This window comes from Anomaloglossus baeobatrachus, chromosome 2 (assembly GCF_048569485.1).
Source record: "Anomaloglossus baeobatrachus isolate aAnoBae1 chromosome 2, aAnoBae1.hap1, whole genome shotgun sequence".
In the NCBI taxonomy this organism is placed as follows: Eukaryota; Metazoa; Chordata; class Amphibia; order Anura; family Aromobatidae; genus Anomaloglossus; species Anomaloglossus baeobatrachus.
This window is the reverse complement of record NC_134354.1, coordinates 327928860-329082292: the sequence shown is the minus strand read 5'-3', so window position 1 is coordinate 329082292 and position 1153433 is coordinate 327928860. Positions and strand designations below refer to the sequence as shown.

Below are 1153433 nucleotides of genomic sequence, written 5' to 3'. Positions count from 1 at the left end.
TAGTCCCAATGACCCAGAACAAGCTTCAGGCGGCCTGGGAGGGTCCATACCTGGTGCATCAGCGCCTCAATGACGTAAACTATGTGGTCACCATCGACCATGCCAGGAAGAGGCAAAAGGTCTTCCATGTCAACATGATGAAAGCTCATCATGACAGGGAAGCCTTTGCTCTTCCTGTGTGTAGTCTTCCCGAGGAAGGCGAAAGTGAAGTCTTGGTGGACTTGCTCGCCTCAGCCCGGGATGGAGGGTCTATCGAGGAGGCGGCATTCAACCCACAGCTATCCTTGGACCAAAAGTCCCAGCTGCGGGAGGTATTCCGGCCCTACCTGATGACCTTCACGAATGTCCCAGGGAAGACATCCCTAGCCACCCACCAGGTGGACACAGGGAGTCATTCCCCAGTTCGTCAACCCCCATACCGTGTCTCCCTAGAGGTACAAAAGGACATAAAAAGGGAGATCGATGAAATGCTAGTCCTGGGAGTGATCCAGAGGTCCAAAAGTGCATGGGCCTCGCCTGTAGTCTTGGTTCCAAAAAAGGACCGGACAACCCGGTTTTGTGTGGACTACAGGAGGCTAAATGCAATCACAGCACCCGATGCGTACCCAATGCCACGCATCGACGAGTTACTGGATTGCTTAGCCGGGGCCCAGTACCTGACCATCATGGACCTGAGTCGAGGGTACTGGCAGATTCCTATGTCCAAGGAAGCACAGGAAAGGTCCGCCTTCATCACCCCATTCGGGCTGTATGAATCCCTCGTCATGCCCTTTGGCATGAGAAATGCTCCTGCCACTTTCCAGCGATTGGTCGACCAGCTGCTCGAGGGACTAGGAGGGTTTGCAGTAGCTTACCTGGATGACATTGCCATCTTTAGTCCCACTTGGGAGGAACACCTGGGGCACCTGGAGCAGGTGCTCAGGCGGATCCAAAGCGCTGGTCTGACTATAAAGCCAGGGAAGTGTCAGATCGGCATGACGGAGGTACAGTACCTTGGACACAGAGTGGGTGGCGGGACCCTGAAACCAGAGCCAGGGAAGGTTGATGCCATCACCTCCTGGCCTACCCCCAAGTCAAAGAAGCAGGTGATGTCCTTCTTGGGTACGGCAGGATACTATAGGAAGTTCGTTCCTAACTATAGTGCTCTTGCTAAGCCGTTGACGGACCTCACCAAAAAGAAGCTACCGCAAGTAGTCACCTGGACAGATGACTGTGAACGGTCCTTCAGGGCACTAAAAGCTGCCCTCGCCAGTTCCCCAATCCTACAAGCTCCGGACTTCACCCGACGGTTCATAGTTCAGACAGATGCCAGTGCGTTTGGCCTTGGTGCAGTACTCAGCCAGGTAAATGGGAAGGGAGAAGAGCATCCGGTGATGTTTCTCAGCCGCAAGCTCTTATCCCGGGAAGTGGCCTACGCCACTGTGGAGAAGGAGTGCCTCTCTATAGTGTGGGCCCTGCGGAAACTGCAGCCCTACCTATATGGACGCAACTTCACCATAGTGACAGACCACAACCCTCTCAGCTGGCTACATCGGGTGGCCGGCGACAATGGTAAGCTACTGCGGTGGAGCTTGGCACTACAGCAGTATGACTTTACCATTCAACACAGGAAGGGTGTTGAGCATGGCAACGCTGATGGGCTGTCCCGGCAGGGGGATGCCAGCGAGGTAGGCTTAGGAGACGATTGGCAAATCAATCTCCCATGCTACCTCAAAAAGGGGGAGGTGTCATGTAGAGCTGTTGAAGGGACTTCATCCCCCTCTTCTTCACCAGCCACAGGTCGTCATGGCGATTATCTGATTGGCCTGGAAGCTTAAGGTATTTATGACTTTGGGTGATGGTAGAACTAAAGCCAAAAGCTGCAGAGAAAGACAATTCTTTGTAATATTGGCGGGAAAACTCCCAAAGCAGGTTTTGAAGTGCGACTTTAATGCTAGAAAGATGAAAAACACATTGCCAGAATCCCTGCGTCGTGCGGAACCCAGCGCACCGTCTCACCTGACGAGGAGATCGACGGAATCACGACAAATTAGTATTGGCCAGTAAAATTGTGCTAGAGGCGTTGTGTTTGGTATCAATGTAACTGTAAAATCGAGATATTAAATATGACGCTAATATCTTTCACCTGTGTGACCCAGGGGCAAAGATATGAAAAACCCTAGAATTATGGAACTTTGTGACCATCTCAAGCCCAGCCCACAAGTGACTGTAAAATGATGTCACAGGCAAGGGGGGCTAGCAAGAGCATAAGAGACAGTTCCTGTCTTGGGGGCTCAGTCAGCACGAGGAGGGCATCATGAAGGGTGATGCTGGCCGATTCTAACATCTCTTGGAGTTCCCTCCTACTCCCTAAGCAGACGTCACTTCTATGGCAGAAGCTTAGTAAGTTTCACGTTTATACCTTTTATTTTATGTAACTGTTATGCCGTAATGTGTATTGTTCCCTTTTGTAAATTCCTGTATATTCTTTAAACACTGCCTATTTTCGGATTAAATATATAAAAATTTAAGAGTTTCTTTCCTTATGCTTTATATACGAATCCAAAACCCCGAAGGGCCTTATGCTATCTGAAACGGGTTCCCAGCTACCTGTAGAAAGTCTGGGTGGTGGCAGCGTAATTGTTATTGCATAGAATTATTGGAGTGCTATCATTAAGGGTACCGAGGTATATAAATATTCCATTAGCAGGAATCAGAGATATACATTTACCCTTGCTGTGAGACCTCCAATATTTGGCATTATCAGCTCAGCAGCCTCATCTTATGCATTGTCCTGCAGTACCAAAATTGGCCTGCAGACAAGGGGGGCGCTAGAGAGTAGTCGTGTGTAACAAATCAGTGAACAGCTGCGGATTTCTGAGGGACTTCCCCGGCTGTTCGTGACACATAGTAAGTGCGTATAGAGTGACTGTAGGGTCAGATACAGAAACATGATGAGTGCGTATATTGTGATTATCTGTAGGGTCAGATACAGGGGGCATGGTGAGTGCATATGGAGTGACTGCAGGGCCAGATACAGGGACATGGTGAGTGCGTACAGAGTGACTGTAGGGTCAGATACAGGGACATGGTGAGTGTGTAGAGTGACTGTAGGGTCAGATTCAGGGACATGGTGAGTGTGTAGAGTGACTGTAGGGTCAGATACAGGAACATGGTGAGTACGTATAGTGACTGTAGGGTCAGATACAGGGGCATGGTGAGTGCGTACAGAGTGACTGTAGAGTTAGATACAGAGACATGGTAAGTGGGTACCGAGTGACTGTAGGGTCAGATACAGGGAAATGGTGAGTGCGTATAGAGTGACTGCAGGGTCAGATACAGGGACATGGTGAGTGCGCACAGAGTGATTATCTGTAGGGTCTGATACATGGACATGGTGAGTGTGTAGTGACTGTAGGGTCAGATACAGGGGCATGGTGAGTGCGTACGGAGTGACTGCAGGGCCAGATACAGTGACAAGGTGAGTGCGTACGGAGTGACTGTAGGGTCAGATACAGGGACATGGTGAGTGTGTAGAGTGACTGTAGGGTCAGATACAGGAACATGGTGAATACGTATAGTGACTGTAGGGTCAGATACAGGGGCATGGTGAGTGCGTACAGAGTGACTGTAGGGTTAGATACAGGGACATGGTAAGTGGGTACGGAGTAACTGTAGGGTCAGATACAGGGACATGCTGAGTGCGTATAGAGTGACTGTTGGGTCTGATACAGGGACATGATGAGTGAGTATGGAGTGACAGTATGGAGTGACGGCAGGTTCAGAAACAGGGACATGGTGAGTGCGTATAGAGTGACTGTAGGGTCAGATACAGGGACATGGTGAGTGAGTACAGAGTGACTGCAGGTTCAGATACAGGGACATGGTGAGTGAGTACGGATTGACTGCAGGTTCAGATACAGGGACATGGTGAGTGCGTATAGAGTGACTGTAGGGTCAGATACAGGGACATTGTGAGTGCATATGGAGTGACTGCAGGGCCAGATACAGGGACATGGTGAGTGCGTATAAAATAACTGTAGGGTCAGATACAGGGACATGGTGAGTGCGTATAGAGTGACTGCAGGATCAGATATAGGGTCATGGTGAGTTTGTATAGAATGACTGTAGGGTCAGATAGAGGGACATGGTGAGTGAGTACGGAGTGACTGCAGGGTAAGATACAGGGACATGGTGAGTGAGAACGGAAGCGACTGCAAGGTCAGACACAGGAACACGGTGAGTGCATACGGAGTGACTGCAGGGCCAGATACAGGGACATGGTGAGTGTGTATAGAGTGACTGTAAGGTCAGATACAGGGGCATGGTGAGTGCGTATAGAGTGACTGTAGAGTCAGATACAGGGACATGGTGAGTACGGAGTGACTGCAGGATCTGATACAGGAACATGGTGAGTGCGTATATTGTGATTATCTGTAGGGTCAGATACAGGGGGCATGGTGAGTGCATATGGAGTGACTGCAGGGCCAGATACAGGGACATGGTGAGTGCGTACGGAGTGACTGTAGGGTCAGATACAGGGACATGGTGAGTGTGTAGAGTGACTGTAGGGTCAGATACAGGGACATGGTGAGTGTGTAGAGTGACTGTAGGGTCAGATACAGGAACATGGTGAGTACGTATAGTGACTGTAGGGTCAGATACAGGGGCATGGTGAGTGCGTACAGAGTGACTGTAGGGTTAGATACAGAGACATGGTAAGTGGGTACCGAGTGACTGTAGGGTCAGATACAGGGAAATGGTGAGTGCGTATAGAGTGACTGCAGGGTCAGATACAGGGACATGGTGAGTGCGTGTGAAGCCCCACAGGTGTTGTGTCGGTGCATTACCTTCAGGGACTCCACGTAGCTGGATCTGTCTGGTCACAGGTAGGAAACCTTCTTTGTAGTTTGTCGTGACGCCACTCTCAGTATTGCGGTCAGTGGGGACCGCCACTGCAGGTTGAGGGACGCCTGGGGCTGATGGTGAGTGCAGTTAGTTGGAATAGCCTCCTGAGAGTGAGGCAAGCCCCAGGGCCCTGTGTAGGTGCGTAGTACCACAAGGCGCAGAATAACTCCACACAGGCAGAATGTCTTTCAGGGTTTTTACTCACTTCAGGTGGCAGGGTGAGTAACCCGGGCGTAGCTGGGATGAACCAGGCGGGAACCAGGTGTCCTTCAGGCTGACTTGTGAGGGTGACTACTAACTCGCCTTCCTTAGCCCTTGGTGGTTTGGGGTGACCCCGACTTTGAGTCCCTATGGGGGTCACCCAGGGAAGTTGCTGAAGCCTCACTCCCCTTCGTTTGCCGTGTGCTTGTTGCCTGGGCCAGATCACTCCAGCTTCTTGCCTCCTGTGAGCTATGGGCCCTAACTGTGGCTACGTGGCTGCGGCTTTTGTGGTGTTGTGGCGTGGGCTTTGAGAGCCCCACACCGGCAGGTTTAGCAAAAGAAAGCTGGATCTATCTCCGCTTCGGGATCTGCCGCCCGTTTGGGCCTGGTTCTCTCTAGCAGTCTCCTTACTTCCCACTCCGTGCTCTTCTTTAGCTGGAGATGGGTTTCGGGTAGCACTCCTAGGTGACCGTTCTCCCCCGTCAGTAGCCACTGCGCGGGCGCTGTCAGACTGCACAGCCCCAGGGATCTGCTCCTCACTCGAGCTCCCTGGACTCTACACTGAACTGGCTCACTGCCCCTCCTCTCCTGTTCTTGCCTACGCCACCTAGCAACCAGATTCTCTTACCACACCCCTTGAGAGGAGATGGAGGCTTTTGGCCCCCTCCACTATTCCAGTGAAGGTGAAGGCTTTTCCCCCTCCTGGGATCCCCAGGGGTCCTCTCATGGGTACATGTGTGAGACCTGATCACTATGCGCCTGTGTACCACACCCCGGTCAGCCTTCTGGATTACCTGTATTGTACTGTCCCCAGCATGGGTGCAGTACTCAGTGGTGCCTGACCAGGTCAGGGGCGCCACATTCCCCCTTAGTTATCACCAGCACGTCCTCGGGCTGCAAGACAACATTTTAAAATGCATAAAACATTAAAACATGGTAAAACATTTTAAAAGCACCAGGTACCATACATCACCACCCTCCACCCACAAGTCCGTTAACCCACCCAAAACCCTCTCACGTTGGCCGCGCCTTCAGCCACTTCTGGCAGGATGCAGAGGCGGCTTTCATGGTCTAGTGGTCTTCAGGGTATACCTGGCCTGGTGGATCCGCGCCTTCAGCCTCTTCTGGCAGGATGTAGAGGCGGCCTCCACAGTTGGTGCTGACCAGGTACCCTCTTTGTGGTGGAGAGCCAGGCCCCATAAACAGGCATGCTCTCTGGTTGCAGGTAAGCCAAGGCCCTATATACGGACGTGCCCCCTGGTTGCAGACGAGCCAAGCCCCTAAACAGGCTGACTCTGGTGGTGGTGGTGCCCTCTGGTGTAACTATTTACACTGCGAGAGTTTGTGGCTATAGCCAGTTCATAGCCTTAAGGTTTATTTTCTCACAATAGTTTTTGTGGGCACATTCTTGAACTTTAAAACGTTGCAAAACAAACTTTCCAAACTGGTAACTTGCTTTACTTTACATGAACTTTATGCAGACTCCTCCTCACCAGGGCTTGGGCCTGTAGGGCTGCGGCACCTGTTGGTTTCTTGACCTTTTTCCTCATCTGTAGTGGTCTCATCATTAGGTCTTTGGTCTTTTCTTTCTTTATTACTGTCTTTCCTTTCTTCTTTGGGACATGGTACTACATCTAGCGCATACCACCCTCTTTCTCCTTGGTGCATGGTGAACTGTACGGAGTCTCCCATCTTTAAGTTTCTGCCAGGGTGTCCTCTGGGCAGATTAGCTCTGACGTCTCTCCTATTGACAAAAATGCCTTCTTTGATACCAGGTGCTACGATGAACCCGTATCCTGACTTGAGGCTGAAGTCCTCCACTACTCCTCTGCAAAGGGGTCCTCGGACCTGTGCTTTGGCTCTTCTCAGGAACCTTTTTTCTTGTAGGTCTCTGGCCGTGATGTCATCTCTCTGCTCTGGGGATGGCGGTGCAGGGGAAAACTGAGTTCTGCTGCGGCGCTGTGTCTTGCAGGCTAGATTCTGCGAAGTACAGCTTACAAGCTCCCAGGTGAGGCTTTTGGGCAGATCTTCTTCAGCAGGAGGTGTCAGGTCTTCCTTGTCCCAGCGGGAATATGGCAGCATCTCCGGCTCTGGGACTAGCACTGCTGCGGGCTCCTGAGTCAGCTCCTCAGTTTCCTGGCCTCCTCTCCCCCTTAGTTCTTCGCTGCACTCTGGTCGTGGCAGCACTGGGGATGAGTGTTCCTCAGCTGGCCCAGTCGGTGGGCTCTTCAGCGTGGTTGCTGCAGGGGTGGCCTTAGGGGTGTTCGGAGGGAGCATGTATCGGTCCACCATCTCCTGTGGGAACTTGGCCTCCAGGTCAGCCTTCAGCTGCCAGTATGCGGAGTCTTCACCTATCAGGGATTTCCTAGTAGGGACTTCCTTAGGCTGGGGAGCGGTGTCTGCTCTGGCCTTGCAGGCCGGGGTAAATGGTGATGCAATCTCTTGGCGGGCCGCGCCCTGTATGGCAGCGGCCTGGTCTTGGCGGGCCGCGCCCTGTATGGCGGCGGCCTGGTCTTGGCGGGCCGGACTGGGCGTTGCTGCAGGGACCGGGTCTTGGTGGGCCGAGCAGGGCATCGCTGCGGCGGCCGGGGCTTGGCGGGCCGAGCAGGGCATCGCTGCGGCGGCCGGGGCTTGGCGGGCCGCACCTGGCATGGCTGCGGCCTGGCTCAGCGTCGCCGCGCCGGGCGCCTCTTCTGGGACCGCGGTCGTAGCAGCAGGGGTCGGAGCACTTGCGCTGGCCGGGGCAACTCTGGACTCACCCATCGGTGGCACCATCGGGATCTGAGTCGTCGCCGCTCGATCTGGCAGGCGTCGCGCGGCTCCCTCCTCGTAGGTCCGAACCGCCGCAGCCATCTCCAGAAGCTCCGTGCGTCCCTCACTGAGCTGTCGCATGATCCTGGCCTCCAGCTGATCGCAGAAGATAGCAAGCTCCCGGCACCACCAGGCAGCAGAGCCTGGTTCTGGGTATCCACGTCCGGACTCCATCTCTTTTCTCTGCAGCAGCAGGCTTGTGGCTCCCTTTCCTTCCCGCCGTCTCTGGACGCTTCCGCTTTCTTCACAAGCGAGGTCAGAACTCTGCAGGGGATCTCTGGGTAGCCACACCTCTTCGTGGGCGGTAACTTCTTCCAGCGCGGGCTGCTGTTGTTTTTCAGCGCGCTTTTCATGGTGGCAATATGGCGGCGCTTCCAATTTTTCAAGCGGACCGCCCAGGCACATGGTCACCTGTCTGAACAGGTCTAGTCCTTATCCTGTTCGTGACGCCAGATGTGAAGCCCCACAGGTGCTGTGTCGGTGCATTACCTTCAGGGACTCCACTCGGCTGGATCTTGTCACAGGTAGGAGATCTTCTTCTTGATTGTCGTGACGCCACTCTCAGTATTGCGGTCAGTGGGGACCGCCACTGCAGGTTGAGGGACGCCTGGGGCTGATGGTGAGTGCAGTTAGTTGGAATAGCCCCCTGAGAGTGAGGCAAGCCCCAGGGCCCTGTGTAGATGTGTAGAACTACAAGGCGCAGAATGACTCAACACAGGCAGGATGTCTTTCAGGGTTTTTACTCACAGTTGATGGCAGGGTGAGTGACCCGGGAGTAGCTGGGATGAACCAAGTGGGAACCAGGTGTCCTTCAGGCTGACTTGTGAGGGTGACTACTAACTCGCCTTCCTTAGCCCTTGGTGGTTTGGGGTGACCCCGACTTTGAGTCCCTATGGGGGTCACCCAGGGAAGTTGCTGAAGCCTCACTCCCCTTCGTTTGCCGTGTGCTTGTTGCCTGGGCCAGATCACTCCAGCTTCTTGCCTCCTGTGAGCTATGGGCCCTAACTGTGGCTACGTGGCTGCGGCTTTTGTGGTGTTGTGGCGTGGGCTTTGAGAGCCCCACACCGGCAGGTTTAGCAAAAGAAAGCTGGATCTATCTCCGCTTCGGGATCTGCCGCCCGTTTGGGCCTGGTTCTCTCTAGCAGTCTCCTTACTTCCCACTCCGTGCTCTTCTTTAGCTGGAGATGGGTTTCGGGTAGCACTCCTAGGTGACCGTTCTCCCCCGTCAGTAGCCACTGCGCGGGCGCTGTCAGACTGCACAGCCCCAGGGATCTGCTCCTCACTCGAGCTCCCTGGACTCTACACTGAACTGGCTCACTGCCCCTCCTCTCCTGTTCTTGCCTACGCCACCTAGCAACCAGATTCTCTTACCACACCCCTTGAGAGGAGATGGAGGCTTTTGGCCCCCTCCACTATTCCAGTGAAGGTGAAGGCTTTTCCCCCTCCTGGGATCCCCAGGGGTCCTCTCATGGGTACATGTGTGAGACCTGATCACTATGCGCCTGTGTACCACACCCCGGTCAGCCTTCTGGATTACCTGTATTGTACTGTCCCCAGCATGGGTGCAGTACTCAGTGGTGCCTGACCAGGTCAGGGGCGCCACATGCGCACAGAGTGATTATCTGTAGGGTCTGATACATGGACATGGTGAGTGTGTAGTGACTGTAGGGTCAGATACAGGGGCATGGTGAGTGCGTACGGAGTGACGGCAGGGCCAGATACAGTGACAAGGTGAGTGCGTACGGAGTGACTGTAGGGTCAGATACAGGGACATGGTGAGTGTGTAGAGTGACTGTAGGGTCAGATACAGGAACATGGTGAATACGTATAGTGACTGTAGGGTCAGATACAGGGGCATGGTGAGTGCGTACAGAGTGACTGTAGGGTTAGATACAGGGACATGGTAAGTGGGTACGGAGTAACTGTAGGGTCAGATACAGGGACATGCTGAGTGCGTATAGAGTGACTGTTGGGTCTGATACAGGGACATGATGAGTGAGTATGGAGTGACAGTATGGAGTGACGGCAGGTTCAGAAACAGGGACATGGTGAGTGCGTATAGAGTGACTGTAGGGTCAGATACAGGGACATGGTGCGTGAGTACAGAGTGACTGCAGGTTCAGATACAGGGACATGGTGAGTGAGTACGGATTGACTGCAGGTTCAGATACAGGGACATGGTGAGTGCGTATAGAGTGACGGTAGGGTCAGATACAGGGACATTGTGAGTGCATATGGAGTGACTGCAGGGCCAGATACAGGGACATGGTGAGTGCGTATAAAATAACTGTAGGGTCAGATACAGGGACATGGTGAGTGCGTATAGAGTGACTGCAGGATCAGATATAGGGTCATGGTGAGTTTGTATAGAATGACTGTAGGGTCAGATAGAGGGACATGGTGAGTGAGTACGGAGTGACTGCAGGGTAAGATACAGGGACATGGTGAGTGAGAACGGAAGCGACTGCAAGGTCAGACACAGGAACACGGTGAGTGCATACGGAGTGACTGCAGGGCCAGATACAGGGACATGGTGAGTGTGTATAGAGTGACTGTAAGGTCAGATACAGGGGCATGGTGAGTGCGTATAGAGTGACTGTAGAGTCAGATACAGGGACATGGTGAGTACGGAGTGACTGCAGGATCTGATACAGGAACATGGTGAGTGCGTACGGAGTGACTGCAGGGTCAGATACAGTGACATGGTAAGTGCGTATAGAGTGACTGTAGGGTCAGATACAGAAACATGATAAGTGCGTATATTGTGATTATCTGTAGGGTCAGATACAGGGGGCATGGTGAGTGCGTACTGAGTGACTGAAGGGTCAGATACAGGGACATGGTGAGTGAGTACGAAGTGACTGCAGGGTGAGATACAGGAACACGATGAGTGCATATAGAGTGACTGTAAGGTCAGATACAGGGACATGGTGAGTACGGAGTGACTGTAGGGTCAGATACAGGCACATGGTGAGTACGGAGTGACTGTAAAGTCAGATATAGGGACATGGTGAGTACGGAGTGACTGCAGGGACAGATACAGGGACATGGTGAGTGCGTACAGAGTGACTGTAGGGTCAGATACAGGGACATGGTGAGTACGGAGTGACTGTAGGGTCAGATACAGGGACGTGGTGAGTGTGTAGAGTGACAGCAGGGTCAGATACAGGGACATGGTGAGTGCGCACAGAGTGATTATCTGTAGGATCAGATACAGGGACATGGTGAGTGTGTAGTGACTGTAGGGTCAGATAGAGGGACATGGTGAGTGTGTACAGAGTGACTGTAGGGTCAGATACAGGGACATGGTGAGGACTGAGTGACTGTAGGGTCAGATACAGGGGCATGGTGAGTACGTTTAGTGACTATAGGGTCAGATTCAGGGACATGGTGAGTGCGTATAGAGTGACTGTAGGGTCAGATACAGGGACATGGTGAGTGAGTACAGAGTGACTGCAGGGTCAGATAGAGGGACATGGTCAGTGCGCACAGAGTGATTATCTGTAGGGTCTGATACAGGGACATGGTGAGTGCGTACGGAGTGACTGCAGGTTCAGATACAGGGACATGGTGAGTGCGTATAGAGTGACTGTAGGGTCAGATACAGGGACATGGTGAGTGCATATAGAGTGACTGCAGGACCAGATACAGGGACATGGTGAGTGCGTATAAAATAACTGTAGGGTCAGATACAGGGACATGGTGAGTGCGTATAGAATGACTGTAGGGTCAGATAGAGGGACATGGTGAGTGAGTACGGAGTGACTGCAGGGTAAGATACAGGGACATGGTGAGTGAGAACGGAAGTGACTGCAAGGTCAGACACAGGAACACGGTGAGTGCATACGGAGTGACTGCAGGGCCAGATACAGGGACATGGTGAGTGCGTATAGAGTGACTGTAGAGTCAGATACAGGGACATGGTGAGTGCGTACGGAGTGACTGCAGGGCCAGATACAGTGACATGGTAAGTGCGTATAGAGTGACTGTAGGGTCAGATACAGGGACATGGTGAGTACGGAGTGACTGTAGGGTCAGATACAGGGACATGGTGAGTACGGAGTGACTGTAGGGTCAGATACAGGGACATGGTGAGTACGGAGTGACTGCAGGGACAGATACAGGGACATGGTGAGGACGGAATGACTGCAGGGTCAGATACAGGGACATGGTGAGTGCTAATAGAGTGACTGTAGGGTCAGATACAGGGGCATGGTGAGTGCGTACAGAGTGACTGTAGGGTTAGATACAGGGACATGGTAAGTGGGTACGGAGTGACTGTAGGGTCAGATACAGGGAAAGGTGAGTACGTATAGTGACTGTGGGGTCAGATACAGGGACATGGTGAGTACGAAGTGACTGAAGGGTCAGATACAGGGGCATGGTGAGTGTGTAGAGTGACTGTAGGGTCAGATACAGGGACATGGTGAGGACGGAGTGACTGTAAAGTCAGATACAGGGACGTGGTGAATACGGAGTGACTGTAGGGTCAGATACAGGGGCATGGTGAGTACGTATAGTGACTGTAGGGTCAGATACAGGGGCATGGTGAGTACGGAGTGACTGAAGGGTCAGATACAGGGACATGGTGAGTACGGAGTGACTGAAGGGTCAGATACAGGGACATGGTGAGTACAGAGTGACTGAAGGGTCAGATACAGGGACATGGTGAGTACGGAGTGACTGTAGGGTCAGATATAGGGACGTGGTGAGTGTGTAGAGTGACAGCAGGGTCAGATACAGGGACATGGTGAGTGCGCACAGAGTGATTATCTGTAGGATCAGATACAGGGACATGGTGAGTGTGTAGTGACTGTAGGGTCCGATAGAGGGACATGGTGAGTGTGTACAGAGTGACTGTAGGGTCAGATACAGGGACATGGTGAGGACTGAGTGACTGTAGGGTCAGATACAGGGACGTGGCGAGTACGGAGTGACTGTAGGGTCAGATACAGGGGCATGGTGAGTACGTTTAGTGACTATAGGGTCAGATTCAGGGACATGGTGAGTGCGTATAGAGTGACTGTAGGGTCAGACACAGGGACATGGTGAGTGAGTACAGAGTGACTGTAGGGTCAGATACAGGGACATGGTGAGTGCGCACAGAGTGATTATCTGTAGGGTCTGATACAGGGACATGGTGAGTGTGTAGTGACTGTAGGATCAGATACAGGGGCATGGTGAGTGCGTACGGAGTGACTGCAGGGCCAGATACAGGGGCATGGTGAGTGAGTACAGAGTGACTGCAGGGTCAGATAGAGGGACATGGTCAGTGCGCACAGAGTGATTATCTGTAGGGTCTGATACAGGGACATGGTGAGTGCGTACGGAGTGACTGCAGGGCCAGATACAGGGACATGGCGAGTGCGTATGGAGTGACTGTAGGGTTAGATACAGAGACATGATGAGTGCGTATATTGTGATTATCTGTAGGGTCAGATACAGGGACATGGTGAATGAATACGAAGTGACTGTAGAGTCAGTTACAGGAACATGGTGAGTACGTATAGTGACTGTAGGGTCAGATACAGGGACATGGTGAGTGTGTAGAGTGACTGTAGGGTCAGATACAGGGGCATGGTGAGTGTGTATAGAGTGACTGTAGGGTCAGATACAGGAACAAGGTGAGTACGTATAGTGACTATAGGGTCAGATACAGGGGCATGGTGAGTACGGAGTGACTGCAGGGACATGGTGAGTGCGTACAGAGTGACTGTAGGGTCAGATACAGGGACATGGTGAGTACGGAGTGACTGCAGGGACATGGTGAGTGCGTACAGAGTGACTGTAGGGTCAGATACAGGGACATGGTGAGGACGGAGTGACTGTAAAGTCAGATACAGGGACGTGGTGAATACGGAGTGACTGTAGGGTCAGATACAGGGGCATGGTGAGTATGTTTAGTGACTATAGGGTCAGATACAGGGACATGATGAGTGCGTATAGAGTGACTGTAGGGTCAGATACAGGGACATGGTGAGTGTGTAGAGTGACTGCAGGGTCAGATACAGGGACATGGTGAGTACGGAGTGACTGCAGGGACAGTTACAGGGACATGGTGAGTGCGTACAGAGTGATTATCTGTAGGGTCTGATACAGGGACATGGTGAGTGTGTAATGACTGTAAGGTCAGATACAGGGACATGGTGAGTGCGTATGGAGTGACTGTAGGGTCAGATACAGAGACATGATGAGTGCGTATATTGTGATTATCTGTAGGTTCAGATACAGGGACATGGTGAATGAATACGAAGTGACTGTAGAGTCAGTTACAGGAACATGGTGAGTACGTATAGTGACTGTAGGGTCAGATACAGGGACATGGTGAGTGTGTAGAGTGACTGTAGGGTCAGATACAGGGGCATGGTGAGTACGGAGTGACTGTAGGGTCAGATACAGGGACATGGTGAGTACGGAGTGACTGTAGGGTCAGATACAGGGACATGGTGAGTACGGAGTGACTGCAGGGACAGATACAGGGACATGGTGAGGACGGAGTGACTGCAGGGTCAGATACAGGGACATGGTGAGTGCTAATAGAGTGACTGTAGGGTCAGATACAGGGGCATGGTGAGTGCGTACAGAGTGACTGTAGGGTTAGATACAGGGACATGGTAAGTGGGTACGGAGTGACTGTGGGGTCAGATACAGGGACATGGTGAGTACGAAGTGACTGAAGGGTCAGATACAGGGGCATGGTGAGTGTGTAGAGTGACTGTAGGGTCAGATACAGGGACATGGTGAGGACGGAGTGACTGTAAAGTCAGATACAGGGACGTGGTGAATACGGAGTGACTGTAGGGTCAGATACAGGGGCATGGTGAGTACGTATAGTGACTGTAGGGTCAGATACAGGGGCATGGTGAGTACGGAGTGACTGAAGGGTCAGATACAGGGACATGGTGAGTACGGAGTGACTGAAGGGTCAGATACAGGGACATGGTGAGTACGGAGTGACTGAAGGGTCAGATACAGGGACATGGTGAGTACGGAGTGACTGTAGGGTCAGATACAGGGACGTGGTGAGTGTGTAGAGTGACAGCAGGGTCAGATACAGGGACATGGTGAGTGCGCACAGAGTGATTATCTGTAGGATCAGATACAGGGACATGGTGAGTGTGTAGTGACTGTAGGGTCCGATAGAGGGACATGGTGAGTGTGTACAGAGTGACTGTAGGGTCAGATACAGGGACATGGTGAGGACTGAGTGACTGTAGGGTCAGATACAGGGACGTGGCGAGTACGGAGTGACTGTAGGGTCAGATACAGGGGCATGGTGAGTACGTTTAGTGACTATAGGGTCAGATTCAGGGACATGGTGAGTGCGTATAGAGTGACTGTAGGGTCAGACACAGGGACATGGTGAGTGAGTACAGAGTGACTGTAGGGTCAGATACAGGGACATGGTGAGTGCGCACAGAGTGATTATCTGTAGGGTCTGATACAGGGACATGGTGAGTGTGTAGTGACTGTAGGATCAGATACAGGGGCATGGTGAGTGCGTACGGAGTGACTGCAGGGCCAGATACAGGGGCATGGTGAGTGAGTACAGAGTGACTGCAGGGTCAGATAGAGGGACATGGTCAGTGCGCACAGAGTGATTATCTGTAGGGTCTGATACAGGGACATGGTGAGTGCGTACGGAGTGACTGCAGGGCCAGATACAGGGACATGGCGAGTGCGTATGGAGTGACTGTAGGGTTAGATACAGAGACATGATGAGTGCGTATATTGTGATTATCTGTAGGGTCAGATACAGGGACATGGTGAATGAATACGAAGTGACTGTAGAGTCAGTTACAGGAACATGGTGAGTACGTATAGTGACTGTAGGGTCAGATACAGGGACATGGTGAGTGTGTAGAGTGACTGTAGGGTCAGATACAGGGGCATGGTGAGTGTGTATAGAGTGACTGTAGGGTCAGATACAGGAACAAGGTGAGTACGTATAGTGACTATAGGGTCAGATACAGGGGCATGGTGAGTACGGAGTGACTGTAGGGTCAGATACAGGGACATGGTGAGTACGGAGTGACTGCAGGGACATGGTGAGTGCGTACAGAGTGACTGTAGGGTCAGATACAGGGACATGGTGAGGACGGAGTGACTGTAAAGTCAGATACAGGGACGTGGTGAATACGGAGTGACTGTAGGGTCAGATACAGGGGCATGGTGAGTATGTTTAGTGACTATAGGGTCAGATACAGGGACATGATGAGTGCGTATAGAGTAACTGTAGGGTCAGATACAGGGACATGGTGAGTGTGTAGAGTGACTGCAGGGTCAGATACAGGGACATGGTGAGTACGGAGTGACTGCAGGGACAGTTACAGGGACATGGTGAGTGCGTACAGAGTGATTATCTGTAGGGTCTGATACAGGGACATGGTGAGTGTGTAATGACTGTAGGGTCAGATACAGGGACATGGTGAGTGCGTATGGAGTGACTGTAGGGTCAGATACAGAGACATGATGAGTGCGTATATTGTGATTATCTGTAGGTTCAGATACAGGGACATGGTGAATGAATACGAAGTGACTGTAGAGTCAGTTACAGGAACATGGTGAGTACGTATAGTGACTGTAGGGTCAGATACAGGGACATGGTGAGTGTGTAGAGTGACTGTAGGGTCAGATACAGGGGCATGGTGAGTGCTTACGGAGTGACTGCAGGGCCAGATACAGGGACATGGTGAGTGCGTATAGAGTGACTGTAGGGTCAGATACAGGGGCATGGTGAGTGCGTATAGAGTGACTGAAGAGTCAGATACAGGGACATGGTGAGTACGGAGTGACTGCAGGATCTGATACAGGAACATAGAGAGTGCGTACGGAGCGACTGCAGGGCCAGATACAGCAACATGGTGAGTGCGTATAGAGTGACTGTAGGGTCAGATACAGAAACATGATGAGTGCGTATATTGTGATTATCTGTAGGGTCAGATACAGGGACATGGTGAGTGACTACGGAGTCACTGAAGGGTCAGATACAGGGACATGGTGAGGACGGAGTGACTACAGGGACAGATACAGGGACATGATGAGTGCGTACAGAGTGACTGTAGGGTCAGATACAGGGACATGGTGAGGACGGAGTGACTGTAGGGTCAGATACAGGGACGTGGTGAGTACGGAGTGACTGTAGGGTCAGATACAGGGACGTGGTGAGTACGGAGTGACTGTAGGGTCAGATACAGGAACATGGTGAGTGTGTATAGAGTGACTGCAGGGCCAGATACAGGAACATGGTGAGTACGGAGTGCCTGTAGGGACAGATACAGGAACATGGTGAGTGTGTAGAGTGACTGTATGGTCAGATACAGGGACATGGTGAGTGACTGCAGGGTGAGATACAGGAACACGATGAGTGCATATAGAGTGACTGTAGGGTCAGATACAGGGACATGGTGAGTACGGAGTGACTGTAGGGTCACATACAGGGATATGGTGAGTACGGAGTGACTGCAGGGACATGATGAGTGCGTACAGAGTGACTGTAGTGTCAGATACAGGGACATGGTGAGGACGGAGTGACTGTAGGGTCAGATACAGGGACGTGGTGAGTACGGAGTGACTGTAGGGTCAGATACAGGGGCATGATGAGTACGGATAGTGATAGGGTCAGATACAGGGACACTGTGAGTGCGTATAGAGTGACTGTAGGGTCAGATACAGGGTTATGGTGAGTGTGTAGAGTGACTGCAGGGTCAGATACAGGGACATAGTGAGTGCGTATAGAATGACTGTAGGGTCAGATACAAGGACATGGTGAGTGTGTAGAGTGACTGCAGGGTCAGATACAGGGACATGGTGAGTGCGTATAGTGACTGTAGGGTCAGATACAGGAACATGGTGAGTACGTATAGTGACTGTAGGGTCAGATACAGAGGCATGGTGAGTGCGTATAGTGACCGTAGGGTCAGATACAGGGGCATGGTGAGTGCGTATAGTGACTGTAGGGTCAGATACAGGGGCATGGTGAGTGCGTATAGTGACTGTAGGGTCAGATACAGGGGCATGGTGAGTGCGTATAGTGACTGTAGGGTCAGATACAGGGGCATGGTGACTGCGTATAGTGACTGTAGGGTCAGATACAGGGGCATGGTGAGTGCGTATAGTGACTGTAGGGTCAGATAAAGGGACATGGTGAGTGCGTATAGTGACTGTAGGGTCAGATACAGGGGCATGGTGAGTGCGTATAGTGACTGTAGGGTCAGATACAGAAACATGGTGAGTGCGTATAGTGACTGTAGGGTCAGATACAGGGGCATGGTGAGTGCGTATAGTGACTGTAGGGTCAGATACAGGGGCATGGTGAGTGCGTATAGTGACTGTAGGGTCAGATACAGGGGCATGGTGAGTGCGTATAGTGACTGTAGGGTCAGATACAGGGGCATGGTGAGTGCGTATAGTAACTGTAGGGTCAGATACAGGGGCATGGTGAGTGCGTATAGTGACTGTAGGGTCAGATACAGGGGCATGGTGAGTGCGTATAGTGACTGTAGGGTCAGATAAAGGGACATGGTGAGTGCGTATAGTGACTGTAGGGTCAGATACAGGGGCATGGTGAGTGCGTATAGTGACTGTAGGGTCAGATACAGGAACATGGTGAGTGCGTATAGTGACTGTAGGGTCAGATACAGGGGCATGGTGAGTACGTACAGAGTGACTGTAGGGTCAGATACAGGGACATGGTGAGTGCGCATAGTGACTGTAGGGTCAGATACAGGGGCATGGTGAGTGCGTATAGTGACTGTAGGGTCAGATACAGAGACATGGTGAGTGCGTATAGTGACTGTAGGGTCAGATACAGGGGCATGGTGAGTGCGTATAGTGACTGTAGGGTCAGATACAGGGGCATGGTGAGTGCGTATAGTGACTGTAGGGTCAGATAAAGGGACATGGTGAGTGCGTATAGTGACTGTAGGGTCAGATACAGGGGCATGGTGAGTGCGTATAGTGACTGTAGGGTCAGATACAGGAACATGGTGAGTGCGTATAGTGACTGTAGGGTCAGATACAGGGGCATGGTGAGTACGTACAGAGTGACTGTAGGGTCAGATACAGGGACATGGTGAGTGCGCATAGTGACTGTAGGGTCAGATACAGGGGCATGGTGAGTGCGTATAGTGACTGTAGGGTCAGATACAGGGACATGGTGAGTGCGTATAGTGACTGTAGGGTCAGATACAGGGACACTATGAGTGCGTATAGAGTGACTGTAGGGTCAGATACAGGGGCATGGTGAGTGCGTATAGTGACTGTAGGGTCAGATACAGGGGCATGGTGAGTGCGTATAGTGACTGTAGGGTCAGATACAGGGACATGGTGAGTGCGTATAGTGACTGTAGGGTCAGATACAGGGGCATGGTGAGTGCGTATAGTGACTGTAGGGTCAGATACAGGGGCATGGTGAGTGCGTATAGTGACTGTAGGGTCAGATACAGGGACATGGTGAGTGCGTATAGTGACTGCAGGGCCAGATACAGGAACTTGGTGAGTGCATATAGAATGACAGTAGGGTCAGATAAAGGGACATGGTGAGTGCGTATAGAGAGACTGTAGGGTCAGATACAGGGGCATGGTGAGTGCGTATAGTGACTGTAGGGTCAGATACAGGGACATGGTGAGTGCGTATAGTGACTGTAGGGTCAGATACAGGGACACTGTGAGCGCGTATAGAGTGACTGTAGGGTCAGATACAGGGGCATGGTGAGTGCGTATAGTGACTGTAGGGTCAGATACAGGGGCATGGTGAGTGCGTATAGTGACTGTAGGGTCAGATACAGGGACATGGTGAGTGCGTATAGTGACTGTAGGGTCAGATACAGGGGCATGGGGAGTGCGTATAGTGACTGTAGGGTCAGATACAGGGGCATGGTGAGTGCGTATAGTGACTGTAGGGTCAGATACAGGGGCATGGTGAGTGCGTATAGTGACTGTAGGGTCAGATACAGGGACATGGTGAGTGCGTATAGAGACTGTAGGGTCAGATACAGGGGCATGGTGAGTGCGTATAGTGACTGTAGGGTCAGATAAAGGGACATGGTGAGTGCGTATAGAGTGACTGTAGGGTTAGATACAGGGACATGGTAAGTGGGTACGGAGTAACTGTAGGGTCAGATACAGGGACATGGTGAGTGCGTATAGAATGACTGTAGGGTCAGATACAAGGACATGGTGAGTGCGTATAGTGACTGTAGGGTCAGATACAGGGACACTGTGAGCGCGTATAGAGTGACTGTAGGGTCAGATACAGGGGCATGGTGAGTGCGTATAGTGACCGTAGGGTCAGATACAGGGGCATGGTGAGTGCGTATAGTGACTGTAGGGTCAGATACAGGGGCATGGTGAGTGCGTATAGTGACTGTAGGGTCAGATACAGGGGCATGGTGAGTGCGTATAGTGACTGTAGGGTCAGATACAGGGGCATGGTGACTGCGTATAGTGACTGTAGGGTCAGATACAGGGGCATGGTGAGTGCGTATAGTGACTGTAGGGTCAGATAAAGGGACATGGTGAGTGCGTATAGTGACTGTAGGGTCAGATACAGGGGCATGGTGAGTGCGTATAGTGACTGTAGGGTCAGATACAGAAACATGGTGAGTGCGTATAGTGACTGTAGGGTCAGATACAGGGGCATGGTGAGTGCGTATAGTGACTGTAGGGTCAGATACAGGGGCATGGTGAGTGCGTATAGTGACTGTAGGGTCAGATACATGGGCATGGTGAGTGCGTATAGTGACTGTAGGGTCAGATACAGAGACATGGTGAGTGCGTATAGTGACTGTAGGGTCAGATACAGGGGCATGGTGAGTGCGTATAGTGACTGTAGGGTCAGATACAGGGGCATGGTGAGTGCGTATAGTGACTGTAGGGTCAGATAAAGGGACATGGTGAGTGCGTATAGTGACTGTAGGGTCAGATACAGGGGCATGGTGAGTGCGTATAGTGACTGTAGGGTCAGATACAGGAACATGGTGAGTGCGTATAGTGACTGTAGGGTCAGATACAGGGGCATGGTGAGTACGTACAGAGTGACTGTAGGGTCAGATACAGGGACATGGTGAGTGCGCATAGTGACTGTAGGGTCAGATACAGGGGCATGGTGAGTGCGTATAGTGACTGTAGGGTCAGATACAGGGACATGGTGAGTGCGTATAGTGACTGTAGGGTCAGATACAGGGGCATGGTGAGTACGTACAGAGTGACTGTAGGGTCAGATACAGGGACATGGTGAGTGCGCATAGTGACTGTAGGGTCAGATACAGGGGCATGGTGAGTGCGTATAGTGACTGTAGGGTCAGATACAGAGACATGGTGAGTGCGTATAGTGACTGTAGGGTCAGATACAGGGGCATGGTGAGTGCGTATAGTGACTGTAGGGTCAGATACAGGGGCATGGTGAGTGCGTATAGTGACTGTAGGGTCAGATAAAGGGACATGGTGAGTGCGTATAGTGACTGTAGGGTCAGATACAGGGGCATGGTGAGTGCGTATAGTGACTGTAGGGTCAGATACAGGAACATGGTGAGTGCGTATAGTGACTGTAGGGTCAGATACAGGGGCATGGTGAGTACGTACAGAGTGACTGTAGGGTCAGATACAGGGACATGGTGAGTGCGCATAGTGACTGTAGGGTCAGATACAGGGGCATGGTGAGTGCGTATAGTGACTGTAGGGTCAGATACAGGGACATGGTGAGTGCGTATAGTGACTGTAGGGTCAGATACAGGGACACTATGAGTGCGTATAGAGTGACTGTAGGGTCAGATACAGGGGCATGGTGAGTGCGTATAGTGACTGTAGGGTCAGATACAGGGACATGGTGAGTGCGTATAGTGACTGTAGGGTCAGATACAGGGGCATGGTGAGTGCGTATAGTGACTGTAGGGTCAGATACAGGGGCATGGTGAGTGCGTATAGTGACTGTAGGGTCAGATACAGGGACATGGTGAGTGCGTATAGTGACTGCAGGGCCAGATACAGGGACTTGGTGAGTGCATATAGAATGACAGTAGGGTCAGATAAAGGGACATGGTGAGTGCGTATAGAGAGACTGTAGGGTCAGATACAGGGGCATGGTGAGTGCGTATAGTGACTGTAGGGTCAGATACAGGGACATGGTGAGTGCGTATAGTGACTGTAGGGTCAGATACAGGGACACTGTGAGCGCGTATAGAGTGACTGTAGGGTCAGATACAGGGGCATGGTGAGTGCGTATAGTGACTGTAGGGTCAGATACAGGGGCATGGTGAGTGCGTATAGTGACTGTAGGGTCAGATACAGGGACATGGTGAGTGCGTATAGTGACTGTAGGGTCAGATACAGGGGCATGGGGAGTGCGTATAGTGACTGTAGGGTCAGATACAGGGGCATGGTGAGTGCGTATAGTGACTGTAGGGTCAGATACAGGGGCATGGTGAGTGCGTATAGTGACTGTAGGGTCAGATACAGGGACATGGTGAGTGCGTATAGTGACTGTAGGGTCAGATACAGGGGCATGGTGAGTGCGTATAGTGACTGTAGGGTCAGATAAAGGGACATGGTGAGTGCGTATAGAGTGACTGTAGGGTTAGATACAGGGACATGGTAAGTGGGTACGGAGTAACTGTAGGGTCAGATACAGGGACATGGTGAGTGCGTATAGAATGACTGTAGGGTCAGATACAAGGACATGGTGAGTGTGTAGAGTGACTGCAGGGTCAGATACAGGGACATGGTGAGTGCGTATAGTGACTGTAGGGTCAGATACAGGAACATGGTGAGTACGTATAGTGACTGTAGGGTCAGATACAGGGGCATGGTGAGTGCGTATAGTGACCGTAGGGTCAGATACAGGGGCATGGTGAGTGCGTATAGTGACTGTAGGGTCAGATACAGGGGCATGGTGAGTGCGTATAGTGACTGTAGGGTCAGATACAGGGGCATGGTGAGTGCGTATAGTGACTGTAGGGTCAGATACAGGGGCATGGTGACTGCGTATAGTGACTGTAGGGTCAGATACAGGGGCATGGTGAGTGCGTATAGTGACTGTAGGGTCAGATAAAGGGACATGGTGAGTGCGTATAGTGACTGTAGGGTCAGATACAGGGGCATGGTGAGTGCGTATAGTGACTGTAGGGTCAGATACAGAAACATGGTGAGTGCGTATAGTGACTGTAGGGTCAGATACAGGGGCATGGTGAGTGCGTATAGTGACTGTAGGGTCAGATACAGGGGCATGGTGAGTGCGTATAGTGACTGTAGGGTCAGATACAGGGGCATGGTGAGTGCGTATAGTGACTGTAGGGTCAGATACAGGGGCATGGTGAGTGCGTATAGTAACTGTAGGGTCAGATACAGGGGCATGGTGAGTGCGTATAGTGACTGTAGGGTCAGATACAGGGGCATGGTGAGTGCGTATAGTGACTGTAGGGTCAGATACAGGGACATGGTGAGTGCGTATAGTGACTGCAGGGCCAGATACAGGGACTTGGTGAGTGCATATAGAATGACAGTAGGGTCAGATAAAGGGACATGGTGAGTGCGTATAGAGAGACTGTAAGGTCAGATACAGGGGCATGGTGAGTGCGTATAGTGACTGTAGGGTCAGATACAGGGACATGGTGAGTGCGTATAGTGACTGTAGGGTCAGATACAGGGACACTGTGAGCGCGTATAGAGTGACTGTAGGGTCAGATACAGGGACATGGTGAGTGCGTATAGTGACTGTAGGGTCAGATACAGGGGCATGGTGAGTGCGTATAGTGACTGTAGGGTCAGATACAGGAACATGGTGAGTGCGTATAGTGACTGTAGGGTCAGATACAGGGGCATGGTGAGTACGTACAGAGTGACTGTAGGGTCAGATACAGGGACATGGTGAGTGCGCATAGTGACTGTAGGGTCAGATACAGGGGCATGGTGAGTGCGTATAGTGACTGTAGGGTCAGATACAGAGACATGGTGAGTGCGTATAGTGACTGTAGGGTCAGATACAGGGGCATGGTGAGTGCGTATAGTGACTGTAGGGTCAGATACAGGGGCATGGTGAGTGCGTATAGTGACTGTAGGGTCAGATAAAGGGACATGGTGAGTGCGTATAGTGACTGTAGGGTCAGATACAGGGGCATGGTGAGTGCGTATAGTGACTGTAGGGTCAGATACAGGAACATGGTGAGTGCATATAGTGACTGTAGGGTCAGATACAGGGGCATGGTGAGTACGTACAGAGTGACTGTAGGGTCAAATACAGGGACATGGTGAGTGCGCATAGTGACTGTAGGGTCAGATACAGGGGCATGGTGAGTGCGTATAGTGACTGTAGGGTCAGATACAGGGACATGGTGAGTGCGTATAGTGACTGTAGGGTCAGATACAGGGACACTATGAGTGCGTATAGAGTGACTGTAGGGTCAGATACAGGGGCATGGTGAGTGCGTATAGTGACTGTAGGGTCAGATACAGGGACATGGTGAGTGCGTATAGTGACTGTAGGGTCAGATACAGGGGCATGGTGAGTGCGTATAGTGACTGTAGGGTCAGATACAGGGGCATGGTGAGTGCGTATAGTGACTGTAGGGTCAGATACAGGGACATGGTGAGTGCGTATAGTGACTGCAGGGCCAGATACAGGGACTTGGTGAGTGCATATAGAATGACAGTAGGGTCAGATAAAGGGACATGGTGAGTGCGTATAGAGAGACTGTAGGGTCAGATACAGGGGCATGGTGAGTGCGTATAGTGACTGTAGGGTCAGATACAGGGACATGGTGAGTGCGTATAGTGACTGTAGGGTCAGATACAGGGACACTGTGAGCGCGTATAGAGTGACTGTAGGGTCAGATACAGGGGCATGGTGAGTGCGTATAGTGACTGTAGGGTCAGATACAGGGGCATGGTGAGTGCGTATAGTGACTGTAGGGTCAGATACAGGGACATGGTGAGTGCGTATAGTGACTGTAGGGTCAGATACAGGGGCATGGGGAGTGCGTATAGTGACTGTAGGGTCAGATACAGGGGCATGGTGAGTGCGTATAGTGACTGTAGGGTCAGATACAGGGGCATGGTGAGTGCGTATAGTGACTGTAGGGTCAGATACAGGGACATGGTGAGTGCGTATAGTGACTGTAGGGTCAGATACAGGGGCATGGTGAGTGCGTATAGTGACTGTAGGGTCAGATAAAGGGACATGGTGAGTGCGTATAGAGTGATTGTAGGGTTAGATACAGGGACATGGTAAGTGGGTACGGAGTAACTGTAGGGTCAGATACAGGGACATGGTGAGTGCGTATAGTGACTGTAGGGTCAGATACAGGGACATGGTGAGTGCGTATAGTGACTGTAGGGTCAGATACAGGGACATGGTGAGTGCGTATAGTGACTGTAGGGTCAGATACAGGGGCATGGTGAGTACGTATAGTGACTGTAGGGTCAGATACAGGGGCATGGTGAGTGTGTAGTGACTGTAGGGTCAGATACAGGGGCATGGTGAGTGTGTAGTGACTGTAGGGTCAGATACAGGGACATGGTGAGTGCGTATAGTGACTGTAGGGTCAGATACAGGGGCATGGTGAGTGCGTATAGTGACTGTAGGGTCAGATACAGGGACATGGTGAGTGCGTATAGTGACTGTAGGGTCAGATACAGGGGCATGGTGAGTGCGTATAGTGACTGTAGGGTCAGATACAGGGACATGGTGAGTGCGTATAGTGACTGTAGGGTCAGATACAGGGACATGGTGAGTGCGTATAGTGACTGTAGGGTCAGATACAGGGGCATGGTGAGTGCGTATAGTGACTGTAGGGTCAGATACAGGGGCATGGTGAGTGCGTATAGTGACTGTAGGGTCAGATACAGGGGCATGGTGAGTGCGTATAGTGACTGTAGGGTCAGATAAAGGGACAAGGTGAGTGCGTACGGAGTGACTGTAGGGTCAGATACAGGGGCATGGTGAGTGCGTATAGTGACTGTAGGGTCAGATACAGGGACATGGTGAGTGCGTATAGTGACTGTAGGGTCAGATACAGGGGCATGGTGAGTGCGTATAGTGACTGTAGGGTCAGATAAAGGGACATGGTGAGTGCGTATAGTGACTGTAGGGTCAGATACAGGGGCATGGTGAGTGCGTATAGTGACTGTAGGGTCAGATAAAGGGACATGGTGAGTGCATATAGTGACTGTAGGGTCAGATACAGGGACATGGTGAGTGCGTATAGTGACTGTAGGGTCAGATACAGGGGCATGGTGAGTGCGTATAGTGACTGTAGGGTCAGATACAGGGACATGGTGAGTGCGTATAGTGACTGTAGGGTCAGATAAAGGGACATGGTGAGTGCGTATAGTGACTGTAGGGTCAGATACAGGGGCATGGTGAGTGCGTATAGTGACTGTAGGGTCAGATACAGGGACATGGTGAGTGCGTATAGTGACTGTAGGGTCAGATACAGGGACATGGTGAGTGCGTATAGTGACTGTAGGGTCAGATACAGGGACATGGTGAGTGCGTATAGTGACTGTAGGGTCAGATACAGGGGCATGGTGAGTGCGTATAGTGACTGTAGGGTCAGATACAGGGACATGGTGAGTGCGTATAGTGACTGTAGGGTCAGATACAGGGACATGGTGAGTGCGTATAGTGACTGTAGGGTCAGATAAAGGGACATGGTGAGTGCGTATAGTGACTGTAGGGTCAGATACAGGGGCATGGTGAGTGCGTATAGTGACTGTAGGGTCAGATACAGGGACATGGTGAGTGCGTATAGTGACTGTAGGGTCAGATACAGGGACATGGTGAGTGCGTATAGTGACTGTAGGGTCAGATACAGGGACATGGTGAGTGCGTATAGTGACTGTAGGGTCAGATACAGGGACATGGTGAGTGCGTATAGTGACTGTAGGGTCAGATACAGGGACATGGTGAGTGCGTATAGTGACTGTAGGGTCAGATACAGGGGCATGGTGAGTGCGTATAGTGACTGTAGGGTCAGATACAGGGACATGGTGAGTGCGTATAGTGACTGTAGGGTCAGATACAGGGGCATGGTGAGTGCGTATAGTGACTGTAGGGTCAGATACAGGGACATGGTGAGTGCGTATAGTGACTGTAGGGTCAGATACAGGGGCATGGTGAGTGCGTATAGTGACTGTAGGGTCAGATACAGGGGCATGGTGAGTGCGTATAGTGACTGTAGGGTCAGATACAGGGGCATGGTGAGTGCGTATAGTGACTGTAGGGTCAGATACAGGGGCATGGTGAGTGCGTATAGAGTGACTGTAGGGTCAGATACAGGGGCATGGTGAGTGCGTATAGTGACTGTAGGGTCAGATAAAGGGACAAGGTGAGTGCGTACGGAGTGACTGTAGGGTCAGATACAGGGGCATGGTGAGTGCGTATAGTGACTGTAGGGTCAGATACAGGGACATGGTGAGTGCGTATAGTGACTGTAGGGTCAGATACAGGGGCATGGTGAGTGCGTATAGTGACTGTAGGGTCAGATACAGGGGCATGGTGAGTGCGTATAGTGACTGTAGGGTCAGATAAAGGGACATGGTGAGTGCGTATAGTGACTGTAGGGTCAGATACAGGGGCATGGTGAGTGCGTATAGTGACTGTAGGGTCAGATAAAGGGACATGGTGAGTGCATATAGTGACTGTAGGGTCAGATACAGGGACATGGTGAGTGCGTATAGTGACTGTAGGGTCAGATACAGGGGCATGGTGAGTGCGTATAGTGACTGTAGGGTCAGATACAGGGACATGGTGAGTACGTATAGTGACTGTAGGGTCAGATACAGGGACATGGTGAGTGCGTATAGTGACTGTAGGGTCAGATACAGGGGCATGGTGAGTGCGTATAGTGACTGTAGGGTCAGATACAGGGCATGGTGAGTGCGTATAGTGACTGTAGGGTCAGATACAGGGGCATGGTGAGTGCGTATAGTGACTGTAGGGTGAGATAAAGGGACAAGGTGAGTGCGTACGGAGTGACTGTAGGGTCAGATACAGGGGCATGGTGAGTGCGTATAGTGACTGTAGGGTCAGATACAGGGACATGGTGAGTGCGTATAGTGACTGTAGGGTCAGATACAGGGGCATGGTGAGTGCGTATAGTGACTGTAGGGTCAGATACAGGGGCATGGTGAGTGCGTATAGTGACTGTAGGGTCAGATAAAGGGACATGGTGAGTGCGTATAGTGACTGTAGGGTCAGATACAGGGGCATGGTGAGTGCGTATAGTGACTGTAGGGTCAGATAAAGGGACATGGTGAGTGCATATAGTGACTGTAGGGTCAGATACAGGGACATGGTGAGTGCGTATAGTGACTGTAGGGTCAGATACAGGGGCATGGTGAGTGCGTATAGTGACTGTAGGGTCAGATACAGGGACATGGTGAGTGCGTATAGTGACTGTAGGGTCAGATAAAGGGACATGGTGAGTGCGTATAGTGACTGTAGGGTCAGATACAGGGGCATGGTGAGTGCGTATAGTGACTGTAGGGTCAGATACAGGGACATGGTGAGTGCGTATAGTGACTGTAGGGTCAGATACAGGGGCATGGTGAGTGCGTATAGTGACTGTAGGGTCAGATACAGGGACATGGTGAGTGCGTATAGTGACTGTAGGGTCAGATACAGGGGCATGGTGAGTGCGTATAGTGACTGTAGGGTCAGATACAGGGACATGGTGAGTGCGTATAGTGACTGTAGGGTCAGATACAGGGACATGGTGAGTGCGTATAGTGACTGTAGGGTCAGATAAAGGGACATGGTGAGTGCGTATAGTGACTGTAGGGTCAGATACAGGGGCATGGTGAGTGCGTATAGTGACTGTAGGGTCAGATACAGGGACATGGTGAGTGCGTATAGTGACTGTAGGGTCAGATACAGGGACATGGTGAGTGCGTATAGTGACTGTAGGGTCAGATACAGGGACATGGTGAGTGCGTATAGTGACTGTAGGGTCAGATACAGGGACATGGTGAGTGCGTATAGTGACTGTAGGGTCAGATACAGGGGCATGGTGAGTGCGTATAGTGACTGTAGGGTCAGATACAGGGACATGGTGAGTGCGTATAGTGACTGTAGGGTCAGATACAGGAACATGGTGAGTGCGTATAGTGACTGTAGGGTCAGATACAGGGGCATGGTGAGTGCGTATAGTGACTGTAGGTCAGATACAGGGACATGGTGAGTGCGCATAGTGACTGTAGGGTCAGATACAGGGACATGGTGAGTGCGCATAGTGACTGTAGGGTCAGATACAGGGGCATGGTGAGTGCGTATAGTGACTGTAGGGTCAGATACAGGGACATGGTGAGTGCGTATAGTGACTGTAGGGTCAGATACAGGGGCATGGTGAGTGCGTATAGTGACTGTAGGGTCAGATAAAGGGACATGGTGAGTGCGTATAGTGACTGTAGGGTCAGATACAGGGGCATGGTGAGTGCGTATAGTGACTGTAGGGTCAGATAAAGGGACATGGTGAGTGCATATAGTGACTGTAGGGTCAGATACAGGGACATGGTGAGTGCGTATAGTGACTGTAGGGTCAGATACAGGGGCATGGTGAGTGCGTATAGTGACTGTAGGGTCAGATACAGGGACATGGTGAGTGCGTATAGTGACTGTAGGGTCAGATAAAGGGACATGGTGAGTGCGTATAGTGACTGTAGGGTCAGATACAGGGGCATGGTGAGTGCGTATAGTGACTGTAGGGTCAGATACAGGGACATGGTGAGTGCGTATAGTGACTGTAGGGTCAGATACAGGGACATGGTGAGTGCGTATAGTGACTGTAGGGTCAGATACAGGGACATGGTGAGTGCGTATAGTGACTGTAGGGTCAGATACAAGGGCATGGTGAGTGCGTATAGTGACTGTAGGGTCAGATACAGGGACATGGTGAGTGCGTATAGTGACTGTAGGGTCAGATACAGGGACATGGTGAGTGCGTATAGTGACTGTAGGGTCAGATAAAGGGACATGGTGAGTGCGTATAGTGACTGTAGGGTCAGATACAGGGGCATGGTGAGTGCGTATAGTGACTGTAGGGTCAGATACAGGGACATGGTGAGTGCGTATAGTGACTGTAGGGTCAGATACAGGGACATGGTGAGTGCGTATAGTGACTGTAGGGTCAGATACAGGGACATGGTGAGTGCGTATAGTGACTGTAGGGTCAGATACAGGGACATGGTGAGTGCGTATAGTGACTGTAGGGTCAGATACAGGGACATGGTGAGTGCGTATAGTGACTGTAGGGTCAGATACAGGGGCATGGTGAGTGCGTATAGTGACTGTAGGGTCAGATACAGGGACATGGTGAGTGCGTATAGTGACTGTAGGGTCAGATACAGGGGCATGGTGAGTGCGTATAGTGACTGTAGGGTCAGATACAGGGACATGGTGAGTGCGTATAGTGACTGTAGGGTCAGATACAGGGGCATGGTGAGTGCGTATAGTGACTGTAGGGTCAGATACAGGGGCATGGTGAGTGCGTATAGTGACTGTAGGGTCAGATACAGGGGCATGGTGAGTGCGTATAGTGACTGTAGGGTCAGATACAGGGGCATGGTGAGTGCGTATAGAGTGACTGTAGGGTCAGATACAGGGGCATGGTGAGTGCGTATAGTGACTGTAGGGTCAGATACAGGGGCATGGTGAGTGCGTATAGTGACTGTAGGGTCAGATACAGGGGCATGGTGAGTGCGTATAGTGACTGTAGGGTCAGATAAAGGGACATGGTGAGTGCGTATAGTGACTGTAGGGTCAGATACAGGGGCATGGTGAGTGCGTATAGTGACTGTAGGGTCAGATACAGGAACATGGTGAGTGCGTATAGTGACTGTAGGGTCAGATACAGGACATGGTGAGTGCGTATAGTGACTGTAGGGTCAGATACAGGGGCATGGTGAGTGCGTATAGTGACTGTAGGGTCAGATACAGGGACATGGTGAGTACGTATAGTGACTGTAGGGTCAGATACAGGGACATGGTGAGTGCGTATAGTGACTGTAGGGTCAGATACAGGGGCATGGTGAGTGCGTATAGTGACTGTAGGGTCAGATACAGGGGCATGGTGAGTGCGTATAGTGACTGTAGGGTCAGATACAGGGCATGGTGAGTGCGTATAGTGACTGTAGGGTCAGATACAGGGACATGGTGAGTGCGTATAGTGACTGTAGGGTCAGATACAGGGGCATGGTGAGTGCGTATAGTGACTGTAGGGTCAGATACAGGGACATGGTGAGTGCGTATAGTGACTGTAGGGTCAGATACAGGGACATGGTGAGTGCGTATAGTGACTGTAGGGTCAGATAAAGGGACATGGTGAGTGCGTATAGTGACTGTAGGGTCAGATACAGGGGCATGGTGAGTGCGTATAGTGACTGTAGGGTCAGATACAGGGACATGGTGAGTGCGTATAGTGACTGTAGGGTCAGATACAGGGACATGGTGAGTGCGTATAGTGACTGTAGGGTCAGATACAGGGACATGGTGAGTGCGTATAGTGACTGTAGGGTCAGATACAGGGACATGGTGAGTGCGTATAGTGACTGTAGGGTCAGATACAGGGGCATGGTGAGTGCGTATAGTGACTGTAGGGTCAGATACAGAGACATGGTGAGTGCGTATAGTGACTGTAGGGTCAGATACAGTGACATGGTGAGTGCGTATAGTGACTGTAGGGTCAGATACAGGGGCATGGTGAGTGCGTATAGTGACTGTAGGGTCAGATACAGGAACATGGTGAGTGCGTATAGTGACTGTAGGGTCAGATACAGGGACATGGTGAGTGCGTATAGTGACTGTAGGGTCAGATACAGGGGCATGGTGAGTGCGTATAGTGACTGTAGGGTCAGATACAGGGACATGGTGAGTGCGTATAGTGACTGTAGGGTCAGATAAAGGGACAAGGTGAGTGCGTACGGAGTGACTGTAGGGTCAGATACAGGGGCATGGTGAGTGCGTATAGTGACTGTAGGGTTAGATACAGGGACATGGTGAGTGCGTATAGTGACTGTAGGGTCAGATACAGGGGCATGGTGAGTGCGTATAGTGACTGTAGGGTCAGATACAGGGGCATGGTGAGTGCGTATAGTGACTGTAGGGTCAGATAAAGGGACATGGTGAGTGCGTATAGTGACTGTAGGGTCAGATACAGGGGCATGGTGAGTGCGTATAGTGACTGTAGGGTCAGATAAAGGGACATGGTGAGTGCATATAGTGACTGTAGGGTCAGATACAGGGACATGGTGAGTGCGTATAGTGACTTTAGGGTCAGATACAGGGGCATGGTGAGTGCGTATAGTGACTGTAGGGTCAGATACAGGGACATGGTGAGTGCGTATAGTGACTGTAGGGTCAGATAAAGGGACATGGTGAGTGCGTATAGTGACTGTAGGGTCAGATACAGGGGCATGGTGAGTGCGTATAGTGACTGTAGGGTCAGATACAGGGACATGGTGAGTGCGTATAGTGACTGTAGGGTCAGATACAGGGGCATGGTGAGTGCGTATAGTGACTGTAGGGTCAGATACAGGGACATGGTGAGTGCGTATAGTGACTGTAGGGTCAGATACAGGGGCATGGTGAGTGCGTATAGTGACTGTAGGGTCAGATACAGGGACATGGTGAGTGCGTATAGTGACTGTAGGGTCAGATACAGGGACATGGTGAGTGCGTATAGTGACTGTAGGGTCAGATAAAGGGACATGGTGAGTGCGTATAGTGACTGTAGGGTCAGATACAGGGCATGGTGAGTGCGTATAGTGACTGTAGGGTCAGATACAGGGACATGGTGAGTGCGTATAGTGACTGTAGGGTCAGATACAGGGACATGGTGAGTGCGTATAGTGACTGTAGGGTCAGATACAGGGACATGGTGAGTGCGTATAGTGACTGTAGGGTCAGATACAGGGACATGGTGAGTGCGTATAGTGACTGTAGGGTCAGATACAGGGGCATGGTGAGTGCGTATAGTGAAAGTAGGGTCAGATACAGAGACATGGTGAGTGCGTATAGTGACTGTAGGGTCAGATACAGTGACATGGTGAGTGCGTATAGTGACTGTAGGGTCAGATACAGGGGCATGGTGAGTGCGTATAGTGACTGTAGGGTCAGATACAGGGACATGGTGAGTGCGTATAGTGACTGTAGGGTCAGATACAGGGACATGGTGAGTGCGTATAGTGACTGTAGGGTCAGATACAGGGACATGGTGAGTGCGTATAGTGACTGTAGGGTCAGATACAGGGACATGGTGAGTGCGTATAGTGACTGTAGGGTCAGATACAGGGACATGGTGAGTGCGTATAGTGACTGTAGGGTCAGATACAGGGGCATGGTGAGTGCGTATAGTGACTGTAGGGTCAGATACAGGGACATGGTGAGTGCGTATAGTGACTGTAGGGTCAGATACAGGGGCATGGTGAGTGCGTATAGTGACTGTAGGGTCAGATACAGGGACATGGTGAGTGCGTATAGTGACTGTAGGGTCAGATACAGGGGCATGGTGAGTGCGTATAGTGACTGTAGGGTCAGATACAGGGGCATGGTGAGTGCGTATAGTGACTGTAGGGTCAGATACAGGGGCATGGTGAGTGCGTATAGTGACTGTAGGGTCAGATACAGGGGCATGGTGAGTGCGTATAGAGTGACTGTAGGGTCAGATACAGGGGCATGGTGAGTGCGTATAGTGACTGTAGGGTCAGATACAGGGGCATGGTGAGTGCGTATAGTGACTGTAGGGTCAGATAAAGGGACAAGGTGAGTGCGTACGGAGTGACTGTAGGGTCAGATACAGGGGCATGGTGAGTGCGTATAGTGACTGTAGGGTCAGATACAGGGACATGGTGAGTGCGTATAGTGACTGTAGGGTCAGATACAGGGGCATGGTGAGTGCGTATAGTGACTGTAGGGTCAGATACAGGGGCATGGTGAGTGCGTATAGTGACTGTAGGGTCAGATAAAGGGACATGGTGAGTGCGTATAGTGACTGTAGGGTCAGATACAGGGGCATGGTGAGTGCGTATAGTGACTGTAGGGTCAGATAAAGGGACATGGTGAGTGCATATAGTGACTGTAGGGTCAGATACAGGGACATGGTGAGTGCGTATAGTGACTGTAGGGTCAGATACAGGGGCATGGTGAGTGCGTATAGTGACTGTAGGGTCAGATACAGGGACATGGTGAGTACGTATAGTGACTGTAGGGTCAGATACAGGGACATGGTGAGTGCGTATAGTGACTGTAGGGTCAGATACAGGGGCATGGTGAGTGCGTATAGTGACTGTAGGGTCAGATACAGGGGCATGGTGAGTGCGTATAGTGACTGTAGGGTCAGATACAGGGGCATGGTGAGTGCGTATAGTGACTGTAGGGTCAGATAAAGGGACAAGGTGAGTGCGTACGGAGTGACTGTAGGGTCAGATACAGGGGCATGGTGAGTGCGTATAGTGACTGTAGGGTTAGATACAGGGACATGGTGAGTGCGTATAGTGACTGTAGGGTCAGATACAGGGGCATGGTGAGTGCGTATAGTGACTGTAGGGTCAGATACAGGGCATGGTGAGTGCGTATAGTGACTGTAGGGTCAGATAAAGGGACATGGTGAGTGCGTATAGTGACTGTAGGGTCAGATACAGGGGCATGGTGAGTGCGTATAGTGACTGTAGGGTCAGATAAAGGGACATGGTGAGTGCATATAGTGACTGTAGGGTCAGATACAGGGACATGGTGAGTGCGTATAGTGACTTTAGGGTCAGATACAGGGGCATGGTGAGTGCGTATAGTGACTGTAGGGTCAGATACAGGGACATGGTGAGTGCGTATAGTGACTGTAGGGTCAGATAAAGGGACATGGTGAGTGCGTATAGTGACTGTAGGGTCAGATACAGGGCATGGTGAGTGCGTATAGTGACTGTAGGGTCAGATACAGGGACATGGTGAGTGCGTATAGTGACTGTAGGGTCAGATACAGGGGCATGGTGAGTGCGTATAGTGACTGTAGGGTCAGATACAGGGACATGGTGAGTGCGTATAGTGACTGTAGGGTCAGATACAGGGGCATGGTGAGTGCGTATAGTGACTGTAGGGGTCAGATACAGGGACATGGTGAGTGCGTATAGTGACTGTAGGGTCAGATACAGGGACATGGTGAGTGCGTATAGTGACTGTAGGGTCAGATAAAGGGACATGGTGAGTGCGTATAGTGACTGTAGGGTCAGATACAGGGGCATGGTGAGTGCGTATAGTGACTGTAGGGTCAGATACAGGGACATGGTGAGTGCGTATAGTGACTGTAGGGTCAGATACAGGGGACATGGTGAGTGCGTATAGTGACTGTAGGGTCAGATACAGGGACATGGTGAGTGCGTATAGTGACTGTAGGGTCAGATACAGGGACATGGTGAGTGCGTATAGTGACTGTAGGGTCAGATACAGGGGCATGGTGAGTGCGTATAGTGACTGTAGGGTCAGATACAGAGACATGGTGAGTGCGTATAGTGACTGTAGGGTCAGATACAGTGACATGGTGAGTGCGTATAGTGACTGTAGGGTCAGATACAGGGCATGGTGAGTGCGTATAGTGACTGTAGGGTCAGATACAGGAACATGGTGAGTGCGTATAGTGACTGTAGGGTCAGATACAGGGGCATGGTGAGTACGTACAGAGTGACTGTAGGGTCAGATACAGGGACATGGTGAGTGCGTATAGTGACTGTAGGGTCAGATACAGGGACATGGTGAGTGCGTATAGTGACTGTAGGGTCAGATACAGGGGCATGGTGAGTGCGTATAGTGACTGTAGGGTCAGATACAGGGACATGGTGAGTGCGCATAGTGACTGTAGGGTCAGATACAGGGACATGGTGAGTGCGCATAGTGACTGTAGGGTCAGATACAGGGGCATGGTGAGTGCGTATAGTGACTGTAGGGTCAGATACAGGGACATGGTGAGTGCGTATAGTGACTGTAGGGTCAGATACAGGGGCATGGTGAGTGCGTATAGTGACTGTAGGGTCAGATACAGGGACATGGTGAGTGCGCATAGTGACTGTAGGGTCGGGTCAGATACAGGGCATGGTGAGTGCGTATAGTGACTGTAGGGTCAGATACAGGGACATGGTGAGTGCGTATAGTGACTGTAGGGTCAGATACAGGGACATGGTGAGTGCGCATAGTGACTGTAGGGTCAGATACAGGAACATGGTGAGTGCGTATAGTGACTGTAGGGTCAGATACAGGGGCATGGTGAGTGCGTATAGTGACTGTAGGGTCAGATACAGGGACATGGTGAGTGCGCATAGTGACTGTAGGGTCAGATACAGGGACATGGTGAGTGCGCATAGTGACTGTAGGGTCAGATACAGGGGCATGGTGAGTGCGTATAGTGACTGTAGGGTCAGATACAGGGACATGGTGAGTGCGTATAGTGACTGTAGGGTCAGATACAGGGGCATGGTGAGTGCGTATAGTGACTGTAGGGTCAGATACAGAGACATGGTGAGTGCGTATAGTGACTGTAGGGTCAGATACAGGGACATGGTGAGTGCGTATAGTGACTGTAGGGTTCAGATACAGGGGCATGGTGAGTGCGTATAGTGACTGTAGGGTCAGATACAGGGACATGGTGAGTGCGTATAGTGACTGTAGGGTCAGATACAGGGACATGGTGAGTGCGTATAGTGACTGTAGGGTCAGATACAGGGGCATGGTGAGTGCGTATAGTGACTGTAGGGTCAGATACAGGGGCATGGTGAGTGCGTATAGTGACTGTAGGGTCAGATACAGGGGCATGGTGAGTGCGTATAGTGACTGTAGGGGTCAGATACAGGGACATGGTGAGTGCGCATAGTGACTGTAGGGTCAGATACAGGGACATGGTGAGTGCGCATAGTGACTGTAGGGTCAGATACAGGGGCATGGTGAGTGCGTATAGTGACTGTAGGGTCAGATACAGGGACATGGTGAGTGCGTATAGTGACTGTAGGGTCAGATACAGGGGCATGGTGAGTGCGTATAGTGACTGTAGGGTCAGATACAGGGACATGGTGAGTGCGCATAGTGACTGTAGGGTCAGATACAGGGGCATGGTGAGTGCGTATAGTGACTGTAGGGGTCAGATACAGGGACATGGTGAGTGCGCATAGTGACTGTAGGGTCAGATACAGGGACATGGTGAGTGCGTATAGTGACTGTAGGGTCAGATACAGGGGCATGGTGAGTGCGTATAGTGACTGTAGGGTCAGATACAGGGACATGGTGAGTGCGCATAGTGACTGTAGGGTCAGATACAGGGGCATGGTGAGTGCGTATAGTGACTGTAGGGTCAGATACAGGGACATGGTGAGTGCGTATAGTGACTGTAGGGTCAGATACAGGGGCATGGTGAGTGCGTATAGTGACTGTAGGGTCAGATACAGGGACATGGTGAGTGCGTATAGTGACTGTAGGGTCAGATACAGGGGCATGGTGAGTGCGTATAGTGACTGTAGGGTCAGATACAGGGACATGGTGAGTGCGCATAGTGACTGTAGGGTCAGATACAGGGACATGGTGAGTGCGCATAGTGACTGTAGGGTCAGATACAGGGCATGGTGAGTGCGTATAGTGACTGTAGGGTCAGATACAGGGACATGGTGAGTGCGTATAGTGACTGTAGGGTCAGATACAGGGGCATGGTGAGTGCGTATAGTGACTGTAGGGTCAGATACAGAGACATGGTGAGTGCGTATAGTGACTGTAGGGTCAGATACAGGGGCATGGTGAGTGCGTATAGTGACTGTAGGGTCAGATACAGGGGCATGGTGAGTGCGTATAGTGACTGTAGGGTCAGATACAGGGACATGGTGAGTGCGTATAGTGACTGTAGGGTCAGATACAGGGGCATGGTGAGTGCGTATAGTGACTGTAGGGTCAGATACAGGGGCATGGTGAGTGCGTATAGTGACTGTAGGGTCAGATACAGGGGCATGGTGAGTGCGTATAGTGACTGTAGGGTCAGATACAGGGGCATGGTGAGTGCGTATAGAGTGACTGTAGGGTCAGATACAGGGGCATGGTGAGTGCGTATAGTGACTGTAGGGTCAGATACAGGGGCATGGTGAGTGCGTATAGTGACTGTAGGGTCAGATACAGGGGCATGGTGAGTGCGTATAGTGACTGTAGGGTCAGATACAGGGACATGGTGAGTGCGTATAGTGACTGTAGGGTCAGATACAGGGGCATGGTGAGTGCGTATAGTGACTGTAGGGGTCAGATACAGGGGCATGGTGAGTGCGTATAGTGACTGTAGGGTCAGATACAGGGACATGGTGAGTGCGTATAGTGACTGTAGGGTCAGATACAGGGGCATGGTGAGTGCGTATAGTGACTGTAGGGTCAGATACAGGGGCATGGTGAGTGCGTATAGTGACTGTAGGGTCAGATACAGGGACATGGTGAGTGCGTATAGTGACTGTAGGGTCAGATACAGGGGCATGGTGAGTGCGTATAGTGACTGTAGGGTCAGATACAGGGGCATGGTGAGTGCGTATAGTGACTGTAGGGTCAGATACAGGGGCATGGTGAGTGCGTATAGTGACTGTAGGGTCAGATACAGGGGCATGGTGAGTGCGTATAGTGACTGTAGGGTCAGATACAGGGGCATGGTGAGGGGCGTATAGTGACTGTAGGGTCAGATACAGGGGCATGGTGAGTGCGTATAGTGACTGTAGGGTCAGATACAGGGGCATGGTGAGTGCGTATAGTAACTGTAGGGTCAGATACAGGGGCATGGTGAGTGCGTATAGTGACTGTAGGGTCAGATACAGGGGCATGGTGAGTGCGTATAGTGACTGTAGGGTCAGATACAGGGGCATGGTGAGTGCGTATAGTAACTGTAGGGTCAGATACAGGGGCATGGTGAGTGCGTATAGTGACTGTAGGGTCAGATACAGGGGCATGGTGAGTGCGTATAGTGACTGTAGGGTCAGATACAGGGGCATGGTGAGTGCGTATAGTGACTGTAGGGTCAGATACAGGGACATGGTGAGTGCGTATAGTGACTGTAGGGTCAGATACAGGGACATGGTGAGTGCGTATAGTGACTGTAGGGTCAGATACAGGGGCATGGTGAGTGCGTATAGTGACTGTAGGGGTCAGATACAGGGACATGGTGAGTGCGCATAGTGACTGTAGGGTCAGATACAGGAACATGGTGAGTGCGTATAGTGACTGTAGGGTCAGATACAGGGGCATGGTGAGTGCGTATAGTGACTGTAGGGTCAGATACAGGGACATGGTGAGTGCGCATAGTGACTGTAGGGTCAGATACAGGGGCATGGTGAGTGCGTATAGTGACTGTAGGGTCAGATACAGGGACATGGTGAGTGCGTATAGTGACTGTAGGGTCAGATACAGGGGCATGGTGAGTGCGTATAGTGACTGTAGGGTCAGATACAGGGGCATGGTGAGTGCGTATAGTGACTGTAGGGTCAGATACAGGGGCATGGTGAGTGCGTATAGTGACTGTAGGGTCAGATACAGGGACATGGTGAGTGCGTATAGAGTGACTGTAGGGTCAGATACAGGGGCATGGTGAGTGCGTATAGTGACTGTAGGGTCAGATACAGGGGCATGGTGAGTGCGTATAGTGACTGTAGGGTCAGATACAGGGGCATGGTGAGTGCGTATAGTAACTGTAGGGTCAGATACAGGGACATGGTGAGTGCGCATAGTGACTGTAGGGTCAGATACAGGGGCATGGTGAGTGCGTATAGTGACTGTAGGGTCAGATACAGGGACATGGTGAGTGCGTATAGTGACTGTAGGGTCAGATACAGGGGCATGGTGAGTGCGTATAGTGACTGTAGGGTCAGATACAGAGACATGGTGAGTGCGTATAGTGACTGTAGGGTCAGATACAGGGGCATGGTGAGTGCGTATAGTGACTGTAGGGTCAGATACAGGGGCATGGTGAGTGCGTATAGTGACTGTAGGGTCAGATACAGGGACATGGTGAGTGCGTATAGTGACTGTAGGGTCAGATACAGGGGCATGGTGAGTGCGTATAGTGACTGTAGGGTCAGATACAGGGGCATGGTGAGTGCGTATAGTGACTGTAGGGTCAGATACAGGGGCATGGTGAGTGCGTATAGTGACTGTAGGGTCAGATACAGGGGCATGGTGAGTGCGTATAGAGTGACTGTAGGGTCAGATACAGGGGCATGGTGAGTGCGTATAGTGACTGTAGGGTCAGATACAGGGGCATGGTGAGTGCGTATAGTGACTGTAGGGTCAGATACAGGGGCATGGTGAGTGCGTATAGTGACTGTAGGGTCAGATACAGGGACATGGTGAGTGCGTATAGTGACTGTAGGGTCAGATACAGGGGCATGGTGAGTGCGTATAGTGACTGTAGGGTCAGATACAGGGGCATGGTGAGTGCGTATAGTGACTGTAGGGTCAGATACAGGGACATGGTGAGTGCGTATAGTGACTGTAGGGTCAGATACAGGGGCATGGTGAGTGCGTATAGTGACTGTAGGGTCAGATACAGGGGCATGGTGAGTGCGTATAGTGACTGTAGGGTCAGATACAGGGACATGGTGAGTGCGTATAGTGACTGTAGGGTCAGATACAGGGGCATGGTGAGTGCGTATAGTGACTGTAGGGTCAGATACAGGGGCATGGTGAGTGCGTATAGTGACTGTAGGGTCAGATACAGGGGCATGGTGAGTGCGTATAGTGACTGTAGGGTCAGATACAGGGGCATGGTGAGTGCGTATAGTGACTGTAGGGTCAGATACAGGGGCATGGTGAGGGCGTATAGTGACTGTAGGGTCAGATACAGGGGCATGGTGAGTGCGTATAGTGACTGTAGGGTCAGATACAGGGACATGGTGAGTGCGTATAGTGACTGTAGGGTCAGATACAGGGGCATGGTGAGTGCGTATAGTGACTGTAGGGTCAGATACAGGGGCATGGTGAGTGCGTATAGTGACTGTAGGGTCAGATACAGGGGCATGGTGAGTGCGTATAGTGACTGTAGGGTCAGATACAGGGGCATGGTGAGTGCGTATAGTAACTGTAGGGTCAGATACAGGGGCATGGTGAGTGCGTATAGTGACTGTAGGGTCAGATACAGGGGCATGGTGAGTGCGTATAGTGACTGTAGGGTCAGATACAGGGGCATGGTGAGTGCGTATAGTGACTGTAGGGTCAGATACAGGGACATGGTGAGTGCGTATAGTGACTGTAGGGTCAGATACAGGGGCATGGTGAGGGCGTATAGTGACTGTAGGGTCAGATACAGGGGCATGGTGAGTGCGTATAGAGTGACTGTAGGGTCAGATACAGGGGCATGGTGAGTGCGTATAGTGACTGTAGGGTCAGATACAGGGGCATGGTGAGTGCGTATAGTGACTGTAGGGTCAGATACAGGGGCATGGTGAGTGCGTATAGTGACTGTAGGGTCAGATACAGGGGCATGGTGAGGGCGTATAGTGACTGTAGGGTCAGATACAGGGGCATGGTGAGTGCGTATAGAGTGACTGTAGGGTCAGATACAGGGGCATGGTGAGTGCGTATAGTGACTGTAGGGTCAGATACAGGGGCATGGTGAGGGCGTATAGTGACTGTAGGGTCAGATACAGGGGCATGGTGAGTGCGTATAGAGTGACTGTAGGGTCAGATACAGGGGCATGGTGAGTGCGTATAGTGACTGTAGGGTCAGATACAGGGGCATGGTGAGTGCGTATAGTGACTGTAGGGTCAGATACAGGGGCATGGTGAGTGCGTATAGTGACTGTAGGGTCAGATACAGGGACATGGTGAGTGCGTATAGAGTGACTGTAGGGTCAGATACAGGGGCATGGTGAGTGCGTATAGTGACTGTAGGGTCAGATACAGGGGCATGGTGAGTGCGTATAGAGTGACTGTAGGGTCAGATACAGGGGCATGGTGAGTGCGTATAGTGACTGTAGGGTCAGATACAGGGGCATGGTGAGTGCGTATAGAGTGACTGTAGGGTCAGATACAGGGGCATGGTGAGTGCGTATAGTGACTGTAGGGTCAGATACAGGGGCATGGTGAGTGCGTATAGTGACTGTAGGGTCAGATACAGGGGCATGGTGAGTGCGTATAGTGACTGTAGGGTCAGATACAGGGGCATGGTGAGGGCGTATAGTGACTGTAGGGTCAGATACAGGGGCATGGTGAGTGCGTATAGTGACTGTAGGGTCAGATACAGGGGCATGGTGAGTGCGTATAGTGACTGTAGGGTCAGATACAGGGGCATGGTGAGTGCGTATAGTGACTGTAGGGTCAGATACAGGGGCATGGTGAGTGCGTATAGTGACTGTAGGGTCAGATACAGGGGCATGGTGAGGGCGTATAGTGACTGTAGGGTCAGATACAGGGACATGGTGAGGGCGTATAGTGACTGTAGGGTCAGATACAGGGCATGGTGAGTGCGTATAGAGTGACTGTAGGGTCAGATACAGGGGCATGGTGAGTGCGTATAGTGACTGTAGGGTCAGATACAGGGGCATGGTGAGTGCGTATAGTGACTGTAGGGTCAGATACAGGGGCATGGTGAGTGCGTATAGTGACTGTAGGGTCAGATACAGGGGCATGGTGAGGGCGTATAGTGACTGTAGGGTCAGATACAGGGGCATGGTGAGTGCGTATAGAGTGACTGTAGGGTCAGATACAGGGGCATGGTGAGTGCGTATAGTGACTGTAGGGTCAGATACAGGGGCATGGTGAGTGCGTATAGTGACTGTAGGGTCAGATACAGGGCATGGTGAGTGCGTATAGTGACTGTAGGGTCAGATACAGGGGCATGGTGAGGGCGTATAGTGACTGTAGGGTCAGATACAGGGGCATGGTGAGTGCGTATAGAGTGACTGTAGGGTCAGATACAGGGGCATGGTGAGTATACGCACTTCTATTACAACACCAGCTAGGTGTAATTGAAGGCCGTATGCCTATGTGGCCGCACAGCTCTCGGGCCGCCCATGTCTCCAAGTCATCCGCGTTCCATCGCTGCGCATGGAAAGGTCATTCGATTTTGAATGTAAACTACAACTTCCATGACGCTTTGTGCGAGGTGTAACTGCGCAAGTTCTGATTTTTCAAGCCAACCTAACCTACCAGCTGGTCCGCTCCACCTCGCCTATTGGTTCGTAGAGCTGTCAGTCTTACAGCTAAGCCTGTTACTGGTTTACATGGCCTTTCCTTTTCCTCCTCACGTTGCCAGGGAGCCGTAGTATTAAGTTAGTAAGCTGAGGCGTATTCCTGAACATCCATTTGCGCAGTTTACGTGGCGTAGTCCTTGGACTTGATGATTCTAGTACGGTGATTACGTAGTTGGAGGGTGCTTGCTCTGAGAGACACCCGGAGAGGTAAACACGGGTAACTGGGTTGTCAGCGGCCTGCTGGCTGGTGTATGTGTGTACATGGCTGGTGGACTATGCGTACAGTTTGAATGCAGCAGCCATTGCGGCAGAGTGTAGTGCACAGGCTGGGCTTTGTAAGTGAGCTATGCATGTACTGTAAATGCGCTGCAGAAACTTCTGGATGTGGCTCTATCATAGGGTAGCTGCAGCTCCATGTTTCCATGTGCATTCACTAATGGGGAGGCTATTTGCCAAACTTGCGTGCTGGCCCCATGATAGGCCGGAGCGGTGCTCTGCATACCTCTGCACTCTGTGGAGTGCCATTTTACAGCAGCTCTGACGGTATCGCCTGATTAGCAGTGAGTGTCCTCATACACTTCCATAAGGTGTCCATCCTCTGCTAGCTGCAGACAGTAGCCTGGACTCTGCCATACCAGTAGCCTGGACTCTGCCATACCAGTAGCCTGGACTCTGCCATACCAGTAGCCTGGACTCTGCCATACCAGTAGCCTGGACTCTGCCATACCAGTAGCCTGGACTCTGCCATACCAGTAGCCTGGACTCTGCCATACCCAGCCGGCTCTCATTGGCAGACTAATCTCTTTCAGAAATTGATAGTAAGCAGTTCTGAAAGGGTATAGGGGTCTCACCCAGAGCCCTGAAGGGGGTCTACAGAGCGGAAGCTGTCAACTTTACTTCCCATCCTGTATAGTTGTTTAATATCCTATTAAAGACAACTTTTCACTGGATTTTTTTTCATTAAAGGGAACCTGTCACATGAAAATACGCTATTAACCTGTACATATGGGGTTAATAGCGTTAGGAACCTGCTTTGCGCTGCACTTAGAGCCCCACTGCCAGCAGGAAATGGACTTTAATCCTCCCGGCAGCGTTCCGCTGTCAGTCATCAGTACGGCACGTGTTCAGTCACAGATCTTTGTATGGAGAGCGGCGGTTGTAGCCAAGTCCCCCCTTACTGACTGACAACTTCCTCTAAGGCAGAGTTGCTTTCAGTCAGTAAAGGGGGGGCTCGGCTACAGTCGCCGCTCTCCATACACAGATCTGTGACTGAACGCGTGCCATGCTGATGACTGAGAGCGGAACGCTGCCGGGAGGATTAAAGTCCATTTCCTGCTGGCAGCGGGGCTCTAATGCAGTGCCAAGCATGTTCCAAAACCTGCAGAATAACCCCATATCTGCAGGTTAATAGCGGTTTTTCATGTGACAGTCCTTTTAAAGGGAACCTATATCCTCCAATTGGTGCTGTTCCACTGATTCTAGAACTTTATTTTTTCTTCTGTGTCCCGTTATTTTCCCGTCAGCCAACTGGGTTCAAGTCCCACTAAAGACAACATCCAAAAGGAGTGTGTATGTTCTCCCCATGTTTCTGTGGGTTTCCTCCAGGTTTTTCGATTTCCTCTCACATTCCAAAGACATACTGAATTTAGAGTGTGAGCCCCAATGGGGACAGTGATGATAATGTCTGTAGAGTGCTGTAGAATTAACGTGTGCGCACGTAGCGTTCTGTCCCTGCAGAAATTTCTGCAGCGATTTGAACAGCACACGTGCGCTTCAAATCGCTGCAGAAAGAGTCTGTAATGAAAACAAAAAGCAGATTTCATGCGCTCTGAGTGCAGCCCCTCCCATAGACAGAGCGGGGGATGCATGCAGAGCGCACGGAATAAGTGACATGTCACTTCTTAGAACGCGCGCTTCGGGCAGCAGCCGAAGCGCAGCGCTCTAATACGCCACGTGCGCACATCTCCTGCATAATCTTCATAGATTATGCAGGGGACGCATGACGCATGCAGTTACGCTGCGGTGCAGATCGCAGCGTAACTGCATGCAAATACGCAACGTGCGCACATAGCCTTAATGGTGCTATATAAGTATGTATAATAAATATTGATGAGGAGACCCCCTTTAAATGGACTCTGTCACCAGTTTTTTTCCACCTAAGGCTACTTTCACACTTGCGTTAGTCGCAATCCGCTGCGCAATCCGCTGCTTTGGAAAACAGCGCAATACGTTAACGGCTTGCGCTGTTTCCCATAGACTTGTATGGACGACGGATTGCGACTATTGTGTCGAGTCGTTATTTTGACTGAGCGCAGGCCGGATAGAACGCCGCATGTAACTTTTTTCTTAGTGACGAATTGCATTGTTTCACACTGAGCATGCTCAGTGCTTGTGTGAAATCCATGTTCGGGGAATCTCATTCCAGCGGCGGCCAATCAGCTGATCGCTCACAAAAGTCAGCCGCTGGGCGATCAGCTGATTGCTCACGAAAGCCGGCCGGCTTTTGTGAGGAATGAGCTGATCGCCCGGCTGCCGGCTTTTGTGAACGATCAGCTGATCGGCCGGCTTTTGTGAGCAATCAACTGATCGCCCAGCCAAACAGTAAAAAAACCCCCAATAAAAAACATCCTTTTTTAGCAGCATCAGTCACATCAGTTGTGCCACTATCTGCAACGCATCCGTTGCATCAGTTACACAACTGATTGTGACGAATGCCGCACAACACAAGTGTGAAAGTAGCCTTATCTAAGAGCAGCATAATGTATAGAAAGAGAGCTTGATTTCTGTGATGTGTCACTTGCTGGGCTGTTTAGTGTAGCTTTTATAAAATCACTGATTAATTAGCAGGAGATTATCATGAGAGGACTACTTTGCCTGCTGCCAGGTAGTCCAGCAGCTGGATGAGCTCATCATATCCCTGCTCTACATTCAAATAACTGCTAGATCTGCAGCAGAGAAAACAGAGATATCATCAAAATGACAGCAAACAGCTCAGTAAGTGACACATCACTGGAATCAGGGTCTCTGTCTCTACATTATACTGCTCTCAGATGCTATACATGTTATATTTTGTAAGCATTATGACTGAACCACACTTGGATGTCAAGTTTATGGAATCCTTTTCTAGCATATATATTTTTTTTATTTTGCAGGAAAGTGTATTGATAATGGCAGTGGTAGTGATACAATTTCAGTCTTTGGAGTCGTGAGCTCTGTATCTGAACTTCAAGATGGATAGAACCAACATTGTCCAGGATCTCATCGTCCGGCAGATTGGGGTATGTGGTGTATTGTTCAAAATTTTAAATTCCATTAATTTTATTTTAACGGGCTATCCTTGAATTGAGGTATGTTCCACACTGATTTTTTTAAGTGGATTCTGATGCATGTCTGCAAACATATGAGGCTGTGCAAATGTCCGATTTGTTTCCTTGGACAAATCAGAAGAGACTAATCTGATTTTGATCCAAGTGTCAGATCAAAATCAGAATTGCAAGTTTATGGATCCGTGAAAAAAATCTTACCGCAGTCATATGACATCTGAGTGCGGTTCAGTTTTCATGGACTTACAGAAAGGAGAAGGTGGAGAGTCGTTTCTTTTTCTTTTCTCTCCACAGCTGAGAAAAACTGATGCCACTGTAATCAAACTCTGATTAACGTCTGATCAGAATAATCTTATAGTTTTTCTTGAAAAAACAGTAGTTTGAAACTACACCTAAGGGTGCCTTCACACTTTAGCGATGCAGCAGCGATCCAACCAGCGATCTGACCTGGTCGCTGGTGAGCTGTCAAACAGGCAGATCTCACCAGCGACCAGTGACCAGCCAGCAGCGACGTGCAAGCGACGCTGCGCTTGCACGGAGCCGGCGTCTGGAAGCTGAGGACACTGGTAACTAAGGTAAACATCGGGTATGGTTACCCGATGTTTACATTAGTTACCAGCGCACACCGCTGTGCAGGGAGCAGGAGCCGGGACTGGCAGCGTGAGAGCTGCGGAGCCTGGTAACGAAGGTAAGTATCGGGTAACCACCTTGGTTACCCGATGTTTACCTTGGTTACAGCTTACCGCAGGCTGTCAGATGCCGGCTCCTGCTCCCTGCACATTCAGGATTGTTGCTCTCTCGCTGTCACACACAGCGATGTGTGCTTATCAGCGGGAGAGCAACAATAAAAAAACGAACCAGGGCTGTGTGTAACGAGCAGCGATCTCACAGCAGGGGCCAGATCGCTGCTCAGTGTCACACACAGCGAGATCGCTAATGAGGTCACAAAAACCGTGACTCAGCAGCGATCTCAGTAGCGATCTCGCTGTGTGTGAAGCACCCCTAAAGGGAATCTGTTAACGGGATTACACCCTGTAAATTATTCATATGTGCATTTAGCTCTTTTAGGCCGGGGTCACATTAGCGTATGCATGCGATGTGAAAGCATTGGATGCGATATGTTAATGATCCTCGGCTGCTGCGAATGTGAGCCAACTGTCATTCAACTGTGATCCGATCCTGCTATCGGATCACAGCTGCAGAGGAGAGGGAGGGATTAATCTCTCCATCCTCTTCATTGCCTGTCTGTGCATATATTGGACTGCAGTCAGATGTTACCTGAGTGCAGTCTGATGTTTCACACACCCATAGACTTGTATGGGTGTGTGTGAAGCAAGACTCGCAGACAATTGTAGCATGGTGCCATTTTTTTTCTCAGTCTGATTAGTGCTGTAGAAAACATCGTAGATCTGAGCTGCCTCATTACATAACATTGTGCCGAATGCAATGTGTTATTTGTTTCCTCACTGGACTCGTGTGAGTCATACACCAGTGTGACTCGAGCCTTAAAGACAAGTCCAGTAATAGCTTTACATGGCCACGGTTTGCTCTCTGTTCATGAGAAATGCTTTCAAATGGATATGCAAATGAGGTTGAATTGCTGTCAGAGCATGGATACTCTTCCAGAGCCCCTGTCACTCCAGTTCTTTTCTTTGCCCAGTGCCACCTCTTTCTGCCTGACTGACAGCCTCTATACTTTGTGATTTCAAGCAACGGAACTGTCAGTCAAGCAGCAGAGGGAGGCGGTGCTGGGTGGGGAAAAGAGTTGAAGTGACAGAGGCTTGGGAAGCATTTCAGCTTTTTCATATCCATTCATACAGTGATTTCTTGCTGTAGCAATGAAGAAATAGACTGTGTAGGTAAAGGTATTACTAAACTTGTCTTTAAAAAAGCTACTTATGCATAAAAAAAAGTTTAGTTACTCTTTCAAGGGAACCTTTAACCTGCAAAGACATTATTTACCTGCAGATCTGTATGTGCAGGTAAAAAGCTTTTAAAGGGACTCTGTCAGCACAAAATGCCTGTTCAAACCAAGTACATCATGGCGAGGCCAAACATTTAAGTGCACTTTCTCACTTGCTTGTTTTCCATCCACAGTATATCCACCCTTCTCTGTTTCTTTGAAGTCAGGGCTGTCAATCGAAGAAGAAGGGAGTATGGAGATAGAGAGGAAGGTGTACTTAAATGTTTGGCCATGCACTGAGCACTTGTACATGGTTTGAACAGTCATCCTTTGCTGACAAAGTCAGTTTAACCCCTTCACGACCTTGGACTGATATATCCGTCATGGAGCGTGTGAGGTTAAGCCCCGCCCCCTGCCGCCGGCAGGTTACGGCTATCGGCGCACATATCAGCTGTTTTTAACAGCTGACATGTGTGCCTGCATGTTCCGAGTGGAATCGCATTCCACCCGGAACATTTAACCCCTTACATCTCACTGCCAAAGTCTGGCAGTGAGATATATATGCGCGCGGCCATGATTTTTACTTACCGCCGCCCCCACCGGAAGTCACGTGCGCGATCACGTGACTTTCGGTGGTTGTCATGGTAGCACAGGGTCATGTGATGACGCCTGTAGCTATCATGACTCACTTCCTCTCAATGCCGGAATACAGCCGGCATTGAAAGTAAAGCACCGTATCTGCAGTTCTCAGCTGTGTAGCTGAGATCTGCAGATAGATCAGAGCGATCGGATTGCTGATCGCTATAGCCCCCTAGGGGGACTAGTAAAATAAAAAAAAAAAAAGTTTAAAAAAATAAAAAAAAATAAAACCTAAAAGTTGAAATCACCCCCCTTTCGCCCCATTGAAAATTAAAGGGTTAAAAAAATAAAAAATATACACATATTTGGTATCGCCGCATTCAGAAATGCCTGATCTATCAAAATATAAAATCAATTAATCTGATCAGTAAACGGCGTAGCGGCAAAAAATTCCAAATGCCAAAATTACGTTTTTTGGTCGCCGCAAGTTTTGCGCAAAATTCAATAACAAGCGATCAAAACGTAGCATCTGCGCAAAAATTGTACCATTAGAAACATCACCTCAAGACGCAAAAAATAAGCCGTCACTGAGCCATAGATCCCAAAAAATGAGAACGTTACGGGTTTTGGAAAATGGCGCAAAACGTGCGCCACTTTTTTTGGACAGGCTTGTGAATTTTGTTTTAACCCCTTAAATACAAGTAAACCTATACATGTTTGGTGTCTAAAAAGTCGCACTGACCTGAGGCATCCCACTGACACATCAGTTTTACCATATAGTGAACACGGTGAATAAAATATCCCAAAAACTATTGTACGATCACACTTGTTTTGCAATTTTTCCGCACTTGGAATTTTGTTGCCGTTTTCCAGTACACTATATGGTAAAACTTATGGGTTCATGTAAAAGTACAACTCGTCCCGCAAAAAACAAGCCCTCATTTGGCAAGATTGACAGAAAAATAAAAAAGTTACGGCTCTCGGAAGAAGGGGCGCAAAAAACAAAAACGCAAAAACGGAAAGTGCCTGGGGGCTGAAGGGGTTAAATCCTGTTAGGTTTTTTGCTCGAGCAGCGGTTGCAGCAAGAAAACTAAGCTATGTGATTCCTGTAGCTACTTGCTTCCATTTATCAGCAGTCCAGAGAGCCGTTCTAGTCCCCACTCACTATGCTATGCACACATACGCTGCACACATCCATTGCAGAGCAGACTGTAAGTCAAGGTGAAGGGGAGTGTGTACAGTGCAATCACTGACCCATATACCCTCAATGACTGGAAGCGAGCGGCTGCAGGGAGAATATAAACACATTTTCTGCCTTTCAGTAGGCCAGTTTAAAATGTTGTTTAGCTGCAGATTACCCCTTTGTCTGCAGGTAAATAGCATACATTTTAGCTGACAGTTTTTGAATTGAATCATTTAAATCTGAAAAATTTACAAATAGAGCAAAAAATTGGAAGTGGGAAAAAAAATGTCACTGCACTGTTAGAAGAAAAATAGCTAGAAAAAATATAAATATATTTTTTAACAACAATGTTAATAATAAACCCTGGAAAACCCTGAATTTCATCCTGTCATTTTTGAAAAATTAGTCCTGTAAAAATCCCCATAAATCCTAATGGGGTGGGAAACCCTGTATATTAATGGAGGGCTAACTAAAAATTCCATCCAATATGAATCTTTACTTATAATGCAAACCATAAAAGCCTAGACAAAGCAAATCTAAACATTTAAATATACGCACATTTTGTTAGAACTTACGATAATTCCTAGGACAAAATCTGGCACTGGGATACAACCAATCTGATCGGTATGAAGGGAGAAGCTCTGCTACAACCATGTAATACGTCGGTGCTCAGAAAAAATGTATAACATACCGTATTTTTCGCTTTATAAGACGCACCCGATTATAAGACGCACCCCCAAATTTGGTGAAGGAATAGAGAATTTTTTAATAAATGGGGTCCGTTTTTATAATGCCAGTGTCCGTCTAACAAATCATATAGGGTATATGTCCCTCATAGCCCCCCATCCTAAAATTAGCCCCCTTAATCTGGATATGGCCACCTTATATTGAATATAGCCCCCTTGTGCTGGCACACGTCCCCCAGTGATGCCACATGTTCCCTATGGCTGGCACACGGCCCCCTGTGGCTGGTACACGGCCCACTGTGGCTGGCACACGGCCCACTATTGCTGCACACGGCCCCCTGTGGCTTGCACACATCACCCTGTGTTAGATATCGCCCCCATGCTGCTGCTTTTAGTAAAATAAAACACTCTTTTCTTACCTTCTCAGCGCTGTCCCTTCTCGTGTCTCCCTCCGTGCTTGTGAGCTCCGGCTTCATCCACTTCCTGGTTTTCGGTGCCGGTCATGTGATCGGCACAGCAGAGTGATATCATCTCTGCGTGCCTGATCACAGACAGCAGCAGAGACATCGGGAGATCAGCGCTGGAGGAGGTGAGTAAAGAGTGTTTTATTTTATTATGTGCAGCAGCATGGGGGCCATATCTAACACAGGGGGGATGTGTCATCAAAGGAGGGCGCAGGCAGATATAATATGCGCCCCTGCCCCAGCCCATCGCCGCGGTGCGGTTTCAGCACCACGGTGATAGACAGCGGCAGTGCATATTATATGAGCGGGAGCAGGAGATCAAAGGCTCCTTCCCGCAGCTTCACCAGCCCCCAGAACCGCTCCAGAGTGGACCCTGCAGTGCGTGTATACATATATATATATATATATATATATACACCCCCCTCCCCGTATATTCAGATTATAAGACGCACCCCCTACTTTCCCCCAAAATTTGGGGGAACAAAAGTGAGTCTTATAAAGCGGAAAATACGGTAATACTGATATTTCTGGCACGCATAGAAAAAAATATTTCAATATGATATTGAAGAATATTTTATTTTCATATTCTGCAAAAGGAGTCAACCAAAATGCCAACGTTTCGACTCACATTAGAGCCTTTTTCAAGGCATATATATCAAGAGGCAGAGAAGCACAAAAATAGGTGCTTGGCAGAATATGGGCTTAGGATAGCTGGCTGTCTGGTAGCAAGGTGACCTTGCTTCCAGACAGCCAGCTCACTGGACACGGTTCGATTTGCACCCAGCCTGCTGTCGTTCCAGGCACTATCACCCATTCACCCTGGTCTCCTATGACTTACCCCTGCCTCATCCCATCCTCTGGTATTTGCTATCCTAAGCCCATATTCTGCCAAGCACTTATTTTTGCGCTTATCTGCTTTTTGATATATATGCCTTGAAAAATGCTCAAATGCGAGCCGAAACGTTGGCATTTTGGTTGACTACTTTTGCAGAATATGAAAATAAAATATTCTTCAATATCATATTGAAATATTTTTTCCTATGCGTGCCAGAAATATCAGTATTATGTTATACAACCAATCTGATCGACATGATCATCAATAAAGCTATATAAAGTCATGGGCGAAAGAGTTGCACCCTTTAAAATTGTTCCAGGAAATGAAGTATTTCTCCCAGGAAATTATTGTAATTACACGTTAGGTCATACACATGTTTTTTTTCTTTTGTGTGTATTGGAACATCACAAAACAACGGAGAAAAAAGGCAAATTGGACATAATTTCACACACGACCCCCAAAATGGCCGGACAAAATTGTTGACACTCTCAACTTAATATTTGGTTGCACACCCTTTGGAATAAATAACTGCAATCAGTCGCTTCCTATAACCATCAAAAAGCTTCTCAACTGGAATTTTGGACCACTCTTCTTTTGCACACTTGGTCTCTCATATTTGAAGGTGCCTTCTCCTAATAGCAATTTTAAGATCTCTCCACAGGTGTTCAAAGGGATTTAGATCCAGACTCTTTGCTGCCACTTCAGAACTCTCCAGTGATTTGTTTCCAGCTATTTCTGGGGGCTCCTTGAATTATGTTTAGGGTCATTGTCCTGCTGGAAGACTTATGATCAGAGTTGATCGAATGCGCCAAAATCAGGGACCAGCGGATCGCTGTCGGATTGAAAAAAAAAATCCGGATCCGCTCCAGATTCCAGTGCCCATATAAAGGTACCGTCACACTAAGCAACTTACCAGCGATCCCAACAACGATAGGGATCGCTGGTAAGTTGCTAGGAGGTTGGTGGTGAGATGTCACACTGCGACGCTCCAGCGATCCCACCAGCAACCTGACCTGGCAGGGATCGCTGGAGTGTGGCTACACGAGTTGCTGGTGAGCTCACCAGCAACCAGTGACCAGCCCCCAGCGCCGCGTGGAAGATGCTGCGCTTGGTAACTAAGGTAAATATCGGGTAACCAACCCGATATTTACCTTGGTTACCACCACACGGAGCTACACATGCAGAGAGCAGGGAGCAGCGCACACTGAGCGCTGGCTCCTTGCTCTCCTAGTTACAGCACACATCGGGTTAATTAACCCGATGTGTGCTGCAGCTAAATGTGCAGGGAGCAGCGCACAATGCTTAGCGCTGGCTCCTTGCTCTCCTAGTTACAGCACACATCGAGTTAATTAACCCGATGTGTCCTGCAGCTACATGTGCACAGAGCAGGGAGCAGCGCACAATGCTTAGCGCTGGCTCCTTGCTCTCCTAGTTACAGCACACATCGGGTTAATTAACCAGATGTGTGCTGCAGCTAAATGTGCACAGAGCAGGGAGCAGCGCACAATGCTTAGCGCTGGCTCCTTGCTCTCCTAGTTACAGCACACATCGGGTTAATTAACCCGATGTGTGCTGCAGCTACATGTGCACAGAGCAGGAGCCGGCACTGACAGTGAGAGCGGCGGAGGCTGGTAACAAAGGTAAATATCGGGTAACCAAGGACAGGGCTTCTTGGTTACCCGATGTTTACATTGGTTACCAGCCTCTGCAGAAGCCGGCTCCTGCTGCCTGCACATTTAGTTGTTGCTGTCTCGCTGTCACACACAGCAATCTGTGCTTCACAGCAGGACAGCAACAACTAAAAAATGGCCCAGGACATTCAGCAACAACCAACGACCTCACAGCAGGGGCCAGGTTGTTGCTGGATGTTACACACAGCAACATCGCTAGCAACGTCACAAAAGTTGTTCGTTAGCAGCGATGTTGCTAGCGATGTTGCTTAGTGTGACGGGGCCTTAAGTCTATGGGGACCAGAATCTGGAGATTAAAAACGTTTGTGGAGGGGATAGGGGGGTAGGAGCGCGCTGTGTACTCACCCGAGTCTATGTCATGGCAGCAAACTCCGTCCGGGTCACGCGTTTCCCTTACGGAGCTGACAATTTAATATTCATTGTTTTGCCCGCCCACCGGCATGTGTAATTAGTTGCAGCGAGATGCACCCCCACTCTGAGTGTCAGCGTGTCAGCTGACTGCAACCAATCACAGGCGGCAGGACGGCCAGTGGGCGGGAAAAGCAGTGCAAGTGTCTGCGGGTCAGTATGGTGAATGTGCATGTCTTTCAGATACACATGCACGCTCCTGTCAGAAGTGTGTGCAGCTGTGGCGGTGATGTGCTGTCAGACTCGTACAAGTCTGACATGACATCAGCTCTCTGAACATGAGCATGCATGTACCTAGAAACACATGCACGCTCCTGTCAGAAGTGTGAGCATCTGTGGCGGTGATGTGGCTTTTTTTTTTTTAATTATTTAAATAATTAAAAAAAAACAGAAAAAAACGTGCGGTCCCCCCTAACTTTCATCCCCAGCCATGATAATACCGGCTGGGGGCTGATAGTCTCAGCCCGCAGCCGCCCGGTATTGCCGCTTCTATTAGATGTGGTGACAATCCCGGGGCAATGCCAGCTCTTCCCGTTGCCCTGGAGCGGTGCCAGTCGGGGTAATGAGGAGTTAATAACAGCGCACAGCTGCTACTAAACCCTAGGTTAGTCATGGCACAGGCGTCTATGAGATACTTGCATCACACTAACCTGTAAATGAAAGTAAATAAACACAAATACAGAGAAAAATTCTTTATTTGGAAAAAAAAAGTACGAAAAACACACCCTCCTTCACCTCTGTATTAACCCCCAACACCCTGCAGGTCCGACGTAATCTACACAAGGTCCCACGCCTCTTCAGCTCTGCTACATAACACAGCCAGCGGCCATAGAGCACGACCGCTGGCTCTGGAGACAATGACTGAGCCGCGATGACTGCACGGCAGGCTAATACTGTCACAGGCTGGGGGCACGTGTGCCTGCAACCAATCACAGACGAGAGGCGGCCGGTGGGTGGGGAGAACACAGAAAGCTGTGTGTATATGATGCACAGTACAGGAAGTGAATGCGCAACCCGGAAGCAGTGTGCCACCATGACACCAAGTTTCGGTAAGAATGAAACACTGTTTTATTTCTGTTTTTCTTTATTTTCCAATTATTTTCCCAAGTGCCGGATCGTGCACCCGGAATACTTGATCCGGGTCCGGCACCTGGAAAGCTTTGAAACCGCGCGGATCAGGATTTTTCAGTTCGGATTCGCTCAGCCCTACTCATGACCCATGACGCAAACCCAACTTTCTGACACTGGGCACTACATTGTGACCCAAAATCCTTTAGTAATCTTCAGATTTCATGATGCCTTGCACACAGTCAAAGCACCCAATGCCAGAGGCAGCCAAACAACCCCAAAACATCCTTGAGCCTCCATCATATTTGACTGTAGGTACTGTGTTGTTTTCTTTGTAGGCCTCATTGCATTTTCAGTAAACAGTAGAATGATGTTCTTTACCAAAAAGCTCTATCTTGATTCCATCTGTCCACAAGACGATTTCCCAGAAGGATTTTGGTTTACTCCCATACATTTTGGCAAGCTGCAATCTTGCTTTTTTATGTCTCTGTGTCAGTGGTGGGGTATGCCTGGGTCTCCTGCCATGGTGTTTCATTTCATTCAAATGTCAACAGACACTTCTTGAACTGATGAACCCTGAGCCTGCAGGACAGCTTGAATTTCTTTGAAACTTGATTGGGGCTGCTTATCCACCATCTGGACTACCCTGTGTTGCAACCTTTCAATCAATGTTTTGGAGATTAAATGCCTTTTGATCATTGTGACCATTTTGTTGATTCTATATTAAGGCTCATCATTCTTTCTCCCTATTGCATATACTTTTTATAACCATAAATATTCATTTATATACTAGGGCATGAGTGGCTAACTAGAGTTCAGTGGACCCCAGAGCAAAATTTGGACCTGGGTTCACCCACCCCCCTCGCATATTGGTCAGATGTATGTGCCCTTGTAGCATTCTAAATCCTATCAAGACATATGAGTTGCCCTCCACCCCCAGTATATAGGGATATACCTCATCCTGGGCTCCTTCCTAGTAAATATACCCTCCATTATGGTAAATGTCCCCCATCCTGGGTCCATCCTGATATATATGCCCCCCATCCAGGTATATATGTCCCCATACTGGGCCCCTCCTGGTATTTGTCCCCTTCGTCGTATATATGCAGGATTGGACTAGGGTGTCTAGGGCCCACAGGGAGAATTGACTCTGAGGGCCCACTCTGCAACTATAGCCAAATAACTGTTAGCTGCTATCCCATTATAGTGGACTATCGACTGTAAAATACAGGTGTCTCCTGCACATCTACTGTGCGCACACCATAACTGCGATGTATAATTACGGTAGTTTGCATTAAAAGGGTTCTTTGGTAAAAACACGTTCTCACCAAGCCACAGGTTAGGTAAGTGATAACTTATTGATTGGTGCGATTTCTACTAGTGGGATTCCACCAATCGGAAGAATGAGGCACTTTTATCTTTGAGAGGGCACTTTTATCCCCATTATAAAATGCAGCAGCAGGTCAGATTTGTGACCGTGGCTCCTTTCACCATTTTTGGGGCTTTCAGAAATAGACAAGTGCAGCACTCACAGCCACTGAGTATATAAATGGATCAGTGGTTGAGTTGTACATGAGCTCTAATCTAATGGGGATGAAAGTTGGACATTTTACCAATCGGTGCGGGTCCCAGAAATCTCCCACTAATCAATAACGTTTCCTTAGGCCACGTGTACACGTTGAGTATTTGGTCAGTTTTTTACATCAGTATTTGAAAGCTAAAATCAATCTGACCCTATACAGTAATTATGTCCCCCATCTTGGTCCTTTTCAGAATAATGACACTGACACTTGGGGTACAAGATAGTGGCGTTGACACTCAGGTGACAGGATAATGACACTGACGCTTGGGGTACATGATAATTATGCTGACACTTGACTCTTTCCCTCAGCACCCAGCATTTCTATGTTCTGATATCCATCTTGTCCTCAGCACCGGGGTTTCCCATGCTCTGCTATACATCTTTCCCTCAGCACTCAGCTCTTCTATGCTCTTCTGTACATATTTCCCTTAGCTTCAGTTTTCCTATGGTATCAGAGCAAGGGAAAGCTGTGTGCTGAGGGAAAGATATATAGCAGAGCATGGGAAAGCTAGGTACTGAGAAAGATGTATAGCAGAGCATGGGAAAGCTGGGTGCTGAGAGAAGATGTATAGCAGAGCATGGGAAAGCTGGGCGCTGAGGGAAAGAGCCTCTTTCCCTCAGCTCTGAGCTTTCCCATTCCATGCTTTAATCTTTGTTCCCCATCCTGGTATATGGCCCCATCCTGGTATATGGTTCCATCCTGGTATTATATGGCCCTATCCTGGTACATATAATCCCCATCATGCCGCACACATTAAAAAAATTAACAATTTTACTTACCTTCACTCTGCTCCCCCAGTGCGTGTTGTCCTCTTCTGATACCAGCAATTGACTTCAGCTTGTAAGTGGCACAGCGTATCATGTCACTGCCATGTGTGCCCACATACACCCACATCAGCTGCAAGCATATTTGCTACTCCTCATGCCTGACATTAATCGTTCTTTAATAGCAGCATACGTGATCGCCCAGCAGCTGCAGGAAGCTGGCAGCTGGGTGATCACGTGTGCTGCTATTAAAGAGAATTAATATTCACTGCTCCCCACTCCCATAATCCCACTCACCTCTCAGCACTGGCTTCAGTGCATAGAGGTGTGCAGAATTATGGGCTTGGAGAGCAGTGAATATGCATGTTCTTAAGCAGCGGGCATATGTGTTAGCACCAGCGCAGGCTGCTGCCTCCTGTTATTTCAATTAACACTCTAAAATACATACAAAAAACACATTTTATAGAGAATAAAGATAGTGTTTAATACTAAAAAACAATAAGAAATTAAAATTAAATATAAAATGAATATAAAATACTAATGTAAAGATTAAATACATTACATACATTTTGAAACTGGTGAGCAGGGTGACACTCAGGGGTGGGATTCAGCCGGTTCTGTCCAGTTCGGGAGAACCGGTTGTTAAAATAGCAGTCGGTTCCCCGAACTGGCAAGAAACAGCTCCGGCGTTCCCTGTGTTCATTTGTGTTAGTGTCTCTTTAAGACTCTTAACACAAATGAATCCCCGTACCTCTGCACCGCACTTCCGGGTTTAGTGGAGCCTGTCTGCTCCCTGACCCGGCGTGCAGCGATGCGCTGACACTGCAGAGAGGTCACGGCAGTGTGAGGAGGTAGCTCCTCCTCCTGCCGTCTGTCAACTTCAGTGTGCAGAGTGCCGTGGAGGACGAAAGACAGAGGAGAGGCCGCCGGTGCTTGGAGCAGGTAAGCGCTCATAAAGCCGAAGATGCAGGGAGGTGGGAAGCATAAGATGGCAGCTATATGGGGAAAGGAGACCAAATAAGATGGGAGCTATATGGGGAGAGGGGCCACATAAGATTGGAGCTATATGGGGAGAGGGGAAGCAGAAGATGGGAGCTATATGGGGAGAGCAGGCCACATAAGATGGGAGCTATATGGGGAGAGCAGGCCACATAAGATGGGAGCTATATGGGGAGAGCAGGCCACATAAGATGGGAGCTATATGGGAAAAGGAGCCATGTGGGACAGGATCTGCAGGGGAAAAGGAGCATATGGGATGAGATCTGCTGGGGAAAGAGGCCATAATGGGATGGGATCTGCAGAGGGAAAAAGGTCATAATGAGATGGGATCTTCAGGGGAAAGAGGTCATAATCGGATGGGATCTGCAGGGGGAAAAAGGTCATAATGAGATGGGATCTGCAGGGGAAACAGGCCATAATGGGATGGGATCTGCAGGGGAAAGAGGCCATAATGGGATGGGATCTGCAGGGGGAAAAAGGTCATAATGGGATGGGATCTGCAGGGGGAAAGAGGCCATAATGGGATGGGATCTGTAGGGGGGAAAAAGGCCATAATGGGATGGGATCTGCAACTGGAAAGAGGCCGTAATGGGATGGGATCTGCAGGGGAAAGAGGCCATAATGGGATGGGATCTGCAACTGGAAAGAGGCCGTAATGGGATGGGATCTGCAGGGGAAAGAGGCCATAATGGGATGGGATCTGCAGGGGGGAGAGACCACATGGGATGGGATCTGTAGGGGAAAGCAGCCACATGGGATGGGATCTGTATGGGGAAGGTCGTCCATTCCAATTTTAGCAGGGCTCCTTTAGTAATAATTTTTAAAAATTGTAGAAAAAACGTTTAATACAATATCACTGACAGTGACTGGAACAACTGGTGCTGGACAGGAGAGTGAAGGTAGTGGAGGGTAAGAAGGGGAAAGAGATTATACTTTAAATTACTTGGATTTTTTGGTTGAGGAAAGTGCATGAAAAGGGGTGTGGCTAGCGGAATGGGTGTGGTTACAGAATGGGTGTGGTTTACAGAATGGGTGGGGTTTTCAAATGGGCTTGGTTTACAGAGAACCTGTTGTTAAAAATTTGAATCCCACCCCTGGTGACACTCACACAATGCCACACTGAGCAGGAGAATGCATGGATCATCCTTTGTTGTCTCACAATTAGCAGCATAGTCACGTGGGCATGCAGACAAAAACAGACGAAAACCGAAGCAAAATTTTAGTGCATAAAATCAACGAAAACCGAAACCAACAATAACCGATGTCAACGAAAACCGAGGTATCACTGTATATGTGTGTGTGTGTGTGTGTGTGTGTGTGTGTGTGTGTGCATTATTAGGCCCTGTGCGCACTTGCCGGTTTTTCCAGCGGATTTCCTGTGGTTTTACTGCATGTTTCGCTGCAGAAAATGTTCATAACATCTCTGCAGTGAATCACCAGCAAAACCTATGGGAAAAAAAAATGCTGTGTGCACTATGCGGAATTTGACAGCTGCATGTTTTGCTGCGGGATTCCCGCAGCAAAAACAATTGCATGTCACTTCTCCTGAGAACGGGAACGCTGGTAACGAAGGTAAATATCGGGTAACCAAGGACAGGGCTTCTTGGTTACCCGATATTTACATTGGTTACCAGCGTCCGCAGAAGCCGGCTCCTGCTGCCTGCACATTTAGTTGTTGCTCTGTCGCTGTCACACACAGCGATCTGTGCTTCACAGCAGGAGAGCAACAACTAAAAAATGGCCCAGGACATTCAGCAACAACCAACGACCTCACAGCAGGGGCCAGGTTGTTGCTGGATATCACACACAGCAACATCGCTGTTACGTCACAAAAGTTGTTCGTTAGCAGCGATGTTGCTAGCGATGTTGCTTAGTGTGACGTGGCCTATAGAGTGACTGCAGACTTGTATCCCAAGGTCAGAAAACCCACTTGAGATAAATGTTTTGTTTGCAATCTCATCATGTTAATATGCGTCAGAAGAAGTTATGACAACCTGAAAAGTTTCATTTTCTTTAGGAACGACAAGCTAGAAGCTTTCGGAGACATCATCATGTAACTGATTCACTAATCGGTCGCTTGGGACTAGAAACAGAGCTTCAGGTATATGCAGAAGAATTATGCGCTTGGTTTGGGATCCTCTCCAAAACAATGAATTTGGGAATAGTTTCAAGTAGATTCATTTTAACACCTGTCTTTTTTTAATAGGGGCACACTGGTTGTGTAAATTGTCTTGAATGGAACGAAAAGGGAGAGTAAGTATGATTTTCATGCTTGTATGTTTTCTATGTACTGTAGTTAATATCCATTTACTGGAATACTTTTTCATTCTTTGTTAATATGCTTAGTGGGCTCCATCTCTTTTGGAGGCTGCAGATAGAAACCCTTATTTTAATCAGGAATGGGGACTCAGACATGGTCTAAATTCCATCCTAGACGACCATATTTCTATGTTCCTTGGGTGAACAAAATGGTAACTGTAATTTTATAAAACCTCTACTGTAGCAATGTTGGAGAAGTTTGATTATTAGGGGTTGAAGACTTCAAGCAGTTTGGAGAGCACTGTATCCCGCTCTCCTTGGCTATGTATAGATTGCATATATCTAGATGCTTTGTACAAAACAGATACGGCTCTCCAGGCAAAAGTTTTATAAAATAACAGTGCCTCTGTAAAAATGGGTTTTGCAATCTTGGACATCTTTGGATAGTACATACCTTTGGGGCCCACTCCCTGTGAGATAGCTTCTTTATCCAGGCAAAGCTTGACTTGAGATGGCTGTACATACTCTTCATGTGCTTGGCCCACTACATACGTCTATAGAGCATTACTGTTTCTGCCATTTCCATGGCTAAGGCTGCTTTCACACATCAGTTTTTTGCAATCAGGCACAATCCGGTTTGTGCCTGATGCAACGGATCTGTCTCCGATTGTGTAAAAACTGATGCGACGGATCGTTTTTCTTTTTTTTGCTGAGAGAGAAAGACCCGATCATCACTGCACAAACGCCGGCACTATCGCCCCCATCATGACCGTACACCCCGGCACTCCCACACGCATCATCACCGCACACCCCTGCACTACCGCACGCATCATCACCGCACACACCTGCACTCTCACACGCATCATCACCGCACACACCTGCACTCTCACACGCATCATCACCGCACACACCTGCACTCTCACACGCATCATCATCGCACACACCTACACTCTCACACGCATCATCACCGCACACCCCTGCACTCCCGCACGCATCATCACCGCACACACCTGCACTCCCACACGCATCATCACCGCACACGCAGGCACTCCCGCACGCATCATCACCGCACACGCAGGCACTTCCGCACGCACCATCACCGCACATGCAGGCACTCCCGCACGCATCATCACCGCACACCCCTGCACTCCCGCACGCATCATCACCGCACACCACTGTTCTCCCGCACGCATCATCACTGCACACGCAGGCACTCCCGCACGCATCATCACCGCACACGCAGGCACTCCCGCACACCCCGGCACTCCCGCACGCATCATCACTGCACACCTCACCACTGCCGCACGCATCATCACCGCACACCCTGTCACTCCCGCACGCATCATCACTGCACACCTCAGCACTGCCGCACGCATCATCACCGCACACACCTGCACTCCCGCACGCATCATCACCGCACACACCTGCACTCCCGCACGCATCATCACCGCACACCCCGGCACTCCCGCACTCCTCATCACCGTACACACACCACAGCACTACCTCAGTGACGTCACCGCTGACAGCGCGACTCCCTTCAGTTGCTGCGTGGAGCTCCGAGGAGCTGCGGTGTTCTACTGCCGCTCCTGTCAGCTTCATGTAGCAGAGCTGAAAGCATCGTGGGACCTCTGTGGATTACGTCGGACCTGGAGGGGTATTTAGGGATTTTAATAAAGTGGTGAAAGAGGGTGGGGTTTTTTTGTCTTTTATTCCAAATAAAGTATTTTTTTGGATGTATGTGTTTATTTACTTTCACTTACAGGTTAATCATTGGGGTGTCTCTCAGACGCCTGCCATGATTAACCCCTTATTACCCCGATTTCCACCGCACCAGGGCAGTTCGGAATGAGCCGGGTAGAGTCCCGGGACTGTCGCATCTAATGGATGCGGCAATTCCGGGCGGCTGCTGGCTAATATTTTTAGGGTGGTGGGCTCCCGATAACGTGGGGCTCCCCATCCTGAGAATACCAGCCTTCAGCCGTGTGGCTTTAACTTGGCTGGTATCAAAATTGGGGGGGACCGCACGCCATTTTTTTAATTATTTATTTATTTTTTTACTGCAAGAAATAGACTCGCCCACCGGCGGCTGTGATTGGTTGCAGTGAGACAGCTGTCACTCATCGTGGGGGCGTGTCTGCCTGCAACCAATCATAGGTGCCGGTGGGCGGGGAAAGCAGTGAATACAAGATTGAATAATGGGCGGCCGGCATTTTCAAATGAGGAGAAGCCGCCAGCAGTGTGACAGCCGTGCAGCGCCGCGCCGGTGATCGGTGAGTGGGTGAGAGTGAGTGAATGAGTCAGTGAGTGTGAGAGAGAGAGGCTGGGGCCACACGGGGCACTACTGCGATGCTCGCATGACACTCGGCTCGCGCTGGCAGCACAGCAGGAGCCGAGTGTCATGCTAGTATCCCTGCGACTGCGGTCCGACTGTGTGAGCAGACCTCAGCTGTGGGGGGCAGGCCGGCTCTCAGGAGGGGCGGGCTGGCACGGAAGAGGGGAAGGAGGGATTTATCTCCCTCGAATTCCACTCGCATCGATTTTCTTAGGCCAGAGAGAGAGAGATTTTCTGACAAGCAATGAATTTATCTCACTTCTGGGCATGCTCAGAAGTAAAAACCGAATCCAGTACATGCTTCCGGTGTTTGATGCATGCCACCGGATTCGGCATGCATAGACGTTTATTATGCACCATGCCGCACGGCGCCGTATATTTTTACTGCTGGCAAAAATCGTTCCTCTCTGCGTCCTGTGCGGCCGCCAGAGTGATGATTTTTGCCGCAACCGGAAAAACCGGATCAAACGCGAGTATATGCGGCACAATCCGGCGCTAATAAAAGTCTATGAGGAAAAGCCGCACCCGGCGGCAAAAAAAAAACGCATGCGTTTTTTCTGTAAAGCGCCGAATTGTGCCGCACAGCAAAAACCTGATGTGTGAAAGCAGCCTAAGGATGCCTCAGTTTGATACATGTATGCAAATGATTGCTTTTACGTGGTGCGAGTTCCATGATAACGTAATACAGGTGCCATGAGAATGCTGGATCTTTTTGAATGCTTGCAGCATGTTGGCAACTGTGTTTGCGTGGGTTTCCTTCCTTCCACACTCCGAAGACATACTGATAGGGAATTTTGATTGTGAGCCCTAATGGGGATGATCACATCTGTAAATTGTTATAAAATTAATAGTGCGATATAAATGAGTAAAATAAATACATAAGGCTATGTTCACACATCAGTTTTTTGGCATCAGGTACGATCCGGCGAAAAAACAGATGCGACGGATCCGTTGAAAAAACGGATCAGTTGCATCAGTTTTTTTCCATCAGTTCCTTCAGTTTTTTGACAGATCCGGTGTGATATTGAGCATGCTCAGTTCAAAAAAATGGATTCGGCGGCCGCATCCATTTTTTTGCCGGATCCGGCGTCCATAGGCTTCTATTATAAAACACACAATACAGCGCGATCCGTTTTTTTTTGCCGGACACAAAAACGTTCACTTCAACGTTTCATCCGGTCGCCGGACAAGTACATTTTGCCGGATCCGGCAAAAAACGGATGAAACGCAAGGCCATCTGGCACAATCCGGCGCTAATGAAAGTCTATGGGGGAAAAAACGGATCCGGCGGCAACAGACGCCGGATCTGTTTTTTCATGTTTTTGCCGGCTTGTGCCTGATGGAAAAAAACTGATGTGTGAATGTAGCCTAAATAAACCATTCCCTGCTTTTCAGTTCGGCTAGGTTCACATTTCCGTCAATTTGTATCAGTCACAATCCGCGGCTCTGGAAAACAACGGAATAAGTCCCCATAGACTTGTATGAGCGGCGGATTGTGAGTGAAGATACTGCGTTGCATCCTCCGCCCGACTGATCAGTCGTGGAACGACTGACCGCCGGGCAGCAGGAACGCAGCTTGTAACGTTTTTTGAGCAGCGCAATCCGTAGGATTTCGCTGCCCCTGCTCTCTCTGGCTCCCTGCACACGCAACCAGGGTACACATCGGGTTACTAAGCAATGCGCTTTGCTTAGTTACCCGATATTTATCCTGGTTACGTGTGCAAGGAGTCAGCGCTAAGCGGCGTACGCTGGTAACCAAGGTAAATATCGGACATTCAGTGAAACAGCACTACTGATTATTATGGCAGCCAGCTATGTGCATGGACTACATCTGTGTATGTTAGCGTGCATTTATGGGAGAAAGATGGTAGTACTAAGTGATTTTCTTGTTGCCTGTTTACTTACACTTTACACTAGTGTAGAAACAAATGGTCCCGTTCTCATCTAGAAAAGTGGGTCGATATTTTTTTTTTTTTGTCATCATTTGTGTGTTGTCCGTATGCAATACGTTTTTTTTTTTTTTTCTCAGCAGCTGATATTCATGAGGAAACAATCTCAGCATGCTGCGAGTGGATGAGTATACCGGACGAGACTCACCTATTCAAGGCTATGGGTGCAAGAAAGAAAATCACATGCCTCATGAACCATCCTAGTGACAGCCATTTTTTATGGTTAAAGTACCATTCTGTAGCACAGGACAATGGTCCAATAGATTAATAATGGCTGCTGAGAAAAAAACGGAATGCATACAGACAGCGCACGGATGACAAGTGGGGGAAAAAAAAATCATCATAGTTTTCTGGATGAGAATGGGACTGCTGTTATACAGTCATATGAAAAAGTTTGGGCACCTCTATTAATGTTAACCTTTTTTCTTTATAACAATTTGGGATTTTGCAACAGCTATTTTAGTTTCATATATCTAATAACTGATGGACTGAGTAATATTTCTGGATTGAAATGAGGTTTATTGTACTAACAGAAAATGTGCAATCCGCATTTAAACAAAATTTGACCGGTGCAAAAGTATGGGCACCCTTATCAATTTCTTGATTTGAACACTCCTAACTACTTTTTACTGACTTACTAAAGTGGTTTTGTAACCTCATTGAGCTTTCAACTTCATAGGCAGGTGTATCCAATCATGAGAAAAGGTATTTAAGGTGGCCACTTGCAAGTTGTTTTCCTATTTGAATCTCCTATGAAGAGTGGCATCATGGGCTAACCAAAACAACTCTCAAATGATCTGAAAACAAAGATTATTCAACATAGTTGTTCAGGGGAAGGATACAAAAAATTGTCTGAGATATAAACTGTCAGTTTCCACTGTGAGGAACATAGTAAGGAAATGGAAGAACACAGGTACAGTTCTTGTTAAGCCCAGAAGTGGCAGGCCAAAAAAAATATCAGAAAAGCAGAGAAGAAGAATGGTGAGAACAGTCAAGGACAATCCACAGACCACCTCCAAAGACCTGCAGCATCATCTTGCTGCAGATGGTGTCAATGTGCATCGGTCAACAATACAGCTCACGTTGCACAAGGAGAAGCTGTATGGGAGAGTGATGCGAAAGGAGCCGTTTCTGCAAGCACGCCACAAACAGTCGCCTGAGGTATGCAAAAGCACATTTGGACAAGCCAGCTACATTTTGGAAGAAGGTCCTGTGAACTGATGAAACAAAGATTGAGTTGTTTGGTCATGCAAAAAGGCGTTCTGCATGGAGGCAAAAAAACACGGCATTCCAAGAAAAGCACTTGCTACCCACAGTAAAATTTGGTGGAGGTTCCATCATGCTTTGGGGCTGTGTGGCCAATGCCGGCATCGGGAATCTTGTTAAAGTTGAGGGTCGCATGGATTCAACTCAGTATCAGCAGATTCTTGACAAAAATGTGCAAGAATCAATGACGAAGGTGAAGTTACGCAGGGGATGGATATTTCAGCAAGACAATGATCCAAAACACCGCTCCAAATCTACTCAGGCATTCATGCGGAACAATTACTACGTGAAATGGCCATCCCAGTCCCCAGACCTGAATATCATTGAAAATCTGTGGGATGATTTGAAGCGGGCTGTCCATGCTCGGCGACCATCAAACTTAACTGAACTGGAATTGTTTTGTAAACAGGAATGGTCAAATATACCTTCATCCAGGATCCAGGAACTCATTAAAAGCTACAAGGAAGCAACTAGAGGCTGTTATTTTTGCAAAAGGAGGATCTACAAAATATTAATGTCATTTTTATGTTGAGGTGCCCATACTTTTGCACCGGTCAAATTTTGTTCTGTTAGTACAATAAACCTCATTTCAATCCAGAAATATTACTCAGTCCATCAGTTATTAGATATATGAAACTGAATAGCTGTTGCAAAAACCCAAATTGTTATAAAGAAAAAAGGTTAACATTAATAGGGGTGCCCAAACTTTTTCATATGACTGTGTGTATATATATATATATATATATATATATATATATATATATATATATATATATATATATATATGTATACACACACTCAGCTGTTATGAACTGGTAACCGTGGACGATCACAAAAAATCCCATTAATCAGGAAAAAACAAAAACCACAAGTGTAGTTGGAAACTAAGCTGACCTCAATCCCCTATCTATCGGACACCACTAGAAGTAGCGGTGGGATGTTCCTAACACACTTAGACACCTCGTCACTGCCGGAGAAACTTGCTACACCTCAAAGATAGAAATGAGGAATCCTAACTTGCCTCGGAGCAGTCTCCAAAGGAATAGCAAGTCCCCAACATGTAACGACGGTAATGTAAGAAAACAAAATACACAGAAAATATAGATTAGCAAAGGTGAGGCCCGACTTACTAGATACAACAGGACAGGAAAGATAACTGATTGCGGCCAGCAAAAAACCCTGCAACAAATACCAAACTCCTGATAGAAAAGAAGCCCTAAGACCACACGGTCTTTCACCCACTATATCAGGTACTCTTGTGCCAGACACTTTAAACAGAACTGCAGATATAATAAAAAGGAACAAAATCACAGAACAAATAATATTCAAAGGTGCAAATAATCAAAATCATAACAGGGAGAAACTTCCTTTCTTGCAGAAGGAATTGCCCTCTCAAAAATAGCCGAGAGCCATATCCTCACATGCAAGAAAACAAACACAGAACAAAATGGAAAAAAAACACAAACACCCGTATGTGCGAAACCAGCAATTAAGCAGAGAAAACCTGCAGCCTTATCTGGAGTGAATTCTGGTGCAGGATTAATAGAGGAAACTGAAGGACAAACTCCAAGTCTTCTTCAGAGGCAGAAGCAAACATTTATCACCGGTAGCAGCCAAGCAGAAACTGCTCACCTATAGAAACCAGACTGGTCTGCAATTGGACTTCCTGGATTCCTAATTATTTACAACACCTGTTTGAGTCACAGATTCAGACTCAGCTTCAATACCATTCCTAGCCACCAGAGGGAGCTCCACACCAGCACCCACTTGGATGACATTCACAACACACAGATTGGCAAAAATTAAGAGACCACTGCAAAATTGACAGTTTTTCTCTTTATAGGTATATTTTTGAGTAAAATGTAAATTATTTTATTCTATAAACTACTGACAACATGTCTCCGAATTTCCAAGCAATACATTTTGTATTTATTTTTTGAAAATGAGAAATGCTCAAAATAACAAAAAAATGCATTGCTTTCAGACCTCAAATAATGCAAAGAAAACAAGTCCATAATCATTTAGAAGCAACAATACTAAGGCTATGTGCACACGTTGCGTTTTTTTCAGCGCGGAAAAAAACGCACCCTCTGGCAGAGGGGAGAATTCTAAACAATGCGTTTTGGAAAAAACGCATCAAAAACGCATGCGTTTTTCATGCGTTTTCTTCAGGTGCATTTTTGACCACATGATCCAGTGACAGTGCCACAGTACATCCAGTACACAGTGCCAGCATTCCTGTAGAGATGTGAGTGTTGTCCACGGGAGAACACAGCTGCCCATGCCCACGATTTGGGTTCAGGCTGCTGTGGAGCTCTATGCTACCTGCAGAGAACACTCTTGTCTCCGCACCATAAATTGACATGCTGAGGCTCAGGAAGCTGCACCACAGGTCAGTTTATGCTGCGGAGAAGAGAAACACAGGATTTCTAAAATTCCTTCCACTGTGCTTCTACTGCACAACGCAGGGTGGATAAAGCAAAATAAGAGGCTAAAATTTAACTTTTAATTCTAAAATATTAAAAGCCCAAGGGGATACATGTAACCATGAAACTCAAGTGCTCTAGAATGTAAAATGATAACTTATCAAAGCACAAGAGTCAATGATGTATAACAAACATAACAAAAAAACACAATATACATAAATCATATATTGAGTAGATTATATCCACCCGTGGGACAGTGGTCCATGTGATAGGGAAGAAAAAATAATCAAAAAAACTCAATATACCTAAATTAAGAGCTAGATATCGGTCCTCAATGGAAAAGACCAATACAAATATTATTGCTCAGTATACATATAAATGAGAACAATCTCACCCATGTTCGGTGGTCTAGGGCAAAACAGGATCTCCTCCGTGTTGGTCCTCTTTGTGTCGTCAGGTTGTCACTGACCCTACATGAACTCAGGAGATAAATCAAAACCTGTTGCCCAAACTTCCGTCCTAACAAGGACAGACCACAGCTGGCCCTCTCTATATACCCCTACACTGATCCTATCCACGTCCCGACGCGTTTCGTCGTACAAGACTCATCAGGGGACTCCAGTGTATAGATAGAGGCCAGAGGTCCTAAGCCCTCGCTCCCAGAATAACATGAGGGAACCAGAGCCACAGTGACAAAGGGTATATAAATGATAATGGTCCAATCAATGTTGTGGATCAATTAGGAGACTCACCAGTGGTGATTCAGATAAGCAGGTGGTGCATATTGATGTCCCATGATAACACCACCTCCTGTGTCAACCTCGTGTGCAAGTGGAACGCAAACAGCGTCCACGTAAGGATCCCAGCAACGCACTTCCGGTCTCGCGACGATAAACCGGAAGTACGTCAAAATAGGGGCGGGATCGTTGTTACACACTAATGTGCCCGCTCCAAGCCAAAGATACAGGGCGGCATTCAAACCGCCCACCGGAAGTGAGGTAACGCGATCACAAGGCAATGGGAATGGCTAATGAAACATGTCCACGTAAAGCTCCCCACCGCCCATTCCATGAGATCATGAGTCATGATGGCACGCCCTACACTCCCAGCGCTCAGGATGCATGTAGGGAGACAAGTCCCCAGCCGATACACATACCGTGCACCGGATCGGTTACCAGCATCATACTCAGAGCAAAAAAAGAGGAACAAAACACACCATCCACAAGATGGGGGCATGATGTAAATCGCAGTGCTCTTGTCCCAATAGATAACGCAAAACCCAATATATGGAGGGGGTACATTTACACATGAAAAGGGACACATTATCATGTGCACCTATCAAGGAATAACCACACATCCCAGCATGAGTCATCCAAATGAGCATTATTAAGTGTAATCAGTTTTCGTCACACATTAAGGTGATAGTCATGTTACCCAGATATTACAAGTGTGCACATATCCAAGATTTCACATAAGTGGAGGGATTATTCACTATGTTTACTGTCCCTCCAGGACTATACAGGTCACATATACTTCAAAGATAAATCAAGGTTATCATTGGCTAATACTTCTCCTACTAGATAAAGCTGGCAAATTGAAGCTGTTCATTAAGGCCCTCCGGGGCCGAGGTGCCTAGTCTAAAAATCCATTTTGTTTCCTTTTGGAGAACACACCTATCCCAGTCACCACCCCGTTTCGGTCTGGGGACGACATCAATACCCACAAAACGGATGGCAGAAGGGTTGCCACCATGTTTAGCCCAGATGTGTCTGGCTAGGGGCTTGTCCCTCTTGTGTTCGATGTCACCAAGGTGGTCTCCAATTCTTCGCCTGAATTCTCGGATCGTTTTCCCCACATATTCCAAGCCACAATTGCAGGTAGCTTTGTAAATCACTCCTTGAGTGCGACAATTTATGAAATGGCGTATTTCAAAGTTTCTGTCCAGCACCATACTCCTAAACGTTTTCCCAACTTCCAGGTAGGGGCATGCTATGCATTTAGAGCATCTAAAGCAGCCCTTCACCTCCCTGGACAGCCAATTGGTTTCCTGGTGTCGTTCGAAGTGGCTGTGCACCAGCCTATCACCAAGAGATCTCCCTTTTTTGTAGGTGATCAGAGGTCGTTTAGGCAAGGAGGAACCCACATCTCTATCCATTAAAAGAATAGGCCAGTGATTCTCCAGTATTTTACGAATTTCAGTGGCTCCATTATTGAAAGTTGTGATGAAGCGAGAGAAAACATTCTGCTCCAATGGTCTCTCCCGGTCCATCAACAATTCCATTCTAGGGGTATTTTTCGCTTCATTATAAGCTCTTTTCAGTATCTCCCCAGGGTAGCCCCTCTCTTTAAAGCGGTCACGGAGCTCCCTTGATTGGCTCTCAAAGACCCTTTTATCTGAACAGTTCCTCCGTAAACGGAGGAACTGTCCCTTGGGGATCCCTCTCCTCATGTGGAAGGGATGACTGCTCTCCCACATGAGGAGAGAGTTGGTGGCAGTGGGCTTACGGTAAGTAGAGGTGGAAATCTCGCCACTCCCACTTTTTTGGATGAGAATGTCCAGGAAGGGGAGGTTGTCTTCCCCAATGACATGTGTAAAGGTCAGCCCCACATCGTTTTGATTAAGGCCCGCTACATAGTTAGACAGTTCCATCCTCGACCCTGTCCATACAATCAGTATGTCATCTATGTAGCGGGCCCATATCTCAAATTTGGACGTAGAGTCTTCCATTTCTTCCACAAAAATCCGCGTCTCCTCCCACCAACCCAGGAGCAAATTGGCATAAGAGGGAGCACATGGGCTCCCCATAGCCGTGCCCCTGAGTTGGTGGTAGATCCGCCCATCGAAGGTTAAGATATTTCTCGTCAAGCAAAACTCCAAGAGCCTCAGGACGAATCTGTTATGCTCCCTGAACTGACAGCCCCGCGTATTCAGAAAGTACTCCACCGCCTCAAGTCCCTTGGCATGGGGAATAGAGGAGTAGAGGGCCTCAACGTCCACACTTCCAAGAAGGGTGCCCTCACTAACTGATATACCATCTAGTTTCCTCAGTAAGTCTGGTGTATCTTTCACAAATGAGGGTAGGGCTGCAACAAATGGTTTGAGAATTTTATCCAAGTATATACCACAATTTTGGGTCAGATTGTTAATCCCAGAAACTATTGGCCTACCCTTCAAAGGGCAAAGGCCCTTATGAACCTTTGGTAGGCAATAGAAGGTCGCCATTGTTGGTTCTTTTGGGAGAAGAAAGTCATACTCAGTTTTACTGATTACTTCAGACAAAAGGCCATCATCCAGGATACCTTTAAGTTCGCTCAGATACCGACCTGTCGGATTGGCAGGAAGTCTCTCGTAACCAGTCCTGTCATTCAGGATCTTGGTACACATATCAGCATACTGGTCAGCATCCATGACAACCACATTGCCCCCTTTATCCGAGGGTTTGATGACAATGTGGTTGTCATGTTCCAATTCTCTCAAAACCCCCATCTCTTCCTTCGTGAGATTATAAGGTGTATAGAGAGTGGATTGAGAGATAGATCTAATTTCACGAGTGACAAGTTCCTCAAAAACATCAATTGCCGATTGATCCCCAGAGGGGGGAGGAAATTTCGTGCTCTTGTTTTTTAGATCGGTAAAAGGTCCCCTACCCTGGAGACTGGGGTCGATGGTACCGATACTTTCCAGTAGGCGTATATCTGGTAAAAGGTCAGGTGGAATATCAAGATCCTGACAAAGTCTGGTATCCTGACGTAAAAAATGTTTCCTCCACCTGACCTTTCGTAGAAAAAGATTCAGATCTTTAATGGCTTCGAAGGTGTCGAAATTAGAGGTGGGGACAAAGGATAACCCCCTCTTGAGGAGATTAACCTCCATGCTGCCCAGAGTTTTTTTGGACAGGTTAATAACCTGTACACTGGAGATTAACTCCTGGGCTGCTGGAGCCGGTTCCTGAGGGGATAGGGTTCTAAAAAAGGACTCAGTGATGGAATACCTCCCCTATCACCGGATCTAGAGCCTCTTCTTCCCCTCCCTCTCCCCCTTCCTCTATTCCTGTTACCCCTCTGTCTCCTATAGTTATCACTATCCGAAAAGTCAGTATCTGTGGAGGATGGCTCACATTCAGTCAGCTGGCCAGGCAACTGGTTAGTAACTACCTGGTACGCCCGATTGTCTTTAAAATCGGAGTAATCCCTCATATACTGCTTATGCTTCCTCTCTTTTAATCTGTATTGGAAACGTTCCAATTCGTCCTTCAGTTTATTCTCTTTGGTGGTAAAATCAGATTCACCTGAGAACTTTTTGGTTATGTCAATGCTTTCCTTCAATCTGTCATCCAGCTGGGAGAGATTAGCTCGTTCCTCCTCCAACATCAATTGCATCAACCGTATTGAGCTATTGGTTGCTTCTCTCTCCCAGTTGGTGACAAAATCTGGATTTCTGTACCTAGAACCCGCCGTAAGGTGAATACGGAGGCCACGTGGAACTATGCCTGCTTTAATGTAGCTCTCCAAACTCTTCACCTCCCACCAAGACACCACCTGGTCCTTGTACACCTGTGTAAGTTCCTTGAATGCCACTCCATAGGAGGGAGTATATCTCTTTTGTACAAATCCTTGATCAGAAAATATTTGTTGTGCTTCAGCCAACCAATCCTCAGTATTCAATCCAGTAGTCAAAAAACCAGCCATACCTCGTTTCGTTGTTATTAATAGTACTGCACAACGCAGCATTATGGACACAGGGAAAACACTCTGCGCCCATAACGCTGCAAACCCTGATTGTGGGCACACAGCCTAAAATGTGTTAATGGATGTCAAACATATATATAACGTCCCACCCCCCTGCATATTCTAAGCTGGCGCCCTTTAGTGCCTTTAATGTGGCACTAAAGGGTGCCTAGCCTTGTATTTAGCCAAAAAAAATAATAATTAAAATAAATGACGTGGGGTCCCCCCTATTTTTGATAGCCAGTCAGGGTAAAGCAGACAGCTGTAGCCTGCAAACCACAGCTGACAGCTTCATCTTGTCTGGTGATCAATTTGGAGGGCTCCCCAAGCTGTTTTGTTTTTTTTATTTATAAATAATTAAAAAAAAAACGTGGGGTCCCCCCCAAATTAGATCACCAGCCAAGGTGAAGCTGACAGCTGGGGTCTGGTATTCTCAGGATGGGAAGAGCCATGGTTATTAGACTCTTCCCAGCCTAAAAATAGCAGGCCACAGCCGCCCCAGAAGTGGCGCATCCATTAGATGCGCCAATCCTGGCGCTTCGCCCCAACTCATCCCGTGCCCTGGTGCGGTGGCAAACGGGGTAATATATGGGGTTGATACCAGATATGTAATGTCACCTGGCATCAAGCCCAGCAATTAGTGATGTCACGGCGTCTATTTGATACCAGACATAACTAATTGACAGTAATAGCAAAAAAAATTGACAACCAAAAAAAAATTTATTTGAAAAAACACTCCCCAAAAAATATCCTCTTTAACCAAATTATTGAAAAGAAAAAAAATTGGGTCCGCAGTATCCATTTTAGACGTCCCACGTCGCCTCTGGACCTTCTAGAATATGGGGGGCATGCTCAGGGAACGTGTCCCCCATTTTCTAGTAGTGCAGACCCTCCATTTGAGGAGAGTGGGTGCAAAGAATCTGCACCCACTCTCCCCGGGTCATAGCTGCACAGTGCCGAGCAGCAGCAGCCAGCGCAGCTCACACTGAACACAGGAAGCTGTCAGCTGCTCGGCACATGTGACCGGCGCGCACTGTGAAGGAGGGGGCCGCGGGGGATCAGCGCTGTGACAGGTACGGGGGTTACCGGGGGACACCGGAGGACACCGGGGGGAATAGGGGGTGACCTGACAGGTCCTGGGGAGCAGTTTTCTGTCGCATGTGTTATGGCACATGCGACAGAAACAGAGGAGCAGGGCGGCCGGTGCGCTGCTGTGCGCGCCGCCATGTTGGATTTTCGGGAGGGGGGTCGGGGGTCGGGGCGGGCACTTTGGCGACACCGGGGGCTTTCCTGAACTTTGCCAGGAAGTGAGGTGAACAGGAAACCTCTTGACCTTACTTCCAGGTAAATGCCTGCGTTCTGTATGCCGACAAAGCCCGCGGACCGCAACAAAAAAGCAGCTCACTGCGTTGTAGCTGCGGTCTGACCCGCATCATTGATTTCAATAGGGGGAGAACGCAGCTACACCGCACAAAAGAAGTGACATGCTGCTTTTCTTTCCGCACCGATTTTTGGCATCCAAAACGCTGCGTTTAGAAACGCAGCGTGTGCACTGATTTTTAGGCTTTCTCATACACTTTGCTGGGAAAGCTGAACGCATGCAATTTGCCACTGAAACGCTGCGGTTCTAAACGCAGCGTTTCCGCGGTAAAAAACGCAACGTGTGCACACAGCCTAATAATGTTTTAAGTCAGGATGAGTTCAGAAATCAATATTTTGTGGAATACCCATGAGTCTTAATCACAGCTTTCATGCGTCTTGGCATGCTTTCCACCAGTCTTTCACACTGCTTTGGGTGACCATATGCCACTCCTAGTGCAAAATTTTAAGCCGTTCTTCGTTGTTTGATGGCTTGTGACTATCTTCCTCTTGATTACATTTCAGAGGTTTTCAATGGAGTTCAGGTCTGTAGATTGGGCTGGCCATGACAGGGTTTTGATGTGTTGGTCCTTCATCCACACATTGATTGACCTAGCTGTGTGGCATTGCACATTGTTTTGCTGGAAAAAACAGTCTTCAGAGTTGGGGAAGCAGAAGGAAGCAACTGTTTTTCCAGGTTAACTTTGTATGTAGCTTGAGTCAAACGTCCTTCGCAAAGTTTAATCTGCCCAATTCCAGCCTTGCTGAAGCATCTCCAGATCATCACCGATCCGCCACCAAATTTCACAGTGGGTGTAAGACACTGTGGCTTGTACGCCTCTCCAGGTCTCCGTCTAACCATTAGACGATCATGTGTTGGGCAAGACTGAAAATTAGTCTCATCAGAGATTACCTTACTCCAGTTCTCTATGGTCCAATGCTTATGGTCTTTGGCAAACTTCAGCCTGGCTCTCCTTTGCTTCTCATTGATGAAAGGCTTTTTTCTAGCTTTACATGACTTGAGCCCTGCCACTAGGAGCCTGTTACAAACTCAGCGACAAAATAGAAGTGGTCCCGCACCACCGCGTATCACTCTGCGATAACGCACGTGCGCTCGTGGAGGGCTGTAAATTACCGTGTCCTGAGTAGGGGTGCTCGTTTAAAGAAAAAGTCCAAGTACAGATGAACTGGGGAGAATGAAGGACCGCACTCCGTCCACTGTGCAGGAAAACGATTTATTTAGTGGTGCAGGGTAAAAAGCCGGAGACGCACTGTGAGCTGGCTCCCAGGTAAAGGACGACGGCCGTGGAAGCCTGATTAGGCGAAACAGCCGTCGTCCTTTACCTGGGAGCCAGCTCACAGTGCGTCTCCGGCTTTTTACCTTGCACCGCTAAATAAATCGTTTTCCTGCACAGTGGACGGAGTGCGGTCCTTCATTCTTCTCCCCAGTTCACCTGTTACAAACTGTTGTTGCCGTGCACTGCACCGCAGCTGCCATTTGCCATTCCTTTTGTAGGTTACTGTCATGGCCAGCCCAATCTCCAGACCTGAACACCATTGAAAACCTCTGGAATGTAATCAAGAGGAAGATGGATAGTCACAAGCCATCAAACAAAGAACTGCTTAAATTTTTGCACCAGGAGTGGCATAAGGTCACCCAAAAGCAGTGTGAAAGACTGGTGGAAAGCATGCCAAGACGCATGAAAGCTGGAATTAAAAATCATAGTTATTCCACAAAATATTGATTTCTGAACTCTTCCTGAGTTAAAACATTATTAGTATTGTTGTTTCTAAATGATTATGAACTTGTTTTCTTTGCATTATTTGAGGTTTGAAATTAATGCATTGTTTTGTTATTTTGACAATTTCTCATTTTCAGAAATTCAAATTTATTGCTTGGAAATTTGGAGACATGTCGGCAGTAGTTAATACTGTAGAATAAAATAATAATTTACATTTTATTCAAAAATATACCTATAAAGAGAAAAATGAGAAAAACTGAAAATTTTTGGTCTCTTAATTTTTGCCAAGCTGTATATATAATATATTATACCGTGTGTGTGTGTGTGTGTGTGTATATGTGTGTATGTATATGTGTGTATATATATATATATATATATATATATAATGGAAAAGAGAATGAAGCCCTGGTTTCATTCTTTTGTCCTTATGTTTAATGTGGAGTGATGATTGGCTCTGCACTCCAACCCCCGCCATGCTTATTAGCCTCTTGTGGTCACCTGCTGATCTTGTGTAGGTTTTTCAGAGGCCCAAAAAGATGCAGTGTAGAGTAGGACCCAGCAAAGGAGAGTGCCGTGAAGTGTGTGTGTGTGTGTGTGTATATATGTGTATATATATATATATATGTATATATATAATATATATATACAGTCATATGAAAAAGTTTGGGCACCCCTATTAATGTTAACCTTTTTTCTTTATAACAATTTGGGTTTTTGCAACAGCTATTTCAGTTTCAGATATCTAATAACTGATGGACTGAGTAATATTTCTGGATTGAAATGAGGTTTATTGTACTAACAGAAAATGTGCAATCCGCATTTAAACAAAATTTGACCAGTGCAAAAGTATGGGCACCTCAACATAAAAGTGACATTAATATTTTGTAGATCCTTCGTTTGCAAAAATCACAGCCTCTAGTCACTTCCTGTAGCTTTTAATGAGTTCCTGGATCCTGGATAAAGGTATATTTGACCATTCCTGTTTACAAAACAATTCCAGTTCAGTTAAGTTTGATGGTCGCCGAGCATGGACAGCACGCTTCAAATCATCCCACATATGTTCAATGATATTCAGGTCTGGGGACTGGAATGGCCATTCCAGAACATTGTAATTGTCCTTCTGCATGAATGCCTGAGTAGATTTGGAGTGGTGTTTTGGATCATTGTCTTGCTGAAATATCCATCCCCTGCGTAACTTCAATTTCGTCACTGATTCTTGCACATTGTCAAGAATCTACTGATACTGAGTTGAATCCATGCGACCCTCAACTTTAACAAATTCCCGGTGCCGGCATTGGCCACACAGCCCCAAAGCATGATGGAACCTCCACCAAATTTTACTGTGGGTAGCAAGTGCTTTTCTTGGATTGCGGTGTTTTTTTTCCTCCATGCATAACGCCTTTTTGTATGACCAAACAACTCAATCTTTGTTTCATCAGTCCACAGGACCTTCTTCCAAAATGTAACTGGCTTGTCCAAATGTGCTTTTGCATACCTCAGGCGACTCTGTTAGTGGCATGCTTGCAGAAACGGCTTCTTTCGCATCACTCTCCCATACAGCTTCTCCTTGTGCAATGTACGCTGTATTGTTGACCGATACACAATGACACCATCTGCAGCAAGATGAAGCTGCAGGTCTTTGGAGGTGGTCTCTGGATTGTCCTTGACTGTTGTCACCATTCTTCGTCTCTGCCTTTCTGATATTTTTCTTGGCCTGCCACTTCTGAGCTTAACAAGAACTGTACCTGTGTTCTTCCATTTCCTTACTATGTTCCTCACAGTGGAAACTGACAGTTTAAATCTCTGAGACAACTTTTTATATCCTTCCCCTGAACAACTATGTTGAATAATCTTTGTTTTCAGATCACTTGAGAGTTGTTTTGAGGAGCCCATGATGGCACTCTTCATAGGAGATTCAAATAGGAAAACAACTTGCAAGTGGCCACCTTAAATACCTTTTCTCATGATTGGATACACCTGCCTATGAAGTTCAAAGCTCAATGAGGTTACAAAACCAATTTAGTGCTTTAGTAAGTCAGTAAAAAGTAGTTAGGAGTGTTCAAATCAAGAAATTGATAAGGGTGCCCATACTTTTGCACCTGTCAAATTTTGTTTAAATGTGGATTGCACATTTTCTGTTAGTACAATAAACCTAATTTCAATCCAGAAATATTACTCAGTCCATTAGTTATGAGATATATGAAACTGAAATAGCTGTTGCAAAAACCTAAATTGTTATAAAGAAAAAAGGTTAACATTAATAGGGGTGCCCAAACTTTTTCATATGACTGCATATATATATATATATATATATATATATATATATATAATATTATAGTGACAAGGCGACCGATTATATTGTGAATGACAGGTATGTACTGTGCCTTGCGAAAGTATTCGCCCCCCCTTGAATTTTTCAACCTTTTCCCACATTTCAGGCTTCAAACATAAAGATAAAAATATCAATGTTATGGTGAAGAACCAACAATAAGTGGGACACAATTGTGAAGTTTAATGAAATGTATTGCTTATTTTAAACTTTTGTAAAAAAAGAATAAACTGAAAATTTGAGTGTGCAATATTATTCAGCCCCTTTACTTTCAGTGCAGCAAACTCCTTTCAGACGTTCATTGAGGATCTCTGAATGATCCAATGTTCTCTTAAATGACTGATGATGATAAATATAAGCCTGTGTGTAATCAAGTCTCCGTATAAATGCACCTGCTCTGTGATAGTCTCAGTGTTCTGTTTAAAGCACAGAGAGCATCATGGAGACCAAGGAACACAACAGGCAGGTCCATGATACTGTTGTGAAGAAGTTTAAAGCCAGCTTTGGTTACAAAAAGATTTCCACAACTTTAAACATTCCAAGCAGCACTGTGCAAGCGATTATATTGAAATGGAAGGAGTATCATACCACTGCAAATCTACCAAGACCCGGCCGTCCCTCAAAAATTTCATCTCAAACAAGGAGAAGACTGATCAGAGATGCAGCCAAGAGACCCAAGATCACTCTGGATGAACTACAGAGATCTACAGCTGAGGTGGGAGAGTCTATCCATAGGACAACAATCAATCGCACACTGCACAAATCTGGCCTTTATAGAAGAGTGGCAAGAAGAAAGCCATTTTTCAAAGATATCCATAAAAAGTGTAGTTTAAAGTTTGCCACAAGCCACCTGTGAGACACACCAAACATGTGGAAGAAGGTGCTCTGGTCAGATGAAACCAAAATCGAACTTTTTGAACACAATGCCAAACGATGTGTTTGGGGTAAAAGCAACACAGCATCACCCTGAACACAACATCCCCACTGTCAAACATGGTGGTGGTAGCATCATGGTTTGGGGCTGCTTTTCTTCAGCAGGGACCGGGAAGATGGTTAAAATTGATGGGAAGATGAATGGAGCCAAATACAGGACCATTCTTGAAAAAAACCTGTTGGAGTCTGCAAAAGACCTGAGACTGGGACGGTGATTTGTCTTTCAACAAGACAATGATCCAAAACATAAAGCAAAATCTACAATGGAATGGTTCACAAATAAATGTATCCAGCTGTTAGAATGGCCAAGTCAAAGTCCAGACCTGAATCCAATCGAGAATCTGTGGAAAGAGCTGAAAACTGCTGTTCACAAACGTTCTCCATCCACTCTCACTGAGCTCCAGTTGTTTGCAAAGCAAGAATGGGCAAGAATTTCAGTCTCTTGATGTGCAAAACTGATAGGGACTTACCCCAAGAGACTTGCAGCTGTAATCGCAGCAAAAGGTGGCGCTACAAAGTATTAACTTACAGGGGACGAATAAATTGCACACCCCAATTTTCAGTTATTTATTTTTTATAAAAGTTTAAAATAAGCAATAAATTTTGCTCAACTTCACAATTGTGTCCCATTTGCTGTTGATTCTTCACCATAACATTAAAATTTTTATCTTTATGTTTGAAGCCTGAAATATGGGAAAAGGTTGAAAAATTCAAAGGGGCCGAATACTTTCACAAGGCACTGTACCACGGAAGTGGTGTGATCCTGGGAATTGTTTCTGGTACATGTAGTACCACATCTTCCTATAGTATTGAATGGGCCAGGATTACGGATGGCTAAGAGATGGGTGGGACTGGCCATCCACATACCCCTGCCTATGGGCGTGTCTGACACTGGTCTTAATTAGCTTGTTTGGCACATGGAGTCAGTGAGTGTATGGAGCAGTGTATGAGAAGCACTGCATGAGGAGCAGTCTCTGAGGGAAAAGAGGCTGTTTATCTCAGAGAGTTCTGAAACCTCTGGAAGGAACCCACCAGAAGGAGCAGAGGGTTGGCTTCACATGTGAGTGAGTGAAGGCTGAGGGAGCTACCCTCAAGATACTGGGAAGTATCTAAATCTGAGCAGGTGGACTGCAACAAAGATGGACCAGAAATCTGTGTTCCTGGGGAACCGGCCAGCAATAGGTAACAGGTCTGTTGGACTCTGTGAAAGAGGCACAGAAACCTCTATGGTGTTAAGGGACTGTAAGGGACTGAGTGGAGGCTGAGAGAACTCCATTCATATAAAGTGTATCTGAACTTTGCGGGTCTACCGTGACTATAATGGACCTGAAATATTTATGTTATGTTTTGAGGAGCGGTTTATGGTGTTTTTTTTAATAAACAGCTGGATTTTTAAAGGGATTTGTGCTCCTGTGCTACCTCTGAGACGCAGCCAACAGCGTGACCCCACATCACGTGATCAGGCAAACGCTTACAATATTAATAACACAGAATTTAGGGATGTCAGATGGGCCCCCCAAAGAAGCAACGCAGCGAAACGCGTTGGGGCTTCCTTCCCCTGTGACTCCCTTTGCATTTGTTAGGGAGCATTGCTATATCCCCCTGTGTTTTTGTAATTAATATGGCAGAGACCCTTGGTCTGGGAACCAGTCTCTGGGATCTTATCTCCTGCACTTTATGACCTTTTATAATGTTCACCCTATGCATTGTCTCCTTGTGTAAGTTTAACTATTTAATAAATATAACTATATTTTGCTACTCACAAGGTACTTTGTCTTTTGTTTACATCATGATTGGCCCTTTAACCCCTTTAGGACGAAGCCAGTTTTGTACTTAATGACCAGGCCATTTTTTGCAATTCTGACCAGTGTCACTTTATGAGGTCATAACTCTGGAACGCTTCAACGGATCCCGGTGATTCTGACATTGTTTTTTCGTGACATATTGTACTTCATGATAGTTATAAATTTAGAACGATATTTTTTGCTTTTATTTGTGAAAAAATCGGAAATTTGATGAAAATTTTGAAAATTTTGCAATTTTCAAACTTTTAATTTTTATGCCCTTAACCCAGAGAGTTATGTCACACAAAACAGTTAATAAATAACATTTCCCACATGTCTACTTTACATTAGCGCAATTTCTGAAACAAAATGTTTTGGGGTTAGGAAGTTAGAAGGGGTCAAAGTTCATCAGCAATTTCCCATTTTTTCAACAAAATTCACAAAACCATTTTTTTAGGGACCACATCACATTTGAAGTGACTTTGAGAGGCCTAAGTGACAGAAAATACCTAAAAGTGACACCATTCTCAAAACAGCACGCCTCAAAGTACTCAAAACCACATCCAAGAAGTTTATTAACCCTTCAGGTGCTTCACAGGAACTAAAGCAAAGTGGAATGAAAAAAAGCAAAAAATAAAATTTTACCTAAAATGTTGCTCTACCCCAAATTTATTCACTTTTAGAAGAAATAACACAACAAAATGAACCCCAAAACTTGTTACCCACTTTCTTATGAACGCGCCAATACCCCACATGTGGTCAGAAACCTTTGTTTGGACAAATGGGAGGGCTTGGAACAGAAGGAGCAATATTTGAATTTTGGAAAGCAAATTTGGCTGAAATAGATTGCGGGCACCATGTTGCATTTACATGTCCGCCAAGGTACCTAAACAGCAGAAACCCCTTACAAGTGACACCATTTTGGAAACTAGACCCCTTAAGGCTTCTATCTAGGGGTATAGTGAGCATTTTGGATACACAGGTACTTCACAGATTTTGATAACGTTACGTTGTCACATTGAAAATTTTCATTTTTTTCTCAAAAATGTTGCTTTAGCATCAATTTTTTCACTTTTTCAAGAGGTAATTCCAAAAATGTGACCCCAATGTTTGTTACCCACTTTTTTATGAGCGCGGTGATACCTCACTTGTGGTCTGAAACCTTTGTTTGGAGAAATGGGAGGGCTTGGAACGGAAGGAGCAATATTTGAATTTTGGAAAGGAAATTTGGCTGAAAAAGATTGCGGGCACCATGTCGCATTTGGAGGACCCCTAAGGTACGTAAACAGCAAAAAAACACCACAAGTGACCCCATATTGGAAACTAGGCCCCTCAAGGAATTTATCTTGATGTTTGGTGAGTACCCTGAACCCCCAGGTGCTTTACAGAAGTTTATAACGTTGAGCCATGAAAATAAAAAAATAAAATTTTACCACAAAATTGTTACTTCAACCAGGTAGCTTTTTTTTTCACAAGGGTAACAGGAAAAAAATCACCATGAAATTTATTGCGCAATTTCTCCTGAGTTTGTTGATATCTTGTATGTGGTGGAAATCAACTGTTTGGGCACACTAACAGGGCTCAGAAGAGAAGGAGTGCAATTTGACTGCAAAATTGGCTGGAATCAATAGCGGACGCCATGTTGCATTAGGAGAACCCCTGAGGTGCCTAAGCAGTGGAGGTCCCCCACAAGTGACCCCATTCTGGAAATAAGACCCCTCAAGGCTTTAATCTAGGTGTATATTGAGCATTTTGAATACACGAATACTTCACAGAATTTGATAAGCTTAGGTTGCCATATTGAAATTTTCATTTTTTTCACAAAAATGTTGATTTAGCGACACATTTTTCACTTTTTCAAGAGGCAACAACAAAACGTGTACCCCACAGGTTGTTATCTAATTTCTTGTGAGCGCAGGGATACCACACATGTGGCCAAAAACCTTTGTTTGGATAAATGGGAGGGCTTGGAATGGAAGGAGCACCATTTGAATTTTGGAAAAGTTGAAGTAAATTGCGCGCACCATGTCACATTAGCAGGGCCCCTTGGGCACCTATACATCAGAAACCCCCCACAAGTGACCTCATTTTGGAAACTGGACCCCTCAAGGATTTTATTCAGGAGTATAGTAAACATTTTGAATCCACAGGTACTTCACAAAACTGTTGCTGTAGCAAAAAATTTCTCACTGTTAAGGGGGCTTTACACGCTGCGACATCGCTAATGCGGAGTCGTTAGGGTCACGGAATTGGTGACGCACATCCGGCCGCATTAGCGATGTTGCTGCGTGTGACACCGATGAGCGATTTTGCATCGTTGCAAAAACGTGCAAAATCGCTCATCGGTGACATGGGGGTCCATTCTCGATTATCGTTACTGCAGCAGTAACGATGTAGTTCGTCGCTCCTGCGGCAGCACACATCGCTATGTGTGACGCCGCAGGAACGAGGAAGCTCCCCTTACCTGCCTCCCGGCCGCTATGAGGAAGGAAGGAGGTGGGCGGGATGTTCCGGCCACTCATCTCCGCCCCTCCGCTTCTATTGGGCGGCCGCTCAGTGACGTCACTGTGACGCCACACGGACCGCCCCCTTAGAAAGGAGGCGGTTTGCCGGTCACAGCGACGTCGCCGGGCAGGTAAGTATGTGTGACGCATGTGCGCGATGTTGTGCGGCATGGGCAGCGATTGCCCGTGTCGCACAACAGATGGGGGCGGGTACCCACGCTAGCGATATCGGGACCGATATCGCAGCGTGTAAAGTAGCCTTTAGGCTATGTGGCCATGATCCAGCGACACGGCGTCTAGTACCCAGTGTCAGCCTCCTGCAGAAATGTGAGTGTTGTCCACGGGAGAACGCAGCTGCCCATGCCCACGATTTGGGTTCAGGCTGCTGTGGACTTTAGTTCTATTCTACCTGCAAAGAACACTCATCTCCGCAGCATAAATTGACATCCTGAGGCTCGGGAAGCTGCGCCACAGGTCGATTTATGCTGCGGAGAAAAGAAACACAGTGGGCACGGGATTTCTAAAAATCCTGCCACTGTGCTTCTACTGCACAACGCAGCGTTATGGACGCAGGGAAAACACTCTGCGCCCAAAATGTTGCAAACCCTGATTGTGGGCACACAGCGTAAAATGCTACAATGGATGAATGGATAGATGTCAAACATATATAACGTCCCACCCCCCTGCATATTCTAAGCTGGCGCCCTTTAGTGCCTTTCATGTGACACTAAAGGATGCCTAGCCTTGTATTTAGCCCAAAAAAAAAAAAAATAATTAAAATAAATGACGTGGGGTCCCCCCTATTTTTGATAGCCAGCTAGGGTAAAGCAGACAGCTGTAGCCTGCAAACCACAGCTGACAGCTTCACCTTGTCTGGTGATCAATTTGGAGGGCTCCCCAAGCTGTTTTTTTTTTTTAATTATTTATAAATAAATAATTAAAAAAAAAAAACAAACGTGGGGTCCCCCCAAATTAGATCACCAGCCAAGGTGAAGCTGACAGCTGGGGTCTGGTATTCTCAGGATGGGAAGAGCCACGGTTATTGGACTCTTCCCAGCCTAAAAATAGCAGGCCGCAGCCGCCCCAGAAGTGGCGCATCCATTAGATGCGCCAATTCTGGCGCTTCGCCCCAGCTCATCCCGCGCCCTGGTGCGTTGGCTAACGGGGTAATGAATGGGGTTGATACCAGGTGTGTAATGTCACCTGGCATCAAGCCCAGCAATTAGTTATGTCACGGCGTCTATCAGATACCCGACATAACTAATTGACAGTAATAAAAAAAAAATTGACAACAAAAAAAAATTTATTTGAAAAAACACTCCCCAAAACATTCCCTGATTGACCAATTTATTGAAAAGAAAAAAAAAAAATCCACAATAATCCATTTGGATGTCCCACGTCGCCTCTGGACCTTCTAGAATATGGGGGACACGTTCAGGGAACGTATCCCCCATTTTCTAGGAGGGCAGACCCTCCATTTGAGGAGAGTGGGTGCAAAGAATCTGCACCCACTCTCCCCGGGTCACAGCTGCAGACTCTGTGCAGCAGCAGCCAGCGTCCTGAACACAGGAAGCTGTCATCTGCTCGGCACATGTGACCGGCGTCTGCAGAGAAGGAGCCGGAGGAGGGGGCCGCGGGGGATCAGCACTCCGGTATGTATGACACCGGGGGACACCGGGGGACACCAGGGGGAGGGTAGGGGGGGACCCGGCAGGGCCTAGGGAGCAGGTTTCTGTCGCATGTGTGATGGCACATGCGACAGAAACCATAGGAACAGTGGAAATGCGGCCGGCGCGCTGCTGTGATCGCCGGTGCGCGCGGCCATCTTGGATTTTCGGGAGGGGGTTGGGGGTCGGGGGGGCACTTTGGGGACACCGGGGGACCGGAGGGAACCGGGAAAAAGATTTATCTCCCATCTGGCATGTTTGAACATGCCAGATGGGAGATAAATCATTTTTTACCGGCGCGGTCATTTACTATAACTTGATGATCGGTATACGGTGTATACCGGTCATCAGGTGAGCGGGGACCGGAAAAACCGGCCCGAATCATGATCTCCAGGGTCTCAGCTACCCCCGGCAGCTGAGACCCCGGAAATTTTCTGACTCTGGGGGGCGCTAGACCCTTTTTTCCGACCGCCGTTAAAAAGCGGCGGATCGGAAAAAGTACCCTTATTTACCGCCGTTAAAAGGCGTATCGGCGGTCGTAAAGGGGTTAAGACTCCTCTCCCTCCTTCTTGAATAAACGCTTACAATATATATGTATGCATGTGTATGTGTATGTATGTATATATATATATATATATATATATATATGTATATGTATGTATGTGAGTGTACCCTTATAATCATTTAGATGACTATTTACCGTGTCCTGTGGTACAGAATAGTAATGTATCCATTAACAATACACTTTTCTCTGACTCCTCATTGGGGGACACAGGACCATGGGTGTTATGTTGCCTATCCATAGGAGGACACTAAGTAGATGCAAAAGCATAGCTCCTCCTCTGCAGTATACACCCCCTGGCCGGGCCAGGCAACCCCAGTTTTAGCTTAGTGTCTATAGGTGGCACATCTCTGCAGACTACTGCAGCAAGAATTTTTTGGTTTTAGAGGGTGACGGTTCCTTCGGGGACCGATTTCCCAAAACCATCAACAGGCGGGAACGCAGAGTGTTGCCTCCCCGTACCACCTCCTGCGACGCTGGATCCTGGGCTCTTACTCACTGGACGACAGGTCTCATGGCACTGATTTTCCAGAGCCCAGAGCAGATGAAAACTTCCTCAGCCCCTCTTGCAGGCTCTGAGTTGATATTCGCTCCGCACCAGCGTGACCAGACTGCCATCTCCACAGGAGCTGAGGTGAAATCATTCCGATTTTTCCAGAGCCCAGAGCAGATGAAAACTTCCTCAGCCCCTCTTGCAGGCTCTGAGTTGATATTCGCTCCGCACCAGCGTGACCAGACTGCCATCTCCACAGGAGCTGAGGTGAGAATTCCGATTTTTCAGAGCCCCAGAGCATTCCTCAGTCCCTCTGGCAGGCTCTGAGTTGATACACGTTCTATGACCGGGCACAGCAGGCGTCAGAATCTGCACACTGGCTCCCTGACAGGAAACTGGAGCAAAGGTCACACTGACTGGATGCACATGGGCTGTGATTTGGCTCCCTGACAGGAAATTGTAGCAAAGGTCACACTGACTGGATGCACATGGGCTGTGATTGCAGACACCTGCATAGCATTCCACCTGTGGCGGGGGGAGGGGACAACTCCCTGGACTAAGTGCACCCGCAGCTGCGGTACACTTATAGAGGTTTTTCTGTCCACCATTGTTGTACAGGGCTGGAGGGGGGAAGGGGAGTCCCTTCCCACCATTTTTTTGTTTATTATATTTTCTCATGCCTTCTTGTCGGAGCTAAGCCCTGCCCCCTACAACACTCGATAAGCCACGCTCCCTCACGAAAGCACGCGTAACCCTCCTCACACAGGATCTGCAGAGCATTGCTGCAGAGCATTGCTCCCTCTTGTTGTGATCAGAGCCTGTGGGCGTCTCTCAGAGCTGGCTTCCTCCGTCCCACAGGAACTGTGACGCAGGAGGGGGAAGGGGTCATTAGGGTTCTGGATGAGTTATAGCCTCACTTGCATATTAACTCTGCAGAGCATTGCTCCCTCATTACAATCAGAGTTTGTGGCTCATCAGCCAGGGGCTGCAGTCACATGTTTTATGCCCTGCACAACTACAGCAACAACTATAAGACTATTAATGTATCTTGCCATGCTGAGCTACTAGGGGATGATAGCACCTCTTCCTTCTGTGAGTCCGGTGCCTTTGTAGCTCTCCCCCCCCCCCCCGCCACCACCGCAGCAACCGCTGCCAGCCCAGAGCCTACGGCTCTCAGTCCCCCAGAATGGGCACAGTTCCCAGAACCTGGTGCTGGCTATGCAACATCGTCCTACACCCCTCGGGGCCCCTGTACAGAACGCAGCCTGATGACACCTCTATATAAGAATCAGCCCTCTGCTTCACCGGTTGCAGATCAGAGAAAGGGCATGACCCCCATGGGTCTCCCTCTGGGGTACACAGATGGGGTTCTCCCACATGTTCCGTGGTCTTTGAGGAGTCGGAGGAAGGGGAATGATGTTTGTACCTGGATGATTGGTTTCAACCTCCTTGAGCGATCAAGCTGCGATGGACTCCCTTATTGCAGCAATCCACCAAAACTCTGCATGTGGAAGATCTCCCATCCACTACTACTGACCCTGCGGTCTCCTTTAAAAGGGTGAAGAAACCTCAAAAAAAAAAAGAGCTTTTTGATGCCGCTTCGGTATCCGTAAACTCATGGAGTCCCGGTACTCCTTTGGCTTAGCTGTCTCTAAGGACTGGGCCGATCCGGCCTCGGTGGACCCTCACCCGGCTTCCGCCTGCCTGAAAGACCCTCCTGTCTTTTACTTGATGGATCCTCCTTCAAGGACCCGACAGACAGATAAGTGGAGCAGCTCGATCACTCTGCCTCAAGGCCGCGGGTCCCTCTCCCCTTCCGTGTGGGTCGCACAGGCACCAGGACTACCAGTTTCCCTCAGACCCTCACAGATGTAACTGTTCACATTGCTGCGGCGGCAGAGTACCTCATGCAGGCCTCCCTCGGCGCTGTTACCTGCGTAGTTATTGCCGCCTCAAATACCATAGCCATCCGTAAGGCCCTCTGGTTCCGATAATGGAGAGTGGACTCGGTCTCTAAGAAGCCTCTCACAGTACTCTTTTTCAGACCGATGGTTTGCCGATCGTCTGGACAGGCTCTTTTTTTTGTCTGACGCCACGGGAGGAAAAGAGTACCTCCCTCCCCCAACTCTAGCCCAGGATGTTGTTGTTTTTTTTTTTTTTGTTTTTTTTTACTAGACACGCAGGGCCCGACCTTCTCAGCCCTCCCCGAGTCCACCTCGTCCTGGCAGTCTAGACAAAGACCGAGAAGTCTCGTCCCTCTACATCTGGGCCGCCGCCTCAGACCACAAATGGGTGTGATACCTTGTGTCTTCCGGTTACCACATTGAATTCTGGACCCGATCCCCTGGTCAGTCTTTTCTCTCAAGCCCCCCCAAATGCTCCAGAACACCACAAGGCCTTCTCCTCAGCAATCCACTCCCTCCAATCGGCGGGGGTGTTGGTACCTGTTCCGGACGGCGAGAGGTTCAAGGCTATTCCAACCTATCGTGGTCGCCAAAAAAAAAAAAAAGATGGGTCAGTTCGTCCCATCCTGGACCTCTAACACCTGAGGAAACATGTGCACGTAAGGAGATTCAGAATGGACTTCCTAGGGTCCATTATTACCTTTATGGTCGAAGGAGAATTCCTTGCCTCCCTAGCTTCAGGGACGCGTACCTGCACATACCCATCGCTCCAGCTCACCAAAGGTCCTCCGCTTCGCGGTTCAGGACTTCTTTTTTTCATTTATGGCCCTACCCTCGGCTCTGCCACAGCACCAAGGGTCTTAACTAAGGTCATGGCGACCACCATGAGTGCCCTTCACGCCAGGAGAGTGGCTGTTCTGCCTTGCTTGGATGACCTCCTCATCAAGGGCTCAACTAGCGTGCAGATCTCTGTGGGCACCCTATCCCGCTTAGGGCGGCTTCTGACTCCAGTCCAATCATCCCCGGTCGCGTCAAAATCCGTTACCTCCCTGGGCATGTCCCTGGACACTCTTCGGGGCTTGATATTTCTCCCTCAAGTCAAGGCGACCGCTCTACAACAAGCGGTACACTGCCCTCTACATACTCCTGTCACTTCATACGATTCAGTATGAGAGTGCTAGGTAGGATAGCGGCGGCTATAGAGGCAATGCTGCTCGCTTAGCCACACCACCGCCCACTGCAGCTTGCGCTTCTAGCTGCCTGGCACCAGAGCCCCTTTTCCTTGGACGAACTTTTCACCTGACACCTTCAGTCAGGTATGCGCTTTACTGGTGGCTTCAGTCCTCTTCCATATCGAGAAGGAGTTTTGCTCCCCCAAGTGGACTGGCTACTCCTGACCACGGACGCCAGCCTCTTAGTCTGGGGAGCAGCGTACTGGCTCCACACTGCTTCGGGACGTTGGACACCCCAGGAGTCTTCCCTTCCCAGAAATCATCCTGAAAATCAGCGCGATCTTCTCGCGCTCAGGTCATCCCCCCCCTTCTGCTAGCAGGTCGTTTGATTCGGGTCCAATTGGACCATGCAACAGCTGTGGCCTATGTCAATCAGCAGGGAGGTACCAGCAGCAAGACAGCTTATCTCGAGGTCCTCAGGATCCTCACCTGGACCGAATCGACGGGGGTCTGTGTTTTCAGCGTTACACATACCGGGAGTAGAGAACTGGATGGCGGACCTTCTAAGTCGCCAAGGCCTGGCCGCCGGAGAGTGGTTTCTCCACCCAGAAGTGTTCCCACACATCTGCACTCACTGGAGTACACCAGACGTGGAATTAATGGTGCTCTACAAATAAATAATAATAAATAATAATCTAATGGCCTCAAGGTTGAACGCAAAGGTACCCGCGTTCTTAGCCAGGTCACATGACCCACAGTCCATTGGCGCGGATGCTCTAGTCTCCTGAAGTCGTTTCCGTCCAACTTACATGTTTTTCGCCTCTGCCCCTGCTGCCGCGAGTAATCAGGAAGATCAAGGCAGAAGGAGTCCCGGTGATACTAATAGCACCGGACTAGCCCAGGTGCGCCTGGTATGCTGAATTAGTACAATTGCTCATGGCACCTCATAAGCATCCCAGACTTGCTGACCCAAGGGCCCATTTCCCATCAGAACTTCAGAGCCCTGAAGCTGACGGCCTGGCCATTGAGACCTGGACTTTAAAAAGAGGGAGATTCTCTCCTGCGGTCATCTCCACCATGTACAGTGCCCGAAAGGCGGCCTTCATCCCATATTTACCACCGTACGTGGAAAACTTTCCTTTCCCAGTGCAGGGAATCTAATGTCCAACCTATACCTCTGGTGATCCCCAGAATTCTTGATTTTTTTTTTGATTTTTTTTTTGCAGTCAGGTTGCAAAAGGGGTTGGCCCTCAGCTCCCTTAAGGGGCAGGTTTCTTCTCTCTCAATATTCTATCAATACCGCCTAGCTTGCAATCCGCAAGTCAAGACTTTCCTCAAGGGTGTTTCCCATCTAGTTTCCCTGTATAAACGGTCGCTGGACCCATGGGACCTCAATCTCGTTTTGGACGGTATCCAGAGGTCCCCTTTTGAACCTCTTAAGGAATCTTCTCTTGCTCTTCTCTCCTGGAAGGTAACATTCTTAGTGGCGATTACGTCCATCAGACAAGTTTCGGAACTGGCATCACTCTTGCCGCGAACCCTTTCTGATCTTTCATCAGGACAAGGTGGTTCTACGCCCCCTTCCGGATTTTCTTCCGATGGTTATTTCCCCGTTTCATATGATCGAGGACATTGTTCTGACTTCCTTTTTGTCCGCACCCAGTCCATAGGGTGGAAAGGTTTCATCTTGTGAGGGCTCTCCGATATTACGTACCCAGGACAGCCCCTTTAGGAACATAGACTCCTTGTTCGTCATTCCTGAAAGGCCTAAGAAAGGACAGGCAGCTTCATAGGCAACGCTGGCTCGCTGGATTCGCTCTACGATCCAGGAAGTCTACTGCATTCCTAGTGGGCTGCGGACTCATTCCACGCGAGCAGTTGGCGCCTCTTGGGCCATTAGGCATCAGCCTTCAGTGGAACAGAGGTGTAAGGCTGCGACCTGGTCTTGCCTACATACTGTTTCAAAGCATTACTGAATCCATACCCAGGCTTCGGCTGAGGCGAACCTAGGTAGGAAAATTCTGCAAACGATATTGGAGTATCTATCTCAGTAGGCGCTCCTGGCTATCTGGGACTGGTTCCTAGTCCTTGGGTTGCGTTGTTTATTGTTTACCCACCCATGGACTGCTTTCGGACGTCCCATGGTCCTGTGTGCCCCAATGAGGCGTCAGAGAAAAATGGATTTTTGTGTACTCACTGTAAAATCGTTTTCTCTTAGCCATCATTGGGGGACACAGCACCCACCCTGTTGGGCCTTGGTTCTCTCAGTACCTTATTTGGTTATGACTCTTTTTTTTTTCTCATGTTCCTCTGTTGAGAAGTTTTTACTGTTTTTTTTCTGCTACTGCTTGTGTACTAAAACTGAGGTTGCCTGGCCCGGCCAGGGGGTGTATACTGCAGAGGAGGAGCTATGCTTTTGCATCTACTTAGTGTCCTCCTATGGATAGGCAGCATAACACCCATGGTCCTGTGCCCACCAATGATGACTAAGAGAAAACGATTTTACGGTGAGTACACAAAAATCCGTTTTTTTTTTTACAGGTGAGTCTCGTCTAATTTACGCACATGCATTTTCAGCATGCTACAATATATACTTAGGCGGAATAAAGCTTAAAGCTGAAATAAAAACCTGCAAGTCTGCACAGCCTCATTGATTGCACTCATCAGAGTTGTATGCTAGTGTGAGCGAACGTTTACTGCCATACCTTACTACTTTTTACTTGAATATTTGTATTTACATATTACTTTTTATTAATAACTAGCTGTAGTACCCAGGCGTTGCCCTGGATAGTAACTATCTCTCTGTCTCTCTCCCAGTCTCTTGTCTGTGTGTCGTTGTCTGTCTGTCTCTCTGTCTGTCTGTCTGTCTCTTTCCTTGTCTGTCTGTGTCTATGTCTCTGTCTATCTGTTTCTATCTCTCTATCTATATTTGTATCAGTCTATGTGTCTCCATCTCTGTGTCTGTATGTCGCTCTCTATCTCTGTATCTGTCTTGGTGTGTGTCTGTCTGTCTCTCTCTATGTCTGTGTCTGTCTCTTTTCCAGGGCTGTCTCTTTTCCAGGGCTGTCTCTTTTCCAGGGCTGTCTCTGTCTGTGTCTCTGTCTCTTTATGTCTCTCTCTGTCTCCCCACCGACATCATATTAGCTCACACATAAGCTTCTTATACTAACAGTTTATTTTGTTCCTATAGCAACCACTGACAGTTGCTATTAATAGCCTTTAGCTCTTACCTCCATTAAATTTAATGTAGGCAGGATTTTGGAGAGTAACTGTAAAGCACAGGGTTAAATTTTCCCGTCAAAACATAGTCTGTGACGTTCCCTGAGTCACATGAGGCGTCTGTGCAAAATTTCATGATTGTAAATGCGGCGGTGCGGATTCCTTTAGCATACATACATACATACATACATACATACATACATACATACATACATACATACATACATACACTGAGCTTTATATATTAGATTGATTAATATAGGTAGCATTAACAAAAGCTCTTATGCCGGCGTCACACGCTACGATATATCGGGCGATATGTCGTCGGGGTCACGTCGTTACTGACACACATCCGGCATCGTTTGACAGATCGTAGCGTGTGACAGCTACGAGCGACTGTTAACGAGCAAAAATACGTCGCTCATTTTCATAAAATCGTTCCTCCTTTTGCGTGCCGGTTGTTCATCGTTCCTGAGGCAGCACACGTCGCTCCGTGTAACACCCCGGGAACGACAAACACAGCTTACCTGCGTCCCGCCTGCAATGCGGAAGGAAGTAGGTGGGCGGGATGTTACGTCCCACTCATCTCCGCCCCTCCGCTTCTATTGGCCGGCCGCTGTGTGACGTCGCTGTGACGCTGAACGTCCCTCCCCCTTCAGGAAGTGGATGTTCGCCGCCCACAGCGACGTCGTCTGGCAGGTAAGTACGTGTGACGGGGGGTTAACGACTTTGTGCACCACGGGCAACTAATTGCCCGTGACGCACAAACGACGGGGGAGGGTACGATCGCACGATAGATCGTACCGTGTGACGCCGGCTTTAGAGTTGTAAATGTTGTTGTACTTTTGTGTATTTACTTACCGAGAACAGGTTTCTTTTTATTTGCTGTTCATTGCCAGTGGACCGTATTTTCTCATGTACAGAAGTATTTGACTATTTTTCACTACCCTTTGAAACAAAGCTGCTATACCCTTTGCGTGTTGTGTTTATATAGATTCACACCTTATACTGAAGCAGTCACTATAAGGTACAGCTGTGTATCTCTCAGACTTTGTATACAGCACTTCCTTTAGTAATCTCTGGTTAGGGAACCATTCTAGTGTATCATATGCTTTATTATCCTTTCTGCATATGTGGTCGTCTATGTAATAAATTGTGATCTAGTTTTCTTCTTACCTGTATTCCTGTCCAGCTTGCTGGCCTCTGGCTCAGATGATCAGCATATGATGTTGTGGGATCCTTTTCGACACAAGAAACTGTTGTCCATGCACACAGGTCACACTGCCAACATCTTTTCTGTTAAGGTAAGCAACTATCAAAGAATTCTTAGTGTCAAGTGTCTGCGTCTATGTATATATTGAAGTAGTTGTTATGGTCGCTTCGCACATATTATTGTAGTGTGTTAGCAGTAGTTCTACAAAGGACTGCAGGAAGGTATTCCTTCCTAAGGTCTGATAATCCAGCACAAAACCTTTTGTAATTTGGAATTTCACAAGCAGTACAATGAATGTAGAAATTTTGCTGATGAATAAAAAACCTACTTTTCTATGGCCACCTAATAACTAGGATTAAAGCAATATAATATAATTATTCTATATTTTCTATTTCTCCTTTGTCAGTTCCTTCCACACACTGGAGATCGTATCTTGATTACTGGAGCAGCTGATGCCAAGGTTCTTGTCCATGATGTTAACTCCAAGGAAACACTCCATGTTTTTGCTCAACATACTAACCGAGTGAAACGAGTTGCCACTGCCCCAATGTGGCCAAACACTTTCTGGAGTGCAGCAGAGGATGGCTTGATCCGGTGAGAAAATTCTGACGTTTGTAGATTTTCTTTTCATTGAGTATAGCCATCTTTAAAGAAGTTGTCCGACATAGACTCCAATATTTTTTTTAAGCTAATCTGTGCTGTATTGTCATATAAAACGCCCCTACATTTTTTTTTGTTTCTGACTTTTTCTCTTCTTGCATTATCACTTTATTCTCTGCAGCCCCTTTATTTACCTGCAGCTCAAGCAAACTTGACTTTTTCCTTTCCTTGGTTGCCAAACCTCAGTCAGAGCTGGCACCGCCCGACCTCACTGTCCAGCCCCGCCCTCTGCACACTCATTGGCTGTCAGTAGCCTGCCTAGCACTGACCTCTAGCAGAGGACAATATGGGCACATATAATGTAGTAATGTGTTCATCCTATAGTAATGCCCCAATCCTGTAATGATGTGCCCCATCCTTGTGCCCATCTTGTAGTAATGTGCCCCATCCTGTAGTATTGTGCCCATCCTGCAGTAATGTCCCCTTTCCTGGTCCTCTTCTTGTAGCAATATTCCATCCTGTAGTAGTGTCCCATATTGTGCCATTCTTCACACACAAAAAAAACAAACACAAATCCTTCTCACCTCCCTCGGTGTTCTGCTTCTTGCGACTGCATCCCCCTTAATGATTGCTGCCAGTGCAGGAGCTGGTGCTGACAGACGCGATCCGCCCGAAGTCCCCTTGTTGAACGCTGCCGGTGCAGAGGCCACTGCTGGCAGCGCATTATATCAGATGACAGATTCCCGGGCGCTACGCATGGACGAGCTCTCTATACAGCTTCTCCAGTGATCAGCTTCTGGTCTCTGATTGGGCGGCGGCTGATCATTGTGTAGCGCCCCTGACTGCGTCAGGGTGCTACAGGGAACTGCATCCTGTACTCCAGGGTGCAGGGCCTACCCTCCCATGGTTCCAGGTTCCCATCAACAGTGTCACTGACATCCGCGCTACAAATCCCAACCACACCTCACACCAGGGCTAGACAGACACACCAGTGAGTTGGTCAAGTTGGAGCATGGCCGCCCACCTAGAGGTCAGGCAGACTGGTGGGAGGGGAGAGACAAGAAGAACAGAGTTAGCCCTCAGGGAGTGAGGAGCGGAGGAGTTGGAGCTCCCAGGGAGTGCAACAGGTTGGGTCGCAAGCGGTAGTCCGGGACCATAGGAGTCGGGGACCAGTATTAGGAACACTGGACATGAGTGTAACAGACGCAGTCTAGGAGGACTGTTGGCACCAGAAAGCCCAGCCACCTTACCGGTACCGAGCACAGCGGGGTACAGGACCCTAGATCGGGGAGTAGCTTCAAGCAACCTGATAATTAACCTGTGGAGGATAGTCTCTTTATGAACTTTCCCCAAGAGCTCAGAGATTGGAGGCATCAGCACAACGCGGGGGATAGGGTTCTCCAAAACACACAACCCACTGAAATCCCAAGTGCCAGCCACCAAGAGCACAGCTGCCATACACACGGGTAGCAGGGCCCTGAAAGTTTCAAGCCAAGGGGTCACAACTGTAAACTTACCAAATGACACTGTTGGGAGTTGGACCTGGACGGGCTCCCCCGTAGAGACTGCGGTGCCTAGAGAATTTGGTTTACCATCTGTGTGAGTGTCTGCTTAATCCACCTGATCCAACACCACGACTACCGCATTGAGTAATCTAACCCCTGCACCCTGCTTCCCAAGGCCAAGCAAGCTACCCGTTCACCAAATCCCCACTATCCTTTAACCCCTTTACCGCAACCCGCAGGTTGAACATTCATCCCCTGTAAATATCCCCTTGCATTTGAAGTGGCCGCAAGCCCCCGGGTCCGGAAACCCTCGAGTCACAGCAATCCCGGATCTGAGCAGTTCGACTGCTGCTGGGGCGGCACAATTGCAGTAGCCGTACACAGAGCTGGCATCTGCGCAGCGCCTGGAAATCAGTCATCTGATATAACGTTCTGACTGCACAGGCCCCCAGCACAGGCAGCAATCATCAAGGGGATTGCGGGCCGCAAGAAGCATCAGGGGCTGCCTGTGGCCTACGGGCAGCATCCTTGAGACCGCTGCACTACGGAATGTGTGAGAGGGTGCAAGGGAAGGGGGGCGGGGACTCTGACGCACTGTACCCACCCAGCAGTGTGGCAACATGTTGTCAGCTATGATGCCAGTCAACAAGATCCTGCCCCTCTCGAAGTGAAATAACAGAAAGCAGCAAAATCAAGGCAGGAGCGGTCAGATGACCACTCTGTGCTGGGGGAGAGGGGCTGACAGCAGCGCAGGTAGGTAGTCACTATCTACTTACCTACCCCTATGTAGCCCAATAGTGAAATGACAAAAAAAGGCAAAATAAGCCGGATAACTTCTTTAATGTAACCAAATGAACATATTTATGTTGTTGTTTTCTTCAGGCAGTATGACTTAAGAGAGAGCAGCACCCACTCTGATGTTTTGGTAGATTTAACAGAATACTGTGGCCAATTGGTGGAGGCAAAATGTGTAAGCATCAGCCCCCAGGACAACAACTGCTTGGCGGTAGGAGCCAGTGGACCTTTTGTGAGACTGTATGATATCCGCATGATCCACAGTCATCGGTGAGTGATTGTTAGGAATGGTAGTTTATGGAGTATTGTTCATAGCAGGGATAGGTAGATTACATTTAATATGTTCCTAAATACAGAAAGAATCTCCAGCAAACCCAATCTGGGCTCCACACCTTTTGCTCAAGACAGAGACCAATCCCAGAAGGAGCTGTACAGTATTATGTGGCAGGTGAGATACTATTTCTTTGTTCTGTAAAGGTGCTGAAACAGTCACTTATTGAAGTAAAGAAGCTTCCATCAGTTTCTGACAATTTAACAGGAGAGTGACTAAAGACTAGACTGTATTGGCCTAAACACACCCCTACTGACCTAATCTTAGTTTACACATGATTGTCTACTGTGCCATGTATCTAATCCTATCATGTGTGATACAGTTCACTGAGCCATGTATCTAAAGGCCCCTTTACACACTGCAACATCGCTAACGACATCGCTGTAACGTCACTGGTTTTGTGACGCAATAGCGACCTCCCCAGCGACATTGCAGTGTTTGAAACGCATCAGCGACCTGGCCCCCCGCTGTGAGGTTGCTGATCGCTACAAATCTTTCAGGACCATTTTTTGGTCTTTTGTTTCCTGCTGAGTAGCATGCATCGGTGTGTTTGACACCGTTACAATGACTTCGTTAGCGACTTCCCTTTCAAATAGCTGCTTTAACACGTCCCCAATGACCAGCTAGGTCGTTCTGCAGATCCGCATCGCTGCTGCGTCGTTGGCCAGGTCTGCCTGTTTGACAGCTCACTAGCGACTCAAAAGAGACTTTGTAGCGATCCCGGCCAGGTTGCGATCGCTGGTGGGATCGCTAGAAAGTCTCAGTGTGTAAAGGGGCCTTAAAGGTACCGTCACATATAACGAGATCGCTAGCGAGATCGCTGCTGAGTCACAGTTTCTGTGACGCAGTAGCGATCCCGTTAGCGATCTCGCTATGTGTGACATCTACCAGCGATCAGGCCCCTGCTGTGAGATCGCTAGTCGTTGCAGAATGGTCCAGGCCATTTTCTTCAAAGGCGATGTCCTGCTGGGCAGGACACATCGCTGTGTTTGACACCGTGTGACAGGGTCACAGTGACTGCTGAGATCGTTATACAGGTCGCTACTGCGACCTGTATCGTTCCTGCATCGTTGGTAAGGTCTTACTGTGTGACATCTCACCAGCGACCTCCCAGCGACTTACCAGCGATCCCTATCAGGTCGCATCGTTTTCGGGATCGCTGGTAAGTCGTTGTGTGTGACTGGGCGTTAATCCTATCATATAAGGAAAAAGATCGGCACTCACAAATAAAGCTTCTTTTATCTATACATAAAATCCCACAACCAACAATTAACCCTTCATATTGCTAGAAGTGACTCAACCTAAATATATATACAATAAGTTTCCTAATGGAAAAACCCTCTTATTTCTAAAAAAAAAAAAAAAAAAAACAAAAAAAAAACTTTTGTAAAAAATAAATCTACAGCAAAAATATATTAACAATAACAAACAAACCTATATAGTCAACCAGTAAAAAAATTAAAATATATAATATATATTTGAGTTGCCTGAAACAAGAACATCTCATAACAAAATTTGTGCATATCTTTATGTGAAGAGAAAAAATAAATCAATTCTTTATATCTAAAAAAACAACTTTTTTTAAAAAAATGTTTTTGCACACTGTGTGGAGTGCCCGTGGACATCTCATTCTCGAGTTATGAATTGACCATATCTCCAAAGATTCCACATGAAATCAATTGAAATATATCAATGCTGTACTGATTTTACAATTACCGTATTTACGATTGCCACTCCGGCTTATAATAGACTAGCTGTAGTACCCGGGCGTTACCCAGGATAGTAACTGTCCCTCTGTCTCTCTCCCAGTCTCTGTCTCTCTCCCAGTCTCTGTCTATTTGTCTCTGTCTGTCTCTGTGTGTCTGTCTCTCTGTCTGCCTCTTTCCCTGTCTGTCTCTGTCTGTGTGTCTGTCGCTATCCATGTCTGTCTGTCTGTGTCTATATCTGTCTGTCTCTGTATCAGTCTCTCTGTCTCTCTCTATCTTTGTCTCTCTCAATCTCTGTCTGTCTCTTTCCCCCTCTGTCTCCTTTCCCTCTCTGTCTTTTACCCCCCCCTCTGTCTCTTCCCCCCCCCTCTGTCTCTTTCCCCCCCCTCTGTCTCGTTCACCCCCCGTCTGTCTCGTTCACCCCCCATCTGTCTCGTTCACCCCCCGTCTGTCTCGTTCACCCCCCGTCTGTCTCGTTCACCCCCCGTCTGTCTCGTTCACCCCCCGTCTGTCTCGTTCACCCCCCGTCTGTCTCGTTCACCCCCCGTCTGTCTCGTTCAACCCCCGTCTGTCTCGTTCAACCCCCGTCTGTCTCGTTCAACCCCCGTCTGTCTCGTTCCCCCCCCCCCGTCTGTCTCGTTCACCCCCCGCCTGTCTCGTTCACCCCCCGTCTGTCTCGTTCACCCCCCCGTCTGTCTCGTTCACCCCCCGTTTGTCTCGTTCACCCCCCGTCTGTCTCGTTCACCCCCCGTCTGTCTCGTTCACCCCCCGTCTGTCTCGTTCACCCCCCGTCTGTCTCGTTCACCCCCCGTCTGTCTCGTTCACCCCCCCGTCTGTCTCGTTCACCCGCCCCGTCTGTCTCGTTCACCCCCCCGTCTGTCTCGTTCACCCCCCCGTCTGTCTCGTTCACCCCCTCGTCTGTCTCGTTCACCCCCCCGTCTGTCTCGTTCACCCCCCCCGTCTGTCTCGTTCCCCGTTTTTGTCTTTTTCTGTCTCTCTCTTTCCTGGTCTCTGTCTCTTTCCCTGTCTGTCCATCTCTCTCTCTCTCTCTCTCTCTCTCTTGCGCCGGTCTGTCTGTGTCTGGCTGCCTCTGTCTGTCTGTTTGACTGTCTGTCTCTCTCTCGCTGTCTGTGTCTGTCTGTCTCTTTCTATCTCTCTATCCATCTCCTCACTGACATCGTATTACCTCACACATAAGCTTCTTATACTAACAATTTCTTTTGTATAGCAAACACTCACAGCTGCTGTTATTAACCTATAGCTCGCAGCTCCATTGACTTTAATGGAGGCATGGTTTTTGGAAAGTAACTGAAGAGCGGGGTTAAATTTTCCCTTCAAAACATAGTCTATGACGTTCCCTTAGGGGTACTTTGCATGTTGCGACATCGCTACTGCGATATCGTCGGGGTCAAATCGAAAGTGACGCACATCTGGCGCCGGTAACGACATCGCAACGTGAAAAGCCTAGATGCGCCGATAAATGATCGCAAAAGCGTCGTAAATCGGTGATCTGTGTAGCGTCGGATATTTGCATAATGTCGCACCAATAGGAGATACAATGTTGTTCCTCGTTCCTGCGGCAGCACATATCGCTGTGTGTGAAGCTGCAGGAGCGAGGAACGTCTCCTTACCTGCCTCCACCGCCAATGCGGAAGGAAGGAGGTGGGCAGGATGTTTACGTCCGGCTCTTCTCCGCCCCTCCGCTTCTATTGGCCGCCTGCCGTGTGATGTCGCATGATCTGCCCCCTTAGGAAGGAGGCGGGTCGCCGGCCAGAGCGACGTCGCAGGGCGGGTAAGTGCATGTGAAGCTGCCGTAGCGATAATGTTCGCTACGGCAGCTATCACAAGATATCGCATGTGCGACGGGGGCGGGTACTATCGCGCTCAGCATCACTATCATCGGCTAGCGATGTCGCAGCGTGCAAAGTACCCCTTAGTCACATGGCGTGTCTGTGCAAAAATTTCGTGATTGTAAATGTGACAGTGCGGATTCCTTTAACGGACATACATACAGTGCCTTGCGAAAGTATTCGGCCCCCTTGATATTTTTCAACCTTTTCCCACATTTCAGACTTCAAACATAAACATAAAAATTTAAATTTTATTGTGAAGAATCAACAACAAGTGGGACACAATTGTGAAGTTGAACGAAATTTATTGCTTATTTTAAACTTTGTTAAAAAATTAAAAACTGAAAATTGGGGCGATATTATTCGGCCCCTTTACTTTCAGTGCAGCAAACTCACTCCAGATGATCATTGAGGATCTCTGAATGATCCAATGTTGTCCTAAATGACTGATGATAAATATAATCCACCTGTGTGTAATTAAGTCTCTGTATAAATGCAACAGCTCTGTGATAGTCTCAGTGTTCTGTTTAAAGCACAGAGAGCATCATGGAGACCAAGGAACACAACAGGCAGGTCCGTGATACTGTTGTGGAAAAGTTTAAAACTAGATTTGGTTACAAAAAAATTTCCAAAACTTTAAACATCCCAAGAAGCATTGTGCAAGCGATCATATTGAAATGGAAGGAGTATCATACCACTGCAAATCTACCAAGACCCAGCCGTCCCTCAAAACATTTATCTCAAACAAGGAGAAGACTGATCAGAGATGCAGCCAAGAGGCCCATGATCACTCTGGATGAACTACAGAGATCTACAACTGAGGTGGGAGAGTCTGTTCATAGGACAACAATCAGTCGTACACTGCACAAATCTGGCCGTTATGGAAGAGTGGCAAGAAGAAAGCCATTTCTCAAAGATATCCATAAAAAGTGTTGTTTAAAGTTTGCCAGAAGCCACCTGGGAGACACCCCAAACATGTGGAAGAAGGTGCTTTGGTCAGATGAAACCAAAAATCAAACTTTTTTGGCACAATGCCAAAAGAAAACCTGTTTGAGTCTGCAAAAGACCTGAGACTGGGATGGAGATTTGTCTTCCAACAAGACAATGATCCAAAACATAAAGCAAAATCTACAATGGAATGGTTCACAAATAAATGTATCCAGGTGTTAGAATAGCTAAGTCAAGTCCAGACCTGAATACAATCGAGAATCTGTGGAAAGAGCTGAAAACTGCTGTTCACAAACGCTCTCCATCCAACCTCACTCAGCTCGAGCTGTTTATAAAGGAAGAATGGGCAAGAATTTCAGTCTCTTGATGTGCAAAACTAATAGAGACATACCCCAGCTGTAATTGCAGCAAAAGGTGCCGCTACAAAGTATTAACTTACAGGGTCCGAATAATATTGCATGTCACACTTTTCAGTTATTTATTTTTTTAAAAAGTTTAAAATAAGCAATAAATATCGTTCAACTTCACAATTGTGTCCCACTTGTTGATTCTTCACCATAAAATTTAAATTTTTATCTTTATGTTTGAAGCATGAAATGTGGGAAAAGGTTGAAAAATTCAAGGGGGCCAAATACTTTTGCAAGGCACTGTACATCCATATACACACATACATACACTCAGCTTTATATATTAGATAAATAACAGCATCGTATCCAACGTACAAGGAAGAATCAAGTCCATTCAATTTCAATCTCTGCTCTGGTTGAAATGCGACAATATTTTTCAATGCCGCAACATTAGTCTTCGCTACAGTTTTTTTTTATATCAATGAATAACATTATGTTCAAAGAATGGAAACAATAGGTCCACTTGATTTCAGCCCATCTTCTGTAAAGTTGCTTCCATGGGGCTCCTTTAATTTATTTCACCGATCATAAATAGTATAAAATGAGAACTTTAACACATCGGAAGTCCTCTTTGTTACGCCACCATTTTAGAATTATGAAATTGAAACATCTTGGAATCCGCAACTATGAAAATACCACTAACTAGAAAAATTACAAAACGCTATAAAATACAGTACAGACCAAAAGTTGGGACACACCTTCTCATTCAAAGAGTTTTCTTTATTTTCATGACTATGAAAAATGTAGATTCACATTGAAGGCATCAAAACTATGAATTAACACATGTGGAATTAAATTCTTAACAAAAAAGTGTGAAACAACTGAAAATATGTTTTATATTCTAGGTTCTTCAAAGTAGCCACCTTTTACCTTGATTTTACTGCTTTGCACACTCATGGCATTCTCTTGATGAACTTCAAGAGGTAGTCACCGGAAATGGCCTTCTAACAGTCTTGAAGGAGTTCCCAGAGATGCTTAGCACTTGTTGGCCCTTTTGCCTTCACTGTGTGGTCCAGCTCACCCCAAACCATCTCGATTGGGTTCCGGTCTGGTGACTGTGGAGGCCAGGTCATCTGGCGTAGCATCCCATCACTCTCCTTCTTAGTCAAATAGCCCTTACACAGCCTAGAGGTGTGTTTGGGGTCATTGTCCTGTTGAAAAATAAATGATAGTCCAAGTAAACGCAAACCAGATGGAATAGCATGCCGCTGCAAGATGCTGTGGTAACCCTGCTGGTTTAGTATGCCTTCAATTTTGAATAAATCCTCAACAGTGTCACCAGCAAAGCACCCCCACACCATCACACCTCCTCCTCCATGCTTCATGGTGGGAACCAGGCATGTATAGTCCGTTCACCTTTTCTGCGTCGCACAAAGACACGGTGGTTGGATCCAAAGATCTCAAATTTGGACTCATCAGATTAAAGCACAGATTTCCACTGGTCTAATGTCTATTCCTTGTGTTCTTTAGCCCAAACAAGTCTCTTCTGCTTGTTGCCTGTCTTTAGCAGTGGTTTCCTAGCAGCTATTTTACCATGAAGGCCTGCTGCACAAAGTCTCCTTTTAACAGTTGTTCTAGAGATGTGTCTGCTGGTAGAACCCTGTGTGGCATTGACCATGTCTCTAATCTGAGCTGCTGTTAACCTGCGATTTCTGAGGCTGGTGACTCGGATAAACTTATCCTCCACAGCAGAGGTGACTCTTCGTCTCCCTTTTCTGGGACGGTCCTCATGTGAGCCAGTTTCTTTGTAGCGTTTGATTGTTTTTACCACTTCACTTGGGGACACTTTCAAAGTTTTCCCAATTTTTCGGACTGACTGACCTTGTATTCTTAAAGTAATGATGGCCACTCGTTTTTCTTTACTTAGCTGCTTTCTTCTTGCCATAATACAAATTCTAAGTCTACTCAGTAGGACTATCAGCTGTGTATCCACCAGACGTCTGCACAACACAACTGATGATCCCAACCCCATTTATAAGGCAAGGAATCCCACTTATTAAACCTGCCAGGGCACACCTGTGAAGTGAAAAACATTTCCGGTGACCACCTCTTGAAGCTCATCAAGAGAATGCCAAGAGTGTGCAAAGCAGTAATCAAAGCAAAAGGTGGCTACTTTGAAAAATCTAGAATATAAGACATATTTTCAGTTGTTTCACACTTTTTTGTTAAGTATTTCATTCAACGTGTTAATTCACAGTTTTGATGCCTTCAATGTGAATCTACAATTTTCAGAGTCATGAAAATAAATGAATGAGAAGGTGTGTCCAAACTTTTGGTCTGTACTGTAGATGTTTAGAAGCAGTAAGAATGTGAGTCATAAAAGGTAACAGTTTCGATGATAAAATATGATTGTAGACTGCAAACAAACATTACATGACAATACCATGTACTATTTCATATCGTGTGTACATCAAAAATCTGATTATTTTTAAGTTTCAGTTCTAAGACTATTGTCACATATTAAAAAAGACATGTATTAAAATATGTATTAATAATACAATCAATTTTAAAGGAAACCTGATTTGTCAAAATCACAGTTTATCCCATTGGTTCTAATATCTGTAAATGATCAATCCAAAACGCCTCGCAGCACTTCAGAATTGCAATGCGGTTACCCCCTCTGCGAGGTTGTTTAACTTGCTCAAGAATTTGGAAACGCAATTGTGATGTATTATGTTTACATTTCTCAAATTGTGCAGGTAAAGAGAGTAAAAGATTTTTTTTGCCGGATCGTATACTTGTTTAGATAGTCTTTCCTTCATTTTTAAGATGGTTTTAGTATATATACCACAAATTTGCTATCACGTTAAATATTCTCTGATCTTAAATGCTTCACCCGTACGGGGATGATGGAAATACTCACCTGGGATGACACCTGAACAGTGTACACAGTTATGGCATGGATATCTATCTGATTTTGGAGGAAACAAAAAGCTTTATTTTTTTTAATCCCTAGATCTGCATGTACAATTTTATCCCTAATATTCTTAGGGTGTTGATAACAGGCTATCGGATAAAGCTGAAACTCTTGGATAGTGGAATATGGTAATTTGATAAAACTGCAATGCTTCTTTATGATTTTATGAACGAGTTGAGACCACAGATGAAATTTGTTAACAAAAGTCATCCGTTGATAATCTTTTTTTGTTTTGATTTATAGGGTATTGTTTAATGTGTTCCCTTCACAGGAATTTCAACGGATAACCTCGATGTTCAAATTTGGCTACCACATCATCCAAATTATTTTCTACTGTTTCCTGTTTGGTCACAATCCGGATCACTCTGAAATTGAGAAAATGGAAGTGCTTTTTTAAAAAAAGGGTGATTGCTAGAAAAATTATTGTTTCTATCTGTGATCTTCATGAGCAAATCAGTTACCAAATTATTAGTTGGACCCTTTTCTACCATCGTGTCCAAAACACTAATTTTTTCAGTACTAATATTCAATGTGAATGACAACTTTATCCAAACAGAATTAATATACAGTGGGTACGGAATGTATTCAGACCCCTTTATTTTTTTCCACTCTTTGTTTCATTGCAGCCATTTGGTAAATTCAAAACAATTCATTTTTTTCTCTTTAATGTACACTCTGCACCCTATCTTGTCAGAAAAAAACAGAAATGTAGAAATTTTGCAAATGTATTAAACAAGAAAAATTGAAATATCACATAAGTATTTAGACCCATTGCTCACTATTGAGTAGAAGCACTCTCCTTTTGAGCTAGTACAGCTATGAATCTTCTTGGGAACAATTCAACAAGTTTTTCACTTGGAGTCTGAATACTTTCCATACCCACTGTAAGGCCCTGTGCGCAATGGAAAACGGAATTTTCTTAAGAAAATTCCGCAGGGTCTGAAAGATTACCGCACCCGCGGTAAAAAAACGCGGCAAACCGCACCCGAACACCGCATACGGTTTGCTGCGGTTTTACCACAGTATTGTTCGCAGTTTTGCCGCATGCGGGTTGGTACATGTGCTTTAATGCATTCAATGCAATAAAGCACATTGAAAAAAAAAGATTTCCTTCTGAGATAGATAGTAGACCGATAAATAGACAGAAGAATAGAAGATAGATGGAGGGATAGATAGAGTCCCTGTGAGCACACGCTGCATTTCTCCCGAGCGGTAATGTGAGTTCACATTACCGGCCGTGGGAAATGACCGGTAATTACCTCTGCTTTCTCGCTGCGAGGCTGCATTCAGCAGTGTGTCAGTCGCGTCTGGCCTTATCCACAAATAATTGTATGGTTTGAATGTCACACCTCCAAACGCAAAAAAAACATCGTTAATAAACCTACGGAAAAAAATACAATTCTCCTGAAAATACAATTGCTATAAATTAAATATTTTTTCAAAAAAAGACATATTTGTATTTGCGTAAGGAGGTGAAACATTCGGACCCATCGTGGTCCTGCACCGCTGCCTGTAAATGTATCCTCAAATAGAAAATAGTTTTCTTCCAAAATAAATGCTAAAAGTTTGAGAAAAATTCTTTGTAATCTATCATGAGTACTGCTATCCAGCAATCATTTAGTTGCCGATACACCCTTTGAGTGCTGTATAGATGCATATAAACTGGAAACGTCAAGAGTGACCAGTAAAGTGTTTCGTCTACTACTACATGTTTGATTTCTCTCAAAAAATGGTTTGTATGTAATAGAAATAATGGAGCTGTTTTTGTCAGAGGTGTAATAATTTTTCAAGAAAAATTACTGGAGCTGAAAGGATTGACTCTCTTGCTGCCACTATTGGTCTTCCAAGTGGATGGATTAATGACTCGTGAACCTACGGTAGAATATAGAACACGGGGGTAATAGGATGTTTATTTATCAAGAACTCTTGCGTTTTAACTCCCCGTGTTCTCTATCCATTAACCAGTTCATACAACCTCCGTTGTATGGAAAATTGAGGATCACAATGTAAGACTTCATAGGTATCTCTTGCTGACAATAAACGATAAACTTCTCTTAAATAATCCCCCCTATCCATAATTACCAGACCTCTCCCCTTGTCCACAAGCTTGCATACAATTTTTTTATCCTGCATAATTGCATCAAGGGCTTTTTTTCTTTGGCTGTAATATTATGGTGAATATGATATTTACCTTGTTTCTGAGACATTAAAATTGCATCTGTCTTCTGAACTTGTTATTCAAATGTCTCCACAGGATGGTATATTTGTGGTGTGGAAAATTTACTTTTATTTTTTAAGCCAACCTGTGATATACTGATGCACTGTGTGTCTATCTGATTTACCTCAACATCTGATTTATTCATATAGTGTATCTTTAGTCTAATTTTTCGAAAGTTTTTCCAAATCAATCTTGAGTTGAAAAGTATCACATTTTGTGGTGGGACAAAATGACAAACCTTTAGATAAAACACTCACCTGATCGTTAGTAAATGCCTTTGATGACAGATTTAACACTAGCGATTCGTGATTGTGTGAGACCGGGTTTGCATAGGAGCTTCAATGTCGCTGATAATGACGTACTGCTCGTCTTCTTTTCTTCTTCTTTAAAATTTCTGTTTTCTGCCTGAAAAAAAAAGGTTAGTAGATGTATTTGACTCATTTCCTGAAGATGAAAATGAGCCTGTTCTCCTGAAATCACGGAATGTGAAGGGTTTAGCTATGCCAGAGGGATCCTGTCAACGATAGACCCTTTTAGAGAAATAGACTTCTGAATCACGGGATAAACTTTTCTCGTTTCTTCTGCTCATATTCCTCCATAATTCCTTTTCTGTTTATCGATTTTTATCTTTAAGATTTTTAAAGTCTTCCGCTTTGAGTCCATCCTGAAGTTGTTTCTCAATAGCAGTAATCCGTTCTTACATCTTCTTTATGGCAATTTGTAGATGCTAAATCGTCAGAACCATCAGATCCATTGAGTGCTTATTCAAAATTTTTGCAAATTGTGTGTAATATTCCACCTCATTGCAAAAGAATGTAGGTCGTATATTACCCCTCAAACCATGGGGTATTCATTCCATCTTGTGGTATTCTGCCAGCATATGGTTGCGTGGAGTTCAAAGGAGGTTAGTTTGCTGATATCCCATTCTAAAGGGTACTTTACACGCTGCGATATCGGTACCGATATCGCTAGCGAGCGTTCCCGCCCCCGTCGGTTGTGCGTCACGGGCAAATCGCTGTCCGTGACACACAACATCGCTAACACCCATCACACGGACTTACCTTACCTGCGACGGCCCTGTTGCCGGTGAACCGTCTCCTTTCTAAGGGGGGCGGTTTGTGCGGCGTCAAAGCGACGTCACACGGCAGCCGTCCAATAGCAGAAAAGTGGTGGAGATAAGCGGCTGAAACATGCCTCCCACCTTCTTCCTTCCTCATTGACGGAGGTAAGGAGATGTTCGTCGCTCCTGCGGCATCACACATAGCGATGTGTGATGCCGCAGGAACGAGGAACAACATCGCTACTGACCAGACAACGATTTTTCATAAATAATCGACCTCTCACAGACAAACGATTTTTGCCTCTTTTGCGATTGTTTAAGGTCGCTCCAGCCTGCCACACTCTGCGATGTCGCTAATTACGCCGGATGTGCGTCATAAACACCGTGACCCTGACGATATATCGTTAGCGATGTCGCAGCGTGTTAATGGCCCTTAAGTCCCGTCCTTTCCATTCCGTATTAGGAACTTTCAAAAAATCAGTGGAAGTAGTGATGGTACAAATGATGTCATGCACTTGTGCATCAATAAACGATAACCTCTTGTAATAAAACATAATACATCACAATTGTGTTTCCAAATTCTTGAGAAAGTTAAACAACCTCGCAGAGGGGGTGACCGCATTGCAATTCTGAAGTGCTGCGAGGTGTTGTGGATTGAACGTTTACAGACATTAGAACCAATGAGATTAAACTGTGATTTTGACATATCAGGTTTCCTGTAAAATTGATTGTGTTATTAATACATATGTTAATACATGTCTTTTTTAATGTGTGACAATAGTCTTAGAACTGATACTTTCATAAAATACCTATTGAGATTTTTGATGTACACATGCTATGAAATTGTACATGGTATTGTCATGTAATGTTTGTTTGCAGCCTACAATCATATTTTATCATTGAAACTGTTACCTTTTATGACTTGCATTCTTACTACTTCTAAACATCTATTTTATAGCATTTTGTAATTTTTCTAGTTAGTGGAATTTTCATAGTTGCGGATTCCAAGATGTTTCAATTTCATAAATCTAAAATGGTGGCGTAACAAAGAGGACTTCCAATTTGTTACATTTCTAATTTTTTACTATTTATGATCGGTGAAATAAATTACAGGAGCCCAATGGAAGCAAGTTTACAGAAGATGGGCTGAAATCAAGTGGACCTATTGTTTCCATTCTTTGGACATCATATTCATTGATATAAAAAAAACTGTAGCGAAGACTAGTGTTGCGACATTGAAAAATATTGCCGCATTTCATCCAGAGATTGAAATTGAATGGACTTGTTTTTTCCTTAAACATTGGATAATATGCTGTTATTTATCTACTAGAAGGTGGCCCGATTCTAACGTATCGGGTAGTCTAGAATGTGTATGTAGGTTAGCAGATTGAATAATAAGGTAATGAATAGACTGGATGGGTTAGGTTTAATTTAATATTCTTATAATTGTTTATTGGTTTTAAAATGACAAACAACAGAACAGTTTTAATAGATGAGTCTAATGTTTAATGATGCCCATGGCTTGTAATGAAAGAAGGCCATGAACAATGTAAAGTTAAGTAAAAATATGCTGATGCACTGCGCTATTCTCCATAGACTTGTATTGACGACGCACTGTAACGCAAGTGTCTGCGTTGCATCTGCTGGACGACGCTGCGTCGTTAATTGGACACAGCATCGGGCGGCGGGAACGCTGCATGTAGCGTTTTTTTTGGTCGTTAAAATATCGCACCTTGACGGATTCCGTTAGAATCCGCCAAGGTGTCTATTGATTGTCTATGGGGGCGGATTCCGTCGCAATGCACTAAGCGGCGGAATCCACTGACGGATCCCGTCACGTTCTACTACGCATGCCCAGCATGTCCAGCAGAACGATCTAAATCGTTTAAATCACTCTTCCCCCCCCCCCTCCCACTCTCTTTACCCCCCTCCCTCCCCCTCTCTCCCTCCCCCCTCCCCCCACTTCTCTTCCCTCCCTCTCTTTCCTACCCTTCATCCCTCCCCCCCTCTCTCCCCCACTCATACTCACCGATCACCGGCGCGGCGCTGCACAGCTGTCACACTGCTCTGGCGGCTCCTCCTGCTTTTGAAAATGCCGGCCGCTCATTATTCAATCTCGTGTTCCCTGCTTCACTCACCCACCGGCGCCTATGATTGGTTGCAGTCAGACACGCCCCCACGCTGAGTGACAGCTGTCTCACTGCAACCAATCACAGCCGCCGGTAGGCGGGTCTATATCGTGCGGTACAATAATTTAAATAAATAATAATAAGAAAAAAAAAAAAAACTGCGGTCCCCCCAATTTTGATACCAGCCACGATTAAGCCACACGGCTGAAGGCTGGTATTGTCAGGATGGGGACCGCCACGTTATGGGGAGCCCACCACCCTAACAATATCAGCCAGCAGCCGCCCGGAATTGCCGCATCCATTAGATGCGACAGTCCCGGGACTCTACCTGGCTCATCCCGAATTGCCCTGGTGCGGTGGCAATCGGGGTAATAAGGAGTTAAATGGCAGCTTATAGCTGACACTAAGTCCTAGGTTAATCATGGCAGGCGTCTCCCCAAGATACCTTCCATGATTAACTTGTAAGTGAAAGTAAATAAACACACACAACGAAAAATCCTCTATTTGGAATAAAAGACAAAAAAAAACCCTCATTTACCACTTTATTAATCCCCAAACACCCATCCAGGTTTGACGTAATCCACACGACTCTTTCAGCTCTGCTACATGAAGCTGACAGGGAGCGCCGTAGAACACGACCGCTCTGTGTCAGCTCCACGTAGCAACTGAAGTGAGCCACGCTGTCACCGGAGACTTCACTCAGGTAGTGCTTGCGTGTGTGCGGGGATGATGATGAGTAAGGTAGTGCTTGTGTTCGCGGTGATGATGATGAGTGCGGTAGTGCCGGGGTCTGTGCGGGGATGATGATGGGTGCGGTAGTGTCGAGGTGTGTGCGGGGATGATGATGGGTGCGGTAGTGCCTGTGTGTGTGCGGGGATGCTGATGGGAGCGGTAGTGCCTGCGTGTGTGCGGGGATGATAGGTGTAGTAGTGCCGGGGTGTGTGCAGTGATGATGATGGGAGCGGTAGTGCCTGCGTGTGTGCGGGGATGATAGGAGCGGTAGTGCCTACGTGTGTGCGGGGATGGTGGGTGCAGTAGTGCCGGGGTATGTGCAGGGATGATGATGGGAGCGGTAGTGCCTGCGTGTGTGCGGGGATGATGGGTGCAGTAGTGCCGGGATGTGTGCAGGGATGATAATGGGAGCGGTAGTGCCTGCGTGTGTGCGGGGATGAGGGGAGCGGTAGTGCCTGCGCGTGTGCGGGGATAATGGGAGCAGTAGTGCCTGCGTGTGTGTGGGCATGATGGGTGCAGTAGTGCCGGAGTGTGTGTTCAGTGTATACATGCGGAGTGGGGGGGGGGGTGGAGCCGAGCGGGGCCATGGCGCTGGGGATGTCAGTGCCGGGGACTGCATGGCTGGGGACAGGTGACTATTCGTGTGTGTGTGTGTTCAGTGTATACATGCTGAGGACAGGGGGGGGGGAGCCGAGTTGCGCTGGTAACCATGGTACACAATCGGGTAACTATGCAAGGCGCTTTGCTTAGTTACCCGATGTGTACCATGGTTACCAGCGTACGCCGGCTCCCGGCACTATCCCAGAAAACGCAAGGGTATGTCTCGGCTGGATTCCCGGTGTGTGCTCCCGGGGGTGCAGCAGTCACCTGGGAGTCGGGGTTCCGTGTGGGTGCGGGGAAAGGTGTCGGGCATCGTCTTGTCGCGCCGCAGTTTGTGCTGTTCACTTAGCTGAGCCGTTGGTCGCAGGCTCTTTAGCGCACGCACTGTGGCGACGGTTGTCACTGTAATGACGTCATTTTGGAGCAAGACAGACAGAATAAGGTAAATTATATATATAGATTATAAGCCGCAGTGGCAATTGTAAAATCAGTACGGCATTGATATATTTCAGTTGATTTCATGTGGAATCTTTTGAGTTTTGGTCATAGCTCGAAAATGACATGTCCATGGGCACTCCACACAGTATGTAAAACATGTTAAAAAAAGTTGTTTGCTTATATACACCATGTTCCAAATTATTATGCAAATTAAATTTTTCTCTGATTTTCCTAAATGTTTGGTGCAAATTACAGCCTAATAAAAGTCATCATCCATTATAGTATACATCAAATTTTATTGAAGAAACCTCTCAATGATAACAGTATAATATTCAAAATGAAAAAAACCCTCACTCTACTGTTCCAAATTATTAGGTACAGTAGAGTTTCTAAACATTTTATATGTTTTAAAAAACAGAAAATGCTCATTTGTGGAATTTGCAGCATTAGGAGGTCACATTCACTGAAATAAAAAGCTATTTCAATCCAAAACATCCTAAAAGGCCAAGTTACATGTTAACATAGGAACCTTTCTTTGATATCACCTTCACAGTTCTAGCATCCATTGAACTTGAAATGAGTTGTTGGAGAGTTTCTGCTTGAATTTCTTTGTAAGATGTCAGTCTAGCCTCCCAGAGCTGCTGTTTTGATGTGAACTGCCTCCCACCCTCATAGATCTTTTGCTTGATACTCCAAAGGTTATCTATAGGGTTGAGGTCAGGGGAAGATGGTGGCTACACCATGAGTTTATCTCCTTTTATGCCCATAGCAGCCAATGACACAGAAGTATTCTTTGCAGCATGAGATGGTACATTGTCATGCATGAAGATGATTTTGCTCCTGAAGGCACGTTTCTGCTTTTTGTACCATGGAAGAAAGTTGTCAGTCAGAAACTCTATATACTTTGCAGAGGTCATTTTCACACCTTCAGGAACCCTAAAGGGGCCTACCAGATCTCTCCCCATGATTCCGGCCCAAAACATGACTCCTCCACCTTCTTGCTGACCATCCTGGGTTGCTTGACACTCATCAGTAAACAGGACTGTTTGAAAATTAATCTTCATGTATGTCTGGGCCCACTGCAACCGTTTCTGCTTGTGAGCACTAGTTAGGGATGGCCAAATAATAGGTTTATGCACCACAGCAAGCCTTTGAAGGATCCTACACCTTGAGGTTTGAGGGACTCCAGAGGCACCAGCAGTTTCAAATATCTGTTTGCTGGTTTGTAATGGCTTTTTAGCAGCTGCTCTCTTAATCCGATGGACTTGCCTGGCAGAAACCTTCCTCATTCTGCCTTTATCAGCACGAACATGTATGTGCTCAGAATCAGCCACAAATCTCTTTACAGTACGATGATCTTGCTTAAGTTTTCGTGAAATATCTAATGTTTTCGTCCCTTGTCCAAGGCATTGCACTAGAGATCCTTTTTCTTTCCAATTTACTTGAAAACTGTGGCCTGCTTAATCTTGTGGAACTTCCAGTTTTCCTTTTATTGGGGTCTCCTGGCAAAGTAATTATCACAGGTATCTGAGATTGATTTCAGTGATCCAAAGAACCCTGAGACACAATACCATCAATGAGTTTCATTGAAAAAAAATAATAATCGCTATGGCACTTAAATCCAATTTGCATAATAATTTGGAACATGGTATATAAAGAATTTTTCACACACACATATATATATATATATATATATATATATATATATATATATATATATATATATATATATATATATATATATATTATAAATTTAAAGTTTTTTTTGTTGAATATATATAAGTCTGTTTGTTATTATTAATATATTTTGTACATTTATTTTTTAAATAAGAGGGTTTTCCATTAGGAAACTTGTTGAATGTATATTTGGATTGAGTAACTTCTAACAATATGAAGAGATTATTGTTGTTAGATTTCATGTATACCATTTAAGGGTATGTGCGCATGCTGCGTTCTGTCAAGTGGAGAAAAAAATGCACCCTGTGGCAGACTGGATAACTGTGTTTGACAAAAACAATGCATCCAAAACGCATGCATTTTGGATGCATTTTGAATGCATTTTGAATTCATTTTTGACAGTGCGGTCCCACTCGGCTCTGCTACATCCCCATAGAGCATGGCTGGCTGCGAGACAGAGCCACGCGATCAGAATGAACTCTGATGAACTTCACCCGACTTCATTGTCATTGCGTGGCTCTGTCTGTGTGCCGCTGCCTGATTTGCGGTCATCGGTGAAGGACTCACCGGTGACCACATATTCCCTGAGTGACTGAAGTGAGCCACGCGATCAGCGGTGCCGTCACTCAGGTTACCCGCGGCCAGCTGGAGTCCTCCACCCGAGACAGCAAATCACCTGAGTGAGGGTACCCCTGATCACTTCAGTCACTCGTGCGACTTGCTGTCACAGTTGGAGGATCCAGCGGTGGCCACTGGCCACCGGTAACCTGAGTGACATCATCGCTGGTAGCGCGACTCACTTCAGTTGCTGCGTGGAGCTGACAGAGAGTGGTCGTGGTCTGGGGTCGCTCACTGTCCGCTTCCGATGTAGCAGAGTTGAAAGCGTAGTGGGACCTTGTGTGGATTACGTCGGACCTGGAGGGCTGTTTGGGGATTAATAAAGTGGAGAAAGAGGGTGTTTGTTTTTTTTTTTTTTTCTTCAAAAAAACGGGCTTCTCAGTTTTATGCTTTGTGTGGAAGGAGGCACACATCCACTCATGAATTCTCAGACTTTTTATGTCGGTTGGAAGAAAAGAGGACCCCCACGGGGTCCCCGGCATGTTCCCTTCTCACCCCACTATGTCGGCGGTGTTGTTAAGGTTGAGGTACCCATTGCGGGTACAGAGGCTGGAGCCACATGCCGTCTCCTTCACCATCCCTTAGCGGCTCTGGGAGAAGTGGGATCCTGAGCGGTCTTCCATTTACTGGGACCGTGCTCCATCCGCAGCCCCTGAGGGAACCTGCCGGACCGGAGCCTCTTCAACCCCAGGGACCGGGCCCTGCAACTTAAAGGTACTCTGTATCCCTGTCGGGGATCGTACAGAGAGCGCACCTTCTTCCCGGGAGCCGCGGTACTTTTAGAACTGAGAAGGCCGGTGGACTTCCGCGCCGACCGTGCCTGCTTGTCGGCCGCGGCCTCAAATTTAGTCCCCGGCTTCACCCGGGGCCTAGTCACAAAAATCCCGCCCCCGGGCCTGGCTGTCAGGGGTAAGGGCGGGTTCTCCGGCATGACGTCGGAGGTGAGGGCTGGAGCATCCTGCATGTCTTCCTCCCCCCTCACTGACCACTGTGGGGACCCCAGATTCCCGCTCTTGGCTGGCGCCGCCCTCGGCTCCACTCCTCCCCTGAGAGCTCCGGCGGCCATTTTCTGGCATTCTGCCGGTGGATGCTTCTCAGTGAACAGCTCAGCAGCTCCGGGGAATCCAAGGCAGGGAATGTGGAGGACACACTCCGCTCGTTAGCGGTCGGTAAGCCACACCGATCACCCGGTGCTGGCCCCCCTGGGGTGCCGGTGTAGATACATATATATATGTTTATTCAATAGATATATATATATCTGTTCGGTCAGTCCGTATACCTTGGTCCCTATATACCCTCAGTTGGTCACTCTCCTAGGAGACAACAGCATGTCGTCCACAAGGAGCAAAGCTACTAAGGCACAGGTTTTTTTCGCGGCCTGTACCTCTTGTGGGGCTATGTTGCCTGCGGGATCCACGTACCCTCACTGTGAGCAGTGTTCAACTCCTGCCACGCTTGCTCAGCCGGAGCCTCGGGCACTGGTGGGCCCCTCGGCTCAGGTAGACCCCCCTGCTCCCCGTGAACATGCAGGGACAGAGTCACAGGGGTTGGCCTCTTTTGCTGAGAAACTCTCTGTCTCTTTCTCAATCCATGGCACAGTCTTTGGACAAATGGTCTTCTAGGCTCCTGGAGGCATTGCAATCCAGACCGGTCCCTTCACAGGCCCCGGTTCCTGTTAGCTTGTCTCCTCCAGGCCCCTCTCGGTCCGCGCTGCAGCGCGCTCCCAGGTTGGCCCCTAGGTCTCAGGCAGAGGACTCCTGCCCGGACCGCAGTCCCAGACCGGCAAAGCGGTCCCGCTGGGACTCTTCCCCGTCTTCCTCACGCTGCTCGGAGGACTCTCAGGAAGACGAGGCGGATGTGGGAGCTCAGGGCTCTAACCCTGACTTCGCCCTTAACCTTGATACACCTGAGGGGGATGCCTTAGTAAATGATCTTATCTCATCCATCAACCAGGTGTTGGATCTCTCTCCCCCGCCTCCTCCTGTGGAGGAGTCGGCTTCGCAGCAGGAGAAACACCAGTTTCGTTTCGGTTCCCCAAACGTACGCGAAATACGTTTTTTGATCACTCTAACTTCAGGGATGCTGTCCAGAAGCCCAGGGCGGTCCCGGACAAGCGCTTTGCCTAAAGGCATACTGACACGCGTTATCCCTTTCCATCTGAAGTTGTTAAGGGCTGGTCTCACTCTCCCAAGGTGGATCCGCCAGTCTCCAAATTGGCTGCTAGATCCGTTGTGTCTGTTGCAGATGGCTCATCCCTGAAGGATGCCACTGACAGACAGATAGAGCTCTTGGTGAAGTCCATCTATGAGGCCACGGGCGCGTCTTTCGCCCCGGCCTTTGCCGCTGTGTGGGCTCTCCAAGCGATCTCTGCTTGTCTGGCTGAGATTAATGTTGTCACACGGAATTCTGCTCCGCATGTTTCGTCTTTGACTTCCCAGGCGTCTGCCTTTTCGTCCTACGCCATGAACGCCGTCCTGGACTCCGCTAGCCGAACGGCTGTAGCATCCGCTAACTCCGTGGCAGTCCGCAGGGCCATGTGGCTGCGCGAATGGAAAGCAGACTCGGCTTCCAAAAGGTTCTTAACTGGTCTGCCTTTTTCTGGCGACCGTTTATTTGGCGAACGTTTGGATGAGATTATTAAGAAATCCAAGGGAAAGGAATCCTCCTTACCCCAGTCCAGACCTAAGAAGCCTCCGCAACGAAAAATACAATCAAGGTTTCGGTCCTTTCGTCCCTCCGCCAAGCCACAATCCTCCTCGTCCAACAGGCCGGAGAAAGGCCAGAGGAACTCCTATGCGTGGCGGTGCAAGTCACGCCCCCAAAAGGCCGCAGGAGGCACTGCCTCCAAGACGGCCTCCTCATGACTCTCAGCCTCCCCTAGCCGCATCCTCGGTCGATGGCAGGCTCTCCCGCTTTGGAGACGCCTGGTGGCCACATGTTCAAGACCGATGGGTGAGAGACATTCTGTCTCAGGGTTACAGGATAGAGTTCAGCTCACGTCCTGCGGCTCGTTTCTTCAGAACCTCCCCACCCCCCGCTCAGGCCGATGCACTTTTTCAGGCAGTGGACGCTCTGAAGTCAGAAGGTGTTGTGATCCCCGTTCCCCCTCAGGAACGTGGTCGCGGTTTTAACTCCAACTTGTTCGTGGTGCCCAAAAAGGACGGGTCATTCCGTCCCGTTCTGGACCTCAAGCTACTCAACAGACATGTGAGAACCAGACGGTTTCGGATGGAATCTCTCCGCTCAGTCATCGCCTCGTTGTCACAAGGAGACTTCCTGGCATCGATCGACATCAAGGATGCTTATCTCCATGTGCCGATCGCACCCGAACATCAACGTTTCCTGTGTTTCGCCATCGGGGACGAACACCTCCAGTTCGTCGCATTGCCCTTCGGCCTGGCGACAGCCCCACGGGTTTTCACCAAAGTCATGGCATCCGTCGTGGCGGTCCTACACTCTCAGGGCCACTCGGTGATCCCCTACTTGGACGATCTCCTAGTCAGGGCCCCTTCTCGGGTGGCGTGTCAACAAAGCCTTACCGTCGCTCTGGCGACTCTCCAGCAGTTCGGGTGGATCATCAACTTCCCGAAATCCAAGTTGACACCAACCCAATCACTGACTTACCTTGGGATGGAGTTTCACACACAGCCAGCGTTAGTCAAGCTACCGCGGGACAAACAGCTTTCTCTGCAGGCAGGGGTGCAATCACTTCTTCGGAGTCAATCACACCCCTTAAGGCGCCTCATGCACTTCCTGGGGAAGATGGTGGCAGCTATGGAGGCAGTGCCGTTTGCACAATTTCATCTACGGCCACTCCAATGGGATATTCTCCGCAAATGGGACAAGAGTGCGGCTTCCCTCGACAAGAACGTCTCTCTTTCCCTCGCGACCAAAACATCACTTCAGTGGTGGCTCCTACCCACATCTCTGTCGGGAGGAAGATCATTCCTACCCCCAACCTGGGCTGTGGTCACCACAGACGCGAGCCTGTCAGGTTGGGGAGCGGTTTTTCTCCACCACAGGGCTCAAGGAACCTGGACTCTGATAGAATCGTCTCTTCAGATCAATATTCTGGAGATAAGGGCAGTATATCTAGCCCTATTGGCTTTCCATCGGTGGCTGGAGGGCAGGCAGATCCGAATCCAGTCGGACAACGCCACTGCCATCGCCTACATCAATCACCAAGGCGGCACTCGCAGTCGTCTGGCCTTCCAGGAAATCCGGCGGATTCTGCAGTGGGTGGAAGACACAGGCTTCACCATCTCCGCAGTTCACATCCCGGGCGTAGAAAACTGGGAAGCAGATTTTCTCAGTCGTCAGGGCATGGACGCGGGGGAATGGTCTCTTCACCCAGACGTGTTTCGGGAGATCTGTCGCCGCTGGGGAACGCCGGACGTCGATCTCATGGCGTCACGGCACAACAACAAGGTCCCGGCCTTCATGGCACGGTCTCAGGATCACAGAGCTCTGGCGGCGGACGCGTTAGTGCAGGATTGGTCGCAGTTCCGACTGCCGTATGTGTTTCCCCCTCTGGCAATGCTGCCCAGAGTACTACGCAAGATCAGGTCCGACTGCCGTCGCGCCATTCTCGTCGCTCCAGACTGGCCGAGGCGGTCGTGGTATCCGGATCTGTGGCTTCTCACGGTGGGTCAACCGTGGGCACTTCCAGACCGCCCAGACTTGCTGTCACAAGGTCCGTTTTTCCATCTGAATTCTGTGGCCCTCAACCTGACTGTGTGGCCATTGAGTCCTGGCTCCTAGCATCTTCAGGGTTATCTCAGGAGGTCATTGCCACCATGAGACAGGCCAGGAAGCCAACGTCCGCCAAGATCTATTATAGGTCTTGGCAAATCTTCCTGTCCTGGTGCACTGCTAACGGTTTTTCTCCATGGCCGTTTGCCTTACCCACATTCCTTTCGTTCCTTCAATCTGGAGTGGACAAGGGTTTGTCCCTCGGCTCTATCAAGGGCCAAGTGTCAGCGCTCTCCGTGTTTTTTCAAAAGCGTCTAGCCAGGCTTCCGCAGGTCCGCACGTTCCTGCAGGGGGTCTGCCACATAGTTCCACCTTACAAACGTCCGTTGGAACCTTGGGACCTTAACAGGGTCCTGACGGCTCTTCAAAAGCCGCATTTTGAGCCACTGCGGGATGTCTCTCTCTCCCGTCTTTCGCAGAAGGTGGCCTTCCTAGTGGCAGTCACGTCTCTTCGGAGAGTGTTTGAGCTTGCAGCGCTGTCATGCAAAGCTCCCTTCCTGGTTTTTCACCAGGATAAGGTGGTTTTCCGTCCGGTCCCGGAATTTCTCCCTAAGGTGGTATCCCCTTTTCATCTAAATCAGGATATCTCCTTGCCTTCCTTTTGCCCTAATCCAATTCACCAGTGTGAAAAGGATTTGCACTCTTTGGATCTAGTGAGAGCACTCCGGTTCTACGTGTCTCGCACGGCGCCCCTGCGCCGTTTAGATGCGCTCTTTGTCCTTGTCGCTGGCCAGCGTAAGGGCTCTCAGGCCTCCAAGTCAACCTTGGCTCGGTGGATCAAGGAACCGATTCTCGAGGCCTACCGTTCTTCTGGGCTTCCACTTCCTTCAGGGTTGAAAGCCCATTCTACCAGAGCTGTAGGTGCGTCCTGGGCTTTGCGGCACCGGGCGACGGCTCAGCAGGTGTGTCAGGCAGCTACGTGGTCTAGTCTGCACACTTTCTCGAAGCACTATCAAGTGCATACCTATGCGTCGGCTGACGCCAGTCTAGGTAGGCGAGTCCTTCAGGCGGCGGTTGCCCACCTGTATAGAGGGGGACGTTTTTCGGCTCTTTCGATTGAGGTATTCTTTTACCCACCCAGGGACTGCTCTTGGACGTCCCAATTGTCTGGGTCTCCCAATGGAGCGACAAAGAAAAAGGGAATTTTGTTTACTTACCGTAAATTCCTTTTCTTCTAGCTCCTATTGGGAGACCCAGCACCCGCCCCTGTGCCCTTTGGGCTAGTTGTTCTTTTGTGTACACATGTTGTTCATGTTGAATTGTTCTTATGGTTCATGGTCTTCAGTTCTCCGAACATCCTTCAGATTGAATTTACCCTAGACCAATTTATAAGTTTTCTCCTTCCTGCTTTTGCACCAAAACTGAGGAGCCCGTGGTCCACGGGAGGGTGTATAGGCAGAGGGGAGGGGTTACACTTTTTAAAGTGTAATACTTTGTGTGGCTTCCAGAGGCAGAAGCTATACACCCAATTGTCTGGGTCTCCCAATAGGAGCTAGAAGAAAAGGAATTTACGGTAAGTAAACAAAATTCCCTTTTTTTTAAACGCATCGATTTTGTCAAATATTTGGCATCCAAAACGCTGCGTTTAAAAAAGCAACGTACGCATGGTATTTGCTGACTTCTCATAGACTTTGCTGGGGAAGCAGAAAGCATGCATTTTGACAATGACACGCTGCAGTTTTCAACGCGGCCAAAACGCAGGAAAAAACGCAACCTGCGCACAGCCTAATTTAGTTGGTGTTGCACTTGTGCCACTCTTTAAGGATGGTGTTAATAAATATATTTTGTACATGGTTTGAAAAAGGTCTGCATCTTCTGACAGAAACGCTTCATCTTGTACATACAGTGGAACCTTGGTTAACGAGAACAATCCGTTCTGGTACTGTGCTTGTTAACCAAGTTACTCGTTCAGCAAAGCAAGATTTCCCATAGAAAATCATTGCAATGCAAACAATTCGTTCCACAACTTGTTAAATCTCCCATCCTGGTCCCCTATTGTGCCATTCCACACACGTTCAAACACGCATAAACACGCACAAACACGCACGCACACACATATTCACACACTCACCTTACCTTCCGTTCCATCGACGGCCTGCTGGATCTTGTAGTTCGCCGGTACGGGCTGTCTATCGGGTAACCACGGCGACCGATGCGGGAACTTCAGCTCCCAGCGCGCTGACGTCAAAGGCCGGAGCCGCTTGCCTCTGATTGGCCAGCGCGCTGCCTTTGACTAGCGCCTAACAGGAGAAGTTCCTCCCTCGTCGCCGATGGGTACCGGATACACCTCCTGGAGCGGCGAACTACAAGATCCCGCAGGCCGGCGATGGAACAGAAGGTAAGGTGAGCATAATGTGTACCTTCCGTTCCATCGCCGTTCTCCTGGGTCTTGTAGTCCACAGGTACAGCATGTGTATTGGCAAGCCTCGCGACGAGGGAGGACCTTCCCCTGTTAGCCGCTACTCAAAGGCAGTGCGCTGGCCAATCAGAGGTAACAGCTCCTGCCTTTGACGTCAGCGCGCTGGGAGCTGAAGGTCCCACATCGGTCGCCTTGGTTACCCGATACATGCAAGTTCCAGGAGGCCGGCGAGGGAAAGGGAAGGTAACGTGAGCAGAATATATGTATGTGTGTGTGCGTGCGTGCTTGTGTGTGTTTGTGTGGACTGCAAGAGCGGGTTAGAGCGCGGTGGATGTACGGAACCGGAAGTGTGTGCGGTGAGTATTTTGCTCGTACAGCAAAGCTTGCTCGTAAACCGAGTTAGAAATTTACAGAAAGCTTTGCTCGTTAGGCGAAATACTCGCTAACTGGGTTACTCGTTAAGCGAGGTTCCACTGTATTTTGAAGAAAATACTATAAATAAGAGAAAAGAAGCTTTGTTTGTGAGTGCCGATCTTTTTTGTTATATTGGCTTTGGAGTCGATCCTGGGATCCGTGCACCACAGTTTTGGAGTGTCCACCTGGCTTTGTGACTTGCATATTTGATACAGTTCTCTAAGCCCCATGTATCTAATACTATCGTGTGACGAAGTCTGTAAGTCTAATGCTGTCATGTGTGACGCAGTCTGCTACGCCATGTATCTAATCCTATCGTGTGACACAGTCTCTGTCTAATTCTATTAGTTTGTGCATCTAATCCTATCATTTGTAAAAAAGAGTTTGTATCTAATCCTATCATGTGTGATACAGTCTGCTGAGCCATGTATCTAAATCTACCGTTTGTAATAAAGTCCATACAGCCATGTGTCTAAACCTGTCGTGTGATAGTGTGCAGTCATTGGTGACTCTGTCCACATCTCAGTATCACTTTGCAGTCAGCAATAAAATGGCTCTGCACTGTTATCCTAAACTTCATTTTCCCATATCCTTTTACAAATCCCCAGGAGAGGCGTGACATCGCACACATGCGGGCAGATCCCGCCCACTTTTACTTCAGACTTAAGGCGATCTAGCACTACACTAGGTTTTCATGTCAAGTTCAGCAGCTGGTCACTCTAGTTTTTAAAAAATGTTAAAGTTTAAATATTTTACAATTATTTTTCAGATTTAATACCATAAAAAGAATTTTTATATATATATATGTGTATATGTGTGTGTGTAAAAAAACTTGTCAATTGTTTTTGTTTTTTTTTTTAAAATCGGGATGACACATTCCCTCTTAACCCCTTCACGACCTATCACATACTGGTACGTCACAGGTCGTGTCCATGCCTTTGATGCGGGCTCGCACCCCGAACCCACATCTTTCCCTGCATATGTCGGCTGACCTGATTAGCCAATATGTGCCTCCAACAGCCTGCAGCTGTTAAGCAGTTACATCCCACTGTCAATCTCTGAGAGTGGGATTTAACACGCAGTGGCGGGGAGCGTGTCATTCCTCGCTCCCATCTGCAGCCTTGTGCAGCTGATGACACTTCTGTCTGTAATGAGAAACTTCCTATGAATAACAGCTGCGAGCTGGTGTTCATAGGAAGTCAGTATTTCTGCTGTACAGAGCGGTGCTGATGCACTGCTCTGTACTGCACAAACGATTGGAAGATTGCAGCTTCAAGTATCCTAAGGGGACTAGTAAATACAATAAAAAGTGAGAAACGTTTTTACATTATGAATAAGTAAAATCACCCCCTTTTTGCCCCATTGAAAATAAACCAATAAGAAAAAACACATTTGGTATCGCTGCATTCAGAAATGTCGGATCAGTCAAAATATAAAATAAATTAATTTGATATTAGTAAACCGTGTAACAAAAAAATAAATAAATTAAAAACACCACAATTACGCTTTTTTTTGGCCTCCGCAACATTAAAATACAATGCACTAAGGCTGAGTTCACATATCTGCAATCATTTGTTAGAACGGATCCTGCAGAGATCTGCTAACAAAATGATGTGTGTCGGATCAGTTTTTTAACAATGGGAGTCTATGGAAAACGGCTTTGTTAGTCGATTGCAATTTATCTTCCACTTGAAGAAGATCCTATAAGAAAAAACCCCAGATCCTTTACAAGTGCAAGAAAAATTGATGGATAAATAGCAAATCAGCTAACGGAATCATTCTGCATAGATGCATATGTAAAAAAACGGATAGAGCAGACATCAGTTGTTTAACAGACAAAAAAGTTGTGTTTGCAGAAACTGTTTTACCAATAGATCTCTGCAGGATCTGTTCTAACAGATGATTATTTGGTGGAATATACAAGTCGTAATAATTTGTAGCTATTAACAGCTCCATGCTCACAGAAACAGTTGGCACAGGCAAAACCTTTTGACCTTGGCTGTCTAACCACTTTAGCTATACACGTTAGTCAAATAGTGGGCTAATCCACTAATTTCGGCTGGAGTGTCCTAATTTTTCCCTGATAGCACGTTGCTAAAGGGAAAGAAGGATTGGATCTTGGATTTCGTCATGCTGGATCCTTTTTTTCTCAGTGAGACTAGCCCCTGCCAGACTCTCTCCCCATTGAGACCTCATACTTCTAATGTGTATGGGGCAGGGGTGAGCAGTAATAGTACAGTCATGCTCCTTTTTAAATCCTTATGGTGATTGTTATTACCAGGGTGCACCTTATTATACAGGCTGTCATACATCTCAAATAATTCCTGCTTGAACATACTGTAGGTGAATCCACTATTTTTAAGTTTGAGGTCTTTTTAAGACATGATTAGTATTTTCTGTTGTTTTTTGCTTTCTCTGCTATATCATCACTGATTAGGTAACTACTTATTTTCTGCAGGCCACCTTCCAGTCAAACTGCCTGATTACAATAACCGATTACGTGTTTTGGTGGCAACATATGTAACTTTCAGTCCTGATGGCACTGAGCTGCTTGTCAACATGGGAGGAGAGCAGGTAAGTTTGGTCATGTTTGGACATTTTTCTTGAATGTGCACATAGTGGCTATGCACATAGGCCGGCATTGCGTTCCCACACATGCGCACTAAAATACTTTGATCTGCCCTGCTCAGGGCAGATCAAAGTTCGCCTGCGCAGGACCTCAATGACGGCTTGTGTGCATGACGTAGGACGCGTCATGCACCCAGGCTTCAGAAGAAGGAAGACAAAGATGGTCGAAAGAGGAGGCACCGGACCCGGAGAACGGAGACACCCATCCAACCTGTCTGCACCACACTGACTGTTTAGGTGAGCATTATAAAGTGATTTTTATGTTCTACACTGTGGCCTGGGCTCTTATATACAGCATGTTAGAATGTTGTATATAAAAGCCCACTGGTGGTGGCTGCAGCTTATAGTTACCAAATCTGGTGACAGGTTCCCTTTTAAAGGGTTGTCCAGACGTGGAATAAAAGTCTCTAGTCACTTTATGTGAGTACAGACTGCCAAATCATGACAGCATGCAATATGCATACTCTCACGATTCCACTTTATTCACAGTTTGGGTGGGTAGTCTTGTGACTGCATGCATGTGATTTGCATAGTTGCGATCAATTCAACATAGCTTGACTCAAAAATAAGCAATTCGCATACGTGTGATCGCATGTTAGCGAACCATAATTATTATTATTTATTATTATAGCACCATTTATTCCATGGAGCTTTACAAGTGAAAATGGTATACATAAAAAACAAGTACAACAATCATGAATATTTCAAAAACAGACTGGTACAGGAGGAGAGAGCCCTGCCCGCGAGGGCTCACAGTCTACAGGGGATGGGCGATGGTCCAGTAGGTGAGGACAGACCTGGTTGCGCAGTGGTGTACTGGTCTAAGGGTTATTGTAGGTTGTAGGCTTGTCAGAAGAGGTGGGGTCTTCAGATTTCTTTTGAAGGTTTCCACAGTAGGTGAGAGTCTGATATTCTGGGGTAGAGTGTTCCAGAGTATGGGGTAGGCGCGGGAGAAATCTTGTATGTGATTGTGGGAAGAGGAGATAAGAGGGGAGTAGAGAAGGAGATCTTGTGAGGTTGCTTTCAGTTAGGTGCCGGGAGACTTGGTCACATGTGTTTAGAGAAGACAGGTTGTGGATGGCTTTGTATGTCAAGGTTGGTGTTTTAAACTAGAGTCTTTGGGCTATAGGTGAATGGTTTGGCAGAGAGGAGATGCTGGGGAAGAGTCAGGGGAGAGGTGGATTAATCGGGCTGCAGAGTTTAGGATAGATTGGAGGGGTGCAAGAGTGTTGGAAGGGAGGCCACAGAGCAGGAGGTTGCATTAGTCGAGGCGGGAGATGATGAGGGCATGCACTAGTATTTTTACTGATTCTTGGTTAAGGAAGAAAAAAGATTTGGTACCATGTTTGCCAGTTGAAAAATGATTGATTGCTCTCAGTGAGTGAAACAAAATTATAATTTTGTAGTTGTGATACCTTTTAATGGCTAACTAAAATTAAAGTAAGATAGGTTGTTACAAAGCAAGCTTTCGAGACATCTCAGGTCCCTTCATCAGGCATGGTATGACAAAATGTCTGAAGAAACACAACTATATACACAAACAGAGCAGAGGCATGGTATCATAAAAGGACACTTAAATAAACAGTAAGTTTAGAGAGGGAATCCTTAATTAGCTTTGATTAGTGGTATGAAAGTTTTATTGTCCCAATATTCATGTAGGATCAGAGGTCTGGTGCCCTCAGTCTCTGGAGCAGACCTCTCAGATTTTGTAATGGGTCATAAATCCTCCTGACAGGTTGAGTCCTGTGTGGACAGAGTCAAACATTGTAATGAATTTGTATTCCTATACCCTTCGATGGCTCTGAGATCTGAAGTTGCCTTTTAATACGACAACTTTCATATGGTTTATGTTGTGTCCTGAAGCACAGAAATGTTTGGCCACAGGTAAATGTTTTGGGTTTTTTTTGTCTGTAATTGTGTGGCGGTGAGATCTCATTCTTGCTCTCAGTTTCTCCAACATAGAGACACCCAATAGGACATATAGTGCACAGGATTAAATACACCACATTGGAGGAGGAACAAGTGAATGTCCCAGAAATCTTATAGTCCTTCTGTGTGTTAGAGACCAAAGACCGAATACAGATGCCTAACACACAGAAGGACTACACTACGTGCAGAATTATTAGGCAAATGAGTATTTTGATCACATGATACTTTTTATACATGTTGTCCTACTCCAAGCTATATAGGCTTGAGAGCCAACCACCAATTAAGTAAATCAGATGATGTGCATCTCTGTAATGAGGAGGGGTGTGGTGTAATGACATCAACACCCTATATAAGGTGTGCTTAATTATTAGGCAACTTCCTTTCCTTTGGCAAAATGGGTCAGAAGAGATATTTGACGGGCTCTGAAAAGTCCAAAATTGTGAGATGTCTTGCAGAGGGATGCAGCAGTCTTGAAATTGTCACCGAACAATCAAGTGTTTTATGGTAAATAGCCAACAGGGTCGCAAGAAGCGTGTTGGCAAAAAAGGCGCAAAATAACTGCCCATGAATTGAGGAAAATCAAGCGTGAAGCTGTCAAGATGCCATTTGTCACCAGTTTGGCCATATTTCAGAGCTGCAATGTTACTGGAGTATCAAAAAGCACAAGGTGTGCCATACTCTGGGACATGGCCAAGGTAAGGAAGGCTGAAAAACCACCACCTTTGAACAAGAAACATAAGATAAAACGTCAAGACTGGACCAAGAAATATCTTAAGACTGATTTATCAAAGATTTTATGGACTGATGAAATGAGAGTGACTCTTGATGGGCCAGAGGCTGGATCAGTAAAGGGCAGAGAGCTCCACTCTGACTCAACATCAGCAAGATGGAGGTGGGGTACTGGTGGGGTACTGGTATGGGCTGGTATCATCAAAAATGAACTTGTGGGACCTTTTCGAGTTGAGGATGGAGTGAAGCTCAACTCCCAGACCTACTGACAGTTTCTTCAGCGCTCTATTGGGAGACCCAGACGATTGGGGTATAGCTACTGCCCTCTGGAGGCCACACAAAGCACTACATTAAAAGTGCAAGGCCCCTCCCCCTCTGGCTATACCCCCCCGTGGTATCACGGGTTCTCCAGTTTTAGCTTTGTGTGCGAAGGAGGTCAGACATTCCATGCATAGCTCCACAGATTTTAGTCAGCAGTAGCTGCTGACTGTTTCGGATGGAAGAAAAGAGGACACATATAGTGTCCCCAGCATGCTCCCTTCTCACCCCTGGATGGTGTTGTAAGGTTGAGGTACCTATTGCTGGTACAGGGCTGGAGCCTGACATGCTGTTTTCCTTCCACATCCCCTGGTAGGGCTCTGTGGAAGTGGGATCCTGCCGGCCTCTCAGCTCTGATGCCGGGCTCCATCCACAGACCCATTAGAACCTGATGGATTCGGAGCAGGAGTACGATCAGGGACAGGCCCTGCATCATACAGGTACTCTGTGTCCCCGGCAGGCACAGACACACTCCGGGCTGGCTGGGTGTTGTAGTGCGCCGGGGACCGCAATGTTGGAGTTAGTGTCCCTACAGATTACTGGGGGATGTTTTGTGTATGGGAACGCAGCGCCGACCCCCTCTGGACCGGGCGGCGCTGCTGTGACTTGTGGTGCGCCGGGGATCCGCCGTCCGCGCTTTTACGGCGGCGGCGGTTATAACTTTAGTCCCCGGCTTTTTGGGCCTAGGACGCCGGCAGCTCCGTTTCGTTCCCGCCCCCACCCTGTCATTCAGGGTAGGGGAGAGACGCTGTTCGCAAGCAGCGACGAGGGCTGGAGCCTGATTTACATGCTCCAGCCCTCACACTATGCACAGAGGGAAGCAGGCTTCCCGCTCTTGGCCAGGAACGCCCAGGGCCCGCCCCCCTTCCTCTCTAGAGACGCCGGCAGCCATTACATGCATGCCTGGCTGGAGGAAGGACGCAAGGCTCTGGGAGACCTGGACTAGGGGCTATCTGGCGACCACACACCCGCTTTTTAAGCGGGCGGTAAGCGATTTTTCTGTGCTGGTCCCTCTAGTGCCTCACTGTGTGTCAGTGTACTGGGTACATATATATAGATATTGTATTTCTTGCACTGTGAGGTGCGCTTCTGGCTGCATATCCCAGATCGCTCTGTGGAAGCAGCAACATGTCATCCTCAAAACGCAAGGCGGCCAAGGCAAAAAGGGCTGTGTATACTGCGTGTGCTGCATGTGGGGCTAATCTACCAGCAGGCTCTGATGACCCCCATTGTGTGCAATGCTCCGACCCGGTGCTGCTTCGCCAGCCGGAGTCAGGAGAGGTAGCGACCCAGGCTGAGACGCTTGTAAGTTCTGCCCCGGTGACAGGGACGGACTTTGCAGTTTTTGCAGATAATATGTCTGTATCTATGGCAAAAATCCTTGAGACCTTGCAATCTATGCATGGGGCTCAGTCTCTGGGCACGGCGAGGCCTCTGTCCTCAGGTCCCCCTTACTTGGAATGTATCCAGCCCACAGGGGGGTCCCCGGCTTCACAGGCCGAGGATTATGACTCAGATGATGGCCCCAGCCACCCTAAGCGAGCTCGCTGGGAAAGACCCTCGACGTCTTCACACTGCTCAGGGTCTCAGCGCAATCAGTCTCCCTGTGATGTGTCTGATGAGAGTGATCAGGAATCCACTCCTGGAACCCCTCTCAACCTGGATACCCCGGATGGGGATGCCATGGTAGACGACCTTATCTCAGCCATCAATAGGCTGTTGGATATTTCTCCCCCAGCCCCTTCAGCAGAAGAGGCGGCTGCGGAGCAGGAAAAGTTTCGTTTCCTTTATCCCAAGCGTAAATTGAGTGCTTTGTTAGATCACTCTGACTTCAGAGAATCAATTCAGAAGCACGACGCTCACCCGGAAAGGCGTTTCTCTAAACGATCTAAAGATACGCGTTTCCCTTTCCCCCCTGAGGTGGTCAAGCGCTGGACACAGTGTCCAAAGGTGGACCCCCCGATTTCCAAACTTGCAGCTAGATCCATAGTTGCAGTGGAGGATGGCGCTTCACTTAAAGATGCCAATGACAGACAGATGGACCTTTGGTTAAAATCTGTCTATGAAGCTATAGGCGCGTCATTTGCTCCGGCATTCGCAGCCGTCTGGGCACTCCAGGCTATTTCAGCTGGCTTAGCAAAGGTGGATGCTATCATGCATCCAGCAGTGCCGCAAGTGGCGCACCTTACCACGCAGATGTCGGCGTTTGCGTCTTACGCTATCAATGCGGTCCTAGAATCTACCAGTCGCACCTCAATGGCGTCCGCCAATTCGGTAGTTTTGCGCAGAGCCTTGTGGTTAAAGGACTGGAAAGCGGATGCTGGTTCCAAAAAATGTTTAACCAGTTTGCCTTTGTCTAGAGAGAGACTGTTTGGCGAGCCATTGGCTGACATCATTAAGCAGTCCAAGGGTAAAGACTCCTCTTTACCACAACCCAGAACACCCAAACCTCAGCAGAAAAAGTGGCAGCAGAGGTTTCAGTCCTTTCGAGGTTCGGGCAAGACACCATTTACCTCGTCCAAAGGGACTCAGAGGACGCAAAGAAACTCAGATTCGTGGCGGACTCACACACGCCCCAAGAAAGCAAATGGAGGTACCGCTTCCAAAGCGGCTACCTCATGACTTCCAGCCCCCCCCCTCCGCATCGCCGGTCGGGGGCAGGCTCTCCCGCTTTTCCGGCATTTGGATGTCACAGGTCAAAGACCGGTGGGTGACGGACATTTTGTCTCGCGGGTACAGAATCGAGTTCAATTCTCGTCCTCCAGCTCGGTTCTTCAGAACCTCCCCACGGCCAGACCGAGCAGATGCTCTGCTGCAGGCGGTGGATTCCCTAAAAGCGGAAGGAGTGGTTATCCCAGTCCCTCCTCAGGAACAAGGGCAAGGGTTTTACTCCAATCTCTTTGTGGTTCCAAAAAAGGACGGCTCGTTCCGTCCTGTTCTGGACCTAAAACGGCTCAACAAGCATGTGCACGCCAGGAGGTTCCGGATGGAAACCCTCCGCTCTGTCATTGCCTCAATGTCCAGAGGAGACTTCCTTGCCTCAATAGACATCAGAGATGCTTATCTCCACGTGCCAATTGCTACAGAACATCAACGTTTTCTACGTTTTGTGATAGGAGACGACCATTTTCAGTTCGTAGCTCTTCCATTTGGTCTGGCGACAGCCCCACGGGTCTTCACCAAGGTCATGGCGGCGGTGGTAGCAGTCTTGCACTCTCAGGGACACTCGGTGATCCCTTACCTAGACGATTTATTGGTCAAAGCTCCCTCTCAGGAGGCATGCCAACTCAGCCTGAATGCTACGCTGGAGACTCTACAGTCTTTCGGATGGATCATCAACTTTCCAAAGTCGATCCTATCACCGACTCAGTCACTAACGTATCTTGGCATGGAGTTTCATACTCTAGCAGCGATAGTGAAGCTTCCGCTGGACAAGCAGCGGTCACTACAGACAGGGGTGCAATCTCTCCTGCAGGGCCAGTTGCATCCCTTGCGGCGCCTCATGCATTTCCTAGGGAAGATGGTGGCAGCCATGGAAGCAGTTCCCTTTGCGCAGTTTCATCTGCGCCCACTTCAATGGGACATTCTCCGCCAATGGGATGGGAAGTCAACGTCCCTGGACAGGAAAGTCTCGCTTTCCCAGACGGCCAAGGACTCTCTACAATGGTGGCTCCTTCCCACATCATTGTCTCAGGGAAGATCCTTCCTGCCCCCATCCTGGGCAGTAGTCACGACAGATGCGAGTCTGTCAGGGTGGGGAGCAGTATTTCTCCACCACAGGGCTCAGGGGACGTGGACTCCGCAGGAGTCCACCCTTCAGATCAATGTTCTGGAGATCAGAGCAGTGTATCTTGCTCTACTGGCCTTCCAACAGTGGCTGGAAGGAAAGCAGATCCGAATCCAATCGGACAACTCCACAGCGGTGGCATACATCAACCACCAAGGAGGGACGCGCAGTCGGCAAGCCTTCCAAGAAGTCCGGCGCATTCTAATGTGGGTGGAGGACAGAGCATCCACCATATCCGCGGTTCACATCCCAGGCGTAGAAAACTGGGAAGCAGACTTCCTCAGTCGCCAGGGCATGGACGCAGGGGAAGGGTCCCTTCACCCGGACGTGTTTCAGGAAATCTGTCGCCGCTGGGGAGTGCCGGACGTCGACCTAATGGCGTCCCGGCACAACAACAAGGTCCCGGCATTCATGGCGAGGTCGCGCGATCAAAGAGCTCTGGCGGCAGACGCCTTGGTTCAAGATTGGTCGCAGTTTCAGCTCCCATACGTGTTTCCACCTCTGGCGCTCTTGCCCAGAGTGCTACGCAAGATCAGATCCGAGTGCAGCCGCGTCATACTCGTCGCTCCAGACTGGCCGAGGAGGTCGTGGTATCCGGATCTGTGGCATCTCACGATCGGTCGACCGTGGTCACTGCCAGACCGACCAGACTTACTGTCCCAAGGGCCGTTTTTCCATCAGAATTCTGCGGCCCTGAACCTGACTGTGTGGCCATTGAGTCCTGGATCCTAGCGTCTGCTGGATTATCTCAGGGAGTCATTGCCACAATGAGACAAGCTAGAAAGTCGAATTCGGCTAAGATCTACCACAGAACGTGGAAGATTTTCTTGTCCTGGTGCTCTGCTCAGGGAGTGTCTCCCTGGCCATTTGCATTGCCCAAGTTTCTTTCCTTCCTGCAATCGGGGTTAGAAAAGGGCTTGTCGCTCAGCTCCCTTAAAGGGCAAGTTTCGGCACTATCCGTGTTTTTTCAGAAGCGTCTAGCACGTCTTCCTAAGGTGCGCACGTTCCTGCAGGGGGTCTGTCATATTGTGCCCCCGTACAAGCGACCGTTAGATCCATGGGATCTGAACAGGGTACTAGTTGCTCTCCAGAAGCCGCCCTTCGAGCCTCTGAAGGAAGTTTCCTTTTCTCGGCTGTCGCAGAAAGTGGCGTTTCTTGTTGCAATCACATCGCTTCGGCGAGTGTCTGAGCTGGCAGCTCTGTCATCCAAGGCTCCCTTCCTGGTGTTCCACCAGGACAAGGTTGTGCTGCGCCCCATTCCGGAGTTTCTCCCTAAGGTCGTATCCTCTTTTCATCTTAATCAGGATATTTCCTTGCCTTCTTTTTGCCCTCATCCGGTTCACCGGTATGAAAAGGCCTTACGTTTGCTAGATCTGGTGAGAGCACTCAGAATCTACATTTCCCGCACGGCGCCCATACGCCGTGCCGATGCACTTTTCGTCCTTGTCGCTGGTCCGCGCAAGGGGTTGCAGGCTTCTAAAGCCACCCTGGCTCGATGGATCAAAGAACCAATTCTGAAGCCTACCGTTCTGCGGGGCTTCCGGTTCCTTCAGGGCTAAAAGCCCACTCAACCAGAGCCGTGGGTGCGTCCTGGGCATTACGTCACCAGGCTTCGGCTCAACAGGTGTGCCAGGCAGCTACCTGGTCCAGTCTGCACACTTTCACCAAGCATTATCAGGTGCATACCTATGCTTCGGCGGATGCCAGCTTAGGTAGAAGAGTCCTGCAGGCGGCAGTGACACCCCCGTAGGGGAGGGCTGTTTTGCAGCTCTAACATGAGGTATTTATTTACCCACCCAGGGACAGCTTTTGGACGTCCCAATCGTCTGGGTCTCCCAATAGAGCGCTGAAGAAGAAGGGAATTTTGTTACTTACCGTAAATTCCTTTTCTTCTAGCTCTTATTGGGAGACCCAGCACCCGCCCTGTTGTCCTTCGGGATTTCTTGGTTGTTTGCGGGTACACATGTTGTTCATGTTGAACGGTTTTTCAGTTCTCCGACGTTATTCGGAGTTAATTTGTTTAAACCAGTTATTGGCTTCCTCCTTCTTGCTTTGGCACTAAAACTGGAGAACCCGTGATACCACGGGGGGGTATAGCCAGAGGGGGAGGGGCCTTGCACTTTTAATGTAGTGCTTTGTGTGGCCTCCAGAGGGCAGTAGCTATACCCCAATCGTCTGGGTCTCCCAATAAGAGCTAGAAGAAAAGGAATTTACGGTAAGTAACAAAATTCCCTTCTTCTGGAAGACAACTTCTTCAAGCAGTGCTACAGTAAGAAGTCGGTATCGTTCAAGAAAAACATGATTTTCATGCATGACAATGCTCCATCACATGCATGCAACTACTCCACAGCGTGGCTGGCCAGTAAAGGTCTAAAAGATGAAAAAATTAATGACATGGTCCTCTTGTTCTCCTGATCTGAACCCCATAGAGAACCTGTGGTCCCTCATAAAATGTGAGATCTACAGGGAGGGAAAACAGTACACCTCTCGGAACAGTGTCTGGGTGGCTGTGGTGGCTGCTGCACGCAATGTTGATCGTATGCAGATCAAGCAACTGATAGAATCTGTGGATGGTAGGCTGTTGAGTGTCATCATAAAGAAAGGTGGCTATATTGGTCACTTATTCTTTTGGGTTTTGTTTTTGCATGTCAGAAATGTTTATTTCTAAATTGTGTGCAGTTATATTGGTTTACCTGGTGAAAATAAACAAGTGAGATGGGAATATATTTGGTTTTTATTAAGTTGCCTAATAATTCTGCTCAGTAATAGTTACCTGCACAGATATCCACCTAAGATAGCCAAATCTAAAAAAAAAAACCCACTCCAACTTCCAAAAATATTAAGCTTTGATATTTGAGTCTTTTGGGTTGATTGAGAACATAGTTGTTGATCAATAATAAAAAAAAATACTCTAAAATACACCTTGCCTAATAATTCTGCACATGGTGTTTACGATTCCTGGGACATTCACTTGTTCCTCCTCCAATGTGGTGTACTTAATCCTGTGCACTATATGTCCTATTGGGGGTCTCTATGTTGGAGAAACAGGACAGAGACTGAGAGCAAGAATGAGATCTCACCACTACACAATTACAGACAAAAAAACCCTCCATTTACCTGTGGGCAAACATTTCTGTGCTTCAGGACACAACATAAACCAAATGAAAGTTGTCATATTAAAAGGCAACTTCAGATCTCAGAGCCACTGAAGGGTCTGGGAATACAAATTTATTAAAATGTTTGACTCTGTCCACACAGGACTCAACCTGCCAGGAGGATTTATGACCAACTACAAAATCTGAGAGGTCTGCTCCAGAAACTGAGGGCACCAGACCTCTGATCCTACATGAATATTGGGACAATAAAACTTTCACACCACTAATCAAAGCTAATTAAGGATTTCTACGCTCAGTGTTTGTTTATTTAAATGCCCTTTTATTATACCATGCCTCTGCTCTGTTTGTGTATATATTTGTGTTTCTTCAGAAATTTTGTCATACCATGCCTGATGAAGGGACCTGAGATGTCTCGAAAGCTTGCTTTGTAACAGCCTATTTTATTTTAGTTAGCCATTAAAAGGTATCACAACTACAAAATTATAATTTTGTTTCTCTCACTGAGAACAATCAATCATTGGTTAAGAAATGCACGAATCCATGAGATGTATTTGAATTGTAGTCATCAGGAGGTGAAGAGGGCTTGGATGGGTGGCTTGAAGGATAGAGCAGATTTGAGGATTACGGCCGCGTCACACGGGATGATCTATCGGGCGATCGAATAAGCGGTCATACCCGCTCCCGTCGTTTGTGCGTCACGGGCAATTAGTTGCCCGTGGCGCACAAAGTCGTTCACCCCCTGTCACACGCACTTTCCTCCCGGACGACGTCACTGTGAACGGCGAACATCCTCTTCCTGAAGGGGGAGGGACGTTCGGCGTCACAGCGACGTCACACAGCGGGCGGCCAATAGAAGAGGAGGGGCGGAGATGAGCGTGACGTAACATCCCGCCCACCTCCTTCCTTCCTCATTGCCAGCGGGATGCAGGTAAGCTGTGGTCGTCGTTCCCGGGGTGTCACACGGAGCGATGTGTGCTGCCTCGAGAACGATGAACAACCGGAGCACAGAAGGAGGAACGACATTAAGAAAATGAACAACGAGCAACGATAAGGTGAGTATTTTTGCTCGTTCACAGTCGTTCGTAGCTGTCACACGCTACGATATGTCAAATGATGCCAGATGTGCGTCAGTAACGACGTGACCCCGACGACATATCACCCAGCACCCCTTGAGGAAGTCACGAAACACGTGTTAGGGTTGGCAGCGGACGCACCGATCACTTGGACTGTACAGGCCTTCACATTAAAGTATATCTATGCAGCGCTTTTTCTGCTTCCCTCAGCAGACATCCCCCCCCTGGTGCTCATAAGTTATTTCTCTTGTTCTCCACATACAATTTCCTTGTGGAAGGGATTTTTCATAAATACACAGCATACAGTTAGGTCCAGAAATATTTGGACAGTGACACAATTTTCGCGAGTTGGGCTCTGCATGCCACCACATTGGATTTGAAATGAAACCTCTACAACAGAATTCAAGTGCAGATTGTAACGTTTAATTTGAAGGTTTGAACAAAAATATCTGATAGAAATTGTAGGAATTGTACACATTTCTTTACAAACACTCCACATTTTAGGAGGTCAAAAGTAATTGGACAAATAAACCAAACCCAAACAAAATATTTTTATTTTCAATATTTTGTTGCGAATCCTTTGGAGGCAATCACTGCCTTAAGTCTGGAACCCATGGACATCACCAAACGCTGGGTTTCCTCCTTCTTAATGCTTTGCCAGGCCTTTACAGCCGCAGCCTTCAGGTCTTGCTTGTTTGTGGGTCTTTCCGTCTTAAGTCTGGATTTGAGCAAGTGAAATGCATGCTCAATTGGGTTAAGATCTGGTGATTGACTTGGCCATTGCAGAATGTTCCACTTTTTTGCACTCATGAACTCCTGGGTAGCTTTGGCTGTATGCTTGGGGTCATTGTCCATCTGTACTATGAAGCGCCGTCCGATCAACTTTGCGGCATTTGGCTGAATCTGGGCTGAAAGTATATCCCGGTACACTTCAGAATTCATCCGGCTACTCTTGTCTGCTGTTATGTCATCAATAAACACAAGTGACCCAGTGCCATTGAAAGCCATGCATGCCCATGCCATCACGTTGCCTCCACCATGTTTTACAGAGGATGTGGTGTGCCTTGGATCATGTGCCGTTCCCTTTCTTCTCCAAACTTTTTTCTTCCCATAATTCTGGTACAGGTTGATCTTTGTCTCATCTGCCCATTGAATACTTTTCCAGAACTGAGCTGGCTTCATGAGGTGTTTTTTAGCAAATTTAACTCTGGCCTGTCTATTTTTGGAATTGATGAATGGTTTGCATCTAGATGTGAACCCTTTGTATTTACTTTCATGGAGTCTTCTCTTTACTGTTGACTTAGAGACAGATACACCTACTTCACTGAGAGTGTTCTGGACTTCAGTTGATGTTGTGAACGGGTTCTTCTTCACCAAAGAAAGTATGCGGCGATCATCCACCACTGTTGTCATCCGTGGACGCCCAGGCCTTTTTGAGTTCCCAAGCTCACCAGTCAATTCCTTTTTTCTCAGAATGTACCCGCCTGTTGATTTTGCTACTCCAAGCATGTCTGCTATCTCTCTGATGGATTTTTTCTTTTTTTCAGCCTCAGGATGTTCTGCTTCACCTCAATTGAGAGTTCCTTAGACCACATGTTGTCTGGTCACAGCAACAGCTTCCAAATGCAAAACCACACACCTGTAATCAACCCCATACCTTTTAACTACTTCATTGATTACAGGTTAACGAGGGAGACGCCTTCAGAGTTAATTGCAGCCCTTAGAGTCCCTTGTCCAATTACTTTTGGTCCCTTGAAAAAGAGGAGGCTATGCATTACAGAGCTATGATTCCTAAACCCTTTCTCCGATTTGGATGTGAAAACTCTCATATTGCAGCTGGGAGTGTGCACTTTCAGCCCATATTATATATATATAATTGTATTTCTGAACATGTTTTTGTAAACAGCTAAAATAACAAAACTTGTGTCACTGTCCAAATATTTCTGGACCTAACTGTACCTCTTTCTATTGCCTTTACCAGCAACATACATTTCTAATATATTCATAATACATAATCGCACATTATTATTTGCACTTGCTTATTAATGTACTAGAAGGTGGCCCGATTCTACGCATCGGGTATTCTAGAATTTACGTATTGTGTAGTTCATGTATGATTTTTGTTATATATATATATATATATATCTATATATATATAATTGCCTTATTCTGTCTGTCTGTCTGTCTGTCTTCCTCCAAAATTGTGTCCTTACGGTGACACGAAGCTGATTGGCCGCTGGGCTCGCCATGGCCCCGCCCCCCCGCACAGATTGGCCGCTCGCCCAGGCTGCGCCCCCCCACGGATTGGCCGGCCGCTCGCCCAGGCTCCGCCCCCCCCCACACAGATTGGCCTCTCGCCCCGGCACCCTGCAGGCATTGGCAACTCGGCCACGCCCCGCCCCCCTCACGCAATGAACGCTAGCTCTGGCCCCGCCTCCCCCCGCATTCCCCGAACCGACACGGTCACGGAGCCACGACTACCAGGTGAGTACTGTACCCCTGGGAGCCCACATCAGCATACGCCGCCAAACCAGCCGACACATACCCTCGCATTGCTGGGGCTGGCCGGCGTATGCTGGTGTGGGCTCCCGTGCGAGCGGGGGACAAGATGCGCTGGCAACCATGGTAGCATAGTTACCAGCGCATCAAGGTCCTGCAGCGGCGGAAAATACACACACGCACACACATAACAGCACACACACACACACATCAGATCACACTCACTCTCACACACACATCACATCGCATCCACATACTCACAACATCCTGGGATATCGCTTGCTTCTCGGCGGCGATATTGTGCTGTGAGCTTCCAGGACCTGCCGGAGGATCACATGGCCAGAAGCATGTGGTATCTCCGGATGTTGTGAGTATGAGCGCGTATGTGCAATATCGTCAATGTGTGTGTGTGTGAGTGTATGCGATCGGGTGTGTGTGAGTGTATGCGATCGGGTGTGTGTGAGTGTATGCGATCGGGGGTGTGTGAGTGTATGCGATCGGGGGTGTGTGAGTGTATGCGATCGGATCTGTGAGTGTCGGCAGAGGAGCACGGCGTGCTGGAGGAGGCTGGGAGGAGAGAGGCTGATCCTGGGGAAGGCTGGGATGGGGAGGCTGAGAGAAGAGAGGCTGATGCTGGGGGAGGCTGAGGCTGGGGTAGGCTGGGAGGAGAGAGGCTGATGCTGGGGACCGAAAAGGCATCAGCTGGGGACAGAAAAGGCTGATGCTGGGAGGAGAGAGGCTGATGCTGGGGACAGAGAGGCTGACGCTGGGAGGAGAGAGGCTGATGCTGGGGACAGAGAGGCTGATGCTGGGAGGAGAGAGGCTGATGCTGAGAGGCTGATGCTGGGAGGAGAGAGGCTGATGCTGGGGACAGAGAGGCTGATGCTGGGATTAGAGAGGCTGATGCTGGGAGGAGAGAGGCTGATGCTGGGGACAGAGAGGCTGATGCTGGGAGGAGAGAGGCTGATGCTGGGATGAGAGAGGCTGATGCTGGGATGAGAGAGGCTGATGCTGGGGACAGAGAGGCTGATGCTGGGGACAGAGAGGCTGATGCTGGGATGAGAGAGGCTGATGCTGCGGGTAGAGAGGCTGATGCTGGGAGGAGAGAGGCTGATGCTGCGGGCAGAGAGGCTGATGCTGCGGGCAGAGAGGCTGATGCTGGTGCAGCATGGGGGATGGAGTACATTTGGGATTGCGCAGCATGGCGCATGGAGCACGTTTGGGAGTGCGCAGCATGGCGGATGGACCACGTTTGGGAGTGCGCAGCATGGCGGATGGAGCACGTTTGGGAGTGCGCAGCATGGCGGATGGAGCACGTTTGGGAGTGCGCAGCATGGCGGATGGAGCACGTTTGGGAGTGCGCAGCATGGCGGATGGAGCACGTTTGGGAGTGCGCAGCATGGCGGATGGAGCACGTTTGGGAGTGCGCAGCATGGCGGATGGAGCACGTTTGGGAGTACGCAGCATGGGGGATGCAGCACGATGGGGAGTGCGGAGTATGGCGGATGGAGCACGTTTGGGAGTGCGCAGCATGGCGGATGGACCACGTTTGGGAGTGCGCAGTATGGCGGATGGAGCACGTTTGGGAGTGCGCAGCATGGGAGATGGAGCACGATAGGGGGTGCGCAGCATAGGGGATGGAGCACGATGGGGAGTGCGCTGCGTGGGGGATGGAGCACGATGGGGAGTGCGGAGTATGGCGGATGGAGCACGTTTGGGAGTGCGCAGCATGGCGGATGGAGCACGTTTGGGAGTGCGCAGCATAGGAGATGGAGCACAATGGGGGGTGCGCAGCATAGGGGATGGAGCATGATGGGGAGTGCGCTGCATGGGGGATGGAGCACGATGGGGAGTGCGCTGCATGGGGGATGGAGCACGATGGGAAGTGCACACCTCCCCCCAACACACACACACACGCGCGCGCACTGCACAACACACCACACACACACACTGGGAACCACAAACAACTGCCCTACACAGACACCCACACACACAGACAACGCTGCACACACAAATATACGCACATATCGCACAACACACACATTGCACAAAACATACCTCCCCCCAAAACACACCACACACACACAAACCGCGCAACACACACACAACGCTACAGACACACAGCGCTCCACAAACAACGCAACACACATACAACACCGCTCTCACCCCCCGTCACACCCAGACAACACCCAGAACATGTACAGCGCCCTACACAAACACTTGGTAACTACACACAACAACATCTATATATATATATATATATATATATAACAAAAATCATACATGAACTACACAATACGTAAATTCTAGAATACCCGATGCGTAGAATCGGGCCACCTTCTAGTATATATATATATATATATATATATATATATAGATGTTGTTGTGTGTAGTTACCAAGTGTTTGTGTAGGGCGCTGTACATGTTCTGGGTGTTGTCTGGGTGTGACGGGGGGTGAGAGCGGTGTTGTATGTGTGTTGCATTGTTTGTGGAGCGCTGTGTGTCTGTAGCGTGTGTGTGTGTGTGTGTTGCGCGGTTTGTGTGTGTGTGGTGTGTTTTGGGGGGAGGTATGTTTTGTGCAATGTGTGTGTTGTGCGGTATGTGGGTATATTTGTGTGTGCCGCGGTGTTTGTGTGTTGGGTGTTGTGTGTGTGTGCAGCGTTGTCTGTGTGGGTGTCTGTGTAGGGCAGTTGTTTGTGGTTCCCAGTGTGTGTGTGTGGTGTGTTGTGCAGTGCGCACGCGTGTGTGTGTGTTGGGGGGAGGTGTGTACTTCCCATCGTGCTCCATCCCCCATGCAGCGCACCCCCCATCGTGCTCCATCTCCCATGCTGCGCACTCCCAAACGTGCTCCATCCGCCATGCTGCGCACTCCCAAACGTGCTCCATCCACCATGCTGCGCACTCCCAAACGTGCTCCATCTGCCATGCTGCGCACTCCCAAACATGCTCCATCCGCCATACTCCGCACTCCCCATCGTGCTCCATCCCCCATGCAGCGCACTCCCCATCGTGCTCCATCCCCTATGCTGCGCACCCCCATCGTGCTCCATCTCCCATGCTGCGCACTCCCAAACGTGCTCCATCCGCCATGCTGCGCACTCCCAAATGTGCTCCATCAGCTATGCTGCGCACTCCCAAACGTGGTCCATCCGCCATGCTGCGCACTCCCAAACGTGCTCCATCCGCCATACTCCGCACTCCCCATCGTGCTGCATCCCCCATGCTGCGCACTCCCAAACGTGCTCCATCCGCCATGCTGCGCACTCCCAAACGTGCTCCATCCGCCATGCTGCGCACTCCCAAACGTGCTCCATCCGCCATGCTGCGCACTCCCAAACGTGCTCCATCCGCCATGCTGCGCACTCCCAAACGTGCTCCATCCGCCATGCTGCGCACTCCCAAACGTGCTCCATCCGCCATGCTGCGCACTCCCAAACGTGCTCCATCCGCCATGCTGCGCACTCCCAAACGTGCTCCATCCGCCATGCTGCGCACTCCCAAACGTGGTCCATCCGCCATGCTGCGCACTCCCAAACGTGGTCCATCCGCCATGCTGCGCACTCCCAAACGTGCTCCATCCGCCATGCTGCGCACTCCCAAACGTGCTCCATCCGCCATGCTGCGCACTCCCAAACGTGCTCCATCCGCCATGCTGCGCACTCCCAAACGTGCTCCATCCGCCATGCTGCGCACCCCCCATCGTGCTCCATCCCCCATGCTGCACCAGCATCAGCCTCTCTACCCGCAGCATCAGCCTCTCTGCCCGCAGCATCAGCCTCTCTCCTCCCAGCATCAGCCTCTCTACCCGCAGCATCAGCCTCTCTCCTCCCAGCATCAGCCTCTGTCCCCAGCATCAGCCTCTCTCATCCCAGCATCAGCCTCTCTCCTCCCAGCATCAGCCTTTTCTGTCCCCAGCATCAGCCTCTCTCCTCCCAGCATCAGCCTTTTCTGTCCCTAGCATCAGCCTCTCTCCTCCCAGCATCAGCCTCTCTCTTCCCAGCATCAGCCTCTCTCCTCCCAGCCTACCCCAGCCTCAGCCTCCCCCAGCATCAGCCTCTCTCCTCCCAGCATCAGCCTCTCTCCTCCCAGCATCAGCCTCTCTCCTCCCAGCATCAGCCTCTCTCCTCCCAGCATCAGCCTCTCTCCTCCCAGCATCAGCCTCTCTCCTCCCAGCATCAGCCTCTCTCCTCCCAGCATCAGCCTCTCTCGTCCCAGCATCAGCCTTTTCTGTCCCCAGCATCAGCCTCTCTCCTCCCAGCCTACCCCAGCCTCAGCCTCCCCCAGCATCAGCCTCCCCCAGCATCAGCCTCTCTCCTCCCAGCATCAGCCTCTCTCTTCCCAGCATCAGCCTCTCTCCTCCCAGCCTATCCCAGCCTCAGCCTCCCCCAGCATCAGCCTCTCTCCTCCCAGCATCAGCCTCTCTCCTCCCAGCATCAGCCTCTCTCCCCCAGCCTACCCCAGCCTCAGCCTCCCCCAGCATCAGCCTCTCTCCTCCCAGCATCAGCCTTTTCGGTCCCCAGCATCAGCCTCTCTCCTCCCAGCCTACCCCAGCCTCAGCCTCCCCCAGCCTCAGCCTCTCTTCTCTCAGCCTCCCCATCCCAGCCTTCCCCAGGATCAGCCTCTCTCCTCCCAGCCTCCTCCAGCACGCCGTGCTCCTCTGCCGACACTCACAGATCCGATCGCATACACTCACACACACACACACACACACCCGATCGCATACACTCACACACACCCGATCGCATACACTCACACACACCCGATCACATACACTCACACACACACACCCGATCGCATACACTCACACACACACGATCGCATACACTCATGCACACACACATTGACGATATTGCACATACGCGCTCACACTCACAACATCCGGAGATACCACATGCTTCTGGCCATGTGATCCTCCGGCAGGTCCTGGAAGCTCACAGCACAGTATCGCCGCCGAGAAGCAAGCGATATCCCAGGATGTTGTGAGTGTGTGGATGCGATGTGATGTGTGTGTGAGGTGTGTGTGAGAGTGAGTGTGATCTGATGTGTGCGTGTGTATGTGTGTGTGTGTGTGTGTGTGCTGTTATGTGTGTGCGTTTTTGTATGTTCCGCCGCTGCAGGATCTTGATGCGCTGGTAACTATGCTACCATGGTTACCAGCGTATCTCGTCCCCCGCTCGCACGGGAGCCCACACCAGCATACACCGGCCAGCCCCAGCAATGCGAGGGTATGAGTCGGCTGGTTTGGCGGCGTACGCTGATGTGGGCTCCCGGGCGTACAGTACTCACCTGGGAGTCGTGGCTCCGTGTCGGTCGGTTCGGGGAATGCGTGGGGGGGCGGGGCCAGAGCTAGCGTGCATTGCGTGAGGGTGGCGGGGTGCGGCCGAGTTGCCAATGCCTGCAGGGTGCCGGGGCGAGAGGCCAATCTGTGGGGGGGGGCGGAGCCTGGGCGAGCGGCCGGCCGGCCAATCCGTGTGGGGACGCAGCCTGGGCGAGCGGCCAATCCGTGCGGGGGGGCGGGGCCATGGCGAGCCCAGCGGCCAATCAGCTTTGTGTCACCGTAAGGACACAATTTTGGAGCAAGACAGACAGACAGACAGACAGACAGAATAAGGCAATTATATATATAGATGTTGTTTGCTATCATGTAAAAGGTCCTGTATATGCACTGTCACTTTTGGATTTTTGTGTTCCGTTGCCATAATCTGGGATTGTCCCTGTCTCCTATCTTTCCTATACTGTTGTTACATGATTTTAATTTTTGATTTAATAAAATATCTTTTATATATTCTATTTACTTTGGTCACGTTTTTTTTCCACAGGTTATGTGCCTACATTCGGTGGAGGGATTATTGGATTTTGCACGCTACGATATGTCTAACAATGCCGGATGTGCGTCACGGAATCCGTGACCCCGACGACATATCGCCCGATATATCGTAGCGCGTGATGCCGCCCTTACTCCGAGGCAACAAGCTTGTGAGACTGGGGAGAGTGAGCAGCCATCAACCTTGATGGATAGGCTTGTTGGAGAGGTTGAGTGAGGAGGAGGAAGGATAATGAATTCTGTTTTGTCCATGTTAAGCTTTAGGAATCACGCAGCGAATGTCCGCAGACATTTCTGCTGAGACCAGACAGTCTATTTAAAAATCATTTCACCTGACGAGCGAGTGTTTGCTTCTTTATTGTGCATGGGCAGCCTGGTTAGGCTGTCTGATGGTTGGGAAGCAGGCATGCCTACAAATACTTGTTCTTCATTCTCAGCTAGTGTTAATGTGCCTCAAGTGATATTATTTTCTGATTTGTATTATTTTAGCAACTTCTGTCCAATGTACTTGTCATTATATGATTTGTCTGTTATGTGAATATTGTGTGTGCTACATGTATTTGCATTTGTATGATATGTAAGCGGTGTGTGTGTGGGTTCTACAAGTCCCATATGAGTGGTGTGTGCTGTATGTGTCTGATATGTGGTGAGCAGCAATATGCTGCATTTGTCTAGTATGTGAGCGGTGTGTGCTATTTGTGTCTGATATGTGAGCAGTGTGTATGCTACATCTGTCTAATATGTGAGTGGTGTATGCTACATATATTGTGTTTTGATATGTGAGCAGTTTGTGTGCTTCATATGCCTGATATGTGAACTGTGTGTGTGTGTGTGTGTGTGTGTGTGCGTGTGTGTGTGTGCATGTGTGCTATGAGCAGTGTGTGTCTGATATGTGAGTGGTATATATGCTATTTGTGTCTGATGTGTGAGTGTTGTGGATGATACATGTCTCTAATATAATATGAGCACTGTGTAAGTGTGCTACGTTTGTCTGATATGTGAGCGGTGTTTGTGCTACATGTGTCTGATATGTCAACGGTGTATGTGCTATGTGTGTCTGATATCTGAGCGGTGTTTACTCTACATGTGTCTGATTTGTGAGTGGTGTTTGTGATACACGTGTCTGATGTTAGCGGTGTGTGTGCTGCATGTGTCTGATATGTGAGCGGTGTATGTGCTATGTTTGTCTGACGTGTTAGCAGTATTTGTGCTACATATGTCTAATATGTGAGTGGTGTTTGTGCTACATGTGTCTAATGTGAGTGGTATATGTGCTACGTGTGTCTGATATGTGAGCGGTGTTTGTTCTACGTGTGTTTGATATGTGAGCAGTGCATGCGCTACATGTGTCTGATATCTGAGTGGTGTATGTGCTACGTGTGTCTGATATGTGAGTGGTGTTTGTGCTACGTGTGTTTGATATGTGAGCTGTGTGTGTGCTATATGTGTCTGATATGTGAGCTCTGTGTATGCTACATGTGTCTGATATGTGAGTGTATATATGCTATTTGTGTCTGTGTGAGTGGTGTGGATAATACATGTGTCTAATATAATATGAGCACTATGTATGTGTGCTACGTGTGTCTGATATGTGAGCGGTGTTTGTGATACACGTGTCTGATGTGTTAGCATTGTTTGTTCTACATGTGTCTAATATGTGAGCGGTGTGTGTGCTACATGTGTCTGATATCTGAGTGGTGTATGTGCTATGTGTATCTGATATGTGAGCGGTGTGTGTGCTACATTTGTCTAACATGTGAGTGCTTGTGTGTCTTTTATGTGAGCAGTAAATGGCGGTGTGTGACCAATGTGCCACCACTGTGGCCAATGATTGGCTGCAGTGGCCTGTGCAGTGAAAAGTGTTTGTAAGGAGACCTGAAGAATACCTGGGCAGTACTGACGGAGGAGAGTGGCTGTATGTACAATATTTAAAAAAAAAAATATTCAGGGGGACAACGCCTCTATTGTGAAATAGTGATGTGACTTGCTGTGTAGTAAGGTAGCAATTTACCAGCATCTTTTTGTGTAGTACATACAGCTCTCCTATGGGAAAGTAACCACAATACACTGAAGCCAAAGTGCTGAAATACTGTCACTGTGCCGTGAAATGAGCGGATGCTATCCAATAACCCTCTGCTATGAAAATTACTAATAATAAGACTTATTCTAACAAGGCAATTAGTAGGAGTGGAGAAAATTGCCTGATTTCCTTTTTTCAAGAGTTTGAAGTGATTTGGTTCTCGTTTGTTTGTAGGTATACCTTTTTGATTTAACTTTTAAGCAAAAACCTTGTACAGTTCTTCTACCAAAATCTCATCATACACCTGGAGGTAAGTAAACCCAAAGTTCCTTGTGAGATATACTTACATTTTATTATCAGTATTTTAACCATAGATTCAATTACATAAGTATGGTCTTTTCTACTCTTGTACATTAAATTATACTTACAATTTGTCTTATTGCTTGCTTCTCCAGAAGTCCAGAATCTCAAGACCTCACCGAATAGACTTCATCTCTACAGTAATGGTATTCGTGTGAATGATGCAAAGAATATGGTGGGGTAAGAAAAGCTAGATCTAACGTTTTATAAGTGCATTTACTTCTAACATCTAGATTACCCATGTAAAAAAGTAATTACCCTCCTTAAAGGGGTACTCCCATCTCAAAGATCCTATCCTAATATGTAGTAGATGTAATAATAGCAAATTAGCAATTACCTTCAATTAGAAATGTAGTATAGTTCTCCTGATATAGCCATATCCTTTAGTTCATGTTCAGGGCATTGCAGCTAAGGTATCCATGGTTACGTCTACTCATATAGTGAGTTAGCTAGTTGCTCGTGGATACCTAAGCTGCAATGCCCTGCACATGAGGTTATTGACATGGCTATATCAGGAGAACTAGTGAATAATATTATTATTGTTATCATTATTATTATTCCTACTACGTATTGGGATAGGATCTTGGAGATGGGAATTCCCCTTTTAGACACAAACTACATGTAAACACCTCCTGCAATTTCCCATCACTGTCGTGAAAGTTTAGTGCACTCTTATTTGTAGACATTGTGAACTCTGCTCTAGATCACACCAATCAGGGCTACTGAACAATACGTTTTGAATATCAAACACAGATTCACTGGACAAATAATCCTATTTATAGTTAAATATATACACCTATAGTAAATATTCAATAACTTTCTGCCACTTCATTGCAATAAGGTTCAAAAACAAAAGAAAACTGAGTTTTATGGAAAAACTATTTCCTTATTTTATTTATGACAATATATTCATTAAAAACATTCAGGAAAAAGTAACAGATTTTTTTTCATATATAACATTAAATGGGGTGAAAATACAAGAGTGAAGCACCTAGTTTCACAGGAGACTTGTTGCTTAGTGCTGGGCAGTTATTTCAATGGCAGTTAGTCAGGGCAGGAGGCAGGTAAACTACTCCTTGACACCCTCTGTTGCAATTCTGAACTTTATCTCCATTTCCATCATCCTTTGTGGTTTTACTGTCCACTTTCACTGCCCTATCCCCCCTCCATCCCCACTCATCTATGTACAGCTCCCACGCTCTTTTCACCTACCTTAATAACGTCACTCCTTCATGCTCCAGGGTCTTGCAGAAAAAACCATGCCGCAACTCTAAAAACTATCTGCTCTGTCTCCTTTTACTGCTACTTCTTTCAGGCGATATCTCTCCTAATCCCGGTCCACCCCATGCCAAAGTTACCCCCTCCCCCACCTCTCATAGAAACCCTGCTAACCTCATTAAAATTAGTTATACACCCTCACCTCCCTCTTTTTGTGCTCTCTGGAATCCACGATCTGTATGGAACAAGCTTCCTTACATCCACAACTACTTTCTCCATAGCTCTCTGAATCTGCTGGCCCTCACTGAGACCTGGATTCAGGATTCGGACACTGCTTTCCCTGCTGCTATTTGTCATGGTGGCTTACACTTTTCCCATTCATCAACACCTGAAAATAGACGTGGTGGAGTGGGATTACTCCTGTCCCCACAGTGCACCTTCCAGGTCATCCCCCCAGCTCCATCACTCTCATTTCCCTCTTTCGAGGTCCACACTATCAGACTCTTCTATCCCCTTCCCCTCAGAGTAGCTATCATATACCGTTCCCCAGGCTCACCCACCCAGTTCCTTGACCACTTTTCAGCCTGGCTGCCACACTTCATGTCCTCAGAACTACCAACCCTTATCCTAGGAGACTTTAACATCCCCTTGAACAGCCCAACCTCCCCATCTGCATCCCAGCTTCTATCTCTCACCACTTACTTTGGCCTCTCACAGCTCTTATCCTCTGAAACACATGAAGATGGTAACACCCTTGACCTGGTCTTTGTCCGCCTCTGCTCAATTTCTCACTTTGATAACTCACCTCTTCCCCTCTCTGACCACAACATCCTCTCCTTCAAGCTCACAAACCCTTGCCCACCCCAGCACACTCCCACCTATCACACATTCAGAAACCTACAGGCCATCGATTCTCAGACACTTTCAGACTCTCTACACTCTTCACTGTCCCCTATCTCCTCACTTTCCTGTCCTGATCTGGCTGTAAGGCACTACAATCACGCACTCAGAAGTACCCTAGACCAAGTAGCACCCCTCTTCTTCAGAAAGACCAAACACAGGTTAAAACAGCCCTGGTTCACAACGCAAACTCGATTTCTCCAGTGATGCTGTAGGAGTGCCGAACGCCGATGGAGGAAAACCCGCACACCAGAAAACTTCACCACTACAAGTTCATGTTAAGAACCTACAACTCTGCCCTTCACCTCGCCAAACAGACCTACTTCACCACCCTGATCTCCTCACTCCCCAACAATCCAAAAAAGCTCATTGACACCTTTCATTCCCCCCTCAGTCCCAAAGTCCAGACCCCTATCACAGACCTTTTATGCTGATGATCTGGCCTCGTATTTCACAGAGAAAATAGAAAACATCCGCCAAGAGATCAGCTCCCAGCCACCAAGCGTTGTGAATCCCATCCCTCCCCACTTCCCATCCAGCTCACTCTCCACATTTGACCCAGTCACAGAGGAAGAAGTATCCAGGCTTCTCTCTTCTTCTCGTGCTACCACTTGCCCTACTGATCCCTTCCCCTCACACCTACTCCAGTCCCCCTCTCCTGTTGTCACTACTCACCTAACTAAAATCTTCAATCTCTCTCTCTCTCCTCTGGCATCTTCCATTCCTCCCTTAAACACTCTATCATTACTCCATTATTAAAAAACCTTCTCTTGATCCGTCCTGCACAAGCAACTACAGATCAGCCTCCAATCTCTCCTTCATTTCCAAACTCTTGGAGCGCCTGGTCTACTCTCGCCTCACCCGCTACCTCTCCTCTCACTCTCTTCTAGATCCTTTACAATCTGGCTTCCGCCCTTTACACTCAACAGAAACTGCCTTTGTTAAAGTGACCAATGACCTACTGACAGTAAAACGTAATGGTGACTACTCTCTGCTTATTCTTCTTGACTTCTCTGCAGCCTTCGACACTGTTGACCACCATCTCCTTCTCTCTATGCTCCATTCTATAATATTCTATATTCCATTCCATTCTAAAGGACAGCGCTCTCTCCTGGTTTTCTTCCTATCTTTCTGGCCGCTCATTCAGCGTATCATTTGCTGGCTCCACATCTGCTCCTCTTCCACTCACTGTTGGGGTCCCTCAAGGTTCAGTCCTTGGCCCTCTTCTTTTCTCCCTCTACACTGCCCCAATTGGACAGACCATCAGTAGATTTGGCTTCCAGTACCATCTTTATGCTGATGACACAACTATACACCTCATCCCGTGACCTTACCCCCACTGTACCACAGAACACCAGTGACTGTTTGACTACAGTTTGCAGCATCATGTCTGCTCTCTATCTGAAACTTAACCTTTCCAAAACGGATCTTCTTCTATTCCCTCCGTCTTCTAACCTCCCTAAGCCCAACATCTCCCTCTCTGTGTGCGGCACCACAATAACTCCTAGGCAGCAGGCTCGCTGTCTGAGTGTTATATTTGACACCGATCTCTCCTTCACTTCCTATATACAATCTCTTGCCCGCTCCTGTCGCTTGCACCTCAAGAACATCTCTAGAATCCGCCCCTTTCTCACAACGGAAACGACAAAAACCCTCACTGTGGCCCTGATCCACTCCCGCCTCGACTACTGTAACTCTCTATTAATCGGTCTCCCCCTAACTAGACTCTCTCCTCTACAGTCCATCCTCAATGCAGCAGCCAGAGTCACCTACCTGGCTAACCGCTACTCGGATGCCTCCTCTCTGTGCCAGTCATTGCACTGGCTGCCTATATATCACAGGATCCAATTCAAATTGCTTGTTCTTACCCACAAAGCTCTCCACAGTGCGGCTCTCCCCTACATCTCCACCCTCCTCTCTGTCTATCATCCTACCCGTTCTCTATGCTCTGCAAATGACTTTCGACTAACATCCACACTAATCCAAACCTCCCACTCCCAGGCTCAAGACTTTTTCCGAGCTGCACCAATCCTCTGGAACGCTCTACCCCAAGAAGCTAGGATGAATCACAACTTAGCTTCAGACGCTCCCTAAAAATGCATCTTTTTAGGGTGGCCTATCACACTTCCTAGCCGAATTGAATTTGCATAACTCCACATCAAACTCCACTGCACCCAAATGCATCTCAAGGTTCTGGCCAACTGATTAAGGCATCCCTTATCTATCCCCCATTTCGGGATTGTCATTGTAAATAAGCACTTGCACCTTGATTCCACCCCCCACCTCATTGTAGATTGTAAGCTCTCACGAGCAGGGTTGTCTCTTTTTTTTTTTCCTTACTCTAATCATTGTATTTGCTATAACTGTCATTTGTTTGTATAAGACCTCCTGAATTGTAAAGCGCTGCGGAATATGTTGGCGCTATAGAAATAAAGATTTATTATTATTATTAGGTGAGCTAGGATGGGGCCCAAAGGTATTAATTGCTCAGAAATCAAAACAGCAAGTAAAATCAGATTGAGTGCATGTCAAATATAGAAAAAAAGAAGAAAATGCCTTTAAAAAGGGTTGCCTATGCAAATTCACATGTATGAGAAATATTAATGCTGACAAATTTGAAGCTAGCATAAAGACAAAATAAAAACCATTAATTTCCTTATCCCTTAAAGGTTTACCCATTGGAAGAGTAACCCCGACAATTCCCTGCACAGTGGGACCACTCCGATGCATGTTTCGCCTGTATGCCACTTGCTTTTTCAGGGAGAAGTATGCCACTGAAGAAGCAAGTGGCATACACGCGAAAGGTGTTTCAGAGTGGTCCCACTGTGCATGGAATTGTCGGGGTTACTTTTCCAATGGGTAAGCCTTTATGGGGTAGGGAATTGAATGGTTGGTTGTTTCTTTTTTTTGTTTTTTTTGTTTCTTTTTTTTGCCTTTATGCTAGCTTGAAATTTGCATCAGTATTCCTCATACATGTAAATTTGCGCAGCCAACACTTTTTTAAAGGCATCCAACTGTTATATATGCAAAAAAAAATTTGTATCTCTGTGAATTTTTTCATGAAGGAGCAATAAATTACAAGAAATTTGTAAGATTCATTGTATAGTGGCTACATCTCAGGACTGAGCAGTCGGAATATTTTTTTTTACTTATTTGGGTGTCAGGTAGGTGGAAAGTTCCCTCCATGCTGTCATGGTCAACATTAACCCCATCGCGACACTGCCAAGATTCCTTTTTGTGCTTTTCGGGGGTTTTTTCTCCCCTTCCCAAAGTGATTACTTTTTTTTTAATTTATTTTTCTGTTCACATAGACACATTTTGCGGGACAATATATACTTTTGAATGACACCCTTCATTTTATCACATAGCGTACTGTAAAATGGGGAAGAAATTCCAAAGGAATTCTAAAAAAACCCTTCAGAATTCTGATATGGTTTTCTGAGAATTATATTTATGGTGTACAATTTGTGGTAAAAGTGACCTCGCAATATAATTCTCCTTATCAGTACGATTACGGTGATACTAAACATGTCCAGTTTTTTTTTATTTTTTTAGTGGTGGATAAAAAAATCAGAAGATTGCCCTCCCCCCCATTTTGGGGGTTATGTCTCCATTTTTCACACGTCATAACGTTTTCATTTTTCAGGGGATAGAGCTTACGAGGAGAGACACCGTTTTTATTGATATCATTTGGTAATAAATAAGACATCTTGATTGCGTGTTGCTGCATTTTTTTTATGGTTTTGCAGCAATCTGAAAAAAACGTAATTTTGGCATTCTTGTTTGTTTTTTTTTTTCTGTTTACAGTGTTTACCGATTGTGGTAATTATTTTTATATTTTGATCGATCGGACTTTTCTGAATGCATCAATACCATTATATGTGTATTTTTTCACATTTTTTATTATTTTTATTTTAAAGAGGGGTGATTTGAACTTTTATGCTTTTTTCCATATTTTTTCAAACATTTTTTCCACTTTTCATTGTTTTTAATAGTCCCTCAGGGGACTATAACCTGTGATTATCTGCCAAAGCATTGCTGTACTGTTGTTGTTTTTTTTTTTAAGCTTGGCCACAGGCAGGGTTTCAAAAGGAGCGCTCCCATGACAAACACGGAGTTGTTCAGCAGACCCCTGCTGTCATAACAACTCATCGGCAACCCACAATCACGTCATAGGTTCACCAGTGGGCGCTTTAAATGACAGGCCTACATGCCAGCACGTGTTTAATCCCGCTGTCAGTTGGACAGCAGAATTTAACAGGTTAACAATCGCAGGCGGAGCAATGCTTTGCCCACGATTGTTAGATGCATGTTCTGCCTGTTACACACAGTTATGTATGGGGTGAGCTTACCCCGTGAGCCTGCTTCATACATCTGCTTCTGACATGCACTGTACATGCACCTCAATAATTATTTTTTGTGTATGTATTTTAAAATTAATTCTTTTGAGGTACATATACAGTCATATGAAAAAGTTTGGGCACCCCTATTAATGTTAACCTTTTTTCTTTATAACAAATTGGGTTTTTGCAACAGCTTTTTCAGTTTCATATATCTAATAACTGATGGACTGAGTAAAATTTCTGGATTAAAATGAGGTTTATTGTACTAACAGAAAATGTGCAATCCGCATTTAAACAAGATTTGACTGGTGCAAAAGTATGGGCACCTCAACATAAAAGTGACATTAATATTTTGTAGATCCTCCTTTTGCAAAAATATCAGCCTCTAGTCGCATCCTGTAGCTTTTAACGAGTTCCTGGATCCTGGATGAAGGTATATTTGACCATTCCTGTTTACAAAACAATTCCTGTTCAGTTAAGTTTGATGGTCGCCGAGCATGGACAAGCACGCTTCAAATCATCCCACAGATCTTCAATGATATTCAGGTCTGGGGACTGGGATGGCCATTCTAGAACATTGTAATTGTTCCTCTGCATGAATGTCTGAGTAGATTTGTAGCGGTGTTTTGGAACATTGTCTTGCTGAAATATCCATCCCCTGCGTAACTTCAACTTCGTCACTGATTCTTGCACATTATTGTCAAGAATCTGCTGATACTGAGTTGAATCCATGCGACCCTCAAGTTTAACAAGATTCCCGGTGCCGGCATTGACCACACAGCCCCAAAGCATGATTTTACCAAATTTTACTGTGGGTAGCAAGTGCTTTTCTTGGAATGCCGTCTTTTTTTGCCTCCATGCATAACGTCTTTTTGTATGACCAAACAACTCAATCTTTGTTTCATCAGTCCACAGGACCTTCTTCCAAAATGTAACTGGCTTGTCCAAATGTGCTTTTGCATACCTCATCAGGCGACTCTGTTTATGGCGTGCTTGCAGAAACGGCTTCTTCCTCATCACTCTCCCATACAGCTTCTCCTTGTGCAACGTGCGCTGTATTATTGACCGATGCACATTGACACCATCTGTAGCAAGATGATGCTGCAGGTCTTTGGAGGTGGTCTGTGGATTGTCCTTGACTGTTGTCACCATTCTTCGTCTCTGCCTTTCTGATATTTTTCTTGGCCTGCTACTTTTGGGCTTAACAAAAACTGTACCTGTGTTCTTCCATTTCCTTACTATGTTCCTCACAGTTGAAACTGACAGTTTAAATCTCTGAGACAACTTTTTGTATCCTTCCCCTAAACAACTATGTTGAATATTCTTTGTTTTCAGATCATTTGAGAGTTGTTTTGAAGAGCCCATGATGCCACTCTTCTTCATAGGAGATTCAAATAGGAGAACAACTTGCAAGTGGCCACCTTAAATACCTTTTCTCATAATTGGATACACCTGCCTATGAAGTTCAAAGCTCAATGAGGTTACAAAACCAATTTAGTGCTTTAGTAAGTCAGCAAAAAGTAGTTAGGAGTGTTCAAATCAAGAAATTGATAAGGGTGGCCATACTTTTGCAACGGTCAAATTTTGTTTAAATGCGGATTGCGCATTTTCTGTTAGTACAATAAACTTCATTTCAATCCAGAAATATTACTTAGTCCATCAGTTATTAGATATATGAAACTGAAACAGCTGTTGCAAAAACCCAATTTGTTATAAAGAAAAAAGGTTAACATTAATAGGGGTGCCCAAACTTTTTCATATGACTGTAAGCGATTATTGAACTATTATATAGATATTTTTTGGGGGAATAGGACAACCCCTTCTCAATCCCTTTGTTTGCCTCATGGTAAAATAGTAGCACTTTTGTACTCCCCTCCGGTGCCTGCGCCTTTCCAGCGGTGTCTGCACTTCCTGCACTGGGGATGGCGTTAGTTATGTCACACGTTCCTTCCGGCCCCTCAGCGTACACCCAGGAGAAGCGAGAGCTACTACTCTCTCATCATAGTTGACAAACATTTTGCCTGAATGAGTAACTAATTGAGCCTTTTTCAACAGCACTTTGTTTTCTTCAAATATGTTTCTGTTTGTATATTTTATCCTTGTAACTTAACTTTCCTTTCTATAAGTTCACAATTGTTTTATGGACTTTTCCCTAGATCAACTAATGAGCTTCCACCGCATCTGGAAAAGGTAAAACAGAAAGCTAATGATGCTTTTGCTCAGCAGCAATGGAGCCAGGCTATTGAACTTTATAGCCAGGCGATGCAGAGGGCACCTCACAGTGCCATGTTGTTCGGAAATCGTGCTGCAGCATACATGAAGCGGAAATGGTGAGAAAAATAGATTCTGGCATTGCGTTGTTACATTGGCGCAGAATTTTAGCTCATTCTTTGCTTTTTATTGTAATGCTAGGGATGGAGATCACTATGATGCATTGAGAGACTGCGTGCAAGCACTGGAACTAAACCCAGCCCATTTAAAAGCACACTTTCGTCTGGCACGCTGCCTGTTTGAGTTACGATATGTTTCTGAAGCTCTAGATTGTTTGGAGGACTTTAAGACAAAGTTTCCAGAACAAGCCCAAAGCAGTGCATGTGATGCCCTGGACAGGGACATAAGGGTTGCCTTATTCTCCAAGAATGAAAACCGTAAGTCTAAACTAGTAAAACTTAATTTTTATAAAGGTTTTGGCATTGTGCTTATCCAATTAAGAATCATATGACCAGTTTCATAGTAGCTACAAATCCATCAAGTTGTACCTCTTCATAACAGGACAGTTAAAGGGAAGGTGTCGCGTTTTTTTATTTTTGTATTAAAAATAATAATTTTAATAATCAAGTATTTTTAATACAAAATTAAAATCACTCCTTATTTAGTTTTTATTTAATTCTAATTTTACTGGAGGCACTGGGGGCTGCCATGCTGGGTTTGCTGTGTGTGTAACCACAGTTACTCACTCCTTTATGGCAGCCCCTGTGCATAGAGAACAGTGGTCGGGATCCGACGCCATTCAGTAGCGTTAGAGTGGGCGTCTGCTGTGACCTGGACGCGCCCCCTGGGCTGTCCAGATCACAGCAGAGGGAGGAGATTGGCGCCATCATTGTGGAGCTCACAGCGTATGCTGTTTGCTCCACTTTACCCCTGTCACCCGCCGGAATGTGTGATTATGGGCCATCTACCCTCCCCTCTCCCCGCTGTTACCGTCTCCAATGACACCCCCTCCCTCCGGTCTCCCTAGCCCCCGCTCTGCCCCCGCTACTGCTAACGCCGCCGCCCCCCCCCCCCCCGCCGTTACCGTCTCCAATGACACCCCCTCCCTCCGCTCTACCCAGCCCCCGCTCTGCCCCCGCTGCCGCTGGTGTGTGTGTGTGTCACTGCATGTGAGTACCACCGCTACTACCGTCTCCAAAAACACCCCCGCTCAACCCCCCTTCCCATCTTCCACCTGCCACCTGTCGGCCTGTGTGTGTACCAGTGATACTGTCTGCAGGGCTGTGTATCTAATCCTCTCCTGTGATACTGTCTGCTTAGCTGTGTATTTAATCCTATCCTGTGATACTGTCTGCTGAGCCGTGTATCTAATCCTCTCCTGTGATACTGTCTGCTTAGCTGTGTATTTAATCCTATCCTGTGATACTGTCTGCTGAGCCGTGTATCTAATCCTCTCCTGTGATACTGTCTGCTTAGCTGTGTATTTAATCCTATCCTGTGATACTGTCTGCTGAGCTGTGTATCTAATCCTCCTGTGTGATACTCCTGCTGTCCTTGGTGACACTTTAGACATTTCTGGTCACCAACAAAATGGCTCTGCACTGTGTGCCTACATGTCATTCTCTCTCATCTCTTGTAAACACCAAGATTGGGAGGGTGAGGTGACATCACACACAGGAGAGCAGATTCTGTCCACTTTACTGCAGCTGTAATCCAGGCTTTTTCTACAGTGGGATTTCTGTAGGATTTCAGAAGCTGCTCCCCCTAGTGTTTAACAGGGGAAAATATCAAACTTTTTATTTTTTTTTTATATTTTTTCTCAATTAAAAACAAATAATAATAATTAAACAAAACATTAATACTTTACATTTTTTCAGTTATTGATTTATTTTTTTTTTACGACATCTGCCCTTTAACTGCAAAACACTCTTGTGGTATATTTCCATAGTCCCCTCACAAGCAATGATTAAAACATTTCTGTAAATGTTCACAAACCTTTTTTTTAATAGAAAAAGAAAAATTTTATTCTAGAATAATGTGGTAAGAAGACAGAGGAGGGGGATGAAGGTGCAGACTCAGTCTCTGTGTTTGTGATACTTCAGTACAGTACCGTTCCAACAAAGGCCGCTTTTTAAATATGCTTGAGAAGGGAGACTTAAACACACAGGTTAAAGGCATTTGGTTTTATATTTAAAATAAAACCACAGTTTTCTGACTACAAAATAAATAAATAAATTTGACTTCCACAATGACTTGTTTCAAGCCATTATTGGCTGTTCTATTTTCCCCATAAATAAATAAATATAAATAGCGCCTACTATATAGTAATGGGTATGAAAACCAGGTTAGAGATAAAGGCAGAAGCCGAGTCCAGTTCACCAACCAACCGTTAACAAACCATTCAGAAAACATCTGTCTAAATCTCTTGTGTGGTCATCTTCAGTGTCAGATATCCATCACGTTAAGCCAGGAATGCTTTATTTTGTGTGTTTCTTCCTGACAGAAGATGATAAAAAGGGAGCATCGGTACGCCTACGATCTGGGGGCAGGAAGGATTCTCTTTCAGAAGATGAGCTGCTGCTTAGAGAAAAAAGCTTGGATTATAAACATAGATATTGTGGTCATTGTAACACCACAACAGATATAAAGGAAGCCAGTTTCATGGGAAGGTAATATTTTTTTTTTTGCTTTTTCACCTTTGCATGAAGCAATAGTATTAATTGCAAATTTCTACATACGGTATATGTTTATTTGTCGAGTGTATTTTTATGAAAAAAATCTATATTTTTCCCTTTTTGATTCTCCTAGTAATGCACAGTACATAGTAAGCGGCTCAGATGATGGCTCATTCTTTATCTGGGATAAGGAAACTCGTGCTCTTATCCGGGTCCTGCAAGGAGATGAGTCCATTGTTAACTGTGTACAACCACATCCAAGCTACTGCTTCTTGGCCACAAGTGGCATAGACCCTGTTGTGAGACTATGGAGCCCACGACCTGAGGTTTGGAAAGAATTCATTACATATGAGTGACTGTACTTTTAAATGTGCTGTAAGGTTTTCTGCTGTAATGGAGCAACTGTAGAGTTCAGACGATTTTTAAAAAAAGCATTGTTTTTTTCTACATACACAATATTGAATGGGATCCATTGGGATCAATAATTGCCTCTATTATAGTAGTAATATAATTTTCTCTAGTCTCCCTACACGAGAGCATCTCAGGAGTTAACTCCAAGCCCTAATAGGGACCGGAAACACAAAGAGGTTAAATAACCCCTTCCAACCTCCCATCTCCAGTGTGGTTTCCTGTCCCTACAGGGGCACGAAGAGGTCCTGTGATGCTCTGTGTTCGGTGACTGGAGTACTACGGGGAAAAAAGAAGACCGATCCTTACAACTGAGCAGCTGAGATTGGAGCATGCCGTTTCCCTCCTCCATTGCTGCTCTTGTCTCCCCAGTATTCGGGACCTACCTGCTCTCCCTACACCTCACCTGAGGTAAAGTGGAGCATGGCTGACATGCCGCTACCCGGCACCTACTCCTTGCTGGCATGCAGGAAATGACGTCACCGGCGTGCGCCGCTATGACGCTCTGCTCTCCCTTTTTTTCGGGGAGACAAGAATCCTGTCCCCAAAAAGAAGAAAACTTGAGATGCAAATGTATCATGTGCGCCAAGAAGCTCCTGTCCTCCTATAATAAAAAACTGTGTCAACCATGCACTGATCAGGTGGTTAGGGAAAAACAACCTTCCCTTATCAGCGAGATTAAAAATCTAGTACGTCAAGAGGTGCAGTCTTCTATGGCTTTCTTCTCCCAAACCCTACCCTCAGCGGGCCCGTACCCGAAAAAAAAGGGAGCCGAACCCTGTTGACGTATCGGACTTTGACTCGAAAGAGGACCCTTACTCATCTCCCAGACGCTTATGTGAGGATGACGATTTTGCGTCAGTCAGAAGGAGGGTCTGAAAGTAAAAGATACTTCTTATTAGAAGACATGGAGAAGCTGTTGGGAGTGGTACAAAGCACCATGGGGGTTGAGGTGGAGAAAACTACCAAATCAGTGCAGGACGAGATGTTTGGCGATCTGAAAAGCCTAAAGAGAGCTGGATTCCCCGTCCATAAAAATATCCAGGACTTAAGCCTTCAAGAATGGGACGCTCAGGAGAGACGCCTAGGACTCCCCTCGGAGCTTAAGCACCGATTCCCACTTGATGACGATACAGCCAGAACTTGGAAAATTCCTAAAGTTGATGACCAGGTGGCTAGAGTTGCCAAGAAAACAGTGTTCCTATTTGAAGACTCCTCACAGCTCAAGGTTCCAATCGATAGGAAGATGGAAAGACTGCTGAGGAAATCTTGGGAGACGTCATCAGTCCTAAGGAACACTAACATGGCTTTCACGTGCATGCCAAGATCCTTATAAAGATGGCTGGGACAAATTGAAGAATACTTCTTTTGGGGCACTCTCAAAGAAGACCTGTTAACTTCCCTTCCACTGCTAAAGAAAGCCACAGGGTTCCAAGCGGATGCCTCGGCTGAGTCAGTCGCGTAGCTGCTAAAGTGGCTGTACTATCTATCTCCGCAAGAAGAGCCCTATGGCTCAAACTCTGGAGTGGTGATGCGACTTCGAAAATTAAACTTTGTTCCATCCCCTTCCAGGGAGAGTACGTTTTGGGACCGGCTCTAGACGACTTGCTGTAAAAGGCTATCAATAAGAAAAAAATCTCTCCCGGAACAAAAGCCTAAGAAGAAATGTTTTTGTCCCCATCAGGGCCAACCCTCTCAGTACAAAGGAAAAGGGAAGTCAGGGCGGTGGAGCTATGCCAAAAGAGGGAAAGGCAGGAATATCTTTACCTTTCAGAAGACGGAAGATGGTACCCAGTGCCAGGACAAGCAATACCGCCAACACGGTAGGAGGACGCCTATCAAGATTCTTTCCCCAATGGTCAACTGTCTCATCAAATCAATGGGTCCTGAACACCATCAAGGACAGATTGAAGATAGAGTTCACCTCCTCTCCTCCACACTGCTTGCATATCACCCACCCTTCCGCTCAAAGCTGGCAGAACCCACTCATGTCAGGCCTTCAAGAACTACAAAATTCTGGGGTAACATCACCAGTCCCAAAGGCAGAAGTCGGACGGGGGCATTACGCTCTGCTGTTCCTAGTAAAGAAACCCAACTGCTCTCACAGGATCATCATAAACCTGAAACTCTTGAACAAGTTTGTAACTTACAAGCAATTCAAAATGCAGACGATCAGGTCCATAATTCCTCTTATCGGACCAGTATTCATAATGGCAATAGTTGACCTAGGGGAAGCATACTACCACATCCCAATCCACCAATCCTACAGGAAGTTCCTACAGTTTGCGGTATTCCACGAGCATCACATACTGCATTACCAATGCAATACACTTACATTCGGCATATCTTCAGCGCCTCGCGTTTTTACCAAGCTGATGGCAGAAGTGGTTGTGATGCTCAGGCAACAAAATATCTGCATAGTGTCCTACCTTGTTGACTTCCTGATAGGTGCTCCCTCAGACCCAGCACTCCAGCAGCATGTACAAATAACCCTCGAGTTCCTGGAGAGATTGAGATAGATGGTAAACCAACAAAAGTCCGATCTCGGACCATCTATAAGGAAGCTTTTCCTCGGCATTTTACTGGATTCAAACAGGCAGACATCCTTTCTGCCCGAGAACAGACAGACCGAGATCAAATCCATGGTTTCAGCTTTCCACAGCCAAAGATTGATAATCTTGAGGTCAGCCATATCGATCCTAGGATCTATGACATCTTGCATTCAAGCGGTTGCTTGGGCCCAATTCCAAACAAGGACCCTCAAGCACCCATCTTAGCATCTTGGGATGAATCACCCAGATCTCTAAACAGGAAGATCCTCCTATCCGAACCAGTAAGATCATTTCTCTCATGGTGGATGTCCCTAAAAAACCTCCAAAAAGGGGTCTGTTAGAATCAGAACCCCCTGGTGACATTAAAAACAGACACCAGCCAGCGGGGTTGGGGGGCCATGGCCGCTCAAATATCCTTTCAGGGACTCTGGACAGGAGAGATCAGTCAAAGATCCTCAAATTTCAGAGTGCTAGAAGCGGTAGACAAAGTGCAGCAGATAAACTGGTCCAGGGACATCGTGCAAATGATGCTCAGACAACATGACGACAGTGGCTCACCTTCGTCACCAAGGAAGCACTCGACATACAAGCCTAAAGATGGTGTCCACAAAAATACTAGCCTGGGCAGAAAAACACCATCTATCGCTCTCTGCATTCTATCTAAAGGGCTCTGCGAACATCCAAGTGGACTTCCTCATTCAAAGAGATGTTCACCTAGGCGAGTGGGCACTAAATTCAGAAGGGTTCCAGAGTTTAGTGAAGCGATAAGGCGATCCGGAAGTAGACCTCTTTGCAAGCCAGCAAAACGCGAAGACAAACCACTTCTTTCTTCTAAACCCAAAACATTGGTGCCTTGCTGTGGATTCCCTCTCCCACCTGTGGAACTTCAAGCTAGCCTATGCCTTCCCACCAATCACAATGTTGGCCTAGACATGGCTAAAAATTTGGATGGACAGGGTCACCACAATGTGGCCGAGAAGGAGCTGGTTCGGGACCATCACCAGCCTAGCCTACGAAGGGCCTATATTGCTACCCCAGATATACCAACTTTTTAACCAAGGTCCACTATTCCATCAAGATCTTCACAAGCTCAACCAAACAGACTGGCTCCTGAAACCAAGATCCTAAGAGCCAGAGGCTGGTCTGATAAAGTAATCGAGACTCTACAAAAAAGGCGGAAACTGGTACCTAATGCCATATATGGGAAAATCTGGAAGACCTTCTCTGCCTTGTGTAGAACCGACCTACCAGATCCATTCCATCCTAATGTGGCACAGATCTTGGACTTTCTTCAAAATGGACTAGACAAAGGCTTAAGACCTGGAACACTTAAAGTTCAGATCTTGGCCCTAAGCTCATACTTCGATCAAGGTCTAGCAAGTCATCGAAGAGTCAGGAGGTTTATGACGTCAGCGGTGAGCTTGCAACCCAGACAAATTTAATCTGGTCCCCCCTTGGGACTTGAATATAGTCCTTAATGGCCTAATGTGACCATCCTTTGAGCCTATCGCCTCATCAAATCTGAGAACCCTATCTTGGAAAACTGTGTTTCTGGTAGCAATTACATCAGCCAGACAAGTAGGCGAACTACTGTCCCTATCTACAAAAAAGCCATACTTAAGAATCCTGGACGACAGAATTATCTTCCGTCAAGACCAGTCCTTTGTTCCAAAGGTAGTTTCTAAATTCCACAGATCCGAAGACACCATACTACCTTCCTTCTGTCAGAATCCATCCAACGTTAAAGAAGGGGAATTCCATTCTTTGGACGTTCACAGAGCGGTTGTAACCTGGCTCCAAAGAACCGAACCCGTACGAAGATCATGAGGCGAAACAAGAAGACTGTCAATAACCAAATCGCCAGCTGGATTAAAACAGCAATCAAGGAAGCTTACAAGATCCAAGGCCTACATCTTCCGTAAAACTTGACAGCTTATTCCACCATATCAGTGTCCGTCTCTTGGGCCGAGAAGGCAGATGCCTCTGTCGAGCAGATCTGCAGAGCCGCCACCTGGTCCTCAGTCCATACCTTTTTAAAATACTATAGACTGAACTTACTGTACAATAAGGACCTAGCCTTCCACCAAAAGATCCTTCGGGCTGTTGTCCCCACCTAGATATGGTTGTTGGTACTCCTCCTGTAGTAGTGTCCTGGAGGGTGACTAGAGAAAACAGAATTAGTTCTTACTGGTAATTCGGTTTCTAGGAACCCTCCACAACAACACAGATATATTCCCTCCATGCCTGTTACGCAATTAATGGTTTATTACTAAGATAAAAGGTTTAGACCATTCATGCTGGTGGAGTTACTTGAAAAAAACACTGGAGATGGGAGGTGGGGATGGGTTATTTAACCTCTTTGTGTTTCTTGTCCCTGTTAGAGCGCAGAGCTAATTCCTGTGGTGCTGTCATGGAGGGTTTCTAGAAACCTAATTACTGGTCAGAACTAATTCTATTTTTTTTTCCTCCAAAACATGTATGAAATCCCACAATTGCAACTACAATTTTTATTAAGTAGAAATAGGTAGGGAAAGGGTAATTTCAATACCGCGCCAACGACCGCTCATGAAGATGATGAAATTAATGTTACTTTATTTCATGCTCAGGTCTGGTCTACGCGTTTCAGGAGGCTCTGCTCCTTTCCTCAGGACAATACAGGCACAAGAAACATCAAAATCTACAGACAAAGAAACAGACTGGACACATATACCCTTGGGTGTGGCGTCATCGGACCGCCCACTTTACAGAAAAAAATCGGCGGGAATTCTATACATTCAATGCATGACGTAGTAACATGATTTAGGTGCAAATCAGAACAACCTTCAATGAGGATATACCCATGGAAACCAAGATCAAAGATCTAGCCAAATAAAAAGAAAAAATGAGTGCCGTGTATTTATTGCTGGTGATGAAATATATATAAAAAGAACACCCAAGTAGATCAGAATCAAGATGTGAAAGGTGAATTAAGTCAGAATCAAACCCACAAGGAACATAGAATTAGTATAGAAAGTATATCTTTTAAGGGTTAAAACCCTTGAGCCATCAGTGCGGGCAGGAGTGAACACGGGAAAGAATATATTTTATTTCATCAGATGAACCCAATCATGTGAATAAAAAACAAACTGTGTGTGGGAAAGAATAGTGAAATAAGACAGAAAAGGTAATGCATGTATTAAAGTAGCAAAGAGCGCTGGGGTCAAACAGTTCAAGACCGTGGGAAAAAAAACTATTGCGCATGCGGTAATGAAAAGACAAGAAGCTGAAGTGCTGTGTGAGGCTAAACGAGTTCAGAAGCGTGGGAAAAACTCTTACTGCGCATGCAGTGGGAAAAAAGATATTGAGCGTGAGCTCCATAGAGGATGCCATCATGTCTATAAACGGGAATCTAATTATATGCAAGGGGCTGTATATGTGAAGCAAAAAAACTATGAGTATTTAAAAAGAGGGTTCAAAGAGAATCAAACCAAGGGAATTATAATGAACAAAAATGTGCATAGTCCTGAACGTATCTATATGGCGTGTATCTTGTCGCCTCACGCTATCAGTAGGTCTAGCCCACACAATGTAAAAAAACATCGCCTAGATACCTATGCGACGAGAAAAAATAGTATTATAATTATACAGAAGGATGACTACATGTGTCCGTCTCTAGAACTTACAGGGGAAGTATTTACAAAAAACACTATACTATTGAAAAAGGATTAATACTGAATCTTCCATAGAAACATTAGCCCAAAAGTAAACACCAATGGGATTAAAAAACTATTAATTACAAAGTGTGATAGCGGAATTACAATCAGTGATCCCACGGGTCAAGTGAGTACAAAGGCAAGAAAAAAGACCTATTGCACCTACCCTGGGAAAAAAAAGAAAACGAGAAGAAAAAGAAAAAAAACTAAAAAACTTCATGTAAAACCCAGCTACACAAGGAAGAACATACATGTACATATATATATATATATATATATATATATACATACATATATATATTATATTATATTATAATATATATATATATATATATATATATATATATATATATATATATATATATATATATATATATAAAAAAAACCTAGGTGAGAAAAATATGCATAAAACAAACCCAGACACAGATTTAAACCACATAAGTAAAAAGTACGAATAAATATATAAATCGGTAGGTAATATAAGACCTGGCAATAAAACAAATTTTTATCGCCTAAAAAAGGGGGCGATAAAAGCAAAGCAAACTCCAAATATATATAAAAAAATATATATACATATAAATATAAAGATGAAAAAAAAAATATATATATATATATATATATATATGTGTGTATATAAGAAAAATATTATAATATAAATACACAGACATAAGAACTCTCAATATATAAAAACAATTTTTTCTTTAAAAAATGAACCTCTAATGAAATAAATCAGTCACCTCATTAAGCCCCAACGGTTTAAGTGTATTAAGTTTGTAAATCCAATAGGTTTCTTTCTTATTCAATAATTCATTACGATTAGGGGTATGAGGGGGTATCTGTTCAATAGGCGTCACTCTTAGGCTGGATTTTTTGTCATGGACCATGGTTGTGTGCCTAGATAGGCCATGAAGCATAAATCCTATTTTTATGTTGTGCCTATGTGAGTTAATTCTGTTATGGAGTGCTTGTGTGGTCCTGCCAACATAACGCATGTTGCAGTCACACTCAATGAGATAAACAACGATCTCGGATTAACAGGTCAAATGACCCTTTATAGTGAACTCATTACCCCCTGGAGTTGAACCAAAAGAAAACCTTTTGTGTTGTATTGATTTACAGCATAGACAGTTTTTTGTACCACATTTGAATACTCCCATGGGTTTGTAAATAGTAGGTCCTGGGGATATGTTCCTTAGCCTACTAGGGGCTAAGTGATTTTTCAGGCTCGATGCCCTCCTATAAGTAATACCTGGTTTTGATGGGAGCACATCCTTCAGAAAAGGATCATTTAGAAGAATGTTCCAGTGTTTTTGAATAATATTTTTTATTCTCACACCCTCCCTACTATAAGTGGTCAAGAAATTTAAAGAAAACCTAGGATCATTTTCTGTATCTGAGTGTTTATTGTTCCCTTTGATTAGATCGATTTGTTTGGAATCTAAATTTTCCTTAGTTGCTCTTTTAATCACTGAGTGGGGGTATTTTTTGTCAGGGAATCTATCTTTAAGGACCCCAGCCTGTTCAATAAAATCTTTATTTAAAGTACAATTTCTGCGTATCCTCTGATATTGGTTTCTAGGCACATTCAATAACCATTTATCGTAGTGATCACTAGTGAAATCAATATATCCGTTACTGTCTACCTTTTTGAAAAAAGTTTTGGTCAAAATGACCCCCTCCTCGTGCATGATGGTTAGATCCAAAAAATCTATAGCTTTTTCTTTCACTGTGGGGGAAAAAATAAGACCCCAATTATTGTTCTCTATGTGTTTGAGAAAAAAAGGTAAGTTAATTTCTGAATCATCCCAGATCAAGAACAAATCATCGATGTATCTTTTATAAATAATTACATGTTTAAAAAAAATGGATGAGTAAATATATTGTAGCTCAAACAAACCCATAAATAGATTGACGAAGGTTGGTGCCACTTTAGAGCCCATCGCCACGCCACACCGTTGGCGATACAGTGTGTCCTGGAAGGTAAAAAAATTATTTGATAATATAAAATTCATACTCTCCAAAATGAAGTTTTTCTGCACCTCTGGTAACCGGTCATCGACCGCCAAGAATTGCTGGAAGCACTCAAGACCCAGAACATGTGATATATTTGTATATAACGAGGCAATGTCCAGTGTGACAAAGCGGAAAGTGTCCTTCCATTCAATATCCTTGATAATATTTATAAGGTGGGTGGAATCGCGCAAGTAGTTCCTAAGGTTTACCACATGTATTCTCATTATCTGATCAATATAAGCTGCCAGATTTTCCGTTAGGGACCCGATACCTGAAGTAATCGGCCTCCCAGGGGGATTGTGGAGGCATTTGTGAATCTTGGGTAAATGGTAGTAAAATGCTAACTTGGGACTTTTAACTTCAAGGAATTTTATTTCATCTTTATTTAATATCCCTGTCCGTGTAGCATCCTTTATCAATGTATAGTAATTTTCAACTGATTGATTATACTGAGCAATCTCCACCACTTCATAATGTACCGGATTAGAGAGATTTCTCATGGCCTCAAGTATATAGGTCTTTTTGTCTTGTATGACTATACCCCCCCCTTGTCTGCACTTCTGATGACAAGTAGTGGGTTATTTTTCAACTCTAGGAGAGTCGTCCTCTCCCCCTTATTCAGGTTAGACTTAAACGGCGCCCTGTTCAGCGTGAGTTTTTTAAGATCCTCCAGGATTAAATCATTATACGTTTTTAAATGATGTCCCTTACTTTGGAGGGGATACAAATTTGATTTGACCTTAAACTTAGTATGATGAAAAACATCCAAAGGTGAGTTATTCACACGATGGTTCTGTTTGTGGATCTGAAAATGGCGGGTGAGTGTCAATTTTCTGACAAATCTTTGCAAGTCAAGATAAACCTCAAAGTCATTTGAATTTTTCGCGGGACAAAACAAAAGACCTTTACTGAGTACATCTAGCTCTCCTTTAGACAGTGTGTGGCTAGATAAATTGAAAATACCCATTTTTTCAGGATTTAGCGTGGACCCCTTCTTTCTTTTTTGCTGGACCCTAAGTCCAGCCCTGGTTCCTCTGTACTGTTTTTTCTTTTTTCCACTCTGGGTGTTAAAAAATTGGTGATCTGGGACTGTGTGTTCCTGGCCCCAGGTAAAAAAAGGAACACATTTGTCCCCCCTTAGGGAATTGTCGATAGTAATAATGCCCTCTAAAGAGTCATTATTTATAGTGGCTGTGGGAAGCCCTGTGATAGGAATCTCTGAGAAAACCTGTTCCAGTGGTAGTGGGATGTATTCATCATGTACAGACATATCAAGTAGGTCCATTACATCTCTATCAATAGTATCATCCTCAGTGACTACTAGTTTGGCCTTTTCCTGTTCAAGTTCTAAATCTCTATTTTTACAGATTCTTTCTATTTGTACCCTAAGAGCTTCCAATTGATTTTTGGTCTCATTAAAATCTCTAGGGGCAGTGTTGGAATATAGCGGGGATTCAATATCTACAGGAGCTGGAAAGGCCTGATTTGAAATGGCAATGATCGTGGGATCCCCACTATGTGCTGTAATAAAAACCTCATCCGAAGTGGTAACCGAGGGGGATTCTATGTTAGGGGTCCCAACATAGGAGGAGGAGAGAGGAGGAGGAGGAGGAGAGTAAGGAGGGAGGAGGAGGAGGAGAGTAAGGAGGAGGAGGAGAGTAAGGAGGGTAGCGGCACTTTCTTATGCCCATCGTCAGTCAGAGTAGTGCTATCTTTTTTCTAGTGGATGGGTTAGAATTTTTTCTATGAAATTTACTATTGAAAAAATTCCTATGTTGACTATTAGATCTGAATCTATGATTAGAAGGTACCCTTTGCTTTCCCTTATGAATTGGGTCTAGGGTTTTATCAGTGATCATATCCTCTCTATCACACTGAAGTTTTTTGGATTTACGAAATATAGTATCTTGTTCTAATTGGGTTAGCTTGGTATTAATATCTGAATTGTGAATTTTATATTGAGGGTGTAGATCATATTTATTCAGTTCTTTATATAGTTCATTAATATTAGTAGTTGCTTCATTGGCAATGTTGTTGCTTTTCTTATACAGGCATTGCAGCATGTTCTGCATGCAGTTGGAAAGAATGCCATCCCATTCTGCGGTAAAAATCGGATCAGATGGGAAGGGAGAGTCATGTTTAATTTTCAGTCCCCTGGGACAAAGTTTTTCCTCCATGTAAATCATAAGTAACCTGGCATCAAGCCCAAACCTGAGTTCCTCTTTTAGCAAGTCCTCCAAACGAAGAAAAAGTTTTTTCATACATGTAGTGTTTTCCTCAGAGTACGTTAGGTAAAGTCATAACTACTGTAAGGGCCGATTTTTTTCTGTAAAGTGGGCGGTCCGATGACGTCACACCAAGGGTATATGTGTCCAGTCTGTAGATTTTGATGTTTCTTGTGCCTGTATTGTCCTGAGGAAGGGAGCAGAGCCTCCTGAAACGCGTAGACCAGACCTGAGCATGAAATAAAGTAACATTAATTTCATCATCTTCATGAGTGGTCGTTGGCGCGGTATTGAAATTACCTTTTCCCTACCTATTTCTACTACCATTGAGGGGTGACTGCTGCCGCTGACCGATTATCTATGCCCTTACAGTAGTTGTGACTTTCACAACTCCACTTGGTGAGTAAACCACGTGCATTTCACCCTATATGTTTTTGGGGTAAGACCCTATTGCGCACTCTCTCCACAGTTTTATTTTCCGTGGCTATTTCTGGACCTGGCGTGACCAGTTCTTCTTGTCTGTGGAACCAGCGGCAGAGGGTCGTGTTTATCAAAGATGGAATATTTCAGCAATCGACTCTCCTCAAGATAAAAATTAATTCTACAAACAGTAGGTGCACCCGAGGTTCATAGAACCGACTGGGATCTTGATTTACCTGACATGTACTCTGAGGAAGGCACTACATGTATGAAAAAACTTTTTCTTCGTTTGGAGGACTTGCTAAAAGAGGAACTCAGGTTTGGGCTTGATGCCAGGTTCCTTATGATTTACATGGAGGAAAAACTTTGTCCCAGGGGACTGAGAATTAAACATGACTCTCCCTTCCCATCTGATCCGATTTTTACCGCAGAATGGGATGGCATTCTTTCCAACTGCATGCAGAACATGCTGCAATGCCTGTATAAGAAAACTAACAACATTGCCAATGAAGCAACTACTAATATTAATGAACTATATAAAGAACTGAATAAATATGATCTACACCCTCAATATAAAATTCACAATTCATATATTAATACTAAGCTAACCCAATTAGAACAAGATACTATATTTCGTAAATCCAAACAACTTCAGTGTGATAGACAGGATATGATCACTGATAAAACCCTAGACCCAATTCATAAGGGAAAGCAAAGGGTACCTTCTAATCATAGATTCAGATCTAATAGTCAACATAGGATTTTTTTCAATAGTAAATTTCATAGAAAACATTCTAACCCATCCACTAGAAAAGATAGCACTACTCTGACTGACGATGGGCATAAGAAAGTGCCGCTACCCTCCTTACACATTGGGACCCCTAACATAGAATCCCCCTCGGTTACCACTTCGGATGAGGTTTTTATTACAGCACATAGTGGGGATCCCACGATCATTGCCATTTCAAATCAGGCCTTTCCAGCTCCTGTAGATATTGAATCCCCGCTATATTCCAACACTGCCCCTAGAGATTTTAATGAGACCAAAAAGCAATTGGAAGCTCTTAGGGTACAAATAGAAAGAATCCGTAAAAATAGAGATTTAGAACTTGAACAGGAAAAGGCCAAACTAGTAGTCACTGAGGATGATACTATTTATAGAGATGTACTGGACCTACTTGATATGTCTGTACATGATGAATACATCCCACTACCACTGGAACAGGTTTCCTCAGAGATGCCTATCACGGCTTCCCACAGCCACTATAAATAATGACTCTTTAGAGGGCATCATTACTATCGACAATTACCTAAGGGGGGACAAATGTGTTCCTTTTTAACCCGGGGCCAGGAACACACAGTCCCAGATCACCCATTTTTTAACACCCAGAGTGGGAAAAAGAAAAAACAGTACAGAGGAACCAGGGCTGGACTTAGGGTCCAGCAAAAAAGAAAGAAGGGGTCCACGCTAAATCCTAAAAAAATGGGTATTTTCAATTTATCTAGCCACACACTGTCTAAAGGAGAGCTAGATGTACTCAGTAAAGGTCTTTCGTTTTGTCCCGCGAAAAATTCAAATGACTTTGAGGTTTATCTTGACCTGCAAAGATTTGTCAGAAAATTGACACTCACCCGCCATTTTCAGATCCACATACAGAACCATCGTGTGAATAACTCACCTTTGGATGTTTTTCATCATACTAAGTTTAAGGTCAAATCAAATTTTTATCCCCTCCAAAGTAAGGGACATCATTTAAAAACGTATAATGATTTAATCCTGGAGGATCTTAAAAAACTCACGCTGAACAGGGCGCCGTTTAAGTCTAACCTGAATAAGGGGGAGAGGACGGCTCTCCTAGAGTTGAAAAATAACCCACTACTTGTCATCAGAAGTGCAGACAAGGGGGGGTATAGTCATACAAGACAAAAAGACCTATATACTTGAGGCCATGAGAAATCTCTCTAATCCGGTACATTATGAAGTGGTGGAGATTGATTATACTGAGCAATCAGTTGAAAATTACTATACATTGATAAAGGATGCTACACGGACAGGGATATTAAATAAAGATGAAATAAAATTCCTTGAAGTTAAAAGTCCCAAGTTAGCATTTTACTACCATTTACCCAAGATTCACAAATGCCTCCACAATCCCCCTGGGAGGCCGATTATTTCAGGTATCGGGTCCCTAACGGAAAATCTGGCAGCTTATATTGATCAGATAATGAGAATACATGTGGTAAACCTTAGGAACTACTTGCGCGATTCCACCCACCTTATAAATATTATCAAGGATATTGAATGGAAGGACACTTTCCGCTTTGTCACACTGGACATTACCTCGTTATATACAAATATATCACATGTTCTGGGTCTTGAGTGCTTCCAGCAATTCTTGGCGGTCGATGACCGGTTACCAGAGGTGCAGAAAAACTTCATTTTGGAGAGTATGAATTTTATATTATCAAATAATTTTTTTACCTTCCAGGACACACTGTATCGCCAACGGTGTGGCGTGGCGATGGGCTCTAAAGTGGCACCCACCTTCGCCAATCTATTTATGGGTTTGTTTGAGCTACAATATATTTACTCATCCATTTTTTTTAAACATGTAATTATTTATAAAAGATACATCGATGATTTGTTCTTGATCTGGGATGATTCAGAAATTAACTTACCTTTTTTTCTCAAACACATAGAGAACAATAATTGGGGTCTTATTTTTTCCCCCACAGTGAAAGAAAAAGCTATAGATTTTTTGGATCTAACCATCATGCACGAGGAGGGGGTCATTTTGACCAAAACTTTTTTCAAAAAGGTAGACCGTAACGGATATATTGATTTCACTAGTGATCACTACGATAAATGGTTATTGAATGTGCCTAGAAACCAATATCAGAGGATACGCAGAAATTGTACTTTAAATAAAGATTTTATTGAACAGGCTGGGGTCCTTAAAGATAGATTCCCTGACAAAAAATACCCCCACTCAGTGATTAAAAGAGCATATAAGGAAAATTTAGATTCCAAACAAATCAATCTAATCAAAGGGAACAATAAACAGATACAGAAAAATGATCCTAGGTTTTCTTTAAATTTCTTGACCACTTATAGTAGGGAGGGTGTGAGATTAAAAAATATTATTCAAAAACACTGGAACATTCTTCTAAATGATCCTTTTCTGAAGGATGTGCTCCCATCAAAACCAGGTATTACTTATAGGAGGGCATCGAGCCTGAAAAATCACTTAGCCCCTAGTAGACTAAGGAACATATCCCCAGGACCTACTATTTACAAACCCATGGGAGTATTCAAATATGGTACAAAAAACTGTCTATGCTGTAAATCAATACAACACAAAAGGTTTTCTTTTGGTTCCACTCCAGGGGGTAATGAGTTCACTATAAAGGGTCATTTGACCTGTTAATCCGAGTTCGTTGTTTATCTCATTGAGTGTGACTGCAACATGCGTTATGTTGGCAGGACCACACAAGCACTCCATAACAGAATTAACTCACATAGGCACAACATAAAAATAGGATTTATGCTTCATGGCCTATCTAGGCACATAACCATGGTCCATGACAAAAAATCCAGCCTAAGAGTGACGCCTATTGAACAGATACCCCCTCATACCCCTAATCGTAATGAATTATTGAATAAGAAAGAAACCTATTGGATTTACAAACTTAATACACTTAAACCGTTGGGGCTTAATGAGGTGACTGATTTATTTCATTAGAGGTTCATTTTTTAAAGAAAAAATTGTTTTTATATATTGAGAGTTCTTATGTCTGTGTATTTATATTATAATATTTTTCTTATATATATATACAGTCAGGGCCAGAAATATTTGGACAGTGACACAAGTTTTGTTATTTTAGCTGTTTACAAAAACATGTTCAGAAATACAATTATATATATAATATGGGCTGAAAGTGCACACTCAAAGCTGCAATATGAGAGTTTTCACATCCAAATCGGAGAAAGGGTTTAGGAATCATAGCTCTGTAATGCATAGCCTCCTCTTTCTTCAGCGCTCTATTGGGAGACCCAGACGATTGGGGTATAGCTACTGCCCTCCGGAGGCCACACAAAGCACTACACTAAAAAGTGCAAGGCCCCTCCCCTTCTGGCTATACCCCCCCGTGGTATCACGGGTACTCCAGTTTTCAAGCTTTGTGCGAAGGAGGTCAGACATTCCATGCATAGCTCCACAGATTTTAGTCAGCAGTAGCTGCTGACTATTTCGGATGGAAGAAAAGAGGGCCCATATAGGGTTCCCAGCATGCTCCCTTCTCACCCGTAGATGGTGTTGTAAGGTTGAGGTACCTATTGCTGGTACAGGGGCTGGAGCCCCACATGCTGTTTTCCTTCCACATCCCCTTGTAGGGCTCTGTGGAAGTGGGATCCTGCCGGCCTCAAAGCTCTGACGCCGGGCTCCATCCACAGACCCATAGCACCTGGTGGATGCCGAGCAGGAGTACCATCAGGGACAAGGCCCTGCATCATACAGGTACTCTGTGTCCCCGGCAGGCACAGACACACTCCGGGCTGGCTGGGTGTTGTAGTGCGCCGGGGACCGTAACGCTAGAGCTAGTGTTCCTACAGTTTAACTGGGGGACTTTTTTCTGTGTTGTGGGAACGCAGCGCCGACCCCCGCTGGACCGGCGGCTCTGCTGTGACTTTTAGTTCGCCGGGGACACGCCGACCGCGCTTTTACGGCGGTGGCGTTTATAAATCTAGTCCCCGGCTTTTGCGGCCTAGGACGCCGGCAGCTCCGATTCGTTCCCGCCCCCACCCTGTCAATCAGGGTAGGGGAGAGACGCTGTTTCACGGCAGCGACGAGGGCTGGAGCCTGATTTACATGCTCCAGCCCTCTCACTAGGCACAGAGGGAAGCAGGCTTCCCGCTCTTAGTCAGGAACGCCCAGGGCCCGCCCCCCCTCCTCTCTCAGGACGCCGGCAGCCATTACATGCATGTCTGGCTGGAGGAAGGACGCAAGGCTCTGGGAGACCTGGACTAGGGGGCTTTGGAGATCACACACCCGCTCTTAAGCGGGCGGTAAGCGGCTTTTCAGCTGGCCCCTCTAGTGCCTCAGTGTGTATTAGTGTACTGTGTCACTGGACATATATATATTTCCTTATTGCTTGCACTGTGAGGTCGCTTCCTGGCTGTATACCCAGATCGCTCTGAGGAGGCAGCAACATGTCATCCACAAAACGCAAGGCTGCCAAGGCTAGGGCTGTGTACACTGCGTGTGCTGCATGTGGGGCTGCTCTACCAGCAGGCTCCAAGGACCCCCATTGTGTGCAATGCTCAGATCCGGTGCTGCTTCGCCAGCCGGAGTCAGGAGAGATAGTGACCCAGGCTGAGACGCCTGTAAGTCCTGCCCCGGTGTCAGGGACAGACTTTGCAGTTTTTGCTGATAATATGTCTGTGACTATGGCAAAAATCCTTGAAACTTTGCAATCCATGCCTGGGGCTCAGTCTATGGACACAGCGAGGTCTCTGTCCTCTAATCCCCCTCAGTTGGATTTAATCCAGACTGCAAGGGGGTCCCCGGCTTCACAGGCTGAGTATTATGACTCAGATGATAGCCCCAGCCACCCTAAGCGGGCTCGCTGGGAAAGACCCTCAACGTCATCACACTGCTCAGGGTCTCAGCGCAATCAGTCGCTCTGTGATGCGTCTGATGAGAGTGATCAGGAGTCTTATCCTGGAACCCCTCTCAATCTGGATACCCCGGATGGGGACGCCATGGTAAACGAGCTTATCTCAGCCATCAATAGACTGTTGGATATTTCTCCCCCAGCCCCTTCTGCAGAGGACCCTGATGTGGTCAAGCGCTGGACCCAGTGCCCAAAAGTTGACCCCCCGATTTCCAAACTTGCAGCTAGATCCATAGTTGCAGTGGAGGATGGCGCTTCACTTAAGGATGCCAATGACAGACAGATGGACCTCTGGTTAAAATCTGTCTATGAAGCTATCGGCGCGTCGTTTGCTCCAGCATTCGCAGCCGTATGGGCACTCCAAGCTATTTCAGCAGGGTTAGCAAAAGTGGATGCTATCTTACATCCAGCGGTGCCGCAAGTGGCGTCCCTTACCTCGCAGATGTCCGCGTTTGCGTCTTACGCTATCAATGCGGTCCTAGAATCTACCAGCCGCACCTCAATGGCGTCCGCCAATTCGGTAGTTTTGCGCAGAGCCTTGTGGTTAAAGGACTGGAAAGCAGATGCTGGTTCCAAAAAATGTTTAACCAGCCTGCCTTTATCTAGAGATAGACTGTTTGGCGAGCCATTGGCTGACATCATTAAACAGTCCAAGGGTAAAGACTCTTCTTTGCCCCAGCCCAGATCAAGCAAACCTCAGCAGAAAAAATGGCAGCAGAGGTTTCAGTCCTTTCGAGGTTCGGGCAAGACACAATTCTCCTCGTCCAAAGGGACTCAGAGGACGCAAAGAAGCTCAGATTCCTGGCGGGCTCACGCGCGCCCCAAGAAAGCAAATGGAGGAACCGCTTCCAAAGCGGCTACCTCATGACTTCCAGCTCCCCCCCTCCGCATCTCCGGTCGGGGGCAGGCTCTCCCGCTTTTCCGACATTTGGATGTCACAGGTCAAAGACCGGTGGGTGACAGACATTTTGTCTCGCGGGTACAGAATCGAGTTCAGTTCTCGTCCTCCAGCTCGGTTCTTCAGAACCTCCCCACATCCAGACCGAGCAGATGCCCTGCTGCAGGCGGTGGACTCCCTAAGAGCGGAAGGAGTAGTGGTTCCTGTACCGCCTCAGGAACAAGGGAGAGGGTTTTACTCCAATCTCTTTGTGGTTCCAAAAAAGGACGGCTCGTTCCGTCCTGTTCTGGATCTAAAGCTGCTCAACAAACATGTGCACGCCAGGCGGTTCCGGATGGAAACCCTCCGCTCTGTCGTGGCCTCAATGTCTCAAGGAGACTTCCTTGCCTCAATAGACATCAAAGATGCTTATCTCCACGTGCCAATTGCTACAGAACATCAACGTTTTCTACGTTTTGTGATAGGAAACGAACATCTTCAGTTCGTAGCTCTGCCATTCGGTCTGGCGACAGCCCCACGGGTTTTCACCAAGGTCATGGCGGCAGTGGTAGCGGTCTTGCACTCTCAGGGACACTCGGTGATCCCTTACCTAGACGATCTACTTGTCAAGGCACCCTCTCAAGAGGCATGCCAACTCAGTCTACATGCTACACTGGAGACTCTACAGACGTTCGGATGGATCATCAACTTTCCAAAGTCGAATCTGTCTCCGACACAATCACTAACGTATCTTGGCATGGAGTTCCATACTCGAGCAGCGAGAGTGAAGCTTCCGCTGAACAAGCAGCGGTCACTACAGACAGGGGTGCAATCCCTCCTTCAGGGCCAGTCGCACCCCTTACGGCGCCTCATGCACTTCCTCGGGAAGATGGTGGCAGCCATGGAAGCAGTTCCCTTTGCGCAGTTTCATCTGCGTCCACTTCAATGGGACATTCTCCGCCAATGGGACGGGAAGTCAACGTCCCTGGACAGGAAAGTCTCTCTTTCCCAGACGGCCAAGGACTCTCTACAATGGTGGCTCCTTCCCACCTCATTGTCTCAGGGAAGATCCTTCCTGCCCCCATCCTGGGCAGTGGTCACGACAGATGCGAGTCTGTCAGGGTGGGGAGCAGTGTTTCTCCACCACAGGGCTCAGGGGACGTGGACTCCGCAGGAGTCCACCCTTCAGATCAATGTTCTGGAAATCAGAGCAGTGTATCTTGCCCTACTAGCCTTCCAGCAGTGGCTGGAAGGAAGGCAGATCCGAATTCAGTCGGACAACTCCACAGCGGTGGCATACATCAACCACCAAGGGGGGACACGCAGTCGGCAAGCCTTCCAGGAAGTCCGGCGGATTCTGATGTGGGTGGAAGCCACGGCCTCCACCATATCCGCAGTTCACATCCCCGGCGTAGAAAACTGGGAAGCAGACTTCCTCAGTCGCCAGGGCATGGACGCAGGGGAATGGTCCCTTCACCCGGACGTGTTTCAGGAAATCTGTCGCCGATGGGGAGTGCCGGACGTCGACCTAATGGCGTCCCGGCACAACAACAAGGTCCCGGCATTCATGGCGAGGTCGCGCGATCAAAGAGCTCTGGCGGCAGACGCATTGGTTCAAGATTGGTCGCAGTTCCGGCTCCCATACGTCTTTCCACCTCTGGCACTCTTGCCCAGAGTGTTACGCAAGATCAGATCCGATTGCAGCCGCGTCATACTCGTCGCCCCAGACTGGCCGAGGAGATCGTGGTATCCGGATCTGTGGCATCTCACGGTCGGTCGACCGTGGTCACTGCCAGACCGACCAGACTTACTGTCCCAAGGGCCGTTTTTCCATCAGAATTCTGCGGCCCTGAACCTGACTGTGTGGCCATTGAGTCCTGGATCCTAGCGTCTGCAGGATTATCTCAAGGAGTCGTAGCCACAATGAGACAAGCTAGGAAGTCGACGTCTGCTAAGATCTACCACAGAACGTGGAAGATTTTCTTATCTTGGTGCTCTGCACAGAGAGTATCCCCTTGGCCATTTGCATTGCCCACCTTTCTTTCCTTCCTGCAATCGGGGTTGGAAAAGGGCTTGTCGCTCAGCTCCCTTAAAGGGCAAGTCTCGGCACTGTCGGTGTTTTTTCAGAAGCGTCTAGCACGTCTTCCTAAGGTGCGCACGTTCCTACAGGGGGTCTGTCATATTGTGCCCCCGTACAAGCGGCCGTTAGATCCATGGGATCTGAACAGAGTACTTGTTGCTCTGCAAAAGCCGCCCTTCGAGCCTCTAAAGGACGTTTCCTTTTCTCGCCTGTCACAGAAAGTGGCGTTTCTTGTCGCGATCACATCGCTTCGGCGAGTGTCTGAGCTGGCAGCTTTGTCATCCAAGGCTCCTTTCCTGGTGTTCCACCAGGACAAGGTAGTGCTGCGCCCCATTCCGGAGTTTCTCCCTAAGGTCGTATCCTCGTTTCATCTTAATCAGGATATATCCTTGCCTTCCTTTTACCCTCATCCGGTTCACCGGTATGAAAAGGACTTACGTTTGCTAGATCTGGTGAGAGCACTCAGAATCTACATTTCCCGAACGGCGCCCATGCGCCGTTCCGATGCTCTTTTTGTCCTTGTCGCTGGTCCGCGCAAGGGATTGCAGGCTTCTAAAGCCACCCTGGCTCGATGGATCAAAGAACCAATTCTAGAGGCCTACCGCTCTGCGGGGCTTCCGGTTCCTTCAGGGCTAAAAGCCCACTCAACCAGAGCCGTGGGTGCGTCCTGGGCATTACGACACCAGGCTTCGGCTCAACAGGTGTGCCAGGCAGCAACCTGGTCCAGTCTGCACACTTTCACCAAGCATTATCAGGTGCATACCTATGCTTCGGCGGATGCCAGCTTAGGTAGAAGAGTCCTGCAGGCGGCAGTGACATCCCCGTAGGGGAGGGCTGTTTTTTTGCAGCTCTAACATGAGGTATTTCTTTACCCACCCAGGGACAGCTTTTGGACGTCCCAATCGTCTGGGTCTCCCAATAGAGCGCTGAAGAAGAAGGGAATTTTGTTACTTACCGTAAATTCCTTTTCTTCTAGCTCTTATTGGGAGACCCAGCACCCGCCCTGTTGTCCTTCGGGATTTTTTTGTGGTTTGCGGGTACACATGTTGTTCATGTTGAACGTTTTTTTCGGTTCTCCGATGTTTCTCGGAGTTAATTTGTTTAAACCAGTTATTGGCTTCCTCCTTCTTGCTTTGGCACTAAAACTGGAGTACCCGTGATACCACGGGGGGGTATAGCCAGAAGGGGAGGGGCCTTGCACTTTTTAGTGTAGTGCTTTGTGTGGCCTCCGGAGGGCAGTAGCTATACCCCAATCGTCTGGGTCTCCCAATAAGAGCTAGAAGAAAAGGAATTTACGGTAAGTAACAAAATTCCCTTCTTTTCAAGGGACCAAAAGTAATTGGACAAGGGACTCTAAGGGCTGCAATTAACTCTGAAGGCGTCTCCCTCGTTAACCTGTAATCAATGAAGTAGTTAAAAGGTATGGGGTTGATTACAGGTGTGTGGTTTTGCATTTGGAAGCTGTTGCTGTGACCAGACAACATGCGGTCTAAGGAAGTCTCAATTGAGGTGAAGCAGAACATCCTGAGGCTGAAAAAAAAGAAAAAATCCATCAGAGAGATAGCAGACATGCTTGGAGTAGCAAAATTAACAGTTGGGTACATTCTGAGAAAAAAGGAATTGACTGGTGAGCTTGGGAACTCAAAAAGGCCTGGGCGTCCACGGATGACAACAGTGGTGGATGATCGCCGCATACTTTCTTTGGTGAAGAAGAACCCGTTCACAACATCAACTGAAGTCCAGAACACTCTCAGTGAAGTAGGTGTATCTGTCTCTAAGTCAACAGTAAAGAGAAGACTCCATGAAAGTAAATACAAAGGGTTCACATCTAGATGCAAACCATTCATCAATTCCAAAAATAGACAGGCCAGAGTTAAATTTGCTAAAAAACACCTCATGAAGCCAGCTCAGTTCTGGAAAAGTATTCAATGGACAGATGAGACAAAGATCAACCTGTACCAGAATTATGGGAAGAAAAAAGTTTGGAGAAGAAAGGGAGCGGCACATGATCCAAGGCACACCACATCCTCTGTAAAACATGGTGGAGGCAACGTGATGGCATGGGCATGCATGGCTTTCAATGGCACTGGGTCACTTGTGTTTATTGATGACATAACAGCAGACAAGAGTAGCCAGATGAATTCTGAAGTGTACCGGGATATACTTTCAGCCCAGATTCAGCCAAATGCCGCAAAGTTGATCGGACGGCGCTTCATAGTACAGATGGACAATGACCCCAAGCATACAGCCAAAGCTACCCAGGAGTTCATGAGTGCAAAAAAGTGGAACATTCTGCAATGGCCAAGTCAATCACCAGATCTTAACCCAATTGAGCATGCATTTCACTTGCTCAAATCCAGACTTAAGACGGAAAGACCCACAAACAAGCAAGACCTGAAGGCTGCGGCTGTAAAGGCCTGGAAAAGCATTAAGAAGGAGGAAACCCAGCGTTTGGTGATGTCCATGGGTTCCAGACTTAAGGCAGTGATTGCCTCCAAAGGATTCGCAACAAAATATTGAAAATAAAAATATTTTGTTTGGGTTTGGTTTATTTGTCCAATTACTTTTGACCTCCTAAAATGTGGAGTGTTTGTAAAGAAATGTGTACAATTCCTACAATTTCTATCAGATATTTTTGTGCAAACCTTCAAATTAAATGTTACAATCTGCACTTGAATTCTGTTGTAGAGGTTTCATTTCAAATCCAATGTGGTGGCATGCAGAGCCCAACTCACGAAAATTGTGTCACTGTCCAAATATTTCTGGACCTAACTGTATATATATATTTTTCATCTTTATATTTATATGTATATATATTTTTTTATATATATTTGGACTTTGCCTTGCTTTTATCGCCACCTTTTTTAGGCATAGTCATTTTAATTTGTTTTATTGCCAGGTCTTATATTACCTACCGATTTATATATTTATTCGTACTTTTTACTTATGTGGTTTAAATCTGTGTCTGGGTTTGTTTTATGCATATTTTTCTCACCTAGGGTTTTTTTTATATATATGTATGTATATATATGTACATGTATGTTCTTCCTTGTGTAGCTGGGTTTTACATGAAGTTTTTTAGTTTTTTTCTTTTTCTTCTCGTTTTCTTTTTTTTCCCCAGGGTAGGTGCAATAGGTCTTTTTTCTTGCCTTTGAACTCACTTGACCCGTGGGATCACTGATTGTAATTCCGCTATCACACTTTGTAATTAATAGTTTTTTAATCCCATCGGTGTTTACTTTTGGGCTAATGTTTCTATGGAAGATTCAGTATTAATCCTTTTTCAATAGTATAGTGTTTTATGTAAATACTTCCCCTGTAAGTTCTAGAGACGGACACATGTAGTCATCCTTCTGTATAATTATAATACTATTTTTTCTCGTCACATAGGTATCTAGGCGATTGTTTTTTACATTGTGTGGGCTAGACCTACTGATAGCGTGAGGCGACAAGATACACGCCATATAGATACGTTCAGGACTATGCACATTTTTGTTCATTATAATTCCCTTGGTTTGATTCTCTTTGAACCATCTTTTTAAATACTCATAGTTTTTTTGCTTCACATATACAGCCCCTTGCATATAATTAGATTCCCGTTTATAGACATGATGGCATCCTCTATGGAGCTCACGCTCAATATCTTTTTTTCCCACTGCATGCGCAGTAAGAGTTTTTCCCACGCTTCTGAACTCGTTTAGCCTCACACAGCACTTCAGCTTCTTGTCTTTTCATTACCGCATGCGCAATAGCTTTTTTTCCCACGGTCTTGAACTGTTTGACCCCAGCGCTCTTTGCTACTTTAATACATGCATTACCTTTTCTGTCTTATTTCACTATTCTTTCCCACACACAGTTTGTTTTTTATTCACATGATTGGGTTCATCTGATGAAATAAAATATATTCTTTCCCGTGTTCACTCCTGCCCGCACTGATGGCTCAAGGGTTTTAACCCTTAAAAGATATACTTTCTATACTAATTCTATGTTCCTTGTGGGTTTGATTCTGACTTAATTCACCTTTCACATCTTGATTCTGATCTACTTGGGTGTTCTTTTTATATATATTTCATCACCAGCAATAAATACACGGCACTCATTTTTTCTTTTTTTCTTTTTATTTGGCTAGATCTTTGATCTTGGTTTCCATGGGTATATCCTCATTGAAGGTTGTTCTGATTTGCACCTAAATTATGTTACTACATCATGCATTGAATGTATAGAATTCCCGCCGATTTTTTTCTGTAAAGTGGGCGGTCCGATGACGTCACACCCAAGGGTATATGTGTCCAGTCTGTTTCTTTGTCTGTAGATTTTGATGTTTCTTGTGCCTGTATTGTCCTGAGGAAGGGAGCAGAGCCTCCTAAAACGCGTAGACCAGACCTGAGCATGAAATAAAGTAACATTAATTTCATCATCTTCATGAGTGGTCGTTGGCGCGGTATTGAAATTACCCTTTCCCTACCTATTTCTACTACCATTGAGGGGTGACTGCTGCCGCTGACCGATTATCTATGCCCTTACAGTAGTTGTGACTTTCACAACTCCACTTGGTGAGTAACCCACGTGCATTTCACCCAATATGTTTTTGGGGTAAGACCCTATTGCGCTCTCTCTCCACAGTTTTATTTTCCGTGACAATTTTTATTAAAGCAGAGCATTCTAAAAAAAAAAAAAAAAGAAAAAGCAAAAAATGTTGTGCTAAGAAAAAAATGCAAGAGGAGTGCTTCCTAAAATGTTGAAATAACAGACTTGTTATATCTAGTCTCCACCTGCAAATTTGTTAAAATATACACGCTCAAACTCAAATTACAGTCTATAAAAATATGCTCCCCTTTATGTGTAACTGGTTGGAAACGATGATTCATGCCTGTAATCACTGGATGGAAATCTATTTCCCAATGAATTCCAGTTATCTTTGTTTTTGTTTTGTGTTGTTTTTGTTTTTGTCTTTAAAGAATACTACTACTAATAATTTGTATTGTGTTGTCATATCCATCATATGACTCTGACTCCCAGGTTATAATTCGACTGTATTGTGGTGTGACAAATGTTCATCTCTGAGAGACATTAAAGGGGTTTTCACACAAGCAAAGTACATTTTAACCCCTTAACGACCCATGACGTACTGGGTACGTCATGGTGACATGGTGCTAAACGACCCATGACGTACCCAGTACGTCATGGCGAAATCGCCATCCCGGAGCCCCGGTGAGTGTGATCGGTTCACACAAACCTTAGAATCGGGGAGGAGGGGACCTCTGCCTGACCTCAGGAGGGGTGGTGCCTCCTTCCCGGACCTACGGAGGCTGTGTTTGGCTGAGCGGCGTTCGTCAGCCAATCACAGCCACTGTAATGTTTTAGCCATTGAAAATGGCTGAAACATTGAAATCCAGCCCTGATCAGAGCAGCTGTAGCCCTGATCATTGGCTGGAGCTGGGTGATCGGTGCTTCATCCGCCCCCAGCTCTGATTGGAGAGATCGGCCTTGTGACCGATCTCTCCAATCACCGTGGATCTGGGGCCGGTGACCACTCCCCTCAGCTTTACTCCGTCCGTGGAAGCCGAGGGGAGCGATCCCTGCAAGTGCCCTGGTAAGGCCCTGCCCCCCCAATCAGCCGCCCCTGCCCCCGATCCCCCGATCTGCTGCCACCGCCGCCAATCCACCCCCGATCTCCTCTATCTGCTGCAGCCACCTCCATCTGCCACCACTCTCCCCCATCAGCTGCTGCCCCCCTCCGTGAGCTGCTGCCCGCTCTCTCCCATCCACATCTGCTGACCCCTCCACCATCTCCCACCCTCCCCGATCTGCTGCCTGCTCTCCACCATCTCACCCCCCCGATCTGCTGCCCGCTCTCGCCCATCCTCATCTGCTGCCCCCTCCCCATCTCACCCTCCCCGATCTGCTGCCCGCCCTCTCCCATCTCACCCTCCTTGATCTGCTGCCTGCTCTCGCCCATCCTCATCTGCTGTGCTGCCCCCTCCCCCATCTCACCCTCCCCGATCTGCTGCCCGCTCTCTCCCATCTCACCCTCCTTGATCTGCTGCCTGCTCTCCACCATCTCACCCTCCCTGATCTGCTGCCCGCTCTCTCCCATCTGTCACCCTCCCCGATCTGCTGCCCGCTCTCCCTCATCAACTGCTGCCCCCCTCCCTGATCTGCTGCCCCCTCTCTCACCCTCCCCCACCTCTCACTCTCCCCGATCGGCTGCCCACTCCACCACCTCTCATCCTGATCTGCTGCCTGCCCTCTCCCATCCTCCACCGCTCCTCCGCGCCCTCTCCCATCCTCCACCGCGCCCTCTCCCATCCTCCGCAGCGCCCTGTCCCATCCTCCATCCATCTTTTTTTCCCATCCACCTAGTCCCCACCCCCCTTTTTTGCAGCACATCCGTGCGTGTGTCCTGATTTTTTTTTTCTGTAAACTAAGAAAGAAATACAAATAAACTTAGTTTAGGGCCAGTAAAATTATACTGTGGTAATCGGCAACTACAGTATTTTTTACTGAATATTGTAAGGGTCAGCCCAGTGCCACACATGAGAGCGATGCATGAGTCTCACATTGCATCATCCGGCACGGTCGCTCTCTTCCAGACAGGAATGTACGACTATGTCAGATGATGCGATGCGAGACTCGTGCATCGCTCTCACGTGTGGCACTTGCTTTAGTGTCAGTTGCAGGCGCTCATTATTTCTTTTTTTTTTTTTACTGACGTCTGTATTTTTTATTTTGCCAAACTAATTTTTTTGTATGGGGGGGGATTCTAGTTTCCAAAATGGGTCACACGTGGGGAAGCTCCATTGTTTAGGCACCTTAGGGGGTCTCTAAACGCAACATGGCGTCTGCTAATAATTCCAACCAATTTTGCTGTGAAATGGCGCTCCTTCTCTTCTGAGCCCCACCGTGAGCCAAAACAATTGATTTCCACCACATATGAGGTATCTGTGTACTCAGGAGAAATTGTACAATATATTTTATAAATCTATTTCCCAATGAATTCCAGTTATCTTTGTTTTTGTTTTGTGTTGTTTTTGTTTTTGTCTTTAAAGAATACTACTACTAATAATTTGTATTGTGTTGTCATATCCATCATATGACTCTGACTCCCAGGTTATAATTCGACTCTATTGTGGTGTGACAAATGTTCATCTCTGAGAGACATTAAAGGGGTTTTCACACAAGCAAAGTACATTTTAACCCCTTAACGACCCATGATGTACTGGGTACGTCATGGTGACATGGTGCTAAACGACCCATTACGTACCCAGTACGTCATGGCGAAATCGCCATCCCGGAGCCCCGGTGATCGGTTCACACAAACCTTAGAATCGGGGAGGAGGGGACCTCTGCCTGACCTCAGGAGGGGTGGTGCCTCCTCCCCGGACCTATGGAGGCTGTGTTTGGCTGAGCGGCATTCGTCAGCCAATCATAGCCACTGTAATGTTTTAGCCATTGAAAATGGTTGAAACATTGAAATCCAGCCCTGATCAGAGCAGCTGTAGCCCTGATCATTGGCTGGAGCTGGGTGATCGGTGCTTCACCCGCCCCCAGCTCTGATTGGAGAGATCGGCCTTGTGACCGATCTCTCCAATCACCGTGGATCTGGGGCCGGCGACCACTCCCCTCAGCTTTACTGCGTCCGTGGAAGCCGAGGGGAGCAATCCCTGCAAGTGCCCTGGTAAGGCCCTGCCCCCCCAATCAGCCGCCCCTGCCCCCGATCCCCCGATCTGCTGCCGCCGCCGCCAATCCACCCCCGATCTCCTCTATCTGCTGCAGCCACCTCCATCTGCCACCGCTCTCCCCCATCAGCTGCTGCCCCCTCCGTGAGTTGCTGCCCGCTCTCTCCCATCCTCATCTGCTGACCCCTCCACCATCTCCCACCCTCCCCGATCTGCTGCCTGCTCTCCACCATCTCACCTCCCCGATCTGCTGCCCGCTTTCGCCCATCCTCATCTGCTGCCCCCTCCCCATCTCACCCTCCCCGATCTGCTGCCCGCCCTCTCCCATCTCACCTTCCCCGATCTGCTGCCTGCTCTCGCCTATCCTCATCTGCTTTGCTGCCACCTCCCCCATCTCGCTCTCCCCAATCTGCTGCCCGCTCTCTCCCATCTCACCCTCCTTGATCTGCTGCCCGCTTTCTCCCATCTCACCCTCCCCGATCTGCTGCCCCCTCCCCCATCTCACCTTCCCCGCGATCTGCTGCCCGCTCTCCACCATCTCACCCTCCCTGATCTGCTGCCCGCTCTCTCCCATCTGTCACCCTCCCCGATCTGCTGCCCACTCTCCCTCATCAACTGCTGTCCCCCTCCCTGATCTGCTGCCCCCTCTCTCACCCTCCCTGATCTGCTGCCCCCTCCCCCACCTCTCACTCTCCCCTATCGGCTGCCCCCTCCACCACCTCTCATCCTGATCTGCTGCCTGCCCTCTCCCATCCTCCACCGCTCCTCCGCGCCCTCTCCCATCCTCCACCGCGCCCTCTCCCATCCTCCGCAGCGCCCTGTCCCATCCTCCCATCCATCTTTTTTTCCATCCACCTAGTCCCCACCCCCCCTTTTTTGCAGCACATCCGTGCATGTGTCCTGATTTTTTTTTCTGTAAACTAAGAAAGAAATACAAATAAACTTAATTTAGGGCCAGTAAAATTATACTGTGGTAATCGGCAACTACAGTATTTTTTACTGAATATTGTAAGGGTCAGCCCAGTGCCACACATGAGAGAGATGCATGAGTCTCACATCGCATCATCCGGCACGGTCGCTCTCTTCCAGACAGGAGTGTACGACTGTGTCGGATGATGCGATGCGAGACACGTGCATCGCTCTCACGTGTGGCACTTGCTTTAGTGTCAGTTGCAGGCGCTCATTATTTTTTTTTATTTATTTTTTTTACTGACGTCCGTATTTTTTATGTTGCCAAACTAATTTTTTTGTATGGGGGGGATTCTAGTTTACAAAATGGGTCACACGTGGGGGAGCTCCATTGTTTAGGCATCTTAGGGGGGTCTCTAAACGCAACATGGCGTCTGCTAATAATTCCAACCAATTTTGCTGTGAAATGGCGCTCCTTCTCTTCTGAGCCTCACCGTGCGCCCAAACAATTGATTTCCACCACATATGCGGTATCTGTGTACTCAGGAGAAATTGAACAATATATTTTATGGTGCATTTTTTATTGATAGCCTTGTGAAAAAAAAGCTACCTGGTTGAAATAATTCCGTGGTAAAAAAAAATAAAATATTTTCACGGCTGAACATTATAAACTTTTGCGAAGCCTCCAGGGGTTCAAAGTGCTCACTAAACAACTAGATAAATTCCATGAGGGGTCTAGTTTCCAAAATGGGGTCACTTGTGGGGGAGATCCATCGTTTAGGCACCTCAGGGGGTCTCCAAACGCAACATCGCATCCGCTAATGATTACAGACAATTTTGCTTTCAAAAAATCAAATGATGCTCCTTCCCTTCCGAGCCTTGCTGTGCGCCCAAACAATTGATTTCCACCACATATGAAATATCTGTGTATTCAGGAGAAATTGCACAATTAATTTCATGGTGCATTTTTTCCTGATACCCTTGTGAAAATGCTAAATTTTATGGCTAAAGTAACATTTTTGTGTAAAAAAAGTAAAATTTTCATTTTTTCCTTCTACATTGCTTTGGTTGCTGTGAAGCTCCTAAAGGGTTAATAAACTTTGTGGATGTGGTTTTGAGCAGAGTGAGGGGTGCAGATTTTAGAATGGGGTCACTTTTGGGTATTTTCTGTTGCTTAGGTTACTCAAATCACTCCAACTGTGATGTGGTACCTAAAAAAAATTTTTCTGTAAATTTTGTTGGAAAAATGAAAAATTGTTGATGAACTTTGAACCCTTCTAACTTCCTAACGAAAAAAAAAAATTGTTTAAAAAATTGCGCTGGTGTAAAGCAGACATGTGGGAAATTTTATTTAGTAACTATTTTGTGTGACATATCTCTCAGATTTCTAGGCATAAAATTTCAAATTTTGAAAATTGTGAAATTTTCGCCAAATTTCCAAAATTTTCACAAATAAACGCAAAACATAACGGCCTAAATTTACCACTGACATGAAGTACAATATGCCACGAAAAAACAATATTAGAATCGCCAGGATCCGTTGAAGCGTTCCAGAGTTATAACCTATCAAAGTGACACTGGTAAAAATTGCAAAAAATGCCCGGGTCTTTAAGGTGAAAACAGGCTGAGGGCTGAAGGGGTTAAAGGGCACCAAGCAGCAGGATTTTCATATATAGAGTAAAGCCAGTGCTATACTGGCACTAGGATGGTGAATATAAGCATGCCTTTTGTTCTGAGATTGGATGCAGACAGACATGGGCGGGAATACATAGCAGGACCCAATCCATATATTTCCACCCCTGATGTACCTGTCAATCAAATAACAGTCCATCGATGGAACTTTACTTGCACATATTTATGAAATATGGGTAACTGTCTCTCCCCTCCCCTGTGTGCTTTCTCTTCCCATGCACTGTCTCTCTGCACTAGGGGATTAGTGCAGTGTCCTGAGCTTATGGCTTTTGAATACTGCCGGGAGCAGAGACCAGAGACATCACCTGACACCAGCAGTCAGCACTGATCTCATGCATCGCTCGGACGCTGCGCTTATCACAGAGTCAAGAATGAGACACTGGTGAGAGAGCGGGACAAGAGACAGCACGGGGTGAGAGACTGCAGGGGGAGAAGAGACAGCACAGGGTGAGAGACCGCAGGGGGGAAAGAGACCGCAGGGGGGACAAGGGAGGACAAGAGACAGCATGGGTTAAGAGACAGCATGGGAGAGAAGAGACAGCACAGTGTGAGAGACCGCAGGGGGGAGAAGAGAGCCCACAGGAGGGAAAAAGAGTGCATGAGGGGGGATTGTATTATATAACATAACTCCAGGTGTGTGATATATAATAAGTTATATATATACTGTGTATATGTGTGTGTATATATAATATATCTATCTACCTATATATATATATATATATATATATATATATATATATATATATATATAAATATATTTATATATATATATATATATATATATAATATTTGTGTGTGTGTATATTTACAGCTCTGGCAAAAATTAAGAGACCAGTTTTTCTGATTTTTCTCTTTATAGGTATATTTTTGAGTAAAATGTAAAATGTTCTTTTATTCTATAAACTACTGACAACATGTCTCCGAATTTCCAAGCAATACATTTTGTATTTATTTTCTGAAAATGAGAAATGGTCAAAATAATAAAAAAAAATGCATTGCATTCAGACCTCAAATAATGCAAAAAAACAAGTTCATAATCATTTAGAAGCAACAATACTAATGTTTTAACTGAGGAAGAGTTCAGAAATCAATATTTTGTGGAATAACCAGGATTCTTAATCCCAGCTTTCATGCGTCTTGGCATGCTTTCCACCAGTCTTTCACACTGCTTTTGGGTGACCTTATGCCACTCCTGGTGCAAAAATGTAAGCAGTTCTTTGTTTGATGGCTTGTGACTATCCATCTTCCTCTTGATTACATTACAGAGGTTTTCAATGGGGTTCAGGTCTTTAGATTGGGCTGGCCATGACAAGGTTTTGATCTGGTGGTCCTTCATCCACACATTGATTGACCTAGCTGTGTGGCATGGTTTATTGTCCTGCTGGAAAAAACAGTCCTCAGAGTTGGGGAACATTGCCTGAGCAGAAGGAAGCAACTGTTTTTCCAGGATAACCTTGTATGCGGCTTGATTCAAACATCTTTTGCGAAGTTTAATCTGCCCAATTTCTAGTCTAAGGTAATTTTCTCTGATAAGTTTAATTTTCAGCTTGCCCAACACCTGGTCGTCTAATGGTTAGAGAGACCTGGAGAGGCGTACAAGCCTCAGTGTCTTGCACCCACTGTGAAATTTGGTGGAGGATCGGTGATAATCTGCGGATGCTTCAGTAAGGCTGGAATTGGGCAGATTAAGCTTCTGCTTCCAGGTCCAATCATTAACTTCCGGGGGTAGTGTGAATGCCGTGCAGCGCTGCGCCGGGGAACGGGGATTGGTAAGCATATGGGTGGGCTGCTCAATTCAGTTACTCAGGAGTTTAGCGGTCACCGGTGATTCCTTCACTGGTGACCGCTAATCAGGACGCGGCACAGACAGAGCCGCAGCATGACAATGAAGTCGGGTGAAGTTAACCCGAGTTCATTCTGATCGTGCGGCTCTTTCTGTGTCTGCTGTCATCTGCCATTCAACTCTGCTACATGGCTGTCTGTGTCTGCTGTTAGCGGCTATGTAGTAGAGCTGAATGGCAGATGACATAGTAAAAACGCATCCCTACACATTACACACACTTGGCAAGTCAATAAAAAAAAAAAAAGGGTGCCCAATGCATACGTCACAGAACACATGATCTAAAGGATCGCACACAAAATTGATCAATTTAACATAGACTACTAACGCACGTGTGACAGCAAATGAATGACCTACATGCGATCTCATTAAATCGCATATGCGACCTGGGCGTGTCACATCGCATACGAGATCGCACACCTAATTGTAAGGTGTAAAGCTGGCTTAACTCCCCAATCACCAGATCAGATTTAATAAAGTTATGTCAAGCCTTTCAGGACAATATTGATAAACATCTCAAAAACAGGAGTGATATAATTAAACGTACCATCAGCCCAGACAAAGACTCCATTACGGATGACTCTAAAATACTAGATTGTGATGATGCCTACAGCCCAGATACCCATATTTCTGGATTCTCTGGTAAGGATTTTAATTCCCCTTCATGCAATAGTACAAAAGACTGTAAAATACACAGACACACATGTTTTAGAACTGTCTGCTGAAAATCCTAATTACCCCTCAAGAATTCTACAGAAGACAATGTCAACTCTCCGGACACTTATATATTAGGATTGTCTGCTGAGGATGGTAATTACCTCCAAACGAATGTACTGTGGATTCAATAATACTGGACTGTGATGATACCGACTGCTCAGACACCCACATCAGAGAATTATCTGCTAAGAAAATATTCAATGAAATGCTGGCCTCTATCAAACAAATATTTGCCCCACAGATTACAGATTTATCTACAGAAATTAATAATATCCAAAAGAAAACTGAAAATATGGATAATACAATTCTGGTTATACAACAAGAAAAAGAAGATTTAAATAATTCCATCAATTTAATACGTAAAGACATTTCAACTTTAAAAAGGCAAATTCTGAGGATTATGCTAGAAGAAAAAATCTGAAGATAAGAGGCGTTCCAGAATCGGTAATCCCAACTGACTTAAAATATTACCTTAAGACAATGACAAACACACTGATATCACATCTTTCAAATAACGAACTTGTGTCTGATGCCTATAGAATTCCAAAACCTTCGTACCTCCCCAAGGAGACCCCAAGGGATATTATCGTCACCTTCTCCTCTCTCTACGTAAGGAATAAATTGCTGTCACTAAAGGCCCCGTCACACTAAGCAACATCGCTAGCAACATCGCTGCTAACGAACAACTTTTGTGACGTTGCTAGCGATGTTGCTGTGTGTGACATCCAGCAACAACCTGGCCCCTGCTGTGAGGTCGCTGGTTGTTGCTGAATGTCCTGGGCCATTTTTTAGTTGTTGCTCTCCCGCTGTGAAGCACAGATCGCTGTGTGTGACAGCGAGACAGCAACAACTAAATGTGCAGGCAGCAGGAGCCGGCTTCTGCGGAGGCTGGTAACCAATGTAAACATCGGGTAACCAAGAAGCCCTGTCCTTGGTTACCCGATATTTACCTTTGATACCAGCCTCCTCCGCTCTTACTGTCAGTGCCGGCTCCTGCTCTGTGCACATGTAGCTGCAGGACACATCGGGTTAATTAACCCGATGTGTGCTGTAGCTAGGAGAGAAGGGAGCCAGCGCTAAGCAGTGTGCGCTGGCTCCCTGCTCTGTGCACATTTAGCTGCAGCACACATCGGGTAATTAACCCCATGTGTGCTGTACTAGGAGAGCAGGGAGCCAGCGCTAAGCATTGTGCGCTGCTCCCTGCTCTGTGCACATTTAGCTGCAGCACACATCGGGTAATTAACCTGATGTGTGCTGTAACTAGGAGAGCAGGGAGCCAGCGCTCAGTGTGCGCTGCTCCCTGCTCTCTGCACGTGTAGCTGCGTGAGCTGGTAACCAAGGTAAATATCGGGTTGGTTTCCCGATATTTACCTTAGTTACCAAGCGCAGCATCTTCCACGCGGCGCTGGGGGCTTGTCACTGGTTGCTGGTGAGCTCACCAGCAACTTGTGTAGCCACGCTCCAGCGATCCCTGCCAGGTCAGGTTGCTGGTGGGATCGCTGGAGCGTTGCAGTGTGACATCTCACCAGCAACCTCCTAGCAACTTACCAGCGATCCCTATCGTTGTTGGGATCGCTGGTAAGTTGCTTAGTGTGACTGGACCTTAACGAGAAACTCAGTGAAACTCCCTAGACCTTTCGACTCTATCTCATTATTCAAAGACCTTTGTAAGTCAACTTTACAAGCTAGGAAACCTTTTAAGGACTTCACAAAAGAACTTATCAACAGTGGAATAAAATATAAATGGTCACAGTCCGCAACCATCAAGCTATGTTTAAACAACAAGTCCTTTTTTGTTTCATCACCAGAGGAAGGATTTCAGTTACTTCAACGCTTTAACATAAACATTAATCAGAATGGCCATCATATCTACTCCACTTGATTAAGAATTCTTTTTACATGGTCTCTGATCAGTTGTAGTCTGAAAATATGGATCTTGATCTTAGGAGTTTTTAACTGAAAAGAATACTAAATCTTTCAGCCCTACTGGATCTACCATTTATAAGGCTACTGTAGGATTACAATGGATACTCCACCACTAACTTTATATTTTGGAACTATTACTCTTTTCTTGGAACATCCGTTAGTACTTCTTCATTTCATGGTGGACTAAGGACCTTTATTCAAGAACTGTTCGTTTCACCTAAAGGCCGAACTTTTTTCCCCCAGAGTTGAGGTTTAATCTCGACCTGGGCAAGCATAGTAAACATCGTGAGCTAAACATTGCTTGATATGTATTATTAACCTGACTTTTTATCCCTTTCTAGCTGTTGACCTTACTCCAAGGAATATATTATACCGTACTCTATCTTTTAGCAAGTTATATTCAAGACTTTACATAATCCTCCGCTACTAAATCTACGCATTAATATTTAGCACGACTTGTAATCGAAGATGTTTAGATGCTTGTCATCTGTCCCTTTTTAAGGGATTTCCCTCTCCTTCCTGCTCTTTACCTCTTCCCCAATAAATATTTCCTTCCCTACCTTTCTCTTTCCCTTCCTCTTCTCCCTTATGTTTCAGCTTCTTATGTGTTAAATGTTTATGTACAATATGAGTAAGTAACTAGGTTATGGCAAGCTTTTAATTGTTATTTATGGTAATGTACTGTATTGTATTGTATATACCCAAATTAGCCTATAAAAATACTTTAAAACAAAAGTCATACGCAAGGGAATCATGCCCTCACTGTCAGCCTGCTTCTCATTCTGTATAGACGCTTGTCTGTACAGAGCAATAAAGCAGAGCTGACATGACTCTCCCTGTGGACTACGTCGGACCAAGGATTTTTTTTATAATAAAGATGGACTCTCTAAATTTTTTTTGTTTTATTTCTAATAAAAAAATTTTTTCTATGTGTTGTGTTATTTTTTTTTTTACTGCTTACTAGAAATTCATGGTGGCCGTGTCTAATTTGGCGTGAAACCATGAATTTCGGGCTTAGTATAAAGCTGGTATTAAGCCCTTTATTACCAAGCGTGCCACCGCCATCAAGGTCGCTGGATGAGCTGGGTAAAGCGCCTGGAAATGGTGCTAAGAATCAATGCCCCATTTTCAGGGACGGTTTTTAGCATTGGGGGGCCAGAACGCTTGGGCCTTACCACGCTGAAAATCCCAGCCCCTAACTGCCTGGTTTTACCTGACTAGCGAACAAAATACGGCGGGAGCCCACACTTTTTTTTATATTTTTTTAAATAATTAAAAAAAAAAATTAATGTGATTCATGTATTTTGATTGCCAGCCAAGGTAAAGCAAAATTATAGAAAAAACTCCTAAAAATAAAATTTTTATTTATATTCAGTATTAAAAGGGAAGATTCCCAACATTTATATCAATATTAAAAATAGAAACCAGATATCCAAGGGTACAAGGGAGGGGCCTGGCCCTTATAGCGCCCTAAGCTCGCCCCTTCCTTACCGCGGAGGTTGGCACCCTATAACCTTCGCACTTGGCGCCCCTGCTCAACGAAGACTGTCCCTATAGGCCCTAACCAGACCTTATCAGATATAAGGTGACAGTTTAACAAGGACAATTACAGTTTATTATCCAAGGAGTCCTGTGAGGATCGTCTCTATCGTATGCTTATTGAGGCCTGAGATAAGTGGCTAATTATGTGTACCCTAATGAGTGGGTGCTTTTCATCTCTTTGGATCTATTTCCATCATTATATGCATAAATAACCTGGCTAATCCCTGTTACCCAGATGGGTGACAGAGATCTGGGACTGTTTTTTAGGCCCTTTAGCTATTGGATTTAGTTTAGAGATATTGGGATTATACAGATTCAGGGACTACTGGCTTCTTAGTTTTGCATGGGACTACCAGCATTTACTATTGCATATCTGTTGTCTTTTTGAACTAACTTTCATTCCACTCCTGAAGAACCTCAGATAGATGAGGGGAAACGCGTCGGGTGGTTTCTGATAGGAGCCGCTTTTTCCAACTGGGCAGATTGTATCCTATTGTACTAGGATAAAGGTTGTCATATTTATACATAATTTCTTCTCTCTATAGTGTACTTCCCGCACACCAACAATTCTATTACAAGCTAACGTGTAGATTGATTTGTTTTATATGCTTTTTACTGTCCTGTACAGTATTTTGCATTAGTACATTTTGTTACTGTAATAAGTTTGTATATAAATACAGTAAATATTTTTGGGTTGTGGAGCGAATTGTCTGCGTTTCAGTTATTTCCAATGGGAAAATTTGCTTTGATATAAGAGTAACTTGGTTTAAGAGCACACTCCCGGAACTAATTATGCTCATAATCCAAGATTCCACTGTATTCCTATAGCAGTAATGCAATACTAGAGTTCTCTTATACATTGTTGGCTATTTAGTGTGCAGCTGTATGCATCTTGCTTTTAAAAATGCTGAATTTTCCCAGATTATTTGCCGATGCATATAAAAGCACTCTTGATTTTTTTTCCTTTTATGTTAAAGGGATGGTCCAAAGTCCACAGTAATTTTCCTCCTAAATCCCTACCAGTGTAGGTTCATAATCCAAACTTTTTTATAATGTACTTGAATTAAAAGTTCTCATCTGTGCCCCAACTACACTATCTAACTGCTTTTTTAATATTTTTTTTCACTTCCTCTTTGATGCTTTGTTTGAAAATCCCAGTGCATGCTGGGATACTCAATTGAAGTGTCATGAGGATGCATAGGCTATGCTCACTGCCACAGCCTCTGCCCCCTCCCTGAAACAAAGCGTCATCAGTGATGCTTGATTCATGTCCTGTGCACAATGACAGCGGGCTCTCTCTTTTGATGGCCCAGATCAGCAGTAACATGTCGGCAGGAGAGCGCACGGTCAGAATTCCCGGCATGCAGAGACCAGTAACGTTACTTGCAGAGGAGACTCTGGTCTCCATACATCAAGTATTCTGAGCACATGAATACCTGATGTGTGTAGACCAGAGCCTCCTCTGCACGCAACATTACTGGTCTTTTCATGATGGGCATTCTGTTGCCAGCTTAATATTGCTCATCTGAGCCGGCAGCAGAGAGCGCCCTTTGATTGTGCACTTGACACCGTGACAGAGCAGGGACTACCCCAGCCCCTGAAACGAACATCATTGATGACACTTCATTTTAGGGAGAAGGCAGAGGCTGCTGCACTGACCGCACCCTCTGTCCCTGATGACGCTTTGCTTAGGTATCCCAGCATGCACCAGGATTCTCAAACAAAGCATTTTCAAAAAGGAAGTAAAAGATTAGAAAAGAAGTTAGATAGTGTAGATAGGGAACGGCAGGGAACTTTTAATTTAAGTATAGGAGGAAAATTACTTTGGACTTCAGACCTCCCCTTTGTGTAGTTTTTTTTTTGTTATGTAAGTATATGTTATTTATACTGTAAAAGTAACATTTTCTTTATTTGCAGGGTGTCGGTCTAGACAAACGAGTGATAGAAGACATGGACAGTGCTTGTCAAGCTAACCAAAGAAGAATGAATGCTGACCCACTTGAAGTAATGCTTCTGAACATGGGTTACAGAATTACAGGACTTAGCGGAGGAGGTGCAGCATCAGGCAGTGGAGGTTCAGATGATGAAGATTCTACAGAGGGACAAGTACAGTGCCGGACCAGCTAACCATAACAGGAGGGATGTGTGTGGGATTTTGGTTGTACACACCGTTATATACCATTATAAAGACAAGCTTGACCATATTTTAATGGCCACTCATCTTGCTTTGAAAAATTTCTGTACAGACCAATACCTCATAATGACAATGGTAGGAAAGGTGGAGTCCTTCCACATCAACACAAACACTGTATATAACCTCCTGATTAACAATCGTGCCACCCCTAAGCTCCTAAAAATTGGATGCTGATCTCTGCCTAAACCATACTCTTATTTTTACAAGGTTTGTCATAATTGTTTTGACACTAAAAAGAGGCAATAGTGCCCATGTGTGCTATTTTTCTGCATACCCAGCATTTTGTTTGACGTTTTCCAAGTTGGCCTGAATCTACATAATTTGAAGAGTTACTATGAATGCTTGAGGCAGCTAACAGAACTGCAGAGATCACTTTGAATAAGATTATCGAGTGGTGCCTAGAATATTTCACCTTTTGAGCTTGGCTCTCAAAATGGTTAAGGTTACACGCAGTGGTGTGGTAGGCTATGTTGACTTTGTTTTAAGACTATGTTTCTAGATTTTACGATCTAGCAGCATAGTTCCTATATTATACCTAGTTTTGACTAATGTGAAGACCTCTGTTGATGGTCTAGAATGTTGTCTAGACCAAGCTAGTTGGTTTATTACTATAGGTTCATAATAAGGCTGTTCTAAATTTGCAATCTCACAACCTGTGGAAGAGTTTTCTGATTTAAGTACCATCTCTTCCTGATCTTTGACTTTTCTAATAGGAAAAGCTGTCTTTGACTTGTCAGTGACTTTGCTCAATTTGTATTTGATGTACATCTACAAATAAAAAAGTTCTTTATTTCTGAGCAGAGGTGATTGGTTTCTAGATCATTTTTCCAACTGTATCCTTCAAACTAAATTTGTGAAGTTATACATTTACCACTTTTAAGACTGAAAACTACTAGATAAAAAGTAGCATATCATGAAAAATCGAATAAATGAGTAATTGCCTAATTAAACTAGCTTACACTTTGATATAATTTCCATTGTAAAGGCCCTATAAATGTATTTGTGTGTACTGTAAGTGGAGACTTTAAAGGGAAGGTGTCGTCAAAAAAAAAATGTTTTCAATAACTGAAAAAATATAAAGTATTAATGTTTTAATGTTTTGTTTAAATAATATTATTTGTTTTTAATTGAGAAAAATATAAAATAAAATGATATTTTCCACTCTAAAACACTAGGGGGAGCAGCTGCTGAAATCCTACTGTAGAGCTACTGTAGAACTAGCTCACATTTTAACTGCAGTAAAAGTGGGTGGAATCGCCTCTCTTGTGTGTGATGTCACCTCCCCCTCCCAACCTGGGGGTTTCCAAAAGGATAAGAGACAATGAAGTTTAGGATCACAATGTGGAGCCATTTTGTTGGTGGCCGCAAAGTGATCCTAATATGTTTAAAGTGTCACTAAGGCCAGCTGCATAGTGCTCCACTGTATCCCGCACCACACTGTATCCCAATGCCCTGCTGACTGTTTCCCTATGCCGCGCTGACTGTATCCCCATGCCCCGCTGACTGTATCCCCATGCCCCACTGACTATTCCAATGCCCTTCTGACTGTATCCCAATGCCCCGCTGACTGTATCCCCATGCCCCGCTGACTTTCTCTATGCCCCGATGACTGTTTCCCAATGTCTCACTGTATCCCGTGCCCCCATATACTGTTTTGCCGGACGGGATTGGTGGTCCGAGGTGACATGCCGCAAGGAGGGGTGATCTGTAGTGCAGTGCCGCTCTGGCTGCAGATCACCGCTTCCAGCCGCATGCACTCACCTCAGACCTGCGCCCCTGGCAGCCTGTCCTGTCAGCGATCACAGTACATAGCAGCGAGCAGAGGTGGCCCAAGGTGAGCACATGCGGGGGAGAGGGAGCGAGCGGAGTGGGGGTGAGCGGCATAGTGGGGTAGGGAGTGACCGGCAGAGTGGGGTGGGGGTGAGCGGCAGAGTGGGGAGCAGCACGCCAGGATCAGTTAAAGTGTCATCACCGCTGCTGGACACCGGTACTCACCCCATCCATCCTGGCGGGTGACAGGGAAAAAGTGGAGCACACATCATACACTGTGAGCTCCAGAAAGATGGCGCTGATCTCCTCCCTCTGCTGTGATCTGGACAGCCCAGGGGGCTTGTCCAGATAACAGCAGGGAGCTCTCCTGTATTACCGTAAGTATAGGGGTCGGAGTCCGACTATCAGAGTCAATGCACAGAGGGCTGCCATAAAGGAGGTGAGTAACAGTAGTTACAGCAAATCGAAGATGGCAGCCCCCAGTGCTTCTGTAAAACTAGAATTAAATAAAAACTAAATAAACAGTGAGTTTAATTTTGTATTAAAAATACTTGATTTCATAATCCCTATTATTAATACAAAAATGAAAAAACGCGACACCTTCCCTTTAAGGGAACTTTTCACCCAATTCATACTGCTTTAACCACAGGCATCATGCTGTAGCATTTCAGAGAAAACATACTTTGAAAATAAGCCCAGGAACACTGTGTTTTGGATGACTAGTCCAATGCAGGTCTCTGGCATTTTCCCTTCACCATGCTTCCCATGACTGATAAGTCTCTCCATATGTGCAGTGCCAGATGTCCACATAACATGGCTGGCGATCGCATTAAAATAACCGAACTGGCCCTCGGCTCTCCTGACCGAGTGTGCACTGGATTGCGACCCTCGTCCGAGTTAAACAGCTGTCTGATGCCTGCCTATGTACACGTATAGTGAAATTCCTGTTAGTTATGGAGAGTGGCAGAAGGGAAGCTGCCGTGAACCTGACTTGGACTAGCCATCCAAAACACATAGACCCCAATTCATCAAAGCTTTTACGCCAAAAAAGTGGCATTAATGCTTGGAAAAGTTGTAAAATTTTGACGCAGTTGAGCAAAAAGTTACAACTTTTAGGGTTTTTTATTCATGCTAGTTTCTTTTAGCTCTGTCGAAATGTGCTGAGCTGTGGTGAAGCGTGGCATGACTGCTCATCTAATTCATGAGAAGCTGTGGCGTTCCATACGCCTAGAAATGTTACTCCAATCCCTGGAGTGTGCACACTACTTGTCAGACGCCCAGATTATTGGAGAGGCATGCACCTTCATGAATCAGGAGCATCTGACTCTAGCACATCTCCTCAAGACTTCTTGACTTCAAATTTTGATGAATGAGAACTCCCCTTCCTAGCCCATTTTAAAAATGTTTTCTCTGAAACGCAGTAGCATTTCAAAGTAGCATATACAAGGCTGCTATAACACAGCCAACATCTAATTCATGCTGCCCGTGGTTCAGGCAGTATATATCAGGTAAAATGTTCCCCTAATGCTATGTTCCTACAACAAGCTTTTGATGAGTTTTTGATGTTGCAGATATTCTGCAACATTTCTGCACCTATTATGTAAATTAAGCTACTTGCATTTTTTTTATTGTTTTTTTAGTACATTTTTTACATGTGTTTATATTGCATTTTTTACTGCGTTTTTCTCTGACTCCTCATTGGGGGACACAGGACCATGGGTGTTATGCTGCCTATCCATAGGAGGACACTAAGTAGATGCAAAAGCATAGCTCCTCCTCTGCAGTATACACCCCCTGGCCAGGCCAGGCAGCCTCAGTTTTAGCTTAGTGTCTATAGGAGGCACATCTCTGCAGACTACTGCAGCAAGAATGTTTTGTTTTTAGAGGGCGACGGTTCCTTCGGGGACCGATTTCCCAAAATCATCAACAGGCGGGAACGCGGAGTGTTGCCTCCCCGTACCACCTCCTGCGATGCTGGATCCTGGGCTGTTACTCACTGGACGACAGATCTCATGGCACTGATTTTCCAGAGCCCAGAGCAGATGAAAACTTCCTCAGCCCCTCTTGCAGGCTCTGAGTTGATATTCGCTCTGCACCAGCGTGACCAGCCTGCCATCTCCACAGGAGTTGAGGTGAAATCATTCCGATTTTTCCAGAGCAGATGAAAAACTTCCTCAGTTCCTCTTGCAGGCTCTGAGTTGATATTCGCTCCGCACCAGCGTGACCAGACTGCCATCTCCACAGGAGCTGAGGTCAGATAATTCCGATTTTTCCAGAGCCCCAGAGCATTCCTCAGTCCCTCTGGCAGGTTCCGAGTTGATACACGTTCTATGACCGGGCACAGCAGGCGTCAGAATCTGCACACTGGTCCCTGATAGGAAACTGGAGCAAAGGTCACACTGACTGGATGCACATGGGCTGTGATTGCAGACACCTGCATAGCATTTCACCTGTGGCGGGGGGAGGGGACAACTCCCTGGACTAAGTGCACCCGCAGCTGCGGTACACTTATAGAGGTTTTTCTGTCCACCATTGTTGTACAGGGCTGGAGGGGGGAAGGGGAGTCCCTTCCCACCATTTTTTTGTTTATTATATTTTCTCATGCCGCCTTGTCAGAGCTAAGCCCTGCCCCCTACGACACTCGATAAGCCACGCTCCCTCATGAAAGCGCGCGTAACCCTCCTGACACAGGATCTGCAGAGCATTGCTCCCTCTTGTTGTGATCAGAGCCTGTGGGTGTCTCTCAGAGCTGGCTTCCTCCTTCCCACAGGAACTGTGACGCAGGAGGGGGAAGGGGTCATCAGGGTTCTGGATGAGTTATAGCCTTACTTGCATATTAACTCTGCAGAGCATTGCTCCCTCATTACAATCAGAGTTTGTGGCTCATCAGCCAGGGGCTGCAGTCACATGTTTTATGCCCTGCACAACGACAGCAACAACTATAAGACTATTAATGTATCCTGCCACGCTGAGCTACTAGGGGATGATAGCACCTCTTCCTTCTGTGAGTCCGGTGCCTTTATAGCTCCTCCCCGCCACCACCGCAGCAACCGCTGCCAGCCCAGAGTCTACGGCTCCCATTCCCCCAGAATGGGCACAGTTCCCAGAACCTGGTGCTGGCTATGCAACATCGTCCTACACCCCTCGGGGCCCCTGGACAGAACACAGCCTGATGACACCTCTATAGAGGGTCCTTGTGATAAGAATCAGCCCTCTGCTTCACCGGTTGCAGATCAGAAAAAGGGCATGACCCCCATGGGTCTCCCTCTGGGGTACACAGATGGGGTTCTCCCACATGTTCCGCGGTCTCTGAGGAGCCGGAGGAAGGGGAATGATGTTTGTACCGGGATGATTCCTTGGTTTCAACCTCCCCGAGCGATCAAGCTGCGATGGACTCCCTTATTGCAGCAATCAACCAAACTCTGCATGTGGAAGATCTCCCATCCACTACTACTGACCCTGCGGTCTCCTTTAAAAGGGTGAAGAAACCTCAAAAAAAAAAAAGAGCTTTTTGATGCCGCTTCGGTATCCGTAAACTCATGGAGTCCCGGTACCCCTTTGGCTTAGCTGTCTCTAAGGGCTGGGCTGATCCGGCCTCGGTGGACCCTCACCCAGCTTCTGCCTGCCTGAAGGACCACTCCTGTCTTTTACTTGATGGATCCTCCTTCAAGGACCCGACAGACAGACAAGTGGAGCAGCTCGATCACTCTGCCTCGAGGCCGCGGGTCCCTCTCCCCTTCCGTGTGGGTCGCACAGGCACCAGGACTACCAGTTTCCCTCAGACCCTCACAGATGTAACTGTTCACATTGCTGCGGCGGCAGAGTACCTCATGCAGGCCTCCCTCGGCGCTGCTACCTGCTCAGTTATTGCCGCCTCAAATACCATAGCCATCCATAAGGCCCTCTGGTTCCGATAATGGAGAGTGCACTCGGTCTCTAAGAAGCCTCTCACAGTACTTCTTTCCAGACCGATGGTTTGCCGATCGTCTGGACAGGCTCTTTTTTTTTTTTTTTTTTGTCTGACGCCACGGGAGGAAAAGTGTACCTCCCTCAACTCTAGCGAAGGGTGTTTTTTACTAGACACGCAGGGCCCGACCTTCTCAGCCCTCCCCGAGTCTAGCTCGTCCTAGCAGTCTAGACAAAGACCGAGAAGTCTCGTCCCTCTCCATCTGGGCCGCCTCCTCAGACCACAAATGGGTGTGATACCTTGTGTCTTCCGGTTACCACATTGAATTCTGGACCCGATCCCCTGGTCAGTCTTTTCTCTCAAACCCCCCCAAATGCTCCAAAACACCACGAGGCCTTCTCCTCAGCAATCCACTCCCTCCAAACGGCGGGGGTGATGGTACCTGTTCCGGACGGCGAGAGGTTCAAGGCTATTCCAACCTATCGTGGTCGCCAAAAAAAAAAATGGGTCAGTTCGTCCCATCCTGGACCTCTAACACCTGAGCAAACATGTGCACGTAAGGAGATTCAGAATGGACTTCCTAGGGTCCATTATTACCTTTATGGTGGAAGGAGAATTCCTTGCCTCCCTAGCTTCAGGGACGCGTACCTGCACATACCCATCGCTCCAGCTCACCAAAGTTCCTCCGCTTCGCGGTTCAGGACTTCTTTTTTTCATTTGTGGCCCTACCCTCGGCTCTGCCACAGCACCAAGGGTCTTAACTAAGGTCATGGCGGCCGCCATGAGTGCCCTTCACGCCAGGAGAGTGGCTGTTCTGCCTTGCTTGGATGACCTCCTCATCAAGGGCTCAACCAGCGTGCAGATCTTTGTGGGCACCCTATCCCGCTTAGGGCGGCTTCTGACTCCAGTCAAATCATCCCCGGTCGCGTCAAAATCTGTCACCTCCCTGGGCATGTCCCTGGACACTCTTCGGGGCTTGATATTTCTCCCTCAAGTCAAGGCGACCGCTCTACAACAAGCGGTACACTGCCCTCTACATACTGCTGTCACTTCATACGATTCAGTATGAGAGTGCTAGGTAGGATAACGGCGGCTATAGAGGCAATGCTGCTCGCTTAGCCACACCACCGCCCACTGCAGCTTGCGCTTCTAGCTGCCTGGGACAAGAGCCCCTTTTCCTTGGACGAACTTTTCACCTGACACCTTCAGTCAGGTATGCGCTTTACTGGTGGCTTCAGTCCTCTTCCATATCGAGAAGGAGTTTTGCTCCCCCAAGTGGACTCGCTACTCCTGACCACGGACGCCAGCCTCTTAGTCTGGGGAGCAGCGTACTGGCTCCACACTGCTTCGGGACGTTGGACACCCCAGGAGTCTTCCCTTCCCGGAAATCATCCTGAAAATCAGCGCGATCTTCTCGCGCTTAGGTCATCCCCCCCTTTCTGCTATCAGGTCGTTTGATTCGGGTCCAATTGGACAATGCAACAGCTGTGGCCTATGTCAATCAGCTGGGAGGTACCAGCAGCAAGACAGCTTATCTCGAGGTCCTCAGGATCCTCACCTGGACCGAATTGACGGGGGTCTGTGTTTTCAGCGTTACACATACCGGGAGTAGAGAACTGGATGGCGGACCTTCTAAGTCGCCAAGGCCTGGCCGCCGGAGAGTGGTTTCTCCACCCAGAAGTGTTCCCACACATCTGCACTCACTGGAGTACACCAGACGTGGAATTAATGGTGCTCTATAAATAATAATAAATAATAATAATCTAATGGCCTCAAGGTTGAACGCAAAGGTACCCGCGTTCTTAGCCAGGTCACGTGACCCACAGTCCATTGGCGCGGATGCTCTAGTCTCCTGAAGTAGTTTCCGTCCAACTTACATGTTTTTCGCCTCTGCTGCCGTGAGTAACCAGGAAGATCAAGGCAGAAGGCGTCCCGGTGATACTAATAGCACCGGACTAGCCCAGGTGCGCCTGGTATGCTGAATTAGTACAATTGCTCATGGCGCCTCGTAAGCATCCCAGACTTGCTGACCCAAGGGCCCATTTCCCATCAGAATCCAGAGCCCTGAAGCTGACGGCCTGGCCATTGAGACCTGGACTTTAAAAAGAGGGAGATTCTCTCCTGCGGTCATCTCCACCATGTACAGTGCCCGAAAGCCGGCCTTCATCCCATATTTACCACCGTACGTGGAAAACTTTCTTTTCCCAGTGCAGGGAATCTAATGTCCAACCTATGCCTCTGACCAACCAGGGAGAAAAAAAAAAAAAAAAAAAAAAAGCTCATGCATAGGAGACGCGCAGACCCAAAAATAAATATATATATATATATACATATATATATCACAGGGATCCTCAAAATGGTAAAGATTGATATAGAATTTTATTGAAACAATCAAGGTGACACATAAGACATACAATTAAAATCACTTAAAATACATATAAATAGAGAACCCCCACATCTCCAAGATGTAAATTATGGGGTACCGCCCTGTGTACATATGCAACAATGTATAAATCTGATCCCTAGAAAAACATATACTGGATCAATCCATAAATGTAATAACTCTTAACCATTAAGTCTATAACATAGGGACCACACCTGTGAGCTATACTGGTAGTGAGTCCAATGGGATAGCAGCTATCAATATATGACAGAACAAGAGCATGCAAATCATACAGTAATTACAATAACCAGGCATGAATCATGCAAAAAAGAAAGGAAAATCATAAAAACCCTTGTCCAGAGATCCCAAAGATGGCTCACAATCAGGTGCCCAAGTGAAAAGCTACATCAAGCTCCCAACCAGTGAAGGGCGCTACAGAAACAAGGAGGTACCCACAATAGGGAGGGATGTGGGGGACCCCACGCGTATCGCTGTGAACAGCTTCGTCAGGGGAGAGTGTATCCCTGATTGCAATTAGAACGGGTATTTATAGAGGATCACAGTCTTAATTAATTGTAAAGTAACAACTTAATTACATACCATGAGTGGTGTGCGTATTTGAGCGTGGCAGCCGGCTGTAAACATGGAAACCGGAAGTGGGAGAGGGGGTGGTTTTAAGACCCGGACCCAGCGTTATAGCTAGAAATATGTACCATGTATCTAGCCATATAATCATATAGTCATATAGTCATCCATGCTATATATCATATGTATAGAAAGCCGGTTTTCGCAGGAGAAAATAACAGATAAATAAATACTTAAGGATCCCATGTCGGCTCCGCTGTGACCGGAAATGATGTTCCTCCTTTAGGTTACCATGGATGCAGAGAATGCTAAGGTCACCACGCATGTCAGAGCACCCGGCGCTCCAGCAAAGCTGGATGTCAGATGTTAAAGTGAAAACACCGGTCAGAGGAGAGATCTCCCATTAGTATCTGGTTACAAACAGCATCCAGGGAGGATGTGTCATACAGAAATCTGAAGACATGTAAAGTAGCAGATAAAATCCGCAGGATATATAAATAGGTCAACAAGAACTATATTATAAGATAGATAAAACGGCGATAAGGAGGCATAGCTAAATGCTACACATATGCATGTACACATTTATGTTGAATGCCAGATTACAAAGAGAATATTTTTAACCCAATAGGGGTAAAGCACAGATGTACATAATATGCCCACCAAAAGGTGGCGAATCCCCATAAGATGGCCGCTATAGGTTAATTCCTGCTCAAAACATGTGTCACAAATATGAAAGTTCGAATCCCTCTTAAACCATCAAAACAGTTAGTACCACCCAGGTGGATTTATCCTGTATCAAAGTGCCCAAAGATTATTAGTCACAAATACATGCATGTAGAGCAAAAGAACACCCGCTGAGCTGAAAATAACTACTAGTACCACCAAAAGCGGATGTATCATGTACAATATCTGTACACCCAAGGTTGGGAAAAAAAAAAAAAAAAACACAGGCATTATAAAAATATGGCTGTTGTGCACACCACTGAAAATTCGGCGGATTAACTATAAATTGGGGCGACTCAGTGGGTGCAATCATAAGTAGGAATTGGGGGTATGATGTTATATGACCACAAAGAGAAAGAAGAAATGAACCCATGAGAGGAACATAATCTGTACACAAAATGCAAACAAGATGCAAACAAAATGCTATCCGATTGGGAGCATGGAGAGATTTAGAGTAAATATTGAGTAGCACAAGAGGGCAACCAGATTGATGAGCCATCCTGGTATGGGATGAAACATATGTATACACACAATTATGTACAATTGGCCTCAAAAAAGTGACAGGCTATCCATATTGCTCCAAAATGGTGTATGTGGCACAAGGTCTCATTTGACCTAGCAAAAGCAAGAAATGAGTTTTAGGTTCCGGCCAAAGTGTTCCAAGACCCATATAGATTGTAACCCCACGGGACCAGCAGGGACATCTTCATCCAATAGTGTCCATGTAGGTACACAAGTAATTGGGCAGGATGTAGGTGCCGTCCGTATATCGTTTCCTTCAAGGTAGAGAGAATCATGCAGTGGTATAACCCCTCTCAGGTAAGATGACTTGGATGAGGTTCCAATGCTTTAAAGCCACAGATGAACGCCAAGGTTACCAACCACTTGTCTCTGTTTGTATCCGCCGATATAGCCAGAAAACCAAAGTGCAGGACACACACTCAATCCAGTCCAAAGGAAACAAGAGGGAGAGAACCATTCCTAGCGTTGTAACTGCGGATATAACCAAAAAAGAGATGGAGGAGAGGGTAAGAATCAAATACGAGACTACGTATTAGCCAAGAAAACCGGTATACAGTAGCTCTTCATTGAGCCCCGATGGTGTGAGAGATTTCAGGTTAAAAATCCATCTTGCCTCAATTTGTAATAAAGGTTTCAGGAGAGACCCACCTCTTCCATTCGTAGTTATCCTCTGGAGACCTACAAAACGTAGCCCACGACAAGAACCCTGATGGTATTGAAGGAAGTGCGCAGCTACCGAAGTGAGTGTTCGTCCCTTTTTCTGATCAGACCTGGCCAAGTTGATGGTCGACATGTGTTTCTGTGCCCTTTTCCGCAGTTCTTGGGATGTTTGTCCCACATAGACCTTCTGACAAGGGCAGATAATCGCATAAATTACATTAGAGGTCTTACAATTAACATATCCATTTAGTCTGTGTGGGACAGCGTCAAGGGGATTCTGAAAAACATCTCTGACGGGTTGCATAAAGGGACACACATTACACTCACCGCATGGGTAAGATCCCCGTAGTGTAATGCCTCTGTTCAATTTGGTCGTCGGTCTCCTAAAATGGCTCCTCGTCAATAGGTCTCTGAGTCTGGGCGCTCTCCTGGCTGTGACAAAGGGCACATCACTCACAAAGGATGCGGTCTGGCAGTCAGATCTAATGATCTTCCAATGTTCCCGCAGGATCCCTCTTACCTGTTGCCAGTGGCTGTTGTAGTCAGTTATCAATCGTAACGGTTGGTCCGCCACTGGTCCTTTTCGGATGAGCAGATCTTGTTGAGACTCATGCTTGGCCCTTTGAAAGGCTGAGGAGATAACTCCCCTGGGGTAACCCCTGTGTTTCAGCCGCTTAGTCAGATCGCAGGCCTGGCTCTGAAAATCTTCATCCGTGGAGCAGTTGCGGCGTACCCGTAAAAATTGTCCCACTGGTACTCCCCTTCTTGTGTGAAAAGGGTGGAAACTGTCATAGCGCAAGAGTCCGTTTGTGGCTGTCGGCTTGCGATATAAATTCGTGATGATGTGTCCATCTTCCAATCTAATGGTCAAATCCAAAAAGGATGCTGTGGAGGATGATAAATTAGAGGTCAAAAGGATGTTATGATTATTGATGTTAAGATCATTGAGGAAGTCGTGGCAACTTTCCTCTGTACCCGTCCACAAAAAGAATACATCATCGATGTACCTCCGCCAATGCAAAACATGCTCCCTGTAGTGGTGGGAAGGATACACGTAGGTATCCTCCCACCACCCCAAGAACAAGTTTGCATAAGCCGGCGCGCATCGCGCCCCCATCGCGACTCCTGCGACCTGTTTGAAAAAGACATTGTCGAATAGAAAATAGTTGTGTTCTAACACAAATTTACAAAGGTCAAGCAAAAAGGAGTCGTGCATCCTGTCTGAATTCGACTGTTTCCCCACAAAATATGTCAAGGCCCCAATGCCATCCTCATGTTTAATGTTTGAATACAGTGATTCAACATCGCACGTAACTATTAAAGTCTGAGGGGGTATCGTGACACTGAGACAAAAACGGATAAAGTCAGAGGAATCCTGTATATAGGATGGTAGCTGTAATACTAGGGGCTGAAGAAAAAAGTCAATGTATGTGCCCGCCCTCTCACACAGACTTCCAACGCTTGACACAATGGGGCGGCCAGGTGGTTTAGAGGCATGCTTGTGCACCTTAGGAAGCATATAAAATGTGGGTATAACAGGATGCTCCACCCACATATATTTGCGCTCCTGGTTATTGATAATGCCAAGGCCACAAGCACCATCAAGCAGGGTTTTTAATTTTTTATGGAACACCATGGTGGGATCAGATGGCATCCTGGTATAACACTTAGCGTTGTTCAGTTGTCTAAGGGCCTCCTCTAGATATAATGAGGTAGGCCACAGAACAATGTTGCCACCCTTGTCCGCCTCCTTGATGATGAAGGAGTTGTTCTCCTTTAACTGGTGCAAGGCTGTTTTTTCGGCAGGACTTAGGTTATTCTCCGTAATGACCCTGGTAGGTAATCTCATGATATCAGTCCTGACGAGGTCGAAAAAGGTTTTAACCGCAGGTACTAGGGAGAGTGGCGGTGTGACCAGAGACTTACATCTGTGTGGAAAGGTCCTCCGACCTGTAGTACCCTCATTTTCTTGGAGCAGATCAAGAAGGTCCTGGAAAACCTGTCTGTCCGTGTCCTGCAGATGATCCAGCATATCTGGTTTCTTGTGGATCACTCTGAGAACCAGATGTCTGCAAAACAGATATAAGTCTTTAATCAACGTGAATTTGTCCAACCTGTGCGTGGGTACAAATGTGAGCCCTTTTTGAAGTACAGAAACCTCCCCTGGTGTCAAAACATGATCAGAGAGGTTAATAATCTGCAATTGATCACCCTTGTCAGGCTCACCTGTATCTGATGGTTCTTGTTGATTGGTTCGTACCCGATCCAGTGTGTCCGCCACATCCATTAATTGCGTTTGTGTCGTTTGTAATGCTGGTAATTCACGCGGGTTTTTGGCCTGGTGACCCGCTTGGTTGGATCTCCTGCCCCTCCTGCCTCGTCTAGTCCTATGTCTGGCTCGCTGCTGGCTGAGGATAAAAAATCTTCACTCGTGTTGATATTATTCGCCATATTACCGGGCCGGGTTCTGCCATGGGTACCCTGAGTAAAAGATTTCCATCTGGAGTTGCCCCCATGTTTCCACTTATAAGCCTTATTAGCCTCGAAATCTGCCCTGTCTCTAGCCAGCTTGCTGCGCTTCCGTGCGATCAAATCCGACTCATATTTGTCTAGGGTATCTTTCATGGAGACTCGAAATGATTGTATCTGTTGTATAGTATCAAACTTATTTAATTTGTCCTCCATTTCCTTTATCTCTCTCTTGACGTTGGAAAATAGTTCCCTGTCATGCTCCAACAACATGTTAATGATTACATGGGAGCACCTCAATAGGCCCTGTTCCCATGTTTTTTGAAAATCACTACTGGGCTCCCATGCTGGGAATATTTGTACCCGTAACCCTCTAGGACAAATATTTGCCCCTAAGTATTCTTCCAGGCTTCGAATGTTCCAGTGTAATCGGATGCCTTTCTTGTGCAAAGCCAATAAATCATTGGAACATTTAGAAAAATCTGAATCAAAAGCTATCTCAGAATTCACAAGGAGGGGATTGTTGTTAAGCTGGGAGCGCCAACTCGCCTCCCGTGCCTCCCAGTCCATGATACACAACCTTCTGCCACAAGGTATTTATATATACAATATATGAAGTAACCAATAATTAATTATATTTGCGTGCTACCCAAAAGACAAGAACCCTGTAACAGGGACAAGTAATTTGAAATTGGAAAAACCTCGGGTGCACAGCCTATGGATCAATTAATGGGATGCTGCGTCCTGCATGAAAAAGCGAAGACCAACCAGGGAGAAAAAAAAAAAAAAAAAAGCTCATGCATAGGAGACGCGCAGACCCAAAAATAAATATATATATATATATATATATATATATATATATCACAGGGATCCTCAAAATGGTAAAGATTGATATAGAATTTTATTGAAACAATCAAGGTGACACATAAGACATACAATTAAAATCACTTAAAATACATATAAATAGAGAACCCCCACATCTCCAAGATGTAAATTATGGGGTACCGCCCTGTGTACATATGCAACAATGTATAAATCTGATCCCTAGAAAAACATATACTGGATCAATCCATAAATGTAATAACTCTTAACCATTAAGTCTATAACATAGGGACCACACCTGTGAGCTATACTGGTAGTGAGTCCAATGGGATAGCAGCTATCAATATATGACAGAACAAGAGCATGCAAATCATACAGTAATTACAATAACCAGGCATGAATCATGCAAAAAAGAAAGGAAAATCATAAAAACCCTTGTCCAGAGATCCCAAAGATGGCTCACAATCAGGTGCCCAAGTGAAAAGCTACATCAAGCTCCCAACCAGTGAAGGGCGCTACAGAAACAAGGAGGTACCCACAACAGGGAGGGATGTGGGGGACCCCACGCGTATCGCTGTGAACAGCTTCGTCAGGGGAGAGTGTATCCCTGATTGCAATTAGATCGGGTATTTATAGAGGATCACAGTCTTAATTAATTGTAAAGTAACAACTTAATTACATACCATGAGTGGTGTGCGTATTTGAGCGTGGCAGCCGGCTGTAAACATGGAAACCGGAAGTGGGAGAGGGGGTGGTTTTAAGACCCGGACCCAGCGTTATAGCTAGAAATATGTACCATGTATCTAGCCATATAATCATATAGTCATATAGTCATCCATGCTATATATCATATGTATAGAAAGCCGGTTTTCGCAGGAGAAAATAACAGATAAATAAATACTTAAGGATCCCATGTCGGCTCCGCTGTGACCGGAAATGATGTTCCTCCTTTAGGTTACCATGGATGCAGAGAATGCTAAGGTCACCACGCATGTCAGAGCACCCGGCGCTCCAGCAAAGCTGGATGTCAGATGTTAAAGTGAAAACACCGGTCAGAGGAGAGATCTCCCATTAGTATCTGGTTACAAACAGCATCCAGGGAGGATGTGTCATACAGAAATCTGAAGACATGTAAAGTAGCAGATAAAATCCGCAGGATATATAAATAGGTCAACAAGAACTATATTATAAGATAGATAAAACGGCGATAAGGAGGCATAGCTAAATGCTACACATATGCATGTACACATTTATGTTGAATGCCAGATTACAAAGAGAATATTTTTAACCCAATAGGGGTAAAGCACAGATGTACATAATATGCCCACCAAAAGGTGGCGAATCCCCATAAGATGGCCGCTATAGGTTAATTCCTGCTCAAAACATGTGTCACAAATATGAAAGTTCGAATCCCTCTTAAACCATCAAAACAGTTAGTACCACCCAGGTGGATTTATCCTGTATCAAAGTGCCCAAAGATTATTAGTCACAAATACATGCATGTAGAGCAAAAGAACACCCGCTGAGCTGAAAATAACTACTAGTACCACCAAAAGCGGATGTATCATGTACAATATCTGTACACCCAGAATTCTTGATTTTTATTTTTTTTTTTTGCAGTCAGGTTGCAAAAGGGGTTGGCCCTCAGCTCCCTTAAGGGGCAGGTTTCATCTCTCTCAATATTCTATCAATACCGCCTAGCTTGCAATCCGCAAGTCAAGACTTTCCTCAAGGGTGTTTCCCATCTAGTTTCCCTGTATAAACGGTCGCTGGACCCATGGGACCTCAATCTCATTTTGAACGGTATCCAGAGGTCCCCTTTTGAACCTCTTAAGGAATCTTCTCTTGCTCTTCTCACCTGGAAGGTAACATTCTTAGTGGCGATTACGTCCATCAGACAAGTTTCGGAACTGGCATCACTCTTGCCGCGAACCCTTTCTGATCTTTCACCAGGACAAGGTGGTTCTACGCCCCCTTCCGGATTGTCTTCCGATGGTTATTTCCCCGTTTCATAGGAACGAGGACATTGTTCTGACTTCCCTTTTGTCCACACCCAGTCCATAGGGTGGAAAGGTTTCATCTTTTGAGGGCTCTCAGATATTACGTACCCAGGACAGCCCCTTTAGGAACATAGACTCCTTGTTCGTCATTCCTGAAAGGCCTAAGAAAGGACAGACAGCTTCATAGGCAACGCTGGCTCGCTGGATTCGGTCTGCGATCCAGGAAGTCTACCACTTGCAACTTAAGCCCATTCCTAGTGAGCTGCGGACTCATTCCACGCGAGCAGTTGGCGCCTCTTGGGCCATTAGGCATCAGCCTTCAGTGGAACAGAGGTGTAAGGCTGCGACCTGGTCTTGCCTACATACTGTTTCAAAGCATTACTGAATCCATACCCAGGCTTCGGCTGAGGCAAACCTAGGTAGGAAAATTCTGCAAACGATAGCCAGGAGCACCTACTGAGATAGGTACTCCACTATCTGGGACTGGTTCCTAGTCCTTGGGTTGCGTTGTTTGTTTACCCACCCATGGACTGCTTTCGAACGTCCCATGGTCCTGTGTCCCCCAATGAGGCGTCAGAGAAAAACGGATTTTTGTGTACTCACCGTAAAATCGTTTTCTCTTTGCCATCATTGGGGGACACAGCACCCACCCTGTTGCCCTGTTGGGCCTTGGTTCTCTCAGTACCTTATTTGGTTATGACTTTTTTTTTTTTTTTTTTTCTCATGTTCCTCTGTTGAGAAGTTTTTACTGGTTTTTTCTCCTACTGCTTGTGTACTAAAACTGAGGCTGCCTGGCCTGGCCAGGGGGTGTATACTGCAGAGGAGGAGCTATGCTTTTGCATCTACTTAGTGTCCTCCTATGGATAGGCAGCATAACACCCATGGTCCTGTGTCCCCCAATGATGGCTAAGAGAAAATGATTTTACGGTGAGTACACAAAAATCCGTTTTTTGTCATTTTTTGGTATGGCATTCTGTGACTGGGTATGCGACAGAGCATTAAGGGACGCTAGGGCGAGGAACAATCCAAATTTATTGTGGTTTATTGGAACCACAAAGATAAAGCACCAAACATGAATATAAATACTTAAAGTCTGCAAGGAGTCCACAACAAAACAACAGATCCGGGGGCGCCTCCCGGTATTCCGACGCCAGGGAAAATATGGCAATGGTCCTTATATGAGTTCCTTGAGCAACAAAACACAATCCCTCGTGGCCACTGATCTCTAATCTGTAACAGTCCATACACAGGCACTATTCAAAAAGTAATGGAAAGCAGGTTGATATACCACGCCAAACCACAGGAGTCAAAATGTTATTAGTAAATCCCTTTTTCTTTATTTTCACAGGTCTACGCGTTTCAGGGACATATCCGTCCCCTTCCTCAGGACAATGTTCATAGAATACATAGATAGTATTCTCTGTACATTGTCCTGAGGAAGGGGACGGATATGTCCCTGAAACGCGTAGACCTGTGAAAATAAAGAAAAAGGATTTACTAATAACATTTTGACTCCTGTGGTTTGGCGCGGTATATCAACCTGCTTTCCATTACTTTTTGAATTGTCTCCTCACCGCGGGACCGCTGCCTCCCACACTAGTTTCTCGTAATTTCCATGCTCATAAAGGGGTTGTGTCTGGCACAACCGCACTAGGTGAGTGTACCTGCCAGTTTTCACTCCCACGTGTTTTACCGGGTAAGACCCTATTTGCGCCTTATCTTTCCACAACTATCTCATACACAGGCACTAGGATCCAGCCTCAGCTATAGATCCTAGTACGTCTCCACTCGAGATCCAACTAACTGACTAACACGAGTCTCATTGTTCTCCTCTCCTGGGATCAGCACCTTAGGTGGGCAGAAGGGCCCACCTCCCCCTGGACATTTGATACAGGAAAGGATTCTAGTTGTCCTGGCTCTGTTCTGTTTACCAAGTTGTGGATTGGAGGAGTACTATGCTGAGAAGAACAAACAATCTCCCATCAGAAGTAGTACATACAAGACAGTCAAGGAGGGACAAACAATTACACCATGAGTACAGGGAAGAGAGGGACACACTGTTACACATGCTTTAAATAAAGCTGCTTTGTTTTTGATACTTTCTGTTGTTTGCATATGACAAAACTTTATAGCGCGTGCAGATTGCATGTGTTCTAGATGTTTTTCCTCCACAGCAACGCACTAAAAACACGTGCCTTTCTGCATCTAATGCAATTCTCTGTGAAAATTCTGCACGTAAAACTAAGTGTACGCGCATGAAAAATTGACATGTTGCAGATTTAAAACATGCACTGCAGGTCAGTTTACGCTGAATAAATAAAGCAGCATGATGGGAGATTTCTTTAAATCCCATTCACTTTGCATTATTATTATTATTATTATTATTATTATTGCGCCATTTATTCCATGATGCATTACAAGTGAAAAGGGTATACATAAAACCAAGTACAACAACCATGCACATTACAAAAAACAGACTGGTACAGGAGGAGAGAGGACCCTGCCCGCGAGGGCTCACAATCTACAGGGGATGCGTGAGGGTCCAGTAGGTGAGAACAGAGCTGGTTGCCCAGTGGTGTACTGGTCTGAGGGGTATTGCAGGTTGTAGGCTTGTTGGAAGAGGTGGGTCTTCAGGTTCCTTTTGAAGGTTTCCACGGTAGGTGAGAGGCTGATATGCTGATATGCTGGGGTAGAGCATTCCACAGTATGGGGGAGGTGCAGCAGAAATCTTGTATGCGATTGTGGGAAGAGGAGATAAGAGGGGAGTAGAGAAGGAGATCTTGTGAGGATCTGAGGTTGCTTGCAGGTAGGTACCGGGAGACTAAGGCGGGCTTTGCACGCTGCGACATCGGTAACAATGTGTTACCGACGCTGCAGTGATGGTCCTTGCCCCCGTCGCAGGTGTGATATCTTGTGATAGCTGCCGTAGCGAACATTATCGCTACGGCAGCTTCACATGCACTCACCTGCCCTGCGACGTCGCTCTGGCCGGCGATCCGCCTCCTTATTAAAGGGGCGGGTCGTGCGGCGTCATAGCGACGTCACACGGCAGGCGGCCAATAGAAGCGGAGAGGCGGAGATGAGCGGGACGTAAACATCCCGCCAGCCTCCGTCCTTCCGGATAGCCGGCCGGGACGCAGGTAGGAAATGTTCATCGCTCCAGCGGCTTCACACACAGCGATGTGTGCTGCCGCAGGAACGAGGAACAACATCGTACCCGTCGCTGCACCGGCATTATGGAAATGTCGGACACTACACCAATCATACGATAACGACGCTTTTGCGCTCGTTAATCGTATGTAAAAGGCTTTACACACTACGATGTCGAGAGCGACACTGGATGTGCATCATTTTCGATTTGACCCCACCGACATCGCACCTGCGATATCGTAGTGTGCAAAGCCCGCCTAAGTAACAGATGTATGGAGGAGACAGGTTGTGGTGGGCTTTGTATGTCAAGGTTGATGTTTTCAACTGGAGTCTTTGGGCAGTAGGACGCCAGTGAAGGGATTGGCAGAGAGGAGAGGCTGGGGAATAGCGAGGGGAGAGGTGGATTAATCGGGCCGCAGAGTTTAAGATAGATTGGAGTGGTGCAAGAGTGTTGAAAGAGAGGCCACAGAGCAGGAGGCTGCAGTAGTCGAGGCAGGAGATGATGAGGGAGTGCCCTAGTGTTTTTGCTGATTCTTGGTTAAGAAATGCACGAATCTGTGAGATGTTTGAGTTGTAATCGACAGGAGGTGAAGAGGGCTTTGATATGTGGCTTGAAGGATAGAGCAGAGTCGAGGCAACAAGCTTGCGAGACTGGGGAGAGTGAGTAGCCATCCACTTGGATGGATAGGCTTGTTGGAGGGCTTGAAAGAGGAGGAGGAGGAAAGATAATGAATTCAGTGTTGTTCATGTTAAGCTTTAGAAATCGCGCAAAGAAGGATGAAATACCAGACAGACATTGTGGGATTTTGGTTAGTAGGGAGGAGATGTCGGGTCCAGAGAGGTAGATCTGCGTATCATCAGCGTGGATCAGAGGGGATACTGAAAGCCGGACTCTATGAGATGTCCCAGGCCAAAGTTGTAAATGGAAAAGAGGAGGGCTCCAAGAACAGAGAAAAGAATTGATCCAACTCTGCTGTGGCAGGGTCTAGCATGCACGGATAGACACTCTGAAGGTGCAGAAGTACAAGTGAAGAAAGAAATCCAGCTTCCAGAATATAATAAAAATCTTTTCCGAACTTTATTTTGAAAAAATGTGAAATATTCAATACGTACAGTATGGATAGGGTTAGGGAGCCCAGGTACGGCAACGCGTTTTGAACGCTACCTGCGTTCTTTGTCATGCCAAAATGAGTAAGCTTTTAAACTCACTCCCACCTATGGGAGGAGTGAGTTTAATTAGAGAAACAAGTGCAGTCACAGGGTAGATAATATACAAGGGGGAAACACAAGGAAAAATTTACAAAATATACAATTACAAAAAATATATACAAAAATACGTGTGAGGACCTGATGCTGGATATCACCACCACGAGGAGAGACTTTAACAGTTATGTTGTGAAACAAAATCTTTGGATGCAGCTGAAAGATGTCTGGTTGTAATGACAGTACCTCGTGAATTATAAATATCTCTAATGTGTTCATTAATTCACACTTTGAGTTTTCTGAAACCTATATAAAGTAAATTGCTACTAATAAATTTAATACAATAGACTACATTGGTAATGTCGCAATTAATATATCTGCAAATGAGATATGTAATAGTTTTGCTGGCATCAGAAAAGGAACCGCATGGCAAATTCACATGTGCGGCAACGGGAGGTTCCGCACTTAAAAAAATCCCTTGTGTTCAAGCCAAGCCTGGATTGGCTTGTTTTTGACAAAAAAAAAACTCTGAGAGGATATTGCCTAAAGAAGGTGCCTTTTTGGTACAGCCTGATTGTAATAAAGATGCAAGAAAGGGATCCTCATTTAGGACAGGTAAGTAGCGTTTAATAATTTACTTAATATGATTAAACTGTGTACTATATTGCAAAGATACTATTAATTTATTTTGTAAATCAATAATATTTTTCCGTTTTGATGAATTTTCTGAGAAATCAATTAATTGATCACGTTTTTTTGCGTGCTCCCTGAAGTGTCCAAAGCGGGTAACCCCTTGTATGTAATCTGGTTTCAGTTGATGTTAGTTCATCATTCTAAGTAGAAGTCTTACTACAATTACGGAGAACCCTAGTAAATTCACCCACCGGTACGGCTTTAATTGTGTCATTTGGATGGCTGCTTTCAGCATGTAAGATAGTATTGCCAGCTAGGTGTTTGTGGTAAATGGATGTAGAAATAATTTTATTCGAGATACTGGTAACTGATTGACCAGACAAAACCAGAGTTGACCAAGATGCAAGAAAGTCAACAAAATGAGAACTTTAATACTGTGTAAAACACCATAAAGTGTGTGATATATAAACACACTACACAAATTACACAAACATATATATCATAAAGGATCAGTAAATAGGATGGGTATAGGGAAAAACATAGGCCGAATCCCACAGAGCATGTTTGAATGGCAGGACCCCATAATGCGCGTAGGGAAAGCTTTGTCTATTGTGAAGTGGGACTACCTCTGCGGTCTACCCTACAGGTAGGGACAGATAGCTAGGATAGAACATAATTAATCAAAAAAGGGGAATTGTTAGAGAAGCCATTTTGTCTCCACTAGTTTGTTAGCTCTCACATGGCAGTATATAATATCATTATGTTATATTGAAGTTTTTAACAATACCTTCTTTGGTATGTTCTCCTTCTTTAACTAACATCTCCTTCTTTGAATATGTAGTCTTACAAATATCTATTCATATCCATTTTTAAATTGTCTCCATTCCCAGGGAGTGTCTTATTGTTAAATGATCTGGCATTAACACCATACTTCAATAACCTTTTTTGGGTCTTGTTCTTTGGCCCAATGCTTCTTCCTTGACAAAATAGGATATATTTCCTGGGAACAGGACTTGGCAGAATATTTATTTCCCAGAAGTGATAACAAAGATTAACCTTGACATATGCTATATGGAAAACACCTAAAATTTATGGCTTGTATAATTATATCGCAGATTATGTAATCAGTTTAAAGGGTATAAAAACCCTCCTGTTTCATATAATAAACAGTGTGCATATGCGTTGGCAAGTTATAGACTGGTCTGTCTTGATTTGTTAAAGCGTCTCCACTCAGAATCGGCCGATCCATTGCAAGCTACCTGAGAGGAACAGAGTCCGGCTCTAACAATGTCAAATCCAAAAAAATAATTGTATTGCTGTCATTGTGAATTTTAAGTTAAATTGGTTGTTGTTTTGATAATGAATAAATTCAGAAATTAGTGAAATAAGACCGGTCCATAGGAATAATTAATCATCGATAAATCTACCGTACCAATGGATGAATTTACAAAAGGGATTTTCAGTGCAGTGCAAAAACTTCTCCCAATAAGCCATAACTAAATAACACAGTAACACAGATTCTTTATGTGTTTTTGGGTTTGAAAAGGTTAAAGTCTCTCCTCTTGGTGGTGATATCCAGCAATCAGGTCCTCACACGTGAGACTTTTTGGATGTTTCACTTAGGAACAAGAATACCTAATGGTCTTAATCTGAGACAAGATGTCATGTTCCATTATTGATTTTTGGTAGATGATTGCATGGATAACCCGTCAAAACAAGTTTTAATTTTACATGAGTTTTATATTGTAATTTTTGTATACCATTTTTGTAATTTGTATATTTTGTAAATTTTTTCTTGTGTTTCCCTTGTGTAGTATATACCCTGTGACAGCACATGTGTTTCTCTAATTAAACTCTCTCCTCCCATAGGTGGGATTGAGTTTAAAAGCTTATGGGTAACATTTACTCATTTAGGCTTGACAAAGAGCGCAGGTAGAGTTCGAACCGCGTTGCCGTACCTGGGCTCCATAACCCTATCCATATGTATTGAATATTTCACATGTTTTCAAAATAAAGTTCGGAAAAGATTTTTACTATATTCCGGAAGCTGGATTTCTTTCTTTACTTGTCCAAGAACAGAACCTTGGGGAACAAAAAATAGATAGGGGGCGAGATGAGGAAGTGGTGTGGGAGTGGGAGATGCTGAATGTCCGGTCTGTTAGGTATGAAGAGATCCAAGATAGGGCCAAGTCTGTGATGCCCAGAGATGAGAAAATCTGTAATAGGAGGGAATGGCCCACTGTGTCGAAGGCAGAGGACTGGTCCAGGAGGAGGAGTACAGAGTAGTGTTGCTTGGCTTTGGCGGTTAGTAGGTTATTGGTGACTTTAGTTAGTGGTCGGCAGCCAGATTGTATCCGATCAAAGAGGGAGGAGAGGTGGGAGGACAGTTCAAGATGGAAACGCTGTTCAAGTAGTTTGGAGGCAAATGGGCGAAGTGATATGGGACGATAGCCAGAAACAGAGGATGGGTCAAGCGAATTTTTTTTAGGATGGGTGTGATGGAGGCATATTTAAGGCATGAAGGGAATACACCAGTTGTTAGTGATAGGTTGAAGAGATGGCTAAAGCGGGCTTTACACGCTACGATATATCTAACGAGATGTCGGCGGGGTCACGTCGTAAGTGACGCACATCCGGCATCGTTAGTGATATCGTAGCGTGTGACCGCTATGATCGAGCAGAAATACTCACCTTCTCGTTCATCGTTGACACGTCGCTCATTTCTAAAAATCGAACGTCCAGTTGATCAATGTTCCCGAGGCAGCACACATCGCTCCGTGTGACACCCCGGGAACAATGAACTGCAGCTTACCTGCGGCCGCTGCCAATGCGGAAGGAAGGAGGTGGGCGGGATGTTTATGTCCCGCTCATCTCCGCCCCTCCGCTTCTATTAGGCGGCCGCTGTGTGACGTCGCTGTGACGCCGAACCTACCTTCCCCTTCAGGAAGTGGATGTTCGCTGCCCACAGCGAGGTCGTGCGGGAGGTAAGTACGTGTGACGGGGGGTTACAGCATTGTGTGACACGGGCAAGAAATTTCCCGTGCTGCACAAATGATGGGGGCGGGTGCAATCGCAAATGCGAATCCACGAGAAATCGACACATATAAAGCAGCCTTTAGGGTCGGGATGAGGACTGCGGTGAGGTTGGGGATGAGGTGGGACAGGAGTGGGTCAAGTGCACAGGTGGTGAGATGTGATCGTGAGAGTAAAGTGGAAAGATGATCTTCTGTCATAGTGGAGAAGCTGGATTTGGAGGAAGAGGGCTCAGTAGTTGTGAGGAGGGGCTGTGGGGATTGTGGGCCAAAGCTTGCTCTGATGTTCTCAATCTTCTGTTTCAAGAAAGAGGCAAAGTCTTCAGCTAAGATGAGAGGAGAGGGAGTGTTGAATAGGTGCTTAGGGTTGTGAGACAGGGAGGATATGAGAGATGAGAAGTAAATATGCTTTGCAGCAGTGAGTGTGGTGTTGAAATTGGTGAGGGACTGTTTATATGCAATGAAGTGCTTGGTGGAATGAGACCTCTTCCATCTCCGCTCAGCAATTCTGGAAGCCCGTCTCAGTTCTTTAGTTTGGCTCGTATGCCAAGGTTGCCTGTTGATGGTGCGAGTTTTGGTATGCGTGCAATTCGAGAGCTGCAGAATTTGCAGTGTTATATAAAGTGGCAGCAGCATCTTCATCGTGTAAGGAAGCAATGTCAGCGAGAGGAAGAAGGAACTGGAAAAGTGAGTGTAAGTCAAGGTGTTTGAGATTTCTGCGAGGGTGTGAAAGTTTGTGGAGTGGGCGTTGTGTCTTTGCAGCAGAGAGGGAAGAGAATGTGAGTAGGCTGTGGTCAGACAGGGGGAGAGGTGTGTTAGAGAGGCTAGATAGGGAACAGAGGCGAGTGAAGATGAGGCCCAGTGTGTGGCCATCTTTGTGAGTAGCTGCAGAGGACCATTGGGTCAGGCCGAAGGAGGAAGTGAGTGTTAAAAGTTTAGAGACAGATTAGTGGGAGGTGTCAATGCAGATGTGGAAATCGCCCATCATGATAGTGTGGATGTCAGTGGAAAGGAAATGTAGTAGCCAGGTGGTGAAATGGTCAAAAAAGGTGGTGGTCGGCCCTGAGGAGCGGTAAATGAAAGCCAGTTGGAGGGGGAGTAGATGTGGATGGAGTGCACCTCAAAAGAGGGGAGAGTAATTGATGGTGGCAGTGGAATTGAGCTGAAGGAGTATTTGTCGGACAGTATCTGTAAGATGGTCCATTTTTAACGTAGTAAAAACAAGCCACGCCAAAAACACTTTGTGGGCAAGCAGCCTAAAGAAACTGTTTGATTAACTGTAACCCTTAAAGGGAACCATTCGGGTCCCCTAGGCATATTTCTCCATTATGATTTAAAGCCAAAATGTATTAATACGATATTGATGTACCATCTTGTTGTTCCTATCTCCGCAAAAATAGCTTATTGCCCTAACTCACATATGCAAATTTTCTTGCATAAATCCAGTCAGTTGTTCCTTTTCTGGAACAGTCCAGCTTTACAGTCACTAATTTCATACAATTGCTATATTCCAGATCACTCTGAAAATCAAAGTATCACATTTGAAGCAAAGGCAGATCCACATTACCGTGTAGTTGCCCTCATGTGCTTGTACACACTACTAACAATGTGTTCCAGTAAGAAAGTGAATGTTGCCTTGGGGTCATAGTGTTAATCCCTGTCTGCTGCTGCAAGCAGCCTGCGGCGATCAGCGCACATGTCAGCTGATTTATATAGCTGACGTGTGCTTAACAGGCATGAGTAGAATCGCGTTCAGCCCGTGCATTTTAACCCCTTAAATGACGCTGGAAAAATGTGCCTGCGCCATTATAATCGCAGTCGCGCTAAAACTTACAGGCCTCCACTAGAAGTCACGTGACACAATCACATGGATCCAATGATTGTCATGGTAGCACAGGGTCATGTGATGACTCTTGTAGCTCACATGACTCAGGTCCTGTAACCAGTAGCCGAGTACAGCCTGTTACAAGAGATGAGCTTTTCTCCCAATCTGAGCAGTGCTGGTCTGAGTGGGAGAAAAGAATGAGCGATCAGACAGCCCATCCTTATAGCCCCTTAGGGGGACTATTAACCCCTTCCCGACCCTTGACGCACCATATGTGTCATGAAAGTTTTTGCCTTCCCGACCTTTGACGCACTGTATGCGTCATGGCGGGTTTCCGTTTCTGCAGCGCTGGTGACCGGGTTTACTGAAATGTCACCAGCGCTGCAGGTACATAAGGACTTGTAGTTGAGCCCAGGGGGGGTGGCTTTGCCCCCCCGTGGCTAAGATCGCTCTGAATGGCTGTTGAAAGTGTCACTTTCACTTTCACATTCAATCAGAACGATTGTAATATTTCACCAATAAAACTTGGTGAAATACTACAATCCAGCCATGGCTGATGATGCAATATCATCTGCCATTGGCTGGAGCAGGGAGAGCTCCGTGTAATGCCCCCCCCATCTGATTGGAGCTAGCGTCCATGTGACGCTATCCCTCCAATCAGATGTGGAGGAGCGATGTGACCGGTGGGTGCCCTCCCCCTTCAGCTTCATCCTGACCTCGGTGAAGACGGAGGTCCCCTGCTGCCGTCGCCATCGCGATCAACGAGCTGCCAGGATCTGCCGCCACCGATCACTGCGCTGCCAGGTAAGATATGCTCCCTTCTGCTGTCCTCCGCTCCCCCTGCCATCCAATTCCACCTCCCCCCACTCCCACCCCGATCTTTGATCCCCCCCATCGTCCGATTCCACCCTCCCGACCTTAGCCCCCCCCATCGTCCGATTCCACCCCCCACCCCGTCCTCTGCTCCCCCCTGCCCTGTGATCCCTCACAGCTCTGCTTCTGACATCCTGCTGCCAGCGTGCTGATTACTGTGATGACCCCTGCTGCTGCTGCCGCCAGTAATTAGCTCCTCCCGCCCCAGCTCTGTGATTGCCCCCCTGCTCCAGCTCTGTGATCGCCCCCCTGCCCCAGCTCTGTGATCGCCCCCCTGCTCCAGCTCTGTGATCGCCCCCCTGCCCCAGCTCTGTGATCGCCCCCCTGCTCCAGCTCTGTGATCGCCCCCCTGCCCCAGCTCTGTGATCGCCCCCCTGCTCCAGCTCTGTGATCGCCCCCCTGCTCCAGCTCTGTGATCGCCCCCCTGCCCCAGCTCTGTGATCGCCCCCCTGCTCCAGCTCTGTGATCGCCCCCCTGCCCCAGCTCTGTGATCGCCCCAGGGATCTCACCCCCCTGCCCCAGGGATCTCACCCCCCTGCCCCAGGGATCTCGCCCCCCTGCCCCAGGGATCTCGCCCCCCTGCCCCAGGGATCTCACCCCCCTGCCCCAGGGATCGAACCCCCTTGCCCCAGGGATCGAACCCCCTTGCCCCAGGGATCGAACCCCCTTGCCCCAGGGATCGAACCCCCCCTGCTGCTACTGGCTCCTGCCTCTCAGCCCCGCGCCTGACAGCTCCCCGCGCCTGACAGCTCCCCACATCTGACAGCCCCCTCCTGCAGTAGAAAGTTTTGCCAAACAGTCGCACATACACACACGCACACTATAATAAAGTTTAGGGGATTTTTTACACATGCACACAGCACACAAAATGTCCCGCTCATCCCAGTTACAAATGGTGTACTCAGCTGAGGAGGCACATGCCTCCCAAGCTGATATTGAGGGAGAGGACCCCCCTTTTCTCTATTTCTCACACTCTTCCTCCTCCAGTGACACAGACTCGACGTCGCAGGACAAGAAATCGTCCGGAGGCCGGGAGGAGAAGAGTCGGAGGCCGAGAGGAGAAGAGTCGGAGGCCATGGAGGAAAACATACAGTAAAGTGTGAGTAACCCCCAACCTAGTGCTAGTGCACTAAACCACACACACACCAAACTGACGTACATTACACCAAACTAACCTGAAATACACTACGTCAGGTTTGTGTGTGTATTATAGTGTACATCAGGTAGTGTGTGTGTGTGCGTGTGTGTGTGTGGTGTATACAACACCACACATATCAACCTGACACACACAAACCAGACGTACACTACCCTATACCACACTGCACACCAACCTGACATACACTGCACACCAATCTGACTTGGTGTATGGTAGGTTGGTGTGGGTTGTATGTCAGAATGGTGTGTGGTGTATACACCACACATACCAACCTGATGTACACTACACCACACACACATCAACCTGACCTACACTACACCACATACCAACCTGACATACACTATGTCAGGTTGGTATGTGGTGTAGTGTAGGTCAGGTTGATATATGTGTGTGGTGTGTAGTGTACGTCAGGTTGGTATGTGTGGTGTAGTATACACCACACACCATTCTGACATACACCACACACCAACCTAAAATACACTATGTCAGGTTGGTGTGTGTGATGTAGTGTATGTTAGTTTGGTGTGGGGTGTAGTGTACGTCAGGTTGATGTGTGTGTGGTAAACGCCACACACACCAACCTGACGTATACTACATTACACACACACACCAACCTGACGTATACTACACACACACACACACACACTCACCAACCTGGCATACACTACATACTCTCCATACGCCACATGATGTCCGTAAATATTTGTAGCTAATTTTCCATTCAAATTGTTAGCAGGACACCATGTCGCGTATGGAAAGCCCCTGTGTGCCTAAACATTGCTGCTCCCCCACAAGTAACCCCATTTCGGAAACTAGACCTCCAAAGGAACTTATCTAGATGCATAGTGAGTACTTGGAACCTCCAGGTGCTTCATAAATTGATCCGTAAAAATGAAAAAGTACTTTTTTTTCACAAATTTTCTTTTAGCCTTATTTTTTTTCATTTTCACATGGGCAACAGGATAAAATGGATCCTAAAATTTGTTGGGCAATTTCTCCTGAGTACACAGATACCTCATATGTGGTCATAAACCCCTGTTTGGGTGCACATCAGGGCTCTGAAGGGAAGGAGCGCCATTTGACTTTTTGAATGGAAAATTAGCTCCAAAAGTCAAATGGCGCTCTTTGCCTTCCGAGCTCTGCTGTGCACCCAAACACTTGATTTCCACCACATATGAGATATCTGTGTAGTCGGGAGAAATTGCATAATAAATTTTATGGTGTAATTTTTCCTGATACTCTTGTGAAAAAAAAGCTACCTGGTTGAAGTAATAATTTTGTGTAAAAAAAAAAAAAATATATATATTTTCACGGCTCAAAGTTATAAACTCCTGTGAAGCCCCCAGGAGTTCAAAGGGCTCACTAAGCATCTAAAAAAAATTCCATGAGGGGTCTAGTTTCCAAAATGGGGTCACATGTGGGGGAGCTCCATTGTTTAGGCACCTCAGGGGGTCTCCAAACGCAACATGGCATCCGCTAACTATTCCAGACAATTTTGCGTTTGAAAAGTCAAATGGCGCTCCTTGCCTTCCAAGCCCTGCCGTGCATCCAAACAAGTGATTTCCACCACATATGAGGTATCTGTGTACTCAGGAGAAATTGCACAATAAATTTTATGGTGTAATTTTTCCTGATGCCCTTGTGAAAATGCTAAATTTTATGGCTAAAGTAACATTTTGTGTAAAAAAGTAAATTTTCATTTTTTCCTTCCACATTGCTTTGATTCTTGTGAAGCATCTAAAGGGGTAATAAACTTCCTGGATATGGTTTTGAGTAGCCTGAGGGGTGCAGTTTTTAGAATGGGGTCACTTTTGGGTATTTTCTGTCACCTAGGCCTCTCAAAGTCACTTCAAATGTGATGTGGTCCCTAAAAAAAAGTTTTTTGTTAACTTTGTTGGAAAAATGAGAAATTGCTGATGAACTTTGAGCCCTTCTAACTTACTAACAAAAAAAAAAAATTGTTTTGAAAATTGCGCTAGTGTAAAGTAGACATGTGGGAAATGTTATTTAGTAACTATTTTGTGTGACATATATCTCAGATTTATGGGCATAAAATTTGAAATTTTGAAAATTGCGCAATTTTCAACATTTTCGCCAAATTTCCGAAATTTTCAAAAATGAACACAAAAAAATTGGCCTAAATTTACCACTTTCATGAAGTACAATATGTCACAAAAAAACAACGTTAGAATCGCTAGGATCCGTTGAAGCGTTCCAGAGTTATAACCTCATAAAGGGACAGTGGTCAGAATTGCGCAAAATGTTGAGGTCAGTAAGGTCAAAATAGGCTGGGAGCTAAAGGGGTTAAAATGTAAAAAAAAAAGTTTCGCCTCATTGAAAATTAAAGGGTTCAAAAAATAAAAAATATACACTTATTTGATATTGCCGCGTTCCGAAATGCCCAATCTATCAAAATATTAAATCAATTAATCTGATCAATAAATGGCGTAGCGGCAAAAAAAATTCCAAACTCCAAAATTACGTATTTTGGTCACCAAAAATTTTGCGCAAAATGCAATAACAGGCGGTCAAAACATAGCATCTGCACAAAAATCATACCATTAAAAACATCAGCTCAAGACGCAAAAAATAAGCCATCACTGAAGCCCAGATCTCAAAAAATGAGAACACTACGGGTTGCAGAATATGGCGCAAAACGTACACCAATTTTTTGACCAAACGTCTGATTTTTTTTTTTTAACCCCTTAGATAAAAGTAAACTTTTACATATTTTTTGTCTACCAACTCGCACTGACCTGAGGCATCACACCAACACATTAGTTTACCATATAGTGAACACAGGGAATATAATATCTTAAATATCTTAAATATCTTAAAAACAATCGTGCAATCACACTTTTTTTTGCAATTTTTCCGCATTTGTAAATTTTTTTGCCGTTTTCCAGTACACTATATGGCTATATGGTAAAACTAATGCTTTCATTCAAAAGTACAACTCATTCCGCAAAAAACAAGCCCTCACATGACCATAAAGCCGAGTTCACACGTTGCATAAATTCTGTGTTTTTTGTTTCTGCCGCTTTCTGCACCAACTACACAATAATTCAGAAGAGAAAATTTTTAGATAAGTATACAGAGCTCAGTGTTGTGACAGAATATACCTATTACTGTTGATAAAATTAAATTTTTATTAGTATACATTAAAAAAAAAATGTAGGACTTCCGGCTCCTGCGCTGATCATGTAGGACACAGGACGCCTGAGCTCTGTCATTCCCTGCAGCTCTGACATATATACCGGACAACCCACCAGCCTCTCCCGCTCCATACCACCGGTGAGTGAAGTTGCTGCATGCAGGGGCGGTGAACTTCGCTCTCCCCCTCCCTCTCAAGATCTGGCAGCGTGATAAAGATGGCGCCGGAGCCTGCCCTGCACTAAAATCAGATCTGTACACAGAGAGCAGGACGCAGCTGACGGCTTACCTTGCACTCACTCCCCCAGCACTAAACAGTTAACCGGCAGCAGAATAATAAATCTCCTGGAGTCCTGATAAGATATCAGCAGCAAACAGCTACTGACAAGTTCTGCAAAGAGCAGAGTTAAAAAGCAGGGAATCCCTGGGCCCTTCCCCCATCCTGTCCAGACCTGTGCATAAGCAGGTGCTGAATCTCTAGGCATACAGAATCAGTGCAAAGCTCTGGAGAAAGTGAAAGAAGCTGAAGGAGGGAAGTTTAAACATACATCCCTGCAAAGTTACAGGACAGTGAGAATTCATATAACTCTGGCAGGGGGGAGAAAGGGGTGGAAGTGAGAATAAACAAAAGGGGGAGCAGAATCAAGATTTGTCTGACAACCCACACTAAATCAGTGTCAAAACTTACGTCCCTTCATTCACTATTTGATGGAAAGATACCTGCTGCGCAGCAGCTCCAAAACACAAAATCCTAATACATCCAGCGTACAGTGTGAAAAAAAGATTGTGACTGCCCATACAGAATTAAGTGTCCCTCGGTCACCTGAAAATACTCATCAGATGGAGATGGAGGATTCCCCGGGGACCCCTGATGTATTCAAAACAATGGAGGGTATGGATTATAAGCGTCTGGCTGATGAAGTCGCCAATCGTTTGCTACCTGACATCTCCGCTACAATTAAAGCATCAATAGCAACAGCTCTCAGTGCCATACAGAACCAACTTGATGAGACGGAACAGGTTGCGGCTATGGAAACCAGAATGTTGACGTTAGAGGAGGACTTGGGCTCTGACCACACTACAGTCATGCGTCTGGCCAGGGAGAATCTGATCCTGAGGGACCGTCTGGACGATCTGGAGAACCGCTCCAGAAGAAGCAATTTGCGCATTGTCGGCCTGCCTGAAACATACCCGGTTGGTGAGCTACGTACATTGTGTGAATCCACTATTCCTACAACCCTGGGAGTAGCAGGAAGGAGAAAAGTGGAAAGGGTGCACCGCATTGGTCCGCCAAGGAGAGGTGATGAGAGTGAAAATAACAGACGCCCAAGACAAGTCATAATGAAATACTTGGACTTCTCCGATAAACAGGAAATATTACAGGCATACAAGAAATTGAAACATCCCTTGGAGGTGAAAGGCTCGCGCATCTTGCTCTTCGAGGATTTTTCTGCGGAGGTCACACGGCAGCGGAGGGCATTCTCATACATATGCTCTGCCTTATTTAAGAGAAATATACGCTTCCAGTTAAAGTACCCGGCAACGTTGATTATCAGACATCAGGATGGATCCTACAATTCTTTCTCAAGTCCAAAGGAGGCAGAGGCCTTTATGGAGCGGATCAGCAGTCCTCGTGACCTCAGGAATTCTCCAGGACAAGGGCGCAACGACTCACCGCGAACCAGAGAGTGACCAAAGGGAGCTCTGTGAAGCTCGCTACAGCTTCCCCGAAGGATCGGAGACAACAAAACAAGGAACTTAAGGGAACCTGAGACAAATAGACAAATGTCGGATGTGTAAAGTTCAAGGTGGGACACCTGTTTTTGATTTAGGCTGGAGAAGCCGCAGTGGAAAAAGTTCAAGAAATCTAAGGCGGAGGAAAGGAAAGAGAACCTTTTTTTTTTTTTTTTTTTATTTTCCTTCTCTCTTTCTTTGTAGGTGGGACACTCCTTTATATTGGTTAAATGCTATATAAGTATAAGGTTGACTGAGCTTGGAAAGTGATCAGAAAAAAGTGAAGTCTGAGTATTATGGTATAGTTGGGGGGGGGGGAGGGGAGGGGAGGGAGATGTTTGAAATGTTTGGGGATTTTGGATTCAAGTGAAGTAGCAAAGATTTTACACAGAGTTATTATTATTACTACTACTCTCATTATTGCAAGTGAGCACTATGTTCAATTGTCTAATTGGTTGAATCTTTTTTGGCAAGGGAGGGCAGCAAAAACATGGTAAACGAAAGGCAGGATTTCCATTTATTACATGTGCTTTATGAGAATAGTCACCTGGAATGTTAAGGGGTTACGTTCCCCCCAAAAAAGAATTAAGATATTACGCCACCTTAATCGCCTCAAACCGGACATTGCGCTCCTTCAGGAAACTCATCTGGAAGATTCAGACATGCAGAGGATGGGGAAATTGTGGGTTGGAGGAGTCTATGGGTCATCTTCAGTTAAAAGGAAAGCAGGGGTTATTACATTAGTCAGTAGGAGATTACAACATCAAGTCCTGGAAACATATGTGGACACGGAAGGTAGGGTTCAGATGGTCTCAGTGGAGATACCTGGAGGAATTTATAAAATCTTTAATATTTATGCCCCGAACGAAAACAACAAATCATTCTTTCAACGACTTGAGGCCAAAATTTTAGAACATGCCCATTTTAATCTAATAATTGGGGGGGATTTCAACTCGGTGGTATCTGTGCTAGAGGACAGGAAAAATGCTAAAGGCCCGCCAAATGTCCCGCGCGGCCATGATAAAGTTATGCGTCCTCTGTTAAATGCCACGGCCTTATGGGATGCGTGGAGACTATTGCACCCTCAGGATAGGGAATTTACGCACTATTCACATGCTAATAGCTCCTGGTCTCGCATTGACTACCTCCTTATTTCAGGGAACCTGGTACGTGCGCTCCACTCAGCTACTATCCAGGATTTGGTGATTTCTGACCATGCCCCGGTGGTGCTAGACCTAGCAAACATTTATCCCAGAGGAACGGACTATCTGTGGAGATATCCTTCCTTCCTTAAAGATAACGAAGATTTTTCCTTGAAATTAAAGGAATGGTGGACGGAATATATGGTACATAATGATCAACATAAAGACACACCTATGTTATTATGGGACACGGCGAAGGCAGTATTACGGGGCAGAACGATAGTACATGTTTCCTATTTGAAGAAAAAGGCTCATCTTAAATTTACTGAAACCTCCCATAAATTGAGGGAAGCATATACTTCTTTTCAAAAGCATCCTGATAGGGACCATAGAGATAGATGGGTAATAGCCCAAAGAGCTTTTAATGGGTGGGCGGAAAAACGGGAACAAATGGCTAGGTCAATGCAAGAAGCTACATTACATCGCTTTGGAAATAAAGCAGGGAAAATACTGGCCAACTTAGCGAAAAATAGGATTATAACTCAGGGACCCATGCAAATAAAAAATCAAAAGGGGGAGATACACAAAAACCCTAAGACAATAATTGAGACTTTAGGCACGTATTATAGAAACCTTTATTCGTCGGAAAAGCGAGACAAATTTCCCGATAATAATCTTTTATCTAAAGTGACACTACCTCGACTCACAGAAGAGCATCGCACTTTTCTGAATGCCAAAATTACGGGGGAAGAAGTATTGGGGACAATCAACTCCATGCATAATTATAAAGCCCCTGGCCCTGACGGATTTACGGGAGAATTCTATAAAACAGTAAAGGAAGAGATCTTACCTACATTACTAGAGCTGTATAATAGCATACTAGACGGTAATGCATCTTTCCAAAATAATAACCGGGCATATATAAAATTGATCCCTAAACAGGGGAAGGACCCGAAGGATCCGGGTTCGTATAGGCCCATATCACTTATCAACCTAGATATGAAGATAATGTCAAAGATTATGGCAAATCGTCTAGCTATAATTCTTCCCCAACTGATTTCCCCAGCACAGGCCGGTTTCATTCAGAAAAGATCAGGGACACTAAATATTAGAAAAGTTCTTCTTGTCCTGGATAGGGTTAACCTTCGGCCTCTGAAAGGAGAATCTCCCGCTTTGCTTACAATAGATGCCGAGAAAGCCTTTGACAATATTGAGTGGTCATGGCTTTATAGAGTTCTAGATGAAATGCGTTTTTCGGGGTCATTTTATACGTACATTAGAGAAATTTACACAAATCCGAAGGCTCAAGTTTACATTCCAGGATATCTGTCAGCCCCTTTTCCGTTACTGAAAGGAACCAGACAGGGTTGCCCCCTTTCCCCATTACTTTTTAATCTGGCTCTGGAACCATTGGTACGATTGTTATCTACACATAGCACCTTCCAGGCTATTTCTGTAAATAATAGACAAATTCAGTCAGCTTTTTTTGCGGATGACATTTTGCTTTTCCTTTCGAATCCAGCTCAGCAGGTCCCCGAGATTTTACAAATTTTGCGAGAGTTTGGAGCGTACTCAGGCTTCAAGATTAATGCGTCAAAGTGCGAGCTCCTATACCTGGGAGGGACAAATGTTCAAACACGGGAGCAGAACCCTTTTGAAGGAATTACAGTGGCTAAGTCATATATCACATACTTGGGAGTTAAAATAGGTAAGGTTCCGGCAACCCTTTATAGTCTAAACTATCCACCCCTTCTGAGCCAAATAGAGCAAGATCTTAAAAGATGGCACGACCTTCCATTGAACCTAATTGGTAGAGTCCACCTAATTAAGATGATGTCGATATCAAAATTAATGTATCATCTTCAAACACTTCCCCTGCTTCTCAAGCATAAAGATATTGTCCAACTAAATAGAGCTTTTTCACACTTCATTTGGAGGGGGAAACGCCCTCGTATAGGGCTTAAGAAGTTGATGGCATCTAAGGTTCATGGAGGTCTGAGTTTGCCGAACATTCGGGGTTACAATATAGCCTGTTTGACTAGATATATATTGGATTGGATTAAAGGCTCTAGGCATTATTCAGCGTTGGAGCTTGAGAGAGACTATGCACAACCTTGGGATCTGGTGGCATTGCTTCATACTAGGCAGGCTAATCTCCCAGTGAAAATCAAGCACTCTTCCTTATTTAAAGACACGATTGCAGCGTGGAAGGCGTTGAGGAAAAACTACAAACTTCCCCATAAAATATCCAAATACTTGCCTATATGGGGGAATCCAGAGTTTGTGCAGGGGACAAGCAATAAGCTGTTTGAAGAGTGGAAGGTGAGGGGTATAAGGACTGTTGCTCATCTCTTGCACACCTCAGAGCCTAGATGGTTGAGTAGAGACGAAATTATAGCGCAGTATGGCCTGGGACCTAACCAAGTAATCCAATATGACCAAGTGAGATATAGTATTATGACTCAGTTGCATGATGTGACCCAGGAGGTAGTATTTAACTCTTTTGATTGTCTGGTAAAGAACTCAATAACTTCATCATCTATCTCTTTTCTTTATGGAGCCATGCGTGATCTATTAATAGGACAGCACCCGGAAGGTTTATTTAAATCTTGGGAAAAACAATTTGAGGACCCGTCTATGGGGGTAAAAATTAGGGGAGGGTGGAATGCTCTTCGTAAATCAATTTTAAATGAGAATTGGCGAGAAACCCAATTTAGAATTATGCACAAGGCAATTTATGGTTTTAATCTCCCTCCATCAGCAACAAAGCCAGACAGGCTTACGTATTGCCCTAAGTGTAAGAGTAGTGGAACTGATCTCCTTCACGGGTTGTGGTCCTGCCCCCATTTGAGTCCATTATGGTCACAGATCAAAAGTTGTATACAAAAGGTGTGGGGTCTTGAAGTTCGGCTCTCACCTGGGTTCGCTATTTTTCACCATTGGGAGGAGGGGAACGATACCAAAGGGAAGATGACTAACCCACCCAGACTTATACATGTGATACTTCTGGCAGCCAAGAGAGCGATACTAAAAAATTGGTTGGAGTCTAGGGTCCCCGCGATTGAAGAGATCTTGGGTCAGCTCATGCATCTTCTTGAAATAGAAGGATTGGATGCAGAAAGGAGGGCGGATAGAATACGACAGCACTTTAACAAATGGAAGAAATTCATACTGGCCTATAGTACTCGGGAGGAGATAGTCAGGATTATGTCACCTTTCAAAGACACAGTCTGGTATCATACTGAAAAATTGAAGGATACATTGGATGGCTTGGAGGTGGGGGAGGAAAGGCTGAAAGCTGACTAAAAGGAGAGGGGGAAATAACCGATTTGAGTGGGACTTCTTTATTGTATGTCATTACCATGTTCACAAGGGTTCAATGGGGGGAATGATAAGAATGATGGGTTAAGGGGTCGCTGCTTTCCTTTGCTTTATCTTGCCATGTTACGGTTATTGATTTTAAAAATTGGTATGGAATTTGGGATGATCAAACATGACAATGTAATGTTGAATTTACAATGCTGAATTCGCTTATGCCAGTGTTATGTTATTGGAAAATTTGAATAAAAATGTAGTTAAATAAAAAAAAAAAATTTAAACTCAAACAAAAAACAAACATTATAACAATATTTCACAGAGTGAAAAGTTACTGGAGTATCTGTTTTTTTTAATCAAATTGGTTGAGGCATTTAAGAGATAAGGAGTGTACGACCTTTTTTGTCAAATGTCTCGAGCCGTCAATACGGAAAAAGGCACACAAGGGGAGGAGTTGGTTAACCTTTCCTTATTCTTACCCTGATACTATGTTGATGCACTGGTCCTGAAGAAGAGATATATCCTCGAAACGCGTAGACCGATGGAATAAAAGAATACGTTTATAACATCAACGTGCTACATCTTCATTTTGGCTGATGCGCGGCATTAACCCCCTCTTCACTCTGATTTGTATGCACATCCACGTGGGGCTGCAGCAGACGCCATTATCCTATGCTCTATCAGTGGTTGTGACTATCACAACCTTTTCAGGTGAGTGTATTTTTCCTGATCTACCTCACTGATCTGTTGGTATTACACTATCAGCGCTCCTTATTTTTCAGCTTATTCTTACCCTATCAGGGTGTATTCCTGCCTACCAATGGAGCACATCCTTACTTAATCGATTCCCCCATTCCTCGGCGGCTCTCCCTTTTCCTTTTCCTAACTCTCCCTCTTCAATTATATTTAAAAGGCCTCTCAAAATAACCTTTACAGTGGCAACCAGAATCACCTAATGTCCCCAGGCACCCAAAATTAAATGTACATATGAGGAAAAACAAGAATGTACAGCACAAAACAGGAGTGTTTAGATCTCCAAAATGTAATAACAATTTGTGAAAAATTCCACTAAATTGTCCCTCAATCCTCTTTCTCCTGCCTAGCAATGGAGTACATCCTTATTTTTTCGATGCCCCCATTCCTCGGCGTCTTCCCCTAATATGCCCTAAATTCCCTACTCAGTCACAGGGCATCAGTCACAAGGACCTTTTAATAAATGAGAGCAATAGAGTTTAGCAATAGATTAACACTTATCTGTCATTTCTTGTGGTGGGGTGCCTAGATACATCCAATAATTCAAATCAATAAATCAATGGTTCTCAGGATCTCGACGCGTTTCACTCCATCTTAATGGTGGACGGAGTTCATCAGGAGATTTTTTTTCTTTTTTCATAATGGCAAAATAGCCTTCTATAAGGAGTTATTTGTCAAAGTCAAAAAATCCTCAAAATAAATATTCCATCAATAAATAATTTAGTTTAAGAATTCATCAAAAGAGCGGTCAAGAGTTAACCCCCCCAAAACAGCTCAGTATATCAATTTGTATAGCAGCATCCCATTAGTATAACAAGTCAGCAGTTCAATTTCCCATATATAGGATAATCCTTTTACCTTAGGTGTTGTAGCCTCCAGGGATCAGAGTGGTATGATACACCAGGGTTCAGACACGGAGGTTTAAATAGTATTGACTCCTCTCCTTAGACACATGTGACCTTTTTCAGTTTATTCATTGGTGGATCGATCGTTTTAATCAATACCTTATTTATCATATTTGGGAGTCATTACAGATATCCATTATATTACCATTAGCATAATCGCTACTTGCATAAGGGCAAAAAGTATTCAGTTAATGAAAAAAGCTTCATATAGTTGTTACCACTACCCAGAAGTAAAGTGGATTGCACTATGCGTTCCACGCATGCGCATTCGATTTTACTCAAACAGGACATATATCAGTTTCACCTACTGCGCACGTGTCTAAGCCCATTCAGCTTAGAATATGGAAGCCTCATAGCGTTATCGATCCCGCGCCGCATGCACACTGCCATCAATATTGCCCTTAAGTATGCTGACGGGCGGCATGTATTCTACAAATGCTCATCCAGTCTTAATAGATCTGGAAGAAACATAATAAAGTGCATCCTGCATTTCATTTCTTGCGCACGAGTCTTAGATTAATATATGATTACTTGTAATATATGTACTTTATATCTCTGTGCCCACCAATAAACACCACTAGATGTCACTGGTGTCACGCAGGCGCAGTAGAATTAACCTAAGGACACAAAGTACACACTATCTTCTTCACAAAGAATGGGACCATTAAAATGAATAAAGTCTATTTAATTCATTCACATTTAGGTAGCTATAATACAAATAGGGATATTTAATAGTATCATGAAGCCAACTGCACCTCTTGGACCTAAAACATGAAAACATAGGTTTATGCTGTTTATCAGTCTTATATATATCTCTCAGATGCATTATTGTTGTATAGCATAACTCATAATATTAGGGAGATTTTTTCATAAATTAATCATTATTTTACCCGAAGATCTTTTTCAGGGATTTTAAAGATGGTTTCCCAACGGGAGTCTGAACCATAGTCGGGCGACAACTTCCAACCTTCAATAAGTCAAATTAGACAACTGGGGTAATCAAATTCTGATCTATACAACCCAAACAGGAAAACTTAAGGCCTTCCTCAACCAATGTACGAGAAGCAAAAAGCATCGTCTACAAACACCACTAAAGTCATAAAAAACAGTTGAACGTCAGCTGTTCGTTTAAGCCTTTTTCCTTTTTCCGTATTGACAGCTCGAGACATTTGCCAAAAAAGGTCGTACATTCCCGATCTCTTAAATGCCTCAACCAATTTGATAAAAAAAACTATACTCCAGTAACTTTTCACTCTGTGAAATATTTTTTGTTTGAGTTTAAAAAATTTTACTGTATCCAGCTGCACAATAACAGTCTTCTCTGGTTATTCCATTTTTGCCGCATTTTTTAATCCTTCTCTTCATTATTTAATGCGTTTTTGGTTCAGATGTGAATCTGCGCTTTTATAGTACTGAAAAGTTTTTCCCTGCATTTTTTTTAAGCTCCACATAGAAACCTCTAGAGAAAAAAAAACATCAAAACCACAGAGTTCAGTGGGGTCTTTTCATGGAATCACATCCACTTTGGACAACTAAACACAGCAGTATTTATGTACAAAACAGCAGCAGAAAAAAAATGCAGCATTTACGCTAGATGTGAACATGGACTAAATGTCCAAGCAAAATGGATGTAACATCATGAAATTTCCGCTCCTGGTGTGTCTAAAGACGCTGCTGAACTGTGCGGTTTTGGTGGGGTTTTTTTCTTTATAAGCTTCACGATTCACATCTGCAACAAACGTATCAAATAAGGGGAACAATGCATAAAAAATACCGCAAACACGCAATAATCAGAAAGGAATGTTATTGCATTGTGTGGTGTGGATGCCTGCAGAAAAAAACGCAGCATTTACGCTACATGTGAACACTGCCTCAGCGATACATTTTTTATGGGCTTTAATAAAGAAAAATAATAAATTGTGCCATTTTCTTTACGCAATTTACCGATCCCCATAAATAATCTGATTGCTGTGTTGTTCAGGTCATTACGATTACAGGGACACCAAATATGTTTTTGCTGTTTTGTGATGTTTATTTTATAAAAAAAAAAAAAAGCGCAATCAAAATTACATTATTCTAATTTTTTTATTATGTTTAGTAATTTTATTAGAAGAAAAAAATCTTTTCCTCTCCCTCTAAAACACAGGAGATAGAGATGCTGCTCTGTACAATGGAGCTCTATGTCCTGTGTAATCTGCTGTGTAAGAGGCTGCATTGTAGGTTCATCTATATAAAATCCTCCTTCTGACATAATCATTCTTTGTGGCTCAACAGCTAATGGCTGCTGGACACATGTTTGATAGTTGCTGGTTTGAATCCAAGGAGGTGAAAATAAAGAAATTTTTTTTATGCGATGAAACTCTGCCCACAACCCAGTCACTGAGACTGGGTCTCGCCTTGGTGATGTCGGGTCAACTTCCAATTCCGGAATTTGACGTGACATCACTGGACATCAAAGGTAATTGCAGCCCGGGTCACGTGATGGGGATGAGCGGACAGCGCCGCTCACAGGCATAGTGGACAACAGAAGGTATTTAGAAAAAGAGTTCTGTCTCAGCTTTACACCAATATGGCCACTATACTTTTGTAGTGGACCACCTTTTTAACGCACACCATCAGGGAGTGTAACATTTGCTCCCATCATTGGCCCTGTGATGTGATTGTGGGGCATCGATGGGTTGTCATGTGACAGCCGTGGGTCAGCTGATGACCCCTGTTTCTATCATGAAGTAATTCCTTTGAATGCCGGTTTAGTGCTGCCATTCACAGATCAGCATTTGTGCTGTACAGCGTGGTGCTGACTCAACGCTCTGAATAGCAGAAGCAATTGGAGTATGGCAGTTTCAAGTCCTCTAAGGCTAGGGCCCCACTTTGCGTTCTCCTACTTGCAGTTCAGAACGCACGTTTTGGGCTTAACCCTCTCACGACCGGCCGATTTTTCGCTTTCCGTTTTTTTTTTTTCGCCATTCTTTTTCTGAGAGACGTAACTTTTTTTAGTTTTTAGTCAATATGGTCATATGAGGGCTCATTTTTTGCAGAACGAGCTGTACTTTTAAATGAAACCATCGATTTTACCATATAGTGTACTGGAAAACGGTAACAAATTCCAAATGCAGAAAAATTGCAAAAAAAAGTGTGATAGCACTATGGTTTTTGAGATATTTTAATCACTGTGTTCACTATATGGTAAAACTGATGTGTGGGTGTGATGCCTCAGGTCACTGCGAGTTCGTAGACACCAAACATGTATAGGTTTACTTTTATATAAGGGGTTAAAAAAAAATCGGAAGTTTGTCCGAAAAAAGTGGCGCACGTTTTACGCCATATTCCGTGACCCGTAGCGTTCTCATTTTTCGGGATCTATGGGTTAGTGACGGCTTATTTTTTGCGTCTCGAGCTGACGTTTTTAACGGTACCATTTTTGCGCAGATGCTACGTTTTGATCGCCTCTTATTGCATTTTGCGCAAAAGTTGTGGCGACAAAAAAACGTCATTTTGGCGTTTGGAATTTTTTTGCCGCTACACCGTATACTGATCAGATTAATTGATTTTATATTTTGATAGATCGGGCGTTTCTGAACGCGGCGATACCAAATGTGTGTATATTTTTTATTTTTTTAACCCTTTAATTTTCAATGGGGCGAATGGGGGGTGATTTGAACTTTTAGGTTTTTTTTTTTAATTTTTTAAAACTTTTTTTTTTAACTTTTTTTTTCTATTTTACTATTTTACTAGTCCCCCTAGGGGGCTATTGCGATCAGCAATCCAATCGCTCTGCAGTATCTGCTGATCACAGCTACAAGGCTGTAAACAGCACATACGCTCTCTTTCTCTTTTGCTGTGCCGCTGGCACAGCGAAAGTGAAAGCAAGTCAGGTGTAGTACAGGAGTCATCACATGACCCTGTGCTACCATGACAACTATCGGAAGTCACGTGATCGTGTCACGTGACTTCCGGTATCGGGCGGTAAGTAAAACTTTACCGCGATCGCGCTTATAATGGCGCTGTCACATATTGACAGCGCCATATAAGGGGTTAAACGGCACGAGCAGATAACGATTCTGCTCGTGCCTAGCAGGCACACATCTCAGCTGTGAAAATCAGCTGAGATGTGTGCCGATCGCAGCATGATGCTGCCGGCAGACCGCGGGCAGTAACGTTATGACCGCAAGGACGTAATTTTACGGCCCACGGTCGTTAAGGGGTTAATTGATTTGACCAAAGTTGCCTTTTTCAGAAATTTAGTGCTGAAAATGCATGCGTATTTACCTCGTTTTTGATGCGTTTTCAGCGCTTTTTGCATGCTTTTCCACCTGCGTTTTGATAGATGCGTTTTGAACATCATAACGCTGCTAAATAAAGTTTAAATAGTCAAACTCAATAAAAAAATTTGAAAAAAAGAAATAATCCTATATTTTTGAATAAAATGATGAAAATAGATTAATATAATGAAATTATAGCGGTAATATGATATTTAATGGAAAAATTGCAATAATTTATTAAAATTCTTGTTTTTAATTGTCGGACTATGTGTGTGTGTGTAAAGATACATATGAAATCATTACTTTGATGTCCAAAAAGCATGCGTTTTTGAAGTCCAAAACGCATGTTTTCTGCACTGGAAAAGCAGGTAAAACGCAGGAATTTGAAGGAATCTTGGTTTTTGCCAATTCTCATACACTTCAATGTTAGCAAAACGCACCCAAAATGGCAAAAACAATTGACATGTTCCTTCTTTGAACGCATGGTTTTTGCCACAAAATATGCAAATTAAACGCAGCGTTTTAAAACGCAAAGTGGGGTCTAGACATTTTCCATAGACTTTGCTGGTAAAATCTAAATGCATGCCTTTTGGCATGAAAAAGGTGCTTCTCAAAACGGACCTAAAAAGCACCAAAAAAGCAGGTGGAAACGCAAAGTGGGGCCCTAGCCTAAGGAGACTAGTAAAAAGAAAAGTACGTTTTTTTAAAAAAGTTTTAAATAATAAGAAAACAAACACAAGTTCAAATCCCCCCCTTTTGCCCCAATGAAAATAAAACAATTTAAAAAAAAACACATATTCGGTATCCGTTCAGAAATTCCTGATCTATCAAAATATAAAATAAATGAATCTTATCAGTAAAGGGCATAACAAGAGAAAAAAAATCAAAATGCCAGAATTATGTTATTTTTTGTCGCCGCAACACTGCAATAAAATGCAGTAAGAGGCGATCAACAGATCACATTTACGCAAAAATGGCATAATTTAAAATGTCAGCAAAAAATAAGCCCTCACTTAGCCCCAAATCTCGAAAAATAAGAATGCTACGGGTCTCGGAAAATGCTGCCTTAAGAGCATTTCTTTCTTTTGACAAATTTCTGATTTTTTTTTCACCACATAAATAAGATGTATACATGTTTGCTATCTATGAACTCATACCTACCTGAGGAATAATAGTGCCAGGACAGGTTTACAATATAGTGAACATGGCAAATAATAAAAAAAAACACCCTGGAATTGCATTTTTGTTTCAATTTTACCACACATTGAGTTATTTTTTGTTTTCCAGTAGAATAGGGACAGAATGAATGGTGTCATTCAAAAGTACAGACATTGAAGCCAGGCATTGTCCTGCACCAGGGCCCACTGCACCACCTTAGCTTCTGACATCGGCTCCTAACATTTCATGTCAGTAAATATATAAGTATAACTCTGCACACTCCCTATTTAGCAAAAAGTTGCAAGAGACAGTATTTTTTCATGCAAGATTAACAAATAGTTTATTTACAGCAGCGATAACTGAGATTCTTTTTTGACGTTTCGGTCCTCCTGGACCTTGGTCACAATTAATCGCTAATTTCCATGTTATTATTCATAACAGGATCATGTGCACACAGCCACAAATCTGGAGGACTGGCAGACATAAGCAGGACCGCAACCTGGCTTGCTACGGAGGAGGTGTGACTACATCCCACATATCTGATACCTTTGAATCACTTCCAGTGCTTTCCTGCAGTCAAATCTTAACTGGCTATTTTTCAAACAGTCAAGTGAACACACTAAAGAGACTTAACAGATCTCCACATGATCCTGTTATGAATAATAACATGCAAATTAGCGATTAATTGTGGCCAAGGTCCAGGAGGACCGAAACGTCAAAAAAGAATCTCAGTTATCGCTGCTGTAAATAAACTATTTGTTAATCTTGCATGAAAAAATACTGTCTCTTGCAACTTTTTGCTAAATAGGGAGTGTGCAGTGTTATACTTATATATTTATATTCCAGGGATTCTCATGTCCCTACACTAGCACCTCTCAAAAAAACGTACAAAATTAGAGTGAGTGCTCAACTATACAGTTAGGTCCAGAAATATTTGGACAGTGACACAAGTTTTGTTATTTTAGCTGTTTACAAAAACATGTTCAGAAATACAATTATATATATAATATGGGCTGAAAGTGCACACTCCCAGCTGCAATATGAGAGTTTTCACATGCAAATCGGAGAAAGGGTTTAGGAATCATAGCTCTGTAATGCATAGCCTCCTCTTTTTCAAGGGACCAAAAGTAATTGGACAAGGGACTCTAAGGGCTGCAATTAACTCTGAAGGCGTCTCCCTCGTTAACCTGTAATCAATGAAGTAGTTAAAAGGTCTGGGGTTGATTACAGGTGTGTGGTTTTGCATTTGGAAGCTGTTGCTGTGACCAGACAACATGTGGTCTAAGGAACTCTCAATTGAGGTGAAGCAGAACATCCTGAGGCTGAAAAAAAGAAAAAATCCATCAGAGAGATAGCAGACATGCTTGGAGTAGCAAAATCAACAGGCGGGTACATTCTGAGAAAAAAGGAATTGACTGGTGAGCTTGGGAACTCAAAAAGGCCTGGGCGTCCACGGATGACAACAGTGGTGGATGATCGCCGCATACTTTCTTTGGTGATGAAGAACCTGTTCACAACATCAACTGAAGTCCGGAACACTCTCAGTGAAGTAGGTGTATCTGTCTCTAAGTCAACAGTAAAGAGAAGACTCCATGAAAGTAAATACAAAGGGTTCACATCTAGATGCAAACCATTAATCAATTCCAAAAATAGACAGGCCAGAGTTAAATTTGCTGAAAAACACCTCATGAAGCCAGCTCAGTTCTGGAAAAATATTCTATGGACAGATGAGATAAAGATCAACCTGTACCAGAATGATGGGAAGAAAAAAGTTTGGAGAAGAAAGGGAACGGCACATGATCCAAGGCACACCACATCCTCTGTAAAACATGGTGGAGGCAACGTGATGGCATGGGCATGCATGGCTTTCAATGGCACTGGGTCACTTGTGTTTATTGATGACATAACAGCAGACAAGAGTAGCCGGATGAATTCTGAAGTGTACCGGGATATACTTTCAGCCCAGATTCAGCCAAATGCCGCAAAGTTGATCGGACGGCGCTTCATAGTACAGATGGACAATGACCCCAAGCATACAGCCAAAGCTACCCAGGAGTTCATGAGTGCAAAAAAGTGGAACATTCTGCAATGGCCAAGTCAATCACCAGATCTTAACCCAATTGAGCATGCATTTCACTTGCTCAAATCCAGACTTAAGACGGAAAGACCCACAAACAAGCAAGACCTGAAGGCTGCGGCTGTAAAGGCCTGGCAAAGCATTAAGAAGGAGGAAACCCAGCGTTTGGTGATGTCCATGGGTTCCAGACTTAAGGCAGTGATTGCCTCCAAAGGATTCGCAACAAAATATTGAAAATAAAAATATTTTGTTTGGGTTTGGTTTATTTGTCCAATTACTTTTGACCTCCTAAAATGTGGAGTGTTTGTAAAGAAATGTGTACAATTCCTACAATTTCTATCAGATATTTTTGTTCAAACCTTCAAATTAAACGTTACAATCTGCACTTGAATTCTGTTGTAGAGGTTTCATTTCAAATCCAATGTGGTGGCATGCAGAGCCCAACTCGCGAAAATTGTGTCACTGTCCAAATATTTCTGGACCTAACTGTATGTACGTATATTCATTTCATGTCAGTAACGGTCATTTCAAAGATTTCATATGAAAAGAGGATTATGACACTAACCATCATATTCAATCAACAGTAAAATAAGATGTAAACTAAGGCTCACCCAGATGGGCGATTTAATGTAGTCTGGGACTTGTTAACGCATATGTGTGTCTTTCCCATTAGCCTTATTACTGTATGGTGCCTGCTCTAAATGCCATGTTTTATTTCTTAGATATTCACACATAATCTATTTGGATAACTCAGTGTGCCTTTGTATAATATTTGGGGCACACTGAGGTCCACAATGGGCACCATATGCAGAATGCAGGTGGTGTGGATACTGAAAATGATTACATGCATAAGCCCATACTTTTGGGAAAAAAATTACCATTCAGCACCCATGGGGCACATTTTCTTATTTTGCTATTGATCCTCTTTTGGTGACGTACATTATTATTTGAAAAATGTATTGTCCTTGCTCCTCTCACCAGGTTTAATTACATGGTTACATAGTTACTTAGGTTGAAAAAAGACCTAGGTCCATCTAGTTCAACCTTCCTCCACCAGTTCTACATTTGGTCACTAAGTCATTTATAACCAACAATGTTTTGTGTACTGAGGAAATCATCCAGCCCTTTTTTCAAAGTTGTTATAGTATCTGCCATTACTACCTCTTGTGGTAGGGCATTCCACAGTCTGACTGCTCTAACTGTAAACCCTTTCCTATTTAGCTGTCTGAATCGCTTTTCTTCCACTCGCAGTGAGTGACCCCTGGTCCTTAAGGCCGCTTTACACGCTACGACATCGCTAAAGCGATCTCGTTGGGGTCACGGATTTTGTGACGCACCTCCAGCCGCTTTAGCGATGTCGTTATGTGTGACACCTATTAGCGATTTTGAATAGTTGCAAAAACGTTCAAAATCGCTAATCGTTTACATGCCCCCCTAATCTCAATTATTGTTTCTGCTGCAGGTACGATGTAGTTCGTAGTTCCTGCGGCAGCACACATCGCTACGTGTGACACCGCAGGAACGAGGAACCTCACCTTACCTGCGTCCCACCAGCAATGAGTAAGGAAGGAGGTGGGCGAGATGTTCGTCCCGCTCATCTCCGCCCCTCCGCTTTGATTGGGCGGCCGCTCAGTGACGTCACTGTGACACCGAACGAACCGCCCCCTTAGAAAGGAGGCGGTTTGCCGGTCACAGTGAGGTTGCTAGGCAGGTAAGTAGTGTGACGGGTCCAGGCGATGTTGTGCGCCACGGGCAGCGATTTGCCCGTGTCGCACAACCGATGGGGGCAGATACGCACGCTAGTGATATCCGTAACGATATCGCAGCGTATAAAGCGGCCTTATGTATTGTCTTTGGAAGAAATAAGTCATGTGCCAGTCCTTTATATTGACCATACATGTATTTATACATGTAAATGAGATCTCCTCTGAGACGTCTTTTTTCTAAGCTAAATATATCTAACTTTTTCAACCTGTCATCATATGGGAGGCCTTCCATTCCTTGTAGTAGTCTAGTTGCCCACCTTTGAACTGACTCTAACTTCTGAATGTCCTTTTTAAAATGTGGAGCCCAAAACTGGATCCCATATTCCAGATGTGGCCTTACAAGTGATTTATAGAGGGGTAACAATACGTTGGGTTCATGGGATCTAATCTCTTTTTTATACACCCTAAAATCTTGTTTGCTTTTGCAGCTGCTGCCTGACATTGAGTGCTGCTGCTCAGCTTATTTGTAATGAGAATACCCAAGTCCTTCTCCTGTTCTGTAGTCCCGAGTTTACTTCCATTTAATGTAAACGCAGTTATAGGATTTCTCCGTCCTAGGTGCATTACTTTACATTTATCAACATTAAATCTCATTTGCCAAGTATCTGCCCATTCTGACATCTTATCCAGATCTTTTTGTAATATTGTACTATCAAGGTCAGTTTTTAATATCCTACATAGTTTGGTGTCATCAGCAAAGACTGACACTTTACTATCAATCCCATCCACAAGGTCATTAATAAAGAGATTAAAAAGAATCGGTCCTAACACAGATCCCTGTGGCACCCCAATGCTGACTATAGCCCATTTAGAGAATGTACCATTTATGACTACTCTTTGTTTCCTATCTTTTAGCCAATTCCTTACCCAGTTACATATAGTTTCCCCTAGTCCTTGCGTCTGGAGCTTTGGAATAAGGCTATTATGTGGTACAGTATCAAATGCCTTTGCAAAGTCCCAATAAATCACATCTGCTGCATTACTAATATCCAGGTTTGCACTTACCCCCTCATAGAACACCAACAGGTTGGTTAGACACGACTTATCTTTCATGAATCCATGCTGTCTGTCAGTTATTATATTATTTTCTGCATTTTTTGTCATCCCTTAAAATGCACTAAAAAACTTTGCATACTACTGATGTCAGGCTTACTGGAAGTTAATTGCCTGGATCTACCCTCTTACCTTTCTTATATATCGGTACCACATCAGCAATCCTCCAATCCTGAGGCACCAACCCTGTTACAAGCGAGTCTAAAAAGATGATATACAGCGGTCTGTTGATTACGGAGCTCAATTCCCTCAATATTCGTGGATGAATGCCATCTGGCCCTGGGGATTTGTCAATGTTTAATTTACTCAGACGTAGCCGTACTTCTTCTTGTGTTTAATTATATCGGGTGGTGAACTTTGATTTTTTTACTTGTTGAATGATCCCTGGTACAGTCTGTTCCTTGGTGAACACAGATGAGAAATGCCTATTTAATATCTCAGTCTTTTGTTTGTCCTCTATAACTAACTTGTTATTATATTTTAAGGGGCCAATACTATACTTTTTTTTCCTTTTGGCATTAATGTATTTATAAAAGATTTTGAGATTTATTTTAATGTCATTGGCGATTTTTGTTTCAGTAGCTAGTTTTGCTTGCTTGATTTCTTTTTTGCATTTCCTATTGATATCTTTATACTTCTGAAATGCTATTTCTGTATTCTCAGCCTTTAAGATTTTAAACGCCCTTTTGTTTTATTATACTTTGTACAGTCTTATTTATGAATAGTGGTTTCTTTTTATTCCTGGACATTTTATTACCAGAGGGTATAAGTTTTTTACAGGGCTCTAGCATTATATCCTTAAACTTTCCCCATTTATGTTCAGTGTCCCCAGTTACCATGACTTTGTCCCAATCTACCCATTTAAGCTCTTCCCTTAATTTGTTTAAATCAGTTTTCCTAAAAATCCAGGTTTTAGCATTTCCCCTTTGAAATGGTCTATTGAATATTACTTTGAAGCTTACCATATTATGATCGCTGGTGCCCAAGTGCTCCCCGACCTGTAGATCTAAAATTGTATCCAGTTTATTTGACAGGACCAGATCTAGCAAATTATCCCCTCGTCGGTTCATCTACCATCTGAGAGAGGAAATTGTCTTGAATAGTAGATAAGAATTTACAGCTTTTAGCACAACCAGAAGATTCTATGTCCCACTGTATGTCTGGATAGTTGAAATCCCCCATAATAAGAACCCGATTATTATTATTAGCTGCCTTTTCAATTTGTTCCAGCATTTCACTCTCTATTTGTTCAGGTATGTTAGGAGGCTTATAGCAAACTCCAATTAGCATTTTTCCATTATTCCCCTCCCCATATACATTTACCCATACTGACTCTACATTGTTGCTGTTCCCACCAATGTCATCATTCAACACAGGTTTTAGGTTAGATTTGAAAAATATACACACCCCACCACCTTTTTTGTCTTTCCTGCCCCTCCTAAATGTAGTATAACCCTGTATGTTTGTCACCCAGTCATGGCTTTCATCCAGCCAGGTTTCCGTAATGCCCACCACATCATAATCCATGGTTGACATAAGAGTCTCCAATTCATTCATTTTGTTTGCAAGACTTCTTGCATTTGCCAGTAGACATTTAATACTATTAACCCCTTTATTACTCCTAGCCTCCCTACGTTCCTTGCATGTCCCATCCCCCCTAATCCTTCATTGACCCTCATACATATGGCCATACAAGATAGATCATAATATGAACATGGGAATGAACATGGAATACATGTAGATAATAGGGAAATGTACCCTAATCCCATATAATCCCATGTAATCCCATATAAATAGATGTATATTTTATTCCCTGAGCTTCTCAGGTGGGGAATGAACATGGAATATACAGTCATGGCCAAACGTTTTGAGAATGCTACAAATATTAATTTTTACAAAGTCTACTGCTTAAGTTTTTCTAATGGCAATTTGCATATACTCCAGAATGTCATAAAGAGTGATCAGCTTAACAGCAATTACTTGCAAAGTCAATATTGGCTAAGAAAATGAACTTTAACCCCTAAAACACATTTCAACAGCATTGCATTCCTGCCTTAAAAGGAGCAGCTAACATTGTTTTAGTGATTGTTCCATTAACACAGGTGTGGGTGTTGATGAGGACAGGGCTGCCGATCAATCAATCAGTCATGATTAAGTAAGAATGACACCACTGGACACTTTAAAAGGAGGCTGGTGCTTGGTATCATTGTTTCTCTTCAGTTAACCATGGTTATCTCTAAAGAAACACGTGCAGCCATCATTGCTCTGCACAAAAATGGCCTAACAGGGAAGAGTATCGCAGCTACAAAGATTGCACCTCAGTCAACAATCTATCGCATCATCAAGAACTTCAAGGAGAGAGCTTCCATTGTTGCCAAAAAGGCTCCAGGGCGCCCAAGAAGGACCAGCAAACACCAAGACCGTATCTTAAAACTGTTTCAGCTGCGGGATCGGACTACCAGCAGTGCCGAGCTAGCTCAGCAATTGCAGCAGGCTGGTGTGAGTGCTTCTGCACGCACTGTGAGGTGGAGACTCTATGAGCAAGGCCTGGTTTCAAGGAGGGCAGCAAAGAAGCCACTTCTCTCCAGAAAAAACATCAGGGACCGATTGATATTCTGCAAAAGGTACAGGGAGTGGACTGCTGAAGACTGGGGTACAGTTATTTTCTCAGATGAATCCCCTTTTCGATTGTTTGGGACATCTGGAAAACAGCTTATTAGGAGAAGAAGAGGTGAGCGCTACCACCAGTCTTGTCTCATGCCAACTGTTAAGCATCCTGAAACGATTCATGTGTGGAGTTGCTTCTCAGCCAAGGGAATCGGCTTACTCACAGTCTTGCCTAAAAACACAGCCATGAATAAAGAATGGTACCAGAATGTCCAAGAGCAACTTCTCCCAACTGTCCAAGAGCAGTTTGGCACCCAACAATGCCTTTTCCAGCATGATAGAGCACCTTACCATAAAGCAAAGGTGATCACTAAATGGATCATGGAACAAAACATAGAGATCTTGGGTCCATGGCCTGGAAACTCCCCAGATCTTAATCCCATTGAGAACTTGTGGGCAATCATCAAGAGACGGGTGGACAAATAAAAACCAACAAATTCTGGCAAAATGCAAGCATTGCTTATGCAAGAATAGACAGCTATCAGTCAGGATTTGGTCCAGAAGTTGATTGAGAGCATGCCAGGGAGAATTGCAGAGGTCCTGTAGAAGAAGGGTCAATACTGCAAATATTGACTTGCTGCATTAAATCATTCTGTCAATATAACCTTTTGGTACTCATAATATGATTGCCATTATATTTCTGTATGTGATGTAAACATCAGACAAACACAATTAAAAACCAGAGGGCAATTGATCATGTGAAAAAATAGTTTTGGTGTAATTCACAATACTTTTGGCCATGACTGTACAGTATGTACTGTAGATAATAGGGAAATGTCCACAAATCCCATATAAACAGCTGTATATTTTATTCTCTGAGCTTCTTAGGTGGGGAATGAATATGGATATAATAGGGAAATGTACAAATATACCACACAAACAAGTGTATATTGTATTCCCTGTGTTAGATAGGTGGGGAATGAACATGAAATACGGTATATGTAGATAATAGGGAAATGTACACATATACCAAACAAACGTATAGGGGAATAAACATGGAATATATGTAGATAATAGGGAAATGTACACAAATCCCATATAAACAGGTGTATATTTTATTCCCTGAGCTTCTTAGCTGGGGAATGAACTTGGAATATATGTAGATAATAGGGAAATGTACAAATATCCCATATAAACAGGTGTATATTTTATTCCCTCAGCTTCTTAGGTGGGGAATGGACTTGGAATATATGTAGATACTAGAGACATGTACATATGTTCCATATAAATTGATGTATATTTTATTCCCTGTGTTAGATAGGTGGGGAATGAACATGGAATATATGTAGATAATAGGGAAATGTACACATACAGTACAGTTCAAATGTTTGGGGTCACCCAGACAATTTTGTCTTTTCCATGAAAAATCAAACTTTTATTTATCAAATGAGTTGTATAATGAATAGAAAATATACTCCAGACATTGACTAGGTTAGAAATAATGATTTTTACTTGAAATAATAATTTTCTCCTTCAAACTTTGCTTTCGTCAAAGAATGCTCCCTTTGCAGCAATTACAGCTTTGCAGATCTTTGGCATTATAGCTGTTAATTTGATGAGGTAATCTGGAGAAAAGACACACCCGCGCCGGGGCCGTGTGGTGACTTGTCTCCGGGACGCGGTTCTGCCTCTGGGACATTGCGGCGGCAGGGCCCGGTTCCGTAACCATGACGGTGTCGTTTAAGAAATAGGAAGGGGATGATTACAGTTTATTCGTGACGCCACCTGTAGTAAGCGGCAAGTTAGGTGCTGCCGCTGCGGGATGGGGACCTCTGGGGCAGATGGTGACGCAGCTGAGATGGTAATGCTCTCCACAGGTAGAGCTGGGCCCCAGGGCGGCTGAGGGTGGTAGTAGTAGTCTATGATGACTGGGGTTGCAGGGCCGGAGGCGCAGGTGAATAATGGAGCGACACAAGGATGCAGTCTCAAGGTTTTTACTCACTGTAGCAGGTTCCAGGGTTACAGGACTAGCCAGTGAGCGCCTTTGGAGTGTTGGGGTTTTTCTGTGATGGGCTCCAGCCGACCCCAGGTAGTTCGGAGGTCGAGTCTGGTGCACCTTTCTTAAGTGAACCCTTCACTGGCCGTCTTCCTGTTCTTGCTTCTCCCTCCTGCTTTGCGCCCTCGCTCACTGAACCCTGTGCCAGTGCCCGTGGACCCTGTTGGGTGGCGTGAAGCTCTCTCCCTTGGTCCTTTACGGTCACCTTCCAGCGAATTCGTGTTGGGATGTGGCTTTGGCGCTTGCAGTCACCTCAGCTGCTGGTTTTACTAGCGGAGTACGTAGGTTCTTCTCCTCTAGCCTAGGGACCAGTCCCCGTGTTGCGGCCAAGTCCTTCCACCCATAGATTATATGTGGAACAAGGCCATGGGAGGATGCTGCACCTCCCGTGGTCTCTAGGACCCCTTCTGCTTGCGCCTTGGTCGAGCGGCGCCGGCTCCAGACCACAGGTCTTTCCTCCTCCACTTCTCCTTCCAACTCCTCCACTGACTCTCCACACGTCACACTGTGTTCCCACTTGTACTACTGTGTTCCCACTCCTAACACTCCACCTCCCCAGCCTGGCTTCGAGTATAATCACGCCCTTACCATGTCTGATGAGGTGTTTCTGAGCCTGGGTGTTGTGCTTTTGTGTGAACCGGTGTTGACCTTCTCCATACTCAGGATGGAATACCACACCTCCCACAAGTTGGATTGGCTTGATGGGCACTTTTTGCATACCATTCAATCAAGCTGCTCCCACAACAGCTCAATAGGGTTGATATCTAGTGAATGTCCTGGCCACTCCATTACAGATAGAATACCAGTTGCCTGCTTCTTCCCTAAATAGTTCATTGAAATTTGGAGGTGTGCTTTGGGTCATTGTCCTGTTGTAGGATGAAATTGGCTCCAATCAAGCGCTGTCCACAAGGTATGGCATGGCGTTGCAAAATGGAGTGATAGCCTTCCTTATTCAAAATCCCATTTACCTTGTACAAATCTCCCACTTTACCAGCACCAAAGCAACCATAGACCATCACATTACCTCCACCATGCTTGACAGATGGCATCAGGCACTCTACCAGCATCTTTTCAGTTCTTCTGTGTGATCCAAACACCTCAAACTTCGATTCGTCTGTCCATAACACTTTTTTCCAGTCTTCCTCTGTCCAATGTCTGTGTTCTTTTGCCCATATTAATCTTTTCCTTTTATTAGCCAGTCTCAGATATGGCTTCTTCTTTGCCACTCTGCCTTGAAGGCCAGCATCCCAGAGTCACCTCTTCACTGTAAATGTTGACACTGGCGTTTTGCGGATACTGTTTAATGAAGCTGCCAGTTGAGGACCTGTGAGGCATCGATTTCTCAAATTAGAGACTCTAATGTACTTGTCTTGTTGCTCAGTTGTGCAGCGGGGCCTCCAATTCTCTTTCTACTCTTGTTAGAGCCTGTGTATGCTCTCCTCTGAAGGGAGTATACACACCTTTTGTAGGAAATCTTCAGTTTCTTAGCAATTTCTCGCATGGAATATCCTTCATTTCTAAGAATAAGAATAGACTGTCGAGTTTCACATGAAAGTTATTTTTTTCTGACCATTTTTGAGAGTTTAATGGAACCAACAAATGTAAGGCTCCAGATTCTCAACTAGCTTAAAGGATGGTCAGTTTTATAGCTTCTCTAATCAGCAAAACTGTTTTCAGCTGTGCTAACATACTTGCACAAGGGTTTTCAAGGCATTTCTAAACATCCATTAGCCTTCTAACAGTTAGCAAACACAATGTACCATTACAACACTGGAGTGGTGGTTGTTGGAAATGGGCCTCTATACAGTACACCTATGTAGATATTGCTTTAAAAAACAGATGTTTGCAGCTAGATTAATCATTTACCACACTAACAATGTATAGAGTGTGTTTCTGTTTAATTTAATGTTAGCTTCCTTGAAAAAAAATGTGCTTTTCATTAAAAAATAAGGAAATATCTAAGTGATCCTAAACTTTTGAACAGTAGTTTATATGTCAATATTTCTCTATTATCTACATTCATATTTCATATTCATTCTCCACCTAAGATGCTTAGGGAATAAAATATACACTTCTTTGTGTGTTATTTATCAACATGTCCCTAAATATACAACTGTTTTTATGGGATTTGTGGACATTTCCCTATTATCTATATATATTTCTTGTTCATTCCTCAATTATCTAACACAGGGAATAAAATATACATGTGTTTATATAAAAAATGTGTACATTTCTCTATTATCTACCTGTATTCCATGTTCATTCCCCACCTATCTAACGCAGGAAATAAAATATACACCTGTTTTTTTGGGATTTGTGGACATTTCCCTATTATCTACATATATTCCATGTTCATTCCCCACCTAAGAAGCTCAGGGAATAAAATATACACTTGTTTGTGTGGTATATGTCAATATTTCTCTATTATCTACATATATTCCATGTTCATTCCCCACCTATCTAAAGGGGGCTTTACATGCAACGACATCGCTAACGAGATGACGTTGGGGTCACGGAATTCGTGACTCACATCTGGCATCGTTAGCGACGTAGTTGCATGTGAAACGCAAAAACGACCGTTAACGATCAAAATTACTCACCTAATCTTTCATCGTTGACACGTCGTTCTAGTCCCAAATGTTGTTGCTGTTGCAGGACGCAGGTTGTTCGTCGTTCCTGCGACAGCACACATCGCTATGTGTGACACCGCAAGAATGAGGAACATCACTGTACCTGCGGCCGCCCGCAATGACGAAGGAAGGAGGTGGGCGGGATGTTCGGCCCGCTCATCTCTGCCCCTCCGCTTCTATTGGGCGGCCGCTTAGTGACACCGCTGTGACGCCGAACGAATCGCCCCTTTAGAAAGGAGACGGTTCGCCGGCCACAGCGACATCGCTAGGCAGGTAAGTATGTGTGATGGGTCCTAGCGATGTTGTGCGCCACGGACAGCGATTTGCCCGTGACGCACAACCAACAGGGGCGGGTGCTTTCACCAGCGCCATCGCTAGCGATGTCGTTGTGTGTAAAGTGGCCTTAACACAGGGAATAAAATATACACCTGTTTTTATGTGATTTGTGGACATTTCCCTATTATCTACATATATTCCATGTTCATTCCCCACCTAAGAAGCTCAGGGAATAAAATATACACTTGTTTGTGTGGTATATGTCAACATTTCCCTATTATCTACGTACAGTATATTCCATGTTCATTCCCCAAATAAAAATCAGATTGATCTCACCCGATTCTTCTCCCCAAGTATATCACACACTACCGGATACACTGGCGAAAGAGAGCCGACATAAACTAGGGGATACCATGTCAGTACAAACTAACCCCTGTCATGCCCATGCATTAGCTTCCGCCCTTACAAGGGCAGCACCCAAATCAAGCAGGCTACCCCAGTGAAAATTAACCCCTCCCAACCCGTTTCCATCTCCAAATAATCAGAGAGTTCATCAGGGGAGAACTGGGACGTACAACCTACAATGGCAGGTATATACAAACACACAGCACATTTTTTCCATATGTGTTCATAAACAGCTAAATTTCAGCATGTGTGCTAATGGCCAGTGGGACGCTGTATACTGTTGGACGCCGGACTTAAATACCTTTCAAAAATTCCGCGATGTCAGTAATTGGTGTCACATGTTCCAGCAGCCCCCATAATCGAAAACCGCATATCCATCATACTGCGCATGCCCAGGCCAGCGTTCACTAATGCACAACACTGAGATCGGTCGCACATATCTACTACGCACGCGCGAGCAGTGATCCAATACTTGTTGTACTTCTGCTTTCCACTGTGGAACGCATTTAATCACAAATCAGATCACATTTTAAAGTAATATGCTCAATGGGGGATTATGATGTAGTTTATTTCAAACACATCTAACATGTATTAAAGACTGACAGAATTATAGCAAGGAATCCAAGGTATAAATGAGACAAATACCTATAATGAACAGTCGTGCCTAATTAAAGAACGTCCAAAGAATACTATACAGTAACAAATTAAATACTACTGCGAATATAGGGGAATTATGAAAATAGTTCATATGATCAAAATATCCACTGATCATTTAATTAACATCAAATGGGGGGTACTCATAACTAGGCTCAAAATATATAAGACCCCTCCCTTTTTTAAAATTTATTATTTGATGTATTCCCCCCGCCTACCAGTAAAGTACCCAAACAATATGGTGTAGGCTCATTCCTAACCAAACAGGGCTAGGAAATGAAAAACCTGGTCAAATGGCAAAATTGAATGGACACCTGAAGCAAACAGATACCCCCGACCCTCCCCAGCTAGGGAAATTGATATGAAACAACCAACATTTATCTGGTCATTTAGGCCTTCCGGGTGACATGTCCGTAATTTAAAAATCATCCTCACCTCCTTCTGGAGGAGTAATCGATCCAAATTGCCCCCTCTTGGGGATGATTTTACCTTAAGTATCCCTGTAGCAGGGAAGTTAATTGTGCTGGATGGGGGAGGGTAACACACACAGAAGATCATGTCTTTTACTCTCAGCCAGGTTGGGAGGCGTTCTCCAACACCTGGCTATACACACACCCCCATGACATCACAGGTTACAGCCAATCATAGGGCTAAATGAATGTTGGTCATAAGCCCTATATTAAGCTGACCTCTCTCTCTTCTTCTCTCTTGCTTCCTGGATGGTCACACAAAAGGATGGCTGAGTACTCCTCATCTAGGGATAGATGGTATCATATTGTTGGGTGGGCTGTAACTGTGTGAGTGCCATAGTGGGTGGTATGTAACTGTGGGTTTTATAGTAAAGTATTTACTGGTGTTTTATTGTATTGTATGTGTATACATTAGTATATGCTTTTCATAGTGATTACATGTGCTTGAATTATATAGTGTATTCTTGTAGTCTTGTTAGTTAATAATAAACGTGTTATATTTTATTATTACAACAAAGTGACTCTGAGTATATGCTTGATTGAGATGCACCAGGTATTAAGGGCAAAGCAGAATAAGGCAATAGGAACAGAGAAATTATTACCCTTGGGAATATATACAGTATATTTGTGATATTGTGAATAGATCCTTTGTGATAGTAAAGAGACGAAGGTCTTTTACACCTTCTGCACACCAATAGTTGGGGTGTTGGTGCTTTTATTCCCCTTTTAACATTGTTCCCTTTTACAATGGCGAGCTCAGGCCCAGACTGTTTTTAATTTTCTTTTCTGTGTTTAAGTGATTGTCAACTAAGATAGGGAGAGAGGATTGCAGATAGATAACATTGAATACGGTGAAGTGTTGTGCTATTCTGTGCACCTAGGCCTTGAAGTTCAGGCAATTATACTTAACATAGAATTAAATTAAAATCAGAGAACTTAAGAATCAGTGCGTTTTGTGCCCTGAGGGTATCAATATTTTTTCTGTTTAATTTGCGTACGGTGTTTGGGTAGATCTCTACACAGGCAGTTAAGGCCCCGTCACACTAAGCAACATTGCTAGCAACATCGCTGCTAACGAACAACTTTTGTGACGTTGCTAGCGATGTTGCTGTGTGTGACATCCAGCAACAACCTGGCCCCTGCTGTGAGGTCGTTGGTTGTTGCTGAATGTCCTGGGCCATTTTTTAGTTGTTGCTGTCCCGCTGTGAAGCGCAGATCGCTGTGTGTGACAGCGAGACAGCAACAACTAAATGTGCAGGCAGCAGGAGCCGGTTTCTGCGGAGGCTGGTAACCACAGTAAACATCGGGTAACCAAGAAGCCCTGTCCTTGGTTACCCGATATTTACCTTCGTTACTAGCCTCCTCCGCTCTCACTGTCTGTGCCGGCTCCTGCTCTGTGCACATGTAGCTGCAGGACACATCGGGTTAATTAACCCGATGTGTGCTGTAGCTAGGAGAGCAAGGAGCCAGCGCTAAGCATTGTGCGCTGCTCCCTGCTCTGTGCACATTTAGCTGCAGCACACATCGGGTAATTAACCCGATGTGTGCTGTAACTAGGAGAGCAGGGAGCCAGCGCTCAGTGTGCGCTGCTCCCTGCTCTCTGCACGTATAGCTCCGTGCGCTGGTAACCAAGGTAAATATCGGGTTGGTTACCCGATATTTACCTTAGTTACCAAGCGCAGCATCTTCCACATGGTGCTGGGGGCTGGTCACTGGTTGCTGGTGAGCTCACCAGCAACTTGTGTAGCGACGCTCCAGCGATCCCTGCCAGGTCAGGTTGCTGGTGGGATCGCTGGAGCGTCGCAGTGTGACATCTCACCAGCAACCTCCTAGCAACTTACCAGCAATCCCTATCGTTGTTGGGATCGCTGGTAAGTTGCTTAGTGTGACTGGACCTTTACTGTTCTCCAGGAACAAAGAGGACAAATCCAAGATTCATTGTTGATTTTTTTTTTTTCGTGTTTTGCTCTGTTGAAATCGAGGGGTCACCCTCTGTGTAGTGACCAGGATGGAGGAACGTGAGACAGATAATATAGACGTGGTGTAGCTTTATATTGATCTGCGCGTTCGGTGCGCTGGTAGCCCAGATAGGTGACGAAGATATTCAGCCTGAGCTATACACGAAAGAAAATTCAAGAGACAACTTAATCTTTTGGTTTTGTCTGATTTTTAATGTTTTTCTGATTCCTTTGCACGCTCTTTGCCACATACGGTCTACGGTGAAGAAGATTATCACGTCACGTCGTTGGCAGACCATCGAGGTTCCGGTCATCGAAGGAGTCCAGCTGGTCGGAAAACAAGGCGATCCGGTGTTGGACCTGTTTTCAAGCAGCGGAAAAGGGACTAAGGAAGCGACGACACCGAACAAGATGGCCGAACGAGTGAGTATGAATTTCACCACACTTAAACACATAAGTGAAAACAGCACATTTATCCCTGTAATTCCCAACACATACAAGTCCACGGAGATGCTCTGGTCCGCTTTGCTGGACCAGACATATGCTTATGATAAATCATGCATAAGTAGATGTGTTTTCAAAAAAACAAAAAACGCTTAGTCATGCTAGCAAAATTAGTGTCCACATTTGAGGAGAGCATTTCTAAGTCAGAGCACTTGGAAACACTTGCTAGCACAAGGAAAGCAGAGGAAGTTACCTTCCATTGCCAGTGTTGTGTGGAAAACATGAAACAAATCCACACACTGGAAACAGAATTACGAGATAGGGTTGAGTGCTCAGCTGAGAGGGGCAAGCAGATCTGTATGTTGGAATCTAGGATCTCGGAGAAGGAGACCTATTATTCCAATATGGACAAAAAGCTCCTCCAACTGTACACGGAGATCAATCAATTTAAGAATAGAGTCGCATCCACAGATGCGTTGGTATCAACACTTAGAGAAGATCTGGCTGCAAAAACGCAAATCATTGCGGATTTGCAACAGGTTATCTCTAATCTGTCACGGCCTGATATGAATAGCATGTCAACCATCCCCACGAAACAGGTTTGTGTTTCGGGAACGACACAGGAGGAGACGGCGGCAACAGTGTCCACGCCTCCTAGGGATCATAGATCCGGAGACTCAGAGACCAGGGGACAGGTGGAACGGTCGCTACAGTTTACTCCAATACCAGTGGAGGTCAGATGTAGCAGCCGATTCCGGGGTGAGGACTACAGTTGGAGATGTGAAAGTAGGTGGGATGCAAATCCCACCACTTCCAATCTACCAAATTGTTCAGAAAGACAGGAGGAATTTTATCCGAACCATAAAAGTATGGAAAGGATAAATTTCCTGTTACGGATTTGCAAGGAGATCCCAAAATATGATCCCAATGTTGATCCGTTTACCTCATGCGATATCTTTGAGGGTCATTGCAATAAATATTCGGTGGCCCCTGAATATAGCATGGAATTGTTCAAATTGTGGTTGCCTACACATCTCAATCAGAGGTATGAGGCAACGTGGAAAGCACATCCCAGAAATGGTCAGTACCATAGTGAGGAAGAGCGCCTTTCTTTACTTATGACACTGACTACGGGACACCAGGACGTTACTCCGGATATCCTGACAAAGTTCAAGCCAACAATAAACGATGAGCCTTTGTCTCTGTGTAGTCGGTTTGAAGCTATGTACAGGAAGATAGATCAAGGAATCGGGATTCCACAAGGCATGATCCGCATGTTTGTGGAGAAATTCCCATACCTTGATACCGCAATTCGGCTGAGTGCAGCGAGGGAACCGTCGCTCACTGATGCAGCCATGATTATTGAGCAGTGTAGACAAGATCTATTGCACAATAAAAAGTCCATCAATATTAGGCAGCATGTGCCCGTATATGTTAAATCGCAAGATGAACGTGCGCACCATGCTAAAAGTTCCAGAGTTTTGCCCTATATCGGGCAAATAGGGGGGATACATGGTCCTATTAACGTATGTAAAAGTAAAGTAGTAAAAAGTACATCACTACTAATGAAAGAATTTAAAACTTCTAAAGAAAACAAACCAGGCCCAAAATATAACATGGCATGTGTAAGATGTTATGCTTGTAATGGATTAGGTCACATAGCCAGGTTTTGTAAATGGTCAGGGACCAAACTAGAGAAGAAACATGGTTCTGTTCAGTGTTTTAAATGTCATCTTTTTGGACATACTGCGAGGAACTGTAAGTCCAGCAATATCGTCAGGGGGAGTAGACATGTGAAGCATCAGAATAGGCAGAAAGATATGTTTTTCTCATGTGTGGTCCCACATGTGCAACAAGATGGCTGTGTGACAAACAGGGACGCTATATTGAGTACAACTGAACACCCTGTCGCACACACAGATCTGCCAAGGATTTGTCTGTGTGTGTGACAGGGCCTTAAGGCCTTGGTTTGAGATAACAGGCCCATAGTTATTATTGTGGGCTATACAATATACAGATGTTTCCTTTAATAGTTTATAGGTTTGAATATATTAAGTTGTCTTGTATTTAGGTATTTTATTTTTGCTTGGTCATTATCATTAGCTTTTGATAACAAATAATGGTTAGATTTGTGAGGTATAGACAAGCTGGAAGAATGTTGTAATCTTAGTTCTTATGTGAGAGTAATTTAAATGTAAACCCAGCCTAGGCTGTTGCTTTGTTTTCTGTATTTTTTTTCTCAGACCTCTTTTGTCAAGTATATGAAATTGTACTTTTGTTTTAAGCTACAGTCTTCTATAGTTTTACAGTCTTTTACAGCATCCCTGAGATGAGATAACTGAGCAACAGTGCAGGGAATGTAAATTTTCTTTGTCTCTAAAGCTGGGTTTACACACTGCAACATCTCAAACGACATCGCTGTAACGTCACCGGTTTTGTGACGCAATAGCGATGTTGTTTGCGATGTTGCAGTGTGTGAAACCTATCAGCGACCCGGCCCCTGCTGTGAAGTTGTAATCGTTACAAATCGTTCAGGACCATTCCTAGGTCCTTTGTTTCCCGCTGTGCAGCATGAAGTTTCAGTGTGTGAAGACTTTGCAGCGACTTTGTTAGCAACTTCCCTTTCAAAAGGCTGCTTATCAACGTCCCCAACAACCAGCTAGATCGCTCTGCAGGTCCGGATCGCTGTTGCGTTGTTGGCCAGGTTTGCCTGTTTGAACGCTCACCAGAGACTTAACAGAGACTTAGGGAGGTCGCTATTGCGTCACAAAACCGGTGACGTTACAGCGATGTCCTTTGCGATGTTGCAGTGTGTAAACCCAGCTTAAGTTAAGTAGATGCAAGAGTTGACTGTAAGCTCTTTTGTTAAGTTACTGGTTTTTCATGTTTTCCTGTACATTCAGGTTGAATAGAGTATGTTTATTGACATGAGCTAAGACAGACAGGAGGTATGTATGGATAACGAGCGTACACGCTGAAGTGACGTATTATCCATTACGCTTAAGTTGGCTTTACACACTGCAACATCGCAAACGACATCGCTGTAACGTCACCGGTTTTGTGACGTAATAGCGACCTCCCCAGCGACATTGCAGTGTGTGAAACACATCAGCGACCTGGCCCCTGCTGTGAAGTTGCTGATCGCTACAAATCGTTCAGGACCATTCTTTGGTCCTTTGTTTCCCGCTGTGCAGCATGATCGCTAGAAAGTCTCAGTGTGTAAAGGGGACTTTACAGCGACTTCGTTAGCGACTTCCCTTTCAAAAAGCTGCTTTACAACGTCCCCAATGACTAGCTAGGTCATTCTGCAGGTCCGGATCACTGTTGCGTCGTTGGCCAGGTCTGCCTGTTTGACAGCTCACCAGCGACTCACCAGAGACTTTGTAGCGATCCCGGCCAGGTTGGGATCGCTGGTGGGATCGCTAGAAAGTCTCAGTGTGTAAAGGGGCCTTTAGATCTTGAAGTTCGGATGGATGGCATATCGATTATTCAAATCTTGATGTAGGAAACAGATAAAACAGTATATCTAAGTTTGTTTTTGTTGATAGAGAATGCAGTAACAATAGAAATGGGATATATTTTATTGGGCGGCTTTCCAAAGGTTAACAGGGGGAGGTGGACCTGAAATAACAGCTACACTCACACTGTATAACGTGGAAGGAGTGAGTTTAGTGCAGTCGCTGAGCATAAAATAAATCATTGTATATTATGTTCTAACTGCACCTGACAATCCAGGAGCGTATATTCCTTTCTCGTTTTAGGTCAAACAGATTCGGCTGTGATGTTCCAGAAAATCCTTTGTGGGTTTGACAAAGAATGGAAGACCTCTCCTGACAGATTTCAGCCATGAGCAGACTGGGATATAAAGATTCCAGTGTCATGGCGGGAGGGTGGGATTGGTTGTTAATTTACATTCACAAAGTTACATCACTCTTCTAATATTGCCTCCTTGTCGTGGTCATTATCATTAATACTGGACTCCATCATTATATACTGGACTGTCTAAAATTTCAGGAGTACCAAAAGAGGGACTACTCAACAGCACAGAGATAAGGCTGAGCACTATAACGCAGCCAGAAACGGGGTCTTAAGGACAAAAGATGAATCCAGTCCTTTACCCTGGATCCAATATATATATTTATATATATGAACATTTTATGTATAAATATATGGTAATGTTGTGTTTGTTGTCTATGTCTGGGTATTGCACCCCTACTAAATTCATAAGCATGCATTTATCACTGGGAGATAATCCATATATACATGGGTCAATAATCTCTATGGATGTGCTTTATGGATCAGGAGATATTTGCTATTTTTACCTTAAGTCTATATATGCATTCGTAGCAAAGGTATATATTTTGCGTAATAAAGTTTTTTTATGTGTCGTGTGGTGTGAATGGGGAAATTAGAATAAGGTTCTTTAGGGACAGCTCCCCTCATTTCATAGTTATGTTCCACTTCAACCCTAGCATTTGGTAATGTTCATAAGGGATGGATTGAAAGTCGGTTAGTTAAGACGGTGTTTAAATCCCGCAGTCAGCTTAGGTATCGCTGACATCACGCCCCACCCTAAATATTCCGACCTGCTATACATAAACCTATGTATCTATTCATGGATGAACCTCATCAATGGTAAGATGGCAGGGTAAGGGGTGTGTACATAGGATAGTTACGTGGGCGACCTATGGTCAATGTGGTTGGAGCCCTTCTAGAGTCTGACTAGCAATAACAGACTTTGGGTAGGCGGATACTATAAGATCGGCAATGATGTTGTCCGTTCCCCATCACGCCAGGATGGAAAGAGTGGCTGGGTGAGGGAGTGTAGACAGGCCATGATTATTGGTACCCCTAAATGAGGGAGGGGCTCCACGTGGCCAGGCCCAACTACTGGTTGTGACACTTGGCAGTCCCATCACGCCAGGACACCAGGATGAAGACTGTATATTCTGTGGATGGACACGGTTACAGTACAGCAGGGAGGAGTTACCAGAATGGGTGATGTTTAGATACCTAAGTTTAATACTTCATTCCATCCTGAACTATTATCAGTTATAGGATTGAGCAGACACATAGACACAGCACTAAACTTCCCGCATCATAATTGTCGTGTTCTCGACAACAGGGGGAATGTAGCAGGGAAGTTAATTGTGCTGGATGGGGGAGGGTAACACACACAGAAGATCATGTCTTTTACTCTCAGCCAGGTTGGGAGGCGTTCTCCAACACCTGGCTATACACACACCCCCATGACATCACAGGTTACAGCCAATCATAGGGCTAAATGAATGTTGGTCATAAGCCCTATATTAAGCTGACCTCTCTCTCTTCTTCTCTCTTGCTTCCTGGATGAAATGTAGAAATGTGGCACTCCTTCTATAGTCGCTGGTGCTTGGATAGGGTCCCACCCCAGATCAAAAAATTGAAAAAAATCCAGCACTCAAAGCATTCAACTGAAATTGTTTTATATTTTATTCATTGATCTGTGTAACTATTAAAGACGTTTCGGTCATCCGACCTTCATCAGTTTAACTACAATAAAAAGATACATAAAAGATTTTTAAGTATACAGAAATAATGGCATTATACAATCATGGTAACAAAAAAGGGCAGAAATATTCACCACATTATAATGCATGAATCATGAACTATGATATACAAAAAATGTCAACAAAAAAACAAAAATGAAGAATCTGTCAGTTGAGCCGCTTCACTAGCAGATATAATGTCCACCTGAAGATATAATTGAAATACAGATAATATGTAGCATAATAGAACCATTATACAACAAAAGGGGAACCAAACAGGAAACCCAAAAATGTATCCAAAAAAAGTGTATCTTGCTAATATAGAAGGACAAAGAGCCTAAGCACCAGCACTAAGACACTATTCTGATCTAATAAAACAGACAATACACAGAAATACCATGCAATGAACACTCACCAGAAAGGGCTCTGTAGAAATATATGAAAAAACTGGACCAGAGGAAAAAGCTGCCCGCCCGGGTCTGCAGTCAATGTAATCTGACAGTCCAATGTCCAGATTTAAATAGACCGCTCAATTAGCTCATTAACAAGTTACAGAGCGTCACTTCCGGTCCGAAGACCGGAAGTGACGTCACGGAGCGTCACTTCCGGTCCGAAAACCGGAAGTGACGTCACCGGCTGGCAATGTGTAAATCCTGATGGTTGGCGACTGTAGACATACACAGACAGCCACTCCTCACCGCGGAACGTCACTTCCGGTCCGCAAACCGGAAGTGACGATCCTGGTTGGCAACACGTAAACCAGATGGTTGGCAAGCGCTAAAATAGCGCTGACTGGCAATGTCCCCTTATGCAATAACCATGAAATAAGGGTAATTAAGCCCAAACTAGTGTAATGAATAAGAGACTCTATGGGTAACATTATTTAAAGACAAATTACCTAAAAGGTCAAATAAAAGAAAAAATAGAAGAAATAAAATAAGAGGACTAAGGGAATGGTGTATTTATTCGGAATCAATTTAATAATTTTTTAATTTTTTATCAACTATAATCAACCCCAGTAAAAAAAAAAAAAAACCAGGAAAAAAGAAAAAAAGAAAAGAAAAAAGCTAAGAGGGATATACATAAGAAAATGGAGAGGGGGGGAAGGGAAAGGGGGTGGGGATTGGAAGGGGAAGGGGAAGGAGGGGGGGGGAAAGGGGGAGGGAAGGGGAAAGGGGAAGGAGAGACTATGAAAGAAAGGGATCAAGGGAAAATTAGTAATGTGTAGAGAAAACTAAAACTAGGGAAAAAGCAGGAAAAAGGATTATGTTAAGAAAGAAACAGAAAGAAGGTTTATAAGAAAATACCTAAAAGGACCGGCCATCATCAAATCAGTGATCAACTCCTCTGAAAAAGATAATAATAAGTAGGCATAAATGAATGTAAAGCTATAAGAAACTAGAAGTATCGAAATCACGATTAAGGCCTTTGGGCTCCAAAGTCTGAAGAGTAAAAATCCAATACGCCTCCCTTTGTTTCAATTTTTTAACCCTATCGCCTCCTCTTCTATTTGGCAAGACCTGCTCCAACACCTGGAACCGTAATTGACTAACACTATGTCCCTGTTTATGAAAATGAGATGGAAGAGGTAAAGTCAATCTCTCACACCTAATGGTGGATTTATGTTGTGATATACGTTCCTTAACAGTCTGGGTGGTTTCGCCTACATAGAGTAGGCCACAAGGACACTTCACTACATATACAACATAAGATGTCTCACAGGTGAAAAAACCTCTAATTGGATAACCCCGACCACTGTAGGGATGCAAAACTCTATCACCTTTCAACACATTACTACATTGGGCACAATTTAAACATGGGAAAGTACCACGTCTCTGGGTATAAAGATGAGTTTGAACGGGTCCAGTCACACCGGCGCCCACATCAGCTCTCACCAATTTATTACTGAGATTAGACGGTCGTCTAAAACAAGGAAGAAAAGGTGATTTAAATTCTTCCACCTCCGGGTACCTTTTACGCAAGATGTTCCAATGACTTCTGATGAATTTATGAATTTTGTAAGAAAAAGGATGGTAAGTATGAACGAAAGCCAAACGTTTATCTCTACTCTTACCAATAGAAGATTCGGTATTTACACTAGCACTATTCAAAACCTCCTGTGGATAACCCCTCACCAGAAACTTAGTCCTCATCTCCTGTAATCTGGTGTCTTTAATTTCTTGTTGGTTAACAATCCTATGTACCCTAAGAAACTGGGACTTAGGTATAGAATTCTTCATGGCTTTGGGATGACAACTATCATATGCAAGTAAGTTATTCCTGTCCGTCGACTTTATGTACAAATCAGTTTGTAAATGTCCATTCTCTAATTTCGTAACAGTGACATCTAAAAAATTGATATGATGTAAATCATATTGTATAACAAATTGAAGTTCAGACCAAATGCTGTTAATGTAATTATGGAACTCCATGATGGAATCCAACGGGCCAACCCATATGCAAAAAACGTCGTCAATAAATCGCTTCCAACACTTGCAGTGCTCTTGGAATCCCTTATGTGGATATATGAATGTATCTTCAAAGTAAGACATGTACGTATTTGCATACGGGGGCGCTACGTTGGACCCCATCGCGGTCCCCTGTTTTTGAATATAATAGATGTCCTGAAACAAAAAGAAATTTTCAGTTAACACTATTTGTAATAAGTCCAGACAGAAATCACTTGTATCACTCGAGAAGTTATGTTGTAACAATAACTCACGAACTGCTGACATGCCCTTCTGATGTACAATAGACGTATATAAACTTGTCACATCCCAAGTCACGAGAAAAGCATCAAATGGAATGATATCAAGCCCACGAATCACCTCTAGGAAGTGACCAGTATCCAACAGGAAAGAAGGAATGTTTTTAGTCAAAGGAGTAATAATCTTCTCAAGTAAAATAGCTAAAGGGGAAAGGATAGAATCTGTGCCCGCCACTATAGGTCTACCAGGAGGGTTCACCAAGGTCTTATGAATTTTGGGGAGTACATAGAAAACAGGAATGATTGGATTCTGCTTTTGTAAGAAATAAAATGTCTTCTGATCTATTACTCCCTTTTGTAGATAGTGGCCGGTCACAGATCTAATCCTATCTCGAATCCTATTCGTCGGGTTACTGGCCAATATTCCATAAACATTACTGTCCCCCAATTGTCTCAGTATTTCCTGTAAATACATGGATTTGTCCATAACTACCAAAGCTCCGCCTTTATCGGCTTGTTTGATAATTATGTCTTTATCCTGCATAAGAGATGCCAACGCATTTTTATCCTTATCTGAAAAATTGGAAGGACAGTGTAACGATTTATTAGACACATCTTTGAAAAATGACGTAATGTCATGTTCCAATAAGCCTATGAACGTTTCCACTGGAGGGTTATTTTTGGGAGGCATGAAAGTGCTCTTAGTTTTGAGTCCCAATCCTTGGATATTGATAGGAGCAATAGAAGTAGATTGTGTCGATGGTCTCAGACCTATATCAGATAATGATGAAAAATGGGCCTTAATACGTAAATTTCGATAAAATCTTAGTAAGTCCATTTGTAACTGGAATGTATTAAATTTGTAGGAAGGACAAAAAGATAAACCCTTCTGAAGAAGACTAATTTGATCCGGTAACAAATTCTTAGAAGAAATGTTAACTACAATGGTATCCGGCGTACCTGGGATCTGGTGACCATCGTTGTTCTTGCAGGTTCGGTGGCGTTGTCCCCCCCGCCTAGGTTTCCTCTTTGACCTCTGCGGCTTCTTTGACCTAAAAAATGTGGTTTTGGTCGTCTGGTAAAGGAAAATTCCGAATCCGAAGCCGAATTATCACTAGAGGAATATTGGAAACGTCTTGGAAACACTCTGGAGGATGTATCCCGCCACCGATAAACTCGATTATTTTTATAGTCCTCAGTATCCCGTAAGAATTTTTCTCTTTTAATTTTTTGACTTTCAATTTTATGGATTTGTAAATCTCTTGTGACTTGATCTTTGATTTTCGCCAGATCTTCAGCCGAGGAGGTGGAATTTAATTGTTGCTCAATCACGACAATCTCTTCACGTTTAGTAATGATCGCTTGGTTTAAATAATCCAAAGTCAAGGTCATTAAATCAAAAGAGCATTTGTTAAGAATCTGTTCAAAACGATTACAAAAATCAGGGTTGTCACTGAAGATGGTCGGTCTTACACCAACCCGTAGTCCTCTTGGAATTCTTTGAACACGTACGTATTCTGCAATAGTGGCACAGTGCAATTCCAAATTTTGTAATTTTCTAGATTCCTTCTGAAAATCACGGGTTCGAAGCTCAGAAGTAGGAATATGCAAAAAATCACTCTGCACTGTGGTACGGCTCATAATATCTGCCATTTCATCCGCAGTATAAGAAAACGCCACATTGGCCATATTATAAGAAAAAATGAGGGTGCACACACTAAAGGATATACTATATAAATTATAGAAATGTGGCACTCCTTCTATAGTCGCTGGTGCTTGGATAGGGTCCCACCCCAGATCAAAAAATTGAAAAAAATCCAGCACTCAAAGCATTCAACTGAAATTGTTTTATATTTTATTCATTGATCTGTGTAACTATTAAAGACGTTTCGGTCATCCGACCTTCATCAGTTTACACTACAATAAAAAGATACATAAAAGATTTTTAAGTATACAGAAATAATGGCATTATACAATCATGGTAACAAAAAAGGGCAGAAATATTCACCACATTATAATGCATGAATCATGAACTATGATATACAAAAAATGTCAACAAAAAAACAAAAATGAAGAATCTGTCAGTTGAGCCGCTTCACTAGCAGATATAATGTCCACCTGAAGATATAATTGAAATACAGATAATATGTAGCATAATAGAACCATTATACAACAAAAGGGGAACCAAACAGGAAACCCAAAAATTTATCCAAAAAAAGTGTATCTTGCTAATATAGAAGGACAAAGAGCCTAAGCACCAGCACTAAGACACTATTCTGATCTAATAAAACAGACAATACACAGAAATACCATGCAATGAACACTCACCAGAAAGGGCTCTGTAGAAATATATGAAAAAACTGGACCAGAGGAAAAAGCTGCCCGTCCGGGTCTGCAGTCAATGTAATCTGACAGTCCAATCTGGACATTGGACTGTCAGATTACATTGACTGCAGACCCGGACGGGCAGCTTTTTCCTCTGGTCCAGTTTTTTCATATATTTCTACAGAGCCCTTTCTGGTGAGTGTTCATCGCATTGTTACCATGATTGTATAATGCCATTATTTCTGTATACTTAAAAATCTTTTATGTATCTTTTTATTGTAGTGTAAACTGATGAAGGTCGGATGACCGAAACGTCTTTAATAGTTACACAGATCAATGAATAAAATATAAAACAATTTCAGTTGAATGCTTTGAGTGCTGGATTTTTTTCAATTTTTTGATCTGGGGTGGGACCCTATCCAAGCACCAGCGACTATAGAAGGAGTGCCACATTTCTATATTTTATATAGTATATCCTTTAGTGTGTGCACCCTCATTTTTTCTTATAATATGGCCAATGTGGCGTTTTCTTATACTGCGGATGAAATGGCAGATATTATGAGCCGTACCACAGTGCAGAGTGATTTTTTGCATATTTCTACTTCTGAGCTTCGAACCCGTGATTTTCAGAAGGAATCTAGAAAATTACAAAATTTGGAATTGCACTGTGCCACTATTGCAGAATACGTACGTGTTCAAAGAATTCCAAGAGGACTACGGGTTGGTGTAAGACTGACCATCTTCAGTGACAACCCTGATTTTTGTAATCGTTTTGAACAGATTCTTAACAAATGCTCTTTTGATTTAATGACCTTGACTTTGGATTATTTAAACCAAGCGATCATTACTAAACGTGAAGAGATTGTCGTGATTGAGCAACAATTAAATTCCACCTCCTCGGCTGAAGATCTGGCGAAAATCAAAGATCAAGTCACAAGAGATTTACAAATCCATAAAATTGAAAGTCAAAAAATTAAAAGAGAAAAATTCTTACGGGATACTGAGGACTATAAAAATAATCGAGTTTATCGGTGGCGGGATACATCCTCCAGAGTGTTTCCAAGACGTTTCCAATATTCCTCTAGTGATAATTCGGCTTCGGATTCGTAATTTTCCTTTACCAGACGACCAAAACCACATTTTTTAGGTCAAAGAAGCCGCAGAGGTCAAAGAGGAAACCTAGGCGGGGGGGACAACGCCACCGAACCTGCAAGAACAACGATGGTCACCAGATCCCAGGTACGCCGGATACCATTGTAGTTAACATTTCTTCTAAGAATTTGTTACCGGATCAAATTAGTCTTCTTCAGAAGGGTTTATCTTTTTGTCTTTCCTACAAATTTAATACATTCCAGTTACAAATGGACTTACTAAGATTTTATCGAAATTTACGTATTAAGGCCCATTTTTCATCATTATCTGATATAGGTCTGAGACCATCGACACAATCTACTTCTATTGCTCCTATCAATATCCAAGGATTGGGACTCAAAACTAAGAGCACTTTCATGCCTCCCAAAAATAACCCTCCAGTGGAAACGTTCATAGGCTTATTGGAACATGACATTACGTCATTTTTCAAAGATGTGTCTAATAAATCGTTACACTGTCCTTCCAATTTTTCAGATAAGGATAAAAATGCGTTGGCATCTCTTATGCAGGATAAAGACATAATTATCAAACAAGCCGATAAAGGCGGAGCTTTGGTAGTTATGGACAAATCCATGTATTTACAGGAAATACTGAGACAATTGGGGGACAGTAATGTTTATGGAATATTGGCCAGTAACCCGACGAATAGGATTCGAGATAGGATTAGATCTGTGACCGGCCACTATCTACAAAAGGGAGTAATAGATCAGAAGACATTTGATTTCTTACAAAAGCAGAATCCAATCATTCCTGTTTTCTATGTACTCCCCAAAATTCATAAGACCTTGGTGAACCCTCCTGGTAGACCTATAGTGGCGGGCACAGATTCTATCCTTTCCCCTTTAGCTATTTTACTTGAGAAGATTATTACTCCTTTGACTAAAAACATTCCTTCTTTCCTGTTGGATACTGGTCACTTCCTAGAGGTGATTCGTGGGCTTGATATCATTCCATTTGATGCTTTTCTCGTGACTTGGGATGTGACAAGTTTATATACGTCTATTGTACATCAGAAGGGCATGTCAGCAGTTCGTGAGTTATTGTTACAACATAACTTCTCGAGTGATACAAGTGATTTCTGTCTGGACTTATTACAAATAGTGTTAACTGAAAAATTCTTTTTGTTTCAGGACATCTATTATATTCAAAAACAGGGGACCGCGATGGGGTCCAACGTAGCGCCCCCGTATGCAAATACGTACATGTCTTACTTTGAAGATACATTCATATATCCACATAAGGGATTCCAAGAGCACTGCAAGTGTTGGAAGCGATTTATTGACGACGTTTTTTGCATATGGGTTGGCCCGTTGGATTCCATCATGGAGTTCCATAATTACATTAACAGCATTTGGTCTGAACTTCAATTTGTTATACAATATGATTTACATCATATCAATTTTTTAGATGTCACTGTTACGAAATTAGAGAATGGACATTTACAAACTGATTTGTACATAAAGTCGACGGACAGGAATAACTTACTTGCATATGATAGTTGTCATCCCAAAGCCATGAAGAATTCTATACCTAAGTCCCAGTTTCTTAGGGTACATAGGATTGTTAACCAACAAGAAATTAAAGACACCAGATTACAGGAGATGAGGACTAAGTTTCTGGTGAGGGGTTATCCACAGGAGGTTTTGAATAGTGCTAGTGTAAATACCGAATCTTCTATTGGTAAGACTAGAGATAAACGTTTGGCTTTCGTTCATACTTACCATCCTTTTTCTTACAAAATTCATAAATTCATCAGAAGTCATTGGAACATCTTGCGTAAAGGGTACCCGGAGGTGGAAGAATTTAAATCACCTTTTCTTCCTTGTTTTAGACGACCGTCTAATCTCAGTAATAAATTGGTGAGAGCTGATGTGGGCGCCGGTGTGACTGGACCCGTTCAAACTCATCTTTATACCCAGAGACGTGGTACTTTCCCATGTTTAAATTGTGCCCAATGTAGTAATGTGTTGAAAGGTGATAGAGTTTTGCATCCCTACAGTGGTCGGGGTTATCCAATTAGAGGTTTTTTCACCTGTGAGACATCTTATGTTGTATATGTAGTGAAGTGTCCTTGTGGCCTACTCTATGTAGGCGAAACCACCCAGACTGTTAAGGAACGTATATCACAACATAAATCCACCATTAGGTGTGAGAGATTGACTTTACCTCTTCCATCTCATTTTCATAAACAGGGACATAGTGTTAGTCAATTACGGTTCCAGGTGTTGGAGCAGGTCTTGCCAAATAGAAGAGGAGGCGATAGGGTTAAAAAATTGAAACAAAGGGAGGCGTATTGGATTTTTACTCTTCAGACTTTGGAGCCCAAAGGCCTTAATCGTGATTTCGATACTTCTAGTTTCTTATAGCTTTACATTCATTTATGCCTACTTATTATTATCTTTTTCAGAGGAGTTGATCACTGATTTGATGATGGCCGGTCCTTTTAGGTATTTTCTTATAAACCTTCTTTCTGTTTCTTTCTTAACATAATCCTTTTTCCTGCTTTTTCCCTAGTTTTAGTTTTCTCTACACATTACTAATTTTCCCTTGATCCCTTTCTTTCATAGTCTCTCCTTCCCCTTTCCCCTTCCCTCCCCCTTTCCCCCCCCTCCTTCCCCTTCCCCTTCCAATCCCCACCCCCTTTCCCTTCCCCCCCCCTCTCCATTTTCTTATGTATATCCCTCTTAGCTTTTTTCTTTTCTTTTTTTCTTTTTTCCTGTTTTTTTTTTTTTTTTTTTTACTGGGGTTGATTATAGTTGATAAAAAATTAAAAAATTATTAAATTGATTCCGAATAAATACACCATTCCCTTAGTCCTCTTATTTTATTTCTTCTATTTTTTCTTTTATTTGACCTTTTAGGTAATTTGTCTTTAAATAATGTTACCCATAGAGTCTCTTATTCATTACACTAGTTTGGGCTTAATTACCCTTATTTCATGGTTATTGCATAAGGGGACATTGCCAGTCAGCGCTATTTTAGCGCTTGCCAACCATCTGGTTTACGTGTTGCCAACCAGGATCGTCACTTCCGGTTTGCGGACCGGAAGTGACGTTCCGCGGTGAGGAGTGGCTGTCTGTGTATGTCTACAGTCGCCAACCATCAGGATTTACACATTGCCAGCCGGTGACGTCACTTCCGGTTTTCGGACCGGAAGTGACGCTCCGTGACGTCACTTCCGGTCTTCGGACCGGAAGTGACGCTCTGTAACTTGTTAATGAGCTAATTGAGCGGTCTATTTAAATCTGGACATTGGACTGTCAGATTACATTGACTGCAGACCCGGACGGGCAGCTTTTTCCTCTGGTCCAGTTTTTTCATATATTTCTACAGAGCCCTTTCTGGTGAGTGTTCATTGCATGGTATTTCTGTGTATTGTCTGTTTTATTAGATCAGAATAGTGTCTTAGTGCTGGTGCTTAGGCTCTTTGTCCTTCTATATTAGCAAGATACACTTTTTTGGATACATTTTTGGGTTTCCTGTTTGGTTCCCCTTTTGTTGTATAATGGTTCTATTATGCTACATATTATCTGTATTTCAATTATATCTTCAGGTGGACATTATATCTGCTAGTGAAGCGGCTCAACTGACAGATTCTTCATTTTTGTTTTTTTGTTGACATTTTTTGTATATCATAGTTCATGATTCATGCATTATAATGTGGTGAATATTTCTGCCCTTTTTTGTTACCATGATTGTATAATGCCATTATTTCTGTATACTTAAAAATCTTTTATGTATCTTTTTATTGTAGTGTAAACTGATGAAGGTCGGATGACCGAAACGTCTTTAATAGTTACACAGATCAATGAATAAAATATAAAACAATTTCAGTTGAATGCTTTGAGTGCTGGATTTTTTTCAATTTTTTGCTTCCTGGATGGTCACACAAAAGGATGGCTGAGTACTCCTCATCTAGGGATAGATAGTATCATATTGTTGGGTGGGCTGTAACTGTGTGAGTGCCATAGTGGGTGGTATGTAACTGTGGGTTTTATAGTAAAGTATTTACTGGTGTTTTATTGTATTGTATGTGTATACATTAGTATATGCTTTTCATAGTGATTACATGTGCTTGAATTATATAGTGTATTCTTGTAGTCTTGTTAGGTAATAATAAACGTGTTATATTTTATTATTACAACAAAGTGACTCTGAGTATATGCTTGATTGGGATGCACCAGGTATTAAGGGCAAAGCAGAATAAGGCAATAGGAACAGAGAAATTATTACCCTTGGGAATATATACAGTATATTTGTGATATTGTGAATAGATCCTTTGTGATAGTAAAGAGACGAAGGTCTTTTACACCTTCTGCACAACAATAGTTGGGGTGTTGGTGCTTTTATTCCCCTTTTAACATTGTTCCCTTGTACAATCCCCATAAAGGAGATCGCTTCTTTGTTGGTATTATGCTGTACATTCATGTGCCTGGAAATAGGTGTATCACGCTTGTTCCTAATGTCCCACATATGTTCGCCTACTCGTTGGCAAAATCCCTCACGGTCTTTCCTATGTATTGTTTACCGTAATGGCAGGTAGCCAAATATACAATTCCTTTAGTTCTGCAATTTATGAAATCTCTGATGTTAAAGCATTCTCCAGTGACAGTACCTGTATATGTTTTGCCTGTCTGAATGTACCCACAGGCAACACATGAGCCACACTTAAAGCACCTCATTGGTTTATTTGGGAGCCAGGTTACTGATTTTTCTTGAGCCACAAAGTGGCTATGTGTAAGACGATCACATGAAGAACGGTTTCTCCGAAAAGTCACAGACGGTTGTCCACCAATCACATCCGCGATAACATTATCCATTTTTGGGATCCCCCAGTGCTGTTCAAGTATCTGTCTTATTTGATTAGCCCCCTCTGTAAAGGTAGTGGTAAACCTTATTTTCTCACTACTCTCCTCACTTCTTTGTTTGGGAATGAGAAGTTGATTTCGGTCTTGTGTGAGGCCTCATTCACACGTCCGTGAAAAACCACACACGTTTTTCATGGACGTGTCAAAGGTGCGTTTTGCCCTCCGTGAGCCGTGTTGATGGCACACGTGTGTTCTCCGTGTGTTATCCGTGATAACACATGGAGAACGGGAACTTTCTACTCACCTGTCCCTGGCTTCACTGTCCGTAGTGCTGATCTTCGGTCTCCAGTCCTGCCGACTCCCCACTGCTGCTGCTTCCGGCTGCAGTGAAGTGAATATGCAATGAGCATAATGAGCGGCGGTCGGAAGCAAGTGACAGCAGCGGCAGAGACAGCAGGGCTGGAGAAGGTGAGTAAAGTTTTTTTATTATCTTCTCAGACACGTGTGTTTTCTCCGGCGTGTGTCACACGGAACACCTCCGTGTGGTCTGTTTGCGTTCCGTGTGAAACCTGTGATGCTGGAGAAAAACGGACATGTCTACGTGTGGAGCACACGGGCACATGTATGCTCCACACGTACACATGGTCCATGGCAGAATACGCATGTGAGCGCAGACCCATTGATTTCAATGGGTCTACGTGTGCCCGTGTCTCTGGTACGTGAGCAAACGGACCAAACATGTGTCGGAGACACGGACGTGTGAAAGAGGCCTGAGAGAGTAATGATAGGCATCCCTCAGAATGTAGTTCGGATAGCCTTTCTCACGAAAATGTTCCCTCAGATCTTTCACTTTTTCAACTAACTCATCACGACTGAAACAGTTCCGTCTCAGGCATACTGTAGGTATTGACCCTTAAGGATCCCACGCCGGAGAGGAATGGAACGGATGATGACTGTTCCAGTTCAGGAGCGAGTTCGTTGCAGTGGGCTTCCTGAAAATAGTCGTCTGAACTCCACCCTGGAGGTCTACTGAAACCAAAAGGTCTAAAAAAGATAATTCTTTTGGATGGATGACATAAGTAATAGGGATGATCGAATACCCTAATATTCGCTTCGCCGAATATCCAGCAAATACCTTGCCGATATTCGACTATTCGCGAATATTTGACCCCCCCAATGTAAGTCTATGGGAAACCCAGAATAATTTTACGTTGGACCCAATGGTGACCTGGGGTGACTGAGGAAAAGGCTGAAATCGATGGTAAAAGGCTGAAACAGTATGGGTACAGCCTGTAGAAGGTGCCTGACTGCATTTCTGTTGTCTTTGAATAACGTGCTCAGAGCAGCACGCATTTACGTAGTCGCCAGAACAGCTCTCAAACCAAAGTAAAAGAGGGGAAATTGCTAAGAAACAGTTTCCAGTGCCTAATCACAGTAATAAAACGTCAAATCAAGCCCCGACCTCCAAAAAAACCCACTTTGGCATATGTTCACACTTTTCGTTTTTTACATTTTTCCTTCTGAAAGGGCTTTAACTTATACATTATATTGGTGTCTGTCTCACACCTCCTTTTTTGGGACATATTTGACAGCACTTTAAAAGGTCAGCTACAATGTTCCTGTTGGGATGTTGACTTTGCCCTCCTCCTCCTCCTCCACCAGCACCACCGGCTCCAGTGGCCATCTACTCAAATGTAGGAAGGGCCATTGGCTGTCCTCAAATATCAGAATTCTTAGGGCTCTCAGGTGAGCCCTGTAACATACATTGGGGAGGGATGGCAGTTATTTGTAGTTTTCTGCGTCCCCTATATGATTAGTGTGAAAGTTGGAATACGTACTACATAACACTTTACAGTTCTATTGCCAATGTGGCCATTTGGGTGTTGGCCTTGCCCTCCTCCTGCACCAACACCAAAGACTAAAGTGGCCCTCTATTCAAATTCTATTCAAATGATTCAGTAATGTATGTTTTATGGACAAATGAACGCCACGCTAAGACATCGAAGCTGATGTCGTTGATGATGATTGCAGCTGACCAAAAGCAGATTGGGAGCAGGAAGCATCATCGGCCACTTCCTAGACTGCAGTTTGTGAAGCATATCAAGAAGAAGAGAACAGGAGTTTTTTTAGTGCAAAAGAATACAAATTTTATTCATAAATCAAGACATAGAGGTGAACATCCAAGTGTCATAAAAACATGTTAAAAGGGTAAAGGACGGACAACTCCCCATGAGGTCAAAAGAGATGCATATTGGGACATGTTGCAACAAAAACTTATTTGTATGCTGATAGAGTCCATGAATTCATACAGACTCCAAGTGCAAGGTTAGGTATCTGTATGATAACATGAAATTCAATGTGGAGGGTAGAGATACAATAAACCAAAGCTAAAATGCATATATGGTTGTATAATTACCAGCAGTCCCAGGAAAATCTATGTAAAGGAAGGGTACAAGAGTGGAGGAGCCTGAATAGGGCTTCTCAGCCAGTACAAACAGATGTAATGAGAGGGGCCCCGTCCGAGGAGGGCCTCAGAAGAGCCTACGTACGTTTCAATATCTTTAAAATCTTCGTCAGGGAAGAGGCACCGTGGAAGTGGCAGTTGTTTCACTCTGGAACTCAGGCTTTTTTCCACTAGCTAACACCGAGGATTTAAAAAAAAAAAAAAAATCAGTTTCCCCAGTGGGGAATGGTTCAAACACCATGTAGCACAGCATCAGAAGGTACTCACAATAGCTCTCAACAGCTTTTTTTAAAAAAATTGGTAGGATTTGCAACAGAGCATAACATGCCAAGGAGTTTAATACATTCAGTTCCCCTAGGGTGTGATGGTTCAGACACCATGTAGCAAACCATCACAAGGTACTCCCAACAACTTTTTTGTTAAAATTGGTAGGAGAAACTCTGGAGCAATCCATCTATGGTTTATTTTGATCATCGTCAAACTGTCTGCACTTTCCGTGGATAGTCGTGTGTGAGAATCTGTTATTATTGACCCCGCTGAGCTGAAAACACGCTCAGACAACACACTCGCAGCAGGGCAAGCTAGCACTTCCACAGCGTATAAGGCGAGGTCTGGCCAAGTGTTGAGCTTGGAAACCCAATAGTTAAAGGAACAGCAGACTCTGAAAGCACGCTGATACGGTCACCTATATAGTCCCTCACCATCTTACTTAAGTGTTTCCTCCTTGTCATAGTTCCCCCAACCGGTATCTGGTTCTGGGTTGACGGTTTGTGGAAAATGGACCGGTTTTGGCGCATTAGTCCCCCGCCTGTGTTGCTCCTACTATGCGTAGCCCTCTCTTGTAATCCTGTTGCGTGAGATGACACGCTACCTCTCACATCAGCATGATCTGAGGATAGTCGTTTCATCAACTGCTCCACTACAGCCCTCTTAATTGTTTCCGTAGTACAATCCTTATTTGCCTCGACAAGTAGCAAAGCGAATTTGTCTTTGTAGCGTGGGTCAAGGAAGGTATATAACCAGTATTTGTTGTCTGCCAAAATGTGGACTAGCCGACAGTCAAGAGAAAAAGGCAGTGTGACATGAACTGTGCCATGTGTCCCAGACTCCGAACTGGAAACCTTTGTGTGTCACTGCTAAGAATACATTCTGTCTCCCTAAACCTCCTCTCCTCCTCAGTCTCTCTCTCCTCCTGCTCTTCAGGCCATCCATGCTGGACAGCCCTGAAGCTTGGATTGTCAATCCCTTGGTTACCAACTTCAAAGCATTCCTGTTCTTTATCATTCTCCTCATCCTCATGATGCTGACCAAAAGTGGCCTGAGCCTGTTGGCCGAATTTGTGCGGATTACTAGCAACAATTGTGAAGTCTGGATCCACAGACACCTTGGGTGCATTAACACTTTGGTCAGTCAGACCATCCAGAGAGTGTTTCAATAAACAAATCAGTGGAATGGTAATGCTGATAAGAGCATCATCACTGCTCACAATGTTGGTACAGTAATCAAAATTCTCCAAGACCTGACAAATGTCTGCAATCCACACCCACTCTGCAGTACTTATGTCTGGCAGCTGCGTCTGACGGGCATGTTCCAGCTGGAAATGGGATCCTGCCCTCTGCTGCTCATGGATCCTGACCAGCATATGATAGGTTGAATTCCATCCCGTAGGGAGGTCACATATTAGTCTGTGACGAGGCAAGTGTAAGCGCTGATGCAACACTGCCAGGCCAGCAAAAGAGGGAGGTGACTTGAGGAAATGGGCGCTAATACATTGTACCTTGGTAAATAGGTCTGGTATCCCAGGGTATTTTTTGAGAAAGTGCTGAACTACTAAATTTACAACGTGGGCCATACAAGGAACGTGTACAAGCTTCCAAGCTTTAAATCCACCACCGGATTACGACCATTATCTCACACTACCATCCCTGGACGGAGGTCCAATGGTGCAAGCTACTCATCTGTCTGCTCAGTTATTGCTTTCAAAAGCTCAGGTGCCGTGTGCGATTTGTCACTGATACAGATGAGCTTCAGTAGAGCGTGTTGACGCTTAGCCGAGGCAGTGCTGCAGAGATCCCAGCTGGGGAATGATGTCGAGGGTTGGACACCGGTGGATGTTGGGAAGGATCCATTGGAGCCAGATGAAGAGTAGGAGGAGGAGGGAGTTGTTGCTGTGTAGGAAGCTACTGAAACTGTGATTGAAGTGGGGCCCGCTATTCTGGGTGTGGGAATTATATGGGATGTTGCCAACTCAGACTCTGTACCAGCCGCCACCAGGTTCATCCAGTGTGCCGCCAGTGAGATGTAGCGTCCCTGTCCACTTCCGCTTGTCCACGTGTCTGTGGTTAAGTGGACCTTCCCTGTTATAGCGTTGGTGAGAGCCCGTTTGATGTTTACGGACACGTGTTTGTGAAGCGCGGGGACTGCACAACGTGAAAAATAGTGGCGGCTAGGCACAGAGTACCGATGTTCTAACACCGCCAAATGGTCGCGGAAAGCCTCTGTTCCCACAAGCCGATATGGCAACATCTCAAGGGCTATCAATTGGGCAATGTGTGCAGTTATGGTTTCTGCCCTTGGGTGCGTTGCGGAGTATTTTCGCTTCCTTTCGAAGGTCTATGTTATGGACAACTGAACGGAACGCTGGGACACCGAAGCGGATGTGGGCATTGATGATTGCGTTTGGCCAACATCAGGTTGGGAGAAGGAGGCCTCAGCGCCATTTTCTTGCACACCAGTTTGGGAAGCAGGCAGCCCAGGGGAAGTGGCAGAGTTTTGAGTCTGGAAATCGTGTTTTTCACCTAGAGCTTTCAACCACCTAGTGGTGTACTTGGCTAACATATGGTTTCTCATGGTGGAGATGCCCAAGCTGGAAATATTTCTGCTAAGCTTGGTCTGACAGATTTGACAAATGGTAACTGTTTGGTCCGAAGGACTCAAGGAAAAAACTCCCACACAATCGCAGCATTGACCCTTGGACTCTGAGATGGCACAGGTGGTGCACAAACCCTTGGACTCTGAGATGCCACAGGTGGTGGTGTCATGTGCACAGTCGATTGACCTCTGGCAGTGGTCAAAACCCTATCTCTTACAGCTTTTTTGCGAACTATGGGCACATGCTCCTCTGCACTGCTGCTCTCGCAATCCATGCCACCCGTCCATGTTGGATCAGTCACCTCATCATCAAACAGGTCGTCTTCAAATTCCTGAAGGTCAACATCTTCGGTAATGGAGGTTTCAGGCTGACCTGAGGGCAATTGTGTCTCATCATTCTCCAACACTTCCACCTGATTGCCCAGCATGTCACGGCCAACAACATGTCTTTCTTCTGGCCTTGGGTGCTCAAAGATCTGTGCATCACTGCACACCACGGCCTCACCTGCGTTGGTGGTGTTGCGTGGTGAGAGGCAAGAAAGGTCAAAGGGTCCTGTAAACAGTTCCTCACAGTAACCTGCTTTGGGGTCATATGTTTCCTTAGAATACTGATGTTGTGAGGAAGGAGGACCAGGCTGAGGATTCGATTGGCCAGCCTCTGGGCTACTCAAGTCTGTCTGTGTGGACTCTTGGGATTTGCTACTCGACAAGTGACTGGAGGTATTTTCTGCTAGCCAACTCGTTACCTGTTCGCACTGTTCAAGGTGCAAGAGTGGTTTCTCACATGGACAAGAAAATTGGGATAGGAAGGCAGAGGTAGATAAAGCAGGAACCTTTTTCTTTGCCTCAGTCAAACTGCTTGGGCGACCACCACTGTCACTACCACCTCGTCCACGGCCCTTACCGCCTCTTTTTCCCATTTTTTTGGTTTGATTATTTGAAGGTGAATACTGTAACGTGACCTTTTGTACAGGCAGTGGAACGAAACTGATGCCGGGTTGTTAAACTTGTGCTAATAGTTTCCCACGATAGCTGTTTCTGTAAGTCTAAAAACCGCAAGGTACCTTTATTGGACAAAGTACCACTTGGAGGAGTTGACAAAGATGTTGTGAATGTCTTTCAGCTCTAAAAGAAAACAGGGTTTGACACCACTTTTATTTTAGTATTGGTTTTTGGCACTCAAACTGTGTTTTAGTAAGAGCAGGGCACTATGTAGGTTCTGTAAGATCTGAAGCCGCCACCAGTATGCTTGGTTGCTGCTAGTAAGGTATTGGCCTTCAGGCAGAAGTAGAGCCACTGACACCGAGTATTAATTAAAATTTGGTAACACTGACACTGTATTTTAGTAAGAGCAGCACACTATTGAAAGGATAGTCCTGGGAGTGGACTCACTGGACAATGCACCAAACTCCCCTGCGAAGCCGCCTCGAGCGAACCCCTATATAGAGGGCCTAGATGCATGGAAGCCGGGATCAGCAGGAGTCACTGGATGCAGGATCCAATCAGGACCAGGTACAGGTCAACGGGATCATGCAGAAGTCCAGAACTGAGACTGGTGCAGGTCACAGGGATTAGGCTGAAGTCCAGGAGCAAAGACTGGTGCAGGTTAACGGGATCAGGCTGAGGTCCGGAGGCGGAGGCTGGTGCAGGTTAGCGGGATCAGGCTGAAGTCCAGAACCGGAGACTGGAACAGGTTACTGGGATCAGGCTGGAGTGTGTGCTCAGAACGGTACTCAGGATCTGCAAGCAGAGACAGAGTTACACTAAGCACAGGCATAGAGGGTCCTGAACAACTAGTGCAAGAGACAAGCTACAGGGACACGTTGAACAAGCACTGGCCATGGGGAGTAGCAAGTTTTAAATACTCAAGGTTAATTATTGGTGATATTCTGGACAGCTGTGCTGGCCTTTTAAGTCCAGGTGAGTGCACGTGCGCGCCCTCTACTGTGCAAGTGTGAGGGCCGCAACCCGGAAGTCAGAGCCGAGACTACAGGAGGAGAGGCAGGACGCTGGAGCGCAGGTGGCTGTAGTAAATGAGCGGCCCGGAGCCGACGGGGAAAAGGTCTGGACTGGGTAGCAGGAGAGCGGGCTTGGCGGGGAGCAGGGACCCGTTGTATCGAGGTCCCAACTTATAGGACGGTATCTTCAACCGGACATACTTCGAGGAAAGCCACACCATTTCACCAGCCTGAAACGGAGGAAAATCGAGACTTTCTTGTCCGCATGTCGTTTCATTCGACTGGCAGCACGGGACAGGGAATCCTTGACGTCACTCCAGATCTTGCCCAAGTCTCTAGATAGATTGTCCGCTGCAGGAACACCAGAGGTAGCACGTATCGGCAAGGGAACACAGAAGGTTGTCGACCATATACTATGTGAAACGGAGAACTGGCAGAAGACTCACTAATGTGATGTTTATATGAAAATTCAGCCCATGGAAGCAGGTTGGTCCAGTCGCTATGATGGGCGTTGATGAAGTGTTTAAGGAACGAGGTTGGGATTTGGTTCACTCGTTCGACTTGTCCATTTGATTGAGGGTGGTAGGCTGATGAAAAGTCCAAGGCCATCCCAAGCATCTTAAATAGAGCTCTCCAAAACTGTGATGTAAACTGAGCCCCCCTGTCGGATACTATGTGTGACGGAAAGCCATGGAGCCAGATGATGTGTTGAATGAAGGCGTCCGCAAGTTCTGGAGCCGAGGGAAGACAGGACATCGGAACAAAGTGAGCCATCTTGGAAAAGCGATCAACGACAACCCAGATGATGGAACAACCAGCGGACAAGGGTAGATCTGTGATAAAGTCCATGGCAATGTGTTGCCAAGGAACAGAAGGAATAGGCAAGGGTAGCAGGCGACCAGAGGGTAGCTGTTTAGGCGTCTTGTTGCGGTGAAAGGACCCACTCCTGTATCGTCAATGATTGGGGTTTCAAGATCCGCCAAAAGTCTTACATCCCCGAACATGTCACAAGTAGTGTTGAGCGGACCCGGACTGTAAACGTCCGGATCCACGCGGTTTCAGCGCTATCCCCGGGCCGGCCCCGGGCGCAGGATTCCGGCTGCATGATCCGGAATCGGCAATTAATATAAATGAAAAAAAAACAATAAATAAATGAGCGTTTCATACTTACCGAGACTCTGTCATAGTGGCACACTGCTTCCGGCTCGCGCTTTCACTTCCTGTACTGTGTGCACGCAATCACACAGCTTTCCGTGTTTTCCCCGCCCACCGGCTGTCCTCTCAGCTGTGATTGGTTCCTGGCTGCCGCGCCCCCCAGCCTGTGTCAGTCTCTGCCGTGCAGTCATCGCTTATCTCGGTCAGTACTACGCTGCATTCAGAGCGGGCAGCCGTGCTCTATGGCTGCTCACTCTGACATGTAGCAGAGCTGGATGTGTCTCCGCTGGATCTCGTGTGGATTGCGCTGGAGCTGGAGGGCTGTGGTGGGGTAATAAAGTGGTGAAGGAGGAGGCTGTGTTTGTAATTTATTCCAAATAAAGGATTTCTCTGTGTCTTGTTTATTTACTGTAATTTACAGGTTTGTGATGCGGGTATCTCACAGACGCCCGTGCGATCACAAACCTAGCGTTTAGTAGCAGCCGTGCGCTGTTATTAACCCCTGCTATTACCTTGATTGCCACCACCACCACCACAATTCATCACATAATCTATTGTCCTTTAGCTTAAAATACTTCTTCCACCGAAACTTTCTTACAAATAAATTCAGATCCACAATGAAGTCAAATACAGACATGTCACTTGTTGGAACAAAAGAGAGTCCCTTGCTTAATACCACCATTTCACAACTGCTGAGAGACCGTTTAGATAAAGTAATAATTTGGGAATTTACTCCTTGCCTTTTGTTTTGTGGCTCCTGAGAAAGTGTTGCCAATCTAAAAAAGACCCGTTATTAGGCACAGAAGGATAATATCGATCACCTCAAGAATTCGCTTTATAGAATCTCTTACCCCTCTGTTGATTACGTGTATTAGGATATTTTCCTTCAGAGTCAGAAACCTCTGTCTCAGTAGATGAGAGGTCTGACTCACGCTCCCTAGGTGTCGTCCTTTCAGCTGAAGTAAATTGTTAGATTTTATTATCCTTAAGGTCTTGCAGATCCCGTATAAATTGTTTGTTTCCTCTCTTTGATATGATACTGATATTTTTCCACTGTATTCTGCATAAGATTCTCTTTTGCTACAAAATCCATCTCTCCTTGAAAGGTTTTAATATGCTCTATTTGGTCTTTCAATTTTAGTATTTAGAGCTTCAAGGCAGAGTTTTTCTTCTGTTAGAAGTAACTTCATAAACCTAAGGGAGCCAGCAGTAGCTTTCTTTTCCTAAGCACTAATCAGCTGAGGAGTACGACACCTAGGTGCGGGTAACAGAGAAATACGCGGATATCTCAGCCATTGATGTAATTTTGAATTTGGTAACCCAAGATGTCTGTTCGTCCTTTAAAGCCTTACCTGATCAGTCTGGATTCTCACGGGAATCTGATGTTCATAACCTCATTACACAGAGCAATAATCTCACTAAATCTGAGATGAAAGCTCTTTGTACTTTGGAAAAGGACACCACAATTATTATAAAGCCCTCCGATAAGGGGAGCAATATGGTTGTGATGGATTCTCATGAATACCGTAAAATTTGTTTGGAAATTCTAAGGGATAATGCCACATACAAAAAGATTTTTGGTAATCCATTGGAATCTTCTAGGAATTTTTTGAAGAATTTGTTGAGTAAGGCAAAGGTTTATGGATTGGTTAGTAATGAGGAATTTTCCTTCTTGGTCCCTGATTTCCCGGTCATGTCCACATTCTACATCTTACCCAAGGTTCACAAGGGGGTTTCACCCCTGAGAGGTAGGCCTATTGTATTGGGTGTTGGTAGTATTGGACAGAATGTTGGTATATATTTAGATGAAATCCTTAATCCGTTTGTAACATCATTATCTTCTTACATCCGAGATAGTATGGATTTCATCAAGAGGATCAAGGGGGTCACAGTAGACTCAGGAACATTTCTGGCCAGTATTGATGTGGAAACATTATATTCTTCAATACCTCATGACCAGGGAATGAGGGCCATCGAGTATTTTTTATCAACAAGAGGCCAGCAGTTTGAAACCCACAAACAACTAATTCTCTCCTTGCTACACTTTGTTTTGCACAACAATTTTCTGATGTTTGACGGTTCTGTGTTATGATCCGGAACCATGGAAGATCACAATAGATCATTCGCAAAAAGGTGACAAGAGCATTGGCAACTAATCTGGCCGCCATCCCCTTACTAACCATCAACACTAGAAGTAGCTGAGGGGTGAACTAACATCCTATGCACCGCGAACCCAGCTGGAGAACTAGCTATCCTAAAGGAAGGAAGGATGAATAACTCTCTGCCTCAGAAATAAACCGCAAAGGTATAGCAAGCCCCCCACATTCAAAGACTATGGTAATATAGGAGAATACAATGCACAGATGGATGATAGGATTAGCAAAGGTGAGGCCCCTTTGACTAAATAGGAAAGGATAGGAAAGGATAGGAAAGGGGCTGATGGTGGCCAGAGAAAAACCCTACAAAAACCCAAATACCTGATAGTACAAAAAGGTCCTCAGATCGCACAATCTGCACTCTGTACTATATCAGGCGCTCTTGTCAAACCAATGAACAGGAAACGGGAACAATTACAAATTCAAGAAGCAACAAACACATAGACTTATAGGAGCAAAACTCCAAACATAGCTGCAGGGAGCTTCCCAGCAAAGCAACAGAGAGGGAAGATTCCTACATGCAAATAAACTGAAAACAACCACAATATTTGACAACCCAGATAAGAACAAAAGAACAAAAACAACATAAGAAAGAACCAAGCACTTATCTGGGGTAGATGTGGTCAGAAGCAAGATGAAAAGGCAGGTGAGCCACAGGACAATGATAGCCGGCTCAGACTGCCAGGAGGCCAAGGTTTAAATAGGCAGAGAGTTAGCAATGGAAATGCCCATTGCTCCAGCACACCTGGTCTCTGTCCAAACCATTCCTGGCCACAAGAGGAAGCCTCACAGCAGCAAAAGCATAACTGACATTCCCAACAGTTCTGTATACCACCAGCTCAGGGGCACAGCTATGGGAGCCCATGTGCTCCCTGTTATGCTAATTTGTTCCTGGGCTGGTGGGAGGACACCTGTGTGTTCTCCGAAACGATGTCCAACTACACCTGTATGATTGAAATATGGACACGTTTTATAGACAATGTCTTTCTGCTGTGGAAGGGCCTCCAGGATGAATTTTCAAACTTTGTTCAGGATCTAAATTGTAATTCCATAGGTTTAAGGTTTACTTATGTCATCTATCCAAAAGAATTATCTTTTTTAGACCTTTTGGTTTCAGTAGACCCCCAAGGTTGACTTCAGACGACTATTTTCAGGAAGGCCACTGCAACGAACGCTCTCCTGAACTGGAACAGTCACCATCCTTTTCCTCTCAGGCGTGGGATACACAAGGGTCAATACCTACGCCATAGATGGAACTGTTCCAGTCGTGATGAGTTTGTTGAAAAAGCGAAAGATCTGAGGGAACATTTTCATGAGAAAGGCTATTTGAACTTCATTCTGAGGGATGCCTATCACTACTCTCTCAAACAGGACCGAAATCAACTTCTCATTCCCAAACAAAGAAGTGAGGAGAGTTGTGAGAGAATAAGGTTTATCACTACCTTTACAAAGGGGGCTAATCAAATAAGATGGATACTTGAACATCACTGGGGGATCCTAAACATGAATAATGATATCGCGGATGTGATTAGTGGACAACTGTCTGTGACTTTTCGGAGAAACCGTTCTTTACGTGACCGTCTTACACATAGCCACTTTGTGGCTCCAGAAAAATCAATAACCTGGCTCCCAAATAAACCAATGAGGTGCTTTAAGTGTGGCTCATGTGTTGCCTGTGGGTACATTCAGACAGGCAAAACATATACAGGTACTGTCACTGGAGAATGCTTTAACATCAGAGATTTCATAAATTGCAGAACTAAAGGAATTGTATATTTGACTACCTGCCATTGCGGTAAACAATACATAGGAAAGACCATGAGGGATTTCGCTGACAAGTAGGCGAACATATGTGGGACATTATGAACGAGCGTGATACCCCTATTTCCAGGCACATGAATATACAGCATAATACCAACAAAGAAGCGATCTCCTCTATGGGGATACTTAAGGTAAAATCATCCCGGAGAGGGGGCAATTTGGATTGATTGCTCCTCCAGAAGGAGGCGAGGATGATTTTTAAATTACGGACATGTCGCCCGGAAGGCCTAAATGACCAGATAAATTTTAGTTGTTTCATATAAAATTCCCTAGCTGGGGAGGGTCGGGGGGGTATCTGTTCACTTCAGGTGTCCATTCAATTTTGCCATTAGACCAAGTTTTTCATTTCCTAGCCCTGTTTGTTTATGAATGAGCCAACTCCATATTGTTTGGGTACTTTACTGGTAGGCGGGGGGAATACATCAAATATTAAATTAAAACAAAGGGGGGTCTTATATATTTTGAGCGTGGTTATGAGTACCCCCCATTTGACGTTAATTAAATGATCATTGGATATTTTGATCATATGATCTAACTATTTTCATAATTCCCCTATATATGCAGTAGTATTTAATTTGTTACTGTATAGTGTTCTTTGGATGTTCTTTAATTAGGCATGACTGTTCATTATAGGTATATGTCTCATTTATACCTTGAATTCCTTGCTATAATTTTGTCAGTCTTTAATATATGTTAGATGTGTTTGAAATAAACTACATCATAATCCCCCACTGAGCATATTACTTTAAAATGTGATCTGATGTGTGATATTATTAATATCATAAGCCCTGTACTAAGTATGCTCATGTTTTGAACATTATAAAGTGATTTGTGCTGTGAATAAATACATAATGTTGTGCAGGCATAACTAGCCTATCGCGGGCGGCGCATGTGCACTGGATGTGTTCCACGGTGGAACGCGGAAGTACAATGGTGCTGGTCAGACCAGATGATTGGATTGCAGCTTGCGCGTGCACAGTAGATATGTGCGACCGCTCTCAGTGTTCTGTATTAGTGAACGCTGGCCTGCGCATGCGCAGTACGATGGATATGCGGTTTTCGATTACGGGGGCTGCTGGAACATGTGGCACCGATTACCAACAGCGCGGGATTTTCGAGAGGTATTGAAGTCCTGCGTCCAACAGTATACAGCGTCCCACTGGCCATTAGCACACATGCTGAAATTTTGCTGTTTGTGAGCACATATGCCAAAAGCGTGCTGTGTGTTTGTAAATACCTGCCATTGCAGGTTGTACGTCCCAGTTCTCCCCTGATGAACTCTCTGATTATTTGGAGAGGGAAACGCGTTGGGAGGGGTTAATTTTCACTGGGGTAGCCTGCTTGATTTGGGTGCTGCCCTTGTAAAGGCGGAAGTTAATGTATGGGCACGACAGGGGTTACTTTGTACTGATGTGGTATCTCCTTGTTTATGTCGGCTCTCTTTCGCCAGTGTATCCGGTGGTGTGTGATCTACTCAGGGAGAAGAATCGGGTGAGATCAATCTGCACTGCACTTTATATTATGTATCGTCTGATTTTAGACAGTATTAAAAGTTAGTTATAAAGCAAGGATTAAAATATAACAATTTCTATCAGGATTTGGGCTTCATATCATGCATGCTTAGCAGGAATTGCTTTCTTGCATGTTCATTCCCCACCTAAGAAGCTCATGGAATAAAATATACACCTTTTTTTTGGGGATTTGTGGACATTTCCCTTTTATCTACATATATTCCATGTTCATTTTCCACTTATCTAACACAGGGAATAAAATATACACCTGTTTATCAGGGATTTGTGGACATTTCCCTATTATCTACATACAGTATATTCCATGTTCAATCCCCACCCAAGAAGCTCAGGGAATAAAATATACACCTGTTTTTATGGGATTTGTGGACATTTCTCTATTATCTACATATATTCCATGTTCATTCCCCACCTAAGAAGCTCAGGGAATAAAACATACACTTGTTTGTGTGGTATATGTCAACATTTCCCTATTATCTTCATATATTCCATATTCATTCCCCACCTAAGAATCTCAGGGAATAAAATATACACCTGTTTTTATGGGATTTGTGGACATTTCCCTATTATGTGTCCACCGCCGTTAACTTGAGAACGGCGGCAGCTATAGGCATAGAATTGGTGTCTAGTTATAGTAAAGTAGCCATGCGCTACGCAATGAAACCACCTATAGCGCCACCTGGTGGAAAACAACGGAGTTAGCATTTTTATCTCGAAAATGGAACGAGATAGAGAAAAAAAGTGAATTAAAAAATTGTAGGGCATCATCAATTCAATACGAATCGACACCTTGCATACAGAAATGCTATGATATGAAACCCAAACCCCCCCAAAACATTGAATGCTGGTCACGCATATGGCGCTCATTTAACTTTGATGTTCAAAGTGGCCGCCGTCAGCTGCAATACACATCTGGACTCTGGACAGCATACTGTATCTTGCTGCACATTGTGCAATATGGTAGGTGACACATTTACACAAGCATCTGTGATACGTCGACGTAGGTCCTGCAATGTTGGTGGAGGGGGTCGCATACACCTACTGTTTGATGTGACCTCACAGAAAGAAGTCCAATGGGGTCAGGTCAGGTGAGCGTGGAGGCCACTCCACACAGCCACCATACACAATGACTTGTAGGAAGGTCTCCATGAGGTATCACTTCATGTCCGCAGCCTTGTGAGTTTTACACGTTCTTATCATAGCATTTCTGTATGCAAGGTGTCGATTCATTTTGAATTGATGATGCCCTACAACTTTGTAATTCACTTTTTTTCTCTATCTCGTTCTGTTTTCGAGATAAAAATGCTAACTCTGTTGTTTTCCACCAGGTGGCGCTATAGGTGGTTTCATTGCGTAGCGCATGGCTACTTTACTATACCTAGACACCACTTCTATGCCCATAGCTGCTGCCATTCTCAAGTTAATGGCAGTGGACAGGATATGGGTGGACACACTATATTCCATGTTCATTCCCCACCTAAGTGTATCAGTGGTGTGTGATCTACTTCGGGAGAAGAATCGGGTGCAATCAATCTGCACTGCGCTTTATATTATGCATCGTCTGATTTTAGACAGTATTAAAAGTTAGTTATAAAGCAAGGATTAAAATATAACGATTTCTATCAGGATTTGGGCTTCATATCATGCATGCTTAGCAGGAATTGCTTTCTTGCATGTTCATTCCCCACCTAAGAAGCTCAGGGAATAAAATATACACCTGTTTATATGGAATATGTGTGCATTTCCCTATTATCTACATATATCCCATATTCATTCCCCACCTAAGAAGCTCAGGAAATAAAACATACACTTGTTTGTGTGGTATATGTCAACATTTCCCTATTATCTTCATATATTCCATATTCATTCCCCACCTAAGAATCTCAGGGAATAAAATATACACCTGTTTTTATGGGATTTGTGGACATTTCCCTATTATGTGTCCACCGCCATTAACTTGAGAACGGCGGCAGCTAAAGGCATAGAATTGGTGTCTAGTTATAGTAAAGTAGCCATGCGCTACGCAATGAAACCACCTATAGCGCCACCTGGTGGAAAACAACGGAGTTAGCATTTTTATCTCGAAAATGGAACGAGATAGAGAAAAAAAGTGAATTAAAAAATTGTAGGGCATCATCAATTCAATACGAATTGACACCTTGCATACAGAAATGCTATGATATGAAACCCAAACCCCCCCAAAACATTGAATGCTGGTCACGCATATGGCGCTCATTTAACTTTGATGTTCAAAGTGGCCGCCGTCAGCTGCAATACACATCTGGACTCTGGACAGCATACTGTATCTTGCTGCACATTGTGCAATATGGTAGGTGACACATTTACACAAGCATCTGTGATTCGTCGACGTAGGTCCTGCAATGTTGGTGGAGGGGGTCGCATACACCTACTGTTTGATGTGACCTCACAGAAAGAAGTCCAATGGGGTCAGGTCAGGTGAGCGTGGAGGCCACTCCACACAGCCACCATACACAATGACTTGTAGGAAGGTCTCCATGAGGTATCACTTCATGTCCGCAGCCTTGTGAGTTTTACACGTTCTTATCATAGCATTTCTGTATGCAAGGTGTCGATTCATTTTGAATTGATGATGCCCTACAACTTTGTAATTCACTTTTTTTCTCTATCTCGTTCTGTTTTCGAGATAAAAATGCTAACTCTGTTGTTTTCCACCAGGTGGCGCTATAGGTGGTTTCATTGCGTAGCGCATGGCTACTTTACTATACCTAGACACCACTTCTATGCCCATAGCTGCTGCCATTCTCAAGTTAATGGCAGTGGACAGGATATGGGTGGACACACTATATTCCATGTTCATTCCCCACCTAAGTGTATCAGTGGTGTGTGATCTACTTCGGGAGAAGAATCGGGTGCAATCAATCTGCACTGCGCTTTATATTATGCATCGTCTGATTTTAGACAGTATTAAAAGTTAGTTATAAAGCAAGGATTAAAATATAACGATTTCTATCAGGATTTGGGCTTCATATCATGCATGCTTAGCAGGAATTGCTTTCTTGCATGTTCATTCCCCACCTAAGAAGCTCAGGGAATAAAATATACACCTGTTTATATGGAATATGTGTGCATTTCCCTATTATCTACATATATCCCATATTCATTCCCCACCTAAGAAGCTCAGGAAATAAAACATACACTTGTTTGTGTGGTATATGTCAACATTTCCCTATTATGTACATATATTCTATGTTCCTTCTCCACCTAACGTAGGGAATAAAATATACATGTTTTTATGGGATTTGTGGATATTTCCTTATTATCTACATATATTTAATGTTCATTCCCCACCTAAGAAGCTCATTGAATAAAATATACACTTGTTTATATGGGATATCTGTACATTTCCTTATTATCCACATATATTCTATGTTCATTCCGTCTAAGAAACCTATTATTCATCTATAATTTGGAACAAAGACGTTATTATGTTCATTCTTTTTGTTCATTCTTTTTAGTATGTCCCAACTGGGCCTAAACAACTGGAACAATTTTCGGCCATGAATCACATGTAAATCCCTATGGATCACTATGATCTCCATGTGGCTGGGACACTGTAGTGATGTAGCCACGTAATCTTGTGCGGAGCCTTAGTACTATGATCATATAGAATTTTTGGTATATGTATTGTGGAACAGATTCCCATTCAAAATGCAGATAATAAATCTTCTTAGTGATTTTTTTTCTCTAAACACAAAAATTGCAGCAGCACACAGCATTTCCACTGGAGCCATACATAGGTTTCTTCTGTCAGATTTACTACAAGAATTAGATCCCGTTCCGTCTGATGTTACATGCTTGTATATGCCCCAATTACTGGAAACAGTACGAAGACCAGGACATTTTATATTCATCATGACATCTTTGGAACAGAAAAGTAAACAAGCATCAGTCCGGAAGTGTCCGCAACTCGCCTGGAAATCCCAGAACTGTCCACCAGTGGGCGCTCTGCCCTCATGAAATAACCAAGTACGTGCTGTAAGATACGAGGGCATGGCGATGTGGCTATAGGAAAGGGATATGGAGAGAATGTCGTGAAGAAGCACCAGCACTGACTAAAGAGAGTCAAACAAAACACCTCTATAATGTGGCTAGCGATTGGAACATGGAGCAGGGCGGATGTGACGTCACGCCCGGTACATGAGGCCGAGGTAGAAGACTGGCACTGATGGCGGAAGTGGAGGTGTTGCTGCCCGTGATGGCGGAAGTGGCAGAGGAGAAAATGAAGCCAGATCCCGAGAGAAGTCGTTTTCCTCATTGTGTTGTATGGACCCCAATTCCAGTGCTGACGTAAGGAAGCGGCAGGGTTATGGTGTATAACATGGCTGGTGACTCCTAAGCCGCACATATATGTAGATGTGTATTACACCATGAGTGCATTATATTATTACTAGCTGTTGAATCCTTTCAACACCCGAGTGTTGATGATTTAGCATTGGGGTGGGACTTTTAGGTGCGATCTTCTTTATTAGCCCCCTGGCTGCTTTCCTCCCCTATCTTTACATTTTGCGCTGTGGCTGCCGCTATCCCTATGGTCGCCACCTGAACAGTGCTATATTCACATTATAGGTGAATTCTTCACTAAAATGGGGCCAGAGTCAGCATGAGCGCATACCGCCATCTCTGGCACCATTTTATTGTCTGTGAATACCATCTGAAACAAACTGGTTATTTACGGTATAAGGATGCGCTGACTCAGACGCCATATATATAAGGCAGATAACAGAGCATGTGGTGTTTGGTGCAGGAGGTGACGCCGCTGAATTGGCCGCGTGTGTATGTGTGTGTATTAGCAGAAAGCAGCAGCATGTGGTGGTCGGTGCAGGTGACGCCAGTGAAGTGAGTGTGTATTAGCAGAGAGCAGCAGCATGTGGTGGTCGGTGCAGGTGACGCCAGTGAAGTAAGTGTGTGTATTAGCAGAGAGCAGCAGCATGTGGTGGTCGGTGCAGGTGACGCCAGTGAAGTGACTGTGTGTATTAGCAGAAAGCAGCAGCATGTGGTGGTCGGTGCAGGTGACGCCAGTGAAGTGAGTGTGTGTATTAGCAGAGAGCAGCAGCATGTGGTGGTCGGTGCAGGTGACGCCAGTGAAGTGACTGTGTGTATTAGCAGAGAGCAGCAGCATGTGGTGGTCGGTGCAGGTGACGCCAGTGAAGTGAGTGTGTGTATTAGCAGAAAGCAGCAGCATGTGGTGGTCGGTGCAGGTGACGCCAGTGAAGTGAGTGTGTATTAGCAGAAAGCAGCAGCATGTGGTGGTCGGTGCAGGTGACGCCAGTGAAGTGACTGTGTGTATTAGCAGAGAGCAGCAGCATGTGGTGGTCGGTGCAGGTGACGCCAGTGAAGTGAGTGTGTATTAGCAGAGAGCAGCAGCATGTGGTGGTCGGTGCAGGTGACGCCAGTGAAGTGACTGTGTGTATTAGCAGAGAGCAGCAGCATGTGGTGGTCGGTGCAGGTGACGCCAGTGAAGTGAGTGTGTGTATTAGCAGAAAGCAGCAGCATGTGGTGGTCGGTGCAGGTGACGCCAGTGAAGTGACTGTGTGTATTAGCAGAAAGCAGCAGCATGTGGTGGTCGGTGCAGGTGACGCCAGTGAAGTGAGTGTGTGTATTAGCAGAAAGCAGCAGCATGTGGTGGTCGGTGCAGGTGATGCCAGTGAAGTGAGTGTGTGTATTAGCAGAAAGCAGCAGCATGTGGTGGTCGGTGCAGGTGACGCCAGTGAAGTGACTGTGTGCATTAGCAGAGAGCAGCAGCATGTGGTGGTCGGTGCAGGTGACGCCAGTGAAGTGAGTGTGTGTATTAGCAGAGAGCAGCAGCATGTGGTGGTCGGTGCAGGTGACGCCAGTGAAGTGACTGTGTGTATTAGCAGAGAGCAGCAGCATGTGGTGGTCGGTGCAGGTGACGCCAGTGAAGTGACTGTGTGTATTAGCAGAAAGCAGCAGCATGTGGTGGTCGGTGCAGGTGACGCCAGTGAAGTGACTGTGTGTATTAGCAGAGAGCAGCAGCATGTGGTGGTCGGTGCAGGTGACGCCAGTGAAGTGACTGTGTGTATTAGCAGAGAGCAGCAGCATGTGGTGGTCGGTGCAGGTGACGCCAGTGAAGTGAGTGTGTATTAGCAGAAAGCAGCAGCATGTGGTGGTCGGTGCAGGTGACGCCAGTGAAGTGAGTGTGTGTATTAGCAGAGAGCAGCAGCATGTGGTGGTCGGTGCAGGTGACGCCAGTGAAGTGACTGTGTGCATTAGCAGAGAGCAGCAGCATGTGGTGGTCGGTGCAGGTGACGCCAGTGAAGTGAGTGTGTGTATTAGCAGAGAGCAGCAGCATGTGGTGGTCGGTGCAGGTGACGCCAGTGAAGTGACTGTGTGTATTAGCAGAAAGCAGCAGCATGTGGTGGTCGGTGCAGGTGACGCCAGTGAAGTGACTGTGTGTATTAGCAGAAAGCAGCAGCATGTGGTGGTCGGTGCAGGTGACGCCAGTGAAGTGACTGTGTGTATTAGCAGAAAGCAGCAGCATGTGGTGGTCGGTGCAGGTGACGCCAGTGAAGTGACTGTGTGTATTAGCAGAGAGCAGCAGCATGTGGTGGTCGGTGCAGGTGACGCCAGTGAAGTGACTGTGTGTATTAGCAGAGAGCAGCAGCATGTGGTGGTCGGTGCAGGTGACGCCAGTGAAGTGACTGTGTGTATTAGCAGAGAGCAGCAGCATGTGGTGGTCGGTGCAGGTGACGCCAGTGAAGTGAGTGTGTATTAGCAGAAAGCAGCAGCATGTGGTGGTCGGTGCAGGTGACGCCAGTGAAGTGAGTGTGTATTAGCAGAAAGCAGCAGCATGTGGTGGTCGGTGCAGGTGACGCCAGTGAAGTGACTGTGTGTATTAGCAGAGAGCAGCAGCATGTGGTGGTCGGTGCAGGTGACGCCAGTGAAGTGAGTGTGTATTAGCAGAGAGCAGCAGCATGTGGTGGTCGGTGCAGGTGACGCCAGTGAAGTGAGTGTGTGTATTAGCAGAGAGCAGCAGCATGTGGTGGTCGGTGCAGGTGACGCCAGTGAAGTGAGTGTGTGTATTAGCAGAGAGCAGCAGCATGTGGTGGTCGGTGCAGGTGACGCCAGTGAAGTGAGTGTGTGTATTAGCAGAGAGCAGCAGCATGTGGTGGTCGGTGCAGGTGACGCCAGTGAAGTGAGTGTGTGTATTAGCAGAAAGCAGCAGCATGTGGTGGTCGGTGCAGGTGACGCCAGTGAAGTGACTGTGTGCATTAGCAGAGAGCAGCAGCATGTGGTGGTCGGTGCAGGTGACGCCAGTGAAGTGACTGTGTGCATTAGCAGAGAGCAGCAGCATGTGGTGGTCGGTGCAGGTGACGCCAGTGAAGTGACTGTGTGCATTAGCAGAGAGCAGCAGCATGTGGTGGTCGGTGCAGGTGACGCCAGTGAAGTGACTGTGTGTATTAGCAGAGAGCAGCAGCATGTGGTGGTCGGTGCAGGTGACGCCAGTGAAGTGACTGTGTGTATTAGCAGAGAGCAGCAGCATGTGGTGGTCGGTGCAGGTGACGCCAGTGAAGTGAGTGTGTGTATTAGCAGAGAGCAGCAGCATGTGGTGGTCGGTGCAGGTGACGCTAGTGAAGTGAGTGTGTGTATTAGCAGAGAGCAGCAGCATGTGGTGGTCGGTGCAGGTGACGCCAGTGAAGTGAGTGTGTGTATTAGCAGAGAGCAGCAGCATGTGGTGGTCGGTGCAGGTGACGCCAGTGAAGTGAGTGTGTGTATTAGCAGAGAGCAGCAATGTGCGGTGGTCGGTGCAGGTGACGGCAGTGAATTGGCTGTGTGTGTGTATTAGTAGATAACAAAGAGCAGCAGTGCACACACTTGTGGTCTGTGCAGTGACGTCAGTGACCTTGACCAGCTGTACCTGCTTCAACAGATTCTTCACCTCCTGCTGCACAGTCGTCCTGCTCTGAGACACCACTGCTGGCCTCTTTCAACACACAGCACCGTGCTACCTCAATGGAGATCCCGCACACCCTGGTGCAGAATCCAAACCCCTGCAGCCCTGGCCCGCACAGCCCGTGCTCCGCACCACAACACGCCAGTCAACAGCCTGCATACAGTCGCAGCCATCTTTAGGTCTGCATGTGTGATGTGATGTCTGCACGCTGCTGACCTCCCTCACCATGACGAGTGTGGCGTGGGTGGGCCGGCGGGTCGTCATCTTTCCCCTTCCTCACCATGACGCTAGTGTGGGCGGGTGGAGGGGACGGCTGACGCGTGTGCAGTGCTATGTTGGCGTCAGCATAGCACTGTGCACTTGCTGTTTCGGCTTTGGACAGAAGGACGCATTCAGCATTATATTATTATAGATTATTGGTTACGCTTGATAAGGGTCTAGTTGTCCATAGCAACCAATCAGAGCTCAGCTTTCACTTTTTCACTTTACCTCAGCAAGCTGCAATGCTGAAGGCCGCACTCTGGAGATATATATATATTATATATATATTATATACACTTACATTTATATACACACACATTATATACATTAGTCCACGCAGTATACTGAGGGGAATGATGTACATAATGTGTTGTATACTGAGGAGATATATATGTCTGCTGTATACTGAGGGGACCGATATATTATATTTAATAAGTGTTTATAACATACCGTATAGACAATCTTTCATTCTATAATTAATACACCCGTTGAGGATCTCCCTCTTGATATCTCAAATTCATAGAGGTCTGCATATACCTAACATTAATACCTGAGGCACTATCATGTATTTTTTCATTTGTTCCCCAGTTATTTGTGGCTGATGAGACAGATACAATATCATCCAGGCTGGACAAGGCTCCTATAATCTCTTTATACCATTGTTAGGAGTGCATATGACTGTGAGCCCTTGTAATGTCTCTGCCCCCAGTTGTATACCTATCTATGCAGCATAAAGGGGTGCAAACACCATGTTTCTGTCTTTGGGTCACTTTTTATTTTTGCTTTCAGGCTTTGACTCCCCAACAGTGGAACAAGTGACTCTCCCGATAGCCCTTATGCAGACGGGCTAATATTTGATTATTTCCGGACCCGGGCAGCATCTCATCATTGTGCGCTAAACAAACTACCCAGTAAATTATTATGTAAACAGTACATTTGCATACTAATGTTGGGTTATTTTCGCATATAGCTAAACAGTGGACCCCCAGAATTAATGTTACTGATGAAGCCTTGACGCCCCAGTCTAAAACTGCTTGCTGTGCTTATTCTAAAAGCCCTGGTCTTATATTGCAGCACAGGAGTCTTCCCTGAGATTACAGCGAGCTGTGGGTTGCCACCTACCCACTCATCCACGGCTGCATATAAACAGTGGTTTTATGAAAAGTACTGTAAGAAAAAGTGAGTTCACCAGCAGTGGAATTGGGGCTTCTGCCACATCTTTATGCTCTGCCTCCCTCATTCAACCCTTATGGGTAACACCTTGTTTACACTTCAACAGGTGTTCCTGTCTCCAAGATACTATCTTAATATGTATAAGGTGTAATATATTCACAAATACCTCCAAGTTAGAAATGTATTGTTAGGCTATGTGCGCACTAGAAAAGTGATTTTTCTCAAGAAAATTTCTTTAGAAACTTCTGGGAGTTGAAGATTACCGCACCTACGGTAAAAAGCCGCACCAAATCCGCGGGAAAAACGCATGCGTTTTTCCCGCGGTTTTGCCGCAGGTTGGTCCCTGCGGTTTTTTTATGCTGAACAGAAATAAATAACATAGATAATAGATAATCGATAGACAGATAATGGATATAGGGAAAGATGGATAGATGAATAGATAGATAGATAAATGAGAAAGACCTATATAATGTCCCACCCCCCTGCATATTCTAAGCTGGCACCCTTTAGTGACTTTCATGTGGCACTAAAGGGTGCCTAGCCTTGTATTTTGCCAAAAAATAAGTAATTAAAAAAAAATGACGTGTGGTTCCCCCTATTTTTGTAGCCAGCTAGGGTAAAGCAGATGGCTGAAGCCTGCAAACCACAGCTGGAAGCTTCACCTTGGCTGGTAATCCAAAACAGAGGGCACCCCACGCTGTTATTTTACATTAAATAAATAATTTAAAACAAAAAATGTGGGGTCCCCCCCAAATTGGATCACCAGCCAAGGTAAAGCGCACAGCTGGGGTCTGATATTCTCAGACTAGGGAGGTCCACTCTTATTGGACACTCCCCAGCCTAAATATAGCAGGCTGCAGCCGCCCCAGAAGTGGCGCATCCATTAGATGCGCCAATCCTGGCGCTTCACCCCAACTCATCCCGTTGCCCTGGTGCAGTGGCAAACGGGGTAATATATGGGGTTGATGCCAGATGTGTAATGTCACCTGGCATCAAGCCCTGGGGTTCGTGATGTCAGGCGTCTATCAGACACCCGACATCACCAACCCAGTCAGTAAGAAATAAAAAATAGACAACAAAAAAGTTTTATTTAAAAAAAACACTCCCCACATTCCCTCTTTCACCAATTTTTTTGACAAGAACATTCAAATCCTGGTCCAGCGTAATCCAATAAGTGGGGGTCCAACGGCGATCCATACCATAGTCCCTGTCCCAGTCCATAAAGAACAGAATGTTCCCCATTGGCTGGGAGAGCAATGCAGTGACCTGAGCTAACATCAATGGGTCAGCCCAGGTCACTGCAGGGCGTGACAAGTGCTGCTGTCAGGAGGATAGATGAGATCATTACCTGCTGTGATGATCTCCTGCAGTCCTGCCATCAGCGCTGTCACTGTCTTCTATGCCCGCCGCGTTGTCAGCAGTATCGCGAGAGCCCGTGACGTTACCGCTAGTGACAGTCTCGGGCCGCTCGCGAGACGGGCATAGACAGCAGTGACCGCGGTGACGTCAGGAGGCAGGAGATCATCACAGCGGGTAATGATCTCATCTCACCTCCTGACAGCAGCGCTCGGCATCCCCGCCGCTGCACGCACTGCTGTGTGCAGTGTCTGCCTGCACTGCAGCGTGACAAGCAGCTGACACTGCGGGCAGACACTGACACACTGCCGGGCAGGCAGCGGCGGGGCCGGAGCGGGACACAGACTCATGGGCATCCGCCGGACGTCACACGGAAGCGCTTCTGTGCGGTGTCCAGGGAGTGTGATGTGTGTGTTTACTCTGCTCCGCTTCCTCTTCTGTCATGACGACATCCCTCCCTGCAAAACCGCAGGCAGCGATGAGCATTACTGCAGGTAAATCGCGGCTATACCGGGGGTATACCGCACATCATTTGCTACCTGCGGTATACCCCCGGAATTTCGCGATTACATTACAGTGAATGGAGTGAAATACCGGGGGTATACCGTACCTGTGGAAAAGAAGTGACATGCACATTTTCTCGAGAAATTTTCTCAAGAAAATCTTCACAAAGAATTTTCTTGAGAAAAAAACGCAGCGTGCGCACAGCTATTTTCTCTAGTCCCTTCCACGACAGCATAGGAGGTTGTCTCTCCACGCCCTAATTGGGACAGGAAGTTCAAGAGGTTTAAAAGGACCCTCCCACCTCCCACAGCCAGTGTCTTTCCTGTCCCCATGGGGCATGGAGAGGTTTTTATTTTTCTCCTATGCTGTGGTGGCCGGCGAACTACAGTATAATTTTTTTTTTTTTTCTTCCCCTGTTACCTTAAGCCGGACAGCATCGGTCGGGCCTTCACCGCTCCTCCCTTGCTGTTCCCTCACGCTGTGGGGGACCGCTGCTCCAGCCTTCCGGAGCCTCCTTAGGGGTGATGCAGGCTGTTGAGCTCCCCGGCCGGCGTCCTCCCTGAGCCGCCGGCCGCTTCCTGCATGCACGCTGCCGGAGCGATCCAGAAGTGCTCCCGGGGGCGGGACTTCCGGTCTTGCGGACTTCCGGTCGAGCGCTTCCGGTTTGCGGAGGCAGCGTGGAGGACACGCCGACGGTGACTCGGCCTGTCCAGGACCGGATGCGGGAGGCGGGGAACAATTACAGTCACTGGGAGGGGCAGGCCCTTTTGCATAAGGGCTGCCACGAAGACGTCAGATCATGGTAAGCAACCGTGCTCCCTGTCATGTCTTCCGCTGCAGCTGCCTCTGCAGAACCCAGTGTGCCCCCTGCTACTGTAAGTATGGAGGGGGATGGTCCCTCAGACATAGGTCTCAGTCAGATGATTTATGGCTCTCTGGTCTGTGTTTCTAGGAGGACAAGGCCACCAAGAAAACTGACAGAAATGAAAAATCAGAGAAGCCTGAGAAGTCAGAAAAGGCTGACAAGTCCGATAAGCCTGATAGACCTGACAGAATGGAAAAAATTAAAAAATGTCCTATCTGTATAAAAAAGCTCCCTGCAGTATGGGATAAAAAGCTTTGCCAGCAATGTACGGACCAGATTATTAGGGCCGAACAACCGTCCCTAATAGACGAGTTGCGGTCCATGATGAAACAGGAGATTAGGGCCTCACTGGCCTCCCTTCCTGCTCCTGGCTCTGCTCCTGGCTCTGCTCCTGGCTCTGCTCCTGGCCCTGCTCCTGGCCCTGCTCCTGAACCCTCTCCTCCAAAAAAGAGGAGACTCCAGTCGACCCCGTCTGATCAGGAGGACGCTGATTCCACCTCTGAGGGTCCTGATGAAGGATTTCCCTCTGGGGGGTCTGACCAGTCCTTTCTGTTTCCCTCTGAAGATTTGGGGGATCTTATTGGGGCAGTTCAGAGCACTATGGGATTAGAGGAAGTGCAGTTGCTTCCCTCAATCCAGGACGAAATGTTTGCTGGCCTGAAGTCAGTCAAACAGTTAGGATTCCCAGTTCATACCAATATTTTGGATATTGTCTCTCAAGAATGGGAATTTCCTGAGAGACGGGTACGGAGTGACCCTAGACGCCGGTTTCCTCTGGAACCTTCTGGATTACATTGGGAGGTCCCAAGAGTAGACGTTCAGGTGGCTAGGGTAGCTAAGCAAACGGCTCTTCCCTTTGAAGATACTTCCCAACTGAAGGATCAGATGGATAGGAAGGTAGAAGGCCTGATGAAGCGGTCCTGGCTGACCACAGATGCCAGCCTACGAGGATGGGGGGCAATGGTGGCAAACTCCCCATTTCAAGGGGTCTGGAGTCCTTACGTCAGCTCCCAATCGTCCAACTACCGGGAGCTCAGGGCAGTCAGGGAAGCCCTCCTTGCGGCTCAGGACCTCGTCCGGGACTCTCACGTCCTGGTGTATTCAGACAATATCACAACAGTGGCACATCTCCGCCATCAGGGCAGTACACGCTCAGGCGCCCTGAAGTCAGCGTCCTCCCGAATCTTTCAATGGGCGGAACAATCTCTGCTCTCCCTCTCTGCGGTCCATCTGAAGGGCTCCCTAAATCTTCAGGCGGATTTCCTGAGTCGTCTGGATGTTCATCCGGGGGAATGGGGTCTGGATCAGGCGGTGTTCTGCTCTCTGGTGGCAAGGTGGGGTGCTCCAGAGGTGGACCTCTTTGCTTCGGCGGGGAATCGCAAGGTCGCAACATATTTCTCCCTGAACCCACGGGACGAGGCGTTAGGGGTAGACGCTTTCTGCCACAAGTGGTCCTTTCGCCTCGCTTACGCGTTCCCCCCTCTTCCTCTTCTCGCAAGGGCCCTGAGGAAGATCAGAGACGAGGGGGTCCCAACTATACTGGTAGCCCCGCTGTGGCCCCGGAGGAGTTGGTACAGCCTGGTCTTGACGCTAGAAATCGACGGCCCAGTCCTCTTAGGTTCGGACCCCAGCTTACTGTCACAAGGTCCGATTTTCCATCCGGCTCCCCAGAAACTCAACTTGGCTGCCTGGCTTCTGAGGCCCGGGCACTGAAGGCCCAAGGGCTTTCTGACAAAGTTGTGGCTACCCTACAGAAGAACCGTAAACCTGTGACTAATAGTATTTACAACAAAATCTGGAAGAGATTTTCCTCCTGGTGTGGTTCTCGGCCTCCTGACCCACTTCGGCCTAATATTGCGCAGATTCTGGACTTCCTCCAGAGTGGATTGGACTTAGGCCTTCGGCCTAGCACCCTGAAGGTTCAGGTGTCCGCCCTCAGTGCTGTCTTTGACACGGCTCTGACAGATCATCGTTGGATCCGTCGGTTCTTTGTGTCAGCTAGTAGACTCTGTCCACGTCAGAGGGTCCTGACGCCTCGCTGGGATCTCAATGTGGTCCTTACCGGACTATCTCAGTCACCGTTTGAACCTCTGTGCTCTTGTAACATTCGTTCTCTTTCTCACAAAACTGCCTTTCTTGTGGCTATTACGTCTGCTCGCAGAGTCGGTGAACTTCAGGCTTTGTCTATTAGGGAACCTTACCTGACCATCAGATGACAGCATTGTGTTTCAGCTGGACCCTTCCTTCCTTCCCAAGGTGGTTTCGGATTTTCACCGTTCTCAGTCCATCGTCCTGCCTTCCTTCTGTCAGAATCCTCGGACTCCGGGTGAGGAAGTGTTTCATTCTTTGGATGTCCGTCGGATAGTGTTGCACTACCTGGAGGTTACTGCTTCTTGGCGCCTTGATTCTAACCTGTTCATCCAGCCCTTTGGCCGCAATAAGGGCAAGAAGGTGGCTAAGAGTACCGTCGCCAACTGGATTGTACGGGCAATTAGAGATGCCTACCTCGCTCAGCATCTCTCTCCACCTACTGGATTCACGGCGCACTCCACCAGGGCTACCTCTGTCTCCTGGGCTGAACGGGCAGGGGCCTCCCCTGAGCAGATCTGCAAGGCGGCTACGTGGTCTTCGCTCCATACTTTCACGAAGCATTATCGGTTGGATCTGGATTCCAACAGGGATTTGGCCTTTGGCAGGAGGGTCCTGCAGGCTGTGGTCCCCCCCTAGGTATCAATTCTTTGGTATTCCTCCTATGCTGTCGTGGAAGGGACTAGAGAAATAAGAATTATTCTTACCGATAATTCGGTTTCTAGGACCTTCCACGACAGCAGGTAATTCCCTCCCCTTGTATTCATATATTCCTGAATGTGTGGTACTTCTCATATGCTATGGATTCTTTGTAAGACACTGGCTGTGGGAGGTGGGAGGGTCCTTTTAAACCTCTTGAACTTCCTGTCCCAATTAGGGCGTGGAGAGACAACCTCCTATGCTGTCGTGGAAGGTCCTAGAAACCGAATTATCGGTAAGAATAATTCTTATTTTTCCCCGTAGGTTTTGCTGGGAAATGTCTGCAGAAAGATTTCAAAGATTTCTCAAGAAATTTCCGCAGCAAAACCGCGGGTAAATCCGCGGGTAAAACGGCCTAGTGCGCACATAGCCTTATCCAGATTAGCTATGTCACTTACCTCATGTGCAGGACATTGCAGTACCATAGGTTTCCATGGTTATGACCACAACCAACTACCTGTCACTATATGGCTATGTGCGCACGTTGCGTATTTGCATGCAGTTACGCTGCGATCTGCACCGCAGCGTAACTGCATGCGTCCTGCGTCCCCAGCATAATCTATGAAGATTATGCAGGAGACGTGCGCATGTGGCGTATTAGGCTATGTGCGCACGTTGCGCAAATACATGCAGTTACGCTGCGCTTTGTAGCGCAGCGTAACTGCATGCGTCCTGCGTCCCCTGCACAGTCTATGGAGATTGTGCAGGGGCCGTGCGCACGTGGCGCTTTAGAGCGCAGCGCTTCAGCTACTGCCGAAGCGCTGCGTAAAAAGAAGTGACATGTCACTTCTTTCCTGCGCTTTGCCGGCAGCTCCTGCTCTGTCTATGGCAGGAGCTGCAGGCAGAGCGCATGGAATCGGCTTCACTACGGACATTTTCTGCAGCGATTAGAAGCGCACATGTGCTCTTCAGATCGCTGCAGAAATTTCTGCAGTGAACTGTACGCAACGTGTGCACATAGCCTTAGAGCGCAGTGCTTCGGCTGCTGCCCGAAGCGTGCGTTCTAAGAAGTGACATGTCACTTATTCCGTGCGCTCTGTATGCATCCCCAGTTCTGTCTATGGGAGGGGCTGCAGTCAGAGCGCATGAAATCGGCTTTTTTTTTTTTATTATGGACTCTTTTTGCAGCGATTTGAAGCGCACGTGTGCTGTTCAAATCGCTGCAGAAATTTCTGCAGGGACAGAACTCTACGTGTGCACATAGCCTATGAGTGATCGTAACCATGGATACCTAGGGCTGCAATGCCCTGAACATGAGGTAAAAGTCCTAGCTAATCAAGAGAACTATACTGTATTTCCAATTGGAGGTATTTGCTCATATTATTATATCTACAGCATATTGGGATAGGCTCTTGGCATTGGGAATACTTTCAGTTTGTCTCTTTTCACATTAGTACGTCATGCAGTAATATTTTATTGAATAATAATGGCAAAACTCTTCACAGGTCTTTAACAGACAATGCAACTGGATCTTGGCAGTGGTTCTTCCTGAAAAGTTACAATCCCCCAATTTGCCCTTTCACTCATTGCTGAAACGTCTTTCTGTAGCAGTGATATTTTCAGAAACCCTTTCCTAGGTAATGGAGAAAAGGCATCTACTAGGTGGCTCCTGCCATATATACACGAGTTCATACGGCCATATTTCACGGTGCTTACATTAATCGCGGTGCCCAGTCCAGTTGCGAATCTCCTGACTCAAATGTATAGTTTTATAGACCTATATGTGGTGTACATTGTGGAAAACTGTTTCTGGTCCTGGGGTTACAGTCTCAGTATGGATATTTGGATTCAGTCACATTACAAATGACATCAGATTATATTAACCCCTTCACCCCCGGCCACTAAAACACCCTAATGACCGGGCCATTTTTTGCAATTCTGACCAGTGTCACTTTGACAGGTTATAACTCTGGAACGCTTCAACGGATCCTGGCGATTCTGAGATTGTTTTTTCGTGACATATTGTACTTGATGATAGTGGTAAATTTAGGCCGATAATTTTTGCGTTTATTTGTGGAAATTTTGCGAAAATTTTGAAAATTTTGCAATTTTCAAACTTTGAAAATTTATGCCCATAAATCTGAGAGATATGTCACACAAAATAGGTACTAAATAAACATTCCCACTTGGCTACTTTACATCAGCGCAATTTTCGAAACAATTTTTTTTTTCGTTAGGAAGTTAGAAGGGGTCAAAGGTCATCAGAAATTTCTCATTTTTCCAACAAAATTTACAAAATAATTTTTTTTAGGGACCACATCACATTTGAAGTGACTTTGAGAGACCTAGGTGACAGAAAATACCCAAAAGTGACCCCATTCTAAAAACTGCACCCCTCACACTGCTCAAAACCACATCCAAGAAGTTAACCCTTTAGGTGCTTCACAGGAACCAAAGCAATGTGGAAGGGAAAAAATGAAAATTTTACTTTTTAACACAAAAATGTTACTTTAGCCATAATTTTTCATTTTCTCAAGGGAGAAAAGAGAAAGTGCACCCTACAATTTATTGTGCATTTTCTCCTGAGTACGCTGATACCACATATGTGGTAAAAATCAATTGTTTGGGCGCACGGCAGAGCTCGGAAGGGAAGGAGCGCCATTTGAATTTTTGAACGCAAAATTAGCTGCACTCATTAGCGGACGCCATGTCGGGTTTGAAGACCCCCTGAGGTGCCTAAACAATGGAGCTACCCCACAAGTGACCCCATTTTGGAAACTAGAGCCCTCAAATAATTTTTCTAGATGTTTGGTGAGCACTTTGAACACCTGGGGGCTTCACAGAAGTTTATAACGTTGAGCTGTGAAAAGAAAAAAATTGTTTTTTACCACAAAACTGTTGCTTCAACTAGGAAAACAAAAAGCCAGCACTAAATGTGCACTTCAGCACTAAACATTCCAAACTGTACTTATTATAAAAATTTTGAGATTTTTGGCAAAAAATTGCAATTTCTTGAGCTGCCTCGCCACATCACGGCAAATCTCATTTGAGGCAGTCCTACACTAAAATATTTTTATAAAATGTGCCATACGGCCTCACATATGAATAGTAGAACTGCTCTTAGCAGCACTCACCTGGTCTATTTCAATCCCGTACCCATGACTGAGTCATGGCTGTGGGCGGGACAGGTCCAAGCAAATGCTGCATGAAGTAAATAGCCTGTGGACAAGGCCTGATGACAATGTGAACAGTCACCAACCGCAAAAATCTAGACAGATGGAATACATCCCAAATTGGGGTGCATAGCAAAGTGGGGGTCAGCCACCGACCAATTCAATGAAGAAAAACAAAAAGCCAGCACTAAATGTGCACTTCAGCACTAAACATTCCAAACTGTACTTATTATAAAAATTTTGAGATTTTTGGCAAAAAATTGCAATTTCTTGAGCTGCCTCGCCACATCACGGCAAATCTCATTTGAGGCAGTCCTACACTAAAATATTTTTATAAAATGTGCCATACGGCCTCACATATGAATAGTAGAACTGCTCTTAGCAGCACTCACCTGGTCTATTTCAATCCCGTACCCATGACTGAGTCATGGCTGTGGGCGGGACAGGTCCAAGCAAATGCTGCATGAAGTAAATAGCCTGTGGACAAGGCCTGATGACAATGTGAACAGTCACCAACCGCAAAAATCTAGACAGATGGAATACATCCCAAATTGGGGTGCATAGCAAAGTGGGGGTCAGCCACCGACCAATTCAATGAAGAAAAACAAAAAGCCAGCACTAAATGTGCACTTCAGCACTAAACATTCCAAACTGTACTTATTATAAAAATTTTGAGATTTTTGGCAAAAAATTGCAATTTCTTGAGCTGCCTCGCCACATCACGGCAAATCTCATTTGAGGCAGTCCTACACTAAAATATTTTTATAAAATGTGCCATACGGCCTCACATATGAATAGTAGAACTGCTCTTAGCAGCACTCACCTGGTCTATTTCAATCCCGTACCCATGACTGAGTCATGGCTGTGGGCGGGACAGGTCCAAGCAAATGCTGCATGAAGTAAATAGCCTGTGGACAAGGCCTGATGACAATGTGAACAGTCACCAACCGCAAAAATCTAGACAGATGGAATACATCCCAAATTGGGGTGCATAGCAAAGTGGGGGTCAGCCACCGACCAATTCAATGAAGAAAAACAAAAAGCCAGCACTAAATGTGCACTTCAGCACTAAACATTCCAAACTGTACTTATTATAAAAATTTTGAGATTTTTGGCAAAAAATTGCAATTTCTTGAGCTGCCTCGCCACATCACGGCAAATCTCATTTGGGATGTATTCCATCTGTATAGATTTTGGCGTTTGGTGACTGTTCACATTGGGTCATCAGGCTTTGTCCACAGGCTATATATATACTTCATGCAGCATTTGCTTGGACCTGTCCCGCCCACAACCGTGACTCAGTCATGGGTACGGGACTGCAATAGACCAGGTGAGTGCTGCTGAGAGCAGTTCTGTTATTCATGTGTGAGGCCGCATGGCACATTTTATAAAAATATTTTAGTGTAGGACTGCTTCAAATGAGATTTGCCGTGACGTGGCGAAGCAGCTCAAGAAATTGCAATTTTTTGCCAAAAATCTCAAAAAAAATTTTTTATAATGCAGTTTGGAATATTTGATGCCTTAGTGCACATTGGTGCTGGCTCTTTGTTGTTTCTTTGCTTCAACTAGGTAGCTTTTTTTTCACAAGGGTATCGGGAAAAAATTCACCATAACATTTATAGTGCATTTTTTTCCTGAGTACGACGATACCTCATATGTGGTGGAAAGTAATTGTTTGGGCGCATGGCGGGGCTCAGAAGAGAAGGAACGCCATTTGACAGCAAAATTGGTTGGAATCATTAGCGGACGCCATGTCACATTTGGAGACCCCCTATGGTGCCTAAACAGTGGAGCTCCCCCAGAAATTACCCCATGTTTGAACTAGACCCCTCAAGGAATTTATCTAGATATTTTGTGAGCCCCTTTTACCCCCAGGGGCTCCACAGAAGTTGATAACGTTGAACCGTGAAAATTATTATTTTCTTCGGCGCTCCATTGGGAGACCCAGACGATTGGGTGTATAGCACTGCCTCCGGAGGCCACACAAAGCAATTACACTAAAAAGTGTAAGGCCCCTCCCCTTCTGGCTATACACCCCCAGTGGGATCACTGGCTCACCAGTTTTCTGCTTTGTGCGAAGGAGGTCAGACATCCACGCATAGCTCCACTGTTTTGTCAGCAGTAGCTGCTGACTATATCGGATGGAAGAAAAGAGGGCCCATACTAGGGCCCCCAGCATGCTCCCTTCTCACCCCACTTGTGGTTTGTAAGGTTGAGGTACCCATTGCGAGTACAGAGGCTGGAGCCCACATGCTGCTTTCCTTCCCCATCCCCCTGAGGGGCTCTGAGGAAGTGGGATCTTACCGGCCTCCAAGCCCTGAGGCCGGGCTCCGTCCACAGACCCATTGAACCTGCTGGATAAGGAGCCGGGGTACCGTTCAGGGACAAGGCCCTGCAACTTTCAGGTACTCTGTGTCCCCGTACAGACAGGCACGCACACGCCAGACTTGCTGGGTGTGTTAGTGCGCCGGGGACAGTAGCGCTCCACGCTGGGCTTGGATCACAGCAGCTTAGCTGTGTGGATTCATGTGCTGGGAACTACCGCGCCGGCCACTCTCGGAGCGGCGGCGCGGCTGGGACTTGTAGTGCGCCGGGGACTTAGCGCCGACCGCGCTTTTACGGAGGCGGCGCTTATAAATTTAGTCCCCGGCTTTTGCGGCCTAGCTCCGCTTCGTTCCCGCCCCCTCCCTGTCAATCAGGGAATGGGACAGACGCTGTGCAATCGTCAGCGCCGAGGGCTGGAGCCTTATTTACATGCTCCAGCCCTCTCACTAGGCACAGTGGGACGCAGGTTTCCCGCTTTTGGTCTGAGCACGCCCAGGGCCCTCCCCCCCCCTCCACAGGACGCCGGCAGCCATTCCTGCATGCAGTCTGGCTGGAGGACGGACACAGGCTCTGGGAGACCCAGACTAGGGATTTCTGGCGACCACACACCCGCGTTTAGCGGGCGGTAAGCAGAACATTAGTGCTGGCCCCACTAGTGCCACAGTGTGTATTGGTGTACTTTTTCCTGTACCAGATATATATATATATATATATATACTGCACTGTACGGTCGCTTCTTGGCTGTATACCCCTATATTGCTCTGAGGAGACAGCAACATGTCATCCACAAAACGCAAGGGTGCCAAGGCACGGGCTGTATACTCTGCTTGTACAGCATGTGGGGCTAATCTACCAGCAGGCTCCAACGACCCTCATTGTGTGCAATGTTCAGTCCCAGTGGCACTTCGTCAGCCAGAGCATATGGTGGTGGTAGCCCAGGCAGAGGCGCCTGTGAACCCTGCCCCGGTGACGGGGACAGAATTTGCAGTCTTTGCTGATAAAATGTCTGTGACTATGACAAAAATCCTGGAGACCTTGCAGTCCAGGCCAGTGGCTCAGACCATGGACTCTGCTGTGGCTATGTTCCCAGGTCCCCCTCAGTTGGAACTAATCCGTACTTCGAGGGGGTCCCAGGCATCACAGGCTGAGGGCTCTGATTCTGATGACAGTCCCAGGCCGCCTAAGAGAGCTCGCTGGGAGAGACCCTCCACGTCGTCACGCGGGTCAGGGTCTCAGCGAGAAGGGTCTCTATATGATGAGACAGAGGTGGGTGATCAGGAGTCTGGTCCTGACACCGCACTCAATTTGGATACGCCAGATGGTGACGCCATGGTAAACGACCTTATAGCGGCCATCAATAGGCTGTTGGATATTTCTCCACCAGCCCCTTCAGCTGAGGAGGCAGCTGCCCAGCAGGAGAAATTCCATTTCCTGTATCCCAAGCGTAAATTGAGTACTTTTCTGGACCACTCTGACTTCAGAGAATCAATCCAGAAACACCACGCTTATCCGGACAAGCGTTTTTCCAAACGTCTTAAGGATACACGTTATCCCTTTCCCCCTGACGTGGTCAAGCGCTGGACCCAGTGTCCAAAAGTGGACCCTCCAATATCCAGGCTTGCAGCTAGATCCATAGTTGCAGTGGAGGATGGGGCTTCACTTAAAGATGCCAATGACAGACAGATGGACCTTTGGTTGAAATCTGTCTATGAAGCTATTGGCGCGTCGTTTGCCCCAGCATTCGCGGCCGTGTGGGCGCTCCAAGCTATTTCAGCTGGTCTGGCACAGGTGGACTCTTTCTTAAGTCCAGCAGTGCCGCAAGTGGCGTCCTTAACTACGCAAATGACTGCGTTTGCGACCTACGCTATCAATGCGGTACTAGAATCTACGAGCCGTACCTCAATGGCATCCGCCAACTCTGTAGTTTTGCGCAGAGCCTTGTGGTTAAAAGAATGGAAAGCAGATTCTGCTTCTAAAAAATGTTTAACCAGCTTGCCACTATCTGGAGACAGACTGTTTGGTGAGAAATTGGCGGAAATCATTAAACAGTCCAAAGGTAAGGACTCTTCCTTACCCCAGCCCAGATCAACCAAACCTCAACAGAGGAAGTGGCAGTCAAAGTTTCGGTCCTTTCGAGGCTCGGGCAAGTCCCAATTCTCCTCGTCCAAAGGGACTCAGAAAGAGCAAAGGAGCTCTGATTCCTGGCGGTCTCACTCACGCCCCAAGAAAGCAGCCGGAGGTACTGCTTCCAAGGCGGCTGCCTCATGACTTTCGGCCGCCTCCCTCCGCATCCTCGGTCGGTGGCAGGCTCTCCCGCTTTTGCGACATTTGGCTGCCACAGGTCAAAGACCAGTGGGTAACAGACATTTTGTCTCACGGGTACAGGATAGAGTTCAGTTCTCGTCCTCCGCCTCGGTTCTTCAGAACTTCCCCACATCCCGACCGAGCAGATGCCCTTCTGCAGGCGGTGCATTCTCTAAGAGCAGAAGGAGTGGTGGTCCCTGTTCCTCTTCGGGAACAAGGACAAGGTTTTTACTCCAATCTCTTTGTGGTGCCAAAAAAGGACGGCTCATTCCGTCCTGTTCTGGACCTAAAACTGCTCAACAAGCATGTGAACGCCAGGCGGTTCCGGATGGAATCCCTCCGCTCAGTCATTGCCTCAATGTCTCAAGGAGATTTCCTAGCATCAATAGACATCAAAGATGCTTATCTCCACGTGCCGATTGCTACAGAGCACCAACGCTTTCTACGCTTCGTGATTGGAGACGACCATCTTCAGTTCGTAGCTCTGCCATTTGGTCTGGCGACAGCCCCACGGGTGTTCACCAAGGTCATGGCGGCAGTGGTAGCAGTCTTGCACTCTCAGGGACATTCTGTGATCCCTTACTTGGACGATCTACTTGTCAAGGCACCCTCTCAGGAGGCATGCCAACTCAGCCTGAACGTTGCACTGGAGACTCTCCAGACGTTCGGGTGGATCATCAACTTCTCAAAGTCAAATCTGTTACCGACCCAATCACTGACGTATCTTGGCATGGAGTTTCATACTCTCTCAGCGATAGTGAAGCTTCCGCTGGACAAGCAGCGGTCACTACAGACGGGGGTGCAGGCTCTCTTTCAAAGTCAGTCGCACTCCTTAAGACGCCTCATGCACTTCCTCGGGAAGATGGTGGCGGCAATGGAGGCGGTTCCGTTTGCGCAGTTTCATCTGCGCCCACTTCAATGGGACATTCTCCGCCAATGGGACGGGAAGTCAACATCCCTGGACAGGAAAGTCTCCCTTTCCCAGACGGCCAAGGACTCTCTGCAGTGGTGGCTTCTTCCCACCTCATTATCACAGGGAAGATCCTTCCTACCACCGTCCTGGGCGGTGGTCACGACAGACGCGAGTCTGTCAGGGTGGGGAGCAGTTTTTCTCCATCACAGGGCTCAGGGTACGTGGACCCAGCAGGAGTCCACCCTTCAGATCAATGTTCTGGAAATCAGAGCAGTGTATCTTGCCCTACTAGCCTTCCAGCAGTGGCTGGAAGGAAGGCAGATCCGAATTCAGTCGGACAACTCCACAGCGGTGGCATACATCAACCACCAAGGGGGGACACGCAGTCGGCAAGCCTTCCAGGAAGTCCGGCGGATTCTGATGTGGGTGGAAGCCACGGCCTCCACCATATCCGCAGTTCACATCCCCGGCGTAGAAAACTGGGAAGCAGACTTCCTCAGTCGCCAGGGCATGGACGCAGGGGAATGGTCCCTTCACCCGGACGTGTTTCAGGAAATCTGTCGCCGCTGGGGAAGGCCGGACGTCGACTTAATGGCGTCCCGGCACAACAACAAGGTCCCAACCTTCATGGCACGGTCTCGCGATCACAGAGCTCTGGCGGCAGACGCCTTAGTGCAAGATTGGTCGCAGTTCCGGCTCCCTTATGTGTTTCCACCTCTGGCACTCTTGCCCAGGGTGCTACGCAAGATCAGATCCGACTGCAGCCGCGTCATACTCGTCGCCCCAGACTGGCCACGGAGGGCGTGGTATCCGGATCTGTGGCATCTCACGGTCGGCCAACCGTGGGCACTACCAGACCGACCAGACTTGCTGTCCCAAGGGCCGTTTTTCCATCGGAATTCTGCGGCCCTGAACCTGACTGTGTGGCCATTGAGTCCTGGATCCTAGCGTCTTCAGGATTATCCCAAGGGGTCGTTGCCACCATGAGACAGGCTAGGAAGCCCACGTCCGCTAAGATCTACCACAGAACGTGGAGGATATTCTTATCCTGGTGCTCTGCTCAGGGAGTGTCTCCCTGGCCATTTGCATTGCCTACTTTTCTTTCTTTCCTGCAATCTGGGTTAGAAAAAGGTTTGTCGCTCGGCTCCCTTAAAGGGCAAGTCTCGGCGCTATCCGTCTTTTTTCAGAAGCGTCTAGCACGACTTTCTAAGGTACACACGTTCCTGCAGGGGGTTTGTCATATCGTACCCCCGTACAAGCGGCCGTTAGATCCATGGGATCTGAACAGGGTACTGGTTGCCCTCCAGAAGCCGCCCTTCGAGCCTCTGAGGGAGGTTTCACTTTCTAGACTATCACAGAAAGTGGCTTTTTTGGTAGCGATCACATCTCTTCGGAGAGTGTCTGAGCTAGCAGCGCTGTCATCCAAGGCTCCCTTCCTGGTCTTCCACCAGGACAAGGTAGTGCTGCGACCCATTCAGGAGTTTCTCCCGAAGGTGGTATCCTCGTTTCATCTTAATCAGGATATCTCTTTGCCTTCTTTTTGTCCTCATGCAGTTCATCGCTATGAGAAGGATTTACATTTGTTAGATCTGGTGAGAGCACTCAGAATCTACATTTCCCGCACGGCGCCCCTGCGCCGTTCGGATGCAGTCTTTGTCCTTGTCGCTGGTAAGCGCAAAGGGTCGCAGGCTTCCAAGGCCACCCTGGCTCGATGGATCAAAGAACCAATTCTTGAAGCCTACCGTTCTGCTGGGCTTCCGGTTCCATCAGGGCTGAAGGCCCATTCTACCAGAGCCGTGGGTGCGTCCTGGGCACTACGACACCAGGCTACGGCTCAACAGGTGTGCCAGGCAGCTACCTGGTCGAGTCTGCACACTTTCACCAAACATTATCAGGTGCATACCTATGCTTCGGCGGACGCCAGCCTAGGTAGAAGAGTCCTGCAGGCGGCAGTTGCCTCCCCGTAGGGGAGGGCTGTCTTGCAACTCTAACATGAGGTATTTCTTTACCCACCCAGGGAGAGCTTTTGGACGTCCCAATCGTCTGGGTCTCCCAATGGAGCGCCGAAGAAGAAGGGAATTTTGTTACTTACCGTAAATTCCTTTTCTTCTAGCTCCTATTGGGAGACCCAGCACCCGCCCTGTTGTCCTTCGGGATTTTTGGTTGTTTTTCGGGTACACATGTTGTTCATGTTGAATGGTTTTCAGTTCTCCGACGTTACGTCGGAGTGAATTTGTTTAAACCAGTTATTGGCTTTCCTCCTTCTTGCTTTTGCACTAAAACTGGTGAGCCAGTGATCCCACTGGGGGTGTATAGCCAGAAGGGGAGGGGCCTTACACTTTTTAGTGTAATTGCTTTGTGTGGCCTCCGGAGGCAGTGCTATACACCCAATCGTCTGGGTCTCCCAATAGGAGCTAGAAGAAAAGGAATTTACGGTAAGTAACAAAATTCCCTTCTTTTTTTTTTTAACCACAACATTTTTGCATCAACCAGGTAGCTTTTTTTTTTTTTTTTTTTTTTTTTTTTTTACAACAGTATCAGGAAAAACTGCGCCATAAAACGTATTGTGCAATTTTTACTGAGTACAAAGATGCCTCATATGTGGTGGAAAGTAATTGTTGGGCGCATGGCGGGGCTCAGAAGAGAAGGAACGCCATTTGACTTTTCAAACGCACAGACGCGGTGCACTGATCGGCCGCTGCAGGACGCACGTTCGGATGAGATACAAAAAGCGGGGAAACGGAAAAAAGTCACGCCAAAAATTGAGCAGGGATGCAGATCAGTTATGTGCATCCCTGATCAGCGCTCAGCGGGACGCATGGGCGGATGCGATACAAAAAGCGTCGCGAATACGGAAAAAAGTCACGCCAAAAATTGAGCAGGGATGCAGATACGTTATGTGCATCCCTGATCAGCGCTCGGCGGGATGCACGGACAGATGAGATACAAAAAGCGTCGGGGATACGGAAAAAAAAAAGTCCAGCTGAAAACTGACCACGGATGCAGATGCGTTATCTGCATCCCTGATCAGCGCTCGGCGGGACGCACGGACGGATGAGGTGTAAAAATGGATAGGGGATACAGGAAAAAAAAAAAAATAGTTATACTCACAGTACCAAGAGGATTAGCAGGAGGATCACTGACCAGAGGAACTGCAGAGAGAGGAACAATAAGGCAGTGAGATGGACGGCTTTACATGAGCAGAAGGCAGGACGTTGGACAGATCAGCAGAAGACCCAGGAACAGGAAGGACCCAGGAACAGGAAGGACCCAGCGATGGAGGCAGATGTGATCGGGCCAGTGAAGACCTCGGACGACCTGATGAAGGCAGGTAAGAGGACGACATCGAGGGGGGAGGGGGGGGAAGAGGGAGAGCAGAGGGGGCGGAGAAGCAAAGGCAGAAGGAAGCAACTTAGGAAGCAGAATAGAGATGACAGAGGAGGCAGGCAGATCGCCTGGGGGGCAGATCGGGGCGTGGGGGGGCAGATCGGGGGGCCTTCGCGGGAGCGCGCAGGGGCCTTCGCGGGAGCGCGCAGGGGGCGGAATACTTACCATTGGAGCAGGAGCGGTGACATCAGAGGCGGCGGCAGCAGCAGCGGTGGCGTGGTACCAAAAGTACCAGCCAGTGCACGCTGCAGACATGCTGGGGGACGGTCCCCAGACCAGCACAGGCCTGGGGAGGGCGGCCACCTGCAGATCACACCGCCCCACTGCACACTGATTGGAGCGACTGCGCGTCATAGCACGATCGCTCCAATCAGTGCTGCAGGGGCTGGGGGCGACATGTTTGAGATCCATCTATGATCTGCTGTAGCTGCTACAATAGATCATAGCAGGATCTCACAGTATCGCACTATTTCTGGCATTATTTTTGCCGAAATTAGTGCGAACGATGTGGTTGGCGGTTCAGATTTGAACAGCCAATCACATTGATCGTGGATGGGGGGTGGCGATGCCACCCCCCTGGGGTCAAGCAAAGGTCCCCTGCTGTAAGAAACAACAGGGGACATCATTTGAAAGCCATTGCTATGGCCACGGCAATCAAATGAACTTTAGGCAGTAAAGTTACGTCCCTGGTCGTTAAGTCACGTTAAAATAGGAGGTAACTTTACTGCCTGCGGTCGTGAAGGGGTTAATGGTCATTAATGTGATCCTTCCTTCCAGTCATGGCTAAGTGTGGATGAGTAAACAAGGGCTGATCAACTTCTTATATTGTCAGTGCCATTTGCAGGCAAATTATCAGCCTGTTTAAAAGGACCATTACTCTGTCATTTGGAAAAAACACTACTGTATTAATCACATTTTCTTTATGTACGTTTTATGTAAAGTGAATATTAATATAATTTTGTTACTTTTTCAGGTGGCTTTTTCCATTCATTGGTCATATGGGAATCTGCACGTCATCTGGTGTCATTCGAGACTTTGCTGGCCCCTATTATGTCTCTGTAAGTAAAAATCTATTTTGAGCAAGTGCCAACAGATTCTGTTGTATTATCATTAATCAAGAAATTCTAAAATAAAATCCATAATGTTAGTAATGGGTTGTCTGAGAAGTTGACAACCCATTTATAATTTCCTCTCAGCTTCTAGAGAGCCATAAGACCATTCTCTAATCTATTGAGGAATCCTGCTTCTGGAGTAAAAGCGTAGTCTTTGTTATGTACATTTCCATTAGGTCCGATGTTTGTGATACATACTTAAAATTTGTCTGGCAAACAGATTTAGTTACATAGGTAGAATAAAAAAGACCACGGTCCATCTAGTTCCACCTTCCTCCACCAATTTCTATATTTTGTCACTAAATCATTTATAACCAACAATGTTGTTTGCACTGAGGAAATGATCCAGCCCTTTATTTAAAAGCTGTTATAGTATCTGCCATTACTTTGCACTGCAGAGTCTGACTACTCTAACTGTAAAGAACCCTTTCCTATTTAGCTGCCGGAATCGCCTTTCTTCTACTTGCAGTGAGTGCCCCCTTGATCCTTAGAATTGTCTTTGGAAGGAATAAGGCGGGCTTTGCACACTACGACATCGCAGGTGTGATGTCGGTGGGGTCAAATCGAAAGTGACGCACATCCGGCGTTGCAGTCGATATCGTAGTGTGTAAATCCTTTTTGATACGATTAACGAGCGCAAAAGCGTCGTTATCGTATCATCGGTGTAGGGTCCGACATTTCCATAATTTGGCAGCAGTGACTGGTACGATGTTGTTCCTCGTTCCTGCGGCAGCACACATCGCTGTGTGAGAAGCCGCAGGAGTGAGGAACATCTTCTACCTGCATCACCGCGTCTAACGCCGGCTCTGCGGAAGGAAGGAGGGGGTCGGGATGTTTACGTCTCGCTCATATCCGCCCCTCCGCTTCTATTGGCCACCTGCCGTGTGACGTCGCTATGACGCCCCACGACCCGCCCCCTTAATAAGGAGGCGGGTCGCCGGTCAGAGCGATGTCGCAGGGCAGGTAACTGCATGTGAAGCTGCCGTAGCGATAATGTTCGCTACGGCAGCAATCACAAGATATCGCTGCTGCGACGGGGGCGGGGACTATCGCGCTCAACATCTCAGCATCGGCTTGCGATGTTGCAGCGTGCAAAGTACCCCTAAGTCTTGTATATTTACATTTGTAAAATCTTTTTAGGCCGTGTTCACACGTTGAGTATTTTCTGAGGTTTTTACCTCAGTATTTGTAGCCAAAACCTGCAGTTGGTAAATAATAGAGAAGTGGTGCCCGTGTTTCTATTACTCTTTTTATTTGATTGTTCCACTCCCGGTTTTGTTTTACAAATACTGAGGTACAAAACTTTCCAAATACTCATAGTATGCACATGGTCTTAAAGGGAATGTGTCAGGTCTGAATTCCCCAGAAAAGTAATGGCAGAGCAGGCTAGGAGTTATAATTACCTTCCAGATCATGTTCATGTCATAGGCATCAGTCTGACATAGTAATTGCACTGCTCTCCGCTTCCCTCTAGTCACTGGGTGTAGCACTGAGGACTCACGGCTGTACTCCAATCATGCCCCCTGTTCAGGTGATTCACGTCTCATTCAGCAAATTCCTAGGTTGAGCAGATCGCGGCTCAGTGCCATTCTAATGTTGTTTTCTTCATCGTTCCTTATGGGAGACCCAAACCACGGGGGTGTATAGCTTCTGCCTCCGGAGGACACACAAAGTACTACACTCAAATGTGTAGCTCCTCCCTCCGGGCTATATACACCCCCTGGATGACAATCTAACCAGTTCAACGCTTTGTGTTCAGGAGGTCACACACACACATGCATTCTCTGATTTTTTTTCATTTTTATTTTGATTTTAAAGATATGGAAGAAAAGCGGGTCCAGTCTGGACTCCCGGCATGTCCCTTCTCACCCCACTGTGTCGGCGGTGCTGTTAAGGTTGACTTTATAAGGCTGGAGCCTTCACATGCCGCGCTCCTTCAACATCCTCTGAGAGGCTCTGGTTTGAAGTGGGAGCCTTCACGGTCCTCTCTGCTTGCAGAAGACCGGTCTCCATCCGCAGCCTTGTCTGGTTCCTGCTGGAAGGAGCGTTTAACCCCCCCTCAGGGACTGGCCCTGCGTCTCAAAAGCTAAGTATTGAGACGTTTTTCAGGGGTCCCGGGTACTTGTATTAGGGGGAAAGTATGTCTTTTGTCTTTACTGTAAATTCCGGCCGGTTCTGGGGGTTTTCCCTGAGAACCGCGCCGAGGGTGCCTGCTCGTCGGCCGCATATTAAAATCTAGGCCCCGGCTTCTGTTTGGGCCTAGTTTCGTTTTCATCTTCCCCTGCATGTCATTCATGCAGGGGAATAGAGTGGCGCCGCCCACCGGCCATCCAGCAGAGGGGAGGACACTCCTCTCTGAGGAGATGTTTCCCTCCCCTGCATCTCTCCCTAGCCCTCCGGTTTCCCGCTCTTGGGCTAATCTCCGCCCCCCCTCCTCCTCCCAGCGCCATTTTCTCAGCGTTTATCACACTGATCGGCGCTGGCTGTGAACTTGCTGCTTTCTAGGAAGGCTGACGCTTTACTGGGGGTCCGAGCTGTGGAATCCGGAGGGCACACAGAGAGCGGTCTGGTAAGCCACAACCTCTGGTTGTGGGCTTTATTATACACTCTCAGGACTTTCTACAGGAGTGTATTCTTACTGCAGAGCTTCCACCCCAGCAGCATGTCTGTCACTAGGAGCAAGGCTGCAAAGCTGTACGCTATATGCACTGCATGTAAGCTCATTCTGCCAGAGCCAAGCACATACCCACATTGTGATGCCTGTGCTAACATGGTTGTGTCTCAGCCTGGAGCCTCCTCAGGGGTTCCTCCGGCTGCTCCAGCCCCAGTGGCTGATCCCCCGGCTTGGGTAGCATCTTTTTCCAAAGCCATTTCCCAGTCTTTTGCCGACTCCATGGGACAGCTGTCCCGGACTCTGCTGACCATGCATCAGCCCTCTTCTCAGGGCGCCTCTGCTGCTCCGAGCTCTGCAGAGCTCTCAGAGCATGTCCTAGGACCCCGTCCCCCTAAACGGAGACGCAGGGACCCTTCTCCTTCCTCGTCCCACGGCTCTGATTCACGAGCCGAGGTGCAGGGCGAGGAGGATTCTTTTACTGTGGGCTCAGACGCTACCTCTATGTACCCCATTGACTTGTCTGAGGGTGATGCGGATGTTAGTGACTTGATTGCGTCCATTAACTCCGTACTGAACCTCAACCCACCAGAGTCAGAGGAACAAGCCTCTCTGGTAGAGATACACCAGTTTGCCTCATCTAAGAAAGCTAGGAGTACGTTTTTTAACCACTCCGCTTTTCAGGCCACTGTCTCCAAGCCCAGGGCCTGTCCTGACAAACGTTTTCCGAAGCGTAGTTCTGATGACCGTTTTCCTTTTCCACCAGAGGTGGTTAGGGAATGGGCCCAGTCTCCAAAGGTAGACCCTCCGGTGTCCAGAATCTCAGCCCGCACAGTCGTAGCTGTGGCTGATGGCACTTCTCTTAAGGATCCCACTGACCGCCAGGTTGACCTTCTGGCCAAGTCTGCATATGAGGCGGCAGGAGCCTCGTTCTCCCCGTCTTTTGCGGCAGTGTGGGCTCTTAAGGCAGTCTCTGCCTCTCTGGCGGAGATACATTCCTCACCAGGGACTCTATACCTGAGATGGATGCCTTAACTTCTCAAGCTTCGGCTTTTTCATCCTACGCCATGTCTGCCATTCTGGAGGCTTCTCACCGCACGGCGGTGGCCTCCGCTAACTCCCTCGCGATCCGCAGGATCTTGTGGCTTCGAGAGTGGAAAGCAGACGCTTCCTCTAAGAAGTACCTTGCGAGTCTCCCTTTTGCTGGGTCCCGGCTGTTTGGTGAACAACTGGATGAAATAATTAAGGAAGCTACTGGCGGGAAGAGTACTTCCTTGCCACAAACTAAAACCAGGAAACCTGTCCAGGGCAGGAACCAATCGAGGTTTCGTTCCTTTCGTTCCTCTAACTGGTCATCCTCTAAGCCCTCAACCTCGTCCACTACCGCAGCCAAGGATCGTAAACCCAACTGGCGTGCGAAGCCGCGTCCTCAAAAGACCGGAGGAGCCGCTGCCACTAAGGCAGCCCCCTCTTGACTATCTGTCTGCGCCAGCAACGTCCTTGGTCGGTGGCAGGCTCTCCCACTTTGGCGACGTGTGGTTTCAACACGTCTCCGATCAGTGGGTGCGGGATATAATCTCCCACGGCTACAGGATAGAATTTTCTTCCAGCCCGCCAAACAGATTTTTTCTGTCCACCCCCCCCCCTGCTCCAAAGCCGCCGCCTTCTCTCAGGCCGTGGCATCCCTGCAGGCCAACGGTGTAATTGTTCCTGTTCCCGCCCGGGAACGGTTCAGCGGTTTCTACTCAAACCTCTTTCTAGTCCCCAAGAAGGACGGTTCCTTCCGGCCCATCCTGGATCTCAAGCTTCTCAACAAGCATGTTCAGGTGCGGCGCTTTCGCATGGAATCTCTGAGATCGGTCATTGCCTCAATGACCCAAGGAGATTTTCTGGCATCCATCGACATCAGAGATGCCTATCTGCATGTGCCTATTGCGGTTTCACACCAGCGTTGGCTACGCTTTGCAATCGGAGAGGAACATTTCCAATTCGTGGCTCTCCCCTTCGGGTTAGCCACGGCCCCTCGAGTATTCACCAAGGTCATGGCAGCAGTGGTTGCGGTTCTGCACCTCCAGGGGTTGGCAGTGATTCCTTACCTGGACGACCTTCTAGTCAAGGCCTCATCCAGTGCAGACTGCCAGCGGAGTGTCTCGCTCACTCTCGCCACGCTCGTTCAGTTCGGGTGGCTTGTCAACCTGCCCAAGTCCACTCTGACTCCGACCCAGGTACTTATGTACCTAGGGATGCAATTCGAGACTCTGCCGGCACTTGTCAAGTTGCCCTTAGTCAAACAGCAGTCCCTTCGTCTGGCGGTGCACTCTCTGCTGAGGCACCGCCGTCATTCCATCAGGCACCTCATGCAGATGCTGGGTCAGATGGTGGCGTCAATGGAAGCGGTTCCCTTTGCCCAGTTCAATCTGCGTCCCCTGCAGCTGGACATTCTCCGCTGTTGGGACAAGCGGATCTCTTCCTTGCACAGGCTGGTGGCTCTGTCGCCACAGACCAGGAGCTCCCTTCAGTGGTGGCTTCGGCCCCTCTCTCTGTCACAGGGACGCTCCTTCCTGACTCCGTCCTGGGTGATCCTCACCACGGATGCCAGCCTCTCCGGTTGGGGAGCAGTATTTCTCCATCACCGAGCACAGGGCACTTGGACTCCGTCCGAATCAGCCCTCTCGATCAATGTGCTGGAGATCAGAGCTGTGTTTCTAGCTCTCCTAGCCTTTCGCCACCTGTTGGCGGGCAGGCACATTCGAGTTCAGTCGGACAACGCGACAGCGGTTGCCTACATCAATCACCAGGGCGGGACTCGCAGCAGTCTGGCGATGTTGGAGGTTCAACGAATCCTCCAGTGGACGGAGGACTCCAAGTCCACCATATCTGCAGTCCACATCCCAGGCGTAGAAAACTGGGAGGCCGATTATCTCAGCCGTCAAACCGTGGACAGCGGCGAGTGGGCCCTGCATCCGGCAGTGTTCAGATCAATCTGCCGCAAGTGGGGCACTCCGGAAGTGGATCTAATGGCATCCCGGCACAACAACAAGGTTCCGGTTTACGTGGCTCGCTCCCACGATCCTCAAGCCTTCGCAGCGGACGCGCTGGTTCAGAATTGGTCCCAGTTCCGTCTGGCCTATGTGTTTCCCCCTCTAGCTCTCTTGCCCAGGGTTCTGCGCAAGATCAGAATGGAGGGCCGTCGGGTCATAATCATTGCTCCGGACTGGCCCAGGCGAGCTTGGTACCCAGACCTGCTCCGTCTGTCCGTAGGGGTGCCGTGGCATCTCCCGGACCGCCCAGACCTTCTCTCTCAAGGTCCGTTTTTCCGCCAGAATTCTGCGGCTCTCAGATTGACGGCGTGGCTCTTGAGTCCTGGATCCTGACGGCTTCAGGCATTCCCTCTGAGGTCATCTCCACTATGACTCAGGCTCGGACGTCTTCTTCGGCCAAGATTTACCACAGGACTTGGAGGATTTTCCTGTCCTGGTGTCGCTCTTCCGACCATGCTCCTTGGCCGTTCTCCTTGCCGACCATCCTGTCTTTTCTACAGTCCGGTCTACAGCTAGGACTGTCCCTCAATTCCCTCAAGGGACAGGTGTCGGCTCTGTCGGTATTGTTCCAGCGGCGTATCGCCCGACTGGCTCAGGTGCGCACCTTCATGCAGGGCGCATCTCGCATCATTCCTCCTTACCGGCGGCCCTTGGATCCCTGGGACCTTAATCTGGTCCTCACGGCCTTACAGAAACCCCCCTTTGAGCCTCTCAGGGAGGTTCCTTTGTTTAGACTTTCACAGAAAGTTGTTTTTCTAGTAGCCATAACTTCTCTCAGGAGAGTTTCTGATTTGGCTGCGCTCTCTTCGGAATCCCCCTTTTTGGTGTTTCACCAAGACAAGGTGGTTCTTCGTCCGACTCCGGACTTTCTCCCTAAGGTGGTGTCTTCTTTCCACCTTAACCAGGACATTTCATTGCCTTCTCTTTGTCCGGCCCCTGTGCATCGCTTTGAGAAGGCGTTGCATTCCTTAGATTTGGTGCGGGCGCTCCGAATCTATGTGTCACGCACCGCCGTTTTCTCTAGTCCCTTCCACGACAGCATAGGAGGTTGTCTCTCCACGCCCTAATTGGGACAGGAAGTTCAAGAGGTTTAAAAGGACCCTCCCACCTCCCACAGCCAGTGTTTTTCCTGTCCCCATGGGGCATGGAGAGGTTTTTATTTTCTCCTATGCTGTGGTGGCCGGCGAACTACAGTATAATATTTTTATTTTTTTTTCCTTCCCCTGTTACCTTAAGCCGGACAGCATCGGTCGGGCCTTCACCGCTCCTCCCTTGCTGTTCCCTCACGCTGTGGGGGACCGCTGCTCCAGCCTTCCGGAACCTCCTCTGGGGTGATGCAGGCTGTTGAGCTCCCCGGCCGGCGTCCTCCCTGAGCCGCCGGCTGCTTCCTGCATGCACGCTGCCGGAGCGATCCGGAAGTGCTCCCGGGGGCGGGACTTCCGGTCTTGCGAACTTCCGGTTGAGCGCTTCCGGTTTGCGGAGGCAGCGTGGAGGACACGCCGACGCTGACACGGCCTGTCGGGGACCTGCTGCAGGAGGCGGGGAACATCACCAGTCGCTGGGGGGGGCAGGCCTTTCCACGGGAAGGCTGCCCGGAAGGCATCAGAACCACGGTAAGGATTCTTCTGTGTGCTCTGTCAGGTCTTCCTCTGCTTCTGCAGAGCCCAGCGTTTCCCCCTGCTTCAGTAAGAGGCTGAGGGACGGTCCCTTATGCCTGGTATCAGGCTGACATGGTGAGTGGTTTCCAGGAGGATGTGCCTGCTGGTATTTGTGTCAAGTCTGACCAGTGTGCAAGGCTACGGAAACTTTGCCAGCAGTGTACGTCTGTCCCTTCCATGGGCTACGGGTGGCTGATGGCCTTGGGTGTGTGAGCTTGGGAGTTGAATCCCAGTGGACACTCCTGTATATTGCTGTATCAGGACATGGGCTGGCTGCCTGGTCTGATGACGCCTCTCTGTTCCGTTGAGTGGAGAGGGCAGGTCGTGTGTATAGCTGCTTAGGGCTGCACATCGTCCCTTGGGCCAAGCTGAGGTCCATGTTGATACAGGAGCGTCAGGCCTCGCTAGCCTCCCTCCCTGCTGCTGACCCTTCTGCCACAACACAGTTACCTCCAGTCGTCTGATCCTGAGGCTGATTCCGCCTCGGTGGGTCCCGATAAAGGTTTTCCTCCGGGGGGCCTGACCGGTCTTTTCTTTTTCCCTGAGATGATTGGGGGATCTTAATGGAGCAGTTGGGTGCACTATGGGGTTGGAGGATGAGTAGGTCCTCCCCTCCGTTCAGGGCGAAATGTTCGCGGACCTGAAAACCACTGGGCAAGGGGGTTTCTTGTCCATGCTACTGTCCTGGATCTTCTCTCTAGATGAAGTCCTGGGAGGCTTCGTCGTCTCCCATCGGGCCCGTACTGCCTCCTCTTAGGTCCCCCTGTCCCTCCTTCAGAGGCTCGACCAGTGGAGGCTCAATTCCTGGGGTGCTCCTAGGGATGAGTACTGGAATCCCTTCCCTTACTTAGGAAGGCAACTAGTTTGACAGGTACCTCTGTGTAGTCGGTCCGCCTGGCTGCCAGGACCTCAGTCTTGTCTAACTCGGACAGACGAGCTCTAGGCTAGGGCTTGGAGTAGGGACTCTACTTCCACACTGCGGCTTGCTCCCGTCTGTTTAAGGGTTGGGCCTGCCCTGGATGATATTCTGGACAGGGCGACTGATCGTCAGGCCTACCGGATACACCCTCCAGGCAACGGTCCTTTCGTCCCTCGATACCTCGGGCCTCCCAGCCCAAGGGGAGAGGTGAGTCTGGCCGTGGGAACTACCCTTAGGGTGAGGGGAGTACTTTTCTCATCCCTTCCCATCCACAAAGTCCTCAGCATGACGAACAGTGTGTCGGCTCGGGTGGGGGGACGGCTCTCTGCCTTTCTTTCCCAGTGGCGGGCCTTCTCCACCTGGCCAGGGGTCCTACAAGCTCATCTCAGAGGGTCTATTGGTAGACCCTCCCCCCCCCCCCCCCCCCCCGGCCTCCGCGTCACGGCCCTGTCGTCACAGGGTTCTCAGGATCCCCTGTGCTCGATGATTCGGGAGTTAATCCTTTCAGGGGTCGTTTCTCTGTCCCGAGTCGGGAAGTAGGGGTAGGTCGCTTCTCCGTCTCTCCTTGTCAACACACCATCTGGAGACGTCCGGGTTTTCTTCTATCTGAGGCGTCTCAATCCAGCGGATCAGCTACCGACGTTTCATGGATGGAGTCTGGGAACTCTGTTGTTCCCCTGCTCGGTCTCCGCCACCTGTTGGCCTCGATTGCCCTGAGGGACGCCTAGTTCCATGTGCCCTTCCATCCTTGTCTCCGGTAGTTCCTCAATATTGCGGTTCTGCACAGAGGGACCATGCTTCATTTCCACTTACGGATCCTTCCCTTCAGGTTCTTCTCGGCTCCAAGGCTCTTTTCAAAGATCAGGGTTGAGGTGGTCACCTTCCTCCGTTGCAGAGTTGGCCTCAACCTGACAGGCATCCTTCCCCCAGTGGATCACAGATTGACGCTGCTGGCCTAACTCTCGATGTTCATAGACAAGCGCGCCCGACCCTTCGAGGCGCTATATCGGCCCAGGGTTTTATGACGTCCTGCATTCCCTCAGTCTTGTGGGCTCCGGCCCACTCTCGTGGTCTATGGGATCATATCCTGGTTCATTGGGTCGGACTCCCTTCCTCCCTGAACACCGGTTTCGCCTGTCGGCACCCGTCTTCTCGTCCCTTCTCTGGTGTGTCCCTACTACCTGATGGTTGGGGTTGCCTGGACCCGGTCACCCCTGGTTACACTGGCAGCCGATGCCAGCCGGAGGGGCTGGGGGGCTATGGTGGAAAACTCTCAGTTCAGGGGGGCTGGAGCCCTTAGGTCGGCACCCAGTCCTCCAACTACCGGGAACTCGGGGTGGTCGGAGAAGCCCTCCTCGCTGCCCAGGATCCCATCCGGGTCACTCACGTCCAGGTCTACTGGGACAATGGCTCCACAGTGGCACATCTCCGCCATCAGGGCAGTACTAGGTCGGCGCCCTGAAGTCTGTGTCCTCCCGGATCTTCCACTGGGCAGGACAGTCCCTGCTGTCCCTTTCTGCAGTCCATCTACAAGGATCCCTACACCTTCAAGCAGACTTCCTGAGTAGTCAGGATGTTCACCCAGGGGAGTGGAGTCTGGCCCAAGCGGTGTTCTGCTCTCTGGTGGCAAGGTGGGGTGCTCCAGTGGTGGACCTCTTTGCCTCAGCAGGAAATTGCCAGGTCGCTACATTTGTCTCCCTGAACACTCAGGGCAACGCGTTGGGGGTGAACGCCTTCTGCCACAATTGGTCCTTTTTGCCTCGATACGCCTTCCCGCCTACTCCTCGCGCGAAGCCTGGGGACGATCAGGGACGACGGAGCCACGACCATCCTGGTAGCTCCTCTGTGGCCGCGGCGGAGTTGGTACTGCCTTACCCTGACTCTCGGACTCGACGGACCGGTCCTCCTGGGTTCAGACCCCAGTTTCCTGTCTCAGGATCCGATATTCCATTTGGTCCCCCAGGAGCTCCAGTTGGCTGCCTGGCTTCTGAGGCCCGAGCACTGAAGGCCCAAGGACTTTCTGACTAGGTCGTGCCTGCTCTACAAAAGGACCGTACACCAGTGGCTAATAGTATTTCCACTGAACTCTGGATGAGATTTCCTCCTGGTGTGGTTCTCGGCCTCCTGACCCGCTCCGGCCTACCATTGCGCAGATTCTCGAGGTCATCCAGAGTGGATTGGACTTAGGCCTTCAGCCCAGCACCCTGAAGGTGCAGATCTCGGCGCTTCGTACAGTGTTGTCCCGGCTCTAGCAGATCGTTGCTGGATCCGCCGTTTCAGGGTGTCCGCTAGTAGGCTCTGTCCGCGGCGGAGGATCCTGACACCTTGCTGAGATCTCCATGTGGTCCTTACCGGATTTTCTCAGTCACCCTTTGGGCCACTGTCCTCTTGTACCGTTCGTTCTCTTTCTCACAAGACTGCCTTTCTTGTGGCTATTACGTCTGCTCGTAGAGTCGGGGAACTTCAGGCTTTGTCTATTCGGGAGCCTTCCTGACCGTCAGAGATGACAGCATTGTTTTCAGCTGGACCCTTCCTTCCTTCCCAAGGTGGTTTCGGATTTTCACCGTTCTCAGTCCATCATCCTGCCTTCCTTCTGTCAGAATCCTCCGGGTGAGGAAGGGTTTCATTCTTTGGTTGTTCGTCGGACAGTGTTGCACTACCTGGAGGTTACTGCTTCTTGGCGCCTTGATTATATCCTGTTCATCCAGCCCTTTGGCCGACATAAGGGCAGGAAGGTGGCTAAGAGTGCCGTCGCCAACTGGATTGTGCGGGCAATTTGAGACGCCTACCTCGCTCAGCATCTCTCTCCACCTACCGGATTCTCGGCGCACTCCACCGGGGCTACCTCTGTCTCCTGGGCTGCACGGGCAGGGGCTTCTCCTGAGCAGATCTGCAAGGCGGCTACGTGGTCTTCCCTCCATACTTTCACGAAGCATTATTGTCTGGATCCGGATTCCAGCAGGGATTGGCTTTTGGCAGGAAGGTCCTGCAGGCTGTGGTCCCCCCCTAGGTATCAATTCTTTGGTATTCCTCCTATGCTGTCGTGGAAGGGACTAGAGAAATAAGAATTATTCTTACCGTTAATTCGATTTCTAGGACCTTCCACGACAGCAGGTAATTCCCTCCCCTTTTGTATTCATATATTCCTGAATATGTGGTACTTCTCATATGCTATGGGTTCTTTGTAAGACACTGGCTGTGGGAGGTGGGAGGGTCCTTTTAAACCTCTTGAACTTCCTGTCCCAATTAGGGCGTGGAGAGACAACCTCCCTATGCTGTCGTGGAAGGTCCTAGAAATCGAATTAACGGTAAGAATAATTCTTATTTTAGGCGGTGCACCTCACTTTTTGTGCTAACCACTGGTCAGCGCAAGGGTCTAGCTGCTTCTAAACCGACCCTAGCTCGTTGGATTAGGTCGGCTATTACCGATGCCTACCAGTGTTCTCAGGTGCCCCCTCCGCCAGGGATTAAGGCGCACTCGACCAGAGCTGTCGGTGCCTCCTGGGCTTTCAGGCACCAGGCTATGGCTCAGCAGGTTTGTCAGGCTGCCACTTGGTCCAGTCTGCACACTTTTTCGAAGCACTACCAAGTGCATGCTCATGCTTCGGCAGATGCGAGCTTGGGCAGACGCATTCTTCAGGCGGCTGTCGCCCATTCGTGAAGTTAGGTTTTGCCTACTTCTCAGTTTGGTTTATTTCCCACCCATGGACTGCTTTGGAACGTCCCATGGTTTGGGTCTCCCATAAGGAACGATGAAGAAAAAGAGAATTTTGTTTACTTACCGTAAATTCTTTTTCTTATAGTTCCGACATGGGAGACCCAGCACCCTCCCTGTTGCCTGTTGGCAGTTTTTTGGTCCGTGTGTTTTCACCGGCTGTTGTTAGTAGACAGAGTTCTGGTTTTTTCAAGTTTTACTCTATCTCTACTTATGGGTGGATGTCCTCCTTCAGCTTTTGCACTGAACTGGTTAGATTGTCATCCAGGGGGTGTATATAGCCCGGAGGGAGGAGCTACACGTTTGAGTGTAGTACTTTGTGTGTCCTCCGGAGGCAGAAGCTATACACCCCCGTGGTTTGGGTCTCCCATGTCGGAACTATAAGAAAAAGAATTTACGGTAAGTAAACAAAATTCTCTTTTTTTGGTTTAATCACTAACTGATACCTGTGACACAGACACGATCATGAAGATAATTATAATCTCCAGAGTAGGCAGTCTTATATGGGAATCCTGACTGGTCAGGTTCCCTTTAACCCATTAACGACCGCGGGCAGTAAAATTACGTCCTAGCGGTCATAACGTTACTGCCCGCGGTCTCCTGGCCGCAGCATGCTGCGATCGGCGCACATCTCAGCTGATTTTCACAGCTGAGATGTGTGCCTGCTAGGCACGAGCAGAATCGTTATCTGCTCGTGCCGTTTAACCCCTGTAATGGCGCTATGTATGTGATATGTATGTATGTAATATGTGACAGCGCCATTATAAACTCGATCGCGGTAAAGTTTTACTTACCGCCCGATACCGGAAGTCACGTGACATGATCACGTGACTTCCGATGGTTGTCATGGTAACACAGGGTCATGTGATGACTCCTGTGCTAGACATGAACTACTTTCACTTTCGCTTTCCACGGAGGCCAGGGAAGCAGAAAGTGCACGTATCTGCTGTTTACAGCTGTGTAGCTGTGATCAGCAGATAGTGCAGAGCGATCGGATTGCTGATCGCAATAGCCCCCTAGGGGGACTAGTAAAATAAAAAAAAAAGTTTTAAAATTTTTTTTAAAAAAAACAAAAAAACAGTTCAAATCACCCCCCTTTCGCCCCATTGAAAATTAAAGGGGTAAAAAAATAAAAAATATACACACATTTGGTATCGTCGCGTTCAGAAACGCCCGATCTATCAAAATACAAAATCAATTAATCTGATCAGTAAACGGCGTAGCGGCAAAAAATTCCAAATGCCAAAATGACGTTTTTTTTGTCGCCACAACTTTTGCGCAAAATGCAATAACAGGCGATCAAAACGTAGCATCTGTGCAAAAATGGTACCGTTAAAAACGTCAGCTAGAGTCGCAAAAAATAAGCCGTCACTGAGCCATAGATCCCGAAAAATGAGAACACTACGGGTCACAGAATATGGCGTAAAACGTGCACCACTTCTTTCAGACAAACTTCCGAATTTTTTTAACCCCTTATATAAAAGTAAACCTATATATGTTTGGTGTCTACGAACTCGCACTGACCTGAGGCATCACACCCACACATCAGTTTTACCATACAGTGAACACAGTGAATAAAATATCTCAAAAACAATAGTGCTATCGCACTTTTTTTGCAATTTTTCTGCATTTGGATTTTTTTTGCCATTTTCCAGTACACTATATGGTAAAACATATGATTTCATTGAAAAGTACATCTCGTTCCTCAAAAAATGAGCCCTCACATGACCATATTGACTGAAAATTAAAAAAGTTACGTCTCTTAGAAAAAGAATGGCGAAAAAAAAAACGGAAAGCGAAAAATCGGCCGGTTGTGAAGGGGTTATCCTTACCTTAGTCCATCAGCACAGTCTATTCTGAGGTTATTTGCACTACTCGGTTGAGTAGAATGTAGTAAAATCTCTGGGTCCTGAACAGGGAAGCAAGCGATCTGTTCTATGAAAGTCTACATGCTGACCCCACTGCCTGTGACACACAGTAATCTGCATTGGCCTCTGTATTTATCACATGCATTTTTGCTCTTAGTGTTCTGTACGTATATACTGAAAGTGATTTATCCCAATCTATAACTCTCTTGTCTGCAGGAGGATTGCATGGCTTTTGGGAGGCCTGTAAAGTGAGTACCATTCTTACAATCTGGCATCCAAAGCAAGTGATATACTAGCAATTCTCACATCTCCTGAATCCCTTCTCTTTAGATATTGGCAGCTAGACCCTAATCTTGTATATGCTAGTGGGCCTAATCCATGGGATACAGCCGTTCATGAAGCATCAGAAGAATACAAGCATCGTATGGTGAGTCATGTGTTCACTTTTCTTCCCTATAGCATTCAGAATACTTTTAATGTATTGCTGCTGGCAGAATTCTGCAGTAAGCACTATGTATCCTATATTGTCTTATTCTTTATCACAATCTGTTCTTATGTCTATTTCTGCATTTTTTTTTTAGCACAACTTGTGCTGTGATAACTGTCATTCCCATGTGGCCATGGCAATGAACCTGATGAAATACAATAACACATCTTGGAATATGGTGAAACTCTGTATTCACAGCCTGCTGCACGGCAGATACGTTAGGTAGGAGTGCACATTTGCTTTTTTTGCTTATTTTGTACCATATATACATATATTAATCATGTTATCCAATGTGTATGTGCTTATAGTGTTGGAGGCTTCCTGAAGACTTGGGTGCCATTCCTCTTACTAGTAGGGGCAATTCTCACAGTAATTCTTACCTTACACCTGCGGTGAACTTTTCAATGAGGACTCCCAAATCGTTGTCTACTATCCAGATCCTGTGTCCTGCCTGGAATAAAGTGTTGTAAGATGCAACAGAAGACTGTCTTCCCTTTATGGAGTTTCTCTGCCTACGCTCACTTTCCTTGAGGCATGCATGACTCATTTTGTTTCCTTGATCCAACTGGAAAATAACAGGAAAGTTTGTCTTAACCTTTTTCAGTATCATCCTTACAGGCAGGTGCTCTTACTAATTTTCACATTGGGCATGGACTCTCATTTAAACTAGCCAAAAAGTAGTGTCCAGCTCACCCATAAGCACAGTGCTATGTATACAGTACAATTGTAAATAAAATATGGAATATAATTCCATGACACTTTTTATTTGCAGACGCGTGGTTTTCTTGTTTTTGTGTGTATTTCCATATGTGAATAAAATGAATGTTTGATTTGTCCAGTCTGCTCTATTAACATTAATAATAATATATTGTGCACTATATTAGAATTCCATGAGCTGAGTTTCATTTAAGTGATGACATTTTTTTTATTTAAGCAGCTCATAGACAATAGTCATTCACGATTCAATCATTCGTGGTCCAAGCACAGACTCTTTTTGAGAATTACTTTCTGTAATTCTGCAAGATGAAAATGTCTTTAAATTACCTTGCTTTTCTCGTCTAATGATCATATATAGAAATGTGTGTGCTTCTCACAAGACATAAGCAATACATTATATTTCCCTGGTTTAAACAGTCCTGCTCATCATTATTGGCACTCATGAAGTTTAAAGGGAACCTGTTAGGTCCAATATGCACCCAGACCCACGAGCAGTTCTGGGTGCATATTGCTAATCCATGAATATGCAGCGTCACAGGATGATCTCACTCACCTCTCCGCTGCCATCGCGTCCAAAGGGGGATTTCGACTCGGTGTCATTGACCCCAGAGTCATGCGCACTATGAAACCGGGTGTATGCGTCCTGGCTTCAAACTGAAGTAGTGCGCATGACCCAAACTCTGAGGTCATGCGCACTGAGCCGAAATCCAAGTTGGGCAGCGATGGTGGTGGAGAGGTGAGTGAGATCATCCTGTGACAAATTCATTAGCATGTTAGCACACCCACAGGGACATATTAACATGCTAATGAGGGGCGACTTGCAAGGAAACTAACGCCCAGGGGGCTAGTGCCCTCGCTCATTAGCATATGGTTAAAGATCTTTAGAAATACTTTTTCTAAAGATCTCTTTATCTATGCTAGTGTATACAGGGACAGTTAGGCAGGGATTAGCAATATGAACCCAGAACTGGTTGTGGTTCTGCGTGCATATTAGACCTGACAGGTTCCATTTTTAAGTTCATAATGTGGAATATCTCATGAAAAAAATGAATCAAGTGAAACAGCTTTTTTGTATAAAGCGATCATGTTAAACACAAAAGAGCAAATGATAAACAACAACTTAAAAAATAAAAACACAATGGGAGGCAAAATTGAAAAACATAAAGCTTGCTGTGACACTGGTGTTGGCACCATTTACAGTAAATTAGTATGGAAACATTTTGATTCGCTTGTGGTATATCACAAATGAGAATCACCTATGATAAATTGTTGGTGCCCATGTGACATGAATTAGCCAATGAATGATAAATTCAGTGTGTTAAAAAGCCACATGGTAGACTCTGTTTCTTTGACACAATGGTGAAGAGAAAAAAGCTGTCTGAGGACATCAAAACTGATATTACTAGCAAACACCAGGACTTCCAATGAGTATTCCAGGTTCAACAGTGCGCAGTGTTATTAAGAAGTTTGCCAAGCATGGAACCATCAAGAACCTCCCTGGGCATGGGGGGGAAAGAATAAAATTGATGAGAGTTGTATTCGAAAGTTGGTGCGAATAGTGGAAGAAACACCACCTCAAACATTCAAAGACCTGAAGGCCAACCTGGAAAAGTCTGGGGTCATGGTTTTAACATGTACCATGTGCTTACACAGTAAACCAAGCTGAGATTTATGGGCGAAGGCCAAGGAAGAAACCATTGCGGAAGAAAAGACCTAAAAAGGAATCTTTCTCAAAAAATACCTTGAGAAACCACAATCCTCCTGGGAAAATGTTTTGTGAACAGATGAAACAAAAATAGACATTTTTGGCAATGCAAAGCAACAGTTTCTTTACAGTTTGTATTATTAACCTCATAAGGAAAAGAACACAATACCAACAGTTAAGCATAGTGGGGCATCAATAAAGCTTTGGGGTTGCTTTGCTGCATCTGGTACTGGAGGCCTTGACCGTACTACAGGAATCATGAAATCAGACAATTATCAAGAGATTTAAGAGTGAAACGTCTTACCCAGTGTAAGAAAACTTTGTTTGATTCGAATTGGTTTGATTGTCCTCCAAAAAGACAATGACCCAAAGCACACTTTTAAAAGTACACAGGAATGGTTGATCAATAAACAAATGAACTGTTTTAAAATGGCAGCAATGAGTCCTGATCTCAATCCCATTGAAAATTTTTGGGGTGAGCTGAAATCTGCCATTGGGGAAAAAAACCCTGCAAACATTCAGGAGCCTGAGAGAACTACAAAGGAAGAGTGAGAGAAAATACCAGCTGAGAAGTGCAAGAGGCTTGGCTACAAGAAACTAGAATTGCAACATGTAACTTGATAATGTTTTATTGTTGTATTAATTTGGACCACTAATTCAAAAATCATGAAGATTTAACTTTGTACAATATCTTCATAAATAAATGGAAATCTAGCAGTCTATGAAAAAAATTAGGGGTTCCAATAAGGGTGAGTAGTGCAGTATGTCGTTTGCTTCCGTTCCAACAGCTTCATTATTCACAACAAATTCAACAAAACGTGCAACTGAATGCTATGAACTGAGTATCCAGAACTAGTATTAATATGGCCGATACAATGATAGTATCACTCATATTGTGTGGAATATCGCTGATATATAAAATATCAAAAACGTAGGAATTTTCGAACTTTGAATTTTCATGCCTTAACCCCTTAACGACCGCCGATACGCCTTTTAACGGCGATACAAATTAGGGTACTTCTTCCGATCCGCCGCTTTTTAACGGCGGTCGGAAAAAAGGGTCTAGCGCCCCCCAGAGTCAGAAAATTTCCGGGGTCTCAGCTGCCGGGGGTAGCAGAGACCCTGGAGATCATGATTCTGGCCGGTTTTTCCGGTCCCCGCTCACCTGATGATCGGTATACACCGTATACCGATGATCAGGTTACAGTAAATGACCGTGCCGGTAAAAAATATTTTATCTCCCATCTGGCATAAACAAACATGTCAGATGGGAGATAAATCTCATCCCCCGGTCCTCTCCGGTGTTTCCAAAGTGTCCCCGCACCCCCCCCCTCCTCCCGAAAATCTAACATAGCGCTGCACATACCGGCGCACACAGCAGCGCGCCGGCCGCATTTCCCCCTTTCCTATGGTTTCTGTCGCATGTGCTATGACACATACGACAGAAACCTGCTCCCCAGGCCCTGCCAGGTCACCCCCTATTCCTACCCCGGTGTTCCCCGGTGTCCCCCGTACCTGTCAGCTCTGATCCCTCGCGGCCCCCTCCTCCTTCACAGTGCACGCCGGTCACACTGCAGAGCGCGGCTGTCAGCTTCCTGCTTTGCCTTCTGAGACGCTGGCTGCTGCTGCTCGCACTCTGCAGCTGTGACCCGGGGAGGGTGGGTGCAAATTCTTTGCACCCACTCTCCTCACATGGAGGGTCTTCACTCCTAGAAAATGGGGGGATACGTTCCCTGAACGTGCCCCCCATATTCTAGAAGGTCCAGAATCGGGACTTTCACAATGGATTACAGCAGGGACCTGATTTCTTTTTCTTTTCAATAAATTGGCCAAAGAGGGAATGTTTTTGGGGAGTGTTTTTTCAAATACATTTTTTTTTTGTCAATTTTTTTTTATTACTGTCAATTAGTTATGTCTGGTATCAAATAGACGCCGTGACATAACTAATTGCTGGGCTTGATGCCAGGTGACATTACACATCTGGTATCAACCCCATATATTACCCCGTTTGCCACCGCACCAGGGCGCGGGATGAGCTTGGGCGAAGCGCCAGGATTGGCGCATCTAATGGATGCGCCACTTCTGGGGCGGTTGCGGCCTGCTATTTTTAGGCTGGGAAGAGTCCAATAACCATTGTTCTTCCCACCCTGAGAATACCAGACCCCAGCTGTCAGCTTCACCTTGGCTGGTGATCTAATTTGGGGGGACCCTACATTTTTTTTTTTAACCCCTTCAGCCCCAAGCCTATTTTGACCCTAAAGACCAGGCCATTTTTTGCAATTTTGACCAGTGTCACTTTATGAGGTTATAACTCTGGAACGCTTCAATGGATCCTGGTGATTCTGAGATTGTTTTCTCGTGACATATTGGGCTTCATGTTAGTGGTAAATTTAGGCCGTTATTTTTTTCGTTTCTTTGTGAAAAAAACGGAAATTTCGCGAAAATTTTGAAAATTTTGTAATTTTCAAACTTTTAATTTTTATGCTCTGAAACCAACGAGACATATGACACAAAATAATTAATAAATAACATTTCCCACATGTCTACTTTACATCAGAACAATTTTGGGAAAAAAAAAAAATTTCATAAGGAAGTTATGGGGTTAAGGGGTTCAAAGTTTGAGAAATTTCTCATTTTTACAACAAAATTTACAAAGCCACTTTTTTTAGGGACCACATCACATTTGATTTGATTTTGAGGGGCCTACATGAAAGAAAACACCCAAAAGTGACACCATTCCAAAAATGGCACCCCTCAGGCTACTCAAAACCACATTCCATAAGGTCATTAACCCTTCAGGTGCTTCACAGGAACTAAAGCAATGTGAAAGGAAAAAATGAACATTTTAGTTTTTGCTACAAAAATGCAAATTTAGACTCAAATATTGCATTTTCCCAATGGGAGGAGGATGAAATGGACCCTGACATTTGTTGTGCAATTTCTTCCGAGCACACAGATACCTCATATGTGGCAGAAAACCACTCTTTGGGCGCATGGCAGGGCTCCGAAGGGAAGGTGCGTCATATGACTTTTTGAACGGAAAATTAGATGAAATTGTTAGACGCACCATGTTGTGTTTGGAGAGCCCCTGATGTGCCAAAACAGTGGACAATCCCCACATGTGACCCCATTTTGGAAACTAGACTCCCCAAGGCATAAATATAGATGGGTAGTGAGCACTTATAACCCTTATGTGCTTCATACATTGAGCCGAAAAAACAAAAAAGTACTTTTTTTTGCACAAAAATGTTATTTTGGGCTCAATTTTTTAATTTTTACAGGGGAAACAGGACAAAATTCCCAACAAATTTTGGGGTCCATTTTATCCTGAGTAAGCCGATACTTCACATATGGTGAAAAGCCACTGTATAGGCTCACAGCAGGGCTCCAAAGGGAATGAGCGATGTATTCTCAGGGACATGGTATGTCATTTTTATATTTGTGTTGTGTAGGGTTTGTCAAGTCACTGTCGTGTAGTGTGCGTCACGTCACCGTCTTTGTCGTGTAGTGCGTCAGGTCACAGTCTTTGTCGTGTAGTGCGTCTGGTCACCGTCTTTGTCGTGTAGTGTGCGTCACGTCCCCGTCTTTGTCGTGTAGTGCGTCAGGTCACCGTCTTTGTCGTGTAGTGCGTCAGGTCACAGTCTTTGTCGTGTAGTGCGTCTGGTCACCGTCTTTGTCGTGTAGTGTGCGTCACGTCCCCGTCTTTGTCGTGTAGTGCGTCAGGTCACCGTCTTTGTCGTGTAGTGCGTCAGGTCACAGTCTTTGTCGTGTAGTGCGTCTGGTCACCGTCTTTGTCGTGTAGTGTGCGTCACGTCACCGTCTTTGTCGTGTAGTGCGTCAGGTCACCGTCTTTGTCGTGTAGTGTGTCTGGTCATTGTCTTTGTCGTGTAGTGTGCGTCACGTCACCGTCTTTGTCGTGTAGTGCGTCAGGTCAGTCTTTGTCGTGTAGTGTGTCTGGTCACCGTCTTTGTCGTGTAGTGCGTCAGGTCACCGTCTTTGTCGTGTAGTGTGTCTGGTCATTGTCTTTGTCGTGTAGTGCGTCAGGTCAGTCTTTGTCGTGTAGTGCGTCTGGTCATTGTCTTTGTCGTGTAGTGTGTCTGGTCATTGTCTTTGTCGTGTAGTGCGTCAGGTCACAGTCTTTGTCTTGTAGTGCGCGTCACGTCACCGTCTTTGTCGTGTGCCTCAGGAATTTTAGGTGGGCTATATTAATTTAGTACCCGGACGAATGATAGACTTTGAAGCAGTCACTCATACAAAGTCCGGGTTTATCGGGACAGGTATCACATTGATACTTCGTTTCCCGCCTCAGCCCTTTTTTATAGCACACCCGGCACCTCTTCTGCGCTCTTCCTCTTGCGGTGGTTTGTGGTACCTCACCAGGAAAATGTTGCCCTGGTACCACACGGGAACCTTCAGTTCTAGAGGTAGTAGGAACTGCTGCTGCTTCTTCTTCTCCTCTTCCAAAAATCATGGTCTTGATTACTACCTCCTGGAACTGAAGGAAGGTGTTGGTCTGGCCTGCACATCGTGAGAGCACGAAAGCATTGTATAGTGCCATCTGCACGATGTGCACAGCCAGTTTTTTATACCACACCTTAACCTTCCGCATGGCATTATAGGGCTGGAGGACTTGATCAGAAAGATCAACTCCTCCCATATGTTTGTTGTACGCCAAGCCACAGTCCGGTTTGCGAACCTGTGCTGACGTACCTCGAACATTGGTTGCAGTGGGGCCGGGACCATGAATTGTGGTCAAGAAAAGGACATCCCTTTTGTCCTTGAACTTAACTACAACCATGTTGTCGCTACATTGGGCTCTGCTCTCACCTTTTTGGAGCAGCTGCCCAATTAGCGTCACAGGAAGACCCTTCTGGTTCTTCCGGATCGTACCGCAAGCTGCGGTACCTCTGGAAGAGAGGGATTGGAAAAGTGGGATGCTTGAATAAAAGTTATCAACGTACAGATGATAACCTTTATCAAGCAGTGGGTGGATCAAACTCCACACAATTTTCCCACTCACCCCCAGAGTAGGTGGGCATTCTGGGGGTTGGATCTGCATGTCCTTCCCTTCGTAAACACTAAAGCTGTGAGTGTACCCTGAGGTACTCTCGCACAGCTTGTAGAGTTTAATGCCATACCTTGCCCTTTTACTGGGCAAGTACTGGCGGAACTTCAGTCTCCCCTTGAAGTGGATGAGGGACTCATCCACACAAATTTCCCTCCGGGGAACGTACACTTCAGCAAACTTTTTGCTAAAGTGTTCGATGACCGGACGAATTTTGAACAGTCTGTCAAAATTCGGGTCATCTTGGGGAAGACACTCCAAATTGTCCTTAAAATGCAAAAATCTGTGGATTGCCTCAAACCATCTGCGGGGCATAATCATACCAAATACTGGAGTGTTGTATAAAACATCAACACTCCAATATTGGCGAAGTTCTGGCTTCTTCACTAACCCCATGTGAAGAGTCAGACCCCAGTACTTCATCATTTCTACTGAATCCGTTGGGGTCCAGCTAGAATATGATGAGCGAGGGTTTTTGGCCAAAAATTGTTGGGCATAAAGATTTGTTTGCACCACCATGAGGCTAACTAACTCTTCAGAGAAATAGACTTTGAAAAATTCTATTTCTCTAAGGTTGTTAGTATCAAACTGGATTCCTGATTGGGGAGTAAAATCAGGAATCCGTGGTGCAAAATTTTCAGGGGCTGGGGTCCACTCCCGGTCACTAGTGCTAGGTTGGGGGTCACTAGCACTAGTGCTGGGCTGGGCATCACTCACGCTCGGCGCCGGGTCTTCTCCACTGGGCGCCGGGTCTTCTCCACTGGGCGCCGGACGAATCAGTCTACGACGTCTTCTGGGTGGTTCCTCGGCACTGGAGGAGGAAGAGGACTGGGAGGAGCAAAGGAATGTGGGGTCATCTCCTTCGCTATCAGTCTCGGAGGCAACAATGGCATATGCCTCCTCGGCTGAATACATCCTCTGAGATTGGGAAGACCGGGACATCGTATGTGGAGTGTGTGTGTAGGTGTGCAAAGAAAAACTTTATTCAAATGTTTGGGTATGTGTGTGTTTGAACAGGAAAAACCTAAAAAAAAAAAAAAAAAACACAAAAAAGGAGAATATCAGAATTTTGCAAAAAAAAAAAAAAAAATATATACACACGCACCTGCAACTGACACCAAGCCCAGAGTCACACGTGTGAGTTTCGCATCGCATCACCTTGCAAAGCCGCCCGCTCCTTGGTAAGAAGCGTGCAGCAGCATGTATTTGTACATGGCTGCACGCTTCTGCCCGGGAAGCGGGCGGCCATGACAAGTTATGTGATGCGAGACTGCCATGTTGGCACTGGGCTGACCATTACAATAATAAAAAAACAAAAAAACATTTATGTATGTCACATTCGATGGGGGCGAAGGAGGAAAGGGGGGTGAAGGAGGAAAGGGGGGTGAAGGAGGAAAGGGGGGTGAAGGAGGAAGCTAGGATCAATACTCACTCAGCAGCAGGAGAGATTGGAGCACATTGTCCAAGCAGCTGATGGTGAGTCAGGACATGGGGTCAGCGGTGGATTTGGGGGGGTGGAGGGAGCATGGGGGGCAGCGGTGGATTGGGGGGGTGGAGGAAGCAAGGGGGACAGCGGTGGATTTGGGGGGGGTGGGGGTGGAGGGAGCAAGGGGGGCAGCGGTGGATCGGCAGCAGAGATGGCTGGGGGAGGGGAAGCAAACACTGGCCTGCGATTACAGGCAGCGATGGTACGGTGGGGCGTGCGGGGAAGCGACGGTGCGGTGGCAGCAGCGATGGGGCGTGGGGAGCGGAGGCAGCGGCGGAGCAGCGATCGTGCGGCGGGGCGGCGTGTGGCAGCAGTGGGCCGGAGCAGCGGCGATGGTGCGGAGGCAGTGGCGGGGCGGCGATGGGTCAGCGGCAGAGCGGCGATGGTGCGGAGGCAGCGGTGGGGCGGCGATCGGGCAGTGCGGGGGTAGCGGTGAAGCAGTGCGGGGGTGGCGGAGGCAGCGATCGGGCAGTGCGGGGGTAGCGGAGGCAGCGGTGGGGCGGCGATCGGGCAGTGCGGGGGTAGCGGTGAAGCGGTGCGGGGGTGGCGGAGGCAGCGGTGGGGTGGCGGAGGCAGCGGTGGGGCGGCGATCGGGCAGTGCGGGGGTAGCGGTGAAGCGGTGCGGGGGTGGCGGAGGCAGCGATCGGGCAGTGCGGGGGTGGCGGAGGCAGCGGTGGGGCAGCGATCGGGCAGTGCGGGGGTAGCGGTGAAGCGGTGTGGGGGTGGCGGAGGCAGCGATCGGGCAGTGCGGGGGTGGCGGAGGCAGCGGTGGGGCGGCGATCGGGCAGTGCGGGGGTGGCGGTGAAGCGGTGCGGGGGTGGCGGAGGCAGCGATCGGGCAGTGCGGGGGTGGCGGAGGCAGCGGTGGGGCGGCGATCGGGCAGTGCGGGGGTGGCGGTGAAGCGGTGCGGGGGTGGCGGAGGCAGCGATCGGGCAGTGCGGGGGTGGCGGAGGCAGCGGTGGGGCGGCGATCGGGCAGTGCGGGGGTGGCGGTGAAGCGGAGCGGCGATGGGCAGAGCGGCGATGGGCAGAGCGGCGATGGGGAGGGGAACAGCAGTGGATGGGTTGGGGGCAATACTCACCGAGGATCACGGCAGCAGGATCGCTCTCAGCAGCTTCAATCCAAGGATGAAGTGAACCGGAGGTGAGCGGTCACGGCCAGTTCACCAGTACCCCGATTCACAGTGATTGGAGGGTTCGATCACGAGGACGATCCCTCCAATCAGAGCTGGGGGGGTTGAACTAAAGGTCAGCCAATGATCAGTGTTATAGAAACACCGATCAGGGCTGAATTGCAATGTTTCAGCTATTTTTATTAGCTGAGACATTACAACGCCTGTGATTGGCTCATTGTCACAAATCAGCCAATCACAGGCACCGTAGGTCCGGGGTGGAGAAATCACTCCTCGGGAGGTCAAGCAGAGGTCCCCTCCTTCTAGAAAACGGTGGAAAATTCCACCGATTGCTATTACCGGGACCACAGTGCCCGCGATTACGTCATGACGGAAAGATCCGTCCTTGGTCGTTAAGGCACAGGGCACAAGGACGGATCTTTCCGTCCATGGTCGTGAAGGGGTTAATTATTTATTTATAAATAATTAAAAAAACAAACAAACAGCTTGGGGAGCCCTCCAAATTGATCACCAGCCAAGGTGAAGCTGTCAGCTGTGGTTTGCAGGCTACAGCTGTCTGCTTTACCCTAGCTGGCTATCAAAACTAGGGGGACCCCACGTCATTTATTTTAATTGTTTTTTTTTCTTTTTGGGCTAAATACAAGGCTAGGCACCCTTTAGTGCCACATGAAAGGCACGAAAGGGCACCAGCTTAGAATATGCAGGGGGTGGGACGTTATATATGTTTGACATCTATCCATTCATCCACTGTAGCATTTTAGGCTATGTGCCCACAATCAGGGTTTGCAGTGTTTTGGGCGCAGAGTGTTTTCCCTGCATCCATAACGGTGCGTTGTGCAGTAGAAGCACAGTTGAAGGATTTTTAGAAATCCCATGCCCACTGTGCTTCTTTTCTCCGCAGCATAAAACGACCTGTGGTGCAGCTTCCCAAGCCTCAGCATGTCAATTTATGCTGCGGAGATGAGTGTTCTCTGCAGGTAGAATAGAGCTAAAGTCCACAGCAGCCTGAACCCAAACGTCGCCATGGGCAGCTGAGTTCTCCCGTGGACCACACTCACATCATTGCAGGAAGGCTGACACTGTATACTAGACGCCGTGTCGCTGGATCATGGCCACATAGCCTAACAGTGAGAGATTTGTTGCTACACCAACATTTTTGTGAAGTACCTGTGGATTCAAAATGCTTACTATACTCCTGAATAAAATCCTTGAGGGGTCCAGTTTCCAAAATGGAGTCACTTGTGGGGGGTTTCTAATGTATAGGTACCCAAGAGGCCCTGCTAATGTGACATGGTGCGCACAATTTATTTCAACTTTTCCAAAATTCAAATGGTGCTCCTTCCATTCCAAGCCCTCCCATTTATCCAAACAGAGGTTTTTGGCCACATATGGGGTATCCCTGCGCTCACAAGAAATTGGATAACAACCTGTGGGGTCCACGTTTTGTTGCCTCTTGAAACAGTGAGAAATGTGATGCTAAAGAAACATTTTTGTGAAAAAAATGAAAATTTTCAATATGGCAACCTAAGCTTATCAAATTCTGTGAAGTATTTGTGGATTCAAAATGCTCAATATACACCTAGATAAAAGCCTTGAGGTGTCTTGTTTCCAGAATGGGGTCACTTGCGGGGGACCTCCACTGTTTAGGCACCTTAGGGGCTTTCCAAATGTGACATAGCGTCCACTAATTATTCCAGCCAAATGTTCAGTCAAATGGCACTTTTTCCCTTCCGAGCCCTGCTGTGCACCCAAACAGTTGATTTCCACCACACATAAGGTATCTGCATACTCGAGAGAAATTGCACAATAAATTTTATGCTGCTTTTTTTCCTTTTACTCTTGTTAAAAAAAAAAAAAAAAGCTATGTGGTTGAAGTAACAATTTTGTGGTAAAAATGTATTTTTTTTATTTTCACAGCTCAACATTATAAACTTCTGTGAAGCACCTGGGGGTTCAGGGTACTCACCAAACATCTAGATAAATTCCTTGAGGGGTCTATTTTCCAGAATGGGGTCACTTGTGGGGGACCTCCACTGCTTAGGCACCTCAGGGGCTCTCCTAATGCAACATAGCGTCCGCTATTGATTCCAGCCAATTTTGCAGTCAAATTGCACTCCTTCCCTTCCAAGACCTGCCGTGTGCCCAAACAGTTGTTTTCCACCACATATAAGATATCACCAAACTCAGGAGAAATTGCACAATAAATTTCATGGTGATTTTTTTCCTGTTACCCTTGTGAAAAAAAAGCTACCTGGTTGAAGTAACAATTTTGTGGTAAAATTTTATTTTTTTTATTTTCATTGCTCAACGTTATAAACTTCTGTGAAGCACCTTGGGGGTTCAGGGTACCCACCAAACATCTAGGTAAATTCCTTAAGGGGTCTAGTTTCCAAAATGGGGTCACTTGAGGGGGGTTCCTGCTGTTTAGGTACCTTAGGGGATCTGTAAATGCAACATGGTGCCCGCAATCTGTTTCAGCCAACTTTGCTTTCCAAAATTCAAATATTGCTCCTTTCGTTCCGAGCCCTCCCATTTACTCAAACAAAGGTTTCTGACCACATGTGGGGTATCGGCGCGCTCATAAGAAAGTGGGTAACAAAGTGTGAGGTCCAATTTTTGGTGTTACCTCTTGAAAAAGTAAGAAAATTAGTGCTAAAGTAACATTTTTAGATAAAATGTTAATTTTTATTTTTTTTCATTCCACATTACTTTAGTTCCTGTGAAGCACTTGAAGGGTTAATAAACATCTTGAATGTGGTTTTGAGTACCTTGAGGGGTGCAGGTTTTAGAATGGTGTCACTTTTGGGTATTTTCTGTCACCCAGGCCTCTCAAAGTCACTTCAAATGTGATGTGATCCTTAAAAAAATGGTGTTGTAAATTTTGTTGAAAAAATGGGAAATTGCTGATGAACTTTGAACCCTTCTAACTTCCTAACCCCAAAAAATTTTGTTTCAAAAATTGCGCTGATGTAAAGTAGACAAGTGAGAAATGTTATTTATTAACTATTTTGTGTGACATAACTCTCTGGTTTATGGGCAGAAAAATTAAAAGTTTGGAAATTGCAAAATTTTAAATTTTTTTTGTCAAATTTCAGATTTTTTTCACAAATAAAATAAAAAAATATCATCGTAAATTTACCTCTAACATGAAGCCCAATATGTCACGAAAAAAACAATCTCAGAATCACCGGGATCCATTGAAGCGTTCCAGAGTTATAACCTTATAAAGTGACACTGGTCAAAATTGCAAAAAATGGCCTGGGCATTAAGTACAAAACTGGCTTCGTCCTTAAGGGGTTAAACAAAATAGTTCATAACTGACCACATGTCCACTTTACCTCAGCATATTTTGCATTTTTTTCCTATTTTTATTTATTTTATTCAATTAAATATGTCAAACCTATATTTTTAGGGATGTCACTTTTGATGTAACCTTGAGGGGCTGTTATGTCAGAAAACACACAAAAAGAGCCCATTTTATAATCTCTTTAAAAGGATGAATGACATTGGTGCTAAAGCGTGGTAAAGGATCTGCTGGTAGTCAGATGGTTCTGTGTGTAAACCAGCTAGGGAAAGAGAATAAGTTTCCAAATTTTCCAACTTATAAGACGACTTTTTAGCCCCTGAAAAACTTCTCAAAAGTTGGGGGTCGTCTTATACGCTGGGTTTCATCTTATAGGGCATATAATTAGGTAATTTATAAGCCCTCCCTGTCTCCAAGACTGCATCTCAGATCTTGCTCCTGAAGACTGCAGTGAAGTGGTGCATGTGTGAGATCTAAGAGGCAGAGTATTATATATCCTCGAGTATAAGCCGAGATTTTCAGCCCATTTTGTTTATGCTGAAAAGGCCCCCCCTCCCCTCGGCTTATACTTGGCTGAAGTTACCACAAAAAAATATTCTCACCTGTCCTCCGTTCCTGCTGTGTCCTTAGCTGCTTCTTGCAGACCGCAGGCACTTAAACCTCTCGGTCATCTCATCACGGAGCTGCCGCTGACGGCTGCCATCATGGCTTTACTGCAGTTGAATGCTTTACGACAACGGCGCAAAGCATTCAACTGCAGTAAAGTGCTGACAGCAGCAGCGGCCCTGTGCATTGGATGCAATCATGGAGGGGTCAATGTGCTTGCGAGGGCCCAAGGAAGGGGCACAAGGATTGGCACATTACATTTTATTGGGATCTATTTTTATTTTTGAAATTTTCCAGTAGCTGCTGAATTTCCAACCCTAGGCTTATATTCGAATACCGAATGATCAGGCAGTGATTTGACTGTATTCCTGAACGAACGATCCTACTTTCTTAATACCTCCTTGGAAACGACCGTATTTTTTGGATTATAAGACGCACTTTCCCACCCAAAAATGAGGGAGGAGCGTGAGGGGGTGCGTCTTATAATCTGAATATAGCTTACCAGAATGGTGGAGAGGGGTTGCAAGAGGCCGGGTAAATGCTGCGGTGGCTGTGCGGGGGTCTGCATGGGTTGTGTGGGGGTCTCCGGCGGCTGGCGCAAGTGGCGGGAGGTGAGGACTTCAAATAATGGTGCGTGCGCAGATGGAGCTCTCAGTTTAAGTTCTCATCTCCGCACGATCTCCCAGCAGCGGACTTCAGGAAAATGGCGCTTGTGCAGATGAGATCTCTGCTTGCCATTAAACTGAAAGCCAATCTTTGCTGACTCCGGGCGCCATTTCTTTGAAGCCCTCATGCCCGCAGCAGCATCCTGAGCTCCAGCACGGCTGCCCCAGCAACAGCACGGTGCCAGAGCTCCAGCCTCTGCCACAGTTCCAGCACATCCTACAATTTCTGGAACACTCACTGTCCCTGCCTCCTGTGACTTCGCTCCACCACTGCAGCGGCCCCCTCCTGTAAGACACCACCAGATTATAAAACAGACCCCATTTGTTTTTTTCCACCTTTTTTTGCCTTTTTTATTTGGGGTGTGTCTTATAAACCGAAAAAATGCAGTATTTTAGTTCATATCTACTTAAGACTTTACCTCTTGGAATTGCAAAACTCCTTATTCATTTTACATCTAACACTGGGGGACTTGTTCACCTGTAGTGCTAGGTGACTGTGATTCCATCCGGATCACATGGTTTATTATCCATTTCTGTTTGTTTTTGTCTGTTATTTAGGAAGCGCGGTAGCCTGTTAATATTAACCCATTTTAAAATCTGCACCCCTCAATGTCTTCAAAACTGCATTCAAAAAGTGTAAGGATGTGCATGCATGGCTGTTTGGTTTTATTTTTTGTTCCAGATCTGGTGCAATTTATTGTGCAGTTTGTTGCCCAAATCTGCATGTCTATCCTTACACCAGCAAGGTCAATGAAAATTCAGAAGTGCTGTGTGCACGTTGATTTGTTTTTCCTTTCCAGTTTTTGGTGCAGAAAAAATGTGCAACATGTCAATGGTTGCTGCATTTTTTAGCCCTTCTAAGCATTGATTTAACAAAAAACGCACCAAAATCTCTTGCTTTTTTTTTTTTTTTTTTTGGTGCTTTTTTCTGCCACAAGGTACGTTTTTTGATACAGAAAATTTATATACCTACTCTGCAGCGTGCACATACCCTAACTCTTTAGGTTCTTTACAGGAATTAATGGAAGAAAGGAATTAAATAAAAAAGTCACTTTAATCCAATATTTCATTTTCACAAATGTAAATAGAGAAATTGGACCCCACAATTTGTAGTACAGCGACAACCAATTTGTAATTAGAGGCTCCTGTTTTTGGAGTGTAAATATGGATGGAATAGATAAGGGCACCATGTCGCATTTGGAGAGCCCCTGAGCTGCCAAAACAGCAGAAACTCCCCACAAGTGACTCCAATTTAGAAACTAGACCCCCCCCCCTATATGAATTTATAAATGGGTGTGATGTCCATGTTGAACTCATAAGTGCTTCAGAAAATTTTATAATATTGTCGTGAAAATTAAATATTACTTTTTCTTCTCCACAAAGGTTGCTTAAAATTTCTAATTTTCACCAGGGGTAACAGGAGAACCTGAACCAGACAATTTTGGCATGCAATTTCTCCTGAGTACGCTGATACCCTATATGTGTTTGACGTGTACTGTCGGAGGGACAGGAGCACTACTTGTTCTTTGGAGGGCAATTTTTGCTGCAAAAGATTGCGAACATTAGGCCACATTTGAAATTTACCAGATATGCCAAGACAACAGAAATCCCCATGCAAGCATGTATTTAGGTGTGTGGGAATTATTTTAGTTTCAATAGGTTTTTATTGATAAAATGTTTAGCAGAGTCTACAAGGGAATGAAGAATAGAAACAGGGACATTTTCCACATTTTGTCCTCATGCAGGAGGCTCTAATTCTACAAGCAAGTAAATAACATTCCCTGCACTTAAATAGATGTAAGGGGAGCAGAAAATTAAGGGAGTGGTGGAAAAGGAGAGCATACATCGAAAGGTGTACAACATGTAGGAACAGTGACAACACATTTGACAACCGAGTAGGCATGGCAACAGTCTGTCAACTCAATTCATAGCAACAGTAATAATTAACAATTTGACACATGTATCCGCTCACTCGCACATATCGTAGCAGTTTCATACAGAAAGAGCAACCATATTTTATTAAACCCTCAGAATTATGGAACTGTAACCATGGTTCCCAGACAACACAAAATCACTCCAGCTCACCATGCCTCAATGCCTCAATTTTCTCATAAAGCATGATGAGATTGAGCTGATTTTCAACATCCCTTACTGACAGGGTTGACATGTTCCACCTGCTAGCTAGCATAGAGGAGCGGACTCGCAGATAACCGGGACCTGCGGGTCCCTGTTAACTTTTTGTTTTATAAATCTAGTTGCGGTCCAAAACTCGGTTCCTATATAAATCTATGGGGACCAGATTCCGGCAATTACAAATGGTGGTGGAAGGGATGGGGGGATAGGAACACGCGTGGTGTACTAACCGAGGCTCTATGCCATGGCGGCAAGAAAAAAAGAATAATAAAGGAAATAATAAAGTGAGCGCTCCGTCATGGTAGCAAGCTGTTTCCAAGTCGCCGGAGCCGATAATTAAATATGCCCTGTTTTCCTCACCCACCGGCAACTGTTGCAGACAGACGCGCCCCCAGCCTGTGTAACAGCGTATCTGACGCTTCCACTCACAGGTGCTGTCTGTGTGTCTATAGTGTACTGTAAAAATAAATGAAAACAATTTGCATAGGGTCCGCCCTTATCATGATACCCAGCACAGATAAAGCCAATAGCTACAGGCTGCAGCCCCAGCCCTGCGCCTAACTTGGCTGAGTATCAAAATAAGAGGAACTGCATGCAGCTTTTTTTGTTAACTATTTAAATTTAAAAAACAACGTGCGGTCCCCCCAATTTTGATACCCAGCCATAATAAAGCCCAACAGCTGGGCTGGTATTCTCAGATTGGGTAAGCCGCCCCCAGCCTAAAAATAGCAACCTGTAGCTGCCCGAGATTATTGCATCTATTAAATGCTACAAGCTCGGAGCTTTTCAAATGTGAGAAAATATACATCTATTTCCTCAAAAAGGAGGACTCTTGTCCATGGTAAAATTTAATTTTTATTGAATAAACAAAAACAATCAAGATCAAATGCACCACACAATAAAATGGAGATATGCACAGAAAATTATCAATACAAAGGGCAAGCAGCATAATTCATATTGCACGTAATACTGTCCATAAATGAACATATAAAGTGACTGGTGCTAGACCTCACCTGAAGCTACGGACACAGGAGGCAAAAAACAGTAGCCATACTATGTATACAAGGTGTCTTAGTGCCTATACATTGCACATATCTCTTGCGTGAAAAGGCTATTGCCATATGTGACCGCAATTTCAAAATGAAACTGTGAGCCCGTCACTACTAATACCATATAAATGGCACATATTAACACCCAGCACGTAAGGAATCCATGCCGACGGCATAAACAACAGCTAATCCAAGAAGCTATCACAGCTCCACTGTATGTGCCGTCAGAATCGACCCCTCCTAGTTAAACACAGTATATCAACAATATTAGCAAAGTTGCGATAATGACTATGAAATACGAATTACCTGGGTGGAAAGGTGTACTCGTGCTGCCGTTCTATTCCCCGACGTACGTTTCGCTAACCCGGCGTCTACAGGGGGCGTGCCGGGCTAGAGGAAACGCTAAGATTAAATGCACACGCAGAGCCAATCGGGGGAGATGTTAGCGCTTACGTCGGCAATTCCTCCTCCCTCATTAAATCCGACTTCCTGCAGGGCGACTCTGGAATACAACCTGCGTGTCACACACAGGAACTGTGCAGCGACGCAAGTGGGACCCAAAATATGCGCCCTGCATTTGGTTCCGGGAGAGTTTTTGACCGCACAAGCGCATAGCCCGAATGGCAAATCGTTGCGAGGCATGTTAGAATAAATAATAACAGTCGGTATTAGACATAAATCATGTCATTTCCAAGTATAATTACCGTTCATATATACCCATATCAATAACACCCAGTGTCAAAAAACACAATACAAAATCTTCCCTCACTTATATTTGATCAAAGATGATTGACTCTTAAGGAGGACAATTTATTACTTATACTTAAAAAAACAACCTTATACCGCCTAACACTAATAGAAATATTATATAAACCTATATATACATATATATATTTATATATATGCACATGTTTTTCATAACAAAGAACACGCAATATATGTGTCGGTCCAAAAGTGGTAACTTGCTAGTAGGTCTTAAAAATACGAATGTCGCATAGCAAGAAGTTCATACTCAAGCAGTAATAGGAAAGGATGTTATCTTCAATAAAGAAAAATAAATTATTAAAAACGACTTAAAAACAGTATCTTAGATTTCCCCACACCCTAAACACAAACTTAAAAACATGATTAAAAACAGTTTAAAATAAGGATATGGTGAATCAACACAAGAAATGCCTCACAAAAAGGCCCCAAATATCAGGGTCTCATTGAGGCCCTGTGGACTAAGGGTACCCAATCGGAAAATCCAACGGCTTTCAACTCTAGCCAATATTTTGCCCAGATCCCCTCCCCTGATGCCAAGCACCACCTGATCGATGGCCCTGACCTTCAGGGAATGAGGATTGCAATTGTGGAACTCCTTGAAGTGTCGTGGTATTGTCTTAAGTTGGGTAGTGTCCTCCACCGTTCTAGCCTTAATTATGTCCCTACAATGTTCTCGCACTCTTATTTTAAGCTCCCGAGTTGTTAGACCTACGTACAGTTTCTTACATGGACAAATGCCTAAATAAATCACCCCCTTTGAGGAGCACGTAAGTCGTTTCCTTATTGTAAATTTCCGGGACCCATCAAAATTTTCAAAGCTTTTGGATTTGACCAAATTAGCGCAGGCCTTGCACAGGCCGCACGGGAAAAAACCCTGATCAGATAACGGAACCATCCTTTTATTTCCCGACTGGGGGTCAAAATGGCTATATACCAATGTGTCCTTCAAATTCCTTGACCTCCTTGCCGTAGTCAGTGGTTTTGGGGGCAATACCCTTTTCAAAATTGGATCGGAACACAAAATTCCCCAATATTTGGATATGATATCTCTCATCTCACCCCATCGATTGTGATATGTGGCTATAAACCGCACCTGTTCAACTTGTTCCTTCCTATTGTCAGTGTGATCCACAGCTTCATGATCATTAGGGAACAGTAACATACTCCTAGGGGCCTGCTGGGCTCGATGATATCCTTTTCTAATAACCTTCTTGCTATATCCCCTTTCCAGAAAACGTTGTGCCAATTGGCCTGATTGTTGTTCAAAAGTTTCCAACTCAGAGCAAATTCTCCTAGTGCGTAAAAATTGTCCCATCGGTATTCCCGAAATTACTGATTTGGGATGCGAGGAGGATGCATGAAGAAGGCTATTTGTGGCAGTGCTCTTCCTAAAAATGGAAGTAGATAAAAAGCCATTATCTTGTGTCTTAATCAGAATATCCAAAAAATCTAATTCTCTGCCCTGCTTGAATGTGAGCCTTATATTCTGATCATTGTTATTCAGACAATGCATCACCTCATTAAGATCATTCGGGGGACCATCCCAGATGAACAGAATGTCATCAATGTAGCGCATCCAATTATGGATGCCACTACAACCTGGGATGGTCTCCCCCATAAAGATGTCCCGCTCCCAAGCCCCCCAAAACAAGTTGGCATAAGAGGGGGCGCATGCCGCCGCCATTGCTGTACCTTGTACTTGCAGGAAAATTTTCTGATCAAAGGTGAACACATTGTGTGTCAACACAAATTCAAGGAGCAATAACAACAGCTCCACCATGTCCCGATCAACAGTACTATTCTGAAGAAAAAATGGCACGTGTTAACACCCAGCACGTAAGGAATCCATGCCGACGGCATAAACAACAGCTAATCCAAGAAGCTATCACAGCTCCACTGTATGTGCCGTCAGAATCGACCCCTCCTAGTTAAACACAGTATATCAACAATATTAGCAAAGTTGCGATAATGACTATGAAATACGAATTACCTGGGTGGAAAGGTGTACTCGCGCTGCCGTCCTATTCCCCGACGTACGTTTCGCTAACCCGGCTTCTACAGGGGGCGTGCCGGGCTAGAGGAAACGCTAAGATTAAATGCACACGCAGAGCCAATCAGGGGAGATGTTAGCGCTTACGTCGGCAATTCCTCCTCCCTCATTAAATCCGACTTCCTGCAGGGCGACTCTGGAATACAACCTGCGTGTCACACACAGGAACTGTGCAGCGACGCAAGTGGGACCCAAAATATGCGCCCTGCATTTGGTTCCGGGAGAGGTTTTGACCGCACAAGCGCATAGCCCGAATGGCAAATCGTTGCGAGGCATGTTAGAATAAATAATAACAGTCGGTATTAGACATAAATCATGTCATTTCCAAGTATAATTACCGTTCATATATACCCATATCAATAACACCCAGTGTCAAAAAACACAATACAAAATCTTCCCTCACTTATATTTGATCAAAGACGATTGACTCTTAAGGAGGACAATTTATTACTTATACTTAAAAAAACAACCTTATACCGTCTAACACTAATAGAAATATTATATAAACCTATATATACATATATATATGCTCATGTTTTTCATAACAAAGAACACGCAATATATGTGTCGGTCCAAAAGTGGTAACTTGCTAGTAGGTCTTAAAAATGCGAATGTCGCATAGCAAGAAGTTCATACTCAAGCAGTAATAGGAAAGGATGTTATCTACAATAAAGAAAAATAAATGATTAAAAACGACTTAAAAACAGTAGCCGATAATTAAATATGCCCTGTTTTCCTCACCCACCGGCAACTGTTGCAGACAGACGCGCCCCCCAGCCTGTGTGACAGCGTATCTGACGCTTCCACTCACAGGTGCTGTCTGTGTGTCTATAGTGTACTGTAAAAATAAATGTAAACAATTTGCATAGGGTCCGCCCTTATCATGATACCAGCACAGATAAATCCAATAGCTACAGGCTGCAGCCCCAGCCCTGCGCCTATCTTGGCTGAGTATCAAAATAAGAGGAACCGCATGCAGCTTTTTTTGTTAACTATTTAAATTTAAAAAACGTGCGGTCCCCCCAATTTTGATACCCAGCCATAGTAAAGCCCAACAGCTGGGCTGGTATTCTCAGATTGGGTAAGCCGCCCCCAGCCTAAAAATAGCAACCTGTAGCTGCCCGAGATTATCGCATCTATTAAATGCTACAAGCTCGGAGCTTTACCCGGATCTTCCCGATTGCCCTAATGCAGTGGCAATTGGGTAATGAGGGCTTAATAACAGCCCACAGCTGCTACTAAGCCCTAGATTAGTAATGGCAGCATCTGTGATACACCCCCCATCACTAATCCGTAAGTGAAAATAAACACAAACACCGAAAAAATCCTTTATTTGGAATAAAATACAAAAATACACACTGTTTCACTACTTTATTAACGTGAAAACACTCCTTCAGGTCTGACGTAATCCACACGAGGTACTACGAGGATCCTGGCTCTGCTACATCTGAGTCACAACGAGTGTCATAGAGGATGACTGCCCGATGTGACTGCAGACAGACTGAGCCGCGCAATCAGTGGTGACGTCACTCGGGATTTGGGTCACAGCTAGAAGTTCCCAGGTTCTCCACCGGTGACAGTGGGTAACCTGACCTCAGGTGACCTCATTAAAGTCAGTGAACTCACTTGCATCTCCTGGCAGATAACCGTGTTTTTTTTTGTCAAGAGATGCAGATTTAGTGCTGACATTTTCACACTATAATCATGCACCCAATTTACACCTCCTGGCAGAAAACTGCATCAATACACATTTTTTGCCAGGAGGTGTACATTGGGTGCAGGAATATGGTGTAAAAATGCCATCACCGAAGTTGCATCTCTTGGCCCAAAAATGCAAAAAAATGTTGTTTTTTCTGCCAGGAAGTGCAAATTTGGTGCTGAAATCTGGTGGAGGCAATTTCAGCACCAAATGTGCACCTCCTGGCAAATCACCTGAATGACATCACAGTCACAGCATGCAGTCATGCTCAATGGCCACTCACTGTGACTTGGATGTAGGAAAGCAGAATCATCATGGGACCTTGTGTGGATTAAGTCAGACCTGCAGGGGTGTTTTGGAGGTTTAGAAAGTGGGGAAAGAAGGTGTTTTTTGTATTTTATTCCAAATAAAGAATTTTTTTGGTGTTTGTGTTTATTTACTTTCCCTTACAGATTACTGAGGGGACTGTCTCATAGACGCTGCCATTACTAATCTAAGGCTTAGTAGCAGCTGTGGGCTGTTATTAACCCCTCATCACCTCGATTGCCACCGCATCAGGGCAATCGGGAAGAGCCGGGTAAAGCGCCGAGCTTGTCAGATCTAATGGATGTGCCAATCTTAGGGGGCTGCAGGTAGATATTTTTAGGCTTGGGCGGTCCAATAAGCATGGACCTCCCCAGCCTGAGAATACCAGCCCCAGCTGTCGGGCTTTGTCATGGCTGGGTATCAAAATTGATATTTAAATAATAAAAAAAAAGCTGCATGCGGTTCCTCTTATTTTAATACACAGCCAAGATAACCTCAGGGCTGGGGCTGCCGCCTGTAGCCATGGGCTTTATCTGTGTATCATAATATTAGGAGCCCTACGCCAATTGTTTTATTTATTTTTATACAGTGAAACTGACCTGCAGACAGGGTCTGTGAGTGGTTGCAGTCAGACGCTGTCACACAGGCTGGGGGCACTTCAGTTTGCAACCAATCACAGACACCAGGACAGCTGGTGGGCGGGGAAAGCAGTGCATTTGCAATGAGATAATGTGCAGAATCAGAAGTGAATGCGCGACTTGGAAGCAGTTTGCCACCATGACGGATTCTTGGTACTTTTGAAGCGCTCACTTCATTCTTATTTTCTTTATTATTCCTTTATTTTATTTTATTTTGCCGGATCCGGAGCAAACAGCCGGAATCCCGGGCCCAACACCCGAGTACCTTTGAAACCGCTTGGATCTGGACTTTTACAGTCTGGGTCCACCCATCCCTACCAATTAGATATATATTTGAGGCTAATGTGATAAACTGTAATATCTGTGCATCTTGTTAAGCATGCCATTCGGTTTGATCCCAAAAACTAACAATTCTGGTGAGGGTGATAGGATTTGGCACATCATTATATTGATCAGGGAGGTAACCTCCAGAAAGCTTGAGCGACCAGGCATAACCACCATATATGTGCTATGCCTCCTGGGTTATCACAGCCCCTAAAGCTTTGATTTGGGAAGACAGCATGCAACATTGTTGGGACATAGTAAGCCCGATGAAGGAGTTTATGTGATGTCTCTGAAAGTGTTACCTAGTTACTTCCTTTTATAATAGTGCAATAACCTTGGAACCACCTCTCCACAGAAATGGAGATCCCCAAATCTGCCTCCCATTGATCCATTACTTTAAGTGCTATAACTGTTTGAGGTTACGACAATAGCAAGTATAGCAATGAAATTATTCCTTTACTGTAAGGATCAAATAGACATACCCTCTCAAACACAGTCGGGTGTAATTGCCTCTGGGATTTTAAGTGAGAGTATAAAAAATGATAGATTTCCTCCAACTTAAAGTGGTCTGATGCTGGTGGTTTATAGTGATCCAGAAACTTCGGCTTGGAATAGATGCAAAATAAAGAAGCAAAGTGCTCTAACCTCAATATACCTCAATATACCCTTAAGTGGCCACCATGAATGCTGTCGGGGGCATACCCCTAGTGGGAACATAGGATTATTTAAAATGTCAAGCAGGGGCGACGGGTGCGACTGAAGCCCACACTGGAATCTATTTGCTCTGCAGATCATGAGAGTTCTAAGAAAACAGAACGAGAGCTTGTAATTTGGATGGTAGTATGCCCATGGACCACATTAGGCCCTTAAGGGTGTAAGGTGCCAACAGGGAATTTTCTATTTTGACCCATGTCAGGAAGTTGTTTGGGCCACTTGAGATCGATAGCTGGGCTATTTGCGCCGCCTTGTGGTAGCCTGAAAATCGGGAAGCGAGATTACCCCCATCCTCCAGTGTCTAAATAACGTTTGTTGGAATATTCTCGGCTTTTTGTCATTCCATATGAAATTGGTTATTTTTGATTGGTTGTTTTTAAATACACACTTCGGGATGGCTACAGGCAAGGAACGAAAAAGGTACAGAAATTGAGGGAGGGTGATCATTTTAACTGCATGTACTCTGCCTAGAACCGACAATGATGTGAAGTCCTGTTCCAGCTCTCCCAGCAGCAGAGCGTAGTTCAATTTAAAAAAAATGGAGATATTAGCATAAGATTAACTCCCAAGTAGGTTATATATTGAGTCTTTTTTTGAAATTTAAAGTTAAATAATATAAGATCTTGGCTTTTAGCAGGGGTGTTACTAAACAGCGTCTCTGACTTATCTACATTTACTACTAAGCCTAAAATACAGAATGTCCAAACTGGTTAAGGATTTTAAGGAGATTTGGGAGAGAGACATGGGGGTTTGTAACAGTCAGCAAAATGTTGTCTGCGAACAGACCATTTATGGGTGCTAGACCCTATGTTTGGTCACTAATGTCTGGATGTTGTCGAATTGCCTGGGCTAGAGGCTCCATTGCATTAGCAAAGAGGGTTGGAGACAGTGGGCATCCCTGTCTGGTTTCTCTTGCTAGACAGATGGGCTTAGGCGCAGTTGTGGGAAGTGTCTTGTGTATAGCAGCTTAATAGCCAATAAATTGGGGTGAAAATCCCATTCTGTAGAGAATCTTAAGTGAATTAAGGCCAGAGCACTGTATATAATGTCTTTTCTATGTCTAAGGCAAGGACCATCAAAGTGAATATATTCTTATTGACATATTGATTTATATTGAGATTTTTCCAAATATTGTTCAGGGCCTGCCTGGACGGGATGAAGCCAACCTGATACAGATTAATTAATGTGGGAAGACACTTATTTATTCTGTATGCTAATATAAACATAAAGATTTTAAAATCTAAATTTAGTAGGGAGATGTGCCTGTAATTTTTTGTCTGTAACGGGTCTCGTTTTGGCTTTGGTATCACAGTCACATGTGTCAGATGGAATTCCTGCGGCATTCCCTGGCCTGACAGCATTGCGTTACAAGATTTAAGTATATGTGGTTGTAAGATGGGGAGGAACATCTTGTAGTAGAGTGCTGCCCGGCCATCTGACCCAGGGGCTTTTTGTTGCTTTAGATGTTTAACACTAGAACTACTGAGGTAGTCATTTTGACTACTTTGCACTATGTATTTCTATATAGGTGTCACGAGTCCAGAAGTTCTAGTGTTAATAGTGGAATCTACATCATCCGCCGTTATAGGAGAATGGAGTTTGGTTGCAAAGTGTTTGGTGAGGGAGGGTATTTGGAGAGGCTCAAGAAAACTATCCACATCCTTTGAAGAGATTAGTTAAAGCATCTTTATATAAATTTTGGTAAAACTTGTGGAAGGTCTTATAAACTTTATCTGGATGTGAGGTTGTTACCCCTCGGTCACCTTTTATAGAAAAGACCAAATTAAGACGCTCTCTATCTTTGTTTCCTAGCTAGCATTTTATCCATTTTATTTGAGTAGCGGTAGAAAGACATCTGCACCCATCTAAGAGCTCTCGCCGTGCGTGAAGTAAGCAGCGTTTTGAGTTGCAATTCGGTATGAAGTTTACGTTTGGCAAGATGGAGAGTATTTATTCCTCTTTTTGTTGCTATTTTATATTTAGTGTAGGGACCTACAAGCATGAGTTTCCTGTGACGAGGGTTGTAGACTTCTGTATTTTGGCCATAATACCAACTAAAACTTCATTTTTTTTTTTTTATACAGGATACAGCCATGCCCCTTTCTGTTAGGCCTTGCATATTAGAGTTCCTGTCCCAGTATGGTGCACAGATGGCAGCCCGCCTGATCTAATAGTATGGGCGTCACCACTAGGCTGCGGGCTTGTGACTGTGCATCTGCATGTGTGAACAGCACTCTATGCAAGCCATCAGTGTGCAGTTTTATCATCCAGCAATCGCCCCCTCCATTTTTTGGAAGTGTGTGTGATTTGCTCCTCCTGCACCTGTGATGCCTCCACTTAGCTGTATCCTGCTAGATTACTAGTTTTTGACCCAGGCGATGTACAACTGCAGCACTATCTTTGCTGTTAGTAATGCAAGATGGAGAGTAGGAAAGGTTTGATTAGCTATTTCAAGGTCAAGTAATTGCTGTTCTATAGTGGTTTGCACCGCCAGTCTATTTTTTTTGAGGGTGGCTATCTTAATAAAAAAACCTGTAATAAATTTTTATGGGCTAATCATAAATTTCCTGTGGATACTTCGGGTGACTGGTTGATTGAAAAATACATTTCTAAATCCATTTCTATTTGGGATCTGATTTCTGGGCTCATGAGTAGGGATTAATTTAGTCTCCAACTGTATAGTGCAGTTGTGTGCAGTTATAGTTTAAAGACTGAAAGAACACTGTCGTGGTTTGACCACGCCGATGGTATGTGTCAGGAGTATAGCAATGAAGGCAAATTGCCAGTATTAGTTAAGATGAGATTAATTCGTGAATACGAGTGATGAGCTTGTGAATAATAGGAGTAGCCTCTAGAAAATACGTGCGATTTTCCTTTCTCCACATATCCATTACCCCATGTAGCTTGACAGCATCCTTTTGTCTGCCTTTGAAATATCTGAACAGTTGACAGAAGAGCTATCTAATGTTGGGTCTATAGTAAGGTTGAAATCTCCCCCCCACATAAGTATATCATAAGTTATAGTGTGTATTAATGAAAAAATAGCCTTGAGGTATAGGTACAGTTGTGCTCAAAAGTTTCAATATGAATGGACCACGGGGGAACACTATTCTCCTTAAGGAGACTTTGCAAGCCAGTCTGCCACTTGTGACTTTTAGGATCGCTACTTCCAATAGGTGGCGCTGTGCTAGAGTTTGTCTCCTTTACTGGAGAGACAATTTCAATATGAATGATAACATGAAAACTTTTTTTCCACTCATGGTTAGTGGTTGGGTGAAGCCATTTATTGTCAATCTACAGTACTGTATTTTCTCTTTTAAAATCATAATGACAACTTAAAATATCCAAATGACCCTGATCAAAAGTTCACAAACCCCAGTTCTTAATACTGTGTATTGCCCCTCTAACATCAATGACAGCTTGAAGTCTTTTGTGGTAGTTCTTTATTTTCTCAGTAAACTGCCCATTCTTCTTGGTAAAAAGACTCCAGTTCCTGTAAATTTCAAAGTTTTCTTGTGTCGAATTGTGCGCTTGAGTTCTCCCCAGAGTAGCTCAGTGACATTGAGGTCAGCAGACTGGGATGGCAACTCCAGAACCTTCATTTTGTTCTGCTGTAGCCAATGACAGGTCGACTTGGCCTTGTGTTTTTGATCGTTGTCATGTTGGAATGTCCAAGTACGCCCTATGTGCTGCTTCCAGGCTGAAGAGTGCAAATTTGCCTCCAGTATTTGCTGATAACGTGCTGCATTCATCTTTCCTTCAACTTTGACCAAGTTTCCTGTGCCTTTGTAGCTCACACATCTCCATATCATCAGCGATCCACCTCCGTGCTTTACAGTGAGAATGGTTTTCCTTTCATCATAGGCCTTGTTGACACCTCTCCAAATGTACCATTTAGGCTATGTGCGCACGTTGCGTACAGTTCACTGCAGAAATTTCTGCAGCGATCTGAAGAGCACATGTGCGCTTTAAATCGCTGCAGAAATGTCCGTAGTGAAGCCGATTCCATGCGCTCTGCCTGCAGCTCCTGCCATAGACAGAGCAGGAGCTGCCGGCAAAGCGCACGGAAGAAGTGACATGTCACTTCTTAGAACGCAGCGCTTCGGCAGCAGCCGAAGCGCTGCGCTCTAAAACGCCACGTGCGCACGGCCCCTGCACAATCTCCATAGACTGTGCAGGGGAGGCAGGACACATGCACTGGATGTATTTACGCAACGTGCGCACATAGCCTTATGGTTGTGGCCAAAAAGTTCGATTTTGGTCTCATCATTCCAAATTACATTGTTCCAGAAGTTTGGAGGCTTGACTCTGTGCTGTTTGGGTTATTATAGGCGAGATATGTTGTGGCATTTGCACAGTAATAGCTTTCTCCTGGCGACTTGACCATGCAGCCCATTTTTCTTCAAGGGTCTCCTTATTGTGCATCTTGAAACAGCCACACAGCTAGTTTTCAGTGAGTCCTGTATGTCAGCTGATTTGTGTTTTTTTTTCTTTGTATCCCGAACAATTTTCCTGGCAGTTGTGGCCGAAATGTTTGTTGGTCTACCTGATCGTGGTTTGGAGAAATTGCTTAACAAATTAAGTAAGTGGTCTGTTTTCTCTTGAGTACACCAATATCCCATATGTGGTCAGAAACTCTTTTTCAGACTCAGTGACATTTTGGAGTGTAGTTTTTGTTATAATGCTTTGCAGATGCCATGTCACATTGATAGAGCCTCTGGCTTGCCACATCACCAGAACCCTTCCATAAGAGACCCCACTTTACAAATTATACTCCTCAATGAATTCATCTATGGGTGCAGTGAATCTATTGACACTACAGATAAGTATGCAACTTCTCCTTAACTCGGGGGCGGATTTAGAGTAGCCAGGATCCCAGGCAGTTTAGAAGGTGTGGGCCTCCCCCAGCCCCCAAAGTATAATTTGACATGTTACATGATCCCCTTGATAGATCATGTTATAGGTCACGTGATTAACACATGGGTGCTCCAGTGCTTTAATACATAATAGAATAATAGAGCAGGGACTGGAAATTAATTTTCCCGCAGGGCCAAATGAGGGACCTTGACTGTTGTTGAGGGTCGAACAAATGGGCTGGAGTCTGCTCAATATTAACATTAACATATTAGTTATATTTATTTTATACTAGCTGTAGTACCCGGGCATTGCCCGGGATAGTAACTGTCTCTTTGTCTCTCTAACAGTCTGTCTGTCTATGTCTATCTGTCTGTCTATCTCTTTCTGTCTGCGTGTCTGTCTCTGTCTGTGTGGCTCTGTCTGTGTGTAAGGCTCTTTCCCTGTCTGTGTGTCAGTCTCTTTCCCTGTCTGTCTGTGTGTCAGGCTCTTTCCCTGTCTGTCTGTGTGTCAGGCTCTTTCCCTGTCTGTCTGTGTGTCAGTCTCTATCCATGTCTGTCTGTCTTTCAGTCTCTATCCATGTCTGTCTGTCTGTGTATATCTCTCTGTCTGTCTCTGTATCAGTCTCTCTGTCTATCTCTATATCTCTGTGTCTGTCTGTCTCCTTCCCTCTCTCTCTCTTTTCCCCCTCTGTCTCTTTCCCCTGTCGGTCTCTTTTCCCCCTCTGTCTCTTTCACCTGTCTGTCTCCTTCCACCTCTGTCTCTTTTCCCCCTCCGTCTACCTCTTTCCCTGTCTGCCTCTGTCTGTTTCTATGTCTGTCTGTCTCTTTCTGTCTCTCTCTATCCGTCTCCCCACCGACATCTTATTACCTCACACATAAGCTTCTTATACTAACATTTTATTTTGTTCATATAGCAACCACTCAGAGCTGCTATTAATAAGCTGTAGCTCCTATCTCCATTGAATTTAATGAAGACAGGATTTTTGGAGTGTAACTGTAAAGTGCAGGGTTACATTTTCCTGTCAGTACATAGTCTATGACGTTCCCTGAGTCACATGGGGTGTCTGTGCAAAATTTTGTGATTGTAAATGCGACGGTGCGGATTCCTTTAGCAGACATACACACACATACATACATACATACACTCAGCTTTATATATTAGATTAGTATTAATTGTATCACTTGATATTGAGCAGAATTAAATATGCTTACATCCCCCTATTTACTGTGTGTGTCTACACACAGCCACTCCTATATACTGTGTGTGTCTAGACACAGGCACTCCTATATACTGTGTGTGTCTACACACAACCACTCCTATATACTGTATGAGTCCACACACAACCACTCCTATATACTGTGTGAGTCCACACACAGCCACTCCTATATACTGTATGAGTCCACACACAACCACTCCTATATACTGTGTGAGTCCACACACAGCCACTCCTATATATTGTGTGAGTCCACACAGCCACTCCTATATACTGTATGAGTCCACACAGAACCACTCCTATATACTGTATGAGTCCACACACAGCCACTCATATACAGTATACTGTATGAGTCCACACACAGCCACTCCTATATACTGTGTGAATCCACACACAGCCACTTCTATATACTGTGCGAGTCCACACACAGCCACTCCTATATACTGTATGAAGAAAAAACAAAAAGCCAGCACTAAATGTGCACTTCAGCACTAAACATTCCAAACTGTATTTATTATAAACATTTTTTGAGATTTTTGGCAAAAAATTGCAATTTCTTGAGCTGCCTCGCCACGTCACGGCAAATCTCATTTGAGGCAGTCCTACACTAAAATATTTTTATAAAATGTGCCATACGGCCTCACATATGAATAGTAGAACTGCTCTTAGCAGCACTCACCTGGTCTATTTCAATCCCATACCCATGACTGAGTCATGGCTGTGGGCGGGACAGGTCCAAGTAAATGCTGCATGAAGTAAATAGCCTGTGGACAAAGCCTGATGACTTAATGTGAACAGTCACCAACCGCCAAAATCTAGACAGATGGAATACATCCCAAATTGGGGTGCATAGCAAGCTGGAGGTCAACCACCGACCAATTCAATGAAGAAAAAACAAAAAGCCAGCACTAAATGTGCACTTCAGCACTAAACATAGACAGAGCAGGAGCTGCCGGCAAAGCGCACGGAAGAAGTGACATGTCACTTCTTAGAACGCAGCGCTTCGGCAGCAGCCGAAGCGCTGCGCTCTAAAACGCCACGTGCGCACGGCCCCTGCACAATCTCCATAGACTGTGCAGGGGAGGCAGGACGCATGCAGTTACGCTGCGCTACAAAGCGCAGCGTAACTGGATGTATTTACGCAACGTGCGCACATAGCCTTATGGTTGTGGCCAAAAAGTTCGATTTTGGTCTCATCATTCCAAATTACATTGTTCCAGAAGTTTGGAGGCTTGACTCTGTGCTGTTTGGGTTATTGTAGGCGAGATATGTTGTGGCATTTGCACAGTAATAGCTTTCTCCTGGCGACTTGACCATGCAGCCCATTTTTCTTCAAGGGTCTCCTTATTGTGCATCTTGAAACAGCCACACAGCTAGTTTTCAGTGAGTCCTGTATGTCAGCTGATTTGTTTTTTTTTTTCTTTGTATCCTGAACAATTTTCCTGGCAGTTGTGGCCGAAATGTTTGTTGGTCTACCTGATCGTGGTTTGGAGAAATTGCTTAACAAATTAAGTGGTCTGTTTTCTCTTGAGTACACCAATATCCCATATGTGGTCAGAAACTCTTTTTCAGACTCAGTGACATTTTGGAGTGTAGTTTTTGTTATAATGCTTTGCAGATGCCATGTCACATTGATAGAGCCTCTGGCTTGCCACATCACCAGAACCCTTCCATAAGAGACCCCACTTTACAAATTATACTCCTCAATGAATTCATCTATGGGTGCAGTGAATCTATTGACACTACAGATAAGTATGCAACTTCTCCTTAACTCGGGGGCGGATTTAGAGTAGCCAGGATCCCAGGCAGTTTAGAAGGTGTGGGCCTCCCCCAGCCCCCAAAGTATAATTTGACATGTTACATGATCCCCTTGATAGATCATGTTATAGGTCACGTGATTAACACATGGGTGCTCCAGTGCTTTAATACATAATAGAATAATAGAGCAGGGATTGGAAATTAATTTTCCCGCAGGGCCAAATGAGGGACCTTGACTGTTGTTGAGGGTCGAACAAATGGGCTGGAGTCTGCTCAATATTAACATTAACATATTAGTTATATTTATTTTATACTAGCTGTAGTACCCGGGCATTGCCCGGGATAGTAACTGTCTCTTTGTCTCTCTAACAGTCTGTCTGTCTATGTCTATCTGTCTGTCTATCTCTTTCTGTCTGCGTGTCTGTCTGTGTTGCTCTGTCTGTGTGTCAGGCTCTTTCCCTGTCTGTCTGTGTGTCAGGCTCTTTCCCTGTCTGTCTGTGTGTCAGGCTCTTTCCCTGTCTGTCTGTCTTTCAGTCTCTATCCATGTCTGTCTGTCTTTCAGTCTCCATCCATGTCTGTCTGTCTGTGTATATCTCTCTGTCTGTCTCTGTATCAGTCTCTCTGTCTATCTCTATATCTCTGTGTCTGTCTGTCTCCTTCCCTCTCTCTCTCTTTTCCCCCTCTGTCTCTTTCCCCTGTCTGTCTCTTTTCCCCCTCTGTCTCTTTCACCTGTCTGTCTCCTTCCACCTCTGTCTCTTTTCCCCCTCCGTCTACCTCTTTCCCTGTCTGCCTCTGTCTTTCTATGTCTGTCTGTCTCTTTCTGTCTCTCTCTATCCGTCTCCCCACCGACATCTTATTACCTCACACATAAGCTTCTTATACTAACATTTTATTTTGTTCATATAGCAACCACTCAGAGCTGCTATTAATAAGCTGTAGCTCCTATCTCCATTGACTTTAATGGAGACAGGATTTTTGGAGTGTAACTGTAAAGTGCAGGGTTACATTTTCCTGTCAGTACATAGTCTATGACGTTCCCTGAGTCACATGGGGTGTATGTGCAAAATTTTGTGATTGTAAATGCGACGGTGCGGATTCCTTTAGCAGACATACGCACACATACATACATACATACACTCAGCTTTATATATTAGATTAGTATTAATTGTATCACTTGATATTGAGCAGAATTAAATATGCTTACATCCCCCTATTTACTGTGTGTGTCTACACACAGCCACTCCTATATACTGTGTGTGTCTACACACAGCCACTCCTATATACTGTGTGTGTCTACACACAGCCACTCCTATATACTGTGTGTGTCTACACAGCCACTCCTATATACTGTATGAGTCCACACACAACCACTCCTATATACTGTGTGAGTCCACACACAGCCACTCCTATATATTGTGTGAGTCCACACAGCCACTCCTATATACTGTATGAGTCCACACAGAACCACTCCTATATACTGTATGAGTCCACACACAGCCACTCATATACAGTATACTGTATGAGTCCACACACAGCCACTCCTATATACTGTGTGAATCCACACACAGCCACTCCTATATATTGTGTGAGTCCACACAGCCACTCCTATATACTGTATGAGTCCACACAGAACCACTCCTATATACTGTATGAGTCCACACACAGCCACTCCTATATACTGTGTGAATCCACACACAGCCACTTCTATATACTGTGCGAGTCCACACACAGCCACTCCTATATACTGTATGAAGAAAAAACAAAAAGCCAGCACTAAATGTGCACTTCAGCACTAAACATTCCAAACTGTATTTATTATAAACATTTTTTGAGATTTTTGGCAAAAAATTGCAATTTCTTGAGCTGCCTCGCCACGTCACGGCAAATCTCATTTGAGGCAGTCCTACACTAAAATATTTTTATAAAATGTGCCATACGGCCTCACATATGAATAGTAGAACTGCTCTTAGCAGCACTCACCTGGTCTATTTCAATCCCATACCCATGACTGAGTCATGGCTGTGGGCGGGACAGGTCCAAGCAAATGCTGCATGAAGTAAATAGCCTGTGGACAAAGCCTGATGACTTAATATGAACAGTCACCAACCGCCAAAATCTAGACAGATGGAATACATCCCAAATTGGGGTGCATAGCAAGCTGGAGGTCAACCACCGACCAATTCAATGAAGAAAAAACAAAAAGCCAGCACTAAATGTGCACTTCAGCACTAAACATAGACAGAGCAGGAGCTGACAGCAAAGCGCACGGAAGAAGTGACATGTCACTTCTTAGAACGCAGCGCTTCGGCAGCAGCCGAAGCGCTGCGCTCTAAAACGCCACGTGCGCACGGCCCCTGCACAATCTCCATAGACTGTGCAGGGGAGGCAGGACGCATGCAGTTACGCTGCGCTACAAAGCGCAGCGTAACTGGATGTATTTACGCAACGTGCGCACATAGCCTTATGGTTGTGGCCAAAAAGTTCGATTTTGGTCTCATCATTCCAAATTACATCGTTCCAGAAGTTTGGAGGCTTGACTCTGTGCTGTTTGGGTTATTGTAGGCGAGATATGTTGTGGCATTTGCACAGTAATAGCTTTCTCCTGGCGACTTGACCATGCAGCCCATTTTTCTTCAAGGGTCTCCTTATTGTGCATCTTGAAACAGCCACACAGCTAGTTTTCAGTGAGTCCTGTATGTCAGCTGATTTGTGTTTTTTTTTCTTTGTATCCCGAACAATTTTCCTGGCAGTTGTGGCCGAAATGTTTGTTGGTCTACCTGATCGTGGTTTGGAGAAATTGCTTAACAAATTAAGTGGTCTGTTTACTCTTGAGTACACCAATATCCCATATGTGGTCAGAAACTCTTTTTCAGACTCAGTGACATTTTGGAGTGTAGTTTTTGTTATAATGCTTTGCAGATGCCATGTCACATTGATAGAGCCTCTGGCTTGCCACATCACCAGAACCCTTCCATAAGAGACCCCACTTTACAAATTATACTCCTCAATGAATTCATCTATGGGTGCAGTGAATCTATTGACACTACAGATAAGTATGCAACTTCTCCTTAACTCGGGGGCGGATTTAGAGTAGCCAGGATCCCAGGCAGTTTAGAAGGTGTGGGCCTCCCCCAGCCCCCAAAGTATAATTTGACATGTTACATGATCCCCTTGATAGATCATGTTATAGGTCACGTGATTAACACATGGGTGCTCCAGTGCTTTAATACATAATAGAATAATAGAGCAGGGATTGGAAATTAATTTTCCCGCAGGGCCAAATGAGGGACCTTGACTGTTGTTGAGGGTCGAACAAATGGGCTGGAGTCTGCTCAATATTAACATTAACATATTAGTTATATTTATTTTATACTAGCTGTAGTACCCGGGCATTGCCCGGGATAGTAACTGTCTCTTTGTCTCTCTAACAGTCTGTCTGTCTATGTCTATCTGTCTGTCTATCTCTTTCTGTCTGCGTGTCTGTCTGTGTGGCTCTGTCTGTGTGTAAGGCTCTTTCCCTGTCTGTGTGTCAGTCTCTTTCCCTGTCTGTCTGTGTGTCAGGCTCTTTCCCTGTCTGTCTGTGTGTCAGGCTCTTTCCCTGTCTGTCTGTGTGTCAGGCTCTTTCCCTGTCTGTCTGTGTGTCAGTCTCTATCCATGTCTGTCTGTCTTTCAGTCTCCATCCATGTCTGTCTGTCTGTGTATATCTCTCTGTCTGTCTCTGTATCAGTCTCTCTGTCTATCTCTATATCTCTGTGTCTGTCTGTCTCCTTCCCTCTCTCTCTCTTTTCCCCCTCTGTCTCTTTCCCCTGTCTGTCTCTTTTCCCCCTCTGTCTCTTTCACCTGTCTGTCTCCTTCCACCTCTGTCTCTTTTCCCCCTCCGTCTACCTCTTTCCCTGTCTGCCTCTGTCTTTCTATGTCTGTCTGTCTCTTTCTGTCTCTCTCTATCCGTCTCCCCACCGACATCTTATTACCTCACACATAAGCTTCTAATACTAACATTTTATTTTGTTCATATAGCAACCACTCAGAGCTGCTATTAATAAGCTGTAGCTCCTATCTCCATTGACTTTAATGGAGACAGGATTTTTGGAGTGTAACTGTAAAGTGCAGGGTTACATTTTCCTGTCAGTACATAGTCTATGACGTTCCCTGAGTCACATGGGGTGTCTGTGCAAAATTTTGTGATTGTAAATGCGACGGTGCGGATTTTTTTAGCAGACATACACACACATACATACATACATACATACACTCAGCTTTATATATTAGATTAGCATTAATTGTATCACTTGATATTGAGCAGAATTAAATATGCTTACATCCCCCTATTTACTGTGTGTCTACACACAGCCACTCCTATATACTGTGTGTGTCTACACACAGCCACTCCTATATACTGTGTGTGTCTACACACAGCCACTCCTATATACTGTATGAGTCCACACACAACCACTCCTATATATTGTGTGAGTCCACACAGCCACTCCTATATACTGTATGAGTCCACACACAGCCACTCATATACAGTATACTGTATGAGTCCACACACAGTCACTCCTATATACTGTGTGAGTCCACACACAGCCACTTCTATATACTGTGCGAGTCCACACACAGCCACTCCTATATACTGTATGAAGAAAAAACAAAAAGCCAGCACTAAATGTGCACTTCAGCACTAAACATTCCAAACTGTATTTATTATAAACATTTTTTGAGATTTTTGGCAAAAAATTGCAATTTCTTGAGCTGCCTCGCCACGTCACGTCAAATCTCATTTGAGGCAGTCCTACACTAAAATATTTTTATAAAATGTGCCATACGGCCTCACATATGAATAGTAGAACTGCTCTTAGCAGCACTCACCTGGTCTATTTCAATCCCGTACCCATGACTGAGTCATGGCTGTGGGCGGGACAGGTCCAAGCAAATGCTGCATGAAGTAAATAGCCTGTGGACAAAGCCTGATGACTTAATGTGAACAGTCACCAACCGCCAAAATCTAGACAGATGGAATACATCCCAAATTGGGGTGCATAGCAAGCTGGAGGTCAACCACCGACCAATTCAATAAAGAAAAAACAAAAAGCCAGCACTAAATGTGCACTTCAGCACTAAACATTCCAAACTGTATTTATTATAAAAATTTTGAGATTTTTGGCAAAAAATTGCAATTTCTTGAGCTGCCTCGCCACGTCACGGCAAATCTCATTTGAGGCAGTCCTACACTAAAATATTTTTATAAAATGTGCCATACGGCCTCACATATGAATAGTAGAACTGCTCTTAGCAGCACTCACCTGGTCTATTTCAATCCCGTACCCATGACTGAGTCATGGCTGTGGGCGGGACAGGTCCAAGCAAATGCTGCATGAAGTAAATAGCCTGTGGACAAAGCCTGATGACTTAATGTGAACAGTCACCAACCGCCAAAATCTAGACAGATGGAATACATCCCAAATTGGGGTGCATAGCAAGCTGGAGGTCAACCACCGACCAATTCAATGAAGAAAAAACAAAAAGCCAGCACTAAATGTGCACTTCAGCACTAAACATAGACAGAGCAGGAGCTGCCGGCAAAGCGCACGGAAGAAGTGACATGTCACTTCTTAGAACGCAGCGCTTCGGCAGCAGCCGAAGCGCTGCGCTCTAAAACGCCACATGCGCACGGCCCCTGCACAATCTCCATAGACTGTGCAGGGGAGGCAGGACGCATGCAGTTACGCTGCGCTACAAAGCGCAGCGTAACTGGATGTATTTACGCAACGTGCGCACATAGCCTTATGGTTGTGGCCAAAAAGTTCGATTTTGGTCTCATCATTCCAAATTACATTGTTCCAGAAGTTTGGAGGCTTGACTCTGTGCTGTTTGGGTTATTGTAGGCGAGATATGTTGTGGCATTTGCGCAGTAATAGCTTTCTCCTGGCGACTTGACCATGCAGCCCATTTTTCTTCAAGGGTCTCCTTATTGTGCATCTTGAAACAGCCACACAGCTAGTTTTCAGTGAGTCCTGTATGTCAGCTGATTTGTGTTTTTTTTTCTTTGTATCCCGAACAATTTTCCTGGCAGTTGTGGCCGAAATGTTTGTTGGTCTACCTGATCGTGGTTTGGAGAAATTGCTTAACAAATTAAGTGGTCTGTTTTCTCTTGAGTACACCAATATCCCATATGTGGTCAGAAACTCTTTTTCAGACTCAGTGACATTTTGGAGTGTAGTTTTTGTTATAATGCTTTGCAGATGCCATGTCACATTGATAGAGCCTCTGGCTTGCCACATCACCAGAACCCTTCCATAAGAGACCCCACTTTACAAATTATACTCCTCAATGAATTCATCTATGGGTGCAGTGAATCTATTGACACTACAGATAAGTATGCAACTTCTCCTTAACTCGGGGGCGGATTTAGATTAGTCAGGATCCCAGGCAGTTTAGAAGGTGTGGGCCTCCCCCAGCCCCCAAAGTATAATTTGACATGTTACATAATCCCCTTGATAGATCATGTTATAGGTCACGTGATTAACACATGGGTGCTCCAGTGCTTTAATATATAATAGAATAATAGAGCAGGGATTGGAAATTAATTTTCCCGCAGGGCCAAATGAGGGACCTTGACTGTTGTTGAGGGTCGAACAAATGGGCTGGAGTCTGCTCAATATTAACATTAACATATTAGTTATATTTATTTTATACTAGCTGTAGTACTCGGGCATTGCCCGGGATAGTAACTGTCTCTTTGTCTCTCTAACAGTCTGTCTGTCTATGTCTATCTGTCTGTCTATCTCTTTCTGTCTGCGTGTCTGTCTCTGTCTGTGTGGCTCTGTCTGTGTGTAAGGCTCTTTCCCTGTCTGTGTGTCAGTCTCTTTCCCTGTCTGTCTGTGTGTCAGGCTCTTTCCCTGTCTGTCTGTGTGTCAGGCTCTTTCCCTGTCTGTCTGTGTGTCAGTCTCTATCCATGTCTGTCTGTCTTTCAGTCTCTATCCATGTCTGTCTGTCTGTGTATATCTCTCTGTCTGTCTCTGTATCAGTCTCTCTGTCTATCTCTATATCTCTGTGTCTGTCTGTCTCCTTCCCTCTCTCTCTCTTTTCCCCCTCTGTCTCTTTCCCCTGTCTGTCTCTTTTCCCCCTCTGTCTCTTTCACCTGTCTGTCTCCTTCCACCTCTGTCTCTTTTCCCCCTCCGTCTACCTCTTTCCCTGTCTGCCTCTGTCTGTTTCTATGTCTGTCTCTTTCTGTCTCTCTCTATCCGTCTCCCCACCGACATCTTATTACCTCACACATAAGCTTCTTATACTAACATTTTATTTTGTTCATATAGCAACCACTCAGAGCTGCTATTAATAAGCTGTAGCTCCTATCTCCATTGACTTTAATGGAGACAGGATTTTTGGAGTGTAACTGTAAAGTGCAGGGTTACATTTTCCTGTCAGTACATAGTCTATGACGTTCCCTGAGTCACATGGGGTGTATGTGCAAAATTTTGTGATTGTAAGTGCGACGGTGCGGATTCCTTTAGCAGACATACACACACATACATACATACATACATACACTCAGCTTTATATATTAGATTAGTATTAATTGTATCACTTGATATTGAGCAGAATTAAATATGCTTACATCCCCCTATTTACTGTGTGTGTCTACACACAGCCACTCCTATATACTGTGTGTGTCTACACACAGCCACTCCTATATACTGTGTGTGTCTACACACAGCCACTCCTATATACTGTATGAGTCCACACACAACCACTCCTATATACTGTGTGAGTCCACACACAGCCACTCCTATATATTGTGTGAGTCCACACAGCCACTCCTATATACTGTATGAGTCCACACAGAACCACTCCTATATACTGTATGAGTCCACACACAGCCACTCATATACAGTATACTGTATGAGTCCGCACACAGTCACTCCTATATACTGTGTGAGTCCACACACAGCCACTTCTATATACTGTATGAGTCCACACACAGCCACACTATAATGTGAGCCCCCACATCCTTCCTATAAATATCGAGGCTACACGCAGCACCCCGTATATACAAAAAAGACTGCCTGCACTCAGCCTCATCGACCTGATGTGTGAACAGGCGCATAACTGAACATGACATAAAATACTCAGCCTCATCGACCTGACGTGTGAACAGATGCATAGGCTGAGTGCAGGCAGTCTTTTTTGTCTATATCAGGAGGGTCATACCTTCTGATCGTGCACCCCTCCCCCAGTTGCCACAGGTAATCTCATTCTATATAGCAGGTTCCTACGTGCCCATACACAGGAGGTTTTTAACCCAGAGAGAGGCTTCAGAATAGCGTTAGGTACCCAGTTACGAGATATGCCGTGAAGGGGCAACTGGGCAGATATACAAATGGCCATTTCTATATGCTAAATATCTCATTTTTCTTAGATTTTCCTTAGCAGTAATGCAGGTCCATGTTCACACATTCATGGTTTCCATTTAGCATTATCAGAGCATTATCAGAGCGCAAATTGTCTTTTTTTGTATTTTATACCCCGTATATACAGTATGAACCCATACAGAACCATTCATATAAAGTATGAGCCCCACATAGCCCCTTTATACAGTATGAGCCCTTACATAGCCTCCCTATATATAGTGTGAGCCCGATAATCTCCCCAGATAGAGTATGAGCCCTCATATAGCCTCCCTATATACAATTCTGGAATAATTTTTTTTTTTTTAATTTTATTTTTGATGCTTCACTTCTGGACATTTCTTTTTTTTTTTTTTTTTTTTTTAGTTGCCTGAATATATACAATATGAGCCCATACAAACCATCCCTATATACAGTATGAGTTTTAGCTCCCCTATATACAGTATGAGCCTTTACACAACTCTTTATTTACTGTATGAGCATCCACATACAGTGGGTACGGAAAGTATTCAGACCCCTATACATTTTCAGTCTTTGTTTTATTGCAGCCATTTGGTAAATTCAAAAAGTTAATTTTTTTCTCATTAATGTACACTCTGTACCCCATTTTGACAGAAAAAAACTAGAACTATAGAAATGTTTGCAAATTTATTAAACAAGAAAACTGAAATATTACATGGTCATAAGTATTCAGACGTTTTGCTCAGTATTGAGTAGATGCACCCTTTTGAGCTAGTGCAGCCATGAGTCTTCTTGGGAATGATGCAACAGGTTTTTCCACACCTGGATTTGGGGATCCTCTGCCATTCTTCCTTTCAGATCCTCTCCAGTTCTGTCAGGTTGGATGGTGAACATTGGTGGACAGCCAGTTTCAGGTCTCTCCAGAGATTATCAATTGGGTTTAGGTCAGTGCTCTGGCTGGGCCAGTCAAGAATGGTCACAGAGTTGCTCTGAAGCCACTCCTTTGTTATTTGAGCTGTATGCTTAGGGTCATTGTCTTGTTGGAAGGTGAACCTTCGGCCAAGTTTGAGGTCCAAAGCACTCTGGAAGAGGTTTTCTTCTAGGATATCTCTGTACTTGGCCACATTCATCTTTACTTCAATTGCAACTAGTCGTCCTGTCCCTGCAACTGAAAAACACCCCCATAGCATGATGCTGCCACCACCATGCTTCACTGTTGGGTTTGTATTGGGCAGGTGATGAGCAGTGCCTGGTTTTCTCCACACATACCGCTTAGAATTATCACCAAAAAGTTCTATCTTCATCTCATCAGACCAGAGAATCTTATTTCTCATAGTCTGGGAGTCTTTCATGTGTTTTTTTGCAAACTCTATGCAGGCTTTCATATGTCTTGCACTGAGGAGAGGCTTCCATTGGGCCACTCTGCCATAAAGGCCTGACTGGTGGAGTGCTGCAGTGATAGTTGACTTTGTGGAACCCAGCGTCTCTTGTGACTTATAGATCACATTGGAGATGCTGGGGGAATACACATCACAGGACGTGCTGGGGGCATACACATCACAGGAGACACTGGGGACATACAAAACACATGAGGGGCTGGGGGCATATACATCATAGGAGGGGCTGGGGGCATTTACATTACAGGAGGCATTTACATTACAGGATTGGCTGGGGGCATTTACATCAAAGGGGGCATATATATGTCCCCAGCCCCTCATGTGATGTATGTGCCCCCAGTGTCTCCTGTGATGTACTGCATATTTAGTAGTCCCAGCATCTCCTATTTGATGTGTATACCTCAGTCCCAGCGTCTCCTATCTGATGTCTATACGTTAGTCCCAGCGTCTTCTATTTGATGTATATGCCCCCATTCCCTCCAGTGATGTATGTGCCTCCAGCGTTTCCTGTTATGTATATACAGCGTCTGTTATGTGATGTATATGATTTACCAATCTTATCATCACAAAGAGTTGAGTGCGCTTTAGACCGAGACAAACCTGGAAAAGCAGTTGTCAGAAGCAACATGATTAGTATCATCAAACATCACAGCCTCATCAAAGAGAAGCAGCTCCAGCCACCACAGTAGGGGTGAGTTAATTAATTGTTTGACCAAATATAGCAGGGTTATTTTCACATTGATAATTTGGTGCGGCCCCCGAAGGTTGGTAGAAATTGCCAAATGGCCGCCGGCAGTAAAAAGGTTCCCCACCCCTGATTTAAGGAATATGGAGGCCTCTGTGCTCTTAAGAACCTTGAGTACTGCAGAAATTCTTTTGTAACCATGGCCAGATCTGTGCCTTACCACAATTCTGTTCCTGAGCTCCTTGGGCAGTCCCTTTGACCTCATATTTTTCATTTGGTCTGACATACACTGTGAGCTGTGAGGTCTTGTATAGACAGGTGTGTGCCTTTCCAAATCAAGTCCTATCAGTTTAATTAAATACTGCTGGACTCTAATGAAGGAGTAGAACCATCTCAAGGAGGATCACAAGGAAATCGACAGCATGTGACTTAAATATGAGTGTCTGAGCAAAGGGTCTGAATACTTATGACCATGTGATATTTCAGTTTTTCTTAGTAAATTTGCAAAAATTTCTACATTTCAGTCTTTTTTTGGTCAAGATGAGGTGCAGAGTGTAGATTAATGAGAAAAAAAAATAACTTTTTTGAATTTACCAAATGGCTGCAATGAAACAAAGAGTGAAAACTTTAAAGGAGCCTGAATACTTTCCGTACCCACTGTAGCTCCCTATATACAATATTAGCCCACATATAGCCTTCCTATATACAGGATGAGCCCCCCACATAGACCGCTATATAAAGTATGAGCTCCCACATAGCTCTCTATGTACGCAGTATGAGCTCCCACATAGCTTTTCCCCCTGGTGCCTGGTCCTTATCCTGCCTTGCTGCGCTCCACTGAGAAACGCACGCCGCTCTCCAGTGCATTCTCCTGACCCAGAAACGGAAGTTCAGCGTTGGGACTACTGTGCATGCTCCGCATTGTGTTCCAGGGTGGAACGCACGCCATGCGCATGACCGGAACTATCATATGGCCAATGACAGGATGCTGAGAGCTGTCCTGCAGAGAGAAGAGGCAGATGCCTGGAGCCTCCTCCTCTTCCACTGGCGCGGCTGAGGGACCTCTCCTCGAGAGGTATCGGTCCCAGACCTCTTGACAGGCAGGAAGGAGAGAGCGAGCCCCCCCCCCCCCCACCCCCCAATCCTCCTGAGCCCTTGCATCCTCGGTGAGTAGCAATTCCCTTGCACATCTGTCCTGTACAGGAACATGAAAAACACTGAGAAGGTTGGTGTGAGAGGGGCTTTAACCTCTTGTGTGTATTCCTGTCACTGTAAAGGTCAGAGGGTAACTCCTGTGGTGCTGTCATGAGGGTATTCTGGAAAGTGCAATTTGACAATTGTTTTTTTATTTACCATGTTCACTATATGGTAAAACTGACTGGGAAATATGATTCTACTGGTCAGTACGAGTATGCAGATACTAAACATGTATAGTTATTTATTTTTTTTATACACGTGGAAAAAATGTGGACATTTCTAATAAACAATATTTTGCTTTTGTCACCATTTTCCATGACCTGTTTTGATTTTTCAGGGTATGGGGCTGTGTGAGGCCTCTTTTACACGTCCTTGTCTCCGGTACCTGTTTGGTCCTTTTCCTCACGTACCAGAGACACGGGCACACGTAGACCCATTAAAATCAATGGGTCTGTGCTCATGTGCCTGTTCTGCCATCGACCGTGTGTACGTGTGGAGCATACGTGTGTCCGTTTTTCTCCGGCATCACAGGTGTCACACGGAACGCAAACGGACCACTCGGAGTTGTTCCGTGTGACACGCGCCGGAGAAAACACACGTGTTTGAGAAAATTAAAAAAAAAACTTTACTCACCTTCTCCAAACCTCCTGTCTCTGTCGCTGCTGTCATTTGCTTCCGAACGCCGCTCATTGCATATTCGCTTCACTGCGGCCGGAAGCTGCAGCAGCGGGGAGTCGGCAGGACCGGAGACCGAAGATCAGTACCACGGACAGCGACGCCAGGGACAGGTGAGCAGAAAGTTTCCGTTCTCCGTGTGTTATCACGGATAACACACGGAGAACACATGTAGAGCATAAACACGGCTCACGGAGGGCAAAACGCACCTCTGACACGTCCGTGAAAAACGTGCGTGATTTTTCACGAACATGTGAAAGAGGCCTGAGGAATTATTTTTAGCACTCTGAGCTGATGTTTTTACTGATAGCATTTTTGGGTAGATGTGATATTTTGAACACCTTTTATTGCAATGTTGCAGTGACACAAAATACTTAATTCTGGCATTGCCACATTAAAAATAAAGATAATAAAAAAATTCAAAAGTGGTATCGCCGTATTCTGAAAAGTTTAATCTTTCCAAATATAAAAATAATTAACAAGATCAGTAAATACTGTAAACAAAAAAACTCAAGAATGCCAAAATTACAGTTTTTTGGTCTCTGCAATACCACAAAAAAATGCTGAAACAAGCGATCAAAACGTTACAGCTATCTTAAAATGGTATGAATAAAAACGTTGTTTTGCCCCTCAAAAATAAGCCATCACATGGCTCCATTGACTGAAAAATGTGAATGTTACGGGTCTTGGAAAATAGAGGCACAACACCCAGAATTTTTTTTTTTGCAAACTTCAGATTTTTTTTTCACCACTAAAATAATAAATACACTGGACATGTTTGATATCATCATAATTAATGATGATCGAATACCTCAAATATTCGGCTTCACGAATATTTGCCAAATAGGTCACCACTATTCGGCTATTCGCGAATATTCGAAGCACAATGTAAGTCTATCGGAAACCCGAATAACAACTATTCGAAACTATTCGGGCTTCCCATAGACTTACATTGCGCATCGAATATTCTCATAGCGGCGACCTATTCGGCGGATATTCGTGAAGCCGAATATTTGAGGTATACGATCATCCCTAATCGTAATCTTACTGGTGAGTAGAATCATACTGCAAGGTAAATTTTTATGCTAAAATGTACACCATTAAATCAATTCCCAAAAAAAATCCTGATTCTGGGTTTTTATTTCACAATTTCTCTACATTTGGAATTTTTTTTTACCTGTTTTACAGTACGCTATGTGGTAAAGTGAATGGTGTCATTTAGAATTACATCTACATGGGAAGAATGGGATTACAAAAGAAAAATTGGTTGCTTCCCAAATGCGTTAATAATTTAGCTTGTGGATATTTTAGTGCTGCCTATGTTCAAATGACAAGAAGATTTTTTTGTGTGTGTCTAGCTTCCCATATTCATGGCTACAAAAAAGGCGAAAACTTTTTTTTATTTTAAATTTCACTATGTGTTGTCTTGTTTTTGTTTGTGACAAGCTGTCATTTTTAACGGGTTGTTACGTTAACAGGGATGCTAACAATAACTTGTTACAGACAGAATTGTAGAGATATACAGCCTATAAATAGCCTCTAAATATAGAGTGATAGTGTGCCTGAGGAATATTAGTACCCTACATAAAACAATTCATGTCCACAAATAAATTTTTGAACAATAGAAAATTTATTGAGTGTTAGGCTATGTGCGCACGTTGCGTACTAGCCCTGCAGAAATTTCTAATTAACAACAAAGGTCTGAAAACAATATTCACTGTTAATAAAATTCAAAACAACATTTGAGGAACAGAGATTGTCCACAAAAAAACCAGTGATTTCAATAAGTTTTATTTCTGAAATAATTCATAAAAATATGCATATCAATGTTAAAATCAATAATAATAATGGTAATGATGCTTCAACATGAGGGACGATATGTAAGCAGAAAATAAAAATAATAACTATAAGACGTGCACCAAAGTATATACAAAGCCGTACTGTTTATCAAATTTAGGTTAAATCACATAAAACAGTGTATTCCAAATTTTCATGTAAAAGATAAGTATTCCTCTTAAAACCTTCATGCGTTCAAAAAATGAAGATAAAAAATATTTTTAATTGATTTAAATTATGTAAATATAAAATTTTTTATATGAAACAATAATTATTACTTCTTTTGAAATTTTGCAAACCGGTGGATAAAATACAAATATGTGTGTCTTTATAGAGATTGATAACAATAAGATTCAAGGTAAAAAATGTGCATGAATCATGTAAAAATTACGAACACACAAAGTGCATAAAGTTATATACTCAAAAAATTAATAAAAAAATATATAAATAGAAGTGAACCAGTCACTAATTGAATCGAAAATATAAATAGAAATAAATATAAAACAAAGTGCAATGTGCAAAGTGCTAATTTATGAATAAAGTCACACAAAAATGTAAACTAAAACCTAATTCAATATAAATCTGTGAATATATTAAATCGCATGAAAAATCGTAAGAAAGAAACAAATCAATCAAAAAATCCTTTAAAAATATTTATGCCAAAAGCCAAACAATCTCAATTAAAGACACAGAGCAGAATAAGAAAAGATGTTCAGCTGTATATAACAAAATAATAGGCTGAAAGGAATAAGGTGCCACAGTGCTTGCAAGTTAATCTATATATATATAAGCTGTCAATTACAAAATCTCTAGTAAAGATAAATAGCAAAAATATGGCACAACATTCATCTATTCAGCTGAATATATCAGAATTAATTGGCTAAAACAGGTAAGGTGCTAGTGTGCTTACAAGTGCATATACATATACAAACTATCAGCTCCAGAGTCACAGTAGATGTAAGGTCTATAGTACAGATGAATAGCAAAACACGGCACGGTGTTCAGCTATTCAGCTGAATATAACAAGGTTAATTGGCTAAAGGAATAAAGTGCTAACATGCTTACAAAGGTATATACATATACAAGCTGTCAGCTCCAGAGTCATAAATAACGACAAACAGCAAAATACGGCAAAGTGTTCAGAAAAAAGGTGCTAACGTGCTTAAAAGTAACGTTTGGTAATTACCAAAAGTGCATGTGCTATTACCGTCCCTCTACCCCGACGTACGTTTCCAGTATTCTTCCTCAGGGGGCGTGTGTGCAGGGTAGAGGGAATGGGTCTTAAATACCTCTATAATTACGGCAAACTGATTCCATATGTGGCGCATGGATCCCAATAGTGTTCCGGTCAGTAAATAATCCCCAGACCGCGGTATTGGATGCTGGTATAGAAACCTAGCAACCATATACGCCGCGAACTCAGGCAATGACGTCACACAATGGGAGCACATGCGCTCTGGGTCAGTCTCCGCAATTGATCCCAATATCACTGAAGAAAAATATATATTACAATACAATCAAAACAGGTGAGAAAACAATACAAATAAATGGATACTAGAATCTTAGCTCATACAACACTATTAATTTAATCAATACATATATAAATACTCAGAAGTTCATTACAAAACATATGATACCCAAAAATATTTTAATATATACAAATAAGTCTTTACTAAAAAATAAATGAATTTTTAGTTCTGCCGATCCCATATCGATCCATTATGATAATGTGACAATAAATATCCTCCAGTGTATCAGTTTAAGAATCACTAAAATAAATTAAAAAGAAAAGGGAAAAATTAATATCTTTATTTATTAAAAATTCTTTAATATATGTGTACAAAACATCTAAAAATATATAAATGAATACATTTAGATTAAAATTTAAAAAGACCCATTCGATCCCTATAAAATCATGCGATTTAATATATTCACAGATTTATATTGAATTAGGTTTTAGTTTACATTTTTGTGTGACTTTATTCATAAATTAGCACTTTGCACATTGCACTTTGTTTTATATTTATTTTTATTTATATTTTCGATTCAATTAGTGACTGGTTCACTTCTATTTATATATTTTTTTATTAATTTTTTGAGTATATAACTTTATGCACTTTGTGTGTTCGTAATTTTTACATGATTCATGCACATTTTTTACCTTGAATCTTATTGTTATCAATCTCTATAAAGACACACATATTTGTATTTTATCCACCGGTTTGCAAAATTTCAAAAGAAGTAATAATTATTTTTTCATATAAAATTTTTTATATTTACATAATTTAAATCAATTAAAAATATTTTTTATCTTTATTTTTTGAACGCATGAAGGTTTTAAGAGGAATACTTATCTTTTACATGAAAATTTGGAATACACTGTTTTATGTGATTTAACCTAAATTTGATAAACAGTACGGCTTTGTATATACTTTGGTGCACGTCTTATAGTTATTATTTTTATTTTCTGCTTACATATCGTCCCTCATGTTGAAGCATCATTACCATTATTATTATTGATTTTAACATTGATATGCATATTTTTATGAATTATTTCAGAAATAAAACTTATTGAAATCAATGTTTTTTTGTGGACAATCTCTGTTCCTCAAATGTTGTTTTGAATTTTATTAACAGTGAATATTGTTTTCAGACCTTTGTTGTTAATTATCTATTTTCCTGTTTTATACAGGTTGTCTGATCTATAATTATCCGTTATGGATTTTAAAGCTAGAGAACAAACCTGGCGAACAAAAGCCAGTGAATTATTTAAAAATGGTGCCTCATCTGCAGCACAAGATATCTCTGTATCAACCAAAGAACTGATGCGTCAGTATAAAAATCTTTTATATAAAAAAAACAAAATCTGGTGGACAAAAACCTCACTTGAAAATTACTGTGAACAAAAAATAATACCTAGAGGTCTCAGGATAAACTTGTTCCCTACATTTGAATTGGAAGATGATGAACTTATAAAAAAATGGATGGCCACAGCCACTACTTGTTCATTCGATTTTATAAAGATTATCATTGAAAAAAATACCAGGATGCTCCAAGTTATAGATACATCCATTGAACAATTGATTGATTCTATTAAAAAAGATATTCCTGCTGAGAAATTGGATAAGTGGTTCAGTGAGATGGATAAAGATTTTATTAAATGGGAACAAGATATTAGTCAGGGGAAACAAAAGAAATTTCAAAGAGACTTAATGGATTACGAAAATAATAGGATTTTTAAATGGCAAAATCGCAAAACTCAATTAAAACGAATACCCTCTAGATCTTCCTCCATTAACTTCATTTCCTCATATTCTGAGAATAACTCTACTTATGATAAAGAAACCCCGGCTGGTCCTAGTTTTATAACTAGAAATGGCATCAAAAGAAAGAATGTTGAACCCCAACAGTTTGAGAATTCTCGTAAGGTAATTAACCTTTCGACACATAATCTCACTAATATTCAATTACAGGTTTTAGAAAATGGATTAACTTTTTCCCCCTCTCAATCTTTAGATCCGTTCAAAACCATAAAGGATCTACACCTATCCTTGGTAAATTACATCATAAAACCTCTCCCCAAGAGTTGTTCTCATCTAGGAGGAATTGGAGGCCATAGCCATTTTGGAGTCCTTGGAGGAAGAAAATTCTAATTATGAGGTAGGAAATTTCCCCATGCAATTATGTGGAAAATCAAAAAAATTCCCTTCTCTTAATATCTGTCCAGCGGTGGATATTTTTGTAAGACTAGTTACACAGGAAGTTGAATGTTTAGCCGGTAAACATCAAGGTACATCTAATTTAAATAAACATGAAAGAAAAGCGTTGGAAGAGATTAAAAATTGGACAGATGTGGTAATAAAGTCTGCAGATAAAGGGGGGAATATTGTTATTTGGCCTCAAACCTTATATGAAAAACAAGCTGGTCTTCTGTTGAATAATACCACCTGTTGGCCACTAACCCTACTCCTTCCTTTAAAAAGGAATTATTGGACATCTTGGATGGGGCAGTTTCTGAGAATGTAATTCCAAAAAATTTTTTTGATTTTATTAAGGATTATCAACCCCGTATAGCCACTTTTTATTTAATTCCGAAGATCCATAAAAATCTGACAGACCCTCCTGGGAGACCTATTGTCTCCGGCAACCAGAATCTTTGTGAACCCATCTGTGCTTTGTTGGATCATTATATGAAACCTTTAGTATCCACTTTGCCCTCATATCTAAGAGATTCTACAGCTGCTTTGCAGAGACTGGACCAATTACATCTAAGTCCCAATATGATTTTTGTAGTTGCAGATGTAGAATCTCTGTACACCTCCATCCGACATATGGATGGTTTGGAGGCTGTACAGTTATTTTTTAAAACTAGTAATTTGGATCCTAAATTGGTGGCGTTACTTCTTACACTTTTGAAATATATATTGACCCACAATTTTTTTCTGTTCCATAATCAGTTATATCTGCAAACCCAAGGTACGGCAATGGGGGCTTCATGTGCCCCCAGTTATGCCAATTTATTTTTGGGCGCGTGGGAGCGTGATATATTTCAAAATTAAATTATTCCTCATGTTGACAAGATACAACAATGGATGCGATACATCGATGACGTGCTTTTCATCTGGGAGGGATCAATTAATGAATTAGAATTAATGATGCAGACACGTAATAGAAATGACAAAAATATCAGACTTACCTTCAAATATGGAAGGAAAGTTGATTTTTTGGATTTACAGATAGATACCCTCTCAGATGGAAAGGTGGTCACTGATGTATATCGTAAATCAACATCAACTAATTCCTTATTATCAGCAAAATCGTCCCACCCAAAATCTACCATCTCAGGGATACCTATGGGACAATTTTTGCGGATGAGAAGAATTTGTTCTTCAGAGGAATCTTTCTTGGCTCAATCTGCAGATTTACAAAATCGCTTTAAGGATTACAGAGGTTACAGTGCTAGAAGTATACGTAGGGGATTTAATAGGGCACTTCATACTTCTAGGGATCAATTGTTATATAATCAACAAAGAAGGTTGTTTGAATCTAATAAACAAAACTTTGGCCCTACACGCCTTATTATGACCTACAACAATCAATGGGATCAACTTAGAGATATTATTTCTAAACACTGGTCAATTTTGCAAACAGATCCTATTTAAAAAAAAACTCTATCAGAATCCCGCTTAATAACAGCTAGGAGATCAAATAATTTAAAAGATATACTGGTACATAGTCATTATGACCCAATTAATTCAACAAAACATTCCAGTCAATCAAATTTTTATGGTTTCTTCCCTTGCGGATTATGCAAGGGTTGTGCAAATCATATAAAATCTAAAGTTTTTCATAATTATGATGGATCAAGGGAATTCCAGATTAGAAAAAGAATTACATGTGTCTCTAAGGGGGTCATCTATGTTGCTGAATGTCCATGTAAACTAATTTATGTGGGCCTTACGACTAGAGAATTACGTATACGTACTAGGGAACACTGTAGGGACATAGAAAAAGCAAAAAGTGAAAAAGAAGATGTTGTACTAAAAACTATACCGAGGCATTTTAAAGCATATCACAACTGTAACCCTAGATTTTTAAAAATTAAAGGAATTGATCAGGTAAATATGGGTCAAAGAGGGGGAAATCTAGCTAAGATCTTGGCCCAAGTTGAAAGCCGCTGGATATATCGCTTGGGTAGTTTAAAACCAGGGGGATTAAATGAACAATTTGGGTTTGGGGCCTTTTTATAATTTTGTCTCAGGATAATAGGTTTTATTTATTTCTAATGTCTTTTTGTATATGTATATATATGTATGTATATATATATATATATATGTATATATGTATATATGTATTTTGACTATGTATAGAGGTATTGATTTTATAGGGATCGAATGGGTCTTTTTAAATTTTAATCTAAATGTATTCATTTATATATTTTTAGATGTTTTGTACACATATATTAAAGAATTTTTAATAAATAAAGATATTAATTTTTCCCTTTTTTTAATTTATTTTAGTGATTCTTAAACTGATACACTGGAGGATATTTATTGTCACATTATCATAATGGATCGATATGGGATCGGCAGAACTAAAAATTCATTTATTTTTTAGTAAAGACTTATTTGTATATATTAAAATATTTTTGGGTATCATATGTTTTGTAATGAACTTCTGAGTATTTATATATGTATTGATTAAATTAATAGTGTTGTATGAGCTAAGATTCTAGTATCCATTTATTTGTATTGTTTTCTCACCTGTTTTGATTGTATTGTAATATATATTTTTCTTCAGTGATATTGGGATCAATTGCGGAGACTGACCCAGAGCGCATGTGCTCCCATTGTGTGACGTCATTGCCTGAGTTTGCGGCGTATATGGTTGCTAGGTTTCTATACCAGCATCCAATGCCGCGGTCTGGGGATTATTTACTGACCGGAACACTATTGGGATCCATGCGCCACATATGGAATCAGTTTGCCGTAATTATAGAGGTATTTAAGACCCATTCCCTCTACCCTGCACACACGCCCCCTGAGGAAGAATACTGGAAACGTACGTCGGGGTAGAGGGACGGTAATAGCACATGCACTTTTGGTAATTACCAAACGTTACTTTTAAGCACGTTAGCACCTTTTTTCTGAACACTTTGCCGTATTTTGCTGTTTGTCGTTATTTATGACTCTGGAGCTGACAGCTTGTATATGTATATACCTTTGTAAGCATGTTAGCACTTTATTCCTTTAGCCAATTAACCTTGTTATATTCAGCTGAATAGCTGAACACCGTGCCGTGTTTTGCTATTCATCTGTGCTATAGACCTTACATCTACTGTGACTCTGGAGCTGATAGTTTGTATATGTATATGCACTTGTAAGCACACTAGCACCTTACCTGTTTTAGCCAATTAATTCTGATATATTCAGCTGAATAGATGAATGTTGTGCCATATTTTTGCTATTTATCTTTACTAGAGATTTTGTAATTGACAGCTTATATATATATAGATTAACTTGCAAGCACTGTGGCACCTTATTCCTTTCAGCCTATTATTTTGTTATATACAGCTGAACATCTTTTCTTATTCTGCTCTGTGTCTTTAATTGAGATTGTTTGGCTTTTGGCATAAATATTTTTAAAGGATTTTTTGATTGATTTGTTTCTTTCTTACGATTTTTCATGCGATTTAATATATTCACAGATTTATATTGAATTAGGTTTTAGTTTACATTTTTGTGTGACTTTATTCATAAATTAGCACTTTGCACATTGCACTTTGTTTTATATTTATTTTTATTTATATTTTCGATTCAATTAGTGACTGGTTCACTTCTATTTATATATTTTTTTATTAATTTTTTGAGTATATAACTTTATGCACTTTGTGTGTTCGTAATTTTTACATGATTCATGCACATTTTTTACCTTGAATCTTATTGTTATCAATCTCTATAAAGACACACATATTTGTATTTTATCCACCGGTTTGCAAAATTTCAAAAGAAGTAATAATTATTGTTTCATATAAATTTTTTTATATTTACATAATTTAAATCAATTAAAAATATTTTTTATCTTTATTTTTTGAACGCATGAAGGTTTTAAGAGGAATACTTATCTTTTACATGAAAATTTGGAATACACTGTTTTATGTGATTTAACCTAAATTTGATAAACAGTACGGCTTTGTATATGCACGTCTTATAGTTATTATTTTTATTTTCTGCTTACATATCGTCCCTCATGTTGAAGCATCATTACCATTATTATTATTGATTTTAACATTGATATGCATATTTTTATGAATTATTTCAGAAATAAAACTTATTGAAATCACTGTTTTTTTTGTGGACAATCTCTGTTCCTCAAATGTTGTTCTGCAGAAATTTCTGCAGTGATCTGAAGAGCACACGTGCGCTTCAAATCGCTGCAGAAAATGTCCGTAGAGAAAAAAAAAAAAAGCCGATTCCATGCGCTCTGCCTGCAGCTCCTGCCATAGACAGAGCAGGAGCTGCCGGCAAAGCGCACGGAAGAAGTGACATGTCACTTCTTAGAACGCAGCGCTTCGGGCATCAGCCGAAGCGCTGCGCTCTAAGACGCCACGTGCGCACGGCCCCTGCACAATCTCCATAGACTGTGCAGGGGACGCAGGACGCATGCAGTTACGCTGCGCTACAAAGCGCAGCGTAACTGCATGTATTTACGCAACGTGCGCACATAGCCTTATACATAAACACAAACATAGATTTAAAATACTTTATGCATAGGCCACAACTATAAGGATTCAGGGGAAATGAGTCGCACTACTAAGAGTAGCTATCTGGGGGCATATGCGATCAACCTACACATACATATATAGGCTAGTATGACATTCTTATAAGCCATACAGATATATGGTACGCATAACATATAGGCGTGTCACACCATAACAATCATATGCCGCTGGAGTATAGCTGCCACTGAGATGAATGGGTGGTACCTGCTATCTCATATATTTGCACCTATAGAGTATAAATTTAGCAGCACATATAACAGCAGCAGTATCGCAGTAGATTAAACAGCACCTACAAATATACCGTGCCGACCATACATCAATACAGGATCACGTAATGAGCATTACCTGCAGCCATGTGTATATCGATCGCTACAGCCCAGACAGCCACTCCCACCTCGACGCATGTTTCACCGCTTCCGGTTTCGTCAGGAGGCATAGTGAAAGCGTAGTGTGTGCCTTTATATGTGTTGTGTGATCAGATACAGCTGTCAGCTAGATGCCGGTATTGGGCGCACTGAGCATCATGATATGCGTCCAATGGGTGAGTCGCACATCGAGTTCGTGGGAGTGGCTGTCTGGGCTGCAGCTATACTCCAGCGGCATCTGATTGTTATGGTGTGACACGCCTATATGTTATGCGTACCATATATCTGTATGGCTTATAAGAATGTCATACTAGCCTATATATTCATGTTTAGGTTGATCGCATATGCCCCCAGATAGCTACTCTTAGTAGTGTGACTCATTTCCCCTGAATCCTTATAGTTGTGTCCTATGCATAAAGTATTTTAAATCTATGTTTGTGTTTAAATATAACACTCAATAAATTTTCTAGAATTGTAGAGATGTAGGCAATCAGCAAACAAATGATTAAAGGCGTCAATCCTCTGATTCCACATGTTCCCCCAGGAAAAATAATAATGCCTATAATCAGCTCTCGTACCTACGCCGTTCCAGGGTTGCCGCAGCTCACATGGGGTTGTGATGTCACACAAGCCCTACGTCCAGTCAACACCAGCTTCCTTCTTCCTGCCTTCGGACCAAATAAACAATCAACAAGAAGTGCTCTCAGTGTCCGCAGGTAGGGAGAATGAAGCCGGTGCTGATTGTACCCGAGGCTCACGTGACATCACAACTCCACGTGATCCACTGCACCACTGGATTGGGGTAGGTACCGGAGGTGAGTATAGGCTTTATTATTTTACCTGGGGGAAACATGGAATCAGAAGGGGTGTCCTAGTAGTGGACAACCCCTCTAACCACACACAGAATTAATAAACAAGCAAACTAGATATCTACTTGCAGAAATGATTAGACACTGTTACAACAGCAGTATAGCAGAGAAGAGTTTGTTATGCTTACAGCAGACAAATGGTTACCGCGCATCAGTATCATGTACAGGCAACAGAATATTTGCTTGCAGAGATGATTACATACTTCTGCAGCAATGTTGTACTGTGAACAGCTCCAGTAAAGCAAAAAATAGTTTGTTATGCATACAACATACAAATGGTTAATAGGGATGATCGAACACCTCAAATATTCGGCAGCGCCCATATTCGCCGAATAGGTCACCGCTATTCGACTATTTGCGAATATTCGATGCGCAATGTAAGTCTATGGGAAACCTGAATAGTTGCAGAATAGCAACTATTCGGGCTTCCCATAGACTAAAGGGTACTTTACATGCTACAACATCGCTAGCGATCTCATTAGCGATGTGAAATTCTAGATCGCAAGTGCGATCTTTCGAGATTGCACATGCGTAACATAACCTATGTGCGATCTCAAAAAATCGCACTTGCGATCTAGAATTTGACATCGCTAATGAGATCGCTAGCGATGTCGCAGCATGTAAAGTAGCCTTCACATTGTGCATCGAATTTTCGCATAGCTGCGACCTATTTGTCGGATATTCACGAAGCCGAATATTGCCAAATATTTGTGATATTCGATCATCCCTAATGGTTCACCACAGGTCTGAGCCAGGAAGTAAATGCAGACAGATGATGAATAAGTAGGAGTTTGGAGAACAGATGATTAGTCTGCTGTAAGATACAGATGGTGAAGGAAAATCAAGAAATACACATTTGCTTTGAATGCAATGTTTACTGAATTTTCAAACAAGCCTTAACTGTTATTGTTTAGCAACTTTTATGAAAAATACCTCTGACTTTTCCTGTTAAGATTTTGTTTTTAGCAATAATGATATAGAGATACAGTTATCAGAGGTGTGTCTAGGCTTTCCAGCATCCGTGGTAAGAATTCATTTTGGTGACCCCCCAAGCCATTTGCGTAGTCATCATGTGACAAATCATTCATATGCAATTTGCACGCTTACAGTCATGTGCCAACGCGCTGTCCTTCATATTTCTTTTAATGTTCAGTATAAAACCTGAGAGAAATAGGAAGAAAATCCAGATGTCACATGACGGCATGAAAATTGCTCTTGAGTGGAGTGGTCAGGTGATGACTGCTGAAACCAGCAAGCAGAGCTGAGTCCTAACAGTGAGTATATTACACATTGTTAGGATTGGGCATGCTACAATGCTTAATTTTATAATTAAAGGGGTTGTTTGAGATGAAAGTCTTCAGTCACTCCAGGTGACTACAGGCTTCTGAATGCTCACATTGCATGCACTGCACACTTTTAGGATTCTCCCTTGCCAGTGGCGAGAGTGGATGGTCATGTGAGCACAATTATGCAATTTGTATACTTCTGGCCACATTCTGACTAGATGCGTTAGTCGTCGCTCAATTCATTGTCATTAAGCAATGTAGTGCATGTCTACTCGGCATGTAAATGTATGTATGTAAATCACATCCTTGCGGTTTTGTGACCTCCCACTTTTACCGCCAGCACCAGAGAATCCTCACAGTCCACATGCTGTGAGAATTCAGAAGTCTGCAGTCACACAGAGTGACTGCCGACTCATCATAAACTTGGACCACCCCTTTAATACTACTACCATAAATAAATACATAGTAATACCATAACTTGTCAGATGGCACAATACTTTTTTAACATAGCCATGTATCACTTAACAGCACAGAAATACATCACCAGAAGTACAGAAATACATATTGTATTTTTCAGATTTTAAGAGGCACTTTTTCCCCCAAAATTATGGGGAAAATAAGGGTTTGTCTTATAGGCTTACCAAATGGTGGTGAAGCGGATTCACAGGAGGCAGGCCCACCACTGCAGAAAGCCGGCGGCGGCACAAATGGGGTGATGCTTCAGGCCCTGGGCTGGGAGGAGGGATGTAATGGTGGCACGAGATAGATACAATTGATCTCCTGCCAAAGGATGCAATGGACTTTAGGAAATTGGCACTGGAGGCGGCGCATACACAGAGTGAAATCTCAGCTCTTCGAGATCTCACTCTGCATATGTGCCACCTCAGCACCATTTTCCATCATATCCGTCATTGAGAGATCAATGGTGTCTACCTTTCGCCACCACCGCAACACCCTGACTCACAGGTTCGTCCCACTCGCGCCGCTGCCCGCTTCCTTTGACCTCTTGTCTTCCCCAGTAACCTATATTCGGCCTATTAACATTAGACATTAACATTAAAAATTCTTTATTTTCCTCCACTAAATTTGGGGTGTGTCTTAAGGTCCAGTGCGTCTTATAGTCTGAAAAATACGGTAACTAAAACCCCAATCAGTACACAAATACATCACTAAAACACATCACAACCCTCATTAGTACAGAAACACATAATCAGAACAACCAGAGGTATAGAAATACATCCATATAACCCCCATCAGTTCAGAAACACAGCATCAAAACCCTCATCAGTACAGGAATACATTACCAGTACTACCAGCAGTACATGGTACATTAATTGTAATGTCGGCTCAGTCCCATATACATTTGTATCACATGAACCTACAACTCCCAGTACATCCTTGATAATGGTAAGGAGATACTGGGAGTTGTTATTACAGTCATCATCAGACTACGGTCTTACAGGAATCACAGGACTGATGAGACATTGTCAGTATAACAAACATTTACATCTGGGAACCTTATAGATGATGTCTCTGATGGGAGTCATTCTCTTTTTCTTCATCTTGTCCCGACGCCATGATAACTTTCCACATCCACAGCTCGTCTCTGAAGACTTCCATCTTCTCTGCTCTTCTGTAGCACATCCTGGTACAATACCGTTAAAAATAGCAGAATGATTATAATGTTATTGAATTAAAATATCTGTCTTACTTTGTGCCGCTGAATAAATAATTGCCCCTCACTGTGTTCTGGCCATCCCTGTGTTCCCTGCATAAAATATGACCCACATACTGTCTCTCTGATTATACATTCCCTCCACACTACCTTCTCCTTTCCATAATGAGTGTCACGCTCCCGGGGCCACGGCGCCTCTCGTCACGGCGCCGCTTGTCTCGGTGCTGCTCCTCACTCACCGACTAGGTCCCCGTGCGCTCTGACCGTGACTGCTGCTCCCGCTCCCCCTCCTCAGTCTCCTCCGTGCTCCCTGCTCCTCGTCCCGCCGTCTCGCTGAAGCCCGGGACTCTGCCTCCAGCTCTCCTGCGTCTCCTCCTCCTGCACTGATCTCCGGCTCGCGGGCCTCACACATGCGCACTAGGGCGCGCTCCCTCACCTTCTCTTAAAGGGCCAGTGTCTCAAACAGGATATAGCTGATAACAGGTACAGAGTATATAAGACTTCCTTTTCCATGTGGGCGGTGCCTGTTCAACGTGTACTAGTAGCCTTGTCTCTTATGCTAGGTGTTCAGGTCCCTTTGTGTCACGTACCCAGGTTAACCCTGTTTCTGCCCACAGATCCCGACTGCCAGCCTGTGTGTGACCAGCCCACCGGTTTTCCAGGAGATTCCCTTGTGACGATCTGCTGTAGATCTCATCACCTTCCGTCAGCCTGTACCCGTCGCCGGTTATGGACTCCACCCGGTATCATCAGTCTGCACCCTCGCTGATCCCGGACTCCGTCTGTTACCACCAGTCGGCACCTGTACCTGGTTCCGCTCATCCGTCCTGATTTCCTTCAGCCTACATCTACCCTTGGACCAGCCACCCTATCCTGCACGGACATCTTAAGGACGCTAACCCGTATTCCTGTTGTGTCCCAGCTGCTGTGCATCTAGGCCCTCTGGGGTGGCCGCCAGATAGCCCCTGTATAGGGGTTCGCTCCTGGTAGTCTCCCTGGGTGAGCCGGGTGCATGGTCCCGTGGATCCTACTTTGCATCGAACATTATAATGAGCCTCCTCTTCACTGTGCCCCCTCATCACATTCCCCCTCCTTGCTGTGGCCTCACACTGTCCCACATGCTGCCCCCTCTCTAATCCACCCCCATCCACACTACCCAATCTCCATTCTGTGACCCCTCAAATTTGTCTCATCCCATATTGTCTCCTGACTACCTCCGTGCCCATCCCCCTCACTCTTCATACTGTATGCTCATAATTCCCCCCTCATTCCTCATACTGTGTTCACACCCATGCCCCCTCACTCTCCATACTGTCCTGCATATAATAATAATAATATTTATTAATTTAGATAGCGCTATTAATTCCACAGCGCTTTACATACATTGGCATACATTCCCCGCCTCATTCTCCATGCTGGATCTGCATACATTCCCTCCCTCGCTCCTCATACTGTGTCCACACCCATCCCCCCACTCCTCATACTGTGTTTGCATACATCGTATCCTCACTCATACTGTGCTTCCATACATTCCCAACCACCCCGCTTCTCATATTGTTTCCACTTCCATCCCTCCTTGTTCTCTATACTGTGTCCGTAGCCATCCCCTTCCCTCCTCATATTGTGTCCACGCCCATCCTCCCTCGCTTTTCATACTTTACTTTGTCCATGACCATCTCCCCTCGCTCTCCATGCTGTGTTTGTACCTATCCCCCTCACTCCTCATTCTGTGTCCGCACCCATCCCCCTAGCTTTTCATACTTTGTCAGCACCTCGCTCTCCATGCTGTGTTTGTACCCATCCCCCTCACTCCTCATTCTGTGTCCACACCCATCCCCCTAGCTTTTCATACTTTGTCAGCATACATATCCCCCTCGCTCTCCATACTGTGTCCGCACCTATCCCCCCACATCTCTTACTGTGTTCAGATACATTATCCCTTGCTCTCCATATTGTGTCTGCACCCATCTCCATCACTCTTCATACTATGTCACTAATCCTGCCCCCTTGCTCCCCATACTGTGTCTGTATACATGACCCTACCCTCTCTCCCCATATTTGTACCTTAAATTCCCTCCTCCCTTCCCCTAATTACAATAAATCTTCAATAATATCCACTAGAGAACTTACCACAAACAATGTCAGCTGCCTCCGCTGCGCCGAGGAGTGACGTTAGCAGAGTGCTTAGCTGACTTGATTATGTTGCTGATGTCGCCCTGACCTGGAAGTGTAGGCATTCAGGGCTTCAATTGTACTCGCTTCTGAAAGAAAGTGGGAGCCAGAGCACTGCACCTTTTCTCATCCGGCTGTCAGAGAACGGCCGACTCACACTATGGGGCACGGCAAAACACAGCCGCCGGGAAGACACATCAGGTGGTCTGATGGCGCCCATCTGGTGGCTGCACCCGGGGAATATACCGAACCTGCCACCCCTGGATACGCCTCTGCAGTTAGATCCAAATCTGGTTGGAGAGTAACACAAGTTTTGGCATTTTAGTTGTTTACCAAAACATAATCAAGATACAGTTATATAATCAATTTGAGCCTAAAGTGCAGACTCAACATGCGGTCAAAGGAGCTCTCAATGGAAGAGAAATCCATCATTAGGCTGAAAAAAAATCCATCAGAGAGAAAGCGAAACTGAAATGTTAGAAGTGGCCAAATCAAAATATTGGTACATTCTGCAAAAAAATAGAACATACTGGTGAACTTGAACTCAAAAAGGCCTGGACATTCACTGAAGACAACAGTGGTGGATGATTGCAGAATAATTTCCATGGTGAAGAAAAACCTCTCCATAACATCCTCACAAGTGAAGAACACTCTCCAGGAAGTAGGTGCTTCAGCATCTAAAGGGGGCTTTACACGGTGCGTCATCGCTAGCGATAGCACCCGCCCACGTAGCTGTTTCGTCATGGGGGTGATCGCTGCCGTAGCGAGCAATATCGCTACGGCAGCATCACACGCACATACCTGCTTAGCAACGTCGCTGGAGAAACCGAACAATCTCTCCTTTAAGAGGGCGGTTCATTCGGCGTTACAGCGGCGTCACTAAGCAGCCGCCCAATAGCAGAGGAGGGGCGGAGATGAGCGGACGGAACATGCCGCCCTCCTCTTTCCTTATTGCCGGTGGACGCAGGTAAGGAGATGTTCGTCGTTCCTGCAGTGTCACACATAGCAATGTGTGATGCCGCAGGAATGACGAACAACTAGCGGCATGCACCACAAACGATATTATGAAAAGGAGCTACGTGTCAATGATTTTTGACATTTTTGCGATAGTTGATTTTCGCTCCTTTTAGTCACACACAATGATATCGCTAACGGTGCTGGATGTGCGTCACGAACACCGTGACCCCGACGATATATTGTTAGCGATATCGTTGTGTGTAAAGTACCCTTAAGTCTGCCATAAAGAGAAGACTTCATGAGAGCAAATACTCACTACAAGGTGCAAACCATTAATCAGCTTTAAAAATAGAAAGGCCAGATTAGACATTACCAAGAAAGCATCTAAAGAAGTCAGCCCAGTTCTGAAACACATTCTTTGGACAGATGAAACTAAGATCAACTTGTACCAGCATGATGTGAAGATGAAAGGAAAATACCTGGAATGGCTTATGTTTCAAAGAGCACCACATCCTCTAAAACATGGTGGAGGCAGAGTGATGCCTTGCTCATGCTTGACTTCCAATGGCAATGGGTCACTCGAGTTTTTTTTTGTTGATATGACTGAAGAAAGAAGCAGCTGGATGAAATATGAAGCATACAGTATAAGGCGATACTTTCTGCTCAGATTCAACCAAATGAAGCAAAGTTGATTAGACAGCGCTTCACAGTTCAGATGTACATTGACTCAAAGCATACCACAAAAGCAACCTAGGAGGTATTTTTTAAGGCAATGAAGTGGAATATTCTGCAATGGCAGAGGCAGTCACCAGATCTTAAAGGGAACCTGTCACCAGAATTTTTGCAATTAAACTAAAAGACTCCCCTTCTGCAGCTCCTGGGCTGCATTCTAGAAACGTTCATCTTGCTACTGGGCCCCCTTTCAGACCTAAATAAACACTTTATAAAATCTTACCTTTTGGTATGCTAATGATGTTTTCTGGCCACGGGGGCGTGCTGTTTTTCGTCCGTTATTCCCCCTCCTGCCGCTGTTCGCCATCCCCCATCGTTCATTTACATACATGAGGCCGCCACTCTCATATAACGCAGTTCTCCTGAGTTCTCGCACATGCCCAGTGGCACTATCGCGGGACTGAGCATTGTGCAAATTGCGAGCGCATCCAAGTACCCACCCATAATCTCGTGCCCGCGCTTTTCCCTCTGCCTGCACCGTTATGCGCAAGCGCTGGCCATATCATCCATGTTACCTATTACCGCGGGCACGAGATTATGGGCGGGTACTTGGATGACGCTGGTAATGACATTCACAGCGCCGCCCATAATCTCACGCATGCCCAGTGGCACTATCCCCGGACTGAGCATTGTGCAAATTGCAAGCGCTGGTGAGATTATTCCGCACGCGCAAGATTATGGGCAGTGCTGTGAATGTCATCACCAGCGTCATCCAAGTACCCGCCCATAATCTTGTGCCCGCGGTAATAGGGAACGTGGATGATATGGCCAGTGCTTGCACATAACGGTGCAGGCAGAGGGAAAAGTGCGGGCACGAGATTATGGGCGGGTACTTGGATGACGCTGGTGAAGACCAATGTGGCGCCCCTGACCTGGTCAGGCACTACTGAGTACTGCACCCATGCTGGGTCAGTACTTCCAGGTAATTCCAAAGGCTGAAATAGGGTGTGTACGCACAGACACATAACAACCAAGTCTCCCACACCTTAGAGGGGACCCTTGGGCAGACCCAAGAGGGGGCGTGCCTCCACATCTCAGCTAGGGGTGGAGGGGAGGGGCTGGAAGGTAGGTGGCAGCGGCTTTCAGGAAAGTAGGAGGAGAGCCAGTCTGGTAGCGGGGAGTGCAAAGAGAAGTTGCTAAGTGGCGAGCAGGCGCGCAGACACGCTAGTCAGACCCTGCACGTGTAGTAGCCATTAGCAGGGGAGAACGGTTACCAGAAAGTCAGTCAGAAAGACGCTGAGGAAGTCAGCTGGTCGAGTACGGGGACTCCTGGTGACTAGTCACGCACGGGGAACAGGTCCCTAGAGTAGACGTCCATTTAATGATCTGCTAAACCTGCCGGTGAGGGAAACCACAAGTCCCTCACCAACCAACTAGAGTCCGAGCCTCAGCAGCAACGAGGGGGCCCATAAGGAGGATCGAGCCTGGAGCCATCTACCTTGGTCCACGCTGCCGACAAATGGGCCAAAAAGGGGAGAAAAGGCAGTAGCGACTTCCGTGGATGAATCCCACGGTACTTCAAGTCAGGGGTTATCCGAAACAAGAAGTGCTAGGAAGGCGAGTTAACGGTTACCCTTAGACCAGCCTGAAGGAGTTCCTGGTTCTACCTGGTTTATCTCAGCATCGCCCGGGTTACCTCACAAAAACACCTGAAAGTGAGTAAACAAGTTGAAAGACATCTTGGACTGTGCCTGAGATATTCTGGGACCTATTGTTCCACACACCTGAGCTCCTGGGGCCAGCCTCACTCACGGGAGGCCACACCAACAGACTGCAGACTCCATCAGCCCCAGACGCTCGTTAAATCTGCAGTGGCGGTCACCCATATCTCTGACCGCAAACCGTGAGTGGCGTCATGACTCCTATGTAAATAAACCTGACATACCAGTAGCCAGAAATACCACAAGTGAAGACCCTGCGGCGTCCCTGAAGGTGGAGTGATGTCCCTAAGGCAACCACTGCAGGTGGGCAACACACATTTCTGGCGTCACGAACAGTATCGGGGACTAGACCTGTTCAGACAGGTGACAGTGCGCCTCAACGATCCGATCGAAAAATTTGAGCTGCCGCCATTTTGTTGCTGTTAAAAGCGCACGGTTTTAGACGCTGAAGCCCACACAGAAGATAAAGAAACTGCCCACGAAGAGGGGTGGCTGCCCCAGCATGGAGAAAGCTCTCTGACACAGTGAACAGAGAAGATGGGGGCGGATCTGTCCCCGGACTGCGGGGACGTCCCAGTCCAAAGGGAGGAGAACAACCGAAACTAAGACTGAAGTGTGACCAGAACCTGACGAGGAACGACAGAGAGAAGATGGCATCTGCAAGAGGTGACCAGGGAGAGCAGGGTTAGACCAGGCCCATGACTGCGGAGGAGCTGGAGGTAGAAGTGGGAAGAATTGCCGACAGTATGGAAGAGCGGAGCAGGCAAGAGATAGCCGCTTGGAAGAGCATGATAATGGCAATTAGAAACCTGTGGTTGTCGGTGCAGCGAGACCCACTTGGAGGTGCCGCCCAAGCCCAGCTGGAGTCATCATCAGCAATGGCGAGCCTGCTGAAGGATATCGCCGGCCCAACCCTGGGTGAGTCCCACACTGCCCCTGCCCGACCTGGTATGCTGAGCCCACCGGCATTGTCATCAGAAGCTGGTGCGATGCCTGATGCGATGCCTGATGCAATGCCCGATGCGATGTCTGGTGCGACGTCCAGTGCGACACCTGGTGCGACGTCCGGTTTTGACGCCTACAGCCAGACCGGGCCGCAACGTCTTCTGTCCCGGCCAGACCAGACCAGGCCGCAAAGCCTCCTGTCCCGGCCAGACCAGGCCACAACGCCTCCTGTCCCGGCCAGACCAGACCAGGCCGCAGCACCTCCTGTCCCAGTTGCCCGACCAGAGGTGGTCACAGCGCCCCAGTCGCTGACTGAGGAACTAGGTCCCGCGTCCCAACCTGAAGCGGACCCAGTACTCTTGCAGCTAAAGAGAGAACTGAATGCTCGGTTCCCAGCACACCTGGTAGAGACGTATCTGATTCCCAAGCTGCCATCCCGACCAGACACGGTCACAGCACCCTCTCCACGGGGGATGGATTCCTCGCCCTACCAGCTCATCCCTAGAGCTGCTACTCGCCCGAATGGAGGAGATCGCAGCACCCTCTGCGAGAGAGGGAGGCCCTGAGGTCGTGCTGCTGTTCTCCCAACGACCGGAAGAAGTCGCAGCATTCTCCACCAGGGAGGGAGAAGAGGCCTTACAGCCATCATTGCTGATCCTCAGCCGACCGGAGGAGGTCGCAGCACCCTCTGCGAGAAAGGGAGGCCATGAGGTCGCGCTGCTGTCCCCCCAACGACCAGAGGAGGTTGCAGCATCCCCTGCTAGGGAGGAAGACCTGGTTGCATATAGCCCCAGCATGTATGTGACCTGGTGACCTGCTGATGACCAGGTGATGGTGATGCGGAGCCCAGCCCACAGAGGACAGCGGTGTGTGAGGGCCAGATACCCCCTTGAGAAGCCCACCCCAGAGAGAGAGCAAGGCCAGGGACCTGCAGGAAAAGCAGTCCCTGCGGCAGACCAGACACCAGGCCAGAGGTCCCCTCCACTGTGGAGTAGTGGAGGAATTCAACTGCCGCACAGGGTGGGGCTTTATAGCGGAAGCCGGAGTGAAGGAGGGGATCTTTGTCTCCAGATGGGATGTGCAGTCCCACCTACAGCGGGGTCACCCTGCTCGTGATCTCTATGTGGGGGGTGTGGTAGAGTACACGAGGCATATGGGAGAGAGAGGCTGGTTTGCCTTGGATGTGGTTCAGTGTCCGGAGGAAACCTTAGTGAGATCAGACTCCACCCCCACTGCTTCTACCAGGTCCCCAGAGTCACCACCACCAGGGGACGCCCATGATGCAATTGCAGACACCCAAAAGCCAACCTCCAGGTATCAGAGCACTGAAAGAAAGAGCCCTGGTCTTTAGAGGAGAAAATCAGTGTAGGCTAGAATGTTTTTATAGAAGAACCTGCTTAGGTTAAACATTTTTAAACTGTTTACAGTTAAGTAACGTTTAAGAAAATGTGCCCACAAGAACTCTTGTGTGAACTGTTTGAGCATTCATTTGTATGTAGCAGCTAGTTACGTGCACTTGAAAAAATGGACCATAGGCTATGAACTGGCTATAGCCACAAACTCTCGCAGTGTAAAAAGTTACCTCAGTGGTCAGGGCTGTATTTGGCCTTCGTGCTGCCCACTTTAAGTGGTCGCGCCCCTTACTGATAACGTAAAACTATGATTTTGTGCACACGACATCTGTGTAAGGCCGATCTACTCTGTAACACACTTGAAAAACTGCTTAACGCTATAACAATGAAGATCAGCACTTGCTGCGCATACCTTCAGTTTTATTTAGCTTCTTTTAAGAGCTTCAGGTTTTTAAAGTCACTTGAGTGGTTAAAACAGGTAACTGAATCATTTTTCCTGCTGCTGCCGCCAAGAAGTTGCTGACTAGAACTTAATACAATTTCAATTTAAAAAATATGCCAGTGTTTCCTAACCTGTCCTCCGCCTGAAAAACTCAAAAGATTCACAGATGTGTAAAGGCCATGGTGTGCAGACACCCTAACCGTTCACATTCCCAGTGCTCGTACACAGACTACAGTTGACAGGACCCGGAGATAGACAGGCTCGGCCGACAGTCTGTCAGAGGAGTGATGACCCAGCAGGTCCAATTTTGTACTGTGGATCCTTTTTTCTCTAAGAGGTGAGCCACTGCCAGAGATGTCTAGTAGTGTCTGTCTCATAGAGAACACGAGCACTCAACAAAGTAAGAGCTCAGGGAGACATCTGCCAGATGAGTGATGGGACACCTGTCTACAGTGTAAGAGAGAGTCAGGCAGATACCCACTAGCCGAATAATGGGACACCTGACTATACTGTATGGGAGAGTCAGGGAGATAACTACCAGCCGAACGATGGGACAGTTGTCTATAGCATATGGGGGCTTTAGTCAAATACTTGTTTGGCAGACGTATGGCCTCATTATGACAGATATTTATTTAGCCTGGCACGATAACCCTATAATGATCTATCAAATCTAATAAATTAAATATTGCTACAGCTACACGAATGCATCATCAGAACCAATCTCAAATCACGATAACATTACCAGAACCACCAGCTGTACATGACAACATCTCCAGAACCAACCTCAAATCACTACTACATCACCAGAACCACCATCTGCACACTGCTACATCACCAGAACCACCATTGGTATGTGACTGCATCACTAGAACCAAGCTCAAATACCTACTTCATCACCAGTACTAAGAACAGCCCAACATAAAATTGTCTGGCATGAAACGGCAGCTCCTACTATGTCTGTCACAATGATAAGGAGATACAGGAGTGGTTACCAGCCATCATCAGACTGCAGACCATACAGGAACCACACTACTGATGATGCAAGCAGTAGCACTATTAAACATTTAAAAAATACCTTAATTTTTTGAAGATATCTTCTATGTTTTAGGTCCATTAATTCTGAGCACATTGATGCGGTTCTGGGTCCGGAAACCCCCGTAAATTGCTCAAAAGACCCCTTAGAAGTGCACAGCTCAGGAGACAGAACTATGACTTTCTACAGCATCCGCTCTGCGCTGTGTGCGCTCTTCTAAAAGAGCTTTTCAGCTGTGATTGGGGGTCTCCGGACCAGTATCCCCACCAATCTGCTCAGAACTATTGGGCATAAAACAAAAAATTCTCCCAAAAATGTAGTTACTCTTTGAGGTGCATTTACAACGCTGCCAATAATCGGAAACCAATTAATGATTTATCTAAACTGACTGTCAGATCACCCGACGCAGAAGCAAAATGTTCGTTTGTTGGGTGAAATGTTATTCCAGTTACATAAATGAACATTTATATAAGGGACGATTCCCCTACAAAAATCGCACACAGTTTTTAGCTTAAAGGGGTTGTCCGGTCTAGAATGACAAGTCTGCAGTCACTATGTGTCACTCTATGACTACAGACCTGTGAATCCTCCAGCGCACTCATGGTGGTCAAGTATGTGATATGCAGACTCCCGGTCAGAATTTGTCTAGTGGTTACGGCCTCACTTAATGCACTTGTATTGAGCGAGGTGGCGCCCTTAGATGGGTTCTAGCTTGGACTCTGCATATCGCATACTTTATTGCTGTTCCCGGCGCAGACATCAGAGAATCCTCTATAACACCAAAAGAAGAAAACCGAACAAAAGGTCACAAAATATTGTCTTTATTAATGTTCAATTAAAAGAGCAAAATAAATATTCCATACTTAAATTTTTAAAAAAACACACGACTATTGACTGGAAAAGGGGCGTCACAAAAGGATAGCCTGCATATAAATATCTGGGAGTGTACAAAAGTAGGGGTATAGTACCGGGGTGAATTAATAAATGTATGTAAATAGGTAAATCTCAACAGGGAGATAAAGTGTCAAGTGCTAAAGCTATGAGTGTGGCCAGAGGTCATACCACAGAGTATAGCTCAGCTGCTTGTAGTCAGCAGAGCAACCAATATAAACCCAGAGTAATTGACCCAAGGTACTTTACCCAAACTTCCAATTGCAGGTATGAACACATAAGGAGGAATTGCTCTATGTAACAACAACCGATAGGCAGATCGTCATATGGAATTATTAAGGTGTCAGAATCGGCACAAAATACACATAATACACATAATAGTGAAGTGTTTACCCGGCAGGTTGTGGAGCACGGTTTCCTAAGTCCTGTAACGTGACGCCCACCCCGACGCGCGAACGTTTCGTTGCCTCCACAATATTCTCTCCTATAAAATATTCCCACCACAGCGTCCCCACTTATATACTATGACCGCCACACAGCGCCTTAATAAACTAAAACGCCACACTGTGCTCCCTTATAAACTATACCCACCACACCTTCCTCAATTATGAAATATGCACACTGTCCTCACATCATGCTGCCCCCTCCTCACAATGTCCCATGCATGCTGCTCCTCTCCATATGGAGCTCACACTGCCCTTCTCCATACTGAGCCTCCCATGCTGCCCCTTAATGCACTCCAAATGCTGCCGGCCTCTTTTCCATAATGAGACCTCCGTGCTGCCCCACTCATACAGAGACCACCATGCTGCCCCACTCATCATACAGAGACCACCATGCTGCCCCCTCATCATACAGAGAGCACCATGCTGCCTCACTCATCATACAGAGACCACCATGCTACCTCACTCATCATACAGAGACCAGCATGCTGCCCCCTCATCATACAGAGACCACCATGCTGCCCCACTCATCATACAGAGACCACCATGCTGCCCCACTCATCATACAAAGACCACCATGCTGCCTCATGCCTAATGCTGAGCCCCCCCCCCACACTACCTCATGTTTCATACTGAGTCCCCTACATTGCTCCGCTCCATACTGAGCCAACCCATGCTGCCCCCTTTTCATACTGGGCCCTCGCACTGCCCCTGTTCAAGCTGAACCCCCATGCTACCCCTTTTCCATAATGACCTCCCAATGCTTCCCCCTCCATATTTAGTGAGTTGATACATGGCATTTCTGGGGAGTGCACAAGGAGGGTCCAAAGCCGTCTCAAGTAGATGTAGAAACTTGGCCCTCGGTCAATGTGAATAGTGGTTTTAAGGGCTCTTTTCCATCTGCGATTTTCTGGTGTGAGTGCGATCCGATAAAAAAATCAGATTGCACTCGCACCATTGTTAATCAATGAGACAGTTTCCTCTGTCCTGTTTTTTTCTCCACACGAATCGGGCTCTCGGTGCAATCGTAGCATGCTGTGATTTGCACAGAGTCTCGGCTCAGGTGTGTGTAAAATCGCACTGCACTCGCACGTTATGTGACTGCAGTGCGGTGCATGCAGAGACAGGCAGCGGAGGAGATGGGGAGATTAGTCCCTCCATCTTCTCCGCTCCTGTGATGCAATCTCAAGATCGCATCACAGCCGCATGACACTCGGTTGTCACCGCAGCAGAGGGTCATCAGCATATTGCTTCTGATGCTCCCACATCGGAAGCGGTACGCAAGTGGAAAATAACCCCTATTGTGAAAAACTTGTAGGAGCAGCACAAGCCCAGCATTGCCACAGACAGCTGTGGACACCACATCATACCCAGCTACGCTGCTCGCCACGCTACTACACTTTTTGAGGAACCTCTGCACGCACACTGATGAAGGTCTTTTGACCAAAACACCTGTGCTCGTGCTGTTCCTACAAGTTCTTCACAATAAAAACCACTATTTACATTGATCTTGGGTGCCACGTTTCTACATCTACCCCTCTTCATACTGAGTCCTTACACTTTTCCCTATCGATTTTGTCCCTTGCACTATCCCTCCCTCTGGAAGCCCCCATTAATACCCCTCTACAGCAATAGGCCCCCTAAACTCCCCATCTAGAACAATAGGCCCCCTAAACTCCCCATCTACAGCAATAGGCCCCCTCAACTCCCCAGCTACAGCAATAGGCCCCTTCAACTCCCCATCTGCAGCAATAGGCCCCCTAAACTCCCCATCTACAGCAATAGGCCCCCTAAACCCCCCATCTACAGCAATAGGCCCCCTAAACTCCCCATCTACAGCAATAGGCCCCCTAAACCCCAGACTACAATAATAGGCCTCCTCAGTCTATATAGCCTCTACTTGCCCCTACCCCAGAATCCCCAATCTATAGCCTCTGCCCTGCCCCTCCCCCACACACACATCACATTATAGCCTCTGCCTGCCCCTCCACCACACACAAGTAATAGCCTCTGCCTGCCCCTCCACCACACACACGTAATAGCCTATGCCTGCCCCTCCACCACACACACATTATAGCCTCTGCCTGACCTTCCCCCACACACGTAATAGCCTCTGCCTGCCCCTCCACCACACACACGTAATAGCCTCTGCCTGCCCCTCCGCCACACACACATTATATCCTCTGCCTGCCCCTCCCCCACACACACACGTAATAGCCTCTGCCTGCACCTCCATCACAATCCTCATTAGGAACACTCGCACCTTCCCAATGGATCTTCAGCTCTGCGAGCGGTTACCTGCTCCTGCGCCTGCCGCCCTCCTCCTCCGGTGACCATCGTTCTTCTCCTGGCTCCGGTGAGTGTTATTTCCTCCTCCACGGCATCATTTTGCAGCATTGGACGCCACAGCATGGAGCTTATTGGCGCGCCTCTGACCCCGGAAGTGCAGGCGCCGGCACTTCCAGGGTCAATCAGCTCCCTGTGCACGGCACCCGCTGTTATTTGTATTCGCGTCTTAAAGACGCAGATACAGATAAATGGAGGTGCACCTCTACCCCCTCCTCCCCCCCTCCGAAAATGCAGCGGATTTAATCAACTGTCTAACGGAGGGGGAGGATGTAAAAAAAATATATATTTTTTTTATTTTTTTTGCTGCCAGAAGGCGCAGCCCCCCATAACGTGCCGCCCAGGCTCGGGACCACGGGTGCCTAACGGTAAATACAGCCCTGCCAGTGGTACCAACCCCAGAGTGTGCCTGTTTATGGGGCATGGCTCTGCACCACCAGGGAGCACGCCTGTTTATGGGGCCTGCTTTCCAACCCAAGGGAGCACGCCTGTTTATGGGGCCTGCTCTCCAACACACGGAAGCTGGTATGCCTGTTTATGGGGCCTACCCTACACCACCCTCCTCAGAAGAGGAAGATTGGAGAAAAGGTCTGGGATACAGATGGCCCAGACCTGGTCACCAAAGGGACCGGTGACCTGCCTCCTGGAAGGTTCTGGGTGGGACTAGGACTTGTGGGTGTTGGTGGAATGGTACCTGGTATGTTTTAAATGTAAATATATCCCCTGTGTGGGAAAACTTGTATTTAATTTTCTTGTCTTTGCAGCCTGAGGACGTGCTGTTGATAACCAAGGGGGAATATGGCACCCCTGACCTGGTCAGGCACCACTGAGTACTGCACCGATTCTGTGTCAGTACTTTCAGGTAATTCCAAAGGCTGAAATAGGGTGTGTACGCACAGACACATAGCAACCAGGTCTCCCACACCTTAGAGGGGACCCTTGGGCAGACCCAAGAGGGGGCGTGCCTCCACATCTCAGCTAGGGGTGGAAGGGAGGGGCTGGAAGCTAGGTGGCAGCGGCTGTCAGGAAAGTAGGAGAAGAGCTAGTCTGGTAGCGGGGAGTGCAAAGAGAAGTTGCTAAGTGGCGAGCAGGCGCGCAGACACACTAGTCAGACCCTACACGTGTAGTAGCCGTTAGCGGGGGAGAACGGTTACCAGAAAGTCAGTCAGAAAGACGCTGAGGAAGTCAGCTGGTTGAGTACGGGGACTCCTGGTGACTAGGCACGCACGGGGAACAGGTCCCTAGAGTAGACGTCCATTTAATGATCTGCTAAACCTGTCGGTGAGGGGAACCACAAGTCCCTCACCAACCAACTAGAGTCCGAGCCTCAGCAGCAACGAGGGGGCCCATAAGGAGTTTCGAGCCTGGAGCCATCTACCTTGGTCCACGCTGCCGGCAAATGGGCCAAAAAGGGGAGAAAAGGCAGTAGCGACTTCCGTGGATGAATCCCACGGTACTTCAAGTCAGGGGTTATCCGTAACAAGAAGTGCTAGGAAGGCAAGTTAACGGTTACCCTTAGACTGGTAGGAGTTCCTGGTTCTACCTGGTTTATCTCAGCATCGCCTGTGATACCTCACAAAAACACCTGAAAGTGAGTAAACAAGTGGAAAGACATCTTGGACTGTGCCTGAGTTATTCTGGGACGTGTTGTTCCACACAACCAGCCTCACTCACGGGAGGCCACACCAACAGACTGCAGACTCCATCAGCCCCAGACGCTTGTTAAATCTGCAGTGGCGGTCACCCATATCTCTGACCGCAAACCGTGAGTGGCGTCACGACTCCTATGTAAATAAACCTGACATACCTGTAGCCAGAAATACCACAAGTGAAGACCCTGCGGCGTCCCTGAAGGTGGAGTGGTGTCCCTAGGGCGACCGCTGCAGGTGGGCGACACACCCATAATCTCGCACCTGCGCAATAACCTCACCAGCGTTCGCAATTTGCACAATGCTCAGTCCCGCGATAATGCCACTGGGCATGTGTGAGAACTCAGGAGAACTGCGTTACGTGAGGGCGGCGGTCTCATGTATGTAAAAGAACGATGGGGGACGGCGAACAGCGGCAGGAGGGGGAATAACGGACGAAAAATAGCACGCCCCCGTGGCCAGAAAACATCATTAGCATACCAAAAGGTAAGATTTTATAAAGTGTTTATTTAGGTCTGAAAGGGGGCCCAGTAGCAAGAGGAACCTTTCTAGAATACAGCCCAGGATCTGCAGAAGGGGATTCTTTTTGATTAATTGCGAAAATTCTGGTGACAGGTTCCCTTTAATCTCATCGAGCATGTATTTCACATGCTTAAGATAAAACTTAAGGCAGAAAGACCCACACACAAATAACAACTGAAGCCAGATGCAGTAAAGGCCTAGCAAAGCGTCACAAAAAAGGAAACCCAGCGTTTGGTGACATCCATGGCTTCCAAACTTCAAGCAATCATTACCAGCAAAGGATTGTCTAAAAAGTATTATAAAATAAACATTTTATTTGTGGTAAAGTAAATTTGTCCAGTTATTTTTGAGCCCTAAAAATGGGAAGGCTTTGTAGAAAAATGAAAAAGACAACCAAGATGAAAATAATATAGACATATACCCTGTTGTAACTAAATAAAATAAATAAATAAAAGCATGGTGCTTATAAATAAACATAGGGTACTTAGTAAACACTATTTTTGATATTTTGTAGAAAAATGGTTACAATTCCTAAACACTTCACAGGATATTTTTGTTCAATCCCTTTAATTAAACCTGAAAGTATCAGTTTTTTTCATTTCAAATAAAAAAAAAGTGATATGCAGAGCCCAACTCACGAAGATTCATTCACTGTCTAAATATTTCTGGACCCAGCTGTATCTGTATGTACCAGTATAATTTGCTTGAAAAAAATATCGGCGGAGGAGAACAAGATAGCATCCTGTGAAACAAACTATTGAGGACTTAGGGGCACTTTGCACACTACGACATCGCAAGCCGATGCTGCGATGCCGAGCGCGATAGTCCCCGCCCCTGTCGCAACTGCGATATCCTTGTGATAACTGCCGTAGCGAACATTATCGCTACGGCAGCTTCACATGGACTCACCTGTCCTGCGACCGTCGCTCTGGCCGGCGACTCGCCTCCTTATTAAGGGGGCGGGTCGTACGGCGTCACTGCGACGTCACACGGCAGGCAGCCAATAGGAGCGGAGGGGCGGAGATGAGCGGGACGTAAACATCCCGCCCACCTCCTTCCTTCCGCATATCCTACGGAAGCCGCAGTGACGCCGGTAGGAGATGTTCCTCGCTCCTGCGGCTTCACACACAGCGATGTGTGCTGCCGCAGGAACGAGGAACAATATCGGACCGTCGCACCGATGATACGATTACGACGCTTTTGCGCTCGTTAATCGTATCATCGAGCCTTTACACACTACGATGTCGCATGCGATGCCGGAAGTACGTCATTTTCAATTTGACCCCACCGACATCGCACCTGCGATGTTGTAGTGTGCAAAGCCCGCCTTAGGGTATGACCGCACTTTGCGTTTCCACCTGCGTTTCAGCTGCTTTTTAGGTCCGTTTTGAACTGCACCTTTTCATGCCAAAAGGCATGCGTTTTGATTATCCAGCAAAGTCTATGGGAGATTGTCACGCTCCCCGGGTCCCCTGTCCAGCTCCCCGGCTCCCCTGCCACGCTCCCTGGCTTCCCTGGCGCTCGCTCCCCGGCTCCTCTGTCCGGCGTCCCCCGCTCCACAGCCTCCAGGCCTCCTCACCTATGATCCCCAGGCGTCCCGGTCCCCGCTCCCAGCGTCCGCCGGCAGCTTCGCTCCAGCCCGGCTCCCCTGCCTCCTGTTCGCCGCTTCCTGCCCTGGCTTCTGGCACCCGGGCCTCGCGCATGCGCATTAGGGCGCGCGCGCGGTCATTGACCCTTTCTTAAAGGGCCAGCGTCCACAGACAGGATATTGAACACACAGGTACAGGGTATAAAGGGGTTTAATGTCCAAGTGGGCGGGGCCTGTTCTTCGTGTTTCCTAAGCTAGGAGTCAGGTCTCCTTGTGTCTCTGTGATATACTTACCTCTCTCTCTCCTAGAGCCGCTCCTGCCTCGCCATCCGGTCCTGCCGATTCCCGAACCCCGAACGCTGACTATCTGCCATCCCGTCAGTCCGTACCATCTCTGATCCCTGTGGTGACCCGTCCTCTCGCTCCATCGGTTCCGGACTCTGCCTGACAACATCTCGGCCTCCGAACCTGAGCTCCGTCACCTGGACTACCATCAGTGACTCCGTGGTCCCAGGGACTTCTCCATTCCACTCTTTTGCACGGACTGTCCTGCTACCCGTAGTGCTTCGGCTACCGGACCCCTTGCCTTCAGTAAGGTGTTCGGCCCAGTGGATCCACCTCCTGGGTCTGCCCGTCCACCTGGCCCTAACAGTAAGAACAGGCCATGGATCCCGCCGAAGCACTAGCAGCCTTGCAGGAGGAACTCACACGCCAGCGTGAGACCCAGACCCGCATGCTAAACTTCATGTCTTCTGTGGACGCCCGCCTGAACACGCTACAAGCGTCGGTCACATCTTCAGCATCTCGAGCTTCCACTGTACCATCCACGGCCACAGCTCCCGTGGCAGCCTCCTCGGATGCTTCCAGACTTCGTTTGGCCTCACCACCCCGGTACGCCGGAGATCCCAAGACCTGCAGGGGATTCATAAATCAATGCTCCCTCCATTTCAAGCTGCTGCCGCACCTTTTTGCCTCTGACCAAGCCAAGGTCGCGTTCATGATGTCCCATCTAGAGGGTGAGGCACTGGCCTGGATGAACCCCTTGTGGGAGAAGGAGGATCCGGTGACCACCAACATCCAGGAGTTCCTGCAGGCATTTCGTGGCACCTTTGACGAGCCCGGACGCGCCTCCGCGTCTGCCTCATCTCTCCTCCGGCTACGTCAGGGGACTCTGACGGTGGGTCAATATGCCATCCGTTTTCGTACCTTGGCTTCGGAACTCGGGTGGAACAATGAGGCTCTAACCGCCGCCTTCTGGGAAGGCCTCTCGGGTCGTATCAAAGATGAGCTGGCTGGTCGTGACGTGCCGTCCACCCTGGATGCCCTGATTGCCCTAGCGACTCGAGTGGATCTTCGTTTTCAGGAACGATCCAAAGAGGTGTCCCGTGAGAGACGTCCGATACGGCATTCCTCTCCTCCGCAGAAGCCCGCCGTACTTCAGTCAACGTCATCTGGTGTCTCCGTCCACGAGCCCATGCAGATCGACCGTTTGCGGCAGTCTGAACAACGCCGAGCAGAACGGCTCGCCAAGGGTCTCTGCTTCTACTGCGGAGAGGGCACACATCTTCTACGCTCCTGTCCAGAGAGGCCGGGAAACTCCAAAGCCTAGGGTTGGTAGGAGAGGCCACCCTAGGTGCTGGGACTCTCTCAGACCCGGTTACGTGGACTGTTCAAGTGACAACGGGAGAGACGCGGTTCACGGCCGAGGCGTACCTCGATTCTGGGGCAGCAGGCAATTTCATCCAGCAGGCCACGGTGGACAAGTACCAGGTGCCTGTTACTCCACTCGACAAACCCCTAGTGATTGCCTCTGTGGATGGGAGACCCCTCTCTGACACCATCTCGTGGATCACCAAGCCGGTGGAACTGCGTATCGGTGCCCTGCACACCGAGAACATCGCTCTCTATGTCCTCCCACACATGTCCCATCAAATCCTGCTGGGACTCCCCTGGTTACGGACACACGAACCCTCAGTCAGCTGGGGTACTGGTGAAATCACCCGATGGGGCTCCTCTTGCCACGAGAACTGTCTGAAGACTATTCAACCCATCCGACGACCTCCGGTTCCAGAGTCCCTACCGGGACTGCCCTCGGCCTATTGGTCCTTCGCAGACGTCTTTGATAAAAAGGAGTCAGAGGTACTGCCGCCACATCGTCCTTACGATTGTGCCATCGACCTGCTCCCGGGAACTACACCACCTCGAGGACGGATATATCCGCTGTCTCCTGCCGAAACAAGGGCCATGTCTACCTACATCACAGAGAACCTGGCAAGGGGATTCATTCGGAGATCCTCCTCTCCTGCTGGAGCAGGCTTCTTCTTCGTTAAGAAGAAAGAGGGCGACCTACGCCCATGCATTGACTACCGGGGATTGAACCAAATCACCGTGAAAAATAAATACCCCCTGCCGCTCATCCCCGAATTGTTTGATCGGCTTAGAGGAGCTCGTGTGTTTACCAAGTTGGATCTTCGGGGTGCCTACAACCTGGTCCGCATCCGCTCTGGGGATGAATGGAAGACCGCGTTCAATACTCGCGATGGGCACTATGAATACTGTGTGATGCCCTTCGGCCTGTGTAACGCACCAGCAGTCTTTCAGGAATTGGTGAACGACGTGTTCCGGGACCTTCTCTACATCTGTGTGGTAGTGTATCTTGATGACATCCTGGTCTTTTCTCCGGACCTTCAGACCCACAGAGAGAACGTGCAGCTGGTACTACAAAGACTGAGGGAAAATCGTCTGTACGCCAAGTACGAGAAGTGTGACTTCGAGCAGTCTTCTCTTCCCTTCCTGGGTTACGTAATCTCCGATACCGGACTGCAGATAGATCCGGAGAAGGTCTCTTCCATTCTCAACTGGCCCCCTCCTTCTGGACTGAAGGCGATCCAACGCTTTCTGGGATTCGCAAACTATTATCGTCAGTTCATCCCTCACTTCTCGGCTCTGACTGCACCTCTCTCCGCCTTGACCAAGAAGGGGGCTAATCCAAAGGACTGGTCACCTGCGGCCGACGCCGCGTTTGGCTCCCTGAAACAGGCATTTGCTTCCTCCCCTGTGCTCCACCGTCCGGAGTTAAACCGACAGTTCACCCTGGAGGTGGATGCCTCCTCCTCGGGAGCCGGAGCAGTGCTCATGCAGAAGTCCTCCTCCGGGAAGATGGTGACTTGCGGTTTCTTCTCCAAGAGCTTCTCAGCGCCTGAACGCAACTACACCATCGGTGACCGAGAGCTATTGGCAGTCAAACTGGCTCTGGAGGAATGGCGCTACCTTCTGGAGGGAGCAGTGTACCCCGTGATCATTTACGCGGACCACAAGAACCTGGAATACCTGCGGTCCGCTCAGCGACTGAACCCACGGCAAGCCAGGTGGTCCTTGTTCTTTGCCAGGTTCGATTTCCAGCTCCATTTCCGACCTGCGGACAAGAATGTACGCGCAGATGCCTTGTCCAGGTCATTCATGCCCATGGAGCAGGAGGAGAAGACATCCCAGCCCATCATCTGCCCTAGTAAAATCATTCCGGTGGCCCCTGTCACCCTGGCCCAGATACCGCCCGGGAAGACCTACGTCTCTGAGACTGACAGGCAAAAAGTGTTGCACTGGGGCCATGCCTCGAAAACAGCTGGCCATGCTGGTCAGAAAAGAACATGGAGTACGATTGTACGTCATTACTGGTGGCCATCCCTTCGCACGGACGTCGCGTCCTTTGTCTCAGCCTGCTCCTCTTGTGCCAGGAACAAGACGCCCAAACACCTGCCATATGGCCGTCTTCTGCCTCTGCCTATACCCTCAGTTCCATGGCAACACATTGCAATGGACTTCATTACGGACTTGCCCCTGTCCTCCAGACACACAGTCATATGGGTCGTGGTGGATCGGTTCTCCAAAATGGCTCATTTCGTCCCTATGGCTGGACTGCCCTCGGCCCAGGAACTCGCTGACGCCTACATACAGCACATCTTCCGGTTACATGGCTTTCCATCACACATTGTGTCTGACAGAGGAACTCAGTTTACCTCCCGCTTCTGGAGGGCCCTCTGCAAACATCTGGGAGTGACTCTGGACTTTTCCTCAGCCTACCATCCTCAGTCGAATGGCCAAGTGGAACGAGTCAATCAGATCTTGACCACCTTCTTACGTCACTACGTCAACGCCCATCATGACGACTGGTCCACGCTTCTTCCTTGGGCTGAATTCTCCCATAACCACCACGTCAGTGAGTCCTCCTCCAGCTCTCCCTTCCATGTCGTTTACGGACTTCAGCCTTCCGTCCCATTGCCTGTATCCTCTTCCTCGGATGTCCCTGCTGCTGATGCTGTAGCCCGTGACTTTGCAACAATTTGGGACTCTGTCAAGGCGTCCCTTGGACGTGCTTCCCTGCGGATGAAGAGACACGCAGACAAGAGGCGTTTGGATCCTCCGTGTTTCTCTCCAGGAGATCTCGTCTGGTTTGCTTCCAAGTACGTCCGATTGAAGCTACCATCATACAAGCTGGGTCCTTGCTACATCGGGCCGTTTAAAGTCCTCTGCAGAATAAATGAGGTCTCCTACAAGCTGCAGCTCCCGGCCACGATGAGGATACCCAACTCCTTCCACGTCTCCCTGCTCAAGCCGGTTGTCCTTGGTCCCTTCTCCGCTGCTGCCAGTTCGGCTCCTCCTCCTATTGCTGATGATGACATCTATGCGGTAAGGGATATCGTGGCCATGAAGACCGTGTGGGGCCGACAGTTCTTCCTGGTGGACTGGGCGGGGTATGGTCCTGAGGATAGGTCCTGGGAACCCCGGGAGAATGTGGGTACTCCTCTGATTCGTGCCTTCCTGTCCCGGTTGCGGGGAGGGGGGCGTGGGGGAGGGGGTACTGTCACGCTCCCCGGGTCCCCTGTCCAGCTCCCCGGCTCCCCTGCCACGCTCCCCGGCTTCCCTGGCTCACTCCCCGGCTCCTCTGTCCGGCGTTCCCCGCTCCACAGCCTCCAGGCCTCCTCACCTATGATCCCCAGGTGTCCCGGTCCCCGCTCCCAGCGTCCGCCGGCAGCTTCGCTCCAGCCCGGCTCCCCTGCCTCCTGTTCGCCGCTTCCTGCCCTGGCTTCTGGCACCTGGGCCTCGCGCATGCGCATTAGGGCGCGCGCGCGGTCATTGACCCTTTCTTAAAGGGCCAGCGTCCACAGACAGGATATTGAACACACAGGTACAGGGTATAAAGGGGTTTAATGTCCAAGTGGGCGGGGCCTGTTCTTCGTGTTTCCTAAGCTAGGAGTCAGGTCTCCTTGTGTCTCTGTGATATACTTACCTCTCTCTCTCCTAGAGCCGCTCCTGCCTCGCCATCCGGTCCTGCCGATTCCCGAACCCCGAACGCTGACTATCTGCCATCCCGTCAGTCCGTACCATCTCTGATCCCTGTGGTGACCCGTCCTCTCGCTCCATCGGTTCCGGACTCTGCCTGACAACATCTCGGCCTCCGAACCTGAGCTCCGTCACCCGGACTACCATCAGTGACTCCGTGGTCCCAGGGACTTCTCCATTCCACTCTTTTGCACGGACTGTCCTGCTACCCGTAGTGCTCCGGCTACCGGACCCCTTGCCTTCAGTAAGGTGTTCGACCCAGTGGATCCACCTCCTGGGTCTGCCCGTCCACCTGGCCCTAACAGAGATTGGGATTTCCTGACCGCACTTTGCGTTTCTAAACACTGCGTTTAATTTGCATAATTTGTGGCAAAAACCATGCGTTCAAAGAAGCAGCATGTCAATTGTTTTTGCCATTTCTGCAGCGTTTTGATAACATTGAAGTCAATGAAAAGTAGCAAAAAGCAACAAACATCAAAATTCCAGCGTTTTACCTGCTTTTTAGCTGCAGAAACACTGTTTTTGACTTCAAAAATGCATGCTTTTCAGACATTATTTAAATAGATCGTGTCAATGCTTTACCAATTCAACAATAAGCCAGCCAAGCAAAAGTATAGAAAAAGGTGGTGACGATTAAAACGTAGCTTTTAATAGCCTGTAATAAAATTTAGAACCACACAACAAGAATTGGTTGTAAATCCAACCATAAAATAATTAGGGCCCAAGTCAGGCTCCTACTATTAAAGAGATAGGACAAACGGACACGGTAGGGAATACCCCCACCGTGACCAAATTCGTAAAAGCGACAACTAGATTATTACGAGTGTCACACACAATTGCACACCAATATGTACTGCACTTTGATTCACAGAATAGTACTGGGCTTTAGTCTGCAGTATTAAACATAGTTACCTTTAATCCAGTCCCACTATAATGATACAGAAATAAAACTGTTGTCCTATAGAGGGGGGGGGCGGACTCAGCCTCACAATACTCCTCAAAGTGGCAACAATCTGACCTTAACGATGTTCTGAGACCTCCCGACGCGTTTCTTAATTTACTTAATCATCAGGGGACTGTGGTCAAGAAACAAAGGCTGCAAGAAATGGACAGAGAACGTTGTCAGAATCAAACCAAAAAGGAGGAGTAGAAAAAGATCCCAGCTTAAACACAGAGAGCATGTCCCTACCTTCAGTATCATATGGGCTTCCTGCATGGTCTGTCAGGTCATGGCATCCAGCATAAACACAGAGAGCATGTCCCTACCTTCAGTATCATATGGGCTTCCTGCATGGTGTGTCAGGTCATGGCATCCAGCACTGTGTACCGTGTCCGTTTGTCCTATCTCTTTAATAGTAGGAGCCTGACTTGGGCCCTAATCATTTTATGGTTGGATTTACAACCAATTCTTGTTGTGTGGTTCTAAATTTTAGTACAGGCTATTAAAAGCTACGTTTTAATCGTCACCACCTTTTTCTATTCTTTTGCTTGGCTGGCTTATTACTTTTCAGACATTAAAATAATGGAATAATATGTCCCTGTACACACACACATAGTCCGACAATTAAATTTAAGAAAATTATGATTTTATTGCTATTTTAGCAATAAATGTTATATTACCGCTATAATTTCATGACGTATAACTATTTTCTTTAATAATTCTAAAATTATAAATTTTAAGCTTTTTTTCTCTTTTTTCTTTCTGTTTGACTATTTAAACTTTATTAGAAAAACAGAGACCAAGTAGAGCGGACCTCATATTTGTTGTAATACACATGGACCCCATAGAATACATACAAAAACTTGTGAACAAGAAGGGGTATTTATCATGTTTTTTTAAGTAAAACTACTGTACCACAGTTGTGAAAAAGCATACAGTTTTTATTATTACAAAAAGTGCAAATATCAAAAATCACATGTGATGACAGTTAGTAGTTAGACATACATAGTTAAAATCCAATTAGAGGAGACAGAGAGAGAAAAAGGTCCCAGGGAGGGAGACAGACTACCCCTTAACTAAAACTGGTAAGAAAGTAGTATTACTATATCCCGGGGGGGGACATTTAAGTAACCAAAAGATATCAATAGGATACCCCCTGGGCTAGTGGAGTGATGGAATGTCCATACATTAAACAGTAACCAACAGGATAAGGTCCAAATCAGGACCTGAGTACACCAGTATGTAACACCACCAGAATAATCTCAGAGGAAAAAAAAAAAAGTCATACAGTGGTGGGTAAATTGGCACCTGAAGGACCTACCTGTGGTATGTATAGCACCCAGAAAGGGAGTCTGTCAGCCTCACATGTGGACCCGGTCCCGACACGTGTTTCGCATGTGCTTCACAAAAACGCATCTGTCAAAACGCAAGGGAAAAAGCATGTAAAAGCTTGTAAAAAGCGCTGAAAACGCATCTAAAACGCGGTAAATATGCATGCGTTTTTAGCGCTAAAGTTATAAAAAAGGCAACTTTGGCTAGATCAATTAAGGCCAAAACGTGCGTTCTGAACTGCAAGTAGCACGACGCAAAGTGCGGTCATAGTTTTAGAGCAGAGGTCAGCTGTGCTGACAATCACAGTTCAAACCTTGAGGCCGGGGTCACATGAGTGTATGAAAAATCACATTTTTTTTCATCCATGAGAGAAGGACGAGTGAAATCCGTTTGGTAATCTGTATGTCATGTGAGTGTGCAATTTTTTTGTTGTCAGATAACATCCGTATGCAATGCATTTATTTTGTCATCAGCTATTTTTCTACAGTCATTTACAGGACCATTTCCAATGTTCTATGCTACAGAATGGTAAGGATGGTTCGTGGGGTGTCCGATTTTTTCTCTTGCCCATAAGCTACGTTATCGTTAACGATTTATCTTCGGGTTCACGTTGTTTGTGACGCACATCCGGCGTCATTAACGATATCGCAGTGTCTGACACTTATGTGCGACCTAAAATGATCGCAAAAGTGGCAAAAATCGTTTGCCGCGGAGAGGTCATCCTAAAACAAAAAAATCGTTTTCCTTTCATTAGCGATGTTGTTCCTCGTTCCTGCGGCAGCACACATTGCTATGTGTGACACCGCAGGAGCGACGAACATCTCCTTACCTGCCTCCACCGGCAATGCGGAAGGAAGGAAGTGGGCGGGATGTTACGTCCCGCTCATCTCCGCCCCTCCGCTTCTATTGGACAGCTGCTGTGTGACGTCCCTGTGATGCCGCATGGCCCGCCCCCTTAGAAAGGAGGCAGATCGCCGGCCAGAGCGACGTCGCAGGACAGGTAAGTGCGTGTGACGGGTGTAAGCGAGGTTGTGCGCGATGGGCAGCGATTTGCCCGTGTCGCACAACCGACGGGGGCAGGTACGATCGCTTGCTATAGACTTGCATTGGTGAATCTCGTCCGATTTTTGCATCCACTGCTAGCATGCTGCAAGTTTTTCTCATCCAGAATACAGGCGAGAAAAAAATTGCTTATTTGCTCTGCCTCATTGACTAACATTGGTTGGAGTGCAATGCGAGATTCTCTGTCAGCAGGATCAAATATGTGATATGAATCCTAACACAATATCACTTTTGGAAACACAAAAACAATATATTCAATAACATGATTAACTTCATAAATCAGAAACTCCTTCAAGTTGTATAACTTCCAGGAAAAAGATAGTTGACTGTCATTGGACACCTAGAGCTTCGGGAACTCGGTCAGCGCTCAGTAAGTTAATAGCATTTTATATTTGTTCTATGTATACTCTGGCAAGAGGTGTGCCTGTGTGGTGGGTGGAGTGTTCTGCAGTGACTCAGTGCTATGCATACTGTATGCACACATACCTACGTTCCACATTGCTTGTACACCTGGACAGGATCTGTGCTGTCACACACAGGTAAGCCCAAATAAAGGAATTTACTAAGAAAAATAGGAGCAGTTATGAAAATGATGATGAAATGAGAGTTTAGTATCAGGCACTTAAGTACAGCTGGAGACTATGAGATGTTTACAAGAGAAGATTTCCATATGTGCTTATGATCTTATTTTCCTCTTTCTAGCTTTTTACTCTTGCTAGTGTCACAAACCTTTGTCAGGTGAGATGAAAAGTGACATACGGAAAAGAACAGTCTAATAGACTCACCTGTGTACCTAGTTAAGACAGACGGAGGCAACACCTATGTGTGCGTAGTATTGACGGATATAGGGATCCCTTTTCCTGCTTGAGTGACATGCTGATATGTGGAAGGAGTTCCGTAACAGTGGTCACAAAACACAAACAAACTCAGGGGGTCAGTTTAATATGTACAGTCTAGAGCAAACATTTTTAGTGCCTGTGCTATTGCATCTTTGGTGAGTGCACCATTCTTCCTGGTGGTCACGAACACACCAGACGTGTTTTGTGTACAGTTGCTTCCTTTATTCAATATTTAGACTAGAGAAACAATTAAGGATTGCAGAAGTAAAATTGTCCAAACTCTAAAAATAAAACCAGTGTAATAAAAATCATAATATATGATTGGCATTGATCCACACAGCAGCCAAGGACACAGAATATTATTATTTATTATTATAACGCCATTTGTTTCATGACACATTACATGTGAAAAGGGGTTTACAGTATATAATAACAACAAGTACAATATTCATGCACAATACAAGTCACCGACTGGTACAGAAGGAGAGAGCACCCTGCTTGCGAGGGCTCACATTCTATAGCGGATAGGTGAGGATACAGTAGGTAGGGGTAGGTGAGAATAGCTTTCAATGTATCTTTATAGCCTAGTAATGAAGTAATAGGTGTTTCATTTAGCGCAGGCTTGCACAATATATAGCCTGCAGACCGCATTTGGCCCACCAAGGGGTTTGATGTGGAAATACATTTGAACTATTACATCGGGTCTGAGGCAACAGAGCGTAGAGCAGTGGCGTACTCATCAGCCCACACCCTGGCATGCAGCAGCGTGATGAGGTCAGCACACTACTAACCTCATCACTCTGCTGCTAGTGCTGGGCCGCAAAGGATGCATTTGGGACTGCTACGCGCTGCAGGAGGAGCCAAAGATAAAATGTGGTTCAGAATTGGTATTCATTTTCAGGAGGACATAATGGATCAATGGGGAATATTATGGCGCTATAGGGGATATTGTGGAGATGTGGGGGATGTTATGGAGCTATGAGGGACATTATGCAGCAGTTGAGGACATTATGCAAAAGTAGAGGATATTTTCAAGCTGTGGGGGATATTATGGAGCTGTGGGGAATATTGTGGAGCCGTGGGGAACATTATGGAACAATGGTGAATATAATGGCGCAGGGGGGGACATAATGGACTTTTGAAGGACATTATGAAGTTTTGTGGGACATTATGAACAATGGAGAAATAAGAAATTTTATGTGGCAATTAGGGGGATTGTGAAAGGGGGCATAGTATGGAAAAGGGGGACTTTAAGTAGAGGCAGTGTTGGGGAATATTATAGAAAGGGGCAGTGGAGGGGGATACTTTGTAGAAGGTCAATATGAGGGAATATTTTGGAGAGGGTCAGTGTGGGTGGGGGCATTATGGAAAGAGACAGTGTGTGAGATGAAAGTATTGAGAAAGGCATTGTGAGGCAACATAGAGAGTGGCTGTGTAAGGAGATATTATGGAGAGAGGCAGCGTGTGAGGGAGATATTATGGAAAGGGGCTGTGTGAGGGGGGAGATATTATGGACACACAGTGATATGCAGAATGGGATATATTTATGTACTGTTTTGTGGTTTTGTGGTTCTGGCATTGCATTCATGAACTGATTGTGGTACACATGTAGCAATTAATAATATGCTTCATAGCTATCTTAAAACTTAAAATTAGAATTTAAAGATTTCAGATTATAAGAAGGATTTTGGTGAGTTTCTGCTCCAGAAATTCAGTTCAAGTTAGCGTATATTCAAAGTGATTTTTTTATGCAGCAAGAAACTCCCCAAATCCTCCTCAAATACTCAAAACTTGCTACTGGTGATATATTAATGAACTGATGATGGTTCTGGTGATGTATTCATGTAAGTACCCCTTTCAAATTTTGCGTCCTTTGAGATTGGTTTAGTATGGCAATATGGCCCTTGGACCAAAAAATGTTGTGCACCCCTGATTTAGCAGGTCCTCCTGCTGCAATTTTTCTTCAGAATATACAACCTTGCACTTAAAGGGTCTCTCTTGCTTAAAACTCAGGCATGCGTTCTTTTGAAATAGCAAATGTTTAGCTCCTGTCACATATTATAGCCTAACTTTAGGGTTCGAATCGGTGATCTCTGGTTGTTAGTGAGTTTCCCTCTTTGTTGCACCACAGCCTGTTTTGTGTTGGTCTAACTGCGGAAGAATCTCTTGCCTGGTCTTTATTTCTTATGCTTTGTCTTCCTATTTCACTTTTTTTCAGGTATGTGCACTTTTTACAGTAGTTTGGTTTGTTCAATTTCATTTTGAGAGGGGCTATTTATACTTACTAATCATATACCTCAGTGTTGGCTATATTTCTGGATGGATGGTTGTCTGGAGTCCCAGTGCCTCAGTTAAGGTTTTCTTACTGAGACATTGCTTTGCTATTCCCTGAAGTGTGTTTGTGTGAATCCCTTCCCAATTATCTCTTCTTCTGTTTCATTTAGGTTTGGGAGGGTTTACATGTATTCTGTTATTCTTTTTGGTTTCTTGTAAGCCATCATTCCTGTATGACTGTGTTTGCACATTCCTAGCCCTGCATCTCACCCTCTGCTTTTGTGCATTTCATTTACATTTATTCTTATCTTTCTGTTACACTTGGTTTATAGCTTTGGATGCAGTTAAGGACACTCAGGGTCAGCCATCTACAAGTGACATTACGTAATCTTAGGGTGCCAACAGGCAGGGACAAATGACGGTCAGGTCTACGGCACATACTAGCCTGGTTTGGGATAATCAAGGTGAGGAGGTGCTCCGGCACAAAATGTCCATGCAGACAAAAATTGTTAGAGATTAAAAAAACATCTTTAATTCCTAATAGTTAAAAAACATGGTGAGGATAAAATGTCCTATGATTGACGCGTTTCAGACGCTGGGTCTTTAGTCATAATCATAATTAGTTGATTATGGCTAAAGACCCAGCGTCTGAAACGCGTCAATGATAGGAAATTTTATCCTCACCATGTTTTTTAACTATTAGGAATTAAAGATGTTTTTTTTTTTTAATCTCTAACAATTTTTGTCTGCATGGACGTTTTGTGCCGGAGCACCTCCTCACCTTGATTGTCTACAGCATCCCTTGTTCTTCTGAGCACCGTCCAGGAGCTTTCATCCAGCTGAATTTACAACAAACTGGTGAGCTGAAAACTCTTTTTTTTTTCTCTAGCCTGGTTTGGGACCTGTGGATTTTTGTTTTTACATCTCTCTTTGCTTTGTCCATCCCCATGAGAGTGTTAGGGTGTGGTGCATTCTTGGGGTTTCCTTATGCATCTAGTTTGTTCCTTGGTCATACAACTACAGGTCTTATCACTGCAGGTTGCTGAAATTAAGGACCAGCTACTGCATGCACGTTTGGCCATTACTACTGTTCAAAGTCATCAGTGTATTCCATTGGAACCTAAGGTAAACATGCTGGATTGTTTTGAAGGTGACCGAAGTAAGTTCTGTTTTTTTCTGCTTTAATTAAGTTTACATCCCTCATCCTCTGGGTCTGAGAGTCAGCAAGTAGGCATTATTTTGTCTTTGCTTAATGGTGATTCACAGGCTTGGACTTTGTCCTTGCCTGAAGATTATCCAAAGTTGGCCTCTGTAGAGGCATTTTTCTCGGCTCTTGGTCTCATCTATGACGATCCTAATAAGATCACCGTTGCGGAGTCCAAGATTTATGGGTTGTTCAGGGAAATCGCGTAGTTTAGACGATAGACTGTTGAGACCGCTTAGAATGATCCTATTCTTCAGAGTCAATTCTGCCAGGAACTGTCTGATCAGATCAAGGACAGGATGACTTACAATAAGGCTATGTGCGCACGTGTGCGCTCTGCACCGCACCTAAAAGGTGCGCTTCAGAGCGCAGCTGAAAAGCTCCGTTCTGAAGCGCATGGTGCCGGCAGAGAACGTGCGCTCTGCCTGCAGCTCCTGCCATAGACAGAGCAGGGGCTGCCGGCAAAGCGCACGGAAGAAGTGACATGTCACTTCTTAGAACGCGCGCTTCGGGCAGCAGCCGAAGCGCTGCGCTCTAAGACGCCACGTGCGCACGGCCCCTGCACAATCTCCATAGATTGTGCAGGGGACGCAGGACGCATGCAGTTACGCTGCGCTACAGAGCGCAGCGTAACTTCATGAATTACGCACACATGCGCACATAGCCTTACAGTCTGCAGTTTTTGGAGGATGCTATGTGTCTTGCTATTTGTCTGGACAGATGTGTGAGGGATAGAGATATATTTAACCCCTTTTCCCCCAGGCAATTTTCTGCTTTTCATTTTCGTTTTTTCCTCCACTTCTTCCGAGAGTCATAACCTTTTTATTTTTTGATAAATATTACCATATGAGGTAATGAGGTAATGAGCTTATTTTTTGCCGGACAAGTTGTACTTTTGAAAGAAATCATTAGTTTTACCATATAGTGTACTGAAAATCGGAAAAAAATTCCAAGTGCAGTGAAATTGCAAAAAAAAAAGTGCAATTGCACAATAGTTTTTGGGGTCTTTTATTTTATAGTGTACACTGTATGGTAAAACTGATGTCAGTATGATGCCTCATTTCGGTACAAGTTCCTAGATACCAGTAATGTATACTTTTAACTTTTATCTAAGGGGTTAAAAAAATTCAGAAGTTTGTCCCAAAAAAAATTTGCGTTTTTGTCACCATTTTCCGAGACCCATTGCGTTCTCATTTTTCAGGATCTGGGGCTCCGTAATGGTTTATTTTTTGTGTCTTGAGCTGATGTTTTAATTATACAATTTTTGATCGCCTGTTGCACTTTTAAAAAAAATTGCGGCGACAAAAAAACGTAATTTTGGCGTTTGTAATTTTTTTCTTGTTGCGCTGTATACTGATCAGATTAATTGATTTTACATATCTGAATGCGGCAATACCACATAAGTGTCTATTTTTTTTATTATTTTAACTGTTTTATTTTTAATGTACAAAACAGGGGGGGATTTGAACTTTTAGGTTTTTTTATTTTTTCATATTTTTTAAAACTTTAACATTTTTTATTTATTTTACTAGTCCCGCTCGGCGACTTTATGCCAGAATAGTCCGATTGCTTGTGCATTTCTGCTGATCAGAACAGCATCGCTCTGATCAGCAGAATACTGCATTCCTGTGAGTGCTGGCGCTGTGTCGGATCTCATAGGAAGTGAGTTATGGTAGTGTCAAAGGTCATCAGCTGACCCCGCACTACCATGGCAACACCAAGGTGCCCCGTGGACACGTCACGGGGCCGCCGATGGCGGCAGGGAATGGCGCGATCCGTGCCTTGAGCATTTAAATCGTGCTGTCAGTATCTGACAGTACGATCTAATGGGTTAACAGGCGCGAGTGGATCTCTCATCCACATGCGCCAGTTAGCCACACATCTCTGCTGATCAGATCAGCAGAGATATGCTGGGATTACCGCAGGCTCACCACCGAAGCCCACAGTAACCGCAGGGACACGACCAATGATGTACCAGTACATCATTGGTCATGAAGGGGTTAAGGGTATTTTGGTGGGATCCCAGAGAAAGTAGGGATCACGGAGCATTAACTAATTTTTATTTATATTGTGGTTGTTCAGGTCATGTCATGGTTCAATGATGTAGGTACATTAATGAATTCCAAAAAAAACCCCAAACTGAAGTATCTTGATGCTGATTTCAAGAGTTTGATCTTATTTCTGGTTCAAATATCTTTTTACACGTGTGCTTGGAGTCTGAAACAAGGTTTATTTTTACTCCTGCATTTGTGGATTCAGGTTCTGCTTTGAACTTTAGTGATCATGACTTTGCTATTAACTGTGGTTATAATGTCTCTTCCCTCGTTCATCACATTCAAGTTTCAGCAATTGATAAGTCTCCTCTTTCCCAAAGCCACATGACCTCAAAGGTCGAGGATGTATTTATGAAGATATGGATATTAAACTTTGAATTAATTTCATTTATGGAGTTTCCTTCTTTACCTGCAAAATTGGTGCTGTGTTTGCCTTGGTTAGTTAAGCACAATCCTGCTTATAATTAGGAGACTCAGGAGGGTTAGTCTTGGGGTGACTATTGTTTTTCTAGTTGTTTATCCAGAGCGTTTGTCATGGTGACTTTGGGATAGTGGGAAACCAGGGTTCCTAAACTGTCCCTCAAGCTAGAGAACCCTATGCTATCCCTAATCTCAGGGACACTCCTAATGGTGGGAATGCCTGAGTCTCCTTCATGGCCCTGCTTCTGACCAGTCCTGATCTGATTTCCCCTCACCCTCTTTTCTCAGGGAGGGACATGACAGGAGTGTGTAAAAGCCCACAGAAAAAGACAGACAAGGGAAAACGAAAACTGTCACACAGCACCCTCACAAACGTAAAAACAATAAGAGAATCAGGAGCAAAAACGAGCAGGGTGAAAGTACAAAGCAACAGGGGTAAACTCCACAACTGCTTCAAGCAATAAGCACAATTTAAGCACAGCTTTCATCAGAGAGTCTGGGACTCAACACCTCATAGACCAACAAGGAATAAATTATAGCTGGCATGGGTAAAAGTATAAATAAATCTAGGTGAGCAGATGGGATAGGTCTCCCCACAACATGTGTTTAACGGAGCAAGTAGATTAGGAGAGATTAACTCTTGCTAGCCTGTCTATAAATAAGCGCACAGCAGGTCGACGTCCAAGTCTGCCTGTGTTGATCCCAGACACCAGAGAAACTATCGGGCGGAGTATCAGAATCTGCAATCTGAACAGAGCCCAATGCTGTCATCAGGGCCGCCACTAGGAATTTCAGGGCCCCTTTGAGTCTCCGCCCAGGCTCCACCCCAGCTCTGACTCCACCCCTCAAACCCTCCACACTCTCACCACCATTCTTGGAAAAACATATATATATATATATATAAACACATACACACAGTCATGGCCAAGAGAGTTAGCACCTTTGAAGTTGTTCCAGAAAATAAAGCATTTCACTTAGGCAATAAATTAATAATACACCTCCCCTCTCCATAATATACTCTCTACACTGCCCCTTTCCATAATCTCTCTCCCACACTGCCCCTATGTATAATATTCCCCCACACACTGCCCCTCAGTGTACACCCACACGATACCCGTGTGTATAATATCCCCACACACTGCCCCTCTTTATGATATCAGACACACACACACACACACACACTGCCCCATTTATAATATCTGCCCAAACACACTGCTCCTCTGTATAATATCTCTCCCACACACACTGCCCCATATATATCCCCCTTACACACACACACACTGCCCCTCAGTAGAATATACCCACAGAATGCCCTGTGTATAATATTCACACATACTGCTACTCTGTATAATATCCCCCCACACCCACTGCTCCTCGGTGTAATATCCCCCCACACACTGTTCCTCTGTATAATATCCCCCTACACACTGCACCTTAGTATACTATCCCCCAACACACTGCTCCTCATATAGTATCCCCCCACACACTGCTCCTCAGTATAATATCCCCCACACACTGCTTCTCTGTATAATATCCCCCCCACACAGTGCCCCTCTACATAATATCCCCCACACATTGGTCTTCTGTATAATATCCCCCAGACACTGCTCCACTGTTTAATATCCCCCCCACACACTGTTTATCAGTATAATATCCCCCACACACATTGCTCCTCTCTATATCCCCCCACACACTGCTCCTCTGTATAATATCCTCCCACACACACTTCTCCTCTGTATAACATCCTCCCACACACACTGCTCCTCTGTATAATATCCTCCCACACACACTGCTCCTCTGTATAATATCCCCCCCACACACTGCTCCTCTGTATATCCCCCCACACACTGCTCCTCTGTATACTATCCCCCCACACACACTGCTCCTCTGTATAATATCCCTCCATACACACTGCTCCTCTGTATAATATCCCCCACACACACTGCTCCTCTGTATAATATTCCCCCACACACTGCTCCTCTGTATAATATCCTCCCACACACTGCTCCTCTGTATAATATCCTCCTACACACACTGCTCCTCTGTATATCTCCCCACACACACTGCTCCTCAATATATCCCCCTCCACACACTGCTCCTCTGTATAATAATCCCCAACACACATACTGCTCCTCTGTATAATATGCTTCCCACACACTGCTCCTCTGTATAATATGCCCTCCCACACTAGTCCTTTGTATAACATTCTCCCCACACACACTGCTCCTCTGTATAATATCCCCACATGTATACTCCTCTGTAAATCCCAACACACACTGCCCATGTGTATAATATCCCACACACACTGCCCCTCTGTATATCCCACACACACTGCAGCTCTGTATAATATCCGCATACACAATGACCCTCTGTGTAATATCCCTCATGTACGCTGCCCCTTTGTACACTATCCCCCACACAAGCTGCTCCTCTTTATATATGTATATCCTCACACACACACACACACACACACAATGCTCCTCTGTATATCACCCCACACACACTACTCTTCTGTATACTATCCCCCCACACTCATTGCCTCTCTGTATAATATCCTCCTGGTATATACCTATGTCCAAATCCTGGTATATATGTCTGCATCCTGAGCCCTTCCTGGTATGCATGTCCCCATCCTGGTTTATTGTCCCCTTCCTAGCATAAATGTCCTCCTCCAGGTATATATGTCCCCATCCAAGGACCCTCCGGGTATGCATGTCACCATCCCAGTTTATTTGTCCCTATCCTGGTATATATGTCCCATCCTGGGCCCCTCCTGGTATGTACAGTTAGGTCCAGAAATATTTGGACAGTGACACAATTTTCGCGAGTTGGGCTCTGCATGCCACCACATTGGATTTGAAATGAAACCTCGACAACAGAATTCAAGTGCAGATTGTAGCGTTTAATTTGAAGGTTTGAACAAAAATATCTGATAGAAATTGTAGGAATTGTACACATTTCTTTACAAACACTCCACATTTTAGGAGGTCAAAAGTAATTGGACAAATAAACCAAACCCAAACAAAATATTTTTATTTTCAATATTTTGTTGCGAATCCTTTGGAGGCAATCACTGCCTTAAGTCTGGAACCCATGGACATCACCAAACGCTGGGTTTCCTCCTTCTTAATGCTTTGCCAGGCCTTTACAGCCGCAGCCTTCAGGTCTTGTTTGTTTGTGGGTCTTTCCGTCTTAAGTCTGGATTTGAGCAAGTGAAATGCATGCTCAATTGGGTTAAGATCTGGTGATTGACTTGGCCATTGCAGAATGTTCCACTTTTTTGCACTCATGAACTCCTGGGTAGCTTTGGCTGTATGCTTGGGGTTATTGTCCATCTGTACTATGAAGCGCCGTCCGATCAACTTTGCGGCATTTGGCTGAATCTGGGCTGAAAGTATATGGGGTACACTTCAGAATTCATCCGGCTACTCTTGTCTGCTGTTATGTCATCAATAAACACAAGTGACCCAGTGCCATTGAAAACCATGCATGCCCATGCCATCACGTTGCCTCCACCATGTTTTACAGAGGATGTGGTGTGCCTTGGATCATGTGCCGTTCCCTTTCTTCTCCAAACTTTTTTCTTCCCATCATTCTGGTACAGGTTGATCTTTGTCTCATCTGTCCATAGAATACTTTTCCAGAACTGAGCTGGCTTCATGAGGTGTTTTTCAGCAAATTTAACTCTGGCCTGTCTATTTTTGGAATTGATGAATGGTTTGCATCTAGATGTGAACCCTTTGTATTTACTTTCATGGAGTCTTCTCTTTACTGTTGACTTAGAGACAGATACACCTACTTCACTGAGAGTGTTCTGGACTTCAGTTGATGTTGTGAACGGGTTCTTCTTCACCAAAGAAAGTATGCGGCGATCATCCACCACTGTTGTCATCCGTGGACGCCCAGGCCTTTTTGAGTTCCCAAGCTCACCAGTCAATTCCTTTTTTCTCAGAATGTACCCGACTGTTGATTTTGCTACTCCAAGCATGTCTGCTATCTCTCTGATGAATTTTTTCTTTTTTTTCAGCCTCAGGATGTTCTGCTTCACCTCAATTGAGAGTTCCTTAGACCGCATGTTGTCTGGTCACAGCAACAGCTTCCAAATGCAAAACCACACACCTGTAATCAACCCCAGACCTTTTAACTACTTCATTGATTACAGGTTAACGAGGGAGACGCCTTCAGAGTTAATTGCAGCCCTTAGAGTCCCTTGTCCAATTACTTTTGGTCCCTTGAAAAAGAGGAGGCTATGCATTACAGAGCTATGATTCCTAAACCCTTTCTCCGATTTGGATGTGAAAACTCTCATATTGCAGCTGGGAGTGTGCACTTTCAGCCCATATTATATATATAATTGTATTTCTGAACATGTTTTTGTAAACAGCTAAAATAACAAAACTTGTGTCACTGTCCAAATATTTCTGGACCTAACTGTATATCCCACTCCTGGGCACATTCTGGTATATATGTCCCCATCCTGGTTTCTGTCCCCTTCCTGGTATATATGTCCTCCTCCTGCTATGTATGTTCCCATCCTGGTTTTTTTGTCCCTTTCCCAGCATATATATCTCCATCCTATGTGCCTCCTGATGTATATATATTCCCCTCCTGGGCACATTCTGGTATATATGTCCCCTTCCTGGTTTTTGTCCCCTTTCTGGTATATATGTCCTCCTTCTTGTATATATTTCCCCTTCCTGGGCCCCTGCTGGTGTATATATATCCCATTCCTGGGAACATTCTGCTATATATGTCTCCATCCTGTTTTTTGTCCCCTTCCTGGTAAATATCTCCTCCTTCTTGTATATATGTGTCCTTCTTTGGCCTCTCCTCATATATTTGTCTATTGCACAAAGAAAAAAAAAACAAAAAAGAAAAACATTTTACTCACCCTCCCCAACTCCCACATCCTGCAGCGTACTCTCTGAGCAGCGATGCATTTCAGCTGGATGTGTGCCCTCCACAGGCGGCCAATAAAAGCGGAGGGGCGGAGATGAGCGGGACGTAAACATCCCGCCCACCTCCTTCCTTCCTCATTGCAGGCGGCACGCAGGGAAGGAGATGTTCCTTGCTCCTGCGGCTTCATACACAGCGATGTGTGCTGCCGCAGGAACGAGGAACAACATCGTACCTGTCGCTGCAGCGAAATTATGGAAATGACCGACACTACACAGAGAACCGATTTTGACGCTTTTGCGATCGTTTATCGGTGCATCTAGGCTTTACACGTTGCGACGTTGTTACTGGCGCCTGATGTGCGTCACTTTTGATTTGACCCCAACGATATCGCAGTAGCGATGTCGCAACGTGCAAAGCCCACCTTAGGTCGGCGTTACACGTATCGGGCGATATGTCGTCAGGATCACGGATTCTGTGACGCACATCCGGCATCCGGCATTGAGCTGTGGGCGGTGTTTCACCGCTGTCACAGCCCATCTGCTCCCTGCTCCCCCCTCCCTCACAGCACAGCGCGTCGCGTCTCTTGCTTGCAGCGTCGCGTCTCTTGCTTGCAGCGTTCTGCTGTGAGGAAGGAGGGAGGGGGGAGCAGGGAGCAGATGGGCTGTGACAGCGGTGAAACACCGCCCACAGCTCAGTGAGCCTGGAAGAATGCAGCCGGCTGCACGGATGTGACGTGTGCGGCACTTGACGGTGATGTCACTGGAGCGGGAACTGCGGTCTGCAATAGCGCCTCTCACAGGCACTATTGCCAACACAAGGTATTTGAGAGAAACATTGTTTCTCAATATAATATCGAACTAGACAATAAAAAATATGGGTGAACCACCCTTTTAAAAGAGACTTGATGAATGGAGACACTGGTTGGAGGGCGCTAGGAATAAGGCAACAATTTTTAACAATCACAAACATCTACTATATATTGATGGTGCTAAGTTTCTAACACCAGACAGACCCCGTGGGCTCTTGTCTTTGCCCAGTTTGATTTCTCGGTGACGTCTCTGCCCAGATCTAAGAATATTAAAGCTGACACTGTAATGCACGTCAGTGATGAGGTAGCGATTGGGAGTGCACCCACTGGACCACAGGGGGGACTCGAGCTTACCTTGATGTGGAAGGGTCTTGACCAAGCTCCTACCTGGTAGCCACCAGGCGCCACTCCCGTGATACTTTATGTTGACTCATACCTTTGTTTCATTGAGGTTTTCTCTTTTTTGTCACACTGGTCAATCTGGTAACCACATACTTGCCTTCTTGTTCTTGGTTTGGTTTACTTCATCCATTTATTTTATTTTTTTTCCCTCTTTTATTCCTCTTTCCTTCCATCCTATTTCCTTCTTTTTCCCCATCCTCTTCTTAGTCAAATTATTTTACATATCTTTATATTTTATTTATCATTTTACTAATTTTACCTTTTTGCGTTAGTGTCTCTATTCCCCTGGTCCTTATATTTCTCTTTTCCGGCATTTATTTTTGTTTTTCAGAGTGTACAAAGAGTACCCTGTACTGTTCTATCATATCACCCATGTGTCCAATATAATATATGCATGATATACATGCCTCTCCCTCAATGCATGATATTATTGTATTGTGGCGTATATTTAACCATGATATATACTTAATCTTTGTAAATCCTTTGAATGTAACCTGTATAATACTTACGTTTTCATAGGATTATTGCATTTATTTTTCTCCACTAGGGGGACCCTATGTTTACTTAACTACTTTTTGACGGATGACTACAACTATATTCAATGTTTAAACTTTTTATTTTGTTCTTGTATATATATGTCAAATACAAATACCCTCGAGAAAGACAAATTGTCTGCCGAAATGTTGCGCTACTGTCTGTCATCCTCTTATTCTGGAATAATAAAATTACCTGTTTTCACACTTCAGGTGTTTAATTTTCAGTGCCAAGGCTGTTTTGTTACTTAGTAATCCCAGGGCAGTATCCTGGACTGTGGCAGCTGATCCCCAGGGCATGAACAGGCTCAGGTATAGACAGGCAGAGTCTCTAGTGCTGACAGGTGCAGCTCGGATGACTGAGGCATCTGGACCACTGGTGCAGGCGGGTATGGCAGGTACAGTTAGAGGGTACAGGTTAGTGTGAAAAAGAGGAAGGGGTATACCGAAATCGGGATCACCACAATATAAGTCAATAAATATTCAATTTTATTAACAAACAAACCCATGCACGAGACACATGTCTCCACACTAGAAAAAATGCTTAAAGACACACAGTGACACAAATTAAAAACATTTAAAAAGCCAAAGGCATAACATGTCCGCCAGGAACAAATTGCATAATCATGTGTATAATGATACAAATATGGACACTCCAATTATTAATATACACGGCCCGTGTCCGGTTTACATAAATAAATATAATCTAAGGCGTTAATAGACACATATAAGCGCATATACAGAAACACCTGGAATATCATAAGTATGACAACCTGCATAGGTGAAAAAGGCTTATGGATAATGGCATGAATCAAATTATGGGATAGAGACACTTATAATATATAAGCATAAGGCACCTATACTGCAGATACCGAATAATATGAGTCAAATGCTCTAACAACAGGGTACATACAGGTCCCTATCGATACATGATGATACTAAAAGCCCAACATCCTGAAAAGCAACTAATCGAATATAAGATGTTTATAAAGACAGTAATAATTCTATCTGCCCATTATATATACCTATGCTATGCTGATACAAATAACCAGGGTCCTGGATGCTGCACGCCACCAGATAGGTAAAGTGCAGTTAAATACTGCGACCGGACTACAAGCAGGCTGTAGGCAAGTGCCTTCTTTCCCCTGAGGAAGCCACTGGGTGCGTGGCGATACGCGTGGGGTGTCTATGCCAGGAACCCCCTTTGTGGTCACTCCTTAATCCACCCCAACAGCATGGTTGCTGTATACTTTATGGGTTGTTGGATGTAGGTCCGGCTTTGCACTTGCCTACAGCCTGCTTGTAGTCCGGTCGCAGTATTTAACTGCACTTTACCTATCTGGTGGCGTGCAGCATCCAGGACCCTGGTTATTTGTATCAGCATAGCATAGGTATATATAATGGGCAGATAGAATTATTACTGTCTTTATAAACATCTTATATTCGATTAGTTGCTTTTCAGGATGTTGGGCTTTTAGTATCATCATGTATCGATAGGGACCTGTATGTACCCTGTTGTTAGAGCATTTGACTCATATTATTCGGTATCTGCAGTATAGGTGCCTTATGCTTATATATTATAAGTGTCTCTATCCCATAATTTGATTCATGCCATCATCCATAAGCCTTTTTCACCTATGCAGGTTGTCATACTTATGATATTCCAGGTGTTTCTGTATATGCGCTTATATGTGTCTATTAACGCCTTAGATTATATTTATTTATGTAAACCGGACACGGGCCGTGTATATTAATAATTGGAGTGTCCATATTTGTATCATTATACACATGATTATGCAATTTGTTCCTGGCGGACATGTTATGCCTTTGGCTTTTTAAATGTTTTTAATTTGTGTCACTGTGTGTCTTTAAGCATTTTTTCTAGTGTGGAGACATGTGTCTCGTGCATGGGTTTGTTTGTTAATAAAATTGAATATTTATTGACTTATATTGTGGTGATCCCGATTTCGGTATACCCCTTCCTCTTTTTCACATGTAATTTTGTATACCGGGAGATCCCACGGGGTAGTGCCCTTCCTCCCCCCTTTTCTCAGGGTACAGGTTAGTGGCCATGGGTGACAGCTAGCTAGATGGACATTAACTGACTAACTGACCATGTTGCTCAAGAACCTCCCGTGGGAGGATGCCTTAAGTACCTAGTGCCTTTCAGCCTACAGCTGAGAGGCATTTTCGGGAATAGGTTCACTGGCCCTTTAAGAGAGCGATCGTTTGCGCATGCATACCGTAAGCACACTCCTGAGGAACTTGGAGCAGGAAGAAGGTGAGACACAAGTAGAGGATCGCTGAGAGGCGAGGCAGGGAGCAGTCCAGCCGCGGCAGTAAGTCAGTCGTCATCCCTGCTGGGAACGCCAGTGCTGCAGATGCTTTGTCTCACAGTTTTGTTCCAGAGTTGAGGGACAAAAATCCAGTTCAAATTCTTAGTGACGGGGTGATGATGGGTGCTCTAGGCATTGATATCAGACAGTGCATTCCGGCTGTGCAGGACAGCGTGCCCGAGGGTTTGCCTGTTCATAAACTGTATGTTACGCCATCTTTTCGCATGGATCTTCTTGAGGAGGCTCATGATTTTGTTTTGGCTGGGCATCCGGGTTCGTCTATCATTTGGAAATCTCTTTCTGGGTCCTTTTGGTGGCAGTATACTCGTAAAGATGTGGTCAAGTATGTTCAGAAATTCAGGGTCTGTGTCAGGGCTACAGCTACAGGCCACAGTGGGTTATCTCCTGCCTAATGAGATTCCATCACATCCCTTGACCTACTTGCCCATGGATTTTGTTACTGATTACCTAGTTTTGGTGGTAATACCATTGTGTGGGTGGTGGTAGATTGTTTCAGCAAGATGGCTCATTTAGTCCCACTTCTTAAGTTGCCTAATGCTAAAAGTTTAGCTACACTGTTCATTTTGTCATTTTGTTAGATTACATGGTGTTCCAAAAACATTATTTCTGATAGAGGGGTTCAGTTCTTGGTTAGCTTTTGACATAGTTTTTGCTCCAGACTGAGTATTAAGTTGTCATTTTCCTCAGAATACTATCCCGAGACTAATGGACAGACTTTGAGGATGAACCAAGAGATAAAGCAATATTTCAGGTGTTTTGTTTTATCTAATCTGGAAGACTGGGTGAATTTTTTACCCCTTGCTTAATTTGCTTTAAACAGAACCATTCACCAGGATTTTTGTGTATAACCTAAAGCCAGTGTTATACTGGCACTATCAGGCTGATTCCATACATACAGTACCTTTAGTGGTCAGCTCGGATGTTTACGTTTTGAAATCCAAGAAAGTAAAGTTTATAAAATCATCAGCTTCTTGAGTGACAGCAGCTGAGGATCAGATAATATCTGGGGGGGGAATTCATAGTTATCCCCTCCCCCTGTTAGAATTAGCATAAGTATTATACCATTTAAATTGAAATTTTCACTTGCAGGACCTGTGCTGAGGTCATACCCATGTGACCAGAAGGGGTGGGGCCTCAGCCAACAAAGCTGATACCAGGAAGCAACATTTTTCTGTTGGCTGAGGCCCTGCCCCTTCTAATCACATGGGTATGACCTCAGCACAGGTCCTGCAAGTCCCTCATGGCTCTAGTTTCATCTGACCCACAGGAATTCCTTTCACCATTGAACAGAGTTCCTTCATAACTGTTCCCGTAATGACCAGTTTGCCCAAGTCTATGTTAAATTCTCCCCTAGCCGGTCCTGTTTGAGTTAGTTGCAACCCAGTAGTCTCCTTCAGTGCTAAGGACTGCTACTCACAATTCGGGCAAGGACATTTCCCTAAACATGGCTACGTAAGAGACCTTTTTCCCATTTGCTTTGGACGTCCTGAGGTGACCCTGAAGGTCTGGCCAAATTATTGATATATTATTGATATGGGCCCTCTCCTCGCCACACCTCCCAAGGATGCAGATTATTTCATTTTTCACGTTTCTATTCCTACTCCTAAAACTAAAATGGAGTCAGTTTGTTTTACTTGATGAACTCCTCCTGTGGGCTGTGCCCACAAGATATTATCTGTTTCCTTCCTATAAGGACTCAAGGGAGTAGTACATAAAATCGACCATTAGATGGCAACATCAATATATTACACTCAAATACATATATACAATGCAATGACGTCTTCAGGGGGGTTGCCGATTACAGGACACCCTCTTACAGCAGCACTATTGTAGCGGTCAGGTGACTGGATATTTCTTTGATAACCGAACCGGTTCCGAACACGGCTGGGTACTGGACACTAGAACAGGGAGTAGCTTCACCCAACCTGATAATTAACCTGTGGAGGATAGTCTCTTTATGAACTTTCCGCAAGAGCTCAGAGATCGAAGGCATCAACACAAAGAGGGGGATAGGGCTTTCCAGCTTATGTGGCCCACTGAAATCCCAAGTGTCCGCCATCAAGAGCACAGCTCCCCCCCTACTTAAGAGTAGGGAGCGGGACCCCAACAGCTTCAAGCAGTGGGGTCACTCAGAACATCTAAAATACAGTGCATGGAGACAAGTTACAGACCATCAGCAATACTAAAGGGAGCGGACTCCCGGATGGGCTCCCCTGAAGTGGCAGCGGCATCCAGAAACTTGGTTTACTTCTGTGTCAAAGTCTGCTTTGAGGTTGCATCACTACTAGAGATGAGCGAACCGGTCGCGGTTCGGCTCGAGTTCGGTTCGCCGAACGGAGGCCGCGTTCGAGTTCGGTTCAGCGAACCGTTTGACGAACCACTTGAACCCCATAGGAAACAATGGGAGACAATCACAAACACATAAAAACACCTAGAAAACACCAAAAGGTGTCCAAAAGGTGACAAACAACTCACAAGACAACACAAACACATGGGAAAGTGACAAGAACAAATTCTCATGCGAAAACTAAACAGCTTGACGAGGAAAAAGAGGACGAGACACAGATATATGAGTATATGCAAGGGACCATCAATGCCATTACTGTGCAACTTGAGCCTTGCTCATTTTAGGCTTCCAATCTGGATAAATTGCCTGAGCTCGCCACGTACGCCTTGGGGATCTTGTCGTGTCCCGCAGCCAGCGTTCTCTCGGAATGTGTCTTCAGTGCTGCTGGGGGTGTGCTGACAGATAAGCACACGCGTCTGTCCACTGACAAGGTGGACATACTAACGTTCACCAAGATAAACAAGTCATGCCTCACAGAGGACTTTTCTTCCCCTGGGTCATCCAGGGGAGGCGAAAGGCACGTGTATTTTTGAGAGTGCTTCATGCAAGCATCTTTTTCATTTTGAAAATGGGGTCAACTGATGCCAGTCAAGTGGGATGTGTGTGGCCCAATTAGTGGAAACGAGGGAGACTGTGGTTGGAGTCCCCTCGCTGTGTTTAAAAGAACCAAGATGAACAAGTCATGCCTCACAGAGGACTTTTCTTCCCCTGGGTCATCTAGGGGAGGCCAAAGGCACGTGTATTTTTGATAGTGCTTCATGCAAAGCATCTTTTTCATTTTGAAAATGGGGGTCAACTGATGCCAGTCAAGTGGGATGTGTGTGGCCCAATTAGTGTAAACGAGAGAGACTGTGGTTGGAGTCCCCTCGCTGTGTTTAAAAGAACCAAGATGAACAAGTCATGCCTCACAGAGGACTTTTCTTCCCCTGGGTCATCTAGGGAAGGCGAAAGGCACGTGTATTTTTGATAGTGCTTCATGCAAAGCATCTTTTTCATTTTGAAAATGGAGGTCAACTGATGCCAGTCAAGTGGGATGTGTGTGGCCCAATTAGTGGAAATGAGGGAGACTGTGGTTGGAGTCCCCTCGCTGTGTTTAAAAGAACCAAGATGAACAAGTCATGCCTCACAAAGGACTTTTCTTCCCCTGGGTCATCCAGGGGAGGCGAAAGGCACGTGGATTTTTGATAGTGCTTCATGCAAAGCATCTTTTTCATTTTGAAAATGGGGGTCAACTGATGCGAGTCAAGTGGGATGTGTGTGGCCCAATTAGTGGAAACGAGGGAGACTGTGGTTGGAGTCCCCTCGCTGTGTTTTACATGATTTTCGAAGGGCATGACATGCCTAAGAGGTTGAGTTTCAGCATCTGCAACTTGTTGGCTACAGAAAGGCTGCCTTTACACCCTTTTGAGACCGAGAATTTTCGAGACCTTATGCCCATCGCAGTGCCCCAAGAGCCGATGCCCAGTCGCCACTCCTTCTCAAGAAAGGCGTGCCCGCGCTACCACAGCAGGTCGCACACAACATCACCGCTTACTTGAGAAACTCTGTGTGTGCATTTCACCACGGATACTTGGACCAGTAAGCATGGACAGGGGAGTTACATGTCGCTGACTGGGCACTGGGTAACTATGGTGAGTGATGGAGAAGGGTCTGCTGTACAAGTCTTGCCGTCCCAACGAGTTGTGTGTCAATCCTTCCTCTGTATGTAGAAGTTCCTCCACTGCTTCTGCCTCCTCAACCTCGTGTGGGTCCTACACCTCGGCCCAAACCCTGTGTGGTCAGGCCACCCGTGTTGTAACTGCGCACAAGGAATCCCACACACCTCCTTACTATGCTGGCAGCAGAGCTCAACAGCATGAGGCGGTCGACTGTTTTCTTTGAAATGTCTGTGAATTGTGAGTCACACCGCTGAGGAGTTGTGGACGGTAATCTCTGGAGAGTGAGACCGAGTTTCATCAATGGTTGTCTGCACTCAACTAGCAGCCAGGGAAGGCCGGGTGCGACAATGGTGCAAACTAGGCTGCGGCCCTTCTTCAAGGCAATGTGACACACGTGCCTTGTATGGCTCACGTGTTGAACCTGGTTGTCCAGCAATTTTTAAACCACTATCCCGGCCTACATGGCCTTCTGCATAGGGCACAGTGTAACGCCTGCCTGGATCGACACACTCAGACGGGCTGTAAAGGATAGGCTAGAGGGAAGCCACTCACCAAGCAGGACCCCCAGAAACCTTAAACCCTTTAACCCCAATACAGGGATTTGGAATTACCCAGGGCCCAAGGTGATCAATACCTGTGGAATGCTGCAGTCCGAGAGAGTAGTAGTCAGGCAGGGTCAAAACATTAATTGAGGAAGAGAAACAGAATGGGACGGCCAGGAAGTAATCAGAAAACAAGCAGAGGTGAAATGCGGATTGGCCAACGAGGTACATAAACAGCAGGCAGGAAAAGTATTCAGGAAACAAGCACACAAAATCACAAAACAGAACTGGGGGTAACAGTAACCAGAGGTTCATAGCTATGTGTGGCAGTGGTCAGCAGACAGGATGGGCCTAAAAAAGGGTGTGGTGTCGTCCCATTGATTGTAGCTGAATGATGGTACTTCATCTGTGAGACACCCACCACCTACATTCAGCCACTGGTTATGCATATCTGAAGGTAACGCAGCACAGTGGGTGAGCATAACCTGCGTCCACCTGCGCCGCTGGCATCAACTCCTCTCCCATCATCAGCACTATGCACGAAAGGAACACGGTGTCACCTGGCGACCGGAGTACAAATTGATGGAGCGGACTCCGGTGGTGACTTAACAGCCGTGTGCGGCAATGAGGCAAACCTGGGTGCAGGCCTTCATCAGGGCAATGTGACACACGTGCCTTGTATGGCTCATGTGTGGAATCAGATTCTCCAGCAATTCTTAAACCACCATCCTGGCCTACATGGCCTTGTGCAGCGGTCACGCTCGCTATGTGCTCACTTCCATCATTCGCATCCAGCAGCTCAACAACTTTCATCGCTCCAGAAGTCTTTTGGTCTGGCGGTTTAACGCCTGAAATGCGATGTGCCGACACGCAGGAATTTGAAACAGCACATGTTGCAGCGTCTGTGGCAGCACCGCCGAGCCCTGCTGCAATACGTTATGACGTATACCCTGGTCTAACTTGATCCAGAGGTGGTGCAGATCACGCTGCTGGAGTGGTGTCAGATCAAGGACCTATGCACTTTTCTACACAGTTTACAAATGTCGACTAAGATGTTTAGCACTGGCGATGCCATTCTCAGGGTGACAATTCTGGTCATTTACATGATGGAGCACACTGTAAGCATTATTCGGAGTCAGGTGTTTGGACAAGAGGAAGGGGAGGAAGTACAGGACGAGTCATATGCGGAAGGGATAACAAGATCTCCAAGGTCCAGACGGTCAGCGGCACCTAGGCGGCAGTCATGGGACGGTGGGGGAGAGGGATTAACAAGGGCGCATAGTATCAGCAAAACTGTTAAGGAAAGTGCAGGAGCCCATGAAGAAATGGAGGACGAACTGGCGATGGGCATGGAAGACTCAGCAGATGAGTGAGAGCTTGCTCACATTTCGGTTGTGCGAGGTTGGGGGGAGAGGGCAGAGGAAGGAGGCACGATTCTCACCTCTCCGCCACCAACACACCAAGGACTGGGTCCTGCTAGATGCACAAGACACATGAGCACCTTCTTGCTGCACTACCTACAACATGACCCTTGGATTGTACGAATTCAAAGTAATGCTGACTACTGGGTTGCCACACAGTTAGATCCCCAGTACAAGACAAAATTTGGCGAAATAATTCCTGCCATAGAAAGGGACGCACGTATGCAGGAGTATCAGCAGAAGGTGGTACGCAATCTTAGATCTGCTTTCCAATAAACACCAGTGCTGCACAGAGTGAATCTCAACACTTTGTCATGGATAGGAGGAAATGGTCTTTTACTTGTCCACATCTGAGGAACCGAGAGGGCTGGCTGCTGTGCTGAGACATCGTTGAGTACGGTGTCCCTGCAGAGTTGCACTTTTGGTCATATACCAAATGAGTTGAAAAAGGACAGATGCTGGTGGAAAGGGGAACTGGTGTGTTGGAAAGGGGAAAAAAGTTTTTGGCCGTGGGTTTGGTGGTTAAGCAACAGTAACATTTGCTGAAGAAAGACAATCTGTTACGGTGGGACTGGCAGATTTGGATAAGGTGGTATATACTATGTTACCGCTATATAAAAAAATTAAGACGAAAAGAAAGAGAAAGGTATATATCCCCATCGCCAGTCGGTGTCCACCGTGGTCCCAGATGGAAAAGGAGAAGTTGGCAACTGGAAGGTTAGGTGGAGGATACAGAGCTGGGTGGCTCTGAAACTAATAGTAGCCTGAACCAAGTTAGACGACACTCGGATCTGGAGACTGGGAGTCCTGTTAGCGTCACAGGGTCCACACGCCCACCCAGCCCAGGAACTAACAATACAGGGGCAATTGGGTACACTGCCCTTGTGCATTGGGGCCACATCTATGGACAGCAGGTGCATCAGCAGCAGCAGGCCTGTTAATGCCACTGGGCTGCACGAGCAGGACTGGTAGGACAGGAGCTGGTCTTTACCGTTCTGCGTTACCAACTGTGGTGGTGGCCTGCATCGACGCCCTATCCTTGCCTACCTCTGGCCTAAAGCCGCAATGGGTTCAACACATGGAGGTGTGCTCTTTTGGAGCATAATAGAAGACTGCGCACCTCCTTGTTGGCTCCATCCCCTTTAATAACCTGGGTCTGCCCCAAACCAGGGTGGACCACAATGCACCTCCTGGAGACAAAAGCAGAGGGACACGTCATGACTAGCGTCCTATTCAGAACCGCCACTTTAATGATGACCTCATGGCTGCCACGACACAAACACCTCACCAGTCATCGTCTGACCAACAATAATGAGGTGACAAGTCGTAGGGGCGGGCCTCTGCAAGCCAGTTGGGAGTGTCCTGGCCACATCGTCAGGACACCTGATGCCCTGTGCTCTATATGGGCCCCCCACATCAGGGGCAGGGCCAAAGAGTTCATTACCGGACCGAGCATACTCACTAGGCGAAACACTGGAGTTAGGCTGCGGCTGGGGTAAATAGGCACACGCATGCGCACTAGCTGCCTAGGGTATTCAGGGGAGTAATGTGTTTTGTCTATGTTTAGGTAGATAACTTGAAGCTCTTGTGATGCGCCACTGGTAAGTCGTGTTCGCACGCACACACACACACACACATGCACAAACACACAATTACTGCTGCTATGCACAGGGATTAGCAGGTAGTAGGCAACTGAATAAATTGTTCTATTATTTCAATTTTATGCATGATTCTTATTGTTTGTTTTGGGAAACTTAAACAATCATTTATCAACCCAACTGCCTAGAGTCCTTTTCCTGTTGCGTGGTTTTGCTGCATACTGGGGAGCCCACCAAGTTCAAGACTTAAAATGAAGCATAAGTCGCAATGGGAAATTCACTGTGCTACAATGCGGCCTAGCGGGGCTGTGCAACCATCGCCTGTCCCATCAAATGCATCTGCGTGCTCTTCATCCTCTGTGACTGTGGGGACAGCAGTCACACATGGTTTTTCACACTGAACTTCCACCCCTTTACCCGTAAGCGGGAGTGTGATTGACAGGTCGTCACTTGTTTTGGAAGTGGAAACAGATGGTATTTTTGAGCTGTCAGACAGCGAGAGAACCACCATTGGATGAAGGCAACATTATATCCACGCCTGCACCTTCGTCACAGATTGGCTGGACTACCTGCAGTTAATAATTGCGTTCTAGAAATGGAAAGGAGTGTAGAATGCACATGTGTTGTATCTTGCTTGGCAGCAAAGGAACACTAAGGCGGGCTTTGCACGTTGCGTCATCGCAAGCCGATGCTGCGATGTCGCACGCGATAGTCCCCGCCCCCGTCGCAGGTACAATATCTTGTGAAAGCTGGCGTAGCGAAAATTATCGCTATGCCGGCTTCATATGCACTCACCTGCCCTGCGACCATCGCTCTGGCCGGCGACCCGCCTCCTTATTAAGGGGGCGGGTCGTGCGGCGTCACTGCGACGTCACACGGCAGGCGGCCAATCGGAGCGGAGGGGCGGAGATGAGTGGGATGTAAACATCCCGCCTACCTCCTTCCTTCCGCATATTCTACTGAAGCCGCGGTGACGCCGGTAGGAGATGTTCCTCGCTCCTGCGGCTTCACACACAGCGATGTGTGCTGTCGCAGGAGCGAGGAACAACATCGGACCGTCGCGTCAGCGTAATTATGGATTACGCCGACGCTGCACCGATGATACGATTACGACGCTTTTGCGGTCGTTAATCGTATCATCGGGCCTTTACACACAACGATGTCGCATGCGATGCCGGAAGTACGTCATTTTCAATTTGACCCCACCGACATCGCACCTGCGATGTCGTAGTGTACAAAGCACGCCTAACTTAGTATTCCAGACAATTTTATGATGGCAGAAAAAGTGTCAGCTCTTTGGGCAAATTAAATAGCGTGGCAAAAGTGGGCAGGTGGGTACAGTGGCCGTGTTCTGTGGGTACCAGGACAGTAAAGGAAACCTCACTTTCTATCCCTCCTAATGATGAAATGCAGCAAGGAATTCTGAGAGTTTGCTATAAAAATAGCGTAGCAAAATGTGCATGAGGGTTTAATGCAGAGGTGCTGGAAAATGCTTGGCACCAGTAGGACAACAATGGAGTATAGCAGCCACTTTTTGGATGCCACTTATGTTCAGCTCTGTTTGCTATAAAAATAGTGTAGCAAAATGTGCATGAGGGTTTAATGCAGAGGTGCTGGAAAATGCTTGGCACCAGTAGGACAACAATGTAGTATAGCAGCCACTTTTTGGATGGCACTAACAGGCAGCACTCTTTGCTATTAAAATAGCTTTGCAAAAAAGGGCAGCAGGGTACAATGCAGAGGTGCTGGAAAATGCTTGGCACAAGTAGGACACTAATGGAGTACAGCAGCCACTTTTTGGATGGCACTAACTGGCAGCACTCTTTGCTATTGAAATAGCTTTGCAAAAAAGGGCAGCAGGGTACAATGCAGAGGTGCTGGAAAATGCTTGGCACCAGTAGGACACTAATGGAGTATAGCAGCCACTTTTTGGATGGCACTAACTGGCAGCACTCTTTGCTATTAAAATAGCTTTGCAAAAATGGGCAGGAGGGTACAGTGGCCAGGTTGTGGGTCAGTGTAGAGGAAAGGAAGCCTCACTTTCTATCCCTCCTAATGGTGAAATGCAGCAAGGAATTCCCTGAGCTTAGGTACACAGACGCTGTTATCTGAAGCTGTATACAGCGTTTCCACGGACCTGACTGTCACCTATGGCTCTAAGCCCGAGAAAATGAGCCCTGAAAAGGGCTGAAATAAACTTCTGTCCCTATTCTGTAAAGCGCTGTGTGTATAGCGTACACAGCAGGACCGGTGACAGGAGCTGCGTGAGCGGTGACTGTCACCCAGACGCAGAAGGCAGATAATGGCACCGTGAGGGAAAATGGCCGTATTTATAATGCAAGGACATGTGACATTCACAACCTATGACACATGCCCTTGCTTGTCTGGCAAAAAGTCCACTTACCTGTGTGTGTGTCTGGGATTGGCTGACACGCTGGCCCGCCCCACTACATGCGCGCTTAGGGAAAAAAAAAAAATGGCGATCGGCATTCTCTCAGCAACACAGATCTAAACCCCGTCCCCCCCGCACACTATACGCTGAAATTAGATAATAGTGTGAATCACAGAGTGACTCACACTATTACAGTGAAAAGCCAGCTAGTAATTAGCTAGGCTTTTTGCTGATAGAACTGTTCTCGAACGTAACTCGAGCTGCCGAACTTTTAGCAAAAAGCTTGAGTTCTAGTTCGATCTAGAACACCCCCCAAAATCACTCAAACATGACATTGGCGAACCTCGAACCTCGCTCAACTCTAATCACTACCAACACTGCATGAGTACGCATGCTGTCCTCCCCTGCTTTCAATCTGCACCAAGCTCCCCTTCACCTCTACCATCCAGAGTCCCGAGGCCTCCCCTACCCGTGGAGGGAACGTCATCTGGCTGCCCCACTTCATCTCCCTCGGGTACTCCCATCAGCAGCGGCGGTACTCCCCTTACCGCGAACCACGGGTGGCGTCACAAACTCTTATCCCCTGTAAATACCCCCTTTACATTTGAAGTGGCTACGAGCCCCCGGGTCCGGAGACCCTCAAGCCACAGCAACATCCCCCTACCTCGGATCCGAGCGCAGAGGCGGCACACCAGCTGGTGCAACAGTTATAGACTACTAGGCAAAAAGGGAGACCATTAACAGCTCACCAGTCCAAGGGAATAGAGGTGCGGTGCAGGGATATCCTGGGCCGGTTACCAGGAGATATAGAACTGGACAAATATGGAAAAATCCAGCATCTGCAAATTGTTGGTTGAATAAAAAAAAAAAAAGCTTAAAAACTTGATGTTGTTCATTAAAACAATCATTAAAGCTATGTTTTACAATTCAACCATGGACTACTAGGCTACTAGATTTTATTAATGTTAATGTGGAGAAACACAGTTCTCTTAAAAACTGACCCATTGTGATCTAAACATAAGGAAAAAAATATATATATTCACCTACTGATCATCTGCTGCTATCCTGTACTGCTGTAGTCGAGTATATGATTTTTATATACTGGGAGACTGTGACCGGGGTTATCTATGACGGCCGGTATGTCTCGCCCCGGTTGTGCTCACTCCATGATAGAAAGTAAATCCACTCTAGGGTTAATGCTGTTTCCCTACAGGCTGAAGGAAGGGTTAAATGGAAACAGGAACGAGGGGCAGGTGTGCCGGGTGTGAGGGAGTGATCACAACTCCCTGAGTCTCTGCTGGAGAGACATGTATATTGCTGTGGATTTTTGTTTGGACATTAAACACCGTGTGCTGTGAACCTATATGCCTGGATCCCGTGTCTTCTGCTGCGCAGCCGACCGCGCTACCTCACATATGGTGGAGAATCGGCGGGCATGCCAGCCCGGTGAGGTGTACTTCCTTTTCTGGTGATCCGGTAGCACATGTCCTGGATTCAAGCAGCTATACTATGGCCCAAACCCAGCGACGCCATGGAGGACATACTAAGGCATTTGGCTCAGGCTAATGCACAGCAGCAGCAGGCTAATGCACAACAACAAGAGGCTAATGCACAGCAACAACAGGTGAATACCCACCTGCTCCGGATGTTGGAGCAACAGCAGCAACAGCACCAGCAATCCTTGAAATTGCAGGAAAAAAGGCACCAAGAACAGATGGTTCTCCTGGCCAAGTCAATCCGTGCCGGACCGGCAGCAACAACCCCGGGACCGGGTGACGACGGCAGCGTCCGGAAAGCGGTGAGACAAGCGTTGCAAAAGATGACCCCGGGGGATGATGTGGAAGCGTTCCTGGCAGTGTTTGAGCGGGTGGCCGAGCGGGAAAAGCTGCCGACCCCCCAGTGGGCTGAGGTATTGTCGCCCTATCTGACGGGGGAACCCCAAAAAGCGTACCTGGATCTCGGTACCGAGGACGCCATTGACTATGTGACCCTGAAAGCCGAAATACTGGCTCGGTTGGGGGTGAATACCTATGTACGGGCTCAGCGGGTAAATCAGTGGTTCTATGAGGAAGCCAAACCCGTACGCTCCCAGGCCTATGACTTATTACATCTTGTAAAAAAGTGGTTGCAGCCTGACACTCTGAGCCCGGCGCAAATGGTGGAAAGGGTAGTAGTGGATCGTTTTGTGCGCACTTTACCCGTCACCGTTCAACGGTGGGTAGGACAGGGTGACCCGAGTACCCTGGACCAATTAGTGTCCCTGGTAGAGCGGCATGTGGCTACGCAGGACTTGATACGGGACACTGAGACTTTGCGTACCGCCCGTCGGTCCGGCCCCTCCAAGCCTAGGGCCAAGGACCCACCGCCGACACCGGTACAGGAGTCCGCTACCATCCTGGCTGAGGCCGCGCCCGCCGTTCCTGAGGTCCGGAAGGCCATGTACCCTAAACGACAACTTGTCAAGGGGGTTTCCTTCCCTATTAGATGTTGGCGGTGCCAGCGGGTGGGACATATGGAAACCCAGTGTCCCCTGACCACGGAGCCCATGGATTGTGGGGTTACCCGGCGGGGTTCAATGTATGCTCAGGTGGTGTGTACCGCTGACCTGGTTCCCCCAGAGACTGAGCCCCACTTGTGCCAAATACAGGTGAATGGATGTCCGGTTACAGGATTGTTGGATTCCGGAAGCTTAGTGACCCTTGTGCGATCCACCTTGAGGGCTAAAGTAAAGGCCACAGGACGTACCGTGGGGGTGGTTTGCATACATGGGGACCGCCGAGACTATCCCACGGGGATTGTCACCATCACAGCACCTTGCGGTCAGGTGCAACATGAGGTGGGACTGCTTAACACTCTTCCTTATGACGTGATCCTAGGACGGGATCTGCCCTATTTTTGGACTTTATGGAAGGGAACCCCTAGGTCCCCTCCGATATTGGTCAGTCCGGGGCCTGAGCCCTACAATCCTGAATCCGGGACACCTGCCGTAGGGGTCCCCATGATAGGGACAGAATGTGAACCCGATAGGTCGCCCCTAGAGGTATTGGCAGGAGAGGCTGAGACGGTCGAGCCCATCCCGGACTTGGAGGCATCCCCGGATGCGTTTGGGACAGCCCAACTCCAGGACCCTACGTTAATACATGCCCGGAATAGGGTGTTAGTAATTGACGGGGTGGCCCAGCTGCCCGGTGCCCAGGTAAGGTACCCCCATTTCGCTCTTAAACAGGATTTACTCTACCGGGTAGATGAAATACGGGGCGTGGGGGTGGAGCAGTTGGTGGTGCCCCAGCCGTATCGCCGGCGGGTCCTCGACTTGGCTCATAAACATCTGATGAGTGGCCACCTAGGGGTCAAGAAAACGCAGGAGCGAATATTGCAAAGGTTCTATTGGCCCGGGGTCTTTGGGGAGGTAAAACGGTTCTGCGAAACCTGCCCGGAGTGTCAGCTTACCGCACCACTGGTCCACTTTCGCAGTCCGTTGGTGCCGTTACCCATTATAGAAGTCCCTTTTGAACGGATAGGGATGGATCTGGTGGGGCCCCTCGTAAAGTCTGCTCGAGGGCACCAACACATCCTAGTGATCGTTGACTATGCCACTCGGTATCCAGAGGCGATACCTCTCAGACATACTGCGGCGAAGCTTATAGCTCGGGAGTTGTTTTCTGTGTTCTGCCGGGTGGGGTTGCCCAAGGAGATCCTTACGGATCAGGGGACCCCATTCATGTCTAAAGTGACCAAAGAACTATGCCGGCTACTCCAGATCAAGCAGTTGCGTACGTCTGTGTATCATCCTCAGACGGATGGGTTAGTAGAACGATTCAATAAAACCCTGAAAACCATGCTAAAAAGGGTGATCTCCAAAGACGGGAAGGACTGGGATATGATGCTTCCCTATTTGATGTTTGCCATCCGAGAGGTGCCACAGGCATCCACGGGGTTTTCGCCTTTTGAATTGTTATACGGGCGACATCCCCGGGGATTGTTGGACCTGGCAAAGGAAACATGGGAGCAAGAGCCCACCCCCCATAAAAGTGTGATTGAACACATTTTAGGAATGCAGAACCGCATAAGCGCGGTCATGCCAATTGTGAAGGAGCATTTACAGGAAGCTCAGGCCGCGCAAAGCGGCCGCTATAATAGACAAGCCACCGTGCGGACCTTTAAACCCGGGGATCGGGTGTTGGTATTAATCCCCACGGCGGAGAGTAAATTCCTGGCTCAGTGGCAAGGCCCCTACGAGATAAAGGAAAAAGTCGGGGTGGTCAACTATAAAGTATTGCAGCCCGGTAGGCGGAAACCTGAACAAATATACCATGTCAACCTATTAAAACCGTGGCAGGAACGGGAAAGCCTGATGGTTGAGTTTCCCCCATCTCCCTCCTCTTCGGGTCGTTCACTCCCGGCTTCAGCGACCTCCGGAGAGGACGAACCGGAAGTAAGGATCGGAGAAGCCCTCACCAAGCAACAGAGGCGAGAGGCCAGACGGCTGGTTCAGCAGAACCCCGATGTCTTCTCCGAGTTGCCGGGTAGGACCAGTCTGATACGACATGACATTGTCACCGAGCCCCACCTGAAGGTACGCCTGAAGTCATACCGTGTGCCGGAGGCTCGAAGACAAGCCATATCAGAAGAAGTGAAGACAATGCTACGCCTGGGGGTCATCGAAAAATCCCGGAGTGAATGGGCTAGTCCCATTGTCCTAATACCAAAACCCGATGGCTCCTTAAGGTTCTGCAATGACTTCCGGAGATTGAACGAAATATCCAAGTTCGATCTCTACCCCATGCCCCGGGTGGATGAGCTGATTGATAGGCTGGGACAGGCGCGATATTTTACCACGCTCGACCTGACCAAGGGGTACTGGCAGGTGCCACTGACGGAGTCCGCCAAGGAGAAAACCGCTTTTGTTACGCCGGAGGGTCTCTTCCACTATGTTGTCTTGCCTTTTGGGTTACATGGCGCTCCGGCCACGTTCCAGAGGTTGATGGACTTGGTGCTGGAACCCCACCAGGCGTATGCATCAGCGTACCTTGATGACATCATTATTTACAGCTCCGATTGGCAGACCCACTTGGAACAGGTACAAGCGGTGGTGGACGCGCTTCGAACAGCCGGATTGACAGCCAATCCCAAGAAATGTGCGTTGGGACTCACGGAAGCCCGCTACTTGGGCTACGTGATAGGCCAAGGAGTGATTAAGCCCCAAATTAACAAGGTTGAGGTGATCCAGAAGTGGCCTAGACCCCTGACCACGAAGCAGGTTAGGGCCTTCCTGGGTATCGTGGGGTACTACAGGAGGTTTGTAAAGGATTTTGTGGGACTATCAGCCCCCTTGACGGACCTTCTCAAAGGCAAGAAGTCCGTCATGGTACGCTGGACTCCGCAGGCCGAGGACTCCTTCCGGGCCCTGAAGGGGGTCCTGTGCGGACAGCCCGTTCTCGTACACCCTGATTTCCGGAAGGAGTTCATAGTACAGACTGACGCCTCAGAGGTCGGCCTGGGGGCAGTGTTGTCTCAGGTGGTTCAGGGGGAGGAACACCCCGTCACCTTCTTAAGTAGGAAGCTCACCCCTCCCGAGCGGAATTATAGCGTAGTGGAGAAGGAGTGCCTGGCGATCAAGTGGGCCTTGGAGTCCCTACGCTATTACCTGCTGGGACGGCAGTTTCGCTTGGTGACGGATCACTCTCCACTGGTCTGGATGAGGTCCGCCAAGGAACGGAATGCCCGGGTTACCCGGTGGTTCCTTTCTCTGCAGAACTTCCGGTTTACGGTTGAACACCGGGCCGGTAGGTTGCAGGGCAACGCCGATGCCTTGTCCCGCGGCCCGTGTTTGCTGGCAGGAGTTCAACCCCGCTCGCTTGAACTGAGGGGGGGGGTATGTGAGACTGTGACCGGGGTTATCTATGACGGCCGGTATGTCTCGCCCCGGTTGTGCTCACTCCATGATAGAAAGTAAATCCACTCTAGGGTTAATGCTGTTTCCCTACAGGCTGAAGGAAGGGTTAAATGGAAACAGGAACGAGGGGCAGGTGTGCCGGGTGTGAGGGAGTGATCACAACTCCCTGAGTCTCTGCTGGAGAGACATGTATATTGCTGTGGATTTTTGTTTGGACATTAAACACCGTGTGCTGTGAACCTATATGCCTGGATCCCGTGTCTTCTGCTGCGCAGCCGACCGCGCTACCTCACAATACACTACAGTTTAATAGTTTGGGGTCACCCAATTTTGTCTTTTCCATAAAAAAAATCATACTTTTATTTATCAAATGAGTAGCATATTGAATAGAAATATAGTCCAAACATTGACTAGGTTAGAAATAATGATTTTTACTTGAAATAATACCGTATTTTTCGGACTATAAGACGCCCTGGACCATTAGAGGCACCCTAGTTTTAGAGGAGGAAAATAGGAAAATAAAATTTTAAGCAAAAAATGTGGTCATGACACAATGTTATGGGGCGAGGATCTGCTGCCGACACTGTTATGAGGGTAATGTCCCCAAATTCTCTGCTAAGGTACCCCATCCTGGTAATGATCCTCCTGCCTTGTATATATACCCAATCCTGGTATATGCCCTTATCCCTGCTATATACTGGCATCCTGCTATATACTCCCATCCTGCTATATGCCCCCATCCTGCTATATACTCCCATCCTGCTATATACTCCCATCCTGATATATACTACCATCCTGCTATATATTCCCATCCTGCTATATACTGCCATCCATCCTGCTATATACCCCCACCCATCCTTCTATATACTCCCATCCATCCTGCTATATACTCCCATCCATCCTGCTATATACCGCCATCCATCCTGCTATATACCCCCATCCATCCTGCTTTATGGCATTTATCCTGAATCACACAAAAAAAAAAAAACGTTTACACTAACCTTTTCTCGGTCCATGCAGCATTGCTCCTCCCCCTGTCTGTGGCGGTAGCAGCGCCGCTGATCTGTGTGGAGCCGTCACCGGTCACTTCCCTGCAGCATCGCTCGTCCTCCTGTCTGCCTGCTGACCTGCTTGACTAGCGGCGCGCACAGCGATGACGTCATCGCTGTGCTAACCGCTCTCTACACAGATCAGCTGACCGGCACAGACAGAAGGAGATCGCGAAGCTGCAGGGGAACGGTGACGGGTGAGTATGCCGTACTGATTCACTGCTCCCCGTGCTAATGATGATGCGCGGGGGGCAGTGAATACAGCCACACATGATCACTCCAGGCTGTAGTTGCCAGGGGTGATCACGTCCGGCTGTTTAATATGTGCGCACCCCCCGTCCATCATCCCGCCCATCATCCCGCCCCCCCTGTCAGCGCTGGCTTCAGCGCCAGGAGATGATGGGTGGGATGATGGGCGTGCATATGTAATGAGCGGGCCCACGTTGTCACAGCAGGCGCTGCCACAGCCTGCTCATGCCCCTGATGACCCGCTCCTCCGCAGCACCCTCATTCCCGGCCGCAGCCCTATATTCAGACCAATAGACGCACCCCCCACTTTCCCCCAACATTTGGGGGGGAAAAAGTGCGTCTTATGGTCTGAAAAATATGGTAATTTTCTCCTTCAAACTTTGCTTTCGTTAAAGAATGCTCCCTTTGCAGCAATTAAAGCTTTGCAGACCTTTGGCATTCTAGCTGGTAATTTGCGGAGGTAATCTGGAGATATTTCACCCCATGCTTCCAGAAGCTCCTCCCACAAGTTGGATTGGCTTGATGGGCACTTTTTGCATACCATATGGTCAAGCTGCTCCCACAACAGCTCAATAGGGTTGAGATCTGGTGACTGGGCTGTCCACTCCATTACAGATAGAATACCAGCTGCCTGCTTCTTCCCTAAATAGTTCATGCATAATTTGAAGGTGTGCTTTGGGTCATTGTCCTGTTGTTGAAATTGGCTCCAATCAAGCGTTGTCCACAGTCTATGGCATGGCTTTGCAAAATGGAGTGATAGCCTCCCATATTCAAAATACCTTTTACCTTGTTCAAATCTCCAACTTTGCCAGCACCAAAGCAACCCCAGACCATCCCATTACCTCCACCATGCTTGACAGATAGCGTCAGGCACTCTTCCAGCATCTTTTCAGTTGTTTTGCGTCTCACAAATGTTCTTCTGTGTGATCAAACACCTCAAACTTCGATTCGTCTGCCCATAACACTCCAATATTCCAATCTTCCTATGTCTGTGTTCTTTTGCCCACATTAATCTTTACCTTTTATTAGCCAGTCTCAGATATGGCTTTTTCTTTGCCACTCTGCCCTGAAGGCCAGCATCCTGGTCTCGCCTCTTCACTATAGACGTTGACACTGGCGTTTTGCGGGTACTATTTAATGAAGCTGCCAGTTGAGGACCTGTGAGGCGTCGATTTCTCAAACTAGAGACTCTAATGTATTTGTCTTGTTGCTCAGTTGTGCAGTGGGGCCTTCCACTTCTCTTTCTACTCTGGTTACAGCCTGTTTGTGCTCTCCTCTGAAGGGAGTAGTACACACCGTTGTAGGAAATCTTCAGTTTCTTGGCAATTTCTCACATGGAATATCCTTCATTTCTAAGAACAAGAATAGACTGTCGAGTTTCACATGAAAGTTCTATTTTTCTGGCCACTTTGAGAGTTTAATGGAACTAACAAATGTAATGCTCCAGATTCTCAACTAGCTCAAAGGAAGGTCAGTTTTATAGCTTCTCTAATCAGCAAAACTGTTTTCAAGGCATTTCTTAACATCCATTAGCCTTCTAACACAGTTAGGAAACACAATGTACCATTAGAACACTGGAATGGTGGTTGTTGGAAATAGGCCTCTATACACCTATGTAGATATTGCATTAAAAAACAGACGTTTGAAGCCAGAATAGTCATTTACCAGATTAACAATGTATAGAGTGTATTTCTGTTTAATTTAATGTTAGCTTCATTGAAAAAAAAAGTGCTTTCCTTTCAAAAATAAGGAACTATCTAAGCGACCCTAAACCTTTGAACTGTATATTGTCACGGCCGGGCGGTCGGGCAGACCCAGGAGGTGGATCCACTGGACCGAACTCGAAGATGGTGGTAGGGAGTCCGGCAGCTGAAGCACTGATGGGCAGCAGAACAGTCCGTGCAAGTGAAGGCAGCGGAGGAGTCCCTGGGACCACGGAGTCACAGATGGTAGTCCTGGTGACGTAGCTCAGGTTCGGAAGCCGAGATGATATCAGGCGGGGTCCGGAACCTCAGGAGCGAGATGACGGGTCACCGCAGGGATCCGAGATGGTACGGACTGTCAGATGGCAGACGGACAGTGTGCGGGGTTCAGGATACGGCTGACTGGATGGCGAGGCAGGTACGGCTCTACAAAGAGAGATAGGTGAGTACAGGCACATAAACACCAGGAGACCTGACTCCTAGCTCAGGGAACACGAAGATCAGGCCCCGCCCCCTTGGACAATAACCCCTTTTATACCCAGTACCTGTTCAACCTCATTTCCTGTTAATGGACGCTGGCCCTTTAAGAAAGGGTCAGTGACCGCGCGCGCGCCCTAACGCGCATGCGCGCCGCCCGGGTGCCAGAAGCCAGGGAAGGAGGCTGAGAGGAGGACGCAGGAGAGCCGGCCAGGTCCTGGGAAGCCGTCGGGCGCCGGGATCGGGGACCAGGGGGCCTGGGACGGACGGAATCCGGGGGCTGAGGAGCGGGCAGCGTGGCAGGTGAGCCGGGGAGCGGGGGTGAGGACCCGGGGAGCGTGACAGTACCCCCCCCCCCACGCCCCCCACCCCGCAACCGGGACATGAAGGCACGGATAAGAGGAGTGCCCACGTTCTCCCTGGGCTCCCAAGACCTATCCTCAGGACCATACCCTTCCCAGTCCACCAGGAAGAACTGCCGACCACGTACGGTCTTCATGGCCACGATATCCCTTACCGCATAGATGTCGTCATCGGCAATAGGTGGAGGGGCCGGACTGGCAGCATCGGAGAAGGGACCAAGGATAACCGGCTTGAGCAGGGAGACGTGGAATGAGTTGGGTATCCTCATCGTGGCCGGGAGCTGTAGCTTGTAGGAAACCTCATTGATCTTGCTGAGGACCTTAAACGGCCCAATGTAGCGAGGACCCAGCTTGTATGATGGTATCTTCAGGCGGACGTACTGGGAAGCAAGCCAGACGAGGTCTCCAGGAGAGAAACACGGAGGGTCCAGACGTCTCTTGTCGGCGTGTCTTTTCATCCGCAGGGAAGCACGCCCAAGGGACGATTTGACAGAGTCCCAAATGTTTGCAAAGTCACGGGCTACTGTATCTGCAGCAGGGACATCCGAAGAGGGGGATACAGGCAATGGGATGGAAGGCTGAAGCCCGTAAACAACATGGAAGGGAGAGCTGGAGGACGACTCACTGAAGTGGTGGTTGTGGGAGAATTCAGCCCAAGGTAGAAGGGCGGACCAGTCGTCATGATGGGCATTGACGTAGTGACGTAAGAAAGAGGTCAAGATTTGATTGACCCTTTCTACCTGGCCATTAGACTGAGGATGGTATGCAGATGAAAAGTCCAGAGTCACTCCCAGATGGTTACAGAGAGCCCTCCAGAAGCGGGAAGTGAACTGAGTTCCTCTGTCTGATACGATGTGTAATGGAAAGCCATGCAAGCGGAAGATGTGTTGTATATAGGCGTCCGCGAGTTCCTGAGCAGAGGGCAGTCCAGCCATAGGGACGAAATGGGCCATTTTAGAGAACCGGTCCACCACGACCCATATGACTGTGTGTCCGGAGGATAATGGCAAGTCCGTAATAAAGTCCATAGCTATGTGTTGCCACGGAACGGAGGGTATCGGTAGAGGCAGAAGACGGCCATAGGGCAGGTGTTTGGGCGTCTTGTTCCTGGCACAAGAGGAGCAGGCAGAGACAAAGGCGGCGACGTCAGTGCGAAGGGATGGCCACCAGTAATGGCGTACAATCGCACCCCATGTTCTCTTCTGGCCTGCATGGCCGGCTGTTTTTGAGGCATGACCCCAGTGTAACACTTTTAGCCTGTCGGTCTCCGAGACATAGGTCTTCCCGGGTGGTATTTGGGCCAGAGTGACGGGAGCCACCGGAACAATCTTGCTAGGAGGGATGATAGGTTGGGTAGTCTCTTCCTCCTGCTCCATGGGCATGAGGGACCTAGACAAGGCATCGGCGCGTACATTCTTGTCCGCGGGTCGGAAGTGGAGCTGGAAGTCAAACCTGGCGAAGAATAAGGACCACCTGGCTTGCCGTGGGTTCAGTCGCTGAGCGGACCGCAGGTATTCCAGGTTCTTGTGGTCCGTGTAGATGGTCACGGGGTACACTGCTCCTTCCAGGAGGTAACGCCACTCCTCCAGAGCTAGTTTGACCGCCAATAATTCTCGGTCACCGATGGTGTAATTCCGTTCAGGTGCTGAGAAGCTCTTAGAAAAGAAACCGCAAGTCACCATCTTCCCGGAGGAGGATTTTTGCATGAGCACTGCTCCGGCTCCTGAGGAGGAGGCATCCACCTCCAAGGTGAACTGGCGGTTTAACTCCGGTCGGTGGAGTACAGGAGAGGAGGCGAAAGCTCGCTTCAAAGAGCAAAACGCGGCGTCGGCCGCAGGTGACCAGTCCTTTGGTTTAGCCTCCTTTTTGGTCAAAGCGGAGAGAGGAGCAGTCAGGGCGGAGAAGTGCGGGATAAACTGGCGGTAGTAGTTGGCGAATCCCAGGAACCGTTGGATTGCCTTCAGTCCAGAAGGAGGAGGCCAGTTGAGTATGGACGAGACCTTCTTTGGATCCATCTGCAACCCAGTACCCGAGATGATGTATCCCAGGAAAGGAAGAGAAGACTGCTCAAAGACGCACTTCTCATATTTGGCGTACAGACGATTCTCTCTCAGTCTTTGTAGAACCAGCTTTACGTTCTCTCTGTGGGTCTGGAGGTCCGGAGAGAAGACAAGGATGTCATCCAGATAAACTACTACACAGAGGTAGAGGAGGTCCCGGAAAATGTCGTTCACCAGTTCTTGGAATACGGCAGGAGCGTTACACAGACCGAAGGGCATCACGCAGTATTCGTAGTGCCCGTCGCGAGTATTAAATGCGGTCTTCCATTCGTCCCCAGAGCGGATACGAACTAGGTTGTAGGCACCCCGAAGATCCAGTTTGGTGAACACACGGGCTCCTCTGAGCCGGTCGAACAATTCGGGGATGAGCGGTAGGGGGTACTTGTTTTTTATGGTGATCTGATTCAAGCCCCGGTAGTCAATGCATGGGCGAAGGTCACCCTCTTTCTTCTTAACGAAGAAGAAGCCTGCTCCCGCAGGAGAGGAGGATCTCCGGATGAATCCCTTTGCCAGGCTTTCCGTGATGTATGTGGACATGGCCCTGGTTTCAGCTGGAGACAACGGATATATCCGTCCTCGAGGTGGTGTTGTTCCTGGGAGCAGGTCGATGGCGCAATCGTAGGGACGGTGTGGCGGAAGTACCTCAGACTCCTTCTTGTCAAAAACGTCCGCGAAGGACCAATAGGCCGAGGGCAGTTCCGGTAGGTTCTCTGGAGCCGGGGGACGTCGGATTGGTTGAAGGGACTTTAGACATCTCTCATGACAGGCAGAGCCCCAACGAGTGATTTCGCCAGTACCCCAGCTGACTGATGGTTCGTGTGTCCGCAACCAAGGAAGTCCCAGCAGGATTTGATGGGACATGTGTGGAAGGACGTAGAGAGCGATGTTCTCGGTGTGCAGAGCACCTATACGCAATTCCACCGGCTTGGTGATCCAGGAGATGGTATCAGAGAGGGGTCTCCCATCCACCGAGGCAATCACTAGGGGCTTATCGAGTGGAGTAACAGGCAGCTGGTACTTGTCCACCGTGGCCTGCTGGATGAAATTGCCTGCTGCTCCGGAGTCGAGGTATGCCTCAGCCGTGAAGCGCGTCTCTCCTGTTGACACTTGTACCGTCCACATAACTGGGTCTGAGAGAGTCCCAGCACCTAGGGTGGCCTCTCCTACCAACCCTAGGCTTTGGAGTTTCCCGGCCTTTCCGGACAGGAGCGTAAGAGATGAGTGCCCTCTCCGCAGTAAAAGCAGAGGCCTTTGGCGAGCCGCTCTGCTCTACGTTGGTCAGACTGTCGTACTCGGTCAACCTGCATGGGCTCGTGGACAGGAATCCCAGCTGTTGATGAGTGAGGCACAGAGGACTTCTGTGGAGGAGGGGAGTGCCGTACTGCACGTCTCTCACGATACAGCTCTTTGGAGCGTTCCTGGAAACGAATGTCCACTCGAGTGGCTAGGGCAATCAGGGCATCTAGGGTGGAGGGCACGTCACGACCCGCCAACTCATCCTTGATGCGACTCGAGAGTCCTTCCCAGAAGGCGGCTGTCAGGGCCTCATTATTCCACCCGAGTTCAGAAGCCAAAGTACGGAAACGGATGGCATATTGGCCCACCGTCAGTGTTCCTTGACGTAGGCGGAGGAGGGATGAAGCAGACGCAGAGGCGCGTCCCGGCTCGTCGAAGGTGCTGCGAAAGGCCTGCAGGAAGTCTTGAAGGTTCTTGGTCATGGGGTCCTCCTTCTCCCACAAGGGGTTCATCCACGCCAGCGCCTCGCCCTCCAGATGAGACATTATAAAGGCGACCTTGGCTTGGTCAGAGGCGAACAGATGTGGCAGCTGCGTGAAATGAAGGGAACACTGGTTTATGAAGCCCCTGCAGGTCTTGGGATCTCCAGCATAACGAGGTGGTGACGCCAAACGGAGACGGGAAGCATCTGAAGAGGCTGCCACTGGTGCGGGAGCCATGGCTTGCCTAGCTGGGGACCTGGGTGCCGCAGGCGTCATTGATGCTTGTAACGTGTACAGGCGGGTGTCCACGGAGGTCATAAATTGCAACATGCGGGTCTGGACTTCATGCTGACGGTGGAGTTCCTCTTGCAAGGCCGCTAGTGCTGCAGCGGGATCCATGGCCTGATCTTACTGTCACGGCCGGGCGGTCGGGCAGACCCAGGAGGTGGATCCACTGGACCGAACTCGAAGATGGTGGTAGGGAGTCCGGCAGCTGAAGCACTGATGGGCAGCAGAACAGTCCGTGCAAGTGAAGGCAGCGGAGGAGTCCCTGGGACCACGGAGTCACAGATGGTAGTCCTGGTGACGTAGCTCAGGTTCGGAAGCCGAGATGATATCAGGCGGGGTCCGGAACCTCAGGAGCGAGATGACGGGTCACCGCAGGGATCCGAGATGGTACGGACTGTCAGATGGCAGACGGACAGTGTGCGGGGTTCAGGATACGGCTGACTGGATGGCGAGGCAGGTACGGCTCTACAAAGAGAGATAGGTGAGTACAGGCACATAAACACCAGGAGACCTGACTCCTAGCTCAGGGAACACGAAGATCAGGCCCCGCCCCCTTGGACAATAACCCCTTTTATACCCAGTACCTGTTCAACCTCATTTCCTGTTAATGGACGCTGGCCCTTTAAGAAAGGGTCAGTGACCGCGCGCGCGCCCTAACGCGCATGCGCGCCGCCCGGGTGCCAGAAGCCAGGGAAGGAGGCTGAGAGGAGGACGCAGGAGAGCCGGCCAGGTCCTGGGAAGCCGTCGGGCGCCGGGATCGGGGACCAGGGGGCCTGGGACGGACGGAATCCGGGGGCTGAGGAGCGGGCAGCGTGGCAGGTGAGCCGGGGAGCGGGGGTGAGGACCCGGGGAGCGTGACATATATATACATATATACACCCACACACATACAGTATATATACAGAGTATACACAGTATATATACACTGCGTGCAGAATTATTAGCAAATTAGTATTTTGATCACATGATACTTTATACATGTTGTGCTACTCCAAGCTATATATGGCTTGAGAGCCAACTATCAATTAAGTAAATCAAGTGATGTGCATCTCTGTAATGAGGAGAGGTGTGGGTGGTGTATTGACATCAACACCCTATATAAGGTGTGCTTAATTATTAGGCAACTTCCTTTCCTTTGGCAAAATGGGTCAGAAGAGAGATTTGATGGGCTCTGAAAAGTCCAAAATTGTGAGATGTCTTGCAGAGGGATGCAGCAGTCTTGAAATTGCCAAACTTTTAAAGCGTGATCACTGAACAATCAAGCGTTTCATGGGAAATAGCCAACAGGGTCGCAAGAAGCATGTGGGGCAAAAAAGGCACAAAATAACTGCCCATGAATTGAGGAAAATCAAGCGTGAACCTGCCAAGATGCCATTTGCCACCAGTTTGGCCATATTTCAGAGCTGCAACGTTACTGGAGTATCAAAAAGCACAAGATGTGCCATACTCAGGGACATGGCCAAGGTAAGGAAGGCTGAAAAACGACCACCTTTGAACAAGAAACATAAGATAAAACGTCAAGACTGGGCCAAGAAATATCTTAAGAATGTTTTTTCAAAGGTTTTATGGACTGATGAAATGAGAGTGAATTGTGATGAGCCAGATGGATGGGCCAGAGGCTGATCAGTAAAGGGCTGAGAGCTCCACTCTGACTCAGATGCCAGCAAGGTGGAGGTGGGGTACTGGTATGGGCTGGTATAAGCAAAGATGAACTTGTGGGACCTTTTCGGGTTGAGGATGGAGTGAAGCTCAACTCTCAGACCTACTGATTTTTCAAAGGTTTTATGGACTGATGAAATGAGAGTGACACTGGATGGGCGAGAGGCTGGATCAGTAAAGGGCAGAGAGCTCCACTCCGACTCAGATGCTAGCAAGGTGAAGGTGGGGTACTGGTATGGGCTGGTATCATCAAAGATGAACTTGTGGGACCTTTTCGGGTTGAGGATGTGTAGCGCCCCTGAGAGCCTCAGGGCACTGCAAGGAACTGCATTCTCTTGGAGATGCAGGACCTACCCCCTGGGACCTGGAGTACCAGTGCCGATTCCACGAACACACATCTGAAATCCTAGTTCTCCTCTCCACACTGGCCATAAAGGGTTAACCATGTAAGGATATGGTCGCCATGGGAACGCGTCCCTGGGTATAACAAGCCTGGTGGGAGGGGTCAGCAGGCAGTCAGAGGAGTCGGGAGCACATAGGAGAGGTGTGCGGACGTGCCTGAGCTGGGTCCATGTAACAGTGACCCCGGGGGCACAGGAGAGAGGTCGCCAGGACGAGTACCGACATACCGCTGGGACCGGAGCATGCACGGGGCACAGGGCCCTAGGACAAATGTCAAGTTTCAAACAGTTTGATAAATACCTGCACTGTGAGGACACCTTCACGGACTTCATCGAACCAAATAATCCGGGGGCATCAGCAGTAAGCTAGGATTGAGGTTCGGACACTTACCTCCCCACAGGGTCCGCACTGCCCGCCGTACGGAGAAGGAGACTGTACCCCAAAAGGGACAGTCAGGGTTCCCAAATGCTCCACGCTACGGGGACTCAATCTACAGAAAGTGCCGGGGAAAGAGCAACCTCGGTCACTATATTGGCACTGATACTCCTGGGACCGGAACCAGCAAGCCGAGAGTCCATGTGAATAGAGACTGTTAAAAGTTAACCTTGTGTGGTCTCCATCATTATACACCATACATCTCCCAGGCACAGCCCTACCTACGGAGGGCCTACCACCATAGCTGCCACTACCACCATCCCTGGGAGCAGGGCCGGCTCCAGGTAAATATCGGGTAACCAAGGTAAGGGCTTCTTGGTTACCCGATGTTTACCGTGGTTACCAGCGTCCGCAGAAGCCGGCTCCCTGCTGCCTGCACACGTAGCAGAGTACACATCGGGTAATTAATGTGTACTGTGGCTAGGTGTGCAGGGAGCCAGCGCTAAGCGGTGTGCGCTGGTAACCAAGTTAAATATCGGGTTGGTTATCCGATATTTACCTTAGTTACCAAGCGCAGCATGCTTCCACGCGTCGCTGCTGGCTGGGGGCTGGTCACTGGTTGCTGGTGAGATCTGCCTGTGTGATAGTTCACCAGCAACCCGTGTAGTGACGCTCCAGCGATCCCTGCCAGGTCAGGTTGCTGGTGGGATCGCTGGAGCGTCGCTTAGTGTGACATCTCACCAGCGACCTCCTAGCAACTTACCAGCGATCCCTATCAGGTTGTATCATTGTTGGGATCGCTGGTAAGTTGTTTAGTGTGACTGGGCCGTTGGCCAACCCTTTTTTAGACCCCCTGATAGGCTACAAATAGAGATTGCGTTTCCCACAGTTGTTCTGTTGCTGCCAGATATTGCAGCACTGCCCGCCTAACATTTAAGGTTTGAAACTTACATTCCCCTGAATTTTTTAGAGAGTCACAAAACAAGGCCAGAATGATCTCTTGAGATCTGTGGAAGGTGGAAGCAACCTTAGAGAGATAGGCTGGATCAGTGCGAAGTATTATTCTATCCTCAAGTACCTGAAGATATGGAGAAACTATAGATAGGGCTTGGAGATCGCTGACTCTACGGGCAGATGTCAAGGCCACTAACAACACTGTCTTGAGGGTCAGTAATTTAAGGGAAACTACATCAATAGGTTCAAAGGGGGGCCCCGTGATAGCGTCCAGTACCAAATTCAAGTCCCATGGCGGAACCTTAAAAATGACGACATGTCTAGATCTACAGCATGATTTAATTAATCTTTTAATCCATCTATGGCCCGCCAAGTTGTAATCATAAAGGGCCCCTAAAGCTGAAACTTGGACTTTCAGTGTATTAACTGCCAGACCCATTTCGAAGCCCTTCTGCAGGAATTCTAGAATAGACTTGCAGGGAATCCCTGTAGTTGAAGAAGTATTTGAGAATGCCAGGAATTTATGCCAAATCCTGCTATAGATCAGTGTTCTGACCGTTTTTCTGCTCTTTTGGAGCGTAGACACTAGAGCTGCCGAAAAACCTTGATGGATCAATAGCAACCTTTTAAATTCCATGCCGTCAAATGGAAGCCCTTCTGTTGGGCATGGAATACCGGACCTTGTTCCAAGAGTTCTGGAATCTCCGGAAGGATCCGTGAGAGACATAGCCCTCAGAAGGGAAAACCAAGGCCTCTTGGGCCAAAAGAGTGCAATGAGGAGAATTCTTTCTTAATCCTCTCTGATCTTCCGAATAACTGATAGCAGTAGGACAAGCGGAGGGAAGGCGTAGGCCAGTTAAAAGGTCCATGGTAGGTGTAGTGTGTCCACAGCATATGGACGGTCTGCAGGGCAAAGGGAGCAGAACTTGGCTACCTGTCTGTTGGACCGAGTGGCAAAAAAGATCTATCTGAGGCTTCCCCCACAGAGCTACAATGTTCTGAAATATGTCTGGATTCAGATGCCATTCTCCCTGCTTCAATTCGTGACAGCTCAGGAAGTCTGCTATTGTATTCAAAGAACCCTTGATATGAAGAGCCGAGAGTGAGAGAAGATGCTGTTCCGCCCACTGGAGGAGCCTGTAAGATGTGGTCATCAGAGACTGAGATCTTGAACCCCCTGATGATTGATATAAGCCACCGTAGACTGATGGTCCAAAAGGATTTGGACATGTTGGCCCTGCAGGACAGGTGAAAAGGCTTTCAACACCTTCTCCACCGCCCAAAGTTCTCTGAGGTTGGATGGCTGTGCTGCTTCCTAAACAGGCCAGGACCCCTGGGATATTCAAGCGTCCAAGTGTGCACCCCACCCCAGCTGGCTGGCATCTGTGGTTACTATCCTCCATTCCTGAGTCAGCCATGGGATTCCCTGGAAAGGTTGTCTCTGGATGTCCACCACCTTGTTTCCAAGGAGAGAACCAGGTCCCCTTCCAAAAAGCCTCCTAATCTTCTTTGAGCAAAAAGGATCTCCCACTGAAGACTCCGTGAGTGTAGCTGGCCCCAGGGTAGTGCCGGGAAGCAGGTCGTCAGGGTCCCTAAAAGAGACATGGCCCTTCTGAGGGACATCTTGGGATGGCGTATGGCGTGTATGGCAAGCGATGATACCTTTAGGATTTTTTGTTCCGGCAGGCAACACAGCTGATGTTCTGAGTCCAATAGTATGCCCAGGAACAACTGAATTGTGGCTGGTTATAACCGAGATTTGGCCGCATTCATGATCCAGCCCAGGTTCTTCAGAACTACCTGAAGGCTCAGTAACTGGTCCATATAATGGTGTTGTGAGTTGCCGATGACCAGAAAATCGTCCAGGTAGGGAACTAAAAGCATATTTTGAAGTCTGAGGAGCATTTTCTTTAATCTGATCCTCCAGTTGTTGGAGCCAGATCATCAGGGAGCAGGCTACGCAGGTACCAGCGACAGCAGGTCGGAGTGCACCTGCAGATGTTTTCCAAGCCGAGCGAAGAAAGGTGTCCACCTTCTGGTCCAATGGATCTTTCAAGGATCCCAGGTCATCAAATGGGAGAGAAGACTGCCTCGCCATTTTAGCCAAAGCAACAGCAATCTTTGGACAATGGTCCCATAGACAGGAATCATCCTCCTGGAAGGGATACTTCTTATGGAGCTGGGATGGAGGATAAGTTCTCCTATCAGGCTTGTCCCTCTGGTCTTTAATCAGTCTCCGTACTTTGTTGTGAACTGGAAAAGCACAGCGTTTTTGTTCCAGGCCCCGGAACATCATGTCCTCAATAGATTCTGGTCCCTTTGTCTCCACTAGGCCCATTGTGGACCTGAACTTTTTAAAAGAGATGGTTGACATCTGAAGTTGGAAAGCAAGGTTTACTCCCCACATCTTCCTCAGATGAAGATATGGAAGAAGAAGAGGACGAACCGGAATCAGATGCTGACATCTCTCCTGACTCCCTTTCCAGCATGACAGGTCTGGCTGAGGTGGCCGGGGCGGCCGGAACAGCAAATCCCTTAAGGGATTCCCGAACCTCCGCTCGGATGATATCCCTTAGGCTACTGGTTAGATCTGGGCCCTCTTCTGCAACAGTCCTCTGAATACAAGTTCCACTTCTTTTGGTAGTCAGAAGGCAACGACACTCTACACAAGGGGCATTCCTTATGTTTGGTCTTGGCAGACTGCTTCCTAGCTATATCCTAAGCATGGAGAAAAAGAACAGAAAATTCCCATTAATGGGAATAGATGACCACAAGTCACTCACCCACCGCTGTCCCACGGTACCAGTTCAGGTGAATGAGGGGTCCTCTGGGGACTCCTGCGGGAGGCCGTTGACGGCTGTGCAGGGCGACCTCCACTGGAACGACTCTCGACGTTTCCTTGATGCGGTCGCTCCGGCGACTGCTTCTTATGCTCCATACGTTTCTCGCTCTGTTCGCGCTCACAGGATTTGTCCCGTGAGTCCTCCATGCTAACAGGAGGAATAGTCGGTTATGTCACCTGCGACCTGTAGTGCGCTCCTTTTAAACATGTGGGGCAGTCATCGGTGGGCAGCGCCATCTTGCCGCACATGCGCCGAGGCGACACCTGTTCTAACGTCACCTCCAGCCGATTTCCTGAAGCGGGAGGAAATCCCAGCCACGCGTACTAGCTGCTGGGACAGCCGCCGGGCGCCGAGCAGGGACGACATCCGGGGGAGAAGCGGCGATCCCGGCAGGGATAGCCGCCGGGCGCCGAACCAGGACTGCCGGAACCGCTGCCACACGCCGCCCGCAGGTACGGAGGGGATCCCCGGATCTTGTCCTCAGCAGGGAAAAAAAACCCTGAGCATGCAACCAGGGCTGAGGCCATGGAATCCACCATAGCCCAGCTCCACTCAGCCCTGGGAACTGCTGCCTTAACTGTGACCGCACCACAGCTCTTCTGGGTCTACCATCTTGGGACAGGAAACCAAAACTGATGTGGTAGAGAGGTGCCGCACTTTTATTTCAGTGGATTTACTGTCCTAAGATGGGCGGACCTATCTCTCTGTTGGCGCTGTCATGGTGAAGAGAAAAATGTGTAGTTATTCTATATGATTCCAGACTTCTGAATTCTCACAGCTTAAAGACTGCACACTGTTATGATTTTCCTGTGCCATGAGCAAGTAGTCACGGGACTGCAAGTATGCGATTTCCTACTTCCGGTCACATTCTAATTAGACGTTGCAGCCTCACTCCATAGTTATGTGCCCTCAAGCTCTCACTGCTGGCATCGGAGAGTCCTGACAGTGTGCACTCTGAGGATTCAGAAGTCTGCAGTCACATAGAGGCTTTCATCACAAACCTGGACAACCCCTTTAATGCTACTAACATAAATACTAATGCAGAAATCCTTGTGGTCATGTAATTTTACAAATTATGGCTTGCTACATGTGTACAGGATCAGAACCAGTAAAAGGTATATAAATACATCACCAGAACCACCAGCAGTACCAAAATAAATCCCTAGCACCCTCATCAGTAAAGGAATACATCACCAGAACCACCAATACATGACTACAGCACCAAATTTACTACAATAATATATTGTAATGTCATATCCCCATATAGATTTGTATCACATGAATTAACAAATCCCAGTATGTCCTTAACAACTCCCAGCATTTTCTTACAATTGTTATCAGTATTTATCAGACTTTGGACCATACAGGAACTGCAGTACTGATGAGAAGCATTGAGTATCACAAATAAACATTTACATCCAGGTACCTTGTAGGTGACATCTTCTCTGATCGGAATCATCTTATTCTTTCTACTCCATCTTGTCCAGCCGATATGATGACTTTTCACATCCACAGATCATCTCTGCAGACTTTCCGGGTCTTCTGCAGCACATCTCGACAATATACCCTTAAAAATAAATAGCAGAATGATTGTAATGCTCCTAAATAAAAATATATGATCTATGCTGTGCGCCTGAATAAATAATTGCCCCTCACTGTGCTTCCTGCACAAAATGACCCACACAATGTCCCTATTATGGTACATGGCCTCTTCTTTCAGTACTGGGCCCCCTCTTCAAATCGTCCTCTACATTGTGTCCCCACTACACTTCCAAACGTCTATACTGTGCCACCTCCTCACACTCCCCCTCCTGAGCTGTACCCTCACAATGTCCCCCATTCTATCCCCTCTCTATACTGCCCTCACTCTCCGTACCAAAATCACTATACTGCAACTCAGTCTCACTTTCCCCCTTCTCAGTATACTGTGCCCTCCATACTGTGCCATCACACTAGCCGCTATGCTGCCCCTTCTCTATACTGCCTACCTCCTTCACTATTCAGTCACTATGCCAATGTATGTAAAGTGCTATGGAATTAATAGCACTATATAAATAAATAAATTATTATTATTATTATTACTATACTGTACCTCCATCTCACATTCCCCCTCCTGAGCATACTATGCCTCCATACTGTGCCCTCACACTGGCCACCATGCTGCCCATCTCCTTCACTATCCAGTCACTATACTGCACCTCAGTCTCACATTCCCCCTTCCTCAGCATGCTGTGCACTCCATACTGTGCCCTTGTGACGCCCTGGACACCCCAGGGGTCACAGGTCATTACACTCCCCACATACACCCCCACTCCAGTAAGGTACCATCAGTCAACCAAAAGACCTGATTGCCTCCCTCAGAGTCAGACAGGCACACCAGGTGGGCGGAGTCAGGTGGATAGACACGCCCTCCGAGGAGTCTGCTGGCCTGAGGCAGGAAAACACAAGTAGAAAAGGGTGTGAGAGAGGAGGGAAAGAGTTTGGGGAGTGAGGAGAGAGGAGCTCAGTTCTGTGTGGGGCCTGGGTTGGAGCCTAGGACCCCAGATCAGTCAGTCAGGCAGATGGTAGTGGCCGCCTGCAGGAGACCGGGAATACGACCGGCGGAACCGTAAGCGGGGAGCTAACTGGATACCGGAGCACCAGGCAGGGTACTCAGACCCCGAACTAGGCTATAAGCCACCACCATAGTCAAATCAACTGATTGCGGTCTGGACCTCAGGGGTTCATTCCCACCTAAGTTCCGATTGAAGGCAACAGCCCAACCTGTCCGGATAGGAGCCACCGCCAGAGGCCAGAGATCCAAGGGGCCAGCGTCTGCGGGCAAACGGGCTCCTACGACACATATACGCCGGGGAGCGGGCTACCAGTGCTCAGGCACAGTAGCCAAGATCACATACAGGTGCAGGAGAAAGGCGGATATTACCAACCGATCTGGAGAAACTGCAGCCGGCTGCGGGCCCCGTTCGTCACCCCGTTTGGTTTACCAGTGACTCTGTGTGGTTTAATTGTGAGTACACCAGTGCCCTCGGGCATCGCACCACACCGCACCGCAACCCTGCGCCCTGCAACCTCACTACCGGGCCCCAAGACACACCGCCCCTTCCCACGGAGGGGTTAACACCAAGCTGCGCCACTACACCGCTCCCGGGAGCCCCCGTACCTTCACCGTAGCGGTGGTGTCCATCATCACCACAACCCGTGGGTGACGTCACGAACTGTACAACACAACCACCCTACAACCCCTGCATGCACTGCCACTACACCCCTTCCAGAGCGACGTGACCCCTAGGTCCAGAGGCGCTCGAGCCACCGACATACACGAGCCCGGACCCCAGCGGCTCGGCGGTCGCAGCCGAGGCCGCGGGGCGGTACACCCTCACACTGGCCACCATACTGCTCCTTCTCTATACTGCCTACCTCTTTCCCTATACAGTCACTATACTGAACCTCCGTCTCACATTCCCCCTCCTCACCATACTGTGCCCTTCATACCGTGCTCTTCATACTGGCCACCATGCTGCCCTTCTCTATAATGCACCTCAGTCTCACATTCCCTCTCCCCAGCATACTGTGCCCTCACACTGGCCACCATGCTGCCCCTTCTCTATACTGCCTACCTCTTTCACTAGCTAGTCATTATACTGTACCTCCATCTCACAATCCCACTCCTCAGCATACTGTGCTCTCCATATTGTGCCTCACACTGGCTATACCATGCTGTCCCTTCTCTATGCTGCCTACCTCCTTCACTATACAGTCACTATACTGTACCTCAGTCTCACATTCCCCCTCCTCAGGAATATGTGCCCTCATACTGGCCACCATGCTGCCCCTTCTCTATACTGCCTACCTCCTTCACTATCCAGTCTTTATACTGCACCTCCGTCTCACATTCCCCTTTCTCAGCATACTGTACCTCTATACTGTGCTCTCACGCTGGCCACCATGCTGCCCCTTCTCTATACTGCTTATCCCCCACACACTATCCAGTCTCTATACTATGTCCTTCACACTTTTCTCCACCAATACAGCCACCTTACACTTTCCTTTCCCAATACTATCCACTTACAATATTTTCCCACCACACTGCTGCCTCACACTTTCCAATGGTGCGCCCCTGATTGCTTTTGCAGGGGAAAATGTGCCGCCCGCCCCCTAAAGGTATGCCCCTGTACAGTGTACAGAATACATGACTGGTACACGATATACTGAGATACAGGCACCTGATGTTATACAATAATAATATACACATTATTATATACCATCTGATGTGTGTACACAGTATATCACACTACTCTGTACACTGGAAGTGGTATACCATGTACACAGTATATCACACTGCTCTGTACACTGGATGTGGTATACCATGTACACAGATATACAGGTTCCTGCACTGATCACACCTGGACCTACAGGACCTCACATATTCTATTTGTAATATGGGCCATATAGTATAATCTGTGCTGTCCTGCAGGCTCAGATATGATCAGTGCAGGATTCTGTGTAGTGATGTCTGTGCTCTCTGCTGAGCTCAGTGTGAGTTATTGCAGGGGAGGGATGAGGCTCGAGCCAATGACCCGGCATCGACAGCCCGACCTGATCTGCAGCAGTTCAGACTCCTGCAATAACTCACACTTAGTGGCCTAGACCACATGGCATGTGGTAATGGCGTTGGCTGCAGCCATACAGAGGCTGCCACGTCATTGCTGATGTCACAATGACCAATCAGTGGCTGGCACTTCATCGCTGATGTTACTAATGACCAATCAGTGGCCGCCTTGTCATTGTGACATCACGCACATGCTCAGTTTGGCTGCATGAGCACAGGCTCAGAAGGGTACAAAACTCTAGGTCCCTGATGCCTCAAGTGACAGCCAGGTGGTGCTGCAGAGTTGACTGACCCCAATGTAGGAGTCAATGATGGCACTTGACCGATTTGAGGCACAACAGAACCCCCGAACCGTAACACACTGGATATATATATATATATATATATATATATATATATACAGTTAGGTCTAGAAATATTTGGACAGTGACACAATTTTCGCGAGTTGGGCTCTGCATGCCACCACGTTTGATTTGAAATGAAACCTCTACAACAGAATTCAAGTGCAGATTGTAACGTTTAATTTGAAGGTTTGAACAAAAATATCTGATAGAAATTGTAGGAATTGTACACATTTCTTTACAAACACTCCACATTTTAGGAGGTCAAAAGTGATTGGACAAATAAACCAAACCCAAACAAAATATTTTTATTTTCAATATTTTGTTGCGAATCCTTTGGAGGCAATCACTGCCTTAAGTCTGGAACCCATGGACATCACCAAACGCTGGGTTTCCTCCTTCTTAATGCTTTTCCAGGCCTTTACAGCCGCAGCCTTCAGGTCTTGCTTGTTTGTGGGTCTTTCCGTCTTAAGTCTGGATTTGAGCAAGTGAAATGCATGCTCAATTGGGTTAAGATTTGGTGATTGACTTGGCCATTGCAGAATGTTCCACTTTTTTGCACTCATGAACTCCTGGGTAGCTTTGGCTGTATGCTTGGGGTCATTGTCCATCTGTACTATGAAGCGCCGTCCGATCAACTTTGCAGCATTTGGCTTAATCTGGGCTGAAAGTATATCCCGGTACACTTCAGAATTCATCCGGCTACTCTTGTCTGCTGTTATGTCATCAATAAACACAAGTGACCCAGTGCCATTGAAAGCCATGCATGCCCATGCCATCACGTTGCCTCCACCATGTTTTACAGAGGATGTGGTGTGCCTTGGATCATGTGCCGTTCCCTTTCTTCTCCAAACTTTTTTCTTCCCATCATTCTGGTACAGGTTGATCTTTGTCTCATCTGTCCATAGAATACTTTTCCAGAACTGAGCTGGCTTCATGAGGTGTTTTTCAGCAAATTTAACTCTGGCCTGTCTATTTTTGGAATTGATGAATGGTTTGCATCTAGATGTGAACCCTTTGTATTTACTTTCATGGAGTCTTCTCTTTACTGTTGACTTAGAGACAGATACACCTACTTCACTGAGAGTGTTCTGGACTTCAGTTGATGTTGTGAACGGGTTCTTCTTCACCAAAGAAAGTATGCGGCGATCATCCACCACTGTTGTCATCCGTGGACGCCCAGGCCTTTTTGAGTTCCCAAGCTCACCAGTCAATTCCTTTTTTCTCAGAATGTACCCGACTGTTGATTTTGCTACTCCAAGCATGTCTGCTATCTCTCTGATGGATTTTTTCTTTTTTTTCAGCCTCAGGATGTTCTGCTTCACCTCAATTGAGAGTTCCTTAGACCGCATGTTGTCTGGTCACAGCAACAGCTTCCAAATGCAAAACCACACACCTGTAATAAACCCCAGACCTTTTAACTACTTCATTGATTACAGGTTAACGAGGGAGACGCCTTCAGAGTTAATTGCAGCCCTTAGAGTCCCTTGTCCAATTACTTTTGGTCCCTTTAAAAAGAGGAGGCTATGCATTACAGAGCTATGATTCCTAAACCCTTTCTCCGATTTGGATGTGAAAACTCTCATATTGCAGCTGGGAGTGTGCACTTTCAGCCCATATTATATATATAATTGTATTTCTGAACATGTTTTTGTAAACAGCTAAAATAACGAAACTTGTGTCACTGTCCAAATATTTCTGGCCCTGACTGTATATATATATATATATATATATATATATATATATATATAATATATACACATATAATTATTGTATACATATAGACCAGCCTGTTATTAAGAAAACAGAGTGGTCTACTACCTTAACATTAAAGTCGTTTTGCCACAAACAAAGCTCATTTGAATCAATAGGTCTTGGAATAATAATTGTTTCCACAATTGGATGTGTTTAAAAACATGTTTCTGTGATGAGATAATGTTATATATGTGCCCCTGCTATGTACTGTGTCATTCTAAATCACATAAAAGAGAATGTGCAGATGTTATTCCGTCTTGTTATTGAAATGTCTTTATTTCCACATGGGTAGCTTGTTTGCCTAGGAAAATACATAAATTAAATTATAATTTGACTGTCAGCTGAGAAGGTGCGTATTTTGTTTATAATCAGGCCACTCCGTGTTAGGCCTAAAACACACTTCCGCAAAAAAACTGTCCGTGTGACACGGTCCGTTTTTCGGGTCTGTGTTCTGTTTTTTTGGGGCGTTTCTCCGGTACGTATGGCATCCGTGTGATGGTGTATGCGAGCCGTGTGTACGTGTAAAATGTCCCTGTTTGTGTGTAAAATGCCCGTGTATGTGTACGTGGGATGTCCATGTGGAATGTCCGTTTGTGTGTTGCACAATGTCGTTGATACATGTCGGCTGACAGCAGACAGAGTTGCGCGATGAGAATGAACTCGGGTGAACTTCACCCGACTTCATTGTCATGCCGCGGCTCTGTCTGTGTGCCGCGTACTGATTAGCGGTCACCTGTGAAGGATTCACCAGTGACCGCTAATCCCCCGAGTGACTGAAGTTAGCAGCCCTCTCTCGTACTTACCGCTCCCCGATCACCAGCGCGGCGAGGAACAGCTGTGCAGAGAATACGCGGCAACAATTACTTTGAAAATGCCGGCCGCTCATTAATCAATCTCGTATTCCCTGCTTTCCCCACCCACCGGCGCCTATGATTGGTTGCAGTCAGACATGCCCCCCACGCTGAGTGACAGGTGTCTCACTGCACCCAATCACAGCAGCCGGTGGGCGTGTCTATACTGTGCAGTAAAATAAATAAATAAATAATTAAAAAAAACGGCGTGCGGTCCCCCCCAATTTTAATACCAGCCAGATAAAGCCATACGGCTGAAGGCTGGTATTCTCAGGATGGGGAGCGCCATGTTATGGGGAGCCCCCCAGCCTAACAATATCAGTCAGCAGCCGCCCAGAATTGCCGCATACATAATATGCGACAGTTCTGGGACTGTACCCGGCTCTTCCCGATTTGCCCTGGTGCGTTGGCAAATCGGGGTAATAAGGAGTTATTGGCAGCCCATAGCTGCCAATAAGTCCTAGATTAATCATGTCAGGTGTCTCCCCGAGATACCTTCCATGATTAATCTGTAAGTGACAGTAAATAAACACACACACACGAAAAAATCCGTTATTAGAAATAAAAAACACAAACATATACCCTGGTTCACCATTTCAATAAGCCCGAAAAAGCCCTCCATGTCCGGCGTAATCCAGAATGCTCCAGCGTCGCTTCCAGCTCTGCTGCATGGAGGTGACTGGAGCTGCAGAAGACACCGCCGCTCCTGTCAGCTCCACGCAGCTAATGAAGGCAATAGCGCGATCAGCTGTATTCAGCGTTGGCCGCGAGTAACCTCAGTGACAGCTCAGCTGATCTCGCTATTGCCTTCATTAGCTGCGTGGAGCTGACAGGAGCGGCGGTGTCTTCTGAAGCTCCGGTCACCTCCATGCAGCAGAGCTGGAAGCGACGCTGGACCATCCTGGATTACGCCGGACATGGAGGGCTTTTTCGGGCTTATAAAATTGGTGAACAAGGCAATTTGTTAGTGTTTTTTTTTTCTAATAAAGGATTGTTCGGGTGTGTGTGTTTGTTTATTTAGTGTAATTTACAGATTAATCATGGAAGGTATCTCGGGGAGACGCCTGACATGATTAATCTAGGACTTATTGGCAGCTATGGGCTGCCAATAACTCCTTATTACCCCGATTTGCCAACGCACCAGGGCAAATCGGGAAGAGCCGGGTACAGTCCCAGAACTGTCGCATATAATGTATGCGGCAATTTTGGGCGGCTGCTGACTGATATTGTTAGGCTGGGGGGCTCCCCATAACGTGGGGCTCCCCATCCTGAGAATACCAGCCTTCAGCCGTATGGCTTTATCTGGCTGGTATTAAAAAGGGGGGGGGCACCGCACGCCGTTTTTTTTTTATTATTTATTTATTTAGTTTACTGCACAGTATAGACACGCCCACCGGCTGCTGTGATTGGATGCAGTGAGACAGCTGTCACTCAGCGTGGGGGGCGTGTCTGACTGCAACCAATCATAGGCGCCGGTGGGTGGGGAAAGCAGGGAATACGAGATTGATTAATGAGCGGCCGGCATTTTCAAAGTAATTGTTGCCGCGTATTCTCTGCACAGCTGTTCCTCGCCGCGCTGGTGATCGGGGAGCGGTATGAGCCGGGGGAAGAAAAAAAACGAGCGCCAATGTAAGTATGACTGAGCATAGCAGAAAAAAAAGTAAGTATACTGAATTTAATTTAAAAAAAAAAAATAAGATTGCTAGTGTAAAAACGCACACGCACGAAACGTGCTGAACACGGACATACTCCATGTGCGGTCCGTGCAGGCACGGACCCATAGACTTTAGCGGGTCCGTGCCTGCGTGATGCCGGCCAAAAAACGGACATGTTGTCCGTGTAGAAAAGCGCACACACGTACTTATCACACGGACACACGTTCCGTGTGATTTTACGTGTGTGTGCCATCTACCATTGAATAACATGGGTCTCCGTGTGTACGTGTCTCCGGTACGTTCAAATACGTACCGCACACGTACAAATTAAACGGATATGTGTTGCGGGTCCTAGGTAAGTTCTAAGCACCTTAATGATACTACTCAATGTTTTTATAAGATAGAAAAAAAACTGGCTTGTAAATTTTTTTTAGGAATTTCAAGCCTTTTTTTAGGGTTTTTTTTTCTTAGCATTTGGGTGATATTTTTTATGTTGCCTTGTTTTGAAAAAGTGTTTTTTTTTTTTGATCTTTCTCATAGAGAAGTCTAAGCAAAACAACATAAAAATACAGCATACTTGAAGACTATATCATTATGAAAAACAAACATGCAAAAGATTACAAAATGCTTTATTTATTATATAGTGGAACCTTGGTTAACGAGAACAATCCATTCTGGGAGTGTGCTTGTTAACCAAGTTACTCGTTCAGTAAAGCAAGATTTCCCATAGGAAATCATTGCAATGCAGACATTTCCTTCCACAACTTGTTAAATGTCCCATCCTGGTCCCCTGTTGAGCCATTCCACACATGCACAAACACACACAAACACACACAAACACACACAAACTCACACAAACACACACAAACTCACACAAATTCACACAAACTCACACGCACATATTATATGCTCACCTTACCTTCCGTTCCATCGCCGGCTTGCTGGGACTTGCTGTTCGCTAGCACGGGCTGTGTATCGGGTAACCATAACGACAAGGGAGGAACTTCCGCATCCAGACCGCTGATATCAAAGGCAGAGCCGCTTGCCTCTGATTGGTCAGCGCGCTGCCTTTGAGTAGTGTCTGACAGCGGAATTTCCTCCCTCGTCGCCGATGGTTACCAATACACAGCCTGGAGCTGCGAACTACAGGACCCAGGAGGCCGGCGATGGAACGGAAGGTACACATATTATGCTCACCTTACCTTCGGTTCCATCGCCGGCCTCCTGGGTCTTGTAGTTCGCCGCGAGGATTCATCCCTCGTCGCGATGAGCCCCTGAACTACAAGAACCATGAGACCGGCGATGGAACGGAAGGTAAGGTGAGCATAATACTGTATGTGTGTGCGTGCGTATTTGTTTGTGTGTGTTTTGTGCGTGCTTGTGTGTGTTTGTGTGGACTGCAAGAGCGGGTTAGAGCGCGGTGGATGTACGGAACCAGAAGTGTGTGCGGTGAGGATTTTGCTCGTACAGCAAAGCTTTCTCGTAAACCGAGTTACAAATTTACAGAAAGCTTTGCTTGTTAAGCGAAATTCTCGTTAACTGGGTTACTCATTAAGAGAGGTTCCACTGTTGTCTGTATAAGTGTGACGCCCTGGACTAGCCAGGTAGTCACAGGCATGACACCGCCCACACCCCCTCCCCTAGACAGGTCCCTCAGTCAAACTCAAATCCTTGTTGCCCCCCTCCAGGGGCTTATGTCCACACCAGGTGGGGTGGAGCCAGGTGGTTGGCCCCACCTACCAAGGAGTTCAAAGTCCTGGAGGCCGGAAAAAGAGCAGTTAGTTAGTCAGTGAGTGGCAGTGAGAGAGGAGTGAAGTGAGGAGCCCAGGGTGGGCAGGAGTGAAGTGGAGTGAAGTAAAGGAGAGGTGAAGCTGCCGGTGTCTGGGAAGGAGCCCGGGCACGGAGAGCAAGGTCGGCAGACGGTGGTGGCCGTCTGCAGGAGTAGGTGCAGGTCGGTGAAACCGAAGGACCAGAGACGGGCGGTGACCCGCCGGTACCGAGCCAGGAAGCAGAACCTGCATCAGCACGAAAAGGCAGGGCCATCGGACCCCGACCAGGCTAGAAGCCGCCGGCAAAGGTCAAATCCGAGTGTGACCGGAACCCCCGAGGTTCCCTAACTACCAAGTCCCGTCAGAAGGCAACCGCCCAACCCGTCCGGATAGAGAGCCACCGCCAAGGGCTAGAGATCCAAAGGGCCAGCGCCTGCGTGCAACGAGAGCTCCTTAGGGCATATACACCAGGGAGTAGACTACCGTTGGGAAACCATCATAGTCAAGCCAGTTTCAGGGTGCAGGGAAAGACAGCCGCCACCACCTGTCCGGGGAGAGCACAGACGTAGCAGCTGGCTGCGGGACCCGTCCATCCAGCCGTTTGGTTTACCAAGGACTTTGTGCATTTGTATCTGAGTGAATACAATGGTGCCATCTGGCACTGCGCCGCGCTGCCCCTGGAACCCTGCACCCCCGGCCATCCAGCCTCCCTGTATCACAATCGGGCCCCGGGATCACCAACCCCTACCCACGGAGGGGGAATCGACATCCTAGCTGCTCCCCGCCATCGCTCCCGGCATCCCCGTCACTAGCAGCGGTGGTGTCCATCATCACCACGACCCGTGGGTGGAGTCACGAACTATCCCCTAACAAACAAACCACCCCCTTTTAACTCATGGGCGAGGAGCGCTGCTCGAGTCCCCGGGTCCGGCCCACCGCTCGAGCCACCAAGCAGCAGCAGCCCCGGACCCGAGCGTAGCGATCGCGGCCCCTCCACCCGCGACAACTTGGCGTCATGAACAGGATAGAACCGGTCTACCTACTGGTAGAAGTGTGCCTTGCATTCCCCGATGGCGGCGTCCGGCCAAAAAATTCAGAGTTCCGCCATCTTTTGGCGCGAAGATTTCCCGCTCGAGCGTCTTCTCCGAGCAGTAAAAACGCGAAAACGAAGCCCCGCCCCTGAAGCCGGAAGTGCAAGAGAAAACCAAGGGGGGCGGGTGAAAGCCTGCCTAATGTAGCCGAAGGTATAAAAAGCGGGGACTCCAGGACTCTGCAACATATCTGGTTCCTGGAAGCCTGCAAGCAGCATGTCCGTCCCGTCCGGTGATGCCGAAATTCCCAAGCCCACGCCAGAAACGGTGGCGTGGGTGGAAGCCCGGACCGCACAAATGTGCTGCTGCCTGCAGACCCAGGTCCGGTTCTTGATGGAGCGCTGGGTGGCCGAGATGGAGGAAGTGGCGGCGGCCGTGCGGAGACATGAGGTGGAGGCAGTGTTGGAGAAGCGGGTAAGCGACCCACGCCCCTGTGTCCGAGAAGGACTGGTCGCTGCGGCTGAGGGGCCCGGTCTGCGTCCGCTCACCCTCCTGTCTCCCCCGCCATCCGTACCGGTTGCTGTTGCCCCTTTACTTGGTCCGCTACCCCCAACATCAGTAGCGGAATCTAACCCGTCCGCCCTAGAGGACCGGCCTGTGGGCGTTACCCGGAGACGGCTCGCAACGATTCCACTGCCGTGGAAGGTCCCTTCGGAGGTGCCCGTCCGTGAAGCGAAGCCGTCGGCCCCGGAAGTGGCCGCTCCCACAGATGACCCGGCCCCGGAAGTCCGCCCGGCTGTGGAAGAACCGGCCGCTGCGGGCCCAAAGGCCCAACCGGTGAAGCCATCTGTCCCTGAACTCCCTGCCTCGGCTGAGGCTGCACCGGGTCGTCGCTGCAGGGCAGCACCTCAGGCCACGTCACCGCCGGACCCCCAAAGAGCGTGCTGGTTGTAGCCGGCGCGGGGGCAATCCAGCGGGGCCCGACCCGAGCGCAGGGGTATGCCAACGCCCCGTACTGGGACAAACAGTTGAACCCGTTGGGCCAGGAGATAGCTGCCAGGGAGCAGGAGAGAGCTGATGTGGTGGCCTGTACCATACGGGAGAAGAACCACCTACGGCACACCACTTCCGGGTGCGGGGCCCGATCTACGAGGGCAAAGTCAGGAAGTTTGACCCGCGAAGGGGGTTCGGCTTTATCTATGAACCGGGCCTGGAGGCCGAAGTGTTTGTGGCTCACCGCGACGTGAACTCGCATCTCCCAACGGGCCACCCAGGTCGCGATCTGTTGCCAGGCGACCTGGTGACCTACACCCGACATTGCGGGGAGAGGGGCTGGTATGCCCTAGACGTGAAACAGAGGGAAAGCCGCGGTGTGCAGATGCGGCCCTAGCCCCCTCACCCACCATGCCGTCCGGATGTCGAGCTGGAGGAGGTCCTTGATGAGTGTGACCTCAAGTAAAGGCAGCGGCCCTCCGTTGCATCCAAATTGTCCCCGTTGGGACCCTCTGCAGCATGTTGATTGTTCCAGTTGTGAATGAATGAGTACCAATCACCCGAGTTGTAGCCTGATTGCCGTCTGTTTTCAGAAAAACCGTTCTCCCCCATTGGGACCGGAATTGTCCCTGTTTAATGAAACCGTTAAGCTCATGCCCGCATGAGGAACTGCTCATGGACAAGGCCGAGAACTAGCAGGCCAGCCACGGACTTGTGGCCTTGTAAATAGTTGTTGGGCTGGTAACTGTTGCCGCCTCCGGAGAGGCAGGTTGGAGGAAGGACCCGCAGCAGAGCAGGCTGGGGTCCGGTCACCACCAGGACTGGTGACCATCCTCCGGGGGTCAGGGGTCTCCCTGAACGTGGGGTCCCCTGAAATGACAGCCGGGTGTGAGATACCGTACCCGTTCCCGCTCGGGTGACCTGGACCTGGACTGGGGTGAAAGGGGTGCTGCCCGTTTCTTAGGGGCAGCATCAAGGTGTAGGTTACTTGGGTGGGAGAGCGGAAGACCATGAACCCGTCCGTTGTTATTAAAAATGTTTTTATGCCGTTCAGTAACGTTTAAGAAAGTGCCTCCCGTCAGGGAAGATATAAAGTATGCATATTGTTTATTTGTTGTTGTTTGATGTTTATATCTTTACAGAAAATAAAACCGGTGAAGGACGGGCAGCCCACGGACAGTCTGCATTTCACCAAGGGGGAATGTGACGCCCTGGACTAGCCAGGTAGTCACAGGCATGACACCGCCCACACCCCCTCCCCTAGACAGGTCCATCAGTCAAACTCAAATCCTTGTTGCCCCCCTCCAGGTGCTGATGTCCACACCAGGTGGGATGGAGTCAGGCGGTTGGCCCCACCCACCGAGGAGTTCACAGTCCTGGAGGCCGGAAAAAGAGCAGTTAGTTAGTCAGTGAGTGGCAGTGAGAGAGGAGTGAAGTGAGGAGCCCAGGGTGGGCAGGAGTGAAGTGGAGTGAAGTAAAGGAGAGGTGAGGCTGCCGGTGTCTGGGAAGGAGCCCAGGCACGGAGAGCAAGGTTGGCAGACGGTGGTGGCCGTCTGCAGGAGTAGGTGCAGGTCGGTGAAACCGAAGGACCGGAGACGGGCGGTGACCCGCCGGTACCGAGCCAGGAAGCAGAACCTGCATCACCACGCAAGGGCAGGGCCATCGGACCCCGACCAGGCTAGAAGCCGCCAGCAAAGGTCAAATCCGAGTGTGACCAGAACCCCCGAGGTTCCCTAACTACCAAGTGCCGTCAGAAGCCACCGTTCGGATAGAGAGCCACCGCCAAGGGCTAGAGATCCAAAGGGCCAGCGCCTGCGGGCAACGAGAGCTCCTTAGGCCATATACAATAGGGAGTAGACTACCATTGGGAAACCATCATAGTCAAGCCAGTTTCAGGGTGCAGGGAAAGACAGCCGCCACATCCTGTCCGGGGAGAGCACAGATGCAGCAGCAGGCTGCGGGATCCGTCCATCCAGCCGTTTGGTTTACCGAGGACTTTGTGCATTTGTATCTGAGTGAGTACAACGGTGCCATACGGCACCGCGCCGCGCTACCCCTGCAACCCTGCACCCCGGGCCATCCAGCCTCCCCGTATCACAATCGGGCCCCGGGATCACCAACCCCTACCCACGGAGGGGGAATCGACATCCTAGCTGCTCCCCGCCATCGCTCCCGGGATCCCCGTCACTAGCAGCGGTGGTGTCCATCATCATCACGACCCGTGGGTGGCATCACGAACTATCCCCTAATAAACAAACCACCCCCTTTTCACTCACGGGCGAGGAGCGCTGCTCGAGTCCCCGGGTCCGGCCCACCGCTCGAGCCACCGAGCAGCAGCAGCCCCGGACCCGAGCGTAGTGAGCGCGGCCCCTCCGCCTGCGACATAAGCTATGGACACCTATCAATTGGAAAGTAAATTACATATAATCACATGAGTGATCGTTAGTTAAAAGAATTCCACTACGTTTATGGCTGCAATGAACATACCTGCTGTCATTTTCAGAACCCTGTATGTCTGAACAGGGTGCTGCTGTCTTCACTGCTCATATATTAGCCCAGCTTAACCTCTTCACTAGATCCATGGAGAAGGCAAAAGGCGGCGCGTACCATATGCCTTTCAATCCTGTATGATATCATCATTAGAATGAGGATAGAGATAAAAGAACCTTTTTTTTTTATCTGTTTCCTCATTCTGACAATGAACAAATAAAGGATTTAAAGACGTTTGGTGATTGCCACCTTTTACCTTCTTAATGAACTTAATATCATTGTGCCTTTTGACTGAGCACCACTGAAGTCTATATATCACAGAATTGATTCATGTTTGGTAGGTACGGAGCTTGAATAGGCTATTCTGACATATCAGTGTACACACCCCACACCCCGGTTAGGCACATCAGTGACACATACAAATCCTTGTTGCCTCCCTCCAGAGGCTGATGTCCACACCAAGTGGGGTGGAGCCAGGTGGTTGACCACACCCACTGAGGAGTTCACAGTCCTGGAGGCAGGAAAGGAAGGCAGTTAAGTGGAGAAAGGAAAAGTGAGAGGAGTGAAGTGGTAGTGGAGCAGACTGACCGGTACGTGGCCCGGGCACCTGAGAGCAAGGTTGGCAGACGGTGGTGACCGTCTGCAGGCGAGGCTGATTGACGCACAACCGTAAGGACCGGGGTCGGGCGGTGGCCCGCCGGTACTGGACCGGGGAGCGAAGAGAAGCCAGCACTATTCGGCAGGGCCTACGGACCCCGACCAGGCTTGGAGTCGCGTTAAACCGGTCAAATCCGTCAGCGACAGGAACCTCCGGGGTTTCCCAGCAGCAAAGACCCGACTGAAGGCAACCGCTCAACCGTGAAGGGAAATACAGCTACCGCCACAGCTAGAGTTCCCAGGGCCAGAGCCTGCAGGCAAAAAGGGGGCTCCTCTGGCAAACACACCGCTGGGGAGCGGGTTACCGGTGGGAAGCCATCGGGGCCGACAACACAACACAGGTGCAGGGAGAGACAGTCACCGCCAACCTACCGGGAGTGACCACCGCAGCCGCCTGTGGGACCCGTCCATCCAGCCGCTTGTTTTACCAGAGACTCCGTGTACGTTACTGGCTGAGTGAGTACCTCCGTGCCGTCTGGCACTGTGCTGCCCCGCGACCCTGGACCTCGCCAAGCCCCAAAATCCACCTCCCAGCCGCCATCACCGGGCCCCGGGACAACCAACCCCTACCCACGGAGGGGGAAAACAACATCCAAGCTGCTCCCCGCCATCGCTCCCGGGATCCCTGTCACTAGCAGCGGTGGTGTCCAACCTCACCACAAACCGTGGGTGGCGTCACGGACCATATCCCCAACTCAAACCACCCCTTTCACTCACGGGCAAGGAGCGCCGCTCGAGTCCCCAGATCCAGCCCACCGCTCGAGCCACCGAGCAGCGGCGAGAAAGCAGCAGCCCAGAGCTGGACCCGAGCGTGGTGAGCGCAGCGTCCCCTCCCCGCCTGCGACATATATATATATATATATATATATATATACCGTTGAAACCAGAAGTTTACATACACTATTTAAAAAGACATATATGCATGTTTTTATCACAGTCTGATATGAAATCAGAATAAACCTTTCCCATTTAAAGTTAATTAGGAACCAAATTATTTATATTTGCCAAATGCCAGAGTAATGAGAGAGAGAATTGTTTAACCCCTTAACGACCCATGACGTACTGGGTACGTCATGGATTGTGTGCCGTTATTCCCTGCCCCCTGCCGTGGGCAGGCGGCGGCGATCCGCGCACATATCAGCTGTTTTCAACAGCTGACATGTGTGCCTGCTAGCCGTGGGTGGAATTGCTTCTACCCGCGGCCATTAACCCCTTACATATCGCTGCCAAAATCAGGCAGCGATATGTATATGCGCGCCGCCATGACAGTCACTTACCCCGCCCCCACCTGAAGTCACGTGACTTTCGGTGGTTGCCATGGTAGCACAGGGTCATGTGATGACGCCTGTAGCTAACATGACTCACTTCCTCTCAATGCCGGAATACAGCCGGCATTGAAAGTAAAGCACCAAATCTGCAGTTCTCAGCTCTGTAGCTGAGATCCGCAGATAGTGCAGAGCGATCGGATTGCTGATCGCTATAGCCCCCTAGGGGGACTAGTAAAATAAGAAAAAAAAAAAAGTTTTAAAAAATTAAAAAAAAATAAAAAAACCTAAAAGTTCAAATCACCCCCCTTTGACCCCATTGAAAATTAAAGGGTTAAAAAATTAAAAAATATACACATATTTGGTATCACCGCGTTCAGAAATGCCCAATCTATCAAAATATAAATCAATTAATCTGATCAGTAAACAGCGTAGCGGCAAAAAAATTCCAAACGCTAAAAATTAAGTTTTTTGGTCGCCGCAAATTTTGCGCAAAATGCAATAACAGGCGATCAAAACATAGCATCTGTGCAAAAAGTGTACCGTTAAAAACGTCAGGTCGAGACGCAAATAAGAAGCCATCACTGAGCCTCAGATCCCGAAAAATGAGAACGCTACAGGTTTTTCGAAAATGGCGCAAAACGTGTGCCACTTTTTTTGGACAAGCTTGTGAATTTTTTTTAACCCCTTAGACACAAGTAAACCTATACATGTTTGGTGTCTACAAACTCGCACTGACCTGAGGCATCACATAGATACATCAGTTTTACCATATAGTGAACACAGTGAACAAAATATCCCAAAAACTATTGTATGATCACACTTTTGTTGCAATCTTTCCGCACTTGGAATTTTTTTGCCGTTTTCCAGTACACTATATGGTAAAACTTATGGTTTCATTTAAAAGTAAAACTCGTTCTGCAAAAAACAAGCCCTCATATGGCAAGATTGATGGAAAATAAAAAAGTTACGGCTCTCGGAAGAAGGGGAGCAAAAAACAAAAACGCAAAAACGGAAAGTGCCCGGGGGCTGAAGCGGTTAAGGCATTTAATTACTTTCTGGAAAGTCAAAAGTTTACATACACTAAGAGTACTATGCCTTAAAAAAATGTGGGACAGCCCATATGTTTACGTTATGTCTTTGGAAGCTTCTGATAGGTTTTTTGGCAACATCTGAGTTAATTAGAGACACATCTGTGGATGTATTTTAATGCACACCTGAAACACACTGCTTCTTTGTCTAGCATCATGGGAAAGTCAAAAGAAATCAGCCCAGATCTCCGGAAGAGAATTGTGGACTTGCAAAAGTCTCGTTCATCCTTTGGTGCAATTTCCAGATACCTGAAGGTGCCTCGTTCATCTGCACATACAATTATTTGCAAGTACAAACCAGATGGGAATGTCCAGCCATCATACAGCTCAGGAAGGAGATGGGTTCAATGTATCAGAGATGAACGTGCTTTGGTCAGACATGTGCATATCAACGCAAGAACAAAAGCAAAACACCTTGTGAAGATGCTGGCGGTAAGATTGTGTCATTATCCACAGTGAAATGAGCACAGTACCAACATGGGCTGAAAGGCCACTCTGCCAGGAATAAGCCATTACTCCAAAAGAAGCATAAAAAAGTCAGACTAATGTTTACAAATGCACACAGGAACAAAAACCTTAATGTTTGGAGACATGTCCTGTGTTGTGACGAAACTAAAATTGAAGTGTTTTACCATAATGACCATTGTCACATTTGGAGGAAAAAGGGAGAAGATTTGAAGCCTAAGAAGACCATCCCAACTGTGAAACACAGGGGTGGCAGCATCATGTTGTGGGGTTGTTTTGCTGCAGGAGGGACTGGTGCACTTCACAAAATAGATGGCAACATGAGGAAAAAAGATTATGTGGCAATACTGAAGCAACATCTCAAGACATCAGCCAGGAACCTAAAGCTTGACCTGAAATGGGTCTTCCAAATGGACAAAGACCCAAAGCATACTGACAAACTGTTTACAAAGTGGCTTAAGGATGACAAAGTCAATGTTTTGGAGTGGTCATCACAAAACCTTGATCTCAAGCCTATTGAAAATTTATGGGTAAAGCTGAAAAGGCAGGTGCGAGCAAGGCGACCTACAAACATGGCTCAGTTACACCAGTTCTGTCAGGAGGAATGGGCCGAAATTCCTACCAACTATTGTGAGAAGCTTGTGGAAGGATATCCAGAACACCTGACCCACGTCATACAGTTTAAGGACAATGGTACCAAATGCTGATAAAATATATGTAAACTTTTGACTTTGGAGAAAGTAAAAAAAAAAATATTCTCTCTCTACAACATTCTAAGATTTCAAAATATTGTTCAATCCAAGCAGCAATCACCCTTGCACCCTTGACGTGACCAAACAGTTCAGAACACCTTCTCACTATTTCTTTTACACCTATCTCTGCCCTTTCTTCATTTATGGGAATATGTCAGCAGGTTTTTGCTACCTCATCTGAGAGAAACATGATATAGGCAAAGAGACCCTGAATCCAATGCTGTGTCAGGCCTAAAACACACTGCCGCAAAAAAACTGTCCGTATGACACGGTCCGTTTTTCGGGTCCGTGTTCCATTTTTTTGGGGCGTTTCTCCGGTACGTATGGCATCCGTGTGATGGCGTATGCGAGCCGTGTGTACGTGTAAAATGTCCGTGTTTGTGTGTAAAATGCCCGTGTATGTGTACGTGGAATGTCCGTGTGGAATGTCCGTTTGTGTGTTGCACAATGTCGTTGATACATGTCGGCTGACAGCAGACAGAGTTGCGCGATGAGAATGAACTCGGGTGAACGTCACCCGACTTCATTGTCATGCCGCGGCTCTGTCTGTGTGCCGCGTACTGATTAGCGGTCACCTGTGAAGGATTCACCAGTGACCGCTAATCCCCCGAGTGACTGAAGTTAGCAGCCCTCTCTCATACTTACCGCTCCCCGATCACCAGCGCGGCGAGGAACAGCTGTGCAGAGAATACGCGGCAACAATTACTTTGAATATGCCGGCCGCTCATTAATCAATCTCGTATTCCCTGCTTTCCCCACCCACAGATGCCTGTGATTGGTTGCAGTCAGACACGCCCCCCAAGCTGAGTGACAGCTGTCTCACTGCATCCAATCACAGCAGCCGGTGGGCGTGTCTATAGTGCGCAGTAAAATAAATAAATAAATAATTAAAAAAAACGGCGTGCGATCCCCCCCCATTTTAATACCAGCCAGATAAAGCCATACGGCTGAAGGCTGGTATTCTCAGGATGGGGAGCCCCACGTTATGGGGAGCCCCCCAGCCTAACAATATCAGTCAGCAGCCGCCCAGAATTGCCGCATACATTATATGCGACAGTTCTGGGACTGTACCCAGCTCTTCCCGATTTGCCCTGGTGCGTTGGCAAATCGGGGTAATAAGGAGTTATTTGCAGCCCATAGCTGCCAATAAGTCCTAGATTAATCATGTCAGGCGTCTCCCCGAGATACCTTCCATGATTAATCTGTAAGTGACAGTAAATAAACACACACACACCCGAAAAAATCCTTTATTAGAAATAAAAAACACAAACATATACCCTGGTTCACCACTTTAATAAGCCCGAAAAAGCCCTCCATGTCCGGCGTAATCCAGGATGCTCCAGCGTCGCTTCCAGCTCTGCTGCATGGAGGTGACCGGAGCTGCAGCAGACACCGCCACTCCTGCACCTCCACGGAGCTAATGAAGGCAATAGCGAGATCAGCTGTATTCAGCGTTGGCCGCGAGTAACCTCAGTGACAGCTCAGCTGATCGCACTATTGCCTTCATTAGCTGCGTGAAAAAAAATGCACAGGCAACATTCTGCCATTCTTTTTGCAGCTCCATTTGGCATTACCCTCATGGTTTAAGAAACTGGGCTAAATAATTCTTAAACCTTGCAAAATGTCTGAAAACCTGTTTTTTTTCTTTAAATTATTCTAACGGAATCACATTTTGAAATTTGTGTCATATACAGTTAGGTCCAGAAATATTTTGGACAGTGACCAAATGTTTGTGATTTGGGCTCTGCATGACACTATTTTGCATTTTAAATGAAACAACTGAGATACAATTGAAATTGAGACTTTCAGGTTTAAAGGGCACCAATCACCAGGATTTTCCTATACAATCTAAAGCCAGTACTATACTGGCACTATGAGGCTGATTCTATACATACCTTTAGTTCTCAGCTAGGATATATAGGTTTTGAAATACAAAATACAAGCAAATAAAGTTTGTAAAATCAGCAGTTTTTTTTTAATTACCCTCTGCCCCCTGATGACGTCAGTGTGGTGTAACATGTTGGGGAGGCTACTGATTGAATTTTAAATAGCGACCGCTGTGGTCATTAATTATAGGAATAATACACAACCTATGCTACAGATATAAGATTAATAAGCCTAAAGGCACAGTTACACGCAACGACGTATCTAACGATATATCGCCGGGATCACGGATTCCATGATGCACATCCGGCATCGTTAGCGACGTCGTTGCGTGTGACACCAACGAGCAGCCGTTAACAATGGAAAATACTCACCAAATCGTCCATCGTTGACACATCGTTCATTTTCAAAAAATTGTTGATTGTTGAGGACGCAGGTTGGTCGTCGTTCCCGAGGCAGCACACATCGCTATGTGTGACACCTCGGGAACGACGAACTAAAGCTTACCTGCAGCTGCCGGCAATGAGGAAGGAAGGAGGTGGGCGGGATGTTATGGCCGCTCATCTCCGCCCCTCCACTTCTAGTGGGCGGCCGCTTAGTGACGCCGCTGACGCCGCACAAACTGCCTCCTTAGAAAGGAGGTGGCTCGCCAGTCTCAGCGACGTCGCTAGGCAGGTGAGTCCATGTGACGGTTCCTAAAGATATTGTGCGCCACGGGCAGCGATTTGCCCATGACGCACAAACGACGGGGCGGGTACGCTTGCTAGCGATATCCCTAGCGATATCGCTGCGTGTAAGGCTATGTGCGCACGTTGCGTAATTACATGCAGTTACGCTGCGCTTTGTAGTGCAGCATAACTGCATGCGTCCTGCGTCCCCTGCATAATCTATGGAGATTGTGCAGGGGCCGTGCGCACGTGGCATTTTAGAGCGCAGCGCTTCAGCTGCTGCCCGAAGCGCGCATTCTAAGAAGTGACATGTCACTTCTTCCGTGCGCTTTGCCGGCAGCCCCTGCTCTGTCTATGGCAGGAGCTGCAGGCAGAGCGCATGGAATCGGCTTTTTTTTTTTCACTACAGACATTTTCTGCAGTGATTTGAAGCGCACGTGTGCTCTTCATATCGCTGCAGAAATTTCTGCAGTGACTGTACGCAACGTGCGCACATAGCCTAAAGCCCCTTAAATAAGGAATGTCTGATGGCTAAAATGACTACTTATATGACTTAAGACAGATCACAGCGCTCAGCATTTTTAACAATGTTGTATATGCTATGATCTTAAAAAATGAATTAAAAGTTATATATTATTTGATCAGTTTTTAGTTTAGGGATCTAGTTGCCATTGGCAAATTGTAAAGCAGTGTTTACTTACTCCTACGCTGACTAATGGAACTTTCATAAGCTTTCATAAGTAAGTTTTGTCTTAAAACACCACTCCAGCACTTTTCTTTTTATTTCACCGCTGGAGTGGTGTTTTATACCCCTGCTCCTAATCTTATACTCAGCCTCCAGCGTCTTCATCTGTTATCAGCATTGCTCCTATCAATCTTCAGCAGCGTGTGATCTGCCAACTACTCAAGTGTTTCATGGAGCAAGCTGGAGATCATAACTGACTACAAGTCTATGAGAGTCTCGATCTCCTCTCATAGACTTGCATTAAGCGTTATTAACACAAGATGACGCCACTGGATCAGAGCGATGCCAAAAAAAGGTGAAACCGCCAGAGGGTGAGTATAATACTAGGGGCAGGGAACTTAGATTTGAAGCACCACTCCAGCGTTGATAAAAAAATCGAAAATGCTGGAGGGGTGTTTTAAGCATGTGAAATACACTGGTGCTCAAAAGGGTAACAATGTTTTGAACTTTTGACTTTTAGGCTTCATATCTCACCATTCACTACCGCTTCGAACATGAGACTACCATCATTTTATAAACAATCATCTTGGCTATGTCATACATAAATTTGACTTGCGACTATTTAGCATATGATTAGTTAGTTATGCAGATTCTGGTCATGTCACTACATTGTTACTGTATAGCTCCTAAAAATCTAAATTTAAAGGGATGGATCACCCCTTTTCAGTACTAACCACATCAATATTATGGTGAGAAACAATGTTTCTCTCAAATACGTTGTTTTGCCAATAGTGCCTGTGAGTGGCACTATTGCGGTCTGCTCATCTCCTTCGCATGACCCCCTGGGCTCCGTGACCTCTGATGTCCAGTGACTGGGCTGTGGGCGAAGTTTCACCGCTCAGCACAGCCCAGCGTCACAGCCCATAATCTCCCTGCTCCCTCCTCCTTCACTGCAGAGTGCACAAGCAGGAGCGATGCTGGGTTGTGACGAGAGGTGAAACGCCGTCCACAGCCCAGTGACTCACAGAGACAGGCATTGGCCACGGTGATCTCAGGTCAACAGAAAGTTGACGTGACATCAACCGGACATCAGAGGTCACAGAGCCCGAGGTCACGCGATGGGGATGAGTGGTCCGCAATAGCGCCACTCACAGGCACTATTGGCAACACAAGGTATTTGAGAGAAACCTTGTTTCTTAACATAATATCAATGTGGCCAGTAATGAAAAGAGATGAACCACCTCTTTAAATTTATATGATTGCTAGATGGTGGCCCGATTCTAATGCATCGGGTATTCTAGAATTTATTGTATAGTTAATGTATGATTTTTGAGTAATAATGGACAGAAGACACAATATATTTTTTGTCAAAGATAAATTTTATTGTTTAAAAATTGTGAACGTTTAACATGAAGATGTAAATACCCATCCGGGTATAGTCTCCATCCTTGTATGGCCCCCATCCTGGTATGTGGTTGATGCTGGTATGTGGTCCCATCCTGGTATGTGGCCCCATCGTGGTATAGGCAGGATCCTTGTGTATGCAGCATCCTGGTCTGTGTCCCATCCTGATATAGTCTCCATCCTTGTATGGCCCCGGTGTGTGTGTGTGTGTGTGTAAGGGGTAGTCGGACCCCTGGTAGTGAAGGAGCGTTTTTTCCCCCCCTGAAGACGCCACAGTAGTATGGTGGCAAATTGTAAATGTTAATGGTAAAATGTTACCTGTCATAAACTGTTTCCCCACTAGGTGCCAGTGTAGAGCAGTGGTTCCCATGGTAACAGTGGCAGGGAAAGAGGGGAGGGCAGCCTAGGTGGGGAAGGAAGGGAGGTCTCTGAATGCAGAGCAGTGTGCAGTGAGATGTGACTGGAGAAAGAAGTCTGAGGTGACGGGGCAGAGTGTGGAAGTGGTGCAGTGGCAGAAGAAGTGGAAGAGTCAAGACTAGTCCCAAAGCCGGTAGTATGTACTACAGTGCAGTGCAGCTATCAGGGGGATAACAAGTGGCCCCTGCAGGCGAAGGGTAGTGCCCTGACAAAGAAGTGAAGGTAAATGGGAACGCCCGTAGAAAACAAGTGAAGTAGTTCCCCGGCAAAGAAGTGGAGAGGTGAGAACTTATCCGGAGCCGGTAGAGTGTGCTAGATCTGCCCTACAGTGAAACAGGGTTCAGAGTACAGCTACTAGGGGGTTAACGTATGTCCCCTGCAGGCGAGGGAAAGTTACCGGGGAAAGAGGAAACCGTCAGCAAGAAGTGTAACCTGTAAACCGAAGTGACTTGATGCTGAAGGGTGTAAAGAAGAGTGGAAGTTGTGCTCAATAAAAGGTTTCTTGGTTCATCAACTGCCTGCCTGTGGCTCTTTACTGGGAGTGGTGAAGAGGCCTGTGAGCCGAGAGAATAAGGTGTTACCAAGAAGCAAATGGCTCACATGGAAGCGTCCCTGCCACATACACTCTGCCCCACAAACAACACCCCTGTCTTACAAGTGACGGCCGGGCCGGGAGTCAGCCTTCCGCCACCTGGGCGAGAGACCGCGACTACAACCCCCGAGGCACCCCCTGCCCCCGTTACATGTGTGTGTGTGTATGTATTGCGTTGTGTGTATGTTGCGGTGTGTATGTGGGGCGATGTGTTTGTGTTGTGGGGGTGTGTGTTTTGTGCGGTGTGTATGTGTATTTGTCTGTGTACCATGGTGTGTGAGTGGGAGCGTGTGATTGTGTGGTGATGTGTGTGTGCGGGGGTGTTTGTGTGCGGCTGTGTGTGTGCGCCCGTGTGTGGGTGGTTGTGTGTGTGTGGGGGGCGCGTTTGATATGAGCGGGGTTGTTGTGTGTGTGTGTGCGCAGCAGTGTGTGTGCGTGGTGGTTTGTGTGTGCCGATGTGTGTGTTTGTGTTGGGCTGTGTGGGAGTTGTGGTGTGTGTGGCTTCATTTCCCACTGGCCGTGAATAGTAATAATTGGCTCATGAGCACTCTGGGACGCAGCTCTCCCACTAACCACCGATGAATGCTGGCTACTTAAATATTAACACTGCAGTGAATGTTAAGTAGTGTCACGCTCCCCGGATCCTGGCGCCGCCTGTCACTCACCGCTCTGGTCCCCGGTCCTTCTGCCGGCGGCTGTCCCTCTCACTCCTCCTCCTGTGCGTCCTCCGTGCCTTCGGTCCGCCGGCCACCGTGTCCCGCTGCCACCCAGGACTCTCTGCCTAGCTCCCCTGCATCTCCTTCACCTTCCTCTCTGCTTCCTGCACTGGTCTCCGGCACTCGGGCCTCGCGCATGCGCATTAAGGCGCACGCACGCTCACTCACCTCTTGTTAAAGGGCCAGCGTCCCGGGAACAGGATATGGGAGATTTCAGGTACAGGGTATATAAGACTTCCTTTTTCATGTGGGTGGTGCCTGTTCAACGTGTTCCCATAGCTAGGTGTTCAGGTCCCTCTGTGCCTTGTCTTCAGACTAACACTGTCTCTTCCGCAGAGCCCGTCTGCCGCCCTGACCTTGTCCAGATTGCTGATTTCCCAGGAGTTGCCCCGGTAACTGTCTGCTGAGGATCCTGCCTTCCGCAACACCTTTGATGAACCGGGACGCACTACCACGGCCGCCTCTTCGCTCCTCCGGCTACGTCAAGGAACCCAAACGGTTGGCCAGTACGCCATCCGGTTCCGTATGCTTGCCTCTGAGTTAGGATGGAACAACAAGGCATTGACAGCAGCCTTCTGGGAGGGTCTCTCCGGCTGCATCAAGGACGAGTTGGCCGGTCATGATGCTCCTCCTACCTTGGATGGTCTGGTCTCTCTAGCAACCCGGATTGATCTCCGTTTCCAGGAACGGTCCAAGGAAGTATCCCTGGAGAGGCGACCGTTACGTCATACCTCCACTCCGCTGAGGTCCACCGTTCCTCAATCAGTGCCACCCGGCAACTCTACTCCCGAACCTATGCAAATAGATCGTCTGTGTCAAGCTGAGCAATGTCGAGCAGAGTGGCTCGTACACACCTGCTTCGTTCCTGCCCCGAGAAGCCGGGAAACTCCAAAGTCTAGGGTTGGTAGGAGAGGCCACCCTAGGTACTGGAACCCTCTCTGACCCGGTTACGCTGACCGTCCAAGTGACAACAGAGGAGACCCAGTTCACGGCGGAGGCGTACCTTGATTCGGGGGCAGCGGGCAATTTCATCCAACAGGCTACGGTGGACAAATACCGGGTACCTGTCATCCCGCTTTCTAAACCCCTTGTGATCGCCTCCGTGGATGGGTAACCTCTAATCGAATCCGTGTTGTTTATTACCAAACCCATGGAACTCCGTATTGGTGCTCTGCATACTGAAAAGATTGCTCTATATGTACTCCCGAAAGTGGCTCACTCACTCCTCCTGGGTCCACCCTGGTTACAAGTACATGAACCTGTCGTCAGTTGGCGCTCTGGAGAGATTACTCATTGGGGCCCGTGTTGTGAATGTTAGTTATGGTTTGGCTGCTGGGAGGCTCCCTCTGGTGGCCAGGAATGGTTTGGACTTGGACCAGGTGTGGATTCCCATCGCAGTAGGCGTCAGCTTCGGTACCTTGTGAAATGGAAGGGTTATGGGCAGGAGGATAACTCTTGGGTTGTGGCTTCTGACATTCATGCGGACAGGTTGGTTCGCGCCTTCCATCATGCTCATCCCGAGCGACCCGGTGGCGTGGGTGAGGGTTCGGTGACCCCTCCTCAAGGGGGGGTACTGTTGTGAATGTTAGCTATGTTTTGGCTGCTGGGAGGCTCCCTCTGGTGGCCAGGAATGGTTTGGACTTGGACCAGGTGTGTTGTGCAGTGGGTGTTTCCTTTGCTAACTCTCTGCTTTTTTAAATCCTGGTCTGATTGCAGGCTGTTGCCGGATGTCAGTTGTTCTTTGTATCTCCAGCCTGCTTAATCCTGCTCTACACCACATCTTCCCCAGATAAGTGCTTGCTCTTTATTTATTGTCTGGTTCTTTTGTTTATCTGGGTTTGTCATTTGCTGTGGTTGGTTTCAGTGTATTTGCTTGCAGGGATTTTCCCCCTTAGTGGATTGTTGAGGAACTCCCTGCAGTTCTGTGTGGAGTATAGCTCCTTTGGGTCCATGTGTTTGGCTTGTTGACTTTGTTATGATTCTTGTTTTCTGTTCATTGGTATGACAAGGGCACCTGGTATAGGACGGAGTTCAGATCGTGCGATCTGAGGGTCTTTTTGTACTATCAGGAAGTTGGTATTTTGCAGGGTTTTTCTCTGGCTACCATCAGTCCCTTTCCTGTCCTTTCCTATTTTAGTCAGCAGGGGCCTCACCTTTTGCTAATCCTGTCATCTACCTGTGTATTGTGTTTTTCCTATATCACCGCAGTCTTTGAATGTGGGGGGCTAGCTATTCTTGTCTATTTTCTGAGGCAGAGAGTTATTCATCTTTCCTACCTTTAGGATAGTTAGTTCTCCGGCTGGGTTCGCGGTGCACAGGATGTTAGTTCACCCCTCGGCTACTTCTAGTTGTAATGGTTAGTAAGGGGATGGCGGCCAGATTAGTTGCCAATGCTCTTGTCACCTTTTGCCAATGATTTGTGGTGGTCTTCCATGGTTCCGGATCATAACAGTACATCCGGACAACAAATTTAAAAGGGTACTCTTAAGAAGGAGAAAAAAAAAAAAAGCTGCTGAGAAAACTTTTTTTTTTTTGGTATTTTTCCTCTTCTTCTTTGGGTTCTGTGGAAGATTTCTTTTTTCTAGCATGGATGAATTGGGTGAGCGTGTTGCTCATCTTGATGCTAAGTTTCGTCGGATAGAGTCTTATCTTGCACAGACTCCCCTTGCAGAGTTGCAGAGCCTGAGATTCCTGTTCCTGAATTTTTTTCGGGAGATAGGTCGAGATTTTTGAGCTTCAAAAATAATTGTAAATTATTTTTTGACCTGCGCCCTAAATCCTCAGGGAATCCCGTACAGCAGGTTAAGATTGTAATCTCCTTGCTGCGTGGTGACCCTCAGGACTGGGCCTTCTCTTTAGCGTCTGATGATCCGATTCTCAGTGATGTGGATGACTCGCCCACCCCAGGGCTATGGGACACCCGGTGCCGGGCCGGACTAGTCCGGCGGTAGTCAGTGGTGGCTGGGCCCGGCTCCGTGGCCCTGGTGGGTGTCAGTAGAATATGTGGCTTGATGAATAGAGTTTGTGTTCGTGACGCCACCTGTGGTCTGCGGCTATTAAGCCGCCGCTGCTGGTGAGGCCTCCGGGGTGATGTTATAGCAGCAATGGTGGTACTGCTCCCCACAGGTGGAGCGGAGCCCCGGGGACACTGTTAGTGCTCGTGGAAGTCTATGGGGTTGTGTGGCTAACACGGTGCAGGGCCGACAGGCAATGAAAGAACCAGGCACAAACAACAGTCTCTTTACCTTTTCCTCTTTTACTTTGGAAACAGTCCAGTCCTGGGAGACCGTTACAGGTGGTGATGGGGATCCGGTCGGCCTGGAAGTACTTGGGGTGATCTTTCTGGCCAGCTGAGTATGAGGCCTACTCCTGTACTTTTCTCTGTTATGATAGGACCCTGCTTCTCTGAATCCAGCAATGGCCCTCTTTGCTGCTGGGACTGATGGTACGTCCCTTTCCCTCTGTAGCAGGCTGCGCAGGCCCTCTCTCTGGTGCTTCTCTGCTGGAGTCCACACCGGGCCTTGATGCTGCAGCTGTACCTTTGGGATGTTTTTGGGCCAGGTGCTTGCAGCTCTCCTGCCCTTCGGATTCGGCTACCAGGGAGTATGTTTAAGCCCTGGTGGCCACAGACTCCGATGTCCGAGTCTCTCCGCTGCCTCTCAGCTACTCCTGCTTCTCTGGGCCAAGCTACTCTAGCTCTAGGCCCCAGATCCACAGGACAGCTCACTCTGCGTCTGTTCACTTCTACTGCTCTCTACAGACTGACCACTACTTCCTCCCTCAGATCAGACTTAAGGGATGCTCCCTGGAATCCCAGGTTCAGAGCTCCCCCTGCTGGCCGGAGGGAGAACTGCGTTGGATGTTAAACTTTCTGGCCAATGGACCTCCCAATTACCTCCAGGCTCAGCATTAACCCTTTGGGAGGGCAATGCTGTTGTGGCGACCAGGTCCTGGGGCGCCACACTCCCCCTTAGTTAAATTCAGTACTCCCGGACTGTGGAAACAAACATAACATGTTACAACATTTCATCCCATTATGGGAGGCGCATTACTTAAACGTTACAAACTTAAACACTACTATAAGAGTCCAGTGTGACTCCCTGCCGGGTGTCCATTACACTGCTCCATGGGGGACCCGCCACGATCAAACCCCCAACGTAGGCTCTGGGCGTGCGTCAGAGCATTGATGACCCCACTCTATGCACGCCGGACGGGTTTTTCTTCAGGGGTGTTGAGCACACTGGTGCTAACTATGAACAATTTAGGTGTTGACCACCCATAGTCCAGTGGCCCAATTGTCCATTTACTTAATCGCCTATGACAAAAAAAAACATTTTATACACAACATTACAGACATTTCACATAACTATTTACATTCTGTTAGGTATTTTACTTTCTATGTTCTATAGCTTGGAGGGGGCTGTCCCCGAGTGCTACGTTGGGACCGGCGTAGCTCTGGGGTTTGTCCCTGACTACTTAGAGTGTCTGCCCCCCCCGTGTGATTGGTAGGCCTAACCCTGACAGGGATACATGTCGGTTGCCTACGGGATCTCAGATTCGCCAAGGGTACGGCAGGTTCACCACTGGCAGGGGGTTGAACCTCCTGTTCCACTGCTGACGTGTCACCTCGTGTTGGAGCGGACGGTTCTTTAGGTGGATCTGGAACCTCTTCTGTTTCTGGCTCGACCAACTGCGGGAACGTCAAGACTGGTACCACTATGGCATTGTTTATTCGGGTCCAAGTTTTGGGGAATTTTCCAAGGATTGTTTGGATCATCTCTTCCTCTTTTTCTTGACTTTGGGGACTTTCTTGTACTTCTTCTTTTTGGGTTCTGCACCGTTCAGGGCACGCTTTCAGGCGGTCCCGAGAAACTGCTTGATAGGTCTTGCCTTCATCCTTGCTTATGAGGCATACCTTACTATTGTCAAAGTTGGAGGGGATAATGGTGTAGGGCTCGTTCTCCCACTGATCATCCAATTTATGCGCCCTCCGCTTCTTCTTGAGGACTTGTTCTCCAGGTGCTAAGGGAGTTGCTGGGGCTGTTTGATTGTAATGCTGCTCTTGTCTCGTTCTTGCTTGAGACAGGCTCCTCTCTACGCATTCCTGGACCTTACGGTACCGCTGCTGCCGCTCTGTATCCCAATCCTCTATTTCCTGAACCGCCTCAGGTGACACAGTCCCCATCTCAAAGTCTACAGGTAACTTGCCAGGTCTGGCTCGCATCAGGTAAGCAGGGCTGCAGTTGGTCGAATTTACCGGGATATGGTTGTACAAGTCTACCAGATCTGGTAACTTTTCTGGCCATTGGTTTCTTTCTTCCAAAGGTAGAGTCTTGAGCATATCAATAACCACATGGTTCATCTTCTCGCACAATCCGTTGGTTTGGGGGTGGTACGGTGTGGTTCTGATTTTCTTACAACCGTACATGTTACAGAACTCTTGGAACACTTCTGCCTCGAATGCAGGACCCTGATCAGTCAGTACCCTTTCAGGGTAACCGTGAGGTCGACAAAAGTAGGCCTGAAATGCCCTCGCTGCTGTTCTGGCTGTCTGGTCCTTCACGGGCACTACTACCAGGAAACGAGAGTAATGGTCCACAATGGTGAGGGCGTACACATAGCCTGACTGGCTTGGTGTTAACTTCACGTGGTCCAGGGCCACCAACTCCAGGGGCTGCTTCGTGACAATTGGCTGTAGGGGAGACCTCTGGCTGGCATCATCTTTCCGCCTCAGGTTACACGGACCACAGTCTCGGCACCACTTCTCGACTGTCTTTCTCATGTGCACCCAGTAGAACCGATCACGGAGTAGGGTCTCCAACTTCTTCCACCCGAAGTGTCCTGCATTATCATGATAAGCTGCTAGGACCATTGGAGCATCCCTCTGCGGGACCACTATCTGCCAGACGAGTTCATTCGTTCGCCAGTTGACATATCTCTTGCAGAGCTTGCCTTGGTAGGTGAACAGTCGTCCCCTCTCCTTCCACAACTGCTGGGCTTCTTCTGGAGCATCTGGGCCAAGATGAGTCTCAGCTTGTGCTAGCTTTTCTTTGACCAATCGCACGGCCGGGTCACCATTCTGTGTCTCTTCCCAATTATGGTGGAGTAATGGGTTGACCGAGACCTCGTGCTGGCTCGAGCGCTTCACTCCTACAGCATGCTCACACTGGGAAACACCTTGGTGATGGAAAGCCGGTAACTCTATCTCTTCGAGTTCATCCAGGTCTTCTCCAGACTCGGGTAAGTGAGGCATTCTGGACAGCGCATCAGCATTGTTATTCTTCTTGCCAGCCCGATACTTGATGGTAAAGTCAAAGTTAGACAGCCGGGCCATCCATCGCTGTTCCAACGCACCTAACTTGGCTGTTGCCAGGTGTGTCAACGGATTGTTGTCCGTGAAGATGGTGAACTTGGCCGATGCCAGATAGTGCTTGAAGCGTTCAGTCACTGCCCAAACAATAGCGAGGAACTCCAGCTTGAAGGAACTGTAGTTTTCTGGATTCCTTTCTGTGGGCCGAAGCTTCCTACTGGCGTACGCTATCACCCTCTCTCTGCCTCCCTGCACCTGGGACAGAACTGCCCCCAGTCCCACGTTGCTGGTGTCTGTATACAGTACAAACGGCTGGCTGTAGTCAGGGTAGGCCAGAATTTCTTCTCCCGTGAGAGCCCCTTTCAGCCGGACAAAGGATGTTTCTAGTTGGCTGCTCCATTCAAATGGAGGGCTCTGCTTCTTAGCCTGCTTTGGCTGGCCCACCAGGAGATCTTGAAGGGGCGCTGCTATCTTGGTGAAACCATCAATGAACCTTCGGTAGTAGCCCACCAGCCCAAGGAACTGCCGCACCTCCTTTACCGTGGTGGGTCTTGGCCAGTCCTTGATTACGGTGACTTTCTCCGGATCAGGTGCCACACCTTCTGCGCTGACCACATGACCCAGGTACTGTACCTTTGGCTTCAAGAGGTGACATTTGGACGGCTTTATCTTCAGGCCGTATTTCGACAAGGACTCAAACACTTCTGCTAAGTGCCTCAGGTGGTCTTCATAAGTCTTGGAGTAGACTATGACGTCATCCAGGTACAACAGCACGGTTTCAAAGTTGTGGTGGCCCAAGCAGCACTCCATCAACCTTTGGAATGTCCCTGGGGCGTTGCAGAGCCCGAATGGCATACAGTTGAACTCACAGAGGCCCATTGGTGTCGTGAATGCAGTCTTCTCCCTGTCTGCCTCTGCCATGGGAACCTGCCAATACCCACTGGTGAGATCCAAGGTGGAGAAATAGTTAGCTGACTTTAAGGCTGTTAGTGACTCCTCTATTCTGGGCAGTGGATAAGCATCTTTATGTGTAATGCGGTTAATTTGCCTGTAATCTACACACATTCTCATTGTACCATCTTTTTTCTTTACGAGCACTAGTGGAGCTGCCCAGGGGCTACAACTATCTCTGATGACCCCAGCCTCCTTCATTTCCCCGTAACATTTCTTTGGCACGCTGATACTGTGCGGGGGGGTACAGGGCGGTATCTCTCTTTAGTGGGATGATGATCACCCGTGGGGATTTGATGTTTAACCCCTTTCACCTGCCCAAAATCTAGGGGGTGTTTGCTGAAGACCCGCTTGTACTCCTGTACCACCCGGTAAACCCCATGCTTTTGGTGTGAGGGGGTGGAGTCGGTGCCCACATGTAATTTTTGGCACCAGTCTTCCAGCTGCCCCTTGGAGCCATTGTCTTCCGCCTGGTCAGACGGGATCAAGGGTTCCACTGCTTTGATGGTATTGTTGCTGACAGTGTACAGTTTTGCTACAGTGGCGTACCGGAGCAATTTGGCTTCCTCCTCCCCACAATTCAGGACACGGACGGGCACTCTCCCCTTGCGGACGTCTGCTACCCCTCTGGCTATCAGGACTCCAGGCCTACTGTCTGAATACACCGGTTCTACCAAGGCATGGTAGTCCTGACCCTTGAAGCCTATTGCTGCCCGACACCATATCAACATTTCACTTCTTGGGGGTATTGCAATGGGGAGGGGGTCACTTACCCTCACACTGCCAATTTCTCCTCCGGCCAGCTCTACCTGCTGCCTCCTCATCAGGGCTCTGATCTCCCTCTGTAGGGCACGCTGCTGCCCGGAGCTGGCAGTTTCAGACGCCTGTTGCAACAAAATTATCACTTCGGCAATACAATTTTCTATCACATTTGTACCAATGGTTAGCAGTGGGTCAGATTCTTTGCGATCAATATCTACAATTATCATCCCCTGACATGGCAATTCTACCCGCCCCACTTTAATGGTTACTTCTTTGTACCCAATTTGAGGTAAGGGCTGACCATTACTGGCCACAATTGTTAAATCATCATCTGGGCCATGGTCAATGTCTGAATCAGCCCAATATCTTTTGTACAGTTTATAGGGGATGGTTGTTACCTGGGACCCCGTATCCAGGAGGGCATTCAAAGGGATCCCATCCAGCACAATAGGAAGGACCGGTCGTCCTCCCACATACTTGCTGCGGCTGGGGGTTGAGCCGGGCTTCCTTACACCTGGGGGTCGGCTCCTGGCCCCAGGCTCGACCCATTTAAAGGACAGTGTCGTGCAATGTGGCCCGCCTGGCTGCAGCGGCGGCAGATCGGTTGTCCCGTTGAATCATACCGGTCTGTGTCTCTGCCACGGGTCGGCGGAATCCTCCTCTGTCGCATCCATGGGACGTCATCTGGGCTGGAGGCCAACTCGATTCTTGCAGGTGATGGGGTCACTTGTAGAGACTGCACGGTCTTGGCAAGGGCAGCTACAGTCTTGGTCAGCTCCCGGACTTGCTGTCTGAGCTCTGCAGTGGGATCCTTTTCCAGGGACTGCGCCTCGGCCCCTGCAGTAGCTGGTGTTGCAGGCACCACCCCGGGGTACGTGATAGCAAGAGGCCGGAGGGATACTGGGTCATTCGGTGTAGATTCTCTCAGTACCCGGATGGCCTGGTCCTTAAACTTTACAAAGTCCAGAGCAGGGTTCTGCAGGACCATGATACGCAGCTGGGTCCTGTGGGCATCTGAGAGGAGCCCCTCTATGAAATGCTCAGTTAGGAGTTTGTGTTCTTCACGTACACTCTCTGGGTCCACCTGTTTAACTGCTTTCAGGGCCTCCTGCAAGTTTAAGGCATAGTCCCTTATGCTGTCTGTGGCCCGTTGTTTGCACCCAAAGAATCTCATCTTTATTTCTGCTGCGGTGCGGGTGTCAAAAGTACTCTTTAGCTTGGCCAGTATCTGGGTTGCTGTCCCTTTATCTGTATCAGGCCAGGACTTCACTTCACGCTGGGCCGCGCCGGCTAGCTGCCCCATTAATATGCCCACCTTCTGGCTCTCAGTCAGAGGATACACCCGGAACAAGCTGTGCAGACTTTCTCTGAAGTCGCTCAAGGTATGGGACTCCCCGGAGTACTGCGGCAGCCACTCCGCTCCCGGGATGTACGGCATTGTGATCGGCATTACCGGCGCTACAGCGGGGGCTGGGGCGACGGCGACTGGGATTGCTTCGGCTGGTGCTGCGGCGTCTCGGGCTATGGCAGCCACCTGCCCTCCCTCCGAGTCGGACATCTTCCTCCCCCTTAGTGAACCTTACCAGGCTCCGTTCACTTTTCAAATTCCCTTCTGGGTCGCGCGGGGTTAACAGCGCTCTGCTCTGATGGCGCGCTCCCTTCGCGCTCTTTGTCAGGCACGCCCCCCTTCTTCCTGCGCTCAGCGGGGCTAATGGCGGCGGCAGTTTGCAAACAGTAACACAGTCTTTTAAGCACAGTTTCTGCAGGCGCACAGTACCCGGTGGGACCGGGCACGAAATCCTGTTCGTGACGCCAAAATTGATTCGCCCACCCCAGGGCTATGGGACACTCGGTGCCGGGCCGGACTAGTCCGGCGGTAGTCAGTGGTGGCTGGGCCCGGCTCCGTGGCCCTGGTGGGTGTCAGTAGAATATGTGGCTTGATGAATAGAGTTTGTGTTCGTGACGCCACCTGTGGTCTGCGGCTATTAAGCCGCCGCTGCTGGGTGAGGCCTCCGGGGTGATGTTATAGCAGCAATGGTGGTACTGCTCCCCACAGGTGGAGTGGAGCCCCGGGGACACTGTTAGTGCTCGTGGAAGTCTATGGGGTTGTGTGGCTACCACGGTGCAGGGCCGACAGGCAATGGAAGAACCAGGCACAAACAACAGTCTCTTTACCTTTTCCTCTTTTACTTTGGAAACAGTCCAGTCCTGGGAGACCGTTACAGGTGGTGATGGGGATCCGGTCGGCCTGGAAGTACTTGGGGTGATCTTTCTGGCCAGCTGAGTATGAGGCCTACTCCTGTACTTTTCTCGGTTATGATAGGACCCTGCTTCTCTGAATCCAGCAATGGCCCTCTTTGCTGCTGGGACTGATGGTACGTCTCTTTCCCTCTGTAGCAGGGTGCGCAGGCCCTCTCTCTGGTGCTTCTCTGCTGGAGTCCACACCGGGCCTTGATGCTGCAGCTGTACCTTTGGGATGTTTTTGGGCCAGGTGCTTGCAGCTCTCCTGCCCTTCGGATTCGGCTACCAGGGAGCATGTTTAAGCCCTGGTGGCCACAGACTCCGATGTCCGAGTCTCTCCGCTGCCTCTCAGCTACTCCTGCTTCTCTGGGCCAAGCTACTCTAGCTCTAGGCCCCAGATCCACAGGACAGCTCACTCTGCGTCTGTTCACTTCTACTGCTCTCTACAGACTGACCACTACTTCCTCCCTCAGATCAGACTTAAGGGATGCTCCCTGGAATCCCAGGTTCAGAGCTCCCCCTGCTGGCCGGAGGGAGAACTGCGTTGGATGTTAAACTTGCTGGCCAATGGACCTCCCAATTACCTCCAGGCTCAGCATTAACCCTTTGGGAGGGCAATGCTGTTGTGGCGACCAGGTCCTGGGGCGCCACACTGACTCCTTTTTTCAGGTTTGGGTTTATTATATGACGAACCCAATATTGTGGACCAAGCAGAAAAGGTCTTGTTGTCCCTAACTCAGGGTTTGGATTCTACAGAAACGTTTTGTCAGAAATTTCGAAAGTGGGCGGTCCTTACCAAATGGAATGATGATGTGCTTGCGGCTCTTTTTCGGAAGGGTATTGCTGATGCCGTGAAGGATGTAATGGTAGGATTTCCCGTCCCTTCTGGTCTTGATGCCTCTATGACCTTGGCCATTCAGATTGATAGGCGTTTACGTGAGTGCAGGAAGATACCTGCTGGTTTTGTGCCTGTGGAACAGCCTTTGGAGCCTATGGAGTGTGATATGGTCCTTTCTAATGCTAGTCGGCAGGGGTTCAGACGGAAGAATAGACTGTGCTTCTATTGTGGAGACGCTTCTCATAACATCTCTGTCTGCCCTAAACGTGAAAGGAGATTGGCTGCTTCTGTTACTGTGGGTTCTTTGCAACCAAAGTTTCTTTTGTCTGTCACATTGGTTTGCTCATTGTCTTCCTTTTCTGCATTTGCCTTTGTGGACTCAGGGGCAGCACTCAATTTGATGGATTTTGGGTTTGCTAGGGATTGTGGTTTTCCCATGGTTCCTTTGCAAACTCCTATTCCTTTAAGGGGCATTGATGCTACCCCTTTGGCAGAACATAAACCCCAATTTTGGACCCAGGTGCCTATGAGAGTTGCACCAGCGCATCAGGAAACTTGTACATTTTTAGTATTGCATAATCTACAGGATACCTTGGTACTGGGATTTCCGTGGTTGCAGACCCATAATCCGGTTCTTGACTGGAGATCCTTGTCGGTAGCTAGTTGGGGTTGTCAAGGTGTGCATCAGGACCTTTCCGCGTCCTCCACGTCTGCTCAGGCAGTTGATGTTCCGGCCTTCTTGTCTGATTTCCGTGATGTATTTAATGACCAGGAAGCTGATTCTCTGCCCCCACACCGGGACTGTGACTGTACCATTGAGTTGGTGCCCGGTTGTAAATTTCCCAAGGGGCGGATTTTCAACTTGTCTGTGCCCGAACATGATGCCATGCGGTCATACATCACGGAATCATTGGAGAAGGGGCACATTCGGCCCTCATCTTCTCCTTTGGGTGCCGGCTTCTTCTTTGTTGCTAAGAAAGATGGTTCAAAATTATGTGAAACACACAAAGGAATGATTAATCCAATTTTATTCATGAAATGTACATACAAATTAAAAACAGGAGTGCACACACATACTCCTGATTAGTAATACTCATCACTTATGAGGACATTGTAACCTCACTAACGTGGGGACCAAGACCGGATAAAAGTATATCCACTATGCTTAGGTGAGTAAACGGCAAATTGCCAATCACAATACCCCTAGGTTATCCCCAAGCATAGAGAGTGACTCCCTCAACCTAACTCTGATATCGGATAATGCAGTACTAACCCGGAGTGCACAATGCACGATCGGGTCACATATATGTTATAGGTACATACCGAAGGTCGGAGTAGGTAGGGGAGCCGGTCCAGAGTCCACGCCCGACGCGCGTTTCGGATACCTTTTTCAGGGGCACCGCACGCTGTTGTGGACTCCTTTCCCCCTCCCCTAAATACCCCGTTGCCTCCAGGTGATGTCCATCTCACCGTCCGCCGTGCGCACGCGCCCACCGCGTCATGGGAGGATCGTATGCAGACCGGCGGTCAGCGGCGGCCCAAGTGCGCATGCGTTGGAGAAAATTCTCCGGTGACGTCATTGACGCATGCGCATGGCCGCCTAAGATGCCGCCGGGTGCATACACCCAAGACTCTCGTCTGGACGGCGCGCTAGGAGGGACAAGAAGGACATCACGGACAGGCGGACCAAAGTGACAGATGTATTACGTACTGCACATGATGTTGGTAACATAAAGGGCAAGCGTACCTTCTCCACATATATAGCTGTAGACTGTACATATGGCATATTATAAGTATCTGTACACCAATCACATCAACGCGATGCATCCATAGTTAGACAGCCGTATAGCAACTCATATAAGGAGTACATGCCGGTTCGGCTACAAGTCATAGTCACATCAGGGGTACATCCAAACGGTTAAACCATATACAAATCATATCTCAACCACCTGAGCACATATACGTTCGGATGGACCCATGAATATGATACCATGTGACAAAGATTATCTTAAAAAAGGCCTGCACAGTCTCACAATACTCAAAGGAGACATCATATTGACGGATCAGTGCATTCACACATATCGTCCATACACGCGGACGTGACCACAATCGGGAGCCCCCAGACACAGCCAGAAGTCCCGAGGTGGTCACTACCACGTCAAGGTACAAGGCAGAAGAGGCCATGCATCCCAAATGTGTTGTAAATCCACATCCAGAATGGGAACATATCCACCTATTCCTGCATGTGGGCGTGACCAACGCCGGCGCCCCCGGCCAAAGCCAAGAAGCACCACCGTGGACGCGCCCACATACATCCAACCAAACATCATCCACCATAGCATCACAAATGTCACCCAAACACATCAAATGCACATTTAGTAATTATGTGTGGCTAAGCGACATCGCAAAAACCACACTGGGAGTAAAGCTGGTAATGTCCAAAAAAGTGCTTCATGAGGCGGCAGTCAGGTCTTTCCATCCTTATCCTTGATTCCAAGATCACATCTCATCACAAGGAGGACACACGAGAAGGGGAGGGGGGAAAAACAACGGGGAGTCCACAATTCCTCAGATGAACAATTACTGGAATTAAAACAACATGCAATTAAAAAGCAGCACGACAAACAGACGATAATGCATCACAATCATCCTTAGGACGAAAAACAGAGAAGCTTAGCTCTTATGCTCTTATGCAAACTATATGGCAAAGGTTCCCCTTCCAGGGGATCTAAGTATTCAAGAATGGGGCAAAACTAAGCTGTTCATTCAACCCTGCCGGAGCAAGGGTCCCCAGGGAGAAGATCCACCTACTTTCCAATCTCAAGAGGGCCGTCTTGAGGTCACCTCCACGGATCCCACCGCCGACGAGGTCTATCCCCACCACCTTCAGTCCACCAGGATCACAATTGTGGTGGACCTTGAAGTGTCTGGGGAGAGTCCTCAACAGCGATAGGTCCGTAACGGTAGGTGCCCTCAAGATGTCGCGAACATGCTCGCGTATACGAGTGCGGAATTGTCTTGTGGTCAGGCCCACATACACTAAGAAAGATGGTTCGTTGAGGCCTTGTATTGATTATCGTCTTCTTAATAAAATTACGGTCAAATATCAGTACCCTTTGCCTCTGATGTCTGATCTGTTCTCTAGAGTGAAGAGTGCCAAATGGTTTATGAAACTGGATCTCAAGGGTGCGTATAATCTCATCCGTATTAAGGAGGGTCATGAATGGAAGACGGCTTTTAATACTCCTGAGGGGCATTTTGAGTACCTAGTGATGCCTTTTGGGCTCACTAATGCACCCTCCGTCTTCCAGGCCTTCATGAATGATATTTTTCGGGACCTTATTGGTAAATTTTTGATTGTGTATTTGGATGACATCTTGATTTTTTCTGATGATTGGGACTCTCATGTTGGGCAAGTACGGGATGTTTTTCAGATACTTAAGGATAATGCACTGTACGTTAAGCGGTCAAAGTGCCTCTTTGGGGTGCAAAGGATTTCCTTTTTGGGCTTCATCCTGTCTCCCTCCGCTATCGAAATGGACCCGGTTAAGGTTCAGGCTATTTACGACTGGGTGCAACTGACTTCTCTAAAATCCCTGCAGCGATTTTTGGGGTTTGCTAATTTTTACTGTAAATTTATAGCCAATTTTTCTGCCATTGTCAAACCTCTGACAGATTTGACAAAGAAGGGAGCTGATGCTGAGCATTGGACCCCTGAGGCTATTGTGGCCTTCCAGGAGCTTAAAAGGCGATTCACTTCTGCCCCAGTTCTGCAGCAGCCTGATGTGTCTCGCCCATTTCAAGTTGAGATCGATGCCTCAGAGATCGGAGCAGGTGCTGTTCTGTGTCATCGAGACGCTACTTCGGGTAAACTTAAGCCCTGTGCCTTTTTCTCTCGGAAGTTTGCTCCTTCTGAACGGAATTATTATGTGGGGAACCAGGAATTATTGGCTATGAAGTGGGCATTTGAAGAGTGGAGGCATTGGTTGGAGGGGGCTAGGCATCAAGTTGTGGTGCTTACGGACCACAAGAATCTCATTTATCTGGAATCGGCCAAGAGGTTGAATCCTCGGCAGGCCAGGTGGGCTTTGTTTTTTACCCGGTTTAATTTTGTGGTCTCTTTTTTGCCGGGCACCAAGAATGTTAAGGCCGATGCCCTTTCCAGGAGTTTCTGCGCTGACTCTTTGGAGGTTGTCGAACCGTCTACTATCCTGAATGATGGTGTAGTTTTCTCGGCTATTTCGCCTGATCTGCGGTTGGCACTGGCGGAATTTCAGGGGGATAAACCTGAGAGATGTCCTACAGGGAAACTGTTTGTCCCAGACCAATGGAGAGACCGAGTTGTCTCTGAGGTTCATTGCTCTGTTTTGGCGGGTCATCCTGGCATTTTTGGTACTCGAGATCTTGTGAGACGCTCTTTTTGGTGGCCTTCCCTGTCCCGAGATGTCCGTCGTTTTGTGCAGTCGTGTGGAGTTTGTTCTAGATCCAAGCCCTGTTGTTCACGTTCTGGTGGGCTATTATTGCCTTTGCCTGTACCTAAGAAACCTTGGACGCACATCTCTATGGATTTTATTTCAGAGCTTCCCGTCTCGCAGAAAATGACTGTGATTTGGGTGATCTGTGACAGATTCTCCAAGATGGGCCACTTGGTTCCCCTATCTAAGTTGCCGTCTTCATCAGAGTTGGAGCCTTCGTTTTTCCAACATGTTGTTCGTTTGCATGGTATTCCCGAAGACTTTGTTTCTGACAGAGGGGTGCAGTTTGTATCCAGGTTTTGGAGGATTTTTTGCTCCAAATTGGGTGTTCAGCTGTCTTTCTCCTCAGCGTTTCATCCTCAGACCAACAGTCAGACTGAAAGGGCTAATCAGACCCTGGAGATCTATTTACGGTGTTTTGTTTCTGCGGATCAGGATGACTGGGTTTCGTTTTTGCCTTTGGCTGAATTTGCCCTTAACAATAGAGCTAGCTCTACCACGTTGGTGTCCCCCTTTTTCTGCAATTTTAGGTATCACCCTAGGTTCCTCTCAGGGCAGCTTGAGGCGTCTGACTGTCCGGGGGTGGATTCGGTGGTCAACAGAATGCAGCAGATTTGGGGGCAGGTAGTGGATAAATTGTTTCAGTCCCAAGAAACTGCCCAAAAGTTTGCCAACCGGCGTCGGACTGTTGGTCCCCGGTTTAAAGTAGGGGACATGGTGTGGTTGTCCTCTAAACATATTCCTATGAGAGTTCCGTCTCCTAAATTTAAGCCCAGATTTATTGGACCTTATAAGATTTCGGAGATTATTAACCCTCTATCTTTCCGTTTGACTCTGCCTGCATCATTTAGGATTCACAATGTCTTCCATAAGTCCTTGTTGAAGAAACATGTGGAGCCAGCAGTTCTTGCAGCAGCGCCTCCTGACCCTGTTTTGGTACAAGGGGATCTGGAGTATGAGGTTGAAAAAATTCTGGATTCCCATCGCAGTAGGCGTCAGCTTCAGTACCTTGTGAAATGGAAGGGTTATGGGCAGGAGGATAACTCTTGGGTTGTGGCTTCTGACATTCATGCGGACAGGTTGGTTCGCGCCTTCCATCATGCTCATCCCGAGCGACCCGGTGGCGTGGGTGAGGGTTCGGTGACCCCTCCTCAAGGGAGGGTACTGTTGTGAATGTTAGCTATGTTTTGGCTGCTGGGAGGCTCCCTCTGGTGGCCAGGAATGGTTTGGACTTGGACCAGGTGTGTTGTGCAGTGGGTGTTTCCTTTGCTAACTCTCTGCTTATTTAAATCCTGGTCTGATTGCAGGCTGTTGCCGGATGTCAGTTGTTCTTTGTATCTCCAGCCTGCTTAATCCTGCTCTACACCACATCTTCCCCAGATAAGTGCTTGCTCTTTATTTATTGTCTGGTTCTTTTGTTTATCTGGGTTTGTCATTTGCTGTGGTTGGTTTCAGTTTATTTGCTTGCAGGGATTTTCCCCCTTAGTGGATTGTTGAGGAACTCCCTGCAGTTCTGTGTGGAGTATAGCTCCTTTGGGTCCATGTGTTTGTGGCTTGTTGACTTTGTTATGATTCTTGTTTTTTGTTCATTGGTATGACAAGGGCACCTGGTATAGGACAGAGTTCAGATCGTGCGATCTGAGGGCCTTTTTGTACTATCAGAAAGTTGGTGTTTTGCAGGGTTTTTCTCTGGCCACCATCAGTCCCTTTCCTGTCCTTTCCTATTTTAGTCAGCGGGGGCCTCACCTTTTGCTAATCCTGTCATCTACCTGTGTATTGTGTTTTTCCTATATCACCGCAGTCTTTGAATGTGGGGGGCTAGCTATTCTTGTCTATTTTCTGAGGCAGAGAGTTATTCATCTTTCCTACCTTTAGGATAATTAGTTCTCCGGCTGGGTTCGCGGTGCACAGGATGTTAGTTCACCCCTTGGCTACTTCTAGTTGTGATGGTTAGTAAGGGGATGACGGCCAGATTAGTTGCCAATGCTCTTGTCACCTTTTGCCAATGATTTGTGGTGGTCTTCCATGGTTCCGGATCATAACAGGCCCGTCTTGTCATGAGAACTGTCTGCAGTCTATACGGCCCGTCCATCAGCCTCCGGCACCGGAGTCCCTTCCGGGACTGCCTTCCACATATTGGTCTTTTGTGCACGTTTTCGACAAGAAGGAGGCAATGGTATTACCGCCACATCGACCCTACGACTGTGCCATTGACTTGCTGCCGGGCACTACTCTTCCCCGTGGACGGATCTATCCCTTGTCCCCTGCCGAGACTGGCAAGGGGGTTCATCAGGAGATCCTCGTCTCCTGCAGCAGCCAGGTTCTTCTTCGTCAAGAAGAAAGAAGGTGACTTACGCCCCTGCATCGACTACCGGGGCTTGAACCAGATCACAGTAAAAAATAAATATCCTCTACCTCTCATCTCGGAGTTATTCGATCGGCTCAGGGGGGCCCAATTCTTCACCAAACTAGACCTTTGCGGAGCTTACAACCTAGTCCGTATTTGCCCGGGAGACGAATGGAAGACGGCATTCAACACCCGTGACGGGCACTACGAATACTGTGTGATGCCCTTCGGTCTCTGCAATGCCCCGGCTGTCTTCCAGGAACTGGTGAATGATGTTTTCAGGAATCTTCTCTACATTTGTGTGGTCATGTATTTGGACAATATACTGGTCTATTCACCGGATTTGCCGACACACAGAAAAAAAGTACGACTCGTTCTGCAAAGGCTTAGGGAGAACCGTCTGTATGCCAAGTACGAAAAATGTGTGTTTGAATGGACGTCCCTTCCCTTTCTTGGCTACGTGATTTCCGACACTGGCCTGCAGATGGATCCCGAGAAGGTGTCTTCTATCCTCAAGTGGCTTCCCCCCTCCGGAATAAAAGCCATCCAACGCTTCCTAGCCTTCGCCAATTATTATCGCCAGTTCATTCCCCACTTCTCTGTTCTGACGGCGCCTCTCTCCGCCTTGACCAAGAAGGGGGCCAACCCGAAAGACTGGTCACCTGAGGCCGACGCCGCTTTCTGTTGCTTGAAACGGGCGTTTGCCTCCTGTCCCGTTCTCCACAGACCGGAGTTGAACCGACAATTCACCTTGGAGGTGGACGTTTACTCCTCAACTATACCATTGGCGATCAGGAGCTCCTGGCTGTCAAGTTGGCTCTGGAGGAATGGTGTTACCTTTTGGAAGGCGCGGTATACCCGGTTATCATCTACACCGACCATAAAAACCTGGAGTATCTGCGATCTGCTCGAAGACTTAACCTGCGACAAGCCCGTTGGTCCCTGTTCTTTGCCCGGTTTGACTTCCAACTACATTTTCGTCCCACGGACAAGAACGTGCGGGCTGATGCCTAGTCCCGGTCCTTCGTTCCAGTAGAGCCAGAGGAAGAGGCGAACCAGTCCATGATCTGTCCTAGTAAGGTCATCCCGGTGGCCCCCGTAACCCTGGCACAGATACCCCCTGGGAAGACCTTCGTCACGGAGACCGACAGACTAAAGGTTCTTCAATGGGGCATTCTTTGAAAGTGGCCAGACACGCCGGTCAGAAGAAAACGTGGAGCACTATTGTCCGTCACTATTGGTGGCCGTCTCTCTGTAAGGATGTCGTCTCCTTTGTCTCCGCTTGTCCATCCTGTGCCCGTAACAAGATGCCCAAACACCTGCCCTATGGCCGTCTCCTGCCTCTGCCAATTCCCTCCGTTCCATGGCAACACATTGCCATGGATTTTATCACGGACTTACCTTTATCTTCTGGATATACGGTCATTTGGGTCGTGGTGGACCGATTCTCGAAGATGGCTCATTTCGTCCCCATGGTCAGCCTACCCTCTGCCGCGGAACTCGCCGATGCCTTCATTCAGCATATCATTGGCTGCACGGGTTTCCCTTGCATATACTGTCCGACAGGGGAACTCAGTTCACCTCGCGCTTCTGGAGGGCGCTCTGTAAACATCTGGGAGTGTCTCTGGACTTTTCCTCGGCCTACCATCCCCAGTCTAATGGCCAAGTCGAATGTGTCAACCAGGTCCTGACTTCCTTCCTTCGACACTATGTCAACGTCCATCATGACGACTGGTCCACGCTACTCCCTTGGGCTGAGTTCTCCCATAATCATCACGTCTGTGAATCCTCCTCCAGCTCTCCCTTCTATGTAGTCTACGGTCTTCAGCCTTCTGGCCCATTACCGGTATCCTCCACTTCTGATGTTCCCGCTGCAGATGCCCTGTCCAGGGACTTCTCTAATATTTGGAGTACTGTTAAAACCTCCCTTGAACGTACTTCCGCCAAGATAAAGAAAAATGCAGACAAGAGACGCCTTGATCCTCCTCGCTTCTCTCCTGGGGATTTGGTGTGGCTTGCCTCCAAATACGTCCAGTTGAAGATTCCATCTTACAAGTTGGGTCCCCGGTACATCGGCCCTTTCAAGGTCATCAACAGGATTAACGAGGTCTCATACAAACTGCGGCTCCCAGCCACGATTCGGATCCCTAATTCCTTCCACGTGTCCTTGCTCAAGCCGGTCATCATTTGTCCCTACTCCTCTGACACCGGTACTCCTCCTCCTCCCATTGCTGACGATGATGTGTATGCGGTGTAAGAGGCATAGTGGCCATGAAGAGAGTGCAGGGTAAGCAGTTCTTTCTTGTCGATTGGGAAAGATACAGTCCCGAAGACTGGTCCTGGGAACCCCGGGAGAACATTGCTGCTCCTTTGCTACGCGACTTCTTGTCCCGGTTGCGGGGAGGGGGGCGTGAGGGAGGGGGTACTGTCACGCTCCATGGATCCCGGCGCCGCCTGTCACTCACCGCTCCAGTCCCCGGTCCTTCTGCCCGCGGCTGTCCCTTTCACTCCTCCTCCTGTGCGTCCTTCGTGCATCCCGTCCGCCGGCCACGGCGTCCCGCTGCGACCCAGGACTCTTTGCCTGGCTCCCCTGCATCTCCTTCACCTTCCTCACTGCTTCCTGCACTGATCTCTGGCACTCGGGCCTCGTTCATGCGCATTAGGGCGCATACGCGCACTCGCTCACCTCTTCTTAAAGGGCCAGCGTCCCGGGAACAGGATATGGGAGATTTCAGGTACAGGGTATATAAGACTTCCTTTTTCATGTGGGTGGTGCCTGTTCAACGTGTTCCCATAGCTAGGTGTTCAGGTCCCTCTGTGCCTTGTCTTCAGACCAACACTGTCTCTTCCGCAGAGCCCGTCTGCCGCCCTGACCTTGTCCAGATTGCTGATTTCCCAGGAGTTGAAAGCAGATGGGGTCAAAACAAGGATACAAAACTCCTAAAACATAACATTTATTAAATATGCAGATAAAAGGTGGACTGCCACCATAAAAGAATAAAAAATGTTTGTCAGGGGCTGCAGAATGTGCAATATCAGCCTCCAAACAAATCATGCAAGGCACACACTACAGGAGGTATGAATACAAGTCACACTCAAACCTGCATTGATAATCACAGCTAGGATGGTCGCTTCATCAGGATCAAACATTTGTTCGCAACCATTAAGACAGAAAAAACGGCCTTACCGTATTTCTCTAGGGCATAAGACGATATGGCTCCAAATCAGGTGACCTCATATAGGTCCTACACAAATACCTTCACTTAGCTCGAACCATACCAAAGTACCTCCCGACGCGTTTCAAGGAATAATCATCAGGGGAGTCTTCTTAGGGTACAAGTCGTCATATCAGTAATAATAACTGGACTGATAGACAGTCAAAATTGCCCCATGGACGGACTGTAGAATGAAAATCATAGATTACAGCCCATCCAATCAAACAAACATGAGGAATAGCATCATACGCCAAGCTGCTTACCCCAAATAACGTCCAGCAAGGAAGAACGCCAAGCTGCAGGTGCCGCGCCGGTTAATTTGAAAAACCGCGCTTCTTATAGGGGCCGCGCATGCGCGGTAAGTCCACCGCAGCGTCGTGACGTCAGTCCCAGCATACACCGTGCCGGAAGCCGCGACGTCACAATCATGCCCGTCGGCCGCATCAACAGACATGCGCCGCCGACGTCATAGACAGGAGCCTGGAACGCAAGCCGATAGTCGGAATAAAACCGGAAGTGTACGGTAAACAGTTGCTTATTAACCAGGCTACGTCTACATAAAATTACAACAACAAGGTATTAATCCTTGTGTTCAGTAAAGGTGCACAGGGCCTACACGATCGCAGGATCTTCCAAGACACACTAAAGATACCAATTCAGACAGAAAGGCCAATTGATCAATCAGACAATACTCCAACCTATAAAATACAAAAAATGCAAAAAGAACCCCCAGTGAAAGCACAAAGCCAAAATTGGCGTGAGCAGGAGGACAAACAGACCCAAAGGGTTACCAAGGAAAAGGGAGGGGGGGGGGATTTTGTTTAGACTCAGACTCAGACATGCAAAGGAGTCCATAAAGAGGGGGCAGTACCCTACTCCAAAGGAGAACTGTCATGGACCATAAGTTGAAAAGAAAGAAAGGAGGAGAAGCCTAAGTGCACACTGAACACACCCTAAACTTATAGACTGTCCCTACCTAGCCTGTGGAGGTCGGCACCCTAGAACCCCACGCCAATGGCGCCCCCACTCACCGTAGTCTATCCCTCCTAAGATGCACCCTACACTAAGGTGCATCTAAAAAAGGGAGGAAAGACAGTTGTTCATTCAGTCCAGTCGGTACCTCAGTCTTTAGGGTATAAATCCAAAAGCACTCCTTCCGCAGTAATAGTCTGTCCCAGTTGCCTCCTCTTACTGGGGGTCTGATGTAATCAATACCCATCACTCTTATGGCATCCTCCCTCCCACCATGATAGCTGTTGACATGCCTAGCTATGGATGTGTCATTATTCTTACGAATATCATTTTTGTGTTCCCCCACCCTCCTGCGCAACTCCCGAATGGTCTTGCCAACATATTGTTTGCCACAGCAGCAAAGGATCCTATAAATTACTCCCTTGGTTCTGCAAGTCATAAGGGACCTGATTTCAAAAGTCTTGTCGTTCCCTACACTGCTAAAAGTCTTTCCTTCCTCAATTAGTTTGCAATTGACGCAATCCCGACATTTGAAACAACCTCTGATGTTGTTATCAGCCCGGACAACCTGATTATCACGAAAATGGCTGTGCACCAACCTGTCCCTAAGTGATCTTGCTTTCCGAAAAGTGACAGAGGGATAGTCAGAGAGATGTTTATCAAGTACGGGATCCATTTTGAGAATGGGCCAAAATTTAGTCAAAGTGCGCCTCAATTCATTTGCACCATTAGAGAAGGTAGTAATGAACCGTAGGGTACTTATTTGATCCTCCCGCTCACGTCTTGGGTTCAGCACAGCAGCCCGATCCATCCTTGCCACAGAATCAAAGGCATTCATGACCACCCTTCTGGGATAGCCTCTATCATTGAGTCTCCCCATAAGGTCAACGGACTGTGCCCTAAAGCCAGATTCCTCAGAACAATTGCGTCGCATTCTGACAAACTGACTCTTAGGTATACCCTTTTTCTGGGATTTGGGATGAGCACTTTCCCACCTCAAAAGTGAATTTGAGGCAGTTTGCTTCCTAAAGGTGCTTGTCATCAGACGACCACCTTCCCCCTTCTCTACCATGATGTCCAAAAAGGCCAGTCTCTCACTGCTAACCTCATAGGTAAAATGTAGGCCAATCTCATTGTGGTTGAGGGCATCGATGAAAGTCAGGAAAGTCAGGAACCCTGCTTCGGGTCCCTTCCAGATGACAAAAAAGATGACAGCTGTGGTTGAGGTACATCGATGATATTTTTGTCATCTACATTTTACCTATGAGGTTAGCAGTGAGAGACTGGCCTTTTTGGACATCATGGTAGAGAAGGGGGAAGGTGGTCGTCTGATGACAAGCACCTTTAGGAAGCAAACTGCCTCAAATTCACTTTTGAGGTGGGAAAGTGCTCATCCCAAATCCCAGAAAAAGGGTATACCTAAGAGTCAGTTTGTCAGAATGCGACGCAATTGTTCTGAGGAATCTGGCTTTAGGGCACAGTCCGTTGACCTTATGGGGAGACTCAATGATAGAGGCTATCCCAGAAGGGTGGTCATGAATGCCTTTGATTCTGTGGCAAGGATGGATCGGGCTGCTGTGCTGAACCCAAGACGTGAGCGGGAGGATCAAATAAGTACCCTACGGTTCATTACTACCTTCTCTAATGGTGCAAATGAATTGAGGCGCACTTTGACTAAATTTTGGCCCATTCTCAAAATGGATCCCGTACTTGATAAACATCTCTCTGACTATCCCTCTGTCACTTTTCGGAAAGCAAGATCACTTAGGGACAGGTTGGTGCACAGCCATTTTCGTGATAATCAGGTTGTCCGGGCTGATAACAACATCAGAGGTTGTTTCAAATGTCGGGATTGCGTCAATTGCAAACTAATTGAGGAAGGAAAGACTTTTAGCAGTGTAGGGAACGACAAGACTTTTGAAATCAGGTCCCTTATCACTTGCAGAACCAAGGGAGTAATTTATAGGATCCTTTGCTGCTGTGGCAAACAATATGTTGGCAAGACCATTCGGGAGTTGCGCAGGAGGGTGGGGGAACACAAAAATGATATTCGTAAGAATAATGACACATCCATAGCTAGGCATGTCAACAGCTATCATGGTGGGAGGGAGGATGCCATAAGAGTGATGGGTATTGATTACATCAGACCCCCAGTAAGAGGAGGCAACTGGGACAGACTATTACTGCGGAAGGAGTGCTTTTGGATTTATACCCTAAAGACTGAGGTACCGACTGGACTGAATGAACAACTGTCTTTCCTCCCTTTTTTAGATGCACCTTAGTGTAGGGTGCATCTTAGGAGGGATAGACTACGGTGAGTGGGGGCGCCATTGGCGTGGGGTTCTAGGGTGCCGACCTCCACAGGCTAGGTAGGGACAGTCTATAAGTTTAGGGTGTGTTCAGTGTGCACTTAGGCTTCTCCTCCTTTCTTTCTTTTCAACTTATGGTCCATGACAGTTCTCCTTTGGAGTAGGGTACTGCCCCCTCTTTATGGACTCCTTTGCATGTCTGAGTCTGAGTCTAAACAAAATCCCCCCCCCCCTCCCTTTTCCTTGGTAACCCTTTGGGTCTGTTTGTCCTCCTGCTCACGCCAATTTTGGCTTTGTGCTTTCACTGGGGGTTCTTTTTGCATTTTTTGTATTTTATAGGTTGGAGTATTGTCTGATTGATCAATTGGCCTTTCTGTCTGAATTGGTATCTTTAGTGTGTCTTGGAAGATCCTGCGATCGTGTAGGCCCTGTGCACCTTTACTGAACACAAGGATTAATACCTTGTTGTTGTAATTTTATGTAGACGTAGCCTGGTTAATAAGCAACTGTTTACCGTACACTTCCGGTTTTATTCCGACTATCGGCTTGCGTTCCAGGCTCCTGTCTATGACGTCGGCGGCGCATGTCTGTTGATGCGGCCGACGGGCATGATTGTGACGTCGCGGCTTCCGGCACGGTGTATGCTGGGACTGACGTCACGACGCTGCGGTGGACTTACCGCGCATGCGTGGCCCCTATAAGAAGCGCGGTTTTTCAAATTAACCGGCGCGGCACCTGCAGCTTGGCGTTCTTCCTTGCTGGACGTTATTTGGGGTAAGCAGCTTGGCGTATGATGCTATTCCTCATGTTTGTTTGATTGGATGGGCTGTAATCTATGATTTTCATTCTACAGTCCGTCCATGGGGCAATTTTGACTGTCTATCAGTCCAGTTATTATTACTGATATGACGACTTGTACCCTAAGAAGACTCCCCTGATGATTATTCCTTGAAACGCGTCGGGAGGTACTTTGGTATGGTTCGAGCTAAGTGAAGGTATTTGTGTAGGACCTATATGAGGTCACCTGATTTGGAGCCATATCGTCTTATGCCCTAGAGAAATACGGTAAGGCCGTTTTTTCTGTCTTAATGGTTGCGAACAAATGTTTGATCCTGATGAAGCGACCATCCTAGCTGTGATTATCAATGCAGGTTTGAGTGTGACTTGTATTCATACCTCCTGTAGTGTGTGCCTTGCATGATTTGTTTGGAGGCTGATATTGCACATTCTGCAGCCCCTGACAAACATTTTTTATTCTTTTATGGTGGCAGTCCACCTTTTATCTGCATATTTAATAAATGTTATGTTTTAGGAGTTTTGTATCCTTGTTTTGACCCCATCTGCTATCTATTGCTCTCTTGCCAGGGGGACTTCATTAAGGTTTTTGCTATTGTTATTTCCCAGGAGTTGCCCCGGTGACTGTCTGCTGAGGATCCCGCCATCTGTCTGCCTGAACCCGTCACCGATCCTGGAGTTCACCTGGACACTTCAGCCTGCACGTTTCATTGGATCCGGACCTTGTCTGCTTTGACTACTCGGCACCTGAACTCGGTTCCAGTCATCCGTCCTGCCTCCGGTTCCCTTTGGACTAATATTCATCTCCTGTGCAGACCTCTGAAGGACCCGTACTCCGTACCTCTAGTGTTCCGGCTACCGTGCATCTAGGCCCTCTGATCGGACAGACCCTGTATAGGGTTTAGCTCCGGGTTGCCTCTTTGGAGGAGTCCGGTGCACGGTCCCGTGAATCCACCTCCAGGACGTTACAAGTAGCCGCTCATGAATAGTAATGAGTGGCTCATGAATAGTAATGAGCGGCTCCTTAACATTCACAGCAGTTGTAATATTTAAGTAGCCATGTGCTTCCCCTGCATTTATCGTTGGTTAGTGGGAGAGCTGCGTCCCGGAGTGCTGAGTTCCTAGTGCGCTGCAGCTGTGTCTCTTCCTGTCCCCGTCCCTCTATGTGTCTCTGTGGCATGGGGAAGCCCTGCGATGCCGCAGATGTGTCTCCTCCTGTCCCCGTCCCTCCATGTGTCTCTGTGGCGTGGGGAAGCCGTGCGATGCCGCAGCTGTGTCTCCTCCTGTCCCCGTCCCTCCATGTGTCTCTGTGGCGTGGGGAAGCCCTGCGATGCCACATCTGTGTCTCCTCCTGTCCCCATCCCTCCATGTGTCTCTGTGGCGTAGGGAAGCCGTGCGATGCCGCAGCTGCGTCTCCTCCGGTCCTCGTCTATCCTCTGTGTCTCTGTGGCGCGGGGAAGACCTGCGATGCTACAGCTGCGTCTCCTCCGGTCCCCGTCCCTCTGTGTCTCTGTGGCATAGTTGGGTCACTGCCCTACGCTTTGGAGCCTCCTGTGGGTCGGCGCTTAGGGCGCTTTCACACTTGCGTTCAGCGCAATCCGCCGCTATGGAGAATAGCGCAGTCCATTAATGCACTGTGCTATTCTCCATAGATTTGTATTGACGATGCACCGTAACGCAAGTGTCTGCGTTCCATCCGCTGGACGACGCTGAGTCGTTATTTTGACACAGCGTCAGGCCGAGGGAATGCTGCATGTAGTGTTTTTTGGGTCGTTAGAATCCGCCAAGGTGTCTAATGATTGTCTATGGGGGTGGATTCCGCCGCAATCCACTAAGCGGATTCCACGTTCTACTGCACTTGCTCAGCATGTCCAGCAGAATGATCTAAATCATTTAAAATCACTTCTGGTCTCTCTCCCCCCTCTCTCGAGCTGTCACACTGCTCTGGCGGCTTCTCCTGCTTTTGAAAATGCCGGCCGCTCATAATGCCATCTAGTATTCACTACTTACCCCACTCACCGGTGCCTATGATTGGTTGCAGTCAGACCCGCCCCCAAGCTGAGTGACAGCTGTCTCACTGCAACCAATCACAGCCGCCGGTGGGCGAGTCTATATCGTGCAGGACAATAAATAAATAAATAATTGAAAAAAATGGCGTGCGGTCCCCCCTAATTTTGATACCAGCCAAGATAAAGCCACACGACTGAAGGCTGGTATTCTCAGGATGGGGAGCCCCACGTTATGGGGAGCCCCCCAGCCTAAAAATATCAGCCAGCAGCCGACCCGGAATTGCCGCATCCATTAGATGCGACAGTCCTTGGACTCTACCCGGCTCATCCCGAATTGCCCTGGTGCGGTGGCAATCGGGGTAATAAGGACTTAATGGCAGCCCATAGCTGCCACTAAGTCCTAGGTTAATCATGACAGGCGTCTATGAGACACATTCCATGATTAACCTGTAAGTGAAAGTAAATAAACACATACACCCAAAAAAATACTTTATTTGGAATAAAAGACAAAAAAACACCCTCTTTCCACCCCTCCAGGTCCGGCGTAATCCACGAGGTCCCGTGACGCATCCAGCTCTGCTACTTTGGAAGCTGACAGGAGTGGCAGTAGAACACCGCCGCTCCTGTGAGTTCCACGCAGAAACTGAAGGGAGTCGCGCTGTCAGCAGGGATGTCACTGAGGTAATGCCTGCGTGTGTGCGGTGATGATGAGTGCAGTAGTGCCGGTGTGTGTGTGGTGATGATGGGTGCAGTAGTGTCTGGGTGTGTGCGGTGATGATGGGTGCGGTAGTGCCGTGGTGTGTGCTGTGATGATGGGTGCGGAAGTGCCGGGGTGTGTGCGGTGATGATGGGTGCGGTACTGCTGGGGTGTGTGCGGTGATGATGGGGGCGGTAGTGCCGGTGTGTGCGGGGATGATGGGGCGGTAGTGCCTGGGTGTGTTCGGGGATGATGGGTGTGGTAGTGCCGGGTGTGTGCGGTGATGATGGGTGCGGTAGTGCCGGGGTGTGTACGGTGATGATGGGGGCGGTAGTGCCGGGGTGTTTACGGTGATGATGGGGGCGGTAGTGCCGGTGTGTGTGCGGGGATGATGGGTGCGGTAGTGCCGGAGTGTGTACGGTGATGATGGGTGCAGTAGTGCCGGTGTGTGTGTGCGGGGATAATGGGTGCGGTAGTGCCGGAGTGTGTACGGTGATGATGGGGGCGATAGTGCTGGTGTGTGCGGGGATGATGGGTGTGGTAGTGCTGGGGTGTGTGCGGTGATGATGGGTGTGGTAGTGCTGGTGTGTGCAGGGATGATGGGTGCGGTAGTGCCGGGGTGTGTACAATGATTATGGGTGCGGTAGTGCTGGTGTGTGCGGGGATGATGGGTGCGGTAGTGCCGGGGTGTGTACGGTGATGATGGGGGCGGTAGTGCCGGGGTGTGTACGGTGATGATGGGGGCGGTAGTGCCGGTGTGTGTGCGGGGATGATGGGTGCGGTAGTGCCGGAGTGTGTACGGTGATGATGGGTATAGTAGTGCCGGTGTGTGTGTGCGGGGATGATGGGTGCGGTAGTGCCGGAGCGTGTACGGTGATGATGAGTGCGGTAGTGCTGGAGTGTGTACGGTGATGATGGGGGCGATAGTGCTGGTGTATGCGGGGATGATGGGTGTGGTAGTGCCGGGGTGTGTGCGGTGATGATGGGTGCGGTAGTGCTGGTGTGTGCGGGGATGATGGGTGCGGTAGTGCCGGGGTGTGTACGGTGATGATGGGTGCGGTAGTGCTGGTGTGTGCGGGGATGATGGGTGCGGTAGTGCCGGGGTGTGTACGGTGATGGTTGGGGGCGGTAGTGCCGGTGTGTGTGCAGGGATGATGGGTGCGGTAGTGCCGGGGTGTGTGTGACGCCCTGGACCCCAGGGGTCACAGGTAATAACACCTACCACATACACACACCCCCCACCCCCTGTGAGGACACACTCATCACCCGGAAGGGAGACCTGATGCCTCCCTCAGGGCCAGTAGGGCACACCAGGTGGGCGGAGTCAGGCGGAAAGACATGCCCACCGAGGAAACTACTGGCCTGAGGCAGGAAATACAGTGAGTTAAGTTGTAGAGTGTGACAGTGACAGGAGGTGAAAAGGAGAGAAACTGTCAGGGACTCGGGTTGGAGCCTGGGACCCTTGAAACGTCAGGCAGGCAGACGGTGGTGGCCATCTGCAGGAGTACCGGTACAGCAACCGGCGGAACCGTAGGGACCGGGCCAGGGTTGGAGCCTGCCGGCCCTGAACCGGGGAGTCAACGGTGTACCGGAGCACCAGAAACCGGGTACTCAGACCCCGTCCTAGCTTAGAAGCCACTGAGTCTAGGCAAATTGACTAATTGCTGGCTGGACCTCATGGGTTCATCCACACCCAAAGTCCCGAAAGAAGGCAAAAGCCCACCGATTCCGGGTGAGTGCCACCGCCAAGGGCCAAATACCCGACGGGCCAGCACCTGCGGGCAACCGAGGGCTCCTCCGGTAGCTCAACGCCGGGGAGCTGGCTACCACTGTCCAGGCAGAGGAGCCGAAAAACCACACAAGAGGTGCAAGGGAAAAGGGGCCACCATCAACCTCACAGGGGACACAAGCAGCCGACTGCGGGACCCGACCATACCCGAACTTTGGTTTACCAGTGACTCTGAGTGTGAATTAATCGTGAGTACACCAGTGCCATCTGGGCACGACACTGCACCACGGCACGGCACCCTGCACCCCGACAACAACACCATCGCCAGCGCCCCCTCACCACCGGGCCCCGGGACATACTGCCCCTACCCATGGAGGGGCTAACATCTAGGCTGCGGCAGCAACACCGATCCCGGATGAACTCGCCTTCACTCCAGCCACAGCGGTGGTGCATCCCGTCACCACGACCCGTAAGTGGCGTCACGACCCGTAGGACGACAGCGCGGGCCGCCCGGCTGCGCACCTCGTACCGCACCACCATCACCCTACTGCCTCCTCCCCTAACAGAGCGACGTAGCCCCCGGTCTGGAGGCGCTCGTGCCACCAACAACCCGAGCCCGGACCTCGAGCGGCTCGGCCCGAGCAAGCGGAAGAAGCGGTCGGGCCCCTCTCAGGGCGGTACATGTGCGGTGATGATGGGTGCGGTAGTGCCGGGGTGTGTGCGGTGATGATGGGGGCGGTAGTGCCGGGGTGTGTGCGGTGATGATGGGTGTGGTAGTGCCGGGGTGTGTGCGATGATGATGGGTGCGGCAGTGCCGGGGTGTGTGCGGTGATGATGGGTGCGGTAGTGCTGGTGTGTGTGCGGTGATGATGGGGGCAGTAGTGCCGGGGTGTGTGCGGGGATGATGGGTGCGGTAGTGCCGGAGTGTGTACGGTGATAATGGGGGCGGTAGTGCTGGAGTGTGGGCGTGATGATAGGTGCAGTAGTGCCGGGGTGTGTGCGGTGATGATGGGGGCGGTAGTGCCTGGGTTTGTGCGGTGATGATGGGTGCGGTAGTGCTGGGGTGTGTGCGGTGATGATGGGTGCGGTAGTGCCGGGGTGTGTGTGATGATGATGGGGGGCAGTAGTGCCGGGGTGTGTGTGATGATGATGATGGGGGCGAAAGCGCCCTTACTGTGCTCAGTTGCGTCGGGTGTAGGGAGCTTCCATGGCGGTGTCCCTTGTACCTTTCCGCCAGCTGTGTCATGGCGTTGTCAGGGTTTCGGCGAGTGGGCATGTCCTAATTGAGCGGTCGTCGCTGCTGATTGGGTGTGGGTAGAGTAAGGTGTGGGTGTGTGGGGGGTGTGATGCAGGGCCACTGCTGATTGGGTGAGGGTGGAGTGAGGGGTGGGTGTGTGTGGGGTGTTCGGCCTGTTGAAACTGTGTGGGCGTGGTTTAGGCGGTTTCAGCGTATGACGTCATTTCTTGGACAGACAGACAGAGAGACAGAATAGGGCAATTATATATGTAGATGTTAGTATTTTTTTTAAATCTCCTTTGGCTTTCAATACTGCCTGAATGCTCTCTATCAGATTCAAGCATGTCTCAACCGAAATCTGATCCCAGGTATCTTTTATATATGTTCCCAATGCTGGGGCATACTGGTCAACTCACTTCAGTATGCATAAAGCTTTTTCTTCAACTTTACCCACAAGTGTTCAATTAGATTGAGGTCTGGGGACTGTAGGGACTAATCTAGCACCTCTACTTCATTGTCATTGAACCATTTATTTGCCAATTTCAACATATGCTTTGGGTTGTTGTTCTGAGGGAACACTATGTCATCCTTTTCATACTCATAGTACCCAAGTGTACGAAGTAACTTGTCTTGTCGGATACTCACATATAGCTTTGCACTGAGACCACCGTCAATCCTGGTCTAGTATCCATGCCTTTGGCTGTGAACCAAACTTGCCAGTTCCTTCAATTTCTCAATCCTTTAGCCCCTTTTTCCTTTGTTTCTTCCAAACCCATTTGCACCCATTAGAGCCTAGTGTGATGCCCCTGGGCTTCAGGCGTCACAGGGTATTACATCACGTTTCAGGGTCAATATCTATCCCGGGTCAGGAGGGGGTTAACATGCCGGTGCTTTCACAAAACACACACAAACAACAGCAAGGTGCTTACTCACAGGGGGTTGGACTAGGGCAGACAGGGGAGTTAGCCATCACGAAGCATGGGACTTTCCCAGTCGCTAGAACAACCACTGGGGGCGGGCACCACATGGGGTAAAAGTAGGCGCAATCCTCACACTTTACACCGTGTGCAGACTTATTAGGCAAGTTATATTTTAGCTGATTTTTTTTATTGTTGATCAACAACTATGTTCTCAATCAACCCAAAAGACTCATAAATATCAAAGCTTAATATTTTTGGAAGTTGGAGTGGTTTTTTTTTTAGATTTGGCTATCTTAGGATAATATCTGTTTGTGCAGGTAACTATTACTGTGCAGACTTATTAGGCAACCTGATAAAAACCAAATATATTCCCATCTCACTTGTTTATTTTCACAAGGTAAACCTATATTACTGCACAAAATTTAGAAATAAACATTTCTGACATGCAAAAACAAAACCCCAAAAAATTAGTGACCAATATAGCCACCTTTCTTAATGATGACACTCAACAGCCTACCATTCATAGATTCTGTTAGTTGCTTGATCTGTTTACGATCAACATTGCGTGCAGCAGCCACCACAGCCTCCCTTGACACTGTTTTGAGAGGTGTACTGTTTTCCCTCCCTGTAGATCTTACATTTTATGAAGGATCACAGGTTCTCTATGGGTTTCAGATCAGGTGAACAAGGGGGCCATGTCATTATTTTTTCATCTTTTAGACCTTTACTGGCCAGCCACGCTGTGGAGTAGTTGGATGCATGTAATGGACCATTGTTCTGCATGAAAATCATGTTTTTATTGAACGATACTGACTTCTACCTGTACCACTGCTTGAAGAAGTTGTCTTCCAGAAACTGGCAGTAGGTCTGAGAGTTGAGCTTCACTCCATCCTCAACCCGAAAAGGTCCCACAAGTTCATCTTTGCTTATACCAGCCCATACCAGTACCCCACCTCCACCTTGCTGGCATCTGAGTCAAAGTGGAGCTCTCAGCCCTTTACTGATCAGCCTCTGGCCCATCCATCTGGCTCATCACAATTCACTCTCATTTCATCAGTCCATAAAACCTTTGAAAAAACATTCTTAAGATATTTCTTGGCCCAGTCTTGACGTTTGATCTTATGTTTCTTGTTCAAAGGTGGTCGTTTTTCAGCCTTCCTTACCGCCTTCCTTACCTTGGCCATGTCCCTGAGTATGGCACATCTTGTGCTTTTTGATACTCCAGTAACGTTGCAGCTCTGAAATATGACCAAACTGGTGGCATATGGCATCTTGGCAGCTTCACGCTTGATTTTCCTCAATTCATGGGCTGTTATTTTGCGCCTTTTTTGCCCAACACGCTGCGACCCTCTTGGTTATTTGCCATGAAACGCTTGATTGTTCGGTGATCATGCTTCAAAAGTTTGACAATTTCAAGACTGCTGCATTCCTCTGCAAGACATCTCACAATTTTGGACTTTTCAGAGCCCGTCAAATCTCTTTTCTGACCCATTTTGCCAAAGGAAAGGAAGTTGCCTAATAAGTATGCACCCCTTATATCGGGTGTTGATGTCATTACACCACACCCCTCCTGATTACAGAGATGCACATCACCTTATTTACTTAATTGGTAGTTGGCTCTCAAGCCTATAAAGCTTGGAGTAGGACAACATGTATAAAAAGTATCATGTGATCAAAATACTCATTTGTTTAATGTCTGCACGCAGTGTAGACAGAACCTTCCTGGGCACAACTTGGGATAACATCTAGCACTGACAACTGGAGTTAGTGTTTCTCTCTCTTCGTGGGCCTGTGGCTTGGAGCAGGAGTCTCGGCCCGGGTTACGGATAGCAACCGAGGGACACTTATCTAAAAGACTTTCACGGGCACCAGCGGTGACCGCCGACTATCCGGGTTCTGCTGGAGCCCACAGTGGCAGAGATTGGTACTCTGGGGCAGCGCCTGAACTACCTGTGAGTAAAAAAACATGTTCCAGCCAAGGTCCGTGCTGTTGTGTTGTTGTCCAGAACTGAACGTCCCCACATATGTGCACCAATTTGAATGCGTTATTGCGATCATTGAACACCGCCATATATGCACGCACCTTGGCTGGAACATGCATGCATTATCGCAGTAAAAAAAGTAAAATTGTTTTCTGGAAACAGGAGATTGAATTTTATATTCCAGAATTTATTGTGCGCACATCCATTTGGAATTTTACCTTTCCTGTGAACTTGGTTATGTGTACCTATAAAATAAGTTCCAAGTTAGAATATATAACATGCATTTATATGTTTTTCTTTGTTCTATCCCTATAGCATCTTTTCAGCTACTCTTTGTTCCTTTGTAAACCATGTATACATTGATGTGACTTTTTGTTCAGAATTCTAATTTATTATCACACATGAGCTGTTCTCCTCCCCCTTCCTTTCTGAGCCAATGTCTTATCAGAGTCATGTTTTTAAACTGCCTTGATCTTGACTTTTGAGTGGATGGACGGACTTCATTTTGTATTCTTCCAACTGTCATGGCACTCAGAAGATGCAGTTTGGAAATTTTCTTGGCCAAGAGACCTCTATCGATGAGCTGGATGATACTGTATCTCTTTTCTTAAGAAATCTTCTTCATGGTTGCTCCTTGATTTGAACCAGTGACAGTATGAGCCTTCACATAGCCTCCTATATACAACATGAACTTCGACACATGCCCCTATACACAGCCTGAGCCCTCAGGAAGGTTTCAGACGTCTGTTTCAGGTACATGTAACATCCCTTTTTAATACGGATGCCACACGTACCCATATTATTATATGCTGTTACTCACACGTCCGTGTTTTCACTCGGACCGTGTGACCCATCATGGCCCCGCACGCACACATGCAGATATGTCAGTTTTTCTCCGGTAGCAAGGGTGTCACATGGATTGCACACTAATGTGATCCGTGTGACATCATGTGACACGTACCGGAGAAAACATTGGTCTTTTTAATAAAAAGGTTTTCTATATTTACCTGTATCCAGCGATGCTGTCTCCCACTCCACTGAAGAGCTGGAAGCAGGAGCAGTGCTGGGGACTTCAGTGCCGGGGACTTCATTGCTGGGTGAGTATACAGCAGAGTTTGTGTGTGTGTGTCCAGTGCATGTATGTGCGCTATGTGTGTGTATGTCAAGAGTGGGGAACCTTTTTACCGCCGGGTGCCATTTGGAATTTTCTACGAACCTTCGGGAGCCGCACCAAATTATCTACTTGAAAGCTACCCTGCTTTATTTGGTCAAACAATTAAATAACTCACCCCTACTGTGGTGGCTGGAGCTGCTTCTCTTTGGTGCGGCTGTGATGTTTGGCGATATTGATCATGTTGTTTCTCACAACTGCTTTTCCAGATTTGTCTCGGTCTGGAGAGGCTGGGGACATTGACATTACAGGAGACGCTGGGGCGCATAAATTACAGGGGACGCTGGGGTTACACACATCACAGGAGACGCTAAGGGGTACACACATCACAGGAAGGGAATATACATTACAGGTGAAGCTGTGGCATATACGTCACTGTGGGGCACAGATAGCACGGGGAGGGGGGCACGGACAGCACTGGTGGCAGCATGGGCATCACTGGGGAAGCATAGAAATCATCCAGTGAGCATGGACTCCAATGGGGGGGCACGGACAACAGTGGCAAGTACACAGCTTCTGGGAGATGGCACACAGCACTGAGGTGTGGCACACAAAACTGGCACAGACAAGACTGGGGACACAGACAACACTGACCATGGCATGGACAGCACTGGTGGCAGCACAGACAGCATTAGGTGGTGCAGACAGCATTAGGGGGGCAGGGACAGGACTGGGAGTCACGGACAGTACTGGAGGAACATAGACATCATCAGGGGGGCATAGACAGCACTAGGTGGGCACGACCAGTACTAGGGGAGCCCGGACAACAGTGGGGGTTACACAGCACTGAGGGAGCACACGGCGCTGGGGGCTGCCACACAGCACTGAAGAGGGGCACACACACTACTAGAGGGTACATAGCACTGGGAGCTGCCACACAGCACTGGGGGATGGCACACACACTACTCGGGATAGACAGCACTGGGGGCGGGCACACAGCACTGGGGGCACACAGCACTGGGGGCTAGCACATAGCACTAGGGGATGGCACAGCACTACTCGGGGGTACACAGCACTGGGGGCTGGCACACAGCACTACTCAGGGATACACAGCACTGGGGGCTGGCACACAGCACTACTCGGAGGTAGACAGCACTGGGAGCTGGCACACAGCACTGGGAGCTGCCAGAAAGCACCACTCAAAGGTACACAGCACTGGGACCTGGCACACAGCACTGGGAGCTGGCACACAGCACTACCAGGAGGTACACAGCACTGGGGGCTGGCACACAGCACTGGGGGCTGGCACACAGCACTGGGCGCTGGCACACAGCAGTACTCTGGGGACACAACACTGGGGGCTGGTGCACAGCACTACTCAGCGGTACACACCACTGAGAGCTGACACACCGCACTGGGAGCTGGCACACAGCACTACTCGGAGGTACACAGCACTGGGACCTGGTACACAGCACTGAGAGCTGGCACACAGCACTACTCTGAGGTACACACCACTGGGGGCTGGCTGGCACACAGCACTGGGGGCTGGCACACAGAACTGGGGGCTGGCACACAGGACTACTCGGGGGTACACAGCACTGGGACCTGGCATACAGCACTGGGAGCTGACACACAGCACTGGGAGCTGGCACACAGCACTACTCGGAGGTACACACCACTGGGGGCTGACAAACACACACTACTAGGGGGTACACAGCACTTGGTTGCGGCCTCACAGCACGGGGGGAGGAGTCACTCACAGGTCCGGAAGGCATGTGCAGCAGGGAGGTCGATAAGCTGCTGCTCCTCTTGTTCTTTTGTGGACGGTAGGGCAACTCACGCTACTTAACCCACCCACAAGGTAAGCCCTGAGCAGCGCAAGGACCTCATGGTATGCGCACGCAGCAGTGTGCGCTGTTGTGAACACATTTGGACTGGGTTCCGGTTTGGGGCTCTCTCTTGTGGCCAGTGCTGTGGACATTCTGGAGCCTGCGCTATCTTCTTTTTCCACCTGAACTCCTTGCAGATAAGTTTTGTCTTTGTACCATTTGCTGGTTTCTTTCCACTTTCTTGTCGTTTTTATTTCTGTGGTATTAAGGCTTGTTTCCTGGTTACTGTTTGTGTGGAGTTCTGGGTGGAGTTGGATTATTCCCTGCTGGGAACCCAGCTCCATATTCTGCAATGTATTTTTGTTTTGTCATGCTTGATATTAATTTCAATCTTTCCTCTATATTAGTGTTTTGCTTGGATTCCAGTAACACCGGAGCACTGATATAGTGGGGGAGAGATCGTGTGGTCTCAGTTTTTTTCATATCAGGTGTGTTGGTTTTTTGTTAGGGTTTTGTGCGGCTGCAGACAGTGCTCTTTTCTGTCCTTTCCTACATAGATAGTTTGGGCCTCATCTTTGCTGAATCTGTTCTCTACCTGTGTAGTCTATTTCATCTTGTCTCACCGGCTTTACATGTTTGGGGGCTACCTATAATCTTTGGGGAACTGCTCCAAGGCAGATTAGCTTTCCTTGTTTTTCTCTCTTTAGGAAAATATAACTCTCCGACTTTGTCGAGGTGATCAGGTCATCGTAGGCACGTCCCACGCCTACTTCTAGTTGTGTTGTCAGTTAGAGGTCTGCAGTCAGCTGAGTTTCCAACCACTCTGGTGATTCTCTGGGTTTCCTTGTTTCTACCCCTTTGATCCTCCTCGATCACTGAATCATAACAACGCGTGTCCTCGCATCATCATTAGGAGTTAAAGGGCCAGCGGCCGGTAAGACCGTGGCTGCTGCCCAAGCACTGCGGTCCCCTGGAATGGGCCCAGGGGCTGCAGGAAAAGTCATCGTGGGCCGCAAAACAGCCCGCGGGCTGGAGGTTTTCCATTCCTAGTGTATGTGCTCTGTGTATCCATGTGTGTCTGCTATGTGTGTATACATATGTGTGTATATATGCACAGTGTATACGTGTGTGTGTGTGTGTGTGTGTGTAGTGAGAATCTGGAAGCTGGAGCATCGCGGGGACAGCATCGGTGACTCATCACAGTTCCCAATGAACTCTGATGAACCCGTGAAGCTGTGGTGCGGTTGTCGCGGGGGTGTCATCTGGATGTCAATGTGCTTGCAGAATACCTTATATACAGTATGAGCCCTCATATAGCCTCCAATATATAGCATGAGCCCCCACAATACCTCTTATACACAGCATGAGCCCCCAAGTAGCCCCATATATACAGTATGAGCCCCCACACATCCCATGCAGATATAAAAGAGACAAAATAACACATACTCACCTTGCTTCCATTTCCCAGGGGACCTACGTCTTGTTGCCGAAGCGTACATGCTGGTGCCAGCTGATGATACTATCATGCCAGCGATTGGTGCTGGAGCTGCGCTGGCGACAGCGTAGTTCCATGTAAGCTCCATGCTTAGAGATCTGTGCCTGGGAAATGGGAGGGAGGTAACTATGTGTTGCCATACAAAACATAATGAGGGTAATCTAATCTATTCGGGGACACCCCCGGAGGCATGGGCTCAGGGTGGTAGCGCAGATTTCTCTCATTGTAATCCGCCTATATTTGTGATGTTAAATATATGCTAGTGCAATGTAGTTATTAATACAAAAGTTTTATTTGTTTAGAAGAAGACATTTTGTCATGCAGCAGAGTAAAGAAGTCAAGTGTCATTATATTTTGCTATTTAAGTCACTATTTTCTTTTCAGGTGGGGTAATGTGCCTCCCAGGGTTATGAGGTACTCGGTCCCGGGCAGTGTACAACTGGGGAATGTCACTTTGTTGGCCGTTGCCCGGTTCCGTGCCCTGTGTGCTTTTGAAAAGGGGAAATTTACAGGGAATTGTTGAATAAAGTTTATATGTGACGCCACTTGTGGTGTTGCGGCTATAATGTTCACTACTAGGGCTGGTATTAGTGGCAGCCTGGATGTTAGGCCCTCCGCAAGCAGGGCCAGGCCGCAGAGGATAGGTGTTGCAAGTGGGTGTTGAAAGAAGGTAGGCCACAATGGGAGTCTGGTGTAAGGCTATGTGCGCACGTTTCGTAATTGCATGCAGTTACGCTGCGATCTGCACCGCAGCGTAACTGCATGCGTCCTGCATCCCCTGCACAATCTATGGAGATTGTGCAGGAGCCGTGCACATGTGGCGTATTAGAGCGCAGCGCTTCGGCTGCTGCCCGAAGCGCGCGTTCTAAGAAGTGACATGTCACTTCTTTTGTGCGCTCTGCATGAAGTCCCTGCTCTGTCTATGGGAGGGGCTGGGAGGGGCTACATGCAGAGCGCATGAAATCGACTTTTGTTTCTGCAGCGATTTGAAGCGCACGTGTGCTGTTCAAATCGCGGCAGAAATTTCTGCAGGGCCAGTACGCAACGTGCGCACATAGTCTAACTGGTGGTCACCCGAGGCTAGCTGGTCTTAACTGCAGGTCCCCTTAGTCCCAGTGCCGGATTAGTGACCTGGTGGCTTCTTTCCCCTGCACCTGTTTTTGGTTGGTGGGTCCCCGTGGCGTAGAGCGGCTGGGCGTCCCCTCCTGGTAGTCTTCTTCAGCAGTCTGTATGACGGAACCGTGAACCCTGTGGGGTTGAAGTCCTGTCCCCGGTTCTCCGTTTGATACTGAGTCCCGAACTTCAAGGTCAGTGAGGTCCTTGATGGTCCCCTCACTGTGCAGATTTTATCAGGTCTGCCTGGAGCTTTTGCCTGACCTAGGATTCTGTACCCCATTGGTGCATAGTTCCGGGAGTACTCCACCGTACTCCACCGGCAACTAACCGCCTGGGCCCTCAGGTCACTGTTCACTCCAGTCAGTCCTTCTGCTCACTTTCACTTCCTCCACCACAACTGTCTCTCTCCACTTTAGTCAAACAGTCCTCTGTCCGCCCCTCCCACTTGGTTGTCTAGTGGACTGGAGTGGCTCCACCTCTAGGCAGCCATCCATTGGTTCAACCCTAGCCTTGTACCATTCTATGTGGGATGATTGGGGAAAACAGGGATTACCTTGAGTGTTTGTGTTACCGGCACTGGTTTTCCGGGTCCCTAGGGGGTAGGCCCTGCATCCCGGTGGGGATGCAGTACCTTGTAACTCCCTGATGGCTTCAGGGGCGCTACAATTACATACACAAAAAATTGAAAAGTGGTGAGCATACCCCAGATCTCAGACCATATACAAGTCCTTTGCTGTTATATATTATACTGAAATTAAAAAATTGAGTTGATGTATCTAGAAGGGTATTACATTTGGATTGAAGTTTATCTTGTCCCTCCACAGAAGTTACATTGCATCATTCACAGGGAAAGCACCATTCAAACTCACAAATTTTTTATAACAATTTTGCATCAAGAAGCAGACCCGATTTTTAAAAGCTGTAGGCAGATAGGGCTCTGTCCGGCTGGTAGAGAAAAGTAGTGTGTTGCCTCTCAACTTCAGTTTAGGAAGCCATATGGGCAATAATGGCATCCAATATTGGAATGTAATCCTTGAAGATATTATTTTTTAAAGTCCACCTATCTCTTGGTACATGAAGCTTTACTGCACCATGAATCTCCATTGTTAAGTTGTTTTTGTCTTATTATCACTTATGTAAAATACACTAATAAAGTATAGTAAGAAAAACATGACCTTAGATCCAAGCCTTGTTTTAAATATTTGGTTCAAAAAATGGTTTTAGTGGTGCCTGAAAATATTTTTCTCTGTAAACTTTCTCTGGCCAGACCAAAATTCTTCACTTCCTTATTCAAGACTTGTGGTATTTGTATTAAACATACATCCTGTAAATGCACCGCCAAGCATCAGCAAGTAGTGTACTCCTTAAGGCGGGTAATATGCTCCTTTACTGTGTTTTATACTCATTGTTTACTGTGTCTCATGCATCTTTCACAATATCTTTATCCTTATCTTATGTGTCTCCCTAGGCGCCAAGTAGGTATACGGCACTCAGCTGTCGTGATTGACTTGTACCCCTTGCTGCTAGTCTGACCAATGTGTGCAAAAAATGGATGACAGTGGGGACCTTCTGGATCTTAGTTTCTTGACAGGAGAGGAGCAAAGAGCAATAACTCAAGTTCTAGAACGAGACACACAGCTAAGAGAGAAGGACCAACAGCGAGTGCTGTAAGTAATTAATAACTGTGTAAAAACAACATTTGTTTTAAATAGAAGTCTGTTATTATCACTGTTTACTTCTATATAAGTATTAGAATGCGTGCACACATATATAATAGGCCGGTACTCATGTCGAGAAAGCCAGTGACCTATGTGAAGTGCAGATTTTTGCAACACAGAGAAGGTAATCCACTGGACCCACATTTATTGGTTCTATGGGACTGTGTTTCAGATTGCTGCATAGTAGAGCTGATGTAGCAGGAGACATCTAGGACACAAGTACAAATCACTGAAGTTAGAAGGAAAAGCCGAGCACAGCTCCCAGCCAGTGATTAATACACTTTTCCACCTGTCACGGTGAACAGACACAGCACTCCTCGGTATGGGTCTGCAACTGGTGGTGCAACTTCAAAAGATCAAGCATATAACAATCAGAAGAGGAAGGAATAGAAGGCACTCACCAGTTCTTTATGCAGATTTTTTTTAATTTTATTCTTCAAGTTAAAAAGGCATATTAGGGAGAGGGGGAGAGAGACACGGACCACACACAGATGACAGCTGTTTCGCACCGGCAGCCGGCGCTTTGACAAGTTTCTATCACAAGAATCAGTGCATGGTACACCAATTGTAATGTCTGGTCAGCCCTGTATATATATTTATCGCATGAACCTAGAACTTCCAGTGCATCCTTAGCAATGGTAAGAAGATACTGTGAGTTGTAGTTATTAGTCATTATAGGATCATACAGGAACCACAGCACTGATGAGAATTAATCAGTAGCACAAATAATAATTTACATCCAGGTACCTTATAGATGAGGTCGTCTCTGATCGGAGGTGTTCTTTTTCTTTTCTTTATCTTGTCCAGAAACCATGATGAATTTTCATGGCCTCAGCTTGTCTCTGCAGACTTCCATCTTCTCCGCATTTCTGCAGCACATGTCGACACAATGCCTGAACAATAAGAGTGTCATTATAATTTCCCTGAATAAAAAATATCATATATTATATTGAATATAAAAATATCTGCTCTACATTGCGCTCCTGAATAAATAATTGCCCCTCACTGTGTTCCCTGCACAAAATATGGCACACACATTTTCCCTCTTAAGGTACATGCCCTTCACACTGCCCTCTCCTTTCCATACTGGGCCCTCTCTTTACACTGTCCTCTACACCGTCTCCACTTACTGCCCAGTCACTATACTATTCCCTCTCATCACACTCCCCCCTCCTTGCATAGTGTCCCCAATGAAGCCCCTTCTACATACTGCCCTCACCCACACTACCCAGTCGTATCTGCATTCATCCCACCCCTACCCTACCCAGTCTTTATTATGCAGCACCTCATATTTTTCTCATCCCATACGGTCTCATAACGACCTCCGAAGTCATCAACCCCTTGCTCTCCAAACTATGTCTACACAAATCCCCCTCCTCATACTGTATCCGCACCCATCCCCCTCCTCATATTGTATCTGCATCCATCCCCCTGACTTCCCATACTGTGTAAGCACCTATCCCCCCTCACTTCTCATACTGTGTCCGCATCCTTCCCCTTCACTTCCATTCTGTATCCAAACCCATCCCCCCTCACTTCCCATACTGTGTTTGCACACCATCCCCCCTCACTCCTCATAATGTGCCCACACTCATCCTCCCTAACTTCCCATATGGTGTCCGCACCCTCATGCTCTCCATACTCTATTCAGTCTCCATACTCTGTCTGCACTTATTACCCCTTTTTCCCCATTCTGGGTTTTCAAATGGCTCCCGTTTGCATGCTTCACATACATACCCCCTCCCCCCCTTCCCCATCAACTAATTACAAACAATCTTCAGTGTCTTCAGGTCCATTGGAGCACTTTCCATCAGCTCTGAGTAATGTCAGCACCGTGATAGCTGACCGGATCACACTGCTGACGTCGCTGGGTCACGGCTTCAATTGTACTATATTCAATTGTCTGATAGACGCTAGTACAATTGATCCCTGGGAGCTTGCGCTGCAGCTTCTCTGAGCCGCTGTCAACTGGACAGCGGCTCAGAGAACGTTCGATTCTCATACAGCTGCAGAGTAGAGACCACGGACCCCGGCATCAGGTGGCCCAACAGCACCCCCTTGCCTGCTGCGCCCACCTGCCCTCCTCTACATACAGCTCTGGTCCCCGCCCCCTGCCCCTGGGGCCCGGTGAGAAGAAGAAAGAGAGAGGAGGGGTCAGTGCTACCAGCGTGTCCAGGCCTCCCTATGTGCTTCTGCTAACTGGGCCCCATTCAGGAGTCATTGTTGTCATGCCCTGATGTCGGCCCTGTCAGGCACTATAGACATACACCCTATTACCAAGTGTACTGTATCACACTGTTGTCCATATTTATATTACAGGATGAATAACAAAAAAATAACTTAGAAAGTTCTAATAAAAGATTTAAACAATTATTTGTCTGGAAACAAAACAGACAGGTCAGGAGACCAGGTAGCGACTTTGTAGACATGATGTCTATGGGCAAGCAACTACAATGTTTACCTGATTGTAGGAAACTACTTCTCGTAAGAAGTGATGGTCAGACTCGCAGATAACCAGGACTAACCGGATTAAAAAAAAAAAACAGTTCCAGACCGGGATTGGCCCTGCTTATCTGACTGAACACCAGTCCCAATATAAGTCTATGGAGACCAGAATCTGGCAATTAAAAATGGTGATAGAAGGGATAGGGGAATAGTAGCAGCTGGGCTGTACTTACCAAAGCTCCGGCTTTGGCTGTATCTGCTTCCAGGTCACTCATTTATTTCCAAAGCTGCTCATTTACCTTCATTGCATATGCACATGGGGTGTGTGTGCAAACTTTTGTGATTGTAAATGCGATGGTGCGGATTCCTTTAGTGGACATACACACATACACATACATACACACATATGTACATACATATGTGACGCCCTGGCAAAGCCAGGTTGTCACAGAAAGAGTTAATCCTCCTTGGTAATCTGATCTCACACCGGTGCAGCAGGACAAGCCACATCCCCCAGGGTAAGAGAAAAGCAGAGCAGAGGGGAGGGGCTGGAGCAGAGTGTTTGGAGAGACAGACAGAAGAGGAGTCTGGAGTTGTAGCTCCCAGGCTGATAGTGAAGCGTGCTCCGAAAGGGCCGGGACAGGCTGCAGTGAGGAAGGGGCCAGAGGTAGCCGGAGCAGGGTAGTGGCCCGACGGTACCTAGGGTGACCCGGATCACTGCAGGGGAGTGGATTCCCCGTTCCCGGCTGAGGAGAAAGAGGAAGAGAGTGGAGAGAAAGGCATCTGGCTGCAGGGAAAGAACAGGAGCTGCTGCACCGTGTGTGGGACACTAACACCCCCGTACTGAAGGCTGCGGACACCGGCAATTCCTAGTTTACCAGTGACTCTGTGTGAAATACTTGTGAGTACGCCCGTGCCCCCAGGCACCGCACCGCAGCACTGCGCCCTGCTTATCCCCGAACGGGCCCCGGGACCAACTGCCCCTACCCACGGAGGGGTTAACATCCAAAGCTGCATCCCAACACCGTTCCCGGGAGTCCCGCACCTTCATCGCAGCGGTGGTGTCCACAATCACCACAACCGTGGGTGGCGTCACGGACAATCTCCCTCACCAAATCCCCTTTTACTGTAGAGCCTGGGATCACAGACCGGGTCACGCTACCGTGATACCCACAGGAGTGACCCCGTGGCCCGGATCTGAGTACCCCCTGGTCCCCGGGCGACACACATACACTTAGCTTTACATATTAGATTTAATTGGAGGAACACAGGCACCTTTTTGGAATTATTATTAGTTTGATATCTCACAGCAACTTTGGACCTTAATTCAAATTTTATGTATTACCCTATGATTGAATTATTGACTGTAAAACCTATCTGGGTTATAGACGATAATTAAATATATAAGGGTCGGTTTCCATTATCTCCCACACCTTTTGAGCAACTAATGCAGATGTTTTTATAAAAAGAAAATCTGTTGAATAAAGAATATTGTTAGGCCTTAAGGGTGCTTTACACGCCGCGACATCGCTAGCGTTTGCTAGTGATGTCGCGACCAATAGCACCCGCCCCCGTCGGTTGCATGATATGTGGTGATCGGTGCCGTAGCGAACATTATCGCTATGGCAGCGTCACACGCACATACCTTGTCAGCGACGTCGCTGTGACCGCCGAACAAACCCTCCTTCAAGGGGAGGTGCGTTCGGCGTCATAGCGACGTCACTGCAGCGTTACTGTGCGGCCGGCCAATAGAAGCGGAGATGAGTGGGACGTAAACATCCCGCCCACCTCCTTCTTTCCACATTGCCGGTGGAGGCAGGTCAGGAGATGTTCGTCGCTTCTGCGGTGTCACACATAGCGATGTGTGCTGCCACAGGATCGACAAACAACATCGTACCTGTCGCAGCAGCGATATTAAGGAAATGAGCGACGTGTCAACAAGCAACGATTTTTCACGTTTTTGTGCTCGTTGATCGTCGCTCATTGGTGTTACACGCTGCGATGTCGGTAACGGCGCCGGATGTGCGTCACTACCGACGTGACCCCAGCGATATATCGTTACCGATATCGCAGCGTGTAAAGCACCCTTTAGGCTATGTGCGCACAAGGCGGATTTTACCGCGGATTTCCAGCGGATTTGCTGCATGTTTCGCTGCAGAAAATGTTCATAACCTTTCTGCAGTGATTCACCAGCAAAACCTATGGGAAAACAAAAATGCTGTGCGCACTAGGCGGATTTTGACAGCTACAGGTTTTGCTGTGGGATTCCCGCAGCAAAAAAAATTGCATGTCACTTCTTTTCCGCAGGTAGCTTCGGCATTTCACTAATGTAATCGGGAAATCCTGCAGGGAACAACCTGCGGAAAAACCGCACCAAATCCGCAACAAAATGCAACAAAACGCATGCGGGTTTCGGTGCGTATTTTTTGCTCTTTATTTCCGCAGGTGCGGAAATCTTTCAGAGCCTGCGGAATTTTCTTAAGAAAATTCCATTTTCTAGTGCGCACAGGGCCTTAAATTGTTTTTCTGTGGTGTTGTGTTATGTGGATAACTTAGTTATGGCCACATATAGAATTTTGAAAGGTTACCCTATTTCTAATAACCCCTTTAAATTGTTTAATTGGGTTATTTATATCTCATTCTGATGAAAGAAGAACACCACAATCCATCTGCTTAGCTATTTTGTCCTTGGAAGAAGATAATGCTCACTGGATGGAAGTGGCAGTAAAAAATGAACAGTGCTGCTGGTGTCATCTGCACACACAGCAGGCAGAACTAATCTGACAAGCAGTACCTAGAGAATCCCATAATACCATACCTCCCAACTTTTAAAGAAGGAAAAGAGGGACAAAGTTTGCGGCGCACAGTGCGCCGCGGCAAATTTTTAGGCCACGCCCCCTAACCACACCCATTTCACAGTCACGCCCATATCCACTCCCCATCCACACCCATTCAGCATGGACACGCAGGCAGCCGGCGGGCCTCCAGCATGGACATGCAGGCAGCCGGCGGGCCTCCAGCATGGACACGCAGGCAGCCTGCGGGGCGCTGCGCTCGCTAACGCTCGGGTCCGGCGCTGCTGCTGCGGCTGCTCGGTGGCTCGAGCGGTGGGCCGGATCCGGGGACTCGAGCGGCGCTACTCGCCCGTGAGTGATAGGGGTGGGCCGGATCCGGGGACTCAAGCGGCGCTACTCGCCCGTGAGTGATAGGGGGGATTTAGTCCGTGACGCCACCCACGGGTCGTGGTGAAAGTGGGCACCACCGCTGCTGATGATGGGGATCCCGGGAGTGATGGTAGGGAGCAGCTGGGATGTTGTTTTCCCCCTCCGTGGGTAGGGGTTGGAGGTCCCGGGGTCCGGTGAGGTGACGGGGAGGCAGGGTTGGCAAGGTGCAGGGTCGCCTGGACTGCGCAGTGCGGTGCCGGATGGCACGGTTGTACTCACTCAGCCACAAATGTACGCAAAGTCTCTGGTAAACCAAATGGCTGGATGGACGGGTCCCGCAGCCGGCTGCTGTGGCTTCTCCCGGACGGTTGGTGGTGGCTGCCTTTCCCTGCACCTTTTGTGTATGTTCGGCTCCGATGGCTTCCCATCGGTAGCCTGCTCCCCAGCGTATATATGTGCCAGAGGAGCCCTTTTGCCCGCAGGCTCTGGCTGGCCCTTGAAACTCTAGCTGTGGCGGTAGCTGTATTTCCTTCTGCTGGTCGGACGGTTGCCTTCTATTGGGACTTGACTGCTAGGAAACCCCTGGGGTTCCGGTCACTGACGGATTTGACCTTCAACGGCAACTCCAAGCCTGGTCGGGGTCCGCAGGCCCTGCCTGTGTGTGCTGTCTTCACTTCGCTACCCGGTTCGGTACCGGCGGGCCACCGCCTGACCCCGGTCCTACGGTTCCGCGTTGATTTGCCTCTCCTGCAGATGGCCACCACCGTCTGCCAACCTTGCTCTTGGTGCCCGGGCCACACACCCGGACACTGTCAGTTTACTCCTCCACTACTACTTTACTACTTCACTCCTCACTCTTGCACTTCCCTAACTGATCTGCTCTGACTTCCTTTTCCCGCCTCCAGGACTGTGAACTCCTCAGTGGGTGGGGCCAACTGCCTGACTCCACCCCACCTGGTGTGGACATCAGCCCCTGGAGGGAGGCAACAAGGATTTTGTGTCTGGCAGATGTGCCTGTCTCGGGGTAGGGGTGTGTGTTGCAGTACCTGTGACGACCTGGCTAGTCCAGGGCGCCACATATGTCACACACAATAGTTACTATATAACATTTCCCACATGTCTACTTTACACCAGCGCAATTTTCGAAACAAATTTTTTTTTCGTTAGGAAGTTAGAAGGGTTCAAACTTCATCAGCAATTTTTCATTTTTCCAACAAAGTTTACAAAAAATTTTTTAGGTACCACATCACATTTGGAGTGACTTTGAGAGGCCTAGGTGACAGAAATTATCCAAAAATGACCCTATTCTAAAATCTGCACCCCTCACACTGCTCAAAATTACATCAAAGAAGTTTATTAACCCTTTAGGAGTTTCACAGCAACCAAAGCAATGTGTAAGGAAAAAATGATAATTTTACTTTTTTACACAAAAATGTTACTTTAGCCATAAAATTTAGCATTTTTACAAGGGTATCAGGAAAAAATGCGCCATGAAATTAATTGTGCAATTTATTCTGATTACACTGATATCTCATATGTGGTGGAAATCAATTGTTTGGGCGCATGGCAGAGCTTGGAAGGGAAGGAACATTTGAATTTTTGAAAGCAAAATTGTCTGGAATAATTAGCGGATGCGATGTTGCGTTTGGAGACCCCCTGAGGTGCCTAAACAATGGAGCTCCCCCACAAGTGACCCCATTTTGGAAACTAGACCCCTCATGGAATTTATCTAGATGTTTAGTGAGCACTTTGAACCTCTGGGGGCTTGACAAAAGTTAATAACTTTGAGCCATGAAAATAATAAAAAAAAAAAATTACCACGAAATTGTTACTTCAACCAGGTAGCTTTTATTTTCACAAGGGTATCAGGAAAAAATGCACCATAAAATGTATTGTGCATTTTCTCCTGAGTACACAGATACCTCATATGTGGTGGAAATCAAATGTTTGGGCGCACAGCAGGGCTCAGAAGGCAAGGAGCATCATATGACTTTTTAAACGCAAAATTGTCTGGAATAGTTAGCGGATGCCATGTTGCGTTTGGAGACCCCCTGAGGTGCCTAAACAATGGAGTTCCCCCACAAGTGACCCCATTTTGGAAACTAGACCCCTCATGGAATTTATCTAGATGTTTAGTGAACACTTTGGACCCCTGGGTTATTCACAAAAGTTTATAATGTTCAGCCGTGAAAATATATATATTTTTTTTTTTACCACAAAATTGTTACTTCAACCAGGTAGTTTTTTTTTCCACAAGGGTATCAGGAAAAAATGCACCATAAAATGTATTGTGCAATTTCTCCTAAGTACACAGATACCTCATATGTGGTGGAAAGTAATTGTTTGGGTACACGGCAGGGCTCAGAAGAGAAGGAGTGCCATTACACAGCAAAATTCGTTGGAATTATTAGCGGACGCCATGTTGCGTTTGGAGACCTCCTGAGGTTCCTAAACAATGGAGCTCCCCAGCATGTGACCCCATTTTGGAAACTAGACCCCCCATGGCATAAATTTAGATGGGTAATGAGCACTTTGAACCCTCAAGTGCTTCATACATTGAGCCATAAAAACAAAAAACTACTTTTTTTTTGCCACAAAAATGTTATTTTACGCTCAATTTTTAAATTTTTACAGGGCTAACAGGATAAAGTGGACCTTAAAATTTGTTGGGCAATTTGTCCTCAGTACACTGATACCTCATATGTAGCAGAAAACCACTGTTTGGGTGCACGGCAGAGCTCCAAAGGGAAGGAGCATCATTTGACTTTTGAAATGGAAAATTAGCTGGAATCGTTAGCCGCACCATGTTGCGTTTGGAGATCCCCCTGATGTGCCGAAACAGTGGAGCTCCCCCACAGGTGATCCCATTTTGGAAACTAGAACCCCACCATACAAAAAAATATTAGTTTGGTGAAATAAAAAATACGAACGTCAGTAAAAAAAAAAAAATGAGCGCCTGCAACTGACACGAAGGCAAGTGCCACACGTGAGAGCGATGCACGATTCTCGTATCGCATCATCCGGCACAGCCGCACACTCCTGTCTGGAAGAGAGCGACCGTGTCGGATGATGCGATGTGAGACTCATGCATCACTCTCACTTGGTGGTACTCCTTCCATCATGCTCCATTATTTTCTTCTCTTCTGAAACAGCCCTCTTGTGGAGCGGCTATACATGATAAAGGCCGTTGGGCCGAAAACGTCCATCATCTTTTGTCGCCATCAAATAAATAATCACTTTTTTGCAAAGAAAAAAACTTTGTCTTCATTTTATCAACAAGAGAGTGCAGTGTCTATTATATAATATGTTCTGGGACTATTGACCCCACACTAGCACCTCTAATGAAACCATACTCTAGCTGAGTGCACACCAATACCCTATAACTCAAATAATCACTCTCACGTGTGGCACTGGGCTGACCCTTACAGTATTCAGTAAAAAATATTGTAGTTGACGATTACTACAGTATCATTTTACTGGCCCTAAACTAAGTTTATTTGTATTTCTTTCTTAAGTTACAGAAAAAAAATCAGGACGCACGCACGGATGTGCTGCAAAAAGGGAGGGACTAGGTGGGATGGAAAAAAGATGGATGGAGGATGGGAGAGGGCACGGCTGATGGAGGAGCGGCAGAAGATGGGAGAGTGTGTGGCGGATGGAAGAGCGGCGGAGGATGGAAGAGGGCGCAATGGATGCAGTAGCGGTGTAGGATGGGGGGGCGGGTGGAAAGGAAGTGGGAGGTGAGGTTGGGGATAGCTACCTTACAGGATGGATCTAGGCAGCAGGATCGCAGCAGATGGAGGAGGCAGCAGATCCGAGAGAGGGAGAGGTGGGAGAGGGGACAGCAGATGAAGAGGATGGTTGAGTGCAGGCAGCAGATCGGGGGGGATGCAGCGGCTGATGGGGGAGTGCGGTGGCAGATGCAGGGACGCAGCAGCTGATGGGGGAGGGCGGTGGCAGATGCAGGGGCACAACGGCTGATGGGGGAGTGCGGTGGCAGATGCAGGGGCGCAGCGGCTGATGGGGGAGGGCTTTGGCAGATGCAGGGGCACAACGGCTGATGGGGGAGTGCGATGGCAGATGCAGGGGCGCAGCGGCTGATGGGGGAGGGTGGTGGCAGATGGGGGAGGGCGGTGGCTGATGCAGGGGGGCAGTGGCTGATGCAGGGAGGCAGTGGCTGATGCAGGGGGGCAGTGGCTAATGCAGGGGGGCATTGGCTGATGCAGGGTGCATTGGCAGATGCAGGGGGCAGTGGCAGATGCAGGGGGGCAGTGGCAGATGCAGGAGGGCAGTGGCAGATGCAGGAGGGCAGTGGCAGATGCAGGGGGGCAGTGGCTGATGGGGGAGTGCAGTGGCTGATGGGGGGGGCAGTGGCTGATGGGGGGGCAGTGGCTGATGGGGGGGCAGTGGCTGATGCAAGGGGGCAGCAGAAGGAGCAGAGCAGCGGAGATGCAGGGGTGCCGCAGATGGAGGTGCCGGGGCGCCGCAGAATGAGGTGCCAGGGCGCCGCAGAATGAGGTGCCGGGGCGCGGCAGAATGAGGTGCCGGGGCGCCGCAGATGGAGGTGCGGGGGCGCCGCAGATGGAGGTGCCGGGGCGCCGCAGATAGAGGTGCGGGGGCGGCACAGATGGAGGTGCGGGGGCGCAGCAGATGGAGGTGCGGGGACGCAGCAGATGGAGGTGCGGGGGCGCAGCAGATGGAGGTGCGGGGGTGCAGCAGATGGAGGTGCGGGGGCGCAGGAGATGGAGGTGCGGGGGAACAGCAGATGGAGGTGCGGGGGCGCCGCAGATGGAGGTGCGGGGGCACCGCAGAGTGAGGTGCGGGGGCGCCGCAGAGGGAGGTGCGGGGACGCAGCAGATGGAGGTGCGGGGGCACCGGCGGAACAGAGCAGCGGCGATGCAGGGGCGCAGCAGATGGAGGGTGGCGGATGATCTGGGGCAGTGGCTGCAGCGGCGGATGATTGGGAACAGCGGTGGATTGGGGGCAGTGACTTACCGATGGTCACCTGCAGGGATCGTTCTCTTCAGCTTTCACGGACGGAGAAGCTGAGGAGAGCGATCACCTACAGATCACCAGTCCCAGATACACGGTGATTGGAGAGATCGGTCACAAGGCCGATCTCTCCAATCAATGCTGGGGGAGGGTGCAGCAAAGGTCACCCAGCTCCTGCCAGTTGAAACATTATGCTGACTGTGATTGGCTGAGCGGTGTTCATCAGCCAATCACAGCCTCCGTAGGTCAGGTACAGCTCCTCGATTTCGCCATGACATATATATCCAATATATAAGTACCAGGGCACCATGACGGATACATCCGTCAAAGGTCGTGGAGAAGGGGTTAAAATTATTTAAATAAATAATTTTTAAAAACGTGCAGTCCCCCCAATTTTGATATCCAGCCAAGATAAAGCAAAAAGCTGGGGGCTGGTATTCTCAGGCTGGAGAGGCCCATGATTATTGGGCCACCCAGCCTAAAAATAGCAGCCCGCAGCCGCCCTGGAATTGTCGCATTCATTAGATACACCAATTCCGGAACTTTACCTGGCTTGTCCTGTTTGCCAGGATATAGTGGCAATCGGGGTAATATAAGGGGTTAATGACAAGTGTGATCTGTCAAAAAATGACAGCTGTCATCAAGGCCAAGCTTAGTAATGGGTAGAGGTCTTTGAGACATCGCAATTACTAACCCTGTAAGTAAAAAGAAAAACACAGAAAAAAATCAGCATAAGCCTGGTAAAGTGCTGGAATTGGTGCATTTAATGGATTAAACAATTCTGAAGCGGCTCTGGGCTGCTAATCTTAGGCTGGGGGTGCCCCAATAACCATGCCTTCTTAGTAGGGCTAAGGGCGCTGTCCCTGCTTAGAAGGGCTAAGGGTGCTGTGCCTGCTTAGTAGGGCCAAGGATGCTGCCCCTGGATGGTAGGGCTATGGGCGCTATCCTTCGGTTGTAGGGTTAAAACCCTGTCACTGGTGTGACGCCTTGGCCGGGCCAGGTAGTCACAAATAGGCCCCTGCACTACACCATTCCCTCACAGGTGACATCAGCTAACCTTCAAAACCCTAGTCACCCCCTTCAGGGCTAGATGGACACACTAGGGGGCGGAACCAGGCTGTTGGAAGACGCCCACCAAGGAGTATAGACAGCCCAAAGGCGGGAAAGTAAACAGTTCAGTTCAGTCAGTACAGTCTTAGAGTTCAAGTTGGAGAAGAGTGTAGGCTGGAGCTGGGTGCAGCTCCAGCAGAGGCGAATACCCCAAGTTGAATGGTGCCAGGGTAGGAGCCCTGGTGCCAGTGACTAGGAGGCAGACGGCGGTCTCCGTCTGCAGGAGCCGGGAAGACGGCTCGGTGGAACCGAGGTCGACTGGGACAGGGTAGTGGCCCGCCGGTACCGACCCGGGGAACCGACTTGGAAACCGGAGCACACAGGGGGGTACTCGGACCCTGAAGCCAGGACCAGAAGCGACTGGAACCGATTAATTTACCAATTGAGGCCAGGACTAGAGGTCCTGTCCCACTCAAAGTCCCTATTAGAAGACAACAGCCCACCGAGGGGGATAAAAGGCCACCGCCAGGGCTCAGAGATGCCACGGGCCAGTGTCTGGATGTGGCCTAAGGAGCCCTTGCCTGCAGCCGGGAGCAGACTCCTGAAGTTGCAAACACAGGCAGTCCACCATTTTACAAAGGTGCAGGAGAAAGACAGAGACCACCAGCCGGGTGGGGGACCAGAACGCAGCCGGCTGCGGGCACCGACCACCATCACCTTGGTTTACTAGAGACTCGTGTGTTTCCTTCAATAGGGAGTACACCAGCACCCTGCAGTCGCCCATCTCCCTGCACCAAAGCCCCAACGGGTCCTGGGGCCACCATCCCTGCCCACGGAGTGGTTAACAACTTGCTGCACAACATCTCCCCCGGGTGCCCCGTAACTGCAGCGGTGGTGTCCAACCTCACCACATACCGTGGGTGGCGTCACAAACTTAATACGGCTCAGCCCGTACATATACGTCCTACATCCACCACTATAACCCCCTTTTTGATCGGAGTGACCGCGAGACCCCCGGGTCAGGAGACCCTCGAGCCACCCACAGTAGGTCCGGATCCGAGCAGCTCGGCTGCTGCGAGCGGGGCGGTACACTGGTTTGATGGACTTATGACACTGTCCCTGGGTTGTAAGGCTTAGGGTTCTGTCCCTGGGTTGTAGTGCTAAAGGCACTGTGTCATGATGTATTTTGCCTTCTCACTGTATTTGCTGTAATACTATGTCTTGGGATGTAAGTGACCATACCTTCCCCCAGCCTGTATCATATTGCAATCAGGCTTCAGCAGTAGCTATTGTCATTGATTTGGTGGGGGTTGCATATATATATATTGTTCTTCTCAGCATGGGACTTCTCCAATCTACAACTTGGTAAACAGAACAGAGCCAGCAGTCTAAAGTCCATTCATGCATCAAATGGCCAGGGGGAGGTGTGCCCACCTAAGGGGCTGATCCCAGGAGAGAAGAACATGTTAGAGCAGTTAGTTGGGAGCTGAGTTTTGAAGAGGAAGGGAGCGAGATCTGATTCTGCGGACAGATCTCGCCGTCCAGTGGATTGTGTGGGATTTCTGGGACTCTGAAAAGGACTATTACGTCGTGATCTGGCACTTTGGATTATCGGGAGGTGCCCCCGAATCTGTTTTATTTGGACTTGTCGTGTTCTGTTCCTGTATTCCTGTTAGTAAACCTGTTGGATCATCCTCGGCCTGTTGTCTCTCCTTGCTCTGCTGTACACCCCGTCACAAACTGGTGGCAACAGCGGGATCAGAGCAGAAGAAATAGAGGACAACGGTCAATCAACGTCTGAAACCAGAACCTCAGGATACAGGAACTGGACTGTGGTAAGCCTACAAACAAAGGCCCGTGAATTAGGTGTCGGCTACAAAGGACTCTCTAAGGAGCAACTAATTGAGGCATTGGAAAACGCTTGCCTGCAAGATGGCACCGATGAACAATTTCCACAGCAAGGGGGAGCAAAGACGGGAGCCGGAGGTAAATACCCAAAAAAGTCAATGACTTGTGTGGTACGAGGAGGAGATGACCTTGCTGGGAGAGGAGACCACCATAGAATATAAGATGGAGGTCATGCGTGGAGCTAAAGAGAAGGAGCGTAGGATGGAGGAGATGGCATTGCTGGATAAGCAGCTCGCTGTGGAAGCCGCGAGAGGTTCCAGACAGACTGTAACCCCAGCACCCATCATGAGGGAACTTCCCAGGGTGTCCCGCAAAGACTTCAAGCAGTTTAATGAGGCTGCTGGTGACATTGAGGGCTTCTTCCAGGACTTTGAGCATCAGTGTCGATTAATGGAAGTCCCAGAAAGGGAGCGCGTCCGGCATCTGGTTGGGCTCTTAGAGGGTGGAGCTGCTGCAGCCTATAGAGCTATGGACCCTCGGTGGAACTGTGAGTATGCGGATATTAAACAGACTATTCTAGAGCATTATGCTGTAACGCCAGACACTTACAGGACTCAGTTCCGTACTCTAGCATGTGATGAGGAAGTGTCCTTCAAGATGTAAGCTTAAGTTAGCTAAGTTTGAGACAGAGAGACTCATTGCGAGAGAAAGTAAAAATAATCCTAAAATATTCTTTAACTACATAAACAGTAAAAAACTGAAAAGCGATAGTGTTGGCCCCCTTAAAAATAGTCTTGGTGAAATGGTGGAAGGGGATGAGGGTAAAGCCAACCTGCTGAATGACTTTTTTTCTACGGTTTTTATACAAGAAAATGCCATGGCAGATGACATGACCAGTGATACCATAAATTCACCCTTGAATATTACCTGCTTAACCCAGCAGGAAGTACGCCGCCGCCGCGAAATCACTAAGGTTGACAAATCTCCGGGCCCGGATGGCATACACCCCAGAGTACTACAGGAATTGAGTTCTGTGATAGATAGACCATTATTTTTAATCTTCTCAGATTCCTTAATAACAGGGTCGGTACCGCAGGACTGGCGCATAGCAAATGTGGTGCCAATATTCAAAAAGGGGACAAAAACTGAGCCGGGAAATTATAGGCCGGTAAGTTTAACCTCTACGGTTGGTAAAATCCTTGAGGGTTTCTTGAGAGATGCTATACTGGAGTATCTCAAGAAAAATAACCTTATGACAGAGTATCAACATGGGTTTATGAGGGATCGATCCTGTCAAACTAATTTGATCAGCTTCTATGAAGAGGTAAGTTCAAGCCTGGACCAGGGAAATGCAGTGGATGTTGTGTATATGGACTTTTCAAAAGCTTTTGATACGGTGCCACACAAAAGGTTGGTACATAAAATGAGAATAATGGGGATAGGGGAAAATATGTGTAACTGGGTTAAAAACTGGCTCAGTGATAGGAAACAAAGGGTGGTTATTAATGGTACGTACTCGGACTGGGTCTCAGTTCATAGTGGGGTACCACAGGGGTCAGTATTGGGCCCGCTTCTTTTCAACATATTTATAAATGACCTTGTTGGGGGCATGCGGAGTAGAATTTTAATATTTGCAGATGATACTAAACTCTGCAGAGTAATCAATACAGAGGAGGATAATTTTATATTACAGGGAGATTTATGTAAATTGGAGGATTGGGCTGAGAAGTGGCAATTGAAGTTTAATGTAGATAAATGTAAGGTCATGCACTTGGGTAGAGGAAATAACATTTATGATTATGTACTTAATTGTAGAACACTGGGTAAAACAGACACAGAAAAAGACTTGGGTGTATGGGTGGATGGTAAACTTCACTTTAGTGGACAGTGTCAGGCAGCTGCTGCCAGGGCTAATAAAATAATGGGATGTATTAAAAGAGGTATAAGTGTTCATGAAAAAAATATAGTTCTACCTCTGTACAAGTCACTAGTGCGACCGCACTTAGAATACTGTGTACAATTCTGGTCACCGATATATAAGAAGGACATAGCTGAACTGGAGAGGGTGCAGAGAAGAGCGACCAAGATTATTAGAGGAATGGGTGGGCTGCAATACCAAGATAGGTTATTAAACTTGGGGTTATTTAGTTTGGAAAAACGAAGGCTTAGGGGGGATCTAATCACAATGTATAAATATATGAGGGGACAGTACAGAGACCTTTCCAAAGATCTTTTTACACCTAGGCCTGCGACTGGAACACGGGGGCATCCGCTACGTCTTGAGGAAAGAAGGTTTAATCATAATCACAGACGAGGATTCTTTACTGTACGAGCAGTGAGACTATGGAACTCTCTGCCGCATGATGTTATAATGAGTGATTCACTACTAACATTTAAGCAGAGCCTGGATGCCTTTCTTGAAAAATTTAATATTACCAGTTATGTATATTAGATTTTATGACAGGGTATTGATCCAGGGAACTAGTCTGATTGCCGGATGTGGAGTCAGGAAGGAAATTTTTCCCCATTGGAACCTGTTTGCCACATTGGGGTTTTTTTTGCCTTCCTCTGGATCAACATGTTAGGCTACGGGTTGAACTAGATGGACTTAGAGTCTCCCTTCAACCTCAACCTTAAAAAAAACTATGTATGCCCACAAACTCAAACATCTGTGGCATCGTTGGTTGGAGGCAGAGGAGGCCTTAACCTTGGAGACCGTCCTCCAGGTCCTCCTAAAAGAGCAGTTTTACTTCAAGTGCCCCGCTGAGATCCGGAAATGGGTGCGTGAAAGGAGACCAGCCACTGTGGAGGAAGCTGCAGCTCTAGCTGATGAGGCTCTCACCATCAAGCCTCAGTGGAAAAAACTACTACCCAGTGAGAAGAAAACCACCGAACCCCCAATGCTGGCAGCCCCTGGTCCTTCTGGCCCCAATGTTCACCATCACCCTAGAACGTCAACTCATGGGGACCTTCGTGTGACTGTGCCTCGCATTACTCATGCTCCACCTTTGGGAATATGACGTGGAGGAAGAATCCCAGAGCGCAGATGTTATGGGTGTGGGCAGCCTGGGCACATGCAATTCCAATGTCCAGGTGTTCGGAGACAGAACAGCTACAGACCGCCTTTGCCTGTTCATTATCTACAGACACCTTCACCAGGAGAAGAGCTGGATTCTGTGCCTGATGACTTGCCAAGTGACTGAGATATCCTGGCTCCCCTACCCGGAGTCTATGGGGTGCGAGCTCCAGCCACCTGTTCTTCTGATCTTCAGGACAAACATCTACAGGAGGTCGTGCTGGATGGCCAAAAAGTTGTTGGCTTCCGTGACACTGGGGCTTTCCTCACCATAGCCGATCCCCGAGTAATTCAACCACAAGCAATTCAAAAGGGACCAGGAATTGCCATTGAACTGGCAGGAGGTACCCAGAGATATATTCCAAGAGCGAGTGTGACCCTGGATTATGGCTTTGGGGCAAAACAATGTGTGGTCGGTGTTATGAGCGGCCTCCCTGCAGACGTTCTTCTAGGAAATGATGTGGGGAATCTTCATTGCCACTTTGTCGGTGCGGTAACCAGAAGTCAAGCCAAGAGAGCAGCCCATGTGGACGTGTACAACCCATCCTTGGAAATGAGGCCACCAGAACTGCCATTACAGCCGGTGAGTGATTCTTCTTGTGGGGATAATATGAATGTTACTTGGGATAAAGTTCAGTTTAGACAAGAAGTAGAGACTGACCCCACCCTTGCTAGTTTTAGAGCCCGAGCTGAAATAGGGCAGCTAGGGGAGAACGGAGAAAGAATTATCAGAGAAAATGGACTTCTGTATCGGGTTACCAATGCCGACTCCCTAGATAAGCCCTGGACTTATAGCAAACAGCTGATTGTTCCTCAGAAGTACAGAATTCCCCTATTACACCTGGCTCATGACATTCCTACGGCTGGCCATCAAGGCAAAACCCGCACCAAGAGACGATTGACTCAAACTTTTTATTGGCCGGGGATTTCCCAAGCAGTGGCGCATTTCTGCCGTACTTATGACATATGTCAGCGTAGAGGGCGACCCGGAGATCACCCAAAGGCACCCCTGCAACCGCTCCCTATAATAGAAGAACCCTTTCAAAGAGTAGCTGTTGATATCATTGGACCTCTGGCTAAACCAAGTAAATCTGGAAAGCAGTACATTCTCACTGTTGTGGACTATGCCACCCGATATCCAGAAGCCGTGGCCTTGTCAAGTATCTCTGCAGCCAAGGTGGCCGAGGCCTTGGTTATTATTTTTACCAGAGTAGGATTCCCCAGTGAGATCTTGTCGGACCAAGGCTCCCAGTTTATGTCAGAGTTGGTCCAGTGTCTGTGGCGCACCTGTGGAGTACGAGTGATCCGAACGACCCCGTATCATCCCCAAACAAATGGACTTTGTGAACGATTCAACAGCACTCTGAAGAATATGCTGAGGGCCTTCACGGACCGAGATTCAGACTGGGAGAAGTACCTACCCCATCTCTTGTTTGCCTATTGGGAAGTTCCCCAGGAGTCCACTGGGTTCTCCCCCTTTGAACTACTCTATGGAAGAAAGGTCCGAGGACCCTTAACCCTGCTCAAGGAATACTGGGAGGGGCAAGTTGAAGATACAGGAACCCCTGTTGTCCCTTATGTCCTAAAGCTGCGAGAAACCCTGGCCCAACTTGCTAATTTTGCCCAGAGTCATTTGCGTATGGCTCAAACCAGACAGAAGACATGGTGTGACTGTAAAGCACGCTATCGGGAGTTTGTAGAAGGACAACAAGTCTTAATGATTGTTCCCCATCGGCAGAATAAACTGCAGACCACATGGGAGGGTCCCTTCCGGGTTCTCAGAAAACTGAATGATACCAATTACCTTCTTGCTTTAGATGATCAGGGGCTAAGGCAAAAGACTGTCCATGTGAATATGATTAAGGAGTACCATGACCGGAACATTCCAATGATAGCAAGCTGTCGGTTGGCTTCAGAAGATGGTCAAGAGGATGAGGACTCTCTAACTGATCTCGTGGAAGCAGCTAGAGCCCCATCCACTGTGGAACAGGTTCCCCTGGGAGATCACCTGGACTCCTTACAGAAAATCCAGATGCTGGAAGTGCTTCAACAGAGACGGGCTGCTTTCTCATCCCAACCGGGTCGAACCACCGTCACCCAACATCATGTGGACACTCAGGGCATCTGTCCCATACAACTGGCTCCTTACCGGGTACCTGAATCAGTTCGAAACACCATGCAGCATGAACTGGAGGAGATGTTACAGCTTGGGGTAATCCAGGCCTCCCATAGCCCTTGGGCCTCCCCTGTGGTGTTAGTACCCAAGAAGGATGGGAGTACTCGATTTTGTGTGGACTATCGGCGACTAAACGACCATACCGTCAGCAATCCTTACCCAATGCCTCGTATTGACGAACTTCTAGACCGACTGGCTGGGTCCCGATATGTCACTACCTTGGATCTCAGTAAGGGATACTGGCAGATCCCTCTAACGGATGAAGGGAGAGAACGGTCCGCTTTTATAACCCCCTTTGGTCTGTATGAATTTCTAAGCATGCCTTTTGGAATGAAAAATGCCCCGGCTACCTTCCAGAGAATGGTGGACCAGATCCTCCGGGGATGTGGTGACTTTGCTTGTGCCTACTTGGATGATATCGCCGTCTTCAGCCACACATGGGAGGAACATCTGAATCAAGTAGCCATTATTTTGGACCTGATTCTGGCAGCCGGCCTAACTATTCGACCCGATAAATGCCAATTGGGGATGGGTGAAGTCCAATATCTAGGGCATAGAGTGGGAGGAGGGAAGCTCCGTCCTGAGCCTGCCAAAATCCAGGCTATTAGAGACTGGCCTGTACCCCAAACTAAGAAACAAGTTATGGCTTTTCTGGGCACTGCCAGTTATTACCGAAAATTTGTTTCTCATTTCAGTACTGTGGCCAAGCCTCTTACCGACCTGACCAAGAAAACAATGCCCCGGCTGGTGATCTGGACTCCAGCCTGTGATGAGGCTTTTAACCGGCTGAAGGACGCTCTGGTCTGCGATCCTGTCCTGGCTGCTCCAGACTACAAGCGGAGATTTATTGGGCAAACGGACGCCTCTGCTTATGGACTGGGAGCTGTCCTCAGCCAGGTGAATGCAGCTGGGGACGAACACCCCATTGCCTACCTCAGCAGGAAACTGCTGGACCGAGAAGTGGCCTATGCAACTGTTGAAAAAGAATGTCTGGCTGTAGTGTGGGCCCTTAAGAAACTACGGCCGTATCTGTATGGACGAGAATTCACTGTGGTTACTGATCACAATCCCCTCACCTGGCTGAACAGAGTCTCTGGGGACAATGGACGATTACTGCGATGGAGCCTGGCTCTGCAGCCCTATAACTTTACCATACAATATAGAAGGGGCAGCCAACACCAAAATGCAGATGGACTGTCCAGGCAAGAGGAGCCTTGAGTCCTGTCAGCCATGCCTGCGTGTACTTAACCAGCAACCTGTAGAGGTCCCTAGTACGTACACAAGTTGTGAGGGGAAGGAATTGTCATGATGTGTTTTGCCTTCTCACTGTATTTGCTGTAATACTATGTCTTGGGATGTAAGTGACCATACCTTCCCCCAGCCTGTATCATATTGCAATCAGGCTTCAGCAGTAGCTATTGTCATTGATTTGGTGGGGGTTGCATATATATATTGTTCTTCTCAGCATGGGACTTCTCCAATCTACAACTTGGTAAACAGAACAGAGCCAGCAGTCTAAAGTCCATTCATGCATCAAATGGCCAGGGGGAGATGTGCCCACCTAAGGGGCTGATCCCAGGAGAGAAGAACATGTTAGAGCAGTTAGTTGGGAGCTGAGTTTTGAAGAGGAAGGGAGCGAGATCTGATTCTGCGGACAGATCTCGCCGTCCAGTGGATTGTGTGGGATTTCTGGGACTCTGAAAAGGACTATTACGTCGTGATCTGGCACTTTGGATTATCGGGAGGTGCCCCCGAATCTGTTTTATTTGGACTTGTCATGTGCTGTTCCTGTATTCCTGTTAGTAAACCTGTTGGATCATCCTCGGCCTGTTGTCTCTCCTTGCTCTGCTGTACACCCCGTCACACACTGTCCATACTTAGTAAGGCTAAGGGCACTGTCCCTAGAATGTAGGGCCCCCCTTGATATCAAAGATGGCATTCCCTTTTTGTGTTGGTGCTACCATCCTCTATTAAGCGTCTGCTCTGATTCCAAAATGGCACAGTTCCCTTTTGCTGGCTCTACCCTTCTGTTAAGCGCTGGCTGTGTTGATGTAAAACGCAGCCAGTACACGGTAGAGGGGGTGGGTGCCATCTTGGATTTTGAGTTTCTCCACACACCTTCACACTACTCTTTAAAGAGAATCTGTAAGCAGCATTTTGCCATATAGGCACTGCCATACTGATTAAAATGATACCTGAGTTGGAATATGTTTTGTATATTTTCTCTCATCTGTGTTTCAAGTTTTCTTCTATTCTTATCTTCGCACATTGAGGCAGGTTTATGAAAGGGTCTTCAGCCCTTCCACTGCCTCTGGCTATCTTTTCTTTATCCTTAGTTCCATTTTGCTCTAGCGCCATCCTAACTGTGGGCAGCACTTGTACAGATTGATCTTTTGCTAGTCTTCAGGAAAATTGCTTCGGCAGCTGTGTATGCGTAAATTGCTCAGTGCCACCAGTGCCATTTTACTGAAGTCCATCATGAGACCACTTTGTGCAAGAGCCGCCTGCGGCTAGGAAAGTGACAGCCGGAAATTTACATTTAAATCCTTCTGTGTCTTGACCTCGCTTGACGGATTTGGCCTGCAGGCCTTGAGTTTGATACCTCTGCACTATAATGTAAGGGAATGTGGTCACCAAAAAAATTGGCTAGACAGTAACAAGTAAGCTTTGAAAAATCCAAATGATTCAAAATTTGTGAAACTTGTATGTTGCAGCAGCAACACAACGTCATTCTCTTATGGTGTATTGCATCAAGATTATAATAAGATCTTTGGCCACATGACATGCAGAAGATTGGTCAAAGAATGGAGTTCATAGATCAAATATTCACTTAAAATTTTACATACAAACTTTAGGTTTTATTACAGCAGTTGTCCATTACTAAGACTGGAGCCTTCTCATTCCCCATATTTGCCCCGTTAAAATAAAAAAAAGCTTGTACTCACCTCCGCTGCTGGCGCTGTTCCAGCAGGCTCACATAAGATTGTTACTCCGGATTCACTGTCCCGTTGTCACAGACCGCTCATGTTGGCGATTCGTCAGCTTCTGCTGACGTCACGTCGACAGAGCTGATATCACACCCTGTCAGTGGAGATACTTGAAAGAAGAAAATCTGCTCTGTTGTCAGTGACCACTCTGTGCTTGGGTCAAGTGCAACACACAGGTAGTTGCTTTAGTTGCTTCTGTTAGCTAAGTGACATGATTGCTTTCTAATTACTGTTAGATTTCAGCTGGTGTGATGACTTTTCATGACTTTTTGCACTTCTCTTTTGTCTCTGAGGACAACTCAGGTATGTATAATCCAAGTGGTTTCTTAGGTTTCTGATTTTCAAAGTGTAAACTTCTTCATCAGGACCGAAACTACGGTACTTCCTTTCCCAAATCCTTTAGTAACTTGAGCAGCTCTCTCTGGCTGAGCATTCTCAACCCATCAATTCCTGTCTCCTGATCTTTGCTCTCTGAGGGGCTGCAGCAACTGTATTACTAAGATATTTTTGTGGTTTTGATCTCACAACCCCTACCAGGTGAGCACTCTCTCCCTTCAGTTCTTCTGAATTATATTGTTATTACGATATTGCGCTTGTTTATGTTGTTTTTAAGCTCATTACTGTATCCAAAATGATAGTAACAGCTACATATCTTACCATAACTGTCACAGCCACAGTCAGGGTTAGCGCTGGGTAGTGCAAATTGGACAGTGCCTGAGGGCCTCCAGCCTGTTGGGGGCATCCAGCCTCTACAGAAGGGGTCTCAAACTTGGCTGGGTGTATGGGCCGCACATAGAAAAAAAATTATTGGGGGGTCGCATTCTTAGCAGGGCCAAGTGACATTTTAGTGATTCCATGTATTTTCTTCTATACACCTTTTGGATCACTTTTTGTGAAGATTTTTCGCTTGTTTATTAAAACAAACCTGCACTTTTTTGTTACGTTTACATGTAAAAATGCATTTTTAATGGTGCCAACATTTTTTTTTATCTCTTTCTTGTGCCCAGTAGTAATATACCCATCCTTGTGCCTTGTAGTAATGTGCCCATCCTTGTGCCCAGTAGTATTGTGCCCATCCATGTAGCATTGTGCCCATCCTTGCAGTATTGTGCCCATCCTTCTCCCCTGTAGTAATGTCCACCACCTTTGTGCCCAGTAGCATTGTGCCGATCCTTGTAGCATTGTGCCGATCCTTGTAGCATTGTGCCGATCCTTGTAGTATTGTGCCGATCCTTGTAGCATTGTGCCGATCCTTGTAGCGTTGTGTCCATCCTTGTAGCATTGTGTCCATCCTTGTAGCATTGTGTCCATCCTTGTAGCATTGTGTCCATCCTTGTAGTATTGTGCCCATCCTTGTAGTATTGTGCCAATCCTTGCAGCATTGTGCCCATGCTTGTAGTATTGTGCCCATTCTGCAGCATTGTGTCCATCCTTGTAGCATTGTGTCCATCGGTGGAGTATTGTGCCCATCTTTGTAGCTTTGTGCCCATCCTGCATGATTGTGTCCATCATTGTAGCATTGTGCCCATCCTGCAGCATTGTGGCCATCCTTGTAGTATTGTGCCCATACTGTAGTATTATGTCAGTCCTTGTAGCATTGTGCCCATCCTTGTAGCATTATGCCCATCGTTGTAGCATTGTGCCCATCGTTGTAGTATTTTGCCCATCCTTGTAGCATTGTGCTCATCCTGCAGCATTGTGTCCATCCTGCAGCATTGTGCCCATCCTTGTAGCATTGTGCTCATTCTGCAGCATTGTGCCCATCCTTGTAGCATTGTGCCCATCGTTGTAGCATTGTGCCCATCCTTAAGCATTGTGCCCATCCTTGTAGAATTGTGCCCATCCTTGTAGCATTGTGCCCATCCTTATAGCATTGTGCCCAAGTAGTAATGTCTCCAGTCCTCATCCTAGTTTCCTATTATACCGTTCTTGACATACACAAAAGAAAAAAAAAAGATTCTTCTCACTTTTCCTCCATTCCCTTTATTTTCTCTTAACTGCTTGTGCGGCCTGCAGACCCGTAGACCCCGTGATGATTGCGGCCAGTGCAGGGGGCCGGCGCCAGGAGGGCTTTACTACACTTGATTCACTTGCGGCGCTGCATGCACTTAGGAACTCTCTCTACTCTACCAATCACAGGCAAGCAGGTGACTTCATACAGCGATCTTATCTGCTTGACATTGGTATAGTGCAGAGAGCTCCTAGCGCTCGCTGTGCTGCAAATGCATCAACTGTAGTAATGCCCTGCCGGCTCCAGTCCCCTGGATAGTAACGCGATCGTCACGGGGTCTGCGGGCACTCGGGCCACAACAAGTAGCCCCAGGGGCTGCATGTGGCCCGTGGGCCGCGTGTTTGACACCTCTGCTCTACAGTATACTGATAATAGTATTATCATGGTGAGTCAAAAGAGGTATCCAGCATCATCGTCCAGGGAGTGTAATAAAAAATCGAAATTTATTTTAGTTCATTAAAAATATATTAAAAAACCATGCAGACAAGCATTACATGTTTCTGACTCCTAAGTCCTTATTCATAGGCTGTCTTAGGCCTTGTGCGCACACTGCGTTTTTACCCGCGGTTTTGTTGCAGAAATTTCTTGAGAAATGTTTGTAACCTTTCTGCAGACATTTCCCAGCAAAAACTATGGGAAAAAATAGCTGTGCGCACACTGCGTTTTATTTTTTCAAGAACATTCTTTCTGCAGAATTTCTTGAGAAAATTTCTTGAGAAAATGTGCATGTCACTTCTTTTCTGCAGGTACCTGCGGTTTTAGGCTATGTGCGCACTAGAAAAGTGATTTTTCTCTAGAAAATTTCTTGAGAAACTTCTGGGAGTTGAAGATTATTGCATCTGCGGTAAAAAAATGCAGCAAAGCCGCGGGAAAAACGCATGCGTTTTTGCCGCGTTTTTGGTGCATTTTTTCCGCAGGTTGGTCCCTGCGTTTTTTTATACTGTAACTGCAATAAATAATATAGATAATAGATAGATAATCGATAGATAGACAGACAGATAATGGAAACAGGGAAAGTTTTTTTCTAAGTTTGTCTCGGTCTGGAGCACAGTCAACAGATTGGTAAATCATATACATCAGGTAGGAGACGCTCAAGGCACACACGTCACAGGAGGGGCTGAGCGCATATGTATATATCACAAGAGGGGCTGGGGACATATACACACATCACAGCAGGAGGGACTGGGGGCATATATATATATATACACATCACAGGAGGGGCTGGGGCTCGGACAGTACTGCTAGGCACAGACAACACTAGAAGGGCACAAACAGCACTGGGGGGGGTGGCACACAGCACTGCGAGGGTGGCACACAGCACTGCGAGGGTGGCACACAGCACTGTGAGGGTGGCACACAGCACTGCGAGGGTGGCAGGAGGCTCACAGCAGAGGGAGGCAGGAGGCTCACAGCAGAGGGAGGCAGGAGGCTCACAGCAGAGGGAGGCAGGAGGCTCACAGCAGAGGGAGGAAGGAGGCTCACAGCAGAGGGAGGCAGGAGGCTCACAGCAGAGGGAGGCAGGAAGCTCACAGCAGAGGGAGGCAGGAGGCTCACAGCAAAGGGAGGCAGGAGGCTCACAGCAGCTGGAGGCAGGAGGCTCACAGCAGAGGGTAGAGATCAGTGGCTCCACCCAGCAGAGATCAGCGGGGGGCTTAATAAAGATAAGTATTTATCCCGGGCCTGGCCGGGCCCTCCCTCTTCACCGGGCCCCCTACACCAGGCACAGTGGCAATGCCCTGATGGCGGCCCTGCCTGGCAGTGCTGCATTATGGGTATGGCTGAATTCACATAAAGAACTTGGGGAAACCTGGATAGTAGTGTGCTACCTGGGAAACTGACTGAAAAGCCTACACCTTGTGTGGTATACGAGGATAGAAGTTTCGGTCTCATAGAGCGCTATTAAATGGGCTGCCAGTTTTATAAGATGACTAACTTTAATATTAATATAAGCTCCTGTTACAACGCGTTTCAGCAAATCCACTGTTTCTTTCCTCAGGTATAGCAGGAGCACTTTACATACATTACATTTATAGATAAAAAACCCACAAGTAAAACTTCTGGGTGTGCCACGAATTAAGTCATTACCGTATTTTTCGGACCATAAGACGCACTTTTTTTCACCCAAATGTTGGGGGAAAGTTGGGGGTGCGTCTTATGGTCTGACTATAGGGCTGCGGCCGGGAATGAGGGTGCTGCGGTGGAGCGGGTCATCGGGGGCACGAGCAGGCTGTAGCAGCCTGCTGTGACCACGTGGGCCCGCTCATTACATATGCACGCCCATCCTCCCGCCCATTTCTCAGCGCAGAAGCCGGCGCTGACAGATGGGCAGGAGGACGAGCGGGGACACGCGCATAGTAAAGAGCCGGTCTGCATGATCACCCCTAGCAATTACAGCCTGGAGTGATCATGTGCGACTGTATTCACTGCCCCCCGCACATCATCATCAGCGCGGGGTTCAGTGAATCAGTGTACTCACCTGTCCCAGTGTGTGGAGCCGTCCCCCTGCAGCACGCGATGTCTTCCTGTCTGTGCCGGTCAGCTGATCTGCGCTGATCAGATGACTGGCACAGACAGGAAGACATCGTGATGCTGCAGGGGAACGGCTCCACACACACAGGTCAGTGGCGCAGAGAGGAAGATGATCGGTGCTGCAGGGAGTGAGGAAAAGGTGAGTATAAACGTTTATTTTTTTTTCTCTCTGCTATAGGATACAGGCCATATACCAGGATGGTATATGAGCACGATGGGGGTATGTGAACAGGATGGGGGTATATGAACAGGATGGGGTTATATGAACAGGATGGGGGTATATGAATAGGATGGGGGTATATGAACAGGATGGGGGTATATGAGCAGGATGGGGGTATATGAACAGGATGGGGGTATATGAACAGGATGGGGGTATATGAATAGGATGGGGGTATATGAACAGGATGGGGGTATATGAGCAGGATGGGGGTATATGAACAGGATGGGGGTATATGAACAGGATGGGGGTATATGAACAGGATGGGGGTATATGAACAGGATGGGGGTATATGAACAGGATGGGGTATATGAATAGGATGGAGGTATATGAACAGGATGGGGGTATATGAGCAGGATGGGGGTACATGAGCAGGATGGATGGGGGAATATGAGCAGGATGGATGGGGGTATATCAATAGGATGGGGGTATATGAGCAGGATGGAGGAATATGAGCAGGATGCTGGTATATGAGCAGGATAGGGATATATGAGCAGGATGGGGGTTTATAGCAGGATCATATACAAGGCAGGAGGATCATTACCAGGATGGGGTACCTTAGTAGAGAATTTGGAGACATTACCCCCATAATAGTGACAGCAGCAGATCCTCGCCCCATAACGAGGGTCATGACCACATTTTTTTGCTTAAAGTTTTATTTTCCTATTTTCCTCCTCTAAAACCAGGGTGCGTCTTATAGTCTGGTGCGTCTTATAGTCCGAAAAATTGAACCCTTTAGGAGCTAAAATCTTCTAGTAAAACTTTAAATAAAGGATATAATAAGAGCATTATTAGATGAAAAGCTATTATATAAAAACATTAAATAAAACCATTAGATAAGATTACAATTAATATGTTTGAAATATTTAAAATATATGCATTTATGTAGACACTTATAATAAAATCTTTATAGTATAAGATATTTCCTATATTTTTTTATATACATTGTGAGGCAGTGACAGGGGTAATATTTGAAGACCGCTATGTGTCCCCCAGAATGTGTCTGGAAACCCTCTGAGTTTGCTATAGCTATTACTGGGAGTATAGCACAAAGGGTAACAGGGAGACAGATCCCTCCTCCCAGTCCAGGTTTTGTAGCAATCCTCATGTCCGGCATTTTCGTTTAAATCATGCAGAGCACAGCAGGGTGTGTCTCAGTTGAGAGCCAGGCTTGGTGAAGCTAGCACATGCTGTGTGAGCTGGGCTGGCTCTGTGTGGAGTGAACACAGGCCAAGAGTGTGAGCCTAGGAAAACCTTACACAGATCCCTGCGGTTAACGGGGTCCTAAGGTAACAAGACTTTTTTTGATGCAAAGAATTTGTCTATATGCACCGGCTGTGATCCGGAAGAGACTTTGACAGTGGGAAATTGGATCTATTTATGCTGCAACAATAAATAGACTGTTGGTGTGAACACGCTGCTGCCTCACTGCCTCACATTTTTGCCCAAGCAACGCTGCTACCTCACAACATATTAGATATCAAGATGGGGGTAATAAAATATACACTTAGAATCTAGTATCATAGCTTATCTATATTATATTGTAAACTCATTTTGAATATACAATTGAAGTTAAAGTTCCTTCATATATTCTCTTTATGATTCGTTGTTGTACATGGATCTATTTCTCTTTTATTTTACATTTAAGGAGAATGGAGAGGGTGTTTTTTTGAGAAGTTTTTATTTGATGCTTTTTCATCTTTTGATTTTTTTTTTTCCCTTTTTATGTCAAAAAATATATTATGAAAGATATTAATGTACCCAGTTTGAAGATCCAGTAGCTTTCTCTTTTAATTAGCTTTGTTATGATTCCGGATCTTTATTATTAACCCCTTAGTGACGGAGCTAATTTTCACCTTAATGACCAGACCAAATTTTGCAATTCTGACCAGTGTCACTTCATGAGGTTATAACTCTGGAACGCTTCAACGGATCCCGGTGATTCTGAGAATGTTTTTTCATCACATATTGGACTTCATGTTAGTGCCAAACTTAGGACAATATTTTTTGCGTTTATTTATGAAAAAAATTGAATTTTGGCAAAAATTTAGAAAATTTAGCAATTTTCAACTTTTGAATTTTTATACCATTAAACCAGAGATTTCTGTGACACAAAATAGTTAATAAATAACATTTCCAACTGGTCTACTTTACATAAGCACAATTTTGGAAACAACATTTTTTTTTGTTAGGAAGTTAGAAGAGTTTAAAGTTTATCAGCGATTTCTCATTTTTACATCAAAATTTACAAAACCATTTTTTTAGGGACCACATCAGATTTGAAGTGACTTTGAGGGGCCTAGATGACAGAAAATACCCAAAAAGTGACACCATTCTAAAAACTGCACCCCCCCAAAGTACTCAAAACCACATTCAAGAAGTTTATTAACCCTTCAGGTGCTTCACATGAACAAAAGCAATGTGGAATGAAAAAAAGCAAAAATTCAATTTTACCTAAACATGTTGCTCTAACCCAAATTTATTCACTTTTAGAAGAAATAACACAACAAAATGGACCACAAAACGTGTTTCCCACTTTCTTATGAACGCACCAATACCTCACATGTGGTCATAAACCTCTGTTTGGACAATTGGGAGGGCTCGGAACAGAAGGAGCAATATTTGAATTTTGGAAAGCAAATTTGGCTGAAAAAGATTGCGGGCACCATGTTGCATTTACAGGTCCGCTAAGGTACCTAAACAGAAGAAACCCCTCACAAGTGATGCCATTTTGGAAACTAGACCCCTCAATGCTTCTATCTAGGGGTAGAGTGAGCATTTTGGATCCACAGGTACTTCACAGATTTTGTTAACGTTACGTTGTCATATTGAAAATTTTAATAATTTCCTCAAAAATGTTGCTTTAGCATCAATTTTCTCACTTTTTCAAGAGGTAATTCCAAAAATTTGACCTCAAGGTTTGTTACCCACTTTTTTATGAGCCCGGTGATACCTCACATGTGGTCTGAAACCTTTGTTTGGACAAATGGGAGGGCTTGGAACGGAAGGAACAATATTTGAATTTTGGAAAGGAAATTTGGCTGAAAAAGATTGCGAGCACCATGTTGCATTTGGAAGTCGCCTAAGGTTCCTAAACAACAGAAACCCCACACAAGTGACCCCATTTTGGAAACTAGGTCTCTCAAGGAATTTATCTAGAACTTTGGTGAGTACCCTGAACCCCCAGGTGCTTCACAGAATTTTATAACGTTGAGCCATGAAAATAAAAAAATAAAATTTTACCACAAAATTGTTATTTCAACCAGGTAACTTTTTTTTTACAAGAGTAAAAGGAAAAAATTCAGCATAACATTTATTGTGCAATTTCTCCTGAGTTTGGCGATACCTTATATCTGGTGGAAATCAACTGTTTGGGCGCATGACAGGGCTCGGAAGGGAAGGAGTGCCATTTGACTGCAAAATTGGCTGGAATCAATAGCGGACGCCATGTTGCATTTGGAGAGCCCCTGAGGTGCCTAAACAGTGAAGCTCCTCAACATGTGGCCCCATTTTGGAAAATAGACCCCTGAAGGAATTTATCTAGATGTTTGCTGAGTACCCTGAACCCTCAGGTACTTCACAGAAGTTTAGAATGTTGAGCTGTGAAAATAAAAAAATACATTTTTACCACAAAATTGTTATTTCAACCAGGTAGCTTTTTTTTTTTTACAAGTGTAAAAGGAAAAAATTCAGCATAAGATTTATTGTGCAATTTCTCCTGAGTATGCTGATACCTTATGTGTGATGAAAATCAACTGTTTGGGCGCACAGCAGGGCTCGGAAGGGAAGGAGTGCCATTTGACTGCACAATTGGCTGGAATCATTAGCGGACGCGAAGTTGCATTTGGAAAGCCCCTAAGGTGCCTAAACAGTGGAGGTCCCCCACAAGTGACCCCATTCTGGAAACAAGACACCTCAAGGCTTTTATCTAGGTGTATAGTGAGCAGTTTGAATCCAAGAGTACTTCACAGAATTTAATAAGCTTAGGTTGCCATATTGAAAATTTTCATTTTTTTCACAAAAATGTTGCTTCAGCATCAAATTTGTTACTTTTTCAAGAGGCACCAACAAACCGTGGACCCAACAGGTTATCCAATGTCTTATGAGCACAGGGATACCCCACATGTGGCCAAAAACCTCTGTTTGGATAAATGGGAGGGCTTGGAATGGAAGGAGCACCATTTGAATTCTGGAAAAGTTGAAATAAATTGCGGGCACCATGTCACATTTGCAGGGCCCCTTGGGTACCTATACAGCAGAAACCCCCCACAAGTGACCCCATTTTGGAAACTGGATTTTATTCAGGAGTATAGTAAGCATTCTGAATCCACAGGTACTTCACAAAAATGTTGCTGTAGCAACAAATTTCTCACTTTTAGGCTATGTGGCCATGATCCAGTGACACGGCATCTAGTATACAGTGTCAGCCTTCTTGCAGAGATGTGAGTGTTGTCCACGGGAGAACGCAGCTGCCCATGCCCACGATTTGGGTTCAGGCTGCTGTGGAGCTCTATGCTACCTGCAGAGAACACTCTTGTCTCCGCAGCATAAATTGACATGCTGAGGCTCGAGAAGCTGCACCACAGGTCAGTGTATGCTGCGGAGAAGAGAAGCACAGTGGGCATGGGATTTCTAAAAATCCTTCCACTGTGCTTCTACTGCACAACGCAGCGTTATGGACGCAGGGAAAACACTCTGCTCCCAAAACGCTGCAAACCCCGATTGTTGGCGCACAGCCTAAAATGCTACAATGGATGAATGGATAGATGTCAAACAATTATAACGTCCCACCCCCTGCATATTCTAAGCTGGCGCCCTTTAGTGCCTTTCATTTGGCACAAATGGGTGCCTAGCCTTGTATTTAGCCCCCCCAAAAAATTAATAATTAAAATAAACGACGTGGGGTCCCCCCTATTTTGATAGCCAGTTAGTGTAAAGCAGACAGCTGTAGCCTGCAAACCACAGCTGACAGCTTCACCTTGGCTGGTGATCAATTTGGAGGGCTCCCCAGGCGTTTTTTTTTTTTTTTTAAAAATAAATAAATAAACGTGGGGTCCCCCCCAAATTGGATCACCAGCCAAGGTGAAGCAGACAGCTGGGGTCTGGTATTCTCAGGGTGGGAAGGCCTAAAAATAGCAGGCCGCAGCCGCCCCAGAAGTGGCGCATCCATTAAATGTGCCAATCCTGGCGCTTCGCCCCAGCTCATCCCGCGCCCTGGTGCGGTGGCAAACGGGGTAATATACGGGGTTGATACCAGCTGTAATGTCACCGGGCATCAAGCCCTGGGGTTAGTGATGTCACAGCATCTAAACAGATACCCGACATCACTAACCCAGTCAATAATAGAAAAAAATAAAGACAAAAAAAAATTTATTTGAAAAAACACTCCCCGAAACATTCCTCTTTCACCAATTTATTGAAAATAAACAAATTCCTGTCGCTGTAATCCATTTTGGAGGTCTCACGCCGACTCTGGACCTTCTAGAATATGGGGGGCACTTTCAGGGAACGTATCCCCCATTTTCTGGAAGAGCAAGCTCTCCATGAGCAGTGTGGGTGAAGTAATCTGAGAATACTGCACTCACACTGCCCCGGTCCAACCTAGGGCAGAGTGACCTGCAGTAACCTCATTCCAGAATATGAGGGGCACGCTCACAGAACGTACCCCCCATTTTCTAGAACAGCAGGCTCTCCATGTGAGGAGTGTGGCTGCAGATTACTGCACTCACTCTCCCCCGGTCCACAGTACAGCAGCATGTGCAGCAGCAAGGTCAGCGTCCCTGCTTGCAAGGATCCAGCTCACAGCCGCTGTGTGCACATGCGCCGCCAGCTTTCCAGAAGCAGGCGGCGTGATCGCGGGGACGGAGCAGAAGCCAGGTAACGGGGAAGACCGGGGGCTGACGCGGGGTGACGGCGGGAGACCTAGCGGGACCTGGGGACAACTTTTCTGTCCCATGTGACGTGTCACATGCGGCAGAAAGAGCAGGATGAATGCGGCCGCCCGCTACTGTGCGCTGCGCGCCGCTATCTTGCATGCTCCGGAGGGGGGAAGGGGGGCGGCTCTGGAAAACCTGAAGGGCTCCGGGGGACCAGAAGGCTCCGGTGTACTGGAGGGGGGGTCAGGGGAGGACATTTCCCTGCGATCTGAAATGTTTGATCATTTCAGATCGGAGGGAAATGAATGCAGAGCTGGCGGCGGCGGAAGTTTTCGGCGCCATCCTGAATGCTCTGGAGGGGGGCTCCGGGGGACCAAGAGAGCTCCGGTGTCCCGGTGGAGGGCTCAGGGGTAAGATATTTCCCTCTAAATTAATGCAGAGCCGGCGGCGGCGGCAGTTTTCGGCGCGCGTCGGCGCCATTTTGGATGTCCGGTGGGGGTGGGGGTGGTGGGGGTTGATTTCTCCGGTACCAGGGGATTTGGGGGAACTATGGGCTTATATTTCTTTCTCATCTGACATGTTTGATCATGTCAGATGAGAAAGAAATCAGTATTATTTGCCATTTTTTTTTTTTTTTTTTTTATTTTTTTTTTATGTGTACGTCGGTATACGGTGTATACCGGCGATCACATTATCGGGGTCCAAAAAAACCACCCCGATTCATAATCTTGGGGGTCTCAGCTACCTCCGATAGCTGAAACCCCCGAGATTTTCCATCACTGGGGGGCGCTACAAGCTTTTTCCGGCCTGACGTCTCAAGACGTCAGAACAGAATAAGTACCCTGTTTTTCCGACGTCTTGAGACGTTAGGCCGTCGCTATGGGGTTAATACAATCTATATATACAAATTCGCAACATTCCTTATGGACAATATAGAAGAATACGAGCAAATTGTACGGATGATAAGGACTATGAGAAGGAATCAAAGATCCTCAAACAATGCTTTTTGGAGAAAGGGTACCCTAAAAAGTTACTGAGAAGTTTTTATTTGATGCTTTTTCATCTTTTGATTTTTTTCCCTTTTTATGTAAAAAAATATAGTATGAACGATATTATAAAAGTTGCGGGTTATCCCACAGGTAGCACAATATCTCCTGTGGTTTCCCCCTGCAGCACGACGAAACAAACCGCAGATGCGATCAGCCAAGACCGCACAAGCGGTCGATGTCACAAAAACCACTCGTGTGATTCCGGCAAGCCGCATCAGCGATCCGGCGCATCATGCCACCTACAGGGTCCCCAGCGGCATCTTTTTATACAACCATCCCCCTGTCATCATTTAATCTGGTTTTTGTATACCAGGTGAGCCACATAAAATTATTGTTTGGCGACATTATCCAGTGTTAAATTATGTCCTTCTGGGGCTAATGTACCCAGTTTGAAGATCCAGTAGCTTTCTCTTTTAATTAGCTTTGTTAGTGATTCTGGATCTTTATTATTAATACAATCTATAATGGTTAGTGTCATTTTACTGGGGTCCCTATTGTGCATATTATTATAGTGTCTTGAGATGCTGTGCAGTGTGTAACCTATTTTTATGTTATGTCGGTGTTTATTGAGTCTTGAATACATCTGTGACGCACTGGACTAGCCAGGTAGTCACAGGTAGGCCCTTACACACACGCCCCCCTTCCTTAATAAGGTGACAGCAGCAAACCTAAAAAACCTTGTCACTTCCCTCCGGGTTTGATGTTCACACCAGGGACGGAGCCAGGCAGTTGGCTCCACCCACCGAGGAGTGCACAGGCCCTGAGGCAGGAAAAACGAAAAAGAAAGATGAGTCTTGACTGTGCGGTGGAGTGGAGTGGAATGAAGTTCAAGTGCAGACCTGTGCCCAGGTCTGCTCTAGTCTAACACCAGGTGTCTGGGTTGGAGCCCAGTCACCTCTGGCAGGGAGGCAGACAGTGGTGGCCGCCTGCAGGAGCTGGGATTACAGCCGGTGGAACCGTAAGGACTGGGGACGGGTGGTGACCCGCCGGTACCGAACCGGGGAACCGATTGGAAACCGGTGCACCAGGAGGGGTACTCAGACCCAGTATGAGGCCCAGAAACAACCAAACCAAGTCAAATCAACTGATTGAGGACTGGACGTTAAGACCTTTCCCACCTAAGACCCGACTGAAGACAACAGCCCAACGCTACGGAGTAAAAGGCCACTGGTCAGGCATCAAGACCCCAAGGGCCAGCGTCTGCGGGCACACGGGCTCTACTGGCATACACCAGGCTGGGGAGTGGACTACCGTTGCTCAGGCATAGGAGTCATCATTTCTACACAAGTGGGGTGCAGGAGAAAGGCGGGACCCACCAACCTGAACAGGGGAACAGCGCAGCTGGCTGCGGGCACCGTCCATCTTGTTTGGTTTAACAGAGACTCCAGCGTGTTTGTAATAGTGAGTACAACAGTGCCTTTGGGCCGCGCACCACGACGCACCATGCCGACACGCCAGCACGCACCCAAATCCCCCGCCTCAGCACCTCCCTTGGGTCCCCGGGACCAATATTCCCCCTACCCACGGAGGGGTCAACACCAAGCTGCACAACACCGTCCCCGGGAGCCTAGTCAACGGCAGCGGTGGTGTCCATCCATTCACCACAACCCGTGGGTGGTGTCATGAACTCAAATCCCCCAACAAACAACCGCGGCTCCGGCCGTGGACCTCCCCACCGAAGTCCCTACGCATAGCGCCAACTCCCTTTCAGAGCGACGTGACCCCCCCGGGTCCGTGAGGAGCTTGAGCCACCCACCGACGAGCACGGATCCGAGCGGCTCGGCAGCCAGCCGAGCCCTGGGGCAGTACACATCTCTTGTATCGTCCGACCCTACATATTGAATGCCACATGGGCACGCTATCAAGTAGACTACGTATGTGGATTGACAGTTCAATTTATGTTTCATTGTGAAGGTTTCTCCCGTTGTCCTAGAAGTGAAGGTCGTGGCCCCTTTTGTAATGACATGACAACAGAGGCATTTAGATGTTCGACATGGATAACTCCCCCATAGATTCGGGTTATCCACCCTGGTTGTTAATTGTCTTTTAGATATATTGCTGGGTGCAACCATATTGCCTAAACTCTTATTTTTCTTATAAATAATAATAGGTTTATGGGGTAGGTGCTCTGAGAAAATGGGGTCACCCCTTAGTATAAACCAATATTTGCTTAGCATCTTTTCAATAAGCGTTCTTGGTTGACAAAAGGTGGTAACCAAACTCCATTTTGTTAGTTTCATTTTTCCATCATTTTTTGTAGGGTTAGTTTGTTTTGGCCTTAAACATATTTCTTGAGTAAGAGGGTTTGTTTTTTTTAAAAAGCATCATGTAGTAATTTTTTAGGGTACCCTTTCTCCAAAAAGTGTTGTTTGAGGATCTTTGATTCCTTCTCATAGTCCTTATCATCCGTACAATTTGTTCGTATTCTTCTATATTGTCCATAAGGAATGTTGCGAATTCGTATATATAGATTGTATTAATAATAAAGATCCGGAATCATAACAAAGCTGATTAAAAGAGAAAGCTACTGGATCTTCAAACTGGGTACATTAATATCGTTCATAATATATTTTTTGACATAAAAAGGGAAAAAATCAAAAGATGAAAAAGCATCAAATAAAAACTTCTCAAAAAAACACCCTCTCCATTCTCCCTAAATGTAAAATAAAAGAGAAATAGATCCATGTACAACAACGAATGATAAAAAGGATATATGAAGGAACTTTAACTTCAATTGTATATTCAAAATGGGTTTCCAATATAATATAGATAAGCTATGATACTAGATTCTAAGTGTATATTTTATTACCCCAATCTTGATATCTAAGGCTATGTCCCCTTGCCGCAGATTTACCGCGGATTTGCCGAAAATCTGCAGCAGCGGCACTTCCAAGCCATTTCAATGGCATTTTGGAAATGCTGTGCCCATGCTGCGGAGTTTTCCACGGCAGATTTGCCGCGGATTTTGATCCGGAAAAATCTGCAGCATGTCAATTATTGTTGCGGATTTTGTTGCGGATTTTTCCCATGCAAGTCAATGCAAGGTGTAAAATCCGCAAGAAATCCGCAGGTCTGTTCCCACAGGCTCTTTTTCCTGCGGATTTGGTGCGGATTTCGCAAACAAATCCGCAGGAAGTGATGTAGGATAGTTCAGGAAGAGGAAGTTTCACCATTTTGTAGTGTAGAGTAGTGGCAGTGTAGTCGTGTTGTGTCCGGACTCTGGATTGCCAGCTAAAAGCAGCTAGTTACAGGCTGCTCGCTTTTAGCTGGCAAAACAGGATCCCAGGTCTTTTTTCACAATTCTTTTTAAAAAAAAAAAAAAATGTGCTGCGCTGTATTTTCACTGTCCATCCCGATGCAAGCAAGCAACTGAGGGCTGTGCTTCTCAGCGGAATAAGGCTGAAGCATTCTCTGCCCCTCCCGCTGAGAAAAACAGTCCTCAGCTGCCCCTGAAAATGGCGGCTCCGTTGTGAAGCGCCATTCACAGGTGCTGTACCGAGGCTCATCCAGCTGCCCTGATGCATTGGCTGGCTGGGTAATTACGGGGTTAATGCCAGTTTTCTGCAAACTGGCACTAAGCCCGAGGTTCATAATGTCATGCCTGTGTAGACACGGCCATTATGAACCTCCGTTTGGTAATAAAGAAAAGAAAACACTTTTTTAAAAATTTTATTTGAAAGAAAAACACAAACATCCCTGATTGCCATCTTTATTACTCCCTGAATCCCCCGACGATAATCCATGACAACTCCGAGCCGGGCTCCGATGTGCACCCGGCTGACCCGGGCACTGACGTCAGCCGGTGACAGCAGCCGTCAGTGTATTATTAAATGCTGCACAGCTCTTTTCCGGCAGCTGGGAACGTCTGATATCAGAGCCCTGATCAGCTGACTTAATTCGCGAGCGCAGGCGGGTCAGCTGACTGCACACCGACAGCTGACGATGTGCACTCATGTGACCCGGGCACGGACGTCAGCCGGTCCCAGCAGCCGTCAGTGTTCGAGATGCTGCAAAGCTCTCTTCCGGCTGCTGGTACCGGCTGACGTCCGTGCCCGGGTCACATGAGTGCACATCGGAGCCCGGCACATCAGCTGGTCGGTGTGCAGTCAGCTGACCCGCCCGCGCTCGCGAATTAAGTCAGCTGACCAGGGCTCTGATATCAGACGTTCCCACCTGCCGGAAGAGAGCTGTGCAGCATTTAATAATACACTGACGGCTGCTGTCACCGGCTGACGTCAGTGCCCGGGTCAGCCGGGTGCACATCGGAGCCCGGCTCGGAGTTGTCATGGATTATCGTCGGGGGATTCAGGGAGTAATAAAGATGGCAATCAGGGATGTTTGTGTGTTTTTCTTTCAAATAAAATTTTTAAAAAAGTGTTTTCTTTTCTTTATTACCAAACGGAGGTTCATAATGGCCGTGTCTACACAGGCATGACATTATGAACCTCGGGCTTAGTGCCAGTTTGCAGAAAACTGGCATTAACCCCGTAATTACCCAGCCAGCCAATGCATCAGGGCAGCTGGCGGAGCCTCGGTACAGCACCTGTGAATGGCGCTTCACAACGGAGCCGCCATTTTCAGGGGCAGCTGAGGACTGTTTTTCTCAGCGGGAGGGGCAGAGAATGCTTCAGCCTTATCCCGCTGAGAAGCACAGCCCTCAGTTGCTTGCTTGCATCGGGCTGGACAGTGAAAATACAGCGGAGCACATTTTTTTTTTTTTTTTTTTTTTAAAATACCAGTGAAAAGGAACATGGCACCACATTTTTTGGCTGTAAGCTGCGGCCACCACCACTGGGTTATTATATACAGCCTGTTAAAATGCTGTATATAAGAGCACAGTGGTGTTGGCCGCAGCTTTTTACAAAAAAAGTGGCGACAGGTTCCCTTTAAACATTTCTGCCCCTTTATTACAAAATGGATAATGGAGAAGAAAGGAGGGTTGGGACAGGAAATGACATAAAGAGCCTTTTTTTTCCTTCAAAACAGACTAAGCTTTATTCAGAAACACAATAGAGTACAATGGACAAAATCCGCATCAAAATCCGCATCAAAATCCGCAACGAAATCCGCTTCAAATCCACGTCAAATCCGCACCTATGCTAAGGTGCGGATTCCGGGGGAAAGCTGCGGATTTTGATGCAGAAAAATCCGCAGGTACTTTCTCCCGTGGACACATAGCCTAATATGTATATAAAAAATATAGGAAATATCTTATACTATAAAGATTTTATTATAAGTGTCTACATAAATGCATATATTTTAAATATTTCAAACATATTAATTGTAATCTTATCTAATGGTTTATTTAATGTTTTTATATAATAGCTTTTCATCTAATAATGCTCTTATTATAACCTTTATTTAATGTTTTACTATAAGATTTTAGCTCCTAAAGGGTTAAATGACTTAATGACTTAATTCGTGGCACACCCACAGTTTTACTTGTGGGTTTTTTTATCTATAAATGTAATGTATGTAAAGTGCTGCTGCTATACCTGAGGAAAGCAACAGTGAATTTGCTGAAAGGCGTTGTAATAACAGGAGCTTATATTAAAGTTAATCGTCTTATAAAACTGGCAGCCCATTTAATGGCGCTCTATGAGACCGAAACTTCTATCCTTGTATATGCCTACTCCCTATAAGGGAATTCGGAAGAGCTGCTTAGAGCAAAGGTGTTACGGGGGGCTGTCTGATAATAACCTAAATGAGTATCAGACAGTCAGGGTCCACCGTGCAAAGACTCTGCTGCAGACTATGGCAGAGTGCAATACCTCTGTTAACTCACAGAAGGATATAATAAGAAAGTAAAGCAATTCCTCCCTTACTTGGAGGGTGTGTGGAATGATCTCTGTTAATATTCACAGAGACAAAGGCAATGTGTGCGAAATGTCACCTACCTAGGTCCGCTCTTCTAGTGGTGCAAAAGAGACGAACAGCAGCGTAAGCCGCACAAAGCTCCTACCTGCGTTCGCTCCACTAGTGTGCGAGGACACGAACCACTATATATGGCACCTGCCTAGGTCCGCTCTTCTAGTGGTGCAAAAGAGACGAACAGCAGCGTAAGCCGCACAAAGCTCCTACCTCTGTTCGCTCCCCTAGTGTGCGAGGATACGAACAACTGCCAGACGCAGTATAAGGAACGTTACCCTAGCGGCAACGTCCACCTACGAGTCGAACCACAAGGCCCAGCCAGACCATGTGCCTCAGGCACCTGCCTATGTCCGCTCCCCTAAGAGGTAAGGATACGGACAGCAGCCGAAGCTGTAAGGTATAAGAACGCTACCCTGCCGGTAGCGCTCACCTAGCATAGACAGAGGAATGCCTAGAGGAACGCGCACAGAGCGTCTACTCTTATGCATGAACCAAGAGGACTGAGCGCCATGCGGCATGTGTCAGGGTCTTATATAGACTCTGTGCCTCATCCAAGATGGAGGACACCAGAGCCAATCCGCTGCCAGAACGACAGGAGTGACGTCATGCTGGCCTATCACCGAGCAAGGCATCAGAAGCACATGACCAGCGACCAATCGGCATAGAAGGTGTCAGAGACATGTGACCTCGTGTCAGCGATGATGTCACCCGCACATGTGCAATGGCTCCAATATAGAACTTAGTCTCCGGCGCTCGCACATGTGCAGTAGCAAGAAATCTGGACTTAGTCTCCAGCGCTCGCACATGTGCAGTAGCAAGAAATCTGGACTTAGTCTCCAGCGCTCGCACATGTGCAGTAGCAAGAAATCTGGACATAGTCTCCAGTGCTCGCAGCAACCGTAACAGTACCTCCCCCTCAAGGGCCCCCCTCCCGGCGACACAGGTAATCGGCAACTAAGTCGGGAGCATGGACAGCCTCCTCAGGCTCCCAAGAGCGATGTTCCGGGCCGTAACCCTCCCAATCTATCAAGAAGAACCTGCGCCCTCTAACCATCTTAGAACCAACTATGGCTCGTACCTCATAGCTAGAGTGAGAGGAATCAGAGGCAGGAGAGTGCACTTCACGAGCGTAAGGTAAAATAGCCGGCTTTAGCAGTGAGACATGGAATTTGTCATGAATCCTAAGATGGACGGGTAACTTCAATTGGTAGACTACAGGATTTACCTGTCGAAGAACCTCATAAGGACCCAGGAAGCGAGGAGCAAATTTGACAGAGCTCACTCTAAGTCTCACGTGTTTTGCAGAGAGCCACACAAAGTCCCCTGGAGAAAAGACAGGAGCCGGGCGACAAAACCGATCGGACACCGTCTTCATACGGTCCTTAGCTGCTTGGATCGACTCTTGAGTCCGATCCCAAACCTCTCTGGCATTAGTTGCCCAGTCGGCCACAAGAGGAGGAGGTGCAGCAGCGGGAAACGGTACCGGTACCCTAGGGTGTTGCCCATTATTGAGTACGAACGGTGTCTGCCCAGTGGCCTCAGCCAGCGAATTGTTAAGGGCAAATTCTGCCCAGGGTAGGAGGGAGGACCAGTTATCGTGGTTCTCAGCAACAAAGTGTCGAAGGTATATAATCATAGATTGATTGGTACGCTCAACCAAACCATTGGTCTCCGGATGGTATGCCGAAGAGAGATTCAACTCAATTTGCAGAAGGCTACAAAGATCTCGCCAGAAACGGGAAGTAAATTGAGGGCCTCTATCACAAATGATACGATCTGGCATCCCGTGAAGCCTAAAGACATGCTTGAGGAATAGTTTGGCTAGTACCCTGGAAGATGGGATTCTCGATAACGGTACGAGATGAACCATCCGGGAGAAATGGTCCGTAATGACCCACACAAATCTATGTCCCTGTGAACATGGAAGATCACCCACAAAGTCCATGCCTACCACCTCCCATGGTCTATCTGGCACTGGTAAAGGATGCAAGAGCCCAGCCGGTCTCTGCCGTAATGGACGGTTGCGAGCACACGAGTAGCAGGAACCGACATATCTCTTGACGTGGCTGGCTAAGTGTGGCCACCAATACCACCTCTCCAGTAACTCTCGTGTCCGCCTAATACCAAAATGCCCACCCACCTTTGAGGTGTGGGCCCATGACAGTATATCATTCTGTCGATCAGGCGGAACAAAGGTCTTGCCCGGTGGGATTTGGTCTAACGTCACAGGGGAGAGCGTATGAAAAACCCTGGAGGGAAGGATAAGACGAGGTTCGTCAATGTCTTCCTGGGTAGAAAGCATAGAGCGAGACAGGGCGTCTGCCTTGTTATTCTTACTCCCAGACAGATAGTTGATGGAGAAGTGAAAGTGGGAGAAAAACAAGGACCAGCGGGCTTGGCGAGGATTCAGACGCTGAGCGGTTTGTAAGTACGTCAGATTCTTATGGTCTGTATAGACCTGGAAAGGATGTTTCGCTCCTTCCAGCAAGTGACGCCACTCCTCCAAGGATAATCTCAAGGCGAGCAGTTCCCTATCCCCAATGGTATAGTTTCTCTCTGCCGGTGAAAAGGTTTTCGCAAAGAAGAAACACGGCCTTTTTCTACCTGCACCGTTCTTTTGATACAAGACCGCACCAGCACCCACTGAAGAGGCATCAACCTCTAAGAGGAAGGGCTTACTCTCATCGGGTCTTTGAAGAACGGGAGCAGTTGAAAAGTGTCTCTTTACTGCCTCAAAAGCCTGAGATGTCTCAGTACACCAGGCTTTGGGATTAGCACCTTTCTTAGTCAAGGCCACCAAAGGGGCCACCAAAGTAGAAAAATGGGGTATGAACTGCCTGTAATAATTTATGAATCCTAAGAAGCGTTGCACCGCCTTCAAGGAATGAGGTTCGGACCATTGCAGGACAGAAGAGAGCTTCGCAGGATCCATAGCCAGACCCTCTTGTGAGATAATGTAACCCAAAAAAGGCAATGAGGACTGCTCGAATACACATTTCTCGAGTTTAGCAAACAATGAGTGCTCCCTTAAACGGGAAAGGACACGAACGACATCCTGACGATGAGTCTCCAGATCAGGAGAAAAAATCAGGATGTCGTCCAGATACACCACTACTGAGGATAACAGTAAATCCCTGAACACATCATTTACGAAGTCCTGAAATACTGCGGGTGCATTACATAACCCAAAAGGCATGACGAGGTATTCATAGTGACCGTCTCGGGTGTTAAAAGCGGTCTTCCATTCGTCACCCTTTCGAATTCGTACCAAGTTATACGCACCCCGCAGATCCAACTTCGTAAAAACTTGAGCTCCTCTCAGTCTGTCAAAGAGCTCCGAAATTAAAGGTAATGGGTATTTGATCTTTATTGTGATTTCGTTGAGACCCCTGTAATCTATGCAAGGACACAAATCACCCTCTTTCTTCCGAACAAAGAAAAACCCAGCTCCCGCGGGAGAGACAGACTTACGAATGAACCCCTTCTCTAAACTCTCTCTTATATAGGTCGACATGGCCTCCGACTCAGGTATCGACAGGGGGTAAACCCTGCCTTTAGGTGGAACCGAACCTGGGATAAGGTCTATGGCACAGTCATACGGCCTATGGGGTGGAAGAACCTCAGCACCCTGTTTGGAGAACACGTCAGCGAAATCCAGATAGGGTGTAGGTATGGGAGAGAGATCAGTAGATGCAACCGCAATGACCTTGGGTGGTAAGGGAAGACATCGGGACTGACATTTCGAACCCCAACTAATAATGCTGTCAGACTCCCAGTCAATGTGAGGAGCATGAGTCCGAAGCCATGGGAGACCCAGAAGGACGTCGTCTATACCCTCAGGCAAAACAAGAAAAGAAATCTCCTCTATGTGACCCTGAGACAGGGAAAGGCGCAAGGGAACTGTCCTCAATGTAATGGAGTCAGACAACATAGTTCCATTAACAACACGGACAGGAATAGGCGCCTCTAACATGATAGAGGGAATATTGTGTCCCTTTACAAATCCTGAGGACACAAAAGTCCCGTCAGCTCCGGAATCCACAAAAGCCATAATAGGCCATGTATTCTCAGATAACGAGAGCTGACCTGGGATACAACACTTAGAGGGTGCAGAAGACGTCTCTAGTAACCCCCCTCTAATGGTTACTAGGCCAGGGAGTTTCCCTGACGACTAGGACACTTGTTGGCATAGTGCCCAGCCTGACGACATACGTAACATATAGGAGGACCAGACTTGTGTAATCTGGAAGACGTATGACCTAACTCCATAGGAGTGGGAGATGTTTCAGATGCTGAGGAAGATGGTAGTGGACCCTCAACAACTGGAATAGCCCGATGCTTAGGGCGTGAGGAAGAGACCTCGAGTCTACGTTCCTTATGGCGTACATCGATCCTCGTTGCTACTGTGATCAAGTCCTCCAGAGAAGCAGGGACCTCACGAGTAGCAAGAGCATCTTTGACATAGCCTGCCAACCCTCTCCAGAAGATAGGAATCAACACCTTCTCTGGCCAATCTAGTTCTGCCACCAGAGTTCTAAAAGCAATGGCATAAGAACTAGTGGATACCGAACCCTGAGATAGATCTAACAGTCTCAGAGCCGCATCATGGGTAACCTGCGGACCCATGAATACCGCCTTAAGAGCATCAAGAAAATCTTGATGTCTCAGAGTAACCACATCAGAGCGCTCCCATAGGGGAGTCGCCCATTCTAAGGCTTTGTCCTGAAGTAAGGAGATGATAAAGCCTACTCTGGACCTCTCCATAGAGAAGCGAGAAGAGTTGACCTCTAGGTGTATCTGACACTGACTAATGAAACCACGACATGATCTGGCATCACCAGAATATCTGTTTGGCAGAGCAAGTCGAGGATCATGTGCAGATGTCACCATGGTCTGAGGTTTATATTCTATACTCTTGAGCCGTGACTCAAGTACTTGTATGTAACGGTGTAACTGCTGATATTCTGCCATAACTGCCAGACCCTTGGCTCAGTCCTAATGTTACGGGGGGCTGTCTGATAATAACCTAAATGAGTATCAGACAGTCAGGGTCCACCGTGCAAAGACTCTGCTGCAGACTATAGCAGAGTGCAATACCTCTGTTAACTCACAGAAGGATATAATAAGAAAGTAAAGCAATTCCTCCCTTACTTGGAGGGTGTGTGGAATGATCTCTGTTAATATTCACAGAGACAAAGGCAATGTGTGCGAAATGTCACCTACCTAGGTCCGCTCTTCTAGTGGTGCAAAAGAGACGAACAGCAGCGTAAGCCGCACAAAGCTCCTACCTGCGTTCGCTCCACTAGTGTGCAAGGACACGAACCACTATATATGGCACCTGCCTAGGTCCGCTCTTCTAGTGGTGCAAAAGAGACGAACAGCAGCGTAAGCCGCACAAAGCTCCTACCTCTGTTCGCTCCCCTAGTGTGCGAGGATACGAACAACTGCCAGACGCAGTATAAGGAATGTTACCCTAGCGGCAACGTCCACCTACGAGTCGAACCACAAGGCCCAGCCAGACCATGTGCCTCAGGCACCTGCCTATGTCCGCTCCCCTAAGAGGTAAGGATACGGACAGCAGCCGAAGCTGTAAGGTATAAGAACGCTACCCTGCCGGTAGCGCTCACCTAGCATAGACAGAGGAATGCCTAGAGGAACGCGCACAGAGCGTCTACTCTTATGCATGAACCAAGAGGACTGAGCGCCATGCGGCATGTGTCAGGGTCTTATATAGACTCTGTGCCTCATCCAAGATGGAGGACACCAGAGCCAATCCGCTGCCAGAACGACAGGAGTGACGTCATGCTGGCCTATCACCGAGCAAGGCATCACAAGCACATGACCAGCGACCAATCGGCATAGAAGGTGTCAGAGACATGTGACCTCGTGTCAGCGATGATGTCACCCGCACATGTGCAATGGCTCCAATATAGGACTTAGTCTCCGGCGCTCACACATGTGCAGTAGCAAGAAATCTGGACTTAGTCTCCAGCGCTCGCACATGTGCAGTAGCAAGAAATCTGGACTTAGTCTCCAGCGCTCGCACATGTGCAGTAGCAAGAAATCTGGACATAGTCTCCAGTGCTCGCAGCAACCGTAACAAAAGGACCTGCCAGGTCTAACCTGAACACCCCAGCCGGAGGACGGAGGATCGCACAGGTGCTTCAAGATCCATGGTGCCAGTGGATTCAACTAGCCAGGAGCGATACTAAGCCCGGACTCAGCAACCACACCAGCGGTAACGTCAGTGGAGACAGTCCCTTCACCTGGAGGATATACACTTAATACTGGCGTTGTGCGGGGGCACACAACCTCCTAAGGTGAGCATTTCCATAGCTAAACTTCAGACTCACTCCACGGGTGCTTCTCATATGCGCTACCTTTCTTTTCTAGTTACACCTTGTGTGGTGACACACCAAGGAAAGTGACACTCTAGATCAAGAAATGTATTGCTCTCTGTACAGCAAGGAGCTCCTTGTAAACCTTGGACACCTGGGGGCTTTGTCCTGCGGGCTATGTAAAGATGTTTCTGGGGTACTTCTTTGGCTTCCTGGTTGTCCCTTTACCTGCGCACACGTATTTCCATAGGTATTATCCTGGTCTTCTATAACTGGCATTCATTTTGGTTTGCCATAAACGCCATTTTTTTGGTGTTATTCTCCCTATACCTACTGTTCTTTCTGCTGTTATTTTGCTCTTGAAGCAATTCTTTGTAGCTGGTCTGCTGGCCCAAAAAAACCCCGCCAATTTGGTGTGTGTATATGTATGGTCCAATTTTTCTTTGTGGCAGCAAGGACTTTATATATTAACCCTTTGACTGCTATTATTTACTCTTTGATTGGGAATTTTTTCCTAGTCCTGTCTGTTTTCATTTTAGTTATCTCACATTTTCCTCCCAGGATCCTTAAGATGTGATTCTCTCTAAAATCCCTGTGGAAATTCATAATAACATCTAGACTATTGGTCTCTTTTGGGGTAATCTCTCTAGTTCCCCCTTTTTTGGGCACCTTTCAGCTAAATCTTGTTACAAGGAGGGTTCATTCCTTACATTGGTGTATATTCAGCAGTATTCTGCCTGTATATCTTCTTTCCAGCATTCCGTGCGTTTTTTTTTGAACATTCACCTTTTCCTTCTAGGAATAGATATATATGTATTTGCTTATACTTCATATTTATCATCTCTTGTGTGCCTTGATAATATTTGTGCAATATCTGCAATTGGAATATATCATGTTTTTGACAAGCTTGGATCTTCTGTCAGTGTCCTCTTTTTTAAATTTTTATTTTTAATAATATTATAATAAAGATTTCTATTTTATTGTATGAAACCTTTGGCTCCATATACTCATTCCACATCATAGGTTTTTTTTTACATTATTAAAAAGGCTGCTCCTATCTCATGCAGAGACTGAGTAGTAATGTAAATGCCCCTCTCAATTCAGTAGAAGGAGTAAAGCCTGCTTTACATGTTACAATTAATAGTGCAATCGTATTTGCGATCGCACCCGCCCCCATCGTTTGTGCGACACGGGCAATTTCTTGCCCGTGTCGCACAATTCTGTAACCCCCGTCACACGTACTTACCTTCTAAACGACCTCGCTGTGGGCGGCGAACATCCTCTTCCTGAAGGGGGGGGACGTTCGGCGTCACAGCGACGTCACACAGCAGCCGGCCAAAAATAGCGGAGGGGCGGAGATGCGCGGGACGTAAACATCCCGCCCACCTCCTTCCTTCAGCATTGCCGGCGGCCGCAGGTAAGCTGCAGTTCATCGTTCCTGGGGTGTCACACGGAGCGATGTGTGCTGCCCCGGGTACGATGAACAACAGGACGTGCAATTTTTAGAAAATGAGCGACGTGTCAGCGATGAACGAGAAGGTGAGTATTTCTGCTCGTTCATAGCTGTCACACGCTACGATATCTTTAACGATGCCAGATGTGCGTCACTTACGACGTGACCCCGCCGACATCTCGTTAGATATATCGTAGCGTGTAAAGCCCACTTTAGTAAAGAGACCCACAGGGTCCAGATCCTCAACATAGTTCCTGGTGTGCACTCAGTGTGACATGATTTAGTATCGTTTTAACACTGAGGAATATACTATGCTTTGTTCCTTGCAAATATTGGAGACCTATTGACAACACTAGACTTCAGTGAAGGAGGTTAAGGCTATGTGCCCACGTGTGTGCGCTCTGCACAGTAGCGTAACGTCATTGCATGTGCGTTTCAGAGCGCCGCTGAAAAGCTCCGTTCTGAAGCTTCGGTGACTGCCAATTTCATGCGCTCTGGATGCAGCCTCTGCCATAGACAGAGCGGGGGCTGCATGTAAAGCGCACGAAAGAAGTGACATGTCACTTCTTAGAACGCTGCGATTTGGCAGCAGCCGAAGCGCTGCATTCTAATACGCCACGTGGGCATGGATTAGGCACAATCTTCATAGATTGTGATGGGGACGCAGGACGCATACAGTTACGCTGCGGTGTAGATCGCAGCGTAACTGCATGAAAATACGCCTTGTGGGCACATAGCCTAATGCTGAGTGTCAGGGGATCTTCAGCGTAGGACTGATGAACTAAAAACAGGGACTATAGACTTTAATTGCCATTGCAGAAATAATTACTACAAACCAACTTCAAGTGACAAGGTCAGTAGAAAACACTGCCATATGTACAATAGTTTGAAGAATCTGTGAAATAATGCTAATTCCTAAAGTGGAACATACTAAAAGACCATATGTAGCAATGAATCCAGCTCACAATTTTTGTATACAGCCTCTGTTCACAGCCCGGACAAAGACCCTGCCACGTCCTGATCACTGGGCAACAATTTTCTTTTCATTTTCTGTTGCATGAGGTTTTAGAACTTTTTCTATATTTTTCTGCATTGCTGATTCCAAATCTGAAATCTGTTTTTTGGTGCATGCTCTAGATTTTTTGGCAATTTTAATTTTTTTGTTACAGTTTATGGCATACATTGGTTTTTAAATTGGAGTTAAAGGACAACAACTTTTGGATTGAACATAACCACAAGGCAATTAAAGAGGAGCTTTTGTCACATTTTGGTGTGTAACCTCAATATAAGATTATATAGAGTAGCATTAGGAGCATTATTTATTAGTAGCATTAGCACATACATACGTACAATCTGCTGACAGAGCCTCTTTAATGTTTTATAAACATCGCTTTTACATAATTGTAGTTGTTTTGAAATGTAAAAAATTATCATATCTGATAAAAGCACCCTCATATTTTGTTTTTAGATTGAATCATGGCTTCGTCGAGTAGGCGTAAATGTAAGAATAGTCCTGACACCTTCTGTTATATATGTGGTTGTTATACTCTTCAATGTCAAAGGCGCAATATTTCATCATTTGTGACACGTGCATACATTGCCTATTTTCAAGTTCCCCTTGGCGATCAAGACAAGAATTGGGCTCCTCATATTGTGTCATAATTGTGAGGAAATGTTTCGTGACTGGACAAAAGGAAAATGCAAAGGAATGCCTTTAAGTATTCCCATGGTTTGGCGTGAACCTAAGGACCTCAGCAGTGACTGTTATTTTTGTCTGATCCATAGAAAGGGCATTGGCAAGAAAAAACGGCATATAATGGCATATCCTAATGTGACCTATCCCACACTCTGAGACACTCCCGGTTCCAGTTTTCAATAGTTTTATTTCTTGTAGGGATGAAGAAAGTGAACATGGTGATCAAATGTATTTTGATAAAAGCATGAGGAAATAAATGTAGACTTTGAAGGGTCTTCTGATGCCAAAGCAGTCATTAACCCCTCAGCAGTTTACACAACCCAAATTGAATGATTTAGTAAGAGATTTGGGCCTATCAAAGAAAGCATCTTAGTTATTAGCCTCAAGGCTTCAGGAAAAGAATGTACTTCACTAGTCAGCTAAAGTATCACATTTCAGGAAGCGTGAACACATTTTTGTAAGAGAGTGAACTATGACAATACAGGGTGAGCATTAGGACCCTGCAGAGTCTGTCTGTCTGTCTGAGCGATAAACAGGAAGTTGTTGTGGAGATCCAGGAAGTGCGAGGAGGGAGTTTGGTGTCCATGGCAACGGGTTTTTGAAAACGTAGTAGGTGAAGTAATATGGGCCTTAAAAAAAGTTGGTTGTAAGCCCTGGTTGGTGACCAAGGGACTTGTTGGTGAACAGAGCGAGTGACAGCATCTGAGGAGAGTGAAGGGAAACAGAAATTGCGAAGACAATACCACATCACTGTGTGATAAGCGATCCAGTTGTGCGGACCTGGGTCCAACTGAAAGAGCATCTGAGGAGAAGCTGAGGAGATGTTTCCCTCCCTGACAGAGCAAGTGATTGATGTCCAGTAAGGCCGGGAGTGACTGCGATAAGAGAGACGGCGTCCGGTGTCATCCCCATTGGAAGGATTCTGACAAGCCCTGGAAAGGAGTGATCCCCAGACTGCACCCTGAGGCTACAGAATTAAAGTGCTTGACAGGTGACTCTGGCATTGGCTGATAGCTGCCAAACTTTGTTTTTTTTTGCAATAAGTACTTATTTTTGGCGCCAAAGTTTTATTTTTATTTTTCTGGACTTGCTGCAGCCCACGCGGAAACATACCGGTGTAAAGTTACATTGGAGTTTAATGGTACCATAGGTTGTGAGATACCCGGGTATCCCTGTGATAAGTGTATAGTCATCATTAATTTAGTGTATTGTATTATTATCTGTGATAAGTTATACTCAGTGCGCCATCTCAGAGTTTCCATCAGACCACCCTCACCTAATTTACATTGTCTTTCCAGTTTGATAAGTTTAACGTGTAGGTAAATTTGTTCCTGGTCCCAAATGTGATTTATATATACTGGGATCTCTGAGATCGGTGCATTGATTTTCAGCTAGCGCTTAGTGTGTGAAAATTATTAATGGTAATGTTTTTAAGGGGATTTTGAGCTTATTATATTCTTCATTTCACCGTAATTTGATCCCCATTTCAGTAAAATACTGTTGTTCATTTCTGCCTCAGTCTCGGTCTGTGACTCACTGGATCTTAATAGGACCTCTGGTCATTACATTTTTGGCGTAGTCGGCAGGATCCAGTGTTTGTCATGGACGGAGGCGGCGAGGGAAGAAATGATCCCACTGCATCAGCAGCCCCGCTGCTGGGTGCGGGTCTTTTGGCAGCCGCGGCGAATGTGGGAGGGCATGTACCGGTAGGAGCTTTACTCCAGCACATGCCGAAATACGACGGGCGTAATATGGCGTTGCAGGATTGGGCAGAGAGGGTCCAGAGTATTATGCGGATGTGTAATCTGACTCCCGCAGTACGAGCAGAACTGGCATTGAACGCACTAGAAGGCGACGCTAGGCGGACGGTGATGGTACGACCTGAGGCTGAGAGAAGTACGTTAGAGAAAATTTTGGTACTGTTAGAGGGGAGTTCTGGAGGCCGGGCCCGTGTGACCCAGCTTCGATCATTTTTCTTTAACCGCCTTCAAAAGGAAAGTGAGTCTCTGATGCAGTACTCTAATACGCTACAGGAAACATTGAATGAAGTGCAGCGACTAGACCCAGGGGCCCTGGGAGCGTTCCGGGAGGTAGACCACTTGCTCCGGGACCAATTCATCACAGGGTTAGCTAACAGGCTCCTTCGGGATAAACTGTATGAGGTGGCCCGGGCTACCCCAGAAATATCTTTCTGGCAGATTTACCAGGCCGCGGTGGAAAGGGAGGCAGAGTCCATTCTGGTAGTTCAAGGGGCTGTGGACAGTACACGGCTGGAGGGAGGCGGAATGCAATTGTCAGGAGCGGAAGGACTGGTAGATGTTGTAAAAGCTCTGCGTGCTGAGTTGAAGGAGCTAAAGCTGGAAGTGTCTAAAATCAGAGCTGGGTCGTCCACTACTCCCCTGGAGAGGCCACCAGCTACACCCTCTGGGATGGTGATTCCACTGACAGCCGGACCGCCCTCTTTGAATGACTCAAGCCCCCGTCCCCGGGGAGCAGTCACCTGCTGGAGGTGCGGGCGCCGGGGACACATCTCACGATACTGCCGGATGTCCACAGTCCCCGAGACTCCTCCGCCGACGTTAAACTCCCAGCCGCTGCCTTGAGGGGGCAATTCGCAGCGGCCCCCCCTCACAAAGCCCCCAACGGAATGAGCAAGATTTGTTTGCATGGAGTCCAGTCTTAGAAGCAGAATTTGAAGAACGGAAGATGAATTGCTTGGTTGATACGGGATCTGAATGTACCATTATGCCTCTAGAAGTTTTCGAGAAATACTTCAGTCAACTAGTGGTTCCCGAAGATGGTCGAATGATAAGACTTACTGCCGCTAACAATGGCCAGCTGACGGTGAAAGGGATCGTGTGGATGAGACTGAAAATGTTTGGTCAAGAGCTGGGTCAGAAAGGGGTAGTGCTGGTGGACCACCCCCCTAGAAGAGGGATGGAAGTGACACTGGGAATGAACATTCTGCGAGATCTAAATCATCAGATGTATGCCCGTGAGGGACCCTGTTACTGGACTCGTGCTACAGGTCACCGACCGACACAGAGAATGTTACACCGCCTAGTGCTGAACTGTGATCTGCTGAAAAGTGCAGTCCCTGGGGGCCGAGTGGGCCTTGTCCGAGTGCCATCACGGACCACGATTTCACTGGCACCCCGACAGGAGGAACTCTTGATGTTGCCAGTGGGGGTGGCGCAGAGGCTGAATGGACTTGAGGTATTACTTGAGCCAGCCCCAGAGAAGTCCTCTTGTGCCAAGGTGCATGTGGCCCGGTCTCTGACGATTGTGAAGAATGGACGGGTGCCAGTCAGATGCATTAACGTGTTGGAGGAGGCTATTACCATTCCTGCTGGGACCATCCTAGCTGAACTGTTCGTGCCAGAGGGGAAGATGTCTGACAAAGCGGTGTTTGAATTGCGGCCAGACCCACAGTCATCCTGGACATATGCGGTCGAAGTAGTAGGGCCTGAATCTCCTACCAAAGAATGGAATGGTCGTGTGATCATGGATCAGATGGGAGTAGATCGGGAGGAACTGACTTCCGTGCAACTAGAACAGTTGGAGAGGGTCGTGTGGGAACATGAAGAGGCCTTCTCGCGACATGCAGAAGACTTCGGGTGCTCACCGACGATTGAGCATGAGATTCCCACGGGGGGCACCCCTCCCATTAGAGAACGTTATCGTCAGATTCCCCCGACACTTTATCAAGAGGTGAAGGGCATGGTCGCCAGTATGCTCGACAATCAAGTAATACGAGAGAGCCAAAGTCCCTGGGCTGCTCCCGTTGTCCTTGTCCGAAAGAAGGATGGGACCCTCCGATTTTGTGTGGATTATCGGAAATTAAACGCGCACACTGTGCGAGACGCATACCCGTTGCCTCGGATAGAGGAGTCCCTGTCTGCATTAGGACGGGCCAAATACTTTTCAACGTTGGACTTGGCGAGTGGATATTGGCAGGTACCAATGGCTGAGAAAGATCGGGCAAAGACAGCATTTGTTATGCCAATGGGGCTCTATGAATTCAACCGGATGCCGTTCGGACTCAGTAATGCCCCGGGGACCTTTCAACGCCTTATGGAACACTGTTTAGGCGACCTGAATTTTGAATCGGTATTGATATATCTAGATGACATCGTGGTGTTCGGAACGTCATTTGAAGACCATCTTGAGAAGTTGCGCCAAGTGCTCCAACGTCTCAGTCGCCATGGCTTAAAGATAAAACCAAAGAAATGTCAACTGTTCAAGAGTTGCATAGAGTATCTAGGCCATGTGGTGACTCCCGACGGGGTGTTACCCTCAGTCAGTAAGATCTTAGCAGTACAGGGGTGGGCACCTCCTCAGACTCTACGGGAGGTGCGGGCTTTCTTGGGATTGGCAGGGTACTATCGACGATTTGTGCCCAGGTTTTCACAAGTAGTGGGTCCCCTGAATGAACTTTTAAGAGGGACGGCGCTGGGTCCTCGCAACCGCCCTATCCAATGGGGGCCTCAGCAGCAAAAGGCATTTGACGAGGTGAAAGCCGCCCTAACGAGTGCCCCTTTGTTGGCATATGCCAGGTTTGATACCCCTTTCCTGTTGTACACTGACGGTAGTCTTCACGGGTTGGGGGCGGTACTGGCCCAAATTCAGGATGGCCGGGAGCGGGTCATTGCCTATGGCAGCAGGTCTTTAAGGGACACTGAGCGCAATCCGGCTAATTATAGTTCGTTTCGCCTAGAGCTGTTAGCCCTGGTGTGGGCAATGACGGAGCGCTTTGCTGAGTATCTAACGGGAGCTGAGGTGTTGGTCATGACCAATAATAACCCTCTTGCTCACTTAGAGAATGCGAAACTGGGAGCGTTGGAGCAGCGATGGGTCGCTCGCCTTGCTAAGTTTAATTATCAGATTAAGTTTCGCTCGGGGCGAGAAAACTGTAATGCGGACGCATTGTCGAGGGTACCCCTTGGATTTAGGGGAGAAAGCATTGATGACCAGCTCGAGGACACAGAGACCCCTGACTTGGGGCAGGTACCTATCTTCCGCAGTGTGGTACATTCAAGTGGGGTGGCATCAGGGATGCCGTGTGTCCTGGGAAAAACGCCATCAGATTGGGCAAAAGATCAGAACGAGTGTCCAGACATCTCGCGAGTGCGCACCTGGGTACAAAATGGGATTTGGCCAAGTGCAGAGGACAAGGCCCAACTATCCGCAGAAGGAATTAAACTATTGCGACAGTGGGATAAGTTGTGTGTGGAACAGGATCTTTTGTATCGTAAGGTGTATCTGCCATCTGAGCTGCAACACCGGTACCAACTGGTAATCCCTGTAGGGATGGGTCCGATGGTTGCCCGCGAGGCACATGAGAAAGGAGCCCACTTTGGTAGTGAAAAGACACTCCAGTGGTTACAGCGAATCCTCTATTGCCCTGACTTGGGAGGGATGGTAGCGGAGGCATGTAAGAGCCCTGAGCAGCGGGCCCCTACTCAAACCATTAAAACGTCTGCCCCCTTGGAATTGCTCATGATTGATTATGTCTTGATAGGATACTCGACGTCTGGGTGCTCCTATTGCTTGGTAATGACAGACCACTTCACTAAATATGCTGTGGCAGTGCCGACAAGAGATCAGACAGCGGAGTCGGCGGCTAAGGCTGTGTGTGTCGTCATTTTCTCCAAGTGTTTGGGTGTCCGCAAAGGATACACTCAGACCAGGGGGCATGTTTCCAGGGGACACTAATGGAAGAGCTGTGCCGGCTGTATGGCATAGCACATTCAAGAACGACACCTTACCATCCCCAAGGAAATGGGGCCTGTGAGCGTTTCAATCATACCTTGATACAGATGATGAGAACATTAGAGGAAGGGCAACAGGGCCACTGGCCTGAGTACCTCCCTGAACTAATGTGGGCCTACAACAATCGATTGCACAGCACTACGGGCTATTCGCCACACATGTTGATGTTTGGGAGACCCGGGAGGGATATTGAAGATTTGAACATGCCAGATCCCTCCTCTGATTCCCCTCGGACTGCATCTGAATGGGTTCGGGAACACCAGCGGCGACTGAGAGTGGTGCATCAGGTGGTGGGTAATAGACTCAATCAGGTGTCTCATAGGGACACGAGGCCTGTGCAGACGGAACCTTTCTCCCCAGGGGATAGAGTGTTGGTGAGGGTCAAACGACCGACAGGGAAACTGGCCGATCGATGGGAGGCGACCCCATACCTGATAAAGAGACGAGTGAACCCTGAGATTCCAGTTTATGAGGTCAAGCCCGTGGGGGCAGGGGGGCTCACTCGTAATCTTCACCGTAACATGCTACAACGGTGCTGGTTTGAGGACGTGGCTCCCGTTTCTACGGAACCAGAGGCTGTGTCCCAAGGGTCAGGTACTCCTGATGTTTTTGAGTTTGATGATGAGCCCTCCTCTGCGCCTGTTTATCTGCCCCCTGTGAATGATCTGCACCTGTGTGGAAAGAGTGTTGAGCCGGTGGTGTGTCCTTCCGAGGGTGAGGACTTGAGTCAGCCACCTGACATGAATAATGGGTCACGGGGTGTCGCACTTCAAGAGGGGGCAGCGTCACGCCTTTCCTCTGATGACACTTCTGAAGGGACTCCTGCCCCTTCAGGGACAGAATCCGTTGGGAAGGACCTTCGGAGAACCACTCGACCTACGGCAGGAATACCCCCTCAGCGCTACGCACAGGATCATTTTGAGTGGGGAGGTATGTCGAGGACGCCAACCTCTAGTGGGGTGGCATGTAAGAGAGTGAACTATGACAATACAGGGCAAGCATTAGGACCCTGCAGAGTCTGTCTGTCTGTCTGAGCAATAAACAGGAAGTTGTTGTGGAGATCCAGGAAGTGCGAGGAGGGAGTTTGGTGTCCATGGCAACGGGTTTTTGAAAACGTAGTAGGTGAAGCAATATGGGCCTTAAAAAAAGTTGGTTGTAAGCCCCGGTTGGTGACCAAGGGACTTGTTGGTGAACAGAGCGAGTGACAGCATCTGAGGAGAGTGAAGGGAAACAGAAATTGCGAAGACAATACCACATCACTGTGTGATAAGCGATCCAGTTGTGCGGACCTGGGTCCAACTTAAAGAGCATCTGAGGAGAAGCTGAGGAGATGTTTCCCTCCCTGACAGAGCAAGTGATTGATGTCCAGTAAGGCCGGGAGTGACTGCGATAAGAGAGACGGCGTCCGGTGTCATCCCCATTGGAAGGATTCTGACAAGCCCTGGAAAGGAGTGATCCCCAGACTGCACCATGAGGCTACAGAATTAAAGTGCTTGACAGGTGACTCTGGCATTGGCTGATAGCTGCCAAACTTTGTTTTTTTTTGCAATAAGTACTTATTTTTGGCGCCAAAGTTTTATTTTTATTTTTCTGGACTTGCTGCAGCCCACGCGGAAACATACCGGTGTAAAGTTACATTGGAGTTTAATGGTACCATAGGTTGTGAGATACCCGGGTATCCCTGTGATAAGTGTATAGTCATCATTAATTTAGTGTATTGTATTATTATCTGTGATAAATTATACTCAGTGCGCCATCTCAGAGTTTCCATCAGACCACCCTCACCTAATTTACATTGTCTTTCCAGTTTGATAAGTTTAACGTGTAGGTAAATTTGTTCCTGGTCCCAAATGTGATTTATATATACTGGGATCTCTGAGATCGGTGCATTGATTTTCGGCTAGCGCTTAGTGTGTGAAAATTATTAATGGTAATGTTTTTAAGGGGATTTTGAGCTTATTATATTCTACATTTCACCGTAATTTGATCCCCATTTCAGTAAAATACTGTTGTTCATTTCTGCCTCAGTCTCGGTCTGTGACTCACTGGATCTTAATAGGACCTCTGGTCATTACATTTTCATGGACTTTTTTTTCTGAAGACAAACACTTTGTTTTCTGTCTTGATATTAATTGTCTTCTCAGCCAGCTAGGTGTTACCATTTACAGTCCAACAGAATGGTGGCTATTTTTTGACAGCTCTAAATGGAGTCTGAAATGTGTTCTCCTACATAATTGTAATGTTTATGCAGCTGTTCCAATTGGTCATTCAACTCAACTGTGAAAAGATTATAATGACAAAAAAATTGTCCTTGACTTACTGAAGTATGAGGAGCATAATTGGATCATTTGTGTAGATCTTAAAATGGTAAATCTCCTGCTAGGACAACAGAGAGGTTTCACGAAGTATCCTTGTTTTCTGTGTTTGTGGGACAGCCGAGCTCGGGAGAAACACTGGACACAGAAGGAGTGGCCGAAACGTGAAGCTCTGGAAGTAGGGATGCAAAATATTGTGAACGATCCTGTAGTTGATCGAGACAGGATCATTTTTTCCCCACTTCACATCAAACTTGGTTTAATGAAGCAGTTTGTTTGGGCTTTGAATAGAGAAAATGAATGCTTTCAACATATTTCTGCTTTTCCTGGCTTATCTTTCAAGATGATAAAAGCAGGTGTATTCGATGGACCTCAAATTTGAACTCTCATACATGATAAAGAATTTGCCAAGAAGATGAATAAGGAGGAGAAAGCAGCATGGCAGTCTTTTGAGGCAGTTACAAAGAAATTCCTTGGCAAGAAAAAAGCAGAAAACTATAAACTTCTGGTTGAAAGGATGCTGTTGCCTCTCCGCGACATTGGATGTAACATGAGCGTTAAGATTCACTTTCTGAACAGTCACCTTGATAAGTTTCCCGAAAATCTTGGAGCTGTTAGTGAAAAGCAGGGAGAACACTTTCATCAAGATCTGAAGATGATGGAAGTGTTATCAGAGGCGATGGGACAAAAATATGACGGCAGACTACTGCTGGAGCATCAAACGAGATTGTCCTTAACAAATTCACAGACACAAGAGCTACAAACGCAAATTTTTGCTTGAATAGAATTTAAATAAAAAATATTATGATTAAAATAAGTGTATTAATATGCTTAATTTAGAAATTATTGAAACATTTTGATGAAATTATATCTTTTAGTGTATTAGTGTATTTACTGCATTACATTATTATATTTTCACAAAGACGATGCCCAAAAAGGCATTCTACTTCATTATGTTAAACTAAATGTTGAAATTTGTACAATAAGATGAAAACCTAAAATCTTGAATTGCAAAAAAACCTGTGGTTTACAGAGAAAATCTAATCTCAGATTTGAGATCAGCCCACTCGAATTAAGTAAGAACAAGTGTTTTTGTGGATGCAACTAAAATTTTGTTCCTAATTGAACAAGTAAAACAGGAAAGTGCAGCTCAAATGAACAATTGCTTCTTTATTTCTTTTCACATTTTCACAAGGAAACAGCTATAATGGCGTATGCATCAATGCGTCTTGTGCGTTTCCATCCTTAATCATGTAATCATTGATGCATACTGTTCATTTGAGCTGGACTTTCTTGTTTTACTTATAGCAAAAACTGTGGAAAGAAAGCGCACATAGGGTTTTAACCGATAGATATAGGTGCAGGGAATAGGACAGGTACTCACCTGCTTCAGTTGTGACAGGCACAACTCCTTGTCAGTATGGAATAAATTAATACAAAAATGGTCAGCTGCAGCCCCGATGTTGCAACAAGATGGGGGATGATCAAAAGAAATCGGGTTAAATGCTGCGCTAAAAACCACAATCCAAAGATATATCGTGAATTCCTTTTCTTTATTTTCACAGGTCAACGCGTTTCAAAGGCATCTCCACCTTCTTCATCAGGACAAAAGTCAGAAAGGAATAGCTATTCCTTTCTGACTTTTGAAAATAAAGAAAAGGAATTCACGATATATCTTTGGATTGTGGTTTTTAGCGCAGCATTTAACCCGATTTCTTTTGATCATCCCCCATTCTGTTTTACTTATACTAAAAGACCACTGAGGTTTTTATTCTCAGGGTTAGGCCAGGGCCACACGGGGACTACTGCGATCCTCGCATGACACTCGGCTCACGCTGGCAGCACAGCGGTAGCCGAGTGTCATGTGAGTCTCACTGCGACTGAGGTACGATCGTGCAATCGGACCACAGCTGCAAGGGGCGGGCCGGCACTGAGGAGGGGCGGGCCAGCACTGAGGAGGGAAGGGCAGGCGCTACTGAGGAGAGGGAGGAATTTATCTTCCTCTCTCCTTCGTTGCCGGCTATTGCCATTCTCGCTCTGCACTCGCAGTACACCAGTGTACTGCGAGTGCAGTGCGATTTTTCTCTAACCCCATAGACTTGAATGGGTGCGAGAGAAACAAGGATCGCATTACACTCGCAGCATGCTGCAACTGTTTTCTCAGTCCGATTAGGGCTGAGAAAATAATCGCTCATGGGTGCTGGCACATAGACTAATATTGGTCCGAGTGGAATGCGATGTTTTATCGCATTCCACTCACTCCGATTTTCATGCTGTGTGTCTTAGGCCTTTTAAAAAGGAATAATATCTCATAGTCACGGCTAGCTAGAATATACTCTGCATCATGCCTCTGCCACACTTACGTGACAAAACGTAACGTTTTTGTCACGTACGTGTTAAAGGGGTGGTTTGTTCCCCGTGTGCCATTTTTGTGGCACGTACATGTTCTCCATGTGTTATATGTAATAACACACTGAGAACGTAAAGCCCCGCCTTACCTGTTTCTTCCGATGCTGGCTGCGGTGCTGAATGTCAGTGTCTGCCCCAGGCCACGCCCCACTGACGCTGCTTCCAGACCCCAGTGAAGAATAAGCGCTGTTCAAATTCACTGGGGGACGGATGCAGGGGACAGCTGCGGCAGAGACTGCAGGACTCGTGGAGGTGAGTTTGTGTTTTTTTTTTTTTAACCTGACACGTGTGTTTCTCCGGCGCGTGTCACACGGGCCCGCATCCACACTACATCCGTGTGGTACTTGTGCGGGCCGTGTGACACCCGTGCTGCCGGAGCAACACGGAAATGTCAGCGTTTTTAACACATGGAGACATGTAGGTATGGAACGGACACACGTTCCGTTCCTAAATACTTACGTGTCTCCTAACCATTGGGATTACCTAGGTCCCTGTGTGCACATGTCTTCGGTACATGTAAAAAATGGCAAACACGTGTACCAGCGGCACAGATGTGTGACGGAGGCCTCACATAAATAAAGCTACAATAGAAAAAATAGATCTCTCTCTCTCTCTCTCAAAAACAAATGCAAGCATTTCTTCTACAAGTAACTGCCATTAACTGAAAATATGGTTGCCCCACAAAGGGAAAGAAAATCACAATCTAAACCCTTACAGGAGGCAGATTGAAAAATGTCTCAGTCCTCTTAAATCTTCTTCGCAAGGAAAAGAAGCTATTGAAAGTGATTGGATCAACATTAAAGGAACATTACCACCAAGAGAATTATATAGTAGAGTTACTAATCCACTAAATTCCTCCATAAATATGTGTAAAGAATTAAGGCTACTTTACACACTGCGATATCGGTTCCGATATCGCTAGTGTGGGTACCCGCCCCCATCTGTTGCGCGACACGGGCAAATCGCTGCCCGTGCCGCACAACAGCCGTCACACATACATACCTGTCCGGCGACGTCGCTGTGACGGGCGAACCGCCTCCTTTCTAAAGGGGCGGTCCGTGCGGCGTCACAGCGACGTCACTGAACCGCCGCCCAATAGCAGCGGAGGGGCGGAGCTGAGCGGGACGTAACATCCCGCCCACCTCCTTCCTTCCTCATAGCGGCCGGGAGGCAGGTAAGGAGAGCTTCCTCGTTCCTGCGGCGTCACACGGAGCGATGTATGCTGCCGCAGGAACGAGGAACAACCTCGTTACTGCTGCACTAACGAGATTTGAGAATGGACCCCCATGTCGCCGATTAGCGATTTTGCACGTTTTTGCAACGATGCAAAATCGCTCATCGGTGTCACACGCAACGGCATCGCTAATGCGGCCGGATGTGCGTCACAAATTCCGTGACCCCAACGACTCCGCATTAGCGATGTCGCAGCGTGTAAAGCCCGCTTTAGACTCAAGAAAATATATAGTTGCAAATTCATTTTTAGATATGGAAGATGACTCCGACTCCTCACCTTCCCAGAAAAACAATATATCAGAACAGAACCAACTGACACCAAGATGTTAGTAAAGCCTAAAATAATTGCGAACATTGACAGTATAAAAGCTTCCTTAATAAACTCTTCTAAGCAGTATATTAAAGACTTTGTAGCTGCGTTAAACGGCAACTTTAACCTTGTCTTGGAAAAACGAAATCAACTTCTTCAGTGCAATATTGAGGGCATGAATCAGAAATTTCATATCAATGAAAAGAAAATTGAACAGCTGGAAAATAAAAAAAAAAAAGAGTGCTGTACTAAGTAAGGACCATGACCAAGTTCAAGAAGAGATTTGCCAACTTAGAACCAAACTTGGTGATATTGAATATGGCATCAGAAGAAATAAAATCAAAATTAGAGGAATAAATAGCATATAGAAAGTCCGGCACCAATGACTGTATTGTGCGGCACTCCTTGCATATACCAACGGACCTCTGATAGCGGATATCACCTTGCGTGGTGCTCAAATCAAAGTTAGAAATGTCCACTATTCATATCAAAAAAGGAAAGGTTGGCACTCACAGGATAACTTTAAAAACACTTCTTTACTTAATCTGTATAAAAGGTCGGTAGGAAGGGGGATGCAGGGTGGTGGGTGGACGACGGCGGCCGTTTTGTGCGTACACTCATGCTTTGACAGGTTCCAACATCACATGATCAACAACCACATCCTTTATGGTGGATACATGTGACGTCATTGAAGAAAATACATCCAATACTTTGAATGTGTGTTACTGTCAAGACAATCATCAATACAGAATACATAACACAAAGTTATAAAAACACTTTCAGCATTTTTCTCATTTAGGCTTATTGCTCTTTGCACTTTTAAATCTACGATCCAGCGAGCCTCTTTTCCTAACAAAATTCTATGCAAATCACTGTCTTGTAGTGGAAAGTTAACCCTTTCAATCCCTGCAAAGGTGATAGTTTCAGGATTCCCTTTTTGTGAATTTATAATGTGCTCAGTCTATCTAGGGGAGCCCTTACCTGTAAGAATAGAATTAAAATGCTCCCAGAATTTAACATATAGCAGTCTAATGGTTTTCCCAATATAAAACATGCCACAAGGGCACCAGATGCAATATTCAATGAATTTGGTTTTACAGTATATAAAACCACGTACAATACAAGAATAACCCTGTCTCCTACCGTGATGGAGTTTACTACAGAATAGAAGCCACAAAAGGAGCAATTGCCACACCTGTAGTTGCCAATGGGACACTTTTTCTGTAATCAATTATCTCGGTTACTTTTCAAGGGATTACATGTCAGGATGTCACCCAAATTATTGCACCTTCTGTTTGTTATCAAAGGTCTATTCTGTACTATGTCTTCTAAATCTTTGTCTTTCTCAAGGAGGTGTTTATGTTTGTTGATGATCGAACTGATTACATAATCCATTGGCTCATATTTAAAGTTAAAAGACAAACCATCTATGGCTACTTTCACACATCCGTTTTTCACCATCAGGCACAATCCGGTTTGTGCCTGATGCAACGGATCTGTCGCAGATTGTGTAAAAACTGAGGCGATGGATCCGGTAAAAAACGGATCAGTTTTTCGTTTTTCTTTTGTTTTTTTATGCCAAAGGGGGGGAGAAAGTGAGTGTAACCCCCATCATCACCGCACAAACACCCCCATCATCACCGCACACACCGCCACTACTGCCCCCATCGTCAGCGTCATGGGACCTCGTGTGGATTACGTCGGACCTGGAGGGGTATTTGGGGATTAATAAAGTGAAGAAAAAGGGTGTTTATTTTTGTCTTTTATTCCAAATAAAGGATTTTTTTGGTGTCTGTGTTTATTTACTATAACTTACAGGTTAATCATGGGGGGGGTGTCTCATAGACGCCTGCCATAATTAACCTAGGACTTAGTGGCAGCTATGGGCTGCCATTAACTCCTTATTACCCAGATTCCCACCGCACCAGGGCAATTCGGGATGAGCCGGGTAGAGTCCCGGGACTGTCACATCTAATGGATGCGGCAATTATGGGTGGCTGCTGGCTGATATTTTTAGGCTGGGGGGGCTCCCCATAATGTGGGGGTCCCCATCCTGAGAATACCAGCCTTTAGCCATGTGGCTTTACCTTGGCTGGTATCAAAATTGGGGCGACCGCACGCTGTTGTTTTTAAATTTTTCATTTATTTTACTGCAAGGTATAGACCCGCCCACCATCAGTTTTGATTGGTTGCAGTGAGACAGCTGTCACTAAGCGTGGGGGTGGGTCTGCCTGCAACCAATCATAGGCACTGGTGGGCAGGGGAAGCAGTGAATACGAAATGAATAATGAGAGGCTGGCATTTTCACATCAGGAGAAGCCGCCAGAGCACTGTGCAGCGCAGCGCCAGTGATCGGTGGGTGGGGAAGAGAGTGAGAGAGTGTGTGAGTGAGTGAGTGAATGAGAGAGTGAGAGAGTGAGAGAGTGAGAGAGTGATTTTCTGACCAGAAATGAATTTATATCACTTCTGGGCATGCTCAGAAGTAAAAACCGGTACATGCTTCCGGCGTTTGACGCATCCCACCGGATCCAGCGCCCATAGACTTTCATTATGCACCATGCTGCACAGCGCCGCATCCGGCGCTATGCAGTTTTTTGCCGCTGGCAAAAAAACGTTCCTCTCTGCATCCTGTGCTGCTGCTGGAGTGACAAATTTGGCTCATCCGGCAAAAACCGGATCAAACGCGAGTACATGCGGCACAATCTGGCGCTAATAAAAGTCTATGAGGAAAAAACGCATTCGGCGGCAAAAAAAAAATGCGTTTTTCCCGCAAAGCGCTGGATTGTGCCTGATGCCAATAACCGGATGTGTGAAAGTAGCCTATCAATACACTTAGCCCTTTCATTGTTATATTTTTCTGCACTGCCGGACTCATTGGAAAATGCGGACTTGGCTCTATTGAGGGCCTCATTAATCAATTTAGAGGGATAACCCCATGAAAGCAGTCTATTTTTTAATTCATTAGCTTGTTTAGGGAACATATTGTCATTATTATTAATTATAATCATATGCAATAATTGACTATATGGGACCGATTTTTTTGGTCTGCCATGGGTGAGCACTGTTGTAGTGCAACAACAGATTAGTTCATGTGGGTTTTCTAAAGACCTTGTCTTTTTACCAAAACCTCCTTCAACACACAACTTTATATCTAGAAATTCAAGACTGGAACTACCAAAAGCCGAAGTAAATCTCATATTCATAGTATTTGTCTCATTTAAGAAGGTGACAAAGCCCTGGAACTCATCTTCTGTACCATGCCACACCATGAAAATGTCATCGACATATCTACAATAGATTTTAATGTGCTACAGAATTTTTTTTGGAAGTATCGTATATGTACTTAAAACTCCTAAAAAAGTGTTTGCAAAAGAACAGTACCCATGACAGTCCCGCTGCACTGGGTATACTAAAGGCATTACACTTGAGTATAAACTCGAGGGCTTCACATATGAAATTTACTAAATCGGGACTGTTATTGAGATCTAACACACATATCCACCATTGATCATGTGATCTGTTGAGGCACGAGTGTAAGTGGGAAAATGCCGCTGTCATCCACCCACCACTCCGCATCCCCTTTCCTACCCACCTTTTATACAGATGAAATAAAGAAGTGTTTTTAAAGTTACCTGGTGAGTGCTAAACTTTTCTTCTTTTGATGTCAAAATTAGAGGAATCCAAGAAAACATTTCACAAAAATAAATTAATAAGAAATAAACTATATAAGAAAATGTTCTTTCCACTGTAATCCCTTCTCTAACTGAAATGGATCAGCCCAAATTTTGTAGTATCTGAACTTTCAAGAGACACAATCATGTGTTTCCACTTCTTTCACATTAAAGAAAAACTGTTGCAATTGATGAGATTAAACAACCAATTACCTAACCCGTACAACCATATCAAGGTGTTTGCAGATTTTTCTAAAGACACTATCTCATTAAGGAAATCATTCTCGGAAATAACTGGATACCTTCATCCGAATGGCATTGGATACACATCGGTATTCCTCACCAAGTTGCTAATTTCCCTTAAAGGAAAAATTTACCCCATTTTTACACCTAACCAAGGCAATGATTTCATTACTTTGTAAAAAGGTGAAGACCCCGCTTCCAAATCTTGCTGCAACCCACCATAATATTGTGGATCCACAATTCTTGATTATGTCTAATAAATAACTGTATATGTAACAGTTAAGGTCGCTTTACACGCTATGATTTATCTGACGATATGTTGCCGGGGTCACAATTTTTGTGACGCACATCCGGCATCGTTAGCGACGTCGTTGCGTGTGACACCTACGTGCGACTCCGAACGATCGCAAATAGGGTGAAAATCGTTGATCGTTGACACGTTGTTCAGTTTCAAAATATTGTTCGTTTGGAACGCAGCAGACATATTGCTATGTTTGACACCCTGCCAACGACGAACAACATCCACACGACCGCCTTGGTCAAACAATATATCGCTGAACGATGTAGCGTCGTTTGTGAGATGTGTAGGTGTGACCGCTACAAAACGACCTATGAGCGATCTCGGCAAATCGTAATAACGATCTGGGCGTGTCACATCACTAACGAGATCGCTAGCAATATCGTTGTGTGTAAAGCAGCCTTTTTATCATTTAAGGATTTTACAAAATATTCTATTTCAAAAATTATAAGTGATTTAACTTATGTAAAAAAATGTGTTTTTAAAATTTATCTCACTCGTCATTTACAGATTGAGAGACTCTCTGTTATAAATGCCACAGACTTTTTACCCCAAATAGGAGGCAGGCCTGAGAATTAAGGACCCTCCATAGATTTTTTTTTTTCTTTGGTTGCCTTTCTTTTTTGCTAAGTTGTATTTCTTTTGTTTAAATACAGAATTATTCTAAACCTTTTAGGCCATAGGTTTTAAGTAAATAGTTTTTCACTTTAAGTAAATATAGAAAAGAGTTTTCTTATCTTATCATATTTAGAAAACAGATGAATACAAAACTTCTTTCATTAAAGGCCCCGTCACACATAACAAGATCGCTAGTGAGATCGCTGCTGAGTCACGGTTTCCGTGACGCAGAAGCGATCCTGTTAGCGATCTTGTTATGTGTGACACCTACCAGCGATCAGGCCCCTGCTGTGAGATCTCTAGTCGTTGCTGAATGGTCCAGGCCATTTTCTTCAAAGGCGATGTCCTGCTGGGCAGGACGCATCGCTGTGTTTGACACTGTGTGACAGGGTCACAGTGACTGCTGAGATCGTTATACAGGTCGCTACTGTGACCTGTATTGTTCCTGCATCGCTGGTAAGATCTGACTATGTGACATCTCACCTGCGACCTCCCAGCGACTTACCTGCGATCCCTATCAGGTCGCAACGTTTTCGGGATCGCTGGTAAGTCGTTGTGTCTGACTGGGTCTTTAAGGCCCCTTTACACACTGAGACTTTCAGCGATCCCACCAGTGATCCCAACCTGGCCGGGATCACTACAAAGTCTCTGGTGAGTCGCTGGTGAGCTGTCAAACAGGCAAACCTGGCCAACGACGCAACAGCGATCCGGACCTGCAGAACGACCTAGCTAGTCATTGGGGACGTTGTAAAGCAGCTTTTTGAAAGGGAAGTCGCTAACAAAGTCGCTGTAAAGTCCCCTTTACACACTGAAACTTTCTAGCGATCATGCTGCACAGCGGGAAACAAAGGACCAAAGAATGGTCCTGAACAATTTGCAGCGATCGGCAAATTTACACCAGAGGCCAGATCGATGATTTGTTTCAGAAACTTGAATGTCGCTGGAGAGGTCGCTATTACGTCACAAAACCGGTGATGTTACAGCGATGTCATTTGCGATGTTGCAGTGTGTAAAGCCACCTTTAGGCTATGTGCACACAGTGCATTTTTTGCTGCGTTTTTGCGCGTTTTTCGGATGAGTTTTTGTTCAGAAAACTGCATGTCTTTGCTTCACCAGCAAAGTCTATGAGTTTTCATTTTTACTGTCTGCACACAGCGGGTTTTTTTAGCTGCATTTTTGTGGTGCCCACAAAAACGCTGCATGTCAATTATTTTTGCGTTTTTCACTGCGTTTTACACCCATTGAGTTCAATGAGATGTTCAAAAACGCAATGAAAAATGCAAATTGCAAATATAGCTGCGTTTTAGTGAGTTTATATGACTAAAAACGCAGCTATAAACGCAAGGGGTGGGTAGTGCTGTGACATGTACAGAAAGAGGATTTCTTCTTTTGGTAAACACAAAAGCGTGAATCCTCCTGGTACCGCCACTGCTGCTTCCCCCTTCCGTCTGGCGCCTTGTCCGGACGGGAGGTGGAAGCAGCTGCGAAATCAAAAGTGAACAGTAGAAAAAAAAATGTCATACTCACCTGTCTGCAGACTACCGGTACATGTCCACTCCCAACTCCTCTCCTGGTACCGCCACCCCTGCTTCGGCTGTGTGCAGACTCCCGGGCACGTCCGATCACTGCAGGACCTGGTGGTGGTCCACTGACGAGGTCACCTGACGGAATCAGCTGACAGTATAAGTGCAGCGACGAGGCCGGCTTTTTACCGCCCAGCCGGTCTAAATTATCAGCTGATGCCGTCAGTAGACTTCATCAGCTGATTACCGCCGGGTCCTGCAGTGATCAGACAGGAGTCTGCACAGAAGTGAGTCATTTTTTTTTTTTTTGTTGCACTTATGCATCAGCTGATGGTATAAACGCCATTTATACAATCAGCTGACGTGTGATGTGATTCACATCCTAGAACCTGACACATCATCTGATCGCTTTGCCTTCCAGCAAACCGATCAGATGATATTGGATCCGGATTGGACGGCGCGGGACCCTTGACCTAGAATTACTGTGGAGGGGGTTCTTTATTTCAATAAAGATGTAGTCACTAATTGTGTTGTGTTTTATTTCTAATAAAAACATTTTTCTGTGTGTTGTGTTTTTTTATCTTTACTAGAAATTCATGGTGGCCATGTCTAATATTAGCGTGACACCATGAATTTCGGGCTTAGGGCCAGTTGATAATACACAGCTAGCCCTAACCCCATTATTACCCAGCGAGCCACCCGGCATCAAGGCAGCTGGAAGAGTTGGAGACAGCGCCAGAAGATGGCGCTTCTATGCAAGCGCCATTTTCTGGGGTGGCTGCGGACTGCAATTTTCAGCGGGGGTGCCCAGAAAGCTTGGGCACCCTGCACTGCGGATTCCAATCCCCAGCTGCCTAGTTGTACCTGGCTGGACTAAAAAATTGGGCGAAGCCCACATAATTTATTTTTAAATTATTTAATGAAATTCATGAAATAATTAAAAAAAGGGCTTCCCTATAATTTTGGTTCCCAGCCGGGTACATATAGGCAGCTGGGGGTTGGGGGAAGCCCGTACCTGCCTGCTGTACCTGGCTAGAAATATGGCGAAGCTCACGTCATTTTTTGGGGGGGGGAAAATTCCTGCATACAGGCCTGGATGGAGGATGCTGAGCCTTGTAGTTCTGCAGCTGCTGTCTGCTCTCCTGCATATACTAGTGGATGGAGCATGCTGAGTCTTGTAGTTCTGCTCCCCCTGCCTCTCCCCCCAGCATACAGTCCTGGATGGAGCATGCTGAGCCTTGTAGTTCTGCAGCTATCTGCTCTCCTGCATACACTAGTGGAGAATGAAGAACATATTGAAGAAGGAAATGACAGACCTTTTTTTTTTCTTTTTTTAAACAATCTTTAATGGCATTGTTCACTCATAAAAAAACGCATAAATACGCAGTGAGCAAAATAGCAGCAAAAAACACACCAAAACGTGGTAAAAACGCATGCGTTTTTTGTGGCAAAAAAATGCACAAAAACGCAGCGTCAAAAAAACCCGCAGTGTGTGAACTTGCCCTAAGGGGACTTAACAATCTTAAAGAAGGTTCCTGACATGGAGAGAGATTAGATTTAGTAAAGCAGATGTCATATACCTTCAACAGACTAAATTAGCCAGAAGAAACTATCCAAAAATTCAGCATTAAATTTTAAAAAATATTTTTGAATTTTCAAACAAAAAGAAAATAGCAAGAGTCATAACAATTTATTAGCAATTCAATTACATTTAAACTTGTCTCTGAAATTCATGATAATGATGGTAGATTCTAAATCTTAATCTGCTATATAAATCACCAACTATGTACAGTGGTAAATAAATATGCTCCCAATAAAAGACAAAAGAGTTTCTTTTAACCATTTAATTAAAACTAGTCATAAACACAAGCAAGGAAATCTCCTGGGCCAGATGGTTACTCAAATAAATTGTATAAGACTTTAGCATTAATACTAGCTCAACTTCTACTTAAAGTTTTCAATTATGCCTCCCTCAAAAACAAATTTCCTTCAAAAATGCTACAAGCAGCAATCACTGATTCCAAAATAAAAAACTTAATTAGATTGAGTCACAATTTATAGGCCAATTTCATTAACATTATAATGAGACTTTAACATTTATTCTAAAATAATGGCTGAAAGATTAAATATTATACACAAAGGCTGCCAATCAGCTGATTGCACCTGAAGAATGTTAAAAATATTATAGAATATTTAAGGAAATCCAAAATTCCATCTTTTCTTCTGTCGCTGGATGCTGAGAAAGCATTTTACAGAATCAATTAGGAATTTCAGAGGAAAACATTTAATACATTTGGGTACAATTATCAAATAATCAAAATGATTATGGCACTATATTCCCACCCATCAGCAAGAATGCATAGTAATAACCATTTGTCTAACGTCTTCGTAATATCCAACGACATCTGTCAAGGATACCCTCTTTCCCCGTTAATATTTGTTTTAGCTATATAACCATTTAAGAACTATCAGAATAAAAAAATTATGTTAAAGGCATTTCTAGAAAAAAATGTTTTATCCCCTTCACCTCAAGACTGTTTTTAATTTTTACAATTCCAACCAGTGTCTTATTTATGAGGTAATAACTCTGGAACGGTTCAACAGATCCCAGTGATTGAGATTTTTTTTGTGACATATTGTACTTCATGATAGTAGTAAATTTGGGATGATATTTTTTGCATTTAGGAAGTTAGAAGGGTTCAAAGTTCATCAGCAATTTCCCATTTTCCAACAAAATTTACACAACAATTTTTTTAGAACAACATCACATTTGAAGTGACTTTGAGAGGCCTAGGTAATGAAAAAAAAAATACCCATAAGTGACACCATTCTAAAAACTGCACCCCTCAAACTGCTCAAAACCATATTCAAGAAGTTTATTAACCCTTTTGATTCTTCACAGGAATTACAGCAATCTGAAAGGAAAAAGTGAAAAAAGGAGAAATGAAATGTTACTTTTTCCCACAAAAACTTAGCTTTAACCCCAAATTTTTAATTTTCACAAGGATAATGTCATGTATGGTTATGGGGAAGTACCAAGTGAATGAGAAGGGAAGGGGAACCCTGTATCTAGGGAAGGGAGAAATGGTAACCCCTGATAAAACCTACCACTGGCCCCTGGCTTCCCTCACCACCCTAGATAGGTTCCGCACCTATGCACCTAGCCAGATACCTTACCCTGGCTGACCCTAAAATATGCCCTAGGTAGGGAACGGATGGCATAAGCGCTTAGTCAACCCGACTAAGCTCTAAATAACACACTGGGAAAACACACAGGGAAAGGTAAACAAATAACTTATCTCCAGATGATTCAGAGAGAGGAACTGCAACAAGAACAAAGTTTCTACAGATGAATACAAGCCGACTACTTGCACTGAAGACTTTGTTAAATGTATTAGACCTATGACCAGCACAGAGTAAGGGGGAAAGAGGTTATTTAAAGACACAATGGGAAGTGCTGAAGATTAACAGCTGAAAAGGTGAGGAAATCCACAAGGCCCTGTGACGCCCCAGGAGTGTGGGGTACTCTGTCCGGGCGCATGGTGCGCAGGGGGGAACAGTCGTGTCGCGGCCGATCTCCGGTTCCGGGACCCTGGGGGTCGTTCCGATAAAAGGGGGTGAAATATGGGAAAAAATAAAATAAAATAAAAGAGTCTTTAACTACTCCACTTGCGGTGAGCGGCCAGGTTATTGAAGCCGCCACTGCAGGGTCCTGCTGGGGCTGGTGCAGTAATGCAGCTTAGGTGTTTTGGGCCTTCTGTAAGCAGGGCTAGGCCCCCAGCAGTGGATGATGGGGGCTATAGTAGGGGAACAGTCAGTGTATGTGTACGGAGGCGAGAAGGAAACAGTCCACACCGGTATTGCAGTTTCAACTTGTTTTTACTTTGGCTTGGTACCTGGTGCCGGTTTCAGGTGTTCCCAATCCCCTTGCTCTCCATGCCAGCTGTGACCTGGGTTAGCTGTCCTCCGTGCACACTATTTGTATTGGGCTCCCGTGGCTTAGAGCGGGAACCCCTCCGTTTCAGTCTTGGTCCTATTGCAGGCATCCTGGACTATTTAATGGGTGGATTTCTGTCCCTTGTCCCAGATCCCCACTTTGCTGCTGATGCTTCGGACTCTTTGGTTGGTGAGGGACCCTGTAGATCCCCTCACCTGGCAGATTTAACAGTTGACCATAAAGTGTCCCGCTGTCCTAGGGTCTGCACCCCGACTTGTGCTGAGTCCTGTGAGCCTAGGTTCCAGACTTCCACAGGCTCCCCGTGATTCATGGAGTATTACACTTCCACAGGTAACCCACGGTTCTTGGAGTTCTGGTTCCTTACTCCACAGTCCCTCACTATTGTTACAGCATTCCATTGTTACTTCAGGTCTTTACACTTTTCCTTTCTTTAATTCACTCCTCACTCTCTCAAGTCTCAACTCCCACTACTCTTCTCCCTTCTTCCACCGACTACTTCCGCCAACTTCCCAACTGACCACTGGCCCCTCCTCTTGCTGGGTCTCTCCTTATAGATTGGGTGGCAACTATCCAATCAGTGCCCATCCCTTTTACCTGTTGCTTGGCAGTCTCCCAGTCCGGAATTGGGGTTATGTATATGGCCTGAGGCTGTTGGTGTGTTGACTGGCATGGATATTCCGGCGTTTGGGTTTCCACAGGTTACATTTTGTGGCACCTGATACCGTAGAGGTGCTACATTCCTAAAGAGAAAGGGATGAATCCCAAGCAGGGAAAAGGGAAAGTCAGAGAGCAGCATGTGTAGCCAAACACTGCGACCTTCTATAGCCAGAAACTACAGGATTGTCTGTTATGCGTGACACACCTGTATCAGGTAGTCAATAGAAAAGCACAGTTTTTATCCTATTTGAGTGAAATTTTGCAGGGTCCGTCTTTAACATCAATCTAAAAATACTGTGAACGTTAAAACTCAAATTCTCCCCCCCCTGTTATGAGATTTAGATCCCAAATTTAGGCTCTATAGAAATAAAGGAGAAAATGGGTGTCTGTGTGTCGAGTGCAAAACTAGTTTTTGCCCAAAGGGTCTTAAAGAATTTAAATATTGGCACCAAAGAGTTGATGTTAAAGTGGCAGTAACCGTATATATGGGCTAACTGATAATTTGCTGTAATGTCTGTAACTATAACAAAGGCTGTCAACAACCAGTGCACAAGTAACTTGGGCCTTATTTATGAGAAGTGCCTCATAGTAAGATTGTTCTGGTTGCCTATAGCTATTGCAGAAGTAACTGAGGCCTCAGTAGTGACAATTGCCTCACAGTAAGATTGTTCTGGTTGCCTATAGTAACTAGAGTGCAGCTTTCAGCAATGAAGCTACTGACATAGTTTTTGCCCAAAGGGTCTTAAATAATTCAAGCCACGGCACCCAATGACTCACTCTTAAAGGGGCAGCAACCATATAGTCGCGCTGGTTAGGCAACCTGATAAGTCGCTCTAAAGTCTTTAATTATAGCAATGACTGTCAACCAGTGCAGAAGTAACTGGAGCCTCATTTATGAAAATTACCTCACAGTAAGTGTTCTGGTTGCCTATAGCAACTAGAGTGCAGCTTTCAGCATTGAAGCTACTGAGGTAAATTGAAAGCTGAGCTCTGACTGGTTGCTATGGGTAGTTAGAACAGTCTGCATGTGAGTCAGTTTTGATAACTGAGATATGAGATCCTTCAGGGCACACATTTTCTGCTATATATATATATATATATATATATATATATATAGATTCACCTGTTAGATCTCTGATCAGTGTGAAGTGATTACAAAGGATGGGTGCACATGGTCCTGATACACTGCGTCCTTGACGCAGCATGTCTTCTCCTGTGGAGACATGAGTATTGTCCTCGGGAGACCGCAGCTGTTTGTGCCCAGATCAGGGTTCAGGCAGCTGCGAACCTTCGCTGTGTTCTCTCCACTGATAACACTCGCATCTCAGCAAGCATAAACTGACATGCTGCTGCTGCTCGGATAGCCGAGCCGCAGGTCAATTTATGCTGCAGAGAAAAGAAGCACAGTGGATGGGATTTATAGAAATCCTATCCACTATACAACGCAGCATTTTCGACTCAGCGAAAACACGCAGCATCCAAAACGCTACCATTCATGATCGTGGCCACATACCCTAAAGGGTGCTTTACACGCTGCGACATCTCTAACAATATATCGTCGGGGTCACGTCGTTAATGACGCACATCCAGCGCCGTTAGCGACATCGCGGCGTGTGACACCAAGGAACGACGATCAACAATCGCAAAAACGTCAAAAATCGTTGATCGTTGACACATTGCTCCTTTTCATAATATCGTTGGTGGTGCATGCCGCTGGTTGTTCGTCGTTCCTGCGGCGTCACACATCGCTGTGTGTCACGCCGCAGGAACGACGAACATCTCCTTACCTGCGTCCACCGGCAATGAGGAAGGAAGAAGGTGGGCAGCATGTTCCGGCCGCTCATCTCAGCCCCTCCTCTGCTATTGGGCGTCTGCTTAGTGACGCCGTAGTGACGTTGCTATGACGCCGAACGCAACTCCCCCTTGAAGGAGGGATTGTTCGGCGGTCACAGCGACGTCGCTGAAAAGGTATGTGCGTGTGACGCTTCTGCAGCGATAATGTTCACTATGGCAGCGATCACCAAATGTCGCACAAACAACGGGGGCGGGTGCTATCGCTAGCGATGTTGAAGCGTGTAAAGCACCCTTTAGTGTCAGTCGGTATTTTTTATTTTGCCAAATTAATATTTTTTTGTATGGGGGGGTCTAGTTTCCAAAATGGGGTCACATGTGGGGGAGCTCCACTGTTTCGGCACATCAGGGGGATCTCCAAACGCAACATGGTGCGGCTAACGATTCCAGCTAATTTTCCATTTAAAAAGTCAAATGATGCTCCTTCCCTTTGGAGCTCTGCCGTGCGCCCAAACAGTGGTTTTCTGCTACATATGAGGTATCAGTGTACTAAGGACAAATTGCCCAACAAATTTTATGGTCCATTTTATCCTGTTACCCCTGTAAAAATTTAAAAATTGAGCCTAAAATAATATTTTTGTGGCAAAAAAAGTACTTTGTTTTTATAGCTCAATGTATGAATCTTGTGATGGTTCAAAGTTCTCATTACCCATCTAGATTTATGCCAAGGGCGGGTCTAGTTTCCAAAATGGGGTCACATGTGGGGGAGCTCCATTGTTTAGGCACCTCAGGGGGTCTCCAAACGCAACATGGAGTCCGCTAATAATTCCAGTTTTGCTGTGAAATGGCACTACTTTTCTTCTGAGCCCTGCCGTGTGCCCAAACAATTACTTTCCACATATGAGGTATCTGTGTACTTAGGAGAAATTGCACAATACATTTTATGGTGCATTTTTTCCTGATACCCTTGTGGAAAAAAAGCTACCTGGTTGAAATAACAATTTCGTGGTAAAAAAAAAATATATATTTTCACGGCTGAACATTATAAACTTTTTTGAACCCCCCAGGGTTATGATGCTATGACGCCAAACGCACCTCCCCCTTGAAGGAGGGATTGTTTGGCGGTCACAGTGATGTCACTGAAAAGGTATGTGCGTGTGACGCTGCCGTAGTGATAATGTTCGCTATGGCAGCGATCACCAAATGTCGCACGAACGACGGGGCGGGTGCTATCGCGCACGACATTGCTAGCTATCGCTAGAGATGTCGCAGCGTGTAAAGCACCCTTTAGGGTCATAATACAGTGTTTCCCTAAAACTAGACCTTGCAGGAATTTTTGGCATTTTCGAAGTAAGGCTTAAATATAAGCCGTGTGTCACACGGTGTTTAGCTCTAAACTTGCTAAGTGTCAAGTCGGCTTCGGACACTGTTCACACTGCAGAGTCTGACACTCCTCACTATGCCTACTTTTGTGCTTCTGAGATAAGGGTGCTTTACACGCTGCGACATCGCTAGTGATGTCGTGCTCGATAGCACCCGCCCCAGTCGTTCGTGCGACATTTGATAATTGCTGCCATAGCGAACACTATCGCTACGGCAGCGTCACACGCACATACCTTTTCAGCGACATCGCTGTGACCGCCGAACAATCCCTCCTTCAAGGGGGAGGTGCGTTCAGCATCATAGCGACGTCACTGCAGTGTCACTAAACGCACACCCAATAGCAGAGGAGGGGCGGAGATGAGCGGCCGGAACATGCCGCCCACCTCCTTCCTTCCTCATTGCCGGTGGATGCAGGTAAGGAGATGTTCGTCGTTCCTGCGGCGTGACACATAGCGATGTGTGACGCCGCAGGAACGACGAACAACCAGCGGCATGCACCACCAACGATATTATGAAAAGGAGCGGCGTGTCAACGATCAACGATTTTTTACGTTTTTGCGATCGTTGATCGTCGCTCCTTGTTGTCACACGCTGCGATTTCGCTAACGGCGCCGGATGTGCGTCACTAACGACGTGACCCCGACGATATATCGTTAGCGATGTTGCAGAGTGTAAAGCACCCTATACACAGACAGGCTCAGGCGTTGACCAGCTGTGTTCTCATTAGTGATCAGGCTTGCAGGAGTTGATTTCTGCTAGCCTGCTGGTTACCTCTTGGATCACATGATGTGAGAGACTTATCACAGTCACTCCCCGCCTTTTTAAGATGGAGGAACCTGTCTTCCCATGCCAACTATAGCTTTAGCTACACCTATCCGTCTGACGTTGTATCCCAGTCCTGCTGGTGATTGTATTGCTTTCTGTGGGCAGTTGTTGTGGAGTTCTCATTGTTTCATCCCTGCTCTTATTTACCTTCTTATAACTTGTTGTCTAACGCCTCTGTGTGAGCATGCTGTGGGATCGAGATTTGGTTTCCACTATTTGTCCTTATCTGTGAGTTCAGCCACTACTGTCCCGACCCTTTCCTGGGGTGACGGAGAGGGGGTATTAGATTTAGATCAGGGTTGTACAGGAGCAGGGCAAGGAAGGCGGCCCAGACATTGTCACCATTAGACATATCTCTAGAATCAGGGAAAGCTGGGGCTCCCCTAGCCTGAGGGCAAGTTTAGGAGCATCATACAGTGTGTAAAGAGCTGTAGGGACCATCATACAGTGTATAGGGAGCTGTAGAGACCATCAAACAGTATATAGGGTGCTGTAGGGACCATCATACTGTATATAGGGAGCTGTAGGGACCATCATACTATATATAGGGGGCTATGGGAACCATCATACAGGGTATTGAATCTTGCAGTGACCATCAAAGAGTGTATTGAGAGCTGTGGGGACCATCATACAGATTATAGGAAAATGTGGGGACCATCCCACATTGTATAGGGAGCCGTGAGAACCACCATAAAGTGTATAAGGAGCTGTGGGGACCATCATACAGTGGATAGAGAGCTGTGGGGACCATCATACAGTATATAGGGAGCTGAAGGAACAATCATACTTTATATAGGTAACTGTACCGACCATCATACTGTATATAAAAAGCTGTAGGGACCATCATGCTTTATATACCGTGTTTTTCCAAAAATAAGACACTGTATTATATTTTTTTGCCCCCCAAAAAAAGCACTGGGGCTTATTTTGGAGGAGGTTTTATTCTTGGAGAAACACGGTTGGGGGTAAGTTTACCCCCCAAAAAAGCAGACCCCCCACTTCCCAGGAGACTCATACTTACCAGACCCGGACATCTGCATGGCTCCCAGATCCTCCTCTGATCTCCGGTGGCTGCTGCACTCCGTCCTCCACTGGTGCTGGCTGCCACACACGCTGACACACACGCTGACACACACGCTGACACATTCACACACAGCAGATCGCACACACTCGCGCAGACACACATCACATAACATCCAGCGCTTCCGGCCGCAGGGAATGATGGAAGGAAGTCACTTGTGTCCGCAGGTCCTGTTGCGGCAGATCCTTACGCTCCACCGCACAGCCTCTCAGGATTCTGCCGACGAGAAGAGAACGGTGTCGTTGGATGTGGTGAGTATGTGTGCGAACCGATGTGTTTGTGATGTGATGTTTGTGTGTGTGATTTGATGTTTATGTGTCTGATCCGATGTTTGAGTGTGCGATCTGATTGTGTGTGAGATCGGATGTTTGTGTGTGAGATCGGATGTTTGTGTGTGAGATCGGATGTTTGTGTGTGAGATCGGATGTTTGTGTGTGAGATTGGATGTTTGTGTGTTTGACGGCCTGGCAAAACCAGGTAGTCACAGATAGGCCCCTACACAACACCCTTCCCTCACTTAGGAAACACAGCCGACCTGAAACCCTAGTCACCCCCCTTAGGGAAAGATACACACCAGTGGGCGTGTCTAGGCAGTTGGACACACCCACCCAGGGGTCTAGACAGCCCAGGGCGGGAAAACGAGTAGTCTAGTCTAGTTGGTAGTTCAAGTTGAGAGGAGTGTGGGCTGGAGCTAGGTGTAGCTCCAGCAGAGGAGGTTCAAGTTGAACGGTACCAGGGTAGGAGCCCTGGTGCCTTTGGCTAGGTGGCAGACGGTGGTCTCCGTCAGCAGGAGATGGGAAGACGGCTCGGCAGAACAGAGGTGGACCGGGACAGGGTTGTAGCCCGCCGGTACTGACACGAGGAACCGACCCGGAAACCGGAGCACAAAGTGGGGTACTCGGACCCTGAAGCCAGGACCGGAAACAAGCGGCCTGGTTAATTAACCGATTGAGGCCAGGACCAGAGGTCCTGTCCCACCCAAAGTCCCTCATAGAAGACAACAGCCCACCGATAGAGATAGGAGGTCATAGATAGATCCCACAGGCCAGCGTCTGCGGGCACGGCTCCTTAGGCCACATCCAGCTGGGAGCGGACTCCTGAGTTCCAGACTAGGAAATCCACCTTACACAAAGTCAGTGCAGAGGAAAAGGATAGAGACCACCAGCCCAGGTGGGGGATCCGAACGCAACCGGCCGCGGCACCGGCCACCAGCACCTTGGTTTACCAGAGACTCGTGTGATTTATTGACTGTGAGTAATCAAGCATCCCCTTGCCGTCTCTATACCCTTCACAGAGACACTGGGTCCCCGCGGCAACCATCCCTACCCACGGAGGGGTTAACATCCAGCTGCCACTACATCTCCCCCGGTTGCTCCATAACAGCAGCGGTGGTGTCCCAGCTCACCACACACCGTGGGTGGTGTCACGAACTTAGTACGGCCTAGCCCGTACATCTACGTCCCCCCATTTATTCGGCGTGTCCAAAGAGACCCCCGAGTCCGGAGACCCTCGAGCCACCACCCCAGAAGGCCCGGATCCGAGCAGTGCCGGCTGCTGGCACGGGGGCGGCACATGTGTACAATCTGATTGTGTGTGTGTGAGATCGGATGTGTGTGTGTGAGAGCTGATGTGTGCGGGTATGCGATCACTGCAGGTTCTGCCGCTCAGCATCGAGTGAGTGTGATTACAGGGTGTCTGCTTTCTCTAATGAAGTGTCCTGCAGTTTCTGTAACTTTTTTAGCTGCACGGACACTTCATTATTGAACCGCAACTAGGGCTTATTTTCGGGGGAGGGCTTATAGCCTTACTCCAAAAATGCTGAAAATCCCTGCTAGGGCTTATTTTTGGAAAAACATGGTAGGGAGCTGTAGAGATCATCGTACAGTGTATAGAGACCTGTGGGGACCATCATACGGTGTATAGAGAGCTGTGGGGTCCATTATATTGTATCGGGAGCCGTGGGGACCATCATACACTGTATAAGGAGCTGTGGGGGCCATCATACAGGGAATTGGGTGCTGTGGAGACCATCATATGGTATCGTATATAAGGAACTAAAAAACAAAAAAAATGAGCTGGAGCATGAGTTGGTACACATGCATGTTATAAGCGCATGTTCACACTGGCCATGACACAAAGAAAAAACAAAATAAGAATAATATGAACATATGTGTGACGCCCTGGCAAAACCAGGTTGTTACAGAGACTGCACAAATCTTCCAGGTGCAGGACTCCATCCTCCTTGGCATTCCAACCAAACCCACACCCAGGTACATGTGGCGCCTTGGACAAGCCAGGTCATCACAGAACAACACCAACACACCCCCCACCCCGGTTAGGCACACCAAAGCCAAACACAAAATCCTTGTTGCCTCCCTCCAGGGGCTGATGTCCACACCAGGGGGTGGGCCAGGCGGTAGGTCCCGCCCACCGAGGAGTTCACAGTCCTGGAGGCGGGAAAAGGAGCAGTTGAGATGAGAGTTTGAAGTGGAAGGGAGAGGAAGTAAAGTGGTAGAGGAGCAGTCTGAAGGCGGTCCGGGTGTGTGGCCCGGACGGTACAGCAAGGTTGGCAGACGGTGGTGACCGTCTGCAGGAGAGGCCGATTGGAGCAAACCGTATGGACCGTGGATGGGCGGTACCGGATTGGAGAGTAAAGAGAAGCCAGCACCATCCGGCAGGGCTTACGGACCCCGACAAGGCTAGGAGTCGCCGTTGAATTTGTCAAATCCGTTAGCGAAGGGAACCTCCGGGGTTTCCCAGCAGTCAAGACCCGATTGAAGGCAACCGCTCAAACCGTAGAGGGAAACACAGTCACCGCCAAGGCTACAGTTCCCAGGGCCAGAGCCTGCGGGCAAAAGGGGCTCCCTCAGCCTCCATCCAAGCTGGGTAGCGGGTTACCGGTGGGAAGCCATTGGAACCGTAACACAACACAGGTGCAGGGAAAGGCAGTCACCATCAACCTGCCGGGAGGAGAAACACCGCAGCCGTTTGTGGGACCCGTCCATCCAGCCGTTTGTTTTACCGGAGACTTTGCATTCGTCATTGGCTGAGTGAGTACCACCGTGCCGTGCGGCACAGCGCTGCCCCCGCAACCCTGCACCTCACCAGGCCCCGTAACCCGCCTGCCATCCATCCCTACCTCCCTCACCGGGCCCCGGGACAACCAACCCCCCTACCCACGGAGGGGAGAACCAACATCCAAGCTGCTCCCCGTCATCGCTCCCAGGATCCCCGTCCAGAGCAGCGGTGGTGTCACCAATCTCACCACAACCGTGGGTGGCGTCACGGACAATATCCCTAAACCCAAACCACCCCCTTTCACTCACGGGCGAGGAACGCCGCTCGAGTCCCCGGGATCCGACCCACCGCTCGAGCCACCACCGAGCAGCAGCCGCAGCAGCCAGACCAGGGCAGTGGGAGAGCGCAGCGTCCTCTCCTCTGCCCGCGACAACTTGGCGTCATGAACAGGATCTTACCGCTCTGCCGTCTGGTAGAGGTGCGCCTTGTGACCGCCGGAGGTGTCTGGCCGAAAATTTGGGGAAGCCGCCATTTTGGGCGCGAAAAGTTCCCGCTTGAGCGTCTCCTCGAGCAGTGGAGGCATGAAAATCAAAACCCCGCCCCTGTAGAGGAGGAGCCGGAAAAAGACTAAGGGGGACGGAAACAAGATGTCTGCACCCGATGAAGCCGCTGGAGGAGCGGCGGTCGCAGTCGCAGTGGCACCCGCGGACGGGAAATGGGCCCGCCCAGGTCCCGGCCGCACTAGCGGGAGGCGCCGTGGCCCCAGCTCTCACTCAGGTGATGCCGTTCTCCTTGCCCTATGTGCCCGGAGCTACCTGGCTGCCGCAGTACGATGGGAAACCTGATGCGTTGCAGGTCTTCCGGAAGAAGCTTAGCCCGCTACTGGAATTGTACCCCCTAACTGATAATCAACGTGCAGTGGTAGTGCTGGGGCAGCTAACCGGTGCGGCTGAGCAGGAGGCGGAGACCTGGGCCGAGGGGGACCGGTCCTCTGTAGCCACCATCTTTGAAAAGCTACAAACTGCCTTTGAGACCCGTACCGAAGCCGAGTTGCGGATGCAGTTTTACCAATGCCGGCAACGGCCCGCGGATAGCATTCGGGACTACGCCTTGCGTCTGCAAACCGCCCTCCGCACACTGAAGCGGGTAGACCCCATCAACGATGTGGACAGCAAGAAAATGCTAGTGGAACAGTTTGTACAGGGGATGAGGTCCTCGAAGGACTGCAAACAACTTTGGCTCTGGGCCCTGGAACACCCTGATGTGGGCTTTGCCGTGTTAAAGGAACGGGCCATTAAAGCTCTGCAGCCTCCAGCGTCGGAAGTCCCGGAGGCAGCCCCATGGCCGGCTGAGACGGCTCCCGTCGTGGTGGCCCCTGTCCTCCCAACACTTCCGATACCTGCAACCCCAAGCGGCATGATGGAGGAACTGGCTGCCCAAGTCCGCCGCATGGATGGGGACCTTGCCAAGATCCTTGCCGCACTCCAGCCTCCGACCAGGTCCCAGCCCCCGGCGAAGATGCAGCTCGCCGACAGCCCCGAGGACATCCCCTGGATGCAGCGGAGAAGGGCCAATGACCCACGTGTCAGGGCCAGGTGGACGGGCAGACCCAGGAGGTGGATCCACTGGGCCGAACTCCTAGATGGTGGTAAGGGGTCCGGTAGCTGGAGCACTATAGGCAGCAGAACAGTCCGTGCACACGAGTATAACGGAGAAGTCCCTGGGACCACGGAGTCACTGGTGGTAGTCCGGGTGACGTAGCTCAGGTTCGGAAGCCGAGAAGATGTCAGGCGGGGTCCGGAACCTTTGGAGCGAGATGACGGGTCACCGCAGGGATCCGAGATGGTACGGACTGTCAGGATGGCAGATGGACAGCGTTCGGGGTTCGGGATTCGGCAGGACCGGATGGCGAGGCAGGCACGGCTCTACAAGAGAGATAGGTGAGTATATCACAGAGATACCAGGAGACCTGACTCCTAGCTTAAGAAACACGAAGATCAGGCCCCGCCCCCTTGGACATTACACCCCTTTATACCCTGTACCTGTTTTGCATCATTTCCTGTTAATGGACGCTGGCCCTTTAAGAAAGGGTCAATGACCGCGCGCGCGCCCTAATGCGCATGCGCGCGGCCCGAGTGCCAGAAGCCAGAGCAGGAAGCTGCGAGGAGGAAGCAGCAGGGCCGGGCTGGGGCTGTGAAGCCGACGGGCGCCGGGAGCGGGGACCAGGACGCTGGGGACGCGCCGGCAAAGGGTGCTGGAGAGCGGGGAGCGGCGGTGACCGGACCAAGGAACCGGGAAGCGAGGCGGGGGAGCCGGGGAGCGTGACAGGTGAGCCGGGGGGCAGCGCAGGGGACCCGGGGAGCGTGACACCACGGTATGGACCCCCGATTTGTTACAGGTGCAGCAAGCCCGGCCACTACTCCCGACGGTGTCCGTTAAACGAGCAACCCCTGGGGCCACGGGCCAATCCTCAAGAATAGAACCCCATGGCCCCCCAGACTGGGGGGACCAGTACATCAGAGCCCGACCCATCATCCCCGTGGCAGTGGACGGTATCCCGCTGATGGCTCTCCTGGACACTGGATCACAGGTAACCACCATACCATACACCCTGTATCAACGGTATTGGGGAAAAGACGAACTAGCCCCCCCAGACGCCAGTATGACACTGATTGCCGCTGACGGACTCCCATTGACCCAGGTAGGGTACAAACAAGTGGCCATGACCGTGGGACGAGCTGAACTGCAGCACCAGGGAATGATTGTGATAATGAATGAATCCAGTGATCATAACCCGAAGGTACTGCTAGTGACTAATGTGATGGAGCACTGTATGAGTTACGTGCTGACCCTATTGCAGCAGCTGGCCGCCACAGCGGCGGGGAGCCGACAGAGAGCTGTGCAGCGTGAGATCTGGGCCCTGATGTATCGCCAGCATGTGAACTCGACAGAAGGGGAGATTGGAGGAGTGAGAGTGATAGATGCAGCCCCTTTGATTGTGCCTCCCAGGAGTAAGATGATGATTTGGTGTAGGGCAGCGGTAGGGCCCCAGGGGCATGACTACCCCGCCATGATAGAGCCCATGCCCTCCGAACACTGTGTCATGATGTATTTTACCTTCTCACTGTATTTGCTGTAATACTATGTCAGGATGTGATGTCACTTTCCTTTGGTTGTACTTACTGAACACTTTGAAATGTCTTGGGATGTAAGTAACCATACCTTCCCCCCATCTCCTGTGTCTCTGGGCCCATAATGCAATTATCTCTTGTCCACACAGCCAGGGGAACTTCTCATTGTTTCGTAAGCAGTGGATAACGCCAACTACACAAACCTGTAGACATCTCGGAGCCAACCTTCTAGAATCTTCTAGTGGGCCCAACCATTGCATAGACCCCTACCCTTGAGGGGCGGGCCCACGAGCTCAAACAATTCACTCCTGTTTCTAAATGCAGTTGGGAGTTGAGTTTTTGAAGAGGAAGGGAGCGAGATCTGAATCTGCGGACAGACCTCGCCGTCCAGTGGATTGTGTGGGATTTCTGGGACTCTGAAAAGGACTATTACGTTGTGATCTGGCACTTTGGATTATCGGGAGGTGCCCCCGAATCTGTTTTATTTGGACTTGTCGTGTGCTGTTCCTGTATTCCTGTTAGTAAACCTGTTGGATCATCCTCGGCCTGTTGTCTCTCTTTGCTCTGATGTACACCCCGTCACAAACTGGTGGCAGCGGTGGGATCAGAGCAGAAGAAATGGAGGACAACAGCCAATCGACGTCTGAAACCAGAACCTCAGGATACAGGAACTGGACTGTGGCGAGTCTACAAACAAAGGCCCGTGAATTAGGTGTCGGCTACAAAGGACTCTCTAAGGAGCAACTAATTGAGGCATTGGAACACGCTTGCCTGCAAGATGGCACCGAGGAACAATTTCCACAGCAAGGGGAGCAAAGACGGGAGCCGGAGGTGAATACCCAAAAAAGTCAATGGGTTGTGTGGTACAAGGAAAAGATGGCACTGCTTGGAGATGAGGCCACCATAGAAGATAAGAGGGAGGCCATGCGTGGAGCTGAAGAGAAGGAGCGCAGGATGGAGGAGATGGCATTGCTGGATAAGCAGCTCGCTGTGGAAGCCGCGAGAGGTTCCAGACAGACTGTAACCCCAGCACCCATCATGAGGGAACTTCCCAGAGTGTCCCGCAAAGACTTCAAGCAGTTTAATGAGGCTGCTGGTGACATTGAGGGCTTCTTCCAGGACTTTGAGCATCAGTGTCGAATAATGGAAGTCCCAGAAAGGGAGCGCGTCCGGCATCTGGTTGGGCTCTTAGAGGGTGGAGCTGCTGCAGCCTATAGAGCTATGGACCCTCGGTGGAACTGTGAGTATGCGGATATTAAACAGACTATTCTAGAACATTATGCTGTAACGCCAGACACTTACAGGACTCAGTTCCGTACTCTAGCATGTGATGAGGAAGTGTCCTTCAAGATGTATGCCCACAAACTCAAACATCTGTGGCATCGTTGGTTGGAGGCAGAGGAGGCCTTAACCTTGGAGACCGTCCTCCAGGTCCTCCTAAAAGAGCAGTTTTACTTCAAGTGCCCCGCTGAGATCCGGGAATGGGTGCGTGAAAGGAGACCAGCCACTGTGGAGGAAGCTGCAGCTCTAGCTGATGAGGCTCTCACCATCAAGCCTCAGTGGAAAAAACTACTACCCAGTGAGAAAAAAAACACCAACCCCCCAACGCTGGTGGCCCCTGGTCCTTCTGGCCCCAATGTTCACCATCACCCTAGACCGTCAACTCATGGGGACCTTCGTGTGACTGTGCCTCGCATTACTCATGCTCCACCTTTGGGAATACGACGCGGAGGAAGAATCCCAGAGCGCAGATGTTATGGATGTGGGCAGCCTGGGCACATGCAATTCCAATGTCCAGGTGTTCGTAGACAGAACAGCTACAGACCGCCTTTGCCTGTTCATTACCTACAGACACCTTCACCAGGAGAAGAGCTGGATTCTGTGCCTGATGACTTGCCAAGTGACTCAGATATCCTGGCTCCCCTACCCGGAGTCTATGGGGTGCGAGCTCCAGCCACCTGTTCTTCTGATCTTCAGGACAAACATCTACAGGAGGTCGTGCTGGATGGCCAAAAAGTTGTTGGCTTCCGTGACACTGGGGCTTTCCTCACCATAGCCGATCCCCGAGTAATTCAACCACAAGCAATTCAAAAGGGACCAGGAATTGCCATTGAACTGGCAGGAGGTACCCAGAGATATATTCCAAGAGCGAGTGTGACCCTGGATTATGGCTTTGGGGCAAAACAATGTGTGGTCGGTGTGATGAGCGGCCTCCCTGCAGATGTTCTTCTAGGAAATGATGTGGGGAATCTTCATTGCCACTTTGTCGGTGCGGTAACCAGAAGTCAAGCCAAGAGAGCAGCCCATGTGGACGTGTACAACCCATCCATGGAACTGAGGCCACCAGAACTGCCATTACAGCCGGTGAGTGATTCTTCTTGTGGGGATAATATGAATGTTACTTGGGATAAAGTTCAGTTTAGACAAGAAGTAGAGACTGACCCCACCCTTGATAGTTTTAGAACTCGGGCTGAAATAGGGCAGCTAGGGGAAAACGGAGAAAGAATTATCAGAGAAAATGGACTTCTGTATCGGGTTGCCAATGCCGACTCCCTAGATAAGCCCTGGACTTATAGCAAACAGCTGATTGTTCCTCAGAAGGACAGAATTCCCCTATTACACCTGGCTCATGACATTCCTACGGCTGGCCATCAAGGCAAAACCCGCACCGAGAGACGATTGACTCAAACGTTTTATTGGCCGGGGATTTCCCAAGCAGTGGCGCATTTCTGCTGAACTTGTGACATATGTCAGCGTAGAGGGCGACCCGGAGATCACCCAAAGGCACCCCTGCAACCGCTCCCTATAATAGAAGAACCCTTTCAAAGAGTAGCTGTTGATATCATTGGACCTCTGGCTAAACCAAGTAAATCTGGAAAGCAGTACATTCTCACTGTTGTGGACTACGCCACCCGATATCCAGAAGCCGTGGCCTTGTCTAGTATCTCTGCAGCCAAGGTGGCCGAGGCCTTGGTTATTATTTTTACCAGAGTAGGATTCCCCAGTGAGATCTTGTCGGACCAAGGCTCCCAGTTTATGTCAGAGTTGGTCCAGTGTCTGTGGCGCACCTGTGGAGTACGAGCGATCCGAACGACCCCGTATCATCCCCAAACAAATGGACTTTGTGAACGATTCAACGGCACTCTGAAGAATATGCTGAGGGCCTTCACGGACCGAGATTCAGACTGGGAGAAGTACCTACCCCATCTCTTGTTTGCCTATCGGGAAGTTCCCCAGGAGTCCACTGGGTTCTCCCCCTTTGAACTACTCTATGGAAGAAAGGTCCGAGGACCCTTAACCCTGCTCAAGGAATACTGGGAGGGGCAAGTTGAAGATACAGGAACCCTTGTTGTCCCTTATGTCCTAAAGCTGCGAGAAACCTTGGCCCAACTTGCTAGTTTTGCACAGAGTCATTTGCGTATGGCTCAAACCAGACAGAAGACATGGTATGACCGTAACGCACGCTATCGGGAGTTTGTAGAAGGATAACAAGTCTTAATGATTGTTCCCCATCGGCAGAATAAACTGCAGACCACATGGGAGGGTCCCTTCCGGGTTCTCAGAAAACTGAATGATACCAATTACCTTCTTGCTTTAGATGATCAGGGGCTAAGGCAAAAGACTGTCCATGTGAATATGATTAAGGAGTACCATGACCGGAACATTCCAATGATAGCAAGCTGTCGGTTGGCTTCAGAAGATGGTCAAGAGGATGAGGACTCTCTACCTGATCTCGTGGAAGCAGCGAGAGCCCCATCCACTGTGGAACAGGTTCCCCTGGGAGATTACCTGGACTCCTTACAGAAAATCCAGATGCTGGAAGTGCTTCAACAGAGACGGGCTGCTTTCTCATCCCAACCAGGTCGAACCACCGTCACCCAACATCATGTGGACACTCAGGGCATCCGTCCCATACAACTGGCTCCTTACCGGGTACCTGAATCAGTTCGAAACACCATGCAGCACGAACTGGAGGAGATGTTACAGCTTGGGGTAATCCAGGCCTCCCATAGCCCTTGGGCCTCCCCTGTGGTGTTAGTACCCAAGAAGGATGGGAGTACTCGATTTTGTGTGGACTATCGGCGACTAAACGACCATACCGTCAGCGATCCTTACCCAATGCCTCGTATTGACGAACTTCTAGACCGACTGCCTGGGTCCCGATATGTCACTACCTTGGATCTCAGTAAGGGATACTGGCAGATCCCTCTAACGGATGAAGGGAGAGAACGGTCCGCTTTTATAACCCCCTTTGGTCTGTATGAATTTCTAAGCATGCCTTTTGGAATGAAAAATGCCCCGGCCACCTTCCAGAGAATGGTGGATCAGATCCTCCGGGGATGTGATGACTTTGCTTGTGCCTACTTGGATGATATCGCCGTCTTCAGCCACACATGGGAGGAACATCTGAATCAAGTAGCCATTATTTTGGACCTGATTCTTGCAGCCGGCCTAACTATTCGACCCGATAAATGCCAATTGGGGATGGGGGAAGTCCAGTACCTAGGACATAGAGTGGGAGGAGGGAAGCTCCGACCTGAGCCTGCCAAAATCCAGGCTATTAGAGACTGGCCTGTACCCCAAACTAAGAAACAAGTTATGGCTTTTCTGGGCACTGCCAGTTATTACCGAAAATTTGTTTCTCATTTCAGTACTGTGGCCAAGCCTCTTACCGACCTGACCAAGAAAACAATGCCCCGGCTGGTGATCTGGACTCCAGCCTGTGATGAGGCTTTTAACCGGCTGAAGGATGCTTTGATCTGCGATCCTGTCCTGGCTGCTCCAGACTACAAGAGGAGATTCATTGTGCAAACGGATGCCTCTGCTTATGGACTGGGAGCTGTCCTCAGCCAGGTGAATGCAGCTGGGGACGAGCACCCCATCGCCTATCTCAGCCGGAAACTGCTGGACCGAGAAGTGGCCTATGCAACTGTTGAGAAGGAATGTCTGGCTGTAGTGTGGGCCCTTAAGAAACTACGGCCGTATCTGTATGGACGGGAATTCACTGTGGTTACTGATCACAATCCCCTCACCTGGCTGAACAGAGTCTCTGGGGACAATGGACGCTTACTGCGATGGAGCCTGGCTCTGCAGCCCTATAACTTTACCATACAATATAGAAGGGGCAGCCAACACCAAAATGCAGATGGACTGTCCAGGCAAGAGGAGCCTTGAGTCCTGTCAGCCATGCCTGCGTGTACTTAACCAGCGACCTGTAGAGGTCCCTAGTACGTACACAAGTTGGGAGGGGAAGGAATTGTCATGATGTATTTTACCTTCTCACTGTATTTGCTGTAATACTATGTCAGGATGTGATGTCACTTTCCTTTGGTTGTACTTACTGAACACTTTGAAATGTCTTGGGATGTAAGTAACCATACCTTCCCCCCATCTCCTGTGTCTCTGGGCCCATAATGCAATTATCTCTTGTCCACACAGCCAGGGGAACTTCTCATTGTTTCGTAAGCAGTGGATAACGCCAACTACACAAACCTGTAGACATCTCGGAGCCAACCTTCTAGAATCTTCTAGTGGGCCCAACCATTGCATAGACCCCTACCCTTGAGGGGCGGGCCCACGAGCTCAAACAATTCACTCCTGTTTCTAAATGCAGTTGGGAGTTGAGTTTTTGAAGAGGAAGGGAGCGAGATCTGAATCTGCGGACAGACCTCGCCGTCCAGTGGATTGTGTGGGATTTCTGGGACTCTGAAAAGGACTATTACGTTGTGATCTGGCACTTTGGATTATCGGGAGGTGCCCCCGAATCTGTTTTATTTGGACTTGTCGTGTGCTGTTCCTGTATTCCTGTTAGTAAACCTGTTGGATCATCCTCGGCCTGTTGTCTCTCTTTGCTCTGATGTACACCCCGTCACACACTGGCCCACAGTGATGGCCGCCCGAGGGGTGGTAGACGTAAAGAAGGGGAGAGTGCCCGTGAGGGTGCTGAACTGCGGGGAAGAAGAGGTCAGGCTTCCCCGGTACACTACCCTTGCCAAGTTGCTCACTCTAGATCCCCACACCATCCACGAGGCCGTTTCCCCAATCTCACCGCCTACTGCCATCACTAACCCAGCCCAGGGGAAGTTAGACGAGTGGTGCCGAGAGCTGCACGTGGGCACTGACGATACCCCTACACATCACAAAGAAGGGGTATACCGGGTGGTACAGGAGTATGAGCCAGTTTTTAGCAAACATCCTCTAGATTTTGGGCAGATTAAAGGGGTCCAACACCACATCCCAACCGGTGAACACCCCCCCCCTGCACACTACCAATGTGCCAAGGACATGTTGAGGAACATGAAGGAGGCAGGGGTTATTAGGGACAGTTGTAGTCCCTGGGCCGCCCCGTTGGTGCTGGTTAAGAAGAAGGACGGCACCATGCGGATGTGTGTGGATTACCGGAAGATTAACCAGATAACGCATAAGGACGCTTACCCTCTGTTACGATTGCTGTGGCACTGGAGACTATGTTCGGATTTCTTGCTACTGCCCATGTGCGAGCACTGGAGACTATGTTCGGATTTCTTGCTACTGCACATGTGCAAGCGCTGGAGACTTAGGGGTACTTTGCACGCTGCGACATCGCAGGCCGATGCTGCGATGCCGAGCGCGATAGTACCCGCCTCCGTCGCAGCAGCGAAATCCTTGTGATAGCTGCCGTAGCGAACATTATCGCTACGGCAGCTTCACATGGACTCACCTGTCCTGCGACCGTCGCTCTGGCCGGCGACCCGCCTCCTTGTTAAGGGGGCGGGTCGTGCGGCGTCATAGCGACGTCACATGCCAGGCGGCCAATCGGAGCGGAGGGGCGGAGATGAGTGGGATGTAAACATCCCGCCCATCTCCTTCCTTCCGCATATCCTACGGAAGCCGCAGTGACGCCAGTAGGAGATATTCCTCGCTCCTTCGGCTTCACACACGGCGATGTCATCGGACTGTCGCGTCAGCGTAATTATGGATTACGCCGACGCTGCACCGATGATACGATTACGACGCTTTTGCGCTCGTTAATCGTATCATCGAGCCTTTACACACTATGATGTCGCATGCGATGCCGGAAGTGCGTCATTTTCAATTTGACCCCACCGACATCGCACCTGCGATGTCGTAGTGTGCAAAGCCCGCCTAAGTCCTATCTTGGAGACATTGCACATGTGCGGGTGACATCATCGCTGACACGAGGTCACATGTCTCTGACACCTTCTAAGCTGATTGGCCGCTGGTCATGTGCTTGTGACACGTGGTCACATGTCTCTGACACCTTCTATGCCGATTGGTCGCAGGTCATGTGCTTGTGACGCTTTGCTCGGTGATAGGCCAGCGTGACATCATTGCTGTCATTCTGGCAGCGGATTGGCTCTGGTGTCCTCCATCTTGGATGAGGCACAGAGTCTATATAAGACCCTGACGTACGCCGCCCGGCGCTCAGTCCTCTTGGTTCCTGCATAGGAGTAGACGCTCTGTGCATGTCCCTTGCGGCACCTATTCTATCTAGGTGAGCGTTATCGGTAGGGTAATGCTCTTGTACCTTGCAGCTTATGCTGTGGTCCATATCCTCACACCTTAGTGGAGCGGACATAGGCAGGTGCTTGCTGCACATGGTCTGACTGGGCCTTGTGGTTCTACTCTGAGGTGAGCGCTATCGGTAGGGTAGCGCTCCTGTACCTTTCAGCCGTACTGTTGTCTGTGTCCTCGCACCTTAGTGGAGCGGACATAGGTAGGTTAGGTGGTCGTTGCCTTCTAGGGTAACGCTCCACTACGCTGCCTCCTGCAGCAGTCCGTATCCTCGCACACTAGGGGAGCGGTTATAGGCAGGAGTTTCAAGCTAGCAGCCTTGCTGCTGTCCGCATCCTTGCACCACAAGTGGAGCAGACATAGGTAGGTGCCATATTGCACACACTACACCAAGTCTCTGTGATTGTTAACTGAGACAGGTGCTTTCACGCTCACAGACTGTGAGACTTCTATGCACTTTTATGTTGTATTCCTCACTCTTTTGCATTTCCACTCCTATGTTATTCTAATAAGGTAGTCGCTGTGACTTAAAGAGTATACGCCGCTATTTGGTCTTGGTGACAGTGACGCAACAGTGTCAGTACCGCTTTGGTGGTACAGGTTTCCCCTATCCTCTGCCATAATCTACAGCAGAGCTCTGACTGTCGGATAGCCTTCCATTCCCTTATTATCCGACAGCCCCCGTAACACCCTCTGCCCCGCATTGAAGAGTCCCTGGCTGCGTTGAGAACCGCTAATTACTTTTCCACCCTCGACCTCACCAGCGGGTACTGGCAGGTGGCTGTGGCCCCAGAAGACCGAGAGAAGACTGCATTCGCCACTCCTATGGGACTCTGCGAGTTCAACAGCATGCCGTTCGGGCTGTGCAATGCCCCCGGGACCTTCCAACGGCTGATGGAATGCTGTCTGGGACACCTAAATTTCGAGACCGTCTTGCTGTACTTGGATGATGTGATTGTGTACTCACAAACATATGAAGCCCACCTGGAGCACCTAGCCGAGGTGTTCGCGTCCCTTGCTAAGTATGGGGTGAAGCTGAAGCCCTCCAAGTGTCATCTGCTGATGCCCAAAGCGCAGTACCTTGGACATGTGGTGGGTGCGGAGGATGTCGCCCCTGACCCCGAGAAAATCACCGCCATCCAGGACTGGCCGAGGCCGACCACGGTGAGGGAAGTGAGGCAGTTCCTGGGCCTGGTGGGGTACTACCGCCGCTTCATCAAAGGGTACACGAAGATGGCTGCCCCCATGCAAGACCTCCTCGTGGGACAGACCAAAGGTGGTAGACCCCTAGGAGCCCCACTGGTGTGGGAAGAAAGGCATGAGGAATCCTTCCGCCAGCTGAGAGCAGCCCTGACCGGAGAGGAAATCCTAGCGTACCCTGATTACAGCCACCCATTCATCCTCTACACCGATGCCAGCAATGTGGGCTTGGGGGCATTCCTATCCCAGGTCCAAGACGGGAAGGAGAAGGTGATTGCTTATGCTAGCCAAAAGCTCCGACCGTCTGAGAGGAACCCTGAGAACTACAGCTCTTTCAAGCTTGAGCTCCTGGCACTGGTGTGGGCTATCACCGAGCGGTTTCGCCATTACTTGGCAGCGGCTAAATTCACCACTTTCACGGACAACAACCCGCTGACCCACCTGGACACAGCCAAGCTGGGCACGTTGGAGCAGCGGTGGGTGGCCAGGCTAGCCAACTACGATTTCACCTTCAAGTACAGGGCCGGCCGTGCCAACGTTAATGCCGATGCACTCTCTCGGATGCCCCACCTGTCGGAAGAGGGGCTCGAGGATGATGACCTCGAAGAGATTGAGTTACCTGCATTTCACCGGCCGTCCACCGAGAAGGTGCATGTCCATCAACAACGGGTGAACCTGGACCCGCTGCCCAGTCAGGAGTGGCAGGAAGCTCAGGACCCGGCACCCGCTGTCCGCCTGGTCAAGACCCTGGTGGAACAGGGCGCTGCTGGGATAGACCCTGCCACCCCTGCTGAAGCCCAACGCCTGTGGCGAGAATGGACTCGGCTGTATCTACATCAGGAGAAGTTGTATCGAGAGCTGATTAATCCGAAGACCCATGAGAAGATCCGCCAGCTGGTGATTCCCCAAGCTAACGTGCCCACCGTCCTGCAAGCGTACCATGATGGTGCTGGGCACTTCGGGTGGAAGAAACTGGAGATGTTGTTAAGAGAGCGGTTCTTTTGGAGTGGAATGCGGAAATCTGTGGAGGCCTGGTGCCGAGAATGTGGCCCTTGCGCGCTTAGAAGGAAAGACGAGGCCAGCCAGAAGGCACCCCTACACCCGATCATTACGCATCAACCGCTGGAGCTGGTTGCCCTGGACCATGTAAAGCTCACCCCCAGCCGAAGTGGGTACACCTATGCTCTAACCATTGTGGACCACTACTCAAGGTTCATGGTGGTTGTCCCAGTCAAAGACCTAACCGGCCTTACGCCGCTAGAGCGTTCCAGGCTTATTTCTGCCGACCACATGGGTACCCTGAGAAGGTGCTTACCGATCAAGGTCTGGCCTTTGAAGCGGAGGTATTCCAAGAATTCTGCCAGTTGAACGGCTGCAAGAAAATCCGGACCACGGCTTACCATGCCCAAACCAACGGCATGTGTGAAAGATGAACCACCTGGTCCTGGGCCTCCTTAAGACGTTGCCGCTGGAAGAGCGGAACCTGTGGCCGGAGAAGCTACCTGACTTGGTCGATATGTATAACAACATCCCTTCCAGCTCCACGAAATGCACTCCAGCATACCTGATGAGGGCTCGCCCCGGCAGGCTACCAGTGGATTTAGAAATGGGGTTGGAAGCCCCGGAAGCACTCCCTTCGACAGCTGAATTGGACACTCCGCGGAGGGTGCAGTACCGACAGATCCAGGAATATGTTGAAAAGAACTTGTGTCGGAGTCGGGGACAACAGGAGCAGCGCTTCAACAAGAAGGCGTCTGCTGGTCCCTTCCAGCCTGGAGATGTAGTGCTGAAGCGAAAAAGGAGTACCCACAAGCTGGATGATCAATGGGAACAAACCCCGTATGTAATACAGCCCACAGGATGGGAGAATGGGAAGGCTTACCAGATCAGCCGTGACCAAGGAGGAACTCTGGCCACGGTTTCCCGGGACCATCTAAAGAGGTGCCCCCCCCCGCGTTGAGGGTAGCGGCTGAAACTCCAGTTCCCAGACCGGCGGAGAAAGAAAAGGAGGTGATCCATACTATGATGGGTGATTTTCCGGCAGACTGGCCTACGCAGAATGGCGCGGTGATTCTTCCAGTGATACTGTTCCCACAACCCGTGGATGAGGAAGTAATGGAAGTGATCAACCATGAGCCAGTGCCCAGGGATGAACCTGTACCCAGCTCCCCTCCGCCTCCGCCTGTCCCATATGATAGCAGGGAGGAGGAACTGGTTGTTCCCCCTGCCCCATCGCCTGTTACCACTGATACCGGGCCCCGAAGGTCCACTCGTCCCAACCTAGGTAGACCCCCACTTAGGTACAGGGAAACTACTCTTTAGAGGGGAGCTTTGTGTGTTGAGAGTACAGTTTAAAAGTTTTGAATGATAAGTGAAAATGATCAACCGAAAGTTTACCTGATTAACAACCGTGATTGAACCGGTCTTTGCCGGCAACTGTTGTCCCCGTGGGGACTGTCTGTATCCTTGCATAAGGAACTGCTTACGGACAAGCCCGAGAACTTGCAGAGCAACCACGAACTAGTGGAATGTAAATAAAAATGTTGTTGGCTTGAAACTGTGACCGCCTCCGGAGAGGCTGATTTGGAGGATGGGCCTGGAGGAACGTGATGGCCCAGGCCCACCACTACCGTAACCGGTGGTGATCCTCCGGGGGTTCAGGGGTCCCCATGGACGCGGGTCCCCTGAAAGGGACAGAACCCGCTCGGGCAACTTGGTGCTGGACTGGGGTCAAGGGGTGCTGCCCATTTGCTTAGGGGCAGCATCAGGGCCAGGTTGCTTGGGTGGGAGAAGAGCGGAAGCCGTAACCGTTATTTATTAAAAATGTTGGTAACGTTAAAGAAATGTGCCTCCCGATGTGGGAAGATTGAAAAATGCTTGTTTAAATGTTTTTACCGTTTTTTATCTTTACAGTTAAAATAAAATCGGTGATGGACGGGCAGCCCGTGGACGGTCTGCATTTTACTAAGGGGGAATGTGGCGCCCTGTACAAGCCAGGTCATCACAGAACAACACCAACACACCCCACACCCCGGTTAGGCACACCGAAGCCAAACACAAAATCCTTGTTGCCTCCTTCCAGGGGCTGATGTCCACACCAGGGGGTGGGCCAGGCGGTTGGTCCCGCCCACCGAGGAGTTCACAGTCCTGGAGGCGGGAAAAGGAGCAGTTGAGATGAGAGTTTGAAGTGGAAGGGAGAGGAAGTAAAACCACCCCCTTTCACTCACGGGCGAGGAACGCTGCTCGAGTCCCCGGGATCCGGCCCACCGCTCGAGCCACCACCGAGCAGCAGCCGCAGCAGCCGGACCCGGGCAGTGGGAGAGCGCAGCGTCCCCTCCTCCGCCCGTGACATACACAACACCAGCCAGCAAAGCCTTGTCACCCCCCATGACAATAGGGACACACCAGTGGGTGGGGCCAAGCAGATGGTGACGCCCACCTAGGGGTCCTGAGGTGTTCTGGGAGGGAACAAGTCAGTTGAAGTTAGAGTTCTGAAGTGAGAGGAGTGTGATGTGACAGGGTAGTCAGGAGTCGGAGCTCCTGGACTACCGGACTACTGATTAGGTGGCAGTCGGCAGACAGGGCCACAGGCGACGGAGAGACCTTAAGTGGACCGGGGCAGGGTTGTAGTCCTCCGGTGCCGACAGCGGGAATCAGTCCGGAGGCCGTGCACAGTCGGGGTGCCTGGACCCTATTTCAGTGTACTCACTCAGTCCAGGAATAACAACATCAACAGCTTGTAAACCAGAATTCTAAGCACCACTGCAGCCTGTAGGGAGCACGCTTGGGTTCGTGCCCTTGGTGTTGCTGTTGGCCTGTGGCCCTGTCCTTGGCACCTCTGTCTCTGTTGGACCCGTGGGTATAAAACTCTTCGGGTCCCACTCACCCGTATGGCTAACGGAGTGAGCTTGCTCTCAGGGGTCACTCGTAGGATTTCTTTGGACTGTATTGGGAAAGTCCTATCCCATCGGTGCGCTAGTACCACGATTTTGGAGCGGGTTGGGGATGACACTTGAAGTCTTCACCCCCATCGGGTAAATTACCGGAACGCGTGAAGCTACTTTCCGGCCTAGGGTCCACATACCCCGTAATGCCCTGGCTCCTGTCCGGTGACAGCTCAAGGCCGCCAGCCGCCCTCCTTGGCAGTCCGTGCCCCTTGACACTGTCCCCTGCGACCGGGTTCCAGCTCCTACTAGGCCCAGACCAACGTCTGCCACCTAGTATACAGGGGCTCTTCTCCGTGGCCTCTCCTCACGAGAGTCACCACTCCACCTCCTCTTCTTTCACTCGCCACTGCTCAACTCTCCAAGCTCAACTCTCCAAGCTCAACTCTCACTTCCCTCACTTTCTCCTCACCAAGCCCCCAAGTGGGCGGCCCCCCAATGGTGTGTCTGGTAGGTTAAAGTGGGAAGTGTTCCTAGGATTTTTGATTGGCCAAGCTGTTAGCAATCTAAAGGACCAGACCAGTAACCAAGGAGGGTGGATACTGTGCAGAAGGGCAGATTGTACAATACCCTGTGACGACCTGATAGACCATGGCGTCACAATTGTGTGATTTTCTCTGGATCTGTGAGTACACCATTACCACCCGGTCCAGCCCTGCAGAACATGCTCCGCAGCATTCTTCCCCGTACACCTGGGCTCCGGGACTATACCTCCCCTACCCGTGGAGGGGATACCATCATGCTGCCCTGCTCCATCGGCCCCGGGCGCCCCATACCAAGCAGCGGCGGCGTCATCATCCATCACCGCAGCCCACGGGTGGCGTCACTGACAAACCCTTCCCCTGTAAATACTCCCTTTTTATTGTTGTACGCAGCGTGCCGCTGCCCGAGTCCCGGATCCGGCTGCCACTTGAGCCCCAGCCACGATCCCAGATCCGAGCGCCTCGGGTAGCCAGCCCTGACGTGGTCAGTCACCCCTCGCCCGCGACATTTACCCTGCTGCAACTAAATAAAAGTATAGTGCATATAAATAAACATAGAGTATCTAGTAAACACTATTTTTGATCAAAAAGTGTAATGCCATCCCACCGCGACAAGGTGTACCCAAATCGGAACGGTACCTACACTTTCTAAAATGGTGGTAGGCCCTCCGCAGGCAGGGCTGAGCCAGGGGATTTGTGAGATGGGGGCTTTGCACTTTATAATGAAGGAGACCACACTGGGGTTGTAATGAACAGTCTCTACTCACTTTAACCTGTGGACAGCTGGTTCAGGTCTTTGTATTTCCAGTGCCAGTTTAATGACTCTGTTGCTCTGTCCCCAGCACTCTGTGTAGTTTGGGTCCCCATAGCTTAAAGAGGTTTTGGGGCCCCGACTGTCCCTGTTAGGTAGCAGTCTTCTCGTCCATACGGCTGGCAGTGTGGACCCCGTGGGGAGGTATGTGTCCAAACTCCGATCCTTGCTTTACTGCTGATGCCCCCGGATCTGTAGATCAGTGAAGTCTATGCAGGTCCCTTCATTGTGCAGGAATTTGCCAGGCCATCTGAAATTGTCGCCTGACCTGGGGCCCTGTGCCCCGTGCGTGCTTTGGTCCCAGCGGTACTTGGATGTACCTGGCCTGGCAACCTCTCTCCTGTGCCCCCGGGTCACCGTTACACGACCCAGCTCGAGTCACATCCGTGCACTTCACTGTCCACCACTCGACTCTCTTGTCCACTCCCACCAGGCTGTCTGGTTCCCTGGTCAGGCTCTGCCCACTGGGTGGCCCTCCCCATTTTTGACTAACCGTGCCCCCTAGTGTGGTGTGGGAACTAGGATTTTAGGTGGGTGTTGGTGTTACTGGCACTGGTGTTCCAGGTCCCAGAGGGTAGGCCCTGCATCCTTGTGGGGATGCAGTACCTAGTAGTGCCCTGAGTGGCTCAGGGGCGCTACACATGCATGTTATAAGCGCATTTTCTCACTGGCCATGACACATGTATTTAAGTGGCTGTAGGGACCATCCAACAGTGTATAGGGAACTGTGGGAACCATCAAACAGTGTATTGGGAGCTGTTGGGACCATCATACAGTGTATAGAGAACTGTGGGGACAATCATACTGTGTATATCAGAGGTCTCAAACATGCAGCCCGTGGTCCGCATGTGGCCCTTGAGGCAGCTTTTTGCGGCCTGCAGACTCCGTGACGATCACAGCTCTATGCCTGGAGCCGGCGCCGGCAGGCCCAGTACAGTGGAATCATTTGCGGTGCTGCGCAGAGCAGCTGTCTGCACTACACCAATGGATCACGCGGCCAATCAGATGCAAGGAGGTGATCTTGCTGTATGATGCGACCTCCTTGCATTTGATTGGCCATTGGTATACTGCTCAGAGCTCCTCTGCGCGGCACCGCAAATAATTCAACTGTACCTGCCAGCGCCGGCTCCCGGCATAGAGCTGCGATCGTCACGGGGTCTGCGGCCGCAAAGAGCAGGTATGTGCAAACGATCAGGACCCGCTGTGTCCTGGATGCAGCGGGTCCCTGACTGCAGGGCGATGAGTCTCCTCCGCAGGAGAATACAGGAGACCGCAGCTGCTCACACCCACGATCTGGGTTCGAGCCGCTGAGGTCTCCTCGTTGTATTTTCAGTACGGAGGACACTTGCGACTCTGAAAGCTGCAACGTAGGTCAGTGTTTGCTGCGGCCCGCACACGCACAGTGGATGGGATTTCTAGTATTACTGTACAACCCAGCGCTCTGAACGCAGCTGAAACATGCTGCCTCCAAAACGCTGCAAACACTGATCAGCACAAAGCCCTGAGGGAACGGGAGGAAAATGTGAGAAGAATTTATTTATTTTTACTTTTTTGTGTTTGTGAAGAGCGGCATAATAGGGGACAAGAATGAGAGCACAAGGATGGGCAGAATACTACAAGGATGGGCAGAATACTACAAGGATGGGCACAATACTACAAGGATGGGCACAATACTACAAGGATGGGCACAATACTACAAGGATGAAAATACTACAAGGATGGGCACAATACTACTAGGCACAATACTACAAGGATAGACACAATACTACAAGGATGGGCACAATACTACATGGATGGGCATGAGGATGGACACAATACTACAAGGATGGGCATAGTACTACAAGGCACAAGGATAGACAATACTACAAAGATGGGCACTATATTACAAGGATGGGCAGAATACTACAGGGCACAAGGATGAGCACAATACTACAGGGCACAAGTATGGACAATACTACAAGAATGGGCACAATACTACAGGGCACAAGTATGGACAATACTACAAGGATGGGCACAATACTACAGGGCACAAGGATGGGAGACATTACTACAGGGCACAAGATGGGGACATTACTACAGAGGACAAGGATGGGGGACTTTACTATAGGGCACAAGGATGGGAACATTGCTACAGTATGGGGGACATAACTACAGGAAAGAAGGATATGCATATTATACAGGACACAAGGGGGACATTACTACAGGATGGGGGACGGGGGAAGAATCAACAACAAGTGGGACACAATTGTGAAGTTGAACGAAATTTATTGCTTATTTTAAACTTAAAAAAAAAATACTAAACTGAAAATTGGGGCTGCAATATTACTTTACTTTCAGTGCAGCAAACTCACTCCAAAAGTTCATTGAGGATCTCTGAATGATCCAATGTTGTCCTAAGTGACTGATGATGAAAAATATAAGCCACCTGTGTGTAATCAAGTCTCCATATACAGTTAGGTCCAGAAATATTTGGACAGTGACACAATTTTCGCGAGTTGGGCTCTGCATGCCACCACATTGGATTTGAAATGAAACCTCTCCAACAGAATTCAAGTGCAGATTGTAACGTTTAATTTGAAGGTTTGAACAAAAATATCTGATAGAAATTGTAGGAATTGTACACATTTCTTTACAAACACTCCACATTTTAGGAGGTCAAAAGTAATTGGACAAATAAACCAAACCCAAACAAAATATTTTTATTTTCAATATTTTGTTGCGAATCCTTTGGAGGTAATCACTGCCTTAAGTCTGGAACCCATGGACATCACCAAACGCTGGGTTTCCTCCTTCTTAATGCTTTGCCAGGCCTTTACAGCCGCAGCTTTCAGGTCTTGCTTGTTTGTGGGTCTTTCCGTCTTAAGTCTGGATTTGAGCAAGTGAAATGCATGCTCAATTGGGTTAAGATCTGGTAATTGACTTGGCCATTGCAGAATGTTCCACTTTTTTGCACTCATGAACTCCTGGGTAGCTTTGGCTGTATGCTTGGGGTCATTGTCCATCTGTACTATGAAGCGCCGTCCGATCAACTTTGCGGCATTTGGCTGAATCTGGGCTGAAAGTATATCCTGGTACACTTCAAAATTCATCCGGCTACTCTTGTCTGCTGTTATGTCATCAATAAACACAAGTGACCCAGTGCCATTGAAAGCCATGCATGCCCATGCCATCACGTTGCCTCCACCATGTTTTACAGAGGATGTGGTGTGCCTTGGATCATGTGCCGTTCCCTTTCTTCTCCAAACTTTTTTCTTCCCATCATTCTGGTAAAGGTTGATCTTTGTCTCATCTGTCCATAGAATACTTTTCCAGAACTGAGCTGGCTTCATGAGGTGTTTTTCAACAAATTTAACTCTGGCCTGTCTATTTTTGGAATTGATGAATGGTTTGCATCTAGATGTGAACCCTTTGTATTTACTTTCATGGAGTCTTCTCTTTACAGTTGACTTAGAGACAGATACACCTACTTCACTGAGAGTGTTCTGGACTTCAGTTGATGTTGTGAACGGGTTCTTCTTCACCAAAGAAAGTATGCGGCGATCATCCACCACTGTTGTCATCCGTGGACGCCCAGGCCTTTTTGAGTTCCCAAGATCACCAGTCAATTCCTTTTTTCTCAGAATGTACCCGACTGTTGATTTTGCTACTCCAAGCATGTCTGCTATCTCTCTGATGGATTTTTTCTTTTTTTTCAGCCTCAGGATGTTCTGCTTCACCTCAATTGAGAGTTCCTTAGACCGCATGTTGTCTGGTCACAGCAACAGCTTCCAAATGCAAAACCACACACCTGTAATCAACCCCAGACCTTTTAACTACTTCATTGATTACAGGTTAACGAGGGAGACGCCTTCAGAGTTAATTGCAGCCCTTAGAGTCCCTTGTCCAATTACTTTTGGTCCCTTGAAAAAGAGGAGGCTATGCATTACAGAGCTATGATTCCTAAACCCTTTCTCCGATTTTGGATGTGAAAACTCTCATATTGCAGCTGGGGAGTGTGCACTTTCAGCCCATATTATATATATAATTGTATTTCTGAACATGTTTTTGTAAACAGCTAAAATAACAAAACTTGTGTCACTGTCCAAATATTTCTGGACCTAACTGTAATGCACCTGCTCTGTGATTGTCTCAGTGTTCTGTTTAAAGTGCAGATAGCATCATGAAGACCAAGGACCACAACAGGCAGGTCCGAGATTACTGTTGTGGAGAAGTTAAAGCTGGATTTGGTTACAAAAAGATTTCCACAACTGTAAACATCCCAAGAAGCACTGTACAAGTGATCATATTGAAATGGAAGGAGTATCATACCACTGAAGATCTACCAAGACCCGGCAGTCCCTCAAAAATTTCATCTCAAAGATGAACTGCAGAGATCTACAGCTGAGGTGGAAGAGTCTGTCCATAGGACAACAATCAGTCGTACACTGCACAAGTCTTGCCTTTATGAAGATTGGCAAGAAGAAAGCCATTTCTCAAAGATGTCCATAAAAAATGTAGTTTAAAGTTTGCCACAAGCCACCCGGGAGACACACCAAACAAGTGGAAGAAGGTGCTCTGGTCAGATGAAACAAAAATCAAACTTTTTGGGCACAATGCCAAACTATATGGCGTAAAAGCAACACAGCACATCACTCTGAACACACCATCCCCACTGTCAAACATGGTGGAGGCAGCATCATGGTTTGGGCCTGCTTTTCTTCAGCAGGGACAGGGAAGATGGTTAAAATTGATGGGAAGATGGATGGAGCCAAATACAGGACCATTCTTGAAGAAAACTTGTTGAAGTCTGCAAAAGACCTGAGACTGGGACGGAGATTTGTCTTTCAACAAGACAATGATCCAAAACATAAAGCAAAATCTACAATGGAATAGTTCACAAATAAACGTATCCAGGTGTTAGAATGGCCAAGTCAAGGTCCAGACCTGAATCAATCGAGAATCTGTGGAGAGAGCTGAAAACTGCTGTTCACAAATGCTCTCCATCCAACCTCACTCAGCTCGAGCTGTTTGCAAACGAAGAATGGGCAAGAATTTCAGTCTCTTGATGTGCAAAACTGATAGACACATACTCCAAGCGACTTGCAGCTGTAATCTCAACAAAAGGTGGCGCTACAAAGTATTAACTTACAAGGGACGAATAATATTGCACGCCCCAATTTTCAGTTTATTATTTTTTTATAAAATTTTAAAATAAGCAATAAATTTTGTTCAACTTCACAATTGTGCCCCACTTGTTGATTCTTCACCATAAAATTATTTTTTTTTATCTTTATGTTTGAAGCCTGAAATGTGGGGAAAAGGATGAAAAATTCAAAGGGGCCGAATACTTTCGCAAGGCACTGTGTATATGTATGTATGTGTGTTGTGAGACTGTGACCGGGGTTGTCTATGACGGCCGGTACGTCTCGCCCCGGTTGTGCTCCCTCCATGTATAGAAAGCAACTCCACTCCAGGGTTAATGCTGTTTCCCTGCAGGCTGAAAGGAGGGTTAAAAGGAAACAGGAACATGGGTGTGGGCCCCTAGTATGAGGGAGTGAACACAACTCCATGAGAGTCTGCCAAAGAAACACATGTGAGCCATTTCTGGAACCTGGCTTGTTGGTCGAGGAGGAGGACATTCCGGAACATGTTGTGTGCTGTTTTGGACTTTGTTTGTTCAATAAACCGTGTGCTGTGACCGAAGGTGCCTGGATCCCGTGTCTTCTGCCGCGCAGCCGACCACGCTACCTCACAGATGGTGGAGAACGTGGGCATGCCAGCCAGGTGAGGTGTAGCATCCATCCCTGGTGACCCAGTAGCGCATGTCCTGGATTCGAGCGGCTATACTACAGCCCAAACCCGGCGATGCCATGGAGGACATACTAAAGCAGCTGGCTCAGGCTAATGCACAGCAACAACAGACCAATGCACACCTGCTCCGGTCGTTGGATCGTCATCAGCAACAGCACCAGCACTCCTTGCAATTGCAGGAACAAAGGCACCAAGAACAGATGGTTCTCCTGGCCACGTCGATCCGTACCGGACCGGCAGTAACAACCCCGGGACCGGGTGACGACGGCAGCGTCAGGAAAGCGGTGAGACAAGCGTTGCAAAAGATGACCCCGGGGGATGATGTGGAAGCATTCCTGGCAGTGTTTGAGCGGGTGGCCGAGCGGGAGAAGCTGCCGACCCCCTAGTGGGCTGAGGTATTGTCGCCCTATCTGACGGGGGAGCCCCAAAAAGCGTACCTGGACCTCTGTACCGAGGACGCCATAGAATATGAGACCCTGAAAGCCGAAATACTTGCTCGGTTGGGGGTGAATACCTATGTACGGGCTCAGTGGGTAAATCAGTGGTTCTATGAGGAAGTCAAACCCGTACGCTCCCAGGCCTATGACTTGTTGCATCTGGTAAAGAAGTGGTTGCAACCTGACACTCTGAGCCCTGCGCAAATGGTGGAGAGGGTAGTGGTTGATCGCTTTGTGCGCACTTTACCCGTCACCATTCAACGGTGGGTAGGACAGGGCGACCCAAGTACCCTGGACCAATTAGTGTGCCTGGTGGAGCGGCATGTGGCTACGCAGGACTTGATACGGCACACTGAGACTTTGCGTGCCGCCCGTCGGTCCGGCCCCTTCAAGCCTCGGGCTAAGGACCGTCTGAGGCCGCGCCCGCCGTCCCTGAGGTCCGGAAGGCTATGTACCCTAAATGACAACTCGTCAAGGGGGTTTCCTTCCCTATTAGATGTTGGCGGTGCCAGCGGGTGGGACATATGGAAGCCCAGTGTCCACTCACCACGGAGCCCATGGATTGTGGGGTTACCCGGCTGGGTTCAATGTATGCTCAGGCGGTGTGTACCGCGGACCTTGTCTCCCCGGAGACTGAGCCCCACTTGTGCCAAATACAGGTGAATGGATGTCCGGTTACAGGCTTGTTGGATTCCGGAAGCTTATTGACCCTTGTGCGATCAACCCTAATGGCTGAAGTAAAGGCCACAGGACGTACAGTGGGGGTGGTTTGCATACATGGGGACCGCCGAGACTATCCCACGGGGGTTGTCACCATCACAGCACCCTGCGGTCAGGTGCAACATGAGGTGGGACTTATGAACACTCTTCCCTATGACGTGATCCTAGGAAGGGATCTGCCGTATTTTTGGACTCTATGGAAGGGGCCTCCTAAGTCCCCTCAGGTATTGGACAGTCCGGGACCTGAGCCCGACAATCCCGAATCCGGGACGCCTGCCGTAGGGGTCCCCATAATAGGGACAGAATGTGAACCCGATAGGTCACCCCTAGAGGTATTGGCAGGAGAGGCTGAGATGGTCGAGCCCATCCCGGAGTTGGAGGCGTCCCCGGATACGTTTGGGACAGCCCAACTCCAGGACCCTACATTAATACATGCCCGGAGTCGGGTGACAGTGGTTGACGGGGTGGCACAGCTGCCCGGTGCCCAGGTAAGGTACCCCCATTTCGCTCTTAAGCAGGATTTACTCTACCGGGTAGATGAAATACGGGGCGTGGGGGTAGAGCAGTTGGTGGTGCCCCAGCCGTATCGCCGGCGGGTCCTCGACTTGGCTTATAAACACCTGATGAGTGGCCACCTAGGGGTCAAGAAAACGCAGGAGCGAATATTGCAAAGGTTCTATTGGCCCGGGGTCTTTGGGGAGGTAAAACGGTTCTGCGAAACCTGCCCGGAGTGTCAGCTTACCGCACCCCTGGCCCACTTTCGCAGTCCGTTGGTACCGTTACCCATTATAGAAGTCCCTTTTGAACGGATAGGGATGGATCTGGTGGGGCCCCTCGTAAAGTCCGATCGAGGGCACCAACACATCCTAGTGATCGTTGACTATGTCACCCGGTATCCAGAGGCGATACCTCTCAGACATACTGCAGCGAAGCTTATAGCTCGGGAGTTGTTTGCTGTGTTCTGCCGGGTGGGGTTGCCCAAGGAGATCCTTACGGATCAGGGGACCCCATTCATGTCTAAAGTGACCAAAGAGCTATGCCGGCTACTCCAGATCAAGCAGCTGCGTACGTATGTGTATCATCCTCAAACGGACGGTTTAGTGGAGCGATTCAATAAAACCCTGAAAACCATGCTCAAAAGGGTGATTTCCAAAGACGGGAAAGACTGGGATATGATGCTTCCCTATTTGATGTTTGCCATCCGAGAGGTGCCACAGGCATCCACGGGGTTTTCGCCTTTTGAGTTGTTATACGGGCGACGTCCCCGGGGATTGTTGAACCTGGCAAAGGAAACATGGGAGCAGGAGCCCACCCCCCATAAAAGTGTGATTGAACACATTTTAGGAATGCAGAACCGCATAAGCGCGGTCATGCCAATTGTGAAGGAGCATTTACAGGAGGCTCAGGCCGCGCAAAGCGGCCGCTACAATAGACAAGCCACCGTGCGGACCTTTAACCCTGGGGATCGGGTGTTGGTATTGGTCCCCACGGCAGAGAGTAAATTCCTGGCTAAGTGGCAAGGCCCCTATGAGATAAAGGAAAGAATCGGGGTGGTCAACTATAAGGTATTGCAGCCCGGTAGGCGGAAACCTGAACAAATATACCATGTCAACCTGTTAAAACCTTGGCAGGAACGGGAAAGCCTGATGGTTGATTTTTCCCCATCTCCCTCCTCTTCGGGTCGTTCAAACCCGGCTCCAGCGACCTCCGGAGAGGACGAACCGGAAGTAAGGATTGGAGAAGCCCTCACCAAGCAACAGAGGCGAGAGGCCAGACGGCTGGTTCAGCAGAACCCCGATGTCTTCTCCGAGCTGCCTGGTAGGACCAGTCTGATACGACATGACATTGTCACCGAGCCTCACCTGAAGGTACGCCTGAAGCCATACCGGGTGCCGGAGGCTCGAAGACAAGCCATATCAGAGGAAGTGAAGACAATGCTACGCCTGGGGGTCATCGAAAAATCCCGGAGTGAATGGGCTAGTCCCATTGTCCTAATACCAAAACCCGATGGCTCCTTAAGGTTCTGCAATGACTTTAGGAGATTGAACGAAATATCCAAGTTCGATCTCTACCCCATGCCCCGGGTGGATGAGCTGATTGATAGGCTGGGACAGGCGCGATATTTCATCACGCTCGACCTGACCAAGGGGTACTGGCAGGTGCCACTGACGGAGTCCGCCAAGGAGAAAACCGCTTTTGTTACGCCGGAGGGTCTCTTCCACTATGTTGTCTTGCCTTTTGGGTTACATGGCGCTCCGGCCACGTTCCAGAGGTTGATGGACTTGGTGCTGGAACCCCAACAAGCGTATGCATCAGCGTACCTTGATGACATCATTATTTACAGCTCCGAGTGGCAGACCCACTTGGAACAGGTACAAACGGTGGTGAACGCGCTCCGAACAGCCGGATTGACAGCCTATCCCAAGAAATGTGCGTTGGGGCTCACGGAAGCCCACTACTTGGGCTACGTAATAGGCCAAGGAGTGATTAAGCCCCAAATTAACAAAGTTGAGGCGATCCATAAGTGGCCTAGACCCCTGACCACGAAGCAGGTTAGGGCCTTCCTGGCTTTCGTGGGGTACTACAGGAGGTTTGTAAAAAATTTTGCGGGACTATCAGCCCCCTTGACGGACCTTCTCAAAGGCAAGAAGTCCGTCGTGGTGCGCTGGACTCCGCAGGCCGAGGACTCCTTCCGGGCCCTGAAGGGGGTCCTGTGCGGACAGCCCGTTCTTGTCAACCCTGATTTCCGGAAGGAGTTCGTAGTACAGACTGACGCCTCTGAGGTCGGCCTGGGGGCAGTGCTGTCTCAGGTGGTTCAGGGGGAGGAACACCCCGTCACCTTCTTAAGTAGGAAGCTCACCCCTCCCGAACGGAATTATAGCGTAGTGGAGAAGGAGTGCCTGGCGATCAAGTGGGCCTTGGAGTCCCTACGCTATTACCTGCTGGGACGGCAGTTTCGCTTGGTGACTGATCACTCTCCGCTGGTCTGGATGAGGTCCGCCAAGGAACGGAATGCCCGGGTTACCCGGTGGTTCCTTTCTCTACAGAACTTCTGGTTTACGGTTGAACACCGGGCCGGTAGGTTGCAGGGCAACGCCGATGCCTTGTCCCACGGCCCGTGTTTGATAGCGAGAGTTCAACCCCGCACGCTTGAACTGAGGGGGGGTATGTGAGACTGTGACCGGGGTTGTCTATGACGGCCGGTACGTCTCGCCCCGGTTGTGCTCCCTCCATGTATAGAAAGCAACTCCACTCCAGGGTTAATGCTGTTTCCCTGCAGGCTGAAAGGAGGGTTAAAAGGAAACAGGAATATGGGTGTGGGCCCCTAGTATGAGGGAGTGAACACAACTCCCTGAGAGTCTGCCAAAGAAACACATGTGAGCCATTTCTGGAACCTGGCTTGTTGGTCGAGGAGGAGTACATTCCGGAACATGTTGTGTGCTGTTTTGGACTTTGTTTGTTCAATAAACCGTGTGCTGTGACCGAAGGTGCCTGGATCCCGTGTCTTCTGCCGCGCAGCCGACCACGCTACCTCACAGTGTGTATATATATATATATATATATTTTTATATATATATATATATATATATATATATATATAAACTTAACTAAATAAAAAAGTGCAGGTGTGTTATAATCAAGCAAAAAAATGTTCAACATAGTGATCCAAAGGTGTATAGAAAAAAAAAAACATAGAATCATTAAAAATGTCACTTTGTCCTGCAAGGAATGCGGCCCCCCTCAATTTTTTTTTCTATGTGCGGCCCATTCACCCAGCTGAGTTTGAGACCCCTGGTGTATATGTAGCTGTGGGGACCATCCTACTATATATATGGAGCTGTGGGGACCATCATACACTATATAGGAAGCTGTAGGTACCATCATATAGTGTATAGAGAGTTTTGGGATTATCATACAGTATATAGAGGATTTGTGGGCGCTCTCAAATCATTATTTGTTTTAAATGGGTGCATTATTAGTTTTTATTGATGCTTTCAGGGGGAATTAATACTTTTTCTAGGGGCATTGTTACTTAAAGGGGATACTCAAGGTATATGTTTCTGGGATATTATGAGTTTCAAAGGAGCATATCAGGCGTCATTTCTTGCTAGGTAGCAGTGTATAGGGAGCAGGGCCGGATTATAGGCAGGGCAGGTGGGGCTTCAGCCCGGGGGCCCCCACCACCATCTGTGTGGCCGCCATTTTATTAACGCCGCAATGGTTCAGGACCGCACTGTACCTTTAAAGATTTTCAATCCCGGCCGTCACTGTGCTGCAGACACGCCCACTGCACGCTGTGTGGGCTGCGTCTGCATGGATGACGTCACCGCGCGCCTGCTGTTGCTTCTTCGTGCTGTAGAGGAGTTTGTGGGAGGACTAGAGCAGAGGCCTCAGTGGATGAGTGTGACGTCATCCATCATGGTGCCGGGCAGGAGGCTGCAGTGAGGAGGGAGCAGGACGGGATTCCATAGTGTCAGCAGCAGCTCTGCCCGGGATCAGTGTGAGTTATTGCAGGAGTGTGAACTGCTGCAGATCAGGTCGGGCTGTCAGTGCCGGGTCATCAGCCTCATCCCTCTCCTGCAATAACTCAGACTGATCTCCAGCACAAACATCACTACACAGATCCTGCACTGATCACATCTCAGCCTGCAGCACACATTACACTATATGGCCCATATTACAAATAGAATATGTGAGGTCCTGTAGGCCCAGGTGTGATCAGTGCAGGACATTGTATATCTGTGTATATGGTATACCACATCCAGTGTACAGAGCAGTGGATTAAACTGTGTACATGGTATACCACATCCAGTGTACAGAGCAGTGTGATATACTGTGTACATGGTATACCACATCCAGTGTACAGAGCAGTGTGATATACTGTGTACGTGGTATACCACATCCAGTGTACAGAGCAGTGTGATATAATGTGTACATGGTATACCACATCCAGTGTACAGAGTAGTGTGATATACTGTGTACACACATCAGATTGTATATAATAATGTGTATATTGTATAACAGCTGGTGTCTGTATCACAGTAAACCCGGTACTATATGCCTAACACTATCTGGGTCTGTACTGTGCTATATACTGGTTGTATACTAATTGAGGATGCCTAATACTATCTGACTCTGCACTGTGCTATATAGGGGCTGTGTACTACGTGAGGATGCCTAACACTATCTGGGTCTGCACTGTGCTATATATTGGCTGTATACTATGTAAGGGGTAGTCGGACCCCTGGTAGTGAAGGAGCGTTTTTTCCCCCCCTGAAGACGCCACAGTAGTATGGTGGCAAATTGTAATGTTAATGGTAAAATGTTACCTGTCATAAACTGTTTCCCCACTAGGTGCCAGTGTAGAGCAGTGGTTCCCCTGGTAACGGTGGCAGGGAAGGAAGGGGCAGGGCAGCCTAGGTGGGGAAGGAAGGGTTCTGAATGCAGAGTCCAGTGTGCAGTGAGATGTGAGAGGCGAGCAAGCTCGGTCTGAGGTGACGGGGCAGAGTGTGGGAGTGAGACGAGGCAGACAGCCTGAGTGAGTACTCTTGGCTAGAAAGCAGAGGAAACCCATGAGAAACGGTGGAAGAGTTGGGACTAGTCCGGAGCCGGTGGTGTGTACTAGAGTGGAGTGCAGCTATCAGGGGGATAACAAGTGGCCCCTGCAGGCGAAGGTTAGTGCACTGACAAAGAAGTGGAGAGGTGAGAACTTATCCAGAGCCGGTAGTGTGTGCTGGATCTGCCCTACAGTAAATCCGGGTTAGAGCGCAGCTACTAGGGGGTTAACGTATGTCCCCTGCAGGCAAAGGAAAGTGCCCGTAGAGAAAAGGAAACCGTTTTTGTAGAAAAGGACCTGTAACTTGTAACGTACTAAAGTAAACCTGCTGCAAACAAAAAGATGGAAGCTTTGTTTAATAAATCGGTGTTTGGTTTATCTGCTGCCTGCAATTGTCTCTTTCCTGAAAGTGAAGAAGGAGCTGGAGAGCACAGAAAGAACGCTGTCATGAATGGGCCCCATGCATCCACACTCTGCCCCAACGACACACCTGTTTTGCAAGTAACGGCCGGGCCGGGGTTCAGCCTGCGGCCCACAAGGCGAGGGGACCCGACTACACCCCCTGAGGCGCCCCCTGCCCTCGTTACATTTTGGCGTAGTCGGCAGGATCAAGCCTGCAGAAGAGAAACCCCGAGTAGAGACCAAGTGGTGCCTGATGTACTGAACAGGCCACAAGATGGCGGCAAGATGGCGGCCGTCCTCATGGATTCAGTGAAGGCGCGAAAAGTGAGCGCCAAACGAAAAGCGCTGGGCTGGCCTGTAAGGAAGAAGCCTGGAGTGCACCTCCCAAAGAGGGGAGGTGCTTGCCCCGAGATACTGCAGAGGTCTAGAGACGTGGGCGGCGCCGCAAGAAAGAAGAGGCGTCGCAAACGCTGTGCCGACCTGGTGGGTGAGGCCGGGGGCGGAGTATGGGCAGAAGCGGGAAAAGAAGAACCGCCTCCACCTTCCCCGGCGCGATTGCAACCCCGGCAGTGGAAGAAGAAGCAAACTCCAATACCTGGACCAAGCAGAATGGAGAACAGAGCGTGGCGCGCTCAGCATAAGCAAGCGCTCGCTGAAGCCTGTGGGCTGAAGAGTACCCCGACGGTCGCGCCAAAAGCGGCCGCCGAACCTACGGCTGGAGACAAGCCAAGAGAAGCATCGGCATTACTGGTGATACATCAGAGTATGGTGTCGCACCCGGTAGTTGTTGTCGGCAGCCCACTGCGGTCCCGTCCAGCTACCCCCTCACCCCCGCAGGAGGTTGAAGGGCCTGAACCGGAGAAGGAAGTACCGGAGCCACCAGGTTATGAGCCGTTTCGTAGGCTACCCCGCTTACCTGGACAGTCCCTCTCCGACCATGTGAGGGCCCAGCGGGCCGAATGGCTGCGTGCATACCACCCAGCGTGAAGAGGTGGTCATCCGGAAGAGACGTCTGTTTGTTGTTGGGAGCCGGTGCTGTTAGGAGCCAGCGAATGTTACAGCTCAAGCAACGTTAAAAGTACTGAACCCGGGAGGAGCTTAATGCAGAACTGTGCGTGGACTCCTTCTGTGACTGTTAAGAAGGAATCTTGTTGTCTTGTTGTTTTCTGCCCACCCAAAGACCGGGAGCGCTTGGAAATAGCCTCCGGGCAGAAGGTCAACTAAGACTGGGAGCTTCCCTGGAGGGACTCCGGGCACCAAACTTGTGTGCCAGTCTGTGTGTTTTAAGTATTGTGTTTTCCTACATGTGTTGTTTTGCAGGTACGAACCTCGCCAGGAGGCTGAGGTTAAAGAGGGGAGGAATGTAAGGGGTAGTCGGACCCCTGGTAGTGAAGGAGCGTTTTTTCCCCCCCTGAAGACGCCACAGTAGTATGGTGGCAAATTGTAATGTTAATGGTAAAATGTTACCTGTCATAAACTGTTTCCCCACTAGGTGCCAGTGTAGAGCAGTGGTTCCCCTGGTAACGGTGGCAGGGAAGGAAGGGGCAGGGCAGCCTAGGTGGGGAAGGAAGGGTTCTGAATGCAGAGTCCAGTGTGCAGTGAGATGTGAGAGGCGAGCAAGCTCGGTCTGAGGTGACGGGGCAGAGTGTGGGAGTGAGACGAGGCAGTCAGCCTGAGTGAGTACTCTTGGCTAGAAAGCAGAGGAAACCCATGAGAAACGGTGGAAGAGTTGGGACTAGTCCGGAGCCGGTGGTGTGTACTAGAGTGGAGTGCAGCTATCAGGGGGATAACAAGTGGCCCCTGCAGGCGAAGGTTAGTGCACTGACAAAGAAGTGGAGAGGTGAGAACTTATCCAGAGCCGGTAGTGTGTGCTGGATCTGCCCTACAGTAAATCCGGGTTAGAGCGCAGCTACTAGGGGGTTAACGTATGTCCCCTGCAGGCAAAGGAAAGTGCCCGTAGAGAAAAGGAAACCGTTTTTGTAGAAAAGGACCTGTAACTTGTAACGTACTAAAGTAAACCTGCTGCAAACAAAAAGATTGAAGCTTTGTTTAATAAATCGGTGTTTGGTTTATCTGCTGCCTGCAATTGTCTCTTTCCTGAAAGTGAAGAAGGAGCTGGAGAGCACAGAAAGAACGCTGTCATGAATGGGCCCCATGCATCCACACTCTGCCCCAACAACACACCTGTTTTGCAAGTAACGGCCGGGCCGGGGTTCAGCCTGCGGCCCACAAGGCGAGGGGACCCGACTACACCCCCTGAGGCGCCCCCTGCCCTCGTTACATACTATATGAGGGTGACTAATGCTATCTGGCTCTGCACAGTGCTATAAAGGGGCTGTATACTACATGAGGATGCGCAATACTATCTGTCTCTGCACTGTGCTATATAGGGGCTGTGTACTACGTGAAGGTGCTTAATATTATCTGGTCTGCTCTGTGCTGTATAGGGGCTGTGTACTATGTGAGGATGCCTAATGCTATCTGGGTCTGCGCTGTGCTATATAGGAGCTGTGTACTACATGAGGGTGCCTAATGCTATATGCTTGCGTAAGCCCTCGCGGGCAGGGTCCTCTCTCCTCCTGTACCAGTCTGTTATGTACTGTTAATGATTGTTGTACGTATACCCTTTCACTTGTAAAGCGCCATGGAATAAATGGTGCTATAATAATAAATAATAATAATAATAATATGGGTCAGCATTGTGCTATATGGGGGCTGTATACGACATGAGGGTTCCTACTGCTATATGGGTCTGCATTGTACTATATGGGGGCTGCTTAATGTAATATGGGGGTTGCATAGTGCCATATGGGGGCTGCATAGTGCCATATGGGGGCTGCATAGTGCCATATGGGGGCTGCATAGTGCCATATGGGGGCTGCATAATACTATATGTGTCAGGGCCAGGTGGACGGGCAGACCCAGGAGGTGGATCCACTGGGCCGAACTCCTAGATGGTGGTAAGGGGTCCGGTAGCTGGAGCACTATAGACAGCAGAACAGTCCGTGCACACGAGGATAACGGAGAAGTCCCTGGGACCAAGAAGTCACTGGTGGTAGTCCGGGTGACGCAGCTCAGGTTCGGAAGCCGAGATGATGTCAAGCGGGGTCCGGAACCTTTGGAGCGAGATGACGGGTCACCGCAGGGATCCGAGATGGTACGGACTGTCAGGATGGCAGATGGACAGCGTTCGGGGTTCGGGATTCGGTCAGGACCGGATGGCGAGGCAGGCACGGCTCTACAAGAGAGATAGGTGAGTATATCACAAAAACACCAGGAGACCTGACTCCTAGCTTAGGAAACACGAAGATCAGGCCCCGCCCCCTTGGACAAGAAACCCCTTTATACCCTGTACCTGTTTTGCATCATTTCCTGTTAATGGACGCTGGCCCTTTAAGAAAGGGTCAGTGACCGCGCGCGCGCCCTAATGCGCATGCGCGCGGCCCGGGTGCCAGAAGCCAGGGAAGGAAGCTGAGAGGAGGACGCAGGGGAGCCGGCCAGGACCTGGGAAGCCGTCGGGCGCCGGGAGCGGAGACCAGGGGGCCTGGGAAGGACGGGCACCGGAGGCTGGAGAGCGGGGAGCGTGGCAGGTGAGCCGGGGAGCGGAGCTGAGGACCCGGGGAGCGGAGCAGAGGACCCGGGGAGGGGAGCCGAGGACCCGGGGAGCGTGACAATATGGAGGACTATGGGAGCTTCATAACACTATATGGAGGAATATGGGGGCTGCATACAACTATTCCCCCAGAGTTGTATGTCCCCTCTACCCCAGAGCTGTATACCCCCAGAGCTGCATGTCACCCCCACCTGAGAGCTGTTTGTCCCCCACTTCAGAGCCACTGTCCCCCTCTAGAGCTGTATGCCCCCCATTTATATATACCCCTTTCCTCAGTAATATATATGCCCCCCAGTAATGTGTATGTGCCCCAGCCTCTCTTGTGATGTATATACAGCAGTGTTAGTGTGCTGTATGTGCGGCCATGTCTGTTAGTGACTGCCACCAATCAGCGTGGCACAGACACATGCCCAGGAGGAGCTGGATGGAGACAAGCGGGGAGGTGAATGAGACTGTTGCCGGCTTCCCAATATTAAAAATATATATAAAAATTTAAAAATGTGTCTGTGTGCATGTATGATGTGTATGTCAGTGTATATGACTGTGTCTAGATTTATGTCTGTTTATATGGGTTTTTATGAAATTTCTCTTTAAATATATATGTGTACGTATGCCTGTATATGTATGTATCTGTATGTATGTACGTATGCCTGTATATGTATGTATCTGTATGTATCTGTGCATGTCTATGTGTGGATGGGGCCCACTGAGACTCTTTCGCCCAGGGCCTACAAAAACCTGGAGCTGGCCCCTACGTGTACCAGTCATGTATTCTCCTGTACACTGTACAGGGGTGTACCTTTGGGTGGCATGTGGCATATTTGCCCCTGCACAGCAATCAGGGGGGCACCATTGGAAAGTGTGAGGCAGCAGTATGGTGGGAGAAAATTGTAAGTGGATAGTATTGGGAAAGAAAAGTGTGAGGGGCATAGTATAGAGACTGGGTAGTGGGGGGGATAAGCAGTATAGAGAAGGGGCAGCATGGTGGCCAGTGTGAGGGCACAGTATGGAGGGCACAGTATGCTGAGGGGGGGGGGGATGTGAGATGGAGGTACCATGTAGTGACTGGATAGTGAAGGAGGTAGGCAGTATAGAGAAGGAGCAGCATGGTGGCCAGTGTGAGGGCACAGTATGGAGGGCACAGTATGCTGAGGAGGGGGAATGTGAGACTGAGGTGCAGTATAGAGAAGGGGCAGTATGGTGGCCAGTGTGAGGGCACAGTATGGAGGGCACAGTATGCTGAGGAGGGGGAATGTGAGATGGAGGTACAGTATAGTGACTGGATAGTGAATGAGGTAGGCAGTATAGAGAAGGAGCTGAGAAGGGGGAATGTGAGACTGAGGTGCAGTATTTATATCTAAATGCTACAGTTCGTGCTCTACTGTTATGGCTAAAAATGTTAACGTTATTGGGCCCCCACCAGATTTTCTGCCCAGGGGCCCCCACCAACCTTAATCTGGCCCTGATGGGGAGCTGTTGAGACCATCATATTGTATATAGGGAGCTGTAGGGACCATCATCATAAAATGTATAGGGACTGTGAGGACCATCATACAGTGTATAGGAAGTTGTGGGGACCATCATACAAAGTATAGGGAGCTGTGGGAATCATCATACAGTGTATAGAGAGCTGTGTGGGCCATCATACAGTGTATAAGGAGCTGTGGGGGCCATCATGCAGTGTATAAGGAGCTGTGGGGGCCATCATACAGTGGATAGAGAGCTGTGGGGACCATCATACAGTATGTAGGGAGCTGAAGAAACCATCATACTTTATATAGGGAACTGTACCGACCATCATACTGTATATAAAAAGCTGTAGGGACCATCATACTGTACTGTTTGGGGTGGTCCTGCTATTCTTGGTGGACGTATATGTTTTGGAGCATTACTATGGGTAAGGTCTGGTGATTTTCCACAGTGCATGTATACTTCGGGCATATTCTTCACCTATTTAATTATTGCAGTGTTTCTTGCAATCGTACTTTCATGCATGATTATGCTTAGAGGTGTTTGCTCTTTATGCACTGTGGTTTATTTTACCTCCACCCCCTTATACTTTTATCCTAACTACTTATCTTTCCACCATTGAATGCAGGTCCATTCATTCCACTACCTCTTACATCCCATTGACCTTTTCTATTATGTAACTATGTGTGCCGTTTTTGTAAGGCAATCTGTTTGAGACCTTTTTCCTGACTATAATAAAAATTACTATTTTGTATTACACAATAGGTCTTTTTTGGTCTTTTTCTGATTTTTGTTAAATGCATATGTCGCGGGCGGAGGAGGGGATGCTGCGCTCTCACACTGCTCGGGTCCGGCCGCTGGAGCTGCTGCTCGGTGGTGTCTCGAGCGGTGGGCCGGATCCCGGGGACTCGAGCGGCACTCCCCGCCCGTGAGTGAAAAGGGGGTTTGGATTGATTGTGGGGATTTATTGTCCGTGACGCCACCAACGGCTGTGGTGATAATGGTGACACCACCGCTGCTCTGGACGGGGATCCCGGGAGCGGTGACAGGGAGCAGCTTTGTTGTTATTACTCCCCTCCGTGGGTAGGGGGTTGGTTGTCCCGGGGCCTGGTGATGGGGTAGGGATGGATGGCAGGCGGGTTACGGGGCCTGGCGAGGTGCAGGGTCGCAGGGGCAGCGCTGTGCCGCAAGGCACAGTGGTACTCACTCAGCCCAATGATTCACACAGAGTCTCTGCTGAAACAAACGGCTAGATGGACGGGTCCCACAGGTGGCTGCGGTGTTTTTCCCCTGACCCCAGGTTGGTAATGTAAGTCCTTTCCTGCACCTTCCGTACGCTCCTCCTGCGCTCCGGTTTTCAGCTGGCTCCCCGATTCAGTACCGGTGGGCCACCGCCCAGCCCCGGCTACCTGCGGTTCCGCCAACTGTCTGCCCGGCTCCCTGCAGACGGCCACTACCATCTGCCTCACTCTCTACACGGGGGCCCTAGGCTCCAACCTAGGCCCCAGTCTGTGTCTGCCTTTCTCCAGACCTCCTCTCTCCTTCTCTGCCTGGACTTGTCTGGACCTGCTTCCTGCCTCAGGCCAGCTAGACTCTTCGGTGGGCGTCTCCATCTGCTTGACTCCGCCCACCTAGTGTGTCTGTCTGAACCCGAGGGAAGGAATCAGGTTTCACTGGGGATGTTTGTTGTGAACTGCTGGGGGTGGGGGTGTGTGTGTTGTTACCTGTGGCCCCTGGCTTGTCCAGGGCGACACATTCCCCCTTAGTTAAATGCAGACCGTCCGCGGGCTGCCCGTCCATCACCGGTTTTATTTTTCTCTTTTAACTGTAAAAGATTAAAACATTAAACACAAGCATTACTTTGCAAACTTCCCACAACGGGAGGCATATCAAACATTAAAACACTTTTAATAATAACAATGGAACGTGTCCTTCAGTCACCCACCCAAACAAACCTAGCCTTGGTGCTGCCCCTAAGAAACGGGCAACACCCCTTGACCCCAGTCCAGGAACGGGCCCAGATTGGTTAACGGAACCGGTACTTCGCTGCGGTTGCGGCCGGGCGGACTGCCGGAGCCGTCGTCATCTCCGTCGCGGCCGGGTGGACTGCCGGGGCCGGTGGCAGGGCGGTGACAAAGGTGAGGCCTGGGGACCCCATGTCTGGGCCCTCCCCCACAGACGCTGCGGGCTCCGCTACCGGTAACAGGGGTAACGGGTCGGTGCATCGCTGCGGCGGCCTCTTCCAGGAACCACAAGATGGCCGCAGGGTCCTGGCGTCCCTGCCTTTATAGCCGCGGTCTACATCAGACAGACCTTCACCCGCCCCCCCTTGGTTCTTTCTACCACTTCCGTTCGTTGGGGGCGGGGCTTCGCTTCGCGCCTTCCCTGCTCGGGGAAGACGCTCGAGCGGGAACTCTTCGCGCCCAAAATGGCGGCTTCTGCAAATTTTCGGCCGGACAACTCCGGCGGTAACAAGGCGCACCTCTACCAAACGGCAGAGCGGTAAGATCCTGTTCATGACGCCAAGTTGTCGCGGGCGGAGGAGGGGACGCTGCGCTCTCCCACTGCTCGGGTCCGGCCGCTGGTGCTGCTGCTCGGTGGTGGCTCGAGCGGTGGGCCGGATCCCGGGGACTCGAGCGGCGCTCCCCACCCGTGAGTGAAAAGGGGGTTTGGATTGATTGTGGGGATTTATTGTCCGTGACCCCACCCACGGCTGTGGTGCTAATGGTGACACCACCGCTGCTCTGGACGGGGATCCCGGGAGCGGTGACAGGGAGCAGCTTTGTTGTTAGTTCTCCCCTCCGTGGGTAGGGGTTTGGTTGTCCCGGGGCCCGGTGATGGGGTAGGGATGGATGGCAAGCGGGTTACGGGGCCTGGCGAGGTGCAGGGTCGCAGGGGCAGCGCTGTGCCGCATGGCACGGTGGTACTCACTCAGCCCAATGATGCACACAAAGTCTCTGCTGAAACAAACGGCTGGATGGACGGGTCCCACAGGCGGCTGCGGTGTTTTTCCCCTGACCCCAGGTTGGTAATGTAAGTCCTTTCCTGCACCTTCCGTACGCTCCTCCTGCGCTCCGGTTTTCAGCTGGCTCCCCGATTCAGTACCGGTGGGCCACCGCCCAGCCCCGGCTACCTGCGGTTCCGCCAACTGTCTGCCCGGCTCCCTGCAGACGGCCACTACCATCTGCCTCACTCTCTACACGGGGGCCCTAGGCTCCAACCTAGGCCCCAGTCTGTGTCTGCCTTTCTCCAGACCTCCTCTCTCCTTCTCTGCCTGGACTTGTCTGGACCTGCTTCCTGCCTCAGGCCAGCTAGACTCTTCGGTGGGCATCTCCATCTGCTTGACTCCGCCCACCTAGTGTGTCTGTCTGAACCCGAGGGAAGGAATCAGGTTTCACTGGGGATGTTTGTTGTGAACTGCTGGGGGTGGGGGTTTGTGTGTGTTGTTACCTGTGGCCCCTGGCTTGTCCAGGGTGACACACATACAACCGTGCACACATCCTTTGGTAGCTGCATATAAAAACTCACCTCTGCTTGGTTACAGTGTATAGAGAGATGTGTGGACCATCATACAGTGTATAGGTAGCTGTAGGGATCATCATACACGATATAGGGAGCTGTAGGTACCATCATATAGTGTATAGAGAGCTTTGGGATCATCATACAGTATATAGTGGGCCTGTGGTGGTACGCAAATCATTATTTAAAGTGGGTGCATTATTAGTTTTGATTGACGCTTTTGTCGCGGGCGGGGAGGGGACGCTGCGCTCACCCACTGCTCGGGTCCGGCTGCTGCTCGCTCGGTCGGTGGCTGGAGCGGTGGGCCAGATCCCGGGGACTCGAGCGGCGCTCCTCGCCCGTGAGTGAAAGGGGTGGTTTGGTTTAGGGGTATTGTCCGTGACGCCATCCACGGTTTGTGGTGAGGTTGGGACACCACCGCTGCTCTGTACGGGGATCCCGGGAGCGTTGACAGGGAGCAGCTGAGATGTTTTCTCCCCTCCGTGGGTAGGGGGTTTTGGTGGTCCCGGGGCCCGGTGGTGGAGGTCGGAAGGTGGGTCGCGGGGCAGCGCAATGCCAGACTGCACAGTGGTACTTACTCAGCCAGTAACGCACACGGAGTCTCTGGTAAAACAAACGGCTGGATGGACGAGTCCCACAGACGGCTGCGGCGGTCACTCCCGGTAGGTTCGTGGTAACTGTCTCTACCTGCACCGGTGTTCTGTTCTCGGCCCCAATGGCTTCCCACTGATAGCCCGCTCCCCAGCGGTATGTTGGCTAAGGGAGCCCTTCCTTTGCCCGCAGGCTCTGGCCCTGGGAGCTCTAGCTCTGGCGGTAGCTTTATCTCCCTCACGGTTTGGACGGTTGCCTTCAGTCGGGTCTTTACTGCTGGGAAACCCCGGAGGTTCTTGTCGCTGACGGATTTGACCGGTTTTACGGCGACTCCTAGCCTGGTCGGGGTCCGTAGGCCCTGCCGGATGGTGCTGGCTTCTCTTCGCTCCCCGATCCGCTACTGGCGGGCCACCGCCCGTCCCCGGTCCTTACGGTTGTACGTCAATCGGCCTCTCCTGCAGACGGTCACCAACGTCTGCCAACCTTGCTGTTTCTGTGCCCGGGCCACGTACCCGGACACGGCCAGTCAGTTCCTCAACTACTACTTCACTCCTTCACTTCCCTAACTGCACTCTCTCTCCTTTTCCCGCCTCCAGGACTGTGAACTCCTCGGTGGGTGGAGCTAACCGCCTGGCTCCGCCCCACCTGGTGTGGACATCAGCCCCTGGAGGAAGGCAACAAGGATTTGTGTCTGACCTTGATGTTCCTAACCGGGGTGTGGGGTGTGTTGTTGTAGTACCTGTGACGTCCTGGCTTGTCCAGGGCGCAACACTTTCAGGGGGAATTATTACTTTTTTAGGTTCATTGTTACTTAAAGGAGATACTTAAGGTTATTTGTTGCTTGAAGGGGCACTTGGGATTTTAGAACTTTCAAAGGAGCATATCAGGCATCATTACTTGCTAGATAGCACATTGTGGGATTTACTACTTTCTATGGGTCAAGGTTATTTTTGGAGGCCTCCTCTATCTTGTGCATTGTCTTTGTAGCATTAATTGGTGGAGGGGTAATCATTGTAATGACATAATTCTTTAAGTATTGGAATTACTGTTCCATTCCAGAAGAGCAGGCAGGACGGGGAGTTTGTGCAGGTTGGGTATAGATGGGGGATGGTGTTGGAAATGTGAGAAGCCAGAATTGTCTTTGTTTCTTTGTTGTAATCTCTGCAGATGAGTAACAGTCAGAAGAAGCGGTCTTGTTGGACCCAATGAAAAAGTCGAGAAAAGTGAACTACTCCATCAGAAAGAACGTCAGTTGTAAGGCATTACAGTGGAACCTTGGATAACAAGAACAATCCGTTCTGGGAGTGTGCTTGTTAACCAAGTTACTCGTTCAGCAAAGCAAGATTTCCCATAGGAAATCATTGCAATGCAGACAATTCGTTCCACAACCTGTTAAATGTCCCATTTCACACACGTACAAACACACACAAACACGCACAAACACACATATTATGCTCACCTTACCTTCCGTTCCCTCGCCGGCCTCAAGGAACTTGTAGTCCGCCGGTACACGCTGTGTATCGGGTAACCATGCGACCGATGCCGACACTTCCGCTCCCAGCGTGCTGACGTCAAAGGCAGGAGCTGCTTGCCTCTGATTAGCTAGTGCGCTGCCTTTGAGTAGCGGCTGACAGCGGAAGATCCTCCTTCGTCGCTACAGGGTGTGTATCGGTAACCATCGCGACGAGGGTGGACCTTCCCCTGTCAGCCGCTACTCAAAGGCAGCGCGCTGGCCAATCAGAGGCAAGCGGCTCCTGCCTTTGACGTCAGCGCGCTGGGAGTGGAAGTGTCGACATCGGTCGCATGGTTACCTGATACACAGCGTGTACCGGCAGACTACAAGTCCCATGAGGCCGGTGAGGGAACGGAAGGTAAGGTGAGCATAATATGTGTGTGTTTGTGTGCGTGCGTGCGTGTTTGTCTGTGTGTGTGTTTGTGCGTGCTTGTGTGTTTATGTGGACTGCAAGAGCGGGTTAGAGCGCGGTGGATGTACGGAACCCGAAGTGTGTGCGGTGAGTATTTTGCTCGAACAGCAAAGCTTTCTCGTAAACCGAGTTACAAATTTACAGCAAGCTTTGCTCGTTCAGCAAAATACTCGCTAACTGGGTTACTCATTAAGCAAGGTTCCACTGTATCTGTAAATATCTGTGCTGCAATCTCAGTAATATAGCTTGCAGGACTGGTTTCTACTAATATATGATCACCAAATTGTGGTAATATGTCTTTTTAATAGCACTTTTTTTTTTTTAGTATAGAAACAGCTTAATGCAATTCAGTCAGTATGTAATGGTAAATATATGGTGGTATTAATGGTCTTGAATAATATGTTGTTTTGTACAGGTAATGGTTATAGTATAATATTATGTACTATGTAGTGATAATGGTAGTAGACATTGCGTAGTATTATTATTATGGCCTTGTATAGTAGTCATTTTGGTAATTTTGGTCTTTGTATAGTGTGTTTTACTGTTAGCAACAGTGATATACTGTAATTATATATAGTGCCTACAAGTAGTCTTCAACCCACTGCAGATTTAGCAGGTTTGATAAGATGCAAATAAGTTAGAGCCTGCAAACTTCAAACAAGAGCAGGATTTATTAACAGATGCATAAATCTTACAAACCAACAAGTTATGTTGCTCAGTTAAATTTTAATACATTTTCAACATAAAAGTGTGGGTTAATTATTATTCAACCCCTAGGTTTAATATTTTGTGGAATAACCCTTGTTTGCAATTACAGCTAATAATCATCTTTGATAAGACCTGATCAGGCCGGCACAGGTTATCTTGGCCCACTCCTCAATGCAGATCTTCTCCAAGTTATCTAGGTTCTTTGGGTGTCTCATGTGGACTTTAATCTTGAGCTCCTTCCACAAGTTTTCAATTGGGTTAAGGTCAGGAGACTGACTAGGTGTTGCCACTGCAACACCTTGATTTTTTCCCTCTTGAACCAGGCCTTGGTTTTCTTGGCTGTGTGCTTTGGGTCGTTGTCTTGTTGGAAGATGAAATGACGACCCATCTTAAGATCCTTGATGGAGGAGCGGAGGTTCTTGGCCAAAATCTCCAGGTAGGCCGTGCTATCCATCTTCCCATGGATGCGGACCAGATGGCCAGGCCCCTTGGCTGAGAAACAGCCCCACAGCATGATGCTGCCACCACCATGCTTGACTGTAGGGATGGTATTCTTGGGGTCGTATGCAGTGCCATCCAGTCTCCAAACGTCACGTGTGTGGTTGGCACCAAAGATCTCGATCTTGGTCTCATCAGACCAGAGAACCTTGAACCAGTCTGTCTCAGAGTCCTCCAAGTGATCATGAGCAAACTGTAGACGAGCCTTGACATGACGCTTTGAAAGTAAAGGTACCTTACGAGCTCGTCTGGAACGGAGACCATTGCGGTGGAGTACGTTACTTATGGTATTGACTGAAACCAATGTCCCCACTGCCATGAGATCTTCCCGGAGCTCCTTCCTTGTTGTCCTTGGGTTAGCCTTGACTCTTCGGACAAGCCTGGCCTCGGCACGGGTGGAAACTTTCAAAGGCTGTCCAGGCCGTGGAAGGCTAACAGTAGTTCCATAAGCCTTCCACTTCCGGATGATGCTCCCAACAGTGGAGACAGGTAGGCCCAACTCCTTGGAAAGGGTTTTGTACCCCTTGCCAGCCTTGTGACCCTCCACGATCTTGTCTCTGATGGCCTTGAAATGCTCCTTTGTCTTTCCCATGTTGACCAAGTATGAGTGCTGTTCACAAGTTTGGGGGGGGTCTTAATTAGTCAGAAAAGGCTGGAAAAAGAGATAATTAATCCAAACATGTGAAGCTCATTGTTCTTTGTGCCTGAAATACTTCTTAATACTTTAGGGGAACCAAACAGAATTCTGGTGGTTTGAGGGGTTGAATAATAAATGACCCTCTGAATAAACTTTTCACAATTTAAAAAAAAAAAAAAAAAAAGAAATAACATTCTTTTTTGCTGCAGTGCATTTCACACTTCCAGGCTGATCTACAGTCCAAATGTCACAATACCAAGTTAATTCCGAATGTGTAAACCAGCTAAATCTGCAGGGGTTTGAATACTACTTGTAGGCACTGTATGTAATGATATTATTTTAAATGGCGGGGGGGTCTATAACATCAATAAAATGACTAGTTAAGTCCGCATTCACATGACTGTCTCTTATTACTCTTATAAGGCCTAAAGGCCGCTTTACACGTGCGCACCCGCCCCCATCGTTTGTGCGTCACGGGCAAATCGCTGCCCATGGCGCACAAAATCGCGCGAACCCGTCACACTACTTACCTGCCTAGCGACGTCGCTGTGGCCGGCGAACTGCCTCCTTTCTAAGGGGGCGGTTCGTTCGGCGTTACAGCGACGCCACTAAGCGGCCGCCCAATAGAAGTGGAGGGGCGGAGATGAGCGGGACGTAACATTCCGCGCATCTCCTTCCTTCCTCATTGCCGGCGGCCACAGGTAAGGTGAGGTTCCTCGTTCCTGCGGTGTCACACATAGCGATGTGTGCTGCTTCAGGAACGACGAACAACATCGTACCTGCAGCAGCAACGATAATTGGGAATAGGGGGGCATGTCACCAATTAGCGATTTTGAACGTTTTTGCGACGATTCAAAATCACTCATAGGTTTCACACGCAACGGCATCACTAACGTGGCCGGATGTGCGTCACAAATTCCGTGACCCCAACGACATCGCTTTAGCGATGTCGTAGTGTGTAAAGCAGCCTTAAGACACACGGCATGAAAATCAGTGTGAGTGGAATGCGATAAAACATCGCATTCCACTCAGACCAATATTTGTGTGCCGCCCCAGCAGCAGATCAAACCGCTCAGATCCGGGGGTAGTGTCCGTTCGTGGCTCGAGGGTCTCCGGTGGCTTAGGGGCCACACTCTAAAGTAAAAGGGGGATATTTACAGGGGAGTTATAGTTCGTGACGCCATTCGTAGTGTGCGGTAACTGGGAGTACCGCCGCTGCCGTTGGGAGTACCCGAGGTAATGGAATGGGGCAGCAAGGTGTCGTTACCCTCCACGGGTAGGGGTATGCCCCGAGACTCTGGATGATGATACTGGGTGCCGTGATGGGGAGATCACTCATGTACTCACTCAGCCAGTAAGCAGACGCTGACAACCGGGTAAAGCAAGTCTCTGGGTACCGCTGCCGATCAAGGAGAGCTCCTCCGGGTCCCGTCCCCTGCAGTGCTGCCTGATGGTCCATGACCTGCCTCCTGGCACAAAGTTTAAATTCACCGTAGTGGCCCGGTAGTCTGAAACTTGCCGGGCCCAGCTCCCTACTATGGCTAAGTGTGGGAGCCTGCTCTCAGGGCTCACACTTGGGATTTTAGTGGGCTGCTTATATGGAAGGCCCTATCCCCCTCGTTGCACTAGTGCCCCGATTCTGGAGCTATTGGGAACAGTCCATGAAGGCTTCGTTCTCCGCAGGTTAATTGCCGGGTTGCCTGAAGCTTCTCCCTGACCTAGGGTCTGTGTACCCCACCGTGCCTTCGGCCTCGGACTGGTGCTAGGACCAGGCTGCTGACCGTTCTCTATAACAGGTCCAGGCACCTTACCTCAATCCCCTGCGACCGGGGGTCCAACTCCTCTAGGTCCAGACCACCGTCTGCAACCTAGACAGCTACTCTTGGGAGCCACCGCTCCCTGCCTCCTCCTCTTCACTACTCACTCTTCTCTACTCTGACACTCCTCACCTCCCCTTCCTGACCCCTAGGTGGGCGACCCTATTCCACTTAAACCGCCCACTGGTGTGTCTGGTGGGTGTGGTGCAGGGTGTATCTAGGATTTGATTTGCTGTTGGAGGTAGCACTGTAAGATGGGGATCCAGAATTTTGAGGGATTTGAATACTGCACTGAGAGAAAGAGCATGCAGCAACCTGTGATGACCTGATGGTCCAGGGGCGTCACATTAGCCTATGTGTCAGCACCCATGAGCGATTATTTTCTCACCCGTAATCGGACCAAGAAAACAATCGCAGCATGCTGCGACTGTAATGCATTCCTGATTTCTCTCACACCCATTCAAGTCTATAGGGCGAGAGAAAAATCGCACTACACTCGCAGTACTCCGGTGTACCGCGAGTGCAGGGCGAGAATGGAAATAGCCGGCCACGGAGGAGAGAGGGAGATAAATTCCTCCCTCCCCTCCTTAGCACCGGCCTGCCCCTCCTCAGCGCCAGTACTCTCCTCCTCAGTGCCGGCCCGCCCCCCGCAGCTGAGGCCTGATCGCATGATCGGACCTCAGTGGCAGTGACACTCGCATGACACTCGGCTCCCACTGTGCTGCCAGCATGAGCCGAGTGTCATGCAAGGATCGCACTAGTCCCCCGTGTGGCCCCGGCCGTACAGGAACTCAGAACCATAGGGGGGTTTTGCTGAGAATACAGAGATGTCAATGGTGACACCTAGCTTCCCTAGTTACTATGTGGAGGAGGGAGGTTGGAGACACAAACTATTTAAAATGCAAAGGGCTTGCCCATAAACTAGCCCACAGCCCAATCACAGACTAGAAATTGTAATCTAGGCTGTCCTGGAAGCATGAGCCCAGAGCTAGGCTTATAAAAAGCTAGGTTGCACAAAAGAAAGTTGTTAACATGTGGAGACCTGCCTATGCTGGTTATGATCCACAATCATTTTTTCCTTCCCCCATGGAAACAGAAAATAACTGGAACATTTAGGTATTTCTGTTATTTCTCCCTTTTCATGTCCTGCTTGATTGTGTGTCGTTTTGATCTTTATCTTGTATACATTTTTATTGTAAGGACTGTATTTTTTTTTTTTTAAAGATTAAAACTTTAATAAGTTTAATCCTTGTATGCTCTCGAGAATCCATAGCCTTACAGAGAGTGTGTGACCCTATTGATTGTCAACAGTATGTTTCGGGGACTCACCTCGTGTGATTTGATGAGTGGTGGCAGCATGTGATGTGTAGCCAGGGTGTGTGAAATGTCTCGGCATGTGATTTATGCTCACTTTATAGCCCTTAGGCCACTTTCAGACGTCCATGTTTCAGGTACGTGTGACATCCATTTTTAACACGCACACATGCAGGTATGTCCGTTTTTTTCTCCGGCAGCACGGGTGTCACACGGATCGCACACTGATGTGATCCATGTGACATCAGTGGGAAACATACCGGAGAAAACACGGGTCTTTTTAATAAAAATATTTTCTATATTTACCTCTCTCAAGCGATGCTGTCTCCGGCTCTGCTGCCTCCTGCTCCTGACCCCTGCTCATTATACTCACTTAATATACAGTGCCCTGTGGAGCTGGAAGCAGCAGCAGTGCTGGGGACTTCAGTGCCGGGGACCGCATCGCTGGGTGAGTATACAGCAGTATGTGTGTGTTCAATGTATACATGCATGTGCGCTATGTGTGTGTATGTTCTCGGTGTATCCATGTGTGTCTGCTATGTGTGTATATTGTATACATATGTGTGTACATGTGCTCAGTGTATATGTAACGCCCTGGAAAACCAGGTAGATGTACACACAGACCCCCGCACAACACCTATCCCACAAAGGGTTAAATCAGCCGACCTGAAACCCTAGTCACCCCCCTCAGGGTAGGACAAACACACCAGTGGGCGGGACCAGGCGGTGAGGAAACACCCACCTAGGGGTCTAGAGAACCCGGGGCGGGAAAACAAAGTGATTAGATGAAGTTTGAGTGGGAAGTGGAGTGTGAAGCTAATATGACAGATGTCAGAGTTGGAGCCCTGACGTACTGGCTAGGTGGCAGACGGTAGCCAGAGTCTGCAGGAGATGGGAAGACGGCTGCCGGAGATTCGAGGTGGACCGGGACAGGGTTGTAGTCCGCCGGTACCGACACCGGAGAACCGACCCGGAAACCGTACGCACAGAGGGGGTACTTGGACCCTGAAGCCAGGATCGGCACCGACGGCCTGGCTAATTAACCAATTGAGGGCAAGATTTAGGTCCTGTCCCAACCTAAGTCCCGAAAAGTAGACAACCATCCACCGAGAGGGATAGGGCAACCGCCAGGGCCCGTAGATCCCAAGGGTCAGCATCAGACGTGCACGGCTCCCAACCAAAGGACCGGGAGCGGACTCCCGTGTTACAGACCGGGAAGTCCTACCTTCAACACACTGAGTGCAGAGGAGAGAGACTTTGACTACCAACCTGGGTGTGGGATCAGATACACCTGTCTGCGGCAGCCGGCCACCATCACCTTGGGTTACCATAGGACTTGTGTGCTTTATTCGACCGTGAGTAACATCCCCGGCCTGGCCAGGTGCGCCGGCCCCTGCAATCACCATCCTCAGCATAGAGACACTGGGCCCCGGGACATCCATCCCTACCCACGGAGGGGTTAACATCTGGCTGTCAGCCCAACGTCCCCGGGAGCCCCGCAACGGCAGCGGTGGTGCTACATCTCACCACACACCATGGGTGGCGTCACAGACATTTTACAACCAATCCCGTATAAATACGTCCCCTTTTATTCGGAGTGTCCGCGCGATCCCCCGGGTCCGGAGAGGCCCTCGAGCCGTACCGTAGATCAGGATCCGGGCAGCACCGGCTGCTGGTACGGGGGTGGCACATATACTTGCGTGTGTGTCGTGGGTGTGTGTGTGTGTGTGTGTGTGTATGTGTGTGTTAAGAACCTGGAAGCCGAAGCATCGAGGGGATAGCATCGGGAACTCATCACAGTTCCCAATGAACTCTGATGAGCCCCTGAAGCTGTAGCACATGTTTCGCGGGGGTCATCAGGATGTCATCAGAGTTCATTGGGAACACCAATGTCACTGTGCTTGCAGAATACTCACCTGTCCCCGCAATGCTGTCCTCGAGGGTGTTGTCCCAGGCGCTGTCCCCAGCGCTCCTCCAGCTTCCAGGTCCTGAGTGCGGTGAATAATCGATGAATATAATGAGTGGGATCGGGAGCAGGAGGCAGCAGAGCCAAAGTCAGCAGGTAAATATGGAAAATCTTTTTATTTCACAGACCCGTGTTTTCTCTGGTACCTGTCACACGTATGCAAACATTGATGTCACACATATGTGACACACATATGACACACGTGTAACACACGTATGACCATAACCATGCATGTGACTGGTACCTAATTAAACACAGACGTCTGAAACCGGCCTTAAGTGGGCTTTACATGCTACGAGATTGCTATAGTGATCTCGTTGGGGTCACGGATTTTGTGACGCACATCCGGCCGCTGTAGCGATCTCGTTGTGTGTGAATTTTAGGAGCGATTTTGGATCGTTTCAAAAACGTCCAAAATCGGTCCTCATTGACATGGGGGTCCTCTCCCAATTATCGCTGCTGTCGCTTGGGCAAAGTTGATCCTCGTCCCTGCGGCAGCACACATCGCTACGTGTGACGCCGCAGGAACGAGGAACCTCTCCTTGCCTGCCACACGCCAGCAATGAGGAAGGAAGAAGGTGGGCGGGATGTTCGTTCCGCTCATCTCCGTCCCTCTGCTTTGATTGGGCGGCCGCTTAGTGACGTCGCTGTGCCGCTGAGCGAACCGCCTCATTAGGAAGGAGGCGGTTCGCCAGTCACCGCGGCGTCGCCGAGCAGGTAAGTACGTGTGACGCTGCCGTAGCAATAATGTTCGCTACGGCAGCGATCTTCACATATCGGCATAACGATAGGGGCGGGTGCTATCACGCTTGCCATCACTAGCATAGACTAGCGATGTCGCAGCGTTTAAAGCCACCCTTAGGCTATGTGCGCACTAGAAAATGACTTTTTCTTAAGGAAAAACCGGACCCTGTGACGCCCGCATAAGAGATCTCTGAAATCTCATGCACACACACAAACACCTGTAGATTTTTTCCTGACTGTTTTGTCAAATACCTGTGTTTTTGCTGATGATTTCAAAGACTGAGCAAGTCAATATTGTGCAGCGTTTTTGCAACATTTTTTCATTGATGCAACCCCTTCTATAGAAAAAAACGCAGCAAATTTGCACCAAAAACGGCACTAAAAAACGCAGCAAAAACACACCAAAAATGCAGATGCAGAGATTTCCTGCCACAAGATCAGGTTTTGGTCAGGAAAAAAAGCGTTTTATTAATCAGTAGTATACGTGAAAAAAAGAAACTTTGGAATTAGAGAAATCTGCTTCTCTTCCCTGCTGGATTGATTGTTTACTTTCAATATAGCTAAACTATTGCAGAATTTTAATTTTGTTCTGAAGACTTGAGAAAGATTTCACTTTGGAAGTAAAAAATAAAGAAATGTCAAAAGCTACTGTCAATGTCATATTATCTTCTTTGTATGTATCCTGTTTACATTGTGTACTATGACCTGAAAAATAAATACAGTAGAATAAATATGCACTGATCTTAGAGCATGTAAGCAAAAAAACTGCCCTTTAAGGGTGTCACGTACACACTTCTCAGCACGTGATGTGGGGTATGCCTCCAAGGGTTAATTTATATCCCCTCACTCAGTCGAGCATTCAACCTCTGTTAGGCCATGTGCGCACGCTGCGGATTTACCACGGATTTGCCGCGGATTTCGCTGCAGAAATGCTGCAGAAGATGTTTATAACATTTCTGCAGTCCTTCTCCAGCAAAATCTATTGGGATTAAAAAAAGCTGTGCGCACACTGCGTTTTTTTTTTTTTGTCCCTGCGGATTTACCCGCTGAATTTATGTGCATGTCACTTCTTTTCTGCAAGTCCCTGCGGTTTTGCCATTAATTATCGGTAAAAAATCAGAGGGACCAACCTGCGGCAAAACCGCAGAAATTCTGCACCAAATCTGCACCAAAACCGCATGTGGATTTCATTGCGGTTTTGGTGAGGCTTTTTACCACAGGTGAGAGACTCTTTCACAGGGTCCGGTTTTTTCTTCCCAACGCGTTTCCTCTTATCGATTCATCAGGGGAAATATTTTTGGAGGCTTATCAGAGGAGCATGGGACCTATATTGCCCTTGGTGTGAGCTTCCATAACACACCGGGTCTGGGGACCACGCTTCTTGTTGATGAATCGATAAGAGGAAACGCGTTGGGAAGAAAAAAAAGGAGGGCATTGAGCATAATTTAGTTATTACCTTTGGGCTGAAATAATATTGTGCCTCATGTCCCAATTAAGGTAATATCTATTTCATTTTTTTGCCAGAGAGGATGGGTGGAAATATGATACCCTATTTCTGCCAGATATAAAAACAGCAATTTGAGGTAAAAATTCAGATATTGTGTGTAATTGCACTACCCTTTGGATGAGAGCATTTTTGATGATGAGGTACCATAGGAGTAATTGATATCTGATATATCTCTCTCCGGTGAGGTTTTGAATATCTCCTGGAATTGAATACCCAATTTGTCATTGTCTGTCTATTTTGTGTTTTTTGCACGGGTGAACACTAGACCTTGAGTCGTTTTTAATAGATACAATTAAAAGCTAAATTTTAACTTTTATTGCCACTTGCTGTATATTGAGATGGGACAGAGGTCTGACCCACGAGAGGCCCAGGCTGCTGGCCATACGGGCCAGGACCGGGGGGGGGAAACAAAGTTGTGCATGGAGGAGAAAGGCCAAAGATTACCAAACCGAATCCAGCCTCTGACCTGCCCAGGAGCGACCGGAGTCTCTGATGGCGAGGACCAGCACCCAGGGTTCAATACCACCTAAGCCAGTAAATAAAGTGACTGGAACCTGCACCTGTTGACTCTGTGAGTAACTGCCGCCGCCCTGCACTCTGGTGTTTTCGTGGACTGCCGCCCCCATTCTCACCAACCTCCCGGGGTTCCCCGCTCCGCCCGTGGGGAGCGATACCATCCCGGCTGCACCTAATACCTGCCCCGGAGAGAGACTGTTCAGCGGCGGCTAATTCCTGGCCGAATACCAAGGGTTGCGCTGCAAAGCATCCCTGTTCCCCATCCAATACTGCCCCTGGGAGAGCACTAGTCGCAGGAAGGGTCAGCGGAAGAGGAGGCCGAGACCCCAGTCACCGCTGCAACTGGTGACACGCTTCCCAGGAGCCCGTCACCCTCCTTCCATCCCCATCTATACTGGACACTTACTTGTTTGTTGTTCATTTTGCATGTTGCCAGCGGGGTCACGGAACTGGGTCAGGCCAGTCACAGCTACCCCAAGGAACCACTGGCCCGGTGCCGAGTGCCCCAAGGCACCGTGGGACGCTACACATGAAAATGCCAAAAGTTGGAAAATTGCACAAAATTTGGGAACTTTTCAAAAGCAATTAACATCAATTGGGTATCTGCCAACGTATGCAGATACCCAATTGTTTTCTTATTAATATGGTCCATTTATTTCTTTGAGTACGAAGGGCTGCTGATAAGTGTATGGCTTTACCCAGAAAGAAACGAGATTGAATGATGAAACTTTACAAAAAGAAGGATTTCGGTTATGCCTCAAACCAGGAATCCGTAGCAGCCATGGCATCAAAAATGGTGTGAAATTTGCTACCCTTGAGGTGTTTCTTCACGTTTGGAAACAGATGTTAGTCGGAGGGAGCTAGATATGGTGAATAAGGTGGGTGGTCAACCAGCTGCAAGCCCAGCTCTGCTAGTTTTGCTGTAGTTGCTTGTGCAGTGTGAGTGGAGGCATTGTCTTGCAGCACCAAAATTCCTTTTTTACAGCTTGCCGTGCCTTTTGACCTTTAGAGCTGCCTTCATTTGGTATAAAAGTTCAATTTAATACCTTGCATTGATGTGGAACCCTTTTTAAGGTAGCCCACGAGCAGCACATCCTCTTTATCCCAAAACACAGATGGCATCACCTTAGTGGCGGATTTTTGTACCCTGAACTCATGGATAATAACAAACATGGATGATAACAAACACGTTCACGGATAATCCCCATGATGTCTGCTACAGCTTTAGCTGAAATTCGTCGATTCTCCAGTATGAGGTTGTGCACAGCATCGACAATCTCCGGAACAACAACCACTCTCGGTAGTCCAGAACGTTCGTCATCATTGGTACTGAAGTGGCCTGTTTTAAATTTGGCAACCCAGTTCCTAACTGTGGAATATGAAGGGCTTTGATCCCCCAATGTCTGCGACATATCACCATGAATATCCTTAGTGAACTTTCCTTGCAGAAACAAGAATTTTATCACTCCTCTGCTTTCAGTTGCTGTGAATATCACATTAGACTCCGTCATTTTGTTTTCCCACGTGCATAGAACACTGTTGCTGTCGCGGGCGGGGAGGAGGGTGTCAGCACACCGCGCTTACCCCTTCTGCTCGGGTCCGGCAGCTGCTCAATGGTGGCTCGAGCTGTGGGCCGGATCCCGGGGTTTCTCGAGCGACACTCCTCGCCCGTGAGTGAAAGGGGGTGTTTGTTGGGTGGATGTGGGGATTGTTATAGTTCGTGACGCCACCCACGGTTGTGGTGATTGCACCACCGCTGCTCAGTATGGGGGTCCCGGGGATGGTGATGCGGAGCAGCCAGGTGTTGTGTTGCCCCTCCGTGGGTAGGGGTTGGTGATCCCGGGGCCCGGTGATGAGATGTAAAGTGTAGGGCCTGGAGGGCGCAGGGACGCGGGGGCAGCGCTGTGCCTTGCGGCACTATGGTACTCACTCAGCCTGACACACGGACACAGTTTGTACGGTAAACCAACGGCTGGTAGGACGGTCCCACAGACGGCTGCACCTGCACTCCCGGTAGGTGACGGTGATGTCCCTCTTCCTTGCACCTGTGTTGACTGATGGTAGCGGTGGATTCCCTCCGGTTACCCGCTCCCCGGCTGCAATCTGGGCCGGAGGAGCTCTACACTTTGCCCGCAGGCGCTGGCCCTGGGGAAACTGGTGCCCTGGCGGTGGCGGTGTCTCCCCGGTTCAGGTTGGGCTGTTGCCTTCACTCGGGACTTGGTTGTTGGGGGAGCTGCGTCCCCGTCACTGACGGATTTGGCAAATCTGGCGACTCCTAGCCTTGCCGGGGTCCGAGAGGCCCCTGCCCTGGTGCTGACTGTCCTTCGGAACACTGCTCCAGACCACCGGGCACACAGCCAACGGGGTCCTTCCAGGAACTTCCAAACGGTCCCCCTCCAGACAGTCACCGCCGTTGCTGACCTTGCTGTTCTGGCCCTCACAAAGCTGGACCCTTCAGGCTGTCTTTCTCTTCTGTTACTTTACTTGCTTTCCTCCTTTACTTTCACTTAGTTGTTTACTTTAGCCCTGTCTAGACTTCTCCTCCACTCCTTCCACTTCCTCCTCCCTGACTAGACTTCGTTGTTCACTCTTGCCCTGCCTGGGCTAATCTGCCTGGTTACTTCCTGCCTCCAGAGTTCTGAGCTCCTCGGTGGGCGGAGCCAACCGCCTGGCCCACCCCCTGGTGTGCATCATCAACCTCTGGAGGAAGGCAACAAGGATTTGTGGTTAGCTGTGATGTGCCTACCTGGAGTGTGGGGTGTGGTGGTGTTGTGACCTGTGTCCCCTGGCTTGCCCAGGGCGACACATTCCCCCTTAGCAAAATGCAGACCGTCCGCGGGCTGCCGTCCTACACCGGTTTTATTTTTCTGTAAAAAGGGGGTAACAAGGATTAAGCAAACATAAATAACATTTTTAATCAAAAACTCTTCCCAAGACGGGAGGCACATTTACTTAAACATTGCAACGGTATACGGTCACGGTTTCCGCTCTCTCCCACCCAAGCAACCTGGCCCTGATGCTGCCCCTAAAACCCAGGCAGCACCCCTTGACCCACAGTCCAGCACAAGTTACCCGAGCGGGATCTGTCCTTCCCCTCCAGAGGGTGGCCACCGGTTCCTTTGGTGGCTGGGCCCTGGCCTGCTCTGCTCAGGGCCCTCCCTCCAACCTGCCTCTCCGGAGACGGTATAGCGGAAACGGTAACGGTACCCAACATATTTAGAAGCCACTTAACGTTTGTGGTGCCCTGCAAGTTCACGGGCTTGTCCATGGATAGTTCCCATGCAAATAAACTTTAAACGGTCCCCACGGGGACAACGGTGCCGGCTCCTGCCGGTTACAAATCACAAAGCAAATCTGGTGAAGTACTCGGTATCATTTCACTTATCATTCTTTCAACAACTTTTTAAACAAACAACAACACTCTTACATTTGCGGACCCCTTTCATTCATAGAACGGTCTCCCTGTACCTAAGTGGGGGTCTACCTAGGTTGGAACGGGTGGACCTTTGGGGCCCGGTGTCAGTGGTGCTAGACAGTGGGGTAGAGGGAACAATCGGTTCCTCCTCCCTGCTATAGTGTGGAGCAGGCGGAGGTGCAGGGGGGCTGGGTACAGGTTCATCCCTGGGCACCGGCACTGGTTCTGGCTCACGGTTGACCGCTTCCACTACTTCTTCATCCACGGGTTGTGGGAACAGTATCACTGGAAGAATCACCGCGCCGTCCTGTGTAGGCCAGTCTGCTGGGAAGTCACCCATTACAGTGTGGATTACCTCTGCTGCCTTCTCCACTGGTGGAGGAACCGGTACTTCAGCCTCTGCCTTCAGCGCTGGGGGGCATTTTTTTAGATGGTCCCGGGAAACTGTGGCTAGGGTGTCCCCTTGGTCACGACTGATCTGGTAAGTCTTCCCGTCTCCCCATTCTGTGGGTTGTATGACATAAGGGACTTGCTCCCACTGATCATCCAGCTTGTGGGTTTTCCTCTTCCGTTTCAGCACCACATCCCCTGGCTGGAAAGGACCTGCGGGCGCCTTCTGGTTGAACCGGTGCTCCTGCTGCTCTCGACTTCGACTGAGGTTTTTCTCCACATACTCCTGGATTTGCCGGTACTGTGCCCTCCTCCGACTTTCCCACTCTGCCGTTGAGGGGAGTGCTTCCGGGGCTTCCAACCCCATCTCCAGATCCACCGGCAGGCGGCCAGGCCGAGCCCTCATCAGATACGCTGGGGTGCACTTCGTCGAGCTGGACGGGATATTATTATACATGTCGACCAAGTCAGGTAGCTTTTCCGGCCACATGTTCCGTTCTTCCAGCGGTAGCGTCTTGAGGAGCCCCAGGACCAAGTGATTCATTTTCTCGCACATGCCGTTGGTTTGGGCGTGGTACGGAGTGGTCCGGATCTTCTTGCAGCCGTACAACTGGCAGAATTCGTGAAACACCTCTGCTTCAAAAGCCGGGCCTTGGTCAGTCAGCACCTTCTCGGGGTACCCATGGGGTCAGCAGAAATAAGCCTGGAATGCTCGAGCAGCGGTTCGACCAGTTAGGTCCTTAACGGGGACTACCACCATAAATCTTGAGTAGTGGTCTACCATGGTCAATGCGTAGGTGTACCCACTTCGGCTAGGGGTGAGCTTGACATGGTCCAGGGCGACCAGCTCCAGCGGCTGATGGGTGACTATGGGATGTAACGGTGCCCTCTGGCTAGTCTCGTCCTTTCTCCTCAGTGTACAAGGACCACACTCTCGACACCAGGCTTCCACCGATTCACACATCCCAATCCAATAGAACCGCTCCCTCAACAACATCTCCAGCTTCTTCCACCCGAAGTGGCCAGCACCATCATGGTATGCCCGCAGGACAGTAGCGACCTCAGCTTGAGGAACGATCAACTGGCATATATTCTCATGGGTCTTCGGGTTGATCAGCTCACGGTACAGCCTCCCTTGGTGTAGGTAAAGCCGTTTTCGTTCTTTCCACAAGCGTTGAGCTTCAGCTGGAGCGGCAGGGTCTATTCCCATAGTACCTTGTTCCACCAGAGTCTTGACAAGGCGGACAGCCGGCGCTTGGTCCTGGGCGTCCTGCCACTCTTGACTGGGCCGCGGGTCCAGATCCACCCTTTGCTGACAGACTTGTACCCTCTCAGTAGGCAGCTGGTGAAACGCAGGCAACTCGATCTCCTCGAGGTCGTCATCCTCGCACCCCTCTTCTGACAAATGGGGCATCCGGGAGAGTGCATCAGCATTTATGTTGACACGACCAGCTCGGTACTTTATGGTGAAATCATAGTTGGCTAGCCGGGCTACCCACCGCTGCTCCAGCGCGCCCAACTTGGCCGTGTTCAGGTGAGTCAGCGGGTTGTTGTCCGTAAACGCTGTGAATTTGGCTGCCGCCAAGTAGTGGCGGAACCGCTCTGTGATAGCCCACACCAACGCCAATAGCTCAAGCTTGAAGGAGCTATAGTTCTCAGGGTTCCTTTCGGTCGGCCGGAGTTTTCGGCTAGCGTAGGCAATCACCTTCTCCTTTCCATCCTGGATCTGGTATAGGACCGCTCCTAGCCCCACATTACTGGCGTCCGTGTGGAGGATGAACGGGCTCCCATAGTCAGGGTACGCCAGGACCTCTTCTCCGGTCAAGGCCGCCTTCAACTGGCAAAAGGACTCCTCATGCTTGTCCTCCCACGACAGTGGGGCCCCAATGGGTCTACCACCTTTGGTCTGTCCCACGAGGAGATCTTGCATGGGGGCAGCCATCTTCGTGTATCCCTTTATAAAGCGCCGATAGTACCCCACCAGACCCAGGAACTGCCTTACTTCCCTCACTGTAGTTGGTCTCGGCCAGCTCTGGATGGCAGTAATCTTCTCAGGGTCGGGGGCGACACCATCCGCACTCACCACATGCCCTAGATACTGCACTCTGGGTTTCAGCAGGTGGCATTTTGAGGGCTTCAACTTCATCCCGTACTGGGCAAGGGACGCGAACACCTCGGCCAGGTGCTCCAGATGGGCTTCATACGTCTGGGAATAAACAATCACATCATCCAAATACAGCAGGACGGTCTCGAAGTTTAAATGTCCCAGACAGCACTCCATCAACCGTTGGAAGGTCCCAGGGGCATTGCACAGCCCAAACGGCATGCTATTGAATTCGCAGAGTCCCAACGGGGTGGTGAAGGCGGTCTTCTCCCGGTCCTCTGGGGCCACGGCCACTTGCCAGTATCCGCTGGTGAGGTCAAGGGTCGAGAAGTAGTTTGCGGTTCTCAGTGCAGCCAAAGACTCTTCAATACGAGGTAAGGGATAGGCATCTTTATGGGTTATCTGGTTGATCTTCCGGTAGTCCACACACATCCGCATGGTACCATCCTTCTTCTTGACCAGTACCAACGGAGCGGCCCAGGGACTACAGCTGTCCCGAATAACCCCTGCCTCCTTCATATTCCTCAACATATCTTTGGCACACTGGTAATGTGCAGGGGGAATAGGTCTATACCTCTCTTTGATAGGGGGATGTTCACCTGTGGGAATGTGGTGTTGAACCCCCTTGATCCGCCCAAAGTCTAGGGGGTGCTTACTGAAAACCTGTTCGTACTCCTGCACCACCCTGTGTACCCCGGCCCTGTGATGTGTAGGGGTATCATCAGTGCCTACATGTAGCTGTTGGTGCCACTCCTTTGTGTCCCCCTGGGGTGGGGAAGTGCTGGGGGTAGGTGGGAGTGTGGATGGACTGGCTTCCTGGATAGTGTGAGGGTCCAGGGTGAGCAGCTTGGCAATGGTGGCATACCGGGGGAGCCTGACTTCTTCCTCCCCACAGTTCAACACTCTCACGGGCACTCTCCCTTTCTTCACATCTACCACCCCTCGGGCGGCCACTACAGTGGGCCAGTGCTCGGAGGGCATGGGCTCCATCATTGCAGGGTAGTCACGCCCCTGAGGCCCTACTGCTGCCCTACACCAGATCATCATCTCACTCCTAGGGGGCACAGTCAATGGAGCAACATCCATCACTCTCACTCCACCAATCTCCCCTCCTGTTGAGCTTACATGCTGGCGGTACATCAGGGCGCGGATCTCACGCTGCACAGCCCTCTGCCGGCTCCCCGCCGCTGTGGCGGCTAGCTGTTGCAATAGGTTCAACACATCAGCCATGCAGTGTTCCATCACATTGGTTCCCAGCACTATTTTCGGGTTATGATCACTGGGTTCATTCATGATCACAATCATACCCTGGTGTTGCAGTTCAGCTTGCCCCACTGTCATAGCCACTTGTTTATACCCCACCTGGGTCAATGGAAGTCCATTAGCGGCAATCAAATTTATACTATTGTCTGGAGGCGCCAGCTCGTCTGTGGCCCAATACTGCCGATACAACGTGTACGGTATGGTAGTTACCTGTGATCCAGTGTCCAAGAGAGCCATCACTGGTATGCCGTCCACAGCCACAGGGATGATAGGGCGGGCCCCGACATATCGGTCTCGCCAGTCCGGGGGGCCACGGTGTTCTACTCCTGAGGATTGGCCCGGGGCCCCAGGGGTTGCTCGTTTAACGGGCACTGTCGATAATAATGGCCCGGCTTACAGCACTTGTAGCAGATTGGAGGTCTGCTCCGCGGGTTGTTAGCGCTTCTCCGCTGCATCCAGGGAACATCTTCGGGACTGTCAGCAAGCTGTATCTGCGCTGGAGGCTGAGATCTGGTCAGAGGTTGTAGCGCAGCAAGGATCTTGGCAAGGTCTCCGTCCAGGCGACGGACCTGGGCTGCCAGTTCTTCCACGGTGCTGCTCGGGGCTGCAGGCATTAAGGAGGTTGGTTTGGCCGGGGCCGCCACAACGGGAGCTGTCTCAACGGGCCACGGGACGGGTTCCAGGACTTCAGCAGCTGGGGGCTGTAGTGCCTTGATAGCCCGCTCCTTTACCACAGCAAAGTCCACATCAGGGTGTTCCAGGGCCCACAGCTGGAGTTGTTTACGATCCTCAGGGGACCTCATCCCCTGCGCAAATTGCTCCACTAGCATCTTGTTGCTATCCGCCTCATTAATAGAGTTCACCCGCTTCAGCGTGCGGAGGGCGGTCTGCAGACCTAGAGCATAGTCCCGAATGCTATCTCCAGCTCGTTGCCGGCACTGGTAAAACTGAATCCTCAGCTCAGCTTCTGTCCGGGTCTCGAAGGCAGTCTGTAGCTTCTCGAAGATGGTGGCTACAGAGAGCCGGTCCCCCTCGGCCCAGGTCTCCGCCTCCTGCTCCGCCGCACCGGTTAACTGGCCTAGCACTATCACTGCACGTTGCTTATCAGTCAGGGGATACAGCTCTAGCAACGGGTTAAGCTTTTTCCGGAAGGCCTGTAGGGCATCCGGTTTCCCGTCATACCGCGGTAGCCAGGCAGCTCCGGGCGCATAGGGCAAGGAGAATGGCATGACCTGAGCAAATGCGGGGGCCGCGGCACCTCCCGCCGGTACGACCGGGACCTGGGCAGGCCCATTCCTATCCGCGGGTGCCGCTGCGGCTGCGACCACCGCTCCTCCAGCGGCTCCGTCGGGCGCAGACATCTTGTTTCCGTCCCCCTTAGCTCTTTCCGGCCCCTCCTCTCTCGGGGCGGAGTTTTCGCCTTCGCGCTTCTACTGGTCGAGAAGACGCTCGAGCTGGTAACTTTTCGCGCCAAAGATGGCGGCTTCTGAAATTTTTCTGCCGGATGCCTCCGGCGGTAACAAGGCGCACCTCTACCTGACGGCAGAGCGGTAAGATCCTGTTCGTGACGCCAAGTTGTCGCGGGCGGGGAGGAGGGTGTCAGCACACCGCGCTCACCCCTTCTGCTCGGGTCCGGCAGCTGCTCAGTGGTGGCTCGAGCTGTGGGCCGGATCCCGGGGTTTCTCGAGCGACACTCCTCGCCCGTGAGTGAAAGGGGGTGTTTGTTGGGTGGATGTGGGGATTGTTATAGTTCGTGACGCCACCCACGGTTGTGGTGATTGCACCACCGCTGCTCAGTATGGGGGTCCCGGGGATGGTGATGCGGAGCAGCCAGGTGTTGTGTTGCCCCTCCGTGGGTAGGGGTTGGTGATCCCGGGGCCCGGTGATGAGATGTAAAGTGTAGGGCCTGGAGGGCGCAGGGACGCGGGGGCAGCGCTATGCCTTGCGGCACTATGGTACTCACTCAGCCTGACACACGGACACAGTTTGTACGGTAAACCAACGGCTGGTAGGACGGTCCCACAGACGGCTGCACCTGCACTCCCGGTAGGTGACGGTGATGTCCCTCTTCCTTGCACCTGTGTTGACTGATGGTAGCGGTGGATTCCCTCCGGTTACCCGCTCCCCGGCTGCAATCTGGGCCGGAGGAGCTCTACACTTTGCCCGCAGGCGCTGGCCCTGGGGAAACTGGTGCCCTGGCGGTGGCGGTGTCTCCCCGGTTCAGGTTGGGCTGTTGCCTTCACTCGGGACTTGGTTGTTGGGAGAGCTGCGTCCCCGTCACTGACGGATTTGGCAAATCTGGCGACTCCTAGCCTTGCCGGGGTCCGAGAGGCCCCTGCCCTGGTGCTGACTGTCCTTCGGAACACTGCTCCAGACCACCGGGCACACAGCCAACGGGGTCCTTCCAGGAACTTCCAAACGGTCCCCCTCCAGACAGTCACCGCCGTTGCTGACCTTGCTGTTCTGGCCCTCACAAAGCTGGACCCTTCAGGCTGTCTTTCTCTTCTGTTACTTTACTTGCTTTCCTCCTTTACTTTCACTTAGTTGTTTACTTTAGCCCTGTCTAGACTACTCCTCCACTCCTTCCACTTCCTCCTCCCTGACTAGACTTCGTTGTTCACTCTTGCCCTGCCTGGGCTAATCTGCCTGGTTACTTCCTGCCTCCAGAGTTCTGAGCTCCTCGGTGGGCGGAGCCAACCGCCTGGCCCACCCCCTGGTGTGCATCATCAACCTCTGGAGGAAGGCAACAAGGATTTGTGGTTAGCTGTGATGTGCCTACCTGGAGTGTGGGGTGTGGTGGTGTTGTGACCTGTGTCCCCTGGCTTGCCCAGGGCGACACATTGCCATAAGCAACAAACACAAAATTTTGAAAACATACATTAGACACATAAAGGCCCAGTCACACTAAACAACTTACCAGCGATCCCAACAACGATACAACCTGATAGGGATCGCTGGTAAGTTGCTAGGAGGTCGCTGGTGAGATGTCACACTAAGCGACGCTCCAGCGATCCCACCAGCAACCTGACCTGGCAGGGATTGCTGGAGCGTCACTACACGTGGAAGCATGCTGCGCTTGGTAACTAAGGTAAATATCGGGTAACCAACCCGATATTTACCTTGGTTACCAGCGCACACCACTTAGCGCTGGCTCCCTGCATACCTAGCCACAGTACACATCGGGTTAATTACCCGATGTGTACTCTGCTACGTGTGCAGGCAGCAGGGAGCTGGCTTCTGCGGACGCTGGTAACCACAGTAAACATCGGGTAACCAAGAAGCCATTCCCTTGGTTACCCGATATTTACCTTCGTTACCAGCGTCTGCCGCTCTCACACTGCCAGTGCCGACTCCCTGTTCCCTGCACGCCTAGCCATAGTACACATCGGGTTAATTACCCGATGTGTACTCCAACTACGTGTGCAGGTAGCAGGGAGCCGGCACTGGCAGCTGAGAGCGGCGGACGCTGGTAGCGAAGGTAAATATCGGGTAACCAAGGAAAGGGCTTCTTGGTTACCCGATATTTACATTGGTTACCAGCGTCCGCAGAAGCCGGCTCCCTGCTCACTGCACATTCAGTTGTTGCTCTCTCGCTGTCACACACAGCGATGTGTGCTTCACAGCGGGAGAGCAACAACTAAAAAATGGTCCAGCACATTCAGCAACAACCAACGACCTCACAGCAGGGTCCAGGTTGTTGCTGGATGTCACACACAGCAACATCGCTAGCAAGTTGTGCCTCAGCAGCGATGTTGCTAGCGATGTTGCTTAGTGTGACGGTACCTTAAGGCTTTCATGTGATGTAACATTTGTTACCATAGAAACAAAAAAAGATCATAAAGCCAAAGACTTATCATCAGCCCCTCGTACCTCCCTTGTGGTGCTTTTAACAAAAAAAAAAAAAGGCAGCATATCACTTCCTTCACTGCTTTTCCACATTATGATTACATGTGTTAGCAGTGTGAGGCAGTGACAGGGGTAATATTTGAAGACCGCTATGTGTCCCCCAGAATGTGTCTGGAAACCCTCTGAGTTTGCTATAGCTATTACGGGGAGTATAGCACAAAGGGTAACAGGGAGACCAACAGTTCAGGTTTTGTAGCAATCCTCATGTCCATGATTTTAGTTTAAATGTTGCAGAGCACATCAGGGTGTGTCTCAGTTGAGAGTCAGGCTTGAGGAAGCTACCACATGCTGTGTGAGCTGAGCTGGTTCTGTGTGGAGTGAACACAGGCCAAGAGTGTGAGCCTAGGAGAACCTTAACAAGACCCCTGCGGTTAACGGGGTCCTAAGGTAACAAGACTTTTTATACCAAGGATTTGTCTATATGCACCGGCTGTGATCCGGAAGAGACTTTGATTGTGGGAAATTGGATTTATTTATGCTGCAACAATAAATAGACTGTTGGTGTGAACACGATGCTGCCTCACGTTTTTGCCCAAGCAACGCCACTACCTCACAGCAGCAAAAAAGTAATAAAAAAAAAAATCAATAAAACGCTCCAGAAATTCATAAAAAATATGCTTACTTCGCACTGCAGTATTCTGGAAAGTTAATAAAGTAAAAAAAATGCATCCTAATAGTTGTTTCAACATGCTATATTGAAAAATGGAAAATCCTGGGCATCCATTCATCAGTACTGACCCCATTTTATATATACTGTAAAACAGCACTTTTAGAGGCAAAATAATTTTTAAACTTTATTTTTTTCCCCCAATTGGACACATAGAGTAATATTGTCTTACAATTAGCAATATAGTATTTATGGCCAAATGTGCCCCATCCTGGTCCCTATTTTATAGTAATGTCCATCATCTTGGTCCCTTTCTTGTAGCAATTCCCCATCCTGTTTCCCATCTTGTAGTTATGTCACCCATGCTGGTCCTCATCTTGTAGTAATGTCCCTATCCTGGTCCACATCCTGTAGTAATGCCCTATCTAGGTCCCCATTTTGTAGTAACGTCCCCATTCTGGCACCCTTCTTATAGTAATATCCCATCCTGGACTCCTTCTTGTAGTAATGTGCCCATCTTGTCCCCTTCTTGTAGTATTGCTACATCCTGGTCCACATGTTGGTCTGATTAAGCTTCACCATGGGTAAGTAGCTATGCTCCTTGCATTATTGGACATGTGTATTTCCACTAGGATTTGAACTTTTTATCACATGCCGGGGCTGGCTTTATCTGTATTCCCCATGGTGATGGTACAGACTAAACTACTTTTTGCTCTGGATCTTTTATCTATTCCCCTGTCTTTACCTTAAAATTTGTAATTTTTGATCATGCTCTGTGTATTTTAAATCTATATATCTTTTGTACTAAATAAAGATTATAATATTGCATTTGAGCTGACCCTGTTTGAATTATTTTTTTCAAACTTATGATAGTGGTTGTAATACTTATTCTATATTCTGAGGATTTCGATAGCGTAGGGCAATGACAATCAGAGACGAGTTCCGGGTACAAGATGTTTTATAGTATGTCACCACGGTAGAAACAGAACAAACACAACAATACAATAACACATACAATACTTTCCGGAATAGACGCGCAGGGGATTCCCGGGACCACGCACCGGACTCCCCCAGGGAGACCACCGGAGCGAACCCCTATACAGGGACTGTCCGGCAATCTACCCCGGAAGGCCTAAATGCGCAGCGGCCGGGATAAGGAGCAAGCGGTAAAGTCAATGAGTGTCCGTACGGAAATGTTTATCCAGGATGGTTACGAACCAAAAGAGAACCAGGCGGAGTGCTGACCGAAGATGGTAAACGGAATCCGGGCACAGCCTTAAGAGCCGGGTACAGTCCTGAGACAATCGGTAGGTAGTCCTTTAGGGGAATCCCGAGGCAATCCGGAATAAGCAGCAAACACAGCAGGAGCACACAGCAGGCAGTATACTCAGGCACTGGACTGGGCTGGGAGGCGGCCTTTTAAGCTGCTGGACAGGAAGTAGGGCAACAGAACGGTAACCTCCATGTTAACCGAGGGCAAGGGCAGTCAAAAGAGAACTGGAAAACCTGGAAACCTGACATTACTCCCCCCCCCAGAGACGGCCTCAGGACGGATCAGGGCCAGGTTTGTCCGGGTACCGGCGATGAAACTGAGCAATCTTCCGGGGTGCCCGAATGTTACCCACCGGTTCCCAGGAATCGTCCTCGGGGGCGTACCCCTGCCAACGTACCAGATACTGAAGCCGACGACGATGGAGCCGGGAGTCAATAATGTCCTCAACCACGAACTGCTCCTCGCCGTCGACCATCACAGGCGGAGGAGGAGGCACAATACGACCATGAAAAGTATTAGGGGAAACGGGTTTGAGGAGAGACACATGAAAGACCGGGTGTACCTTTAGATGGTGCAGTAACCGTAGCCGACAGGCCACAGGGCTCACGATCCCGGTGATTTTGAACGGACCGATGAATTTTTGTCCCAGTTTCTGCGAAGGAACACCCAATCTCAGGTTTTTGGTGGATAACCATACAGAGTCCCCTACCTTGTACATGGGTGCCGGTTTCCGGTGAGTGTCCGCCGACCTCTTGTAACGCTCCTGGGCCGTAGCTACGGTGTTCCTTAGAACCTCCAGATTTTGTCGTAGTTCTGTCACTCTGTCCTCCACCGCTGGTACCGAAACCGCAACCGGTGACCTAGGCAAAATAGTCGGATGGTAACCCAGGTTAGCGAAAAAGGGCGTTACCTTAGTGGAGCTGCTCTGAGTGTTGTTGTAGGAGAACTCCGCCAACGGAAGCATCTTCAACCAATCGTCTTGGAGATGGCTGACATAACAGCGAAGATATTGTTCCAGGGTTTGATTCGTCCGTTCGGTTTGTCCATTTGTCTGAGGATGGTATGCAGAAGACAAACAGACATCAATCTGGAGTGCCGTACAAAACCCCTTCCAGAATCTCGACGTGAACTGCACGCCCCGATCGGAGATGATCTCATCCGGTACCCCATGCAATCGGAATACGTTCTGGACAACCAAATCCACTGTCTCTGCGGCTGAGGGAAGACCGGTACACGGAATGAAGTGAGCAGCTTTAGTCAATCGATCCACCACCACTAAAATGGTATTATGCCCGCCTGAGACCGGCAACTCCACAATAAAATCCATGGAGATAGACCCCCAAGGGCGAGATGGCACGGGTAACGGTTGGAGGAGTCCCGTAGGAGCCACACGAGGGACCTTGCACCGGGCACAAACCACACATGAGTGGACATAGTCCTTCACGTCCTTTAAACAGGTAGGCCACCAGAAAAACCGGCTCAGAAATTCCTGCGTCTTCTGTACCCCCCTATGACCGGCCAACACGGAGTCATGAACCAACTTGAGAACCCGAAGTCTGACGGCCTCCGGGACATAAATGCGTCGTTCTCTTAACCACACACCATTCCGAAGAACAAGAGTTACATCATTCGGGGGGGCAGCAAGAAATACATCACCATCATAGGCCAGCTTGATGTCCTTCCACAAGTCCTGGTCCTGGATTACTCCAACGAAATTGGCATCTGTTAACACGGTCTGCGACGGGGTTCCAGGCACGGAGTCCACGGCAGGGATTCGGGACAAGGCATCGGCTTTCCCATTACGTGAACCTGGACGGTATGTAACAACAAAATTGAATTGGTTAAGAAATAGGCTCCAACGGGCTTGTCGTGGAGACAGGCACCTGGCAGACTTGAGAAATTCCAGATTACGGTGATCTGTGAGTACTATCACTTGTTGCGCGGCTCCCTGTAAGTGGTGTCTCCATTCCTTGAAGGCGGCAATAATCGCCAATAATTCCTTATCCGCAATGTCGTAGTTCCTTTCCGCAGGGGACAACCTGCGGGAGAAGAAGGCACACGGATGCAGGAGACTCTTGTCCCCGGTCCTTTGAGAAAGAATGGCCCCTAATGCGTAGTCGGAAGCGTCGACCTCCACGATGAAGGGAAGTGCGGGATTCGGATGCACTAGTATGGGTGCTGAGGTAAAACATCCCTTGAGACGATGGAACGCTTCCTGAGCCTGGGCGGACCATACAAACTTCTGTCCTTTCTTAGTCAACAGGGTGATGGGACGAACAATCTCTGAAAAGTTACGGATAAAGCGTCGGTAAAAGTTGGCAAAACCGACAAAGCGTTGTACCTCTTTGATGTTTCCCAGTTCCGGCCAGTCGAGAATGGCTTGTATCTTGCTAGATTCCATGTTCAGTCCCTGAGGAGAGATGACATAACCTAAGAATTGTATTTGTGAGCAGTGGAACTCACATTTCTCCAGTTTAATGTACAGGTGGTTGTCCCTCAGCCGGGTAAGTACGGTCTTGACGTGCTCCTGGTGTTCCTGGAGAGAATCAGAAAAGATTAGAATATCATCCAGATAGATCACCATGAATTGGTCCATGATATCCCTGAAAATATCATTAACTAGATGTTGAAATGCCGCAGGAGCGTTACAAAGTCTAAAAGGCATCACTAAATACTCAAAATGTCCGTACCAACATCGGAACGCGGTCTTCCACTCGTCTCCGGGACGTATACGAAGCAGATTATATGCCCCACGGAGGTCCAATTTGGTGAATATCTTTGCCTGTTGGACTCTCTCCAATAGCTCCGGAATCAACGGTAACGGATACCGGTTCCGGATGGTTATTTTATTCAGTTCCCGGTAGTCAATACAGGGTCTCAGAGTCCCCTCCTTCTTTTTCACAAAAAAGATGGGTGCCCCTGCGGGCGAGGTAGACGGGCGAATAAATCCCTTGGCCAGGCTTTCATCAATATACTCCTTTAGGGCTTCTAGCTCAGGTGCCGCCAACGGGTAAACATGACCAAACGGGATTTCTGCCCCTGGGAGTAAGTCTATGGGGCAATCATACGGTCTATGCGGAGGAAGCCGATCGGCCTTTCTTTTGTCGCATATGTCAGCGAAGTCACGATAAACCGAGGGTAAAACGGGTACCTGTACCGTGCCTTCTGCATGTGGTGTTACCGGAACCGGAACAGTTGGACAAATGGCCGGATCACTCTGCGGTGGGAAGGATATCTCCTTAGTTTCCCAATTGATGACCGGATTTGTAGACCGTAGCCACGGAATACCTAGAATAATCGGAAAATGTGGAGAAGAGATCATCATGAAAACAAGAGTCTCCTGCTGACCTGGTTTCATCACGCATTCTAGCGGTACTGTTTCCCGATCCACTGGTCCAGATGTTAACGGAGATCCGTCTACCGTCTCCATGGTAACCGGTAAGGATCTTTGCTGAGTCCGGATACCGTGTTTACTAGCAAAAGAAAAGTCCATGAAATTTCCCCCTGCCCCAGAGTCTATCATTGCAGAGGTAGGAATTAGCTGTCCCTCCCACCGGATCTGAATGGGGAGTGAACAATGGGTATATTTCCCTTCTGAGTCCTTCGGTGAGGTAGACATTACCGTCAAGGGAAATACCGCATCCAAGTGTCCACTTGCCTCAGAGATATCAGACTCTGCGTCCGTGTTATCACACTCTGCCATGGCTGCCAATACCTTATTTGGGCGATTCGGACGTTTCGGGCAGTCGATTAAAAAATGGTCCGATTGACCGCAGTAGAAACACAAACGCTCACGGAGCCGGTGTTCACGACGTTCGTTGGTCTCTCGCTTTTGTAGAGAGTCCACTTGCATAGGAACGTCCTCAGCCTCCCGTGGCGTCCTGAAAGCCGGTTCTCTGGAAGGAAATGTATTATTATTTATACGGTTTATAGCTGCCCATTTTTCCTGTCTACGTTCCGTTAAACGGGTATCTATGCGCACACAGTGCTGGAGAAACAGGTCAAAATCCCCTGGGGATTCGGAACGGGCTAACTCGTCCTTGATGGTACCGGACAAACCCTTTCTGAAAACGGACAATAATGCATTGTTTCCCCAGTCGGTGTCTACCACTAACCTCCTGAACTCAGTGGCGTATTCAATGACAGAGCGCTTTCCCTGACGTAAGGAAAGGAGAGCAGATTCAGCGGTAGCACGGCGATTCGGATCATCAAACATCTGCGCCATTGCGTTCAGAAAGTCATCTAGGTGATTTAAACGGATGTCCCGGTTTTCTATCATCGGATTAGCCCAAGCCAGTGCTCGTGAGGTTAATAACATGATGATACATAACACCTTTGACCGGTCAGAACGGTAATATTCAGCATGTACATCGAAAAACAGTATACATTGGTTAATAAATCCACGGAACTGACTACGATCACCATTAAAACGGAATGGGGGTAACCTAGGCATACCGGCAGCTGGTACGGACGTAGTGGGGACGGCTTCCTGAGCCTCCACTCTGACTTGCAAATCCTGTATAGCCGGACCCAGTACCTGGTGATCATGGCCCAGCTGCGTTTCCACATCTCTAAGCTTAGTCTGCACCACCTCCATCTCCTGCTGCAGGGAGTTAATCATGGAGAACAGCTGATCTACTCGTGTCTCAGTCATTGCCCCAGCGAAATCCTCTAATGGCCTGAGTATAATGTAATACTTATTCTATATTCTGAGGATTTCGATAGCGTAGGGCAATGACAATCAGAGACGAGTTCCGGGTACAAGATGTTTTATAGTATGTCACCACGGTAGAAACAGAACAAACACAACAATACAATAACACATACAATACTTTCCGGAATAGACGCGCAGGGGATTCCCGGGACCACGCACCGGACTCCCCCAGGGAGACCACCGGAGCGAACCCCTATACAGGGACTGTCCGGCAATCTACCCCGGAAGGCCTAAATGCGCAGCGGCCGGGATAAGGAGCAAGCGGTAAAGTCAATGAGTGTCCGTACGGAAATGTTTATCCAGGATGGTTACGAACCAAAAGAGAACCAGGCGGAGTGCTGACCGAAGATGGTAAACGGAATCCGGGCACAGCCTTAAGAGCCGGGTACAGTCCTGAGACAATCGGTAGGTAGTCCTTTAGGGGAATCCCGAGGCAATCCGGAATAAGCAGCAAACACAGCAGGAGCACACAGCAGGCAGTATACTCAGGCACTGGACTGGGCTGGGAGGCGGCCTTTTAAGCTGCTGGACAGGAAGTAGGGCAACAGAACGGTAACCTCCATGTTAACCGAGGGCAAGGGCAGTCAAAAGAGAACTGGAAAACCTGGAAACCTGACAGTGGTTTATTTATTCCCTCCCTGTTCTCTTAAAGTCATCCTGGTCCACATAGAATCATAGAATGGTAAAGTTGGAAGGGACCTCAAGGGCCATCGGTCCCAACTCCCTGCGACCACAGGTTTTCCTAAATCATTCCTGCTATATGTTTATCCAGCTTCCGCTTGACGATTTCCATTGATGGAGAGCTTATTACCTCCCTTGGGAGCCTGTTCCACTCTCTTACTGCCCCCACAAGTAGTCTGCACTCTACATATGTACCCCCACATGCAGCCTGCACCCCATATCTCCCTCCACATGTAGCCTGCACCCCCATAGGTACCCCCACATATAGCCTGCTGTATTGCCAAGTATTTAATATTAAAGTTCAGATACAACTTTAAACAAGGCAAGCACGCAATTTTGTTATAAAGATTAATATAAAATACAAAATGAAAGGAACAGTATAATATTGCATAAACTTTTGTATATTCAACATACAAAGGTTAAGTACTGTGAGGTTGTGACAGGTGTAATATTTGAAGGCTGCTATGTGTCCCCCAGAATGTGTCTGGAAACCCTCTGAGTTTGCTATAGTTATTACTGGGAAAGGGAGACGGATTCCCCCCCCCCCAGGCCAGGTTTTGTAACATCCTCATGTCCAGCATGTGGTTTAAATCTTGCAGGGCACATCAGGGTGGAGTTCAGTTGAGAGCCAGGCTTGTTGAAGCAAACACATGCTGTGTGAGCTGGCTCTGTGTGGAGTGAACACAAGCCAGGAGTGTGAGCCTGGGAGAACCTAATCAGATCCCTGCAGTTAACGGGGTCCTAAGGTAACAAGACTTTTATACCAAAAGGATTTGTCTATATGCACCGGCTGCGCTCCGGAAGAGACTTTATTTGACTGTGCAAAACTGGATCTATTTATGCTGCAACAATAAATAGACTGTTGGTGTGAACACGCTGCTGCCTCACTGCCTCCCGTTTTTGCCCAAGCAATGCTGCTACCTCACATTGTGGTGGAGAATGCAGGCATTGCAGCCTGGTTGCTAGGGGCAACAACCCAGTTTCCACATGTTCATGATCAAGCCTGCAAAGCTACAGTTTAACCTAGCAGTCACCATGGAGGATCTTGTAAAGTAGCTGGCCTAGTCTAGTTCTTAACTACAGCAGTCTTTTGCACAAACTGGTGCTCAGCAGCAACAAACCAATGCCCAGCTCCAGCGGGCATTAGTTCAGCAACAGGAGACAAACAGCTTGTTGGTTCAGCAGCTTGCAGCTCTGCGAGATGTGTTCCCAGCGACAAATCCAGGTCTTCCAGCCCCTCCTGCGGCCCAGGACAGAATAAGAGCGGCACTTACAAAGATGAGTGTGTGACGCCCTGGACTAGCCAGGTAGTCACAGGTAGGTCCTTGGGGGCGTGTCCTGGCTATGGAGGAGTGAGGACGTGTTTGTCTCAGCTCCTGCCACCGGACTACATTACTGACAATTAAACCAGCCCAAGAGCCTGGAAGAAAAGGATATGCAGCGCAGGAGAAGGGAGAGCTCCCAGGGGCCCAGCAGAGGAGCGTCACGGACAGAGGAGAAGGGAATTAGAGGCTTCCTTACCGGGCCGAAGCAGAGGACAGCACTGCAGACATCTCCCAAGATGGAGAGGCAGGGGAAGCCCCAGCAGCAGCAGAGACAGAGGGAGGAAACCACCCGGGCAGTGGAGAAGAGGCAGCTGATAACCCCAGACAGCCAGCGTGTCCAGGTACAGGGGAGCCCTGGAGCAGGGAGCATGGGTACAACCCCCACCATTGCTGATTGCAGACCTGCAGTGGGGAGGCCTCAGGAGGGGGGAGAGGTGCCCTTACCCCTGTCACAGAAGGAGGACAATAATAAATCTCAAGCAGAGGCTGTTAATGCTGCAAATGGGGAACAGGGCCCTGCTAGTGGAAATCTCCTATCTTCAGTGAGACACAGCCTGAGTCAAAGTGTGTATGATATGGAAATGCAAGCAGAGTTAGAGTCTGCCACAAGTACAATAAGATCACATGAACCAGGAGTGCTGACAGAACTTAATGAAATCCGGGCACACATCTCTTCTATGCCCACCAGAGAAGATATGGAGACATATATAGCAAGGCTGGAACAGGCATACCGCACAGAGCTGTCAGCCCTGAGGGGGGAGGTGGAAAGAGTGGACACTCAGAACCAAATACAGGCAGCTAAAATACAGAATATAGAAGACACCACTCAGGCACAAGGGGCCATTTTGGATCAACACTCCTGCCAAATACAATATATGGTGGAAGCAATGGACGATGCTGAAAACAGGGGCCGGAGAAACAATTTAAGGGTCCGGGGTTTACCAGAGTCTGTTGAACCTAAGGATCTCCAGAGAGCCCTCCAAGTGATGTTTAATGAGATCCTGGGTGAACCATCAAGCCAACCCCTGGAGCTAGACAGAGTGCATAGAGCGCTTGGCCCTAGACCTACACAGAATGACAGACCACGAGATGTGATTTGCAGGGTCCACCGTTATGTCCTTAAAGAGGCCATCCTGTTTAAGCTGCGCAGTGGAGTTTCACCAGCATACGAGGGGAGCCAAGTCCAGATTCTGCAGGACTTATCCCGTTTCACTTTACAAAGAAGGAGAGCACTGAAACCTCTCCTGGACATGCTCCGTTCGTATGAGTTTCAATACAGCTGGGGATTTCCCTTCCGCCTGCAGGTCCGACACGCGGGAAGAATGCATGTTCTTAGGAACCCGACTGATATGCCATCGTTTGCTGCAGCCCTGGACATTCCATTGGTGCCTATAGAGGAATGGCCGGTGTTTCCAATGGGGGTATGGGGTGCTGCCCCAGATGGTGATCGGATGCGTGGCCCTCGAAGAGGAAGACCAGTCTGATGTTTAAGGAGTTATTGGTTCATAAACAAAAATTCATTGGGTTGTTTCTCAATAGAATGTACCTCCCAGTTTTGCTATATTTTTTTTGCCAGGGGGATTAAGTCTTTCTGATTATGAGGGGGGGGGTTCCCTCCCGCCTTCCTGGAAGAGGGGGCGGGGGGGCACCCCCTGACTGTGTATAGCACAATATTCTCTCTAGACCTTGTGTCCTCACATTATATAGGGCTCTGGCTGACAAACTAAGTTGAATAATTGCTTATTGTTAGTCCGGGGCAGGGGGCTCCTTTGTAGAAAGTTCCCTCCCTGATTGGGATAACACGCCATAAAGGAGTGGCGTAGTCTCACCATCCCTAGGTTAGACAGTTTGGTATTCTCTTATACCTATACAGTTACTTTTAGTCTTTTTAGACCCGACGTTAGGGTCTTGCTGTAACCTTGCAGGCGGGAGGCACTCTGACCTCCTTGCCTTTGGTTTCTACTGCTTTGTTGGTAGTTTCTTTTGTATTCTCGACCTTCTTACCTCTTCTCTTTTATTTCCTCTTCTTTTTCCCTGCTCTTCCTATCCTACTTGCCTGCACATCTCTCTCTCTCTCTCCCTAATCCCCGAACCTATCCCTAGAGTCCCCACCGTTCCTCCGCATTGAAATGACGCAGATTAATTGGGGTTCACTAAATGTGAGGGGACTTAATGTCCCGCAAAAACGCTCCCAGATATTTTTTGACATGCACAAAAAAAGAGTCCATATACTATTGATCCAAGAAACACATTTTAAAACGGGCCACCTCCCCATCTTTAGAGACAGATATTACACTAACTGGGTCCACAGTTCCAACCCAGAGTCAAAATCCAAGGGAGTGTCCATAGGCATCCATAAGTCCCTAGTGCACACAGTTCTAGATACACGGGTGGACACGGAGGGAAGATTTATATTCCTGAAAATTAATGTTAACTCATCCATCTTTACCATTGTCAATTGGTATCTACCGAATAGAGATCCGGCGACGACCTGCTCCTCTCTCCTGTCATCACTGGATGAATTCGCAGAAGGGACCGTGATCGTGGGCGGTGATTTAAACTTCACTTTGGACCCTAAGGTAGACACAACGTCGGGACATAACTTTCTCTCAATAAGGAAACTAACGAAGGTTAAACGTTGTATACAGGAACTCAGATTAGTGGATGCATGGAGAACACTACACCCAGTAGACCGTGACTACACATATTTTTCCCCGGCTCACTCTTCATACAGCCGCATAGACCTATTCCTTGTAAGTCAGAAGGCCCTGACATGGCAGATACAGGCCTCTATAGGCAGTATCTCTTGGTCAGATCATGCCCCCATATTTTTGAGCCTCACTATGCCGGATGGGCCTGGGAGGCCGTGGTCTTGGCGGTTGAATGATAGTCTGCTGAGGGACCAGGGATGCTTGAAAGACCTGCAGAACACAATAGATGAATTCTTGGAGATACACTCAGGAGACACTACTACCCTACCTGTTCAATGGGAGACACTAAAGTGTGTGTTGAGAGGGATTCTGATCAAACATGGGGCTAGGATTAAGAGGGAGAGAGCCCAAACTATTCTGTCTCTACTTCAGAATATTTCAGACCTAGAGAAGATCCATAAGCAGACATTATCCCCGGTGACACTGACAGAGCTAGTTAAAAACAGAGAGGAACTTAAATCCATTCTGGACCGACAATACGAGCGCCACAGGAATAGACTAAAAAGATTTATGTATGAATATGCGGACAAATGTGGCAGACCACTAGCTAGGTTATTACATCCGAGGGGGGACCCCAGTCACATCCCTACGATCAAAAAATCGGACGGCCTTTTGACTCAGAACCCAATCCACATAGCGGAGCAGTTTCAAAAATATTATAGTGACCTTTACAACATAAGGGGCAAATTTGGGGATATGCCACAAGAAGCTTTGGAGACTAAAATAAATGATTACATACTTAAAACAGCCCTGCCGACTATACCCAATACTGAGGTTGAAAACCTAGAAGCAGACTTTACAGAGACAGAAGTGGCATCTATTATCAGGGATTCTCCTTCAGGCAAAAGCCCAGGTCCGGACGGGTTTACCCCTAAGTTCTATAAAATTTTTCAGACTCAGTTATCCCCATTCATGACCAAAGTATTTAACTCCATATCTGAAAACTCCCAGTGGGTAGCACAGTCTCTTGAAGCACACATATGTGTTATCCCCAAACCGGGAAAGGACCACTTGCTGGTTACAAATTACAGACCCATCTCACTGATTAATTTAGATTTGAAATTTTTCTCTAAAGCACTTGCCAACAGACTTGCCCTGTCCCTGCCTGGGATAATACATACAGACCAGGTGGGATTTGTAAAAGGCCGGGAGGCACGGGACAACACCAACAAATTGTTCCTCCTGATGGCTCGGTCGAGGGCTCAGTCTCTCCCCATGTGTTTACTTTCAGTGGACGCGGAGAAGGCCTTCGACCGGGTCAGTTGGAGCTTTATGATGGCAGCCTTGAGACAGGTGGGTTTGGGTCAGAAATTTTTGGGTAGAATTGCGTCCCTGTATACGAGACCCTCAGCAAAAGTCAGGACAAATGGGTTTCTATCATCATCCTTTCTGGTCCACAATGGAACGAGACAGGGATGTCCACTGTCGCCCCTCTTATACGTCATAGTCATGGAGCACCTTGCGGTCGCCCTGAGAAACAACACAAGCATCCACGGGATAGAGGCGGGGGGGAGAGCCGTAAGCTGGCTCTATTCGCGGATGACCTTCTCATGTTCATTTCCCAACCACACATATCCTTCCCGTCCTTGCTTAAGGAGTTCGAACAGTTTGGCAACTTAAGCAACTTCAAAGTAAATTTTTCCAAATCAGAGGCCATGAACGTGACTTTATCGGCAGAAGACCTTGCGAGAGTATCACAAAACTTCCCTTTTAAGTGGCAACCGTCAGTTTTAAAATATCTGGGAGTTATGGTACCTAGGGATCCAGCAAAAATTGTACATCACAATTTTTTCCCCTTATTAGAAAGGACAATCAGGAACTTAAAGAAATATGAGAAAAAGAGATTGACGTGGTTTGGGCGTATAAACGCGATAAAAATGGATGTGTTACCGAGGTTCCTGTTCCTGTTTCAGACAATACCCATACAGCTACCGCTAAGTTACTTCTCCAAGATCCGGACAGCCTTGTCTGGGTTTGTCTGGGGGAACAGGAGACCCCGAACAGGAATTAAAACTCTGACCAGACACAAAAGTGACGGGGGGGCGGGGCTCCCAAATTTTCAGTTATATTACAAGGCAGCTATCCTAACGAGATTACTGGACTGGCATTTTCATGGTAATTCGAAACAATGGGTGGTGATTGAACAGGATGTACTGGGAACTCCCTTACATTTACTTCCATGGTTAGAGAAAGAAAGTAGGATCCAGATAGCGAAAGGAATGGAGCTCACGCGGACAGCGATGGGGATGTGGGATGGAGAGATAAAAAAGGGATCTCTCTCTCAGGAGCAGGGCCCACTTACCCCCGTATTCGGTAATAAGAAGTTCCCCCCAGGACTCCACTCCCATAGATTCGGGGGATTTACTCGGGCGGATGATATCCGTTTTTGTCACGTGCTCCAGGGACACACCCTACCAACTTATACTTCCATGCAGGCCACAGGGAGAGAGATTTCCTGGATGGAATATATGCAGTTGAAATCTTTCCTCTCGTACCAGGACAGGGAGAGAAGGATGAGGACACCCCCTACTCCTTTTGAGAAAATATTTTTACAGGGGTCATCACCTGGACATGGCATCTCACTCATCTATAAAATGCTGAACCAGAGAAATAGGGTGGATAAACCTCACTTTGTCTGTAGGTGGGGAGAGGAACTGGGAGAGGATATTCCAGAGGACGATTGGAGCAGAGTGTACCTGTGGACCCACAAGCTTTCCTTGGCGTGCGCCGCTCAAGAGAAAAGTTATAAAATTCTCACAAGGTGGTACCATTACCCGACTAAATTACATGCTATATTTCCCTCTGTGTCTGATGTGTGCTGGAGGTGTGGCACAGACACAGGTACAATGCTACACATATGGTGGAGCTGTACTAAGCTGCAACCCTTTTGGGACTCAGTGTTCTACCTGTACAAAAAGATGAGCGGAGGTGAAATAGAAAAATCCCCCCAGGTTGCCCTTCTTTCTATGCTCCCAGGAGCTATTAAAACACAAAAAAGGGACATGTTGCGATTTTGCCTGGCGGCTGCCCGTATGATTATCCCACGATTTTGGAAACAGACTAGATGCCCTACGGTGCTGGATTGGTTGGAGGAGATGACAAACCTCCAGAGAATGGAGGAGCTGACAGCAGAACTAAATGGGAACACAGAAAAATTTACTACAGTTTGGAGACCATGGATTATGTTCATGGAGTCCCCAGAGTTTGTGGAGAGTTTGGCGAGCTTTTTGAGCTGAGAAACGGTGGGGAGTCTCATTCCTTCCCCCCCCTTTTTTCTTTTCTTTTCTTGCTTTCCCCCCCTCCCCCCTTTTCTCTAATTTCCTCTTCTTTATGCTTATATCTTTCCTCTTCTTTCTTTCTTTTCTGAACATTAATCTGCATTTTTCTAGTTTCATTTTTTATATGAAAAGATTTATCAATAATTCATAAGACAATAGACATACAAGGAGAATGAGTATATTAGGATACGGGAAGTCAAAAGAAGTAAAATTCTGACCTATAATTTACAAGTGGTTGTATGGTAATAGCACAAAGATAATTTGAAGAATTCCAAGAAATTTAGTAATGTAACAATTTCTGGATGTTATCCCGGCATTGAGAAAATGATGTTTATGTATTGTAATTGCACAAATGATATGTTTGTATGTTGACAACAGTTTCATCAATAAAACAGATTTGAAACACAGGTAGGTCCTTACACAAACACCTCCTCACCTAATAAGGTGACAGCAGCCAACCTACAAAACCTTGTCACCTCCCTTCGAGTTTGATGTTCACACCAGGGGGCGGAGCCAGGTGTTTGGCTCCGCCACCGAGGAGTACACAGGTCCTGAGGCAGAAAAAACGAGAGTTGATTCTTGACAGTGAAGTGGAGTTCAAGGACAGACCTGTGTCCAGGTCTGCCATAGTCTAACACCAGGTGCCTGGGTTGGAGCCCAGACACCTCTGGCAAGGAGGCAGACAGTGGTGGCTGCCTGCAGGAGCTGAGATTACAGCTGCTGAAACCGTAAGGACCGGGGATGGGTGGTGGCCCGTCGGTACCGAACCGGGGAACCGATTGGAAACCGGAGCACCAGGAGGGGTACTCAGACCCAGTACGAGGCCCAGAAACAACTGGACCGAGTCAAATCAACTGATTGAGGACTGGACTTTTGGGCCCTTTCCCACCTAAGACCCGACTGAAGACAACAGCCCAATGATAGGGGTAGAAAGCCACCGCCAGGCATCGAGACCCCACGGGCCAGCGTCTGCGGGCACAGGCACACGGGCTCTACTGGCATACATCAGGCTGGGGAGCGGACTACCGTTGCTAAGGCAAGAGAGTCATCATTTTCTACAAAAGTGAGGTGCAGGAGAAAGGCGGACACCACCAACCTGAAAAGGGGAAAAACGCAGCCGGCTGCAGGCACCATCCACCATCTTGTTTGGTTTACCCGCGACTCCAGCATGTTTGTAATAGTGAGTACAACAGTGCCTTCAGCCCGCGCACTGCACCGCACCGACACGCCAGCAGCATCATCCATTCCCCCGCCTCAGCACCTCCCTCGGGCCCCCGGGACCATCATCACCCCCTACCCACGGAGGGGGCCAACACCAAGCTGCACAACATCGTCCCCGGGAGCCTAGTCAACGGCAGCGGTGGTGTCCATCCATTCACCACAACCCGTGGGTGGCGTCACGAACTTAATCCCCAAACAACCGCGGCCCCGGCCGTGGACCTCCCCACCGAACACCACCCTTCACGTAGCGCCAGCAACTCACTTTCAGAGCGACGTGACCCCCAGGTCCGTGAGGAGCTCGAGCCACCCACCGACGAGCACGGATCCGAGCAGCTCGGCAGCCGGCCGAGCCCGGGGTGGTACAAGTGCAGAGGACGACCCAGAAGCTTTTCTCTCCGTGTTTGAGAGGACTGCTGAGCGAGAGAAATTGCCTATCGACCGTTGGACTCAGGAAGTGTAGTGACTCTTGTACATGCCTCCTTGGTCTCCGTGGAAAACCTCACAGAACACAAAGTAGGGGTACTCTGTATACATGGAGACCTCCATGAATACCCTCCTGAAAGGGTCACCATTGCTATCTCATGTGGAGAGGTGCAACATGAAGTAGGGGTGAACATGAAGTAGGGGTGATGAGAAAACTCCCTTATGATGTTATTTTGGGAAGAGACTTGCCCCTGTTCTGGACATTATGTGGAAGGAGACCCAGCCCTCCGAGGTTTCTGATTGAAATGATTGAACCAGGCCCTGAGCCCTAAGATCCCGAATCAGGGATACCTGCAATAGGGGTCACCAATATAGGGACAGAGTATAACCCTAACAGGTTCCCCCTAAAGGTAATGGCAGGAGAGGTTGAGCCACCTGAGCCAATCCCGGAGTTGAACGTGTCTCCAGATAATTTTGGAACAGCATAGCTCCGGGACCCTACCTTGGCTCCAGGACGTGGAAATGTACAAGTAATTGATGGATTGCCCCAGCGGCCTGGTGCCAAGCTGGAAATTCCCTACATGGCTCTAAAGTGAGAGTTGCTCTATCGGGTTGATGAAATAGTGGAACAGTTGGTGGTTCCTCAGCCGTATCGCCATCAGGCCTTAGAATTGGCTCATAGCCACCTAATGAGTGGGCACCTAGGTGAAGAGAAAACGCAAGAGCACATGTTCCAGCGGTTTTACTGGCCAGGGGTAGGCACAGAAATTAAGAGGTTCTGTGAGCCCTGCCCCATTTGTCAGTTGACCGCACCCACGCATCGTTTCCGTAGTCTTCTGATATCTTTACCCATTATAGAGGTGCCTTTTGAGCGGATTGCTATGCATCTCATCGGACCCATTGTAAAATCAGCCCGTGGTCCACCTGCATATCTTGGTAGTGATGGATTACGCGACGCATTATCCGGAGGCCGTTCCACTGCGTCACACCTCGACGAAGCTTATTGCTCGGGAGTTGTTTGCCATGTTCTGTCTCGTGGGGTTACCCAAAGAAATCCTGATTTATCAGGAAACTCCCTTTATGTCTAAAATTACTAAGGAACTGTGCAAACTCCTTCAGATCAACCAGCTATGCACGTCAGTCTACCATCCCCAGACCGATGGTGTAGTGGAACATTTCAATAAAACTCTGAAGTCTATGTTGCAAAAAGGTGGTCTCCAAAGAGGGGAAAGATCGGGACATGTTATTGCCCTATTTAATGTTCGTTATCCGCGAGGTCCCACAATCTTCCACCGGGTTCTCGCCATTTGAATTACTGTATGGCAGACATTTGCGGGGACTGATGGATATTGTTAAAGAAACTTGGGAACAGAAGCCCACCCCTCACAAAAGCACTGTTGAATACGTTATGGGTATGCAGGATCGTATCACGGCAGTAATGTACATTGTTAAAGAACATTTGCTGGATGCTCAGGCGGCCCAAAGCACTCAGTATAATAGAAAGGCCTCTGTCCGGTCTTTTAATCCGAGAGATCGTGTCTAAAGGCCGCTTTACACGCTGCGATATCGGTACCGATATCGCTAGCGTCCGTACCCGCCCCCATTGTTTGTGCGACATGGGCATATCGCTGCCCGTAGCGCACAAAATCCCGTGGACCCGTCACACATACTTACCTGCATAGCGACGTCGCTGTGACCGGTATACCGCCTCCTTTCTAAGGGGGCGGTGCGTTTGGCGTCATAGCGACGTCACTAAGCGGCCGCCCAATCAAAGCGGAGGGGCGGAGATGAGCGGGACAAACATCCCGCCCACCTCCTTCCTTCTCATTGCTGCCGGGACACAGGTAAGGTGAGGTTCCTCGTTCCTGCGGTGTCACACATAGCGATGTGTGCTGCCGCAGGAACGAGGAACAACATCGCTGCTGCAGCAGCAATGATAATTGAGATTAGGGGGGCATGTAAACGATTAGCGATTTTGAATGTTTTTGCAACGATTCAAAATTGCTAATAGCTGTCACACGCAACAACATCGCTAATGCGGCCAGATGTGCGTCACAAAATCTGTGACCCCACCGACATCGCTTTAACAATGTCGTAGCGTGTAAAGCGGCTTTTAGTCCTAATACCTACCACAGAAAGTAAGTTCTTAGCCAAATGGCAAGGTCCCTATGAGATTCGGGAGAAAGTAGGGGAAGTAAACTATAAGGTGTATCAGCCGGGTAGAAGAAAACCAGAGCAAATATACCATGTAAATCAGCAGAAGGCGTGGAAAGACAGGGAATGTTTGGTGACTGATGTAACTTTGGACCTATCCTCTTCAGGTGCCTTGATAACCACCAAGGAGGAGTCCCCTGATGATGAATTGGGAGTAAGGATAGGGGATTCTCTCTCAAAACAGCAGAGACGGGAGTCTCGGAGGTTAGTGCAGCAGAATACGGATGTGTTCTCAGACCTGCCCGGCCGAGCAACCGTAATCCACCATGACATTGTCACTGAGCCTCAAGTAAGGGTACGCATGAGGCCATACTGGGTACCAGAGGCTCGTAGGCAAGCCATTGTGGAGGAGGTAAAAAAGATGCTCCAACTAGGGGTTATTGAAAAATCTACACGCAAATAGGTCAGTCCCATTGTGCTGATCGCAAAACCAGACGGTTCTTTAAGATTCTGTAATGACTTCCGAAAGTTAAATGAAGTTTCGAAATTTGATATGTATGCCAATACCCAGGGTCAACGAGCTGATAGAGAGACTGGGACAGGCCCAGTACTTCACTACTCTCGATCTCACTAAAGGTTACTGGCAGGTACCGCTGACAGAGACGGCAAAAGAAAAGACCACTTTTGTTATGCCAGAGGGGCTCTATCACTATGTCATCTTGCCATTAGGTTTACATGGGGCTCCAGCCACGTTTCAGAGGTTAATGGACATAGTCTTAGAACCCCATCAAACGTATGCCTCCGCATATCTGGATGATATCATCATCTATAGCAGTGACTGGAGCACCCACCTAGGCACAAGAGGAAGTGGACTCGCTCAGAGCTGCTGGTCTGACGGTGAATCCAAACAAATGTGCTATGGGTCTCAAAGAAGCCCGATACTTGGGGTATGTGATAGGCCAAGGGGTTATCAAGCCACAAGTGAACAAAATCGAAGCCATTCAAAACTCGTCCCCTTACCACAAAACAGGTAATAGTCTTTTTGCGCATAATGGGGTATTACCAATGGTTCATACCCAATCTTGCTGGGACATCGGCACCCTTGACCGATCTCTTAAGGCTGGACTCATATTAGCGTATGGCATCCGATGCAAGAGCATCAGATGCGATATGCTAATGACCCCTGCCTCATGCTCTGCTGCGAGCCTGAGCAGAGTGTCATGCGACTGTGACCTGATCTTGCAATCGGGTCACAGCTGTGAGGCTGTGGGTGGGTGTCGCAGATGGGTGCCGCCTCTGCTGTGGCAACCGGGGCTTCTCGAGTGGCGCTCGGGTCCGGGTTCGTGTCCGGGGCTCGAGTGGTGACTGGACCCGGGGCTCGCGCAACCGCCCGTCCACGCACACAGTGAAAGAGGGGGTATTTACAGGGGATATTGTCTGTGACGCCACCCGTGGGTTGCGGTGATGGCATGGTGGCTCCGCCGCTGCCTCTCAGGGCCACCGTCCGGGACCGGTGATGTAGGGGGGCAGCAAGGTGGTTCCCCCTCCACGGTTAGGGGTTGGCTGTAGTCCCGGGGCCCAAGTGTGGGTAAGGAGCAGGGCTGGGGAGTTGTCGGCAGGTTGGATCGGGTGACACCGGTGTACTCACGATTATGAATAATCCACACAGAGTCCGTACTGTAAACCAAGGCCGGATACCGGTTGCCTCTGGAGAGGTGTGCTGGACCCACACACGGGTTGACAATGTAGGGGCCCTTCCTTCTGCCCTTGTGTCTTTTGGTGTGTGGATTAACCCCGCTTGGAACGTGAGAAATCCGCTCCCCTGCAGCTTTGGAGGCAGAGGGAGCCGTTGCCCACAGACACTGACCCGTGGGACTTCATTGGGTTCTTGGCGGACACCCTGTCCCCCGTGTTGGGCTGCCGGTCTGTTCCATCTGGGCTTCTCTCCTCGGGAATAAGGCCTCATACCTTGTCCCGCTGGTCAATTAACAAAGGGCTTCAAGCGTGCCTCATCCTAGGGTCCAGGTACCCCGCCCGTGCACGGTCTCTGGACCGGATTCCCTCCGTCGGGCTACGACCCTGCCCCGGTCCACTTCGGGTTTCCCGTGACCGAGTCGCCGTCCCCTGTGGCCCTACAGAGCCGTCTGCCACCTAGTTGGTCCTCCTGTGGTCCCAGGGCTCCAACCCTGACCACACTGCACTCCGACTTCCACTCAACTCCAACCTCCACACTTCAACTGCTCTTCCAGACTCCACTGACTGACTGTTCCCACCTCCTGTCACCTCCAGACCCCTAGGTGGCGTTCCCATCTGCCTGGTCCCGCCCACTGGTGTGTCCTGTGTGTCATGGGGGGGCAACTAGGATTTGTGGCTGATGTTCCCCTGTGTGTGAGATGTGTGGTGTTAATTCCCAAGGAGGAGGCGATTCCTGTACCCCTTGGTGGGGGGTACAGTTATCTGTGACTGCCTGGTTTTGCCAGGGTGTCACACTGGCGCTGCGGAGGAGAGGGAGGGGTTAATGCCCCCCATCTCCTCCTTTGTTAGCCTGTGCATATATTGCACTGCACTGGGATAACATCCGAGTGCAGTCCGATATTTCTCTTGGACCCATTCACTTGAATGGATGTGAGGGATATGGCTTTAGCAGAAAATCGCAGCATGTTGCCACTTTTCTTGCATCCAGAATCTGGATGCGAGAAAAGCTGACCAACTGCTTTCCCTTATTGACTAACATAGGTCCGAGTGCAATGCGAGATTTTCTCGCATTGCACTCGTCCATTTTTCACGCTCGTGTGAGCGTGCCCTAAAAGGGAAGAAGTCGGTCATGGTCCACTGGAATACACAAGCAGAGGAAGCCTTTCAGGCACTAAAGGTAGTCCTATCTGATCAGCCTGTCCTTGCCAACGCTGAGTTTCAAAAGGAGTTTATAGTACAGGCAGATGCCTCTGAGGTGGGTGTGGGTGCAGTTCTGTCTCAGGAGGTAGATGAAGAAGAGCAGCCGTTCACCTATTTGAGTAGAAAACTCACCCCGGCAGAGAAGAACTATAGCATAGTGGAGAAGGAGTGCCTGGCCATAAAATGGGCTCTGAAATCCCTACGCTATTACCTGTTGGGGCGACACTTTTGCCTGGTGACAGACCACTCCCCTTTGATCTGGATGAGGAATGCCAAGGAGAGAAATGCTAGAGTCACCAGGTGATTTCTCTCCTTGCAGAACTTTCACTTTTCTGTGGAACATCGGGCAGGGAGGCTGCAGGGCAATGCACATGCCCTATCCAAGGGCCCCTGTATGTTGGCAAATGTTTAACCCCGCCCATTTGAACTGAGGGGGGATATGTGAGGCCGTGACAGGGGTAATATTTGAAGGCCGCTATGTGTCCCCCAGAATGTGTCTGGAAACCCTCTGAGTTTGCTATAGCTATTACTGGGAAAGGGAGACGGATTCCTCCCCCTGGGCCAGGATTTGTAACATCCTCATGTCCAGCATTTGGTTTAAATCTTGCAGGGCACATCAGGGTGGAGTTCAGTTGAGAGCCAGGCTTTTTGAAGCAAACACATGTGTGACGCCCTGGACCCCAGGGTTCACAGGTCACAACACTCACCACATACACCGCCACACTAGAAAGGTACCATCAGCCAACCACAAATACCTGATTGCCTCCCTCAGTGTTAGACAGGCACACCAGGTGGGCGGAGTAAGGCAGAAAGACACGCCCCCCCGAGGAGTCTGCTGGCCTGAGGGAGGAAAAAGTGCAGAACAGTTCAGCACAGAGTGCAGTGCAGGACAGTGGAGTGGAGAGTTGGTCCAAAATAGTCAGGCAGGCAGACGGCAGTGGCCGCCTGCAGGAGACCGGGAATACGACCAGCGGAACCGTAAGGGACCGGGACAGGGTAGTGGCCCGCTGGAACCGAACCGGGGAGCTAACTGGATACCGGAGCACCAGGCAGGGTACTCAGACCCCGAACTAGGCTATATGCCACCACCATAGTCGAATTAACTGATTGTGGTCTGGACCTCATTCCCACCAAAGTCCCGTTTGAAGGCAACAGCCCAACCTGTCCAGATAGTAGCCACCGCCAAAGGCCAGAGATCCAAGGGCCAGCGCCTGTGGGCAAAGGAGCTCCTCCGACATCTACACGCCGGGGAGCGGACTACCAGTGCTCAGGCACAGTGGTCAAACTACAACATAGGTGCAGGAGAAAGGTGGATATTGCCAACCTGACTAGGAAGCTGCAGCCGGCTGCGGGCCCCATTCATACCTTTGTTTGTTTGGTTTACCAGTGACTCTGTGGGGTTTAATCGTGAGTACAACAGTGCCATCAGGCACCGCACTGCGCTGCACCGCAACACTGCGACCTGCACCCCTGCCCACAGCCCGACCGGGCCCGGGACCAACATCCCCTACCCACGGAGGGGTTAACACCTAGCTGCGCCACTACACCGCTCCCGGGAGTCCCCGTACCTTCACCGCAGCGGTGGTGTCCACCATCACCACAATCCGTGGGTGGCATCACGAACAATCGTCTCAAAACCAACTACTCGTATCCCCCGTGTGCAACGCCAACCCCCCCCTTGCAGAGCGACGTGACCCCCGGGTCCGTGAGGGGCTCGAGCCACCACCCGTAGGACGTGAACACGGATCCGAGCGGCTCGGCGGCCACATCCGAGGCCGCGGGGCGGTACACATGCTGTGTGAGCTGGCTCTGTGTGTAATGAACACAGGCCAGGAGTGTGAGCCTGGGAGAACCTAAACAGATCCCTGCAGTTAACAGGGTCCTAAGGTAACAAAACTTTTATACCAAAAGGATTTGTCCATATGCACTGCCTGAGATCCGGAAGAGACTTTGTTTGACTGTGTGACTGTGGAAAACTGGATCTATTTATTCTGCAACAATAAATAGACTGTTGGTGTGAACACGCTGCTGCCTCACTGCCTCCCGTTTTTGCCCAAGAAACGCTGCTACCTCACAGTACTTACATAGGCACAGAGCTTTTGAACATCATATGTCAGTAACATCAGTCGGAGAAGACTAAGGGGGCAATGAGAGTATTTAAAGACACAATGTGAAGTGCTGATGATTAACAACTGAAAAGGTGAGGAAATCTGCAGGGTCCTAAAGAGAAAGAGATTGCCCCAAGCATGGAAAAAGGTAAAGTCAGAGAGCAGCTTGTGTAGCTAAACACTGTGACCTTCTACAGCCGGACACTACAGGACTGTCTGTCTAGTGTGACACACACATAAGATGGGCCCTTCCTGGTCCTTATCTTGTAGTAATCCTCTATCCTGGTTTGCATATTGTAGTAATGCTCCATTTTGGTCCCCATCTTCTTGTAATGTCACCATCCAGTTGCCCATATTGTAGTAATGTCCTCATCCAAGTCCTCTTCTTGTAATGTCCCATCCTGGTCCCCATGTTGTAGTAATATCCCCTATTGTACCATTCTTCACATACACATAAAAAAAGGATTCTTCCCACCTGTCCTCCATTCCCTTGGCATCCTTTTTTCTGCAAATGCGGCCCACAGACACTGTAGACCACTTGGCGATGGAGACCCAGTCGAGAGGGCCGCCAACATCAGCGCTTTATTTCAGTGGAATATGTTTCTTTATAGCATCTCTTTTACCAAATATCAATGTAAGTTGACAGGAGAAGCAACATGTATTTCGCTGGGCATTCTTCTCTACCAGAAGCTCTCATGGATCCAATTCATAAGATTTATTTGCATTTTTTCCTTTTAATGTCATACTGTTTTTACCTTTATGTATGTTTATGTATTATTTCATCTTTTGTAATCTTTTTAAACACTGTACTTCTTTTTGTATATTAAATGTAAAATTTAATTAGTTTGCTCCTTGCTACTCTAAATGTGCCCACAAAGCCTGAAGAGAGCAAGAATAGCTTGGCTATGTTACCCTGTCTATGCCAGAGTGCAAGAAGTGCTCCTATCAGGTGGTGGGAAAGCTGGTTGATGTTTGCTAGTGGGTGACCCAGTACAGGCGTTTCGCTGGCCCATCAAAACGACGAGTGGTGTCAGTGAAATATGAGAACTGGCTGTGGAGTCCGCTTAGCTCATTTTCAGCCTATTATGAAAAGTGACTGGATGAATTACTGTGGAAAGCAGACTTGCCATTTATAGTAGCATCCGAGGCACATGTGTAGCGCCCCTGAACCCATCAGGAGCTACAAAGTGCTGCATCCTATCAAAGATGCAGGGCTTACTCCCAGGAACCCAGAAGACCAGTGTCAGTAACACCAAAATACATATATAATCCCTGTTTTTCCCTTCCCAAAGGACTGGTGACAGACTAGAGTTGGATCCAATGGATGGCCACCTAAGGGTGGAGCCGATCCAGTCCACTAGATGACAACCTGGGAGGAGAGGTCAGACAGTCAGTAAGTGGAAGTGAGAGGAGATGGACGTAACCGCACTGACAGGGGAGTGTAACGGTGACCTGAGGGCCCAGGCGTGTGGTTGCCGGTGGAGTACTTCCGGAACCATAGCACCAACGGGGTACATGGGCAATTAGTTGCCCGTGGCGCACAAAGTCGTTTACCCCCATCACACGCACTTACCTCCCGGACAACGTCGCTGTGGGCGGCGAACATCCTCTTCCTGAAGGGGGAGGGACGTTCGGCGTCACAGCAACATCACACAGCGGCCGGCCAATAGAAGTGGAGGGGCGTAGATGAGCGGGATGTAAGATCCCGCCCACCTCCTTCCTTCCGCATTGTCGGCAGGACGCAGGTAAGCTGTGTTCGTCGTTCCCGGAGTGTCACACGGAGCGATGTGTGCTGCCTCGGGAACGATGAACAACCAAAGCACAGTAAGAGGACCGACATTTTGTTGAAAATGAACGACGTGTCAACGAGCAACAGCAGCAGCATAAGGTGAGTATTTTTGTTCGTTCACAGTCGTTCGTAGCTGTCACACGCTACGATATGTCTAACGATGCTGGATGTGCGTCACGGAATCCGTGACCCCGACGACATATCGCCCGATATATCGTAGCGTGTGACGCCGCCCTAAGAAGGGAGCATTGTGCTGCTGTCAGGACTAAGTGAAAATAGATTTACATTCTAAATCATCACTTCCCTTACATCCCTACAGCTGCACAACATAAGGAGATGTAGAAAATAAATCACTAGGGAAGGACCTAAAGCACCGATCTCAAAATTAGCTGCCAAAGGCTATCCTTTTTGTGATTGTTTCCACAGTCTTAGGGTACCATCTCACTAGTAACCAAGGTAAATATCGTGTAACCAAGCAAAGCGCTTTGCTTAGTTACCCAATCTGTACCTTGGCTACCGGCGTCTGCAGCTTCCAGACGCCGGCTCCCTGCTCCCTGCACATTCAGATCGTTGCTCTCTCGCTGTCAAACACAGTGATGTGTGCTTCACAGCGGGAGAGCAACGAGCAAAAAATGAACCAGAGCAGTGTGTAACGATCAGCTATTTCACAGCAGGGGCCAGGTCACTGCTTAGTGTCACACACAGCGAGATCGCTGATGAGGTCACTGGTACGTCACAAAACCTGTGACTCAGCAGCGATCTCGCTAGTGATCTCGCTATGTGAGAAGTACCCCTAAGGGGTACTTTGCACGCTGCGACTTCGCTAGCCGATGATAGCGATGCCGAGCGCGATAGTACCCGCCCCCGTCGCACATGCGATATCTTGTGATAGCTGCCGTAGCGAATATTATCGCTACGGCAGCTTCACATGCACTTACCTGCCCTGCGACGTCGCTCTGGCTGGCGACCCGCCTCCTTCCTAAGGGGGCGGGTCGTGCGACATCACATGGCAGCTGGCCAATAGAAGCGGATGGGCGGAGATGAGCGGGACGTAAACATCCCGCCCACCTCCTTTCTTCCGTATAGCCGGTGGACGCAGGTAGGAGATGTTCCTCGCTCCTGCGGTGTCACACACAGCGATGTGTGCTGCCACAGCAATGAGGAACAACATCGTATCTCCTATTGGTGCGACATTATGAAAATGTCCGACACTACACAGATCACCGATTTTCGATGCTTTTGCGATCTTTTCTCGGTGCATCTAGGATTTACACGTTGTGACGTCGTTACTGGCGCCGGATGTGCGTCACTTTCGATTTGACCCCAACGATATCGCACTAGCGATGTTGCAACGTAGTACCCTTTAGGGCTTGATCAAACTCACGTATATTCTCTCAAGAGAGAGAATTAGATGGATTATGCAAATGATACTCGGCTCAAACTTTGTTCCTTGTTTGGTCTTAGTGTCATATTACTCTGATCTGATTCTCTCATATGAGTGAATCAGAGCACAGGTGTGGAGAAGACAGAGAACCTAATTTCTCTATCTTCTCCATTATCTGTGTTGGCATATATTAGACTGCACTTGGATGACATCCAAGTGCAATCTGATGTTTTGCACGCACCCATAGATAAATGGGTACAAGCCGTCTGATATACGCTGCCAAATGCAGCATGCAGTGATTTGTTCTCATGATGAATTACCATGAGAAAAATACGCAGTGCCCCATAGTATAACATTAGAGTGAGTGCAATTGTAGCACCCGCGGGGCAGGGGTTAATTTACTCGTCGCCAGTGATGTCGGGTGTGGGATGTCACGGGTGGCTCTGCCCGGCTTTGTGGCCCCGAGGTGTACACCAAAAGGGGAATGGAGATGGGATGAGGATGGGTGATGATGAGAATGATAGGAGTTGTAGTGGTTGCCTCGTGATGATGCCTGCGGTATGTGGCCTGGGATTAGCAACCGCTGCGGTCGCTGTCCTCTGGTGCGGATGGTGTTGCAGCTAGGATAGTTCAGCTTCCCGCAGGTGAAGCTAGGCCCAAGGGACGATGATGGCAGTAGTAGTGGCCGTGGGCACCAAAGCTCAGGGCGCTAGCGCCGGCAATGAAGGGGCTGACATAGTAGTTGCAGTTCCAGGTCTTTACTCACTGTCCTTTGGTTGCCCGGGGGTACCAGTCTCCACCGTGATGGTGTGGGGCCCCGAGGTTCGGTGTCGGTGCGGCGGCGCATTACCTTCAGGGACTCCACGCGGCTGGATCTTGTCACAGGTAGGAAATCCTCTACTTTGATTGTCGTGACGCCACTCTCAGAATTGCGGTCAGTGGAGACCGCCACTGCAGGTTAGGGGTGCCTGGGGCTGATGGTGGGTGCAGTCAGTTGTAATAGCCTCCTGAGAGTGAGGCAAGCCCCAGGACCCGTGTAGGTGTGTGGAACCACAAGGCGCAGAATAACTCAACACAAGCAGAATGTCTTTCAGGGGTTTTACTCACTGATGATGGCAGGGTGAGTAACCCGGGCGTAGCTGGGATGAACCAAGCTGGAACCAGGTATCCTTCAGGCTGACTGATGAGGGTGGCTACCAACTCGCCTTCCTTAGCCCGTTGTGTTTTGGGGTAACCCCTGCTTGAAGCCCTGCTGGGGTCGCCCAGGGAAGTTGCTGGTGCCTCTCTCCCCTTCCTTTTGGCCCGTTTGCTTGTAGCCTGGACCAGGTCACTCCGGCTGCTTGCCTCCTGTGAGCTATGGGCCCTCACTGTGGCTACGTGGCTGCGGACTCTGTGGTGTTGTCTTGGGGGTGTAAAGTGCCCCCTCATGCAGGTTTGGCAAGGGAAAGGTAGATCTATCCCTGCACTGGGACCTGCTACCCGTTTGGGCCTGGTATCTCCCTGACAGTCTCCTTACTCTCCACTCCGTTGCTCTCTCTGTAGTCGTGGGTGGATTTCGGGCAGCACTACCAGGTGACCGTTCTCCCCCGTCGGTAGTCACTGCGCGGACGCTGTTAGACTGCAACAGCTCCAGGGTCTGCTCCTCACGTCTGCTCTCCCTGAGCTGCACACTAAACTGGCTCACTGCCCCTCCTCTCCTGTTCTTGCCTACGTCACCTAGCAACCAGGCTCTCTACCACACCCCTCGAGTGGAGATGGAGGCTTCGCCCCCTCCTGGGATCCCCAGGGGTCCTCTCAAAGGTAAATGTGTGAGACCTGATCACTATGCGCCTGTGTAGTCACACCTCGGTCAGCCTTCTGGATTACCTGTTTTGTACTGTCCCCAGCATGGGTGCAGTACTCAGTGGTGCCTGACCAGGTCAGGGGCGCCACATTCCCCCTTAGTTACCACCAGCACGTCCTCGGGCTGCAAGACAACATTTTAAAATGCGTAAAACATGGTAAAACGTTTTAAAACCATCAGGTACCATACATCACCACCCTCCACCCACAAGTCCGTTAACCCACCCTAAACCCTCTCAGGCGGCAGGTCACCGGTTTCTTTTGGTAACCAGGTCTGGGCCATCAGCTTCCCCAGACCTTTCTTCCCATCTGCCTCTCCCGTTGGCCGCGCCTTCAGCCACTTCTGGCAGGATGTAGAGGCGGCTTTCATGGTCTGGTGGTTTCAGGGTATACCTGGCCTGGTGGAGCCGCGCCTTCAGCCTCTTCTGGCAGGATGCAGAGGCGGCCTCCACAGTTGGTGCTGACCAGGTACCCTCTTTGTGGTGGAGAGCCAGGCCCCATAAACAGGCGTGCTCCCTGGTAGTGGTTGTACCTCTGGGGTAACTATAAACACTGCGAGAGTTTGTGGCTATAGCCAGTTCATAGCCTTAAGGTTCATTTTTCAAAGTGCAAAAAGAGGTTTCTCACATTAGTTCATGTGGGCACATTTCTTGAACATGTAAACGTTGCAAAACTTGTCAAAACTTGTAACTTCTGTACTTTACTTTACTTTACATGAACTTTGCTCCTTCTTCCTCCTTACCAGGGCTTGGGCCTGTAGGGCTGCGGCACCTGTTGCTTTCTCCATCTCTATCATCATCTGTAGTGGTCTCATCAATGGGTTCTTTGTCTTTTCTTTCCTCTTCTTCCGTGTCTGTTTCTTTTTCTGTATCTTCATCTTGTAGTGTTGAGACAGCAGGTTTACTGTAGGGATTTCTGGTACATGGTGTGACATCTAGTGCGTACCATCCGCGTTCTCCTTGGTGCATTGTGAATTCTACCGAGTCTCCTATCTGTAGGTTTCTTCCTGGGTGTCCTCTAGGTAAATGTGCTCTTACATCCCTTCTATTCACAAAGATGCCCTCTTTTACACCAGGTGCTACTATAAAGCCATATCCAGACCTTAGATTGAAGTCTTCTACAACTCCTCGACAAAGTGGGCCTCTGACCTGCGATTTGGCTCTTCTCAAGGACCGCTTTTCCTCTAAGTCTCTGGCCGTGACCTCGTCCTTCTCCTCGGGAGACTGCTGTGCAGGTGGATCCCTTGTCCTGCTGCGGCGCCGTGTCCTGCGGGCTGGGTCCTGTCTGGCTGCTATCTCACCGCTTGCAGGCTCCCAGGTGAGGTATCTGGACAAATCTTCCTCAGCGGAGGATGTCGGTCCCTCTTCATCCCAGCGGGAGTACGGCAGCATCTCTGGCTCTTGGACTGGTGCTGCATCCACTGTTGATGGCTCTGGGGTCAGCTTCTCAGCTTCCTGGCCTCCCCTCCCCCTTAGTTCTTCTGGGCACTCCTCTTGTGGCAGCGCTAGGGATGGATTTTCATCAGCAGGCCAGGGCGGGGGACCCTTTGGCATCAATGTTGCAGGAGTCTTCCTGTGAGTATGCGGAGGGAGCAGATACCGGTCCACCATCTCCTTTGGGAAGTGGGCCTCTAGATCAGCCTTCAGCTTCCAGTATTCGGGGTCCTCCCCCAGCAGGGACTTCCTAGCAGGGACTTCCTTGGGCTGGGGAGCGGTGTCTGCTCTGGCCTTGCAGGCCGGGGTAAATAATGGTACACTCTTGTCTTGGCGGGACGAGCCTGGCGTGGCAGCGGCCTGGTCTTGGCGGGCCGAGCAGGGCATCGCTGCGGCGGCCTGGATTGGCGTCGCAGCTGCGATGGGATCTGTGCGGGCCGGGCTGGGCGCTTCTGCGGCCTGGATTGGCGTCGCAGCTGTAGCCGGTTCTTGGCGGGTCGGGCAGCGCATCGCCGCAGCAGCCTGGATCAGCGTCGCTGTTGCGGCCGGTTCTTGGCGGGCCGGGCTGGGCGTCGCTGCAGCGATCTGGGCTTGGCGGGCCGCACCTGGCGTGGCTGCGGCCTGATTCAGCACCTCACTTGCGGCGCGGACGAGCGTCGCTGCTGCGGTGGGGTCTTGGCAGGCCGGGCCTAGCATGGCGGCGGCCTGGGTCAGCGTCACACCTGCGGCGTGGAGGAGGGTCGCGGTGGCAGCCGGATCTTTGCGGGTCGGGCTGGGCATCGTTGCGGCGGCCTGGGCTTGGCGGGCCGCACCTGGCGTGGCTGCGGCCTGATTCAGCGTCGCCGCACCGGGCATCTCTCCAGGGACCGCGGGCATGGCAGCAGGGGTCGGGGCACTCGCGCTGACAGGGGCAACACAGGACTCACCCATCGGTAACATCATCGGGGTCTGAGTCGTCGCCGCTCGGTCTGGCACTCGTCGTGCGGTTCCCCTCTCATAGGCCTGAACCGCTGCAGCCATCTCCAGAAGCTCCGTGCGTCCCTCGCTGATCTGCCATACGACCCTGGCCTCCAGTTGGTCGCAAAACTGGGCAAGTTCCCGATACCACCAGGCAGCGGAGCCTGGCTCTGGGTCTCTGCGTTCAGACGCCATTTCCTCTGCGTCTCCTTCTTCTAGTAGCAGGCTTCTGGCTCCCTTTCTTTCCCGACGTCTCTGAACGCCTCCGCTCTCATCACTTGCGAGGCCAGGACCCTTCAGGGGATCTCTGGGTAGCCACACCTCTTCGTGGGCGGTAACTTCTCCCAGCGCGGGCTGCTGTTGTTTTTCAGCGCGCTTTTCATGGTGGCAATATGGCGGCGCTTCCAATTTTCCAAGCGGACCGCCCAGGCACATGGTCACCTGTCTGAACAGGTCTAGTCCTTATCCTGTTCGTGACGCCAGATGTGTGGGGCCCCGAGGTTCGGTGTCGGTGCGGCGGCGCATTACCTTCAGGGACTCCACGCGGCTGGATCTTGTCACAGGTAGGAAATCCTCTACTTTGATTGTCGTGACGCCACTCTCAGAATTGCGGTCAGTGGAGACCGCCACTGCAGGTTAGGGGTGCCTGGGGCTGATGGTGGGTGCAGTCAGTTGTAATAGCCTCCTGAGAGTGAGGCAAGCTCCAGGACCCGTGTAGGTGTGTGGAACCACAAGGCGCAGAATAACTCAACACAAGCAGAATGTCTTTCAGGGGTTTTACTCACTGATGATGGCAGGGTGAGTAACCCAGGCGTAGCTGGGATGAACCAAGCTGGAACCAGGTATCCTTCAGGCTGACTGATGAGGGTGGCTACCAACTCGCCTTCCTTAGCCCGTTGTGTTTTGGGGTAACCCCTGCTTGAAGCCCTGCTGGGGTCGCCCAGGGAAGTTGCTGGTGCCTCTCTCCCCTTCCTTTTGGCCCGTTTGCTTGTAGCCTGGACCAGGTCACTCCGGCTGCTTGCCTCCTGTGAGCTATGGGCCCTCACTGTGGCTACGTGGCTGCGGACTCTGTGGTGTTGTCTTGGGGGTGTAAAGTGCCCCCTCATGCAGGTTTGGCAAGGGAAAGGTAGATCTATCCCTGCACTGGGACCTGCTACCCGTTTGGGCCTGGTATCTCCCTGACAGTCTCCTTACTCTCCACTCCGTTGCTCTCTCTGTAGTCGTGGGTGGATTTCGGGCAGCACTACCAGGTGACCGTTCTCCCCCGTCGGTAGTCACTGCGCGGACGCTGTTAGACTGCAACAGCTCCAGGGTCTGCTCCTCACGTCTGCTCTCCCTGAGCTGCACACTAAACTGGCTCACTGCCCCTCCTCTCCTGTTCTTGCCTACGTCACCTAGCAACCAGGCTCTCTACCACACCCCTCGAGTGGAGATGGAGGCTTCGCCCCCTCCTGGGATCCCCAGGGGTCCTCTCAAAGGTAAATGTGTGAGACCTGATCACTATGCGCCTGTGTAGTCACACCTCGGTCAGCCTTCTGGATTACCTGTTTTGTACTGTCCCCAGCATGGGTGCAGTACTCAGTGGTGCCTGACCAGGTCAGGGGCGCCACAATGGGCTTCAGCTAATCCCGGATAAGTTAGAGGTAGCCACCGGTATTTGAAAGTGTCCTTTCCAAAGGGATGCCCCTTCAGAAGTAAGGAAACGGGACTGAGCTTCTTGCGCCAAGCCTTAGGCTCCATGAAGAAAAAGAAGGAAGAAGGTGGTGTCATGTTGCCAGAACTGAAGTACCGACTTGACTAAAGATTGTGTCCAGGTTGCTCCTACTTCTACCCCAAGTGGTACTACCCACCCACCAGGTGGTTGTGCTTGTGACCGGGAAAGTCTCATGCCTTGTGATGGCCACCCCGCAGCCTACCCTAGTCCAATACACAGTTAGAAGGTTCCATAATCTGTATGTAAGGTGAAATCTGGAAACACAGGTGATTAACCCCCTCCTTACCCGAGATGAATACTGCACCTTAAGTGAGTACCCTGTGGCGACTGAAGCCTCAGAGGTGCCACACTATCCAATAAACCTACGGATAGCAACCAAGTTATACACCAGTGTGAGTGAAACACTGAGTAAAGAAAAGTATTAGGAGTGGCTGAAAGACCACATATTTGCTCCACTGAAACGAGGCGCGGTACTTGAGGATACAGGAACTATAAAGCTTTGTACCGAGTTGGCCAATACATAGAAAAATATAACAAATTGAGAGTCCTCAGTGGTTGAAACCTTCTAATAGCTAACTAAAAAGATAGTAATAAGATAATCAGACTATAGGCCTCAATAAGGCTACTGAATAGTTGAAATGTCAGCCTATAACCAGTTTTCCTTTAAAGCAGTCAATAATAGATATTTTAAAAGCTTTATCCTTTTTTTTTTTTTTTTTTGTAAAATTGTATGTTCTTCCAACTAGAGGTCCTAGAGGGGACACGTTGGTTCACTGTTTCAACATTCAGCCTATGCATCTGAGTCTCCACACAGCAGGCACAATTACATCACTAGATTGTACCGCCTGCATTGATGCTCAGTCCACACAATGTACAGACCAGCAGAGTGGGAACCAGTGGGAACATGGAGGAAGATATTTAATTGTTTGTCAGTCAGTATTAATTGGGGCAGCAAAATGTGTGTTGGCATCTAATATGTGGGGGGTTCTAGAGTCAATCATACTATTGGGGGCATTATTCTTTGTGAAAGAACTGTTGCGGACCTAATACTGTGTGGGGGGGTGGGTCACAGAGAACATTCTATTGTGAGTGTGTGGGGGGCGGAAGGCTGTGGTGGCAATCATTCTGTGTGTGAGGGACTGTGAGTGCCTCATACTGTGTGTGGGTGGCCTGTCTTGGTTATTATACTTAGTGGGGATCTGTGGCAGTCATACTGGGACATCATACTGTGTGTGTGTGTGTGTATGTGGTGTTATGGGGTCTATCATATTGTGTCCTGTTCTATGGGCTAATAATACACTAAGAGGAAACTGTGGGGGCAATACAGTATGATATTATGTGTGGTGCTGTGGTAAACATCATACTGTGTGTGAGGTCATCATACCATGCTGTTTAGAGTGTCTGTGGGATGGTCATCATTCTGTGTGGAAAGACTATGGGGGTATTCTATTGGGTGTTGACATCTGAAGAGGCATCATACTGTGTCGGGGTTGTGGGGGACATCTTACTGTATGAAAACCATCATGCTATTTGGGGGCCATCATACTTTGAATGGGCAGCTGTGAAAGCATTATTCAGTCTGGGGCACCATACTGTGTAAGGGGCATCTTTCTATGGGGAGGTGGTGGCTGTTGAGACATAGTGTATGGCAGACTGTGGGGGCCATGATATATGTGAGAAGCTGTGGTAGTCAAATTATCGGTAGAGGAACTGGGGGGGAGGCAATGTACTGTTTGTGGTGAGCTATGGAGACCATCATACTGCGTGGGGGGTTTATTGGGGTACTTTTACTCTGAGAGGGAGCTGTGGGGGCACCATGCTGTTTGTGGTAACTATGGGGGTCATCATACTTTGTGGGAGAACTGCAGGGGCATCTTCCTGCATGGTGGGAACTGTGTGGGTGTCATACTGAGGGGGCTGATGGACCAGTATATCATGTGAGGGCTATCATACTACAGGTGAGAGGTTGAGGGGGAATCATACTATGTGTGGAACGTCATGCTGTGGGGATCATACTGTGTGGTAGGGCTGTGAGGTCCATCGTACTGTGTGTGCGAGGCTATTTGGGAAGCATAATATGTGCGGGTTGTGGGGCCATAGCAATGTGAAGGCCATCATATTGTGAGGAGGTTGACTGGGAGAATCATATTGTGTTGAGTTAATTAAAGGGGGAATGTAGAGGTGTCATAATGTGTGATCGGGTACTGTAGGGACATCATACTATGTGAGGGACATTGTGGGGGCATCATATTGTGAAATGGGCTCTGTGGTGATCATACTGTGAGGGAAGCTGTTGTCACATCATAACATTTGGGTCAACATATCATGTGGAGATGTGTATGATGATACTGTGTGTGGGGGACTTTTTGGCCATCATACTGAGTGTGGGTGGTGTGGGGGAGGAATCATACTGTGTGGGGACATCATACTGTGAGGGGCACTGTAAGGATATCATTATGCATTGTGGGGCTGTGGTTGCATTATACTGTAATGAAGGGCACCGTGGAGGGCTTGAAGTGTGTATCGTAGTGGGTGAAAACACTAAGAGGCTTCAGTAAGGCCAAAATTATGTGTATGCCGCAATAAATGTCCCTCTCCCTCTCTTTAAAAGTTGTGAGGTATGCCCTTCTGTGAATGCATCTATGAAGGTGTCTATATGTCGCGGGCGGGGAGGACGCCGTCGCTGCTGCGCTCTCGCTAACGCTCGGGTCTGGCGCCGCTGCGATGGCTGCTCGGTGGCTCAAGCGGTGGGCCGGATCCGGAGACTCGAGCGGCGCTCCTCGCCCGTGCGTGAAAGGGGTGGTTGGTTTGGGGGATTTAGTCCGTGACGCCCAGGGCTGTATTTTGCCTTCATGCTGCCCTAGGCACTTTAAGTGGTCGCGCCCCTTATTGACAACGTAAAACTGAGTTTTCGCACACGACATCTGTTTAAGGCAGATCTACTCTGTAAAACACTTTAAAAAGTATCAATGAGAAACGAAGGGCACTAACCCCCCCCCAATGGGGATAACCACAAGCACATCAAAACATAGCATGGGTATAAAATATTTCCACCACACTGTCCCCACTTATATACTGTGACTGTGACACTGCCCCTAATAAACTAAAACACTGCCCTCCCTTATAAATTATACCCACCACACCTTCCTCGATTATGAAATATGATCTGCACATTGTCCTCATATCATGTTGCCCCCTCCTCACAATGTCCCATGCATGTTGCCCCCTCCTCACAGTGTCCCATGCATGCTGCCCCCTCCTCACAATGTCCCATGCATGCTGCCCCCTCCTCACAGTGTCCCATGCATGCTGCCCCCTCCTCACAATGTCCCATGCTTGCTGCCCCCTCCTCACAATGTTCCATGCATGCTGCCCAATCCTCACAGGGTCCCATGCATGCTGCCCCCTCCTCACAATGTCCCATGCATGCTGCCCCCTCCTCACAGTGTCCCATGCATGCTGCCCCCTCCTCACAGTGTCCCATGCATGCTGCCCCCTCCTCACAGTGTCCCATGCATGCTGCCCCCTCCTCACAGTGTCCCATGCATGCTGCCCCCTCCTCAGTGTCCCATGCATGCTGCCCCCTCCTCACAGTGTCCCATGCATGCTGTTCCCTCCTCACAGTGTCCCATGCATGCTGCCCCCTCCTCAGTGTCCCATGCATGCTGCCCCCTCCTCACAGTGTCCCATGCATGCTGCCCCCTCCTCACAGTGTCCCATGCATGCTACCCCCTCCTCACAGTGTCCCATGCATGCTACCCCCTCCTCACAGTGTCCCATGCATGCTGCCCCCTCCTCACAGTGTCCCATGCATGCTGCCCCCTCCTCACAGTGTCCCATGCATGCTGCCCCCTCCTCACAGTGTCCCATGCATGCTGCCCCCTCCTCACAGTGTCCCATGCATGCTGCCCCCTCCTCAGTGTCCCATGCATGCTGCCCCCTCCTCACAATGTCCCATGCATGCTGCCCCCTCCTCACAATGTCCCATGCATGCTGCCCCCTCCTCACAGTGTCCCATGCATTCTGCCCCCTCCTCACAGTGTCCTGTGCATGCTGCCCCTCTCCATGAGCTCCTAATGCTGCCTTCCTCTTTTCCATAATGACACCTCCATGCTGCCCCACTCATCATACTAAGACCACCACACTAGCGCTTATGCTGACACACACACACACACACACACACACACACACACACACACTACCCCACTCTTGATATTGACTCCCCCTACATTGTTCCACTCCATACTGAGCCCACACATGCTGCCCCTTCTCCATAATGAGCTCCCAATGCTGCCCCCCTCTTATTCTGAGTCCTTACACTCCCCCCCATCGATATTGTCATTGCTCTATCCCTCAACCCTTGTCCTCTGTCTCTAGCATTGGCCCCTCTCTCCCATTCCCCCAGCAGCAGCCGCTCTCCCCCCGCCTCCAGCAGCAGCCTCTCCCCCAGCATCAGCCTCTCTCCCCCCAGCATCAGCCTCTCTCCTCCCAGCCTCCCTCAGCATCAGCCTCCCTGCTCCCAGCGTACCCCAGCATCAGCCTCTCTCCTCCCAGCCTCCCCCAGCATGAGCCTCCTCCAGCATCAGCTTCTCTCCTCCCGCCTCCAGCAGCAGCCTCTCCCCCAGCATCAGCCTCTCTCCCCCCAGCCTCCCCCAGCATCAGCCTCTCTCCCCCCAGCCTCCCTCAGCATCAGCCTCCCTGCTCCCAGCTTACCCCAGCATCAGCCTCTCTCCTCCCAGCCTCCCCCAGCATGAGCCTCCTCCAGCATCAGCCTCCCCCAGCATGAGCCTCCTCCAGCATCAGCCTCTCTCCTCCCAGCCTCCCCCAGCATCAGCCTCCCTGCTCTCAGCTTCCCCCAGCATCAGCCTCCCTCCTCCCAGCCTCCCCCAGCATCAGCCTCCCTCCTCCCAGCCTCCCCCAGCATCAGCCTCCCTCCTCCCAGCCCCCCTCCTCCAAGCCTCCCCCAGCATCAGCCTCCCTCCTCCCAGCCTCCCCCAGCATCAGCCTCCCTCCTCCCAGCCTCCCCCAGCATCAGCCTCCCTCCTCCCTCAGCATCAGCCTCTCTCCTCCAAGCCTCCCTCAGCATCAGCTTCCCTCCTCCAAGCCTCACCCTCCCAGCTTCCCCCAGCATCAGCCTCCCTCCTCCCAGCCTCCCTCAGCATCAGCCTCCCTCCTCCAAGCCTCACCTTCCCTCTCCCAGCTTCCCCCAGCATCAGCCTCTCTCCTCCCAGCCTCCCCCATCCTCAGCCTCCCTCCTCCCAGCCTCCCCCAGCATGAGCCTCCCTCCTCCCAACCTCCCTCAGCCTCAGCCTCCCTCCTCCCAGCCTCCCTCAGCATCAGCCTCCCTCCTCCCAACCTCCCTCAGCATCAGCCTCCCTCCTCCCAACCTCCCCCAGCATCAGCCTCCCTCCTCCCAGCATCAGCCTCCCTCCTCCTAGCCTCCCCCAGCATCAGCCTCCCTCCTCCCAGCCTCCCCCAGCATCAGCCTCCCTCCTCCCTCAGCATCAGCCTCCCTCCTCCAAGCCTCCCTCAGCATCAGCTTCCCTCCTCCAAGCCTCACCCTCCCAGCTTCCCCCAGCATCAGCCTCCCTCCTCCCAGCCTCCCTCAGCATCAGCCTCCCTCCTCTCAACCTCCCTCAGCATCAGCCTCCCTCCTCCCAACCTCCCCCAGCATCAGCCTCCCTCCTCCCAGCATCAGCCTCCCTCCTCCTAGCCTCCTCCAGCATCAGCCTCCCTCCTCCCAGCCTCCCCCAGCATCAGCCTCCCTCCTCCCTCAGCATCAGCCTCCCTCCTCCAAGCCTCCCTCAGCATCAGCTTCCCTCCTCCAAGCCTCACCCTCCCAGCTTCCCCCAGCATCAGCCTCCCTCCTCCCAGCCTCCCTCAGCATCAGCCTCCCTCCTCCAAGCCTCACCTTCCCTCTCCCAGCTTCCCCCAGCATCAGCCTCTCTCCTCCCAGCCTCCCCCATCCTCAGCCTCCCTCCTCCCAGCCTCCCCCAGCATCAGCCTCCCTCCTCCCAACCTCCCTCAGCCTCAGCCTCCCTCCTCCCAGCCTCCCCCAGCCTCAGCCTCCCTCCTCCCAGCCTCCCCCAGCATCAGCCTCCCTCCTCCCAACCTCCCTCAGCATCAGCCTCCCTCCTCCCAACCTCCCCCAGCATCAGCCTCCCTCCTCCCAACCTCCCCCAGCATCAGCCTCCCTCCTCCCAGCATCAGCCTCCCTCCTCCTAGCCTCCTCCAGCATCAGCCTCCCTCCTCCCAGCCTCCCCCAGCATCAGCCTCCCTCCTCCCTCAGCATCAGCCTCCCTCCTCCAAGCTTCCCTCAGCATCAGCTTCCCTCCTCCAAGCCTCACCCTCCCAGCTTCCCCCAGCATCAGCCTCCCTCCTCCCAGCCTCCCTCAGCATCAGCCTCCCTCCTCCAAGCCTCACCTTCCCCCTCCCAGCTTCCCCCAGCATCAGACTCTCTCCTCCCAGCCTCCCCCAGCATTAGCCTCCCCCAGCCTCAGCCTCCCTCCTCCCAGCCTCCCACAGCATCAGCCTCCCTCCTCCCAACCTCCCCCAGCATCAGCCTCCCTCCTCCCAACCTCCCCCAGCATCAGCCTCCCTCCTCCCAACCTCCCCCAGCATCAGCCTCCCTCCTCCCAACGTCCCCCAGCATCAGCCTCCCTCCTCCCAACGTCCCCCAGCATCAGCCTCCCTCCTCCCAACCTCCCCCAGCATCAGCCTCCCTCCTCCTAGCCTCCCCCAGCATCAGCCTCCCTCCTCCCAGCCTCCCCCACCATCAGCCTCCCTCCTCCCTCAGCCTCCCTCCTCCAAGTCCCCCTCAGCATCAGTTTCCCTCCTCCAAGCCTCCCCCTCCCCCTCCCAGCCTCCCTCAGCATCAGCCTCCCTCAGCATCAGCCTCCCTCAGCATCAGCCTCCCCCTCCCAGCCTCCCCCAGAATCAGCCTCTCTTCTCCCAGCCTCCCCCCAGCTTCAGCCTCTCTCTCCCCCCAGCCTCAGCCTCTCTCTCCCCCCAGCCTCTCTCTCCCCCCAGCCTCCCCCCCAGCCTTAGCCTCTCTCTCCCCCCAGCCTCCGCCTCTCTCCCCCCAGCCTCAGCCTCTCTTCCCAGCCTCAGCCTCTCTCTCTTCCCAGCCTAAGCCTCTCTCTCTTCCCAGCCTCAGCCTCTCTCTCTTCCCAGACTCCCCCCAGCCTCAGCCTCTTTCTCTTCCCAGCCTCTCTCTCTTCCCAGCCTCCCCCCAGCCTCAGCCTCTCTCTCTTCCCAGCCTCCCCCCAGCCTCAGCCTCTCTCTTCCCAGCCTCCCCCCAGCCTCAGCCTCTCTCTTCCCAGCCTCCCCCCAGTCTCAGTCTCTCTCTCTTCCCAGCCTCCCCCCAGTCTCAGTCTCTCTCTCTTCCCAGCCTCAGCCTCTCTCTCTCTTCCCAGCCTCCCCCCAGCCTCTCTCTCTTCCCAGCCTCCCCCTAGCCTCTCTCTCTTCCCAGCCTCCCCCTAGCGTCTCTCTCTTCCCAGCCTCCCCCCAGCCTCTCTCTCTTCCCAGCCTCCCTCTCTTCCCAGCCTCCCCCAGCCTCAGCCTCTCTCCCCCCAGCCTCCCCTTGCATGATTATAGTGGACAAAAAGAGGCATCGCAATTCGCAACGATCATCAACTAACCTGTAAGGTGCCCATACATTCTAGGCTCTGCCTTACCTGCTCCGGTGCCCGCCGCCCTGCTCTGGCAGGCTCCTCTTCTGGCTTGCTCCAGCTGCAGACGCGTCCTCCTCCGCGGCGTGTGTCATCTGCAGCATTGGACGCTGCAGGACGGGGCAGTGAGCTGATTGTCGCGCCCGCGCGCCTCTGACCCCGGAAGTGCAGGCCATGGAACTTCCGGGGTTAGTCAGCTCACTATGCCTGGCGCCCGCCATGTATTTAAATAGACAGCAGAAGTGCGCCTCTCCTCCCCCCCCCCCCGGAACACAGCCGAGTGTAATGGAGGGGGGGGCGGGGATGTAAAAAAAAAAATGATATATTTTTATTGCTGCCAGAAAGTGCCGCCCCCCGCAACGTGACGCCCTAGGCACGGGACCACGGGTGCCTAGTGGCAAATACGGCCCTGGTGACGCCACCCACGGGTCGTGGTGAAGATAGGCACCACCACTGCTGGTGACGGGGATCCCGGGAGCGATGGTAGGGAGCAGCTGGGATGTTGTTTTCCCCCTCCATAGGTAGGGGTCGGTGGTCCTGGGGCCCGATGAGGTGACGGGGAGGCAGGGTCGGTGAGGTGCAGGGTTGCAGGGACAGCGCGGCGCGGTGCCGGATGGCACGGGTGTACTCACTCAGCAAGAAAGGTACAAAGTCCTCGGTAAACCAAACAGCTGCATGGACGGGTCCCGCAGCCGGCTGCAGTGTCTCTCCCCGGACAGGTGATGGCGGCTGTCTTTCCCTGCACCTTGATGTTCTTCTTCTGACTACTATGGATTCCCAACGGTAGTCCGCTCCCCGGTGTATGGGTACCGGAGGAGCCCGTTTGCCCGCAGGCGCTGGCCCTTCGGTCTCTAGCTTTAGGCGGTAGCTGTATACCCTCACGGTGTGGGCGGTTGCCTTCAATCGGGACTTTTTGTTGTTGTGAAACCCCTGGGGTTCCAGTCACATTCGGATCTGACTATTGTCGGCGGCTCCAAGCCTGGTCGGGGTCCAATGGCCCTGCCTGTGTGTGCTGGCTTAACTTCGCTCACCGGTCGGTACTGGCGGGCCGTCGCCCGTCCCCAGTCCTACGGTTGAGCGTTGCTCCACCACTCCTGCAGACGGCCGCCACCGTCTGCCAACCTTGCTGTCAGTGCCTGGGCCACAAACCCAGACACCCAAGTGTTTGCTCCTCTCACTTCACTGCTCAACACTGAACTGTTCTGTCACTTTTCCCGCCTCCAGGCCTGTGTACTCCTCGGTGGGTGGAGCCAACCATTAGCTCCACCCCACCTGGTGTGGACATCAGACCCTGGAGGGAGGCAACAAGGGTTTTGTGTTTGGCTGGTGTCCCTGTCTAATGGGGGTGGGGGTGTTTGTATGTTATCTGTGATGACCTGGCTAGGCCAGGGCGCCACATTCCCCCTTGGTGAAATGCAGACCGTCCGCGGGCTGCCCGTCCATCACCGGTTTTATTTTTCAAAGCTGTAAAAATATAAATTAACATGTAAAACATTTTGAAACATAAGTATTTTTGTTAGGACACTTGAACGTTGCACATATAAACAAAACATTTTTAATAATGATGGATGTCTTCCGCTCTCCCACCCAAGCAACCTAGCCCTGATGCTGCCCCTAAGAAGTGGGCAGCACCCCTTGAGCCCAGTCCAGGTTCAGGCTGCCCGAGCGGGAACGGGTACGGTTACTCGCACCCGGCTGTCACTTCAGGGGACCCCACGTCCTTGGGGGACTCCTGACCCCCGGAGGATGGCCACCGGTCCTGGTGGTGGCCGGGCCCCAGCCTGCTCTGCTGTGGGCCCTTCCTCCAATCTGCCTCTCCGGAGGCGGCTCCGACGGAATATCACCCCTCAACTTATTTACAAGCCCACAAGTTCGTGGGTGGCCTGCCAGTTCTCGGCCATGTCCATGCGTAGTCTCTCATGCAGGTGGTATAAACACACAGGGTCCCTCCGGGGACAACTTGCCGGCAACGGCCGGAATAATCATGTAGACAATCAGGTAAAGGTTCACGGTTCATTAAAAGTCATTCAATCAAACTGCTGAGGGTCCCAATGGGGGACATCTGCTTGCAACGGCGAACCGCTGCCACTACTTAAGGTCATACTCCTCCAGGACCTCTTCCTGCTCCACATCCGGACGGCTTGGTGGAGGAGGGGGCTGGGGCCGCATCTGCTCACTGCGGCTCTTCCTCTGCTTTACATCCAGGGCGAACCAGCCCCTCTCCCCGCAGTGGCGGGTATAAGTCACTAGGTCGCCCGGCAGTAGATCACGACCTGGATGGCCCGTGGGGAGGTGTGAATTGACATCACGGCGGGCCACGAATACTTCGGCCTCCAGGCCCGGCTCAAAGATGAAACCAAACCCCCTCCGTTGGTCGAACTGCCGGACTTGACCCTCGTACACCGGGCCCCGCACCCGAAAGGTGGCATGACGGAGTGCATCTTTCTCCCGGATCACCCTCGCCATCACTTCGGCCCTCTGCTGCTCTCTGTCGGCAATCTCCCAGCCCAACGGGTTCGGTTCCCTGTCCCAGTATGGGGCGTTGGCAGACCCCTGCGCCCGGGTCGGGCCCCGCTGGACCGAACCCACACCAGCCACTACCGGATCTCTTTCTTGGGGGTCCTGCGGTGACATGGCCTGGACTGTGGCTTTGCAGTTGCGGCCCGGCGCAGCCTCAGCTGTGGCGGGGGACTCAGGGTTAGCTGACTTCACTGGTTGAGCCTTCGGGCCAGCAGCGGCCGGTTCTTCCACGATCGGGCGGACTGCTGGAGCCGGGACGGCTTCAGGTGCGGCCACTTCCGGGGCCGATGGCTCCTTGTCGCGGACGGCTACTTCCCGCGGGGCCTTCCACGGTAGCGGAAGGGACACAGGCCATTCCCGAACAACGCCCCCAGGCCGGTCCTCTAGGGCGGACGGGTTGGCTTCTGCTACCGGTGTTGGGGGTAGCGGACCGAGCGGAGGGGCAACAGCAGCCGATACGGATGGCGGGGGAAGCAGGAGGGTGAGCGGGCGCAGGCCGGGCCCCTCAGCCGCAGCGGCCGGTTCTTCTCGGACATAGGGGCGTGGGTCGCTTACCCGCTCCTCCAACTCTGTCTCCACCTCGCATCTCCGCACAGCCGCCACTTCCTCCATCTCCGCCACCCAGCGCTCCATCAAGATCCGGACCTGGGCTTGAAGGCGGCAGCACATCTGTGTGGTCCGGGCTTCCACCCACGCCGCTGTTCCTGGCGTGGGCTTGGGGACTTCCGCGGTGCCGGACGGACGGGACATCATGCGTGGCCGTGTTCCAGGAACCAATTGCTTGCAGAGTCCTGGGGTCCCTGCTTTTATAGCCTCGGCTACATCAGGCAGACACCCTCTCGCGCCCCCTTGGTACTCTTCAGCACTTCCGTTTGTTGGGGGCGGGGCTTTGCTTTTGCACCTTCCCTGCTCGGAGAAGACGCTCGAGCGGGAGATCCTCGCGCCAAGATGGCGGCGCTTCAAAATTTTCGGCCGGACGCCGCCGGCGGAGATCACAAGGTGCACTTCTACTGGTAAGTAGATGGGTTCAATCCTGTTCGTGACGCCAAGTTGTCACGAGCGGGGAGGACGCCGTCGCTGCTGCGCTCTCGCTAACGCTCGGGTCCGGCGCTGCTGCGATGGCTGCTCGGTGGCTCGAGCGGTGGGTCGGATCCGGAGACTCGAGCGGCGCTCCTCGCCCGTGAGTGAAAGGGGTGGTTAGTTTGGGGGATTTAGTCCGTGACGCTACCCACGGGTCGTGGTGAAGATAGGCACCACCGCTGCTGGTGACGGGGATCTCGGGACCGACGGTAGGGAGCAGCTGGGATGTTGTTTTCTCCCTCCGTGGGTAGGGGTCGGTGGTCCCGGGGCCCGATGAGGTGACGGGGAGGCAGGGTCGGTGAGGTGCAGGGTTGCAGGGACAGCGCGGCGCGGAGCTGGATGGCACGGGTGTACTCACTCAGCAAGAAAGGTACAAAGTCCTCGGTAAACCAAATGGCTGGATGGACGGGTCCAGCAGCTGGCTGCAGTGTCTCTCCCCAGACAGGTGATGGTGGCTGTCTTTCCCTGCACCTTGATGTTCTTCTTCTGACTACTATGGATTCCCAACGGTAGTCCGCTCCCCGGTGTATGGGTACCGGAGGAGCCCATTTGCCCGCAGGCGCTGGCCCTTGGGTCTCGGTCTCTAGCCTTAGGCAGTAGCTGTATACCCTCACGGTGTGGGTGGTTGCCTTCAATCGGGACTTTTTGCTGTTGTGAAACCCCTGGGGTTCCAGTCACATTCGGATCTGACTATTGTCGGCGGCTCCAAGCCTGGTCGGGGTCCAATGGCCCTGCCTGTGTGTGCTGGCTTAACTTCGCTCACCGGTCGGTACCGGCGGGCCGTCGCCCGTCCCCGGTCCTACAGTTCCGCGTTGCTCCACCACTCCTGCAGATGGCCACCACCGTCTGCCAACCTTGCTGTCAGTGCCTGGGCCACAAACCCAGACACCCAAGTGTTTGCTCCTCTCACTTCACTGCTCAACACTGAACTGTTCTGTCACTTTTCCCGCCTCCAGGCCTGTGAACTCCTCGGTGGGTGGAGCCAACCGCTTAGCACCACCCCACCTGGTGTGGACATCAGACCCTGGAGGGAGGCAACAAGGGTTTTGTGTTTGGCTGGTGTCCCTGTCTAATGGGGGTGGGGGTGTTTGTATGTTATCTGTGACGACCTGGCTAGGCCAGGGCGCCACATATACGCCCATTTTTAAGCGGGATTGTGTAGTGGCAATTTTGCTATGACTTTGCTATGGGGCCCCCATGATTTCAATGTACACATCTACCTTATAATTATGTATAAGCTAAAAAAAAATATCAGAGAATATAAACAAGTTAGAAAAAAGTATCTATTGGTATCTCATTCAAATTAGAAAAATAATCTAGGTCATGCTTCTTCTTTACCTTTCCGTTTTAGAAGCCATAATGCAAAATAGTAATATACCAACATTTTCTCACTTTCTACAGGAAACTACGGTCATCTCTTTCAGATCCTTGTGTACTAAAAAGACTGTCCGGAGACTGGTTCAGTGATGTCAGGGCAAGACGTCCTTGGGGTAAAGTTGGCGGAGTGGATATAGTTAGGGCATCAATCAGGCGGAAGAAGAAAGCCAGAGGTGGGTCACAAGTCTTCTTAACTTATTAGTAAAAAGAGTGATCCACTATTAATAATTTGAAAAACTTGTTCTGACAGGTGAATGGGACCAAACTTGGGCTCAGGAAGACAAAGAATTGAATGGGGATTATGACAGTGAGGATTCTGAGGAGGGTGAAATCAAAACAACAGTAATTAGGTAAAATGTCATGTGGCTGTAAATATAGTAATGCAAAAATATGGATTACTGCTTTTTTCTAGACGTTCTTTGAGACTTTAGTCCTAGCATCTGTCACAAAGGAACTTAAATGAATTGTATGAGGTCAGAAAAACATAGGTTTTATCTGGTATCGTAGCTCATCCACGATTACTAAAATGTGAACTCAAAACACGTGAGCAAAATTTGCTCTATTTATTACAAAAAACAACCTTAAATCTTAATCTCTTAGACGCCTGTTAAAGTAAAAAAACATGGATACCATTAAAGGTCGTGTGTACAAGTCTTATAGAAGAAAAACAGAGGTAAAGAAGCTTTAAATAGTAAGTTATATAAATTACTACTGTAGAATCCTGCTCATTATTATTGGCACCCATGAAGTTTAAGTACATAATGTGGAATATCTCCTGAAAAAAAGGAATCAAGTGAAGCAGCTTTTATGTATAGAGCACTCTTGTAAAAAAAGAGCAAATGACAAACAACAATTTAAAACGAAAACAATGGGAGGGAAAAATAGAAAAACATAAAAGCTTGCTGTGACACTGGTATTGGCACCATTTACAGTAAATTAGTATGGAAACACATTTTGACTCACTTGTTGTATATCACAAATGAGAATCACCTATGATAAATTGTCGGTGTCCATGTGACATGAATTAGCCAATGAATGATAAATTCTGAGTTTTAAAAAGTCACAGTTACAAGTCCTTTGTCACAATGGTGAAGAGAAAAGAGCTGTCTGAGGACATCGAAACTGATATTAGCAAACACAAGACTTTCAAAGAGTATGTCAACCGTGCACAATGTTTTATTAAGAAGTTTACCAAGCATGGAACCATTAAGAACCTACGTGGATGTGGGGGAAAGGGGAAAATTGACAAGAGATGTCTTAGAAAGTTGGTGCGAATGGTGGAAAAAAACACCACGTCAAACATCCAAAGACCTGAAGGCCAACCTGGAAAAGTCTGGGGTCATGGTTAGAGATGAGCGATGTTCGAGTCGAACGGTTTGCCAATTTCATGTTCGAGTGATTTTGGGGGGTGTTTGAGTCATTCGACGAACTCGAACGATTTGCTAAAAGTTCGGCAGTTCGAGTTACGTTCGAGAACTGTTCGATCACCAAAAGCGTGGCTTTTCACAGTAAGTATGTGCGCACGTTGCGTATCTGCATGCGTCATGCGTCCCCACCACAATCCCTCTCTCTTTCCTACTCACCGATCACGGGCGCCTCGCTGCATGGCTGTCACAAATCTCCGGCGGCTTTTCCTCTTTTGAAAATGGTTGCCGCTTCATTATTCAATCAGGTATTCCGTGCCTTCCCCGCCCACCGGTGCCCATGATTGGTTGCAGTCAGACACGCCCCCACGATGAGTGACAGCTGTCTCACTGCAACCAATCACAGCCGCCGTTGGGCGGGTCTTTATCGTGCAGTAAAATAAATAAATAATTTTAAAAAAAAATGCGGTTCCCCCGAATTTTAATACCAGCCAGAATAAAGCCACACGGCTGGAGTCTGGTATTGTCAGGATGGGGAGCACCACGTTATGGGGAGCCCACCACCCTAACAATATCACCCAGCAGCTGCCCGGAAATGCCGCAGTCCCGGGACTCTACCCAGGTCATCACGAATTGCCCTGATGCGGTGGCAATCGAGGTAATAACGGGGTTAATCATGACAAGCTTCTCCCCGAGACACCTTCCATGATTAACCTGTAAGTGAAAGTAAATAAACACACACAACAAAAAATCCTTTATTTGAAATAAAAGACAAAAAAACCCTCATTTACCTCTTTATTAATCCCTAAACAACAATCCAGGTCCAAAGTAATCCACACGACACTGTCAGCTCTGCTACATGAAGATGACAGGAAGCCCCGTAGAACACGAGCGCTCTGTGTCCTCTGCACGCAGCACCTGAAGTGAGCCACGCTGTCACTGGAGACTTCACTTTGCAATGTAGAGGTCAAGATAACCAAATCTTCCTATGTGTCTCATTAGAGCCAATGGCTCAATGGTTAGAGCTACTGCCTATAAGCATTACTTCACGAGTTCAAGTCCCAGCCGCCCCGGTAAAGAATTTAATTTATTTTAAATTATAATTTATTATTTATTTATAATTATAATCTAATTTAATTATGCACTGAGGGGAGGAGCCGGACATCAGCTGTGAGCCGCGGGCCACACCTCTAAAATCGGAGCAGTTCACGGAATGAGGCTGCATTGCTCTCTCATCTCTCTCTTCTCTCTCTCTCTTTCTCTCTCGCTCTTTCTCTCTCCTCTCTCTCCTCTCTCTCTTCTCTCTCTCTTCTCTCTCTCTCCCTCTCTCTTCTCTCCTCTCTCTCTCTCTTCTCTCCTCTTCTCTCCTCTTCTCTCCTCTTCTTTCTCTCTTCTCTCCTCTTCTCTCTCTCTCTCGTCTATCTCTCTCCCTCTCTCTTCTCTTTTCTCTCTTTTGTCTCTCTTTTCTCTTCTCTTTTCTCTCTCTTGTTCTCTCTTGCTCGCTCTCTCTCTCTCTCTTTCTCGCTCTTTCTTTCTCTCTTTCTCTCTTTTTTCTTTCTCTCTCTCTTTCTCTTTCTCTCTCTCTCCTCTCTCTCTCCTTTCTCTCTCCTCTCTCTCTTCTCTCCTCTCTCTCTCTCCTCTCTCTCTTCTCTCTTACTCCCTCTCTTCTCTTTTCTCTCTCCCTCTCTCTTCTCTTTTCTCTCTCTTGTTCTCTCTCTCTTTCTGTCTCTCTTTCTCTCTCTCTTTCTCTTCTCTCTCTTCTCTCTCTCCCTCTCTTCTCTCTCTCCCTCTCTTTTCTCTCCTCCCTCTCTTCTCTCCTCTTCTCTCTCTCTCTTCTCTCCTCTTCTCGCTCTCTCTTCTCTCTCTCTCTCTTCTCTCTTCTCTCTCTAGCATAAAAAAAAAAATGACGTGGGCTTCGCCATATTTTTGTATGTTAGCCAGGTACAGCAGGCAGGTACGGCTGCCCCCAACCCCCAGCTGCCTATTTGTACCCGGCTGGGAAGTAAAAAAAATAGGGAAGCCCTTTTTTTAATTATTTCATGAATTTCATGAAATAATTAAAAAAAAATCGACATGGGCTTCGCCCCATTTTTTTTGTCCAGCCAGGTACAACTAGGCAGCTGGGGATTGGAATCCGCAGCACAGGTTGGCCCGAGCTTTCTGGGCCCCTCTGTTGTGAAATGCAGCCGCAGCCGCCCCAGAAAATGGCGCTTTCATAGAAGCGCCATCATCTGGACTTGTTTCCAACTCTTCCAGCAGTCCTGAAGCCGGATGGCTTGCTGGGTAATAATGGGTTAATACTAGCTTTGTTTTACTAGCTAGTATTAAGCCAGAGATTCTTAATGTCAGGCAAGTTTGACCCAGCCATTAAGAATCTGCAATAAAGGGTTAAAAAAAAGACACCACACAGAGAAAAAATACTTTAATAGAAATAAATACACAGACACACTTAGAGACTCCATGTTTATTACTCCCTGTCACCCCTCCACGATCCTGGTCTTCTGTCTTCTTTCTCCTTCAACCCATGCAGCTCTGCTACATCAGACAGCACTGCATGGGAGGAAGACGCTGCTGCTCCCCATGCAGTCTAATCACTCAGAGTGAGCAGAGGCTGCGGGCTGTAAGCAGTGACGTCACCGCTGACAGGCGGTTACTATAGCAACGGTGCTCCGATCACGTGATTCCTGGTGCCGCAATTCACCAGCTGTGGCAGCCAGTGCTTGCATGTGGGCTGACTCTGTTAAGAGCGCCCACATGTAGGATCGGGGAAGCCGACCATGTGCCAGAGCATCTCGCCGGTACACAGAGATGCACAAATGAGCACCGCGTACCAGAGAGATGCACTGACAGGACCTAGCATGATGTCTAGCCATGTGACCAGTCTGTAGGCAATGAGATAATACACACGTGACTGGTGACATGCTATTTTGACGTCACGGAAGGTCCTATCATCAGTGCTGGTTACTAGGAGGATGCAGCGATTATCGGAAGGAAAAGCGGTGGGAGACAGAGTGCAGGACGCGTCGCGGGGACCTGTAAGTGTAATGGGAATGTTTATTAACTGTACGTGTACATGTGTAATGTGTTTTTATGTGTTTGTGTATGCCTGCCATTGTTTTGAATGGGGTTCGAATTGGTTCGCCGAACGTTCGGCGAACGTTCGACGAACTTGTCCTCCGTTCAACGAACCAAACTCGAACTCTAGGGGGGTGGCTCTTCTCTAGTTATGGTTTCAACAAGTACGATACACTGCACAGTAAGTCAAGCAGAACTTTATGGGCAAAAGCCAAGGAAGAAACCATTGCTGAATAAAAGACATAAAAAGGAACAACTGATTTTTGCCAAAAAGTACCTTGAGAAACCACAATCCTCCTGGGAAAATGTTCTGTGGACAGATGAAAATAGACCTTTTTGGCAAATCAAAGCAACAGTTTGTTTAGAGATGGCACAATGAAGCGTATAAGGAAAAGAACACCCTACCAACAGTTAACATGGTGGAGGATCCATAATGGTGTGCAGTTGCTTTGCTGCGTCTGGTACTGGAGACCTTGACCGTATCACAGGAATCATGAAATCAGAGAATTAGCAAGAGATTTTTTTAGAGCGCAATGTCCTATCCAGTGTAAGAAAACTTGGTTTTAGTGGAAGATCATGGATTCTTCAGCAAGACAATGATCCAAAGCGCACATGCAAAAGTACACAGGAATGGTTGAAAAAGAAAAAATGGACTGATGTAAAATGGCCAGCATTGAGTCATGACCTTACTCCCATTGAAAATCTTTGGGGTGAGCTGAAATCTGCCATTGGGAAAAAGAACCCTGCAAACATTCAAGAGCCTGAACAAACTGCAAAGGAAGAGTGAGAGAAAATACTAGCTGAGAAGTGCAAGAAGCTTATAGATGGCTACAAGAAGTGTTTGAAGGCTGTCATTACTGCCAAAGGGTGTGCAACCAAGTATTAATTAGGGGTGCCTTTATTGTTGCACATGCTGTTTATTCTGTTTCTTCTTTGAAATTGCAACATGTAAGTTGACAATGTTTTATTATTGTATAAATTTGGAGCACAAATTAAAAATCCTGAGGCTATACTGTAAATTTGGTACATTTCCATTTATTTCAGAAGATATTGTACAGTCTATGAAAAACATTAAGGGTGCCAATAATGGCGATCAACACTGTTTTTGTATCAGTGGTCAGAACACCGGCTAATACAGCTTTATTGGTAAGTTATATAACTTCTTTTTTTTAAAGCATCTTTACTACTGGATATATTTTTTGCTGGGAAATGAACACATATGCATTACTCACTACAGTCAAAAAGAAACCCTGATTAAAACTGTAAACTTTATTAAGTAGAGCTGGGTAGTGATGGGCGATCCCGAAATGTAAAAATCGGGGTTCGTGCCGAACACATAGTGATCATGTACACAATCCCGAACACGACCTTTCCTGGGAAGTTCGTGTTACAGTTCGGGTCCAGTTCGGGTCCAGGGCCTGTAAAAATAAAAAGCACATTATTAAAAAACATTATGATTATACTTACAGGTCCCGCGACGCGTCCTGCAGACCCGCTCAGCCGCTGTCTCTCTGCCGCTTCTGCTTCCAGGTCCGATTATTAACTTCCGGGGGTATTCACTGCATTGCTGTCACTCAGCAGTCTTCGGCTGTTTTCGGCTGTTTTCGCAGTGACGTCAGGGTTCACCCGAGTCCATGTCTCTTGGACTCGATTGAACCTTGACTGTCACTGTGTGAGTGTCACATCGGCATCACCCAGTACGGCCACACACTGTACTGACAGGAGCGCTCTTGTCCGGAGAGTGTCAGTCCGTGCCGGGTGATACCAATGCGAGACTGCACGAGTGATAAATAAGAGAAACTCCGGCCTCAGTGTCAACCTGCTTCTCACTCTGTATAGATGCTGTCTGTGCAGAGTGATGAAGCAGAGTTGACAATGCTCTCTGCTTCTCACTCTATAAAGATGCTGTATTTACAGTGATGAAGCAGAGCTGACAATGCTCTACTTGTGGAATACATTGGACTAAGGATTTTTTTATAATAAAGATGGAGTCTCTAAATGTTTTTTTTGTTTTATTCCTAATAAAAAAAAATTCTGTGTTATGTTTTTTTTACTGTTTATTAGAAATACATGGTGGCCATGTCTAATTTGGCATGACACCATGGATTTCGGGTTAGTACCAGCTGCTAATACAAAGCTGGTATTAACCCCTTTATTATCCAGTGTGCCACCGCCATTAGGGCAGCTGGTTGAGGTGGGTAAGGCGCCTGTAAATGGCGATAAAAAACAATGCGCTATTTCCAGGGGCGGCTGTAGGCTGTGGTTTTTAGCATGGGGGGCCCTGAACGCTTGGGCCTTACCGCGCTGAGAATCTCATCCCCCAGCTGCCTGGTTTTACCTGACTGGTGATCAAAATGCGGCGGAAGTAAACAGAGAACCGGGAAACTTCCACACCATACAATAAACACACCATAGACTCCTGCAGTCAGCTCCAATGCTACAGCCAACACAGCAAGTAGCAGAAAGGGCTTCTCCAGCTCCTTACACCTTCTGGTCACGCTTCCAAACGAATGAAATAACTAGCACCTTCTGCTGGAAGCAGAGGGTATATATAGGGCCTGGGAGTGATCCAAACCGGAAACACCTGACCAGGAGTCAGAAGCTGCTAGAAAGATAATTGACTTTAACCCTCTCTTCCCCAAAGGAAAGGGAATATATTTAATCAGCAGAGTCTCACAAGGTAAAGGGACCCAGAACTTCTCACTAATCTCTACAACAGAGGCACGTCCTTTACACCCCCAGTACTAATCTGTAAGTGAAAAGAAATAAACACAAATACCGAAAAAAGTCCTTTATTTGAAATAAAAGACAAAAAAAAACACCCTCTTTCACCACTTTATTAACCCCAAACACCCCTGCAGCTCCGACGTAATCCACACGAGGTGCCCGCAACTGAGCTGAGTGACATCATCGCTGATCGCTGCTCAATCTCTTAAGTCCGCATTGGTTTAATGTAAATGGGGAGCGCACCACAATGAAAAAATATAACCAGCAGGGGTGCTACAAGTGCAACACAAGGAGCAATGTAGAACAAAGAGAAAGATGTTGCACATAATTGAGCACAGCCCAATGTGAAAAAATAGCAAACCTTTATTGAATAAAGATTAAAAACAATTAAAAGACAAGGCTGCACAACCAGTGACCAGAGATAAACAATGACCCCATATTGTAATAATACATAATTGTTTAGATACAGCTAACACTTGCAGTATCTAGGTCCCCTGCACAAATAAATATATATGAACAGGACAATAAACACAATAGTAATTTCTGTAAGGGTAGCAAGAGCAAAGAGACACTCACCAAGAGAAATGCCTTATCCTGCTTACTTTATAAGAGGTATATACAGGCACTCTTAAATGCAATCCTGGAAATGTAGGATACATATACAATAGCAGGCAAGCCAGTACTATTGACACCTATAGGGCTGGGAAAGGCCAGGTGTAGAAACAAGGACCCTGGCAAGGGGTAGCACCTGAGGGGGAGCCGTGATCCAGTGGCTCAACATAGATGGATGGCAAAGCAAGGCCAGGAAGTATGCTCCATACGTGGGCAGGGGACCTGTGAAGGATAGGAGGCTGTAATAGTAGATACAGGGTCACAGGGTGTGCAGCAGCCCCACGCGTATCGCCGCACGCAGGCGGCTTCGTCAGGGAAAGTGTGAGAGTGGAGAAGTTAAGACAGGTTAAATACATACAAAACGCAAATAACATAGCGATCACCTGTCAGGATGCGACGGCGTCGCCGGCTTCAGGATCCAGGAAGTGTGCGCGCATGCGCACTGACGGGGGGACGGACAGGTAGCGGGACAGGCCAAAAACAGTGTAATAACATGGATTTGTGCAAAGATGAACTGCACCCAGGGGGCGCTAATCGCGCAAGGTAAAAAGAGCATAGGCAGCATGACAGGTTAAATCGGGTAAAGCAAAAAGTGCTAAGATAAAGCAAAGCACATATCTTGTTTATATTAAACCCACAATTTGACAATTGTAACAAATCCAAATAGCAAACATATGCAAGGAGAATAAACAAAATGGGAGTAGTGTGAACATGAAACCGCACATGCAGACAATTTGTGTCTGCATGTGCCGCTGCACGCACATTAAGGGCCCCGGGGCCGGAACATAATATAAGGAAGAATGGCTGAGTAAATAAGCGAGAGCCTAAAAACATTGGGAAGCAGAGGGAGTCTGTGCTACCAGACCCATGGGGTTAAACTTGAACTGGGGAGGTGCATAAATATAGGCACCAGGAAGATGCCCAACAGAAGTGGGAATGGTAGTAATGAAATAAAAACACAACTGAAATATATGAGCATACCAAAAGACAGCAGAAATAAAACCAAGTAATGGTGCATCTGTGTGCTCATGCACCCACAGATAAGCACATGCACACACATGAAAAACCTGTGAAGCAAAAAAAGCGCATGGTATGCAGAAGTACACATCAGAAACCGCAGATGGTTCAAGGCCACCACCATAGACAGAGGAGCCAATCATCCTGAGTGGAACGCATATATTGTACCAGTGGCGTAACTAGAGTGTGATGGGCCCCGGTGCGAAAGTTGGACCTGGGCCCCCCTCCGGACGTTGGTCAGATGAATGGGCACCTGTAGCGTTTTAAATCCTGTCCTGTCTCTAATGCATAATTAAAAAAATATAAATAATTTTAAAAAAATTCTACTCATCTAGCCTCTGCTCCCACATCACCAAGTGTCCTCTGTAGCGAGCGCGGAGTGGCCTGCAGCTGACATCGGAGTGCGTGCTATAGAGCATGACAGTACTACCATGCTCTGCCCCCAGTCACGGTATGGACGTCAGCTGCCAGCCACTGTTTGCCCGGCAGCGTGTATCGCAGTGCAGGGACCTAGCGGGTCTATGTGCTGTGATGCATTTTAGCCCTCAGACGCTCATCCAGCTGAAGTAGGAGCTGGGGTCGGCGTGTCCCCTGTACCTTTGGGCCTGGTAACAATCTCTGCGTCTGTGATTGTTAGGCCCCTGCCTGCTCTCCTCACCCCAACCACCAACTATTGGCTGCTGAAGTCAGCTCACGTATTGTAAAGATAAAGCACCCTCCCAGGACATACTGCATCAAATCTACTTTAGGCCATGTGCTCACATTGCGTTTTTATGTGCAGAAAATCTGCACATAAAAAACGCATGTTTGGAACAAAAAAAAGCAACTGAAAAAAATGAGCATTTTTTATTGCGTTTGCGTGTTTTTTCACCTACTTCTTTTTGAGCGTTTTTTAGTCATGGCAATCATGGGGGTTCAAGCGCTGTACCCCCGCGGTCGCCAGGTCCTGGCTCTCGCTGCCAGGAGCAGTACCCGTGCCGCTCTTGGCAGTTTAACCCTCTAAATGCTGCAATCAATGTGATTGCTACATTCAGAAGGCAGGGAGAGGAATCGCTTACCCCTCTCTGGCGATCGGGTCCCTGTAGTGCAATCACAGGGATCCGATCACTGCCATGGCAACCCTGGGTCATCATCATGATGACCCCGGTTTCCTGAAGTATGGATCGCCTCACAAACCAGGGCACCTCCATCACAAGAGTTCCCTGCAACAAGGTCCCGTGGTAAAGACCACAAGGCCTAGGTGCAGGAAACCCTGGTGACATCACAAGGTGAACTGAGTTCATGGCGGCGGATCTGCAGGACACCCCAGTGATCCGCAGGCATGAACTCGATTCACCTTGTGATATCACTGGACTTCCCAGAAGTAATGTCCTGCAGTAAAGACTGAGATAAGGAAATGGCTGCAGGGAGCCCCAGTGACGTCAAATAAAGCATATAACACACAAATATTCAACGTGGGCATTACACATGCGTTTTTTCCTGCATTTTTCACTGACTCCATTGAAGTCAATTGGTTAAAAAGCAGGAAAAAAATGCAGAAACAACTGACACGCTGCTTCTATTTTCAGCAACAAAAACTGCAAGAAAACAGCGTGGGCACAGCAAGTCAGGATTCTCAGACTTTGCTGAGATGATTTTTCCTTGCTTTTATAGATTAAAAAAGCAAGGAAAAACGCATGAAAAAAGCCACGTGTGCACAAGGTCTTCTGTGTATGTAGCAGAGCAGTGCACAGTAATTTAGCTGGATTTAGATACAGGACCTGGCTGTGCGGCTTTCATCAAACTGCTGCAAACACTCCCCCCCCTCTGCTCACAGTGTGACTGATTCTGTGGGCTGGCCCCCATCACCTGATCAGCCTCATCCCCCCCCAAATCCCAAAGTGTCCAAAGCAGCATACATTATTACATTAAGATAACATAGAACGTAAAGAAGGTCAGATGCACTTTCCTGCCACAGCTCACCCCTCTCCACATGATCGCACATCAGTAAATAAACAATCAGACGCTGTCGGTGACTGCACAGAGCGATGGAAGGGAAGCAGAGTATATACAGCCTGCGCTGCTGCCCTCACCTGTTATATCTCCTGCAGAGGCCGGCAGCACAGTGTATAGTACTCACGTGCAGAGACTGGAGGGGGCAGAGCTCACGCTGCCCGGCCGCTGCTACTGAAAATGCAGGAACCGCTCTCACTGACAGGAGCGGCTGCTGATCTGCAGCGCGGGCCCCTAACCTGCGGGCCCGGTCGCAATCGCGACCCCTGCGACCGCGGTAGTTACGCCCCTGGTACCCGACCGTATGCTACCAACTGGAACCATGGTCAAGAAGCATTACAATTGGTTCAGGTGAGAACTGACATAAAAAAAAATATATAATAATTATTATATTGTATATATATACATATGTATACCCAGAGTGGTTTAGATGCAGGGGAAGTCAGTCCGGCATAGAGGGAGCAAACGAAGGATCCACAGTGTGCGGGGTAGTAGTCATTCCGGATGCATACTGCGAGGTGGGAGATGAAAGAAATCCATCGATAGAAAATCAAATATGTCGAGGATCCCACGATGTTGTTCCTGTATGAGGATGACGGATATCCAAGGCAGAGTCCAATTGTCTCTGTAAAAGACCAGGCCAGCGTAGACAGATTATCAACGACTAAAGAATTGCACAAGACCTAAAAGTAGTAGAGTACAGACTATTAGATGGCAACTGGAACGAGCATATATCGCCAGAGGTATCATCCCAAATAGCCTGTAAATAGGAGTTCCTCGTTAAGACCAGCAGGAGCGACCTTGTGAAGATGAAAGATCCACTTGGATTCTTGTTGTAGAAGCCATTTTTTACAAGAGCCTCCCCGCCCGTTACCAACATACCTCTGTAAACCCACCACCCGAATGCCTCGTGTACTCCCCTGATGGTGGGTCAAAAAATGGTTTGCGACATATGTAATGAATAGTGATGAGCGAGTATGCTTGTCACTACTCGGTACTCGGTATATGCGACAGTTCTGGGACTGTACCCGGCTCTTCCCGATTTACCCTAGTGCGTTGGCAAATCGGGGTAATAAGGAGTTAATGGCAGCCCATAGCTGCCAATAAATCCTAGATTAATCATGTCAGGCGTCTCCCCGAGAAACCTTCCATGATTAATCTGTAAATTACAGTTAAAAAACACACACACCCGAAAAATCCTTTATTAGAAATAAAAAACAATAACAAAGTCCCTCATCACCAATTTATTAACCCCGACAACTGTCGCATCTAATGTATGCGGCAATTCTGGGCGGCTGCTGACTGATATTGTTAATAAGAAAGCCGCGGAGACACCATCACGTGTTTCTCAACGCTGGCAGGAAACTAGCCAGATCTTTCACCGGGAAGGAACAACCACGGGAAGGGCAGTCTCCAGTCAAGGAGACCACCTATACCAAACATGGTATCCATCCACAGACAGCCGTTTCGGGGTATTTGCCCCTCATCAGTGTGGAGTAGGAATCTGGCTAGTGGGGGCAATGCCTAGTATAAGACTACTTAAGCAAGCATTGTTGACCTTAGGGAGATCAACATATCCACTGCGGAGACACCATCACGTGTTTCTCAACGCAGTGATTCTAGAGCATTGCCCCCTGGGAAGTATGCAAATAAGAAAGCCGCGGAGACACCATCACGTGTTTCTCAACGCTGGCAGGAAACTAGCCAGGTCTTTCACCGGGAAGGAACAACCACGGGAAGGGCAGTCTCCAGTCAAGGAGACCACCTATACCAAACATGGTATCCATCCACAGACAGCCGTTTCGGGGTATTTGCCCCTCATCAGTGTGGAGTAGGAATCTGGCTAGTGGGGGCAATGCTTGCTTAAGTAGTCTTATACTAGGCATTGCCCCCACTAGCCAGATTCCTACTCCACACTGATGAGGGGCAAATACCCCGAAACGGCTGTCTGTGGATGGATACCATGTTTGGTATAGGTGGTCTCCTTGACTGGAGACTGCCCTTCCTGTGGTTGTTCCTTCCCGGTGAAAGACCTGGCTAGTTTCCTGCCAGCGTTGAGAAACACGTGATGGTGTCTCCGCGGCTTTCTTATTTGCATACTTCCCAGGGGGCAATGCTCTAGAATCACTGCGTTGAGAAACACGTGATGGTGTCTCCGCAGTGGATATGTTGATCTCCCTAAGGTCAACAATGCTTGCTTAAGTAGTCTTATACTAGGCATTGCCCCCACTAGCCAGATTCCTACTCCACACTGATGAGGGGCAAATACCCCGAAACGGCTGTCTGTGGATGGATACCATGTTTGGTATAGGTGGTCTCCTTGACTGGAGACTGCCCTTCCCGTGGTTGTTCCTTCCCGGTGAAAGACCTGGCTAGTTTCCTGCCAGCGTTGAGAAACACGTGATGGTGTCTCCGCGGCTTTCTTATTTGCATACTTCCCAGGGGGCAATGCTCTAGAATCACTGCGTTGAGAAACACGTGATGGTGTCTCCGCAGTGGATATGTTGATCTCCCTAAGGTCAACAATGCTTGCTTAAGTAGTCTTATAATAGGCATTGCCCCCACTAGCCAGATTCCTACTCCACACTGATGAGGGGCAAATACCCCGAAACGGCTGTCTGTGGATGGATACCATGTTTGGTATAGGTGGTCTCCTTGACTGGAGACTGCCCTTCCCGTGGTTGTTCCTTCCCGGTGAAAGACCTGGCTAGTTTCCTGCCAGCGTTGAGAAACACGTGATGGTGTCTCCGCGGCTTTCTTATTTGCATACTTCCCAGGGGGCAATGCTCTAGAATCACTGCGTTGAGAAACACGTGATGGTGTCTCCACAGTGGATATGTTGATCTCCCTAAGGTCAACAATGCTTGCTTAAGTAGTCTTATACTAGGCATTGCCCCCACTAGCCAGATTCCTACTCCACACTGATGAGGGGCAAATACCCCGAAACGGCTGTCTGTGGATGGATACCATGTTTGGTATAGGTGGTCTCCTTGACTGGAGACTGCCCTTCCCGTGGTTGTTCCTTCCCGGTGAAAGACCTGGCTAGTTTCCTGCCAGCGTTGAGAAACACGTGATGGTGTCTCCGCGGCTTTCTTATTTGCATACTTCCCAGGGGGCAATGCTCTAGAATCACTGCGTTGAGAAACACGTGATGGTGTCTCCGCAGTGGATATGTTGATCTCCCTAAGGTCAACAATGCTTGACTGATATTGTTAGGCTGGGGGGCTCCCCATAACGTGGAGCTCCCCATCCTGAGAATACCAGCCTTCAGCCATATGGCTTTATCTGGCTGGTATTAAAATTTGGGGGACCGCACGCCGTTTTTTTAAATTATTTAATTATTTATTTCACTGCACAGTATAGACACGCCCACCGGCTGCTGTGATTGGGTGCAGTGAGACACCTGTCACTCAGCGTGGGGGCACTGCAACCAATCATAGGCGCCGAAAAGCAGGAAAGCAGGGAATACGAGATTGTTTAATGAGCGGCCGACTTTTTCAAAAGAGGAAAAGCCGCCGGACTTTAGTGAACAGCTGTGCAGCGCCACAGCAGTGATCGGGGAACAGTAAGTAAGAAAGAGGGGGGAGAACGACCGACAGACTGTGAGAGGGGGACAGACAAGACAAAGAGAGACCGACAGAGCGAGACCGACCGACGGGAGATAGAATGAAAAAATAAATGACCGACATCGCTAGTAAAAAGCACAAAACGTGCGTTTTGGACATCGGAGTGCCACACAATGTTTTTACGTAAAATCTTTCATGTAATAATCTCAAAAAGTAACATACACCAGCTCTATCTCACTATTGGGTATGTGCCCTTAACATTTCCGCCATGAAAATTCATTTTGGTGTCATTTTGGAAGGTTTTCTGGTGAGTCCGTAAAAATGGCGTAAAACTCGGACAAAATTGTTCACAGCTGGGACTTTTGAGTGATAAATGCTTCAAGGGGTCTTCCCCATGCTGTTGCCATGTCATTTGAGCACTCTTCTGAGACTTTTCTGACATTTTTAAGGTTTCTACATGCTGCCGGGGGTCATTTCATAAAAATACTCGGGTCTCCCATAGGATAACATTGGGCTCGGTGCTCGGGCCGAGTACACGAGTATCTTGGGATGCTCGGCCCGAGCCTCGAGCACCCTTGCTTTTTGGTACTCGCTCATCACTAGTAATGAACTTGCCTTTTTTGAGGTCAGAGGCTGCCAAATTGATGTTCGAAAAGTGCTTCTGAATCCTTTTTCTGCATTCCTGGGTGGTTTGTCCCACGTAGACCTTATTACAGGGACATAAGAAGCAATAAATCCAATTTTTGGTTTTACAGTTAATGTAGTTGGTAAGGGCGTGTTCTTTGGAGTCCTGAGGATTCAAAAAGATGTTGGAGGTGGGGTGCATAAAGCTGCACACATTACAATCCCCACAGGGAAATGATCCTCTGAGGATGATCCCCCGATGGAGTCTGGTCACATGTCTAACAAAGTGATTCTTGGAGATGAGATCTTTGAGATTCGGTGCCATGCGTGCCATAATCTGGGGAAACGGGCGGATGACATCTGAAGTCTGTATATCTGTGGTCAAAACTGGCCATCGATTGTGTAAGATGTGTTTAATTCTGTCCCACTGATCATTATAGGTTGTGATGAACCTAACCTTATCATCCGTCCACCTGGGAGTAGCCACAGTCAGGGACGCCTGAGATTCTGAAGCCGCACGTTGGTAGGCTTTAGATAGAACCCTCTTAGGATATCCCCGGGCACGAAATCTATTTGTGAGCAAATTAGCCTCATGTCGGAAATCCGCATCCCCGTGCAGTTGCGTCTGAGACGCAGATACTGACCTACAGGCACCCCGTTTTTGATGTGTGGCAGATGGAAACTGCCATATTCCAGGAGGCTGTTGGTCGCTGTCTTCTTCCGGAACAGCGTGGTAGATAGACCATTATCCATGACAGAGACCTGAAGGTCCAGATACGACACACTGACGCCGGAACTGTTGTAAGTCAAAAAGATATTAAAGGCGTTATTATTCAGTGATGAAATAAAGGCCTCACATTCTTCCTCTGTGCCAAGCCAAATGAAAAAAATGTCGTCTATGTATCGACACCAGTGGCGCACCAGACTTTGGTATTGTTTTGACGGAAACACCACCGTGGCTTCCCACCACCCTAAGAACAGGTTGGCGAAGGCGGGCGCACACCGGGCACCCATCGCCACGCCAGAGGTTAGTTTGTAAAAACCCCTGTCAAAAAGAAAGTAGTTATGTTTAAGCACATAATCCAAAAGATCAATGAGAAGAGAATCGTGCATGCGGTCCGAATGTCCCTGTGCATCCAAAAAATATGTGAGCGCATGCAAACCCTCCTCGTGGCTAATGTTGGAGTAAAGGGACTCCACATCGCAGGTGACCAAAAGGGGAGCCTGCGAAGGGAGTCTGACTTTCTTGCAGATGTTAATAAAGTGGGAGGTGTCTTGGACAAATGAGGGTAATCTGGTCACCAACGGTTGGAGATAAAAGTCTATGTAAACGCAGACTTTTTCACATAGACTTCCAATGCTAGACACGATAGGTCTCCCTGGTGGTCTGCTGGTGGACTTGTGAATTTTCGGCAGCATGTAGAAAGTGGGGATAGTTGGATTATCAACCCACATGTAGTTCCTCTCGTCAGTTGAGATGATACCCACCCGAAACTCTTCATTAAGTAGACGGTGCAGTTTGATGGTAAAGGGGCCAGTGGGGTCAGAGGGCAATTTGCTGTAATAGATAGTGTTTGAAAGTTGTCTATGGGCCTCTTCAAGATAAAGCTCCATAGGCCAAATCACAACATTGCCCCCTTTATCCGCCTCGTTAATGACAAATTTGTTATTATTACGTAAATTGTCAATGGCTCTCTTTTCTGCTACCGTCAAATTAGGGGCTCGTGTGTTACCGGGTGTCAGTTGCAGAAAATCTGCCTTGACTAATTCAAAAAATAGTCTGACAGCCAGTACCATAGTAAAAGAGGGACTGGTACAAGATTTCTTCTTGAAGGGGAACTTACCTCTGCCTGTGTTCGTGCTGTTTTCCTCTAAAAGTCCTAACAGATCACAGAAAGCCTGCTGCTCATCTGGTCTTAGGGTGTCCGTGAGAAGAAATCTTGAAAATTGAAACCAACATTAGGCACGAGGAGGGTTTGCGTGCGTTCACATATTTTTTGGATGCACAGGGACATTCGGACCGCATGCACGATTCCCTTCTCATTGATCTTTTGGATTATGTGCTTAAACATAATTACTTTCTTTTTGACAGGGGTTTTTACAAACTAACCTCTGGCGTGGCGATGGGTGCCCGGTGTGCGCCCGCCTTCGCCAACCTGTTCTTAGGGTGGTGGGAAGCCACGGTGGTGTTTCCGTCAAAACAATACCAAAGTCTGGTGCGCCACTGGTGTCGATACATAGACGACATTTTTTTCATTTGGCTTGGCACAGAGGAAGAATGTGAGGCCTTTATTTCATCACTGAATAATAACGCCTTTAATATCTTTTTGACTTACAACAGTTCCGGCGTCAGTGTGTCGTATCTGGACCTTCAGGTCTCTGTCATGGATAATGGTCTATCTACCACGCTGTTCCGGAAGAAGACAGCGACCAACAGCCTCCTGAAATATGGCAGTTTCCATCCGCCACACATCAAAAACGGGGTGCCTGTAGGTCAGTATCTGCGTCTCAGACGCAACTGCACGGGGATGCGGATTTCCGACATGAGGCTAATTTGCTCACAAATAGATTTCGTGCCCGGGGATATCCTAAGAGGGTTCTATCTAAAGCCTACCAACGTGCGGCTTCAGAAAATCAGGCATCCCTGACTGTGGCTACTCCCAGGTGGACAGATGATAAGGTTAGGTTCATCACAACCTATAATGATCAGTGGGACAGAATTAAACACATCTTACACAATCGATGGCCAGTTTTGACCACAGATATACAGACTTCAGATGTCATCCGCCCGTTTCCCCAGCTTACGGCACGCAGGACACCGAATCTCAAAGATCTCATCTCCAAGAGTCACTTTGTTAGACCTGTGACCAGACTCCATCGGGGGATCATCCTCAAGAGGATCATTTCCCTTGTGGGATTGTAATGTGTGCAGCTTTATGCACCCCACCTCCAACGTCTTTTTGAATCCTCAGGACTCCAAAGAACATGCCCTTACCAATTACATTAACTGTAAAACCAAAAATTTGATTTATTGCTTCTTATGTCCCTGTAATAAGGTCTACGTGGGACAAACCACCCAGGAATGCAGAAAAAGGATTCAGAAGCATTTTTCGAACATCAATTTGGCAGCCTCTCACCTCAAAAAAGGCAAGTTCATTACCTCTGACGCAAACCATTTTTTGACCCACCATCAGGGGAGTACACGAGGCATTCGGGTGGTGGGTTTACAGAGGTATGTTGGTAACGGGCGGGGAGGCTCTTGTAAAAAATGGCTTCTACAACAAGAATCCAAGTGGATCTTTCATCTTCACAAGGTCGCTCCTGCTGGTCTTAACGAGGAACTCCTATTTACAGGCTATTTGGGATGATACCTCTGGCGATATATGCTCGTTCCAGTTGCCATCTAATAGTCTGTACTCTACTACTTTTAGGTCTTGTGCAATTCTTTAGTCGTTGATAATCTGTCTACACTGGCCTGGTCTTTTACAGAGACAATTGGACTCTGCCTTGGATATCCGTCATCCTCATACAGGAACAACATCGTGGGATCCTCGACATATTTGATTTTCTATTGATGGATTTCTTTCATCTCCCACCTCGCAGTATGCATCCGGAATGACTACTACCCCGCACACTGTAGATCCTTCGTTTGCTCCCTCTATGCCGGACTGACTTCCCCTGCATCTAAACCACTCTGGTTATACATATGTATATATATGCAATATAATAATTATTATATATTTTTTTTTATGTCCGTTCTCACCTGAACCAATTGTAATGCTTCTTGACCATGGTTCCAGTTGGTAGCATACGGTCGGCTACAATATATGCGTTCCACTCAGGATGATTGGCTCCTCTGCCTATGGTGGTGGCCTTGAACCATCTGCGGTTTCTGATGTGTACTTCTGCATACCATGCGCTTTTTTTGCTTCACAGATTTTTCATGTGTGTGCATGTGCTTATCTGTGGGTGCATGAGCACACACATGCACCATTACTTGGTTTTATTTCTGCTGTCTTTTGGTATGCTCATATATTTCAGTTGTGTTTTTATTTCATTACTACCATTCCCACTTCTGTTGGGCATCTTCCTGGTGCCTATATTTATGCACCTCCCCAGTTCAAGTTTAACCCCATGGGTCTGGTAGCACAGGCTCTCTCTGCTTCCCAATGTTTTTAGGCTCTCACTTATTTACTCAGCCATTCTTCCTTATATTATGTTCCGGCCCCGGGGTCCTTAATGTGCGTGCAGCGGCAGATGCGGACACAAATTGTCTGCATGTGCGGTTTCATGTTCACACTACTCCCATTTTGTTTATTCTCCTTGCATATGTTTGCTATTTGGATGGACCGCAATTTCATGCTGTTTTGGTATGGGTCTTCATGCTGCCTCTATTTCTGCCTAGTTTGGCCTCCTAAATAAGCCACTACGTCTATTGTGTCTATTTTGCCATCAGGGTTCCTTGTTACAATTGTCAAATTGTGGGTTTAAAATACCGTATTTTTCGGACTATAAGACGCACCGGACTATAAGACGCACCCTGGTTTTAGAGGAGGAAAATGGGAAAATAAAACTTTAAGCAAAAAATGTGGTCATGACACACTGTTATGGGGCGAGGATCTGCTGCTGACACTGTTATGGGGGTAATGTCCCCAAATTCTCTACTAAGGTACCCCATCCTGGTAATGATCCTCCTGCCTTGTATATGATCCTGCTATAAACCCCCATCCAGCCTGTTCACATACCCCCCCCATCCAGCCTGTTCACATACTCCCCCCCATCCAGCCTGTTCACATACTCCCCCCCATCCAGCCTGTTCACATACTCCCCCCCATCCAGCCTGTTCACATACCCCCCCCATCCAGCCTGTTCACATACTCCCCCCCATCCAGCCTGTTCACATACCCCCCCATCCAGCCTGTTCACATACCCCCCCCATCCAGCCTGTTCACATACCCCCCCCATCCAGCCTGTTCACATACCCCCCCCATCCAGCCTGTTCACATACCCCCCCCATCCAGCCTGTTCACATACCCCCCCCATCCAGCCTGTTCACATACCCCCCCCATCCAGCCTGTTCACATACCCCCCCCATCCAGCCTGTTCACATACCCCCCCCATCCAGCCTGTTCACATACCCCCCCCATCCAGCCTGTTCACATACCCCCCCATCCAGCCTGTTCACATACCCCCCATCCAGCCTGTTCACATACCCCCCCCATCCAGCCTGTTCACATACCCCCCCATCCAGCCTGTTCACATACCCCCCATCCAGCCTGTTCACATACCCCCCCATCCAGCCTGTTCACATACCCCCCCCATCCAGCCTGTTCACATACCCCCCCCATCCAGCCTGTTCACATACCCCCCCCATCCAGCCTGTTCACATACCCCCCCATCCAGCCTGTTCACATACCCCCCCCATCCAGCCTGTTCACATACCCCCCCCATCCAGCCTGTTCACATACCCCCCCCATCCAGCCTGTTCACATACCCCCCCCATCCAGCCTGTTCACATACCCCCCCCCATCCAGCCTGTTCACATACCCCCCCCCATCCAGCCTGTTCACATACCCCCCCCCCCATCCAGCCTGTTCACATACCCCCCCCATCCAGCCTGTTCACATACCCCCCCCCCATCCAGCCTGTTCACATACCCCCCCATCCAGCCTGTTCACATACCCCCCCATCCAGCCTGTTCACATACCCCCCCATCCAGCCTGTTCACATACCCCCCCCCATCCAGCCTGTTCACATACCCCCTCCCATCCAGCCTGTTCACATACCCCCCCCCCATCCAGCCTGTTCACATACCCCCCCCCATCCAGCCTGTTCACATACCCCCCCCATCCAGCCTGTTCACATACCCCCCCCATCCAGCCTGTTCACATACCCCCCCCATCCAGCCTGTTCACATACCCCCCCCATCCAGCCTGTTCACATACCCCCCCCATCCAGCCTGTTCACATACCCCCCCCCATCCAGCCTGTTCACATACCCCCCCCCATCCAGCCTGTTCACATACCCCCCCCATCCAGCCTGTTCACATACCCCCCCCCATCCAGCCTGTTCACATACCCCCCCCCCATCCAGCCTGTTCACATACCCCCCCCATCCAGCCTGTTCACATACCCCCCCCCCATCCAGCCTGTTCACATACCCCCCCCATCCAGCCTGTTCACATACCCCCCCCCATCCAGCCTGTTCACATACCCCCCCCATCCAGCCTGTTCACATACCCCCCCCCATCCAGCCTGTTCACATACCCCCCCCCATCCAGCCTGTTCACATACCCCCCCCCATCCAGCCTGTTCACATACCCCCCCCCATCCAGCCTGTTCACATACCCCCCCCCATCCAGCCTGTTCACATACCCCCCCCCCCATCCAGCCTGTTCACATACCCCCCCCCCATCCAGCCTGTTCACATACCCCCCCCCAATCCAGCCTGTTCACATACCCCCCCCCATCCAGCCTGTTCACATACCCCCCCCCCATCCAGCCTGTTCACATACCCCCCCCCATCCAGCCTGTTCACATACCCCCCCCCCCCCCCATCCAGCCTGTTCACATACTCCCATCCTGCTATATGCCCCCATCGTGCTCATATACCATCCTGGTATATGGCCTGAATCCTATAGCACAGAGAAGAAAAACGTTTATACTCACCTTTTCCTCACTCCCTGCAGCACCGATCATATCTTCCTCTCTGGCACGCTGACCTGTGTGTGTGGAGCCGTTCCCCTGCAGCACGCGATGTCTTCCTGTCTGTGCCGATCAGCTGACCGGCACAGATCAGCTGACCGGCACAGACAGGAAGACATCGCGTGCAGCAGGGGGGCGGCTCCACACACGGGGACGGGTGAGTGTACTGATTCACTGCACCCCGCACTGGTAATGACGCGCGGGGAGCAGTGAATACAGCCGCACATGATCACTCCAGGCTGTAATTGCCAGGGGTGATCATGCGGCCGGCTCTTTGCTATGCACGCGTCCCCGCTCGTCCTCCCGCCCACCTGCCAGTGCCGGCTTCAGCGCTGAGAGATGGGCGGGAGGATGGGGGTGCATATGTAATGAGCGGGCCCACGTGGTCACGGCAGGCGCTGCTGCTGCCTGCTCGTGCCCCCGATGACCTGCAGCACCCTCATTCCCGGCCGCAGCCTTATAGTCAGACCATAAGACGCACCCCCAACTTTCCCCCAACATTTGGGGGAAAAAAAGTGCGTCTTATGGTCCGAAAAATACGGTAAACAAGATATGTGCTTTGCTTTATCTTAGCACTTTTTGCTCTACCCGGTTTAACCTGTCATGCTGGCTATGCTTTTTTTACCTTGCGCGATTAGCGCCCCCTGGGTGCAGTTCATCTTTGCACAAATCCATGTTATTACACTGTTTTTGGCCTGTCCCGCTACCTGTCCGTCCCCCCGTCAGTGCGCATGCGTGCACACTTCCTGGATCCTGAAGCCGGCGACGCCGTCACATCCTCACAGGTGATCGCTATATTATTTGCGTTTTGTATGTATTTAACCTGTCTGAACTTCTCCACTCTCACACTTTCCCTGACGAAGCCGCCTGCGTGCGGCGATACGCGTGGGGCTGCTGCACACCCTGTGACCCTGTATCTACTATTACAGCCTCCTATCCTTCACAGGTCCCCTGCCCTCGTATGGAGCATACTTCCTGGCCTTGCTTTGCCATCCATCTATGTTGAGCCACTGGATCACGGCTCCCCCTCAGGTGCTACCCCTTGCCAGGGTCCTTGTTTCTACACCTGGCCTTTCCCAGCCCTATATATGTCAATAGTGCTGGCTTGCATGCCATTGCATATGTATCCTACATTTCCAGGATTGCATGTAAGAATGCCTATATATACCTCTTATAAAGTGGGCAGGATAAGGCATTTCTCTTGGTGAGTGTCTCTTTTGCTCTTGCTACCCTTACAGAAATCACTATTGTGTTTATTGTCCTGTTCATATATATTTATTTGTGCAGGGGACCTAGATACTGCCACTGTTGGCTGTATCTAAACAATTATGTATTATTACAATATGGGGTCATTGTTTATCTCTGGTCACTGGTTGTGCAGCCTTGTCTTTTAATTGTTTTTAATCTTTATTCAATAAAGGTTTGCTATTTTTCACATTGGGCTGTGCTCAATTGTGTGCAACATCTTTCTCTTTGTTCCACTTAAGTCCGCATTGGGCTATTTTGTATAACTACAGTTTTACGTGAATCAGATTTTGTAAAGTCTTTTTCATTACATGTATCATTTGTTCTCTGTGGTAAAAATCCTTCAACAAAATAGCAGCCTAATATATTTTCTTACACTGATTAGTTGTCTTGTTCTGTCATGTATCATAGGATATCCAGTGTGCATCCAGAACAAGAATCATCTGATGAATGTCAGGTATGTGCCATGCAGAAGTAAAGTGCCTTGCTGTAGGTTAGGCTATGTTCACACACTGCATCTTTTACTGCGTTTTTGGTGCATTTTTGACATTACAATGATGCACCTAAATGCATACATTTTCTTCTCCCAGTAAAGTCTATGAGATTTCTATTTTGCTGTCTACACAGTGCATCTTTTTTTGCTTACATCTTGGCTGTGTTTTTGAAGACGTAGCCAAGATGCAGCATGTCAATTCTTTTTGCGTCTTATCCCTACATTTTGGAGGACTGGCAGGTCAATCCCCCGATGACTCGGGGTCGGTGGGGGATTGATCCCTGGTATCTGGATAGATGCCGGTTCCCATAAAGTTAATGGGGACCAGAATCTGGTGCAAAGTGGTAGGAGCAAGCGCTTCATACTTACCGAGTCACTAGTACGGCTGCCACACTGCTCCGCGGCCGGTCATTCACTTCATGGGCCGCTCATTACCTTCATTGAATGTGCACTGCTTCCCCCGCCCACCAGTGGCTTTGATTCGTTGCAGTCAGACGAGTCCCCACCCTGAGTGACAGCATGTCTGACTGTAACCAATCACTGACTCTGGTGGGCGAGTCTATATCGTACAATAAAATAAATAAACAAATAAATAAAAAATGGTGTAGGACCCCCATATTTTGATACTAGCACAGATAAAACCCAACAGCTGGGGCTGCTATTGTTAGGCTGGAAATTGACAAATAACGATCGCCCTTCCCACCCTAACAATATCAGCCCGCAGTTGTCTGCTGTACCTTGACTGGTTTTAGAAAAATGGGGGAGACCCCACATCATTTTTTTTTAAATAAATCAAATGACTAAAAAAAAAAGTGTGGGATCCCCTCTATTTTTCATAACCAGCCAAGGTAAAGCAAATAGCTGAGGGCTGCAGCCCACCACTGCTGCTGTTCCTGTGCTGGATATGAAAAATGGGGAGTACTCCACATCATTTTTTTAACAAAAAAATAAAAAAAGCAGCTAGCCAAGCTGGCTATCTCTCTATCAAGCTATTCTGCTATTTCTTTCTATCTATTGTATCTGTTCTTTCTTATTATCTATCTGTCTGTTATCTATCTATCTATCCTACATATCTATTCTAGGTATCTATCAATTATCCTATCCTATTTTGTTTCTCCTTTAAAATACACATTAACAAAAATGCTGCAAAACGTCATGCGGTTTTTTTGGGCCACAAGTTGCATTTTCTAAGACCATTGGAAAAAGATGCACTCAAGATGCACTGTGTGAACATAGCCTTAGGAGTTTGGAGGTAAAGGGACTCTGTCAGCATAGAATGACTGTTCATTTAGGTTCTCCTTCCCACCTACCACTGGCATGGGTATAGTGCCATTTGTTGTGTTTCAATTACTTTCCTTTTTCAAGATAATTGTTTGCTGTCAATGAATGAGAACACCAGTGGTGTAACTGGAGTCTGGTGGGCCCTAGTGCAAAATTTGGCCATTGACCCCTACTTGCATGTTGGTCAGATATATGGGCCATTGTAGTGTTCTAAATCCTATGAGGACACTAATGTCACCCATTATGGAACCCTTCCTTGAATAGTGAGCTCCATTCTGAACACCTTCTAGTAAGAATGTCCCCCATCCTGGGCGCCTTGCAGTTATAGTGTCCAACATCCTATGCCCATTCCAGTAAGAATGTTATCCTTCCAGTAATAATGTCCAATATCCTGTGTCCCTTCCTGATATAATGCCCCCCATCCTGGTGTAATGCACACATCCTAACTCCTTCCAGTGATATATGTCCTCGATCCTGGTACAATCTCCCCCATCAGTAATAATATCCCCCATCCTGGGCCCCTACCAGTAGTAATGTCCCTCATCCTGGTGTAATGCCCTCCATCCTAGACCCTCTCCTAGTATAATGTTCCCATCCAGTCCCCTTCCAGTAATAATGTGCCCTATCCTGGTATAATGTCCTGCAGGGCCCATCTTGTAATGAAGTTCCCTGCTCATTTGCTCTTCTCGAACACATTAAAAAAAAAATATCACCTTCCCCCACTCCTCAACCGCTGGTGCAGTGCCTAAAGCTGCTATGGGAGACACAGGATGTTACTGCTTGCACTGCCTGTGACTTGGCACGCCAATGTCAGCTGCCAGCCTCTGATTAGCCAGTGGTGTGTATTGCAGTACAGGAACATGGCTGGTCTCTGCACCATAATACATTTCAGCTGAATAATATGAGTTCTTGGAAGCACATTCAGCTGAAATAGGCTTTGGCGCCTCAAGCACCCCTCCCTCGTGAGTCTAGTTGCAGTTGCCACTGGAGAACACACATGCAGAGGTACCAAGCCATATACTGCTCTGTTCTCAGCTGCAAAGTGTATACAGTTGTTTCTAGTCTGTGCAGTGGTTTGTGAGCTAAGGCAAAGGCTAAACAAAGATGTAGACAAAAAACCTGACAGTACTCCCAAAACTGCAATATGAACAGGTGCATAACTGTACATGACATAAAATTACAAAAAAGAATAAGAACCATGAATGTAAGAATATAAACATGCATTACTCTCACTCTCCCTCTCTCCCACTCTCTCACTCACCCTCTCTCTCTCTCTTACAAAATGTTATTGTAAATGCGATGGTGCGGATCAACATACACACACATACATACACACACACACACATACACTCAGCTTTATATATTAGACTAGCTGTAGTACCCAGGCATTGCCCGGGATACTAACTGTCTCTGTCTCTCTCCCAGTCTCTGTCTGTCTGTCTCTGTGTCTCTTTCCCTGTCTGTCTCTGTGTGTCTGTCTGTGTCTATGTCTCTGTGTCTATGTCTCCTGTCTGTCTCTGTGTGTCTGTCTGTGTCTATGTCTCTGTGTCTATGTCTGTGTACCGCCCTCATGCCAGTAGCCGGCGCTGCTTGGGTCCGGGCCTGCTGGGGTGGTGGCTCGAGGGTCTCCGGACCCGGGGGTCTCACGGACACACCGAATAAAATGGGGGGACGTAGATGTACCGGCTAGGCCGTATAAAGTTCATGACGCCACCCACGATGTGTGGTGAGTTGAGACACCACCGCTGCTGTGATGGGGCACCCGGGGGAGATGTAGTGGCAGCTGGATGTTAACCCCTCCGTGCGTAGGGATGGTTGCCCCGGGGCCCAGTGTCTAGTATAGGGTATAGCGATAGCAGGGGAATGCTTGTTTACTCACAGTCAATAAATCACACGAGTCTCTGGTAAATCAAGGTGCTGGTGGCCGATGCCGCGGCCGGTTGCATTTGGGTCCCCCACCCAGGCTGGTGGTCTCTATCCTTTTCCTCTGCACTGACTTTGTGTAACTGGATTTCCCAGTCTGAAACTCAGGCGTCCGCTCCCGGCTGGATGTGGCCTAAGGAGTCGTGCCCGCAGATGCTGACCAGTGGAATCTATGGGCCCTGGCGGTGACCTTTTATCACTATCGGTGGGCTGGCACCGTTCAACTTGAATTTCCTCTGCTGGAGCTACACTTAGCTCCAGCCCACACTCCTCTCCAAACTTTCACTGAAGCTCAACTACAACTGCTGGTTTTCCCACCCCGGGCTGTCTAGACCCCTCGGTGGGTGTGTCCCAACCGCCTGGTCACGCCCACTGGTGTGTCTATCTTTCCCTAAGGGGGGGTGACTAGGGTTTCAGGTCATAAGGATAAGGCTGCACATCAACGTTAGATAATAGTATAATGCTATAAGCATACCGAAAAACATTGAAGCATACAATGAAAACTGCCACTTGCTAACTTGAAAGTGTGAATAATGAAATGCATACCTGCCATGAATATTAGGAAAAAGGAGATATTTAGCAATCGCATTGATCAATGTAACTGAGCCCCAAAACCTCGTCAAGGTATATCTCTATATTGGGGTCCCTAGCTCTATGACCCTAACTGTGTGTCATCTCATTGCAATTAAAAACTGCTATGTGTGAAGAGGGGTAACCGAGGACTTTCTTATATAGGAGATGGAAAAAACATGGCCGAAAGGGGTGGAGCTGTGTTCAGATTCAGAAAAAAAACTTCATAATACTAAATAGGATAACTATTTAGTATTAAAGGGTTTCAGGTCAGCTGTGTGTTTCCTAAGTGAGGGAAAGGTGTTGTGCAGGGGCTTATCTGTGAATACCTTGTTTGGCCAGGGCGTTACATTCCCCCTTGGTTTAATACAGACCGTCCGCGGGCTGTTCGACCACGAACATTTATTGAACTGAACTGGAAAAGATGAAAAGGGTAAAACAGATTACAAGTATACTAACATATTTACATTCAAGCATATTTAGTTTCTTCCCTTACGGGAGGCATTTTTCTTAAACGTTGCACAATAAAACCGGGACGGGACGGACCGGGTCCTTCTCACCTCACCCACCCAAAAACAACCTAGCCCTGATACCACCACTAAAACACTGGTTGGCACCCCTTGCCCAAGTCCAGGGTAGGTCCGGGTGTTGCCCTAACAGGCCGGGTAAAAAGTTCCTTACCCGGCAGTCCTTTTCAAGGGCCCCACGTCCAGGGGACCCCTGACCCAGAGGTTAGTCACCGGTTTTGCTGGTTACAGGGCCTCAAATAATATTAGCCACTGGGTAGATTTCAAATATCAGATTCTAAGATAGCAAACTTTCTCTTATTGCAGAAAATTATTTAAAAATTAACTTTTAATAGCTCATCTAAAATCGTGGTCAGACTCACACAGATAAAAAGACAAACACCTAAAAAGGTTTGGCCTCTCCTGTCTATTCAAGGATATGTGCAAACCAAAACTGTAAATGGATTACCACCACTATAATAGTAGGACTTATCTCACCTCATTCAAAGGTGCCACTTACATTAAAGTCCTCTATAATGAAATAAACGGATTTGTCTCACCAAATTTCATAGGTGCCACTATTTTAGTCATTGGGGTCCAAAAGCTCTCATAATGGAACCCCTTAAAGAATCAGGTGTACCTCCCAACGCGTTTCGTTCAGGAGAACTCTTCAGGGGAATCATAAATGCGGCAAATCCTTTTCAGTTCTCATAACATATGAACCTGTTATTTATATCACATGCTGAAACAAACATATAGAGTAACAATAAGTATCAGCATGTCAGTCATTTTATCAAGTCTTCATATGTAAGGAAACTCACCAAATAGTATAAACTCATCACAGAGTCAAATTGCGGTATATCCAATTCAGGTCCCACAGAAAATGGACCTGTCACCTAAGTAATATGCTGAGAAAAATGTGCAAATTGACAATAAATATCAGCACGTCAGATGCTGTTGCACATATAATTGGGGAACTTACCACATGGCAGGAGCGGCCGTGCTTCTCACTCTATCAATGAGTCACCGCATAATGCCAGTGTTTAAATGTTCCCTCTTACCTTGGCGTGTGACATTGCTTTCGCCCTCCCGATCACATGACAATATCCGGATGTGCCGCGTCATAATGTTTACGCGGTTACCATGGCGGTACATACCGCCGGATCACACCGTATGGCGTTGTTTCCGCCCACTAAGTCACATGGCAACAAACAGTTAATCACGTCAAAATGTTTACGTGGTTACCATGGTGCACGCCATCCTCTCTTCAATAGGTCATGTGACATGACGTCACACGAACAAAAGCCCATTCATTATCTTATACAGAAGAGAGCAGAGTCACTCTGTTTGGCTAGAGGATACCAACGTCTCATCCAAAGGTAAATATCAAACTAATATACAGGAGGGCATTCACATGCTTTGTAATAGTAGAAAAAAGCTTTAATAAAAACTGATTGTAATTTGGAACCTGCTCCCGCTTATAAAGTCGGTTTAACCAATGCCTATCACTAACAATATACAGGTGACTGCATACCGTGCTAACACGGATCATAGCCATATCACCGAATGCTCTGAGATATACTCCTGGAGAAAAATAGCCCCATAATAAAAAGTATATCACCCAGATATATGGCGGTTTCACTAATAGTTCCAAGATTATTATTAGACTCAAACGGCCAGTTTTACAAAAGAACTCAAAAAATTGATGGTGAAATTAATACAGAAATAATGATGAGAAGGTATTTCCAGAGGGATTTCAATGGTGCATTGATCATAAAAAAACCCTCTCTACGCCTGAAGCTAGAATTTCCACAATGGGCTTTCTGTCAAAATCTTTTCAGCTACAGAAGGGGACTGTTACGGTTGCTGTGGCACTGGAGACTATGTTCGGATTTCTTGCTACTGCATGACCAGCTGAGGGAGGATTCTCCGGTCGTGATGTCTGTGTAACCAAACCCCCTTATCCTCTAAGAATAAACACACGGACTGCATGCGACTTGGTTCAAAATGGCCACAGCAGCCTTTTATTGCCTATTGTTTTACAAACTAGCACCTTAGGGACGCCGTCCAACGGGCGACCCAAAACAACCACATAACGGTAACAATAGACAATAACATTTACAATACCCCCCGGGGTAGGCCCAGTCCACTAACTACTACTCCCCCTGTCCCCGGCCGCAACACACCGACCCAGAGACGAGGTGCCAATCACCCACGGATTGACCCCCACACTTTGGCAGATCCCCGTGCCTGCCACATCCCGGAAACCGAGAGCCACCATACCAAGACAATGACTCCCGGTCCAGCCACCAATCACTTCCAAACCTCTGGACCAGACCTACCCCCACCGCTGCTGTGACAAAGAGTATCCCAACTACCCAAAACATATCCCCAACATAACAACACAAAAGGGAGGGTGGGCGGGGATCGTTCGGCGTCCGGAAACAGAAGAGGAGGTAACTCTTTCCTCTCCCAGACTAACCCTTTCCCTGCTCCTCCTCTTCCTCCCAGGCTAAGACCATCCCCCAATGCCATATTAGGCATATACACAACTGTCCCTATTAACCCCATCACTCCCTACCTCCCCCTTGGTCATGTCGCCCCTCCCCCCCAAGTGGGTCCGTGGCTTTCTTGACCAGCTGAGGGAGGATTCTCCGGTCGTGATGTCTGTGTAACCAAACCCCCTTATCCTCTAAGAATAAACACACGGACTGCATGCGACTTGGTTCAAAATGGCCACAGCAGCCTTTTATTGCCTATTGTTTTACAAACTAGCACCTTAGGGACGCCGTCCAACGGGCGACCCAAAACAACCACATAACGGTAACAATAGACAATAACATTTACAATACCCCCCGGGGTAGGCCCAGTCCACTAACTACTACTCCCCCTGTCCCCGGCCGCAACACACCGACCCAGAGACGAGGTGCCAATCACCCACGGATTGACCCCCACACTTTGGCAGAACCCCGTGCCTGCCACATCCCGGAAACCGAGAGCCACCATACCAAGACAATGACTCCCGGTCCAGCCACCAATCACTTCCAAACCTCTGGACCAGACCTACCCCCACCGCCACAGGACAGACCACGTGACACCTTACGTGGCCTGGACCCGCCACACACCAAAAGCACGCTCCACACCATCCTGCAGACCCAACGCCCATAAATCCAGACCGACCTCGTTGAGGTGCACACCATCACCCCTCCGAAATCGCCAATCTGCCGGCTCCAAATCCCTGTGCCTTACCACAATCCCACCATTCCTGGTCACAAACCTAGCCACCACCCTATTCACTTGGGCCCTGGCCTTATTAACCTTCTCCACCGACCGAGCCCCTCTCCATGCCAACCTGGTCAATATGTCGGACCATACGACCAGCAAACCAGGATACCGCTTCCACAACTGCAGTAAGTCAATCTTTATATCTCGGATCAAATCCCGCGACGCCCTGGCACCAAGATCATTACCCCCCACATGTAATACCAGCACATCCGGGGGCCGCTCAACTTTACAATGAAAACGAAATTCCGGGACCACCCTGCCCCACTCCATGCCCCGAACTCCGATCCATCGAACAGTCGCCTGCGCACGATCGAAACCCAGCTGTCGACCATTCGGGCGGACCTCAGCCCGACGGGCACCCCAAAATATGAAGGAGTGCCCCAAGATCCAGATTAGGCACTTCCCTATAACAAATAAAACAAAACGAAAATATCAAAACCAATAACAGCACAACCACCAACACAGCTAGAAACACCCCTTTCCTCAAACCTTCCGCACGTAACCAAAGTACCATGATGCTACAACAACTGCGGTCTCACATACCGCCGAAAACAAGAAGATTCCCATCTACCAATACGCTTCACCACCTCATCTCCAAGCCCCCAACGAGCTGCCTGCGTCGCTGCACCAATTCGGAATGAATGCGACCCGAATTCCTCAGGGCGCTCCCCCGCGTTACGTAGACTTAACCGCAGCACCGCCACAAACTGGAACCTCGACAAAAACGACCCATTCAAATGCCGCAACAACGGGCCTGGTAAGCCTCCCCTCACGGCCATAAATCTCTCGACTAAACGCACAGGGCACAATTCCTCTCCTGGAACCGCATATAACACCACCAATCTACCACGGCCCAGCTGATCCATTTTAGACCGGCGAATCTGGCACTCCACCTGACTACCGCTCACTCGCACGTCCTCAAGCATCAAACCACCCCCCGTCACCCTGGACGGGCTCACCAGCTCGCCTATCCGGAAAGCCCCATAAAAAGCGAGACCGAAAGCCGTTGTGAACAGAACCGTCTCCTACACAGACTCACAAATGCCGCTCAGGCCACCCACCATCCGTCTCAACAAACCGAACGATACAGGACGCCTCTTGTCCCTCTCCCGTACGCCGCGGCGAAAACCCTGCAAAGCCTGACGAACCCGAAAATCCTGTGAAACATCACGCTCCCCTCTCATTTTTAACCAAAACGCCACTGCCGACACCCGATGTGCCACAGCCGATGCCGATCGCCCGGCTGAAAAATCCGTACTCACCAACGACAACAAAGCCACCAAGTAATCCACGCTCTCCCCACCAAACATCAGACACAACAACTCCTCCCATTCAGCCCACACCTTAGCATACCGGCACCAAGTCACCTCGGTCACCGAGTTCCGAATCAAGTCTGAGATCACCGCCTCACCAGATGCCACAAATCCTCGGGACACTCCACTCCAACTTCGTCCGCCCACGGCAACAGCGCCCGAAACCTGCTGAACTGAAAACGAGACAAAGCATCAGCCACCTCGTTGTCAACACCCGGAACGTGCCTTGCCACTACCTGCACATTCAACTGCAGACATCTCAACACTAAATGCCGCAAATACACCACCACCGGCTCCGACTTAGCAGACAAGTTGTTAATCGCGTGCACCACCGCCTGGTTATCACAATGAAAACACACTTTCCTTCCGGAAAAGTGCGACTGCCACTGCAGGGGGATCTGCTGGCCTCTCTCCCACTGCCACTACAATGGGGAATAGCTCTAACAGAACCAATTTCCTAACCAAGCCGCTCTCCCACCACGCCTGTGGTCACTGCCCGACACACCAATGACCTCTGAAGACAGCCCCAAACCCGGCCGACCCCGCCGCATCCGTAAACAGCTGCAACGCCCCGTTAGACGCCACCCTCTCCATCACCAGCGTCCGGCCGTTAAAATGCTGCAAAAATTGATCCCATACTTCCAAATCGTCCCTGATCGCCTTTGTGATCCGCACAAAATGCGCCAGTGACCTTACCCCGGCCTTCGCCGTCGCCAAACGCCTCGCAAACACTCTCCCCATCGGCACAATTCTGCAAGCAAAATTCAATTTTCCAAGCAAGGACTGCACCGCCTTAAGCCGCACCTTCTTCGCCGCTTTCACCCCCGTCACTGCGGTCCTCAAATCACGGACCTTCTCCGCCGGCAACCTGCATTCCATAGCAATGGAGTCAATTTCAATTCCCAGAAAACACATCACCGGCGCCGGGCTTTCCGTCTTATCCGGCGCCAAAGGAATCCCGAAGCTGGCCGCAACTTTTTGCAACGCAAATAGCAAACCCGCACAAACCATCGAACCCGCCGGCCCGACACACAGGAAATCGTCCAAGTAATGAATGATGGACGTAAGCCCGGACACGTCCCGAACCACCCACTCAACAAACGAACTAAATGCCTCAAAGTACGAACACGAAATGGAACAGCCCATTGGCAAACAACGATCAACATAATAACTGCCATCCCACCAGCAACCCAACAAATGCTGACTATCTGGATGAACCGGTAACAACCGAAACGCCGCTTCCACATCCGCCTTTGCCATCAATGCACCCCGCCCCGCCGCCCTAACCAGGTCCAACGCCTTATCGAACGACACATAATATACCGCCGACAACTCCGGTGCAATGCCATCATTCACCGAGAACCCTTCCGGGTAAGACAAATGATGAATCAGCCGAAATTTATTCGGCTCTTTCTTTGGTACCACCCCCAACGGCGAAACCACCAAATTCCCGCACGGCGGGGCGACATAAGGACCGCCCATCCTGCCCAAAGCCACCTCCTTTTCCAGCTTCTCATCCACCACCTCCGGATGATCCCGAGCGGAACGCAAATTACGATATGGCGGGCCCGACGCATTAACAACCGACGGGATATGAAAACCATCGGAAAAACCAGAACATAACAACGCCGCAGCCTCCTCGTCCGGATACCTATTTAAAAACGGAACCATCACTTCTACCTTCACCGGCGTCGTCCCTCTTACCAGCCCCATCACCAGCCTTTCCTTTTCCTTTTTTAAAACATTTGGACAAGCTATGTCCCCCCCCACATCCGGAGCATTCATGCTTAAAACGGCACGCCGCTCCAAACCTACACTGCCCCTCATTATACTGCCAACACAAACCTTTTTTGAAACTTGCCGGGGACCCGGCCCCCGAGCCCCCGGCGCCCCCCCGAAAGGGCTGAGCCGGTGCCGACATCAGTCGCATCCATAAGGAAATATCCTTATGGTCCCAACGCATATCTGGCCGCAATGCCTTCCGCTGCCTAAATTGCTCGTCGTAACGCAGCCACGCCAGCCCGCCATAAACTCGATAAGCCTCCCCTATCGCATCCATGTAGCCGAACAAAGCCGAACAATGCTCCGGCTCCTTCTCCCCGACCACGCTCGCCAAAATCGCAAATGCCTGTAGCCAGTTGGCAAAAGTCCGAGGAATAAGCCTATAACGGCGCTTTTCCTCCTCGTCCTTCTCCTTTTTGGAGTCACTCGGCTTAACCCTATCCAGATTAAATTTCTCCAGGGGAAGCAGAGAAAATATCTCTACATATTCCCCTTTCCAAATTTTTTCCCGCACCTCCTTCTTTAAATGGGCCCCCAGCGGGCCTTCAAAACAAACATAAACTTCGCTTTTAGCCCTATCATCTAAGCGCACCACCTCATCCTCCTTCTCCTTTTCCTTCTCCTTTTCCTTCTCCTTTTCTCCCCCCGTCTCACTCCCCCCTTCGCCCCCCCCTTTACTCGCACCCGCTCCGTCACCCCCCGTCACCGACGAGGCCCCTAAACCGGCTGCACCCACCCACGCCGCCACCGGCGCCTGGGCCCCCTCCCCCACCGCTCCCGAAGCCGCCGCTAGCCCCTGCAACAGCCCCAACAATTGACTCCACACAGCTAAACCAGCGGGCGCTGCCGTAGCCGCCCCCCCCCCCCCCCCGAAGCCCCCCGCCAGCGCATCCCCTGCCGCCTCCACGGCCGTCTCACCCGACCGCCGCTCGGCGTCCCCCGAGACCGCCGCCTCGCCGTCCTCCGTCTGTCGTCCATCCGACTCCTCCGAAACGAAAGCCTCTTCCTCCTCCTCGCCGCTGGCCTCATCTTCCATCCGACATCCGGGGGGGCGCCGCTGCAGCACCCCCCCCACCACGGCTACCAGACAGGGCCGCCGCGTGGGCAGAGTCATCCCCGCTCCATCTCTTGCCCCGGGGTAACAACCCAGGAGACCGTCCTGTCCCCCGCGCCGGCACCCCGGGCCTCGATCTCTTGCGCCCGCCCCCCTGCCGACTGCAGGGGGCCTCTGGGCGCGGACGAACAGACGCCCGGCTCCGGGTCTCAGCCGTCGTCGCCTCTGGCCCTCCTGGGCTATTGCAAGCCTCCGTCCGCCGAGTCCTCCCGCTCCCACGGGAGACTGCCACATCCGGGGGCTGCACAGCGGTACTGAGTGACCCGGCGGTCGCCGCAGGGCTCCCGCCGTCACTCCTTCTCTCAGCCGCACCGGGGTCAGGCACCGCAGACCTCCCCCCGGTGCCGGACCTACCGCCACGTGCAGCCCCGCGGTCCCCCCGCCGACTGCAGGGGGATCTGCTGGCCTCTCTCCTGCGCCGAGCGCGCTCCCGGCCTGGAGCCGCTGCACTCACAGTAAATCCAGCCCGGAGGCCGGGACCGGAAGTAGGCCCCGTGCTGGCCCCTCCCACCTCCCGATCGCCGCGGCTGGAGCGAAGATTCCTCTCGCCGGCCTCTGCAGCAGCCAGACGCTGCTGCTGCGCTGCACTCTGCGGAGGGTCCCTGGAGGGGCTCTTACATCTCCTCCTCGCCCCCCCCCGCGCCCGGGGAATACCTGCGGGGGGGCCGCGACTGGCGCCCGCCGCTGCTGGGGGGACGAGGGGCAAGCGCCGACGGGTTAACCCCGGCAGCCCTGATGTGGGACTGCACTGCCAGGGGCCCGTGCGCTGCAACCGCTGCCTGGATCAAACGCTGCAGGTCCTGGAGGTCCGCCATGGAGGTGATCGTTCGGCGTCCGGAAACAGAAGAGGAGGTAACTCTTTCCTCTCCCAGACTAACCCTTTCCCTGCTCCTCCTCTTCCTCCCAGGCTAAGACCATCCCCCAATGCCATATTAGGCATATACACAACTGTCCCTATTAACCCCATCACTCCCTACCTCCCCCTTGGTCATGTCGCCCCTCCCCCCCAAGTGGGTCCGTGGCTTTCTCATGTGCAAGCGCTGGAGCCTAAGTCCTATCTTGGAGCCATTGCACATGTGCGGGTGACATCATCGCTGACACGAGGTCACATGTCTCTGACACCTTCTAAGCTGATTGGCCGCTGGTCATGTGCTTGTGACACGTGGTCACATGTCTCTGACACCTTCTATGCCGATTGGTCGCAGGTCATGTGCTTGTGACGCTTTACTCGGTGATAGGCCAGCGTGACGTCATTGCTGTCATTCTGGCAGCGGATTGGCTCTGGTGTCCTCCATCTTGGATGAGGCACAGAGTCTATATAAGACCCTGACGCACGCCGCCCGGCGCTCAGTCCTCCTGGTTCCTGCATAGGAGTAGACGCTCTGTGCATGTCCCTTGCGGCACCCTATTCTATCTAGGTGAGCGTTATCGGTAGGGTAACGCTCTTGTACCTTGCAGCTTATGCTGCGGTCCATATCCTCGCACCTTAGTGGAGCGGACATAGGCAGGTGCTTGCTGCACATGGTCTGACTGGGCCTTGTGGTTCTACTCTGAGGTGAGCGCTATCGGTAGGGTAGCGCTCCTGTACCTTTCAGCCGTACTGTTGTCCGTGTCCTCGCACCTTAGTGGAGCGGACATAGGTAGGTTAGGTGGTCGTTGCCTTCTAGGGTAACGCTCCACTACGCTGCCTCCTGCAGCAGTCCGTATCCTCGCACACTAGGCGAGCGGTCATAGGCAGGAGTTTCAAGCTAGCAGCCTTGCTGCTGTCCGTATCCTTGCACCACAAGTGGAGCGGACATAGGTAGGTGCCATATTGCACACACTACACCTAGTCTCTGTGACTGTTAACTGAGACAGGTGCTTTCACGCTCACAGACTGTGCGACTTCTATGCACTTTTATGTTGTATTCCTCACTCTTTTGCATTTCCACTCCTATGTTATTCTAATAAGGTAGTCGCTGTGACTTAAACAGTATACGCCGCTATTGGTCTTGGTGACACTGTGACGCAACAGTGTCAGTACCGTTTTGGTGGTACAGGTTTCCCCTATCCTCTGCCATACTCTGCAGCAGAGCTCTGCACGGTGGACCCTGACTGTCGGATAGCCTTCCATTCTTTTATTATCCGACAGCCCCGTAACATTAGGACTGAGCAAAGGGTCTGGCAGAGATGGCAGAGTATCAGCAATTACATCAGTATATACAGGTTCTTGAAGCAAGGCTCAAGACTGTAGAGGATAAACCTCAAACTTTGGTGTCTTCGCTACATGACCCACGACTTGCTCTACCTAACAGATACTCTGGCGATGCCAGGTCTTGTCATGGGTTCATAAGCCAGTGTCAGATTCACCTTGAGGTTAATTCCTCTCACTTCTCTACGGAGAGGTCCAAAGTAGGCTTTATTAAATCCCTGCTTCAGGATAAAGCCTTAGAGTGGGCTACTCCCTTATGGGAGCGCTCTGATTTGGTTACTCACAGACATCAAGACTTCCTTGATGCTCTTAAAGCGGTGTTCATGGGACTGCAGGTTACCCATGATGCGGCTTTGAGACTGTTAGATCTGTCTCAAGGTTCGTTATCTACCAGCTCTTATGCCATTGCTTTTCGTACCTTGGTAGCAGAGTTAGACTGGCCTGAGAAGGTGTTAATACCTATCTTCTGGAGGGGTCTTGCAGGCTATGTCAAAGATGCTCTTGCTATTCGGGAAGTTCCTCCTTCTCTGGAGGACTTAATTACGGTAGCAACTAGGATCGATGTACACCATAAGGAACGTAGACTCGAGGTTACCTTGTCACGTCCCAAGCGTCGAGTTAGTTCAGATGCTGTGGTTCCTTCTCCATCTTCCTCAGCATCTGAGACATCTCCTACTCCTATGGAGTTGAGTTATACTACTTCCCGACCTTATAAGGCGGGCTCTCCTATCTGTTACATATGTCGTCAGGCTGGGCACTATGCCAACAAGTGTCCTAGCCGTCAGGGAAACTCCCAGGCCTAGTAACCATTAGAGGGGGGTTACTAGAGACGCCTTCTGCACCCTCTAAGTGTAGTATCCCAGGTCAGCTCTCATTCTCTGAGAATACATGGCCTATTATGGCTTTTGTGGATTCCGGAGCTGATGGGACTTTTGTGTCCTCAGGATTTGTAAGGAGACACAATATTCCCTCTATCATGTTAGAGGCGCCTATTTCTGTCCGGGTTGTTAATGGGACTATGTTGTCTGACTCCATTACATTGAGGACAGTTCCCTTGCGTCTTTCCCTGTCTCATGGTCACATAGAGGAGATTTCTTTTCTTGTTTTGCCTGAGGGTATAGACAACGTACTTCTGGGTCTCCCATGGCTTCGGACTAATGCTCCTCTAATTGACTGGGAGTCCGACAGCATTATTAGTTGGGGTTCGAAAAGTCAGTCCCGATGTCTTCCCTTACCACCTAAGGTCGTTGCGGTTGCATCAACTGATCTCTCTCCCTTACCTACACCCTATGTGGATTTCGCTGATGTGTTTTCCAAGCAGGGTGCAGAGACTCTTCCACCTCATAGGCCTTATGACTGTGCTATAGACCTCTTGCCGGGTTCTGTTCCACCAAAGGGCAGGGTCTATCCCTTGTCTATCCCAGAATCCGAGGCTATGTCGGCCTATATAAAGGATAGTCTGGAGAGGGGCTTCATCCGCAAGTCTGTCTCACCTGCAGGGGCTGGTTTTTCTTTGTGCGGAAAAAAGAGGGTGATCTGCGTCCCTGCATAGACTACAGGGGTCTTAACGCCATTACTGTAAAGAATAGATACCCCTTGCCCCTAATTTCTGAACTGTTTGACAGACTACGGGGAGCTAAGGTATTTACAAAGTTGGATCTGCGAGGTGCTTATAACTTAGTGCGAATTCGAGAGGGTGACGAATGGAAGACCGCTTTTAACACCAGAGACCGTCACTATGAATACCTTGTCATGCCTTTCGGTCTGTGTAATGCACCTGCAGTGTTCCAGGACTTCGTAAATGACGTGTTTAGGGATTTACTGTTATCATCGGTGGTGGTATACCTGGATGATATACTAATTTTAATTTTTTCTCCCGACCTGGAGACACATTGGTTGGATGTGATCGGGGTTCTGTCACGTCTAAGGGAGCACTCTCTGTTTGCCAAACTCGAGAAATGTATATTTGAGCAAGCCTCTCTACCCTTCTTAGGCTATATCATTTCTCATGAGGGATTGGCAAGGGATCCTGCGAAGCTTTCTGCAGTTATGGAATGGGCTGAACCTCATTCCTTGAAAGCAGTACAACGCTTCCTGGGATTCATAAATTATTACCGGCAATTTATACCACACTTTTCTACCTTGGTTGCTCCATTAGTGGCTTTGACTAAAAAGGGCGCCAATCCTAAGGTCTGGTCTACTGAGACATCCCAGGCTTTCAAGGCAGTTAAAGAACACTTTTCATCTGCTCCTGTCCTCCAAAGACCTGACGAGAATAAGCCCTTTCTCATGGAGGTGGACGCGTCCTCTGTAGGAGCTGGAGCAGTTCTATATCAAAAGAACAGCTCAGGTAGAAAAAGACCGTGTTTTTTCTTTGCAAAGACGTTCTCTCCTGCCGAGAGGAACTACACTATTGGTGACAGGGAAGTACTTGCCCTAAAATTAGCATTGGAAGAGTGGCGTCACTTGCTCGAGGGAGCTAGGCAGCCCTTTCAGGTCTTTACAGACCATAAGAACCTGACATATTTGCAAACTCCACAACGTTTGAATCCTCGGCAAGCTCGCTGGTCCTTGTTTTTCTCTCGGTTCAACTTCTCCATTAATTATCTTACCGGGAATAAGAATAATAAGGCCGACACACTCTCTCGCTCTATGGAATCATCTCATGAAGAGAATGAGGACCCTCGTCTCATTCTTCCATCTAGGGTTTTTCACACACTCTCTCCTGTAACGTTAGACCAAATCCCACCGGGCAAGACCTTTGTTCCGCCTAATCGACAAAATGATATATTGTCGTGGGCCCACACCTCAAAGGTGGGTGGGCATTTTGGTATTAGACGGACACGAGAGTTACTCGAGAGGTGGTATTGGTGGCCACACTTAGCCAGCCACGTCAAAAGATATGTCGGTTCCTGCTACTCATGTGCTCGCAACCGTCCGTTACGGCAGAGACCGGCTGGGCTCTTGCATCCTTTGCCAGTGCCAGATAGACCATGGGAGGTGGTAGGCATGGACTTTGTGGGTGATCTTCCGTGTTCACAGGGACATCGATTTGTGTGGGTCATTGCGGACCATTTCTCCCGGATGGTTCATCTCGTACCGTTAGCAAGAATCCCATCTTCCAGGGTACTAGCCAAACTATTCCTCAAGCATGTCTTTAGGCTTCATGGGATGCCAGATCGTATCATTTGTGATAGAGGTCCACAATTTGCTCCCGTTTCTGGTGAGATCATTGTAGCCTTCTGCAAATTGAGTTGAATCTCTCTTTGGCATACCATCTGGAGACCAATGGTTTGGTTGAGCATACCAATCAATCCATGATTATATACCTTCGACACTTTGTTGCTGAGAACCACGATAACTGGTCCTCCCTCCTACCCTGGGCAGAGTTTGCCCTTAACAATTCTCTGGCTGAGGCCACTGGGCAGACACCGTTTGTACTCAGCAATGGGCAACAGCCTAGGGTACCGGTACCGTTTCCCGCTGCTGCACCTCCTCCTCTTGTGGCCGACTGGGCGACTAATGCCAGAGAGGTCTGGGATCGGACTCAAGAGTCGATCCAAGCAGCTAAGGACCGTATGAAGACGGTGTCCGATCGGTTTCGTCGCCCGGCCCCTGTCTTTTCTCCTGGGGACTTTGTGTGGCTCTCTGCAAAACACATGAAACTTAGAGTGTGCTCTGTCAAATTTGCTCCTCGCTTTCTGGGTCCTTATGAGGTTCTTCGACAGGTAAATCCTGTAGTCTACCAATTGAAGATACCCGTCCACCTTAGGATCCATGACAAATTTCATGTTTCACTGTTAAAGCCGGCTATTTTACCTCACGCTCGTGAAGTGTACTCTCCTGCCTCTGATTCCTCTCACTCTAGCTATGAGGTACGAGCCATAGTTGGTTCTAAGATGGTTCGAGGCCGCAGGTTCTTCTTGATAGATTGGGAGGGCTACGGCCCGGAACATCGCTCTTGGCAGCCTGAGGAGGCTGTCCATGCTCCCGACTTGGTTGCCGATTACCTGCGTCGCCAGGAAGGGGGCCTTTGAGGGGGAGGTACTGTTACGGTTGCTGTGGCACTGGAGACTATGTTCGGATTTCTTGCTACTGCACATGTGCAAGTGCTGGAGCCTAAGTCCTATCTTGGAGCCATTGCACATGTGCGGGTGACATCATCGCTGACACGAGGTCACATGTCTCTGACACCTTCTAAGCTGATTGGCCGCTGGTCATGTGCTTGTTACACGTGGTCACATGTCTCTGACACCTTCTATGCCGATTGGTCGCAGGTCATGTGCTTGTGACGCTTTACTCGGTGATAGGCCAGCGTGACGTCATTGCTGTCATTCTGGCAGTGGATTGGCTCTGGTGTCCTCCATCTTGGATGAGGCACAGAGTCTATATAAGACCCTGACGCACGGCGCTCAGTCCTCTTGGTTCCTGCATAGGAGTAGACGCTCTGTGCATGTCCCTTGCGGCACCTATTCTATCTAGGTGAGCGTTATCGGTAGGGTAACGCTTTTGTACCTTGCAGCTTATGCTGCGGTCCGTATCCTCGCACCTTAGTGGAGCGGACATAGGCAGGTGCTTGCTGCACATAGTCTGACTGGGCCTTGTGGTTCTACTTTGAGGTGAGCGCTATCGGTAGGGTAGCGCTCCTGTACCTTTCAGCCGTACTGTTGTCCGTGTCCTCGCACCTTAGTGGAGCGGACATAGGTAGGTTAGGTGGTCATTGCCTTCTAGGGTAACGCTCCACTACGCTGCCTCCTGCAGCAGTCCGTATCCTCGCACACTAGGGGAGCGGTCATAGGCAGGAGTTTCAAGCTAGCAGCTTTGCTGCTGTCCGTATCCTTGCACCACAAGTGGAGCGGACATAGGTAGGTGCCATATTGCACACACTACACCTAGTCTCTGTGACTGTTAACTGAGACAGGTGCTTTCACGCTCACAGACTGTGCGACTTCTATGCACTTTTATGTTGTATTCCTCACTCTTTTGCATTTCCACTCCTATGTTATTCTAATAAGGTAGTCGCTGTGACTTAAACAGTATACGCCGCTATTGGTCTTGGTGACACTGTGACGCAACAGTGTCAGTACCGCTTTGGTGGTACAGGTTTCCCCTATCCTCTGCCATACTCTGCAGCAGAGCTCTGCACGGTGGACCCTGACTGTCGGATAGCCTTCCATTCCCTTATTATCCGACAGCCCCCGTAACAGGGACTAGGCAGGGGTGCCCCCTGTCCCCTCTTCTGTTTGACTTGGCCCTTGAACCACTAGCCCAATACTTAATAAAATCAGAAGATTTCCCAGGAATCAAGGTGGGGAATAGTGAGATAAAACTAACCTGCTTTGCAGACGATATGCTTTTATTTATGTCAGACCCAGACAACCATCTGAAGAACGTAATAGACAAATTGGCGTACTTTGGCTCCTTTTCAGGCTACAGGATAAATATCCGTAAAAGTCAGATTCTATATTTGACACCCCTGGGTAATAGGCAAGGTGAGGGAATAGATGTAGCCATAGCCCCCCATTACATCACTTATTTAGGAATTAAAATAGGCAGAGACTCAATGTCATTATATAGACCTAACTATCCACACCTAATTGAAAAAATAACTAAAGAGCTAGACAGGTGGAAAAATCTTTCCCTGTCCCTGTTTGGCAGAGCACATCTGATAAAGATGATCAGCTTCTCCCATTTGCTCTATCCTCTACAAACTATTCCCTTACTGCTGAAACACACCGATATCAACAAGTTGCAAAACGCGTTTGTAAAATTTTTATAGCAGGGAAAGAGACCAAGAGTATCCTACTCAAAGCTGTGTCTACAGAAAAAAGATGGAGGGGTACTGTCATGATGTGTTTTGCCTTCTCACTGTATTTGCTGTAATACTATGTCTTGGGATGTAAGTGACCATACCTTCCCCCAGCCTGTATCATATTGCAATCAGGCTTCAGCAGTAGCTATTGTCATTGATTTGGTGGGGGTTGCATATATATATTGTTCTTCTCAGCATGGGACTTCTCCAATCTACAACTTGGTAAACAGAACAGAGCCAGCAGTCTAAAGTCCATTCATGCATCAAATGGCCAGGGGGAGGTGTGCCCACCTAAGGGGCTGATCCCAGGAGAGAAGAACATGTTAGAGCAGTTAGTTGGGAGCTGAGTTTTGAAGAGGAAGGGAGCGAGATCTGATTCTGCGGACAGATCTCGCCGTCCAGTGGATTGTGTGGGATGTCTGGGACTCTGAAAAGGACTATTACGTCGTGATCTGGCACTTTGGATTATCGGGAGGTGCCCCCGAATCTGTTTTATTTGGACTTATCGTGTGCTGTTCCTGTATTCCTGTTAGTAAACCTGTTGGATCATCCTCGGCCTGCTGTCTCTCCTTGCTCTGCTGTACACCCCGTCACAGGTACAAATGCCCATGATTAGATTGTACAACTTAGAGGCACTTGCCAGACATATAAAAGACTGGATCAATGGGGCAACCTTCTTTTCTAACGTTCAGCTGGAGAGGGAGCTAACAAGCCCTTTTAACTTGGTAGCGGTATTACATATGAAGCTAGATAAAATACCAACGTACGTGAAACAGAGCTGTTTAATAAAGGACACGGTGGGGGCCTGGAGAGCACTGAGAAAACTGTATAGACTCCCTGATTGTCTTTCAAAATTTACCCCGTTGTGGGAGGATCCAAATTTTATTCAAGGGTCTCAAAACAAATTATTTCAAGATGGAAGCAGAGGGGGATACGGAGGTTGGGTGATTTACTGAAAACAGAGGAGGGGAGAGTTCTGAGCTGGGTGGAGGTATCGGAAAAATTTAACATGGAAAATCACCATTACCTACAATATTTACAAATAACAACACATTACACATCAGTGGTAAAAGAGGTCGGGAAGGCTGACAAGAAGGGGAGTTTTGATGTATTGATTGGTCAGGGAGCAGAACATGAATCCCTTTCGATCATGTACCAACGATTGAGAGATCAAGTACAGGGCCCCTGGAAAGAGCAAATATTTAAAACCTGGGAGACTGCTCTGGGCGATCCAGACATCTATGATAAAATTCTAAGGGGGTTGGAATCTGTTAAGAAAGTAATGATAAACGAACAATGGAGGGAGATGCAATTTAAGCTAGTACACAACGCAACATACGCCTTTAATATACCACAAAGCAGCTCACCAGTGCATTTCTTGGACCATTGCCCTAAATGTGGACTCCATAAAGCAAAACTGTTTCACTGCATATGGGAATGCCCACACGTGAGGGGGGTATGGGAGGAAGCGGTGGCGTACATATTGAGGATTTGGAAAGTAGTTATACCCGTCAACCCTCAGGCCTGTTTGTTTCACTGTATAGAAGCCCCTACAGAAACTGACAGAGCAAGTGCTCACATTCCAGGTGTAATACACATAGTATTGCTTGTAGTCAAGAAATGCCTACTTAGGAATTGGCTGATAAAACAGACACCGAGAAATACAGAAATAGTTGATACCCTAAAAACAATAATGATGTACGACAAACTGGATTCGGAGAAACATAAGGAGAAGTCCACTAAAAGATTCTTCAAAAAGTGGAGAACATTTATTGAGCAAAGCTTCACACAGACGGAAATCACCCAGTTAATTAAAGCATTTGAACACACGTCTTGGTATTGTTTGCAAGACACTGCAGGGACACTAGGGACACTGAAGGTAGGGAGCATCCAAAGGACCAACTGAATTGAGCAAATATGTTAGTTTGTTAAGTTAAAGTAAATTATTGTTAAAATAATTCTATGGAGATGAAATTGTTGTGACAATAAAAAAGAAAATGATGTAACAGAAGCATTGTACGATCCGGAGAAATTTTATGGAATGTAACAACATGTTCTCTTGTTGATGATATGTGCTTGCTGACATCAAATAAAATATGTTTAAAAAAAAAACCCCTCATTATCTTCATTAAAATTTAGAACCAGAGTCCACCACAGAAAGTAAACCAGTATAGTAGAAGAGGCTATCCTTACCCTAAAAACTAAGTTAAAGTGCTAGCCCTACCTATCACGTAGGGGTCGGTGCCATAAGATAGAACGGTACGTGGGCGCCCCCACTCGGCTGACGTCTAGCTCTCCTTTCTAAAATACACCTATATCACCACTAAATAAAGGGTGCAAAAGAAAGCTCTTCATTCAACCCGTTATGGTAAAGGGCCTTCAACCAGTATATCCATTTTGATTCCTGCTGTAGTAGCCTCCTATCCCAATTTCCTCCTCTAGGTAGAGGCTTAATACGATCAATGCCCTGAAACATAATAACAGTGGAATCCCCATCATGCATACCGTTTACATGCCTAGCCAGTGACGTATCATTATTCAATCTGATGTCTCTAAGATGCTCTCCAATCCGTCGTCTTAGTTCTCTTCGAGTCTTACCTACATATTCTAATTTACATATACAAGTTGCCTTATATATTACACCCTGCGTTCTACAGTTTATGAAGGACCAGATATCATAATACTTCTTGGTTACCTGGCTGAGGAATTTTTTACCAACAGTAATCGAATCACAGGCAATGCAACCACTACACTTGTAACAGCCTCTCAATTTTGGAATAACACTAAAGGGATTATTTGGAGCGAGATAGCTGTGAACCAGCCGGTCCTTCAGCGATCTCGCTCTCTTGTACGTAATGGACGGCCTGTCTGTAAGTAATCCTCCTATATCACCATCCATTTTTAGTATGGGCCAGTATTTTTCAAGGATTTTTTTCACATCCTCCGCTCCGTTATTAAAGGTTGTTATGAATCTTATCACATCCTTATCCTCATCCTTAGCCATTTTTTTGGGGGAATACAATAGATCTACTCTCTTAACCTTCTTAACATCGGCAGCCGCCTTCTTTACCACTTCCCTTGGATATCCTCTTTCCAGAAATCTCCTTTCTAAATCCTCTGACTGATTCCTGAAATGCATCTCACCAGAACAGTTCCTACGGATTCTAGCGAACTGTCCTTTTGGAATGCCTCTCTTCAGACTCACAGGATGACTGCTTTCCCATTTAAGTAGCGAATTTGTTGAAGTGGGCTTACGGTAAGTACTTGTCATCAGATTACCATTTGAGTCCTTCTCAATCATCAGATCCAGAAAGGAAATCTTAGACCTATCCATTTCAAATGTAAAAAAGAGGCCCAAGTCGTTTGTGTTCAGATCTTTCATGAACCTTCTTAAATCAATTTCACTGCCTTTCCACACCACAAAAATATCATCGGTGAATCTGTACCAAATTCCGATGTTCTCATTAACAGATTCACGATCTACTCTGAAGACCACCGTTTCCTCCCACCAGCCCAGGAGTAGATTTGCATAGGATGGGGCACATGGACTCCCCATCACTGTACCCCTGAGCTGGTGGAAGGTGTGGCCATCAAAGGAAAAAATATTGTGTGTCAGGCAGAATTTGAGAATATCCAAGACAAAGCTAGTGTGCTCCTCACATTGCACCCCCCTGGTTTTCAAGAAGTATTTGGCTGCCGTCAATCCCAAATCATGGCGTATGGATGGATGAATACAAAGATTCAACATTAATTCCAACCAGGAACGTCTCTTCATCAAAGGTAAGTCCTTCCAGCTTTTTCAGCAGGTAAGTTGTATCCGATAGGTATGAACCCAAACCGACCACAAATGACTTCAAGATGTCATCCAAATAAACCCCCAAATTTTGTGTTAAATTATCAACACCAGATATTATAGGTCCACCCTTCAAGGGATCAACACCTTTATGCAATTTGGGCAGGCTATAAAATGTAGCCATAACCGGATGCTTTGGAAAGAGAAAATCAAATTCAGACTTACTTATTAGATTTTTATCTAGGGCGGTCAGAAGGATCGATTTTAATTCCTTCTATTACTGCTGTGATGGATTTGACCTCAATTTAGTATAGCTGTTTTGGTCCCCTAAAATGTTGTAACACATTTCCAGATATTTCTCACGATCCATCACAACAGTATTCCCCCCTTATCAGACTGCTTGATAATGATATCTGTTGCCCTTCCCAAAGTGTCAAGGCTCCCCATCTCCTCCCTAGTCAGGTTATATTTTACCTTATGATTAGGTTTTAGTTCTTCTAATTCGTGAGACACAAGATTACAGAACACATCAATTGCACTGAGATCACTCTGGGCTGGTGGCATCCTTGTACTCTTCAACTTGAAATCTGTGAAGGGACCCTGACCAGTCAAGTCAGGCCCCATCATATCTAAATTATATAAGAGTCTGACATCCTCTAGGATGTCATCTGAAATTCCCAGATCAGCACATGTTTTCTTGTTGTCTCTAATGAAGTATTTCTTCCACTTCAATTTCCTAATGAAGAGATTGAGATTCTTGACACTTTCGAAGTCATTATAATCTGTCGTAGGCACGAGAGAGAGACCCTTACTTAATACCCTTATTTCTGTGGCAGTCAGTACCCTACTTGAGAGGTTAACTACTTGTTGATATCCAGAGGATTCTGATTTTGATAACCCCCTCGATTTGTTCGGTTCCTGAGGAAATACTCCCTTGGCTCTAAAAAATGGCTGTTCTGGTAGGGTTGATTAAATCTCCCTCTACCATTCCCAAAAATCTTTTTTTCCTACCTCTTGCTCCTATACTCCCTTCCCATCTGAATCAGAGATATCGGTATCCGTCGTTGAGCAATCGGTCTCGATAGGTTTGACAAAGCGTGGTTGGGCAAAATTATAAATCTTGTTCTCTCTAAAATCTTGCAGATCTCCATTGTAGAATTTGTTTTTTATCCTTCAAGTGGTACTGGTACTTTTCGATTGTATTTTGCAGAGTTTTTCCTTTACTCAAAAACTCTGATTCTCTCGAAAAAGTATTAGTCGTTTCTATCTGCTCTTTAAGAGCTATCTCAAGATCTGCAAGATTCTTTCTCTCTTCTTCCAAAAGCAAAGCCATTAGTCTAAGGGAACTCTCCGTGGCTTCTTTCTCCCATTTGGCAGCTAAATCCTGGCTCCTATAACGGTAACCAGGTTGTAGGGAGATTCGTAAATGTCTAGGAACGATCTTGTCACGTAAATAAACATCTAAGGACTGCACCTTCCACCAAGACACTGTCCTATTCTTGTAAATTTTTGTTAGTTCACGGAAGGCATCATTCAAGGTGGGGGTGTATTTTTTTCTGTACAAATGTTTTTTCTGAGAAAACATCTTTTGCTTCATTGGCCCAAGAGCCGGTGTCAATACCAGTACTCAGGAAACCTGCCATGTTTTCAATGAAATAATATTAGCCACTGGGTAGATTTCAAATATCAGATTCTAAGATAGCAAACTTTCTCTTATTGCAGAAAATTATTTAAAAATTAACTTTTAATAGCTCATCTAAAATCGTGGTCAGACTCACACACATAAAAAGACAAACACCTAAAAAGGTTTGGCCCCTCCTGTCTATTCAAGGATATGTGCAAACCAAAACTGTAAATGGATTACCACCACTATAATAGTAGGACTTATCTCACCTCATTCAAAGGTGCCACTTACATTAAAGTCCTCTGTAATTAAATAATCGGATTTGTCTCACCAAATTTCATAAGTGCCACTATTTTAGTCATTGGGGTCCAAAAGCTCTCATAATGGAACCCCTTAAAGAATCAGGTGTACCTCCCAACGCGTTTCGTTCAGGAGAACTCTTCAGGGGAATCATAAATGCGGCAAATCCTTTTCAGGTCTCATAACATATGAACCTGTTATTTATATCACATGCTGAAACAAACATAGAGAGTAACAATAAGTATCAGCATGTCAGTCATTTAATCAAGTCTTCATATGTAAGGAAACTCACCAAATAGCATAAACTCATCACAGAGTCAAATTGCGGTATATCCAATTCAGGTATATCAGGTATATCCAATTCAGAATCCCTCATCATTATTTCTGTATTAATTTCACCATCAATTTTTTGAGTTCTTTTGTAAAACTAGCTGTTTGAGTCTAATGATAATCTTGGAACTATTAGTGAAACTGCCATATATCTGGGTGATATACTTTTATTATGGGGCTATTTTTCTCCAGGCATATATCTCAGAGCATTTGGTGATATGGCTATGATCCGTGTTAGCACGGTATGCAGTCACCTGTATACTGTTTGTGATAGGCATTGGTTAAACCGACTTTATAAGCTGGAGCAGGTTCCAAATTACAATCAGTTTTTATTAAAGCTTTTTTCTACTAGTACAAAGCATGTGAATGCCCTCCTTTATATTTTAGATGAGCTATTAAAAGTTAATTTTTAAATAATTTTCTGCAATAAGAGAAAGTTTGCTATCTTAGAATCTGATATTTGAAATCTACCCAGTGGCTAATATTATTTCATTGAAAACATGGCAGGTTTCCTGAGTACTGGTATTGACACCGACTCTTGGGCCAATGAAGCAAAAGATTTTTTCTCAGAAAAAACATTTGTAAAGAAAAAAATACACCCCCACCTTGAATGGTGCCTTCCGTGAACTAACAAAAATTTACAAGAATAGGACAGTGTCTTGGTGGGAGGTGCAGTCCTTAGAGGTTTATTTATGTGACAAGATCGTTCCTAGACATTTACGAATCTCCCTACAACCTGGTTACCGTTATAGGAGCCAGGATTTAGCTGCCAAATGGGAGAAAGAAGCCACGGAGAGTTCCCTTAGACTAATGGCTTTGCTTTTGGAAGAAGAGAGAAAGAATCTTGCAGATCTTGAGATAGCTCTTAAAGAGCAGATAGAAACGACTAATACTTTTTCGAGAGAATCAGAGTTTTTGAGTAAAGGAAAAACTCTGCAAAATACAATCGAAAAGTACCAGTACCACTTGAAGGATAAAAAACATAAATTCTACAATAGAGATCTGCAAGATTTTAGAGAGAACAAGATTTATAATTTTGCCCAACACGCTTTGTTAAACCTATCGAGACCGATTGCTCAACGACGGATACCGATATCTCTGATTCAGATGGGAAGGGAGTATAGGAGCAAGAGGTAGGAAGAAAAAGAATTTTGGGAATGGTAGAGGGAGATTTAATCAACGCTACCAGAACAGCCATTTTTTAGAGCCAAGGGAGTATTTCCTCAGGAACCGAACAAATCGAGGGGGTTATCAAAATCAGAATCCTCTGGATATCAACAAGTAGTTAACCTCTCAAGTAGGGTACTGACTGCCACATAAATAGGGGTATTAAGTAAGGGTCTCTCTTTCGTGCCTACGACAGATTATAATGACTTTGAAAGTGTGAAGAATCTCAATCTCTTCATTAGGAAATTGAAGTGGAAGAAATACTTTATTAGAGACAACAAGAAAACATGTGCTGATCTGGGAATTTCAGATGACATCCTTGAGGATGTCAGGATCTTATATAATTTAGATGTGATGACTGGTCAGGGTCCCTTCACAGATTTCAAGTTGAAGAGTACAAGGATGCCACCAGCCCAAAGTGATCTCAGTGCAATTGATGTGTTCTGTAATCTTGTGTCTCACGAATTAGAAGAACTGAAACCTAATCATAAGGTAAAATATAACCTGACTAGGGAGGAGATGGGGAGCCTTGACACTTTGGGAAGGGCAACAGATATCATTATCAAGCAGTCTGATAAGGGGGGGAATACTGTTGTGATGGATCATGAGAAATATCTGGAAATGTGTTACAACATTTTAGGGGACCAAAACAGCTATACTAAGTTGAGGTCAAATCCATCACAACAGTATTTGAAGGAATTAAAATCAATCCTTCTGACCGCCCTAGATAAAAATCTAATAAGTCTGAATTTGATTTTCTCTTTCCAAGGCATCCGGTTATGGCTACATTTTATAGCCTGCCCAAATTGCATAAAGGTGTTGATCCCTTGAAGGGTGGACCTATAATATCTGGTGTTGATAATTTAACACAAAATTTGAGGGTTTATTTGGATGACATCTTGAAGTCATTTGTGGTCGGTTTGGGTTCATACCTATCGCATACAACTGACCCGCTGAAAAAGCTGGAAGGACTTACCTTTGATGAAGAGACGTTCCTGGTTGGAATTGATGTTGAATCTTTGTATTCATCCATACGCCATGATTTAGGATTGACGGCAGCCAAATACTTCTTGAAAACCAGGGGGGTGCAATGTGAGGAGCACCCTAGCTTTGTCTTGGATATTCTCAAATTCTGCCTGACACACACTATTTTTTCCTTTGATGGCCACACCTTCCACCAGCTCAGGGGTACAGCGATGGGGAGTCCATGTGCCCCATCCTATGCAAATCTACTCCTGGGCTGGTGGGAGGAAACGGTGGTCTTCAGAGAAGATCGTGAATCTGTTAATGAGAACATCGGAATTTGGTACAGATTCATCGATGATATTTTTGTAGTGTGGAAAGACAGTGAAAATTGATTTAAGAAGGTTCATGAAAGATCTGAACACAAACGACTTGGGCCTCTTTTTTACATTTGAAATGGATAGGTCTAAGATTTCCTTTCTGGATCTGATGATTGAGAAGGACTCAAATGGTAATCTGATAAGTACTTACCGTAAGCCCACTTCAACAAATTCGCTACTTAAATGGGAAAGCAGTCATCCTGTGAGTCTGAAGAGAGGCATTCCAAAAGGACAGTTCGCTAGAATCCGTAGGAACTGTTCTGGTGAGATGCATTTCAGGAATCAGTCAGAGGATTTAGAAAGGAGATTTCTGGAAAGAGGCTATCCAAGGGAAGTGGTAAAGAAGGCGGCTGCCGATGTTAACAAGGTTAAGAGAGTAGATCTATTGTATCCCCCCAAAAAAATGGCTAAGGATGAGGATAAGGATGTGATAAGATTCATAACAACCTTTAATAACGGAGCAGAGGATGTGAAAAAAATCCTTGAAAAATACTGGCCCATACTAAAAATGGATGGTGATATAGGAGGATTACTTACAGACAGGCCGTCCATTACGTACAAGAGAGCGAGATCGCTGAAGGACCGGCTGGTTCACAGCTATCTCGCTCCAAATAATCCCTTTAGTGTTATTCCAAAATTGAGAGGCTGTTACAAGTGTAGTGGTTGTATTGCCTGTGATTCGATTACTGTTGGTAAAAAATTCCTCAGCCAGGTAACCAAGAAGTATTATGATATCCGGTCCTTCATAAACTGTAGAACGCAGGGTGTAATATATAAGGCAACTTGTATATGTAAATTAGAATATGTAGGTAAGACTCGAAGAGAACTAAGACGACGGATTGGAGAGCATCTTAGAGACATCAGATTGAATACTGATACGTCACTGGCTAGGCATGTAAACGGTATGCATGATGGGGATTCCACTGTTATTATGTTTCAGGGCATTGATCGTATTAAGCCTCTACCTAGAAGAGGAAATTGGGATAGGAGGCTACTACAGCAGGAATCAAAATGGATATACTGGTTGAAGACCCTTTACCATAACGGGTTGAATGAAGAGCTTTCTTTTGCACCCTTTATTTAGTGGTGATGTAGGTGTATTTTAGAAAGGAGGGCTAGACGTCGGCCGAGTGGGGGCGCCCACGCACCGTTCTATCTTATGGCACCGACCCCTACGTGATAGGTAGGGCTAGCACTTTAACTTAGTTTTTAGGGTAAGGATAGCCTCTTCTACTATACTGGTTTACTTTCTGTGGTGGACTCTGGTTCTAAATTTTAATGAAGATAATGAGGGTTTTTTATGATCAATGCACCTTTGGAATCCCTCTGGAAATACCTTCTCATCATTATTTCTGTATTAATTTCACCATCAATTTTTTTAGTTCTTTTGTAAAACTGGCCGTTTGAGTCTAATGATAATCTTGGAACTATTAGTGAAACCGCCATATATCTGGGTGATATACTTTTTATTATGGGGCTATTTTTCTCCAGGAGTATATCTCAGAGCATTCGGTGATATGGCTATGAACCGTGTTAGCACGGTATGCAGTCACCTGTATACTGTTTGTGATAGGCATTGGTTAAACCGACTTTATAAGCGGGAGCAGGTTCCAAATTACAATCAGTTTTTATTAAAGCTTTTTTCTACTAGTACAAATCATGTGAATGCCCTCCTGTATATTAGTTTGATATTTACCTTTGGATGAGACGTTGGTATCCTCTAGCCAAACAGAGAGACGCTGCTCTCTTCTGTTTAAGATAATGAATGGGCTTTTGTTCGTTTGACGTCATGTCACATGACCTATTGAAGAGAGGATGGCGTGCACCATGGTAACCGCGTAAACATTTTGACGGGGTTACCTGTTTGTTGCCATGTGACTTAGTGGGCGGAAACAACGCCATACGGTGTGATCTGGCGGTATGTACCGCCATGGTAACCGCGTATAGATAAAAAAAATTGGTCTGCACTCTGACTAGTGGATGGTGGTGCAAGTGAAAAATGGGTCCAATCCAAGATAATAAATAAATTCACTGCACTCATAGATTGTGATGCAAAAAATTTTCCAAATTTATTGAGGCGACTGTGAAGTCATTCCGACGTTTCGACCCCGCCTGGGTCTTAGTCAAGAGTCGCTTCAAGATGGGTGCCTGGGATATGGAAATTTGAGTGGGTTAATAGTGTTTAGTAGAGAATACCTTGAGGATAAAGGTCCTGGGTTTAGCCAGTGTAGCAGCGCTGTGGCTGGTGATATGGTGTATCCTCACCATATCACCAGTCTCTGGTAAACCAAGGTGCTGGTGGCCGGTGCCGCGGCCGGTTGCATTCAGGTCCCCCACCCAGGCTGGTGGTCTCTATCCTTTTCCTCTGCACTGACTTTGTGTAAGGTGGACTTTCCCAGTATAAAACTCAGGAGTCTGCTCCCGGCTGGATGTGGCCTAAGGAGCCGTGCCCGCAGACGCTGGTCCGTGGGATCTATGGGCCCTGGCGGTGACCTCTTATCCCTATCGGTGGGCTGTTGTCTTCTATGAGGGACTTTGGGTGGGACAGGACCTCTGGTCATGGCCTCAATTGGTTAATTAACCAGGCCGCTTGTTACCGGTTCTGGCTTCAGGGTCCGAGTACCCCCCTTTGTGCTTCGGTTTCCGGGTAAGTTCCCCGTGTCGGTACCAGCGGGCTACAACCCTGTCCCGGTCCACCTCGGTTCTGCTGAGCCGTCTTGCCGTCTCCTGCTGATGGAGACCACCGTCTGCCTCCTAGCCAAGGTACCAGGGCTCCTAGGACTACCTATTACTAACTAACTATTAGGAATTAAAGATGTTTTTTTAATCTCTAACAATTTTGTCTGCATGGACGTTTTGTGCCGGAGCACCTCCTCACTTTGATTGTCCTACAGCCTCCCTTGTTCTACTGAGCACCGTCCAGGAGCTTTCATCCAGCTGAATTTTCAACAAACTGGTGAGCTGAAAACCCTTTTTTTTTTTCTCTACCAGGGCTCCTACCCTGACACCGTTCAACTTGAACTTCCTCTGCTGGAGCTACACTTAGCTCCAGCCCACACTCCTCTCCAAACTTTCACTGAAGCTCAACTACAACTGCTTGTTTTCACACCCCGGGCTGTCTAGACCCCTCGGTGGGTGTGTCCCAACCATCTGGTCACGCCCACTGGTGTGTCTATCTTTTCCTAAGGGGGGGTGACTAGGGTTTCAGGTTGATCCATGGAAGAAGAAAGAAGACCGACCGCAGCAGCTTCAGTGCCAGAAAAACTTTATTGTAGTTGCAGGTGCATTATAAAATTAGCAGTACGGGACCGAGATGCAGGATCCCTCACCTGAGGACGACGGCCGTTTCGCCTGCAAATCAGACTTCCTTCTCTGAACTGAGAGCTGCCTTCCTCACACATGGATTTACCATTCAAGGTAACACAGATGGTTTGAGTGGTGCAGGATTTATTTCTACCGCTGCTGCTATAGGTTTTCAGGTTGGCTGTGTGTTTCCTAAGTGAGGGAAAGGTGTTGTGCAGGGGCCTATCTGTGACTACCTGGTTTGGCCAGGGCGTCACATATGTCTCTGTATCAGTCTTTCTGTCTCTCTCTATCTTTGTGTCTGTGTATGTCTGTCTCTATCTCTGTCTGTTTGTCTCTCTCTACCTGTGTCTGTCTGTCTCTCTCTCTATCTCTTTCCCTATCTGTCTCTTTCCCCGTCAGTCTCTTTCCCCGTCAGTCTCTTTCCCTGTCTGACTGTCTGTCTCTTTGCCCGTCTGTCTCTTTGTCTGTCTCTTTGCCCATCTGTCTCTTTGCCCATCTGTCTCTTTGCCTGTCTGTCTGTTTCCCAGGTCTGTCTCTTTCCTAGATCTTTCCCTTTCCCAGGTCTGTCTCTTTTTCAGGTCTGTCTCTTTTCCAGGTCTGTCTGTTTCCCAGGTCCAATATAAAAGTTAGGCCTGGCTCAACTATATAATATATAAGGTGCTCGGAAAAACAGGTATCCATTATATAGAAAAAATTCCAGCACACTAATAAAGCTTCCACAAAAAAATATTTTATTTTTTATTATAATATTTTTAAATATTTTTATTTTTGCGTTATTCTTGTGAGGGTGTAAAAAAATAAAATATTCAAGTCCAACGTTACGACCACAATCTTTGGTCTTTTTCAAGGAATATAATGTACAAAGAAACATAAAGAAACAAAATATGAGTACAACAGGTATATTGAGCAGCATATACAGTAATCATTATAATATAGAGCGCATCCTCAGTTATGAGGGAAGAAAAGAACAAATTATAAGATACAGAAAAATGTACACAAGGTCACACAATTTTAACGAAAGTTTATGTTCAATCTATTTTTATTGTAAACATGTCATATTATACATATAAAGCATATAAAACAGGATATCCAACATGTCAATTATTATTATAAGTTGCATAGTAGAAGGTCAAAATATTTAACCAAATAATGTGCATTGTTCAGCAATAATCATATCAGATTAGATTCCAACAGGAACCCAGGAAAAAGAAAAGAAGAAGAAAAAAAAAACAAAAAAAAACACCCCTTTATTAAATCTGTAATACAAATGCAGTTATTTTATGGAACTTTCGGGTTATTAAATAACAAGAAAGGGATTCCAAAGACTACCAGTATATAGACATAAGTCAAATTCAACACATCATCTACCTCTATAGACTTCATGTACTAATTTGATCTAACGGGCCATGCTATTCCTTGGAATCCAGAAATTTCTGAGAAGTTGGCAAGCGATATGTACAGGATAATAAAAACAAAAAAAATCATAGATAAGAGATCTAGAGAGAAAAAAAAACAAAGAGAAAGAAAGGTAGAGAGCAGAGAAAAAGGGAAAAAAAAAAAGGAAAGGGGGGAAGTAGGTAGCAGTGTGAGTTAGTTAGGGAGACGAAGGGAAACACATAAGGGAAAGAGGTGGAGGGTTTGGTTAGGTTGGAGGGGGGGCTCCCTCTGACATCTGAGAATGAGGTAATGCTACATTTTGTCCAGTTCATCCCAGTCTATGCTTTACTCCACCAACCTAATAAGAAGTCATGGCTCCATCAAAACAGTTTATGAAAGTCTGAAGAATCTTTAAATAGGATCCACTCCCCCTTGAACGAAAGTTTATATTCAAGAAAAGATTAAGAACATTTATATCAGGCTAAATTAGAACCTCATTGATGTGACTATGTATAGGAGGAGATACTAATGTAAACAGACCAACCTCGATGAACTATGGGATTGTGTCTATCACATGCAATGGTCTGTTCAATTGTCTACTGTTCTCTTCTCATAATGAGCCTGAGACCGAAAAAATGAATAAGGAAAAACAATAAATGAGAAACAAACATTGGAGATAGAGATCTATGGGTACAGAGGGAATCCTCATTTATAACCCGTAAATTAGTGAATATTAGGTAGGTATACCTTATCACCCTCGTATTAAGCGGGCTTTACACGCTGCGACATCGCTAGCTGATGCTAGCGATGGTGAGCATGATAGCACCCGCCCCTATCATTAGGCCGATATTTGGTGATCGCTGCCGCAGCGAACATTATCGCTACGGCAGCGTCACACGCTCTTACCTGGTCTGCGTCGGCGCTGTGACTGCCGAACAATCCCTCCCTCAAGGGGGAAGGACGTTCGGCATCACAGCGACGTCACCGCGACGTCACTAAGCGGCCGGCCAATCAAAGCGAAGGGGCGGAGATGAGCGGGACGAACATCCCGCCCACCTCTTTCCTTCCTCATTGCTGGCGTGTGGCAGTTAAGGAGAGGTTCCTCGTTCCTGCGGTGTCACACGTAGCGATGTGTGCTGCCGCACGGACGAGGATCAGCTTCGCCCACGCGATAGCAGTGATATTTGAGAATGGACCCCCATGTCAACGAGGAGCGATTTTGGACATTTTTGCAACAATCCAAAATCGCTCCTAGGAGTCACACACAACGAGATCGCTACAGCGGCCGGATGTGCGTCACAAAATCCGTGACCCCAACGAGATCGCTGTAGCGATCTCGTTGCGTGTAAAGCCCGCTTTAGTGTTCAGAGTTGAATGATCCTCTTATCTACTCTGTATATAGAGCTGTATGACATATAACATATGCGTCAATACCAAAGATAGGTGAGTGAAATATATACATATTACATTAGATCATACAGTAAATTGCATCCAAACAGTGGGATATACCTACTAATCCAGGAAAGAGGAAAAACTATATCACAAGGCTACCAGGACCATTTAAACATGGTAACTTGACAGAAGGTTAGATATACCCTAGGAGAACTGGGTTATCTGTTGGCTCCAATTTATATAGCTTGGGATCTATAACACATAATGCATATGTCAGTATCATTGTGTAAATATAATTCAGAGTGCTATATTACCCACTGATAAGTGAATTCATGCATGACATGAACAGGTTCATCACCTGATTGAGAGTATTAGGCGGGCTTTGCACACTACGACATCGCAGGTGCGATGTCGGTGGGGTCAAATTGAAAGTGACGCACATCCGGCATCGCATGCGACATCGCAGTGTGTAAAGCCTAGATGATACGATTAACGAGCGCAAAAGCGTCGTAATCGTATCATCGGTGCAGCGTCGGCGTAATCCATAATTACGCTGACGCGACAATTCCGATGTTGTTCCTCGCTCCTGCGGCAGCACACAACGCTGTGTGTGAAGTCGCAGGAGCGAGGAACATCTCCTACCGGCGTCACCGCGGCTTCCGTAGGTTATGCGAAGGAAGGAGGTGGGCGGCATGTTTACATCCTGCTCATCTCCGCCCCTCCGCTCCTATTGGCCGCCTGCCATGTGACGTCGCAGTGACGCCGCACGACCCGCCCCCTTAATAAGGAGGCGGGTCGTCGGCCAGAGCGACGGTCGCAGGGCAGGTGAGTGCATGTGAAGCCGGCGTAGCGATAATGTTCGCTACGCCAGCTTTCACAAGCTATTGTACCTGCGACGCGGGCGGGGACTATTGCGTGCGACATCGCAGCATCGGCTTGCGATGTTGCAATGTGCAAAGCCCGCCTTAGTATACCTATTTGATTAAGGGAACAATCCCCTGGATATCAGGACTGTATAATGCAAATCCCTAGAGCAGGGTTGGGGAATCTCCAGCCCGCGGGCCGTATGCGGCCCGCAATGACTTTTTATGCGGCCCCTGGGAATCTGCCGGCCGCATCATGCCAGCTGCCGGACTTTAAATCCCCATGTGCGCTGCGAGGACGCTTATTCAGCATTCACTACCGAACGGTGATCAGTGCTCGCTTGCTCAGGACTTACTTTGTGGGCAGGGTTAGCGCTCCCGTCCCACAGAAAAAGAGCAGCAGCAGCAATTTCATGACTTCCAGCGCTGTGTGCCGCCTCCCGCTGTGCTGAGTGCTGGCTCCCGCTGTGCTGAGCGTCGGCTTCCAGCGCTGTATGCCGGATCCCGCTGTGCTGAGCGCCGGCTCCTGCTGTGCTGTGTACTTCCTCCTCCAGGGCTGTGAGCCTCCCCTCTACCAGGGCTGTGTGCCCGTCCCCCGTCCCCCAGGACTGTGTGCCCATCCCCCGTGGCTGTGTGCCCCCCTTCCGTCCCCCATGGCTGTGTGCCCCCCACTCTCCCAGGGCTGTGTGCCACCCTCCCCCAGGGCTGTGTGCCCGTCCCCCGTGGCTGTGTGCCCCCTCTCCGTACCCCGTGGCTGTGTGCTCCCCTCCGTCCCCATGGCTGTGTGCCCCCCACTCCCCCAGGGCTGTGTGACTTCCCCCATTTCTGTGTACCACCCCCAGTGCTGTGCTCCCAAGTAATGTCCGTGCATCCCTAGTGATGTCTGTGCTCCGCAAGTGTTGTTTATTTCTCAGAGTACCGCCCCAGTGCCATCAATGCCCCCCTAGTAATGTCTGTGCTCCTCCACTGATGTCTGTGCCCCCCCAGTGGAGTATATGCCCCTCAAATCGTGTCTGTGCCCCAAAGCCATGTCTATGCCTCCCAGTGATGTCTGTACCCCAGCGTCTCCTGTGATGTATATGCCCCAGCCACTCCTGTGATGTATATGCTCCAGCCCTTTCAGTGATGTATATGCCCTCAGACCCTCTTGTGATTTATGTGACCTAAGCCTCTCTTTTGATGTATATGCCCTCAGCCTTGTCTTTTGATGTATATGCCCCAACGTCTCCTGTAGTGTATGCTACAGCCCCTCCTGTGGTATATACAGCACAGGATATGCAGGGACCATATACATCACATGAGGGGTTGGGGCATATATATAACAAGACGGGCTGGGGCATATATACAACAAGAGGTGCTGGGGCATATATACAACAAGAGGGGATGGCTCTTACACATCACAGGAGGACCTGGGGCATATACATCTCCTGCAATATATATACAGCAGTCCCAGCGTCTCCTATGTGATGTATATACAGCAGTCCTAACGTCTCCTATGTGATGTATATGCCTCCAGACCCTCCTGTGATGTATACTCAGCAGTCAGAGTGACTCCCATGTGATGTATATGTCCCCAGGCTCTCCTGTGATGTATATACAACAGTCCCAGAGTCTGTTATGTGATGTATATGATTTACCAATCTTATTATCACAAAATGTTGACTGTGCGCCAAACCAAGACAAACCTGAATAAGAAGCTGTGAGAAGCAACATGATTAGTATCATCAAACATCACGGCCTCACCAAAGAGAAGCCGCTATGGCCACCACAGTAGCGGGTGAGTTAATTAAGTTTGACCAAATATAGCAGTAAAAATTTCACATTGATAATTTTGTGCGGCCCCCGAAGGTTGGTAGAAATTTTCAAATAGCCCCCGCAAGTAAAAAGGTTTCCCACCCCTGCCCTAGAACAACCAGGAAAAAGGGATATCCATTAAACTATAGAAATAGTTGTCAAATGGATTAGATATAAAATGAACAGAATATGTTGTATAATTAGATATAGAGCTCTAATCATAACCAAAGGTATGCATGTTTGTTTACATGGACACGGGATTTCAGTGAGAAAAAAAACGCCATATAAAAGTGCATACAGGTGTGAGGAGATCAGGAATCAGTAGCTTAGCTATATTGTGGTAAATAGAAAAGGTAGAAGATAATGATATTCCTTACCCAGTGGGTGACGATTTCAAGGTATACCCTCTAGTGCTGTCTGTGAGATATGGATATACAAATTATATGGAATAACTTCCTGGAGGTGAAATGCAATGTCACGTCGTGTGGAACGCATCCCGCGCATGCGCCGCCAAAACCCTGAGCGGCGTATGCGCGGAAGGCAAATTCCACACGGCGATGATGTAACGCGTCATGATTGTATTGAAACGCACGACAAGGCATGCGCAGTGGACCGGATGGATCCTGTGATATCGATATCATGTTACAGTCCAGGGACAGGTGTATAACTACTGGCCATGTGAATTTCCTAGACAGGTGCCGGAAAATGAGTCTCTCGATCAGGTGGGTAGGGAAGCCTAAGGAAAAAATGGAAAAAAAAGGGGAATTTAATGTGGAATAATTAAATGATGTATTCAATATGGACTAAATTTCATTTGGTAATATAGCAACTTCACATTAATGGTATGAGATGACATTTGGTCAATGGTGATGTCATATATCCTATGGAGAATCAGAGAACAGGTATTCAGCAAAACAAAAGCCACAATCATTATGTCTGTAATTCCACAAGGACATGTATGTACATTAGCGGAAAACCTCATATTCTCTATTTAAGCCTCTTGGCTCTAGGGTTTTTAATGTGTGGATCCAGAATGCCTCACTATCTTTTAGCAACTGGATCCTATTACCACCCCTCCTCATAGGGTGTATGTGTTCTATAACTTTATATCTCAATTTTGCTATTGTGTGATTCTGAGTAATAAAATGATGGGGAATAGGAAGTAAGATCTGCTTACAGCGAATGGTGGACTTGTGTTTACTGATTCTGTCTCGGATATGTTGGGTGGTTTCCCCAACATATCCGAGACCACAGGGACACTTAATCAAATAGACAACAAACGTGGAATCACATGTAAAAAAATCATGGATAGGGAAAATGTTCCCGGAAAGGGGATGTGTAAAAGAATCCCCATGGGTAAGGTTGTTACACTGTAGGCATCGCAAGCAGGGGAAATTGCCATTTCTGGGAGTATCCAGGAATGTTTGGTGTGAAAGGATCTTATCTGAGCCAATATCGGCTCTCACAAGATTATCCTTTAGATTTTTAGGCCTTTTGTTACAAAACAACAGGGGTTCCGAGAATTCATGTATGGAGACATAGGCCGTTCTCGATAGGGGCCAGTGTTTGAAAATGATGTTCGTAATGAGGGGCGAAAAAGGGTGATATGTGTAGACACAAGTAATTCTGGGGGCTTCCCTTCTCCTATTTCCGTCTGAGTCCAGAGATTTGTTTTCATTGGCTATATCCATAGGATATCCTCTAGACATAAATTTCTGGCTCATTTCTTCAGATCTCACTTTACGTTGTTCAGGATCAGAAACAATTCTATTTACTCTCATGTGTTGAGAGATCTGTAATTATCTCCTAGTGTGCGATGGGTGACAGCTTGAATAATGTAAGAGATTATTTCTGTCTGTGGGCTTAACATACAGATTCGTGCTGATTTGGCCCTCCAATGATATCTGTACCAATGTGTCCAAGAAATTAATTCTATGTGAATCCGAATGCATGGTAAATATGAGGCCAGGTCTGATATAATTAATGTCATGATAGAATTGGGTTAAGGATTCTAGGTCACCCTGCCAGATTATAAAAACATCATCAATGTACCTTTTCCATGTAATGGCATATTGAATCCATAATGGATGATTAAATACATAGGTTTCCTCAAAATATGCCATATATACATTAGCATAAGGTGGCGCCAAATTTGACCCCATTGCGGTACCCCCCTCCTTTGAAGAAAAAATTGATCTTGAAATAAGAAAAAGTTATTCTCAAGAACTAACTGAAGTAAATCAATGCAAAAGGAGTTTTGTGATAGAGAGTAAGAACTATATTTTTTAAGAAACCAGTCTACTGCTGTCAGTCCGCCATGATGTTCTATGCTCGTGTATAGACTATTCACATCAAATGTGGCCAGTAAACCACATGGTGGAACTGATTTCAGCTGCTGAAGGTGAGCCAAGAAATCAGACGTATCCTAGATTTAATGGATATCCCTTTTTCCTGGTTGCTCTAGGGATTTGTATTATACAGTCCTGATATCCAGGGGATTGTTCCCTTAATCAAATAGGTATACTACTACTCTCAATCAGGTGATGAACCTGTTCATGTCATACATGAATTCACTTATCAGTTGGTAATATAGCACTCTGAATTATATTTACACAATGATACTGACATATGCATTATGTTTTATAGATCCCAAGCTATATAAATTGGAGCCAACAGATAACCCAGTTCTCCTAGGGTATATCTAACCTTCTACTAATTTACGGGTTATAAATTAGGATTCCCTCTGTACCCATAGATCTGTATCTCCAATGTTTGTTTCTCATTTATTGTTTTTCCTTATTCATTTTTTCGGTCTCAGGCTCATTATGAGAAGAGAACAGTAGACAATTGAACAGACCATTGCATGTGATAGACACAATCCCATAGTTCATTGAGGTTGGTCTGTTTACATTAGTATCTCCTCCTATACATAGTCACATCAATGAGGTTCTAATTTAGCCTGATATAAATGTTCTTAATCTTTTCTTGAATATAAACTTTCATTCAAATTGTGTGACCTTAAATTTTTCTGTATCTTATAATTTGTACCTTGTTTTCTTCCCTCATAACTGAGGATACGCTCTACATTATAATGATTATTGTATATGCTGCTCAATATACCTGTTGCACTCATATGTTGTTTCTTTATGTTTCTTTGTACATTATAGTCCTTGAAAAAGACCATAGATTGTGGTTGTAACGTTGGACTTGAATATTTTATTTTTTGACACCCTCACAAGAATAACGCAAAAATAAAAATCTTTACAAAAAATATTTTTTCGTGGAAGCTTTATTAGTGTGCTGGAATTTTTCTATATAATGTTTCCCAGGTGTGTCTGTTTCCCAGGTCTGTCTCTTTCCCACGTCTGTCTCTTTTGCAGGTCTGTCTCTTTTCCAAGTCTGTCTCTTTCCCCGTCTGTCTCTTTCCCCATCGGTCTTTGTCTCTCTATCTCTTTTACTGCCTATCTCTTTCCCTGTCTGCCTGTCTCTGTCTGTCTCTATCTCTGTGTCTCTTTCCTGGACTGTCTCTTTCCCCATCTGTCTCTTTCCTTATCTGTCTCTTTCCCCGTCTGTCTCTTTCCCCGTCTGTCTCTTTCCCTGTCTGTCTCTTTCCCTGTCTGCCTGTCTCTTTGCCCGTCTGTCTCTTTGACCGTTCGTCTCTTTCCCTGCCTGTCTCGATCTCTGTCTGTCTCTTTCCCTGTCTGTCTGTGCCTCTCTCTTTCCCTGTCTGTGTCTGTCTGCCTCTGTCTCTTTGTCTGTCTGTCTCTATCCGTCTCCCCACTGACATCATATTACCTCACACATAAGCTTATAATACTATGAATGTCTTTCGTTCCTTTAGCAACCAATCAGATCTGCTAATAATAACCTGTAGCTTTTAGCCCCATTGACTCTAATGGAGGCAGGATTTTTGGAGCGGTACTGGGTCACATGGAGTGTCTGTGCAAAATTTCGTGATTTTAAATGCAACGGTGCGAATTTCTTTAGCGGACATATACACACACACACACACACACACACACACACACACTGAGCTTTATTTATTAGACTAGCTCTAGTACCCGGGCGTTGCCCGGGATAGTAACGGTCTCTCGGTCTCTCTCCCAGTCTCTGTCTCTGTGTCACTGTCTGTCTATGTCTCTTTCCTTGTCTGTCTGTGTCTGTCTCTGTCTGTCTGTTTCTGTCTCTCTGTCTGTCTTTGCATCAGTCTACAGTCATGGCCAAAAGTTTTGAGAATGACACCAAATTTATTTTTTCACATGATCTGTTGCCCTCTGGTTTTTAATTGTGTTTGTCTGATGTTTACATCACATACAGAAATATAATTGCAATCATATTATGAGTACCAAAAGGTTATATTGACAGAATGATTTAATGCAGCAAGTCAATATTTGCAGTGTTGACCCATTTTCTTCAGGACCTCTGCAATTCTCCCTGGCATGCTCTCAATCAACTTCTGGACCAAATCCTGACTGATAGCTGTCCATTCTTGCATAAGCAATGCTCGAATTTTGCCAGAATTTGTTGGTTTTTGTTTGTCCACCCGTCTCTTGATGATTGCCCACAAGTTCTCAATGGGATTAAGATCTGGGGAGTTTCCAGGCCATGGACCCAAAATCTCTGTTTTGGTCCATGAGCCATTTAGTGATCACCTTTGCTTTATGGCAAGGTGCTCCATCATGCTGGAAAAGGCATTGTTGGGCGCCAAACTGCTCTTGGACAGTTGGGAGAAGTTGCTCTTGGAGGACATTCTGGTACCATTCTTTATTCATGGCTGTGTTTTTAGGCAAGACTGTGAGTGAGCCGATTCCCTTGGCTGAGAAGCAACCCCACACATGAATCGTTTCAGGATGCTTAACAGTTGGCATGAGACAAGACTGGTGGTAGCGCTCACCTCTTCTTCTCCTAATAAGCTGTTTTCCAGATGTCCCAAACAATCGAAAAGGGGATTCATCTGAGAAAATGACTTTACCCCAGTCCTCAGCAGTCCACTCCCTGTACCTTTTGCAGAATATCAGTCGGTCCCTGATGTTTTTTCTGGAGAGAAGTGGCTTCTTTGCTGCCCTTCTTGAAACCAGGCCTTGCTCAAAGAGTCTCCGCCTCACAGTGCGTGCAGAAGCACTCACACCAGCCTGCTGCCATTGCTGAGCTAGCTCGGCACTGCTGGTAGTCCGATCCCGCAGCTGAAACGGTTTTAAGATACGGTCCTGGCGTTTGCTGGTCCTTCTCGGGCGCCCTGGAGCCTTTTTGGCAACAATGGAAGCTCTCTCCTTGAAGTTCTTGATGATGCGATAGATTGTTGACTGAGGTGCAATCTTTGTAGCTGCGATACTCTTCCCTGTTAGGCCATTTTTGTGCAGAGCAATGATGGCTGCACGTGTTTCTTTAGAGATAACCATGGTTAACTGAAGAGAAACAATGATACCAAGCACCAGCCTCCTTTTAAAGTGTCCAGTGTTGTCATTCTTACTTAATCATGACTGATTGATCGCCAGCCCTGTCCTCATCAACACCCACACCTGTGTTAATAGAACAATCACTAAAACAATGTTAGCTGCTCCTTTTAAGGTAGGAATGCAATGCTGTTGAAATGTGTTTTGGGGGTCAAAGTTCATTTTCTTAGCCAATATTGACTTTGCAAGTAATTGCTGTTAAGCTGATCACTCTTTATGACATTCTGGAGTATATGCAAATTGCCATTAGAAAAACGTAAGCAGTAGACTTTGTAAAAATTAATATTTGTAGCATTCTCAAAACTTTTGGCCATGACTGTATCTGTCTCTATCTCTGTGTCTTTGTGTCTGTCTGTCTCTCTATCTCTCTGTGTCTGTCTGTCTCTCTCTCTTTCCCCATCTGTCTCTTGCCCCATCTGTCTCTTTCCAGGTCTGTCTTTTTCCAGGTCTGTCTCTTTTCAGGTATCTGTCTCTTTCCCCATCTGTCTCTTTCCAGGTCTGTCTCTTTCCAGGTCTGTCTCTTTCCAGGTCTGTCTCTTTCCAGGTCTGTCTCTTTCCCCATCTGTCCCTTTCCAGGTCTGTCCCTTTCCAGGTCTGTCTCTTTCCAGGTCTGTCTCTTTCCAGGTCTGTCCCTTTCCCCGTCTGTCTCTTTCCCCGTCTGTATTTGTCTGTCTCTCTGTCTGTCTCTTTCCAGGACTGTCTCTTTCCAGGTCTGTCTCTTTCCCCGTCTGTCTCTTTCCCCGTCTGTCTCTTTCCCTGTCTGTCTCTTTCCTCGTCTGTCTCTGTCTGTCTCTTTCCAGGTCTGTCTCTTTCCAGGACTATCTCTTTCAAGGTCTGTCTCTTTCCCCGTCTGTCTCTTTCCCCATCTGTCTCTTTCCCCATCTGTTTTTGTCTGTCTGTCTATTTCATCTGTTTCTTTCCAGGTCTGTTTCTTTCCAGATCTGTATCTTTCCCCGTCTGTCTCTTTCCCCATCTGTCTCTTTCCCCATTTGTCTCTTGCCTGGTCTGTCTCTTTCCCCATCTGTCTCTTTCTCCATCTGTCTCTTTCCCCGTCTGTTTTTGTCTGTCTCTCTGTCTGTCTATTTCATCTGTCTCTTTCCAGGTCTGTCTCTTTCCAGGTCTGTCTCTTTCCAGGTCTGTCTCTTTCTCCATCTGTCTCTTTCTCCATCTGTCTCTTTCTCCATCTGTCTCTTTCCCCATCTGTCTCTTTCCCCATCTGTCTCTTTCTCCATCTGTCTCTTTCTCCATCTGTCTCTTTCCCCATCTGTCTCTTTCCCCGTCTGTCTCTTTCCCCGTCTGTCTCTTTCCCCGTCTGTCTCTTTCCAGGTCTGCCTGTCTCTGTCTGTCTCTTTCGTTGTCTGTCTCTATCTCTGTTTCTTTCCCCATTTGTCTCTTTCTAGATCTGTCTCTTTCCCAGGTCTGTCTCTTTCCCCTTCTGTCTCCCCGTCTCTTTTCCTGTCTCTTTCCCTGTCTGTCTTTGTCCATCTCTTTGTCTGTGTATTTTCCTGTCTGTCTCTTTCCTTGTCTGTCTTTATTTCTCTGTCTCTTTCCCCTTCTGTCTCTATCAAGTTCTGTCTCTTTCCCCATCTATCTTTTGTCTCTGTGGCTGTCTCCTCTTTCTCTGTCTGCCTCTCTCTGTCCCTGTCTGCCTGTCTGTCTGTCTCTTTCCAGGTCTGTCTCTTTCCAGGTCTGTCTCTTTCCAGGTCTGTCTATTTCCCGTCTGTCTCTTTCCCCATCTGTCTCTTTCCCCGTCTGTATTTGTCTGTCTCTCTGTCTGTCTCTTTCCAGGTCTGTCTATTTCCCGTCTGTTTCTGTCTGTCTCTGTCTGTCTCTTTCACAGTTATGTTTCTGTCTGTATCTTTCACCATCTGTCTGTCTCTATCTCTCTGTCTCTTTCCCTGTCTGTCTTTCTCTCTGTCTGTGTCTCTGTCTTTCTCTGTCTCTTTCTCTCTCTATCCGTCTTCCCACCGACATCATATTACCTCACACATATGCTACGTATACTAACAACTTTTGTTCCTATAGCAACCAATTACAGCTGCTATTAAAACCAGTAGTTCCAGGCTCCATTTACCTTAATGGAGGCATGTTTTTTGGAGAGTAACTGTAAAGTGCGGGGTTAAATTTTCCTGTCAAAACATAGTCTACGATATTCCCTGAATCACATGAGGCGTCTGTGCAAAATTTCGTGATTGTAAATGCGATGATTCGGATTCCTTTAGCGGACATACACACATACATACACACATACATACACACATACACACATACATACACACATACATACACTGAGCTTTATATATTAGATTATGCTTTCCACTAAATAAAACATGCGTCAATCCCTGAGCTAATAACCAATAAGTGTATTCACTGAGGATGCCTTTACACATTGCAGCCACAATGCGTATTTTTACCACTCTCGCAATATCCCTTGCAGCAAAATGACTTCAACATATGACTTTAATATCAGGATTTCATTATATTTTATTTGAAGGAGCAAAACTCAACTTTCAAGGAGGAAAATGGCAGTGATACACCAAGTAAGTAATCTGACTAAAAGAAATAAATGAAAAAATAATAAATGTATATGAGCATGCTCCTACACATGTGCCTGTTTTGTTGCATATACTTCTCTATATAAAACTATATCTTAATAATTCACTTATGTTTCCATTAACTTTCATATTATTTTACAGTTATTCGTAATCCATATTAGTACTTGAACATGTAAAATTCTTAACCCCTTTACCACCCAGCCTGTTTTCATCTTTCTGACCAGGCCAATTTTTTTAATTCTGACCAGTGTCCCTTTATGATGTAATAACTCTGGAATGCTTCAATAGATCCCAATGATTCCAAGATTATTTTTTTGTGTTAGTGGTAAACTTAGAAAAAAAATGTTTGTGTTTATTTGTCAAAAACTGGAAATTTGGCAAAAATTTAGAAAATTTTGCAATTTTCAAACTTTGAATCTTTATACACTTTAACCAGAGTTATATCACACAAAATAGTTAATAAATAATATTTCACACATAATTAAATCCAAAATCTCAGTAATATAAATACCGGTGCCACTAACAACATTATAAATCAAAATTCCCTTAGACTAACAGATGTAACATACTAAGAAAATAAAGTGAACACTCAAAAGAGTTCAAAAAAGCAATATTTAGTCTTTATTAAATAGTACACACAATGATAAAAATAGATAAAAAAAAAGGTGCTTCAATTGTGGAGAGACGCCAAATTGGAGCTGTCCGAATGTATGGATGTATCCTGATGAAGGACAACAAAACATGCATCAGGGGTTGAGGGATGCAGGAGCTGCTATACATCTTTCCCCTAGGTGTATATCCACAAAACCACAGGTACTATTTCACATTGTTACCAGTTTCTTATAGGGAACATATAACTGTATAGTTTATAGCTACTTACTGTAGCAGACCCCAATAGATAAGTTTGGTATTGTGTTCAGATATATATTCTGTTATTGTTGTGTTTATGATGTCGTATATAAACCGCTCCAATTTAGTGTCTATCCACACATGAGGCACCTTTTTATGTGTTTATATTATTGTGTGTACTATTTAATAAAAACTAAATATTGCTTGTTTTGTGTAAATCAAGTTTTATTCCATTTGCATAACAAATTTCAAGACATGTAATAACAATCAAAATATATGAGAACAGTAACTACTGTAACACACTATGATCCTAGATTGTTTTCTTTATGCCACAAACCAAGTCGTGCTTCTAACACCTTATTGTAACGCCTGCCTGGAGCTACAGACTCAGACTGGCTGTAAAGGGAGGCTAGAGGAAAGCCATTCACAAAGTAGGACCCCGAGAACTCTGCAACCCTTTAACCCTATACAGGGATTTGGAATTACACAGAGGCCCAGAGATCACCACCTGTGGTAGGCTGTAGTCCATTGTAGTCAGGCAGGGTCAAAAACCAGGAAATGCAATACAGGTACAGAATCAGCAGGCAAGGTCGTAATGAGGAAACAAAGCAGAGGTCAAATCCGGGACTGGCAATAAGGTACAAAAATGACAGACAGGAGGGTAGTCAACAACAAGCAGAAGTCAGAATACCAGAATCACTAAACAGAACAGAGCAGGACAGGAACCAGGAATACAGAACTATCTCTCGCAGTGGTCTGCAGACAGAAGGGGGAATAAGAAGGGTGTGGTGTCTTCCAATTGGTTGTAGCTGAATGATGGTAATTTCAGCTGGAAGACACACACCACCTACAGTCAGCCAGTGGTACTGCAGATCCCATGGAAACCCAGCCCAGTGGATGAGCGGAGCCTGCACCCACCAGCGCCACTGACATAGACTCCTCTCCCACTACCAGCACTATCCACGGCAGGGACACGGCGTTGCATGTTGATTGAAGGAGAAGTCGATGGAGCGGACTACGGTGGGGATGTAACACTTATAAGCCAAAATATTTTAAGTTTGGCTACTGTTACATGTTAAGTACACATAACAACCAACAAAGTGAATCCAGTCCTAGTGAAGAGAGATGACGAAAGATTACCAGGATAACCATAGGAGTTGAGTAGTACTGCACAAAATAGTAGGAGGATAAGAAAAGTAATCAGTTTCTCCATCCAAAATAATACATTAAGCTCGACAACCAGCTCTGCATGTGAAGGCATATCTGGCCGTTTCCAGTACCTGGGAATTAAGCACCTTGCCCCCATCAGGAAATAACTCAGTAGACCTTTGTTGTAGCTGGCGATCAAAATATTGCAAAGAGACAAGAGGGTCAGATCTGACGTAAGTTGGATCTTGGTAGAAGGCACTTTATTGAGCAGGGCAAACACATCTTCCCAAAAGCGTCGAATGGGTGGACAGGACCACCAAATATGGAGATAAGACCCGCGATAGCGTGGACGCTTGAGGGACAATGGTACCACCTGGAGACAATCTTATATCCCCTCTCCTGTGATACTACATTCAATGACGACTTGTGGGTAAAGAGGAGTAATTTCATATGTTCCTCAGGGGCAAGCGCTCTAGCGAGATCCCCCTTCCATTTTAAGAAAAAGGAGAGATCACGATCTGAGTCAGGTAACCCAGACTAGAACATCTTATATATCAAAGAGACAGTATACTCAAGAGGATCCTTCCCCAGACACAGAGTTTCAAATGGGGTCAATGTTCTATAAATGTTCGTTTGTGGAGAGAGGGAGTTGATGAAGCTCTTCAGTTGCTCATAACAGAGCCAAGCACCTGTGGGGACAATGTTGTTTGGAAAGAAGGAATGAAGGGGCCTAACACCCATGCAAGAAACTTATTGTTGGCACTGAGTCTCTAATCTCATTTAGGAAGGTGTATCAGGATAGGCCTGCGGGAAATAAAGGATTGTTACTTGGTAGCATAAGCAGGCCGGAAATGGTGGAAATGCCCAGATGCGGGATAGCCTTGCCAAGGAAGAGGGCCAGGTTAAGTGAGGAACAGCCATGCCTAGGTACTCAGTTGTGTGAACGCTGTTGACCACACCGCCACAAGAGGGTCGAGGTCAATCTGTGTCATCTCCACCTCAACCCACCTTTTGGAAACCCCATGATGATACAGATCAAGGAGGCATGTCCCGAAAGAGGCGTAGTTGTATAGCACGAAATCCGGGAGACTAGTCCATTCAGCAGTCTTGGGTTTACTTAGTGTGTTATAAGCTATTCGTGAGCGTTTATGGGCCCAAATAAATCTAATTATAGTTGATTTTAATTGTGAGAAAAAGGATACTGGCAATGGGATAGGTATTGTCTGGAAGAAGTGCAGCAAGCGGGGCAGGATAAAAATAATATATATTTTTTTAACCTTTTTGAGTGTTCACTATTTTTTATTAACATGTTACATCTGTTGGCCTAAGGGAACAACATTTCAAACATATCTACTTTACGTATTAGGAAGTTAGAAGGATTCAAAGTTTATCAGCAATTTCTAATTTTTCCATTAAAATTTACAAAACCTTTCTTAAGGACCACAATACATTTGAAATGACATTGAGTAGCCTAGGTGATAGAAAATACCCAAAAGTGACACCATTCTAAAAGTCGCACCCCTCAAAGTGCTCAAAATCACACCCAAGAAGTTTATTAACCCCTTAAGTGGTTCACAGGAACCAAAGCAATGTGGAAGGAAAAAATGAAAATTTAACATTTTCCCACAAAAAAAATTACTTTAGCCAAAACGTTTGCATGTACCAAGGTGTAATTTCTCCTGAGTATGCCAATACCCCATATGTGGTGGAAATCTACTATTTAGGAGCATGGCAGGGCTTGGAAGGGAAGGAGTGCCATTTGAGTTTTAGAGAGCAAAATTGTCTGGAATGGATAGTGGACTCCATGTTGTGCCTAAACTGTGAAGCTCTCCTATAAGTGACCCCTAGTGGCATAACTGAAATCTGGTGGGCCTCGGTGCAAAGTTTGAGCCTGAGCCCCCCCACATGTTGGCCAGATGTATGGGACATTGTAGCATTCTAAATCCTATAAAGACATATGAGTTACCCACCTCCTCCTTCATTGTGTAGTAATGACTCCCATTCTGTACTAATGTCCCCTTTCTGGGCCACTTCCATGTATATATGTCCCCCATCCTGGTAAATATGTCCCTCATCTTGCTTTATGTCACCATTCTGGAATATCTCCCCATCATGGCCCCATCCTGGTGTATGACCCCATCATGGCTATATCCTGGTATGTATGGCTCCTTCCTAATATATGAGTCCCCATCATGGCCCCATCCTGGTATATATGTCCATATCACGGCCCCATCCTGGTATTTATGTCAGTATCATAGCCTCATCCTGTTATTTATATCTCCACCATAGCCCCGTCCTGGTATTTGTGTTTCCATCATAGCCTCATCCTGGTATATGTCTCCATCCTGGTATATATCCCCATCATGGCCCCTTCCTGGTATATATGTCCCCATCATAGCCCTATCCTTGTATATGTCTTCATCTTGGCATGTGTCACCCTCCTGGCCTCATCCTAGTGCATATGATCCCCATCACACTGCACATAGAAAAAAAAAATGATTATACTCGCATTCCCTCTGCTTCCCCGATGTTGCTGGCATGCTGGAAACTGACCTCAGCATGTAGGCGGTAGAGTGCATGATGTCACTGTCATGAATGCCCACTTACACAGCCATCAGATGCAAGCATATTTGCTGCTCCACATGCCGAGGATTATGGGAACGGGAAGCAATGAATATTCAAATTCTTTAATAGCGGTACATGTGACCGCCCAGCTGCTGCACGAAGCTGGCTGCTGGGCTGTCATGTGTGCTTCTATTAAAGAACATGAATATTTGCTTCTCCCCACACCCATAATCCTGCCCACCTCTCAGCACCAGCTTCATTGCAAATAGGTAGGAGGGGTTATAGGTTTAGGAAGCAGTGAATATTCATATGCTTAATCAGCGGCTGGCACATTGCAATACAGAGACCCCATTTTGGAAACTAGATGTTTGATAAGCACCTTGAACCCCCAGGTGCATCACAGAATTTCATAACGTTGAGCTGTGAAAATAAAAAAAAAAATTTTTTTACCACAAAAGCTTTAACCCAAAATTTTAATTTATACAAGGGTAACAGAAGAAAATGCAGCATACAATTTGTTGTGCAATTTCTCCTGAATACGCTGATACCCCATATGTGGTAGAAGTCTACTGTTTGGGGGCACAGTAGGGCTGGGAATAAGCGCCATTTGAATTTTGAAGCACAAAATTATCTGGAGTAGATAGCGGACGCCATGTAGAGTTTGGAGAGCCCCTTATGAGTCTAAACAATGGCGCTCCCCACAAGTGACCCTATTTTGGAAACTAAACCCCTCAAGAAATTTATATAGATGTTTGGTGAGCACTTTGAATCCCCAAGTGCTCCACAGAATTTCATAACGTTGAGCCGTGAAAATAAAAAAGTACATTTTTACCACTAAAGTTTTATATTAACCCCAAATCTTTCATTTTTGCAAGGATAACAGCAGAAAATACACTATACAATTTGTTGTGCAATTTCTCTAGAGTACACTGATACCTAATATGTGGTGGAAATCTACTGTTTTGGCACAGGGCTGAGAAGGAGCACCGTTTGAATTTTAGAGTGCAAAATTGTCTGGAATAGAAGCAGATGCCATGTGAGAGCCACTGATGTGCCTAAACAGTGCAGATCCCCCAAAAGTGACCCCATTTTGAAAACTAGACCCCTCAAGAAATTTGTCTAGATGTTTGGTGAGCACCTTGAACCCTCAGTGCTTCACAGAATGTTATAACGCATAGCCGTGAAAATAAAAAAGTAAATTTTTACCACAAAAATGTTGCTGTAACCCCCAACTCTTTTATTTTCACATAAGTAACTGGAGAAAATTCACCTGACAATTTGTTGTGCAATTTCTCTTGAGTACGCTGATACCTCATATGGGGTGGAAATCAACTGTTTGGGGGCATGGCAGGACTTGGAAGGGAAGCACCACTATTTGACTTTTTGAAATCAAAATTGTTGGAATCATTAACGGACGCTATGTCGTATTTGGAGAGCCCCTCATGTGCCTAAACAGTGGTGCTCCCCCAAAAGTGATCCAATTTTAGAAACTAGACCTCTTAAGGAATTTAGCTAGAATGTTTGGTGAGCACCTTGAACCCCCAGGTACTTCACAGAGTTTTATAACGTTGAGCCAGAGAAATGAAAAAAAAAACCACATTTTAAACCACAAAAATGTTGCTTTAACGCCACATTTTTCAAATTCACACGGGTAAAAGGGGATAATGCATCATAGAATTATTTGATGTGTAATTTCTTTTGAGTATGCCTACTTTGAGGCACAGTGCAAATTGAAGAAGGGAAAAAGCGCGATATTTGAGTTCAGATTTATTTGAAATGGTTTGTGAGTACCTTGTTACATTGGCAAAGCCCCTGAGGTGGATTAACAACTGAAACCCCCCCACAAGTGACCCCATTTTACAAACTGCACCCCTTTGAATTCATCCAGGGGTGCAGTGAGCATATTGACTCTACAGGTGTCGCAAAACTTTTTTACTATTAATTGGTGAAGAACAAAGAATTACATTTTTACCGTTAAAATGTTGTTCCAGCCCCAGATTTCCAATTTCACAATAGGAATACATAAAAAAAGGTCCTATAATGTGTTACACAATGTCTCCTGAACAAGGTAATACCCCACAAACTGTTTCGCTGCACCACAGGGCTCGGGAGGGAAGGAGCGCCATTTGAGTTTTGGAGCACAGATTTTCCTAGAACAGTTTGCGGACTCCATTTGCAGAACCCCTAAATGCCAGAACAGAAGAAACTCCCTCAAGTGGCCACATTTTGGAAATTACACCCCTCTGGGATATCATCTACAGGCGTAGTGATGATTTAGTTTTTGGAAAATGCAGTGAATGCTGCAGAATTAAAAAATTGCAAATAAGCCCTTGTGCCCAGTACATTGAGGTGCCTATACATTGTGCTCAGCTTGCGGTTCTGGAGACCTGCACCCCGTAATTTAAGTGGGTTCTCCTTACTATAACAATGCCAAACATGTGGACATCAACTGTGGTTTAGATGCATTGTGGGGCTCAGAAGGGAGAGGGGCATTAGGATTTAGGAACTGAGATTTTGCTGGATTTCTTTTCTGAGTGTGGGGGCCATAGCATTTTCCCAGAGCCTTTGTGTAACCAGTAGCATGGAAGCCCCCTATATTTCTGTTAACAGATGACGGACCTGAGTGGGGACTTGTGTTTTTGTGGGTTGAGTTGAATGCTATTTGGTGATGATTTGGGTACAGAACATTTTGGATTAGTCCACATTTATCCATTGCTCTATGCTGAGCACTTACAATAGGGTTTCCATCTACATCTCCAAAATACATGATACAAGTGAAACCCCTTACAGATTCATTTACTAATGAGGCAGCAGAGTAACTCTGGGCTCTGTTTGGTCTCTCTTCAGCAGTGTCCATCTTTACAATGATGAACAAAACTGTTGATGACCGCACTTTAGTGCACATCTTAAAAGGCACATAAAAAGATCTATGCCACCACACCACAGGCCAAACACAAGGTCAACGTGACCCCCTCTGCCTCATTTCATGAATTTTTTCTTTGGAATTTTGTCTGAATAACGTTTTACACAAGTAATCCCCGGTATAAGTGCTCAGCGTAGAGTGTAGGATAAATATGAGCCACGCCATACTGCGATCTTTTGGAGGCTGAATAAACAAATCAACAGCAGTTGAAAAATTGGCTTTATTTATTTATTTTTTACGCTGTTCACCTTGCGGTATAAGTGAGTAGGCAACTTTATTCCACAGGTTAGTACTATTACAGCGACACCAGATTTATATAGTTTTTTTTAGGTTTCTCTACTATCACAGTAAAAACACTTTTTTACAAAATAAAGGTTTTTTGCATCACTAAATTTTGAAGGCTTTATTTTTTTATCTTTCTGCCAACAAAGTTATGTGAGTGCTTGTTTTTTGCGAGATGTTTTTATTGTTACAACTTTGGGCCACATAATATTTTTTGATCGCTTTCTATTCTGCTTTTAGTTAGGCAGAATCAAGAAAAAACAGCAATTAAGGAATTGGTTTTTTTTTACGTAGTTCACCGTGTCACAAAAGTGATAAGATAGCTTTATTCTGTTGGTCAGTACGATTACAGCGATACCACGTTTATTTTTTTTTCTAATGTTTTGCTACTTTTACACTATAAACACTATTTTATAGAAAAAAACCCAGTTTTTGCATTGCTGTATTCTGAGAGCTATAGTTTTTTTCTCTCGCTGATGGAGGCTTGATGTCATTTTCAGAGGTGCCATTTTTATCTATATATAACTTTTTGATCTTGTTTTATTCCACTTTTTTGTCAGCTGTATGATAAAAACACAGTTTTTGCAACTTTTTGTCTTTTCACGGTGTTTACTGAAGGGATTAACTAGTGTGACAGTTTTCTAGATCGGGTTGTTACGGACGCAGCAATACCAAATAGGTGTACTTTTTTTGTTTCTTTTTTTTTTTACACAAATCTAAGTATTTATTGGATTTTTTTTTTCATTTCTTCGTTCTTTATTTTCTGATTTTTGTTTTTATATTTTTTCTTTTTTTATTACCTTTTTTACTTAGTTCCTATATGGGACATTACCTTTCACAGCTCTGATGACAGCAGCACTGTACTGCAATGATCCCTCTCCCAATCCCCTAACTGCTGTGATCGATATCTATTGTGGCATTTAGGGGGCTAAACAGTCAGCGACTGTGCGGGCACCATCCCTGGCTGTGAGAGCTGGAGCTAGGTTGTCGGGCATGGTGCCAGTACTGCAGTGATGGTTTATTTCATAAATCAATACTACACATGAAAATAAGTAACTTTGTAAATATAACTTATCGGACAAATTTACTTTTTTCTCTGCCAGAAATGATCAGACATTATCAAAATTCTCAATTCTGAAGGAAAGTCTATATTCACAGACATCTGCATGGAAAATTATGAAACTTTGTAAATCATGTTATTAGGTGATTTGTCTTCATTCCCATTAAAAAAAACCTCTCCAATTTTCTAGATCATTTATCTGCCTTGAGCTGCATTAATTTCATGACATACTCATTTGGAGTACAGATGCTGGCATGCTGGGTCAGCACCTGTCTTCTCTGAGAGTTGTGCTAGGGGCTCATTTACATGACTGATCATCTTGTACGAGTGTTATCTGTGGTTTTCACATGATAATCTATGTACTTGTGCACGTCTGATTTTTTTTTTTTTGGACAAAGTATCCGATTTTGATCTGTCTATAAAGCTGGTAATTAAATCAAGATTAGGAATATCACAATGTATTTGACCTATCATATCTTAGGCCTCATTCACATGTCAGTGTTTGTATTCCAAAGCCAGATTTGTTTGGCTAGCTTAAACTTTGCTTGCAAATCCGTTACTAATAACTTTTAATATCTTTGTTAATCTTACAACATCATTTTACTTTTACTCCAAGATTTTGTTCCTATGCGTCGTCGCATACCTAGTGTTGGAGACCTGGGAATGGAAGAAATAGACTTATCATCTGATGGTATAACTGCGGAGGTAATATGACTAAAACACTAAATATGAGTTATTCTTTAGTATGTACAGTATATGCTATATACTAGGTACTACTGTTTAATATACCTATCTTTTCAGGAAAATCACTTTGAAAATGATTTGACTGTCTGTAAGAGCCAAGTAGATGAAAGTGGACATAGATACCTAAACTACAGCCCATCTGTGCCAACTCTGGGCAATAAATCTGTAAGAAAATATCTTCACAACTTTTCAGCTGTTACTGTTTTCATTATTTTACATTGCACCAGTTTAATTAGAATGCGGGACAAGATACAACTAATGAATTGGTCCAAGGCTATGGCCTTTTCAAACCATTATGTTGATCAGCATCACTGTATTATTGTTTGCTTTTGTACTGTATTTAAAAGAGACTTACCCGACCAAGACGAGAACAAGGGTTATTCTCATTACAGTTTTAATATTCTGGTGATATGCCATACTTATCTGAGATATGTGAGTCTCGCCTATGTCTAGAACTGGAATTATTATTATAGCACCATTTAATCCATGGTGCTTTACAACTGAAAGGGTATACATAAACAACAAGTACAATAATCATGAACAATACAAAAACAGACTGGTACAGGAGGAGAGAGGACCCTGGGCTCACAGTCTACAGGGGATGGGTGAGGGGACAGTAGGTGAGAACAGAGCTGGTTGCGCAGTGGTATACTGGCTAGGGATGGGCGATCTCCCCGATGGTCGGGATCGGGAGTCTCGCCCGATCATTTTCTAAAGATGGGGATTGGGATAGAGATAACGCGAACTTGCGTCCGATCACCAAACTCGGGCTTTAGAGCTATGGGATGGGGGGGCTGTAAAATAAAGAATATAGTTAATAATAAACATTGTCATTATACTTACAGGTCCCGCGACGCGTCCAGCAGACTCTGTCTCCCAGCCGCTTCTGCTTCCGAGTCCGATCATTGCTGTGCTGCCCAGTAACCAGCATTGCCTAAAGGACCTTCCGTGACGACATGGCCATGTGACCAGGCAGGTGTGAATGTTGTATTACCTTGTTGGTTACAGACTGGTCACATGACTATGATGTCATCAAAGGTTTTGTTAACTGAACTTTGATTGTCACTGTGCGAGTGTTGCATCGTGTCACGGCGCACACTCTCCCGACAGGAGAGGTCAGCTGCATGTGTTTCCATCGGACTAAAGATTTTTTTTATAATAAAGATGGTGTCTCTAAATGCTTTTTTTTTTGTTTAATTTCTAATAAAAAAAATGTTTTTTCTGTGTTGTGTTTTTTTTACTGTTTACTAGAAATTCATGTTTAATTTGGCGTGACACCATGAATTTCAGGCTTAGTACCATCTGAGAATACAAACCTGCCACCACCACCAGGGCCACTGGACTGGTAAAGCGCCTGAAAATGGCACTAAGAAACAATGCGCCATTTCCAGGGGCGGCTGCGGACCAAATTAGACATGGCCACCATGAATTTCTTGTAAACAGTAAAAAAAAACACAACACAGAGAATTTTTTTTTTAATTAGAAATAAAACAAAAAAATTTAGAGACTCCATCTGTATTATAAAAAAATCCTTAGTCTGACGTAATCCACAGGGACAGCAATGTCAGCTTCATCACTCTGTACAGACACAGTCTATACCAGTCATGGCGAACCTTTTGCAGGCCGAGTGCCCAAACTGTATCCCTAAACCCATTTTTTTCTCCGAAGTGCCAACCAATCCTATTATGTAAATAGTTGCTTGTAACCTTACCTTTGCCGTCTTCTCTTCAGCAGGGGGCATCACGCTCATTCCTGCTTACCACACATTGAAGCTGAGCCCCTGCCCTTTCCAGACACAGCAGTTGGATTGATCTTTCTGGAAAAAAATTGCAGCATATTAGACACAAGGGATTTTAGCCTGGAATGCAATCAGATGTCACCCTGTAATCCACATCTACATTTCAAAGTCTGAACATCCTGAAAACCCATAAAAACGTATGAGTTGCTCCCCTCCCCTTCATTGTGTAGTTATGTCCCCCTTCCTGGCCACTTCCTGGTAAACATGTCCCCCATCCTGATATGTATTTCCTACATTCTGGTATATTTGTCCCCATCCTGGTAAATATTCCTCATCCTGGTAAATGTACCCCATCCTGGTAAATGTACCCCATCCAGGTATGTACCTCATTCCTGGTAAACGTACCTCATCCAGGCATGTTCCCTTATCCTGGTAAATGTCCCCTTTCCTGGTAAATGTACCCCATCCTGGAAAAATATACCCTATCCTGATAAATGTCAGCCTTCCTGCTAAATGTTCCCCATCCTGGCAATTTTCCTCATCCTGGCATGTTCATGTACCCCCATCCTTTCATGTTTCCCCCTTCCTGGTAAATGTATCCCCCATCCTGGTAAATGTACCCCATCCTGCTAAATGTACCCCATCCTGGCATGTTTCCCCCCATCCTTGCAGTCATGTTTCCCCCCATCCTTGCAGTCATGTTTCCCCCCATCCTTGCAGTCATGTTTCCCCCCATCCTTGCAGTCATGTTTCCCCCCATCCTTGCAGTCATGTTTCCCCCATCCTTGCAGTCATGTTTCCCCCATCTTTGCAAGTTTCTCTCCATCCTTGCAGCCATGATTCCCCCATCCTTGCAGCCATGTTTGCCCCGTGCTCTCCATGTTTGCCCCGTGCTCTCCATGTTTGCCCCGTGCTCTCCATGTTTGCCCCGTGCTCTGTATGCCCCCGTGCTCTATGTTTGCCCCGTGCTCTGTGTTTACCCCGTGCTCTGTATGTTTGCCCCCGTGCTCTGTATGTTGGCCCCCGTGCTCTGAATGTTTGCCCCTGTGCTCTGTATGTTTGCCCCCGTGCTCTGTATGTTTGCCCCCGTGCTCTGTATGTTTGCCCCCGTGCTCTGTGTTTGCCCCTGTGCTCTGTGTTTGCCCCCATGCTCTGTGTTTGCCCCCGTACTCTGGTTTTACCCCCGTGCTCTGGTTTTACCCCCGTGCTCTGGTTTTGCCCCCGTGATCTGGGTTTTCCCCCTTTGGTCTGGGTTTTCTCCCGTGCTCTGTTTGCCCCCGTGCTCTGTTTGCCCCTGTGCTCTGGGTTTGCCCCCGTCCTGGCACAGCCGCACACTGCTTGAAAATAAAAAAAAAACTCACCTTGCAGCCCCTGCTGCTCCGCTGCGCGCCGCCCTCAGTCAGTTCAGAAAGATCCCGCGCACCCACAGGACGCCGGCGCCGCCTACTGACACCCCTCCGTCTCCTAGGCAACAGGCCTGCGGCTCAGGAGAGGAGGTGTGTCAGAGGCAGGAGAAATGTCTCCTCCGCTCCAACACCAGTTTGTACTGTCGGCGCGACCACACCGACAGTACAAAGTGGCTCAGTGTGGCGACAGCGCGCGTGCCAGCACAAAGGGCTCTGCGTGCCCAGTGTGGCACGCGTGCCATAGGTTCCCCATCACTGGTCTATACAAAGTAGGAAGCAGAGAGAGCCATGTCAGCTCTGCTACATCGCTCTGTACAGAGCGAGAACCAGGCTAACAGTGAGGGTATGATTGCACTTGCGTCTTGCATTGCATCACCCCACAAAGCCTGATGCTCTCAGGACAGGAGCACCTCAACTGCACAGAAATACATGCAGCTGTCCTCTCCTGTCAGTAGATTGTGCGCCGTGATCGATGCGACACTCGTACAGTGACAATCAAGGTTCAGCTAACAGGACCTTTGATGACATCATAGTCATGTGACTAGTCTGTAAGCCAATGTCTGTACAACATTCAGACCAAACTGGTCACATGCTATGACATCATGCAAGGTCCTTTAGGCAGTGGTGCTTTACAGGGGGTACAGCAATGATCGGATGTGGAAGCAGAAGCAACCGGGAGGCAGAGCCTGCAGGACGCGTTGCAGGAACTGTAAGCATAATCCTAATGTTTTTTTAATAATGTGCTTTTTTTTTAAAGCCCCTGGACCTGATCTGGACCTGATCTGTAACACGAGCTTCCCAGAAAAGCTTCTGATCGGGATCGTGTACATGATCACTATGTGATCGGTACGATCCTCGATCTTTACAGTTCGGGATCGGAAGTGGTGGGTCTTTAGGTTCCTTATCAAGGTTTCCTCAGTAGTTGAGAATCTGATATGCTGGGGTAGAGTGTTCCAGAGTATGGGGGAGGCAGGAGACAGTTAGTGACTCTCAAGAGGAGAGGTCAGGAGCTGGGCTCCGTGAACTACTAGGTGGCAGACGTTTGTCTGGGCCTTGTAGGAGCTGGACCCCAGTCGCAGGGGATCGTGACAAGGGGCAAGGACTGTTGAGGAGGACAGCCGGCGGCCTTGTGCCGTCACCGGGCAGGGGCCAGGGTACGACGGGGTACGTGGACCCTAGGTCAGGGAGTAGCTTCAAGCGTCCTGACAATTTACCCGACTAGGACGGAGCCTTCAAGATCTGTCCTCCACCCGCTCCAAAATCAGGGTACTAGCGCAACGTGGGGGATAGGACTTTCCACTACACGGTCTAGAAAATCCCAGGCGTGAACCCTGAGAGCAAGCTCACCCAGTTAGCCACACTGGGGAGCGGGACCCGATAGTTTCAGACTAAAGGGACCAAGTAGAATACAATGTGCCACGGGAAAAGGTCACAGGCCAACAGGCAACACCAACGGGCACGGGACCCATGCGTGCTCCCTCTCAGCAGCAGCGGTGTCCGGAACTTAGGTTTACTACCGTTGTCGGTGTCAGCGTTATTGGACTGAGGGAATACGCAAGGGACCCTTGCCATCCCGACGTCACCATCACCGAGTCCCCGGGGCATTCCCCCTACCCGTGGAGGTGTTAAACACCTAGCTGCCCATACCATCACTACCGTGTACTCCCAATCGCAGCGGTGGTACTCCATCTTACCACGCACTACGGGTGGCGTCACGAACTTTTCACACCATCCTCTGTACATAACCCCCCCTTGATTTGAGGAGCCGTACGACCCCGGGTCCGGAGCCCTCTCGAGCCACTGCGGATCCAGATCCGAGCAGCCCGGCTGCTGACGCAGGGGCGACACACCCTCAAACTAAACTTGGCATCACGAACAGGATCCGAGCAGGACCCACTGACCTGGGTGACGTGCGCCTTGAAAGACGAAAACCGCGAGTCAAGATTCCTTTTCCCACCAATTCTGCCATCTTCTGCCATCTTTTCGCGCCAAAGCGAAAGCGCGTGAAGCAGGAACCCCGCCCTTCGTCTTGAGTGTGAGGCCGGAACCGGAAGTTCCAAGAGGGCCACAGCGCGCGAAGGAGTGCTGAGTAAAAACAGACGGGGCACGCGAAGATGTCGGCACCAGATGATGGAAGTGTGGCGGCGCTGCCTCCACCCGACCAGGTCGCAGGAGCGGCGGCACCGGGACCCGAGGCGGTTGCTCTGATAATGCCGATAACCTTGTCCTATGTGCCGGGTGCTGCCTGGTTCCCACAGTATGGTGGCAGACCAGACATGTTGCAGGGATTCAAAAGAAAGATATGTAATGTACTCAATATGTATGCCCTGACCGGACGGCAGCGGGCGTCTGTAGTGCTCGGGCAGCTGATCGGCGCTGCCGAATTGGAATTGGAGACATGGACTGAGGCGGATCGGGTCTCAGTACCCGCCATCTTCAAGAGACTGGGAGCTGCATTTGAGACCTCCACTGATGCTGAGCTGAGGATAAGATTTTACAGCTGCAAAGAACGGCCCCAAGACAGCATTAGGAAATACGCCTTAAAATTACAAGCGGCGCTGAGACTGACCAACGATATTGGAGAGCCAGAGGGGAACAAGATGCTGGTGGAGCAGTTCCTGCAAGGCTTAGGGTCAGTGGAGAACCGCAAGCAGCTTTGGCTGTGGGCCCTGGAACATCCTGCTTCGGACTTTGCTACCTTGAAAGAGCGGGCAATCAAAGCCCTGCAGCCCCCGGAGGCGCCTGACTCTCCACTCCCGTCTTGGCAAGCTGGTACATCCTCGTTACAAGTGAAGCCCCATGCCTTGGAGCTGCCAGAGCCAGCTCCTTTAATAACATCCGGGAGCGGCACAAGTGATTTGTCTGCCCAAGTACAGCAACTGAGTAACGACGTCGCAAGGATTCTGGAGGCGATGCAGCTCAAGTCAAATCCAGCTGGCCGACTGCCCAGAGGACGGAGCAGTGACCGGTATGGATCACCTGTTTGTTATACTGTAAATGTAGCAAGACTGGCCACTACGCAAGGAGCTGTCCTTTAAACGGGCAACCCCTGGGGCCAAGGGCCAATCCCCAGGAATAAACTCCCAAGGCCCAGCAGACTGGAGAGAGCGCTATGTAGGGGGTCGGCATATCGTTTCCATCACCCTGGATGGGATCCCGACCTCTGCACTCCTTGATACCGGCTTCCAGGTAATGACTATTCCCTATGTACTATATAAGAAGTTTTGGCTTGATGGTGAACTTACCCCACCTGATGACAGCCTTACCATCTATGCCGTCAATGGGTTATCAGTGACTCAAATCAGGTTCAAGGAGGTGACCATTAAGGTGGGCCGGGTAGAATTGACGAGGCAAGGACTCATAGTCATACAAAATGACCCTAGTGATCGGAACCCGAAGATCATTTTAGGCACAAATGTCATTGAATTGTATGGGAGAAGTACTGTTTTTGCTTCAACAGCTGTCTGAGACTGCAGGAGCAGGGCGGAAGAGAGTCCTGCAACGTGAGATCCAAGCCCTCCTGCAGCGGCAACAGGTAAATCTCTCTGGAGGCGAAATACGTGGTGTATGGTTGATGGATGTGGCCCCTCTTGTAGTGCTCCCACGAAGTGAAATGATGATATGGTGCAGGGCAGCTGTAGGCTCCCGGGGACAGGATTACCAGGCAGTGGTAGAGCCCCTGCCCTCAGAGCATTGGCCCACCGTGTTTATGGCCAGAGGGGTAGTCGACGTCCAGAAGGGGAGAGTGCCCGTGCGAGTGTTGAATTGTGGGGAGTAGGAAGTCACACTACCCAGATATGCCACCATAGCCAAGCTGTTTGTAGTTAATGCAGATGGCATCCATGCAACAGGTTCCTCAAACCAGCCTAGTCAGTTTCCCAGTGACAGCCCCCTGGGCCCAGTAGAGGAGTGGTGTCAGGAATTACATGTGGGCACCGACTCTACACCTGCACATCATAAACAAGGGGTCTACAGGGTTGTCAAGGAGTATGAGCAGGTCTTTAGCAAACACCGGATAAAATGGCTACAACATCACATAACCACAGGCACTCATCCACCTATCAAGGAGAGGTATAGGCCCATACCACCTGCCCATTACCAATGTGCCAAAGATATGCTCAGAAGCATGAAGGAAGCAGGAGTGATCCGCAACAGCTGTAGTCCCTGGGCTGCCCCACTGGTACTTGTGAGAAAAAAAGATGGTACCATGAGGATGTGTGTAGACTACCGACAGATTAACAAAATCACACACAAGGACGCCTACCCCTTGCCCCGTATTGAGGAATCGTTAGCTGCCTTGAAGTCTAGTACTTACTTTTCTACCCTTGATCTCATCAGTGGGTACAGGCAGGTAGCTGTTGCCGAGGAAGACCGGGAGAAAAACGTGTTCGCTACCCCAATGGGCCTATGTGAGTCCAACAGCATGCCATTCGGGCTGTGCAACGCACCGGGGACGTTTCAAAGGCTGATGGAGTGCTGCTTGGGTCACTGCAACTTTGAAACAGTCTTGCTGTATGTGGACGAAGTCATTGTCTACGTCTACTCCAATACATACTAAGAACACCTGGAGCACCTGGCTGAGGTGTTTGAAGCCTTGTCCAAATACGGGATGAAGCTCAAGCCATCCAAGTGCCACCTGCTGAAGCCAAAGGTACAAAACTTAGAGCATGTGGTGAGTGCCGAAGGTGTGGCACCGGACCCTGAGAAAATCACAGCAATACAGAACTGGCCAAGGCCCACCACCATCAGAGAAGTGTGGCAGTTCCTGGGCCTGATGGGATACTACCGGAGGTTCGGCAAGGGGTACACACAGATGGCGGCCCCCTTGCAGGACCTTCTGGTGGGTCAACCGGTGCATAGCTAGTCCTCGGGACCTCTGTTCCAGTGGGGTAAGAAGCAAGAAGATTCTATTGCGCGGATGAAGTCTGTCCTGACCGGGGACGAAATCCTGGCCTAGCCCGACTACGGTCTCCCGTTGATACTGTATACGGATGCCAGTAATGTGGGGCTCAGAGCTGTCCTGTCACAGGTGCAGAAGGGCAAGGAGAAGGTGACAGCCTACGCTAGTCAAAAGTTGAGGCCCACAGAGAGGAACCCGAAGAATTATAGCTCCTTCAAGCTGGAGTTCCTGGCACTCGTATGGGCAGTGACAGAGAGGTTCAAACACTACCTTGCTGCTGCCAAGTTTACTGTGTACACGGACAATAATCCGTTGCAGCCTCTACCCACGACAGTCCAGTCCCAATGTCCTGGATCCCGTTAACCCACCACCCAAACAACCTGACCCGCTGCATACCTATGGTGGGTCCGTGACCAGGTTAAGGTCCCGGGCGTTGTGTTAGACAACTCTGGTGGGCACAGGAGGTGCAACCATGTACAATACCACAAGTTCGTATTGGTCACGCCAGTCCTGTGACCGTGGTCCATTTTTACTATATATAAACTTAACAGAGTCCATGTACTGGGTGTACACATTTTAACAATCTTCTTGCAAATCAGGTAACTTTCACTCATTTCATTTAAACTGGTTGATTAGGCACTTATTTACTAACATTTTCTATATGGAAAAAGATAAACTATGAAAAACAATAAACGAAAACACCGACTATGTAACTTTAGATACTATAACAGCTTTTAAAAGAGGGCTGGATGATTTCCTCAGTGCACACAACATTGTTGGTTATAAATGACTTGGTGACCAGGTGTAGAACTGGTGGAGGAAGGTTGAACTAGATGGACCTAGGTCTTTTTTCAACCTTAGTAACTATGTAACTATGATATCTAACAGTTCTATCGCATCATGAAACTACTGGTATTTTTAACACTCTTCTCTATACCTCCATGGAGGCTGACCAAAGTTGGCACGGGTCGACCTCTTTAACTCTGGACCCTCATCCCCTTCTGGTGGCATGACAACACTCTCTACAGGTTCCTCACCCTCAGTGTTGGGTGTAGCTGGTAGGACCCTACGTGTGCGTGGCAATGGTACAAGCGCTACTCTAGGTGCTGGAGTGGGTGCAGTGTCAGTAAGCCTTTCCTGCTCTGGTTCTTCCACGGGTTGTGGGAATGTTAACACAAGGACTATTACGGCTCCATTCTGCATAGGCCAATCTGCCGGAAAATCACCTAGAATGGTACGGATCATTCTTATCCTTCCTTCCACCAATTGAGGCTGGGGCTGAGGTTCATCTGCCACTCTTAAGGGTTCTGGGCACTTCTTCAGATGGTCTCGGGATACCATAGCCGTGGTCCTTCCTTGATCCTTGCTGATTAGGCAGGTCTTTTGGTTATCAAAGTTGGATGGCTGTACCACATATGGCTCCTTTTCCCACTGATCATCTAACTTGTGCAGATTTCTCTTTCTTTTTAACACAATCTCACCGGGGGTGAAGGGGGTTGCTTTTGCTTGCTTGTTAAAGTTTCTTTCTTGCCGTTCCCGGGTTTGATTCAAACTTTCTTCAACGCACTTCTGAATCTGCTCGTACTGGATCTGGTGACGTGAGCACCAATCCTCTCCGGCCACGTAGGTTTCAGGCAATTCAACCTCCATCTCTAAATCCACTGGAAGTCTTCCAGGCCGAGCTCTCATCAGATAAGCTGGGGTACACTTGGTGGATCCCACCGGAATGTTGTTGTAGATGTCTACCAGGTCTGGTAGTTTTTCAGGCCACTGGTTCCGCTCCTCAAGAGGAAGAGTTTTCGACAGGTTGATCACCAGGTGGTTCATCTTCTCACACATCCCATTTGTCTGCGCATGATAGGGTGTGGTACGTATCTTCTTGCACCCATACAAACTGCAGAACTCCTGGAAGATTTCAGCTTTGAATGCAGGGCCTTGATCCGTAAGGACTCGATCGGTGTGCCCATGCGGCTACAGAAGTGTGCCTGGAATGCCTTTGCCACAGTGCTGGCAGTCAAATCCTTAACGGGCACCACTGCCAAGAACCGTGAGTAATGGTCGACCATCGTGAGTGCGTACGTTTACCCACTTCTGCTGGGGGTCAACTTGACATGGTCCAGAGCCAGAATCTCCAGGGGCTGCTTGGTGATAATTGGCTGAAGTGGTGCTGGCTAACTGGTGCCATCCTGTCTTCTCAATGCACAAAGGCCGCAATTCCTACACCAGGCTTCTATGGAGTCTCTCATTCCTATCCAGTAGAAGCGACTTCTCAGCAACATCTCCAGCTTCTTCCATCCAAAGTGCCCGGGTCCATCATGGTATGCTTCCAGCACCACTGTGACATACGCTCGGGGTACCACGATCTGAAAGATCCTCTTGTGGGTCTTGGGGTTGGTTAAGCTCCTGCATAGCTTGCGTTGGTGAAGATAAAGCTGACTCCGGTCTTGCCACAATTTTCTGGCCTCCTCTGGGGCGCCTGGTTCAAGACGGGCATCAGCTCTGGCCAGTAACGCTTTGACTAATTTGATTGCAGGGTCCCTGTCCTGGGCTTCCTACCAGTCATGGTGAGGCAATGGGTCACAGGTCATTTCTTGCTGATGGGCACTTGGTTTAGGCCGCTCCACTGACATGGGCTGATGGAATGCAGGCAATTCGACTTCTTCGGGTCATCTTCATCCATCCCATCATCGAACAGATGGGGCATCCTGGACAGCGCGTCTGCATTGGTGTTCTTGCGACCAGCCCTGTACTTTATCACAAAATCATAATTTGCCAACCTCGCGACCCAGCGCTGTTCCAAGGCTCCCAGCTTTGCCGTATCTAGATGAGTCAACGGAGCAGGTTGAGTCTCCGCTACCACTGAAACCGGTAGCGTTCCACCATTGAGGAGATGAACTCTTAACAATGTTGCATAATGTTTAAGTGACAAGCCTCCCTGATGAGGGATGTATGTGTAAATAAAATTTTTCATTTTTCTAGTTTTCTGCAGTTTAAAAAAAATAAATAAATAAACCTCTGATGTCCTGTAGCTCGGGGACGAGCTACGTTTAACTAAGGGGGAATGTGATGCCCTGACCTATCAGGTCGTCACAGGGTACTGTGCAATCTGCCCTTCTGTGCAATATCCACCTCCTCCTTAGTTTCGGGTCCCTCACCTTTGGTGTTGCCAAGAACAAACTAATTAAAATCCTAGGAACACTCTGCACCACACCCACCAGACACACCAGTGGATGGCCTGAGTGGAATAGGGTCGCCCACTTGGGGGTTTGGTGAAGGGGGGGTCAGGAGTCACAGGAGACAGTTAGTTGAGGAGTGACTCTCAACAGAAGAGGTCAGGAACTGGGCTCCGTGAATTACTAGGTGGCTGACGTTGGTTTGGGCATGGTAGGAGCTGGACCCCGGTCGCAGGGGATCGTGACAAGGGGCACGAACTGTCGAGGAGGACAGCCGGTGGCCTTGTGCCATCACCGGGCAGGGGCCAGGGCACGACAGGGTACGTGGACCCTAGGTCAGCGAGTAGCTTCAAGCGTCCTGACAATTTACCCAACGAGGACGGAGCCTTCAAGATCCATTCTCCACCAGCTCCAAAATCGGGGTACTAGCGCAACGAGGGGGATAGGACTTTCCACTACACGGTCCAGAAAATCCCAAGCGTGAACCCTGAGAGCAAGTTCCCCCAGTTAGCCACACTGGGGAGCGGGATCCAATTAGTTTCAGACTAAAGGGACCAACTAAAAGACAAGGTGCCACGGCAAAAGGTCACAGGCCAACAGGCAACACCAACGAGCACGGGACCCATGCGTGCTCCCTCTCAGCGGCAGCGGTGTCCAGATCTTTGGTTTACTACCGTTGTCGGTGTCTGCATTATTGGACTAAATACGCAAGTGACCCTTACCATCCCAACGGCACCCCCCAGTCACCATCACTGAGTCCCCGAGGCATTCCCGCTACCCGTGGAGGGGTTAAACACCTAGCTGCCCACATCGCCACCGTGTACTCCCAATCGCAGCGGTGGTACTCCATCTTCTCACGCACCACGGGTGGCGTCACGAACTTTCCACACCATCCCCTGTACATAACCCCCCTTGGTTTGAGGAGCCGTACGACCCCAGGGTCCGGAGCCTTCTCGAGCCACCGCGGATCCGAGCAGCCCGGCTGCTGACGCGGGGGCGACACATATTTATGAAGAGGGGCTATGGGAATTGTGGGCCAAAGTTTCCTCTGATTTTATCAATCTTCTGCTTGAAGAAAGAGGCAAAGTCTTCAGCTGAGATGAGAGGAGAGGGAGGTGGCGCTTGGGGATGGAGGAAATAGTGGAAAGTGCTGAATGGCTCTTTAGGGTTTTGAGATAGGGAGGATATGAAAGATGAGAAGTAGGTTTGTTTTGCAGCAGTGAGTATGGACTTGAAATTGATGTTAGACTGTTTGAATGCAATGACGTGCTCAGTGGTATGAGACCTCTTCCATCTTTGCTCAGCAATTCTGGAAGCCCATCTCTGTTCTTTAGTCTGGCTTGGCTCATGTGCAAGGTTGCCTGTTGATGGTTCGAGTTTTGGTATGCGTGAGGGGGTGACCGATTTGAAAGCTGCAGAGATTGGGGTGTTATATAAAGTGACAGCAGCATCTGCATCATGTAAGAAAGCTATGTCTGCAAGAGGGAGAAGGGACTGAGAAAGTGAATGTAAAGCTGGGTTCACACTAAGCGACAGCGACAACGACGTCGCTGTTACGTCACCATTTTCGGTGATGTAACAGCGACCTTGTAAGTCGCTGTTATGATCGCTGCTTAGCTGTCAAACACAGCAGAAGCAGCGATCATAACGTCGCTGTGCTACATGTGCAGAGAGCAGGGAGCCGCGCTTAGCACTGGCTCCTTGCTCTCCTAGGTACAGTACACATCGGGTTAATTAACCCGATGTGTGCTGCAGCTACATGTCACAGTGCAGAGAGCAGGGAGCCGCGCTTAGCGCTGGCTCCTTGCTCTCCTAGGTACAGTACACATCGGGTTAATTAACCCGATGTGTACTGCAGCTACATGTCACAGTGCAGAGAGCAGGGAGCCGCGCGCACTGCTTAGCGCTGGCTCCTTGCTCTCCTTGCTACAGTATACATCGGGTTAATTACCTGATGTGTACTGCAGCCACATGTGCACAGAGCAGGAGCCGGCACTGGCAGCAAGAGCGGAGGCTGGTAACGAAGGTAAATATCGGGTAACCAGGGAAATGTCTTCCCTTGGTTACCCGATGTTTACGCTGGTTACAGCTGACCGCAGCTGCCAGACACCGGCTCCTGCTCCCTCTGCTCGCTTCATTTCGTCGCTCTCTCGCTGTCACACACAGCGATGTGTGTGTCACAGCGGGAGAGTGACGACCAAAAAATGAAGCTGGACATTCAGCAACGACCGGCGACCTCACAGCAGGGGCCAGGTCATTGCTGGATGTCACACACAGCGACAGCGACGGGACGTCGCTGCAACGTCACAGAAAATGGTGACGTAGCAGCGACGTCGTTGTCGTTGTCGCTGTGTGTGACACCAGCTTAAGTCAAGGTGTTTCAGATTTCTGTGAGGGTGTGAAAGTTTGTGGAGGGGGGTTGTGTACTTTGAGAAGATCGTGAAAAGAATGTAAGCAGGCTGTGGTCAGAGAGGGGGAGAAATGAGTTAGAGAGATTAGATAGAGAACAGAGGTGAGAAAAGATGATTGGAGGGCTCTCTCACCCAGTCCCGCTGCTCCCCTCAATGCATTGAATAAATTAACTCAGTTCAGTGCAAAAATTAAAGGGAAGGTGTCAGCCAAAAAAAATAATCAATAACTGAAAAAATGTAATGTAAAGTATTAATGTGTTAATGTTTTGTTTAAATTATATTATTGTTTTTAATTGAGCAAAATATAAAAAAATAAAAAGTTTGATATTTTCCACTGTTGAGCACTAGGTGGAGCAGCTGCTGAAATACTGCAGAAATCCCACTGTAGAAATAGCCTGGATTACAACTGCAGTAAAGTGGGCAGAATCTGCTCTCCTGTGTGTGATGTCACAGCTTCCCTTCCCAATGTGGGTGTTTCCAAAAGGATAAGGGAAGATGAAGTTTAGGGACACAGTGCGGAGCCATTTTGTTGGTGACCACAAATGTCTAAAGTGTCACCAAGGACAGCAGGCAGTATCACACCGGATATGATTAGATACCCAGCTCAGCAGGCAGTATCACACAGGATAGGATTAGATACACAGCTCAGCAGACAGTGTCACACAAGAGAGGATTAGAGACACAGCTCAGCAGGCAGTATCACACAGGAGAGGATTAGATACACAGCTCGGCAGACAGTATCACACAGGATAGGATTAGATACACAGCTCAGCAGACAGTACCACACATGACAGGATTAGATACACCGCTCAGCAGACAGTATCACACAGGATAGGATTAGATACACAGCTCTGCAGACAGTATCACACAGGATAGGATTAGATACACAGCTCTGCAGACAGTATCACACAGGAGAGGATTAAATACACAGCTCAGCAGACCGTATCACACAGGATAGGTTAGGTACAGGATCACACAGGAAAGGATTAGATACACAGGTCAACAGACAGTATCACACAGGATAGGATTAGATACACAGCTCAGCAGACAGTATCAGACAGGTGGGGGGAGGGGCGTCGGTACTTACACTGGCCAGGGGGAAGAGAGCGGGGGTGTTTATTGGAGACAGTAGCAACGGCGGCGGGGGGAGGGGCGCCCCGTACTCACACATCCCGAGCAGGTGACGGGAAAAAGTAGAGCACACAGCATACAAACATGGCGCCGATCTCCTCCCTCTGCTGTGATCTGGACAGGCCAGGGGGTGCGTCCAGGTCACAGCAGGGAGCTGTCCTGTAATAAGTATAGGGGTTGGAGCCTGACTAGCAGAGTCTATGCCCTGGGGGCTGCCATAAAGGAGGTAACAGTCGTTACAAACACCAAATCTAAGATGGCAGCCCCCAGTGCTTCAGTAAAACTAAAATTAAATAAAAACTAAATAAACAAGATTATGGGCAGGTACTTGGATGACACTGGTGATGAAATTCACAGTGTCGCCCATAATCTCGCGCCTGCACAATAACATCACCAGCACTTGCGATTTGAAAACTGCTCAGTCCCGCGATAGTGCCACTGCGCATGCGCGAGACTTCAGGAGCATCTAGGAACATAAGGTCTGCGGCCTCATCTATATAAATGAACACTGGGGCACGGCGAACAGCGGCAGTAGGGGGGCTAACGGACAAAATATAGCCCGCCCACGGGGCCAGCAAACCTCATTACCATACCAAAAGGTAATTTTTATAAAGTTGTTATTTAGGTCTGAAAGGGCGGCCAGTAGCAAGATGAACCTTTATAGAATGCAGCCCATGAGCTGCAGAAGGGGATTCTTTTAGTTTAATAGTGAAATTTCTGGTGACAGGTTCCCATTAAATTCTCATCTGCTAGATAGATAGATACCACAGCTGTTGTCCCTGCTCATCCCCTCAATGCAGTGAATAAATTAACTCAGTTCAGTGCATTTATGTAGCAGTTCTATTTATATTTAAATAGCTATAGATAGATACCAGGATAGCTGGGATTCAAACTTGTGAAATCATTGTCCATAGGCAGCTGCTCTGGCATTGAGTCACTGCCTCTATTGAAAGACATACACCGTGTGCAGAATTATTATGCAAGTTGTATTTTAGAGGATTTTTTTATTATTGATCAACAACTATGTTCTCAATTACCCAAAAGACTCATAAATATCAAAGCTTAATATTTTTGGAAGTTGGAGTGTTTATTTTTTAGATTTGGCTATCTTAGGAGGATATCTTTTTGTGCAGGTAACTATTACTGTGCAGAATTATTAGGCAACTTAATAAAAAACAAATATATTCCCATCTCACTTGTTTATTTTCACCCGGTAAACCAATATAACTGCACAAAATTTAGAAATAAACATTTCTGACATGCAAAAACAAAACCCCCAAAAATTAGTGACCAATATAGCCACCTTTCTTTATGATGACACTCAACAGCCTACCATCCATAGATTCTGTCAGTTGCTTGATCTGTTTACAATCAACATTGCATGCAGCAGCCACCACAGCCTCCCAGACACTGTTCTGAGAGGTGTACTGTTTTCCCTCCCTGTAGATCTCACATTTTATGAGGGACCACAGGTTCTCTATGGAGTTCAGATCAGGAGAACAAGGGGGCCATGTCATGATTTTTTTATCTTTTTTACTTTTACTGGCCAGCCATGCTGTGGAGTAGTTGGATCCATGTGATGGAGCATTGTCCTGCATGAAAATCATGTTGTTCTTGAATTATACCGACTTCTTCCTGTATCACTGCTTGAAGACATTGTTTTCCAGAAACTGGCAGTAGCTCTGGGAGTTGAGCTTCACTCCATCCTCAACCCGAAAAGGTCCCACAAGTTCATCTTTGATGATACCAGCCCATACCAGTACCCCAGCTCCACCTTGCTGGCGTCTGAGTCGGAGTGGAGCTCTCTGCCCTTTACTGATCCACCCTCTGGCCCATCCATCTGGCCCATCAAGAGTCACTCTCATTTCAACAGTTCATAAAACCTTTGAAAAATCAGTCTTAAGATATTTCTTGGCCCAGTCTTGACGTTTTATCTTATGTTTCTTGTTCAAAGGTGGTCATTTTTCAGCCTTCCTTACCTTGGCCATGTCCCTGAGTATGGCACTGTGACGGGGTATGCAACAGAGCAGTGAGGGACGCCAGGCCAAGGAACAATACAAAGTGCTTTATTGGAACCACAAAGATAAAGCAGCAAACATAAATATAAATCCTTCAAATCTGCAAGGAGTCCACAACAGAAAAAAACAAAAGATCCAGGGGCACCGCCTGGTATTCCGATGCCAGGGGAATTAGGGCAATGGTCCTTATATGAATTCCTTGAGTCCAACAGGTGAACAACAAAACAGAATCCCACGTGGCCGCGGATCTCCAGTCTGTAACAGTCCACACACACAGACCCCAGGATCAAGCCTCAGCTATAGATGCTAGTCCTTCTCCAGCCGAGCTCCAACTAACTGCTCTAACATGTTCTTCTCTCCTGGGATCAGCCCCTTAGGTGGGCACACCTCCCCCTGGCCATTTGATGCATGATGTTAGGGCCAGATGGACGGGCAGACCCGGGAGGTGGATCCACTGGGCCGAACTCCCCGATGAGGGAAAGGAGTCCGGTAGCCGGAGCACTTTAGGTAGCAGGACAGTCCGTGCACTGGAACACAATGGAGAAGTCCCTGGGACCACGAGGTCACTGATGGTGGTCCGGGTGACGGAGCTCAGGTTCGGAAGCCGTGATGATGTCAGGCGGGGTCCGGAACCGTTGGAGCGAGATGACGGGTCACCGCAGGGAACCGAGATGGTACGGACTGTCAGGATGGCAGATGGGCAGCGTTCGGGGTTCGAGATACAGCAGGACCGGATGGCGATGCAGGATCGGCTCTAGAAGACAGAGAGGTAAGTATCTCACAGAACACAAGGAGACCTGACTCCTAGCTTGGGAAAACACGAAGAACAGGCCCCGCTCCCTTGGACATTAACCCCCTTTATACCCTGTACCTTTATGCATCATTTCCTGTCAGTGGACACTGGCCCTTTAAGAAAGGGTCAGTGACCGCGCGCGCGCCCTAATGCGCATGCGCGCGGCCCGGGTGCCAGAAGCCAGGGCAGGAAGCTGAGAGGAGGACGCAGCAGAGCCGGCCAGGGACTGGGAAGCCGACGGGCGCCGGGAGCGGGGACCAGGAGGCCTGGGAAGCGCGGGCACTGGAGGCTGGGGAGCGTGGCAGGTGAGCCGGGGAGCGGAGCAGAGGACCCGGGGAGCGGAGCAGAGGACCCGGGGAGCGGAGCAGAGGACCCGGGGAGCGGAGCAGAGGACCCGGGGAGCGTGACAGTACCCCCCCCCCCCCACGCCCCCCTCCCCGCAACCGAGACAGGAAGGGACGGATCAGAGGAGTGCCCATGTTCTCCCTGGGCTCCCAGGACCTATCCTCAGGACCATACCCTTCCCAGTCCACCAGGAAGAACTGTCGACCTCGTACGGTCTTCATGGCCACGATATCCCTTACCGCATAGATGTTGTCCTCAGCAATAGGAGGAGGAGCCGGACTGGCGGCAGCGGAGAAGGGACCAAGGACAACCGGCTTGAGCAGAGACACGTGGAAGGAGTTGGGTATCCTCATCGTGGCCGGGAGCTGTAGTTTGTAGGAGACCTCATTGATCTTGCCGAGGACTTTAAATGGTCCGATGTAGCGAGGTCCCAGCTTGTAGGATGGTATCTTCAGTCGGATGTATTTGGAAGCAAGCCAGACGAGATCTCCCGGAGAGAAACACGGAGGATCCAGACGTCTCTTGTCCGCGTGTCTCTTCATCCGCAGGGATGCACGTGCAAGGGAGGCCTTAACTGAGTCCCAAATGGTTGTAAAGTCACGGAGTACTGCATCAGCAGCAGGGATGTCCGAGGAAGAGGATACAGGCAAGGGGACAGACGGCTGAAGTCCGTAGACAACATGGAAGGGAGAACTGGAGGAGGACTCACTGACGTGGTGGTTATGGGAGAATTCAGCCCAAGGAAGAAGCGTAGACCAATCGTCATGATGGGCGTTGACGTAGTGTCGTAAGAAAGAGGTCAATATCTGATTGACCCGTTCCACTTGGCCGTTCGACTGAGGGTGGTAGGCCGAAGAAAAGTCCAGAGTCACTCCCAGATGTTTGCAGAGAGCCCTCCAGAAGCGGGAGGTGAACTGAGTTCCTCTGTCGGACACTATGTGTGATGGAAAGCCATGCAAGCGGAAGATGTGATATATATAGGCGTCCGCGAGTTCCTGAGCAGAGGGCAGTCCAGCCATAGGAACGAAATGGGCCATTTTAGAGAACCGATCCACCACGACCCATATGACTGTGTGTCCGGAGGACAATGGCAAGTCTGTAATAAAGTCCATCGCTATGTGTTGCCAGGGAACTGAGGGTATGGGCAGAGGCAGAAGACGGCCATATGGCAGGTGTTTGGGAGTCTTGTTCCTGGCACAGGAGGAGCAGGCAGAGATAAAAGAGGCGACGTCCGTGCGAAGAGATGGCCACCAGTAATGACGTGCAATCGCACTCCATGTTCTTTTTTGACCTGCATGACCGGCTGTTTTCGAGGCATGGCCCCAGTGTAACACTTTTTGCCTGTCAGTCTCAGAGACATAAGTCTTCCCAGGCGGTATCTGGGCCAGGGTGACAGGAGCCACCGGAATGATCTTGCTAGGGCAGATGATGGGTTGGGATGTCTCTTCCTCCTGCTCCATGGGCATGAAAGACCTAGACAAGGCATCAGCGCGTACATTCTTGTTCGCGGGTCGGAAATGGAGCTGGAAGTCGAACTGGGCAAAGAACAAGGACCACCTGGCTTGCCGTGGGTTCAGTCGCTGAGCAGTCCGCAGGTATTCCAGGTTTTTGTGGTCCGTGTAAATAATGACTGGGTACACAGCTCCTTCCAGAAGATAGCGCCACTCCTCCAGAGCCAGTTTGACTGCCAATAGCTCTCGGTCACCGATGGTGTAGTTGCGTTCAGGCGCTGAGAAGCTCTTGGAGAAGAAACCGCATGTCACCATCCTCCCGGAGGAGGACTTCTGCATGAGCACTGCTCCGGCTCCCGAGGAGGAGGCATCCACCTCCAAGGTGAACTGGCGGTTTAACTCTGGACGGTAGAGTACAGGAGAGGAGGCAAAGGCTCGCTTTAGAGAGCCAAACGCGGCGTCGGCCGCAGGTGACCAGTCCTTTGGATTAGCCCCCTTCTTGGTCAAGGCGGAAAGAGGAGCAGTCAGGGCCGAGAAGTGAGGAATAAACTGGCGGTGATAGTTGGCGAATCCCAGAAAGCGTTGGATTGCCTTCAGTCCAGAAGGAGGAGGCCAGTTGAGAACGGAAGAGACCTTCTTTGGATCCATCTGCAGTCCGGTATCGGTGATGAGGTATCCCAGGAAGGGGAGAGAAGACTGTTCGAAGACGCACTTCTCGTACTTGGCGTACAGACGATTCTCTCTCAGTCTTTGTAGAACCAGTTGCACGTTCTCTTGGTGGGTCTGGAGGTCCGGAGAGAAGACAAGGATGTCATCCAGATATACCACCACACAGACGTAGAGAAGGTCCCGGAACACATCGTTCACTAATTCTTGGAAGACTGCTGGTGCGTTACACAGGCCGAAGGGCATCACGCAGTATTCATAGTGCCCATCGCGAGTGTTGAACGCGGTCTTCCATTCATCCCCTGAGCGGATACGGACCAGGTTGTAGGCACCCCGAAGATCCAACTTGGTGAACACACGAGCTCCTCTGAGCCGATCAAACAATTCGGGGATGAGCGGCAGGGGGTACTTGTTTTTTACGGTGATTAGGTTCAATCCCCGGTAGTCTATACATGGGCGTAGGTCGCCCTCTTTCTTCTTTACGAAGAAGAAGCCTGCTCCAGCAGGAGAGGAGGATCTCCGAATGAATCCCTTAGCCAAGCTCTCTGTGATGTACGTAGACATGGCCCTTGTTTCGGCTGGAGACAGTGGATATATCCGTCCTCGAGGTGGTGTAGTTCCCGGGAGCAGGTCAATGGCACAATCGTAAGGACGATGTGGCGGAAGTACTTCGGACTCCTTCTTATCAAACACGTCCACGAAGGACCAATAGGCTGAGGGCAGTCCCGGTAGGGACTCGGGAACCGGAGGTCGCCGGATAGGTTGTATGGTCTTCAGACAGTTTTCATGGCAAGAAGACCCCCATCGAGTGATATCACCAGTGCCCCAGCTGACTGAAGGCTCGTGTGTCCGCAACCAAGGAAGGCCCAGCAGGATTTGATGTGACATATGTGGGAGGACGTAGAGAGCGATGTTCTCGGTGTGCAGAGCACCGATACGCAGTTCAAGCGGCTTGGTGATCCAGGAGATGGTGTCAGAGAGGGATCGCCCATCCACAGAGGCAATCACAAGAGGTTTGGCGAGTGGAGTAACAGGCACCTGGTACTTGTCCACCGTGGCCTGCTGGATGAAATTGCCTGCTGCCCCCGAATCGAGGTACGCCTCAGCCGTAAACCGCGTCTCTCCCGTTGTCACTTGCACAGTCCATGTAACTGGGTCTGAGAGAGTCCCAGCACCTAGGGTGGCCTCTCCTACCAACCCTAGGCTTTGAAGTTTCCCGGCCTCTCTGGACAGGCGCGTAGCAGGTGTGTGCCCTCTCCGCAGTAGAAGCAGAGACCCTTGGCGAGCCGCTCTGCTCGACGTTGTTCAGACTGTCGCACACGGTCGATCTGCATGGGCTCATGGACGGAGACACCAGAGGCCGTTGACTGGAGTACGGCGGGCTTCTGTGGAGGAGAGGAATGCCTTACCGGACGTCTCTCACGGGACACCTCTTTGGACCGCTCCTGAAAGCGTATGTCCACTCGAGTCGCTAGGGTAATCAGGGCGTCCAGGGTGGAGGGTACGTCACGTCCAGCCAGCTCATCTTTGATTCGACCCAAGAGTCCTTCCCAGAAGGCGGCGGTTAGGGCCTCGTTATTCCACCCGAGTTCTGAAGCCAAGGTGCGGAAACGGATGGCGTATTGACCCACCGTCAGAGTTCCCTGACGTAACCGGAGAAGAGATGAAGCAGACGCGGAGGCGCGTCCGGGTTCGTCAAAGGTGCTGCGAAAGGCCTGCAGGAACTCCTGGAGGTTCTTGGTCATAGGGTCTTCCTTCTCCCACAAGGGGTTCATCCACGCCAGTGCCTCGCCCTCTAGGTGAGACATGATGAAGGCGACCTTGGCTTGGTCGGAGGCAAACAAATGTGGCAGCTGCGTGAAATGGAGGGAGCATTGGTTTATAAACCCCCTGCAGGTCTTGGGATCTCCGGCGTACCGGGGTGGTGAGGCCAAACGCAGTCTGGAAGCATCCGAGGAGGCTGCCACGGGAGCGGGAGCCGTGGATTGACTAGTGGAGGCTCGGGATGTTGAAGACGTGACTGCCGCTTGTAGCGTGGTCAGGCGGGTGTCCACGGAAGTCATAAAGTTCAGCATGCGGGTCTGGACTTCACGCTGGCGTTGGAGTTCCTCATGCAAGGCCGCTAGTGCTTCGGCGGGATCCATGGCCTGTTCTTACTGTTAGGGCCAGATGGACGGGCAGACCCGGGAGGTGGATCCACTGGGCCGAACTCCCCGATGAGGGAAAGGAGTCCGGTAGCCGGAGCACTTTAGGTAGCAGGACAGTCCGTGCACTGGAACACAATGGAGAAGTCCCTGGGACCACGAGGTCACTGATGGTGGTCCGGGTGACGGAGCTCAGGTTCGGAAGCCGTGATGATGTCAGGCGGGGTCCGGAACCGTTGGAGCGAGATGACGGGTCACCGCAGGGAACCGAGATGGTACGGACTGTCAGGATGGCAGATGGGCAGCGTTCGGGGTTCGAGATACAGCAGGACCGGATGGCGATGCAGGATTGGCTCTAGAAGACAGAGAGGTAAGTATCTCACAGAACACAAGGAGACCTGACTCCTAGCTTGGGAAAACATGAAGAACAGGCCCCGCTCCCTTGGACATTAACCCCCTTTATACCCTGTACCTGTATGCATCATTTCCTGTCAGTGGACACTGGCCCTTTAAGGAAGGGTCAGTGACCGCGCGCGCGCCCTAATGCGCATGCGCGCGGCCCGGGTGCCAGAAGCCAGGGCAGGAAGCTGAGAGGACGCAGCAGAGCCGGCCAGGGACTGGGAAGCCGACGGGCTCCGGGAGCGGGGACCAGGAGGCCTGGGAAGCGCGGGCACTGGAGGCTGGGGAGCGGGGAGCGTGGCAGGTGAGCCGGGGAGCGGAGCAGAGGACCCGGGGAGCGGAGCAGAGGACCCGGGGAGCGGAGCAGAGGACCCGGGGAGCGGAGCATAAGACCCGGGGAGCGTGACACATGAATGGACTTTAGACTGCTGGCTCTGTTCTGTTTACCCATTTGTAGATTGGAGAAGTCCCATGCTGAGAAGAACAATATATATATGCAACCCCCACCAAATCAATGACAATAGCTACTGCTGAAGCCTGATTGCAATATGATACAGGCTGGGGGGAAGGTATGGTCACTTACATCCCAAGACATAGTATTACAGCAAATACAGTGAGAAGGTAAAATACATCATGACAATTCCTTCCCCTCCCAACTTGTGTACGTACTAGGGACCTCTACAGGTCGCTGGTTAAGTACACGTAGGCATGGCTGACAGGACTCAAGGCTCCTCTTGCCTGGACAGTCCATCTGCATTTTGGTGTTGGCTGCCCCTTCTATATTGTATGGTAAAGTTATAGGGCTGCAGAGCCAGGCTCCATCGCAGTAATCGTCCATTGTCCCCAGAGACTCTGTTCAGCCAGGTGAGGGGATTGTGATCAGTAACCACAGTGAATTCTCGTCCATACAGATACGGCTGTAGTTTCTTAAGGGCCCACACTACAGCCAGACATTCTTTTTCAACAGTTGCATAGGCCACTTCTCGGTCCAGCAGTTTCCTGCTGAGGTAGGCAATGGGGTGTTCGTCCCCAGCTGCATTCACCTGGCTGAGGACAGCTCCCAGTCCATAAGCAGAGGCGTCCGTTTGCCAATAAATCTCCGCTTGTAGTCTGGAGCAGCCAGGACAGGATCGCAGACCAGAGCGTCCTTCAGCCGGTTAAAAGCCTCATCACAGGCTGGAGTCCAGATCACCAGCCGGGGCATTGTTTTCTTGGTCAGGTCGGTAAGAGGCTTGGCCACAGTACTGAAATGAGAAACAAATTTTCGGTAATAACTGGCAGTGCCCAGAAAAGCCATGACTTGTTTCTTAGTTTGGGGTACAGGCCAGTCTCTAATAGCCTGTATTTTGGCAGGCTCAGGACGGAGCTTCCCTTCTCCCACTCTATGCCCTAGGTACTGGACTTCCCCCATCCCCAATTGGCATTTATCGGGTCGAATAGTTAGGCCGGCTGCAAGAATCAGGTCCAAAATAATGGCTACTTGATTCAGATGTTCCTCCCATGTGTGGCTGAAGACGGCGATATCATCCAAGTAGGCACAAGCAAAGTCACCACATCCCCGGAGGATCTGGTCCACCATTCTCTGGAAGGTGGCCGGGGCATTTTTCATTCCAAAAGGCATGCTTAGAAATTCATACAGACCAAAGGGGGTTATAAAAGCGGACCGTTCTCTCCCTTCATTCGTTAGAGGGATCTGCCAGTATCCCTTACTGAGATCCAAGGTAGTTACATATCGGGACCCAGCCAGTCCGTCTAGAAGTTCGTCAATACGAGGCATTGGGTAAGGATCGCTGACGGTATGGTCGTTTAGTCGCCGATAGTCAACACAAAATCGAGTACTCTCATCCTTCTTGGGTACTAACACCACAGGGGAGGCCCAAGGGCTATGGGAGGCCTGGATTACCCCAAGCTGTAACATCTCCTCCAGTTCGTGCTGCATGGTGTTTCGAACTGATTCAGATACCCGGTAAGGAGCCAGTTGTATGGGACGGATGCCCTGAGTGTCCACATGATGTTGGGTGACGGTGGTTCTACCTGGTTGGGATGAGAAAGCAGCCCGTCTCTGTTGAAGCACTTCCAGCATCTGGATTTTCTGTAAGGAGTCCAGGTGATCTCCCAGGGGAACCTGTTCCACAGTGGATGGGGCTCTCGCTGCTTCCATGAGATCAGGTAGAGAGTCCTCATCCTCTTGACCATCTTCTGAAGCCAACCGACAGCTTGCTATCATTGGAATGTTCCGGTCATGGTACTCCTTAATCATATTCACATGGACAGTCTTTTGCCTTAGCCCCTGATCATCTAAAGCAAGAAGGTAATTGGTATCATTCAGTTTTCTGAGAACCCGGAAGGGACCCTCCCATGTGGTCTGCAGTTTATTCTGCCGATGGGGAACAATCATTAAGACTTGTTGTCCTTCTACAAACTCCCGATAGCGTGCTTTACGGTCATACCATGTCTTCTGTCTGGTTTGAGCCATACGCAAATGACTCTGGGCAAAACTAGCAAGTTGGGCCAGGGTTTCTCGCAGCTTTAGGACATAAGGGACAACAGGGGTTCCTGTATCTTCAACTTGCCCCTCCCAGTATTCCTTGAGCAGGGTTAAGGGTCCTCGGACCTTTCTTCCATAGAGTAGTTCAAAGGGGGAGAACCCAGTGGACTCCTGGGGAACTTCCCGATAGGCAAACAAGAGATGGGGTAGGTACTTCTCCCAGTCTGAATCTTGGTCCGTGAAGGCCCTCAGCATATTCTTCAGAGTGCCATTGCATCGTTCACAAAGTCCATTTGTTTGGGGATGATACGGGGTCGTTCGGATCGCTCGTACTCCACAGGTGCGCCACAGACACTGGACCAACTCTGACATAAACTGGGAGCCTTGGTCCGACAAGATCTCACTGGGGAATCCTACTCTGGTAAAAATAATAACCAAGGCCTCGGCCACCTTGGCTTCAGAGATACTTGACAAGGCCACGGCTTCTGGATATCGGGTGGCATAGTCCACAACAGTGAGAATGTACTGCTTTCCAGATTTACTTGGTTTAGCCAGAGGTCCAATGATATCAACAGCTACTCTTTGAAAGCGTTCTTCTATTATAGGGAGCGGTTGCAGGGGTGCCTTTGGGTGATCTCCGGGTTGCCCTCTACGCTGACATATGTCACAAGTTCGGCAGAAATGCGCCACTGCTTGGGAAATCCCCGGCCAATAAAAAGTTTGAGTCAATCGTCTCTCGGTGCGGGATTTGCCTTGATGGCCAGCCGTAGGAATGTCATGAGCCAGGTGTAATAGGGGAATTCTGTACTTCTGAGGAACAATCAGCTGTTTGCTATAAGTCCAGGGCTTATCTAGGGAGTCGGCATTGGCAACCCGATACAGAAGTCCATTTTCTCTGATAATTCTTTCTCCGTTCTCCTCTAGCTGCCCTATTTCAGCTCGGGCTCTAAAACTAGCAAGGGTGGGGTCAGTCTCTACTTCTTGTCTAAACTGAACTTTATCCCAAGTAACATTCATATTATCCCCACAAGAAGAATCACTCACCGGCTGTAATGGCAGTTCTGGTGGCCTCATTTCCATGGATGGGTTGTACACGTCCACATGGGCTGCTCTCTTGGCTTGACTTCTGGTTACCGCACCGACAAAGTGGCAATGAAGATTCCCCACATCATTTCCTAGAAGAACGTCTGCAGGGAGGCCGCTCATCACACCGACCACACATTGTTTTGCCCCAAAGCCATAATCCAGGGTCACACTCGCTCTTGGAATATATCTCTGGGTACCTCCTGCCAGTTCAATGGCAATTCCTGGTCCCTTTTGAATTGCTTGTGGTTGAATTACTCGGGGATCGGCTATGGTGAGGAAAGCCCCAATGTCACGGAAGCCAACAACTTTTTGGCCATCCAGCACGACCTCCTGTAGATGTTTGTCCTGAAGATCAGAAGAACAGGTGGCTGGAGCTCGCACCCCATAGACTCCGGGTAGGAGAGCCAGGATATCTGAGTCACTTGGCAAGTCATCAGGCACAGAATCCAGCTCTTCTCCTGGTGAAGGTGTCTGTAGATAATGAACAGGCAAAGGCGGTCTGTAGCTGTTCTGTCTCCGAACACCTGGACATTGGAATTGCATGTGCCCAGGCTGCCCACACCCATAACATCTGCGCTCTGGGATTCTTCCTCCACGTCGTATTCCCAAAGGGGGAGCATGAGTAATGCGAGGCACAGTCACACGAAGGTCCCCATGAGTTGACGGTCTAGGGTGATGGTGAACATTGGAGCCAGAAGGACCAGGGGCCGCCAGCGTTGGGGGTTTGGTGGTTTTCTTCTCACTGGGTAGTAGTTTTTTCCACTGAGGCTTGATGGTGAGAGCCTCATCAGCTAGAGCTGCAGCTTCCTCCACAGTGGCTGGTCTCCTTTCACGCACCCATTCCTGGATCTCAGCGGGGCACTTGAAGTAAAACTGCTCTTTTAGGAGGACCTGGAGGACGGTCTCCAAGGTTAAGGCCTCCTCTGCCTCCAACCAACGATGCCACAGATGTTTGAGTTTGTGGGCATACATCTTGAAGGACACTTCCTCATCACATGCTAAAGTACGGAACTGAGTCCTGTAAGTGTCTGGCGTTACAGCATAATGTTCTAGAATAGTCTGTTTAATATCCGCATACTCACAGTTCCACCGAGGGTCCATAGCTCTATAGGCTGCAGCAGCTCCACCCTCTAAGAGCCCAACCAGATGCCGGACGCGCTCCCTTTCTGGGACTTCCATTAATCGACACTGATGCTCAAAGTCCTGGAAGAAGCCCTCAATGTCACCAGCAGCCTCATTAAACTGCTTGAAGTCTTTGCGGGACACCTTGGGAAGTTCCCTCATGATGGGTGCTGGGGTTACAGTCTGTCTGGAACCTCTCGCGGCTTCCACAGCGAGCTGCTTATCCAGAAATGCCATCTCCTCCATCCTGCGCTCCTTCTCTTTAGCTCCACGCATGACCTCCATCTTATATTCTATGGTGGTCTCCTCTCCCAGCAAGGCCATCTCCTCCTCGTACCACACAACCCATTGACTTTTTTGGGTATTTACCTCCGGCTCCCGTCTTTGCTCCCCTTGCTGTGGAAATTGTTCCTCAGTGCCATCTTGCAGGCAAGCGTTTTCCAATGCCTCAATTAGTTGCTCCTTAGAGAGTCCTTTGTAGCCGACACCTAATTCACGGGCCTTTGTTTGTAGGCTCACCACAGTCCAGTTCCTGTATCCTGAGGTTCTGGTTTCAGACGTTGATTGGCCGTTGTCCTCCATTTCTTCTGCTCTGATCCCGCCGCTTCCACCAGTTTGTGACGGGGTGTACAGCAGAGCAAGGAGAGACAACAGGCCGAGGATGATCCAACAGGTTAACTAACAGGAATACAGGAACAGCACACGACAAGTCCAAATAAAACAGATTCGGGGGCACCTCCCGATAATCCAAAGTGCCAGATCACGACGTAATAGTCCTTTTCAGAGTCCCAGAAATCCCACACAATCCACTGTACGGCGAGATCTGTCCACAGAATCAGATCTCGCTCCCTTCCTCTTCAAAACTCAGCTCCCAACTAACTGCTCTAACATGTTCTTCTGTCCTGGGATCAGCCCCTTAGGTGGGCACACCTCCCCCTGGCCATTTGATGCATGAATGGACTTTAGACTGCTGGCTTTGTTCTGTTTACCAAGTTGTAGATTGGAGAAGTCCCATGCTGAGAAGAACAATATATATATGCAACCCCCACCAAATCAATGACAATAGCTACTGCTGAAGCCTGATTGCAATATGATACAGGCTGGGGGGAAGATATGGTCACTTACATCCCAAGACATAGTATTACAGCAAATACAGTGAGAAGGCAAAACACATCATGACAGTGACAGCGCAGGAAAAGCGCCTCTTGGACACTGTACACGCTGGCACTGAGTTGCAGATGCGGACAGCCTGACACTCAGCTTGAGATCAAAGTCACAGCGCAAACACCGTGGGCAGCCGACGCCGAGTCCCCCCCAGCTCATGGGCCCCATAGCAGTGGCGTGGCCTGCTGCCATTGATGGTACACCACTGACTCCAGTGTTAAAAAAAATATGCTGGAGTGGTGCTTTAACTATTGTAACTTGTATTTAGGGCTGCTTCTCACTTGCGAGTTTCTCGCAGTAGAGCAATGCGAGAAAAACTCGCATTGGAATCGGACACATGTTAGTGAATGATTCAGCTCTCATCTGCGATTTTTTTCTCAGTCCAAATCGGACCGAGAAAAAAATCGCAGCATGCTGCTTTTTTGCGAGTTTCTACTGCGAGTTTCTCCAATGCAAGTCTATGGGAGCGTGTAAAAAAATCGGATGTCACGGGACGGCACTCACACCATCCTAGTGACATCCGATTTTCTAAATACATTTCTCGCATGTTTCCTAAAACACTGGAAACGAGCGATGTCTCCCAATGTCTGTCAATCACTATTCCCTGTCAGTCGGTCTCTCCCTCTTGGTCTCTATTCTCTCTCTGTCGGTCCGTCACTATCTCTGTCCCTCTCTCACAGTCTGTCGGTCAGTTTCCCCCCCTCTCTCATACTCACCGTTCCCCGATCCCCCGGTGCGGCGCTGCACGGCTTTCTCACTGCTCCGGCGGCTTTTACTGTTTTGAAAAAGCCGGCCGCCCATTAAACAATTTCGTATTCCCTGCTTTCCCCGCCCACAGGCGCCTATGATTGGTTACAGTGAGACACGCCCCCACTCTGAGTGACAGGTGTCACACTGCACCCAATCACAGCAGCCGGTGGGCGGGTCTATACTGTGCAGTGAAATAAATAAATAAATAATTAAAAAAAATGGCGTGCGGTCCCCCCCAATTTTAATACCAGCCAGATAAAGCCATACGGCTGAAGGCTGGTATTCTCAGGATGGGGAGCTCCACGTTATGGGGAGCCCCCCACCCTAACAATATCAGCCAACAGCCGCCCAGAATTGCCGCATACATTATATGTGACAGTTCTGGGACTGTACCCGGCTCTTCCCGATTTACCCTGGTGCGTTGGCAAATCGGGGTAATAAGGAGTTATTGGCAGCCCATAGCTGCCAATAAGTCCTAGATTAATCATGTCAGGCGTCTATGAGACACCCTCCATGATTAATCTGTAAGTTACAGTAAATAAACACACACACATGAAAAAATCCTTTATTGGAAATAAAAAACACAAACACATTCCCTCATTACCAATTTATTAACCCCGACAAACCCTCCATGTCCGGCGTACTCCACGGACCTCCAGCGTCGCTTCCAGCATGCAGGTGACAGGAGCTGCAGAAGACACCGCCGCTCCGGTCACCTCCAAGCAGCAACTGAGGTGAGTAGCGCGATCTGCTGAGGTGTCACTGAGGTTACCCGCTGTCACCGCTGGATCCAGTGACAGCGGGTAACCTCAGTGACAGCTCAGCAGATCGCGCTACTCACCTCAGTTGCTGCTTGGAGGTGACCGGAGCGGCGGTGTCTTCTGCAGCTCCTGTCACCTGCATGCTGGAAGCGACGCTGGAGGTCCGTGGAGTACGCCGGACATGGAGGGTTTGTCGGGGTTAATAAATTGGTAATGAGGGAATGTGTTTGTGTTTTTTATTTCCAATAAAGGATTTTTTCATGTGTGTGTGTTTATTTACTGTAACTTACAGATTAATCATGGAGGGTGTCTCATAGACGCCTGACATGATTAATCTAGGACTTATTGGCAGCTATGGGCTGCCAATAACTCCTTATTACCCCGATTTGCCAACGCACCAGGGTAAATCGGGAAGAGCCGGGTACAGTCCCAGAACTGTCGCATATAATGTATGCGGCAATTCTGGGCGGCTGTTGGCTGATATTGTTAGGGTGGGGGGCTCCCCATAACGTGGAGCTCCCCATCCTGAGAATACCAGCCTTCAGCCGTATGGCTTTATCTGGCTGGTATTAAAATTGGGGGGGACCGCACGCCATTTTTTTTAATTATTTATTTATTTCACTGCACAGTATAGACCCGCCCACCGGCTGCTGTGATTGGGTGCAGTGAGACACCTGTCACTCAGCATGGGGGCGTGTCTCACTGCAACCAATCATAGGCGCCTGTGGGCGGGGAAAGCAGGGAATACGAAATTGTTTAATGGGCGGCCGGCTTTTTCAAAACAGTAAAAGCCGCCGGAGCAGTGTGAACGCCGTGCAGCGCCGGGGATCGGGGATTGGTGAGTATGAGAGAGGGCTGCTAACTTCAGTTACTCAGGAGATTAGCGGTCACCGGTGAGTCTTCACTGGTGACCGCTAATCAGGGCGCGACACAGACAGAGCCGCAGCATGACAATGAAGTCGGGTGAGGTTCACCCGAGTTCATTCTGACAGTGCGGCTCTGTCTGTGTCTGCTGTCATCTGCCATTCAGCTCTGCTACATGGCTGTCTGTGTCTGCTGTCAGCGGCCATGTAGCAGCGCTGAATGGCAGATGACATAGTAAAAAATACGCATTACACACGCATTACACACGCATTACACACGCTAGTAAAATCTCAGAAATAGCATCGCACTTGCGTTGCACTCGCACTTAACGTGAACTAAAATCAGCCGAGTTTTTTTCAGCCCAGTCGGACCGATTTTACTCGCATAGATGTGTTTCCACCCTTAGACAGTGTTTGGAGGAGTTGGCAAGAAGGTTTTTCCAAACATAATATCTCCTGTGGATGTAGTGTTGTGCAAATCGTTCTGTCTTCTCATACAATGCGAAACAGACTCAAAAATGTTGAGATCAGGGTCATAGCATCCTTTCCTGAGCACTTTGTTCTTCTTTACACTGAAAATACTTCTTAATAAAATTGTCTGTGTAGCTGGGTGCCACTGAATGCTGCCAGTTCTCTGCTGTTGGCCCTGCTGAACATTTACCCAATTTTGAGGGGAAATCTGTATGATATGCCTTTAATCTGCTACACTATTTTTCCTTGGCCGACCCCTGCGTCTATGGTTTTCAACATTGTCCACGATATCCTCAAAGCTGAGACATACATGCATATACTTATCTGTCATGTAATACTATTAAGGCAACATCTGATTGTCTACAAATTTATTCTGCAGCAAGACAACACCCATAAACACACAGTCAGTATCATTAAGAACTATCTTCAGCTTAAAGGGAATCTGTCAGCAGGCTTTTGCTACCTCATCTGAGAGCAGCATGATGTAGGCAAAAAGATTCTGAATCTAACAATATATCACTTAGATTACTGGCTACAGCTGTGTTGACAAAAGATATTATCTTTAACATGTAGCACAGCTCTGGGAGCTGCGCCCGCCCACACCAGGCTTTCAGTGTACATTTCCATAGACAGATGCTACTAATCACAAAGATGGGGGTGTGGGGGACAGCGTCAGACAACAGATGCGCTCCTCAGACCCACTAATGATAAAGCTAAGAGACTTAGGGGTGCTTCACACATAGCGAGATCGCTACTGAAATCGCTGCTACGTCACGGTTTTGGTGACGCAACAGTGACCTCATTAGCGATCTTGCTGTGTGTGACACTGAGCAGCGATCTGGCCCCAGCTGTGAGATCGCTGCTTGTTACACACAGCCCTGGTTCGTTTTTTTATTGTTGCTCTCCTGCTGTGACGCACAGATCGCTGTGTGTGACAGCGAGAGAGCGATGAAATGAAGAGAGCAGGAGCTGGCATCTGGCAGCTGCGGTAAGCTGTAACCAGGGAAAACATCGGGTAACCAAGGTGGTTACCCGATATTTACCTTCGTTACCAGCCTCCGCCGCTCTCACGCTGCCAGTGCCGGCTCCTGCTCTCTGCACATTAACCCGATGTGTACTGTAGCTAGGAGAGCAGGGAGCCAGCGCTAAGCAGTGTGCGCTGCTCTCTGCACATGTAGCTGCAGTACACATCTGGTTAATTAACCCGATGTGTACTGTAGCTAGGAGAGCAGGGACCCAGCGCTAAGCAGTGTGCGCGGGTCCCTGCTCTCTGCACATGTAGCGACGTTATGATCGCTGCTGCGTCACTGTGTTTGACAGCTAAGCAGCGATCATAACAGCGACTTACTAGGTCGCTGTTACGGCACAGAAAATGGTGACGTAACAGCGACGTCGTTATCGCTATCGCTATGTGTGAACCCAGCCTTAAACTAACATTGCAGGTGAACAAAAACAGACTTTGAGATTAGAGACGCCTGGCTGTAAACTGCATGGTAACACTTACAGCATGCTGGCTTCAGATTACACAGCAAAAAAGTCCTGACATAGTCCCTTTAAGTAGGAACAAGCAGTCGTGGATATGATAATATGGCTTCTACATAGCCCTGATCTAAACATCATGGATTATTTCTGGTTTACATGAAGAGTAGAGATGAGCGTACCGGCCGTGGTTCGGCTCGAGTTCGGTTCGTCAAACGGAGGTCTCGTTCGAGTTCAGTTCGGCGAACGTTCGACGAACCGAACTCGAACCGCATAGGAAACAATAGCAGGCAATCACAAACACATAAAAACACCTAGAAAACACCCTCAAAGGTGTCCAAAAGGTGACAAACAACTCACAACACAGCACAAACACATGGGAAAGTGACAAGGACATATACTCATGCGAAAACAAAAGAGCAGGACAAGGAAAAAGAGGAGGAGACACAGATATGAGTATATGGAAGGGAACGTCGATGCCATTACTGTGCAACTTGAACCCTGCTCATTTTAGGCTTCCAATCTGGATAAATTGCCTGAGCTCACCACGTACGCCTTGGGGATCTTGTTGTGTCCCGCAGCCAGCGTTTTCTCGGAACGTGTCCTCAGTGCTGCTGGGGGTGTGCTGACAGCTAAGCACACGCATCTGTCCACTGACAATGTGGACAGACTAACGTTCACCAAGATGAACAAGTCATGCCTCTCAGAGGACTTTTCTTCCCCTGGCTCAGCCAGGGGAGGTGAAAGGCACGCGTATTTTTGAGAGTGCTTCATGCAAAGCATCTGTTTCATTTTGAAAAGGGGCATCAACTGATGCCAGTCAAGTGGGGTGTGTGTGGCCCAATTAGTGGCAACGAGGGAGACTGTGGTTGAGTCCCCTCGCTGTGTTTTACATGCTTTTCGAAGGGCATGACATGCCTAAGAGGTTGAGTTTCAGCATCTGCAACTTGTTGGCTACAGAAAGGCTGCCTTTACACCCTTTTGAGACCGAGGATTTTCGAGACCTTATGCCCATTGCAGTGCCCCAAGAGCTGATGGCCATTCGCCACTCCTTCTCCAAGAAAGGCATGCCCGCGCTACCACAGCAGGTCGCACACAACATCACCGATTCCTCGAGAAACTCTGTGTGTGACAGGGTGCATTTCACCACAGATACTTGGACCAGTAAGCATGGACAGGGGAGTTACATGTTGCTGACTGGGCACTGGGTAACTATGGTGAGAGATGGAGAAGGGTCTGCTGTACAAGTCTTTCTGTCCCCACGAGTTGTGTTCTTTAATCCTTCCTCTGTATGTACAAGTTCCTCCACTGCTTCTGCCTCATCAACCTCGTGTTGTTCCTGCACCTCAGCCCAAACCCTTTGTGGTCAGGCCACCCTTCCTTGTAACTGCGCCCAAGGAATCCCACACACCTCCTTACTATGCTGGCAGCAGAGCTCAAGGCCATCAGGCGGTCAAATGTTTACTTTGAAATGTAGGGGAAATGTGAGTCCCACCGCTGAGAAGTTGTGGACGGTTAGCTCTGGAGACCAAGTTTCATCAATGGTTGTCTCCACTCAACCAGCAGACAGGGAAGGCCGGGTGTGACAATGATGCAAACATGGGTGCGGCCGTTCGCCGTGACAATGTGACACACGTGCCTTGTGTGGCTCACGTGTTGAATCTAATTCTCCAGCAATTTTTAAAACACCATTCTGGCCTACATGGCCTTGTGCAGCGGGCACGTTCGCTATGTGCTCACTTCCATCGTTCGCACACAGCAGCTCAACAACTTTCGTCACTCCAGAAGTCTTTAGGTCTGGTGGTTAAACGCCTGAAATGCGATGTGCCGACACGCAGGAATTTGAATCTGCACATGTTGCAGCGTTTGTGGCAGCACCGCCGAACCCTGCTGCAATACGTTATGACATATAGCCTGGCCTAACTTGATCCAGAGGTGGTGCAGATCACGCTGCTGGAGTGGTGTCAGATCAAGGACCTATGCACCCTTCTACACAGTTTACAAATGTCGACGAAGATGTTTAGCACTGGCAATGTCATTCTCAGCGTGACAATTCTGGTCATCTACATGATGGAGCACACTGTAAGCATTATTCGGAGTCAGGTGTTGGGACAAGAGGAAGGGGAGGAAGTACAGGAGGACTCCTATGCGGAAGGGATAACAAGATCTACGAGGTCCAGATGGTCAGCGGCACCTAGGCGGCAGTCATGGTGGGGGAGAGGGATTAACAAGGGCGCATAGTATCAGCAAAAAGTGTTGAGGAAGGTGCAGGAGCCCATGAAGAAATGGAGGACGATCTGGCGATGGGCATGGAAGACTCAGCAGATGAGTGAGAGCTTGCTCACATTTCGGTTGTGCGAGGTTGGGGGGAGAGGGCAGAGGAAGGAGGCACGATTCTCACCTCTCTGCCACCAGCACACCAATGACTTGGTCCTCCTGGATGCACAAGACACATGAGCGCCTTCTTGCTGCACTACCTACAATATGACCCTCGGATTGTATGAATTCGAAGTAATGCTAACTACTGGGTTGCCACACTATTAGATCCCCGGTACAAGACAAAATTTGGTGAAATAATTCCTGCCATAGAAAGGGACGCACGTATACAGGAGTATCTGCAGAAGGTGGTACGCAATCTTAGATCTGCTTTTCCACTAAACACCAGTGCTGCACAGAGTGAATCTCAACGCTTTGTCATGGATAGGAGGAAATGGTCTTTTACTTGTCCACATCTGAGGGACCGAGGGCTGGCTGCTGTGCTGAGATGGCATTGAGTACGGTGTCCCTGCAGAGTTGCTCTTTTGGTCATATACAAAATGAGTTGAAAAAGGACAGATGCTGGTGGAAAGGGGAACAGGTGTGTTGGAAAGGGGAAAAAAGTTTTTGTCCGTGGGTTTGGTGGTTAAGAAAAAGTAACATTTGCTGAAGAAACACCATCTGTTACGGTGGGACTGGCAGATTTGGTTAAGGTGGTATATACTATGTTACCGCTATATAACGAAAATTAATAAGAAAAGAAAGAGAAAGGTATATATCCCCATCAGCAGTCAGTGTCCGCCGTGCTCCCAGATGGAAAAGGAGAGGTTGGCAACTGGAAGGTTAGGTGGAGGATACAGAGCTGTGTGGCTATGAAACTAATAGTAGCCTGTACCGAGTTAGACGCCACTCGGATCTGGAGACTGGGAGCCCTGTTACCGTCACAGGGTCCACACGCCCACCCAGCCCAGGAACTCCCTGTTAACATCACAGGGGCCATTGAGTACGCTGACCGTGTGCATTGGGGCCACACTTGTGGACAGCAGGCGCATCAGCAGGCCTGTTAATGCCACTGGGCTGCACAAGCAGGACTGGTAGGACAGGAGCTGGTCTTAACCGTTCTGCGTGACCAACTGTGGTTACATAGTTACATAGTTACATAGTTACTTAGGTTGAAAAAAGACCTAGGTCCATCTAGTTCAACCTTCCTCCACCAGTTGTACATTTAGTCACTAAGTCATTTATAACCAACAATGTTTTGTGTACTGAGGAAATCATCCAGCCCTTTTTTAAAAGCTGTTATAGTATCTGCCATTACTACCTCTTGTGGTAGGGCATTCCACAGTCTGACCGCTCTAACTGTAAAGAACCCTTTCCTATTTAGGTGTCGGAATCGCTTTTCTTCCACTCGCAGTGAGTGCCCCCTGGTCCTTAGTATTGTTTTCGGAAGAAATAAGTTATGTGCCAGTCCTTTATATTGACCACACATGTATTTATACATATAAATGAGATCTCCTCTGAGACGTCTTTTTTCTAAGCTAAACATATCTAACTTTTTCAATCTGCCATCATATGGGAGGCCTTCCATTCCTTGTAATAGTCTAGTTGCCCGCCTTTGAACTGACTCTAACTTCTGAATGTCCTTTTTAAAATGTGGAGCCCAAAACTGGATCCCGTATTCCAGATGTGGCCTTACAAGTGATTTATAGATGGGTAACAATACGTTGGGATCACGGGATCTAATCTCTCTTTTTATACACCCTAGAATCTTGTATAAAAAGAGAGATTAGATCGACGCCCTATCCCTGCCTACCTCTGGCCTAAAGACGCAATGGGTTCAACACATGGAGGTGTGCTCTTTCGGAGCATAATAGAAGACTGCGCACCTCCTTGTTGGCTCCAGCCCGTTTTATAACCTGGGTCCGCCCCAAACCAGGGTGGACCACAATGCACCTCCTGGAGACAAAAGCAGAGTGACACGTCATGAGTGGCATAACTAGCGTCCTATTTGGAACCGCAACTTCAATAATGACCTCATGGCTGCCACGACACAAACACCTCACCAGTCATAGTTTGACCATCAATAATGAGGTGACAAGTCATAGGGGCGGGCCTCTGCAAGCCATTTGGGAGTGGCCTGGCCACATCGTCAGGACACCTGATGCCCTGTGGTCTATATGGGCCCCCCACATCAGGGGCAGGGCCAAAGAGTTAATTACCGGACCTAGACTTTGATGCAGTAAGTGCCTGAGCATACTCAGTAGCATGAAATACAGTCTCTGAAAAAAGACTATCAGCTTTAGCATGGTGTCTAGGCACAAAACAGGACTTAGACCTGGCACGGAATGCAAGTACCTGTGCAAAGAGGCTTTTCGCACTAAGTGTGGGAGCATGCGCTGTATCCCGAAATGAAGACTTGGCCTCAGGAATGGCACAGTCAGGCTGAGCATACTCACTAGGCGAAACACTGTAGTTAGGCTGCGGCTGGGGTAAATCGGCACATGCATGCGCACTAGCTGCCTCTCCACACTTAGACGTGGAGGAGAAATTGCTCTTCGGGTGTGGACTTGGAGATGCTGTCTATGAACAGAAGGAAAAGCTAAAGGTGTGTGTTACAGCAAGGAGCCACCGCGGAAACACTTCGTTCAATTGTGAGGGGAGTCATTTTGGAGTTTGGTGAGGAGCACCGTAACGCCAGTGAGCAGCATCCTGTGCCACAGACCAACATTCTTACGGTGCTGTCTATACTGCTTACCATGAGAGGAGCGTAAAGTCTGTATTTCTGGCAACTGGACATCACAGTACCCGGGTACGGTAGGCTGTGCTCGCTGCCGAGATCGCTGCTGAGTCACGCTTTTTGTGACGCAGCAGTGACCTCATTAGCGATCTCGCTGTGTGTGACACTGAGCAGCGATCTGGCCCCTGCTGCGAGATCGCTGCTCGTTACACACAGCCCTGGTTCGTTTTCTTCAAAGCCGCTCTCCTGCTGTGACACACAGATCACTGTGTGTGACAGCGAGAGAGCGACAAATGAAGCGAGCAGGGAGCAGGAGCCGGCATCTGACAGCTGAGGTAAGCTGTATCCAAGATAAACATCGGGTAACCAAGGTGGTTACCCGATATTTACCTTAGTTACGAGCCTCTGCAGCTCTCACGCTGCCTGTGCTGCCGGCTCCGGCTCTCTGCACATGTAGCTGCTGTACACATCGGGTTAATTAACCCGATGTGTACAGCAGCTAGGAGAGCAAGGAGCCAGCGCTAAGCAGTGTGCGCGGCTCCCTGCTCTCTGAACATGTAGCTGCATTACACATCGGGTTAATTAACCCGATGTGTACTGTAGCTATGGTAGGAGAGCAAGGAGCCAGCGCTCAGTGTGCGCGGCTCCCTGCTCCCTGCACACACAGCTGTGCGCTGGTAACTAATGTAAACATCGGGTAACCATACCCGATGTTTACCTTAGTTACCAGTCTCCGCAGCTTCCAGACGGCAGCTCCGTGCAAGCGCAGCGTCGCTTGCACGTCGCTGCTGGCTGGGGGCTGGTCACTGGTCGCTGGTGAGATCTGCCTGTTTGACAGCTCACCAGCGACCATGTAGCGATGCAGCAGCGATCCTGATCAGGTCAGATCGCTGGTCGGATCGCTGCTGCATCGCTAAGTGTGAAGGTACCCTAAAGCTGGTGTCACACTAAACGACAGCGACAACGACGTCGCTGTTACGTCACCATTTTCGGTGACGTAACAGCGACCTTGTAAGTCGCTGTTATGATCGCTGCTTAGCTGTCAAACACAGCAGAAGCAGCGATCATAACGTCGCTGTGCTACATGTTCAGAGAGCAGGGAGCCGCGCTTAGCGCTGGCTCCTTGCTCTCCTGCAGCACACATCGGGTTAATTAACCCGATGTGTGCTGCAGCTACATGTCACAGTTCAGAGAGCAGGGAGCCGCGCTTAGCGCTGGCTCCTTGCTCTCCTGCAGCACACATCGGGTTAATTAACCCGATGTGTGCTGCAGCTACATGTCACAGTTCAGAGAGCAGGGAGCCGCGCTTAGCGCTGGCTCCTTGCTCTCCTGCAGCACACATCGGGTTAATTAACCCGATGTGTGCTGCAGCTACATGTCACAGTGCAGAGAGCAGGGAGCCGCGCGCACTGCTTAGCGCTGGCTCCTTGCTCTCCTTGCTACAGTATACATCGGGTTAATTACCCGATGCATACTGCAGCCACATGTCACAGTGCAGGAGCCGGCACTGGCAGCAAGAGCGGAGGCTGGTAACCAGCGTAAACATCGGGTAACCAGGGAAAGGTCTTCCCTTGGTTACCCGATGTTTACGCTGGTTACAGCTTACCGCAGCTGCCAGTGCCGGCTCCTGATCGCTTCATTTCGTCGCTCTCTCGCTGTCACACACAGCGATGTGTGTGTCACAGCGGGAGAGTGACGACCAAAAAATGAAGCTGGACATTCAGCAACGACCGGCGACCTCACAGCAGGGGCCAGGTCGTTGCTGGATGTCACACACAGCGACAGCGACGGGACGTCGCTGCAACGTCACAGAAAATGGTGACGTAGCAGCGACGTCGTCGTTATGTGTGACACCAGCTTAAGACTTGCTGCCTCTAAACTGTCAAATTGTCACGTACAGTTTAAATCATAGAGGGTCAGCGACACATGTTTGCATTGACTGTTGATTTTCAAGATTTCCATGACATGGTTTGCATTCACACTGTTATCATCTGCCTTATCTGTGAGGCTTCAGATAACAAGGGTATTCAGGGGGGATAATGTGTTTTGTCTATGTTTACGTAGATAACTGGGAAGCTCTTGTGATGCACCACTGGTAAGTCCTGTTCGCACACACACACACACACGCACAAACACACAATTACTGCTATGCAGAGGGATTAGCAGGTAGTAGGCAACAGAATAGATTGTTCAATTATTTAAATTGTATGCATGGTTCTTATTGTTTGTTTTGGTAAAGTTAAACAATTATTTATCAACCCAACTGACTAGAGTCCTTTTCCTGTTGCCTGGTTTTGCTGCATACTGTGGAGCCCACCCTGTACACGACTTAAAATGAAGCATAAGTCGCAATGTGAATTTCACTGTGCTACAATGCGGCCTAGCGTGCCTGTGCAACCACCGCCTGCCCCATCAAGTGCATCTGCATGCTCTTCATCCTCTGTGACTGTGGGGACAGCAGTCTCACATGGTTTTTCACACTGAACTTCCACCCCTTTACACGCAACAGGAAGTGTGATTGGCAGGTCATCACTTGTTTTGGAAGTGGAAACAGATGGTATTGTTGAGCTGTCAGACATCGAGAAAACCAACATTGGATGCAGGCTACATTATATCCACACCTGCACCTTCGTCACAGATTGGCTGGACTACCTGCATTTAATAATTGCATTCCAGAAATGGAAAGGAGTGTAGAATGCACATGTGTTGTACCTTGCTTGGCAGCAAAGGAACACTAACTTAGTATTACAGACAATTTTAGGAAGGCAAAAAAGATTCAGCTCTTTGGGCAAATTAAATAGCGTGGCAAAAGTGGACAGGTGGGTACAGTGGCCGTGTTCTGTGGGTACCAGGACAGTAAAGGAAGCCTCACTTTCTATCCCTCCGAATGATCAAATGCAGCAAGGAATTCCCTGAGTTTGCTATAAAATTAGCGTAGCAAAATGTGCATGAGGGTGTCATGCAGAGGTGCTGCACATAGATTTGCACCAGTGGGGCACTAATGGAGTACAACAGCCAGTTCTTGTATGCCACTAAATGGCAGCATTTTTTGCTATCATTATAGCTTATTAAAAACAGAGCAGGAGGGTGTCATGCAGAGGTGCTGCACATAGATTTGCACCAGTGGGGCACTAATGGAGTACAACAGCCACTTTTAGGATGCCACTAAGTTTACTCAGTGTTTGCTAGTATAATGGCTTAGTAACAATGAGTTTAAGTGTGCAATGCAGGCAGACGTGCTGCAAATATCTTTGCACTAGTGGGACAATACAGAAGTCCAACAGCCACGTTTAGGATGCCACTAAGTTTACTCAGTGTTTGCTAGTATAATGGCTTAGTAACAATGAGTTTGAGTGTGCAATGCAGGCAGACGTACTGCAAATATCTTTGCACTAGTGGGACAATACAGAAGTCCAACAGCCACGTTTAGGATGCCACTAAGTTTACTCATTGTTTGCTAGTAAAATGGCTTAGTAACAATGAGTTTGAGTGTGCAAAGGGCAGGAGGGTACAGTGCCAGGTTTGTGGGTCTGGGTACAGGAAAGGAAGCCTCCCTTTCTATCCCTCCTAATGGGGAAATGCAGCGAAGAAATCCCTGACCTTAGCTACACAGACGCTGTTGTGGCGCCCCTGAGGCTTCTGTCGCCACAGATCATTGCACCCCATCCAGCGGTGTGATGCCCCATTCTGGGAGAGGAAGAGAGTGAACTCCGGTCCCCTGGTAAATCCACGCTACACCCATTGCTAGGAACACACTGGGACCAGGGAAAGTGGCAGAAAACCTCCCATGCTGCATGGTGGGAGGGGCCGTAAGACCCATCCCTGCTCATATAGGGTAGAACAGAGCATCTGGGGAGGTGGGAGGAGCCATCAGAGTGCAGACACAGAGAGGAAGTTCTAGTTTAGTCAGAGCAGAGTGAAGAGAGAGTGGGGAAGGAGGAGGAGGCCTGCTGGAGGCAGGCAAGGAGGAGAAGAGAAAGGAAAGAAAGCTCCAAGTCAGTCAGGAGCTGAAAGGAAAGAAAGAGACGCTTCCTGGTGAAGATCCTGGGACTCAGAGGGTCCAGGTGACACCAAGCAGAGAACAGAAGGGGTCCCAGGGCCACGGGTAGCTGTAGAGCTGCGGTGGCCTGTTCCACAAGAACATCGGTGGAGGGATCAAGCTGCAACAGGGGACGGTCCCTAGAAACCGGAGGAGTGCAAAATCATCTCCAGACAGTAAAAACCGAGGCCCAGGGAATGTTGTAAACTCCCCGGGCCACAGCCCACAGCAGTACCTCTAGAAAAGGGATAATCAGCCGACAGGTGACTCCCCAGCCTGGAGGCTGTTGTGGAGGCCAAGCCAGGTTCAACCTACCAAGGCAAGGCTAAGGAAGACAGCAGAAGATAGAGACACTTAAGGGAAGGGTACCGGCTTTTACTCTCAGAATCACCCAGAAACGGCGGAGGTCCCTGACAGTGGTCCCTGCAGGACTGTGACAAGAATTGTGAGTAAAGAACTTGAAACTGTACCCTTGAAGTTGCCTCTGTTATTTCATCTGCATAGACACTCACAAGCACCAACTGTGCCCTGGGGCATTGCTCCACCTGTGGGGAGTAGTACCACCATTGCTGCCATATCATCCCCCGGAGGCCTCATACAGCAGCGGCGGCCTATTAGCCGCATACAACAGGTGGCGTCACGAACACAAACTTTAATTCAAGCCACATAATCTACTGACACCCACCAGGGCCACGGAGCCGGGCCCAGCCACCACTGACTACCTCCGGACTAGTCCGGCCCGGCACCGGGTGTCCGATAGCCCTGGGGTGGGCGAGTCAATTTTGGCGTCACGAACAGGATAACGTGCCCGGTTCCACCGGGTACTGTGCGCCTGAAGAATCGTGAAATAGCCTGTGTTATACTGTGAGAAACTGCCACCATTGAAGCCACTGAGCGCGGGAAGAAGGGGGGCGTGCCAGAAGAAAGGGCGCGAAGAGAAGCCCCGCCCCCTTGTCCAAGAAAAGAGCGCGAAGCGGTGCCCGCCATAGAAGGCGGAGAAAGAAGAAATGCTGACTAGACAAGCTGGCCGGCTAGCAGAAAGAGTCTAAATGCCAGACCAGCAGATAAAGAAAATGTACCTTATCGCAAGCGGAGTGGTGCCGGCCGTGATGGGCTGGGCGCCAGTCTGGCGCCAGATGCTAGTGCAGCCTCCGGCCCCGCCTCCGAGAAGGGAAAGGGAGCAGCCGAGTGGCGTGGTCGAGCACCCGAGCAGTGATCCAGCAAGCGTTCCCCAGGTCGGCAGCATGGCAGAGAGGCTGCAGAAGTGTACACCAGGGACCGGGAAGATGGATCCCGAGCTGGACCTGCTCCGGGAGGAAATGCAAATCCTGGCTCGGAGGCTGAATAACATGCAAGCAGAGGTGGACCGGCGGAGTGAAACATCGATGGTGCCGGAGAGCGTGGGCCACTGGATGGAGGGCGAGGAGCAGCGACCGGGTGAGCTATATGAAACCCCGACCCGTCCGGACCCAAGGCCCTACCAAGCGCCACCGCCCAGTCCCTCCACCGTCCCACTAACTTTCCCCGCCAGCCCCGCTGACGCCCTGTGGGGCACCGGAGCTTTCCCAGCCAGCCTCGCTGACGCCCGGTGGGGCACCGGAGGCCTGCCGGCAACCCCCGAAGACGGCGCCTGGGGAGGGGTGGACCACGAGCAGCTAGTGGGCCCCCTACCGACTCCCCCTGTGAGCCGCCTGGGAACAACATCCCCGGGAGTGAACTGGGACGCGGCGCCCATTGAGAGTGGGAGACTGCAGCAGCCCCTGCGGCCCAAGGAGACCCCCCTGGCAAATGAGCTGACCTGCCAGAGATTAGTGGAGGAGTATCAGCGGAAGCGGGAGGCCCGGGAGAAGAAGCGGAAGGCCGAGGAGGCAGCCAACCTGGCCTCCAAGGAGCAAATCCGAAAGGCCCTTAAGAAGTCACAGGGCCCAGTGAGAAGGGGCCTAGTGGTCGATTTTCGGCAGAAAGGAGGCTGGGGCTTCACCAGAGAGCCCGGACTGGGTAAAGATGTCTTTGTGGCCCGACGAGATATTGAAGAACACCTGCCCAAAGGCCACCCAGGGCGAGATGCCAAGCCGGGTGACGCTGTAGAATACACACGGCTGATGGGAAGCCGGGGCTGGTACGCCCTGCACGTCCACATCCTGCGGGAGGAGATGGCCTCCGAAGAACCGGAGTGGCGCCGCACTATGCCAGCGTGTAGCGTCTCCCCTGTCAGCAGCAGCCGCAGCACTACCGCGAAGCAGGCCCAAGCCGCAGAACTGAGCAGCGGGCCTGCAACAGCCACGCAGCAGACACAGACCCGGATCTCCATGGCTTGTCTGACTGCAGCGCCTCGCAGTAGGTCAGGGACCAGCCCACAGGAGACGCAGACCCAGATCTCCATGGCCTACCTGCTACCCAGGGCCCTGCCGAAGCAGGATCCCAGCCATTGAAGTAAAGAAAAGGAAAAGAAGAAGCCGAACTGTAAATAGCCCCTGTCTGCCCCTAATGCTTTGTGAAGATGTCCCTTTTGTGCTGCCCTAATGTTCTTTTTGAAGATGACACCCTTTCCTGCCTTACTGCCCCTTGTACTTTTTGAAGAAGTCACCCCCCATGTGTATGTGTACCGGGCCACTAGACTGGAATGTGGTCCCTGGTAAATGTGATGTGTGAAGTGTCCTGTGTAACCAGGCCACTGGACTTAGTGGCTGGTTTTGTTTTCCACTTTGTTGAATGAGAGAAACGAACTGCCAGGCTACTGGACTTGTAGTAGCCAAAAATGTAATAAGTTGCACCCGTTGTGCCCCCTACCAGAATTATGGGGGATGTGCCCGAACCGTGCAATGGACTGGAAGTACACACTTAGAGTTTTCTTTATAAGAAGTTTGCAACGTTTACTTATATGTGCCTCCCATAAAGGGAAGAAATGTTTTATTGTTTTCTTTCTACACACGTGTAAAAATGTTTTTGCAGTTTCTCCACATTTTCTGTTGTTTTTCAGCCCGAGGACGTGCTGGGATTTGCTGTGGGGGAGTGTGGGGCCCCTGAGGCTTCCGTCGCCACAGGTCATTGCACCCCATCCAGCGGTGTGATGCCCCATTCTGGGAGAGGAAGAGAGTGAACTCCAGTCCCCTGGTAAATCCACGCTACACCCATTGCTAGGAACACACTGGGACCAGGGAAAGTGGCAGAAAACCTCCCATGCTGCATGCTGGGAGGGGCCGTAAGACCCATCCCTGCTCCTATAGGGTAGAACAGAGCAACTGGGGAGGTGGGAGGAGCCATCAGAGTGCAGACACAGAGAGGAAGTTCTAGTTTAGTCAGAGCAGAGTGAAGAGAGAGTGGGGAAGGAGGAGGAGGCCTGCTGGAGGCAGGCAAGGAGGAGAAGAGAAAGGAAAGAAAGCTCCAAGTCAGTCAGGAGCTGAAAGGAAAGAAAGAGACGCTTCCTGGTGAAGATCCTGGGACTCAGAGGGTCCAGGTGACACCAAGCAGAGAACAGAAGGGGTCCCAGGGCCACGGGTAGCTGTAGAGCTGCGGTGGCCTGTTCCACAAGAACATCGGTGGAGGGATCAAGCTGCAACAGGGGACGGTCCCTAGAAACCGGAGGAGTGCAAAATCATCTCCAGACAGTAAAAACCGAGGCCCAGGGAATGTTGTAAACTCCCCGGGCCACAGCCCACAGCAGTACCTCTAGAAAAGGGATAATCAGCCGACAGGTGACTCCCCAGCCTGGAGGCTGTTGTGGAGGCCAAGCCAGGTTCAACCTACCAAGGCAAGGCTAAGGAAGACAGCAGAAGATAGAGACACTTAAGGGTACCGGCTTTTACTCTCAGAATCACCCAGAAACGGCGGAGGTCCCTGACAGTGGTCCCAGCAGTCCAAGGGTCCCTGCAGGACTGTGACAAGAATTGTGAGTAAAGAACTTGAAACTGTACCCTTGAAGTTGCCTCTGTTATTTCATCTGCATAGACACTCACAAGCACCAACTGTGCCCCGGGGCATTGCTCCACCTGTGGGGAGTAGTACCACCATTGCTGCCATATCATCCCCCGGAGGCCTCATACAGCAGCGGCGGCCCATTAGCCGCATACCACAGGTGGCGTCACAAACACAAACTTTAATTCAAGCCACATAATCTACTGACACCCACCAGGGCCACGGAGCCGGGCCCAGCCACCACTGACTACCTCCGGACTAGTCCGGCCCGGCACCGGGTGTCCCATAGCCCTGGGGTGGGCGAGTCACTGTCATCTTGTGTAGCTGTTAAAATCTGTTTTCACTGCCCTGACTGTCACCTATGGCTCTGACCCTGCCGGAATTAGCCCTTAGAAGGGCTGAAAGAAACTTCTATCCCTATTCTGTATAGCGCTGTGTATAGAGCGTACACAGCAGTATCGGAGACAGGAGCTACGCCGGCGGTGACTGACACCCAGACGCAGAAGAGATAATGGCGTCCGGACGGGCAGATACTCGTTTTTATAATGCAGGGACATGTGACATCCTATCACACATGCCGTTGCTTCTCTGGCTAAAAGTCCGCTTAGCTGTGTGTGTGTCTGGGATTGGCTGACATGCTGGCCCGCCCCACTACACGCGCGCGCTTAGGGAAGGAAGACAAGGGAAAAAAAAAAATGGCGATCGCCATTATACAAACAGCAGTGATCTGAATGCGCTGTTCCCGCACACTATACACTGAAATTTCATAATAGTGTGTCACAGAGTGACTTACACTATTACAGCGGAAAGCCAGCTAGTAATTAGCTTGTCTTTTTGCTGCTAGAACCGTTCTCGAACGTATCTAGAACTATCGAGCTTTAGCAAAAAGCTCGAGTTCTAGTTCGATCTAGAACAGCCCCCAAAATCACTCGAGCCGCGAACTGGAGAACCTCGAACCGCGATCCGCGCTCAACTCTAAAGAAGAGCCATAAGGATTTGAAAAGCTTAGATCCACAAAATATCTGTCTATTTCTCTAAAATGTTTGGAAGAATCTCCCTGCTGAGTTCCTTCAAAATCTGTGTACAAATCATACAGAGAAGAATTGATGCTCTGATACTATTTTGAATGCAAAAGGTGGTCACATCAAATATTGATTCAATTTTGATTTCTCTTTTGTTCATTTAGTTAGCAATTTGTTAATTGATAAAAATAAGCTATTAATATTCTTACTTTACAGTATTTTTGCCACACCTGCCTAAAACTTTTGAACAGTTCTTTATTCAAATTTTGGTTAAAACGGAAACCTAAATTGGAATGAAGTGAGTATCATAAATATGATCAGAAACTAGCAGTGTAAGTATTGGGGCCAGTAAATTCAAGAAATAATTATGGTACTTATGGGTTGTCTTAACCTGATAATGTAGTAAAATACTTTAATGCTTCTAAAAAAAAACAGTTTGATAGTTAATTGTTATTAAATGGAATCTGTAAGTAGTGTTTTGCTATGTAATCTGAGGACAGCAGAATGTAGGGGTTAAAGCAATGAATGTAGAGATATGTCAACCATTAGGTTGTGTGCTGTTGTTTACAGACAATAAAGGTTTTAACACCCGGAGATTATCACTGCAAGGACCACAGCACTCATGAGCAGTTGTCTGACCACAGCTCCTCCTCTCATAAGCAGCTCACTATCGATATACAATATACATACAAAGCTGTGGTGTGAGCAGGGCTAGCTTTCTGAGCTAGCAACACAAAGAAAACAATCATGGATAAGTTTCTGAAAATCACAGGATAAATTTACATATTACTCATATGCAAATAATAAATAAATGGTAACAACATTTTAAAAATGTTCAATTTATTCAGTATCTAGAATAAGCCATGCAGCACAGAAATCCCCACACTTACACTCCTTGGCATGCTATCAATGAGATTACTAATGGTGATGTTTTGCCACTCTGAATATACTTGGGCCACAAACCATGAAGACCAACTGCTGGCAGCTCCCTTTGCAAATACCAACAAATAACATCACAAATGCATACCTCCCAACCGTCCCAGATACAGCGGGACTATCACGCTTTGCATTGTTTGTCCCGTTGCCACGGGCGGGACGGCCGTCTCCCGGGCTCCGCCCACCCACTCTCTCCCCGCCTCCCTGCTTTTCCCTCCTACCATCCTAACACGTGACGTGGCATAACAGAGAGGAGCGCGCTGCCCGAAACTAGTCTCTGTCTGCTCTGTGCTGCTGCTAAGGTATGTAAGCTGAATCTCCCCAGCGCTGATTCCCCTCCCCTCCCCCCCCCCCCCGGCCGGAGCCTCTCTGTGCGGTTGGCCGGCCGCCTCTCTGTGCGGTCGGCCGGCCGCCTCTTTCTGCGGGCGGACGGCCGCCTGTCTCTGCGGGCGGACGGCCGCCTGTCTCTGTCTCTGCGGGCGGACGGCCGCCTGTCTCTGCGGGCGGACGGCCGCCTGTCTCTGCGGGCGGACGGCCGCCTCTCTATGCGGGCGGCCCGCCATCTCACTGTGCGGGCGCCCCCCGCCGCCTGTCTGTGCGGGCGCCCCCCGCCGCCTGTCTGTGAAGGCGGGCGGCCGGCCGCCTGTCTGTGAAGGCGACCAGCCGCCTCTCTGTTCGGGCCGCCTCTTTGTGCGGTCGGCCCGCGCCTGTGCGGCGACCCGCCGCCTGTCTGTGCGGGCGCCCCCCGCCGCCCGTCTGTGCGGGCGCCCCCTGCGCCTGTCTGTGCGGGCGGCCTGCCGCCTCATTGTGCGGGCGGCCGGCCGCCTCTCTGTGCGGGCGGCCGGCCGCCTGTCTCTGCGGCGGACGGCCGCCTCTCTGTGCGGCAGCTGGCCGCCTCTCTGTGCGGTGGCCCGCCGCCTGTCTGTGCGGGCGGCCCGCCGCCTGTCTGTGAAGGCGGGCGGCCGGCCGCCTGTCTGTGAAGGTGACCGGCCGCCTCACTGTGCGGGCGACCGGCCGCCTCACTGTGGCTGCCTGCGTCTCCGTGCTGGAGGCCCGCCGGCTGCCTGCATCTCCGTGCTGGAGGCCCGCCGGCTGCCTGCGTCTCCGTCCTGGAAGCCCGCCGGCTGCCTGCATCTCCGTGCTGGAGGCCCGCCGGCTGCCTGCGTCTCCGTGCTGGAGGCCCGCCGGCTGCCTGCGTGTCCATGCTGGAGGCCCGCCGGCTGCCTGCGTGTCCATGCTGGAGGCCTGCCGGCTGCCTGCGTATCCATGCTGGAGGCCCGCCGGCTGCCTGCGTGTCCATGCTGGAGGCCCGCCGGCTGCCTGCGTGTCCATGCTGGAGGCCCGCCGGCTGCCTGCGTGTCCATGCTGGAGGCCCGCCGGCTGCCTGCGTGTCCATGCTGAATGGGTGTGGATGGGGAGTGGATATGGGCGTGACTGTGAAATGGGTGTGGTTAGGGGGTGTGGCCTAAGAACTTTGTCCCTCTTTTCCTTCTTTAAAAGTTGGGAGGTATGCAAATGTGCTTGATGAGAAACAAGTCTGAAGACACTGCAGGTCATGGTAGCAAATTTAGGAGGCCACACATGTCTCTTCACAGTAGCACAAGCAACATGCGTCCTGGCGTTATTGTGTGCAAAGATGGCTTCTTGAACACTTAGAGAAATGGCCTTGCCATCAGTTCCACAACCAATTCAACGCACCGCTGAGCTGTTAGTAATATATCTGAAACTGCTGCATTTGTTAGTTTAACACATAAAACATTTTCTGGTAATTGTGGTTTTGAATCCTTTGAATATACTTAAGTTTCTGTTGTAAAAGCCATGTTTCTTCTTACAGCTTTCTGGCAGCATGATGAGCCTGTTTAGTGCAGGAGATTTCCGTTCTCTAGAAGTTCACGGCTGGATCCAGTTCTCTATTCAGTATGATTCATCCAAAAAGGAGCTGAGGGTCTTGGTTATACAATGCAGGGATCTGACGCCAGCACATAGCCAGTCATCTAATCCGTAAGTAGGGTAAATGAAAAGAGTGAACATATTAAGGGATATAACTCCGAAACCCTGAAACTGTACTCCAACATTTTTTCCCACTATTTTATCACCTGAGTTGTAACACTAATGTCTGTTCCTTTCCCGTAGTAAATTTTAAGTCACCGTTTTCTGCTGTTCTTGATGCCACTAAGGTCCTGTTCTGCTAGCTGTGACTAACCAGGTTGCTCTAGTGTTTGCTGAGTGGATCAGAAGTCATTTCCCAATGTAAGTTTATGAGAGCCAGAATGAGGCTTCCCAAGAACCCATTGAGAACTTGTGACCGTTAGCTCTGACTTCTGGTCAGCCAGGATCTACGGTCAGAGAATGGTGGAACAGGATCGGAGCACCTCTGGGATGAGCAGAAGACAATTACTGGTAAATATTTTACTAGGAGCAAGGAACAGGCATTTGTTATACCATTCAAGGGGTGCAAAAAAAAAAAACCTGTGACGCTTTAAAAAACATATAATAATTATGTTGTTTTAAGAGATACATAGAGATTTTCTAGAAGTGGCTCATGAAGCACCTGTCTCACCGATTGACCATGACATGTTGGGTGCAGGTGTATGTAGCCCTGATACAAGCCAGTATGTGTTGACAGCACCATTTAAGTGGGTTGATCCATTAAGAGCAGCGAAAATTATGTTCACTTACTGATAAGCCCCTATCATTGGGTCATTGGGAGACAATTTTGGGGTGTCAATGGTGTAGTCATGGTAGCTGAAGGACTTCTAAAGGTGCTCTCACCACCATGTGTGTACTATTATAGGAGATAATTGAGTTTACAATATACTGCAATGCCTAGTGTTCACAAGTTCAAGTTTTCTTGGCAGACTAAAATGCTATGCAAATCATAGAACAAAATACAATTTAATCACTCCCCACTTTTACCCATTGCAAAGAAAAACAAACAAACAACAATATAAACATATTAGGTATCATATTAAATCCTGTTTAATGAAAATATAAAATTATAAAACCCATACAGTAAATGCAATAGAAAAAGAAAACTGCCAGAATGACATTTTCAGTTACCTCACCTCTCAATAAATGTAATAAAACAAGATTATAAAAGCCACTGTTTCAACATAAAACAAAAAACAAGGAGGACAGTGAGGGGGTACGGAGGGATAGAGGACAGTGAGGGGGTATAGAGGGATAGAAGGATAGTGAGGGGGTACAGAGGGATAGAGGACAGTGAGGGGGGTATAGAGGGATAGGAGGACAGTGAGGGGGTACAGAGAGATAGAGGACAGTGAGGGGGTATAGAGGGCTAGAAGGATAGTGAGGGGGTACAGAAGGATAGGAGGCTAGTGATAGTGGGTGGCACGGTGGCTCAGTGGTTAGCACTGCAGTCTTGCAGCGCTGAGGTCATGGGTTCAAATCCCACCAAGGACACCATCTGCAAGGAGTTTGTATGTTCTCCCCGTGTTTGCGTGGGTTTCCTCCGAGTACTCCAGTTTCCTCCCACACTCCAAAAAAACATACTCACAGGGAACCTAGATTGTGAGCCCTAATGGGGACAGTGTTGCTATTGTATGTAAAGCGCTGTGGAATTAACAGTGCTATATAAATGAATATTATTATAAATATTATTATAAACAAGGCCTTACGCAGCTCCACGAGCAGAACATGAAAAACTTATAGGTCTCACAAAATGGGGACAAAAAAACAATTAAAAAAATCTGATATTTATTAAAACTAGCTCATTTTTTTTAGATGTATACATTATTGTTGTTACTGAATAGCAAAATCAAGTTACTAGGTCATTAATACTGCATAGTAAATGCTGTAAAAAAAGAAAACCCTGAAGCCCCCAAAAAACAATAAATTAATTGCATTTTTAACAAATTTACAACACTTGATTTTTTTGTCCTGAATTTTAGCAAAAAATAAAAAGGTTCTTGGAAAAAGAATAGAAAAAAGATGAAAGCACAAAAATAAAAATTGGCTGTGACTGGGAGGGGAGTACTACGCTGTGTGCAGACAGCAAAAATGAAAACTCATAGACCTTGCTGGTGAAGCAAAGTCATGCAATTTTCTGAACAAAATCGCACCCGAAAAACGCACAAAAAAGCGGTTCAAAAAAATCGCCTAGTGCACACATAGCCCTACAGTGCAGCCACCATGTCTTCAAAATGTTCTGTGATTTGTGGTTTTAGGACAAAACAGCAACAGCATGTTTTCAAACTGATATTAAATGCAAATATACATAGCCATTAATATGTCAGTTGAAAATGTCAATATTTTGTGGTAAAACAGCATGCTGACAGTTTTTGGCCATCCTGTGGTTGCTACTTTTATACTTACCTTTTACAGGACGTGGCTTAAGGGTATGTGCGCACGTTGCTTTTTACCTGCTTTTTACCTGCTTTTTTGCTGCTTTTTCTTCTGCGCTGTTTAATGCCAAAATGGATGTGTTCTTCTATTCAAGCAAAGTCTATGGGAATTTGGGTTTCTTGTTCACACTATGTTGGTCAAAATGCTGCCTTTTTGTGGCAGAACTTTGGTCAAAAACTCAGCTTTGCAGTGCAAAACCCAAATGGCAAAAACAATTGACATGTTGCTTCTTTGAAAAGCTGAGTTTTTGACCAAAGTTCTGCCTCAAAAAGGCAGCATTTTGAACAACATAGTGTGAACAAGAAACCCAAATTCCCATAGACTTTGCTTGAATAGAAGAACACATCCATTTTGGCATTAAACAGCGCAGAAGAAAAAGCAGCAAAAAAGCAGGTAAAAAGCAACGTGCGCACATACCCTTAATGTCATATTTGAGATCCTCACCTATTGGTGAATGCGGTTCAACTCATTTCCGCCATATCCTCTATTTTCTTCAGTTAAGAATGAGATGTAGCCTCACTTAAACAGAATCACCATTCAATTCAAATGAATAGAGACTGATTTGGTCATGAATTTTGCAACTGATGATCAGGCACTAATTGCATGTAGCTTTAGGCCATGTTCACACATCAGTATTTGGTCAGTACATTTAACAAAACTGAAGAAATGGAATGGCACACCTGTTAGTATAAGTGCACATTTACACTAGTGACCATTAACAGACAGAACCTAGGATAAAACAAATGAGCAAATAACCTGCAGTAAGTAAATAACTTTAGTAAATATAAATAACATAGGGTACTTAGTTGGTACCATTTTAATCAAAAGAGCGTAAAAGCCATCTGACCATGATGAGGTGTACCCAAACACGATGGTCCCTAAAGCTGGCTTTACACGCTACGAGATCGCTAAAGCGATCTCGTTGGGGTCACAGAATTTGTGACGCACATCCGGCCGCTTTAGCGATGTCGTTGCATGTGACACCTATTAGCGATTTTGAATCATTGCAAAAACGTTCAAAATCGCTAATCGGTGACATGCCCCCCTCTTCCCAAACATCGTTACTGCTGCAGTAACGATGTTGTTCCTCGTTTCTGCGGCAGCACACATTGCTACGTGTGACACCGCAGGAACAAGGAACCTCTCCTTACCTGCGTCCCGCCAGCAATGAGGAAGGAAGGAGGTGGGCTGGATGTTCGTCCCGCTCATCTCTGCCCCTTCGCTTTGATTGGGCGGCTGCTTAGTGACGTTGCTGTGACGCTGAAAGAACCGCCCCCTTAGAAAGGAGGCGGTTCGCCGGTCACAGCGACGTCGCAGAGCAGTTATGTGCGTGTGATGCTGCCATAGCAATAATGTTCGCTATGTCAGCGATCACCACATATCGGCCGTACGATGGGGGCGGGTGCTATCACGCTCGACATCGCTAGCATCGGCTAGCAATGGCGCAACATGTAAAGCGGCCTTTACTCTTAAAGTTCACCTCATTTTATTCCAGCAGGCCTCAGAATACTGTAGACAAAGGCAGAGCATATGGACCACATGCAATGCCCCTTTATATACAAAGTTCTCATTTGCTTTTGTCCTATGTTCTGTCTGTTAATCGCCACAGTGTGAATGTGCACTTACATATTGCACTTATACCAACAAGTGTTCCCAGTTTCTATTAGTATTTTCAACCCAAAATCAGGAGTGGAATGTGCCGCCCCTACAGCAGTTGAACTGCTCGGATCCGGGGTTGCTGTGGCTCGAGGGTCTCCGGACCCGGGGGCTTGTGGCCACTTCAAATCTAAAGGGGTGGTTACTTACAAGGGAAAGTTTGTGACGCCACCCGTGGTTTGCGGTAAGGGGAGTACCGCCGCTGCTGATGGGAATACCCGAGGGAGATGGAGTGGGGTAGTCAGATGGTGATCCCTCCACGGGTAGGGGAGACCCCGGGACTCTGGAGATAAGTGGCGGATAGTGTTGTGCAGGCTATGCGGGCAAGCAGGACGCAGGGTGTGCAGTGTACTCACTTAGGCTGTGTGGATGTTGGCGTAGTCATTAAGCAGACTCTGACACAGAAGTAAACCAAGTCTCAGGGTGCCGCTGCCACTCGGGGGAGCTCGCACAGTATCCGTCCCCACTGGTACTGCTTAGTGGTCTGGAGCCTGCCTCCATGCACAATTGTGTAGATGTTGCTAAGTGACCCTTCGGCCTGAAGCTGTCAGGGTCCCGCTCCCTATGTTGAAATAGTGGAGTTGTGCACTCGATGGCTGACACTTGGGATTTCTGTAGGCCGCATAAGCTGGAAAGACCTATCCCCCTCGTTGTGTTGGTGCCTTCAATCTCTGAACTCTTGGGGAAAGTTCATAAAGAGACAATCAATCACAGGTGAATTATCAGGTTGCGTAAAGCTACTCCCTGATCTAGGGTTCTGTACCCCGCCGTGCTTGGTACCGGTCCGATTACTGGACTTTCCGGTCCCGGCCATTCTCCAAAACTAAGTCAGTACACCATTTTCCAATACCCTGCGACCGGGTCTCCGACTCCTCTGGTCCCAGACCACCGTCTGCGACCCAACCAAGGTTACACAGGGCGCTACAACTCCCTCAGCTCCTCACTCTCTGAGGGCTACTCATGAACTCTGACTTCCTCCCTCCCACCAGTCTGACTGACCCCTAGGCGGGTGTCCCTTTTCCAGCAATACCACCCACTGGTGTGCCTGACAGGGTGTGGTGTGAGGTGTGGTTTGAGGTGTGGTTAGGATTTGAGTGCTGGTGGAAGCAATACCAGTGTGTAGGAAACCAGAACCATGGAGGGTGAGTTCTGCACCATAAGAGACAGGGGTGCAGTTCCCTGTGACACCCTGATAGAGTCAGGGGCATCACAGGAACAATCCAAGAAAAAGTATAATAGAAACCCTACACCACATCTGCATTCTAACCCCCTCCTGGTTTTGGTTTACAAATGTGTAGCACCCCTGAGACACTCAGGGCACTACAGGGAACTGCATCCTCACGGGGATGCAGCGCCTACCCCCTGGAACCTGGAACACCAGTGCCAGCAACACCTAGACACACCAAATACTAGTTACCACTCCACACCAGGGATAATTGGCTAGTCGGACACAAGGGGATGGTCACCTAGAGGGGGGAGTCAGACCAGGGGTACTAGACAACCTGGTGGGAGGGGACAGCAGACAGTCTGAGTAGGAAGTGAAAGTGGATAAGAGAGAACAATAGAAGAAAATCGTGTTTTTATCAGCCGCGCCAATGATCACTTCTCAGGTATTCAGATTAATGGATCTTTTATTTTGCACAGGACTACGTGTTTCTGGAGTCTCAGCTCCCTTCCTCAGGACCATCAGGCATAAGAACACATCAAATGTGTTCTTATGCCTGATGGTCCTGAGGAAGGGAGCTGAGACTCCAGAAACACGTAGACCTGTGCAAAATAAAAGATCCATTAATCTGAATACCTGAGAAGTGATCATTGGCGCGGCTGATAAAAACCCGATTTTCTTCTATTGTTCTCTGTTATCTGCCGTTTGGGTTGCTGCTGCCGTGATCCCAGTTTTCCATGCCTATATAGTAGTTGTGACTTTCACAACTTCATTTGGTGAGTATTACTGCTCCCTGTCTTTACCCCCTGTGTTATTGGGGTGAAACCCTATTGCGCTTCTTTTCCACAGCTCTCTACTCATAGGAAGTGAAAGTGGGAAGACGTGCCTAGAGCTGGGTAGTGTAACGGTGGCCCGGGGGCACAGGTGAGTGGTCGTCAGGGCAGGTACACCCGAGTACCGCTGGGACCAGAGCACGCATGGGGCACAGGGATCTAGGTCAGGTGACAGTTTCAGATGGCCTGGCAAATATCTGCACAGTGAGAGGACCTTCACAGATCTCACTGACCCACAAATCCGGGAGCACAGCAGTAAATCAAGGATCAGGATTCGGGACACAGACCAGCCCTACAGGGTACACACTGCCCACCACACCTGAGGAGACTGCCACCGCAACGGGACAGTCAGGCCCCAAACGCTCCACGCTGCGGAGACCTAACCACACTGAGAGTGCCGGGGACAGAGCAACCGAGTAATCAACTGGCACTGGAAATACAGGGACCTGAACCAGCCATCCAAGGGTCCGGAGTGAGTAGAGACTGTTAACTACAACCCACAGTGTGGCCTCCCTTATTACTCCATTATACATCTCCCAGGCTCAGCCCTACCTGCGGAGGGCCTACCACCACAGCTGCCATTACCACCAGCCAGGGAGAATAATAAACTCAGCAGCAGCAGTTCCACAACCTTAACCGCAACCTGCAGGTGGCGTCTCACAAATGACTTTAATCTCCCCTGTAAATACTCCCCATTAAAAAGCCACCCAGGGCACGGGACCGGGCAACGGCCATCAAATTGACATTCCCCAGTGATACACTGCCTGGGACAGAGTACCTCATTCCCTGGGCGACACAAATGTGTACTGATGTAAAATACTGACTGTATGAACATGGCCTTTGAGTGAGTCACAAAATGAATACTACTACAGGGCCCTTGACAAACCAGTCTTTTGTTTTCACTCTCATAGTGTTGTCCTCATTTTGCTTGTAGCTGGTAGTGGTAAATTTGAATAAAACCCTAATACCTTCTACAGTTTCTGAATAACAATTTCCAGTCAACCAAGATGTATGAGCTGAATGTATAAGGTCAGTTAGACCAAGTGGCAGTGGACATCAGTCACTAATAGGGTGGAAACACATCTATGCGAGTAAAATCGGTCCGACTGGGCTGAAAAAAAACTCGGCTGATTTTAGTTCACGTTAGGTCCGAGTGCAACGCAAGTGCGATGCTTTTTCTGAATAAATTAATGATTTTACTAGCGTGTGTAATGCGTGTGTAATGCGTGTGTAATGCGTATTTTTTACTATGTCATCTGCCATTCAGCTCTGCTAAATGGCCGCTGACAGCAGACACAGACAGCCATGTAGCAGAGCTGAATGGCAGATGACAGCAGACACAGACAGAGCCGCACGATCAGAATGAACTCGGGTGAACTTCACCCGACTTCATTGTCATGCTGCGGCTCTGTCTGTGCCGCGTCCTGATTAGAGGTCACCTGTGAAGGATTCACCAGTGACCGCTAATCCCCGGAGTGACTGAAGTTAGCAGCCCTCTCTCATACTCACCGATCCCCGGCGCCGCGCTGCACGGCGTTCACACTGCTCCGGCAGCTTTTACTATTTTGAAAAAGCCGGCCGCTCATTAAACAATCTCGTATTCCCTGCTTTCCCCGCCCACAGGTGCCTATGATTGGTTGCAGTGAGACACGCCCCCATGCTGAGTGACAGGTGTCTCACTACACCCAATCACAGCAGCCGGTGGGCGGGTCTATACTGTGCAGTGAAATAAATAATTAAATAATTTTAAAAAAACGGCGTGCGGTCCCCCCCAATTTTAATACCAGCCAGATAAAGCCATACGGCTGAAGGCTGGTATTCTCAGGATGGGGAGCTCCACGTTATGGGGAGCCCCCCAGCCTAACAATATCAGTCAGCAGCCGCCCAGAATTGCCGCATACATTAGATGCAACAGTTCTGGGACTGTACCCGGCTCTTCCCGATTTGCCCTGGTGCGTTGGTAAATCGGGGTAATAAGGAGTTACTGGCAGCCCATAGCTGCCAATAAGTCCTAGATTAATCATGTCAGGTGTCTCCCCGAGATACCTTCCATGATTAATCTGTAAATTACAGTAAATAAACACACACACCCGAAAAAATCCTTTATTAGAAATAAAAAACACAAACAAATTCCCTCATTACCAATTTAATAAGCCCCCAAAAAGCCCTCCGTAATCCACGGACCTCCAGCGTCGCTTCCAGCATGAAGGTGACAGGAGCTGCAGCAGACACCGCCGCTCCTGTCACCTCCACGCAGCAACTGAGGTGAGTAGCGCGATCAGCTGAGGTGTCACAGCGGTGGTCGCGATTAACCTCAGTGACACCTCAGCTGATCGCGCTACTCACCTCAGTTGCTGCGTGGAGGTGACAGGAGCGGCGGTGTCTGCTGCAGCTCCTGTCACCTTCATGCTGGAAGCAAAAAAAGGGGACAGATCCTGCACACAAAATCAGGGGCACACTGGGTGAATACAATAAACAAAGAACACCTTTATTGGGTACATAACAATGACATGTTAAAAACATTAAAAACAAACATGAAGACAAGAAACATCCATTTGGCGGAGCCAAGCCCAAAAATATCACACCAAAGTACCAATATGTATATGAGGAAAAAATCAAACAGCATAAATAGTATAAAATACACTAAATTTGTGCAGTATCAAATATCATATGTCATGAGCGGTTACTCTTGCCTTGCCCCACCTCAGGCCATGTGCATTTGACCTCCTTCATTTCCCTCTGGTGACCCCCTTGCCACCATCTATTTGCCCTGCTTCTCATGCCATATTTTGGTATTGATTGTATCACCATGCAGCCCTTGGAGCTTTCTGTTTTCCATCTCCGGCTCACATAGGTTTGCACCCCTTGGCTGAATGTTTATGCCCTCTTATTTTGGGCTTATATATGCTTTTGCGCCACAGTGATTGTGTTTTTACCACCTTGTTGCACATATGCTCTGGTGCCATTTCGCTATTGTGATATCACGTTTACTTACTGGTTTTTCCAGGGCATCTATGTCCGCTGTGACTGCATGTACATCAACCATTTATAGCCACCAATATACTTGGCTCCTTGTTGGCTTCATGATATAGGCTTTATGCACTTTATTTACGCAGGTTGATTATGCTATAATATCACCAGAGGATTCTCATGACATATGATATTTGATACTGCACAAATTTAGTGTATTTTATACTATTTATGCTGTTTGATTTTTTCCTCATATACATATTGGTACTTTGGTGTGATATTTTTGGGCTTGGCTCCGCCAAATGGATGTTTCTTGTCTTCATGTTTGTTTTTAATGTTTTTAACATGTCATTGTTATGTACCCAATAAAGGTGTTCTTTGTTTATTGTATTCACCCAGTGTGCCCCTGATTTTGTGTGCAGGATCTGTCCCCTTTTTTTGCACTTGTCTTCCTCCCTGCACCAGGGTGCACCTTCTCTTGACTCATTCATTTTTCATTGTAGTGGTGCGCTCCGCCCTTTTTGCCTCTCCAGTTGTCCCCTTCTGTTCCCCACATGGGGTTACAGTTCTCGAGCAGCACACCGTTGTATCATTAACGTTTATTGTGATATATACTCAATAATATTATTATTGTACGAGTTTGGTGACTCACTTGCTTTTGTAGCAGCATCGTACTGCAATTGGCACTGTTACTTGTTATCGATATGGATTGGGACACACGTGAGGCGACGTGGCAGCAACACTCTGATAATGTTTTTTCCTCCGTGCCCCCAGCCAAGATTTCTGATGAATTTTCCCTCCTTACTTCTGATTTATTGTCAGCCCATAAAACCGGCATACGCCTATGGTGGAACATACGCAGCCTTGAGGAGTACCTCAGGGCTGGTATTGTTCCACGTGGTCTCCGCGTTAATATTTTCCCTGCCTGGGAACCATCTATCGCATTTCAAGATACTTGGGAACAGGGCTTGCTCCGTTGTTCCAACATCCTCATCAACATGTTGCTTGAACACGACAGGGTATTATTGGCCACTACCAAAACCAACATCAAGGACCTGGAGTCCAAACTGGCGAGATTTGAGGACCGCTCTCTAGTCACTACATTCCAATCTAAACTTAAGGAGCAGATGGACAAGTATGAGAAAGAAATAGTTGACAGGAAGTGTGGGAAGTTTCAGCGTGATAGGGCTGACTTTGATAACAAGGTGGCTTTCAAGTGGAGGCACAGAGGTAACTCCCGTGGTCACAACACCAATCGGGCTTATAGGAATGCTGCCAATACGTTTCCCTCGGCACAGGAAAACAGTTCCAGTGATTTTTTATCCACCAGCAGCGACCCCGACGCAGGGTCAGAAGAGGTGGGCGCAAGGGGCAAGGCCGCAAGAAAACAGGGCTACAAAAACCGCCAATTACCCTTCAGGAAGACGAGGTATCGATTCTAAATAGGGATGGCACTCCAAACATGGATACAGACAACCAGGTAAGAGGCTCTCTGCAGATTATCAATTTATCCACCTACGAACTATATCTACAGGAAATTTCAGTGTTGGAAAGAGGACTCACCTTTTCACCCACACACTCGTTTGATAAATTTTCTCTGATCAAAGACCTTTATCTTTTTTGTCGTAACCTCGTCTTCCAGGTTATCTACAGGCGACCTCAAATCATGGACCAATTAGCACCGGATGAACAACAAACCTTCCAGGATTTATTGGAGTTACTGGATGAAAATTCGGACATACCAGGTAGGAAACACTTTCCACTCAAAAATAAATCTATTGCCACTCCCTCATTTTCCTTGGTACCCGCCATAAAAATTTTCTTCGAGTTGGCCAGAGCAGATATGACCAAGCTCACATCTCGCTCCCCTAGGGCACCAAATCTGTCCTCTCAGGAAAAACAGGCTATCTCAAAATTAAAGAACAACAGTGACTTCCTTATTAAGGAAGCCGATAAAGGTGGGAACGTGGTGCTGTGGCCCACTGATATGTACCTCGATGAGGCTCATAGGCAGCTCAACAACACCACCTATTATATCAAACTTCCCTCTGATCCAACACAGGTGTTTACCTCTAAACTCCATCATCTACTGCATTCTGCCCATCGCTTAGGTGTCATATCCGAGAAGGAGAAGAAATATATGTGGGTCACTGACCCCATTGTTCCAACCTTCTATTTACTGCCCAAGGTCCATAAATCCACCTCCAGGCCCCCTGGCCGACCCATCGTGGCAAGCATAGGGAGCCTGTGCGAAAGGGCCAGCACCTATGTGGACTTCTTCCTTCAACCCCTTGTCAGTAAACTCCCTTCCTTCATCCAGGACACCATGAATTTTGTTCAAATCTGCAGAGGAATCTCTCTTCCCCCTGGTGCTCTCTTGGTAACATGTGATGTTGAATCACTGTATACCAGCATTCGACACCCAGATGGCATGCATGCGGTCACACATTTTTTGGACTTACAACTCCGCTCTGACCGCATGCATGACTCTTTCCTGATTGACCTCCTTGATTTTGTCCTATGTCATAATTATTTCCTTTTTGACAGGACATACTATAGACAGGTCTCAGGAGTGGCAATGGGTGCTCGCTGTGCGCCTTCCTTTGCCAACCTTTTTTTAGGTTGGTGGGAGTCAACCATTGTCTTTCAATCCCAGGCATTTAAAGAACATGTGCCTCACTGGTATCGCTATATTGATGACATCATCTTTATATGGGACGGCCTTGAGGAAGAGTGCCATGCCTTTATCTCCAGCTTGAATGTCAACAATTTTAACATTCTTCTCTCCCATCATATCTCGTCTACAGCGGTATATTTCCTGGACCTGGAGGTTTCCATCAAGGACGATGGCCTCTCTACAAATCTATATAGGAAGGCCACAGCAACTAACAGCTTGCTCCATTTTACAAGCTTCCATCCACGGCACACCAAATCTGGTATACCCACTGGGCAATTCCTTCGAGTTAGACGTAACTGCAGTGAAGACAGTGATTTCAATAAACAGGCTCTCAATCTTACCTCCAGGTTTTTGGATCGAGGCTACCCCAAGAAGATAATCTCTCAGGCATACCAAAAGGCTAAAAGTGAAACGCAAGCATCCCTCGTCAGACCTAAACCGAAATTTAAGGACAATTGTGTCAGGTTTATAACCACGTTTAACGACGAATGGAAACAGGTGAGAGATATTTTACAAAGACACTGGCCTATTCTTACCACAGATACACAGACTTCGTTGGTGGTCTCTCCACAACCTCTTATTACTGCACGTCGGGCACCCAATCTCAGGGACCTCCTGACTTGTAGTCACTTTGTCAGACCCACAACCAGATTGCATCGTGGTGTTATCCTCAAAGGTTCTTTTCCATGTGGTGACTGTAACATTTGTGGCTTCATGAGGGCTACCCATGATGTCTTTTACAATCCACAGGATTCCACGAATTATTCCATCAAGTCTTACATTAACTGTAAGACTAAGAATGTAATTTACTGTATCGTATGCCCTTGTGACAAAGTATATGTGGGGCAGACTACACAAGAACTCAGGAAGAGGATTCAGAAACACATCTCGACAATCAATCTGGCAGCCTCGGATTCTCTAAAAGGTAAATCCATCACCTCAGTGGCAGCACACTTTTTGCAACAACATCGGGGTAGCCCACGTGGTATCCGTGTGTATGGGCTACAAAAATGCAGCACCAATGCCAGAGGGGGCACCTGCACTAGATGGCTCCTCCAAAACGAATCACGATGGATCTTCAGATTGAATTCCATGACCCCATTTGGGTTGAATGAGGAACTCCTCTTCACTGGTTTTCTTGGTTGATCTACTGCCCTTGTTTCTGGACTTTACCATAACATGTCACCTTCATGTCACGTTCTTTTCATTTAAATTTTCTAAATTATTCCTTTGTTTTCCTTTTTCTCTTCCTTAGGCACATTTCTGCTTAAATTTTTCTGTGGATCTACAGGTTTTTGCCTACCCTTGGATTTCTGCTCAAGTGGAACACTGGACCTGGTTTATCCAACCCATGTCCATGAGTTTGGAAAACATCATGAATACGGCATCCCATGGGCTGGCTTCTTCTTCGTGCATCCTGAATTCCGTTCTCTTGTTATCATGCCATCTGGTTGCTCACCTGCAAGTGTCCTTAGTTGTTATGACACATTTGTCTTTATGATACTTCGGCGCAGCATTAAGTGTATTGCCATTGTTTCTATGGGTATTATACCGCAATTGTGGCGACACATTCGATATTTCTGTGCAGTATCAAACATATCATCGTCACTATGGGCAGCTTGTCCCAATTGTGACCATTTTTACATGCTTTTTCTGTACAGCTATAAACATATTACTATTGTTATAATAGGTTTTGTGTCCCAATTGTGGCCACCCTGCTGTTACTTTTGCGCAATGCCGGGCACGCACATGCGTACATGGGTATGTGGGCACGTGCGTGCTTGCCTGTACTATTTGCAGCTCATTTGTACCATTTTGCGCATAAGTTTTCATCATACTTATGCACCATCGTATGTGCCATGATTCATTTCATGTCTGGCTATTTTCTTTGACTGGTACATCCGCCTTTGCTATACAACAATAAAAAATGGCTTAGGTTTAAAATGCCCATTAATAACTGTCTATATTGCCTTATTCTTCCTCATGCAATTACTGCATAGATAGGGTCATATCCATTATATATATTGATCTTTGTATGCGTCTTCTCATACTAACATGTCTGTCTGTGTGGGCCCACACTGTTTTTTCATTATAAAGTTATTATATTTCTATTTATTATCTGGTCCTTTTCTTGTTGGTATCCTCCCATTGTTCTGCCCTCAGGTGGGAGATGCCCTCACACACAGGGTTATTCTTTGTGAACCCGTGTGCTATCATTGCTAACAGTGGGCGATCTTACGCGGTGGTTTTGTACCTCTGCACCGCGCCGACTCCACCATGTGCGTCTTGTTTACATATTCTGCGCATGCGCGCTCCTCCTGCTCTGTGCTCAGCAGTTTTTCTTTTGATCCTCTTGCCATTCCGTCCCCATGTACTGCGCAGGCGCGCAGACCACACTATCGCGCCAGTATTGTGGCCTCACTCCCGGCCGGCTGATCATCATGCCACCATATTGCCATGTGATGTTGCACAGCGCTGATTGCACCCTGCTTTGCTGCTGCACAGGTGCGTGTGTTCACCTAATTTATTTATGTACATATATACTCCTCCGTTGGGTATTTGTTTTACTTTCCCTGATGAAGCCGCCCTTGCGGCGATACGCGTCGGGCCGTCCACTTTGAGCGGTTACTCTTGCCTTGCCCCACCTCAGGCCATGTGCATTTGACCTCCTTCATTTCCCTCTGGTGACCCCCTTGCCACCATCTATTTGCCCTGCTTCTCATGCCATATTTTGGTATTGATTGTATCACCATGCAGCCCTTGGAGCTTTCTGTTTTCCATCTCCGGCTCACATAGGTTTGCACCCCTTGGCTGAATGTTTATGCCCTCTTATTTTGGGCTTATATATGCTTTTGCGCCACAGTGATTGTGTTTTTACCACCTTGTTGCACATATGCTCTGGTGCCATTTCTCTATTGTGATATCACGTTTACTTACTGGTTTTTCCAGGGCATCTATGTCCGCTGTGACTGCATGTACATCAACCATTTATAGCCACCAATATACTTGGCTCCTTGTTGGCTTCATGATATAGGCTTTATGCACTTTATTTACGCAGGTTGATTATGCTATAATATCACCAGAGGATTCTCATGACATATGATATTTGATACTGCACAAATTTAGTGTATTTTATACTATTTATGCTGTTTGATTTTTTCCTCATATACATATTGGTACTTTGGTGTGATATTTTTGGGCTTGGCTCCGCCAAATGGATGTTTCTTGTCTTCATGTTTGTTTTTAATGTTTTTAACATGTCATTGTTATGTACCCAATAAAGGTGTTCTTTGTTTATTGTATTCACCCAGTGTGCCCCTGATTTTGTGTGCAGGATCTGTCCCCTTTTTTTGCACTTGTCTTCCTCCCTGCACCAGGGTGCACCTTCTCTTGACTCATTCATTTTTCATTGTAGTGGTGCGCTCCGCCCTTTTTGCCTCTCCCTTCATGCTGGAAGCGACGCTGGAGGTCCGTGGATTACGCCGGACATGGAGGGCTTTTTGGGGCTTATTAAATTGGTAATGAGGGAATTTGTTTGTGTTTTTTATTTCTAATAAAGGATTTTTTCGGGTGTGTGTGTTTATTTACTGTAATTTACAGATTAATCAAGGAAGATATCTCGGGGAGACGCCTGACATGATTAATCTAGGATTTAGTGGCAGCTATGGGCTGCCATTAACTCCTTATTACCCCGATTTGCCAACGCACCAGGGCAAATCGGGAAGAGACGGGTACAGTCCCAGAACTGTCGCATATAATGTATGCGGCAATTCTGGGCGGCTGCTGACTGATATTGTTAGGCTGGGGGGCTCCCCATAACGTGGAGCTCCCCATCCTGAGAATACCAGCCTTCAGCCGTATGGCTTTTTCTGGCTGGTATTAAAATTGGGGGGGACCGCACGCCGTTTTTTTAAATTATTTAATTATTTATTTCACTGCACAGTATAGACCCGCCCACCGGCTGCTGTGATTGGGTGCAGAGAGACACCTGTCACTCAGCGTGGGGGCGTGTCTCACTGCAACCAATTATAGGCGCCTGTGGGCAGGGAAAACAGGGAATACAAGATTGTTTAATGAGCGGCCGGCTTTTTCAAAATAGTAAAAGCCGCCGCAGCAGTGTGAATGCCGTGCAGCGCCGCGCCGGAGATCGGGGATCGGTGAGTATGAGAGAGGAGGGGAAAATGACCGACAGACTGTGAGAGAGGGACAGAGATAGTGACGGACCGACATAGAGAGAATAGAGACCGAGAGGGAGAGACCGACTGACAGAGAATAGTGATTGACAGACATTGTGAGACATCACTCGTTTCCAGTGTTTTAGGAAACATGCGAGAAATGTATTTAAAAAATCGGATGTCACTAGGATGGTGTGAGTGCCGTCCCGTGACATCCGATTTTTTACACGCTCCCATAGACTTGCATTGGAGAAACTCGCAGTAGAAACTCGCAAAAAAGCAGCATGCTGCGATTTTTTTCTCAGTCCGATCTGGACTGAGAAAAAAATCGCAAATGCGAGCTGAATCATTGACTAACATGTGTCCGATTCCAATGCGAGTTTTTCTCGCATTGCTCTACTGCGAGAAACTCGCAAGTGAGAAGCCGCCCATAGGCTTCAAATACTATGGACTATGGATTTCTATTATATTTTCACACATCTGGATGTTACGGTCCCTTATTCATGAACTGGCTGTGGGTTTATCAACCCATGTTTTAGGCTGTCAAGTTCAGGACAGGACATTTGCAGCCAATCAGTCGCAATCCATGCTCTGGCCGTGGTATACGGATGTGTGAATGTGGCATTAGTGTGTATCTAAGCTTACTGCTCATTGGTATTAGCTGCTTGGGTGCAGAGATGCTTGTAGGCAGTCATCTATATTTTTTTCTTTAATAAATATCCTTAGGTATGTGAAATGTTATTTGCTTCCCGACAAGTCTGTACAAGGCAAGAGGAAAACAAAGGTGAAGAAGAAGACTTTGGACCCCCTCTTCAATGAAACTCTTAAGGTTGGATTAAAAAATATTATTTCATTTTATGCTTTATTTTTTTGTTTAAATAAACTTTTTATCCTTAATTATTTTGTTGGTCTCAGTAGGGGAAAGTCTCAATGTGATCTACCGATCCTGAGACAAAAACCACAGTATTCTTGATAAGATTTTAAAATTATACACTTTATATACAATCACAAACTATGCTTACAATATAGGAAGAGAAGCAGCATAGGAAAGGATTCTTTTTGGTTAGAGTAGTGAGGATATGAAATCCCCTACTCAGTGAAATAGTAATGAATGATAGATATAGTAGGGCACTGGTCCCCAACCTTTCTTACTTTGAGAGCCACATTCAGCATGTCCATTTCTGCTTACACCATAGTGAAATCAAGAGCTCCACTGTCCCAATATAATGACAGCTATAGCAGAGAAAGCATACTGAATCCTTATGCCTCCTTCTCTTATAGGCAGTATACTTCCATCACTTTATACTCCCTTTTGATATTTTTGCATCAAGCAAATTAACCATACTATTGTATCTCGCTTCAAGCACCCCTCTAACTGGCATTATCATCCTATCCTCCCCCCAGTATTCATGCATCCAGATCTGTACATTGCTACTCACAATAGTCACCACCTGAAGACCTTGTCTTCATAATTGTTTGCAAAACATGGTACTAACACACTAACTGGCAAACAGCAGCTAGCTACACAGCATGGACTCTTGCAGTAGCATATGTGCACACAATGTCTTTTTCAGCTTTTATAAAAAAAACCCCAAAAAAATACAAAACCTCTGCAAAAAAATGAACATAATGCACAGCAATGCAAAAACATCATTGCTGTGCACAGGCTCAGTCCTTTGTTACTTATTTTAACAGTTTCAGAAATCATGAAGTGGCTAAAAAGAATTAGCATGTTCACTCTTGTTATAGTTAAAATTTTAAGAAAAAGACGGCGGCGGCAGTGACAACGCAAGTCCGCCAACAAAGCCACTTCAGGTAAAAGACCGGAAGCAGCTTCACCTAAGAACACATACTAGGTCAACATTAAAAAAAGAGCTATATATTCTCACATCCAATGCCTAATAGCATTGAGTAGTCTAATTACATTAGCAGCCAATGTTTTATTATCCATTTTATAAAGGTCAAACTCACTGACCATGTATGTTCTTTCTACCTAATTAAATATGTAACATTTTTCCAGGTATGTTCCAGGCCATAGTGTATCTAACACTGTTTTTATGTGACAGTATAAGCTTGAGAGATCAGAACTACAGAGCCGTTTCTTAAACCTTTCTGTGTGGCATCGTGGGTCCTTAGCAAGGAACATTTTCTTGGGGGAAGTGGAACTGGAGCTTGCAATGTGGGACTGGAGCCAAACTCAGCCAGCATGGCATAACCTTCAGCCAAGGGTTAGTATGAACATGGCCACATAAAAAGAGGCGCAAATATTACTAGAAATTTGCCAGAAGTGCTTCATACAGTTCATATATCCAGTTCAGACAGCACATCTTAGCCAATTGATGGAACATTTTCAATTGCAGATTTCACAAGTCTGTCTCTCACAGCCTTTCTGCTGGTATCTTTCAATGTAACAGGAAGGCCTCCTTCAGAAGCAGGAAACTTCTTTATTGCAGAAATCTGCAAACATTACATTATGTGGTTTTCACATCTTTGTTGAATTCAAGACATGCTTTCATGTTTGAACCTGCAAAATGCTGATAGTTATGTTAGGAAAATGTTGGGCAAATTGCCAAAAATAGTCAGAATTCTAATATATTAACATATAGAAAATCTTTATTATGCTAACAACAAAAAATGTATTTTAAAAGAATAAGACTAAAGGCCCATTTACACACAGCGACATCGCTAGCGATGTCGCTGCCGATCGCACCCGCCCCTGTCATTTGTGCGTCACGGGCAAATCGCTGCCCGTGGCGCACAATATCGTTAGTCACCGTCACACATACTTACCTTCCTAGCGTCGTCGCTGTGGCAGACGAACTGCCTCTTTTCTAAGAAAGCGGTTCGTGCTGCATCACAGTGACGTCACATGGCAGGCCACCATTAGAAGCGAAGGGGCGGGGAGCAGACGAAGGAAAGACGCCCACCATGTTGCCGGAGGACGCAGGTACGGTGTTGTTCGTCGTTCCTAAGGTGTCACACGTAGCGATCTGTGCTGCCTCAGGAATGTCGAACAACCTGCGTCCAGCAAGAGCAATGATATTATGAAAATGAACAACGTGTCAACGATCAGCGATTAGGTGAGTATTTTTGATCGTTAGCAGTCGTTCGTACGTTTCACACGCAACGACGACGCTAACGAGGCTGGATGTGCGTCACGAATTCCGTGACCCCAACAACATCTCGTTAGCAATGTCGTTGCGTGTAAATAGGCCTTTAGGCTTTGTGCGCATATACATGCTGAAAATTCTGCAGTGATTTGTCAGCACATGTGCGCTTCAAATCGCTGCAGAAACACTGCGTAATGGATGCAGTGTGTCTGCAGAATAGATGCCGATTTCATGCGCTATGGATGCTGCTTCTCCCGTAGACAGAGTGGGAGCTGCATCCAAAGCGCACGAAAGAAGTGACATGCTGCATTTTTGAACGCACCAATTTAGATCAAAATTTCAGCATGCAAATCGCTGCTTTCAAAAAACAACGTGCAGATAGATTATGCACAATCTTTATAGATTGTGCAGGGGATGCAGGACGCATGTATTTACACTGCAGTGCTAAACGCAGCGTAAATGCATGCAATACGCACACGTGCGCACATGCCCTTAGGGTACATTCACACGACTGCCCCATTTTTGTGGTCCACAAAAAAACTGTCCTGTTTTTCCACAGATTCATCCGTTTGACATCCATATCCATTCCATTCATATATGGTCTGTGTGCCTTTTGCGGTCCGCAAAAAAAACAGACGGAGGGTTACGTACAGTCAAAAGCTAGAAAGATAGATAGCTGGATGGATAGCTAATAGATACTGTAGATAAATTAATAGATATATAATAGATAGATAATAGATAAGAAAGACATATATAATGTCCCACTCCCTTGCATTTTGTAATCTTGCACTCTTTAGTGCCTTTCATATGGCAGTAAACTGTGTTTAGCCTTGTACTTAGCACAAAATAAACTTAAAAAAACCACGTGGGGTCCCCCCTATTTTTTGTAGCCAGCTAATGTGAAGCTGACAGCGGTAGCCTGCAGACAGCAACTGGCAGCTTCACCTTGGCTGGTAATCCAAAACAGAGGGCACCCCACAGTTATTTTAAATTAAATTAAATAAATAATTTAAAACAAAAAATGTGGGGTCCCCTCAAATTGGATCACCAGCCAAGGTAAAGCGGACAGTTGTGGTCTGGTATTCTCCGATTAGGGAGGTCCACGGTTATTAGACTCTCCCCAGCCTATAAATAGCAGGCCGCAGCCGCCCCAGAAGTGGCGCATTCGTTTGCGGTGGCAAACGGGGTAATATATGTGGTTGACAACAGCTGTGTAATGTCACCTGGACTCATGCCCTGGCATTAGTGATGTCACGGCGTCTATCAGATACTCGACATCACTAACCCAGTCAGTAATAAAAAAAAACAGTCAACAAACTTATTTTTATTTGAAAAAACACAATATCCAAACCCAATACATTTGCCTCTTTCACCAATTTATTGAAAAGAAAAAAGAAAATCCGGGTCGGTGTAATCCAATAAGGGGATCCCATGACGATCCATACTATCCCAGTCAAGGTAGAGCAGAATGTTCCCCATTAGCTGGGAGAGCAGTGCAGTGACCTGATCTAACATCATTAGGTCAGGCCATGTCACTGCAGGGCATGACGAGCGCTGACGTCAAGAGGTTAGCTAGGTACATTACCTGTGGTAATGAATGCCACTGAACTCGTGACGTCAGCGCTCGTCACTAAGTTCAATGACCGCCGCGTTGTCTCGCGAGAGGCCCGTGATGTTACCGCTAGTTACAACCTCGGACCGCTTGACTTGAGGTGATATCGCTGCGGGCAGCGGTTTCATCACCCAATCATCTCCAATTTCTTAACCCCCAAAATGCCCCTGCAGGTACGACGTAATCCACACCATGACGTCCCATGACGATCCTGGCTCTGCTAAATCCTGAGGTCGCACTACAGCCTCAGAACACACTGATGGAGCCGTAGCTGTGAGTGGTGATGTCAGTGAGTTGACCTGAGGTCACAGTTTATCATAGTATCCCAGCTGTGACCTCAGGTGAACTCACCTAATGTGGACTCATTGAACTCAGTGAACTCACCTAAGGTAAAGTCACTGAAGTCAATGCCGAATTGCCAGATTAGGCTATGTATGCACGTTGCGTATGTGGTTGCAGAAATTTCTGCACCAAATGTTCATCTCCTGGCAGAAAAAAAGCATCAAAAACCTGTGAGTTCACCTGAGGTCACAGCTGGGTTACCGTAGAAACAGCCAGCTGTGACCTGAGGTGAACTCGCTGATGTCACCGCTCTCACAGCTGTGGCTCCGTCAGTGTGTTACATACATCGTAGTGATTCTAAGTGACTGTGCAGTATGACTTCAGGATGTAGCAGAGCCGGAGTCGTTGTGGGATGTTGTGGTGTGGATTATGTTGGACCTGCAGGGGTGTTGTAAACAAGCTGCCAATCACATGAAGAACAAACAAGACACTTGCGTTGAGCCACGTGCATGTAACGTAACCAGAGCGGTGGTCATGGGCAAGGGCTGCAGTCCTCAACCCACCCAGCACGCTACAGACACAGGGTATAAAGTGCATAGTGGAGTGGGTATTGAGGTGTTACCTGGGAGCATTAGTGCTTCTGGATTACAAGCCAGCTTCTTAGGGTTTGGTTCACATTCTGCGGTTCTGTGTGCAAAGTTACTTGAGACACCTTGACACCATTTAAAAACTGAAAAAAGTTTACTTGCAACAACTTCAAAATACTATTGCACTTCTAAAACTGACAGTACATCTTGGCTATTCCATTACGGCTGCAGTCAGAGTCCCACAGGCTACACAGGGTTTTCACTTTGCTGTTGGGTACTGTGCTGTCCCCTTGGTGGCTATGCTACTTTTCTCGAGATAGCTCCTAGAGTCGTATTCCCACAGTGTCAGTGTAGCGCCCCTGAACCACTCAGGGCACTACTAGGTACTGCATCCTCACCAGGATGCAGGGCCTACCCCCAGGGACCTGGAACACCAGTGCCTGTGACATCTGCACACATCAAAATCCCAGTTTCCACTCTACACCAGGGGTAATTGGTTAGTCAGACACCAAAGGGATGGGCACCTAGAGGGCGGAGCCAGTCCAGGGTACTAGACAGCCTGGTGGGAGGGGACAGTCAGTCGAGAGTCAAGAGTCGAGAAGTGAAGAGGGTGGAAGTGTAGAGAGACATGCCTAAAGCTGGGTCATGTAACGGTGACCCGGGGGCACAGGAGAGTGGTCGCCAGGATAGGTACACCCGAGCACCATTGGAACCAGAGCACCGACGGAGCACAGGGCCTTAGGTCAGGTGTCAGCTTCACGTCACCTGGCAAATACCTGCACAGTGACGGGACCTTCACGGACCTCACTGACCCACAGATCCGGGGGCATCAGCAGTAACAAGCGGATCTGGGTTCGGAACACGGTCCGGCCCTACAGGGTCCACACTGCCCACCGTACGGACGAGGAGACTGCCAAAAGACAGTCGGGCCCAAAACCAGCTCCGAGCTACAGGGACCAAACCACACTGAGGGTGCCGGGGACAGAGCAACCGAGTCATCAAACTGGCACTGGAACTACAGGGACCTGAACCAGCCACCCAAGGGCCCAACTGTGAGTAAAGACTGTTATCTTACAACCCACGGTGTGGCCTCCCTTCTTTGATGAAAGTCTCCACCATACATCTCATGGGGCTCAGCCCTACCTACAGAGGGCCTACCACCACGGCTGCCATTACCACCAGCCCTAGTGATAACCAACTCCGCAGCGGCGGTTCCATCATCTTAACCCGCAGGTGGCATCACACCAATGACTTTAATCTCCCCTGTAAATACTCCCCATTTAAAAGCGTCCCCGGGGTCACAGAACTGGGCAATGGCCAGCATTCACCCATGAGACAGCATCCCCGTAAATATACGGCCCGGGACCGAGTACCCCATAGCCCTGGGTGACACAGCTTTTTTCTGGCGTCACAAACAGGATATAGACTAGGCTGTTAACCCGGGTGACGTGCGCCTTATGGACTGTTTTGTGCAAAATCTTCCACCATCTTTATTTCTGTGAAAAAAACTGGCTGCGCCAATCACTGTAGCGAAAGCGTTGGAAAATCCGACTCCGCCCCTGGGAGTGTGCAGCATGCAAAAGCGAAACTAACTGCAGGAAGCCGGAAGAGGCATTGGCAGAATGCACCCTGGTTTGCTGAAGGGATGGCAGTTCTGGATCGCGAGACCAGTGAACCCACAAAAGCCAGGATGTCTGCTCCCAGGGCGAGCCGCCTGGCCGCGGAACCTTACCCTGGCTTGAAGAGGTGTTGGAGCGGCTGTGCCTCCAGATGTGGGTACAGATGATCCAGCAGATCAAGGACTAGCATTCGGAGATGATGGGGATGGTGGTGACCGTGTTCGCCCAAGAAGAATGGGCCCTGTATGAAGAGCAGCGCTGGGAGCCGGTAAGAGTACAAGCCTCCCTGGCCCCACTAGTCCCCATGGCAGCGGAACCTGTACCACCTCTGACTGCTGACCAGCCGGTATCACCGGACCCTCTGTCCACAGCCAGACCAGAGCAGGCCGCAACGCCTCCGTACACGGTCAGACCAGACCAGGCCGCAATGCCTCTGTTCACGGCCAGACCAGGCCACAACGCCTCCGTCCACGGCCAGACCAGACCAGGCCGAAACGCCTCTGTCCATGGCCAGACCAGACCAGGCCGCAATGCCTCCTTCCCCGGCCAGATCAGACCAATCCGCATCACCTTCTCCGGAGGAGAAAGCCCCAGCTGCCCTCTTCCAGGCAGCCCTGGAAGACCCGACGACCGCCAGAAGAGTCACCGGTAACCAGGCCGATCAGATACCCGCTGATGGGGATCCAGATGTGGACTGTTCGAGTTTGGGGAGCCTGGTGTTCGAGCCGGCATGTAGCATGGCTATCGCTGCACAGCGGGCTGTCATGAATGAGGAGGTCTACTAAGCCTGCCAGGCCACCATCCAGCGGCTGGCCCGGGAGCGACTGGAGCGGGCAATCAGGAGGAAGCAGGTGGAGGCCCGCAATCTGCAAGAGAAGTAGAGCCTGCGCCGAGCCAGCTAGTGAGCCCGTGGGGACCGGTACCAGGGCACCGTGGACAGATTAGACCAGCAGAAGAGCTGGGGCTTCATCAAGGAGTCCGGCATGCATGCGGGAATATTTGTATCCCACCGGGATGTATTGGACTGCCTGTAAAAGGGACTTCCAGATCGTGACCTGCAGCTGGGTGATGTGGTCACGTACATCTGACACCACGGAGATTGGGGCTGGTACGCCTAAGGCTAGTTTCACATTTCCGTTGTTTTAAATCCGTCAGGTCCGTCAGCGACGGATCCGTCACTTTTTAGATGACAACTCACACAACAGATGTGTTTTTCAATTGATTCCGTTCACAGGAATCCTGTGAAAAAACTGATCCGTCGTGTCCGTTACATCTGCTGTGCGTCCGTTTTTTGACGGATACGTCACGATCCGTTTGTGTTTGGGACAGCCCAGTGGGTGTGCCAAACATGCTGGGCATGCTCAGTAGAGCATGACGGAATCCAGCACTGGATTCCGTCGTAAGACGTATTACGACGGAATCCAGCACCATAGACATCTATTACAAGCTTGACGAATTGCGACGGATTCCTGCGCGGTGCGTTAATTTTGACGGCCCAAAAAATGTTACATTCTGCGTTGTTTACGCCCGGCAGTCAGTCCAAAGATGACTGATGCGCTGCGAAGCGGATGCAACACAAGGTCATCAGTCGCAATCCGCCACTCATACAAATCTATGGGAAACAACAGAATCCGCCAAACGGATTCCGTTGTTTACCAGAGCCGCGGATTGTGACTGATACAAATTGACGGAAATGTGAACCTAGCCTTACATGTTCAGAAGATCAGAGAACTGTCAGCCCCCGCTCCTTGTACTCTTCCTCCATTTCCAAGTTCACCCACACTGTGGTAGCTGAACCAGGCTACCCAGTAGTTGTTAAGGTTACAGTTTTTGCTGCAATTAGAAATGTTGATTTTATAGTAAAGAAGAATGTCTAATGAAAATGTTGCATTATGATTGCATAAGAAGAAAATATATATTTTTGACAGCTTGACCCTGATCTTGTCACCCTTGTTGAACCTTTTTGCTTTTATGTTCCGTTACAGCTGAAAAAGGCCATCAGGGTCTTGGGTGGTGCGTCACTGGTAGGTGGCACCAGAGGCCCTAGGTGGAGGGTGGCAAGGAGGATAATGATTTTATCAGATTACTCAATAGTTACAGTCATTAATGCTCTAATGTAAATAATGTTAATATAAGAATGTTGTGAATGGATTAACTACTTTGCATAATTCTGCCAAGTAAACACAGCTGAAAATGTTTTAATAATTTTGATAAACATGGACTGCAGTCACAGGACTGGTTGTGACAAGAACTGATCTTGTAAATATGTTGCACCAGTTGTGCACCCCAGAGTATACCTTACACTGTTACAGCCACCAAGGAGAGGAAGATTGGAGGAAAGGTCTGCGGAAGAGTAGGCCGAGACTTGGTCACCAAGGAGACTGGTGACCTTCCTCTTAGAGGGTTCTGGGTCCAGGACCTTTGGGTGGTGAGTGATAGGGGGAAATGCTCATTGCAACGTTCAAGAAATGCCTTCTCTGTGAGGGAAGAATATTATGTTTTTTTATGTTCATTAAACCTTTATTCTCTTTTACAGCTCGAGGACGTGCTCTGTTTCACCAAGGGGGAATTTAGCACCCCTGAACCACTCAGGGCACTACTAGGTACTGCATCCTCTCCAGGATGCAGGGCCTACCTGCAGGGACCTGGAACACCAGTTCCAGTGACATCTGTACACACCAAAATCCCAGTTTCCACTCCACACCAGGGGTAATTAGCTAGTTAGACACCAAAGGGATGGCTACGTAGAGGTTGGAGCCAGTCCAGGGTACTAGACAGCCTGGTGGGAGGGGACAGTCAGTCGATAGTCAAGAGTCGAGAAGTGAAGAGGGTGGAAGTGTAGAGAGACATGCCTAAAGCTGGGTCGTGTAACAGTGACCCCGGGGCACAGGAGAGTGGTCACCCGAGTACCACTGGGACCAGAGCACCAACGGAGCACAGGGCCCTAGGTCAGGTGTCAGCTTCATGCGGCCTAGCAAATACCTGCAAAGTGACGGGACCTTCACGGACCTCACTGACCCACAGATCCGGGGGCATCAGCAGTAACGAGCGGATCAGTGTTCGGAACACGGTCCGGCCCTACAGGGTCCACACTGCCTGCCGTACGGACGAGGAGACTGCCAAAAGACAGTCGGGCCCCAAACCAGCTCCAAGCTACGGGGACCCAACCACATTGAGAGTGCTGGGGACAGAGCAACTGAATCATCAAACTGGCACTGGAACTACAGGGACCTGAACCAGCCGTCCAAGGGCCAAACTGTGAGTAAAGACTGTTACCTTACAACCCACGGTGTGGCCTCCCTTCTTCGGCGAAAGTCTCCACCATACATCTCCCAGGGCTCAGCCCTACCTGCAGAGGGCCTACCACCACAGCTGCCATTACCACCAGCCCTAGGGATAACCAACTCTGCAGCGGCGGTTCCATCATCTTAGCCGCAACCTGCAGGTGGTGTCACACCAATGACTTTAATCTCTCCTGTAAATACTCCCCATTAAAAAGTATCCTCAGGGTCACAGAACCGGGCAACGGCCAGCATTCACCCGTGACACTGCATCCCCGTAAATATACGGCCCGGGACCGAGTACCCCTTAGCCCTGGGCGACACATCAGTGGCCATGTCAGTCAACACCGACTCCGCCGACTGTGCACACTGTTCATAATAGCCTTGTTCATAATAGCCTACTTGAGGTGGGGGCACTTCCTGATCCCTTGTTTCACCTCAATGGAGCCTATTCTGCTGCAAACTGTATTACTAGTCCACTTGTTTCCTTCTCCTGCGCAGTCTTCTGCCTGTTCCTTCCTCTCCACACCACACTCTCCACTCTGTTACATCTACTTCATCACTCTTCTCTGACTCTTACCTTATCTGACTAAAACCAGGAACTACTTCCCACTAGATCCCCTTCACTGTGGGCCGGGTCCTACTTAGCTCTTTCCTTCCTGCCACTATACCTCATGAATGAACATTCCCTTCCAACTGGAGAGCCCAGGACCAGCGACACCTAATGGTATCTGGCAGCACTGCGACGTAACCATATGTAAGAAATTTGCACATCCTCGCATTACAATACGTAGGAATACACTTTACACATTCTTGTAACAATCAGGACGTGTTCTGGGAGTTGCAGGCCACAGCTCACTCTACTACATGCACACATTGAGTATTTGATGAGTATTTTTACCTCAGCATTTGTAAGCCCCCCAAAAAACAGGAGAGGAACAATCAAGGGGAAAAGTATAATAGTAACATTACCCACTCCTGGATTGCTTACAAATACTGAGGTAAAGACCTCCCCAATATTCAACACACACACAGGACAATGTATTACTGATTATTATGTGCACATTCTTCCAGCAATGCCAACTGGCAAACATGGAGCTGATTGACAGTCATTTAACAGCTGCTATCAATCAGAGTAAACAAACCTATACCCAAAAGCTGTTCTTTAAGCTGGGTTTACACACTGCAACATCGCTAGTGATATCGCTGTAACGTCACCGGTTTTGTGACGCAATAGCGACCTCCCAAAGTCTCTGTTGAGTCGCTGGTGAGCTGTCAAACAGGCAAACCTGGCCAACGACGCAACAGCGATCCGGACCTGCAGAGCGACCTACCTAGTCATTGGGGACGTTGAAAAGCAGCTTTTTGAAAGGAAGTCGCTAACAAAGTCGCTGCAAAGTCTCTTTACACACTGAAACTTTCTAGCGATCATGCTGCACAGCGGGAAACAAAGAACCAAAGAATGGTCCTGAACGATTTGTAGCGATCAGCAACTTCACAGCAGGGGCCAGGTCGCTGATGTGTTTCACACACTGCAACATCGCAAACGACATCGCTATTGCGTCACAAAACCGGTGACGTTACAGCGATGTCGTTTGCGATGTTGCAGTGTGTAAACCCAGCTTAACTTCATCTGCTACAGAATGTACAGTTAGGTCCAGAAATATTTGGACAGTGACACAATTTTCGCGAGTTGGGCTCTGCATGCCACCACATTGGATTTGAAATGAAACCTCTACAACAGAATTCAAGTGCAGATTGTAACGTTTAATTTGAAGGTTTGAACAAAAATATCTGATAGAAATTGTAGGAATTGTACACATTTCTTTACAAACACTCCAGATTTTAGGAGGTCAAAAGTAATTGGACAAATAAACCAAACCCAAACAAAATATTTTTATTTTCAATATTTTGTTGCGAATCCTTTGGAGGCAATCACTGCCTTAAGTCTGGAACCCATGGACATCACCAAACGCTGGGTTTCCTCCTTCTTAATGCTTTGCCAGGCCTTTACAGCCGCAGCCTTCAGGTCTTGCTTGTTTGTGGGTCTTTCCGTCTTAAGTCTGGATTTGAGCAAGTGAAATGCATGCTCAATTGGGTTAAGATCTGGTGATTGACTTGGCCATTGCAGAATGTTCCACTTTTTTGCACTCATGAACTCCTGGGTGGCTTTGGCTGTACGCTTGGGGTCATTGTCCATCTGTACTATGAAGCGCCGTCCGATCAACTTTGCGGCATTTGGCTGAATCTGGGCTGAAAGTATATCCCTGTACACTTCAGAATTCATCCGGCTACTCTTGTCTGCTGTTATGTCATCAATAAACACAAGTGACCCAGTGCCATTGAAAGCCATGCATGCCCATGCCATCACGTTGCCTCCACTATGTTTTACAGAGGATGTGGTGTGCCTTGGATCATGTGCCGTTCCCTTTCTTCTCCAAACTTTTTTCTTCCCATCATTCTGGTACAGGTTGATCTTGGTCTCATCTGTCCATAGAATACTTTTCCAAAACTGAGCTGGCTTCATGAGGTGTTTTTCAGCAAATTTAACTCTGGCCTGTCTATTTTTGGAATTGATGAATGGTTTGCATCTAGATGTGAACCCTTTGAATTTACTTTCATGGCGTCTTCTCTTTACTGTTGACTTAGAGACAGATACACCTACTTCACTGAGAGTGTTCTGGACTTTAGTTGATGTTGTGAACGGGTTCTTCTTCACCAAAGAAAGTATGCGGCGATCATCCACCAGTGTTGTCATCCGTGGACGCCCAGGCCTTTTTGAGTTCCCAAGCTCACCAGTCAATTCCTTTTTTCTCAGAATGTACCCGACTGTTGATTTTGCTACTCCAAGCATGTCTGCTATCTCTCTGATGGATTTTTTCTTTTTTTTCAGCCTCAGGATGTTCTGCTTCACCTCAATTGAGAGTTCCTTAGACCGCATGTTGTCTGGTCACAGCAACAGCTTCCAAATGCAAAACCACACACCTGTAATCAACCCCAGACCTTTTAACTACTTCACTGATTACAGGTTAACGAGGGAGACGCCTCAGAGTTAATTGCAGCCCTTAGAGTGCCTTGTCCAATTACTTTTGGTTCCTTGTAAAGAGGAGGCTATGCATTACAGAGCTATGATTCCTAAACCCTTTCTCCAATTTGGATGTGAAAACTCTCATATTGCAGCTGGGAGTGTGCACTTTCAGCCCATATTATATATATATAATTGTATTTCTGAACATGTTTTTGTAAACAGCTAAAATAACAAAACTTGTGTCACTGTCCAAATATTTCTGGACCTAACTGTAATTGTACAATGCATCATTGTACAATACATCATTGTATAATAGATCGTCAGCCTGACAGTATAGCTATAACTTCTGATATCTTTCTCAGACACCTCTTTCCCCAGATTTTTTGTATAGTCGAGGAAGGCTTAATTTGGCTGCAAAATTCATTCCTCAGGGTGCTGATGGTAAGTTTTATCTTTTTCTTTACTCATTATTTAACTGATTACTTCCATTGTTTGTAATAGTTTTTCAATGACTTATGCAATTTATAGAGTTTTCATATCAAAGGGCTGAAGAACAATTTTTATAAATTTGATTTGGGTATAAGATAGGCATTTAAAGGGCACCAACCAGCAGGATATTCATCTATAAAGTAAAGCCAGTGCCATACTGGTACTATGATGCAGAATGTAAGCATACCTTTTGTTCTAAGACTGAAGGTTTTATTTCAGAAATATGTGCAAGTAAAGTTCCCACAATGCACTGCTATTTGAATGACAGGTGCAACAGGAAGGGAATATGTGGGTTGGGTTTTGCTTTATATTCCCGCTCCTGTCTGCCTGCCTCGCCTTCCTCCCCCTGTCACCATCATAGACGTTAATTCCAGCGCAGGCTATCAGACAGGGCTGGGAATAGATAGCAAAACCCGATCCACATATTCCTTTCCTGTTGCACCTGTCAATCAAATAGCAGTGCATTGCTAGAACTTTACTTGCACGTATTTCTGAAATAAAACATCCAATCTCAGAACAAAAGGTATGTTTATAGTTAGCCTCTTAACACCAGTATAGCCCTGCCTTTACATTATATATGAAATCCTGCTGGTTGGTTCTCTTTAATGTCCTAATAAATCTAATATATAAAGCTGAGTGTATGTGTGTGTGTTTATGTATGTGTGTGTGTGTGTGTGTGTGTGTGTGTGTACTGTATGTCCGCTAAACCGCTAACTACAGGTTGTAGTTGATGTCGCCGGAGAGACAGACACAGACAGAGACAGACTGAGAGACAGACAGGCATAGACAAACAGAGAAAGAGGCAAACAGGGAAAGAGACAGAGACAAACAGACAGAGACAGATAGGAAAAAAAAGCCAGCCAGACAGACAAAGAGACAGACAGAAAGATGCACTGGGAAAGAGACAGACAGAGGCAGACAGGAAAATAGACAAACAGATAAAGACACAAAGGGAAAAAAGGCAGACAGACAGGGAGGACATACGGGAAAAAGACAGACAGAGGCAGACAGGGAAAGAGACAGACAGACAGACAGAAAGAGGCATAGAAAGACAGAGACAGACATGGAAAGAGACAGACATGGAAAGAGACAGACATGGAAAGAGACAGACATGGAAAGAGACAGACATGGAAAGAGACAGACAGGGAAAGAGACAGACAGGGAAAGAGACAGAGACAAACAGACATGGAGAGAGACAGAGACAAACAGACAGGGAAAGAGACAGAAAGGCAGTCAGGGAAAAAAACAGACAGACAAAGAGACAGCCAGACAAAAAGACAGAGAGAGACAGGATAAAGAGAAACAGACAGCGAGATAGAGAAATAGACAGACACACAGAGACAGACACAGAGAGAGACAGACACACAAACAGATAGAGAGACAGACAGACTGATATAGAGACAGACAGAGAGACAGACAGAGGCACACTGATAGAGACAGACAGACAGACAGAGACAGACAGACAGAGAGAGACAGACAGAGAGAGACAGACAGAGAGAGGCAGACAGAAACAGATAGACAAAGAGATACAGAGACAGACAGGGAAAGAGACAGAGAGATAGACAAGGAAAGAGACAGACAGACAGTCAGAGACAGACAGAAGCAGACAAGGAAAGAGGCAGACAGACAGAGAGAGAGAGACAGACAGATAGACAGAGACAGACAGAAACAGAGAGACAGACAGACAAAGAGATACAGAGACAGGCAGGGGAAGAGACAGAGATAGACAAGGAAAGCGACAGACAGCTAGTCTTTTAATATAAATGCTTCATTTATATTGTCCGTATGTATGGAATCGACTCCTAGCTCTTGCTGCAAAAACTGCCCTTGTTATTCCAGAATTATAAAGCTATGCTCACACTAAGTTTTTTAAGAGTTAAAAACCAGGAGTTTTCAAGAAGAAACTTAATCTGGTTTTGGAACTCTTCTGTTTTGAGAAGTTTTTCTTTTCCTCAAGCTGTTTCGAAGAGGTTTTGAAGAATTTAGGATTTTTTTTTCTGAAAGCATTGTTTGAAGCTTTTTGAATGGATAGTGCCTAATTTGGAGGTTTCTTTTTTCCACCATTTGTAAAAACCTTTTCATAAACAAATGAACAACAAAGTGGATTTCCTATAGATATGAACGGGAAGAATTTTCCAAGAGTTTTTGAAGTCGTTTTTGAGGTGGATTTTGGTGAGGATTACCGTATTTGCTTAAAAAAAATTAAAAAACTAAATGATATGTCTAAAAGATATGTTCATACTGCATCTTTTTACAGTGGGCAAAAACATCTATTATTCAAGCAAAAAAACTTTAGGGATCCCTCCTTTTCTTTGGTGTTTTGTAAAACTGAAGCAAGTTTTTTCCAATTTTTGGTCATTTGCCGAATGCTTTTACCACCAGTATTTTTTGGCATTTTTTTTTTCTATTGTTTTGGGGGGTTTCTTTTCCTGCTGTTTTTAAATCCATTAAATAAAGAAGAAAATGCTTGCATTTTTTTTAAATAAAAACCCAGATAAAATGCCTATGCGGCTTTTTATCCTTCTCATTGATTTCTGTTGTAAAGTATTGACCAGCTTCTTAGTGGAAACACCTGAAGAATGTACAACTCTCTTCTTTTAAATCAGTAGAGGTAAGGAGACCGGGCACCGCTTTCCACAAAGAGAAACTGCTGCTGGTTCATTCCTTGAAAGCATAAGAGCCGGATGCACATCTCAGGGCGTAGGTCATGTAAAACAATCCAGAAAAGATGGGAAACAGGTGGCACTCAGCAGCATCAAATGGTAGGTTTATTCAGAATTCATACCAAGGGGTGCAGGTGGTGGGAGAGGGTGAGGACAGAGATCACAACGCCGGACGACGGCGAGCCGTTTTGCACATATGTGCTTCCACGGGTCCAGTGATATGAGACGCAAGATTCGTCTCCATTAAGGGTAATGCGGATCTTGCGTCATCAAATGATTAAAAACATTTACATATGTTTAAATGAACAACAGCAGGGTTCCAAGATGGCCGCAGGTGAGGGCAGACGTGGATGTGGGAGCTCCTGAACAATCGTCGGACATCCTGCTCCTAGTCGGAAAATACAGCCGTCCGGCTCCCCCATCCACGTCCCCAGAACACCCCAGGAGAGGAGAGACCCTTATTTTCCATCTGGCCCCTCTGGGTCACCCTCCGGGAGCCCCCTGGCACTGGGACCGGGCAGGCCGCTGAAGGCGGCAGGGTCCAGGAAGCGGGACATCTGAGGACTGCAGACTCCCGGAGGACGCCTACGGACCACCAGCGGGAGCTAGGAGTGTGAACCGGGATTTGGGGGCCGGACTAACCTCGCCCTCCTCTGCTTCAGATCAAGGTACCGCTGAGACGCCGCCAAGTGAAGCGACAAGAGACGCGCCGCCGCCATTTTGGGAGCTCACGCTGGGCCGGAGGATCTCACAGGCTGCGGGAGCACAGCGGTCGGCCAGCGGGGAACGTGAGTCCCGTCATCCACCAGATTAGTCGGCGTGTCCGGAGCGGAGGTGACGGTGGGCTGCGGGGGATCCTGGGGAAGCCGCTAGGAGTACCTGGGACCGAGCTGGAGGTCACGAGGCGGCTGCGAGCGGCGCTCCAGTGAAACCTGCGGCACCCGGGGAGAAGACCTGGTGGTGAGTGAGCGGTACCTCTTGGTCCGGTCCTGCGCCCGCTCCTCAGACGCACCGGACACCCCCGGTGAGCCCTGAATCCATCCCACAAGGCCACACAGGCCCGGCCGAGAGCACCTGGCGTCCCAGCGTCCCCCCCTCCTCCATAGCACCCACGCGTGGAACAGTAGCCGACCATCTTACTCTGTGCGGGGCCGTAGGGACTGCAGGGGCCAGTGCAGAGGGGGAGACGCCGGATTAAATCTCCTCATATTGAAAATTGGACTGGTGGGGGTGAAGAAGGGGGAAAGGATTGCCGTTGAAGGGGACCCCCCCTACTCACTCCATCCCAGAGATACCAAGAATCAAGAGGGGAAGATCTGTGCCCCCCCTACAACAGGGAGCTCGGTCGCCGTACAATCGGCCTGCCACACCTTGGCTAGGGACAGGTGGTCCCTTTGGGATCCAGCTCCACACACCTGCCTGGGCCCGAGGCAACCAGAGAAGTCCCATAGTGGGGTCGTTATAGAGAGTGGTCTCGCTGAAGTACCCCTAGCATAGAGACACTCTCTTCCTACCTCCTTCCCCCTATCTAGGGGCGTACAATGTTCTAGACTCAGTGCTGTCAGGAGGGAGTAGGGTGGCCTAACCCCTACTATTCATTCTCTCAAGCATAATACCTCACATGTCTGACTCTACCATGGTCAAAATTGGCAACGCTCGAGCCAGCTCTCTGCCCAGAACAGTTAAAACCACTACCCAGGCGGATGTCGATAAGTTTCTCAAAAAACATCTGCATACAGCTGATTCTAAAACAGGCAGCCCCCAAAGCATGTCTACCAATGATGCACAAGATATGGATGACGACGAAAGTGACACTGAAGGCGCAGACAACAGCAAGAATCTCCCCATCTCAAGATCTTTTATAAAACGGATCCTCAAGAATGCACTGGAACCGGTAGCAAGGGAACTGTCAGATATTAAACAAGAAATCGGCCAAATTGGACACAGGGTGGAAACCCTGGAAGCTGCCCAAGCCACATTAACCTCCACTTCCAACACTGTCATCTCCTGTCTTCGCCAACAGGAGGACAACATCAATCAAATTCATGCCATCCTGGAAGATCATGAAAACAGAGAAAGGCGAAACAACCTCAGATTAAAGGGACTCCCAGAATCGGTGGCAAATGAAGCTTTGATCCCGACCCTACAGGGCATTTTTTCTGATCTGTTGGACTCTGACTTTGACCCTGCTCCAACTTTGGAACTGATCTTTGAGACCCCGTCCCAAACAAGGGGATCCACCAAGGGATGTCATATGCCGCTTCCTGGATTACCGAGTTAAACAACTTATTATTAAAAAAGCCAGAGGAGCGGAGTCAATAAGTCATGAAGGCTCTAAAATTCTGATTTTCCAGGACCTTGCTTCCACCACCCTGACCAAAAGGAGATTGCTACAACCCTTCACAACAGTGTTACGCCAACGCCAGTTTCCGTACCGCTGGTTATTTCCATTTGGCTTCGCTATATCTGCTAATGGAAAACACTACCAAGCCAAAACTTCTGCGGAGATAAGACGGATTTGTGAAGATCTGGGGATCACGCTGGAGAAATACACGGAGATTGAACTCCATCGTTCGACATCTACACTACAAACGCTTCCAGACCCGACACCTTGGCATAGCCTTACTCCAAAGACCCACAGATCCAGATGCAAAGCAGCGAAGAAACTCCAGATGAACTCTGAAGGAGAGCCCCCTTGAAGGGACCTTCGTTTGGATCTATTGTTGCACACTATTGTTTATGCTAGTTATAACATGAAGTCATTATAGGGGTTTCGCGCCTTTTGCTCCCTCTTGATGCACACTCTTCTTTGTTTGAATTTCAATTAGTTGAAAATGTTGATACTAATACCCTGTTTTCCTCTAAATCTCTCTCTACCCCCTGCTCTTTCTATCTCTTCTTTTCCTCTTTTGGTCATAGGTCTGGTCCACTCACCCCGACGGAAAAAGAGCAGACGGTCCTACTGCAGGTATTACCATGGCACCACATTATAAGGTATTTACGGTAATAAGCCTTAACGCACATGGGTTAAATTCCCCTATACAAAGGTCACAGACCTTACATAGCCTACAAAAGAAGCACGCAGACATGATATTCTTCCAAGAAACGCATTTCCGAGATGGCAAAATCCCAAACCTTAGCAAGGCACACTACAACACCTGGTTCCATGCCCCCTCCCTACATAAAGGTTCTAGAGGGGTCTCTATAGCCATTGCTAAAGATATACCCTTCCTAGCTCGAGATGTCGTTATTGACCCAGAGGGACAGTTCATTTTCGTCAAGGGTATATTAGCCGGCTCTATAGTAACCCTAGGGAATGTATACGCCCCAAATGTCAAACAGATCCGCTGGTTGATTTCCACACTTAAAAAATTTCGGGCTTTCTCAGAAGGTACCCCAATACTTTGCGGTGATTTTAACGTGGCTTTGGAACATAAACTAGACTCCACTGCAAAGAAAAGCCACCTCTCTCTAAGGGACCTATCTCGGATTAAATGCTCTCTTCTTTCCCTCTCTCTGATAGATATCTGGCGTTATCAACATCCCACAACCAGGGACTATACATTCTTCTCTAATCCTCATAAATCATACCACAGACTTGACTACATTTTTCTACCTAGACATCTATTACCTAATGTCAATGACACAGAGATCCAGTCAACTCCCTACTCTGACCATTCTTATGTCTCAGTCAGTTTCTCACTCCTGAGGCCGTATTGGCTTCATCGTACTTGGAGATTGAATGAATCAATTCTCTCCTCGGAAGAAAATAAGACGCGCATTTCTGAATGTCTCCGTAATTATTTTGCAGAGAACAAGACACAAGATATTGCGGCTCCAATGTTGTGGGAAGCACATAAGGCGGTCATTAGGGGAGAGTTGATCTCCATTTCCTCACACCTCAACAAGCAGAGGAAATTGTTTCTGCAGACTTTGTATGCTGAGATAGCCACGCTGGAGGCTCAGCATAAGAAGTCTCTTTCCCAACAGACACTAGAACAACTGACTGCGAAACGTGTGGAACTTAGGGATATACTTAATAAACAGTCGGCAAAATTTTATCTTGGATGGAGGAACCGTATGTTCCTACATGGGGATAAAGCCTCTAAACTTATGATGTCCCTGATAAAGAAAAGACAGGCTCGCACTTTTGTACACGTAATTAAAACCACTCAGGGCCAATGTACGCAAGACTATTCCCAAATTTCGGAAGAATTCCTTCGATTCTATAAAAATCTATATCAAATTCGGCCGGAAGAGTCGGCAAAGGAGAAAGACAAGAGGAAATGCGGTATACAAAGCTACTTAGCTAAATTAAATCTTCCGAAGCTTTCCAAAATACAACAGGCGTCCCTGGAAAAAACGTTCTCCCGAGCTGAGGTTCAGTCCATCCTGTCCAGAAGCCCCGTGGGAAAGGCACCAGGTCCAGATGGCCTTCCCATCATCTATTATAAAAAATTCTTTGACATCCTGGGGGATCACCTTCTGGCATCATGCAACGCTCTGCTACTCGGCGACCCCATACCTAAGCAAGCACTGGAGGCGCATATTTCATTAATACACAAAGACGGGAAAGATCCGGAGTGTTGTGGAAATTACAGGCCCATCTCTCTCCTGAATGTGGATCTAAAGATATATGCTAGTCTAATTGCTAACCGGGTGGCGGATATCCTTCCTGATCTCATCTCTCCAGAACAATCTGGTTTTGTTAGGGGTAGAGAGGGGAAGGATAACGCGCTAAGAATAATAAATTTAATGCAACACGCCAGGATTCATAAGCTGCCTCTGGTGCTGCTGGGAACGGACGCCGAGAAGGCGTTTGATAGGGTGGACTGGACCTTCTTGCAGGGAACGCTGGAGGCTTTCCATTTTCCTCCTAATGCCACACGCGCGATTCTACAGATGTACACGTCCCCCACGGCCAGGATTAAGATAAACAATACTCTTACTGACCCCCTTGACATTAAAAATGGCACAAGGCAGGGATGCCCCTTATCCCCCCTACTCTTTGTCTTGGTCATGGAGCCATTGCTATATGCCATTCAGCAAGACCGGGAAATTGAGGGGTTCACCCTGCAGGGAATTCACCATAAGTCCGCCGCTTTTGCCGACGACTTGTTGGTGGTGATGTCTAGACCGGAGAGGGGTTTCCCTGCCTTTACGAAATTATTAGAGGAATATGGCCACTGGTCTAACTACAAAATTAACCTATCTAAATCAGAAGCATTAAGCATTAATATCTCCAGTAAAGTTACTAAGTCTCTCCAAAACTCGTTTCCTTTTCAGTGGCCAAATAGCCACATAACGTACCTTGGCATCAAGCTAGGGAAAACCTTCAAGTCCTTGTTTGATCTCAATTACAAACCCCTTCTCCCTAATCTTACCGCACAAATATCCGCGTGGAAGGCTCCCTTTCTTACGTGGATGGGCCGGAAAAACTTAATTAAAAGCATTATACTCCCAAAGTTTATCTACCTATTTCAAATGTTGCCCATACCAATTCCCACAGCATTTCTCTCACAATGTAATGCTTTAATCTCCAACTACGTTTGGAACAAACTTAAACCGAGAATCAACTTCCACACATTGAACCTTCCAAAAGATCAAGGGGGCATGGGATTACCTAATATATCGCTATATTACAAAGCCGCCGTCGTCTCCAGAACGGTGGACTGGATCAGAAACCCACCGAGTAAACTGTGGATATCTATAGAAGAATATCTAGCCCCCTCCCCTCTGCGAGCTATGTTACTTTCCCCCCCTAACCGGAAAGATAAAAGAACCCTTACGAACGAACTAACGAGAACTCTTTTGCAAAAATGGAAGGAAAATAGGGAGATGTTGGCTCCACCTCTCTCCCCTTTAACCCTAGTTTCCGACATACTTGACGCAGATGTAAACCAAGCCGCGTCCTCGAAGTCCACATTTCTGTCCAACGTAACTGTTCCAGTGGCTGATCTTTTGGTAGATGGCTCTTTGATATCCAACCAAGAGATGTGTACGAATCCCATCCTCTCTAAGCTCACATTTCACCATCATACGAAATTAAAACACGTGATCCATCCATTATTACCTCATACCCATCTCGACAGACCTCCAACTACATTTGAATCTTACTGCATGCAAACCTGGGCCCCCCGGAAAATTCTTTCTAATCTATACCATACTCTGCTCACAAAAAAACTGGTGGTGAATAGAGCATATATACTAAAATGGGAAAGGGACCTGAGTACTACATTTACCGGTTTGCAAACGAGCCAAATTTACAATGCCTCACACGGTCCGTCGTGTTGTGTGAGAGTTCAATAGAATTCTTTCAAAGTGATAACGAGATGGTACATTGTCCCCACCTCGTCTAGTACGTGGAGTTCCTCCACCTCAGATCAATGCTGGCGCTGCGAGAGGGACAAGGGAACATATTTGCACGTGTGGTGGACATGTCCGATGGTCCAGACCTTCTGGCGGACAGCATCACAGTTAATATTTGACCTCACAGGCAAAAAGGGGGTTCTAGACCCTAGACATTTGCTTCTGAACTTCCCAATGTGGCCCAAAGATAGAGCTACTTCGAAGCTAGCTTCATTTGTGGGCTCAGCTTGTAAACTTCTTATTGCTCAACTGTGGCGCACAACGAAAACTCCCTCTCTCACGCAGCTTGTGCTGAAAATTGATCAATTATACCATGTTGAGGAACTCTCAGCCCTGTCTAGTCAAAATATGCTCTCTTTCCTCCAGGTATGGAACGCATGGCAGACCTATAAGTCCAAACCCCAATTTCTAGTTGTCACCTCACAGTAGGCAACATGGTGTACTTCAGGCCGCCTCACTCTCTCACCAGCAAGTTGAATGACGGCTTGTAGATCATTATGTCCACGGTAGGATTAGATCTATGACCAAAATCGCTCCCTTTCTTCCTGACTCTTCTATCCCCTCTCTCTATTCGTTTCCTGAGATTGCTGACTCGACTCTTTTATCTGAACTTCAGGTGAAACAACCACGCTTACCCTTACTCAAGCTATCCCCCTCCTCTTCTCTTCTCTTCTTCTTCTAGTTCCTTTGTTACTTAAGATTAGAAAACTGTTTCATGTTAATCCAGAAACCAGGCTGACAACTTAGATTGATCATCCCTATTGCCTGTTGGATAAGCCTAATGATGTCTGGCTAAAGCTGGTGCCACACATAACGACAACGACAACGACGTCGCTGCAACGTCACCATATTCTGTGACGTTGCAGCAACCTCAACAGCGACGTCGCTATGTGTGACACATAACAACGATCAGACCCCTGCTGCGAAATCGCTGCTCGCTCCTGAATGCTCCAGGTCATTTTTTGAACGCTGCTATCCCGCTGCGCCATGCTGATAAGCTGATAATCCTTTTGTTTGACACCGCAGCAGGGACGCTACGCTACGTCTGAAACCACACAACGACCGTCGACGTCGCTATGATCGCTGCTCCGTTGCTGCTTTTTATAACATGTTTGACAGCTTACTAACGATCATCTATGGTCGCTGCTACGTCACAGAATATGGTGACGTTGCAGCGACGTCGTTGTCGTTGTCGTTATGTGTGACCCCAGCTTTAGGTCAGATTTTGTACAGGTGCTAAGTGTCATGGAGACATAAGGGAAGCCTTTGTATCAATTGCATCAATCGTACCAATACTACTTAAGTATGTGTCTTCTGTTGAATATGTATTCTCTTTTTTTTGCCTTAATAAACAAAACATTAAAAAAAAAAAAAAATGAACAACAGCAGTTGCAATTAAAGGTATACATTATAAATAGTTACAAGAGTTTATGTGTAAAAACATTTTATATATGGAGAAATACTATCTTTTTGTTTTTATCAAAAAACACAATCTAGATTTTTTTTTAGATTTTTTTTATAAGAAAACGGACAGGTCATTCTTATCATTCATGCCTAGGGGGCCTAGAGCTTTAAGGTCCTTAACCTGACATAAAGTGGCCTGATTGTCTTCCCTATGTAAAAACGCTTCCACAGGCAAAAAATAACATAAACCAAAAAGTTTGATTTTACATGAAATAAAATCGTTAATTTTGATGAATTCATGACCAATTTTTATCGTATCACCCGTGCAGCGATATTCACAAAAGGGGCAATTGCCACATTTAAAATTACCTAGGACTTTTTTCTGATCTAACCAGGTTTTCTCTCTTTTAGTGACATAGCGATTTTTTACTAATATATCCCCCAGATTTATATTCCCTCTATAGGAAATAAGCGGGCCATTAGCGGCTATATCTGTAAGATCCCGATCATTATTTATCAAATGCCAGTGTTTTCAGATGCTGGATTTTATAGCATCATACATGGAACTGAATTTGAAATTAAAAACGCATCTATTTGTGATCAAAGAATCTCTTTTATTATTTTTTCGTTTGTTTTTCACATAATGTTTTTTCATAGGCGGTATTAATTACTGAGGAGGGGTATCCCCGCTCTGATAAAACGTTGTTTTAGCTCAGAGGCTTGTTCACTGAATTTTTCGGAGTTATTATTAACCTTTTTTAAACGTAGAAATTGGCTGTCAGAAAGTGCTCTCCTGGTGTGGGACGGGTGAGCGCTGTTATAATGTAGTAGTGCATTCACTGCGGTAGGTTTTCTAAAAATCTCCCTAATGTTGATACCTGCCTTCACCGTCAACTTGACGTCAAGGAAATCTAATTCCTGACCCCCAAAATTGAAAGTGAAAAACATGTTGTATAGGTTGGTAGAGTTCAGATAAGCTACAAAATCAGCGAATTGTTGTTCCGTCCCGTACACGCCCGTGCAAGCGTTTTTACATAGGGAAGACAATCAGGCCACTTTATGTCAGGTTCAGGGAGCACTTTAAATCCATTACCTCTGGAGTAGGATCACCCCACCTTATTAAGCACATGCGAGATTGTCATAAAGGCAATCCATGCCTGTTAAAGTTTGCCGGCATCACAAAGGTTAACCCCTGTTCTGTAGGAGGCGATACTCATCGCCTCTTACTTCAGAAAGAGTCCAGACTGATTATGGACCTTAAAGCTCTAGGCCCCCTAGGCATGAATGATAAGAATGACCTGTCCGTTTTCTTATAAAAAAATCTAGATTGTGTTTTTTGATAAAAACAAAAGAATGTTTTTAAGCACTTGATGACACAAGATCCGCATTACCCTTAATAGGGAAACGAATCTTGCGTCTCATATCACTGGACCCGTGGAAGCACATACGTGCAAAACGGCTCGCCGTCGTCCGGCATTGTGATCTCTGTCCTCACCCTCCCCCACCACATGTACCCCTTGGTATGAATTCTGAATAAACCTACCATTTGATGCCACTGAGTGCCACCTGTTTCCCGTCTTTTCTGGATTCTCTTCTTTTAAATGTTTAGCATCTTTAAAAGTCATTCAAGAGCCTGAACAATTGAACATCAAATTATTTTCCCATACAAAGTAATAGGATCTTTATAATGATTGTTTTGAGGGCTCTTTTTGCACCATTTTTTTTAGCATAACTGATGAAAAAAAAGTACCGCAACGAGTTTGCTCAAAAAAGATGTCTGAGACCCGCAACACACATCCGTTTAATTTGTACGTGTGCGGTACGTATTTGCACGTACCGGAGACACGTACACACGGAGACCCATGTTATTCAATGGTAGATGGCACACACACGTAAAATCACACGGAACGTGTGTCCGTGTGATAAGTACGTGTGTGCGCTTTTCTGCACGGACGACATGTCCGTTTTTGACCGGCAGCACGCAGGCATGGACCCACTAAAGTCTATGGGTCCGTGCCTGCATGGACCGCACACGGAGTATGGCCAAGTTCAGCACGTTTCGTGCATGTGCGTTTTTACACTAGCGATCTTTTTTTTATTTTTTTTTTAATTAAATTCAGTATACTTACCTTTTTTTCTGCTGTTCTTAGTCATACTTACATTGGCGCTCAGTTTTTTTCTTCCCCCGGCTCATACCGCTCCCCGATCACCAGCGCGGCGAGGAACAGCTGTGCAGAGAATGCGCGGCAACAATTACTTTGAATATGCCGGCCGCTCATTAATAAATCTCGTATTCCCGGCTTTCCCCACCCACCGGCACCTATGATTGGTTGCAGTCAGACACGCCCCCCACGCTGAGTGACAGCTGTCTCACTGCACCCAATCACAGCAGCCGGTGGGCATGTCTATACTGTGCAGTAAAATAACGTGGGGCTCCCCATCCTGAGAATACCAGCCTTCAGGTGTATGGCTTTATCTGGCTGGTATTAAAATTGGGGGGGACCGCACGCCGTTTTTTTAATTATTTATTTATTTATTTATTTATTTATTTTACTGCACAGTATAGACACGCCCAAAGGCTGCTGTGATTGGGTGCAGTGAGACAGCTGTCACTCAGCGTGGGGGGCGTCTCTGACTGCAACCAATCATAGGCGCCGGTGGGTGGGGAAAGCCGGGAATACGAGATTGATTAATGAGCGGCCGGCATATTCAAAGTAATTGTTGCCGCGCATTCTCTGCACAGCTGTTCCTCGCCGTGCTGGTGATCGGGGAGCGGTAAGTAAGAGAGAGGGCTGCTCACTTCAGTCACTCGGGGGATTAGCGGTCACACAGACAGAGCCGCGGCATGACAATGAAGTCGGGTGAAGTTCACCCGAGTTCATTCTCATCGCGCAACTCTATCTGCTGTCAGCCGACATGTATCAACGACATTGTGCAACACACAAACGGACATTCCACACGGACATTCCACGTACACATACACGGGCATTTTACACACAAACACGGACATTTTACACATACACACGGCTCGCATACGCCATCACGTATGCCATACGTACCGGAGAAACGCCCCAAAAAAATGGAACACGGACCCAAAAAACGGACCGTGTCACACGGACGTTTTTTTTGGGAAGTGTGTTTTAGGCCTGAGAAATCACTCAAAAACAGCTGAAACTTGCTCCTTGTTAATTGCTATTGTAAAACAAATTGCGGTTCATATGTTCAGTCTTTTGAGCATTTTTTCTTCTGCATCAGGTTTTTATAATGCCTGGAGGGAGAAGAGAAAGTACATGTCACTTTTTTTGGAAATATTCCAAACCAAACACTGTCTATTCAAATGGCTGCAAAAAAAACTCTCTAGGAAAAACATCTCCAAAAACACAAAACTCTTCAAAGAAGGAGCTTTTCTGGAATCAGTTCCCAGTAAAAAACTCTCTGGCTTTTGACCTCATCAAATAAACGCCATGTTTGCAAATACCCTTAGGAAAATACATCAGCTGAGTAACATTTTTGGTAAGGTAAAGTTTGCCATTTGTCCAGAGACATATTAAAAGCAGATTCACTGTAGGTATTGTGTGAATTTGTACTCATTTTTTGTTTTCAATTGGATTGAACATGGGTCAACTTACTATTACATTGCCACATTTTTTAATAATGGCAGGTTTAGGACTTCCACCCTCTGGAGAACTGCATATTTGGGTGAAGGAGGCACAACAGCTTGTTCCTCATAAAGCTGGGAACATAAGTTCATTCGTAAAATGGTACAGTAACATTAGAAATTACATTTTGATTTCTACTATTTACATTGATAATATCTAGTTTAATGTCTGATAAATAGTTGGAGGGGGTTTTATATTATATTTGCAAATGGTGTCAGAGTTTAGCGTATTAGCCTGCGGTGCATTAACTTATGCTTTAACTACCTCTATATAGCTGTGTGCTCCCGGATGACAGTCCCTCAAGTATTCAGCGCACCCGAGTTATTTCACGTAGTTTACGGCCAATGTACAATCACACTATGGTATATGATGGTTTTCGGATGGAGGATCTGACTGAAGCATGTGTGGAATTCACAGTCTGGGATCAAGGAGCTATGTCTAGTCGACCTCTTGGAGGAATTCGTCTCAGTAATGGTCGAGGTCAGTGGCGTAACTAGAGTGTGATGGGCCCCGGTGCGAAAGTTGGACCTGGGCCCCCCTCCGGATGTTGGTCAGATGAATGGGCACCTGTAGCGTTTTAAATCCTGTCCTGTCTCTAATGCATAATTAAAAAAATATAAATAATTTTAAAAAAATTCTACTCATCTAGCCTCTGCTCCCACATCACCAAGTGTCCTCTGTAGCGAGCGCGGAGTGGCCTGCAGCTGACATCGGAGTGCGTGCTATAGAGCATGACAGTACTACCATGCTCTGCCCCCAGTCACGGTATGGACGTCAGCTGCCAGCCACTGTTTGCCCGGCAGCGTGTATCGCAGTGCAGGGACCTAGCGGGTCTATGTGCTGTGATGCATTTTAGCCCTCAGACGCTCATCCAGCTGAAGTAGGAGCTGGGGTCGGCGTGTCCCCTGTACCTTTGGGCCTGGTAACAATCTCTGCGTCTGTGATTGTTAGGCCCCTGCCTGCTCTCCTCACCCCAACCACCAACTATTGGCTGCTGAAGTCAGCTCACGTATTGTAAAGATAAAGCACCCTCCCAGGACATACTGCATCAAATCTACTTTAGGCCATGTGCTCACATTGCGTTTTTATGTGCAGAAAATCTGCACATAAAAAACGCATGTTTGGAACAAAAAAAAGCAACTGAAAAAAATGAGCATTTTTTATTGCGTTTGCGTGTTTTTTCACCTACTTCTTTTTGAGCGTTTTTTAGTCATGGCAATCATGGGGGTTCAAGCGCTGTACCCCCGCGGTCGCCAGGTCCTGGCTCTCGCTGCCAGGAGCAGTACCCGTGCCGCTCTTGGCAGTTTAACCCTCTAAATGCTGCAATCAATGTGATTGCTACATTCAGAAGGCAGGGAGAGGAATCGCTTACCCCTCTCTGGCGATCGGGTCCCTGTAGTGCAATCACAGGGATCCGATCACTGCCATGGCAACCCTGGGTCATCATCATGATGACCCCGGTTTCCTGAAGTATGGATCGCCTCACAAACCAGGGCACCTCCATCACAAGAGTTCCCTGCAACAAGGTCCCGTGGTAAAGACCACAAGGCCTAGGTGCAGGAAACCCTGGTGACATCACAAGGTGAACTGAGTTCATGGCGGCGGATCTGCAGGACACCCCAGTGATCCGCAGGCATGAACTCGATTCACCTTGTGATATCACTGGACTTCCCAGAAGTAATGTCCTGCAGTAAAGACTGAGATAAGGAAATGGCTGCAGGGAGCCCCAGTGACGTCAAATAAAGCATATAACACACAAATATTCAACGTGGGCATTACACATGCGTTTTTTCCTGCATTTTTCACTGACTCCATTGAAGTCAATTGGTTAAAAAGCAGGAAAAAAATGCAGAAACAACTGACACGCTGCTTCTATTTTCAGCAACAAAAACTGCAAGAAAACAGCGTGGGCACAGCAAGTCAGGATTCTCAGACTTTGCTGAGATGATTTTTCCTTGCTTTTATAGATTAAAAAAGCAAGGAAAAACGCATGAAAAAAGCCACGTGTGCACAAGGTCTTCTGTGTATGTAGCAGAGCAGTGCACAGTAATTTAGCTGGATTTAGATACAGGACCTGGCTGTGCGGCTTTCATCAAACTGCTGCAAACACTCCCCCCCCCCCTCTGCTCACATTGTGCCTGATTCTGTGGGCTGGCCCCCATCACCTGATCAGCCTCATCCCCCCCCAAATCCCAAAGTGTCCAAAGCAGCATACATTATTACATTAAGATAACATAGAACGTAAAGAAGGTCAGATGCACTTTCCTGCCACAGCTCACCCCTCTCCACATGGTCGCACATCAGTAAATAAACAATCAGACGCTGTCGGTGACTGCACAGAGCGATGGAAGGGAAGCAGAGTATATACAGCCTGCGCTGCTGCCCTCACCTGTTATATCTCCTGCAGAGGCCGGCAGCACAGTGTACAGTACTCACGTGCAGAGACTGGAGGGGGCAGAGCTCACGCTGCCCGGCCGCTGCTACTGAAAATGCAGGAACCGCTCTCACTGACAGGAGCGGCTGCTGATCTGCAGCGCGGGCCCCTAACCTGCGGGCCCGGTCGCAATCGCGACCCCTGCTACCGCGGTAGTTACGCCCCTGGTCGAGGTATTTTAATCTTTTTTTCCTCATCAACCTAATGGTATATAAATTTTGCTCTAGCCACATTGAAGGGCTTTTTCTGTGATTTTAGGAAATTTGCATAATAGCATGATAATGTTATAAAATAACCATAACTCTCCTTTCAGATTCCCCTCCATTCCAGCACCCTCACTCTGCTGCTCCCCTCTGATGTCACTGTGACATTTGCAACCTAAGCAGTAATGCTGGCATGCTCATGACTGCTGCTGCCAGTGATTGACTGCAGAGGTCATGTAAATAATGTATGACCGTGACCAGCTGCAGGACTGGTGCAAAGTAATGGAGTGGTCATAGTTTTATTGTGTTATCACATAGTTGTGTAAATTTGATGGAATCCCAAATGGTGCAAAATTTGTTAGAAAGTGCTGATCTAGTGCCAGAAAAATACTGCTAACCGTGCAACATAGTGCCACGTTACAGTGCTGGTGTGACAACTCTTTCATAGCTATGTAATAGAATCTGCCGCTGCTTCCAGCTAGAGTTCCTGATAGCCACATGTGGTTATTATTATTATTGTTTATTATTATAGCGCCATTTATTCCATGGCGCTTTACAAGCGAAAGCGGGTATATGTACAACAATCAATAACAATACAAAACAGACTGGTATATGAGGAGAGAGGACCCTGCCCGTGAGGGCTCACAGTCTACAGGATCTAACTTGATGGTTAAGCGGTCTGTCCAACAGTAAATTAAGCTGGGTTTTTTTTGCCAAAAGAAAAATGTTACTGTTGACTAACCTCTTTAAAGGGAATCTATTAGCAGCTTTTGGTATATAATCTGATAATGTGCCCCCCCCCCCCCCCCCGTGCCAGCAGCCGGCGCTGCTCGGATCCGGGCCTTCAGGGGTGGTGGCTCGAGGGTCTCCGGACTCGGGAGTCTCGCGGACATGCCGAATAAATGGGGGGACGTATATGTACGGGCTGGGCCGTATGAAGTTCATGACACCACCCACGGTGTGTGGTTAGGTGGGACACCACCGCTGCTGTTACGGGTCACCCAGGGGAGATGTCGTGCAGAAAGTTGTTAACCCCTCTGTGGGCAAGGATGGTGGCCCCGGGACCCGGTGGCTCAGTGCAGGGGAGATGACGACCGCAGGGGATGCTGGTGTACTCACAGTTAGTAAAACACACAAGTCTCTGGTAAACCGAGGTGATGGTGGCCGGTGCCACGGCCGGTTGCGTTCGGGATCCCCCACCCGGCTGGTGGTCTCTGTCCTTTTCCTGCACTGTTTTGTATTGTCACGCTCCCCGGGTCCTCGGCTCCCCTCCCCGGGTCCTCTGCCCCGCTCCCCGGGTCCTCAGCCCCGCTCCCCGGCTCACCTGCCACGCTCCCCGCTCTCCAGCCTCCGGTGCCCGTCCTTCCCAGGTTCCCTGGCCTCCGATCCCGGCGTCTGACGGCTTCCCAGGCCCTGGCCGGCTCCCCTGCGTCCTCCCCTCAGCTTCCTTCCCTGGCTTCTGGCACCCGGGCAGCGCGCATGCGCATTAGGGCGCGCGCTGCGGTCACTGACCCTTTCTTAAAGGGCCAGCGTCCATTAACAGGAAATGAAGCTAAACAGGTACAGGGTATATAAGGGTTTATTGTCCAAGGGGGCGGGGCCTGATCTTCGTGTTTTCCAAGCTAGGAGTCAGGTCTCCTTGTGTCTCCTTGCCATACTCACGTATCTCTCTTCTAGAGCTGATCCTGCCTCGGCATCCGGTCCTGCTGAATCCCGAACCCCGCACGCTGTCCGTCTGCCATCTGACAGTCCGTACCATCTCGGATCCCTGCGGTGACCCGTCATCTCGCTCCAAAGGTTCCGGACCCCGCCTGACCTCATCTCGGCTTCCGAACCTGAGCTACGTCACCCGGACTACCATCTGTGACTCCGTGGTCCCAGGGACTTCTCCGTTACACTCACTTGCACGGACTGTTCTGCTGCCCATAGTGCTTCAGCTACCGGACTCCTTACCACCATCTTAGAGTTCGGACCAGTGGATCCACCTCCTGGGTCTGCCCGACCGCCTGGCCCTGACAGTAAGATCAGGCCATGGATCCCGCTGCAGCACTAGCGGCCTTGCAAGAGGAACTCCAACGCCAGCGTGAAGTCCAGACCCGCATGTTGGACTTTATGACTTCCGTGGACACCCGCCTGTACACATTACAAGCGGCAGTTACGCCTTCAACATTCCGGGCCTCCACTAGTCAATCCACGGCTCCCGCACCCGTGGCAGCCTCTTCGGATGCTTCCCGACTCCGTTTGGCTTCACCACCTCGTTATGCCGGAGATCCCAAGACCTGCAGGGGCTTCATAAACCAATGCTCCCTTCATTTCACGCAGCTGCCACATTTGTTTGCCTCCGACCAAGCCAAGGTCGCCTTCATCATGTCTCACCTAGAGGGCGAGGCACTGGCGTGGATGAACCCCTTGTGGGAGAAGGAGGACCCTATGACCAAGGACCTTCAAGAGTTCCTGCAGGCCTTTCGCAGCACCTTTGACGAGCCGGGACGCGCCTCTGCGTCTGCTTCATCCCTTCTCCGCTTACGTCAAGGAACACTGACGGTAGGCCAATATGCCATCCGTTTCCGCACTTTGGCTTCAGAACTCGGGTGGAATAATGAGGCCCTAACAGCCGCCTTCTGGGAAGGACTCTCGAGTCGCATCAAAGACGAGTTGGCGGGTCGTGACGTGCCCTCCACCCTAGATGCCCTGATTGCCCTAGCAACTCGAGTGGACATTCGTTTTCAGGAGCGCTCCAAAGAGCTATCTCGTGAGAGACGTCCGGTACGGCATTCCTCTCCTCCACGGAAGCCCTCCGTACCTCAGTCATCAACAGCTGGGATTCCCGTCCACGAGCCCATGCAGATTGACCGAGTACGGCGGTCTGAACAACGTCGAGCAGAGCGGCTCGCCAAGGGTCTCTGTTTTTACTGCGGAGAGGACACACACCTGCTACGCTCCTGTCCAGAGAGGCCGGGAAACTCCAAAGCCTAGGGTTGGTAGGAGAGGCCACCCTAGGTGCTGGGACTCTCTCAGACCCGGTTATGTGGACCGTGCAAGTGTCAGCGGGAGAGACGCGCTTCACGGCTGAGGCATACCTCGACTCTGAAGCAGCAGGCAATTTCATCCAGCAGGCCACGGTGGACAAGTACCAGTTGCCTGTTACTCTACTCGATAAGCCCCTAGTGATTGCCTCTGTGGATGGGAGACCCCTCGCTGATACCATCTCCTGGGTCACCAGGCCGGTCGAACTGCGTATCGGTGCCCTGCACACCGAGAACATCGCTCTCTACGTCCTTCCACACATGTCCCATCAAATCCTGCTGGGACTTCCCTGGTTGCGGACACACGAACCATCAGTCAGCTGGGGCACTGGCGAAATCACCCGATGGGGCTCCGCCTGTCATGAGAGGTGTCTGAAGTCTATACAACCCATCCGACGACCTCCGGTTCCAGAGAACCTACCGGAACTGCCCTCGGCCTATTGGTCCTTCGCAGACGTTTTTGACAAGAAGGAGTCTGAGGTACTTCCGCCACACCGTCCCGACGATTGCGCCATCGACCTGCTCCCAGGAACAACACCACCTCGAGGACGGATATATCCGTTGTCTCCAGCCGAAACCAGGGCCATGTCTACCTACATCACAGAAAGCCTGGCAAAGGGATTCATCCGGAGATCCTCCTCTCCTGCGGGAGCAGGCTTCTTCTTCGTTAAGAAGAAAGAGGGTGACCTACGCCCATGCATTGACTACCGGGGTTTGAATCAGATCACCATAAAAAACAAGTACCCCCTGCCGCTCATCCCCGAATTGTTCGACCGGCTCAGAGGAGCCCGTGTGTTCACCAAACTGGATCTTCGGGGTGCCTACAACCTAGTTCGTATCCGCTCTGGGGACGAATGGAAGACCGCGTTTAATACTCGCGATGGGCACTATGAATACTGCGTAATGCCCTTCGGTCTGTGTAACGCTCCTGCCGTATTCCAAGAATTGGTGAACGACATTTTCCGGGACCTCCTCTACATCTGTGTAGTAGTTTATCTGGATGACATCCTTGTCTTCTCTCCGGACCTCCAGACCCACAGAGAGAACGTACGGCTGGTTCTACAGAGACTGAGAGAGAATCGCCTCTACGCCAAATATGAGAAGTGTGTCTTTGAGCAGTCTTCTCTCCCTTTCCTGGGATACATCATCTCGGGTACAGGGCTGCAGATGGATCCAAAGAAGGTCTCCTCCATTCTCAACTGGCCTCCCCCTTCTGGACTGAAGGCAATCCAACGGTTCCTGGGATTCGCCAACTACTACCGCCAGTTTATCCCTCACTTCTCTGCCCTGACTGCTCCTCTCTCCGCCTTGACCAAGAAGGAGGCTAATCCAAAGGACTGGTCACCTGCGGCCGACGCCGCGTTTTGCTCTCTGAAGCGAGCATTTGCCTCCTCTCCTGTACTCCACCGACCGGAGTTAAACCGCCAGTTCACCTTGGAGGTGGATGCCTCCTCCTCAGGAGCCGGAGCAGTGCTCATGCAGAAGTCCTCCTCCGGGAAGATGGTGACTTGCGGTTTTTTCTCCAAGAGCTTCTCAGCGCCTGAACGCAACTACACCATCGGTGACCGAGAACTATTGGCGGTCAAACTGGCTCTGGAGGAGTGGCGCTACCTCCTGGAAGGAGCAGTGTACCCCGTGATTATCTACACGGACCACAAGAACCTGGAATACCTTCGGTCCGCTCAGCGACTGAACCCACGGCAAGCCAGGTGGTCCTTATTCTTTGCCAGGTTTGATTTCCAGCTCCATTTCCGACCCGCGGACAAGAATGTACGCGCTGATGCCCTGTCTAGGTCTCTCATGCCCATGGAGCAGGAGGAAGAGAGTACCCAACCTATCATCTCTCCTAGCAAGATTATTCCGGTGGCTCCTGTCACCCTGGCCCAGATACCGCCCGGGAAGACCTATGTCTCTGAGACCGACAGGAAAAAAGTCTTACACTGGGGTCATGCCTCAAAAACAGCCGGTCATGCAGGTCAGAAGAGAACATGGGGTGCGATTGTACGCCATTACTGGTGTCCATCCCTTCGCACGGACGTCGCTGCTTTCGTCTCTGCCTGCTCCTCTTGTGCCAGGAACAAGACGCCCAAGCACCTGCCATATGGCCGTCTTCTGCCTCTGCCTATACCCTCAGTTCCATGGCAACACATAGCGATGGACTTTATTACGGACTTGCCATTATCCTCCGGGCACACAGTCATATGGGTCGTGGTGGATCGGTTCTCCAAAATGGCTCACTTCGTCCCTATGGCCGGACTGCCCTCTGCTCAGGAACTCGCGGAAGCCTATATACATCACATCTTCCGCTTGCATGGCTTTCCATCTCACATCGTGTCCGACAGGGGAACTCAGTTCACCTCCCGCTTCTGGAGGGCGCTCTGCAAACATCTGGGAGTGACTCTGGACTTTTCTTCTGCTTACCATCCTCAGTCTAATGGCCAAGTGGAGAGGGTCAATCAAATCTTGACCTCCTTCTTACGTCACTATGTCAACGCCCATCACGACGACTGGTCCACGCTTCTGCCTTGGGCTGAATTCTCCCATAACCACCACATCAGTGAGTCGTCCTCCAAGTCTCCCTTCCATGTCGTTTACGGACTTCAGCCCGCCATCCCGTTGCCTATATCCCCTTCTTCGGATGTCCCTGCTGCTGATACTGTAGCCCGTGACTTCGCTACCATTTGGGACTCTGTCAAGGCGTCCCTTGGGCGCGCTTCCCAGCGGATGAAGAAACACGCCGACAAGAGGCGCCTGGACCCTCCGTGTTTCTCTCCTGGTGACCTGGTCTGGCTTGCTTCCCAGTACATCCGATTGAAGATACCTTCCTACAAGCTGGGTCCTCGCTACATCGGGCCGTTTAAGGTCCTCAGCAAGATCAATGAGGTCTCCTACAAACTGAGGCTTCCGGCCACGATGCGGATTCCCAACTCCTTCCACGTCTCTCTGCTCAAGCCGGTTTTCCTTGGTCCCTTCTCCTCTGCTGCCAGTCCGGCTCCTCCTCCTATTGCCGAGGACGACATCTATGCGGTAAGGGATATCGTGGCCATGAAGACTGTTCGAGGCCGACAGTTCTTCCTGGTGGACTGGGAGGGGTATGGTCCTGAGGATAGGTCCTGGGAGCCCAGGGAGAACGTGGGCACTCCTCTGATCCGTGCCTTCATGTCCCGGTTGCGGGGAGGGGGGCGTGGGGGGGGGGGTACTGTCACGCTCCCCGGGTCCTCGGCTCCCCTCCCCGGGTCCTCTGCCCCGCTCCCCGGGTCCTCAGCCCCGCTCCCCGGCTCACCTGCCACGCTCCCCACTCTCCAGCCTCCGGTGCCCGTCCTTCCCAGGTTCCCTGGCCTCCGATCCCGGCGTCTGACGGCTTCCCAGGCCCTGGCCGGCTCCCCTGCGTCCTCCCCTCAGCTTCCTTCCCTGGCTTCTGGCACCCGGGCGGCGCACATGCGCATTAGGGCGCGCGCGCGGTCACTGACCCTTTCTTAAAGGGCCAGCGTCCATTAACAGGAAATGAAGCTAAACAGGTACAGGGTATATAAGGGTTTATTGTCCAAGGGGGCGGGGCCTGATCTTCGTGTTTTCCAAGCTAGGAGTCAGGTCTCCTTGTGTCTCCTTGCCATACTCACGTATCTCTCTTCTAGAGCTGATCCTGCCTCGGCATCCGGTCCTGCTGAATCCCGAACCCCGCACGCTGTCCGTCTGCCATCTGACAGTCCGTACCATCTCGGATCCCTGCGGTGACCCGTCATCTCGCTCCAAAGGTTCCGGACCCCGCCTGACCTCATCTCGGCTTCCGAACCTGAGTTACGTCACCCGGACTACCATCTGTGACTCCGTGGTCCCAGGGACTTCTCCGTTACACTCACTTGCACGGACTGTTCTGCTGCCCATAGTGCTTCAGCTACCGGACTCCTTACCACCATCTTAGAGTTCGGACCAGTGGATCCACCTCCTGGGTCTGCCCGACCGCCTGGCCCTGACATGTATAAGGTGGACTTTCTTTCCCAGTATAAAACTCAGGAGTCCGCTCCCGGCTGGATGTAGCCTAAGGAGCCGTGCCCGCAGACGCTGGCCCGTGGGATCTATGGGCCCTGGCGGTGACCTCTTATCCTTAATCGGTGGGCTGTTGTCTTCTATGAGGGACTTTGGGTGGGACAGGACCTCTAGTTCTGGCCTCAGTCGGTTAATTAACCAGTTCCACTTGTTTCTGGTTCCTGGCTTCAGGGTCCGAGTACCCCCCTTTGTGCTACGGTTTCCGGGTTGGTTCCCTGTGTCGGTACCAGCGGGCTACAACCCTGGCCTGGTCCACCTCGGTTCCACAGAGCCGTCTTCCCGTCTCCTGCTGACGGATCCACCGTCTGCCTCCTAGCCAAGGCACCAGGGCTCCTACCCTGGTACCGTTCAACTTGAACTTCACCGCTGGAGCTACCCTTAGCTCCAGCCCACACTCCTCTCCAAACTGAACTCTAAAGCAGTCTGCCTGTTTTTCCCGCCCTGGGCAGTCTAAACCCCTGGGTTGGCGTGTCCCAACCGCCTGGTCACGCCCACTGGTGTGCCTGTCTGTCCCTAAGGGGGGTGACTAGGGTTTTCTGGTTGGCTGTGTGTTTCCTAGTGTGGGAAGGTGTTATGCAGCGGCCTATTTGTGACTACCTGGTTTTGCCAGGGCGTCACAATAACACCATAACAGAGGGCAAGATTGCAGGGATACATCACTTACTGAGCTGCTTGGTGTAATTTTCACATAATACCTGTTTTGTCTGATGTAGATATAGCAGAGCTGAGGGCCCAGTCACACACAACGACTTACCAGCGATCCCGACAATGATACGACCTGATAAGGATTGCTGGTAAGTCGCTGGGAGGTCGCTGGAGAGATGTCACACAGTCAGGCCTAACCAACGACGCAGTAACAATACAGGTCGCAGTAGCGACCTGTATAACGACCTCGGCGGTCATTGGGACCCTGCCACACAGCGTCAAACACAGTGATGCGTCCTGCCCAGCGGGAGCCCGACGACCAAAAAATGAACCAGAACCGTGTGTAACGATTAGCGATTTCACAACAGGGGCCAGGTTGCTGTTTAGTGTCACACACAGGGAGATCGCTAATGAGGTTACTGGTATGTCACAAAACCTGTGACTCAGCAGCGATCTCTTTAGCGATCTCACTATGTGAGAAGTACCCTTAAGCATTACACTGTATATAGCCCTGCCCACCTCACTGATTGGGAGCTTCCTATGTACACTGTGCATTGTGAGCAAGCAGACAATCAGTGTTGTGGGAGGGGTTACACAGATTAGACTGACTGGGCTGCACTCAGATGGTGTTAATGTCCTGCTGATAAAATGCTGATAGCATTGAAACTGGAACAGACAACCTGATAAGTGACACATCCATGGATTCAAGGTCTCCTTGCTCTATATTATGCTGCTCTCAGATGAAATAGAAATAAAACCTGTTGATAGATTTCCTTTAAGTGGTTCAATGTTAATGTTCACTTTATTTGTCTTTATTTATTTGTCTGGCGCAGCTGATTCTCAGCATGTGGTGCTACCTGAAATGTATGCTACTTCGGGGCTAACGTACATTTCAGGATTAAGTTACGCAACTTTGGCATAACTTATGATGAATTTGAGGGACAAGTATGACTGCGCCATGTGACTATCATGCCTTGTCCATATTGGCGTAGCTGGTTAGGAATGCCATGTAAATGCCAAATGTCTCAGCATTTTTGTGCAAGTGGCAAGTTGCGCAAAAATTTTGCAACTTATTAAGATGTTTATGCTAGATTTATGGTTTTCCCGATAACCTACAGTAGATGTTATGAAAGGTTTTGCAAACCTGCACAGGCCCCTCTATTAACAATTACCCAAATGTTAGCATGCAGCGCAATGGAGAAACCAGCCCAAGAGCTGTCCTAGCTGCAGTAGGTTTTGAATAAGCTCAGGCCTCAACGTTTCCAAAAAATGAGGTTGTTGATTTCATATACGTTAACATTACTTTTCTTAGGCTACTTTTGTAACCTCTTTTAGTGTCTCTATCAGGGTTTTTTCTATTCAAATGATTTTTATTAGGTTTTGTAGTTAACAAATCTTAAAATCATGCGTTACAAAATTTAAGGACATATAAATAGTAATAACAAGGTTAAGAAAATGCACATATTTTGACCCTTCAGTTTGTTAGTGTTGATACATCAAGCAGTATATTTTGTTGGTCAAATCAATTGCTTATAAATTAACTTTTTGCAAAACATAACTAAACAAGAAATAAAATTAACAACTTCCTGACATGGATTCCGTAGACAGTCCAGCAAATTTGCGAGATCAGAAACATATAATTCTAGTGAGTTTTAGATCAGGGAGGTATCAAAGACTAGAGCTTCAAGCCTGGAATTATTAGTGAGCTTGTATTTCTCGAATATAGTTAGTGTTTTCTTAACGTCAGTTGGGCTATATAGTCTGTCGGTGATTGGGCTCTGGCCATGGGTCCCATTTGGTGAGGTACTTTGTTTGAGTATTATTTTTTATGGCATAGTAGTGCTCTAAAGTTTTATGTAGAGTTAGTTTCTCCTTAGCTTCTTGAATATTAGGAGCTTTCTCACTTTTCCATTTGGATGCAATGAGATTAGTGGACACTAGTAGAATATGTATTACTATGGGCCTAAAATGTTTAGGTATCGCTTCAATGTTTAAGACAAGAAGAACTAATTCTGGAGTTAGAGCTACATCTAGCTGTGTAATAGACCAAAATATATGAGTTATGTTGCCTGAATTTCCACAGTTTCTCCAGCATTTGTTTGAGGTATCTGGGTTAATTAAATGCAATTTATGGGGTGTGTAATACCAGCGGATTATTATCTTATAATTGGTTTCTATAAGAGCAACGCAAGGTATATTTTTGTAGACTGTGGCCAATGACTTTTGAAATCTTTCTTCAAATTGATTTTCTGGGATTTTTAACTCGATTTTCCACTTTTCCAAGTGTTTTAAGTTAGGGAGATTTGTGTCTTCGTTATAAATTTGGTAGATATATTTGGTTTTCCAAGTGTTTTGATTATTTGGATTCTTTAAGAGAGCTGTGATGTTACTTGGAAGGTGGAGGGTGGTGCTAGGTTTCATGAATATTTTTTCTATTATCTTCCAAGTTTTCTTATTTGACTTTGTTAGTTTGAATTCTTTTGCTAAGTCTTGGTAGGGTTTCAGCTTATCATTATCGAGTATGTCTGAGATTAAGCATATTCCCTTGGATTTCCAGTGGTTAAGCTTTAATCTTGATGAGAATGCAGAAAGAGTTTCGATCTTCATCCAACCTATTGATTCGGTGCCGTGTATTTTTCTAGATTGGGCTCCAAATTTCCTCCATGTTATTATTGAGTTCCTGGTGATGACCTCCTTAGGTAGTCGCTTTTTAGAGTCGCATAGGTAAGCTACCACCAGGTCTCCAACTTCTATATTTGGACAGTAAGAATCTTCAAGTCCCACCCATGCAGGTTTATCATCTCTGTTCCAATACTTCTGGCTGCTTTTAATAGTCGTTGCTTGATAGTAGGCCATTATGTTTGGCATCCCCAACCCCCCCATTGATTCTGTTTTTGTTTAGGGTAGATTGTGCTACTCGAGGTTTAGTTTTACCCCATACAAAAGATGTTAGTTGAGTTTGGAGTTTTTGTATAAGCTTCTTCTTGATTGGTAATGGGATAGTTCTGAATATATAAAGTAGCTTGGGAAGTTCCAGCATTTTGTATGCATTTATTTTTTCTAACCAGGAAAGCTCTACTTTGGATAGATGTTGTAGATCTTTTTGGATGGTATTATAAATGTCAGTAATATTCTGGTTAGCGCAGTCCTTTGTGTTTTTTGTTAGTTTGATTCCTAAATAAGACATGCTGTCCACATTCCACTGAAATTTGATTTCCGATTGTAGGACTTTTAATAGATCCTGATCCAGATTGAGGTGCATAGCCTGGGTTTTATCCATATTGACCCTATATAATGAGACCCTTGAGAATTCTTTAAAAACTTCCAAGGTCTGTTTGACCGAGTTCAGTGGATCCGTTAGAGAGAGTAGGATGTCATCTGCGAAAAGTGACACTTTGAATTGTCTCTTATTAGCAGGGACGCCCCTAATCCGGCTGTCCATCCTGATCTTCTCCGCCAAGGGCTCAATGAAAAGATCGAACAATGACGGGGAAAGAGGACACCCCTGCCTTGTTCCATTCGAGAGGTTGATTTTACCCGAGAGGAGACCATTTGTTAAAATTCTTGCAGACGGGTTTGAGTAGAATGATTTTATAAGGTCTAATACCCTCCCATTGAAGCTAAATTTTTTTAAAGTTTGAAGTAAGTAGTTCCACTGAACCCGGTCAAATGCCTTCTCAGCATCAATTGTGATAAAGACTGTGGGAGTGTTAGTTTCCCCTGAGTGAGTGAGTAGGTTTAGGATTCGTCTGGTAGCGTCTTCTGCTCCACTGTTTGCAATGAACCCCACTTGATCTTTGTGTATAAGGTTTGGTACTATTTTTTGTAGTCTGGTGGCTAGGGTTTTTGCCAATATTTTCAGGTCAGAATTTAGGAGCGAAATGGGTCTATAGTTTCCAATGAGGTCTCTGTCTCCCTTTTCTTTATATAAAACTGATATAGTGGCTTCTTGCATCTCCTCAGGTAATTTTAAGCCTAGTGATAGTTCATTGATGAGGGTGGTTAAATATGGGGTTAAGATTGTAGCAAATTTTTGTAGTACTCATTGGGAATTCCATCTGGTCCTGGTGCTTTATTTTGTTTTAGAGAGTTTATTGTAGCCATTATGTCACTGTTTTTCTATGGGGTGTTTGAAAATTTAAATCTTCGTTAGACAGGGAGGGTAACTGAATCGAGTCAAGGAATTGATTGATGTCTTCCTTAGTGGGTTTGTCTTCTAGTTTATTATTTTTTAAGTTATATAGGTTGTTAAAAAATTCCTCGAATTTTAGTGAAATGTCTTTTGGATTTTTGTAAATTTTGTTGTCCCTATCTCTTATCTGTAAGATTTTGGTCTTAGATCTCAGAATTCTTGTTCTTCTGGCTAAAAAACCCGAAGGTTTATTCATGAGATGGTAATAATTGGATTTTGAGGTCAGTATGAATCTTACGTATTCGTTTGAGAGAATGGTTTTTAAATCTAGTCTGAGTTTTAAAATTTCTTTTTGTGTGTCATCTGATGGACTATTTGCTTGTGAATTTTCTAGTGCTTTAATTTTATTTATAATCTCTTCAGTTTTCTTTTGTTTAATTTTATTAATCTTAGCGTTAAGTTGGATCAGGGTTCCTCTGATGACTGCCTTATGGGCTTGCCACAGAGTTGTGATAGAGATATTTTCTATGTCATTATATTTGAAATAATTTTTTAAATCATCTTGTATTTTTAGGCTATGGTCTGGGTGGGTGAATAGAAACGAGTTAGCTCTCCAAGTTTTATTAATGTGATGATTGGTGAGGATTTCAAATGTGATGGGAGAGTGGTCTGACCACACTCTAGGGTGAATGGTAATTTGTTTAATTTTCTGTAAGGTATTGATGTCAGAAAGGACTAGGTCAATTCTTGAAAAAGATCTGTGGGGGTTTGAATAATAAGTATATTCTACTGAGTTTGTATTTAGGCATCTAAAGATGTCGTATAGCTCCTCTCGGTTCATCCAAGAATCAAGAGTGACATTGAGTACCCTGCCTTTGTTGGAAGAGTCGAATTTAGGGTTAGGTATGGCGTTAAAATCTCCGAAAAGTAAAAGAGATCCCCTTTGGTGTGATCTAATTAAAGATAGTACTCTATTTAGGAAGGTAATTTGTCCCTTGTTGGGAGCATATATGTTGGCTAGTGTGTATGTAGTGTTATTTAGTTTGCAGATGACTATTAAATATCTACCTTCTGGGTCAATTATCGTTTTCAGTTCTTCAAATCTTATTGAGTCTCTTATAATGAGAGCCACACCTGATTTTTTCTTTTCATTTGAAGAGAGAAGGATTGTTGGGAATGATTTCTGTTCAAATTTGGGTGTTTTTTCTAGGGCGAATTTTGTTTCCTGTAGTCCAATTATATCTGCTTTGAATTTTTGGATGTCCCTCCATATGAGAAACCTTTTTTGTGGCGAGTTTAACCCATTGACGTTGATAGTCAGGAATTTTGTGGTCATCTTGGTGGTTGATAGCTTTTTTTTTTTTAGGCTTTTTCTCTTGGTGTTGTCTAGATATTTGATCTTCCTCCTGCTGGGGATACTTTTTGTCATGTTATTGATCATGTCAGGTAAACTTGAGGTAACTATTTTAAACATAAACATGGGGTGAAGTTTCAAGGTAGATATATTGTGGGAGATATATTACAACAAATTTCTCCTTGTGGGCTAGTGTTTTCTGCCTATTAGGATGGTCCCGATTCAGGTAAGGGACTTGAGCGAGGGTGCACTGATAATTATCTGTTGGGATCATCTTTTTTCCTTCCCAGGTTGGGGAGATGCAATTTTCAAGTCTTTGAGCAATTTCAGCCCCTCTTCCGGCTCTTCGATTGACATGGTTTTTTGCTTAAATGTGAAGATCAGATTATTGTTTGGATGGCCCCAGCGGTATAAGATGTAATTTTTCTTCAGAGCATCCGTGATAGGCTTATAGTCTCTTCTCCTTTTTAAAGTCTCCTTTGAAAGGTCAATGAATACTTTTAAGTTCTCGTGGGGGGATGGTAAAGTTTTGTTGTTTCGTAAGAAATCCATTAGTTTTTCTTTTGTTCTATAGAAATCTCGCAATGACGTCTCTGGGGATTTCTTCTGCTAAGAATGTCGGTTTTGGGAGCCTGTGAACGCGTTCAAATGAATACTCCAATTCTGGGAGGGAGGGTAAAGCTTTTTTCACTATGTTCTTTACATATGTCATAAGGTTTGTGTTTTTGATCTTTTCTGGTATTCCTCGAAATTTTAAGTTACTTCTTCTGTCTCTATCTTCTCTATCTATCCATTTATTTCTTAGGAATTTTACCTCCTCTTTTAGCTTGTCTTGTTCTTTTTGTAAGTTCTTTGTGTCCTTTGAGAGTTCCTCCACATCTCTTTCAGTTTTCTACGATCTTGATGCTATCATTGCCATAGATGTTTTCAAGTCATCTAAGTCAGTTTTAAGCGATTTGTTGTAAGCTCTGAAGAGCTGTTGTGGAAGAATTCCCGGTCCAGTGGCTGGCCCACATTGTAGTTCACCATGAATTCTTCATCGTTTGAATCTCTTCTGGCTTCTTTTTTGACTGGGCTTGAATTGGAAGAATTGCTCCTGTCTGAGTCTGTGTCATCATGTAGATTTGTGACTTGGGCAGGGTTGCGTTTGTTTTCCATTTCTTTTCTTGGTTAACAGTAACATCAAGTGATGGAGTGAGATCAGGTGCCCATAGGTCCCTATTGTTGTCTCCACTATTTTTCCTTGATGATTGAGTAGGACCTTGGGCTGTTGAGGGGGTTTGGTCCATGGACTCCTCATACATGGTTTCATTGTCTACTGTTTTACTATTAGGATTATTTTTGTTTTTGGGTGGCATTGTGTATTAATAGGAGTTTTATAATGTGCTTTTATTCTACTTTTACAATGTAGTTTATTGTGCAGGTTAACTATTGTGGCTTTAAGGATTTTTCTCCTTCTCTTACCTAATCCTCCCCTCTCCCTCCTGTAAAGTAGTTATTTCAGTCGGATGTCACCCCTGTCACATCTATAGTTTCCAATTTTGTTTTTGGATATTCTCATATACTTAAATTCCTCTGCTTTATGGGATCTGGATATGAACAGGTGAGTAGTAGTATTATGGTACAGACCCTTATGGGAGGGTATATTCGGGGTTCCTCTGTGGGTCAGGCCCTTATGATGTGGTATGCTCAAAATCTGCTTATTTGTGGGGTCTTTTGTAGTATAACTCTCAATTAAAGTTTTAATTAGGCCCTTTAAATGTACGGAATGGAAGGTACGGTACTGTGGCACATACACAGCATGCGTGAGCTCACATTTGGTAGTGTCTGTGCCACAGGGATCCTCCCCTCCTCCTGGGTCTGTTGCTGTGGGTACTTGTAAACAAGTTAAACAGCGCACATTGAGTTACTCAGCTCCTATGGAGCATTAGCTGAGCTCTAAGTGTATATTATACCCAATTTACATATATCTCCTATCTGCAGATCCTGGTAATGCTTTGTTGTATTATCAACCTGTAAATGAGACAGCTAACAAATATATATATACACACACACACACACACACACACACACAATGAGGCTTACTCAGTTACTCTTGGTAGTCTTAAGAGGTTGTAGTAGTATAGTAAGGTACCAGTATGGGAAGGATGAAGGGAATGAAGCAGTCAACACTTATCTGTTTAAAAGTTGCTTTCAGCTGTGCAATGCTACTGAAAATGGGTAGCAGCTATGCATTAGTTGTGGATGATAACTGCACTCCGCTCCCTGTCATCCCCCCAACGTTGCTATGTCAATCGTCTGTTGTAGTGGTGATTAAACCATAGTCTGCGGGGCTCGGGTACGTGGGAAGCCCGCCGACTTCGCTTGAGTGATGATCCGCTTCTATACTGTCTTGTGCAGATGCAGAGTTCCTTCACATCCCAGATCTGCGGTGCTTGAGTACGTGGCAGGCTCTTCCACCTGATCAGCTTGCGGTAGTGTCCGTGATGTAGTGCTTCTGTGAGCCGCTGACAAGATCAGCTATGCATCTGTTAGAAGTGCTGTCTGAACCCGGAATCCCATGCGTAAGGTCGATGCAGATCTGATCACCCAATCTGCTGGCAGCCTGTAGACTGTTATAGCTGACCGCAGCTAAACCACAGCTCCCTCAGTGACGTTTCCCCACTGTTTATTGTATTAGGGGTGGTTAAATAGTCTATGTAATAGTAAATGCCGGTATATGGTGATTCAGTCAATATAGTGGCAGGATCCTTTAAATGCAGGCAGCTTACTGAGGAGAGCTCTTGACCAATTATCACTGTGGGAGTTTGTCAGAGCTGACAGGATGTGGTAATATGAGCCACTGCTAGGAGCCAGAGAGCAAACAATGCAATGTAGAGATATTAGTCCAGAATAAAGTGGTATTGCTCATTTGGTTGCAGGAAATCTATGAAGCTTTGTATTTATCTGTTGAGTTCTTGCTGTTGTGTTAGGAGTCTTGTTAGTGGATGTCCCAGATAGATAAAAGAGGCAGGAGACCCAGGCTGTAATGGCTCCTTAGGGCTGCATCATGGGTTCAGGCCTCCTTGTAAGTATTTAGATGAGGCAAAGTCCTAAGAAGTCCCAAGTAGGATCAAAATGCTCTCTGTGCACTCCTGCGCTCTGTCCTGTTGCTTTGGTAGGGAAATGAGCCTTTAAAAAGGCTAAAAACCCTGTTGCTGGTGATTAGAAGCAAGACCACCAGTCCCTGTGTCTTCACATGGGAAAGCAGGCCACGCCCCCCTCTATCAGGGTTTTTTCTAAAGCCCAGAAAAATGGGATATATCATAATGAAGTCATAGATTAAAATAAGGCAAACAGAATGCAAAATCTCCAACTTTGGATGACATTTTTTCTGGCCGTGTCCAGGATACAGCTTACTATTGTGTGAATGGTCCAGACCAAGTAATATTTTACTATTTATTTCCTTATTTTAATAAATGTTACATAGAGATTTTTTTTATTCTATCTCTTTGTTACAGGAAGCAGTTACAGTGTTCCCGTAAGCTGGATGGATTCTACAGAGCAAGAAAAGGCATTCTGGGAGATAGTTATAACAAAACCAGGAGAATGGACAGAAGTGACACTGCCACTAAGACAGAATCTTACACCCCGTTGATAGCAATTTGCTCAAAACTTACATCAGATAATAATTGTTGACTTGGCACAGACAGTCAATAACCTTCAGTCTATACTTCCTTAGCTAGCCATTATCCCTACCTGTCCTCTCTAAAAAATAAGCATCAATGAATTGGCTAAAAATACATAGAAGAAGAATCCCTGACACCTAATCTCAGTGGTGTAAATAGTGTGCGAGTGGCCCTAGAGCAAACTTTCGGCTCCTAATTCTTCCTGTCCGCATCCAACACACTGTGGACCACGCAGGTGGCTCAGGAATCCAGCATACTTTAGGCAACACATACTGCCTGCACAATGCCTTGATGTCAATCTGACAAGAGCTTTACAGGACAGTAGTGCTTAAGTGTTTTGATGAGACTGAGCCTACCCTACACTGCTTTTTACTGAGCAGTCTTCTAATGGTATGTGTGGTGGACTTGAGTGCTGGACCTACATATGATTTGATTTATTGCGGCTGCTTCTGTCAGTTACATGCCACCCTGCCACCCTTCCTCTCCCTCCTGACCAGGCCAATCCTCTATTTGTCCTACAGCTAACAGTTAGCTTGGTATACCATTACTACTCCACTTTAGTTTGATGTCTAATCCTGTGAACATAGAATTTGCAGAAAAAAACTAATGTGCTTAGTTAAATATAACCATCACTCATGACTTTAAAGGGGTTCTCCCGTGTAAACAATTTATCACCTATTCGCTGGATAGGTAATAACTTATTGATAGGTTTGTGTCCAAACAGTGGGATCCACACTGATTGGCAGAAAAGGAATTTTTTTCTCCTTATTAAGTACTTTTAGCACTGTTAGAATAGTTGCCGTTACATTCATCCTTAGTGAGGCTGCTGAAAAAAGCCGAGCTCAGTCCTCGGCATCCTCATAGGGAATTAATTCAACACCAGTTGAGCATGACTATGACAAGAACAAGACACTGTATAATGGGAAAAGAACACACCAAATCTAACAACAATAACAATCTAGTTGAGCATGGCTACAGATGCTCTATTCTAACCAAGTTAAAGGGGCCCCATTTTTCCAATGGGTGAGGATCCCAGCAGTCGGCCCACCACCAATTAAGTTATCACCAGACAACCCATTTAACATAGTTTTATGCAAAATAGCACATATCATGTACAGCTGCTATTTTGCTTAGAGGGGTTGTGATAACAGAAACAGAACTACCTCTGACCATGAGTTGTGCTTGGCATTGCAAATCAGTTTTATGCACTTCAATGGGCCTTAGTTGCAATACCAGACACAAGCCATGGTCAGGATTGGCAATGCTTCTGAAAGAAATCAGCTTTGATTTTCTAATCATGGCTAACCCCTTTGAGACTAGATTATTTAGAAATCATGTCTAATTAAAGATTACATAGAAATGATCATTTCTGCAAATGCCCAGTGGTAAATATGAATTAACCTTTAATTTTAGAGACGTTGCCAATTAATACATTACATATATGTGTTACATCTTGTGGAAAGATTATAATCACAACTAAATAAAAGGAATTCACTTTTATTATATGTCTGTAGCATTATTAACTAATTGCATGTGTGGCTCCCCTGAGGCTTCAGTCGCCACAGAGGTACTGCACTTCAGCCAGAGGTGTAGTATCCCATTCCCGGGTAAGGAGGAGGTCGCAAACCGGTATACACAAAGCACACACATTCTCATTCAGCAACACTCCACTGGACTGTGGTTAGGGCAAGTTGCAACTTTGAAGTCGCTATTGGAACGCACAGTCCGAGCCAAGCTGGGGGGTGGAGTCTAGTTGGTGGGAGCACGCTGTAGGAGTTAGTCAGTCAAGAAAGAGCAGTGGAGGAGTCAAGAACTGTGGTCTGGAGCTGCAGAAGCTTGGCCCAGGCACACAAATGAAGGGGACCTAGAGCCCACGGGAAGCGACCATACTCCCGCGGCCTCGTTCCACAGACGACATATCAGAGTGGAGGGACTTGGCCGCAGAAGGGGACCAGCCCCTCAACTAGTGGAGAACTTCAAGACTTAGCTAGCTAACCGGGGCTGAGGTTACATCAAGTGCCAAAGCCAAATCCACACACAACCAGTGAAAATGTGACCATATAGGGTAAAAGGGATAGAGCTTCATCCACCCGATAGGGTCCGCGTGTACTGGCTTGGGGCTCTGTGCGTGAGGGCGCAGGGCAGGAGGGAGAAGATACCGCAGGAAGTCGACCAGGAAAGGAACACAGAAGAGTGTACCGGGTTGTGCCTCCGAACTTTCTGGGATCGGCTGGAGCCCATCACAGCAGGACTCAGCACCCCGAGGGCAGCATTTGTCTAGACGTGATAACCTGGAACTCTGAACTGTGAGTAAAAAGCTTGTGAATGCATCCCTGTGTCATCTGGTTATTCCCTGTGCCTCCGGCCCTGCACCTCGCCACTATGGACAACTACTCCCAACAGCCCTGGGGCCCAGCTCTACCTGTGGAGAGCGATTCCAACTCTGTTGCGTCACCACCGCCCCTAGGGGAAACTGAACAGCAGCAGCGGCACATATCTTGCCACACACCACAGGATGCGTCAAGACATCTCCCCTGTAAATAATCCCCACCATCATCTTCATTAAATGATACCGCCGGGGTCACGAAACCGGGCCCTGTCGCCGTGACATCCCAGAGCAGAACCGCGGCCCGGTAACGATTAACCCCCAGGCCCCGGTGCGGGCTTGTCACATGTACAATATATTTTATGCATAACAATTATGAGACTTTAATCTCTGTCATATATGCCACATGTGTTGCTGACCCTATTATCTGTAGGGGTTGTCTTTCATAGGAGCTGTGTGCTAATGACGTCCACAGCACAATTGCCCTCCACTTGCATTGACACAGCATGCTACAGCTGACTGGCATCGGCTGGCTACTGTACTACAGCTTCACTTTATACACAGCTGCTGACTGACAATGACTGTTTACGGTAGTACAGCTTCACGTTATACACAGCTGCTGACTGGCAATAACTGTCTACTGAGCTACATCTTCACTTTATACACAGCTGCTGACTGGCAATGACTGGCTACTGAGCTACATCTCCACTTTATACACAGCTGCTGACTGGCAATGACTGACTACTATACTACAGCTTCATTTATACACAGCTGCTGACTGGCAATGACTGGCTACTGTACTACAGATTCACTTTATACACAGCTGATGACTGGCAATGACTGGCTACTGTACTACAACTTCACTTTATACACAGCTGATGATTGGCCTTGACTGGCTACTGAACTACATCATCACTTTATACACAGCTGCTGACTGGCAATGACTGGTTACTGTACTACAGCTTCGCTTTATACACAGCTGCTGACTGGCAATGACTGGCTTCTGTATTACAGCTTCACTTTATACACAGCTGATGACTGGCATCGGCTGGCTACTGAAATACAGATTCACTTTATACACAGCTGCTGACTGGCTACTGTACTACAGCTTTGTGACACCCTGGCAAAACCAGGTTGTCACAGAGGCTGCACAAATCTACCAGGTGTAGGACTCCATCCTCCTTGGCACACCAACACAAACCCACATCCATGGTGTACAACACCAGCCAGCAAAGCCTAGTCACCCCCCATGACAATAGGGACACACCAGTAGGCGGGACCAGGTGGATGGGAATGCCCACCTAGGGGTCCTGAGGTGTCAGGGGAGGGAACACAACAGAACAGTACTGTCAGTTGAAGTGAGAGGAGGAGAGTGACAGCGGAGTCAGGGGTTGGGGCCCCTGGACTACCGGAGTACTGACTAGGTGGTAGATGGCAAACAGGACCACAGGCGATGGAGATCCGGTCACGGGAGACCTAAAGTGGACCGGGGCAGGGTTGTAGCCCGCCGGTGCCGACAGCGGGAATCCGGTCCGAGGACAGCTTCAAGCCCTTTGCCAATTAGCCCGCTGGGGACAAGGTTTCAGGCCTTGTTTCACCAGGAAGCACAGAGAGCGAGACGGAAGTGTGAAGCCCCACGAGTGCTGTGTCGGTGCATTACCTTCAGGGACTCCACTCAGCTGGATCTTGTCACAGGTAGGAGATCTTCTTTTTGGATTGTCATGACGCCACTCTCAGAATTGCGGTCAATGGGGACCGCCACTGCAGATTAAGGGATGCCTGGGGCTGATGGTGGGTGCAGTCAGTTGTAATAGCCTCCTGAGAGTGAGGCAAGCCCCAGGGCCCTGTGTAAGTGTGTGGAACCACAAGGCGCAGAATAACTCAACCCAAGCAGAATGTCTTTCAGGGGTTTTACTCACTGTTGATGGCAGGGTGAGTAACCCGGGCGTAGCTGGGATGAACCAGGCTGGAACCAGGTATCCTTCAGGCTGACTGATGAGGGTGGCTACCGACTCGCCTTCCTTAGCCCTTCTGTGGTTTGTGGTAACCCCGACTTTTAGTCCCTATGGGGGTCACCCAGGGAAGTAGCTGCTCCCCTCGTTTGTTTGCCGTTTGCTTGTCGCCTGGACCAGATCACTCCAGCTGCTTGCCTCCTGTGAACTATGGGCCCTAACTGTGGCTACGTGGCTGCGGACTCTGTGGTGTTGTCTTGGGGGTTTGAAGTGCCCCCTCAAGCAGGTTTGGCAGAAGAAAGCTGGATCTATCTCCGCACTGGGACCTGCTACCCGTTTGGGCCTGGTAACTCCCTGACAGTCTCCTTACTTTCCACTCCGTTGCTCTCTCTTTAGCTGTGTGTGGATTTCGGGCAGCACTACCAGGTGACCATTCTCCCCCGTCGGTAGTCACTGCGCGGACGCTGTTAGACTGCAACAGCTCCAGGGTCTGCTTCTGCTCTTCCTGAGCTGCACACTAAACTGACTCACTGTTCCCTCCTCTCCTGTTCTTGCCTACGCCACCTAGCAACCAGGCTCTCTACCACACCCCTTGAGTGGAGATGGAGGCTTCGCCCCCTCCACTCCTCAAGTGGAGGTGAAGGCTTTTACCCCCTCCTGGGATCCCCAGGGGTCCTCTCAAAGGTACATGTGTGAGACCTGATCACTATGCGCCTGTGTAGTCACACCTCGGTCAGCCTTCTGGATTACCTGTTTGTACTGTCCCCAGCATGGGTGCAGTACTCAGTGGTGCCTGACCAGGTCAGGGGCGCCACATTCCCCCTTAGTTATCACCAGCACGTCCTCGGGCTGCAAGACAACATTTTAAAATGCATAAAACAGTAAAACATGGTAAAACATTTTAAAACCACCAGGTACCATACATCACCACCCTCCACCCACAAGTCCGTTAACCCACCCAAAACCCTCTCACGTTGGCCGCGCCTTCAGCCACTTCTGGCAGGATGTAGAGGCGGCTGTCATGGGCTGGTGGTTTCAGGGTATACCTGGCCTGGTGGAGCCGCGCCTTCAGCCTCTTCTGGCAGGATGTAGAGGCGGCCTCCACAGTTGGTGCTGACCAGGTACCCTCTTTGTGGTGGAGAGCCAGGCCCCATAAACAGGCGTGCTCCCTGGTTGCAGGCGAGCCAGGCCCCTAAACAGGCTGGCTCTGGTGGTGGTACCTCTGGGGTAACTATGTACACTGCGAGAGTTTGTGGCTATAGCCAGTTCATAGCCTTAAGGTTCATGGGTTTCTCACACTAGTTCATGTGGGCACATTTCTTGAACATTAACGTTGCAAACTTTTCAACTGCTGTACTTCTTACTTTACTTTACATGCTTACACAGATTCCTCCTCACCAGGGCTTGGGCCTGTAGGGCTGCGGCACCTGTTGCCTTCTCCATCTCTGTCATCATCTGTAGTGGTCTCATCAATGGGTTCTTTGTCTTTTCTTTCCTCTTCTTCTGTATCTGTTTCTTTTTCTGTTGAGACAGCAGGTTCACTGTAGGGATTTCTGGAACATGGTGTAACATCCAATGCATACCATCCCCTTTCTCCTTGGTGCATGGTGAATTCCACTGAATCTCCTGTCCGTAGGTTCCTTCCTGGATGTCCTCTGGGCAAATGGGCTCTTACGTCTCTTCTATTAACAAAGATGCCTTCCTTCATACCAGGAGCTACTATGAAGCCATATCCTGATTTCAAGCTGAAGTCTTCTACTACACCACGACAAAGTGGACCTCTGACCTGGGATTTGGCCCTTCTCAAGAACCGTTTCTCTTCCAAGTCTCTGGCCATGACTTCGTCTTTCTGCTCTGGAGACTGCGGTGCAGGGGAAAACCTTGTTCTGCTACGGCGCCGTGTCCTACGGGCTGGGTTCTGCTGGGTTGCGGCTTCACTGTTTGCAGGCTCCCAGGTGAGGTACCTGGACAGATCTTCTTCAGCAGAGGGTGTCGGGCTCTCTTCATCCCAGCGGGAATACGGCAGCATCTCTGGCGCGGGGCATGGATCCACTGCTGATGGCTCCGGGGTCAGCTCCTCAGCTTCCTGGCCTCCTCTCCCCCTTAGTTCTTCTGAGCACTCCTGTTGTGGCAGCGCCGGGGATGGGTGGTCATCAGCAGGCCCGGGCGGGGGACTCTTTGGCGTGGTTGCTGCAGAAGTCGCCTTGGGGGTGTGCGGAGGGAGCAGATACCGATCCACCATCTCCTGTGGGAACTGGGCCTCTAGGTCAGCCTTCAGCTTCCAGTATTCGGGGTCCTCTCCTATCAGGGACTTCCTAGCAGGGACTTCCTTAGACTGGGGAGCGGTGTCTGCTCTGGCCTTGCAGGCCGGGGTAAACAGAGGTACATTCTTGTCTTGGCGGGCCGCGCCTGACATCGCGGCGGCCTGGTCTTGGCGGGCCGCGCCCTGCATGGCGGCGGCCTGGATCAGCGTTGCAGTTGCAATCAGGGTCGCAGCTGGAGTCTTAGCGGGCATCGCTACTGTGGCCGGTTCTTGGCGGGCCGGGCAGGGCATCGCTGCGGCGGCCTGAATTGGCGTCGCAGCCGCGATGGGATCTGTGCAGGCTGGGCTGGGCGTCGCTGCAGCGATCTGGGCTTGGCGGGCCGCACCTGGCGTGGCTGCGGCCTGGTTCAGCACCTCGCCTGCGGCGTGGATGAGCGTCGCTGCTGCGGTGGGGTCTTGGCGGGCCGGGCCTAGCAAGGCGGCGGCCTGGGTCAGCGTCACACCCGCAGCATGGATGAGGGTCGCGGTGGCAGCCGGATCTTTGCGGGCTGGGCAAGGCATCGCTGCGGCGGCCTGGGCTTGGCGGGCCGGGCAGGGCATCGCTGCTGCGGCCTGGTCTAGCGTCGCCGCGCCGGGCGCCTCTTCAGGGACCGCGGGCGTGGCAGCAGGGGTCGGGGCACTCGCGCTGGCAGGGGCAACACTGGACTCACCCATCGGTGACACCATCGGGGTCTGAGTCGTCGCCGCTCGGTCTGGCACTCGTCGCGTGGCTCTCCCCTCGTAGGCCTGAACCGCTGCAGCCATCTCCAGAAGCTCCGTGCGTTCCTCTCTGATCTGCTCTACGACCCTGGTTTCCAGTCGGTCGCAGAACTGGGCAAGCTCCCGATACCACCAGGCAGCGGAGCCTGGTTCTGGGTCTCTGCGTTCAGACGCCATTTCCTCTGCGCCTTCTTCTGCACGATTTCCCAGCAGCGGACTCGTCGCTGCCTCCAGTTGCAGGCTCTTCAGTTTCTGCTCTGCCTCTTCCAGCAGCAGGCTTCTGGCTCCCTTTCTGTCCCGACGTCTCTGAACGCCTCCGCTCTCATCACTTGCGAGACCAGGACTCTGCAGGGGATCTCTGGGTAGCCACACCTCTTCGTGGGCGGTAACTTCTCCCAGCGCGGGCTGCTGTTGTTTTTCAGCGCGCTTTTCATGGTGGCAATATGGCGGCGCTTCCAATTTTTCAAGCGGACCGCCCAGGCACATGGTCACCTGTCTGAACAGGTCTAGTCCTTATCCTGTTCGTGACGCCAGATGTGAAGCCCCACAAGTGCTGTGTCGGTGCATTACCTTCAGGGACTCCACTCAGCTGGATCTTGTCACAGGTAGGAGATCTTCTTTTTGGATTGTCGTGACGCCACTCTCAGAATTGCGGTCAATGGGGACCGCCACTGCAGATTAAGGGATGCCTGGGGCTGATGGTGGGTGCAGTCAGTTGTAATAGCCTCCTGAGAGTGAGGCAAGCCCCAGGGCCCTGTGTAAGTGTGTGGAACCACAAGGCGCAGAATAACTCAACCCAAGCAGAATGTCTTTCAGGGGTTTTACTCACTGTTGATGGCAGGGTGAGTAACCCGGGCGTAGCTGGGATGAACCAGGCTGGAACCAGGTATCCTTCAGGCTGACTGATGAGGGTGGCTACCGACTCGCCTTCCTTAGCCCTTCTGTGGTTTGTGGTAACCCCGACTTTTAGTCCCTATGGGGGTCACCCAGGGAAGTAGCTGCTCCCCTCGTTTTGGCCCGTTTGCTTGTAGCCTGGACCAGATCACTCCAGCTGCTTGCCTCCTGTGAACTATGGGCCCTAACTGTGGCTACGTGGCTGCGGACTCTGTGGTGTTGTCTTGGGGGTTTGAAGTGCCCCCTCAAGCAGGTTTGGCAGAAGAAAGCTGGATCTATCTCCGCACTGGGACCTGCTACCCGTTTGGGCCTGGTAACTCCCTGACAGTCTCCTTACTTTCCACTCCGTTGCTCTCTCTTTAGCTGTGTGTGGATTTCGGGCAGCACTACCAGGTGACCATTCTCCCCCGTCGGTAGTCACTGCGCGGACGCTGTTAGACTGCAACAGCTCCAGGGTCTGCTTCTGCTCTTCCTGAGCTGCACAGTAAACTGACTCACTGTTCCCTCCTCTCCTGTTCTTGCCTACGCCACCTAGCAACCAGGCTCTCTACCACACCCCTTGAGTGGAGATGGAGGCTTCGCCCCCTCCACTCCTCAAGTGGAGGTGAAGGCTTTTACCCCCTCCTGGGATCCCCAGGGGTCCTCTCAAAGGTACATGTGTGAGACCTGATCACTATGCGCCTGTGTAGTCACACCTCGGTCAGCCTTCTGGATTACCTGTTTGTACTGTCCCCAGCATGGGTGCAGTACTCAGTGGTGCCTGACCAGGTCAGGGGCGCTACAGAAGCCCAACGCAGGGGATAGGGCATCCGCAACCACCTACAGAAATCCCAAGCGTCAGATCTTGCGGGCCACAGCTCCCAACACATAGAATCACCGGGAGTGGACTTCCTCGTTCCAAGCGGAGTAGTCAAACCAAGAACACAAACTTTAAGTGCAGGAGGAAGGGACCCCTGTTTGCTATACCAGGGTGTGGGACCCGAATACACCCGCCAGAGGTTACCGGTCACTTGCAATTTGGTTTACCATTGGACTCTGTATGGATTTCTCTGGAACTGTGAGTACACCACTATCACCCGATCCAGCCCTGCAGAACACACTCCGCAGCATTTCCCTTTCCAGCACACCTGGGCCCCATGACAACACCTCCCCTACCCGTGGAGGGGATACCATCTTGCTGCCCCGCTCCATCAGCCTCGGGCGTCCCATACCAAGGCAGCGGCGGTGCCACCAGCCATCACCACGACCCACGGGTGGCATCACTGACAAACTTTTCCCCTGTAAATACCCCCTTTCATTGTTGTTGTGGGCAGCGGGCCGCTGCACGAGCCCCGAATCCGGTCGCCACTCAAGCCGCAGCCACGATCCCGGATCCGAGTGCCTCCAGTAGCCCCCCTGACGTGGTCTGCGCCCCCGCCCGCGACAGCTTCACTTTATACACAGCTACTGACTGGCAATGACTGGCTACTGTACAACAGCTTTACTTTATACACAGCTGCTAACTGGCAATGACTGGCTATTGTACTACAGATTCTCTATATACAAAGCTGCTGACTGGCAATGACTGGCTACTGTACTACAGCTTCACTTTTTACACAGCTGCTGACTGGTAATGACTGGCTACTGTACTACAGCTTCACTTTATACACAGTTGGTGACTGGTAATGACTGGCTACTGTACTACAGATTCACTTTATACACAGCTGCTGACTGGCAATGACTGGCTACTGAGCTACATCTCCACTTTATACACAGCTGCTGACTGGCAATGACTGACTACTATACTACAGCTTCATTTATACACAGCTGCTGACTGGCAATGACTGGCTACTGTACTACAGATTCACTTTATACACAGCTGATGACTGGCAATGACTGGCTACTGAGCTACATCTCCACTTTATACACAGCTGCTGACTAGCAATGACTGACTACTATACTACAGCTTCATTTATACACAGCTACTGACTGGCAATGACTGGCTACTGTACTACAGATTCACTTTATATACAGCTGATGACTGGCAATGACTGGCTACTGTACTACAACTTCACTTTATACACAGCTGATGATTGGCCTTGACTGGCTACTGAACTACATCATCACTTTATACACAGCTGCTGACTGGCAATGACTGGCTACTGTACTACAGCTTCACTTTATTCACAGCTGCTGACTGGCAATGACTGGCTACTGTACTACAGCTTCGCTTTATACACTGCTGCTGACTAGCAATGACTGGCTTCTGTATTACAGCTTCACTTTATACACAGCTGCTGACTGGTAATGACTGGCTACTGTACTACAGCTTCGCTTTATACACTGCTGCTGACTAGCAATGACTGGCTTCTGTATTACAGCTTCACTTTATACACAGCTGCTGACTGGTAATGACTGGCTACTGTACTACAGATTCACTTTATACACAGCTGTTGACTGGCAATGACTGGCTACTGTACTACAACTTCACTTTATATGTGGCGCCCCTGAGGCTCTGGTCACCACAGGGTGCTGCAACTGAGTTAAAGGGAACCTGTCACCAAATTTTTCCCTAGGAAACAAAAAGAATCACCTTCTGCAGCTCCTGGGCTGCATTCTAGGAAGGTGCACCTTGGCCCTGACTCCCCTTTTAGACTCCAAAAATAACTTTATAAAACTTGGCCCTTAGGTGTGCTAATTACTTTGGTGGGCCACAGGGGCTGGCTCATTTTCTGCTATGTTCCCCTCTCCTGCCGCTGATCGCCGTCCTCCTTCCTTGATTGACGGGATGACACCCTCCGTCATCCTCCTCGTCGCATTTTCAAATCTCGCGCCTTACGTCTGCTTGCGCAGGTGCAGTTCACTCTGCCATATCTCGGGCAGAGTGCCGGTGAGCTAAATGCGCAGGCGCGAGATTATGGGCAGGTACTAGGATGACACTGGTGAGGTGTTTGCTGTGCATGAGCTCAGCAGCGTCATCCTAGTACCCGCCCATAATCTCGCGCATGCGCATTTAGCTCATCGGCGCTCTGCCCGAGATATGGCAGAGTGAACTGTGCCTGCGCGAACAGACTTAACTGCACAGGCGCGAGATTTGAAAATGCGACGAGGAGGATGACGGAGGGCATCATCCCGTCAATCAAGGAAGGAGGCCGGCAATCAGAGGCAGGAGGGGGGAAACGAAGCAGAAAATGAGCCAGCCCCTGAGGCCCACAAAGGTAATTAGCATACCTAAGGGCCAAGTTTGATAAAGTTATTTTTGGGGTCTACAAGGGGAGTCAGGGCCAAGGTGCACCTTCCTAGAATGCAGCCCAGGAGCTGCAGAAGGTGATTCTTTTCGTTTCATAGGGAAAAATCTGGTGACAGGATCCCTTTAAGGAGCAGTATCTATCTGGGGTAAGTGACAGGTGGTTTGCCGGTGCTCACACCAGACACATTTCACATACAGTTAGGTGCCTTCCCCACAGGGGGGGTGGACTGGGGTGGACAGGGAGAGTTAGCCATCCAGTAGTATGGGACTTCCCGGTCACCAGGACAACCACTGGGGGGCGGGTGCCGCATAGGATATAAGAGGAGGTAGCCATGACACATAGAGAGCTTTCTGGAGGGACGTCCCATGAGACCAGACTGGGTGCAGGAGAGCACCAGTGCTTGTGGGATGATACAGCTTATCTTTCTGTTGCAGTGCCTGAGGCTTGTGAGCTGGAGTTCAGCTCAGGTTCCTTCTGCTGATCGCTGGACAGCGAGGATACACGGACATTTTGATGACCTTTCCTGTAAATAGGTCATCACATACTTTTGCCACAACAACATTCTTAAGAAGATTAACTTGTCATAATGTAATGTTTTTGTATAGCCACCCTTGCACCACACTATTACAGTTCTGCAATTGAAATACTAATAGGTTAATCTGAATGGGGTGTGCAGAAATCCATGCAAATGTTGCAATAATAACCCCATTACGTGTACTAGAAGAATCGTGAACATATTAATAAATGACACACTATTTACTTGTTATAGGCAACTATGGGCCACGGGCAGCATGAATCAGATGAATCAGATCCTGGCTACGTGATTGCAGCTGGTATATATGAAGGCATAAATTAAAAATTCATTCAGGGACTATAGGTAGAGATCTTAGTAGTCCAGAACAACCTCTTGCTAGCTTCTTCTCCCTGCCCAGGTCCAAATAACTGACAAGTCTTTCCCATGCATGTACAAACAAAGAGACCTGTCAATCAGCAGGAGTGGGTCATGGAGAAGCCAGCTGGGAAGTGCACCAGACTAGAAAGGTCTTGACTTAGCAAAGTCTGACTGACAGCCTTGCCTTACCGTAATGACCCAGCCCAAAACCCACACTTTCCCCTTCTTAACCTAAAATAAGACAAAACTGCGTGACATTAGATGTAAAAAAGGCCACAGCAGTCCCGTTTATTAACACCAAACAATAACATTTCAAAATAAACATAGTAATATTCCATAAACATAAACACCAGCAAAGGAGGGGGATAAATAAAGAGTCGATTATACATGATTGCATCACCAGCTCCACCATGTGCCCTCAGCCGCACCACAACGGCTCGAGGACACCCAGCCGAGTATTGCCCAACCAATGTCCCGCTGGTACCCAGCACAGAAGGGACCCACATTAACATGCCCCGCTGTAACCGAGCACAGCAGGGACCCACATTAACATGTCCCGCTGTGACCCAGCACAGCAGGGACCCACCTTAACCACCTTCAGGAATCTGACTCCACCTCAGTACTGAGTGCTGACACAACCACCCCTTTCTGCAGAATGGGCACAGTTTCCTCTTGAGGCTCCCCCCTCCCGGAAAGCACCTGCATTCGCCTTTAGTGTTTTTGAATCCAGGACGGTAGGTGACAAAATTTAACCTGTTAAATAACAACGACTACCGAGCTTGTCTTGGAGAAAGGCGCTTAGCAGTCTCGAGGTACAATAGATTCTTGTGGTCAGTACTAACAGTAACCAGGTGGGTGGCCCCCTCCAGGAAGTGTTGCCATTCCTCAAATGCCAACTTGATGGCAAGTAACTACCTGTTACCTATGTCATAATTATGTTCTGTGGGCGACAACTTCTTGGAAAAAGTGCACGGACAAAGATTACCCATTGACAGACCCTGAGACAACACAGCCCCCACCCCTGCCTCAGAAGCATACACCTCCACAGTGAAAGGCAGAGACACATCAGGCTGTATAATTACAAGTACAGGAGCTGATGCAAACCCTTTTTTAAACACTCAAAAGTGCATAAAGCATTCTCCGTCCAATCAGAAAAGTCTGTCCCCTTCTTTGTCATGTCAGTCAGAGGTTTTGCTATGGCAGAAAAATTCCTAATACATTTTCTGTAATAGTTTGCGAAACCTAAAAACGACTGTAGCGCATTACGATTTTCAGGGTGGTCCCAATTTAAAATAGCTTGTACCAAGGGATCCATCCGGTAACCAGACTTGGAAAGGATATACGCAAGGAACTCCTGAACTGTGAACACACACTTCTCTGGATTAGTGTAAAGCTTGTTTGTCGTGAGTAGAGATGAGTGATGTTCGAGGTTCGAGTTTTGCCAATTTAATGTTCAAGTGATTTTGGGGGGTGCTCGAGATCGAACTCGAACACGAGCTTTTTGCTAAAAGCTCGACAGTTCGAGTTACGTTCGAGAACGGTTCGATCACCAAAAGCATGGCTTTTTACAGCTACAGCGTGCAAGGAGCCATCGCTGGCAGCCTGCGGTAAGCTGGTAACCAAGGTAAATATTGGGTATCCAAGCAAAGCGGTTTGCTTAGTAACCTGATATTTACCCCGGTTACGTATGCAGGGAGCCTACACTTCCCCGCTTGGCTCTGCCCCTTCCTGCACTCGGCATGTACACACACACACTCACACTCACACTCACCTGTTCCCAGCCATGCAGTCCCCGGCACTGACGTCCTCAACGCCACATGGCCCCGCTCGGCTCCACCCACCTCGCACTCCGCCACCCGCACACATTACCCCGCTCGGCTCCACCCACCTCGCACTCCGCACACATTACCCCACTCGGCTCCACCCACCTCGCACTCCGCACACATTACCTTGCTCGGCATCACCCACCTCGCACTCCGCACACATAGCCCCACTCGGCTCTACCCACCTTGCACTCCGCACACATTACCCCGCTCGGCTCCACCCACCTCGCACTCCGCTACCCGCACACATTACCTCGCTCGGCTTCACCCACCTTGCACTCCGCACACATTACCCCGCTCGGCTCCACCCACCTCGCACTCCGCACACATAGCCCCACTCGGCTCCACCCACCTCGCACTCCGCACACATTACCCCGCTCGGCTCCACCCACCTCGCACTCCGCACACATTACCCCGCTCGGCTCCACCCATCTCGCACTCCACACATATGGCATCGCTCGGCTCCACCCACCTCGCACTCCCCACACATTACCTTGCTCTGCTCCACCCACCTCGTACTCCGCACACATGGCCCCACTCGGCCCCACCCACCTCGCACTTCGCACACATTACCCCGCTCGGCTCCACCCACCTCGCACTCCGCACACATAGCCCCACTCGGCTCCACCCACCTCGCACTCCGCACACATTACCCCGCTCGGCTCCACCCACCTCGCACTCCGCACACATTACCCCGCTCGGCTCCACCCATCTCGCACTCCACACATATGGCATCGCTCGGCTCCACCCACCTCGCACTCCCCACACATTACCTTGCTCTGCTCCACCCACCTCGTACTCCGCACACATGGCCCCACTCGGCCCCACCCACCTCGCACTTCGCACACATTACCCCGCTCGGCTCCACTCACCTCGCACTCCGCACACATTACCCCGCTCGGCTCCTCCCATCTCGCACTCCACACATATGGCATCGCTCGGCTCCACCCACCTCGCACTCCCCACACATTACCTTGCTCTGCTCCACCCACCTCGCACTCCGCACACATGGCCCCGCTCGGCTCCACCCACCTTGCACTCCGCACACATTACCCTGCTCGGCTCCACCCACCTCGCACTCCGCACACATTACCCCGCTCGGCTCCACCCACCTCGCACTCTGCACACATGGCTCCGCTCGGTTCCACCCACCTTGCACTCCGCACACATTACCCCGCTCGGCTCCACCCACCTCGCACTCCGCACACATTTCCCTGCTCGGCTCCACCCACCTCGCACTCCGCACACATTACCCCGCTCGGCTTACCTGCGGTGATGAAGTCCTGCCCTCCCGATATCAGCGCTGTCACTGTCTTCCATGGCCGCCGCTTGTCACATCTTCTCTCGCTGCCGGCCCGAGACTGTCACTAGCGGTGACGTCACGGGCTCCCGCGATACTTGGTTGTGAAGGCGGTGGTCATTGAACTCCGTGACAGCTCTGCTGTCAGGAGTGCAGCGATCACCGCAGGTAATGTACCTCGCTAAGCTCCTGACAGCAGCACTTGTCATGCCCTGCAGTGACCTGGGCTGACCTATTGATTTTAGCTCAGGTTACTGCATTGCTCTCCCAGCCAATATGGATCATTCTGTTTTTCATTGACGGGGACATTGACTATGGTATGGATCGTCATGGGAACTCCTTGGATTACAGCAGACCTGGATTTGTTTTTCTTTCTAATAAATTGGTGAAAGAGGGAATATTTTGGGGAGTGTTTTTTCAAATAAAAATGTGTTTGTCTTCTATTTTTTTTTTATTAGTGATTGGGTTGGTGATGTCGGGTATCTGATAGACGCCTGACATCACAAACCCCAGGGCTTGATGCCAAGTGACATTACACATCTAGTATTAACCCCATATATTACCCCGTTTGCCACCGCACCAGGGCAACGGGATGAGATGGAGCGAAGCACCAGGATTGGCGCATCTAATGGATGCACCACTTCTGGGGCGGCTGTGGCCTGCTATTTTTAGGCTGGGGAGAGTCCAATAACCATGGACCTCCCTAGTCTGAGAATGTCAGACCCCAGCTGTCCGCTTTACCTTGGCTGGTGATCTAATTTTGGGGGGACCCCCAAGTGTTTTTTTTTTTTTTTAATTATTTATTTAATTTAAAATAACAGCGTGGGGTGCCCTCAGTTTTGGATTACCAGCCAAGGTGAAGCTGCCAGCTGTGGTCTGCAGGCTGCAGCCGTCTGCTTTACCCTAGCTGGCTACAACAATAGGGGGAACCCCACGTAATTTTTTTTTTAAAATGTATTTATTTTTTTGGCTAAATACAAGGCTAAGTACCCTTTAGTGCCACATGAAAGGCACCAAAGGGTGCAAAATTACAAAATGCAGGATAGTGGGACATTATGTGTCTTTCTGCCATTATAATGACAGAAAAGACTAATATGAAGTGTACAAGCACAGGAAAATCACCAGAGCGCTCTACGCTGTGAAAAAAAGTAGAAAATGGCACTGGAGTGAACATGTGACCGCCTCATGTAGGTTGAAGCTATGGATCCTGGGTAAATTTATGTATTTTCCCTCCTTTAGTTTTTTCCAGTACGCAAAAAATACGGAAGGCACACGGATGACAAACGGATGACATACGGACCGTATACGGAACGGAAACGGATGCCACACAAATGCACCCGTGAAAAAAATGGACCATTTTTTGCGGACCGCAAAAATGGATCGGTCATGTGAATGTAGGCTTATTCTGATCTGCCGTTTATAAACAGCAGGCAGAAATAAGTGAATAGCGTCCCCCAGCGTCAGAAAATCTCTGGGCTTTCAGGGGGTAGCGGAGACCCTGGAGATCATGATTCAGGCCGTTTTTTTCGGTCCCCGCTCACGTGATCACTGGTATACACCGTATACCGATGATCACGTTACAGTAAATGACAGCGCCGGTAAAAAATTATTTATCTCCCATCTGGCATGAACAAACATGTCAGATGGGAGATAAATCTCCTCCCCGGTCCCCTCTGGTCCCCCAGTGTCGCCAAAGTGCCCCCGCCCCCTACCCCCTCCCGGAAATCAAAGATGGCCGCGCACACAGCAGCGCGCTGGCCGCATTCACCCAACTCCTCTGATTTCTGTCGCATGTGCCATGACACATGTGACAGAAAACCCCTCTTCAGGCCCCGCCAGGTCACCCCCTATAACCTCACCGGTGTTCCCCGGTGTTCCACGGTACCTGTGCAGCGTTGATCCTCTACGGCCCCCTCCTTGACAATAGATGCTGCCGCATGCACAGAGAGGCTGTCAGCTCAGCTTCCTGTGTTCAGACACAGTGAGTGGTGGTAAGCATGCATCTGTAAGCTACTGCAATGCCCTGCTCATGAGGTAAGGAACATAGTTGATCAGGAGAGCTATACTACATTTACAAATGGAGGTATTTGATTTTATAGTTGCCCTGCTGAACGACTACCAAACATGAGATTCGTTATACGCCACAAGAAAACACATCTAAATAGCGAGCTCTGTTGCTTAGTATTCATTCAGCTAGATAACTGGACTTAAAGGGGTATTCCATCTCCAAGATCTTATCCCCAATGTATAGTAGGTGGAATAGCAATAATATCAGCAAATACCAATATTTGGAAATGTAGAATAGTTCTCCTGATTAGGCATGCCCTTACCTCATGAGCAGGGCATTGCAGCTTTGGTAGCAACAGTTACGACATGGACTCTGCTGCTGTGGACCCGGGGATAGTGGGTGCAGATTCATTGCACCCACACTCCTCACATGGAGGGTCTGCACTCCTAGAAAATGGGGGATACATTCCCTGAGCGTGTCCCCCCCATATTCTAGACGGTCCAGAGTCATCGTGGGACCCCCTTATTTTTTTTCCTTACAATAAATTGGTGAAAGAGGGAATGTTTTGGGGAGTGTTTTTTCAAATACATTTTTTGTTTTCTATTTGTTTTGTTAGTACTGACAGTTTGTGATGTCGGGTATCTGATAGACGCCTTGACATCACAAACTGCTGGGCTTGATGTCAGGTGACCTTACAGCTAGTATCAACCCCATTTATTACCCCGTTTGCCACTGCACCAGGGCACGGGATGAGCTGGGGTGAAGCACCAGGATTGGCGCATCTAGTGGATGCACCACTTCTGGGGCGCCTGCAGCCTGCCATTTTTAGGCTGTGAAGGGCCAATAACTATGGATCTTCCCACTCTGAGAATACCAGACCACAGCTGTCCACTTTACCTTGGCTGGTGATCAAATTTTGGGGGGACCCTACTTTTTTTTTGTAATTATTAATATTTATAAAATAATTATAAAAAAAGAGCCTGGGGTGACCTCCACATTGGATCAACAACCACGGTAAAGCTGCCAGCTGTGGTTTTCAGGCTACAGCCGTCAGCTTTACCCTAGCTGGCTATCAAAAATGGGGGGGGATCCCACGTAATTTTTTTGTAACTATTTTTTTAAATAAAAAAAATTAATGGGCTTCCCTGTATTTTGATTGCCAGCCAAGGTAACGCCAGGCAGATGGGGGTGGCAACCCGTAGCTGTCTTCTTTATCTGCGCTGAGAATCAAAAATACCGCGGAGCGCTACGTCATTTTTTTTAAAGATTTATTTTTACAGCACTGTGATGTCAGGCAATCAAAATACAGGTAAGCAAAGAAACCTCCAATGGGCAACCATATTTAAAGCAACGGGCAGGTAAACAGTGTAACTGCAACCATTGCCAACAACTCTGATAATGTTACAAAAACCGGAGGACAAAGAGTAATGAGTGCAAATTTCATTTATTAATACAAAAGTGACACAGATTTAAGAACAGACATAAACGTAACAGGTAGCCATGCAAAAAGAATCTCATATCAAAAATGGGTAAAAGCACATAAAAGCACTTGATGTGGCACATAAAGTTGATTGTAAAATAGATAGAACAGCCTTTTTTATATATTTATATAAGGTCACAATGTCCTATTAAAAATGAAAAGCTCCTATGTAAAGGACATGTTCTAAAGTGTTAATGTGCAGATCAAAGAAAGCGGAGCAGCTTGGGAGATTTATGGGGATACTTAATAAGAACAAATTTAATATCAAATTGACTTACCAGCATAGCAGTAGTTGCGTTGACTTCCTAGATGTTAAGATCATGGTTGGACCTGGACGCACGATTGCGACCGACGTCTTCAGGAAAGATACATCTGTCAACGCACTACTGCATGCTTCGTCATTTCATACCCCATCCACCATCCGGGCCATACCGACTGGCCAATTTCTGAGGATGAGATGGATCTGCTCCTCCCAGGCCACCTTTGAACATCAGTCTGCCGATCTCAGATGCCGCTTTCAGCAATCGGTCCATTAAGAGGGGATACTTACGGGACAAACACACGCCTAGATCTCAGCTGCTTTCATATGCCTCTAAGGGAACACCTTCAGAGTCTGGTCCACGCTTCATTGGCACGTATAACCACGGGTGGGATGCCATGCGGGAGAGTCTTAAGAGACATTGGCCAGTCCTTATGATGGATCCAGTGCTTTTCGATGTTCTCACCGCCACCCCCCTAATGACAGCAAGGCGTGTGAGAAATCTTAAGGATATCTTAGTTGAGAGCCACTACATACCCCCTGCCCCGAATCCATTTGACACAAAGGGCCCTTTGATTGGGTGCTACAAATGTGGCCATTGCCTTGCGTGCAAAAATATAATTCGTAGTAAATCCTTCTCCACTTCCGATGGGTCCAGATCGTTTGACATCAGACAATATATCACATGTAACACCTCTTATGTGATATATTATGCATGGTGCCCGTGCTCCCTGATCTACGTGGGGCTCACATCTCGTGAGCTCTGCGTTAAGGTCAGGGAGCACGTCCGAGATATAGAGGCAGCAAAAACAATTGATGATACTACTCTTCTCAAAACTTTGCCGAGGCATTTTAAAGTACATCATAAGTGTGACCCGTCTTTACTCGAGGTACGGGGCATCGACTGTATCAGTGGGGGTTCCAGGGGTGGTAACCTCAAGAAAAAACTAGCGCAGTGCGAAACTAAATGGATCCACACCCTGGTACCTAAGGGGTCAAATGAGACTTTAAGTTTCGCCCCGTTTCTATGATGTCTCGTTTTGTTTTTCAAACAAATCCCCCCTCCCCCCCCCCTTTTATTCTCTTGTCGGGTACCTCTTCTTACTGCCAGTGGTTTTAATTCACTGTAGACATTTTTAGGGTCTTAATGTTTTAATGTTTTTTAGTATTTGTCTTTCATATTTTAAAATTTTTTTGTTTTCCCCCTTTCTTTCCCTTCCCCCACATCTCTCTTCCTCCTCCTACTTTTGTTTTTACAATTTACATAATATTAATATTGTTCCTTTTCCTCCCCTTTTTGCCAATTATAGCACTTAACTACACCTGGGATATGCATGCTACGTACCCCTCCATTTAAGTGACTTTATCTCTGGGACGACTGTTTGTTAAAGAAAGAATAAGAAACTCTACAGCACCAGTGTCCATATATTACTATGTTATCTTTTGCCGTGCCATATCTTTTTATTGTTATTGAGTATTCTTGAAATACAGCATATAGGTGTCCTGTGACGCGCGCGCCGCGCTTGCTGTGCCTGGTTGCGGGCGTGCTCGCCGTCGCCATGGTGCCTGCGCACGCGCGGGAGCGGGATGACGCGTCCCCGCTCCTTGCGTATATGCAGTCACCTGGCGGCGGGCTCCGCCCACACTATGGCGCTGGCGGGTGTGTTGTCGGGTCACTATGGTGATCTCCGGCATGCGTCCGTTTGTCGTGGGCCTGCGGTCGCCATGGCGCCCGCGCATGCGCGGGAGTGTGTTATTGTCTCCCCGCCTCTCGCGTGTGTGTGGTCGCCTGGCGGCGGTCCCCGCCGACCTTATGACGCTGGCGTGTCATCCAGTCACGTGGTGGGACGATGTATGCGGAAGTATTCTCATTAATTGTATAAATATTGGAGGACCGAGGAGGCTCTGAACATTCCTCTCCTTCCCTGAAGAAGCCTGGCTGTGGAGCTTGTCCACAGCAAGCGAAACGTACGTAGGTAGGATGATGGGGGAATTGTTCACAGGTCTATTTCTGCCCATGCATTCCCCGAACCGACACGGAGCCCCGACTCCCAGGTGAGTGCTGTACCCCCAGGAGCCCACATCAGCGTACGCCGCCAACCCAGCCGACACATACCCTCGCATTGCTGGGGTTACCGGCGTACGCTGGTGTGGGCTCCCGTGCGAGCGAGGGGCGGGCTACGCTGGTAACCATGGTACACATTGAGTAATATTGTGTAGCATAGTTACCAGCGTACACCGGCTCCCAGGTGAGCGCATCAAGGTCCTGCAGCGGTGGAACACACACACACGCACACACATAAGAACAGACACACACACACATCATATCACATCCACACACTCACAACATCCAGTGATATTGCTTGCTTCTCGGCGGCGATCCTGTGCGTGCAGTGACCTTCCAGGACCTGCCGGAGGATCACATGGCCAGAAGCATGTGGTATCTCCGGATGTTGTGAGTGTGAGCACGTATGTGCAATATCGTGACTGTGTGTGTGCGTGTATGCCATCGGGTGTGTGCGTGTATGCGATCGGGTGTGTGCATGTATGCGATCGGGTGTGTGCGTGTCGGCAGAAGGCAGAGGAGCACTGCGTGCAGCACAGCTACTGGGACCGCACACCGGAGGGCACAGGCAGAAGTGGGGTGTGAGTGTATGCGATCAGATGTGTGCGTGTATACTGTCTGATTTGTGACTGTGGAGCACGATGCGGGGTGCACAGCATGGGTAATGGAGCACGATGGGGAGTGCGCAGCATGGGGGATGGAGCACGATGGGGAGTGCGCAGCATGGGGGATGGAGCACGATGGGGAGTGCGCAGCATGTGGGATGGAGCATGATGGGGAGTGCGCAGCATGGGGGATGGAGCACGATGGGGGGTGAGCAGCATGGGGGATGGAGCACGTTTGGGAGTGCGCAGCATGGGGGATGGAGCACGTTTGGGAGTGCGCAGCATGGGGGATGGAGCACGTTTGGGAGTGCGCAGCATGGGGGATGGAGCACAATGGGGGGTGCGCAGCATGGGGGATGGAGCACGTTTGGGAGTGCGCAGCATGGGGGATGGAGCACGATGGGGGTGCGCAGCATGGGGGATGGTGCACGATGGGGGGTGCGCAGCATGGGGGATGGAGCACAATGGGGAGTGCGCAGCATGGGGGATGGAGCACAATGGGGAGTGCGCAGCATGGGGGATGGAGCACAATGGGGAGTGCGCAGCATGGGGGATGGAGCACAATGGAGAGTGCGCAGCATGGGGGATGGAGCACGATGGGGGTGCGCAGCATGGGGGATTTTAGCACGATGGGGGGTGCACATCTGCCCCCAAAACACACACACACACACCGCCACACACGCACTGCACAACACACCACACACACACTGGGAACTACAAACACCGCCCTACACAGACACCCACACACACAGACAACGCCACAAACACCGCAGCACACAAAAAAATACGCACATACCGCACAACACACACATTGCACAAAACATACCTCCCCCCAAAACACACACACACCGCACACCCACACAAACCGCGCAACACACACACACAACGCTACAGACACACGGCGCTCCACAAACAACGCAACACACATAACGCAACACACAAACAACACCGCTCTCACCCCCTGCCACACCCAGACAACACCCAGAACATGTACAGCGCCCTACACAAACACTTGGTAACTACACACAACAACATATATATATATATATATATATATATATATATAGATATATGTTAGGGCCAGGTGGACGGGCAGACCCAGGAGGTGGATCCACTGGGCCGAACTCCTTGATGATGGTAAGGGGTCCGGTAGCTGGAGCACTACAAGTAGCAGAGCAGTCCGTGCACAAATGGAGAAGTCCCTGGGACCACGGAGTCACTGAAGGTAGTCCGGGTGACGGAGCTCAGGTTCGGAAGCCGAGATGATGTCAGGCGGAGTCCGGAACCTTTGGAGCGACATGATGGGTCACCGCAGGGATCCGAGATGGTACGGACTGTCAAGATGGCAGATGGACAGCGTTCGGGTTTCGGGATTCGGCAGGACCGGATGGCGAGGCAGGATCGGCTCTAGAAGAAAGAGAGGTGAGTATCTCAGGAGAACACAAGGAGACCTGACTCCTAGCTTGAGAAACACGATGATCAGGCCCCGCCCACTCGGACATTGAACCGCTTTATACCCTGTACCTGTGTGCTTCATTTCCTGTCAATGGACGCTGGCCCTTTAAGAAAGGGTCAGTGACCGCGCGCGCGCCCTAATGCGCATGCGCGCGGCCCGAGTGCCAGAAGCCAGAGCAGGAAGCTGAGAGGAGGAAGCAGCAGCGCAGGACTGGGGCTGAGAAGCCGACGGGCGCCGGGAGCGGGGACCAGAATGCCTGGGAAGCGCAGGCAATGGACGCTGGAGAGCGGGGAGCGTCGGGGACCGGACCGAAGCACCGGGGAGCGAGGCAGGTGAGCCGGAGAGCAGCGCAGGGGACCCGGGGAGCGTGACAATATATATATATAACAAAAATCATACATTAACTACACAATACGTAAATTCTAGAATACCCGATGCGTAGAATCGGGCCACCTTCTAGTATATGTGTGTATGTATATATATATATACAGTAATATATATATATATATATAAAAAAAAGGCTGTTCTATCTATTTTACAATCAACTTTATGTGCCACATCAAGTGCTTTTATGTGCTTTTACCCATTTTTGATATGAGATTCTTTTTGCATGGCTACCTGTTACGTTTATGTCTGTTCTTAAATCTGTGTCACTTCTGTATTAATAAATTAAATTTGCACTCATTACTCTTACTCTTTGTCCTCCGGTTTTTGAATCAAAATAAGCTACTGGCTGCTAACCCCCACTGCTTGGTGTTACCTTCACTGGCAATGGAAAATCCAGGGAAGCATTTTTTATTTATTTTTTTGCCAAAAAACTACCAAAAAAAAATGACATGAGCTTCGCCATGTTTTTGTATGTTAGCCAGGTACAGCAGGCAGGTACGGCTGCCCCCATCCCCCAGCTGCCTATTTTTTCCCGGCTGGGAACTACAAATATAGGGAATTCCTTTTTTTAATTAATGAATTAATGAATTTCATGAAATAATTAAAAAAAACAAAAACGACATGGGCTTCGCCTCATTTTTGTGTCCAGCCGGGTGAAACTAGGCAGCTGGGGATTGGAATCCGCAGCACAGGTTAGCCCGAGCTTTCTGGGCACCCCTGCTGCAAATTGCAGTCCGCAGCCGCCCCAGAAAATGGCGCTTTCATAGAAGCGCCATCATCTGGCGCTGTATCCAATTCTTCCAGCTGCACTAATGCCGGTGGCTTGCTGGGTAATAATGAGTTAATAATAGCTTTGTTTTACTAGCTAGTATTAAGTCAGAGATTCTTAATGTCAGGCAAGTTTGACCCAGCCATTAAGAATCTCCAATAAAGGGTTAAAAAAAAAAAGACACCACACAGAGAAAAAATACTTTAATAGAAATAAATACACAGACATAGTTAGAGACTCCATGTTTATTACACCCTCTTATCTCTCCACGATCCATGGTCTTCTGTCTTCTTTCTCCTTCAACCCATGCAGCTCTGCTACATCAGCAGCACTGCATGGGAGAAAGACGCTGCTGTTCCCCGTGCAGAATTCACTCTGTGAGTGATCAGTGATGCTGGCTGTAAGCGGTGACGTCACCCCTCACAGGCGCGTTGCTATAGCAACGGTGCTCCGATCACGTGATTCCCGGTGCCGCTGCGGCTGTAAGCGGTGACATCACCACTGACAGGCGCGTTGCTATAGCAACGGTGATCTCCGTTATTAACCGGCTGTGGCAGAGGTTCGCTCATCTCTACTCGTGAGTACCTGTAATACTTATTTAATGTGTTTTTTTTGTGTGAACTACTGTCTAGGGCAGGGGTCTCAAACTCAGCTGGGTGTATGGGCCGCACAGAGGAAAAAAATAATTTGGGGGGCCGCATTCTTTGCAGGACAAAGTGACATTTTTATTGGTACCATATTTTTTTTTTTTTTTTTACACTCCTTTGGATCACTGATTTTGAACATTTTTCACTTGTTTATTATAATAAATGTGCACATTCTTTGTTTAAATATATATTAAAAAAAAAAATGTGATGGTGAAAAAAAGTCATGCCTTATTTTTTTTTTTTTTACATCTTATCCCTTTCTTGTAACTAATAGTGTTACAATTATCACTATATAGAAATTTTGGCCAACATCTTTTAGTAATGTTCCCCATCCTGTTGTAATGTGCCCATCCTGTAGTAATGTGTCCAGCCTTGTCCCCCATCTTATAGTAATGTTCCCCATCTTTGTCCCCTTGTAGTAATCTCCCTATCCTGTTGTACTGTCCCCATCATATAGTTGTCCCATTCTATAGTAATGTGCCCATCCTACAGTAATGTCCCTATCCTATAGTAATGTCCCCAGCCTTATCCCTATCCTATAGTAAAGTTTCTCATCCTTGTTCCCTTGTAGTAATGTCCCTATCCTGTAGTACTGTGCCCATCCTATAGTATTATGCCCATCCTTGTAATGTCCCCATCCTTTAGTAATGTGCCCACCTTGTCCCTATTCTATAGACATGTGCCCACCTTGTCCCCATCCTATAGTCATGTGCCCACCTTGTCCCCATCCTATAGACATGTGCCCACCTTGTCCCCATCCTGTAGTCATGTGCCCACCTTGACCTTATTCTATAATCATGTGCCCACCTTGTCCCTATCCTATAGTCATGTGCCCACCTTGTCCCTATCCTATAGTCATGTGCCCACCTTGTCCCCATCCTATAGACATGTGCCCACCTTGTCCCTATCCTATAGTCATGTGCCCACCTTGTCCCTATCCTATAGTCATGTGCCCACCTTGTCCCCATCCTATAGTCATGTGCCCACCTTTTCCCCATCCTGTAGTAATGTACCCACCTTGTCCCCATCCTATAGACATGTGCCCACCTTGTCCCTATCCTATAGTCATGTGCCCACCTTGTCCCCATCCTATAGTCATGTGCCCACCTTTTCCCCATCCTGTAGTAATGTACCCACCTTGTCCCTATTCTATAGTAATGTCCCCATCCTGTAGTAATGGGTGGTGGCGGCGGCTGAAAGTGGGCAGGGGCAGTGGCTATAACTTACCGATCACTCTAAGCTTCCACAGACTCTGGAGTGAAGCTGAGGGGGCGGTCTCTGGCCCCAGATCCACAGTGATTGGAGAGATCGGTCACAAGGCCGGTCTCTCCAATCAGAGCTGGGGGCGGGTGAAACTGAGGTCACCCAGCTCCAGCCAATGATCGGTGCTACAGCTGCACTGATCATGGCTGGATTTCAATGTTTCAGCCGTTTTCAATGGCTGAAACATTAGTGGCTGTGATTGGCTGAGCGGCGTTCGTCAGCCAATCACAGCCTCCGTAGGTCCAGGGAGGAGACACCACCCCTCCTGAGGTCCCCTCCCCCCTGAATCTAAGGTATTTGCAATGCAAAGCGATCGCAGCCACCGGGGCTGTGATCTCGCCATGACATACTGGGTATGTCATGGGTCCTTAAGTACCAGGGAGCCATGATATACCCAGTACGCATAGGTCGCTAAGGGGTTAACGTCCAACACACACACACACACACATACACACACAATTCTTCTCACCTGTCCTGCGCTCCCTCGGCTCCTCATCTCTGCTTCGTGCGGCCCCCAGACCCGTGCCCCTGTTACTATCGCGGCCGATGCAGGGGCCGCAGACCCTGTCAGTGATTTCTGTCAGATGATTGTTTTGCCGGCGCGAGAGCGCAGAGTCCTTGACTCAGATCAGCGCCGGCAAAACATTCATCTAACAAAGTGCAGACAGTGGCTGCGGCCCCTGCACCGGCCGCGATAGTGACAGGGTCCCGAGCCTGGGGGCCGCAGGAAGCAGCCTGATGGGACGCATGCGGCCCGCGGGCTGCGTGTTTGAGACCCCTGGTCTAGGGAATAAATGAGAATGTAATCTAGGTAAATGACAATGAACCTACCCAACAGATGAGCAAAGACATTATTAATAAAGCGTTGAAATAGTGCAGGCGCATTGGTAAAACCAAAGGGAATTACCAGATTCTCATATTGAACGTGGTTTTTCACTCACCCCCCTCAAGGACATTGATAAGATTATATTCACCCTGAGATTGAGCTTAGAAAACCACTTAGCACTGGAAGTTTGATTGAAAAGATCCAGAATGAGTGGCATGGAATTTGGGTCATGAATTGTAATCTGGTTCAGCTCCCAAAAATCCAGACACTGTCACAATCCACCATCTTTCTTGCTGACAGAAAAAAAAACGAAACCGGGGAGGACGAGGCCTAATGTGTCCATTGGCCAAGCTCTTAGCTATATAATCTGTGAGAGCAAGTCTCTCCGGGCCTGACAAATTGTACAGTCTGCACTTGGGCATGCGGACCCCTTGCTTCAACCTGATGGTATAATCATATGGTCTCTGAGAACACATCTTTGAACACCTACAAAGATTTAGGAATTTTGAGGTTAACCGCAGGCACCCAGGCAGTGAGCCTAAAGGGGGCTTTACACGCTGCGACATCGCTAATGCGGAGTCGTTGGGGTCACGGAATTTGTGACGCACATCCGGCCACATTAGCGATGCCGTTGCGTGTGACACCGATAAGCGATTTTGCATCGTTGCAAAAACGTGCAAAATCGCTAATTGGCGACATGGGGGTCCATTCTTAAAAATCGTTACTGCAGCAGTAACGAAGTTGTTCCTCGTTCCTGCGGCAGCACACATCGCTGCGTGTGACGCCGCAGGAACGAGGAAGCTCTCCTTACCTGCCTCCCGGCCGCTATGCAGAAGGAAGGAGGTGGGCGGGATGTTACGTCCCGCTCATCTCTGCCCCTCCGCTGCTATTGGGTGGCGGTTCAGTGACGGTTCAGTGACATTGCTGTGACGCCACACGGACCGCCCCCCTTAGAAAGGAGGCGGTTCGCCGGTCACAGCGATGTTGACGGACAGGTAAGTAGTGTGACGGCTCTGGGCGATACTGTGCGGCACGGGCAGCGATTTGCCCGTGTCGCGCAACAGATGGGGGCGGGTACCCACACTAGCGATATCGGGACCGATATCGCAGTGTGTAAAGTAGCCTTTACAGTATGAGCTCCACTGCACAACATTGAGTCCTCCAGTCTGCTTCAATAGTGTGTAAAGAGAGCCATTGAAACCCCAGCACCACCGGTGCAGGTAGGTCCTTGAGTACCTGACAGGTTAGCCACTCAGTATGAAAAACCTCAATGTGGGGTTCCAAGTCATGGACACACTCCCTGAAGAATCCCTGGGACAGAGGAGACAAGTTAATGGCCACAATCCATATTGGACTAGGTAATGTCTCCACCTGTTACCTAGAAGTGACAGCAATTTGCCCTGGAAACATTATCCAGAAAAACCTGAATGATCACCTCATGCCCCTCAGTGTTCACCTTAGCGGGCAACAGTGAGTGGCCATCATGGAGGAGATGCGTATGCCCAGGCAGAAATCCACCTGAACATAGCAGTTTTCCGCCGGCCTTTCTTTGGTACAAGGGGACGTGAGTTGATAAAATGCCCCTTTTTTTAAAACAGAAAAAACAAGACCTCTTAGATTTATGCATATGGGACTCTCTGTATACTCAAGACATTCCCCCAAGCTGCATGGGCTTGACTGAGGCCTCAAAAAGCACCACAGGGGCTGCTGCCCCGTCCCACACGAGACATGGTATCATGAGACCTCTGGCAGAAGCAGTGATCTGTATGGATTACTAAAGCCATCGCAGACTCCAGAAAGGGAGGGGTCTTATACATTACTAAGGCCTCATTGACTCTCTCTGAAACGCCCTGAAAAACTGGCTCTTGAGAGCAGGTTCGTTCCACTGTGTGTCACTGTCAAACACCCAACGCCGGAGTCTGCACAGTAATCCTCCACCGGATGATTCCCCTGTTTCAGTGAACGGATCTTGTCCTCAGCCAACAACATGTTATCAGGGTCATCATACATGAGGCATAGCGCAGAAAAACAACATCCACTGATCCGAAAACATTGGAATCGGAGGGCAAAGAGAAGGCTCATGCTTGTGGATCACCACTAAGTAGGGAAATACAATTCCCACCAGCTGGGCCTCACTCCCGGAAGAAAGAGGTTGCAGTTGAAAATATAGCTAACAGGCCTCTCTGAAGGACAAACCAACTTTAATCCCCAGCAAACCGCTCAGGAAGTAGTAATTTGGATTCTGGAGCACTGGCCATCAACTCTGTCTGCACCGAGTGTTAAAGCCTGCAACTGCTTAGCAAAGCCAGTGACCAGATTCATAGGAAAAAATAGAATGGGCCAATGATAATGACACCGGGTATGATCAGGGGTTCCAGCTAACAGGTCATTTGTTCTCCTGAACTTTCACCTTAAAAGGGAACCAAACATCAGGATTTTCGTGTATAAGGTGCAGCCAGTGCAGTACTGGCACTATCATGCACAGTGTGTACATACCATTAGGATGCAGTTTGGGTGTTTAGTCAGTGAAATCCAACTTTATAAAGTTTGAAATTTCGTGCACTCTTTGATTGACGTGTGCACCTCTCTCCTAATGTCCGGGCGGGTTATGCACGTGTTCCCCGCCCCCCCACCAGCCTGTTCCTCCCTCTCTCCTGATGTCCGGGCGTGTTATGCACGTGTATCCCCGCCCCCCCGCGCCGCCTGTTCCTCCCTCCCTCTGGCTGTATGTAAATTTCTAATCTTCAGAAACACGGCGCCGGAGTGGGCCTCTGCGCATAGCGCTTATCTCCGGTGCCATGTTTCTAAAGCCCGCATTACACAGCTTGGTGTCTGAGAGGGTGGCGCATGCGCCCTCGCTCCTTCAGATCCCGTTGTGACCGCGGGAGCGCGCGCGATCACAACAGGACTGCAGAACAGCTGATCGGAGGACGCGATCAGCTGTAGCTACGATGACGTGCCGCCTCAGGACACCGGGCCAGGACAGCAGCCTGCCAGCGACATCGGGGGTCAGGTGAGGTAAGCTCACCATGAACTCACATGACCCCGTGACGGCAGTGCTGCGAGACCCGGTCACGGTAGTGATATCGGGCGGCACTGTCTTCACGGGGTCATGTGAATGAAACTACTAGCACCTGTGATGTCATTGCCCCAGCAGGCACGCACACATTATGCGCACACACACACACACACACACACTGCTGTGTCTGCTCCCTTGCGTTGACCTGGGCTCACCTTCTGAGTTTTTCCCGCGGTTTTGGTGCGGTTTTTTTACCGCAGGTGCGGTAATCTTCAACTACCAGAAGTTTCTCAAGAAATTTTCTTGAGAAAAATCACTTTTCTAGTGCGCACATAGCCTAAAGATCTTACTTTACTTTTTTTTTTTGGAATGGTTGCACAAGCCACCTTCCAACATACATATCGATGAAAAATTCATTATACAACTGCAAGTAGCAGCAGCATAGGTGGCGAGGACGCGGCAGGCAGCGGGGATAGGTAAGCTCTATGAATACTCCACCTCCTCCTCCTAATCCTCCTCCTCCTCCTCCTAATCCTCCTCTTCCTAATCCTCCTCCTCCTAATCCTCCTCCTAATCCTCCTCCTCCTAATCCTCCTCCTCCTCCTAATCCTCCTCCTCCTCCTCCTCCTAATCCTCCTCCTCCTCCTAATCCTCCTCCTCCTTCTAATCCTCCTCCTCCTAATCCTCCTCCTCCTCCTCCTTCTAATCCTCCTCCTCCTAATCCTCCTCCTCCTCCTGATCCTCCTCCTCCTAATCCTCCTCCTCCTAATCCTCCTCCTCCTCCTAATCCTCCTCCTAATCCTCCTCCTCCTCCTCCTCCTAATCCTCCTGCTCCTAATCCTCCTCCTCCTAATCCTCCTCCTCCTCCTCCTCCTCCTAATCCTCCTCCTCCTCCTCCTCCTCCTCCTAATCCTCCTCCTAATCCTCCTCCTCCTCCTAATCCTCCTAATCCTAATCCTCCTCATCCTAATCCTCATCCTCATCCTCCTCATTCTCCTCATCCTCCTCCTCATCCTCCTCGTCCTCCTCCTCATCGTCATCCTCCTCCTCATCCTCCTCCTCATCCTCCTCCTCCTCGAGGATCATGAGGAGGAGGATAATGATGATGGAGGAGGAGGAGGATAATGATGATGGAGAAGGAGGATAATGAGGAGGGAGAAGGAGGATAGTGAGGAGGAGGATGATGATGATGGAGGAGGAGGTGGAGTAATCACAGAGCTTACCTATCCCCGCTGCCTGCCGCGTCCTCGCCACCTATGCTGCTGCTACTTGCGGTTGTATAATGAATTTTTCATCGATATGTATGTTGGAAGGTGAGTTGTGCAACCATGCATATTCTAAGCTGGCACCCTTTAGTGACTTTCATCACTAAAGGGTGCCTAGCCTTGTATTTAGCCAAAAAATAAATAAATATTTAAAAAAATAGACGTGAGGTCCCCCCATCTTTTGTAGCCAGCTAGGGTAAAGAAGACGGCTGCAGCCTGCAGACCACAGCTGGCAGCTTCACCTTGGCTGGTAGTCCAAAACAGAGGGCACCCCACGCTGTTATTTTACATTAAATAAATAATTTAAAACAAAAAGCGTGGGGTCCCCCCCCCCCAAAATTGAATCACCAAGGTAAAGCGGACAGCTGGGGTCTGATATCCTCAGACTAGGGAGGTCCACTGTTATTGGACACTCCCCAGCCTAAAAATAGCAGGCTGCAGACGGCCCAGAAGTGGCGCATCCATTAGACGTGCCAATACTGGCGCTTCGCCCCAACTCATCCCGTTGCCCTGGTGCGGTGGCAAACGGGGTAATATATGGGGTTGATAACAGCTGTGAATTGCCAGCTGACATCAAGTCCTGGTATTAGTAATGGGTGGGTATCTAGTAGACACCCCCATTACGAATTCCTTTATTTGAAAGTAATACTTTTTATTAGAACAAAAAATACCCCGATGCCATCCCTCGTTGACCAATTTATAAACAAAATTATTAAAATGCTAAAGGTCCACCGTAATCCATTTAGATGTCCCCCGACGTTCACCAAAGTTGAACCTGAAAAGACATAAAAATAGAAATTAGAACACAATAGACGCCATCTTTTCAAATTTAATTCCCTGTGACATCCATAATCCAGGTCCGCCGAAATCCAAATCTGGGGTTGATCCCATACTCCCCGGCACGTTCAATGCAGAACTAAAAGTCCCCCATTGATTGTGAGTGCAGCCCCTCACTTCCACCTGTGACGTCATTGCCCCAGCAGAGAGGCGCGCGCGCACACACACACACACACACACACATATACACATATACACACACACATATATACACACACATACATATACACTATACACACACACTATACACACACACACACACACACACACTATATATATACACACACACTATACACACACACATTATACGCACACACACTACTCACACTATACACGCACACACTACTCACACTATACACGCGCACACACACACATTATACACATGCGCGCGCACACACATACACACACATTATACATGCGCACGCACATTATACACGCGCGCACATTATACAAGCGCACGCGCACACATTATACACGCGCGCGCACACACACACACACTATACACACTATATATATACATACACACACACTATATACACACACACTATACACACACACATTATACGCACACACACTACTCACACTATACACGCACACACTACTCACACTATACACGCGCACACACACACATTATACACATTCTACACGCGCACACACATTCTACACGCGCACACACATTATACACGCACGTGCACATTATGGGGTTGATAACAGCTGTGAATTGCCAGCTGACATCAAGTCCTGGTATAAGTAATGGGTGGGTATCTAGTAGACACCCCCATTACGAATTCCTTTATTTGAAAGTAATACTTTTTATTAGAACAAAAAAAACCCCGATGCCATCCCTCGTTGACCAATTTATAAACAAAATTATTAAAATGCTAAAGGTCCGCCGTAATCCATTTAGATGTCCCCCGACGTTCACCAAAGTTGAACCTGAAAAGACATAAAAATAGAAATTAGAACACAATAGACGCCATCTTTTCAAATTTAATTCCCTGTGACATCCATAATCCAGGTCCGCCGAAATCCAAATCTGGGGTTGATCCCATACTCCCCGGCACGTTCAATGCAGAACTAAAAGTCCCCCATTGATTGTGAGTGCAGCCCCTCACTTCCACCTGTGACGTCATTGCCCCAGCAGAGAGGCGCGCGCGCACACACACACACACACACATATACACATATACACACACACATATATACACACACATACATATACACTATACACACACACTATACACACACACACACACACACACACACTATATATATACACACACACTATACACACACACATTATACGCACACACACTAATCACACTATACACGCACACACTACTCACACTATACACGCGCACACACACACATTATACACATGCGCGCGCACACACATACACACACATTATACATGCGCACGCACATTATACACGCGCGCACATTATACAAGCGCACGCGCACACATTATACACGCGCGCGCACACACACACACACTATACACACTATATATATACATACACACACACTATATACACACACACTATACACACACACATTATACGCACACACACTACTCACACTATACACGCACACACTACTCACACTATACACGCGCACACACACACATTATACACATTCTACACGCGCACACACATTCTACACGCGCACACACATTATACACGCACGTGCACATTATGGGGTTGATAACAGCTGTGAATTGCCAGCTGACATCAAGTCCTGGTATAAGTAATGGGTGGGTATCTAGTAGACACCCCCATTACGAATTCCTTTATTTGAAAGTAATACTTTTTATTAGAACAAAAAAAACCCCGATGCCATCCCTCGTTGACCAATTTATAAACAAAATTATTAAAATGCTAAAGGTCCGCCGTAATCCATTTAGATGTCCCCCGACGTTCACCAAAGTTGAACCTGAAAAGACATAAAAATAGAAATTAGAACACAATAGACGCCATCTTTTCAAATTTAATTCCCTGTGACATCCATAATCCAGGTCCGCCGAAATCCAAATCTGGGGTTGATCCCATACTCCATGGCACGTTCAATGCAGAACTAAAAGTCCCCCATTGATTGTGAGTGCAGCCCCTCACTTCCACCTGTGACGTCATTGCCCCAGCAGAGAGGCGCGCGCACACACACACACATACACATATACACACACATATACACACACTATACACACACACACACACTATACACACACACACACTATACACACTATATATATACACACACACACACACTATACACACACACATTATACGCACACACACTACTCACACTATACACGCACACACTACTCACACTATACACGCGCACACACACACACATTATACATATGCGCGCGCACACACATTATACATGCGCACACACATTATACATGTGCACGCACATTATACATGTGCACGCACATTATACACGCGCACGCACACATACACGCGCGCACGCACACACACATTATACACGCGCGCATGCACACACACACACATCATACATGCGCCCGCGCGCACACACACATCATGCACGCGCACACACACATCATAAACGCGCGCGCACACACATCATACACGCGCGCGTGCACACACACACACACATCACACACATCATACACGCGCACACACACACATCATACACACACGCGCACACACACATCATACACACAAACGCGAGCGCACACACATACACGTTATGCGCGCACACACACACACATTATACGCGCACCCACACACATTATACACGCGCGCGCGCACACACACATACGCGCGCGCGCACACATTATACACACACGCGCACACACACACACACTATATGCGCGCGCACACACACATTATACGCGCGCGCACATTATACACGCGTGCGCACACACACATTATACACGTGCGCACGCGCACACACACACATCATACGCGCGCCCGCACACATATCATATACGCGCGCGCACACATCATATACGCGCGCGCGCACACACATCATACACACGCGTGCACACACACATCATACACGCGCGCACACACATCATGCACGCACGCGCGCACACACACATCATACACGTGCGCGTGCGCACATCATACACGCGCGCGTGCGCACACACATCATACACGCGCGCGTGCACACACACATCATACACACGCGCACACACATCATACACGCGCACACACATCATACAGACACACGCGCGCACACACACACACACATTATGCGCGCGCGCACACACACATCATGCGCACACACACACATTATGCGCGCGCGCACACACATACACACTATACGCGCGCGCACACATACGCGCGTGCACACACATTATACGCACACACACACATTATACGCGCACACACACATTATACGCGCGCGCACACACACACACACACACTATACGCGCGCGCGCACACACACACATTATACACGCGCGCACACACATTATACACGCGCGCACACACACACATTACACGCGCGCACACATACACACTCGCGCACACACATTATGCACACACACACACAATATACACACGTACACACACACAATATACACGCGCACACACATGCACGCACATTATACACGCATACAAACATGCACATTATACACACACACACTATACACGCACACACACATTCACGCACATTATACACGCATACACACACGCACATTATACACACACACACTACGCACACACACACTATACACGCACACACACATTATACACGTGCACAAACACATTATACACGCATGCACACATTATACACGCACACATTATATACGCACGCACACACACTATACACACACATTATACATACATACACACACACACACAGCTGTGAGTGCTTTCCTGCAGTGACCTGGAACTCAGAAGGTGAGCCCAGGTCAACGCAGGGGTGCACACACAGCAGTGTGTGTGTGTGTATAATGTGTGCGTGCCTGCTGGGGGTAATGACATCACAGGTGTAGTAATTTCATTCACATGACCTCGTGAAGACAGAGCTGCCCGATATCACTACCGTGACCCCGGGTCTCGCAGCACTGCAGTCACGGGGTCATGTGAGTCCATGGTGAGCTTACCTCACCTGACCCCCGATGTCGCTGGCAGGCTGCTGTCCTGGCCCGGTGTCCTGAGGCAGCACGTCATCGTAGCTACAGCTGATCGCGTCCTCCGATCAGCTGTTCTGCAGTCCTGTTGTGATCGCGCGCACTCCCGCGGTCACAACGGGATCTGAAGGAGCGAGGGCGCATGCGCCACCCTCTCAGACACCAAGCTGTGTAATGAGGGCTTCAGAAACATGGCGCCGGAGATAAGCGCTATGCGCAGAGGCCCACTCCGGCGCCATGTTTCTGAAGATTAGAAATTTACATACAGCCAGAGGGAGGGAGGGAGGAACTGGCGGCGCGGGGGGGCGGGGATACACGTGCATAACACGCCCGGACATCAGGAGAGAGGGAGGAACAGGCTGGTGGGGGGGCGGGGAACACGTGCATAACCCGCCCGGACATTAGGAGAGAGGTGCACACGTCAATCAAAAAGTGCACGAAATTTCAAACTTTATAAAGTTGGATTTCACTGCCTAAGCACCCGAGCTGCCCCCTGATGGTATGTACACACTGTGCATGATAGTGCCAGTACTGCACTGGCTGCACCTTATACACGAAAATCCTGATGTTTGGTTCCTTGTAAGGTTTTGGGGGAGCATCATGATTCTGTCCTTGCTGGTCACCCTGGGTTGAAGGGTACATTGGACCTCCTATTGCGCCTGTTTTGGTGGCCCAAGATCCGTAATGATGTGGTCACCAACGTGTCTGCGTGTACCATCTGTGCACGATCCAAACCATTACACTCTCGTCTATCGGGGTGTTTGCTATCTATAGGTGTACCTAGCAAGGCCTTCGTGGACATAGCCATGGAGTTTATTACGGATCTACCCCCCTCTGCTGGTAATACTGTTATTTTAGTGATGGTCTGACATTGTATCTGATAGGGATACTCAGTTCATTGCGAACTTCTGGAAGGTATTTTGGTCTCGGTTAGATCAAAGTGTCGCACTCGTCGGCTTTCCATCTGCAGCCATATGGTCAGATGGAGCACATGAATCAAAACCTGGAGCAATATTTACGTTGTTTTGTGTCTGATAAGCAGGAGGAGTGGTCGCCTTTCCTTCCTCTGGCAGAATTCCCTATCAACATCCACCGTCATGAGTTCTCTGGGGGTATCACCCTTTTTCTGTGTGTATAGGCAGCACTCTTATTTTTGTACTTTACGTCAGGGTCACTCTTGATAGGATCCTTGGTGGGATCAGGCAGGATCGGCATTATCGTCTTCCAGGTATGAGGTTCAGCAGCACTTGCGTAGTATGGGCTCTAGGTAAAAACATGTGGCTGACAGTGTACGTGTGCCTGGTCCAGACCTGTGTGTAGGTCACTGGGTGGTGTCCTGAGGCAGCACGTCATCGTAGCTACAGCTGATCGCGTCCTCCGATCAGCTGTTCTGCAGTCCTGTTGTGAGGACGCGATCAGCTGTAGCTACGATGACGTGCCGCCTCAGAACACCGGGCCAGGACAGCAGCCTGCCAGCGACATCGGGGGCAGGTGAGGTAAGCTCACCATGAACTCACATGACCCCGTGACGGCAGTGCTGCGAGACCCGGTCACGGTAGTGATATCGGGCGGCACTGTCTTCACGGGGTCATGTGAATGAAACTACTAGCACCTGTGATGTCATTGCCCCAGCAGGCACGCACACATTATGCGCACACACACACACACACACACACACACACACTGCTGTGTCTGCTCCCTTGCGTTGACCTGGGCTCACCTTCTGAGTTTTTCCCGCGGTTTTGGTGCGGTTTTTTTACCGCAGGTGCGGTAATCTTCAACTACCAGAAGTTTCTCAAGAAATTTTCTTGAGAAAAATCACTTTTCTAGTGCGCACATAGCCTAAAGATCTTACTTTACTTTTTTTTTTTGGAATGGTTGCACAAGCCACCTTCCAACATACATATCGATGAAAAATTCATTATACAACTGCAAGTAGCAGCAGCATAGGTGGCGAGGACGCGGCAGGCAGCGGGGATAGGTAAGCTCTGTGATTACTCCACCTCCTCCTCCTAATCCTTCTCCTCCTCCTCCTAATCCTCCTCCTCCTAATCCTTCTCTTCCTAATCCTCCTCCTCCTAATCCTCCTCCTAATCCTCCTAATCCTCCTCCTCCTAATCCTCCTCCTCCTCCTCCTAATCCTCCTCCTCCTCCTCCTTCTAATTCTGCTCCTCCTAATCCTCCTCCTCCTCCTTCTAATCCTGCTCCTCCTAATCCTCCTCCTCCTCCTCCTAATCCTCCTCCTCCTAATCCTCCTCCTCCTCCTCCTAATCCTCCTCCTCCTAATCCTCCTCCTCCTAATCCTCCTCCTCCTCCTAATCCTCCTCCTCCTCCTCCTCCTCCTCCTAATCCTCCTGCCGCGTCCTCGCCACCTATGCTGCTGCTACTTGCGGTTGTATAATAAATTTTTCATCGATATGTATGTTGGAAGGTGAGTTGTGCAACCATTCCAAAAAAAAAAAAAAGTAAAGTAAGATCTTTAGGCTATGTGCGCACTAGAAAAGTGATTTTTCTCAAGAAAATTTCTTGAGAAACTTCTGGTAGTTGAAGATTACCGCACCTGCGGTAAAAAAAACCGCACCAAAACCGCGGGAAAAACTCAGAAGGTGAGCCCAGGTCAACGCAAGGGAGCAGACACAGCAGTGTGTGTGTGTGTGTGCGTGTGTGTGTGTGTGCGCATAATGTGTGCGTGCCTGCTGGGGCAATGACATCACAGGTGCTAGTAGTTTCATTCACATGACCCCGTGAAGACAGTGCCGCCCGATATACACATACATACATACATATATAGACAGATAAGCACATGTCTTTGAAATAAAAAGATGTTCTATATTCACTTGTATTCAGTGCTGATGTCTTCGGCTCTGCTGTCTTCTGCTTCTGACCCATGTTCATTATATTCATTGATTGGTCACTGCACTGAGGAGCTGGAAGCAGGAGCATCGACGGGAACAGCGCTGGGGACAGCACCGCCAAGAATAGCATCGCTGGTGAGTATCCAGCAAGCAAGCAGTGTGTGTTTTCGAGTTCCCAATGAACTCTGATGATCTCCTGATGACACCCCTGCGACATCCGCACTACAGAGAGTGTCATGATGGTGACTTCATTGGTTCATCAGAGTTCATTGGGAACTCTGATGACTTCCTGGATGTCACTGCACACACACTGCTTGCTGGAGACAAGGGGCACGGACTGTTGAGGAGGACAGCTGGCGGCCTTGTGCCATCACCGGGCAGGGGCCAGGACACGATGGGGAACATGGACCCTAGGTCAGGAAGGAGCTTCAGGCTTTCTGACAATTTACCTGACGAGGACGGAGCCTTCAAGATCCGTTCTCCACCCGCTCCAATATTGGGGTACTAGCGCAACGAGGATAGGACTTTCCCACTACACGGTCCATAAAATCCCAAGCGTGAACCCTGAGAGCAAGCTCATCCAGTTAGCCATACTGGTGAGCGGGACCCGATTAGTTTTACAAGGACGAAGATTGATCCTCTGGGCTGAAGATGACACCCGAGAGAGACTGTGAGAACCCCCGATTTTACCTGGAAAAGGACTGCTGGAGGATTGTGACTTATCCCCGGGACATTTATCGCTTATTGGATTATATTCATATTTCTGGACTAATTTTACCCTCTGTATGGTGGATTATGTTATGGACCGTTTATTTTGCTTGGAATAAATGCTTATTGGATTGTACAGCCATCTCTCGCTCTGTTGATTGTGTGATATGGGAAAAGGACCCCCTCACAGCACCCTCATGTAGTATACAGCCCCCATAGTTGTCTGACCACAGTAATTAATACATACTCACTTTTCCTCATTCCCCCGCTGCTCCGGTCTCCTCAGCGCGTCCACTGCTGTCGCTCTGGCCTCTCAGCAGGCGCGCAGTGTTGACGTTACCGTACTCCGCTGTTGAGCTGTCAGAGCCAAAAGATACAGCGGGAGAATGATAAAAGAAGGAGCGCGTCGCTACAGCTCATCATTCATTGCTTTCAATTGTATTGGTAACTGTGATGCCGATACAATTGAAAGTGCGATCCTCAGCAGGGGGAGGCAGGTGACAGTGCGGGCACCGGGCCCCCTGAGTAGCGGTGACTTGTCCTTCCACTTCGAGTGGGCCCCCCCGGCAGCCCAGGGTCCCGGCATTTGACCGGGTTTGCCGGGTCCTGGCACCGGCCATAGTTCTGGGCATCAGAACTGGCATCAAAGTCAACTAACTCCAGTTTGTCTTAAATGAGTGGAATATTGTGAAGATTTGAAGATTTTGACTTGTGCAGATTTCTACAAAATTATGAAGGGGATTTTGATGCAGCAAAGTGAATTAGAATCCTGAAGGTTTGTATTTATCGTCAAATATCAGTGGCCCAAAGCCATTTAACCCCTCAAAAACACGTTACTTATTGAAATCTGTGAAAAATGAGGTTTTGCACACTTTGATGCCAGTTTTGATGCCCAGAACCTGTTTAGGCCAGGCTGGAGTGATCTGAATTTGATATGTGGTATCACTAGGTATGCAAATATGGTGTGAGATCAGTGGCCCAAAACTATTTAACCCTTCAAAAACACCAGTTACTTATTCAAATCTTTGAAAACTGTGGTTTTGTCCACTTTGATTATGGAGGGCACTGCGGCCGCTGCCGCTGCCCCTGACTGCTGAGCCCCTCACTACGTCCCCCCCACGGTCACCTCTCCCTCCTCCCCACTGTGCAATGCCCCCCGCTGCCCCCCTTCCCTGCTGGGACCTCCTACAGGGCATATAAACAGCTGCCGGAGTGCCTCCTTTCTCTTACCACATCGGCCCTCAGGGTGAGCATCGCCGATGGACCCCCTGGAAGCAGCGGTAAGAGAAAGGATCGGACGGGAGGGAGCCGATTGGCTTGCCTCCCTTGTGGGCACCAACTCCCTCCTGCCGGTTCCCAGCAGCAGTGGGCGCAGGTCTTCCAGACCCTCCCGTCCACCGCAGCGTCTAAGCCCCACAACAGACCCCAGGCGTAGGGCGGCCCGGTCCAGAAGGTCCGGTCCGCTCTCACCCCCGGCCACCTATCCCCTGCCCCACCGGGCATCGCGTTCACATATATCGCGCAGCGCTGCACCCCCGTCACCCAGGCATGCTGCCCCCCACCAGGCATCGCGTTCGCCACCACAATGCAGAGCGCCTCCCCCCAGGCACTCTGCACCGCCCAGCACGACGCGCCCCTCATGTTGCTTACCGCTCCATGCTGAGGCTGCGTCACATCCGGTATCCATGGCAACCGAGTCACTTCCTGTGACTCGGCAACCATGTGACTATACTGTACTTCCGGTTTTCGGCCCCCGGACCGGAAGTGATGTCATTAAAAGTAAAAGCGGCAAATTTAAAGGGAAATGCAGTCATAAACGAACATGCTTTATAACTGCATTTCCTGCCCAGCGTTCGCATTCATTACAAAGCGAACGTGGTGGTCTGCAGCAGTCAATCACCCACCCTCCAGCCAGCAATCTCCACTGCCCTCTAATCACACATCAGCATCCAGGCCTTATTATGGGAGCATCAGAAAGCAGAAGCTCTTCAGCCGAGGGATCAGCACACTCTGACTCACACCAGGAATGCAGGGTCCATCATGGGCACCTTTCCCAATCTGACCCTAGCAAGAACAATGAGTTCCATGGTGAAGAGGATCCATCTTTACCCCTGACACCGCCATGCTCCAACCTACAGCTACAACCGCAGGAAATCCAAGGTACTCCTCCATTAGATTTACCCCCCCTGCACCCCCTGCCAACCCCTGCAATCCATCCATCACCCATCCTGCCAGTAAGCCAACCGCAGATAGAAGCAAGGCACTCATCACGCGTGGGGTCAGCCGAGCCAGGATCATCAGCTCTCCATCGTAGACCCCTTAGGGGTCATAACCACAGAAGATCACCGTCCACTTCCCGCAGCAGAAGCCGAGATAGCCACGGGAGTCACTCCCGGCGCTCACGGCACAATCACCATTTCCGTTCATCCAACCGCAGCAAGAGATCATCCCGCAGGAGACACCACACGCCATCCAGCACTGCGTCATCCGACTCTCGCCGCAGCCGCTCACTAAGCGGCCCTCCAGGCGAAAGGTTTGCTAATCACCACCACGGCAGTGAACCACTACCCGAAGAACTACCTCAGATGGCGGCGCCAGAGGACCAACCTACCACATCGGCCGGTGAGTACAGCTTTACCAGCGCTTGGGCAGGGGGGACCCATCCAGGAGTAATGAGGGAAGCGGTTCGTTCACAGTCGGGACTAGTTCTAGTTAACCCCGCGTTCGTAAAACGCCAAGACATAGCCCATCAGCCCCCTGACCTACACAGGGACATGTTCTATTGTGGTGTTTCACCGCTTGGAACCCACCTAACCCCGGAAACAGTCCAAAAAATTTGGGCTAATGATTATGTGGATATCTGGTCCCTAATATCTGCGGATCAAAACACCGTCGACAAGGAAAGACGAGGCAACGACCGCCAATTCGCTAAAAAATCCACCGTAGCCAAAACCATAAATAATTGGTTGCAGGCTTTCTGCGTTATGGGGTGCGTGATGGGTCAGAAGCACCCCGAACGATGCTCAGAACTCTTCACTTACTGCGACACCATTTACAACTCCTATAAAACCCATGGGGGATCAGCGTGGTGGAAGTATGATGAAGAATTTAGGAGACGCCTGGCACTCCAACCACAATTGGGTTGGGGTGTAAAGGCAACCGATTCGTGGCTCAGACTCATGATGGCGCAAAAGTCCTTTCAGTCCTTTCCAGGCCAATTTTCCCCAAACCACGGCACACCGGGAGCCGCAAATGTTCGCAGACCAGGTTGCTGCTGGCTCTTCAACGAAGGCCATTGCAGGTATCAAGGTCTCTGCAAATACAAGCATGAGTGTTCATCCTGCGGGGGAAATCACACCTCCACCAAATGCGATAAGCAAACAACAAGGCACCATGCAAAAAATGCACCACCAGGTCCCAAGGACCCCAGTGATCGTGCACGAGATGGAGCCATGGCTCGAACGTTACCCCAATAAGGCGGCGGCTGACACCATCAGAGACGGTTTCACCCACGGTTTCTTTATCCCCTTTGATTTCTCCTCAGAACCAACCTTTGCCCCCAACCTAAAATCTGCCCGGGACCTCCCACAGGTCCTGGAAAACAAATTACTCAAGGAAGTGGCACTAGGCCGCGTAGCAGGCCCATTCACTAAATTACCATTCCCAAACCTTCGCGTTTCACCCCTAGGGGTTGTGCCTAAAAAAGAAAAGGGTGAATTTCGCCTCATACACCACTTATCCTTTCCGGCCGGGAGGTCAGTAAATGACGGCATCCCCACAGAGGACTCAGCAGTGTCCTACGCGTCTTTTGACAAAGCAGTCGGACTGGTACGCAAAGCAGGGCAAGGAGCATTAATGGCTAAATCGGACATAGCGTCCGCCTTTCGCCTGCTACCAGTGCACCCTGATTGTCACCACCTGCTAGGGTGCTATTTCAACAAAAATTTCTTCTATGACATGTGCCTTCCCATGGGTTGCTCCATATCCTGCTCTCACTTCGAGCTCTTCAGCACCTTCCTAGAATGGGTGCTTAAGGACGTGGTAAAGATCAAATCAGTCACCCATTATTTAGATGATTTCCTGTTCGTTGGCCCCGCCAACTCGGAAACATGCGCTATTGCGTTAAATTCATTCCAGGCACTAGCGGACAAATTCGGGGTTCCGCTGTCAAACGAAAAAAACAGTTGGCCCTGTGACATGCCTTTCCTTTTTGGGAATTGAAATAGACTCAATTACCATGATGTTTCGGTTACCACTGGAAAAGGTCCAAAAAACAACATCGCTCATCGACGGGTTTTGTGCGGTTCGTAAGGTAACCCTGGCGCAAATGCAATCTTTATTGGGCTTGCTCGCCTTCGCCTGTAGAGTCATGCCTATGGGAAGGATCTTTTCCCGTAGGCTTTGCCTGGCCACTAGGGGCATAGCTGCCCCCCACCACAGGATTTGCATCACCAGCGCCCTACGGGAGGACCTACGTGTATGGAGGTCTTTTCTAGCTAATTACAATGGACGCACGTGTTTTCAGGAACAGGAGGTTTCCAGCTCTGACATATCTCTATTTTCGGATGCTGCCGGGTCCACCGGATTCGGAGTTTTCCTTGGTCCCAAGTGGTGCGCTAGTCGCTGGCCCCAAAAATGGCACTTGTCAGGTTGTACAAAAAACCTCACTTTACTTGAGCTGTTCCCTATAATTGTAGCTACGGATCTTTGGGCAGATCAGCTGGCGAATAAACGAATCTGCTTCTGGACCGACAACATAAGTGTCGTCCACGCCATTAAGCACCTGGCATCTTCTTCCCCGCCAGTGATCAGCTTACTGCGCTATTTAGTCCTCAAGTGCCTCGAGCATAACATCTGGTTCAGGGCCCGTCACGTGCCAGGGATCGATAACACTATTGCTGATGCCTTATCACGTTTTGAATTTCAGAAGTTTCGTGTATTACATCCGGAAGCGGACAGCATTGGCCAGAACTGTCCACAGTTCCTTTGGACGGTCCCCGAGGACAGCTCATGCCTTTGGTCCAGGCATCTCTAGCTCCATCTACGTGGCGTTCGTACGGTAAGGCTTGGAACGAATGGTTAAATATAGCACAACCGCTGCCTAGCCAGGTGTCTGCTTATTTTCTCAGCAACTCCGTTGCTCGGTATATAGCGCATTTGCATAGTAATGGCGTGTCGGGTATAGTAGCGCAGCAGCGGCTCGCAGGCATAGCCTTTCACTTCCGGGTTCGTGGATGGCCTGATGTCACCAAGTCCTTCCTGTTTACGCAGGCCGTTAAAGGCTGGAAGCGGAAGCGGCAGTGCACTGAAAGCAGAAGGCCCATTTCATTTGCCATCCTCTCAGGCATAATAAACCAGCTAGGCGACGTATGTGCCAATGACAGCGAGGTCCGCTTGTTCTCGGCTGCCTTCTCGCTTGCATTCTTTGGGGCTTTGCGAGTCAGTGAATTAGTCAGCAGATCATCAGCTCGTCCCGGGGGTCTGCTACGCGATGACGTTATAATTTGCAATGGTGGAGTACGAGTTCGCATAAGGCGCTCTAAAACAGATCAGCTCGGTAGAGGAGTTTGGTTCCCCATTTTCCCGTTTCCCGGCCCCCTCTGTCCCATCCTTATCTTGCAGTGTTACTTAGAGTCTCGGGTTCCCAACAAATTCTTTTTAGAGCACGCGGATGGATCCCCGCTCACGGCAACGCAGTTTTCAGCCTTGCTAAAAACGTCACTTTCCAACCTGGGCTTACAGCCAGGGGATTATAGCACACACTCGTTCCGCATAGGCGCAGCAACCGAGGCAGCAAGGGCCGGCTTCTCGAACGAGGAGATACAGCGGATAGGGCGTTGGAAATCAGACTGTTTCTTCCGCTATATTAGGCCAGATCTAATTTAACCCCCCGATCCCTGCCAACCACCAAATTTTACCACAAGTCTTAACCTCGAACCAGCCTCGGCAGTCACTACATCTTTCCACATCTCTCAGATAACTAATCATTGCTAACCGTTCAGTCCCGTAGTTCCGCCACCAAAAGCTATGACAACACTAATACAATGATGGACGCTGACACTATGATAAATATGCTGAGTACAGTTGCTAACAGCTTTTCTTCCTAGATCCGGCGAGACCTAGCATTTGGATCCTAGGTCACTCACACATATTCTGGGCAGCACGGCGGGCCGAGTCGAGACCAGGTGGAAGCGAGCTGGGATTTCGTCACCTCAAGTTCCATTGGAGAGGAGTTCGGGGCATGGCCTGGACACAGGTCCTGCCCGAGGTAGTGAACATAGCAAGGATAGCCAGGGGCCCAGTAGTGTTAGTCATCCACGCGGGTGGGAACGACCTGGTAAATGTGAGGATCCAGGAACTGCTTGCGGTCATGCAAGCAGACCTGGATAGGTTTAGCGGCTTCTTTAGCAACGTAGTGGTGGTATGGTCCAGTATATTACCAAGATTAAGCTGGATAGGGGCAAGGAACATAGCGGCTGTGGAGAGGTCAAGGCGGCATGTCAATATGCGGATCGCCAAATTTATAGCATCAGGAAGAGGGATAGTGCTGGGACATGAGTTGCTGGAATCAGAGATCAGCAGATTGGTGCTAGAGGATGGTTTTAGCCTCAATGACATAGGTCTGGATATTTTCCTGTCAGACATCCAGGACGGGGTTGAGCGGGCCATGAGGGCCCTGTGTGGGGGCCGCAGCTCAGGCGTGGGCCTTCGCCACTCCGTGGCCGGTGGAAGAGGGATTTGGTGAGAGCCAACCTGCCACGGACGGCCGTAGGCATCGGGCCTCCTCCCTCAGGTTTAAGGCGGATTTGTGCCTGTGGTTAAAGCTGTGGCCAAAATATCAAGCAACCCCCTTTTTATATCAAAATTGAATGGTGTTACGTGGATACCTTCAATAAAGAACAAAAGAAAGATATTCCATGTGTGGTCTCCTTCATTGCGCGGTGGGGAGGGGGAACCGGTTGGTGGGTCTCGGCAGTCTGGAGGGCACTGCGGCCGCTGCCGCTGCCCCTGACCGCTGAGCCCCTCACTACGTCCCCCCCACGGTCACCTCTCCCTCCTCCCCACTGTGCAATGCCCCCCGCTGCCCCCCTTCCCTGCTGGGACCTCCTACAGGGCATATAAACAGCTGCCGGAGTCCCTCCTTTCTCTTACCACATCTGCGCTCAGGGTGAGCATCGCCCGCCCTCCCTCAAGAAGGTTTTGTTACAAGTTCGGAAGTCACAGCCGGTGGAAGAGGGATTTGGTGAGAGCCAACCTGCCACGGACGGCCGTAGGCATCGGGCCTCCTCCCTCAGGTTTAAGGCGGATTTGTGCCTGTGGTTAAAGCTGTGGCCAAAATATCAAGCAACCCCCTTTTTATATCAAAATTGAATGGTGTTACGTGGATACCTTCAATAAAGAACAAAAGAAAGATATTCCATGTGTGGTCTCCTTCATTGCGCGGTGGGGAGGGGGAACCGGTTGGTGGGTCTCGGCAGTCCAGTTCTGATGCCCAGAACCCATTTGGGCCAGGCTGGAGTGATCTGAATTTGATGTGTGGTATCACTAGGTATGTAAATATGGTGTGAGATCAGTGGTCCAAAGCCATTTAAGCCCTCAAAATCACTAGTTACTTATTCAAATCTGTGAAAACTGGTCATTTGCACATTTGGATGCCAGTTCTGATGCCCAAAACCTGTTTGGGGCCAGGCTGGAGTGATCTGAATTTGATGTATGGCATTACTAGGTATGTAAATGTGGGATGAGATCGGTGGATCAAAGCCTTTTAAAGGGGTGGTTCACCCATTTTTTTTATTTTCTCTATGGGTGTAACTTACCATTTTAGGTCTTTTCTTCATTGGCTTCTATTTCCAGTTCTGGCACTGAGCGGCGCTATCCTGCACGCTCAGTGCCAGTCATATGACATGATGGTGCTGCGGCCGCTGGTATCCTCTTACGTCTCGTCAATTCCGGGCTCTCAAACAACACGGGTACGTCAGAGGATGCTGGCGCCACTCACAGTGATTGACAGGGCTGTGGGCGATCACTACCGCACGTCACAGCCCAGCATCGAGGGGAGGATCCGGAGGGCGCCAGTGTGGAGCGGTGAAGAGGGCTGAGCGTCCTGCAGATGGTGAGGCACGGGGCGCCAGTGTGGAGTACATGGGGGGTTCTTCAGCTGAAACCCCCCCCCCTGTCATGTAAGTACTGATCTCACTCTCCACCCGCCCGCTCTGCTCCGATGTCAGGAGAACGGGCGGTGTCAGGCGGTGTGATCATCTGCTCCTCCCACCAGCACTACAGGACGCAGCAAGACACTGACAAGCTGGTGACATGCAGCACCGCATGTGTCAGAGCAGACCATGTCACCGCTCTGCTCTGTCACCTGTCCTGCTGCATGGGACCAACTGTCTCCACTCTGTCACCTGCACCACAAGTCACAGAGTGGAGCAAGTTGGTGACAGAGCACCTCTCTCCCCCCCTCTCTTCTCACCCCCCTCCTCTCTTCTCCCACCCCTCTCTTGTCCCACTCCCCTCTTTCCCCCCTCTCCTTCTCTCTTTTCCCTCTCTCTCTTTTCCCTCCCTCTCTCTCTTCCCTCCCTCTCTCTCTCTTCCCTCTTTTCCCTCTCTCTCTCTTTTCCCTCTCTTTTCCCTCTCTCTCTTTTCCCTCTCTTTTCCCTCCCTCTCTCTTCCCTCTCTCTCTTCCCTCCCTCTCTTTTCCCTCTCTGTCTCTTTTCCCTCTCTTTTACATCCCTCTCTCTCTCTTTTACCTCCCTCTCTATTCCCTCCCTCTCTCTTCCCTCCCTCTCTTTCTTCCCTCCCTCTCTTTCTTCCCTCCCTCTCTCTCTTCCCTCCCTCCCTCTCTTCCCTCCCTCTCTTCCATCTCTCTCTTCCATCTCTCTCTTTTCCCTCCCTCACGCTCTTCCCTCCCTCTCTCTCTTTTCCCTTCCTCCCTCTCTCTTTTCCCTTCCTCCCTCTCTCTTTTCCCTCCCTCTCTCTCTTTTCCCTCCCTCTTTTCCCTCCCTCTCTCTCTTTTCCCTTCCTCCCTCTCTCTCTTCCCTCCCTCTTTTCCCTCCCTCTCGCTCTTTTCCCTCCCTCTCTCTCGTTTCCCTCCCTCTCTCTCTCTCTTTTCCCTCCCTCTCTCCCTCTTTTCCCTCCATCTTTCTCTCTTTTCCCTCCCTCTCTCTTTTCCCTCCCTCTCTCTCTCTTCCCTCCCTCTTTTCCCTCTCTCTTTTCCCTCTGTCTTTTACCTCCCTCTCTTTTCCCTCCCTCTCTTTTCCCTCCCTCTCTCTCTCTTCCCTCCCTCTCTCTTCCCTCCCTCTCTCTCTCTTCCCTGCCTCTCTCTCTTCCCTCCCTCTCTCTCTTTTCCCTCTCTGTCTCTCTCTCTCTCTTTTCCCTCTCTGTCTCTCTCTCTCTCTTTTCCCTCTCTGTCTCTCTCTCTCTTTTCCCTCTCTTTCTTTTCCCTCTCTTTTCCCTCTCTCTCTTTTCCCTCTCTCTCTCTCTCTCCTGGCATGGTCAGTACAGAAATCTCTTGCTCGTGGAGGGATGCAAGGGCGTAATAAACATGGAGTCCCTAATGTGTCTGTGTATTTATTTCGTATTTTTCTCTGTGTGATGTCTTTTTTTTTAACCCTTTATTGGAGATTCTTAGGGGTACTTTGCACACTGCGACATCGCTAGCAGATGCTTGCGATGCCGAGCACGATAGTCCCCGCCCCCGTCGCACATGTGATCTTGTGATCGCTGCCGTAGCGAACATTATCGCTACGGCAGCTTCACATGCACTTACATGCCCTGCGACGTCGCTCTGGCCGGCGACACGCCTCCTTTCTAAGGGGGCGGGTCATGCGGCGTCACAGCGACCTCACACGGCAGGCGGCCAATAGAAGCGGAGGGGCGGAGATGAGCGGGACGTAAACATCCCGCTCATCTACGTCCTTACGCATAGCCGGCGTGAGCCGCGGTGACGCAGGTAAGCTGATGTTCCTCGCTCCTGCGGCTTCTCACACAGCGTTGTGTGCTGCCGCAGGGGAACGAGGAACAACATCGTACCGTCACTGCAGCGCAATTATGAAAATGTCGGACACTGATCATACGATTACGACGCTTTTGCGCTCGTTAATCGTATCTTAAACGATTTACACACTACGATATCTACTGCGACGCCGGATGTGTGTCACTTTCGATTTGACCCCACCGACATCGCAGCTGCGATGTCGTAGTGTGCAAAGTACCCCTTAATGGCCGGGTCAAACTTGTCCTGACATTAAGAATCTCGGGCTTTATACCAGCTGATAAAACATAGCTGGTATTAACCCCATATTACCCAGTGTGCCACCTGGCACCAAGGTCACTGGAAGAGTTGGATACAGTGCCAGAAGATTTCGCTTCTATGAAAGCGCCATTTTCTGGGGCGGCTGTGGACTGCAATTCGCAGCGGAGGGGGGAGCAGAAAGCTTGGGCCACCCTGCGCTGCGGATTCCAATCCCCAGCTGCCTAGTTGTACCTGACTGGACACAAAAAAAATGAGCGAAGCTCACGTCATTTTTTTTTTTAATTATATCATGAAATTCATTAAATAATTTAAAAAAAAAAAAAAGGGCTTCCCTATATTTTTGGTTCCCAGCCGGGTACAAATAGGCACCTGGGGGTTGGGGGCAGCCCGTACCTGCCTGCTGTACTTGACTAGGGTAGAAAAAATATGGCAAAGCCCACGTCATGTTTTTTAAAGTTTTTAGGCAAAAATGTAAAAAAAAAAAAAAAAAGGCTTCCCTGGATTTTTCATTGCCAGTGAAGGTAACACCAAGCAGCAGGGGTTAGCAGCCAGTAGCTGACTGGGTTACCCTTAGCAATAGAAAATGCAGCGGGAGCCCACACTGTTTTTTTTTACCCATAACTCTAGGGTTAGGGTTATGTGTTTGTTTTTTTTTATTTTAATGAATTAAAAAAAAAAAATCGACATAGGCTTCGCCCATCGAGCACCGGAGCATTTTACTGCTCACTCATGCCTACTCCTGACGACAGCGCCAGCAGAACAAGTAATCAGATGACTCCAATATCGGCCGATTACTTGTTCAGTGTCCCCCTGCATCCATCGCAGCGTGTGCGGGCTGTGAGGTCACCTGAGTTCAGTCCAGCACTGGAGTCAGCTGATCTGAACTCAGCTGAACTCCAGCCCGCACACGCTGCGATGGATGCAGGGGGACAGAGAACAAGTAAGGCCTAAGCCACACTGCGAGAAAATCGGTGCGAGTTGAGTGCGATAAAACATCGCATTCTATTCGGACCAATATTAGCCTGTGTGTCAGCGCACATGAGCAATTATTTTCTCAGCCCTAATAGGACCGAGAAAACAATCGCAGCATGCTGCAATTGTAATGCAAGGCTCTTTCTCTTTTACCCATTCAAGTGTATGGGGTGAGAGAAAAATCACACTGCACTTGCGGTACATCGGTGTACCGCGAGTACAGAGCGAGAATCGCAATAGCAGACTATGGAGGAGAGAGAGAGATAAATCCCTCCCACCCCTCCTCAGTGACGGCCCGCCCGCCCCTCCGCAGCGCTGGCCCGGCCCTTCCTGAGTGCCGGACCGCCCTCCACAGCTAAGGTCCGCTCGCACAGTCGGACCTCAGTCGCAGGGACACACGCATGACACTCGGCTCTGTTGTACTGCCAGCGTGAGCAGTGTCATGTGAGGGGATCGCAGTAATCCCCGTGTGGCCCCAGCCTAATCGGCCGACACTGGAGTCAGCTGATCTGAACTCAGCTGAACTCCTGTACACACAGCTCGCACACGGTCACATGTGATCGGCAGCAGGCAGTGACTGCTATTAACCTGCATTCATTGTAGCGTGTGCGGGCTGTGAGATCAGGAGTCAGCTGACTCCAGTGCCGGCCGATAAATTCTGTGTCCCGCTGCAGAAGGATCCGGTAAAATAACGGTTGCATGCGTTGCACATTTAATCCACAGGATCCGGTCATATGCGGTTTTCGTTTTTTTGCGTACAAGCAAAAAAATGCTTATGTGAAAGTAGCCTGCAAAATGCATGCCACACGAATGATACGGACGACACACAGAGACTAGGCAAGAGGGAACAAAAGCAATCTCATGATCCCTTTGTTTTATTTTTCCCCCAATTATTTTTTCACATGTTGCGCCGGCTAATAATCATAATTTCTGTACACACACACACACACACACACACATAGACGCTTTCTTCCCCTGGTTGTGCAGAGCTGGGAGCTTCGGCTGTCTCTGCTGTGATTGCTCTCAGTGCATCCACAGGGAAGAGGCAGGGAGGAGTCTTTGGTCTTTGGGTGGAGAGGAGAGCTGAGTGGGTGTGTTAGATACGTTAGATACAGCCCTAGAGCCACAAAGAATTATGGGAGTTGTAGTAACTGAACCCAGGAAGTCAGAAGAGAGATTAACCCCATCAGAGCTGGAACCAGAAATGGGGATGTGCTGCTGGAGCACAATAAAAGGTAATATTGCTGAAAAAAACATAATAGATGTGTGGAGAGGCACATATTAGCAAGATTTATGAGAAAAAAAGAAAAAATCAGTTTTGGTAACTGGACAACTTCTTTAGCCCCTCAAAATCACTAGTTACTTATTCAAATCAGTGAAAACTGTGGTTTTGCCCACTTTCTGATGCCCAGAACCCATTTCGGACAGGCTGGAGTGATCTGAATTTGATGTATGGCATCACTAGGTATGTAAATGTGGTGTGAGATCAGTAACCCAAAGTGATTTAACTCCTCAAAAACACCAGTTACTTATTCAAATCTGTGAAAACTGGCCATTTGCACACTTTGATGCCAGTTCTGATGCCCAGAACCTGTTTGGGCCAGGCTGGAGTGATCTGAATTTGATGTGGGGCATCACTAGGTATGTAAATATGGTGTGACATCAGTGGCCCAAAGCCATTTAACCCCTCAAAAACACCAGTTACTTATTCAAATCTGTGAAAATTGGCTGTGTGCCCACTTTGATGCCAGTTTTGATGCCCAGAACCCCTTTGGGCCAGGCCCGAGTCTCTTGAGTTTGATTAGGGACGTCACTAGATATGCAATTATGGTGTTAGATCAGTGGCCCAAGGCCATTGAACTCTTTCACTAACATACTTCAGTGCCCACTTTGATGCCCATTTTTTTGCCAGTTTTATAATTTTTGCAGCTGATTTTAAGTGCATTTAATTTAGGACACATCAGTGCATTGTATTTTATTATTGTGACTAGAAGGTGGCCCGATTCTAAAGCATCGGGTATTCTAGAATTTATTGTGTAGTTAATGTATGATTTGTATATATATATAGATGTTGTGTGTAGTTGCCAAGTGTTTGTGTAGGGCGCTGTAAATGTTCTGGGTGTTGTCTGGGTGTGGGCGTGTATGAGAGCGGTGTTGTTTGTGTGTTGCGTTGTGTGTGTTACATTGTTTGTGGAGCGCTGTGTGTCTGCAGCGTTGTGTGTGTGGTGCTGTGTGTGTGTTGTGCGGTTTGTGTGGGTGTGTGTTTTGGGGGAGGTATGTTTTGTGCAGTGTGTGTGTGTTGGAGGAGTAGTCCTGGGGAGAGAGGAGTATAATAGGAGGAGTAGTCCTGGGGGGAGAGGAGTATAATAGGAGGAGTAGTCCTGGGGGAGAGGAGGAAAATAGGAGGAGTAGTCCTGGAGGGAGAGGAGTATAATAGGAGGAGTAGTCCTGGGGAGAGAGGAGGATAATAGGAGGAGTAGTCCTGGGGAGAGAGGAGGATAATAGGAGGAGTAGTTCTGGGGGAGGAGCCTCATAGGAGGAGTAGTCCTGGCGGGAGAGGAGTCTAATAGTAGGCGTAGTCCTGGGGGGAGGAGTCTAATGGTAGGAGTAGTCCTGGAGGGAGGAGTCTAATAGGAGGAGTAGTCCTGGGGGGGTAGTCTAATAGGAGGAGTAGTCTTGGGGAGAAGAGTCTAATAGGAGTAGTCCTAGGGGAGGAGTCTAATAGGAGGAGTAGTCCTGGGGGAGGAGTCTAATAGAAGGAGTAGTCCTGGGGAAGTCTACCTAGTACCTTGTTATTAAGCACTTGCAATTTATTTATTTATAGTCAGGGTATTTTTCATACAATTTTTCTCTGTTTTTTTTCTAGTCTTGAGGCTTCCATTTACATGCTTGTAATGTTGCATGTTTACTGAACATCTGTTACAGCTCAGTTTCTTCACATGCTTGTAATGTTGCATGTTTACTGAACATCTGTTACAGCTCAGTTTCGTTTCGTGTTTTTCGTCTGTTTTCTTGCTTTAGTGCAAGTTGGGGGCGCAGCCCTCCTTATACTGAGACTGGGCAATCAATTTGCTTCCCACTTTGCTGTGTATTTAATCTGGGACCCAGCTGACCACTTGTTACCATTCACATTGGAGTTTTGATAGACTCAAGTCAGGTATAGACAATGTTTTTAACTTTAGTTAGTTAGGGATTGTCCCAGAGGGTACACCGTGACGAGGTGGGACAGCTTCTTACCTTTTTGCAAAAATGTATTGTGAGACTGTGACCGGGGTTATCTATGACGGCCGGTATGTCTCGCCCCGGTTGTGCTCACTCCATGATAGAAAGTAAATCCACTCTAGGGTTAATGCTGTTTCCCTACAGACTGAAGGAAGGGTTAAATAGAATCAGGAACAAGGGCAGGTGTGCCGGGTATGGGGGAGTGAACAGAACTCCCTGAGCTCTCTGCTGGAGAGGCACATGTATATTGTTGTGGACTTTTGTTTGGACATTAAAACCGTGTGCTGTGAACCTTAATGCCTGGATCCCGTGTCTTCTGCTGCGCAGCCGACCGTGCTACCTCACATATGGTGGAGAATGCGGGCATGACAGCCGGTGAGGTGTAGCATCCATCCCTGGTGACCCAGCAGCACATGTCCTGGATTCGAGCGGCTATACTACAGCCCAAACCCGGCGACGCCATGGAGGACATACTAAGGCAGCAGCAACAGACTAATGCACAGCTACAAGAGGCTAATGCACAGCAGCAACAGACCAATGCACACCTGCTCCGGGCGTTGGAACGTCAGCAGCAATCCTTGCAAGCGTAGGAAAAAAGGCACCAAGAACAGATGGTTCTCCTGGCCAAGTCGATCCGTGCCGGACCGGCAGTAACAACCCTGGGACCGGGTGACGACGGCAGCGTCCGGAAAGCGGTGAGACAAGCGTTGCAAAAGATGACCCCGGGGATGATGTGGAAGCGTTCCTGGCGGTGTTTGAGCGGGTGGCCGAGCGGGAAAAGCTGCCGACCCCCCAGTGGGCTGAGGTATTGTCGCCCTATCTGACGGGGGAACCCCAAAAAGCTTACCTGGACCTCTGTACCGAGGACGCCATTGACTATGTGACCCTGAAAGCCGAAATACTGGCTCGGTTGGGGGTGAATACCTATGTACGGGCTCAGCGGGTAAATCAGTGGTTCTATGAGGAAGCCAAACCCGTACGCTCCCAGGCCTATGACTTGTTGCATCTTGTAAAAAAGTGGTTGCAGCCTGACACTCTGAGCCCGGCGCAAATGGTGGAAAGGGTAGTAGTGGATCGTTTTGTGCGCACTTTACCTGTCACCGTTCAACGGTGGGTAGGACAGGGTAACCCGAGTACCCTGGACCAATTAGTGTCCCTGGTAGAGTGGCATGTGGCTACGCAGGACTTGATACGGGACACTGAGACTTTGCGTACCGCCCGTCGGTCCGGCCCCTCCAAGCCTAGGGCCAAGGACCCACCGCTGACAACGGTGCAGGAGTCCCCTACCGTCCCGTCTGAGGCCGCGGCCGCCATTCCTGAGGTCCGGAAGGTTCTGTACCCTAAACGAAAACCCGTCAAGGGGGTTTCCGTCCCCATTAGATGTTGGCGGTGCCAGCGGGTGGGACATATGGAAGCCCAGTGTCCACTCACCACGGAGCCCATGGATTGTGGGGTTACCCGGCGGGGTTCAATGTATGCTCAGGTGGTGTGTACCGCTGACCTGGTCTCCCCAGAGACGGAGCCCCACTTGTGCCAAATACAGGTGAATGGATGTCCGGTTACAGGACTGTTGGATTCCGGAAGCTTAGTGACCCTTGTGCGATCCACCTTGAGGGCTAAAGTAAAGGCCACAGGACGTACCGTGGGGGTGGTTTGCATACATGGGGACCGCCGCGACTATCCCACGGGGATTGTCACCATCACAGGACCTTGCAGTCAGGTGCAACATGAGGTGGGACTTCTTAAGGCTGGGGCCACACGGGGACTACTGCGATCCCCTTGCATGACACTCGGCTCGTGCTGGCAGTACAGCAGAGCCGAGTGTCATGCGTGTGTCCTTGCAACTGAGGTCCGTTCGTGGGAGCAGACCTCAGCTGCGGGGGGTGGGCCGGCACTCAGGAGGGGTGGGAGGGATTTCTCTCCCTGTCTCCTGCGTAGCCGGCTATTGAATGGGTGCGAGAGACAGAGTCTCGCATTACAATCGCAGCATGCTGCGATTGTTTTCTCAGTCCGATTAGGGCTGAGAAAATAATCGCTCATGTGTGCTGACACACAGGCTAGAATTGGTCCGAGTGGAATGCGATGTTTTATCGCACTCCACTCGCACTGTTTTTCTCGCCGTGTGGCTTAGGCCTAACACTCTTCCTTATGACGTGATCCTAGGAAGGGATCTGCCCTATTTTTGGACTTTATGGAGGGGACCCCCTAAGTCCCCTCAGATATTGGTCAGTCCGGGACCTGAGCCCTACAATCCTGAATCCGGGACACCTGCCGTAGGGGTCACCATGATAGGGACAGAGTGTGAACCCGAGAGGTCACCCCTAGAGGTATTGGCAGGAGAGGCTGAGACGGTCGAGCCCATCCCGGAGTTGGAGGCGTCCCCGGATACGTTTGGGACAGCCCAACTCCAGGACCCTACGTTAATACATGCCCGGAGTCGGGTGACAGTAGTTGACGGGGTGGCACAGCTGCCCGGTGCCCAGGTAAGGTACCCCCATTTCGCTCTTAAGCAGGATTTACTCTACCGGGTAGATGAAATACGGGGCGTGGGGGTAGAACAGTTGGTGGTGCCCCAGCCGCATCGCCGGCGGGTCCTCGACTTGGCTCATAAACACCTGATGAGTGGCCACCTAGGGGTCAAGAAAACGCAGGAGCGAATATTGCAAAGGTTCTATTGGCCCGGGGTCTTTGGGGAGGTAAAACGGTTCTGCGAAACCTGCCCGGAGTGTCAGCTTACCGCACCCCTGACCCATTTTCGCAGTCCGTTGGTACCGTTACCCATTATAGAAGTCCCTTTTGAACGGATAGGGATGGATCTGGTGGGGCCCCTCGTAAAGTCTGCTCGAGGGCACCAACACATCCTAGTGATCGTTGACTATGCCACCCGGTATCCCGAGGCGATACCTCTCAGACATACTGCAGCAAAGCTTATAGCTCGGGAGTTGTTTGCTGTGTTCTGCCGGGTGGGATTGCCCAAGGAGATCCTTACGGATCAGGGGACCCCATTCATGTCTAAAGTGACCAAAGAGCTATGCCGGCTACTCCAGATCAAGCAGTTGCGTACGTCTGTGTATCATCCTCAAACGGACGGTTTAGTCGAGCGTTTCAATAAAACCCTGAAAACCATCCTAAAAAGGGTGATTTCAAAAGACGGGAAAGACTGGGATATGATGCTTCCCTATTTGATGTTTGCCATACGAGAGGTGCCACAGGCATCCACGGGGTTTTCGCCTTTTGAATTGTTATACGGGCGACATCCCCGGGGATTGTTGGACCTGGCAAAGGAAACATGGGAGCAAGAGCCCACCCCCCATAAAAGTGTGATTGAACACATTTTGGGTATGCAGAACCGCATAAGCGCGGTCATGCCAATTGTGAAGGAGCATTTACAGGAGGCTCAGGCCGAGCAAAGCGGCCGCTACCATAGACAAGCCACCGTGCGGACCTTTAAACCCGGGGATCGGGTGTTGGTATTAATCCCCACGGCGGAGAGTAAATTCATGGCTCAGTGGCAAGGCCCCTACAAGCTAAAGGAAAGAGTAGGGGTGGTTAACTATAAAGTATTGCAGCCCGGTAGGCGGAAACCTGAACAAATATACCATGTCAACCTATTAAAACCTTGGCAGGAACGGGAAAGCCTGATGGCTGTTTTTTCCCCACCTCCCTCCTCTTCGGGTCGTTCACATCCGGCTCCAGCGACCTCCGGAGAGGACGAACCGGAAGTAAGGATTGGAGAAGCCCTCACCAAGCAACAGAGGCGAGAGGCCAGACGGTTGGTTCAGCAGAACCCCGATTTCTTCTCCGAGCTGCCCGGTAGGACCAGTCTGATACGACATGATATTGTCACCGAGCCCCATCTGAAGGTACGCCTGAAGTCATACCGGGTACCGGAGGCTCGACGACAAGCCATATCGGAGGAAGTAAAGACAATGTTACGCCTGGGGGTCATCGAAAAATCCCGGAGTGAATGGGCTAGTCCGATTGTCCTAATACCAAAACCCGATGGCTCCTTAAGGTTCTGCAATGACTTTAGGAGATTGAACGAAATATCCAAGTTCGATCTCTACCCCATGCCCCGGGTGGATGAGCTGATTGATAGGCTGGGACAGGCGCGATATTTTACCACGCTCGACCTGACCAAGGGGTACTGGCAGGTGCCACTAACGGAGTCCGCCAAGGAGAAAACCGCTTTTGTTACGCCGGAGGGTCTCTTCCACTATGTTGTCTTGCCTTTTGGGTTACATGGCGCTCCGGCCACGTTCCAGAGGTTGATGGACTTAGTGCTGGAACCCCACCAGGCGTATGCATCAGCGTACCTGGATGACATCATTATTTACAGCTCCGATTGGCAGACCCACTTGGAACAGGTACAAGCGGTGGTGGACGCGCTTCGAACAGCCGGATTGACAGCCAATCCCAAGAAATGTGCATTGGGACTCACGGAAGCCCGCTACTTGGGCTACGTGATAGGCCAAGGAGTGATTAAGCCCCAAATTAACAAGGTTGAGGCGATCCAGAAGTGGCCTAGACCCCTGACCACGAAGCAGGTTAGGGCCTTCCTGGGTATCGTGGGATACTACAGGAGGTTTGTAAAAGATTTTGCGGGACTATCAGCCCCCTTGACGGACCTTCTCAAAGGCAAGAAGTCCGTCATGGTGCGCTGGACTCCGCAGGCCGAGGACTCCTTCCGGGCCCTGAAGGGGGTCCTGTGCGGACAGCCCGTTCTTGTACACCCTGATTTCCGGAAGGAGTTCATAGTACAGACTGATGCCTCAGAGGTCGGCCTGGGGGCAGTGCTGTCTCAGGTGGTTCAGGGGGAGGAACACCCCGTCACCTTCTTAAGTAGGAAGCTCACCCCTCCTGAGCGGAATTATAGCATAGTGGAGAAGGAGTGCCTGGCGATCAAGTGGGCCTTGGAGTCCCTACGCTATTACCTGCTGGGACGGCAGTTTCGCTTGGTGACGGATCACTCTCCACTGGTCTGGATGAGGTCCGCCAAGGAACGGAATGCCCGGGTTACCCGGTGGTTCCTTTCTCTGCAGAACTTCCGGTTTACGGTTGAACATCGGGCCGGTAGGTTGCAGGGCAACGCCGATGCCTTGTCCCGCGGCCCGTGTTTGATGGCGGGAGTTCAACCCCGCACGCTTGAACTGAGGGGGGGGGTATGTGAGACTGTGACCGGGGTTATCTATGACGGCCGGTATGTCTCGCCCCGGTTGTGCTCACTCCATGATAGAAAGTAAATCCACTCTAGGGTTAATGCTGTTTCCCTACAGACTGAAGGAAGGGTTAAATAGAATCAGGAGCAAGGGCAGGTGTGCCGGGTGTGGGGGAGTGAACAGAACTCCCTGAGCTCTCTGCTGGAGAGGCACATGTATATTGTTGTGGACTTTTGTTTGGACATTAAAACCGTGTGCTGTGAACCTTAATGCCTGGATCCCGTGTCTTCTGCTGCGCAGCCGACCGTGCTACCTCACAGTATATACTAAGTACCCTGTTATTAAGCACTTGCAATTTATTTATTTATAGTCAGGGTATTTTTCATACAATTTTTCTCTTTGGCGTGTTTCTTGTCTAGAGGCTGCCATTCACATGCTTGTAATGTTGCATGTTTACTGAACATCTGTTACAGCTCAGTTTTTCGTCTAATAGGAGGAGTAGTCCTGGGGGAAGAGGAGTCTAATAGGAGTAGTCCTGGGGGGAGGAGTCTAATAGTAGGAGTAGTCCTGGGGGGAGGAGGAGTCTAATAGGAGGAGTAGTCCTGGGGGGAGGTGTCTAATAGGTGGAGTCGTCCTTGGGGGGAGGTGTCTAATAGGTGGAGTAGTCCTGGGGGGAGGTGTATAGGTGCCCAATGTGTGCGGGGGGCGTGGCCAAGCGGGCATAGTGTGCGGGGGGCGTGGCCGAGCGGGCATAGTGTGCGGGGGGCGTGGCCGAGCGGGCATAGTGTGCGGGGGGCGTGGCCGAGCGGGCACAGTGTTCCGGGGGCGGGGCCCGGGTAACTATGCAAAGCGGTTTCCATAGTTACCCGATGTGTACCATGGTTACCAGCGTACGCCGGCTCCGGGACACGTGTGCCGGGAGCCGGGGTAAGCTAGTAAGCATGGTACACATCAGGTAACTATTCAAAGCAACAGTGCTGGTTCATTTTTTTTTTTGTTGGTGTCCTGCTGTGCAGCATGCATCAGTGTGTTTGACAGCAGGAGACCAACGATCTGAATGGGCAGGGAGCCGGAATACGCTGGTAACCATGATACACAATCAGGTAATTAAGCAAAGTGGTTTCCATGGTTACCCGATGTGTACCATGGTTACCAGCGTATGCTGGCTCCGGCACGATCCCACAACACAAGGGTATGTCTCGGCTGGGTTGCCGGTGTGGGCTCCCGGGGGTGCAGCAGTCACCTGGGAGTCAGGGCTCCGTGTGGGTTCGGGGAATGCGTGCGGGGGGCGGGGCCAGGCAGAGCGTCTAATGCGTGAGGGGGGCGGGGCCGGGCCGAGCGGCCAATGCATGCAGGGGGCCGGGCCGAGCGGCCAATCCGTGCGGGAGGCAGGGCCAGGCCGAGCCAAGCGGCCAATGCAACGGTTGTCACTGTAATGACGTAATTTTGGAGCAAGACAGACAGAATAAGGCAATTATATATATATATAGATGTGTTATTTTTGTTGAGAAACCTGTAAAAAACTGAAAATACTAAATTGCTGAATAAGAAACCAACTTCAGCTCCGAATAAGAAACTGGACGAATAAGGCTAAGTTCACAGTTCCGTTGTTTTGCATCAGTCACATGCGTTGCTTGACGCATGTGACTGATGCGCTGTACAACGGATTACAAAGAACAGAATTCTTTGTCGGACTCCGTTGTGTGCGGGGGGCGGAGCGCGAGGGGGTGGAGTTCGGGGTCGGTGGAGCCGAGCGGGGCCGTCGCACTGAGGACGTCAGTGTCGCGGGGACTGCAGGGCTGGGGACAGGTGAGTGTGTGAGTATGTGAGTACATGCTGAGTACGGGAGGGGGCGGAGCCGAGCGGGGAAGTGTCAGGCTCCCTGCACAGCCAGGGTAAATATCGGGTATAAGCAAAGCACTTTTTGCTTGGTTACCCGATATTTATCTTGGTTACCAGCATACACCGCTTAGCAGCTCCCTGCACCCGTAACCAGTGTAAATATCGGGTAACTAACCAAAGCGCATTGCTTGGTTACCCGATGTGTATCCTGGTTACGGGTGCAGGGAGCCAGAGAGAGCATGTGCAGCAAAATCCTACGGATTGCGCTGCTCAAAAAACGTTACAGGCTGCGTTGCTCCCGCCCGGCGGTCAGTTAAAAAACGACTGACCGCGACGCAGCGGATGCAACGCAGCATCATCAGTCGCAATCCGTCACTAATAGAAGTCTATGGGGAAAAACTGGATTCCTGCAAAATATTTTGAAGGATACCGTAATTCCTCAAGGCGACGGATTGTGACTGATGCAAAACAACGGGAGTGTGAACCTAGCCTAAGAAACCAACTTCAGCAACGTAACCCACCAAGTAATCAGGTTCTCAAATACCACATGAGAATATACCACATGGACAAGGCTCCACTAATAAAGACAACCCAAAATTCATAACACCCACCACCCTCCTTATACAGCTACCAGATTCCCTCCCTCAATTTCGTACTCTGAACTGCAACTTTTCATTAACGCAGACACATGAACAAAGTGACACCTACTTAGGCTGGGGCCACACGGGGACTACTGCGATCCCCTTGCATGACACTCTGCTCGTGCTGGCAGTACAGCAGAGCCGAGTGTCATGCGTGTGTCCTTGCAACTGAGGTCCGTTCGTGGGAGCAGACCTCAGCTGCGGGGGGCGGGCTGGCACTCAGGAGGGGAGGGAGGGATTTCTCTCCCTCTCTCCTGCGTAGCCGGCTTTTTCCATTCTCGCACTGCACTAGTGGTACACCGGTGTACCGCGAGTGCAGTGCGATTTTTCTCTCGCCCCATTCACTTAACAGACGTACGAGTGGATGGGCACCTAGGGAATAGTGACCACAATATAATACAATTCCACTTGTCCTTTAGTAAGGTGCCTTGGAGGGGGGTTACAAAAACGCTGAATTTCAGCAAAGCAAAGTTTGATCAGCTTAGAGAAGACCTTCGCCAAATTGATTGGGACAATGTCCTCAAAAATGGGAGCACAGAAAATAAGTGGGACATTTTTAAATTGGTATTAAACACCCACTGCGGGCTAGCCATACCATACAGAAATAAAAGGGCTAGGAACAGGAGAAAACCAATGTGGCTAAATAAGGATGTAAAAGGGGCAATGAATAATAAGAAAAAGGCATTTAAAAAGCTAAAACAAGAAGGCAGCGAGGAAGCATTAAAAATATATAGAGAAAAAAATAAAATGTGTAAAAAACAAATATATTTAGCAAAAGTAGAAACTGAGAGACTCATTGCTAAGGAAAGCAAAGCAAATCCCAAACTATTCTTTAATTATATAAACAGAAAAAAGATTAAAATTGATGGTGTTGGCCCTTTAAAGAATAATGAGGGTAAAATCATAGAAAGCGATGTGGGAAAAGCAAATGTTTTAAATACTTTTTTCTCAACTGTGTTCACACAGGAAAAGCATATGCCAGGGGAAATGCAGAGTGATCATGTAAATGCCCCATTAAGTATGACCTGCCTAACCCAGGAAGAAGTGCAGAACCGACTTAGTAACATTAAAATTGACAAATCACCAGGCCCTGATGGCATTCACCCTCGGGTATTAAGGGAGTTAAGTAATGTGATAGACAGGCCTCTATTCCTTTTATTTAAAGACTCTATAGAAACTGGGTCTGTTCCACTGGATTGGCGGCTAGCAAATGTGGTACCAATATTCAAAAAAGGGTGCAAAAGGGAACCTGGAAACTATAGGCCGGTAAGCTTAACATCTGTTGTGGGTAAAATGTTTGAAGGGTTTTTAAGGGATACTATTATGGAATGTCTCAATGTTAATAACTGTTTAACTCCATATCAACATGGATTTATGAAGGATCGCTCCTGTCAAACTAACCTGATCAGCTTCTATGAGGATGTAAGCTCTCACATGGACCGAGGAGAATCATTGGATGTCATTTATCTCGACTTCGGTAAAGCATTTGACACTGTCCCACATAAAAGACTGCTAAGTAAAATGAGAAAGCTTGGGCTCGGGGAAAATGTGTGTAGATGGGTAGGTAGCTGGCTTAGTTGTAGAAAACAAAGAGTGGTTATTAATGGTGCATACTCAGATTGGGCCAGGGTTACTAGTGGGGTGCCACAGGGGTCTGTATTGGGCCCCCTACTATTTAATATATTTATTAATGATCTGGTGGATGGTTTACAGAGTAAAATATCAGTATTTGCAGATGATACAAAACTATGTAAGGTAGTTAACACAAAGGAGGACAGTTTGCAACTACAGATGGATTTGAGTAAATTGGAGAATTGGGCTGAAAAATGGCAAATGAGGTTTAACACAGATAAGTGTAAGGTTATGCACATGGGAAGGAGAAACAGATGCTACGATTACTTACTAAATGGGAAACTGCTGGGGAAATCAGACATGGAAAAAGACTTAGGCATCTTAGTGAATAAGAATCTAAATTGGAGTGCCCAGTGTCAGGCAGCAGCCACCAAAGCAAATAGGGTGATGGGATGCATTAGAAGAGGTCTGGGGGCACGAGATGAAAACATCATTCTCCCTCTGTACAAATCACTAGTCAGACCACACTTGGAGTATTGTGTGCAATTTTGGGCGCCGGTGCTGAAGAAAGACATTACTGAACTTGAAAGGGTTCAGAGGCGGGCTACTAAAATAATAAATGGACTGGGTGCATTACAATACACGGAAAGGTTATCAAAATTAGGTCTATTTACTCTAGAAAAGAGAAGACTTAGGGGAGACCTAATAAATATGTACAAATATATCAGAGGGCCATATAGAGATCTCTCCCATGATCTGTTTGTACCAAGGACTATGACAAGAACAAGGGGGCATTCTTTTCGATTGGAGGAAAGAAAATTCCTACATCAGCATAGAAGAGGGTTCTTCACGGTAAGAGCAGTGAGGCTCTGGAACTCTCTTCCTGAGGAAGTGGTGATTGCCAACTCACTGAATGAATTTAAGAGAGGAATGGATGCATTTCTTGTTAGCAAAAGTATAGAAGGTTATAAATAGCATAATCTTACAGGTAGATAGAAGAGCGACCTAGATTATTAGAGGAATGGGGGGGGGCTGCAATACCAAGACAGGTTATTAAACTTGGGGTTAGTTAGTTAGGAAAAACAAAGGCTTAGGGGGGATCTAATCAGAATGTATAAATATATGAGGGGACAGTACAGAGACTTTTCCAAAGATCTCTTTACACCTAGGCCTGCGACTGGAACAGGGGGCATCCGCTACGTCTTGAGGAAAGAATGTTTAATCATAATCACAGATGAGGATTCTTTACTGTACGAGCAGTGAGACTATGGAGCTCTCTGCCGTATGATGTTGTAATGAGGGATTCACTAGTAAAATTTAAGCAGAGCCTGGATGCATTTCTTGAAAAATATAATATTACCAGTTATGTATATTAGATTTTATGACAGGGTGTTGATCCAGGGAACTAGTCTGATTGCCGTATGTGGAGTCAGGAAGGAATTTTTTCCCCATTGGAGCTTATTTGACACATTGGGGTTTTTTTTGCCTTCCTCTGGATCAACATGTTAGGCTACGGGTTGAACTAGATAGACTTAGAGTCTCCCTTCAACCTTAAAAACTATGAAACTATGAAACTTGAATGGGTGCGAGAGACAGTCTCGCATTACAATCGCAGCATGCTGCGATTGTTTTCTCAGTCCGATTAGGGCTGAGAAAATAATCGCTCATGTGTGCTGACACACAGGCTAGAATTGGTCCGAGTGGAATGCGATGTTTTATCGCACTCCACTCGCACTGTTTTTCTCGCCGTGTGGCTTAGGCCTTACCATGAGTCCACACATTCTGCAACTACACTAAACCGATCTATAAAACTATCTTACCCCCAGATACCCGCTTTTTTTTTTTTTTTTTTAATAAACAGCTCTATGACCATGTGGACGTAAAAAAAATAATGTTTATTCCATCTGAAAGGGTGTATGCTAGAATGTACGGGCTCCTAACAGGTATGACGTAGTCATGTGATGGGGCGTGTTCAAAATGCAGCCCGATGTTTGCAGATGGAATAAACATTCTTTTTCTAAGTCCACGTGGGCATAGAGCTGATTATAATAGAAGCGGTTGTCTGGGGGTAAGACCCCCCCCAAGATGCGTGGGGTGCAGGGGGGGGGGCGAAGCCCCTCTTGCATGATTATAGTGGACAGAAAGAAACGGCGCCACGCCCCCAACCTAAACGGTCACGCCCACTAACCTGTCAGGAGCCCGTACATTCTAGACTCAACCATCTGGAAGCGTAGGGCTGCACTTCTAACAAGCCCCTATCACGTGATAAAAGTTAAATCATTTCTGGAAGGAGCCCATACAGTCTAGCATCGCGCTAGCCGTGTGAAGACGTCATGAGACGTCGCCCTGCTGAGGTCAGTTTTCAGCGCGGCTGCCTGTGAATGCGGAAGTCTTCCATACATTGAAGGTGATGAGCCTTGGGTAAGAGACGTTTGCTCCGTGGCGTGTATTCGATAGTTCCAATATACAAAGTACGTGTTATATTCACAACTGACACACTTAATCGAAACTGCACAGAGCAAATGGACTAGAATCTGTTTCTGACATATTTTAGAACTACTAATTGCCACTGGCCAGCTGGTGTGCTATGCCAAGTGTGCATATTTAGCAGCTCTTGTAGATTTCCTTTTTGCCTGTGAGTCTGTGGTTCCCTGTGCATTTGTTATGAGGCCTTGGTATAGACAGATCTCGTTTTGTGTCCCGACCTGCCGTGACTTCTGCAGCTGCTCTCCAGCTTTGCATTACTCTGTTTCATCAGCAGGAATTAATTTTGTACTAATTATTACATAAAGTTCTGCCATGCTTTCTGCATAATATCTCAAGATCTTTGCTGTCATTTCGTTGTAACCTTTCTTGTTTACACTCAATGAATAAAATCAGTGTATGGTCTCTTGCCGGACTGACGCCGTGTATCATACAGTTATTAGGCTATGTGCGCACGCTGCATCTTTGTGGTGACCACAAAGATGCAGCCTGTGGTCACAGAAATGCAGCCTGGGTCTCAAAACGCATCCAAAAAATGCCTATGTTTTTGATGCACTTTTTTTAAATGCAGCGGGTGAAAAATAATGATGGGGGGGACCTGAACTGTAAAGTCCGACCCTCATGGGTTCAAAGGTACCGAGTGTCAGCCCAGCACTCTGATAATAAAGTAAAAATAATAAAGCGCGCACTATACTTACCGAGTCAATGGTGCCGCTGTCACACTGCTCCCGTAGCCTCTTATTCGCTTCCGGGGCCGCTCATTCGCCTCATACATGTTCACTGTTTCTTTGGTCACCGGTGTCTGTGATTGGTTGCAGTCAGATGCGCCCCCACGCTGAGTGACAGCGTGTCTGACACTTGCAATCACAGACCTTGTCTGTATTGTATAGTAAAAATATAAAATTGACATGTCCCCCATATTATTATACCCAGCACAGATAAAGCATACGGCTGCAGCCCCCAGCCATGTGCTTATATTGGCTGTGTATCAGAATAGGAGAAACCATATGCTGCTTTTTTTTTTTTATTTAAATAATTTAAAAAAACAGTGGCTCCCTCCCAATTTTGATACCCAGCCATGATAAAGCCAAACAGCTGGGGGCTGGTATTCTCAGGAGGCTGGGGAGACCCATGCTTATTGTGCTCCACCCGCCTGGAATTGTCAAATCCATTAGATGCAACAAGCCCAGTGCTTTAGGCTGTGTGCGCTCTGCACCGCACCTAAAAGGTGCGCTTCAGAGCGCAGCTGAAAAGCTCCGTTCTGAAGCGCATGATGCCGGCAGAGAACGTGCGCTCTGCATGCTGCCTCTCCCTATAGACAGCATGCAAACAGCACGGAAGAAGTGACATGTCACTTCTTAGAACGCAGCGATTCGGGCAGCAGCCGAATCGCTGCGTTCTAATATGCCACGTGCGCACGGCTCCTGCACAATCTCCATAGACTGTGCAGGGGACACAGGACGCATGCAGTTACGCAGCGTAACTGCATGTAATACGCACACGTGCGCACATAGCCTTACCTGGCTCTTCCTGATTGCCCTGGTGCGGTGGTAGTAAGGGGTTAATGTCAGCCCACAGCTGCCACTGAGCACTAGATTAGTAATGGGAGGTGTCTGAGACCCCTCATTACTAATCTGTAAGTGAAAAGATATAAACACAACCAAAAATTTCTTTATTTGAAATAAAAGACAAAAAGGCATCCTCTTTCATCCTTGTATTAACCACAAAACACCCTTGCAGGTCCGACGTAATCCAAACACGGTCCCATGACTACTCCAGCTCCGCTACTTGTCAATTCACACCAAGCGGCAATAGAACATGACCGCGTACTGTGAGCTACAGGAAGGCAGAGAGTGATTGTGTGGTTCACTCAGTCTCTGCCTGCACCTCACAGTGGGCTGTCATATTCTAAGGCTGCTCAGTGTGAATTGAGATGTGGCAGAGCTGGAATAATCGTTTTTTAATTTTTCTGCTGACAATCATGTAAGGGCTTGTTTTTTGCGGGATGTTGGAATTTTTATTGGTATCGTTTTGTTCTACATAATGTTTAATTGCCTTTTATTCCCCCTTTTTGTAAGGCAGAATCAAGTTAAAAAATGCAATTCAGGATATATATATATATATATATATATATATATATATCTGTGTGTGTTTTGTTTTTATGCCTTTACAGCATAAAAACTGTTATATATTATAGGGAAAAAAGTTGTTTTTGCATTGCTGTATTCTAAGAGCTATAGCCTTTTTTTATTTTTCAGCTGATGGAGCTGTATGGTGGTTTGTTTGTTTGCAGGACAAGATGACGTTTTCAGTTGTACCATTTTTATTTATGTATGACCTTTTCGTTGCGTTTTATTCCACTTTTTTTGCTAGCTGTAACTTTTGCTACGTTTTTTTCTTAATTTTTTTTTTTGTTTACTATGTTCACTGAAGGGGTTAACTAGTTGACTATTTTAAAGATCGCGTTGTTACGGACACAGCGATACCAAGTGTATTTTTTTTTTTTTTTTTTTTTTTTTTTTTTTACACAACTGTGTATTTATGGGAATTTTTTTTTTTTATTTTCAGGTTTATTTTTTTTTTTTTTACGTTTTTTTCTTTTAGTTCCTTAGCTTACAGTGCTCTGATCACAGCTGCCCTGTACTGCAATGTTCGATAATTGCAATATAGTGCAGTTGCCAGAGCTGCACACAGAAACTTCAGTGATCATGTTGCAAACAAAGCATGATTCCTGATGCTTCCCGTAGTCAGGTGACCCAGAGGTCGTCATGACGACCTTGGGTCACCGGGGGTGACGATCGGGCCCTCTCGATTACATTGCAGGGGTCCCAATCGGAGGTAAGAGTGAGCTTGATCCCTCTCCCAATCCCCTGAGTGCTGGGGCTCGGCTATCGGGAAAGCCGGGTCCCCGGTGGCGGTCTTGGCAGTTGCCATGGCGTTCATATACGTCCTAGGTCGGTAACTACTTTCTTTCAAGAATTTGTCCAAGGTCATGTAGGTGTTAAATGACACCAAGCAGATAAATTAATTCATAAAACATGTATTGAAGGAAACTAGGACAACGTTTTAGAATGGAAAAAATAACATCTTTTAAGTGTGATCACCCCTTTAACTGAAAAACATTGCCGCAGCGCCTCTATTATTAAAATCTTTGAGTCTCTTAAGCCTCTTTCATACATCAGTTTTTCAGCGTCAGTCACAATCTGTCGAGTCGACGGATTGACGGATCCGTCGCAGATTGTGTAAAAACTGATGCAATGGATTCGTTTTTCTGATGGATCCGTTGCATTAGTTTATCCAGCAAAAACGTGAGAGCTAATCTGCATCAGCCAAAGAGGTTTTTTTTTTTTTTTACCTCATCTGAGCATGCTCTGTTACAATAAAAAGGCACAGTCGCTGGATTCCATCATTTGACGTATCCTGCGCCCGTAGGCTTCCATTCTGCAAGAGGACGGACGGCGATGGATCCCACTCTGTCCGTTTTTTTTCAACTGAAAACAAAAAAAAAAACTTTCCTATGGACGTCGTTTCCAACGGTCGCACACACATTTTTCAACAGATCCGTCATACGACGGATGAAACGTGAGGCCATCCGTCGCTAATAAAAGTCAATGAGAAAAAAAACGGATCCAGCAACATCATTCGCTGGATCCTTTTTTTTACAACTCGATGGTTTGCGACTGAAGGGAAAAAACTGATGTGTGAAAGGGGCTTAGAAATAGGCCATCATTCCACAAAATTAGAATACCTTTTTTTTTTTTTTAAAATATTATCTCTGTTATTTCTTTTCCTGAGGTTGCCAATACTGGATTGATGGAGGCCCATTATAAAGGGGTTGCCATACTCATGAGTGCTGCAGTCTCTGTAATGCTTACTAAGCAGATTTGGCGACTATAAGCTGCGGCCACCACTAGTAAGCTCTTATATACAGCGTTCTAGAATACTGAATATACAGGTATATACAAGTGTGTGTATTTACTATATATATATATATATATATATATATATATATATATATATATATATATATACTGTATATTAGAATGTGATCAATAAGTTAATTTAGTTTAGTAAATCAGTACAAAAAGGAAAACACATATATAGCGTCATTACACAAAGAGGGATCTATTTCAAGTGTTTATTTCTATTAATGTTGATGATTATGGCTTACAGACAATGAAATCCCAAAAGTCATTATCTCAGAAAATTAGAATATTATATAAGAACAACTGAAAAAATGATTTTAAACTCAGATATATTGGCCTACTGAAACGTATTTATAGTAAATGCACTCAATACTTGGTTGGGGCTCCTTCTGCATCAATTACTTCATGAATGCGGCGTGGCATGGAGGCGATCAGTTTGTGGCACTACTGAGGTGTTACAGAAGCCCAGGTTGCTTTGATGGCAGCCTTCAGCTCATCTGCATTGTTGGGTCTGGTGTCTCTCATCTTCCTCTTGACAATACCCCATGGATACTCTATGGGGTTTAGGTCAGGCGAGATTTCTGGCCAATCAAGCACAGCGATACTGTGGTTATTAAACCAGGCATTAGTAATTTTGGGAGTGTGGACAAGTGCCAAGTCTTACGGGAAAATGAAATTTCCATTTCCAAAAAGCTTGTCGGCAGAGGGAAGAATGAAGTGCTCTAAAATTTCCTTGTAGACGGCTGCGCTGACTTTGGTCTTGATGAAACACAGTGGACGTACACCAGCAAATGACATGGCTCCCCAAACCATCACTGATTGTGGAGACTTCACACTAGACCTCAAGCAGCTTGGATTGTGGCCTCTTCACTCTTCCTCAAGACTCGGGGACTACGATTTCCAAATGAAATGCGAAATTTACTTTCATCTGAAAACAACACCTTGGACCAATGAACAACAGTCCAGTTCTTTTTCTACTTGGCCCAGGTAAGACGCTTCTGGCATTGTCTATTTATCATGAGTGGCTTGACACAAGGAATGCGACACTTGTAGCCCATGTGCTAGATATATCTGTGTATGATGGCTCTTGAAGTACGGACTCCAGCAGCAGTCCACTCCTTGTGAATCTCCCCCAAAGTTTTGAATGGCTTTTCCTTAACAATCCTAACAAGGCTACGGTTATCCCAATTGCTTGGGTACCTTTTTCTACCACACTTTTTCCTTCCACTCAACTTTCCATTAATGTGCTTGGATACAGCACTCTGTGAACATCCAGCTTCTTTATCAATGACCTTTTATGGCTTACCCTCCTTGTGGAGTGTGTCAATGACTGCCTTCTGGACACCTGTCAAGTCAGCAGTCTTCCCCATGATTGTGTAGCCTACTGAACCAGACTAAGGGACCATTTTAAATGCTTAGGAAACCTTTGCAGGTGTTTTGTAGTAATTATTCTAATTTGCTGAGATAATGACTTATGGGTTTTCATAGGCTGAAAGCCATAATCATCAACTTTAACAGAAATAAACACTTGAACTAGATCATTCTGTGTGTAATGACTATTATAATATATGCGTTTCCCTATATGTATTGAATTACTGATATAAATTTAATGTTTTGAGGATATTCTAATTTATTGAGATGCTCCTGTAAGTGCCCAGGCCACTCTGTAGAATGTTAAAATCACCTTCATTATACTCACCTAGGGGCTGTCCGGTCCGATGGGTGACGCTGCTTTGCGGTTTGGCGCCTCCTCTTTCTGCGATCTGTCGTTCTACTTCCCAGCCCAATGTGGATGATGCGTCTACGTCATCCACACAGGCCAGCATTGCAGTCCTGTGCAGGTGCACTTTGATCTTTTGTGGTGAGGGCAGAGCAAAGCACTGTAATGTGCAACGACACTTATCGTACCGAACCGCTTCCTAGGTGAGTATAAGTGGTTTTTTTTACGTTCTACAGAGTGGCTTGGGCTCTTATACACAGCATTCTAACATGCTGTATATAAGAGCCCACTGGTGGTGGCGGCAGCTTATAGTCGCCAAATCTGGTGACAAGTTATCTTTAATCGCATTTTTGAGCATCAATTGGGACATACATCGAGGCAACACTGCAAAGCATGGGTCAGACACAATCAAGTAAACAGCATGCACATATACAGTGTTTCCCTGAAAATAGGACCTCCCCCCCGAAAATAAGGCCTAGCAGGATTTTTCAGGGAGGCTTAAATATAAGACATCCCCCAAAAATAAGACCTAGTCGCGGTCCAATAATGAAGTGTTCATACAGCAGTAAAAAAGTGAAAGAATCCTGCAGGTCACTTCATTATAGACAGCGGGCATCCCCAAAAGAGAGAAGAAAAAATAGAGAAGACCCCACAATTATACTCACCAGATGCCGACTGGGAGCAGGGGAGCGCATCAAGGTCCTGCAGTGGAACAAACACACACTGTGGGTAGCGACCACCAATGTTGTGGATGGTCGTTGTGTGTCGCAGTGAAGGATCCCCTGCGATATTGAACTTAAGGTGTGACTGTGGGACCTGTAGTTCCACAGAACTTGGGTTGTAATTAAGGGTTAGGTTCCCTTTTAAACTGTGACCAGTGTGATGGACAGAGCTGGAGAATCACATACCTCCACCTGTGGGTGTATTCGGTTGGGTTTAAGAGACTGTTTGGTTTTAGAGACAGACAGAAGCCTGAGAGTGCTGCACATGGAGGATGTGTGCTGGAGGTCTCAGTCTGTGTGAAGACTGGAGAGAGACTTCTGGAATCAGTCCAGGTGAGGACTGGGGAAAAGACTGCAGCCTGGCTGGAGAGGGCTGGAGGCTGCAGGAAGCAACCACAGTGAGTGTTCACTGGCAGGGGCTAGAGCAGGGGTCTCAAACTCAGCTGGGTGTTTGGGCCGCATATAGAAAAAAAAAATGAGGGGGACCGCATTATTTGCAGGACAAAGTGAACATTTTTAATGAATCCATGTTTTTTTTTCTATACATCTTGGATCACTTTTGTAAACATTTTTCGCTTGTTTATTATAACAAACGTGCACTTTTTTTGGTTAAGTTTATATACAGAAAAGCATTTTTAATGTAAATAAAAAGTCATGCTTTAGGATTTTTTTTTTTTTTTTTATTTTATCACCTTTTTGTAATTGTTTTACAATTAGCAGCATCATATAGTAATCTTAGCCAAAATCTTGTAGTAATGTGCCCATCCGTGTGCCCTGTAGTAAGGTGCTCATCCTTGTGGTATTGTGCCCATCCTTGTGCCCTGTAGTATTGTGCCCAGTAATATTGTTCCAATCCTTGTAGTATTGTGCTCTGTAGTATTCTGCCAATTCCTGTAGTATTCTGCCAATTCCTGTAGTATTGTGGCCATCCCTGTAGTATTGTGGCCATCCCTGTAGTATTGTGGCCATCCCTGTAGTATTGTGGCCATCCATGTAGTAATACGCAAACAAAAAAAAAAAATCTCACCTTTCCTCCGTTACCCTGTGTGCCCACGATCAGTACTTGCAGAGTTTTGGATGCAGCGTGCTTCAGCTGCGTCCAAAACCCTGCTATGTATGGTAAAAGCACAGTGGGCATGGGATTTCTAAAAATCCCATGCCCACTGTGCGTGTACGGCCGGCAGTGAAAACAGAACTGCGGTGTGGCTTCCAGAGGCCGCAGCATGTGAATTTATGCTGCGGCGTCTGAAGCGTCCTCCCTAGGCAGAGCACAGCGAGGAGACCGCAGCGGCCCGAACCCCTGATCGCAGGTACGGGCAGCTGCGGTCTCCTAAGGAGTAGACTTGCGGCCCCGCCGATCAGGACGCGCTGTGTCCAGCACGCAGCGGGTCCTGAACTTGAGCACGTACCTTAACTGCTTGTCGCGGCCCGTGATGATTGCGGCTCTGTGCTGAGGGTCGGTGCCGGCAGGAACTTCACTGCATTTGAATCCATTTGCGGTGCAGCGCAGAGGAGCTGTGTCTGGACCAATGGCTGCTGCCTGTCAATCAGATGCAAGGAAGTGACGTCGCTGTATGACGTCACCTCCTTGCATCTGATTGGCAGACAGCAGCAGCAACTGGGATAGAACTGACAGCTCCTTGCGCGGCACCGCAGATGGATTCAAATGCAGTAAAGTTCCTGCCGGCGCCGACCCTCAGCATAGAGCCGCGATTTGTCACGGGGTCTGCGGGCCGCAACAAACAGCCTCAGGGGCCGCATGCGGCCCGCGGGCCGCGTGTTTGAGACCCCTGGGCTAGAGTGTGGAGACTCCACTATGGACATTTAATGGACTGAAAGCCCACGGTATGTGCAAGTGTTATATTTTCCTTTAAGCCGGGAGAGGCTTTGTTACATTTTGTTTAGCAGTTTATGTAGAGTGTTTTAAATAAACTGCAAGAATTTTTATAAAGGGCCCCCCAGGTTGCGGGGTGCAACTTTACAACACATATACACACACCAGATCACACATATATCTCTCTATCTCTCTCCACACACCCCACATCCAGCGATATCGCTTGCTTCGCAGCGCGTGTAAGGACCTGCAACACTGTGCAGTGGATCTTCCAGGAACTGAAGGAGGATCACGTGGCCGGAAGCGCGTAGTATCACTGGATGTGGTGAGTGTGATGTGGTATGTACAATTTCGTGAGTGCATGCGATCGGATGTGGTGAGTGTGTGTTTGGATGTATGAGTGTTGGCCGGACTCAGGGGAGGACGGCGTGCAGCACATCTGCCATGATCGCCCGCCGGAGATCACAGGGAGGAATGATGTGTATATGTATTATGCGATCTGTTGTCTGAGTGTGTTCTGATGTATGTGTGTTGGCCATATGCAGGGGAGGACTGCGTGCAGCACAGAGATCCCAGGGAGGAATGATATGGAATCTTTTTTGTGTGTGTGATCTGATATGTGTGTGTTGGCCAGACAGAGGGCGGGGGACGACGTTCTGGGAGCCATTCAGATGACCGGGGCTGGTAGGTATGATGATCCTTGGAAGGGGGGTTCTGCTTTTTGTGAGGGTAAACTTACCCCAAACCATGTCTCCTTGAGAATAAGACACCCCCTGAAAATAAGACCTAGTAATTTTTTTCGGGGCAAAAAAAAAAAATATAAGACAGTGTCTTATTTTCAGGGAAACAGGGTATAGAGCAGTGTAAACACTGAGGCTGGGGTTGCACGGCAACTTTCACAGGGTTCCAACATCGCTGCATAATGCAGGTGAATGGGTTTGACAAGCATGTCAAAGAAAATCCAACTGGGTACGACTTCAATCGACGGCAATCTTTGACTGCACATATGTCACTGCCAAAGTTGCTCCATACTTAGTTTTTACGCTACTCTATTATACACAATCTAGTTAGATGTGGCTGTGCTGGGTGTTGCAATGTTGTCCTAATAAAAACAATAGAATAAGGCTATGTGCACACACTGTGTTTTTTTGACGCTGCGTTTTTGGCCGCTAAAACCGCACCCGCGGCAAAAAACGCATGCATTTTTGGTGCGTTTTTGGCTGCGTTTTGCTGCATTTTTTGATCTCTGCGTTTTTCCAATGCATTGCATGGGGGAAAAACGCTGGAAAGAATTGACATGTCCATTTTTTTTTTTTTTTTTTTTTTTTTTTTTTAAGCTCAAAAAACGCAGCTTAAAAAAACAGTTGTGTGCGGACAGCAAAAATGAAAACTCATAGACTTTGCTGGGGAAGCAAAGTCATGCAGTTTTGAGGCCAAAAACGCAGCGACAAAACGCACTATGTGAACTTACCTTAAGGTTGCAATACCCAGCACAGCTATCACTTATTAAAAGGAATGTCACCAGGTTTTTGCTACATCATCTGAGAGCAGCATAATGTACAGACAGAGACCCTGATGCCAGCGTTGTCACTTACTGAGTTGTTTGCTGTCATTTTGATCAAATCAATGTTTTCTCTGCTGTGGATCTAGCAGTTATACAGACCTCATGAGTATGCTGGACTACCTGGCAGCAGGCGCAGTAGTCCCCTAATGATAACATCACTGTTTAATCAGCAGTAGATTATCAAAAATACAGTAAGTCTGCTTTCACACTACGTTTTTTTTTTTTTTTTCGTAACATGCGTCCTGAACGTTTTTTTTGCAGCAAAAGCGGATCCAGTGCAAATATGTTTTAATTTCAATGCATTTGCAATGGACGCGCGTCAACATGCTTTCACATGCGTTTGCATGCGGTATAGTGAGGATACAGCGACTTGCAGTATTTTAACATTTTTCAAAACGCTACTTGTGTTTTTGAGCTGCGTCCAAATACTGTTTAGCACTGGATCCTGACTATACTGTACGCAAATGCATGTGAACGCTGGCATGCTGATAAACAGGATCCTGTTGGGCACAAACCAGCCTGGCGTGATCTTTCGTGATCTTTCGCGCTTTCTTTCTTTCTCTTTTTCTTTTGCTCTCTTTGGCGCTCTTTCTTTCTGTCGCGCTCTGTCGTGCTCTGTCGCGCTCTTTCTTTCTCTTTTGCTCTCTTTCTTTCTCTTTTGCGCTTTTTCTCTTTTTTTCTCTTTTTTTTGTCTCCAGTACCCGCCCATAATTTTAAGTGACAGGATCCTGTAAAATAACACATTCGTTTGTCTTTGGAAAAACAGGATCCGCTTTTGCAGCAAAAAACGTTCCGGACGCATGTTAAAAAAACTTAGTGTGAAAGCAGCCTAAGCAGCCCAGCAAGTGATACGCCCATGCAATCAGGATCTCTTCCCTTAGGTTATGCTACTCTAAGATTAGGTGGCAAAACCTGGTGACACATTCTCTTTAATAGCATGCAGTTATACAGACCAGTGTAAACATTAGACTGCAGTGCTCACAAGTGTCTCAACTCTTTCAAACTGAAAGGTTTGAAGTGGTCTCTTAGACCTGATCAGGCTGATGAAAAATGGCTTTGTAACTTGGCTGGTGAGAAATCCACTTACACGTATAATTGTACAGAGGGCTTTTACCTATATTTAGATACTTTCCTAAATAAGATGTTATCTTTTAGATTTGTTTCATCATGTCTTGGATTCGTGACAAGGAGCTATCTCTGATTGAACGCTTATGTGCAAATGTCCTTAAGGTAGGCTAGCCATTTACTGTGTGTGTCTGTAAAATTGCATCGATAACCTAATTCACAGTATTTTTCTCCTTTGTGAAACAGGCTGGCCCAATTCCCAAACATGTGGCATTTATCATGGATGGAAACCGAAGATATGCCCAAAAATGCCATGTGGCTAGGCAAGAGGGCCATTCACAAGGCTTTGAGAAGCTTGCTGAGGTCAGGTTGCTATAAATGAACCTTGCAAATGTATAATGTATAGGCCTAGGCAAGGCATTCATACACATACCCGGTTTCCCCAAAAATAAGAAACGGTCTTATATATTTTTTTTGCTCCGAAAAAAGCCCTAGGTCTTGTTTTCAGAGGATCTCTTATTCTCGAGGAGACATGGTTGAGGGTAAGTGTACCCCCCCACAAAAAGCAGACACCCCCTTTCCAGGATCGTCATACTTACCAGCCCCGGGCGTGTGCGTGGCTGCCAGATCTCCCTGTGCTCTCCAGCGGGTGCTCCCAGCAGCTATGCTTCACGCTGTCCTCCCCTGCATCTGGCCGACACTCACATACATCAGATAGCACACACTCACACATCAGACTGCATACACTCACAAAATCGCACATACAATTGCGCGCACACACTCACCGCATCCAGTGATACCACTTGCTTCCGGCTATGTGATGCGTTTCTCCTGCAGGACCTGGAAGCTCCACTGCTCATCGCAGGTGCACGTTGCCGAGAAGCAATCAATATCGCTCGATGTGGTGAGTGTGTGTATGTGATCTGTAGTGTGATTGTGTGTATGTATGTGATCTGATGTGTTTTCCGCCGCAGGTCCTTGATGCGCTCCCCTGCTCCCGGTCGGCGTCTGGTGAGTATGATCGCGAAGTCTTCTCTCTTCTTTCTTAAGGGGTTGTCCGCTGTCTATAATGAAGTGTCCTGCAGGATTCTTTAACTTTTTTTTACCGCTGCATGACATTTCATTATTGAACTCCTGCTAGGTCTTATTTTCAGGGGAGGTCTTATTTTCGGGGAAACACGTTAGATACTCTGTTTCTGTTATTAGCTTGTTGTGCAGTAACAGATATTGTAGGACATAACTTGAATTTTACAAACGTTAAACAGCTATAACTTTTTAATTTGCTCAATTGATGTTTTTGTTCTGGTAGAGCTTCATTTTTATTTATCACTAGCTGTAGTACCCGGCGTTGCCCGGGATAGTAACTGTCCCCCCCCTTTCCCTGTGTCTGGCCCTCCCCTTTCCCTGTGTCTGGCCCTCCCCTTTTCCTGTGTCTGGCCCTCCCCTTTCCCCGTGTGTCTGGCCCTCCCCTTTCCCCGTGTGTCTGGCCCTCCCCTTTCCCCGTGTGTCTGGCCCTCCCCTTTCCCCGTGTGTCTGGCCCTCCCCTTTCCCCGTGTGTCTGGCCCTCCCCTTTCCCCGTGTGTCTGGCCCTCCCCTTTCCCCGTGTGTCTGGCCCTCCCCTTTCCCCGTGTGTCTGGCCCTCCCCTTTCCCCGTGTGTCTGGCCCTCCCCTTTCCCCGTGTGTCTGGCCCTCCCCTTTCCCCGTGTGTCTGGCCCTCCCCTTTCCCCGTGTGTCTGGCCCTCCCCTTTCCCCGTGTGTCTGGCCCTCCCCTTTCCCCGTGTGTCTGGCCCTCCCCTTTCCCCGTGTGTCTGGCCCTCCCCTTTCCCCGTGTGTCTGGCCCTCCCCTTTCCCCGTGTGTCTGGCCCTCCCCTTTCCCCGTGTGTCTGGCCCTCCCCTTTCCCCGTGTGTCTGGCCCTCCCCTTTCCCCGTGTGTCTGGCCCTCCCCTTTCCCCGTGTGTCTGGCCCTCCCCTTTCCCCGTGTGTCTGGCCCTCCCCTTTCCCCGTGTGTCTGGCCCTCCCCTTTCCCCGTGTGTCTGGCCCTCCCCTTTCCCCGTGTGTCTGGCCCTCCCCTTTCCCCGTGTGTCTGGCCCTCCCCTTTCCCCGTGTGTCTGGCCCTCCCCTTTCCCCGTGTGTCTGGCCCTCCCCTTTCCCCGTGTGTCTGGCCCTCCCCTTTCCCCGTGTGTCTGGCCCTCCCCTTTCCCCGTGTGTCTGGCCCTCCCCTTTCCCCGTGTGTCTGGCCCTCCCCTTTCCCCGTGTGTCTGGCCCTCCCCTTTCCCCGTGTGTCTGGCCCTCCCCTTTCCCCGTGTGTCTGGCCCTCCCCTTTCCCCGTGTGTCTGTCTGTCTCTCTTGTCCCCGTTGTTCCTATAGCAACCAATCACAGCTGCTATTAATAACCTGTAGCTCGCAGCTCCATTGACTTTAAAGGGAACCTGTCATCAGAAATTTAGCTTGAAACCTAAAAGATTTCCCCTCTGCAGCTCCTGGGCTGCATTCTAGCAATGTTCCTGTTTGTGCCCCCTTTCTGACCAAAAAATAGACTTTATAAAGTGGTACCTTTTTGTATTCAGATCTTGATAATGGTACACGGGGGCGGGCTCTCTGGTGTCCATTAGTCTGCCTCCTGTCGCTTTAGGCCGTCCCCCCATCGCTCCATTCCATACTTCAGGACGCCGCCCACTGCGCCCGAGGTGCCGCGCACGCGAGGACCGCTAGTCACGTGTGTCGCAGGCACGAGACTATGGGCGGCGCTGTGATTGCATTGCAAGTGCCCGCCCATAATCTCGTGCCCGCCCTTTACCCTCTGCCTCCAGCGTTCTGCGCAGAACGTTCCAACGTCGGGTCATCTGGCCAGCGCTTGCGCAGAATGCTGGAGGCAGAGGGGAGAGTGTGGCCACGAGATGATGGGCGGGCACTTGCAATGCAATCACAGCGCCGCCCATAACCTTGTGCCTGCGCACACGTCACCAGCGGTCCTCGCGTGCGCGGCACCTTGGGTGCAGTGGGCGGCGTCCTGAAGTATGGAATGGAGCGATGGGGGACGGCCTAAAGTGACAGGAGGCAGACTAACGGACACCAGAGAGCCTGCCCCCGTGTACCATTATCAAGATCTGAATACAAAAAGGTACCACTTTATAAAAGTCTTTATTTTGGTCAGAAAGGGGGCACATAAACAACAGGAACATTGCTAGAATGCAGCCCAGGAGCTGCAGAGGGGGAAACTTTTAGGTTTCAAGCTAAATTTCTGATGACAAGTTCCCTTTTAATGGAGGCAGTTTTTTTTTTTTTTTGGAGAGTAACTGTAAAGCGCGGGGTTAAATTTTCCCGTCAAAATAGTCTATTATGTTCCCTGTGTCACATGGGGTGTCTGTGCAAAATTTCGTGATTGTAAATGCGACGGTGCGGATTCTTTTAGCGGAGACACACACACGAACACACAGCTCTATATATTAGACTAGAAGGTGGCCCGATTCTACGCATCGGGTATTCTAGAATTTACGTATTGTGTAGTTAATGTATGATTTTTGAGATAGATAGATAGATAGAGATATATATATATATATATATATATTAATGTGTTGTTGTCTGTAGTTACCAAGTGTTTGTGTAGGGAGCTGTAAATGTTCTGGGTGTTGTCTGGGTGTGTGAGCGGTGTTGTGTGTGTTGCGTTGTTTGTGGAGCGCTGTGTGTCTGCAGCGTTCTGTGTGTGTGGTGCTGTGTGTGTTGTGCGGTTTGTGTGGATGTGGAGTGCGTGTGTGTTTTGGGGGAGGTATGTTTTGTGCAGTGTGTGTGTGTGTGTGTGTGTGTGTGTGTGTGTTGCGCGGTATGTGCGTATATTTATGTATGCCGCGGTGTTTGGGTTGTGTGTGTGTGTGTGTGTGTGTGTGTGTGTGTGCGCGTGTGCGGCGTTGGGTGTGGGTGTCTGTGTAGGGCGGTGTTTGTGGTTCCCAGTGTGTGTGTGTTTTGGGGGGAGGTGTGCACCCCCCCATCGTGCTCCATCTCCCATGCTGCACAACCCCCATCGTACTCCATCTCCCATGCTGCACAACCCCCATCGTGCTCCATCCTCTATGCTGCTCACCCCCCATTGTGCTCCATCCCCCATGCTGAGGCCGCCGGGGACGGGTCCAAGCGTGGCAACGTGTGCCGGGGGCTTGGCTGAGCGGGCGAGGCATCAGCGTATGCCGGCTCCCTGCACATGTGTACCGGGAGCTGGTGTACGCTGGTAACCATTATACACATCGGGTAACTAAGGAAAGTGCTTCCTATAGTTACGCGATGTGTATCATGGTTACCAGCGTACACCAGCTCCGTCATGATCCCAGCATCGCAAGGTTATGTCCGCCGGGGGCGGGGGTGAGGCGTCAGCGTATGCCGGCTCCCTGCACATGTGTACCGGGAGCCGCTGTACGCTGGAGCGGGCGATGCATGCGGAGGGCTGTGGCGAGCGGCTAATCCATGCGGGGGGCGGGACCAGGCCGAGCCCAGCGGCCAATCCGACAGTTGTCACTGTAACGACACTGACACGGTGACACAATTTTGGAGCAAGACAGACAGAATAAGGCAAATATATATATATACTAGAAGGTGGCCCGATTCTACGCATCGGGTATTTTAGAATTTACGTATTGTGTAGTTAATGTATGATTTTTGTTTATATAGAGATAGATGTTGTTGTGTGTAGTTACCAAGTGTTTGTGTAGGGCGCTGTACATGTTCTGGGTGTGGCGGGGGGTGAGAGCGGTGTTTGTGTGTTGCGTTATTTGTGGAGCGCTGTGTGTCTGTAGCGTTGTGTGTGTGTGTGTGTGTTGCGCGGTTTGTGTGGTGTGTGTGTGTGTTTTGGGGGGAGGTATGTTTTGTGCAATGTGTGTGTTGTGCGGTATGTGCGTATATTTGTGTTTGTGTGTAGGGTGTTTGTGTGTGTGTGTGTGTGGCAGTGTTTGTGGTTCCCAGTGTGTGTGTGTGTGTGTGTGTGTGTGTGTGTGTGTGTGTGTGTGTGTGTGTGTGTTTTTTGGGGGGAGGTGTGCACTCCCCATCGTGCTCCATCCCCCATGCTGCGCACCCCCCATCGTGCTCCAGTCACACATCAGACAGTATACACGCGCACACACACACACACACCCCACTTCTCCCTGTGCCCACCGGTTGGCGGTCCCAGCAGCTGTGCTGCACGCCGTGCTCCTCTGCCGACACTCACAGATCCGATCGCATACACTCACACATCAGAACACACACACATCCGATCGCATACTCACACACACACTCACACATCAGAACACACACACATCCGATCGCATACACTCACACACACACACTGACGATATCGCACAGCGCTCACACAATCACAACATCCGGAGATACCACATGCTTCCGGCCATGTGATCCTCCGGCAGGTCCTGGAAGATCACTGCACGCACAGGATCGCCGCCGAGAAGCAAGCGATATCACGGGATGTTGTGAGTATGTGGATGCGATGTGATGTGTGTGTGTGTGTGTGTGTGTGAGGTGTGTGTGTGGGGTTGTGTGTGTGGTGTGGTGTGTGGTGTGGTGTGTGGTGTGTGGTGTGTGTGTGGTGTGTGGTGTGTGTGTGAGGGGTGTGATCTGGTGTGTGTGTGTGTGTGTGTGTGTTCCGCCGCTGCAGGACCTTGATGCGCTCACCTGGGAGCCGGTGTACGCTGGTAACCATGCTACAATATTACATGGTTACCAGCGTACTCCGCCCCCTGCTCGCACGGGAGCCCACACCAGCGTACGCTGATGTGGGTTCCCGGGGGTACAGCACTCACCTGGGAGTCGGTTCTGGGAATGCGTGCGGGGCGCGGGGCCAGAGTGAGCGTGCAATGCGTGAGGGGGGCGGGGCGTGGCCGAGTTGCCAATGCGTGCAGGGGGCCGTGGCGAGAGGCCAATCCGTGCGAGGGGGCGGAGCCGAGGCGAGCGGCCAATCCGTGCGGGGGGGGCGGGGCCATGGCGAGCCCAGCGGCCAATTCGCTGTTTGTCACCATAAGGACACAATTTTGGAGCAAGACAGACAAACACAGACAGAATAAGGCAATTATATATATATACTAGAAGGTGGCCCGATTCTACGCATCGGGTATTCTAGAATTTACGTATTGTGTAGTTCATGTATGATTTTTGTTATATATATATATATATATATATATATATATATATATATATATATATATATATATATATATATATATATATATTGTTGTGTGTAGTTACCAAGTGTTTGTGTAGGGCGCTGTACATGTTCTGAGTGTCGCGGGGGGTGAGAGCGGTGTTGTATGTGTGTTGCGTGTGTTGCGTTGTTTGTGGAGCGCTGTGTGTCTGTAGCGTTGTGTGTGTGTGTTGTGCGGTTTGTGTGGGTGTGGTGTGTTTTGGGGGAGGTATGTTTTGAGCAATGTGTGTGTTGTGCAGTATGTGCGTATATTTGTGTGTGCAGCGTTGTCTGTGTGTGTGGGTGTCTGTGTAGGGCGTTGTTTGTGATTCCTAGTGTGTGTGTGTTGTGCAGTGCGCGTGTGTGTGTGTTGGGGGGAGGTGTGCACCTCCCATCGTGCTCCATCCCCCATGCTGCGCACCCCCCATCGTGCTGCATCCCCCATGCTGCGCACTCCAAACGTGGTCCATCCGCCATGCTGCGCACTCCCAAACGTGGTCCATCCGCCATGCTGCGCACTTCCCAAACGTGGTCCATCCGCCATGCTGCGCACTCCCCATCGTGCACCATCCGCCATGCTGCGCACTCCCCATCGTGCACCATCCGCCATGCTGCGCACTCCCAAACGTGCTCCATCCGCCATGCTGCGCACTCCCAAACGTGCTCCATCCGCCATGCTGCGCACTCCCAAACGTGCTCCATCCGCCATGCTGCGCACTCCCAAACGTGCTCCATCCGCCATGCTGCGCACTCCCAAACGTGCTCCATCCGCCATGCTGCGCACTCCCAAACGTGCTCCATCCGCCATGCTGCGCACTCCCAAACGTGCTCCATCCGCCATGCTGCGCACTCCCAAACGTGCTCCATCCGCCATACTGCGCACTCCCAAACGTGCTCCATCCGCCATGCTGCGCACTCCCCATCGTGCTCCATCCGTCATGCTGCGCACTCCCAAACGTGCTCCATCCGTCATGCTGCGCACTTCCCAAACGTGCTCCATCCGTCATGCTGCGCACTCCCAAACGTGCTCCATCCGTCATGCTGCGCACTCCCAAACGTGCTCCATCCGCCATGCTGCGCACTCCCAAACGTGCTCCATCCGCCATGCTGCGCACCCCCCATCATGCTCCATCCGCTTGGGAGTGCGCAGTATGGCGGATGGAGCACGTTTGGGAGTGCGCAGTATGGCGAGATGAGCACGTTTGGGAGTGCGCAGTATGGCGGATGGAGCACGTTTGGGAGTGCGCAGTATGGCGGATGGAGCACGTTTGGGAGTGCGCAGCATGGCGGATGGACCACGTTTGGGAGTGCGCAGCATGGCGGATGGACCACGTTTGGGAGTGCGCAGCATGGGGGATGCAGCACGATGGGGAGTGCGCAGTATGGCGGATGGAGCACGTTTGCTCAGCCTCTCTCCTCCCAGCCTTCCCCAAGATCAGCCTCTCTGCTCCCAGCCTCCTCCAGCACGCCGTGCTCCTCTGCCGACACTCACCCACACCCGATCGCATCCACTCACCCACACAACCGATCGCATCCACTCACACACACAACCGATCGCATCCACTCACACAACACCCGATCGCATACACTCACACACACAGACACTGACGATATTGCACATACGCGCTGATACTCACAACATCCGGGGATATCACATGCTTCTGGCCATGTGATCCTCCGTCAGGTCCTGGAAGCTCACAGCACAATATCGCCGCCGAGAAGCAAGCGATATCCCAGGATGTTGTGAGTATTTGGATGCGATGTGATGTGTGTGTGTGAGTGAGTGTGATCTGATTTGTGTGTGTGTGTGTGCTGTTATGTGTGTGTGCTGTTATGTGTGTGCTGTTATGTTATGTATGTTCCGCAGCTGCAGGACCTTGATGTGTGGATGCGATGTGATGTGTGTGTGAGGTGTGTGTGAGAGTGAGTGTGAGCCGGTGTACACTGGTAACTATGATACACATCGGGTAACTAAGGGACCTTAGTTACCCGATGTGTATAATGGTTACCAGCTTTCACGGCCTCCGTTAAGATCCCAGCATCGCAAGGTTATGTCTGGCGCTGCCGGGATCCTGACGGAGCCGGTGTAGAAGCAAGCGATATCCCAGCATGTTGTGATGTGTGGATGTGATGTGTGAGGTGTGTGTGAGAGTGAGTGTGATCTGATGTGTGTGTACTCACCTGGGAATCGGAGCCCCGTGTCAGTTGGGCCACAGCGAGCGTGCATTGCGTGAGGGGGGCGGGGCCTGCAGAGAGCCGGGCGAGAGGCCAATCCGTGTGGGGGGGCGGGGCCATGGCGAGCCCAGCGGCCAATCAGCTTTGTGTCACCGTAAGGACACAATTTCGGAGCATGACAGACAGACAGACAGAATAAGGCAATTATATATATATAGACTAGAAGGTGGCCCGATTCTACGCATCGGGTATTCTAGAATTTACGTTTTGTGTAGTTCATGTATGATTTTTGTTATAGATATAGATATATAGATGGTGTTGTGTGTAGTTACCAAGTGTTTGTGTAGGGGCTGTACATGTTCTGGGTGTGACGGGGGGTGAAAGCGGTGTTGTATGTGTGTTGCGTTGTTTGGGGAGCGCTGTGTGTCTGTAGCGTTGTGTGTGTGTGTTGCGCGGCTTGTGTGTGTGTGGTGTGTTTTGGGGGAGGTATGTTTTGTGCAATGTGTGTGTTGTGCGGTATGTGCGTATATTTGTGTGTGCCGCGGGGTTTGTGTGTGTGTGCAGCATTGTCTGTGTGTGTGGGTGGGTGTCTGTGTAGGGCAGTTGTTTGTGGTTCCCAGTGTGTGGTGTGTTGTGCAGTGCGCGCTCGTGTGTGTGTGTGTGTGTGTGTGTGTTTGGGGGGAGGTGTGCACTCCCAAACGTGCTGCATCCGCCATGCTGCGCACTCCCAAACGTGCTGCATCCGCCATGCTGCGCACTCCCAAACGTGCTGCATCCGCCATGCTGCGCACTCCCAAACGTGCTCCATCCGCCATGCTGCGCACTCCCAAACGTGCTCCATCCGCCATGCTGCGCACTCCCAAACGTGCTCCATCCGCCATGCTGCGCACTCCCAAACGTGCTCCATCCGCCATGCTGCGCACTCCCAAACGTGCTCCATCCGCCATGCTGCGCACTCCCAAACGTGCTCCATCCGCCATGCTGCGCACTCTCAAACGTGCTCCATCCGCCATGCTGCGCACTCCCAAACGTGCTCCATCCGCCATGCTGCGCACTCCCAAACGTGCTCCATCCGCCATGCTGCGCACTCCCAAACGTGCTCCATCCGCCATGCTGCGCACTCTCAAACGTGCTCCATCCGCCATGCTGCGCACCTCCTAAACGTGCTCCATCCGCCATGCTGCGCACTCCCAAACGTGCTCCATCCGCCATGCTGCGCACTCCCAAACGTGCTCCATCCGCCATGCTGCGCACTCCCAAACGTGCTCCATCCGCCATGCTGCGCACTCCCAAACGTGCTCCATCCGCCATGCTGCGCACTCCCAAACGTGCTCCATCCGCCATGCTGCGCACTCCCAAACGTGCTCCATCCGCCATGCTGCGCACTCCCAAACGTGCTCCATCCGCCATGCTGCGCACTCCCAAACGTGCTCCATCCGCCATGCTGCGCACTCCCAAACGTGCTCCATCCGCCATGCTGCGCACTCCCAAACGTGCTCCATCCGCCATGCTGCGCACTCCCAAACGTGCTCCATCCGCCATGCTGCGCACTCCCAAACGTGCTCCATCCGCCATGCTGCGCACTCCCAAACGTGCTCCATCCGCCATGCTGCGCACTCCCAAACGTGCTCCATCCGCCATGCTGCGCACTCCCAAACGTGCTCCATCCGCCATGCTGCGCACTCCCAAACGTGCTCCATCCGCCATGCTGCGCACTCCCAAACGTGCTCCATCCGCCATGCTGCGCACTCCCAAACGTGCTCCATCCGCCATGCTGCGCACTCCCAAACGTGCTCCATCCGCCATGCTGCGCACTCCCAAACGTGCTCCATCCGCCATGCTGCGCACTCCCAAACGTGCTCCATCCGCCATGCTGCGCACTCCCAAACGTGCTCCATCCGCCATGCTGCGCACTCCCAAACGTGCTCCATCCGCCATGCTGCGCACTCCCAAACGTGCTCCATCCGCCATGCTGCGCACTCCCAAACGTGCTCCATCCGCCATGCTGCGCACTCCCAAACGTGCTCCATCCGCCATGCTGCGCACTCCCAAACGTGCTCCATCCGCCATGCTGCGCACTCCCAAACGTGCTCCATCCGCCATGCTGCGCACTCCCAAACGTGCTCCATCCGCCATGCTGCACCAGCATCGGCCTCTCTGTCCCCAGCATCAGCGCCTCTCTGTCCCCAGCATCAGCGCCTCTCTGTCCCCAGCATCAGCGCCTCTCTGTCCCCAGCATCAGCGCCTCTCTGTCCCCAGCATCAGCGCCTCTCTGTCCCCAGCATCAGCCTGCCTCCTCCAGCACGCCGTGCTCCTCTGCCGACACTCTCACACACACACACCACACACACACACCACACACACACCACACACACACACCACACACACACACACACACCACACACACACACCACACACACACACCACACACACACACACCACACACACACACACCACACACACACACACCACACACACACACACCACACACACACACACCACACACACCACACACACACACCACACACACACACACCACACACACCACACACACACACCACATGCACACGCACACACTCACGCGCACACACACATTGACGATATCGCACATACGCGCTCACACTCACAACATCCGGAGATACCACATGCTTCTGGCCATGTGATCCTCCGGCAGGTCCTGGATGGTCACTCCACAGTATCGCCGCCGAGAAGCAAGCGATATCCCAGGATGTTGTGAGTGTGATCTGATGGTGTGAGTGTGATCTGATGGTGTGAGTGTGATCTGATGTGTGAGTGTGTGTGTGATCTGATGTGTGAGTGTGTGTGTGTGTGTGTGTATGTTCCGCCGCTGCAGGACCTTGATGCGCTGGTAACTATGCTACCATGGTTACCAGCGTATCTCGTCCCCCGCTCGCACGGGAGCCCACACCAGCATACGCCGGCCAGCCCCAGCAATGCGAGGGTATGTGTCGGCTGGTTTGGCGGCGTACGCTGATGTGGGCTCCCGGGGTACAGTACTCACCTGGGAGTCGTGGGTCCGTGACAGTGTCGTTTCAGGGAATGCGTGGGGGGGGTGGGACCAGAGCTAGCGTGCATTGCGTGAGGGGCGTGGCCGAGTTGCCAATGCCTGCAGGGTGCCGGGGTGAGAGGCCAATCTGTGGGGGGGGGGGGGCGGAGCCTGGGTGAGCGGCCAATCCGTGCGGGGGGGCGGGGCCATGGCGAGCCCAGCGGCCAATCAGCTTTGTGTCACCGTAAGGACACAATTTTGGAGCAAGACAGACACACACACACACAATAAGGCAATTACATACATATATATATATATATATATATATATATATATATATATATATATATATATATATATATATATATATATATATATATATATATATATATATATATATATATATATATATATATATATATATATATATTAGATAGAGACTAGAAGGTGGCCCGATTCTACGCATCGGGTATTGTGTAGTTAATGTATGATTTTTTTGTTATTTATATATATATATATATATATAGTGTATATATGTATATGTGTTATTTGTTGTGTGTAGTTACCAAGTGTTTGTGTAGTGCGCTGTAAATGTTCTGGGTGTGGCGGGGGGTGAGAGCGGTGTTGTTTGTGTGTTGCGTTGTTTGTGGAGCGCTGTGTGTCTGTAGCGTTGTTTGTGTGTGGTGCTGTGTGTGTTGCGCAGTTTGTGTGTGTGTGGAGTGCGTGCGTGTGTTTTGGGGGGAGGTATGTTTTGTGCAGTGTGTGTGTTGTGCGGTATGTGCGTATATTTGTGTGTGCCGCGGTGTTTGTGTGTTGGGTGTCTGTGTAGGGCGGTGTTTGTGGTTCCCAGTGTGTGTGTGTGTGTGTGTGTGGTGTGTTGTGCGGTGTGTGGCTGTGTGTGTGTTTTGGGGGGAGGTGTGGACCCCCCCATCGTGCTGCACCCCCCCATCGTGGTCCACCCCCCCATCGTGCTCCATCCCCCATGCTGCGAACCCCTTAGAGAGGAGTATAATGGGAGGAGTAGTCCTGGGGAAAGAGGAGTATAATGGGAGGAGTAGTCCTGGGGAAAGAGGAGTATAATGGGAGGAGTAGTCCTGGGGAAAGAGGAGTATAATGGGAGGAGTAGTCCTGGGGAAAGAGTAGTCCTGGGGAAAGAGAAGTATAATGGGAGGAGTAGTCCTGGGGAAAGAGGAGTATAATGGGAGGAGTAGTCCTGGGGAAAGAGGAGTATAATGGGAGGAGTAGTCCTGGGGGGGGGTGTACAGGTGCCCATCATGTGCGGGGGGCGTGGCCTAGCGGGCATCGCGTGCGGAGGGCGTGGCCTAGCGGGCATCGCGTGCGGGGGGCGTGGCCTAGCGGGCATCGCGTGCGGGGGGCGTGGCCTAGCGGGCATCGCGTGCGGGGGGCGTGGCCTAGCGGGCATCGCGTGCGGGGGGCGTGGCCTAGCGGGCATCGCGTGCGGGGGGCCTGGCCAAACGGTTAATCCGTGCGGGGGGCCTGGCCAAACGGTTAATCCGTGCGGGGGGCCTGGCCAAACGGTTAATCCGTGCGGGGGGGCCTGGCCAAACGGTTAATCCGTGCGGGGGGCCTGGCCAAACGGTTAATCCGTGCGGGGGGCCTGGCCAAACGTTAATCCGTGCGGGGGGCGGGGCCAGCGGGCATCGCGTGCGGGGGGCGGGGCCAGCGGGCATCGCGTGCGGGGAGCGGGGCCAGCGGGCATCGCGTGCGGGGGTGTGGCCTAGCGGGCATCGCGTGCGGGGGGGCGGGGCCTAGCGGGCATCGCGTGCGGGGAGCGGGCCTGGCCAAACGGTTAATCCATGCGGGGGCGGAGCCGAGCGGCCAATCCGTGTGGGAGGTGCGGGGCCAGGCTGAGCCCAGCGGCCAATCCGACGGTTGTCACTGTAAGGACACAATTTTGGAGCAAGACAGACAGACAGAATAAGGCAATTATATATAGACTAGAAGGTGGCCCGATTCTACGCATCGGGTATTCTAGAATTTACGTATTCTGTAGTTCATGTATGATTTTTGTTATAGATATAGAGATATATATATATATATATTATATATTATTTATATATATATATATATATATATATATATATATATATATATATATGTTGTGTGTAGTTACCAAGTGTTTGTGTAGGGCGCTGTACATGTTCTGGGTGTTGTCTGGGTGTGGCGGGGGGTGAGAGCGGTGTTGTATGTGTGTTGCGTTGTTTGTGGAGCGCTGTGTGTCTGTCGCGTTGTGTGTTGCGCGATTTGTGTGGGTGTGGTGTGTTTTGGGGGAGGTATGTTTTGTGCAATGTGTGTGTTGTGCGGTATGTGCGTATATTTATGTATGCCGCGGTGTTTGTGTGTTGGGTGTTGTGTGTGTCCAGCGTTGTGTGTGTGTGTGTGTGTGTGTGTGTGTATGGCGGTGTTAGTGGTTCCCTGTGTGTGTGTGTGTGTTGGGGGGAGGTGTGCACCTCCCATCGTGCCCCATCCCCTATGCTGCGCACCCCCCATCGTGCTCCATCCTCCATGCTGCGCACTCCTCATCGTGCTCCATCCTCCATGCTGCGCACTCCTCATCGTGCTCCATCCTCCATGCTGCGCACTCCCCATCGTGCTCCATCCTCCATGCTGCGCACCCCCCCATCGTGCTACATCCCCCATGCTGCGCACTCACCATCGTGCTACATCCCCCATGCTGCGCACCCCCCGTCGTGCTACATCCCCCATGCTGCGCACCCCCCCATCGTGCTACATCCCCCATGCTGCGCACCCCCCATCGTGCTACATCCCCCATGCTGCGCACCCCCCGTCGTGCTACATCCCCCATGCTGCGCACCCCCCATCGTTCTACATCCCCCATCGTGCTACATCCCCCATGCTGCGCACTCACCATCGTGCTACATCCCCCATGCTGCGCATTCCCCATCGTGCTACATCCTCCATGCTGCGCACTCCCCATCGTGCTCCATCCCCCATGCTGCGCACCCCCCATCGTGCTACATCCCCCATGCTGCGCACCCCCCATCGTGCTACATCCCCCATCGTGCTACATCCTCCATGCTGCGCACTCCCCATCGTGCTCCATCCCCCATGCTGCGCACCCCCCATCGTGCTACATCCCCCATGCTGCGCACTCACCATCGTGCTACATCCCCCATGCTGCGCACCCCCCATCATGCTACATCCCCCATCGTGCTCCATCCCCCATGCTGCGCACCCCCCATCGTGCTACATCCCCCATGCTGCGCACCCCCCATCGTGCTACATCCCCCATCGTGCTACATCCCCCATCGTGCTACATCCCCCATGCTGCGCACTCACCATCGTGCTACATCCCCCATGCTGCGCATCCCCCATCGTGCTACATCCCCCATCGTGCTACATCCCCCATGCTGCGCACCCCCCATCGTGCTACATCCCCCATGCTGCGCACCCCGCCATCGTGCTCCATCCCCCATGCTGCGCACCCCCCATCGTGCTCCATCCCCCATGCTGCGCACCCCCCATCGTGCTCCATCCCCCATGCTGCGCACCCCCCATCGTGCTCCATCCCCCATGCTGTGCACCCCCCATCGTGCTCCATCCCCCATGCTGCGCACCCCCCATCGTGCTCCATCCCCCATGCTGCGCACCCCCCATCGTGCTCCATCCCCCATGCTGCGCACCCCCCCATCGTGCTCCATCCTCCATGCTGCGCACCCCCCATCGTGCTACATCCCCCATGCTGCGCACCCCCCATCGTGCTACATCCCCCATGCTGCGCACTCCCCATCGTGCTACATCCCCCATGCTGCGCACCCCCCATCGTGCTACATCCCCCATGCTATAATAGTTCTCCTATTATACTCAGAGAGGAGTATAATAGGAGGACTGTAATAGGAGGAGTAGTCCTGGGGGGAGAGGAGTATAATGCCGGCTCCCTGCACATGTGTACCAGGAGCCGGTGTACACTGGTAACTATGATACACATCGGGTAACTAAGGGACCTTAGTTACCCGATGTGTATAATGGTTACCAGCGTTCACGGGCTCCGTCAAGATCTCAGCATCGCAAGGTTATGTCTGGCGCTGCTGGTATCGTGACGGAGCCGGTGTAGAAGCAAGCGATATCCCAGGATGTTGTGAGTGTGTGGATGTGATGTGTGAGGTGTGTGTGAGAGTGAGTGTGATCTGATGTGTGTGTACTCACCTGGGAGTCGGAGCTCCGTGTCAGTTGGGCCAGAGCGAGCGTGCATTGCGTGAGGGGGGCGGGGCCTGCAGAGAGCCGGGGCGAGAGGCCAATCCGTGTGGGGGGCGGGGCCATGGCGAGCCCAGCGGCCAATCAGCTTTGTGTCACCGTAAGGACACAATTTTGGAGTAAGACAGACAGACAGACAGACTAAGGCAATTATATATAGATAGATTAATGTGAATGTGTCACCAGATATGTTTAATATGAACATTAGTTTTTGTTTGTTTTTTGTTTTGTTTTTTTTTTGTTTTGTTTGTTTTATTTGATTTCTCCCAGCTGGTAATACTAAAAAAGCTAAAATATTATTATTTTTTTTTAAATCTAATGATGCCAAAAGCTTCTTTTTAATATCAGTAATATTATAAAAAAATAATGGTTGTTTTTTTTGTCTAATATATTTTTGTAGCCTCTATAACATTTGTCACAATCGAAGCCAAGCTTTATTTGATTATACTTACCAACCCTGTCACTCACATGAGTACAAACCTCAGCATTGCTGCTGTCTCTGATTAATGCACAGCAATTCTTGAGTACTGTGGTATTCAGTTAAAAAAAAAAAAAGAGTGGCTATACAAGGGAGACATTTCTCTATGCTTTTATTCTTTTAACTTTTTATTTTAAAACTGTGTGTGAACTCTTAATTAGGCATACAGTAACACAAGTTTTCTCCCCGTTATGTAGACATTGCGTTGGTGTTTAAACCTGGGAATTTGTGAGGTGACAGTGTATGCTTTTAGCATTGAGAATTTCAAGCGTTCTAAAGAAGAGGTGGATGGCCTTATGGAACTAGCTCGCCAGAAGTTCACACGTCTTCTTGAAGAGAAGTAAGAGCATTTAAAAGTTGATTACTTAAGCACTGGGTAATGAAAGCAATAGAAAAATGAATGCTTCATTTTAGCTTGCTGGCTTTAAAAGGAAATGTTATCTGATTTGAAGGCAACATGTTATAGTGCAGTATAAACTGATCCATTTGATCTACTTTTTTGCAGGAAAAGATTCAATAACCCTGAAATCCCTATTTTGTGTATGCATATAAGGCAAGTGGGTGATCCTATTCAGTGATGCACCGCCTTCCCTTTGTGAATGTGCATGCAGAGATAGCTGTCACATTGAGTAGAACCGCTCACTTAGCTTACAAGTGCATCTCAATAAATTAGAATATCCTCAAAGTTAATTTTTCCAGGTCGCCACATGACAGCACCACAGGACTTGTTCCTTTGACTTTACAGGGATAGGAAAACACAAGCCCCTCCCATCTCAACCTCCTCAGTGTTTTTCCTATTCCTGTACAGGACGGACGCAACAGACCTTACCGTCGGTGGATCAGGGGGGGCTCTCTCCTTCCGGCCTGTCAAGCAGCCCCAGGCGGACACCTCTCGAGGAGAGGTCCCTCGGCCTCTCCGGTGGAGCACCCGGCGCTAGCCGCTTCCGCATGCGTTCCAGGCTGGGACTCACCTCCACGGATGTGCAGAAGAATATTGGTCACACTTCCGGTTCTTGGTCAGCGCAACTCCTGGAAGGCGGCAAGTGTTCCACCACGTAACTCAGAAGGCAGGACTAGGACCTGGAAGCACTCGTATAAGGTAATAAAAACCTGTGGGGAGGTAAAGGGACACCGTCAGTATTCCCTCAGGACAGACTGTGTACAGGATTCCTGAACAAGCCTAATATTGGATGAGGGTGCCCCCTCAGACGTTTCCCTTGATGTTCCCCAGGTCAAGTGAGTGCCAGTTCCACTGGATTCGCCCAGCTGGGGGTAGTATATTTCAAGGTGGAGGTTCCTGTACGGGCTCTGGCACATCCCTAAAAAAGAGGCTAAGTCGTCAGGAAAATCTAAAAGGTGTGCAGTAAGTAATGGGATTTTAGCTGACACCTGTACTAAAAAGCTCTGTGACGCCTGTATTGCCAAACTTTTCTCGGAGGAACAGAAGTCCTTCCTGACACATATGAGGTCGATGATTCGGGAAGAAGTGCAGACGGCAATGTCCAGCGTGATACCCCAACAAGAACCCCATGCGGCTTCTCGATACAGATGACCTTCTAAGGGCAGTCCGAAAGACCATGATGTTGGAGGAGACTGAGAAACCACAATCCATCCAGGAGGAAATGTTCGGGGGCCTCAGATCCCAAAGACAGTCTTCCCAGTTAATCATCATGTTTGGGCCATAATCATGGAAGAATGGGAGGAGGCTGAAAAGAAGCTGGTGATTCCCCGGGACTTCAGAGCTTGTCTTCCCTTTTAACCTCAGGGCATCAAGGCATGGGAGGATTGATGTCCCTGTAGCGAAGGTGGCTAAAAAGACTTCCATTCCATTTGAGGACTCTTCTGGACTTGCAGAACCGATGGACCGGGAAGCAGATGGACTCTTGAAGAAGGCTTGGGAAGCATCGTCAGCCACTAACAAAACTTATATAGTTGCTACTTCAGTGGCAAGGTCTATAGCGGGCTTTACACGCTACGATATCGCTAGCAATTTCTAGCGATATCGAGCATGTAAGTACCCGCCCCCGTCGCACATGCTATATCGTGTGATCGCTGCTACAGCGAGCATTATCGCTACGGCAACATCACACGCACTTACCTGGTCGGTGTCGGCGCTGTGACTGCCGAACAATCCCTCCCTCAAGGGGGAGGGAAGTTCGGCGTCACCGCGACGTCACTAAGCGGCCGGCTAATCAAAGCGGAGGGGCGGAGATGAGCGGGACGTAACATCCCGCCCACCTCCTTCCTTCTGCATTGTGGCCGGCGGCAGGTAAGGAGACGTTCCTCGCTCCTGCGGTGTCACACACAGCGATGTGTGATGCCGCATGAGCGATGAACAACATGGCTAAACAACCCTTACCGATTTTTGAGTTTGGGACGACCTCTCCATGGTGAACGATTTTCACCATTTTTGAGGTCGCTTAAGGATGCTGGTAAGTGTCACACGCTGCGATATCGTTAATGACGCCGGATGTGCGTCACTAACAACGTGACCCCGACGATAAAACATTAACGATATCGTAGCGTGTAAAGCCATCTTATGTCTAGGTGGTTGGATGATCTAGAGCATGGGTCCCCAATTCCAGTCCTCAAGGGCCGCCAACAGTGCATGTTTTCAGGATTTCCTTAGTATTGCACATGTGATAATTTAATCACCTGCACAGTTGATGATTCCAACACCCATGCAATGCTAAGGATATCCTGAAAACATGCACTGTTGGCGGCCCTCGAGGACTGGAGTTGGGGAACCCTCATCTAGAGGCTCAGATCAGGAACGAGTCCCCTAGAGAAGCTATATTAGAGTCCATTCCCCTTTTAGAGTCTGTTAGGTTTTCCTGCTAGGAATGATGCCTTAACTAATTCGGCCCGCCGGGTTATATGGCTTCCACCATAGTCAGGGGATAGCTTATTTTTTCAGGCACTATGTTCCTTTCCCTTGTAAGGTCTCCGGCTCTTCGGGCCCCTGTTAGGTGACATTCTGGAGATAGCTTCAGATAAAAAAAGGAGGATTTCCATAGGAAAAACCTCGGAGGTCTCTACCCTCTCATAGGTTTCGATCTTTCAAGGGGCAGGATTACAAGAGAAAAGGAAAAACAGGGAAGTGGAGCTATCCAAAAGGGGGGGAAGGATAAGTATCCCCATTTTGATTCCAGGAAAAGACCAGATAGGTCCTGACGCCATGTACATAGGCAGGAGACTGTGTGGTTTTCTGGAAGAGTGGAGAAACATATTTTCCAATCCATGGATCCTCCAGATTAAGTTTTCACATATTGCTCCCAAAACGTTTGTCCTTAAAAAGCCCAGATCCAGGTCTGTTTCCAACAGTCTCTGGACGGATGTAGAAACCTTGTTACAAACACAGGCAGTACTTCCTGTTCTGGAACAATTTCAGGGTCACTACTCAACCATTTTCTCTGTAAAAAAAAAAAACAAAACAAAACAAAAAAAACTATCAGGTAAATTCCGTATGTAACGGTGTGTCCTCCCCCGCCTGTGCTCATGGTGTAATAGTCTGTCTCTCCTTGACTGTCCTGTATGTACTACTGGTGGTGGATTGCTTGTTCTTCTTAGCATGGGACGTCTGAAATCCAAAACTTGGTAAACAGAACAGAGCCAGGAGTCTAAAGTCCATTCATGTATCAAATGTCCAGGCGGAGTTGGACCCACCTTAGGGGCTGATCCTAGGAGAGAAGAACAATGAGACCCATGTTAGGTCAGTTAGTTGCATCTCGGCTGGAGAAGGACTAGGATCTATAGCTGAGGCTGGATCCTAGAGCCTGTGTATGGACTGTTACAGACTGGAGATCAGTGGCCACGTGGGATTGTGTTTTGTTGTTCACCCTGTTGGACTCAAGGAACTCATATAAGGACCATTGCCATATTTTCCCTGGCGTTGGAATACCTGGAGGCGCCCCTGGATCTTTTGCTTGTTGTGGACTCCTTGCAGACTTTAGGATTTATATTTATGTTTCGTGCTTTTTCTTTGTGGTTCCAATAAAGCCCTTTTGGATTGTTCCTTGGCCTGGCGTCCCTCACTGCTCTGTCGCATACCCTGTCACACCGTACAATTATAAATTTAAAACCTCTAAACCAGTGGGTTTGTTACAAAAAAAATTGCATGGACTCCATAAAGTCTACTATCCCTCTTCTCAATACAAATTGCGTCATGGCAACGATAGACCTAAAAAATGCCTATTATCACATAGCCATCCATCCAAAAGCCCAAAGGTTCCTACAGTTTGCCCTAGAGAAAGGGGGAACGATTTTCCACTTTCAGTTCCGGTGCCTACCATTCCACCTGTTTTCTGCTCCCAGAACATTTACAAAAGTGATAGCAGAGGTAATCGCCTATCTCAGAAGAACCGATGTGACGATTGTGCCCTACCTAGACGATCTTCTTCTATTGGTGGCGGACTCTCAGAAGTAAATGTCTCTGGGTATTGCCACTACCTTACGACAACTTCAGTCACTAGGTTGGCTAGTGAATGCCCACAAGTCCAGTCTCCTGGCAGAAACCAGGAAGATCTTTCTGGGAATTTTGCTGGACTCCGACTCAAGAACTTCCTTTCTACCATCACAGAAGGCAGAGTCGATCAGGAACAGAATCCAGATCTTCCGACAGAAGAGCAGGTGCACGATTAGGGAAGCGATGAGCGTTCTCGGCCTCATGACATCATGCATCCCATGTGTCAGATGGAGTCAGTTCCACTCCAGTGTCCTTCAGAAGCTGATCCTGACCACGACAGCCACCTCCCGGTGGTCCTTGAACAGCAGGATCAGTTTACCTCATCATATCAAAGAGGATCTGAGGTAGTGGATGTACTGGACGAACCTGCAGATCTTAGTTCCCTGGGATTGCTCTCCCTGTGTCACGTTTACTACTAACGGCAGTCAGACGGGTTGGGAGGCCTATGTAGGGTCCAGTTACTTCTAGGGAGAGTGGCCAGTACATATGATGAACATGTCTTCGAATTTTAGAGAGGTGAACGCTGTCTGGCAAGCCCTCAGGAGGAATCGAGACCTATTCCAGAATCAACACGTCAGGGTTTTATATGACAATATCACGGTGGTGTTGTTTCTCCGGCATCAGGGAGGCTCGAGACATCCCCCTATAGAAACTCTGGCAACGAAGATTTTTCATTGGGACGAATGATCAGTGATACCCATCTCCGCTGTCCGTCTGAAAGGATCAGAAAGCTACCTAGCGGACTACCTCAGCAGGCGCACGATAAATCCCTCAGAGTGGGAATTAGACAAAATAGTATTTCAGAGTCTGGTCGACAGATGGGGTGTCCCCCCAAGTTGACCTGTTCGCCTCCAAAAGAAATGCAAAGACAAGGAAATTATTTTCCCTGGACCCAGGAGACCATCCAACTACGCCATGCCATGGCTCAGACCTGGGACATGAGTCTCGTGTACGCCTCGTCTCCTGTCCCGTTGATTCCCAGAGTCCTCAGGAAGATTCAGCAGGACGGAGCCAAAGTAATTTTAATGGCGCCTTATTGGCCGAAGAGGAGCTGGTTCTCGTTACTGAAAACCCCTGCAGTAGGAGACCCTGTGTTCCTTCACCTGAGGGAGAATCACCTCAGCCAGGGACCAGTTCGTCACCTAGGCCTACATTACCTACACTTGTCGGCCTGGATCCTGAAGGGAGGTGTGACCGGGTCCTTCTCCCATATCACACAATCAACAGAGCGAGAGATGGCTGTACAATCCAATAGACATTATTCCAAGCAAATCAAACGGTCCATAACATAATACATCATACAGAGGGTAAAATTAGTCCAGAAATATGAATATAATCCAATAAGCGATAAATGTCCAGGTCTCTTTGGGGAGCCGCAGCTTTTCCCTCAGAGGTTCAATCTTCCTGCTTCACTCTTGAAGTTCTCAAACAGACTGACAAATCCCCCAGGTAAGCAGAGAGTTTACAGTAGGTGGATCTCAGGCCCCCTCCCCTAGACTTGGGGACAGGAACACTACAGGGGGTAATTATCGACAGACAATACAATGTACACATAAGCAATACAAATAATGGACAGTGAACCAAGCGTAAAATACGAACCTACACAACATAATACACAGTACACCATATCCCACCATCACAGGAGGTTCCTGAGGAAGAAGGGCCTGTCAGATGCAGTTATTTCCACCCTCCAGGCGAGCAGGAAACCGGTAACAAGGACCATCTACAGAAGAATCTGGTGAAAGTTCTGCACATTCCTAGGAGAGGAACCGGTGGACAGTGCACACCCGAATATTCCCAAGCTTTTGGATTTTCTTCACATGGGCTTCCGCAAGGGACTAAAACCAAATACTCTGAAGGTTCAGATCTCTGCCCTTTAGCGTTTTCTTTGATGCACCACTAGCATCCCATTCGTGGGTCTTACGGTTTGTGAGGGGTATCCAGAGATTGAGACCCACTGTAAGATCCACAGTAGCTCCTTGGGACCTGGGCCTGGTTCTGAACGGACTTTGGACCCTAGAACCCATTGATCAGATCTCGGTTGAGAAGTTGTCATTCAAGATGGTGTTCCTGGTTGCAGTAACAACGGCTAGAGATCTGTAACTGCAGGCCCTGGACGATCGCATAATCCTGAGGTTGGATCCAACCTTTCACCCTAAGGTAGTCTCCATCAATCTGGAGCAGGAAGTAGTCTTGCCATCTTTCTGCCACAGCTACGAAAACCAAAAGGAACAACGCTTACATTCACTGGATGTCAGACGGACAGTGCTGGCCTATTTGGAGGCCACCCGGAACTGGAAGAGGGACTCTTCTCTATTTATTCAGTTCAGGGAAAAAAATCGAGGTAGGAAGGCTGCCAAGGCAACCCTATCATGGTGGGTCAAATTCGCTATAGCTTTGACCTATATGTAGGTAAAGACGCTCCGGTAAACCATAGGGCCCACTTGACTAAAGCATTATCCACCTTGTGGGCGGAAAAAGCAGGTGCCTCAATTGAACATATTTGTAGAACAGCCACATGATCAGGCCCAAAAGCGTTCTGCAAACATTACAAGTTAGATATCCTAACCAACCAACAGACCCTGTTCGGTAGGAAGGTGCTTTAAGCTGTGGTCCCCCCTGATAATGGATTACTTTGATATTCTCCAGTGGTGTTGTCATGTGGCGACCTGCAAAAGAGGAATTGCAACCTACCAGTAATGATGATTCCAGGAGCCCATCATGACAGCAGCCTTATTTCCCTCCCTTAAATTCTTTATACTTAATGTGAACTTAACATTATATGAAGGAAGCAATAATAAAATTGTGTTGTACCCATTTTGTGTGGTACTTGGAAAAGTCACTGAGGAGGTTGGGATGGGAAGGGCTTTTAACCTCTTGTTTTCCTGTCCCTGTAGAGGTCAAAGAAGCAACTCCTGTGGTGCTGTCATGATGGGCTCCTGGTAACATCATTACCGGTAGGTTGTAATTCCTATTATTTCAGTATTTCAATACAAAAAGTGAAATGCATGAATTATATAGTCATTACACACAGAGTGATCTATTTTAAGTGTTTATTTCTGTTAATGTTGATGATTATGGCTTACAGCCAATGAAAACACAAAAGTCATTATCTCAGAAAATTAGAATATAATATAAATAATATAAGACCAACTGAAAAAATGATTTTAAACTCAAATGTTGGCCTACTGAAAAGTATTTATAGTAAAGGCACCCAATACTTGGTTGGGGCTCCTTTTGCATGAATTAGTGCATCACTGTGGCGTGGCATGGAGGCAATCAGCCTGTGGCACTGCTGAGGTATTATGAAAGCCCAGGTTGGTTTGATAGAAGCCTTCATCTCATCTGCATTGTTGGTTCTGGTGTCTCTCTCCTCTTGACAATACCCCTATTCTCTATGGAGTTTAGGTCAGGTGAGTTTGCTGGCCAATCAAGCACAGTGATACATTAGTTATTATTGGGTATTGGTACTTTTGGCAGTATGCACAGGTGCCAAGTCTTGCCGGAAAATTAAATTTCCATCTCCAAAAAGCTCGTCTGCAGAGGGAGGCATGAAGTGCTCTAAAATTTCCTGGTAGATGGCTGCGCTGACTTTGGGTCTTGATGAAACAGTGGACCTACACCAGCATATGACATAACTGCCCAAACAATCACTGATTGTGGAAACTTCCCACTAGACCTCAAGCAGCCTTGATTGTGTGCATCTCCACTCTTCCTCCAGACTCTGGGACCTTGGTTTCCAAATGAAATGCAAACTTTACTTTTATCTTAAAACAATAGTCCAGTTCTCTTTTTCTCTTTGGCCCTGATAAGACGCTTCTGGCATTGTCTATTGGTCATGAGTGGCTTGACGCAAGGAATGCGACACTTGTAGCCCATATCCTGGATACGTCTGTGTGTCCTCTCCTTGTGAATCTCCTCCAAATTTTTGAATGACCTTTTCTTAACCGTCCTATCAAGGCTGCAGTTATCCCGGTTGCTTGTGCACCTTTTTCTACCAGACTTTTTCCTTCCACTCAACATTCCATTAATATGCATGGGAACAGCCAGCTTCTTTAGCAATGACCTTTTGTGGCTTACCCTCCTTGTGGATTGTGTCAATGAGTGCCTACTGAACATCTATCAAGTCAGCAGTCTTCCCCATGATTGTGTACTACTACTGAACCAGACAAAGGGACCATTTTAAATGCTTAGGAAGCCTTTGCAGGTGTTTTGTGATTGACTTTTGGGTTTTCATTGGCTGTAAGCCATAGCCATCAACATTTAACAGAAATAGATCACTTTCTTTGTAATGACTGTATATGATATATGCGTTATCCTTTTTGCGTTGAATTACTGAAATAAATTAACTTTTTGAGGATATTCTAATTTATTGAGGTGCACTTGTATATGCATTCGAACACCAGGGAGTTCAATGAATAAAATACAAGTTATACTGAATATATTCTAACAAATCTTTGTCATTCTGCTCAGCTTCTCTTCTCTACCATGCTGACATGTCCACAGATTGGACTTTATGTTCGAGGTGACAGGTTCCCTTTAAACCTTTCACTCCCCAGCCTGTTTTCACCTTCCTGACCAGGCCAAATTTTACAATTCTCACCAATCAATTTATTTGGTAAGAACTCTGGAATACTCCAGCGTATCCCAGTGATTGTGAGATTGTACTTCATGTTAGTACAAGCATGTTAGTGGTGAATTTAGATCGCTATTTCTTTGTTTATTAGTGAAAATATCTGAATTTTGTTGAAAAATGTTGAATATTTAGCAATTTTCAATCTATTACATTTTATGTCTATAAACCACAGTTGTATCATGCATAATAGTTAATTTTCCATATTGCTACGTTACATCAGCATCATCTTTGAAACATATAACTTTTTTGTTAGGAAGTTATGTATTTAATGGCCTTCAGATCGATCTTGAGCCACGGCGGCTTGATGGATGAACAATCTGTAAGAAGATTGATTTTGTCCAAGCCTAGATAGGTCCACCAGGGTCTTCTCCACCATTATCTTGATTGTATCAAGCCATCCGGTTACTGGTCTTCCTCTTTGCCTTGTAATCCTTCTATTCTTCTGGCCCTGATGCCCTTCACCAGTGACGGCTCTCTTCATCTGATGTATTCAAAGTAGGCAAGTCAAAGCTTGGTGATCCTTGCTTCAAGTGACAAGACTGGCTTGATTTGTTCCAAAATTGATTTGTTTGCTCTTTTTCCCATCTTTGGTATTTATAACATCCTTTTTCAGCACCACATTTCGAAGGCGTTGATGATTGTTCTTCTGTATTGTTTTTTCATCTTCCAGATTTTATAGCCATATGTTAGTAGTGGTAGTAGTAACTAGAGATGAGCGGATCTGTTGAAGTTTGGGTTGGACAAGTTATAAAGTTAAGGTCGGGACCCGGACTTGACCTGAGCCCCATTGGAAGTCATTGCGCAGTTCGGCTCTCTGCCCACATGTAGCCAGCCATCAACAGAACACCTCTGGAGGTGGGAAAGCGGGGTATTTTTTTTTTTTTTTTCTTTTCTTTGCACATTCTTCATCAATTAGGTTGGAGTCACACTTGCGAGTGTAAAATCGGATCGATTCTCATGCTAGAAAGTAGCATGAGCTCTGTCCGAGTGTTAATCCGTGTGCAATGCAACAGCAATGCGATTCTGTGATTTTTTTTTTTTTTTTTTTTTTTTTTTTTTTTTTTTTTTTCATGATTGTAGTTCATGTGCAATCTGTATGTGATCCGTATGGGATCCGTTTTTATTCTCAGCAGCTAAAATGCCTACAAGTAGTATTCAACCCCCTGCAGATTTAGCAGGTTTACACATTCGGAATTAACTTGGCATTGTGACATTTGGATTGTAGATCAGCCTGGAAGTGTGAAATGCACTGCAGCAAAAAAGAATGTTATTTCTTTTTTTTTTTTTTTTTTTTTTTTAAATTTGTGAAAAGTTTATTCAGAGGGTCATTTATTATTCAACCCCTCAATCCACCAGAATTCTGTTTTGGTTCCCCTAAAGTATTAAGAAGTATTTCAGGCACAAAGAACAATGAGCTTCACATGTTTGGATTAATTATCTCTTTTTCCAGCCTTTTCTGACTAATTAAGACCCTCCCCAAACTTGTGAACAGCACTCATACTTGGTCAACATGGGAAAGACAAAGGAGCATTCCAAGGCCATCAGAGACAAGATCGTGGAGGGTCACAAGGCTGGCAAGGGGTACAAAACCCTTTCCAAGGAGTTGGGCCTACCTGTCTCCACTGTTGGGAGCATCATCCGGAAGTGGAAGGCTTATGGAACTACTGTTGACCTTCCACGGCCTGGACAGCCTTTGAAAGTTTCCACCCGTGCCGAGGCCAGGCTTGTCCGAAGAGTCAAGGCTAACACAAGGACAACAAGGAAGGAGCTCCGGGAAGATCTCATGGCAGTGGGGACATTGGTTTCAGTCAATACCATAAGTAACGTACTCCACCGCAATGGTCTCCGTTCCAGACGAGCCCGTAAGGTACCTTTACTTTCAAAGCGTCATGTCAAGGCTCGTCTACAGTTTGCTCATGATCACTTGGAGGACTCTGAGACAGACTGGTTCATGGTTCTCTGGTCTGATGAGACCAAGATCGAGATCTTTGGTGCCAACCACACACGTGACGTTTGGAGACTGGATGGCACTGCATACGACCCCAAGAATACCATCCCTACAGTCAAGCATGGTGGTGGCAGCAGCATGATGCTGTGGGGCTGTTTCTCAGCCAAGGGGCCTGGCCATCTGGTCCGCATCCATGGGAAGATGGATAGCACGGCCTACCTGGAGATTTTGGCCAAGAACCTCCGCTCTTCCATCAAGGATCTTAAGATGGGTCGTCATTTCATCTTCCAACAAGACAACGACCCAAAGCACACAGCCAAGAAAACCAAGGCCTGGTTCAAGAGGGAAAAAATCAAGGTGTTGCAGTGGCCTAGTCAGTCTCCTGACCTTAACCCAATTGAAAACTTGTGGAAGGAGCTCAAGATTAAAGTCCACATGAGACACCCAAAGAACCTAGATAACTTGGAGAAGATCTGCATGGAGGAGTGGGCCAAGATAACTCCAGAGACCTGTGCCGGCCTGATCAGGTCTTATAAAAGACGATTATTAGCTGTAATTGCAAACAAGGGTTATTCCACAAAATATTAAACCTAGGAGTTGAATAATAATTGACCCAATGTTGCAAATGTATTAAAATTTAACTGAGCAACATAACTTGTTGGTTTGTAAGATTTATGCATCTGTTAATAAATCCTGCTCTTGTTTGAAGTTTGCAGGCTCTAATTTATTTGCATCTTATCAAGCCTGCTAAATCTGCAGGGGGTTGAAGACTACTTGTAGGCACTGTATATCATCTGCCATTCAGCTCCGCTACATGGCCGCTGACAGCAGACACAGACAGAGCCGCGGGATCAGAATGAAGTCGGATGAACTTCACCCGACTTCATTGTCATCCCGCGGCTCTGTCTGTGTGTCATGGTCTGATTTTCGGTCACCGGTGAAGGTCTCACCGGTGACCGCAAATCCTCTGAGTGACTGAAGTGATCTGCCCGCTGCCACAGCTGCAGTCCTCCCGCTGAGATCTGTGGCCGCGGGTAACCTGAGTGACGTCATCGCTGATAGCGCGACTCACCTAAGTCGCTGCGGGGAGCTCCTGTCAGCTTCTGATGTAGGAGAGCTGAAAGCGTTGTGGGACCACTGTGGATTTCGCCGGACCTGGAGGGGTATTTGGGGGTTTAATAACGTGGTAAAAGAGGGTGGTTTTTTTTTGTTTTTTTTTGTCATTTATTTCAAATAAAGGATTGTTTGGTGTATGTCTTTTTTATTTTCTTTATCTTACAGGTTAATCATAGAAGGTATCTCAGGGAGACACCTGCCATAATTAATCTAGGACTTAATGGCAGCAGCCCATAGCTGCCATTAACTCTTTATTACCTCGATTGCCACCGCACCAGGGCAATTCGTGATGAGCCGGGTACAGTCCCGGGACTGTCACATCTAATGGATGCGACCGTCCCGGGACTGTCGCATCTAATGGATGCGACAATTCCGGGCGGCTGCTGGCTGATATAGTTAGGGTGGTGGGCTCCCCATAACGTGGCGCTTCCCATCTTGAGAATACCAGCCTCCTGCCGTATGGCTTTACCCTGGCTGGTATGAAATTTGGGGGGGAACCGCACTTCATTTTTTTTTTAATTATTTAATTTACTGCACGATATAGACCCGCCCACCGGCGCCTATGATTGGTTGCAGTCGGACACGCCCCCACGTTGAGTGACAACTCACTGCAACCAATCATAGGCGCCGGTGGGCGGGGAAAGCAGGGAATACGAGATGGAATAATGAGCGGCTGGCTTTTTCAAAAGAGGAAAAGTTGCAGGAGCTTTGTGACAGCCGTGCAGCGCTGCGCCAGTGATCGATGAGTATGAGAGAGGGGGGAGAGGGAGAGACCGACCGACCGACTGACAGAGATAGAGATTGACCGACATCGACAGACCTCACTCATTTCCAGTGTTTTCTGCAACATGCGGTAAATGTATTTAGAAAAACGCATGTCACTAGGATGGTGTGTGTGCCGTCCGTGTGACATCCATTTTTTTTTCACGGACCCATAGACTTTCATTGGAGTGACTCGCACGTTAAACTCACCAAAACACAGCATGCTGCAATTTTTTTTCTCAGTCCGATTTGAACTGAGAAAAAAATAGCAGATCGGAGCTGCCTCATTGATTAACATTGGTCCGAGTGCAATGCGAGATTTTCTCGCATTGCACTCGTGCGAGTTAATCTCAAGTGTGACTCCAGCCTTACAATGGTTTTAACCTCCAGTGCGAGGTATTCAAACAGTGCATGTGGCTTGCACTGGGCCTAGCATACCAGAACACAGATGCTCGTTCAAATGTTCAGCATACATGAACACCAACACTTATTTATTTATTTTTAAGTCTGTGTTCGGTACCAACTCTTAACTACTGTTCGGGTTCCGCTCATCTTAAGTTACTACAGAAAAGACCAGGCTATGTACAAGCCATGTGAAATGTTCCTCTATTTGAAGACCTTGACTTCATTGCTGATTTGCCTATAGCTATTCTGCTATTGACTTCCGGTGTAGTCACTGCATCTTGCATGATCATTGTTTCGAGTAAGTTGAAGTCCTTTACAAGTTCCAGTTGGTTGCCGTTCATCTAAAATGTGTTCCAGCCGTACCTGTCAGAATCAATATTTATTTTTATCTTCTTTGTGTTGAGCAGGCTTCCCATGTTAGAGCTTTCAAGCATGTTTTTTTGGTGCAATTTGTTGCACAAAACTGCTTGTTTTTCCTTCTCCCAGCAAAGTCTGAGAATTCAGAAATGCTGCGTGCAAATTGCTTTTTTTTTTTTTTTTTGCCTGCAGTTTTGGGTTAACAAAAATAGCTGCATCATGTCTATTTTCTGTGCATTTTTGTCCAGCATTTTTTTTTCTTTTTTTAGCCATTCCAGCCACTGATGTCACTAATAAAAAAAACAAAAAAACCCCACGTGTTTTTTGTTTTCTGCCATACATTGCGTTTTGCTGCCGGAAGGTGCAGTTTAGTTGTTAAATAAATTACAGTGTGGTGACAGCCTAATAAGTCCTTCCTTCCATCTATGCATGTTGCTATCAATGTTGTATCATCTGTGTATTTAACCCCTTAACCAAGGATGTACTGGTACGTCCTTGGTCACCTCCCTCCAGTTACCGTGAGCTCCAGCAGTGAGCCTGTGGTATTCCACGCCCATGTCTGCTGATCTGATCACTGCCTGTTAACCCCTTAGATTGCACAATGACAATGTTTTTTTTTTTTTTTTAAAGGGCCGCTGCGGGGATTGCGCTGTTCTCTGGTACAATCGGTGGCTCTGTGACGCGATCACGGTTCGCCAATATGTTGTCATGGTAGCGGCGGGTCAGCTGATGACCCCTGATGCTACCATGACTCACTTCCTGTGAGAGCCGACAGAGCGCCAGCACTCACAGGAGATGAGCGTTTCGGCTGATTAGAGCGATGCTGCAGCATCGCTCTTATTAGGAGACGTGATCAGATAGAGTAGCCATAAAGTCCACTAGGGGGATGAGTAATAGCAATAAAAAATGTAAAAAAAAAAAAAAAAAAAGTTTTAATGTATGAAAAAATAAAAACCTAAAAGGTCAAAGTTGAAATCACACCCCCTTTTGCCCCATTGAAAATAAAACAATTTAAAGAATAAAAAAAGACACACATTTGGTATTGCCATGTTCAGAAATGCTCACTCTATCAAAATATAATATCAATTAGTCTGATCGGTACACGGCTTGGCGAGAAAAAGTTTTTCAAACGCCAAAATTTACGTTTTTTTTGGTTTCGGTAACATTGCATTAAAATACAATAACAGGCGATCAAAACAGCACATTACAAAAAAATAGTATAATTAAAAAGTCAGATCAAAATGCAAAAAATAAGCAGTCATTGAGCCCTAGATCCTGAAAAATGAGAACTCTACGGGTCTCGGAACATGGCAACAAAAGAGCTATTCATTTTTTGGACAAATTTCAGATTTTTTTTTTCACCACTTAGATAAAAGTATACAGGTTTGGTATCTGTGAACTCATACCGAACTGAGGAATCATACTGACGCGTCAGTTTTACCATATAGTGAACATGGGGAATAAAAAAAAAAAAAAAAACATTGTAGAATTTTACTTTTTTTCACTATTTCTCCAAATTTGGATATTTTTCCTTTTTTTTTTCCAGTACACTATATGATAAAATTAATGGTGTCATTCAAAAGTACAACTTGTCCCACAAAAAATAACTTATCTGGCAATGTTGAAGGAAAAATAAAAAAAAATATGGCCCTTTGATGAAGGGGAGGAAAAAATGAAAATGAAAACTCGCCCGGCGATGAAAGGGTTAGGATTGTTGATGATTCATGCAGCAATTTTGATTTGGTCTACATTTAAGGTAAGTCCAAGCCTCCTGAAAATAGCTTCTGCATATAAATTGAAGAAACCTGGTAACAGGATGCTGCCTTGTCTGATGCCTTTTTTTTACTTTGTTTGTTTGTTTTAATGTTTTGTTTATTAAACAGTTATGAACAAAAAGTATAACAATATCAGAGAGCAAAGACATATCTAATATCTCTATTAAGCTAGTTTGCATTGATACGCCATCCAGGTCTGAGATCGTCTGTGAGATAACCTTCTCCAGTCGATTGGTAGTCTGTATATTAGACGAAGGGTGGAAGACGAGCAAAACCATAACTTGCTCTCAGAATTTTATAAAAAAAACAAACAGATTTTTCCTTTTACTTTTTCGAAAAAAAAAGAACAAATAAGAGAAACTAGAATATGGGGGGGGGGGTGTAATTGAGACTCCTGAAAGAAGCCTGAAAGCACTTGCAACTCAGTTTTAGTGAGAGAAATAGGGGGTCCAAGAGATTTGGAGAAAAAGGGGGGAGAGATGGGGGGGGGAGAAAGAGTAGGAAGAGGTTGTTGGTCTAGGGTCCATTCATCCTTATGTCCATAATAATCGGGGCCAAGTCATCTGCTCGTTCAGTCCCCTAATGGGGGGGAGGAGATGACTTAGAATCTTTTATGGTATCATCTGCGCCACAGCCGCCAAGAAAGTGGGATCGGACTTGTATTCCTTCCAGGCATTCCATACTTGCACAAAGGAGAACATATTCTGTCGTGAGAGGGCTGAGAGCTCTTCCGCGTAGTATAATTGGTCAATTTTCAGTAGCAGCTGCGAGATGGTGGGTATCATTGTTGTGCGCCACAGTTGGGCAATCAGCAGTTTACATGCTGAACTCACAAATGCCACTAGTCTCGAGTTAGCTTTATCTTTAGGCCACAGTGGGAAATTTAGTAGCAGATGCATGGGTTCAGGGTCCCCCTGTTTGCCTGTAAGGTCCGAGATCAGCTGAGTTGCTGTCTTCCAGAATATCTGGAGGCGTGGGCATGTCCACCATATGTGGAGGTACGTTCCCTTGTCCCCCTCGCATCTCCAGCAGAGATCCGAAGAGGCGGGTTTCCATGTGCCCACCGTGGAAGGGACTATGTACCATCTCGCAACTACTTTGAAAGAGTTCTCTTGGACTCTCACACAGCATGATGGCCCGTGCGAGGCTCCGTAGATTTGGCTCGTTTGAGCGTCAGTAAATGTGACGTTCAGATCTCTTTCCCATTTCAGTATGTAAGCCCTCTTTACTGCTAATTCTTTTGTAAGTAAAGTATTATACAGGCGAGATAGGATTTTTTTGGGGGTCCTTGTTTGCGAACAAAAGGATTCAAATACGGTTAGTGGTCTGGCGAAGTTGGAATGTGACAGTAGTGGTTGGATTGTGTGTTTTATTTTTATATAATGGAGAAATGTGAGTTTAGAAAGAAGAGGAATCTCACCTATCTCCTGCCTCGAGACCAGAGAGCCATCCTCCAAGAGATCCGTAGCCGGGATCTTTGCATTACTCAGATGCGTGGATTTAGCGGAGTTAGCAAGATTCAGGCTGGAGTCTAGAATATCAGAGATTAGGGTTAGTGGGGAAAGAGGAGGAGCCAGGAACTCCACATTATGATTCCAATTGTCCAGAAGTGCTCTAGTCAGTTCGTTGGTAAAGGTTCTTTTATATCCCTGGCAGGAAGGAGCAAGTAAAAGGGCTCGTAAGGGGGTGGGGGCCAAGTGTTCCTCTATTGTCGTCCATAACTTATTCGGAGGGCGTCTGACCCAGTCCACTGCTCTAGAGAGGACAGCGGCTTTATAGTATGTGGCTATATTAGGGAGTCCCATACCCCCTTTGTCCTTTGGGAGGCTCAATGTGTGAAAGTTAATTCTTGGTTTATGTTTGTTCCAGATGTAGTTGGAAATTAAAGAATTGCATTGAGAAAGGAAAGATTTGGGGACTGGTATAGGTAACATTTGAAAGAGGTATATGAGTTTTGGGAGTATGATGCTTTTGATTAAATTTTTCCGACCTATCCAAGATATAAAAGGGGCTTTCCAAGAGGCTATTTGCGTGGTAAGTTTGGGAAGGAGAGACTTGTAGTTTAGGTCAAAAAGGGATTTGGGAGCTTTCCCTATTTTAATGCCGAGATAGGTAATGTGGCTCTTTGGCCACCTGAATGGAAATGACTGTTGAAGGAGTTTAGTGACATTGCCCGGGATGTTTAGACTCAACGCTTCAGATTTGGATAGGTTAATTTTGAAGTTGGACCATTGGCTGTATTCTTCTAGTGTGTTCATGAAGGCAGGGAAACCTCTTTCCGGTCTGGACATTACTACCAACAAGTCATCCGCAAAGGCGGCGGACTTGTGGTGAGTCCCCTGTAGGTTAATCCCCTCAATTTCCTGGTTTCGCTGGATGGAGCACACCAAAGGCTCCATTACCATGACAAATAGTAGGGGGGACAAGGGGCAACCCTGCCTGGTTCCATTCCTGATATCGAAGGGGTCGGTCAGCGTGTTATTTATTTTGATTCTGGCTGTGGGAGATGTGTACATCTGTAATATTGCCTGTATGACAGTCGAAGGAAAATGAAAAGCTTCCAACGTGCCCCGCAAGAAGGTCCAGTCCACTCTATCGAATGCCTTCTCGGCATCCGTTCCCAAGAGCACAAGGGGCAAGTTCTGGGCCCTAGCATATTGCATTAAGTGTAATAATCGTAGCGCATTATCTTTCCCTTCTCTTCCCCGTACAAATCCGGATTGCTCCGGAGATATGAGGTCAGGAAGGATTTCCGCAACCCGGTTAGCGATTAAGCTGGCGTAAATTTTTAGATCCACATTCAGAAGTGAAATGGGTCTGTAACTTCCACAACATTCCGGATCTTTCCCTTCCTTATGTATTAATGATATGTGGGCTTCCAGGGCTTGTTTGGGAATAGGATCGCCGAGAAGTAAAGCATTGCATGCTGCTAGGAGGTGATCTCCCAAGATATCAAAAAATTTTTTGTAATAAATGGTTGGTAGGCCATCTGGGCCTGGTGCTCTTCCCATGGGGCATTTGGACAGAATGGACTGAACCTCAGCACGAGAAAACTGTTTTGTCAGGGATTCTTGTTGTGTCTTGGAGAGTGTCGGGAGATTTAATTTAGCTAGATAGTCGTGTATGTCGCATTTTCTCTTGTCTTTTTCTGTAGCTGACTCTTCTGGTCGAGATTGGTATAGGGTCTTATAAAATTGTAGAAATTCGTTTGAGATTTGGGAATAGTCCTGGGTGCGGTGGCCCTGCGGTGTTTTAAGTGTATGTATAAACGTACGCGCCTGCCTTGTTTTTATTAATGACATCATAAGCTTGGAGGCTTTGTCCCCATGTAAAAATATGCGGTTTTTCCAGCTCAAATGTAATTTGGCTGACTGTTTATTGAGTATGTCTCTTAGTGCCACCCGTTTGGCAGTCAATAGTTCTAAAGTCTGTTGGGACAGAGATTTTTTGTGTTGGGTTTCCAAAGTATAAATTTCTTCATATAGGCTTTGCAAAATTAGTTTCCTTTGTTTATTAAGGTGTGAGGAAATGGAAATCAGTTCTCCCCGTATGACCGCTTTATGTGCTTCCCATAGAATTGGTGCACTGATGTCTTGTGTCTTATTCTCCGCAAAGTAATTACGGAGACGATCAGAAATGCGTTTCCTATTGTCTTCTGAGGAGAGGACTGATTCATTTAACCTCCATGTGCGGTGGATCAGATATGGCCTCTGCAATGTGAAGCTTGCCGTGACAAATGCGTGGTCAGAGTGTGGCGTGGATTGGATTGATGTGTCAGTGACATTGGATAATAGAAACCTAGGTAAAAAAATGTAATCCAGCCTGTGGTAAGATTTATGGGGATGAGAGAAGAAGGTGAAATCTTTGGTTGTCGGATGCTGTAATCGCCAGATATCTATCAGGGAGAGAGAGAGGAGAGAAGTTTTGATCCGGGATAGGTCCCTGAGTGATATGTGGCTCTTTTTTGAGGTTGAGTCTAATTTTGGCTCCAGGGCTACATTAAAGTCTCCACAGAGAATTGGAGTGCCTTCCAAAAAAGACCTGAATTTTTTGAGTGTGGAAAGTAGCCATCGAACCTGTTTGACATTTGGAGCATAGATATTGCCCAATGTTACCATTGAGCCCGCCAGTAGGCCTTTAACAAATATGAACCGGCCATCAGGGTCAATGACTTCATGTTGGGGTAAAAAGGGTATGTCTTTGGCGAGTGCTATCGATACTCCTTTAGTGCGTTTATTTGGGGAGGGGGCATGAAACCACGTGCTGTAGTGTGCTTTTTCAAAGCTTGGAATTTTGCCTTTGCAGAAGTGTGTTTCTTGTAAGAAGATAATGTCAATGTGTTTCTTATGAAGGTTAGATAGAGTCTGTGCCCTTGGTATGGGGGAGTTCAGCCCGTGCGCATTAAGACTAATCACATTAAATACCTTATGATGTGTCGGCATAGTGGCAACTGCGTGTGGATGTCTCTTTTCCCGGTAAGATGAATGGACCAGACCCACGACCATGCTGGGAAAGGAAAGAGCAGACGGGATGGAGGGTAGAGAAAGAATCAGATAGGGAACAGGGTGTTAAATTCAACAATAACAACATTTTCAACATCGGAATAGGAATGGGTATGCCTCGAGAAGGAGCAGAAAGTGCAAAACCCCTAAAGTGACTTCATGTTTTTAGCATATATACGCAATGTCGGACAATAGTAGGCCTGAGCCTAGGCCCTCCCATGGGGCCCGCTTTCCAAGTTCGCCTGGAGCTTCTGTGCCACATTGCGCCTGGGCCTTTGGGTCTTCGGAACGATGCTGTGCCAAGGTGACGGCTCTGGGAGTTGCTGTAGCGTAGATGTCGAACTGTGGATTTCCAATTCAGGATATTTCTCCATAGTAATCCCCAGGTCTTCACAGATTCGCCTAATTTCAGCTGATGTTTTGCCTTGGTAGTGTTTCCCTTTTGCTGTTATCGCAATGCCAAATGGGTACAGCCAGCGATATGGGAATTGGCGTTGGCGTAACTCTTCTGTAAGGGGCTTTAGTATTCGCCTTTTGGTCAGAGTGGTGGCTGCAAGGTCTTGAAAAATCCGGATTTCGGAGTCTTCATACCTTATGGTGCCAGCTTCCCTTGCTTTTTTAAGAATGAGCTCCTTAATACGGTAGTCCATAAAGCGGCATATGACATCTCTTGGTGGTTCCCCCTGCCTGGGTCGGGGTCTCAATGATCTGTGGGCTCTGACCAGCTCTATCGGTGGTGCAGGATCAGCGCCTATCAGGTCGGAGAAGGTGCTTTGGAGAGCCGGGACCAGGGCTTCGTTTGCTACCGATTCTGGGAGGCCTTTTATTCTAAGATTGTTCCGCCTCTCTCTATTTTCATGATCCTCCAAGATTGCATGTATTTGATTGACACTGTCTTCTTGTTGGTGAAGACAAGAGATGATGGCATTGGAGGTTGTGGTGATAGTGGCCTGGGAAGCTTCTAGTGTTTCCACTCTGTGGCCTATCTGGCCGATATCCTGTTTGATGTCAGAAAGTTCTTTCACTACCGGTTCTAAGGCTTTGTTGAGAATCCTTCTGATAAAGGACCTGGAGATTGGCAGGCTCTTGTTGGAATCCATGTCCTCTGCATCACTAGCGTCATCTTCCATTTCTTGTGTGGCAGTAGTAGATGAGTTTTGAAAACTATCAGCCCCCGCCTCTGCTGGCAAGAGATGTTTTTTGAGGAACTTATCGACGTCTGCCTGAGTCGTGGTCACCGCTGGTTTAGGCAAAGCACTGGCCATTTTATTGCCAAATTTGACCATGTCGAAGTCAGTTCTTATGATATTATGTTATAATGAGTATAGTGGGGGTCTGGTCCCTCTGCTCCTTCTGAGCAGTGTGGAGTTCACCTTTTTACATGCCCCTGTGGGAGGGGGGGGTCAGATGGACTGTGCCTTTAAATGGAGTGTAGGTCTGCGTGAGCGCTCTCTGTGCTCACTCCTCTGTGTGTTCCCGTCTGCAGCCCCAGTATCCAGGGAGATATTTGGCTCAGGGTCTTGGAGTATTGGCAAATTACCCTTCTTGCGACCCTAATTGTAATAGTCTCATCCTTGGCTGGGCCCCAGATATTGGAGAGAGGAGTGGGGTGTCCTCTGAGATGACGTGGACTCAGCCCTAGGCTGTACGGGGGGGCCTCTATACTTGGAGCTTCCTCAGGCTCTTCTGTCTGACCTGAGTGCGGCCTCTCAGCGTATGTGGGCCTGGCAGCACCCCGACTCCTATATTGACGCGTATTGTTCAGCTGTGGGAGGAGGGGGGGGGGGGAGGAGGACACCGTCCCGGTGGATGGGGATCGCGGCGGGATATGCCCTGGGTTCTCCTGGGTCTCACTGGGAGGACGCGGGGGTGTGGGAGGGCGACCGGAGGGCGTCCGGAAGTTTTCACTCACCGCCCGGGCTCCTCTCCAGTCCCGGCAGGGTCTCCCTGAGCGCCGTCTGCAGCTGTCGCGAGGTTTCCGGCGGTATCTCCGGATCTCCCGGCGGCCGCCTGTAGGCCCGACGCGTCACGCACCTCCTCTGCTCCGGCTCTGTCTGGCTGGTGACCGGGTAGGTGACGGCGTCCCCTCCACTTCCTATCGGCCGTCTACCTTGCGTCCTGCGGCTGTGGGTTTGCCGCGCTTGCCTCCGGCTTTCAGAATCAGGGGGAGGGGGCCAGGTCTCCAAGATGGCGGCGGTCTCTCTCCTCTTCTCCCTGGTCGCCGGGCTCGCTGAATTGTGAGGCCGAGTCTGGGGGGGGGGCGGCTCTGTGGAGTCCCCGTCAGCTCTGCCTGGGCCCCTTATCGTTGTCCGGGTCACCTCAGCACGGGTGCTCCTCGCCACCGGGGATCTCGCTGCTCGGGCCCTGCGGCCTACTGCTTGCTTCCTGGCCTCAGTCCCGAAGTACCTCCCTGGGGTCCCAGCCCCAGTGTAGCCAACCAATTCAGGGTCGCTTTCTTTCCGCCTGGTCTCCCTGGCTCAGATGAGGGGTCCCGGCCTGATTATTTGTAGCGGGGGAGGAGGATGTTGGCAGATGGTTTGGAGCTCCCTCATGTGCGTCTGTCTCCAACCGCGGCCATTTTGGACTCCCCTTTTTTTTACTTTGAACCATGCCATGTCAATGTGTCTATCCTGAATGTTGCTTTTTGGTCAAGGTAAAGGCTCCTAATGAGGCTAATCGGATGGTTCGGCACACCCATATCCTTCATGGTAGTCCAAAGTTTCTGGTGATCAGAGTCGAAGGCTCAAGTAGATGAAATGGATCTCGTTCAAATTATATTTTTATTAGGTTTTGTAGTTAACAAATCTTGAAATCATGCGTTAGAAAATTTAAGGACATATAGATAGTAATATCAAGGTTAAGAAAATTCACATATTTTGCCCCACCCACACCCCCCCACCCCCAGCTTGTTAGTGTTGATACATCAAGCAGTATATTTTGTTGGTATCTCATTGTTGTATTCTTTGACCTTTTTCATTATACATCTAAAGTTATCAATGACATCTCTTGTTCCCCTAAATTTTTAATTTTTTTCTAAATCCTGCTTGTTCCTTTTGGAAGCTGTTTGTTTAACGTAAGGCTGTACCTGCCTCTATAGGATCTTCAGTAGTATTTTGTTGGCATGGGGTATCAATGCAATAGTCCGATAGATTCCACAGTCGGTAGCATCTCCCTACTTCAAAATAGAAATAAACACCGATATTGACCATTTACCACTTGCCCATATCTGTTGACACAGGCGTGTGATGACATCAATTGCTGCTTCACAAGACTTTATTAGTTCTATTGGAATATTGTCACATCCAGGTGATTTTTTTTTTTGACAGCTTTATTGCAGCAACAACTTTCATCTTTCAAGTTGTTTGGTTAGCTATCCCTTTCCTATCTGTTTCTTCTCATATCATCGAGTCATACTTGTAAATATGCTCCATGTACTCTTTCCATCTTTCCTTGATCTATTCTGACTCAGTTAGTTTATTCCCATTGGTGTCTTTTAACATTCCCGCTCTTGGTTGAAACTTTTGTCATATCTCTTTCATCATTTGATATGCCTACCTGATCTTGCCCTTCAGATGTTCATTTTCTGTCTCTGTACTTATCTTTTCATAATTAAGTTTAATGTTTGCTTGAATGGCTCTCCTTAGTGTTTTACTGATGTCTGCATCCAGCTTTTTACCTTTTGCTATTCGTCTTTCTTCGATGATCTTTAGGGTCTCTACGGTGAATTATGGCTGCTGGGATCTTTTCTGCCTCTTGTTTATTGTCATTCTAGCATCTTAAGTAATAGTCCTTATGTGCCCATAATTCCTCAGGCTTTCTTTCATCCTTGTCAAGTGATATAAATTGGTTCTGCAGACAGTTCCAAAAAGTTTAAGATACGTTGGAACCACCTGTTGTCTATTCCGTTTGCGCTGCTTGACTAATCTTTGCTGTGAAAAGTTCATGATCAGTTCCATAGTCGGTTACTAGCCTTTTTTTTTTTTTTTGCTCTGATGATCAACGACTTCCATAGGCTCCACTTGGTGATGTCCATGTGTAGAGTCTCCGTTTTTGATTTTGGAAGAAGGTGTTCATGATGGACAGTTATTTGTCGTACAAAATTCAAAAAACCTACCATCAGTGTCTTTTTGTTAATAAAGTCCAAAGTTTCCAACAACGTTTCCATGTTTGCCATGGCCCACTTTGGCATTCAAGTCTTGTATAAGCCTTGTTTTGGTGTCTTGTCGAATTATTTTTTTTTTTCTCTTCTTGAACTTAATTGTAGAATAGTTTAAGGTCTTCCTCCTCTTCGGTATCTGTTGTTGGTGAGTAGAATTGTACAACTGTGACATAATTGGTGCTCCTTACAGTCATATGAAGATGACTAAGGGGTACTTTGCACGCTGCGATATCACTAGCGATGCCGAGCGCAATAGTACCCGTCGCATATGCGATATCTTGTGATAGCTGCGAACATTATCGCTACTGCAGCTTCACACGCACTTACCTGCCCTGCGACGTCGCTCTGGCCGGCGACACGCCTCGTTCCTAAGGGGGCGGGTCGTGCGGCGTCACAGCGACATCACATGGCAGGCGGCCAATAGAAGCGGAGAGGCGGAGATGAGTGGGACGTAAACATCCTGCCCACCTCCTTTATTCCGCATTGGTGGTGGAGGCAGGTAAGGAGATGTTCCTCGCTCCTGCGGCTTCACACACAGCGATATGTGCTGCCGCTGGAACGAGGAACAACATCGTATCTCCTATTGGTGCAACATTATGAAAATGTCAGACTCTACACAGATCACAGATTTACGACGCTTTTGCGATCGTTTATCGGTGCATCTGTCGCGGGCGGGGAGGGCTCTGCGCTCACCCACTGCTCGGGTCCGGCTGCTGCTGCTGCTGCTCGCTCGGTCGGTGGCTCGAGCGGTGGGCCGGATCCCGGGGACTCGAGCGGTGCCCCTCGCCCGTGAGTGAAAGGGCTGGTTTGGTTTAGGGATATTGTCCGTGACGCCACCCACGGTTTGTGGTGAGGTTGGGACACCACCGCTGCTCTGTACAGGGATCCCGGGAGCGTTGACAGGGAGCAGCTGAGATGTTTTCTCCCCTCCGTGGGTAGGGGGGTTTTGGTGGTCCCCGGGGCCCGGTGGTGGAGGTCGGAAGGTGGGTTGCGGGGTCTGGCCGGGTGCAGGGTCGCGGGGCAGCACAGTGCCAGACGGCACGGTGGTACTTACTCAGCCAGTAACGCACACGGAGTCTCTGGTAAAACAAACGGCTGGATGGACGAGTCCCACAGACGGCTGCGGCGGTCACTCCCGGTAGGTTGGCGGTAACTGTCTCTCGCTGCACCGATATTCTGTTCTCTGCCCCAATGGCTTCCCACTGATAGCCCGCTCCCCAGCGGTATGTTGGCTAAGGGAGCCCTTCCTTTGCCCGCAGGCTCTGGCCCTGGGAGCTCTAGCTCTGGCGGTAGCTTTATCTCCCTCACAGTTTGGACGGTTGCCTTCAGTCGGGTCTTTACTGCTGGGAAACCCCGGTGGTTCCCGTCGCTGACGGATTTGACCGGTTTTACAGCGACTCCTAGCCTGGTCGGGGTCCGTAGGCCCTACCGGATGGTGCTGGCTTCTCTTCGCTCCCCGATTCGGTACCGGCGGGCCACCGCCCGTCCCCGGTCCTTACGATTGTACGTCAATCGGCCTCTCCTGCAGACGGTCACCACTGTCTGCCAACCTTGCTGTTTCTGTGCCCGGGCCACGTACCCGGACACGGCCAGTCAGTTCCTCCACTACTACTCCTTCACTCTCCAAACTCTAAAACTCAACTGTCCTACTACTCCTTCCTTTTCCCGCCTCCAGGACTGTGAACTCCTCGGTGGGTGGAGCCAACCGCCTGGCTCCGCCCCACCTGGTGTGGACATCAGCCCCTGGAGGGAGGCAACAAGGATTTGTGTCTGACCTTGATGTTCCTAACCGGGGTGTAGGGTGTGTTGTTGCAGTACCTGTGACGTCCTGGCTTGTCTAGGGCGCCACACATCTAGGCTTTACACGTTGCAATGTCGTTACCGGCGCCGGATGTGCGTCACTTTCGATTTGACCCTGACGAGATCGCAGTAGCGATGTCGCAACGTGCAAAGTACCCCTTAGAGTAGACGTGTACAACTGTGACATAGATTGGTGCCCCTTGCAGTCATATGAAGATGACGATGACTGACTGCATTGTAGAGTGCCGGACAATCTTTGGTTGAAATTAAAGTGACACCGTTTCTTCTTCGATTATCATTTGCCTGAGTAGTAGACCCAATATTCATTTGACTGGAAATGTCCATATTGAGTTCATCTTAGTTTGCAAATTCCGAGTAAGTTGACTCTGTTCTGTCCATTTCTGCTTTGACAATGTCACGTTTGCCATGGTTCGTAAATTCCAAGCTCCGAACTATGCAGCTCTTGATCTTCCCTTTCGACCAAGCGATATCAGCATGAAGACGACCTTGCAGTTTTGATCCTGGCATGTCATGAGACTTGATCATACTTAAGTCGACCATCAGCTCTTCCCCAGTGGCTTGTTTGAATACCTTCTTACCTAGGGGTGCCTCTTCCAGCACTATTTCAAAGTTTTCTTAGCATAATACCGAATTACAAAATGTATATTGTAATCTGTCACACGTCTAAGGATCTGAAGTATAGGAACAGTAAAATAATATAGAAGCGTTGCTCGATTATATGGTTGATCAGTTCACTAGTAGGTCCTGTTGTGCAAGTAAATATCCATACTTATATATGTTGAATAAGGAAAAAGGAAGAAATCCGGGTTTTCCATGAATACATTTTCTTCATTTAATCCATAAAATGTAGGCAGAGCGGAATATAACAATTCATACGTGTTTCGGGCGGGTGCCCTTGCACACTAAATATACCCAAGCATGAATGAACACACATTTAAAACTAAAGAAAACGCCCTAGTCAAAATTTCATTACCTATTAATCAATTTCACATGTTGTGCTTAAAACCCCACAGTTAGACAGCGCAAAACAGGATTTATGGCAAATACTCACAATCAAATGCAAAAAAGATAAAAAAAATGTATACTCCAGAATTATCAGACATTTTTTAAATTAGGGAAAACGTAATAATAGTCAGCAAGTCTTATAATGCAATATTATACAAAATACAATAAATGTAAAATATTTTTGCAATAAGCTATTCACGGGAAAAAACTGGAACAATCACTTATTAATTCTCATTAATACAGTTTCATTATTGTATAATACCAATGTTCTTATATGGCTATTCACTTTTCATGTATTACTAGATATGATATAACTAATAAATCAATATCTCGTGAATTTCATAATCCTCCCGAAAATTTACAACAAATAAAAACAACATGGAGAGACAGCCCTGGATCTCATAGTGTGAGCACAAGGCAAAAACTTCAAATAGCATGAATAAACACCAAAGCACAGAAGACGTTTTTCATTTTGCCAAGTATACATCCCTTTACCATGTCACAGATGGAATAAAACACGAAATGTATATGAAATCACATTTTATTCGTACAAAGATTTTCTTTAAAAAGGTAAAGGGGATACAAATATTACAAATAGTATGTATAAATCCAAGTACAAAAGACACAGAAGGGTGAATAACCCCCCCCCCTTCCCCACGAGTCTACACATAAAGAGTGAAAGACAGTCATTTGGACTATCTGGACACCACTAAAATAGGAAATTATGTGCATGCCCACACTCTGATAAATGTTAGAGGCTGCTGCACTGAAAAGCACATGGTGACAGATACGAAAGACGAGTCATATTCAGAAAGTTTACCATGCACAATACCATAATGTGTAGATCAGTGGGGGGACAAGTCCCAACATGTGTTTCGCATGTTGCTTCATCAGGGGCCATGCATGGTAAGTATTCTGAATATGACAATTGTCTTTCATATCTATCTTGTCACCATGTGCTTTTCCCATATCTGACTCTCGTGTTTGTTTGATTAAATAGTGCTTTGCTGCCAGTCTTGTGCAGTGCAGCAGCCTCTAACATATTTATCAGAGTGTCTGGGAATGCACATAATTTCCTATTTTAGTGGTGTCCAGATAGTCCAAATGACTGTGTCTTTAAGGGCTCATGCACACGTAATTGCTGAATATCCTGCAGCGATTTGTCAGCACATGTGCTCTTCAAATCGCTGCAGAAACACTGCATAATACTTTTCTCCCTGGAAAAAGACTACCGGTCGAAACGTGTGTAGGAGGTTTCCAGACAGGTCGGTCACCTGCCTAGGTAATGTTACTTTATAACTATTGATGTTAATTATTAGCCATGCTATGGTGTTTCTATTGTCTCATTCATTAAGTGTAGTTGCCTGTGTCCAACTTGATTGTCATAATGGGGTTAATATTTGTATCCTCTATTCTTGATGCTTGTGCTCAGGAGGAGCCCCGTTCATACACTATGTGATGGATGCATTGACATTTGGCACACTTTTTTTTTTATTGTGGGAACTATTCACTGCATGGTTCCTTTTTTTATGTATTGATTATGTATGCAACAATTCATGCCTGAGGTTGGTAGCTGCCCGTTGTCTCCAGTTTCCCGCTGTTATCATGCCACCATATTTGTATTAAGTTTTTTTGACAATAAAAATTGTATTTTTCGAATATTTGTTTGCGCAATTTTTCTATATGATTTCTTGATGATTTGCGCTGACAATTAGGTCAAATGATTAATTTTTGCTTTATTTGACCTATATCTTCTAGCTAATTTTTGATAATGAATGCAGTATTTTTGTTAAAAAAAAAAAAGCCAATTTCATGTGCTATGGCTGCTGCCCCCACCATAGCCAGAGTGGGAGCTGCATCCAGAACGCACAAATAATTGACATGCTGCTTTTATGAAGGCACGGATTTGGGTCAAATTTTAGCACCTAAATCGCTGCGTTCAAAAAAGTAACGTGCCCACGTGTCATACACAATCTTCATAGATTGTGCTGGGGACGCAGGATGCATGCATTTATGCTGCAGTGCAATACGCAGCGTAAATGCATGGAAGTACGCAACGTGCGCATGAGCCCTAACTCTTTATGTGTAGACTCGTGGGGGGGGGTGGGGTATTCACCCTCCTGTGTCTTTTGTACTTGGATTTGTACATACTATTTGTATCCCCCTTTACCTTTTTTAAAGAAAATTTTTGTACCAATAAAATGTGATTTCTTATATTTTTTGTGTTTGTATTCCATCTGGGACATGGTAATGGGATGTATACTTGGCAAAATGAAAAACTTCTTCTGTACTTTTGTGTATAAATAAATAAATAAATAAATATGAATTCCAACTACATTGTATTCGAGTCATCAATAAATAAAATAAGTATCATCCTTATAATTCATTCCACCTGGTTGTTTAGTATTGAGCTCCACAATCCAGAAAGCTTCTCTCAGTAACAGTAACAGCTTTTTCACCCAATCTCCACCTCTAAGGGCTCTTGCGCACGTAACTGCAGATTATTCTGCAGCGATTTGACAGCACATGTGCGCGTCAAACCGCTGCAGAAAGACTGCATAATAAATGCAGTTTTTTTTTATTTAAAAAAAAAGCCGATTTCATGCTCTCTGGCTGCTGTCCCCACCATAGACCGAGTAGTAGCTGCATCCAGAACACAGAAATAATTGACATGCTGCTTTTAGGAACGCACGGATTTGGGTCAAAATTTTAGAACCCAAATTGCTGCGTTCATAAAAGCATTGTGTGCATGGATTGTGCATAATCTACATAGATTGTGCAGGGGAAGCAGGACGCATGTATTTTCGCTGCAGTGCAATACGCAGCGTAAATGCATGCTATTACGTGACGTGCGTATGAGCCCTAATAGGACGTTCCACCTTCTCAAGCCCAACCAGATTAAATTTTCTATACTGCTATTATTTTCTCTACAACAAGTCTTGTAACTCCTGATTTATCTCGCATTATTTTTTAAAATATTAACCATGTGTTCCACTATTCTCCTCTTCACCTTTCAGATAGTACATCCGATATACCGCAACCGCATAATGTGCAGGTAATGCAATGCACAACATACTTGGTATCACAATTTATATAGGCACATATTTTTTTTTTTTTTATTATCGTGTTCATTTTTCTTGCATACCTGCACATATTGCACTTTGCCCCAAAACACTTAAAGAAACCACTGCTTGTAAGCCATGTTCTATTTTTGGCTTCCACATACAAACTAAGTGATACCGTATTACTAAGGGATCTCCCCCTCCTAGCCACAACTGAAATACCATTCTCAAGGATTTTATTATACGAAGGATCTTGGAAAAGGATCGGAATATACCTTTTAACAATGTTTTTTTATTTGTGTAAATTGCATACTGTATGCTGTACTAAATGTAATCAAAAGATTTTTCTTTCTTTTTCTTTCCCATATTACAAAACTAATCTTTCCTGTTCTTAAAAATTAAAAAAATAAATAAATTATATTTTTACTCTCCTTCATTGTTGCACCATTTTGCTACTATGGCATCTTTTGTTCTTGACCATTGTATAGGCTTTATTTATTTCACTATATCGATATCCTCGCTGTTGTAACCGTTTTGATGTTGCAAAAAATTTTCTCGGAAAAAAAAAATAAATTCCTGAGAACAGTTACAGCCAATCCGTGTGAATTCTTCAATAGGAATAGATCTTATTGTATGTTCAGGGTGGTGCCTGTCTGCTCTTAATGTGGTGGTAACACTGATGGGTTTCCTAAAGTTTTGGGGCAGTAACCGAGGACCCCTCTTTCATAGCAGATCTGGAGGATTTATTCCACAAATTGGAAAAAATATCCAGCCAAGAACTTCGCACAAGGTGGGACAGAAACACCTTAAATAGTTATGTTGAGAGGAATATGATTCCAAGAGGATTGTGAATAAAAAAAAAAGATACCAACATACCGTATTTTTCGGACTATAAGACGCACCCTGGTTTTAGAGAAGGAAAATAGGAAAATAAAATATTAAGCAAAAAATGTGGTCATGACACAGTTATGGGGTGAGGATCTGCTGCTGACACTGTTATGGGGGTAATGTCCCCAAATTCTCTAAGTTACCCCATCCTGGTAATGATACTCCTGCCGTGTATATGTACCCCATCCCGGTATATGCCCTTATCCTGCTGTATATGCCCTTATCCTGCTGTATATTCCCTTATCCTGCTGTATATTCCCTTATCCTGCTGTATATTCCCTTATCCTGCTGTATATTCCCATCCTGCTGTATATTCCCATCCTGCTATATACACCGCCAGCCATCCTGCTATATACCCCCCCCATCCTGGTGTATGGCATGTATTCTGTATCATACACAAAAAAAAACCAAAACGTTTATACTCACCTTTTCTCTCTCCATGCAGCATTGCTTCTCCCCCTGTCTGTAGCTGCAGCAACGCCGCTGGAGTGTGGAGCCGTCACCGGTCACTTCCCTGCAGAACGCGATGTCCTTCTGTCTGTGCCGGTCAGCTGACCTGCGTGACTAGCGACGCGTACAGCGATGACGTCATCACTGTGCTCACCGCTCTCTACACAGATCAGCTGACTGGCACAGACAGGAGGACATCGCGGTGCTGCAGGGGAATGGTGAGTATGTATACTGATTCACTGCACCCCGCGCTGATGATGATGTGCGGAGAACAGTGAATACAGCCGCACATGATCACTCCAGGCTGTAGTTGCCAGTTGTGATCATGGACGGCTGTTTACTATGCGCACACACCCTGCCATCATCCCGCCCACCTGTCAGCGCCGGTTTTAGCTCTGAGAGATGATGGGCGTGCATATGTAATGAGTGGGCCCACGTGGTCACGGCAGGCGCTGCTACAGCCTGCTTGTGCCGCCGATGACCTGCTCCACCGCAGCACCCTCATTCCCGGCCGCAGCTCTATATTCAGACCATTAGACACACCCCTCACTTTCCCCCAACATTTGGGGGAAAAAGCGTCTTATGGTCTGAAAAATACGGTATGTATTTTCCGAAAAATTCCTCCGTGACTGGAATAACATCAGATTGTTCCAAAAAAGTAGTGTCTCATAATAAAAGTAGAAGAGGTGAGATTGGATGCATTAAAAACAGATACTGATAATTTTATAATTGTCCATATCAAAATGTAAAGAGACACTGATTATAATAAAAATTGGATGAAAAACTATCAGTTTGAAGAAAATGGAGGATAATAGGCAACTGAAAAAGAGGAAATTCAATAGAGACTGTTTGGACTACAAGTTGGATAGAGTGTAATCAGTGGAAAAGAGAGGTAATTGGTTATACTAAAAACAAACTAGATTTCATGCAAGAGGTAATTATTTTCCAAAAAAGTAACTTTTTCCGCTAGTGAAGGGGAAACGTCTGAATAAACTGGTGAAATGACTGCTACTGATGGAGAGTATCGTGTATCAAATAGCGGTATTTTCACTAGGTCAAAAAAAATGCATAAGGCGGAGGCGGTCAAAAAAAAAAAAAAATAATAAAAATTTTAACTAGAGGTACTATCCACCGAGACACTCCAGGAGGGTGAAACAATAGATGTTTGTCAAGATGGGGAAAATTCAACAGTTGTGGTTTTAACAAGGACCATATTATCTGACCACCAATTAAGTGTTAAATAAGGGTATGAACTTTGTTCCTTTTCAAGACTTTGCTTTGTTCCAGACCCTATTGGATGTAAACAAATGTTCACGTTTATTGACTGTCAAGAGACCCTTTTTTTGAAGAAGACCTACAAGAGCCTCCTGCGGAGGATACTAATATGTGTAATGATTTTGCTTTTCAGGAATTTACTTTTCAGAAACCGTATACTAGACTTCCCTTTTGAAGGTCTATGTTATGAAAGCACCCGAGAAGGTGATATTGAGATAGATTAATCAGACTATTGTGTATCTAACCCCTTTTATTTTCCTAGGGAGTTGAGGAGTGATCTATTAAATATTTTTCAGAATATGGTAGAAAGGGATTTGAAAGAACTTTACAATAATTCTAAAAATCCGCAATACAAACAACATAATTTACTAGAGGATGAGTGGAAGACTATCTCTTCTTTGAGCAAAAATACTAATCTTGTTATAAAACAAATCGGATAAGGCAGGATGTATAGTGGTGCTGGATTCTGGCCTCTATGAAAAGCAGGTATATGAAATATTAAATGATAGAGATACTGTACAGAACAAAAGTTTGGACACACCTTCTCCTCTCTAGAACAACTATTAAGAGGAGACTTTGTGCAGCAGGCCTTCATGCTAAAATAGCTGGTAGGAAACCACTGCTAAGGACAGACAACAAGCAGAAGAGACCTGTTTTGGCTAAAGAACACAAGGAATGGACATTAGACCAGTGGAAATCTGTGCTTTGGTCTGATGAGTCCAAATTTGAGATCTTTGGATCCAAACCACCGTGTCTTTGTAGAAAAGGTGAGTAGATGGACTCTACATGCCTGGTTTCCACCGTGAAGCATGGAGGAGGAGGTGTGAAGGTGTTTTGCTGCTGACACTGTTGGGGATTTTTTCAAAATTGAAGGCATACAGAACCAGCATGGCTACCACAGCATCTTGCAGCGGCGTGCTATTCCATCCGGTTTGCGTTTAGTTGGACCATCATTTATTTTTCTCCAGGCTGTGTAAGGACTAAGAAGGAGAGTGATGGGGTGCTACACCAGATGACCTAGTCTCCACAGTCACCAGACCTGAACCCAATTGAGATGGTTTGGAGTGAGCTGGACCGCAGAGTGAAGGCAAAAGGGCCAACAAGTGCTAAGCATCTCTGGGAACTCCTTAAAGACTGTAAAACCATTTCCGGTGACTACCTCTTGAAGCTCATCAAGAGAATCCCAAGAGTGTGCAAAGCAGTAATCAAAGCAAAGGGTGGCTACTTTGAAAAACCTAGAATATAAGACATATTTTCAGTTGTTTCACACTTTAAGTATTTCATTCCACATGTTTTAACACTAGAAGTCCCAGAAATTTCGAGCGCCCCCCCCCCCCCCCCCCCGAAGTCCCGAAAGAGGGTCAAATGCCCCCTCTTAGTCCAAACTAATAACAAATACAATAAACTGAATAGAACTAACTAGAAACTAAATGGCTAAACTCAATGGAAAACAACAACCTCCTGTGGTGCGACAGTAATGGCCTTAATTACAGAACAAAAGACGGTGATTATAGGATGTTAGCTAAAATCCTTCAGGTCATTCGACCCGTCTCTGGGTTCCAAAGGTAGAAATGTTAAATGACCCCTCTCTGGGACTTCTAGTGTTAATTCATAGTTTTTATGCCTTCAGTGTGAATCTACAATTTTTAGAGTCATGAAAATAAAGAGAACCCTTTGAATGAGGTGTGTCCAACTTTTGGTCTGTACTGTGCATGCCAATAAGATCAGATCCTATCCTACTGATAATTTCAGGGAAATTCTCATTAAACTAGTTGAAGAAGGTGAGATAAATTGACAATAAAACTAAAAGATCTATTTTACAATATTTCATGGTCTTCCCAGGGAATTTTTCCTTCTCCATTGCATCTTATTATTTCCAGTATAGGATCTCTCAGTGAGGGGCTCAGTAGGTGGGTTGATCACCACCTCCAGACCCTTATTGGGAGAACCCCAGGTTTCTTGAAAGATACCAGCTCAGTAATTGGGGTACTGGATAATATTATTATTTATTATTATAGCGCCATCAATTCTGTGGCGCTTTACATGTGAAAGGGGTATACATAATAGGGACAAGTACAATAATCAAACAATACAAGGTACAGACTGGTACAGGAGGATAGAGGTCCCTGCCCGAGAGGGCTCAAGAGCTGGTTGTGCCGTGCTATCCACACTTAAGGATGCACACGCCAACAATATTCAATGAACAGTGATATGCGTTTTTTTTCCTGTGATATTCATAACCTATTTTCTAGCATACCACATGATTCAGAAATTACGACCATTACATATCATCTGCAACATTATAGTGCCTATAGTATGGAGTTAAGAGATGATTTTGCAGGGTACTGAATTTCTACTTCATCACAATTTTTTCATGTTCAAAAACGATTTCTTTTTGCAGGTGAGGGGAGCACCGATTGGCTCTGTTCTCCCCTTCACTAGCATTATTATATGTAGCTTGGTGGGAGGAGTTTACAATCTTTTCTGAAAGGAAGCCCTTTAACCCCTTCACCCCCGGCCACTAAAACACCCTAATGACCGGGCCATTTTTTGCCATTCTAACCACTGTCACTTTGATAGGTTATAAATCTGGAACACGTCAATGGATCTAGCGATTTTCACATTGTTTTTTCGTGACCTATTATACTTCATGATAGTGGTAAATTTAGGCTGACATTTTTTGCGTTTATTTGTGAAAATTGTGCAAATTTGGTAAATTTTGTAATTTTCAAAATTTGAAATTTTATGCCCATAAATCAGAGAGATATGTCACACAAAATAGTTGCTAAATAACATTTCCCACATGTGTACTTTACACCAGCGCAATTTGACAAATTTTTTCTCATTAGGAAGTTAGGAGTGGTCAAAGTTCATCAGCAATTTCTCATTTTTCCAACAATTTATAAAACCATTTTTTTAGGGACCACATCACATTTCAAGTGACTTTGAGAGGCCTAGGTGACCGAAAATACCCAAAAGTGACACCATTCTAAAAACTTCACCCCTTCCACTGCTCAAAACCACATCCAACAAGTTTATTAACCATTTAGGCGCTTTACAGGAACCAAAGCAATGTGTAAGAAAAAAATGAAAATCTTTACTTTTTTACACAAAAAGATTTTGCATTTTCACAAGGGAGAAAAGAGAAAGTGCACCATACAATTTATTGTCCAATTTCTCCTGAGTACGCGGATACCTCATATGTGCTAAAAATCAATTGTTTTGGGTGTACGGCAGATCTCATCAGAAGGTAAGTAGCGCTATTCGAATTTATGAATGCAAAATTAGCTGGAGTCATTAGTGGACGCCATGTTGGGTTTGAAGACCCCCTGAGATGCCTAAACAATGGAGCTCCCCCACAAGTGACCCCATTTTGCAAACTAGAGCCCTCAAGAAATTTATCTAGATGTTTGGTGTGCTGTTTGAACCCCCGAGGGGGGTCACAGAAGTTGATAACGTTGAGCCATTTTTTTTTTTTTTTTTTTTACCACAAAACTGTTCTTTGAACCAGCTAGCTTTTTTTTCCCACAAGGTATCAGGAAAAAATGCACCATAATACGTATTGTGCAATTTCTCCTGAGTATGCCGATACCTCATATGTGGTGGAAAGTAATTGGGCGCATAGCGGGGCTCAGAAGGGAAGCGCCATTTGACAGCAAAATTGGTTGGGATCATTAGTGGATGACATGTTGCATTTGGAGACCCACCCTGAGGTGCCTAAACAATGGAGCTCCCCCACAAGTGACCCCGTTTTGGAAACTCGACCCCTGAAGGAATTTATCTAGATGTTTGGTGAGCACCTTGAGCCCCCAGGGGCTTCACAGAAGTTGATAACGTTGAGCTGTGAAAATAAAATTTTTTATTTTCTTCTTCCCACAAAATTTTTGCTTCAACCAGGTAGCTTTTTTTTTTTTTTTACAAGGGCAACAGGAAAAATGGACCATAATATTTATTGTGCAATTTCTCCTGAGTAAGCAGATACCTCATATGTGATGGAATTCAACTGTTTGTGCGCACGGCAGGGCTGGTTGTGGAAAATAGAGGGGATCCAACGCTTTTTTTTTTTTTTTTTGTAAATGACGTGGGGTCCCCTCCAGCCAAGGTACAGCAACTGGGGGCTGATAATATTAGGGTGGGAATGGCCATCGTTATCTGGCCCTTTCCAGAGTAACAATAGCAGCCCACAGCCACCCCAGAAGTGGCGCATCCATAAGATGGTCCAGCTCTTCCCATTGCCCTGGTGTGGTGGCAGTTGGGGTAATAAGGAGTTAATAACAGCCCAGAGCTGCTGCTAAGCCCTACCTTAGTGATGGCAGACGTCTGAGACACCCCCATCACTACTCTAAGTGATCGTAAATAAACACAAACTAACAAAAAATCCTTTATTTGAAATAAGAGGCAAAAAAGCACCCTCTTTCACCACTTTATTAACCCCCCAAACACCCCTCCATGTCCAAGGTACTCCACAGGTGGTCCCATGATGCTTCCAGCATGGCTACTTCCCTGTCCTGTCACAGCGAGCACCATAGAACAAGACTGCCCGCTATGAGCTCCACGTAGCAACTAAAGTTAATTGCGCAAGCAGCGGTGACGTCACTCAGGTTAGCCACAGCTGGAATCATCCACCTGTTACTGCAAATCACCCGAGCGACTGAAGTGAGCAGCGCAATCAGCGGTGCTGTCACTCAGATGATTTCCAGTCACAGGTGAGTCCTCCATCTGTAACCGCAAGTCAGCCCGCGACTGAAGTGAGCCACAGGTAGAGGACTCTCCGCTGTGATGTCACTGCTGATGGCGCGGCTCACTTAAGTTGCAGCCTGAACTTCACAGCGGTGAACCCCTGACGTCACTGCCACGACACATGCTATACTGCAGGACCCGCAGCTGTAACATCGGGTTCACCCGAGTTCTTTCTGATCGCGTGGCTCTGTCTGCACTCACAGCTGGCAGTCCTGCTGTATGGCCGCTCACTGTGACACGACAGATGTAGCAAAGCTGAATCGCCATGGGACCTCGTTTGGATACGTTGGACCTGGTGGGGTGTTTGGGGGTTAATAAAATGGTGAAAGACGGTGGATTTTTATTTTATTTCAAATAAAGGATTTTTTGGCTTTTTGTGGTTATTTACTTTCACTTACAGGTTAGTAATGTGCACTGTCTCATAAACGCCTGACATCATTAACCTAGGGTTTTGTGGCAGCTATGGGCTGCCATTAACCCCTCATTCCCCCGATTGCCACCATACCAGGGTAATCTAGAAGAGCCGAGTAAAGTCCCGGGACTGTCGCACTTAATGGATGCTGCAATTCTGGGCAGCTGCTGGCTGATATTTTTAGGCTGGGGGGCACCAATAACGTGGGTCTCCCCAGCCTGAGAATACCAGCCCTCAGCTGTGAGGCTTTACTTTGGCTTTTTTTTTAAATTATTTATTTTCCTGTACAATATAGACCTGCCCACCGGCAGCTGTGATTGGTTGCAGTCAGACAGCTGTCACTCAGCGTAGGGGTGTGTCTGACGGAAACCAATCACAGACAAGGAAGCAGTGAATATGTATGAGCCTAATGAACGGGGGCAGTGAATATGTAATGAGGCTAATGAGCGAGTTGGGAAGAAGAGGCTGCAGGAGCAGTGTGACAGCCGCACCGGTGATCGGTGAGTATGAAGCAGAGAGAGATTTTCACTCCTGCAATGTTTTGTGTTTTTTTTTTTTTATCCTGGAACAAAGTGGGTGACCAGCATTTTTTGTGACAAGAACGCAGGTACATTGTATACAAAACGCAACCTATTGATAATCATGCGTTTTGCCATCCATTTTTCATCCCCTCTGAGTAGTATGGGTGACAAAACGTGACAAAAACGCAAAAAAAATTGACATGCTGCTTTTTTTTTTTTTTTTTGTCACAGATTTTGACAAATATATGACAAATAAATTCTGATTTCTCATAGACTTTGCTAGGGAAGCAAAAGCATGCAGTTTGTCATTGACACGGTGCAGTTTAAAACACGAAAAAAAAACCCGCAACGTGCGCACATAGCTTAAGTCATGTGCCAGTCCTTTTATATTGACCACACATGTATTTATACATGTAAATGAGATCTCTGAGGGAGGCCTTCCATTCCTTGTAGTAGTTTAGTTACCTGCTTTTGAACTGACTCTAACTTCTGAATGTCCTTTTTGAAATGTGGAGCCCAAACCTGGATCCCATATTCTAGATGTGGCCTTACAACTGATTTATAGAGGGGTAACAATACGTTGGGATCACGGGATCTAATCTCTTTTTATACACCAAAAAATCTTGTTTGCTTTTGAAGCTGCTGCTTGACATTGAGTTCTGCTGCTCAACTTATTAGTAATGAGAATACCCAAGTCCTTCTCCTGTTCTGTAGTCCCGAGTTTACTTCCATTTAATTTATATGGAGCTATAGGATTACTCCGTCCTAGGTGCATTACTTTGCATTTATCAACATTAAATCTCATTTTGCCAAGTGACTACCCATTCCAATATCTTATTCAGATAATTTTGTAATATTATACTACCAAGGTCAGTTTTTAATATCCTACATAGTATGGTGTCCTCAGCAAAGACTGACACTATCAATCCCATCCACAAGGTCATTAATAAAGAAATTTAAAATAATTGGTCCTAGCACAAATCCCTGCGGCACCCCACTGCTGACTATAGCCCATTTAGAGAATATACCATTTATAACTACTTTGTTTCCTATCTTTTAGCCAATTCCTTACCCATTTGCATATGGTTTCCCATAGTCCCTGCTTCTGGACTTTAGTATAAAGCTATATGTGGTATAGTATCAGATGCCTTTGCAAAGTCCAAATAAGTCACATCAGCTGCATTATCAATATCCAGATTTGCACTTGCCTCCTCATACAACCCCAACATGTTGGTTAGACATGACTTATCTTTAATGAATTCATGCTGTCTGTCAGTTATTATATTATTTTCTGCAATATATTTTTTCATGTCATCCCTTAAAATGCCCTCAAACTTTGCACACTACTGATGTCAGGCTTACTGGATGTTAGTTGCCTGGATCCACCCTCTTACCTTTCTTAAATATTGTTACCACATCAGCAATCCTGAGGCACCAACCCTGTTACAAGTAAAGGTACCGTCACACTAAGCAACATCGCTAGCAACATCGCTGCTGAGGCACAACTTACTAGCGATGTTGCTGTGTGTGACATCCAGCAACAACCTGGCCCCTGCTGTGAGGTCGCTGGTTGTTGCTGAATGTCCTGGACCATTTTTTAGTTGTTGCTCTCCCGCTGTGAAGCACACATCGCTGGGTGTGACGGCGAGAGAGCAACAACTGAATGTGCAGTGAGCAGGGATCCGGCTTCTGCGGACGCTGGTAACCAATGTAAATATCGGGTAACCAAGAAGCCCTTTCCTTGGTTACCCGATATTTACCTTCGTTACCAGCGTCCGCAGCTCTCACGCTGTCAGTGCCGGCTCCCTGCACACATAGCCAGACTACACATCGGGTAATTAACCCGATGTGTACTCTGGCTAGGAGTGCAGGGAGCCAGCGCTAAGCGGTGTGTGTGCTGGTAAACAAGGTAAATATCGGGTTGGTTACCCGATATTTACCTTAGTTACCAAGCGCAGCATCACTTCCACGCGTCGCTGGGGGCTGGTCAGTGGTTGCTGGTGAGATCTGCCTGTGTGACAGCTCACCAGCAACCCATGTAGTGACGCTCCAGCGATCCCTGCCAGGTCAGGTTGCTGGTGGGATCGCTGGAGCGTCGCTTAGTGTGACGGTACCTTTAGTCTAAGAAGATTAAATACAGCAGTCTGTTAATTATTGAGCTCAATTCCCTCAATATTCGTAGATGAATGCCATCTGGCCCGGAGGATTTGTCAATGTTTAATTTACTCAGACGCAGGCGTACTTCTTGTGTTTAATAAATTATATAAGGTTGTGAACTTTGATTTTTGACTTGTTGAATCATCACTGGATCAGTCAGTTCCTTGGTGAACGTAGATGAGAAGTGCCTGTTAAATATCTCAGTCTTTTCTTTGTCGTCTATAATTAACCTGTTATTATATTTTAATGGGCCGATACCATCCTTTTGTTTTCCTTTTGGCATTAATCTATTTATAAAAAAAAATTGGAATTTATTTTAATGTCATTGGCAATTCTATCCTTAAACTTACCCCTTTTTATGTCCGGTATCCCCAGGTACCATGACATTGTGCCAATCTACACAATTAAGCTTTTTCCTTAATTTGTTGAAATCAGCATTCATAAAATTCCAGGTTTTAGCATTTCTCGTTTCAAATTTTTATTGAATATTGCTTTGAAGCTAACCATATAATGATTGCTGGTGCTCAAGTGCTCCTGGACCTGTACATCTGAAATTGTATCATGTCTATTTGACAGGCCCAGGTCTATCAAATGATTTCCCCTTGGTTAATCTACCATCTGAGAGAGAGATAAATGTCTTGACTTGTAGATAAGAAATTACAGATTTAAAGAAAAGGTGCTGCGTTTTTTATTTTTGCATTAATAGTGATTATGAAAGCAAGTATTTTTAATACAAAATTAAATTCACTGTTTGTTTATTTTTTATTTAATTATCGTTTTACTGACGTACTGGGGACTGCCATCTTGGATGTGCTGTGTGTAACTAACGACAGTTACTCACCTCTTTTATTGCAGCCCCCTGTGCATTCACTCTGATGGTTGGACTCCGACTCTATACTTAATACAGGACAGCTCCTTGCTGTGACCTGGACGCGCGCCCCCTGGGCTGTCCAGATCACAGCAGAGGGAGGAGATCAGCACCATCTTTGTGCTCACAGCATATACTGTGTGCTGCACTTCCCCCGTCACCTGCTGGGCCTGTGTGAGTACCGGCGCCCCTCCCCCCGCAGCCGCTGCTACCGTCTCCAATGATACCCCCCGCTCCTCCCACCCCCCGAGCCGCTGCTACCGTCACCAATGACACCCCCCCGCTCTCCCCACATCCGCGCTGCCGCCGCTGCCTGCCTTCCCCCCCCCCCCCCCCCCCCGCTTTCCTTGCCGCTGTGGGCATGCATGCAGAGTATTGCGTGTGGGCGTTGCTTGCAGGCATGCAGAGGATAGCGTGCATGCAGAGCAGTGCATGCAGGGCATTGTGTGCGGGCGTGTATGCATGCAAAGTATTGCGTGCGGGCACGCTTGTGGCAGAGCATTGTCTGTGTGCGTGCATGTGGCAGAACATTGTGGGTGGGCGTGCATGTGGCAGAGTATTGCTGGACTGGGGGCATGCAGAGCGCTATGTGGGGAGTACTATGCAGCTGTCCTTGGTGACACTTTAGACATTTGTGGTCTCCAACAAAATGGCTCCACACTGTGTCCCTAAAATTCATCTTCCCTTTTCCTTTTAGAAACACCAGATTTGGAGTGGGAGCTGTGACATCACACACCGGAGGGCAGATTCTGCCCACTTTTACTGCAGTTGTAATGTGAGCTAGTTCTACAGTAGGATTTCTGTAGGATTTCAGCAGCTGCTCCCCCTAGTGTTTAACAGTGTAAAATATCAAACTTTTTAATTTGTTTTTGTTATATTTTGTTCAATTAAAAACATAATATTTAAACAAAACATTAAAACATTAATACTTTTACATTTTTTCAGTTATTGAAGAAATTTTTTTTTTCTTTTTGGGGCGACACCTTCCCTTTAAGCACAACCCGAAGATTCTGTGTCCCACTGAATGTCTGGATAGTTGAATTTCCTAATAATAAGGACCCAGTTGTTGTTATTATTATTATTATTAGTAGCTGCCTTTTCAGTTTGTTGCAGCATTTTACCTTCCACCTGTTCAGGTATGTTAAAACAATCACTGATCTCGGGGAGACCAGCCAGAAAAAACACTGCCGGCAGCCAGCAAAGTCGCTCAACACAGTGAAATCCTAGGTGCATTGCCCCTTGGGAAGTATGCAAATCAAGGTCCGTGGAGCCTTTGTTAGGAGTCTCGACACAGAAAATAGCCAGATATCCCTCCGGGAAGGACCCAGCCAAGGAGTGGCTCTTTTTAAGGAGACCACCATAACCACCATATTAAGTAGCCCATTTAGTCAGTATCCAACTCTGTGACGAGTTTAAAAATATAACAACGGAAATAGCAAGGCCAGGTATCTATCCACAGACAGCTGTTTCGGGGTATTGCCCCTCATCAGTGTGGAGTAGGATTCTGGCTAGGTGGGAGCAATGCCTAGTAGACCAGCAAGAGAAAATAATCACTGATCTCGGGGAGAGCAGCCAGAGAAAACCCTGCCGGCAGCCAGCAAAGGTGCTAAACACAGTGAAATCCTAGGTGCATTGCTCCCACCTAGCCAGAATCCTACTCCACACTGATGAGGGGCAATACCCTGAAACAGCTGTCTGTGGATGGATACCTGGCCTTGGTATTTCCCTTGTCATATCTTTAAGCTCATTAAAGAGTTGGATATTGACTAAATGGGCCACTTAATATGGTGGTCTCCTTAAAAAGAGCCACTCCTTTGCTGGGTCCTTCTTGGAGGGATATCTGGCTATTTTCTGTGTCGAGACTCCTAACAGAGGCTCCACGGACCTTTTTTTTATTTTTTTTTTTTATTCAGGTATGTTAGGAGGCGTAAAACAAACTCCAATTAGCAGCTTTCTGTTACTCCCCTCCTCATGTACGTTTACCCATACTGACTCTATATTGTTGCAGCTCCACCCAATGTTGTCATTAAGCACAGGTCTTAGGTAAGATTTGATTTAATATACACACCACCTTTTTTGTCTTTCCTGTCCTTCCTGAAAATAGTATAACTCTCTACGTTTGTCGCCCAGTCATGGCTTTCATCCAGCTAGGTTTCCATAATGCAAACCACATCGTAATCTATTGTTGACATAAGAGTCTCCAATTCCATTCATTTTGTTTACAAGACTTCTTGCATTTGCCAGCAGACATTTAATACTATTAACATGTTTCTTACTCCTTGTCTCCCTACTTTCCTTGCATGTTCCTGCCCCCGTTGAATCTGCCTTGACCTCTACTGTCTCAATCTTTGTGTACTCTATATTTTTTGCACAACTACCCTTCCTCCCCTCAGATCCTAATGTAAAAGCTCCTCCATCCCTCTGACCATTTTTCCCCATCAAAGCTGTACTTTCCCCATTGACTTGCAGCCCATCCCCACCATAGAGCCAACAGAGAAGTCGGCCCAGTTCTCCGTGAACCCATACCCCTCCTTCATGCACTTCATGCATCATTTCTAAGCCTCGTATTTATCTCCCTAAGCTCCCACTGTCTTTCTAGTGACGCTCATGGCACCGGTAGTATTTCTGAAAACACCACCTTGGAGGTCGTGGACTTCAGCTTCTCTCCTAGTTTCCCATAAACATTTTTAAGGACCTTCCGCCTGCCTCTAACTTTGTCATTAGTACCAATGTGCACTATGACCACTGTGTTTTCCCCAGCCATCTCCCAGCAATCTGTCTATCTGATCCACAATATGCCGAACCGGAGTACCCGGCAGACAACACACTGTTCTGGCATCACTGGTCTCGGTGACAGATGACCTTGTCTGACCACCTAATTATAGAATCCCCTACCACCAACATCTGTCTCGCCTACAGCAGTTGTTTTCCTGGTTGCTAGAAGCAACATCCTGCTGTAGTAATCCTAGTCCTGGCACTGCATCCCCAATATCAGCCAGACAGGCATATTTATTAGGTTCTGCCAGGTCAGGATTAGGCTCCCAGACACTTTTTTTTTTTTCCTTTTACTCCTTCTAACTGTTAACCAGCTACTTACTTTTGGGATTTGAAATATCCCACCTCCACCCTCTACCATATCGCTGGCCCCAGCCAGCGCATGCTAAGTGAGCTCTAAACTCCTCTCCAGGTTTGCAATGCTCTTGAGTGTTCGAAGCTGCTTATTTAGATCCATTACCTGGGCTTCCAAATATATAACACACTGGCATCGAGCACAGACATATTCACCCTCGAACGGCTGTTCAAGGCATGCATACATTTCACAAGACGCACACTTGGTAGCATTGTCCATGGAACACATATTAAATGGGAATGAATGGTACAGATAAAAACAATGAAAAGTTAGGATACCACCAAACTATGTTCATGTGTCAAGCTATGTTATTGTGTTTAACTATGCTACACACTTACCTTGCAGCCACACTTGACTTGCAGCTTCGCCCACTCAGAATGCATTACTGCTATGAAAAAATTTAGCACTGCAATGTGCTACGGTTTCTTTTTTGTTACTATGTTTAATATTCTGTTTGCACCTGTTCACATTTTACAAAGATATGATGTGCCATCAGTCTTTTTTTTTTAGATTACAGGGTTATGCCTTCAGATTGAGCACTTCTGCTCTTCAGCCTCAGGCGATTTTAATTCTCTATTTGCAGGTTCCTGTCTGCCCATAAATTGTAGTTTGTTTTTTTTTTAACCCAAACAGAGGCATTATTTTGATAGGGACCCAACAAGAATGAGGTCGCCTTGCCGCTGGATGTTGGGGTCACATCAAATCTGGCTAATTTTGTGTGCTAAGTATCTCAATTTTTACATGTTTTTTCATAGCCGTAATGCATGTCTATATTCCCATATTCATAGTTTCACATATCTTAGCACTGCAGTGTGCAAATGTCTCCTTTTTGTTACTATGTTTCATATTCAGTTTGCACCTGTTCACATTAAAAAGTTAGGATGTGTCATCAGTCTTTTTTTTTTTTAAGTAAACATGCAGTGCAGTCACACTGCTTCCTGATCCGTTCATTAACCCCTTCAGCCCCAAGCCTATTTTGACCCTAAAGACCAGGACATTTTTTGCAATTTTGACCAGTGTCACTTTGAGGTTATAACTCTGGAACGCTTCAACGGATCCCGGTGATTCTGAGATTTTCTCGTGTCATATTGGGCTTCATGTTAGTGGTAAATTTAGGCCAATATTTTTTGCGTTTCTTTGTGGAAAAAAACGGAAATTTCGCGAAAATTTTGTAATTTTCAAACTTTTAATTTTTATGCTCTAAAACCGAGACGTATGACACAAAATAATTAATAAATAACATTTCCCACATGTCTACTTTACATCAGAACAATTTGGGGGAAAAAAAAAAATTTAAGGAAGTTATAGGGGTTCAAAGTTTATGAGCAATTTCTCCTTTTTACAACAAAATTTACAAAGCCACATTTTTTAGGGACCACATCACATTTGAAGTGATTTTGAAAGGTCTACATGACACAGAACACCCAAAAGTGACACCATTTCAAAAACGGCACCCCTCAGGCTACTCAAAACCACATTCAAGAAGGTTATTAACCCTTCAGCTGCTTCACAGTAACTAAAGCAATGTGGAAGGAAAAAATGAACATTTTACTTTTTGCAACAAAAATGTTAATTTAGCCTCAAATATTGCATATTCACAAGGGTAGCAGGATTAAATGAACCCCCAAAATTTGTTGGGCAATATCTTCTGAGCACCCAGATACCTCATATGTGGCGAAAAAACACTGTTTGGGCGCACGGCAGGACTCTGAAGGGAAGGAGCGTCATTTGACTTTTTGAACAGAAAATTAGCTAGAATCGTTAGCCGCACCATGTTGCGTTTGGAGAGCCCCTGAGGTGCCGAAACAGTGGAGCTCCCCCACATGTGACCCCATTTTGGAAACTAGACACCTCATGGAATTTATCTAGATGTTTATTGAGCACTTTGAACCTCTGGGGGCTTCACAAAAGTTAATAGAGTTGAGCCGTGCAAATAAAAAAATTTTTTTTTACCACAAAATTGTTACTTCAACCAGGTAGCTTTTTTTTCACAAGGGTATCAGGAAAAATTGCACCATAAAATGTATTGTGCAATTTCTCCTGAGTACACAGACACCTCATATGTGGTGGAAATCAAATGTTTGGGTGCACAGCAGGGCTCAGAATGCAAGGAGCGTCATTTGATGTTTCAAACGGAAAATTGTCTGGGATAATTAGCGTATTCCATGTTGTGTTTGGAGACTTCCTGAGGTACCGAAACAGTGGAGCTCCACCACATGTCACCCCATTTTGGAAACTAGACCCCCATGGCATATAAAAAAAATAGGGCGCACGCACAAATGTTCTGCAAAAAAGGGGGGGGGGGGACTAGGTGGGATGGAAAAAAGAAGTCATGTCCAAAGTCGAGTACGACTGCAGGACGATTGCTGATCAGGTACCTAATTGTTCATGTTTTGTTTTTGTTTTTTTTATTTGGGGTGCACAAAAAAAAGCAAAAACTAGAGCAACAATTACGTACCTGATCAGCCAATCACGTAGCTGATCAGCACTTGACGGCAGGCAGGTGGGGGAGGAGGGGGGGGGAGAGGGAGTGGGAGATGCAATTGGGGATAGTTAGAAAAGAGCCACAAACAATACTTACAGGATGGATCAGAACAGCGGCAGATGGGGGGCGGCAGATGGGGGGGGCAGCGGCATATAAAGGGAGCATCTGTGAATGTGAGACGGCGGCGGCTGGGATAGGGTGGGGGCGGATGGGAGAGGACGCAGTTGATGCAGGAGCGGCAGAGGATGGGGGGAAGGGGGGGATGGGAGGGGGGGGAGAGGGAGTGGGAGATGCGATTGGGGATAGTTAGAAAAGAGCCACGAACAATACTTACAGGATGGATCAGAACAGCGGCAGATGGGGGGGCAGCGGCATATAAAGGGAGCATCTGTGAATGTGAGACGGCGGCAGCTGGGATAGGGTGGGGGCGGATGGGAGGGGGCACAGTGGATGCAGAAGTGGCAGAGGATGGGGGGAAGGGGGGATGGGAGGGAAGGGGAGTGGGAGGTGAGATTGGGGATAGTTACCCTACAGGATGGATCTAAGCAGCAGGATCACAGGAGATGGAGGCAGCAGATCGGGGAGGGTGAGAGGTGGGAGAGGGAGCGCAGCGCAGATCACGGGGGGAGACAGGTGAGCAGAGCACAGATCACGGGGGTGACAGGTGAGGGAGCACAGATCACGGGGGTGACAGGTGAGGGAGCACAGATCACGGGGGTGACAGGGGAGGGAGCACAGATCACGGGGGTGACAGGGGAGGGAGCACAGATCACGGGGGTGACAGGGGAGGGAGCACAGATCACGGGGGTGACAGGGGAGGGAGCACAGATCACGGGGGTGACAGGGGAGGGAGCACAGATCACGGGGGTGACGGGAGGGAGCACAGATCACGGGGGTGACAGGGGAGGGAGCACAGATCACGGGGTGAGGGAGCACAGATCACGGGGGTGACGGGTGAGGGAGCACAGATCACGGGGGTGACGGGTGAGGGAGCAAACATCACGGGGGTGACGGGTGAGGGAGCACACATCACGGGGGTGACGGGTGAGGGAGCACACATCACGGGGGTGACGGGTGAGGGAGCACACATCACGGGGGTGACAGGTGAGGGAGCACACATCACGGCGGTGACAGGGGAGGGAGCACACATCACGGCGGTGACAGGGGAGGGAGCACAGATCACGGGGGTGACAGGTGAGGGAGCACAGATCACGGGGGTGACAGGGGAGGGAGCACAGATCACGGGGGTGACAGGGGAGGGAGCACAGATCACGGGGGTGACAGGGGAGGGAGCACAGATCACGGGGGTGACAGGGGAGGGAGCACAGATCACGGGGGTGACGGGAGGGAGCACAGATCACGGGGGTGACAGGGGAGGGAGCACAGATCACGGGGTGAGGGAGCACAGATCACGGGGGTGACGGGTGAGGGAGCACAGATCACGGGGGTGACGGGTGAGGGAGCAAACATCACGGGGGTGACGGGTGAGGGAGCACACATCACGGGGGTTACGGGTGAGGGAGCACACATCACGGCGGTGACAGGGGAGGGAGCACAGATCACGGGGGTGACAGGTGAGGGAGCACAGATCACGGGGGTGACAGGTGAGGGAGCACAGATCACGGGGGTGACAGGTGAGGGAGCACAGATCACGGGGGTGACAGGTGAGGGAGCACAGATCACGGGGGTGACAGGTGAGGGAGCACAGATCACGGGGGTGACAGGTGAGGGAGCACAGATCACGGGGGTGACAGGTGAGGGAGCACAGATCACGGGGGTGACAGGTGAGGGAGCACAGATCACGGGGGTGACAGGTGAGGGTGCACAGATCACGGGGGTGACAGGTGAGGGAGCACAGATCACGGGGGTGACAGGTGAGGGACCACAGATCACGGGGGTGACAGGTGAGGGAGCACAGATTACGGGGGTGACAGGTGAGGGAGCACAGATTACGGGGGTGACAGGTGAGGGAGCACAGATCACGGGGGTGACAGGTGAGGGAGCACAGATCACGGGGGTAACAGGTGAGGGAGCACAGATCACGGGGGTGACGGGAGGGAGCACAGATCACGGAGGTGACAGGGGAGGGAGCACACATCATGGGGGTGACAGGTGAGGGAGCACACATCACGGGGGTGACAGGTGAGGGAGCACACATCACGGGGGTGACAGGTGAGGGAGCACACATCACGGGGGTGACAGGGGAGGGGGCGGGTAGCCGACCACGGGGGTGAGAGGTGGGGGTAGCGTGCAGCACATCACGTAGGGGAGGGGGCGAGCAGCACATAACGGAGGAGAGGGGGCGGGCACCGATCACGAGGGGGAGGGGCCGGGCAGCACATAACGTAGGACAGGGAGCGCGCAGCACATCACGGAGGTGAGGAGGCAGGCACTGATCACGAGGGGGAGGGGCCGGGCAGCAGATCGGGGGGAGCTGTGGCAGATGGAGGGTGGCGGCGGCGGATTGGGAGGCTTTTCGCCGGTTTCATACAGTGGAATGGCAGCGCGGCAACTTCCGGGTGCCATGCTCCGGTCCCATAACAGCATAGGACCGGAGCATGTCGCCCTGCCATTGCACTGTGTACACTCACTGTGCTGGCGTGCTGCAGGGAAGTGAAGCTGATGGGGGCGGTCACTGGCAACAGGTCCACTGTGATTGGAGAGATCGGTCACAAGGCCGATCTCTCCAATCAGAGCTACTGGAGCTGGGGGAGGGTGATCCAGTGAGGTCACCCAGCTCCAGCCAATGGCAAGTGCTACAGCTGCACTTGTCAGGGCTGGATTTCAATGTTTCAGTCACTGTAAATGGCTGGAACATTACAGTGGCTGTGATTAATTGAGCGGCGTTCGTCAGCCAATCACAGCCTCCGTAGGTCCGGGGAGGAGGCACCACCCCTCCTGAGGTCAGGAACAGGTCCCCTCCTCCCCGAATCTGCGGTTTGTGTTAACCGATTGCAGTCACCGGAGGCTCCGGTGCCGTGATTCCGCCATGACGGAAAGATCCGTCCTTGGTCGTTAAGGCCTAGGGCACCATGACGGATCTTTCCGTCCATGGTCGTGAAGGGGTTACATCTTATGAATATTCACTGTTTCTCTCTCCCATAAATTTTGTTCTACACCATGGCCATCCAGAGATATGTGTGAACATTCGCCAAATGCAGTTTCCATTCGTTTTTAAGCAAATTGCACACAGCAGAAATCGCTGCAATTTTGTCCATGATCAATAGAGATGGGCGTATAGTCAAATATTCGGGTTTGGAGTATTCGAGCCAAATAACTTCTATTATTTGTGTATTGCTACGTGTCATGAAAATATCGTAAGCAAATATGTTTTCACTGCTCAAAGACCTAGGAGGGACCCCTCCCTCCCCCTCATGAACTGTAGGCACAAGCAAATGTTCACTTAGGCTGCTTTCACACTTCCGTTGTTTTGCATCAGTCACAATCCATCACCTTGAGGAAATACGGTATCCGGCAAAATATTTTGCAGGATTACATTTTTTACCCATAGAATTGTATTAACGACGGATTGCGACTGATGGCCCTGCATTGCCTCTGCTTTGTGACTGACCGCCGGGCTGAAGCAATGCAGAATGTAACTTTTTTTTTTTTTGTAGCGTCGAAAAAACGCCGTGCACAGGATTCAGTCGGCATCCGTCGTTGGTTATAATGGAAGGCTATGGGCGCCTGAATCCGTCAAATGACGAATTCCGTCGACGTTTCAGTCTTTTAGCAGCAGAGCATGCTCAGATGTGTAAATTCCTTTCTGGTTAGAAAATATCTCTCTGTCTGTTTGTCGATGTCTGTCTGTCTGTCTCTCTGTCGGTGTCTGGATCTCTCTCTCTCTGTCTGTGTCGGTGTCACTCTCTCTCTGTGTCGGTGTCACTCTCTCTCTGTGTCGGTGTCTCTCTCTCTCTCTCTGTCTGTGTCGGTGTCTCTCTCTCTCTCTCTGTCTGTGTCGGTGTCTCTCTCTCTCTCTGTCTGTGTCGGTGTCTCTCTCTCTCTCTCTGTCTGTGTCGGTGTCTCTCTCTCTCTGTCTGTGTCGGTGTCTCTCTCTCTCTGTCTGTGTCGGTGTGTCTCTCTCTCTCTCTCTGTCTGTGTCGGTGTGTCTCTCTCTCTGTCTGTGTCGGTGTCTCTCTCTCTCTCTGTCGGTGTCTCTCTCTCTCTCTCTGTCGGTGTCTCTCTGTCGGTGTCTCTCTCTCTCTGTCTGTGTCGGTGTGTCTCTCTCTCTCTCTCTGTCTGTGTCGGTGTGTCTCTCTCTCTGTCTGTGTCGGTGTCTCTCTCTCTCTCTGTCGGTGTCTCTCTCTCTCTCTCTCTGTCGGTGTCTCTCTGTCGGTGTGTGTCTCTCTCTCTCTCTCTCTCTCTCTCTGTGTCTCTCTCTCTCTCTCTCTGTGTCTCTCTCTGTCGGTGTCTCTCTCTCTGTCGGTGTCTCTCTCTCTCTGTCGGTGTCTCTCTGTCGGTGTCTCTCTCTCTCTGTCTGTGTCGGTGTGTGTCTCTCTCTCTCTCTCTGTCTGTGTCGGTGTGTCTCTCTCTCTGTCGGTGTCTCTCTCTCTCTCTCTGTCGGTGTCTCTCTGTCGGTGTGTCTCTCTCTCTCTCTCTCTCTCTGTGTCTCTCTCTCTCTCTCTGTCTCTCTGTGTCTCTCTCTCTCTGTCGGTGTCTCTCTCTCTCGGTCGGTGTCTCTCTCTCTGTCGGTGTCGGTGCCCTGAAGCCCTGGATTAGTAATTGGTAAGGATCTGAGACTCCCCCTGTTACTAATCATGTAAGTAAAAAGAAATAAACACAAAACACAGAAAAATCCTTTATTAAAAAAAAACAAAAAAAAAAACATCTTTTCCCAATTTATTAACCCCCAAAACACCCCTACAGGTCTGACGTAATCCACACGTCTCACAAGAATTCCGGCTCTTCTACATCCTGAGGTCGTAGTGCGCTGTGTCATTAGAAAACATGACCTCTCACGGAGGTGTCAAGGACACACTGATGGGGCTGTGTCAGTGGTGACGTCAGTGAGTTCACCTGTGGTTACAGCTGTAGGTTCCCACGGTACCTCAGCTGTGACCTCAGGTGAACTCACCTAAGGTGAACTCATTCAATGCTGAATGCTGAATTACCGTTGCATGTTGAGCTTTTGGTTGCAGACATATCTTCACGCAATCTCCATCTCCTGGCAAAAAAAGTCTATGCATTTTTCTGCCAGGAGATGCAGATTTTGGTGCAGAAATGTCTTAACCAAATACTCAACATTGGCACATAGCCTAATTTCGGTAATCTGGCATTGAATTCACCTGAGGTCACAACTGGGGAACCGTGGGAGCTGACAGCTTTGACCTCAGGTGAACTCACTGACGTCCTTACTCACAGCTATGGCTTCCTGGGGCAGTGCTCAGTCGCATTTTCTAATGTGACTGCACAGTGCGACCTTAAGATGTAGCAGAGCCAGGATCGTGGTGATGTGGATTACGTTGGACCTGTTGGGTTGTTTTTGGTGTTAATAACTTGGAGAAAGAGGGTAAGTTTAATTGACCTACTTTTATCCCCATTGTACTTTTTTTTTTTTTTTAAGCCCCCTAGCCTGTACTACTACCATTTTACAGCGCACAAGTTCGGGTCCCCATAAACTTTTATGGGGTTTCGGTTCCGAGCTGAAGTTTGGGTTCAAGTTCGGTCCCGTACCAGACTTTGAGATAAAAGTCCAGCCGAACATCTGCGGGTTAGCCCATCTGTAGTTATGATGATGATAGTAATAATAATGATTTATTTATTTATATAGTGCTAGTAAGTCCATAGCACTTTACATACATTGGCAGCACTGTCCCCATTGGGGCTCACAATCTAAGGTCCCTAACTGTATGTTTTTGGAGTGTGGGAGGAAACCCACGCAAACATGGGGAGAACATACAAACTCCTTGCAGATGGTGTCCTTGGTGGGAATTGAACCCAGGACCCCAGCGCTGCAAGACTGCAGTGCTAACCACTGAACCACCGTGCTGATCACTACTTCCTGAAACTGAAGGAATATGCCAGTTCGGCCTGCACATTATGATAGCACGTAAGTGTTATAGGACACTTTCTGGATTGGGGACCTGTGTAGATGTACTTTGTACAGTGGTGGGGGTTATCATTACCATGTATTATAAAAGGATCATATATTGTAAAAGGACGTCCTTCTACTTTACCACCAGGATCTTGTTGCTACATTGGGCACTGCTCTCACCCTTTCTGAGCCGCTGTCCATGTAGTGACTTAGGGAGGCCCCTCTGTTTTTTGCACACAGTACCGCAAGCTGCAGTAGGTCTGGTAAAGAGTGATTTTGAAGAGTGGGATTCTAATGTAGAAATTATCTACGCAGAGGTAATAACCCTGATCCAGCAGTCGGTGCACCAATTCCCACAAAATTTTCCCACTCACAATCCCAGGACAGGGGGGCATTCAGGTGATTGAATCCAGGACTCCTTCCCTTTAAACAAGAAAAAAAACAAACCCTAAATCTTGTTTGTACAATATTATTCCATACCTAACCCTCTTATTGGGCAAGTGTTGCTATATTTAAGCATTCCTTTCAAGTATATTAGGGTGTTATCTTCACAGATGTCCCTTTTGACGAATGTACACCAATTGATAAGTGACCAGATGAATTTTGCAAACTCTGTCAAAGTTGGAGTCATGGATAGGGATGGGCGATCCCGATCTGTAAAGATCGGGGATAGTACCGATCACATAGTGATCGTGTGCATGATCCCGATCACAAACTTTCCTGGAAAGCACGTGTTACAGATCGGGTCCAGATTGAGTCCAGGCAGTGGCGTAGCAACCCATCATCAGTGACCGCCCCCATCATCACCGCACACCACCAGGCACTACGGCCCCCATCATCACCGCACACACCGTCACTACCTCAGTAACGTCCCTGCTGACAGCGCGATTCACTTCAGTTTCTGCGTGGAGCTCACAGGTGCGGCGGTGTTCTACTGCTGCTCCTGTCAGCTTCCGATGTAGCAGAGCTGAAAGCGTCGTGGGACCTCATGTGGATTACGCCGGACCTGGAGTGGTATTTGGGGACTAATAAAGTAGGGAAACGGTGTTTTTTTTGTCTTTTATTTCAAATAAAGGATTTTTCGTTGTTTTGGGTTTATTTACTTTCGCTACAGGTTAATCATGGGGGTGTCTCATAGACGCCTGCCATGATAAACCTTAATCATTAAACAAGCTTTTGTGCCTCCCCTATTTCCTCATAGACTGTAAGCTTACGAGCAGGGCCCTGACTCCTCCTGGTATCTTAATTTTGTTATTTTGTATTGTCTCAAATTGTCTGTACATGTCCCCTCTGAATTGTAAAGCGCTGCGGAATATGTTGGCGCTATAGAAATAAAACTATTTTTTTTTTTATTATTATTATTATTATCATTATTATTATTAACCTAGGACTTAGTGGCAGCTATGGCCTGCCATTAACTCCTTATTACCCCGATTGCTACCGTACTAGGGCAATTCGGGATGAGCCGGGTAGAGTCCCGGGACTGTCGCATCTAATGGATGCTGCAATTCCGGGTGGCTGTTGGCTGATATTTTTAGGCTAGGGGGCTCCCCATAACATGGGGCTCCCCATCCTGAGAATACCAGCCTTCAGCCGTGTGGTATGAAAATTAGGGAGGGGGGGACCGCACGCCGTGTTTTGTTTTAGTTTTTAGTTTTTTTTAATTTATTGTTCTGCAAGATATAGATTCGCCCAGCGGTGGCTGTGATTGGTTGCAGTGAATCAGCTGTCACTCAGCGTGGGGGCGTGTCTGACTGTAACCAATCATAGGCGCCGGTGGGCGGGGGAAGCAGGGAATACAAATGGAATAATAAGCGGCCGGCATTTTCAAAAGAGTAAAAGCCGCCGGAGCTTTGTGACAGCCTTGCAGCACCACGCCGGTGATCGGTGAGTATGAGAGAGAGGGAGAGAGGGGTGAGAGGGAGAGACAGACAGAGAGAGAGACCGACCGACAGACCCACCGACAGAGAGAGACTGACCGATGCTGAAAAACGATACGTTTTGGTTTTTTTTTAACTGTTTTACCGGCGGCAGGCTATTGTGAACGATCAGCTAATCACCCAGCTGATCGCTCTCAAAAGCCGGCCGCCGGGCGATCAGCTGATAGTTCACAAAAGCCGGGCGATCGTTCTCAAAAGCTAATCGTTCGGCCGCCGAGAGAGAGAGACAAACATTGATTTCAATTAATAAACATAAGTTTAGTCATTAGTCGCATTACATTAGTCGCAATCCGTCGTCTATACAAGTCTATGGGAAACAGCGCAAGCCGTTAACGTGGATTGCGACTAACGCAAGTGTGAAAGTACCCTTATCAACTGCCAACGAAGGGGGAAAATTTGACAACCTCCCCGGGCGGCAAAAGCACTTGCTACGCCACTGGGTCCAGGGGCTGTAAAAAGTGCACACATTGAAAAAAACATTATGATCATACTTACATGTCCTGCGACGCGTCCTGCAGATTGTCACCCTGCAGATTGTAACCCGGCCGCTTCTGCCTCCGCGATCAATCATTTCTATGCCGCCCGGTAATCAACGCTGGACTTACAGGACCTTCAATGACGTCATACCACGTGACCAGTCTGATTTTCAATCATTTTTATTTGAACAAATAAAACAGAATTAATTTCATTAGTAAATTTGTTCGACTACATTATAAGTATTCTTACATTAACCATTTAGTATATATAGGGGGTAAGGAAGGAGGGGTTAGGGAGGATAAATTCGGGAAGAACAACTTTATTGGGGCAAACCTGGGAAAGATCAAGGAAAAAAGGTGGGAAGGGTAAGTAGTAAAAGGGAGAATTAACCTTAAGTAACGAAGGAGGGGAAAAAAAAAATAAGAGTAAAGAAAAGAATGAAAGGAGAAAAGATAGAAAAAGAGAGAGAGGGTTGGGTAGGGAGGAACAGAGGTTTTTGTATCTTTGGAGTAGAGTCTCTTTGAGAAAATCTATAAATTTATAAGACTGTCAGAGAGTAGTAGAAGTCAACCTATATATTTGGGATTCAATAGTCATCCAGTATCTATTAAATTGTCTAACCATACTCCCCATCTTTTATGGTAAGAGCCGAATGAGTTATAGCAGGTTTCCTTTCAAATTTGTGATGTAGTATCAGCTTGTTGTTAATTTCCATTATATTTGGTATATTGCCACTATTCCAATTTGCTGCAATGGAATTTTTTATTATGAGGAGAATATGTATAATAATTGGAGTATGACAAGGGTTAATGGATTCTAGGTCCATTGAGAGTAGAGCCATTTGAGGTGTTATTTTAATTTTAGAATGAGTAATTTTATTTATCAAATTAGTAGCTTCTGTCCAAATGTTTCGTATTTTTGGGCATTCCCAGAATGTGTAGGAGTGTGCCTTTTTATTTTTACATCCTCTCCAGCAAAGGGGGGAAATTTTATTATTCATTTTATTAAGTATTGCCGGCGTGTAATACCAGCGAGTCAGTAGCTTATAAAATGATTTGTGCAATAAGGAATAAATGTTAGAAGAATATGTCGCTTTTAAAGAGAAAATCCATTTCTCCTTAGGAATTTCTATATTTAAATTCTTCTCCCATTTTACCATATAATGTAGCTTTTCAAATTTTAGATCATTATTGAAAAAATTATAAAGTTGTCTGGTGTTCCAAATGTTGTCTTTTAGATTACAAAAAAAGAGCACTAACTATTTCTGGGATGTCAGATTTTTTTTTAAAAGTTTTGAGAGGGAATATCTCAAAGTTAACGGAAGTTTAAAGTCTGGGTCAAGTAGTTTATATTTAATTTTTAGGTCCAGAAATGAAACAAAGTCTGAACCATCATGTATATCCTGAATATATTTTATACCTTGTTGTGTCCATTGTTTTGGAATTTCTGTTTTTGATAAATATGTCAAAAATTGTATAGGGAAATGTTTAATTTGAGTATATTTTTGTTTTTTTTTTCTTCTTTTTACAAAGGTTTTTCCATACTAATAGTGTGGATGATATAGTTGAGAAAGGAGGTAAGGTAAATTGGGGTTTTGAATATGAAGTAGGATAAGTTGGCCTAGAGAGGAGTAATTATTCAAAGATAATTCCAAGTACATCCAAGATACTGAATAATTATTGATGATCCAATTACGACTTTGTTTAATTATATTTGTTTCATAATAGCCAACTAGGTTAGGTAAACTCTAGCCACCTCTTTTTTTATGTTTCATTAAAACATTGTTGCTAATTCTAGGTTTCTTTTTATTCCATATAAAATTACTTGGTATACCTTGTAAATTACTGAAGTGTTTGGCTGGGATAGTTAAAGGAATCGCTCTGAAGTAATATAGAATTTTTGTTAGTATTATCATTTTTAGGGATATAATTTTACCTAGCTATGTAATTTCTTTTTTAATAATGTTGGAAGATTTATTTTTTATTATATCTGTAAGATTTCTCATGTTTGTATCAATGAGAGTTTCCAGACTGTTAGTAATTTGTATACCCAGATATGTAAACGACTCCTTTTCCCATGTAAATTTAGTGGATTGGATAGAATGTATGCTTACTTCATCTAGGAAAAAGGACATAATTTTAGATTTTTCTATGTTAAGTTTATAGTATGAGGCTGCTGAGAATTGGTCTAAAAATTTTTGGGTTTCTTTAATGGAGATAATTGGACTTGATAAGGAGAGAAGGACATCAACCGCATATAGACTAATTTTGTGTTGTTGAACAGAGGTTTGTATACCTCTCACATTGGGATAATTCCTTAAAAGTTTTGCTAAAGGTTCAATGGCTAAGACAAATAATGAAGGGGATAAAGGGCAACCTTGGCGCGTTCCGTTTGTGATTTTAAAGGTGGAGGATAAATGATTATTAGAATACATTTTTGCTGAGGGGTAAGTATAAAGGGCCATAATGGCTTCAATAGCTTGGGAATCAAAACCAAATTTTAGTAGGGTGAATTTAAGGTAAGTCCAATTGAGGCGATCAAAGGCTTTTTCTGCATCTAGTGCTAATAATATAGATGGTATTTTATGTTTCCTAATATGGGTAATCAAATTTATAATTCTTCTGGTCGCATCAGGTGCCTGTCTGCCTTCTACAAACCCCATTTGGTCATTTACAATTTCCGGTAATATGTTTTTTAACCTATTAGCAATCAATTTTGCGTATATTTCTATGTCTGAATTGATTTTTCTTAAAGTAATGATGGCCACTCATTTTTCTTTACTTAGAATTTGTATTATGGCAAGAAAAAAGCAGCTAACAGTCTATTCAGTAGGACTAATCAGCTGTGTATCCACCAGACTTCTGCACAACACAACTGATGGTCCCAACCCCATTTATAAGGCAAGAAATCCCACTTATTAAACCTGACAGGGCACACCTGTGAAGTTAAAACCATTTCCGGTGACTACCTCTTGAAGCTCATCAAGAGAATGCCAAGAGTGTGCAAAGCAGTAATCAAAGCAAAAGGTGGCTACTTTGAAGAACCTAGAATATAAGACATATTTGCAGTTGTTTCACGTTTGTTTAAGTATTTCATTCCACATGTGTTAATTCATAGTTTTGATGCCTTCAATGTGACTACAATTTTCAGAGTCATGAAAATAAAGAAAACTCTGCTTTGAATGAGGTGTGTCCAAACTTTTGGTCTGTACTGTATATATTTTGCATATATTTCGTGTGTGTATATATATATATATATATATATATATATATATATATATATATATATATATATATATATATATATATATATACTGTATATGTAGTGCCTTGTGAAAGTATTCGGCCCCCTTGAATTTTTCAACCTTTTTCCACATTTCAGGCTTCAAACATAAAAATTTTTCATTTTATGGTGAAGAATCAACAACAAGTAAGACACACTTGTAAAGTTGAACGAAATTTATTGCTTATTTTAAGCTTTTGTAAAAAATAATATACTGAAAATTGTGGCGTGCAATATTATTCGGCTCCTTTACTTTCACTCGAGAAGTTCATTGAGGATGTCTGAATGATCCAATGTTGTCCTAAATGATTGATGATGATAAATATAAGCCACCTGTGTGTAATCAAGTCTCCATATAAATGCACCTGCTCTGTGATAGTCTGTGTTCTGTTTAAAGCACAGAGAGCATCATGAAGACCAATGAACACAACAGGCAGGTCTGTGATACTGTTGTGGAGAAGTTTAAAGCCGGATTTGGTTACAAAAAGATTTCCAGAACTTTAAACATCCCAAGAAGCACTGTGCGAGCTAACATATTAAAATGGAAGGAGTATCATACCACTGCAAGTGTACCAAGACCCGGCCATCCATCCAAACTTTCATCTCAAACAAGAAGAAGACTGATCAGAGATACAGCCAAGAGGCCCATGATCACTCTGGATGAACTGCAGAGATCTACAGCTGAGGTGGGAGAGTCTGTCCATAGGATAACAATCAGTCGTACACTGCACAAATCTGGCCTTTATGGAAGGATGGCAAGAAGAAAGTCATTTCTCAAAGATATCCATAAAGAGTGTTGTTTAAAGTTTTCCACAAGCCACCTGGGAAACACACCAAACATGTGAAAGAAGGTGCTCTGGTCAGATGAAACCAAAATTGAACTATTTGGGCACAATGCCAAACGATATGTTTGGCATAAAAGCAACACAGCTCATAACCCTTAACACACCATCCCCATTGTCAAACATGGTGGTGGCAGCATCATTGTTTGGGCCTGCTTTTCTTCAGCAGGGAGAGGGAAGATGGTTAAAATTGATGGGAAGATGGATGGAGCCAAATACAGGACCATTCTTGAAGAAAACCTGTTGGAGTCTGCAAAAGACCTGAGACTGGGATGGAGATTTGTCTTCCAAGTTCATTGGGAAATCTGATGACCTTGCTGGAAACTCACCTGTCATTAGCGATGCTGTACCCAGCGCTGTCCCCCAATGCTCCGGCTTCCAGCATTTCAGTGCAGTGAATAATTAATGATAATAATGAGCGGGGGTCAGAAGCGGGAGGCAGCAGAGCAGAAGAAATCAATGCTGGATACAGGTGAATATAGAAAAATCTTTTTATTTCAAAAACCTGTGTTTTCTGCGGTACGTTTTACACACGTATCACATCATTGTGCGACCCGTGTGACACTCGTGCTGCCGGATAAAAAACTGACATGTCTCAGTGTGTGCGTGTGGGGCCATGAGGGGTCACACGGTCCATGTGAAAACATGTCAGTGTGAGTAACACGACAGAATATCATTTGTATGTGTGGCATCCGTGTTTAAAAATGGATGTCACACGTACCTGAAACACGGATGTCTGAAACCGGCCTTATTGCCCTCCCGGTGTACATTTAGGCATCCTGACGCTACATTGTTGCAGCTTTCCCCAATGTCATCATTGAGCAAAGGTTTTAAACTAGATTTGATAAATATACACACCACGTCACCTTTTTTTGTTTGTCCTGTACTTTCTGAATGTGGTGTAACTTTGTGTTTGTCTTATCCAGCCAGGTTTCCCTTATGCCCACAACATCATAATCCATGGTTGACATAAGAGTCACCAACTCATTCATTTTGTATACAAGACTTCTTGCATTTGCAGTAATCATTCTACAGTTTTGTTTTTTTTTGTTTTGTTTTTTTTAACTGCATAGAATTATGATGGGTTCATGGAGAACTGGGCTGACGTCTCTGTCATCTACAGGCTCTAGGGATGGGCTGCACTTCAATGGGGAGGGTGCAGCTTTGCTGGGGGGGAAAAAAATATCAGACAGATGGAAGAGCTTTTAACACTAGAAGTCCCAGAAATTTCGAGCTCCCCCCTGAAGTCCGGAAAGAGGGTCAAATCAAACTGAATAAACTGAATAGAACTAACTAGAAACTAAATGGCTAAACTCAATGGAAAATAACAACCTCCTATGGTGCGACAGTAGTGGCCTTAATTACAGAACAAAAGACGGTGATTATAGGATGTTAGCTAAAATCCTTCAGGTCATTCAACCCGTAAATCCTTCAGGTCATTCAACCCGTCTCTGGGTTCCAAAGGTAGAAATGTTAAACGACCCCTCTCTGGGACTTCTAGTGTTAAACTAGGGTCTGGGGCAGGGAGGGTCAGGCAGAGAAGTCAGCCCAGATCCTCATTAACCCATTATAATTCTATGCAGTTGAAAAAAACTGTAGTATTAGTGCAATAATTTTTCACTAAAATTCTAAAACTACAATTACTAAGTGGATGTCAGGGAAAATAAACGGCTGAGTGCACGCAACTATCTGATGCTAATTTTGATTCTATATAGTAATAGAAAAAAAATGTATTATAATTCCACTAAAATTCTGATACAATTACAGATATAAGTAAAAAAAATAATACAAACAAAAACTGGGCGCCCACAACTATCTGACGCTAATTGTGATTATATTTTTCTAAAAAATACTGTAGTGTACACAAAGTACTACAGCATATTATTACTGTTTACGGTCCTGTCTATCCCTATCAACAAATCTAACTAATTTTAAATTATTCTTTTTATTTCTTTTTTTTTTTTTTTTTTTTTACACTTTTAAAAAACAAACAACTCAATACCAATCAGTTATGTGCGTCACTAATTAGTGCTCAGCAGCTGCAGGATGCATACATTAAGGTATTTGCAAAGGAAAAAAAATGCAAAAAAATTGTTCCATCAAGTACTGATCAGCGCTCGGCAACGGAATGGGGAAGGGGTTAGGTACAGGAAGAAAGGGTGTAAAAGGGGGAAGAGAGGGATCGGAGTTGATTAGAGAAAAAAAAAAGCAGGAGACACTAATAGGTCAGGAACAATCTATTGTTCTTCAGCTCTTCAATCAGAAGCAGAAGTGGTGGCACAGTCTAAAATACTCTGTTGTGTAACAGCACTGATCATAGCTTAGACATTAATGTTTCAAGCAATTTAATTTGCCAAAACATTGTAATTGCTGTTATTGTACTTGTAGGGGGGTGGCAAAACCCCTCCGTGGTGACCAGTCCATGTGCACTGCAAATACAGCAGATACCTTCAGATATTGCGGCAGCATTATTACCATAACGTAACTGTACACCATAGGAAGTGGATATAGCTACATCAAAGGTAGTGAAGAGGGTAAGAACCTGTTAAGTATTTTTGTACATATTCACAAATTTTGCACAGATTGTCAGCCTTTGATTTCTGTCACACGTGCTGTACAAAATAAATTTAAACATGTCATAGTCGGAATTCCAAAATACCCATGTGCCATTAGAATTGTTGTTGCATTTGGCTATATCTTTACAGTGTAGAAGGAAATTGGAGCACCTGAGGCAAACGCAAACTCGTGAAGAACCTACAAACTCCTTGCAGATGTTGCCTTTGGTGGGATTTGAATGCAGGACACCAGCACCAACTGCGAAGGAACCGTTCTGTACTTAAGATATCTTACAGAAAACTTTCTTAACATCTAACTTGACAAGTTTAATTGCTTGTACTGTGTTACGTGTTAACATAGTTTTCTGCATCAAAGTATAGTTACTGCGTTACGTTTTACATTAAAAAATGCTTCATCACTAGCTGTTGTTTTCTATCTGTTAATGGATTGCTAATAAAACTACTGAATTATCATATAAATTATTTTTTTATTAATATTACTATTATTACTATTATTAGTACAACCAAATTAAGTACTGAACATTTTACATTTCAATTGATATTTTCTGCAGAAATAAACTTCAAAAACATGAAGTTTGCATACGAGTAATCGGAGACTTGAGTTTGCTTCCTGAAGACATCCAGAAGCTTATTGCACATGCAGTTCTGGAAACCAAGGCTTACTCCAAGTAAGTGTTTAGACCAGCAATCCCTTGTAACAAAAGAGAATGTCAAATAAGTCATGAAGATTCCATGCATGCCCAGGCTGAATGCTTTAACAATTCAAGTGAAAAAAATTTAGTTCTCAATGAAAATTTCTGTGCACAAGAATTGGAGTTGCTTCATTTCAGTTAGAATATATTCTCTTTAGTACGATGTCTTACATAGTTACATAGATTCAAAAAAGACCTTGGTCCTACTTCAACCTTACTCCATGAATTATACATTTTGTCACTAAATCATTTATAACTGACAATGTTGTGTGTACTGAGGAAATAATTCCAGCCCTTTCTTTAAAAGCTGTTATATTGTCTGCCATAACTACCTCTTGTGGTAGGGCATTCCACAATCTGACTGCTCTAACGGTAATGAACTCTTCCCTATTGTAATGTTCGGTGCAAAGGAGGATCCATGGGACCGTGCACCGGACTCCCCCCAGAGAGACTACCAGGAGCGAACCCCTATACAGGGGCTGTCTGGCGGCCCCCGAGAGGGCCTAGATGCACAGCAGCCGGGGCACAACAGGAATGCGGGTTAGCGTCCATTTTAAAAGCATGGCAGTCCCGCAGTCCTATTAACAGAAGGTCATGGTCCTGAGTGAGGGCTAAGCTTGCAGGTGACGGCCCAAGCTGTGTTTAAGCTCTATATTCCAGCAGTACAGGAGCTGGGTGGGGAGGGGGGGTGGTGGCAAATCACTGGGTCCTGCCTCTCTTTATAAACCATATACGGATAAGGCTGCACATCAAACTTAGATAATAGTATAATGCCTCAAGCATATGGACAAATATTGGAATATACAATGAAAAATGCTACTTGCTAATTTGAACATGTGAATAATGAATTGCATACCTGCTATGAATATTAGGAAAAAGGAGATATTTAGCAATCGCATTGATCAATGTAACTGTGCAGCCTTATCCGTATATAGTATGTAATTTTTGGCTTGCACTCATAATATATATATATTAGTGCTCACTTCAGTTATCCTATTCAGTTCTCTTTATAAACCAGCAGGGGGAGGGAAAAATGCTTTGCCAGGTGCTGAAGAGCGACAAATGTCCACCAAGGAGTACTTCTGCTCCCCTGTCAATGGCCTCCACCCTGTATCCAGGGTCTGCTCCCCAGGTTTTGGCTCCAGAGCAAATCTTGACACACAGGGAGAGCAGGGGTAGAGCAGGGGTAGAGAGAAGAAGATGGCTGACAGCATGATGGGCACTGATGGAGGAGGGGAAAATGTAGGCTCTGTCTGTTGGGAACTCACTGCTGATCCCTGTCCTCCAGTAACTGGTGCAGCAGCGCTGTGTGCCCCAAGATGCTACGCTGCGGGGAGGAGGAAACTCTGCTGTGGCTGGAGCTCCCTCACAGCACGTGTCCAAGGTGGTCTCCAGAATGCGTGGGTGTCCCGCCTGGCCGGAACATCCGCTCTGCTCCTCTGAAGCTCAGGGGGAATCCCCACTCGCAGGAGACAGCTGCCAGAGCAGGAGAGGCCGTGCACCCGGAGGATTACCACATGATACAATCAGAATACTGGAAACTCAGTCTTCACGCTATATCGCTCCGCTTCCCCATCTAAGCAGTTTCTTCTAGCTCTCAAATATTGTCTCTTCGGTATACCTCTCCGAAGGGGAGTGGGGTGATAGCTATCCCAGAGAAGTCCATTCGTAGTAGTAGGTTTTCTATACATGCTAGTATGAATGTCCCAGTCTTCAATCGAAATCTCCAAATCCAGAAATAGGAGTCTTTGCTGATTCAACTCAAAAGTGAATCTAAGATTGAAATTATTATTAAATTATTTTATCCGTTGGCCAACATCCTCTTTCGTGCCCGTCCAGATGACAAAAATGTCATGTGTATATCTATGCCATGTGGCAATCCGGCCCTACAAACAATTGCCTTCATCAGAAAAAAATAACGCTTTCCTCCCACCAGCACAGGAGGAGATTAGCATAAGTGGGCACACACAGACTGCCCATCGCGGTCCTCCAGAGCTGGTGGATGTACTCATTGTTAAATAAAAAATAATTATGATGTCGATTACATGATAATTCCAGGACAAAGATATTGTGTCAATCAAAATGTATGGCTCTACTGCAGAGGTAATGTTCTACTGCCTCCAATCCCTTTTTCTGTATAATGCTGCTATACAGGACCTCTACATCAAAGCCAGATATGTCCCTTTCTCTGTCATTCTAGCCAACCAATTTCAAAAGCAAGTCTAAGGTGTCCCTCCGATGCAATGGCATCGATGTAATAAATTACCGTAAGAACACAAATTTTGGTCCCAAAATGTCCTACTATACCAACATTTTACGCGCTTCCAAAGAAGCACATGGGGATCAATCAACTTAAAGGAATCCCGATAATTGCCGGAATCAATTACATCAGTCAAAATGTAAGCATTTACATCAATAATATCTTACAGGCATTTTTTCCATTGATAACATCGTATCTGAGGTACACCTCAGACCTGCTTTTGAAAGTGGATGGAATGACAGAGAGAGGGGCACATCTGGATTTCATTGATGTAGAGGCCCTGTATAGCAGCATTATACATAGAAAGGATTGCAGGTGGTATCTGGGATAGCCATCACCCCACTCCCCTTTGGTGAGATATACCGAAGGGACAATATTGGAGAGCTAGAAGAAACTGTCAGAGGAAAACACCTTTAGAGTTGAGGCTCTCAAATTAAGAAATAGATTTAGAGAGAGGACACCCTTAATAAAGCATACCAATATGCTTTAGGCAGAGAAAGATGATCTTTATTAGTACCAAAACCTAAGAAGGAAAGGAAATCAAGAGTCATTGGAACATGTATCATCATTTAAGCCCGCCTGGTACACAGTCATTACAGGAAACCCACACCTGAGAGTACATGGTTGGATAGGAAGATTTGTGATACCTTCAGGTGTGGTAACTAATTTCTGCAGGTGGATTGTTCCCTCTAAATTCTTTCTCAGTGCATCCTCGGGTAGGCAATTCTCTAAGGGATTTCACCAGCTGCATGACAGTAGGAGTGTAGCGTATATGGCCACCTGTGTGTGTTCCCTTAATTATAGAGGGAAAACAAATCACGAATTAAGACTGCATATCAACGAACACTTGGGGGACATACGACATAAGCGAGATAACCCAATCTCCTGTAATGTGAGGGAATGCCATGGAGGTGATGAGATATTATGCTTTTGTGTCTTGGAGGTACTAAAAGAGGATGCTAGAAAGGGTGACTGGGATAGGAAAATTCTGCAAAAAGAAACCTAGTGGATTTCTAAAATGGAATCCATTAAATCACAAGGTTTTAATGAGTTGCTAACTTATGGATGCTTCTAAGACCGATTTTGGCCTTTATGTTGCGCAAATTGGATTTTTATAAGTTAAAGAGAAGAAAAAAATTGGGGTGGTAACTTCCTTTGGGGGAAAATTGTATTTTTCCAGTTGCTGGGTAGCTGATAAATAAGATTTTATGCTGGAACGCTAACATAAGTCCTATGAGTCGGGCTATGTATGTACAGTCCCTGACAGAAGTTCTGTCCTTATCCATGTTATGTAAATAAAAGCTTATAACCTGACTTTAAATTCATCCATTGGTTTCATAAACTATTCTTTTGAAAGCTGAAACCCTCCCAAATTTGGTTTAGGTTATGAAAATTTGCTGAAATATTGATCACTTAATGAACACAAGTCAGATTTTGGCAGAGAAATGTTTTGTCGCCTTGTCATATAATGCACCCAATCCTAGTTTATATCCCCACCTGTGCTCACTAAATGATTGGTTAATTAGTGGATGTGTATAAAAAGAAACACAGCACCCCAGACCTTCAGTTGAACTGCAACTTGACCTCTGACAACATGCCAAAAATCCACCCTGCGACCAAAGCCTTGATTATCAAGAGGCTGAAAACGAGATCCACTGCAGAGGTGGCTGGCACCTTTAATGTGTCTCAGCGTCAAGTACAAAGAAAAAAAAAAAAGATTTGAAGAGACTGGAGATGTTTTTGACAAGCCCAGGTCCGGCAGACCCCGCAAGATAACTGCTCAGGAGGAACGTTTGTTGGTTAGGGAATCCAAAGCCAGCCCCTCTTCCACTGCAGCAGAGCTCCAAAAGGCCTGGTCACCTCAAGTCCCTGTGTCAACTAGAACAGTTTGTAGGATTCTGTCTCGAAATGGCCTCCATGGTAGAATCAGTGCCCAGAAGCCAGCACTAAACAAAAGGCAATTAAAAAACAGTGTGGCATTTGCCAAGTCCCACAGCCTGCTAAACAGATGGACGCTGGAAAAGTGGCAAAAGGTGGATTTCTCTGATGAATCTTCAGTTGAATTACACCACAGCCGCCGCAAATACTGCAGAAGACCTACTGGAGCCCGTATGGATCCAGAAAACCGTTAAGTTTGGTACATTCCCAATCATAAAAGGGGTCAAATTCTGCAGTAGGATAGTGCTCCATCTCATACTTCCATCTCTACAACAAAGTTCCTCCTGGCACAGAAGAATAAGGTGCTCAAGGACTGGCCAGCCCAGTCACCAGACATGAACATCATTGAGCATTTTTGGGGTAGGATGAAAGAGGAAGCTAGGAAGACAAAACCAAAGAATCTAGATGAACTCTGGGAAGCATTTATAACTGCATTTTTTTGCTATTCCTGATGACTTCAATAAATTGTATGAATCATTGTTGAATCGCATGGATGCAGTCCTTCAAGCTCATGGACGTCACACAAAATTTTACATATGGCTCTAATAGCACCACAACGTCATTCACCAATGTTATGTAACATATCTTTGTATTAGAAGTTAATTATTTGTTTGAATTTCACATTACTTTCTGTGGGCGACAAAACTTTTGTCTTGCCAAAATCTGACCTTTCTGTGTTCATTAAATGATCAATATTTCAGCTTTGCAGCAACTTTATTTTCATAACCTAAACCAAATTTGGGAGGTTTCAGCTTTCAAAAGAGTAATTTATAAAACCAATGGATGAATTTAAAGTCTGGTTATAAGATTATCTTTACATAACATAGATAAGCGACAGAACTTCTGTCTGGGACTGTACAGTGCCTTGCAAAAATATTCTGCCCCCTTGAACTTTTTAACCTTTTCCCACATTTCAGACTTCAAACATAAAGATAAATATTTTAATGTTATGGGGAAAAATCAACAAGTGGGGCACAATTGTGAAGTGGAATGAAATTTATTGCTTATTTTAAACGTTTGTAAAAAATAAATAAATGAAAAGTGGAACGTGCAATATTATTCGTCCCCTTTACTTTCAGTGCAGCAAAATCACTCTAGAAGTTCATTGAGGATCTCTGAATGATCCAATGTTGTCCTAAATGACTGGTGATGATAAATATAAGCCATCTGTGTGTACCGTAATTAAGTCTCCGTATAAATGCACCTACTATGTGATTGTCTCAGTGATCTATTTAAAGCACAGAGAGCATCATGAAGACCAAGGAATACAACAGGCAGGTCCGTGATACTGTTGTTGAGAAGTTAAGTCAGATTTGGATACAAAAAGATTTCCAAAACTTTAAACATCCCAAGGAGCACTGTACAAGCGATCATATTGAAATGGAAGGAGTATCATACCACTGCAAATCTACCAAGACCTGGACGTCCCTCTAAACTTTCATCTCAAACAAGGAGAAGACTGATCAGAGATACAGCCAAGAGGCCCATGATCACTCTGGATGAACTGCAGAGATCTACAGCTGAGGTAGGAGAGTCTGTCCATAGGACAACAATCAGTCGTACACTGCACAAATCTGGCCTTTATGGAAGAGTGGCAAGAAGAAAGCATTTGTCAAAGATATCCATAAAAACTGTTGTTTAAAGTTTGCCACAAGCCACCTGGGAGACGCACCAGACATGTGGAAGGAGGAGCTCTGGTCAGATGAAACCAAAATCAAACGTTTTGGACACAATGCCAAACGATAAGTTTGGCGTAAAAGCAACACAGCTCATCACCCTGAACACATCATCCCCACTGTTAAACATGGTGGTGGCAGCATCATTGTTTGGGCCTGCTTTTCTTCAGCAGAGACATGGAAAATGGTTAAAATTGATGGAAAGATGGATTGAGCCAAATACAGGACCATTCTTGAAGAAAACCTGTTGGAGTCAGCAAAAGACCTGAGACTGGGATGGAGATTTCCAACAAGACAATAATCCAAAACATAAAGCAAAATCTACAATGGAATGGTTCACCTATAAACGTATCCAGGTGTTAGAATGGCCATGTCAAAGTCCAGACCTGAATCCAATCGAGAATCTGTGGAAAGAGCTGAAAACTGCTGTTCACAAACGCTCTCCATCCAACCCCACGGAGCTCGCCTCTTTGCAAAGGAAGAAAGGGAAAGAATGTCAGTCTTTCGATGTGCAAAACTGATAGAGACATACCACAAGCGACATGCAGCTGTAATCGCAGCAAAAGGTAGCACTACAAAGTATTAACTTAAATGGGTCGACTAATATTGTACGCCTCACTTTTGAGTTTTTTATTTTTTTACAAAAGTTTAACATAAGCAATAAATTTCGTTCTACTTCACAATTGTGTCCCACTTGTTGTTGATTCTTCACCATAACATTCAAATTGTTCTCTTTATGTTTGAAGCCTGAAATGTGGGAAAAAGTTGAAAAATTCAAGGGGGCCGAATACTTTCGCAAGGTACTGTATCAGTCACTAAAGATTGTTCTTGATATTATGGTTACTCCATAATCAATAATGACCCAGATTGCTGTTTGAGGTGATAGGAGAAGATCTGAGATAAATTTAGGGTGAATAGACCTTGTATTAGCCATTAAGGCTTCAGTGTAGGAGAGTATAAACAATATTTTAGTTGATAGAGTGGGTGGAGTTTTTTGATTGACAAGACCGGGGGATGATGATTCGGGACGCACAAGCGATGCGCCTATTAGAAGTATCTGAATAGGCTCTGCGCATGCGCAATACGTGAATTGGGCAGAGTTTCCCCATTGAGAAGGTAATGTGGCTTTGGCACATGTGTTGGTATGCCGGATTTTCCGCGATACTTGGGAACTCTGGATTGGATAAGAAAGCCTTTTGATACGCTGAATGCCAGTCTTGGTAGGTATCCAACAGCAGAGCCATTTGACCCGCATGTGTCGGCGGGAGGAGGCACATCCAGTATCCCGGTCCCATCTATTAGTGACTCAGGTGGGTGCACATTCCCGCAGTTGAATGCTTGGATGGCGAGGGACTGGTGAATTTGATCTTATCAAATTCTCTACCAGTGCTGAGGATTGAACCTGGGGACATCGCCTGACATAAAGACCGGGGTTAGTGAATTCCCATGATTCGGATGTATTAGGAATAAGTTTTGAGATGGCACAGGGAATGTAGGTGGCTGAATAATAACTTTGGCACAATAGAGTGCACTGTCTCTTACAATGGATATACAAGTGCATCTCAATAAATTAGAAAATTATCAAAAAGTTAATTTATTTCAGTAATTCAATACAGAAAGGGAAACATATTATAAAGAGTCATTACAAACAGTGATCTATTTCAAGTCTTTATTTCCGTTAATGTTGTTGATTATGGCTTACAGCCAATGAAAACCCGAGCCATTATCTCAGAAAATTAGAATAATTACCACACAACACATGCAAAGGCTTTCTAAGTCTATAAAATGGTCCCTTAGTCTGGTTCAGTAGGCTACACAATCATAAGGAATACTGCTGACTTGACAGATGTCTAGAAGGCAATCATTGATACACTCAACAAGAAGGGTAAGCCACAAAAGGTCATTGCTAAACAAGCTGGGTCTTTGCAAAGTGCTGTATCCAAGCATATTAATGGAAAGTTAAGTGGAAGGAAAAAGTGTGGTAGAAAATAATGCACAAGCAACCGGGATAACCGCAGCCTTGATAGGATTGTTAAGAAAAGGCCATTCAAAACTTTGGGGGAGATTTACAAGGAGTGGACTGATACTGGAGTCAGTGCTTCAAGAGACACCACACACAGATGTATCCAGGACATGGGCTACAACTGTCACATTCCTTTGGTCCAGCCACTCATGACGAATAGACAATGCCAGAAGTATCTTACCCAGGCTAAGGAGAAAAAGAAGTAGACTGTTGCCAGGGCTTTGGCGACTGAGTCGTAATTGGTGTCCATTTTGATGGAGTCGGAGTTGGCGTCTGTATAAAATGGACTGACTCCGACTTCTAGAATATATAAGAAATTAAGTACAGCAGTTCAATGCAGTATGTGATGAATATTTTTTTTCATATGAATTTGGGAAAGTTATGAAATGCCCTTTAAATGTCTGTTCTATTCCTGATAAAAAGAATTTAGGCTTTTAGTTGAGATGAATCTGTGCTGCACTTCAGCTACATGATATAAGTAGTGATGTTACCATTTTAGTACAGTAAATTAATCACAAACATGAGTCATGTACAGTTGAAACCAGAAGTTTCCATCCATTCTCTATAAAACTCATATGCATGTTTTTCTCACTATCTGACATAAAATTAGAATAAATCTTTCCCGTTTTAGGTTAATTAGGAAACAAAATTATTTATATTTGCTAAAAGCTAGAATAATGAGAGAGAGAGTGTTAAGGCATTTTTATTTATTCAAGGTAAAAAGTTTACATACACCAAGAGTACTATGCGTTTAAACAATATGGGACAGCCCATATGATTATGTAATGTCTTTGGAAGCTTCTGATAAGGTTTATTGGCAACAGCTGAGCTAAGTAGAGACATACCCGTTGATGTATTTTAATGCACACCTGAAATACACTGCTTCTTTGTGTAGCATCATGGGAAAGTCAAAAGAAATCAGCCAAGATCTCAGGAAGAGAATTGTGGACTTGCACAAGCTCGTTCATCCTTGTGTGCAATTCCAGATACCCGAAGGTGCCTCATTCATCTGTACAAACAATTGTAAGCAAGTGCAAACTAGATGGCAATGTCCAGCCATCATACCGCTCAGAAAGGAGACTGTTTCTGTGTTCTATGTAGCAGAGATGAACAAGCTTTGCTCAGACATGTGCATATCAACCCAAGAACAAAAGCAAAAGACCTTGTGGAGATGCTGGCGGAAGCTGGTAAGATTTTGTCATTATCCACAGTGAAACGAGTACTGTACCAACATGGGCTGAAAGGCCACTCTGCCAGGAAGAAGCCATTGCTCCAAAAGAAACATAAAAAAGACAGATTAGTGTTTTTCAAATGCACAGACAAACAAAAACCTTAAATTTTGGAGACATGTCCTGTGGTCTGGCAAAACTAAAATTGAACTGTTAGGCCATAATGATCATCGTTACGTTTGGAGGAAAATAGGAGACGCTTTGAAGCCTAAGAACACATCCCAACTGTGAAACACGGGGGTGGCAGCATCATGTTGTGGGGATGTATTGCTGCTGGAGGGACTCATGCTCTTCACAAAGAAGATGATATCATGAGGACAGAAGATTATGTGGCAATACTGAAGCAACATCTCAAGACATCAGCCAGGAACTTTAAAGCTTGAGTAGAAATGAGTCTTCCAAATGTACAATGATCCGAAGCATACTGCCAAACTGGTTACAAAGTGGCTTAAGGATAACAAAGTCAATGTTTTGGCCATCATAAAGCCCTGATTGCTGATGTATGTAAAGCGCTCTGGAATTAATAGAGTGAAAAATATTATATGTTATCTCAAAAATATTGAAAAATTATGGGCAAAGCTGAAAAGGCTGGTTCAAGCAATGAGAACTACAACTATGGCTCCGTTACACCAGTTCTGTCAGGAGGAATGGACCCAAATTCCTACCAGCTATTGTGAGAAGCCTGTGGAAGAATATCCAAAACATTTGACCCAAGTCATACAGTGTAAGGGCCATGGTACCAAATACTAATGAAATGGATGGAAACTTTTGAATTTGCAGAAAGTAATAAAAATGCCTTAAACATTCTCTCTCATTCTTCTGACATTTGGCAAATAGAAATAATTTTGGTTCCTGATTGACCTAAATGGGAAAGATTTTTTTCTGATTTCATGTCAGATGGTGAGAAAAACATGAAGTGTCTGTATAGAGAGTGGATGGCAACATTTCAATTGTATGAGGGAGTCTGAGTTGTGCAGTCGGAGCTGGACTCGAAATTAGGTAAATTGAGGAGTCTGAGTTAGATTCGGAGGTTTGGCTTACTGATTCCACAGCCCTGACTGCTGCACAGTGGTCCAAGGTGTTTTTTCAGATTAAAGTAAAATTTTGATTTTCATTTGGAAATAAAGATCCCAGAGTCTGAAGGATGAGTGGAGCAGCACACAATCCAAGCTGATTGAGGTCTAGTGTGAAGTTTCCACAATCAGTTTGGGAAGCCATGTCATCTGCTGGTGTAGGTTCATTGTGTTTTATCAAGACCAAAGTCAACGCAGTCATCTACCAGGAAATTTTAGAGCACTTCATGCTTCCCTCTGCCGACAATCTTTTTGGAGATGGAAATCTAAATTTCCAGCAGGACTTGGCACCTGTCCACACTGCCAAAAGTACCAATACCTGGCTTAATAACCACAGTATTACTGTGCTTGATTGGCCAGCAAACTTGCCGGACCTAAATTCCATAGAGTACATATGAGGTATTGTCAAGAAGAAGATGAGACACCAGACCCAACAATGGAGACGAGCTGAAGGCTGCTGTAAAAGCAACCTGGGCTTCCATAACAGCTCGGCAGTGCCACAGCCTGATTGCCTCCATGCCACTCGGCATTGATGCAGTAATTCATGCAAAAGGAGCCGTGACCAAGTATTGAGTGCATTTACTGTACATACTTTTCAGTAGGTGCTAACATTTGAGTTTAAAATCATTTTTTCAGTTGGTCTTAGAGATTTTCTGAGAACTTTTTTGAGTTTACATTGGCTGGAAGCCATAATCATCAACAGTAACCGAAAAAAACACTTGAAAAAGATCACCCTGTTTGTAATGACTCAATATAATATATGCTTTTCTCTATTTGTATTGAATTACTGAAATAAATTAACTTTCCAGGTTGTCCCTCATGACAGCACCACAGTTGCTCCCTATCCTCTGTAGGGACCTTGAATACACGCAAGAAGTTAAAAACCCTTCCCACCCCATCCTCACCAATGTTTTTCCTGTCCCTACACAGGATAGCATGCATGAGCAAAAGATCTTACTTACGGCCCCAGGGGAGCGGTGGTGGTTTTGTGCTGCCTCCTCCCTGGTGAAGCAGGTCCGCAGCTGGTATCAGAGGATCGGTTCCTCAGCCAGGCTGGTCTGAGCGGGAGCTCCCAGCATGTGCCACTTCCCTCAACACAGGGACTCTCGGCGCCTCGCTCCAGCATGCCTGCCGATCTCTGCATGTGCATTGCTAGGGCGGTGCTTCCAGGTATGCGCAGGAGCGCTCTGGGGAGCGCGAGGATACTTCCAGTTCAGCTGCTGAGGTCAGGACCGCATGGAGCGAGGAGACCAGGGGAACGGGTATAGTATAAAAAGGGGGGGGCAGAGTACCTATTGTCTCCTGCTTGTCTGTGAACTTGGAGGGTTCACTGAAGTCTGGGTTCCCCCCCCAGAGTTGCAAGTGGTTCAAGTAATTCAACTTCTACTCCATCTCGGCAGGGTCTTTTGCGCCATTAACAGGTGCCTATATATGTTTTCCCTTAGGACAGGGACTCCCCTCCGACCCTGCTGTAGACAAGAAAAAGGATACAGTTAAAAATGCCGTTTCCAAAATCCAAAAGGTTTCCCAATTGCAAGTTGGCGGACTCTTACAGCGTCTGTGTGCCACATGCATCTCATCCCTGCTTAATGAAGAACAGGAGTCCCTCCTGTCTAACATGCACAATATCATTAGAGAAGACGTCCAGGCATCCGTGGCATCCCTGTCTACTACATCTTGGGCCCAGGGGAAGTGGAAGAGACCCAGGAGGGAGGTAGAACCATCTTTGGATGAGGAGACTTCTATCTTTCGGTCGGCCTCTGCCTCGGAGTTGGATGTGAAGCCCGGGTCGTCACCTACCCGGCACAGAAAGAAATCCTTCTGGTTTGACTCCAAGGATACTGATGCTGTCCTGCATTTAGTCCACCAAACCATGCAGATTGACGAGAAGGAGGGCCCAGCTTCTGTCCAGGATCAGATGTTTGCAGGCCTGCGGTCCAGACGTTCTCAGGTGTTTCCCATGAATGTTCATTTACATGACATTATCATAGAGGAGTGGGAGAAGGTGGAAAAGGGAGCCTTTGTCCCTCTTGAATTTAAGAAATGTCTGCCCTTCAATGCGGAAGATGTGAAATTGTGGGACACTTCCAGTGATTGATGTTTCAATAGTGAAGGTTCTTAACAAGACGTCTATTCCGTTCGAGGACTCGTCTGGTCTAAAGAATGCGATGGACCGAAAAGCAGACGGTCTTTTAAAGAAAGCCTGGGAAGCTTCGGCTGTTTCCATGAAAACCAACATTGCGGCTACATCAGTGGCTAGTTCCATGTCCTTGTGGCTGAATGACTTGGAAGATCATGTCAAGTGGGGTACTCCTCAGGATACCATCCTGGAATCCCTACCCCTTTTGAAGATAGCCACTGCTTTTCTTGCTGATGCCTCATCAGAGACTCTTAGATTTTCAGCTAAGAATAACGCTTTATCTAACACTGCCAGGTATGCCCTATGGTTGAGGTGTTGGTCAGGGGATTTAGCTTCCAAAAACAAGTTGTCCTCTATCCCCTTCTCAGGGCACAGAGTCTTTGGTCCTGTTCTCGATGAGCGTTTGGACAAAGCCTCTGTTAAATAGAAGGGTTTTCCGGAGGAAGCCAGAAATCCCAGCCCTTTCGGAGGTCTTTTCCTCAGCGTAGACGGCACTTTCGGGGGAAAAGAGGCTTTCCGTGGTGGGGTTATAAGAGCAGAGACAAGAAAACCCAGTCCTCCTCTAAATTCCGTTCCAAACGTTCATGACAGTGTACAGATGGGGGGGTGGGGCTTTCCCAGTCTCTGGAGGGTTGGCAGTTGGTCACCAAAAACCCATGGCTCCTTACCACAATCTCAGAAGGGTACCGTATAGAATAATCCCGCCTCCCTCCTCAGCGTTTCTGTATCACTAAGGGCTCTCCCGCCTCCCTCGGTCGTCTTTGGGCAAATGTGGCCATGCTCTTAGACATAGGAGCAGTCGTTCCAGTCCCCTTATAGCACAGGGAGTGGTGATGTGTACACTAGACTTGCAGGATGCGTATTACAATCTTCCCATTCACCCATTCAGTCAACAGTTTCTTAGATTCTCTCTTCAGAAAGGCTCAGTCACACGCCACTATCAGTTCTGGTGCCTTCCATTTGCCCTCTCAGCACCCCGAAAATTTACAAAAGTAGTGACGGACATGGTGGCTTACCTTCGCTTGCAGGACGTAGTGGTTGTTCCATATCTCGACGACTTTCTCCTGATCGATCACAAGATCAGTTCCGGCGATGGAGCATCATCTTCAAGTCACCAGGGGTGTACTTCGGAAATTGGGCTGGATTTTTTGCCCAGGGACAAAGTGGTGGCCATCTCCCAGGAAATAAGTGCGTTTTCAGAGAAGGAAAAGGTCTCAGTCCGCCAGGCAATGAGTGGCTGGGGCTGATGACTTCTTGTATAGGAAGCGTACGCTGGAGTCAGTTTCACTCAAGACCACTGCAGAAGGATGTACTTGCCATCTCCGCGAGACACAAAACTTCACACTCAGTCACAGGTTCATGCTCTCAGGAAGGCCAGAAATTCTTTACAGTGGTGGAAGAAGATATTGAACCTGACCAGAGGCGTTTAGTGGGTATTGGATCCGAGTATTCCTATAACGACGGACGTGAGCCGCTCTCGGCTGGGGTGCCAAGGTAGTTCACTCCTATTTCCAGGGGATTTGGCCTCCAGTGATCCAGTCAGTCGTCCAACTTCCGGGAACTAAGGGCAGTCCTAGAAGAACGTCGTCTCAGTAGGCCGGCTCTACAGGGTCAACATATAAAAGTTTACTCGGACAACATCACGACTATCTCTTTTCTCCGTCACAAAGGTAGATCCCGACATCCGAGTTTACAGAGGCTGGCAGAAGATATCTTCCTACTTCTGGAAAGCACTGTATCTTCCATTTCCGCTTTTCATCTCTGGGGATTGGACAACAAGGAGGCCGATAATCTCAGTCTTCGTCAAATGAGAGCATCGGAGTGGAGCCTGAATGCTGCCGTGTTTCACAGACTAGCTCACAGATGGGGTCAGCTTTGCCTAGACCTGTTTGCTAGCAGAGAAAATGCCTATGTACAGCTTTTTTTTTTTTCTCCCTCAGTCCGGCGGACGATCCAGTGGCAGTGGACGCCCTGTCTCAGTTCTGCGTAATAGGCCTGCTCTATGCCTTTCCACCAGTCCCATTGATTCCAAGGATGCTGCGGAAGATTTGAGAAGATCAAGCAAGGGCCATAGTGATTAGTTATTTTCTGGCTAAAACGCAGCTGGTTCACCCTGCTTCGCCAACTGTCAGAAGAGGATCCGATTATTCTTCCACTCTGGGAGGATCTACTCTCTCAAGGTCCTCTTCGGCATCAGAACCTACAACAACTGCAGCTCTCCGCCTGGATCCTGAGCGGGAGATCTTAGCCTCAAAGGGTATCTCTGATCAGGTGATTACCACTATGCTAGCAAGTAGAAAACCGGTCACTAAAGCTATTTATCATCAAATCTGGAAAGTTTTCTGGACTTTCATAGGTACCGGCCATACGGACCAGACAGAACCCAATATCCTCAGCATACTGGATTTTCTCCAAACAGGCTTTAATAAAGGTTTAAAACAAAGTACTTTGAAAGTACAGGTGGCAGCTCTCAGCGCGTTCCTCGACACTCAGTTAGCCACCCATCCTTGGATACTGAGGTTCATGAAGGCCGTTCAGCGACTACGACCCACTTTGACAAGTACGTCTCCACCTTGGGATCTGAATCTGGTCCCGAATTTTCTATGTGGCCATCCTTATCCCGCAAATTTGGATCTGGATATCAAACAACTTACCCTAAAAACAATCTTTTTGGTGGCCATTACTTCTGCTAAACGAATAGGGGAACTTCAGGCTTTCTCCATCGAAGATCCATACCTTCAAGTGAGAGAAGATTGCGTGGTCTTAAAGCTGGATCTTTCCTTTTCTCCTAAAGTCTTGTCTACTTCCACGCTCAATCAGGAGATTATGCTACCATCCTTCTGTTCGTCTCCCAAAAATACAAAGGAGCAGAAGCTACATTCCTTGGATGTTCGTGCGGTGCTATTGGTCTATTTGGAAGCTACCCGGTGCTGGAGAGTGGACTCTAATTTGTCATTTAGTTTGCGGGGAAGAACAAAGGCAGGAAGTCATCTAAATCTTCCTTGGCTAGATGGGTTAGATCCCTGATTCAGTTGGTCTATTTTTCATCTAACGTTACTCTCCTGGGGCTTGTCAGGGCCCATTCCACTAGGGCACTTTCCACTTCCTGGGCAGCTAGAGCAGGGGCTTCCCTTGATTAGATTTGTGCTGCAGCTCTTGGTCAGGCCCGTCTACGTTTTGTAAACATTACAAATTGGATTTTCTCTCAAATCAAAGATGGCCTTCGGTAGGAAGGTTCTTCGGGCAGTTGTCCCTCCCTAAGACGGTTTATTGAGTATACTCCTGTGGTGCTGTCATGTGGACGACATGGAAAGTAAGAATTAGACCTACCAGTAATGATATTTTCAAGAGTCCATCATGACAGCACCCTTATATCCCTCCTTTCTGGCATATGTGAAGTTAACGTGTTTACCAGGCATAATAAAATAGCGTTTTACCCATCCTGGTGTGGTAATTGTAAAAGCAATGATGGTGATGGCATGGGAGGGGCTTTTAACCTTTTGCATGTGTTCATGTCCCTACAGAGGATAGGGAGCAACCTCCTGTGGCGCTGTCATGATGGACTCCTGGAAATATCGTTACCGGTAGGTCTAATTCCTACTTTCTGATGATATTCTAACTTATTGAGATGCACTTGTATATTGTTATGATTAGAGGTGGGTTTTGGAATTTTATACACTGGTTATTAGTGTTAATATACCTGGTGCAATGTTATATGTATATAATGGTTGGAAGATGATTCCCTCATAAGATAATTGAAAGAATCTTTCTATATATCTTTTCGGCATCTCTTTTAGAACTTACCATGAAGGGTCTTCATTTCTGTACTCATAAATGTAGACACTGTGGACTTCTTTGAATATTTGAGCCTCCTGATGACCCTCACTATTGCAGAGGGAAATACTTTGAGGCAGAGGAATAATGAGGCAAGGCTGTGATCGAGACATATGTACAGTAAAATTCTCTGGAAGAGATACCAAACACATAGATTGAACTATGGATGGATGAGTATTTAAAGTGAACATTTGACTGTTTTGTTACAATCTCTGGCCTCTGATTATTATAATGGATACAAGTAAAATATATCTTTGTACCGTGTTAGCCAGTAGAGATAAAAAAAAATTTGTTTAAAAGAACAGAAAGTCCTCAGTGGTTGATACCTTTTAATGGCTAACTGAAAAGATGGTAATAATTGCAAGCTTTCGAGACTACTCAGGTCTCTTCATCAGGCATGGTATAACACAAAATCTGAAGTCACATATTTATACACAACAGGACTTAGAATGGGGGCAGTAAAAATCTTTTTACTGCCCCATTCTAAGTCCTGTTGTGTATAAATATGTGACTCTTCAGATTTTGTGTTATACCATGCCTGATGAAGAGACCTGAGTAGTCTCGAAAGCTTGCAATTATTACCATCTTTTCAGTTAGCCATTAAAAGGTATCAACCACTGAGGACTTTCTGTTCTTTTAAACAAAATTTTTTTTATTATAATGGAGACGTTTTTCTGGATGCAAGTGTCAATAACTAAAGATGAGAACTGATGATGGTGTGGACTATTCTTGAGTATACTTGCAAAACTGTCCCTGCGGAGATCTTCAAATTATGTTTATTCTCTTATAATGACAGCTATTTATATATCTATGTCCTCATAAGTTCTTATGGAGGTTGTCTGCAGAAACTAATATGAGTATATGGGCGGCTGTGTGTGAGGGCGGCTGTCTGTGCGGGCAGACGGCGGGCTGCCTCTATGCGGGCAGGCTGCCTCTCTGTGCAGGAAGGCGGACGGCTGTCTCTCTGTGCGGGCAGGTGGGCTGCGGTGGCTGTATGGAAAAAGCTGGTGCAGCGGGTGTCCCAGATACTCTGGGTTCAAATGATGGTGCCCAGAGTCAGTGAATGCGCAGATGGAGCTCTCGGCCGAGATCTCAATCTGCTCATGCGCAGCTTCGAGCGCCATTTCTTTGATGCCACGACTGCCGACAAAGCATCTGGGACACCTGCCGTAAAGGTCTGCTCCACACAGCCACCGCAGCTTTCACTGCCAGGATAGACTCCACTGCTGCCAGGACTGACTCCACTGCTGCCAGGATGGACTCTACCGTTGCAAGGACACCACCCCCATCACCACCCTTGCCTCCTGTGACTCCACTCCACCACCGCTGACTACCTCCAGAACACACCCCCCCTGCCCCTCCGACTTGTCTGTAAAACAACACCTTTTTTATCTTTAAATTTGGGGTCAGTATTATAATCCAGTGCGTCTTATAAAACGAAAAATACGGTATTCGAAAAAGACAGCTAATAGTTTAATAGCAGATGGATCCTTCAGTTAGTCTAAGTTTTTTATATCTTTAGCCCTTAATATTTAAGAAGGAAATGTGAGAATAAGATGAGGGAGAGCTGCCATTAAGCGGGGACACTGATCTAACATTCGGATGAATACCTCTGCTTATAGGCAGGATTATCAGTCAATGGGAATATATTGGGGACAAATATAGAGCCAATCATAAGGATACTAACTTCCATTATTGGTATCTTGGCATAGCTCCATTGATTAAATCTGTTAAGTTTTCATGATGTATATTGATTATCGGTGTATTTTATTTTTATTCATTAAAAGTTATATATTAAATTTGAGGTAAAATTTTTATACAATATTAGAAAGGACCCCGGATCAATTACCATATTTTTCATTTTATAAGACGCACTGGATTATAAGACACACCCAAAATATAGAGAGAAAAAAAAAATGGGGTCCTTTATACTCCGGTGGTGTCTTAACGTAGGGGGGCGACAGCAGTGGGGGAGCGGGCTCACAGGAGGGAGGGGGTGCTGTAGTAGGGCAATGCTGGCTGCAGTGTGGCCGGCTGCGCTTGCCGCAGTGTGGCCGGCTGCGCTTGCCGCAGTGTCGCCGGCTGCGCTTGCCGCAGTGTCGCCGGCTGCGCTTGCCGCAGTGTGGCCGGCTGCGCTTGCCGCAGTGTGGCCGGCTGCGCTTGCCGCAGTGTGGCCGGCTGCTGTGCTGGCTGCTGTGCTGGCAGGGCAGTGCAGGGGTGAGATGCTCTGTCGGCGGTGCGATCTACAAATACTGCCGCCAGGAGTCGGCGCTTGAACAGATAGAGCTCTTGGCTCAATGACAATCCGAGAGCTCCATCTGCGCACACGCCGACTCCTAGTGGCATTATTTGAACATCGCACTGCCGACAGAGCATTTCACCTCCGCAATGCCTTGCTCCACACAGCGCCCACCGCAGCCAGCACAGTCCTGTACTGCCGACAGAGCATCTCACCAGCCGCAGCCAGCACAGCCCCGCACAGCTGACAGAGCATCTCACCCGCCGCAGCCAGCACAGCCCCGCACAGCCAACAGAGCATCCGCTGCACCACCCTGCTTCCACTGCAGCCAGCACAGCGCCCATTTTTCACCTCCCGGTAAGCTACATTTGGATTTTAAGACACGCCCCTCATTTTCCAAGCAAATTTTTGAGAGGAAATGGGTGTCTTTTATAATCCGAAAAATACGGTATCTAATTAGATATGTTAAGGGAGCTTTACACGCAGCGACATCGCTAGCGATGTCACTCGTGAAAGCGCTCGCCCCGTCGTTTGTGCGTCACAGGCAAATCGCTGCCCATGGCGCACAATATTGTTAGTCCCTATCACACGGACTTGCCTGCCTAGCGACGTTGTTGTATGGCCGGCGAACCGCCCCCTTTCTAAGGGGGGCGGTTCATGCGTCGTCACACGGCAGCCGTCCAATAGAAGCGGAGGGGCGGAGAGCAGCCGAAAGAAAGTGACGCCCACCTCGTTGCCGGAGGACGCAGGTAAGGTGTTGTTCGTCGTTCCTGGGGTGTCACACATAGCGATGTGTGCTGCCTCAGGAACAACAAACAACCTGCATCCAGCACTATCAACGATATTTGGGATTAGAACGACGTATCAACGATAAGGTGAGTATTTGTGATCGTTAGCGGTCGTTCGTAGGTGTCACACGCAACGACGTAGCTAACGAGGCCGGATGTGCACCACGAATTCCGTGACCCCAACGACATCTCGTTAGCGATGTCGTTGCGTGTAACTGGGCTTTAAAAAAGTGTCTCTAACTCAGATGTTGCCAATAATAAATAATATAAATATAGTATGTGACACATACTATATTTATAAGTATATCTATATCCATAATTGTCCTCTTAGCCTCCCATGCTTGTTTAATCCATACTGCCATGCGTACTACATTCGGCAGGCTACAAGCGATATATCCACGCAATAGACTTCACTTACTATACCAACCAAGGTAGACCTCCCGGCTTCATTGCAGATCTGAACTGACTTGACCTTGGGCATACGCAGTTCATCTTTTTCCCACGGTCTTGAACTCATTTCACCTTCCCTGCTGGCTTACAGCTGAACTCGCTTGCACTTTCTTGGCACATGCGTGGTATTTATTCACTCTGGCACTTGCTCCTCTTTTAGTGAAGTCACCAAACCTTTCATTTTCTCATGTAATCACGAAATAAAGTCTACAGATTTGTTCTAATCAAACATTTTTACAATTTTCTTTTCTCTTTTTAATTTCCTTTTATATTTTTTATTCATCTCTTATATTTTTATATTCTCACATTTTCTTTCCCTTCACCCAATTTTTCATAAAAAAATATATTATTTTTGTAAAATTTCACCCACAGTCACACGGATTTAATTAATTTTCTATCAAAGCTGAAATTAAATAACTTTATTTTATTAATATCTAAATGAAAAATTGAAGGTTATAGCTCAATCAGCACATCAATTTCACTGCACTGATCATCATTTCCTCTCAATACCAAGTTTCACCACAGTCCTGAGGGTGGAGCAATGGGTAATTTGCTCATCAGGCACCCATCCACAAACGTTCCTTCTAATATATGAAAGTTCGAGACACCAACACCAAAATATATAAAAAATATATTTTTATTTTTCAATTTTCACCATCAGTCAGTTTTTTGTTTTGATTCTTTTTCCCCAAGTGTCTCATAACATCGTTTATGTATATTGTCTTCATCAATCTTTTCTTCCTTTGCGTAACTCTGTCAATTGATGTATTCGTTGTTGTTTTCATTCAAACACGTAAAATCCCACCAGGTTTTTTTGTAAAGTGGTGGTCCAGTGACATCACTGGAGATGTATATATGTGGACGTGTCCTTGTTATGAGCAGATTTTATGTTCTTTTGCTTGTTGTCCTGATGAAGGGAGCTGAGACTCCTGAAACGCGTTGACCTGTGCATGAAATAAAAAGACCTAAATTATTAATTCGTTCCTGATGTGGTGATAAGCGCTGCTGGACTACCTGATTCTCTCCCTACCTACTCATATTGTTTAAAGGCATAGTACGCTTAGTCAGGGCCGTATTTGGCCTTCATGCTGCCCTAGGCACTTTAAGTGGTCGTGCCCATTACTGACAATGCACACTGAGTATGTGCACACGACATCTATTTAAGGCCGATCTACTCTGTAACACACTTGAAAAAGTGCTAAACGCTAAAAGAATGAACATCTATACTTTCTGCGCATACATTCAGTTTTTTTAGCTTCTTTTAACAGCTTCAGGTTTTCAAAGACACCAAGCAGTTAAAATGGGTAACCGAACCATTTTTCGGACTGGTATCGCCAGGAAGTTGCTGACTAGTATTTAATACAATTTCAATAAAAAAAAAAAGATGGAAGCATTTCCTAACATGTCATCTGCCTGAAAAACTCAAAAGATTTTAAGATGTCTAAAAGCCATGGTGGGTACATACCCTAACAGTTCATATACGCTTTTGATAGCAGTTAAGTTGCTTGTACACAGACTACAGTTGGCCGAACCAGGAAAAAGACAGGTTCGGCCGACAGTCTGATTGTCAGGGAGAGGAGGACCTAGAATGTCCAATTTCGGATTATGGATCCTTTTTTCCTCTAAGAGATGAGCACACCACCAGAGATGTCTGGTAGCGTCTGTCTCATAGAGAACACAAGAGCACTCAACAAAGTGAGCGCTCCTGTGCATGGGAGAGTCAGGAAGATAGCTGTCAGCCGAATGATGGGACAGCTGTCTATAGTGTATTGGGGCTTTAGTCAAATACTCGTTCTGCTGACATATGGACTCATTGAGAGAGCTATATTTTTAATCTGGCACAGTAACCCTATAATGATCTACTATCAAGTCTAAAATTGAAATATTGCTACATCTAAAAAACTACATCACCAGAATTAACCTCAAATCACGATATTACCAGAACCAACCTCATTTCATCGCTATTTCACTAGAACCACCACACAGCTACATTACCAGAACCACCATCTGCATACAACATCAACAGAACCAAGCTCAAATCACTACTACATCACCAGAACCACTATTGGTACTTTATTTCATCACCAGAACCAGCCAGAATTCAAGATTACATCACCAGAACCAAAGCCAGCCCAAAATATAATTGTCTGGCATGAAACTGCAGCTTCTAGTATGTCTTTAACAATGGTAAGGAGATAAAGGCCCCTTTACACGCAACGACATCGCTAAAGAGAGATCGCTGGTGTCACGGAATTCTTGACGCACATCCGGCCTCGTTAGCGACATCGTTGCGTGTGACACCTACAAGCGACCGCTAACGATCAAAAATACTCACCTAATCGTTGATCGTTGACACGTTGTTCATTTTCAAAAAATCGTTGCTGGTGCTGGACGCAGGTTGTTCATCGTTCCTGAGGCAGCACACATCGCTATGTGTGACACCCCAGAAACGACGAACACCAGCGTTCCTGCGTCCTCCGGCAACAAGGTGGGCATGTCGTTAATGCGGCTGGTCTCTGCCCCTCCGCTTCTATTGGCGGGCCGCTGTGTGACGTCACTGGGACGGCGCACGAACTTCCCCCTTAAAAAAGAGGTTGTTCGCTGCCCACAGCGACGTCGCTAGGAAGGTAAGTAAGTGTTACGCGTCCTAGCGATATTGTGCGCCACGGGCAGCAATTTTCCTGTGACGCACAAACGACGGGGGCGGGTCCTTTCACGAGCGACATCGCTAGCGATGTCGCTGCGTTTAAAGCAGCCTTCATAGTTGTTACCAGCCATTATCAGACTACGGACCATACAGGGCCACAGTACTGATGAGTTGTAGGCAGTAGCACTATCAAACATTTAAAAAATACCTTAACTTTTGGGAGATATCTTCTATGTTTTAGGTCCAGTAATTTTGAGCACATTGGTGTGGGTCTGGGTCTTGACACCCCCCATAGCTTGCTCAAAAGACCTCTTAGAAGCACACAGCTTAGGAGACATGACTATGACTTTAAACTACATCCTCTCTGTGTTGTGTGTGCTTTTCTAAAATAACTTTACAGCTGTGGTTCGGGGTCTCCGGACCAGATTCCCCAGTAAACATGCTGATAAAGTTTAGTTACTCTTTTAGGTGCATTTAAAATGGTGCCAATAATCGAAAACAGATTATTGGTCCAACTAAACAGGTTGTCAGATTACCCGATGCACAAGCAAAATGTTTTTGTCGGTTGAAATGTTTTTTCAGTTTACCTAAATAAACATTTATATAGGGGACGGTTCCCCTACAAAAATCATACACAGTTTAGCTTAAAGCGGTTGTCCGGTCTAGAATGACAAGTCTGCAGTCACTCTGTTTCATTCTATGACTGCAGACTTGTGAATCCTCCCAGCGGACTCACAGCAATCAAGTATGTCATATGCAGACTCCCGATCAGAATTAGTCTAGTGGATACAGCCTCGCTTAATGCACTTATACTGAGCGATGCGGTCCCCTCTAGACTGGTTCTAGCTGGCAGTCTGCATATCGCATACTTGACTGCCGTTCCCAGCACAGACACCGGAGAATCCTTGTAGCGCACACAGTGAGTACGCTGGAAAGATTCACAAATCTGCAGTCACACAGAGTGGCAGCACATAGAGTGACTGCAGACTTGTCATTCTAGACTGGACAACCCCTTTAATATTTGCTTCTAAATCTATTTTTTAATATACAAATGAGGGTGCTTTGGTGTACCAAAGCAAAGACCACACCAACAGTGCAACAAAGTGCCCTCATTTGCATATGAAATAAAAGTTGTGTTTTTTATTTTTTTTTGCAAATATTAAAGATGTATTCAGGTCATTTTTTCCCCTAAGTCTGTGTAAATGTTAGTGTAGTGTGATGTTTGTGATAATTCACTCACCAATCGCTTTTTTCTCATGTGCCTGACTCCATAATGACTTCACATCCATAGCTCATCTCTGCTGACTTCCCTCTTCTCCGGTCTTCTGCAGCACATCCCAACATGGTGCCCTAAAAAATAACAGTGTCATTATAAAATATTCCTGAATAAAAATAACCACCAATGCTGTGCATTAAATAAGCCCTGTATTGCTCCTCACTGTGCTCCTTGCAAAAAAAAATTATACCACACTATCCCTCTTAACATACATAGTCTCCACACTATCCTCTCCTATAAAATAGTTCCTCCACACCGTCCCCACTTATATACTATGAGCTCCATACCGTCCCCCCTTATATACTATGACCGCCACACTGTCCCCCCTTATATATTATGACCGCCACACCATCCCCCCTTATATACAGTATGTCTGTTTAGATAGTGTATGTAAACTTCTGGTTTCAAATGTCCTAATATTTTCTATAAATCTATGTACACTACTCAAAAAAAAGTTAGAAATATAATTTATGGATAACCTAAAAAGTTCATACTACAGTGATATTTTGTCATGAAAGTAGCGCATTTAAGAAGAATGCAATGGTGGTGTACTCATCTTAAATAATTTATTGAAACAAAAGCCAACAACAGTAGTGGGTGTACCCCCAAATAAATGTCAATGTTTCCATAACATGTCATATGACCTTGATCATCAATTATAGCTTGACAACGACACCTCATGCTGTTAACAAGTTGCGTTATTGTCTGCAGAGCCATGGTATCCTAGTCTTCTTGAAGGGCGACCCTTAGGTCACTGAGGTTCTGGGGTACAGCATTACAAGCATCTATATGGAGACACAGGTTTTCTATGGCATTCATGTCTGGAGAAAGTGCAGGCCATTCATTTCAGGTACTTCAGTCTCCAGCAGCATTTCCCTAATGATGCGATTTCAATAAGCTGGAGCATTTTCATCCATGAAGATGAAATTAAGCCTGTGTTATTCATGCAGAGGCACAATAACTGGATTAATTAATTATGTAATTCAAATTGTCGGGCCTTGTTATTGTAAAGCTGGGTTCACACATAGCGACAACGACGTCGCTGTTACATCACCATTTTCTGTGACGCAACAGCGACCTTGTAAGTCGCTGTTATGATCGCTGCTTAGCTGTCAAACACAGCAGAAGCAGCAGCGATCATAACAACACGAGTCGCTGTGCTACATGTGCAGAGAGCAGGGAGCCGCGCTTAGCGCTGGCTCCCTGCACTCCTAGCTACAGTACACATCGGGTTAACTACCCGATGTGTACTGCAGCTACATGTTCAGAGAGCAGGGAGCTGCGCACACTGCTTAGCGCTGGCTACCTGCACTCCTAGCTATAGTACACATCGGGTTAATTACCCAATGTGTACTGCAGCTACATGTACAGGGAGCCGCGCACTCTACTTAGCGCTGGCTCCCTGGGCTCCTAGCTACAGTACACATCAGGTTAACTAACCGATGTGTACTGCAGCTACATGTGCAGGGAGCCGGCACTGGCAGCGAGAGCGGCGGACGCTGGTAACGAAGGTAAATATCGGGTAACCAGGGAAAGGTCTTCCCTTGGTTGCCCGATGTTTACCCTGGTTACAGCTTACCGCAGCTGCCAGATGCCTGCTCCTGCTCCCTGCTCGCTTCATTTTGTCGCTCTCTCGTTGTCACACACAGCGATGTGTGCATCACAGCGGGAGAGCGATGACCAAAAAATGAAGCTGGACATTCAGCAACGAGCAGCGACCTCACAGCAGGGGCCAGGTCGTTGCTGGATGTCACACACAGCGACAGCGACTAGACGTCGCTGCAACGTCACAGAAAATGGTGACGTAGCAGCGACGACGTCGTCATCGCTGTGTGTGACACCACCCTAACATTCACAAAGTGTAAGGCAGTTCTGTATTGATTAGATACACCTGCCCACCCTGTAACACAACCACCACAAAATGGCTTGTCTAGTGACAACAGTGGTTGATGCATAGCGTTGTCCTTGAAGTTTCCAACATTGTTTGAGCCCATCATTTCTACTCAGTGTGAATTGACTTTCATCAGTGAACAGCACTGAGGCCCACTGTTCCCTCTTCCAGCAAGACGATGATGCCTGTGCCTGGTGGTGTGCTCAGGTATCAAAAACCAAAAATTTCTTTTACCTTAAAACCATAATTTTTATTAGACATATATGCCACAAACAGAGTACATACATACATAGAATATGATAAAAAAATTATTAAATTATTAGAAAGAAAGGCGGGAAAAATTTTTATGTCCTTCACTCACCCTTCCTCACATACGGAGGTCGGCGTCCTAATTGATCATGACGCCCCCGTTCCTCGTCGACTGACGTCCTATGCTGACCCTCCACTCACTCTCAAGAAGTATCCCGTGTATCTATATAACAGTGGGTAAGGTGCAACACCAAAGATAAAGCCCACAAGAATAGTGTATACACATGGAATGTGCAAAAAGGGGACTATGTCCGTCACTATTCATCTGTCGTAAACTAATAGGGATGGGCCAGACTACGTCCTCAAGTCGACAAACAATAAATATCTAATATTGACTTAAGCTGGGTTTTTTTGTCCAGGATTCACCCTATGCGTTTCGCCCCTTAGTTAGCAAATAGGGGCTCATCAGGGGTATATCAGCATGGATCCTTGAAACTCACAGCTTCAAACCTAGAATAGAACACAGGGTTTATTTTATCTATAGGAACCACTGTTGTAATCACCACAGTATGGCATATAACTTGTGAATCACTGACCATTTACATAGAATCGCATTGGGACCAATAGATAATATGGTACGTCCTCCAAAAAATAATATAACACCACTTGTTGCACCTGACAATCAAAAAAGGGGGGGCATTTTTCACTTATAAATATTTGATTAAGCATAAGCTCAATTGAATATATATTTGAGGAAAAAAGTATATCAATCTAATACCTGGTAGGTTGCTGCTGAACGTAGAGTCTGAATCAAGTTCAGGCTAACTTGCCGCAACAGATAGAATCCGTGCATCCAAACACTTAGTCATGTGGAGTGTGCAACCTTAATAAAAAATATTATATGCCAGTTATAATCATCCTCAAGTATGTGTAATACTATTGTATGTTTTGAGGATTTCGATAGCGTTAGGGCAATGACAGCCAGAGACGAGTTTGTGGTACAAGATGTTTATGATATGTAACCACGGTAAATACACAACGGAAATACACAGTATAACAAACACATGAAAATACCTTTCCGAAACGGAGCGAAGGGAATTCCCGGGGCCACGCACCGGACTCCCCCAGGGAGACCACCAGAGCGAACCCCTATACAGGGACTGTCCGGCAATCAACCCCGGAAGGCGTAAATGCGCCGCAGCCGGGACACAAGGGGCAAGCGGTAAAGTCCAGAAGTGTCCGTACGGGATGAAAGTCCAGAATGGTTATGAACCGGAAGAAACCGGGCAGACGTACTGACCAAAGACGGCAGACGGAGTCCGGGCACAGTTTGAAGAAACCGGGTATGGTCCAGAGTCGGTCGGTAGATTTTCAGGAGGATCCAAAGGTAATCAAGTAGCAGCAGCAGCAGCAAAGCAGGAGCACACAGCAAGCAGTATACTCAGGCACTGGACTAGGCTTAGAGGCGGCCTTTTAAGCAGCTGGACAGGAAGTAGGGCAACAGAACATAAAACTCCATGTTAACCGAGGGCAAGCTCTTTCCAAAGAGGACTGGAAAACCCGGAAACCTGACATTACTCCCCCCCCCAGAAACGGCCTCAGGACGGGTCAGGGCCCGGCTTGTCCGGGTACCGTCGATGAAACTGAGCGATCTTCCGGGGTGCTCGAATGTTACCCACCGGTTCCCAGGAATCGTCCTCGGGGGCGTACCCCTGCCAACGTACCAGATACTGAAGCCGACGACGATGGAGCCGGGAGTCAATAATGTCCTCAACCACGAACTGCTCCTCGCCGTCGACCATCACAGGCGGAGGAGGAGGCACGACACGACCATGAAACGTATTGGGAGAGACGGATTTGAGGAGAGAAACATGAAAGACCGGGTGTACCTTTTAGATGGTGCGGTAACCGCAGCCGACAGGCCACAGGGCTCACGATCCCGGTGATCTTGAACGGACCGATGAATTTTTGTCCCAGCTTCTGCGAAGGGACACCCAATCTCAGGTTCTTGGTGGACAACCATACAGAGTCCCCTACCTTATACATGGGTGCCGGTTTCCGGTGAACGTCTGCCGACCTCTTGTAACGCTCCTGAGCTGTAGCCACAGTGTCCTTCAGAACCTCCAGATTTTGTCGTAGCTCTGTCAATCTGTCCTCCACCGCAGGCACTGAGACCGCAACCGGTGACCTAGGCAAAATAGTCGGATGGTAACCCAAGTTAGCAAAGAAGGGCGTTACCTTAGTGGAGCTGCTCTGAGTGTTGTTATACGAGAACTCCGCCAACGGAAGCATCTTCAACCAATCGTCCTGCAGATGGCTGACATAACAGCGAAGGTATTGTTCCAGGGTTTGATTGGTCCGTTCGGTTTGCCCATTTGTCTGAGGATGGTATGCAGAAGACAAACAGACATCAATCTGGAGTGCCGTACAAAACCCCTTCCAGAACCTAGACGTGAACTGCACGCCCCGGTCAGAGATGATCTCGTCTGGTACCCCATGCAATCGGAATACGTTCTGGATAACCAGATCCACTGTCTCTGCGGCTGAGGGAAGACCGGCACACGGAATAAAGTGAGCAGCTTTAGTCAACCGATCCACCACCACTAAAATGGTATTGTGACCGTCTGAGACGGGCAACTCCACAATAAAATCCATTGAGATAGACCCCCAAGGGCGAGATGGCACGGGTAACGGTTGGAGGAGTCCTGTAGGAGCCACACGAGGGACCTTGCACCGGGCACAAACCACACATGAGTGGACATAGTCCTTTACGTCCTTTAAACAGGTAGGCCACCAGAAAAAACGGTTCAGAAATTCCTGCGTCTTCTGTACCCCCCTATGACCAGCCAACACGGAGTCATGGACCAACTTGAGAACCCGAAGTCTTACGGCCTCCGGGACATAAATGCGTCGCTCTCTCAACCACACACCATTCCAAAGAACAAGAGTTACATCATTCGGGGGGGGCAGCAAGAAATACGTCACCATCATAGGCCAGCTTGATGTCCTTCCACAAGTCCTGGTCCTGGATTACTCCCAACGAAATTGGCATCCGATAACACGGTCTGAGACGGGGTTCCAGGCACGGAGTCCACGGCGTGGATTCGGGACAAGGCATCGGCTTTCCCATTACGTGAACCTGGACGGTATGTAACGACAAAATTGAACTGGTTAAGGAATAGGCTCCAACGGGCTTGCCGTGGAGACAGGCACCTGGCAGACTTAAGAAATTCCAGATTACGATGATCTGTGAGTACTATCACTTGCTGCGCGGCTCCCTGTAAGTGGTGTCTCCATTCCTTGAAAGCGGAAATAATCGCTAACAATTCCTTGTCCGCAATGTCATAGTTCCTTTCTGCAGGGGACAACCGGCGGGAAAAGAAAGCACACGGATGTAAGAGACTCTTGTCCCCAGTCCTTTGAGAAAGGATGGCCCCTAATGCGTAGTCGGAAGCGTCGACTTCCACGATAAAGGGAAGTGCGGGATTCGGATGTACCAATATAGGCGCTGAGGTAAAACAAACCTTGAGACGATGGAAAGCTTCCTGGGCCTGGGCGGACCACACAAACTTCTGTCTTTTCTTGGTTAACAGAGTGATGGGACGAACGATCTCTGAAAAATTACGGATAAAACGTCGGTAAAAGTTGGCAAAACCGACAAAGCGTTGTACCTCTTTGATGTTCCCCGGTTCCGGCCAGTCTAGAATTGCTTGTATCTTGCCAGACTCCATGTTCAGTCCCTGAGGAGAGATGACATAACCTAAGAATTGTATTTGTGAGCAATGGAATTCGCATTTCTCCAGTTTGATGTACAGGTGGTTTTCCCTCAGCCGGGTAAGTACGGTCTTGACGTGTTCCTGGTGTTCCTGTAGGGAATCAGAAAAGATTAGGATATCGTCCAGATAAATCACCATGAATTGGTCCATGATATCCCTAAAAATATCGTTAACTAGATGTTGGAAAGTCGCGGGAGCGTTACAAAGTCCAAAAGGCATCACTAGGTACTCAAAATGTCCATACCGACATCGGAACGCGGTCTTCCACTCGTCTCCGGGACGTATACGGAGTAGATTGTATGCCCCACGGAGATCCAATTTGGTGAATATTTTTGCCTGTTGGACCCTCTCCAATAGCTCAGGAATCAACGGTAACGGATACCGGTTCCGGATAGTTATTTTATTCAGTTCCCGGTAGTCAATACAGGGTCTCAGAGTCCCCTCTTTCTTTTTCACGAAAAAGATGGGTGCCCCTGCTGGTGAGGTAGACGGACGAATAAATCCCTTAGCTAGACTTTCATCAATGTATTCTTTTAGTGCTTCTAGCTCAGGTGCCGCCAACGGGTAGACATGACCAAACGGGATCTCCGCCCCTGGGAGTAAGTCTATGGGGCAATCATACGGTCTATGCGGGGGAAGCCGATCGGCTTTTCTTTTGTCGCATATATCCGCAAAGTCATTATACACCGGGGGTAGAACAGGTACCTGTACAGTGCCCTCCGTATTCGGTGTTACTGGAACCGGAACAGTTGGACTAATGGTCGGAATACTCTGCGGTGGGAAGGATATTTCCTTAGTTTCCCAATCGATGACCGGATTTGTAGACCGTAGCCACGGAATACCTAGAATAATCGGAAAATGAGGAGAAGAAATTAACATGAAAACAAGGGTCTCCTGCTGACCTGGCTTCATGACGCATTCTAGCGGTACGGTTTCCCGATCAACTGGTCCAGAGATTAACGGAGATCCGTCAACCGTCTCCATGGTAACCGGTGAGGATCTTTGCTGAGTCCGGATACCGTGTTTCCTGGCAAAAGAGGAGTCCATGAAATATCCCCCTGCCCCAGAATCTATCATTGCAGAGGTAGGTATTAGCTGTCCCTCCCACCGGATCTGAATGGGGAGCGAGCAATGGGTATATTTCCCTTCCGAGTCCTTCGGTGAGGTTGACATTACAGTCAAGGGAAATACCGCATCCAGGTGTCCACTTGCCTCAGAGATATCGGACTCTGCGTCCGTGTTGACACACTCTGCCATGGCTGCCAATACCTTATTTGGGCGATTCGGACGTTTCGGGCAGTCGATCAAGAAATGGTCCGATTGACCGCAATAGAAACACAAACGCTCACGGAGCCGGTGTTCGCGACGTTCATTGGTCTCTCGCTTTTGCAGAGAGTCCACTTGCATAGGAACGTCCTCGGCCTCCCGTGGCGTCCTGAGAGCGGGTTCTCTGGAAGGAAATGTAAAGTTGTTCACACGGTTTACAGCTGCCCATTTTTCCTGTCTACGTTCCGTCAAGCGGTTATCAATACGCACACAGTGCTGGAGAAACAGTTCAAAATCCCCTGGAGATTCGGAACGAGCTAACTCGTCTTTGATGGTACCGGACAAACCCTTTCTGAAAACAGACAATAATGCATTGTTTCCCCAGTCGGTGTCTACCACTAACCTCTTAAATTCAGTGGCGTATTCAACGACAGAACGCTTTCCCTGACGTAAGGAAAGGAGAGCCGATTCAGCGGTAGCACGGCGATTCGGATCATCAAACATCTGCGCCATTGCGGTCAGAAAGTCCTCCAGGTGATTTAAACGGATGTCCCGGTTCTCTATCATAGGATTAGCCCAAGCCAGTGCTCGTGAGGTTAATAACATAATTATACATAACACTTTGGACCGGTCAGAACGGTAATAATCAGCATGTACATCAAAAAACAGTATACATTGGTTCACAAATCCACGAAACTGACTACGGTCACCATTGAAACGGAATGGGGGTAACCTAGGCATACCGGCAGCTGAGACGGACGTAGTGGGGCCGGCTTCCTGAGCCTCCACTCTGACTTGCAAATCCTGTATAGCCGGACCCAGTACCTGGTGATCATGGCCCAGCTGTGTCTCCACATCTCTAAGTTTAGTCTGCACCACCTCCATCTCCTGCTGCAAGGAGTTAATCATAGAAAAGAGCTGATCTACTCGTGTCTCAGTCATTGCCCCAGCGAAATCCTCTTATAGGCCTGAGTATAATGTAATACTATTGTATGTTTTGAGGATTTCGATAGCGTTAGGGCAATGACAGCCAGAGACGAGTTTGTGGTACAAGATGTTTATGATATGTAACCACGGTAAATACACAACGGAAATACACAGTATAACAAACACATGAAAATACCTTTCCGAAACGGAGCGAAGGGAATTCCCGGGGCCACGCACCGGACTCCCCCAGGGAGACCACCAGAGCGAACCCCTATACAGGGACTGTCCGGCAATCAACCCCGGAAGGCCTAAATGCGCCGCAGCCGGGACACAAGGGGCAAGCGGTAAAGTCCAGAAGTGTCCGTACGGGATGAAAGTCCAGAATGGTTATGAACCGGAAGAAACCGGGCAGACGTACTGACCAAAGACGGCAGACGGAGTCCGGGCACAGTTTGAAGAAACCGGGTATGGTCCAGAGTCGGTCGGTAGATTTTCAGGAGGATCCAAAGGTAATCAAGTAGCAGCAGTAGCAAAGCAGGAGCACACAGCAAGCAGTATACTCAGGCACTGGACTAGGCTTAGAGGCGGCCTTTTAAGCAGCTGGACAGGAAGTAGGGCAACAGAACATAAAACTCCATGTTAACCGAGGGCAAGCTCTTTCCAAAGAGGACTGGAAAACCCGGAAACCTGACAGTATGCACCCAAATTGTGCACCCCAGCAGCCTGTTAATAGAGGGTGACACTCAAAGCAAGTAGTATCTCACCACCTACAGTGTGTACATACACCAGCCGGCTCCTGCTCCCTGCTCGCTTCATTTCGTCGCTCTCTCGTTGTCACACACAGCGATGTGTGCGTCACAGCGGGAGAGCGACGACCAAAAAATGAAGCTGGACATTCAGCAACGAGCAGTGACCTCACAGCAGGGGCCAGGTCGTTGCTGGATGTCACACACAGCGACAGCGACTGGACGTCGCTGCAGCGTCACAGAAAATGGTTGTCGTCGTCGCTGTGTGTGACACCACCCTAACTGTGACACACAAAGTGTAAGGCAGTTCTGTATTGATTAGATAAACCTGCCCACCCTGCAACACAACCACCACAAAATGGCTTGTCTAGTGACAACAGTGGTTGCATAGCGTTGTCCTTGAAGTTTCGAACATTGTTTGAGCCCATCATTTCTACTCAGTGTGAATTGACTTTCATCAGTGAACAGCACTGAGGCCCACTGTTCCCTCTTCCAGCAAGACAATGATGCCTGTGCCTGGTGGTGTGCTCAGGTACCCTTGCAGGTAGTCTAACATGCAGCCCGCACAAATTTATATGATTTTGAATGGTCTGTTATAATACGTCTACAGTGACCCATGGGGGAGGTGCCAGATGTTGCAGAGGGGCCAGCTGGGAAATGTCGTTGCTTTGTCACGGTAGCTGAAGTGGGTCACTGGACCCCTAAACACTTCTCTTGTGTCCACAACAATTGTCAATAGCGGGAGGTGGCACTTACGGAGATTGTATTAAACCCCCCAGGTGCGCTCCTATGGTGGTGATGTCTGGGTGCAGGTGTTGGAGTACCATTGATGTTTGTGCAATTGCAAGCAGCCAGACATACGGGTGAACTTGCAAACATGACACTTTACTAAAGGGAATAATAGGACACAGTCTGTCTCTTAAAGCCAAAATGGCGGCAGTTCATTGTTTAGAGTACACTTAGTATTTTATATATAAAAGAAGGTGTCTTCTCCATATGCAACAAGCAAGTTTAGGACCTCTCAGAGCAGTAGTTCAGTTCTACTCACTTGCTGTTGGAGGTAATATTACATATGGGCCAGGTAATGCACAACCTAGTAGCATGGAGCTTCTCACGGTTTTGGCACTTACTGTTCCCTATTGCAGGGTGTAGGGCACACAGAGTTTGTGGCGTAGAAGTCACATGTCTCCGGTTCTGGCTGGAAGCGCATAAAAAACCAGTATGCGGGAGAGCACATGTTCAACCTTCTGTCTTCTGGCTGTATGAAGCTTCACTCCTTTGTAAAGGCAGTTATACAAAGAAAGATGTGCCCTCAGCATGGAATGGACTAAATGTTCTGGGAGCTTCCTTCCTCTCTCCTGACTAGACTGGACCAGACTTATTTGTCCCAGTTTACAGGACGTGTGGTCACTGAGCTCCTTCCTGCTGTTTCCATGTCAGCTTATTGTGAGGAGAATGAGCACCTGACTATCATATGCATACATGGACCAGTAGATGGCAGCAAAGTACATGTAACAATCCTCAGTATACGCACATCATAACACAATGCATTAAATATATCCTAACTCACAGTGCACAATGAAATTCTGGTACACTGGAACAGATCTACTGCCAGACCACAACGGTTTAACTCAGCAGCAGTAGAACAGGTACTGGGATACCACACTTGGGTGCTTCTCCTCTCCCTTAAATGTGCCTGGAGTTGTATTGCAGTCATCATTCAGTTCAAAGGGCATCTTTCACAATAAAGCGGTCATCGGTGTGAGATGTGGCCACAGGATATCTACTTCTATGCCTTTCTGTGGAGTCTTGCAGTCTCTCTATATCTCTGTTGCAACCTGCTGATGACACTCTAAGTTCAGTGGCCACTTACATCTAAGAATCTGAGAACCTCCTTGAAGACTCGCAACGGCGAGGTACTGTTGATCAATTGCTAGGTGTTGTCTTGGTCTCAATATGTCAAAATATGAATAGCATGATGAGGAGAACTGATTTAAATACCAGTTCTAATTGAACTCCGAAATTTATTAGGCGATTTATCTAACAAAAACCTGTTGTGAATTTTGCCATTAAGCGCCTTGTTAGAGAATAGCAAGTTGTGCAAAAAGCACTGAAATATTGAACAATTTGACATTTGGATGCAAATGTTTAGAGAATTAAGTTAACCTGAAAAGTATAGAGTGCATTTTAGGATCATCCTGAAATGTCTCCCAAAAGCCAAATGCCCCTAAGACCTAAGCCACACGACGGGAAAAACGGTGCAAGTGGAGTGCGATAAAACATCGCATTCCACACGGACCAATTCTAGCCTGTGTGTCAGTGCACATGAGCGATTATTTTCTCAGCCCTAATCGGACCGAGAAAACAATCGCAGCATGGTGTGATTGTAATGCAAGACTCTTTCTCTTGCACCCTTTCAAGTGTATGGGACGAGAGAAAGATCGCACTGCACTCGCGGTACACTGCGCGTGCAGAGTGAGAATCGCAATAGCCGACTACGGAGGAGAGAAGGAGATAAATCCCTCCCGCCCCTCCTCAGAGCCGGCCCGCCCCCCGCAGCCGAGGTCCGCTCGCACAGTCGGACCTCAGTTGCAGGGACACTCGCATGACACTCTGCACCTGCTTTGCTGCCAGCATGAGCCGAGTGTCATGCAAGGTTCGCAGTAGTGCCCCATGTGGCCCCGGCCTAACTAGAATTAACAGACTCAGTGGCCACAAAGGAAATCCAGATCTTCAAGCTGAGTATCTTAGATTGATTTTTAGAATAATGTAGAAAACTTCATTAGTTATCCCCAAGAATGATGTGCAATAAAAATTATGTTGTGGTACTGATCCACAGATCTACAAAGATCTCAGGAAGCTACCTCCTGAACTACAGAGGTAGAATAACAGCAGGGCACCTCTTGTGGTTGCATACATCGCTCACATTAAAATGCTAAGAAAAATTGGTTCTGGTCTTCAACCCATATTCCACAGGGACCTCAGACTAGGAATCTTCTCAGTACACACAACATTGTCTGTTATAAATGACAAAATGTATAATTGGTGGAGGAAAATTGAACTAGATGGACCAAGGTTTTTTTGTTTTTTTTCACTCTATGTAACTAAGTAACTATGTATTATCATGCGAGTGTATCGTCGTCATCCTCATCATCAATTGTCACCTTTTAGAAAATGCAGGACTTGGGCTATGTGCGCACTAGGCCGTTTTACCCGCGGATTTGCTGCGGAAATTTCTTGAGAAATGTCTGCAATCTTTGTGCAGACATTTCCCAGCAAATCCTATGAGAAAAAAAAATAGCTGTGCGCACGCTGCGGATTTTTCTCAAGAAATTTCCTTGAAAAGATTTTCTTGAGAAAATTTCTTGAGAAAATGAGCATGTCAATTCTTTTCCGCAGGTACCTGCAGATTTCTGCAGTACAGCCTGCAAAATCCGCAGGGAACAACCTGCGGGAAAATCGCAGCAAATTCGCGGCAAATCCGCATGCGGATTTACCGCGGATTTGGTGTGGATTTTTTCCGGGGGTCCGGAAATCTTCCACTCCCAGACGTTTCTCAAGAAATTTTCTTGAGAAACTTCACATTTCTAGTGCGCACAAAGCCTTATACCCACATCTTGCCAAAAAACAGTCCGTACACCCAACAGAAAACAGAATTATAAAATCCTGCATGTCTTGTCATGTTTGTTCTATTACACAACTGTCATAAATCTAAAATCGGTTTGTAGCCAGTTTTCCTAAATGGACATCTTTTTAGACTCTAATATATGGCTTGAGTTGAGGAACTCAAAGAAAGAGTCATACAAGGTTATACGTCTGCAGCTTGTGTGCTGACAAAGAAATAAAAGTCCCATACTGGATAAGTTTAATTTACTTTGAAGATAATCTATATATATAATTGCCTTATTCTGTCTGTCTGTCTGTCTTGCTCCAAAATTGTGTCCTTACAGTGACAACCGTCGAATTGGCCGCTGGGCTCTGCCTGGCCCCGCCCCTCCACACGGATTGGCTGCTTGGCTCGGCCCCACCCCCCGTATGGATTAACCGTTTGGCACGCGATGCCAGCTAGGCCACGCCCCCACGCATGCGGTGCCTGCGAGGCCACGCCCCCACGCACGTGATGCCCGCGAGGCCACGCCCACACACGATGCCCGCGAGGCCACACCCCACGCACACGTTGGGCACCTGTACACCACCCCCCAGGACTACTCCTCTCATTATACTCCTCCTATTATACTCCTCTCTGAGGGGTTCGCAGCATGGGGGATGGAGCACGATGGGGAGTGCATCATGGGGGATGGAGCACGATGGGGGGTGCAGCATAGGGGGGTGGACCACGATGGGGGGTGCAGCATGAGGGTTGGACCACGATGGGGAGGTGCCCAGAATGGGGGGATGAAACACGATGGGGGGTGTGCAGCATGGGGGATGGAGCACGATGGGGGGTGCAGCATGGGGGTTGGACCACGATGAAGGGTGCCCAGAATGGGGGGTGCCCAGAATGGGGGGATGAAACAGGATGGGGGGTGCACAGCATGGGGGATGGAGCACGATGGGGGGTGCAGCATGGGGGATAGAGCACGATGGGGGGTGCGCAGAATGGGGGATGGAGCACGATGGGGGGTGCAGCATGGGGGATAGAGCACGATGGGGGGTGCGCAGAATGGGGGATGGAGCACAATGGGGGGTGCGTAGCATGGGGGATGGAGCACGATGGGGGGTGCTAGCATGGGGGATGGAGCACGATGGGGGATGCATAGCATGGGGGATGGAGCACGATGGGGAGTGCAGCATGGGGGGTGGAGCACGATGGGGGGGTGCAGCGTGGGGGATGGAGCACGATGGGGGGTGCCCAGAATGGGGGATGAAACACGATGGGGGGTGCGCAGCATGGGAGATGGAGTACGATGGGGGGTGCGCAGCATGGGGGATGGAGCACGATGGGGGTGCGCAGCATGGGGGATGGAGCACGATGGGGGGTGCGCAGCATGGGGGATGGAGCACGATGGGGGGTGTGCAGCATGGGGGATAGAGCACGATGGGGGGTGCACACCTCCCCCCAAAACACACACACACACCGCCACGCACGCACCGCACAACACACCACACACACACTGGGAACCACAAACACCACCCTACACAGACACCCACACACACAGACAACGCCGCACACACACAACACACAAACACCGCGGCACACACAAATATACGCACATACCGCACAACTCACACACTGCACAAAACATAGCTCCCCCAAAACACACACACGCACTCCACACCCACACAAACCGCGCAACACACACAGCACCACACACACACAACGCTACAGACACACAGCGCTCCAGAAACAACGCAACACACAAACAACACCGCTCTCACCCCCCGCCACACCCAGACAACACCCAGAACATTTACAGCGCACTACACAAACACTTGGCAACTACACACAACAACATCTATATATATATATATATATATATATAACAAAAATCATACATTAACTACACAATACGTAAATTCTAGAATACCAGATGCGTAGAATCGGGCCACCTTCTAGTTACTAATAATATGCTAAATACAATTTCATATATTTTATTTCAATTGACATTTTTTCCTGATTTTTTTCTTTCTTTCAAGGTGTTTTTTAAATGTTTGTTTTGCTTACACATCCCGACATGAGATCAGCAATGCAGTTCGTGAGGTAGCATGGGGAGTACAAGAAGGTCTTTTAGAACCAAGGTAATAGTTGCTCCCAATTTGTTTCCAGTTTTTCATGTGTATGTGTGTGTCTACGTTTTATTAAGGTAATTTTATAAATTAAAAACTTAATTGTAGTTGAAATAATTTATACCGTTGGATATAAAGCTACATAATTACATAAGTTTGCAGTTTCTTTTTATTTTTCTACTGTTTGACTTTGCGGTCTTTGTTTCTTAGGGATGTATCTGAGAATCTGCTGGGCCAGTGTTTGTACACTTCAAACTCCCCAGACCCTGATCTTCTTATCCGTACCTCTGGTGAAGTTCGACTCAGTGACTTTCTTCTATGGCAGGTAACAGTTCTTTTCCTAGTAACAGTAATATAGTTTTAGACTCTTTTCCAACCATATACAACATCTTATACATACCTTGGTGCCCAGACCTCCACATAGGCCTCATTTAGTTGTCTGATTAATCTAGCAGATACTTTGAACAATAGTGTTCTTTTATATCTGTATATAGTAGCGACAAAAAGTTTTTTGCATGTTTTTTTTTAAGTGATTTCTTCTGTCTGTATTGTTGTGATGCCCTTTTTTGGTGAGAAATTGAAAGTGCATGAAGTTGTCATCATGCAAGACCTTAGTTTTAACAAAAATTCTTTTGAATATAGGTATGGTCATTTAACTAAAGAAAACTGACTGCTTAAAGCTTTGCATATACTATTTATTGATCACAACATAGAGGGTAATTAATTATTTACTTAGTACTTTGTAGCATAACCTCCTGCTTTAATTACTGCACCACACCAACTGGGCATTGAAGCCACTAGGGTATTTCAAGTCCTCTTGAGGGATCTTACTCCATTCCATTTGCAAATCTGCAAACCATTTATCTCTTGCTATAAGTACATGCCCCAACTCGTCACCCTAAGTCATTCCAAAGATGCTCTATTGGGTTTAAATCAGGTGATTGGGTTGGCCATTGCAACAGGTGAACATTTTTGTTTTTAACCAATTTTGAGTAAATTGGATGTGTGTTTAGGATTATTGTCTTGCTTAAATTTCCAGCCCCTGCCTACTTTGCATTTACCATGGGGTAAAATTACATTCTCCAGTATATTTTTGTACACGGTAGTATTCATATTTCCATCAATTCTATGCAAAGGGCCAATGGCAGATGCAGAAAAGCAGAGCCAAACCATGACATTGCCACCACCATGTTTCACTGTAGATGTTTGGTACTTTGCATCATTACGTTTTCCAATTGGGCGGTATATATTATATATATTTTGGTTGCCATCACTACCAAACAGATTTAACTTTGATTCATCCGACCATAGCACCTTCAACCATTCTCTCTCTTTCCATTGGCTGTGTTCTTTGGCAAACTCAAGTTGGACCTTCCGTTTCTTTTTGCAGAGATGAAAGGCTTCTTGACTGAAACTTGTGCATTCAAGCCTACTGTTCTTGGCCGTCACACCAGTTTGGCTACTCATTTTGACCCCTTATTCTTTGTTCATTTTGTGCGAAATCGGTACAGCACTTTTATGGACGTCAGATACAGATTTTGCTTTCTTAACCCCTTAACGACCCATAACGTACTGGGTACATCATGGATCGTGTGCAGTTAATCCCCGCCCCCTGCCATGGCGATCCGCGCACATATCAGCTGATTTCAACAGCTGACATGTGTGTCTGCTAGTCGCGAGTGGAATCGCTTCCACCCACGACAATTAACCCCTTACATCTCGCTGCGAAAATCTGGCAGCGAGATGTATTTGCGCGCCGCCATTATGCTGACTTACCCCGCCCCCATCGAAAGTCACGTAACATGATCACGTGACTTCCGGTGGTTGCCATGGTAGCGCAGGGTCATATGATGACGCCTGTAGCTATCATGAGTCACTTCCTCTCAATGCCGGAATACAGCTGACATTGAAAGTAAAGCAGCATATCTGCAGAACTTAGCTCTGTAGCTGTGATCTGGAGATATGGCAGAGCGATCAGATTGCTGATCGCTATAGCCCCATAGGGGAACTAATAAAATTAAAACAAAGTTTAAAAAAAAGTTTTAAAAAAATAAAAAAAAATCCTAAAAGTTCAAATCACGCCCCCTTTCACCCCACTAAAAATTAAAGGGTTAAAATCAAGGTACACATATTTGGTATCGCCGCTTTCAGAAATGCCCGATCTATCAAAATATAAAATCAATTAATCTGATTGGAATTTTTTTGCTGCTACGCCATTTACCAAACGACAAAATTACGTTTTTTTTGTCGTTGCGCAAAATGCAATAACAGGCAATCAAAACGTAGGATCTGCGCAAAAGTGGTACAGTTAAAAACGTCAACCCGAGATGCAAAAAATAAGCCGCCACTGAGCCATAGATCCAGAAAAATGAGAACGCTACGAGTTTCGTAAAATGACGCAAAACGTGAGCCACTTTTTTTGGATAAGCTTGTGAATTTTTTTAACCCCTGAGAAACAAGTAAACCTATTCATGTTTGATGTCTACAAACTCGCACCGACCTGAGGAATCACACCCAGACATCAGTTTTACCATATAGTGAACACGGTTAATAAAATATCCCAAAAACTATTGTGCGATAACACTTTTTTTGCAATTTTTCCGCACTTGGAATTTTTTTTGCCATTTTCCAGTACACTATATGGTAAAACTTATGGTTTCATATAAAACTACATCTCGTCCCACAAACAAAAGCCCTCATATGGCAAGATTGACGGAAAAATAAAAAAGTTATGGCTCTCGGAAGAAAGAGAGGAAAAAAAAAAGCAAACGGAAAAATGCAAAATGCCTGGGGGCTGAAGGGGTTAATAATGTGATCAACTATGGAGGAAGGTTTCCGGGTTGTGCACTTCTAGGTTTCTCAGCTCTTCCATAACCTTCTTTATCTTTCTACATTATATGTAACACTTGACTCTGAGAACAATTGAATTCCATAGATACCTCTTTTTGGCTTTTGCCTGACTTCACTCTTAGAATAATACCATATTTTTCGGACCATAAGACGCACTTTTTTTCCCCCAAATGTTGGGGGAAAGTGGGGGGTGCGTCTTATGGTCTAAATGTAGGGCATGGCTGTGGGGAATGAGGGTGCTGCGGTGGTGCGGGTCATCGGGGGCACGAGCAGGCAGCAGCAGCGCCTGTCGTGACCATGTGGACCCGCTCATTTAATATGCACGCCCATCCTCCCGCCCATCTCTCAGCGCTGAAGCAGGAGTAGACAGGTGGGTGGTATGATGGGCGGGTGGATGGGCGAGGGATAAACAGCCGGCCATGATCACCCCTGGCAACTACAGCCTGGAGTGATCATCGGCGGCTGTATTCACTGCCCCCCGTGCATCATCATCAGCGCGGGGTGCAGTGAATCAGTACACTCACCTGGCACCGTTCCCCTGCAGCACCGCGATCTCCTCCTGGCTGCCGGCGGCCGCTGAGTGGACCCATCCCCGTTCTCCTGCAGCATCGCTCCTCCTCCCGTCTGTGTCAGCGGCAGCACCGCTGAGTGGAGCCGTCCCCGTTCTCCTGCAGCATTATGATGTCCTCCTGTGCCAGCGGCGGCCGCTGAGACTAGCGGCGCACACAGCTATGACGTCGGACATCGCAATGCGCCAGGAGAACGGGGACGGCTCCACTCAGCGGCGCTGCCACTGACACAGACTGGAGGAGGAGCGATGCTGCAGGGAGTGAGGTAAGGTGAGTATGAATGTTTATTGTTTATGTGCCACAGGATGCGGGCCGTATACCAGGATGGGGGTATAATATGAGCAGGATGGGGGTATAATATGAGCAGGATGGGGGTATAATATAAGCAGGATGGGGGTATAATATGAGCAGGATGGGGGTATAATATGAGCAGGATGGGGGTATAATATGAGCAGGATGGGGGTATAATATGAGCAGGATGGGGGTATAATATGAGCAGGATGGGGGTATAATATGAGCAGGATGGGGGTATAATATAAGCAGGATGGGGGTATAATATGAGCAGGATGGGGGTATAATATGAGCAGGATGGGGGTATAATATGAGCAGGATGGGGGTATACTATGAACAGGATGGGGGTATATTATGAGCAGGATGGGGGTATATGAGCAGGATGGGGGTATATGAGCAAGATGGGGGTATAGGAGCAAGATGGGGGTTTATGAGCAGGATGGGGTATATGAGCAGAATGTGGGTATATGAGCAGGATGGGGGGTATGTAGCAGGATGGGGGTATGTAGCAGGGCTGTGGAGTCGGAGTCGGAGTCGTGGAGTCGGAGTCGGAGTCGGAGCTCATTTTGGTGGAGTCGGAGTCGGAGTCGGTATAAAATGCACCGACTCCGACTCCTAAAATATATAATAAATTGGGGACAGGAGTGCAATGCAGAATGTGCTGAATATTTTACTAAATAACAACATTTAGTATAATGCTTATATTTAAGTGAAAAATTTATTGTAGTACAATGTGAACATCAGACATTTAATTGTTTTTATGATACAATAATCAAGATATTTGGATAGAACATAAAATATTTATTGGAATACAACTTTAGAACACAAAAAAACTAATAAATTGTAAATATGTAATATATATAATATATATATATATATATATATATATATATACAGTGTATATACACACACACAAGATATATATGTAATCTACTGTATATTACATAGTGTATTACATATTTACAATTTATTACAGTTTTTTGTGTTCTAAAGTTGTATTCCAATAAATATATTTTATGTTCTATCCAAATATCTTGATTATTGTATCATAAAAATTATTAAATGTCTGATGTTCACATACACATATTCATGTACTACAATAAATTTTTCACCTAACTATAAGCAATATATGTAGGAGTCGGAGTCGGAGCCGGAGTCGGAGTCGGAGCCGGAGTCGGAGTCGGTGCAAGAGAATTTGAGGAGTCGGAGTCGGAGTCGAAGGTTTGGCTTACCGACTCCACAGCCCTGGTATGTAGCAGGTTGGGGGTATATAGCAGGATGGGGTTATATAGCAGGATGGGGCCATATGCCAGGATGGGTTACCGTATACAGCAGGATGGGGCCATATGCCAGGATGGGGTATATAGCAGGATGAGGGACATATACTGTATATACAAGACAGGAGGATCATTACCAGGCTGGGGTACCTTAGAGAATTTGGAGACATTACCCCCATAACAGTGTCAGCAGCAGATCCTCGCCCCATAAGTGTGTCTTGACTCCCATTTTTTGCTTAAAATTTTATTTTCCTGCTCTAAAACCAGGGTGCGTCTTATGGTCCGGTGCGTCTTATAGTCCGAAAAATACGGTAAGCTTCCTGACGTCTAGTGATAACTTTGGCTTTGTATTTGCCATGTTTTATCCAGAAAACACATAAAAAAACTTTAAAATTTTAGGCAAAATTAGACTACCCATGACAAAATATGCAAAACATTTGGCCCAGCAAATATGGAAAACTAACACCTAAAGGGATAAAACAATGTCAAACAATTTTCATCCTTAGAGCTGACAACCATTTGCTTATGGTTTTACTAAAATCACTAGGAAAATGGCATCACAGCAACAACAGAAGTAATCACACTTTTTAAAAAAAAAAAAATGCTAAACTTTTGGTCATTACTGTATTTGCAATTGTCAAACCTTTAACTAAGTTGGCCATCTTAGCAATTATTTTGCAGTTAAATACATGTATTTTGGCTAAAAATCATTTTTGCAATTGGGTGTTGGTGCAAATTTTCCACTTTTTTGCTTTTACAGGCTCCTTGTTTCACTGCAAATTTAATTTTATTGTAGTCTGTGGACATAAATCAGCAGAGGAGCTCAGAAAAAGACAGTTTCATAGTACATAGTTACTTAGTTTGAAAAAAGCCCTAGGTCCATCTAGTTCAACCTTCGTCCACCAGTTCTACATTTGGTCACTAAGTCATTTATAACCAACAATGTTGTGTGTACTGAGGAAATCATCCAGCCCTTTTTTAAAAGCTGTTATAGTATCTGCCATTACTACCTCTTGTGGTAGGGCATTCCACAGTCTGACTGCTCTAACTGTAAAGAACCCTTTCCTATTTAGCTGCCGGTATCACTTTTCTTCCACTCGCAGTGAGTGCCCCCTGGTCCTTAGTATTGTCTTTGGAAGAAATAAGTCATGTGCCAGTCCTTTATATTGACCACACATGTATTTATACAAATAAATGAGATCTCCTCTGAGACGTCTTTTTTCTAAGCTAAACATATCTAACTTTTTCAACCTGTCATCATATGGGAGACCTTTCATTGTAGTAGTCTAGTTAGCCGCCTTTAAACTGACTCTGAATGTCCTTTTTTAAAATGTGGAGCTCAAAATTGGATCCCATATTCCAGATGTGGCCTCACACGTGATTTATAGAGGGGTAACAATATGTTGGGATCCCGATATCTAATCTCTTTTTATACACCCTAGAATCTTGTTTGCTTTAGCAGCTGCTGCCTGACATTGAGTGCTGCTGCTCAGCTTATTTGTAATGAGAATACCCAAGTCCTTCTGTTCTGTAGTCCCGAGTTTACTTCCATTTAATGTATACGCAGTTATAGGATTACTCCATCCTAGGTGCATTACTTTACATTTATCAACATTAAATTGTCATCAATCTTCAAACAGAAAAACAGAAGCAGATAAGCTTACAATTTTTTTTTAATTTTACTGCTGGATTTTCTTCTATTGATTTATCTTTTGTCTTTTTCTGAGCTACACTCAGCTGATTAATGTCCACAGACTACAGTAACGTTGAATTTGCTGGGAAACAAAGAGCCTTTAAAAGCAAAATTGTGCAAATTTTGTAAAGAAATCCAATTGCAAATATGATTTTTAGCCCAAAATAGATGTATTTGAGTAAAGAAAAATAAAAGTTATCCCCCAAAGGTGGGCAACAACTTTAGGCTATGTGCACACGAGTGCATTTTTCATTCGTTTATGCAGCGCTTTAAACTGCAGCGTAAACGCTTGTGTTCTGCGTCCCCAGCAAAGTCTATGAGAATTTAGGAATTTCCATGTGCACGTTGCGTTTTAAAACGTAGCGTTTGGCATGCCAAATATTTTGACAGAAATGCTGCATTCTAAAAAGCAACATGTCACTTCTTTTGTGCTTTTTGGATGCTTTTTACACTCTGTCTGTGGGAGAGAAAGCATCCAGAGCGCATGAATTCTGCATTCATTCCGCATTCAAAATGCATCCAAAACGCAGTGTTTGTGGCTGTGTTTTGAAACGCACATGCAGTGACAAAACGCTGCAGAATATTTGTTACGGCAGAACGCACACAGCCTTAGTGCTGTCACTGTTGTAGCCAGTATTGGTTTTATTTAGAGAACCTATTAGGTCTCTCATTGCTTTTAAACTGCTCCATTACTCTTTAGACACTAATTGCAGCATTCCAGTAATGAGTGTGATGTTAAATGAATATGCACATAATTCTGCAAAATGAATGTATATGATGCTGCTCACCAAATTATCCTAGACTAATCCAATGAGGCATTTACTCACAGCCACTAGTTCAAACTCCATAGTTTGCAGCCATGCCACCCTAGGTGAGTTTGTTTTTTCTACCTGGGACGATGTAGAAGACATGGTCAGTGGAGAGAATTCCACCCACAGTTGTTGAGGGTGTGACTCTAAATTGCATCCAAAGACTCCTATCTGTACAGCAGAAGTTGGGTCTAAACTTCCAGTGACCTTCTGCGCAGATCTTTAGATGGAAGGTTTTGGTCATATAACCCACCTCATCACTACCTATGTTGGAGCACCGCACTGCGATGGGGTGCCTGTGTTGAAACGAGGATACTAGCACTACTGTGGTAATCCTATTGTTTTCCTAGGCATTTGTAAAAAATTTTAGAAATTGGCCAGTCTCTTTAGTTATATACCAGAAATTCAACAGCACGACAGTTACACCACACAGAAAAATTAAATGAATTGAATTCAAAGTGAAATAAGATTTATCTCCTTTATTCCACATTTAGACTTCACATGCCTGCTTGGTGTTTCAGTCAGTCTTGTGGCCAGAGTACACCTTCTGGAATTTATGTGAGGCTGTTCTGCGATATCAGTATAACTACAGTGTAATTCAGGTCAGTAAATTCTCTATTGCTTATATATATATAATATAAATATATAAATATAATTTAATTTGTTAGGTTTATTTCAATAAAATATAACCTTAACCAGGTTTTCAATGTAAGAATTTTTCTGACTATTCAAAATAAAATACGCTTGAGTTATGCTTGTTTTCACACTGGCCACATTGCTGAGTTTCTATTTTACAGCTTTATTGTAATACACTAACAAGCAAGGCGGCATTTACAGAGAGAGGATGAGGAGAGGATGCTTATGCCATCTCTGAAGACTATACTTGTCTAACATTTTTCAGTCAGCCTGCTTCAATTCACTTCAACAGTCAGGACTACCCTTTTTATTTAACGCCTTCCCTATATTTGTCATACCGGTATTTCATATCGTGCGTGTGTTTCCCGCAAATGGCTGTACCGTTGCGTCATGATGTGAGCGAAATACACTCCTTCTATGCCATTGGAACTCCAAGTTTATAAGATCTGTTTTACAAGCACTTGGGAATCAATACAGCACACACAATCTGTGTTGTACTGAAAGTGTCTGTCTTTATTACATCATGTGATCAGTTTATATACTACCTCAAACGAAGTAACTATGCACCAATAAGAGCCACTTGGGTATGTGTAGAAATGTGAAACTTCCACACTCATCAGTGTTAACTAGGCCCTATGACATCATTCATAAGACAAGATGGTTTCTGTAAGAACAAATTAGCTTGTATTCTCTCACAATGGCGATTGTGTGGGCAAAGGAGCTATGCTCACAGAATCAGCGCCCAGAGCATGGTTTAAGTGATAGCAGAGCTGTGGCTGTCACAGCCAGGCATGGTGTCCACATTACTCCTGCTTATTAACCCTGTAAATGCGACCATCAATAGCAGTTACTGCATTTAAGAGTCCAAGAGCGGGATAGTGCTCTCTCACACCTGATTGGCACCTCTCAATGTAATCGCGGTATACTGATCTCTATTATGGCAACCTGAAGTCAAGTAACTACCTCCAGGTCTTCGAGCTTCGGATGGTCTAAAAGGTGTTCTGTCATTGTCACACTGACAGGTGTAATGTATTGTAATGCATGTGTAATGTATTGTAATGCATGTGCATTGCAATCCATTACAGCATTGATCAGACTAATGAAAGTCAACCCCTTAACGACCCATGACGTACTGGGTACGTCATGGATCGTGTGCAGTTAATCCCCACCCCCTGCCGTGGGCAGGTTGCGGCAATCCACACACATATCAGCTGTTTTCAACAGCTGACATGTGTGCCTGCTAATCGCAAGTGGAATCGCTTCCACCCGCGACTATTAACCCCTTGCAGCGAGATGTATATGCGCGCCGCCATTACAGTGACTTACCCCGCCCCCATTTGAAGTCACGTGACATGATCACGTGACTTTCGGTGGTTGCCATGGTAGCACAGGGTCAAGTGATGACGCCTGTAGCTAACATGAGTCACTTCCTTTCAATGCCGGAATACTGCCGACATTGAAAGTAAAGCACCATATCTGCAGTTCCCAGCTCTGTAGCTGTGATCTGGAGATATGGCAGAGCGATCAGATTGCTGATCACTATAGCCCCTAGGGGGACTAGTAAAATAAAAAAAAAGTTAAAAAAAAGATAAGAAAAATTAAAAAAAAAAATAAAAAAACCTAAAAGTTCAAATCACCCCCCTATCACCCCATTGAAATTTAAAGGGTTAAAAAAATAAATAAATAAATATAAATATATATATATAATATTACACACACATATTTGGTATCGCCGCGTTCAGAAATGCCCGATCTATCAAAATATAAAATCAATTAATCTGATTAGTAAACGGCGTAGCGGCAAAAAGATTCCAAATGCCAAAATTACGTTTTTTGTTCGCCGCAAATTTTGCACAAAATGCAATAACAAGCTATAAAAACGTAGCATCTGTACAAAAATGGTACAGTTAAAATTGTCACCTCGAGACGCAAAAAATAAGCAGTCACTGAGCCATAGATCCAGAAAAATGAGAACGCTACGGGTTTCGGAAAATGGCGCAAAACGTGCTCCACTTTTTTTGGACAAGCTTGGGAATTTTTTTTAACCCCTTAAATACAAGTAAACCTGTTCATGTTTGGAGTCTACAAACTCGAACCGACCTCAGGCATCACACCAACACATCAGTTTTACTATATAGTGAGCACTGTGAATAAAATATTCCAAAACCTTTTGTGCAAACACACTTTTTGTTTTTTTTTGGGGTTTTTTGCAATTTTTCCGCACTTGGAATTTTTTTGCCGTTTTCTAGTACACTATATGGTAAAACTTATGGTTTCATTTAAAAGTGCAACTTGTCCCGCAAAATACTAGTCCTTATATGGCAAGATTGACGGAAAAATCAAAAAGTTACGGCTCTCGGAAGAAGGGGAGCAAAAAAAAAAAAAACAAACGGAAAAAAACGGAAAATGTCCGGGGGCTGAAGGGGTTAAAGAAGTTGTCCAACATAAGCTCCAAAAAAAATTTTAAGCTAATCTATGCTGTATTGTCATCTAAAACACCCCTGCATTTTTTTTTTTTTTTTGTTTCTAACTTTTGCTTTTCTTGAATTATCACTTTATTCTCTGCACCAACTTTATTTACCTGCAGCTCAAGCAAACATGACTTTTTCCTGTCCTTGGTTGCCAAACCTCACAGTCAGATCTGGCACCGCCCGGCCTCACTGTCCAGCCCCTCCCTCTGCCCGCTCTCTGCATACTCATTGGCTGTCAGTATTCTGCTCAGCACTAATCGTTCCAGCATTGGAAATACAGAGCAGTGATCCTACCTCTCATCTGTGACAGCACAATCACCTCACATCACATCCACGATGGTGACAGAGTTGTTATATGTTCCTCACCCCTTAAACCAGAGGTCTCAAACACGTGGCCCCTCAGGCTGCTTCGTGAGGCTCCCAGGCTCGTGCCCCTCTTGATTATCGGTGCAGGGGCAGTATCCACTGTCTGCATTTTATGTCAGATGAATGTTTTGCCAGCGCTGCACGCTCAGTCAAGCGCTCTGTGCACAACTCCAATGGAAACTGCCTGACCTCAGCTGCTTACCTCTGATTGGCTAACGGCTACGGCTGCATTGGAAACGTGCACAGAGAGCTTGACTCTGCCCGCACAGCGCCGGCAAAACAATCATCTGACATAAATCGCTGACAGGGGCTGCGGCTCCTGCACTTGCCGTGATACTCAACGGGGGCACGGGCCTTCAGACAGCAAGAAGCAGAGATGAGGCAGCCGAGGGAACACGGGACAGGTGAGAAGAATGGTGTTTTTTGGGGTTTTTTGTGTGTATGTGAAGGCCGGCACATTAACCCCTTTGCAACCTATGATGTACTGGGTACGTCATGGCTCCCTGGTACTTAAGGACCCATGACGTATCCAGTACGTCATGGCGAAAACGCGGCCCCGGAGCCCCCGTGGCTGCGATGGCTTTGCAAATACCTTAGATTCGGGGAGGAGGGGACCTCTGCCTGACTTCAGGAGGGCTGGTGTCTCCTTCCCGGACCTACGGAGGCTGTGATTGACTGAGCGGTGTTCGTCAGCCAATCACAGCCACTGTATTCTTTCAGCCATTGAAAATAGTTGAAACATTAAAATCCAGCTATGATCAGTGCAGCTATAGCACTGATCATTGGCTGGAGCTTGGTGACCTCTGTTTCACCCGCCCCCAGCTCTATTTGGAGAGGCCGGACTTCTGACTCTCCAATCACTGTGAATCTGGGGCCGGAGACCACTCCCCTCAGCTTCACCCCGGCGTCTGTGGAAGCTGAGGAGAGCGATCAGTAAGTTATAGCGCCACTGCCCCCTTTCAGCCGCCGCCACATTACTATAGGATGGGGACAAGGTGGGCACATTACTATAGAATAGGGACAAGGTGGGCACATTACTATAGGATAGGGACAAGGTGGGCACATTACTATAGGATAGGGACAAGGTGGGCACATGACTATTGGATGGGGACAAGGCTGGGGATATTACTAAAGGATGGGAACAATACTATTGGACGGGGACATTACTATAGAATGGGGACAAGGCTGGGGACATTACTATAGGATGAGGACAAGGTGGGCATATTACTATAGGATGGGGACAAGATTGGCACATTATTATAGGATGGGGACTAGGATGGGCACAGTACTACAGGATAGGGACATTACTGCAAGGGGACAAGAATGGGAAACATTACTATAGGATACGGCTAAGGCTGGGGACATTACTATAGGATAGGGAAAAGATGGGCACATTACTATAGGATAGGGACAGGGTGGGCACATAACTATAGGATGGGGACAATACTGGAGACTACTAAAGGATGGGCACAATACTATTGGATGGGTACATTACTATAGAATGGGGACAAGGCTGGGGACATTACTATAGGATGGGGACAAGGTGGGCACATTACTATGGGATGGGGACATTACTATAGAATGGGGACAAGGTGGGCATGTTACTGTAGGATGGGGACAAGGTTGGCACATTACTATAGGATGGGGACTAGGATGGGCACAGTACTACAGGATAGGGATATTACTACAAGGGGACAAGGATGGGAAACATTACTATAGGATAGGGATAAGGCTGGGGACATTACTATAGGATAGGGACATTACTGTAGGATGGGGACAAGGATGGGCACATTACTATTGGATGGGGACGTTGCTACAGGATAGGGCCAAGGCTGGGGACATTACTATAGGATGTGGACAAGGTGGGCACATTACTATATGATGGGGACATTACTGTAGGATGGGCACATTACTATAGAATGGGGCAACTATATGATGGGGACAGTACTACAGGATAGGGAGATTGCTACAAGGGGACAAGGATGGGGAACATTGCTATAAGATGGGGACAAGGATGAACACATTACTACAGGATGGGCACATTATAAGATGGGGACAAGGATGGGGCACATTACTATAGGATGGTGACAAGGATGAGCACATTACTGTAGGATGGGGACTAGGATGGGGCACAATACTACTGTAGGATGGGGACTAGGATAGGGCACAATATTACAAGGGGACAAGGATGGGCACATTACAACAAGATGGGGAACATTACTAAAAGATGATGCCCAAAATTTCTATATAGTGCTAATTGTAACACTATTAGTTACAAGAAAGGGATCAAATGTAAAAAAAAACAAACCTCAAAATAAGGCATGACATTTTCTTACCGTCAGTTTTTTTTATATATGTATGTATATATATATATGTATGTGTGTGTGTGTGTGTGTGTGTGTGTATATATATATATGTATGTATGTATGTATATATAATATAAACAAAGAATGTGCACATTTGTTATAATGAACAAGTGAAAAATGTTCAAAATCAGTGATCCAAAGGTGTGTAAAAAAAAAAAAAAATATATGGTACCAATAAAAATGTCACTTTGTCCTGCAAAGAATGCGGCCCCCCAAATTATTTTTGTTTCCTCTGTGCGGCCCATACACCCAGCCAAGTTTGACACCCTTGCCTTAAGCCTTGTACCCACAGGGTCTTTTTTAGCGTTTTTTTAATCAATAAAAGCAAGAAACAATCATCCCAGCAAAGTCTATGACAGTCATGGTGAACCTTTTACAGGCCATGTGTAGTTATGTCCCCTTCCTGGGCCACTTCTTGGTAAACATGTCCCCTGATATATATTGTCATCCTGATATATATTTCCTTGATTCTGGTATATTTGTCCCCATCATGGCCCCATCCTGGTAAATATACCTCATCCTGGTAAATGTCCTCCATCCTGGTAAATGTACCTTATTCTGGCATGTTCCCCCATGCTGGCAAATGTACCCCATCCTGACATATTGCCCATCCTTGTAAATGTTCCCCCATCCCGGCATGTACCCCATTACTGGTAAATGTCCTCCATCCTGGTAAATGTTCCCAATCCTGGTTAATTTACCTCCTTCCTGGTAAATGTTCCCCCATCCAGGTAAATGTCCCCCTTCCTAGCATGTACCCCTTCCTGGTAAATGTTCCCCTTCCTGGTAAATGTTCCCCTTCCTGGTAAATGTTCCCCTGCCTGGTAAATGTACCCTATCGTGGCATGTTTCCTCCATCCTGACATGTATGTTTCCTCCATCCTGGCATGTATGTTTCCTCCATCCTGGCATGTATGTTTCCTCCATCCTGGCATGCATGTTTCCTCCATCCTGGCATGCATGTTTCCTCCATCCTGGCATGCATGTTTCCTCCATCCTGGCATGCATGTTTCCGCCATCCTGGCATGCATGTTTCCTCCATCCTGGCATGCATGTTTCCTCCATCCTGGCATGCATGTTTCCTCCATCCTGGCATGCATGTTTCATCCATCCTGGCATGCATGTTTCCTCCATCCTGGCATGCATGTTTCCTCCGCCTGGCATGCATGTTTCCTCCATCCTGGCATGCACGTTTCCTCCATCCTGGCATGCACGTTTCCTCCATCCTGGCATGCATGTTTCCTTCATCCTGGCATGCATTGTTCCCCATCCTGGCATGCATGTTTCCCCCATGCTGGCTGGCATGCATGTTTCCCCCATGCTGGCTGGCATGCATGTTTCCCCCATGCTGGCTGGCATGCATGTTTCCCCCATGCTGGCTGGCATGCATGTTTCCCCCATGCTGGCTGGCATGCATGTTTCCCCCATGCTGGCTGGCATGCATGTTTCCCCCATGCTGGCTGGCATGCATGTTTCTCCCATCCTGGCATGCATGTTTCCCCCATCCTGGCATGCATGTTTCCCCCATCCTGGCATGCATGTTTCCCCCATCCTGGCATGCATGTTTCCCCCATCCTGGCATGCATGTTTCCCCATCCTGGCATGCATGTCCCCCCCCCCCCATGCTGGCATGTGTGTTCCTCCCCCCCCCATGCTGGTGTTGTAGCTGTTCTGTTTTGTCACAAGTCAGCTTATGGGATCACCAGTGAGGTCCTCTGAATTAGGCCTCTTCAGACCTAATCAAGATCGAGCGCTCAGAGAAAAAGACCTGCATTCATGTGAGCATGATCAATTTTTTGTTTATTCAGCTAAGGTACAGTTTATTTATACCATTTACAGATCAATGTGATATTGCAAAAAAGGCTTCTAGCTGGACTTTACAAGTTTCTCGTATGACCTTTAAGTTTTAGCAAAACAAAAATGTAGAGTCATGCATATGAGATAAGAAGAAGATAAGAAGAACATTTAGAGACAATAATAATCCTTGAGCTTGTCTCTAAATCCGAAGGCTCCATGATTATTATGAACTACCACCAGATATACTTACTAAATTTCAATAAAATATCTTTAATAAAGAAATAGAGAAACTATTAACCCTTCTATATCACTGGCATGTGCGTTCCCCCACCCCATGCTGGCATACAGTTAGGTCCAGAAATATTTGGACAGTGACACAATTTTCGCGAGTTGGGCTCTGCATGCCACCACATTGGATTTGAAATGAAACCTCTACAACAGAATTCAAGTGCAGATTGTAACGTTTAATTTGAAGGTTTGAACAAAAATATCTGATAGAAATTGTAGGAATTGTACACATTTCTTTACAAACACTCCACATTTTAGGAGGTCAAAAGTAATTGGACAAATAAACCAAACCCAAACAAAATATTTTTAATTTCAATATTTTGTTGCGAATCCTTTGGAGGCAATCACTGCCTTAAGTCTGGAACCCATGGACATCACCAAACGCTGGGTTTCCTCCTTCTTAATGCTTTGCCAGGCCTTTACAGCCACAGCCTTCAGGTCTTGCTTGTTTGTGGGTCTTTCCGTCTTAAGTCTGGATTTGAGCAAGTGAAATGCATGCTCAATTGGGTTAAGATCTGGTGATTGACTTGGCCATTGCAGAATGTTCCACTTTTTTGCACTCATGAACTCCTGGGTAGCTTTGGCTGTATGTTTGGGGTCATTGTCCATCTGTACTATGAAGCGCCGTCCGATCAACTTTGCGGCATTTGGCTGAATCTGGGTTGAAAGTATATCCCGGTACACTTCAGAATTCATCCGGCTACTCTTGTCTGCTTTTTTGTCATCAATAAACACAAGTGACCCAGTGCCATTGAAAGCCATGCATGCCCATGCCATCACGTTGCCTCCACCATGTTTTACAGAGGATGTGGTGTGCCTTGGGTCATGTGCCGTTCCCTTTCTTCTCCAAACTTTTTTCTTCCCATCATTCTGGTACAGGTTGATCTTTGTCTCATCTGTCCATAGAATACTTTTCCAGAACTGAGCTGGCTTCATGAGGTGTTTTTCAGCAAATTTAACTCTGGCCTGTCTATTTTTGGAATTGATGAATGGTTTGCATCTAGATGTGAACCCTTTGTATTTATTTTCATGGAGTCTTCTCTTTACTGTTGACTTAGAGACAGATACACCTACTTCACTGAGAGTGTTCTGGACTTCAGTTGATGTTGTGAACGGGTTCTTCTTCACCAAAGAAAGTATGCGGCGATCATCCACCACTGTTGTCATCCGTGGACGCCCAGGCCTTTTTGAGTTCCCAAGCTCACCAGTCAATTCCTTTTTTCTCAGAATGTACCCGACTGTTGATTTTGCTACTCCAAGCATGTCTGCTATCTCTCTGATGGATTTTTTTCTTTTTTTTCAGCCTCAGGATGTTCTGCTTCACCTCAATTGAGAGTTCCTTACCCGCATGTTGTCTGGTCACAGCAACAGCTCCCAAATGCAAAACCACACACCTGTAATCAACCCCAGACCTTTTAACTACTTCATTGATTACAGGTTAACGAGGGAGACGCCTTCAGAGTTAATTGCAGCCCTTAGAGTCCCTTGTCCAATTACTTTTGGTCCCTTGAAAAAGAGGAGGCTATGCATTACAGAGCTATGATTCCTAAACCCTTTCTCCGATTTGGATGTGAAAACTCTCATATTGCAGCTGGGAGTGTGCACTTTCAGCCCATATTATATATATAATTGTATTTCTGAACATGTTTTTGTAAACAGCTAAAATAACAAAACTTGTGTCACTGTCCAAATATTTCTGGACCTAACTGTATGTTTCTCCCCCCCACCTCACGCTGGCATGTGCGTTCCCCCATCACACGCTGGCATGTGCGTTCCCCAACCCCAACCCCACGCTGGCATGTGCGTTCCCCCACCCCACGCTGGCATGTGCATTCCCCCACCCCAAGCTGGCATGTACGTTCCCCCACCCCCACCCCACGCTGGCATGTACGTTCCCCCACCCCACTCTGGCATGTGCGTTTCCCCCCCCCAACACTGGCGCTGGACTCCCCACCTTGGCACAGCCGCACACGAGTTATTAAACAAAAAAAAACACACACGACTCACCTTGCTGCACCCGCTCCCCTGCTGCGCGCCGCTGGGTCCTCAGTTCCCACGCGGCCAGAAGACGTCATTACGCCGGCGCCGGTCACTGACACTCCTCCGTCTCCTAGGCAACACACCTGCGGCCTGGGAGAGGAGGAGTGTCAGAGCGAGGAGAAATGTCTACTTCGCTCCAACACAGATTTGATCTGCCGGCGTGACTGCACCAGCAGATCGAACCGGCAGGATCAGGCGACAGCACGCGTGCCAGCAGAATGGGCTCTGCGTGCCCCTGGTGGCACGCGTGCCATAGGTTCGCCATCACTGGTCTATGAGAATAGTGACTTGCTGTGCCCACATTGCTGCTTTTTCTGTTGCTGAAAAATAGGAAACATTTAAATTGTTTTAGCGTTTTTTTCGTGCTTGTTTCCCTAAGTGACTTAAATGGAGTCAGTGAAAAATGCAGGAAAAAACGCATGTGTAAGCACATTTTCTTTTTATGTGCTTTTTGACGTCACTGGGGTTCCCTGCAATAGAGATGAGCTATCCAAAGATCGGAAAAAATCGTTCAATCTTTGGCCGGATCAGGATCAGACATCTGATCATTTACCGCACATGATCTTGCGAAAAATCGGTCAATGATCAAATGGCAAAAACCATCCTGTCCCTGCCCATCACAGCCATGACAAGTATTGTCATGGCTGTGATTGGCCACAAAAAAGGAAGCAAAAGGGTTAAAGCAGTACATACTTAGTGTACATACTTAGTGTCCCCGCAGCTGCATCGTTACTTCCGGGCCCGACAATTATATGTAATGAGTATTCACTGCTTTCCCTACCCACCAGCCTATCTGATTGGCTGTAGTCAGATTCCGCCCTCAGACAGCATCTGTTGATTGGTTGGAACCACAGACGCTGTCTCAGAGTCTATATGGTGGTATAAAATAAATAAAACAATTGGCAAAGGATCCCCCCTATTGATACCAGCACAGATAAATCCGGCTGCAGCCCCCAGCTGTGCGCATATCTTGGCTGTGTATCAAAATAAGAGGAACCACATGCAGCTTTTTTTTTTTTTAATTTATTTAAATAGATAAAAATATTCAGCTTGCGGTCTCGCCTAATTTTGATACCCAGCCATGATAAGGCCGACAGCTGTGAGCTGGTATTTTCAGACTCTGGAGCAGGGCTGTGGAGTTTGTAAGCCAAACCTGTGACTCCTACTCCTCAATTTCCCTTGCACCGACTCTGACCCCATGACTCCGACTCCTATATATATATATATCTATATATATATATATATATATATATATATATATATATATATATATATATATATATATATATATATATATATATATATATATATATATATATATATAACACTATGTAATAAACTATGTAGGTGACAAAAAAACAGTTTTCAGCAAAAACATACTACATATCACTTATGCAGTCTATGAATTTGTTCTAAGAAATAGAATTGCCTCCATCAGATCCTCCTTCTTAGATGACCTCAAATCTGACCTAATAATTTTAAGGCTAGAGAACAATCTCTCTACACTAACAAAGCTGTAACCACATGGGCAACATCTCTAACAATTTCCGGGTGTAAAGGAATGGCCTTCCACACAGTCAGTTTTGATGAACGGTTGAATTTTTCTAGCAAGTGAAAAATTTCGCTGAAATATGGTCAATCTGCTTGCTATAGGAGACAGAGTGAAATATTTTTCCTTGCGGCAACGCTTTGCCTGCAACATGTCATTCAAATACTTGTCAAAGTTAACTCCTGATCTGATGAGGATGAAGATACGGCAGCAGTAGCACTGTCAGGACCCAAGTCCTCTTGCACCTGGCAGTTCTGTAGGCCACTCATCCTAACTACTACCTCAGTCAGAGCTTGTTTTCCTTTAGTAAGCTGATGATCATCAAGCAGTATACGATGACTTGGGTCCACATAAACAGCTACCAGAAGAATTTTATTTTCCAATAGCTGTGTCTCTCCCTGTTGAAGCAGAAATTCCATCTGCGATTAAACCTCTTCTTTGGGACAGGCAAAATAGCAAGTTCTTACCCTCCCTTATGAGGGTTCGCCATATCTATAAGAAACTGTTTTAGTTCATGCAATCGCTCAATCATTAAATAAGTGCTGCCCCACCGAGTGGCTTGATCGACAATCGCCCATTTCCCAGCACGTCTCTTCAAAATGGAATTAATTTTAGGGGTTCTGGCGGCAATAACCAATTTCCTTACTTTTCCAATCAGATTTCCAGCATGTCCCTCTTGCAGACTATCTCTTATTGCCAGCTGCAGCGTGTGCACAACACAGCGCATGTGATGAATATGAAAGTGTTTTGAAGCAGCTTCAACAAGATCATCTAATTCTAAAGTATCATTTTGCTGTTCTGTTGTAATATCTGCTTGTTCCTCCGTTACATGAACAGCACTGTGGCCTTCCATCTCTAACATACTGAATCCTAAATTTTCTTCTAGCTGTTGCTCATTACTCTCATTCATCGGTTTAATTGTACTTATCATGTTTGAAGCATTGCTTTGTGAGGATCCGGTTTTGGGCTCAAAAACGGATCCTCACAAAGAATGAGCATGTCAGTTTGTGTGGCGTTTTTCTAATCTGCTTTTGCTATAGAAAAACATTATCTATGAGCTCAAAAACCTTTCAGGTGATGCGTTTTTTTAAAAAGCTGATCTGCTTTTGCAGCTGAAAAACATATCCTCAAAAAATGCAGCAAAAACACTGTGAATGTAGCCTTAGATCAGGAATAGAACAGCCATTTATAGGACATTTCATAACTTTCCCAAATTCCTATGAAAAAATATTCAGCACATTCTGCATTGAACTACTGTACCCAATTTATTATATATTTTAGGAGTTGGAGTCTGTCTATTTTATACTGACTCCGACTCCACAGCCCTGCTCTGGAAGCCTATGGTTATTAGGCCGCCCCCCCCAGGCTAAGAATAGCAACCTGCAGCTGCCCGGGATTGTTGCATCCATTTGATGTTACAAGCCCGATGTATTATCCGACTCTCCCCGATTGCCCTGGTGCGGTGGCAGTTGGGGTAATATAAGGCTATGTTCATACAGTGCATCTTAAGATGCAACGTTTTTGCCCCCAAAAAACACACCTACTGCAAAAACACATAAAAAAAGGCATGTGATTTTGACGCATTTTTAATGTGTTTTGCCTAATTAATTTTTTAAGTCAAATCTATTGACTGGAAGGGCTCAAAACGCTGGAAAAACGCAAAAAGAATTGACATGCTGCATCTTGGGTGCATCGTAAAAAAAATGCAGCCAAGATGCAACCAAAAAATGAATGCACTGTGTGGACAGAAAAATAGAAATCTCATGGACATTTCTGGGTGAAGGAAATGCATGCATTTAGGTGCATCTTTGTGACCTCAAAAACGCAGTAAAAGATGCACTGTGTGAACATAGCCTAAGAGGTTACTAACAGCTCACAGCTGTCACTAAGGTCTAGATTGCTGATGGCAGGCGTTTGACACCCCGCATCACTAATCTGTAAGTAAAAGTAAATAAACATAAACACCAGAAAAATCCTTTATTTGAAATAAAATAAAAAGAAGCACCCTATTTCACCATTTTATTAATCCCCCAAACAACGCTCCAGATCCAACGTAATCCACACGAGGTCCCATGACAATTCCAGTACTGCTACATCTGAAATTACAGCGCGCAATCATGGAACATGACCAATCGCTGTAACTGCAGGCAGAGAGTGAGTCGCGATTAGCGGTGACATCACTCAGGTTAGTGACAGTCACAGCTGGACGTTCACGTGTGTCCACAAGTAACCTGAGTGATGTCACAAGCTGAATCCTGTACATGCTGGCGGATCACAGGTGTTTCCTGCAGATCCACCGGCATGAACGTCGTCGGAGTTCCCTGCACCTAGGCCTTGCGGGCTTAATCGCGGGACTTTGCTGTAGGGAAGTCCAATCTGTGAGGCGATATGTAGTTTAGTAAGCCTGGGTCATCATGGTGATGATGCAGGGTTACTATGGCAACGATCGGGCCCCCGTGATCACTTTTCAGAGAACTGATAGTCAGGGAGAGGTAAGAGATCCCTCTCCCTGCCTTCTGACTGCTGCAATCGCACTGTTCGCAGGATTCAGGGGGTTAAATTGCCGGGAGCGGTGCGAGCACCGCTCCAAGCAGCGGGAGCTGAGTCCCGGCTGTAACATCAGCTGGAGACACAGCGGCAAGTCAATGATCAGCTGTCAGTGATCAGTGGTCAGTTGTCAAAAGGGGTTTTTCTGATGTTTAATACTGATATATGATCATGTCCTAAAATGGACACTGTACCTGTGAACACTTTCCAGGGACCCAATCGCCAGGGAGAGGCAAGAGATCCCCCTCCCTGCCTTCTGACTGTTGTGATCACACTAATCGCAGCATTCTGGGGTTAACTTGCCGGGAGCAGCGCGAGCACTGCTCCGGGCAGTGAGAGCTGAGTCCCGGCTGTAACATGAGCTGGAGACTCGGTGGCAATCGCGGGGGTACAGCGCCTGAACCCCTGAGATTGCCATGACAAAAAAAGCATGAAAAAAAGCACAAAAGCATGAAAAAAGCACATTTTTCATCAGCTTTTTTTTCCTACCAAGACATGCTTTTTTTTGTGCTGAAAAAAAATCACTGTGGGCACATAGCCTTATAGATAAATGAATACTGTATAATCAAGACTATATATAGGACCTAATGTGAGTCTATAGTAGGTAGGTGTGTGTGTGTGTGTGTGTGTGTGTGTGTGTGTGTGTATACTATACTGTGTGTGTGTGTGTGTGTATGTATATATATATATATATATATGTATATATGTATACTGTATATATATGTATACTGTGTGTATATATATATATATATATATATATATATGTATACTGTATAGATATGTGTATGTATGTCATATATATATACTGCACATGTACACTGTATATAGATAGATATATATAGATATACATGTATGTATGTATGTATATATATATATAATATAAGTCCAACAATGTAGACCAGCTCACTCCTGTGAATCACCTGGATCCTCAGCTGACCTGGTTAACTCCGTTGTGCCCGGATCAGGACGCAGGAGTCCGTCCATACAAATGTGAACAACAACAAGGCAGAGTCCAGCAATAACGTGAGCAGTCCAGGATGCTGTTAAAAAATTTCTTCCTTCTTTTTATTCATAAATTCATTAAAATATAATGAATGGTCCAAGCAATTCAGAACAGCATTATCGCAGGAAAATAGCGCAGATAGGACTACGCGTTTCAGCGGTAAAATCCGCCTTCTTCACGGTCCAGAATCTGATCTGCTTTCCAAACATAGAACCTTATATACATCTCACTCCCATCAGGGTAATTACAAACATGTGTGAGAGATTTAAAAACATGTGCTAGAAAAGCAAATCAAACATATAAGCTATCCGCATATTGATCAATATACAGCATGCATAAGAGTTATAAAAAAAGGATTCAACATTTTGGAGAAAAATACAATCAGAAAATCCAATAACCTGACCATAAAATTCTTTTTAAAGTGATACAAAAGCCTAACACAGTAGTAATAGCCAGCGGCATATAATGCAACAATGTATCAATAGTGCATAATGATATCCATACGATTGTTAACCCCTTAACGACCGCGGGCCGTAAAATTACGTCCTAAATGACATAATCTTACTGCCCGCGGTCCTCCGGCGGCAGCATGCCGCGATCGGCACACATCTCAGCTGATTTTCACAGCTGAGATGTGTGCCTGCTAGGCACGAGCAGAATCGTTATCTGCTCGTGCCGATTAACCCCTTATATGGCGCTGTCAATACATGACAGCGCCATTATAAGCGCGATCGCGGTAAAGTTTTACTTACCGCCGAAACCGGAAGTCACGTGACTCGATCACGTGACTCCCGATAGTTGTCATGGTAGCACAGGGTCATGTGATGACTCCTGTACTACACATGAATTGGTTTCACTTTCGCTGTGCCCGGGGCACAGCAAAAGAGAAAGACAGCGTATCTGCTGTTTACAGCCTTCCAGCTGTGATCAGCAGATACTGCAGAGCGATCGGAATGCTGATCGCAATAGCCCCCTAGGGGGACTAGTAAAATAAAAAAAAAAGTAAAAAAATAAGTTTTAAAAAATTAAAAAAAAAACAAAAAAAACCTAAAAGTTCAAATCACCCCCCATTCGCCCCATTGAAAATTAAAGGGTTAAAAAAATAAAAAATATACACACATTTGGTATCGCCGCGTTCAGAAACGCCCGATCTATCAAAATATAAAATCAATTAATCTGATCAGTAAACGGCGTAGCGGTAAAAAAATTCCAAACGCCAAAACGACGTTTTTTTGTCGCCACAACTTTTGCGCAAAATGCAATAAGAGGCAATCAAAACGTAGCATCTGCGCAAAAATGGTACCGTTAAAAACGTCAGCTCGAGACGCAAAAAATAAGCCGTCATTGAGCCTAAGATCCCGAAAAATGAGAACGCTACGGGTCACGGAATATGGCGTAAAACGTGCGCCACTTTTTTCGGACAAACTTCCGATTTTTTTTTAACCCCTTATATAAAAGTAAACCTATACATGTTTGGTGTCTACGAACTCGCACTGACCTGAGGCATCACACCCACACATCAGTTTTACCATATAGTGAACACAGTGAATAAAATATCTCAAAAACCATAGTGCTATCGCACTTTTTTTGCAATTTTTCAGCATTTGGAATTTTTTTACCATTTTCTAGTACACAATATGGTAAAACTGATGGTTTCATTTAAAAGTACAGCTCGTTCCGCAAAAAATGAGCCCTCACATGACCATATTGACTGAAAAATAAAAAAGTTACGTCTCTCAGAAAAAGAATGGCGAAAAAAAAAACGGAAAGCGAAAAATCGGCCGGTCGTGAAAGGGTTAAAGCCCTGTGGCATACCGGTCCCCAGCTCAAATATCCACCTACTCTCTCTTGCAAGCACTTTTTTATGAAAATCTCCCCCTCTCAATGTTTTTTTTACATGCTCTATGCCCATAAAAGAAAAACCGCGTAAATCCCCATTGTGTTTTTTTGAAAAATGTCGGGATACTACTGATGCACCAACCATTGGCAAATTGCTAGCATCTGAAAGATGTTTGCGGATTCTGGTTTTAAGGGGGTTCATCGTGCAGCCTACATATTGCATGCGGCATATATTGCAGTTAATCAAATAAACTACATTCTCCGTATTACAGTTTATAAAAGAACGAACATTAAACTGTTTTTCATTGGAAATAGATGTAAATATTTTAGACTTATTAGCAAAACCGCAGCACTTGAAAATATTAGCACCGCATTTAAAAAATCCTATTGTTTTTAACCAGTTGCTAGGGGAGATTTTGTCTGGATCTTTGAACATGCTAGGTGATAATAATGTAGCTAAAGGCCCCGTCACACTAAGCAACATCGCTAGCAACATCGCTGCTAACGAACAACTTTTGTGACATTGCTAGCGATGTTGCTGTGTGTGACATCCAGCAACAACCTGGCCCCTGCTGTGAGGTCGTTGGTTGTTGCTGAATGTCCTGGGCCATTTTTTAGTTGTTGCTGTCCTGCTGTGAAGCACAGATCGCTGTGTGTGACAGCGAGACAGCAACAACTAAATGTGCAGGCAGCAGGAGCCGGCTTCTGCAGAGGCTGGTAACCAATGTAAACATCGGGTAACCAAGAAGCCCTGTCCTTGGTTACCCGATATTTACCTTTGATACCAGCCTCCCCCGCTCTCACTGCCTGTGCTGCCGGCTCCTGCTCTGTGCACATGTAGCTAGCTGCAGGACACATCGGATTAATTAACCTGATGTGTGCTGTAAGTAGGAGAGCAGGGAGCCAGCGCTAAGCATTGTGCGCTGCTCCCTGCTCTGTGCACATGTAGCTGCAGCACAGATCAGGTAATTAACCCGATGTGTGCTGTACTAGGAGAGCAAGGAGCTGGGGGCTGGTCACTGGTTGCTGGTGAGCTCACCAGCAACTCGTGTAGCGACGCTCCAGCGATCCCTGCCAGGTCAGGTTGCTGGTGGGATCGCTGGAGCATCGCAGTGTGACATCTCACCAGCAACCTCCTAGCAACTTACCAGCGATCCCTATCGTTGTTGGGATCGCTGGTAAGTTGCTTAGTGTGACGGTACCTTAAGGTTGGGGCTCTTTTTGCCACAAAGGCAATATCATTATTTTCCACAATGTTTTTCAAAATATTATTCTGAGATAATAACGGAAGATATTTTCTTATAATTTTAACAATAGAATTAAACTGAGGACTATAGTTGGTGCTGAAAACTACCCCAGATTTTTTGGAGTCAAACTGTCTTTTTTTCTTAGTAGAATCCAACAGCTTAACCCTATCAATGCCTGCTATTTTTTTCTTGGCTCTCTCCAAAGACCAGTTGGGATACCCCCTTTTTTTAAATTTTTTCTTTTATGGGCATAGAGCATGTAAAAAAAACATTGAGAGGGGGAGATTTTCATAAAAAAGTGCTTGCAAGAGAGAGTAGGTGGATATTTGAGCTGGGGACCCGTATGCCACAGGGCTTTAACAATCGTATGGATATCATTATGCACTATTGATACATTGTTGCATTATATGCCGCTGGCTATTACTACTGTGTTAGGCTTTTGTATCACTTTAAAAAGAATTTTATGGTCAGGTTATTGGATTTTCTGATTGTATTTTTCTCCAAAATGTTGAATCCTTTTTTTATAACTCTTATGCATGCTGTATATTGATCAATATGCGGATAGCTTATATGTTTGATTTGCTTTTCTAGCACATGTTTTTAAATCTCTCACACATGTTTGTAATTACCCTGATGGGAGTGAGATGTATATAAGGTTCTATGTTTGGAAAGCAGATCAGATTCTGGACCGTGAAGAAGGCGGATTTTACCGCTAAAACGCGTAGTCCTATCTGCGCTATTTTCCTGCGATAATGCTGTTCTGAATTGCTTGGACCATTATATTTTAATGAATTTATGAATAAAAAGAAGGAAGAAATTTTTTAACAGCATCCCGGACTGCTCACGTTATTGCTGGACTCTGCCTTGTTGTTGTTCATATATATATAAATATAATATATATATATATATATATATATATATATATATATATATAAAAGGGTGGCCCGATTCTAACGCATCGGGTATTCTAGAATTTACGTATTGTGTAGTTAATGTATGATTTTTGTTATATATATATATATATATATATATATATATATATATATATATATATATATATATAGATGTTGTTGTGTGTAGTTGCCAAGTGTTTGTGTAGGGCGCTGTAAATGTTTTGGGTGTTGTCTGGGTGGGGGGGCGTGTTGCGTTGTTTGTGGAGCGCTGTGTGTCTGCAGTGTTGTCTGTGTGTGGTGCTGTGTGTTGCGCGGTTTGTGTGTGTGTGGGGGGTGCGTGTGTGTGTTTTGGGGGGAGGTATGTTTTGTGCAATGTGTGTGTTGCGCGGTATGTGCATATATTTGTGTGTGCCGCGGTGTTTGTGTGTTGTGTGTGTGCAGCATTGTCTGTGTGTGTATGTCTGTGTAGGGCGGTGTTTGTGGTTCCCAGTGTGTGTGTGGTGTGTTGTGTGTGTGTGTGTGTGTGTGTTTTGGGGGGAGGTGTGCACTCCCCATCATGCTCCATCCCCCATGCTGCGCACCCCCCATCGTGTTTAATCCCCCATTCTGGGCACCCCCCATCGTGGTCCACCCCCCATGCTGCACCCCCCATCGTGCTCCATCCCCCATGCTGCGCACCCCCCTCTCTCGTGCTCCATCCCCCATGCTGCGCACCCCCCATCGTGCTCCATCCCCCATGCTGCGCACCCCCCCTCGTGCTCCATCCCCCATGCTGCGCACCCCCCATCATGCTCCATCCCCCATGCTGCGCACCCCCAATCGTGTTTAATCCCCCATTCTGGGCACCCCCCATCGTGGTCCACCCCCCATGCTGCACCCCCCATCGTGCTCCATCCCACATGCTGCGCACCCCCCTCTCGTGCTCCATCCCCCATGCTGCGCACCCCCCATCGTGCTCCATCCCCCATGCTGCGCACCCCCCCTCGTGCTCCATCCCCCATGCTGCGCACCCCCCATCGTGCTCCATCCCCCATGCTGCGCACCCCCCCCTCGTGCTCCATCCCCCATGCTGCGCATCCCCCATCTTGCTCCATTCCCCATGCTGCGCACTTCCCATCGTGTTTCATCCCCCATGCTGCGCACCCCCCCCTCGTGCTCCATCCCCCATGCTGCGCACCCCCCATCTTGCTCCATTCCCCATGCTGCGCACTTCCCATCGTGTTTCATCCCCCCATTCTGGGCACCCCCCATCGTGGTCCACCCCCCATGCTGCACTCCCCATCGTGCTCCATCCCCCATGCTGCGAACCCCTCAGAGAGGAGTATCATAGGAGGATTATAATAGGAGGAGTATAATGGGAGGAGTAGTCCTGGGGAAAGAGGAGTTGTCCTGGGGGAGAGGTGTACAGGTGCCCAACATGTGCGGGGGGCGTGGCCGAGCGGGCATAGTGTGAGGGGGGCGTGGCCGAGCGGGCATTGGTGTGAGGGGGCGTGGCCGAGCGGGCATAGTGTGAGGGGGCGTGGCCGAGCGGGTATAGTGTGAGGGGGCGTGGCCGAGCGGGCATAGTGTGAGGGGGCGTGGCCAAGCAGGCATAGTGTGAGGGGGCGTGGCCGAGTGGTCATAGTGTGAGGAAGGCGTGGCCGAGCGGGCATAGTGTGAGGGGGCGTGGCCGAGCGGGCATAGTGTGAGGGGGTGTGGCCTAGCGAGCATAGTGTGAGGGGGCGTGGCCTAGCGGGCAGCATCGCGTGCGGGAGACGTGGCCTAGCAGGCAGCATCGTGTGGGGGCGTGGCCTAGCAGGTATAATGGGGGCGGGGCCAGGCCGAGCGGCCAATCCGTGTGGGGGGCGGAGCCAGGCCGAGCCCAGCGGCCAATCTGACGGTTGTCACTGTAAGGACACAATTTTGGAGCAAGACAGACAGACAGAATAAGGCAATTATATTTATAGACTAGAAGGTGGCCCGATTCTAACGCATCGGGTATTCTAGAATTTACGTATTGTGTAGTTAATGTATGATTTTTGTTATATATATATATAGATGTTGTTGTGTGTAGTTGCCAAGTGTTTGTGTAGGGCGCTGTAAATGTTCTGCGTGTTGTCTGGGTGTGTGGGGGGGTGAGAGCAGTGTTGTTTGTGTGTTGCGTTGTGTGTTGGATTGTTTGTGGAGCGTTGTGTGTGTGTGGTGCTGTGTGTGTTGCACGGTGTGTGTGTGTGTGTGGGATGCGTGTGTGTGTTTTGGGGGGAGGTATGTTTTGTGCAATGTGTGTGTTATGCGGTATGTGCATATATTTGTGTGTGCGGCGTTGTCTGTGTGGGTGTCTGTGTAGGGCGGTGTTTGTGGTTCCCAGTGTGTGTGTGGTGTGTTCTGCGGTGTGTGTGTTTTGGGGGGAGGTGTGCACCCCCCATCGTGGTCCACCCCCCATGCTGCACCCCCCATCGTGCTCCATCCCCCATGCTGCGCACCCCCCCATCGTACTCCACCCCCCATGCTGCATCCCCCATCGTGCTCCATCCCCCATGCTGCGCACCCCCCCATCGTGCTCCATCCCCCATGCTGCGCACCCCCCATCGTGCTCCATCCCCCATGCTGCGCAACCCCCATCGTGCTCCATCCCCCATGCTGCGCACCCCCCCATCGTGCTCCATCCCCCATGCTGGGCACCCCCCCATCGTGCTCCATCCCCCATGCTGCGCACCCCCCATCGTGCTCCATCCCCCATGCTGCGCAACCCCCATCGTGCTCCATCCGCCATGCTGCGCACCCCCCATCGTGTTTCATCCCCCCATTCTGGGCACCCCTCATCGTGGTCCACCCCCCATCGTGCTCCATCCCCCATGCTGCACTCCCCATCGTGCTCCATCCCCCATGCTGCGCACCCCCCATCGTGCTCCATCCCCCATGCTGCGCACCCCCCATCGTGCTCCATCCCCCATGCTGCACCCCCCATCGTGCTCCATCCCCCATGCTGCACTCCCCATCGTGCTCCATCCCCCATGCTGCGCACCCCCCATCGTGCTCCATCCCCCATGCTGCGCACCCCCCATCGTGTTTCATCCCCCCATTCTGGGCACCCCCCCCATCGTGGTCCACCCCCCATGCTGCACCCCCCATCGTGCTCCATCCCCCATGCTGCACCGCCCATCGTGCTGCACCCCCCATCGTGCTCCATCCCCCATGCTGCACGCCCCATCATGCTCTATTCCCCCATGCTGCACACTCCCCATCGTGCTCCATCCCCCATGCTGCACCCCCCATCGTGCTCCATCCCCCATGCTGCACTCCCCATCGTGCTCCATCCCCCATGCTGCGAACCCCTCAGAGAGGAGTATAATAGGAGGATTATAATAGGAGTATAATGGGAGGAGTAGTCCTGGGGAAAGAGGAATATAATGGGAGAAGTTGTCCTGGGGGGAGGTGTACAGGTGCCCAACGTGTGCGGGGGGCGTGGCCGAGCGGGCATAGTGTGAGGGAGGCGTGGCCAAGCGGGCATAGTGTGATGGAGGCGTGGCCGAGCGGGCAAAGTGTGAGGGAGACGTGGCCGAGCGGGCATAGTGTGAGGGGGCGTGGCCGAGGGGGCGTGGCCGAGGGGGCATAGTGTGAGGGGGCGTGGCCGAGGGGGCATAGTGTGAGGGGGCGTGGCCGAGGGGGGCATAGTGTGAGGGGGCGTGGCCGAGGGGGCATAGTGTGAGGGGGCGTGGCCGAGGGGGCATAGTGTGAGGGGGCGTGGCCGAGGGGGCATAGTGTGAGGGGGCGTGGCCGAGGGGGGCATAGTGTGAGGGGGCGTGGCCGAGGGGGGCATAGTGTGAGGGGGCGTGGCCGAGGGGGGCATAGTGTGAGGGGGCGTGGCCGAGGGGGGCATAGTGTGAGGGGGCTTGGCCGAGGGGCATAGTGTGAGGGGGTGTGGCCGAGCGGGCATAGTGTGAGGGGGCGTGGCCGAGCGGGCATCGCGTGCGGGGGCGTGGCCTAGCGGGCATCGTGTGCGGGGCCGGGCCTAGCCAAACGGTTAATCCATGCGAGGGGCGGGACCAGGCCGAGACGAGCGGCCAATCCATGTGGCCTAGCGGGCATCGCATGCGGGGGGCATGGCCTAGCGGGCATCGCGTGAGGGGGGCGTGGCCTAGCGGGCATCGTGTGTGGGGGGCGGGCCTGGCCAAACGGTTAATCCATGCGGGGGACGGGGCCAGGCCGAGCCGAGCGGAGCGGCCAATCCGACGGTTGTCACTGTAAGGGCACTGTCACGGTGACACAATTGTGGAGCAAGATAGACAGACAGAATAAGTCAATTATATATATATAGAGATATATATATATATATTATATATATATCTATAGATAGATGTGTATACTGTATAGATATGTATGTGTATGTATGTGTATATATAATATATATTATATATATCGATCTAATATATAAAGATGTGTGTGTGTGTGTGTATATGTATGTATGTGTGTATGTCCACTAAAGGAATCCGCACTGTCGCATTTACAATCACAAAATTTTGCACAGCCGCCTCATGTGACTCGGAACGTCATAGACTATATTTTGAGGGGGAAATTTAACCCTGCACTTTAGCTACAGGTCATTAATAGGAGCTCTGATTGGTTGCTGTAGGCTACAAAGGACATTGGTCATGGCATTTTGTGCCTTGTTTTTTCAATAACAATCAGTAAAATTCATATATTTTATTCATTTATATAAATAGTACAAACATTAATAATGCAATTGTGTAGAATATGAGGTAGTTTGGCGAGGACACAAAAGAGGGGGTTTATTTCAGAAAGATAGGCACTAGAAATACAGACACATATGGCTTGTACACTGGCCAAAAAGGCTCCTAACATATTCAATAGTGTCACTCTGATATGCACCTAAGGCCCAGTCACACACAACGACTTACCAGCGATCCCGAAAACGATGCGACCTGATAGGGATCGCTGCTAAGTCGCTGGGAGGTCACTGGTGAGATGTCACACAGTCAGACCTTACCAACGATGCAGGAACGATACAGGTCGCTGTAGCGACCTGTATAACGATCTCAGCAGTTACTGTGACCCTGTCACACAGTGTCAAACAGAGCGATGTGTCCTGCCCAGCAGGACATCGCCTTTGAAGAAAATGGCCAATTCAGCAAGGACTAGAGATTTCACAGCAGGGGCCTGATCGCTGGTAGGTGTCACACATAACGATATCGCTAACGGGATCGCTACTGCGTCACACCGTCACGAAAACGTGACTCAGCAGCGATCTCGCTAGCGATCTCGTTATGTGTGACGGTACCTTTATATAACAAGAATAGTCAGGTCAATGGACAATGTTCCAAACTGGATTAAATGGCAAGGTTATTTGCAAAGAGACTTGCACAGTGTAGATCAAATGCTAATACATGCAAGGAGAAAATAATCCCATTATACGTCTGGAGCATTGAAATCCCTGTGCTGGACATGTTATCAAAGGTGTCAGAAATTTACATACAATCAAGTCTGCATATCAGAGGGACAAGGTGGTAAAAAAGAGCCTATGTGAGAGAAAAGGGATATTACCCATAGTAACACTGTGCCACTGAATCCCCACGCTTCCCTGACGCCGTTTTCGCTGAATGCTTTTTCGAAGGGAAATAGTGTGTGCAAAAACCAGAAGTCTATTTATACAGAGTGAGTCTCCAGGTGTTCAAACATTGCCGCACCTTTTGGCGCATGCGCCGCGGCTTTCCACAGCAGATAAACCTCTCGGGCCATCTCAGCATAGGGGCGGGACGGAAGAAAACTTCCGATGACGTCAATGGTCCCACCCCCTGCCGCCTAGATGCCGTCCAGGACACCTGGTGTTAGGAGGAGCACAGGGCATGCGTAACTCTGGTGCGGCCATAATACAAATGGGCAGTGGTGTGGGCAAAGAGGAAAACAGTAAAAGTACATAATATAGAAGCCATCACATAAGTATATACAGTACATATTACGATCCATCCCCTGAATATATCAAAATCTTTGTTCATCAAGAGGATCGATGTGGGGGTGGTCCATATCTATTTTCCATATATCCCTATGCCATCATGTATGATTCAATTCTGATCTCAGACAGATCCACGTATATATGATAACTCCACTCCAAGAATGTTATATATAAGACAGCCGTATATTGGATTCTCACTCCTCCAATGTATGCAATGTGAAAAATGATAAAAACATGGAAACGATAAAGAGAAGAAATATAGAAAAAAATGAAATTAAAAACAATATAAAAACAATTTGGTCGCCAAATTTAATACTAACTGCATCAAAATCTCATAGGAAGCATGCGAAAGAAAGCTTTTCATCCAGGCCCGAAGGGGCCATGGTATTTAAATCAACGATCCAGCGACACTCAAGCTGCGACAGAGATTTTTTAAGTTGTCCGCCTCGGATGCTGCATCTCACATAGTCGATGCCAAAGGCTCTATATCCTTGAGGGTCACAATTATGGCGCAGCTTGAAATGTCACGGGATGGTCCGTAGGCTTGCTGGGTCATCACATTCCGAGGCCGCGGAGATGTCCTGTACATGTTCGCGAATACGCACACGTAATTCGCGCGATGTTAAGCCAACGTATAATAGATTACATGGGCACGATGCAAGATAAATAACGTGATTGGTGGTACACGTTATATATTTTTTTATCTGAAATTGTATATCCCCCGTACTCTATGTAAATGATGTTGCTCGAATAATATTGCTGTACCTACAGGACACACAAGACCCACATGGGAAGCACCCAACTCATTGTTGGGTATTCCCAAATGGTCTGGGAATTTTTGCCACATAATGGCTCCTCACGAGGAGATCCTTCAAATTACGAGATCTTCTCGCCGTGAGGAGTGGCCGTTCAGGTAAAATTTGTTTCAGAACTGGGTCAGTCAGGAGAACCGGCCAATGTTTGGTCATGATCTCCCTCATTCTGTCCCATTGATTGAGCGTTGAGATAAATCTCACTAGTGGACATTGGTCTTCCATCTTATTCTGATAGAACAGCAATTGTGTGCGTGGGGTTTTTTTTGCTCTAAAATAGCCCCTCTTAATATTGCGTTGGCTGTAACCACGTGTCTCAAAGTGGTCCCAAAGTTCCCTGGCCTGATGTTCAAAACGTTCATTCGTGGAACAGATCCTCTTCATGCGCAAGAATTGGCCCACTGGTATGGCACGGATTGTTGCGTTTGTATGGGCAGAGTTGGCATGCAGAAGAGAGTTGACCGACGTTTTTTTTTTTCGGAAAATGTCAGTCACTATTGCTCCATCATCCTGCACAATCCTAACGTCCAAAAAAAATCAATCTGGTGGGGGGTCGTATTTATACGTTAAATGTATATTAAGGCTGTTGTCATTAAGTTCTTTGAAACAGTCCTGCAACAGCTCAGTCGACCCCTGCCAGATGACGAGCATGTCGTCTATATACCTGTACCTGCACTGCGCATGGGACGCGGTGAGCGAGCCACGCTGAAGACCTCCCTCTCCCAAAGATAGAGGAAGAGGCCCGCATTCGAAGGCGCGCACGCCGCGCCCATCGCAGTACCCCATCGCTGTAAGAAAAAATCAATCCTTGAAAGTTAAAGAAATTGTGGTGCAGAATGTGTTCCAATAGCTCCATGATTAGAGCCTGCATCTCCTTATCGATGCTAGTCATGCCCAAAAAGAATTTTGTTGCTCGCAAACCATCCGAATGGTTGATGCTTGAGTACAATGCCTCTACATCCGCCGTAACCAAAATCATGTTTTTACCCAGTGTCAGGCCATCCAAGCGCTTCAGGGCGTCCGTAGTATCTCTGATATAGGAGGGCAAGGTCTCTACAAGTGGATGTAAGTAGTATTCAATAAACTTGCAGAAAGGATCACATACCGTATTTTTCGGAGCATAAGACGCACTTTCTTTCCCCCATATGTTGGGGGAAAGTAGGGGATGAGTCTTATGGTCTGAATATAGCGCTGCGGCCAGGAATGAGGGTGCTGCGGTGGAGTGGGTCATCGGCGGCACGAGCAGGCTACAGCAGCGCCTGCCGTGACCACGTGGGCCCGCTCATTACATATGCACGCCCATCCTCCCGCCCATCATCTCTCAGCGCTGAAGCTAGCGCTGACAGGTGGACGGAATGATGGGCGGGGGGTGTGCGCATAGTAAACAGCCGGCCGTGATCACCCCTGGCAACTACAGCCTGGAGTGATCATGTGTGGCTGTATTCACTGCCCCCCGCGCATCATCATCAGCGCGGGGGGCAGTGAATCAGTACACTCTCACCGACAACGATCCCTGCAGCACACGATCTCCTGTCTGTCGGCCAGCTGATCTGTGTAGCGAGCGGTGAGCACAGAGATGACATCATCCCTGTGCGCGCTCTCCACACACATCAGCCGGCAGACAGGAGGACATTGCGATGCTGCAGGGGAACGGCTCCACACAGGTCAGCGCCGGGGGCAGCTGGATCAGTACACTCACCCATCACCGTTCCCCTGCAGCACCGCGATCTCCTCCTGTCTGCCGGCCAGCTGATCTGTGTAGCGAGCGGTGAGCACAGCGATTACATCATCGCTGTGCGCGCCGCTAGTCACACAGGTCATCTGACCGGCAGACAGCAGGATGAGCGATGCTGCAGGGAACAGTGACTGCTCCACAGAGGTCAACATGCTGCTGCCGCCACAGACAGGGGGAGGAGCGATGCTGCATGGAGCGAGGAAAGGTGAATATAAACGTTTATTTTTTTGTGTGATACAGGATACATGCCATATAGAAGGATGGGGCCACTTAGCAGGATGGATGGGTCCATATAGCAGGATGGATGGGGGTATATAGCAGGATGGATGAGGGTATATAGCAGGATAAGGGCATATACCAGGATGACAGTATATATCAGGATGGGGAGGATATAGCAGGATGGGGGTATATAGCAGGATGCCAGTATATAGCAGGATAAGAGTATATACCAGGATGGGGTACATATACAAGGCAGGAGGATCATTACCAGGGTGGGGTACCTTAGCAGAGAATTTGGGGACATTACCCCCATAACAGTGTAGGCAGCAGATCCTCGCCCCATAACTGTGTCATGACCACATTTTTGCTTAAAATTTTATTTTCCTCCTCTAAAACCAGGGTGCATCTTATGGTCCGGTGCGTCTTTTATAGTCCGAAAAATACGTTAGTCCTCCCATACCAGAGACAATCGGACGTCCTGGAGGTTCCACTGGGTCCTTATGCACCTTTAGGAGAAGGTAGAAGGTAGGGAAAACAGGCTCCTTAGTCATAAGGCCCTTGAAAATCTTTTAGGGATGATGGCTTTATCAAAAGCTCTTTCCAGGATAACAGATAATTCCTCCGAAAATTTCATGAGGGAATTAGATTATAATGTACTATATGATTCTCTATCACGGAGCTGCCTAAATACCTCTTTTTTTATATAGTGTGACTGGCCACACTAACACATTACCCCCTTTGTCCGCAGATTTAAATACCACATCTTCCATTGCCTGTAGTTGTATAATGGCTCGTTGATGTTGATATGTTAAATTATCGTTAGTACCAAATAGTGGGGGGTTTTAAAATTCTCTTGTTACCAGTCTGTTGTAGATCTCTACCTGCGGACAAAGGGCGAAAGATGGAAAAGTAGTGGACTTAAGGCCCCGTTACACGCTACGATATATCTTATCGATATGCCTTCGGGGTCACGTCGTTAGTGACGCACATCCGGCATCGTTTGACATATCCTAGCGTGTGACAGCTACGAGCGACTGTGAACAAGCAAAAATACTCACCTTATCGTTGCTCGTTGACACGTCACTCAATTTAAAAAAATCGATCGTCCTTCTGCGCGCCGGTTGTTCATTGTTCCCGAGGCAGGACACATCGCTCCGTATGACACCCCGGGAACGATGAACTGAAGCTTACCTGCGTCCCGCCGGCAATGCAGAAGGAAGGAGGTGGGCGGGATGTTATGTCCCACTCATCTCCGCCCCTCCGCTTCTATTGGGTGGCCGCTGTGTGACATCACTGTGACGCCGAACGTCTCTTCCCCTTCAGGAAGAGGATATTCGCCGCCCACAGCGAGGTCGTTCGGGAGATAAGTACGTGTGACGGGGGTTACCGACTTTGTGCGACACAGGCAACAAATTGCCCATAACGCACAAACGATGGGGGCGGGTGCAATCGCATATGCGAACGCACGATAAATCGACGCGTGTAACTGGCCCTTTAGGTACAACTGTGGAGGGAAAATTACCTGCAGTGCTGGAATGGCTTTCTTGTTCTAATGCCTCTAAGATAGAAATTGCCAGGCGTTCAGTTTCGGAGTTCAGATCCAAGTCATCAAACCGTTTGGAATGAAGTTTTTTCAAAATCATTTTCCGAGAGAATAGATTTAAATCCTTTAGTGCTGTGAAAAAACAAAAGTTATTTGGGACAAAAGAAAGTCCTAATTTCAGTCAATATGTAATTCGATAGGTTTATTACCTCCAAATTACTAGATTTGGGTCTCTTATCCAACTGCTGGCTGGCAGGCACCCCCATCTTTTTAGCCTTTTTATCTTCATGATTCCGAAGGACTCTTGTATTTCCCAGTCTTTCAGATACTCTATGTTGGGCATTATTTGTCCCTACATATTATTCCTCTTCAACTGAAGATGATGATGTCATCGAGTTTGACCGGGTAATAGATGGTGTTTTTTTTACGTGAGCCATATTTACCCCACTTGTACACCTTTATTGCTTTTCAGGTCATTCAAGTCCCGCTGGAATTACTTTGTTTTCGTAGCCATTACATCCTTTTCCTATTTTAGAAATTCGCGTTCTAAATCGCTATCTAGTTTAGCTAAAGCCCCAGTTGACAAAGAGGTATTAATTTGCCCGTGGAGGACTCCAATTTCTATATCTAATTCTATTAAGGTGTTCTCGTTAATCTGTATCAGGATTTTCATGAAACCCCTTGAATAGGTAGAGGCAAGGTCCTCCGATCTCCCCCTGACACCCTCATCCACCACAGGGAAAGAGGGGAAGACCTGCACTGTTAGTCCCATGGGTATCAGATTCCTAGTCAAATATCGTTCTAAGAAGCACTTATTCCACCAAACACGCGTCTTCCTATTCAGTAAGTTCTTAAATTTATAAATCAATTCCTGAGATGCGTCAGTATTTGAACTGGTTGGCACACTACAATCCTCCCCAAACACCTCATCCAACTTGGTGAGCCACGTGTTCACACGGGCACCATGGTTCATGTTTCCTAAGAAACAAGCTATGAAAAATCACAGAATAATTAGTATGTATGTGAGTATGTCCACTAAATGATTCCGCACTGTCGCATTTACAATCACAAAATTTTGCACAGCCGCCTCGTGACTCAGTGAACATCATAGACTATATTTCGAGGGGAAAATTTAACCCTGCGCTTTAGCTACAGGTCATTAATAGGAGCTCTGATTAGTTGCTGTAGGCTACAAAGGACATTGTTAATCACAAGAAAAAGGAACAAACCGGACCGCATTATTTCATCACCGGGTCACTCCCATCATACACATTAGAAACCAAGAAAAGAGAAATTGGGAGTTTCTATGACCCATCATTAGTTGCAACAGTATAAATATAACACATGCTCAAACTGTTTAATAATTTAATTATTTTTATTTGTCACAAAATTCTAAAAACAGTTCATTATATTAGACAACTGATTGCAAAAATCAGAGACCATAATTTTATACATAGTCAAAAAATGACAGGTGAATGTGTGGACACTGTAAAAAGCCCAAAATGGAAGGGAAACCGGATAATAGAGCAAATACTGACCCAAATAGTACAGGTGTAAGAAAATAGATACGTGTTATAAACGTATCTGGAGCACAAGCTCAATTATACATATATGCAGTGGAATAAAATCCAAATCAAAGCTATTCAGCACTAGGGGCACTAGGTGGCGCTCAAGCTGAAATAACCACGCCAGTCTGCCCGTGCGTTCAGCAAAAATTCAGACCGCACAGTGCTCCAGACTCACCCATATTAAGTAATGTGATGCTCAATCACCGGGTCCCTTCACTCGCCCGACGTACGTTTCGAGGTAGATCTTCTTCGGGGGCCCCCGAAGAAGATCTACCTCGAAACGTACGTCGGGCGAGTGAAGGGACCCGGTGATTGAGCATCACATTACTTAATATGGGTGAGTCTGGAGCACTGTGCGGTCTGAATTTTTGCTGAACGCACGGGCAGACTGGAGTGGTTATTTGAGCTTGAGCGCCACCTAGTGCCCCTAGTGCTGAATAGCTTTGATTTGGATTTTATTCCACTGCATATATGTATAATTGAGCTTGTGCTCCAGATACGTTTATAACACGTATCTATTTTCTTACACCTGTACTATTTGGGTCAGTGTTTGCTCTATTATCCGGTTTCCCTTCCATTTTGGGCTTTTTACAGTGTCCACACATTCATCTGTCATTTTTTGACTATGTATAAAATTATGGTCTCTGATTTTTGCAATCAGTTGTCTAATATAATGAACTGTTTTTAGAATTTTGTGACAAATAAAAATAATTAAATTATTAAACAGTTTGAGCATGTGTTATATTTATACTGTTGCAACTAATGATGGGTCATAGAAACTCCCAATTTCTCTTTTCTTGGTTTCTAAAGGATATTGTTAGTATAAGAAGCTTGTGTGTGAGGTAATATGATATTGGTGGAGAGACGGATAGAGAGAGAGAGAGAGACAGACACACACTTAGATTGAGACGAAGAGAGAGAATGCGGAAACAGCAGCGACCCTGTGTACGGACAGCGATCACTGAGGGGTCTATGTGCCAGTCCACAAGAAGCAGGTAAGAGGACACCGCAGGAACGAAGGACGAGTGAGAATAGCGTGTGTGTGTGCATCATTATGTGTGTGTGTGTGTGTGTGTGTGTGTGTGTGTGTGTGTGAACAACGACACAATATTGGACAAGAAGGGACCACAATGAGGACATTACTAAAGGATGGGCACATTACTACAAGGGCAATATGGGCACATTACTACAGGGGGCAATGTGGGCACATTACTACAGGGGGCAATGTGGGCGCATTACTACAGGGGGCAATGTGGGCGCATTATTACAGGGGACAATATGGGCACATTACTACAGATGACAATGTGGGCACATATAATGTAGTAATGTGCCCATCCCTGTCCCCATAATATAGTAATGTGCCCATCTTATAGTAATGTGCCCCATTCTTGTGCCCATTCTGTAGTATTGTGCCCATCCTATAGTAATGTGTCCCATCCTTATGCCCATCTTGTAGTATTGTACTGCAGAGTCTTTGAGACCACTGCACTATGGAATGTGTGGGAGGGTGCAGGAGAAGGGTGGGCGGGGACACCGACGCACTGTACCCGCCCATCAGCGCTGCAAAATGAAGTCGGCTGTGTTGCTCGTCAATAAGGTCTTGCCCCTGTCAACGTGACATCACAGGAAGCAGAAAAATCCCGGCAGGAGCGGTCACATGACCGCTCTGAGCCGGGGGAGAAGGGATGACAGCAGCGCAAGTAGTTGCTATCTACTTACCTGCCCCTTTGTACCCAAATAGTGAAATGACAAAAAAAAGGCAAAATAATCCAGATAACCCCATGGAAATATTAAGTAAAAAAAAAAGCAAAACAAATGAAATTTTAAAAACATATTACCCAATTAAACAAACTATTAGATACAGAAAAATAATTTGCAGTTTAGTCCTAAAAAATGAAATGTACATTAGGATGATGAAATCCTTTTTTTCCAAAATCTACAAAACCACAAATATGACATAACTTTGATATTTTCAAAAAGAAAAACTGGAACCAAAGCAATAGGATAGAATTAAACCACACGAAAATGGAGATAAAAGGGTTAGTGTATCAAGAGCAAGAACTTATCCAATACTCTATGCTGGAGTATTATAGACGACAGCAGACCCTATCATTTATGTAAAGGATTCCTTTTCAAATACAGTTGAAACCAGAAGTTTACATACACTATCTATGATCGTAAGACCTATTACATTCTTGATTCTGATAGGGAACTTCCCCTTCTGATAGATGCATGTGAAGGTATCCCTATATGTGCAGCATTTATTATTATTTTTGTATTGCACTAAACACTATTTATTATGTTGCTTCTTAGTATAATCAAATTTTTTTCCTGATCATCACTTGGCATAATTTATTTGAACTTAATTATCACAGCTTGCTATTTACAGTGCTGGCTAAAAATATTGGCACCCCTGCAATTTTATCATATAATACTTAGTTCTTCTTGAAAATGATTGCAATCACAAATTCTTTGGTATTATCTTCATTTATTTTGCTTGCAATGAAAAAACACAAAAGAGAATGAAACAAAAATAAAATCATTGATCATTTCACACAAAACTCCAAAAATGGGCCAGACAAAAGTATTGGCACCCTTAGCCTAATACTTGGTTGCACAACGTTTAGCTAAAATAACTGCGAACAACCGCTTCCGGTAACCATCAATGAGTTTCTTACAATGCTCTGCTGGAATTTTAGACCATTCTTCTTTGGCAAACTGCTCCAGGTCCCTGAGATTTGAAGGGTGCCTTCTCCAAACTGCCATTTTGAGATCTCTCCACAGGTGTTCTATGGGATTCAGGTCTGGACTCATTGATGGCCACTTTAGTAGTCTCCAGTGCTTTCTATCAAACCATTTTCTAGTGCTTTTTGAAGTGTGTTTTGGGTCATTGTCCTGCTGGAAGACCCATGACCTCTGAGGAATACCGAGCTTTCTCACACTGGGCCCTACATTATGCTGCAAAATTTGTTGGTAGTCTTCAGACTTCATAATGCCATGCACACGGTCAAGCAATCCAGTGCCAGAGGCAGCAAAGCAACCCCAAAACATCAGGGAACCTCCACCATGTTTGACTGTAGGGACCGTGTTCTTTTCTTTGAATGCCTCTTTTTTTTTTTCTGTAAACTCTATGTTGATGGCTTTTCCCAAAATGTTCTCTGGTCAGATGAAAGTAGAGCTTTCTTCCAAAACGGTTTAGGCTTTCTCAGGTAAGTTTTGGCAAACTCCAGCCTGGCTTTTTTATGTGTCTGGGTAAGAAGTGGGGTCTTCCTGGGTATCCTACCATAGAGTCCCTTTTCATTCAGACGCCGACGGATCGTACGGGTTGACACTGTTGTACCCTCGGACTGAAGGGCAGCTTGAACTTGTTTGGATGTTAGTCAAGGTTCTTTATCCACCATCCGCACAATCTTGCGTTGAAATCTCTCGGCAATTTTTCTTTTCCTTCTACATCTAGGGAGGTTAGCCACAGTGCCATGGGCTTTAAAGTTCTTGATGACACTGCGCACCGTAGACACAGGAACTTTCAGGTCTTTGGAGATGGACTTGTAGCCTTGAGATTGCTCATGCTTCCTCACAATTTGGATTATCAAGTCCTCAGACAGTTCTTTGGTCTTCTTTCTTTTGTCCATGCTCAATATGGTACACACAAGGACACAGGACAGAGGTTAAGTCAACTTTAATCCATGTCAACTGGCTGCAAGTGTGATTTAGTTATTGCCAACACCTGTTAGGTGCCACAGGTAAGTTACAGGTGCTGTTAATTACACAAATTAGAGAAGCATCACATGATTTTTCAAACTGTGCCAATACTTTTGTCCACCCCCTTTTTTATGTTTGGTGTTGAATTATATCCAATTTGGCTTTGACAATTTTTTTTTTCCATTGCAATCACAAATTTGTCTTCAATCATTTTTAAGAAGAAACTGAGTATTATCTGACAGAATTGCAGGGCTGCCAATACTTTTGGCCAGCACTGTATCATTTTTATATATATATGTATATATTTTATTTATTTTTTTCAGTTTATCCAAATTCAGTTTTGTGTTTTTTCATTTGAAATAATTATTGTGACTTGAATTGCACTAAGCACTTTGCAGTATCTAATTTATTCACAAGGATACTCATTTGTATTTATTTTTTGTACCGTATACAAATGTTTGAAGTGTATTAATTTTTTACTTATTTATTGTCAGAATGTTTACAGGTATGAATTCCAGACCCTTTGTACCATCTGTATTTATTATGCTGCCTCTTTATGTAATTCTAGTGATTATTTAATAAAGATTGTATTCATTTTTTGAGATTTCCAAAAATTTCTTTGGTTTATACTTTTGTTTGTTTTTGGAATAACATTACATAAACCCCTTTTTTGGATTATTCTCAATTGAAACAATGAGAGAAGCAGAAAACTAAGCAGTTGGCACATGATTGTTTATCTGCAAATTACATATAGATCATTAATGTGAGTGCAGAGACTGATGAAACAGCCAAATCCTAATACTACATTACAATAATGTTGCTTGTGTGCTAGCCCGGCCACGTCACTGCTACTGTGTTTCACCGAATATAAGCCCTAGCAGGAATTTTCGGCGTAAGACATCAATGCGTTCCACTGCAGGTCCTCACTTTCCACTGCACTGCATCCAAGGTTCCCCTGCCGGCCGAAAGCAATCGTTTTTGCCAGATGTGGTGAGTGTGTGTGTGCGCGCAAACTGATGGGTTTGTGTAGAAAAAACAAAAAGCCAGCACCAAATGTGCACTACAGCACTAAACATTCCAAACTGTGCTTATTATAAAAAATGTTTTGAGATTTTTGGCAAAAAATTGCAATTTCTTGAGCTGCTTCGCCACGTCATGGCAAATCTCATTTGAAGCAGTCCTACACTAAAATATTTTTATAAAATGTGCCATACGGCCTCACATATGAATAGTAGAACTGCTCTTAGCAGCACTCACCTGGTCTATTTCAATCCCGTACCCATGACTGAGTCATGGCTGTGGGCGGGACAGGTCCAAGCAAATGCTGCATGAAGTAAATAGCCTGTGGACAAAGCCTGATGACTTAATGTGAACAGTCACCAACCGCCAAAATCCAGACAGATGGAATACATCCCAAATTGGGGTGCATAGCAAGGTGGAGGTCAACCACCGACCAATTCAATGAAGAAAAAACAAAAAGCCAGCACCAAATGTGCACTACAGCACTAAACATTCCAAACTGTACTTATTATAAAAAATGTTTTGAGATTTTTGGCAAAAAATTGCAATTTCTTGAGCTGCTTCGCCACGTCACGGCAAATCTCATTTGAAGCAGTCCTACACTAAAATATTTTTATAAAATGTGCCATACGGCCTCACATATGAATAGTAGAACTGCTCTTAGCAGCACTCACCTGGTCTATTTCAATCCCGTACCCATGACTGAGTCATGGCTGTGGGCGGGACAGGTCCAAGCAAATGCTGCATGAAGTAAATAGCCTGTGGACAAAGCCTGATGACTTAATGTGAACAGTCACCAACCGCCAAAATCCAGACAGATGGAATACATCCCAAATTGGGGTGCATAGCAAGGTGGAGGTCAACCACCGACCAATTCAATGAAGAAAAAACAAAAAGCCAGCACCAAATGTGCACTACAGCACTAAACATTCCAAACTGTACTTATTATAAAAAATGTTTTGAGATTTTTGGCAAAAAATTGCAATTTCTTGAGCTGCTTCGCCACGTCACGGCAAATCTCATTTGAAGCAGTCCTACACTAAAATATTTTTATAAAATGTGCCATACGGCCTCACATATGAATAGTAGAACTGCTCTTAGCAGCACTCACCTGGTCTATTTCAATCCCGTACCCATGACTGAGTCATGGCTGTGGGCGGGACAGGTCCAAGCAAATGCTGCATGAAGTAAATAGCCTGTGGACAAAGCCTGATGACTTAATGTGAACAGTCACCAACCGCCAAAATCCAGACAGATGGAATACATCCCAAATTGGGGTGCATAGCAAGGTGGAGGTCAACCACCGACCAATTCAATGAAGAAAAAACAAAAAGCCAGCACCAAATGTGCACTACAGCACTAAACATTCCAAACTGTACTTATTATAAAAAATGTTTTGAGATTTTTGGCAAAAAATTGCAATTTCTTGAGCTGCTTCGCCACGTCACGGCAAATCTCATTTGAAGCAGTCCTACACTAAAATATTTTTATAAAATGTGCCATACGGCCTCACATATGAATAGTAGAACTGCTCTTAGCAGCACTCACCTGGTCTATTTCAATCCCGTACCCATGACTGAGTCATGGCTGTGGGCGGGACAGGTCCAAGCAAATGCTGCATGAAGTAAATAGCCTGTGGACAAAGCCTGATGACTTAATGTGAACAGTCACCAACCGCCAAAGTCCAGACAGATGGAATACATCCCAAATTGGGGTGCATAGCAAGGTGGAGGTCAACCACCGACCAATTCAATGAAGAAAAAACAAAAAGCCAGCACCAAATGTGCACTACAGCACTAAACATTCCAAACTGTACTTATTATAAAAAATGTTTTGAGATTTTTGGCAAAAAATTGCAATTTCTTGAGCTGCTTCGCCACGTCACGGCAAATCTCATTTGAAGCAGTCCTACACTAAAATATTTTTATAAAATGTGCCATACGGCCTCACATATGAATAGTAGAACTGCTCTTAGCAGCACTCACCTGGTCTATTTCAATCCCGTACCCATGACTGAGTCATGGCTGTGGGCGGGACAGGTCCAAGCAAATGCTGCATGAAGTAAATAGCCTGTGGACAAAGCCTGATGACTTAATGTGAACAGTCACCAACCGCCAAAATCCAGACAGATGGAATACATCCCAAATTGGGGTGCATAGCAAGGTGGAGGTCAACCACCGACCAATTCAATGAAGAAAAAACAAAAAGCCAGCACCAAATGTGCACTACAGCACTAAACATTCCAAACTGTACTTATTATAAAAAATGTTTTGAGATTTTTGGCAAAAAATTGCAATTTCTTGAGCTGCTTCGCCACGTCACGGCAAATCTCATTTGAAGCAGTCCTACACTAAAATATTTTTATAAAATGTGCCATACGGCCTCACATATGAATAGTAGAACTGCTCTTAGCAGCACTCACCTGGTCTATTTCAATCCCGTACCCATGACTGAGTCATGGCTGTGGGCGGGACAGGTCCAAGCAAATGCTGCATGAAGTAAATAGCCTGTGGACAAAGCCTGATGACTTAATGTGAACAGTCACCAACCGCCAAAATCCAGACAGATGGAATACATCCCAAATTGGGGTGCATAGCAAGGTGGAGGTCAACCACCGACCAATTCAATGAAGAAAAAACAAAAAGCCAGCACCAAATGTGCACTACAGCACTAAACATTCCAAACTGTACTTATTATAAAAAATGTTTTGAGATTTTTGGCAAAAAATTGCAATTTCTTGAGCTGCTTCGCCACGTCACGGCAAATCTCATTTGAAGCAGTCCTACACTAAAATATTTTTATAAAATGTGCCATACGGCCTCACATATGAATAGTAGAACTGCTCTTAGCAGCACTCACCTGGTCTATTTCAATCCCGTACCCATGACTGAGTCATGGCTGTGGGCGGGACAGGTCCAAGCAAATGCTGCATGAAGTAAATAGCCTGTGGACAAAGCCTGATGACTTAATGTGAACAGTCACCAACCGCCAAAATCCAGACAGATGGAATACATCCCAAATTGGGGTGCATAGCAAGGTGGAGGTCAACCACCGACCAATTCAATGAAGAAAAAACAAAAAGCCAGCACCAAATGTGCACTACAGCACTAAACATTCCAAACTGTACTTATTATAAAAAATGTTTTGAGATTTTTGGCAAAAAATTGCAATTTCTTGAGCTGCTTCGCCACGTCACGGCAAATCTCATTTGAAGCAGTCCTACACTAAAATATTTTTATAAAATGTGCCATACGGCCTCACATATGAATAGTAGAACTGCTCTTAGCAGCACTCACCTGGTCTATTTCAATCCCGTACCCATGACTGAGTCATGGCTGTGGGCGGGACAGGTCCAAGCAAATGCTGCATGAAGTAAATAGCCTGTGGACAAAGCCTGATGACTTAATGTGAACAGTCACCAACCGCCAAAATCCAGACAGATGGAATACATCCCAAATTGGGGTGCATAGCAAGGTGGAGGTCAACCACCGACCAATTCAATGAAGAAAAAACAAAAAGCCAGCACCAAATGTGCACTACAGCACTAAACATTCCAAACTGTACTTATTATAAAAAATGTTTTGAGATTTTTGGCAAAAAATTGCAATTTCTTGAGCTGCTTCGCCACGTCACGGCAAATCTCATTTGAAGCAGTCCTACACTAAAATATTTTTATAAAATGTGCCATACGGCCTCACATATGAATAGTAGAACTGCTCTTAGCAGCACTCACCTGGTCTATTTCAATCCCGTACCCATGACTGAGTCATGGCTGTGGGCGGGACAGGTCCAAGCAAATGCTGCATGAAGTAAATAGCCTGTGGACAAAGCCTGATGACTTAATGTGAACAGTCACCAACCGCCAAAATCCAGACAGATGGAATACATCCCAAATTGGGGTGCATAGCAAGGTGGAGGTCAACCACCGACCAATTCAATGAAGAAAAAACAAAAAGCCAGCACCAAATGTGCACTACAGCACTAAACATTCCAAACTGTACTTATTATAAAAAATGTTTTGAGATTTTTGGCAAAAAATTGCAATTTCTTGAGCTGCTTCGCCACGTCACGGCAAATCTCATTTGAAGCAGTCCTACACTAAAATATTTTTATAAAATGTGCCATACGGCCTCACATATGAATAGTAGAACTGCTCTTAGCAGCACTCACCTGGTCTATTTCAATCCCGTACCCATGACTGAGTCATGGCTGTGGGCGGGACAGGTCCAAGCAAATGCTGCATGAAGTAAATAGCCTGTGGACAAAGCCTGATGACTTAATGTGAACAGTCACCAACCGCCAAAATCCAGACAGATGGAATACATCCCAAATTGGGGTGCATAGCAAGGTGGAGGTCAACCACCGACCAATTCAATGAAGAAAAAACAAAAAGCCAGCACCAAATGTGCACTACAGCACTAAACATTCCAAACTGTACTTATTATAAAAAATGTTTTGAGATTTTTGGCAAAAAATTGCAATTTCTTGAGCTGCTTCGCCACGTCACGGCAAATCTCAAAATTTTTAAAATAAGTACAGTTTGGAATGTTTAGTGCTGTAGTGCACATTTGGTGCTGCTTTTTGTTTTTTCTTCATTGAATTGGTCGGTGGTTGACCTCCACCTTGCTTTGCACCCCAATTTGGGATGTATTCCATCTGTCTAGATTTTGGCGGTTGGTGACTGTTCACATTAAGTCATCAGGCTTTGTCCACAGGCTATTTACTTCATGCAGCATTTGCTTGGACCTGTCCCGCCCACAGCCATGACTCAGTCATGGGTACGGGATTGAAATAGACCAGGTGAGTGCTGCTAAGAACAGTTCTACTATTCATATGTGAGGCCGTATGGCACATTTTATAAAAATATTTTAGTGTAGGACTGCTTCAAATGAGATTTGCCGTGACGTGGCGAAGCAGCTCAAGAAATTGCAATTTTTTGCCAAAAATCTCAAAATTTTTAAAATAAGTACAGTTTGGAATGTTTAGTGCTGTAGTGCACATTTGGTGCTGCTTTTTGTTTTTTCTGATGGGTTTGTGTGTAGGAGTATGTTTATGCAAACTGATGTATGTGAGTGTCGGCCAGAAGCAGAGGAGGACCACGTGGAGCACACCAACTGGGAGCGCCCACTGATGATTGCAGGAGGACCTGGAAGCGACACAGATGTCCGGAGTCTTGTAAATATGATGCTCCGGGGAAGTGGGGTCTGCTTTTATGGGCGGTGGAATTTACCTCCAACCATGTTTGCCCAAGAATAAGCCATGCTCCAAAAATCAGCCTTAGTGCATTTTTTCTGACCAAAAAATAATATAAGACAGTGTCTTATTTTCAGGAAAACACAGTAGCAGACTCTGATGCACAGTGCGCATCTATGTCTGCTAAAGCAACGGCTGTCACGCAGCGCGCCAAAGAAGAGACAGGCAATGCTGCACAGTTACTGGAGGAAAGGCCTGGGGGGGCATTTGCTCCGGTGACTCTCCCCCAGCCCAGTCCGCCCCTAGGTGCTTGGCAGATGAAAGATATATAAAATTCATTATAAATACAAATCTCTTAATAAACTTGTATAGGTTAAGGTAAACTCCACATGGTGTACCCAATCGTGATGGTCCCTACCTATAGTGAATCGCCTCACTATGTTTTAGTCAGGCTTCAATATGGACAGGCAGAGCAGGGCTAGCGCCTGGCTGTGTTTCACACCTGCCTGTAAAAGGTTGAGTGGACAGTAGAGGTGCACAGCCCAGGTGGATGAGGGGCACACCCTTTAATGTACCAAATACACAAAACTAAAGCAAAACCAAAGACAAGGGCCAGTACACCTGCTGATATAAGTGTATTGTGCAGGTACACATGTACGCTGTAACTAGGACAACGCCTTCATTTCTAAATAATACCTACACTCTCCTTAAGTGCTGACCCTGTTCCAGCGGTGTCGGCAATGCCTTTCCGGTGATCTAGTGACATCATGTCACCCAATCCCTGCAGCCGTTCAGTAATAATAAAATAATAATATTAATATTATAGCGCCACTTATTCCATGGTGCTTTACATTTGAAAAGGAGTACACTTAGTAGGGACAAGTACAATAATTATAAACAATACAAGGTAGACAGGTACAGGAGGAAAACGGATCCTGCCCACGTGCGCTCACAGTCTACAAGGGATGGGTGAGGATACAGTAGGTGAGGGTAGAGATAGTCGTGTGGTGCTTTATCAGACTGAGGGTTACTGCAGATTGTAGGCTTACAATACGCTACCTTACCAATCTTTTCACTTTCCTGGTCCCCCTCAAAAGTCGCTGTTTACCTGTTTTCTGCAATGTCATTGATTGAACATGTCACTGCTGCCAATCACTGGTTGCAACAGTAATCTTAGTTTTGTTGACACATCTGTGTAAAGATAGTGACTGAATTCATATCATTATTGGATCCCAGTAGACAGAAACCAGAAGGGTCTAGGAAATCATCAACGGTGCAATGGCTTTGGGTTGCTAATATGCTAGTAAGCTCTTTAAGTTCCTTTGTTTCTGTTTCTGTTTCTTCTACTAAAGATTATTTTCTACCCACAGAAGTCCAGAGAGCTGTATAGTAAGGAGCGATCCAGGCTGCAAAATGATACTGACGATACTTGGGTACAGATGAATATACATCGTTTAGAGTTCCGTGATGAAGAGGAGAAGTCTAAGGTTTTTCAGAGGCTAATGTTTCAGTGCCGAACAGAGAGAGAAAATAGAACACAAAACTTTTTAAAAGAACTGGAAAAGAAAAGAGAGTGCTTTCTACAATCACTCTGTACACATTAAATTGGAGTGAATGTAGTTCTTGAGCATGGCTTCACATTTTCTTGTTCAAGTATTCTAAACCAGGCATATTCTGATAATTTCTTTAATCAAGTTAGCCAATGGACGTGTAATGGGAATTTATTTACGTTTTTCCACAAATGCAAATTTTGAACACATGGCTTTTTGATTACTTTTCTCACATACGGTCTTGAAAAATACTGTAACATCAAATACAAAAAGTCCTTAAAGGACATCACTATTATTGAAACATAGTGCTTTCCAGCTAATGAATCTCCATATGTTGGAAATATACAACTTCCAACATTCCATTACAGAATGTAGTTACTGAAGCTATCCTGGGTGCTGTCATTTCACAACACTTGGATGGCCACGAGTTAAGTACACAGAACAAAATACACAGTCTGTGATATTTTTTTCCCCTGGTTCTGTTGCATCACCTATTAAAATTTAATTGATTAATAGGAAAATCAGACATGTTTCTCACTAATTTGAGATGAATGGAGTCTTAATCTGGAGAACAATTTGCTGCAACAGATCCTCGTGATTCAGCTGGCATTATTAGTTGGTTCAAATTTATCTTATAGCAAAAACTGAAAGGTATTAAAAACAATTAAGCTATATGCATACTGTTTGTGTTTTTGCTTTTGTAAGCCTTCAAAAATGACGAGTATTCTAGTGGAAAGTATTTGAGGAAACACTCCTTCTTTGGGGAGTTTTTAGTTCTCTGAAGCCATTTTGGAAGAGGTTTTTTTACTGAAGAATTTCCTACAGCCTTTTAATTGATTAGTTTGGAGTAGATTTTATAAAGAGCCGCTTCAAAAAAAGTGAAACTTACTTGCTTTTTTCCATACCAGGCATTTATCAAAACCTACTTTGGAACAAAACTCAAATTTCTGAATACATGAACAGCAAAGTATTTACCACCGAAATGAATAGGAAATGTTTCAATAGTTTATTTTTTAACCTCTCCTCAACATTGGAAATGCTGGTACTTGTAAATGGATGTATCAGTACGTCTAAGTGATTGTCCAGGAACAGGAGCTGTGCTTCATGTGATCATTGCAGAAACCCTGTTTACAAACGAGCTCCTGCAGCAATAGCCAAGGCCAAAATTTCACTCCAAGAGATTGACAGCAGTATTAAACAGGTTAACAGCCGCAGGCAGAGCTCTGCTCCACCCACGCCTGTTGGAGGCACATGATGGCTGATTGTCAGCCGTCGTCTGCTGGAAAAGATGCTTGCTCAGCAAGCCCGGATCAAAGTTATGGACTCAACCTTTGACTGACATGTAGGTCGTAAACTGTTTAAAGTCATTATTGACTTTTAGGATTGCCACATACATTAAAGGCCACGTCTCACTAAGCGACATCGCTAGCGATATCGCTGCTGAGTCACGGTTTTTGTGACGCAACAGCGATCTTGCTAGCGATGTCGCTGTGTGTGACATCCAGCAACGACCTGGCCCCTGCTGTGAGGTCGCTGGTCGTTGCTGAATGTCCTGGACTATTTTTTGGTCGTTGCTCTCCCACTGTGAAGCACACATCGCTGTGTTTGACAGCGAGAGAGCAACAATCTGAATGTGCAGGGAGCCGGCTTCTGCGGACGCTGGTAACAAAGGTACACCGGGTAACCAAGCAAAGCGCATTGCTTGGTTACCCGATATTTACCTTGGTTACCAGTGCCCGCAGCTTCTAGAAGCTGGCTCCCTGCACACGTAGCCAAGGTACACATTGGATAACTATAAGGAAAGCGCTTTGCTTAGTAACCCGATGTGTACTATGGTTACCAAGCACAGCGTCGTTACACGGGTCACTGGTGGCTGATCTCTGATCACTGTGGAGATCTGCCTGATTGACAGCTCACCAGCGACCATGTAGCGACGCTCCAGCGATCCCTGCAAGGTCAGATCGCTGGTGGGATCACTGGAGCGTTGCTAAGTGTGACAGTACCTTAAGTCACTAGAGTTCAATTTCTTTTATTTGATGACAAGTATATTTGCATATGAAATTATGGTATATCATATGTCTGCTACCTGTGTTTGATCTTTGATGTGGTCTCCTCTGCCTCTTAACAGCCACAAGTGTAGCTCAGCTCCACCCATGACTGTTAACCTGTTAAATGCGCATTTCAATCTGACAGCGGTATTTACAGTGCACCATATGAGGAGGTTGGGAGTATGTTCTAATCACCAATTTTTCCCTATTGCGGGGTGCTGATGCATTGCCATGATGGACGAGAGTCTGTAGAAGTACCGCATTCCAGTTATGATGTTGCTCTTATGACTGAAGCCGCGCCAGCCCACCCCTATAATTGAAAAACCGAAGCTACCTGAAACAATAAAGTTAATTTCCTCCCAGCAGCAGTGGGTGCTGGGCAACTTCACAATGCTATTAACCTGCAGATTAAACCCATATCTTCAGTTTAAAGGGAACCGGTCACCAGATTTGGCTACCAGAAGCTGCAGCCACCACCTGTTAGCTCTTATGTACAGCATTCTAGAATACTGTGTATAAGAGCCCAGGTCTCTCTTTAGAATATAAAAAACATCCTTTATTATACTCATCTGCGGGTGGTCGGGTCTGATGGTAGCTGGTCTCTGTTCGGCGCCTCCTTTGTTTTTTTATTTAATCATATAAAGCTGTCCAATAAGCTCCACACGGTGCAATTTTATCTTAGTAGCTCTGACTGTCACCTTCTCTATTTTTGTAAATATTTCACTATACAGTGTGTCCACCCAAATCCTGTCCACTTCCATTAACTTGAGAACGGCGGCAGCTATAGTCATAGAAGCGACAACGGAGACGCCCATTAGGCCCTATTCCACCGCAGAGCGACCATTAGGTAAGTATTATAAAGTGTTTTTTATATTGTCACAGCGGCCTGGGCTCTTATATACAACATTCTAACATGCTGTATATAAGAGCCTGGTGGTGGTGGCTGCAGCTTATAGTCCAAACAATTGGTGACAGGTTCCCTTTAAATGTAAAAATCCTTTATTGGTACATCAATTCAATAGGGATGTACATACAGTGGGTATGGAAAGTGTTGAGACCCCTTTAAATTTTTCACTCTTTGTTTTGTTTCAGACATTTGGTAAATTCAAAAAAGTTCATTTTTTTCTCATTAATGTACACTCTGCACCCCATCTTGACAGGAAAAAAAAAGAAATGTAGAAATGTTTGCAAAATTTTTAAACACGAAAAACTGAAATATCACATGGTCATAAGTATTCAGACCCTTTGCTCAGACATTCATATTTAAAAGTCATATGCTGTCCATTTCCTTGTGATCCTCCTTGAGATGGTTCTACGCCTTCATTGGAGTCCAGCTTTGTTTAATTAAACTGATAGGACATAATTTGGAAAGGCACACACCTATCTATATAAGACCTTACAGCTCACAGTGCATGTCACACCATATAAGAATCATGAGGTCAAAGGAACTGCCCAAGGAGCTCAGAAACAGAATTGTAATTGTGGCAAGGCACAGATCTGGCCAAGGTTACAAAAGAATTTTTGCAGTACTCATGGTTCCGAAGAGCATAGTGGCCTCCATAATCCTTAAATGGAAGAAAGTTTTGTCCAGGTTTGAGATGAAAGTTTCCAGTCTCTCTAGGTGACTGCAGGCTTCTGAATTCTCACAGCGCTTGCACACTTTTAGGATTTTCCGGTGCCAGTGACGAGAGTGGACGGTCATATGAGCGCAAGTATCAGATTTTTATATTTCTGGCCACATTCTGACTAGATGTGTCCGGCCTTACTCAATTCATTTTAATTGAGCGAGGCCATACGTGTCTAGTCAGCATGTGACCACATGTATGTAAATCCCATACTTGCAGTTTCGTGACCTCCCACTCTCCGCCGGCACCAGAAAATCCTGACAGTATGCAGTGTGAGAATTCAGAAGTCTACAGTCACGTAGAGTGACACACAATAACTGCAGATTTTTATCTCAAACCTGGAGAAGTCCTTTACTTGTAAAATTAAACATTGTAGCCCAATCCTAACAGCGTGTAATATACTCCCTGTCAGGATTTAGCTCTGCTTCTGGTTCCAGCAGTCACCACATGGCCTCTACACTCATATATGATTTTCATTTTTGCATGAGACAATTAGCTTTTCTTCCTACGTTTCTCTTTGATTATTGAGAGAATTATTAAGAGCAGCTCGTCATCACAAGACTAAATGTGCAAATCACATATAAATGGTCACATGGGGGGAAGGAGGGAGGAGGGGGGGGGGGGCAAATTGAATTTTTGAGCCGGGTGCTGGAAAGCCTAGATACACCTCTGGTATAGGTGAGGGAGGGCAGAAACTGATACATATTAGAAACAAAGAGATATAACAACTGAGTATTGTAGTAGAGCAAAACCAGAATCATGCTTGTGAGTGTTTGGCCTGGTGTCCCTGTCCACACGCCATGATTAACAGGAGAGACACTGCAAACGA

The 1153433-nt window shown here is 47.4% G+C and overlaps 4 protein-coding genes and 1 long non-coding RNA gene across 12 annotated transcripts; 4 read left to right on the top strand and 1 right to left on the bottom strand.

The window, feature by feature from the left end:
* Nucleotides 1-43172: 43172 nt before the first annotated feature.
* Nucleotides 43173-197317, top strand: WDTC1 (WD and tetratricopeptide repeats 1). 2 transcript variants are annotated; one of them, XM_075335920.1, is made up of 16 exons: nt 43173-43275; nt 46221-46346; nt 60572-60655; nt 60761-60807; nt 94375-94486; nt 94802-94989; nt 97383-97565; nt 97652-97743; nt 124910-125025; nt 146609-146684; nt 146830-146914; nt 155352-155525; nt 155608-155843; nt 157913-158075; nt 158215-158407; nt 196244-197317. In XM_075335920.1, exons 2-16 carry the CDS (start codon nt 46299-46301, stop codon nt 196451-196453), a joined length of 2007 nt encoding a protein of 668 aa, XP_075192035.1. In that variant the 5' UTR covers nt 43173-43275; nt 46221-46298; the 3' UTR covers nt 196454-197317. The 2 variants fall into 2 exon arrangements, with proteins under 2 accessions (XP_075192035.1, XP_075192034.1); XM_075335919.1 differs by having other exon boundaries at nt 43176-43275; nt 157910-158075.
* Nucleotides 197318-206375: 9058 nt separating this feature from the next.
* On the bottom strand, nt 206376-207461 carry LOC142289953 (uncharacterized). The gene is made up of 3 exons (XR_012750192.1): nt 207398-207461; nt 207059-207257; nt 206376-206881 (listed from the first exon to the last, which is right to left on the bottom strand). It is a non-coding gene; the product is annotated as an uncharacterized LOC142289953 (long non-coding RNA).
* An 84112-nt stretch (nt 207462-291573) lies between these two features.
* TMEM222 (transmembrane protein 222) lies at nt 291574-330712 on the top strand. Of its 2 annotated transcripts, XM_075335917.1 has the most exons (7): nt 291574-291854; nt 315441-315525; nt 317054-317110; nt 329608-329639; nt 329722-329818; nt 329973-330100; nt 330187-330712. In XM_075335917.1, the coding sequence occupies exons 1-7, from the start codon at nt 291733-291735 to the stop codon at nt 330272-330274; spliced, it is 609 nt and encodes a 202-aa protein (XP_075192032.1). In that variant the 5' UTR covers nt 291574-291732; the 3' UTR covers nt 330275-330712. The 2 variants fall into 2 exon arrangements, with proteins under 2 accessions (XP_075192032.1, XP_075192033.1); XM_075335918.1 differs by lacking the exon at nt 317054-317110 and having other exon boundaries at nt 291576-291854.
* Nucleotides 330713-414567: 83855 nt separating this feature from the next.
* SYTL1 (synaptotagmin like 1) lies at nt 414568-906628 on the top strand. Of its 2 annotated transcripts, none has more exons than XM_075335915.1 (15): nt 414568-414642; nt 526785-526983; nt 713990-714138; nt 714216-714315; nt 737303-737348; nt 782398-782443; nt 791903-791991; nt 792088-792195; nt 841529-841695; nt 858262-858364; nt 859602-859763; nt 871417-871495; nt 885641-885740; nt 885913-886118; nt 904980-906628. In XM_075335915.1, exons 2-15 carry the CDS (start codon nt 526865-526867, stop codon nt 905114-905116), a joined length of 1611 nt encoding a protein of 536 aa, XP_075192030.1. In that variant the 5' UTR covers nt 414568-414642; nt 526785-526864; the 3' UTR covers nt 905117-906628. The 2 variants fall into 2 exon arrangements, with proteins under 2 accessions (XP_075192030.1, XP_075192031.1); XM_075335916.1 differs by lacking the exon at nt 414568-414642 and adding an exon at nt 418312-418375.
* A 64449-nt stretch (nt 906629-971077) lies between these two features.
* On the top strand, nt 971078-1149673 carry DHDDS (dehydrodolichyl diphosphate synthase subunit). Of its 5 annotated transcripts, XM_075333890.1 has the most exons (9): nt 971082-971221; nt 982206-982280; nt 982362-982478; nt 998369-998511; nt 1060813-1060929; nt 1099019-1099120; nt 1099319-1099433; nt 1107092-1107199; nt 1148752-1149667. In XM_075333890.1, the coding sequence occupies exons 2-9, from the start codon at nt 982218-982220 to the stop codon at nt 1148983-1148985; spliced, it is 999 nt and encodes a 332-aa protein (XP_075190005.1). In that variant the 5' UTR covers nt 971082-971221; nt 982206-982217; the 3' UTR covers nt 1148986-1149667. The 5 variants fall into 5 exon arrangements, with proteins under 5 accessions (XP_075190007.1, XP_075190005.1, XP_075190006.1 ...); XM_075333892.1 differs by lacking the exon at nt 1107092-1107199 and having other exon boundaries at nt 971078-971221; nt 1148752-1149670; XM_075333891.1 differs by lacking the exon at nt 982206-982280 and having other exon boundaries at nt 971083-971221.
* Nucleotides 1149674-1153433: the final 3760 nt, after the last annotated feature.

Bases quoted from the DNA above. Each gene is read 5' to 3' on its own strand.
- DHDDS (XM_075333890.1), top strand. From the start codon at position 982,218: ATGTCTTGGATTCGTGACAAGGAGCTATCTCTGATTGAACGCTTATGT. The intron at 1,099,121-1,099,318 runs GTAATAGTTGCT...TTTGTTTCTTAG, and splicing joins GAAGGTCTTTTAGAACCAAG to GGATGTATCTGAGAATCTGC. The intron at 1,099,434-1,107,091 runs GTAACAGTTCTT...TTCCACATTTAG, and splicing joins GTGACTTTCTTCTATGGCAG to ACTTCACATGCCTGCTTGGT.
- SYTL1 (XM_075335915.1), top strand. From the start codon at position 526,865: ATGGATGACAGTGGGGACCTTCTGGATCTTAGTTTCTTGACAGGAGAG. The intron at 737,349-782,397 runs GTATGTGCCATG...TTTTATTTGAAG, and splicing joins AATCATCTGATGAATGTCAG to GAGCAAAACTCAACTTTCAA. The intron at 792,196-841,528 runs GTAAGAAAATAT...TTCTTCTTACAG, and splicing joins CAACTCTGGGCAATAAATCT to CTTTCTGGCAGCATGATGAG.
- TMEM222 (XM_075335917.1), top strand. From the start codon at position 291,733: ATGGCGGAAGTGGAGGTGTTGCTGCCCGTGATGGCGGAAGTGGCAGAG. The intron at 315,526-317,053 runs GTAAGTAAAAAT...GCTTCCCTCTAG, and splicing joins CTGGCCCCTATTATGTCTCT to TCACTGGGTGTAGCACTGAG. The intron at 329,819-329,972 runs GTGAGTCATGTG...TTTTTTTTTTAG, and splicing joins AAGAATACAAGCATCGTATG to CACAACTTGTGCTGTGATAA.
- WDTC1 (XM_075335919.1), top strand. From the start codon at position 46,299: ATGGATAGAACCAACATTGTCCAGGATCTCATCGTCCGGCAGATTGGG. The intron at 94,990-97,382 runs GTGAGAAAATTC...TGTTTTCTTCAG, and splicing joins GCAGAGGATGGCTTGATCCG to GCAGTATGACTTAAGAGAGA. The intron at 146,915-155,351 runs GTAAGAAAAGCT...ACTTTTCCCTAG, and splicing joins GATGCAAAGAATATGGTGGG to ATCAACTAATGAGCTTCCAC.